Source organism: Mirounga angustirostris, unplaced genomic scaffold (assembly GCF_029215605.1).
Source record: "Mirounga angustirostris isolate CCGP_5_RB_7025 unplaced genomic scaffold, mMirAng1.0.hap1 SCAF_3, whole genome shotgun sequence".
NCBI lineage: Eukaryota > Metazoa > Chordata > Mammalia > Carnivora > Phocidae > Mirounga > Mirounga angustirostris.
In genome coordinates this window covers 32,051,679-33,205,111 of record NW_026991711.1, presented here as the reverse complement: position 1 = coordinate 33,205,111, position 1,153,433 = coordinate 32,051,679, and the positions used below count along the sequence as shown (strand labels likewise).

The following is a 1,153,433-nucleotide window of genomic DNA, read 5'->3' as shown; positions in this document are numbered from 1 at the left end:
AATTTGGTAGGCTTCCTGTCCATTTCACTTCCAGAAATGCAATGATGAAATAGCCAATGCCATAGTTAGGCACAGGTCAGACTATCCAAATTGCCGCTTTTACTCTGCTGTCCATGATGGTTACCAACCCCCACCTCACACCCCCCGCCTCCCCCCCCCCCCCCCGCCCCGGCCTCTGGAGGTTGAGTGCTGCCATTTGGCCCTGCCAGCCTTGGATCCAATTACTTTCATTGCATGTAGGTTTCCCAAATTCAGTGACTTAGTCCCTACTAACGTCTAGCCTACAGAAGTATGATCACAGAGCTCTCCAAGGACGCTGGGGCTCCCCTCACAGACTTGTTTTTCACAGTTGTGATAAAAAGTATGCTTTCCAGGCTCTTCAGTGTGGGAGAGTAGGAGTTCAATGACAAATTCACTCTGACGTTCCAATCTCCCCATGTCTTTGAATCCCTTCCTTTACAATAAGCCAACTCAGAGCTGGCATTTCTAAATCACCCACTGTGGGCCACTTCTTGGCCCATTTTTAGTCAACCAACCAAACTGTCAGAACCCTTCTAACTCCCTGAGCTGCAACGTTCATCGTGAGTCTGTATCCATAAATGTGGCTCAATCTCCACCATTACCCCACACCCTCCACATCTATTCCCACAGGTGTCCCTCAGATTTCTATCTGTGTAAATGAGAAAACTCAAGTATTTCTTCTGGAGTATAGCACACCTCCTCATGGGTCACACTGTTTACCTCACCTCTAGGGGCCTGATGTGACTTGAGTCTAGTTGTAAATCTAGAAACCAAAAGGAGTGGTAAGGGTGGGTTCTGAGGAGAGTCAGGATTGTCATTTATAGCATCTGCCTCAGGGGAGACCCTTACAGGTTCCTCAGGCAGCATAGAGTTAATCCCCTCAGACAGGGTTAATCCCCTCAAAGAAGACTCAACAGAATTTAGGGACTCAATGTTTCCAGCTCCATCAAGGTCTACTCACACATCCCATTCCAACTTACAGGCTCCCATCCAATACCCTTACTTTAACAGTATACACTCTATGAGGCTGCAAGTTCAACTTGCATCGTCATTCAGGCCAGTCACAGGATAAGATTCTGCGTTTGATTTTCAGCAATCTTCACCCCGTGGCTACAGAAGATAAAGTTCTCTCTAGGGCACACATAGAAGCTCTCAAGCAATTTATGCAGCACTTGAGCTGGGAATTCGAATCCCTGAGCTCATCCTTTTATTTTACCACTTTGGTGACATCAGGAGCAATGAGGCAATCTCATGAAACTTGTTAGTTTTCCAGAACGTTCAAAGCATCATCTACACAGCCACCCAGCTCCTTGATTCTCGTAACGGTTGATTAGAAGTATCCGATAAAGATGTTTTGTGTATCTCTATTGCCAGGTCAATCCATGGACTATCAGTGCTCTCTTTACTACTAGAAAGAGAGTAATTAGCATCTTTAATCAGATTAGAGGGTCCATTCCAGAAACCCCAGAAACAATTCAGAAAACTCTTCCTTAAAATTCTGTTCCTCAAAAACCATTCATAGTATCAAAATCTGTATTAGTTAGGTTCTCCAGAGAAACAGAACCCAAAGGATATGTGTGTGTGTGTGTGTGTGTGTGTGTGTGGTGTGCATGGGGAGGGAGAGAGAGAGAGAGAGAGAGAGAGAGAGAGAGAGAGAGGGATGTATTACAAGTAATTGGATGGTGGAGACCAAGATGTGTCAGGTTCTGCAGTTGGCAAGCTGGAGCCTGGGAGGGCTGCTGGGGAAGTCCCAGCTCGAGTCTGAAGGCCTGAGAACCAGGATAGCCAAGAGTGTAGGTTCCAGTCTGAGTCCGAGTCTGAAGGCAGGAGCAGACCGATGGCCCAGTCTAAAGACTGTCAGGGAGAGAGAAATTCTTTCTTACTTGGGGCAGCCTTTTTGTTCTCTTCAGGCCTTTGATGATTGGATGAGGGCCACTCACATTAGGGAGGGCAACCTGCTTTATCAGTCTACTGATTTAACTGTTAATCTTTTTCAAATCCCCCCTCACAGACACACTCAGAATAATGTTTGACCAAAATATCTGGGTAACTGGTGGCACAGTCAAATTGATACATAAAAATTAACCATCACAGGGGTGCCTGGGTGGCTCAGTAGTTAGGCGTCTGCCTTCGGTTCAGGTCATGATCCCAGTGGCATCCTGGGATTGAGTCCCACATCAGGTTCCCTGCTCAGCAGGAAGCCTGCTTCTCCCTCTCCTGCTCCCCCTGCTTGTGTTCCCTCTCTCGCTGTCTCTGTCAAATAAATAAATAAAATCTTAAAAAAAAAAAAATTAACCATCACAGATGGTAAGAGTTACAGTTGCTGTTGGACCAGGAGAGAGAAGCTGCCTGATGAAGTTGGCAGAAACCAGTAGATGAAAAATCCTGGATTATCAGTACTCTGGAGTACCCATGCATGCCTGCCCTGGAAGCTTCCATGGGGACTCCTACATGAGGAAACTAAATAAATGTATAGCTTGTTTAAGCCATTCTTATTTTGGTATTTGTTACAGGCTTTTAACCAATGTCACAATTATATTTTGCCTTTTGGGTTCTTGAGTATATTTGGCTTTGTTTGGAAGAATTCAGAGTGAAGGAAAAATACTAAGTTCTTTTGGAAATGTTGTAGGTTTTTTTTTTTTTTTTCCTCTATATGTGTGACAATTTCAGGGTTGAAGATGTGGATACTAAAATAAATTTGTGAGAAAAAGGGCCTGTGTTTTCTTTATGGTCTTAAGATAACCTACAAGGGTATTTTGCCAAATATATAATAGGATGTGATGTAGGGGTGAAATTCTGTCTGTAATTCTTAGTTCTTTTTTTCTTAAACTGGTGAAAAGGCAGCAAAGGGGACACCATGTTATGGTCCTTGAGCAAACCCTAGCTCTGCCTTGGAGATGAAATATTTGTCTGGCTAATCTTACCTAACAGTGTTGAAGTGTACATGTGTGCTTGTTTTTTATTAGGCATGTACTGATCTGACTTGTTCAAGCTTTATTGGCACTTACAACCATGAGAAGATCACTGATTCATAACAGCAGAATTTTAGGTGATTCATTCAATTCATTAATCAAAATGATTATTTCAGCAATGATTTACATTTGAGAATCAGTAACTAACTTATCTTCTCTTATTTAAAGGTACTTTGAAGTATTCCATATCAAAACACTGAAATATTTATATTTATTGAAGTATAATTTACATAAAGTAGAATGTATACATCTTGGGTATTTCGGTGCCATGTAACCTCTGTCTATATCATGGAGATATTTCAGAAGTAAACACATCAGGCTTTTGCAAATGGGTATTGGTGGTGATGGAGAAAATAACTCAAAGACTTCTTCTAGATTTTTTGTTTCAGCAACTGGCCATATGGTAATACTATTTCCTGAGATTGTGAGTGCTCAGGAGAAGGCTATATGTGAGTGGGAATGTGAGTGTGTGTATGTGTGTGTGTTTGGTGGAGAAAAGCATAGAAATGTTGATTTCAAATTTTTAACGTATAAATTTTTTCAGTGCTTGCAGAACATTGAAATGGTGATGCCTATAAGACACTTGTCTGGAGCCCAAGAGAGAAAGAACTTGACTAGATATATAAATTTGCTCATAACTGGCAAATGCATGGTTATTGAAAGATGTCAGTGGATGAAATTGCCTACTGAGAGGTATATAGCTCTTGGAGATAACTAGTGGACTATTTCCTAATATGGGTTCCATGGTGAGCTAGTTCTATTAGATACTTTGAATAAAATTATTTTGTGGTCAAATAAGTTTAGAAAATGAATCCAAGAGTACCCTTCCCTTGAAAAGGTACAAGGTATGCTATTGGATTAAAGACCAGGAAATCCAGTAGTATGTTTCATGTTTCATAATGCTGTGTTTCCCAAATACCCCAATAGTCATACAATGGAGGAAGGAAACCAAATCCTACCAGTCTTCAGCCTTGTGGTTTTACTTTGTGGATGCCCCATACCCAACCAACTCGGCCCTGGGCAAGGATAAGTAAGTCTCTGTGCATAGAGTTGCAGTACAATTAAGTTTTTTTTTATTGGTTTCTGTCTGCTGAATGTTTTTTTCTTATTTTAAAAAATATTTTATTTACTTATTTGAGAGAGAGAAATCGAGAGATAGAGTACAAGCAGGGGAGAGAGGGAGAAGCAGGCTCCCCACAGAACAGGGCGCCCGACTTGGGGCTCAATCCCAGGATCCTGGGATCATGACCTGAGCCGAAGGCAGACGCTTAACTGACTGAACCATCCAGGCCCCCCTGTCTGCTGAATGTTTAACATCATAGTTAAAGCAAATTCGAGGTTTCATGTCCTACATATATGCTCATTTAACTCAGTTTGATATTTGATGTTGGTGTTATTGTTTGAATACTAAGATAACTACAATTTTGCTTTATTGTAGTATTATAGCAGACATTAAATCATTTAAAGATGTTTTTGAATATACTTAATATCCTTCTTTCTTTGTTTTTTTTTTTTTTTTTTTTTTTTTACCTAATATATTTATGGCTTTGAATAGGCTTGCTTAATCTTTCCAATGGTGTAGTGAACCCAGGCTGTGAAGATACACAGTGCCTATTCAGTTAAACAGGATTATTTTATGGTTTAACAAGGAAAAAGGCATCTGGGTATTCTAAAATAAAATTAATTGGAATACTCTTATCCACTCCATGGATTCATCCAGTGCCTCTATGCTGCTGACCTTCAAAGGTCATCTAGGTCTCTCAGCTATATTCCAAAGTGCTGTCCTGGACCACTCGACCCGGATGTCCGCAGGCACCTCAAGCCTGATGTACCCAAAATAGAGCCTGTTATCTTATTCTCACTGAAAGGGGATGTGGGAACTCTCCAATCATTTCTATCAGAACTACTTTTCCTCTTGGTTTCCCATCTTGCTTCATGACATTGATTTTTCTCAGCTCAAGAAATTCAGTCAAGTATGATGTCCTCTTGACACTTTCCTCTCTTTTTTCAAAACCAGTCAGTCTCCAATTCAGTTGGTCTGAAAATGCTTTTGCACCTCTGGACTCCACCCTGCCCTCTGATGCTAGATCGTCTTGAGTCAGATCATCATCTCTCACCTGGGCTGTTGCAATACCCCTTATCTGGTTTCTCTGCCTTTACTCTCCTTCTTCCAGTCCCTCTTCTGCCTCCACCCTTCTGCTAGAGTTATCTGTCTAAAACACAGATCTGACCAAGTACTTCTGCTTTTACAATCTTTAATGACCATCTACAGGAGATACTTAATCTTTAGTGGATTAGAAATTCTAATCTGATCTCAGGTACTTTCTTAATCTCTTCTCCCACTTCTTTCTATGCTTCTTACACAACTTCTCCTAGACACAATATGGGTTTGTTATTCTCTGTCCTTATGCTATGCTCCCGTTCTCCATGTCCTTGCCCTTTTGTCACCTTCATTGCCTTCATTCTCATTACATGTACTCATTAAATTCAGACTTCTACAGGTAGAAGGAATTTCCCACTGTTACCATATCTCTGTTACGGCATTAATCATGTTCTGAAAACTAAGTGTCTGTGTGTACCTCTATCCCACTATAGATGGTGAGCTTCTCAAGCAGGGGTTGGTAACCTTTTTCTGTGGAAGACTTTGCAGGCCACATTGGCTCTTCAGCCATCTTAGTGTGAAAGCATCCACAAGTAAAATATAAAGGCAATGAGTGGGGCTGAATTTCTATAAAACTTTATTTACAGACAGAAATTTGAATTTCATGTCATTTTTACATGTCACAAATATTTTTCTTCTTTTGATGTTTTTCCCCCCCAACCATTAAAAAATCTGACAACTATTCTTAGCTCCTGGCCTATGCAAACACAGGCTTAGACTGTGGGCTGTATTTTGCTAACCCTGATCTAAACGGTAGGGCTATTTCATACTGATTTCCATACACTGCGGGTAGGTAACAAAATACCTGGCACTGAATGAATGTTTGCTAAAATGAATCCTATAGTGACAAATGGATTTCATTTTATGTTCTATTCCATTACAAACTGCAGTGGTGTGACAGAGTAAAATTTTTTTAATTAACTGGGGATCAACTAGAAAACCATTTTTAAATTTCAACCTTTGTTTAAAAATCTTTCTGAGGTATGTTTTTCTAATTTTCTGCCCTAGTAAGTACAGTTTAGTGAATACATTTAATGATTATCTTGCAGTGCCCCCAGGTCATGATTAAAGATAAGAATCTCTTTGTGCAGCCAACTAAATGTAGATATAGAAGGTATAGCTAATTGAACCCCAAATGCATAGAGGCTGGGATTTACTCCAGATACTGCCTTTTTGATCCAGAGTTTTAAGTCTCTGCTATGCACTAGTTTTCTAGTGATCTCTTTTCTCTGTAAAGTGGGGCATGGGAACCCAAACCAAACCCAACCAAACTAATTACTTAAAGGTTCTCATTCATTGGGTTCTAGTTCTATTGCTCCCTATATAGGGAACTCTGAACATTGGTGTCATTGATTGCTTCTGTTTTTCTTCTTAACCCCTCACACAAGGGAGTTAAAAGTGCAATGTTGGTTAAAGAGAAAACATTGAAAGCAAGCAAGTTTGTAACACTGACCTAAGGACAAAAGTCACAGGTATCTATATATCCATAGCATGAATACCTGGTTTTAATGAACCGGTTGAAGTTTTATTTTAAATTAGAGTGCCAAAATGGAAATTCAGAGTAGTATAATACTAGAACAATCAAGGAGACCCTCCAGGTGGCAACAGCACAGAGGCTTGGGATTTTTTCCACGCAAAGGTGACCTGCGTGGAAAAAGCTGACCTACCTCTCTTCTACTCATGGTAGATTGTCTACCTTATTTTTCAGTATGGTACAGTGGAAAAAGCACTCATTTGGATCACAAGGACTTGAATCCCTATCTTTGTTCCATAAAGTCCTAAGTATATGCTAATATTGATCCTTACTTATTTGAGTAAATGCAATGTGGGATGCTGGAATACATCCTGGGACAGAAAAAGGACATTGGGAGAAAACTGGAGGAAGATGAATAAAGTTTGTGCTTCAGTTAATGGTATTATATTATTATTGTATAATGTTTATTTCCTGGTTTAAATACCACATAGCTGTTAAATAAATTGTAAACATTTGGGGAAGCTGAGTGAATAATAATTGGGAACTCTATATTTTAGGGACATTTCTGTAAATCTAAAATTATTTCAAAGCTAAAAGAAAAAGAAGAACAAGACCCAAAGGAAAAAGAAAGCTTATTGGACCTTCCTTCAAAATTTATGTAGAATCTGGTCACTGCTTATAACCTCTATTAAAAACACTTTGATTCAAAATATCATTATCTCTCACTTGGATTAGATTACTCCTTTTTAAAAATTTTTTTAATTTTAATTTTAATTTTAATTTTTTAATTTTTTTATTATGTTATGTTAATCACCATACATTACATCATTGGTTTTTGATGTAGTGTTCCATGATTCATTGTTTGCGTATAACACCCAGTGCTCCATGCAGTATGTGCCCTCTTTAATACCCATCACCATAGATTATTCTGATAACCTCCTAATTGGTCATTTTGCTTCTATTCTTGGTCCCTCCTAGTCAGTTTTCAATGCAGTAGCCAGAATAATTATAAGTAAACAAATAAAACCCTACAGTATCCTGCCATCGGTCTTAGGGTGAAACCCTGAGTTCTTACACTGGTAAAGACCGGCCACCATCCGGCTCTCAGCCCCCTGGGGTCCCCTCTTGCACACCTTCCCACTGCTCGCTTGCTCTAGCCATGCTGGCTTCCTTGCTGTTCCCCGGAAGTATCAGGAACATTCCCGTGGTAGAACCTGTGCTCTGGCTAGTCCCTCTACTAGGAACACTCTTCCTCCAGATACCATTATGCTCTCATGCTTGAATCATGTCCATGAGGCTGACTTGCTCTCTTGAACCATTTTATCCCCCACTGCCCACCACTCATCTGCACAGGCGCTTCCAATCCTCTTAGCTCTGTTCTACCTAAAGGACTTTTTCCATGGCACTTCTCATCTTCTAAGACACTGTTTAAGTTTATGATAATTTATCATCATCTTCATCATTATGACAATCTTCATTGTCATCATCATTATCACAATTCTTACTAGTGGCCTGGTCTCCCCAGACTCAAACGTAAACTCCATCAGAGCAGGAAGCTTTTCCCATTTTGTTTGCTGATAGATCCCAAGAGCTTAGAACAATCCTTGGCACGGGGTAGGCACTCCATAAATACTTGGTAATGAATTGACTAAAAGGTAGGAAAGACATAAATTGAAAATTATTTGTTGGTAAAGGAAAAAATAGGGTGTAGTGCAACTTTATGGCTCTTGATTTGGGTCACGGGAAGGACAAATGCTCCACTAATCAATACAGAAAAACACATTTATAAGGGAAGGTGTTTGTTGGGTATTCCTATGAAAATGTCCAATAAACTGTTTCATATGTAGCTCTACAGCTCAGGGTAAAGGTCTGGGGTGGGGGGGAAGAGGGAAATTTGGAAGTTTCCACTTGTAATTCTAGGCATGAGACAAATGAGAGAAAGAAGGTCTCTTGCAGTTTCTAATGCACTTGTTTATCTTATCTGCATCCTAAGAGGGGGGAGCCTGAGTGGCATGGAGCTCTGCAAGGCTGGGGGTGGGTGGGATGGAGAAGAGCTCACAAATGACCCCTACAGGGTGACAGAAGCACATTTTCCCTACTTCACCATTTGGCATAAGGCTAGACTGTTTATGGCTGAAGAAGGTGAAGGATTCGAGAATGCAGCCAAGGCAGCTCCTTGTCATTTAGAGTGAAACAGAACCAAAGGGTGATGGGGCAGAGCTCCTAATGCCCTCCCCCAAATGAATCAAATCAGTCTTAACATATATGCAGGGTTTTGTTGTGTTTTGTTTTGTTTTACTGTAGCTGGCTGGAGTTGGGATAGGGCAGGGGACTGAAATGGGATGTGGAGGGAGGAACACGGCCTAGCTCTTACTTTTCTAAACTCTTAACAGTCGAAGGAACACTCAGTGGTATTTCTTTCAGTCTTTTAGACTATCACCTTGTCCCTTCCTTGGAGCATAATTTTGTCATTAGAGCTTTCACTTGGCAGGAGTCCGATTCATCAAGGAAGATAGAACTCTGTGCTTGCCTGCTTGAAGGCAGAGTTAAAGTCTACTTTGGCAAGCCTTACAAGGAAAGAGAGAAAAGAAAATAAGAGCCATAAATCACTGGAGGCCAGAATACAGAATTAAAGATACTCAGTCCATCTCAGAAAGGACTTCCGCTAGCATGTGTTTACCTAATGACCCTTCTTTATTCCTATCAGCCTTTAGATTCTCCCACTTTGTTTGCGCTAATGAAGTGACATCTTATGTGAGAGGCAGCTGTGGGGAAGGACAAGACTCTGTAAGACTGACGTAGGGCTTACTTCTTAGTGACCCTTCTGATGGTCATTGTTCTTCGGCAGTGTCCACTTTGAGAATTTCACGTTCATGTTTGTGTAACAGTACATCTTCAGAGATAATAAACACTTGTAACTCAACCCCTGTTGGTCTGTGGTAAACAGAGGAGAATGGCAGGGTTCCCATCTTGTAACTAATCTGCTTCCCTTCACATGACTAATTTAAGTTGTGCATTCACAAAGTCCCGATGAAAATCAGATTTTAAGGGAACACATGCTTCATGAAATTGAGCAATTTTAAAAAACCTAGGCTTTCAGATTTGTGTTCTGTACACCTGAACTTTAATGAACTTTTCTTCCTTTTCAGAGAGGCTGAGAAGAACTCTACACCTCATCATGAGTCACCTAGGTAATTATTACCTGTTGATTTTATAATAAAATGCTACTTATCAAATCCATCATGTCACTCTTTACATTACTAAGAAAAAACAATTTATATGTGCCAAATGACACCTGAAGGCTGAGGAGAAAAAAAAAATGTGTTATGATTTGTTTTTTTTTTTTAATTTAATGATATTCTGTGTCAAGAAATCCTGTAAGGGACTTCAGATAGTACAAGGAGCTTTACTTCTCACGTATGCAAGGCTCTCCTGCCTTAACTCTGGTTATCAGTATCCACTTGGAAATGAGGTAATTTGAACAAGGAATCAACACATTGGAGCCTCCCATCACCCTTCATGTTATAGCTTGAACGGAGTTAAAGGCAGTCCTCAAAGGATCGCTTGTCAGTTCCTTGTTTTCAATTAGCATGTATTTACCCTGAGAGAAGAAAGAAGGAAACTGGCATTTATTTAGCCAGGGTTTCCTGCTATCGTGTGTTTCCAGTGTAATGATGCATGTACCCAAGAACTTAGTATACTGTGAATAAATATTTGTTGAATGAATAAATAAGTCATTAGCCAATGGCAGAGTGTTCTCTTTGATTCCAGGGACCAGGGGAGCCTTTCAAGCATAGTCACTTACTGTTTCCTGGAGCTGAGGTAATTCATAGAGGAAGTACCCATGGACCTTTCACTGGTGGCTTCTCTACCTCCGAATTAGCACCAGAAAAGTGCCCTCACATTTCCCTGCGTGCTCTAATGGACTCATGGTCCTCTAGCTGGGAATAGAAGGCCAAGGGTCGTAGCTCTAATCTCTCTGGGACACTCAGCTTCCCCTGCGGGTCCCCAGGCCACACCTGGAGATACTCACCAACTTCAGAGTGGATGAATCTCTGCTTCCTCCTCTCCCTCCCCCAAACTTTCACGAATCAACTGGGAGTTTGATTTTAGAGTTGTGCTTTAGAACGTCTGGCTTAGTTTTGAAATATATCTATATCTATCTATATCTATCTATCTATCTATCTATCTATCTATCTGTCTATCAATAACTGTTTCAGATCCCCCCCCCTTTTTTTTTTGCAGCTTATGTGATCAGGACAGCCTAGGTCAGAACCATGAAGCAGGCAAATAGTCTTCACGATGTCACAGGAGTGAAACGCTTGGATTTTGGTCGCCTTCTTTACTTGTATAAGTCACAGAGACAAAAGCTAAACCTGTTGCCTAGCCATGGCTCAATTCATCCATGATGGGCCCTGAGAAGTTAGCCTTGGTTTCAGGTGTGTGTAAGCAATCCATGGTGATTTGAAGTCGGGGAGAAGGAGATGTGGTTGATGACATTTACTGAGGATCTGTTGAGTAAGCAGGAGACTCATGTTTCTAAGGTGCGTTCGGTTACTTCAGGTCAAAGAGATTTGCATGAGAAATGTGTGCACCTGGAAATATAAATTGCATGCTTAATAATTGCATGTGCAGTAAGGGAAGTTTTATGAGGGCCTCATGGAGGATTGGACTTACGGGCCGTACGTGCTAAACAGCAGTGCGGAGAAAGCACGGGGGTCTAGTTGGAAGGGACTAGGATCTGGGTTTACAGCAGGTGGGCACTCAGCTTCAGATCACTACTTTAATGAGGAGGCCAGGACAGAGAGCTGGGAAACGCCTCTGGGCTAACTGAGCCCCAGCAGAAATCTCGTGCTTTCCTTTTTTAATGCGAAATACTCAGGTTTTGTGGAAAGATTAAGCTTGAAAAATATAAGAACCGTTTGGCTGGTTACGCTCTGGAAATCTGGCAAGATGAAAGGTGAGTGATTAAGGTGGTTTCGGTCTGAACCTAGGGAGTGCTCAGCACTCTTCGGCACAGCTCGGTCTGGCAAAATTGTTAACACCCTTGCGGGGAGAGAAGCTGGGGTCTGGGAGATTCAGGGCATTGCAGGTCAAAGGTTAACTGTGTTGATGTATTTATTTAGGAAGGCGTACAAAAGCCCTTATTCACCTTGGCTTTTGAGGACCGGGTTGTCAGTCCCTCACTTTCATGATCACATTTTCACCTAAAAAAATGTTTTTAAGCAGCCCAGTATCCAAACAGAATCTATGTAGCTCAGGTAGAAACATGTCGAACTGCATGGTACCCGTAATGCTATGTACGCCCATAGCTTCGTTGGTTAGATACCTATCACGTGAGCTGTTCTTTTGTTCCTATAAATTTAGTAACTATTTCAGGAGAGAAGGTAATTTATTTTTAAAAAATAGGGTGGAGGGAATGTTCTCTATTATTAAAAAATAAAATCCCCTTTCAAAATTAAGCTTTCAGCTCCCTAATCTTTTAGGGGAACATGGACTACCTGAAAAAAAAAATGCTAGGTGTCTTTTTAGTCTCAGGGGGGTTTTAGCAACAAACCATTATTGTTTGCTGAGCGATTCTTCTGTCAGAGGGCCAGCTGCCTTGATGACAGCTTCTGCAATAACAATCCATGATATAGCACTGACTTGGATGTAGCAACAACTGTGCTCTAAGCCAAGACGAGGGAGGAGAAAAAGTCAGTATCTTGTGCGTGAGAAGCTTGTAGATACCCTGAGGTGACTTCATATAATTCTAAAATAGCAGGTAGCTTCTTGCATAGCTAATCAAGGCATCAGCGCCCGGAGCAAGTGGAGGTGGCTGACAGTGTACTTTGGTTTCAGATGCATTCAAGCTCTTTTTGAGTGATATGAGCTTAATTCGTATTCTGGTTTCTATACTAAAAGTTTATGTGTTCGGATTTGGCAAATATCCTCCCCCGTAACCTGACAACTCGTGCTTTGATAAAGCTGCTGATCTTAACGTCTTACTTGCATTTGTTTCATTATATGTGGTGAGAAAGTTCGTACAGATGAATAAAGGCAAGAGGGCTTTTTTGGGGGGGGCGGGCATTGAGTTATACCCCACCCTCCACTTCCATTCATTGCTCAGCAAAGGACAAAGGTGGCTCACCCGAAAAACTTGAAATACACACTGTGGGTGAGTGGAAAGAGCTTATGGAGAATGGAGTCATCCCGGCTTTGTAAAGTAGGTAGGTCCCTTCTGGAGGGAGCAGTCCCTTCGTCAGGGACATGCTTAGATAGTTTTAATTGCCAGTGTCTTGAGGTTTTCCAAAGAAAGTCTAACGTCAGCGGGTGGCTGCGCTCTGTCCATCCAAGATCTGGGCTACATTTTAGGTTCTGCGAATTCCTCTTCTTCAGAACATAGAGGAAACTGTCTCTCGTAGGGGCCATTGGCCACTTGCTAGGCAATCACGGTCATGAGGCTGATCTGCTTTACAAAACGGAGGGCTCAGTTTCGGTGCTCAGGAAGCTACAAGTGGAAACTCCACATGCAAAGAGCCCATAATTTGACTCTAATAGATATTTAGCAGCTTAAACGAAATAACAAGGAATACATTCACCCAGGCGCCATCCAGCAGGATTTGGTGGGTACTTTACATTCCACTCCTTGAAAGGAAAAACATAATTTTTTATACTTTCCCAAGATATATGAATATTTTGGTATGCAAAGAGATAACACATAGCATACCTTTAAGGTTGACTCAAGTTCTGTTTGGCCAAAGGGATTTACTGCTATCAGTATAATGTAGGCCAGTCAATCAAGTTGAATTTTTCTTCCAAATCAGCGCATTCGAGTTCACCCAGGGAGCCACTTGCTGGTTTGTTCACAGGCTGTTTGATTTTCTGGTGCACAGGATCAACACATATGAATGCCATAACTTGCCACCCTGTGCCTGTTCCTCCTTACTCCCCAGCCCTAGCTCTGAGGGGTCGTTGAAGTCTAAGCAGAGTTTATCATCTCTCCCTCCTTCCAGTCTCCTACTCCTTCAAGTCACGGTCCTGATTCTTCTTCTGATTCCCCCTTGACATCCATCTAGTGCCCTCCCTCCACGGCGCTTGCCCTCCTGCCGTCCCTCCGGGTCCCCAGGCGGGACTTCTGTCACATCGACAGGACTGAGGGTCATGGTTACCCTGGCAAAGCTCTCAGGCTCTGCAGTGAGAACGGACTTGGGGCAAATCTGCCTTTGCACTTAGTGTATGATTTCTGTTATTACCCAGCTGTGGTGTGGGGAAAGTAATAGGACCTGCCTCTTCAGTAGGAGCAGGCAAGTAAAATACTGAGCAGGCGGCTTGGATGGTTAGTGCTCAATAAAACGTTAGTTATTACGAACGTCGCTGGTCTTCCTCACCACAGGCCACAGAGTTGTCTTCCTTCCCCTTGACATCAATCAAGCTGCTGCACTTCTCAGAAATCCCTGGTTGCTGCTCGTCCTGCTGGCTCAGGTTTGCACGCCTTCCGAGCCATCCCTGCATACCTGCCTCATGCTCAAGATTTCTCTGCATCCTTCCAGCCCCATGGGGCAAACAGCGCTGGCCGTTCCACTCTTGCACCTCTGTGCCTTTGAGTGTGCTCCACCTGGCATGTCGCCCTCTTTCTCTGCCACTTGTTAACATTCTCCTTGTCCCTTGAGGCCCTGTTCCAGTGCCACCTCCCCCAGGAAAACTTTTTATCTAAATATATTCTTCAAAGATTTTATTTATTTATTTGAAAGAGAGCGAGAGCGAGCAAAAGTAGGGGGAGCGGTAGGCAGAGGGAGAAGCAGGCTTCCCGCTGAGCAGGGAGCCTGACGTGGGGCTTGATCCCAGGACCCTGGGATCATGACTTGAGTCAAAGGCAGACACTTCACTGACTGAGCCAGCCAGGCGCCCCTATCTAAATATATTGTGAAGTCTAGTTTGGCCATCTAGTTAGAACTGATTACTCTTTTGGCCACGGTCTCATAGCACTTTGCTTGTCACCTCCTGTTAGACTTGCCCAATTGTGTTTGGTAATAGAGTTAGTTGCTCATATCTGTCTCCCTCAAGGGATGCTAAACAACTTCACAACAGGAATTGTGGCTGTAAAAATATCTCAGTATCTACACAATGCTTTGCTCATAATATCCGACCAATAAATGTTTTAGAATGAATTAAAATTAGGTATTATGTGGATAGTCTCTAAATATCTGGAGGTGGGCTGGAGCCACTGCTCTGGGCGCATTTATCAAAAAACTAGTACATACGCGTGGCGCTGGTGATGAGTGGACCCTCCAGTCTCTTTGCTAGTCAGCAGCAGGGGGAGTCCTCACTCATCCCAGAGCCTTCATGAGAGAGCAGATGCAATGTGAGCTGGTGGGCGGGAGTCATCTTTCACTGCTCACAATGGAGGAGTTAAGGGAACAGAGTTTTCTCCTCTGCTAAGAAGGTAGAGAGAGGGAGAGCTACTCTCGGTTGGTGCATAGTCCCAAAATGTGATTCCGGGTCACTCCGTGGTGAGATCTGGACAGGGAGAGTTGGGATCTACCCCTGGATGACAGGAGGTTGGACGTTTCCTAGAAAGCCCAATTCCAGCATAGAGGACACTCTTTGTCATTGGATAAAAAGTTCACTAGCGTGCAGATGGGAAAGGTGGCCAGAGTATTTGTGTGGAGGCTGCTGCTCATCCACGGGGAAACCTCTTCTTCTCTTCTTCTCCAGTGACCGAGTGGCAGCTGGGATGTGGCCGTCTGTCCAGCTCAGGACTGCAGTTCCCGGCAAACTTCTTTGCCTAGGTTGTAGGCAAAGAAATGTACTTAAAATTTATGTGTGCAACTTCTCACTCATTTCCTGAGAGAAAGTCTCTGGCACTGGATCTCCACTTTTTCTTCTGTTCCTACTGGCTGGGATGGAGGCCATTTGTTGAAGATGGCAGAGCCGGGCAGCCTGGCTCACTGGCGGCCGGTGGGAAGGAGTGCCTCCTGTGGTCGCCGGGCGCCATCAGTCACTGCACTGCATTCGTTAGAGGAGCTACCGGGTCCCCCAACACAGGGTCTTTTCTTTTTCCAAAGCTGTGCTCAAATATTTGTTGAACACCGACTATGTGTTAGGCCCTCACTATGTGAGGGAATAAAAACAAGAATGAATGATTCTCAGTCTCTGTCTTTAAGGAGTTTATAGCCAGGTCCTACAGATAAGCCACAGAGTTATACAAGGAACCACGCAGGCACGCTCTCGCCAGACCACAAACAATGTACACTAGGAGGAAAGACAGATTCCTTTAAACTGTAGTGAGCTCGCGAGTCCCGTGAAGGAGGTGGTTTGGAAAGATGGAGAGATGCAAGGAAGACATTCCAGATGGCAAGTGCCATGTGTGTCTTGAGGTTGGGGGAGGTGATAGTGAACTCACAAGTTTGGACAGACTCGAGCGATTTGTTTTGCACCAGGGAGTAGCAGTGGTTACCTCTGGAAAAGGTGTTGGGGTGTGATTGGGGAGAGTTGTGAATACCCGACTGCCTTGGGAATCGGTTACTCCCCGGCAGCCAATGGGGAGCTGTCTACAGCAGCAACATTGCCTACCACTATGAACCTTCCAGTTGGCATGTAGTAACCCAAGCACATTTTGTTTGTTCACAGATCTGTTGTCCTTGTAGGAAGCTGTGAGAAATCTGCTTCGGTCTCCAAAGTACAGTTTTCTACAAATAGCTGGTTTGTGTACCAAGGGCCTAAGGCCATTCCAGAGAGCAAACATCAGAGGAACAAATACATGGATGACTGTGTCAATGGTTCAACCTTTTCCTCTTAGCTCTGCCTTGAAAACAAACTTCCCCTCATCTTCCTAGGCTCCCATTTTCTACACCAGTGAATTCTCACTACACCTGTCTTTGTGTAATTACTTCTTTAAAAAAAATGCAAGTAAACTTTGCATGTTTCATCTCATTCTTCTTACCTCACTAACTGGCATTTTATTGATTTACCTGTTCAAGAAGTCATGTTGAGACTCGGCTCTTCTGCAGTTACTCTTGTTTGTTTGTCTTTATTAACCAACCTAGCAACACAGTCTTTAAGGGAGCCCTCCCTCACAACTGGTACCCTACATGCATGTGGATGGGATTGTGTTGGCTTTTCCAGCTTTACACAAACATCTGTTCCTTTTGAATGGTGGCAATTATCTCGAAACTTGAGAAAGTCAGGCTCGGGGAAAGTTGACTTCTAGGTGTTTTTCCTTGTCTTATCTCCGAAGAGTTAGACATCTGTGGCCAAAGTTTAGATGAAGGAGAGTTTCACTGCAGCTGGCAAAATTTGAGTCATGGCTTTCAACTTGGGCGGGCTAACATTAACTTCAACGTGTTCCCCAAACATGTGAGGGTGGAAGGCCAAGATGCCGGAACAGTATTCTGTGACCCTTTGTCCAACTGTGACCTTTCTGAAATGATTAATCAGATGTGGGAGAAGGTGGTGTAAAAATAAGAAGGCTTCTCAGATGTTTGAGTTGTACAAGACATTATTTTTGCCAGTATGATGGAAAATGTTGTATAATTCATTTTAACATTGCAGAAAATCAGGAATGGAAGCTCATTTGGGGCTGTGGGGGAAGAAAAATCTCAATTTGTAAATGTTGCTACCTTAGTAACTTCTGAAGTTATAGAATATTCTGTGGCTCTAATCAACAGAATTGTGATCAACAGTGTGGTGATTTCGCTTCGTTTTTTATCACATTCTGGCAAGTTGTGTTTAAACAGGTCTCGCTATCTCATTCTTTAACTTCAATCTCTGTGTTTCCCCTTCTTAGAAGAGCAGAACTATCATTTAGAGAAGCGAGCCTTCTCAAGGATGCTTGCTGCAATATGGGTTTGGAGTGAACAGCATGGCCATTTATTTATCTCTATCCACATATGGATTAGCTTGTGTTTTCCTACCTCTCCCTGACAGTTGCTATTTCTTCCTTGAGTTTCTGCCTTTTGTTCCCCCTACACATTACTTTTCTTAGTTTCTCCATATCATTGGAAACCATGAGATATGGACCCTATTCTCTGCATGATCCTTCTCATTATTCAAGATGTAAGGACACCATAGGAATTGGTGAGACTCAGTTTCCACATTCAGATTTCTGGTTTGCTAGAAATTAACAGCATCACAGTATGTCCATGCCCTGTTTCTGGGAAGCAGCTAGCATGGAAGGGAAAGAACATACTCTCTGAATGTCAGTTTATATCCTGGTTCTGTTGCTTACTGCAAGGGCTTGGGCAAAATACTTCATTTCTCAGTTTGGTGTGCTAAGCTGTAACACGATGGCAGTAATCCCTTGCTTTCAAAAGTAACTGCTTTTGAGTATTATTTGTGTGGGAGGTCACTTACATAAAGAAACTCAAAACATGGTCTCTTTATTTCCTTTCCCTTTTCTTTCCCGAGGAAGCAGCTGTCAGGTGTAATTTTTTTTTTTTTTAAAGATTTTATTTATTTATTTGACAGATAGAGAGCACAAGTAGGCAGAGAGGCAGGCAGAGGGAGAGGGAAAAGCAGGCTCCCCGCTGAGCAGGGAGCCCGACGCGGGGCTTGATCCCAGGACTCCTGGATCATGACCTGAGCTGAAGGCAGCCGCTTAACCGACTGAGCCACCCAGGCGCCCCTGTCAGGTGTAATTTTATTGCTTATCAATATTGCAATTGTTGTGAGAACATGAAGGGAGGGCTGTGGTTCTGTGGAAGAGGCTCATCACCATGGTGCTAAATCGGGTGCAGGGTCCCTGCTTCCCTTTAGGCCTTATAGGGATCGCCAAAGTAGCCAAGGATTAAGGGAGTAGATGGGTTTCTGTGATTATGTCAGAATCTCAACCAATGGAAGATATACGACCTAGGAAAAGTGAAAGTAAAAGCTGGCTATGTTATAAGTACACTTGGAGGAAGTGGAAAAGGACTGACCTTCCATTCAGATGCAAGCCTTTGACTTGATTACACTTTGTTTCCTCTCCAAACTGGCACTTTATTTTCAGCTCTCAAAGAAAGAGCAACCATTTGATTTTGTAATGTAAAAAATATTATTGCCCTTAGGAAAAGGATTACTGAACTTTCTGTACCTAGTGTTTATGCCTTTAATAAGCACAGTGTTTCCAAGAGAATTGAATGCCTTTTTGTACTGTGATGTTTTTCTACCACTGCATCTGAGTTTTTGTACCTTAATGTCTGGGAAACTTGTTTTTATAAATTCACAGAAACCTGACAAACAGTAGGAATTTGTTCTCTGTCCTATAGAGATGGGCAAATCCCTAAAGAGCTTGTTGATTTCATGCTCACCACTTTGCTATGAGCCAGGCGCCTTTCTTTTTTAAGGAAAAGATTTATGGAGGGGGAATAAGTTTCATGGGAAATATCAGACTCAGATAACTGCAGCATTAGCAAGCAGTACGACAGGTGGTGGCCTCATCCACTCACCTCTGAAAACTCTTACAGGCTCTAACATTAGATTGAGCTCTACAGTTTGCATCTAGTATTGCATTTTGATTCCAACAATGGCATCATGAAGGGCAATGACATACAAAGACCTGTACTCCTTTTTTTTTTTAAAGACTTTATTTCTTTATTTGTCAGAGAGAGAGAAAGAGAGAGAGTGCAAGCACAAGCAGGGGGAGCAAGGAGCCTCATGAGGGACTCCATCCTAGGACCCTGGGATCATGACCTGAGCCGAAGGCAGACGCTTATCAACTGAGCCACCGAGGTGCCCAGAACTGGTACTCTTTTGAATATTAAAAGCCAAAGCATGAAGAGGAACAATTTAAGTGTGGAGCGATGAGACCAGAGAGAAAAGCAAGAGTCAGATGGCAAAGTGCTTTGTGTGCGAACTCCAAGAGTTTAAAGTTTATTCTGAGACACTTTGGAAAGATAAGGAAAAATCATGGGAGATTTGTAAGTCAAGACATGAGATTTTCAGACATATATTTTAGAAAGTTCAGAAAGGGCTCTGTGGAGGTTTGATTTGAATGGGGAAGCATGGAGGCAGGGAGACCAGGTGGGTAGTTGTGGAGAAATTCAAGTGAACAAAGAGAAAGTCTTGAAGTCAGTCCATGGTAGTGGGGATGGGGAAATTGGGGCAGAGTTGGGCGAATGACTCAATGAGGAAACAGTGGTAATTGGAAGACATGATTAATTCACTCTTTTGTCTAGACAATTTCTTAAACAATCAATAGATTAAATGGTGTCAAAAGAAACATTTTGTAGTTGGTGTCAGCAAGACGGAGTAGGAGATACCAGCCTTCATCCCAATTCCCTGCCCTGCCTTCACCCCCTCCCGGCCCCCACCCCCAAACAACATTAGGCAGCTATCCACAAAAGAAGATAGCCTTGGGAGGGCTCAAGAATCCAACTGAGAACTTATAGCAATACAATGGAGAAAAAAAAGTGTAATACCTGCACAGAAAGACTCACTGGGAGGTCGGCTTAGCTGAGCTATCTGGAGATGGCTAGGCACAGAGAAGGCGGGGTAATCAGTCTCAGCTGCACAGCAGGTGCCAACATGGCCCCAGTGGCCTGCTCTGCAGAGGACTCTGGCAGCCATGCCACTGAGGACCTCAACAACCCCCACAGCAGCCAGACTCCCCACAGCTGTCACAGAGGAGAACCTGGTAGTATTCATTGGCACAGACCCAGTGGCCTGCTCTTCAAAGGACACTGGCAGTTTTGGCCACTGAAGTAAACAACAACCACCGCTGTTGAAAATTCCCCAGAGAGGGAGTTGCTGCTCTATGCCTTCCAGAAGGAACGGCTCTTTTGTCACTCTAGGGCCAGAGTGGCCCCTCAGAACCCTAGGCACACGTTGGACCCCAGGGCTGCTGCACACGCAGCCCCATTTCAGACTCCAGCTCGTGGGCTGCTCTTTGTGTGAAGGCTCTTCAAACAATGGCTCCGTGGTGGCTCTGCCCTTGCCCATGTCTCAGGCAGCAGAGTCACCGCTGCTGCAGGCCGGCCAGTGGCCCAGAGCCTGCAGTTGCTGTCGCTCCTTGTGCACTTGCACTCCAAACCCAGCTCTGTGGGTGCTCCATGGGGGCCCAAGCACCAGATACCAATGCCACCACCACCGCTAGGGTGTCCGCGAGCCAGACCCAGCACCTGGAGGGATTCCCCTAGGCCGTGACATCCACTGTGGGAGAAGAAGAGATCAGATCGTCCCCAGCAGCTTTCCTAACCAGAGACCCCAACAGCTCTAGATACTTCTGTGGACACCCACCGTCTTAAATATTGAGGACCCTTGTGATCATTGCCAGCACTAACATCAGCTGCCAGGTCTGCACAGAGACTGAGCTACTGGTCCTCTCCCAGGTCGGCAACTGCCACAAACCACCCAGCCCGCACCCTCACCCCCACCTGTAGGTGAAGGTCTTCACCCACCAAAACCAATCCGAAAGTCGAGAAGAGGTAACGGCTCCAACGAACAGGCAGACAAAAAGTACGAGGCTACAAAACATGAAAAATCAAGGAAACAAGACATCAGCAAATGGACACAAGAACTTTCCAGTGACTGATCTTAAAGGAGTGGAACCTACAGATTGCTGGCTCAAGAACTCAAACTAATTGTTTGAAGGAAGCTCAATAAGCTACAAAAGAACACAGATATTTGACACCAAAAGCAAAGGCAACAGAAGCAAAAATAAACAAGTTGAACTATGTCAAAGTGGAAAGCTTCTGCACAGCAAAAGAAATAGTAGAAAGGAAGAGGGAACCCATGGGAGAAAATATTTGCAAACTATATATCAGATAAGGGGGTTAATATTTAAAATGTATAAGGAACTCATATAACTCAATAGTAAAAAATCAAATAATCTGATTTCAAAATAGGCAGAAGACCTGAGTAGACAATTTTCCAAAGAAGACATACAAAATGGCTAACAGATACATGAAAAGATATTGAACATCAATAATCACTAGTAAATGCAAATCAAAACCACAATGAGGTGTCACCACATACCTGTTAGAATGGCTATATTAAAAAGACAAGGGATAAGTGTTGGCAAGGATGTGGAAAAAAGGGAACCCTAGTGCACTGATGGGAATGTAAATTGGTACATCGCCTATGGAAACCAGTACAGAGGTTCCTTAAAAAATTAAAAGTAGAACTACCATATAATCTAGCAATCCCACTTCTGGATATATATCCAATGAATAAAATCTATCTTGAAGAGGTATCTGCACTCCCATGTTCATTGCAGCTTTATTCACAATAGCCAAGACATGGAAGCAACCTAAGTATCCACTAATGGATGAATGGATAAAGAAAATGTAGTATAAAATGGAATATTTTCTATAAAAAAGGCTGAAATCCTGCCGTTTGGAAATCCATGACACCATGGATGACCCTGGAAGGCACTATGCTAAATGAAATAAGTCAGACATAGAAGGACAAATACTACATGGTATCACTCATATGTGGAATGTAAAGGGAAAAAAAGTTGAAATCATAGGGAGTAGAATGGTGGTTGCCAATGGCTGAGGGGTGGGGGAAATGGGGAGTTGTTGGTAAAGGGTAGTCTTTTAGTTGTAAGTTCTGAGGGTCTCATGTACAACATGGTGACTATAGTTAATGATACTGTATTATATACTTGAAATTTGCTGAGAAAGCAGATTTTCAGCATTTTTGGTGCATAGGCACAGAAAAAGCAACTTATGGTTGGAAACCAAATGAATGATGGTGACAGTAAGTGTCCAGGAGGGAAAGAAAGTTATGTGGGCCCAAGTGGTTTAGAATGGGTGGGTCCCAGTAGAGTCAGTATAGATGGAGATGGATGTGTTAATTCACTTGATTATGATAATCATTTCACAATGTATATGTACATCAAATCATCATGTTGTACACTTTAAATAAACACAATAGTATTTGTCAATTATACCAATAAAGTTGGAAAGAAAAGAAACATTTTCATGTAATATTTACCAGGGGTGTTCAGTTTAGTTGTGGAGGCTCTGTAGTCGCTGGACAGAGATGCTTTTTCATTTGCCTTCAAAACACTGCTTTATCATCATTCAGAATTGTTTTTTAGGAGATTCTCCCTCTGAAATATCAAATTTTATTAAAACCAATCAAAGGAAACTTAAAAGAGGTAAAATATTGCATATTTATTTTACTTCTATGGATGTCTACCGTGACTTTTTTTTTTTTTAAGATTTTATTTATTTATTTGACACAGAGAGAGACACAGCGAGAGAGGGAACACAAGCAGGGGGAGTGGGAGAGGGAGAAGCAAGCTTCCCGCTGAGCAGGGAGCCCGATGCAGGGCTCGGTCCCAGGACCCTGGATCATGACCTGAGCCGGAGGCAGACGCTTAATGACTGAGCCCCCCAGGTGCCCCATACTGTGATTTCTTTTCACCCTAGTAAGTTTTTAATGCTGATAATAGAGTTCATTTCATTGGTTACTTTCATGTTAGGGAATAAAGGATATCTAAATTGAAAGATAACAATAGTAGTAGTAGTACCTTTTTTAAATTATAAAATTTAGAGAATGTTGAAACAGATCTAGTATGCTTGGTATGGGATTACATATTATTTGGATGTTTTCCACCTTGTGCCTTCTTTAGGAAGTATTTACAGTTCCTAATTTACACTCTCTTGAGCCACTAGATCACAGATGAAGGAGTCATATCATCTATGAAGAACATAGATTGCTAGAAGAAATGGGGAGATGTTGGTCAAAGTGTACAAACGTTCAGCTATAAGGGATGAATAAGTTCTTGAGATCTAATGTACAGAATGGTAGCTATAGTTAATAATACTGTATTGTGTGCTCAAAATTTGCCAAGAGAGTTGATCGTAATTGTTCTCCCACACAGACACAAAGATGTAACTATGTGAGGTGATAATTAGATAAGTTACTTAGCTTGAGTGTGGTAATTATTTCACAATTATTTGTGTATCAAAACATTACATTGTATACCTTAAATATATACAATTTTAGTTGTCTAGTTAACCTCAATATAACTAAAAAAATAAAGCAATATAAACACCATCAAAAGCTAGACTATTTACTATAAATGAGATGCATAAATGCCTATCAATAAACCACAAAAATAACAATAAATTTTAAAGAAAAAAAGAACATACATTACTATCCATATAGTAGGCATTAAGCAAAATTATATCATCACCCATGCGATAAACATGTGCTGTGAGCAAATTATTGAGTTGGGGTTGAAAAAGTTCAGATGTGGGTCCAAAAACATATAAGAGAAGTTGTTTTCCTTATGATGTAGTTGATAGGACAATATATATCAATATACATTATTTGACTGACTAGAGTGTAATAGCAATACAAGCCAACATTGCAAGGCATACCACCAAGCAACTTGTGGTTGGAAACCAAGTGAATGATGGTGACAATAAGTGTCCAGGAGGGAAAGAATGTTATGCAGGCCCAAGTGGTTTACGATGGGTCCCAGTAGAGTCAGTATAGATGGAGAGGAAGAGAATACAAAGATAGGGATATGCCAGTTATGTTTTTGTGGAATGGAGAAGTAAAGAATTGCAGTCTGAAAAGTAGGTTGGTGTCCAAGGGTAGAGACAATCTATCTTAGATATTAAGAGCACCTTTTGAATCTTGGGTTTGAATCCTAGAACAGTTCTCACTAATTTTCTTTGGGCAAGAAAGCATCTTGCTAATCCTCAATTTCTTCATCTATAAAATGTGGCCAATAATGATTACTCCTTAGAGGTGTGTGTGTGTGTGTGTGTGTGTGTGCGTAAGTGTAATAACTGATATAATGCAGATTTCTTAGTAAAGTGCTGTTTAGTGAATGGCAAACTAAGGAATGTGAACCATGTGTGTCCATAGGTAACCAGGGATGGTTTTCGATGTGGACAGTGACATAATGAAAACTGCCATAAAAAAGCATGTTAGGATAATAATGTAAAAAAAAAAAAAGAAAAAAGACGGGGGTGGGGGGAAGGACTGGGTAGGGGGATGGAGTTACAGGCCAGGACAGTGCTTAGGAAGCTACTGCATTAAATCTAGCATGAGTAATTAAATGTCCAAATTATAATGGTAATAATAGGGATTAAAAACAACAGCAATAGAGGGTTAGATTTAAGAGGTTTTGTGGAGAAGAAAAATAGGACTTCATGTCTGACTGAATATGGATTAAGGGACTAAAGGTAAGAGGAAACTTACACAGGTACTTCTGAAAGTTTGACATTCTCTGACTTAGGAAATGGTGATCTTTTAATTTTTTTAATTTATTTTATTTTTATTTTTTTTTAAGATTTTATTTATTTATTTGAGAGAAAGAGAGAGAGTGAGAGAGCACAAGAGGGGGGAGCGGGAGAGGGAGAAGCAAACCTCCTACTGAGCAGGGAGCCTGATGCGGGACTTGATCCCGGGACTCCAGGATCATGACCTGAGCCGAAGGCAGTCGCCCAACCAACTGAGCCACCCAGGCGCCCAATGGTGATCTTTTTAATAGAGATATATGCAGGGGCAGCCAGTTTTCAGAAGGGGAAGGTGGGGCTGAGTTTTCATACATTGTTTCACAGTTAAGATATAAAATAAAGTTGCTGAGGTATAGTTAGGCTCAGAAGGCAGGGCTACCACTGGGAGAACCTCATACTTTGAGGAGCAAGAAAGGAACCTGCAAAGAAGGCAGGTGAAAACCCAGCAGGGGTAGAGGGAGAATCCAAGGGATGTAGTAGAAACACAGATCCAGCCTGGGCTGCGGGGTCTAATCTGTAGATGGCACCACAAAGGTCCCTATGGGATGGACTGAGGCTGCAGTTATCAATAAGGAGGTCATCGCTAACCTTTCAGTAAGCTGTTTCAGAAAAGGGGGTGGGCTGGGGAGGGACCAAGGTGAGGTGAGATTGAGGCAGAAGCGGTAGAAGGTGGCAGGTGAGAAGTTTGACAATCAAGAGAAGCAAACTGTAGGCAGCGGGAAGGCAGATGGGTTTTCAAGATGCCTTTTGGAAGGCAGAAGAGACAGAACAATTCAATGGGGGAACCTAATGTGCAGAAGAGGCAGGAATTAACAGAAGCACATTCCTGGAGCAGAAAGATGATAGAATGGAAAGAAAACAAGGAACTGGGATATCTCTACTTATTAGATCAGAAGAAAGGAAAAACTGATGGCTATAGAAACAGGTGTTTTGAACTAGGGCTTTCAAATGAAACTTGAAAACGAAATTTGGAATTATCTCCAAATTGGGAACTGAGGAAACAAGAGGCAAGAAAAGGAAAATGAGGGAAGTTCTAGGAAAGAATGGTGGTATTTCAGCCATATTTAGGATAGTAAAAGAACAACAAACATCATGTCCAATATTGTGGGGTGAGCAAAGGCACGGTCAACTATATCAACCCATCGTAAGTCATGAAGCTGTTGGCACCTCATCACAGAGTTTTCAAATAAATTAACAAGGGCAATGGCAAAGTCAGGGTAAAGTGATACCAGGGAACAAGGCTGTTTTCAGCATTGGACTGTCCTACATTGTGAAGGCAGGGACTTGGCATTTCCTGATCAGGTGGAGCTATGAGTGATTAGAAGAAACAAAGCACAGTAGCGTACAACAGCTCCGAGTGTTTTGATGTCAGTCAACAACCAGTGGGATTGCCCAGAAAGAACATTGAAACAAACAGTGGAAGCGATCCAGAGAATAAGAAACTGTTATTTTCAAACCAACCAATTAGAAAGTGACATTACAGCCTATAAAGAGGCAATATGTCAGTATTTTATCACCAAACATCCTAAGTTGACAACTCAGCCAACTGAACAAAATGTTACAGAGTGGGACAGGCCATTGTGAAGAGAAGCTGCTGTTAAGCCAAAATAAATAGTATTACATGTGACATTTCAGAATGGCAAGGCTTCAAAAGAATAGCAGATGAAATAACCCTTACTAATAATGAATGAGAAGAGAAAAATACCCTGGGATGATGCAGAAAGACAAATAAAAGAGAAGGCAGAATTTAGATCAATAGTGGTTTAAGAGCATGGACTGCGTTTCGAGAAACCTGTCATTTACTCATTCTTTGTGTCTGAAGATCCAAATCTGGAACTGGCAGTAGGCTATGTTTCTTCCGCCTTAAATGACAGCAGGGTCCTATGCAATCATTGCCCATTTACAAAGGAAGACAGTTGCAGTGAAGATGCTTAAGGTCACTGCTAGTTTTGAAGTTCTGTGATATTTGATGGTTAGGCACAAATTTTCATGTAAGAACTCAGACACAATCGGATATTAGAGTAACATTGCTTTAGGAATTGGAAGAATCAGAAACCTTGGATTCTAGTCTCTGCTCTGTGTGATTGTGTGGTTCATGACACATCATTTGACTTCTCAGTATCTCAAGTTCCTTCTGTAAAATAACAAAGAGAGGCTAAGTGCTCACTAAGGTCTTTACTCACTAAGATTCTACTAGTAGAATCCGTGTTTCTACAAGAGTGGGGCACCACACCATTGAGTGCCTAAATAATAAGGTTGTTTTTTGACAAATAACATTAGGTAGATAATAACTATGTTGTGGGTGACAGAGCCCTTCTAGAAAATAAAGACTTCCTATGGAGAAGAAGACTTCCTATGGATCCAATGCTAGTGCCAAAGCAGAGATAATACTAAAGCCATAGGACTGAACCAAGTGACTTAGGGAGGGAGTGTAGATAGAGGAGCGTTCTGAAGACTGAGCCCAGCTTCTTGACTTCCAAGATGGTGGACACCTAGCAAAGGAGACTAGGAGCAGTCTAGTACAGTTCTCCTGTACCCTGTAAGGGTACAGGAGAACTAAGAACAACTAAAGTCTAGGTGACCAAGGAAAGAAAGTAAGTTATGGAGGAGGCAATGTTTTCAAATGCTATTGATTAAAGGAAGATAGGGTTTTATAGGAAGAGAATTGTCCATTGGATTTGGCAATGTGGGGTCATTAGTGACACTGATAAGGGCAGTTTCATGGAGTGATTGGGGGACAAAGGCATGACCGGAATAAGTTCAAGGAAGAATGGGACAGAACGAAATAGAACTAGCAAGCACAGAACCCTTTCGATGAGTTTTGCAGTAAAGGGAAGCAACAACTAAAGAAAGATATAAAGTCAGGAAGCTTTGTTTTATTGTGCAATGAGAATGATGCAATACAGTAGACAAATTAATGATACAGGAGCCAATAGATAACAACAACAACAAAAATAACCAAGCAAAGTAATTTCAGATTGCAGCAAGTACTGTGAAGAAACCAAATAGGATGTGGTAAGCAGAGTAACATTGGGATCTTACTTTAGATAAAATGGTTAAAGAAAGCCTTTCTAAGGTGTTTGAGTTGGGATCTGAAGATTTTGCTAGTTGTTGTTGTTGGGGTGGAGAGAGAAAGATTGATTCGCAGAGGAAATGTAAAGCACAGATGGCCCAGTTCAGCTTAGAACATGTGGGGTGTAGGGAAGGAGGTCAGTACGGCTGAAGAGCAGTGAACAAAAGAGAGCTGAGGCTGAAGAGTGGGCATGTCCCAGATCTTGTCATTGTTTGTAGATCATGATAGGTCTAGATTTTATTGCAAGCACAAAGAGAAGTCCCTGCAGGATTTTAAACAGGAGAAATGTTTTAATAGGTCATTAATAACATTGTTAATAACAATCGTTATCATCTTGCATTTAAAAAATACTTTATGGTTTCTAAGTGCTGATCTCCTACGTGGAGGCTCACAGAGTACACATCAATTGCTTGAAGTCTTCTCACACACCTGGGTGCCCACCTCAGTGGGAAGTACAGAGTATGGACTCAAACCCAGTTCTACCACTTGTAAAGCCAGTCATTTTTTCCCCATCACTCTGCCATCTGCCATTTGCAACCTTTGTTCATACTCCCCAAACTCAAATCTGTCCCATCAATACTGCTTCTCCACAAAAACTCCCTCCTGATGTGCCTTTGTGCAGGATTAACCCCAAGCATAGAAGGCACTTAAAGAGACTTGTTTTTATTTTTTAATTAATTAATTTTATTTATTTTTAAAAGATTTTTATTTATTCATTTGAGAGAGACAGAGAGAGCACAAGCAGGGGGAAGGGTAGAAGGAGAAGGAGAAGCAGGCTCCCCGCTGAACTGGGAGCCCAACCCTGGGGCTCAATCCCAGGACCCAGGGATTATGACCTGAGCTGAAGGCAGATGCTCTACCATCTGAGCCACCCAGACGCCTCAAGAGACTTGCTTTTAATGACAAATTAGCTTTTTTTAAAAAAGATTTTATTTATTTATTTGAGAGAGAGAATGAAAGAGAGAGAGCGGGCGCCTGGGTGGCTCAGTTGGTTAAGCGACTGCCTTCGGCTCAGGTCATGATCCGGGAGTCCCTGGATCGAGTCCTGCATCCGGCTCCCTGCTCAGCGGGGAGTCTGCTTCTCCCTCTGGCCCTCCTCCCTCTCATGTGCTCTCTTTCTCATTCTCTCTCTCTCAAATAAATAAATAAAATCTTTAAAAAAAAAAAAAGAGAGAGAGAGCATGAGAGTGGGGAGGGTCCGAGGGAGAAGCAGACTCCCCGCTGAGCAGGGAGCCGGATGCAGGACTCGATCCAGGGACTCCCGGATCATGACCTGAGCCGAAGGCAGTCGCTTAACCAACTGAGCCACCCAGGCACCCGACAAATTTGCTTTTATTGGTAAACTAAATATTTGGTATTTCAAGCAGAGTAGATTAAGATTTATGTCAGATATGTAGGACTGGGTTAAGAGAGATGGCTGTATTTGATTAAAATCAATATGATGCGATTGAAACATATGAGTTGTATTTTTAAAGCCTGTAGCATAGTTCTTCAGTCAAAACTATTAAGTTCTCAGGTGTGTTTGCCAGGCATTTTCATCATTAGTTTTTGGCATAATTCAATGAACAAAAGGATCCTCTTAAATCTTATAAACAGAGAAAGAACTTTCAAATGAAAGAGCATATTTTAATCGATGTTTAGTTAAGGAAGACTTGCTTACCAATCTTAGTTTTCTGTTTGGAACTAGTTGCATATGATTTGTTTTGAAGGACAAAAAGCATTTACTATAAAACAGAATGTGAAGATAAATATTAACATCAGGTCTTCACACAGTCATAAGACTGATCTAAGTGAAATTGCCTTGTAAGTGATTCAAGCACAACAAAGGATTTGCCTGTAAGGCTAAAATCAGAGAATAAGTGACTAAAAATGTCCCATTGGCTCAAGTGGCCCCAACCAATTAAGATGCCCCCAATAGAAGAGCTGAGATGTCAGGTTGCCACCATCCCCACCATGGAAATGGGCCAAGGTAGATAAAACTTCCCTAGTATTTTACTCACTTCCGATCAGCTGCAGCCACATAGAAACAATATTATTATTATGGCTTTATTCATTGCAGGAAAGTTTAAGTTGTTGAAGATTTAGTGTAAGATATGACCATCTGTACCAAAACATTCAGTTTACATGCAGACTATTGAACATGTGTTTTACTGTGGGCCATAAAATAAGTTGTGGTACAAGATTCATCTGCAGCGTATTTTTTATCACTTTATATAGGAATAAAATAGTTCCTTTTGAGCTTAAAGGGCTAACATCAAGAGGCGAAAGGTAAAAAAAAAAAAACCCACCCTAAAACTAAAATTGTTTTACTTGTTCAGATAGAAGAATAACGCACAGCTACAACCTTTACTGTACACAGATTACAAAATTAAGGAACTACTTTTACAGTAAGTCAAATTGTTAGATCACATTTTTACACCACTAAATCCTAGTAATATAAAAAATAATCCGTCAGGAAATCTACAAATAATTCAACAGCAAGCTGAGACTTGGAAACAAAAAGGCTTGCATAGCACCCACCTGTATCAGCTTAACTCTAATTATATAGATAGAATTATGTGCAATTTTTTTTCATTCAGTAGCCATTTACTCAATTCAATTCAATAGGCAGGAATGGAGAACCTACCACACACAAGGCACTGTGTTAGGTAGGTACCACGAGGGAGGCACAGATAAATAAGACACGGTCCCTGTTCTCAAGGAATTTACAGTCAAGCGGGGGAGATGGCCAGGTACACAACTAAGTCTAACATGGGTTTGGCTGTGACAAAGGCTATAAATGATAGTATAAACGAAAGTGCCATTAATTTTGTGCAGAGAATTCAGGGAGGCTTCACAGAGATGAATGGTGAGTAGAACTTCTACAGGCAGAAAGGGAGCAAATGGCCTTCCAAGTAGAGGAGCAATAGGATGGAAAGTCTTTAAGTTTGGCTGAAGTGCGGAGTCCTGATGGAGAAAGGGTAGAGATGAATCCCTGTGGGGGATGAAAGATACCGGAAGTGAGGGGAAGACCAGGGAAGCCTTGATGAAGACCGGAACCAAGTGTGTATCCAGTGGGAATGGAAATGAACAAGGGGCTTAGTGGGACTTGTGATTTTTGTCCCAATCATGTTCTTTTATCGTTCCTAACTTACCCCCTGGGAGTGTTCTGTTCTTCCTTCAAAACTCAGCTCTAAAAACCACCTCCAGGTGAAGCCTTCCTCCACCTCTCAGGTGGCATATGTGTCTCCATTCTTGGTGCCTCCAGAGCATGTGGATCAGACCACGCTTGGAGTTCTTGTAAGCTACAGCCCATATGAGCAGCAGATTGGAAGGAGGGCTTCATTTTGGATCCACTGTTTGCACGGGTAGTTTTAGGTGGAGGTGGGCAGTAGGCAGCTAGAATCCCCATCTGCGGCTCAGGGAGTACATAGGTTTTAAGGTAGATTTGGGAAGAATTTGCATAGAAATGGTCATAGAATTAGAGAGAATTTAGAGAAAAAATAATGAGTCCATTTAGAACATGTTAAGTTTCAGAAGTCTTGAAGAATTCTTGTTCTGTTTTTAAACTCAGGACTAGCTGCGGATTTATGTCTTTGATGAACTTACAGTCTAGAGATGTCTAACCCCAAAATAAAGTGTGTCGTTTCATAAGTGGCTCAAAGATTTTACTGGGGAAATTTAAAACATGTATTAATATAACATACCATAAACCTTTTCTAAAAAAATTCTAGGTGTCAGTATTTTAATAAGATAATTGAATGCCTAATTGGGGCATAGACTATTTAGGAAGCTATAGATTATAATTATTATCAGAAAGATGTTGCTTATGTGAAAATCAACAATTAGCTTTCAAGTGTAAGTCAGTTCATGAATGAATAAATCCTGTTATAAGATAAACTCAAGTGTGTGTTGAAAGCAGCCATTGGTCCTCCACCCAATGCCAAATCACTTAGGAGTCGCTCAGAAAAAGGGCAAATCTGTAAAATGAGGCTCTGGAAGACATAGTTGGTGAGTCTATGGCAAAAAATTGTGAAGGCTTGCAAGTTACTCCCAGTTACAATTTCAAGAAAAAAAAAATATAGAATTTCCTTTGCTGCCACTATGTTGGGGAAACTCTTCAGAAAGGACTTTTTCTAAAGAGAAAAATAACTTATGTCTTTGCTTTTGTCACTTTCTGTTCCAAGTGTTGGTAAGTCTGGAGTTAGGATGTATTTTTCCATGTTGGATTCTAAGTAAGAGGAGAAAAGAGGAAACTGTGGGAGGAAAAGGGATACATAAGGCAGAACCTACCTCAGAGGAAGAGAGGATGAGAGAGAGTGAAAAAGCAATTTGGAATGAAAAATTCTTGACAAAGTTCAAGAAGGTGGGACTAGGGTCAGGAACAGAGGGAGGTGGAGCACTCAGAGAGGAAGGTGCTAGAGGGATGAGCCTAGAGGCCGAAAGCTATTTAGGAAAGAGAACGGAGCATGAGTCAATGCCAGGAGAACAAAAGCAGAGAGAAAGCAGGCAACAACGTCAAAAGTAGGTATTACTGTTGGACCGTGCCATTCCAAATTTGTGGAATGCATTACTCTCTTGGGATGATTGATGAAGGTTACAGAGAATTCAATTATGAGACAGAGAATTCAATTATGAGACCATTAGAGATCTTTAAGTAGTTTTAAAAATAATGAGACAAGACAAAGATCAGAGGTGGTCAAAGGAAGAGAAGTTGGGGTGAGCCAGAGGAGAAAGGGACCAACTGAAAACAGAGGGCTGGGGTTAAGTGGTGGGTGTGCTTGGTTTTCTTTTATTTGAGCATGGAGGAGATCAGAGACCATGTGACTAAAGGCCATTGCGAGTCTCAGAAGAACCAAGAAGGACCTAAAAACAGAAGATCAGGAAAACTGCCTTCAATAAGAGCCAAGAATTTAAGCTATAGAGCAAATCTAATAAAAATAGGCCAGTGTAGCATGCCTCAGCAATGACTCTTAAACTTTTTTCAGCGTGCACACATGACTGAGAATGTTCATATGTTCTGTGCTATCATGGGAGTATACACTTTCTGGCATGTTAGCTGTAATTTCACCTCATTCTCATCCACTCAAGAAAGCCTATCAAAGTGCAAATGAATAAGAGTGACACTGAATCCCCTCTCATTTAGCCAAATCTCTCGCATGCATGAGCCAGAAAACAAGAGAAAGGGAAGGTCTAGAGCTATGGATTAAGGGGATAATGTGCTATCAGGGAAATGGACAGGGGGCTTTTGTGTCTCAGCCATTTCAGGTTGAGAGAAGGGGAAGGGCTCTTTGCAACCATGGGCTCATGAGAACCTCTGATGAAGAAAGAACTCAAGAACTCAAAGAACTGATTCCTGAGAACTAAAAAAAAAAAAAAAAAAAGTGTTAATGGAGAAACTTGGTTTGGGGGTGGGAGTAAAAACTGGGGAGCATGGAGAAGATGAAGAGACTATGAGCAAAACCCTAAGCGCTGCTATAGGGAAGAAATGGTGGGGAAGGCGTCCTTGGAGCCAGGATGGGACAGCTGTTCTGTCTGTGTTTCACTGTTGGGTAGAGAGCAGACATCACCCCAAGACCCAGGGGCCAGGCTGGGTGATCCAGGGTCCGCCCAAGTTGCAGCGTTGTCCAAAAAAACAGTTGTTTTGTTCTTTTGGTGACAACTGACTGGTGGGTCAGATATACCCATTTCCCCCCCTCTGTCCCCCTCTGTCAAATTATGAGAGCTTCATGGGCAATGTGTATTTTTAAGTTTTTAAGCACCACTCAATCAGAGGGGGTTTTATACAAAGACTTACAAAAATGCAGATTACACTGTAAAAATGCTTTTCAGCCAATAAAAGTCCTGTTTTACAGAGCAAATTTCTTTATGATGTTTAACTTTCGTTCAGGTTCTGATTCTGAGAACTGAAATTTGGTGGAATGAGATGGAAAAACAACGTGGAGAGAAGAAAACCCCAAGATAGGCATTTAAAACCCCACAATCAGACCGTGTTTATGTGATATGGACTCAGAGCTTTCTCTTCAAAAAATGCATGCGATTAAGAAAATACTTTGAGAACCTAATAATAGGTCCTTGAAACCTGAGATCCACCTCTCATCTTTCTAACTCTTGGGAACGCAGTTAATAAGAATGTATGTTTTTAATACACTGATTCTTAGCAACAAAGTAGTTCTTTAATTAGTACAAAACTTGAATAATGCATTGCCTATTGTGCGGGGCGCATAACATTTGGTAACTTGTACTGGCAGATTCGTTTACATATGTCACCACTGTACCTGTAATTTAATTTAATGCCAGGCCAGTGTGCCAAGTGTGTGTGTCTGTGTTTTTAAAGCTTTCCCCAGCAGTTGTTTCATGGGGCTTCACGGTAGTAACGAAAACAGTGTCTATATTAGGAAATCATAATCAGTCAAAATGACTGTCTCTTGCAGGTTTCTCTTACTCCGCTCACAAGAGGGCATTGAGGGGTTCACTTTGTAGAGCATTATTTAATATTATCTTTTTTAAAAGATTTTATTTACTTATTTGAGAGAGAGAGAATGAGCAGTGGGGAGGGGCCGAGGGAGAGAGAGAGAGAGAGAGAGAGAGAGGCAGACTTCCCGCTAAGCAGGAAGCCCGCCGGGGGGGCTCGATCCCAGGACCCGGAGATCATGACCTAAGCTGAAGGCAGGTGCTTAATACATTGAGCCACCCAAGCCCCTGGGATTATTTAATAGTATCTTAAAAAATGGGAAATACTGGCTGAAGGTGCAGTCAGTTAGTTGTCTATAATTTGCCAAGAGAGATGCTGTTTTCTTAAGTGAATTAAATCAAAATCAAAGCATGGGGGCTTGAAATAAACTCGTGAGACCTAGTCGTATGGTTAATGCATAGGACAGACCAGATGCAGATGTCCCGATGCGTCTTTTTTTGGTTCGCTTTGTTCTCATTTCTCACATCATACCGTGCAGTTTTCTGATGTAGGGAATCACTTCTTGACAGAGTAATCAAGTTTCTCCCACGTGACCAACTTGCCTGCAAGGAGGAGGTCTGAAAAAGAATGCGTGCCAGTCCCTTTCTACCCCGATCTCAAATCAAAGTTGCCTCCACAGGTATTGTAGCTGGAAGCTTCTGCTGAAAAAGGAGTTCCCAAAACACATGAGAAAACCTCAGTCACAGCTATGTAAAACTACCCTCCTGTCTCCTGATGAACTGTCCGTAGGAAGTGTGTGGTTTGTTTTCACTCCACACCGGGTTTAAATGGGCAGATAGCAGCAGGATTTGAAAAGGTTTCCATCATGACTTAAGTCGTTAAGATTTAGAGTATTTTGTTTGTCCGAGTGTCTCCCAGTACAAACCTTAGCCATCAAAATTAAAAATGGAGAATTCCTTCCTTTGGTATTCACAAGCATAACATACATAATCCTTTATCTCTGGCGGAGCTATTAGCTTTCTGGCCTTTGGCTGGTCGATGTATACAGTATCTATAGTTATTGCATGCAAGTGTTCTCAACTGACTTGCAAACCCTTTGATCAAACCAGCTAAACTTGATTTTCCAGATTATTCAAGAGACAAGGCACACATCTATCAGCTTTACAAGTCCTGGCAAGCAATCAAGACCCCATGCTCCCCCACTCCCTTCATCAGAATCAAAGGTAAACGGGGAGCCAGTTCTCATTTAAATATGTCGCATCGGCATCTTGCCTCCACTTCCACAGTTGTAGCACCAGAAGAAAAACAACAGGCGAAGTAAGAAAAAGGTTTCCTTGGCAAGGAGGCCAAACTAAATAATGACACCCAAAGCCAAAACATGCTTCACTGAAACTCAACTTTAGTCAATTCAGCCTGCTGGAAACAAAGCTTTTTTTGTGATTTCAAAAGTGAACATTGTACTTTGCCCTGGCAGCCATTTCTGGGTTTTTGAATGATCCGATTATGCATAAATCCCCGGCCTACAGGTCTTTCAGCACCTCGATCCCACGAGTGATTTGAAAACATGACTGAAAATTTCTATATACACTGCCTGCCCTTTGCGTCCTCCTATCCTTTTGAAATATACACTTCGGGTTGCACTGTTTTGACATACATTGTCATTGTGTGCTTTCTCTCCCCCACTCTGTCTCTTTCATTACTTTGGAAATATTGCTAGGATGTCAGGTCTCCGCTTCCCGTTCCTTCGAAGCTCATGCTCTTCATCACCCTGTCATCCATATTGTGCTTTGTTGATACTACGGTCCTCTTGACTTCCCTGAGACACAATGACTTGAAGTTGCCATATGGGTCCGCCTTTGTGATTTGTCCAGTTTGTACTAAAGAGACAGCAAGCAAAAATCAGTTTTTTTGTTTGTTTGGTTTTGGTTTTTTGTTCTTAAATAATTGGAGCAGTGATGTCAAGGTGTTTATTTGAACAGTGACATGTGTGCTTGGTTGGGGAGTAGCTGAAGGACGAACAGTATAAAATAGGACCTGTTTGAGAACACGTGGTGGCTTGGAAGGGTTAAAGAAGCAGAGGAACACTTACTCGGCTTCACTTTTCTTTGGGGAGCTCAGAGCTAGCAATGCTGGCTACAATCCGTGCTGCATACATCCTGAATAAGGTCCCAGAGTAATTGTCAGTTGCCCTTCCCCCCCCAACACTGGAGATATTCCCTATCATTTTGGCTACATTCCTAAACGCGCCATCACATTCTGTGTCTCGGGAGTTTCCGCTGATATCGACAGGACACTTTCTTACCTCGCTCTGCAGTGTCATCTGGTAGCTCTCTGTTAACTCTTATTTGTCCCTGCAGAGCACGTTGTAGGGCTGCCTTCCCCACTGGGACCATGCAGGTATGAGTGAAAGCATGGTGAAGCCAGAAAGGACACTTTTTACCAGGGCAGACGCTCCTTGGGGCTACAGAAATTGCAAGGCAAATTCTCTGTAAGTCACTCCAGTGCCCTAGTGAAGTCATAAATGGATCCCTCCAAGTCAACGCTGGGATAGGGTTAAGTCTACGATCCATCATGGGACTTTCCTGAAAGGTTATTGTTGCTAAGACCAACCTTTAAGGAGAATAGATAACTATATTTAGAGAGAGAAAATTCTGTGGATCTCAGCAGCTGTTGACACTTGTTGCTTGCTCTATCTTTGTGTGTGTGTGTGTGTGTGTGTGTAAAACAGCACTCTCCTGGTTTTTCCTCCTACCCCTCTGACAACTTGTTCTCAATCTCCTCTGCTCTTTCTTCTCAATCTAGATGTTCTAGGGAGATAACACTATCTACTAGTACAGTTTCAATTGCCTACTATATAGTAAGAACTTTCAAATCTAATCTCCAGGTAGCACTGCTCATTAGGGTTTCAGAATCACATATCCAACTAATTACTAGACAGCTGCGCTCCGATGTCCTGGTGACCCCCTTCTGGCCTGTGGCCTGTGGCCTACATCCCAGGGAATAACATCACCTTTACCACATTTGCTCAAGCCATAAACCTGAGAGTCCTTCTGATTCTTCCTCTTCCCTTACTTCACATGTCTAATCAAACCAGGTCCTACTGATTCTACCTCTCCAAAATCTCTTAGATCTCCCCATTTCACTCCATCTCCTCTGGCATGTGCATCCATGGCTCTGCACTATTTTCTGCCTGGCTTCTTAGCTGGGCTCCCGCCCTCAGCCTTGGAGATTGACCTCTCTAAACTATAACTCAAATCTCCCAGTCTTAAAACCTGCCTTAAAGCCATCAGTGGCTCCTCCTTGCTCTTAGGATAACAGCTAAACCTTCTTGGGGCACCTGGGAGGCTCAGTCAGTTAAATGTCCAACTCTTGATTTTGGCTTGGGTCGTGATCTCAGGGTTGTGAGATCAAATCCCAGGGCACAGGTTGCATGCTCAGTGGGGAGTCTGCTTGAGATTCTCTCTCTCTCCCTCTCCTTCGCCCCTCCCCCTGCTCATGCATGCTCTCTCTCTCTCTCAAATAAATAAATCTTAAAAAAGAAAAAGCTAAACCTTCTAACACCGCTTACAAAGTCTGTATATTCTTGGACTCTGTATTCCCCTATGGCCTCAACTCTTTACCCTTCACCTCTTGAATGCCACTCTTGAGATAGTCTGTTTACTTCTCCATCTCCCCATGCTGATTGTTGCCTTTTACCTGGTTATGTTTGCTCCTACTTATACGTGGATGATGCACTCAACCCTCAAGTTTTGTTTCTATGAGGCTATGTTTGGGAAGCCTTCTCTAATGTTTCAGCTCTGAGTTATAGCACCTCCTATTCCCCTCTCCACTCCTGCACATCGTAACATTTATCTCTGTGTATGATAGTCTCTTTAATAGTTTCCATTTTTCATTCTTCCCGCCCTGGGAGGGCAACAACTTGCCAAATGTCCAGTATGTCCTATGTAGTTAATAAATATTTGGGAAAAAGAAGAACAAATGAATGCATCAAAACAGGGTCCATCAATACTAGCAGGTTCTAACACACTGGCTGAGACAAATAATATGTCTCCTGCATTCCTGAATACAGTGTTAGAGTCATATTTAATTGAACAGAAAGGAAGTTAGGGAAATGTTAGGGCTTTCAGGATTCTTAGAGATCATCCTCATTTTATAGGTGAAATAACAAAGGCCCAGAGAGTGTAAGTCATTTCATTGTCATCCCATAAGTTGACTTCTGTTACTCCTGCCCCAGTATCCTTTTTTTTTTTTTCAGGCTTTAAAATTGTTGCCACTTCGGGCGCCTGGGTGGCTCAGTCGTTAAGCGTCTGCCTTTGGCTCAGGTCATGATCCCAGGGTCCTGGGATCGAGCCCCGCATCGGGCTCCCTGCTCGGCGGGAGGCCTGCTTCTTCTTCTCCCACTCGCTCTGCTTGTGTTCCTGCTCTCGCTATTTCTCTCTCTCTGTCAAATAAATAAATAAAATCTTAAAAAAAATAAAATAAAATAAAATTGCTGCCACTTTGAGATGTATGAAACAGTGGCCCACTTTTTGGGTTTGTTTATTTTAATGTTTATTTCCCTGACTACTACTGAGTTGAACATATTTCTTTTTTTTTTTTTTAAAGATTTTATTTATTTATTTGACAGAGAGAGACACAGTGAGAGAGGGAACACAAGCAGGGGGAGTGGGAGAGGGAGAAGCAGGCTTCCCGCCGAGCAGGGAGCCTGATGCGGGACTCGATCCCAGGACCTGGGATCATGACCTGAGCCGAAGGCAGTCGCTCAACCAACTGAGCCACCCAGGCGCCCAGAACATATTTCTAATATTTATTGGCCACGTGGGGTCTTTCTTTATTCAGTTGCTTATTTGTATCATTTGTCCATTTTATATTAGATCATTTTTTCTTGCACATTCTTAGGAATTCTTTATATATTCTTCATACTAATTCTTAGCCATTTATATAACTTGTAAATATAAATGTATATTCAGTAAATGAATGAATCGTTAATTTATGGTGTACTCACATATTGGAAATAGAAACTGAAGTGAATGAACTGTCTCTACACATCATCAGCATTGATGATATCAGAAAATGTGTTGCCTCCAAAAAACAAATAACAAATCAACACACATATAATACAACGTCACAAAACAATTCTAAATAACGTTTATAAGTACATACATATAAGGAAAAAGCAAAAGACAGAATGCACATCTTTCAGGCCTGGGAAAACAGGATGTGTTGGAGGAACTTAGAGAAGATGCAGAGTTCTAGTGATGGGAGAAGCTTCTAGTAAAGAGGGTGGTGGAAAAAAGCAGATCATGAAATACGTTGCTAGCTGACACAGAGTTGGGAAGAGTTGTAGACCTATGAATATTATAGTTCCTGGAAGGAGAAACCTATCTGTGAGAAAAATAATGTTTTGATTACACTTTTACAACCCATTTATATTGAACAGATTGTAGGAGATGAAAAGGAACTCAAAGCTCATCTTGAAGTCCAAGTCCTTCATTTTAGCCACAGGAAAAAAAGGAGGCTCAGAAAAGTCAAAGTGTAAAGTAGAGGGAGGGCACTTTGTACAAGAATATTGGGACACAACTAATCCAATCATTCAATATATTTTTACTGGCTGACTTTTTAAAATACTTTTTTTTTTAAGATTTATTTATTTATCCCGGGGTGGGGGGTGGTGGGAGGGACAGAGGGGAAGGGAGGGGGAGAGAACAGACTCCCCACTGAGCATGGGAGCCTGACACGGGGTTCAATCCCACAAGCCATGGGATCGTGACCTGAGCAGAAACCAAGAGTTGGAACCCAACCAACTGAGCCACCCAGGTGCCACTTTACTGGCTGACTTCTTAATTGATGTAACAACTAATTGCACCATAGTGATAGTAAGTTTTTGAAAGACTGGTACAGAGAATAGATAAATTTCGATCAGGAGGTATGAATATCGTTTTGACAAGTGGGACGTAACAATGTAGACTTTTGAACATCAAACAGGTAACACCAAGTGGGCAGCTGTGTGTGATATAGGGTGTTTATAAGCGGGGAGACATAAGACACTGTAGGAGCACATTGGAGTTAAACTACCTCACAGTTGTGCCTGTGGGTTCTGCTTGCTGGCTGACCAATATCATGTTGGAACAATGTGGGCTCTAATGGCTCCAATACAGACTATCTCATTAGGTAGCCCAAGGCCAAGAGATAACTGTAAGGTCCTTCTGTGAAGATCTGCAGAAGGTAACCTAAGGGGTCGCCACCACTGATGGGGTTATTTTTTATTTTTCTATGGGATTTTCTTCTGGTAGGACAGGTTGTGAGACCAGAGAAGCACCAGTGACATCCATCTTGGCCTTGGTGACATCTACCTAAGGCTCACTGTCTGTTCCAGCCCAGATAAAGGTAAAGGAGGCAGCATAAACCACTCTAAGTTAGCTCATTCATCAGCTTTCCCGTCATAATTGACCTCACATTGCCTCAGTTAGAGATACTGGTCTATGGACACCAGAGAGGCCAGATATATCTCCTTTGACATAAACATATGGGGTTGAGTCAGAGAAGAGGTTCTTTTGAAGGTATCTTCAAGAGTTTTTTCCACAACATATCAATACTATGATGAATCAGATTAGCTAATTGCATTTCAAAAGGAATAGGGAGCTTTGTCCCAAAGTGGAGATGCAAGACTGGCAGGTTTCAGCACGTTGATGGTAAGCTAGGCCAAATAAAAAACATCACAGCCTTAAACTTCTGGCCAACTCTTACTCAGACATCTTCTGACATCTTCAGATTAAGTCCCTCTATTTTTTACACATTCTTGGAACTCTGCATTTTCCTTTGTAGCACTTAATCAGTTTTTTAATTAAATACTCATTGGAGTCATATGTGTTTAATGTTTGTCTGTCTAGAGAGACTGTAAACTCCATGAGTAGGGGGACCACATCTGTCTTATTGTTTGCAATATTATGGAGCCCTAGCCTGGTATCTAGTTTATAAGAGGCACTCAACATGGAATGTATAAGTGGTTAAATGAATGAGTGTAAGAAAAAAAAAATGGAGTCAATGAAGAATGAATGAGTCAATGGATGGTATTGGTGGAGCAGTAGGAACACAAATGAGGAGGGTAGGACTATGTGGGCCACCATAGGTTGGGCGCTGTCCTTTAAACAATCAACTTGGGGTGAGGCAAGGAGCAGCAAATGTTTTAGGGGCAGGATGGAAAAAAATCTCTGGTTAGTTGGCGGTACCAAGAACCTGTTTCTGAGAATAAAGGAGATTAGTTATCCCTGGAGATATTCCAAACTCAATTTTGACTATTTTAAAATTTTTCCTGGGTTAGCCACACCACAATGATCTGAGTAGATTACTGCAATATTACCCGGCAGCCTCAAAAGACAATGACATCTAAAGGAGGACCATGAGAGCGTTTCTTCAGATGTAGATTTAGTCCTTATGGAGTTCGTAAGATTGGACCCTGGTAATCCTCAAAATCTTAAAACAATGGTTCCTTGTAGCTACCATTGTCTTTTATGACTTAACTACCCATTAGTGAGATGACTCAGGACATAAAGACATTGCACAAATATGAAATATTATTACTATACCATAACCATTTGATTCCAGATGACTTACCTTAAAGAACAGTGTATTCACTTCTACTTTCCCATGACATTTAAATCTGGGTTTATGAGATTCCCAGAATAGGAAGTACAAACAATTGAGAACATAGAATTCAGTTGTCTGTGTGATCTAGCTGCCTCCCTGTTTATGTGCCATCTACACTGGTCAAAAATACAGTAGTCCTATACGATACGAAATATTTTACCTTTGTTTCTGGACTGAGGAATATAGGCATAGGTTTTATAGTGATCACCACTGATCTTTAAAAACCGATACTTCCGTTCATCTTCTGGTTCAAAATAAACTAAGAACTCCATGTTAACATTGCTTCTTTTGATCATGTCACGTGCACTTGCAGGTTAAAGGGGTAGTTACAATCAAGCTTGGCTTTGATGTGCTGTTTTGTAATAAGGGGAGATCATCAGTATTTTCAAAAATATAACCTCCTTGATTTCCTTTTGTTTAAATTGAATTTATTTATAGCAGCATAAAAGCTTTCCCTTCTTTTTGGGGCTAGGCAGTGATTTAAATTTCTTTAAATTAATAGACTTTATTTTTAAAAACAATTTTAGTTTCCAGAAAAATTGAGCAGAAAGTACAGAGTTTCCATAAACTTCTCTCTCCTCCACCCCCACAGTTTCCCCTTTTATTAACATTTTGCATTAGTGTGGTGCATTTCTTTCTTTTTTTTTTTTTAAAGATTTTATTTATTTGACAGAGAGAGACACAGTGAGAGAGGGAACACAAGGAGGGGGAGTGGGAGAGGGAGAAGCAGGCTTCCCACGGAGCAGGGAGCCCGACGCGGGGCTCGATCCCAGGACCCTGGGATCATGACCTGAGCCGAAGGCAGATGCTTAACGACTTGAGCCACCCAGGCGCCCCTAGTGTGGTACATTTCTAAGAGTGATGAACCAATATTGGTATATCATTATTAATTAAAGTTCATAGTTTACATCAGGGTTCATTCTTTGCATTATCCAGTTCTATGGGTTTTGACAAATGCATAATGCCATGTATCCACCATCACAGTATCGTACAGAATAGTTTCCCTACCCTAAAATTCTCCTGTTCTTCATCTGTTCACCCTTCCTGCCCTCCCTTAAACCCCTCAATGGTTTAATTTTATGAAAAGTAGAATCATATTCTTCTAATAGCAGCATAGAAGAATGCCAGAAACATGCCAAATACCAAAAGGACATGTATAATATTTTATTCTCATTCTATTATTATTTTCATCTTATCACTCCAAGTTCTGGTTTTGAACAATACATAGATAAATATGAATTTAATTAAATTCTCAGAAAGCTTATCAATGAATTCTTTTCATCTATTTTTGTCTCTAAATTCTCTGGATAAGACCAGAAATTTTCTTTCTTCCTTCCCTCCCCCTTTTATTGAAGGTGAGAGGTACTGAATTGTGGTTCATCGTGAGTACAATTAGCTCTTGTCCCCAAGTCATCAAAATAATCACACACCCCCATCAGTAATACCATGTTCAGCAGCAGCATCAACATCACCAGGAATCTTTATTAAGTACCTAAATGTGCACAATGCTTGTTAGGCTTATCGGAAGGAACTGCTTGACAGCCATTCTCTGGATCCCTGAGTCTTACCCAGAGCCTTTCCTGCCTCCGGGAGGAGGTGCTGAGATTAGGGAAACCTTTCCCTTGGCATTGCCAGGCAATCAGGCTTAGAGTCCTGAAATGGGTACCCATTCTCTTGATACTGCTTCAGTGTGTTGCAGAATTAAAGCACCTATAGAAGATGGTAGAGGCAGCATCTCTCCACCCTGGATCAAAGGAACCGGAATTTCCCAGCTCTGTAGCAACTGAACTCCCTAAAGAATTGCTTGTTTAATTCATATGAATATTATATTACCTTCTTTGGCATTCATAGACGCCAACATGTCCTCCAGAGCATGGTACTTAATTGCTTTTCTTATTAGTTCAAAAAATAAAACATGTTGAATACATTGCCATGGCTGCTGCTCTAATTAATAAAAAGACTGTGTTGAGTTTAAAAACAACTAACTCTGTTCATGTCCAAGTTACTTTTAGTAGTTATTGTAAATTATTACCTTCCTCCACATCAGAGGTGTCTTATGACTAAAGGACGAGACAGCCCCCATGATGCTCTTTAACAATGACTCTTATGTTTCTTTTGGTAAACTCATAATGTTAATTACACTCTGCAACAGATGGAGTGCCTTGCATCAAGGACCTCAGTGCACCTTGCAAATGTCATGAGTCATCAAAGCCCTTCTATAATGGAGGGAAGTATCTGTGGTCACAATTTTAACAATTTTAGTTAAAAAAGCACAGGGAAGGTAAGTGTTTTTGTTTTTTAAAGTGGAATATGTTTTAGTCAAAAGACTTAGTCATCATTTAAGAAGGCAGAGACACTCAATGACTATTTACTGAATGAAACTCAATGAATATAAATGAATGAAATGGTTCATCAACAAGATTTGGCTGTCCTGGCAATGAACACCTGGACCATATTAATTATTTTGAAGAGTGATGAATAGATCAGAAGTGATTTACTGCTAATTAACTGGTCTTTACAATGATTGGTATAGAAAATGGTGATTTAACCACCATTACGATATAGCAGATCTAGAAAACAGAAATGGTCAAACATTTTTTGTAACAATGATACAGAAACATTGAAATTTAGAGCTAGAAGCTTCCAGAGATTATTTAGTCAATCGCTTTCATATTTCAAATAAGAACAGTGAGATCCGGAAAGGTTAGTAAGGGGCTTGCATGAAATTACTCAGCTTTCAAAACCTTAATTTAATTTCTTTATACTCCCTCCTGTTTCAGAAAGGGTTTAATTTGGCTCCCTCAGCTAGTCAGTGGTATTGCTAACTAGAATCTAGGCTCCTGACCTTAATTGATCCATGTTCCCACTAATTCCATTAAAAAAAAAAAAAAACTTTCACTATTATCTTTCTGCATCCTAACAATCATAACATCATAGCATTTGCAAGTTGTAAGGACGTCACTTTTGTTGATCTTCCTTTTAATTGATGAAGGAATCTGATATTCAGGGAATTTGAGGGAATCACTTAAGGTTGCATGGTGAATTACTGGCCAACAACTGGAATTTCTGTTCCCTCTTCTTTTGCTACATCAGAATCGGATTTTAATCAATAGTCAAGATCCCAGTAATCCATACCACCAATATAATTTCATCTTGATTTTTCTGAAATCCTCTTTTACTAAAGACAAATGAAAAATAGATGAGCTAATATTAAGGATTTAAAAAAAAAATGTCCAGGGCATGTCGTTAGGTCAGTAATAGTTAAAATTCCACCCATTTATCTTGATATCTTCCAAACCTGTGAATTCAGACAATGATAACTATTATTCATCATAAAGGCACAGGTACTAAAGATCCTAAAGTGCTTCCTGAATTTTCAAAGATTGAACTATCTCCTTCAAGGAGGTTGTATATTTTTGTTTATGATGAAAATTGGCAGTCACAGGTAAAATGGTGATACTCCTGGTTTGAACAAGAACATCTATCTAAGTAAAGCAACACATTGGTTCTTAACCGTCCTCGATAATTAAGGATTTCTAGCATTTTTAGGTGTGTTAAGTTTTCATCATCCCGTTCTACAACCCAAATTCTTTAATTAAATGGAGATTGCCAAATAAAACCGAAGACTGCTCCAGTGAGTTATCAAGATGGCCTTTTCTCTTATTTTACATAGCCTTCCTTCTATAGAAGCTGTCACACCGTTCCACACTTTGGATCAACTCGTCTAGTTTTTTGAAAGAGACAAATTCTAAAAAGAAAGCACCCATATCAAAGAAATCTTGCAATATGACGTTTTCCAATTATATTGTGGTTTTAAGTGAAGCTGGTAAAGAACGTGGGCAAGGGCGCCTGGGTGGCTCAGATGGTTAAGCATCTGCCTTCGGCTCAGGTCATGATCCCGGAGTCCTGGGATCGAGTCCTGCATCGGGCTCCCTGCTCTGCGGGAAGTCTGCTTCTCCCTCTGCCTCTCTCTCTCTCTCATGAATAAATAAATAAAATCTTAAAAAAAAAAAAGAACGTGGGCAAGTCTTCAGAGATCCCTGAGTTGGTGAAGAGACTGCTTCTCTTATTGAGATGGAAAAGTTGGGAACTGGGGGTGAGGGTGGGGTGCTGAGGGGCGTGATCAAAGCCTTAGCTCGTGTCACAGTTATCAAGTCCTCAAGTGCTCCTGCTGTGTCCTCAGTTTTCATTGTAGGCAGAGCAGACCAAGGAGGTTGGATTGCACTCGCAGTCTGCAAATACTTACCTCTAGACTTACTTGCCATCACTGATATTTATTCTGCTGCCTTTACATCTTGTTTCCTTGACACACATGAGCTCACCATAGGAAAATGATTCCATGCTGTTATTTGTATAGGAAATTAACCACAGAGCTCCCCATTACTCTGTTTATTTCTCTGTGTATACTAGGGTCTTTGAGAGGTTGTAAGTGGAATTTGCACTGTGAATTGAATATGAATAAGGTAAGGACCAGAAACAAGTTTCTCCCCTCCTTTCGAGCCCCAGACTGCCCTGTGAGCAGGGACATCAGCTCATACTGGTAGGCATGTCGTTCCTCCCCGCGCCCCGCCCCCCGCCCTATACCCAGTTCTCCACTAATACCTCATGGCAACTTCAAAAGATCCCTTCAAGACAGTTTGGGTTTTCTAAGTAAATCACTCAAGAAATCAGCATCTTCTACTTTAGTCAAATGCTCTGTTTCATTAGGAGAGCTGGGAAATTTTAACGTGCTGCTCTTCTTTTTACCTTCTTTTTGAAGTATAGTAAAGGGTTAGCAATGATATTTAGCACAAGAAGCAAAGCACAAGAAGCAAAGAACTCTTTAAAGAATTACATCAATCATCTCTTTTATTCCTGTATTTTATAAGTACAAATGCTTATTTTTATAGATTTTCCCTCTTTAACGTTCTTACCTCCCTTTCCTTGTCTAGGCTCTTAACTTCAACGTAAAAGAGGCAAAGGGTCTATAGAAAAATATTCTAGGTTTATATGTAAAATGATCAGTAAGAGAACACTGAGATGGGAAAGTTGAGACTGCACGTTTTTCTTTATTCTTCCCTAGAGCCGATTGATAGGGAGACCCAGAGGCGAAGTTTGAATCAGTGGCTATCACACTTTGTTGTTACAGCTCCCACCATCTGAAAATACCACAGTGTTAACAGAGGCTGAAATGGAATCCCCATGACACCTTTTCAAATTAAATACATGGCTTGAATTACTAGCTTCATTTGATAGAGAAAGAAAGAAGGATATTAATGTGTATTACCCGAACCCTCCAAACACTGGTAATATAACTAGTGACTGAAAGTCTAACTTCAGGTTCTGGCCCTAAGAATTTGAATTCGGGTCCATTCAATAAACAGGTAAGGAGCTTTCAGCTGTGTGCCAAACACCAGGCCGGTTAAAAATTATAGTGTAGGTGGGAAAAGAGAATCAGAATGAAGTCAAGGTTAGTTTTTAGGCCACTGATTTTGCCTTTTAAAACTGTGACTGTTTTGAATTATAGACTTTTCAATATACTGTGTTCTGTAGTTGGAAAAAAAAATGGAGAAATGTGACACCCAGTAAATACTCAGATATAGAAATGGAGTGAATGATCGGTAACTAAATTATTTCAAACTGGAATAAAACTCAAATTTACTTTTTTTTGAAGATATCTAAAATTATGTATTTATTTATTTTTAAATTCCAGTATAATTAACAAATAGCATTGTAATAGTTTCAGGTGTACAATATAGTGATTCAGTAAATTTATAAACTACTCAGTGCTCATCAAGATAAGTGTACTTTTCTTTTTAATAAGTATATTCTTTAATCCCTATCACCTATTTCACCCATCACCCCACTCACCTCCTGTCTGGTAGCCGTCAGTTTGTTCTCTATAGTTAAGAGTCTATTTCTTGGTTTTTTTCCCTCTATCTCCCTCTTTTCCTTTGCTCATTTATTTTATTTCCTAAATTCTATATATGAGTGAAATCATATGGTATTTGTCTTTCTCTAACATATTGCATTTAACATTATACTGTCTAGATCCATGCATGCTGTTCTGAATGGCAAGATTTCATTCTGTTTTATGGCTGAATAATATTCCATTATATATAGATATAGATGATATAGATATATACCACTACTTCTTTATCCATTCATCTATCAGTGGACACTTGGACGGCTTCCATAGTTTGGCTATGGTAAATAATGCTTCAATAAACATAGGGGTGTCTGTATCCCTTTGAATTAGTGTTTTTGTATTTTTTAGGTAAATACTCAGTAGTGCAATGACTGGATCATAAGGTAGTTATAGTTTTAATGTTTTGAGGGAATTTCATATTGTTTTCCACAGTGGCTGCACCAGTTTGCATTCCCACCAACAGTGCACGAGGGTTCCCTCTTCTCCACATCCTCTCCGACATTTGTTGTTTCTTATGTTTTTGATTTTAGCCATTCTGACATCTTTTCATGAGTGTGTTAGCCACCTGTATGTCTTCTTTGGAGACATGTCTCTTCATGTCTTCTGCCCATTTTTTAATTTGAGTTTTTGTTTTTTGGTGTCAAGTTCTATAAGTACTTTATATGTTTTGGATACTAACCCTTTATCAGATATGTCATTTGCAGATATTTTCTCCCACTCATTAGGGTGACTTTTAGTTTTATTGGTTGTTTCGTTTGCAGTTCAGAAACTTTTTATTTTGATGTAGTTCTAATAGTTTATTTTTTGCATTTATTTCCTTTGCCTCAGGAGACATATCTAGGGAAATGTTACGATGGCCTATGTCAGAGAGATTACTGCTTATGCTTTCTTCTAGGGTTTTTATGGTTTCAGGTCTCATATTTAGGTCTTTAATCTATTTTGAGTTTATTTTTGTGGATGGCCTAAGAAAGTGGTCCAGTTTCATTCTTTAGCATGTGGCTGTCTACTTTTCCTGACACTATTTGTTGAAGAGACTGTCTTTTCCCCACTGTATATTCATTCCTCCTTGGTCGAATATTAATTGACCATATAATTGTGGGTTTATTTCTGGGTTTTCTGTTCTCTTCCACTGATCTATGTGTCTATTTTTGTGCCAGTAACGTACTGTTTTGATTACTACAGCTTTGTAGTATAACTTGAAATCTGGAATTGGGATGCCTCCAGCTTTGTTCTTCTTTTTCAAGATTGCTTTGGGTATGCAAGTTCTTTTGTGGTTCCACAGAAATTGTAGGATTGTTTGTTCTAGTTCTGTGAAAAATGCTGTTGGTATTTTGATGGGATTGTATTCAATCTGTAGATTTCTTTGGGTAGTATGGACATTTTAATAACATTTATACTCCAATCAATGAGCATGGAATGCCTTTCCATTTGTTTGTGTAGTCTTCAATTTCTTTCATCGGTGTTTTATAGTTTTCAAAGTACAAGTCTTTCACTGCTTTGGTTAAATTTATTCCTAGGTACTTTACTATTTTTGGTACAATTGTAAATGGGATTATTCTCTTAATTTCACTTTTTTTAAAGATTTTTTATTTTAAGCAATCTTTATACCCAACATGGGGCTGGAACTCAACAACCCTGAGAGATCGAGAGTCACGTGGTCTATCAATGGAGCCATCCAGGCACTCCTCTTAATTTTACATTCTGATGCTTCATGATTAGTGTATAGGAGGAATTCAACAGATTTCTGTCCATTGATTTTGTATCCTGCAACCTTACTGAATTAATGTATCAGTTTTAGTAGTTTTTTGGTGGAGTCTTTAGGGTTTTTATATATGGTACCATGTCACCTGCAAATAGTGGGAGTTTTACTTATTCCTTACCAATTTGAGTGCCTTCTATTTCTTTATGTTGTCTAATAGCTGTGGCTAGGACTTCCAGTACTTTGTTGAATAAAAATAGTGAGAGTGGACATCCTTGTCTTGTTCCTAACCTTAGGGGAAAAGCTCTAAGTTTTTCCCCATTGCATATGATTTTTGTTGTAGGTTTTTCATATAAGGCCTTTAATATGTTGAGGTATGTTCCCTCTACATCTACTTTCTCAAATGCTTCTTCTGCATCTATTGAAATGATAAAACTCAAATTTACTTCTCTATAACAGAAATTTAAAAATTTATTTGCCAAATCTCCTGAATGTTACTATAATTTCTAAGAGCCATTCTATCAATATAATAACTGAATCTCTAGTCATATGCAAAGCATGGTCCCAGGTGCTGAGAGGACCCAGAAATATGAACCCAAGGGGCTGATTCCAAGCAGTATTCACCATGAGGTGCTGATGTGGAGTACGTGCTAATATGGAGTCATGACTTCTGTTTTACCAATAACGAAAGTCTTATCTCATTTGTCTGCATTATCCATTCCATGGCTTTGGTTTATTCAATCTCCCACTTTCAGTAGAATCTAAAGAACTTTCCTACTGACTATTTCTCACTGTATCTTTTTAACATCCTTATGATTAAAGCAATGCAGTTATTATTATCCTCATTTTATAGACAACAAACTGAAGTTATTAAGAAATGGAATCAATCATTCAAGGTCAAGCAAAGTCTCCTGACTTCCCCATTCATTTCTTTTCACTAAACTTGCCTGCCTGAAGGATACTTGAGCTTCCTCACAAAAAGTTGGAAGCACTTAATACATTTTTTTTTCAGTAAAGCTTTTTCTAATTAAAATATTTGATTATAATACCATACAAAGAAAGGAAAGAAAGAAAAACACATCTCATCCCACTCACCCAGTTTCTCTTTTTAGATAATCTTTTATGAGCATATAAAGTTTAAAAAATGAGATTGTATTACATAAACTGTTTTGTGTCCAATAAATGCAGAATGATTGCCTTACTAACTATATGAATGAATTATAAAAGAATTTTGCCCCTCTTTATGGCATGTGTTTTCTGCCGTCCATCATTTATTTAGTATAGTTCTTGTTTTCTAAATGAGATTTGTTTGGGGGTGAAATCCATACCGGGTTCAACTTTATTTTTAAATTCCTTAGCACTTAGCAATGTATCCTGAGCAGAGTATGTGTTCAATAAACATTTGTTGAATGCATGAATGATTACTTCCACTGGGGAAAATAAAACATGAACATGTCAGTGAGAGTAGATTCTCTGCTCCCTGAGCTCCCTGATGGCAGTGGCTCTAGTCTTGCTAGTAACACAGCTGGTAACTGAAAGCCTAACTGAAAATTCTGGATCCCATAGTTCTAGTGTCTTCTTCAGCACCTACCTGGTTCCACACAGGTACTCCGTCAGTGTCTGTGGGATGAAGAGAGCAAGAAAAGGAGGAATGGGAAAGTAGCTTATACTAATGCTGCACAATTGTCTCATGCTCCTTAAGAGCCAGTGACTCCTCTAAATGCTTTATCTGGACCACGGCATTTACTTCTATGAGGTAGATTCAATCAGTATCCGCATTTACCAAAACCAAAGCAGAGAGAGTTAAGTAATTTGCCAAGGCTCACATAGCTTATAACTGGTAGGCAATGGGACTCACACTCAGTGTTCTTTATCACTGAGTTACATTGCCTCCTGATAGGGCCACACGGGTTTCAGTATAGCACAGGAGGAAAGAAGGAAAGAGTGGTTACTAGCAGAACATCAGTCATAGCCAACATATTATAGTTAGAGAAAGATCCAAAAATCCTACGTCCCAATAATAATTTTTCCTGATTCATTTAACTTCATCGAATGTCCCTGGACTCACTATTCTAATCTGCTAAATGGCTATAATTATCCTAGAACTAATTTACTCAAAGTTGTTGTTAATTAATGTAAACATAATTTGAACTGAGTGAAGTATTAAGTGCTGTGACTACGTAAGCTGAGTATTTTGATAGCTCTTATATACACGGCACAGTGTCTTTTATCTGTTATTCTCAACACATCTTCACACAGCAAGGAAAATTGGCTTTATTCAACTGAATAGAGGCACTAAAAGGAGCATTATTAGACTCTCCTCAGATTCTTTACAAATGTAGTTTGATCAAAGACGCACATTTAAATATTATTATAGACTTTCTATAAAATTTTTATGACGGAGCATGGATGGAGTCTCAGTTTAGTATCTGACACATGGGGCATTACCCGACTGCCTGACAACACAATGGTGGGGGAGGAGTATGGGAGGGGGCAAATGTACGTCATTTACAATGAAAAATTTAACTGTCAAAAAGTTTAGATTGATTGAGTTGGCAGATCAATACACTATCTCCCACAGTCAAGCAGTGTGGAAACCAAATCATCTGAAGTTTGATGATTAATATAATATGTTAATTATATAATATATAATTTTAATATATATTAGAATTTAATATTTCAATTTAATATAAAGGCCTGCATTTGTAATGATAATTTGTTCACTCTATTGAAGCTGCTTGTGGAAATGCTCACAAAGGTCATAAAGGAAAGAGTTGGTGTTTTTTTACAAACTTCAATAAGCACCAACTGCTCAGGCAGTGACTTCAGACTCACTGGAACAATTTGGAATTTAGATTGAATGGTAGGCCTTTGATGATTCATAACTGAGAGAGGTAAATAGGCTAAAGGTGCAGGGAGCTATTAGACAAAAGTTCTGAGCACCAGCAACCCCAAAATGAAGATGAGTAAGAGACAGATCCATAGGAAAGACTGATAGTATACAGTTTCTTTTCCTTCCTAAATCAACATATAGAAGAGATAGTCACAACTTAATGATATGTGCAATGGGAAAAAATATTTATTTGAGAAAATTTTCCCTAAATATTTATTTGGAGAAGCTGCTGGAGATTTATTACACCATTTTAAGTAGGGTTGGGTCTCTCCATATTTTACATGGGATTTACAAAATTTGTTAAGCTCCCAGGGAGAAACAAAGATAATTAAAATGTTGGGAAATAGAGTAGGTGAGGAAAAAAATAAAGGACTGTGAGGAATTTAATCTGGGGGAAAAGCAATTAGGGGTAACTTCAGTGTTTTCAAGTCTATGGAATGCTATTTGTTGAAGAACCAAGTTATTTGTTCTCTTTTTCAATAGAGATCAGAAATAGAAATGGACTTGTCGCAAGAAAGCTTATGTTTACACACAATGAAGAACTTCTTGTTTAAACTCTAGAACTTATGAGGGAGGAAAATTGTGGGTCTTTGCTTCAGGAAATCTTTAAGAATTGAAAAGGTAAGCCCTGGGTAATCTCGTGTGGTGTTGGGTTGAAGCAGAAGGCTTAACTGGAATTTCTTTAGGTCTCATCTAGTACTTAAATGCCATGATTGCATAAATAAGAATGTGTCCACAAAGCAGGAAAAGAAGTAGACAGAACAACCAGGAATGACCCATTTAGCAATATAGTTGCTATTCCTGAGCAAAGACTTTGGAAATCTCTGTTTCGAAGCAGAGTTACAATGTCCGATACCTTTTAAGTTATAATAGCCAAAACCTGTGACCACTTTGGAAGGTTCTGGTCAGCATTCACTTTTTTTAGCCTTATGGGTTGGGTTACTTTGAGTAGCAAAGGACATATTCAACACTTTTCATTTGTGTGGAAATTTGTAACTAGTGTGTGTGTGTGTGTGTGTGTGTGTGTAGTGTGTGTATCTAAACATAGTTCCTGTTATAATAAATACAATAGTGTAGATAAATGTGTCTGAGACAGGCACAGTTTAGTCACTTTTTGGTAGTTGTCTGATGATAGACCTTACATTGAAATTAAAGGCTGATGTCTGTATCTGGAGGTGATGGTGAGGTGTCCCCGAAGAGTTTGGAAATAAGGTTGCTCTTATTTTATTATTATTTTTTAAGGTTAACCTTTAAAAAAATTAAAGTTAGAAAACTCTTGCACAGTGGATATAATGAGCCATCTAAATATGGTGAATGGAGAGTTTGGGAACAATTGACAGTTGAATCAAGGTGAATTGAGGAAGGAATATCAGAAAGGAGAGCTAGAATGTGGTTCTAACTTTATAATTTAGTATGTAGAAATTTAGACATTTGCTTCCTATCCTGTCTTGGAGAAAGCCTCTATAAATATGATGAGGCTCATCAACCACTGAAGCTTTGGAAAGGCCAAGTCACAGAAGCCAAAATTATCAGGGGAAGATTTGATAAGACTCTCCTCTATCAGCTGAATGTCGAATATTACTTGAGGTTCTCTTAGGCTTCCTGTTCTGATTCCGTCCATGCTCACCAAGCAAACTTCAGATGATTTGGTTTCCACACTGCTTGACTGTGGGAGATAGTGTATTGATCTGCCAACTCAATCAATCTAAACTTTTTGACAGTTAAATTTTTCATTGTAAATGACGTATGGATCCGTCCCTGTGAGCTAAATTAATGTAAATTTACCCAGGAGAGATGGCTCACCCTCGGCATGCCGATATGAATGGTCCGGATCTAGAGGTTTCATATCCTGGTATGTTCGCTAAGGTAAATGCCAACATTCAGGGGTTTGAGTGGTCTCTCTCTCTCTTTCTTTCTCAACTTGCCTTCCTCAAGCTGAAACAAAAATATGATTTAAAAATATTTTCACGCAAGTGACCATTTCCTAGCTCATATACATGAGAGCTCCCTCACTAGTCCTAGAGGGTGGAAGTGACAAGACCAAGTTAAGACTTGGGAGAAGGAGGCGCTGGGAGACTCTCAAGCTGTCCAGCAAGAAGGATAATTCTCATGCCACAACTGGGTAATAGATGACTCACAAGGTCAGCAGCCACACTTATCAGAGACTTTGTGCCTCAATCATTTTGAAATATAGCAGCCCCGTTTCCTGCATGCTTTCCAGTGCTACACCAGAATGGCTTTGTTGAGATGACTGGAAACTATATAGTGCCATACATCAGAAAACATACATGCTTTGGCTTCAGATGGTAATGGGTTTCCCGACTCTTGCACAAGCACTGTAGTGGATCTCACTACCACACTACCTCCGCTTGTGACCTTATCAGATTTCATAAGCTAAAGAGACCTTGGCTGAGGTGGTTTGTGAATGGCAGTGGTCCAAGAAAAACCAGGTGCTACAGGAAGTGGAATGGGTGATTCAGTCAGGTGCATTCTTTCTTATGATTCAGGCTGACCCACTAACTCCTCATTGTGAGTGGGCACTCTGCTTTCAGGGGTGCTTATGAATAAGATGTATAGTAAAGGTCTTAATCACTTCTGCTGACTGAAGAGCTTTCACAGAGATTGCTCTACACAATGCCTTCAGAATTTCAAAATGGAAGAATCCATTCTATTGTGGTAATAACTGTTATTGCTAATACCATTTTAGGTATGCTATATGCTCTACTTCCTATCTTTACTCAATACTGAAATGTAGAATATGCTACTAAGTACTCAAGGCATTTTGCTCAGAGGTAGTTTTGTCCTTAGCCGTGAGTAGAGTATATTTATTCCTTTTTTTTAATTTGTCAGACCTTTGGACTTTAAAACAATATTTATAAGTAAGGTTACTTGTTTGTTTCATTTACTTGTTTATGCTCTTCCCTTAAGATTTAAAAAGGACTCTGAAGTAGAAGCAAATACCTTAATAAATAAGAAAACTGAGGCAAGAAGAAAATATAGCTGAGAAATTATGGCAGGAGAGGAGTGAACAAACATATATTAAACTACCTATAGCACATATTATAGCTAATCTGTAAAATACAATTACAACAAAACTATTCTTGCTTAATTCAGAATAATGATTGAGCTCTTGCTCTTTGCCATGAGACAGATCTGAGTTTGCATCTGAACTGTGCCATATACTTGCTTTGTTGTTTTGGGCACATTAATTGATGTCTAGACCACGAAATGCAGATAAGAATAAGATCACTTCAAAGAGTTATTAATGAGTATTAAAGAAGACAGCCCATGTGACATATTTAGCACAATGTTTGATGCATAGTAAGGTTTATCAAATGGTAGCTGTTTTGATGATGATGATGATGATTATATTAATTCCCATAAATATATGATTGAATGGAGAATTTCCCAGTTGCCTTTTTTTAAACGACTTTACTGAGATCCAGATGCTTTTTAAAAACACGTACGCTTGTGAAGATTAGAAGAAACATGAATCCAGCAAACCATGAAGCATATGATATCGTTCAAATCCATTTTTTTCCCAAGCACTGAGCAGGATTTCTCAATGACACCCCGGTCAACCTTCAGGGCTATATAACCAGGTTCCTGCTGTACTTCGGCCATGCCTTGTCCTTGTCATTTTCCACTTTTCAAGAGTGATATCTGTGATACCTAAAGGCTTTGCTGGCCAATGCAGGGATCTCTTAACAATATATTCATTCATTTTATGAGCAGTCTCAGTTTGTAGAGACTGTAGTTTTTTGGTTCGTCTTCACTTTGAAGTGACTAGAAGATACACTTGTCTTGGCTGCCCCTCAGTGCCCATGGCCTAGAGAAAATGGAATCTTCCCAAGGCTTTGGCAAATATGTTGTACAACCTGCGGGGATCCTCACCTAATCCTTCCGTCTGTTCTTCCTTCTTGAGGAGCTGTCCCTGATTCTCTGCCACAGGCACAACCACCTACTTATTTAGAGTGAAACTTTGATCCTGAAATACAAGCATTATTGTAATGAGCTGAAGCCGCCTTGGGCAGGATCACAGCTCACTATGAATTTGGGGAAATAAAAATCTGCCAAGGAAGGTACAACTAAGGGGGCAGAAGCTGGTTGTGGGAAGGGAGGGGACCTCACTATGCTTTCTTTTCTTTTTTTTTTAAATAAAAAATATTTTATTCATCATGGTCAGAAAACTTTATTTTTTGAAATTTTTAAATTTTTTTTTGGTTTAGTAAGTTTTAAAAAATTTTTTTATTGTTATGTTAATCACCATACATACATCATTAGTTTTTGATGTAGCGTTCCATGATTCATTGTTTGTGCATAACACCCAGTGCTCCATGCAGAACGTGCCCTCTTTAAATACCCATCACCAGGCTAACCCATCCTCCCACCCCCCTCCCCTCTAGAACCCTCTGCTTTTCAGAGTCCATCGTCTCTCATGGTTCATCTCCCCCTCCGATTTCTCCCCCTTCATTCTTCCCCTCCTGCTATCTTCTTCTTTTTTTTTTTTCTTAACATATATTGCATTATTTATTTCAGAGGTGATTCAACAGTCTTGCACAATTCACAGAGCTCACCATAGCACATACTCGCCCCAATGTCTATCACCCAGCCACCCCATCCCTCCCATCCCACCCCCCACTCCAGCAACCCTCAGTTTGTTTCCTGAGATTAAGAATTCCTCATATCACTGAGGTCATAGGATACATGTCTTTCTCTGATTGACTTATTTCGCTCAGCATAACACCCTCCAGCTCCATCCACATCGTTGCAAATGGCACGATCTCATTCCTTTTGATGGCTGCATAATATTCTATTGTATATATATACCACATCTTCTTTATCCATTCATCTGTTGATGGACATCTTGGCTCTTTCCACAGTTTGGCTATTGTGGACATTGCTGCTATAAACATCAGGGTGAACGTACCCCTTCGGATCCCTACATTTGTATCTTTGGGGTAAAGACCCAGTAGTGCAATTGCTGGGTCGTATGGTAGCTCTATTTTCAACTTTTTGAGGAACCTCCATACTGTTTTCCAGAGTGGTTGCACCAGCTTGCATTCCCACCAACAGTGTAGGGGGGTTCCCCTTTCTCGGCATCCCCACCAACATCTGTCTTTTCCTGACTTGTTAATTTTAGCCATTCTGAGTGGTGTGAGGTGGTATGTCATTGAGGTTTTGATTTGGATTTCCCTGATGCCGAGGGATGTTGAGCACTTTTTCATGTGTCTGTTGGCCATTTGGATGTCTTCCTTGGAAAAATGTCTGTTCATGTCTTCTGCCCATTTCTTGATTGGATCATTTGTTATTTGGTGTTGAATTTGATAAGTTCTTTATAGATTTTCAATACTAGCCCTTTATCTGATATGTCATTTGCAAATATCTTCTCCCATTCTGTCGGTTGTCTTTTGATTTTGTCGACTGTTTCCTTTGCTGTGCAAAAGCTTTTTATCTTGATGAAGTCCCAACAGTTCATTTTTGCCCTTGCTTCCCTTGCCTTTGGTGATGTTTCTAGGAAGAAGTTGCTGCAGCTGAGGTCGAAGAGGTTACCGCCTGTGTTCTCCTTTAGGATTTTGATGGACTCCTGTCTCACATTGAGGTCTTTCTACCATTTTGAGTTTATTTTTGTGTGTGGTGTAAGGAAATGGTCCAGTTTCATTCTTGTGCATGTGCCTGTCCAATTTTCCCAGCACCATTTGTTGAAGAGACTGTCTTTGTTCCATTCGACATTCTTTCCTGCTTTGTTGAAGATTAGTTGACCATAGAGTTGAGGGTCCATTTCTGGGCTCTATTCTGTTCCATTAATCTATGTGTCTGTTTTTGTGCCAGTACCATACTTTCTTGATGATGACAGCTTTGTAATAGAGCTGGAAGTCTGGAATTGTGATCCCGCCAGCTTTGCTTTTCTTTTTCAACATTCCTCTGGCTATTCAGGGTCTTTTCTGGTTCCATACAAATTTTAGGATTATTTGTTCCATTTCTTTGAAAAAAGTTGATGGTATTTTGATGGGGATTGCATTGAATGTGTAGATTGTTTTAGGTAGCATTGACATCTTCACAATATTTGTTCTTCCAATTCATGAGCATGGAACGTTTTTCCATTGCTTTATGTCTTCCTCAATTTCTTTCATGAGTATTTTAGTTTTCTGAGTACAGATCCTTTGCCTCTTTGGTTAGATTTATTCCTAGGTATCTTATGGTTTTGGGTGCAATTGTAAATGGGATCGACTCCTTAATTTCTCTTTCTTCTGTCTTGTTGTTGGTGTACAGGAATGCCACTGATTTCTGTGCATTGATTTTATATCCTGCCACTTTACTGAATTCCTGTACAAGTTCTAACAGTTTTGGGGTGGAGTCTTTTGGGTTTTCCACATAAAGTATCCTATCATCTGCAAAGAGTGAGAGTTTGACTTCTTCTTTGCCAATTTGGATGCCTTTGATTTCTTTTTGTTGTCTGATTGCTGTGGCTAGGACTTCTAATACTATGTTGAATAGCAGTGGTGATAGTGGACATCCCTGCCGCGTTCCTGACCTTAGGGGGAAAGCTCTCAGTTCTTCCCCATTGAGAATGATATTCGCTGTAGGTTTTTCATAAATGGCTTTTATGATATTGAGGTATGTACCCTCTATCCCTATACTCTGAAGAGTTTTGATCAAGAAAGGATGCTGTACTTTGACAAAAGCTTTTTCTGCATCTATTGAGAGGATCATATGATTCTTGTTCTTTCTTTTGTTAATGTATTGTATCACGTTGATTGATTTGCAGATGTTGAACCAAGCTTGCAGCCCAGGGATAAATCCCACTTGGTCCTGGTGAATAATCCTTTTAATGTACTGTTGGATCCTATTGGCTAGTATTTTGGTGAGAATTTTTGCATCCATGTTCATCAGGGATATTGGTCTATAATTCTCCCTTTTGATGGGGTCTTTGTCTGGTTTGGGGATCAAGGTAATGGTGGCCTCATAAAACAAGTTTGGAAGTTTTCCTTCCATTTCTATTTTTTTGGAACAGTTTCAGAAGAATAGGTATTAGTTGTTCTTTAAATGTTTGGTAGAATTCCCCTGGGAAGCCATCTGGCCTGGCCTTTTGTTTTTTGGGAGATTTTTGATGACTGCTTCAATTTCCTTAGTGGTTATAGGTCTGTTCAGGTTTTCTATTTCTTCCTGGTTCCTTTTGGTAGCTGATACATCTCTAGGAATGCATCCATTTCTTCCAGATTATCTAATTTGCTGGCATAGAGTTGCTCATAATATGTTCTTATAATTTTTTGTATTTCTTTGGTGTTGTTTGTGATCTCTCCTCTTTCATTCATAATTTTGTTGATTTGGGTCCTTTCTCTTTTCTTTTTGATAAGTCTGGCCAGGGGTTTATCGATCTTGTTAATTCTTTCAAAGAACCAGCTCCTAGTTTTGTTGATCCATTCTACTGTTCTTTTGGTCTCTATTTCATTGATTTCTGCTCTGATCTTTATTATTTCTCTTCTCCTGCTGGGTTTAGGCTTTATTTGCTGTTTTTTCTCCAGCTCCTTTAGGTGAAGGGTTAGGTTGTGTATTTGAGACCTTTCTTGTTTCTTGAGAAAGGCTTGTATTGCTATATACCTTCCTCTTAGGACTGCCTTTGCTGCATCCCAAAGATTTTGAACAGTTGTGTTTTCATTTTCATTGGTTTCCATGAATTTTTAAAATTCTTTTTTAGTTTCCTGGTTGACCCATTCATTCTTCAGTAGGATGCTCTTTAGCCTCCATGTATTTGAGTTCTTTCTGACTTTCCTCTTGTGATTGAGTTCTAGTTTCAAAGCATTGTGGTCTGAAAATAGGCAGGGAATGATCCCAATCTTTTGGTACCGGTTGAGACCTGATTTGTGACCTAGGAAGTGATGTATTCTGGAGAATGTCCCATGGGCACTAGAGAAGAATGTGTATTCCATTGCTTTGGGATGGAATCTTCTGAATATGTCTGTGAAGTCCATTTGTTCCAGTGTGTCATTTAAAGTCTTTATTTCCTTGTTGATCTTTTGCTTAGACGATCTGTCCATTTCAGTGAGGGGGGTGTTAAAGTCCCCCACTATTATTGTATTGCTGTCGATGTGTTTCTTTGCTTTTGTTATTAATTGCCTTATATAATTGGCTGCTCCCATGTTAGGGGCATAGATATTTACAACTCTTAGATCTTCTTGTTGGATAGACCCTTTAAGTAAGAAATAGTGTCCTTCCTCATCTCTTATTACAGTCTTTGGTTTAAAATCTAATTTGTCTGATATAAGGATTGCCACCCCAGCTTTCTTTTGGTGTCCATTAGCATGGTAAATGGTTTTCCACCCCCTCACTTTCAATCTGGGGGTGTCTTTGGGTCTAAAATGAGTCTCTTGCAGACAGCTTATCGATGGGTCTTGTTTTTTAATCCAATCTGATAGCCTGTGTCTTTTGATTGGGGCATTGAGCCCATTTACATTCAGGGTAACTATTGAAATATATGAATTTAGTGCCATTGTATTGCCTGTAAGGTGACTGTTACCGTATATTGTCTGTGTTCCTTTCTGGTCTATGTTGCTTTTAGGCTCTCTCTTTACTTAGAGGACCCCTTTCAATATTTCTTGTAGGGCTGGTTTTGTGTTTGTAAATTCCTTTAGTTTTTGTTTGTCCTGGAAGCTTTTTATCTCTCCTTCTATTTTCAATGACAGCCTAGCTGGATAGAGTATTATTGGCTGCATATTTTTCTCGTTTCGTGCTCTGAATATATCTTGCCAGTCCTTTCTGGCCTGCCAGTCTCTGTGGATGGGTCTGTTGCCAATCTAATGTTTCTACCAACGTAGGTTACATATCTCTTCTCCTGAGCTGCTTTCAGGATTTTCTCTTTGTCTCTGAGACTTGTAAGTTTTACTATTAGATGTTGCAGTGTTGACCTATTTTTATTGATTTTGAGAGGGGTTCTCTGTGCCTCCTGGATTTTGATGCCCATTTCCTTCCCCAAATTAGGGAAGTTCTCTGCTATAATTTGCTCCAATATACCTTCTGTCCCTCTCTCTCTTTCTTCTTCTTCTAGGATCCCAATTATTCTAATATTGTTTTGTCTAATGGTATCACCTATCTCTCGAGTTCTGCCCTTGTGATCCAGTAGCTGTTTATCTCTCTTTTTCTCCGCTTCTTTATTTTCCATCATCTGGTGTTCTATATCACTGATTCTCTCTCCTGCCTCATTTATCCTAGCAGTTAGCACCCCCATTTTTTATTGCACCTCATTAATAGCCTTTTTGATTTTGATTTGGTTAGATTTTAGTTCTTTTATTTCTCCAGAAAGGGTTTCTCTAATAACTTCCATGCTTTTTTCAAGCCCAGCTAGTATCTTTAAAATCATGATTCTGAACTCTAGGTCCGACATCTTACTAATGTCCATATTGAGTAGGTCCCTGGCAGTCGGTACTATCTCTTGTTCTTTTTGTTGAGGTGATTTTTTCCGTCTTGTCATTTTGTCCAGAGGAGAATAGATGAATGAGAGAACAAAATGTTAACAGGGTAACAACATCCCCAGAAAATATACTCTAAACAAATCAGAAAAGACCTGAAACTGGGGGAAAAGACAGAGAAAGAAAGAAAAAAGAAAAAGAAAAAGATAAAAACAAACCAAAACAGAACAAAACAAAACAGAATATGATCAAATATGATCAGGCTGGTGCATAGATCAGTGCCACACACTTGATTTTGGGTGTATTTTGGTCTGTTAAAAGAAAGTGCCTCCCAAACTTTTAAAGAAAGAAAATCTTATATATGTACAAAAATAAGGGTTGATATGATGAAGGGATGGAATATGACTGTAAAGATGAAAATTATAAAAAATTTTATAAAAGGAATTGATAAGATAAGAAGTTGTTTGAAAAAAGAAAGAAGAGGACTTAAAAAAAAAGAAAAAAAAGGGAGAGAATGAGATCAGGCAGGAGACTAGAACAAAGCCATACACTAGAGATTTAGGGTATATTTTGATCTGTTAGAAGAAACTGTATCTCAAAATTTTAAAGAGAAAACAACTTATATATATATGCCAAAAATAAGGGTAACTACTATGAAGGGATAGAATATGACTCTAAAAATGAAAAATAAAAATGTTTTTTAAAAAAGGGATTGATAAGATGTTGGTTGAAAAAGGGAAAAAGAGTAATTAAAAAAAAAAGACAGTTAAAAAAATTAACTTTATGGGTGCCTGGGTGGCTCAGTCGTTAAGCGTCTGCCTTCAGCTCAGGTCATGATCCCAGAGTCCTGGGATCGAGCCCCGCATCGGGCTCCCTGCTCGGCGGGAAGCCTGCTTCTCCCTCTCCCACTCCCCCTGCCTGTGTTCCTGCTCTCTCTCTCTCTCTCTCTGTCAAATAAATAAATAAAATCTTTAAAAAAAAAATTAACTTTGAAAGACTAGAGAATCATGGTAAAAAAGCCATGGATTCTATGTGCAGTATTCCCCTAGCACTGGAGTTCTGCCGTTCTCATTGATCGGTAAACTTGGTCTTGGCTGGCTGTTCTTGCTGATCTTCTGGGGGAGGGGCCTGTTGCCGTGGTTCCCAAATGTCTTTGCTGGAGGCAGAATTGCCCCCCCTTGACGGTCCGGGCTAAGTAATCAGCTCGGGTTTGCTCTCGGGAGCTTTTGTTCCCTGCAAGCTTTCCGTTGGGCTTTGGAGGACGAGAGTGAAAACGCAGCCTCCCAATCTCCTACCTGAAAGAGCAGAGAACTTAGGGCCCCGCTCCTCAGTGAGCCCCCAGAGAAAAGCCGTCAGTCACTCCCGTCTCCCTGGTCTCCGGCCACACTCCGTGCTCACCCGGCCTGTGACCGTGCGTTCCTCTCTCTGGCACCCGACCCTGGGTGGAGTCTCCAAACCCAGCAGATCGCTGCGTTGCACTTCCCATGCCGCTCCTCCCCAGGGGAGGAGGGGGTGTCTCCCAGATCTGCCGCTTGTTGGGTCCCTGCTGGAGGAGCAGTGGCCCGACTGTGCCCCGGATCACAGTTTATGGCAACCCCAAGCTGAGAGCCTGCGCCTGGGCTCCGTCTCTGCAGCGGGCTTCCCCAATCGGATACCTGGGAGCTCTGCCGCACTCAGGCACCCCCGGTTGTTCTGTGACCCCGAGGGTCCTGAGACCACACTGTCCCACGAGGGTTCCACCCCCCTGCTTAGCCACTGGAGCGACGTCCCTCAGCGGAGCCGACTTCTAAAAGTTCTGATTTTGTGCTCCGAAGCTCTATCACTTGCCAGAAGCGGCTGACCGAGGCCCCCTCCCCTGCCGTCTATCCTCCCAAATATCGCCTCGGATTCACTTTTCTGCACATCCTACCTTCCAGAAAGTGGTCGCTTTTCTGTTCAGAGAGTTGTTGCTATTCTTTTCTTTGATCTTCTGTTGAGTTCATAGGTGTTCAGAATGGTTTGATCCCTATCCAGCTGAATTCCTGAGACCAGACGAAATCCAGGTCTCCTACTCCTCCACCATCTTGCTCCGCCCCCGCCTCACTATCCTTTCTAAAAATATTTTATGACATTAGGAAAAAAGATTTAATTCTAAGTACCGTTTATTTCTTGAGGGTATCTACTATAAGGAAAATAAATCACCTACCAAAAGTATCTTTTCAGGCACCCCATATTTTTCTTCCAACATTTCTTTTTAAAATGTAGTCCTAAAGTTTACGTATAATTGAGGTAAATTCAGAACTAGCAGAACTTCCCACCTGAAAATAGATCAGCCATATTTGGGGTGATAAGCTACGTGTTCACATTCTAGAAATGAGCTCAAGCCCTCCTTTACATCTCTCTAGCATCTTCTGCCAACCTTTACCTTTAAGCAGATGTTCAATTAAGTAGAATAGTTGCATTGCTAAAATAACATTTCTACGCTGGATGTATTTGTCCTAGTAAATTCTTACCTGAGCAAATCAGATCTTACATTTCAAACTTCTCTACCGTCTCAGAACTTGTTCTCTTCTCAAATTACTGAAGACGATTACTTTCGGTGGACTCCGGAGTCAGGCTGGGTTCAAGTCCCAGTTCAAGCACTGACTAGCTGTGCACCCGAAAGCAGGCCATCTCCTTTTCTTAGTCTGAAATTTCCTCATCTGTAAGCTGAACATAAATAATAAGGCTGTAAAGATTAATACCTGTCAATTGCTTCTTGTACCACCCAGCACATATAGCCCATTTTAGCTACTGCTGTATGACAGTCCTTATTTCAGTGTTAAATGTTAACTTCAAAAGAGATCAATTTAAGGGATAGGAGTATATAATTTATAAAAGGAGAAATTCAAAAGCCACATAAACTGATGAGGAAACATTCAAATTCCCTAACAACCAGATAAATGCAAATTCAACATTGATTTTAACTACAGAATTGGAGGGGACTGTTGAAAATGATAATTTTCTACTCAGGCGAAAGTACAGTTAAACAGGCAGGTACTCTCATAACTAAGTGTGAGACTGTAAGTTGTTATAACCTTTTGGGAATGCAACTTTTTTTTTTTTTAATTTTATTATGTTAATCCCCATACATTACATCATTAGTTTTAGATGAAGTGTTCCATGATTCATTGTTTGTGCATAACACCCAGTGCTCCTGCAGAATGTGCCCTCCTCAATACCCACCACCAGGCTAACCCATCCTCCCACCCCCCTCCCCTCTAGAACCCTCAGTTTGTTTTTCAGAGTCTATCGTCTCTCATGGTTCGTCTACCCCTCCGATTTCCCCCGCTTCATTCTTCCCCTCCCGCTACCTTCTTCTTCTTCTTTTTTTTTTTCTTAACATATATTGCATTATTTGTTTCAGAGGTACAGATCTGAGATTCAACAGTCTTGCACAATTCACAGCGCTTACCAGAGCACACACCCTCCCCAGTGTCCATCACCAGTCACCCCAACCCTCCCACCCCACCCCCCACTCCAACAACACTCAGTTTGTTTCCTGCGATTAAGAATTCCTCATATCAGTGAGATCATATAATACATGTCTTTCTCTGTTTGACTTATTTCACTCAACATGATACCCTCCAGTTCCATCCATGTCGTTGCAAATGGCAAGATCTCATTCCTTTTGATGGCTGCATAATATTCCATTGTATATATATATACCACATCTTCTTTATCCATTCATCTGTCGATGGACATCTTGGCTCTTTCCACAGTTTGGCTATTGTGGACATTGCTGCTATAAACATCGGGGTGCACGTAGCCCTTCGGATCCCTACTTTTGTATCTTTGGGGTAAATACCCAGTAGTGCAATTGCTGGATCATATGGTAGCTCTATTTTCAACTTTTTGAGGAACCTCCATACAGTTTTCCAGAGTGGCTGCACCAGCTTGCATTCCCACCAACAGTGTAGGAGGGTTCCCCTTTCTCCGCATCCCTGCCAACATCTGTTGTTTCCTGACTTGTTAATTTTAGCCATTCTGACTGGTGTGAGGTGGTATCTCATTGAGGTTTTGATTTGGATTTCCCTCATGCTGAGCGATATTGAGCATTTTTTCATGTGTCTGTTGGCCATTTGGATGTCTTCCTTGGAAAAATGTCTGTTCATGTCTTCTGCCCATTTCTTGATTGGATTCTTTGTTCTTTGGGTGTTGAGTTTGATGAGTTCTTTATAGATTTTGGATACTAGCCCTTTATCTGAGATGTCATTTGCAAATATCTTCTCCCATTCTGTCGGTTGTCTTTTGGTTTTGTTGACTGTTTCCTTTGCTTTGCAAAAGCTTTTTATCTTGATGAAGTCCCAATAGTTCATTTTTGCCCTTGCTTCCCTTGCCTTTGGCGATGTTTCTAGGAAGAAGTTGCTTCAGCTGAGGTCAAAGAGGTTGGCTGCCTGTGTTCTCCTTTAGGATTTTGATGGACTCCTGTCTCACATTGAGGTCTTTCAACCATTTGGAGTCTATTTTTGTGTGTGGTGTAAGGAAATGGTCCAGTTTCATTCTTCTGCATGTGGCTATCCAATTTTCCCAACACCATTTGTTGAAGAGACTGTCTTTGTTCCATTGGACATTCTTTCCTGCTTTGTTGAAGATTAGTTGACCATAGAGTTGAGGGTCCATTTCTGGGCTCTCTATTCTGTTCCATTGATCTATGTGTCTGTTTTTGTGCCAGTACCATGCTGTCTTGATGATGACAGCTTTGTAACAAAGCTTGAAGTCCGGAATTGTGATGCCGCTGGCTTTGCTTTTCTTTTTCAACATTCCTCTGGCTATGCGGGGTCTTTTCTGGTTCCATACAAATTTTAGGATTATTTGTTCCATTTCTTTGAAAAAAGTGGATGGTATTTTGATGGGGATTGCATTGAATGTGTAGATTGCTCTAGGTAGCATTGACATCTTCACAATATTTGTTCTTCCAATCCATGAACATGGAACATTTTTCCATTGCTTTGTGTCTTCCTCAATTTCTTTCATGAGTATTTTATAGTTTTCTGAGTACAGATCCTTTGTCTCTTTGGTTAGATTTATTCCTAGGTATCTTATGGTTTTGGGTGCAATTGTAAATGGGATCGACTCCTTAATTTCTCTGTCTTCTGTCTTGTTGTTGGTGTATAGGAATGCCACTGACTTCTGTGCATTGATTTTATATCCTGCCACTTTACTGAATTCTTGTATGAGTTCTAGGAGTTTTGGGGTGGAGTCTTTTGGGTTTTCCACATAAAGTATCACATCATCTGCAAAGAGTGAGAGTTTGACTTCTTCTTTGCCAATTTGGATGCCTTTGATTTCTTTTTGTTGTCTGATTGCTGTGGCTAGGACTTCTAATACTATGTTGAATAGCAGTGGTGATAGTGGACATCCCTGCCGCGTTCCTGACCTTAGGGGGAAAGCTCTCAGTTTTTCCCCATTGAGAATAATATTTGCTGTAGGTTTTTCATAGATGGCTTTTATGATATTGAGGTATGTACCCTCTATCCCTATACTCTGAAGAGTTTTGATCAAGAAAGGATGCTGTACTTTGTCAAAAGCTTTTTCTGCATCTATTGAGAGGATCATATGATTCTTGTTCTTTCTTTTGTTAATGTATCACATTGATTGATTTGCGGATGTTGAACCAACCTTGCAGCCCAGGGATAAATCCCACTTGGTCCTGGTGAATAATCCTTTTAATGTACTGTTGGATCCTATTGGCTAGTATTTTGGTGAGAATTTTTGCATCCATGTTCATCAGGGATATTGGTCTGTAATTCTCCTTTTTGATGGGGTCTTTGTCTGGTTTTGGGATCAAGGTAATGCTGGCCTCATAAAATGAGTTTGGAAGTTTTCCTTCCGTTTCTATTTTTTGGAACAGTTTCAGAAGAATAGGTATTAATTCTTCTTGAAATGTTTGGTAGAATTCCCCTGGGAAGCCATCTGGCCCTGGGCTTTTGTTTTTTGGGAGATTTTTGATGACTGCTTCCATTTCCTTAGTGGTTATAGGTTTGTTCAGGTTTTCTATTTCATCCTGGTTCAGTTTGGGTAGTTGATACATCTCTAGGAATGCATCCATCTCTTCCAGGTTATCTAATTTGCTGCCATAGAGTTGCTCATAATATGTTCTTATAATTGTTTGTATTTCTTTGGTGTTGGTTGTGATCTCTCCTCTTTCATTCATGATTTTGTTGATTTGGGTCATTTCTCTTCTCTTTTTGATAAGTCTGGCCAGGGGTTTATCAATCTTGTTAATTCTTTCAACGAACCAGCTCCTAGTTTCGTTGATCTGTTCTACTGTTCTTTTAGTTTCTATTTCATTGATTTCTGCTCTGATCTTTATTATTTCTCTTCTCCTGCTGGGTTTAGGCTTTATTTGCTGTTTTTTCTCCAGCTCCTTTAGGTGTAGGGTTAGGTTGTGTACTTGAGACCTTTCTTGTTTCTTGAGAAAGGCTTGTATTGCTATATACTTTCCTCTTAGGACTGCCTTTGCTGCATCCCAAAGATTTTGAACAGTTGTGTTTTCATTTTCATTGGTTTCCATGTATTTTTTTAATTCTTCTTTAATTTCCTGGTTGACCCATTCATTCTTCAGTAGGATGCTCTTTAGCCTCCATGTATTTGAGTTCTTTCTGACTTTCCTCTTGTGATTGAGTTCTAGTTTCAAAGCATTGTGGTCTGAAAATAGGCAGGGAATGATCCCAATCTTTTGGTACCGGTTGAGACCTGATTTATGACCTAGGATGTGATCTATTCTGGAGAATGTTCCATGGGCACTAGAGAAGAATGTGTATTCCGTTGCTTTCGGGTGGAATGTTCTGAATATGTCTGTGAAGTCCATTTGTTCCAGTGTGTCATTTAAAGTCTTTATTTCCTTGTTGATCTTTTGCTTAGACGATCTGTCCATTTCAGTGAGGGGGGTGTTAAAGTCCCCCACTATTACTGTATTGTTGTCGATGTGTTTCTTTGCTTTTGTTATTAATTGCCTTATATAATTGGCTGCTCCCATGTTAGGGGCATAGATATTTACAACTCTTAGATCTTCTTGTTGGATAGACCCTTTAAGTATGATATAGTGTCCTTCCTCATCTCTTATTACAGTCTTTGGTTTAAAATCTAATTTGTCTGATATAAGGATTGCCACCCCAGCTTTCTTTTGGTGTCCATTAGCATGGTAAATGGTTTTCCACCCCCTCACTTTCAATCTGGGGGTGTCTTTGGTTCTAAAATGAGTCTCTTGCAGACAGCATATCGATGGGTCTTGTTTTTAAATCCAATCTGTTAGCCTGTGTCTTTTGATTGGGGCATTGAGCCCATTTACATTCAGGGTAACTATTGAAATATAGGAATTTAGTGCCATTGTATTGCCTGTAAGGTGACTGTTACCGTATATTGTCTGTGTTCCTTTCTGGTCTATGTTGCTTTTAGGCTCTCTCTTTGCTTAGAGGACCCCTTTCAAGATTTCCTGTAGGGCTGGTTTTGTGTTTGCAAATTCCTTTATTTTTTGTTTGTCCTGGAAGCTTTTTATCTCTCCTTCAATTTTCAATGACAGCCTAGCTGGATAGAGTATTCTTGGCTGCATATTTTTCTCATTTAGTGCTCTGAATATATCCTGCCAGTCCTTTCTGGCCTGCCAGGTCTCTGTGGATAGGTCTGTTGCCAATCTAATGTTTCTACCCTTGTAGGTTAGATATCTCTTCTCCCGAGCTGCTTTCAGGATTTTCTCTTTGTCTATGAGACTCATAAGTTTTACTATTAGATGTCGGGGAGTTGACCTATTTTTATTGATTTTGAGAGGGGTTCTCTGTGCTTCCTGGATTTTCATGCCCGTTTCTTTCCCCAAATTAGGGAAGTTCTCTGCTATAATTTGCTCCATTATACCTTCTGGCCCTCTCTCTCTTTCTTCTTCTTCTGGGATCCTAATTATTCTAATGTTGTTTCGTCTTATGGTATCGCTTATCTCTCGAATTCTGCCCTCGTGATCCAGTAGTTGTTTATCTCTCTTTTTCTCAGCTTCTTTATTTTCCATCATTTCATCTTCTATATTACTGATTCTCTCTTCTGCCTCATTTATTCTAGCACTTAGCGCCCCCATTTTTGATTGCACCTCATTAATAGCCTTTTTGATTTCTACTTGGTTGGATTTTAGCTCTTTTACTTCTCCAGAAAGGGTTTCTCTAATAACTTCCATATTTTTTTTCAAGCCCAGCTAGTATCTTTAAAGTGATGATTCTGAACTCTAGATCTGACATCGTACTAATGTCTGTATTGAGTAGGTCCCTGGCAGTCAGTACTACCTCTTATTCTTTTTGTTGAGGTGATTTTTTCCGTCTCGTCATTTTGTGCAGCGGAGAATAGATTAATGAGAGAACAAAATGCTAGCAGAGTAACCACGTCCCCAGAAAATATACTTTAAACAAATCAGAAAAGATCTGAAGCAGTGGGATAAGAAAGGGAAAGAGAGAAAAAAGAAAAAGGAAAAGATAAAGATAAAAACAAACAAAACAAAACAACAACAACAAAAGAAAAACCAGAATGTGATCAAATATGATCTATATGGTATATAGATCAGTGCCACACACTAGATTTGGGGTGTATTTTGGTATTTTAGAAGAAAGTGCCTCCCAAAATTTTAAAGAAAGAAAAACTTATATATGTACAAATATAAGGGTTGATATGATGAAGGGATGGAATATGACTGTAAAAATGGAAATTATAAAAAATTTTATAAAAGGAATTGATAAGAAGTTGTTTGAAAAAAGAAAGAGGAGGATTTAAAAAAAGAAAAAAGAAAAAGAAAAAAAAGGGAGAGGATGTGATCAGGCAGGGGAATAGAAAACACCATATACTAGAGATTTAGGGTATATTTTAATCTGTTAGAAGAAACTATCTCAAAATTTTAAAGAGAGAACAACTTAAATATATATAAGCCAAAAATATGGGTAACTACTATGAAGGGATAGAATATGACTCTAAAAATGAAAAATAAAAATGTTTTTTTTAAAAAAAGGGATTGATAAGATGTTGGTTGAAAAAGGGAAAAAGAAAAATTCAAAAAGAAATCAAAAGACAAAAAAGACAGTTAAAAAAAAATTAACTTTAAAAGACTAAAGAATCATGGTAAAAAAGCCGTGAATTCTATGTGCAGTAGTCCCCTAGCGCTGGAGTTCTGCCGTTCTCATTGATGGGTAAACTTGGTCTTGGCTGGCTGTTCTCGCTGATCTTCTGGGGAGGGGCCTGTTGCCGTGGTTTCCAAATGTCTCTGCCGGAGGCGGAATTGCCCCGCCCTTGCCCCCTCCCGGCTAAGGAATCTGCTCGGGTTTGCTCTCCGGGGCTTTTGTTCCCTGCGAGCTTTCCGTACAGCTTTGGAGGCGGAGAGTGAAAATGGCGGCCTCCCAATCTCCGCCCCGGAGGAGCTGAGAACTCGGGGCCCCGCTCCTCAGTGCGCCCCCAGAGAAAAGCCGTCAGTCACTCCCATCTCCCTGGTCTCCGGCCGCACTCCGTGCTCGCCCGGCCTGTGACCGTGCGTTTCTATCTCTGGCACCTGACCCGGTCTGGAGTCTCCAAACCCAGCAGATCCCTGCGGTGCACTCCCGTGCGGCTCCTCCCGGTGGAGGAAGGTGAGTCTCCCCGTATCTGCCGCTTGTTGGGTCCCTGCTGGAGGAGCAGGGGCCCGACTGGGCCGCGGATCACGGTCTATGGCCACCCCGAGCTGAGAGCCCGCGCCTGGGCTCCGCCTCTGCAGCCGGCTTCCCTGCTCCGTTGCCTGGGAGCTCTGCCACACTCAGGCACCCCCGGTCGTTCTGTGACCCCGAGGGTCCTGAGACCACACTGTCCCGGAGGGTTCCACCCCCGCTTAGCCACCAGAGTGACGTCCCTCGGCGGAGCAGACTTCTAAAAGTTCCGATTTTGTGCTCCGTGGTTCTATCACTTGCCAGAAGCGGCCGACGGAGGCCCCTCCCCCGCCGTCTATCCTCCCGAATATCGCCTCGGGTTCACTTCTCCGCACGTCCTACCTTCCAGAAAGTGGTCGCTTTTCTGTTCAGAGAGTTGTTGCTATTCCTTTCTTCGATCTCCTGTTGGGTTTGTAGGTGTTCAGATTGGTTTGATCCTTATCCAGCTGAATTCCTGAGAGGAGACGAAATCCAGGTCTCCTACTCCTCTGCCATCTTCGGGAATGCAACTTAATATCTATCAAGGGTTTTAAAAGTCTTCATACTTTCTGACCCTCTAATTGGACCTGTCCCTTAAGGAATTAGTGAGTGAGGCTGTCAGATTTTTATGAAAGCATTATATATAATAATGATAAATGTGAAACTAAAATGTGAAAAGAAATGAATGGTAAAATCTACCAATGGAATGTTATGAAGTTTATATGGAGTTCTCAAAGAACACTTAAGGTTAGGAAAAATACTACAAAATTACAAAACTGAACAGAGTATACGATCTCACTTTGTTATTACATGTATATTATATATCAGTATTAGTGATGCCTTTTAGACATCTCCACATGCATGGCCAATAGGCATCTCAAACTTGACCTGTCTACATCCAAATTTTTTTATTCCCAGCCCCTGATCCCTAAATCTCTCCTCTAGTCTTTTTCATCTTAATAAAGGGAAATCCCATTCTTCCAGTTGTTCAGGTCAAATCTTTCCTTAACTTCTTTCTTCCTTTCATACCCGCAGCCAATCCAGCAGTCAATCCATTCGCCTCTCCTTTCAAGCTGTCTCAAATTTGACCACTGTCCATCTCCAACTGCTTCTCTGGTTCAAGCCTCTGTCACCTCCCGGCTAGGTCACTGCAGAAGTCCCCCATTGGGGGTGCTTACATCACTCTTCTGCCCTCTATGCTCTTTTCCCAGTACCACATCCAGAGTGAACCATTAAAATATGTCCGATCATGTCACTCCCGTGTTCAAAGCCTCCAAAATAAAGCCAGCTCATCCTGATTGGCATTTCTGCTCTCTCTGAGGTCATTCTCTACCACTCTTCTCAAACTATTGTTTTCAGCCACTCTAGCCCCTTGTGTTCCTTTCCACTGAGCTTTTCTACCCAGTCTTCCCTCTACTGGGAATGCTCCATGTGGCTGGTGCCATCAATTTCTTTAGGGATTTACCTGTGCATCATCTCCCCACGTGAGCACTCATATTAAAGGACCCCCAGCCTCCCCTGCTAGAACCTCCAAAAAAGCTCCCAAGGTCCATTTGTAGGAGAACGTAGGGTAGTCAAGCTTTTAAGACCCCAGACACATCCAAATGAGGCACAGCATGTGGCAGTCTGCCTTTCTTTAAAAAATAAAAAATAAAAAAAAGGACCCCCAGCTTTACCCCAGTATTTCCTCTCCCAACCCCCTTAGATAACCTTTTAAAATAACACTTACCACCAAATGACTTCTTTATGCTTTCCTTATTCATGCTCTCTCCCTCACAGAATGTAAGCCCTCTGAGAGAGGATGACTTTCTCTTTTTGCTCACTACTGCCTCTCCATTACTTAGAATGGTGCCTGGCTTATTTGTTGAATAAATAAACAGATGGGAAAATAGAATACATATCTCTCAATAAATTTGATGTTTTTTATTGGTTTCTTTCTTCTGTACTTAAATTTTTAAAAATGAGATTTTTTTTTCTACTTTTATTATTAAAAAAAAAGAACCACTGTAGATGTTGTTCTTTTTAATTTTTAACTTGGTAATTGTTGGTATTCAGGGACTAGCCGAATACATAAATCTTCCAGTCTTTTCACTATTTTGTCTTGTGGAGCTCACTATACAGTCCAAATCAGCCCGATAAAGAATGAAGTTATTTGCCTTTCCTTAACTCTCATTCCCCCCTTTTCATGGCATTATTGAAAAATACCATATGTTCTGCACTTTCTAAATCTGAATCAGTATGTATTAGGCTGGTGGGTTAATTCCTTGCCCATCCTCTCAGTTTATTACTGCCATTACTAGTACTTCAATTGCTTTGCTGTTTGTAACCTCTCAATTTCTATCTTCCCTCTCCACTTCTGATACAGCAAATGCTACGTTGCAGTCGTGTATCTGTGAGCATTGGAAGAATGCTAATATCTATAGGACAGTCCACGTTCTGGGAATCTGGCCTAGTCATTTTATATATACTATGTCTTTTTTTTTTTTTTTTTTTTTGAGAGAGAGAGAGAGAGCACAGGGAGGGGCAGAGGGAGAGGAAGAGAGAGAATCTTAAGCAGGCTCTACGTCCAGCACAGAACCCGATACAGGGCTCAGTCTCACGACCCTGAAACCATGACCTGAGCTAAAATCAAGAGTTGGACGCTTAACTGACTGAGCCACACAGGCGCTCTGATACTGTATCATTTTATTCTCAGAATAACCTGCTTTAGCAGCTATTACTGCCCTATGTGACAATGAAGAAAGTGAGGCTCTGGGGTCTTTGGAAACTCATGAAAGAGCACACAACTAAGAAGTAGCAGAGAACACATCTAGCTGACTCTAAAACCCACACTGTTTCCACTTTTTATAATACTCTATAGTTGTCTCCCAGCTTGCAATTTGTTTATTTATACATTTATATACTGCCTCCATTCAGAAAGGATTTGAAGGAGATGATGCTATTGTTATTGTTAACTCTGGCTTCTGCCGCCATTTTGCCCTAGCTCAGGAGGTTGGGGAGGATGGCATGGGCTGGAGATACACTGTGGGAGAAAACTCATCCTGTCCTCACAGCCCATTCTCTTTAGCATCAATACCAAGGGCGGAGAACTTGCAGTGGAATCTGGGATGTGGGATGTGCCTGGTAGAGGCAGAGTTGGGGGTGTTTGCTGTAGGGTGATTCTAAGCTTAGCTTGGTAACCACTATACTAATAGGTCTTTAACACAGAGCTTCCATTAGTCCTTTGGTGACTATTTTCTTTGCACAATTCTTTTTTCTTTCATTTCTTCTTCTTCTTCTTCTTCTTCTTCTTCTTCTTCTTCTTCTTCTTCTTCTTCTTCTTCTTCTTCTTCTTCGATAAATGTTAAAAACATATCCTTATTCAATCTTCTTTGTGGAAAAAAACTTCATTACTTTTTAAGAAGGGAAGAGGATGATAACTAACATCTGTGGAGTAACACTTTAAATGCATTATCTTGTTTAATCACAAATCCCCATGAAATAGGTCTCATTATCCTTTTTTTTTTTTTTCAGCAGATGAAGAAATTAGGGTGGAGAAAAATTAAGTAATTCACATAGCAGGGCCCTAATGTAATTCTCTTGGACTTTAAAGTCTATTTTTCTGTCCACCACTCTGTGTGTTCATTCTACTTTTACATATGCAAATATTGAGATATGTTGGACTATGGCTCTGACACCCAGGGTCTTTTTAAAAAAGAAGAATATGTTGGGGCACCTGGGTGGCTCAGTCAGTTAAACATCTGCCTTCGGCTTAGGTCATGATCCCGGGGTCCTGGGATCCAGCTGCACATTGGGCTCCCTGCTCAGCTGGAGCCTGCTTTTCCCTCTCCCTCTGTCTACCACTCTGCCTACTTGTGCTCTCTCTCTCTCACTCTGTCAAATAAAAAAAAAAAAAAAAAAAAAGAACATATAGAATAGTTTTAGAATTTGAGACTACTGAGGAAACCAGCAATATTTCAGTCAATTAGAGAAATGTAGCCTCACGCTGGGCTTCCCAGGAGGTCTGAGCATTGACATGTTACTGATGTATCTAATCTGTGACTTGCTTCATGATTTGAAATAGGTCTCTACAAGTCTGTTTGTAACATAAAGATGTTGGTAGTCCTTACTAAAATTAACATTACCAGGCTGCTTTGATGGATAAACGTTTGTGTAAGAAAATTTAAATCTTGACTTGTCTGGGACAACTTGGGAGTTAACAAAATGGCTTCCTCAGCTCCTTTTCTTATCTTGACGGATATAATTCTATTGCTAAAGTTACACTGCACTCGTATGTTATTAATGATATATCACTTATCTAGAATGTGATCTTCTGAAAGTTGCTTGCACTTGGGAAGAATCAAGTTCATCTCTGATGGTATTTAAGGGGCTGTAGAAGTAAACTAGTTCCACCAGTGTCGGGAAACTGTGAGTCATTTCATCTCTCATGCTATCTGACTCTGAATGAAGAAGGGCAATGTTCACATAGAAACCGTATAATTTGTCACGTTGAGAACAGACTGATCTTGTTCTGACGCTCTTGCAGAACTGCAGATATCTTTATATGAGGAGAAATTTTCAGAAATTAATAAAGTAAGGTTCAGCCTTAAGGAATGTGACTAATACTTCTGAGATGAGTGACTCAAAACACGAGAAGGTAGAGATGCTTGTTTTAGCATTTAAATAGTTTTGAGTTATGTGAAATTTTTTAAAAGAAGATCATAATAGTCCATTGTTTTCATATTTAAAACATACAAAAGTTTCTTTAGTCCATAGATTTAAACCATTGGACAGAAAAAGATAAAAAATTTGGTCCCTAAAGGATAATATCTTAGTATTGTTATCTCATTAAAAAGGGCAAATACTTGATATAATTATTTGCATACTGACCTTAATGCGTGATCTTAATCCCATGATAATTTCTTAAGATATTTTTTTAATGTCCACATTTCCTTGAGTGCTCAAGCCACTCCCAGGCATGTGTGTGTGTGTGATTAGGTCTGCAGGCTTGTGGGGACAAGTGTATATATGAGTGCCCGCACAGGTAACAGCCAGCCCATCAGGGATTTCAGATGTGCTGAGCACTGGAAATGGGCAATGTTCTGTGTTTGATGACCTTTGCCAAACTGGGAAGCGCAAATTGGCAAAGGGAGTTTGAACACTCACAGCTGTAGTTTTAGAGATGGAAGAAATACATAACTTGTCAAATCCCTACTTATATGGAGTTGTAAACTGAGGGTTTTTTTTTTTATAGCCTATATCCATCCTTTTATAATTAAACATGCGAGAGATTGTTTACCTCATCACACAGTGGGGTCCATAGTGTTCTCTGTTATGTTCGCAAGACTTAGTGCTTAGCACATAGTTACTACTAAATACCTATGAGCGGGGCGCCTGGGTGGCTCAGTTGTTAAGCAACTGCCTTCGGCTCAGGTCATGGTCCCAGGGTCCTGGGATCGAGTGCCATATCGGGCTCCCTCCTCTGCGGGAAGCCTGCTTCTCCCTCTCCCACTCCCCCTGCTTGTGTTCCCTCTCTCGCTGTGTCTCTCTCTGTCAAATAAATAAATAAAATCTTAAAAAAATAAATAAATAAAAATAAATAAATACCTATGAGCAACTGTATAAGTGAATACATGAATGAATGAATAAATGTTAGAATGAGTCTCAGAGACGTTGTGTAAGCACACACCAGGAAAAGAAAGCCAGGTGTTTTCTTATTTTTCTATTATATAGTCCCTGTGAATTCTCTTGAGATGACTTAATCAATTCCTTATTCTCTTTTAATCTTTACTCCTGGAAACACCACCTGTTCTTGGCTGAACCAGGCCCTTCTTTCCCCTAGTTTCACTTCTTTCCCAAAGTTTTGCTTAGTAACTGGGAAAAAAGCAATTTCTTCCTCCACTCCACTTTGCCTGAACATGCAGCCACACATGAGTCACTCATCACTTCTAAGACACAATAGAGCTTTCCATTGCTCGTGTTTGCTATAAATATTTACTGCCCTGATCTCTGATTTACTTAATGTTAACAGAATGTCTGGGTAACCTCAGACCTTTGATGTATCTGTACTAGCCTCAGTGTTTGTTTAAGATCTCAAACTACTTTAGGTTCTAAATTTGGTAAATACGGGATCCATTCTGGTTAAGTTAAGGTTCTTGACAAAGTCGAAAACACTATGTCTTTTTTTTCTGGAATGCTAGGTGTTGTTCTAGAGAATGTCTGTATGTCTATCCTCCATCTATCACATATCCTCAAATTCTTCTAATGATCTTACGGAGTAGAAGATGTTAGCCCCATTTTTTTTTTTTCATATGAGGTTGCTGAGACTTCATGAAGCAGAGTGACTTTTAGAAAGTACTAGATCCAGGATTCAAAGTGAGATCAGTTTGATTCTTCAGATCAAGTTCTTCCCATGACATTGTGAACTCACTTCTTTCCACTCCATATTTGTGGAGGCCATTTAAAGACACAGGGACCATTAAGAATTGACCACTGTGTGCCTACCAGGGCAGACAGCTGCTCATTACCCCTTGCAGGCCTCTTGATCCTGGGAAGGCATGAAGAACAGGGGAGAACAAGAGTGTAGAAAGCTGTTCTCTTGCCATGTCTCTCAGACCTGTTTATAGTATTACTGAATGGGGAATAAAGAGATATGACCCTTCATATTCTCAGATCCAAGACTCATTAATCTCCCCTCCATATCTATGGAGATGCTTCATTTTTACTCAGTTGAGTTCAGAATATCAAGTTGAGGTGGGGAGGTTAGGGCAGTTGATCAGTTATGTTTTAGAAGGCATTTGCATATGCTTTAACATTGCTGCTATAAAAATATTCTCACACTTTACCATTTTCACAGCAATCATTCACTTTTTCCATTTGAATACTATCTTTATGTCACATAAGTAGACATGCGGTGAGTGTCTATCTTATGAGATTTACTCTAACATGTGCCAAGAGGATATGAGAATGTACCGTGACACCGCTGCTCTTTCCAATGGAGGAGAAAGGCATGTAACCCCGGCAAGATAAACTGAGATCAACGTTATAAATTCCCTCATTCCTCCCTTCCATCAACAAACATTTATTAAGCTCTACTATGTGGAAGACATAAAATCTTAGTACAAAAGGCAGACTGATAACGTGAAGGATGGGCAGATAAGGAGGTATAGAAGAGACAGAACTTACAGAGATGAGAACAGAGTAGGTTTCATGAAGAATGTGGCCTTTGTACTGTATTGTAATGATTTGGGAAGGGAAAGCATCTTACATAGAAAAGTCTATACAGATGTATAAGGCAATGGGGTCAGGTTACAGAAGGGAAATGCTAAGTTGGCGGGTTTGAATGAAAGAAATTTGAAGAAAACAAGTGGGGAATGAGGCTAGAAAGGATTAAACTCTTTCTGGAAGACAGGAACCATGTTTGACAAGATTATTTTATGAGGTTCAGTATATACTCGGAGTGATGCTCAAACTCACAAATCACGAGTGTAGATCCATGTGCCAGAAAATATGTTTACAGAGGAAATTAGTGGCTATGGTAATGGTGATGCTGACAGACATGATCATGATGACGGTGGTGATCTGGTGTTAGGGGGATAGAGGAGGAAGAGGGTATACAGTAGGAAAGACAGAGCATTGGAAAGGGAATGGAGATCCCACATTTTTCCTACATCACTTTATTGGTGAAAGTCTATCTTAATTCTACTTAAGGAATACAGCATCAAATGCGGTATTAGACAAAGGGGAGATCATGGAATTGATAATGCAGTAGATTTAATAGTCAGCTAAACTAATTAAAGAAGGCAATGGATCTAATGAGAGAGATCAGGCCTCTTTCAAACAAAAGAAGACCCAATTAAAGACAAGTAAAACTGGTAACAAGGAAACAACCTAAGATATATAATTAACCTCTATGACTTAGTGTCAGAGGATAGAATTAATGGATAGTACTAATTTAAGTAGAACTGTAAGATGTAAAAAGCATTTGGTTGGCACTTACATGAATAAGCAATGTTATTAGTATCTAATATCCCTGGAGATAAGTATCATTATCATTTGTTAATGTCACTTAAGATGCTGAAATATATATTCTATTGCTTCCCCTTATGAAGTTCAATAAATATAAGAATCTTATACAGCCTTGAGTTAATTAGGAGCCACATGAATTCCATAGTAGAACATCACTGAAATAAATAGAATTGACATAACAATTGATCTATGTTTTTGCTGCCAGGATTGTTCTTCTTTTTTCAAAATTCCCATTTTTTTTTCAGCTGGTTTTCAATGTCCCTATGATGGCTTTCATTACTGCCCTAGGGAGATTATTCTTTAAAATAATAGTTGTTATTGTCTAGCAGCTTTTCTTTACTCATAGGCCTCTTTCTCTATCCATCATGATTTCAGATGTGTATTCTTAAAAAAAAAAAAAGGCCAAAGTCCTTACTCAAGTTTTATGTCTATTCATTTCTTCCTTCTAATAGTTGCAATTCCATATTCTAAAATCCTTTTTTCCTGAACCCACTTCTTGCATTCATTTATTAGTTTGACAAACATTTTGGAACGCTGACCAGCAGTTTGGAATGGCAGAGAGAGGGATGCCTTTGGAGTCTATCCACCTGATGGGTCAAGGTTTGGATCCTGGCTATAGTACATAACAGCCCGGTGGCTTGGACCAGTTGCTTGACCAGCTTGAGCCTCAGTCTTCATTTGTGAAAGTGCCTCCCTAGCAGCGTTCTTGTGAAGATTGAAGACAATGTCTTGAATGTCTAGTTCCCGATGTATGGTGGACACTCAAGAGGGCAGAAATGGCGAATGCACTGGGCTACTTTAGTTTTGCACTGTTACGCCTTAGGGGAGAATTCAGAGCAAAATGTCTTTTAGCTCTTTTTTATTTCTGCTCCTTCTTTTTTTTTTAATTTTAATTTTAATTTTTTTAAAATTTTATTATGTTATGTTAATCACCGTACATTACATCATTAGTTTTTGATGTAGTGTTCCATGATTCATTGTTTGCGTATAACACCCAGTGCTCCATGCAGAAAGTGCCCTCTTTAATACCCATCACCAGGCTGACCTATCCCCCCACCCTCCTCCCGTCTAGAACCCTCAGTTTGTTTCTCAGAGTCCATAGTCTTTCATGGTTCGTCTCCCCCTCCGATTTCCCCCCTTCATTTTTCCCTTCCTACTATCTGCTCTCTCTCTCTCTTTTTTTAATACATAATGTATTATTTGTTTCAGAGGTACAGGTCTGTGATTCATCAGTCTTACACAATTCACAGTGCTCATCATAACACATACCCTCCCCAATGTCTGTCACCCAGCCACCGCATCCCTCCCACCCCCCACCACTCCAGCAGCCCTTAGTTTGTTTCCTGAGATTAAGAATTCCTCATATCAGTGAGATCATATGATACATGTCTTTCTCTGATTGACTTATTTCGCTTAGCATAATACCCTCTAGTTCCATCCACGTCGTTGCAAATGGCAAGATTTCTAGGGGTTTTTTTTGATGGCTGCATAATATTCCATTGTATATATACACCACATCTTCTTTATTCATTCATCTGTTGATGGACATATTGGCTCTTTCCATAGTTTGGCTATTGTGGACATTGCTGCTATAAACATTGGGGTGCACGTACCCCTTCGGGTCCCTACATTTGTATCTTTGGGGTAAATACCCAGTAGTACAATTCCTGGGTCATATGGTAGCTCTGTTTTCAACTTTCTGAGGAACCTCCATACTGTTTTCCAGAGTGGCTGTACCAGCTTGCATTCCCACCAACAGTGTAGGAGGGTTCCCCTTTCTCCACATTCTCACCAACATCTGTCATTTCCTCACTTGTTAATTTTAGCCATTCTGAGTGGTGTGAGGTGGTATGTCATTGAGGTTTTGATTTGGATTTCCCTGATGCCGAGCGATGTTGAGCACTTTTTCATGTGTCTGTTGGCCATTTGGATGTCTTCTTTGGAAAAATGTCTGTTCATGTCTTCTGCCCATTTATTGATTGGATTATTTGTTCTTTGGGTGTTGAGTTTGATAAGTTCTTTATAGATTTTGGATACTAGCCCTTTGTTTGATATGTTATTTGCAAATATCTTCTCCTATTCTGTCGGTTGTCTTTTGATTTTGTCGACTGTTTCTTTTGCTGTGCAAAAGCTTTTTATCTTGATGAAGTCCCAATAGTTCATTTTTGTCCTTACTTCCCTTGCCTTTGGCGATGTTTCTAGGAAGAAGTTGCTGCGGCTGAGGTCGAAGAGGTTGCTGCCTGTGTTCTCTAGGATTTTGATGGACTCCTGTCTCACATTTAGGTCTTTCATCCATTTTGAGTTTATTTTTGTGTGTGGTATAAGGAAATGGTCCAGTTTCATTCTTCTGCATGTGGCTGTCCAATTTTCCTAACACCATTTGTTGAAGAGACTGTCTTTTTTCCATTAGACATTCTTTCCAGCTTTGTTGAAGATTAGTTGACCATAGAGTTGAGGGTCCATTTCTGGGCTCTATTCTGTTCCATTGATCTGTGTGTCTGTTTTTATGCCACTACTATACTGTCTTGATGATTACAGCTTTGTAATAGAGCTTGAAGTCCGGAATTGTGATCCCGCCAGCTTTGCTTTTCTTTTTCAACATTCCTCTGGCTATGCGGGGTCTTTTCTGGTTCCATACAAATTTTAGGATAATTTGTTCCATTTCTTTGAAAAAGTTGGTGGTATTTTGATAAGGATTGCATTAAATCTGTAGATTGCTCTAGGTAGCATTGACATCTTCACAATATTTGTTCTTCCAATCCATGAGCATGGAACATTTTTCCATTGCTTTGTGTCTTCCTCAATTTCTTTCATGAGTATTTTATAGTTTTCTGAGTACAGATCCTTTGCCTCTTTGGTTAGATTTATTCCTAGGTATCTTATGGTTTTGGGTGCAATTGTAAATGGGATTGACTCCTTAATTTCTCTGTCTTCTGTCTTGCTGTTGGTGTACAGGAATGCCACTGATTTCTGTGCATTGATTTTATATCATGCCACTTTACTGAATTCCTGTATGAGTTCTAGCAGTTCTGGGGTGGTCTGCTCCTTCTTCTTGCTTTCTAGATCTTTTACTTCTGGAATCTCATGTCATGCTAACTAGACTCTGAGTCTCCTCAGTTCCTCCCAGGGCTCCTCCCTATTTTCCAGAATGTGATATATTTGCATTGGTCAACTAGGCTATAGGGAAGGCTGGCCCTGCATCCTCAGAGAGTTCACCTTGATGCAGACAGTTTTTCCTTGCCCTTTCTTCCAGATTTATAGGCTATCATGATGATAGGAAAGCAAAAACTTAATTTTATGAAATAATTTTGTTTGATTTACAGGAAGGAAGAGACTTCATAAGGAGCTTTCTTCTAGTGTAAAGATTCAAAAAGACCTGAATGGTATTTCTGGAGTAGTAGGAAAATTTTATGTTTGCTTTGTTGTTGGCTGTAAAATAGATAAAATATTATGAAGCTGTAACATAACAGAAAATATACCTGCTTCTTTTCTTGTTGCTAGCTTGTATTTTTCATGCGTGGCTATATGTTAGCTTTGGGTTGTTTTAGAACTAGGTCAAATAGATTTCACACACGGACTTGAAAATGAGAGAAAAGCGGAGAAACATCCCCAGAAAAAAAGATGAGAAACAGAGATAGAGAGTGGAATAAAATTCAAGTTGCTGGGGTGCTAGGAATCAGTGAGTCCTGTAAGTTTTACTGAGAGGTCAGAGTTTGCAAAGCACAGGAACTGTGATAAGTGCGGCATTCAATGCCTGGCATAGGGCATTCACTCAATACATATCTGTTGACTGACTGTTGGCAACCACTTGCCCTCTTTCAGTTCTCCATAGAGGAGAGACCACTTTCTCCTGTTCCTTTTATTCAAATCTCATAAGGCAAAAACGTATACCTTCTTGGAACTATTGGGGAAAGGCTTCCACCTTTTCCCCTCTCAAAGTCTAAAGAGCAACATGCTGAGGCAGGGCAGGAAGACTTTGCATATGTAGCTAGGAGTTCTAGGTCTCCCCCCTTTTCAGTCTACTCTCCCTAGAGTGTGTGTGTGGGGGTACTTGTCCTGCTCCTGTCCCTCCTATCAAGGCACACTGGTCCAGGGCCCAGCACCTACTACTTAGAGACAGGTTAGGGGCCCACCTGGGCTCTGGGCTCCGATGGGTGCCCTTGTTCTGCAGTCTTAGAAGTGCCTTTCCACTTCACAGTTCTTCCTATAAGGGTTTCTACATTCAGATTTCTGGGAAATTTGAAAGAAGTCTCTTTTCAACAAAAATCCCAAATCTTATTTTCCAATCCAGGTTTACAGCTAACAGGAGATATTTGTATTCCTGGCTGACTTTTGAGTATATGTTTCAGTAGGTGTCAGTCTCAGAGAGGGTAAGGGGATAAGGTGTGTTTAGTGATCCTCCTTACAAAATGCAAACCTTCAGACCTCATTATCCCATGGCGAATTCACTAGGAAAGCCTGAGAAATCGGCCCAAGGGCTAATTTGTATCATCATCATTATCAGCAGCAGCAGCAACAACAACAACAACAACAACAACAACAACACAAATCCTTGGAGAAATATAGGCTGTGGGCTCAGCAGAGGTGGAGGTGTGGGTGCTTACTAAAGCATACTGTTCATTGGTCTTTTCTTAATGTAAAATTTCAATTTTATGAGGTTGTTTATTGAACACAATTAAATACATATATGTAGTCTAAAGTATGGTGTAGTTGTATGAGGCTTGTTGAGATGCATGGCTGCCCAGTGCCCTTCTACCTCCTCCTTTTCTCCAGTGGAAAGCACTTTTCAACTCCTATGACTATTCTTTTGGTATTTACCTCCCAATGACTACTTCTGGATTTCGAAGTTTAGACATTTCTTATTTACTTAGGCTTTATTTATTAACTTCCCGCTTTGGAAAATAAGGATTTGGGTCTCTTTCACACACAAACAACGTTCCCAGGCCCCATTCTCCTAATGTTATGTTGTAATGTTGGTTAGTCCAATCTTCAGGATTGCATTATTGTGATCATAAAAGAATTATTGGCAGATAAATTCTATAGTATAATGTTATTGCTGTCCTTTCCTGCACCACATTTTGGTTTTACATGGAATTCGTTTTTTTTTTTTTTTCTTTAAGATTTATTTATTTATTTGAGAGAGAGTTGGAGGAGAGGCAGAGGGAGAGGAAGAGGGAGAGAAGCAGACTCCCCACTGAGCACAGAGCCCAAGGAGGGGCTTAATCTCACAACCCCAAAATCATGACCTGAGCTGAAATCAGGAGTCAGATACTTAACTGACTAAGGCACCCAGGTGCCCTGATTTTTCACTGAATTAGTAATTGTCATTAATTCAAGCCAAAACTTGTGCTTTTTAAAAAAAGATTTTATTATTTATTTATTTATTCATAGCAAGCAGGGGGAGGAGCAGAGGGAGGAGGGGAGAGAGAATCTCAAGCAGACTCCACGCTGAGCATGGAGCCCCGCATGTGGCTCGATCTCACAACCCTGAGATCATGACTTGAGCTGAAATCTAGTGGGACACTTAACTGACTGAGCCAACCAGGTACCCCCCAAACTTATGCTTTAATGCACCAGTTATTATTCTATCAGTGTAACTTTGGGAAGATGTCTCTCCTGGAGATGACTGATCTCTCTAGTATTGACTGGCCTCCCTTATTCTTGGTGCTCTACTGTCATCTTGGGATTTCTCTTCACTGTAATCCTAAGGACTCCCTTCTGTCACTTTTGTGTTGAATCCTTTCCTTACTGGACCCTAGGCCTCCTTTGTTCTTTACAAGCAGGACATCCTCCATTAGCTTCCTGCCTAAAACACTCAGTTTGGAATAATCAGAGGTTGTTTTTCCCAGAAATGAGTCTCTAGTCATAGAACTTTCCTCAAAGTTAATAGAAGTGAGTTACTTCTTATGATTCAAGATTTTCCAAGCAGTTTTATATTATTACTGCATTATACTCTCATAAAAAAAACATCTATGAGAACTTCATCTGAATTTGGAATTTGGCCCATTATCATGATTAAAAACTCAGATTTAATATCACTGAATACACACACACACAAACACACACACACACCTTTACCTTTGAGAATCCTGTATGACGAACTGACAACACAGTGTTTCGTCTTCCTATTGCTGCTGTAACAAATTACTACAAACTTAGTGGCTTAAAATAACACAAATTTATTATCTTACAGTTTTGGAAGTCAAATGTTTGAAATGGCTTTCACTGGGCTAAAATCAAGGTAAGGGCATGGCTGTGTTCCTTTCTGAAAGCCCTAGAGAGGATCCATTTTTTACCTTTCTTAGCTTCCTGAAACTACTTTCATTCTTTGGTTTATGGCTCCTTCCATGTTCAAAGCCAGCAATGGCCAGGGGAGTCTTTCTCATGATGCCATCTCCCTGGATCTGACTCTTTTGCTTACCTTTTCCCCATTTAAGAACACGTGATTACCTGAGGCCCACCCATGTAATCCAGGATGATCTTCTTATTTTAAGTTCAGCTGATTAGCAAACTTAACTCCATCTACAAGTTTGATTCCTTCTTGCCATGTAATATAAATAGTCACAGGTTTCGGGGATTAGGACATGGACATCTTTGGGGGTGGCCATTATTCAGCCACAACTTGTAGGAACTCTTCTTTCCTCTAAAATGTATTCATTTTTGGAATAAATATGACAGTCTTTAACTTTGCACCCTGAAACTATTAACAGTCTAAGACAAAAAATGAACAATAATTCATCCAATCCGAACTTGGGCAGTTTAAATTGGCAAACAGCCAGCTGAGACACTGCATTTGTCCTCAGTTTACCAACTTCTTTGGCCTTGGTAAAGACAGATACATTTCTGTCAGCATAATGTAGATAGAGAAAACATCATTTTAAATCACTTGGTCCTAAAAAAAGTCTCAATATAAGTGGTTTGATTCATTTTATAGAAGTATAAGCTTTTACATACTTCACACTATTTTGGGTGGTTTTGCTTGCAGATTTATTTCCTACAGTTTATTTAAAATAAATTCATTAGTGTCATTATACCAACACTGAAAAGGATTCTTTTTTTTTTTTTTTTTTTTTAAGATTTTATTTATTCATTCATTAGAGACAGAGAGAGGCAGAGGGAGAAGCAGGCTCCCAAGGAGCAGGGAGCCCGATGCGGGACTCGATCCCAGGACCCTGGGATCATGACCTGAGCCGAAGGCAGACGCTTAACCATCTGAGCCACCCAGGCGCCCGCTGAAAAGGATTCTAACAGAAGTATGCACTATACAATTAAAATAGACACACACACACGCACATACACACACAGTGACACACACAGGACCACATACCTCCTTATTGTTAATGGTCTAGAAGTCAGAATAAAAATGGAGAGATTTGTTGTAAAGATATTAACACACTAATAATCATAGATTATTGCTTCAAGAGATATGTTGAAAGTTAAAATAGCAGGCATTTTCCAGGAAAATGAATATGTATACTCTGAAGGGGTGCATCTTTCATTGGTCCTTCTAAAAGGCTCATGCTTTCATTTCCTTTGTTTTGCTCAAGTCAGTAATGCAAATGTTAAGCTCCCTCTCTCTATTAGTGCCCCTTAACAGTAAGTTGATACTTTGGAGCTTTTAAGTGAACCTAAATGGTTTTCAGACATTTTCATTTCTGTTTTCTACCAGCCAGGGAGACCCTAAGGTGGAGAGTCATGCCTTCTTTGTAACTTCTCACAGTTCCTTTAGAGTCTATTATGGACTTAGTAAGATTTTATTCACTTGGGAATACAATAGGTGGTCAGTACTTGTCTGTAGAAAGAAACAGGAAAGAAACATTGTTTACATGGGGAAATGGTACAATTTCTAAACTAGTTACTAAAGTACGTTTCCAGGCCTTTGAATTGAGACTCCGAGGATAGAAAACTAAGGTTTTACAAGATATCTTTGTACAGGATTATTTTACTTAAAATTAGTGATGTTTTTTCTTTGACTCCAGTGGTTCAAGAATCAATTAAAATATGTTAGAGTTGAGCTTGAAACCATTCATTCTCCCACTCCCCAAGTTTCTAATTGTTTCGGTTGCCCGATTTGGAGAAAGTCTATAAGATATTATGGTTTTCTAAGCTATAAAATAACAGGCAACTCAGAAAATGTATGTGGGTCATCTTCTATCTCCAAAGTTGGTGAAGTAAATTGCAGTGGATGACTCATTTCTCACAGATCCAGCATGTTAAATCAATGAGTGTGTTTGCTTGACTCTTGTCTCCTAATGAGCTGAAACAGATAGAACATTTCTCATGCATCCAGATGGGATTATTTTGGAAAGTAAACTAATGCACATGCCCACACAAAATTCCTCTGCTATCTCTGGCCAGATTCTGTTAGCTGCTCCCCGAGATGATTTACCAGCAATATGAGACCAAGTTGCTCCTTAATGTTATTGGTATCATAGGAATTCTTCCAGAGGACAAATTTTTCCATTTTGCTTTGTTCAATTTAATAATCCCATGTACAATTTTTTTTTTATAGATATTGTGAGTTTGTGTGTGTATCCATGAGTGTGGGGGAGGTTTAGTTTTATTACAGTAGGTGAATTCATTTAGTATAGTTATTTGACTTGGGATTGATGATTTATGTCAATGATTGCTAACATTTAAAATTATTTCACTGGGGCGCCTGGGTGGCACAGTTGGTTAAGCATCTGCCTCTTGGTTTTGGCTCAGGTCATGATCTCAGGGTTGTGAGACTGAGCCCCATGGTGGCGGGCTCTGCGCTCAGCATGGAGTCTGCTGGAGATTCTCTACTTCTTCCTCTCTGCCTCCCTCTGTTCCTCCCCCAACTCGTTCCCAATCTTTCTCTCTCTCTCTCTCTCAAATAAATAAATAAAATCTTAAAGTAAAATAAAATAATTTCACTAAGTTTACTGCCCTTAATATGTAAAACTCTCTCATAAGTCACTAAGAAAAAGTGTAAACAACCCAAAAGAGAAAAGGGATTTGCTTTGGTTATGTAAATTGGAACAACTTCTAGAGTGCATTTCTTCCATGTGCATTAAGAGTTTTAAAAAAATATACTTCCTGTGCTGCCAGCAATTACACTTCTAAGATTATCTATAAGGAATTAATTTAAAATAGCCATGGATAAGATCTTACAAAATTTTACGGCCATGTTATTTTTTAAAAATAAACAAACACAAAAACTTGAAATAGCCCAACTCTCCAAAAATAAGGAATTGGTTCATGTTAGCTCAGGTCCTCCAAAAAACAGAAGCCAAGATAAAATCAGCAATACAAGAGATTTATTAGGGTAAATGCCAGTGAGGGGAAAATAAGAAGGGAGAACCATCAGAGACCACAATGCAGGTCTCACCCTTGTGAAAGAGAGGGGGGAAGGAAGGAAGTTTGAGTGGAGGAGACTTAGATAGTAGTGCAGTTGAACAGTTTTGGCAAGGTTGTGAGAGTCTTCAAGCCAGATTTGCCTATCAAAGAAGTCCTGTGTCTCTCAGGAATGCTCATGGGAAGTGTGACCTCTGCTCAAATTCACTGGTGATTCAGAGAACAGCAGCTGAAGCCATCAGTTACACTCTATGCGATAGGAGCTTTGAGAGGAGTATTTTTACAGCTACCAAGTGTTAAACAAGTTTTGGCCTGACCACACACAGACCTAATCATTAAAGTGAGGGAGATGAGTAACTGTTGACAAGGAAAACTATTATAATTTATTTTTATTTACAATTATACGTTTCAATTTATAATTAAAATATTAATCTGCCTAAAATGTTAACTAACTTTATATCCTTTATCATATACATAAAGTAATCCCAGATCATTTTTATACCTTTTAAAAATTTAGGAAAAGGAGCCAAGTGGGATAAGAAAACAAACTAGAAAGACACTACGAAGTTACTTCAGTTACTTCATATTTACTCTCGTCTTTGCTTTCCTAACCTCTGATGCTAAGTTTTAATCACGATAACCAGGAGGGAACTTATAAAATTCAATATTGGGTATGGGTCAGTCGTACATGAATATTAGACTGAGGAAACTATTCCAGTTAGAGTCTAAGGCTGTAACTGAGGCTGTTGCTTTAAAAGATTTAAAAATAAAATTGATCTTATTTTCTGGAAAAGAAATGATGTGTGTGTGGTGGATATAATGCTGAGTAGAGAAACAGACCTTGTCGATCACTTAAACTTTATATTGCCCCTAGGAAAGGCAAGGAGAATAACAGGGTACAATGAGTAATACCAGTAATGAGTAATACCAGTTTACATTATGATGCGTCTTGGACCTTCTCTTCTGACCAAGGCCATGTGTGCATGGGAGATCAGCCCCCCAAGGGTGAGCAGAAGAAGTGGAGAATAGGAAAACCCTCCTGCTGAGGTAGGATTTTATATATGCCTGCTGTTCCATGTTCCCACACATCCACCTGCAAAGTACATCATTCAATGGTGATTAATAAGCGCTGTGATGATGACCTTTGTATACGTGCCAATTTGCAATTAGCTACTTCAGATTGAAAAATGGAATTTTAGAGCTGGAAGCAACCTTAGATTACACTAGTCCCATATAGTCTATGAACAAGAGTCCCATGGTCGAATAAGCTTGCATGTTGCTACATAGCATAGCCCCCCAACTTATGGTAGTAATTAGTATATTACAAGAGATGAGAAGTCCTGTTTTAAAACTCCATTTAACTTTGCTTAATATAGTGTTTCTGAAACAGAGAAGTAAAAATCTGTCTTCACGTAATACCTACTAACCCAGTGTGTTCATGAAACGCCCTGGGGGAAACCAGAATCTTATCCTATCTTTTCGTTCTTATGTGAAAACTGAGCTGAAAGGGGTCAGATGACCTGTCCACAGTCACATAGGTGGATTCTGGAAGCTGGTCCTGAGGCCAAGGCTGGCTGGCTCAATAGCGACGCTGTTAGAGCTCATAGCCATTTGGCCATCTGTAGATAAAGGTAGTTAAACAACGTAGACCTTTGGGAACTTGAATAAAAACATCTAAAGTAGCTGCTTCAGAAAGGATCCAAATTATTGTGAAGTATAACAAAATGACAAATAGAAAATAAGATTCGTTATCTTTCTCCTTCCTCCTCAGCTACTGTTTTCAGGATGTGTTTTAGATTATTGGGCCGAAGAGCAAACTTCCTTGAGGAGCTGCTTCTGAGTAGAAATTTATTAATTGCTTCTGAAATGATTTTGAGTTATGTTTCTTTTATTGGATTCCATTGTGGAATGCAACAGAGTGTGCTGCTTTTTCTTTGATGCTTTTAGAGTTATTATGGAGGCATCTATTTGGCCAAGTGGAAAGCAGATTAAAAAGCAACCATCAAAATGTACGCTTTGGGGTGATTGCAGATTCTTCATCTCCTCAGGGAGACTGAGCAGCTGTACCCTCAGATTGCCCCTTCTCCTGCCTTGAACGCTGAACTAATTTCCCAGAAGATTCGAAGTAGATTGATGTAAGGGTGTGCAGGCTGGGGGTCAGACCATAGGCTAACTGGCTCTTTCAGTTGTTGATGTTTTTGTTAAAGTTTCCAGTGATCTTGATGCTTCATGTTGAGTAAGAGATCCAACAATGTAGCCAGGTCGCTGGCCTGAGACCAACTATACAAATTCTGCAGCTCTGCTGGGCTTGCACCAAGAAACACAGGTGGTCTTACCGAGCCACTTCAATCCTAGCCTGGCCTGAGAAGAGCAGCAAATACCTGGGCGTGTTTATTATTCTGTAACAAATATTTTCCCATTTATTTCATTTTTAAAACAACCAAAGACAAAGCTTATTCAGCTGTAAAAATGAATTTATGTCTTGATTCGGTTGACTTTTCTTTTGTATTTTTCTCAGTAAAAGGGAAAGTGCTGGGGAATAGCAATTATTTATACAAGGCCATCAGTTAGGGAGCCCTTAAAAGGAAAGTGTAACCTGACTTTTTTTTTTTTTTTTTTGTAGGGGGTGGAAAAGGGTCTCCTGGCTTACTCAATTATTTCTGGACTCTTCCACAAAGACCCTCTGAATGTTTGTTTCCACAGAGATCTCGACAAACACTAGAGACTCATCAACTGGAGTGAATTCCCTCAGTGAAATCACTCTCCTCTGCCAAGAATCAAAGGTCATCCCAGTGGAGTGCCGTCTTCGTGTTCAGCCACTACGGAGTGTCTGGAACAGAGTGAGAACAAAAATTATCCTCGTTCAGTGCCCCCTGACTCTTTCGGGAAGAATCCCAACCAAGCTGCCACTGGGAATTCAGAGAACACATTTGAAGACTGGGGAAGGGCCAGGCTAAACAGGGGAGAATGGTGATGTAGAGACAATAAGATAAAGAAAATAAATGACTCAAAGAGGAGTTTTAAGCCAATATTTACACCCATATTGCCGTATTTACAGCTTAAACACCATGCCCCGAACATGTAGGAAGTAAGTTTTTATGAGTCTCTTAATGAATGTTAAGTCAATAATATCCCAAACAATGGGCCCCAGTGAACTTTCTTATGAAGGCCATACAGTGAGTTATTCAAATGTAGTCAGAGTTTGTTGAACTCTGTCATGCACAGTTTTAGAAGAGGGATTTTCAAATCCGCCATTTCTGATATGATAGAAAGCTTTGTAGACCATGACATAGAATTAGAAGAAATTACTAAAAGAAACCATGGTGTAGAATTGGGAGGCTCCTCATGATGTCCGACTAAAAACATCACACAGCAGATTTTATTGTCAACAGAAGCGATGGTCATCACCACCATCACCAGAGAATAATTACCCATGCAGATAAGACTAATTAAAGGGCTAATTAGCAAAATCATATGCACCCCTGGAAAGTCCATGGCAGCCAGGCAACTGAGCAGATAGAGGGGAGTTTATCAGTCTGTTGGTGCCATGTAATCAGGGACTGCTTTTCTCCCCCTTTTGGTCTCAGAGACATCTGACCCATATTGGCGGATGGGCATGTCCAGATGAAGGATCAATAAGGCAGAAACACTCTGAGCTCATAACGCACAAGCCCAGCCAAACTACCACTCAACTCTTTGATCTCTGTGAGATGCTCAGAGAGAGCACTTGTAAAACTTTTATTTGTTTTTTGGGTGCCCCATTGTTCAGTGTCCCCTGGTCGCGTTTAGAGGCGTAGTAGCAAATGACAGCCCTGCCGGTCTTTCTGAAAATGTCGAGGACCATGCCAAACCAGCCTCAGTCTGAGACATTCCCCACACGTGCATATCGTGCCAGATAACCAGCATCGCAGAGGAGACCTCATATTTTGAGAACATTCAGTCTGGAAAAAAAAAAATCCCTCTGATCAAAAGTACTCGGATGGCACACATACAAATGAGCAGAAAATTATTGCACCTACTGGCAGTCAAATAGAGCATCACATCCAATAATCTACCTCGGAAGACTCAGACTTCATTATTGCACAATTTAGAGGCAAACGTCATCATCACCCAATGTAAAGAGAAAGTTCTTTATATAGCTGCTAGCCCTTCTTCAAAGGAAAATGTCATTATTCAGGCCAATGTTACTGAAGAGGTATAGAGGTAAAACCATTGGTGATAAACAAAGGTTCAAATGCTGGCTGGGGGGAGTGTGGGGCTGTGCAGGTCACAGATGTACAAATACATCCCTAGGGCCTCAGTTTGCTCATTGGCAAAACTACTGTAGTATCTGTCTCTTAGGGTTGTAATAACAATGAAATATTTGTACCTATGAAATTATGTAGCTTATTGCCTGGCAACTTCCATTAATTGAATTGGGACAACTGGTTCTTACTACCAGAGATTTCTATTGATAGAAACCTGTGGTGGGTTTCTGAACGTGTGCACTCATGAAGGAATGTGAGAGAAAGAAGCAGTTAATAATAATCATCTTAATATTATTATGAAAACAGTTTGGACTTCGTCCCTCTCAGGGTTCCGCAGAGCAACCTTTGAATGTCATTAGAATAGGCCAGGCATTTGAGCTTGTTGGCCAGGCAGAACCCTTAATAGAAGCCTCGAGAAGGAGAAGTTAGAAAGCGGGGGGAAGGAATTGAGTTGAATCCTCCTCTGTTAGGTATTTTTACCAAAATCTCCAGGCAAAATGTGTCATGGTGGGCAGGTGCCAAAGACGACATGGTTGCTAAGGAAAGACAAATTAAAACATACGTTGATGACTCTCAGGAAGATGAAATGAGTTAGCAGATAAGAATAGGTATTTCCCCCTCTAGGCTCTAGCCCCTTATTTTTTTCTTTTTAGCTTCGTCTATCATGTTTTTAAAATCAATGTTTCTTTAAAATTGACCCCAGTTTATATTATTAATTGACTGCTGCACTTGGAGGTCTAGACATGGCAGGTGCAAGAGTCTGCATGGGAGGCAAACTCTGGCCTGGAGAGAAATGAACTGATCAGGGTGATTGTCTCATGCGAGCTCATGGGAGCCATGCTGAGAGTGGAAGGTGGAGCCCGGGGTTGGTCTCTGCAGGGTAAAGAGGATCAGAGGGTGCCCAGGCTCTGATGAGGCTCTGGGAACACACAGTAGGTCTAGGGGACCAGTGCAGTTATCTTTCCTCACATGTGTAATAAGCCAGGAGTGATGCACAACTTAGAATCGCTCATCCTGGGAAAGCACACGTTTCCATTATCGGGATAAAGGAACATATCCAACATTTTGTTGTGGCAACCAGAGCATTGTGTTTTAGGTGCTCAGTCCCTCTGTTCCTCCTGTTGAGAACTGCAAATGATTTATTCAAGCATGTTTGTTCTAAATTAAGAAAGTGTGAATCTCTGTTGGAGATCCTGTGACATTTTCAAACTCCAAAAGATTTTAGAAAAAGATGCTCATGGAATATCCGTATTTCAGTGATGGGAATTTGGAAAGAAAGTGACTTTTTTCTATCTCAGCTATTTTAATAGGTCACAGAATAAAAATCAATGGGAAAAAAATTGGCCTGGTGTGTAATTCACAGCTTCACATATTAAATTCAGCATTGTAGTGTCTTAATTTTTAAAGTACAGTTTGTACTCAATATGGCAAATCTAAATGATGTAAAAAAGAAGGAAAACTATTATTATCCCATTATCATTCTAAGGGAAGTATAAATGATATTCAATAAAAATAAAGTATATTAAGATACATTTGGGCGCCTGGGTGGCTCAGTTGGTTAAGCGACTGCCTTCGGCTCAGGTCATGATCCTGGAGTCCTTGGATCGAGTCCCGCATCGGGCTCCCTGCTCGGCAGGGAGCCTGCTTCTCCCTCTGACCCTCCCCCTCTCATGTGCTCTCTCTCTCTCATTCTCTCTGTCTCAAATAAATAAATAAAATCTTTAAAAAAAAAAAAAGATACATTTATATACAGGTATCCCCAGCTTTTAGAAAGTTTGCATTATGCCACTTCACTTTTATGAAAGGCTTGTATTAGTATATGTTTTCACTAACAGAAAGAAATCAGATGAGGATTTTCACTTTTAAGAAAAAAGGTGAAAAGCAAAACAGAGTTTTGCAGTGAACCCTTATAGAAACAGTGCACACTCCCAGCGGTGAGAGTGGTCCCACCAAGCTCCCTCCCCAGGAATGAAGCTCAGCAGCTCAGCATCAAGCCACCAGAACTTTGAGCTGCCTATGAGCATCTGTGCATTGTCCTTTTTTTTTAAAAAAAAATTTATTTATTTATGAGAGAGAGAGAGAGAGAATGAGCAGGGGAGGGGTAGAGATAGGAGGGAGAGAGAATCTCAGGCAGACTCCCCGCTGAGCTCGGAGCCAACGTGGGGCTTGGTCTCACGATCCCAAGATCATGACCCGAGCCAAAACTAAGAGTCAGGCTCTCAACTGACTGAGCCACCCAGGCACCCCAAGCGTCTGTGCTTTATCTTGATTTATTTTGTGCATCCATTAGTAAGATGTGTCTTAAGGTATCAGAAAAGCCTAGAAAGGGTTTTGGGGGCGAGGTCTGGAAACTCTAAAAAACTTTTTCAGAGGCACCTGGGGGCTCAGTGGGTTAAGCATCTGCCTTCAGCTCAGGTTATGATCTCAGGGTCCTGGGATCAAGCCCCACATCGGGCTCTCCGGGGCTCTCCACTCAATGGGAGTCTGCTTCTCCCTCTCCCTCTCCCTTTGTGCTCTCTCTCTCTCAAATAAATAAATAAAATCTTAAAAAAAAACCTTTTTCATATATTATTGGCAATCGATTCTTTGATTTATGTCATTTTGGCTTTGAAAGGTTTCATAGGAACACTCTGCTTTTGGATAATGGGGGAGACCTGTATTCCATTGTCATCTTAAGCTATAACCATAATATTGCTTGCTCACAAATTCACTCTTCCAGTGACTTGTAACAATTTTTTTCAACACAAAGTAATGGAGTATTATTAAAACACTCTGCTTTTTATGTGGATTTTTTCCTTTTACATACAGATATAATAATTCCCTCACTCTTATTCGGTAAGCATAGTATTCCAAAAATATGTTTTGTAGACATTTATTCTACAAGGTGCTTGTAGGTGTTTCTTAAAGTTTTACTGTCAAAGAAGTTTGGAAAATTATGGGTTCAACAAAGAAGTTTCTTAATAACAGTACTTTCATGAGCCTTTATTATGAGTATGTTCATGAAGAAATTTCAAGAAGGTTATCCAGAAAGAAATAGATCGCCCATGAAATCAAGTTTTTCAAACAAACGTACTTTGTTTGAAAAACTTGATTTCATGGAAGATCTATTACCATCTCTCAAGACTAGTATTCTGAGCAGAAGGGCTTGAGAAATGTTGCTTTGCGCTAACAGACAAAATGACTAGATTTGTGTTTCATGTTTGCAGAGCTACTGGGTTCTAACGTTCTGGAAGGCAACTTCATTAGGGCTAAGGAAAATCAAAATGCAATACGAATATGGCAGACCTGTTACCCTAATATTTTGTTGCTTTTCAAAATGAACATTGACAAAAGAGCTTACATTAGAATAATCGAGCTAGGAAAATGTCACAGTAGAAATTCCATTCCTCCTGGTCTCCTACTACCAGGGGCAATAGATCAGATAATAGAGAGACAACGCCTCTGAAAAAGAGCATGCTCTTGCTGTGGTGTGTATGTGTAACTTTTTTATATGTACATAAGTAGACGGTAACGGTTTAATTGTCTGTAGGTCAACTGTACGTGGCCGCTTTCACATTTGCTTTTGCTCAGGCTAATGCATGTACAGCATCGACTAACAACATCATCAGTTTCTTGCATAGGATGAGGAGTAAGGAAGGGTTGTGAAATTGATGGAATGGGGAAGATGGCTGGTGCTCTACCTTTTTCAGAATTGGGGCTTTGTTATTTCATTTGAGGTATTCCAAATGCCCAGGATTCAGACATATTTACAATGAAATAGAAACCCAGAAACGCTTTTCAAGGAGAAATATACAGGATTCTTTTAATGTCTTCATTTTCAAGTGTTAGGCTACCATTTTCTTTTACGGATACAGATGCTCCAGACCTGGCTATCCTTGGTGTGTGCATATGCTTAAACTAAATCAACAATCTGGTCAAAATTAAACTGTTCCCATTTTAAATGGGTTCAACTAGAAAATAGCACATATTAAATAATTAAAAAAAAAAAAAACCCACCCCACTACAGAGAGTTTATGATTTAGTTAAATCATTGTACTTCTCTATAGAATTCCTAACTGCCACATACCCCTGTACTCTATGGATCCCTTCAGCTATTCTGAAAAAGCCTTAATTTCTTAACATACTTCAACAACTATATGTGCCCATTTGGTCTAAAGTATAAGAGTATATGTGTATATATATATATGTGTGTGTGTGTGTGTAGGAGAGGAAGGAAGTCTAAAGTCTAAACCTAACCAGTTCAGAAAGTTGCCAGCACAAATGAGTTAAGATCTTCTTTTAATCCCGTGATAGCATTTGGTTTTCTGTGTTTATATTCCTCTATCCTCATGTGTACAATGTAAGCTTTGTTATGCTGTGTCTGGTGGTGTTTTGCATCTCTTTATGACAGGCAGTAATTGGAGCTAGTACGTAATGTACCTGGGGGTGAAAAGGTGCTGGAGTCTCGTCTTGGGCAGGATTCTATCTGGCACAGCCATGGTATTTTCTCCCTGCCTGCTCTTCCAACCCGTCTCAGTTTAATGACAGTCTTATGTTTTATTTGTTTCCTCTGATCCAACATATTTATGTGAGGGCAGTTCTAGAATACATAAAAGTCAGTTGCAGGGTGGTAATTATTGACCACGGTGTTACATAGCACCTCATGTGGTAAGAAGATAAATGTATAATCACCCGGTAATATGAAAAACTCTGACTGAAGGACCAAAGGACTTTGTCATTTTACTCCACCCTCCCGTGAGTCAGTGAAATGGATTGAATTATAAACCAGAAGCCAGCACTTCAATTTGATGAAACTCATCCTAAAGAGGAAAGTGTCACTACATGTTGGCAGTTTATGAAATGTGATGAGCTGCCCTAATCCAGTGGAACCGACATGTCCTTAATAATAGCAACATTCTTTGCAAATTAAATAGCTATTAATTTTTTTAAAAAACTTGTCAGGATATGCTTATGCAGTGATGCACATGCGATCATAAGCCTTTCCTTTGTGTCAAATATATAGAAAAATGCAACCCTTCTGGGAATTTGTAAAACAGCGTCCGCATCTGTGTATTTAAAGGCACGGATGGAGCTAGATCTAAAACTCGTGTGTGATTTTCCACATCTGAAAGGACTGAGTCCTGAGATGATGATATATGTCACAAGGCTATTGTGCATCAGACCCCCCCAGATCAATCATTCAACAAACAAATATTCCCTGAGCGCCCATGCTGTTCCAGGCACGGTACAGGGGTGAAGCACAGAGATGGCTGGGATCCTACCTATCTACTTCCGCCCCGTTCTGCTTGTTTACCCCTCTCTAGTCAGCAACAAGATACTCTGGTTCCTTCCTTTCTCTCATGTTAGGAAGTCCCCTTTCTCCAAGGAGATGACCTTTCCTGGGCCCTGGGTCTTCAAGGCTGTCCCTGCAGAGGACACTTGTCCCACAGAAAAGGAAGGAGTGGGTTATGTTGGTGACTTAGCCAAAAAGAAATGTTATTTCTAGCATGGTGCTAAGTTAACTCTTTTTGTTTTTCCCTTCTTTTAACCACATGGGCCTCAAGAGAAATTTCCTAGAATTATGTTTGAACACATGAACAATTCTTTTGTAAGGCTATTTAATTACCTGATGACTAGTACACATAGAGATTGTAACATCGAGTCACCCAAGACAGGCTTAAAACAATTTGATAATACAGAGAAATCTTCGACGTGACTTACAGATAAACCACAGCAAGAGTCATCTTAAAGGAAGGCTTTATCTTTCATACATCTGCTTATAACCTTGGTAATGACGTGTCTGAAGCAGACAGGATACGGCAAACTGGGATGTAATTAGGGGGCTTATTATCAGCAGATCTCACTTAATGGACTGTTATCAAGGTACTGCTGAAAAGTGCAAATGGTAAGCTTGAAAAAACTGATGGTTGCGATGTTGTCTGTAACATTGAAGTGAAATGCAAATGAACAGTGAAATTCAGAACTGTTGGATATGTAAGCTGTGCCCTGCATAAGAGCACCCAGTGGCGAAGGCAGTTGGGTGGGGGTAAAATCCAGCTTGCACCGTGCTCAATGGGCCATACGCCCTGTGGGGAGGCTACGTCGTCCCTGAGGGTCCCTTTATCAAATTTGCGCAGGGGTGCAGTATGGAGTGACTCTGGCATAGCATACTTGTCTTCCCAAGGTAGATTTTTGAAAGTTCTGTCAGGCCTGTGGGAAAGGAGGCAGGCTTGACATGGCTAGGATTTGGGAAGAGCTATCTCAACTGCTTAATGGGGGACTCATTCCAGCTAGGGTTGATGTTCGTTCTCCAAGCAAGCTGGGCACACTCCAGTGATTCCAAGTTCCCAGGCAAATCTGGGGGTTGAAGAGCATTGTTGCCCAACCCACCTCCTTTTCCTGGAGAATTGTCAAGAATCAAGATTTCCCCAGAGCTAGAATAATTACTGAGCAGAGTCCAGCCCTGGCTGAGAAATTGCAGAGTAGATTTCCCCTGAAGGGGCTGTCTCCTGTATCCTGCCACCTGAATCAGAGTTTAGTTTCAAAGTCTGGCCCAAAAGCATGGCAAAAAATGTAGAGCCCAGACTTAGAGCTGTTCTCTGCATGGTGCAAGCATATTAGCTTGTAAAAATTGCCCAGGTTTCCAGTGTTATCACACCCCACTTCCATGAAATTAGCTTGGATCTCACTGGCTTTGTGGAATGTTCCGTATCTTAATGCAATCCTCTTTTGTTCGTGTGTGTTACATGAGAGTGTGACAGCTCAAGAACTACCACACTGTTCCACTCTACATTTCCAAGCTCAAACACACACACACGCCAACCACTATCAGTACCAGTAAAATTAAATGAGAGAAGCTATCAGGAAATAGATAAAGAGGCATACAATAGAGACTTTTTTTTTTTTTTGGAGAGAATGAGGCCAGGCAAATGGATTTTAAAATTCTGTTTCTATGACTGCACTACATTTATAAGCTGAAGGCATCAATAGTTGACACCGCTCATAGAATACCAAGGGAAAATTCTGAAGAGGAAGTATCTATTCTCTTATTACCCAAATGTAAATTATATGTGCTCTTGAAGTATGCCCTTTATTTAATTTTAATGCATTTTAAATTTTAATATGGATTGCACTACATGAATCACCCTCTTTGTTTTCAACACCATTAGCACACAAAAATTGAGGAAAGGTTTCTATTTTCTGGCAATTCCAAGTATTTTATGAAGTGTGGCACGTAATATTGCATCTTCTATAGAGGAGGGACTCAATATTTGTTGAAGCAATTTCAATGTGATATGTTAGCTATGGTCTATCATGAGGAGGTAATGATTTCCTAAATTTCTAGCTTAAAAGGATTCTTCTATTGCCATTGACATTAAAAAAATTCTTGGTTCTCAATAAAACCGAAGCAGTTTTATTAGAATACATTGGCATCTCTCAAAGACTTATGCAGTCAAAGAGATTCAAAGTCAATTGTTCTGTGCCAAATTATTTTCTTATCCTATAAAGATGCTCTACAAAGTCTGAATTCTTTTTCATTTGGATAAATCCAGGAATCAAAGAACCTGTATTTTGAAGCATGGATTATTTAAGTTAGTGGCCTAGGTAGAGGAAGAGACAAACATATTTTATTTTTTTTTATTTTTTAAAGATTTTATTTATTTATTTGACAGAGAGAGACACAGCGAGAGAGGGAACACAAGCAGGGGGAGTGGGAGAGGGAGAAGCAGGCTCCCTGCTCTCTGATCCCAACTCGTGGGACTCGATCCCAGGATCATGGGATCATGACCTGAGCTGAAGGCAGTCGCTTAACCAACTGAGCCACCTAGGCGCCCATAGACAAACATATTTTAAAAACAGACAAAAAAAGATTGGGCTCGTGTTTTGATGTACTTTCAACTTTGGAAAGGAGAAAAGATAAGTACACAAGTAACTGTGTTGCAAGTTAGAATATGAAATACACGAGACAAAAGACCACCAAAATTAGGAACCAAGTTCAGAGGCAGGTCTGGGGCAGGATGGAAGACATCACGGAGGAGGTGGGGAATGCAGCATGGAGAAAGGCAGAGTGGCAGGATGGCTTATAGCCATTGGAAGAACCCCGAGTAGTCTCATTTGGTAAGAGTAGAAGACACACAAAAGCGAGAAGTTGGAAGATCAGGCTGCAGGATAGGTTGCATCCAGGTTGAAAAAGGCCTTCAACATTGGGTATGGCAGGAGCGTCCTGTTAAATGTTGACTTCTCAGATACCGGGTAGGGGAAAGAGTTGCTAGGTTCGTACATTTGCTGATTTTCTATCCGCATGTGAGGCCGCTGTGTGTGCAATCAGGAAGAGGTGCTAGCAATCAGCTCTCATGCGCTGGGCCAAGGTGGCTCTGACACATTGAAGCCTGTTAGTTGAAACTGTGAGAAGGGAGGAAATCGCAAAAGGAGAGTAGAGAGAAAAAAAAAAAAAGAAACCATCAAACAAAAAGAGCAAGACAATCTGTAGATTGCCCACATTAAGGACAGTGAAGACGATGTGGAGCCAGACAAGGGGACAGGTGCTAGAAGTTAAGAAAATGGGACATCAACATGAGCGAGTGTCGTGGAAGCCAAAGGAAGAGAAAGAACATCATGACAGGAGAATTACTGCTGAGTTTGGCAATTAAGAGAAATTTTAGGAAATTGGTAGTGACAGAAGTCAGAATATAAGGGATTCAGAATTCAGTCAGTGGTGTACGGATTTATATTTATTAGCAATCACCATTGGGTCATATTCAAGCAATTCTACTATCTCAAGGAAAAACTGTAGAGGGAATGAAAACAGACATACGAATGAATCCAAAGAGTGAAGTTAAAAATTCCACAGTCAAGATTTTGGCAAACTCTCCATGAGTCAGCTGATTTGAGATGCTTCAATGCCTTGCACATTCTTCTCCATTTCTCAAATTTATCCTTTCAAAGAAAGCCTCCTCAAGGCTTATTCGTGAGCAATTAGGCATGATATGTGAGGTAGTTTTTTTTTTCCTAAGTCCACACTGAAAAAAATTTCAAAATGACTAAATCCGGAGAGTCCGCTGACCTCTTACAAGGCCCATTGGCACTGCCCACATTTAACCACCCACCTCTTCTCCTTTCACCCTCCTGAGCCTTCTACCACTGCCCACCTCTCTAAAAGCTAAGGGCACAGAACCTCAGCCTTCAGGATGTTCCAAGGGCTCCCGGCCACAGAGTTGTCATAAATACCAGGTTCTTCTCTCTCAGGTCCCTTACCAAGAAGGACCGAAAGGTTTATTTCACAAATGAAGACACTTCGGAGAGTGAAAGTAACAGTCATTACTCCAGCACCATAAGCCTCCAACTGCCTTTACCTCATGAGATGGCTTGCCACCTGAAATATAAGACACCTAGTTAAAACTGAGCTTTATATAGACAACAGATGACTTTGTAGCCTAACCGTGTCTCATGCAATATTTGGGACTTACACTAAAACTAAGTGTCTGGCTGTTTATTTGCTAAATCTGGCAACCCTATTTATGACCCCTTTGCCCATTTACATGAGCGACACACTGTGTCTACACCAAGCAGGAGAACTATTCTGACCCCAAAGTGGCTGTGTAATTTTCCAGGCCTGGTGCAAAATGAAAATATGAGGTCTCCTTGCTCAAAAATTATTACACATTTTAAGACAGTGAAAAAGGAGCATTAAATTAACCGTGGGGCCCTTCTAAGTATGAGCCCTGGGTGATTGCACAGATCACACAGCCATGAAGCTGGCCCTTTCCTTACCATTTGGTATGGCGTGTTTTGCTGAAGTGAAATCAGAAATATTTCCTCTTATATATAAAAAGCAGAAACTAGTATGCTTTAAACTTGGGAATTTGAAGAAACATTCCAAGTGCCAGTTGTATTTGGAAGGGAGTTTGATTATAATGTGCCTGAGAGTAGGGATTATATCTGCCCTCCTCACCCAGGTCTATGTATAGTGCGTGACACAGGGAAATCACCTAATATGTTGAATGAATCTCATAGGCACATATATAGTATATGTTTACTTTGATGTGACATTAAAATTAAATAAAGGACATATTTCAAGAGGAATTATAGTTTTCATTTGAATAATAAGAGACCAAGTGGCAAAAATGCACCATAACATTACCTATATACTGTGCCATATGCATGTATGTATGTTATGTAATATGTATGTATGCATATTAGGTAGTGTTATGTGTGTTCCTGGCTTTTCTAGTTGGGGAATATATATTTCATTTACAGTAAAGGCCCACATTTTGATGCTCTGAGCTCCTCTACTGATAATAGATAGGTCCTGACTTTTCCAGATTCCCCTCCATCAATATCTCTGAGAAATCTTAGAACTATTATGTGTAAGTCAAGTGTTCCCATGAGACAGTAGGGTATTTCTTTTCATTCTGTGCAAGCAAGTCAAGTGTAACACCTTGTTGGTGTTAGGCAAGTCTCTTTCCCTCGGGAGTGCCAGGAGGGGGACAAATGGTGAATTTCCCATGCCAGAGGCTGTGGCTGTCACTATCCTCCTCATGGTCACTTTGCTGCTTTTGGACATGGTGTCACTGATGCCTCTCTCCTCTGGACCGATAGTTCTCACACTGTCTGTGCCCACATCTTTCATGGTGGACTCCCACAGCAGAATGGTTGGGGTCACATTTATATCATGTAGGGGCTCTGGGCATGAAGGACACTGGGTCAGTGGTGGCCACACATATAATAGGAGTCAAATGATGTTCTATTTACTCCCAGGGTCCCATTTTTTCCTCCCTAGAGGGGAAGGAGCATTGTTTCACATGTATCAATCTAACCCCGAACTCAGTTATGGTCAGAGGTCAAGATCTTTCCCAGGGAAGGTTGGGCCCCAGGCACATCCAAGATATATTGGGTTTCTGTGGTCCCAAATAATCTGTGATAGTTATGAGGCCAGTCTGCCTGGTGCACCTGAGGGACATCTAGGTGATGGTGGTGTCTATTTTTCTAATGTTATAAGGACAGTGAAAAGAGTCCTCAGCTGGTTTTGTAGAAGGACAAATGAATATCTGTGTTAAATATTAAACGTCTGGAAACTTCGTTTTTATACCGTGTTACTTTGCTCCTAATTGTATTACATAACTGTTCCTTAAGTTTTTACTAAGTAATTTTTTCCATTTCCAAACTTATTCAGAAAACAAAAAAATCTCAGGTGAAACCAGGTAGGCAGTGCTTTCTTATTCTCCAATCCAGCCAAATTAGAGGTTTACTCAGGAATCAACTTGAGTGCAGGCATTTTCTCTGCTGAAATATGATTCATAAACTCTTCAAAAACTATCAACTTATTTTAATGTACAAAACTTATTTAAAAATTAAAAATCAACTTATTTTTTATGTACACAACTTATTTAAAAATTAATCATTAACATTTCATGGTTAATCAACAACTCGAGATGGCACCAAAGTAGCCCTTTTCTGGTATAAACATACAATACCATTAAGTTTTATATTCCATGTTTCTAGTTTTTTTGGTGGTCTATATATTAATCCTTACACTCTGAGGGTCCTTATGCATATCTCTATGAATATTTCAGCCCATCCATCCAAGCTTCATATCTATACACATATGTGTATGTATATATATGTATATATCTAAGAGTTTTCCTTTTGTCTATATGTGGGCTAAACTGAATGATTATAATAAGTTATTAAATGTTGATCCACAATGTCAATGTTAAAGGTGATTTTCATGGTGCACTAATGTGTATGTTTTCTGGTGAGAAAATTGTATCTAAGCGAGAACATTACTGTTTATTTCTAAACTAGATATACCTGAGTAGATGTTGCATACGGACAATATGACAGATTATTATTATATTTTTATTTTATTATGTTATGTTAATCACCATACATTACATCATTAGTTTTTGATGTAGTGTTCCATGATTCATTGTTTGCATATAACACCCAGTGCTCCATTCAATATGTGCCCTCTTTAATACCCATCACCAGGCTAACGCACCGCCAACCCCCCTCCCCTCTAGAACCCTCAGTTTGTTTCTCAGAGTCCATAGTCTCTCATGGTTCATCTCCCCCTCCGATTTCGCCCTCTTCATTTTTCCCTTCCTGCTATCTTGTTCTTTTTTTTTTAAAAAAACATATAATGTATTATTTGTTTCAGAGGTACAAGTCTGCGATTCAACAGTCTCACACAATTCACAGCGCTCACCATAGCACATACCCTCCCCAATGTCTATCACCCAGCACCTCCATCCCTGCCACCACCACCACTCCAGCAACCCTCAGTTTGTTTCTTGAGATTAAGAATTCCTCCTATCAGTGAGATCATATGATGCATGTCTTTCTCTGATTGACTTATTTCGCTCAGCATAATACCCTCCAGTTCCATCCACGTTGTTGCAAATAGCAAGATTTCATTCCTTTTGATAGCTGCATAATATTCCATTATATATATATATATACCACACCTTCTTTTATTTATTTATTTTATTATGTTATGTTAATCACCATACATTACATCATTAGTTTTTGATGCAGTGTTCCACGATTCATTGTTTGCGTATAACACCCAGTGCTCCGTTCAGTACATGCCCTCTTTAATACCCATCACCAGGCTGACCCATCCCCCCACCCCCCTCCCCTCTAGAACCCTCAGTTTGTTTCTCAGAATCCATGGTCTCTCATGGTTCCTCTCCCCCTCCGGTTTCCCCTCCTTCATTTTTCCCTTCCTGTTATCTTCTTCTTCTTCTTTTTTTTAACATATAATGTATTATTTGTTTCAGAGGTACAGGTCTGTGATTCAACAGTCTTACACAATTCACAGTGCTCACCATAGCACATACCCTCCCCAATGTCCATCACTCAGCCACCCCATCCCTCCCACGCCCCACCATTCCAGCAACACTCAGTTTGTTTCCTGAGATTAAGAATTCCTCATATCAGTGAGATCATATGATGCATGTCTTTCTCTGATTCACTTATTTCACTCAGCATAATACCCTCTAGTTCTATCCACGTTGTTGCAAATGGCAAGATCTCATTCCTTTTGATGGCTGCATAATATTCCATTGTATATATCTACCACATCTTCTTTATCCATTCATCTGTCGATGAACATCTTGGCTCTTTCCACAGTTTGGCTATTGTGGACATTGCTGCTATAAACATCGGGGTGCACATACCCCTTCAAATCCCTACATTTGTATCTTTGGGGTAAATACCCAGTAGTGCAATTGCTGGGTCCTATGGTAGCTCTATTTTCAACTTTTTGAGGAACCTCCATACTGTTTTCCAGAGTGGCTGTACCAGCTTGCATTCCCACCAACAGTGTAGGAGGGTTCCCCTTTCTCTGCATCCCCGCCAACATCATGACAGATTATTTTTAAGACTGCATCATAATTTCAGGGCACCTGGGTGGCTCAGTTGGTTAAGCGACTGCCTTCGGCTCAGGTCATGATCCTGGAGTCCCAGGATCGAGTCCCGCATCGGGCTCCCTGCTCAGCAGGGAGTCTGCTTCTCCCTCTCAGCCTCCCCGCTCTTATGTGCTCCCTCTCTCTCATTCTCTCGCTCAAATAAATAAATAAAATCTTTAAAAAAAAAAAAAAGACTGCATCATAATTTCAAATGTACCATGAGTTGAAGACCACGTGTTTGTCTTAGTAGGGTATTTCTTTTCATTCTGTGCAAGATAAAGGTTTTAGCATTCTCAAGTTTTGAGGCAGCAGGATATGGTGGAAATAACATTGGTTTGGTAGTTGGTAGTCCTCAGCAATAATCTCCAGCAACTACTAACTATGTGAACTTGGGCACATTACTGATCTCTCTAAATCTCAGTTTATGTACTCATTTGTAAACTCAAAGGTTATAAGGATTAAAGGAGCTAATGCAGGACCCATGGCTCTAGGAATGAGGACATATACTATTGACTGAATAACCAACTTTTCCTCAAATGTGTATACAAATGTTTATATTCTCTAGATACCCCACCCTTACTTCACCTTTCCTCATTGGCTGTCAATTTTCTTATCCTCTTGTTATTCCTTACCAGACAAGCCCATAAATGGTAGGGCTAGCTCAAGAATACAAACAGAGGCTCATATACTGTATGTTTAAATATTTACAAGCTGTAAATCAAGCTAACACACTGCTAAATTAAATACATGCTGTCTTCCAACTTGATAAATCTGCATTCACAATGGCCTGGAAGGCTAGTTTGATGTAGAATTTTCAGACTCCATGAGGGATGTGGTAGGGTGAGAAAATATGGCCCCAGTCTTTGGTTATTGGTCTGTCAGTTTTCTTCTCCCACCCTTGCTCCCACCCACACTTATGAGGATCCTTATGCATATCTCTATGAATACTTCAGCTCACCCATCCAAGCTTCTTTCACACTTTCCATAAACAGTCACTTCTTGACCACAAGTTTGGCCCACTGATGTGTACAGTAGAGAGTGGATACACTTGGCCCTCAGAAGAACGGACCAGGTAAGGGGCCACGCAAGCCCTGGATGCATATTTGGGACCATGAAGACAGCAAATTCTGGGATCCCAGACACTCAGAGCATGGTCTAGATGTGGAGGTAGGGGTGGGACAAAATCCTAGTGGATATGTACACTAATTCTATGGACTTTTCATTCTATAGGAAAGGGAACAGTTAGGGGAAAACCTGGGCAGTATCCTCAAAAGCACAGAGCTCAATACTGGCCATTTTCTCTGGATCTAAAAGCAGTACTTTCCAGTCTTTATCTAAACACTGGGATTATATTTTTCAGAAATGTGATCTAAGATGTTATTAGTCTTTAATAGGGTAATGTATATTTTGAATCTCCAAGATTTCTGACCATAGAACACTGTGTGTGTGTGTGTGTGTGCACATGTGCCCATGTGTGGAACATCTCCATAGGACAGGGTTTGACAAAACCTATTCTAATCTCTAATGGCATGGAGTGTGTATTCCTCTTCTTCCTACCGCCTCTTAAATGTAGGGGACTCTACCTTCACTTGCTTATATTTTCTTGTTCCCCATTCTTGCTAGATGATTTCATCCATATCCAAGGCTGTAATCGCTAAATATATATCAATGATTCCAAACCCTCCTTCCTCACATCTCTCTTGAGCTCTTTACTTACTACTGAATGGCTCTACCTGGATACACAAGTTCCACATGTTAGAAACTCAACTCATTATCTCCCTCTGGTCCTGCTTATCCTAACATGCTCCTTTAGTGAGTTACTCTTCTCAGTAAATGCTTCATCATCTAACACTATTTTGCTAATTGCCCTGGCCAGAGTCACCTTTGATTCTTTTCTTGACCTCACCTCCTTCCCAATTTATCTCCATATTTTGTTGATTTTGTCTCCTCAATATATCTCCAGTCTCTCAGATCTATAATTTTCCAAGGATCTTATCATTTCTTGAGCACATACTTACAATTTTCTATTTCACTAAACCTTCTTTTACATTGTAATGAGAATATTCCTTTATAAGAGACTGAGGAAGTTTTTTATATATAGATATGAAAAAAATCTCCAAGATACATGATTAAGTAAAAAGGGGGTTCAAAACTGGACATAGATTTTGAGTTTTATGTAAGAAAGGAAGAAAATAGGAATATATATTTATATTTATCTGTATCTGCAAACAACTAAGAAAAATGCCTGTTTAGTAAGGGCATTTGAGAAGAACGTTTCAGAGCAGGGATGGATATGAGATAATTCATTGTATAATTTTGTTTGTCTTGATTTTTGAAAATGTGAATCTGCTAAATGCAAAAATTAGAGTTCGAAAATTATTCAAAAATTTAAAAAATATTTAAAAGTATATTATGTATTGCTGTGTAATTATTACAATTATAATACATAATAAATAAGCTTAAAAATTAAAGAATGTAAAGGTAAATATATATATAATCATGCTATTACTTTGCTTAAAATGTTTCTTGGATCCACTATTACCTTCAGTACCAAATAAAGACCACTTAGAGTGGCATAGAAATCTTTTCAGGATATGGATTTTGTCCACTTCTGCAGCCATAACTCTCCCCACACCTTAATAGATTGTAAGCTATGGCCATATTGAATGGTATGATCATTCACATCACATATCAAGTCTCTCATGTCCACATGTTTCCATTATTTGGAATTCCATCCAATCTGATTTGGTCTGCCTGTTCATCCCAACTCAGCCTTTAGAACTTGGCTCAGACTTCATCTTCCTTCCCCTAAGTTGGATTCAGTGCTCTTCTTCTCTCTCGCTTTATCACCCTATACCATAATTTCTTATTGTGCTCACTTCTCCATACTGCATTGACTTATATGATTTCTGATCTAGGCTGTGCATACATTAAAGATGAAAACTATTCTCTATTCACCTCTGTGTCTGAAGCACATAACATAGTGCCTGGTTTAGGCTTTGTTCAATTAATCCATACATGGAAAATAAATGAAAGTATAAATGAGTCAATGAATGGAGGAAGGATATTTCGATGCTAGGAGCCTGCTATGGACCTAGAAAGAGTACATGAGCTGAAGATATTGTTTTGCACCTGAATTCTGGGCTCTTGAGTTTGGTACAGCTTCTACACCTGATTCATGTTCTTGCCAATCCCTCATACCTAAATCTGAATTATTCTTTGGAAATCAGTCCCAAGTGTTTTTGGTCCTGACCTGAATAGTTTAGTTTTATATTTTCATTTCACTTTAGCTTTCTGAGAAGGGGTCAATTTCCCTAATAATCTTTCCAAATTTTCCCTGAAGTAGTTTTTGTTGGGGGAGATTATAATACTCCCATCTCAGTGTTAGGGGTCAGCCCTTGAATAAGAAGACAAAATAAAGAAAAAAAAATAATGTGTTTTTTTTCCCTTTCATAAATAATGCTCATGTATAATAATCAAATACAGTATTTCATTCTCTACAGAAAACCACCAAAGAGAAGAGGAGGGTAGTACAGTGTTCTGGGAATTGAGATTTAAATTTTCCATAGGTCATAGAACAAATATCCTTCTAAAATTAAGTATTTCCTTTTTAAGTTTTGAGAATGCATTTTAGTTACTTTTGGAATCAACTCCCACGGAAGACATGATCTTTCCAAATAATAGCAAAGAATGAATTTTGATTAGCAAAATCTTAAGTAAGAGATCAATAACTCACGTTTTATGTCAGGTTCTAAGTAAACCTAATTCACAAAGAGTGGGCAGATTAATCTGGAACTCTGAGCAGAGTCAGGCCCCACTTATCTGCTTCCTAGGCAGCAGATCCTGGCTATGGGGCTGCCCCAGGTGCTCGGTGAAGATGCTTGCTACTTGGGTCAGGTGGTGAAAAGAGCCCAAGGGACCAAACCCTAGGCCACTGGCCTCGTCTTCCAAGGATTTGGTTTTATTGGATACAATTTTCTACTTTGACATTATTCCATTTATTTTGGGTCTGGGCCCATCAATACTACAAGTTTATAAAGATTTTAATATTAAAAGAGATTGTGTTCATGGACTACACTGAGAAAACTATTCTCTTGGACCTAACTGCTTGAAACCAACTGCTTGTTTTTCGCAGTTGAGCTCGTCTCATGCTTTGTCTCTCATTGCTCCATTGAGATGTGAAGAAATTAGGCCATATTTTCAGAAATGTTTAAAACTGAGTTAGGGAACATGCACTCTGAAAGATGTGTTACTATTAGGATTTCCAACTTGTGACTGAAACAACAACAAAATTAAGTAACTTGCCCAAAGCGACTAAATAAATCTTTGTGAGTGTTAATCTTAGTTTTGGACTGAAATTTCTGTGCTCATTAATGTTTACATTCAAGTAATGTAAGTGTTTAAGTTCAAACACATTTCTCTTTCTCTTTCTCTTCACACACACACACACACGCATTATATTGTACACAATAAGGACATATTTTGTTACCTATTATAAGCTGAGCTAAAAGTGCTAACTTTATTTTTTCAATGTCACAGTCCTCAGGAATGTGAAATTCATCGTTTGAGTATTTAAGCCTCTATTTTTCTAGACTAAAGGGTAAATTTAATATAAATGTTACTACCTATGAAAGTCATCAAATAAAAAGATACAATGTCCCATTTCTTCCATTTATGCACAGAGTAGCTATTTAGCTATTTAGCTATTTAGCTACTTAAAACCAAGGGCACTTGAGGCGTTTTGGTACCCTCTGTTTGGGAAATTATTTGTGTTTTAATAAAGGTGAATCTTTTGGAGAGATTTGGACTAAGAAATGAATGCATTTTCAGTAAGATTCCTAACTAGATCCTCCCCTAGACATAGAAGCCATGATGACTCCTTCAGCAGTATCTTCACGTATGACAAGTCTATTTGCTCATGACTTCTACACTCTGCCGAAGGGCAACACAGCTTCATCCCTCTCATCTCAAAGCTTTGGGCTGGCACTGGGGTATATCTGTGGGATCTGGTTGTACGTACCTTCTGTGCTCCAGTAAAATTGGTTTATTATTAATCACAGGTTTTGATCAGTGATTTATTAATAATTCGTCCAGTAGCTTATTATAAACCTTGTCTGTAATACTATGTTAGGTCATTTCTTGAGTGGATCCATCCCATAAGAAAACATTTATTAGGTACTCTCTGGCAACATCTGTCAGGCTTGGGCTCCCTGTCCTTGGGTGTGATATTGCTGTTACAGGCCAAGGTAACATGGATTGGAAGAGGTATAAATCTGACAGCCAGAAATCAAGAGAAGAAGTGAAATGAACATGCATAGACAGTTTGCTTTGGGGGAAGACAGGAATAGTCATAATGAGCCCCCAAAAGACATTTACTTAGAAGCAGATCTGAAACCTGACATGTGGAGAGAGTTCTAGAGTTAAATATAACTTCATTGCTTTGTCCAAGTGTCGATTTATGAGTCAGTTTTGAGAGTTAAATGAAAAGCTTTTCATAAAACAGCCATTAGAATATAGAATTGTTAGTTTTCTCTATGCATTAATTGAATTATTTTGTTTCCATCCTGTGGCTCGGCAGCATTTTCATACATAAATATGGAATAAAGCTCTGCGTGAGCACATTGAGAAGGCAATATTGATGCTTTAGCCAAGAAATTTGCCAGTTTTGTTAATATCCCAAACCTTTCTTTTCAAACTTGTGATTATGGGTGAGCCTGCACTCAAGTTAAATATCTTAATCTATGAGGTTAAGATATTTAAGATATCCACACAATGTGAAAAGCTTTGATTTGGAACGGAGGACAAGAAGCAATGGGGGTATTTTCTGCAGAAAAAAAAAAAGCAAGCAAGCAACGAAGAAATCTAAGGTAACCTTCTCTCTGTGTTTGCTACCATCCCAAGCATTCTTCTAGAGTGAGAAGGGTTGACAGTGCTTTTCATAAATGGGAACCTTGCAGAGAAAAGAGTAGACTTGGAATTATGGACACCAACCAGCTTTTTGGTGGGCAGCCAAAAGCCTTGTTGGAAATGCCCATGTCTTTCCCAAACCATTTGGCTCCCCTCCTGACGTAATTGCAACTGAAAGAGAAATATTTAAATGGGCTGGAGTGAGGGTAATGGAAGGATTTCAATTACCAAGGTACATACTAGATTACTTTAAGTGGCATAAATCGGCCTTAAGGCAAACTTACAGATCAGGCCCAGCATAGCTTTCCAATGTACTCTGCCTCTACCCTCTCTGAAGGTAACGCTATGTGCTTTTCCGTAATGTAAAATAAAGGTTAGGAGTCAAGATGTAATTTGAGCACCTATCTATTGGGAAATACAAATCATAATTTCAAAAGTGGAATAAAGCCAAAATAATTGAGCATGCTGAAATAATGGCCAAAGGGCTTTAGGTAAGTTTGAAATGATATAAATGATTTTAAAAATTCATGCAAATATATATTGAGAAATAGTTGGAGGCACCAATAAAAAGCGGTTCCAAAGTTTTAGAACAAAACATAATACCTTGACTATCCAGCCAATAATAATAAAAAAAAAAAAATCAGTAACTTTGCATTTAAACACTTAAGCGAAATCGAATAGAGCTTAGCACTAAATGTAGAGATACATGTTTTACTGTCTCACGTCATTGGCGGTGTAAGAGCAAAGCCTACTTATCAGGTGCTGAGGGATTTAGCTGGATCCGTTTCCAGTCGCAGAGATAACTTGAGCTGTGTAGAGTGAATGATGTTACTCTCTTTCATGCAACTTATTCTTCTCCTATTCCTTGCCTGTCTTGTCTCCTTGTTTTCCTCTTACACAGATTTTCTCCTATAGCACTTCCTACATTCACTCGTCTTCCTCCTCCTCCCCCTGTCTAAGACCCTACCTCTGACTTCAGGCTGGCCTCCTCTATGAAAGCATCATATTCATTTGCCCACCTGCCAAAGTCCGCCTGATTGGAATGGCATCTTCCAAACCCTTCCTTATTTCTTCTTTCGAATTGCCTTATGTTCTGTCCGCTACTGGGTCCTGTCCGCTTTATCGCTACTGGGTCAAGTCAGTCAGGAACAACATGTGTATTTTAGATACGATTGTCTGAAAAGGGGGGTTGAGAAAAGACTCTAAAACAGCCTATATCTGGAAAATAACAATAATTAAATAATATAAGGGTACAAAATAGGCATATGTGTTCATGGCACAGTAAAGGAGGCCAGAAAGGGAATCTAATGAATTTTCAAGTGTCACATAGCTAACATCTACTGATTACTTACTATGTGCTGGATGCTGAATTTACTCGTCACAGTGAGCTGATGAGAACGTCATTTGAGATGAAGGGGCCGAAGGCTGCAGTAACTTTTCCAAGACGAGCTGGGGCTGAAGCTCATGTTAAATCCGGGCCATTGCTCTCCAGAGCCATATCTTAACCTTTACACTCTACTGCCTCGGAAAAATGAAGTTTAATAAAGCAGTTGGGAAAGTAATGATTAACTAGTAAGTATTTGGGGTATAATTAGCCTTATGATATTTTATCCCATAAGCCAAAATGAACCAGGAAAAGTGTTACATATTTTTTAAGCCATGGAAAAAACACTAGAAACCACAACATAAAATTCATTTCAGCTCTGTAGTAAGGATCATTTTCTAATTATTAAACAATGAAAAATATTACAGAGACAAAGTCACACATTTGTCTGTATCATCTATTATAGTATTGAATTTTAAACTTCACTGCAATTAGGAACAATAAAATAAGACCTTAAAAACCAACAGAACAAGAAAATATTTGTGGGGCACCTGGGTGGCTCAGTCGGTTAAGGGTCTGCCTTCAGCTCAGGTCATGATCCCAGGGTCCTGGGATCGAGCCTGGATTGGGCTCCCTGCTCAGCAGGGAGCCTGCTTCTCTCTCTCTCCGGCTCCCTCTGCTTGTGCTCTCTCACTCTCTCTCTCTGTGTCAAATAAATAAATAAATAAATAAATAAATAAATAAATAAATAAAATCTTTTAAAAAAAGAAAGAAAATATTTGTGATAAATATGATTAGTACAATTGATGACTCCAGAGTATAAAGAGTTTTAATATTTCTAAAAATATAAAGATCTCAAATAGCTAAATTGGAAAAGGTGATTCACATACGGGGAAATACAAACACTAATGAATAAATGTATTGGCCAGGCCACATACAGAGTGTTACAATTATTTCTTTAAACTAATTTTATTGTAAAAGGGATACAGGAAAATTTAATTAATTAATTAGAATGATGAAGCAATCTGAAACAATTTTAAGCAAGGAATGGCTTGCAGAGAAGTTACCAGAGGAAAGAGAGATGGAGTCCTTGGAAAGTAGCAGGAAAGGATGCCAAACAAGATGCCCAGGTGGTCACATGGGGCTCGCAGGACTGCCAGGCCTTGACCCGGATGAAGGCTCAGAAATTAGGATGTAGCTTATGGCTGTAGTTATCAAATTTTAACATGCATCAAAATCACCTTCAAGCTTGTTAACACAAAGCTGGGCTTCACTCCCAGAGTTTCTTACTCAGTAGGTTTGGAGTGGAGCCCGATGCCACATTTCTAAGAGGTTCTCAGGTGATGCTGATGCTACTGGCCTGGGGCCCACACTTTGAAAACCTCTGGCTTATAGAATCGTCGGCAGACATATAGCTGAAGGTGGGAAGTACAATAAAATCAATAATGGAGAGAAGGAGGGGTGGAGGGAAAAAGGAGACAGGAAAGGATGGAGAAAGACAGGGAGAGAGAAGCAGTTAAGAAGGCAGCAATGAAGAAGGAAAAAATTCTTCTCATCAGAAAGTATGGAGCCAGGGCAGCTGAGTGGGGCTAGAATGAATTACAGGACTGATACCCCTCCAACCTTATAATCACCATTCTCTCACCCTGCTCTACCCTCCTTCCTTCCCTTTCCTGCTAATGATTTTGAATGATTAATAATCTACTGCACGTCAGCCCGCTGCCCCCCGCGACTGCACTCCAGCCTTCACCTCTTAACTAGTACACATTCAATAACTCTCCAAAATCCATCTCCTACCTTCACCTCGCCATTAAAATTATTTCCTTAAAAGTCACTAAATCTATAGATCTGGTCTCAGTCCTATATCCTCAGCGCATCAGCAGTGTATTTCTGTCCACTCACTCCTCCCTTAGTTTGCATGACATAGTTTGCATGACACACTAACCTGGTTCTTCTTCCAAATATTGGGTCTCTGACCTACATCTTTAGTTTTCTCCTTGTTTACAGTATCTTATATTTTAGAGTAAAGCTTCTGGAATAAATTCTTCTAAGGTTCTCCAAAACTGCTTTCTTGTACCGGAAGAGATAACTGTATTTTGCCCAGCTTGGCACATCAAGACAGTAACTTTCAGTATTTATCAGCTAGTAACTATTTATTAAGTATCTATGGGATGTCATGCCCACGTCGTGTGACACTGCAGCGCACTAGCTTGATAAAGCCTTTGCGCCTATGAAGCTGACATTCTACAGGAGAGGATATAGGCAAGAAACTAACATATGAACACATGAGATAATTACAGCTGGTGAAAAATCCTCTTAAAAAAAAATAAACTGATACAGTAGAATGTCCTGAGGTGGGCGGTACCTTGGGTAAGGAAAGTCAGGAAGGTTTTTCTGAAGAGGTGATATTGAGCTGCGATCTGAATAACAAAAAAGAAACAAGCACTGCGAAGATTTGAGGACAAAGCCTTTAAACGACAAGATGGAGATCGATGTGGCTGGAGTAAAGAGGGAGGGGTAAGCGATGGGACAGAAAGACAAATTGGGCCAGACCATATGGGTCCTTGGAGGCCATGGTGACATGTCTAGATCTTATTCTTTTTAATTTTTAAGATTTTGCTTTAGATTTTTTTATTTTTAAGTAATCTCTACACCCAATGTGGGGCTCAAACTCACAACCCGGAGATCAAGAGGCACACATTCCACAAACTGGGCCAGTCAGGTGCCGCCTGGATCTTATTCTTAATGTGATAAAAATTCCTTGGAGAATTTTAAACAGCAAGTGATTTATTTTGGATAAAGATGTAAAGGGTGAATGTTTGACCACATGTAGTTTTCTCCTTTTATTCCAAAGACTTTGCTGAAATAGTAGTAAAGGAATAAAAAAGGCATCAAACTTCAGGAACAATGAAAAAAGGAGAGGAGAGAGCAGGAGCTAAAAGCATTACCACATATTTTTGGAAAATGCAAACAGATGGATAGAGGAAGGGTAACTGATTTAGATGGAAGTGGGTAATTATAACCTGAAGTATGTGCAGAGAATATCAAAGATGAGTGAGTCAATTCTTACTGACCAGCACTTGAAGTCATGGCATACCACAGAAAAGAGGGTAGGGGAAAGGCCTGGAAATAAAGGGATTGGATGAAAGTTTGTATACAAAGCTGTTAGTCTCAAGATAAGCATGACCATTCATGCATCAAGGTGATGTCCTCTGTGGCAAGAAAAGGGGCATTCACTCTATGGAGAATCTGAACTTGAGAGGTGAAGGAATTAGGGGAACATGGGAAACTGAAAGATGGGTATGTGCAACTTGGAGATGAAAATGATTAATCTCAAGTCTGCAAATTGAGTAGAGTAATTCTCACCCCCTTGTACTTGCCTGTTGCATGAATGTTGGTCTATACTACACAGGCAGGAAACTCAAGGAAACTTGAATCAGGAGAAATGGAAAAACTCGAGAGAACACACATTCACATAATTTCCTGATTATTCAGTCTCCAGGGGAGCCCACCACTTGATCACTCCTGATCATGGACTGGATCTGATTTCTAAGCATTATTAAATATAAACTAGGAAATAATAATAATCAGACATTTGAGTAAAAACCTTTGATTTAATCTCTTTAATTACAAAAGAGAGATAAAAGGCAGAAAGAAAAGAAAATCCTGGAGGAAACAGAGGTAAATCAAAGAACAGCACTATTATTTTTTGAAGTCTTTAATATCATTGGGAAGATAAGATATTGCATATCTAATACGAGATCAGAAAACTGTAAGAAAAGAAACAATGAAGAGAAAATCTTAGATGAAATGAAAATATAAGAAACTAGGACACTAGAAAACTAAAGTTGAATAAATCTTCCAAAAAATAGAACAAAAACCAAAATGATGGAAAAAAGAAAAGGAAAGACAAGACTTGGAGGATCAAGGTATCTAACATTTAACTCAGAGTATTTCAGGGAGCTAAGAAAAGATAGGAGATTATGAAAAAATAATACAAGAACACTTCCCCCAATTATAGGACATGAACCTTTAGATTGAGAAAGTTGACAGAATACCCAGGAGAACGAATAAAAAAGACCTACTTCAAGACACACCATCCTGAATATAAAAGTACCATGGTGAGGGCGCCTGGGTGGCTCAGTCGTTAAGCGTCTGCCTTCGGCTCAGGTTATGATCCCAGAGTCCTGGGATGGAGTCCCACATCGGGCTCCCTGCTCGGTGGGAAGCCTGCTTCTCCCTCTCCCACTCCCCCTGCTTGTGTTCCTGCTCTCGCTGTCTCTGTCAAATAAATAAATAAAATCTTTAAAAAAAAATCTTAAAAAAAAAAAAAGTACCATGGTGAGAGAGGCTTCTAGAAGCTTCCAGAGATAGAAAAAAATAGGTTACAGAAAACAATATGTAACACACCATTCAACTTTTCAATTGTTATATTACTGACAAAAGGCCCCAGAGGAATGCTTACAAAATTATTTTCAAACCTAAATTTTATACCCAGACAAATAAGATAAAATTATTTCCAGACATTTGAGTCATGCAGGATCTTAAAAAAATTATATCCACAAGTAAAACCCAAAATATGTATAAAAATGTAACTACCCAGTTCTAGAATTAAAATATATTTAAACAGACTCATGAAAACCTTGTTAAGTTGTTTCATAAGAAAATAGTAATATTATATTTTGAGGGAAATGGGGAGGAGAATCGGGCGGGTAGTGGTTGGATTAGTAGAGTCTTCACCAAACATAAAAGGAAGCCAATAGAAAATATCCAAATTCACAGAACCAGAAATAAGAATCATATTATTTAGAAATATGAAAGTAAATGCCAGGAGAAACAAGATAATACAACACAAGAAGTGATGAGATAAGGAACTTCTATTTTACACTGAAGATTTTAATTACTATCCTATATTTCAATATTATGTGTGTATATTACTTTGACCAAGAATAAAAACCATTTAAGGCAAAAATTTCTTGTGGCAGAGTGGAGACTAGGTTGTGGAGTGGGAAGAATTGAAATAGATGGCTCTTTCCCTGATCTGGGTGAGAGATGATAGTAGCTTGGATCAAATGGTAGTGGTGGAGAGAGAAGTGGACAGATTCAGAGTGTGTAATGGAGCTGACTTTATTGAAGTATTGGCTGTGTGGCATGAGAGAAAGAGAATCACCAAGGATAACCCCTTAGATAGTAGATGGTGATACCACTTGTTAAAGTAAATTAAGCCTAGAGAAAAATTCAGTTGGTGAAAGCACCAATCAAGATTTCTGTTTTGTGCATATTAAGTTTGACTTTCTTATCCAAGGGGAGTGTCAGAGAAGCAGTTAGATGGTGTTATAGGTTGACTGATGTCCCCCCCACCCGCAAATGCTGAAGTCCTAACCCCCAGTATTTGAGATTACGACCTCATTCGGAAATAGGGTCTTTGCAGATGATTGAGTTAAGGGTGAGCCCTAATTCAATATGAATGTATTCTTATAAAAGGGTGACATTTGGACACAGAGACAGACACACATAGAGGAAAGATGATGTGAAGACACAGGGAGAATGCCATCTATAAGCCAAAGATTATCTGAAACTACCAGAAGATGGAAGAGAAAAATGGGACAGATTCTTCCCCACAGCCCTTGGAAGGAACCAACCCAGCTAACATTGTGATTTTGGACCTCTAGCATCCAGAACTGTGAGACAATATGTGTCTGTTCCTTAGGCTACCCAGTCTGTGGTACTCTGTTACAGCACGCCTGGGAAACTAAGACAGGTTGATCTGCATCTGGAGATGGCGGGCAGAGGAAATGGTGGAGATACACATTTTGGAATCATGTGCATGTAAGGGTCATTTAGAGCCATGTGATTGGAGGAAAGCACTTCAGTAGTGAGTGCGGAGGGAAAAGAGGAGAAGGCTCAAGAATCAGGATTGATACCCAAGTGCTTTCCTATTTTGAGATTGAGCCAACGTTGGAGGAGTCCATGAAGGAGAATGAGACAATAAATGGCCAGGGAGGTAGGGGGAAACCAGAAAATAAAGGTGTGTGTTTTTGGTTTTTTGTTTGTGTGTTTGTTTGCTTTAGAGGGAGTGGACAGCTGCTCAGGTGACGAGGAAGATGAAGACAGAGAGACCACTGCTTTTGGAAACATGAGACTCGTGATTGACTTGAGAATGACACTCTCTTGTGTGTGAAGAGGGTTGAGGATAGTTTGGGGGTGAGGAGGGGAGAGCAGCCACGTCAGAAGGCTCTGGGAGATGATTTGCTGTGAGGGCAATTGGAGATTGAAGCGTGGCTGGAGGGGACACAGGATCAGAGGAGCAGCCTAAACCATGAGGACAATGGTGTTGGGCCAATCATTTTTGTGGAAGTTAAGTGACAAAAGGTGGGCCAAGAGCTGTCCCAAGTGAGTTTAAATTCTCAATAAAAGAAGATAATTGGCCAAGGGAGATAGCCAAAGTGTGGAAAGAGCCAAGATACCCTTCAACAGATGAATGGATAAAGAAGTTGTGGTCCATATATACAATGGAATATTACTCAGCCATCAGAAAGGATGAATACCCAACTTTTACATCAACATGGATGGGACTGGAGGAGATTACGGTAAGTGAAATAAGTCAAGCAGAGAAAGTCAAATATCATATGGTTTCACTTATTTGTGGAACATAAGGAATAGCATGGAGGACATTAGGAGAAGGAAGGGAAAAAGGAAGGGGGAGAAATCGGAGGGGTAAACAAACCATGAGAGACTATGGACTCTGAGAAACAAACTGAGGGTTTTGGAGGGGAGGGGGGCGGGGGGAGGGTTGGCCCGGTGATGGGTATTAAGGAGGACACGTACTGCATGGAGCACTGGGTGTTATACGAAAACAGTGAATCATGGATCACTACATCAAAACTAATGATGTATGGTAACTAACATAACATAATAAAATTAAATTAAATTTTAAAAAAGAGAGAGAAAAAGTAGATGGATGGCCTGTATATGTCAGGGCTCTTGTTGGAAGGAGAGAAATAAATGACCTAAAAACACGATGTACCCCAACTCTGATTCTTGTGCACAAAGATGCACAAGGACAAAAAAGCCTCCCCCGGAAGGCTATAGAGGGACCTGTGATCTGGGGTCAGAACCCCTCACTTGCCCGGGCCCCACCCAGAGCTGCTGCGGGCTTTATATATTTGTCAGTTTTATACGCACTGCCCCAGGTATTTTGTATTTTCTTCTGTTACTTCTTTTCTTTAAGAGGTTCCCCAAATTGTATACATTGCAGGACTCTAAAAAACCCGGATCCACCCTTGCTGGGAGGGATGGGTGAGGTGGGACTGCAGACAGTTTCAGTTAGTTTAAGAAAGTCAAGAGAGCATTCAGGGAACAGGTTGACAAAATAGGGGAATTTGCCGGTGACGCATGGTGAGATTTAGAGAGCATACTGGAGAGCTAGAGAGAATTGGTTTCCCAGGGGACTCACTGATTACCATCAGCAGAGAAAAAGTGAAACACAGATCTTCAAAGCTTCTCCTTGACTTCCTTCCTGGAAGTTCCATTTTGGAACAAGCTATATCACCTTATGACACGTAGAGGGCAGAATTTGTCATGGTCCACTGGTTGACCAACTTGATACAAAAAGATAAAGATAAAAATAAATCTCTGATAGGGCACCTGGGTGGCTCAGTTGGTTAAGCAACTGCCTTCGGCTCAGGTCATGATCCTGGAGTCCCAGGATCGAGTCCCGCATCGGGCTCCCTGCTCAGCGGGGAGTCTGCTTCTCCCTCTGACCCTCCCCCCTCTCATGCTCTCTCTATCTCATTCTCTCTCTCAAATAAATAAATAAAATCTTAAAAAAAAAAAGAAAAAAATAAATCTCTGATAGCGTCATTTCTTGGTGTAGTCAAAGAGTGTTTAAGCAGGGCATAAAAAGTGCTCATTTAAAGGGGAAAAAATAATAAATTGATCTGCATTAAAAATGATTGCTGTTCCTCAAAGAATGCATTAGAAGAGTAAAAAAAATCAAGACACAGGTTGGGAAAAGACAGTACTTGAAATATTATACTGACTAACGATGTGTAAGAAGAATTATTAAAAGCTGCAATCTATGTAATTTTTGTTGTTTAATTCCAGCCTTTACCTTACATGTAGGTTTTTGTTTTATGACTTGTTTCTATTTTATTTAACAAAAATTGGGTCATACTGTGCATGTTGGTTTGTATCCTTCCCCCCGCCTCAGTTTAGTAAAATATAAGTAATTGGATCTTAGAACTATAAGGCTCAAATAAAACCATTTTGTCTAATCAATTTTTTAAATTATTTTTTAAAGATTTTATTTATTTATTTGACAGAGAGAGATATAGGGAGAGAGGGAACACAAACAGGGAGAGTGGGAGAGGGAGAAGCAGGCTCCCCGCTGAGCAGGGAGCCCAATGTAGGGATCGATCCTAGGACCCTGGGATCATGACCTGAGCCGAAGGCGGATGCTTAACCGACTGAGCCACACAGGCACCCCTTGTCTGACCATTAAAATGTCAATGTCATTTCGTGTTTTTTTTTTTTAATTGAGATGTCATTGACATGTAACATTACATTAGTATCTGATGTACAACACAATGATTTGGTATTTGTATACATTGTGGAACAATCACCACTCTCAGTCTAGTTACCATCCATCACTACATGTAGTTACAATTTTTTTTCTCTTGTGATAAGAACTCTTAAGATTTACTCTCCTAGCAGCTTTCAAATATGCAGTATTGTTAACTGTCGCCACCATGCTTTCCATGACGTCCTGAGGACTTACCAATCTTATAATGGAAGTTTGAACCTTTTGATCACTTCTACCCATTTTGCCCACCCCCTGCCTCTGGCACCACCAACCTGTTCTCCATTTCTTATATGGAGTTTTGGAGCAGTGAAGGGACTCACTCCAGATTACATAACTGGTTGATACTGGTGGAGTACTGTGTCCTGACCCCGGGTCCACTGCTCCTCCTCCTGGGAAAGAACATCTTCCAGAGGGCCTTGCATTCATCCTCTGCTCTCACCCCAGGTTGTATCCGAATGGGTGACTGCCTCTTTTTAAAAAATATTTGTGAAAGCAATTTTCATCATTTCTTTCACTAGCTCATTTTTTGGGGGTGTCCAGATTCCTGTAGGGATGAAATTTTGATGAATTGTAATATCCCTTCAGCCCCAGGATAAAAAAGAAAAACTCTTCGGGAGAAAGAAGGAAGAGAAACATTCACTGCTAAGAAAGGTTCAGGTTGCAAATTTCTCTTGCTTATTTATTGAGGTGAAAAGTTAAACTGGATTAGGACAATCATATTTTCCTGACACATTGACTTGCTTCTTAAGAAAACATATTTAGCTTTTCTTTTTCATGAATCATTTCAGTAGAAGAGCCAGGAGTTACGTTCTTATGCTGAGTAGAAACACTGAAGGCCCCTTTGTGAGGGATTTAGCTAGCTACATGTATTTATTTGGCTCATTTCCCCCCCTCTGGGCTAAATTTTGATTGAAAATTTATGTGTGGACCAGGAAGAGAGGTATTTGGGCTCGCTTTTGTGATTTTCCATAGACAAAATTAGCACCAAATTGATGGGCCTGATAGTGTTGTTTTCCAAGCCATGGGCAGGAAGTTTTTCTTTTTGTCATCATATCCTTCTTTTCCAGTTCCCTCCAGTTTCTCTTTCTCCTGGTTCCCAAGATCTGGTTCACTTTGTGCTGTGAAGTAAGAAAAAATGGGGCTGAGAATAAAATTAAGAGGTGCCAACCTTTAGAATAACAACAATTCGATATTAAGAAATCTTGCCTCTAAATGGCCTGCCCCACTCACAAAGCTGATTTAAGCCATCACATATGGGACCTTTCATTTCACATGACCCTTTTGTTTGCAGAAGTCACAGCCTCACATGTAGAAATTTCCCATTGTCACTGTCAGAAGGTTTCAGGTATGAAGCACATTTTCCATTTAGGCTTTCAGTAGATATAAATATGACCTTTTTTTTTTGGACAGAGAATCAAACTTCACAGCGACCTAATAAAAAATGACCAGAAATTACTTACCAGGGCATTTACCCCCTTCATAATAGGGAAATAACTTTATCATTTTTATTCTGATTGTAAATAATTTAGGAAGTACAAACAGATATAAAGGAGAAAGTAAAAATTCTACATAATCCTACCACAGAAAAAGATACCTGATATAATTTTAGTGTATATTCTTTTTTTTAAAAAATATTTTATCTATTTATTTGTCAGAGAGAGAGTGAGAGAGCACAAGCAGGAGGAGTGGCAGGCTCCCCGCTGAGCAAGGAGCCCAATGGGGGATTCGATCCCAGGACCCTGGGATCATGACCTGAGCCAAAGGCAGACACTTAACTGATGGAGCTACCCAGGCGTCCCAGTATATATTCTTTTTAAAAATAGGATCCTACTATAAACATTCTTTTGTAGCTAGTTTTTTTCAATTAAATGTATATTTGTATTTTTATATGTCAATAGATACAAATTTATATCCTTAATGAATGAATAATATTCCATCTATAAATGTACCATATTTATTTAATTCAGTATTGATAGTTGACTCTTTCTAATTTTTACCAATCTGTGAATCCCTGTGATGAATACCTTTATATATCATACTCTGTGCTCTTCTCCAATCGATTCCTAGGAATAATCCTTAGAAGGACAATTTCTCTCTCAAATGATTTATACATCACTAAGGTTTTTAATGCATAGCACCATATTTCTCTCTAGAAAATTTCACTGCCTTACATTCTCACCAACAATGTATGAAAATGACTTCTGTCTTTCAACCTCATTGGTATGGACATTATCACTCTAAAAATTCTTTCTCTGTCTACTAGGTAAAAGCATTTTATCCCATTGTTATGTTAACTTGAATTTCTTTGATTATCAATGAGGTTGAATATCTTTTCTTATTTGCTATTTGCAAGTCTTAAGATGTAAATTGTCTTTTGAAATCTTTGCCCTTTTTTCTATGAGACAATTTTTTAAATTGATTTTTGAGAACTCATGTATTAAGTGTAGCAACCTTTTGTCCAACACGTATTTTACATATTCTGGTCCTAGATTTTGTTTATGGTGAGCTTTGCTCTACAGAAGATTTCATTCTTATTTGGTCAATTCTACTATACCTTATCTTAATAATTTCTGCCTTTGGGTGTCATGTTCAGAAAGGCCTTCTAAACTAATTTTTAAAAAGAAATAAAGAAATATGTACTAGCCTCCTTGTACACTCAGTAATGGAAAATATTAATAGATTAATGACAGAAGGGTCTCTGGATTACCAGAGGACTTCAGATTGGGTATTTTTTAAGCATAGAATTTACAGAAATTTTTACTCATAGAGATTTACTTACGGCAAGTCAGTGAAAGACAAAAAATATGTAATTCACAATTACTCTGTGATTATAATTTCCTAGAACTCATTAGACTTAATTTACATTTAGGTCTTTGTCATTGGCAGCCATCTATTCTTTCTTCCATCCCAAAATATCCATTTTGTTTTACTGGTGAGTATTAAATTCGATTGAGGTGAGGCTGAGTGAATAAATAACATTGAAAAGCACAAGGCTTAAAACTCTGTTTAAAAGGATAAGTGACATCATAATAAAAATTATTATATTCATACTTCATAAACTAATGTTTAAGTTAGCATAACTATTGCTTCCATAACTTACTTAAGTTACAAAACGTAATAGATTTGGATTTTTCTCACAAGTTAGAATTAATCCAAAAAACTCAGTTTTTAATAGGCAAAAACATGATCCCAGTTTCTCTCCCTTTCTTGGTAATATAAAGTTGATGGAGAAGAGCGGGGCGGGTGGGGGGTGGGGCGGACAGGAGAGGCGAACACAATGGGAGGGAAAAGGAAAAGCAATCTAGACACTGGATATTTTTTATATCCCATCCTTCTTTGATTCTATTCAATAAACTCATCTTCAGGGTACCAGGACTCTGGAATTCAAAATAAGTTAAGTTTTGAAATCTGTTAGTGTTTTTTAAAAATCTATATATTATGCAATTTTTTTTTCAAAAATTGCACATTTAATGTCCAAGTTCTCCTCACAGCCCTGGCCACCAGGAGTCCTGCCCCCAGGGCCTTGGCACAGGTTTCCATTTGCTTTGGTCCTCTCTTGGTTCTGTACATCTTTCTTGCTTGCTTGATCTCTTTTGTTATATTGCAATCCATTAATAAAATGTTAACTTGATAATTTGCTATGAAAACATTTCACAGTCTTGGTGTTAATCTGTAACATTTTTTTTTTCCCCAATCTGTGAAATTTAGTCAAGTTAATACCTTCTATCGCATCGCATCTAACTGTGGGTTCTCATGAAAATTCAAGTGTAAAATGCTTTATATAGGATGAGTATACTTACTATCCAAAGTAGGATACCTTTAAGAGTGGAAGGATTGTAGAGACTACTACTAATTAAGCCAGAATAATAGGAATAAACTGGAAGTGTCCCAGGTAAACCAGGGCAAAGGAGCACCCTATTTAGAGAAAGATTATAAAATACATGTGGGAATATTGGCATAATTGAATGTAAACTCTTCTTGAAATTGCTTATTTAGATACACCTCTTAATGTTTGGATATCTTAAAGGAGAATATAAATTCTATACTAACTCTTTAATCTGGTTATCTCTCATTCAGTTCCTTTCTTCCTTCCTTCCTCCCTCCACAAGGTTGAGGAATGGATGCTAAAAAAAATTATGGAAAATTTATAGTAAGATACCTCAACCTGAAAAGGCTTTTTTGTTTGCTTATTTATTTAATCTGTATATTTGCTTGTTTTTGATGATTGTGAAATGTTTGTAAGCCACTAGTTAGGGACTTAACTGGATTAGAATGTAGTTTATGTATAGTAAGTAGTAAAAAACAGTAATAGCTAATGAACAGTATAGCAGAGTATGAGTAAACAGATAATAGTAATAGTCATTCTGCATATATTATCATTAATCCTTATAAAAACTCTGTAAGTTTGTAAGGTACCATTAGCCCCATTTTACAGATGCAGAAAATGAGGTTCACTAGCTTGCTAAGGTCACAAAGTTGTGATGAAAGAGAACCAGTGTCTGAATCCAAACCCCATGATCTTCACGGTACAAGTTGTGTCTCTCTTAAGAAAGACCTGGAGGGCGCCTGGGTGGCTCAGTTGGTTGGGCGGCTGCCTTGGGCTCAGGTCATGATCCTGGAGTCCCTGGATCGAGTCCCGCATCGGGCTCCCTGCTCGGCAGGGAGTCTGCTTCTCCCTCTGACCCTCCTCCCTCTCATGCTCTCTGTCTCTCATTCTCTCTCTCTCAAATAAATAAATAAAATTAAAAAAAAAAAAAAAGAAAGACCTGGAAATTGCCCTTGTCTACTCTTCGTCATCATCTCAAATTTTCTCCATGGTGATTAAAGACCTATAACTACAATATAATATTATGTGTCTTTTCCAGCAAAAATAAATATGTTATTTAGGTTGTCTATGGACTTGATTGCCTGGTCTACCTGTTATGCCTGCTTAGCCAACATGTTTAACCAAACAGAATTACAACAGCTTTCCATAACCTGTGGTTGAATACCAGGGACTGGAGTGACACTGTTTACTCACTTAGCTATAATAGTTTGGGGGCTTACGATGGACGAAAAAATAATAATCTTTTCCTAAAACAGATTATAGACCTGCTTGCTTAATCTCTAAAGTTGGCAATTTGCCGCGGTGGCCAGTTGAAGTCACTTCGTACGTAGCTCCCTTTTTTGTTCCCCACCCCCACAGCAGCCCTGCCTCCCTGAGCGCCATTTAGAGAACAAGGTGTACCAAACAGGCCCCTGATTTCTGTGGAAACTGTTCATAGGAACACAGTCCGAAGAGTGGAAATGACGCACGGATAAGCAAAAACACAATGCCATTGATTACATACAACAACGAGATCTTACGCAGGACACTTGCCTTGGTGTGTCCGTAACGAGGAGGCAGGCCAAAGCAGAGCCTCCTGGAGGAGCCAATGCCCGGGACTCTGGGGAACACTGGCCCTGAAAATTCTAGCTCCTGTTATGTCCATTCCTGCTAAGACTGATTTGCAGTCCACCTACTGCCACATTCTAGAGTCACTCTGAGGTGAAAGGGCACATATGCTTTGAAACATTTGCGATCCAGCTTCCTGAAGGCAAAAGTGGAGGCTGCTGGCCTCTTCGCCAGATAGTTTCTTTCTGCTAGCCCATGAAATTTAGCATGCTGAATTGAATCATTTATTAGACCGGGTTCCAGGTGTATTTTTCTTCTAACTTGATTCTTCTGCCCTGCCTATAAATATATTAACGTTCTCTTCATTCTAAAACACAACTCCTTCCCCCTCAAAAAGGTCTCCTAACAAAAACTTCACATTTATTTAATAATGCCTCCTATTCAAATTCTCGCCCTATCTCTAGCTTTTTAAATTGATGTTGACATACTTTTTTAAACTTCTTTTTCTTTTTCTTTTTCTTTTTTTTAAAGATTTTATTTATTTATTTGAGACCGAGAGAACGAGAGAGAGAAAGCACATGAGAGGGGGGAGGGTCAGAGGGAGAAGCAGGCTCCCCGCCGAGCAGGGAGCCCGATGCGGGACTCGATCCCGGGACTCCAGGATCATGACCTGAGCCGAAGGCAGTCGCTCAACCAACTGAGCCACCCAGGCGTCCCTAAACTTCTTTTTCTATTTAAAAACATTTCCAATGATTTTTTTTTTTTTTTAATTTGAAGCAGTTCCAGCCTTTCAGAAAATGGGCAAATATACTATAAATACTTTTTCTCCCTGAGCTACTTGAGAGAAAGTTGCCATTGTCCCTATATATTTATGATTCGAGACAGAGACCTCAGTAATATTCATCCCTGTATTCCCGGTAGTGAGAAACCACACTGGTCTCTCCATCGTTCTGCCATTGGTATTGCTGAGCTGTGTAATTCATTAGACAATAGTAACGTCTTCTCCAAAGCAGATGCCAGACTTTCTGAAGTAATCTTGTGCCTTCCACCTTCTTCATTAACTGATCTTTCTTTAAGTCCAGTCGGGTGGGCCTCTACTCTGGCCCTCTACAGGAGGGGCTCCTGTGAAGATCATATCAGACCACTTACTATGCACAATCTGGTGGTCTTACTTGCTATTCTCACCCTCCTTGGTTGCTTTGTAGAACTTGACATGTCTTACCCCTCTGTACTTTTTGAAACTGTCCTCATGATTGGTTTCATTCATTTGCTTATTTATTTACTCAACAAATACCTATTTGTTGAGCACCTGTTATGATCCAGGCACGCTGTTAGGTATTGTGTGTTCAATGGGGAATATGACAGAAAAGCTCTCCGCTTTTATGGAGCTAACATCAAACGAAAATAATTTTCCCAAACCACATTTTGCATCATGCCACTATGGGTTCGTGTACTGATAACGGCTTCTTCTAAATCAAAAACAAACTTTATGGTCCTTATTCAACAGGCTCCTATAATGATATCCTAGACTACCTTTCTAAACTTGCCCTCTATTACTTCCATGTATGATACCAGTGGTTTCTACATAGAGGACCAAAGACCCCTGCCTCGGGAAACACAGCTCTTATGTCCATGGATCCATGAATCCATGTATACCTCAACATTAGACTGAATCCCTACTATGCCTTGTACATCTCATCTCTATGTTGTTCAAATGTATATAGATGCTGTGGTAAATTTATTCCAAACTGAATTTAGAGTGACTTTGTCTACAGTAACTTTGTCTTTGTGTGTTATTTTCTATGAAAGTTTACTAAAACTACAATAATTATCATATTGGGTGAGAGACAAACTTTTGATGCTTAAGAGTGGACCTAACTTTCCAAAAGTCTTTATTCTAGCAAACTTGGATAATTTTTCCCTCACTATGCTCCAAGTTTTTGCTAGAGTTCAGTTTCCATGGCTTACTTTGTCCTTTAAAAATTCTATCGAGGGGTCAGTTTTTATTTCAAAAATTCCCTCCTGTAAAGTGTCCTTTCCTGTTGCAATCTTTCCCAGTGCTATCCTTTTCTATGGTTGTCCCAGTACTATGTGTAAAGACTGTTTTACTTGTCTTTGTGTACCTGAAACACCCAGCATAAGGCTGCAGAAAAACTTGTCACCCTGACATAAAGATTGACCATGAATAATCAGCATCTATACACATATAACATAAAACTTGTACACTAGAATCAACAGAAATAAGGTGACATAGTTCAATTATTGTTTACTTTATTGAGGAAAAAAACATTGCATGAATCCATCATTATGCTACTTTAGAGCTTTTAGAGCTCTAAAATTCATTCTGCTTTAAACTATTTTTAGCCCCTAAACCTAATGCACAAGAGGCTGAATTTGCTCATGTGTATTTCACATGCAAAATAAATTTTCTCTTATGGATAATTAACCTAATAATCTACCTCCCAACAATATGGCTTAATTAGTGTATTTTTATGAAGGACTAACTTATGAAAGTTAAGGCCGGAGTTCAGACTTGGTATTGTGTTGTGATAGAAATTGTATTACCATTATTTCCTGTACAACTTTGATACATTTTTAAGTCATCATGGGGGACAAAGATCCTATCTCTTTCATCTCTGTATTTCCCTAGTCCTAGAGAAACCATACTGCTTCACATACAGAGCATGTTCAAAGTATCTAGTAAATGAATGCACATATGGGGCAGCCATAAAAAAAGTTCTATGCTGACCAAGGACTGGGTCTAGTTAAGCCAAAAGGCCCCTGTGTGATCATGACTTACTATCAAGGCCCAATAGCTTAGATAGACCTTTATTTCTAGTTATATAAGAGAAAAATATTAAACCCCTTTATGCCTCTTTTCTCCTATCTTATCAAAATTATATGATACATTTTTTCTCACTCTATTCATAGAGATTTGTAACAAATTTTGATCAAAAAAGATATGTGCCTTCCTTGGTAACCGGCGTTCAACTACCTAGTACTTTTAGATCTGTTATAGCTGGAGAGGTGCACATCTGAGAATAGGAAACAGCAGAGCAATCCTTGGAGACCTTCCAGAATTTCGAAATATAATTTTGGTTGGTCTACAATCAATCAAGGGAAACTGGTAAAGGAAATTCAGAAATCAGTTTTTCCCTTGCCCTTTATCTGTGATTTACATTTGTTAGAGCATGGGTTACTATCAGTTGAGATTCAGAATATCACTTCTTTGCCAATTTAGAGACCAATAATTCTGACTTTAACTGGGAAATCATCTCAAAATTTTAAGTGATGCTTCTGCATAAAGAAAAATTTCTTTTTGTCTTAGTGTTAATGGAGTACTGAAAAAAAGTCATGAGGCCCAAATAAGAGAGACTTTTCTTGGGAAGGGTTGATTTTTTTTATTTTTTATTTTTTAAAGATTTTATTTATTTATTTGACAGAGAGAGAGACAGAGAGAGAGGGAATACAAGCAGGGAGAGCAGCAGAGAGAGAGGGAGAAGCAGGTTCTCCACTGAGCAGGGAGCCAACACGGGGCTCAATCCAGGGACCCCAGGACCATGAACTGAGCCAAAAGGCAGACACTTAACTGACTGAGCCACCCAGGCGCCCCAGGGGAAGGGTTTAGAAAGGCAAGCACTGGTGCTCTTTATACAATTGGGACCCTAATTCAAAGCAGCTCCGTGAGACTCACTGAAACCATCCCCCCTCCCATCACAGAGCTAGGAACAGAATTTGGGAAATCCCAAAAGAGAGAACTGGGACCACAGTCAGAATGATAGTCCCATAAATTTAGAAACTAACTCCTCATGGCAGTAGGATTAGGAAAATGTCCTTAAGTTCAATTGATTCTATCATCAAACAAGCTATTTTTAAAAATGTTTTTTAAAACCTCCATATAGTCTTACTGGGGTGCGGTGCTTATTTCCTCCTTCCTTTATCTTGGCAGAACATCCCCATCATCAGTTTCCCACAAGGAAATGCCAAATCCTAACATCAGACAGTTAGAGCAAATACAAATTATTCCACATTTTCCTTTGCTGAAGAATCATTATTCTTATTATCATTGTATTTGTAAGAATATACCCAATAGTTGAATACATTTCTAGCCACTTGAACATATATATATATTTTTTGGGGGGTGGGGGGAGGAACTTGAGTCTTTATTATTTAAAGTTTAAAGATTAAGAAAATAGTATAGGAACTTTTTATTTATTATTTATTATGTTTAGTTAACCAACATATAAATACATCAGTAGTTTTTAATGCAGTGTTCAACGATTCATTAGTTGCATATAAAACCCTGTGCTCATCACAACACGTGCCCTCCTTAATACCCATCACCCGGTTACCCCATCCTCCCCCCACTCCCTTCTGCAACCCTCAGTTTGTTCATATATTTTTAAAGATCTGAGGTTTAATAAAAATCTAACCAAGGAAGACGGTAAAGCTTGATCGTAAATGAGACAACTAATTAGACATACGTCAAAGGTCACCAGGCTTAATCAGAAAGGAGGATGTTCCAAGACAGGTTCTGTTCCTGCAGCTCCTCAAATCCAAGTGTGCGCTGGGGGGTGGGGGGCGGGAAGGGGAGGCCGCCCGGAGATGTCCCTGTCCTAGAATCCAGGGGGTCCAATCATAATAGTGGAGAAGATGCCCCGGGAGGAAGATGATATTCCAAGTCACTGAGATTTACAGTCAAGCCGAACACCTCCTCCCACACTGAGAATCAAACAAGGATCATGTACAGTCCTCAGTCCCAGGCGTGAGCCAGAGTGGCCTGCGCTTCCGATTATCCATCTTCCAGATGCTCAAACCTCTGTTAAATTGTTAGCTGTCATTTAACCCTAGTTCTGGGAGGTTGCTTGGTTTTTCTTTATTAGTTAAAGAAAAAAAAAAAAGGCAAGGAGGACTCATTGTTTTTTAGGTTTCACCCTGACGTGCGTCCCCACACTGGATAATCCAATTTAAGGACACAGCCTCGAGTTTTCTAGTTCTGTTCACAGCAAAATGAAGTAAGTAGAACATTCAGACTTGAACTTACAGCAGTACCAGTGCTTTCCACGCCCTTCGGAAGGGACAAAAATATTTTCCACCAAAATAGTGCAATCTCTTTCCTTCCCATTCTTTCTTAAAAAACAAACAAAAAACGCTCCAAATATCCCTGCCATTTATTATTATTATCGCTCTTATTATTATGTGAGAAGTGAATCATAGTCACTCATTAGGGCCATCCACTGATGTGCTCAAGTGGTAAGATGATTTTCTTTACATTTTATCTGACATTACCAAAGCCCCCAAACTCCAAAGCACAAAGCGTGACATCATTAGTGGTTTCAGTGAGCAAGTTTAAACAGATTTGTGTAAGAGTCATGGGTATTTTTTATGACAAATCATCATTTATTTAAATCTAAGTAAATATCATCTACCAGCTTGTGTCAAAACAAGGTGTTCAAACTTTACTTGATTCTTGAAGCAAATCACGTTATACTGACTCCTCGGGATTGTGCTGAAAACAATAGGTTTCTTAAGCAGTATGTCCTCCATGAGAAGTCAATTCCGAGTAAGTAAATAGGACATGAGGCCATTTTATAATCTGTGCCAAGATAAAACAAGAAAGCACCTCCGAAGTTAAGCCAAACAAGAACAGAAATATGTGGCAGGTCTGTCTACTCATAACTCCACATCGTTAATTCAGGTTATCTCTATTTAGTCTAAAGCTGCTTGATTTAATCTGGTTTCATAAAATGTCTGTTACTGAGTCGATGCCAAAACCTACTTCGTGATGTACTCTATTTTTTAAATACTGGAAGACAGAAAATATACTTTGAACATGTCAGTATTATTCTTTATTTTTGGCTTATTTATTTGTAGAATGTAATAGCAAAATAACACGGACCCAGAAAAGGCCCCATTTTAAGATTGGCATGTTTAATACCTAATACCATGTTGTATTACTTTCATTTTTTGCATTTTATTTTTCAATTTTATTTTTAAAACACTTTATTGAGGTACGATTGATATACAAAAGCTATACATATTTACTATATACAACTTGATGAGTTTTTTTTTTTAACAAGAATACACTATGATACTATCATATCCCCATGCTCAAGGCCATAAACTTATCCATCACATCCAAAAGTTTCCATCCATCCTTCCTTCATTTATTTATTTATAATATTTTTTGTCTATTGTGGCAAGAGCACTTAACCTAAGATCTACCTTCTTAGCAAAATTTTAAGTCTAAAATAGAGTTTTGTTATATATCTATAATATATCTATAATCTCTGTGTGGCACAGATCTCTAAAACTTATTCATCTTGCATAACTGAAACTTTGTACCTTTTAACCTATGCCTCTTCATCTCCCCTTTCCCCAGCCCATGGTAAACACAATTCTACTCTCTGGTTCTATGAGTTTCACTATTTTAGATTACTTATAAAAGTGTCATGCAGTTTTTGTCTGGTGACTGGCTTATTTTACTTAGCATAATGTCCTCCGGGTCTACCCTTGCTGTTGAAGATGGCAGGATTCCCTTCTTTTTTAAAGCTGAATAATATTTGATTGTTTGTATATATCATATTGTTTAACATAGATGTAATTGACATATAACATTATATCAGTTTCAGGTGTACAACATGATTTGATATTTGTATACACTGGGAAATGATTACCATAATAAGTCTAGTTAATATCCATCTCTATACTTTGTTACAAATTTTTTTCTTGTGCTGAGAACTTTTAAGTTTTATACATACATATAGATATGTGTGTATAGAATATATGTATATGTTATATGCATATATATACATACATACATTTTAAGTTATAGACATATATATTATATATATATATATATATTTTTTTTTTTTTTTCCTTATGATGAGAAGCCTTAGGATCTACTCTCCTAACAACTTTCATATAAACCATACAGCAGTGCTAACTGTAGTCATCTTATGGTACAATGTTTCTCTAGTACTTACTTAACTTATAACCACAAGTTTGTATATCACATTTTCTTTATCCATTTATCCTTCAATGGACATTTAGTTTTTTTCCACATCTTGGCCTTTGTGAACAATGCTGTAGTGAATATAGGAGGGCAGACATCTCTCCCAGATCCTGACTTCAATTCCTTTTATATATCCAGTAGTGGGATTGCTGATCAAATAATAATTCTACGTTTATGTTTTTGAAGAACCTCCCTACTGTTTCCATAGTGGCTACACCAATTTATATTCCCACCAATAATGTACAAGTTGCCCTAGTCTCTGCATCTTCACCAACACTTGTTATCTTTTGTTGTTATTGTTGTTGTTTTTATAATATCCATTCTAACAAGTGTGAGGAGAGATCTCACTGTGATTTGGTTTTTCCTGATGAGTAGTGATATTGACCACCTTTTCATACACCTGTTAGCCATTTGTGTATATTCTTTGGTGAAAAGTCTATTCAGGTCCTTTGCCCATTTTTAAATTAATTTATTTGCTTTTTAGTATTGACTTGTAGGAGTTTCTTACATGTTTTGGATATTAACCCTTTATCAGAAACATGGTTTGCAAATATTTTCTTCCATTCTGTAGGTTGCCTTCATTTTGTTGATTTTTTTCCTGTGCAGAAGCTTTTTGGTTTGATGTAATCCTACTTGTCTCCTTTTGCTTTTGTTGTCTGTGCTTTTGGTATCATGTCCAAAAAATTCATTGTCAAGTCCAATATCTAGAAGTTTTTGATGTTGCTTTAGTTTTAAAACTTTATCCCATTTTGCTCCTTAGGATCTTAGTGTGTTTAGATTGTATATTTCTCAACTGTTTATTAAAATAAAGGTCCGGTTAACGCTACACTGTTCAACACTCAGTTCACTGTGAAGCCAATCTAGAATTCTTCTCTATCCCCCCTTGACCCTTTGTCCTAATCCTTCTGTCACAGCAGTTGTCATACTGAATATATATCATTACTTGCAGACTCTTCAGAGTCCTTTCCCAGATGGTCATTTCTGGATGTCTATTCTTTTGTGTATGTCCCATAACACCTTACACGGTGCCTGGCATATAGTGGATTCTCACTAACTCCTCTCAGTAAATGAATGAACTAATTAATACCGTAATTACTTAAGGGCCTGGAATTGAGCCATTTTAAAATCCCATGAATAGTAGTATGTATTTTAGAGGTATGTATTTCATAGACAGGAAGCTTCCTTGCTGCTTATGGCCCTTTCAAAAGGCTAAAAAGAAAGCAAAATAATAACCTATAAGTCAAACAGTAGTTATATTGGATTATCAGATTGATTGATTTGGTTTAAATTTTTTTTTTTTTTTTTTTTAGAAAACATAACTAGCCAGAATGTTTTCACTGTTAGCATTCTAAATGCTGACATCAGTGTTCATGTTCTGAGATGCCCATCTTTGGTGATGGTTTGTTTGTTTTCATTAGTACAGAAAACATGCTGCTGTAAAAAAAACAAAAAACAAACAAACAAAAAAACAACCCACAAAAGACTGTGTGAGATGGAATCTTGAGTATCTAAAGGTATTTAAAATAAATATTTTCACCCTAGAGTTTAACAGTTTTCAAAACAGATGTCTTCTATCAAAGAAAGTAGCAGATTTTTTTTTCCTTTTAACTTGGCAGGGACGTTTGTACTTTCTACATTCTCGATTCCCTGATAGGAAAGGGTTTTTGTTTTGTTTTGTTTTGTCTTTTTCATTTTTCATGTTTTAGAGTTGTCTTCTAAGAGATGGAGGTAGCTTGGTGCACTGGTGAAGGACGTGGGAATTCTAATGTCAGACCATGTAAAAACAATGGCTAACATTTGTGGAGAGTTTACTAAGTGCCAGGTCTTGGGATACTTTTCTTTGTATGAATTATTTCACTCAATTTTCACAACTCAGAAGATATTGCTATGCATATTTTTTACATGAAGAAACTGATGTTAAAGTATTAAGTATTTTTCCAAGTATGCTCAGCCAGTAAATGGAAAGAGAGCATTTGACTCTAGGTCTATTTAACTCCAGAACCCATATTTGAACCATTACACCCCTAAATGACTACTAATTGTGACTTTGGTCAAGTTTTTACACATCTCTGCATCTTGTTATCTTATTGGGGGATTATATAAATTAATATTTGTAAAACACAGGATGGTGCTTAGTACAAAGTAAGCTCTTAATAAATTATAGCCTAGGAATAATTATTATTTTGCTTTTAACAGTCAATTGTCTGTTAGACAATTAGAAAAGAAGGAAAAATAATCTCTTCTATTGATCCACAAACATATTTCATGTATCCCTCATGCCTTCCTGTAATTTCCATCTGGTATTATTTTTCTTCAGCCACCCAAAGAACTCCTTTTGCCTTTCTTGTGGCATGGATCTACTGGCAACAGATTGTCCTCACTTTTGCTTTTCTAAAATGTTTTTTTCAACTTTATTGAAGTAGAATTGACAGATTAAGAAACTTAAAGTGTGTATTGTGGTGATTTGATATACATCATGCAAGGACCTCTACCATCTAGTTGACATATCCATCACCTCACATGTTTATCTTTTTTGTGTATGTGTGAGAACATTCAAGTTCTACTTTTGGTACATTTCAATAACAGAATACAGTTTAATCAACTATAGTCACTGTGTCTTATGCTATATCCTCCTCTATTATTCATCTTACAGCTGAATGTTTGTACTCTTTTACCAACCTCTCTCTATTTCTGTCATACCCCCTATCCTTAGCAACCACTTTTCTACTCTGTTTCTAAGAGTTTGAGGGTTTTCTTTCTTTCTTTTTTTCTTTTTTTAGCTTGCACATATAAGTGATATCATGCAGAATTTGTCTTTCTCTTTTTGGCTTATTTCATTTAGCAGAACATCCTCAAGTTCCATCCACGCTGTTGCAAATGATGGGATATCATCTTTCTCATGTCTGAATAATATTCCGTTGTATATATCTGCTACATTTATATATCAGCATTGTGCCTGATGATACATTTTAGAGATTCCGTATTCTACAGTTTCCTCTGAAAAGTATTGAGGGCTTTTTGTTTGTTTGTTTTTGTTTTAACAGACAGTTAAATTACTTGTGGATCACCTTGATCCTGCCAATATTTAGTTGTAGTTTTAAGCTTAGTTAGGGTAGAACTATTTTAGTTTTAATCTTAGTTCTGGGACATGATTCTTACTCCTAAAGTGTGGCCCTTCTGGGGTTTTACTAAAAAGTTCAAGATGTATAGCAAGCCCCATTAACTTAATGAGACTTGATTGTCAAATTCTGCTCCCCCAGAAGTAGGCAGGAGATGTTGAAATCTCCACTAGTTCATTGAGCCTCCCTGCATTCGATTTCCACTAAAAACATTGCATTCTTTTTTTAAGTAGTTTCTGCACCCAGTGTGGGGCTCAAACTCACAACCCCGAGATCAAGATCCACCAACTGAGCCAGCCAGGTGCCCCAGTTATATTGCATTCTTATTTCTCATTTGTGCAGCTCAAGATTTAGCTAAGAATCTAAAGGTAGTTTGTGTGCAGATTGGAGGATCTGCCCCCATTGGTGACTGCTTCATTTGCAGAATTTCTTCCTTCAATTTCCAGCTGCTTTGGCAGCCTTGAACTCTGACTTCTGACCTCTCAGCACAGGACTTCTCCTTTCTGATTGAGTTCTAGATGCCATATGTCGCATGGACTGGGGATTGCCCTAAAAAGAAAATAAATAAATAAATAAGTAAATAAGTAAATAAGTAAATTATATATATGTTATAATATATATGTTATATATATATATATAAAATCGCATCCACTTTGTTTCCCTTATTTCAAGGATCATATTGCTTCCATTTTCTGCCCACTTTTAGTTGCTCATCAGTACCTCAAACAGTTGTGTTTGTAAATAAGTAATTAATAAGTAAATAAATAATATATATGCTATATATGTTATAATATATATGTTATATATATAAATATATGTTATATATATATATATAATTTCATCCACTTTGTTTCCCTTATTTCAAAGATCATATTGCTTCCATTTTCTGCCCACTTTCAGTTGCTCATCAGTACCTCAAACAGTTGTGTTTTATATTTTGTCCAGAGTTTATAATTGCCAATGGCAGGAGGATTATTTAGGTATATGCTACTCTCCCATTATCAAAAGCCAGAAGCGTGCATTTTCAATAAATTATATTACAAATATTAATCATCTTTTTATCAATAGGGCACTATCAATGTTAAATTTGGCATAGTACCACATCTGGCCATATAAAATGCTTTCTAGCTCTAAGACATCATCATTAGAGAGTGACTTGGAGCTTATCGGAAGGACAGCTAACGAGTAGGAGACAACCGCAGAAGAGACAATCACAGGACAAGCAGAGCCCTCCAGCAGTCTGAACTCACCATAACCCACTGTCACTCACGCAGCATCCACTGCAGCTGTCTTGCAAAGTCCTTCTTATAACCAGATGTTGCTTCAGAAAAAAACTATTGTAAAGTTCATAAACTCAAGCAAAGACTTTTAGTTCTGATCTGGTGTGACTAATATACTCTTCATTCAGCAGAAAGAGAAATCAAAGAAAAATACAAGGCTGATAAAATTTGGAAATAATACTATTCTACACTCGAATGAACAAAACTCATTGGCTGCAGATTATTTGCTCCTACTTCAGAAGGATGGAGAAAATTCTGTCCCATAATGTGCTCACGTAGAATGTATAGCACATCACCTACTCATGGCATCCTATTTAGACTATAGTTGAATTAAAGGCAACTATGAAAATAAATACTGACTCACAAAATCACAGCCAGAAAAAAAAGTCAACAAATATTTATCAAATGCCTACCATTAAAAAAAAACTATACAGAGTACCCAAAACACTGACCTTGTTTGAAAAATTTAAGTGCAATCAAAAACTTTGTGGAAAATGACTGGACAGATAAAAAGGGAGCATTACAACTTGAACTAGAACTTGAAAGTGAGAGTAGCAACTCATAAGAAAGGGGGATAGTATTAGATGTGGGGCTAAACATAACCCAAATCTAAGAAATAAAGTGGCATGAGAAAAGTCAGTGTAATTGGGCTGGTGTAAACATGGAAAGACATGAGACTGAGTTTATAAAGTGAAGTCAGAGAAGGGTAGATAGTGTCAAATATTAGGGGGGTGAGTTTAATCCTGGCAATAGGACATTTTCCAAGATTAAGAAATAGTAAATGGGGGGGCGGGGCTCAGTTGTTAAGCGTCTGCCTTCTGCTCAGGTCATGATCCCAGGGTCCTGGGATCGAGCCCCGCGTCGGTTCCCTGCTCAGCAGAGAGCCTGCTTCTCCCTCTTCCACTCCCCCTACTTGTGTTCCCTCTCTAGCTGTCCCTCTCTCTCTGTCAAATAAATAAATAAAATCTTAAAAAAAAAAAAGAAATAGTAAATGGAAAATACTATTTTTAAAGAAAATACCTTTAATGGGGAAGATGTATTTGTTATTATGATAATATTACACATTTGATTTTATTTGGTATTATTTCTGAAGTTTTTCTTAAAAAAGAGAACACACAGTACATTCAAACAGTAGAGAAAACATGAGAGACAGATTCTATACTTAATGGAAGCATAATTACTGTGATAATAATGGAGATAATCATTATAATGAAATATGAAAGGAAAGGCCTTTTGCACAGTGTAAGTTCTCACTCTTGCATTTCCCCTTTTCCAGCCTGCATATTTCCACTCTGGTATAGTCAGAGATATTTAACAGCTATTTTATGCAGCACAAACTGAGGTTGACACAAAAGGGGCATCTATTTCGTGTACTGAATTGTACAAGTTCACCTTTTGTGAATTCATTATTCAGCCAACCATTTATTATTTTACACATATTAACTGAGCCTCCACACCAGGCCAGGCATTATTTTAGGAACTGGGCAAGCTAGATGGGTTTCTTCCTTCACGGAGTCTACTTTTCAGGGCTTCCTCCTTACTCTGTTCCCTCTGCCTCCCAGAGACCACAGGCCTGCTGCCCATCCTTGTTCCTTTAGACTGAAACACAATCCAGCCTGTTTGAGCTTGAAACATCAGCTTCCCTGTCTTCTCTCCTCATGTCTTTTTTTCTTGCTTTCCTCTAATCTTGGAGAACTTCCAGAGTAAGACCTAGGATTTCAGAGGTACTCCTTTTACTTCCCAGCCTGCATGAAGAATATTTCCAAGGTCATTTCAGCCTCCTGAGGGGGACCCGGCCCCAATATGTTGTTAGGTATTAGAAAAATAAGCTGGAAAAGAATACTTACTTTCCTTTGAACAAACCAGTGATGATGTTAATTAATAGATTCTAATTTAAGACGTAGTAAGGGTTTTTTACGGCATATTCCGTATACTTTTCCCTCGGTCTATTGCTTAATGCCTCCTCTTTCATGTTATCTCTTGTTGAAATGAAGCAACAACCATAGGTCTGTCATGCAATTTTATTTTTTTATTGCTCTTTTATAGGAGGGACAAATAATGTTAAGCTGAATCTTAATGTTCTCTGCCATGAGAAGAATTAAATCATTTCTTGAGGTTGAATTATTTTTAAGAGGATACTGTACAAGACTAATTCAAGATGAACCCAAAGCAGTAGAACCTATCAATAGTACTTCGATCTCCATGTATTCTGGTATTTCAGTGACCGACATGTCTGGAGTCAGGAGAAGCTAGAGCCAATAGAGTATTGTGCTGACAGCAGAGCGGATGACTCATGGCTGATGAACATTGATCATTGCCAGCTTGATCTTTAGAAATCAGTTTTAGTTAGGGCTGACCATACTGATATCCACAATTGTAAACATGTCTGTACCTCGCTTAGAGCCTTCCAGGCATATTGAGAAAATGAATTCATGTAGTGTTTATTGACAGGACATCACATTTGGCCCATCGAGTGTATTTTCTGTTAGTAGCAAGGAAGTTTTCATGGCAAAAAGAAACCTGCATATAAGTAAGTCAACTGAGTTCAAAGATCTTAAAGTCCACAAATACTCGAAGTAATAGTGGACATGCTCAGGAAAAGATTTATGAGAATGAGAAATTATATTTTACCCTGATTCTCATTTTTTAAAAAGGGATAGTTTCTGCTATAAATCAAGAACAAATTCCAGAATAAAATGTCTATGAGTGGAACATTTAACATCTTCTGAATCTTAGCTAACACAAAGTCCTCTTAATTTCTTTTTCATGATGGACCTTATTTTCCCTTTCACATCTGGGATCTATAAAAAATAATTCAACTGTATAGTTAACCATACAGTATGGTGCACTTTAAAATATCTTGAGATGATAGGTCTCATGTTAAGCGTTCTTATAAACAACAATAGCAGCAACAACCACACAAAAGAACACAAGGAAATTTGTGGAGGAGTTTAGTACTTAAGTTATGGTGATGGTATCACAGATGTGTGCATATGTCTGACTCATCAAGATGTATACATTAACATTGCAATTTTTAATATATCAGTTATACTTCAATAAATCTTTAAAAATGCAACTGTGTTTAGTCTACTTGATTTGATCAAATGATAAGTTTGTTATTCAGTAAGGATGACTCTTCAGTCCTCTTCTACCAGAATCCTCAATCCCCTATTCTCCAATTCCAGAGCTCAGACAACCTCAACCCTGTCTGATTGGCATGACTCTGCCACAGGACATGCCATCCTTCAAATGGGGAGTATATATCCAGGTTTCCTAAGAATTCATTAAAGCAGCCTAATTCATTAAATATTTTATGGTTATCATATATGCGAATCCAGTGGAATTCAGAATGAGAGTTCATATATATAAGTGTAGTAGACACACATTGACCTCCCTTCTCTGGAATTCATCCTCTACCCTCATTCACTCAGTCCCAGGAGCAAGTTTCTGCCAGACATCTCTACACATTGTAAGAATGTCCAATAGACTCCAGTGTTATTGCTCCAGGGGCAGGCACCGGACATCAGCTGAGCCTAGCAGAATCTCTTTCTTGACCATTTTGAATGGAGCCCAAGAGATTCCAACCTTAATCTGGGCTGCTGAAAGAAAATATAAATCCTTGGGCCACATAGATCAGGGAGCAGATAAAATAGCTTGGAGAGAGACAGAGGGAAAGAAAGAGAAGCAGAAAGACTGGAAGAAAACTTTGGTGGGGAGTTGGGGGCTTTGGAGAGATTCCCCATGACTATCTTTTTTCTGGCATACTGTGAATGCTCATATGTTCTTTTAGATTTCCCTTAGACCCCTCACTGTTCTAGGGGTTTCCCAGTATCCATATAATAAATCCCTCTTTTTTTTTTTTCACTTTAGCTATGTCAAGTTGATTTATATGATTTGGACTTCAAAGTCCTAACTAATACAAGAAGAAAAGTTAGTCTTGGAACAAAATTTCAACTACATTTAAAGCAGAAGTTCATCAGCCATGTCCATTTTTCCTATTCATATTGTGTACATTCCCTTTGTCTAATTCACTTGGGAATTCCACATCCTAGACTTGTTAAGTCATTCTTGCCTTAACACGCTCTTTCTTCTGCTTGTCATGCCTCCCATTTTCTACCTAACCATCAAAATCTGGGTCAAAACTCAGGTATTTCAGGAAGTCATCACAACTTAATCCAACCCATTCCACTTTCTTCTCAGTTCTGTTTCTGCATCTACCCACAGTCCAGAGACCATTATATTATTTTGTATGTGTTTAACTGTTGCCTTAAATTGCCTTTTTTTGTTAATATTTTTTTCTCCAAAGAGACGACAAACTTTTTGACAAAAGAGATAAAGTATTTTATTCCCTATTTTACTATTTAACTTTAAATAGCACTGCTACTATGAATTGTATACTTCAGGTGCCCATAAGTTTCCTTGGACTGTCTCTTAGCGATCTTAAATGAGTCATCAAAATCCCAGTTTTATAAAACCAGAAGCAAATATTTGAAAACTATTAACATCAAGGAAATAAGAGAGTGATGACATCTAGAAAGGCCAAAACGTTAACCATCTAAAGCTTACCTATGATGCATTACTTCCCTCACAGATGTCCATTTCTAAAAGAGAAGCAGTGTCAGAGTTCTAATGCAAGTTCTTTTATGCATAATATATTTAGATGACTAACCACAGAGGTCCCTCCTTCTAAATGAGGCAAAGCTAAGTACAGCTCTCCTAAGAGTCTGGTGCTTTGGATTAGATTTTCAAGGTCTCACTCATCAGTAGATGCAGAGGATGATAAACTCTGTAGAAAGAGCAAAGAAAACACCAAAACTGGAGAGAGTGAGACATCCTAACCTCTGAAAAAGTGTTTGGAGAAAATGTAAAGGGAAAATTTTCAGATTCTACTTTATAATCTATAGTGGGCCATGAAAAAAAAGATTATAACCCCTATTGATGAGACTATTCTTTAGTGGTAGATGTGTCCTAAGACATTTTTAAAATTCATCAGCTATTAGGAAATAATGCAAACCATCTACAAGAATTCTTCCCCATCCCCCACCCCAGGGGATCAGGAGGAAAGTGGTGGATAGGGCTGAAGTATAGAAATTTTTTCTAAAGAGTCTCAATTTTTATATTGTCACATGCCCTGAAGCTACTGGGATGAGAACATTTTTGCAAATCTAAAATAAATAACTGGAGTAGGTCTGTTACTCACAGAAAAACACAGCGTGTTTACATGAATACCTTTTCTACTTGATTCTTTTGACCTGAGAACTTGAGTGAAACTCTGAAAAAGCTGCCAAATTCCAAAGCTGGGAACAGACCCAGCCCAGCATGACTTTTCTTCTCTTCCTCTAACTACCTGGAAACATTACCTCAAGTAGACAGGGGTTAAAATTTTACAGCTCCATTTTAGCAATCAATATTTGTGAAACTTTGAGACTGCATATATCCTAAGAATGACAAGTTATTCTGTTTTAATCATCTGTTAGGTGTTAACAGATTTAACTCACCCAGTTTTCTTGCTTTTTTCTTCCTATTTCTCCATCTCTGTCTTCTCAAACCTACTATTCCTTGGATTTTCATCCTGTGTTTGCCTTTCCCCCAACATATTTTACTCTGTCAAATCTGCTTCTGTTTAAATTTGTGGACAGCCCGTTTTCCCCCAGTTGGCATCTCTCATCATCTCTCAGTTCAAAGGCTTTCTGAAGATTTGTCTGGTTAGGAAAACCCAGCAAGGAATAGGCATCTGTATCACCCACTGAAGGAAAGGTAGGTGGAGGAACTATACTGGCAGGGGATTCTTTTGTGGTAGGGTAATGGCCACACCTCCTCCTTTATTGTGGCTGCCCTGAGACCCTCTAGGCCCTTCTTTTTTCCTGGAGTCTGCTCAGGTAATGGCCACTTTACCCACTGGCATGTCTATTGCCCCTCTTCTATAGTCTTGCCTCAGTACATTTGATTTCACTATCAGCAAAGTAGACATACTTGCTGTCTGAATCAGAGGGTACTTGACGACTTTGGAAGGCAACAATTCATTACTCTTCCCAAATTACAGGCCTGTTGGCTAACTGGACAACCATCAAAGGGCTTGCCTGGTGCTTACTTGACCAACCATAGATTGGGATTTTTCTAGCCAAAGTTTCATATAAGGAGTCATGGAGTTTTCAGGCAAAGCCATTCCAGTACAGTCTACCAACTCTTAGTCAGTGTGAGGAAAATCTTTCAAAGATAACTGTTCTCTTTTCAAGAATAGAGCTCCAAAATGGTCACTACTCAATGCTCCTCTCCCTTCTTCCCTGATTCTCCTATCTTAACCTGTCTCAAGAGAAGCTCATGAAAAACATTTCTTATGATGCGCTTCTGGCTCAGGTAAGATATAATAATGAACATGCAATCATCCAACCTTAAAATAACCTAAATAAGCAAAATGTAACTTTGACTCCATAAACAACATTTATTTTCCTTTCTTCTTTATATCCTCTTAGAATGACCCATTTCACAGCACATTTCAGTTGAAATATTTTTTCCACATTGGTTTTATGCTTCTCATATTTTGTGAATGATCTGCCATTTTTTGGTGTATATTGGATTTCAAATTTTTAAAAAATAAAATTATCTAATTTGCTCTTTTAATAAATTTTTGACCTCTCATGCTTGTAATAATATTTTCCCGTGTGGGTCATTACACTCTTTATAATAGGAATAAATAACTTTCAGATGCAGGGAGCTTTTGGAATGTAAGTTTGAGTCTTTTAGAAATTCAAATAACCCTAACTTTTGGATGCAAACAAAATACAGAGACTTGCAAATGTTCGTGACTTATAATAGAAATGTGCCCTTTCATCCAAAGAATTTTTCAGCATTTAAAAAATGCTGGTGAGAATGCAAAATGGTACAGCATCTTTGTAAGATAGTTTGTCAGTTTCTTACAAAACTAAACATACTCTTATCACATTATCCAGCAATTGTGCTCCTTGGTATTTACCCAAATGAATAAAAAACTTATGTCCATAGAAAAACTTGCACACAAATGTTAATAGCGGGTCTGTTCATTATTGCTAAAACTTGGGACCAACTAAGATGTCCTTCAATAGGGGACTGTATACACCATCTGTAGTATCTACAGACAATGGAAAACTATTCAGCAGTAACAAGAAATGAGCTACTAAGCCACAAAAAGAGATGGAGGAAACTGACATGCATATTGCCAAGGGGAAGAAGCCAGTGGGACAAGGCTTAATACTGTAGGTTTCCAACTACATGACATTCTGGAAAAGTCAAGACTATGAAACAGTGAAGAGTTGCCAGAAACTCAGGGGAAGGGGAGGAGGGATGAAAAGGTGGAGCACAGGAGATTTGGGGGGCAGGGAAACTCTTGCTGTGTATATATACCATAATGGTGGATACATGTCATTGCACATTTGTGAAAACCCATAGGATGTGCAAAAAATAAGAACAAAGCCTAATGCTGTTTGGTAAAGAATAATGATACATCGGTGTTGGCACCTCAGGGGTGACAAACACACCACAGTGATGCAAGATGTTAAGAGTAGGAGAAATTTCAGGCAGTGGGGATAGGATGGGTAGGAATCTCTCTGTACTTTCTGCTTCGTTTTTCTCTAAACCCCAAACTGCTCTAACAAATAAATTCTGTTAATTTAAAACAAAACAAAATGAAAATGAGCTTGCTTTTTCTGGATTATGGCAGAGTAAAAAAATCTTTAAGGGCTTGCAAGGACACGTTCCGTAACTTCATGGCCCTTCGATTGCTGCTGGCGAGAACGAACATTAATCAGTAAGTGCATCTGTGGTACCAGCCCCTTTGCTAGGTGCTTTCCCGCATCACCTCAGTGGAGCCTTGTGAGGGAAGTATGGCACGAGGCGTTGAGGCTTAGAGAGATTAAGTAATTTGCCCAAGGCCACAGGGCCAGGAAGGCCATAGTGACAGTTACAACTCCGTGGAAACCAGTACCATAGCAAGGTTGATGATTGCCCTGTCCCCATCCCAAGGTTCTCCTGCTGGGCAGGGTGCAGCTGGGATTTGGGGTTTCTCCCTGAGGGTGAAGTGGTTTTGGGGTTTCTCCCTGAGGCAGGGTGCAGCTGGGAGCTCCTGAGTCAGAGGGAAAACACAAAACACTTACGAGGAAGGCCGACAGAAATGATCTGGCATTAACATTCTATAACATACTTGCAATATTTACAACATCCTTTATGATCCTCTCAGGATATTTTTATTACAATTAGGGGTAACAGCCCCTGAAAGGTAACACCCGCAGTGCTCAATTTCCCCAAGCAACTATCATATTCTTTTCTTTACTTCTGCTCTTACATTAAAAAAAAAAAGTTTCAGGGCTTACATATTACCTTTGCTAATTTTGAAAGAGAAGGAAAACCTGCAGAATCAAAAGCTCAAATAGCTCACTTTAAAAGCACTTGAGAACAGGAGAAAGTTTTATGTGATTACATTAATAGCAGTGACAAATGCATGTAAAACACTTAACCATGGTCTGTGATGCAAAGAAAACCCATTTAGGTGTCATTCATCTTTTTCACATTAGTACAACGAGTACTCTCTGCTCTATAGCTTTCTCCTCAGACAACACTGGAATTACAATGCTGCGTTTTCCAGAAGCCGGCTTCCTCACTTTTATTTGTAGTGCCCTTTTACAGAAATGGTGAAGACTCTGAAACCCCAAAATATAAAACAAAATCTTCTTTTCTCTCCAAGTCTATCTCTCTAAAAAAAAAAAAAAAGGAAACACTTTCTCATTAAAGGAACCTAATTTTTATTTATCGATTGGTTATCTCTAGTACTCGTCCTCCAAAGGAAATCAACGATGCAAAATAAACTTTAAGTCCTGATAAGGTATCTTCGAACTGAGAATCATGAACAGAAAGGAAATGGGGGAGAGAAAATAAATGAGTGATGGGGTGTGGAGAAACAAGGTGAGGGAGGGAGGAGGCAAATGAAGGAGAGACAGAGAGGGTGAGAAATGGTTCCTCTGAACCTGCTTCCCCCCTGAATCCAGTTTCTGCCGGTCACGGACTCGTACAGCATTAGAACTTCAAGAAACTTTAACAATTGTCACCCGCGCCCCCAGCCATGCACACACACACGCATGTCTTACAGGTGAGAGAAACTATATGATATGATGGAGAAAATGTTTTTACTGACGCTCAGGAGACCTGCATTTAACTAACTAATGATCTTGGCGGGTTACTCGATTGCTCCCACCTTCCATTTCTATACTAGAGTGGGAGTTGGGCTTGAAAATTCCGTTGTCCCTTTCATCTCTGGCTTATCTGAAAATCGGTCCTGGAGAAGTTACTTGTACAAAGCCATATAGCTAGTTAGAGGCAGGGCCAGGGTAGATCTAGGGTCCCTGAGGAACCATTAAGGTCTTTATAGCTTCCTTCCGGTGGAGTGGTTTCTGAAGAGGTTTATTCCATGGGCTATTGCAGGCACCCATCTTTCTGAGCTGCCTTGTATTTCTCTAAACCTCTTTACAGTTTTGCTGTCTGTTTACAAATTTTCCTTGGCGGGTCAAGTCAGTCTGTATAAGATATCCCAGCACTAGCAGCCTGGCTCATTTCTAATGTGAAAGTGAGAAGCATAGAAAAGAGCAGCGTGTTTACTAACGGGGGCAGGAAGACAGTGTCTCACTAGAGCAGAAAGGAAATCAGGCAGGTAAGTGTTTGGAGCGCAGGGGTAGAGAATCAGACCCTCTGTTTCCCTGACCCAACCGTAGCCCATCCCCCATTGCTGAACAGGGAGACTCTGGGACTCAGTGGACAGGAGATCCAATGTTGGCTGTCTCTCCTCTCTGCCCTCCAAATACACATTTAAAGACTCCCAAAGGGATTTCTTGCAAACTTGAATTTCTGATGTGGAAGGAAATGTTTCCAGATATTAAAAAAAAAAAAAAAAAAATCACAACAAGCTCCAACTCACACAAAAGAAAAGAAAATACTTAGGTTTGAAACTTTGAAGGAATATTAAATAAGAGATAGAATTTTGGTTATGCCAGATATGAATGCCAGTACTATAGGAAAGAAACTCATAAAACATATCAAGCCCAGGCAAAAATAAAACAAGCAAAAATAGAATACCATTTGAACTATAGCAGGCCCATAAATTCAGCTCCAAAATTACAAGCCAACACACATACCATATTGTACAACTGAGCCTGAAAAGGGGGAGATTAGCAATAAACGAAAAAGCTTTTAAAAGGAACATAGTGAAGTAGAAAAAAAAAGCCCCACAAAGCTACAAAAGTCAGAATAAGTACTATCCGGGAAGAAACGGCAACAAATTATGTGATTTTCCTTTTTAAAGATTTTGGATTGCAGAGTACATCTAAGACTGTGGATGAGTCAATATGGGTGGGTAGGTTCAGTGTGTTTGACAAATAAGTTTTGCTTCTCACCAGGACATTTGGATACTACATAAATAGAAACCTTCTTTTCATCTCCAGAAGCATAAGGAAGTGCTTTCTCAGAGTGAATATTTTCCTCAAATCACTTGGAAAAGAGAAAGAACATTTATTTCCATGTTTCTCATATCTAGCAAGCTCTATTGACCGTAGGGTGAACTTGAAAAACATTGTTCTAGTGCAACCTCTCATTAAATTCCAAACTTGCCTTTCTTTACCATCTGTCCCTGGTCTTCGAAACATCATCTCCTGCACTACCTCCCACACTTAAGAATGCTGTTTTGTTCCACGGGGAGTGGGGTAGGATCCCCTCTGGGGACAGTACCCCTCCGGTGTGTGCAGTTGGGCATGCGCAACCAGAGTCGAGGCCAGCCTCCCAACTAACCTCTGGTGGACGCAGGGGTTAATGATGGCTGAGCAGACGTGGGGCGGTTCTCAATGCTGGCAAGGACAGACTGCCGGTCCCCTTGACAGCTACTTGTTAAAGAAGTTGTTGAGCCTGTAGCTCCTAGTTTCTGGAGCCTGGAGAGAACAGATGACCCCCCCCCGCCCCCTCCCCCCGGCCCAGGGCAGTGTTGACCGTGCTGAACCCTTCTCCCCTTTCATCCCCACCCTGTGTAGAAAGCGGTGGTGCAGGCTCCCGGCCTGCCATGCCCCTAACCGCCTGTTGCCAAGGCCCAAATTTTCTCGTGCAGGAGGAGGTGGGTTGTGTTTTCAGAAGGTGGAACTCTACTCTCCAGTTGCTACCCGCTTCTTATTTGCAGCATTCAGAGCCCTTCGAAATTTAAAATTCAAATTTGCCATCCGCAGCTGGTGTTATTAGACTTATTTATTTCAAAAAGGGAGGGAGGCAAGACGAATCTAAGTGCGCCCTAAAGAGCGAATGGAATTGTCTGAAGGAAACAAATCAGGTGCTTGTGTTTTTCAGTTTGTTTCTCTGCTGCTATTCTCTTTGTTTCTCTTATTTAGTCTCTGACCCACAGTTGGATTTAGAATACAGATCAGTATCCTTAGAAGGAAACTGAATAATTAAAGGTCATTCAATATACTGTCGTTCTTTTATATAACCTCCAAGGGAAAGGCACTTAGGGCTAACAATGCCGTATGGTTCAATTTTGTTAAAAGTAGAATTATCATTGTAATCCTAGAATGCCATGCTTTCTACTCAGCCTAGGCCCTCATGCTCATTCTGAAATAGTTGCCTTTATGTTTATTTGCCAGGGTATGTAATAGGGTGAATGTTCTGAGGTGTTTCATTTCTTCAAAGAGCTGATGTTTGAAAATCTCAAATATTTATGCTTAATTGCCAAATGTATTTAGAATTGGCAAATATATATATATATATATATATATTTTACTGCCAAATGTGTGTGTGTATTTGATTATAATATGAATGTTTTTTTTTCTTAATGACACGTTCTGCTTTCGAAAAACTCAGATTTTCTCTTGGATCAAATCTTAAGTATGAGATAAGTTAGAATTGAATTGTTATTCACCTATTAAACATAAGAATTCCATGAATATTGAATATTCCCTGAGTGTGGTAGTGAACGTAGGAATCCCATGGATTATGTAGGGCAGCCCTTTTTTGCTTACCTGTAGAAATACTGGGGGGAAGGTCAGACCACATACAAGCCTCTCTCTCCTGTTGGGGAATGTCTGGTTGAACAGGGCAGGGGTCTCTACTTTTGGGCAGAGAGCATAAGCTGAACGAAGGGGAAGCTGGGATTTAAGTGCCCCAACAAATCTAGATCCTATAGCTCTGCACTGGGCCATATGCAGTAGAAATGTTTGATTTTACATTAACTGTTGCTTCCTGTCTGGAGGGATTCCAACATTTTTCACAGGATGCTACTCATAGAAAATTAAATATTTGTATCACAAACTTAAGAGCTTCTGGAACATTGACGATCCGCTATGCTCCGAGAGACTTACTCAGGAACTTGGACCACCTCTGACCCTGTGTGGCTGCCCAGGGACTGCGAGCATCCTTGCCTCGCAGGACACCAGCTGGAATCCAGATGCTAATTCAGCAGCCCTGGCTAAGCCCATTGCAAAGCAGGTAAGATTTGTCTTTCCTCCCATCCTGATCATTTTTATTTAAATCAATAAAAAAAAAGACACTGTCACTGAGCTTTTAAATAAAGTCCTACGTGTAATGATCAGAGCAGCTCAAAGTACGAAACACAAATGCAGTAGTTTCATATATGGAGTTTTGCTTATTCATTTAAAAAAAAGTATCAAAAACTGTGGAAAGAGCCAAGATGTCCATCGACAGATGAATGGATAAAGAAGATGTGGTATATATATACAATGGACTATTATGCAGCCATCAAAAGGAATGAGATCTTGCCATTTGCAACGACGTGGATGGAACTGGAGGGTATTATGCTGAGCGAAATAAGTCAGAGAAAGACATGTATCAAATGACCTCACTGATATGAGGAATTCTTAATTGCAGGAAACAAACTGAGAGTTGCTGGAGTGGGGGGTGGGGTGACTGGGTAATAGACACTGGGGAGGGTATGTGCTGTGAATTGTGCAAGACTGTTGAATCACAGATCTGTACCTATGAAACAAATAATGCAATATATGCTAAGAAAAAAAAAAAAGATAGCAGGAGGGGAAGAATGAAGGGGGGAAATCGGAGGGGGAGACGAACCATGAGAGATGATGGACTCTGAAAAACAAACTGAGGGATCTAGAGGGGAGGGGGGTGGGAGGATGGGTTAGCCTGGTGATGGGTATTGAGGAGGGCACGTTCTGCATGGAGCACTGGGTGTTATGCACAAACAATGAATCATGGAACACTACATCTAAAACTAATGATGTAATGTATGGGGATTAACATAACAATAAAAAAATTTTAAAAAGTATCAAAAAGAAAAATATTCTTTTTCATCTTGACCTCCAACTACTTTATATTCTGGCTGTCCTGCATGCCTTAGCCAGGTGTGCCACCGTTCGGAAATCATCCTTCTCTTGGCCCCAGTTAAAACTCCCATTCTCTGATAATTAAGGAAATTCAGGTTAAGATGAGAATAAAGTTTAGCTCCATCCATTTGAAAGAGTTTGTGACCATAAATCAATCTTTAATTATCAGAATACACAGTGAAGCGGCAGGCGTTCTTAATTTCCTCAAGCTCTCTGGTGCTCTCTTTACCGATTTATCTCATTTTTCAGGGAATGAGTATATGGAAGCAGTTTTTCTGTGCCAGAGAATCTCACAAGCTTCCCTGTCCTTCTTTTCTGGAATCCCTCTGTTTCTTCCTGGCTTCAGGAAGAGAAGAGCCACCAATTTGTGAGAGTGTGTATTGGGCCCAGGTAGCTGAATTCTCAAAACCCAAGTCTTGAGAAACCTTGAGTCTGAGGGAGAGATGTTTTTCTTTTATCCCTTACAAAATTGTCTCAAGAGATTCACTTTTGGGTTAAGAACACCAAAGTGTCTGAAAACTCAGCAATATCCTCAAAAATGGAGACAGCGATCATAATATCATGGAGACAGACTGGCTTGCTTCCCGCTTACGGCCGCTGCTTGGTTGCTCACTGGCATTGTGGCGGTGTGCTGAGGGTAGCTGGCGGGGCGAATAGAAAAAAGAGCATTTGGAATGAGAAAGCCTTGAGTTTAAATCCTCATCTGGCCACTTCCCAGAAGGGCGATCTTGCGTTGATTACCGAAGCTCTCTGAATTGTCTCTGTTTTCTTGTCTATAAAATGGGCTATTAACCCTAGCTCAAGAGGTTGATGTGCCAGTGAATGAGATGTGAAGTTTGCTGAGCACATAGAATCCCATTTTGAAGAACTGGTCTGAAATTGTAGTTTCCCTAAGACATTCCTCAGTCTTCCACCCTGCCCCCTGATTTTGGATTCTGATTTAGGGGAGTCCAGAGGTAATTATTTCTTTCCACCCCACTGTTGGGGGTAGGGAAGAGAGAAGGTAGGACTTGTCTCCACATTTAGTCTGGCCCCAAATCTGGAATCCAGAAATCCCTGCCAGGCTAGTTCTGCCCTCCGGGACAGCTGCTGTCTCGGAAGCAAAGCTGGAGGGCCACATCTTGGGGATGTCTCTTGTCCTCTCTTACCACGACCCACTCTCCATTCCTGCTGCACATTAGAAATTCGTATGGAACTTTCAAAAACACTAATAACAAGGCTCTCACCCCAGAGATTCTGATTTAAATGGTCTGGGTTTGGCCCTGAGCAACAGTATTTTTTTTTTTTTCTTTTTTTTTTTAACTGCCTCAAGTGATCCTAGTGTGTCTCCGGAGCTGAGAACTGCTGCTCCAGATGGTGTGGATCTAAGGGATCGGGAGATGTTAGAGAGGTCAAGGTTGCAGTATGAGGTGCCTGATAATTTGATACTGGAGAACCCTCCCTCTCTTGGGTGCTTCAGTCATTGAGGACAGGGCAAGAGAGAAGGAAGTGGGGGTAAAATTAGCTCTACCTGGAGCAAATCCTGGGCAACATCTTCTTGTCTGCTTGCGGGTTCCCATTTTCCGAGTAGCTGTGGAATAACAGAGCACTGCAGATTTTTTTTTACAACATAACTCCAGAAGCCTCATTTAAGCTGATATCATTATGGACTTTTAAATCTCCTGCCTACATTTAGTTCCTTTATTTCTGAATTAAGAAGTACTTAAAACGTAATGACTTACTTGAATTGCTTGTTCTCTAATGGCGGTTACAGAGCTGCACTCTTAAAACCACTGCCCACGGAGGATATTTTGATCAAGTCAGAAAGAGCAACATGGAAGCCTTCGGATTATGGGAACAGAACCAAGATGTCTCGAGTTCCAGTCCTCCCTGTCCATTACACTACAGAATAAAACTCAGAGAGGACTAGTCCTCTCCTGGAAATAGTGAAATGTACATGTCTTTTCTCTTTCTTTTACTGACATAGATCTCTGACCAGCCATAATGACCACATTTCTTTTCTACCTCATCAGATGAAAACCTTTCTCACCCAATGAAATCCAATTTCTACTTTCATTCCTGTTTATTTACACCCCCACATCAACTGAATATCCTTTTGCTAGATACCATGGCTCCCCTAGGTGGCTAGATACCCCCTGCCCTCCCCAATGAACAAAGCCTCAAACTGAGTAAATAGTAATCTTAAGCATCTTCAGGGAACAGAAACAATATTTATTCTGTCACTGTTAAATAATTAGAAGCCACCTTAAGGACTATATAAAAACTAAAATTTAACGCAAAAATAAATGTTTCTGACTTAGATATCTGCACAAGGAGGGGATTTACTTAACTACCTGATCCCAAATTAAAGGGCTTCGCTGTCCTTACGCCACCCCACCTTCATCTCCAAAAGATATTAATATCAATTATCAGGGAGAAAATTTATAACATGGAGTTCTGATATAACCAAGATGGAGAGCATAAGGGTAGTCGTGAAAATAAGCTCCTACTAAATCAGGATCTGTCTCTAATCCTAATGACAGTAGGGCTAAAGAAAAGAAGAACTTTTTAACATCGAACTTGCAGATGGCGACTGTCATAGGAGCTGTGGGTGATATTCCCATAGAGGAGAGGGTTGCAGAAAGCAAGCTCTCAAGGTTAATTGCTGGTTCACTCTGCACAGTGGATTCCTTCATTCCATAAATATATATTGAGTGCTAGTCACTTATTAGACACAGCACAATGAGTTTATTGGAGGCGTAATATTTCATTAGGCAGGCGTGGTGACTCTGTTAAGTAGATCAGCTGGACCTACTTGGGCTTAGTGTACCCTGAATTTAAAATGATCTCTGCATCCAAGGTCCCAGGGAAACCTTATAAATCATTTATGAGTTTCTTGGAAAATCGTCTATTTATTTCCGATTTCAACTTTGTTTGTATGGTGCTGGGCTCCATAAACTTAAAATTCATTGCAATTTCTGTCTCTAGTCACTTCATTGTTCCATGTCCTTGATTTTGTGTTCTCTTCTTATATTTGCTAGAGGCTCATCCAATATGTTGTAGTATTTATCAGGATAAAAATTAGCTCCACATACAGATTATTGTTCTATACCATAAACATATAAAGTGAAAAAACAAGGTACAGAACAGTGTGTATAGTGTAATGGGGAGTATCGGGGGACTCAAGAAGGAAGTCAGCTTTTATTCCAACTTCTGTACCATATACATTCTTTATCATGATTAACTTCAATGACAACAATGAAAATATCTGTTTTAAGTGAATTAGGAAGTCTAGACCAACATGAAACAGTGCTCACTTAGCCCACTGCTTGGAAGTCCCGCTGTGTCAGCCTTATGGGCTTAGGCTTCAGTTTTACTGAACTCAATTGTGCTTTTGATAACTGGCAGTGTGTCATTAGGGTGGATTGCCAGAACACTTAGGAGAAGTCACTTGATCAACTTGTCCTTGGCACAATGGCCCTTCTGAAAATAGATAGACTCAAATGAAATGTTATGCTAAAAACTTATCCCAAACGTTCAGTTCACCGAGTGCATGTTGTATTTGAAAAACATGTTTTAGACTGTGGAATTGTTTTATGTTTAAGTGAAAAAGCCCTGCCTGATTTATAGTATTTGGTTTGGAGACATGTCTTCTTATGATCTGGAGTGCTCTTCTGGTCTGGCTTGCCCTTGCCGTGGCTGTTTAGGGATTTCCAAGTACTCGGGGTATATGCCAAAGCAGGACAGAGTCCTGTGTCTGGAAGGGAGAGAAGAAGAACAGGTAGACAAATTTGCTACCACAAATAACACATGTCACAAAACTAGGAGAAATCTTTTTGCAGCAAATGTGGCATAAGCAAGGTTAGCTTTTTTATAATACAACGAGCTTTCCCCAAATTTATTCAACATACACGAAGATAAATGGGCAAAGGTTATAAATCAACAGTTCTCCAATCAGGAAATATGGTTTATTCATTCATTAATTTGATACAGTTTTGTTTGAGTCCTCAAGATAGGAGCCTCACATATTTGTCACAAGGGCCCTCAGGGAGACTTATAAATGTTCCAAACGAGGAGGAGAGGCCCTCACCTCTTACACATTAGGAGGCTCCATCAATATTGCGGGTCTTGTGACCACAGAGAGCATCTCTTTAAGACAAATGGACTTTCTAGAATCACTGCTGGTACTTCCCTACCACAGAGGAGTACTCTGTACCGCTGGCTTACTTAGTTTGTAGCTTTCAGATAGCTAGATGTGCCGTAATTGCCCACAAGAAACACCCAAGTCATACCCGGTGGCATTCTTTAGCCTCTGGGCCTCATTTCCAGCATGTACTGTTTCCACTGGGCCTCATGTTCTTGCTTGTCCCCTCCTCACCTTTCGCTGGCTGGTTATTGTGCAGTAATTTAGGACATAGAGATTAAGGACATAATTTAGGATAAGAGTAAAGTGGAAGCAATAGGGACAGAGTGAGTAGATAAATTCATAAACTTCTTCAGAGACTCTCTCGACAGAACTTGACGATTTATTGGATGGGGGATGTGGGTGCGAAAAAGGGAGGAGTGATGATGGATGGCACCCAGGTTTTTGGTGTCAGCACCTGGGGGATGGTAGTGCCAGTAATCAACACAGGAAAATTACAGCAAGAAGCGTATGAGAAGGAGACGAATTCAGTTCTGAACATGTTGAGTTTGAGGTAGCTGTGAGATACCAGAGAAGGGATGTCGCGAAAGGTTTGGTTATATTTATCTGGAGTGAAACAGGCAGATCTGGGCTGGAGATACATACGGAGTTGTCATCAACATAAAGATGGGCATCAAGCCATCCATGGGTGTGGATGAGCTTGCTCAAGGCATGTTTGTAGTCTGAGACGATAAGTGGGCCCAGAATAGAGTCCTGAGTAACCCCAATTATTTAGGGATGGGTCAAGAAGGAAGAGCTAATAAAATAGCAAGAGAAGTAAAAAGAAAATTGGGAGTGTGCCTTTGTTCATACTGATCCCTTTCCCTGGAGTGACCTCCCTCTCTTCTTTGCATGGTAAAATACAGCTAATCCTTCAAGACATCTCAAATGTCTCTTCAATGAAGCAAAACTTTCTTGATTCACTCTCTACTTCCCCAAGTGCCACAAAAGCTCTTCTCTTTTGTCTGCTCCTTTAGCACTTTGAAAAAAAGCAAAATTGTGAACATAGCCACTGAGGACACTGACAGCCACTATCCCCACCATTTCCTGGTTAAGATCCAGGAAGAATATGACAGGTGATTCAAATTCATCTGTGTTTCCTAGCACCAAGCAGCACCTATGAAATGGTCAATAAGTGTTGAATTAATTTTATTTGCCTGGCATTGAAAAGTTTGTACCTCATTCTGACAAAGGTTTCGGCCCAGTGGGACACATTATTCATAAAAAATATCCACAAGTTTTTAAGAACTTTTGATAACAAAATCTATTTCTTGTATGGCTTTAGAAGTTAATTTAGTTTGTTGTTATTCATGCCACACCTACTTCCAAAAAGGATTTGAGATAGCTTGCAATGAGTCATTTGAAAAATTGCAACTTTAAAACAGCACGAAAGCATCAGGTAATGAAAAGGGGCCATAACATTGCCTGATAAGTTAGAGCATGGAAAAGTTGCAGCGATTGAGAGTAAGATAGAGTTTTGCACTTCTTAGCAAACAAGGTGATATATTCTCATTTTTTGAACAGCCCTGAGATTTTCGTGGGACTTTGTGTAGGTGGAGGATAGCACATTGGTACATTACTCAGACCAGCTAAAATTCTACTGGGCTTAATTATATCCTTTATTTATTCGCAATGTTATACATAATAAATATGCTTATAGGTAGTCTGTGATTTAGAACAACAACAACAGCAAAAAAACAAAAGCCTAACAACTGTCTCACTTGCAGAAAAAACTAAACAGGCCTTTTGTCCTGCAGAAGAGGATTCTTTTTTAAGGTAAAAACATTTTAAGCTATCTCATAATTGTTCTTTTAGAATGTGTTGCTTGAGAACATATGACCAAAAAATTCCATAAATTTATAACTCTGAAATGTTTTTTCTATTTATTAAAACATAATAGTATCTTAATGTGTTCTAAGAGATGGCACAAATACTTGCCCAAGATGAGGTGTATAGTATAGAGACATTGCTCAGTGAACACATGGGTTGTAAATGTTTTTGCAGTAATTCCAGGAGTCTTCTCATCAGACACTGGGAACCATTATCTAGGTTAGTGGTTTTCCAATTATTATTATAAGTGTTTGTTTAGTTATAATTGGCTGTGTAGCTCTTTGTCCAAAGAACTCCTACTCTGAAGATCAATAAGTCACAGCACTGGTTAAGACTGAAATTGGAGTCGACCTGACTGGGGTCCAGAAAGGAATTTATCGAAAAGTCTGTTTTCAACCCACCAAAATTATACTAAAGGGAAAATATTATTAAATATCACCAACTCTCCTTCGTGATGAGGAGTAGCTCGGCATTTAATTTAGCTTCAGCACGTTCATTTAAATATCTGTGGCTTTAATATAGGCACTATCTTTATTTTTACATGACCCAGATTACCAATGTCTTCTGAGAACTGTCCTAAGGTCCTAGAAAATTCTTTAGGTGGTGTGTTAGTCAAACACATGGACTTCAAGAAGAAAATGATACTTTATTCTACAAAATCAGATGGAATTCAGATTTTCAAACTTCTGCCAAAAGCAAGGGAACTCTGAGGTAAATTCTTTCTCTAAGTTTTTAAGTTTCACCTGCTGCTACTGCATCACAAGGCACGCACTGTAATTTTATTCTGTGACAGAATTTCCCTCTTCTCCATATTGCTAGAGTTCAAAAGAGATGATTTTGATTTATGATTTCTTTAGAGCACCTTCATTTATTAATTTTGTTAGAATGCAAAGAATTCGAGAATCTCCCTTGTGTGTGTGTGTTTTAAAGATTTATTTATTTATTTTAGAGTGAGAGAGAGAGCAGGGAAGAGGGGCAGAAGGAGAGGGAGAGAGAATCTCAAGCAGACTTGCACTGAGCACGGAGCCTGGGGCGGGGCTCAATCTCACGACCCTGAGATCAGGACCTGAGCCGAAACCAAAAGTCAGGCACCTAACCGACCTGGCCCATACAAAGTCACAGCTAAAATCCATTGGTCCTCAGTCACAGTCCTCTAGTCACAGCTAAAATCCATTGGTGAAAGAACATTATTCTTCCTTCACCAGCCAGCACTCTGAATCAGCACTCTGTCACTGGGGCATGTCCCACATCATGGATTTGTTCTGTGATTTGACACGGATACTGGACCCTGAGAATTTGCTACCACTCAAGCTCCTTGAGGGCAGAGACAGTTTCCTATGGAGCTTGTATTTCTGGCAGCATTTAACATAGCCTGAGTTTGCAGAATTTAATTCAATTGAATGTAGATCCCCATCCAAGTACACAGGAGGATAGGTGCCTCCTTGTCGTCCTCTCCACTCTTCTGATCCCATCCTCCCATCTCTCATCCTCAGCCACACCTCTGCACGTCCTCCCCACCCCCCTGCCCCACGCCGTCATCATGAACTTCCTTTAGTTCCCAGCATGCTTCTCCGTGGACTTGCCTTTGGCCTTCTGCAAATTCTAATCCCTTCGACTGGAATATCCTTCTCCATCTTTTCCCTGGATGGGTCATACTCATTTTTTGCGTCTATTATTTTGCCTCTTCTCTGGGAATCTTTGATAACACTCCAAGTCTGATTAAGTAGCCTCCAAAATTGGCTCCCATAACACACTATGATATCATAGCCTCCTGAAACTGTTGTCATTGAAGTAGCCCCACTAGATTATAAACTTGAGGAGGGCAGGCGGGTTTGTTACTCTATTTGCCCACATATCCTCAGGACCTTGGCACAATGATTGAGATTTAGTAGGTGCTCAATAAATATTGGATGGATAAACAAATGAATGAATGAGTAAGTGGAATGGCCAGGAACACTTTCTCCCAGAATCTCTTCAGCAATTATGACTTCAGTGTTGGCACAGTGGCATCGTTTTTGGTAAAGTTCTGTTAGTTCATTTACTAAAAATACTGCTGAAATTGCTCATGAAACTGGAAGCGCAATCAGATGAAACACTGAAGCCATGTTCACAGCATTCTTCTGTGTAGACAAGAATGGAACTTGGGCTTCTTGCCTTCGGCTGAAGGATGGCAACTTAGCCTTTCTCCTGCCTTCCTACTTTGTCAACTGGTATGCCACTGGATATGGGGATGTGCTCTTTTTAGTTTCATTCGTTCAGCAAGTATTGATGGAGGGTCTCTTGCAAAAAAAAAAAAAAAAAAAAAAAAAAAAAAAGCCATGATTTGGGAACCACTCAAGAAGGAAAATTCCACTGAAGTATGCCATCATTTCAACAATCCTGAGCTAGCACATGCCAGGCAGAGAATGGGTAAAGGGAAAACCCTGACAAACCATTCTGAGAGTGCTCTGTAAGTTATACATATGTATTGGCAAAATCCTTTGATCGAGTCTCAATATGCATGTTTCCTCATAGTAAGGGATCCATCTTCTCTTAAAAAAACAGATTAAGCCACACTTGAGAGCCATCTGGAAGAAGATGCTGGCTGATTAGAGCTCAGTCTCTCCCCTTACAGAACAGCTTACACAAAATTACACTGACTAGAGTTTCAGAATCAAGCTGCTTCTCTCTTTTCCTTTTACAATATGTACTTTACAGAATGCATAGTGATCTCTTAAGACGTTTTTGTCTTTTATTTCCAAGTCTCTTTCTGACAGAAATTCTTTTCTTTGCAGAGAAATAAGGCTTTTCTTTCAGTGCCTCTATTCCCTTGATGACATGAAGTATTCAATCACAACCAATTTACAGATAATGTTGTGCTAGTTTCTTGTGTGTGTTTGTCAGTTTCATCACCTGTGTCAGATTGTCAAAGGCATGCCCTAGATAACGTCGGGACCTTAGTCAACACGTTTCATCATGCTTCTCAACGGAAATGTGGCCATTTTCCTCTCAGCTTGTTTTCTTGCCTGGGCCTTTTTGGGGGACTGGATTGGATGTTCTTTGCCTGGCCACTGCCTCTTGCTCTGCAGTCCTTCTAGTTACGGAGTAAACCTGGTTGTTAGTGATTTGTCAATCAACTCGTGAATAAAGTGTCACCTTAATTCCCTGAGTCACTCTAGGTCTTCAGCTGGAAATGCAGAAGAGATGAGAACAAAGCAAACCTTATGCCATCAGGTCAGAAAAGTGTCTGGAGGGTCTTCACTCCGCGGATCTCTCCTGATTTTATCAGCGGCCGTCAGTTCTTCAGGTGGTTTCCCGCTTTCTTTTCCCTAAAGGAAAAGAAAAATCCAAATGATATGAAACACCACAAAGAGTCTAGTCATCCAATTTTTCAGCATCGTTTGGGTAAAGCAGCTTGGTGATTTTTACTTGAAAGTGCAGGGTTGGGAATAACTTTGGTTTTGGTGTGGGTGGGGAGGGACAGGCAGAGGGGAAGAGCTTAGTGCTTGTTTTGTTGATCTCATCAATATTAGTGACCTAAATTACCTTCCTAAAAATAAAGCGAAAGTGAAGAAGCCAGGGAGCTACAGACTACAGATTTCTAACCTGCAGATCTTGATCTGTATATTTATGCAGCCAGGCTCTCCTTTTCTCTCTTAGTCAATAGCAGGGACTGTGTGGGCATGCTTGCTGCCTTGCCCTTGGAAAGTTGACAACTGTAACAGAAAAGTTGGCATGTCCCTTGACTGCAGCTCAAAAGTGGCACCTAGCTCTATGATCAGCTAATGACCAGTCAGTGGGGAGCAGCTATGGTTGGGACAAGAGTTAGAGGTGAAAGTACTGAGTTCTGTGGTCTCTGTGCAGGGCTGATTTTACAAGCATGTGACCATAGGCAGTCCCTTAAAAGAACCCCATGCTCGCTTTAATACTGCTGTTGCCTTCTTGAAATTCCTAATACTTTCTAAAGAAGGGACCTCGTATTTTCATTTTGTGCTGAGCTCACAAAATTATGTAGTCAGTTCTTTCTTTAAGGTATATTGTAGAGACATAAAGAAAGCAGTGCAGAAAAGTGTGTATATCATGGGTGAAAAAGTAGCTCTATGTATACTTTAAACTGCGTCCACTCCCCCCAGCCCACCCTCACGTATGTATTGAGAGACAATTTTGAGGGTAGTTAAGAGTAAAGACTCTGTAGCTAGATTGCTTAGGCTTGAAACTTACCATAGCTTTTGGTGCCTCAGCATCTTCATCTGTAAAATGAGCTAAAAAAAGTGTCTATCTCATAGAATCGCTGTAAGGATTGAGTGATTTAACAAATAGAAAGTCCTTAGAGTACAGCCCAGCCCTTAGTAATGCTAGATTATCTATTGTATTACTATTAATTTAGGTTATGCCATTTTTATTTCATTGGATTATGTTTGGAAGGCTATAAAATAAACTAATAAAAATGGTTCCCTTTAAAGAAGGGGACTAGAGAACAGGAATAGGAGCAGAAGTGGATTTTGTAAGACTCAAACTTAAGGGCCCCTTTAGGAAAAACAATAGATATCATAAATAAAAATAAGGTAAACATTTATTTTTTTAAAAAAAGATTTATTTACTTATTTCAGAGAGAGAGAGTAGGGGGAGGGGCACAGGGAGAGGGAGGGAGAAAATCCTCAAGCGGAATCCCTGCTGAATGCAGAGCCTGACGTGGGGCTCCATCCCAGGACCCTGAGATTATGAACAGAACCAAAAATCAAGAGTCGGCCCCTTAACGACTGAGCCACCAAGGCAAACATTTATTTTGGGGAAAAAAAAGCATTTTTAATGCTGAAAAACACTAAAAGTGTAGAAAAAATAGAATAATATCTTTATTAATTGACTAACAAACCTCTAAAACATTTCCCTCCTACTTTTGTTGTATAATTTTTGCCTCATCGTGTGACAATTTTCTTTTCTATGAGAAAATAAAAGAAAATATTCTTTTCTATGAGAAAAGGAAGATATTTCTATTTCTTGTGAGAATAGAAAGATAATTCAGTTTTTTCTGTCTATATATATTTTAATCATTGTTATGGAGGTGTAATTAACATACCATAAAATTTATCATCATGAGTGCACAGTTTGGTGATTTTTTTAGTAAATTTATGTAGTTGTACAACATGCTTTAAAACATTTCCATTAACGCAAAAAGTTTTATGTCCATTTGCACTTGCTTTGTTAAATTTCTTCTCTAGTCTTCTTTTTTTTTTTTTTAAAGATTTTATTTATATATCTGAGACAGAGAGCACATGAGAGGGGGGAAGGTCAGAGGGAGAAGCAGGCTCCCTGCCGAGCAGGGAGCCCGATGCAGGACTCGATCCAGGGACTCCAGGATCATGACCTGAGCCGAAGGCAGTCGCTTAACCAACTGAGCCACCCAGGAGCCCTCTTCTCTAGTGTTCTAATGCTATGTGAATGGAACTGTTTTCCTAATTTTATTTTCTGATTGTTTGTTGCTAGTATTTCATACAATTGATTTTTTGTTTATTGAGATTGTATCCTGCAACTTCGCTAAATTTGCTTATTATAGTAGTTTTAAGAAATATATTTCTTATGATTTTCTACATATAAGATCATGTCATCTTCCAATAGTTTTACTTTCTCCTTTCCAATTTACATGCCTTTAGTTTTTTTATTCCTGCATTGTTGCATTGGCTAGAACCTCCTGTTCAATGTTGAATGGAAGTTGTGAGGGGGAACGTTCTTACTTGTTCCTTTTCTGTGGGAGAAAGCACGCAATATTTTACCACTAAATGTGATTAAAAGATAAGTTTTCTTGTTTTGTTTTTAATGCCAATAACAGGTTGCAAAAATTCCCTTCTGTTCACCATTTGTTGAGAGCTTTTATCACAAATGAGTACTGATCTTGTCAGAAGTTTTTGCTACTTCTATTGGATGATCACGTAGGTGTGTCTTTTATTCTGTTAATGTGATATATTACATTAATCCATTTTCAGATGTTAAACCAACTTTGCATTCCTTAGAAAAAATGTGCAATCCTTTTTCATGTGTTGCTGAATTTAGTTTGCTTATACGTTGTTGCAGATTTTTGCATTTACGTTCACAAGGGACATTGTCTTATAGTTTTCATTTCATGTAGTGTTTTTGTCTGGTTTTGACAGCAGGATAATAATGACCTCACAAAAATGAATTAGTTAGTGTTCTCTCCTGTTTTCTGAATGAATTTCGGTAGTATTGGTATCATTTCTTGCTTAAATATTTAAGAAAATTCACCAGTGAAGCTGTCTGGACTGGGTCCATTTTTCTTTGAGGAAAAATGCTTAGTTACTAATTCAATTTCTCAATTTCTTATAGGTCTAGTCAGATATCCCATTCTTGGGGAGATGTACAAAACATCTGTGACTTACACACAGTTTGTATTCACTGGTTTCAGAACTGCTAACCTTCTGTGATTAACAGATTGAGGAATTCTTCTACATACCGTGCATGAACTAGTTGTGCCACAAGAACTATTACAAACTGAGGAATTCTAATAAAGTCTTATCTTGTGCAATTCCCATCAGCAAAGGGGGAAAAACAGTGGAACATTTGTAATTGCATACACTATATGATTGAGTATAATCCTGACAAGAGACAACTTCTGTTTTGCCTAGACATCAGTGAGAACAGAAACTTCTTCCTATAATTTTACTTGTCTGCCATAAGAATTTGCCACTGACTAGCCTCTGGTTCCATATAATTCATAACTGGTTTTACTTCCGCTTTGCATATCCCTCCAGTGCTGAGTGCTTGGTATTCTGGTGCATCTTCCTAGTATATGAGATCTGGTCCTCTGGTCTGGATACCTTGTATCAACGATGACACCTGGGCTAGAGAAATGGGCAGTAGGATTATTTGTTGAAGTCAACTTTACTTTGAGACTGCTAGTAATAATGTAACTCTATGCAGAAACTATTGCCAACCACATAAAAAATATCGGGGTGCCTGGGTGGCTCAGTCCTTAAGCGTCTGCCTTCGGTTCAGGTCATGATCTCAGGGTCCTGGGATCAAGCCCCACATCGGGCTCCCTGCTCAGTGGGAAGCCTGCTTCTCCCTCTCCCACTCCCCCTGCTTGTGTTCCCTCTCTTGCTGTGTCTCTCTCTGTCAAGTAAATAAATAAAATCTTAAAAATATATATATATCACACTACATCCAAGCTGAGAGTATCCCCAAATCAGTTTCCCCCTTAGCTAGAATCCTAAAATGCCTGTGGCCACCCCCGTGCCAACACAAAGAGAGAAAGCATGACAGAGCAGGACTGGAAAGAAACCATTTTCTGTACCAACTGTGATGAAATTATCTAACTTTTGCAAATATAAAGATTTTGCAAACATATTTCTGGGTCCATCTTAGAGTCATAGAAGGGATCCCTACAAATGAGGAGCTCCAAAACTCACTTTATGGATTTCATGGTAAATGGTAAATCAACTTCAGCCTCTGGGTGGGAAAAAGACTGACTCCAAAAAGTAGTGGGTTTCAAGCCTTCTTCTTGGCATCTTAGAAGGTGTGTAACTGATTTATTGAATTCAACTTCTGGGCTTTAAATTTCTCATGTGTAATAAAATGAACAACAGTACAATTGTTGACATTTATTCACCACTGCCTGCATGCTATGCACTTTAAGTGCATTATCTCAATTCTTCCAACCTTTTGAAATAGGCTTTGTTAAAATCTCTATTTTACAATGAAGGAAATTGGGTAACTTTCCTGAAACTTACCAGTGATTACCTCATATCATTGTTCTGTGCAGTTAATGTGAAAATAAATAATAAAGGTGACTTGTAAACTCTGAAACACTCACCAGTCCTTATCAGAGAGAGCCCTTGTAACTGTGAGAAATCCTCCAGCTCACCTGTAAGTCAGGGGGGCATTAAAAGCCCAATCAGACTGAGCAAAGTTAGGTCCTGGAGTGTCTCCAGCCAACCACAACTGCTCATCAAGCTACAAATCCAACGGACAGGCTGATGGACAATTGCATATAGTATAGTATGGTATAGTATAGTGCAATTTGTTTTCAAACTTTACTCGACATATGAATCATGAAAAGGGAATTGTGCTTTTTGAAATAAAGATTTCTGGGACTTATCTCCAGATATCCTGATTTGGTCAGTTCAGGACTGGGCATTCAGGATCTGCATTTTCATTAAGTATTCCGGGTGATTTTGATGTATGGGTTTTTGGGTTATAGATTTAGCACAGAGAAATTGGCTTATTTGGGGAGGGACCTACTAGCCAACTTGGTATTATTTTTTTTTCTGTCTTTATATCCCAACCTCAAAAAGAGAGAATGAAAGAAAAATTTGTTTACCCTACCTATTTGCTAATGCTTCTAGAACTTCAATCCTTCAGGGGAGGTGATCTTGCATTGTTATATATTATTCATATTTTACTGAGTGAGTTTCATATGTTTTCTTGTGAGGGCAGGTTTTGAGAAGAAGAGGGTATGAGGACAGTAGACACTGCCTTTCAAGGAAAGAAAGGGCATGCATCTGGGAGGACAAAGTAGCCAATTTCTTCATTTTACCTTTACAGAATAATGCCAGGCAGGGCCAGAGAGTAATTTGTTACTTTATGGAACAACTATGGGCTATCCATGGTAGTAATTCTGACAGCTTGGAATCCAGCTAAAGGAATAGGAAGATCTGAAACTTAGGATTGATTATTAAAGTCAGAGCCTAAAAACAGGCTGAAGTCACTCTTATATGGGACACTATATGTCAGATTCCCCCAGATTATGGATATTGATATTTTCTGTCAAATTTGTTTGTGACCAGATATTAGTGAGGTACCTTGAGATGTAAATAAAATTCAGTTGGACCGTATTTCAGGTGAATTGGGAGCCTCTGAATTCTCTCTCTTTCTAGAGCAGGGACCAGCACATTTTTTTCCTGTAAAGGACCATATACTAAATATTTTTAGCTTTGTAACCCATACAATCTCTGTCATAATTACTCAACTCTGCCATTGAAACAGCCACAAACAATATGTAAAAAAATGAGCGTGGGTCTGTTCCAATAAAACTTTATTTCTAGAGACAGGTGGCATCCAGATTTGGCCCAAGGACATAGGTTGCCAACACCTGTTTTAGAAGGTAGAGATGGTTTAGTGCTTACTTGCATATCTTTAGTTCTGAGTTCCTGCTTCTGCTGAATTAGTTCAGTTTATTGGTCATTTTATCATCCCATGAATCTGTCCCTATTCCACAATTTGTAAGGCAAGAAATGGAGCTCAAACAGCCTATGTGGAAGGTCATTTACACTGAGATCCAATCAGGCACCCATGTCTAACTATGAGATATTTCTTGTTGGTAACTGACCTGGCATGTCCAAACTGTTATATAATTCTCAGCTGACTCACTCATTTTGATGTGGAAAACAGGCTGTACCACCTCATTCATACTGAAGGAAGTAGGAATGGCTTCTTAGCAAAATCTGGGGATGGGGGCAACATCCAGGGCTCTAAATATTACTCTGTAAACAAACAGTTGTCAAGTTAGTGTCCCAGACTAGGCTGGTCTGCTATCAAATGGTCTTCTCTGGATGAAAAAAAGTATGGGTTGATTGCTAACACTTGGAATTCAAGAAGTGTCACATTTCTAAATCATATTAAATACAGCTTGAGTTTTTTATTTTCCAAGATCTATGAGAAGTCCAAACAAAGTGATTTTCAGTGCTCCTTTCCCCTCTTTTGGGATATAGAAAGACCCCAAGATTTGTGGGGTACAGGAAAATAGAGGAAAGCACCATTTTTCAAGCTCTGAGTGCTTGTGGCTGCCATAGCCCATGTTTTAATGGTTTATTTCAATATGGACAGTTGTTAGGCAGTGCCATTGTTGCATCCATGAGTGACTTGAGGACCTTCACCAAAGCTCCCAAGATCACAAGACTTGGTTCACAGCAAGGGGCTGCATTTTAATGGGCTCTGATTTATGTCACTGGTGCCAACCAATCCTCTTACCCTCCTCAGTAGCGAGAATCAAACCACTATCCCAGGAACTTGATTGTTCCCCTTATCAAATTTTAAACCAAGAAGACTCTGAACCCCTTTCTTTTTCAGGTGATCCAGTGTAATAATCTTATCAGGTCCAGAATGTCAGAGGTACAAATTGTTTGTCTTGCACAGTGACTTATTTTTTTAAAGATTTATTTATTTTATATTTAGAGAGAGAGTGCGGCGGCGGTGGGGTGGGGGGGGTGGTGGTGAGGGAGAGGGAGAAAGAGTCCTAAGCAGAATCCACACTGAGCATGGAGCTCAACACGGGGTTGGATCTCATGACCCTGAATCATGCCCTGAGCTGAAACCAAGAGTCAGATGCTCAGCTGACTGCACCACCCAGGCACCCCATTATGACTTATTTTTTTTTAAGTAAGCTCTACATCCAACATGGGACTTGAACTCATGACCTTGAGATCAAGATTCCCATGCTCTACCAACAGAGCCAGCCAGGTGCACCATGACTTACTTTGTTTTAATGGAATTTCAATTCCTTTACGCTGGGCATGTAATCTCCAGTTTGTAATCCCCACCACTCTACTATCTTGGTCCAACTAGCCATATTTATTGCAATTATCTGTTTAGTCTTAGAGGAGTGGTGTTTCTTCCTGAAGAGTTTATAGTATTAAGAAATGATAGAATTTGATTTCTCTGTTTATAAATTTTTAAATAAAACACTCTGTTGTAAAGATTCTGTTTATTCAAGTCCAACGGTTCTCAAGGTATGAGTCTTGGACTAGAAGTATCAGCATCTCCTGGGAACTTGTCAGATATGCAAATTCTCAGGCCTTACCCTAAATCTACTGAAATAGAATCCTTGGGTGGGGTCTAGTGATCTGCACTTCAAAAAATCCTTCAGGTGTTTGAAATGCATGTGCAAGTTTGAGAACCACTGTTCTAGAATATGTCATACTTAGGGAGTGATAATCCACTAGAGGAAAATCTGTCCTTTAGAACTAAAGGTAATCCTCAGATTAGTCCTTAGTTTTCTGTCCTTTTCTTTTTTCTTTTTTTAAAAGATTTTATTTATTTATTTGACAGAGAGAGACACAGTGAGAGAGGGAACACAAGCAAGGGGAGTGGGTGAGGGAGAAGCAGGCTTCCTGCGGAACAGGGAGCCCCATGTGGGACTCAATCCCAGGACCCTAGGATCATGACCTGAGCAGAGGGCAGACACTTAACAACTGAGCCACCCAGGTGCCCCTGTCCTTTTCTTTTAATACTGTCTTGGAGTGCATATTCTCTCAAAATTTTAATTGATGCCCTCTTGTGGCTATGAGAATTCCCAAACATATAACTATATCCCTGACCTATTTTTTTCCTTCTGGCTTTTTATTATTATTTCATTCCAGGAAAACTCAATTTTAATGTTCTGACATGATTGGAAACCACATTCTCCATCTGGGCCTTCAACCTTTCTCCTTTATCATCCCAAGGACCCTGTTGCAGGACTGGGCTTAGCTAGGATAAGTTGAATGATTCACTGACCTCAGGTGCAAAATTTAAGGGGGGACCAAACTCTTAGTAATCAAGATAAGTAATATTTTAGCGAAATATTTTTTTCAAAGGTAAAATTAATTCAAGAAAATCCATGAAGAATAAACTAAAACAATTTTGAAAGACAGGAATAGTACTTTATACCAAGCCATATCAGCTTGAGGCAAAAGGCAAAAATCAGCAATACTGATCCTGTTTTTATTTAAACTTTTGATATTTTGTTCATTATGAATATTTTTGCATAATTTTTTATTTAAAAAAGTACTGTATTAAAATATTACCTATCTTGGTTACCTACTTAAATTTTGTGTCCAAGGTACAATTTTGTGCCTTACTCACTTCACCAAATCCCCGAAAGTTGGAGTGTCAAGGTCTCTCCTATGCCTTAACTACAAATTCTGTTCCTTCAGAAAGGTGCGTCTGAACTCTCCTCTGTTCTCATAAGTCTCTGTTGATTATAGCAAGAGAAAACATTGACTGGCATCACAATTCCGGACTTCCAGCTCTATTACAAAGCTGTCATCATCAAGACAGTATGGTACTGGCACAAAAACAGACACATAGATCAATGGAACAGAATGGAGAGCCCAGAAATGGACCCTCAACTCTATGGTCAACTAATCTTTGACAAAGCAGGAAAGAAGTCCAATGGAAAAAAGACAGTCTCTTCAACAAATGGTGTTGGGAAAATTGGACAGTCACAGGCAGAAGAATGAAACTGGACCTTTTCCTTACACCACACACAAAAATAGACTCCAAATGGTTGAAAGACCTAAATGTGAGACAGGAGCCCCTCAAAATCCTAGAGGAGAACACAGGCAGCAATCTCTTCGACCTCAGCCGCAGCAACTTCTTCCTAGAAACATCGCCAAAGGCAAGGGAAGCAAGGGCAAAAATGAACTATTGGGACTTCATCAAGATAAAAAGCTTTTGCAGCAAAAGAAACAGTCAACAAAACCAAAAGACAACCAACAGAATAGGAGAAGATATTTGCAAATGACATATCAGATAAAGGGCTAGTATCCAAAATCTATAAAGAACTTATCAAACTCAACACCCAAAGAACAAATGATACAATCAAGAAATGGGCAGAAGTCATGAACAGACATTTTTCTAAAGAAGACATCCAAATGCCCAACAGGCACATGAAAAAATGCTCAACATTGCTTGGCATCAGGGAAATCCAAATCAAAACCTCAACGAGATACCACCTCACACCACTCAGAATGGCTAAAATTAACAAGTCAGGAAATGACAGATGTTGGCAGGGATGTGGCGAAAGGGGAACCCTCCTAAACGGTTGGTGGGAATGCAAGCTGGTGCAGCCACTCTGGAAAACAGTATGGAGATTCCTCAAAAAGTTGAAAATAGAGCTACCATACGATCCAGCAATTGCACTACTGGATATTTACCCAAAGATACGAATGTAGGCATCTGAAGGGGTACGTGCACCCCAATGTTTATAGCAGCAATGTCCACAATAGCCAAACTGTGGAAAGAGCCAAGATGTCCATCAACAGATGAATGGATAAAGAAGATGTGGTGTATATATACAATGGAATATTACGCAGCCATCAAAAAGAATGAGATCTTGCCATTTGCAACGACGTGGATGGAACTGGAGGGTATTATGCTGAGCGAAATAAGTCAATCAGAGAAAGACATGTATCATATGACCTCACTGATATGACGAATTCTTAATCTCAGGAAACAAACTGAGGGTTCTAGAGGGGAGGGGGGTGGGAGGATGGGTTAGCCTGGTGATGGGTATTAAAGAGGGCATGTTCTGCATGGAGCACTGGGTGTTATGCACAAACAATGAATCATGGAACACTACATCAAAAACTAATGATGTAATGTATGGTGATTAACATAATAAAAAATTTAAAAAGAAAGAAAGAAAGAAAGAACATTGAGTATGTGTAGTGATTTGAGAGGTATTGAAAAGTTGCCTGACCTGTCAAACTCATCTTCTGCCTTTGTTTTAGATTATTATGACATAGTTGGTACTTTGGTCCCAGGGGAAATAAAACACAGTTTTGGTTCCATGTTTCAAAGGGGTTACAGAGAAAAGTCTTGGATCCCTTAAGGCTCCCTTATATTGGATCAACAAGTGATGGGGCTCTTGGAGAGCAAGTGCCCAGGTGAGAGGTGGTTGAGATGGAAGGGAGGAGCATGGAGGAGAGGAGAAAGACCACCACTTGCCCAGAGCTGTTGGCTCTTTCCTCATCATCTCTGTAACAATTGCACACTTGGTGTGTACTAAACAATTTTATACTTGCTCACATACTGCTTTGTAATTAGTCTCTAGATGACTCAGATGTGTATATTTATGTTTACCAAGTAGAATGCATGTCTTAATTTTAGGGATCATGTTTTCTCCTGCACCCTCCCATTTTTTTTTAGTAGGCTCTATGCCCAACATGGGGCTTGAACTCACAACCCCTAGGTCAAGAGTTACGTGTTCTACCAACTGAGCCAGCCAATGCCCCTGTTTTCTTCCTTTTATTGTGTCCTATTCTTTGAAGAGGATGAACCAAGTAGCCATTCCAGAAGCATCATCTATGCTACCTTGGCTTCATTCAGTCTTTTCTTTTTTTTAAATTTAAATTCAATTAATTGAGGATATAGTATATTAGTTACAGAGGTAGAATTCAGTGATTCATCAGTTGCATATAACACCCAGTGCTCATTACATCAAGTGCCCTCCTTAATGCCCATTACCCCATTCCCTGACCCCCCCACCCCGCCCCAGCAACCCTCAGTTTGTTTCCTATGAGTAAGAGTCTCTTATGGTTTGTCTCCCTCTCTGTTTATGTCTTGCTTTATTTTTCCCTCCCTTCCTCTATGGTCCTCTGTTTTGTTTCTTAAATTTAAATTCCACATATGAATGAAATCATATGATAATTGTCTTTCTCTGATTGACTTATTTCGCTTAACATACACCCTTTAGTTCCATCCATGTTGCTGCAAATGGCAAGGGTTCATTTTTTTGATAGTTGAGTAATATTCCATTGTATATAGATACCACATGTTCTTTATCCATTCATCTGTCGATGGACATCTGGGCTCTTTCCATAGTTTGGCTGTTGTGGACATTGCTGTTATAAACATTGGGTTGTAGGTGATCCTTCAGATCACTACATTTGTATCTTTGGGGTAAATACCTAGTAGTGCAATTGCTGGGTCATAGGGTAGCTCTATTTTTGACTTTTTGAGGAACTTCCATACGTTTTCCAGAGTGGCTGCACCAGCTTGCATTCTCACCAGCAGTGTAAGAAGGTTCCCCTTTCTCCGCATCCTTGCCAACATTTGTTGTTTCCTGACTTGTTAATTTTAGATTTGTTAATTCTCAGTCTTTTTTTTTCTTTTTTAAGATTTTATTTTATTTTATTTGACAGAGAGAGACACAGCGAGAGAAGGAACACAAGCAGGGGGAGGGGGAGAGGGAGAAGCAGGCTTCCCACTGAGGAGGGAGCCCGATGCAGGGCTCGATCCCAGGACCCTGGGATCATGACCTGAGCCTAAGGCAGACGCTTAACGACTGAGCCACCCAGACACCCCAATTTTCAGTCTTTTCTTTATTCAGTTCACAGTACACTTGAGATCAAATAGAATTTGTCATTGAATGAAGCAACTCAGCATTAGAAGAAGTTAAAAGCCTAGTTGCCTTTGGTGTCTACTAATGGCTGACCGTTACATGGAAATAATCTCAACTCTCCAGGAGCTTCTGAAGCATGGAGGTTAGATGCATTCAATGCAGACATATATAAATAATACATATCTAATAACTTAAAACACTAAATAAATGTGTCAGAGTAAATTCATAGTTAAATCACATTCTCAAGGAATACCAGTGTTTCTTTCATAGGTTTCCAAACCAAATGCTACATGTACCCACAGCCAAACTCATGGGCCTTTGAAGATGCAAGCATTCTGAGCACAAATTTACCTTTTATGCAAAAATTCCAAAACCTATTCCACAAACATGCCTTTCATAAATCACCAAGGAGTCTCTTCAATAGTAATATACTATATGAATTAAATTGTCAAGAGTGTTTTCCTTTTATAGCGATTGATTCAATACCTTTTAAAGTCCTCAAAGCTGTCAGATTTCTACAATTTGAACTCCAATAAATAAACTTATGCCTTTTTTTTTTTGGTATTTGGAAGTTTACAACATAGAATTTCAGGCTCTGACCTGTTGAGAAAGTTACTTTAGTAGAATGAGATTTTATTACTATGGTAACTTAACAAGATGAAGGTATTAAGAGTAATTTTCCCTAGCGCTGTCAGAGAATTTGCCATTTAGGACTTGAAATCACTGTCTTACATTAAAAAATATATAGAGAGAGGAGATTATCTTTAGATGGAACATTTGTTTTTATATTCTCTTATAGTCTACAATGAATTTACAAGTATATTGAACAGAGCGAGCATCTTTTGGAACACTTTTGCGCCGGTGAAAATGGTTCCGTTCTAGGGGTTTTGTGCCATCAAGATAGCAGATATGCCAATCTACTGTGCTTGGCTCAGCAACTGCAACAGGCAAGGAGGAAGCTGCATCAACTGTGTGACACCTTAATTTGTTTGGAGCTGATAATAGCCATGAGAGATGCCAACGATTGATGGCAATTTCCACATCACTGTGAGTCACAGAGATTCACCCAGAAAGCCACACGTATAAATGTCTTCTAGAGGACAATGCCCCTTTGCTCAGTTCACTGGGAATAGGGTACAGAGACCTCACTGCAGCTGACCTCTAAATCTGTGAAGGACATGAGATCTCTTTCTCCATATTATATTTGCAGAAGACAGCAGAAGCGTACCTGGATGCTTGACCCTTAGGAAGGACTCACACTGGTATCACGCACCGACTGTTCCAGATTGTGAAGCCCATGACTTGATGGAGGGAAAATACCATCCAGTGGCAGCATTGTCCTTCTGGGGAACATTTGAGTGACAACAGGAAGAAGCCCAAGCCTTCAGAATCATTTTGTACAACACGATGTATAAACAAGTCGTGTGGCAATTTAGAGTGGATATGAGGTTAAAAGGAACTTTTCCTTTTAAAAGCTTTAAAATGATCTCCAAGCATCATCACAGCAGAAATGGGAGAGAAAAATTATGTGGCTGTGTGTCTATGTGTGCCTGTATGTGTGTGCTTTCCTTGGTTCTTCCTCTGAATTTCATCCTTCCCGGGTTTGTCTGCCAGTACTCTATCTGCCGAGGATGAGCCAATTCTCTTTCGGTTGGATATAATTTGCAGGCACATTAGCCTGTCTCATAGGAACAAAAAGCAGCCAGAAAGATTTCCTGAGCGGCAGCGGACACATGCAAATATGAGGCTGCTCATTTTAATTTTGGTTGTCATGCCATTTCCTCAATTACTTCCTTGACCTGAATCACGCTTCCTTGCACTGGAAGATACAGACTTGTTTCTTAATTTGATAGCCCAAAGGAAAGCCATGAGCAAGCCTGGATGTATGGTTCTCTCAAATGTTGGGCATATGCAGACAATGTCATTTGAATTTGTAACATACCAAGAGTATAATTGAATGAGCCTGCCAGTCAAACATTCAATAGGTTTATTTCTTTGCCAAAGAGCCATTCTTGGATGATGTCTTCGTTTTGCAAATTGAGAAAGATATGCTCATAAATGATAAACGTAGAGAGTGCAAAGTACATGTGGCTAAGAGAAATAATAAAACATGAAAATACTCATGTGAAACCTACTGGACAGCATGGACACAAATTTATGTGTTTTTATAAAACAGAAAAAGGGGTCTTCCCTCGTTTCTTCAGGTCGATGCTTAAGAAATGCTATTCCTCATCTTCATGATAGCTGGCATTTACAGGAGTGGTAATAGCTCTCAGTTATGTTTCAAAACACAGAGCAGAAAAAGACTGGTCAAATCTTTGCAATCATGTAATTTGTCCTTAGGAAGACATTCAGTCCACATTTTAGCTCTTTTTTGATGAAAGTATCAAAGATTTTAGTATACATTAGACAAATACATTAATCAGCCACTGACACATAAATATATGAGAAACAAATTAAAAATCTAAGATTTGTTCTCATAGCAAGAGATATGGCATGGTTTTCAGTAGAAAAGGGAATTAATTAGCTCTGATTGATAGATACATGGCCAAATAGTTATACATAATAAACCTTTGGGGAGGTGTACTATGGCAAAATAAATGAAATCAATAATTAGAATAATAAGTATCTGCTTATATTATGAATATATGTGAAAAAAATTAGATTTCTTATTAGCTATTTTCTACCATGCATTTCTAATAAATGGAGTTTACTAAACTAGTTAGCTGGTGGAAAAGTGGACAAATACAAGGGGAACCTCTGTTCATTTTCATTATGTCCAACCCGTAAAAAAAATGCAGCCTGGTCTTTCCCAGAAGTGTTGAGGGTACACTGTGTCTGAGATCAGATGGTCAGGTGTGCAGCCTTTGTGAATAGGCCTGTTCTGCTAATATTTACCAAAAACCACAAGTTCCTGTAGCTGGAAGATCTAGGAGCTAGCCTATTGTTTGAGCAAACTGAAGCTTTCTTTGGAAAATCTTGGCAATGGGAAGTGCATTTGCGTATTTATTTATAACAACTGTCATACATTTTTCTCTCTAAAGAAAAATAAGTCTTTAATTTGCTATTGAACTTGTTCAGTTGACAGAAATTTTTTTATGCAGCAACTTCACGTATAAAACACGAAGCAGGAACAAACTACCAGGACTATATGGAAATCTTCTGTAAGAAAGATCTTTTTGGTTTGAATCTACATTGGAAACACAAAGGTGATCTTTTTTTTTTTTTTAAAAGATTTTATTTATTTATTCATGAGAGACAGAGAGAGAGAGAGAGAGGCAGAGGGAGAAGTAGGCTCCCAAGGAGCAGGGAGCCCGATGCGGGACTCGATCCCAGGACCCTGGGATCATGACCTGAGCCGAAGGCAGACGCTTAACCATCTGAGCCACCCAGGCGCCCCCACAAAGGTGATCTTATTGAAAGCAGTGCTGTATGAAGTGGATGGCAGAAATGTTTCAAGTTTCATCTTTTTAGGGACCAGATAATATGATAGTAAATAAAACAAGCACTTGATGATAATTTTAGGAATGGGTTTGCAACCCAATTATGACAATATCTTTTTCATAGCACCTTTTAGTGTGGTATTTTCCAAATATCCACGAATACTAGAAAACTCATCAGAGAGATAGCTGACCTATATTATCTGCGTGACTTTCAGTAGATCATTTGTAGCTACCAACATATATAATTTCCTAGACTGTTCTGGTACTTCAGCAATGCCTTAATGTACATGCTTGCTCATATGGAGATGAGGAAGGGAGCTAGCTTATCAAAGCACTCTATCCCCAGTCTAGATTCTAGAAGGCTCCCTAACCCCTTTATTTTTTTTCCGACTCTCTTTTACTTGCCCAACTGGTTATCCCCTGGTCTCTGGGTTCCACAATTACTCATTTAAAGCTTTGGGACTGGGTCAAGTCAGAAGACCCACAGTTACACTAGCAGGTCCTTTTAGCCCAATACATTTTTCAGAAATTCTGGATGCTGCCTATTTCCTTTGTCTCTTGTCCCCATAGTTATTTGAAACCAGAGTAGAACTCAGTGGTTTTAAACCAGCCTAAAACCACATTTCAACGGTGATCTGGAGACCTTCATATAAACCTATATCCTCCAAAATGGACCTAAGTTTTCTGAGCAGGTCTTGGCTAGCTTAAGCAGCAGTACAAGAAATCTCTGGAAACAAAACAAAACAAATACGATACTTTGCCAGCTAATTAGCTTTCTGATTGTTGATAAGCAGTTTTATGTTTCCATGTCTTCCTCCTCTCCAACATGCTAAATTGGTCTGGTATTAGTTTAGCCATATTATGGCAAAAAAAAAAAAACAAACAAACCAACAAAACAACAAAAAACTGTGTGTCTTAACCTATCTGTGTAAATATATTCTTTCAGCTTGAGTCTATCAAATATTTTTATTTAACTCCCTCTATTGCTAAGCACTGTGTGAGGTGCTATGATTTATACAAAGAGGCAGAAGATTCAATCCTGAGCGTCAGGTTTATAATTCAGTTGATAAGACCAAATGAATTGAAGTTGAAAAAGCAATGGATTGCTAAATGATCTGGTAGTGAATTTAGCATGAGAGAAGTTCGCAGAAAATGAAAAGATGTATGAGAGCTGAGCTGGGAAAGTTTCAATGAAGAATGTCACACAGGAGCTGGTTATTGAAGGAGGATCTCAACAGGCAGAGCGGAGGAAGCACTGCCCTCCAGCAGAGGACCACTATGACTCTGTGTTAGCATACCCTAGGTAAGTCATGGTTACCTTCCATGTTTCTGTACAGGAGTAGTGCCCCAAAAGTAAAAAAGCCTGGCTTCGCATAGATTTTTCACGATGGCAAAGATCATGTGAAGTTCCACTAAAGATATTACAGTGTCATAGAGTTTGAGTTTGAGTGAAGAGCGTTAAGCCGTATTAGAAGTATTGTCTCCTCCGCTCTCCTGGAGACTCTGATCATGAGATTTCCTTCTAAACCTCCTCGGTTGTAGACATCCTGAAGCCTGCATCCTAACACTTGGACTGCCTTGGAGTCCTGCCAAGGTGTGACTGGACTCTCGGGACTGGGAGCCTTTTCTGTGTCAGTGACACTGCGGGTAGAGAGTGGAGACCACAGGGCTTCCGGGGAGTCAACAAGCGAGGAAGCAAATGCGTGAGTGACAGTGACTATAATGAGTGTGAAGTCACAGGAGTGTCCTGCTTTCCTCTCTTTCCATGTGAAATTTAGTCCTTTGACTAAAATTGGAAAAAAAAGTCTTATGAATATAGATGTGGAGAAAGGGTATCATTTAAAAGTTGCAAGCCATGTTCTACCTTTAGAGAGAGAAGCTCAAATTTATATAGCAAACTGGGAGAAGCCTTATAATAGGCATTTTTTTGTTATATAAAAGATATAGCAGAACTTTCTCCTAGTTCTCAAAAACCTGCATGTAGTGAAATAAATTAGATTTAGATGTTTCAAACTAAAAAGTTAAGTTCCCTCCTGTTTAATGTAAATAGAGTGTATGTTTTAGCACTTGCTACCTCGAGGCTAATGTTTGTTTTCTCTGTGCCGAATTAGACTCTCCTGGCATATTTACTATTTATTTATTTATTTATTTATTTATTTATTTATTTATTTTAAAGATTTTATTTATTTATTTGACAGAGAGAGACACAGTGAGAAAGGGAACACAAGCAGGGGGAGTGGGAGAGGGAGAAGCAGGCTCCCTGCCGAGCAGGGAGCCCGATGCGGGGCTCGATCCCAGGACCCTGGGATCATGACCTGAGCCGAAGGCAGGCGCTTAACGACTGAGCCACCCAGGCGCCCCTCTCCTGGCATATTTATTATTGAGTGGCCTTGGAGAGTCATTTCTTGTCTGAGGAGCCCCCAATCCTCCCCCCCTCCCCAGGAAAGTTGGAACCATTTCAGCGAGGAATGGCTTTAAGTAAGGTAATACTTGACCCTGGAGGAGTCAAGAAAGTCACAGGGTTTGGTGGTATGGAACCTGGACTAAAAGACTGGTGTCTATTTATGGCTGAATAAGCCAGATTTGGGGAAATACATTAAAGTTGGGTGCCATATTTGGTAGTGAATGATCCGTGGCCCATCACCCTGGGAAGAGGTGATTCTTGAAACTACAAGTAAGGGGCGCCTGGGTGGCTCAGTTGGTTAAGCGACTGCCTTCGGCTCAGGTCATGATCCTGGAGTCCCGGGATCGAGTCCCGCATCGGGCTCCCTGCTCAGTGGGGGGGGGGGGGGGGGGGGGGGGGTCCTGCTTCTTCCTCTGACCCTCTTCCCTCTTGTGCTCTCTGTCTCTCATTCTCTCTCCCAAATAAATAAATAAAATCTTTAAAAAATAAAAGAAACTACAAGTAAGAACTCAGGATTTTGGGCTTTAGACTGTTAGGTTTGGGGAGGTACTGGGGTGTTTTCTCATTTCTCTGAAACCTCATGGGATCCAAGTAAAGTGGACATGCTAGAGGGCACACCTGTTGAAGGGTTGCTGGCTGTTCCTTTTCCAGATGGTAGCAGACTGGGAGGAAGGCAGAGAAGTATAATTTAGGGACTCCCTAAGGAATGTTGTCCTGGCCTTGGGGCTGAGGGCTCCGAGCACACCCATGTGTAACATAATTGACTCTGTATGTAAATAGTCCCTTCTATGTTCCATAAACTTTCAATAAGTGATAATGGTGATAATGGTGGTCATCAGCTGTTATGAACTGAATGTCTGTACTGGTATGATGAGTAAATGCACAAAGAAGACTATGAAGGACCCAAACCTGAGCAACTGTGGGAGAGAATAATTGGCCCCCTTCAGAAAGAGCCCAAAGACACTTTGAAATTGACTAATTTGTGGTAAGTAAGTAGGTAGGGCTCAAGCTATCATTTTGGGAACTTTAAAAGGAAATATGATCCTACTTAACATTCATATGTATCTGAGGCTTAAACATATTTTTGTATTTTTTGCATAGTAAGTACCAGAGACTGCTCCCTTCTTTACTGATGATCATAGTAAATCATCATGCAACAGACCATTTTTGAGAATCTCTTGAATGGTTTCCTTAGTTCAATAACTATGGAGTGACTACTGAGTAGTTTTTACCTGGGGGAAGAGTATAATTGGAACCCTTTGTGGCCTGACGAAGGCTAGCTCCCCACTATACCTCTTAATTGCGATTGCTGGTCACTAGAGAGGAGTCTGTTAAATTACAGATAGGAACCTAGGGACCCCAGCCCTGTTCATCTCTTCAGGTGAATGAGTATGGGCAGACCAAAGCATACAGGAAGCACACCAAGATTCTTCAAAGAGAAACATACCAAAAAGAATGAGGAAGGGGGGGTGGTTATTACGTTTGGCATATACTAGAGAAAGGCTATCTTAGAAAAAATGTATATGGCTAAGACTGGCATGCCCTGAGGATCCAGCTATGCTGGCATACTGTTGTGGTTTTGGAATAAAAGCTGAGCATTTGAACATGGGATGCTCTATGGTTTAGGTATGAGGTGTCACTGCAGGATGGACATGTTTTGTGGCACCGTGAAGGGCTAGTTTTGAACAGTGGCATTCAGTGGTAGCAGAAAAGCAGAGTAGTAAAGGCAAGATTAAACTCTTTCCCCCATGGTACTGAGTAGCTTGAGGTTCTTTAACTTAAAAGGGGTCTCTGTGGGGGGGTGGGGAGGGGAACGTTTCCCAAGGGAGGTCTCAAGAGTGAGATGCCAGACTTCCCACTAGCAAGTCATGAGGATGCTCACTGGAAAAATAGAAGAATATGATTGCTTTGTATTCCTGTGTTAATGAATCAGGACCTGCCTGTTACTGTAAAATTAAAGAGAAATCACAATGTTACATTGTGTAGGGTAATCCCAAATCACAATACATATTGAGATTTCTCTCTTACGTTTATTAACTTGAATGTGAGATCCAGAGAACCTTGGATTAACAGAAACCCTAGAAATCTCAAACAAGATTTGGTCTCTTCTAGGTGGTCTATGAGAGTACATCATAGCATAGAAATTTTCTTGCATGCCTGACTGCAGACTAATTCCTAAATTTCCCCTTTGAATGGAAGTCTGAAAGAACATAATAAGAATGCTGGGTAATCTGTCAACCTGTGGCTTCTCATTATATAGTTGGTTCAATATTTGAGTTTGTCACGTTTGTATACCTCTTTAAAATTGACAGAGCACTTTCACATATGGTGTTTGTACCTCACTGCAGCACTGACGGGTACGTGCAACAGCTGACTATTAATTCCATTTGCAAGAGAGTTCAAATTTAAAGAATAGATACTTAAGTCATTGCAAAGGAGAAAATAGCAACTTAACTGGGAAGACATATGGGAGATACCACTTTGACAAAGTGATCAAGGTTAACATCACCAATAATGAGACAAATCAATATCGTGTACCTCCTGACATTACCCACATCACTTACATAGGATTCTAGCCCAAAATACTAACCTCAGTCGTGACTAGATATCAGACACACTCAAACTGAGGGTCACTCTACCAGATTAGCCAGTACTCTTCAAAAGTGTCAAGATCATAAAAAGGCAAAGAAAGACTGAAGACCTGTTCCAGATTGTAGGATACCAAAGAACCATGACGACTAATGTTATTCGGAAACTTGGATCTTGGACCTGAAAAAGAACATTAGTGGGACAATTGGTGAAATTTAAATAAGATCTGTAAGTTAGTTAACATTATCATTGTCAGTGTTAATTTCCTGATTTTGCTAATTGTACTGTGGTTATATAAGGTGTTAACATTTGTGAAAGTTGTGAGAAAGGTACACAGGAATTTTGTGTACTGTTTTTCCACTTTTTTATGAGTCTGAAATTGTTTCAAAATCACAGTTAAAGTAAATTAATAAATAGATTTTCTCCTGAAGCCAAATCAATTTTTATCTCCAATGACAATTAGGTAAAGTTCAAAATCGACTGGAAATCTGAATAAATGGAGCATTTTTTTCAAGGTTTTTTTTTTTGAGGTTTCTTTCTTTAATTATGTTATGTTAATCACCATACATTACATCATTAGTTTTTGATGTAGTGTTCCATGATTCATTGTTTGCGTATAACACCCAGTGCTCCATTCAATACGTGCTCTCTTTAATACCCATCACGAGGCTAACCCATCCCCCACCCCCTCCCCTCTAAAACCCTCAGTTTGTTTCTCAGAGTCCATAGTCTCTCATGGTTCATCTCCTCCCTCCAATTTCCCCCCCTTCATTTTTCCCTTTCTGCTATCTTCTTCTTCTTCTTCTCCTTCTTCTTTTTTAACATATAATATATTATTTGTTTCAGAGGTACAGGTCTGTGATTTATCAGTCTTACACAATTCACAGCGCACACCATAGCACATACTCTCCCCAATGTCTATCACCCAGCCACCCCATCTCTTCCACCCCCCACCACTCCAGCAACCCTCAGTTTGTTTCCTGAGATTAAGAATTCCTCATATCAGTGAGATCATATGATACATGTCTTTCTCTGATTGACTTATTTCGCTTAGCATAATACCCTCTAGTTCCATCCACATCGTTGCAAATGGCAAGATTTCTTTCTCTTTTTTTTTGATGATTGCATAATATTCCATTGTATATATATACCACATCTACTTTATCCATTCATCTGCTGGTGGACATCTTGGCTCTTTCCATAGTTTGGCTATTGTGGACATTGCTGCTATAAACATTGGGGTGCACGTACCCCTTTGGATCACTACATTTGTATCTTTGGGGTAAATACCCAGTAGTGCAATTGCTGGGTCGTATGGTAGCTCTATTTTCAACTTTTTGAGGAACCTCCATACTGTTTTCCAGAGTGGCTGCACCAGCTTGCATTCCCACCAACAGTGTAGGAGGGTTCCCCTTTTTCCGCATCCCTGCCAACATCTGTCCTTTCCTGACTTGTTAATTTTAGCCATTCTGACTGGTGTGAGGTGGTATCTCATTGAGGTTTTGATTTGGATTTCCCTGATGCCGAGCGATGTTGAGCACTTTTTCATGTGTCTGTTGGCCATTTGGATGTCTTCTTTGGAAAAATGTTTGTTCATGACTTCTGCCTATTTCTTGATTGGATTATTTGTTCTTTGGGTGTTAAGTTTGATAAGTTCTTTATAGATTTTGGATACTAGCCCTTTATCTGATATGTCATTTGCAAATATCTTCTCCCATCCTGTTGGTTGTCTTTTGGTTTTGTTGACTATTTCCTTTACTGTGCAAAAGCTTTTTATCTTGATGAAGTCCCAATAGTTCATTTTTGCCCTTGCTTCCCTTGCCTTTGGTGATGTTTCTAGGAAGAAGTTGCTGCGGCTGAGGTCGAAGAGATTGCTGCCTGTGTTCTCCTCTAGGATTTCGATGGACTCCTGTCTCACATTTAGGTCTTTCATCCATTTTGAGTCTATTTTTGTGTGTGGTGTAAGGAAATGGTCCAGTTTCATTCTTCTGCATATAGCTGTCCAATTTTCCCAACACTAAATGGAGCTTTTTTGTATTATTCAAACCCATGGATGATGCTCCTATTGGACTCTTTTATGTTCTACTATAGAATTTTAGAAAGATACAGAACATGGTGCTAAAAACTACAGGTCTTGGATTTGTATAGATGCATCCCAGTCTTGCCATTTTCTGTGTATGTGAATGTCAGTTTCCCTATCTGAAAAGTGGGGATAAATAATGGTATCATAGGATTGTTGAGGGATTGAATGAGTCAATGCATGGTAAGTTCTTACCACCGTGTTAGGTACATGTTCTAGCTTTTGAATTATGATTGAATTTAAATAAAAGGATGAGAAAAGATAGCTTCCTGAGTCAGTCACCACTTTGTGTCAGAATGGCTCCTTTGGTTGATATTTCACCAACTTAAATGGACATGCTTACTCAAAAGCTGTTTAAAGCATGCTCACTACTAATAAAAAGGGGAAAGGATGTTATTTACACAAATTGCCCAGGGATATTTTGAAAACAATAAGCAAACTGTTAAAAGCTTGCCATGGAAAAGATCACAGCTGTTACCAGCACATTTCCACCATATCAGTAGTCGGTCGGGTACTGTCCTGGGAAGAGAGAGTGGAAAATGGAAACTCTGCCCAAAGTTCTGCGCCCGTGGAGAGCAGGGAAGAAACCATGACTGCTCCCGGAGTCCAGCAAAACCTGCCCTGAGTGGGCGGATAAGGCTTTAAACAACTTGGAAAGGCTCTTCAAAGAACAATTAAAAACAACCTCCTGTGGTGGGAGGTGAATCTGGCTGGGAAACTCCTGCTTTCTTTCCCCAGGGTAGAATTCCCAGGCTTCTGGATCCTGGTGGAGTGCCCTTGGCAGTGGACAGCAAAGTATGTTCCCTTTTCACTTTCCTAGGGGCTCAGAGCGGTGGTTTTGAGTACACAGGGTGAAGAACATCTGGCTCTCCTGAAGCTGAAAGAGATTTGCAGTCAGCAGGTGGGGGTTGGAGGTTTATGAAAATAGCGAGGTGAAGTTCATTTTGTGGATAACTCTTGGCCATGGGTGTTATTTGTTTCAAATTTAATACTGCTGAGCTCCTGTGGGCCTATTGCAGATCAATTCATAAACAAACACACACTAAGTTGTGTTCTGGGGATAAGTGATAAGTTTGTGTGACTTTGGGGTTGCATGCTAGAGGTAAGAGGGGAGCCACAGCTAGGGACTCAGAGTAATAAAGGGAAATTCCAGGCTACACCCCTATTCAGGTAGAAGACTGCAGAAAAGTCCATGACCTATGCACAAGTTTTGAGGCACTGAATTAATGTCTTCAATATTTCTAAAAAGAATTACTATGGAGTGAAGGCAATAAGTAATCCCACAGAGTGTTCAGCTTTCCTTAAGAGTATATGGAAAGATAGGGCGCCTGGGTGGCTCAGTTGGTTAAGCGACTGCCTTCGGCTCAGGTCATGATCCTGGAGTCCCAGGATCGAGTCCCGCATCGGGCTCCCTGCTCGGCAGGGAGTCTGCTTCTCCCTCTGACCCTCCTCCCTCTCATGCTCTCGGTCTCTCATTCTCTCTCTCTCAAATAAATAAATAAAATCTTTAAAAAAAAAAGAGTATATGGAAAGATAAAATAAATACTTTGGAGACTTGACATGTTCTATAAAATGACTTTAATATATATTTAATATATACTTCATTTAGTATGTATTTCTTTTTTTTTTTAAGATTTTATTTATTTATTTGAGAGAGAGAGAATGAGAGAGAGAGAGAGCATGAGGGGGGGAGGGTCAGAGGGAGAAGCAGACTCCTCGCTGAGCAAGGAGCCCGATGCGGCACTCGATCCTGGGACTCCAGGATCATGACCTGAGCCAAAGGCAGTCGCTTAACCAACTGAGCCACCCAGGCACCCCATTTAGTATGTATTTCTAATAGTAGTGATCCAAAATCATCATTTATTCAATTATCTTGCAAATTATCTATTGAGGGTCCGCTATGTGCCAGAACTCTTTATAAGCCAAGATTCTAACTAATTTATGGTCAGTATTTTTTGATGACTTGAGAGTTTCTCCTTTATAAGAGAGCTTTGACTTTTTGATGTAATGAGCATCAAGAGACATCCTTTCCAACTCAAAATAGATCCCTGTATAACAATTCTGTGTGCACACACTGTTATCTTTGTGTGTTCAAAGTGGTGAAAACTCACTGGATGAAAGGATGAGTAATTGTGAGAGGGGTATGTATGGCAGTCTTGTCTGAGCAGAGCAGTAAAAAGGAGGCTGTACATTCCCAAATTATACCTGAAACAGAGAGATGTTTATTTCTCACTGTGAGGTCAATGATCTGGACTGTGACAGAATGATCTGCACTGTGACAGAATGATCAGGAAATCTAGGTAGGATACAACCCCAAGATTTGATGTCAAGGTTGGTGAAAGATCACTCTGTGAAGTTGACTCTAGGTGAACAGCAATATTCATTAGATAACTTTTGTTGTCTGTGGAACAACCCAGAGTGGGAGATGGTTTGTAACTGAGTTGTTGATGGGATTAGCATGTTTCTCAGTTCAGTCAATAGAACTCTTCATTATATTGCAACATGTTCAGTGCTGAGATAATAATGATTTTGGTAACTAAAAATAGTAATTGGACAGTTAAGAATTTCTTAGTGTAACTTGTTAGTGTTTATTTATCCCAGTCCATGTGAAGAGGTACTCATCTGACAAAAAATAATTATTCCGACTACTACAAGGGTGGATTTGGTCTTGGGACAAGGATTCCTGCCCCCCTTACCTTATATATCAACTATATTCAATTTCTTCTTGCCACTACAAATTTGTGGTCTTCAACATGAGTTCAATGTTCCCTGACAATCTTTTTCGTTGACACTTCTAGTTCTCATAAAAGTTTCTTGCTCTCACCATCTTCATTAAATTTATCACTCTCACTACTTCTGCTTTTGAACTACCTACCCATCCTCTCTGATTAGGGACACCCTAATTCCTTACCCCAACGTCAAAGGCTTCAGTCTTCAGTACCCATTTTGTTGGAATTCTCTGAGGTGTTTCATACAACTCTTTCCGAAAACTCTCTTATTATTTGTTTTCTAGAATATCAGTTTCTATTTCTCCCCTTACCTCTCTGACTTTTCCATTTCCTGTAGTGGATGCTTCCCCCATGCCTTCCCCTTCAGTGTCATTGTTTGCTAGAGCTCTGTCCTGGGTTCTGTTCCCTCAGCACACTCTCACTGGGAAACTCACCCTTTCCCCCATGTAACCTACTTACGTGCTCAGCACTCTCAAATGCAAACCTCCAGGCTGGGTTTCTTCTCCATCATTGCATGCCAAGGTAAGTAAAACTCAACATATCTGAAAATAAACCATTATATTTCCTCCCAAATATGCTTCAACTATCTTTCTTGGCGTGGTGAATATGTCCATCCACCAAGTAATCCAAGGTCAAACATGGGTTTCTTAGACTCATCTCCTCTTTTCCTCTCCCACATTCAAAGCTTTACCTTCTTAACATTTCCCAAATCTGTCTACTTCACCCCATCATCACTTCTATGCTTCAGTTCAGGTCCTTATCATCTTTTTATTTTGGAGAATTTGGACATTTTCCCAACAGAATTTTTTATACCTCTATTCTTTCACGCCACTAATTGATTATCCACACATCAACCAGAGTGATTGCTTTAAAATTCAAATCTAACTAAATTATTCTCTAACTTATAATCCATTATTGGCTTCTCATTGCTTAATGGCTCTCAAATGCTCTTAGCACAATGTACAAGGCCTGATACAGCACACCCTCTAGCCCGACCTCCAGCTTCTCTTCTTTCCACTGCAGAGGCTATGGTCCAGCTGTAGCCCAGCAAAAAAGTCATGAACTGAACAGCTGGAGCAGAAGATCCTACAGGGTGTTATGTCTGAAAAGATGGTCTTAAATGGCTAAGAATAATTAGGCTTGATATTTCCTCTGTCTCCATCAGCATACACTCTGATTTATAGATTTTGTTGAATTTTGTCATTACTGGATGTTCTTTTCATAGCCTTCAATCTTATCTACACTAGCTGTTGAGGGCCTGTGGGTTGATCTCACACCATATCTGATATTTGCTCCCACTGAGTAAAGAAGCCTTCTTCATGTTCTAACAAAAAATAGAAACATTTAACATCACATTGACAGGATCTGAGGATCTCTAGCAATGGCATATGTCATTAATTTCAGCCTTTGATAATCCAAGAAGTATGGAAAATTCCCACCTCCTACTCTTCTGCAGGATTTGCAATTCTGCCAAGTTGTGTAGCTCATCAGGATATTTACAAGCTAAATGTTGAGCTGTGGAAAAAAGAAATCTTTATGTCTTTAGTTAGAAGCTTTATAAGGAGCATTCAAATAAGGCAGTGTGGTGAGGGAGGCAAAACACTGGAATCCATTTCCAGCTTTTCCAGGAATAAGGGGTGTGATCATGAATGAATTCCTAAACCTTTCTAGGACTCAGTTTCCTCATTTGTTAAACAAGAATCTTGGCTTACCTCTAAAATTACTTCCAGCACTAAAAGAAAACAAAACAAACAAAAACTTTGATAATTTTCTTTCAAATTCCTGCTCCAGTAGGTGAGTGTAGAATGTTTCCTTGATGTGGAGAAGAAATATAAATAGACTTTTTGTATTTTTCAAAACTAAGTGGCCCTTCTTTGGGGTCTTCAGCCATTCATTGCCTACAAATCAAGTTATGTCCATTTTTAAGTAGTTATTGAAAAATTGAGGGCATTTTTTTCCCTTACCAACTGATCCTATGGATAATACCCTTTCATAAACACTGACAACGTGATGTACAGCCTAAAGAGAAATTTCTTCTGTTTGTTCAAGAAGGAAAATCAGCTTTCCTCTGGGTGAAAAATATCCTAGGGCTTTTAAAACCCTGAAGTTAACATGGAAAGATGAATGTTTAAAAAAACTATAAGCAGTCAGTGGCTGGCCCTGATGAGTGAGGACTCAGGATCAGCATGAGAAGTGAAAGGATGCAGAGTATGCATGGAAGGTGACCTCATGGAGTGATTTTTCTACAGAGGGACTTAGCATGTCACTTAACATCCTCAGCTCTTCAACACTTCCTCAGATGAATACAGTATTCTTCCCTTTCCTTTCAGGAATATAACAGATGTATAATGTTTGGACTAAAACCAAACAGAAACCACAGTCAGCATTTCAGCCTCATCCCAGTTGGAAATCATGACATGCCATGCTCTGAGTGACTATGTTTTCTGTCACCCAGAAACACAAAGTATAAATAGTTAATAAAGATATATCTGAAAAAATCCCAGACCTTTGGAAATTAATGTATATAACATAAATATAGGGAATCATAATGTAAATTAGAAAATACTTAGAACAGAAATATTTTTAAAATTACATGTCAAAATTGTGGGAAGAAACAAAAGCAGTAATGAAATTTAGTTTTAAATGTATATTAGAATGAAGATTAATGAGTTAAGTGACCAACCCAGGAAGTTAGAAAAAATCCAAATGAGTAAACACAAAGAAAAAAGAAACAGAAGAAACAAGAAAAACAAAAATTACCTAAAACACATTCAGTGCCTTAGAGAAAAACAACAAAATCAACAGCTTATCCTTTGAAACACAAATAAACAGATTTTTATTGAGATTTGCCAAGGGAAAAAAAAGTAACAAAAGATAGGTCATACCTGCAGATGCACCCTACATAGAAAATAATTTTTATAAATGCTATAAATAATTTTGTGCTACTAATCTACATATTTTAATGAATGACAATTTCCCGGAAAACAAATAACTGACCCAAGAAAAAAATAATACATCTAAATAGTATATACCCCTCAACACACACACATACATATAAATACCAAACACTGCCCAGGTCATTTTACAAGTTCTACCAACAGTCATGAATCGGATCATCCCTGTCACATCACACTGTTCCAGGAACACTAACAAAGAGAAAGCCCCCTATACTTTATATGGGCTCATGTAGAACTTGACCATTTAGTGAGTAAAGAGTAATATGAGAAAGGGAAAATATACATTGATCTCCTTTGTCTTCATAAATTTAAACTTTCTTTTAAATAGAGTAAACCAAAATCTAGCAATGCATTTATTTAAACACATTTCACCACGTTAACAAATTAAAAGACCAAAAGTTATATGAGTATCTTATTAGATACAGAAAAAAGGATAAAATTTAGCAACTTTTGATTTGATAAATACTCTTAGCAAATTAGGAAAAAGAGTTACTGCCTCATCCTCATAAGGAGTGTCTTTCAAAAAAAACTATAACAAACATACAATTTAGGGAAATTTTAAAGCACTCCTTTAAAATATGGCAAATATGGAACACAAAAATGATGCCCACTGTCACCATTTTAAACTGGAATTCTCATTTATCCAGCACAATAAGGAGAGAAAGAGAGAGATTAAAAAGAAGAACAAAATACCTAGGAATAAATCTAGGTATCACAACAGTGTACAAGACCTTTCTAGAAATAATTATAAAATTACCAAAAGATATCAAAGAAGCTCTAAGTACATGGAGAGATATATTGTGTTCAGAAGTAGGAGGAATCAATATTAGAAATGACGTCAATTCTTTTATAAAGCAGCCATAACATTATGCAAAGCATGGCCCATTATCTGATTCATTACATTAGAAACAACCAATGCCAAACATTTACTTTGTTCTTTTTTTTATATAAAATAGTATTAACTAAAGCCACATTAAATTGTGCCAGTTTCTAAGTAGGTACTGAAAAATTGAGCTCACTTTTTTTTTCCCTCACCAGCTGACCTTGCTGTGGTATCATTTCACATACACTGACAGTATGATGTACAGCCTAAAATAATATGCAACACTCTTTAGGAAAAGTTTTCTTTGGGGGATTTTTATTAGTCTGGGAAGAGTCTTGGTGGCCAATAGGATTATAAAGGTCCCATTGCTTCTGCTCACTCTCCTACTCTGATCTGCTGAGTGCTCGCTCCACCTCTGCTCTCAAAGCAGGGAGAGGCTCATTTTGTTCTGCCATGTTTGATAGTCATGGAAGCTGAAGATCATCCACTTCTCTGTGTGGGGCTGGTTTTCTACCTAGTGAGGAGCAGAGGAGCTTCTAGTCAAGAATGGTCCACCTCAGCCTCAACCACATTAGTGTGGAGAACCCTGTCCCACTCCTTTAGCTTCCCAAATAAAGCCATGGGTCAAGGCTAAGATGGCAGCAGGGCTCCCAGGACAGCTGGTGGCATAGAGCTTTTCTGCTTGGCTCACAGATACCACTGAGAGTCTGTCCTCTTGCTCAGGATTGGGACTTGACCCTTAGTAATAGGTGCCTGACATGCTATCCGTGGGCTGTGGCAGCCACACACATTTGACCCCAGGATCAAACCCTGAGGGAGAGCGTTGGGAACATTTCACTCTGTCTTTCTCATTGAACCCTCTGTCTTCTACTTGTAAACATCTTCCTTTCTCTCTTTTCCTCCATTTCCCCCCGTCTTTCCTTCTCATTGTCATCTGTACAACATCTTCCGTGTCATTTTCACTCTGTTTCATTGTTGTCTATCTTTTCATCCCCATTGGTCTCTCTCCTTATCCTCATTTGCTCTTTTTCCATCCTCTGCTACCTCTCCCTTATCCTATTTTCTTCCAATGTCTGGGTGTGTCCTCGTAATTCCACCGATTTCCCCAGGTTCTCTTCCTCCTCGACCCTATTCCCGCCCCCTCCTTTAGCATTCTTCTAAAATGGTTCTACTCATCATCTCACGACAATATATAGACCACCATTCTAACAAGAAGAACTAGCAAGGCTCCCAACACAACAGATGCACATTAATAAAACAAAAACATCATCCAGATGAAGGTCTGTGCTCCATGAATTTCCAAGCCTCCTCTTTTGACAAATGTATTTCTTTATTTTCTTTTTTGTGTAGGCAGATAATGTTTCATATAATACTCCAGGGATTCATTATCATGAATAAGTCCAATGCAGTTTTTATGGTTATGTTTTTTATTGTTTTATAGTTAAATATCAGGTTAGCTAGGAATCCAGACACTCTCACCAGAGCTCTACACCTAAGTTACCAAGACTATTTCACAAATAACTAGATACTCGTGTGTGCTTATGAAAATTATAATTACTTATGTGTGTCTCAAGAAATTAAAGGCCAAATGATTAGCCTGTATTTCAAAGGGAAACAATGTTCTGGCTGATCGATTTGGAGAATCATTCATCTTTGTATCCTCAGTACCTCACATAGTTATTGGTGTCTAAGAGAATCTCAGAGAGTGCTTGTGGAAACAAATATTGGTTTCCATCCAATGTATCCTCCTGGGATCCCTAACTACATAACTGAAAGGGTCTCATATGACTACATATTTCCACTCCTGCAACAAATAACAAAATTTGCATGTAAAAGATTAACATGACTGAATTATTTCTTGGCATTTGAATAGCCATTTATAATAGAAAGCCACTTGGTAGTTTATACAAACTGGCTATTCATCATAAAAACTCTATGGAAAAAGAATTTTTACAAATTTACTGATGGAAAATCCAAGGGGGAAAAAGCACATAGATCGTCTCAAGGGACAGTTTTCCACATAGTTTAAAGAAATACTAAGAACATAAAGGAAAATTATCTATTGTGACATTCTATAAACCTAGCTTTTCTAAGAAAGAACAGGAAGAAATTGTATGAAGAAGAAAAGAAATAATGAAGAATTCCCAAGTTACCTAAAAAAATCTCTGGATTTGTTCAGTTCCCTTGACCCCCCAGGTTTCTCCCAGTTTCCCTGTAGATAACTAAAGACATAGAGACTTCACAGCAGAGCCCAGGGCTGGATTGCCCTGTGGACATTGTTAGTACATGTTGAGAACAATAGCAAAGCAGAAGCATGAAAACTATTTTTTAAAATAATATTTCAGAAAAATTTCAAAATAGACACCCCAAGAGTCAGAATCTGGGGGGATCATCCTTTCTGTTATAGTTTAGGGACTTAAAAAAAATTCTGAATTACATATAGCAGGGGGCAGGGCAGCTGCAGTGGGTGACAGTGGAGAACCTCTAAAAGGCTAACCCAGCCAGGACCCAGTCATAAAGCTTGGCCATTGATTCCCCTCTAAAGTTTTTCCTAAAATTTTAGTGTTGGGGGCAAATAATCATACACCTGAGCAAAAATGAACAGGCCATGTAGTCATAAAGAGAATAATCAAAACTGCCAAAAATACTAATTTAACCCATATTGCACACTATACATAACCCTTACAACACTATTAAGATATGAAGCACAGAGGCCGCCTGGGTGGCTCAGTGGGTTAAGCATCTGTCTTCGGCTCAGGTCATGATCCCAGGGTCCTGGGATTGAGTCCCACATTGGGCTCCCTGCTCAGTGGAGAGTCTGCTTCTCCCTCTCCTTCTGCTGCTCCCTCTGCTTGTGCTCTCCCTCAAATAAATATATATATTTTTAATACTAAAAAAAGAAAGTTTAAAAAAAAAGATTTGAAGCATAGATAGTGTGAGATGCTGATGGATTCCAAAAACAGTCTTGCTCACAATCATGTCCAGGATCACTTTTGGCCCTTAGCTCTGTCCCCTGCACCCTGCCATCAGAGGGCTGAGACTAGAGATTTGGAGGCCAGGGCTGATCCTGGGTTTCTCCCTGGAACAGGAGGTCAGGAGGAGGAGAGCAGTACAGAGTCACAAAGAACAATGGGCTCAGAGAGACCTCACTTCGAGTCTTGGCTCTTTTACTTCCTAGCTGCATAATCCTGGGCGAATCTCTGAAAGTCCCTGACTTAATAGAGACAATAATACCAAGATCACAGACTTCGGGGAAGATCAAAGAGAGACCTAGAAAACATTTGTGAAAGCTGACCTAATCCAGTGAGTAGGTGTTCAATAAATGATAGTTGCTGCCACACAGCTTTTTATATGATTGTATGATTATATAGTCCCTAGACAAGAAGTTATTCATTTATCCCACCAGTATTTATTGTGCACATACTAAGGGCTACGCACTAAGGTGATGAAATGGGCTGTAGACTATTCCGGATGTGAGGGGAAAGGTGGTATGGAAACTGGAACTGAGGAAAACACATGGAATGTATAGAAAATTGCTCTCAGCTGCTTTACAGAGGGAGCCAGATATTCCTGCTGCTACAGCATGATTATCAAAAATCAGAGCATCTGTAAAGTTGAGGAACCCAACACCAGGCAAAGTTGAAACAGGCATTTTCATTTCATGCATAGTTTCCTTATTTTGAGCTTCTCCTCTCACGGGTACACTGGCTCTAGTCATTTAGCTGCTAAAGCCAGGCCCCTACCCAGGTTGCGTGGATCTTAGCTCCAAACAAAATGGATTGGATAAGGAAGGGAAAGCCAAGCAGTTCCTGCCCCTTCCCTACAACAGAAAAAAGTCTACAAAGTTTTCTTCCCCCTCCCTTCTCTGTCTCCAAAGAGAACAATCTAGTTGAAATCAAGAAGTATATACCTACCCTTCATATAGCCAGAAACTCGATCTGTTAGAATTTTTTTTAAAGTTTATAACCCAATGCTGCAAGAAACGCTAGACTCTGTCAACTATGACAATCTTAGTGTGTGAATCTATTTCATTACTGTCTCCATAATTCCCTTAGCCAACAGCAGAGGGAATGAGATTTGCTGGGGGTGACGGCCTTTCATTCTGCTGTAAGGAACCTGAAAGCTCTAATTACCTCAGTGCAGGAGACAGAATAGTGCCAAAAGATGGTCCTAGACCTCAGAACCTGGGCATATGTGACCTTGCAGGGTAAAAGCGGTTTTGCAGATGAGATTAACTTCAAGATTTTGAGACGGGGAGATTATCCTGGACTATGCAGGTGAGCCCAATCTAATCATGCCAGTTCTTTAAAAACAGAGACGCTTTCTCAGCTGTGATCAGAGAAAGACATGAGACACCAGATGCAGGGGTCAAAGAGATGTTACACTGGTCTTGAAGAAGGAGGAATCAAGGAACGTGTGGGTCTCTAGAAGCCAGTAAAGGCAAAGGAATTGATTTTCTCCTAGAGCTTCCGGAAGGGACATAGCTATGTTGATGCCTTGCTTTTACCCCCGTGAGACCTGTGTTGGAATTTGGTGTTATAGAACTATAAAGTAATAATTTGTATTGTTTTAAGCCAATAAGTTTGTGGTAAGTTGTTATGGCCACAAAAGAAAAATGAAGGCACGTGGAGGGCGGGGAGGGAGACACAAAAGTGAGAACTCTAGGCAAGCAGGGAGGAGGAAGAGGAGTCAAGGCAGAGCAGGGGGAAGGTCGCTTTAGTCAGTCCCCTTCCTTGATCCAGAGATGACACAGCATGAGCACCATGCTGGCTGACTGTGGACAAAAACAGAAACTGGGTATTGAAATATAACAAGTCATTGTACACATGCTTGCTCACTTTAAAAGAACTTGGTTCTCCGTTCTGTGGTCTTTCTTCTGTAAAGATCTCTGTCCTTACTGTATATCACTGTTGCTGTTTATTATTTTCCTAGAACTTCCCATTTTGCTTCTTTTCTAGATTACTTGTGTAATAATTTATTTCATATTTGAATATAAGCTTCCTTACTCCACATTAGACTGCAAGCTCCAAGAACAAAAGGACAACAGGTGTCTATTCATCATTGTGTTTGCATTGCTCATTCACTGCCGAATGAATGGGGGCATTTCCATCTGTCTTACGAGGCTGTCATCCCCTCCAGGCCTCTACTATCCTCTTAGACCATTCTAAGGAAGTTAGTTATGAATAAAGAAGGAAGTTTGTCTTTCAATATTTCATGGTCGAGGAATTGATTTGTTTACAACCGCTAAATCATTTATTAAAGTTCATTTTGTCCTTTGGGGTTAACCTTAATTTTCAGATATGTAAACCATTGAGTGTTAACTTTTAATGTGATCGTGGAACAATTTTGAGCATGAAAACACTAAAATAGTCACCATACAACCGCATAAAAATATCTGGTTTCATTCAGTGAATCAACTTGACACATGAAATCCATGGAAATTACAAGGAAAGTGAAGTAAGGGGAGCCCAAAGTGAGAAGATTGGACCAGCCAAAGGTCATATATAAAAAGACGAGGTGGAGCTAGAAATAAAGTATCCAGGAGTCATGATTTTCAATTTAGAAGTTTGGGGTTTTTTTCATTTTCCTTAAGCACCATCTTTCCCCAGCAGGCCCATCTGCAAGTGGGTGGGGCCCAGACAAATCCCACTTACTGGCTTTTTTCAACACGTCTCTCCCGCTCCTCCAAAAAAGATGTGTTTATACTGGTGAAATCAGGTAACTGATGAGCCTCAGTTCTTATAAGCACCAACTGGCCAGGATGCAGAGATGGGAAGGAGCCCCTGTCTCATTTACTACCTGCCTCAGCCAACCTGGGGCATGTGCCGTAAGACCCTTCCAACCTTGCCCTAGAGACCCATGTTCAGCCTTTTAACAGATGCCCAAGACAGACCCACCCACAGGAATTATGTTTATTTATTGCTCCGTTCTTCACCATCCTTTCGCCCCATTTCCTTCCTGTCTTCTTGTTGGTGTCTCGTGTTTGCCCTCAGACTACAGTTCTGGTAACTCCCCTTCTTCAGCTCTTGGCCTTTCTCTGTCCTAATGCTCAGAAGCTCATTCTGACCTTGCTGCACTACTCCACCTCCTGCTTCCCAGACGGGGCTTGATATTCATCCCTGGCTTCTCAGCCAAGGACCAGCCTGTTCCAAGTTTCAGTCTTACTAACTTTGCATGTGACAGGCTCCCTTATGCTAGGGACATCTTCTCTGTTTCATTATTTTTCTTTGTTGTTGTTGTTGTTGTTGTTTAACTTCCTCTGATAATCAGTGGGTGAGGTACTTATGATAGAATTCTCTTTTCTTTCCATTTAAAAATGTTTTCTCCTTACAGACAGACAGTAGAATGGTGGTTATCAGGGACTAGGGGCAGGGGAAAAAGGGGAGCTGTTGTTTAATAGGTATAAATTTTCAGATTTGCAAGAAGGAAAAAATTCTGGAGATCTGTTTTGCAACAATGTGAATATACTTAACACTACTAAACTGTACACTTTAAAAATGGTTAAAATGGGGGTGCCTGGTTGGCTCAGTCGGAAGATCATGCAACTCTTGATTGCAGGGCCGTGAGTTTGAGCCCTATGTTGGGTGGACAGATTACTAAAAAAAAAAAAAAATAAATAAGCTTAAAAAAGTAAAAATGGTTAAAATGGTAAATTTTATGTTATTTTTAGTAACATAAATATACCCCATAGGTAATGACTTTTTTTTAAAAGAAGGAAGTTTAAAACATGTTTTTCTCTTTATGCTTTTGGGTATTGAATTAGGTACCAAATTTAATCAAATGTTAATTCACCTGAATTCTTTTAGAAATAGAATCTACTAGTGGAGCTATCTTTGGGTTTGCCCAAATCAGTATTTCTTACTTCACAGACCTGATCCCAATGATATGGAAGTATACATTCCATGAATAACAGTCGAGCACCAACTATTTGCTAAGCACTGGCAGAAATGCAAAGATGAATTGCACACAAGCCATTACTTACTAAAGTTTATATACCTAAACAATAGTAATAATAAAGCTGTCATTTATTGGATTATTCTGTGCCAGAAACTATGCTCTGTGTTTTTTTGTTTTGTTTTTGGATTTTATTTATTTATTTGACAGAGAAAGAGAGCACAAGCAGGGAAAGCAAGCGGCAGGCAGAGAGAGAGTGAGAAGCAGGCTCCCCAAGAAGCTGGGACCCCAATGTGGGGCTCGATCCTAGGACCCTGGGATCATGACCTGAGCCGAAGGCAGACACTTAGAGGACTGTGTCACCCAGGCGCCCCTGCTGTGTGTTTTATATACATTATATCTTTTATTCTTACAACAACCTAATGAAGTATGTAATTTTTTTCTGGTTCTATAGTCTTTCAATGGACTTGACACATAACCACTCAGAAAGCGAAAATAGGATAAAGATCTACTGAAAATGGAATTAATATGTATTTATGTCTGTGTGCCAAGCAGAGTGCTGAAGAATCTTCCACATGACATTTTCTCTCCATTTTACAGATAAGAAAATTGAGGATCAGCCACGTCAAGAGAATTGCCAAAGGCCACTTAGCTAATAAGACACAGAGACTTATTTGAAACCAGCAGCTGGCTGATCCCCAAGGCTTCATGAATTTTATCATCATACCACATGGCCTTCCTATATAGTAGTAATGCAAGTTAGAATGGTGGTTGCATGTGTTAGGAAATCTATATGAATTAGGATAGGCAAGGAGAAAAATGAGATTTACCTCTAGCTGGAGTTCGTAAGGTGAGAAAAGTAATCTAAGAAGGAGGAACAACATAAGCAAAGAAGCAGAAGGAGGAATGCAGGGTTTGTATGTGATAAACAAGCAGTAGAGTGGGCTGGAATCTTCTAGGCAAGAAATAGAGCAACAGGAGATCAGACCAGGAACCCACACAAAGGCCTGGGCCTCCAGAACACAGATGTCTGTTTAAGGGGTATGGACTTCATTACCTATGGGGTATAGAACCATAAAGATTTTTTGAGCAGAGAAACTATAGGACCAAGAGCTGTGCTTTGGGTATATTCACGTAGCAAAAGTACATGAGGTGGGGCGCCTGGGTGGCTCAGTTGGTTAAGCGACTGCCTTCGGCTCAGGTCATGATCCCGGAGCCCCAGGATCGAGTCCCGCATCGGGCTCCCTGCTCAGCGGGGAGTCTGCTTCTCCCTCTGACCCTCCCCCCTCTCATGCTCTATCTCATTCTCTCTCTCAAATAAATAAATAAATAAATCTTAAAAAAAAAGTACATGAGGTGAACTGAGGAAAATATAGGAGAATAAAAAACAAAAACTAAACTCATTTCTCTCTCCTTAATTCTCTTTTCATGTTAACGTTGGCCTTGACACTGTGAGCATGTCCCCAACATGTTGAAATTAAGGATTCAAGAGCGTATTTGCCTAAAGCTACTTGTTTTTAAGTGAATTAAATATGATTTTCTTTAATCTTTTCCCTTAAAAGTCTGTAGGTTTAAAACATAATTTGAAGTTCATTTTCCAGGGAGGAATCCAATTTGGCTTTTGTTGTTTCTGGTCAGATATTATATGATTTTATTTTTTTTTATTGCAAGCCTTTGGAATGGTTCACAGATGTTGCTGCTAAAATAGATTCTCCTGGAACTATTTGGTTTGAGAGAATCTCTGTTACCATGGATTAAGTTAATAGGAGGTCTTGTTTAAAATTCAAGGCTGTACTCAAATTTAGGAAATAATAGTATTTTTTAAAAATTTATATAAGGCTGTCATGGAGACAAGTGACATTTGGAACACTAACTGTAGCTCCACATCATTGTACTTATGGTCGAGTTACTTTGTGTTCAAATTAAAGACCATCTCTCTGAAGGAGAGAGAGAGATCAACCAGGCTAATGTTTTTATAAATTAAGAAGTCATGCACCTACTTGGTCAGTTGTACTGGAAAAATACGGTTATTAGAAGAATATCTATGGCTTAAATTTTATATAGGATATACTAAAATTTAATAGACCATTCACCATCAGAAATAATTTAACAAAATATGATCAAATTTAAATAGCAACTAAATTTTAGCTGAGTTCTTCACAAATTGACATTGCATGTGAGTAGCACCCAAAATATCTTCCTTGGTCTTCCTCTCTTTTGCTCTTCCCCTTAATAAACTCAGCTGTTGCCACTAAGCTCATGTCTTCATTATCACCTGCATATGAAGGATTTGCATGTCTGCATCTCCAATTCTGACCTATCTCTCGAGACCCAAATCTACAATATTCTATTATGCATCTCCCTATCAGGCATCTGACACTCAGTATGTCCAAACCACATTTACCATCTCACCCACAGTACTGTTGCTCTTACATCTGGTATCCAAGGTAGGACCTCTACAACAGCATTTGCCAGATTGTTTTCCGGGAACACTAATCCCCAAAAAACTTAAGAAAGAGATTTATCGTCAAATAAGTTTTATAAATTCTACATAGTGTATGATACTTTCTTAGAGATTCTCAATGAAAATTAAGCTTCTAAAGGATCTTAGTTTTCCTTCAGTGGAAAACATGTTTACTTTGTTTATCTCAGTATTTTATTCAATATTCGACCCCTTTCATGCCTAACATCAATTAACGTTCTGAAAAACTAGTGTTTACAAAAGACACTCTGAGAACAACCAAACTGTAGATCATTTTTGACTCCTCCTATCCATTAATCACTACTAAAATTCATCACTTTCTTGCGTAGTTATACCTTAGGGTATATCTAGAGCCAGAATCTTCCTAAATCTCCTTCCTTACATCATCACCAGTTGTGAGATCAGGGCAAGTTACTTATTCTCTTTGCTCAGTTTTAAAATGGTTAACCCTTCTTAAATTAAAGGATTGTAAGAATTAAATTAATGCATGCAGTGCACTTAGAATATGGAACATAGCAAAAGCTCAGCAAAAGCTCACTTGTTAAAAAAGTTTTATTTATATTTTTAGTAATCTCTACACCTAATGTGGGCTTGAACTCAGGACCCCAGGATCCAGAGTCCCATGCTCTTCCAAATGAGCCAGGCAGATGCCCCTAGCAAATGCTCACTTTTATTATTATTATTGTTACCTCTAAAATGTCTCAAATATTTGCTGTTTTCCATTGCCTTTGACACTTCTTTTTTTTTTTTTTATAGATTTTATTTATTTATTTGACACAGAGAGAGAGACAGCGAGAGAGGGAACACAAGCAGGGGGAGTGGGAAAGGGAGAAGCAGGCTTCCTGCCGAGCCAGGAGCCTGATGTGGGACTCCAGGATCATTACCTGAGCCGAAGGCAGTTGCTTAACCAACTGAGCCACCCAGGCGCCCCACCTTTGACACTTCTGTGGTTTGGGTACTCATCATTTCTTCCCTGGGCCATACAATTATAATAGCAATTTACACTTAATGTGGTTCTTTATGAATTACCTTGATATTTTCATGTACATTACCCAATTAACTTAATAAATACTCTGTTTACAAACCCTCTACCTTGCAATTCATTTGCCACACTGCCACTTAATTCTTTTTAAAGCACAAATCTAATGATGCCCTTCTCATGCTCAAGGACATTTAATGATCTCCTGATATCTATGTAATAAAGGAAAGTAATAGCTACTCGTCAAAGCGCACACACCCCAGACTTCACACTCACCATTACAGAATTTTATAATCTAGCCACACTGCACCACTCCTCAATTTTAAAATATACAATGGACTTTCAGATCACTTGGCTTGGCTGATACAGTTTTTTGTTTTACTTTGAATACCCTTCTTTCCTTCTTTTACTTATTAACAATCCTACTCATTCTTTAAGGTCCACCTCAAATTATGTTCCATTTCACACTATTAATTGTACAAAGACTATCTTCCACATTAAATTGTGAGCTCCATGAGAGGTGATGTCTGATTCATTCTTTTGTACTTTATAAATCAAACACAATGACTCACATGTAGTAGGTGTTCATATAGATTATTTATTGACTAAATTTGCCTACATAGAGGGCTTCTTACTACTCATTAGTGTATACCACACCTTAAACAAATATTACACTTTAAAAAGTCAATTGGCTGGTAATTCTCTCCTTGCCAAAAAGTTTCTATTCTTCACGAAAGAACTCACAGTAGGATTCCTTCAATAGGGAAGTAAGCCAGTATGTTTAAATAAAAACACAATCACATGGAACTTCTGTAAAACCCGCCTACAACACGCACCTATATCCACCAACCATCCCAGGATTATGACTTCTTGGGATAATACCATGTTTTTGTTGGGATTCTCTTGGAATAAATATAAGGCCAATTAACATACTGGCTCCATAATAATAATATCATATCTTCTTTTTTCCGATGGAGACTTCCTGGTTGGCTCTCAGAGAGGTGATCTAATCTATAGTCTCACTTGCTAATCTAAGTTCACTTTCAGGTCAGAGGTACCCAGCTTGTTTCTGATTCAGTGACCTCATCTCCTTCAAGAGAGCTATTCTTCCTTCAAAGGCTGCTATTGGAAAATCACACTGGAGACTTACCTACTACAGAGACACATTTTCCAGATCTGAAGTACACTATTCCCCACTGCGCATTGCTCTCAACACCTCCTTCCCAGGCTGTTGGTTGGTCTTAGAAATACTGGCTAGAAGTGGGAGGAGTGACACTTTTATAAATCTCCCATTCTCCTACAAGAGTACATAATTAATCGGTTTCCCAAAGAAGCTTAAATGCTTATGCTTGAAAACCATATTTTCAATTTTTTTCCTCACTCTATGACTGCTAAATGACCCATGTCAGGTTTAAGTAGGAGACATTTCTGAGGCACAAAGAAGTTTGGGGCCAGTGTTTTGTGTCACATTCTCTTTGTTCATCCTAATATTTACTGATTCACACCTATTATACACAATGTAATGCTCTGGACCTCTTAGCCATTACTGCTTCCCATGACTTGGATTGTTTGATTCCATTTTGTCGGTTAATGATAAACTATTATCTATGCCTGCTACACCTCTGCCAAGAGCTTTTATCCAGAAATTACTTTATAGTTATTATCTAATCTTTATAAAACCATGGAGGAAGTTCTCCCATCTAACAGACGGTAAATGATTAAGGAGAAGATAATGAAAGAAACTGCTCAAGGTGACACGGTAATTTAGTGATGGAATAACACTGAGTGTTCCCAATGTTCACTTTCTATAGTTTGAGCTGCAAACCTGTTATCTGAATTTGAGTTTATTTACAGCTGCCTTACTTTTCTTAAAAATCATTGAATAGCAAAGTAATTTTGAGAGATGCATATGAATGTATAGGATAGCATTAAAAGTGCTCCATACAGAGTTATGGCATGATTCTATTATTGTTCAACTCTGGTTAGTATTCACATATTTTTTAAAAACAATTGCTTTATAATAAAAGCGATTATGACCGTAGGTATAATTAAATACATAAAACTCTTAAGGCTTTCCCTGGAAATCATGTAAATCACCAAAATAATATTGAAGGGTGTATTTTATTCTTTTAAATTAAAAAAATAATATTCTTTCCTAGAATATGTTTGTATTCATTTATTCATTGGTATACTACCTGTTATTAAAATTATAATTTATTGCTTAGTAGCAACTGGGTGGAAAAAATGAGAAAAAACCTTAGTCTGAAGGGTATTTTCACAATTCTGATAGCTATTAATTATCTCAGTAACTTTGTGCAGAAGTAGAAAGTGCATAATTAGTAAGTGCTAAGTGTTTTCACTTTTTTTCCAAATTTCATTTTATCAGGTTGAACATACTCCATATTTTCTAGAGGGTTAAAGAGCCTAAAGTCACCTTGTATTGTATAGTTTATAGGAAATCAATTCCATCCCATTTTGCAAGTATTCATAAAGTTTGAACACAGGACTAGATACTGGAGTGTAGGTCGACCAAAATCTAAGTCCCACAGTAGAATGTAGCCTACATGAACAAAGAAAGTTAATTGTCCCTGAGGGACTCTCAGTATTTAAAGAAGTGCCTAGAATACAGTAGATGCTCAATAAATATTTGTTTTATAAATAAGTCATGCTCGATGGAAAGATGAATATGCTGTCTTCTTTAGGGTGTCTGAAGAGCTTTTGGAGAGGGTTCTGCTATTGCTAATTAAGAGCAAACCTATTTTCAAAATAAATATTTAATTTTACTTTTTTTTCTAAATCAACAGAATTTTGTATGTATGCAATTATCTTATAAACAATGTGTATGATTTTATTTTAAAAACACTCTTATATAAAATGAACATGGTGAAGATAGGAAAATTTAAATCTTTTCAAGTGCATTCCCATACCCTGTAAATCGTGTTACTCCAGTGTTTCCCATCCACTGTGGCAGGCTGCCTCAGTGTAAGCACTCAGCTTTGAGTGGCAAAGTAGATTTAAAAAGAAAAAACCTTGCTGTGAGAAAATGGGCTTGAAAGTCAATCATTGCCAAGAAAGGTGGACTTCTTTTCTTTTTTTAATGTTATGTTAATCACCATACATTACATCATTAGTTTTTGATGTAGTGTTCCAAGATTCATTATTTGCATATAACACCCAGTGCTCCATGCAGAATGTGCCCTCTTTAATACCCATCACCAGGCTAATCCATCCACCCCCCCCCTCTAGAACCCTCAGTTTGGTTTTTCAGAGTCCATCGTCTCTCAAGGTAGACTTCTTGTAAATTATTTCAGGTCCTTCTGCATACTATACCAAAAGATGGGCCCAGCTGAACTTATGACAGAATGTGTGGTGATCTTTGCCCACCAATGACCTCTTCTCTTCTTTGTCCCAGGTCCACAGAGAGGCTACATCCCCATGGACATGACCATGTGGCTAAATTCTAGCCCATGGATGACTTGAAGTGCTGTGTGCCATTTCCAGACCATGTTAAAAATGTCCCACAGGTGCTCCTTTCTTCTTACAGATTTCTGGGATGAAGGTCACTTTCAAGATGACCTTGTGAGATACACGGCAGAGCAATGGCCACACTGAATCCCTGAATGACTGCATGGAGTATATGGCTCCTTATTTCCTAAGATGGCCACTATCAGTTTCTTCCCTACCCACATGTATGCACAGACACGCACGCATCTCTAAGAGATAGAGCCGCTTCCTCTGTTTCTGTGCAATCTGGGCTAATTTAATTGACTTGACCATTTAACAGAATGAAATGTCATTGTGAGACTGCCTTGCAGCTTCCATCAAGGCTTCTTGGACCTCAGTCACCACACTGTTAGGAAGCCTAAGGAGCCCTATGGAGAGGCCCCTGGGAACTAGTTTTAACTTGCCAGCCATATGTGTAAATTATCCTGGAAGGCTATCTTCTAGCCCCAGATGAGTGTCCCAGCTGATATCATGTAGAGCAGAGAACTGACCAGCAGATCTCAAATTCTGAATTCACAAAATCCTGAAATATAATAAAAACAAGTGCTGTTTTAAGCTGCTAAATTTTGAAGTAATTTATTATGTGTCAATAGAAAATTGAAACACTATCTTACCTCCACCCAAATACTACCCTGGAATGTATATGAATAAGCAATAAGCTTCTAATTTTTTCATCTCTATTAAGATATAGTTAACAAATAAAATTATATACATTTAGCATATGCCACATAATGATTTAACATAATATACATTGTGAAATGATTAGCACAATCATCAATTAACACATTGTTAATTGCATCGTTACCTTTTGTGTGTTGGTGAGAACGTTTAAGATCTACTCTTTTAGCAAATTTGAAGTATATAATACATTATTATTAACTATAATCATCATGCTATACATTAGATTCCCAGAACTTATTTATCTTATATCCGAGTTTATATTCTTTGACCAACATTCCCCCTTTCCCCCACTCTCCAGCCCTGGGTAACCACCACTCTACTTTCTGGTTCTACAGCTTGACTTTTTTACATTCCACAAGTAAGTTATACCATACAGACAAATATACAGTATTTGTCTTTCTGTGTCAGGCTTATTTCACTTAGCATAATATCCTCCAGGATCACCCGTGTTTTCACAAATGGCAAGATTTCTTTCTTTTTTATGGCTGAATATTATTTCATTGTATATATATGCAACAATTTCTTTATCCATTCATCAATAGAGACTTGGTTTGTTTCCATATCTTGGCTATTGTGAATAATGGTATAATGAATATAGAACTACAGATAATCTCTTCTAGATACTGATTTCATTTCCTTTGGATATATACTCAGAAGTGGGATTGCAGAATAATATGATAGTTCTATTTTTAATTTTTTGAGGAAGCTCCATACTGTTTTCCATAGTGGCTATACCAATTTACATTTCCACCAACAATGTACAAAGGTTTCCTTTTCTCCTTATTCTCAACAATTTATATCTTGTCTTTTTGGTAATGCTCATCCTAACAGATGTGAAGTGATGTCTCGCTGTGGTTTTAATTTGCATTGCCCTGATGATGAGTGATATTGAGCACTTCCGTATATCTGCTGGCCATTTGTGTATCTTTAAAAAAAAAAAGTCTTTTTCAGGCCCTTTACAAATTTTAAAAATTGGGTTATCTGTTTTTTGACTATAGAGTTACATAAATTCCTCATACATGTTGGATATTAGCCCCTTATTGGATATGTAATTTGCCAATGTTTTCTCTCATTGCATAGGCTGCCTTTTCATTTTGTTAATTGTTTCCTTTGCTGTGCAAAAGCTTTTTAGTTTGATGTAGCCCCACTTGTCTATTTTTGCTTTTGTTACCTGTGCTTTTGGTATCACATCCAAAAAATCACTGCCAAGAGCAATATCAAGGAGCTTTTTTCCTAGATTTTCTTCCAGGAGTTTTGTAGTTTCAGGTCTTACATTTAAGCCTTTAACCCTTTTCGAGTTCATTTTTTGCATATGGTGTGTGATAAGCATCAATTCCATTCTTTTGCATGTGGATATCCAATTTCCCCAACACCATCTATTGAGGAAACTATTGTTTCCCATTTGTGTATTTTTGGCACCCTGGTAGAAGATCAGTTGACTGTATGTGCATGGGTTTATTTCTGGACTATCTGTTCTGTTCCATTGGTCTGTGTGTCTGTTTTTCTGCCAATACCATCTTGTTTTGATAACTGTAGCTTTATAATTAGTTTGAAATCAGGAAGTGTGATGCCTCCAGCTTTGTTCTTCCTTCTCAAGATTACTTTAGTTCTTTTGTAGCTCCTATTATTTTGAGCCTACATGTTTAGGTTGGCTTAATTGTCATTACAGAAGGAGGGAGAGGTATTCCTTCCTCTTCTAGTACATATATTGTAAGAAGAGAAAAGTAGAGAGTGCAAGAAGAAGCAGAGCAAAAGTCAAACTGTCCTGATCGCCCCTCTCTTGATTGAAGTATAAGAGGTAAGGAAAAATGCACTTGAAATACACTGAGGAAAACACTCGGGAAAGAAGGGCTTCTGTCAAGCTTCCTATTTACGATTCTTAGAGGAAATAATATTGCAGGCTGTCTTTGCATTCTTGGGACACAGCACAGTATGGTATGCAGGGAGAGAGCTTGCACAAGATAACCTCACGTCACAAATGGAATATACAGAACTCAAAAGTTCCCGTGTGTCCTCAGGGTGGGGGTGGGGTGCAGTTATCTGAGGGTTGAGATGGATAACTTTGGTTGGAGTTACCCTTGTGGGGGCAAACTGGTGCCAAAGCCAAGAGCTAGAGAGTTGACAGGGACAGTTTGGAGCTACAGGGAGTCATGCCTTTGGAGAGGATGGCCAACCCCTGTCAAACTGAGAGACCAGCCCACAAGTTATGCAAGCATCAGACCTTAAGAGCAGACACTCCCAGACCAGTCCAGGCACAGCCCAGAGCAACTGAGGACCTGCTGTCTCCCCTACCACCATGAGGTCACTTGAACCATATTTCCTTATGTGTCCAAACACCATCCCTGAAAGAAGCAGAGGAGCGTTCAGAAAAAGAGAGTCTATGAATTTTATCTGAATGAGACTGAAAATTTATCTAATGATATTGTTTAAGTTGTATCAGAAAACACTTACTGACTTGGTCTATAATATTTCATTATCTAGCATTGTGGAAACTTATGAAGGAAATCAGATCAGTTATAGGAAAAAATAACACATTTTCTCTACACATTGGAGTGCATTTTGAGCACATGTGTGACCCCACTGGATATATGTCATCAGTTCTATTTTCTAGATAAACAAACCAAATCATCAAAGTCAGAATGATATCCATGACACAGCAGACACTAAACCTCTTTTAAAGCTCAGCTGTCCTCATATTCTTTTTTCTTATCCTGCTTGTGCCTTAGATCTTAGATATAAACCTTAGACTTAGTTTTGGAATCTAGTTTTGGAATGATGCGGGGAGAGAGAAAGAATACATGGTGTTTTGAGGGACTTACAACACAACGCACACACACACACACACACATGCACCCCACTTGAATAGTAAATATTTTCTATGTATTTACACACACACACACACACACTGATAGAGGCAAGTGTCACAGACTACATGTGTGCATGTGCACAAAGTTGTATCACAGAATGTAAAGAATTTATTTTGCATACCTATCCTGCAGAACTATGGACACCTGGTGATTTTTCTTAGGCTCTGGGTACTTGTTGTTCCTGTGCCCTATGGAGGAATGTCTGAAGAGGAATGTGTCTTGTTTGCCAAATACTCTAGTCACCTGAGGTCCACCACTTCTAGGAGGAAGTGAAGAGTTCTACATTATCTTGCCCTTGAAGGGATATTCTTGGGAAGTGTAAAAGCTCCCCCCAAGCTAAAAGAGAGTTAGGGAATCTATAATCTGCCTCTGGGAGTCATAAATGATTATTTAAAAGCTGTTAAATGTGTGATGTCTTGAGCTCCATGTAGATTTGCTTCCCCAAGCAACTTATAAGACTGTGGACATTCTTTGTAAGAATTATATGGTCCCACTGGGCTGAAAACTGTAAGGATGGCTCTCTTTGTATGGTGATGTCATACTCCCAGAGGGTTCTGGCAGTTCTTGGTATATGAGGAAGTGAGAAACAGTGATGAACTTATCCTACAGAAGACTTAGCTAAAGAGAAGTACTATTATCAACCATTACTCAAAGAAGCCCATTCAGAGGGGAGGAGCTGCCTTGGGAGTTCTAAGTGGGAGCCAACAGGAGTGCCTAAGGAGCATCACAATAAGAGGTTCACTAGAGAGGACTTCTTCTCTGCAGCTCTCTTTTAGGGTGAGTTTATCCTAAGAGAGAAGGAAGTCAATCCACATTTTCTATTTATCATCTTAGGGGGATAAAAGTAAATTTTCTTACAAAAAAATTAGCGGAGTTGGAACCTCAAAAATTCCAGGTTGGAGCTTAAGTCAACAAGGGGACTCTGCGCACAGCTTCTCAGCCTTGAGAATAGACTCAGGAAAGAGTGCTGTGTTCATAGAAGGGGGTGAGTGGTAAGCCATTGCTCTTGTAACCTTGTATGAAAATCAACAGAACTTCAGTTAATAGTCCTTTTCTTCTCCATTTGAAGTACAACCCTGCAAAATTGTTGAGTTTGAAGGGCTTATTCTGAACATTGCTGGCACCTGTGAAAGGATTTTTTTTTTAAATATCACTCCCAAAACAAAGCAGAAGAGCAGCAGCCTCCCCAATCTTTTAAGAAGCCCCAAAAGTAATGAGGAAAAAAAAAAGACTGGTGTATAAGAGTGTTCAAATAAGATACTGGGTCTTACTTAATTTCTAAGGTTTAAATAGGTATGAAATTTATCTGCTAGACGTACTCTCTGTGTTTCTGATCTTTGTTCTTTGGTATAATCACAACTCTTCAATTACACTGGATCCATACCTTCTAATTTATCCATTTTGCTATCCTTGACCTTCACACATTTTAAATGTTAAATTAGTCATGCTCCCAAATTCATTTTTCAGATACGTGTTTTTCAAATGTTAATTTCAATTATAACTAAGAAAATGATAGGTTCAGGCTAAGTACAGGAATATTATTGCCACTTGATAGGCAGTCTAACCTCTTGGCAAGTCTCCCATAATCCTTTTTTTTTTTTTTTTTGTATTTAATATCTTTTGACCCAATAGATTAGTGTAAATGACAAGTTGATTTAAAAGGAAATCTAGAGACAAGAGCAATGTTCTTTTTAGAGGGCCTTAATCAGAGAGGAAGCAAAGAATCAGAATCAGATCTGGAAGGTTTCTTTATTTCTATTTCAGAATCTCCTAAGTAAAATAAATCCCTATTTCCATCTGTCTTATGGAAAATAAAGAGACTGGAAACAGGAGCTCTGTTGGACTATGATGCTAAGATTTGAGAGGTTGGAGTCTACGATGATTTTGGCTCTTAAGCGCCAGGAACAGTAACCTTCATAGTCTGTCACTTATGGCAAACATTCTTTAGTAGGATTCTTTTTAAGAGCAAAGAAAAACAATTCAGACATTTTTCATGTAAGTTCCCTTTTACCTGTCCCTTTGTACAGTTACATGTAGAATGGAAGTACACTTGATCCAATCAAATGACTCCTACTGGTTTTTTACTTCTCAATATTTAAGGGACAAATTGAAAGTGTTGCTTGTCTATTCTGATTACATATGGTAACAAGACTTTATAATATGGTTGTAAGATAGAGAGGGCAGATTAGAGCTAAATAGATAGAAAGGCACTTTAGAATTCACTGGAAACAGAAGAAACAGTTTGGCCCAGATAGGAAACGTAGATCGAAAATAGAGGGAGAGAAAATAAGCAACAATGGGGAAGGATTTAGGTTTTCCTTCAGCCTGGCAACTTTAGAGGCATGGAGAATAGACTCTAGTGGAAAGTAGATGACATAGGCAAGAACAACTATGCAATCTATGTTTTCCTAAAAGACAGGAACTGAAGCTATCCTAGGACTTGACTGGTTAGGAAGGAGAAAGGGCCAGCACCAGCGAAGAGAAGAGAGTTGACAGAAAAGACCTTAAGGAAGATCTTGGGCCACTTTGAGACTGAAATGGATGCACAGTTTGGTCTTGGAAAACTGGCAGACTAAACACAGAAGTAAATGTATCCTGAGGTCATGTACACGTTTGAGAAAACAAATGAAGAGTCTTTGAGAGTGGTAAATACATTTTGCAGACTGAGATTTCTCAGGAATTCTCAGTATATCTATAGGTAACCTACTCATTTCATAAGTCTATGTACAACACAAAGAGAAGAATAACTGAAATAGTAAACACAGTAAAATTAAAAATAAATTTATTTGTTCAAAACATTTTATTGATTCCCTACTACTTACCCATTCTAAGCACTTGGGACTCAGAAAAATCTGTTCCTTCATTTAGTTTATGCACTTACGGGAAAAGACAGGTGATTGACCCAAATAAGTAAAATACATATAATATGTAAGTTGGTGATACATGCTATGAAGAAAAGCAAAATAACCAAAAAAGTTCTCACTGATAAGGTCATATTTGAGCTCAAATGAAGGAAGTGAGGGAGCAAAGCATGGGGATAAATGGGAGAAAAATATTCCAGGCAGACATAAGAACAAGCGTAAGGGCCTTGAGTTAGGGGAATGCTTGACAAATGAAAGCCAGAGGAGAATAGATGAGAGAAATGTAGAACTGAGGTCAAAAAGGTAATGGGGAATCTTGTTATGATGGATCTTGTAGGTCATCAATAGTGGTTATGAATTTTTACCTAACAAACTACCTTCAAACCTAGTGACTTTAAACAACAGTAATCATTTATTTTGCTGACAAATGTGCAATTTAGGCAGAGATTTATGAAAATGGCTCATCTTTGCTCCACATGGCATCAAACGGTGCTACTTAGTGGAGGGTGGTGGTCGGGGGGTGGGGCTGGAGCATCAACTTAAGTGATGGCTTATCACATGCTTGCAAGTTGGTGCTGGCTGGAAGCACAGTCAGACCTATGGGCCATATGCCTTATTTCTTCTCTTCATGATCTCTCCATAAGTGTCTTGGACTTCCTCACAGAATGATGGCTGCATTCCAAGTGTGAGCCTCCCAAGAGAATAAGGGAGAAATGCATGGCATTTATATGACCTAGTCCTGAAGTCACAGAGTATCACTGCTGATGTACTTCTTGGTCAGGTCAGCCTTAAAGGTTTGTACAGTTTCAATGGGAAGGGATATCGACTTCATTTCCTGGTGGGGGAATGACAAAGCTCTATGAAAGCATGTGGACAAGAGATATATTATGTGGCCATCTTTGGAAAATACAATCTGTTGAACCACAATAATAGCTTTGGAATTATTCTGAGTGAAAGGAGTGACCATTGTAGTGCTTTGCGTTGAGGAGTGACTGAAGTTTTCAACAGGTCATTCAGTTTTCTGTGTTGAAAGCAGGCGACAGCAAACACGGGCTCAAACAGGGTCAATAGTAAAGAGGCTATTGCTGTAATAAGGTGAGATGCGAAGGTGCCTTGGACTAGAGTTGTAGCAGTGGAGATGGTAAGAAGTAGGGAGACTGAGCATATTTTGAAGGTTGAGCCAACATGATTTGCTGAGAGATTAGCAGTGGAGTGTGTGAGAAAGAGAAGAATCAAGAATGGTTCCAAAGAGGATATATCCCTTCCTGCTAAAAATGACTGGCTTTTCTCAGACAAACTCTCCCCCAGATAACAATTAGACAATTGAATAAAATGCACACATACACACACACACACACAGAGCCAAAAACATTTGTTTGAAGGTGGCAGAAAGCTCCCAATGCAGACAGTGAAGACTTGAGGATCGAAGATGCCAAAGGGAATGAAAGCAAACACATGGTGAGCCCAACATTTCATGCTACTTTTTCCTTTGGGTCATTTTCTGGTTTATAATTGGAGCATGTCTAAGAACTGAGAAGCTGAGCGGAAATATGATGCCAACTGGCAAAGAAACATCAAGGATAGAGAGACAAAAATTAGAATTCAAGGCTATGAAGGCAGCCAGGAGTAGAGGGAAAAGACCTCAGACAGAAGAAAAGTGCAAAAAGATACCCAAAAGGCAAGCTAAGTGTTTGGTACCACTTTCTTTTTTTAGGAAGAAGGCTTCCAAAAGACCTAGAAGCTGAGCAGCACCATTATAATGGTGTTAAATTTTCTAAAACTGTAAGAACTCCCCAGCTACTCATTCAAGAAGCACTACAACCTCGATCAGAAAAATATAAAGGAACTACACTGAGTCACAGCATAGCAAAACTACTGCTATCCAAAAGCCAACCAAACATTGTAGAGATAACCAGAGAAAAAAGAAACATAAGCTTTAAAGAAGCTATATTAAAACAATAGCACGATGTCTGATTTTTTAATAGAAGTGAAAGCTAGAAAACAATAGAAAAACATCTTTGCTGAAACAAAGCACAGGTTTCTAGAAGGGTATTTCTATGTCAAAAATATACCTATTTTATGGATTTTGAAATAAATTTTAGAATTACCCTCCAGTCAAGTTGTGTTTATTTACATCCCTACAAATGATATTTAATTTTAATTTCCTATGGGTCTATACTTATATGAACTTTCTTATTATGTTGTATATTTACAAATTTTTCTGTTTTTATTGATTCAAATAGCCAGATTTTTTCTATACTCTTTACTGAAGCTGATCTTAGATTTTTACAAATCCTATTTATTTCTAGTTTCTAATTTATTATTTTCTGCTTTTATAGTTATGAACTCCTTTCTCCTGCTTTCTTTTGGGTTTATTTTGTTCCTACATTTTTAGCTTCTTGGGTTGAAGCTTTAATTTATATAATTTTATTCTTTCTTATTCATCAAATAAGGTATTTAAATCTCTGAATATTTATATCTCAACTGTGCATTATAAGTATCCATCCTTTGTATATGAATTTATACACAAGCAAGAACTTTAAATGTCAGTTTTTGAGAAATGTACCTAAAAGGCCCATACTCAAGGGATGTGAGTATGAAAGAAAGTTTGAACAATTTGAGAATACAGTGAAATTTCTGTTAGCTATAACCAACTAACAAACCATCCAGTTGGATTTGTGTCTTGTTTTTTTGCTTTTAAAGGCAAACCGTATTGTGCGTGGGCAATATTACATAAGATATATATTAAATTTTTAAAAATCTTTAAGGGGATTACTTGGATCAATGACTGTTGATTCCAAATTCTCACACCTTTTTCAGTTCTTTATAATGATCAGTTGGGTTTAGAAGGATGTCCTGAGGCATTGTAAGATTACAATCAGTGATTACATTATTTTTATTATTTTAGCCTTAGGAAATGTCATGAGTACATTTCTAGAAGGATTGGAGTAATATTTACAAGGATTTTGACAAAAAGAAGTTTCCATTTAATTCTTGATTACTTAAAAAATACTTCATTGCCTGAGCATTTAAATGAAACATGATTTTATAGTCTTTCTTATAAGCTTACACTTACTGAACACTTCCCATACTGGTTAGTATTCTACCACTTTGGGTATATCACCTTATTTAATCTTCATAACAGCATAATGAGAAAAGCAGTGATGGGGAAACTGAGGCACACAGTGGTTCAGTCACACAGCCAGTAAACGGCAAAGGAAGGACTCAAATCCAAACTGTCTGCCACCAGAGCCCATGTTCTTAATTCTTTACAATACTATCTACCAATGGGTTAGAAAATGTGAGGCCACAAAAATCACAAGAGAAATCCCTGTGTAAATTGACCTCTGGCTGGGATGAGACAGGACAGCATGGCCCAGCATATGGCAGTGTAACTTTTTTTAAAAACTTTTTCACCACCCTGGGTGACAGAGTGCCTCCTCCATGCAGGGACCCCATCCTGTAAAGAAGGTGACACTTTTATGACCATTTCAGGGAGGAATTCTGTCCGTGATAACATTAGCACAAACACCTAGTCTGTTTCTGTTTTGTCTTCCAAGTCATGTACAAATTTTCCCATTCAAAGGAATCTGCTTTAAAGGAGCCCTTGCCTCAGTATGATACCACACCCAAGTGAAGTATGTGCTTTTATTTGTCTGTGGCATCAGTGTTGGGAACCAGGTGCAATGTCCCTAGCAGATCACAAGATATGCCCTCAACACAGGCCACCCTCAAAGGATGTTTTCTTTCATTTCCATAGGTTCTTTCCAACTTGGCATGGGATGGGAACCTTGGGTTTGCTTCTGGAGAATCCTTTGTTTTTAAAAAGCTAATATTCATTTCCTATTTTTCTTGGCAAAAAATAAAACAACAATAATCGTATTAACACTTGGGACTAACAATGAGAACCCAGAGAAAGATTAAAAGTGACAATTAGGCTACTCCACTGGATAGCTGCATTCCAGAGGACACTCAGAAAATTCACTTAAAAACACCAATCTGTACAAAGTCTCAAACTTTTCCATTTCATATATTTATCATGATTTTACCATCCTTCAGTAACAATCGGTTACAAGATGATGATCTTATTCTGACTCTTATTCGGGATGACTTATGAAGTTTTTGCCACAGCACAAGGCTTCCTTTGCAGGGACCAAATGTATGAAACTTTTATCATGCTTTCTTCCTTGCCTGCCAAGTGCTCAGGAGTTTCTCTTAGTTCTTGTACTTGCATAGTCACGCAATGTCTTCTTTAAAAAGGAAAAATAAAGGAGCTCAAATAAAACAAACAGTTGATATTGATCTAAGCTCACTACAAAGGAAAGTAATTAAAGGACAGATCATTATTTCTCTGATGCAATTTTTAATCACCCCCACAATAAATTCTCTACCCTGATTATCCCGCAACATTCAGAGATTTGCGCTATTGTGTTCCAGGTTTCATACAATATAGTTCAATTGAATGACCTCATGAATGTGATCAAGGCAGGTTTATTTGGTTCTTGTTTTAGTAAGTACTGTCTTACTCATCAGATGGTTGTTTTTTTTTTTTTTCTAAGACCCTGGATAAATAACTTCAATAATGAGAAAGAGTTTACAGAAATGTTGCTGTGTCAACAAGAAATGAGTTTCCATTGACTGCTAGTGTAATTATGTCTCATATTTACTACACTGAATTCAAATGAGAGGGAACCAAGTCTTTAAATTTAGGCTGTATCTTTAGTAACTTTCCAACATTCTATATAGTGCAGTAAAATGGAATAGTTAGTTCTTGTTGAAAGGATATTAATTTTGTTCCAGTATAATAAGATCTCGGAGCATATTTCTCATATAAGAAAAATAGAATAAAAATATGTATAAACTGTTGTTTTCATTGCGTTGATTTTCTATTTATTGCCTTCTCCTCTAAATATTGAGATACTCATAATTTTGGAATAACACCATTAGATATTATAACACAGCATTTTACATTTAGCATGGTTTCATCTTTCATTCCTTCTCATTAAAGTCTTTTCTTTCTATTTTTCCCATTAAATTATTTCATTCCGAGTCTAAGTATGGTCATGTTCTGCCACTTACTGTCTTTTGGATGTGTTTTGCCTCTCCAATTAGATGACAATCCCCTTGCAGAAAGGGGAGCATATCTTTCCCTCTTTGTTTCTTTATCTTGCAGCCTAGTCCCCTAAACAGGGGATAAACAAGAAATATTTATTGATTATGATTTGGAATTTGCTCAATGAAAATTATAAAAAGTCAGAATGAGAAGATAATAGAATTTACATGACTTACATTATGAAGATTAGTATTTATGAAACACGCATGATGTACCGGGCACTAGATATACATTATGTAATTGAAGCCTGAGGTAGTTATTTATTCATTTCGCTTTTCACTGTGGAAATTGAGACTCAGTGAGGCTTGATCAGAGCCAAACAGTTTAGTTGCTGCAGAGCCTGGATGTAGGTCTGGCTGACTTCAAAGAATGACCTTTTTCCACCGTGCCGTGATGCCTTTCATGAAAACATTAAAACATAAACCTCTGTACAAAATTAGACTTCTCCTTTGGTCTGCAAGAAGTGAATGATGCTTCTTGCTGCCAAAGATAGTGATTTCTTCTCTTCTTCCATTGAAGGCTTGAGGGGAAAGCAACTTGACACCTTACTCTGCAAAACTAGGTGTGTACTATTAGACTATTTCCTTCAAAAATAAATAAAAATGAAAACTAACTAAATTAAGAGACTGATGTGGTTTCATAAATATCTCTTGAACTCAGAAAAGAAAGGATATGCTTAATAATAATAGTAATAACAACAAGAAGGTGTTGTATATATCTGAAATACATAACTTCAAAGTGTTTTTGCATATGTTTTATAATTTAACCATAATTCTATATGGCTTACCTTATAAGATGGAGTATTTTTAAACTATATTTTATAGATAAAGAAATGTAGATTAAGCAACTTGACCCAGGTCACAAGCAACAGTTGGCCCGTAGTGTTTTGACTCTGGAGGAGTTTAGTGCCTCCATTTAGTGCCTCTTCTAATTTAGAATTAGAAGAGTGTCTCTAACCTGTTATAACAGGGTAGACAGAGTAAGGCCCTGATTCAGAAAAAGCTAACAAAAATGAACAGACTACAAAATTAAATACATTCAGAACAAAAACATGAATTTCATAAGCTCTCTGCTTGTGAAAGCCGACAGAGGGAAGATGGGCTTGTCCACCTTCTAATTTGCTTTTATCATCAACATGATAACATGATTGGCTGAAAAGAGGCAACACACTTCAGAAGGGTTAACTAAAGCCTGAGACTGGTTAAGGGATAAAAAGAGTGTATGTAATTACTCTCAATGAGCTTGGATCTCATTACCCATGCAGATTACATCCCAGATACAAAAAGAGCTTGTGTTGGTGATGTGTGGTAGACAAGAGAGGTGCTGAGAGGCTGTGTATATGTACATACCCGATCTTTAAGGTGATGAAGAAAACAGATCTTGCAAACTACATGTCATAAACTGAGCTATTGATTCTAGACATCAGTCTAGAAAGGATTAATAAAGAATAGCTTGGAAATTCTTAAAAAATGCCCTAGTCACAGAGTGGAATCAATTGCATTATGTATTAGTTTGCCAGGGCTGCCATAATAAAGTACCATATACAGGGTGACTTAAACAGAAATACATTTTCTCACAATTCTGGAGAAGAATCTGAGATCAAAGTGTTGGCATGGTTGGTTTCTTCGGAGAGCTTTCTCCTTGGCTTATAGATGGCCCATCTTCTCCCTGTGTCTTCGTATGGTCTCTCCTCTGAACGTGTGTTCAAATTTCCTCTGCTTATAATGATAACAGTCATATTGGGCTAGGGCCCAGCTTAATGACCTCATTTTAATTTAATTACCTCTTCAAAGATCCTATCTCCAAATACAATCACATTCTAAGGCACTGAGGGTTAAAGACTTCAACAAATGAATTCTGGGGGATACAATTCAGCCCATAACAGATTAAGTCAGATTTTTTTTTTGCATTCTTAATAACAATACATCTGAAAAGAGGAAAACTAAATATGACTGGTTCTTCACCAAAATGTAGGAGTAATGTGCTAAAATCAACTAGAATATTTTTCCAATATTTTCTCTGTCCCCATCACCCACATGGAGATTCTGATTATTCAATATTCTCCCCCTGCTCAAGTTGAGAAGCTACCATTATACATTTTTTAAAAGCTAACACTTATTGGACACTTGCTATCTGTCAAGTACTGTTAAGTACTTTATTTGTATTATTTTATCTAATCCTCATGAAAATCTTATGAGAAAATTCTATAAGATATTAATATTATCCTCATTTTATAGACAATAAATCTGAGGCACAGAGAGGTTAAGTAATTTGCACAAGGTCTCAAAGCTAGTAAATTGAAGAACCAGGATTCAAAAGCAGCATATCTGGCTCCAGATCCAAAGCTCTTAACCACTGCTCCTTTCTCTCTCAACAGAGTATATCTGAAGTTCAGCAAAGCACTTATGTCTCATAAACACAATGTATAATAGAAACTGAATTATAAAGCAATTAAGTAGGTCTATAAATGTTGAATGGCTCTTCCTAAAGAACATTAGCTAGTGGACTGATTATAACATGGAAACATGGTTTCCACTTTTCATGCTATGGGACTCTCCCTGGTCCTGCTCTAGTCTATATTTAAATCAGTGATTTACATAAGAACATAAACAAACAAGATTATCAAATGAACAAATGAAATTGAACTGGGAAATATGGAAAATATTTGTATTTTAGAATTAGGATTTATATTTCAGCTCTATGTGGGAAAAAAAAAACTGTGAGGTAATACACAAAGGTGATTATTTCTTTTAGGGCTGAGGCCAGTGGAATGGGGATCACTTAGCCTGTGGGTTTTCAGGGAATTACAAAGAATTTTGTGGTCTGTCTTGATGTCACCTTCAAGTCCTCCTGGTAGAAAGGACATGAAGAACATGAGGACATGGAATCAGAAGAGGTATAAAAGAGGTGACTTAATAAGCCCCAACATAGGCATGGAAGGATAAGACTCAGTCAACACCTCACTTGTGAACCAAAAATCTTAACTCTAAGACTTTGGAAGCTTCGAATTTTTCTCATTTTTAAAAAATCTTGTTTATTTCTTTTTAGTCACTAGCAGGAAAATTCCCAAACCCTTGAAATCACAAAGGATCTATGTGATAGCCTATGAAAAGAGCAAGTAAAGAAGTGCTAAGGATATGGTTGTTGCTCCTCAAATTCCAGGGTAGGGATGATGGGAAGATCCCAGGGAACAAAGTGACTGGTGACAGAGGCCAAGTGTCTGAGGTCTGCTTGCAGGCAAGAAAGAAAGGCCCATGAACTATCTAGGGTGGGGAAGGGGACACGTAGGATATAAAAACTGAAAATCCTGACAGGGCCTCTAATAACTCAAATTATTTAACAAATGGACAGGAGTATTTTTAAGGCAATGTGTTCCCTGCAGAAGATGAATAAAATTGTAGAGGGGTTTGTGTTAAGAATAAGCATGGTTGTAGATTCTGTTATGAATCTATCGATTCTATTTCTATAGATTTTATCATTGAGACATGAAAATTAAATATTGAAGTGTTAATTATTGCAAAAGATAGTTCAAATCTAGAGATTATGCTGAAGACTACACATTAATAAGAGTCTACTGTATATTTGTATATTGTATATTTTGTATATTACAATATACAAAATGTCTTTGCAGATCTTGTATCTAATATTTACATTATCTCCTTTAATTATTCATTAGTCCAGTCACTTCAATCCAGCTTCTACTTCCACTACTCTCCTGAATTGTTTTTAATTAGTGACCTCCTGCTTTTTACATAAAAATCAATTCTTTTTCATCCTATCTCACAAAACTCAAACTCTTTCCCATTCTGCCTTCCATAACAGCACACAATTCCAATTATATTCCTCTCTCTCTGTCCATTCCTTCTTGATCTTCTATTTCTACTGCAGGCTCTTCTTGCATCTGACAAAGTTGGACATCCTTGGGGTTTTGCCCTTGGTCCTGTTTACTTCTCAAACTCCAATTCCTGTTTGGACAATCAAATCTAAATCCAAAGACTAAGTACCAATGTTTCCCAAATATCTCCAGCTGAGTCACTGTTGCTGACCTTCAGACCAGTTTTTCCTACTGTATACTGAACATCTTCACTTGGACATCCCAGAGGATTTTCAGATCTCACAGCCTAAAATGGAATGAATCATCTGGTCTTCTAATTTCCTCTTCACTCCTCGTTCAGTGTTTCCAATGTTGTTGGATTACAACATCGTTTCTCAACTGCCAAGCCATTAACCAGGAGATTGTTCTGGACTTTCCTTACTTCATACTCATAATCAGTCTCCAAGTACTGTTGTTTCCTAATCATCTTGAACTTGTTCCCTTTTGCTATAACTCTGATATTTACCATCTCTTGCTGGACAAATGGAATAATTTCGTGCTCCAGTCCTAGATTTCATTAGTCCAACTTCCACATCCCAGCCTAAGAGATCTTTCAAAAACACAAACCTTATGGAGCCACTGTGCTGCCATACTTGTTCACGCCTGCCTTCAGGTCAATGAACAAACTTTGCACTTTGGGATGGAGTACATTCTGGCACATTTCTACATTCGTACCTCACTATCCACCCCTCCTTCTTAGATACCACATGTGCATGTGCAAGTCACATTATGCATTGGATAGTTCCCAATCACACCATCTTCTACCACACCTCTGTGACATGTTATCCCCTCCATCTTGACCATTTTTCTCATTCTCTCTTTTACTCATCTCAGACATCACTTCCTTTCTGACTCTTTCCTAGCTGTCCCTTCCCCCTGAAGAATTAAGAATGTCTTCCACGCTCCTATGGCACCCTGGAGCGTGGAAGACATTCTTCTATATTTGTACTATTGTTCTATATTTGTACTCTTCTGTATTTTCACAGCCCATGTATGCATCTATCTCCTTCAAAGACGTAAGCTCCTTCAGCAGATACCACATACCAATTCTCCTTGTGACCTGGCAACTAATACAGTGCCAGACTTGTAGCAGATCGCAAACATCTGTTTAATGAACAAAGCACCTTCTGCCTAGAAAAAAATTAGCCAAAATTAAACTTAAAAAAATCATAGGAGAAACTTAAAAAGAAGTGACGGTTTCCATCACAGAGCATTTGAGCATTAATGCAGTTCATGCATCTCTAACAGGCATGCCTCATTTTCCTGAGATTAGTGACCTCCCAAAGTTGTAGCACTGCTCTTGCCTTCTGCTACTGCCAGAACTCCAGGGGGAAAGACAGATATGAGGCTCGGGGGAGGCTCTCTGATCACTTGTATTATATTCAGTGCCCTTGAGTGACCTGCTAGATACCCCTACCTCCACCTTCATAGGCTTTACCAAGAGATGATAAACAGGATAAGAAGAGGGACACGTTTAGAAAATGAGGTGGAAGGGCACTTAGGAGAGGCCCAACTTGAACAATCAGGCAGCGGAAGTTCAGCTGTCTACAAAAGAAAGGGAGCATCATGCCTCATGGCTCCCAATGGCAAGTGGAGCTGCTGAAACCAAGTCACAGGTCCAGCAATGTACCGGAAGGGAGACCCTGAATGTCAACCAGCAGGGTAAGAAACTCAGAGACAAAATGTTGCATATCTCACCTGAAAGTGGGTAATTTGTGACCCTAAAGAAAATTGCCAAGCAGGCAATGCAAGGCAAGCTGAATGCCTGCAGGACCAACAACAAGTAGGCAGTTTCATGGTCACTGTCAGCTTACTTTTTATGGACAAACAACCTCCTAAAAACTCAGGGCCTGTGGGACAAATCCAACCCACGGCCTATTTTGAACAGCCTGTGAACTAAAGTGATTTTTACATTTTAAAAATATTTTAAAAATAACAGAGGAGAGTATGCAACAGAGAACATATGGCTGCAGAGACTAAAACATTCCCTATCTGGCCCTTTACAGAAAAATTTCCCTGTCCCTGTGTAGATGCCTCTGTACAATTAAGCCTCCATTGCTTCCAGAAGAGTTTATAAAACTGCATGCATTGGGATGAAATTTTTGAAAGTTATGCTCTCACTACATTATTATAACCAGCTTGGATTTCTTTGTGTTAAAAATTAAGGAGTAGACTCTTTTATCTTGCCTCTATGGATGATTTCCATTTGTAGAGAGCCTCTGTGTTCTGGTCAGGGAAAAACATAAGACAGGAAGTTAAGAGATCTGGTCCAAGTGACAACATCATTACTGGCTATAGATCTTAGGCAGCTCACTTAACATCACAGAATTCTAATTTCCTAATCTGCAAAATGGGGATAACACCTGCCCTACTGTACCTTCTATGGTGTGAGGATACAATGAAATAATAGATGTAGCAGGCTTTGCAAACTTGAAAGGGAGCTACAGATAGAGGTATTATTATAGATGTGACATCATCAACACTTAATTATGGCTACTTGGGGGAAGATGAAAGACAGATAAATTAAGTTGTTAGTTATTAGTGGAAATTTTACTCATTTATTCTTTTATCTCCTTCTCATTAAATCTTTAACAAAATTAACAATGTCAGGGCCTATTGAGTTGAAAGTTTTTATTCCTTAGTTCAATAAGTTAGTGTATATGTTGATTGTATATTACATGCTCAGTACCTTTGGGAGGAGGGAAAATGAGTAATGAGTGGCCAAAGGCATTACTAGATATTAGAGGAGAAAAGAATGCAGGAAAACTTGAAAATTAAAAATCAAATCAAAGTAAAGCAAGCAAACCAACAAAAACCCACTTTTATTACAAAACATATCCCTTTAAAGCTGGTTAAAATTGTTTCCATTCAGGACCTAACTCAAGGTTAACTTGGTTGGCAGTGCCATAAACTCAAATACAGTTTGACTTATTTCTCTGTATCAGAGAAAATGTTATATTTTCCTAGGTCCCATTCCTTTTCCTAAGTATACAGAAAGACTATATTTCTCAGTATCCCTCACAGTTAGGTTGGGACATGCAACTAATTTGGTCAACAACCTTAAGCATAAGTGACATGAGCCACTTTCCAGCCAAAGGATAAAAGAAAAGTGAGTTTTCCAGTACTCTCTTTTTCCTTGCCCTAGAAAGCTCCTGAAAGTTCCATATCAAGATGGCAGAGACATAAAATAGAAACAGCCTCAGTCCCTGAGAGATTATTTGAAGGTGAGACATCCTGGTGAGCTGGAAGCATCTTGTTTGTATGAAGAATTGGTTTGTTTGTTTATTTGTTTTTGCAATAAGCCGCTGAGACTTAAGACTTGCTTGTTAATGCAGACTTACCTAGCCTATTCTGACGAAGGCATTTTCCCTTGAAGCTGGATATCATAGTCAACATACAAATCTATATTAAAAACAAACAAAAACTCTTCTGAACTTCTGGGGAAGATGGCAGAGTAGGAGAATCTTTGGCTCACCTTGCCCCACCGATACGCCTGGGTAACACCCACATCAGTATAAATAACAGAGAAGATGACCTGGAGACTGGCAGAACAGACTCTCCACAGCTAAATGTAAAGAAGAGGCCACATGGAGGAGGGTAGGAAGGGCAGGGACAGAGTCGGGGGCTAAAGGGACCTGCAGAACTATCCACAGGAGGAAGGGAAACTATGGATTCGAAGAGAGGAATGAACAAACCCCCACCCCGGGCACCCCAGGCACAGGGAACCCACACTGGGAAGGTGTACCCCGTAATATTTGGCTTTGAGAACGAGAGAGGCTTGGCTTTGTGAGTTCTACCATCAGTGGGGCTTAGCACCTGGAATATTAAAAATCAGCAGGCTTTGGGAGAACCAGAGGGCAATAAGAAATGGAGTCCCTTCCCTTAAAGGGACAGCACAACAAACAGCCCCACAGAGATACAGCACAGAAGCAGCAGTTTGAGAACTGCCTGGGGGATACAGGACGGAGGCTTGTTTACAGTCTCAGAGCCTGTGCTGGAGGGACAGGGATCTTTGGGAGACTTCTCCAACAACAAAAGAGCTGGCAGGTGCCATCTCCGTCCTCTCCCCCCCAGCCTAGATACACAGACACCTGTGGGAACCAGCACAGCAGGAACATTCTCTAGCTAGCCAACAGTGCACTCTGCCTCCCCACAGTTCTTTGGATCTATCTTCCCCAACATTGTGGCCCCAGCATAAACCTTGCTGGCACCTCACACTCTGCCCCCCGCATTCTCCTGTGGACCCCCATACCCTTGACAGGAGGCCATCCAAGGTGGTGCCACCAACCCAGTACTGTATAAGCCACCCTGATGGGGCCAGCGCCACTCCAAAGTGATTCCTACCCCAGGGAGAGGGGAAGATAACCAAACACACCAGTCTGACTGTGGTCCAGCATTGGGCTGGGGGCAGATATTTGGTCTGACTGCAGGCCCCCCGACCAACAAAAGCTTCTCATGGGACAACACAGGGAGAATGCCCTAAAGTTCAGTGCTACCTCATCTCTGACAAATGCCTTGTCTGACTCAACTTAAGCCCAAGAAGGCCCCAGACTAGCCCACTAACAACACAGGGACCAAACTGCCTACAACAGGCAAAGAGAATCGTTGTGGATGACAAACTGGAGACAAAGGTGGCACAGCTGACAACCTGATTACAGATTTCTCGCCTTCCAGAACTGCAAGACAATAAATTTCTGTTTTAAGCCCCCAAATTTGTAGTACTTGATTATGGAAGCTCTAGCACACTAATACAAAAATGAAAACAAAGAGTCCCGCCTAGACCCATGATAATGACCATGAACTGATGTTACTAGAATAAATAGAGGCTGCAGTGGAATTTTGTTGTTGTTGTTCTGGATTTGGGGAACAATATCAACACCCATATGAGAAGGCAACACCATGCTATCTAAAACTTGTACTGCATAGAATTGCTCTTTGCCAGGGTTGTGGTCTGATTTATGCTGCCTTTGTGGTTATCTAAGAGAAGCTACCACAGAAGGGTACTCCTGTATTTGGAGACATAGCCCAAGCTTGCTTAATCAGGGTCTGCATAGAAAAAAATGTTTAGATAAGTTTGTGTCAATCATTTCTACAAGAGGTTCTTAGGTCCCTGTCAATAAGCTGTATTTTCCGAGACTTTAAATTTTGATGAAAAACAAAAACACTCAAACAGGTCCCAAACTTCAGTTAACTGTTGGCACTTGAGGAAAAGTGAGAATCTCAGATTATACCCTGAAATCTGACTGGTTCCTAAAAAAAGTGGACACAAAATTGCCCCAGAACTGATGGTCTGAGCATCTTCTTTAAAGTTAGTATGATTTTGACTTAGGGAGCAGAGTGCGTGGCTTCATGGCTGAGTACCGTGCCTGCTAATATTCACAGCAGCCCTATCCTCCGTTTCCGGCCCCTCCCACAGCCTCTCAGAGCCAGGACCTTAGTTAGCAATTTCAGAACGAGTCCTAAGACGCACTCTTTATAACAGTGGTTCTCAACTTATTGTTTTCCCATTTATTGAGGTAAATTGACAAATAAATTGTAAGATATTTAAAATGTACAATATGATGATTTGATATATATATACATTATGGAAGAATTCCCCCCACAGAATTAATTAACACATCAGTCACGTCCCATATTTATCCTTTTTCTTTGTTGACAACATTTAATTTCTACTCTCTCAGCCAATTTCAATTATACGATACAGTGTTATCAACTAGAGTCTCCATGTTATACATTAGCTCCTCAGACCTTATTCATTTTATGGCTGAAGGTTTGTACCTTTCTACCAATCTCTCCCAATTTCCCCCATCAGCTGGTTCTCAATTTAGATGCGCATAAGATTCACCGTGTGGTTGCTAAACTCTTGATTCCTCAGGCTCATGCCCCACCTTGCCTCCCACAAACCTTCACCCCTTACCCTCCCAGTCCCCCACAGATTCTCATCAGGAGCTAAGTTGGGGCAAAAACACTAACAACAACAACTGCATTTTCTTTTTAAAAAATGCCTCAGGAGGGGCACCTGGGTGGCTCAGTCGTTAAGCGTCTGCCTCCGGCTCAGGTCATGGTCCCAGGGTCCTGGGATCGAGCCCCGCATCGGGCTCCCTGCTCGGGGGGAAGCCTGCTTCTCCCTCTGCCCCTCCCCCTGCTCATGCTCTCGCTGTCTCTCTCTCACTCTCTGTCTCTCAAATAAATAAATAAAATCTTTTAATAAATAAATAAATATTGGAGTGCCTGGGTGGCTCAGTCTGTTAAGCGTCTGCCTTCGGCTCAGGTCAATGTCCCAGGGTCCTGGGATCGAGCCCTGCATCAGGCTCCCTGCTTCGCGGGGAGCCTGCTTCTCCCTCTCCCACTCCCCTTGCTTGTGTTCCCACTCTCGCTGTGTGTCTCTCTCTATGTCAAATAAATAAACAAAATCTGGGGCGCCTGGGTGGCTCAGTCAGTTAAGCATCTGCCTTCGGCTCAGGGCATGATCCCAGGGTCCTGGGATCGAGCCCCCATCGGGCTCCCTGCTCCGCGGGAAGACTGCTTCTCCCACTCCCCCTGCTTGTGTTCCCTCTCTCGCTGTCTCTCTCTCTGTCAAATAAATAAATAAAATCTTAAAAAAAAAAAAATGCCTCAGGAAATTTTAATGTAAGTGCTGTGACAATACTTTGAGAAACTTCAATGTGCCTACGATTCACGTGAAGTCTTATGAAAATGCGGTTTCTGATATAGGGATCGAGCTTTATAGGTCCAGGGTGGGACTTGATTTCCAGCCTAATAGGTTCCCAGGCAACGTGAACATAGCTGGTCCATAGGCAACATTTGAGGTGCGAAGCTTTTAAAATCCAGCGCATCAGCAGTATCACAGACCAGGCATTTTTCTAAATCAGGTATTTTTCTAGCACCGGGATTTTCCTAAAGCTCCCAGGTGATTCCAGTACACGGCTAGGTGCTAGGCTACAAAGCCGGTAACCTCTGCCAGGTACAATAGTAACTTCTAACTCACAGACTTTCCCCAGGTAGAGATTACCAGTAACTGATATTTCAAAAAAAGGGGTGACTAATTTCAAAGGAGTGAAATTAAAAAAAAAATTACAATTATTTGACTGCCTCAAAGAACACTGGAATTACTCCACACTATATCATTTCCAGCTAGTTAAAAACTGACAGTTGTGTGTTGGTGAGGATGTGATGAAAAAGGAACCCTTGTACCCTGCTGGTGGGAATGTAAATTGGTGCAGCCACGGTGGAAAATAGTGTGAAGGTTGCTCAAAAAATGAAAAATAGAAATGCCATATGATCCAATAATTTCACCACTGGGTATTTACCCAAAGAAAACAAAAATATTAATTTGAAAGGCTATATGCACCCCTATGTTGACTGCAGCATTATTTACAATAGCCAAGATATGGAAGCAACCTGAGTCCATCAATAGATGAGTGGATAAAGAAGATGTTATATATATATATGCTTGTATACACCCCCATGAGATATTACACAGCCATAAAAAAGGATGAGATTGTGCCATTTGTGACAACATGGATGGACCTACAGGGTATTATGTTAAGTGAAAAAGTCAGACTGAGAAGGACAAATACCATATGATTTCACTCATATGTGAAATCTAAAAAAAAAAAAAAAGAATAAACAAAGAAAAAACAGAATCAGACCTGTAAACACAGAGAGCAAACTGACGGTTGCCAGAGGGATGGGGGATAGAGAGATGCCTGAAATGGGTGAAGGGGAGTGACAGACACAGGCTTCCAGTTATGGAATGAATAAGTCACAGGACTAAAATGTACAGCGCAAGGAACGGAGTCAATGGTACTGTAATAACGTTGTATGGGGACAGATGGCAGCTCCATTTGTGGGGAGCATAGTGTAATGTTTAAACCTGTCAGATCGCTATTGTCCCCTGAAACTAATGTAACCTTGTGTGTTTTAACTATACTCAAATAAAAAAAATCAATTAAAAAAGTGACAGTTGTGGATAGACCTTCTTATGCTTTTTGTCATTTGAGAGTCAGAATTTAGTGTGATATTTTTCTTCTTTATATCAGATTTATTCCTGATTTCTGAACCTCTTACTGTACAGGTTAAGTTGCAGGGTAGTGGTTCTGAGACACAGCTAGACAGCCTTCCACATGCCCCTGTGGGTCAACAACGATTAGAATGTAAAAGACATCAGGGCAGTCTCATACTCAGCACAACTATCCCTCGATTTCCCTCAATCGTCCCCAACTGAGCACTCATCTTGGTCAGGAGCCATCTTCTGGCAGCAGATATTTGACTATTCTGCCCAAATCTGGAGTCCAGGTTCCAGCTCTTTTCTTTTCCCTCCCTTTCTCTTTATGTCTTTTCCTTTCCCCAAAATGATTCATCAACAAGAAAACTATTTATATAGTTAAATTCCGATCTCTATAACCCCCACCTGCTTGTGCAGTAGCTTCAAAGGGGTTTCTTCCAGAACATTTGCTTACAGGAAGGATCCAACCTTCTTTACTTCAGTTCCTGATTATTAGAGGGGATAATACCTGTGGAAAGTACCTTATAGCCCTATTAGGCGAGGTCCCTTATTGTCGCTGGTAGTAGCGGAACTCAAGAGAAGTCTTCTGAGGTGATCAGAGATCGCATTTGGCCAGATCATCAGAACATTTGTCTAAAACAAGAAATTTGTTTTTAAAATGATGTAATGTATCAAAATGTTGTATTTTTTTAAGTTTGTTTGTTTGTTTGTTTGTTTGTTTCTTTCTTTCTTTCTTTCTTTCTTTCTTTCTTTCTTTCTTTCTTTCTTTCTTTCTTTCTTTCTTTCTTTCTTTCTTTCTTAAGTAATCTCTACACCCAATGTGGGGCTTGAACTTATGACCCTGAGATCAAGGGTCACATGCTTTTCCAAGTGAGCCAGCCAGACGCCCCCCGAATGTTGTATTTTAACCTGACACATTTGTAGACGAAGCTGACGTTCAGCCAGCATGCACGGGCACGGCTGTGCAATCATCTGAGGACCATTCCTGCTGGGACAGGCATTCATTCTGATTGGTCAGGGTCAAGACCATACTGGCTGTTAAAATACTTGGATATCACCCCTCTATATTAATCAATTTTTTGACATAGGATCCAATCATTTCTTGACTATAGGTCTTCTGATAGGAATTCTGATTCTTTCTTTCCATAAACCACACCCATCACTTAGCATCCCAAATTCCAACGTCAGTATCTTTAGTGTACCCTGAGCGTTGAAGGTCAGTTAAAATGCAGTGTAGACATCACAATTTTAAGATTCCACTCCCCCCCACCCCAAACTTTTAGAACAGCTCACCCTGACCTGATTTAACAGCAATTCTTAAATCTCACCATAACGAAGCATTCAACCTAGTTGTCATAGAATCAACAACGTTCTTTTCATTCTCGTGTTTATATTCTATGGGTTTACATAACATCTAGTTAAATTATGCAATTACAAGAACAAGCACAATGGTCATAAAATGTTTGGGAACAAATGCAACTGATCCTGGTCAACATATAATTCAGCTGGTGGGAAGGGAAGTCTGTAGGCACGCTGGAATTTAGCCTTCTGGTTCCAAGGGTTCAGTCTGCCAGGGACATGGATGTTAGGTAGAAATACATGAACATGCTGGTATGCCATCATTTTTTGACCTACGAAACTAGCAGTTCAACATGGTCCAGCAAGTATATTTTATAGAGTGATGTGTTTAGTGCAGGTCAACTAAGGCAGCTTCAATTACAATGGTAAAAAAAAAAAAAGCAAATAAATAATAAAAGAACAGAGCTGTTAATTAATTAATTAATTTACTTATTTACTTACTTATTTGAGAGAGAGAGAGAGTTGCAAACAGGGGGGAGGGGTAGAGGAAGAGGGAGAGAGAGAATCCTTGAGCAGACTACCCGCCGAGCGTGGAGACCAAAGCGGGGCTGGATGTGGGGCTCCATCCCAGGACCCTGAGATCATGACCTCAGTGGAAACCAAGAGTCAGATGCTTAACAGACTGAGCCACCCAGGCGCCCCAGAGCTGCTTTTCAACGCTGTGCTTCCTCTTTAAGATTTTTGGACTGTACTTATTAATGGTGCTTATCTTTCTGCCAAGCATTTCACAAAAGCCTTCCTCTGACCTTAAAAGAAAAGTTCAAGAAAAATGCCATTGTTAAATAAGTTTGGGGAATACACAAACCATACCCATCTAGGAGATTCATAATGCTCATCAGGATATTAAAGGCTCTGAGAAGTCCTGTAGCAAGGCCTTTGTTTAACTTTGTTTACCTTAGGGTTTCATAAATTTAACAAAAGTAGGCCGTTTCATATAACATCTAACCCTGAAGAGCTAATGTTTAATGAAACAAACACAGTTTAGTAAACACTACCAAATAGCACTAAAGAAAGTATTAATCTGATTTTCAAGTAGATTAAACAAATACCATCTTAATATCAGTTTGAAACAACACAATTTGTGCAGGTGTCCCCAAGCACTATACAAATTTCATTTAGTGGTAATGTTCTCCCCTGTACAAACAGAGAAACAAAGGTATAAAGAAGCATTAGGTTGCTTGCCAGAGTACACACAAGATTGAGACAAACTGGAACCAGAGCCCACATGTCTGAACAATGATTTCTAAACTGTGTTTACAAACAGCACCAGATTGCAAATTGTAGCCACTCACCCTTTCTAACTGAAGTCTCCATTTCAGTAAAGTTCTGCCTTGGTGATTGTATTTTCATTTAATGAATTTGAACTGAACACACTTGTAAAATGAACACATATTAATTTTTGGTAATTTTCACATATTTACCTCCCCGGGGACAGTCAGTAGTCCCTTTTGTTAACTGCATGGTGAAGAAGGGAGAAGAGACTCTGCCTCTCACTTAGATAAACGTCTTATTGAGGAGTAGATAATATTTCTCCATGTGATGTTAACATCAAATCAATTAAAAATACGAACAAAAGTAAACACTGTACTCCTTGAGCCAGAAATAGAAGACAGAACTTTGGAGCTCATGGGACAGAGTCACATTGACCTATAGATTAGATTGCTGGTGACTTTCATCAATAATCGAGAGCAGGGACTCTATAAAATCTCCAGCAGCAGCAGGGATTCGTGGATCTACTGTCTTAGCTCAGAAGCTCACTGATAAAACAAGGTATGAATATAAGGCTTTCTGTTGGCGAGATTCCAACCTTGAGAGAACGAGTTTCAGTCACTTGTAAGGCTAAATAGGTTTATGTGTTCTGAAGTTTGTCAGCATAATAGGTGTTTCCCAGCATTTTGGAACTGTGTGCTATGTGACAGAGGAATGACTTTTAGAGCATACCTGCCGACCCCCTCTGCCAGGGGTGGGAGGTGGGGAACAGTGATGTGTGACTTCACAAGCAGATTTATAGACATCCTTGCTCTATGTACGTTACCTTTGAGTGCTCTCCCCCACCACCGACCTCATCACCTCGGTCACAAACAATATCTGTTATTTCAGAATGCTGCAATGCTTTCCCTCAAGGCCGAGCCAGAGTTGTCAAATAGAGATGAAGAGCCTTTTGGCAAAAAAAAAGTGCTCTTAAAATGTTTACCTTCTCATACCTAATGGTTTTAGATCATATCTTATTAGCCTAGGAGACCATTATATAAAGTACAATTAAGATCTCCTTGACATTTTCTAGGAGTTCCAATTCAGCTTTGCTAATGGCTATAACTTCATTGCCTTTTTTTTTTTAATTTAATGCCATACAGTGTTGGAAATGCAGTTTATAATAATGTGGACTACCCCGTGTGCACTTGCAATAATTACACAGAATGTCAACAGCCTCTCAAGCTGGAGCCTGTGTTGATTGCCTCCTGTGACATTTTCATTTGGTCAACTTGGAATTACACCTCTACAGGCAGGCTCCTACCCCTCTAACACTGTTCAGTTTGATCTTGTCTATTGAGTTTAACATTCCCCCGATTATAGAAAGAAAGTACAGCTGGGCCTAAGAATAGGATCATTGTTTCCATGGCCAGTATCCCACCCACACTGTCAGCAACTTTCATTCAGGAAACACCTCTTGAGCATCTAGTATATATTCAGCCCTGTTCTAGGCACTAAGGACACAAAGCTTAATAAAATCCTCTCCTGCTGTCACTCTGTGTCAAAGTAAGAAAGTTCAGAAACATCTTTCCACCAGCAGAAAAATTTCTTCACAGAAGAGAAATCCCACAGGAGTTAAAATTTGAACCACCGAGTTCTATTCCATATCCTGTTTTCTTTCTTTCTTTCTTTCTTTCTTTCTTTCTTTCTTTCTTTCTTTCTTTCTTTCTTTCTTTCTTTCTTTCTTTCTCTTTTCTTTCTTCTTTCTTTCTTTCTTTCTTTCTTTCTTTCTTTCTTTCTTTCTTTCTTTCTTTCTTTTTTCTTTCTTTTTCGTTCTTTCCTTTTTTTTTTTACATTTTTTTCCTCACTGGGCCCATGCTATCCAGAACTCTAGTTATAAATACACTTCATGTGGACCATGATTTGGTAAATAAATAGCTGAAATTTATGTGGTGCCCATGCTCTGTTGAGTTCTGTTATAACCTCTTCTACATAATCTCCACAATGAATCTATATGGCAGATATTATCATCGTTTTACAGACAAGGAAACTGAGGCACACAGAGATTTTTGTTTTGTTTTGTTTTAAGTCTCACACAGCTAGTGAAGGGAGAACCTGAAGTTTGAACTTTGGTTATTTGCAAAGAGCCTGATACTGCTCTGCCATTAGGAGGAAAGTCCTGATAAAGGATCAGTATGGTAAATTAAACAATATAGTCCCCAGAAGATGATTAACACAAGTCATAAAACCAGGATGGCTGAAAACAAAGAGGGTCGGGGCAAGAAGAGAACACAGATGTTTCCCTTAGCCATCCCTGCTTCAGTACCGATGGCAGCAATTCCTTTGTAAAGAGGGGTAAGGGTTAAAACTATAACAGCCCCGAATGTGATCCGCATTTTGTTTTAAATATACTAACACTTAGGTTGACTGCTTAGTGTACGCTATAGTTGATCCCAAAGGAGAGATTCGCTCAATCAAGCTAATTAATTTTGTTCTATTTATAAAGTTCTGAAATACAGGAACTTCTTCAGGGCAAGGGGCACCTCATCTAGCAACTGCTGCCAGGATTCTGGGGGGTGATGTGGGCACCTCTTACAGAATCTGATGGAATCAAGCTCATTTGGGTGTAAGACTTCTCCATTTTATATGTACAACTCTTATTATTTTGATAATAAATTAAAAGAAAGAAGCCAGAGGAGGGAGCATATTATGTTATGCTCCCAGGAGACTAAGGAGAAGCTGCAAATTTGGAAATGCTCACCTGTTTGTCAGCCCATTCTGAATCTGGAAAGAAGGGATGAATAGGCCAAAAGGTTAACTTGTCAGGTTAACACTAGATCTCAGAAAGTCTCAGTTAGATGCCGGGAAGTGTTAAACCATTGATCAAAGAGATGTCCTGTCTGTTACCCAAGAATTACTGGGGTTAGGATTTCTCTTTGCAGTATCGATCATATTTTTTACTTGCTGGACTGGTTAAAGAACAGGTTTAGTCCTGTCCCTAGATTTCTTTCACTGTATAACAGTTGTGTTTATTTGAATGGGCTCCTATGTAGTTCTGTCTTTGAATAAAATTTATTACATTTCTTTTATGTTCTTTTTAAGCTAGTCAATTATCTTTTTTTTCCTGACTACAAATCCATATGCGTCTGGCTAAAATAAGCTCCAACATTTACTTATGATTTTCTTGGCCATTGAGTTAGATTTTTTTGGTCATGCTTTAGATATTATCATGCTGCAAGTTATTGGTTATAAAACTTTTGTATATTTTTATAATGATATTGACTAAAAAACTTAATGTCCTATCAATATATTTGAAAGAGTCACAGATATATAGAAAAAAGATGAAATATGTTTGAGAAGTTTCTTTTTTCCCATATATTTATATAAGAAAGGCTTTTTACTATGTTTCTTTATACTTAGTTACAGTTGGCTTTGTAGTCTCAGATCTATGTTAAATACCGAGCATATAAAGTTTTAATGCAATATTCTAAATTTCTATTAATTAATATAATGTGGATATGCTTACTGTATTAAAAATAAAATGAAAATGTGGGGTGCTACTATACTATGGATGAAAAAGTAAATGAAAAAGTAAAATACTAAAAAAATTTAAAAAAAAAGAAAAAGTAAACTACTAGCTGTAAGCATTCATTCAGATGAGATGGATTAACTAAGTCACTGTCTTTTTCTCTTGATTAAATGATTGAGTACATAGGACAAATAAACATGAAATCATAAGAAAATAAGATGTCCTGGCATCACTGAGATGAGCTATAATAGCATTCACGATGGAAAAAAAATGACATAAAAGGTGTATGCTTCTCAAAAGAAACAGATCTAGAACCCTATGCCAAAAGTTATACATCTGTTATGTTTGTAAAAACGTGTTGGCTGATACAATTAAGATTTATGCATTTTACTATGTTAATTATTTTCTGAAAAAGTTTATACATTATTTAGAAACAGGAAATGGTGACTAGAAGTACACTGATGAGCAATTTCCTGAAAACAATTTTTTTCTTTTTTTTTTTAAAGATTTTATTTATTTGTTTGAGACAATGAGAGAGAGCATGAACAGGAGGAGAGGTAGAGGGAGAGGGAGAAGCAGGCTCCCCGCTGAGCAAGGAGCCCCACGTGGGGCTCGATCCCAGGACTCCGGGATCATGACCTGAGCTGAAGGCAGACGTTTAACCGACTGAGCCACCCAGGCACCCCTGAAAATTTTTGATATTATTTAAAATATATATACTGTAAAATTGAGTATTTTATGCACAGTTGTATGAATTTTAACACATGGATAGATTTATGTGGCAAAAAAGAGGGACAGCTGAGTGAGCACAGGTGAAACCGCCCCAGCGAGTCCTCCTTCTCCCTGGCGCTGGGTCCCTGGAGAGAGATCCTGCTGATGCTACCGCCACCAACCACATCAGTTATGTCGCCAATGTCCTTTGTACGATCCCTCACCAGGGCCCACTGATCATGTCCACACAACCGCTGTCTGTGGTGTCTGTCCTGAAGCCATGAATGTGCAGGATACTGGTTTCTCTGTGAGGCTGGCTTGATCTTCTTCCAGAGCTCCCGTCCGTGTCTTTCAACATTGCTAAACTGGGGTTGCCACTTTGCACTCCAAACATCTCGAGCTACTTTTAGGAAGTTCTTCCCCAATGATTTTGTTTTGTTTTGATTTTTGGACCTTTTTATTGACACATCATGTTTTTTGGGTCAAGGGTTCTTTAGGCACTCGGCCAAATATCTGAGCGGCAGGCATGGTGTGGCTCTCACAATCCTTCTCCCTCTCCAACATAGCCCTGCGCCGTTGAGTCCTTCTCTATTACTTAGAATGAGTCTTTTCATGGGATTCCCCCTTGGCCCTTCATTCGACCTTAAAGGGCTCACCTCCGTGATCCCACAGACATGTCCAGATTTGCCGAATCCCACAGGCACACAGCCTCACTGGCTAGATTTGTCTGTTCTCCCAAGATTAGCTACATTTCACATTTCTATTAGGCAGTCATTAACATTCTCAATAGACTTGATTCCCAAATTTTAAAAGAATAATATTAGCAAGGATTTATTTAGCACCTTCCATATAGCAAGCACTGTCCTAAGTTCTTTGCAGGCCTCATCTCATTCAATACTCTCAACCCCGGGTAGGAGTGCTTTCGTTGTCCCCAGTGTACAGATGAAGAAACAGATACCCCGAAAGGTTAAATACCTCCCCAAGATCACACACCAAGAGTGCATATCATGGCTACACATGAAGTCGATAAGGGGATCCTCTAGACTGATTTAATTTTATCTTAAATACTGTTTTGAAATTGGTATCCTTGTGTCTAATTGCAGTTTTTCTAGGCTCGGCTTCATCATTTTCACATTGTTTCTCAATTTATGGCCTTTTGCAGGACAGAAATTTGTTAAAGAAAATATTTCATAAGGAAGTTCATATGGTAAAATTATATAAAATGGGATCTCTCTGGAATTTCACGTGCAACTTGCCCCCCTCCCCATTTGGTTAAGCATGCTTGAAAATGTTCTTAGCTGGAATGAAATTGCTCTTTTAAGAATCAGAGACAAACTCCAACAAACAGTAAAGCATTATGTCTCTTTGCTAGTGGAAACTTCAGGTCAACAGAAGTACCTTGGGAGCTGGGCGGGGGAAATTATGCATTGTGCATTGAGGGGCCTGCTGCCCCCTTGAACCTGAGCCAGAAGATGGGAAGTTTCACGGCCCAGGTCTGCAAATCTTCTGTCTTGTTGTTTGGCAATCTGCGTGTGTTAATCATTCAGCTCAAGGATTTCTTAGAGTACTTCTTCCCAAAATAGAGAAGTGGAAGTCAGCCCTATACCACTGGGCAATAATTCCATCTCCTGTAACTTTCCCATAGGAGTAAATCTGATCAATGTCACTGTTGTTGAAATTTTACAAGTGAACCAACTACAGAGTGCAATTTCCCCCCTGGCGCCCTCCCTCTTGTTTTCGTGTACTTTGTAACCTGAGGAGAAGTTTCCATGAGGAAGCAGAGTCTATGTTGAAGTGACTGAGTGATGTATGGAAGATCTCAAACACAGAGGCTGCCTTTAGACTTGAAAAAAGAATAAAACCCTGTTTTGTCCACGACCGACCTGTGCAAGTAGAATGCTAAATGTTTTCCTTTGCAGAGGGCTGGCAAAGTTCATTCCCTCAGGTGAGGATCTCACAAGATGCCCACTGTTCTCCACTCTGACGTCCCCATGGTGATAGAGCTACCTAAATAACATTGCCCATGAGGGCTTTTCATCCCTTGGCAATGATGCTCATTCATGATTGTGGGCAGCGTTCTTTGCTTTACTTCGGAAAAGATTTCCTACTGTATTGATGCCTGCCTAAATATCAGCTAAATATAAACCAAAAAAAAAGGGGGGGGGGTGAATCGAGTTAATTACCCAATCATTCTGGTTAGTATTTAGATTATTTGAAACAAAAGCAAGTCAGCTTTTCTTAATTTTTTTCTAGAGTATTTCTTCAACACCATGTAACTTTGCAAAAGTAGTTATACCCGAGATTAAAACTGTTGAATCTTCCTCCCCTCATTTCTTCTTCATTCAAGATTATTTATTTTTTATCTTTCCCATTTCAATTTTATTATGGAAAGTAGTACAATTGTGTGGACATTTCCAAACCACGCCATTTAATAGAACTGAATCAAGAAGAAAGAAGAAAAATATTTTACTGGGAAGCTTTTCACACTCAATTGATGATGTTTACATTTATTTATTTTCTAGGAGAATAGCCAGAAATCTAACTTGAGATCTAATTTTGAGGGTCTTGCTTTGGGTACTGGTGCTTAGACTCACAGGATATATTAAATTCCATTTAATCTTTATCTTTGGAGCCAACTTGGTTCCAGATGAAAGAGAAATTTTTATCATAAGCATAGTCTACTTCCATAGAAATCAGAATCCTGGATCCCCACATCCCTTACACCAGGGACTTTTCCCTTTTCTTTATATATAGGTGAAATTGTATTAAAAGGACTTGGGAGGGCTACTAAGGTGGGATATTGGACTCCTTGTTTACCTTGAATAGGCATCATGTGTTGGGTTCAGTCCCTGACACCGGAAAATAAAGTTTAGCTGAATGAATAGGTAAAGGACATATCCGTCTAGAGAAATAATCATTAATTTGTTTAATTTGTTAGATTTTGCCTGTTGACAGTTTTATTCTCAGATGAATGGCTGTGTCCTTAAATGGTGGCTGTTCTTCCCACTGGGAGCTAGGCATGCTGAGGCCATACTAGGAGGTGTATTAGCGAACAGCGCCTGGCTGCTCCAATGCACCCGACCTGGTGCTACGTGCTTCACACACACTCACACATCCGTACCACCACCCTACAAAGTTAAAATAAGTTCTATTTTTTTAACAGATTTATTTATTTATTTATTTGAGAGAGAGAGAGAGAGGAGGGGCAGAGGGACAGGGAGAGAGAAACTCCAGCAGACTCCAAGCTGATCGTGGAGCTGAGGTGGGGCTCCATCTCAAGACTCAGAGGTCATGACCTGAGCTTAAACTAGGAGCGGGGAGGCTCATCCGACTGTGTTACTCAGGGGCCTCAAATAAGTTCTATTATTATCCTCATTTTTAGATGAGGAATTTGGGTCACAGAGACATTTGAGTGTTTATTAAATTTGATTGATGGGGAAGGTGGAACAGAAGGAGAAAAGAGCTGACATGCATTGAGTGCCTACTACCTGCTAGGTATATTACACTTGGTTCTTAACTGAAACCCACAGAAATACCTAGAGGAAGGGATTTTTAACCCTCTTTTAATGTTCTGAGAAATAAAATCATTTCCTGAATATACTTAGCTAGAAAATGAGAGTAAGAGATAAATCCAGGATTGCTCACAACCTCCCTATTCAAGATACATGATGGATCCAATTAGCAGGCTCCCGGCATCCTGTGTACAATTTCACCTGACTTCTACATAAGTAGACTTCACTTAGAATCATAAATTTCTCCTCCATTTGGAACCATGTTGACTCTAGAAATAAAGCTTAAATGAGATTTGTATTAATTTCCTAGGGTTGTTGTAACAACCTAACCACAAACTGGGTGGCTTAAAGAACAAAAATTTGTTGTCTCACAATTCTGGAGGCTAGAAGTTCAAAATCAAGACATCAGCAGGATTTGTTTTCTCTGAGGGCTGTGAGGGAAGTTCCTTTTAAGGTCTCTCTCCTTGGGGGTGCCTGGGTGGCTCAGTTGTTAAGCGTCTGCCTTCGGCTCAGGTCATGATCCCAGTGTCCTGGGATCGAGCCCCACATCGGGCTCCCTGCTCCATGGGAAGCCTGCTTCTCCCTCTCCCACTCCCTCTGCTTGTGTTCCCCTCTCTCTCTATGTCTCTCTCTGTCAAATAAATAAATAAAATCTTCTAAAAAAAAAGGTCTCTCTCCTTGGCTTGTGATGGCTGTCTTCTCACTGTTTCTTTGTATTGTCTTTGCTCTATGGTTGTCTGCTTCTATCCAAATTTCCCCTTTCTATAAGGACATCAGTCATATTAGATTAAGACCCACCCTAATAACCTCCTTTTAACTTGATTACCTCTGTAAAGACTACTTCTAAATAAGGTCACATTCTGAAGTACTAAGAGTTATGACACTAACATATCTCTTTTTTTGGAGAAGAGACACAACTCAACCCATAACAGAATTTACCCTCCGACTTTATAGAAACTGAGATATAGTAAGCCTGTGGTGGGGCCCAGGACTCTAGATGCTTATGCATCTCACTTGGCATTTGATCCTGACATTCAGGCTTGGTTGAGAACTAACCACTGGCTAAGGAATGAAAACAAGAGAAAGAAACACAGACAGCACCTGACTCTAGACACTAGAACATGTAACATCAAAATTTTCTCCTAGCCTAGAGGTATGCTGCATTTCTCCTATGCATGAGACCCCAGGAAGAAAAGGACATCTTGCTTGGGTCTCTTACCCATGAGCTTCTAGTCTCATTGACACAGTGGTTGACATCCCTTCCCACTCCAGAGCAGTGCTGAGGGTGGGCTCAGCTGCTCTGCTGCTTAAGCAGGGAGATCTGAATTGGCTTATCTTCCTTCTGTTCTTCAGATCCAGCACCGTAGCATCTGGTTCCCACACTGCTTGTGCTTATCTTTTAGTGATAAGCTGTACTCCCTCTTAGAACATTTGCTTTCCCATTTTGCCTAGGTGGCATGTAAGATAAATGTAATTTGGATATTCACTTGATCTCCTGATGAGGGACACAAGGCAGAACCCAGGAGACACCTTTAGTACAAAGATTCAGGTGCAGATTTATCTGGAAATATTTTCAATGGTCAAGGACATGTGTTCTCTGTAATAAGATTCTGAAAGCTCACAAGAAAAAAGATAAGAAAGATCTCTGAGGCCAAATTGGTGGTAAATATCACATTGTTATCTCTGCTGATAACTTGCTGCTTATTATGGGATGTGCACTAAAATGGTGAAGGGGTGAGTGAGGAACTGAGAGAAACTGGAAAATGCTAAAATGAGGGGAGGATTATTATTTTGTATACGTGTGGTGCCCATGTATGCATGAGAGAGAGAAAAAAAACCCTTTAGAAGTATATTTGATACATTCACAGCCTGTCCTAGAATGCACGAAGTTATAAGTAAGTCAACAAAATCTCCTGAGAGTCTTCAATTCAGGAAAATCTGTTTTGTTTTTGTTTTTGTGGGGTTTGTTTTGTTCTGTTTTGTTTTGTTTTATCACAGGACCCAAAAAGCCATAGTTCCCAAAGGTAGGGGATTTTCTAGCAGTTGGAAACACAGTCATATGTTCCAGATCCCCCTAAAGTCTGACTTGTCTCACTTACCTGATGTCCTATGTGTAGATCCATCTCCCCCTGATGATGGACAGAAAGAAAAACCTTATTTTTTTTATGTGAGACCCACTCCTGACTCTGACTAGTGAGGCTTGACCTTTGTACATCCCAAATGAAAAACCACATCAGAACACAACCCAATCACCTCCACATTCACACGAGAGATGTACACGAACTGTCATGGGTGTGTCAAGAGTTCACAGTCTCAGTGTTCATTTTCATTCATCCATAATATTGTTTCTAGTGTGGATTGTGACCATTAGTTTTTTGCCTTTATGAATCTGGGGAAATGAGGCCTACTTAATACGTTAGGAGGGATAGAAGTATGTTCAGATTTGGATGGGAGATGCTCACAGACCAGGTGCTAAAGACCACAAGACTCAATCAACCAGATGTTATTATCCATATCTCTCTCCTTCTTCCAGCTCTTGACCATCCACAGGTATCAGCAATTATCAGAAGATATAGCCCAGCTAATCCGATTTCCCAAGATCCAGCCCCAACTCTTCTCTCTCCGGACCTTTCCACTTTTAAAGCAACTCATTTTCATGTATAACTTTCCAGAATTACATGAGAGACTCAAGATGTGAAACAGGAATCCATCAAAATCCTACAGGAGAACACAGGCAGCAACCTCTTTGACCTCAGCCATAGCAACTTCTTGCTAGACACATCACCAAAGGCAAGAGAAACAATGGCAAAAAGGAAATATTGGGACTTCATCAAGATAAAAAGCTTTTACACAACAAAGGAAACAGTCGACAAAACCAGACGACAACTGACAGAATAGGAGAAGATATTTGCAAATGTCTTATCAGATAAAGGACTAGTATCCAAAATCTATAAAGAACTTACCTAATTCAACACCCAAAGAACAAAGAATCCAGTCAAGAAATGGGCAGAAGACATGAACAGACATTTCTCCGAGGAAGACATACAAATGGCCAAGAGACACATGAAAAAATGCTCAACATCACTCAGCATCAGGGAAATACAAATGAAAACCACAGTGAGATACCACTTCACAGCAGTCAGAATGGCTAAAATTAACAAGTCAGGAAACAACAAATGTTGGCGAGGATGCAAAGAAAGGGGAACCCTCTTACACTGCTGGCGGAAATGCAAGCTGGCACAGCCATCCTGGAAACGTATGGAGGTTCCTCAAAAAGTTAAAAATAGAGCTACCTTATGATCCAGCAATTGCACTACTAGGTATTTACCCCAAAGATACAAATGTAGTGATTCGAAAGGTCATCTGTACCCCAATGTTTATAGTAGCAATGTCCACGACAGCCGAACTATGGAAAGAGCCCAGATGTCCATCAGCAGATGAATGGATAAAGAACATGTGAGATATATATAATATCTATAATGGAATATTATGCAGCCATCAAAAAAAATCTTTTTTTTTTTTTAAAGATTTTATTTATTTATTTGAGAGAGAGAGTGAGAGAAAGAGCATAAGAGAGAGGAGCGGGAGAGGGAGAAGCAGACTCCCCGCTGAGCAGGTAGCCCCATGCGGGACTCAATCCCGGGACTCCAGGATCATGACCTGAGCCGAAGGCAGTCGCTTAACCAACTGAGCCACCCAGGCGCCCCCCCAAAAAGAAATCTTGTCATTTGCAATGACATGGACGGAACCAGAGGGTATTATGCTAAGTGAAATAAATCAATCAGAGAAAGACAATCATCCTATGATTTCACACATATGTAGAATTTAAGAAACAAAACAGAGGAGCATAGAGGAAGGGAGGGAAAAATAAAGCAAGATGAAATCAGAGAGGAAGACAAACCATAAGAGACTCTTCATCATAGGAAACAAACTGAGGGTTGCTGGTGGGGAGGTGGGGGGATGGGGGTAATTGGGTGATGGGCATTAAGGAGGGCACGTGATGTAATGAGCACTGGGTGTTTCATGCAACTGATGAATCACTAAATTATACCTCTGAAACTAATAATACAGTAGATGTTAATTGAATTTAAATAAATTTTAAAAATTAAAAAGAAAGAATTACATGAGAGAGAGCAATGTGCAAGTTTTACTCTTTCAGTCATTTGTCTTAGTGAAATTAAAGTAAGCATTTCCCTTTTTTTATACAATAAATATCAACATTTATTTGTTCTCTTTGGTAAATGATTCCTATAACTATACTCTTAAATTGAGGTGGGTTTTTTGGGGGGGGCTTTCTAATAGTGATCTAATTATCTTATGTTTGGAAATGTTTGAAAACACTAGTGGGATATGAATTGATTCAGAAAGAGATACATTTTCCCAATTTTTTCATCAACAGGGTAAAAATATTTTGCCCAACTTATGCAATTCTCTAGATTTCAATAGTTTTTTTTCTCTATCTAATCTAATTTACGCCAGACTCTCTGATAAGGCATGAGGGTATGAGAAGCTTTGAGGTATAGAAAAAAGTCTAGCAATAAGTGATGTGTAACTAGTAATATGCTACATTATGGTTCAAAGGGGGTTTATGATATGTTTCTGTGTCTGTGATATGCTTATCCATGTTGTCTCCTTACACATGTTCTGAGAAGGTTAGGGACTGTGATTTATTATGCATTAAAAAATAGCTGATTGTGGGTACAAAAAGAATCCACGTTCATTTTCTTGTGTATATTTTATCTAGTCAATAGGAAAGAATCTTGTTTTGAAGGTGATGATATTATTTACAAAGAAACCATATATTAGATTTCCCTAAGGGGCATTTTTGATAACAAGCACCGCTCCAGTTCTGGGCACACAGCCCTATAGATATATAAAAAGAAAGTCTGTCTTGGCATTAGTTGTGTTAAGTTTTAAATATTGAACAAAAACAAAACTTCTAAGTAGGAATTGTTCAACAATATACAAAATGTAGGAAAAGCTTCACTAACTTCCCAGGGGAAAAATGTAAGGACTTAGGAATAGAATTAATACACTCTTTTGAATCAGAAGTTTCTATTGAAGTGGAATAAGGAGAATCCAGAATATTTATGCAGTAAAGGCACAGATTTTTTCATATTTTAGGTCAAACAATGTTTTACCTAATCCATAATGGCAGCTAGGGCATCTTGTCACTGAAAGGATCAACACAGGGTTAAAGAAATCGTAACAATTTCATATTTTAAAAAATTGTGAAATCTAAAAAAATCAGAATTAGTTACATATGAAAAGTGAAAATCAGCCAAAATTTGTATCTGATTATTCTGTGATCATAATCCACATTGAGGGGACATCTGTAAGGATTGCAGCAACAAGCAACAGTGATAGAAACCTAAGGTTGCAGATATCTGCTGTGATATCCGTCTCCCTTTTCCTCTGTACATTAGCCTTAAACCAGGTTACAGTAATATTGTTTAGTGAACTATGGAGGTATTTCCAAGTCTAGCATTGCTTGCTTTCTAGTGCTCTCTTTAAAGTACAGAACAGAAATTTACTTCTGCAGAATGTAAAGCTACAAGGAAGAAAATTAGAGCCAGATGGGGGGCAGGGAGGTCCAGGAACTATAGTTCCAGACAAGCCTGAAATTGCTTCTAAATGCTAATTAAACAAACAAACAAACAATTTGAATCTAAATTCTGCTTGTAAAACCGTTCTTGGAGTAGTCCATTAAGATCATGGAGGTTCCAAGGAACATTGGCAGCAATCTCCAGCGTCGATGCTGCATGTTTGCTATCCCCTAGTGGCCCCTCAGTAGTGAGATCCCACCCTACCTGAAGCTGTATACATTTCTTTAATAAAATGAGTTTCCTTGTCTGAGCCTACACTCACTAAAAGGAAATCAGAAATGTGTGAAATGCCAAAGGAAGAAAACTCATATGTAAAAGCTGAGATTTAAAAATTGGCCTATAAATGCAAAAATTCTCACCAAAATACTAGCCAATAGGATACAACAGTACATTAAAAGGATTATACCCCATGACCAAGTGGGATTTATCCCTGGGCTGCAAGGTTGGTTCAACATCCGCAAATCAATCAATGTGATATAATACATTAATAAAAGAAAGAACAAGAACCATATGATCCTCTCAATAGATGCAGAAAAAGCATTTGACAAAGTACAGCATCCTTTCTTGATCAAAACTCTTCAGAGTATAGGGATAGAGGGTACATACCTCAATATCATAAAAGCCATCTATGAAAAACCCACAGCAAATATCATTCTCAATGAGGAAAAACTGAGAGCTATCCCCCTAAGGTCAGGAACACGGCAGGGATGTCCACTATCACCACTGCTATTCAACATAGTATTAGAAGTCCTAGCCACAGCAATCAGACAACAAAAAGAAATCAAAGGCATCCAAATCAGCAAAGAAGAAGTCAAACTCTCACTCTTTGCAGATGATATGATACTTTATGTGGAAAACCCAAAAGACTCCACCCCAAAACTGCTAGAACTCATACAGGAATTCAGTAAAGTGGCAGGATATAAAATCAATGCACAGAAATCAGTGGCATTGCTATGACACCAACAAGACAGAAGAAAGAGAAATTAAGGAATCAATCCCATTTACAATTGCACCCAAAACCATAAGATACCTAGGAATAAATCTAACCAAAGAGACAAAGGATCTGTACTCAGAAAACTATAAAATACTCATGAAAGAAATTGAGGAAGACACAAAGAAATGGAAAAACGTTCCATGCTCATGGATTGGAAGAACAAATATTGTGAAGATGTCAAGGCTACCTAGAGCAATCTATACATTCAATGCAGTCCCTATCAAAATACCATCCACTTTTTTCAAAGAAATGGAGAAAATAATCCTAAAATTTGTATGGAACCAGAAAAGACCCCGAATAGCCAGAGGAATGTTGAAAAAGAAAAGCAAAGCTGGTGGCATCACAATTCCGGACTTCCAGCTCTATTACAAAGCTGTAATCATCAAGACAGTATGGTACTGGCACAAAAACAGACACATAGATCAATGGAACAGAATAGAGAGCCCAGAAATGGACCCTAAACTCTATGGTCAACTAATCTTCAACAAAGCAGGAAAGAATGTCCAATGGAAAAAAGACATTCTCTTCAACAAATGGTGTTGGGAAAATTGGACAGCCACATGTAGAAGAATGAAACTGGACCATTTCTTTACACCACACACAAAAATAGACTCCAAATGGCTGAAAGACCTAAATGTGAGACAGGAGTCCATCAAAATCCTAAAGGAGAACACAGGCAGCAACCTCTTCAACCTCAGCCACAGCAACTTCTTCCTAGAAACATCGCCAAAGGCAAGGGAAGCAAGGGCAAAAATGAATTATTGGGACTTTATCAAGATAAAAAGCTTTTGCACAAGAAACAGTCAACAAAACCAAAAGACAACCAACAGCATAGGAGAAGATATTTGCAAATGACATATCAGATAAAGGGCTAGTATCCAAAATCCATAAAGAATTTATTAAACTCAACACCCAAAGAACAAATGATCCAATCAAGAAATGGGCAGAAGACATGAACAGACATTTTTCCAAAGAAGACATCCAAATGGCCAACAGACACATGAAAAAGTGCTCAACATCACTCGGCATCAGGGAAATCCAAATTAAAACCTCAATGAGATACCACCTCACACCACTCAGAATGGCTAAAATTAACAAGTCAGGAAATGACAGATGTTGGCAGGGATGCGGAGAAAGGGGAACCCTCCTAAACTGTTGGTGGGAATGCAAGCTGGTGCAGCCACTCTGGAAAACAGTATGGAGGTTCCTCAAAAAGTTGAAAATAGAGCTACCATATGATCCAGCAATTGCACTACTGGGTATTTACCCAAAGACACGAATGTAGGCATCTGAATGGGTACGTGCACCCCAATGTTTATAGCAGCAATGTCCACAATAGCCAAACTGTGGAAAGAGCCAAGATGTCCATCAACAGATGAATGGATAAAGAAGATGTGGTATATATATACAATGGGATATTATGCAGCCATCAAAAGGAATGAAATCTTGCCATTTGTAATGACATGAATGGAACTGGAGGGTATTATGCCTAGCAAAATAAGTCAATCAGAGAAAGACATGTATCCTATGACCTGAGGAATATGAGGTCATAGGAATGACCTCATATGAGGTCATAGGAATTCCATAGGTGATATGAGGAATTCTTAATCTCAGGAAACAAACTGAGGGTTGCTGGAGTGGTGGGGGGTGGGAGGGATGGGGTAGCTGGGTGATAGACATTGGGGAGGGTATGTGCTATGGTGAGCGCTGTGAATTGTGTAAGACTGTTGAATCACAGACCTGTACCTCTGAAACAAATAATACATTATATGTTAAAAAAAAAAGAAGAAGAAGAAGATAGCAGGAAGGGAAGAATGAAGGGGGGGAAATCAGAGGGAGACAGGAACCATGAGAGACTATGGACTCTGAGAAACAAACTGAGGGTTCTAGAGGGAAGGGGAATGGGGGGATGGGTTAGCCTGGTGATTGGTATTAAGGAGGGCACGTACTGCATGGAGCACTGGGTGTTACATGCAACAATGAATCATGGAACACTGCATCAAAAACTAATGATGTAATGTATGGTGATTAACATAATAATAAAAAAGGAAAAAAAATGGCCTATAAGCAAGCAGAGAACAGATCACAGAGATTTAAGGAAATATTGATGAACTGACTGTGATGATTTTTTTCAGGCTTCTAAAGTTTATTTTAAATTAATTGCTACCTGAAAGCAGTTAGAACTCACTTCAGGTGGCACTGTTACTTTAAAATCCACAGTAGACCCAAAGAAGAGTCAGAGATCAACAAGGAAATGCTTGTGTTTCTTGAGGAATTTGTCTCCGGAGAGGAGAAGTCACCCACCTGCTACACACATCATTAATTAGGACTTCATTAGAATACTATGTTCTCAGGGCATCTGGGTGGCTCAGGAGGTTGGGTGTCTGACTCTTGGTTTTGGCTCGGGTAGTGATCTTGCAGTAGTGCGATAGACCCCCACAGCATGGGGCTCTGCACTCGGTGCGGAGTCTGCTCAGGATTCTGTCTCCCTCCTCCTCTGCCCCTCCCCCTGCTCTCTCTCTCTCTTTCTCCCTCTCGCCAAAATAAATAAATAAAATCTTTAAAAAATGTTATGTTCACTTTGAGGTCTCATAAATGAGATGTAACTTGGAAGACTGTGTATTCATTTCTGTAAAAAGAACCTATAAGTGAATAGAAACTAACTTTATAGCTAATCATCTACAATGGAAGCCTGAAGAAGAATAAAGGATATAGATTATTTTGATGTTACTCTGTTCACTGAAATAAATACCAAGAGGATAATTAAGTCAATGCAACTTAAAAATCAATGCAAAGAAGAAAGGGTAAGCCTTATAAAGAATATACTTGCTTTACACGACTTGGAACTTTAAGTAAGGAACCATATTTTTTGGAGGTTGCTTAAGAAATAGCAACTCAGCAGACTTTGTGGTTTTCATATACTTTTGATTTAAGGGAGAGGGTGGACAAGATAACCTCTTGAGTTATTCCCAAGCCTCTGTGACAAATAAGGTTTAAATAGAGATAAAATTTATAACAAAACACCATAGGAAATATAAACATATGCAAATGTCCAGCTGGCTCCAGTAACACTCATTAATATGCTAAATATAAAGCAAAATTATGCCTTAATATTGCTGATTTATTTTAATAAGACCACTCATGGAAGATGTATTACTGTAGAAGGTTAAAATGGCCTGCTTTGCATGTACAATTTAATACACACTCTAGGAAAATCCAACCACAGTCAATCTCAACTGATTTGGATGTTGACATTATTATTTGAGTGGGTATACTGCAAATACATATTTGAAATCAAGAGGGTTTGCCAAATGAATTAGAGGATGACTGGACATGTTTGGATTTTAAGTAATAACAACATAAAGACTGAAAAAATTCTAGACTATAATGTTGCTTGTTTTTCTAAAGACTCACAAACTCAGTCCAAATCTTATTGTCATTCATTCATTTATTGATTCGACTAGCATTTATTGAAGCTTACTGTGTGCCAAACACTGTTTGCAGCACTGGAGATTCAATGGTGAAAAAAACAGACAAAAATCCCTACTTTAGACTTTTAGCTTAATTGGGAGCTTAAATACTTGTAAGAAAAGACAGTCAATAAATAAACTAATCACATTATCTGAGGGTTTCATGGACTCAGTGAAGGAAATAAACAAGATGATTTGATAGACAGCAATTGGGTGGGGTTGAAGGAGGTAGAGTCAGGGGCTACTAATTGTGTGGTCATGGATGGCTTGGCCCAGAAATCAGGAAGGCTGGATTTTTACCCAACTTCTGCCACCAACCAGCTGGTTGGCCTTACACAAGGAACACCTGTGAAATGGTTAGACTAAGTAATTCCAGGAGCTTTTTAACAGCCTATGGTAAGCAGAATGGCTCCCCTAAAAATTTCCCCCTAATTTTTAGGCCCCCCTAACCCCTGGAACCTGTGAATATGTTGTGTTACAGGGTAAAAAGGATTTTCCAGATGTGATTAAGGTTAAGGACTTTGAGATGGGGAGATTATCTTAGATTATCTAGGTGGGCACAATCTAATCCCATTAGTCTTAAAAGCAGAGAATTATTTTGGAGCTAAGGAACTCTATCTGCTATTGCTGGAAGGGGTCCATAGGGAAAGCATGAGAAGGAATTCCTGCATGCTCTAGAAGCAAAGACCAGCCCCCGAGCTGACAGCCAGCAAGGAAATGGGGGCCTGAGTGCTACAACCTCAGGGAATTGAATTGAACCCACAACCTGAACCAGATTCATCCCCGAATCTTCCAGAAGGAAATGGAATCCAGCCTTATGAGACTGAAAGCAAGGGACCCAGCTAAGATGTACCGGGAGATAATAAATTGGTATTGTTTCAAACTGTTGAATTTGTGGTAATTTGTTGTGACAGCAATAGAAAACCAACACACAGCCACTGAGCGAGTCATCCCCTACCCCCTCCCTTGTTTTCCATCCCTCACATTCTCCCACCCTCAACTCCAAATAATTGATAATGCCTATCAATTTTACCTCCAAAACAGGTTTTGACCATCTTCTCATTTCTGCAAAATTTAACTTCCTCTCTCAACTGGACTGTTCCTAAACTGGACCTTCTACCTCTAATCTTATTTTGACTCCTGATCATCAATCTGTTCTCCAAACTGCAGCCAATAATCTACTTTAAAAAATGTAATCATGACATTTCTTTTTGCAAAATCTTTCAATACCTCTACTAAACCAACAGATTCAAGCTCAGCCTTCATGGATAAAAAGAATGTCCATCGCATGGCTCTTACCTACCCCCTCCAGTCTCCTATCCCACTCTCTGCCTTATTCTTTACACTCTCATGATGGAGGTTTCCTTAACTATCACCCTTAGACGCAGGCATACAGGGTATCTGTTCTAAGATCTCTGCTTTTCAGGGGGCCTGGTTCTCCCACTCTTCCTCACAGGTGAGCTGTCCATGTGACCAATGGGAAGAACTCACTTGGAGTCCCTCCTTCCTCCTTGCAGTCCACACTACTGATGTCTGGTCTCCTGAATTCGCCAAATAGCCCAAAGCCCTTCCAACACCTGCATGGGTCTCTTCCCCTGAGTTTATGTTCCAAGGACTAGACTTTGACCCTGGGCAAGTCTGAGGTGGGCTAGCCAAGGGCAAATGTTACCATTGTTGCCAAAGAAAGGGAGGTGGGAGATGGAGCCAGAGTGAGAAGAGAAAGGTAGGTGATGGGCTAAGGGCTGACTCTCTTCACCATCACATTTCTAGCCTGCAATTCCAAAAAGTTCCGGTATTCCAACATATAACTTGGCCTTCTATGATGTTATGAAGGTACATTTGTCAAGATAGGAGGATAAAACTTAATTTATATAGCAGGGTGCTGGCTTGATTGATTACTTCTAAATATTTAGACATAAGGTATCTAGTGTCCATTTTTACCCTTGCCCTGATCCCTGCGAATGTCAAGGATGTTTTTCCCCCCCATACCATGTCTTCATATTGTTTCCTCCTGTGGAGGACCTGCCCACCATTCTTCACTTGGCTAACACTCACACATGTTTCAAGAGTCTGGTCAGTGGTTGCCTCCTCCAGGAAGCCTTCGTTGACTCTCCAGCGCCCCTTCCCTGTCAATGTGTGCATATGTGAAGTTTTTAATTAAGTCTCTCCTACACTGTAAGATGAAGAACAGAGACTACATTTTATTTACTCTATTGTCTCTTATTACCATGGTGTCTGGCACATGGTTTAATTAAAGTTTATTGAACTGAAAACTGAGAGCAAATGGTTCATTTATTATACATTCAACAAGTATTTATTAAGGAATAAAATAGCACAAAGGGGGGAAGAAAATTAGTGTGTGTATGTGTGTACGTGTGCATGTGTGTGTGTGCATAGGTGGGGGAACAGATGTGGCAAACACATCCTTCCAGGTCACATGATAGTAATAGTTGACATTTCTTGAACACTAACCATTTGCCAGAAATTGCACTAAGTTGCAGTTACCTCTGGCAACTCTATGATGTAGGCACTATCATGCCCTTCATTTCATAAATGAGGAAAGAGAGGCATAGAGAGGTTAGGTGACTTGCCTAAAGACCCAGAGCCAGTCAGTGATAGAGTCTGGGGGGGCTGCAAAACTTGGGCTTTATCCATCAGGACATGCTGCTTCCTGACTCCTCCTACACAGAAAAAGAGAGTTATGGCCATAGGGAGGGTATGTGCTATGGGGAGTGCTGTGAATTGTGTAAGACTGATGAATCACAGACCTGTACCCCTGAAACAAATAATACATTATATGTTAATATAGAAAAAAAAAAAAGAGAGTTAGACCCACAGTGCCTTTTTGAAAAAGAGAAGATACCAAAGGTAATCCTTAAGGGCATATGTAAATGTTAGCTGAAAATTAATCGCATGCACTTTGGGAATAAATATAGAAACATCTGAAATGTGTAAATAATAACATTGCAAACAAGAAGAAAAATTTGGATTAAAATAAGAAAATGATAATGTACTCTATTGACTGAGTGTGTGGGGGGGTGTGTCCCAAAGGAAGTTGGGAGGTCTTGTCTAGAGGCCCTCACTCCAGTGTAGTTTCTGGAAGCTTCATAACACAGGATGTAAGATAGGAATGTATGGGGGCTGAGTTGGTCTTCAAATCCAAAATGTAATACCAACACAAGTTTTGCATTAAAATGTCTTAAGACATAAATTGTTCTTCACAACAGTTTTTCATTTAAAAGAGGAGTGGCCACGTTTCCTAAAATGATATTTAAGGCCATTTTACATGTGAACTTACTGGGTTAAATCATTATTTTTAAGTTGAATTCAGAAAAGCAACTATTTTGCCTTTTGGGAAAAACTACATTTCATGCCAAATAAGCAGTAATATTTTTAGTGGGCAGAAAATTCACCCACGGACTCTTTTGTACAAGAAATTTCTCTGTGAGTGAACTTAATGTTTATTTCTATTTGTTACAACGGAACTTAATGTTTCAGTTTCTCATTGGGCCAAGTGGTTGGAAATTTGATCTCAGTCTCCATAGTGGGGTCTTCTATCCCCACCTTCACCTACTCTCGACTTCCGCCAGGATTAGGTCTACATTTAGGATGGTTTACAGGGTGTTGAGACATGGGAAAGGCAGGAGAGGGGGACAAGATCCACACTGGCATCTCTGAGGTGTCCTCGTCTCAATCTTGTCTCCAGTCACCATCTGTCTGTGTAGGTCATTGCTGCATCCCTCCTCATTCACAATCTCACACCCTTTCTGTCTCTCCCACTTTGTGTCATGTCTGTCCCTCTTGGACGCAGAAGATCCTTCCATCAATTGTTCCACTGGACGATGGAGAACTTGGTGAGGCTGTTTGGGGCCCATCTGTGCAACACTGCTTCTGCATCCAGCCATGAAAGCTAGAGATGCTGGAAACTCGCTCTCTATCCAATGGCTGAGGACTCTGATCCACTTGTTCTTTGACCTTCCAACTGTATTCCTGATTTCTATGGCACCCTTGCCTCTAGGCGTTTGGCTAAAGAAAAGCAGATCATTGGTCCCCTTCTCAGAAGTCAACAATGTGTAAGCTCTTTGCATCTACCTTTCGAATTTCTCCTTCCTCACCCCAGATCATCTTTATCTAGCTTGGGGCAAGAAGTCTTGCTCTTATATAATTGTGCATTGTTCCAAATCTTTTGTCTTATTCTAGGGTCTAGGTTTATGAAACACCAAAGCCAAGAATAAACTTTCTTGACTTTATCATTTCTTCTCTCTTTTGACACTGTATACAAGAAATATTCAACTTTCCTGGGCTTAAGGAACAGCCATCGTGGTGGGGAGGAGGCAGGATGCCATAAAACTTATAAAACATTACGTCATTGTCATAGTTCAGAGAAAAACATCAGACAGAGAATCAGGAGATTGGGAGTTTGCCCATGCGATCATTTCCTCTCTGGGCCTTGGTTTCTTCATTCATATAATAAGAAGTAAGAGGAGACAATATTTCATGTTCTTTTTTGACTCTAGAAATGTTACTTTAACTGATTTCTTTGGGAAAGTTTTTATCTAGTTCTGTGCCTTTAAAACTCTGTGATCATATATTCATGGGATTGACACCTTACTCCCACCCATTTGCAGCACGTAGAAATTGGATCCCTTACACCCAGGTTCAGAATTATTTAATTGAAGCTAATATCTAATTTCCATAATGAAGAAAGTCCATATAATGGATTTGTCTGATGTAACTTAAAAGTTTAATTCTCTAAAATTTGGGACTTCAAATATATATAGGTTTCTCATCACCCTCTTTTAATGTGTATTAATTATTAGTAATAATTCTTATTTTACTTTCTATGAACTTTTTGTTTTCTTGTTTTTAGAACTGGGAGGAAAATTGACAAGTACCTGACTGAGAGGTGTTTTACAAAAGAATTACAATTATATTATGAACATTTGAAAAGTTATTTGCTTTTGGAAATTGTGAACTATTTTAAACAAAGTCTCCAATTTTAAGAATAAATGTCTTCTACTAATCCATCAGACACGGTCAAGTGTACCTTTGACAATACATTCCAAACTTCAGCAAGAAAAACACCCACCAAGTAATATAATAAAAGAATAATGACTGGCTTCTAGGCCACCAAGAGAAGGAGAAATGAAGTTATGTAAATACCACACAATGCTCTACATCCATGTGGCAGAACCTGCTAGCTCCCTTGTTATTATTTTGTTCCTACTAAACATAGTTGGGATGTTATGTATAGTATATGTGCCATAAAACACCAAGGCCATGTTTTAGTTTTCAGACAGTGTGAAAAAATTATTCAAATAAAAGTCTAAGTTCGGCTTTGACACCAATTACTCCTGTGACTTTAAGAAAGTCAACTCTGTCTGCATTGAGTTTCAATGACTTCTAAGAGCAAATGCTAGTCTTAAATTAAAATTGTTTGATTCTATACTGTTTCCTTAGCTGTAAATAGGAAGCATAATATCAGTACCATCTGTCTCACAGAGTGGATATGGGAATTAAAGTTTTTCTTACTCAATAGTGAATGGAAGTTCGCATTCATGTAATTATTTGCTTAATGCTTATCACCTCAGGAGGCCATTAGCTCTGTGAGGGCAGGGGGAGTGTCTGTCTTCCCCACTGATGTATTTCCAGGACCTAGAGCAGTGCCTGGCCCATCACAGACGCTCAGTTCATAAGTCTATTAAGTGAGAAGCCTTATCCTAACGGGGGTGTTTACCCAGGGCATTGAAAACAGGTGAGCAACACCTCAACCCTGCTTTCTCAGAAGAAAAAACACAGAAACTTGTGGCCATGGCTGGAATCAACCACTGGCACAGAAATCAAACTACTTTTCTAAAAGAAAATACCCTAAATTTGTGCCGCTCGAAGTATGGCCCACAGACCAGTCACAACAGCATCAACCGAGGACAAGTTCAAAATACAAATTCTCTTTCTCCACCCCAGACTTACTGACAGACACACTGGGATTGGAAGCCAGCAATCTGTATCGTAACAGGCCTTCTGGTGATTGTAATGTCCACTGAGTTTGAGAACCACTGTCTCAAACAATTGTCTTCACATATCTTCTTTGTGTATTATGTGCCTATTCTTCTACTTCTCTCAGCTAAGCTTAATATAGTCAGCCTGAAGTTGTCTAGTTTCATCTTAGAGAACAATAATAATTAAATCAACAACAACAATTACAGCAAATGCTCTTGAGTACTTACTATGCTCTAGGCCTTGATTGTAGCACAGAAGTCTCATGCAAACTTATGAGGCAACAAATATTATCTTATCTATTTTATATATCAGAAACCAGGATTTTAGTATATTTTCCTATGGTCAATAAGCTAGTGTTTCAAATCTCAGTAGCCTGGTGCCAGAGCCGGGCTTTTAACTACTGCATGAAACAGATTCGGTGCCAAGCCTCCGGCTGAAGGTAAACCCCTATGTTTTGGGTCTCAGCCATACAATGAGGGGCACGTGTGAGCAAGTCTGTGCAGCTGACCCAACTCCCCATTCTGATAGAGTGAAGCACCTTCCCAGGAGAAGGGTCATGGGATGCCTGACGTTGAAGTCAAATTTTTCCTAAAGAATTATCTTTGGATCTTTTCTCATGCAAGGGTGAAATTGTTTAGTGTTGTCTACATAAACTTTGGTGAGTGCCAAAAACTATGATTATTTTCAGTTTGGCAGAGTTGCTACTAATCAGTCATTTCTGGAAATACTTAGACAATGGTATCCATTGTTTTTCGAGATTTATTTTCTCCCTCATCAAGCTCAAAAGAGAGCTTAGAAAATGGAAGAAAGGAATATGTTAAGGCAGGATCTAGGAAGGGAGTAGGAAAGAAGTCGGAGGTTGATGCTTTACCCTCAGTCTTTCACTGCTGGTGGAGGAAGTGTCCCCCGTGGTAAACCAAGAGTGGTGAGGCAGACGGAGACCCACCTGGTCAGACAATCTCGGCAGAGAGGGCACAGTCGAGGTGCAAGTGGTGGCTCTGGAACTGGACGTGGGCACCTGGGGAGACCTTCCCGACTCCACTGGGTGCAAGAAGTCCAAGGCTATGTGGCGGCTGTGGCACCATGACTGATACAAAGAAGGGGCAAGAAGGCAGCAAATGGATCGTGGCCAGGAAGCAACAGCTGATGGAGCTGCTGAGGAGAAATTGTGCTAATGAAGTGTCTTCCTTAAGAGTTTTCCTGGGGCCCTGCCTTTTCGATACCATCCCAGGTGGTTTCTTCCAGGGGCCCAGCCCACAGTAGTGAGAAAGACCAAAGAGCGACTATGGACTGAGTGCCTACAATGAAAGGCATTTTGCTACTTACTTTACAGATCTAATCTGGTAGAACTTCCCCAAATATCTACGGGGTAGGTGGTATTACATCCCCCATTTAACATATGAGGGCCCTGAGATTTAGAGGTGTTAATTAACTTGTTCAAGATCAGCTGGTAAGAAGTGGAGTCACTCAGCTGTCTCTGACTCTGTTCTTTTTTTTTTTTTTTCTATCAGATGCTGTCTTTTAAAATGATGGGAAGGAGAGAGGAGAATAGGGAATTTTAGGGAACAGAGCTACTTCCTCAGACTAAATAGGGAACACTTGAGTGAGATTAGACCTCTCCAGTTACTTGACTTATTCCTGTTTTAAGGTATTTTTTTGGAGCTCGATTAGGTCCCTGGTTGGACAGAATAAAAAAGTAGCCTATGAATTTAAATAATCACTATTTATAATTATATATAATATATATGAAGATATATAATTCATAACGTACATATGAATCCTCTTTTGTTTATAAAACTGATTGGTGTTTTCCCAAGAGCATCAGTCTGGGGGTAAAAGTGAGATCATACTGATAATTTTTCTTTGGCTTTCATCCTCATATGCTATTTATAGGTCCCCTCGTGACCACCTTCAATTCTTATAGAGTCTCCAAAGGTGCCTCATGGGGGCTCACTAGCAAGTCTTCTCATCTACTGTGTGGTGTCCGCCATTTTCCTCCTTCCTGCTCTGCTGACATTAGCAGCTATGTCCTCAGCACTACAAGCAGAGTTGCTTGAATTGGGCTCACTCTTCTCATGGGGACCCATGCCCACCTGGACAGCACAGATGGCCCTCTGGTGCCCTCGGAGCTGCCGGGGCTGCTGGCACTACTCCTGTGTCACGGACCAGGTAGACCACCACCAGGGAGCATGAACATGACTGCTTTTGGCCCCCAGAGGCATTCTTAGTAGACAAATCCATGGCCAACATGTCTCATGATGTACCTCGTGCTTCTATGCAAGGAGACATTTTTCTTGCATGGATTTTCCTACCAGTTTGTCACATGTGAGCAGACATGTCTGAAACGAATAATGTATGCTGCATAGATTCAAACGAGGACACACCCACACATGTACACACACAAGTCACACTTCATACGTAAGTGGTCCAGCACTGTTGGAAAGCTGCAAAGAAAAATCAAGGTTGTATAAAATAGAAGTTGGTAAAGACTACACTTTCCAAACATGTAACTATATTAATTTCTCTTTAACCCTGAGAAACTTGGCCAAGATTTAGGAAGATGAGGAAATCCTCTTAGAATAAGACACATAAAATACATAACAAGAAAATGTTCAAAGGGTATGTACGTATGCTCTTTTTCTAAGTGATTTCCACTGGAGGTACGAAGCATTTCGTTTCTGTTAGAATGGGGTATCCTTTGTTATGGTCAAGATGTCCTAAAATCCCCAAATCCACAAAGGCACAGCCAGCCTCCACTGCAGGCTCACTGAGATCGACAGAGCAATAGCAAAAAAACAACACAACGTACGCACAGTACTGCACTCTGACATTCTGAGTCTTGGGTTCTGAACTCCACTACCAACTTCTTTTTTTTTTTCCCCACTACAGACTTCTAATGAGCTGGACAGGGCCAGGCAGAGAGGACTCCTTTGCCCTACATTAATAAGACAAAACCTTATGCTAACTAAAAGAAACCAGACACAAACAGCCACCTATGTATAATTCTTTATATATGAAATGTCCAGAACAGGCAGATCCACAGAGACATAAAATAGATTAGTGATTACCAGGGGCTGAGGCTGAGGGAGGGGAAATTGGGAAGTGACTTGTCGTGGATAAGAGGTTTCTTTTTGGGGTGATGTGTATGTCCTGGAATTGGATAGTGACAGTGGTTGCATAACATAGTAAATATACTAAAAACCACTGAACGATACTTTAAAATGGTGAATTTTATGTTGTGGGAATTATATCTCAATAAATTTTTAAAAAATAAAAAGGTTTAGCTTATAGCAGAGGCTATTTTGTTTTCTTCACTGTCCCCAATTCTAAAACCAAAACTCAGCTCTATTCCTCTAATGGAAGGAGATGTTAGAGTCATGTCTTTCTGCCAGCAACAGGGAAAAATGAAATTAGAGAGAAAATAAGCAGCAGCAAAAAAAGAAAGCAGAATTTACAAGGAACATGTTTACCTCTAGTGTCAAGACCAAGTTGGCCTAAGCTGGGAAGGATCAGGAATCTTGAATTGGCTACCACACCGAGGAAGAGACGATCATCAAAGGAGAGAGAGCCAGAACCAGAGCCAGATCAGAAGACCCTGCATCCTCCCCTAAATGAGCAGGCCTGGCCCTTAGCTGGAAATAACAGAGAGCAGATGGCTGGGTGGATGTGTAGAAAACACGTTCCACTCAGTGCCATGGAATCAGACACCAATCAGAATCTGTCCTCCTTGGATGAGAATTGACAACCTATCTGAGACAGTAGCCCCCACCTGGGATTTCCTGTTCTACCCCGAGCTATTTTTTTCCCTAGCATTTATCACCACCTGACAGTACATACATGTACATTGTTTAAAAAAAAAAAAAGGCCCAAAATGGAGTCACTTGCCCCTATGACAGCAAAACAAGAATAAATTGCAATTTCAGCCACTCCCAGGTATGTAACCTTTAAGCAGTCAACCTGGAATTCCCTGATCAGCACTACTGAGGGAATGTGCATGACAGACCCCCATCTGTCCCCTAAAGGAAGGTGACTTTGCCCGAAATAATCCTTTTTTTAATGACTTCCTTGACCTACCTTCTTTCTGCCTTTAAAAACCTTCTGTTTTGTACAGCCCTCTGAGCTCCCTTCTATTTGCTAGACGAGCTGTTGCCTGATCCATGAATCGCTGAATAAAGCCAATTAAATCTTTAAGTTTACTCAGTTGAATTTTGTTTCTTTAACAATATTTACTTATATATGTATGTGTGTGTATATATTTGTTTCCATGAAAGCAGAAACTATTTTGTTCTCTGCTATATCCCAGAGCCTGAAACACTGCTTGGCACATAGTAAGTGCTAAATAAATACTTCTTGAATGAATAAATGTAGGGATAATGTCAGAGGAGCCAAAGCCCTTCTCTTTCAAATTCTGGAAAAAAGAGCATGGTACCCCAGAGAGACGACAGTTGATTTCCCACTATTCCTAGTGCAAAGGAACTTGTATGAGAATAAACAAAGACAGTTTTCCCTCTTGCGAATTGAAGTTGTGATTTCAGTTTCATAATCATTCACAAAATAAAAGTTCAGTCAGGAGACATTTATACAGTACTGAGCACTTTTCAACTTTTTACTTTTTTAGTCCCAACACACTTGATAGCTATAACAAACTTTGATCTGAAATTGATGGCTAGTTCTAACATATGGGTTGGGTGGAACGAGGTGGGGCGCATGTGGGGGTGGGAATCCTGGAGACTCAAGTTTCCTGATGAGGATATGTAGTTTGAAAAAAAGCTTAATGACTTTGAGACAGCTTGCTGTACTGCTTGAGGACACTGGTTTCAGGGCGATAAGACGGTTAAGGTATCAGGTAAAAATAAAGGCACACCTCAAAATACTTCAAAGTATGCAAGAAAAAAAAGAAAAAAAGTGATGCTCGTTTTGAGATGTAAAAATAGACAAATTATGGTGTCACTGAGAGAAGTTTCATACAATAGAAAATTCCTTTAAGAAATGATTTTTGGAGGGAAAAAGACATCAAAAGTAGGTAAAGGTAAGAATAAAGAGAAGTCTTACGTGGGTGAAGTATTTACTAGACAACTTTTTATTTCTACTAGCATGATGATGAGAGACTGAGGAAATGTACATATCCATTTAATAAGCATTTATTTCATCATCCACTCAGGCTCAAGAGTGGGGTCAGTGCTGAGGAGCCTGGGAAGTCAGACGAGCCCAAGGACAATGACAATACGATATTGGGCAACTGGGAAGGGTATACGTACGTACATACACACACACACACACACACACGCAGAGTGCTCTACACACATGGGCAGAAGTACCTATCCCAATCTTGCAGGGGGGGATTGATGTTGAATTTACCAGCAAAGGTTTCTCCAAGGTTACAACAGCTGAGAGCAAGGAGGAGTTAGCCCAACAACAAAAAGAATGGTTAAGGCAGGTTGGGGGTGGAGGAAGGCAGGCAGGAGTAACAGGATTCAATCTCCTAACAAAGACACGGTAGACAAGAGAAAGCAAATGATTCAGGAGCAGAAATCCCAGCAGAGAAGCAGACTCCGGTGTTGCCTGACACCATGGCTGAATGCCTCCCGAAGTGTGGCCCGCCGGCCCACACCTTTGGCCACCTTCTCAACCACAAAGGGAGAAAGATGAAAATGACCAGCTCCTGACAGAAGGAGTGCTGTCCTGGCTGGCGGGGGAGGGTTAGAAAAAGACAGAAGGAAGATGGTAGAAACAGATAGATAGTGGTTATAAAATCATAGGACCTATAACTTCAAGATGGAGGGTTAGAGAAAAGCACATGGTCTACTTAAATAAGAAAGGTGGGATAAATATGTACTATGGTTCGAGCAAGAAAATGTCTTTTTTAGGCAAACTAATGTTTTCCCGGTGGAGGAATGAAAACTGCAGGAGGATGGGGGACGTCGATAACACAGAGGGTGCGGCATCTGCTCTCAGAATAGGAAATGCTGCAGGCCCGCTCAGCTCCTGACTCTGGGCCCCGTGGATCCTCCCCAGAGCCAGTGTGAGGGCACCTCCTGGGAAAGATAAAGAAAGGAACTCTCATGGACACCACTCCCTTGTGTCTTTGGCAGGTGTTGTCATGCCCTAATGTTTAAATACTTACGGATGTGTATTTGAATGACAGTGACTTGTGAGACCGGGAATCAATTAAACATAAGGCAAGTCCATCCAAATGAGGGACAGTAAGATCGCCAGGGAAAGAAGGGAGGAAGAGTATTTGCTTCCTTAGCATACATTTTACAGGGGAGAAGATACGGAGACTTGGGGACATAGAAACAAACAAATGGAAAAAGAACCTAGTGGTAGGGGGACTTGGAAGTTGCTATAGAAAAGAGGGTGAAGTCCATCCAGCCTTCTCTGCTGCCAAGTCACCACCAGGACACCTGTTTTATGGCCCCTGGAGCACAAGGCAAACAGTTAGAAAAAGATTATGTAAAAATGTACTGACTGCTTCTCGCCTTTGTTTTCTGAAATCCACAACGGGAGGCACTACCTCTTTCCTTGGTGCATGCAGAACCAGTCACAACCAGGACAACCACCCGATGTCACACAGCACCCAGGAATCCAACGTGATCTCATGATCTCCTTCTCTTGTTCACCCATCTGGCTCCTTCCTATGTTTCCTCCCAGAAAGCATCACCACAATCTGGTTGTGTTGGCTGGAAATGGAGAAATGGGTGCGCTCCAGCCCATTCAGTCCTCACACCCAGTCAACACTCAGGTGCCTCTGCACAGTCACTTAATGCTGATGTCAACCATACAAGATTTATAGCTTTAAGCCCATTTTAAAGATGAGAAAATTAAAGTTCAGAAAGGTTCACTTTACATACCTAAGTATGGCTAAACTAATCAGTGATACAGGACATTGTAAGACAAATTGTAAGACAAAATGACTTCATCACACTCGGAGTAAAAGCCAAAAGAGCCTTTAAATGACCTCCAAGAACTAGCCTCCAGACACCCCTCCTTGCTTCTGTCCTACTGCTCGCACCGTCCTACACCCTGTCACAGAGTCTAACCATTTTGCTGATCCAGGAATTCACACTGAAGTTCCTTGGCATGTGCTGGCTGCTCTTCTGGAAACACCTCACTTCCTTGCTGGGTGGGTCCCCACGGCTGCTCCCTCATGGACTCTTTGTGTCACTGCACTAAAGATCCCCACTCTGAGTGGCCTCTCTCAGAGAGCAGCTTCCCGCACAGGGCTGTCTTCCCCCTTCTCAGCTCTGTTACCCTCCCGCACATTTGTCACCACGGCGGTCTCTCCCAAGGGCAGGACCTTCGGCAACTGTGTTCCCATTCTATCTTTGGTACCTAGAACATTTATTGTAAGGGAATGGATACTTTGTGGATATTTGATAAACGTGAATTCAACCTGGCAAATGCTTCTTGGGTCGATGATACCTTCTCCATTCCCGCTGTTCTGCCAGGCCTCACATCATCTTCATAGCTTGTCAGGACCATTGCCATGACCCCAAATGATCTTACATGATCTCCCCCACTTCCAGTCCCTCTTCATTAGAATCCATTGTTCACTTTTTTTTAAAAAAAGACTTGTTTTAGAGAGAGAGAGAGAACGGGCACGCAGTGGGGAGGGGCAAAGAGAGATGGAGTGAATCCCAAGCAGATTCCACGTTGAGCACAGAGCTCAATATGGGGCTCCATCTCATGACCCTGAGATCACAACCTGAGCCCAAATCAAGAGTAAAATGCTTAACTGACTGTGCCACTCAGGTACCCCTAGAATCCATTATTCACTTTTATCTAATTTTTACACAGGTGCCAAAGTTACCTTCTTAATATGCACATCTGTCATGTCATTTGCTTCTTCAGAGACTTTCAAAAGCCTTCATTGCCTACATTAAATCTGCATTTCTTACTTTGGGATTCATAGTCCTTTATCACTTTGCTTCTAATTACCTTTACAAAAAATTCCTCCAGTAGTATCCTATGTTCCAGACACACTAAGCTGCTCACTAGTCTCTGCAAATATCATAGATGATCAGATTTATTGCATTCCCTACCTACTGAAATTCTTCAGGAACCAGTGGAAATGTTACCATCAAAAGAAGGACTTCATGGGGTGGTATTTGAAGAAAGGGAGAAAAAAGAAAAGAAAAAGGAAAGGGAAAGTAAAAGAAAAATTCTACTGATCTTAGAGCAAATAAGACTAACTCATGGATGAATGGAGCAAAGATTGGGGAAAAATATAGAAAAGAATATAGGAAACAGGCTAAGAACACATTGACTACGAGAGTACTAAAACAGAAAGAAAGCTGTGTTTGTTGGCTGGAAACTTTTTAGTTTTATTTGGTATTATAATAATTATTTACTTTTTCCACCTTGTTTCAAAAGGTTTAAGTTTTATAATAATAGTTGTGGTTTTTGAGTAGAACATGTTCTGGACCAGATACTGGGCTAAAATGCTTTGTAGGCATTAACTTATTTAATATTTACAACCTTATACAGAAGGTGATGTAACCCCATTTTTCAGTAGAGGAAAATGAGGTTTAAATGCTTTGCTTAACATCACAGCTAGTAATGGTCAAATCTGTTTTTGGACCCACGAGAATCTGAATTCATGTCCTGTGCTCTTTTATAACATACCACACAAGGGCCTTAAAATTTGGAGACATGTCCTGAATTTCTTCCTTCTCTTTTCTAGCAAGGCCATCTCGTTCATGGCTACCCAGAGTAGCGAACTTACAACTGCTATACTCTACTATATTACGGAGTCCAGAGCCACAAACCACACAGGTACGATTTTATTACAACAGCTACATCTGAATTTCTCCTTTTAAATTTTCCTGTCTTTACTCATGCTGGCTTCAGTTGTCCTCTTTTAGTAGAAAGAAATCATAGCTCTCCCGCGTTATATTTATACCTAAATTTTAAAGCAAAAATTCTGAACTGAATACCTCATGGAATGATTTACATTTAGGGGACAAAATATAGTAAGGCCATTAGTGAATGAACTTTGGAGTCATAGTGCCTGGGATCAAATCCCAGCTGTGTTGTGTACTTGCTAGGAGACCAAGGGCAATTTTCTGAATTTCTTTCTAAGCCTCATTTTCCTCATCTAGTTTGAGGATAGAGTTTCAGACATGTCCAACTTCGTTGGGTGAATTGATGACATTCTCTCAAGGAATCTACAGGCAACAACAAAAAAAAAAAAACAAAGAAAATCTCACAATATAGGAAACAGTCAGGTGGAAAAACTTAGTCACCAAATGGGGCTACCTGAACATGAATTGGTCATAAACTTGGATTCATCTTCAGATTCAGTGTTCCTTACAACTCTTCAGCTACAGCCAATGGACCCATGATTGGTGGGCGTGGGAGGGAGGCTACATGGAAAATCTACAAGTGTGTTTCCGAGACACTCTGAGACACTGAGGGACAAGGCGTATTAGTATTCCATGAAGGGAAGAATAGCGTTCCTCCACAGTGCCACAGACATGGGGTAGCTTCATGCCAGAAAGACTGCTGCATCCATGGGAGGGGAGCTGGAGTTAACAAGATTAAATGCACTTGAGGAGAGCAGCTTCAGGCAGATCTGGGATACCCAGTGAGAGGAAGTGCTGGTGCCTCAGGTAGGAGGCAACTGAGAACAATGAGACACTCTTTGGGGACCCTGGGAAGGACCCTCCAGACTTTACAAAAAGGTGGAGATCTTCAAATAGCAGAGATGGAAGTGGTGAAAGTTACCAGATAACAGCTAGGGAAACAGCCTAAGAAACTATTCAACAACGACCATGCGAAAGAGTTTAAGCTAGCCCAGATGGTGGTAGATTGCAAAACATGGCCATAAATTCTTCCCATCTATTTGTAGTGTGACTTTGCATCTCCTCCCATCAAAGGTAGAGTTTCCTTTTCTTTACCCTTTGAGTCTGGAATTGGCCATGTTACTTGCTTTGGCTGGTGTCATGCAACAAACATGAGGAAAGGACCTAAAGAGTGCTTTCAATGGGAATAGCTCTCTTATGCTTCTCTCGGGAACCCTACAACAACCACCATGTGAAAGAGCCTTGGCTAGCTCAGTTACTTTCTTTGTCCCTGCCAATAGCCAACAGCCAACCAGAAGTGTGAGGGAGGACATCAGCTTCCACCTGACCACAAGGCGTGATTGGCTCCAGCTAATACCAGGGATGAGCTGTCTTTGCTGAAGCCATTCCAGCACAAATTGCTGACCCACTGAATTATGAGCTAAGAAAGATTTGTTGTTTTAAACCACTACATTTGTGGTTGGTTTATAATCAAGGTTATACTGAATGACATCCATAGATTCGCTCTCCATCTATCTATCCATCTATCCTCCTACTTCTTATTTACCTTTTTTTTTCCCCCAAAGGAACATGAGATTGTTTATAATAAAGGACTGGATACCAAATAAAGTTAATATAATAGAAATATTAAAAGACAGAGAAAGCATATATCCTGGTCATGGGGTCCAATATGATTGCTATTGATTAGCATTATAGGCATACTTTGCTTTATTGTGCTGTACAGATATGGTGTTTTTTTACAAATTGAAGGTTTGTGGCAACCCTGTGTGAAGCAAGCCTATCTGTCCCATTTTTCCAAGAGCATTTGCTCACTTCATGTCTCTGTGTCACATTTTGGTAATTCTCACCATATTCCAAACTTTTTCATTATTATTATATTTGAATTGCTGTAATCTCATGATAAAACTTTTAACGGATGAGGAGTTACTTCTTAATGGATAAGCAAAGAAAGTGATTTCTTGAGATGGAATTTACTCCTGGAGAAGATGCTGTGAAAATTGCTGAAATGACCACAAAGAATTTTGAATATTAAACAGTGGCAGGGTTTGAGAGAATTGACTCTAATTTTGAAAAAAATTCTACTGTGGTTAAGATGCTATCAAACAGCATCCCACGCTACAGAGAAATAGCTCATGAAAGGCAGAGTCAATCCATGTGGCAAACTTCAATGTTGTCTCATTTTAAGAAATTGCCACAGCCACTCCAGCCCCAGCAACCACTGCCCTGATCAGGCTGCATCCATCAACTTTGAGGCAAGAAGATTATGACATGCCAAAACCTCAGATGATGGTTAGCATATAAAGTATTTTTAAATTAAGGTATATACATTAGTTTTTTAGACACAATGCTATTGCACACTCTGTAGGCTACAGTATAGTATAAACATAACTTTTATATGCACTGGGAAACCAAAAAATTCATTTGGCTCACTTTATTGCAACATTTACTTTATTGCAGTGGTCTGGAACTAAATCTGCAATATCTCCAAGGTATGCCTGTGCATTTAATTCTGCAATTCCTGAAATCCAACCCAAAAAACAATTAAAATATGTGAGTAACTAAGACAGGTCAACCACAAAGTTCCAGTTACATGCTAAGCACTTTATATTGTTGTTACTAATGTTTATAGCTTTGTGAGCTGGATATCACTATTCCAATTTTATGGATAAGAAATTGAAGACTTGAGGTATTTCCCTACTTGGCTAATCTGTGGAGAGCTAAAATTTAAACTAAGGACTGTCCAGTTCTAAAATCCATGCCCATTTCAACTCAAAGCAGACATGTTATACAGGGGACAATGGAAGATACTCTAAATCTGTTAAATATCTCTTTTCTTCATAACGTATATCGTTGCCTTATTTAAGACCTCATCATTGCCTAGACATGCTGTTGGGCTCAACTACAGCTGGTTTCTCTCAATCTAGTCTTACCCCACTCCTCCTTCCTAGCTTCTACACTTCCGTAGGAATGACATTTCTAAAATCCAAATATGATTGTGTCAGGTCCTGAGTGAAAAAACTTTAATGGCTCCTCATTATCTCAAAGATCACAGTCCTCTATCCACCTCTCATTTCCAACCACTAGCCACTAGGCTTCCCCCAATCCCCAGCTACACAGACCCACTTGCCAGTCCCTGAGCAGATGTCATCTCTATTCCTTTGTGCTCTGCAGTCCCAATTCCCTTTGTCCCTTCTCACTGCGCATCACCCCCTCAAGCCTTCTTAGTTAATACTGCTTCTTCAAGACAGCTCAAACATCTCTGAGATGCCCAGGCTGTATTAGGCCACCGATGGCACCCTGGATGTGCCTTTTGAAAGACTCATCCCAGGCACCACATCATATTTTCTTGAGTTAGACATGTGTCTTATTCAACAGTTTGTCCCTGGCACTTCGTCTCGTGTCTGGCACAGACAGTCATTCAATAAATATTTGCTGAGAGAAAGCATAATTGTCTTCAACAGCAGTATTCCCAACACATGCAGAAGCAGACTCTATGCAGCTGATTTGAAGAACCACTTCAGTTTCTCTGTAAATTCTGGGCCCAATTATATTAAATATGGAAGGGATCCTATTGCTTCAACTATGTAGACTTTTAAGATTAAATACAAAAAATACCCACTTTAAGGAAAAGAGAAAGGAGGAAATGATTCCTAAATTAGAAGTTTTCGGCTTTGGGTATTTTCGCCTGCTTCTCCTGCGTTGCTGGGCCATCTTTGGCCCTTCATGACCATCATGACCCCATATGCTGCAGACCTACCTCTCCCGCTAGGGCCACTCGCCAGGTGTTTTGACAGCCACACCTTCCATTTAGGGCCACCAATGCAGCATCACAGTCACACCTGCTACTGAGATGCCACTGAGAACTGTAAGAGAGAATAGAGAACCCTGGGAGACAGAGCGAATATGGGGAGGGAATGGAACATTTTGAGAGAGAAAAGAGAATTCTGGGAGAGAAAAGAGAAATGTGGGAGAACATGGAGGGTTGTGGGAGAGCACAGAGAATTATGGGAGAGCACAGAGGATTGTGGGAGAGCACAGAGAATTATGGGAGAGCACAGAGGATTGTGGGAGAGCACAGAGAATTATGGGAGAGCACAGAGGATTGTGGGAGAGCACAGAGGATTGTGGGAGAGGGGATTACAGAAAAGAAGATATTGTGGGAGAGATTAAAAAATTAATCTGCTGCTCTTCTACCCACCTTTCCCATAGAGTCCACACCCACTGCGTGCGCGCACACACACACACACCCTCACAGTCTGTGTGAGTCATGTGCCTCCTTCCTAAGCCACACCACCTTGGCTCCTTCCTGACCACTCAATCTCCAGCCCCACAACTCCTCCTGCTTGGACCATACACAGTGGTTTTCCAAGGCCATACCTAGCCCTCTGGCATAGCCACTGAGAACTGTAGGAAAGACATGGAATTAGGGGAGAACACAGTTTGGGGAGAGAATTGTGGGAGAGAACAGAGACTTGTGGGTAAGAAGAATTATGGAAGAAGCAGAGGCTTTGGGAAGAGAAGAAATTGTAGATATGGATAAACGGCCTTCTGTGCTTCGTCTGGTCCCTCCTGTAGGTGCCATATCCCCTCCATTATAGCCACATCCCTGCACTCATTCTGGGTCATGCTCCCTCATACCCCCACCCCACTCCTTTCTATCCAGCCATATACCCTTGTGCTTTTTCATGGCTATGCCCAACCTTCTGAGGCCATGTCCCTTGGCTCCACAGGGCTACACTTTTCCTAACTGGGACACACCCTTTCTCCCTATCTATTATGCTTCTCTTTTCCAGACCAATCCTTCACACTCTGCCTTGGTCCTACCACAAACTCCCAGGCAAAGTTCTTTTCATTCCCTCTGGGTTGCTTCCTACCTCTATTGCCCTCTTACTGTGGCCTGCTTGGGTCTCTAGAACTCAGCTGTGGGCACACCCATGCCCTTTGGGCCTTGCTTCCTGTGTTCCGTCATAAACATGCCTTCTCCAACCCACTACACCCCTTCATAGGGCCATGTCTCTACCTACTGGGCTTTGGCCAATGCTCTCTTTTCTAACTATGTCCCCTCCTTCACTCGCCATTTCTTTTCCTCCAAGGCCCTTTTCCTGGCTAGCTCCTGTGTTGTCCATGGTCACTCTCTTCCCACCATAACCACACCTCAATCCCACCTTTTGGTCGTGCTCCTATCACCCAGCCATGTTCTACCCTCTCATATCTGCCACACCCCTCCAGCCCCTCTCTTTGCTTCAGCCATGACTCTGCTCTCCACCAATGCCATATCCCTGCAATACACCATGACCACACACATCCAGTCCCTGAAAAGTTAGGTGTGCTCTGTCTCAGCTCAGTTCCCTACTGTGAAGGGCCACATCCCTCCCCCTTTTTTTCCCTTAGAAACCCTGGAGGGGTGGGGCCTCCAGAGCTCCTGAAAAACCCACTCAGACCCAGAGCTTAGCTCATGTGGCATTTGTACAGTGAACTGAGTCTTGTGGAACCCTGATCCTTGCCTAAAAAATCACTTTCTTCAGGTTTATCCCAGCTCCAAACACCACAACTTGATGAGTAGCAACTCCACTGTTCAGTGGAGAAACAACTAGTGGATGGGTTTTGGATCATGTTGCCTCCAGCAAATTTTCAAAGCCACTAAATCTGTGTTTCTTCCAGCAAGGTTTCATGTATCTAACCCAACCTGTGGACTGTGTTGTTTCCAGCCCTTTAGCAGACCTTAAATGCCTAGCATTTCTAGGCATCCAATGCTCTGTTTCTGTCTAGGGCCTGTCAAGAAAATACCATACTTAAACATCTTCTGGTTGCAGCTCTGAGCTCTAAGATTACTCTGTTACCCTTACTCCTTCCATTTACAACTCTGATTCCACAAGAAAACCATGAAGAGATTATGACCAGCTTTCTTCCCTGAACAATTCTTGGGAATACACTTAACCAGGGAAGTGAAAGACTTTGTTGTCTTTCACAAGGTGAAAACTGTATAGATGAACTTTATAGATGAAAACTATAAAGCACTGAAGGTGGCTGGTGGTTCAGTCGGTTAAGTGTCCGACTCTTGATTTTAGCTCAGGTCACAATCTTAGGATCCTGAGATTGAGCCCTGCAGGGTAAGCTCCATGCTCAGTAGGGAGCCTGCTTGAGGATTCTCTCCCTTTCCCTCTGCCCCTCCCCCTGATTATGTGCACATGCACTCTCGTTCTCTAAAATAAATAAATCCTTAAAAAAAAAAAAAAGGAAACTATAAAGCATTAGTGAAAGAAATTTTAAAAGACACAAATAAATGTAAAGATATCCTGTGTTCACGGATCAAAAGAATTAATATAGTTAAAACATCCATACTACCCAAAGTGATCTATAGATTTAATGCAATCCATATCAAAATCTCAGTGGCATGTTTTACAGAAATAGAAAAAGACAACCCAAAATTCATATGGTACCACAAAAGACCCCGATTAGCGAAAGCAATTTTGAGCAAGGAAAACAAGGCTGATGGCATCACACTTCCTGATTTCAAACTATATTACCAAACTACAGTTATCAATTGTATGGTGCTGACATAAAGATAGACATGTGGATTAATGGAACAGAATAGAGAGCCCAGGAATGAACTCGCTCATTTATAGTCAACTAATCTTTGACAAAGGTGTTGAGAATATACAATATGGAAAGAATAGTCTCTTCAATAATAGGTATTGGGAAAACTAGATATTCACATACAAAAGAATGAAATTGGACCCTTATCTTACAGCATACACAGAAATTAATTCAAATGTAAGACTTAACTATAAAACTCCAAGAAGAAAACAGGAGCAAATCTTGACAATGGCCTTGACAAGATTTGGCTATAACACCTGAGGCATAAGCAACAAAAGTAAAAATAGATGAATGGGATTACATTCAATTAAAATGCTTCTGCATAGCAAAGGAAACAACAAAGTACAAGGATAACCTACAGAACTGGGGAAAATGTTTACAAATCATATAATTGATAAAGAATTAATATTCAAAATATATAAGGGACTCCTACTATTCAATAGAAAAATAAATAAATAAATAGCCCAGTTTAAAAATGGACAAAGGACCTGAATAGATATTTTTCAAAAGAAGACCTACAAATGATCAATGGGTATATGAAAAGGTGTTCAACATCACTAATCACTAGGGAAATGCAAATCAAAACCACAATGAGATATTACCTCACATCTGTTAGGTGTTGGCGAGGATGTGGAGAAAAGGGAACCCTTGCACACTTTTGGTGGCAATGTAAATCAGTGCAACCACTACGGAAAATAATATAGAAGTTCCTCAAAAAATTAAAAATAGAACTGCCATGTGATCCAGCAATCCCACTTCTGGATACCTATCCAAAGGAATTGAAACCAGGATCTTAAAGAGATATCTGCATTCCCATGTTCATAACAGCATTATTTACAATAATCAAGACATGGAAGCAACCTAAATGTCCCCCTATGGAAGAATGGATAAAAAATGGATAAAGAAAATATGGTATTTACATATAATGGAATATTATTCAGCTTTTAAGAAGAAGGAAATTCTGCTATTTGTGACAACATGGATAAACCTGGAGGACATTATGGCAATGACACAGAAGAACAAATACTACATGATCCCAGTTACATGAGGAATCTAAAATAAACTTATAGAAGCAGAGAGTAGAATGGTTATCATTAGGGCCAGGGTGGTGTGAGGGCGAGAGGGAAGCAAGGAGGCTTAGATCAAAGGGTTCAAAATTTCAGTAATGCAAGATGAGTAAGTCCTAGAGAGATCTACTCTACGGCATGGTGCCTGTACTTAACAATATTGTGTACTTAAATTTTTTTTTAAGAAGGCAGATCTTCTGTTAAGTGTTCTTGTTGCACATATACATACATAGGGAGGAAATTTTGAAGGTGATGGATATGTTTATGGTATTGATTATACCATATGGTGGTTTCATGAGTGTATACTTACCTCCAAACTCATCAAAATACGTACAGCCTTGTGTATGTCAATCATACCTCAATAAAGTGGTTTTTTAAAAAAAGAACTTCACCAAGGATCCAGAATAATTGTCATTGAGAAGGGCATTTTCTCAAAATTCTGCCATAAATAAGTTTGATTCTTGCCCCAAACTCCTTTCTTCATCTTTTTTCCTTTGGTTTCACAAAAACATAAATGGAACACAAAAATGAGTAGAATGAGAGAACTGTTGCTTTGGATGTGATGAATGGAAATATTATTCTGTTTTATGCTGTTCTCCTGGAATGGTTTGCTTTTTAGAAGAATATTATTAAATGGCTAATGAAACATGCCAAAAGGCTAAACATTAGTTTAACTCTATTCAATCACCTAATACTTGGTATACAATCCAAGCTTTTAATGGCATTACAACTTCACTCCCTGTTATTAAAGAATACCTTTAATTTCAAAACACAATACTCTTATGCCTTCTTTGGGTTTCAAAAACCACTCCTCTACTGCATTTTAGTGACTACATATTTTTTTCTTTTCTGTTCTTGTATATGAATCATGTAGACAAAAGAGTATATAGTGTACATATATGTTTATATTTATTTAAATATTAATAAATACTGTAAAACAATCAAACAAACAAAAATCTCTGAACAGACCCTCCTGGGGAAAGAGCACTTTCCACTAGCCACTCAGTCACTCATTCATTCAAAACATTGTTTATCAAATATTGTGTATGTTCCAGTGACAAATAAGAGAAGCCTAAAGGAGCTTACAGTCTGCCCCATCTTGGGTTTTGATAAGACAAGAAATGACTAGAAAGTTAAGAACAGGGTTGATAGGTGGAAAAGAATTTGGTAATCACAGATCTTCCTGATTCTATGAATAGAATATTTTTGGGTAGCAAACATAGGAAGCCACTTTTACAGTACTTACTACAATCCTTTACACCATAAATTCTCAATCATCCTTCACTGAATGTTAAAAAAGAAGCTTTCAGGGGCACCTGAGTGGCTCAGTTGGTTAAGTGTCTGCCTCAGGTTCCTGAGATCAAGCCCCATATCAGGCTCCCTGCTCAGTGGGCAGCCTGCTTCTCCCTCTCCGCCGCCCCCATTCATGCTCTCTCTCACTCTCTCTCTCTCTGTCTCAAATAAATCAATAAAATCTTTGAAAAAAAAAAAAGAAGCTTTCAGGTCTAGTTGCGAGGTCTGTCACAAGCACTGAAAGCAAATTTATTTTTTTAAAACAAAAAAAATAAATCAGAACAGATTCAAGATTATCACTATTATGATGTTGCCTTCAATCATTTGCTTAGTTAAGCAGAGAGAGAAAGGGGTGTCGTTACAGCCTGGGAGTGGGAACTGGACTGGATACCGTCATGGGAGAGTATCTGTAAGGTGAGTTTCATCCATCGTGAGAACTCTGTCTTAGACCATCTTTGTCATTCTCTTCCTCAGGCATTTGAGAGGACTGTGCAGATGACAATTGGAAGTTACACTCTCTAAAAAGCATATTTCACCCTGAGGCTGGATCTGCGTGCTCCAGAAACCAACCAGAAGGCCAGTAAAAAAGTGAATAATGTCTCTGTAGGTCAAGAAGCTACATTGACACTTCTTTAGCATATTGGTTTTCTATTGCTACCGGACAAATTTCCACAAACTTAGTGGCTTAAAACAAAACAAAATTTTTAACTTCACAGTGTTGGTGGTTCAAGAATCTGGGAATGGCTTAGCTAGGTCCTTGCTCGGGGTCTCCCCAGGCTGAAATCAAGGTGTCAGCCAGGGCTCTGATCTCATCTGAGGCTCAGGGTCCTTTTCCAAACTCACTGGTTATTAGCAGAATTCAGTTCCTGATGGCTCTGGAACAGCAGTGTTCAGCATCTAGAGCTCCCACAGTCCCCTACTAGGCGACTCTCTCCACATCATGGAGGTTTGCTTCTCCAAGGCCAACAGGAGAATTGATCTGACTTCTTTTCAGGGCTCACCTGGTAAGGTCAGGCCCCACATAATCCTAAAGTCAACTCCTAGGGACTTTAATTATATGTATAAAATTTCTTCACAGCTGTACCTAGATATTGTTTGACTGAATAACTGGGATAAGGTGGACATTCTAGCAGTCAGGAATCTTGGAGGCTATCTTAGAATTCCACCCCCACACCTGAAATGGAAAATATTTTCCTATTTAAATATTTGTTCCTACCAGTGTTGCTGCTGAGATTCTCGAAGAATCCAAGAAGTGCCTTTCACTATTTCCATTTGGGGGAAAAATTATCTTCACAAAACTAGTGCAGAGAAAAGTTTGCCTCTTTTTGGCCATTTGGATATTCTTCAAATAGAGGATCTTGTTTTTTTAAAAAATAGATTTTTCTATGACAGTTAAACTGTGGGAAGTCATGTGGGAAAATAAGACTAGTTAGTTACAAGAAATGTAGCTCATGAAAGAGACTCCACAAGAAGAGGTCAAGGTATCACTAATTAAGAAAAGATTGTGTTGAATAGCCAGTCACCTGGATTAAATTAAGTCCATTTCCTTGGATACAAAGCGCCTGGACTCTGACAACCAGTCTGTTCTAGAATCCCTCTGTGCCTTTTCAGTAACCCACAGAAAATTTGGTATTCAATACTTTGAGTCCATAAATCCATTAAAAAAATAAGAATGCACATTACTCTCTGGGAGGTCTGTTTGTTCTAATGAGCAAAGAATAAAATAATTATCTCACACAATGCTGCAGGTGTAGAACGTAAGAGCAACTCTGTATGTGCAATCGATAATAGGTCTCCAGTGAAAGAACATTTTTAGATCTCCCTTTTCTCATGGTTTGTTTTCTTGTAAAGTAGCTGATGCCAAAATTAGTGCCATTGCTCTTTTTGGAGCCTTCAAAAACTGCAGTCACGTTATTGGTCCTTTTGTTTAGTACATTCTCTCCATATGTTGTTGGCTGGCCTATTCAGAGAGCCCGAACCTTTGTGTTTGCCCTGGGGAAAGATGTGTGGCCTCGTTTTGAGTCAGGAAGTGCAGCTTCTCAACATGACTCTGCCTCCGACTCACGTTCAATTGCTTTGGTTCAGCTGTTAAGGGCCAATAAAGCTGAAAATATCAATAGTGTTCCCCCAATAAATCTATTTTTGTCTAAGAGTAATTGTGGGGAAGTCCTTGTATTAGGAACTATGAAGTCTAGTTGGGGAGCGTTATTCAAAAATGCATATATGTCTGATGTTATGAGCCACATGCAGAAATGGATTCTTGTGTAAGTCATTGTCCTATGGACAGTTTACAAAACGCTAGCTGCTCAAGTAAAACAAAACAAAACAAAACAAAACAAAACAAAACAAAACAAAACTTGGCTCTGGATGTGAAAAAAAATTAAAAACAGAAGGTTAATTTTAAAAATGAAAGCACTTTTATTGGATTTAACCAACAAGTCAATTGAAAAACAATAAAAAGTAATTTAAAACACTCTAAAGTTCCAGAAATATAATTGCTAACTGCCTTCCTTCTCCTCCCCACTCTCAGTAGATCATTTATATTACTTCACCGAGAAAATAGACCACCCCAGGCAAATTCCCTTCCAACTCCCTTCCCAGACCTGACCCACCTGACCCTCTTGCTTACCTAAGCCTCCTGGAGATCAAGTCCTCCACCCATGCTTTGGCTCCATCCTCCAAAGCAGTTCTTAGATCCTCCCTCATTGGGGACCTGGTTCCTTCAGTCGATCCTTCTCTCACATAGCTTCCATCTCTCCTGGTTCTTTCCAGCTTTTCCCACTAACAAATCAACATGCTTTGGCTCTTTCCTCTGATGGGAGTGTGTGTGTGTTGTGTGTGGACACATACATACACATTATTACCTATACAAACCCGTATATGCTGCAACTTATTTAGACATTCCTTTGTCAGTAGCCATTTGATTTGTTAACACATTTTTGCTCTTATAAACATGTTCCTGTCCCGTTGCACACAAGTTGTGACAGTTTCTCTAGGGCAATGGTCCTCAAGGGTCCTATCCCAGACCTATCAAGATAAAATCTCCAAGGCTGTTTCTTAAAAACCTTGCAGATAATTCTAATGAGCAGCTTCAGTGGAGAACTCTAGCTCTAGGGCAAAGAGTAGAAAATCTGGGTAAGAGGGAATGCACATCTTACAATTTATTACATAATGTACAATTGCTCCCCAGTGTAGTGGGACCTATCTTCTATCCTATCAGTATGAGAAGATTTTTTTTCTGCTTTCTTGTCACTGGGTGGTATTGTCAGACATTTCCATTTTTCCCAATCCAGTGTGAAATTGCACTTCAAATGATGTTGTTTTTACTCCACTTACTAGTGAAATGGAGCATTTTGTCATATATTCTTCCCTTCTGGTTTTTTCTTCTGTAAGTTGCCTGTTCACATTTCTTGTCTATGTTTCTGTTGGTGTGTTTGTCTTTTTCTCATTGATTTATAGATGGCCTTCAAAATATATTCTGTATAATAATCTTTTTTCTATATTTACAAAGTATCTTCTCCCAGTCTGTTGCTAGTCTTTTAAATTTGTCATTCTTGGGTAATACTATCTGGGTACGGTTTCCAGCTCTATTGCTTATGTTAAGTTGTTTTTCTTTTCTAGAACTGGAATTGACTATTCTTAGGCTTTTTCTATTTCATGTGGATTCCAGCATCAGTTAGTGAAGTCTGATGAAAATATTCTGTTGAGACTCTGTAATTGCATTGCATTTGTAGACTCATTGACATCTTTAAGACATTGAGCCTTCCCTCTCTTGAAAATGGGGTATTTCTCCATTTATCTTGGTCTTTCATGATGATCCTTCACATCATTTTAGTATTTAAAAATTATGCCTTGATTTGTATCTGTAGTTTTTATTGCTGTTGCAAATTGGATCATTTTATTGTGATTTTTACTTGGTTATTACTGATGCTGAAGAAGGCCAACAATTTTTATATGTTGATACTTATCAAGGAATCTTGTAAAGTCTTACTGCCTCGAGAATATTTTGGGATCTTTATGTATAAAATCTTATTGACTGCAAATGACAATTTGGGTTTTATTTACTTTTCACATCCTTCTCTACGTTATTGCTTTTTCCTGTCCTTGTTTGTCTGTCACCATGTGGGATAGCAGTGGTTGTAAAAACACTGTGATGTGTGGCCCAGATGCCCCTTCAAGGATGAACCTGTTGTTCCACCTGCTGAGAGAACTGTCAACAGGCAGCCTTCACCTGGTAGGCCCCTCCCTTCTAGGATTGCTTTGGTTACAGAGAGCCGCCTTGTCCAAGGTTGCACCTCTTCCTTGGACCACACCACATCCAATGGTGATGGATCGGTCCAACCTGGGACAACTCAGAAGTCATTCTAGCTCCATAGCTTCCCAGGGATTGGCTGTGGTTGTTGTTGGGTCTACTTCACGAGTCAATGTTTCCTTCGCCCAATCCTGCCTCCTTCCCCACTCTCTCATTGTTTTTGATCCCAAAGGCACTGTTTGATAAAGATCTGGAATGACAAAATCCATCTCAGAGTCTGTTCCCAGAACATCAACTATGATACAGTGATTGGGAGCTTGGCAGGGAATACCTCACAGTCAGAATTTGGGTTACAAGCAACTGAGAATGCCTCTGGGTTGTTTGGGCAGAAAGTAAGCTTCAGTAAGCTTTTATTTACCAGTGTACTGTATGCATGTACAAAGGGGAAAAAAAAAAAAACTATGTTGAAGGCATATAGGGTAGCTCTGAAATGATAGGGAAAACCAGAGACATAGGCTTGGAAGAGCAGAAAAAAATAAAAGAAGTTTTGGAAGCCAGGGCCACGGCCAAACTCATACGGTGAGGATGTTGCTACAGCAATGGGCATCTTCACTTCTGCCAATGCCTCTGAATTTATGGATTCCACATGTTGCTGCCCCCCCTGCTGAAAGAAATCCTCCACTGTCCTTTTTATTCATAGCATAAAATAAAATTGTATTTTCAGAATTACATTTCAAAATTAGTCCAGAAAGGAGTGTCATGTGTTATAACCCTAGCTGCCACAGGCATGGTCTTTTTAGCTTTGGATGTGGGAGACGGGCTCTAGTCCTCACCAGGGCTTTTGAAATCAGGAACTCCCCAAACAGCGATGGGAGTTCAGATGCTGGGCAGCCAAAAACATGAAAAAAACCATGATAGCTTCTAAAATTTTACTAAAAGGCAGTAGCATGCTAGGAAATGTTTAACAGTTGGCACTCTGGGTAGGGGGGGAAAGCATTGATGTGTAGCGTTTGCCAATTTCTGGGTGAAAATATCCCACCAAAGTATCCCAGCGAACTTCAAGCTACCAGGGTGATGTTTCTTAACACACGGTTGGGAAGAGATGAACTCAATCCTCTCTCACAAGTTGGTATGAACCGGCTCCTGAAAACCATTGCAATAAATATGATGATCATTATAAGCTTGATTTCTGTATTACATGGAGCACTGGGTGTTATACGCAAACAATGAATCATGGAACACTGCATCAAAAACTAATGATGTAATGTATGGTGACTAACATAACATAATAAAATAAAATTAAAAAAATAAGCTTGATTTCTCCTTTTCCACAAAATAAATCTCCTGTTCCCCTTTAGTTATAGCCATTCGCAGCTGTTTGTAATGGAAAGGCTGTCTATGCCTGCTAGTTCCACCACCTCAAATCATTAATTCCTCATTTTTACTCTAAGTTCATCCACTCCAATATATATTATCCAATTGGGCTGTGGTGGCCAAACTCCCTGAACACTTTTCTGTACTTATGGTAGCATTTTCTACCAAAAACTTTTGTGTCATAAAACTCTTCCATTAGTGTATGCAATGCCACATTCTTCAGTGGTCTGTCTGATTCTCAATCTGGTCTTTCTCGGTCTTGTTTATAAAACCTCCCTTTTTCTGTCCTCCCCTCAAATGCCACAATTCCCCATGGCTCCATCTTGTCCTCTCTTCACACTCTGCACCACAATCTATAAAATACAGATTCCTGATTCTACATCTTGAGCCTTGTTCTTTCCCTTGGGTTCCAGAGCTATACACGTAGTTCAAATTGTTTTTGGATAATTTTACCTGGAAGTCTCCTTGGCACTTCAAACTTGACATGCTTAAAACTGAACCTATCACTTTCCATTCATCTTACTCCTTGCTCTGTCCCCTACCCTCTTCCACCATCCCAAGCCAAAACCTTCTTTTCCTTATATGCTCCTTATCAAAACCAGAAACATGTGAGTGGTTTTTAAGTCCTCTCTTCCCCTAATCCACATCAAATTATCACTTAGTCTCCTAGATTCTTCCATTTGCAATCCCTGGCTTAAGATGAAGACACCATTGACTCTTGATGAATGCAGAATCTTCCTCATTGGCTTTCTTGTCCCACTATAAGCTATTTACCCCCAAACCTAGTGTTTTTGTTCAAAGGCACGTCTGATATTGCCATCTTTTTACTTAAAATCATTCAGTGGTTTCCAAAAGTGCTCAGAAAAAAAATACACTTTAGCAAGACATCCATTGTCTGTATTGCTAATTGTAACTGACCCCTCAACATCCATTCCCAATCCTATCCTCTGTTAAAGAACAAAAATTTAGCTGAGTAAATGTGAAGATCTAATTGGCTTTATTAAGTGGCATGTGAATCAGGCAGCATGTCATCTAGCAAATACAAAGGCTGAGGAGTTGCCCAAAATGGAAAGTTTTTATAGGAAGGAGGATGGGCAAGGGAGTTATTGGCAAAAGAAAACAAAGGATTTTTTCAGGCAACTCCTTGAGGAGGAAAAGCAGGGGGTCTTCTCATGCAGATTACCTAGTTTTCTTTTGTGGGGTAGAGAGGACTCCTGTGACAGATTACCTCACTGGTACTGACCAGAACATTTCTGACTGACAGGTTAAGACTACATTTCTGGGGGAGGTTGAAACTGCAAATAGGTTAGGAACTGAGTTCCACTGTGGTGACGTGGCCTAGCATAAGTGACTCCATTTTACACCTGTGATTTTCTTTTTGACACCTTCTGTTACACAGCAAAGTGATTTTAGGAATGGACACTTCAGAGGTAGATCCTGCTTAGTCTACCCCAAAATGATGATCTCATCACCCTTATCAATGATTGATTTGGGATTCCCAGGGCTGAGACAATTGATGCTGGGCATCCTGCTGGTAATATTTATTGATGGAGTGGTGGATATGGTGACTAGGTTGATCCAATCTAAGACTGAAATGAAAAGTTCCATTCCACAATTAGGAGAGTTCTTTCTCTTCCCACGTTGCAGTAAACAAACAAAAAAACATAGTTTCTGGTGCTATCTTAATAGTCTGCTACCTTACTCTTGATTACTCTTGGCTGCTCTCCTAGTAGCCTAAAGTTGATACTATAGAGAACAAAGCAAAATAATGGAAGAAACCAACCAACTCTGAACACTCTTTGACTTATTTTTTTAAGCTGATCTGAAATCATCCTAAACATTAGAAGGCTCTTCATGATCTAGTCCCTAATTACCTTTCCAGTGGCACTTCTCCTTATTTAGTCTTCTTACACTCAAAGTGTCATTTGAGGACCAGCAGCATTGGTATCACCAGAGAACTGGTTAGAAATACAGAACCTCAGGCCCCACCCTAGACCTACTGAATCAGAATCTGCATTTTAATAAGATTCCTAGGTGACCATGTGCATGTTAGAGTTTGAGAAGTATTGGTCTTGACCAGTGGTTCTCAAGGCATGGCTCTCAGACCAGCAGCATGAGCATCAATGATCACCTGTGAACTCATTAAGAATACACATGCTCAGGCCCGCAGACCTATTGAATCAGAAACCCTGGGGGTGGTGTTCCCAGTGATCTGTATTTTAATGGTTTTGTCACTACTCCTCCAACACAATGCATACGATTTCCATTTTAGGTGTTGTGGATACTGTCTGGCTCTAGAGCCCTCTTTGAGAACTGCTGGTCTCTATCACTGTTTCCTAAACTTACTATACACAGAAATCACTCAGAGAACCTTAGAAATGACTGATGTCTGCATGCCACTCCCAGAGAATTTGGACTGAACAGATACGGAGTGGAACCTGGGCACTGGGGCATTTTCAAAGCTCCCCAGGTGATTCTAACTTCCAGCCATTTTGAAACTACTGATCTACACACTAACCATACTGAACTGCTTTTGCTGTTCCTCCCAAACCACAAAGCTCTCTTTTTCAGCACCAAATCACTTGTTTCCCCCCTCTCACCTTCCCTTTCTTTACCTGACGGACTGCTATTTGCCTTTCACAACTCGGTGCGTGTATCACCTCCTGCCAGAGGTTTTCTCTGATGGCCGAGTTTGGAATAAGGGCCTCTGCCATGTACCTATGGTAACCAGACAGTTGTCCCACTGTGTTCCACTTTATTTCTTCTGACCCACCTTCCTCACAGAATTACAGTCTTTTTGAGTGTGGGAAGCCAGCCATATACACCGTTTCCTTCCTTGTGTCTTAACAAGACCTGGCACCAAAAAAAGGGGACTCAGTAAGCATTTGTTGAATAAATGCACTAGGACAGGAATCGTGTCTTCTATTTTCTTGGTGAGTATCATCGCTCCTCAAAAAATACTTCCTGGACTTTTTAATCTTTGCTTCTTAAAGGAACTTGTTTCATTGAAAAGCCCCCAAGTAAAACCAGAAAAATGTTATAAATATAGGAAAATGAGGGGAAAATAAAACTAGGGAAACTTGGATAACGCCATCAATTAATTGCTGTATGACGGCTGCACATTGTGTAAATTGGTGACTTTTCACTTCGGCCAGGATGTGGGTTCTGACTAAGACTGGATTACCTGATGACTATATATAGTATCGGTGTGGTTAAGAGCCTGGGTTGGGGGCAGACAATTCCAGATGTGCCACTTACTCATTGTGTGTCTCTCCTCAGCTCCCTGACTTCATTTAGCCTCAGGGTCCTTACCTCTAAGGAGCACGTAGTAATGTCTGCCTCACAGGGTACATAGGGCTTCCATGACACGATATTTTTCGGGCATGTAGCACAATGCTTGGCAACTAATAAGTGCTCCATGTGTGGAAGTAAGAGCTAATAGAGTATTTCTTTTTTTTTTTTTTTTTAAGATTTTATTTGTTTATTTGAGAGAGAGAGAATGAGAGACAGAGAGCATGAGAGGGAGGAGGGTCAGAGGGAGAAGCAGACTCCCTGCCGAGCAGGGAGCCCGATGCGGGACTCGATCCCGGGACTCCAGGATCATGACCTGAGCTGAAGGCAGTCGCCTAACCAACTGAGCCACCCAGGCGCCCTGAGTATTTCTAAATTCTATTTAGACTTGTGAGTAGAGTTTGGCACCAAACTCTTTGCTGTTTTTTTGGGTGTCTTTGTTGATCAGATTATTCTCAAAATATCAGCTTGGTCTCCTCGGGTTCTTTGCATTTTATGTTTAACTTCTGATTATCCAGGAGCAAAAACAGAAACTGTCTCACACCTCCCCCTCCCCCGTCATTCTCACAAACCTATGCTCTTATAGATATTAGTTTCACTTCTTGCTCCAGGACAATAGGTGCGTGGCAAAGTGATGAAACCCCCCGAAATATGGTCGGAAGGGACAGAAGGATGGGAGGGCTAATTTGTGGATAACTGGCTCACAAGCAACAAATTCTTGATTCTAATTGAAAGTCCCAGGATGTCAACCTCCACAGCAGACACCAACCTGCACAAGAGGAAAGGAGCCGGGCAATTTCCCTGCAGGTTGAGGTGTAGTTCCCAGCTATAAAATAGGGCCCTTTGTGTGCCAAATGCTGAACGAGGATACATTAAGACAAGAAATGTTCATTTATAGGCATCAATAAAGTGAAAGCATAAGCTGTATGAACAGAATTGAGCTGGTCAAGGACAGCTAATTCCTGCAAATACCTTGTTACTCATTGAATGTAAATGATCTACTTCTGCATTTTATCATGTTTACACAGTGATATTTTGTGGCGGCTGCTTCCAGGTTTATGTGTATCTTTAATCTGGGAAAGTCCAGGGCTTATTCACTCCTATGTTGAATAAAAGGTCATTGGTAAAAATCAGGAACTAATCTAAAACAAGAGAGGGATGGCAAGCTTTGGCAAGTGTGTACCAACGTATTTCAAAATATTTTTTAAAAACTCCATTGTCTTGAAACAAGAAATGGCTTCTCACATTGCAAATAAAAGAGCAGATATTTCAAACAAAAAAGCAAGACCCCAAATGGTGCCCTCTACTTTTATTAGAGCCACAGAGAAGTAAGTACCTCGGCATGGATGTGGAGGGTAAAAGGGAGTGAGAAATGAGAAAAGGAGTAGAACCCCAAACTTCAGGTATCATATTTTATTAAACTATCTATCATCCTATGAAGCTGTTAGCATGCATTGATCCCCACTTTACAGATAAAGAACCTGAAGATCAGCAAGCCTGATTTTTTTGCCTAAGACTCCCACAGCTAGTAAGCCTCAGGTTTGCCACCAAGCATGGTCGAATCCTGAGCATTCCTCTCTATTGTGAATATTTTTTTGTTTCTTTGGGGAAAAAATGTTGTGGGCACGTGTGTGTTTTCTTTGTTCATTGTATCACTCAACACCTGCAGTAGAGAGTTCATCAGCACATGGGGTCTAGACAAGAGTTTGAGTTCTAGATCTGTCTACTGTTTGTGCAACCTTTGACAAATTTGTTAAATTTTGTGAATGTCAGTGGCCTTATCTATAAAATAGAATAATATTAGGAGGAAGATTGTTAAGCAGATAAAAATAACAATCATGCAAGTCCCCAAGCAGAGTTCGGCCTCTAATAAATGCCCAAGAAATGTTAACTATTGCTTGTAAGTGAGTTCTGTGCTTAAGGCTTTGGGTAAGGTGCTTATAAAGGATAAAAGTTGAAAAAGACTATTGTCCTTGAGGAAACTGGTCAGAAAATAGAGGGAACTTTTCTTTAGATATAGCTTAGGGGTCTTGTTAATACAGAGAAGAGACATTTGGGAGGACTGGAATTTATATGCTGAGTAAATGTGGGCTTTACATATCTGAAAAAAATCATCACTTTTCATGAAATGTTTACAGCATTAAAATTCATCCCATTGAATTTCAGATCATTAATATTATCACACAGAAATTCTTTTTTAAGGATGGAGACAAAAATTTTGTCTCCCAAATGGCAGACACAGAGTGGTTGAGAAAGTTAAGAAGGACACAGTGAATTTATTTATAAATTCATGAATATTAGTTTACTCTTCATATACAAGAATAAATATATTTATGGGGTAGATAGATAAATAGATAATTTATATAATCTAAAATCTGTTTTGTGAAGCAACATTTCTAATGTCAATATTCCTGGCAAGGCATTAGCAAATTAAAAAAGAATTTTATTAATCCTTTCGCTGCCTTGACCTGCTCTCAACCACACCCTGAGAGATATTCAGTTCTTCTAGAGGAAAGAACAGAAGGTCACAGAAAAAAAAAAGTACTCTATAATTCTCCAAACCTATGCTTTTGAATTTCTAGTCTCTTTCCCATTAGCTTTAAAAAAGAAAAAGAAAAAAAAAAGGCATTTGGTCACAGTCCGCAATTGAATAACAGACTGAGTAGTGAAAATTAGTATCAATATAGGGTTGATTTGCCCAGAACCCTCAAATAAAAGATACACCTTCAATAAAGCAATTTGTAGGAAACTTCTTTTCTGAACATTTTCCATCCAGGTATTACGTGGAATAATCCACTTGGGTATTAGATTGTGTGAATGCTGGTGCACGAATGTGTGTTTTGACAATTCCTCCTACTCAATAGGAAGTACGCAATTGAGTAACATGTCCTTTCCTTTTTAGGCCGAATTTCCCGAGCAAAACCATAAACTAGGTAAAGATTATTTTCCAGGGCTCTTATCTCTCTCTCACAAACCTTTGTACACTTTTCCTTACCCCTTGCCACTTCTGTAACTCCTAAGTACTGCAAGCAACCACAACCAACATCACAGAAAGAGCACAATCACATGAGGACAGTGTTTGTACTATTTTCATTCCTCTCTTAACTCAAACCTGCTCTTCTAAATACATTTAAAGACTCCTTCATACCAAGGTGTGACTGTTGATAAGGCTACCACTTTTGCCCTTCCTGGCATATTTAGTAAGTGGTAAGAAGCCTTAGGCAAATAAATGGAGTCTAATGTGTAATTTCAAACAGTAAGTGTGCAGATATGGAATATATTTCCTGGGGAGGTGGGCTAGCAGGGGTATTTTTAGCTGAGCTGCAGCAAAGCAGCTACTAATCTGTGTGTGGTTAAGACAGGTACTGTCTCGTACTTAGTAGTTATGATCTTCTTTGTTCCAACTTTTAAAGCTCTCACTCACAAAGGAAAATACCACCTTTACCTTCCTGGAGATGGCAGGGAGATGGCCTCAGACTCTGTGTAAGGCCATGATGATGAGGAAAGGATCTCTGCTTTGGATCAGATCAAGAACCTGGGAGCCCTAAGGGCAGGGTGTTCTGAGACCGAGGGATTGAGCCACTGCGTGCTCACTCACTCGAGTTCACAAAACACACAAGTGACCCCTGTTCCTTTGAGGAGGAAACATGGAAGGGTGGAGAATGGCAGGGGCTAATCCTCCTGAAATTTCCCTCCTGTGGAGTAAAGTGGAAATCCCTTCCCTCTATGGAGCTGAGGAGCTAAGAATGACAACAAATCCCTTCCTGAGGGCCAACTTTAGGACAGGCTCTGTCCTGTGCTCTTTGCCTGTGCTGTCCTCTGTACACCTCGCAAGGCGAGGAAGGCAATGTTACTACCCCCCGTGTGAAGATGTGTCTCCTGCAGCAAGCAACTTACAGGCCTCATTCTGCTGGTAAACTGAATAACCAATATCTAAAAAGTTTGTTCTGGCCTTAAAGCAAATGCTCTTTCACTGGGCTAACACTTTAAATATCTTCAACCTTCTGTAACAAAGACTAAGGCTATAGCTCTACCAATGTATTTCATCCAAAGTTTCCTTTTTAACCTCTAACCTTAAAACATTCACAGTTACAACCTTCTACCTAGATCCTTTGGCACCAAGGGAGAAGAATCCACTTCTATGTTTGGAGACAGTTTTTTTTTTTCCTCTCATCATAAAACCAAAAATGCCATGACCACACCATTTATCAACAAGCGACTGAGGCCACTTGCGATGTTCTTTATGCTGACATCAAACATGTCCTATTTGTGAATTGATGTCAACAGGCTGATGACATTATCTTAAATCTAAGGTAGAGGAATCTCTCCTCAATAATACATTCAAAAGAATATGACTAGAAGAAATATGATGGGAGGGAGTCCTTTAGTTGATAAGGAAGTGAAGAGATACAAACACCAGTGCCTCATGAAGTTTATGGAGCAGTTAACCTTGAGACTGGGCTGTATGTAAAGATCAAACTGCAACTTCTGGTTAACAGGTTTATAGAGCTTTACAAATACCTTGGTTTCACTATTTGTGCTTTTATCTACTCCTGGACTTTATTACTGCTTTCTGTCCAGTGATATTCTTTATATACACAGAATGCCAAGAGATTAAACAATGAAAAGAAGTAAAAATGTTTCCTTTGTTATCTTTAATGTCTTAAGGTTTTAATAGGCACACCTTCCACCCGTTAGAAATCCACAGAAAATGCCACCCGTCTCCCCTGCAAGGGTGACAAGAATTTCACAAGTCACAGTCCCCAGATAAAGGCAAAGAAGCCGTCCAAGTAGTAGCTCTCCAGGGTCATGGTGGAAAATAACTAGCCCATGATTAGCATTTCACTGCGCATGCACAAAAGCTAAATAAATACCTCATGCGATGCAGTTGACATATTGGTAAATAAATGTATCACAGTTACACATCATAAAAAAGAGACTATTATTTTGGTTTGATGTGAATAAAGGCAGCCACATCAATGTAGAAGATGAATTTTTAAAAAGGAAATGCAAAAATTTTTAGGCCCCATCTGGGCTGAATGATTCCAATATTACAGAAACCTTCACAAAAGACAGGAAATGACAATTTTAGAATAAAATACATGAATACAGAAAGAAGAAAGAAAACCTCAATTAGTGGTGTGAGGAGGTGGCCTGTTCTCACTTGCCTTGGCTGTGAGGAAGTACTGTGTAAGCTCATGCCTTCTTGCTCCAGAGGCGCCTTCTATCACAGGGGCAAGCTACCCAGCCCTGTGAATGCTACGACTTGAGGGAAATCAACATTTCTGACTAGAAAATTAAGCTTCTCATCTACAATTCTACCCACTCAGCAAAAGCTTTAGTCGACACTTTTTTTTAACTTGAAGAAAACTATTTTCTGATTGCAGTGAATTTTGTATACCAGCTGTCATTCTGAGTTTCAAAATTCTTTATTATATAATGTGTTTTTAAAACCCACTCATAAGCAAATAATCAAATGAAAACAATTTTTTAAAGATTTTATTTTTAAGTCATCTCACACCCAATGTGGGGCTTGAATTCACAACCCTAAGATCAAGAGTCACATGCCCCACCAACTGAGCCAGCCAGGTGCCCGGAAAGCTATTGCTAAATAAAGACTATGTTTCTAATAAAGCTATTTCTAAATAAATTTAGTGCTTTCCACATGTGAATTGTCTTGAAGATTTTCTTGGGAAAGATGCAAAAGTATTAAAGTAACAGATATAAAAAGGCTTTTTTATTGTCATAAGACTGTGTGGATTGAAATTGTGAAAAGAAATCGAATGCTAGCAAGTGGGGGCGCTAGCAGAGAGTCTGAGTTGAAACTTTCAGGTAAATTTGTACCTTGTAATTTTAATAATTTGTGAACTTTTTACAATATTCTCTACCCATGAAGTGCTTTGATATGTTGATAAAAGTCCATTTTCTAATTTTAAAAAATTTCATATATTACCATAACAATATATATAGGGAAGTTCCAGTGAAAGATTATGGAATACATTTGAGAAGTCTACTACTGATGTTAATTTTGATGTGAATATTTTAAATTATTGGTTATTTTACTATGCTCTTTCTTTAAGAAAATCAAATATATTTGTGTGTGTGTGTGTGTACATGTGTGTAAGAGAGTGCATTTAAAATATGACTTAACTTTCAAAAAAATTTACCAGTACATTCTTTTTGGAAATAAAAATATCACTCACTGTCTATTGCCTAAATAATAAAGACCAAATTCCAGAATTTAGCCTTCATGGTCCTCTGTGATCTAGTTCAAAGGTACCCATTCAATTTCCTTGTTTCTATTCTCCTTGTTAAAATCCTATCTATAGGGCGCCTGGGTGGCTCAGATGGTTAAGCGTCTGCCTTCGGCTCAGGTCATGATCCTGGAGTCCCGGGATCGAGTCCCGCATCGGGCTCCCTGCTCCTTGGGAGCCTGCTCCTCCCTCTGCCTCTTTCTCTCTCTCTCTCATGAATAAATAAATAAAATCTTTAAAAAAAATAAAAATAAAAAATAAAATAAAATCCTATCTATAAATTGGATCATTTATGTAGCCATCAAATATATATTGAGTGCCAGGCTACCACGTGCCAGGCTCTATGGATTCAAGACAAATAAAGCACAATTTCTACTCTCAAACAGCTCACAATCTAGCTAAGAAGAAGATATGTAACCAGCTATTTACAACATTCTAAGTGCAATATTCGATGTATGTTCAAGGCACAAGAGGAAATGCTAGTCATTTCCTAGCCGGATAGGTAATAGATTCAGAGATTACATAGGGGAAGTAATGAATACATTAGAATTCACTAAATGGACACACAGAAAACAATGTTCTAGGCTAGGGTGACATGGATGCAGGCATGAAAGTCTGAGATAGGAATGTAGGTCCGTTCCAGTACAGATGTTTGACTGTGGTTAGAACACAGAGTGCAGGGGTTTGCCATCTCCCCAATACCATCCATCTAATCAGTTCTTTGTTCATGGCTCCTTCTGCCATTTCTGCGGGTTAGAGTGAATAATATTGGTTGCTCCTGGGAACCTAATGACTTTGACATGACTTTAGACCAGAGTTTGTCAACCTCAGCACTCCTGACAGTTTGGACCGAAGAATCCTTTGTTATGGGGGACTGTCCTGAGCGTTGTCAGATGTTTAGTAGCATTTTGGGATTCTACCCACTGGGCCAGTAGCACCCCTTGTCCCAGTCATGACAATCAGAAATGTCTCCAGTCATTGACAAATGTCACTTGGCGGTGCAAATCGTGCCCCTCATTGAGAACCACTGTCTTAGATCTATGTGTTCACATGGTCACTTTAATACTGACAAGAGTTATAACCCTACTTGATAGGAATGATTATAAGAAAAAAAAATCCATCATATTCCAAAGTCTTTAGGACTATATGGGTATAATCAGTGTATAAAGACCCAAGTAAATGCAAATCCAATCAAGTAGAATTGCACTGGGAGTGTATGTGTGTATATATGGCTATGTACAGACTTCCCTGAGAATATGGAAAAATTAGATAATAAAAAAAAAATTAGCCTAGGGATGTGACGTACATAATCACCCAGTTAATCACTCTTGCTAAGTTATAGATTTCTTATTCAGCGTTATAAATAGAGCTCCGTATTTATAGCCCAATAGGTTTCCCATCCATGTTAATACTATATCAGTATCTCAAATGAGATCTCTAGTCTAATGCAACTTCAACCGTCTGAGAAGGTGATCCCCAAACTATTTGAAATGTTCTAATTGTTTCCTTTTAACGCCAAGACAGTTTATGATTAAGTATAGAAATATTTGAGAATCATAATCACGGTGTTAATATTTTTGTGTAAGAAATTTGTGCATAGGGCCACCTGGGTGGCTCCATCAGTTAAGCGTCTGCCTTCGGCTCAGGTCATGATCCCAGGGTCCTGGGATCGAGTCCTGCATCACGCTCCCTGCTCAGTGGGGAGCCTGCTTCTCCCTCTACCCTTCCCCCCTGCCCATGATCTCTGTCTCATTCTCTCTCTCTCAAATAAATAAAATCTTAAAAAAAAGAAATTTGTGCATATTTGACACTTGTAATAACTAAGAGAATAACTAATAGAGTATGTCCTGCTAGAAACTAAACTTATGAATCTAATTGGAAATATGGAATTTAAGCAGTGACTTAAATTTTTTTTAATTTCAAGTTGAAATCTTATAAAATTTATATGCAAAATAAGAACATTTAGAGAATTTAAGAATTACCATATCTAAAGTTTAATACATTTATGAAAATATTTAGTTCTTGGGAATGGCTTGCTGTTCATCCACTAAAGTTCTTAAAAGAGAAAGCATATATATTAAATTTACAAATTCAGTTTTTAATGTTCGAAGGGATTTAATTGCCTTGAGCAACTTACAAACAATTGACTAAAACCTGCAAGTCACACTGAACCCATTTTATTCTCCTATGAAGCTCATGACCCTTAGGAGGAGTTGACCCCAACCTGCGGCACAGGGGAACTGGCCTTGTCTAAGGGTTCCCTTGCCAAAGATTGGCTCAGTGCTGTGCTTGTTTCTGAATTGGACCAGTGAAATAGGAAGAGAGGTTTGCTACAGGTTTTCCTTCCTGTTGCTGCTTCTGGGAGCAAGTCCCTCTTTTCCTCTGTTACACTTGTACATGGGTATGAGGCCTGGGACTTTTGCAACCATCTCACGGCCAGCCTGAGGTAGAAGCTGCCAAAAGGAACAAGGATGACAGAAGTTTCAGGGGAACCTCCATACTGTTTTCCAGAGAGAGTTCCTCAAAAAGTTGAAAATAGAGTTACCATATGACCTAGCAATTGCACTACTGGGTATTTACCCCAAAGGTACAAATGCAATGATCCGAAGGGGCACCTGCACCCCGATGTTTATAGCAGCAATGTCCACAATAGCCAAACTATGGAAAGAGCCAAGATGTCCATCGACAGATGAATGGATAAAGAAGATGTGGTATATATACACAATGGAATATTATGCAACATTCAAAAAACCCAAAATCTTGCCATTTGCAACGACATGGATGGAACTAGAGGGTATTATGCCTAGCAAAATAAGTCAATCAGAGAAAGACGTGTATCATATGATCTCAGATATAGGAATTCTTAATCTCAGGAAACAAACTGAGGGTTGCTGGAGTGGTGGGGGGTGGGAGGGATGGGGTGGCTGGGTGATAGACATTGGGGAGGGTATGTGTTATGGTGAGTGTTGTGAATTGGGTAAGACTGATGAATCACAGACCTGTACCTCTGAAATAAATAATACATTATATGTTAAAAAAAAAAAAAAAGAAGATAGTAGGAAGGGAAAAATGAAGGGGGGTAGATCAGAGGGAGAGACGAACCATCAGAGACTATGGACTCTGAGAAACAAACTGAGGGTTCTAGAGGGGAGGGGGGTGGGTGGATGGGTTCGCCTGGTGTTGGGTATTAAAGAGGGCACGTACTGCATGGAGCGCTGGGGTGTTATACGCAAACAATGAATCATGGAACACTATATCAAAAACTAATGATGTAATGTATGGTGATTAACATAACATAATAAAATAAAATAAATTATATACTATAATAAAAACTAAAAAAGAAAAGTTTCAGGGATAAATCAATGCTGAAAAGATTATGGTACCGTGGTCTTCCAGTTATGAGAATCAATTGATTTAAGCCAGTTGAAATACTACCGCCAAACACATCATCCGATACGAGCCACATCCCTCACGAAATAACCTTCCTATCTCCATTCCAAACTGTAACTGGCAGCAGAGTTTTCATGAAGAAGGAGCTACCTTTATTTAGCAAAATATTTGGGTTGGTCCTAGAGCGGAAAAGGTAAGACCCTTCGGTCAGGGAGATGAGAACTAGCCTGAGCAATCAAATAGAAGGAGGCATTAGCCAGGGTTCTCTCGAGAAACAAAACCAGCAGGGTGGGGTGTGTGTGTGTGTATCTGTATCTCTAGCCTCTATATCTCTATCTATAGACAAATTTATTTTAAGGAATTGGCTCACACGATTGCAGAGGCGTGGTAAGTACAAAATATGATGGGGGTGGCCTGGCAGGCTAGGGATTTAGTGACTCAGTTCAAATCCAAGGGTGTCTACGGGCAGAATTCCTTCTTTCTTAGGGACAGGCAGACTTTGTTCTATTAAGCCCCTCATCTACATTACAGAGGGTAATCTGCTTTACTCAAAGTCCATTTTTTTTTTTTTTAAAGGTTTTATTTATTTGACAGAGAGACAGCGAGAGCAGGAACACAAGCAGGGGGGAATGGAAGAGGGAGAAGCAGGCTTCCCGCCGAGCAGGGAGCCCAATGCGGGGCTCGATCCCAGGACCCTGGGATCATGACTTGAGCTGAAGGCAGACTCTTAACGACTGAGCCACCCAGGCGCCCCTCAAAGTCCATTTTTAAATGTTAAATTTATCCAAAAAAACCCCACCTTCACAGAAACAACCCAAATAATGTTTGGCCAAATATCTGAGCACCATAGCCCAGCCAATTTAACATATAAAATTAATCATCACAATGGATACACTGCTCAGTGTGAGAAATGAACACACTGGGATTTGTCCTGGGAGATGTTGTGCAGGACAAAAGGAGAGAGATTGACCAGTCAACCAGAGGCTTTCAAACTTTACTTTTTGCATTGGGCCTCCTCACTCTCATGCCCGTGTATACATAACAAAAACAAAAGCTACTCTTCATCATCTTCTCTGCTCTTTCTTCTATTGCATTCCATTCCATTCCGTTCCATTCCATTCCATCCTATCCTATGTCATCCCATTTCATCCTTTACCTAATTTTGGAAAATGTTCATCTTGACCCATTAAATGAATTTAATTGCCACCAGTGAGACACAAAGCTTCAATATGCAAACAATAAATATACAATTTCCACATGCTTGTGTTTGTGTATGTGTGCACTTGCATAGTAAGTCAAGGAAGAGGCTGACAGGATAGAAAACACAGCAGACCTTAAAATGATCCCCAAGCCAAGATACGGAGTTGATTGTGATAATGCAAGCAGCCCTGCCTCCTTTCCTCCCAGTGCTGCATACACCCTCAAAGTTCACAGACATCTTGGGGGGGGCTTTGGTCTGGATGCAATTAGGGATTGGAGCATCCTTATGCTATATAGCTCTCAGGGAACATGGAGGCCCAGCTGAGTACCTGTGTTACAGAAGCGATTCTGTCTACCTTTAGGCCTCCAGGACACTGTAGCCAGTTTCGGTGTTGCTAATCCATTTATCTTTTCTTTTCTTTCTTTTTTAAGATTTCATTTACTTATTTGACAGAGAGAGAGAGAGAGAGCACAAGCCGGGGGAGCGGGAGAGGGAGAAACAGGAAGCCTGATGCGGGGCTTGATCCCAGGACCCTGGGATCATGAACTGAGCCAAAGGCAGACGCTTAACCCACTGAGTCACCTAGGTGGCCCTCATTTATGTTTTCTATAGAAATTGTGTATTTATCTCCCCTAGTAGGAGGTAACCTACTTTTGGTTAGAGATTATGTCTTAGGTACAAATTTTATGTCATATTAATTAGTATAATACCTGCACAGACTAATAACTCAAATAATGTGCTTTTCCTTATTTTATGCATGTAAAAATTGTTACCAGTAAACATAATAACATTGATGTGTCATGCATGAGTGTCTAAACAAATACACTTTGTGAAATTTCCCAACCTAGTTTAGATATATTGACTATAACTTAAATGTTCATTTAAGATATAGAATACTGTTCTATGTACTACAGAAGAATCAACAATCAATGCCTAAGTCACTGTGTGGATTCATGCGAAACGTATTACAGATCAATAGCTCCAAATCAGCCCAGAGACCCTAGTTCAGCAACAGAACGTACTGGTCACACTAATGTCAGCTTAAAGGGCCCCGAGGATGATCAACCATATTAACCCTTAGGGCCACATCTACCTCCGGACCTGGTCTATGATCAAGCTTAAGAGTTCAGGGGAGTCTGGGGCAACAGCAAGGTCACTCTCGAGATGCTGGAACTGACCTGAATCTTTGGTACAGTCTGAAAGCTCCAAGGGACGTGGATATCACAGTAGCTCATGGCACAGACTTGCAGTGCCTCGCAATCCTCTCCAGGGTGATAGAGTCTAATATATTCACATAAACTGTAGCTATAATAAAAGGGGACATCATGATGGCTATCCATGTGTTTAAGCAATTCTGGGACATGCCTGAGTGAACCTGTTTTTAGCATACCTGCTTGAGTCTAAGGTTGCTGATGTCATTACAGACTCATAAAAGTTTTTCTCTCTCTCTTTCTCTCTCCCTCTCTCTCACACACACACACAGAGGAATTTAACACAGTGAAACTGTAAAAGAAAAAGATTGTGTAAAAATTGTCCTGTACAAGGAAAATGTAATTTATTTCAGAAACAGATAATCACTCAAGTGTATGAGCTGTGTAGGTGTTCATTGGTGAATTTAGACTAAACAGGAAGTGATGTAAATTATACTTATTACACTGCTGGGAGAGAAATATATTAAATCCAGGCAGAACTCAGACAAAGTACAAGGAACTCATTGTGTAGAAGGAAACTGTGCAACTTTGGTGGGAAGACAATGCACTATATGGTATGAAAACCATCAGTGGCCATCTGGGACTAAAATCATTTTTTAGGGAGCATGATTTTGTTCTAGCACTGATATATTTTTTCTTCTTTGATAAAGCCCCAAGGTATTCTACTCCTAAGCACATTGCCATTTCTGTACTTTTAACCATTTCATGCTCTTGTTTTGTAATCGTTATATTGCAGAGAGTAAGAAACAATGAAACCATCAATATTTGGGCTAGAAATCTTAGCTATGATGAAACACCCAAAGTAAAGGAGAGGACTGAGGAAGTTACAGAATTATCTAGCACCCATATAATCCCACCTATTACTGAAGTATCCAGGAATCACTCAGGAAAAGAAATATTAACAAATAAGTTACCTTGAGAGTAAAAACAGTATCATGTGATTTATTCCGTGAGATTTGTCTCATTGGTCTATTCTTACGATAAAGTTTCCTGGGATGAACTGAAAAACAAACAAAAAACATAACTAGGGAGCTGGTTTGACTGTTAGCACGGCCTAAAGAGGACTCTCGGAAAATCAGGCCAAAGACATAAATGTAATGTTCAACTTACTGTTTTGTTACAAAGTCCTACCCAAAATGAAGTAATTGAATGAATTAGGTTCACCCTTACAAGTCACTACCATGCTTCATTCACCACAGTGTAGAACAAGATAGACCCCTCTAATTTATTGGCCTCTGCCTTAATGGAGTATTTCTAACATGGTGTAACTAAAATCTTCACAAATAATTTAGTAAAATGTACTATGGTTTAAGCCTCAGTTTAAAAAAAAAAAATCTTATAATCTTTTAGTGAGTGATTTCTTTTGCAAAGTTGGGGTTGTGATCACCATGGAACTACCAAGAAGGCTCTGACTGGGAGAAAAAAATCACTCCCCTGGGAAAGGACCCCTTCAGAGTGCTCAAAAGAGCCAGGTCTGGCAAAGGCAGAGCAACAGTGCACGGAGTCTCCCGTCTGATGCAGAAGCGTGTTTGGATGGGGATGGGGTGGGACATATGCCCCTGTGGCTCTCTCCACAGTTTGAGTGGAACAGAGCGATTTTGCAGAACTCCATGTTCATTTGGAAATGGATTTCTGTCAGTAATAAAGTGAGCCCAAAATGATTTCACTCTCTGATTTTTATGAGTTATTAAACTACACGATGGTTTGCGGAGTCTGAGATGAAGGGTAGTACTTTGTTGTTTTTTATATTTGCATGTACATATGTAATCAAAAGTATTTGTTGAATGTTTCTATGATATTCAATGCTCTTAACTCTCTCCCACCTCAGCCCTTGCTCCCCACCTTCCATCCTGTCTCCAGCCCCTTAACCCATAGCCCTTTAGTGGCTAAGGACACCAATCCTAGAACCAGACTGACTGGGGAAATTGCCTAAACTCAGTGCCTCACTTTTTCTCTGTAAAAATTAGGATAATAATGGTACCTAACTCAGAATTTTTCATAATGAATTAAAAGAAACAGATATAATGCTTAGAATACTGCCTGGCATCTATGAAGTTTTATTACTTTATTTTATTATTATTTTAATTATCTATCATCTATCACCTTTCTATATAATTGTTAGTAGTATTTATTACCATTCCAATTGTAAAATGGATTTTTCTAGAAGATCTTCAATTGAAGGACACAATGCAGGAGGATACTTAAACAGATTCTTCAAGTGCTTATTTTAGCAATTATTCAAAAGATGTTCTACTCATTAATGGTCTTATTTTCAAAGCCTCATAATCCAGTTTTCTTAAAAATATACAGAAATAAACTAGCTTTGGCATGTGCTAGATGGATCATTCTATACTTAGGTGATACACAAAATCGGAAAAAAATAACTTATTCAATGAGAGAGATTGCATTCTCGGCTCTGAAAGATACAATTTTTCATACCACTTCATATTTCTGGACCACTTTTTAGTTTTATATTCAGTAAAACGTTAAGTTAGGAATCCTTCTTTAGGTGCTAGTTGTTACGAAATAAAAGCCCTGTTCATTTTTGAGTATACAGTAGATCTCGTTCTGTGTTTCAAGTCACTCTACACAAGTGGTAAAACTTTTCATAACAAAGGTTTAATTAGAATGGTTAATAACTATGATTTCCAAAGTGTCTGAGTCAGCCTCAGTAATAATTAGGGAGTTTTGTTCCATACAAAATGCTTTATTTAACCTTCATGCCTTCATTCAGATAATTATACAAATGCATACAGTTAAAGGTTTAAACTCTATTTCGGTTCACAGCTCAATTCATAGGAAAGTTGAATACAGAAAAGCAATGCACCAACAGAATATGTCTGAGACACCATTAAAAACGATAACACTTGTTCATTTAAATCTCTGAGAATAGACTGGAATAATCATCCTCTGAGAGAATCTCATTAGGAGGGTCTCCCTTTACATTATCATAGGGCAAAAAAAAAAAAAAATCACCATTTTACAGTAAAAGGAAAAAAGCTCTGAGTATATTTACAATACATACACTATACATAAATACAAGAACAACACTTACATAATATTAATAAACTTATAACAGGGGTTGCCTAAACGCTACAGAGTATATAAATGCAGAGGAAACTATTGGGAAATTAGATCTTTAGATAAGCTGGAGAAATAAATTCATTTGCAATTAAAACTCTGAACAGAAAACCAAATGAAGATCTAAGACATGAACACCTTTGCTTGCCAGCATCATTGGGCGGGGGGGTGGGGGTGGGGGTGGGGAGGGGTGGTGGTTGTCCTTTAATGCATAGGACCTCCTGTGGGCATTCTAACTCTCTGGGGTCAGAGACCCCAGAGTCTTTTGTGAAATTACATCTGTTAAGTGAATCAGACGCAGCACATCTATTCAATTTGCTGTTCAGAGGCTTTTGAGCCTCGGATAACTGTTTTGTAAACTAAAGGACGTTTTTGTATTTTTCCACAGATGGATTTGTGATCCAGTCATCATGTATAATGAGCGAAGTGTCAAGGAAAAGGAAAAAAGATGCCTGCTTGATTTGGCCAAAGATGGTATTTTTCTTTATTCCCGTATATATATATTTTTCAAATACGAGTGAGAGATTTATTCCGAAGAACGTGACGTTTGAACTGACCCCCACACGCCAAGAGCAGCGTCTAGACTACTACTAATTATAACTAAGTCATTTTAAGTGGCAGGTGGGTATCTTAAAGGTGGTCTGTTCTCATCGTTTCACAACACAGAAAGTTCTGAGTACATTCTTCAATGGACGAACACGAATTTGCTGGTTTCTCTTTTTTTTTTTAAATGAGCATGTTATGATACACATAATTGCATTATGATGCAGGATGACATAATACATAAGACGATGTTTTCAAGCTGGTTTTGTAAGTAGTTATCTTGTATCCACAGAGAGTTGGTTTGCCATGTGATGCAATGTGTCCCACATAGACATGGACGAAACAATACAGCCACCATCCCGTGGGGGTGGGGGGGGGTGGTGATTTTTTTTTTTTAATGGATTCTTAAACACAACAAATTGAGGACAGACAAGTTGATAGGAAAGAGCCTTGAGTACAGGCACCAGTGCCCCAGTTCAACACCCATCCAACGTAATGAAGTTCGAGGAACAAAATGTATACTGCAGTCTGGCTGTAATTGCAAAATCCTGCAATGGGAACATTAGAAACACGAGTAGGGCAAAAGCATTTTTTTATACTGTGTTATGCTGTATCTTTGGAGCATGAAATTGGCAAAGGGAAGATGTTGGTGTGTCCCTAAAATGTCTTACTTTTTGATTACTTGAGCACTTTGACTAGAATTTGGCCCCAATCCTACCCTCCTCTTCACCCTCATTTCTCACCAAAAATGAATCTCTGTGCAAGTCTTGGTAGGCCTGCTTTGGAAAAAGCAAGATAGTATTCACACAGAATCACTGGTTCTTGCTTTGCACAAAGGGCAGACTCTGTTGTCTGAAACATTTACAATTTCTAGAGATGAAACCCAGAAAGAAAAAAAAAGTCCTGATGTGACTATTGCCACTATTCATCTCTTTTCAACTCACTTCAAGTTGTGGTTTGGTTGTTGAGAAGCTGTTGCTTGTGAAACCCAGCGAACGGGGAAGAGAGCCCTTCCCACAGTGGCTCATGCACACGGAACACTTGCTTTCAGCACGGAAGGGAATTTGTTTATACAGGTTTTCTCTCTTCCCTTAGCCAAGGAACAGGGAGAAAGATCGTAATTCAGGAGATTCATTTTCAGAAAAAAGAAACACCATGAGCAATGACATTCTCTTAATGTTTTCTAAGTCCATTAGTATTTCCATGGATCAATGCTGTCAGGGACCTTGTTCTACACAGAAAAGGGATGGGGCTGACTCCTCTGATGTTGGACAGCTTCTTACACAAAATTCAATTAAACTAACAACAATACTATAAACAAATTATCCATAAGACTATTTAAAACATTCCAAGGCAGTACTATGTCAGGTGAGAAATCAGAAAAGGCATTCTCCGTTCTCTCTCCTTGCTCAGCATCTCAATGTTTGTGATTGCCACCCCAAGATCAGCCGCCAGACAAACAAGTCTGTTAGTAACGACTCCATCGAGGGAGGTGAAAACTTCCGATGCAATCTGAGCAGATTCTAGAAGGTCTACAGGTGGGAAGGTTTTTACTATGCCTACAAAGGAATCCATAGAATGGCGAAAAGCCACTCTGGCTAAAATGCTACCCAGCAGGGGAGAGTGTTCATGATTTGGGATCTCCAGGCCAAACATTTAGGAGGAAAGTGACAAGTTCAGGGAGACTGGTCCTTGCTGTTTGTTTACAATGATCCTTCATGCATGACTTTCCAGGAAAAGACTGATTTCAAACCTTAGCTACTGCTGTCCTATCATGTGCTGTCTTGTACTTGGAAAATAGGACCACCCAGCCATAAAGCCACTTCAGTTAGAAATATGGCAACTTGGCAGCTGGGAAGGCACATGCAGTGTGGTGCAGGGGGGAAGAATACAGGCTTCAGAGCCAGAGATATGTAGCTTCTTCACCTTCCCACTCTGCTCTTCACTGTTTCCGCGTTTGCCAACAACTCAGCCAACTCTCTCTGTGCCTCAGGTTCCCAACCATAAAATGTAGACCTGTTTACGGGTGAGAGGCAATGGGTCCCAAAGTGGCCTAGTAGAATGCTTGGTATAGAGTAAGGATTTAAGAAAGGATAGCTGTTGTTTTCATGGTTTGCTGAAATTTGGACCTTCCCATTTAGCACTTCTAGACACCTTGCAGAAAACAGCCCAGTCAGAAGACTTGACTGTGGTGAGATTAAAGAACCCGGCCGCTTTCCTTTGACACTTCATTGGCTCTTTTACACCCTATCCTGGCACATTTCCTTCTCCTTTTCATTCTTTCTGAAACTTAGAGGAAACAGTAGATGGTTTTCTAGGCCTGTGGTCTGGTTCTAGAGAAATATGTAGATCACTGTCCACTGTGGTAGTCTTCACTGTCTAAAGCCTGAGTGTTTAATCACAGTTATACTTTTTAAAATTGCTCTAACCAAATGTTTGGCTCTGAAAGAATATAATTTGACTGATAGCCCTCAATAGCTTGTTTGGGTGGATTTGTGCTCTGAGATGGTAAGGCTGGACAATTTCTAGGGCTCTTGTCTATTCATATAATCTCATTGTATATTTCTATTCATGACTCCACTTCTAGCCGTAAAATAATTATGGGAAAAAGTAGGGAAGTTCTGAATGTAAATCTGGTAATTTCTAGGACTAACTGCAAACCTTAGTAAGCAAGCTAGGCTTACTAAGTGTCAGCAGTCTTCAGTAGGCTTTTTAGGGGAGAAATGATAGTGTGGCTATTCATTCCAAAATGGTTCTTGTATGATAACAGAAAATATTAGGGAAAAAGGAAATGAAGAAATGTAAAGATGAATTTGTGCGTTTGGTATTAGTGGACAAAACAAAGTAGAACAAACAAATCTCTCTAGTGTTTTGCTGTAAATAAGCTGGGCTTTTGTTAACTGAGTAAAACTTTTTGAGCCACACAGAGTGCTTTGCAAGTTTGGGACAAATCCGTGAAGTTTTTATCTTAAAATTATAATTGCCATATGCCAGAGTATATATGTTGAAGAGAATCTTAATGTTCAGATTTGCATTCTTACATTCTGTAAGTAAGGTTAAATTAAGAAATACTAACATAAACAAGATTAGGTATATTTTAAAAATCACAAAAGATTTTTTGTGGCTATGTGAACATACTCAGTTTACTATGTGCATATATTTATTCTGTGTATGTGTGTGTGTTTCCCAAACGTGGAGGAAAAACCCAGTAATGAAGAATTATTGCTGTGTAAAAGTATAGGAATATCTCATTGGTCATAATGTCTATTGACAGGCACTTCCAGCTTTTAATTCATTTCTGAAAATGGGCATTAGCTTATTCCTATTGCCAGCATAAATTCATTTAACATGTGGCCATAACCATAGCACTTAATCTTGTCAGCATGCAGCTACTCTTAAAACTCTTCATTCCCTCTGGAATTAAACAAGAATAAACACCTTACCGTTGTTTTGTTTTTTGTTCTCGTCAAGAACTAGTTCATCGAGGAGGAAGATAATTGAGAAAAGAGAACAATTGCTAGATGCTTCTCTTTAGCACAAGTAAAATCCTATGCAGCTATTTCCCCCTTCCCAGGCACAGACATTTTGAATTTGGAATCAGTTGTTTGCAACTTAAAATGACTTCATTGTGTTTTAAACCATCCTGGCTAAATGGAGACGAGTGGCCACTCCATTCTGTCAGAGCACAAGGAATGTGCTCTGCCAGAGGAGAACAGAGTTCCCATGGCAATATTGCTAATTGTAAGATATACAAGGCATATCTGAACAAGTTTCTTTCTTTTTTTATTGTGATGAAAACTAAAAGCTTTTTTTCCCCCAACATACTTCATCAAACTATTTACAACCTCTGTAAAATTTGCGAGTTTGAAAATACTTTTCCACTATCACATATGTTTACGAATACAGCAAAATATTTTCACTCTATTTTTTTTAAAGATGCAGTATCCTCCTATTTCATTTTCTTATGAAAATCTGAATTTCTATTGCAACTGCACAGTATTCAGCATAAAGTACCAATGGACATGGTTTGCTAAACAGACATTACTCTATAATGAAACTGTGAAAATAGAGCATTTTTAAAAGTTTTATGTACACTTCTTAACTATAAAATGCAGGCAAAGTCATATATAGCATCATAAGCTGATTCCCTAATAAGGTAAATAACTTACATTTCTAGACAGCATGGATTATTACAAATTCATTCTTTTAAAAAAGTCCTTTGTTGATATTTGCTAGCCCACTGACTGCTGTGTATGCAGGTGTGTATGTGCTGGGGTGAGTGGAAGGCAGTGTGGGGTAAGGAGAAACGCATATGGAAGACATGACTTACCAAACCCCTTCTCTAGACAAAACCAAATCAAATTGAAAGGTTATTTTTAATGAGATGCACTACCTCGGAAAAACTGAAGGAAGAGATTTGGTTAATGAAGTTACAGAATACATTTACCTCCTCAATTTACAGGCGTGAGTACAGAGCAAAATCTGAGACTGGACTATGGATTATGAGTATTAAGGCTTCCCGGGCCTATTATGATCCATGAGAGTTCTCTCACGTTCAGTCCCTCACGTGAAAACTCAGCGTATGGTGGGTGCTGGTATTCTTAACACTGCTTAAATTCTGTCAGTCCTCGCTGTAAGTGTGAAGACACCTTTATAACCACATCATGGCTACATTTCTAAGCAGTCATAACAACATAACAAAAGCGTATTAGCGTATCTGAAGGCCTCACCTCACTGGATTTATTCAATTGCAGCTTTGGTAAGTATAATAAATAAAGTACAGAATAAGGAATACTGCATCTTTATCCATATACATGTTATCACTCTAATGAACTGATTTCAAAGTGCAGAATTATATTTATGTTTAAAACACAAATGGCAAAATTTGAAGTTAAAAAAAGTTGTATAAAAAGGAACACAATCTTGGTATAAGATATTCCAAATTTCAACCACAGGGAGAATGGCCTTTCTAATCACCTAGAACTGGCATTTGTAAACGCTGTAGCATCTCGTAAGTTCTTTCCCCCCACAATCCTCCTCCTATTTTCCATTTAAACTTTCAAGTGAATAAAAAGTGCTCTTTTAAAAAATGTGGTTTGTGTTACTGTTATTCCACTGCTTTTGAAAATAAATGTCCTATAGTGTTTTGTCGAAGTGATGCCAGGCAGTAGTATATTCTTTATGGGAAAGCCATTAGGAAGTTCAGTCTAAACGTCTTAATAGAACTTAAGACAAGTTATCAAGCAGGCTTCTCAGAGTCCACACATAACTGACAGGATGGGGCTGGAGGTGGATGGGGAAGACTGAATCTGCTTCCGAACAACTTAAGGTCAGAAGGGAATCTATTAGAACCTCAGAGTAACTCATAACTTTTCAAAGAACGCTAACTCCCTTGAACTCCTTCTCTACAATGCACGAGATCGCCAGGCCTACCGTCGCTTCTCAAGCCATTACGCTGTCTGCGGAGAAGTTCTCAGACACGCACACACGTCCAACTGCGAGTTGAACAGCTCCAAAGTTAAAAGCAAAGAATGCTTCTAATCAGGGGACGGACAAGTCCTGTGGATTCTGCGCCTTTTCTGGTGTTCATCATCTACTACTGTGCTTTTCAAAAGAGGCTAGAATGGACGCAGATGAAATGGAGGAGGCTTCTCCATGCCTGAAGATATTCCTCCCTAAAAACCCAATTCCTTCTCTCCCCAACCGCTTTCCTTTCCGTGGGGAAACAGGAGTAGAAAACTCACCAGGGAGAATTTGCTATGTTCCAGGACGAGCCCTGGGTACGTTTCAGTCCTGGGGTGAGATCAGCAACTCACTCACTCACTGTTTGTGCTTGGATCCTTCTTTAGAAGTATGGAGCATGTCGGGCGGGGGGCGGGGGGGATGGCGTAACACTGACAGGTTTTAGCGGCTAACTTACCATCTCAGTCTGGTTTCCACTTTCCAAGGGTGAGGAGAAAAAGCTCACTTCCCTGAACCTTTCCTATGTGATCAGAGAGGAGCAGCCTATTTAGTTCTGTGCTAAATTTAAATCAAGCTGTCACTCAGGAAGCTCCCACTGCCTGTCAGTTCTATGAATTCTAAAAACCATTTCTACCTGTAACACTCTCAAGACATCTCTGCGCAGAGAAGAGATTGGCCCATCTTCTGAAGGCAGGCAGAATGAAATCAAGTCTACACTGCAGCTGGGTGATTCACCTACTAACTGCCAACCGGGTTCCAGGACCAGCAGGGAGGGCGGCACGGCCGTGTTGGCCACTCCCCGTGTTCTTTACAACTGACCAGGAACCAACGCTGGCATGCAGCAAGAAACCCTTTTCTACCCAAAATGGTCACAGGCAATGAGAAGTAGGAATTGTATACAGTACAGATAGAAAACTTTCCAGTTGGTAAAAAAAAAACAAACAAAAACCAAAAACCAAAAAAAAAACCAAAACCCACACAAAAAAAACAGTGCTTGGTGGGGAGTAGACTGTGTAGCAAAAGAAGTTATTTATCAATAGAATCAAAGCCCTTGTTCGAGGGAAATTGCCTGATGAGTTTTTCAGACCTGGCAGAAAATGCAGAGCACATAATTTTGAAGATAGAATTTGACCTGAACATCATTATGTTGTTGCTTGAACGTTTAAAACAATTCCTTCTAATACCATCCAACATGAACTGTCCTTGTTTCAATGTTTTATCGTTCCTTGCCTCGTCAGAATAAGATTCTCTGAATGAGGAGATGATCCTAAAAAGGATAGTCCTGCCGCCGGAAATTATTTCAGAATGTTCAAACATTTAAAAATGAGCTAGGAATATTGTGAGGTTAATTTGTGCAATTCCCCAAATCAAGTGTTTGTAATTAAAATATATTGCAAAGGTCTATGCTGGTAACCCTTTATATCTAAGCTATAAAAAATCTTAACAACAACAACAACAACAACAACAACAGTAACAAAAAAACGTCACCAAGCCCCTTAGCCACATAAAGCTGAAAAAAAAAAACCAGCTTTTAGTGGGGAAAAAATATGATAATTTTTCTGAAAGAATGCCTGTTGGTGATGTATTGCTTTGTTTACTGTATACTTCGCTAGTTGCAAGAAAGGCTCATAATTTTAGGGGGTTGACGGGACTGTGATCTCCCCTCACCCTCAGCACAGGATGAGTGGGTTCAACATCCCTGTCCATGCCAATGCAGAACCCCTGGGGTCTGATACAGTTTAGAAAATGAAATCTGTATAGAAGAACCTAATGGAGAGTCACTTAGCCTTGGCTCTCCAAGTGAGGAAATTAGCACCATGTTAGGCTTTCCTCGGGGAGCACTCCCTTTCCACTGACTCCGTTCCAAGGAGAACTGACCCACTAACCCAGGGGTTAATTCCCTGCTATGCCTCCTTGGCCTTTCTGGTCACCAAATAACTGTTTTCAAACAAGAAAAGGGGAGCATAATCTTTAATTGTGGTACTCAACCAAGCAGGACAACAAACAGCAGAAAGATTACCTCAGTGCTGTCAATGTAACCAAGACCTCTAAAATGCTGGGGTGTTTTTTACAATCCCTTTTAGTAAGTATGAAAATTGGTAACGTGAGTCCTCAGTGAAGTTATTGTAGGAAAGTCCTTTTATTCGTTATTGCTTTTCTCCTCAAGAGGCGCATTATTCCATCTCTGCTTTGTCTGATTTTTCATGTTCACTGACTTCGCCTGAGCAGCCCCACCTCTTACCTTGGTGCCAGTGTGTCTAAGAAAGTTTTTTTTTCCCCCCTGATTCCTTGTAATCATATACTAGGGGCAGGAAGAGATGATGCCTAGGGGACAGAACACTGCGATTTGAAGTGGGGCAGCAGTTTCTTTAGCCAGGCTCTTCCTATTCAACTACAGAACACCTCTGTGCCAGTCCACGCCAGGGCAGACACCGGGACTACGCTCCACCTGAAATGTCGCTGCCCCTCTGCTCGAACAGATGAACAAAACAGAATCAGAACAAAACGAAAACAATCAACGACAAACAAATGAAAGATTCAATGTCGGTTTCTCTTCAGGGCATGGCATAATGACAAGTGGCGGGTGGTGCTATCTAGAATGCCGTCACACTGTGGCCAAGGGCCGCCTGAGTGCCCCTTTCTTTTCAGGGAATGGAACTCTCCAACAGGCTGCTCCTTCTCTACGTTCGTGCTGCTCGCTGGTAACAGACTGGATGTGTGTTCTATCTTACCGAGACAGTAACTAAAATTTCAGTAAAAAGGGGGGGCGGGGATGACGGGAGAAGAATCCCAATTTGAAAGGTCCTGCTCTAGCCATCGGTTGGTGGTAGATGACCTTTAAGGGATCAGTAACAAAATGTCTGACAGCTCAGAAAACTGGTCCAAGCTACCAACATCTTGAAATGGCAGAGTACACGGCTCGGGAGACAATGCCTGTCTCTTCAGCGTTTGGGTCACGGATCTCCCAGGCCAGCGCGAAGACGGGTTTCTCGTGGAGTCGTGATGGGGGTTACCTTCAGACCGGAAGGAGAAGGGTTCCTTCTTTTTCCTGCTCTGGTTTCAGACATCGTGGGATGGTGATGCCCTTTCGTGTTAACACTGTGGAGGGGGTTCAGCCCTGCTGAAGGGGGTGCCGCTAAGAGAGCCAGCTCTTCCGCTTAGCTGGACAGGTAGCAGTCCTCACACCAGCATGTGCCTTCGGCGGTGAAGTGCCAAATGATCTGACCGGGAAAAGCTGCGGTCACAGTCCGCGCACTTGAATGGCTTCACTCCCGTGTGTTTGCGGTAATGCCTTGTCAGTTCGTCCGAGCGAGCGAACTTCCATGTGCAGCCTTCCCAGGTGCACTTGTAGGGTTTCTCTCCTGGAAGAAAAAGGGACACACGCTTTTGGTGCTCCGTCACTTTCCCATAATAACCAAGCCAGCGCTACGTGTGGGGACACTGGCTGCGCTCAGCGGGTGTTCCGTGTGGTCATCTTTGGTCGGGAAACCTTACCATCCTGCCGGCGGGCTGGGGGTCAGTCAGGTCGGGGGGGAGGGAGGGGGGCGTTCGATCTCGTCTCTCCTGTTGTGACATCTCATCTGGCAAGTCAGTCAACACCTGCCTCCTCAATGACGGGGACATGACTTTTCGGTCAAAACATCCAAAGGCACAGACTGGTCACTACTGGATAGAATCACCACCGCTCGACTAAAAAAGGCATTTTAGCTCTCTGCCTAGGTTGATTTGGCTCTAATGCTGAGACTCACAAAGAATTATAAAGGTCATTAGTTAACGTTTAGTTTCAAGACTCCTCCCCAAATGTGCATCACTTAGATGGTTTAAGGCTATTTTAGGACACGATGTTCATTTATCAGTCATTGGGAACAGGCACAAAATCCCATCGAAAGGTAAAAGCATTCCACCACTCCCCAGAAATTAGCTGTGAAGTACACGTCCCTCATAAACATCTACTTTTTGCTTGTCTGTTGGAAAAGAATCCTAGATAGCTTAAGAGTGTAAAGTTTAAATACTCTTTTCAGTGATTTAATTAGGGTGAGCTCTGAGGAATCATCAAGTTGGTTTCAGTGTTGAAACTCATGGTGAAAAGCCGTCTGAAGAAGTATGTAATTTGACCGGGTCCTTCAGTCAAGGACAGTAAAATATGCAAAGGCTTTGCTGGGAAAAGATACACTAACCATTGTCCAAATGAACTCCCGGGGGGAGAGAGACAATGGTTGACCCAGGTGCGGTTTTTTTTTTTCCTGGCTCTCATTCAGAATGGATGCCCTGTCCCCATGCAACCCCACAAAAAGTGATCTCTCCTTCTGTTCATCCTATCCAAGAGTCAACAACAGGCTTCCTGGCCACACACAGTTTTGGTGAAAAGGGCCTAAGTCAGGAACGGGAGCTTTTTGCAGATTCCTATGCATAGAGCTGCAGGGTGAGTATTGTTAACCCCACTTTACAGATGAGAAAACTGAGGTTCAGTGTAGTAAAGTAACTTGCCCAGTGTCAGAAAAAAAGGTGTATTTGGCTCCAAATCCAGTGCTTTTCAATATGCTGCAGTGGAATGTATAATTCTTTTCCCATGTACACTTTGTCACATCCTCAAAGTTGGTTCTACTTTCTCAGGTACTCCCAAATCATTCATTTCTTACTTCTATTATATCATCTATCGTAATATGTCATAAGATTTTATTCAGTATCCTTGGAGCCTAGAATAAGTATCAAACAAATGCTTATACGAATCAGTGAAACACACACACACACACACACACGGAATCACTAAGCTCTATAACTGAGTATACAAGTGATGCCTACATGGGAGAACTAGCTTGAACTGGACCCAACAATTTTCGTCAACTCTGAAATAAATGCTATCTATATGGGTCCTTTCAGGATCAAGTGACCCTTTCAGAAGGGAGTGAATAGCACAGACCAGTTAAATCGAGAAATACTGATGCACTAACTGTGGGCCACAGAAAGCTCCAGGTTACTCTGAAAGGGCTCCTTTCAAGTAGAAGCCTACTGAGTGGATTAACCCAAAACCTCAACCTCTGACTCATTCTAGACGTCCTACAGAGATAAAAATCTTCATATGCAGGTAGGTGTCTACTGACCCAAGTTGAACAGAAATTTAAAGAAACAAAAATCAGCAAAACCCTTAACAATCTTTGTAAGATTATCTCCTACATAGTATATCAATGCAACTATTAACAGCTTTTATTTACATGTCCTCCCTATGTGTTTGTGAATTCACATCAGGAGCACGGGTTCTAACAAGCTGAGCTTGATATAAGTCATGTCTTCAAAAACACATCCGTCTTTGGGGCACTGAGCTCAGCTGGTAGACTCTTTGTCACCAACAGGCATCTCCTAGTCCTCTCTGCTGTCACTCTGGAACCAGCTACCAAGAGTGTAAGGCCTAGGAAGGAAAGAATAGCGGGTTTTCTTAGTTGAAGGATGGATGTGGAAGTGTCCTATGTGTATGCCTCCCTTAGCCATTCTAGATAGAGAGGAAGGGGACCCATAGCTGGGATGAGCCTGGAAAGTAAGTAAGTAGAGACAAGGAGTGGACGAGAGCCTCCAGTCTCTTCTCAGGAAGGATGGTAGAGTTCGAATGGCCCACCATGGGGACAGTTTATTGTCTCGGGTGCTCTCTGGATTTCCTTGTACACCCAGAGTAGGCACTTAATGTTCTCTAATTCCTGCCTCACAATTATAATAGTCTTACTTTTCCTTCCATTTTGGCTGTTTAATAACGGCATTTATGTCCTTTCCACTTGAAAATCTATAGCAGAGAGTGGCTCTTCCAGGCTAAATCCAGTCTGTGGCCTGTTTTTTGTGCAACCTTAGAAGCTTAGAGTGGTTTTACACTTGGTACATGGTTGGAAAAAAATCAAGAGGACTATTGCACGGCATGTGAAAATTACATGAAATTCAAATTTTAGCGTCCATAAATACATTTTTGTTGGAACATGAGTCTCCATATTGTTTAAGGCTGTCATCCAGTGATGCAGAATTGAGCACTGTAACAGAGAACGTCTGGCCTGCAATGTCTACAAATTTACTATCTGGCCCTTTACAGAAAGTTTACTGACCCCTGCTGTAAGGGGTCACCTGAGCCTTCTGCAGGGTTCCTGATGATGTTAACTTATTGAATTGGGGATGGGTGGGTGAGGGAATATTTTGGCTATAGAATAACCACTTATTCTCCACTTAGGACCCCAACTAAAATCCTAACAGCCCACTCAGTAATAAACACACATGATATTTCATGTCAAATTCTTTAAATTGAGAGTTCTGGAGTGAGTGACTCTCTGAAAAGGCTCACTCAATCCGATCTGAGTTTTAAAAATATCTTTAGGATTGGGACTGTCTCTATATACTTTTATTAATGAGGCAATAGGGGCAAGCAATATTGTGCTTAAGTTTTTATGGATAGTAAAAAGAAAGTATACCTTTTTATAAGAAATTTTCAAGGAAAATTCACTTATCGCTCAGACAATTAAGTTTACTCTTATCTGGTAACCAAAAGAACAACGATTCTACACAGTGATGGAGGCTCCTCCCCAAGGCCTTTTAATACAGTCGTGTTACAAGGTCACTGTGAATCATGACGAGTTACTATTCTACTGAGTCTGGGAAGGAAGGCACAGGGAGGGGAGGATCAGAAAGTAGCTTAGCTGTATGGCATCGTTTCTAACATGGATATTTCCGGGTGTGGGGCACAGGGGAAGGAGGAACTGATGATACGGATTTCTGTGAGTCCTGTGGAGCAGGAAAACTTAGTGCAAAATTGGAGAAGTATTCTGTGAGGTAGAATCCAGGGCAATAAGCAATCAGGAAAGACGAGGCTGGGTGAAATGAGTGAAGTGGGTCGAAAGGCACAGAAAAATGAAGTCATGGGGATATAATGGAACAGCAGGGTGACTATAGTTAGTAACACTGTACTATATATTTGAAAGTTGCTAAGAGAGTAGATCTTAATGAAAAGTTCTCATCACACACAAAAGATCATCTGTTGGGGTACCTGGGTGGCTCAGTCGTTAAGTGTCTGCCTTCGGCTCCGGTCGTGATCCCAGGGTCCTGGGATTGAGCCCTCCATCGGGCTCCCTGCTCCGCGGGAAGCCTGCTTCTCCCTCTCGCACTCCCCCTGCTTGTGTTCCCTCTCTCACTGTCTCCCTCTCTGTCAAATAAATAAAATCTTTAAAAAAAAAATCATCTGTATCTGTGTTGACAGATGTTACCTACACTTACTGTAGGGATCATTTCACAACCTATACAAATATTGAATCATGTTGTACACCTGAAACTGATTAAATGTTCTATGTCGGTTATATCTTGATAAAAAAAAGATAGACAAGGAATAGGTCTCAAAACTACCAGAAGCAGACATGTCCCTACTCTTGAATAAAACCAATGAAAATAATAAATAAGCTTGTAAGTTATTAAGGGGCTAGGCGACAAATGAAGGCATATAATGAAGAATGCAAACCTTTTCCATTAGAGAGCGACGAGGGAGAAAGCATATCAGAAAAGAGTAAACTTAATTGTCTGAGTGATAAGTGAATTTTCCTCGAAAACGTCTTATAAAAAGGTATACTTTCTTCTTAATATCCATGAAAACTTAAGCATACTATTCCTTGCCCCTACTCCCTCATTAATAAAACTGGAGTTTGGGTATTCTCTCCCCACGCTTAAAAAAAAGAGGAAAAAAGAAAATGATTATCTTCAAATCTCTCTTCAAAATTAGAGGCTGAACTATTAGGGGTTGGGGGAGGAGATGGCTACCCTGACCAGACACGGAGCTAACCTCTGCCCTTCGCTCAAGAGAGACCGAGGGTTTGATTATACCTGCCCACTGCCTAGCATCTTATTTAAAAAAAAAAAAAATCAATAAATGCTCCTTTTGGACTAATCAAGTTCTAGAAGTGGAGAGAAGAACAATTTTAGTGGCCACTGCATTGTATGAAACTATACATTGTATTTTATGCTTGTGCTTTAGAGCAATTTAAAGGATACAATCTTAGAAACAAATTAGGATAAAAGAAACTTTCTGATGTGAGTAAAAACTTATTAAAATGATAAATACATTTGTAAGATGTATTGTAGTATGCATAAACGAGCCCTGAAAGGATATAACAGGCAGACAGAATCTTTCTTCTATCCTGTCTTCTTTCCTTTAAAATCTTCCTAGAAAATAAACTAAATTTAATGTTAAGAAGTCAGCGTGGTAGGTACAGAATGGTAAGTGTATTTTCCAAGACAACTTTCCTATGCAAAGAGTTGGCTTGGACTCCTCCTATGAGAGGAGTCAGGCATCTCCCAGTCTGTGCTTCTACTGCCCACAGCTGCCCGCATTGGGCTGAATGACGGTAACAGTAAACACGATTTCCAGTCATTTCTTCAGGAATTGTGAATTGTCCTTCAACGCATTTGAATTAGATTTCTGCAAATGTGTTATTCAAATCTGTTTTCCCTAGAAATAATCTGAAAATAAAAATAGCATGCTCACCTTTCCTTCCTTTTGTCTAATTCACAAGTACACTTAGAATCCCTGGTGGCAAAATCTCTGAAAGCGTAGTTAATGTTTTTCAAAGTAACGGGAAGTTTTGTCTCCACCATCGGATCATTTTTGATTTTTGTTTCTTCTACTAATCCCATGAAATAATGAAATGATAGAAAATGGTATCGTATATGTCTTTACCAATAAGTCTTAGTAGGTGATGTTTCTTGGCTAAATTGAGACATTAAGTTGCTAGTGTCTAAGAAAAACCGAAGAACAAAACCTGGGTAATTAATTGGTAGCTTAATCCCACGCCATACCTTGGGGAGCAGTTTGCTAACTTGTAGGTCTTCGGTTTTGAAGTGTGAAGTTCTCCATGTCCCATGACAAATCCAAGCCATTTCCACACTTTGTGTTTAAAAAAAAAAAAAAAGAATCTGGCCATTTTTGGGCACAATCTGTCCTCCTCTGTTCTTTAAAAAACCTGGACTACACTATGAGAGCCTCTGAAAAAGGAAAATGTTAACCAAAACTAATAGCAAGAGCTTCTTTTTTTTTAAGTGGAACAGTCCTATAAAGATGAAAAAGAGAGAGAGAGAAAAGGACAAACGAGGAGGTTTGTAAAGTTTTGTTCTGAAACACTTTTTAACTGCACTTTCGGGGTTCAAGTTAAATATAATTTTTTATGCATAATTGCCTCTGTGGGGTGTGTGTGTGTGTGTGTGTGTGTGTGCACGGGCATTATTTAAACAGAAGTCTAATTAAGTGTCCTGAGAAAATGAAAACTCACGCCAGGGTTTTTTTCCCTTGCAACAGTCAACAAACTGATTTATTATGAGAACCCCTGTCTCTTTCAATCTTGGTTAAAGAAAAGGATTAAGAGTCACTAAATGCATTTCCATGACATTTACTCAGCAGAAGCATAATAAAGTCTAAAGAAAACACCAGGTATTGAATGGATTCCCAAAACCCACGAAACAAAAATAACTTTTTCAGGTACCTCCCATCTTACCATCTGAAATGCTGAAAGGTAAATGTGTACTGAGACAAAAGACAGGTGCCCTTTCATATTAAAATGACGTGTGAGCAATACGCAGAAGAGGAATGTGCCGTTTGAAAAAGTCTGGGTCAAACAAAACAGCCATGTTCTCACATCAGCTTCTCTCTAATATTTTCTCAAGCAACTGAAAAGGAACACCTTTTGCAACAGGAAGCACAGGCATTTTTTTCGGTTCAGAAGTGCATTTCTGAAATGTGTCCCTGTTTAACTTTTATAAAGTTATGGGGCCCCAGACGCTGACAAATGAGCTTCATTACACTCAAGGCTCAACATATTTGCTGTGACAATCTGTTTCACTTGAGGAATGGTATTTGCATATGGGGGGGGGGTGGACCAGAATCAAGATTCCTATCTTGTCTTCTGGTTTCTGTTCCATTAGTTCATAAAAGTTCACACTATTTTAGATCTGGGAGGAAATTAGGTACTTTCAAGACGAGGAAACAGAAACCTAGAGCTGAGATTACACAGCCCCTGACTTGTCCTCAGGGTAGACTGGGTTGCCTTCTCTCTTGGTGGTGTTAAGGTGGCATAAAATAGCACACAGGCTTTGAGATCAGGCAGAAAGCCTGGTCAAACACTGGCTCGGTCATCCACTTGCAATTAGATCTCAGGCTCAAGTGTTCAGCTTTCTGAAGCACCGTTTCCCCATCTGTAAAATGGACACACTATTCCTACACTTGTGAAACTAAGAAGTTCACATGGCCCGTGCCTAAGAAATGACAGGTGCTCAATGAAAGAATATTTAATTTTATAGTTATGAAATTTAAGATTTTTCTGTTTTTTCTAAGAAAAATAGTTTAAAAAAATAGATCCTGTTTGCTATTAGAAAAAAAAGAATTAAGGGATTTCTGGTAATTGGATGTCAATCTTGATCTTGATTTTCCTAACATTTTAAGTATAAAACTACTGGATAGGCCAAAGAGAACAATGTAGTATTATATTATTTGTTGGATCCATTTGATCTTGTCAAGTCAATCAAACATGTAATCAATATGTTAGTCTCTGCTCCCCTGAATTGTCTGGGCTGAATTAACTGTCTTCCTCATGATGTGTAAATGAGACCAAGTGGATTTGTTCTTTCTTCCCCATGCAATTCCATAATGGCTATCTTTGATAAAAACAATATTTGCCAAAGCATATAGCACTTTTGTGCACTGCACTTCATTCTAAGAGCTTTATGGATATGAACTTTACCAATTCCCAATGAAGTAGTTGCAGTAACCAACCCCACTTCACTTCAACCCCAGTTGGTATGCGGTCGAGGTGGGATATGAACCCTGGGAGTCAGACACGAGAGCTCTCAGTTGGAACCTCTCCTCTATATTGCCTCCTGACACTTCAAGTCACTGCTTTAATAAACCAGGCTATCTGGTTAGAGCTAGAGAAGTAGGCTGAAAACGTGAATTAGTACTTACAGGACAGACAATGTGTTAACAGAGAGACTAGCCCGTCTCATGTAGGAATCAAGTATAAGTGAACTAAAATATCCTATAATAAAAACATACTTCACTGAAAGCAAAAAGTTCAAGGTCTAAGGGTAATACTTTCTTTGGCTCTTCTGAATTTCTATTTCCATGTCATGACAATATTTATTTTCCTATGTTTCTGGTTATATTTTCCTTTTCGTTTCTTTTGCAGAGCATTCTTCCTTTACCTGTCACATAAATGTTTACCAAGACTTTGACTTTGACTTCTCCTCACCTGCCTGTGTTCTCCTTGGCTCCCATGGCTTCCACCACAACTTGTAAGGAAAAGATTCCTAAGAACTGACACCTCCGTCTCTCTCCTAAGCATTAGAGAGAGATCTACCACGGAAGTGGCAGTCCAAAAGCCATCTCATCATGACCAAAACTGTACTCAGCATTTACCACCCGAATAAGACAGGTTTCTCCTTCTGTTTTGCTATCTGGAAAAAAAAGGCAATCCTACCTCCTCAGGTATCAAGCCATGAACTTCTCTAGTTGGGGAGATTTCTTGGACTCCTCACTGTTACTCTCTGCCTGCCCCAACCTGGGCTATTACACCTGCCAGTGCTGCCTTCCAAATATCTGTCCAGCTGTCCTCTCCAGTTTATCGCCCCAGTGGCAGGCGGCCTTTCTTTAGCTTCTTGCCACCTTCCACCGATACCAACTTCTAATGGTTCTGTTTCCCTGTCTCATGTGTTACCCCCTCCAATACCATCTGCACTACATTGGAGGAAAATTTTCTCAAAGACAATCTGATCATGTCGTTCCTTGGTACCCTGGACATACCTGTATTAAACTCTCATCACACCCTACTGTGATTGCTGGTTTTCCTGTCTGCCCGCCCCAGTCAGCAGTTCTGTACTGAGGATGGCTTGGAGCGTTCTTCATCACTGTATCCCCAGGGCCTACACAGCTCGGTGCTAATAAATGCTTGTTGGTTAAATGAATGACACTACTTAAATTCAAATACCTCACATTCTTTTAAAATATAACATGTAACAGTCAAGTTAAGAGTAATCTAGGGGTGCCTGGCTGGCTCAGACAGTGGAGCGTGCGATTCTTGATCTCAGAGGTTGGGGGTTCAAGCCCCACATTGGGTGTAGAGCTTACTTAAAAAAAAAAAAAGAGGGGCTCCTGGGTAGCTCAGTCAGTTAAGCGTCCGACTCTTGGTTTCCGCGCGGGTCATGATCTCAGGGTTGTGAAATCGAGTCCTGCACTGGGCTCCATGCTCAGTGCAGAGACTGTTTGAGATTCTCTCTCTCTCTCTCCCTCTGCTCCTCCCCCTGTTTGTGTGTGCTCTAACATAAATTAAATCTTAAAAAAAAGAGTAATCTATTTTGTGAGGCAGTCTATTGCTAGCATTCTATCCATTCTACCATCTTTTCTATTCTAATGAATTAGAGTATGTATTTTTGGAAAGGAAAATAAATTTTGGAGGTTTTATTTACAACTAGTGCCACTTAAAGGTCTGGTCTGCAAACAAATATCTCATTTTAAACCTTTAAAATTAGTAACATGACATGTGATTGAGCCTTCTATTTTGCTGCTCAAATGAACATTAATTATTTTCATCTTTAAAACAACATATTTACTTTATAATTCTTTTTATTCTTAGTTATGAAGATTTTTATTGAATAATCTTAAGCACGATAAACGTTATTTTTTATATATTCTTTAGGGTTGGACATGTTTTCTGCAAAAATACAGCTCCTTATTATCTTTAACAATTTCACTAAGCCTACAAATTTCATATTAGCAGTAGCTAATTTTGCCATTCAGGACAGGATGACTAAAACTCATAGTCTAGTCATTCTTTGATAGAACTGAAAAAGTACAAGGGCTGGGGATATTATTACCCCACTCCTGCTTACAACACCATTTTGATTGGTATATGGATAAAATAAACCCAAAAGTAAAAGAAGGAAAACAGAACATGGTCATAAGATACCTGGTGTTTTGAACTTTCCACTGTCATTAATGATTTGTGTGCTAACATAAAAAGAATTAGAAGCAAAACTCATTTAGTTATTTATTTAACGGAGGTAATAATTAGTAAGGCTGTTTTAAAAGCCATTACTTTTCTAAAGATATGAAAAAGATGAATTTACTTTTAAAACAAAGTAAATAAGGTAATACTTTTTTTTTTTTTCTTTTGAGAGAGAGAGAGAGAACCTGTGCACACGTGTAGTGGGGGGAGGGACAGAGGGAGAGAGAGAAAATCTTAAGCAGGTTCCATGCCCGGTGCAGAGCCCAACTCGGGGCTCATCACACCCCTGAGATCATGACCTGAGCCAAAATCAAGAGTCGGACACTTAACTGACTGAACCACCCAGGCACGCCAAAATAAGCTTAACACTTTTAAACCCAAATCAAATCAAATATGTACTGCATTGGTACCTGCATTCAGATAATTGTAAACCTCAGGTTCAACATGTTTCTACACAGTAACTCTCTAGGTTAAAGTAACATCCCCATAAATGAAAACAAGGGCAACACTTTCACAGCACTTTGTTTTTCATCCAGATGATTCAGGTTCCTTTTTAGAAAAGGCACTTCAATGCTTGTTTGCGGGGGTAGGTGATGTCCGCCACCTGCAGGCAGGACCCATCAGCCCTTCTGGGCTTTCAAGGCAACGTATATCAAGCTCACTCATAGCTTTCCTATCATGCTGCACATGGTGGATATTTGTAGCCACGGCTGTCTCCCCCACCACATTTAGAACTCCTTGCTGTCTTCATCTGCACGGGGGACCCATTACTATGCAGAAAACCTCACACTGAACGAGCACTCAAGAGCTGCCTATTTAATTATTAATGCTTCTGGTCCTTGTTGTCTCACTGGCTTCCTAACAAAGTAAAATTTTAATAGACTCAGAAGAAAGACCAGTTCACATTAATGAAAAGCTTTAAAAATAGACCATTTAAAGTCCCTTGTTATCTTATTACTTCAAAAGTACCTGAATGACCGTCACTGAACAGGTAGAGACTGCTGGCTAGCCACGCAGAGGAACGTGGCTCGAGTGGAGAGGAGGTGGGCAGGTTCTTAGCAAACTTGTCTGAGACTGGGTGTAGGGACAACGGGACAGGTTCTAGAGAGACTGGAGTTTGAATCCCAGCTCCATTGCTTGTTCACTGCATGAAAATGGGTAAGTGCTCTAAATTTACAGATGCGATTAAAATATGTCAAGCGCTAGAAGAGCTGAGCACCGTGCCCGGGATCTGGCAGGTCCTCAGGAAATGTCAGCTCTCTCCCATCTGTGGTCTCCATGTCTGTTCACAGCATTTCTTACTCCTAAACCACATGTACCAACATCTGCAAAGTCTTCCTCTTCCTTACCCTCATGTCCAATCAGATGGAGGGCCCAATGTTTCCCATACAGCTCCCTTTGTGTTGGGACACAGAAATCCCCAAGTGCTCTAGGGTCATAGAGAGTTCTACCTGCCTGGGGAAGGAGGGTAGTCAGACAGCCTAACAGAACAGGAAACATAGAAACAGTCTGAAAAATCAAGAGAGTTTCTAAAAAAGTAGGAAGAAAGGAGGCCCCTAGGCAGGCCATTTCAGGTCGGCGGGCGGGGGGGGAATGTACGATTGAGCTCCATAGAGTTGAGCACATTTGGAGATTCATGCATTTATATGGCTGAGGAAAGAGGGCAATTGGAATAGGGTCAGCAAAGGAGGTTTAACAGATGAACAGGAGTCAGATGAGAAGAGCCTTGTGCCCAGAGTAGGAAGGTGTCCCCAAATTCCCTGGCCATAATAGAAAGCTCCCACTGTGTTGTTTTGTCCTTTTGCTTCTACCTTTATTATAGGGCTTTGCACACTTGGCCTTTGTTAGGACTATTCATATGAATCTTATCTAGCACACTTATGGACCCGTTCACTGAAGATGGGGGCTTTGCCTCTTTCTTTCTGCCTTCTTCAAGAAAAAATCCGTAATGCCTTAGACGTGGAAAATGCTCAATAAGTATGTGTCTTGTTAAATCTGTCTACACATGAGTTTTTTCAAATGGAAAACTATGTTTTACTAAGTATTTTAAATATATTCCTTTTAAGATTATTTATATCATCATTTTACCAAAATGATGACAAAGAGGACTTATTAAACAACAGTTAGCTTTCACTTAACTTTTTCTGAATTCTAAAAATGTGAAATTAGTAGGGTCTGAAGTACAGAGATGACATGATTATAGATGCTTGTGATGCGTATATACTAAGGGGTGCACACTTTTTTGCCTTGAACCTACTGGTCACAATAACAACATATACCTGTACAAATATTCATACACACACAATTTCAATTCAACACTGAGTCCCTGAGATGGGTGAGTCACTGTATTTACTGGAAATATAAAACCGATGCCCCCTGCGGTAATTACACAACAGTGTGCTGTGTTTATGTTCAAAAATAAAAATGAAACAGAAAACCTGAGATTCACAGAGTGAATTAGCTTGTCTAAGTCTGCCAACCAGCTAGGGACCAAGGGCAGATTCAAACTCTTGTCTGCTGACTTCAATGTGGATCTATTTCTATTACAGTTTTCTATTTCTCAGCAAGTATCAGTATGCTCATACTTATGAGCGGTTTGGCCAAGACTTACCAACAACTTGTTGGGAGAGGATTTTTACCTGAAAAATGCCGGTTTGCTCTTAAGTGATTAATTATCTTGGCATCGCTAAGCCCTGTATTTTATCTAACAACAGATCTAGACAGCGGGCCTGACACAGAGCTTTATACAAGTGAGTGATTTAATGAATGAAGACAGATGTGGAAGTATGAGCAGCACCCGACCACCTGATCGAGCAAGTACAAGCGAAGAAAGGCCACGAACATGCACAGATGTCACAGAGCTCGTGAATTTCTTTGTAGGAATATCATCAAACCATTCCAGAATCTCACCCAGTTAAACAAGGTGTCAAATTAGCAGCAAGAAATGTAGGAATAGCAGCGACAAGCGATAAGGCAAGTAAAAAAGTGAAAAGGCACGGAATCTGCAAGCATTTCGGATGGATGTGTGTGTCTGAACATGCGTGTGTGTGCGCGTGCGGGCACACGTGTGTGTTCCACAAATGCACCATCGTTATCGGATATTAATTACAAAGGTATCATTCCTCCAGGGAAGAGCTAAATCATACATCATTCCCTCCATTTGCAAAAGGTAGGGAAGGACACATTTTAGAGACTTAAATCACAGTTGGTTAATAATTTTAAAGCATCCATATGAGTTAACTTCTTTGATGTATAAAATTCAGGGAGGACTTACTTTTGAGAAAGCCAGATTGATAAGAAATGGGATTGCTTTACAGGTACTAATTTTTAAAATGTAGGCATACAGTTTTCATATGAATGAAAATGAGTATCAGACAACACTGGCTAAACGAGCCTCACAGATTTTTTAGAGAGTAGGCTAGCAAGTTGGAATATAAAATACTCCCAGTCATTAGAAACTGAGTATTTTTATTTGTTAAAATTACTCTTTTAAAAATCTGGTTTTAAATTTATCTTTATGTTGTCTTTTCTGTGTTCATGATTATGGCAGTATTTCGCAGGACATTGATGATCGTTCTGTCATGTCCCACGCACCACCAGAGGGTTCTCGTTGACTTTCAGACCCTCTAAGACGAGACCCAACATCTGGTTGTAGTGCACCATCTAGTGGCCACAGGGATCACTGATGCCTGAATGTTGCTTGCTTGCTCTTCTCCATTTTAGAAATACTGTGACTTATCTTTTTAGAAAATAAGAGAACTGTAAACAGCACTACCAGATTCACAAGACTATGTCCTTCTAAAATTTATGTTGAAGTCATTAATAAGCAACACAATTCTTAAAATGAAATGAGGGAACCTCAGACTACATGCTAGTCATGTGTAACAAAGGTTTAAATGGCCATTAATTTAATTATACTGCATATTCATTTAAATACACGGTACACTGCTCCATGCAGAGGAGACACAATTTATACCAGTGAACAGGAACAATGTACCTGCTAACAACCACGTGTGCAGGGTTGCTGAGATATATTTTTTTTCTTCCTTTCTACCACAGGCAAGTGTTAGTAAAGGCAGTTAAAATCGTTTGGTCAAGTCTTTATGTTATTATCTAAACTGCACGGTCATGACAATACACTTATATCATTTTCAAATTTAAAAAGGCACTCTTTAGCATTTCTCTTTACTCTAAGTTGCTAATATCTAGAGAACGTTCCTCTTTTGCACTTCTCCAAACGTGTTTAATTTACTGTGCAGGTTCTAAATAGATGACTGATCATGTACTAATAAAGCACAAAAGATCAAGTGTTCAAGGTAAAATTAACGTGACTTTATCATGGGGAATTTCTTATTGCTACTTGCTCACCTCCCATGGCGTGAGTACTCCTCATAAGTCATCTGTTATAATCCCAAGCTCTACATTCATTGTTACTGGTCACACACAAATAACTTACTCAAAATGCCTGAAGCAAAGGTATGGCTAAGATACTTACTAAAAGCAAAGCAAGCCAACCTGAATCCCTCTACAACTAGTGTTGATTTCATTTTGAACACAAAATTGAGAAATCTTGCATAGGATTATAAATCAGAAACACGTAAGGGCTCACTTTGAAACAAATTTCATTCTTTCTTTTTAAAAGGACTATTACTTGATAATTTAGGAGGCTATGTCTTACAGAGTAAATATCCCTCTGCTAAGTGGATGAATGGATTTGGCATGTCTTGGTCTGGAGTAGGAATTTCACAAGGAATTTGTTGATGTAGCTGTGAGATCAAGAAAGAGGGACTGGAGGTAGGACAGTTAGGTAGATTTTTAGTTACTGGTTAATGAATTAAGACCCACTTGAATGGAAGTCTCTGGGATCACATCTCAGAGCTTTTTCCTTAAGCCTGTCTTACTTAATACCTGGCAAAAATGGAGAAGCTGAAGGAGAGAGCTAAAATACTAAAAGCAAGGTGGGCGGGGAGAGGTTTCAAAGTCATTTCAACTTATTAGAAGAACAGGTCCAAGTCAATAAAATGGATGTAGAATAATTATTTCCCAGACTTGAAAGGGCATTCGCAGCCCTCAGAATTCCGATTCTGTCCTGCATGTCCCCCACGAGATCATCCGGCCTGCAGTGAAACATGTCCAATGAGAGGAAACGCACTACTCCTGAGGGAGCCGTCCCTGGACGGACAGGTCCAACTACCAACACAACATTGCATGTTGGGGTTTAAAAGGAATCAGTTCTAGGTACAAGGGATGGACTAGATGTAGATCTCAGCTATCTTTGATTTAGAGGACTTAACAGAGTCAACTGCTAAAGGACTTAATACCATTTTCACATTTTAAGAGATGCCCACTAACAAGACCTCTTCCTTCAATTTGTGGTGTGAAAACTTGAGAAGACAGAGTGACATGTTGGAATATATCTAGAAAAACATGGCTAAGAGAACTGAGGGTATGTGATTTGGAGAAATGAAGATGCCAGCAGTTAATGATCGGGTTGTGAGGGGCACCGGGGCCAGGGAGTGAACATAAGAGCTTTGGTTGCATGGATCGTTGGAGCTATTCCATTCAACCAGAAGGTACTGGGAACCAAACAATGCCATACGAGGCAATTCAGTACTGACGAGATGAGGACTCTGCCCTCAGAAACTTCACCCAGCTTGTGTTGCAGAAGAACAAGCTCACTGCCGTGGGAACAATACTTGACCAGGAGCCACCGTTGCACAAAGGGCATAATGACACCTGCAGCCACGGGTGTTGCGAGGATCAAATAAAACCGAAGATGTGTACGTGTGCAGGAAACTGCATCGTCGTGACTTGTTCTTTGTGAGGGATGACACCCAAGGGACTCCCGAAGTTAGCAAACAAAGTAGACTCTGTGGCATGTAAGGTCCGTGCGGACCCTATGAGTCTATGATTTCATCTTATTAGTAACCCAAGCTAATTAATTCTGCTTCAACATTCAAAGTTCATATTGCTTTGAGTTATAACGCATATATCACGTCTGCCCTACTTTCACAGTATATGTTAACTAACCTATAAGATCCAATCCCTTAATGCCATGGGGTTAGATCCTTTACTAGTTCCTAATTAAACCTTTTCCTCTCATCCACTGTTCATCACTGGGATAAATGGAATAAAGGTGTCTCTGTGCCAATGAGGCCAATATGTATTTCAGAAAGTTCAAGGAATAACTCAAAATACATGATGATTTACCGAAGAAAGCGTCCTCTTTTTTTTTTTTTTAAACAGAAATGCTCCCGCTAAAATTGAGTAATATGACCTGATCATACTTACGACTGTGATCTGTGTTCATTATCTACTGACAGGATGGAACATGCTTCTTTGACTCTCATGTTTTTATACTCATTCTTTGCCTAAATGGTAAAGAAATTGATTCAAAAATAGTGCCGAAGAGATAGATGAAAACCTCTGCTGGGGAAGCTCAGAATCAATGGAGAGGCAAGAATCTGGAATTAAGTAGAAAAAGGAAAAGGACTGGGAGCAGGGATGAAAGATGAAGAGGCAGTTTGTAAAACGTGTTGACTTATTAGAAGTATTCGAAGTCTGTTATATGTTAGATGAGCAAAAGTAAACTCCAGGTTCTGCAGTGTTTTTTGACTCCAGACCAGCTTCCTGCACCAGAACCTCATCACAGACACGCACAAACGATGCCCCGTCTTAATGTGTGGAGTCACGGCACCGTCTCTGCAAAGCAGCTGCGAACCTTCTACTAACATGCCTAAGTAGATGGCAATGAAGGCTGGCGTACATGATTTTGCTACCTTGGCCAGGAAATGGTGTTCACAGTGTGGTTATTTTAAGATATTTGAGATGGCAGTACAATTCACATAGCCCAACGGGAGTCTGTTACACTTGAAGTTTCCAGGTAGAGGTAGGGGTTGACATCGGATTCCTGTCAAGGACAGTCACTGGACTCAGCCTGCTGAACCTGTGGCACATCGCTACCAGGAATGACCAGAATGTGTACGAATGAATTTGCCTCTTCTACCTGCTTCCTTGAGCTTCACACACTCCAGTCGCTTTTCCTAGAAAAGGTAGTGTAATTGTGGGGCCCTCTTCCCACCTTCAGTCTCTTCCCAGAGCCTCCCACTGGTGGCTCCCAACAGGACCCAGAAGCCAAGGAAGCCGGGGATGCCGGCTAAGGAACACCACAAGGCATAGGATGGAAGGAGTGGGTAGGGGGCTAAGTAAAGAGTCACTAGGTTATTTCCTGGGTGGCTGGCTGGATGGATGAGTGGGTAGATGAGTACATGGATGGGTATATGGATGGACAGAGGGGTGGATGGATGGGTTGGGGTAGTCTGGATGGTGACAGAGTGAGTAAATCATGTGTGATCTCCATTTCTTTCTCTGTAAACTGAATATTAAAAATCCTCTCTCTCTCTATAAAATGCCAGTGAAAATCAAATGGAATCATATGAAAATATTTTTTTACACTCCTTACAGTGCTATATATATGTCAGTTTTATTTATTTATTTTTTTTCGTTTATTTGTTTGGTTGTTTGGGGGAAGAGACCGAGGGGGAAAAACAGGATTTGAGTGGTGCTTAAAATGCTAACTTTAAGAGGATAAAATAATTTTGTTCAGCTTGTTCTTCAGTGTGCTTTGTGGGCATTTTAGAATCTGAGAAACCAGACAATGGTTAAGTGGCAACACTGATTATAAAAAAGGCTGGATCACTGTGTCCTACCATCGTAAGTGTCCTTAAGACCTAGAAGACGTACTTCATTGGTTGCTAAGGTTCACTAAGACTTAAGCCTTTTTCAGCTGAGAGAGGGGCATGCATTCCCCTCAGACAGACAGGGAGTAAACTTCAGATGGCTGTATAATGAGCAAGTATAAAACACCATTCCAGTGCACTCAGGACCCCGGAGTTAAGCAGTGGCCCCTTTGGGACCTTCACTGAACCTCCCCCCTCCCCACCCCAAGTGAGAAGCCCTGGGACACTGTACCTGTATGTGTCCTTCGGTGAGCCTTCAGGTGAGAACTTTTTGTGTATACTTTGTTGCATCCCTCAAAATCACATCTGTGGATACGCCGTTTTCTGGAGTCTGGGGATTCAGACCGTCTCTGGCGCCTTGTGCTCTCAATACTAAACGGTGAAATTGAGCTGGAAAAAAAAAAAGTGGAGTTAAACAGTGAGCATCACAGCGCTCTGTTTTGGTTCTAGGGCCACGAGACCTCAGACTCAGAGGCTGTCGCTTCCTAGAGACTCAAGGCCCCATGGCCACATTTCCCACCATCACTTTCCCGGACACACTTTATTTCTTAATCTCGAAGGCAGGCAGCTTGGCCTCTTTGTGGTAAAACACTCCCCCAGAGAGAAAGACATGCTTAAAACAACAAGACAGAAACAAAAACTAAATAAAATCAGTGGTAGGTGAGTAGATCCTCCTCATCGAAAGAAATAATCTGGAACCCTTCTGAATGACACAGAGATTATTTTTGGAAGCTCTGCTAGAGACAGACAAAATGAATGCATTTAATAAGTAACACGGGGGTCTGAACTGCACGTGACAGCATATAAAATCGAGTAAAATCACAAGGTATATTTCAAAACAAGTGAGGTCAGGCTGAAAGAAATGATATCAGTACATCAATAACATGACTCATGACAAGCTATTTCTGTTCGGTAAAATGCACCTGACATTTAACTTTTCCAGTTGGTGGGTTTTCGTGGTGAGAAATCAAGTACATTGTATTTAAAGATTAGCTGTACCACCATTATGAGAAAAAGTTTTAACTATGAAATTTGGCCCTGACTTGCTCGTTGTTTAATCCCAATGCCACAGTAGAAAAACAGGATTAGTTTGTAACGTCAGGTAATTGATTAACATGTACTTCTTCAAACCTTAATCTCTTTTGATTGAGGTAGAAATGAAGAACATGACTAATCGTTTTCAGTTACCCATGAAGTTCTTTACTATTATAACAAATACAACGCAAAAGGAATCATCCATATTTCTACTGTAAAGAATTTACCACTGTTTATATGGACATATTTTCTTCCAGCTTCTTCATGTTTTGATGCTTTTCAAAAATATTTTTTATTAGTAAATTACCTCTTTTTGTTAAAAAAACTGAATGACTCTGAGCAAGAGTTCTTTGAAGAAAGTGGCATTTAAGCTTCACTTAAGCAGATTACAGGTAAAGGTAAAAGCCCGCCCTTGTCTTCCTTCCTCTTCCTCCCAGGGAAAACCTGTCGGCGGTTTTCTTTAAATTCTTCCAATTCTTTCAAATTATCCTTACCTACACATACCCACAGTCATAGAAACTCATAATACTGTTTTGTTCTTTAAGAGACATATAAATATCATCATATCGTTCACATCATTTTGCAAATTGCTCTACACTTGCCTTTTGCTTACTCAACATTAAGCATGTGAGATTATCCGTGTTGATGTCAACACTGTTGTTTATTTACTTGAAGTGCTATATCCACAACTCATCCATTCTAAGATGATTTTTTTCATATTTTGATGTCTCTAAAATGTAAGATACTTCTTACAACTGAAGGCTTGTCATAGTTTAACTGGCATAAATTTTTTCTGTATTAGTAGTACGTCCAGTAATAGTGCATTTTACAGTATGTGATGTTTTAACTTAGATCAGGGGTTGGTAAACTTTTTCTGTAAATGGCTAAATAGCCAATATTTTGTTTTGACTTTGAGAGTCATGCAGTCTATGTTGTAACAAATCAACTCTGCCCTTGTAGCATGAAAGTAGCTACAGACAATATGTAAACAAGGGAGTATGGCTAATGTTCTAATAAAACCTTATTCACAAAACAGTGGGTTGTTTTGGGGGCCAGTGGTTGATGCACGACTTAGATGAAACATGGTAGTAGTCCAGTGAATATTCATGCCAGAGTTTTAAAGTCTATTTCCTAAGCGATCAACATTTAGATGATTTCTAATACTTCACTATAACATCGCTCCAGTAAACTTTTTTTCCTTAATGTTTCCTTCTACATATGTGCCTTTTAAGTTTTCAGTGTATCTTCTCACTTGTACAAATAACAGATTCAGCAGCCAAAGCTTTCTATTATTAGCTAAGACGAAATATAAGTGGTGTTTATCTACTTGTGCCTTTGAAGAGTTTTATGCAAGATCTTTATTAGTAGAATGAAAGAAAATATGGGATGGCTAAGCCACTTTTTCCAGCTTCCTATGAATCAATGTGGATTTGTGGTTTTCCACGTAACTGACTCAGTTGCGGCGACTGGAGCCTATTGTGAAAAAGTCAAAATAGTGCTGGCCTATTGGCTTTGGTCATTCTTGCCAAGGTATGCTCTAGCATAGGGTGGGTTTCTTGTGAACCAAACTGTACGCGTGTGATGAGAGGCCAACAGTAATTCATTTCTTGAATATCTAGTCATGAAAATAAATATGGATCTTGGCACTTGGGGACCTCAAAAATAGAGGTTTCTGTGTCGTGATATGTTTGACAGCTTTTAACTCAAGAGAAAATGATATGGTATGTTTCCTTCAAATTATAACTTAAAGTCTATAATCAGAACGGTTTGTGTTATACAGTACTTTCTATGCACTAATAAGTGTAAATGTAACTACGCATAATCACACACATACATTGTGTTGCCTGCAGTTTATTTTAGCTATTTATCTTGCTGTGTATGTGTATATACAGAGAAAAGTAAAAAATAAATCTGAACTTAAAACCAAGTAACTACTAAGCAGGTCTTTAAGGGACCAATGAAGTGATGCTGCGCTACAGTCCAACAACCATGGAACCATTTGGCAGGTGGTTAAGGAAGGCAAAGGCCACAGAATGGCATGATATTACTTCACCGAGACTCCTGAATTTACACCAAAAAAAGACATGTTAGGTGCACGGCCTTCATGCTACAAAACTTCACACATTGATTTCCTTCATTTTAAAGTAAAATATTTTAGGACATTATGAAGAACCACCCCCTAAAGGTATCTATGCAATAAAAATTAAAAAAAAAAATTTAAAAAGGTATGTACAATGAATAGCTGTGCCCAGCAGAGCTAGCTTGGAAATGATATCCAACGGGTAAAATTTTTCCCTAGCTCCCCTTTTAAAATGGCAGAGGCATCCTCAGAAGATGCTGAAGAAACTTTGGCGAGGCTATGCCTTTCCGAACCACTTATTTGTTCTCTTTGTGGAAAGGTAAGAAGAAGTGCACTGAGGTAGACAGGGAGCAAAAGAGCAAAAGAACTCAAAGAACACAGAAAGAGGAGAACACACTCCAACTCCATGCGGGACTGCTGCTATGCTGGGGTCCACGCGTGAACCCACAGATGGCAGGCACTAGACGGGGAAGACAACCAAAGGTCGGGGTTTGGTCAACCCAAGGCCATGGCAGGAAATGTGACAAGTTATCTCTAGAGCCTAGAACACTGTGGGCCTTCAAGAAACGTTTGCCAAACTGAATGAATGAATGGATGAATGAATGAATGAACAGATGAGTGTAATGTCAAATTATTGTAAATTGTAAATGGTAATTGTAAATATGTAAAATTATTCCTAATTTTAACTTAATATAATCAATCAATCAATCAATCCTCCACTGGTTAATTAGTCCTTACCAGGATTCTTTTACTGCAAGTCTTCAGACAATGGTCACTCAATTCTTCACTCTTACTCTCATTTCCCTAAGCTTCATACTTGAAATACTATATACAAAGTGGCTACTGAATATCAGAGAGTCTGGGTAACCATTAAAACCACGAGTACGTAAGTGTCTCCGTTCTTTGCCCTAAATTCAAGAGGGCAGCATTCTAAAGCACTGCTTACAATTAAAATTCTCCGTGGAAGGCCACTGAGATCCCTCTGAATGTGTACAGGATACGGCGAATGAATAAACATCTCCCCTTTGGTCCCAGCAAGCATTTGTTGAGCAGGGCATGGTGAACAGTGATCTTACTCTCAGCAGTCTCCTCCTGTCCTGTTCCGCTCCAGGGCTCCCACGTGTGGGCGTCTGGTAACAGAACCACTAGCGCTCCTCTTCGGGTACTTCCATTCTGCCCTGTGCTTTCTGAGCAAGGCCCCCTTGTTCAGAAGGACCTTCAGGTATCCCCAGACACATGCAAGCTGGTTCTGTGTTTCAAAAGCCGGTCTTGTTCTGAAGGTGGAAATGCCACGGACGCCTGCGTCGGATTCTTCCGATAATCCTTCGTAATGAGCTGGTACGATGAATATGGCAGAGGCCTAACGGTTGCCAGTGTGTCCCCAGAGAACGTACCAAAGGGCATCTGCACAGCTCAGAAGAACAATGACTACAGGCCCACTCCCTTCCCCAGAAGGTTAGAGCATTTGGAGGAGGGAATGAGCGCCGGAGGGGGCCTCACAGGCACTACGTTGTAACAATCAGATCTAGAGAGAACAAATGAGCGAATCACGACTTCAGTTGCACAACAGTCCCACTTGGAATGGCAAGTTAAATCAGAATTAAACCCAGAGAGGCTCGAGAAGTCACATCCAGGAACAGCTCTATTTAAATAGAAGGCACCGCATGGCTGCCGTGAAAGAAATTAAGGTTAACTGTAATCAGCAGGTAATAGAAGACCATTTGTCACGTGTGACCTTAGTGTGATGAGATGCCCTTCACTGAAATTGAAGTTTCTATAGGTGTTTAATAAAAAAAAAAAAAAGCCAGGACATTCTTCTAAGGCTGAAAAGAGAAAGAGAGGACACGCATATCCCAAATTTTAAAACAGGAACAGAGAACAATGGAAGAGAAGGTGCTTGAGCGCGTTCACACATTCAATCTCAACAGACCTCTAGGGAGCAGGCTGTGGATAACACGACAGCTGACATTTACAGAAGGCTGACCATGTGCCAGGCTCCGCTCTAAATGCTTTAAGCTTCAAAGCAACTCTGTGAGATCAGTATGATTAGTGTCCCTCACTTAGAGATGGGGAAACGGAGGCACAGAAGTTAAGGCCAGGATTCAAACCCAAGTGGCTGACTCTAGGACCCAATCTTAGTTCTTACTTTCTATGGACTCAGATACGGCTAAGAGCAACCAGCATAGGATAAAACAGGACAATGCAACAACATAATCTGTATCATTTAAAGTTTCCCCCTCGTCCAATCATAGAAAAAAAAAATAGCACATAAAAGCATTCTTTCATGGAGTCTGCTATAATAAGGCGTATGCTTTTCTCTTGAGAACTTTTTTTTTTAAAGATTTTACAGGGGGAGTGGGAGAGGGAGAAGCAGGCTTCCCACTGAGCAGGGAGCCCGATGCGGGGCTCGATCCCAGGACCCTGGGACCATGACCTGAGCCGAAGGCAGTCACTTAATGACTGAGCCACCCAGGCACCCCTCTCTTGTGAATTTTAAGGCAAACTGCTTTATAAATACTGCCAGTTGAGGTATTCAGTATAATTACTATTAATCTACCTAAGAAAACACTTTCCTAAGTTGTCGTGAAAAAAATATTTATTGCCAGGGAAAAGTTTTTAGAAGGCTGAGTCTGGCAGTGGTATGCGATTAGGTCTCCCTTCACCGCGGCCACAGAACTAGCTCCTTACCTACCATTCCAGTTTATTCACCATGGCACCGAAAATGATTTTCAGTGGGCTGTGTTGACAGAGTTACCTTAAGGGAAGGGGGAACATTCAGTTTTAAATATATACTTTGTACTGTTCTCGGAAGTTTATTTTCAAATTATTTTGGATAGGGCAGTACGTATTACTTACTGGAATTGTGAATTAGTTTCTGCCACAGAATACAGGTAAGAACGAACCACTTCCTTGTTAGTAAATCAAACACCATGTTGGAAATGAAATATCAAGGCCAGAAGCCAAAAAAGAAGTTGGTGAGACTTTCAGTTAAGCAGGCATTACATAAATCTTGGTCCCAGAGCTTCTGTTCACTTGGACAAGCCCCCCACATTTGCACTTTTTTCTTTTTTTTTGCAGGCTTTTTCTCAGCCAGTAGATGGCTCTCAGAAGCCGCAATCTTTGTATTTATCTTGCCGTATGATAACAGATTCTGTCTAGCTGCTATCAAACCCCATCAATGTCTTTCCTAGGATATTAATTGGGGAAAAGGTGCTATTTAGATACACCGCCTATCTAATCCCCAGAAGCTGCGTCCCAAGGCAGATTCACCAGCGGGAAGTTTCTCTTTCCCTGCCGCCTATGGTTTCCTATGGAAAACTACTTTTGGTAACAGATTGAAATTGTAAGATTAGCAGTTGTCAACCTTTCCAGAAGCTGTGACTAAGGCATTATACTACTTCACTTCAAATCTGGATTCAATAAAAATAAGTCCATTTTCACAAAATGTGTAAATCAAGAGTAATACATTTGCTAAAATAGGTCAGCAAGCTCAATCTTAAGCATATATTCAACTAGATTTTGGCACTTTCTTTTTTTCACACGAACAGACTATGTCCAAAGTGTAGTTCTGATTATTGTTTTATGTTAATAAAGAAAAGCTCCTACTAGTTACAGATAATAGGTTTCTGAATGAGCTGTTTTGGGGTGGGTCTGTGGCTGGATAGTATATCACGGTTTTTACTTAAATACAGCAGCGGCTACCAAGTGTTGTTCTTCATCACTTGCTAGACCACTAAAATACTCAAAACTGCTGCAGGCTTATCTTTCTGCTCTTTTTTTGATTCACCATATTTTAGCAAGTAAGTTCAGAAGCTGCAAAACAAAAAGCTTAAAGATAAAACAGGAAAAAAATGAACCATTAATGGCATTAGGGGTGATTGGTTTTATTGTCAAACTTATGATGAATTTAGATTACAAGCTGACAGGGGCTTGTTTGTTAACAAAAGAGATCCATTTTCGATATACGGTATCTATTCAAAATAGTTACTTTGGGGGAACACCATATGCCTTGCAAAGACTTTACCCCATAAAATCAATTCATAATATAGGTTGAAACAAGTGTGGATTTCTGCATTACGCTGGACACTGAATAGAAGACACATAACAGTACTGAAATATTCAGATGAACCTGTCACAGAATTTCTTCAGAAAACATCAGGGTTTAAATTATGTTTTATGCCAGGTGTTGTAGCTGGATGGATCATTTGAACCTTAAATTTACTAGGTTATTATTTTAATCTCAATTTTTAAAAAATTTTTATTTTAGTTCAATTAATTAACACACGATGTGTTTTTTGTTTTAGAGGCACAGGTCTGTGATTCATCAGTCTTATATAATATGCGCAGTGCTCATTACATCGTACATGGCCTCCTTAATGTCCATCACCCAGCTACCCCCTCCCTCCACCCTCCTCCCCTCCAGCAGCATTTTAATCTGAATTTAAGACAGGCCCTGTCCTCAGTTTGAGGACTCAAAGAATACGTATACTCAAGAATACAGATACAATCTTAGGCATGCCCCTCTTGGAGCAGGTGTATCAACAGATGCTTGAAAGGGTGAAGGGTAAGAAAGGAAGGAAGGAGTTTGGGGAACACAGTCAACCCTGTGAGGACTTTACTTAAGTGCAGACACTGGAGTCTCACCATAACACTGCCCTAGGGCAGAATTTTACATAAAGAAGTTAGTTTTTCTCTATCAGAAGGATCTTATTATAAAGAAGTTAGTCTTTCTCTATCAGAAGGACGCAGATTCACCAACAAGATAGTCCTATGGATGTACCCCAGGCAAGGGCAGTAGTATATAAAACTCTGTTTTATTTTTTTAATTTTTTAAAGATTTTTATTTATTTGAGAGAGAGCGAGCAGGCAAGCATGAGGGGGGGGTGTGATGAGGGGAGAGGTGGAGGGAGAAGCAGACTCCCTGCTGATCAGGGAGCCCAACACAGGGCTCCATCCCGGGACCCTGAGATCGTGACCTGAGCCGAAGGCAGATGCTTAATTGACTGAGCCACCCAGGTACCCCGAAAACTCTGTTTTTATATCTAAAATGTTTCAAATATACAGTTCTAGTGAGATATTATAATGCAACCATAAATAAACTTTTGAAGTGACCACCAAAACAGGCCTCCATCTGTTTTATGTTGATCATTAACCAGGTCTATGTTACAGTAGAGATTTCTTTTATTAACACTGAAATGGTATCAGTTAACTATCTGGTACTTAAGCTTACATAAATTATTGAAACAGTTTTCTTGCTCTTATGGGGATATGTAAATAACAAGACCAAGCAGATTTCACTGGTAATGTTGCACTTGAGTTTTTGTTGGCCAAAAGGGCTGTCTGGTGCCACAAACAGACATTTCTCCTAACATCAAAATAGCACGTGTTTGAATTTTGGAGAAAAACAAAAATCTTCCCATTTAATGAAGCAATATTTTACCTCTTTTTTATTTCCTTTCTGGAAAGCTTTACTTAATCTTCAAATACTCCACCAAATTAACATTGAAAAGATAAGAAAGTATATTAATGTGACCCACATTCATATTTGGAAGATGAGGAAACAGGCTCAGCAAGTTGATGAATTATCACACCACAGCCACACAGCTAAAGACTGGCAGAGCTGGAACCAGATGCCCAGCTTCCTGACCTCTCGAGCAAGGATTTTTCTACTCTCCAGCGCGGTTGTAGAAAGATCTGTGTCATAATTTTTACTTAGAATGAAGGAAAATCTGCTTGGCAACACCGATATTCTTTTTTTCCCTTATCAAATAGACTCAAATCCCCACCCTATTTACTTTTGTGCTTTGGCCGCCAGGAAACTCAGCCACAACAGCCTAGGATTTGGTGTGTTTATTTTCTACCTTAATTGTACAACTCCCAACCCTGAACTATATAGTTTAAATTTTATATAGTAACTTTTAAATGTATGTCTCACAAATTTCTTTCTGCACTAGGTGGACTATTTATGTTAAACAAGGAAAACAAAAGAGCAGCATGGACTTAAAAACAGAGAAAAACATGTGAAATTTGAAGAGGGTTTTAATATGCAGACCCCTAAATTAAAGTTTTGTGATCAATAAGCTCACATTATTATCTTTAAGAAAAAGCGAAAACAAGAATCCTAGTTTTTGTTGCTACTCCTACAGAAAAAGCATATACCATAATCGGAAAATCTAGGTATGAATTATAACTTGTACTTTGTTAGCGATGCTTTTTTAGACATTTAATCTCTTTGATTTTCAGATTCCCATATTTCAAATGTGGAGCTGTTAGAACGATTTCGCCGAGAGTCATGTAAACCTGACTCAATGTTCAATATATCTTCAACACTTAACCTTGGGCTCCTTCCTCTTCCTTTTTTGGTTAATAACTTTAAGATATACTTCACGTATGATAAAATTCAACCTATAAAGTGTACAGTTCAGTAGCATTCATTATATTCACAATGTTATGGAACCACCACCTCTGTCTAGTTCCAGAATATTCTCATTACCCAAAAGGAAACACCATACTCATGAGCAATCATTCCACTTTCCCCCACCTCTAGTCCCTGGTGACTACTAATCTACTTTCATCTCTACAGATTTGCCTATTCTGCACATTTAGTAGGAAGAGAATCATACAGTATGTGGCTTTTGTGTCTGGCTTCTGTCCTAAATTTACCATAAAGTTTTCAAGGTTCACCCATATGGTAACATACATCAATACTTCATTCCTTTTCATAGCTGAATAATATTCCATTGTAGAGATATAACACACTTTCTATTAGTTGATGAGCTTTTCAGCTATTATGAATAGCGCTACTAGGAACATCTGAACATTGGTACAAGTTCTTGTGTGAATGTGTTTTAGATTCTCTTGGGTATGTATCCAGGTTATATGTGCTAGATTACATGGTAGTTCTACGTTTAATATTTTGAGAAATTTTCAACCTGTTTTTCAAAGTGACTACACCATTTAGTAATTTCACCAGCACCGGAAGTTGTACTATCTCCTCATCCTCACCAAACATTGTATCTGTCTTCTTCATTTTAGTCATCCCAGTGTGTGTATCTCATTGTGGTCTAGCTTTGCAATTTCCCTAATGACTAAGAAGTTGAGTGTCTTTTCAGGTGTTCATAGACCACTTGTCGATCTTCTTCGGAGAAATGTCTTTTCAAATACTTTGCCTATTTTAAAGTTGTGTTGTCTTTTTATTGTTGAGTTGTAAGATTTCTATTTATTCTAGAATACAAGTGTCCTATCAAATATATGATTTGTAAATATTTTCTCCCAAATCTGTGGACTGTTTTTTCACCTTCTTGATTATGTCCTTAAGGCACAAAAGTTTAAATTTTGATTAAGTCCAATTTAATATTTCTTTAGCCATTGTATGTGTTTGCTGTTATATCTAAGAAGGCTTTAACTAACTTAAGGTCTCAAATATTTACTCATGTTTTCTTCTAAGAGCTTTATAGATTTAGCTCTTATATTTAGATCTATGATCCATTTTGAGCTAATTGTTGTGTATGGAGTCTAATTTCATTCTCTTGCATGTGGATGTACAGTTGCCCCAACATTATTTGTTGAAAAGATTTTTCTTTCTTCATTGGATTGTCTTGGCACCCTTGTGAAAATCAACTGACCATAAATGTAAAGGTTTATTTCTGAATTCTTACTTCCATTCCATTGATTTATATGTGTACAGTTTAATCCTAGTACCACACTATCTAGGTTTTATAGCTTTGAGGTAAATTTTGAAATTGGACATGGTTAGTCTTCCAAAGTTGTTCTTTTTTTTCAAGACTGATTTTCCAAGATTATTTTCATACAAATTTTAAGACCAGTTTGTCGATTTCTGCAAAAGAAAATGCAGTTGGAATTTGGGTAGACATTTCATTGAATTTACCATTTTGTGCAATGCTGCCATCTTACCAACATTAAGTCTTTCAATCCATGAAATGGGACATCTTTCTATTTAAGGTTTGATTTTTTAAAAATGATGCTTCATAGTTTTCAGTGTTACAAGATGTTCAGCGTTGAAGACACTCCCTTCTAGTCCTAATTTGCTGTGTGTTTTTACCATGAAAAGATGTTGGATTTGTCAAGTACTTTTTCAGTATCTATTGAGATAATCATGTGGTCTTATCTTTTAGCCTATTAATATCATGTATAACATTGATTGATATTCCTGTGTCAAAGCAGCCTCATTCCTGGGTTAAATCTCACTTGGTCATGGTATATAATTATTTTTATATATGTTGCTAGATTTGGTTTGTTTATATTTTGTTGTGGGCTCTTTTTTTTTTTTTTAAAGCTTTTATTTATTTATTTGTCAGAGAGAGAGGGAGAGCACAAGCTCTCTATTAGTTGATGAGCTTTTCAGCTATTATGAATAGCGCTATTCATTCAGAGGGGGGCGGCGGCAGGCAGAGAGAGAAGCTGGCTCTCCCCGCTGAGCAAGGAGCCCGATGCGGGACTCGATCCCAGGACCCTGGGAACATGACCTGAGCTGAAGGCAGATGCTTAATTGACTGAACAACTCAGGCGTCCTGTTGTTGTGGGCTCTTGAGTCGATATTCATAAGGCATTTTGTTGTGTAGTTCTCTTATGATGTCTTTATCTGGTTTGGGTATCAGGGTAATGTTGGCCTCATCAAAGAAGTTGGGAAGTGTTCTGTGCTCCTTCTTGACTTGGGTTTCATGATACCATGTTTACACCAAGAACCATTCCTTACTATGTTGACTGTTCCTATTTGCTAATACTTACCCTTTCTTGGCAGCTTCAGTTCTGCTCTTAGCCTGCTTCTATGGAGCTGATGTTTCTGACATATCTATGCTATTGGCCCTACTCTCACCTAGACCTTCTCATATGCCACTAAAGTCTTGGGGCAATACTGTCCACTAAATGCACAATCCTGGCCTATCCCTATTCACCTAAGAAGAAAGGTTAGATAAAAACTTTGAGAGCTTTAAAGCATCATGCAAGTATTACGTTCCCAATTTCACTCTTCTCCATTTTTGGTAAAACATTATCTATAGTTCCCAGGATCAGAGTATTGTTAGGTATTACTGGTAGTCTCTTAGATAAACAGTGTATGGCACTGTCTTAGTAAACTTACTGTGTACTGTAAAATATTGCAGGTGGCATGATAATGGCTTATATATTACCATACGTAAACCTAGAAGATCATCACAAAAAATTACATAAAGGACCTCACTGATAGGAGGAATTCTTAATCTCAGGAAACAAACTGAGGGTTGCTGGAGTGGGGGGTGGGGTGGGAGGGATGGGGTGACTGGGTGATAGACACTGGGGAGGGTATGTGCTCTGGTAAGCGCTGTGAATTGTACAAGACTGTTGAATCACAGATCTGTACCTCTGAAACAAATAATGCAATATATGTTAAGAAAAAAAAAAAAAGAAGAAGAAGAAGATAGCAGGAGGGGGAAGAATGAAGGGGGGGAAATCAGAGGGGGAGACGACCATGAGAGACGATGGACTCTGAAAAACAAACTGAGGGTTCTAGAGGGGAGGGGGGTGGGAGGATGGGTTAGCCTGGTGATGGGTATTAAAGAGGGCACTTTCTGCATGGAGTACTGGGTGTTATGCACAAACAATGAATCATGGAACACTACATCAAAAACTAATGATGTAATGCATGGTGATTAACATAACAATAAAAAATTTTTTTAAAAATTACATAAAGGTAGGCAGGATACATAATGTTATTGGCAGTCCTGGAGTTGACAGATAGCTGAGAAAAGTGGCTTAGGATGGTTAAATGCCTGGGAAATAATAAGAGTTTTAGTCTACACTTCTTCCTGCATCACATCTTCTCTCTAGAAAGATGAAGAACCTTTAATACGTCAAGATGGCAATACTCAATCTCTTGCACATATGTACTGATGATTAAATATCATTTGCACTGTTGGTATTTTTTTACTAGGCTTTTTCCTACTGAGAAAATCAGTAAGATGAGAGAGCTTAAATTAGTAATAGTCAGCTGTATAGGTATTTTTCATCTTAACAACGTTGATTCAATAAAATAAAACAACAGGGGTGTCTGGCTGGCTCAGTTGGAAGAGCATGCGACTCTTGATCTCAGGGTTGTGAGTTCAAGCCCCATGTTGGGTGTAGAGGCTACTTAAATAAATAAAACTTAAAAAATTAAAAAAAAATAAAACAACAAATATTTTCTGTGAGTTCACCATAGCAAAGCAAGTGGGCATCAAAGGCATCCTTCAAGAGTTTTATAATCTGGTGAGGTGTAGGACTTGGATATTTATCTACCTCAAGTAGATGAAAAAGACTCAAACCTTTGCCAGTTTGAGGACCTGTGGAAGTCTAGCTCCCACTCTGTAAAGATGTATGTGGATTTCTGGGAGGTTTATATTTTCTGGACCACCTTCCTCTCTAGCATTAATCTTGATGCTAGAAACAGTACATTCTTCAGTTTTCACATCAAGAACAACCATATAAACTCATCTGAGTGTTTAGAAACCCTTTTCACTATAGATGTTGAGAGGCTCCTGGAGCTTTGGCTCTCTGTTCCTAGTGTTCTCTGCATTTGTAAAAATGCCTTTGGCTACCTCTGTGCCGCTCACTGGTCCCATCCAGCCTCAAGCAATCCTTCATCATCTCGCTGGCCCTCTCTCCTTCCTCTTTTCTCTGGTTGCTGCTCCCACCCCCAACTCGTCTCTATTCAAGAGAAAAACAACACATTCCTTCCCTTTGTGCAGGCAGAGCAGCTTTCTCCCACGGAAAGCCTTGAGGCTACTGTTATATGGGAGGCTGTGGTTGGGAGGTGGGAGCGGGGTTTAGCTTGCAGTCCACCTCCAAGCATTTCTAAGGACACGTTTTCTACACCAAGAGTTTTTTTCTGGAGGAACTTGGTGCCAGCTCTTAAGATAATAAACATTTCTCCAACTTATTATGTATGCAAATCATAATTCCACAAGCCATAAAAATGGTATGTGATACAGAGAGGAATAATAACGTACAATGGGATTAAAGGGAGAGAGTGCTTAATTCTGGTTGAGATCAGGACAAGCTTAATGTAGGATACCAACAAGTGGGTCTTGAATACTGACAAGCAGCAATGTAAGTGGTAAAGAGAAAGCAGAAGAGAAGAGGACAATGGGCCAGGTACCATAGACTTTGTTCCTTTATAGAGAATTGTACTTTCTTTTTTTTCTATTTTTTAAAAAATATTTTATGTATTTATTTGACAGAGCGAGAGAGGGAACACAAGCAGGGGAAGTGGGAGAGGGAGAAGCAGGCTTCCCGATGAGCAAAGAGTCCAGTGCGGGGCTCATGACCTGAGCTTAACGACTGAGCCACCCAGGTGCCCCTATAGAGAACTGTACTTTAGAAGTCCTAGAAAAATCAGGATTTTTTTTTTTTAGGAGGAAAATTCTGGCTTATTAGGATTTATTGGTGGGGAAGTGATTAAAAGTCAAGGCCCTTATCAAATAGAGAACATTTATTACCATGACCCAAGAAGTAGATTCTCCCTGAACCAAACTAGTGTCTTTAAATCTCAATCAGAGAGGACCAACTCCAAGGCATTTCAGAAGTAGATCTGTCAGTTCTTGGTGATTGGTTAGATAATAGCAGATAAGGGAGAGGAAGGAATGAAAGGTGATCAGGATAACCACGATGTCATCAGCCAGCCTAGAGTCTACAGGAAGAGTGGCAAGATAGGAAAGGCTAATGATTAAAATTAATCTACATATAAACCATAGATTTACATTTAAAAGACAATAAGAGCGGCATTTTCTTTTCATTTGCTAGGCAAGTCATAATTTAACAGGGTTGTAGAAACTAGGTAATAAAGAAGTATTTTCAGGGATAACTTGAATGGATTTCATAAAAGAAAGCTTATAAAACAAATTTAATGTTTTTTTGTTTTGTTTTGTTTTTGTTTTTTTTTTTTAAAGATTTTATTTATTTATTCATGAGAGATAGAGAGGCAGAGGCAGAGGGAGAAGCAGGCTCCCCGCGGAGCAGGGAGCCCGATGCGGGACTCGATCCCAGGACCCTGGGATCGTGACCTGAGCTGAAGGCAGACGCTTAACCGACTGAGCCACCCAGGCGTCCCAAAACAAATTTAATGTTAATGGAATTTCATTAAGTGCTGTCCAATCTGTAAGTCTAAAGGCCAGGTACTTTGTAGAGAAAATTAGACTAAAAAATGCACAGTTTTTATTTATTCAGTTAATTAACATTCATTAAATTTGTTTGGGGATATTACTAAGTTTATAGTTGGCAGTTTACATACTTGATGACCTAGGTGATTGCTTTTCTGATTGGTTTTAATTATAGGAGTTTGTTTTTCAGGACCTCAAAGAGATCCACTTAAGTAGAGAGGAGGACAAGGATGAAAGAAACACGTTTGGAAGCTCTTGCTATCGCCTGAGGCAGCTTGCTGAGTGTTTTACATATTAGAATAGCTTGGAAAGTGGATGGACTGAAAGACACGAGTTCAGAACTGCCAGGGTAAGAATCTTGCTGATGAATTTTTAGCTGTGTCTTAGAAAAACTTATTAGCTTTCCTAAATGTTGGCTTCTTTTTCTATAAAACAGTCAGACCTAACTTGCAGGGTTGTAAGAAGGATTGGGGTTATAAAAATAAAACACTGTATAAACAGGTGGATATTCAGGAAGCCACTGAAGTTACTGTTGTTTAACTTTGTGCTGACCTCAATTATAACCCCATTTTACAGAAGAGGAATCTGGGAGTCAGTCACCTTAAGTGACTCACCTGAGAGCACAGGGAGAGGTGGATGCTGCCTTTTTTTTAGTAATTGTTCTCCCAACCACCTAAAAGCACTGCCTGGCAGAGGAGGTGCTCCACAGAAATTTGCTGAATATTCATAAAAAGTATCTCACATCTATGTTCCTCCCCTTCTCTTGGCCTCTGAATGCTGGAGGCTCCCTGAGCTCAGTCCTCTGGCCACTTCTCTCTGCTGTTTCAACTCTTTCCGTGGGCAATCGTGTCCATTCCCATGCCTTGTACAGGGTGCTCCATATACCATCTTTTTGCATGCCACCCATTTTTATTTCTATAGCCCCTTTTCCCTGAGCTCCAGACTCACGTATCCTTTTGACCTTCCACTTGTGTGTCAAACGGACATCTCTAACATGGTGAAAGCCGAACACACGATATTCTCCCCCAAAATAGCTCCTTCCCCCATTTTCTCGATCACAGGAAATGACCACTACTCCCCTGGTGGCTCATTGTCTCCCATCCACAATCTGTCAATAGGGCCTATTGGCTCAACTTTCAAAATATATCCCAGACTTGAATACTTCTATCTTCACCTCCATACTTACCTCTTCTCTGGCTTCCTGCTACAGCATCTACACCTTCCAAACCTTTTCCCCTTCTCCCACAGTCTTTTTGTTTTTTCTGGTAAATACATGTATCATAAAATTTGCCCTTTTAACCATTTTTAAGTGTGCATCTCAGTGGCATTAAGTATTTTCACATTACACAAGCCATAAAGATCATAAGTGACTAAGAGAGGAGTAACACAGTACCAGGGGAGTAATGGGAAAGAGTGTTTAATTCTAGCTGAGATCAGGGAAGCTTAATGTAGGAAACCAACCAGTGGGTCTTGGAGAATACAGACAAGCAGCCATGTGCGTGCTAAAGAGAAAGCTGAAGAGAAGAGAAGAAGACAACCGGCCCAGGTACCATCAACTTACAGTGTTTGTTCCCTTGTGGAGAATTGTATTTTGTAGGTCCTGGAAATATCAGGACTTCTGTTTTGTTTTAGAAAGAAAATTCTGGCTTATGAGTATAGAATTCATTAGTGAGGAAGAGATTAATGTCAGTAATGACCCAAAGTGTTACCCAGGTATGGCCTTAAGAGGTAGCAGCTCCTGCCTTCCCAAAGCCACCCTGAATATCCCACTAAACATGCATTCTTCAAGTTGGCTAGCCTCCATTCATTCTAGATTACCACCCTTAAGCCCTATTAATTGAAATTCTTTAGTTGCCCCAACATTCCCCCTGGTTCCTTCATTCAAGGACCTATCTTCCAGGCATCAAAGCCTACATAATGTAACTCATTAATAGGGGAAACGGATGTGCAGCTTGAGAACTGTTTCAGACTAGTGACATTAATTAAGGATATTGCTTCCAGAAAGCCCAGAGTTTCTGTGAATTATAAACTATCCCTCCCAACTCAGAGAGTTAATTATCAATATAATATTTGATTCTTCCAGCTGCCAAAATAAACCATAGTACTTTAAGACTATCTGTCTCTAAGAGAAAATAAAATGATTCATACATTTAAAAAGTCAGTATTTTGTGATCTTCCCCACTACCTCATTATCTCATGATTTCCACACGTTTATACAGTATCAGGTGATGGGTCTACATGAAGAATCATATTGTCAAGCAGGAACATGATATATTAGCAAGCATTTGTGGTGCTTTCGTTATAGGTAGTGGGCAACTTCCCATGGGATGTATAGCATGGCTTCTGTAGAACAACACTGAGGATGGTTGTTGGATGGGTTGCTGCCATGAAGGGTTAATGGGGTCTGTTGTGATCCACTGTTCAAACATGCCTGACATCCTCAGTGCAAATTCAGGGGCATTCACAAAGCAGGTAAGGCAGAAAAATGAAATACTGATGCTTTTTATGAAGAAAGAGTGACCAAAACATTAGTGCTTCCCAGTGGAAAATTACATACTAATAAATATACTCTAACACAGGGGCACCTGGGTGGCTCAGTTGGTTAAGCGTCCGACCCTGGATCTCAGCTCAGGTCTTGATCTCAGGGTCACGAGTTCAAGTCCCGCACTGGGCACCACGCCGGGCATGGAGGCTACTTTAAAATATCTATACACACACACACACACACACACACACTCTAGTATATATCACAGTTTCTAGCTTTCGTTAAAAAAAATCCTTAGAGCAATAAATGAAACACTTTTTTGATTTGTAATTCTCTTTATTATATACTAACTTCTAAAAATAAATTGATGACTTAAAAATAAATTGATGACAATTAAAAAAATAAATTGATAACTCACTGATTTCTGAGATTTCGGCCTCTGTTTTCCTTCCAATCAATACAATGTATTTCTTTTCTTTGGTCTTCTGTCTAGACTACCTGAGAGCAACTTCTGAGGCCCTTGAGAAAGCTGATGGGTTCATAAACCTAACAAATCACTGTGGAGCTTAATGCATTCAATGTATTCATTACTGGCAGTGACATAGGAGGATTAAGTATGAGTTATCAGAAAACATCTGTGAATCAGATATAAAGTTCATGCTAATTACCACTTTAATTTTTCTTGTTTATTGGGTAATTAAAACATACTTTAATGTAGAATAGCAAGACTTTGACTTTTTCTAATTTTGTCCATGAATATTACACATTTGTGAAAATATATGAAACTGTCTCATTTAGCTTTATCTGAAACCCATTTTTTCACAGCAAGAAGATTAGTTAAAGAATATGTATCAGTGGGAACTAATTAAGCATCTTCTTTGGAAAAATTTCTGTGTGAATTTCTCAGAAGATGACTAAATCGGCCAAATGCACTTTGGCATTAATATAGGACTGTAAACCAATGATACCAAAATATCTGAAAATTACACTTAGCGGATGTGAGAAATGATTATTAAAATCAAGATTACTGAACTTTCTTAAATTTACTTCACTCAGCGTACATTTTTAAATATTCACTTTAGATCCATTTTTCCATGTTTGTATTTATGTGTGTGCATAAAATAGGCAAGTAGAAAAAGATACTGCCTTTGATTTTTAGAACTTAAAATCTGGGTGAGTCAATGAGTATTATGTTTGTGAAAAAACAACGATAACAAAAGTAATACATGGACCAAGTGTGAGAAACTGTGGAGTGATTCAGACAGAATGTACGAGTGCTGAGGGATACAAGGAGAGTGTAAGATCACCCTGAAAGGGATGCATAGTTGACAAGCTATAAAGGATAAGGACCATGATAAACACAGCCACAATGGTTTTCATGCAGCTTCCATTTATGATGATTATTACCTTTTTAAGAAAGATTTATTTATTTGAGAGACACAGAGAGAGAGAGAGAAAGAGAAATAGAGAGCGGGGAGTGGGGAGGGGGTAGAAGGAAAGGGAGAGAGAGAATCCCAAGCAGACTCCCCAACTCAGGGGTCGATCCCAGGACCACGAGATCATGCCCTGAGCCAAAACCAAGAGTCAAGAGTGGGACGCTAACTGACTACATCACCCAGGCACCCTCAGATTATTACTTTTTTAACTCCGGATGCTGGTCATCTATTATGGAGAGGAGCAGGTTTGTAGTTAAGTGCTTGGGGCTGTAGTCAGATCACCCAGCCCCATGCATCTCACTGTGAAGCTGTGGGCAAGTACCTAAAGGCCCTAATACCTCAGTTTCTTTTCTATAAAATGGGACAAATAAATGTCCTTGCCTTATAGGGCTGTTGCAAGTATTAAATGAGCTAATACATGTAAAGCATTTAAGACAGTTCCTGCTACTTGGCTAGGCTCAATAAATCTTACCTCACTGTGTCTCTCAATTTTCAACTGGGAATACATTAAACGTTACTGTTTACCTCAAAGGAAATTGCGAAAGTACTCAAATAAAATTCAGTTAAAAAGATGTATGTCAGTATAGTCAACAATACTGTATTATAAACTTCAAAGGTGCTGAGAGACTAGACCTTAATTGTTTTCTCCACACAAAAGAAATAATTACGTAACATGATAGAGGTGTTAGCTAATGCTAAGATGGTAATCGTACTGTCGATACATAAATGTATCGAACCAACATGTTGTATATGTCAATTATATCTCAATAAAAAATAATGAAATGTCTGTCATATAGCCCATATAGGATATGAAAGTGAGAGCTTAAAGTCAATAAAACATTTAAGGAGCTTTATATCTCTAAAAAGTTTGCAAGCGCTTGGGAGAAAAGGTGGGGAGAATGAACACAGTATTTATGCCTCTTTTCTCATTATTTTTATCTGATGTTCTCTAGAGACTCTTTGGCACCACTGTGGCTGTTAATTTCTGAGTCATTATTACATTTACATAGAGCTGATGATAAATAATCAGAAAACATTCTAAAATAGCTTTGCCAACGATAAAAACATTTGTAAATTTATCTGGGGTTAGCACATTCTTGGATAACTTTATTTTTTAAACAGGCTGAGTTTCAAATCCAAGTAAGACTTTTCCCCTTGAGCAGAAACACATTACCTTCTGAGGTGGGGTAATTAAAAATTGCTCAGACACACAGGAATGTACAGTCCAGAGCTGGGCTGGTGAGCTACAAGGGCCCAGCACTTGTAGAATTACTCAGTTTTGGAGGCTTTGTGACCAAGAACTTGTGACCTGTTTGCACACTCCCAAAGTAACGAGAAGCCTTCCCACCTTTGAGAGTCGCCAGGTAAACCCGCTGAAGGCTTATCACAGAAGATCATTTAGAACTAATCATGTCATGCATCTGTTAGTTTTATTAAATGAGTCCAATTCCTGGTTTATTGTTTCAAAGCAACCAGTCGGACTTTCTCTGCCAAATGTTCTTTTATCTCAAGAAGCCGGAATCAGGGAAAGCATTCTCAAAACATCCTCTCTGAGTCCTGAGGGGAAAGCATTTTGTGCTCTAGCATATGTCTAAGTGTGAGAGCCTCGGTAGCATATCAGTGTGTGGGCAGACTTTTAGGAAAACGCAGGAAAAACAGCGGAGCAATCTGCTCTGACAGACAGTGCAACTTATGTATGAAAAGCCTCCCCAGTGCTAATGCGATTTACACATCCATAAGACAGGCCTAAAAATTCCAGGAGCAAAGGCAAAACATAAGGCATAAAATGGGACACAGTCTCAAGTGCTAACAACATTTTTACATATCCCATTCTTTTTTTAAATTTATAATAACTCCTTCCATTCCTATAGCATCTTTCCCCAGAGAAGTTAAACTTCCCCTAAAGAGGTTTTATTTGTTTGTAATGTTCCAATTCATCCTGACAATGTTCCCTTGGAACAGAGAGAAACTTGCCTGCATCATACAGGAGAGAAAAACGGAAGTGCAATGGGGCAGCCTGCAAGATTGGTCCCTGCCCCTGGGACGGGTTGCACCCTCAATGCTCCAGAGACCCACAAGAGCTCTGCGTTGGTCAGATAAGACTGGTTTCAAAGCCTTAGACCCTCGTTTCACTGTGGGACAAAAACTTTGCTTTCAGATTTACAAAGAATAAGAGTAAAAGACTTCTATCGCAGTCCCCTGGATCACAAAACCATATTCTTATGGTTCTTAGGCCAACAACAACTCCTCTCTCTCTTTTTTTTTTTTTTTAAGATTTTATTTATTTATTTGACAGAGAGAGACACAGTGAGAGCAGGAACACAAGCAGGGGGAGAGGGAGAGGGAGAAGCAGGCTTCCCGCGGAGCAGGGAGCCCGATGCGGGGCTCGATCCCAGGACCCTGGGATCATGACCTGAGCCGAAGGCAGACGCTTAACGGCTGAGCCACCCAGGCGCCCCAACAACTCCTCTCTTAACTCCACGGCAGTTATCCTAAGTCCCATACCAGGCAACTTTCAGAGCCTCAGGGTCACTATTTTGAATTATTTCAATTTCAAGTATGTAAGGGTTATATAACAAGGCTCTCCTCTTTGACCCCCAATTATAAATTTATTTTGTTTATCAACAGCCCCATTGTTCTCCGTGGTTGACTTTAAAACAATAAATTCAAAATCTAAATTTATAGAAAATGAATTTATACTAACAAAACACCACTCTGATCTCTTTAAATATTCCATGCGAGGTTTAGTCTTAACAAACTTTTTTTTTTTTTTTTTTGCGAGAGAGAGAATGAGAGACAGAGAGCATGAGAGGGAGGAGGGTCAGAGGGAGAAGCAGACTCGCCGCCGAGCAGGGAGCCCGATGCGGGACTCAATCCCGGGACTCCAGGATCATGACCTGAGCCGAAGGCAGTCGCTTAACCGACTGAGCCACCCAGGCGCCCTTAACAAACTTTTGGAAGAAGATGTCATCATGAGGTTGGTCACTTATTTAGTATTTCAGAAGCATTTACTGAGCACCTACTTTGTGGGAGCACAGCACTAAGCTCTAGGGATCCGGCCGTGAGGAACGCGTGTCCATCCCTGCTCTCGTCTGTCACACATCTAACACAGGCCACCACGTGACGAGAGACTTCACATTCCTGCAGCCACTTACACTGACCTTTTAAAAGAGGGTGGAAAGCCTACCGATATGGTGATAGAAGAAAAAAACAATAGAAGCAAAGGACAGTGTTTATTATTTCAGATTCTTGCTACAGGCATTAGACTTGGGGAAGATTCCTGAATATTTAGGGCATTCTGTGGAACATGCACAATTTTTCACTTGGGAAAGCAGAACATTTTAAGAACTGAACCAAATCTCTGAAATTACTTGCTAGCTTTACTCCAGTCAAATCTGAGTTCAAAAGATAGAGCATGTATAGATTTCAGTCTCTACTTAGAGCATGACAAATGGTAATTTTCTGTGCCCTGAACTTTTTGGTATTCAAATCATAATAGCAAACGATAGCTAATATTTATGGAGCAACTGAATGTTTGCCAGATACTTGGTTAAATCTTTTACGTATATCATCTTACTTAGTTCTTTCCACACTCTAAGAGGATAGCATTATCATTCCCATTTTACGGATGAGTAAAATAAAGCTTCGGCAGATTAAGTAAACTTAAAATGAGTAAGGTCAAACAGTAGATTGTTAGTAACTAATATCAACCCTCTTAGCAGTGAGGCTATGGAATGGCAGAACATATACTTCTGAATGAGAGCTCAGGTAGTACAATCTGATATTTCCTTGAAGGAGACATTGCAGCTCTCCCTGTGAGGACCCCAATATGGCTCAGCTCCCCACTGCTCACAAGAGTGACTGTTTCTCACTTCTTTCACATCACCCTCTTATTAAGTCTGGGAGATTCACAGTTTAGTCATGTTCTCCTGAGTATAAGGAAAAAAGTTAGCCGTTAGCCCCATCCTTCCTCTGCTCTTTTGTTCTTTAAGAAAAACCCGTACTGTTCCATTAGTTTCTCCACTTATAAATGAGAAAAATCCCTAGACAGGGGGCAGGCAGGAGCATGTTACATTTTCAGTGGACTGAGGACATCAGCCTTATTTGATAGCAGATTCCTCTTTCTTCAGCTCTGGCTACACGTTATTTCCAGAATCTGAGCCTAGAATATGAGCAACTTTGGAAGAGGCCTATTCCTCTATGAATTACAAGCTGCAGGTGGCAGGTGTTGTTACCCTGACTCACTCTTGCAGAATATTGGCAGAAAGTGTTTACCATGACTTCCCTCAGGATCGACTCTTTTTATGTAGAGTCTTCAATTCTGTTGTCCAATCAGTGCTATCTTCTATAAAACAGACTACTGTTTTAAGATCCTGAAAGCACCAGAGAATTTAGCTTTGCTTAAAGACTTACTATACAATTATTTAACAATTTCAATGTTGTATTTAGAAATTAAGAGGGGGGAAAAAAGTACCAGAAGGAACGTTTCCTCATTTGATTAAAGTTACATGGAAACTTACTTTGAAATGGCTTCTAAAAAACCTACTGAAAGATAGAGCATGCGTATTATGTCATACACAGACATTTATATGCATTTATGTGTGTCTGGGTAAAGCTGATCCTAGAAACACATTTTAAAAATTATTTTGGTAACAGCATGCTTCAGAACCACCAATAATTTCATAATAGTCACCTTTTTTAAAAGTCCCTCTGTGGGGCACCTGGGTGGCTCAGATGGTTAAGCGTCTGCCTTCGGCTCAGGTCATGATCCCAGGGTCCTGGGATCAAGTCCCACATCGGGCTCCCTGCTCCTTGGGAGCCTACTTCTCCCTCTGCCTCTCTCTCTCTCTCTCTGTCTCTCATGAATAAATAAATAAAATCTTTAAAAAAATAAAAAAATAAAAAATAAATAAAAGTTCCTCTGTGATAATGAGAAAAACCAAAGTGGTTTCTAAGAAAGTTGTGGCGTTCAAGAAAAGGAGAGAATTCATGACTAGAAAGTACATTGAGAGTTCTTCTCATTCACTAATTCCCTGAGGCAGAATTGTGTTTCAAGCATTCCAGAGAGAAAAATCAATCTATACCTTTAAAAAGGTTTTGAAACGCAGTTTCAAGAACCCTAGTAACCTCTCCTGTTGATCTGGAAACTCTTCTTTCCGTCTTCTATGGATATGATTCCTTACTTCAAACAAACCCAAATGCTAAGACCTAAGGCATCTTTGTACTGAAATAAAATAGACCTGGCCTGTCTGCTTTTAAATTCTCCTTCCAGAAATAATAATTCAGGTCTGACTTTGGGCAGCAGAGGTGAGGTGATCCAGTGCTAAATTTGGAATCAGAAGATCTAGAATGCCAGCTCTGTTGCACGGTGGCTGTGTTGATAGCATGAATCACTGAATCTCTATCTTGGACCCTTCATTTCATCACTGACAAAATGAGATCAGTAATACCCGATGCTAAGGTCCCAAAGGTTGGTCGTGAATTTCCCGGGAGAGAATGGCTGCAATAGGATTTTAAAAGGATAGATGTAGGCCCCTTCTGGTAGGGATCTCTTCCAGACAGGTTATTGTAGAACCCTTTTTGGCAAATCAGTGGGAGGAGTGGAGAACGGGTGGCAGGGGGCTGGGTGGTAGACACCTTGGAGCCTGGGTCAGCCACACGGGAGTTGGTCTAGTATGGGGCGGGGTGGGGGTGGGGCGGTGGCAGCATTGGTGAGCCACTCCAGAGCAGGGAATACAGGAAGAACTGTTGTGGAGCTGCAGGGGGTGCATACATGGAAGAACAACGTCAGAAAGGAAAGGAGAAGCAAGTCTGCCTAGCATGCAGCCAGACATGAAGCATGGTCACCAAGCAAGCCTGACGCCAGCATGGTCATCACCTGCAAAATCCGTATCAGGATATTAAGAAATAAAACTACAGGGTGAGACATAGATACAAATGACAAATACAGATACAGAAATAGATATACACACACGAGGTGAACGTGTGTGTGTATGTCCCTCTACTTTAATATTTGAACTCATTATTTTCTTAGTGTCGCCAGTTGAGTTCACCTTCAATGAGGGCTAATTCTTTAGAAACGAAGAATGCTGATATTTATGCATCCTGGTGTTAAATCCTGAGATGCTGGCTGCCCCTAGAGGTACAGATCTTCTAGCTTTAGCCAGCTCCATCCTCTCGACCAAGGTCTGATAATATAATCAGTTATTTTTGTAAGTACCTACAATGATAGCTATTACTTATTAATTTGAATAAACAACTTATTCATGTATTCCTTATGAGAAGTTGCAGTTAATGCATTTGATTCATTTTTAAAATATGGCTATTACCATAAATCATCTATAATATGGGGTTATTTTTATGCATGTGCTCTTTGACCCCTGGAGACAGAAGGGAATAGAGAATGCCTAGTGCAAACACATGTTCATTTAAAGGATATGTTTCTTGTAGGAAACAGGTGACCCTACTCCTACCCAGTTGTGAGTAAGGAATCACAAAGTTGTGAAACAACTCACCATGATCGGGGCTCTGTCAACAGCTATGGAGTAGGTTCTGGTTTTCCTCCTCCAGTGTAGTAAATCATGGGACATGGAGGTCAACTGGAATGAGGGCTGAAGGATATACTCTGACCGATATAACTATAATCATGCATATTTATAAATATTAAATGTAATTATTATATCCCCAATACATATCCAACAAAGGTCATGTTAAACCCAGATTGTGACAATGACTGGTTTCATAGTTTGTGAAAGCGTTGTGTGCGAGAATTACTATATTTCACATACTAAGTCAAAGTACCAAGTGCAAAAGGAAAAAGAAAACGCTCCTTTGTCAACATTTGTTATCATGCCGCACATCTATAATTTCTAGAATCACAGGCTCTAAATCTCTTGATAAGCACCAACTTGCAAAAGCAAGGCACTGTTTCAGGCAACACCAAGCAATAATGGCACCATGATTCCAATTTCACTGAATGCTATTTTCCAGATACCCGACAGTTTGGAAGCACACAAGTCGAGGGCACATCACTACACAACTGAACCAATAACACTGAAAGCCATTAGTGGCCCTGTGATAAATGATGCATCATTTTTACATCTCAAGGACTGTAATGTCCTACTAAGTGGGTAATATATGCTGCCTATACCAGGTAAAAGGTTGTTACTGAATGTCTGACGCCTTCAGAATGGGTCTCTAAACCCAGAGAGAAATAAGCATTCTAGTGTCACTTTACAGTAGAGTAGCATCAGGTTGGTAAAGATCCACAGATGAAACCAACAAACAAAAATATTGCATTACCACAATTAGGTGTGTGCATGTGTACGTTGGCAAACAATGATGGGATTCTAGTAGTTCAATTATTTTTCAATTTACATACATGGGAAACCACACTGAAGGGGCCAAAGTAATGCAGATCAGACACATTTCTTTAGAACTTATAAATGAAATTTAAAAATATAAGTAACATCTATCTACTCATGAATGCCATTATCTCAAACAATGTTAACTCTGAAGGCCAACACATCTAAATGTTAAATTGGTGAGGCCCAGAAAACCCTACCCATGACCAAGAGGTGACATTCTCTTCACAAAAGGCCAACAACACACAGCTGCAGGATACCTGCTAATCATTCACAAGTCTGAACTCTTCCTATAAAGACAAGCTCCTCGAGGGTACCTTTATGTTGCCGGTATTATGCACAACTGAATCAGTAACAGTGAAAAATGTTAGTGCTTGGCGCAGAGTAGGTGCTCAAACAGGTCAGACTTCCAATTACAAACTATTTTAATAGAGCAAATTTGGGAAAAACTCTCAAAATATTCCAGAAAATATTCTACAAGAATTTGAACACTTCAGTTTAAATCCATGTTCCACCCCTTTCAGTCTTTCTTCTTCAAACATTTCTTGAATGCCCACCATGGATGGGCCAGGCCTTCTGCAAGGTACTGGGGACTTAGAACCTAAAAGAGAAAGGTGTGTGCATGTGTGTGTGTGCACGCGCACTCACACACACACACACCCCCTCAAGGGTTGTGATAGAAATACTTGATGGGGACCCAGAAGAGGAAGCAATCAATCAAGCTGTCATCAGCAAAAAAGATGAGGGCTTAAACTGTGGACAAGGCTGTTTTCACTAAAGGAGATTATTCAATAGGAGATGGAACTTTGAAGAACATGAACATTTAAAAGGGAGGTAAAGGAAGAGGAGTGAACAGAAGGGACATAGTCAAGGTCAGTTTAGTATAACATACCGGGGAATTCTGTTCACCTCAGTCTCAATTTTGTTATCTGTAAAAGGGTCAAAACACTTTCTAGGTATTAATGAGATAATTAACATTGGCTATATATAAACTCTAGTCCTACATAAACTAGCTTTGCCATCTCCTCAAAATAATAATAGTCCACATTTCTTGAGTCTGCTAAACACTGTCCTTAGAGCTTTATATGTATTAGCACATTTAATCTGGACAAGAGCCATGGGACAGGTGTTAATAGCAAGCCTTATTTTACAGATTAGGAAATCGAGGCACACAGATATTAACTAATTTGCTTAGGGTTATAGAGGGAATATGTGGTAACTGAAATATGAAAATGAGCAGGCTGATTCTTTAATCTCTACCCTGCCTCTCCTCATTTTAAAGGTTAAGATAATAGTATGCTTTAGGACATCTCATAGGATGTTTACGAGGAATAAATGAAATGATACGTATGCAAATGTGTGAAACTCTAAAAAGTTCAAGAATATAAAATATCATTAAAAGGTGGTTCTACCAAAGCACACTGTCCATTTCCTGAGGAAATCAGACTTCACTGCTTCCCTTTGGAGAGAAGTGTTAAAAACAAGGAGTTTGTGGAGAATCACTTTGGAGATCTCCCTCTACCACCAGAGGATGAATTATTTACCAGCAATATAACCAGGCACGCCTGGGAGCAAATTATTGATTTCAGTGCCCCTTTCTAATTCCGTATCCAGTTCCCTCTGTCATGAGGTGGCATATAACACACACGAGGCCAAGTCAGACACAAATGACGTTTGGATGATTGTCCTTGAGGAAGTGGGTAATTAGGAGTTGGCATTTTAATAAAAATAAGAGCTGACATATATGATCCTGCTCTGCCCAGACCTTTAACCTGAATTAACACATTGAAGTTTCAAGCTGCTGAGCTCTGGGAAAGAGATATTTTTGTTGTGTTTTACCTCAGAGGAAAATGGCGGTGAGGAGTTTGATGATTCCCTCAAGCCAAACAGCCAATAAATGTAGCAGACAGAATTTGAACTAGCATCCCCTGACCCCAAAGCCTCTGCTTTTTCTGCCGAGTTCCTTGGACTTCTATTTTTTTTTTTAATATTTATTCACCCTGGGTCAGTTTTAAAGGCCTTAAAAAATTACTGGAGAACAGAAATCTACATTGAGTACCTCAGAGGCCACATCTCCCTCAGTGGCCAATTACACCACTAGATTTGCTTTGATGGACATTTCCTATAGAGTAAACAATCTTCCCTTATTTTCATCAGGAGGTACCTTTGGATGTGTGCTTTGGGACCCTGGGCCCATGGCTGCTATGATCATGGGGAGGTCCAGCTTCTTAGCTCTTAGAAAGATAAATGATTTAACTTTTTCTACCAACATGGATTGATACTTTGCACAGCGCCACTTAAAATTCAGTACCTGTTGAGTCAACTAACAGATTAAAGAGAGAAAGATATTTATTCTCTGTTCATCTGAGAATGTCATCTGCCTTAATCCTGTTAAACCACAGGCCCTGCATTTAAATCTTGTTCCAAATCCTATTTCCAGAGTTGTGATGTTTGTGGGTGCTTATGTCTTTGAAGGCATGGCAATAAAAACTAGAAGATTGATTTTTCAAATCCATCAATATACACAAGAAACAAAAAAGCCATCGAATTAGCACATCCAAAGGACAAAGAATTTTTTTAAAAAATTACCCACACAAAGCCCATCCAGGAGGTGACCCTTTTTTATTGGACTAATTACAAGGAAATATAAAAGGGCAAGCTTTTATTAATCAAGCTCTTTTCACTCAGCCATGAAGAACTGTAAGGCAGGGAGAAAGCAAAGAGACAGGGTGTTAATGTAAGCCTGATAATTAAATTCAGAATCAAGTGGATCAGAAGGAAGGGCATATATGGAAAAGTCAGGTGGAGGTAAGAATTGGAACCCTAATCCCTTATAATATTATATGGTTTGTGGAAACAAGAGAAAAATAAAGTCACTAAATATACTCTTTCAAAGCATCAATAAAGGAGGCTACATTTAAGAGAAAAGTGAACAGTGAAAATAATACCACCGAGGCATTTTGTAACATCTTGTCTTCCAGAGCGTAAAGAGCTTTCCCACATAATCTCCTCCATTTATTTTCATATCTTTCTTGTGAAATATATAGGTAAGAGCAGGCATGAGGGACTCAATCTTGCCCCAGATCACATAATTAGAGACTGACAGAACAGGTCCCAAATCTCTGAAATTCAGGTCAGTATTCTACTATTATCCTTCAAACATTTCGTTGAATGTAATAATTATAAGCAGAGAAAGGGTAGAAATGATGTCACCAATGTTTAAAGACATTTCTAACATCAAAAAGTTCTTGTTGCCCTCCGAATCTGCATATTTCTACTTGTCTTTTTTTTTTTTCTACTTGTCTTAAAATACTGAATAAGGAATGGGAAACAGCCATGAAAAAGTGAAGGGGGAACCGCCAAAGTCCAGAGATCAAAGTTCTGATCCTAGCTTAAATTCACTGTGCAAACTAAGCCTCAACCAGGCCTCAGTTTTCCCATCACCAAGATGAGGATGTTCAAAGAGATGATTTACTTCTTCGATCAATATATACGCTCTAGCCGGCCGGGTCACGCCCCGTGCTGGCAGCCAGGAAATGATAGTCCTCATGATGGGGGGGGGGGTCCTCCATCTGGAGATGACAAGGTCGGAAGATCATCACACACACAGGCAAAAAAAAAAAAAAAAAATGATGACCATAAATCGTGATGAGGGTGATAATCTGGTTCCTACAGCAGCATAGGATCAGAGAGGAAGAAGAGGTTGATGGAATGCGGGATTGGAGGGAAGACTCTGCAGTGAAGAGAATTCTTAAGCTGAGTCTTTCAGAATTAGTTTTCTTGGTGAACGAGGTATTTTTGGAAAACACATGTTCAGTGTGGCTAGCATGCAGGGTCCATGGAGGTGGGAAAACAGGAAAAGAGTCGTCTTCTGAAGGCCTCATAGACTGTGCTAAGGGCTTGGGACTTCTAAACAATGGCAAAGTCCAGCAGAATTGTAAAGAGAAGAGCAATCCCCTTTGCATTTTACAGACATCATTGCCGGCATGGCAAAGATTGGACATGGGCAGGGGCAGAAGGAATCGGAATCCAAAGAGACCAGTTAGGCGTGCAGGTTAATATTTCAGGCAAGAGATGAGGAGGGCACGTGGGATGAAGAGCGAACATTGCCAAGAAATATTTAGAAGGGAGAATGCTAGTTTGGGTAATCAAATGGATGTTGGTTCTGACAGAGTGGGAGTTACTATGAGGCTTCTGGACCTTCCAGGACCTCCTGGTGTTGTATTTGAGATAGTGTGGATTGGATGGGAAATAGGCAGAAAACTGGGCTTGGAGAATATGAACAAACAGATTCTTTTCCAGGGCTGGTCTGAAGAAGTCAGGGTACTTAGTGTTTTGCAAACAGATGCCTTCATGTATTAAGATCTATTTATTTAGCTGGGGTCGGATGCCTCACCAAGCTGCTCTGGGAGGGACAAACACTGGGGCTGGTGGCATTTTATGATGGGCCGTTGACAGGGTGCAGAGGTGGGGCAAAGATATGGACTAAACCGTAACTGTTTGCCCCCTGAGGACTCCGCCCCCAACTGGTTGCCTTAGATGCAATACTACAGCTTCGGTTCGATTGACCTGTGGCTATCTGCGGCTCAACCACTCTACTTTAGAGCCACCAGTTGATATTCTGCAAAAATTTGTAACTTCAGATTTTCTTCATCTCAAAAACTTTCCTGTCCTTGATCATCAAATACAGACACACACACACACCCTCAGGAAATCTCATTTCTATGCCAATGGTACCCACATCTGCACCTACAGACTTGCCCTCTTCTCTAAGCTCTTGGCAACAAGCACAACTTGCTCAGACAAAAACTAGGTGTCATCTCTGATTTTCTCTTTGCCTCGTTTCCTTCCAGAAGCAATAAGCTATTGACCCTGCCTTCAAAACATAATCTAATTTGATCTCTCTCCCTCCACTGATACCACTCTAAACCACCATCCTTTCTCCTCAACCACTCACTGCCCCAGCTTCCTTTCCTCATCCCCCTGCTCCTACTCTTATAATTCTTTCTCCACAGAACAGCCAGAATGAGTCTTGAAAATATGGATCTGATCATTTCATTCTCCCCCCGTGGCTCTCGTGACCCCCCAGACTGACTGGAGGCTCTGTACTTCTGTCCCTGACAAGCTCTCTGACCTTACCTTGTTACACCCACCCCTCACTCACTTTTTTTATGTTCCTTGAATGTTCCAAACTCGTTCCCATCCCAGGGTCTTTGTTTCTAGCACCTGGAATAATATCCCCCCGATCCTCATGCAGCTGACTCCTTCTCATCCAGCTCCCAGCTTCTGTGTCACCTCCTCTCAAGAGGCTTCTTTCTGACCAAGCTTGTTGGATGGCATTCCAGTCATGTCCACGCATATCCCTGTTACATTTTCAGCAGAGCACTCATCACTACCAAACACTTGTTGGTTGTCTGTCTCACTCTACCGCGTGCTAAGCCCCGGGAGGGCAGAGGCCCTGCCTTGTCTTTTTAAACCAGCATCCCCAGAGTGGAAGCAAGTGTCCAGGTCATTGTGGCTGCCATAATTTTATAGAATGAAGGAACAAACGAATGAAAACAAATATTTTCTGGCAAAGGGATGATGCTACTGAGTAAAAAATAATAATAATAATAATTTCTGGCAATTTCAAAAGTGTTCAGGTTTGTGAAAGTGATATGGAAAGTAAATACTTAAATTGCAGCTTAAAAGTGAATACAGGCTAAGAGAAAGAGCAAAGATAGCAAGGCCTACAAGGCAGCTAAGCAGAAGACAGACTCCGCTGATGTGTGCTAAGGCAGCAGTAGGATTTAAAATAAACAAGGAACACTCTGATTGCTGTCCTTATTTTCTAAAAGGTATTGCCAATATGTTCGGGTATCTTCTGGAAGCCCTCTTCCTCCTGAAAACCATCATCACAATCAACCACATTCAATCAAGTTTCCCATTCAGGAGAGGAGAGAGGAGTAGACACGGAAATTCACACACATATTCTCTTCCTATTTTCTCACCTTCCGGCGCCAATTCTGTGTTTCTTTAGTCCTGCAGGAGGCACCGTTCACACAGCAGACTGTGCGTGGTGCCCCCTGGACTTGCGCACAATGGCGGTCCTGGAAAGAGGAAATCACAAGCCCAGTGTGGCAGCACATTTCTGGCTGTCTAGGCTTCTTTAGGAGGGAGGCTTTTCTATTAAACATGTCTTCACAACATAATTTTTTAAAATGTCAAGGCTACGTACAGTCAGTTCCTAAGAACCAAAATGAAAAGGAGCCAAATTGCCTATTATTCTTGAGACTGGTGCTGTGCTGGTTTTAGGTTTTAGCTTAACTTAGGTGAGCTCAGGGTCCCTTCCTCTGAATGGTATCCCTGATCCTTTCTGCTCTCATCTCAAAGGTTTCTCTCCTACCTGCGCTTCCCTGACAGGAGAGCATCAGCCACACGATTCAGTGAGAAGGTAGCCTTCCAGGACCTCCTGGTGTTGTATTTGAGATAGTGTGGATTATGGGAAACACACTCTCTATTAGGCAGGGTAATAATGACTCCTTCAAATAACGGAGATTGTATTGTATAGGAGGAAGATTTCTGATTACTTCACATAAGTTTTTATGATTGAAAACAAGGTGACCGTCTGCAAAAATAGAAAAACCCACGAGGGTCAGCAATATTTCATAGGAAACATTGGCACTCTACCAACAGGGAAGGGGATAGAATGAGTCTAGTCCCGCCTAGAGGTAGGGACTGAACCAACTGGCTGCAGTTTGGTTTTATGGTACCATTACATTAATACCTACTCTCCAGATCCTTCTAGGAGTGCTCACAGCGGTCTCAGGATTTACCAACTTCTACCTCTAGGTGGCAGCAATCTCCTTCTGTTCTCAACATGGTCTCCTTTGGCCTTTGTTTCCTGCCTCCACTCTAACTCCACACTTCCTTCTCTTTCCCAAATACTTCACAGCCTGTAAACTTCGGGGAAGATTACTGTAAGCTACTTTCACTGTAAGAAATCAGTCCGTTCTTGCAGCTAAGCTACAGCGTTCTTCAAAGAGTACAAAATAATTCAGGTCTCAAGTGAAAAATAATAGAAAGCTGTTTTCTTTCTCCATTCCTATCAACAGCACGCTCGAAGGACTGCCATGTTTTTCTTTAGAGTCTTGGTCGGGGCGGGGAGGCCAAGAACAGAGGAATGAGAAAACTGATGGAAGTGGAGATACTTCAATTTTACAATAATGTTAATTTAATATTATGGATGATTTTAAATCCCTGCTTTTCTAAAGGATGTGAAAAATCCAAACAGAGGCAATGGCTACAAGTAGACAGCGGGTTCCAGCAGGGTCTGCAGCTCTCCAGCTACTTATTTTTTTAAGATTTTATTTACTTATTGAGAGCACATGAGTGGGGGGGAGGGGCAGAGGGAGAGGGAGAGAATCTCAAGCCAACTCCCCGCTGAGCCCAATGCGGGGCTCCATCTCACAACCCTGGGATCATGACCTGAGCTGAAATCAAGAGGAGTGGAAATCAAGAGTCTGACACTCAGTGGACTCCGCCACCCAGGCACCCCCCTCCAGCTACTTCTTAACCATGGGCTTAATGGAGCAGGTGTGACTCAAACTGGTGTGCTATTGGTAGATACTGATTTTTGGATAAAGATATCACATACTATCTATTGCCCTCTTAAAACTGATTAGAAGAAATCTAGTGGTCAGCTGAGAAAAATCATCGTAAGGTGAGAATATATTTAATTTTGGAACTGCCAGTTCACTGTCCACGTACAGAGAAATCTCCACGACTAAAAGATGACATTGCAAATCTGACTGATAAATGAAGATCAAAACAGTACTGACACATCCAGCCTTCTCACAGGGAAATCCCCTCAAGATTTATTATCCTGAGCAGTGTTCCCAGCATATTCAAGAATACATTAGGATATTTGATTGGGTCCCAGTATTAGTCATTACATCTTTCAAATATGTATTTAGAAGACAACTATGATTAGCCCATTTTTTCATTCCAGATTTATTCACTGAAAAATACTATGAAGGACTAAAAGAGAATGTGCCTTTTCTAGATACGGAGATTTCTCTGAACATACATGGGCAGTGAACTAGCAATTGTATAATATAAGGTCTTTCTTCATTTTAATTTGATATATTAATTATAACATGGCTTGTACTGGTAGTTTCAGAGACACGTATTTTTTTCATACTGGAACACAGTTTTATTCTGCGTTATTCATTAATGACTCCTACATATCCTTGTTCTTCATGTTTCCTTACAACACAACCATTATTTTAAAGTTCTACATCTGAACAGGTTTAACCAGGAGGGGAATATGATAGAGAATAACGTACACTGCACAATTTAAAAAACTCTATAAAAAGCTATGGTTTAAGTAGCTTCCCCAAAGTCACTCAAGATTTCAGATTGTGTAGTTTTAAATATCCTTAACCAACCTAAAAAAAAAAACAATTATATGAAAAATGTTATAAAGCCCAGAATTACAAATAATTCATTTTTTTATTTTACTTTTGCTTACTTTGGATTTAGTTCACTCTTCTTTCTCTGGTTTCCTAGCATGAAACCTTAGATCACTGATTTGAGATCTTTCTTATTTTCTAATAAATATATTTGATGCAATAAATTTCCTTCTAAGCACTGCTTTTGGTGCATTTCACAGATTTTGATAAGTTGTGTTCTCATTTTCATTGATGTAAGAATATTTCTAAATTTCTCTTCAACTTTCTTCTGTGACTCCATGTGTTATTTACAAGTGTGTTGTTCAGACTCAGCGAATTTTTGGATTTTCCAAAGAAATCCTTTTGAACACTGCACTAATATTTATCGGTCATGCTAAAATTAGTTAATAAGGGGTGCCTGGCTGGTTCAGTTGGTAGAGCATGAGACTCGCAATCTCGGAGTCGTGAGTTCAAGCCCCACACTGTGGGGGGGTGGGTAGAGATTACTTAAATAAAAAAAAAAAACCTTAAAAAAATAAAAATAAAATTAGTTAATAAAACATAGATGTTTTTATTACACAATAGCAGCACACCTCACTACAGTGCTGGGAAGATCTCGGGGATCAACAAAAAGTACCATGACATGCCCTCTGGTTTCTTCTCTCATGAGATACGAATGTACTTCTGAGTCACAGGTTGGTAAAAACAAAATACTCTTGGACTTTAATAGAAAAATGTCTCAGGGGGCGCCTGGGTGGCTCAGTCATTAAGCATCTGCCTTGGGCTCAGGTCATGATCCCAGGGTCCTGGGATCGAGCCCCGCATCGGGCTCCCTGCTCGGTGGAAAGCCTGCTTCTCCCTCTCCCACTCCCCCTGCTTGTGTTCCCTCTCTCTCTGTCTCTCTCTGTCAAATAAATAAATGAAATCTTAAAAAAAAAAAAAAAAAAGACAAGACAAGACAAATGTCTCAGAAATGGTGACCTTTATGGCTCAGCATGATCTGACAGCCCTAATTCTTTTATAATTAAAGAAATAATTGCAGAAAATAACCCTCTTTGATTTTTTCCCCCCAAATCTTCTCTATTGTGACAGAAGCAATGCTAGAGACAAAATCAGCTGATACTAATAGGAACGTGAAACACTTTTATCATGAGGTTTCTTGCTGAAATTCTGGGTAATGGCGAATTCAGGAAAATTAGACTGAAGGTCTTTAATAAGGTCAATGGGAAAGACAGTATACAATTTTGAAGTACACATAATTGTCACCAAGCTCTGAGGAGGTGGTGGAGGTAATTAAAGAATTTAATAGCTGAAAGTGGATTATAACACACCGAAAGATGTGAATTTGGAGGGAATTAAAATGTAGCAACACCCTGGAAGCACCTCTTTTCATTGTAATTCAGTACGAATACAGAGAACTTGCAAACCGGTTCACAATTACATCAACTACGGCCCATTTTCCGAATTTGTTATCAAACACGGAGACAGCATGCTTCCAAACGAAATCTAACGGCAACCTGCGGTTACTTATTTGCCAACAGGTATGGATTAAAAAACTCACGAGGCCAGGCAGGCCCTTCCGGGAACTAAAACTTACACATACTAATGTCCATACATATTACCATAATTTTTACTCTGTAAGTCAAGAAGCAAAGCGGTGGAATGCTCTGGTAATTAAAATAATATGATCAATATTATCTATAAATAATGAGCATGCAAGGATCCCTAAGATGCTGAGCAAGCACTCTGGCAAAGAGTAACTGCCACAGGGCAGAGTGGGCGGCAATGTCTTCCGTAGGACCTGTCCTCCGTCTCCCTTCGCTCCCGGGATCATATCAGTGTCACGGGAATTTCCCAGATAAAAGCCTTCTACTTAACTGGTACTGAATTAAGTACCTACCTCACTTAATTGTTAGCATTTCTCTTGCTTTACCCACAGGTAGCAACTGACCGGACAGCAGAGAGACCTGGGTTTATGCCCACATCTGCCATGTTACCGTGCTGTCCTTTCCTTCAGCTCTGAAACGGATTCCTACGTTTGGAAAGGCTCTGTCCCTCCCTAGAGGACCAGTGCTGCATCAGGTTTCTGAGAGGTTTCCAATATCGACAACTTCGGTGCCTTCCTCTAGTACGGCAAAAAGTTTAAACAAGAAGTGTTCTTATTTTTATGACAAAGCTACACTAGTTATACTTTCAGAAAGATTCTGTGAAATCACATCTAACATTTGCAACTGTATGCATTTAAACATTTGAGTTCACGGTAGCACTCTACAGCCAACAAGAGAACATCACAGTGAAATCTGTGACACAGTACTTTGTCATATCCAGAAGCGAAATGTGATTCACATTCAGAATGTGTCACAATTTGCATAGTTATCCTATTAAACTGGAGCTTCCTGGGGTGTACAGAGACCTAACATCTCAGGCATGTTGGTAAGAAATAAGCCATAATTGAGACGGGTGGTGGCAGCATCCAACTGGTTAGAACAAATCACTTCTGTTTGACTGCTGATAATTCCTGTTCATGATACTTTATTTTCTGTGTCATTATATAAACAGCCCATAAAATCTCTATTATGTAATGCCCACTACCACTCTTACATAAGAGCCCTAGATGGATGTCTGGGTGCACAGCATACGCACCACTATGACGATCACTCAAAAATGATATATACCCAAGTCCTCTACATCTTTAGGAATGGAGCAGGGTAGAGGGTGAAGGGAAGGGGAGAGAAGAAAGGGTGGAAAGCTAAAAATGAGCATATAGCAATGTCTATGTCTTCGGGACATTCCCACTGATCCTGGAAATTTCTGGAGCCTGAAATCAACTTCAGTCAGAGATATTTCCCACCAAGCCCCTCCCTGTCCTGCTCCCTCCAACCTACACATACACACCAAACACAGGTTCCCGATCTCTATTACATCTTCGGGAATAAAACAACCAAAAGACAATATGGAAACAGCCACTCTCTGTGGAATTGATATCAGAATATAATAGCTTCACACAAAAAGATCTGTAAACAAAAGTCTATCTGCACATTCAATGCTAATAAAATTTGCCCCATTTCCCCTCAATGGAGCAAAATTTTTTCCCCCTGGCATTATTACATGCAAGAAAGAGTGGTAAATGCTCTAAAAAAGGTTTTGATGGTTATTGGGACAAAGGAAGGTATGATTACCTCTGCTTAGGGTCAGTGGTGAAGGAAAGACAGATGTGCCCATGAAAGAGAATGAAATTTACATGCTGAGCCTCAAAGGCTTCATCAATCCTCAAATCAACAAATATTACTATAGTGGGGTGGCAGGGAGGGGAGAGCCATTCTGAGGGACAGAGTTTATGTCTGGTTGGCTTGCGCTACCTTTGATTAATTGAATATTAAATGAGTTGTACAATGATCTCGTGTTCTTTACTGGGGTGCTAACATATCCGTCATGAAGTTCTTATTGACATTCTTTAATCCCTGGAAGTCAGCAGAGAGTTACAGCAAACCTGGCTCCATCCTAACATCTGTCACTGGACCTCTTACACATCCTGGTGCTTTCATCTCCTCCCTGGGTATGGATATTTGTTATCACATTTTCTTTCCATTCAAGCAGGTCTGTTTGCCTTGAACAGACGTTCTTTTCCACCCATTACTTCAGTTCCAGAGAGAAGAAAGGCTGCCATAGGAATGAGGCCAGTGGATGTCCTCCCATATTAATATTATGCAGAGGAAAACACCACTTAAAATTTTAAACCACCCTTACTCAATAATAAACACTGGTTTCATAGCTCAACCACAGCCACTGACATTTACAACCTATCAATTGTCACGCATTTCCTATGCATGACTTATAAGTTCAAACCTTTTCACGTTTTAGTGAAGCTTAATTGCTTTTCTGATGAATAATATTTTTTAACTGATTGGAGCATTTGCTAACCCAACTTCACAAAATCACCCAGCATCACTCACATATGGTGTTTGCAGATCTAACTCAAGCCAGAGCCAAGCTAGCGTTGAATTTATCTTATAATTCTATAAATTATCTCCAACTTCTATTTGGGGAAGATCAACAGTCACTTCCTCTTTATCTCTATGGCTAGCAAGAGTATTTAAAGTTTCTGAATTTCCAGAGCCAATCTTTCACAAAGAAATAGCAAGTGTTTATCACTTAACTGGATATCGATGCTGGGTGAGTCACTGGCTTCTTCTTAGCCAGCTGATTTCTTTCCATATACCAGCCTCATAGCATTTACTTTAGGAAACTTCGAGGTAGTATATATAATAGGAATCTTAACTAACTCATGACCAAATAAAGCACATGTTTTAAATCCATGTATGTTCCTACTATAGTTAATTTAGAAATGTCTCCAGGTCCTTGTATATCAGTTTCAATATATAATGGAAGCAATAACTCAACCCTCTGCTTTTCCTACTAATTCCGGGTCCTTACGCAGAAACTTTCTCTGGCATAGATTTCCTTAAAGTTGTTTTCATTTATACTTTTTCTCTTCTGCACTAGCTACTCTCAAATTGGTCTAAATAGAATTGATAACATTTCCCTCTGATATAAGTATACCTCCTTAGTACATTATCCACATTTTATTACATATTATATGTTGTTTATATGATATAATATTGTGTATTACACACATGTGAAGTGACATCTCTCTCTCTCTCTCACACACACACCCCTCGCTCAACTACAAGAGAGTGAGTCCCTTGAGGACAGAAACCATGTTTTATTTATCTTTCTAATCTAGTGCTTTTCACAGTGCCAGAGAATGTAAATAAATGTTGCTGAATAAATAAAAGTTGAATTTTCTCAAGGCCAGTAGTAAAAATCCTTTTTGTTTTTCATGGATTACTTCTCTGGAGATAAAAGTGGTTTAAACTTACTAACCAAATAACATGCTATGAATTATGTAGGAACAAGTTACCATTCAGAAAGGAAGAGTGAAGGAAAGAATATCTGTTACTTACTCAGTGATCTGCATTTAGCCATTGAGAAATCAGTTGTTAGAAAGTGGATACTCTACTCGGCAATGCCATACTGTATTCATTAGCTGATGGTGCTCACTTGAGCATCTCATATTCTCTGTATGTTATAAAGTTTCTTTAGTACAGTATGCCTTGTACTGGGAAGGAATATCAATTCTGTGCAGTCAAGAAAGGACCTGCTTCTCCCTTTCCTTTTGTGTAACAGGCGTCAGCATTATTCTCTTAGCTTTCCAGGTGTGCAGGGGACAGTATGCTTTAGTGACTGTGAGAAACCATGAAGGATGCCCCTGCTTTTAGACAGTGTAGAAGCAAATGGCTATATTCTCTGTGTTCCACTTCCCCCTCTGTGAAAAAGAAAAGCATAATATTTAACAACATCACCAAGCTATTGTGAGGGTTAATTAGATTTAATGGGGGAAGGGAGGTGAGTTGATTACGCACTATTCAAATTCAAAGAATCATTTTGTCAGTCTAAAAATAATCCTGATTTAGGAATAAAATTAATTTGGAAGCTCAATCTTTGGTAATCATCTTCCCACACTTAAAAAAAAAAAGCCATAGTTTTTAATCAAAATCCCATTCTAAGCACAATCCAATGAAGTACAAATGGAGATCTGTGAATTTCCATTCCCTTTTCAAGTAATACAGTGCATGGCTCACGTTTTTCTTTTTCTTTTCTTTCTTTTTTTGAAGATATATATGTGTAGAAAGGTTAATTTTTTGGCATGGAGTAATGTAAACAAATACGGTACCTTAATTTTTTTGTTTGCTTCACATGAAACATTTGTGAAACAGTTTAAATTACTTCTTTAAAGAATAAGTAGTCAATGTTTTATGACTGTAATAATTTTTCAGGTCATTTCTGGTAAGTTCCATTTATTTATTTATTTATTTATTTATTTATTTATTTATTTATTTTCAAGAACTAGTCAAAGATCTTTGATCCATGTCCTAATCACTGGACCTCATGAATATTACCTTCCATGGCAAAGTGGATTTGGCAGATATGATTAAGGATCTTGAGATAGGAAGATCATTCCAGGCTATCTAATGGTGTGCCTGAGATGCGATCCCAAGTGTCTTTGTAAAAGGAAGGCAGAAAGAAATTTGACTACAGAAAGGAAGGAGACAATGTGGTGACATGGAAAGGAGGGGGAGATAGGCATGTGATGTGGGGCCATAAGCCAAGGACTGAGAATGACCTCTCTAAGACAGAAAATGCCAGGAATGGATTCTCCCCTAGAGCCTCCAAAAGGAATCAACCCAACTGACACCTTGATTCAGCCCCATAAGACTCCTTTTGGACTTCTGAACTCCAAAACTTTAAGAGAATAAATGTGTATTGTTTTAAGCCAAAAGAAAAAAGAAAAAGAGAGAGAGAAAGAAGAAAGAAAAGGAAAACAAAAGGTCTTCATACGCCCTAAATTTAAGAAGAAAGAAAGAGAGAAAGAGAGAAAGAGAGAGAGAGATTGAGAAAGAAAGAAAGAAAGAAAGAAAGAAAGAAAGAAAGAAAGAAAGAAAGGAAATTCCTAGATATTTATGGCTAAGATAAGGAAAAATCATCTAAATAGTAATCATCAAAATTAATAATAGCTTAATTTAATATGAAAATATGAGAAGTAGAAGTTGATACCTGAGAAAAATCTGAGTTGTTGCCTAAATCTCACTAAAAAATTTGTAATAGCTTCAAAAAAAAAAAGAAACATTCTTTAAAAATATAACAGTGGATAATCCTAGAAAATATGCCATATCTGTTAGGGGAAAAATGTTGCCTCAGTTTTTGGTGAATGAAGGGCTTTAGCTGAGAAGGAACTTTATTGCTTCTATTTACAACTTTCCAAAGGAAAGGGAGACTATGTAATTTGGTTAGTCGAAATGTATTCTCTACAGAGAAGCAGAAATAATTCTCTTCTGTTTTAACATTACCCAATTAAAACTTCCCATAAGACTTACAAATTTTTATAGCTTAGACTATATACTCACCAAGCAAACTTCTGATTATTCATTCGATTTCCCCGGACCCTTGATACTGGGGACGGATGTACCCTGTAGGTGGAGGAGAAAAAAAAGCACATTCCCGATTACAAATGAAATTAAGAACAAAAAAAAGAGCTGGTTTATAAATGATCTCTTGTAGGTATGCTTAATATAGAACGCCCCAGAATTTAATCACCTCTTAGTAAATGAATACAGTTAAATTCCTATGCATGCAAACCTGCTGTCCTTTTCCTTTTGTACCACTTTTAACGTAACAATGGCTTGTCACACGTTCACTGTGAGGATCCCCAAAAGCCTGACCCCCAGTGTTAATCAAATGACAGATTCATTCAGTCCAACAAAAAGTTACTGACTAGCTGATCCTTGCCAGATTTAGAAGTGGGTAAAAGTAATGTAAAAGTTATGGTGTTTGCCTACGATGAGTCCCTTCTGCTACCTCTTCCCACCAGGGATACAAAGAGACAGTAAGTGCATACTGCCCGAGTCAACTACTGGATTACAAACCCTAAAAAGATAATGAAAGAGATCAGGATATGCCACCCCAGAATATGCTACTTTGGCCTCAGGATTATTTTGAGTTGAAAGCAAGTAGGAAATGGCAGCTGTAGGAGGAGCTCTCTACTTTCCCTTTATATGCCTAAAAACCAGGACATGAATTTCCCTTTTGTAAAGGAAATTTTCCTTTGTAAAGGTGTCCTCCTCCCCCCAAGTCCAATACCAGGAAGAAGAGCACAACATACAACTCTTTACTCAGACATGGTACTGAGATGAGTCTGCATAAATAACCCTTATTTACCATTAGAGTCCCCCGTCCCTTCCTACAATTCACCCTCCTAGAAGCTCAAACCCCCCTTTTGACTAGTCACTCCTCCACAATTTATCACTCTTTGTTAAAATGTTATATAGGATCCACATTTTTAACCACCCCTTTGAGTTACTCATCACTGAGCATTCCTGCAAGTATGCATGTTGCATGTGTAATAAATGGGTTTTTCTTCCCCCTCTTGCTAATCTGTCTTTTGTCAATTTGTTTGTTTATTTATTTAATCTTTTGTCAGTTTAACATGCAGGCCCCCAGACACAGAACCTGAGAAGATAAAAGAAAAGGGTTTGTTTTGTTTTTCTTCCACCACAATAACTTCATCCAAATGTCCAGGAACAGAATCTGAGACTGGGAGAGGAAGGAAGATGAACAGTTATTTCTAGGAGAAAAGCTTTCTAGATGTGATGCTCTGCAGCTGGGCTTTGAGGAAGGCAGTCAATTCAAAAGTTTAGCTAAATAATGGAGAAGTAAAAACTACATTGTCTTACAAGTTTCCAGGGTTAGAATCATCCACTGGAACAGCTTATATTTCCAAGAACTGCTGATATCTTCCAATCAGGAGCTAGCTGCTGAACCTCCACCCCTTTGTAGGTCACAATATGCCCTACTTCCTGCTTCCTTATGGCCAACTTCCTGCTTTTTTCTATCTTTACTGTAATTTGTGAGATCTAGGCAGTCTTTCAGCTTGTGGTATTGTTATGTCCCACACATTTCTCTCATTTACAGGAAAGAAAACAGAAATTTTATTTTTTATTTTTATTTATTTTTTTAAAAGATTTTATTTATTTATTTGACAGAGACACAGCGAAAGAGGGAACACAAGCAGAGGGAGTGGGAGAGGGAGAAGCAGGCTTCCCACAGAGCAGGGAGCCCGATGCGGGGCTCGATCCCAGGACCCCGGGATCATGACCTGAGCCGAAGGCAGATGCTTAACGACTGAGCCACCCAGGCGCCCCGAAAAACAGAAATTTTAAATGAGTCTTTGAGCCTTGTCAGAACCAACAGCTCCAACATTCACTAGAACCCAGCTGTCCATAGTTGTTTAGCAAGTGAAAATCATTTCAAAACAGATAATACTGTTCCAGCTCTGCAGAAGGGCTAAATGCAAACTTTCTGTAAATCCAGAGCCAGACTGCACTTTGCACTGGGAAGGCTTATTTCTTCCAACATCCCTTATTAACATTCTTTTCCTCACAGCGCTTCTCAATGGCTGCTGCAGCTGAGCTGCTCAGCACAGATTTTCCGCTCTGCATGGGGGAGGGGATGTTAATTATGCAGAAAGATGGAGAGAGGCCAGACAGCCCCTCTGGTGAACTGTCTCATTCAAGCACGGCCCACTTCCTGCTGTTTTGCAGCTACAAGGATCACCTGTTGGTCTTGGCATCTGGCCAAACTGGGGCCTAGCGGAAATGACAGACTCAGCTAGAAATGAAAGCCAGCTCATATTCCGGCACCCTAAATTGGGGAGAGAGGAAAAAAACATGCAGTAGAAACGCAGAAGAATTATACAAAAGGTAGCACGGCTCATTTTTTCTTCTCTTTTCTTCTTGTTTCAGTCTGTCTGCTTGAAATACAATCAACAAAATGGAATTATGAGCCAAAAAACATCTCCCCACTTAAATCCCCCTGACCCAAGGGACAATACAGGAAGTCCTCTTAACCTTCCCTACAGCCTCTCTAGGCTATCAGAGTCCTACTACCTAAATGAAGTTAATTCACTCCACATCCTTTAAATGTTTAGGTCCTGTATTTCTTCCTCCTTAACCTTCATATTTCCATTCATCATAATCCCACCAGGTGATGTTTGATGATGGCAGTATTCTCTTACTGATGCTTCTCATTCCATATATCAGTGGAGAAAAATGGGCCTGTTTAACTTATAATTACAATATCCTCTAGGTAATTGTATCTTTTAACAAAATTTCATTGATCCATAGATCAAATACCATACGTAGGCAATTCCTATAATGTTTTAACAGTCTACAAAGAATTCCATGACTGTGTGGAGATAAACAAGGTTTCTTAAATTAAAATGGTAAAACAAGAAAGCTTTTTTCCCCCTTCTGAAAGGGGGTAAATTGATAACCCGGAGCATACATACTTCATGTGATAAAGGAGATATAAGGGTTCGCATTTCAGCTCCTCCCCAAATTTTATTTCTTCAAAAGGCTATGAGGTGTTTTTGTGAGCTCAGGCTACACTGTGGCGCTTCTGGCCATTGCCTCCTTTCTTTACACGTATAGCAGCCAGGCAGGTAGCAAAGTCAAAACCCCCGTAGGAGAAACCACCACCTAATCTGCATGTCATGCATTATTCATGACCTCCTGATTCCTGCACCTGCATCTAGGCAGGAAGCTTGCAGGGAATGTTCATTATTCTTCTCTTAGCCTCACACAGGCTCGATTACTGCTAAGCCACTTTGTTCTGTAACTAAGGGTTTCAGGCCTTAGTACTAACCGCTGGATATGGAAAGAAAAAAAAAATCACCACGCGAAAGAAAAGAGCGATTTGGATTGTTGTGCAACACACACTGAACCCTACAATGTGCTCTTCTGAGACTGACAGTGTCCGATGGAAATGCTCACATCTGGGGATGTACATTACGTGGGCAAAGGGAAGCCCTATCAGTAAGGCCAGGGATACCAGCTGTTCTACCGACATGCACTTACTCATCGAAGACACACGGCGTGTTTAGAACTGTGCCCAACACAGGGCTTAATTCAGCCTCCCTGCTTAGCATGTGAGAACTTTTAAAATATCTTAATACAAAAATGGTTCTTTCTTCTTTGGATATAAGCTCCAAAGAACCTGACCCTCAAATCTTGTATTTTAACAACTAACATTTACTGTAAATCAAGAGGATAAAATCGCCCGGTTCTTCCCAATGGTTTTATGGACCTTCCTGAATGGCTGGTGGCTGGAGGTAGGAGACAAAAGCCAATACTCAACACAAATTACTGGTTACTAATGGACTGCTGGGGAAGGATACCATCTACTTTCTTACTATCCCCACCACGGAAAAGCTATGCCAACTTAAATCAAATCTTCCAGCCCCAAATGAAGTTAGGAAGATGTGGTTAAGAGTACAAACTGTGGAACCAGCCTGCCTGGGATTGAATTCCAGCTCCACCATTTAACCAAGAGAGTCATGTCATCTTAGGGCAAGTCACCTAACCTCTCTGGGCTTCAATTTTCTCATCTGTACAAATGGAGGCCGTAATGGCAGCCACCTGCCAGGGCTGTGAGATTTAAATGAGGTAACAGTTGTCAAGTGTTTAGAACAGTGCTTGGGACCCAGGAAGCAGTCAATACATGTTGGCTATTATCACTAGCAGTGTTGATTGGATTGGAAAGGATGGGAAGATGAACCTGGAATATCCAACTAACTCCAGGGAATTGAGAAAACAAATGGGCTTTACAGACCTGCAGTCTTAACTACCATGCTTATATGACTTCACTAAAGGCAAGGAAGGAACAAAGAGAGATGAACACATACAGAGTAATAAGAACTGACCACGTGGTTTCTAAGATATGGCTTACTCTCTGGCATCAAATTTTTCTGTTCTTTATTAGAAGATCTATCTTCTGTTTGCTAAATTGCATAATATTTCAGTTACATCCCATTCGAGAACAAGTCAGTAATCACACCAATACAAAATCACTCCAGTAACTACCCCTGTGTGCCAGACACTACACTAAGTACATCAGACACATTACCTTATTTTATCCTCATAGCCTTACTGTCCACATTTCTTTGAGAAAACAGACTTAGAAGAGTTAAGTAACTTGCCAGGGTGACACAGCTAGTGAACAGCAAAATTGGAACTTGAACACAGTTATGTCTGACTTGTCCTATTCTACATTATCATCCAATCCTATGAACTCATACATATTCTCCCCACACTACCCTAAAGAATGCACTGAAGTGAATTAGCACCAGGGGCTTCAATGAGAGATTCTGCATTTATTTAAGGCCAATTGCATATCTTATAGTTTAAGTAAATGCAAAGTGAAAGTACTAGTTTTCCTGACCTAAAATTGGCACAGGACAAAATATTAAGCATGCGGGTACTCAAGAGAAAGTCATAGCAATATAACTACTGATCACTCTTTAACTGCTTATGAAAATCTATTAGTGCTGCTATTTAAATACATAATATACAACACATGTAAGGTTAGATGGTATAATTAATTCTAGCTACATCCACTTCCTCGCTTCCCATTTTTTCTAGAACCCAATTCAATCTAACTTCAAAGATGAAACCATCTTCATCATGGTCATCAATGGCTTCCATGTTTTCAGATCTAATGGTTAATTCTCAGTCCTCATCTTCTCAAACTTTCAGTAGCAACTGTCGAAACTGATCACTTCATCCTGAAAGGCTTCTTTGCTCAGCATCAGGGACATTCTTCTGCCTTTCCTCCTCTTATTTTTTTTTCCCTTGCGTGAACCTCCTCTTCTCATTCTTTTGAACCATAAATGTTGGTGTAGCCTGGGGATCACCATAGGAGGGATACTGTCCCTTCTATGGGCCTTATGTGCCATTCATATTATAATAACTCTCAGATTTCTATCTCCAGCCTGATCTCTAGATCTTCTCTGAATACTAGGCTTGGGTTTTGCAATCTTATCTTTTTCAAAAAAAAAAATTTTTTTTAAGGTGTTTCTTTCCATATCTTCCCAGACATAAAAATGGCAGCATCATTCACCTAGTAGCAATGTTGGAATAATACTTCAGTCCCTTCATGCTCATATGTTAGAAAGTCTGCTTAATACTGAGAAAAATCAGAATAAACTATAATTTCACAGGCCAATAAAATATTTATTGTAGGTAATTACTCATCTAGCATGATTACAGATTTTCATTATCAAGATCATAAGAAGTTATAATGTACAAATATTTTCTATTCCTCAGTCCTTTTTTCCTATTATATAATAAAATTATTAGCCCATATTTTCATCCATAAATTGTTCCAATTATTCAACATAATACACACTTTAACACCTCAGTTTACTACATTTATGGAAGAACAGATTAATCTAGAAGTAATTCCACAATTGTTTGTAAATATCAGAATTTTCCTATGCACAATCACATGAAAGATAATTTTAAAGTAATTCTTGGTATTGCTTCCTTCTTACACATAGTTGTACTGAATACAAGTTATCACAATTACTCATGTTAGTTTGGATGTTTTTTATTGTAAAATATATACACTACACTTGACCAAATACAAATATGTGTGTGACTCCCGCATTTAAATTGAAGTGAGCCCTATTTATTCTCAGCTTTTATTAAGCTAGTGATTAGATGACCATTAGGAATGCCATCTATTTTTTAAAAGTTCTTTTTTTCCTTCTCATTAGACTGTAGTCTCTCTCTCTCCTGCAAAGCCACTGATGTTATTTTTAGAAGAGTGGCCTAACCTTAAACATCATATTGAATTAACGTGATAAATTTTTCCACTATGTACTATAACAGTGTAAATTTTGTTAAAAATTTAGTGTTTTGAGTGGAACAACATATATTTCTGCTATACATCAACAGAATGAGGGATTCTAGAAAAAGACCATTCGGCTTGCACAATTACATCATATTAATTAATCCCAGCCTCATCTCTCAACATCTCCAACTTTCTCTGCGTCAGTGACACCGAAGATTCTCTGCCTTTCTTGTTACCTGGTTAGCAGATGTTCAACTCTAAAAAGCCATCTCAAGCCATCTTAGCACACGATAACTGAAGGTGACATTTGTTTGTATGTTTAGTTTATTTTGTCCGTCTCTCCAAATAGACAGTATACTTCAAGGGGGACAACGGAGCTCTTCTCTTTTGCTCACTGTCCTATCTCTACTACCTGCCACAAAGCAGGCACTCAATAAATAATTCTGCCCGATTAGACCTGTTTCCCTCCTAGACTATAACTTCTAGGATGGATGGCAATGGCCATGTCTGTCATCACTGCATCCTCAGAGCTCAGTATATAATTATTATTAGCAAATAAACGTGGGACTAAGGAGTTAATAATTGGGGCAGTCAGCTGGGGAACAATAATATCAATCTTTCCTCTACTGCTCAGAGCCATATATGCATCACTCATATCTTTAATTTAACCAACATTTATTGTGTACCTACTATTATGCATTAATTTGAATATTAATTGGACATCTATGGTGTCAGACACCATTCTAGGCTCTTCAGTCCTGTGAACTGTGTTGGATGAGGGAATATTACATCCTTACAAACATGATTTGACTTCAGGGAGCCTACAGTACGACCACGAGTTTGGACAATAAATGGTCATCATGTGCAATGTGATAAATGGCCATGGGAGCAGATAAAAGGGGCATCTGAATTAATTAAGCTTCAGAGTAGGCCCGGAACTTTCCCTAGGACAATATGGAGAGGCGCTGAGGGGTGGAGATGGCCAAGAGCAAAACTACAAATTGTTCTGGGTGACTAGAGTAAAGCATTTGGCAGGTCTGGATGGGTAGGAGATTATGTACTAACAGGGTCTTGATGAGGGAAGATCTCATGTATTGTGCTAAGCAGTTAACTCAAAGAGTTAAAGGGCAATGCCCAAAGGCTTTTAAAGTTAGAACTGACACCATCAGATTTGTGTACTAGAAAAGGCAGCAGGGTAGAGAGTGGCCTGAAGAGAATGCATCATTCCACAGGAAGAACCACTGGAGGCCTACTGTAAAAATGTTGCCAAAGCAGGATCAAAGATGGCAGCAGTGGGCATAGTGGAGTGGGAATGGAGAAGGAGTAAGAGAAAGACAGATACATAATAAATTAGGTGTTACCCCTGGGACTTGGTGTAAATATGTGCAAGACGTGGGGAGGCAAGGCAGAATAAGGAAACAAGTTTTGGCTAACACCTAGAGCTGTGAATTGGGTGATCAGAGGAGCCAATGTAAGGAATAAAGATTATGTGTGGGGATTAAAAAAATACACTAAGTTTCTGTCCATTGCTTATACAGATCTGGGGTTCAACAGAGCATTTTAAGAAGAGAGCTGGAGATGTGAGCATCCTTACCAGATAAATGGTTGATGAGCATTGAATTTCATGGAGGCACAATTTAAGTGAGAAAAGCAGCAGGCTAAGGCCTGGACACCATGCATGACTTCTTGTATGACTTTATTATTATTATTATTTTTAAAAAATATTTATAATTTGAGAGAGAGAGAGAGACAAGGCAGAGGGAAAGGGAAAGGGGAAAGGACAGAAGCAGCCTCTGCTAAGCACAGAGCCTGATGCAGGGCTCCATCTCACAACCCTGATATCATGACCTGAGCCAAAATCAAGAGTCGGACTGAGCCACCCAGGCGCCCCTTTCTTGCATGACTTTAAACCTCTCTTCCTACTCATTCAGGGAATACCAGAGATCTCCACTTATTGATAGGAAATTGGGAGTTTCATGACTCAATTTAGGCTCATAAGATCTCATAACCTGTATTAAGAGAGGTAAGATATGATCTCTTCTACCCTTCCCTTGATGTCAGAAAAGCCAAAAATAATCAGTTTTTCCTTCAGTGTTGCCTTGGGCAGTAAGTAAATGGCCCCAACATCAATTCCATCAAGCAACCCACAAAACAGAGTCATCCTTGACTGAACTTCTCTCCCCATATCCAGCCCATTCTCAGGCCTGTCCACTACATTGTCTCCATTCTATCCACTTTTCATTTCCACAGCCACTCACCTATTTTAACTCATACCTGTCTCTTAGCAGCACCACTCCCAAAATCTTCTCTCCCAATCCATTTTCTGCACTAGAGCCACAGTAGATATATTTAAAAAGCAAATCTGTTCTTCTCACTCCACTATCCCTTTAGTGGCTTTTCATTGCTCTTGATATAGACCTAAATCTCAACTTGGCCTAGATGCCAATGATGTGGCCCCTGCTCACTTCTCCAGCTTCACTTTCCCACAATAACGCCCTTCCTCACACCCCCCTCTCTGTGATCCAGTTACCCTGCCTCCTTTCAGTTTCTCTCTCTCTCAGATCCGTGTCTCTGCATGTGTGGTTCCTTTTATTTTTTAGAGTTTTATTTAAGTCATCTCTACACCCAATGTGGGGTTCGAACTCATGACCCCGAGATCAAGAGTGACATGCCCTTCTGACTGAGCCGGCCAGGCATCTCTGTGTTGTTCCTTTTATACAAAACCTCCAACACCGCCCCTTCACCTCTGTAACTCTTCCTTGTTCTCAGCTCTCAGCTCAAATACCACTTTGCTTTCCCTGACTGACCAAACTGGACCATGTCTCTATGTTACAGACTCCCATTATTCTTTCCATTAGTCCTTCACAGTTCGTATCAGGCTTATACACACTTGTATATGTAAGTGATTATTTGATGGAGCACTTTGGTGGTGCAGTCGGTTGGGCATCCAACTCGTGATTTCGGATCAGGTTGTGATCTCAGCGTTGTGAGACTGAGCCCAGTGTCCGGGGGCTCCGTGCTCAGTGGGGAGTCTGCTTAAGACTCTCTCTCCCTGGGGCGCCTGGGTGGTTCCGGCGGTTAAGCGTCTGCCTTTGGCTCAGGTCATGATCCTGGAGTCCTGGGATGGTGCCCCGCATCGGGCTCCCTGCTCAGTGGGGAGCCTACCTCTCCCTCTCCTCCCTGCTCGTGCTCTCTCTCACTATCTCTGTTGCTATCCTTGTCTCTCTCTCAAATAAATAAAATCTTAAAAAAAAGAAGTGATTATTTGATGAAAAGCAGGAACTACTTCTCCTTAGTTCTCCACTATACGCCAGGACCAGGTCCTACATCTGGTACAAAGGCATATATTAAATATTGCTCTGTAAATAAAAGGAGATAATGGGATATTATAATAAGAGTCTTTTTATTTTTCTAAGATTTGTTCTTGCACTATCTGGAAAAATGAGTAAGTAAATATATATAATAATTTAATATGTAATTTAATAGATTATATTTATCTTTAATATATATTACAGGTAAAGTACAAAGTGGAAGGGATGGTCAGTGAAAAGTGATGTGGCCCAGGTGTCATCCAAAAGAAGCTTTCACCCTCCCAGGAGATGGGTTCTTTCGATCTGCATCGGCCTGTGTCCAGCCCTGTGTGCACACAGAACCCATCCCAGGCCAGGATGCCAACGCAGACGTGTCCATCACGTCCTCACCTCTGGGGCAATTTGTGCAAGACTAGGGTGACGAGACTGCTGAGATTCACCTGAGGTATGCAGTTTAGTGTTGGACCAATGAGAATTTCTTGGTTTGCATAATGGCACTATGATTATATAAGATACCAACAATAGGGAAGCCAAGTAAAAGGTATCTATGAACTCTCTACAGTATTTTTGCAACTTTTAACTCCAAAAATCATTTCAAAATAAAACATTTTAAAGTGCTACTCCTTTGCTGGGATAATAATATAAGCAATACAGATTGTCTAGAAATTACTTTTTCCTATTTTATTTAGTGATGTGTTTTTTCATTCTTTCCAACAGTTATGACCGATAACATTCATTTATTTGCATTGATAAACACAGAGTATATGTGCGTATACATTCTCATACACCTTTTTTTTTTAAGCAAACAAACTCATAGATCAATTCTACTACTTTGCCATATCATGGTTTTTACATGCATTGGGTACAGAATTATTAACAGCAGGAATGTTGAAAAGTGGTAGAAAGAAAGGAATGATAAGAAAAAAAGAAGACCCATTAAAAGGTTAATAGAAATAATGCCATGATAAGATTCCGGGAAGGGGGGGATTTAGATAAGGTCTAAGAGAGCAACAACTTATATTGTGGAACTGACATTTATCCAGGTGACACAGTTCCCCAATTCCTGCTTTAACCTGAGATACCCTGATCATTGCTTTAATTTTCCACTTCATTTTGCATGTGTATAAGTCTGATGTATTATTTTTCAGTGTTCCACATACAGTGCATTACGATTCCTATCCTTTAACATGTGAACTGAAATCCTTTAATTTCGTCGTTAGTGCGGACTGAGTTGGAGGAATTTCATGAATTGAAAGACATACTGATTGGTAGTTATTCTATTAGTCACACTAGCAATGTCTTTTATTTAGTGTGCTCTGTCGAGAAAGAATAGTAAGCAGCTGAAGAATCACTTCAAACGCTTTTACTGCCTCTGGCCGCATTAATTTTGAGATACCTCATTTAGGCTAAAAAAAGAGGCAAAGCTAAAGTATGTAATATGGGCTTTTTGTCACCCCAAATTGGATCTATTACAATTTAGCATTCTCTCAAGAAGCTGTTATAGCTCACTAGGCTGTACCATTTTTTTCTTTGAGTAGGACAAAATTTTACATCATTCACAAGCATAATGAAAACGACATAAACTAGACTCTAAAGATGATAAGCCATCTCTAAGGAGAAAATGTAGCTTACATTTCACTGACAGTAAAATTTCAAATGCCAGAAAGACCCCAATCTGGTAATTACATGTAACCATTGTCTTTAATTATTTTAAATAATGTGCTTAAAAGAAATGCATGTACATATTTGTGTCTGTGTGTGTGTGTGAATCCTGATATGCTTTCCTCTAAGTGGACACCAAATAAATCAAAGGCAATGGTATCCAACAGACGGATTCAGCACAAATTATAGAGCAGGCTGATTTGTAAACAGCTGCAGAGGATGTTCTCTTACTGCCAAAACTGATGGTCAAGAAGCTTGGATGACTAAGGCAAAGGAGCCAGGAACTGATCTAGTAGCTCCTGCAGAGACACTTCATTTCAGAATTTGGCATTTGAGGTCAAGAGCTGCCAGACACATCAATCAATACCCACAAGGCTAAAGGTGCCTGTGGAGATTGGCAAGGAGTAGATGAAGTACCACTCCTCAGCTCACCAATAGGATCGGACAAAGAGCAATGCACCCACCATATAGGCACTTCCAAAATGCACTAGGCCCTCTACAAGTGATCAACATCACCTCCCCCAGTTAGTTCAAATTTGCCATTCTCTCCTCAGCCCCAGTGTCAATCACCAGGATTCTCCTTCCTCTGCTTCCTGTAGCACTGGCCCAAGAGGCTACAGGGTTTCTCTGGCAGAAACACGTATTGGCTATTATTTTACTAAATAAATTGGGCAAATCAAGGCATAGCCGGTTTACTTATTTGGTTACTTCTGAATCTGATACCGATCACAACATCATTGTTCTGGTTGTTTGTGAAGCCCCCTACTGTGACTGAAAAAATGATAAAGAGGAAAGAACTGATTAAAAAGTAGCATTACTATGTTCACAGCACCTGCCAACCAATTCAGGTAAGAGTCAAGTAATCTAAGATATGGCCTCTGACCTTCAAAAAAAGACTGTCATCCAATTGAATGAGTATCTAATAGCATTGGAGAGGTTAAATAATAACAATATATAGTTAAGAATAAGTTCCAGTTCTCCAAATGGAAGATATAGTTATAACAAAATAATGGAAACACTATTTCCAGAGAGCAGAGGAGAGAAAAATCGTCAAGGTGATGATAGGAGAGGTGGGCCGGGTCTCACAGGACACAGCTTCGGGGCAGGCGTGGAGAAGCAGCTAGGTGTGCAGTAAGGAAGCAAGGATGAGCAAGCAGAAAGAGGCGGGGAAGATGAGTAGAGCATGCGACCACCGCAGCTGGAAGGAGGAGTTCACATAAAAGGGTGCAGCCCAGAAGGTGGAATGTCTGAGGGCTGACAGATGTTTGGGGATTTCTGGCTCTGAAAAGTGCAAAGCTGCTAGAAGATTTCATTTCAGAGGAATAATGTTGTTGCATAAGAATTCATCGCGAGCGGTGCGCCGAATGACTAAAAGTGAGGAAGACTAGCGTCACGATAATCTTGGTAGGGGTGCCTGGGTGGCTCAGTTGGTTAAGCGACTGCCTTCGGCTCAGGTCATGATCCCGGAGTCCCAGGATCGAGTCCCACATCGGGCTCCCTGCTCAGCGGGGAGTCTGCTTCTCCCTCTAACCCTACCCCCTCTTGCACTCTCTCTCTCACTCTCTCTCAAATAAATAAATAAATAAAAATCTTAAAAAAAAAAAAAAAAGATAATCTTGGTATACGGCCATGTTCACCTGTAAAGGGACAAAAGTCTAAGCCAGAGAGGTCCTGAGGGAAGGGGATGAGTGAACAGAAGAGATGAGATATAAGAACTGGCAAAATCTAGCGACACTGGATAGAGGAAGGTGAAGGGAATACTAAACTTTGAGAGGCTTCAAGAATGGAGGGAAATTTGGGTTTAGTTTTAGGCAGCTGCAAACGAATGACTGCAATTCAGGAGGGCAGATGTCTCGAATGGATCTGATTTCCATAAACATGGCAGCGAAAGCTGCAGCTAAAGAAGCGGCTGAGGGTGTCTGCTCCAGGGGCGGGGAGTGTGGGGGGCAGGGACAAAGGAAGGATCCAGGAGTTGGAAGGAAAGCCCGTGAGCTAAGGGGAAAAGCAGTAGGAAAAAGACCCAATCAGAAGTAAACACAGTCCCTGTCAAATTTGGTAAAAGGAATGAGAGAACTGAGAAACAATCATTAGAGTGGGTCCATTAGGCACCATCGTAAGAACGGACTTTTGGTAAAGCTACAAAAATGATGGAGCCAGGCTCTAGCTTGTTAATGTTTGAGATTGAGGATAAAGCAGAGAATGCTGGGAAACATCTGTTTGAGAGGCTTTTCCATGAAAAATAGAGAAAGAGCTAGAATAACCAGTTGGGACAAAATAGTAACTTGATTGTTCTTTTTCTTTTTTTCTTAAGAAAATGGAAACTAAAGGGAGCCTGGGTGGCTCAGTTGGTTGGGCATCTGCCTTCGGCTCAGGTCATGGTCCTGGGGTCCTGCTCGGCGGATGACATAATAAAAATATATATATATTTGGTCTTTGCCTGAGGTTCCTGGCAGAGAGCTCCTAAAACCCTTGCAATTTTCTAAGCGATCACAGGAGCGTTTGTTACAAGCCCCTTTAACTACATGTGAGTTTATGCTAACAGAGCCGCCAGACAGCTTCAGCATGAGGGTGGTCACCAGAGAGACCAAGCATGTGATCAGAAGGTTAGAACTTTCAGCCTCACCCTGTGTTGGGCAGAGGGGCTGGACACTGAGTTCAATCACCAATGGCCAGCGATTTCATCAATCACACCTATGTAATGAAACGTCCATAAAAACTCCTGAGTGACAGGATTTGGAGAGCTACCTAGTTGGTGAACCCCCAGACATGCTGGGAGGATGGTGTGCTGGGATGGGGCATGGAATCTCCAAACTTCCCTGTCTTGTCCTATGTGTTTCTGTCATTTGGTTGTCCCTGAGTTGTATCCTTTATAATAAACTGGTAATAGTAGGTAGCACTTTCTTAAATTCTGTGAGTCTTTCTAGCAAAATACCGAACTTGAGAGGGTCCTGGGAACCCTCAAACTTATAGTTGGCCAGTGCTCAAGGACTGAGTCCCTGACCTGAAGGGACTGTGTTAACTCGGGACACTTAGCGTCAGACTGAACTGAGGGGCTAGACACCCCACTGGCATCATGGGATCGGAGAATTGGTGGTTGTTTGAAAAAACAACCACACAATATATTATCCAAACAATTTTATATTGGGCTTTAGTCATACTCCTATTTCCCATGTGTGCTGGCCAAATATGAGAATAATGCATATAACACCACTGTCAACAAGTGAAATTAAGATTTCTGAAGACTGTAAATTAAACTGTCTTTTAGAAATTCCCCCAAATTTTTGCTGAGCCTATTTTCCCTCAATCATCATTATTAGAAAATGTGTAAGGATGAATGACCATAAAATGGAATTAACCCATATTTTATCTACCAATCCTGATACTCTCTATTAAATAATCAAGAGAAACTGAATTTACACGATCTGATTAGAGCAGTTTGCTTAAATTTCTAGTCCCAGATTAAGTACAGATGTTATACAAAATAGGCTAGGTCTGGAAATTGCCACAAATATATCCTTATTATTTAGCATTGTTTTTGCTTTAAAAAAAAAGAAAGGAAGAGTCTTCCCCAGAGTCCCTGAGATACATGCAGAAAATAAGAAGAATCAACCTAGAAAAGAACAGAAAAAAAAAAAAATCACATGCTTGTACTAAACAACAAAGTACAGGCCTAAAAACTGCACATGACCAAACAGGAAAGTAGAAATATCGTGACCAAAAAAAAAAGATAAAATTAAAATAGAATTCTTACATTCCTGTCCTGGAGATTTAAGAAAGAAAGGATTATGATTCAGTTAATTATACAAAAGATAAAATTACAGTCCAATATTTGAAAAATAAGAGTTAACTGAAAGGACTTTTTAGTTTCTATTGTTTTCCAGGTCCAGTGCTACGCATTAGTAAGGTAAAAATGCATAAAATACTGCCTCCACCCTGAGGGACTTTCCAGGCTAGAGAGCTCAAGCATTATAGAGACTGCATGGAAGGGCGTCATGGTGCATGGTTGAGTATAGACTCTTGACCAGGATACCTGAGTTCAACCACTACTAGGTTCTACCACTTACTAGTTGCAAGGTTTACGGGTAGAGATCTCATCTTTATGCCTCAGTTTTGCTATCTTTACAGTGGGGGGTACTCACATCCTCTCATTCAGAGCAATGCTTGAGCACAGCATGTGCTAGACAAGTCTTAGCTACCATGATGATCTTGTCCTTGCTTCCTAGAGTCCCCATGTTGTAGTGATGGTGTCTGCTCTGGGCCCCATGTCTTGGTGTCTCATTTTCCTCTTCAGCAAGGGCAGTAATTAGTGAGAGGATTCTACGTCTCTGGGTATTTGGTACAGGCTAAATGCTAAGAGACTACAATAAAGACTATCTCAAAACAGCCAGCTTCCAATTTGTACATAATTAGGGAAATTCATCATGAAGAAATGTAAAAGCTTAATTTTTGAATAAAAGGTAATTAGAGGGCACCTGGGTGGCTCAGTCGGTGGCTGCCTTTGGCTCAGGTCATGATCTCAGGGTCCTGGGAAGGAGCCCCACATCTGGCTCCCTGCTCTGCAGGGGGGTCTGCTTCTCCCTTTCCCTCTGCCCCTCCCCTGGCTTTTGCTCTTTCTCTCTCTCTCTCAAATAAATAAATAAAATCTTAAAAAAAAAGGTAATCAGAGTTTTGCAACATCCTGTCAAATAGCAAGACGTATGCAAATCACTGTAGCCACAGTAGGCTGCATTCTATATGAATCCCAGAATAACCAGAATTTTGGAAATTAAAGTTACACCAACTAATTATCTAAAGTTATACACACATTATCTGATTTGGAAGTATGACCCAGTGGTTGGGCAAGGTGACTTTAGGTTTCTTTTTACTTTTGAGTCCATCCATTTTCAAATTTGGTGCTGACTGCATTTCAGATAAGTGGCTGGCATGGGAATTAAGAAAGTTTACTGGTGTCAGGCACTCTAATTTGCCAAGTGGTCTCCTAACTGTGGCTGTGTTTACAAAAGCGTCATCCGTCTGGGCAGGGCAAAACAGGACAGTCATTTGGACTGATTCAGTGTATTCTGTATGCTGAGCGGTACTGAAGAGCAGGGACCTTAAAATTCTCTTTCTCACATATGTATCATTATGCTAAACACACGCCTGCTCCCCTGTTTGAATCAGTCGTACCATGCAAAGCAAATTATGGATGGATTAAATCATGGCTTTTTTAGGTAACAGCATGACCAACATAAAGGTTCAAGGGTTTCAAAAATAGAGTATTTCTATTTTGCCAATGTGAATTACGATGGAATGCCAGTGAAGTCTCATTAGGGTTTGTATATGCCCTACCTTTTTAGCTTGACCATGAATTAATTCACAAGTAGGTAATCTGGAAATACATTTATTTGCACGATATTAAATTCAAATTATGTCATCCTGTTTTTCCTCTTATCCTTTATAAAATCTTAACATCTTTGTGAACTTTAACATGCTCTGCTTTGTAAACCCTATGTAAGTCTAACACAGACATATCCTCAGTATTAGCTATCTCATGTTAAATCTCTATATGTTTACGGATGCTAATTCCAAACCACCTTCAATGTAACAAGCTCACAGAATCCTGCTGCATTTACTTGGAGGCCCAACAGCATTTTTAAAACAGACACCAACATTTTTATTTCTGATAAGAAATGCTTGATTTAAATGAAAAGGGGGAAAAATCACAATTTCTGTGGCTTCTTTCACAGCTTAACCTTTACAACGGGTGGTCTACATCTGCCCCTAATTCTTACGTATCTCTTTTCTTACCTCTTGTGATCTGGCTTCTACCTCTGCTACGTCAGTATTCTATTCAGTACAAGCCCGCTGCAGTAGTGAGCCTTGTTGACCCCCCCACGTCCCACACACAAGGCCTGACACCTGCACGTCTCTTGGCACCCCGTCTCTGTGCTTCTTCCTTTTGCTCCTTTTCTCTCCTTCTGACTCCATAGGCTTTCTCAAGGTCCATCAGGCTGGTGTCTCCCCAAGTTACATCTTTACCTCTAATCTTGCCCAAATTTTAATTTTGCATTTCCAACTTCTTACTAGAAATGCTCACAGGGATATCCCACTATTAACAAACTCAACATACCTAAAAGCAAATTTATCTCCTCTCTATTACCAATTCTCCACCCATTTTTCTGTGAGTAAGATGATGACTTTTCAAGTTAGCAGAGTTCAGAGCTGGGTAAGTATTGCTGATTTTTCTCTTATCTCTTGGAGCCGAAAACAATCGTTGATTGACTTTGCAATGTCTCGACTTGCTTTTATTTTCTACTGCTCTTGCAATCCCTCTAAATAAGGCAGTTCTTATCTTAGTCAGTACACTTGTATCCACTGGATGCCATGCATCAATCCCTGTCCCTACTAATGCACCTGACAGACTGCTAAGACGAGCCATCTGGGCAGACAGGGAAGTTGGCTCACTCAGGATCCATTCCAGCTCCCTCTTTTTCAACTTCCTAAAAAAAAGAGAGTTTGGAAAGCTAAAAGCTACATTTCCCAGAGAGCCCTGTAACTATGGATCTCTGTGTGAGCTAACTTCCACCAGTGCAAAGCAAGGCCAATGTGAGGAGGCAGCCTGGTGAAGAGAAGCGGGGTCTGCTGACAACCAGGACTGCAGATGCCTTACTTCTTCTACAGCCACGGAGAGGAGATTCCTGCACCCAGTTCCAATTTAGGGGTGTAAGTGGTGGGTGGGAGGGTGGCAGAGGTCTTTTGTTAGAAATGCCCTCTGAATGTTCTGTTGGCATAATATCATAGCTCCTTTTCACCATAAATTGTTAGAGTGGATCCTATTAAGAAGCTTAAAACACCTTCCTGAACAACTCCCCTCCTTATATCAACCCTCGTTTCGATAACCATCAAGGGGGTTCCTGCTGTCTACAAAATAAAGCCCTAACTCCTTAATATCACACGAACGATCCTGGTGTTCTGGCCCTAACCCACCATACTATTTCACATGGACTTTCTAAGAGAACCTTTCCCCCTAGGCTTGTATTTTTCTTCCACAGGGCTTTGGCTGACCTCATTTCACTTATTGTGAATGGCTTTTTCTCTGCCTCTGACACATAAATCCCAGCTATCTTTCAAAGCACTGAACAATCCCACCTCTGCCATGAAGCCCTTCATGACCACTTCGGGCAGGAGTGACTTTTCTGTCTCACTTTCTCTAAATTGACAGGACATATTATATTATCAGATTATATATATATATATATATATATATCTGATATATATATCTGATATATCTCTCTCTATATATCTATATATAGATATATATCATATTTAATATATATATTAAAGATTATATATATAAAAGATTTTATACATATATTACAGATTTTATATATATATATTAAAGATTTTATTTATTTATTTGCAGAAAGAAAGCACAAGCAGGCAGAATGAGAGAGAGAAGCAGACTCCCTGCTGAGCAGGAGCCCAATGTAGGGCTCTATCCCAGGACCCTGAGATCATGACCTGAGCTGAAGGCAGACGCTTAACTGGCTGAGCTACCCAGGTGTCCCAGGTTATATATTTCTCACTTATGTTTTGTGTTCTTGGTAACTTCTTCTTGTTTATATTTAGAAGACTTATCTCTCTAATCTTCATTTTTGAGTAACCTAAGTTATATAATCCATATTTAACAATAATATAGCTAATTTATTGAGTACCTATTTTTGGCAGGTATTGTTCTAGGCACTTTTTGTCTCTCATCCTTAAAACAACCATGGGACAACCTTGGTTCATTTTATGGATGGTGAAACAAGTTCCCAGAAGTTATGTAGTTGTTCAGAGTCACGGAGTGAGAGAGACAGGATTTGTATTCTAATCTTAGGTGGATGCCCAAGCTGTAGTCTCTCTGGGGCAAAATATAGTTCATTTCACAAAGATGGTGCTCATAGCTAATTTATCCAACTACTGACTGAATAACCAGTCAGTTTTCCAAGGGAACATTTCTCGAGCACTATTTGCCAGGCTCTTTGCTAAGTACAAGTGTTGTTTTATTTAATCCATTCAGCCACAACATGAGCTAGATACCTTACATGTTTTAAAGATGGAAAAAAACAAACACTCTGCCACCTAGAAAAATGAACTGACTTGCCAGGATCTTAGTGCTGATACATGGCACGTCTGGGAGTGGAACCCAAGGGTTTGGTTCCAGAACGCATGCACTGTGCATCAGAACTAACACTTCTCTTCTCAGAGATACAGTGATTTTACAGGGAGACTATTCAATGAAATGGTTCATAGAAAATGTTTCATTTTTAAGCAAAAAAAAAGATAAAAATTCGGTACATCACAGTACATTTTCTTTACTACAAGACCCCTTGTGATTACCGCGACAATTTAAAATTTCTCATTTGCAAGAGGTAGAACTAGCAAACAACTGAAAATCTAAAAGGAAGTCATGGGAAAGAGAGGGGCAGGAAGAGCAAGAGGAACCTGGGGAAAATAGCCCTCCCCATACTAGCCCACACACATTTTATTTACTAAAACTAATTACTGACTAAAATTTTCCCTATTTAACTTACTCTTAATATGCAAATTTGCAGTTTGCTCTTTATCTATTTGTTATTATAATACTTTTTTCCCTAGTAAAATTATCGTTATATTAAATTTGGCAAATGCAGGTGATTATATTTCTTTTGGAACTCACATGTAATTATACTTATTTCAAATCTTGGGTTTCGAAACAACTGATCTAGAAGTTACACAGCAGGGAATCTGAGCAGTTAGCCCTAGTTCAACCCAAATTTGTCATCCCTCTGAGGGTCTTTTCGTTTCTTTCTCCACATGCTTTTTGTCATTCAGGAAATCAATGAAGACACAAAATGATGGCCTACATTGAAAACAACAATACCTACATCTCAAATGCATGTGAAGGCAGATGTGTTTTAGGAGCAAACATTCAGAGCAGTGACACAGGGTGGTTCCCAGTGACTGCTAAAGATAATTCTGTAAAGGACAGGTCTGTACTGGGCATGTAGAAACCACCTTTGTGCTCATGTATCAAACACACATCATGTTCCCTTTGTCTACAAGTCTGCTTTCCAGTTCTTCAAAAAGACTGTTCCTTCCATAAAATCGGTTTGATCTCTTTTTGCATTTTTGTTTCAGAACATTTCAACTTTATGTATTAGATTTCAAATTAAGTAAACAGTCAGAAAAATTCTCTGTAATTAAACTTCCTTATAAAGTGTGAAATTTGCACCTACACATTCTGCTAATTACAGCATGAATAAAAGTTACAGTTTAGTGAAAAGTGACGAGTTTTCATGCCTGGACAGTCAATATTATACCTGTAAACTCACCAAACTGTTGAGTTCCTTCCAAAAAAAATTTCACACTTTGTATATATTTCAAAATAGCTGGCTATTTTTGAAAGCCATTAAGACTCCGTTTTCATGAAATTGTAACAATTCGATTCATTAGGAAGACTCAAACCTACTGAGTGTGAGATTTCATTTTACTATGGTGAGCTAAGAGTATAAATGCTCCTAATAACACAATGGTTATTGTGTTATCATCCTAAAAAGGGAAGGTTTGCATGCCTTTGTTTTTCTACAAATATTCTCCATTGTTGGTCTTTAAGTGACACTGTGACTGCTGGTCCTGTGATACTTTACATTTGGGAAGAACCTTGGAGTCTACAGAACACCTTCAGACATGCTAGCTCATCCTATCCTCACAGAAGTCTGCAGCAAGAACAGAGGCATTACTAGATGTGCCTTCTGTAAATGAGCACTCTAAGGAGTTTGGGGGCTTGTTGGATGTCACAAGGGTGCCCGTCAGACAGAAATGGAACACCTATTCTAAACATGTTTCTTTCTCTCCTATCCAGATAGAATTTAGAGCCAAAAGCATTTGGGAGATCATCTGGTCCATGCCCACCTCATCCCCAACCTGACTGACGATAACACTACAGAACTTGCGTAGGGTCATAGAGTGAGATTCTGGCCATGCAAGGACTAAGAACTCCCATGTTCATCCAGAATGTAAAGGAAAAGGGATTTCAGAGTCCGACAGGGATAGGTGTGGACCCTAGTTCCAAAACACACTACCTGCAGTCTTGTGTGAGTTTCCTAAACTCATTCAACTTTAGCTTCTTTTCATGGAAGTGGGAATATTAAGACCTATGTTATATAGTCATAGGGATGATAAAAGATGTGGTGTACCCGGCTCATGATCACTGCTCAGCATACATCATTTTCCTTCCCTCTTTGCAACTCATTGTTTTTAAGGTACCTATATTTCAAATTTCATTTCATAAGCTAAAAACACTTTAGCAATCCAGAGTTGCTTACAAAAATAGGTTTTAAATGTCTGTTTGACTTTTACAAGTAATCCTTACATTTAAAAAAATTAATTGTTCAATCTTTTCATTACATATAGTCCTTCTCATTAAAATACTAGATCAAACAGTAAAATTTACATTTCTTACTTTAAGGTTTCAAAACGTAACTGGAAACCCTCATCAGTCTTTTCCAGCCAATACATTTGTCACAACTTCAGTTTATTTTTGTGACTTGGTTTTTTAATTGCACTGTTTAGTGATTAGAATGGAAGTTAATCCTTCCAATGATAAAGTATTTTGGGAAGTGACCCATGCTGACACTATTTTGCAGCATAAAAGCCAGTGCTCTCTGGGGTGATGGTGCTCAAAACCAAGTAATGTAGATACATAAAATTGTAGAGTGCATTCCATCTACTGCATGCAGTGTTGGCATGGTCCCAGAGTCAAATACTGCACTGAAAGCATCCTTAGAGAATTTTCGTGGAATGCCACAGTGCACCAAAGACCAATTTTACAAAGAAGCGGAAGAATTCCCCACCTCACAGTCTTAATGGGAGAGGAAGGAGGGGTCCTTATCTCCATTTTGCAGATAGGAGTACTGAGGCTGGGCAGCTTGCAAACAACAGAAGCAAAGCACAGAGGCGGAACGGAAATTCAGGAGGAAGGACACCGAGTCCCTGGGCTTCCAGAAATCACCTTCTCTCTTAGTTGAAAGTCCCTGCTGTTCTTCCAGGAAATAAAAACAACACATTGCACGGATAGAAAAATTTTCGATTCTGATCCTGAAATTTTTGATGAAAAGGGGGAATTGCCTCTGGGAAAATGTGCTCTGCATTTCAAATTCACCAGATATAAATTTTAAAAGAATTCATTTTCATTCCTCTCAAGATCCCGAAAATAGCCCCAATTTCACTTATTTTGTTTTCTTAAAGTTATCTGAAAATTAAATAGACACAAACAAAATACGATAGGGTGGGTATTGTAATTTACATTTTATAAAGCCAGAATAGACATTTTTACTAGATTTAATTAATGCAAGTATATATTCATGTGTCTACAATTTATTATACTAGTATCTAATGATGCAGTTAGAATTAGAGTATTTTTATATAAATGATATTGTACCAGAATTTCAATGCAATTTTTCATCCTTCCTCACTGAACTGACTTTTTTTTCTGCCATATTAAATGTCTGTCATTCCAAATAAACTGTCAGGTCAAAAAAAATTCATTATCTTCTTTGGGGCAATCTTGTGGCTATTCTCCTAGAGTGAAGCCTTACAGAAGTGACCTTTAGGTATATATGGATCATATTAGCCTCCTGCCTTGTGCACTGCATATGTAGGTTTTAACATTTCCTTTGCCTTATCTAACTGTTCTTACATTATTTTTCCTATATTTTGATTTATTTGCCTAGTTGCTAATTTTTCCAATTATACCATACTAACACATTTATATAAATTATCCCAAATTTTCTTTTGAGATGGGAAAGGGAGTAAGTAAAGACATAAGATGTTCAATTCTCTTGTCAGATCAAATGCTATGGGTATTGCTCTGGAATTACAATCCTTGTGGACTGGAGAATACAGTCATCAAAAGAGGACTCCATCTCCCTGGCATCATGCTGGAGTAGTCGCAAAAGTTATTCCCCACCATTTGCTACCTTGGTTGGTAGGATACACTAAACATGGCAAGCTACTGCTCAAAATCAGCTCTTTTCAACTGCTTTACTCCCCATGTTTATAGACATGTAATTCCTACGTCATACACACACTTATACCGACACAGGCAAATAAGCATAAATAAACCCAGCTCACTATGGCTATGGGACAGACAGCAGGTTGCACATTGCCAGCCAGTTAGCTGCAATTCCAGTCTTTTCTCTCGACCGATTCCAACATACCAGTGAGTCCTAACCCACCACCGTGTACCTGCTACTTGGATGAAGACTGCTCGTTCTAAAAGTCTTTTTACAATCAAACTGCACACGGAGGTTCAAAGTATAAAAGAGATAAAAGCAATATCTAGTTATAAGAAAGGAAAATCCTTAATTATCATTAAGTGACTAGAAAAAGAACGTGTTTTTATAAATATTAAAATCTTACAGCTTTCGTAATAACAATGGCAGCATCCAAATTACCTTGCATTCTGTTTCAATTAGAGAGTATGAATGAATCTGCACCCACTGAAATTCAGTTATAGATGTCAAAATGTTTAATAGGGCATCTTGCAATCTCAGAATCGCTTCTATTACACAATAATTGAGATTATCCCTGGATAGAAAAGCACTAAAATAATCAAGATTATTTTGGGGTGGAAGGGAATCAAGAACCTTGCAAGATAAATACTCTGTATCTTGATCTGTGCTAAGGTCATATGAGTGTATTAGGCTGTACATGTAAGGTCTGTTTGTGTAACAACGTAAGTGTCATACCTTCATACTAAAACAACAACCCCGAAGCCTAAAAAAGAGTAACAGAAATTTTTGTTTCTAAGTGAATTAATAAAAATTTCTATCAAGTTTTAAATTTTCATTAAATATGAAAGTGCATATTGTTTATCATTATTATTAAAGTTAGAAAAGAAGAGCCAAAATGATTTCCAGTATATTATCTTGGTTACATATGCTTGTCTTTATCCAGCTGATGGTTAGGCCACGGCGAGGGCACGTGCTGGACACATGTGCCTGCCACTGCCTGACATTTAATTGAGTGTGGCACACGCGTGCGTTAGGAACGTACTCAGCTGTGCGATTTTATGCGAGCAGACATCTGTAGACATGACTTTGAAAAGAACTAGTGCGAAGTGACAACCTTTAAAACCAATGATAGATGATAAAAAGAGTGAGAACAGGAAGCAGCCACAACTAACATTTATTGAGGTTTTACTACATTACAGGCCATGGGCCAAGTTCCTGCATTCACCATCTCAAGAACCGCATGTATGGAAACTTCAAACATATGAACAGACAGTAGGAGATCTGCTTTGTGATCTGCCTTCAAATGAGATAATCTGGTTGTATAAATTAACACACTCATATGCTCCAAGTTTGTAAAAATATTGGTAGGCAACTCACTTATATGTGATTGTATTATAACTGTAGTTTTAAAAATAGTTTTAACTATTTCATTAAGATGAACCCTAAACACTTAAAACCTTGGACTCTGTAAGTACCATCTTGAAAAACATCAAAGCAGCTTTTCTGACACTGGATGCCTATCGTCTCATTCCGAGAACTCTCTTTGTTAGCTCACAATAACAGTGAATAGGCTTGGACCTGTGATGTGAATGGATTTCCTGGATCAGGATTGCTTTTTTATCAACTACTGTCTTCTTGATTAATATTTTTCACAAGTAAGGTTCTTGACACTTTTTATTGTATGTCTTATAATAAATCACCTGTTATCATTAAATTAAATCTTACTTGACATTTTTATACCTAAAACTCTAAATTGATTATTTAAATTCAAGTAATTGATTATTAAAGAACAAATATATAAATGTGAATCAAACTGTGCTAAACCACAATCTACATGCTCTCCAACTTAAAGTGAAGCTATCATTCTAGGCATATTATCATGCATCATTATAGCGCAGGAGAAATACACACTTAACAGTGAAGTCGCACAATTCAATGGCAAAAAGATATTTGATGGTCACCAGAAGTTACATTTATTGAGGAGGGCTCAGGTCGTTCAAGTATATTAATACATCACTCACTCAGTATATAATAGACCTGAATAGGAACTGAGAGATAATTCAGTCCAAACCCCTTGTTTTCTGGTTAGAGGAAAGATTTACAGAGGTTAGGCGACATGCTCTAGGTCCACTGCTTAATAGTGGCAGAGTGGATGCAGCTCGTTAAGCCACCTCTAAGCCTATTCTCTGTCCTATACTGGAATACCCTTTAAAAAAAAATTGCAGGTACACAGTTACACACACCTATAAATATATTTAGTAAAGAAAATTTAAACATCTAATGTGCAGTCCTCTCTCTCTCCCTCTCCACAAATACATCCCAAATGAAACACAGTTCAAACCTGCCTGTTGTCTGATAATGTTCCATTTGTTTAAACATAACTTTGAAAACATCCTTTAGTTTTCCTTTTTCTGATGAAGCCATTTCAAAAACTTTAACCTTCCAAGCTGTCAGTGGATCATACTGACCTTTATACCATCTCCAATCCTCCATATTCCTTAAAAGATATTACAAGTAGAATGTGTAATGATCATGAAGGAATGTTTAGATTAACCTGCCCTATGCAGGGCTTACTTTCTTTTTAACTAGCTCACAAAATTAAGAAACAATTAGATTAACAGATTTATTAGAATGCTTACCCACTCTTGGCTCTGTACTGCGCAATATAGATTTTTGAACCCTCTGCTTCCAGCTAAAGCCATGTTATTCTGCTTTGCTCTACGTCATTAAAACTGGCTTCAAAATGAACAAAGTCTGGGTTTTACAAGCATCAAATTTGCTAAAAAGAAAGTACTGATGCTTTTACTCCCCCTAAGTTGGGAAGACATTTGAGACAATCTTGAATCTTTTTTCCCCTGTGATACAGTTTTGCCTGAGCCAGGGAGACCTTCCACAATGACAGCTGATTTCATGGCATATATCCAATGTTCAATAAATGGGAGCTTCCATGAAAGATAACAGAAATTACTGCAATATATAGCAAAACTTTAATTCACTGGAAATTTTCTTTGAATACAAATATCCTAGATATCATAGTGGACAGAAAATGAAATCACTCTTGGCATATTAAAGATGACATTCTCTACTTGTCTCCTCCACAAAGTCTAGCATGGTGTCTTCCATATGGCAAATGTTCAATAAGCATCGAATGAATGAAGTATAGGAATAAAGTAAATTCCCTTTTGATGTTTGTCATATCATTACACTGAACAATGCAGTCACTCAAAGCAATCTGTTAGGAGTACCCTGATGAATCAGTAATGTTTACCTGCTAATTTGATTTTATGATCTCAGTTCTATGCAATATAAAGAAGTAACTGTGATTGCTGGGTATTTTATAAGCACAGAAATATGGAAAGTACTTAAAAGACTCTCATATCTCTAATCCAGAAGAGACAGAGGTTAGAGAATTATAAAATATTACAGAGTTATCAAACAAAAGGGCTATTCCTAAAAGAAAAGCTCATTTTCTCATTAGAATGAACCAAGACCTAACCTACATTTTGGATTTAAAGTTTACAAATATTTATTCATGTCTAAAGTTAAAAGATCAAAGGAAGAAGAGTTTCAAAGTTCATGGGGATAAGAAGACAAAGACATACCTAAAATGAAAATGGAAAGAAGATAAAAATGACTCTAGCATATACTGGGCCTTTAATAAGCATATTTTGAATGAAAAATTCCTAACTGATATCTACATTAATTTATCCAGATGATCATCAGATAAGCAAGTTTATTTTACATATGTAGACAAAAACATGTTGTAACTAAAGTGTTTTTTTCAAACAATTATTTGAATAACTGTCTCAAACTTTCATTTTACTCTGGGTAGATCTCTAGTCTGTACAAATGACTGTCACTACTCTGGTTATCATCTTATTTTTCTCATCTCCCCCTCACAGAGACATTTCTACACTTGCTTCTTCAAAATCTTAGGTTCTTACCCCTTAAGCATTCATGATTCCTTCCTATTAACCTGCTACATCCAGGCTTATATGTCCTTTTCACAACTCAAGCAGATCTGTACTCTCTCTAGTTGTTTATTTTTTTTTTTCTAAATTGATGAGACTTCTCATTTTTCACCCTCCTGGAACTTCAGAGGGACAGGACCTGGCTAAAAAATCCCTGTCTCTATTTTCTCGATGCTTCTCTTAGCTCCTCCGTGCCTTTGATGGACTCTTCTTCCTTCATCTGACTCCTCAAGGCAGATCTTTTCCAAAACCAAGTCCTTGGCATCTTACTCTTCACTGTGAAGAATTAAATAGACCCTATTTTAAATATCAATAGAGTGCCTTAAAAAAAAAAAAATACTATCCATACCAAAGGTAGTTGAAGAGCTGGAATGACTAGAGCTCCCATGCACCACAGGTGGGACTATAAACAGATATATTACTTTGGAAAACTCTTGGGTAGTTTCTTATAAAGATAAACATCTTCCTTTAACCCAGTAATTCCTCTCCTAGATGTTTACCTAAGAGAAATGAAAACATTATGTCCACAGAAGAGTTGCACATGAATGTTCATACTGTCTTAATACAATAGCCCAAACTGGAAACAGCACAAATGTGTATGGATAAGTGAATACATAAGCAAATGTCACATCTACACAATGGAATACTACTTAATAACACAACAATGTGCAAGAACCTCAAAAACACTGAGTGAAAGAAGACTGAAACAAAAGAATACATAGCATACAATTCATAAATGAAGGTCTAGAATTAATGATGGTGACAGACACCAGAAAGTGGTTGTCTGGGGGTTGGGAGGAAACAGTGAATTTACGGGGGGGTGGGTGTGCAATGCAAGGCAACTTTCTGGGTGATGGAGATGTTCTCTATCTTGATTTGGGTAGCAGTCACAGGAGTATATGCAATTGTTAAACCCTTTGAACTGCACCTTTAAAATAAAGTGTTTTACTGTATACAAATAATACCTAAAAAATAAAAATAAACCTAATAATTTTCCCTATGCCAATGACTCCCTTTCTGTATTTCCAATTCTCTTTCATCAGTTCCAGTTCTAGACCTCCAAACACCAACAGAACTGTTCCATTGGGAAGTTTCGTTGTATCAAACTCCTCTACCCACTCCTCTCAACTACATTATTCAGCTCAAAGGCACGGCCATCCCTTCTCCCTTCATCTCATCCTTCCATCTAGTTAGTTATCACTCAAACTATCCGTTATTTCTTTAAACCCTTTCCCTTCAAGACAGAATACAGGAAAAAGCACTTGAAACATGTAGTGGAAAATTACATGCGACTGGGCACCTGGCAATGCTCCTTATCAGTTCTATGATGCCAGCCAACTCACACTTCAAGTCTTATTTTCCTCATCTGTAGTAAGATAATTCAGACACTGCTGTATTAAGGAACACTGTGAGATAGACGCATAAAAATAAATTGGGAAGGGGGGCGGAGCAAGATGGCGGAGGAGTAGGAGACCTGGATTTCGTCTCCTCTCAGGAATTCAGCTGGATAGGGATCAAACCATTCTGAACACCTACAAACCCAACAGGAGATCGAAGAAAGGAATAGCAACAACTCTCTGAACAGAAAAGCGACCACTTTCTGGAAGGTAGGACGTGCGGAGAAGTGAACCCGAGGCGATATTCGGGAGGATAGACGGCGGGGGAGGGGCCTCCCTTGGCCGCTTCTGGCAAGTGATAGAGCCGCGGAGCACAAAATCGGAACTTTTAGAAGTCTGCTCCGCCGAGGGACGTCACTCTGGTGGCTAAGCGGGGGTGGAACCCTCCGGGACAGTGTGGTCTCAGGACCCTCGGGGTCACAGAACGACCGGGGGTGCCTGAGTGTGGCAGAGCTCCCAGGTATCGGAGCAGGGAAGCCGGCTGCAGAGGCGGAGCCCAGGCGCGGGCTCTCAGCTCGGGGTGGCCATAGACCGTGATCCGCGGCCCAGTCGGGCCCCTGCTCCTCCAGCAGGGACCCAACAAGCGGCAGATCCGGGGAGACTCACCTTCCTCCACCGGGAGGAGCCGCACGGGAGTGCACCGCAGGGATCTGCTGGGTTTGGAGACTCCAGACCGGGTCAGGTGCCAGAGATAGAAACGCGCGGTCACAGGCCGGGTGAGCACGGAGTGAGGCCAGAGACCGGGGAGACGGGAGTGACTGACGGCTTTTCTCTGGGGGCGCACTGAGGAGCGGGGCCCCGAGTTCTCGGCTCCCCCGGGGCAGAGACTGGGAGGCCGCCATTTTCACTCTCCGCCTCCAAAGCTTTACGGAAAGCTCGCAGGGAACAAAAGCCCCGGAGAGCAAACCCGAGCAGATTACTTAGCTGGGAGAGGGCAAAGACATTTGGGAACCACGGCAACAGGCCCCTCCCCCAGAAGATCATCAGCAAGAACAGCCAGCCAAGACCAAGTTTACCGATCAATGAGAACGGCAGAACTCCAGCGCTAGGGGAATACTGCACATAGAATTCACGGCTTTTTTACCATGATTCTTTAGTCTTTCAAAGTTAATTTTTTTTAACTGTCTTTTTTTCTTTTTTTTTTTAATTTTTCTTTTTCCCTTTTTCAACCAACATCTTATCAATCCCTTTTTTTAAAAAAACATTTTTATTTTTCATTTTTAGAGTTATATTCTATCCCTTCATAGTAGTTACCCGTATTTTTGGCTTATATATATATAAGTTGTTCTCTCTTTAAAATTTTGAGATAGTTTCTTCTAACAGATTAAAATATACCCTAAATCTCTAGTATATGGTTTTTTCTACTCCCTGCCTGATCACATTCTCTACCTTTTTTTTTCTTTTTTCTTTTTTTAAATCCTCTTCTTTTTTCAAACAACTTATCAATTCCTTTTATAAAATTTTTTATAATTTCCATCTTTACAGTCATATTCCATCCCTTCATCATATCAACCCTTATTTTTGTACATATATAAGTTTTTCTTTCTTTAAAATTTTGGGAGGCACTTTCTCCTAAGAGACCAAAATACACCCAAAATCTAGTGTGTGGCACTGATCTATATACCAGCCTCATCATATTTGATCACATTCTGGTTTTTTTTGTTGTTGTTGTTTTGTTTTGTTTGTTTCTGTTTGTTTTTATCTTTATCTTTTTCTTTTTCTTTTCTTTTTTTTCTTTTTTCTCTCTTTCCCTTTCTTTTCCCACTGCTTCAGGTTTTTTCTGAATTGTTTAGAGTATATTTTCTGGGGACGTTGTTACTCTGCTAGCATTTTGTTCTCTCATTAATCTAGTCTCCTCTGCACAAAATGACAACACGGAAAAATCACCTCAACAGAAAGAACAAGAGGTAGTACCAACTGCCAGGGACCTACTCAATACGGACATTAGTACAATGTCAGATCTAGAGTTCAGAATCATCACTTTAAAGATACTAGCTGGGCTTGAAAAAAATATGGAAGTTATTAGAGAAACCCTTTCTGGAAAAGTAAAAGAACTAAAATCTAACCAAGTAGAAATCAAAAAGGCTATTAATGAGGTGCAATCAAATACAGGGGCGCTAACTGCTGGATAAATGAGGCAGAAGAGAGAATCAGTGATATAGAACACCAAATGATGGAAAATAAAGAAGCTGAGAAAAAGAGAGATAAACAACTACTGGATCACGAGGGCAGAATTCGAGAGATAAGCGATACCATAAGACAAAACAACATTAGAATAATTGGGATCCCAGAAGAAGAAGAAAGAGAGAGAGGGGCAGAAGGTATAATGCAGCAAATTATAGCGGAGAACTTCCCTAATTTGGGGAAGGAAACAGGCATCAAAATCCAGGAAGCACAGAGAATCCCTCTCAAAATCAATAAAAATAGGTCAACACCCCAACATCTAATAGTAAAACTTACGAGTCTCATAGACAAAGAGAAAATCCTGAAAGCAGCTCGGGAGAAGAGATATGTAACCTACAATGGTAGAAACATTAGATTGGCAACAGACCTATCCACAGAGACCTGGCAGGCCAGAAAGGACTGGCAGGATATATTCAGAGCACTAAATGAGAAAAATATGCAGCTAAGAATACTCTATCCAGCTAGGCTGTCACTGAAAATTGAAGGAGAGATAAAAAGCTTCCAGGACAAACAAAAACTAAAGGAATTTGCAAACACAAAACCAGTCCTACAAGAAATCTTGAAAGGGGTCCTCTAAGCAAAGAGAGACCCTAAAAGCAACATAGACCAGAAAGGAACACAGACAATATATGGTAACAGTCACCTTACAAGTAATACAACGGCACTAAATTCCTATCTTTCAATAGTTACCCTGAATGTAAATAGGCTAAATGCCCCAATCAAAAGACACAGGCTATCAGAATGGATTAAAAAATAAGACCCATCGATATGCTGTCTGCAAGAGACTCATTTTAGACCCAAAGACACCCCCAGATTGAAAGTGAGGGGGTGGAAAACCATTTACCATGCTAATGGACACCAAAAGAAAGCTGGGGTGGCAATCCTTATATCAGACAAATTAGATTTTAAACCAAAGACTGTAATAAGAGATGAGGAAGGACATTATATCCTACTTAAAGGGTCTATCCAACAAGAAGATCTAACAATTGTAAATATCTATGCCCCTAACATGGGAGCAGCCAATTATATAAGGCAATTAATAACAAAAGCAAAGAAACACATTGACAACAATACAATAATAGTGGGGGACTTTAACACCCCCCTCACTGAAATGGACAGATCGTCTAAGCAAAAGATCAACAAGGAAATAAAGACTTTAAATGACACACTGGACCAAATGGCCTTCACAGACATATTCAGAACATTCCACCCCAAAGCAACGGAATACACATTCTTCTCTAGTCCCCATGGAACATTCTCCAGAATAGATCACATCCTAGGTCATAAATCAGGTCTCAACTGGTACCGAAAGATTGGGATCATTCCCTGCCTATTTTCAGACCACAATGCTTTGAAACTAGAACTCAGTCACAAGAGGAAAGTCGGAAAGAACTCAAATACATGGAGGCTAAAGAGCATCCTACTGAAGAATGAATGGGTCAACCAGGAAATTAAAGAAGAATTTAAAAAATACATGGAAACCAATGAAAATGAAAACACAACTATTCAAAATCTTTGGGATGCAGCAAAGGCAGTCCTAAGAGGAAAGTATATAGCAATACAAGCCTTTCTCAAGAAACAAGAAAGGTCTCAAGTACACAACCTAACCCTACACCTCAAGGAGCTGGAGAAAGAACAGCAAATAAAGCCTAAACCCAGCAGGAGAAGAGAAATCATAAAGATCAGAGCAGAAATCAATGAAATAGAAACTAAAAGAACAGTAGAACAGATCAACGAAACTAGGAGCTGGTTCTTTGAAAGAATTAACAAGATTGATAAACCCCTGGCCAGACTTATCAAAAAGAGAAATGACCCAAATCAACAAAATCATGAATGAAAGAGGAGCGATCACAACCAACACCAAAGAAATACAAACAATTATAAGAACATATTATGAGCAACTCTATGCCAGCAAATTAGATAACCTGGAAGAAATGGATGCATTCCTAGAGATGTATCAACTACCAAAACTGAACCAGGAAGAAATAGAAAACCTGAACAGACCTATAACCACTAAGGAAATGGAAGCAGTCATCAAAAATCTCCCAAAAAACAAAAGCCCAGGGCCAGATGGCTTCCCAGGGGAATTCTACCAAACATTTCAAGAAGAATTAATACCTATTCTTCTGAAACTGTTCCAAAAAATAGAAATGGAAGGAAAACTTCCAAACTCATTTTATGAGGCCAGCATTACCTTGATCCCAAAACCAGACAAAGACCCCATCAAAAAGGAGAATTACAGACCAATATCCCTGATGAACATGGATGCAAAATTCTCACCAAAATACTAGCCAATAGGATCCAACAGTACATTAAAAGGATTATTCACCACGACCAAGTGGGATTTATTCCTGGGCTGCAAGGTTGGTTCAACATCCGCAAATCAATGTATACAATACATTAACAAAAGAAAGAACAAGAATCATATGATCCTCTCAATAGATGCAGAAAAAGCTTTTGACAAAGTACAGCATCCTTTTTGATCAAAACTCTTCAGAGTATAGGCATAGAGGGTACATACCTCAATATCATAAAAGCCATCTATGAAAAACCTACAGCGAATATCATTCTCAATGGGGAAAAACTGAGAGCTTTCCCCCTAAGGTCAGGAATGCGGCAGGAATGTCCACTATCACCACTGCTATTCAACATAGTATTGGAAGTCCTAGCCACAGCAATCAGACAACAAAAAGAAATAAAAGGCATCCAAATCGGCAAAGAAGAAGTCAAACTCTCAATCTTTGCAGATGATATGATACTTTATGTGGAAAACCCCGAAGACTCCACCCCAAAACTGCTAGAACTCATACAGGAATTCAGTAAAGTGGCAGGATATAAAATCAATGCACAGAAGTCAATGGCATTCCTATACACTAACAACAAGACAGAAGAAAGAGAAATTAAGGAGTCGATCCCATTTACAATTGCACCCAAAACCATAAGGTACCAAGGAATAAATCTAACCAAAGAGACAAAGGATCTGTACTCAGAAAACTATAAAATACTCATGAAAGAAATTGAGGAAGACACAAAGAAATGGAAAAACGTTCCATGCTCATGGATTGGAAGAGCAAATATTGTGAAGATGTCAATGCTACCTAGAGCAATTTACACATTTAATGCAATCCCATCAAAATACCATCCACTTTTTTCAAAGAAATGGAACAAATAATCCTAAAATTTGTATGGAACCAGAAAAGACCCCGAATAGCCAGAGGAATGTTGAAAAAGAAAAGCAAAGCTGGCGGCAACACAATTCTGGACTTCCAGCTCTATTACAAAGCTGTCATCATCAAGACAGTATGGTACTGGCACAAAAACAGACACACAGATCAATGGAACAGAATAGAGAGCCCAGAAATGGACCCTCAACTCTATGGTCAACTCATCTTTGACAAAGCAGGAAAGAATGTCCAATGGAAAAAAGACAGTCTCTTCAACAAATGGTGTTGGGAAAATTGGATAGCCACATGCAGAAGAACGAAACTGGACCATTTCCTTACACCACACACAAAAATAGACTCCAAATGGTTGAAAGACCTCAATGTGAGACAGGAGTCCATCAAAATCCTAAAGGAGAATACAGGCAGCAACCTCTTCGACCTCAGCCACAGCAACTTCTTCCTAGAAACAACTAGGAAGGCAAGGCAAAGGCAAGGAAAACAAGGGCAAAAATGAACTATTGGGACTTCATCAAGATAAAAACTTTTGCACAGCAAAGGAAACAGTCAACAAAACCAAAAGACAACCGACAGATTGGGAGAAGATATTTGCAAATGACATATCAGATAAAGGGCTAGTATCCAAAATCTATAAAGAACTCATCAAACTCAACACCCAAAGAATAAAGAATCCAATCAAGAAATGGGCAGAAGACATGAACAGACATTTTTCCAAAGAAGACATCCAAATGGCCAACAGACACATGAAAAAGTGCTCAACATCGCTCGGCATCAGGGAAATCCAAATCAAAACCTCAATGAGATACCACCTCACACCACTCAGAATGGCTAAAATTAACAAGTCAGGAAACAACAGATGTTGGTGGTGATGCGGAGAAAGGGGAACCCTCCTACACTGTTGGTGGGAATGCAAGCTGGTGCAGCCACTCTGGAAAACAGTATGGAGGTTCCTCAAAAAGTTGAAAATAGAGCTATCATATGATCCAGCAATTGCACTACTGGGTATTTACGCCAAAGATACAAAAGTAGGGATCCGAAAGGGTACGTGCACCCCGATGTTTACAGCAGCAATGTCCACAATAGCCAAACTGTGGAAAGAGCCAAGATGTCCATCAACAGATGAATGGATAAAGAAGATGTGGTATATATATACAATGGAATATTATGCAGCCATCAGAAGAAATGAGATCTTGCCATTTGCAACGACGTGGATGGAACTGAAGGGTATTATGTTGAGCGAAATAAGTCAAACAGAGAAAGACATGTATCATATGACCTCACTGATATGAGGAATTCTTAATCTCAGGAAACAAACTGAGGGTTCCTGGAGTGGGGGGTGGGGTGGGAGGGATGGGGTGACTGGGTGATAGACACTGGGGAGGGTATGTGCTCTGGTAAGTGCTGTGAATTGTGCAAGACTGTTGAATCTCAGATTTGTACCTCTGAAACAAATAATATAATATATGTTAAGAAAAATAAAAAAGAAGAAGAAGAAGGTAGTAGGAGGGGAAGAATGAAGGGGGGGAAATTGGAGGGGTAGACGAACCATGAGAGAGGATGGACTCTGAAAAACAAACTGAGGGTTCTAGAGGGGAGGGGGGTGGGAGGATGGGTTAGCCTGGTGATGGGTATTGAGGAGGGCACATTCTGCATGGAGCACTGGGTGTTATGCACAAACAATGAATCATGGAACACTACATCTAAAACTAATGATGTAATGTATGGGGATTAACATAAGAATAAAAAAAATAAAAATAAATTCGGAACCATAAAGCACTACATTTTTTTTTTTTTTAAGATTTTATTTATTTGACACAGAGAGACACAGCAAGAGAGGGAACACAAGCAGGGGGAGTGGGAGAGGGAGAAGCAGGCTTCCCGCTGAGTAGAGAGCCCAATGAGGGGCTCGATTCCAGGACCCCGGGACCATGACCTGAGCTGAAGGCAGACGCTTCATGACTGAGCCACCCAGGCACCCAAGCACTACATTTTTAATTTTTTTTAAAATTTATTTATTCATGAGAGTCAGAGAGAGAGATAGAGAGAGGCAGCGGCAGAGGGAGAAGCAGGCTCCCTGCCTAGCAGGGAGCCTGATGCGGGACTCAATCCCAGGACTCTGGGATCGTGACCTGAGCCGAAGGCAGATGCTTAACCATCTGAGCCACCCAGGCGTCCCAGCACTACATCTTTAATATAACGCTTAGGGTTATACCATTCAAAAGCCACCACTGATACCCTGGCCCAGGCCCAGAGTTGCTCATGCCTATACTGCTTCCATAACCTCCAATATATTCTTCCTGATTTGGGGGCATGTGACCAATCAGTTATTTTTACGACTAATGATTTAATGCAATCCCTTTTAAAACACTAGTATAACCTTGAACTTTTCAAGATATACATGAGGCAAGATATAAAACTCCACATTTGTTTCAAAGTAGTGTCAATCTGAAAGCTTGGGTAAAAATGCAGGAGTAAAAAGCCAAAGATATAAACATATTTTTAAAAACCTTGTTGATTTTAGTACGTAAAGAGATTACCCGGTTTCAATTCAGTAACTATTTTGTTTGTTTTCTTGAACAATTTCTAGTTTTGCTGGATATTCTTTTTTTATAATTTTTTTAAGAATTTGTTTTAAAGATTTTTATTTATTTATTTATTTGAGAAAGAGAGCGAGAACAAGAGGGGTGAGGGGCAGAGGGAGAGAGAGAAGCAGACTCTCCACTGAGCAGAAAGCTCAACACGGGGCTCAATCCAGAACTCCAGGATCATGACCTGAGCCGGAGGCAGATGCCTACCCGACCAAGCCACCCCCAGGCGCCCCTTTGCTGGACAGTCTTATATTGTAAAACATTTACTGGTCCTCTAACTTGACTTGGATAAATAAGCCTCATTAAAAGATATAGTGAAAAATTAATATTTTAACCTCAAAATGTAACCTACGCAGTAAAAGCTGACTAGAAGATATTTTAACCTCCTGAATTTAAAAAAGTCATTTATATTTTCTAATCAATTTTCTTGCTTGTATTTTCCTATCATGTATTAGAAAAGTTCCTCTAAATGTAGAATTTAAAACAGTTTTATGGAGCGCCTGGGTGGCTCATTCATTAAGCATCTGCCTTCGGCTCAGGTCATGATCCCAGGGTCCTGGGATCGAGCCCCGCACCGGGCTCCCTGCTCAGCGGGAGCCTGCTTCTCCCTCTCCCACTCCCCCTGCTTGTGTTCCCTCTCTCTGTGTCAAACAAATACATAAAATCTTCAAAAAAATAAAATAAAATTAGTTTTATATTTGCATCAGAAAGTGGAAACTCTACGAGAATCAATTCCATGTTTTCTCTCACTTGTAACAGTGATTACACATATAGAACAAAATGGAAAATAGATGCAGAATTGGAGACTGATACACTTTTTTTTTTTTTTTTAAGATTTTATTTACTTATTCATGAGAGACAGAGAGAGAGAGGCAGAGGGAGAAGCAGGCTCCCAAGGAGCAGAGAGCCCGATGCGGGACTCGATCCCAGGACCCTGGGATCATGACCTGAGCTGAAGGCAGTCGCTTAACCAACTGAGCCACCCAGGCGCCCTGATACACATTTTGCTAAACCGTTATGAAATTTTAGCTCAAAGATTTTATTTTAAATTCTCTGTATAATTTTGCTTTACTTGTGTTTTGTCACTATTGTAGCCCATAGGTATAGAAGTCCAGAAATCAGAGGAAAAAGGCAAAATAGCTGATGTTATTTTTAGCCATTCTGTATACTATAAGAGATTAATCAATGTTAACTTAAGTTTAAAGACTGGCCATAACTACATTTCACAGATTTGGCTTATTCAGCTGGAATCAGCTGCTTAAGCACTACATTTTAATAATACCCTCTATTATACTTAGCAAAATGGAACACTTCTGAGAGTATAAACTCTGGAGATAAGAATTTACCCTCTGAAATTCAGATATCAAGACATAATAAATGTACTTGTCATTACTGATTAAAAAAATACATTATTAAGTGACTCTAGGGGGAAGAATTTATGAGATCCGCCAGAACCAACTAGAAATTTCATCAGAAAACATGACTAAAATTTGCCAAAATTTAGCAAATTAGATTTTTACAATAGGTAGATTAGCTAATTTTAATGGCTTCTAGAGACAATAGCCTTTCTTTGCTAAAATATTAGTACATTAGTCAACACTCTCCTAAAGTTCCCCATCTCCAGGGAGAAATATGGTCCCCACCACACTGATGCTAGGCTAGGTCATGTGGCCTTGCTCAGGCCATGAGATGTTGGCAGACGAGTGCTGTGAACAATGGCTTAAAATATGTTTGTACAATTGGGGTTGCCCTCTTACACTCTAGCCACTGCCATGACAAATACACAGCATAGGTCGTCTGTTGGGTTTAGAAAAATAAGAGACATGAACAGCACTGCTCCAACAACCTGTGGACCTGCCCCAACCAACCAGCTGAGGCATGGAAGAAAAGTCAATGCCTACAGTAATATGCCACAGAGTTTTGGAATGGCTGTCTATATAGCATTATAGTGGCAACAGATGACTGATTCTTTTAAAAAGGAAAAAAACACCTTGACATTGGGTTTGGGGTGGTACCATATTTTTCTTAAGGATTAAACTTTAAGCTTGGCCGCAGACGATACTGGTTTACTGACTCAGTCCTGGCCATATTTTTCTTTCCCTTAGCCATATTCCAAAAATTGGGAACATGCAAACCAGTTTTGGTCAGTGAGACAGAGGCAGAAGTCATAGGGTGGGGCTCCTGGGAAAGCTTTTGAAAAGAGACATTATAGGGGCACTTGGGTGGCTCAGTCAGTTAAGTGTCTGGCTTTGGCTCAGGTCCTAGGAAAATAATTCCATGTTTAAGCTCTCTAGTAAGGCCTACTGTTATTTACAGCCAAAAATAACCGATATTTGGAAAGATATGTAGGTGAGTAGATAGGTAGGTAGGTAGGTAGGTAGGTAGGTAGGTAAACAAATCGACAGAAAGAATTTTATTCAAGATCCAGAATTCTATCTAGAAGTAGTATTTGAGTCAAATATTAAAAATTACATTGATAAAATGATCCTTTTAGCTAAGAATATATAATTACTTTTAAATTAAGTTTGGAATTCTTTCCTGCACACTAATAATTTTTCAGATAATCAATCAGAAATAGTCTCAAAATTTGCTGGCATTTCTACCACTACTCACCACACATGGTTTGGGTTTACTTTTTAAGATAAGCCATGATGCATGATGTCTTACATTTCTGCTGGATGGTGACCCTCAGCTATGCAATTATGTAAGAGGATGGCAAAATATCATGGTAAAACATCAACCTGGTAAGATTCACTCTTATCCAAGCTATCTTTTTCCATCTGTATTAGATTTTTCTATACAGCAGCAGGTTCCCCATAAAAACGTATCCTTCAATTTTTTACTTTCCTTTGATGCATGTAAGTAAATGTATTCAATGAGACTCAAGTGTGTGGGAAAATGCTATGAAGTAAAGGAAAATTATCGTACAATGGCTATAACTCAAAGAGTAATAAGAAAAGAGAGTGTCTAGAGCGTTTGACTGAAAATAGAATAGATTATATCCTGGTGAATTGAGTTAATTTCAAATATATTACAGCATGGTTTTCTATCATGTGTACTCTCTCTGACTACATTAATAAATGAAATAGTGATGAATAGTTCTGGGAACTTGTAGCGAAACTTATTAACATTTCAACATTATCACTGAGTATCTATGTCAACACACATCAAAAATGCATGAGAAATGACTACCTATACTCACAAGTTACACCCATTAGGAATATATATGAGAAATATAAACGGTGTACATAAATTTGCAATGTGATTATAGGTAGAACATACAGCAAAAAAAAAAAAAGCTACATAAAGATCTCACGTGGAGAAGTAATGTCAAGAAATTAAAAGCATATTAATACTTGCAATCAGTTTGTATATATACATATACTGTATGGCCACATGAAATGCCAGCATATTTTAAATTACATTTAGAAACATATTTAGAAATTACTAATACTAAAATAAATTTAAACCTAAACGTAGCAAAAAATACATAGCCACTATCAAATAAAAGTGGCTCATCAATTCTATCCATGATGTAACTTTGGAATCCCCTTCAAATAAAAATAAAAACAAAAAGTTTGGTCTTTAAAAGCCTGATTTCTATTTTTAAATTGATCACCAAGAAGCAGTAAATTCACATTAAAATGAGACATGGCAGTTTAAAAAACAAATCAACACACAGTTAACCCAATACTTTCCAAGTGGTTAGAAAGGCTAAAATTGATCTGTTTATACTATATCAGAAGATGTTCAAGTCAGTCAATCAAACCGACTGTTTAGCATGAGGCATAGAGTATAAAATGCCTATCATAGAGATGAGAGACGTACATCCCTCTCAAAACAGCAACACCTGGGTTGTGGCTCTCATATATGATACGTTCTTTTTTATTTCATTTTACATTTTTAATGATCAAAAAGTTCTGAGGATAAGCTCTTCCTTGGAACAATAGCTGCATCATTTTTAGGGAAAAAGTACTTAATGGCTACTAGAAAGTACAGTAATAATATATTTTTTAAAACTTTCTAGGATAATGGATATTTTTGAATCATCGGGGGATACAAAACTAGGTTTCAAGAACCCAGGCCAGAAGGAAGTACAAAGTAAACAAGTGTTTTGAAAGGGAAAATTGGTTTTGCATTTTTTTCGTTTGCTTTTTGATTCTTGTTTTGGTTAAATAGCTTCAGATTCCCTCAGAAAAAGAGAATTTTTATCACAGCTTAGAGGGAAAAGTATGAGTGGATAAAGAGGTCCAGTGCCTAGCCCCTCTCCCAAGGGATGGAATGCTGGACTAATTCGTTGGTATCTATGGAGCTCAGTTTCTTCTCTAAGATAAGGAATTTTAACTAATGTTCTCTAGCTGGTCAGCGAATTTGTTTGTTTACCCATTCCAGAATATTCCTGTCTTAGAGTCTCTCTGCACTTGTTACTCTCTTGAATGCTCTTCCTTTAGATCTCTTTGTGACCTGACCTCACCCCTCTTCAGGTCTTTCCCAAAACACGGTCTTATCAGAGAGTTCTTCCGAGAACATCTTCATGAAACAGTGAACCCTCTCTCTCACCTCCACACAGCCTAACGCCCACATCCGGCTTCCCCTACCTCGGTCGCACTCAGCACCCTTTGGGATGCACAGTGCCCCACCTGCACAACCATGTGCAGCTTCCTTCTTCCTTGAGACCGACATTTGCTGTTCCCACTTAAAGCCTATCCACATCTCCCCATTGTCTACAGAATAAATTCATCCTTCCTGATCAGGTCCCTACCCACCTCCCCAAGCAGCTTCCTCTCCCATCTCCCTGCTACACTCACCTCTGCACCAGTCACCCCTACCGCACATCAATGTTCTTACCTATTCCAGACTGAGTTATGTGTACCCCCTCTATTCTCTCACTGCAGCCCTTCTTATTACGCTTTTATCTTATCGTGCTTTACTTCATCTCTTTTTTTCAATGCTGAGCTCCCTGTGCGAAGGTACTATGAATCTTTCATCCTGTCCTCAGCATGTAACACCGGGTTGAATAAATTAATTAACTACACATCAAATGAATAGATCACTTAATTTGGTACCTCATGAAACAGTTCAAGTGTCAAATTATTGCCAAACTGGACCACACTTTTTTTTTTTTTTAAAGATTTTATTTATTTATTTGCGAGAGAGAATGAGAGACAGAGAGCACGAGAGGGAGGAGGGTCAGAGGGAGAAGCAGACTCCCCGCTGAGCAGGGAGCCCGATGCGGGACTCGATCCCGGGACTCCAGGATCGTGACCTGAGCCGAAGGCAGTCGCTTAACTGACTGAGCCACCCAGGCGCCCTGGACCACACTTTTCTTAATTTAAGGAGAAACAGAGAGAATCCCACCAAAGCAGATATATGGGACAGTGTGTGGGTGCAACAGTCTCCATTTTAGTACTAAACACCCAGGGACTGAGTAATTCAGTGATCACTATTTTTAATTGTTTTTTAGGCATGGGAGACTGATGGGCTGATGCAGGCTAAGCATAGACTTTAGGTTTTATCTGTGTTCATTCACTGAAAATCAGGAGCTTTTTCTGAGCTCTTTCAAAAGAAGAGCAATGCAAAAACATTTATCTCCCCTGGCGAGGGAATGAACACCTCTCAGATTTACCCATCAGTAGAGCCCATATAATAGTCACAATCAGAGATCTACAGTTCCACCTACTGATGTGAATCATAGCTGTTTCTTTGGTAGGACATGAAGTGGGGGGATCTGAAGATGTCCCAAACATGTTAGGCTTATTAAATAAACCTATAGCTTCTCTTAATGAGACAAGAATCTAGGAAAAATCTGAGAGGAAAAACAGAAGTCCTTTGACACGTTGAGCTCCCTGGCTTTTTCTCTGGGCACAATCAGCTCAGTTGGGTTCATTCTAATGAGCAGATGAGGAGAGAGACATGATCCAAGTACTCTCAAATCTTTAGTCAAGGGGTGCAAAATAAGATGACACAGGATAATTTTAACCCTTGGACAAACTTTTCCTTTTATAGGTTGACAGAAAGAATTCTATAAGGGATGTTCATTTTTGGGGTTTGGGAATGTCAGCATGTATGTGTATATTAGAACACACTCGAAACCACGTTTTTCCCAACAATAATTTCTTTAAATAAAATAGTATCAGTGAAGTTTATAATGAAAAGCACGAATATGTTCATATTTCCTCACATTTCAATATAATGTGTGTGATTTATAGAAGTGGAATAGCTTAAAAAAAAAATTCTGAGAAGGTACCTGATAGAATTATTTCCCCCTGTATCAGATTATATTTAAAGTAACAATGAGTTTAAAGATAAAAAAATCTGAAATTATTTCACAAAATTGTGTGCTTACTGGGATTTGAAGTTCAAAAAACTTTGCTAATTTTAGATAGTTGGCAGTTTAGAGATATTAAAGCCACAACATAAAGACAGAAGCTGCCTTTATAGAGGAATATGGGTTTATAGTCAGATAAACTTGAAAATGAATATGAGCTCTGCAAATTATCAGCTGTAGGACCTCTGGGGATAGAGTAAACGTCTCTGGGCTTCTATTTCTTTATCTGCAGGATAAAAACAGGATCATAGAGCAAATTAAATGAAAACTACATGAGTTTTCATAGTATCTGCCAAAAAGTAGGCTGTCAGTTACAATTCCTTTGTTTCTGCTTTCTTCCTCATCTCTTGTACTGCTCTCTACTATAATTTAAAAGACATTAATGCAATCATACAGGAGGACATTAAGAGAAACAGGAGGGGGTGTGTTCAAGAAATTCAGAACAAGAAAAATGAGAACAAAATAAAAAAATACCATTCAAGATTTCTGACCCTTTAAAAAAACGATTTATTTATTTTTGAGAGACCGAGAAAGAGTGATCAAGCATGGGGTAGGGGAGTGGGTGAGGAAAAGAGGGAGAGGGAGAGAGAATCCAAGCAAGCTCCACACCCAGTACAGAGCCTGACTCGGGGCTGGATCTCGACCCTGAGGTAAAGACCTGAGCAGAAACCAAGAGTCGGATGCTTAACTGACCACGCCAAGATTTCTGACCCTTTTTTTTTTTTATCATTAAATGAACTTTTCTAAATTAAGAACCATGATGTTTGAACTAGCAACAAAGTGTGAAATAACAATAGGATATCTAACTTCCTACCATACTTGTTCTTTCAAAGATCCTTTACGTGAAAATGTGCTAAAGATAATACTCTACATTTCCAGAAATTCAAGCAGTTTTTAAGAAAGGACCTTCACATGAGCAATACCCAGTTGAGCCTTGAACAACTGGGGTTGGGATGCTGACACCCTGGGCAGTCAAAAATCCACAGGTAACTTTTGACTCCCCCCAAGCTTAACTACTAATAGCCTACTGTTGACTGAAAGTCTTATCAATAATATAACCAGTCAATTAATACATATTTTGCATATGTATTACATACTGTATGCTTGCAATGAAGTATGATAGAGCAAAGAAAATACGAAGAAAATCATAAGGAAGAGAAAATACATTTCCAGCGTTCTATTATATTTATCGAAAAAAATCCACATATAATTGGACCTGCACAATTCAACCCTGTGTTCAAGGGTCAACTGTAATAAAAACAGGGGGAGGAAGACAGTGAAGTATTTTGATTAGCTTAAATGTACTTGACAATGAACCATTTAAAAAGACTATCCTTTTATCAAGTAGCAAATATCAGGGAAGCTAGCCAAAGCAAAAAATTACTAATGCTACTAATCTTGTTGCTTTTCTTTTCTCTGAGAGTTTTAATAAAGATGAGAGAGGGTAGGCTCTTCAGATATGGTGTGAGTTTAACAGTAACATGCACGCACCAATTCTCAAAGGACTGACACCGAGTAACACAGGTATATGTCCTTAACATCTTCATCTGCTTCCCTCACCCTCTACTCTACCCTTTCCCATCTCACTCTTACTGAAAGTATTACACAGGTTTCCACCACTATCCAAAAGTAGAACGTTCCCCTATCGTAAGCCAAAATGGCATAGAGCAAAGAGGCAATGACCATTAACTTATATGGGAAAGTTTTTGGGCATTCCCAGACCCCCAAAATAACCTCTGAGGCCTTTGTGATGCCGGAGGACACATCTGGCTAATGGAGGCACACAAGAAACTGAGATAAAGCAAGGCTGCTCACAGACACAGCTCAAAGCTCTGGTAGCTTGGTGCTGAGATGCGGGGTGTGGTTCCCCGGGAGGGAGCCTGGCGGGCCGCTCTCCCTGCTTAGAGTTGTGCTGCCTCTCTAAGGGCTTACTGCAAAAAAAATACTGAACACTATTTTTGCTGTTCACCTCTTTTTGTAAAGATGAAAATCCTCTTTGGCTTTCTTTCAGCTAGCAAAAATAGGTGCTAACAGAGGTCTTTCATAAAAACAAAGTGGCATAATGGGAATTTAGGAAAACGGGGGATGCCTGTATCTAGATCCTTATTCGTTTAGTTTAAGGTTTGTTCCTGGTTACATTGGAATTTCTCTCCAGAGATATTCTCATTCACTTACACTTTAGTTTATATGAAGTTGATTATTCTACTCCTGTTAACAAATGAGGAGTATGAATGTTTGGAATTAGAGAAAAAGAATTAAAAAGGAGGGTCTGGGTAACATAGCCAAACTGTACCTATTTAAAAAAATATCAGTTTTGCCTGGAGTGAGAGTTAATTACAATAATTTGCTCTAATCATGCGCCTGTACTTCTCTTTTTCCAAACACTTATTTCATAATTATGTTTGTCAAGTTGTTAAGGGGTAATGACCCTATTTTACCATTGGGGGGGGGAACCCAGACCAAAACAAAACAGATGTTTTATGAATTGCTGGAAGTTGGCTTTGTCAGAATTACTGAACACATGGTTTCTGACTTGGACAGTATCTGCACAATTAAAACAAGAAAAGGGCTGAGCATGTGTGTGGGCCTGTCTGTGGCTTTTTCCATTGTATTTGAATTCACTGACCTGAGCTGATAAACGATAATCAAGCGAATTAATGAAAATGGTTGAAATGATTAGTTCAAGCACAGTTCAGGAACCTCACTATATAAATCTATACACATCAAAGTGACCTCAGGTTGTTGCTCTAGTACCAAGTGATGTTCTTTTTTATTTAAATACAGGAATATCTGATATCTGGGGGGAGGATGTAATTTTGGCTAACAACTTCTGCATTTCAAATCAAAGGAAATGTTTCTTGAACTAAAAAATTAAAAGTTCATTTTAAAAACAAGTAAAATGCAAGGGCATTGCCTGGGTGACAGAGTCAGCTAAGCGCCCAACTCTTGCTTTCGTCTCAGATCATGATCTCAGGGTGCTGAGATCCAGCCCCCATGGCAGGCTCCCTGCTCAGCCCTTGCCCTCTCCCTCTTCCCCTCCCACCCCCCAAATAAATAAATCTAAAAAAAAAAAAAAGTAACAGGACAAGGTAGTTTCATCCATTTCTAGTGTGAATCTTCCCGAACATCCTCCTTCTTCATCTTCCTCTTTTTTTTTTTTTAAAGATTTTATTTATTTATTTGAGGGAGAGAGAAAGCATGACAGGGGAGAGGGTCAGAGGGAGAAGCAGACTCCCCGCTGAGCCGGGAGCCTAATGCGGGACTCGATCCTGGGACTCCGGGATCATGACCTGAGCTGAAGGCAGTCGCTTAACCAACTGAGCCACCCAGGCGCCCCATCTTCCTCTTCTCTTTGATTGACACTTCACTGGTGGCCAATGAATTAAGAGGCCAGCCTTTGAACCCTTCCTAAACCATGACTCCTTTTGCCTTTGATTGGAAGGCCAAATGTGTACTGGCTGCCCAAGGCCTTTAAAGTATGCTACCTCTAATAAACATAAACCTTCGAAGCCATTGCCTCTCTACCCACAGACACACTTCCCCATCTAACTCTCTCAGGAGAGTTTTGCCAAGTACAGAGAAGAGGTCAACAGGTGTTTTTTGAAATCCTCTCATCTTGTATGTGCCAAGCTGATGTTTTACACTTTTATTATTTAATGCATTATTTTATTGATCATAGTACACTGGAATTTTTGTTTGTTTGACAGCTTTTGCGTTAATAGAAGGCATCAAGATCCAAAGGCAAACAGGAAAAGAGAAAACAGAAAATCACCAACAGCAATATGTATTAAAGAATCAAGGAGAAACTAAGAGAGGAGCAGAAAGACGTGCTGACAACTCTATACACTTAAATATAATCCTTGTTAGACACTTAAAAAAAAATCTGTACTTAGGTTTAAACCTAAGGGTAGGTTAGGGTAAACTTAAGTACAGATTTTTTTTTTAAATGTCTAATAAGGATTATATATTTATTTGTCCCAGAATAAAATTTTCCTCAGTGTATTACTGTAAGTTTTGAAATACACCCATATTTAAGAGGTCTCTGCAGAGCATTCTCTTTGCTTCATCTAACGCTATCTTCTCACTTCCTGGTGTTTACATACACACACTGAGTCTTGAATGAGACTTAATTAACTATTGATGGGTCCTGGCGTTCTTGGGCTTCCCAGGTGACGGCTCAGTATTCTTTACTAATCGTTTAATGAAAACACTTACATGAATAATGAATCTGGCATTTCCCTAGATACACAGGCAACTTTTGTAAAAGGCAGGCATAGCAGTTATACAAGATACTGTGGCTTGAAAGTGTTTTCACAAACCAAGCCAGAGAGGTTAGGCTGAAAATGAGGCTCTAGTTCTTGAGGCTATTAAACGTTTCACATTAAAATACCCTATATATTATAAGCACATAATATTAAAAGAAAAAATAGTTATGTTTAAAAAGCTAATATCATTATTTGCTATCTAAGTCCCAAATAAAGTAAACATAATTTAGATTTTCGTAATTATAGTTCCCAACTTTAAAGTTTGAATTAAAAGAAACACACCCACCTGTGTAAACACACACACACACACACACACACTATACATGTATTATAATGATACACGAAAACAGTATGACTAAAATGTCTCTGAAACCTACTATTCATCTTAGAATTGAAATTTGTCATCATTTAGTCTAATTTTAAAGATGGATCTTAAGATTTAGGTCACACAAAACCATATTAACTCTGCTGATCACTGAATTAGAGATGAGGTGACTCAGCATGACACAATTTTAAACATGATTTCAGCAACCCCTTTGATTCAATGCCTGTCTTGGCTCAAATGAACACTTGCTTTGGAGAAACTAAGTGACTATAACCAGTTATTTGAACAAAGGAGTGAAAAAATGCTTTTTATAGGTGTTAAAGTGAAAGAATATTATTGGAAACAAACATGACAGGTACTCTTAGGAAAAGATCTGTTCTGGGAGTCAGAAGTCCAAACCTTTGTCTTGCTACTACTTAGTATATGACTTTGCAGGAGTCATTTAATTTCTCTGATTCTGAGTGTCTTCATTTGTACAATTAGAGTAACAATATTTGCCACATTTTAATTTCCTAGTTGTCATATAGTATACACTATTACTATAATTATAATACTAATTCTATAGTTAATTGAAGCCTTCTATGTGTCAAAACTCTGTGACTTGATTTTTATATCTTATAACTATATTACATCCATAACAGGGCTATAAGGTAAGTATTCTGATTTTCTTAAAATCTCAGAGTGGTTAAATAACTTGCCAAAAGTCACACAACCACTAAGAGCTTAAATGTAAATTTGAATTCAAATGTTTTTGACTCCAAATTTCATTTTAGATCCATTATATCCTGTTTCTCCTAATATACCATATATATTTGTATTTGTGCACAAACACATCATATAAATATTATACATGTATTACCTATCGAACATAGAAATGTATGATTCATTTTACACACACACATACACACATATGCTTTAAATTCTAAAATGCCATACTGATGTGTGTGTGTGTTGTTTAAAGATTTCAAAGACTAATGCTCAGAGCAGAGTCAGTACTTAGTCAATATTTGGGAAAAGGAATTAAAATATGGGAAGTGACTAAGATCATTTTGAGTGAACTGCTAACTCATGTGTCAGCAACAACAGTGGCTATTTAACTCCTACTCTTACATAAGATTATGTTATTAAAAGCTATTCCAGAGAAAAAATATACAAGGACTAGCCATAGGTTCAGTTCTAGATACAGAATCGACAATGATGGAAAAGCAACTATCTTCAATTAACAAGGATGAAATCTAACTCTAGGGTCTGGATAAAAGGAAAGAGAAAAGATCTCTTTAAAAATTACCCACGATTCTGATTTTTCAAAGTGGTGAAACATTGTCTTCCAAATTTAAAATTTCAAAAAAGCTCTTCTGTACTTTCCTATCAAAACAAGATCATAATACTTGCCTTATTTTATTTCTCTTGACTGTTGCATATGAATAATAACAATATTGATAATAATTGGATGGTGACATTGAAAAAGAACAATATATTTTTTTCAGAGTTAAGAAGAGGTAGGAGTTATTAGGAAAGATGCACAGAAGCCTCAATTCTAATAAAAGCACAGATTTTCAACTATGTAAAATACTTCATGCTTTCCCCTAATCTGCCCCCAAAGAACGTAAGCCTGGATGGAAGGATGCTGACGCGTGAGCCCGTCCCGAGCTAGAAGGACAAGGCCTGGGAACAGGAGGTACTGCTGCTTCCATTACCCACTGAACACCTTGGCGAGTCTTAGTTCATCCTGAGAACGTGGTACTTACTCTTGTACTGCTCTGGCTATGGAAAGGGCCGTAGATCCAGTCTCATTAACGCTATCTAAGGTCACATTTGGCAGGTCATCATCGTCACTGTCACTTTTACTTTGTCTGGGAGATAGGCCTCGGGGGTCCATTTGTGCTGGGAAAAAAAGGCATATATAATGAATTAAAATTAGTGTGCAGAAAGTTAACCTTGTCCTGGACCAACATCAAGCATGGCATCTCTCTTCTGTGCCTATCGCGCACATGGACTTCTCTAGAAATCCCAGGAATTTGTGAAAGTGGTGCATTTTATGTACTGAGCATTTACTGACTTTTTTCCCTTGTTCATTTGATTTACAGAACCTCCATCAGCTCTCAACAGTTTCAGGGGACGATTACAGAATAGAAACGATAAAATCCACAACCTTACCAACTCCTGAGTGGTCAGAAACTGATTAGGTAGCTTGTGAGTTACTGTGCAACCCCCTGGCTCTTCCTTCTTGCTTCTGCTGCCAGAGTTCTGGCCATTTCACTGCTCGTTAGCACATTCCCTGGAAGGTGGGGAGCCAAGGGAGAGGAGATTTTATCTGCCTACAGCTCTCTTAATAAGCTCAAGGAAGAACAAGGTTTACAAGACTAGCATGAAGTTTTAGGTATTTTTCATACTTCAGTGGATACTGTCTCACAGTTCATTATGGTTCTAAGTGGAGATCTTAGCACACAAAAATGACAGAAGTAGCAGCATTTTAAATATATGTTTTATGTGCTAGAAAGTGTTCATCTCCATTCCGATTTCATTTTTCAGAAAGGTATTTCCAGATACGATTCTCCTCCCGCCGTGAACTTGCCAACAAAGCAAGAAATAGCCTGATGTTCTGTGACCCCTGTTGACCGAGACCATCGGATCTTTCGAAATGAAAGGATTACCATCAACATTTAATATGTGAATGCATATTTTTAAAATTTAGATCTCATTTCCATTCCTCCTCTCTATGAACAGTTTTAGCATCCACCGCACCACTGTCTAGGATTTCCATCAGATCTCACCTCAAGCACAAAATAAGCACAGCTTCTAAATTACAAGTACGGCACAAGCTATGCAATCACATTATTAAAATATATGACTTCAGCCCCAGCCAGCTGCAGCCACACTGCTGCTCTTCCAACTGCCTATGAGGGATTTCTAAAACCACCGCTGCTTACAAAGGAAAGCAAAATGCACTTAAAATCATGGTTACAATGACATCTGGGTACGTTTATAATTTTTTTCCTCAAATCATTTTTCTGTTACTGTAAATTGTACATTAGGTTGAAACACTGGGAAATGTTGATATTTCACCATTTTTTTTTTACCCACAAAAAGACAATTTCTCGTGATTCTACCTAATACTTAAAATATGAACAGAAAAACCTAGAGAGTTCCAACATATTTCTAACTACACTTGGTTAGGAAGGAACTTATATCTGTTGAACCTACTGCCTTAGTGTATTTGACGTACATACTGCCTATAAATATAAACATACCAAAATGTATTTTTAACAAAGGAAGTGCTTCGTAAATGTTAGTTGAAAGAGTTGAAATAATTCAAATAATCTAAAGCAGTGGTCCTCAACCAAGGAAAAAATTGCTTGCCTTCCCCCAAGAGACATTTGGCAACGTCTGGCCTGTCACAGTCTGATTTGTCATGACTCCAGGGGAAGGGGATGCTCCTGGCATCTAGTGGGCACGAGTCAAAGATGGTGCTAGATATCCTACAATACACAGGATAATCAGTCCCCCAAGACAGAGAATTATCCGATCTGAAATGCCAAAAGCAGCCAAGCTGAGAAACTGTGATGTAGAGATTTAAGAGTCTGGGCATACAGAAGTGTCACATCTTATGACTTTCAGTTGTATAACTACGTTGTAGTTTCAAAGCCACTAGCCAATAAATTAGACTATATATTGGATTATCTATATTTTCTGGCCCTGTCCTCAAATAAAACAAGTCACTGTCATATGACTCAGCATTCACAACTTCTCCAAAATGCAACATTCACTTTCTCAAATGCCAGGAATCATGCAGTGACACTCATTAAGAGTTTTTGAATGTTGTCCTTGTCTGACACAAAACACTGTTTATTTTCCATCTCATCTCTAAAGAAGATTCCCTAGAAGACGGATGTTGGAGAAACACTTTGTAGAGGAAAGTAACCAGGTCCACAAGCATCTGATAACAGAGAGCTACTTAAGCATGCAGTCACTCCAAAGACACTGAAAGCACCCAATCATTTAAGATTTATTTTGACTGCAGGAAACAGCAACTCACTCAGGCCAACTTCTATTAAACAGAATGTGCTGGAAAGATACTCAGCAGCTCACAGAATGGAAGGTAAAGATGAACAACTACTACTCAAGTAGCACAACACACAGGACTGATATAGGCATTTCAACCAGGAATTCATAGATAGCTTCTTTTGGGGCAACCCTATTGTAGAATGATTCATTTGATAGTCATTCATGACTACTCAAATTCTGCCAAGAAAATGAGTATCAGATCTATCTAGGCTTCCAAATCACATATTGTGTGGTGTTACATATGCCTGTAAATGTCAGCAACTTAACATTTAAAGTTGTTGAAACATCATGCACTAGGACTCCTTTGCCAAGATACCAAATTAACAAACAGCTAAAGAACAGAGACTATCCCGGTGGTCCCATTTTGTCCAAGAGAACTAGAGCTTTCAGGGATAAGTAATACAACTCAGGGAAGACACAGGCAGTTAACCAATAAGCAATCTGGCTCTGAGAGCTAAAGTCTAATTGTAATAATGATTCCAAATAACTGGTGGGAGAGTTGATCATCTAAATTATGTTATGTTTATATCTTAATGAAAGTTTAAACTATGTTAAATATGGTATCTTTTTTGATGTACTTTTCAGGAACATCATAATTGAGGATTTCTTTCCAATATTTTCAATAAATATTATGAAATACATCTGCTACCATCATGCTGGGAAACTCTTTTTACCCATACCTTCAGCCAAGTTGAGGAAGTAATTAGAAAGGCTTTTTAAAATCTGCATTGCTGATTAGGTCAGATGATTAGCTTATCTACATACTTGCATAATTCTACTCTATTTTTATTAAATGTGGGATAGGAACATCTACTCTAGTTAACCTCCATTAGTCTTTGAGTTCCTCAGTCATTTCAGAAGCACTGATTCTCTGGGGGCACCCATTCAGAGAAAATGGAAACATTACCTAGGCACCAGAACTAAAAACATCATCTACTTCCCAGAAGAGAGCAGCAAATCACATATAAGCATCTGAAAAGAATTTACATTTGAGATTTTGTTCCTTTTGAATGAGAAAGGGGAAAGGGATGAGATAGCTTTGGGTACTTGGGGCGGGGCGGGGCGGGGCGGGGCGGGGCGGGGGGGAGATGCTACTCTATGAGTTTCATTCCGTGTGACAAAATCCCTGCGAAGGTAACTGCAGAACCCTAACACCTGCAGTTGAACACATTTACTCTAATTTTCAAATATGTACCTACAATAAACTGTTCCTGCAAAGTTTCCTACAGTGAATCATGTCTCCAGTTATCCATCCATGCCCTCGTGTAGCTGCGTCCCAGGACAACTCTGGACCTGGCTAGATGATGATGTGGCCAGTGGACCACCAGCAAACATGACACGAAGCAAAAGCTTGAAAAGCACTTGCATATTGGGTTTCCCCTCAATCAGTTACTGTTTTTAGAACCTCGCCACCATGTGAAGGAACCCAAGAAAGCCTAAAATACATGCTGCTCTGCTGGCAGCCAACCCCAACTGAGGTAAGTGACTCATTTTAGAATGACCGGTCACCTTCCAGCCACCAGATGATTGCAGCCCTGTGAGTGACCACAGTGAGACTAGCATGAGAACTGCCTGACTAAACCCATCCCCAATTTTTGACTCACAGAACTGTAAGCAAATAAAATAGTTACCACATCAATCTACCAGATTTGGGGATGATTTGTTCTGCGGCAATACAAAATCAGTGCACTCTCCCAGATCCTTTCAGAGATTTCGGGCAATGATGTGGAAAACTGCTACAATTACAGTCAGCCTATCACACTCCTCTCTATTCTCCTCCCAAGAGGCAAGCCGACCTTAAGCAGCATAAATTTAAGCGGGCCATTAATATAAATATGGAAAAAGTCACATATCATATCCTGTATTATTTACTTCTCAATCCAAAATACTCAAAATGTATTTACAGTTATTTTCGCTTTAGAGGCACCTTTCTTTGATACTTGACCCGCCTCAGGCAGGCTTCTCCTGGAAGGGGCCAACGTTGGTATTACTGCTTGGGTGAAGGAAGCTTTTCTATCCCTTTTCTCAAGCTCGTAGTTGATAGGAAGCTCACATGGGTGGATCCTTCACTCAAAGCTAGATTTCGTATGTTTGCCTCTCTTCAACTCACGAGGCATTTAAACTTTACTTTGCCTCACACTAACAGCAGACTGACACAAGACACAGCGGCACCCATGTCCATTCGCACCTCTCCCACCTCAGCCTGGGTGCTGTCAAGAGATTAAAGGCTCGATCTTACATAGAAATAACTGGCCCATTCAGCTATTCTTCAAGGACAGGAAGTCCTTTCAGAGGTCACCATAGTAAAAGCAAACAATGTAACAGAGACTTTAAGACTGCCATGTGCTAACCAGAGAGGCTCACAGAAGGGTTTGCGCGGTCCCTTTCACTGCGGCTCATCGGGGCGGGAGGGGAGAGGGGTGTCTGCGGTTTGAAGGGCACAAAGCAGCTGGTGGGCAGAGGCTGCGTGCTGCCAGCCTTTCTTTTCCCCTCAGCCTGATGGGCTGCCTGCTACCTGCAGATGCCCTCACTGTCCGCCCGACCAAGGCTGAAGCACGTCCCAGTTAAAGAAACACTGGCTTCCAGGAGAGCTGTTGCTTTTCTTCCAGCAAGAGCAGTGGGAGAATGGGGAGTAGTGGGGGGAGGGAAAAGGAGTATATAGTGGTGGGGCGTGGGGAGAATGTGCAGGGGGAACATGCACAACATTATAGCGTGGAAGAGTCCTCTTCCAGCACCTTCTATGCAGGAATTGCTCTAAAAACCACAGCTGCCGTGTTTCTGGAAGATAAAGATGGAGCTTTGGCTTCAGAGACATGGGTGGGACGTCTGGTCCTGTCCTGTCACTTGCGGCCATCTGACCTTGGGCAATAGATCTCCCACCGCTCTTCCTCCGTCTCTTCCTTGCCATGGCAGTTTTGAGGAGTGAATGAGACGAGCCACTCAAAGCGCTTATTACCCCACTGGTGCTGAGGAGCGCATCACCATTCAGTTGCACCCCGGCAGTAAATTCGGTGCCGATCCGACCATCACTTATCTGACACCACTGATAAATCCCTTCCCATCTCCTGGGCTGTTCAAATTAGGCAGTTTTCGTTTTAAATGTACCTAAACTGAAAATACCATCACCGAGGCAGAATATATATTGGATAATATATAAAACCGCAACTCCTCTTGATGCAAACATTCATTTATATATTCAGCCAACAGATATTTATTGGACACCTATGAGGAATCAAGCACTCTTCTGGGTGCTGTGGAGAGAGCCGTGAACAAGGCAGATAAAAATTCATGCTTTCACCCTGGGGGGAGAAAGACGATAAAAAATAAACAAGGAAAACATATACTCAGTCAGATAATGAGAAGTGCCACGGAAAAGAATAAAGTGGGGACGTGGGGGCGGGGGCTGGGGGCTGCTGAGAGGAAGGTGGACAGTTCTGGAGAGGTGGCCAGGAGGCCTCACGGAGAAAATGACAGCTGAGCGAGGACCTGAAGGGGCTGGGGGTGGGGTGGGGTGGGGTGGGGGACTGGAGAGCGGGTGCATTCCAGGCAGAGCAAACAGCAGGGATAAGAACTCTAACGTGGGAAAGGCTGTTAGGTGCCTAAGGACCCACAAGGAGGCTGCTCCATTGCTGGAGCTGAAAATGGGGCAGCAAAGGGGATGAGGCCAGACAGGGGAAGGTGTGCGCGGTACCCGTAAAGACTCTGAGTTTTGCTCAGAGTGGGAAGGGAAGCCATGTGAGAAGAATCAGCCCAGCTCCTGAGCCTGAAGCACAGCGGGGGATCCAGCTAGAGGTACATGCATGAGAAACATCAGTGACATTAATCTTCTCTGAACATCTCACTAGCTTGTTTTCTCCTTGGCCACCTCATGCTGGCTGCACATACAGCCATCAGTTAAAACTCAGGGCATTATCACCCTAAGGCCTGCGAGGTATGTTCTCCGTAATATAGTTGTACAAACGATATCCTGACCTCCTTTGCTTTCAGAACATCAATTGTTCAAATAGATGCCTGATTTTTCTAGCCTATCGAGAACTGTGATGAGAGAAAAACTCATTAGTAAATAAAGTTTAACTCAGAGTAGGCTGAACTCCAAGATTAGGTCCCATGTTGCCTCCTGAAGTTTCAACTAAAATCTGTTTCTTACTTTCTTTACTTTTGCTACTGCTAATGAAACTGTATGCCTTTACACTGTGGTAACTGTGATTGTCTACATGATCCCAAATGCAGATTTAAAAATGTAATCAGTTATGTAAATCCTGGGATGTTGGTACTGTGTAGATCTAATAGGCAATTTATTCATTTTTTCCCAATTCCTATCTGCACCCTTGACAGTGTAATGGCTTCTGCTCCCATTATATTAAAAAATAACCTCATAATGTTCTTATAATTCTCTAGTGCAAGTACCACGTCGCAGTTATAATGCTACTGGACCTCTCCACAGCTTTCGAGACTGCTGATTATCTCTCTTCATTTTCACATCCAGCCTCTTAAAATTCTCTCCTCCCTTGGTTTCCGGATAGGCACCTTACAGCCTGTGGGCCTTGTCACTGTTTTTGTAAATAAAGTTTTATTCGACCCTTTAGAGAAAGCATTTACTGACTCTACCGTACACTAATTTTCTTGGGTCAGTCGGTCCCTCCCTCATCCCTCTCCCCCCACCACCCTCCCTCTCCCCTTCCCCTACATCCTTCCCTCCCTCCCTTTCTTTTACCTTTCTTTTCATCTCCTCTTTCTGCATACATCTAAAATTTCCTTTTCCCCTTAAGCTTCCACTGCTTAGCCTCTTCTGCCTCTTTTTAATGGTGAGCTTTTCATTAATTCCACACAATCCCACAATTCCTACAATCTCAGTGACTATCTCAGAGGAAATGAATACCAAATTTGTGTTCCCAGTTCTGATCCCTCCCCTAAACTCCAAGTCTCCTATTTCTGGCATCCTGGTCCACCTGAATGTTCCAAAGTCATTTCAGACTAAGTGCTATTCTTCTCTAGAGTTTGGATTTTACCCATCATTTCCCTGGTCACCCAGATTCAAAACTCTCATTCATTTCATTTGTACCCCTTAGCTGAGTACAAATCACCAATGAATTGCTATTGCTTTAACCCCACAATTTTTCTGGAACTCCTTCTTTCCCTTTCATACTACTTCTCAATGAACTTTCTCAAGGTACTTGCTACATACATTTGTCTCACAGAGCATTTCTCAATGCTCTTACCCTCAAGGCTCCTTCCTTAAGCCAGCTGTATCGGGCTAGTCCCTTCCATGCCCAATTCTGTCAACAAGAATCTACATTTCCTACAGAACGATACTTTCCTTCATGAAGCTTCCTTTCATTTTCTAATGAAACACAAACTTTTATTTTCAAAAAATACCCATATTTTGTATTTATGTATTTTTATGGCACTGTGCACTTTCCATTTTGAGTTATACTTAAGCATATATTTACTTTATATACCTTATGATTCTGTCTACTCCTTGAGAGGAGAGCCATATCAATTATACTCTCATACACAGTATAATACAATATTGGATGATGAAGATGATGGTAATAAATGCAGGTCTCTGTTTGAAATGGTCACAGTGGTTCTCAGTTGGCAAACGATTCTGCAATATAATGATGAAAGCGCCTAGATCACAATTTATTTTAAAAATCACATTCTGGCTTATATTCTAATATTAACGTTGTGGGAGGGGGGAGTCACAATCATTAAATTTCTATTACTCAGGAAAGTCTTAGATAATGATATTTTGCATCTGAACAGGCCAGTGAATGACACAGGAGTGGAAATGTTCATAATTTTTATTCACTTTTTAGCTAAATTACATTTAAAAGGCTTTTCTTTCCTTTCAGGAAAATATTTTAAATAGTTCAACATACCTGGCATCTCTATAGTATGAGTTACTGCTTAGAAATTTCAGTGAAGGAATTCAATCATTTAAAATACAGCTTAAAAATTAACGTTTGTTGAGATTATCACAACAGCGACTACGATTTTATTTTTCTAAAGAATCATGACTAAAACTATTTTTCTTGTTTGTAAAAAGAAAATGAACACAGATTTACAATTGCCTTGTGTTCACTGGAAGCATGTCTTAGAGCACAAAAGGTTTTTGTGATTAAAGAGTTCATAAAATTTTCCATTAATAAGTGGGCTTTTACACTCTGCTTGGTAACCTTATACAACTCTCCAGAGTCAGCTAAGAGCCTTGGACTCTAGGAACCCTCTGAGATATGACTACACCACCATTTCCTGTTCCTTTCCATTTTGTCAATTCATTACAACTGCTCAAAACCCAAGCCAACCAGCCCCAATTGATTTATTCAAAAGTGAATCCACTTTAAGCAGAGATGATTTTAAATACTTAATAATAAAGTGATTTTGTGGTGAGTGCATATGGTAAATAATGAAATCACCAAACTCATTTTCATGTGTAATGCAGAGAGATGATCCATGGCCTTTTAATTCACTTTTCTTATTTCACTTGGTCTTTTTTTGCACTGTGTTTTCTGGTTCCTAGACTAGATAAAATGGAATCTTTCAAGACATAGATTGACATCTGCTATAATAATTTTAAGGACCACTGAATCATGGTCCTTATCTTAGGTGTGGTGGCACTCGGCAAAAAAAAGTTGGCCTGCAGAACTACTGTGGGCCATTTAGAATAAATGTTACTGTTGCCCTCCTCCCTCTTCAAATAATTTGCTCTCCATGCCTCATTTTAGAATATACTTAAACCAGTTAAATTAAAAGTAAGTCATAATACGTAAAAGTGATTTCATCTGTCTTCTTAGAGACATGCAGTAGACCCTTGGAATTCTTGAAGATATGTTCTAAGACCATAAAAAAAGTCCTCACATTTGTGAATTATGTACACATGCCATTGAATCTCTTTATAGCTTTCAAGGCTGCTCATTATCTCTTTTCATGGCCACTTCTGGCCTCTTCTTAAGATTTTCTCTTTCTTGGCTGCAGGACATGCACACTTGTCCTCACACCCTATAACACATTTCCATCTGGATGTTCTTGTGCACATCCTCACATCACATTAAAAAAAGTTTATGAAAGTTTTCTTTCTCATTTGATGGATAATTGACACACACCCCCACATACGCCCTGGCCCACAAACAACTCACAAGTGTTTCTGTGTGGGGTCCAAGCAGAGGGCATGAAGCAGCACTGAGATGGATCCTGTGGTTTGGAGGCTCAGACTCTCATGTTCACGTGAGTCTTGTAACTTCGCAAAATACCTGTACTACATACCAGACTTCTGAGGGACACTTGAGAAACACAAAAATCTTAGATGTTATACCTGTGAATGCCAGTGTCTACTGTGGTAAAATCATGGAAGGTAAATTTTCTTTGTGAGGGCAAAAGTAGGTGCTGACTCTTCTCTTTCCAATGTATTGCTTTCCGTCATCCTAACCGGGGGTGAGTAAGTATTCAAAAATGACCTGTACATATCTTTGGGCCAAAAAGCAAGTATTGCTACATTTTTTTTCTCTGTTTCAATCTAGGTTGAAGGAAGTGCCAGTTCATGTCCTAATTTCATGCAAACTCCAAAGAGAGAAATTTGCTTTGTAAAACTGGATTCAAGGTGTTTTACATATCAAGTCTATGTTTGGGATGCTTTTGTAAGAAATGATAATTCTATTCGTTTCCCTCAATCCCTAAGAAGCACACATTCTCTGTTTTCTGGCTTGTTTTTAGAGACGTTATTTTGATACTTTGATACCCTGCCCCTTGAGATGATAAACTACCTAGTCTCTGAGAATGCTGGTGAGAGCCCTACACCTGGAAATGGAATCATACTTCCTTTGGCTTCAGGTACATCTGTGACATGGGGGCTCCTTTGCTCAGACTCTTTCCCGAGCTCAGAGATGCAAGCCTCGGACATAGGTTAGGGAAGGAGCCCTTACAGGCAGGTGGTGAAGTCTGCAGAAATTACTCTGGAAGAAGGAGGCCAAAGCTGTAATTCTGCCTAGAGATAGACCAGGTGGCACGAGGATTTTGAGAACACTATAGAATATATGCTATATTGAGGGAGGGCATAGGAGGCACCCACTAGTCTTTTTGGCTTTCTTAACCTTAAACTGGGTTTACAACTAACTTCTCTATGAAAGCCCATCTAGGTTCTGTGAGAAGAGACAGTTTCTGAAGATAAGGGCTATCATGGAGAGTGAGGTCTTGGGTTTTCCTAAGGCAAATGTCTGGTAGATTAGGTGATGCTTGAGGTCAGTATATTTAGGTGTTAAACACAAAGCTTGATATTGTTTTCTTTGAACATGGTAATAAAGAAAAATAGATTTTTTTAAATTGGTAAAAACCAGTAACATTTATGTTTGGAATACTTCTAAAATTTATAACTCTCTAATAATATGCATTCTGAACATCATTTATGCTCATTTCCTTAACCAAAGCTGCCAAGTCACCTCCTCAGCACTAAGTCTGAGCTGTCCCTGAGCCCAAGCAGGGATCTGAGAGGCCAGGATGGTTCGTTATAATCCATGCAAGTTCACATGCTAATGAGAAAGATCTTCCTCGGTGTCTACTCCATTTATACTATCAATTAAATAAGATGTCAGGGGTCAAATTAACTCTTCAGCATTTATATTCCCTTTTCTCTTTCAACCACCCAAATCCTGAAAATGTTTTCTTTCCATTGTCTCTCACACCCAACAATGCTTGATGTGAAAGATAAAATATGAAGAGCCATTCAACACATGATTTTGTATTTTCTTTCTCATAAACTTGCTTATAAATTGAGGTAAATTATTTATAGCTTTTCTTTCATGTCACTTTTATTTTAAAAAAAATCTCCCACATATATGGAATTCTACATCTATTTATTCTTCCAAAAGATTAAAAAAAAACCTTAACATTTGCAGTATTTCTTTCAGGTCATTAAAAAAAGTAAAATATTACAAAAAAAGCTGTTTTTTGTTTTGTTTTATTTTACTATTGTTTCCTTCTTCCATAGTATTCTGGTGTATTTAAGTTTTTATGCTTTAACTACATATGTATCAATAAACAATGAATACAGTTTTGCTCTTTTAAAAACGGTATATAAGAAGATCATATTCTACAATTTATCTTCATTTAACATTAGAGATTTATTTACATTCTCTCATTTAAAATTTTTCTAAAGTCTAAAGTCATTCTGTGTATCTATTCTCCTCTCAAACACAAGGAGGACTTAGCATGTGATAACCACCCAAGGAACATTCCCACCTTCCCCATATTCTTTTTCATTATAGTTCAGAATTTTGATTCATCTTTCACCACCAAGAGTTAATTAAAATTTATTTCCTTTTGCAGATATTTACCTACACTTTTTTTTAAAGATTTGAGAGAGAGCGCCGTGTGCGCATGTGCATAAGCAAGCACGAGTGGGGGGAGGGGCAGATGGACAAGGAGAGAGAAAATCCTCAAGGAGACTCCGCACTGAGTGTGGAGCCTGATGCAGGGCTGGATCCCAGGACCCTGACATCACGACCTGAGCTGAAATCAAGAATTAGCTGTTCAACCACCTGAGCCACCCAGGTGCCCCTACCTATACTTTTAAAACCAGTTCTAAGCTCACCTTTCCATTTAGGTTCTTTTTTTTTTTCAAAGCATATTCTTTAGATCATTCAGAAAATTTGTGTGGGTGGTAAGCTCTTAGTCAATATATACCTGAAATAAATTTTATTTTACTGTTGATTGAATTTAGCTGAGAACAGAATTCTAAGATCCCTCATCCAGTCCTCTGAAAGGACTACCGCACTGCTTTCTGGCATTTCTTATTGTTGACAGTCTTTGCTCTTCTTTAATTCTTTTGTAGATAGCTGTTGAGATTTTTCTCTATGACTCATGCCTGACAATTTCACTGCTGTGTGTCTAGATGTGGGTTTATTTTTACTGATTCATCTATATTCTAAGATTCATGGCTTCCCTAATTTTCCAAAATTCCCAGACATTTCTCTGAATATTGCTTCTCTGAATAACACATTCTATCTACTCCTATTTTATAGCTGTCCTTTCAGATAAATTTCAGAACACATCAATTCGTGTCTCACATCTTTTCTTCCATGTTTTTGTCAATTCTTCCACTTTACACTGTTTTCTGGGGAAATTCTCAGTACTGTCTTTCAAGTCATACATTCTTCCACTAGACTTTCTCAACATGTGGCAGTTGCCAAATCAAGAACTTGGGAATTATCTATATTTATTTTTTCCTTTGTCCTTGACATCCATTTGGGCAACAAGTTCTGTCCATCAGATTTCCATTCCTACAGCCTCTGCACCAGCCTTCAGGAATTCTCACCTGCCTTCCTATGATAACCCACCAATTTACAAGCTGTGTCTGTCTCCCTGTAGCATTCACTTAATACAGACTTGGCACACAAGAACTCCACCAGAATGCACTGTGTTCTTTCATATTTCTAGGATTTTTCACCTTTTTAAAATAATTGCCTTTCCTCCTCCTATTTATGTGGATAATGCAAGTAAACAGTTTCCTGTGAGAAACATCCTTTTCCTGAAATCATCACCACGCCCTCCCAAACAATGAGCTTTGTGCTCTTTCCTTTGTGACCTACCTCTGTGGATCTACACTTACTTGTGTTATAGAACACTTCTCATAAAATTTTTTTTTTTAAGATTTTATTTATTTATTTGAGAGAGAGCGCAAGAGGGAGAAGGGTTAGAGGGAGAAGCAGACTCCCCACCGAGCAGGGAGCCCGATGAGGGACTCGATCCCAGGACTCTAGGATCATGACCTGAGCCGAAGGCAGTCGCTTAACCAACTGAGCCACCCAGGCGCCCAAACACTTCCCATAAAATTTGCTTTGCCTCCTCTATTCACTCAACTATGAGCTTCTTCTGGGCATCATCTGTGCACCGTACATATGATGGCTGAATCATAAATGTGCACTGAATCAAATGGATAAGTAAATAAAAAGGAAAACACTGGGTAATTCCTAGATAAGGCAAAGGGTTAAAAAAATGAGGCTTAAATTTTTTTAAATAAAAATATTTCAAATGTTCTTAGTACTGATCAGCACAGTACTGGCAGTTCAAGGTTTTGTTTTGTTTTTGTTTTTTTTTAGTTTTGATAAAAGAAAAAGAAAGCAGAAAGAAAACAAATGGGTGCTATACTCATCTTATTTGTTTAAATATTAAATATGAAAAATTTCCCCCATTTAAATGGTATAACATAGGGAAGAAGTTTATAAGAAGTCAACTAATTTCATTTAGTTTATAAAGTATGGCAGTCTGTAGGTAGTATCATTTTTAAAATGTGAATATATACAAATACATGTCTCTGTGCATGTTCATGTGTGTATTTATATATCCATGCATAAATAAGGTACGGTACCAAGCTATTCTTTGAGCATCCTCTAACATGCCCAGATATGAGACGGCCACTGCATCTCGTACCTTCCAAAAATGCAAGATCTCTCTAAACAAGCCACCCACTGGCTAAATAGTAATAATATGACTGATGTGTTCCTTACATCTCCTCCGGAATAAGATATGGGATGAGTAATCTTATCAAGTAGAATATGAGTCTGTGATGGCTTGTGCTTGCTGTCAGTAAGGATAATTTTACTGTCGATGTTCGTCATAATTAGAAATACAGAGCCCAACACTGAAAAATAGCTATAAACCATTCAATGGCTCATTTAGACTTGTAAACTGAAAAAGCTGTAATCTTCCGTTTCTATCAGGTATGCAAAACTATACAGTTAAAACTGGTTTAAGTTATAGTTGAAAGGGGGTTTATTTTTCAGTAGGAGGGGCCTGTGATGATGATTACTATAAAAAAATGATCACAAGTGGCCAAGGAAGGAAAGAAAGGGCACTGTCAGCAGTTATTTTACTTGCAAGGTAGATAATGAGATAATAAAACATGTAATTGGAGGTGATACTTCCTTGATTACTGTGGATTATACCAATGGGTACAACAACACCATTAAGCAAGCAGTGCCCTCACCCGTTAGTGCTCATTTGTAGGATGATAAATGGATTGATTCGATTCCATTATAACCATGACTTTGAGAATGTGTTGGAAAATATCTGCTATCCCGTATCATGATGTCAATCAATTTTGGACAGCATACACAGTATTTTACTCTTTGATAAACCTAAGAACATGAGAACTACAAAAACACAGAAAAGGTACTATTTGAGACTCTGAAGAGAAACGAAAACTGGAAAATGTCATATCTTACTACGAAGCTATTCTCTGTAACCAAACACACATTTTATGGAATTTATTTTCCAATTTTAAAGAAGGCATTTTGGAACATCTGCTATATAAGCTAGGATAATTCTAAAACTGTAATGTTATAATGATTATTAGCTATTGGCTAGTGCTCAGAATTTTATTGAACTCATTAATCTAAGAAAAATAAATATAATTATAACAGTGATAATAAATGCTGGCTGTATTTTCCACTTGTGTTTTTCAGAAAATAACCACTACCCAAATGAGGCAAGATAGAACAGGCATGTCTGTGTTGTCTATGTCTGTCGAACCAATTCTCGGCTCAAGAGAGCTCCAGGCAGAGACCAGATATGTCTAAAAATGACATAGATGTCGATCCCTGAAACTCAGTGAACCACACTGTGACAAAATTTCCCTACACCTAGAAATGTTAACCTACAGCTCGAGGCTGTTTTTAATGTTGCAAGATGCTGGAGAAATGGAAATACGTAATATGGTACCATAAAGCCGATATTTAGCAACATGGAATTACTTCATGCAATTTACAGATAGACAGATATAGATATATAAATTTCATATATAACAAATTTTAAACCTTGACAAAAAATAAAATGATTTAAAAATACAATATATCTAATTTGAAGAAATTTGGAATTGGATTAATACCGACAAATTTTCTACATAACTAAGGCACACCCCTTTAAGCATCAAGTCTAAGGATGGCAAATGGCTTTAGAGTATTAAGAAATTTTGATTTTATTAAAGGCTCTATCACTAAGAAGCTGTGCCCTTATAAGGAGTAGAGGAAGTAACATGAGTCTCAGTTTCTTTCTCCATAACAGTTTCCGTCTCCGTAAAAGAAGGCCGTAATACCCACATGTCGGTTATTGTTAAGACTTAAAGATGGTGTATGTAAAGCACAAAGAACATATAGGCATTCGATAAAAGTTCATTATTTAAATGATTTTTAATAAATATCTGTATAAGATTTATTACATACTTTCTTTGTTGCCTACTTCAAATAGACTGACCATAATTTAACATTTCTTTCATTGCTAATGGTCATTATTTCAAAAGCAATTATTGTGCTGTAATAAAGTATTACCTCCAAGGACTAAAGAGCTGTGTAAGCCTATTTACTCTAATCCCAAAAGACCTTGCTGTGATTTTTCGAAGTCTTATTTTAATAATAATTTTGACACCTTCTTTTTTTAGCTGTCACTTTTTGCTCTTAGCCTACCTACAAAAGGGAGTTTCCTAATTTGGGCAGGGGGATGGCAGATAGAGGGTATCGAGCATTTGTAGACTGGTAATACAAAATCCGTAGATCTATTTTCTTATATTAAGGAAAACTACAGAAAGAGAAATGCTACACAATTTTTGTGGCTACTGGGAAAACATAAAAACATCTAACAAGACAATATTTCAGCAGAACCAAATTATAAAAATAAAAAATTGAGAAATATTCCTCTTGGCTATTTTTCCTTTGCAGATCTTATTCACTAGTTTCTCTCTATGCACAGCTGGAAAATCATATTCACAAAGAATGTAAGAAGTATATCTAAACTAAGAGTTAAAAGGCTTTCTTTTTCAGGGAAAGGCTCTCAGATCCTCTCCTGTAAGTAATTCATTGTATATATCATGCAAGCACTATGTGTTTTATACTCTATGCAGTGAATGTGCGTGTGAGTGCATTACATCCTACAATTCAGTGAAAACCACACTTTTCCTTATTCTTTATATATATAAAGTACCCTCCATCCTCGGCCCTCATTGTTCACTCTTTTCCTGGTCTGGAATACTTCTACCTACTCTGAGTAGCAAAATCTTATGCTTCTTTAACTTTCGACCTCAAATGCCACCTACTCTACCTTCATTATAACATATGACTTCCTCTAGAGTCTAATTCATGTTCTCTGGGGATTTACAACCTAGGTTTCTAGAAGGGTTCCTCTGTTTTAAAGGGCTCTGTGTTTATAGAGGCCTGATTTAAAACATCCACTCCTGACAAAGGCCACACCAGAGATGATTAGGGAGCCCCTGGATTTAGCACAGAGAGACGAAAATGCAATCACAAAATTGACAATCCCTTCTAAACACAGAAGATTTGAAACAATTCAGACAGAGCTGTTTCAGATTTGTGCTTGGGTTTGCTTAATATACCTTTAAGATTAGAGATGTGTGGAAGGAAACCAAATCTTTGTTTTATGGCTGCAACAAATAGGCCCACCACGGGAAATATGTCATTTATTCTTTCTCACAAAGAGACGTTCACTTCATAGTGCAAATAAAAGCAGCATTTTCCTTCTACTTAAGGTTCGTTAGATGAAATTTATGTTTTTAAAATGCACTGCAAACACCAAAATCTGATTGTACCATTATCAGCTTTTAAATCAAAGCAGCTTGCTATCTGGGAAGGACAGGAGAACTGGTCGATTTATTTCATAAAACTTTATGTACAAAGAGACAGTGTCTATGAACTTAATGGAGAGAATACAGAGTCTGGAGGGGTAATTTTTATTACAATTTATAGTGGGATTATCCATACTCCACAGTTTTCAGATTTTATTGAGATTTTATGGTACTATGATGCTGATGCAGTTAACTGCAGTGGGGTAGGAGGTATAATTGTTTCACCCTGATTAGGAAATGAAATTGGTGTTACTGTTATATAAGAAACCTATAGCAGACTCTATTAATTGCCTGAATCCAATCAAAGCCATTATTTATCCTAGTTTCACAAGTAAAATATTTTACCTGAGGGTAAAAGAATAAATAAGGACTATAATTTTCACATGGCAATATCAATATCTTTTCATTAAGACCATTTCGAAGTCATAAGAATACTTTTCACCCACAGGGGTTCAACTCCAGAAACTATTAAAATCTAAATCATAGCAAGCATCTATAATGTACCACCAAATATCATTCTTTAACATTAAGTACTATGAAATTAAACAACCTTAGAAACAATGTATGCAAGAATGCCAGGGAATTACAGATGGCACAATGACATAAAATAGTAACAGCTTTAGGAATGGTTTTCATTCATTCTGCAGACACTTAGTGTTCATTGTGTACCAGACACTGGATAAGGTAATAAAGCAATGAATGATATAGATATAATTATATTTTATATTATATATTACATACTGAACCAAATATACTGAGCCTATATATACACACATAAAATTTCATATATGTATGTATATATATATGAAATAAATTGCCTTATTATTTAGTACGTCCCTTTCTAGAAAAAAAGACTTTTTTTTTTTGCCAGAGAAAGAAAGGGTCTTCCAGGAAAAGGAAAGTGTATGGGTAAAGGTAGAATAGTCATCAGGAAAAGCCATGGAAACTGTAGCTGGGACATGAGATGTATTTGTATTTGGTAGAATGGCAACAGACTGGGGTGGAAGGTGTCAGGGGCCAGACTGACGATATGAGGAGCCTTGTTGGTTATCATTTTATGTTGTTTCTTCTCCTTTACCATGTAAGAGAAAGATCCTTTTATGGTTAGGGTTTAGGTCTATAGACCAACACTGTCACAGCATTCCTAAGCATCTCATATGAAACATTGTATCTATACCAGACTACATTAATTTATTAATTCATTCATATCTTCAATCAATAAATATTTATTGAGCATTAACTAGTATCAGGCACGATGCATTGGTTTGGGGAAACATTAGCTACTGAAGGTTACATCGATTTTGGGAGACCCCAATATATTTTAATCTAGGAGTGAAGATTTAGAACAATGTATATAAAATTCTATTTATATAAACATATATAACACATTTAAACAACCACAGTTTTTGTCAACAGAGGAGCTTACTCTCCCACTAAGTCTTTCTTTCCCCCAGGAAACTGAGAAACCCATATACCATGAGATTCTCTTTCTAATTCTCCCCTGTTTCTACTGAACCTCTTTCTCCTAAGCCCCTAGCTAACTAAGGAGGTAGTTCCTCTGATGAATTCTCCAAGTTATTCCAGTTTCACCAAATTCTTCTATTTTCTGTCTTTCTGAGTTCTTGCTGTATGGAGAATAACTCACCATTTACCTTTTATTTTTTCTCTCTGACATTCAGCAAAACTTGTTAGCTAGCACACAAGTTGGCATATATGTTTCCATTTATCCAACAAACATAAACCATAGTTTTAAAAAAAAACTAAGCACAGATACACAGAAAGTAATGTTTTATTTCTACTAAACAGAAGTCACATACAAATATACAAGATGGAAAGTGGGACAAGTGAGTAGGAGCTACGCTTTTTTTTTTTTTCTGGTCCAAGTTAAATATAGTCTTTTCCAAAAAAAAAAAATTCACATACTAGAGCTGTAAAAATGAAGCAGGTAAGTCATATTTCAAATTTAAGTTCAAGTTTTACTTAAAAAGGGCATATTCATTGTACTCCCTTACAACCCTGAACTAGCTGGGAAAATCTGGGAGCCATCAAAGTAACTAGACTACAGACTCTTGCAGTGCTTTAAAATTCTACCACTAGATGGCAGTACAAAGACTGTCATTTTTCAACACAAGTGGCTTAGTTCCATAATACTACATTAGCTCTAGGATAGGTGATTTGGTGAGATATGGAAGAGAAAAAGGAGTCGAGTCAAAAATAGGTAGAATGGTGAGGGGTGGAGGGAGATAGAGAAGGCCAGCCAGGAGAGGGGAGAAGATAAGCAAGTGGAAGGAAGGTGAAGAGTGGGAAGGAAGGTGAAGAGTGAGAAGGCAGAGAAAAAATGTGGTGCCAAGGCAGATACTTTGAGAGGGAGGTGCAGGAAGGAGGAGACGGAAGGGGCTGAGGCAAAGGTGAGAACTCCAATGCAGTCTTTTTCAAGTTTTCTAGACAGGAACCACAGCAAAGAAATGCGTATTTCAACATGACTTGGTACACACACACACACACACACATACACACACACTCTCACAGTACCACATTTGATGTATGTAAATAAACAGGTTACCAAACAAAAGTTTCACAACGTTAATAATTATTTGGGTGCTATACTCGGAAAAAGCCTCCATTTTATTTAGTTTCTTTAAAACTGCCCATTATGAGCTACCCAATCGACTTCAAGATTCAACAGGAAAAAATCCCACAGTATGAACAATATTGTTTCATTGTGTTGTAAACTAAAGCTAGCTTTTAAGGGGAGTTTTATTTTAAAAGTCTCCATAGCTGGGAGCAGGGGATATTCTTGGCCATATGATCAGTTCAATAAACATTTGCTGAATAAATGAATTAATAGATAGAAGAAAAAAGCTGGTGGAGCCACCCGGTCATGAAAAACACATACAACAGGCCAATGATCAGGGTAGCACTTCCTCCATATAAACTATGATTTAAAAAAATTGAGTATATGATTGTTACTCCATAAATTGGTAGCTTTTCTTTTATTTATTAGATAGACAACTATCAACTTGTTCTTTTCTAAAGAACACAAAGTAGAATACCAGTTAATCAAATTCTCCATTAACAATGGAAAACAGGCAAAGAGAAAGAGCTGAGAAAATAGTTCTATAGTTTGCAACAGAAAAGGAATTAAGGGAATAAGAACAAATAGGAAACAGAAAGCACAGCCAGAGAGTTGTAAATAATTAAGAAGCTAATTTAAAATAGTGCTAGCAATGATTCGAAGACTAAGTTTCCCTCTTGGATCTTAGTCTTCCTTCTTTCATTTGTTCCTATAGGTTTTAAGAGTCATTGGATAAAATGCTCATTTGATATGCAGATATATTTAGATACACACAGATTTCTGAAGGTCTCTTGCAATGAGTGTATACACACAAATATCATCAAAATGATTCTATAACTACCTGCAATCTAATTGGTAAAGTAGGAATGTCCTTGTGGCATAATAACACCTGTACCATGTGAAATTGGAAGCTTTATATTTAAGCAAGAACTATATTTTTATATTTATTATAATACGGTAACTATATTTTTCAGGAAAGAAAAAATTTGTTTGTTTTTTTTTTAAAGATTTTATTTATTTATTTATTTGAGAGAGAGAGAATGAGAGAGAGCAAGCACATGAGAGGGGGGAGGGTCAGAGGGAGAAGCAGACTCCCTGCCGAGCAGGGAGCCCGATGCGGGACTCGATCCCCGGACTCCAGGATCATGACCTGAGCCTAAGGCAGTCGCTTAACCAACTGAGCCACCCAGGCGCCCCAGAAAAAATTTGTTTTTAAAAAATGAAACAACAAAGGAAATGAAAGGTATTATATTTCAAAAGTCCAATATGTAATGTTCAATGTATTAAATGTCACCTGAGACACTTCTCAGGTGTGGTGAAAAATGAATGTAGCAACTACATCAGAATATTTATTAGTAAAATATCACATATTTAAATTTTTAAACATTCAATCTTTTTATTATAGGAGGAACTTTTCCAGTAAGTTAAAATGGTGTGATGGCTGACAATTTACAGCAGAATGAAACAGAGACCATTTTGTTAAATTCTCGCTTTAACTACTTTCTCTAATGCATAGATTTTTCTCTAGAGCTTCACCTCCTTAAGTAATAGGAGTAACCTCTGAGCGAAGTATCATCTCTCTCTCAATGTGGATTCCATCTACTGTCCTTACTTTCTCCTTTTTCTCTTCTTTTGTGCTTTGTGCTTTTATTTAATATTTATCTGTGTGGGGGGAAAAGCCAACCAAACTCACTCTTTGACATTTTACAGTTTACAAGGAGCTTACCTAGAATTTTCTCTTTTCTGCTAATTCTCTTAGCACAATACAGGTAATTTCTGTCTCCTCTCTGAGCCGGTTATTATCATCAAATCTTAGAACTAAACCAGTCTATGCCAGATGAAGCAGAGAAATTAACAGATTGAAGGTATTTCAGATGAACTAGAACCTAAGAAGCCAGTTTTTTGGAGGAAGCTATTCAACCTCTGTGCATGCCCAGAAGTGAGAAGATACCAGTAAATTTCTACTCCATGTTGCAAATCAGGTAAACACGAACAACAAATGACCCATGCATCTCTATAAAATATTCTGAACTCCTATTTAAAACTCAATTTTTCATTAATATTAGCTGATTGGCTTTCACACTCTTTAACAAGTTCCTGCCTTTGCTTTATGATGATAGTACTGAAACACTCAAGTCCTATCAAGTCTATATTTAAGAAGAGTAAACCGAAAGTCAGCAACACTCCAGTCCCACTTCCCAAAAGGCAGCATTAAAAAAAAATAATGAAAGAACATAACTAAATGGTTTGTCAATAAAAACCAAATGGAGGCCTAAAATATCATCTATATCTGGAAGTTCTCAAAATTAAGCCTAAGTCGAAGAATAAATTTACCAAAGGAAGCTGTGGTAGCTCAATCACTCAAGAAGCAAAGACAACCATACACATGAGCATAGGTCACAGCTGCCTGGACTATTCCGGTCATATGGACAGAGGATGCCAGGATTCCAGTGAATGATGAACTAAAAGAGGACAGGCATGTGTAAGGTAGACAGAGGAAGTGAGTCCATGACAGAAGGAACATCGCCTGAAAGAAGGCGTCCTTAATTAACATCAACAAGTGAGAGAGCAGACAGAAGACAATGGATGAAGTAGAGATCTGAAATGGCGAGTTTTACGCGAGCAAAGCTATAGCCACACTCAGTGGTCAGGAGGAACCAGAGCTAGAGTCTCTAACCAGCTCTGCAGCAATCACTGCAAGGACCATATTTCCTTTCACAAATAGAAATGGCACAGGACTAAAAATACACTTGTGGCTTCTTCCTGTTGGCTGCTGAGAAAAGCAACAGCGTGTAGGGAAGAAAATGGGGTGTGAGTATTTCAAATTTGCCCACGACCACATCCCTTTGAAACTCCTGAATGAGTGCTATGAAAATAAGGTATATTTTTGGAGGATTCTTCACTTCATCTAAATGTAATAAAAAAAAAAAACCCCACAACACTCTTAAAAAAGATGACCAAAGGAATTACATGCCCAAATGGGGCTGGTTTCTTCACAGCAGCATCAACATGCTCTAGTCAGATATCTTGGGGGAAAAAAGTACTTTCTACTCAAGGATCTAACAGCATAATTGTTTTAAGTCCAGAATAATGCACTCATAACCCATAAGGAGTTGTTTTTCAAGTATGACACCATTAAAATAGAGTCTTAATGCAATAAATACGTGTTATACAATTCTGGTAGACCAGGCTGCTGGGATTGCAGTTTCGTGGAAGAAAATGTGGCTGTATAGGAAACTGGAGCTGAACTCTGGCCCTCTAGGCAATCTATTTTATGATGGTCACATGCACAGAAGAATGGGATAGTGGTCAAGGAAATCCACCCTCCCTTGCTGCCCTAGGCTTTTTCAGTTCTGATTATTCCAAAGCCACTGATCAATCACATCCTTGCTTGAGCCTCATTCCTGGGCATCAAGGTGCTATTACCTGTTCCTTCAGCTATTTGGAGGAAGGACCAGCCCAGGTATGGGAGGGAGGAGATAAGTCCATTTTTTTTTTCCTAGCTCATCAGCTGGGTTTTCACAGACTGGTTGTGGCATTGCTCTTTAAGTATTTTGTTCTAAAATGTAACATTCATTAATACTCAGATATAAAATAAATAGTTTTAAACAACAAATGCAAGGTATTTGGGGTTTATTTTGAATTATTCTATACATTCCACTAGGTGATGAACAAGAAATGTTTGATCTTATGTTAATTCTGGTATCACTTTTATAACTCCCAATGGACCCAAATTTTATTGAACTTTCATTTGTTTGCTTTTCATTATCAACCCCAGATGATTATCTGTTGATTTTGTATTTCCTTTCACTTTCCATCATGTATCTTTTTTTTCCTAAAAACTTTGTCAATCTACTAAGCCGACTTTAGAATTCAGATAAATTACTGCAAGATGTAGGTTACTTCCACAGTATAATATAAGCAACTAACATGCATTTAAAGACTTTGCTTCTACAGTTCTTCCCTTTCTAGAATTACCCATTTCAACTCTCTATTGGATTATTCTTGATATCATACAAATGGGCTGTAATATCTCCCTCTTTTTAAATCCTTCCCTTAAGTGCCTAAGAGGCTCTCCCACTATCCATTTCTCTACTACAACTCTTTCCTGCAGAGCTATTCCAAAGAGCTGCCTAGACTTTCAGTCTTCCCCTCACCTCCCATCTGAATGCGAACTCACTTCAGTCAGTCCTTTGTCCTCACCACTCTGCTGACACACTGTCAGTGTCACCAGTGAATTGCACCCTTGCCAGATACCCAATTCTCAGTCCTCATTGAGCAGTGATTCAGTGATTCTTACAGAAGGAAGAATGTAAAAGGTAGTCATGTCATTCTCCTGCTCACAGGTCCAGTTCCAGTGGCTTTCCACCATATTTAGGAAAAAAACTAAGGAACCTAACCACGTTCTTTGAGGCCATACATGATTTGGCCCTATTCACCCCTCTGGTCTCGTATCCACTGCTCTTGCATTGCTCATTCCTTTCCTGTTCCACCAGCTGCCTTATAGTTCTTCTCACACTAGCCATGCACCCTTCATGCCTCGGAGTCTGTGAACTTTCAGTTCTCTCTTTCTGTAAAAGTCTTCCCCAGGTATTATTATCATACTGGTATATGGTTTTGTAATTTTATTATCAGCATTTTGAAAATCCAACTCCCCTATCATATTTTCTTTTGCTTATCCATATGTATATCATATGGTATATGATACCATATACTGATATGGTATCATATACCATATCAGTATATTATCATACCTTACATTTCAGGTAGGCCAGATTGTACCTAAAATTGCACTCCTCTCTTTTGACTTCCCATCCCCTTATCATGGCTTATTTTTCTTCATAGCTCCTACCCCATCTGGTATATATTGTTTGCCGCTTACATTAGAAAGTAAGGCCCATTACAGTAGGCACTTGCTCATCTTGGAACCTTGAATTTTACTTGGCATATAGTACGTCCACAGGAAGGAGGGAAGGAAGGATGGGAGGGAGGGAGGGGACATTCCAAAACTTGCCTTCATCCAGACAATTACAAACGAAGAACAACTTTGCTTGTGATTTGTTATGACCCTTACACTTTTATGCTATTAAGTATCTGTAACAACTAATGAAAATCTCCTGGGAAATCTACCAAAAACTTCCCCAGGCTGGACTGAAACTCCTTTACAAGGTCAAATAATCCCTTTAGGGTCTTGTTTACAAATAATGTGTCTCAGATTACATAGTAACAAAACTCGGGCCAGATCAGTCCATCGGCTGTTCTTCCCTCTACATGGAGAGCTCCCATTTCTCAGCACAACCGCTTTGGAGGCCAACTGCCACTTTGTCTTTTTGGTATCAAGAGGGAAAATGTCTTCCCCGGGAGACCTTCTCTGACATCCTCCCTCTTCGTAGCTCTAGCCTAAACTGTTTGTTTGCTATACCTTCCAGAGTATGTTTTCTCCAGATCACATACCATGTTCAAGGCTGAACTGAGATGTCAGTGCACAGAGCTAGCTAACAATTTGTCATGCCTTTAGACCAATATTCTTTAAATACTTGGATGGGCTGAGTTTCTATCCTCAATGGAAAGCTTTCTCACATCCTTCTGTTGTTAGTCAAGCATATTCATGTGAACGTTTCACCGTACCGCATCCCCAAACCCTAACCACCCCCTCTGAGCCTCACAGTGGAAACATTTCTAACGTATATAATACCCACTGTGAAAATACTTTTATCAAATACAACCTTCTCCATCTACAATTATAATTAAACTCTCTCCCTGGGGCAAATCCATGAGTAGTCTACGTTTTAATCCAACTTAAGCACAGAATGTCCATAATTATCAGTTAATTATATGATTTTTTGTTTGTTTGTTTAATGTCAATACTTCCCAGTAGACTATAAGCACCCTGAGATAGAAACAGCATCTGTTTTGTTGAACACTGTATCCTTGGACCAATAAAATATTTACTACATGACAGATGCTCAATAAATACTTGAATGGACAAATGACTCAATTCACATGATACGTCATCTTAAAACATGGATGGGTACATTCACAGGTCTTTGTGTAACACGATAGATAAGGTAAACGATTTCTCTACCAGAGACCAGATGTGTTATAACAACTTTAAAAATAACTAGCCGGTACAATCATCTGCATTTATATGAGTTAGTTTTGTAAATTTTATTATTAGCATTTTGAAAATCCAACTCCCCTATCATATTTTCTTTTGCTTATCCATACCAGATATACAAGTCCTACATTGGAATGGAATAGGGGCTCCCTTTTATCACTTAGCCATTTCATTGTTGGCCCAGTGCCCAGCTGCATATATGCAAAATAAAGGCCTGAAGAATTACTGAAATGCCCTTTCTTTTATTCATTCTGTGAGGTAGGCAGGCCTCCTCCACTAGACACTTTTACCATCATCTAATTAATCAGTTAAACGATTAAAAAAAACCCTTATAAAATGCTATAGCAATATTTGTATAATATGGTGATTATAAAAACATAATACAAACTAAGAAAAATAGAAAATATGGGATGTTTCCAGATAATTTCTCACAGTACACGCTCAAACCTTATAACTTGTAGTAACAACTTACAGAAGCATTTCTATACTAATTTCTTGGGAGCAGTTTTTCATTTGTAAATTTGGTATTTTTTTCCTTCCAACTTTGTTTTTATATGACAGAGAAAAAATTTCTGAACATCATTGCTTCAAGTATTTCAGGGTGGCGGTAAATAATAATAAATAATTGCAAACATTTTGTTGATAGTTGATTAACCTAGACGTTAAGCTCTTACTTAATCTCCTCAATAATCTTCAAGGATAGATCATGTTATTATCCCCATTTAATCTTTGAAGAGCACTTCCCAGTCCAAAGCTGTAAGTTAGGGGACTAAGTCTAGCTCAGATTCCTGATCCTGAATCTCATGCTCCTAATGTCCATATCACAGTCCAGGGGATTTATGATTATATCACTTTTTATTCTTGGCATGAGAAAACTGCTGAGTAAAAAACATGGCATGAAACTAACAAATACACTTGAGAGCAAATTATAGCATGAGTCGAACAAAGTTCTTCTGCAGAGATATAGTTTCCAGAAAATTAAATTTTGGCAATATACTTTCTATAGCAATCACCTTAAGTAAAAATAACCTCTCCCATAAAAGAGATATCTATTTTGTTTCCTTCATTAGTACATCAAAATTGTACAAAAAAAAAGAAGTCATGAACAACATTAAAATCTTCATCAATCATCTTCACAATTAAAACAGTATTTCCCTTAAGGGGTATGGTACAAGGACTGGATTCTATGGTATACACATACATATATAAAGTAATGCAATATGCAAGGTTCCACTTTTGCTCTTTGTTAATTCCTAATTCTTAAAAAATTTGTAAATACATCTTTAAATTATGAAAGAAAATAAATACCTAATGTGGCCTTCAGTTATGTTATTATTCAAATTGGTTAGCTCCTTTTGATCAGAAGTGTTAGTATCATCAGAGGGGGTTCAACTAAAGTAAAATCCAAGAGATTACTTCATTACTTTTTCTTCTACCTATTCACTAAGATGGTGGTGGGACTAGTTAATGTAGCCTTTGCCTGAAACAGCACAAAAGACAGAGGTCTCCACATTAAGCACGGAATGGCTACATCTCAAGTCTGCAGTCTAAAAATCTCGTAGTGCTGTGAATCATGTGATATTTTCACTTGGTAATACTGAGAAGATAAAATTCATTTCATGTGCTATGAAGAAACTTGATGCAGATAAAACAATAACTTGCCAAAGATGGATGCAATTTTGTAGAGTCTGTTTGCAAAAATTTCTCTAACTTCACAATCAACTGTTGTTTCTATGCACTGAATCCTACCTTATAGGAGAACTATAAAAATCCACGTTTACTAGTATTTTATGAGAAGGCAATGTTTATGTATTCATCAATCATATTTTAATGATGGGCCTCAGTAGTAATATGGTATCAAAGCAAAAAAAAAAAATACAACGTATGTCTTAAACAGTCATCATTTCTTGGCCCTGAAGACAAAACACATGCATATGTGTTTAGTTTTAGAGGGAATGAGTCAATGATTATGGGCATTTTACATTTCTATAGAAGGGTGGCTTATTTTGTAGATTCATGATAAAGGAGGAACAAATCGACAGCATGATGCTACTTTAATTCCTTCTGGTAAAAATTGGAAAAAAAAATAAGAGCTTAGAAGTAGGAAAGCAATTTCATGATCAACTGCATAACTGCCATATATATAAATTCAGGTAACTAGGTATTATTAAATAGAGTTACGTAGCAAAGTATCTTCCTGCCTTCTAAGTCCTACAAGGGAATTTTAATATTGCATTTTGAAATATTCCAACATACTGCGTCATACTGTTATTTAAAATGACAATAACTTACACTAAGACCTCAAGCTACATGAGGCTTTTGTAGTCAAACACCTAACTTTAGAATTATTTTAATGGCAACTCAACTTACAAGCAGTTATGCTAAATATAGATTATCCTTTCCATATGAGCATTGGAAGGGAAACATTATTTTGCAAATGAAGACATTTGAATTCTAACATTAAATGACTTGATACGTAAAAATATAGACTAAAGAACACTGAAGCAAATACCAATGCCAACACGCAGTTGGTTCATACTAAACCGTGTCGATCAGCTGACATCTGTGTTATGCACAGAACCTCTTTGGATGTGGTGTGCTTGCACACGGTTTAGGGGCAGCTCACTGAAAAAAGGCATAGTTGCCTGTAGTGCTGAAATAAATCAAAGCTTCGCTTGTGTCCCTTACCTTTGCCATGGCTTCTCCCATCCTCCAAAAGCGGCACTACGATAGTGTTATTCACATTTCCAGGTGACCGCACAGCTGTGTAGACAACAGGCACTGACTGTACCACCACAGGGATGCGGTGAACGTGACTCAGTTTGTTAGACTGTAAATTCATGGGACTTGAAGGCGGTACAGGATGGATAATGTGCAAAAACTGCTGGCCTCCCACACCAGAGGCGGAGGCTACAAGGGGCCCTGGAGTTAATACTGTTGACGAAGAAGATGCTGAAGATACTGATGTGATAACAGTTGGGGAGGAGGCTGGACGACTAGAAGACGATGAAGAGGTTGAAGTTGAAGAAGGCGAGGAGGCGGATGCTGTCATGGAAACCGGGGAGGATGAAACGGCTGTGGGGGATGTCCTGGCTTTGTTGATTGACAAGTCCACTGGCTCAGTTTGTGTTTGGAAGTGATCTACAGATAACGAGTCCTCTGGGGGCTCCCCTTTCACATTATTTAGCAACAGGGGAACAGCTTCCATATCGGGGTAGTTGTGGACGTTTGGAGACTGTGGGGAGAAAAAGGGGACACATATTGATCTCTGTTAATCACATATTTAATAGACGGCAAGGTTTATGACTGGAGTGCTTATTAATTTTTCTCTTACTGCTATGAGACACTACTCATTCCCCAAATATTTGAAGAACTGCTCTGTGACAGTCATCATGATTAGAGTTGAGGTACAAAAGTACAAAACAGTGTAAAACAAGGCCTCTGCTATAAAGACATTTTCATCCTATTGTGAGAGACACCACAGTTGTTAAGATCCAGGGAAACGAGTGCTCCATGGAGGAGAAAAGAGGCCACAAGAAGCCCAAAATGAACAGCAGTTTTACATAAAATCTCTAAAAGACAAGGGCAGTATGCAAAGCATTACCTACTTACAACTGTATAAATACAACAGCTTATTTATTTAAAATAACATATATTTTAATTAAAAGCATTCATGTTGTTGGCTTGACCCATCCTGCATTTATGAGTCTCATTCTTCCTCAGTTATAAAGCGATGGGAATTTTGATCAGATAAACTTAAACACCCTTTCCAGCTCTACAATTCTACAATTTCATGGTTCTAACCCTTACTCAACACTATCGTAATCTGGAGGCATAAAATTACCTAGCAACAATACTGGGAAAAACCATCACATTTCAACTTTCATATCTGGTGCAAGAGCTCTCACACCATTCTCATGACCAGCACTGAAAAGGGGCACAACTGCTAAATTATTAAATATAAATGTTTTCTAACAACTGGGTTATGTTTTAACTCTTAGTGATAATATTTTTTTCTCAAAACAACGTACACAACGACTACAACAAACATTTTAGGAAATAACGATTTTAGAAAAAACTTATTCTGGAAATTTTAAATTGTTCATGAGTATTTTATTTAACTTAACATAAAGATAATTTTGTATAAGGTCATTTTTATTCTTTTCAGTTTTAATGAGCAAATTTTAAATAATAACAATAATAAATCCAAGATTCTACCCAGACTAATGGACTCAACATTTTATTACTGGACGTGAATATGATTTATCCTTACACTTATTCATTCATAAATTAAACAAGTATTCATTGAATGCCCACCTCCAAAGCCTAAAATGGCCTAACAATTCTATTAGCATGTGTCAGGCTAGCCTTACCAGAGAAAATTAGATTGTGACAGATTATTTTGGTTATATCTAATTTCGCCAGGCTAACATAGGCACTGACGTTCTTTTATACGAAGACCAAAAACTTTTTTTCAGCTTCATTATGGTATCAGAACAACAATGTCTAAAATTATATTAAATCGGTTCATTTCATTCTTTGTTTAATAAAAGATCTTGGTTTGCTATTCCCCCTAAAATGTGAGCATACACTTAAAGGAACAAAACATGTTTCTTAAAACCTTTCTTTATAGAATATAAATTATAGCTCCATTCAAAACGTACAATAGGCAGTAGTACAAGGGAATTCTATTCAACAAGATAATAAGTCAACAATGGTAGCAGATCAACTAAAAAGGGAAATGGGTTGATGGGTTTTTTTTGTTTGTTTGTTTGTTTCTAGGCTAAGATGATTACTTACCCACAAAAAAAGAAAATTAGAAAATATAAAAATAAACCATCCAAAATATCTACTGCATGAAATTCTCCATGCCAAGATTTCATTCTATGTGTTGAAACTGAGAAATAACTCTTTAAATCTTTTCAGACATTAAGAAACAAAAAACCCCACAAATACCATAAACTGAGCTACTTTTAAAAAAGCTATTAGCATTATCTACTCTTCTAACTAGAACAGTATTTCAATTGATACCCAGCATTATCATTTAATTTCTTATTTTTATTTTTTAAGAGATTTGATTTATTTATTTGACAGAGAGAGAAATAGGAGAGAGGGAACACAAGCAGGGGGAGTGGGAAAGGGAGAAGCAGGCTTCCTGCTGAGCAGGGAGCCCGATGCGGGGCTCAATCCCAGGACTCTGGGATCATGACCTGAGCGAAGGCAGACGTTTAATGACTGAGCCACCCAGGCGCCCCTCATTTAATTTCTTTTTAGAACAATCTAAGATATTTCTTATTAGTATGTTACACCCACATAAAAATTCTTTCTTGAGGCTGCTTTTATAAAATATCCCAAATGGTGTTATTAAAATTATAAAATATGTTATTAAGCACGTCATGAAACACTATTTGACCTCAAATATAGTCTTGATTAGTTTCTCTTCTTACTCTATTAGGTACATCCAGAATTCTAATTTTGGAAACAGCGATTATTCTATCTAGTTAGACACAAGGTTTCTACATAGGTTTACAAACCAAGGGCTGAGGTGTAAGTCACCAATGTAGGAACATTTCATAATGTAAACAAAAGACTAATGGATTATGACAATACAAGAGCTGGTAAATATGGAGCTTATTTGTAGAGATGGCTTCTGAGACATCAAGTGTACTGAGCTTTGTGAATGACTTCAACTTTTCTAGATTAGGAACAGGAGTCTACCTTTTGGAGGTAACTGCTTAATCCCTCCCTAAGAAAAATATTTATTCCTTAAGCTGTTTTATAACAACAGAAGAAGAGTGTTCCTCTTATAATTCTGTTGCATATCCTAGGAAAGCAATGAGGACCAAATATTAAGAGTCCCTAGGTATTTTCAAATATGTGAGAACTACTTAGCTTTTACATGAGCTTAAACCAAAATACAGAAAATGATTATAAAAATTAGCAAGGATAAACCCAACCCTTGGACTACACACATTGTCTTTGGGACGCTGGACACATTATGCATGAAGTTATAAGGATCACCACTGCAGAGGCACATGTCGGTTCCTTCCTCATATGTAGCAGGTAGAATGCAGCCAATATGTCCCCAAACAAAGCCTCATCAGTATAAAGAGAACAAAATCTTTATTGTACCATTCACCTGTTTACAGTATTGACCTAACATTATATCCTCACAGCCCATCTGTATCTCTCCTATGGGGATGTGGCAGGTAAAGCCACCCTGTAGCTTCAGGCTGCACATACGTATATGGAAAGCTAGCAAGACTACTTAAATATGGTTTGAAAACATCTGTGGCATACTTTTGCTCCTTCGTTTAGGAAAGAGAAAAGACCTGAAAGACTTGATTCTGAAGTCATCATTTGGAAGTCATCTCCTTACTTTCAGAAAGGTGAAAACTGAAATGCATTGGTTCTGAGGTAAGAATCCATCAATATGGGGGCGCCTGGGTGGCTCAGTTGGTTAAGCGACTGCCTTCGGCTCAGGTCATGATCCTGGAGTCCCGGGATCGAGTCCCGCGTCGGGCTCCCTGCTCGGCGGGGAGTCTGCTTCTCCCTCTGACCCTCCCCCCCTCTCATGTGCTTGCTCTCTCTCATTCTCTCTCTCTCAAATAAATAAATAAAATCTTTAAAAAAAAAAAAAAAGAATCCATCAATATGTAGCAGCAGTGAGGTGATGGGAACATAGCAGACGGCCAAGAGCGACAACAAGAGCTCTGAGAGACCAAGGAAAACACCAAATGAGAAGTATTGGGAGCAGCTAGAAATTAAATAAAAGGCCTACAGGTGTACATCAGACATACTGTGGGTTCAGCTCCAGACCGTGGCAATAAAGTGAATGTTGTAATAGAGCATGTCAAGTGAATTTTTTGGCTTTCCAGTACTTAGAAAAGTTATGTTTACACAATAACTGTAGTCTATCAAGTGTACAATACCATTATGTCTTTTTTTTTTTTTAAGATTTTATTTATTTATTTGACAGAGAGAGAGAGAGAGAGCACAAGCAGGGGGAGTGGCAGGCAGAGGCAGAGGGAGAAGCAGGCTCCCCACAGAGCAGGGGGAGCCCGATGTGGGACTCGAACCCAGGACGCTGGAATCATGACCTGAGCTGAAGGCAGTCGCTTAACCAACTGAGCCACCCAGGCGCCCACCATTATGTCTTAAAAAAAACGATGTACATACCTTAATTTAAAAATTCTTTATTGCTAAAAAAATGCTAACCTTCACTTCTAATTCTAGTTCTCTTGCTATTTCCACCACATCTGCAGTTACTTCTGCCACTGAAGTCTTGAGCCCCTCAAAGTCATCCATGAGGGTTGGAATCAACTTCCTCTAAACTCCTGTGAATGTTGAGATTTTGGCCTCTTCCCAGGAATCACAAATGCTGTTAATGGCAACTAGAATGGTGAATCCTTTCCAGAAGGTTTTCAATTTATTTAGCCAAGATCCATCAGAGGAATCGCTGTCCACGGCAGATGCAGCCTTGCAAAATGTATTTCTTAAATAATAAGACTTGAAAGTTGAAATGACTCCTTGATCCATGGGCTGCAGAATGGATGTTGTATTAGCAGGGATAAAAACACCATTAATCTCTTTACACATCTCCATCAGTGCTCTTGGGTGACCAGATGCACTGTCAAGGAGCAGTCATATTGTGAAAGGAATCTTTTTCCTGACCAGTAGGTCTCAACAGTGGGCTTAAAAGATTCAGGAAACCATGTTGTACATAGAGGTGCTGTCATCCAGGGTTTGTTGTTCCACTTATGGAACACAGACCGTAGGATTTTTGGAATGGTCAATGGACACAGGCCTCAACGTGAGTCACCAGCTGCATTAGCTTCTAACTGGAGTCAGCCTGTCCTTTGAAGCCAGGCACTGACTTGTCCTCTTCACCTATGAAAGTCCCAGATAGCATCTTCTTCCAAGAGGAGGTTGTTTGTCTATGTTGAAAATCTGTTGTTTAGTGTAGCCACCTTCATGAATGATCTGAGCCTGATCTTCTGGAGAACTTGCTGCTTCTCTCCATCAGTGCTTGCTGTTTCCCTCACACCTTTATGTTCCGAAGATGGCTTCTTTCCTTACACCTCATGAACCAGCCTAGCTTCACATTTTCTTCTGTAGCTTCCTTACCTCTTTGAGTTTTCAGAGAATTCAAGAGTTAGGGCCTTGCTCTGGATTAAGCTTTGGCTTTAGGGAATGTTATGGCTGGTTTGAGCTTCTATCCAGACCACTAAAACTTTCTCCCTATCAGAAATAAGGCTGTTTCACTTTCCTACCTTTCATGTGTTCACTGGCTAACACTTTCAATTTCCTTCAAGAACGTTTCCTTTGCATTCACAACTTGGCTAACTGTTTGGTACAAGAAGCCTAGTTTTCAACCTGTCTTGGCTTTTGACAAGCCTCCTTCACTAAGCTGACGCATTTCTAGCGCTGGATTGACAGTGAGAGACATATGCCTCTTCCTTTCACTTGGACACGCAGAGGCCACCATAGGATTACTACTGGCCTAATTCCAATACAGTTGTGTCTCAGGGAATAGAGACGCCCAAGCAGAGAGGGAGAGAGATGGGGAACAGCTGATGGGTGGAGGAGTCAGAGCACACACAACACTTACTGATTAAGTATGCTGTCCTATATGGGTGCAATTTGTGGTGCCCCAAACCAAGTACAATAGTAACGTCAAAGATCACTGATCTCAGATCACCATGACAAATTTAATAACGAAAAGTTTAAATGTTGTGAAAATTACCAAAATGTGACACAGAGACACAAAGTGAGCAAATGCTATTGGAGAAGCGGCACCAAGAGGCTTGCTTAGAGGCAGGTTTGCCACAAACCCCAGTTGGTTTAAGAAAAACAAAACAAAACAAAACCAGCAGTATCTGTGAAGTGCAGTAAAGCAAAGCATGATACAATGAGCAATGCCTATACAACTCTCTGAGAGAGAGAAGATATGGTGTGTTCCCTGGAAACATATACGGGGTAGGAATGCTGAAAAGATTAGAAATAAAGAAAAGTCAGAAGTTTTAAGCACCATAGAAAAACTTCTGTTAAAAAAAACAAACAAAACAAAGAAAGGATTCCAGGCTAAAATTTTACCCTTGATTACTAACGACTCAATTCTTGCTACAACACTGATGGACTACTCATCACAGGGCCAACTAAGTGCCCCTGTTGTTTGTTTAAATAAAAGCCCACCAAGATTTTTGTCTGGGAGTGATGACTTTAGCTGAATTTTGCTGTTGATGTCCTGATGTGGAAATGATGATCAAACACTTAATATATTCAACATCATTAAAAGAAACAACACTCCTAAACACATGCAGATTTTAAACAAATACTGGACTTCTGTCAAAGAGAATGAGAGTAATTAATTTCATAAAGTATCCCAACTGATTTATCATTAGAATGATAAAATACTTCATGAAGTACATGCTATCATCAAAAACAGTCTTGATTTTTCTTTTTTTTTCTGCATTAGATAGATCTGGAATTCTAATTTTGGAAATAATGACTATTTCCACCACAAATTTATCTCCTCCTACCTATCTAGTTAGACACAAGATTCCCACATAGGTTTACAAACCAAGGGCTGAGGTGTAATTCATCACTTTAGAAACATTTTATAATGTAAATGATTATATACATATGATCTTTCCAAAGGATTACCTATTATTCCTTGAAAGGGTAATAATAAAATATTTTTTAAAATAAAATGTCTTAACAAATTACTGCATAAATACACATCAAGAGCAACAAGATAAACGTAACAATATACTTAATAAAATATATATGTGAAAATCTAAAGATAAATACAAACAGGATTATAATGCCACATATTATTTTCTTCAAAGTCTGAAAGCCAATTTTAATCATAATATCCACTCAATAAAATATTATACATAATATTCTAGTGAACACATTCCTTTCAGTGATCTGGGGATTACACATGAGCTTTCCTAATAAGATAATCTTTTTCCTGAATATACATCTTAAAATAGAACTTCAGCTTTGGGCATTTTGTTGAGTGAATATAAAAATGAATCTAAAACCTCCTACATGCTGGTACCCATAGTATTAGATGTGTTTCTTATAGTCAGCCATTATCATCAGCTGAATTTTATTATGGTCTGGCAATGACTAAAAAGTGCTTTTAATATTGGTCATGTCTTCTAAACACTTGGTAATCTTAACAAGAGAGGAAAAAATGCCCGGACACAATCTCATCTTTGGAAAGCCCGCGAGAGATTCTTATGTGTAGCCATAGTTAAGGACTGCTTAGACAATATTCTGCTAAGTGTTATCCATGATTCACATGCCGTCTGTTTCATCTTTAATGGCCCCAAGGATTTTTAGAGAAGCAGAGCCTTTACACACATGCTCACACACACACACAAACAGGATGTTCCAACTATCCATTTATCTATCCACTCATCTACTCATCCAGCCAGCCAGCATTTAAACAAATTATATTTCATTTTATCTTTATAAACTTGTTGAGAAATAATCTCATGGTAGTTTTTAGAAAAGATTATAAAATGACCTAACATCACATAGCTCGTGGTTTAACCGTTAGGATAACCTTTGCTTTATAAGCGTGCAGTGTGGTCATTATAGAAAGAAAATTTGATTTGGACACAAAAGAAATCATGACTTACCCTGTCACTTACTAGCTGTGTCATCTTAGTATCATTAAAATTCTCTAGGTGTGAGTTTCTCTACCTACCAAAGAGTAATATAATTCCAAACTCATGCCATTGTTTTATAGATTGTATTAAGGGCATTAAGTGCTTTTAAGTAATACTGGTTAGTGTGGGATAGAAGCAAATGAGCTCCCCCTCTTAGAACTAAAAATTCCAGGGGTGCCTGGGTGGCTCAGCTATTTGAGTGTCCAACTCTTGATTTCAGCCCCGTGTCGCTCAGTGGGGAGTCTGCTTCTCTTTCTCCCTCTCCCGCTCCCCTCACTCTATCTCTAAAATAAATGAATAAATACTTTAAAAAAAAAGAACCAAAACTTCCAACACAACCTAATCTATGACTGTAACTCTCAGAAGTGACTTGACTGAATGCACTGCACATAAGATATTCTGATGCAGGGTTGCATGAAAACAACCACTGTATTGTATAGGTGAAGTGTCCATTAATCGACCAAACAGATCTATATACACTACAAAAGTAGCTAAACAAGTCCAAATATTACAAGATTTTTAGAGTCCACATGATTTTAAACAAACACGTCTCTTAAAATTTAGAAGACAGTCATATGACAGTTGTTTTTTTTTTTTGCTTAACTAGGTTGACCCCTAGGATGATCTATAAAAACAATTGGTTTGATTTCTCAATACCACAATATAAATAACCCACATCAATCCATAGTTCAGCTTGTAGCCATTATGACAATATATAGTTATATTAATTATTTTGGGATGTTGACCATTCTTTACAGTCTTACCATGGGATGAAACAGCAGAGAATTATTTGTTTCTTGAGTCTCAAAGGAAAATTAGTTCATATAAGTTTCACTGTCTGACTTGGTGATTAATTGAACATGTATTTTTTTGGGGGGGGGACGTGATTAAGGAAATGAACTGCGCGCTTCATGTAAAAAAAGGAAATAAACTATATCTATGATTCTATATCCTTGATCATTGAAGCTTTTAAGTTATACAGCATTATTTTAGATGCAAGTACATTTAATTAATGAGCTAAATTCCTTTTTTTTATACAAAGCACACAGTACATACATGCCTTAGTTTTTGTGCCTTGGTTTCCCTCATAAATAAATGAAATTTTAGAGTTATGAGCACCAATTCTGAATGCAAGCAAGCTACACTTCTGGCCATATTTTGCTCTGAGTGTAAAAGTCACCAAACAACCACTTGTAAACAGAGGATGCACTGCATTTTCTTCTCGTTTTATTTTACTAAAAAGGAAAGCCTATTTTTCTTTTTTAAATATTTTATTTATTTATTTGACAGAGAGAGAGCACACGTGCACACACACAAGCAGGGTGAGCAGAGGGAGAGGGAGAAGCAGGCTCTCCGCTGAGCAGTGAGCCTGATGCGGAGCACGATCCCAGAACCCTGGGATCATGACCTGAGCCGAAGACAGATGTTTAACCGACTGAGCCACCTAGGCACCCTAAAAAGGAGAGCCTATTTTTCAAGATTCATCTTACATATGCCCTTTTGTCATCCATTTGTCTTGCTTTCAGCCCAGTGATCTTCCTATTTTACTCCACATGTTCAAGGGCAAACTCTTAAACACAAATGTTATGAAAGGGTGTCTTTTTTTTTTTTTTAAGACTTATTTTAGAGAGAGAGAGAGAGCACGTGCACACACATACATGCATTTGAGCAGAGGGGTAGGGATGGGGGAAGGCGCAGAAGGAGAGGAGAGAGAAACTCAAGCTGACTCCCCACTGAGGAGGGCAGAGCCTAAGGTGGGGCTCAATCCCAGGACCATGAGAGCAGGACCTGAACTGAAATCAAGAGTCTGAGGCTTAACGCATTGAGCCACCCCGGTGCCCCAAAGTGTGTATTTATAAAACCCAACCAAAAAAAAAAAATTAAAGCCAAGTATACTAAAGAAAAGGAGAGATAAACTGTCATCCCTCTAAAACTACAGATGAAAGAATAAAAGGAAACAACTGGAAATATTCTACCATGACAATGTGGACCTTGGCTCAGAAAGTATTAAATGAGCTATCCACTACACGCAGGCGAAGATATGTGAAGGAATATCAACTGCGTTATCTCAATATCTCAAGTGTTAGTTTAAGAAATGATTGATTCCTTAAGAAAATTCAGAACATATATAACATAATGGACTATGTGCTTTTACATTTCCGTTTTTGTGCTTTCACAACTGAATTGAAAAGGATAGCCTTTTTAATTCTTTTTTTTTTCTTTTAAAAACTTTTTTTGGAATTTTTCTTAAGTTCTCATTAGTTAACATATAGTGTAATACCGGTTTCAGGAGTAGAATTTAGTGATTCGTCACTTACATGTAACACCCAGTGCTCATCATAACAAGTGTCCTCCTTAATCCACATCACCTAGAAAATGGTAGCCTTTAAAAAAGGGTTCAATACACAGTTAAATTTATCCCAAATTGTCCTTATTTCCTAGTTGTCATGCTTTTCTATGATCTATTTATTTCCCAGGACTTGCATAATATTTATCCGAAGCAATCAGAATCTATGTTAATAGCAGACCGCAAAACTGAAACTCTGGTTTGGCACGTGTGTATTGTGAAGTTCGGGTAGGAGGAGGTGGGGTGGCTTCTCTCCTCCTCTACCGTGGTGAAGGATAGAGGGGATCCAGTTAATGCATTTTTTTTTTAACAGCAGACAACGAAATGAAGCAATGAAAAGACCAACAGAAATGTGTGGACATGAACATAATGTGTTATATGTTACATGTAAACATACAGACATTTAGCAAATAAATAATATTTTGTTTTACCACATAACATAATCAGTGAATACTCATCACATTTGCTAGACGCGAATATTATGCTGAAGATATTAAGCCACTTAAATCCTATTTCCCTGGCCAAATGATATAAAGAAGCAGTGTCCCTAAAACAAATGTCAAAATGAAGTCTAGGAAGTCAGTTTTGTTCCTTATTCATTTATTTATTTTTTACAACTGCTGTTACACTGAATCCTTACAAGGCATGCAAAGAGGTCTTAAAAACAAATCGTATCATTCCAACTATATGTCATTTTGGAAAAGACAAAACTATAGAGCCGGTAAAAAGATCAGTGGTTGCCGGAGGCTTGGGGGAAGGAAGGGACAAATCAGTGAAGCACAGAGGATGTTTAGGGCAGTGAAACTCGTCTGTATGTTACTGCAGTGGTGGATGGATACGTGTCACTCTGCATTTGTCAAAACCCACAGAACGGGGCAGAGTGAACAAGCTCAACGCTGTGATAATACTAACTGTACCGACAGAGGCTAATTAAGTCCTTAAGTGTCACCAGTGTGCTGCAGTAAAGCAAGCCTTCAGTGCTGGGGGGGCGCTGTGCAGGGGCGCGGCTGAGGTGCGAGTGTGGAATGTTGGGGTACGATGTGCCAGAGAGTAAATCTAAATTTGCACTAAAAAAATAAATCCTGCTCATTAGTTGTAGGAAATTGAATTCAATATTAATGCTGTTGATGAGACCCAATTTTGTTTATTATTTTATCATTCTTCACAAAAATTAATAAGCCAAAACTATTATCACAGTATTAGTGAATTTATATTTTTTAAAGATTTTATTTATTTGACAGAGAGAGAGAGCACAAGCAGGTAGAAGAGCAGGCAGAGGGAGAGGGAGACGCAGGCTCCCCGCGGAGCAGGGAGCCCGACGTGGGGCTCGATCCCAGGACCCTGGGATCATGACCCGAGCCGAAGGCAGTTGCTCAACCTACTGAGCCACCCAGGCGCCCCAGCATTAGTGAATTAACAAAAAAAAAAAAGAGGTAACTGTTTCAGGCTTATGTTTTCTACCTCATGATTCGGTATTTTTTTTTGTTCTTTTGGTTTTAAATTGTTATTATTCAGTGGCTGATTTACAATATTAAAGTCTCACATTCACAATACATTAAAGGGAAACGTGTTATAGACTCTTAGGAGGAAGAAAACGTTCATTTGGATCTTCACCCTCTACCAAAGATTCACGCCAGGTACTGAGGCAAATGTCCCTGTGCTCGTTACAGATTTTAAAATATGCACTAATGTTTCCCATTCTCAAACAGATTAATCTTCTCTGCTACCAGCTGGACCTTGCTTTTGATTTCACAAAATGTTCACCACAGTTATTTTTATAATGATACCTCACAGTGGTGGAATACACCAAATTTCGGAGACAAGAGAACTTGACCCAAAGAGGATGAGACAGCCAAATGATACATCTGGAAACCCTGACACATTACAAACACATAAAGCAATAATGCCATCTTTTTATGGAAAAGGAGGTATATTTACAAAATGTGGGTCTTACTTTCTGGATCTTTACAGCAAGCAAGTAGTCAAGAATAGCCTCTACAGGCTTCCCTTCTTAGAGAAAATGCCTTAAAAGAGAAATCACCAACTGGGTCAAAACAAGACTAATGGCACAGACAATGGAAATCGACCTCTTCCCACCTATCCCTGGTATCAGAGGCAGCTGCAATGGGAAAATGGCACACGTAGACAGGTAGTAGAGTTTAAATGCCCCAGAACTTATTCATGATTTAATTCCATCCCAGCTCACTACAAAGTCCCTAAGATGCTCTTGCACAAACCAACACTTTTAGCCTCGTCTTTTGGCTTCCTATTAAATGAGATATCGATGCACTCAGGTCTAAGGATCTGAAAGGATGAAAGTGTGCACGGGTTTTGTAAGTGGTCCCCCCATTTAACTGCGATCGCCACAGGCACACACAGGTGTACATAATTAACACATGTATGTGGAGAACGGCGTGTCCATCAAGCCCCTGTTGATTATACCTACCAGGAAATGTGTATGATGAAAAGGGGAGAAGGGGCAGGCTGGAGCCCCAGAGACAACAAAGGTAGGAACAGGAAAGCAGAAAGGACAATTCATGTGACTGAGAGAGACCCTGCCAACCACCCAAGACCCCTGCTAATCAGGAGAGACTTAGAATGACAGGGGACATCTCAGCTCAATATTGGATGGGACACTTATTTATAAGATATAAGGATTAAAAAAAAACATTAATAGTAATGCTGTCAAGGATGTAGCAAAATGGACACTTCATTATGCCGCAGGCTAGCAGGGTAATTGGGTGCACATTTTCAGGAATGCCGTTGAATTGTGCCTCAAGAGTCTTAAAATACCTTAAAACAAACAGTAACATTTTTAAGAATCTAGGGCATTGCCATCTCCCTCTCCTCTTCCCTCACCCCCATATATATGCATATGTGTATACAAACACACACACACACACCCCTCCCAAGCTGAGAGGGAGTGACCTTATATTCAGGATCTATTCAAAGTTTACCCCTAATTACTGTATTTTTAAAAAACAGAATAATGTTTGGAATTGAAATCTTCAATCAATACCAGTGTTGGCTTTCAGAAATCACCAGAGAGAATATGCTTTGGGCGGGGGGGGGGGGGGGGGGGGGGGGGGGGGAGGAAATTTAGCACACTTAGTCATGATTCCTGTGGAATATGGATGTGGAATGACTTCCCGATTTCAGGTGCTGGTATGGTAGAGAAGCCTTCAAAAGAGGGCTGTGCTATTAGGAAGATTACATATATACCAACCATGTCAAGTTCAGCCAAGTAAGTACTTCAGATGGCTTTGGAGAAAAACCCCAGAGGCAGCATCACCCCTGATGCAAACAGTGCTGTACCTCAAGTAATCGAGATGAGGTGTTCGAGAAAATGATGACTTAAAAACTGACTCTAGTGAGGACACACGGGCATTGATGTTGAACTTGCCTGTGAAGATACTGAATGAAATAATATAAAATTGGGGAGTCGGGAAAAGTTCAGCGTTTTAAAATGTATACACTAGTTCATATAAAGTGGGGTTTGTTTTATAACTAATTTAATACATTAAAATATCATAACTGCTGAAGTTAAACTATTTATGAATTTATATATTCAAGCTGGTTACAAAAGTTTCCTCCTGGGGAAACGGGATAACTTAATGCAGAGACTGGTACTTAGACAAAGACAGCAACTGGGGATTTTGGCAAAGAGGTATACACAAATACTCATTTTTGTCTTGTTTACAGGAGTAAACATTAGAAACCACAAAGTGGGCATAACAACGGAATAAAGTTTGGAACAATGGCTTTAGCCCCGGCTACAAACTAAGTCATCCATGCAACATTTCAAAGCTAAGAGATGCGGTAGGTCCGGGATACGGCGCTACCACCAGTAGTTTAAAAAGGATCATATGTGACTCCAATGATGAGCCAGGTTTGAGAAACAATGTTCAGTGACATGGAGAAAACTATATAATGCTAAGCTAAAAAATGTGAGGATACAAAACTGCATATGAAGAGTAAGCTTAATTTTGTCTCCTCCACCAACATTTTTACTTACATATGAAAAGAAGAAAAAGGCTAGAAGACAACCGCAGAAACGTTAATAATAGTTTCTCCATTTGGTAAATCTGAGGTGATCTAGATTTCCTTTTATTTCCCCTTTTTAATCTAAGTTTTCCTTATTTTCTATAGTGAACCTGTGCTACTTTTAAAAATAAAAAGAACTGTGTTATATTTCAGGAAGATACACATATGAGGAGTGTACAAAATGTATTTTCAGGAAAAAAAATTTGAAAAAAGGAACAGAGACATTTCTAATTTTTAATCTGGCTTTTCCTAGAGTCTAGTGAGCCATGATGTCGTTAGAGGAAAATAACAAATTCTACCGAAATCTCCATCTGCCAAGGGCATCACTCCCATCAGTTTTAAAAAGATGGGCAGCACAGCTATTTTACAGAAATTAATGTCTCTACCTACGTAACCATGTCTCTACCTACGTAACTGGAATGAAACTAAAGACAAAAGCTAAATACAATCAGTAACTAAAGATATGTAAGTGCAGTAACCCAGTGGGTTGAAACTATGGATTCCTCTGGAAATCCCAAGCTCCTACATTACAGTTTACCAGGAAAACATTTTCATACTTGAGAAATTACTGAAAATAATTATATACCAATGTGTGGGAACTACAAAGCTTTTTAGGTTTTTTTATGAAAAGCTTTCACTCAATCGATATGTATTTAGTGAACATTAGTATATGATCAGCACCGCGCCCTGAGAAACGGGAGGATGCCACAAAAGGATTTTAATGCCTGCCCTGAAAGAAGCCACTCCCCCCGACCCCAACCCCAGAGGTTTAATGAAAGTTTCATCACAGTTTAGTGAACTGCATTCAGAAATCATGAAATGTAAATGCAGAGGGAATATTTCTACATTGTGTTTTAAAAAATGGAGGTCATTAAAAGTGAATCTGAGGAAACAAAACTGTGCTCTTTATTTTTTATTTATTTATTTTTAAAGATTTTATTTATTTATTTGAGAATGAGAGAGAGCACATGAGAGGGGGGAGGGTCAGAGGGAGAAGCAGACTCCCTGCCGAGCAGGGAGCCCGATGCGGGACTCGATCCAGGGACTCCAGGATCATGACCTGAGCCGAAGGCAGTCGCTTAACCAACTGAGCCACCCAGGCGCCCCAAAATTGTGCTCTTTAAATCAGCTTCTTCAGAGTGTATATACAAAACAAGCACACCTTCAAATAAGTATTATAGAGACCTTATAACCACAAATTAAACTTAAATTATTAAAAACGCAGAAGAAATAAACATTTATGTAATATTTAGTACAATATTATCTGGCAGAATTTTCTCCTTCAGTTCTATAAAGAAAGAAATACAGTCTCACAGAAGTTGAAAGAATCGTCTGAGGCCAGGATATTATACTGATCTATGATCTAAACCCGAAAGTAATTCCTAAGGCTACGTTTCCTCCCCAATGCCACCCTTATCAGCCTTGGTACAGGGAAGGAGAGAGCGAGCTCGTGTCTTTATTTAATGCAGTTCACATGAAATCAGTCTGTGGCAATAATCCAACTGAAGATAGTATAAAAATGAGCACTGCTTGAATACCTGTGTAGTAAGCATTTGCTCACTTTCCCTATATCCTTGGCACATAACAAACTTAATGGCACAAGGCGGGTATCAGTGACCCACATCACAATGTTTATTTCTTATTTAGTTCCTGTTTGTTTTCACAGTAAGCCTTAGAATAACGGAAACTAGAAAAATCATTCTTAACAAGAATAGCAACCCATATTTTGTGCCCTGGCCACGCTGTATGTTATGTAAGTTTGAAAGAAATGAGAAAACATGATGGAATAAAATGGAAAAACTGAAATCCTCAACAGATTTGTATGGAGCACAATTAGAAATGTTAAGTGGATAAATCAATCAGCTCACCATCTACTGAATTTCTTCTGTTCCTGTTCTTTAAAGCCAAATACTCAGAAATTAAAAAAAAAACCAAAACGTTATTTTATTTTTGACCAGTGATGCACATCTCCTGATAAACGCAGTGTAATAAAGTGTAACTTTTGTAAATAGAACAATAGTAAGTGACAGGCAGTGGGGTTTTATAAAAAGCACACTTGTCTGAGTTCTAGCTTAGGTTCTATTCTAGGTGACCCAGTCCACCTATCATCTCTCTTCCTTTAATTTCTAATGAAAATGACTCTGATTATCTTTTGCCCACTTCCCGAGCCTCTTCTCTCCTCCAGCCTACCAGATTCCACCTGTCCTGAACCAGATCCCACCCTCTGTCTTCCAAGCACTCTGAGCTTCACGTGTCCTTCTCTAACAAGCCGGTGTGCCCATGAAGACACCATTTCTTCTAGTTCTTTTGCAGCCCTGAATCTATCACAGTCACTGGTCCACAGTAAGCTCTTAATTAAAGCTCATTAATAAAGCTCCAGTTGCTCTCTAAAGTCCTTATTAACTCTAAAATTGAATAAATCTATGAAATTACCCCACGTCTAAAACTTAACAAACAGTAAATACATTAACTTAATTATATCATACATACAAATATTAGAGTTGAACGTTTCTATTGGCTCATTCCTTCATTTAAAAAGAATTTGATTTATTAATTGCCATTTTATTAATTCCTCTCACTACAGAACTTTAAGAGACTAGTTTCGAGATACTGCAAAGTAATTTTTAAAAGAAGGGATTAAAGATGCACTCTTCCAGTGGGCCTAAACCTAATAATGTCTGGGTCTCCCTTTCTGTTTTTGTTAATTTGAAGTACATTACAAAATTTGGGGGCTTTTGTTTTTGACAACTAGAAAATGCATAGATAGAATCGCTAAGTGTATTACCGTAACAGTTAAAATACAATGTTCTCTCCGGTTCTAAAATTTAGTTTTAATGTCTATCAAATTCCACAAAGCTAGTTATGATTTTGTATGTATTTTTTCTGTCAATGAGGAAATAATACGTGAAAGGGAGATTACAAATTTTATAATTAGATACAATGATAAATGTGTATGTCTGATCCGGTTAATTTTCCATCCTGCAGTAATTAATAAAAAATGCTACTCTAAGCCCTTCTGTGGTGACGTCCTACACCAACAACCCTAACTCGCTCCTTCTTCCCTCCAAGTTCTACAGCACATTTTCCATACATTTTATTCTTCCCTTTCTCCTCTTCCCCTATTTGCTTACTGTGCTCAGTTCCTTTATGTTAATCTTAGAAGGCTAGAACTTTTGCCTACCTCCATTCCATGTTCTCTAGTTTCATCTACATATCTGACATTCGTTCTAACACTAAAGGAGCATTCTCAGCCAGGATAATTGTGGCCCGTGCGGGACACTGAGCAATGAATGTCTGAAGACATTTTTGATGATCACAATCAAGGGCAAGGGTGACAGGACAGATTACAACAAATATCAGGAGTGCCGAGGTTGAGTAACCCTACACTAAACTATCATTTCTTTCCAACATTTTTTTTTCCTTCTACCATCCTGTTTTTCCCCTTGCTTTCTTTGGATTCTTTTTTTTTCTTTTCATTTTTTTACTCCTCAAATCCCCCACATGTGTTAATCATGTAAATGTATCTGTACAGTCCAAACATTAGTATGTGCATCTCTGTGGGCGTGGTTTATGTATTGGTATGAATGCTCGTTAGCATGTACACATTCCTGTGTCTTCCAAGTGTGTAGTACACTTAAAAACTATGGGAGTGTGTGTGCATAGTGAGTATATACACAAAAATTTGAGGAGTTTATGATGTATAGATTAGACACGTGTATATGTGTGAGCTCATATGCCTTCTTTTTGTAATTAACATTGCTTAGTTTTCACACTTGCACTTCAGTGAAAGGAAGAATACAGCTATATTTGTATCTGTAAAAGTCAAAGGGGGACTGGGGTTGGGTCAGAGAGCTGAAGTCACAAGTGCAACCGATGGTCCCAACTCCATTAAGCATCTGCCTTTCCACTAAGGCTTCTGGGTCTCAGCCAGAGGATGGCTCCTGCCAGCTAAATCTAACCCTCAGACCTGAATCACCTTCACCAGATATAAAGGCCTGAAGTCATGTATATCTAACACAGACACGTGTACAGGCATTATGGCATATTCATTTAATCCTCACGACATCCCAATATAGGAAACTATTGTTAATCAATTTTACAGAAGGGAAACAGAAACTGAGGAGGGTTGGGGAAATGTACCAAGGGTTCTACCGGAGGTAAGTGGCAGCGTCAAGACCATTTTTAGCCATTTCTGACAACAAAACCCCCGGCCTCAGCTATAATGCAACACTCATTCAAACGACTGGTCTTGGGCGCCTGGGTGGCTCAGTCGGTTGGGCGACTGCCTTCGGCTCAGGTCATGATCCTGGAGTCCCGGGATCGAGTCCCGCATCGGGCTCCCTGCTCGGCGGGGAGCCTGCTTCTCCCTCTGACCCTCCCCCCTCTCATGCTCTCTCTCTCTCTCTCATTCTCTCTCTCAAATAAATAAAATCTTGAAAAAAAAAAAAAAAGACTGGTCTTATAATGTCTGCCGACAGTAGATTAGGAAAGAATGAGATCACTGTAATCAACCTCCTTAAAACATTTTCCTTTCATTTTGTGCAATTTAAAGTCTGTATCGTTTCATAAAGAAGAAAGTCAAAAAGGTTAAGTAAAAGCTTTCATGGACTTCATGAACATATATTAGCAGAATTATTTTTCCTTTATTAGTTCTCCTTATAATATCTCTAAGAAAACATTAACTGTATGTTACTCAATTATTTATTGAATAAGAAAAAGAAAAAAAAAATCAGGCACATTAATCAGTTCTTTGATCCAAATAATAGAACCTTGATTCCCATGAGATAAAGTTACTCTGTGTTTTTTGGCTTTAAATGATTCCTGTGATGAAATTCCAAATTAATTATTAAATAAATAAGCGAGCTCACATTCACATGGTTCATTTTCTTCTTAGCAGGAGTACTTTCAGTGGCAGTAAAATAGCCAACGTTCAATTATCTACAGTCTTACAAGGGATCACAGAATAAGTAATCCCAAATGACAGATAATCCCAAAAGCATTTATGTTGGGTTTTAAATTCATTATATGATTCCAGCAGATTTACCGCCATAATTATATTCTTTTTCTCAGGCTCATATTAAAATTCATTTGTATTTCTTGAGCACAAGCCAAGTGACAGCAGAAGGGAGGATCCCAGATAATCAGTGCTGAATGACAAAAGGAAGTCGATTTGCTATTAGCATTTTTTCCTGTAATCAACACGAAGATAATCAAGAGTTGATCATGAAATCGCACTTCACATTTATTAAATGTCTTATATGATTAATTTAAGAAGATACAGTACAACACTATAGCAGAGGGGTGAACAGCATAGGTTATGGATGTTAACAGACTTAGGTTTGTGCCCTGGCTCCGTCCTAGTTCTGTGACCACAAGCAAGTTGCTTATCTTTTTAAACTTCAGTACTTCGCTTACAAATGGTGCTAATATTTGTACCTATTTGTACCATCTGAAGGGAGTTTGGAAGATTAAATTATTGAATGTACACTGCCTGACACAAAGTTAGTTATGGTTGCATTTTTTTGTTCTAGCTATTAGCTATTTCACGCTAGTGCTAAAACTAGAGATTACTTACATCTGATAGCTTATATCCATCTACCTTCCATAAAATGACATGGCCTTTATTATTCAATAAATTATATATACACATTGTAGGGTCAAATGCTAAAATGTGTCCATCATCTGCTATAGCAGAAAGCATTTGGGGACATATTTGTATTATAACTATTAAAACTAACTGGAAAAATTAGAGATGCACAATTTCTTATTTAAAACCCCCTGGGGCCATATGTTTCAGAATTAAAATGTTTAGGGTTTTAGGAAGGTAACAGCACACCTCCAAGAAGGTCTGAGGGGGAGCTGCATTCTCAGGCACGTGAATATTTCTGCAGTAAAACAAATAAGCATTTACACTGTGTTATACATAACATCACATCAGTTTAGTCCAGGCTTTAATTCTAAATGAGTTTTTTAAAATGTTAATTTTTCAGAACTTTTAAGGATTTTAGAATTATGAATAAGAGATTGTGAGACTGGAATGATCCCAATAGGGGTATGATAATTGAAGAATAAAACAAAACCTTTTCTTGGTTTGCATAAGATGGTCCTGGATAATTTCTTGTCAATGCAACTCTGAAGAGTAAATCAAGCTTAAATAATTGCTCCTCAATTTTATAAAGGAAACAGCAGATATGCTGATTTGTGGAAGGGTGACATATAGATGGAACTCTTCCTATCCCCTTGTATTTCAATTAGGAATTCATTTCTTCCAAAGCCATACTTCACTGATGAGCTGAATTATTAGATTTGAGTTTATTTAATAAGCTATTAATTTTCTGATGCTTTCACTGGTCAACAGATGAGGTAGAATATAAGCAATGATAGGAAAAAAAAAAACAAACCTAACTTACATTGTATTTTCCCACAAATACAAATATAAATATACCCTGAAATTAAGTAGAAAGATGACATTTATATATATATATTTTTTTTTAAAGATTTTATTTATTTATTTGAGAGAGAGAGCATGAGACGGGGGAGGGTCAGAGAGAGAGGCAGACTCCCTGCTGAGCAGGGAGCCCGATGCGGGACTCGATCCCGGGACTCCAGGATCATGACCTGAGCCGAAGGCAGTCACTTAACCAACTGAGCCACCCAGGCGCCCTATATATATTTGTAAAAGATTAAAGGAAAGGGTTTATACTCTTCACTGATACATGAATATTCTTATTATGAGTAAAGGAAAACATGATTGACTATAAATCCAACATATCCAATCAGAAGCGTTTTTAAATTACAAAGGAGTTCAGAAGTTAGCTGACTGCCAAGGCAAAACTTGCTAAAAATTCTGTTCAACAGGAACATCAATCAACACAAAAGTCCATCATTCAGGCTGTGGTAAATGTTCTGGACTATCTGGCATGAGAAGTTCACAGAGGGATGATGGCTTATATATGCAATAAATGTGGTATATAAAAAAAAGATCATAAAAATAAGGATTTCAAAGAAGAGAATGTTGGCAACTAGAGATTACTTACAGTTGAGAACGGCAGTTTTCAATTCAATCTAACATTAAGGAGTACTAAGAATTAACAAGTTTAAAGGCTTCATTTGTCCAAGTTCATGCATAGGGAAACCCTGATAGAAAATATAGGATGACGGATATATATGCTGTTATATCATAATAATTAAAAATAGAGAATAAGGCAAAAAAAGAGGAACCTATAAATAAAACAAATGTTAGGGTCAATTCAATAGGTGAATTTTAAATATGACTTTGTGCTTGTTAGAATAAAAAAGTAACATATGAGTAGCTCCACAGATCACATTAGCTCAAAAGGGGACTGAACACATTTTCACCGCTGGTTCAAAACATGCATTAAATTGCAAAACTTTTCATGAAGGGCTTTATGGGTAAGATCTAAAGTGATGAGATGAAAAATAATCTAAAGTAATCTAGACAATTTATAGCATTCAAAATGTGTGAAAAGAAAGGGGTAAATTTCATTTCTGCTAAGGCAGAGTACTTTGTATAAGATCAACTCTCCTGGGGCACCTGGGTAGCTCAGTCAGTTAAGCATCCGACTCTTGATTTTGGCTCTGGTCATGATCTCAGGGTTGTGAGATCGAGCCCCACCTTGGACTCTGGGCTGGTCATGGAGCCTGCTTAAGACTCTCTCTCCCTCTGCCTCCCACTCTTCCCCACGTCTAAAAAAAAAATTTTTTTTTTAAAGATTTATTTATCTGACAGAGAGAGACAATGAGAGAGGGAACACAAGCAGAGGGAATGGGAGAGGGGAAAACAGGCTTCCTGCAGAGCAGGGAGCCCAGTGCGGGGCTCGATCCCAGGACCCTGGGATCATGACCTGAGCCAAAGGCAGACGCTTAACGACTGAGCCACCCAGGCACCCCTAAAAAAATTTAAAAAAGATAAACTGTCCTACTAGGAGACAATAGAAAACAGATAAGGAGAAAATATTACTCCAAAATTGGAATCTACACATACACACAAAAGCCTAATATAAATTCTAGAAGAAAAAAAAAACAATACCTGACATTGAAAACTTGATACTGGTGTTTTACAGCAGAATAGACACAGCAGAAGAAAGGATTCATGAACTGAAACATGAGTGAGAAGAAATTTGCCATAATGGAGTCAGGAATGGAGAAGTAAATAATATAGAATGATACCTTAAAAAGAAGACATATGGAATAGATCTGTGTGCATGTGACTGGAGGCCCAAAAGGAGGAGAGAGAGAATAGGGAATAGGACAGAAGTAACACTGAAAAACATAATGGCCAAGAATTTCCTAACCTGATGAAATATATTAAGTTGTAAATTCAACAATCTCGATGGATCACAAGCCATATAAGTTCAAGGGAAACTACTTAAGAATAGTCAGTGAAAGAATGACCTGCAAGGAAGTTACTATATGACTAGAGAATTACTTTTCAAAAAAATAATGAAAGCCAGGAGACAATGGAAGGGCATCATTAAATTGCTGAAAGAAAAAAATAATTGAAGTAACTGACAACTTTGATATTTGTCATAAAAAAATCAAGGCAAAATAAGGTCCTTTTAGACAAAAAGTAAGAATTCATAGCCAGGACAACCATACCAAAAGACATACTAAAGAGAATTCCTCAGGCCTGAGGAAAATTATCTCATATAAAAATATGGAAGGAAAAGAATAAAGAGCATTAAGAAAATTAAAAAGGTAAATACGTAGGTAAATCTAACTGAATAATGACTATAATATCAATAATTGTATCTGGTTTGGTTTTACAGGTAGGACAAAGAAGGAGAGGGATATAGAGAGTTAAAACAGCCCCAACAACTTTGCATTGTCTAGAAACAAGGAAAATGCCTACAGTGGACATTAACAAGTCAAAGGGACAACGCAATCTCTAGGAAAAGCCATTAAAAGTAATAAAATAATATTTATACTAAAAAGCTACAAAGCTTAGTAATAAAAGGGAAAATAAAGTTTCTTGATTAATACAGAGAACACGGGAAGGTTAAAAAAATATTACAAAACAAAGGAAATAAAAAACATACAATAAGATGTATATTTAAATGTAAAATATTCCACATTCTGCAGTTAACTAACTAGTCTAGCTTTTTAAGGTTTTTACATATTTTTATAGTTTAAATTTTCTAACGACCTACAAGTGGCAAATCTTGAATATTAGAATATAAAAGTTGAAACTAAAAGAATGAAAGAATTAGGCAAATACTAAGCCATAAAAGGCTGGTATAGCTATACAAATACTAGAAAAATAGTTGATAGTAAACTAGATTATTACACACTGAGATGGGCATCTTGTAATGACAAAATGACCTCTCCAACAGGAATTTATATACTAATTCTAAATTTGTATACACCTCCAATACCCTCCAAAAGCAAAAATATAAAGGACTAAAATGAAAAATAGACAAATCCATAAATAAGTGTGGGATTTTAACACATTTCTCTCAACAACTGATAAGACAAGGAGACAAAAAATGAGTAGGAATATAGAAGATTAAAAAAGAAAATACAATTAATAAACTTATTTTATTTGACCCTTTTAGAACAATGTGCCTTATATCTTCTCAATAAAGTGTTTTTCAAGTACTCATGAACTACTTATCAGAATTTGAACATACCATGAGCTACAAAGTAAGTCTTAACAAATCCCAGCATATATTCTCTGACCACAATGGAATTAGGCTAAATACCAATTACAAAAAAATAACTAGTAAATTCCTGAGTACTTAGAAATCAAGTGGTATAACAAAGTCAGTCCATGGGCTGAAATTACAACAAAAATTTGAAAATATTTTGAATCAAATAAGAATAAAAGTAGGATATGTGAAACTGCGGGAGATAATTAAAGGTGTGATTAGATGAAAAATTTTGCCCTTAAAACATGTATCAGAAAAGCAGAAAGGCTGACAATCAATGACCTAAGGATCTAAAGAAGTTAGAAAAAGAAAAACAAATTAAGTCTAAATAAAAACAGGAAGAAAATAATAAATGTAACAGCAAAACTAATTAAATAGAAAGCAAATATACAACAGAGAACCTCAACAAAACAAAAAACTTGTTATTTAATAGACTAATTCATAAACTTGCAGCAAAATTGATTTAAAAAAAAGGAAAGAGAGAGAAGGCAGCCATTGACAATGTCAAGATTGTAAAACAGGGATTTAAGCCCACAGACATTAAAACCATATTAAGAGAATGTTATAAACAGATTAATGCTAACAAATTTTTAAATTCTGATAAAATAGAGAAGTTGTTTAATAAGTACATTTTACCAAAACTGATACAAGAAGAAAAGGAAAACCTGAAGTTTCCTGTATCTATTGCAGAAATTGATTTAACCTTCTGACTAAAGAATCTCTAGGCTCAGATTTGCTTTATGAATTAATTATTTCAAACTTATTATTATGGAGTAATTAAGAAATAACCCATATCTTACACAAAATCTTTCCAAGAATACAAAAAGAAAGAACACGTTTCTAAATGATTTTATGAGGCTGGCATACTTGCTATCAAAACCTAACAAAATTCAAAAACAGGCAAAACTATGGTTTTAGAAGTCCGGTTAGTCATGATTCTTGAAACTGGACAGGGATGGGATATGAATGAGACATACAAATTCCTCTTTATCTGGGTGGCAATTAAATGTCTGTGTTCACTGTGAAAATTTCACAAGTAGCACACTTAAAATTTATGCAATTTTACTGTGTGAATGTAATACATCAAGTTAAAAATAAAAGTTAACAAAAAAAAATAGTAATAAATGAATGAGCCAACCCCTTAGTTTAGACCTTTCTGCAGATCCTTTAAACAAAGGCATGTGTACCTTATCTGAAGAATAAGGTTGTTATCTAGAAGATTAAAGCTGTTATCTGAAAAAAAAAAAAAAAAAAAAAAAGCTGTTATCTGTTCAATATTCTGAACTCTCAAGTTTTAGCAGACAGTTTATGGATTACCGAGACTCCTCAGTGCCTTACCTGAAAACAGAGTACAGTAAAGCAGGGGGGCAATTACTCTTGACAGAACTGGTAGTGGGGAGATAATGAGATTAGACCCTGGCAGGAACCTGAACCAGTGCCCAAGATAGAACATAGAATGTGGGTCAGCCTCCACCAATTAAAAAAAAAGGGGGGGTATAAGTCTGGGAATACCTAGGAAGCCACAGACCATTACTGGATATCCCACTTGGCTAAGATATCCTTAAGAAGTGAGTATGTGAGAGCTATGTGGAATGAGGAAAAGAAAGAAGTTAAGTATTTTCTGATAGAATGTCTGAGGTGTTGGCAAGAATTTGGAGAAAAAGAAATTCTTGTGTGCTCCTGGTGGGAATGTAAATTGGTACAGCCACTGTAGAAAACAGTATGGAAGTTAGTGAAAAAATGAAAAACAGAAATACCATATGAGCCAGTAATTCCACTACTTGGTGTTTACCCAAAGAAAACAAAAACACTAATTCGAAAAGACATATGCACCCCTAGGTTTAATGCAGCATTATTTACAATAGCCAAGATACGGAAGCAACCCAAGTGTCCATTGGTAGATGAATGCATAAATAAACGTGATGTAAACATACCACACACACACACACTGAAATATTAGACAGCCATTAAAAAAGGATGAAAGGATGAGATCTTGCCATTTGTGACAACATGGATGGACCCAGAGGGTATAATGCTAAGTGAAATAAGTCGGACTGAGAAAGACAAATACCTTATGATTTCACTCATAAATAGAATCTAAAAAAACAAGTGAATAAACAAAGATAGAATCAGACCTATAAATACAGAGAACAAACAGATGGTTGATGGAGGGACAGGGGGATGGGGGAATAGGCAAATGAGTGAAGGGGAGTGGGGTACACAGGCTTCCAGTTACAGAATAAGTTATGGGAATAAAAAGTACAACACTGGGAATATAGTAAACGGTATTGTAATACTGTTGTACAGTGTCAGATAGTAGCTGCACTTGTGAGCTCGGCATAATGTATTGAGTTGTTGAATCGCTTATTGTACACCTGAAACTAATGTAATATTGTGGGGTCAACTATACTCAAAAAAAAAAAAACATTTTTTAAAGCATTGTCTAATAGGGGTGCCTGGGTGGCTCAGTCGGTTAAGCATCCGACTCTTGATTTCGGCTCAGGTCATGACCTCAGTGTCGTGAAATCAGCCCCACATTGGGCTCCATGCTAAGCAGGGAATCTGCTCAAGATGGTCTCCTTCTCCCTCTCCCTCTGCCCCTCCCCCTGCCTGTGTTTTTCTTTTTTTTCTCTTTCTCTCTTAAAAAAAAAAAATTTAAAAAGCATTGTCTGATGAATTTTTGAAATGTTCTGGGAAACAGTCAAGCTTTTAGGAGTAAAAGGTCTCAAAGGCTCAGCTGTGGAAACCGAAAGAGAGGCAGAAGAAATGAATGAAACTTCATGAGAGTAGATACTTTTATTTCCTTCACTCCTATATCCCCAATATCCAGAATGTTTGCTGAATAAATGAATGAAATCATGAAGCTTGTGCTGTTATATGCTTCTCTTTATTCTATTTGCTTATTTCTCTCTTGATTATCTCCTTCGGTCATTGAATTGACCATTGCACCTATCATATTTTCTTGGTTTTAAGCCTAAAGCAAGAATTTTCATTATGTCAAGTCTGTGTGTTTGTGTATGTGCATATTGTTCACACATATGTAATAACAAATATAAGCTGAATCATATTAAAATGAAAGTGAAAAATTCATCGCATAATTTTACCATAGAACATTCTAATGGATTCAGCAATTGATCTAAATGAGTGATTTTATTAGCTTTGGCCAGTTGATAATAGCCTGCTAAAACAATCTAATCAATGATCAGTTTGACCTGTTTTGCTCTCATCTCTGCTTCCCCGTTAAGTGAGAACTTCAATAAAGAGAGAAATCACTTTGGTAGATTCAACCTCTAAAAATAAACACAAGGGAGAATAAACCTAAACATGAATTGAGCCAAGAGAATCATCTGTCTGATACTGAGGAACAACTTCCTAATAAAGCTTTATTAAATATGGTCTGAGATTTCTATCATTTTATTACTAACCTAACTTTAAAATAGATGGCAATTCTCAAAATACTTTTTGTCAAATTTTCTTTTGCTTTAGTTTTTATGTGGTTGTTGTGTTTTTACTATTTAGAAATAACCTACATCTTACACAGCTTAAAATCAGTGTAAAGCACTGACCAAAATATTACATAATCAAAGCACACGGAAATGAGTTACGAAAACCCTACTTGATAATTCTTTCCCTATGTCCACATTTGTTTTGTAGATTTTTCTAAAAACTATATAAACCTTTGCTCAGCCTGAACTCTTTAGTGTACTATTTTATTTTAAAAAAATAATACATGAACTTGAATGTGTTCTATTTCTGGTCCAAGTAAAAATATGTGAAATGAAAAGACTTAATACACTATTCTCAGAGGAAAGAAATTGTAAGGTTATGGAATATCAGTGATGCGTTTAAAATATCTAGAAATAATTCACACTACATATTCAAAACCCCTACTATAGTGTTTAAATTAAGAAAATATTCAAAATTTATAATGTGAATAGTAAACATATGGCATCACTCAAAAAAGGCACTGAAGCAAATAATTCATTAAAAATGCAAATGAATACAAGTGAACTTGGTTAGAAAAGTCATGTCAGGGAACCAAAGGCTACTACAGCAGAGGAAAAGGCAAGGTTGAAGACTGTTCACAGGGGAGAATTCTGATGAGGTCAAGTGCAGCCTCCAGAGCTGTGGACTGCTTATTAAGGAAGCAGCAGTTCTGAATTTTTATTACTAAGGTTTGCTCATACTGTAATGATATCAGATAAGCTATTTATGAATTGTCTAAATATTTGACCTTGGGACTATATTATGGATACTAGATATTTTGTTTTTTATGGGGGAAAAATAGGCAGTTCTATAAAGGTAAATCATTCAAATTATCAAAAGAGAAAAGGGGGGTATCCCCTGTGAAACATTTCATGCCTGTTCAATAAGTATAAGCAATTATGTACTACAGTAAATTAAAATAGATTATAAATCAATTAACCAATCTGCCTAGAAGCAGTATAGTCATGTCAAATAATGACATGATGCCCTTTTTACAATAAAATTTAGTACCAATAAATTCAGTTATTTAGGAAAATGTAACTGCAGCAATGCCAGTCTATTCTGAATTATAATGTGTTCAATAATGGACTTCTGTTTTCTTTAGCACAGAGCACTGACTTTACACAGAAGCGAAGTACTTGTAGAAGTTTGGGAAGCAGAAAGATGCACCCTATCATACCACCCACCAACTTGGCAAATGGCTTACTCTGAGTGAAACCATTTACTGCTACCAGTTCAAGTTAGTGAACTAAGAAATGTGGGACAACTGATCATCACAATTTAATAATTATATTATTTTCTTTAGTATCGTGTTAGTTCTAAAGTTTTCAAGTGATAGCTTTCTTTTAAGTAAGACCTCACAAAAATGTCTTGGTTTAAACATTAAATAAAAAAAATTTTTTTTTTAAGATTTTATTATTTATTTGACAGAGAGACACAGCGAGAGAGGGAACACAAGCAGGGGGAGTGGGAGAGGGAGAAGCAGGCTTCCTGCTGAGCAGGGAGCCCCATGTGGGGCATTATCCCAGGACCCTGGGATCATGACCTGAGCCGAAGGTAGCCGCTTAATGACTGAGCCACCCAGGCACCCTAAATAAAAAATTTTTTAAAGAACCATAGCTCTTTGTCCTGATTTATCAAGCTGCAAATATCTAGAGCTATTGCTAAATATCAGATTTGAGTTAGGGATTTCAAGGATGAGATATAAAATTTAAAAAATCATTAGTAACAATTTGAGTATTGTTTACTACTGTTTCAAAACTCTATTTCAACAGTTGTCCATTTTAATTTTTCATATATCATATGTAAAATAATACTTATTTAAAGACAATATAGTAATTATTGACAACTTAGACCACCACTCAATATTAAAAATTTTTTTTGATCAGATTTACTTTTATAATATTTAACCTATGCAAAAAATACAATATAGGTAAGCATGATATGCAAATAATAATTTATTTAATTAAACATTTCAATAAAAAGATTTCTATTTCTATAAAGCATAATAAAATAGATACCCATAATCAGATTAGACCATCAACTACTCAATATTAAAAATTTTTTTGATCAAATTTACTTTTATAATATTTAACCTATGCAAAAAATACAATATAGGTAAGCATATGTAAATAAAAATTTATTTAAACATTTCAATAAATAGATTTCTATAAAGCATAATAAAATAGTCACCCATATCAGCTTCTCTTCTTTACTAATACATGCATGTAAATAACTGAATTTATTGGTACTAAATTTTATTGTAAAAAGGGCATCATGTCATTATTTGACATGACTATACTGCTTCTAGGCAGATTGATTAATTGAATTATAATCTATTTTAATTTACTGTAGTACATAATTGAAGCTTGGTTTTATTGCCTATTTTTGGTACATTTTTGCAGTTTATAGATTTTTGAATAAATACTTATTTTCTAAATGGTTGATGGAGGGATCTCTGTTTCTTCCATTTACCTTATTAATTATGTTACATAAATCATCATTATCTTTACTAGCTTTTTTTGTTTGACATCAAAACAACTGACAAAGGTATAATGACATTTCCCTCCATATCAGAGTTTTTCAATTTTTTATGTTCAATTTTGCTTTATATATTTTCATGCTACTTTTTTAGTTGCTTACAAGTTTAGAACTGTTATATCATCCTGATAAAACATGTAATGAAACTATCTCTACCTAGTTATATTTTCTGTACTGAAGTCTAAATGGTTTTAAATAAAATGGATAAATCTCCATGGTAAACCTGTCATGATTCTTTTACTTCCAATCTTTGTTTTTAGGTTTAGGTGTGTTTGTTATAGACCACATATAATTGTGCTTTTAAATCCAAACCAACAATCTCCACCTTTTGGCTTTTGTGTTTAGTGCACTTTATTAGTTTTCTATTGCTGCTTACAATTCATCACAAACTTACAGACAGAAAATCTTGGGAAGCCAGCCAGGATTCAGCCTACCACATTCAGTTACATTTATTATGATTAGTGATAACTGGCTTTTTAAAATATCATCTTACTTTTTGCTTTTTATTTATCCTATTTGTTCTCATTACCAATGTTAAAAAATATATAGTAAAAGAAAGTAAATTCTAAAACATTCAACTGAAAGATTCTGACATATTAATACTTGAGAAAGAAATAGGATTCCAAAAGGGTCACCTGAAATGTAAAAAAGAATGGTGACCAAAGAAATTCGTAAACGTTTCAAATGTACACAAACTTTTCTTAAAGTAATACTATTAATATTTGATTTGTAAGGTTATTAAGTGATAGAACTGAAATATTAAATTACAGTAACAGTTAAGTTTGTAGAGAAAATTGGGAGTTAGTTTCTGATGTTATTTGTCTATGACATTGTTAATTATGCTTGGTAAGAATTCAGTTGAATATTTTAATTTTCTTTACTTAGGTATTCAGTTTTTGTTCACCAAAAATATCCTTGTTTTTGCTCATATATTTGAAAGATGTTTCACAGAATTATACTGAGTGACTACACAACTTTATGTTGACATGTTCTCTTAGCATTTTGAAAATATTACCCCACTTTCTCCTAGCTGCCATTGTTAATATTGAGAAGTTGGATGTCAGTATATTGGTGTTTTCTTTGTAAAGTGGTGCCTTTATCCTGCTATTTTTATGAACTTCTTTGTCTCTGTCATTTTTTAGTTTTTGTTTTTTTTTTTTCATTTTTCAAGTTTTAATAAAAGTGTAGTCTATCCATTGAATCACTTACATATTTTTTATTTTTAAAAATCTTATTTGGTTCATGATCTTGGTCAGCCTTAGCTCTAATACAGACACTGTTCTCAGGTTAATTCTAGTTTATGGCTTCATGATGTTTTAACATGTGCATGTATGTGCACACATGCACACATGTATTTTCATTGTGTTGACTGGGAAGGGAACAACTGGGAATGGTGGAAGGAACTGGAGATCTCCCTTATTTGTCCTCTTCTCTAATTGTTTTGTAGTAGGATGACTCTTCAGAGTACCCAGTCCTCCATACTACTTGAAGTAGCATTGTCCACAAAGAAAAATACATCAAATCATTTTCATTAACCATGGGTTTTTCTAAAAGTTATTTCCTACACTTTTCTTGGAGATTTTTTCATTACCACAACTTGCACTATATATAATACAATTTCCCATAATGCTAAGTTATTTCCCAATTTTGAATAAAGGGCATGCCAATTATAAAACCAAGTTGACCCAGCATACTGAGTCTCACCAGCCTGATAGAGCTAGATAGGTCCTTAAAGCAACCCTTGCATGTCCTCAAAACAACCGTTGCACACAATATTAAAATGATCCATAGGCAAAATTTCCTTTAGGCAAATTATGTAATTCAGGCAACAAAAGTGGGGGGAAAAATCACTACTTCATATTCAGTAATGTGCTGAAGTATTCTCCCCCAAATGTTTCCCTACCATGGTTCATTGTTTGTATATATGGATAGACATAAAGATAAAAAAAAAAAAGTTTGCTCAACCAGAAATGACTGTAAATACTCCTATATTTATTCCCACTTCTTCCTAAACTTCATCTAGGTATCCTCGCACCTCATCCTGTGCTAGAGAAGGAGTCAGGGAATGCCAGAGGGTACACATAACTGCTTACTTGATATAAAATAGTTGTTTGATATATCCTTTCTTGGATCTGGAGTACTTCCCTCAAACAGATGTTCATCTAGTTAATAAATCCTTATTATGTAATTTAGTTGTTGCTTTTCTTAGTATTTTAGCTACCATAAAGGACTTTGATAAAATAGTAATAACTCTACTGGCATTTTCTCTTGACCTTCAATCTGAAAAGGTGTTAATGGCTCTCTCTCATGAATCTTAGATTCTTCAAGGATCTTAAGAGTTATACTGACCTTATACCTGGTTCTGGAAAAACATAAACTCAAAGTAAATTTAATTAAATTACCTACTCCACAGTCTCTATTCACAATGGAAAATTACGTTCTATATGGATAATCACATAAAATGATACAGATGCTAATAAAAAGGGAAAAACTTTTTTTTTCATTTTCCTATAGGGGTTACATAGACATAAAATTTAACCTTAGAAATTTGATGTTTCCTACATCAAGTACTTTCTCATTTGGACATGCTTGGGAACTATTCTAAGTAGGCAAAATTAAAAGAGGAATGAAGAACAATAAAAACGTAAAGAGGGTGCAAAACTTCTATTAATTATTTCAAAATATTGCTGGACTGAAATACTCTGTGCTGTCTACTTATTCCTCAGCCGAGGCTCTCATTCTCTCATTCTTTCATTTGACCCACAGCCCTCTCCTATTTTGCCGTCCAACTTCTCCAGTGACGTCAGATTTAACTTTCGAAAAGAGACATTTTCTAACCAGAAAAAGTAAGCAGGAGAAGAGGCCAGAGAGTGTCATCGAAGAAGCTTCTATTTAGATAGGGTGGGTCATAGAAGGCTTGCCTGATAAAGTGAAATTGCATTGGAAACCTGGATAAAATAAGGGAGATACTCAGTGAAGAGTGCTCTGGACGATCTGTGAGTGCCATGAGCAGGCAGTGGGCTAAGTATCCTTCAGAAGTTCTAAGGAGGCCAGTGGAGGGGGAGCAGGAAAGAGGAGAGAAAATGATGCAGACAGGGGAGTAAGGAATCAGGTCACTTAGTATCTTTTAGGAAATGGCAATGGTTTGTTTTGTTTTGTTTTGTTTTTGAGAAGTCTTTGGATAGAGGTGTGATATGGTCTAAGTTATGTTTAAAAGGACCATCTTGGCTGTGATTAGGATAACAGACTCTGCAGAGGAGCAAGAACTTTCCACAGACTGCAGGAAAAATCCAAACACTGAGAATGTCAATCAAGGCACTAAAACAGGATAGACCTAAATCCTCCAGGTTTTCTGATATTCTGGACTACCTGCTGTTCAGTGAGTATCGCATTGCCATTCACATCTTTTTATCTTTGCTGATGCTTATTTCTTAATATCCAAAATATCATTTCTTTTTTCATTGCTTGACAAAATTCTACTTATCCCTCAAGGGTGTGCTCAAACGTTACTGGTTCGTAAAGCCTACCTCCACGATCCTGGGATATTCAATGTTTTTCCTGCTACTCTTTTATCATGACACTTTGAATGTGACACAAGCTTGGGAACAACAACAAAAAAAATAGAATAAGGGATATGAAGATAATGAGACATTGTAGGCAATTACTATAACTTTATGCAAATAAATGTTGGAATCTCCACAGAAGCAAATATCAGCTACGAAAACACACAGTAAAACTACAATACATAACACACAGAAATGAAATATTTTGAAGAGGAAGTCTATCAAAGTTTTCCATAATTCCATCGACACTATGTCATTCCAGATCAATCCTACAAAGTTACTAACAAAAACAACAAGAAAATTATTTAAAGAGGTAGACTGTCACAAGCTCTACACCAGGGGTCTGGCAAGCTGAAGCCTTTAGGCCAAATTCAAGACGACAATTTTTATAAACTGTAAGCACGGAACACAGCCACGCCTACTCATTTACATTTTATCTGTGGTTACATTTGCAGGACAACAGTAGAGTGAAGCTATTGCTTCAGACCATAGGATCCATAATGCTTGCAGAATCTAAAATCTTTACCCTGTGGCCCTTTCCAGAAAAGGTCTGCTGACCCCTGCTCTATCCCATGTTACCAGAAGCTCCTTAACTAATTGAGATTCTCAAATAAATCCTGTTCCTTCGGTTCTCAGTGACTATGGGTGCTATTCCTTCTGCCTGGAACGGCACTCTCTATCTCCTCTGCCCCGCTAAAGTCTTTCCTCCTTTAAAACTCAGCTCGGGCCATCTGCCTAATAACATGCTCCTCTCTGTCCAGGGTGCACAGAGAGACCCTTCTTGGGTCCACAGCAACTCAGGCACACCTGGAGCTTCACACACAGCTCTCTTGATTGTAATTATTTCTTTTCTTGCCACCCCTATTAAATACTAGATTGCTGAGAAAAGAAAATGTTTTATGGACTTGGCATTTCTTCTCCAAATAAACAGATATTAAACTTTGCAACTTACATAGTTGGTATTAGACCCAGACTAACTCTAAGAGAGAGTTAGATGAGTCAGAAGGAAATTCAAATTTAGTTCATTGCCTCATACCACAGTCAGCATGGTAAACTGACTGCATGCCATAAGTTTAAGAAAAAACACATAAAGAATTACTCCAATAAAACATAAATGTAGGGTCTCTGGTCCTCATGAGGAATTACCCCCAACCTGTGATGGAGTTTGCTCTGTCGTTCCAGCGGCTTCCATGTGCCTGTGGCCATGACTCACCCGTTCCCTTCCTAATTTGCTGCTTCAGAACTACTTTTAGAGCTGGAAAACAAAACAAACTTGGGGTAAAACTAGTGTCTAAAATTAGAACAAATAGGTTTTTAAGGACCTGTGGGATTTTCTTTCACAGGTGCATTACAGGGCTGCTCTTCCAAAGACAATTTTTCTAAATTCTAGATTCTTGGCTGTGTTCTAAGTGGTGTTTTTCTTGAATCAGAAACCTAGTACAATTAACTCACCTATTATGGAATGGAAAACTGCACCTTGACCTGTTTAAAGAAAAAAAAAATCTATAAACACCTTCTGCCTGTAAAAAGAGTAGACTTGATGTTACTGGCAAACAGATGTCTTATTATCCTAAAAAATAAAATATGAAACCAATTTTTAGCAAGGCTGATACCTAAAAAAAAAGTTAATGTCTAAAATAGATTAGAACTCTTTTTACGTACCTATTTATAATCATTAATTCCTGAACATGCTCTCTAGCGATAACAAAAGTCAAATTTCAGGAGTCATTGCCAAGTGAAAATTAAACAGAAATTAAGAAAACACAGCTTTGGGGGCGCCTGGGTGGCTCAGTTGGTTGAGCGACTGCCTTCGGCTCAGGTCATGATCCTGGAGTCCCGGGATCGAGTCCCGCATCGGGCTCCCTGCTCTGCGGGGAGCCTGCTTCTCCCTCTGACCCTCCTCCCTCTCATGCTCTCTATCTCTCATTCTCTCTGTCTCAAATAAATAAATAAAATCTTTAAAAAAAAAAAAAAAAGAAAAAAAAAAAGAAAACACAGCTTTGAAAATGAAAGGTATATTAGGGGAACTTATTCCATTTTTACAACTCAAGATTTACAAGTTATTATTTACAAAGCCATAGATTTCATTTTCACGTCTGTATTTTGGCATCCACAAATAATCATTAAATGCTATTGTCTATAAAAGAGGAAAAAATATTTAAAATAACATTTTTTCTTTAAAATTCCCTAAATGTTTAAAGCAGTAAAATAATTGCTTTCATCTAATTAGCAAGATACATGTCTTGCTTATATTTAATATGAGAGAGGCCCAAAACTTGCAACCAACATAGTCAAGAACAAAACGAAATCTAGTCAAAGTTCTCCTGATTTATAAACCTAAGGAAATAAATTATTTAATACAAAAAATGGATAATACAGGTCTAATTATAGTTTGGCAAGGTCAAGAGAATTTCATTTTCTAGTTTTTTGTGTAGAATTATTGTCCCATAAGAAGATTTTCAGAGTTTCACTGCCATATAAACTTTGCCTCCTCTGTATACATTAGATAGCAGCATTTTTTTTTTTTTGCATATCATGGTGCTTTCCTTATGATTTTTTAAAAAAGCAAATGTGTTATTCATCTAAGCTGTTTATAGGCAGAGGTAAAAGTACTCACTGTATACAAGACCTCATTTATACTGAAAGTTAAAGCAATTCTGCTTGGCTTTCCCATTCTAATTCACCAATGACTTTGGAAATCTGATCCTAATCCTAGCACAAGGTCATGAATTCTTCAGGTTTTTACTTATAGTGTTAATATTGGGGTGGAACTAAATCTTAACTTGATTAATGTGGAATTATGTTACCTATAAGACATTAATAAAATGTATTGTAAGATAAAGTCAGGTGACCAAGTCTTCTGCATCAGTACAACTTAAAATAAATAGACTGATTTATGGCTTTGTCTAAAAAATGAACAGAAATTAAAAACTATGGGCTCGTGTAATGTTTTGTTGGCTCATTTAATCTTGCCTTCACTGCATTTTAAAAGACAAAGTTATGTGTTCTGCCTGATTAGGACAGCAATAGCTTAGCTCTCCTTGTCTTTTATGTGGTCAGCTCTTCTGATTTCACCTACACATCCATCACAGTCATTAGAAATACTGATTGCTGCAGATGAAACCTGAAGTTTAAAAATTCCTGTTCATTAACATTGGAAGGACCCACCCTTTTTGGGATTTTCAGAATGACATCTTTTTCCAGTTTTATTGAGATAGAACACCATATTAGTTTTAGGTGTACAGCATTATGATTTGATATATGTATATATATTGCAAAATAGTCACCATAATAATCTTAGCATTCCTCACCCACATAATTGACTATTTTTCTCTTTGATAACTTGTAAGCTATTTACTCTCTTAGCAACTTTCAAATATACAATACAGTATTATTAATGATAGTCACCATGGTATACATTATGTCCCCAGAATTTACTTATAACTGGAAGTTTGTATCTTTTGGCCACCTTTACCCATTTTCCCCACTTCCCACCCCCCATCTCTGGTAACCACCAAACTGTTCTGTTTCTACGGGTTCATTTTTTTTTAGTTTCACATATAAGTGAGATCATACAGTACTTATCTTTCTCTGACATATTTCACTTACTATAAAATACCTATAAAATGGTAGGATTTCCTTCTTTTTTTATGAATGAATAATATTTCTCTCCGTGTGTGTGTGTGTGTGTGTGTGTGTGTGTGATACCATATTTTCTCAGAAGTTTATCTTCCTAAATCATTTTTATTTGGGCTATTTTTGACTTTCAACCAAATTATGGTCACACAGAACACATTGACATAGAGATAGAAAAGTAATATACTAAAATAAACAGCTTTGTACTTGAATATTATTATGTCAAATGAATGTGGACTTAAAGAACTAATTCTGAATTTCAAAACAAGCAAATGAATTTAGTGAATAAACATGGGAATATTTTTTAAATCATTAAGAAGTAAGACTTGTGTTTTACAAACTGTATGAGAAATGTCAAGTGTAGAACTCAATTTTATAAACTTTGAGTTTCTGTTTTAATGACAAAAAAAACTTAAGTAATCATACTGCATCAGCCCATATTTTACTGCTCAGAGGTGATTTAAATAAAAATGACAGTATTTGAACCATGAGAACCAACAATAAAACCCCAAATCAATGCTTCTAATGTTTTGATATGTCATCTTATAATCATTTTAAAACAACTGCAAATATTTTGAACCAGAAGCAGTACAAATTAATATACATTAACAGAGTTCATTTGTATATTATAAGGCAAAATATGAACAGAGACAATTATGGAAGGACTGTGTGTAGAACCGCCTAAGGAACTCACACTCAGGCAAAAAGTCTTTATGGCAGGAGGTCATACTCATCCTTCATGGTTCTTTTCATTCTATTGATACATTAGTGCCTTTGTAAAAGGTCTTCTGTGAAATAAAAACAATCAACCTTGAATACAAAATTTATTATTAATACAGTAACTGTGAGGATGACACTAAATTAAGAATAGCTTCTCCAAATAGTTACCATGGCTTACATCAACATTGTACTGCCTCCTCTTTTTAATACATTGTGAAGTTTGTTGTTAGCCTTTAAATAAAAGATTATGGCTTATTACACATCTTTTTACTAATAAGCAACTTTAATGAGAACAGCAGTAAATTCATTAAAAATTAAAAGTTATTTGCATGAGAAAAAATGAGTGATTCTATCAAGGTCTCAAAAGTTTCTCTTTGTTGAAAAAGACAAAGCACCAATTCTTATCATATCAGCCTTAGAAATATGTGGCGTAGTGCTCCAGAAGACAGATAAATGTAAATGTCCTTGCCAAATTGGTAACTGCTTTACATAAACAGGATGACAGTCAGTCAAAGACTACAAAGTGGTATAGAGTTAGGGATTTTTCTTTTTTTGTAAACTGGAGAGATATGACAAGGAAGGACATGGTAAGGTTACGCATGAAAGGAAAGCGGATGGGGGTACCGCTGGCCCAAAGGGACTCAGCAGCCATAACAAAGTAGTCAACTCAGTCTAACCCATATCTAGTCAACATCCAATTATTTGCCAAGTTTTAGGACTGGGCACTCTAGGGTTAAACAAATGCATACCCATCTTTACCTCAAGGAACTTAAAACCCAGTGTGGAAAAAAGGCATGTATATAGCAAATTCACTTGTAAGGCACAATTTGACAAAAGGCAGGATATTTGCCTCTAAGAGACAACTGACATTTTGAGCTTGTGCTAGATGACAATGTGTGAGATAAACCACATTCCTATTCCCCACTGAGTGGCTATTCTACTATAAATTCTGAGAAAATGGAGTAAGAGCCAACTTAATTATAGATACAAGTTATTGGAGAAAGCATTGGCCTTTCTAGGGCACCTTCCCCAAATTTAATACAGTTGAAAAAAACAAAGTCTTCTTTGAACACTACGTTAAAAGTTTAAGTCCCCTACTTGGTTTTGAAAGGTCTACAAAACAAAACTTCAGTTTACCTATCAGTCTCATTTCTCAGAATAAGATGCAACTCTTTTTTCATCTGGAGAATGAGGATATTAACAATGCTAACTCCTACACTTGTTCTGAGGATGAAATGTGTTGATATGTCTAGATCACAACTGTACCTGTATTTTTCTCTTCCCTCATCTGAAGAGCACATCCATACCCTCTTGTGGATCTGAATGTTATTCATCTTCGGAATAGCCTAAGTACTGCCTGCTCAATCAAATTTTCTCAGACAATGTAAGCCACCACAACCACTTGCTCCAGCATCCATGACCTCCTCCCACAGGTGCACAAAACAATTGAAAACGTATAGTCAATAGAAGAAAAGACCTGTGTAATCACTCTCAGTGTCCTCTAAACCAATCATCTTCATTGCTCTACTAGGCAGTATCCCCTTTAGATCAGGTATCCTGGATCCAAGGCTTCAGGTCCTCCTCTGGCCACACCTCCTCCCCAAAGGGAGAGAACCAAGAGAGGATGAGCACACTCAGAGCTTCGCTTGCCTTCTGGAGCAGCACTACCCAACAGAACTTTCTGCAATGATGAAAATGCTAGTCATCTTCACTGTTCAATATGGTAGCCACTAGCCCCATGTGGCTGTTACACATATGAAATATGACTAGTGTGGCCAAGGAATTATTTTATTTGAATTGATGTACATTTAAACTTAAACAGCCACATGGAACCAGTGACCACAATACTGGCCACCGAGAATTCTGTTATCAAGCCACCGATGGATTAAAAAAAAAAAGACCACCAATGAATGATCTCCTTGCTGCCAATCCATTATTTACTTGCTTATTTTCATCTTCTTTGATGTTTCATAACATTGCTGAACGATCACTTCTTAAGTATTTGTTTCTTTTGAGCTCTGGAGCACCATACTTCCCTGGTTTTTTGCCTATACCCTTGGTAGTCTTCTTTATTGACTCCACTTACTGTGCTCAAGCTTTCAGTACTGAAATTCTTCAGGGTTTAGTCATGCACCTTCTACTCTGTTTATACTCTTTTATGAAATCTCATATGTCAATATGGCAATCACTATGAAACCTCCATTTCCAAACACAGGTCCCCATGGCCATTTGTGTATTTGAAATCTTCACTTAGCGTCTAAATCTAACAAATCCAGAACAACACTCTTAATTTCTCTTCCCCATAAAAAACCACCTCCTCTTACAGTCTTCCCTATGTCATTACACTATCAACATCTACTTAGGAGCTCAAGACCCAACAACCCTCTCTCTTTCATCAACCCCAAACCCAATCCATCAGTGAGAACTTTTCACTGAACTTCCAGAACTTTCTAATATCACAAACCTACTCCCAAGTCACCCCCATCTCTAGCCTCAACTCTCAAGAAGTCTTCAAACTTGACTCCCTGCTTCCACACTTGCCCTCATCACCAGCCAGCCCAATGAAGTAGTCGTAATTTTAAATAGGAGGTATGGAAGGATTAGTGACAGTGGTCATTTGAATCAAGACTTGAAGTAAGAGACAGAGGAAGAAGTGATCAGATACCCAGGAAAAGAGATGTCCAGGGAGGGGGGCAAGCAAGGGACTTAAAACTATGAATGAAAAACAGCTTTTATTCTAAGAGAAATGGAAAGATGCCAGAAAGTTCCAAGTAAGAAGAAAAACCTGCTATGTGAAGTGTGGGTTGGAGGGGGAAAGAATGGAAGTTACATATGCCTGAGGAGGCTCTCAGTGCTCAGTGCAGTTTGGGTGAGCAAACTATGGAGGTGGAGAGGAATTCAGAGATATTTAGAAGTCAGGAATTCATTGTGGAGGGTGAAGGAAAAAAGGGTATCCAGGATAACTCATGGTTTTGGCTTAGGAAATTCAACAGGGGTTGGTGCTACCTACCAAGATGGGGAAGGCACACTAAGGAACCAGTCATTCAGATGGATTGTAGTGCTGCAGGTTTTACAGGAGCATCACCTGGTAAGGTTCCAAAAAGTGACAAAGGTCACTGGGCGCCAATCTATGGGATGCTACAAAGCTGAAAGTCTTTGAAATTCTAGCTTCTGGGTACCATTCATCTACAATATACCATGGATTGGCATTTTTAATCCATTGACGGATATGGGAGGGTTGACATTCTTGAGTTAAGTGGAGAGGCCTAACAGTTTCATACACAAGCACAGAGCACACAGAATCTCTCGGATTCTCTCCAGTTACCATCCAGGACATCCTTTAATTCTGCATTAAATCTGTGCTTAATTGTAGCCAAATGACAAAATTAACTAGTAGCAACAGGGCACACAGCAAGGGCTCTTCTTGTATAAGGGCATTAGCCATATCACAAGACAGAGAATTCTACTGGAACCTTCAAAATGCCAAAATGTTAAAAAAAGAAAATCAAAGTATAATTTTTGTTAGTGACAAGATCAAAACCACTCACTCACTAGCTCTGATCACACACTCACACAGTTAATTAGCATCAGAAACACCGAATATCTTCAACAACAGAAACCAGTGACATATGTGCCACCAAGGAAATATGCCCAATTTCAATCTAGATAGATAGTCTAAAGCCATCCTAGCCACACTCTAAATAATGTAAAAAAAAAATTAAAGAGAGCAAAGCTAATAAAAAGGTTATCTTCATTTTTTAAAAAGGTTCATTTTGCTCAAATTGATTTTAAAAAATACTATTCCTATCCATCTAGTCATCTAATTGACCTTTAAAATCTTTGTAAACAAATAAACATTTATCTAAAGTTGGCCAAATTTTATTTCCATGCATAAAAAAAATGGATTCTGAAACAGCTCTCTCAGGCAAACCAAAATAAAGGATTGTATGACAAGTGACTGAATGCATAATATGATGGCCTTTTGTAAATTTTATTTGTAATAAAACAAACACTGATATTGATCATTAAATTTAAATATCTGATGAAAAACTTTATAATTTTTAGGTAAAAATAATTTAGACTAAATGACTTTAGGTTATCTCTTTTAATATTTTTATTATAATAGTTTTGTTAAATCATTAAGACTGCCTCTAATTATGAAGGCTTTTGGTGGGGAAATTAGATCTTGCTGCTATTCAAAGCACTGAAGACAACTTTCAGCATGCATAATTCTATCATTTATTGTTTCACGAAAACTTTATCAGTAGAAGAATAGATTTTCTTTGTCTTTCATCTGTATTTGTTAAAAAAAAAAAGGTTATTGTGCTTCAATTTCTTAAAAACAATACGGTAAGTAATTATCCAAAAGAAGACAAAATGAAAAAGAGAGATGCACATATCTTATTGGAATTGTCAAGAAAGAAACAACCAATCCACAAAAAAATAAATGTTTTCATGCTTTATGAACCCTTCTTACAAGAATAAAATACGTTTTGAAAAGTAAGAAATCTCCTAAGATTTTAGGGGACTTGAGAGGACTCAAAACTTGATTCTTTGCCACTGTCTGTCATGCTTTGTACTCTTCCTTTATTTTCAAAGAGCTTAACGATGAAGGCTCCGCTGCACTTGGAAAAGTCATTTAGAAAATACGGGCAACAAATGAAAAACCACTCAACACTAAAAATTTTAGAATTGTGCTTCTATAAATCTGCAGCATAGGAACCACAATGATCATGTAAGCTAATGGTCCTTGACAGATTATTTTAGATCCAGACTGATTTATTTAGGTTTGTGAGAATCTTTTCATATCACAAGTCTTTCATTATAGTTTCTAACAGAATCCAAATCAAAGTATGCACCTCTGCCATACTTTTAAAAAAGAGCTGGAATACTGGGTAGAGGCACAGAATGCCACTGTGTAGGCAGAAGCTACATTTATAGATATATACATATATATATGTATATGTGTACACAGACATCTATAGAGGCAAATTTCCATTTTATCTATGTATTTCCTTTACAATGACTTAAGGCATTAGGAGTTCAAAGTCCAAATTACTCTAAGCATCAGTGATAGTAATATCCTTGAACACCTGGGTACACGGACAGTACAATACTTCTTAACACCTTCAATGTGGGAACTATGTTTACTACATACATCAAGAAACTAGAAATCTGAGAGGTTAACTTTCTTTCAATTTCCCAACATACAAATTTAGAATCTAAGCAATTATTCTTTTTCTCAATGACCAAGTGCTATGATTTTAATGCCTGATTGCTAAAACATCTATAGAAAACCCAAAGACAGATAATTGGTTTAAATTAAAAAATCAAGGAGTTAACCCATTGTTTCTACACATCTCCCACATATACAGAAGGTATACATGTAAATGAACTTGTTTGTTTTCTCTTGTTAAAGAAAAAAGTCAACATATACACACATTTAAAAATCAAGTTTTGAAAGATTATCTTTCATCCAAAAGACCTTATAATTAAGTTTCTGAGACGTTTTATATTTAAAATGTATCAGCAAGGATAATGTAAAATAAAGGGTTAATACAGTAAAAAAAAAAAATTAGGAAGGTTGGGTAAAGAACAAAATAATCCTAAAAATATTTAAGTAAAATGTCACTGTGCTGTTACTTTTCTTTAGAAAACAGCAAGAAAAAAGGAACTAAATGTAATCACATCTTTTCAAAATGTAGGTTGTGAGGGAAGCTTTCTAATAGAAATAGGTTTTACATTTCTTCAAATTTAAAAAGCAAAGAATTAATTAAAACAGTGAATTTCTAGGCCTGCTTTTTACAAGATTTCCTCTAAGTAGTGGTTTATGGAATTCAATAGAGAGTAACATTAAAATATGATCATTTGACTTATCAGACAAATATTGACCATGAATATATTTGAGGAAGAAAACACACACAATGTCTTTAAACATGCCATAGGATAGTATCTAGTCTTATTAGATAAATAATGATAATTTTCCTTTGACTCATCCCCACTCACTAAACTGGATTCTTTATCTTCTACCTCATATAAGTGTCAAGGGTTAATGATTTTAGCCTCACTTTGGGCCATAATTCAAGAAATTATCACCAAAAACATCTTTATCTACTAAGCACTAAGTAGTTAACCTTATAAAATTTCTATGTGTTTGCTTAAACCTTTTGACTAGTAACCCCAAATACTCTTTCCATAAAAAGAGCAGAAAAAAAAAATCATTCGATACCAGGATTTTCTCATGAAGAAAAATAATTCATTTAATCCCATTAAGTTTTATTTTAAAAAATCACATGACATAATTTTAAGTGGAGTTGTTATTGTATAATTGTAAGCAATGATGACTGAAGGGAGACAGATTTTAATTGTTTAATGGAAGTTTTAAAAAATTAACCGACACTTACTTTAACAGACTTTAACCATGTGCAATCCAATGGACTGTCCTAAAAGAATTCAAAAGAAACTAGTAATTTTACACTTTCAAAGACAAAGTAAATGTTGAAAATGGAAAAATACATATTTTTGAAAGTGCTCAAAACCTTTGTAAACATGTCAGAGAATCTGAATTCCAACTTTTTAGCTGAAACATCAAAATATGGAATGCATTTTCCTAGACTATTCCAACACTTCTTTTCACATGAATGAAAACTAAAAATGAAAGGACAAAAACAGAAATACTTCCAATAGAAAGCTAAAAGCAAAAAATATTGTGCTGGGGCATTCTGCTTGTTTAGGAAACATGCACATATATATAAATATATTTTCATGAGTAGGGGAGGGGTAACTTAGGAAAGACTACAAGAATGAACTTTGGTCAAAAGATTTATATCTTTATATTAAAAATCAAATGTTCTTTAAAATAAATTCTCACATATATCAGAAAATACAGACTGCCTCCCACACTGTTGCTATATAAGGACAAAAATCCCACTTGTCTAGAATGACCTAGGAGAAGAACCATCTCCTGTCCTCTAATAGCTGAATACATTAAAGTTGGGACAAATAAAGGTCACTTCAATAATTTCTTATATTAATACATGCAGTAACTGAATTACTTCTGCCTTAAAAAATGAAATTTAAAAATGAAATGAAGCCCCAGAAATGCAGCTTTCAAGAACCATGGGGGATGATGAGTTTTGGACAAGTACACGTTCAAAATAATCATACTCAAAGCTGGTTTTAGAAGAAAACATTTCTAAGATAATTATGCATTTCCTTGCCTTCTTCACCAAAATGGGGATATTATCATCTTTTCCTGGGGAGGACCCATTTATATACACCAGTTTTTATCTTCTTCTGAAGATGTAGCTGCTGTTGCACATGTAGGTGACAAGAAAGGCAGAAATTGGTAAATTCTATAGTCTTCCTATAAGTTTCATTTCTCATAAAGTTTCTGTTGATAGCTTGCATTTTTGGATCATTTATCTCTTTCTTATTAGTAAGGCAGAGTAATCATGTACAAACTCCTGAGCAATGTAACATAATTATCTTCCAACAAAAAAGTTAAAATATTTAATTACTGAGTTGAAATATTGAATTCAAAAGCCAAAGTAACAATTTCCCAAGTAGTCACTAACCTTCTAGAACACAGCTTCCTGCTATTGCCAGGTATGGTTGATTTGTCAATATTCATTCACAATATCTTATTTCTGTGTTAGTACAAGAAGCAACTCGGTGGCAAGAATTTACTTTATGGCCCAGTTTGTTGTTTTAATGGTGTTAACTTAAGAATTCAAATACTTTGGATTTGGATATCTTACGAAGACCTTGTTTTAAAATCTACAAACTCTACTCTATCATCAGAAGTCTCTTCTGAACTGTTTCATAACCTAAACATTACTCTGGAATAACCCAAGAAAATAATGGGGCAACAAAGGAAGGCAAAGAGAGTGTGATTATTAAAAAAACAGTGATCTCACTTCTTCAGGATCAACTGTAACTCTTTACAGCAATAGAACAGTACTACTATTCTCAAGTAATAAAACTAATTTTGGAAAGAACTTTTAGTGAAGATTTTTTAAAATGTCAGAATCAAATGTCTACATATATATTTAGTTGAATTTGGAAACTCTTAAAAAATTCATAGCTACTCAGGTTTTTATCCACTTTAGCAGATAAGATGTTTATATAAAATACGAGGGTTAGGAACTATGGTGGCACGCACACGCGCATGCGCACACACAACAACCAAACTCCTTATTTCGTCTAAGTTGCTATCTGACCATAAACTAGGCTATATCCATACAATAGAGTACTATGCAGCTATTGAAATAAATGGCTTAGAGTTGCAAATTGCTAGAGAGGTCTAAGTAATCTTCAGTAAAAAAAAGAAAAAAGTTGCAAATGAGTATATTCTGCAAAACGCAATTTGCATATTCTTAATATATGCACAGACCATCCTGTGGTTACAATGCACCATCTACATTGTTTACATTTGTGGGGATGGAGGTGAGTGGGGTGAAGCTACTACGTTTTTAGCCACAACCATCTTTGAATATTCTTTATCTCAAGAATATATTGCTTTTGTTAAAATAAAAAATAGATCATTGAAATCAACCACTTTTGCTGCCAATGTGTGTTCAGACAATACAGTGTTCAGGAGAGGGAACTTTGGAAAAAAAAAAAAAAAGCACACACACACACACACACACACACCCCTCTAGTTGTTTCCTATTTTGCTAACTGCTTTTCAGCCCCAAAGCTGACTTCCTAACATCTTATTTTGAAAAGGCACGCTTCAAAAAATCCATGACCCACACCTCTGCATTACTCTTCCAATTAGCACTGGGTCAGAGAAAGGGACACCTTCCAATCTCTTTTCTAATGACTAAATAAACACAATCCATGTGATCTAATTTAATTATGTGTGTACTGCAGATCTTTTCATTAGCTTTAGCTGACTGAATATCTGAAAATAATTTGATCAGTTCATTTTTCCTCAGCCTCATTGTTTTAGAATGCATTCGATCAACAATATTGATTGTTTACTATGTGCCAGATACTGTTCTATATAGATTTTTTATAAAAAGAAAGAAACGCAATAGTGGGCTTCTCTAAATCAGGGTCCAGTTAAGAGACAGGTGCCATGCTGGATATTTAAAAAAGAGTAAATTTAATACAGGTGACAACAGAGCTCAGAAACCAAAAGGAGAACAGTGAAGTAACCCAGATTAGCAACAGCAAAAGCCCCCAAAACCACTCTCATCCCAGGAACTGGAAAGACAAAGGATGGGAGGATGTTCAAACTATCCAGGCTAGCTTCATCTGAATGGAACTGTAGGGACTGCCCCAGGAGCTGGGAGACAGAGACAGCCACTGCCAAAAAATGCTGCCCAAGTAAGAGAGAGAGAACCCTAGTTTCCCATTTGTTTAGCTTTCCTACTTGTCTGCCAATGCCTCCCACTGGCCAAACTTCTTGAAAAGCCAGGGGGCAAGAGAACTTGGAAAACATAATTTGCAACAGAATGGATAACGCTAAGAGACATTCAGACTTCAGTAATGACTAATTAGCACTTTGAGTCTCAAAATCTGTAAAACTGCCCTCACTTTCCAGATGTTTATAAATCATAGACAGGAGCGCACGCTAGTGCACACAGAGCACATGTGTATCTATGCGTCCAGCCACGCCAGCAATGAAATAATGCCCTAGAAGGAGCATACGGAGTACAGCCTTTAGAGCTTATAGGGATCTAATTTCATCGCCTTTTTTATTCTCTTAAAATTTAGGTCTAGGTAGTTCATAATAGGTTGCCACCATGAGCGCCTTTATATTTTTAATTTAGTTACTAATGGAGCATAGATATGCTATTTACTTTAAGCACCCTTACTTTACTAAATTCAAGTCATTTAACTCTAACCACTGTTTTCTTTGAGGTACTCAATCACACCCTCTTGAATTACTGAAATATTTATCTAAATTTATCCACTGCTTACTCTTTTTGTGTTCCATGTAGACGCTAAGTAGGTATTCTAAAACAAAATATGATAATAGTAATAATAATGATGATGATGATTGTGCTAACAGGCTGTTTATTTTCTGATTTTGATGGAAACTCTTTATTTTTTTCCATTAAATATAATGTTGATTATTGGTTAGAAGAAATTTCTATTCCAATATTAAATAAGTTCCATTTTTTAGTATTTTTATAAGGAATGGCTGTTGAATTCTATCAAATGTCAGAATTTATTGAGAGGATTATAGAGTAATAGTTCTTATTTAACAATGGATTTCCTTTTTATTCATTCTTCTGTCTCCTTTTCCTCTTAATGCTCCCATATTTCTTGGCTTATATCCAAGATGTCTTGGCATTATAAGAAAGCCAGTCAACAAAAGTCTTTCTTTCTTTGTAGTTATCCCCCTGTTCATGAACCATACAGCCACAGTCTGAGTTGTATCTGTGGTTCTTCAACATTCCCTCACTAGTTCCATCCCTGCTGGATAATGAGAAGCTGCTTCTTTGCTGCCAGATCCTTGCTTTTATTCAGTTTCCAGATTCAGAGTTATCCTGAATGGCTGAGGTTACTTAAAGCTTAACTTCGATGTCAAAAAGGAATTTATTTGTATATATCCTAGAACTGCTAAAGAACTTAGAACTCTTTTGCTCTCATTATACAGTGAAAACTAACAAACAAAAAAATCACCCAAAACCCAGAGAGTTAAGTAATTTTTTCCAATGGTATGCAGAAATGTCTAGTAAACTTTGGCCAACATCACAGCCTGCCAACCAGGTAGTATTTTTCACATACCATAATTATTCCCTTGTCTGTCTGGTTTGGGCAATGGAACTTTTCTCATATGAAAGTATATTCAAGACCTGAGACATGAGAAAAGGAAATTACGTGCCTTGATCCATACCAGCCAACCTACTGTCTTCATGGTGGGTGGTGAGTAATGCTGATACTGAACAGAAAGGTCACCGAGTGAATGAAGAGCCATGTGTCGAAGAATGGCTGGCAGCACCCAGGGCACGGGAGGAGAGTCAGGGATACCCCAGAGAAGAATGAATGACGGGACACAGCAAAGGACTGACCTGACTGGAATGGAAAATAAGGTAGTACTGATGTTAGGCTAGCACGTTTTGCAGCCCTAGATCTGAAGTTTGTTCATTAGGAAGTAGGTCAGTGAGAAATTACCAGAATTCTAGAAAAGGGAAGCATACCAAGTGGATACAACCAAAGATGGGTTTTTGAGGAATCATGTTCCAAGCATACTTCACATTCAAAAGAAGTAACATCAAAATTATTTGCTGTAAGGCAAGACATGCTGCCTTTTATGTTCCTTATAACTCAGATAGTAGGTTATATTGAACAAATAGTCCCCAATTAACAGATTTTATATCTTTGGATGAGAAACAATTTCTGATGAAATCAAACTGTCATGCCGAGCAGTACGCTAAAGATGACTGTTGAACACCGTTACAGAACCAGAGAGCTTCCAAGGCTGTAAGACATTATAAAAAGCTGATAGCAAAACTGTGGCATACTCAGCTTAATCTATGAAAAAATAGTTAATATAAAAATCATTAGGGGGCACCTGGGTGGCACAGTCAGTTGAGTGGCTGCCTTCGGCTCAGGTCGGGTCGTGATCCTGAGGTCCTGGGACTGAGCCCCACATCGGGCTCCCTGCTCATTGGGAAGCCTGCTACTCCCTCTCCCACTCCCCCTGCTTGTGTTCCCTCTCTTGCTGTCTCTCTGTCAAATAAATAAATAAAATCTTTAGAAAAAAATCATTAGAACAGGATAAACTAGATCTGATACTGAGTTTTCACCTCCATCTAATTCACTTCTTCCTTGAAGCATTTCAAGGTCTAATAAGAATTTCTCTAAATCTAGACTCTCTTCTTCAGAAACAGCAATTCTTGTCACATTTTGTTCTTAACCTTAAAGCCTAAAAACTCTTTTTGCTCATGGAGGTTCATTAAGTCCATAAACATGGCCCCCTGAATGATGGACTCAAGTTTTCTCCTACTATAATACAAAGACTAACAGTTGGTTCTCCACCAAGGGAATGACAGATTGGACTATATATAAAAGTGAAGCCTTCCACATTATTCTATGTTTTATCAGGTTAAAAATTCTAAACTGATAATACAAAAAGTTCTTCTCTTGAGCAAAGGCTTGTGTCATATTCCACATCTAATCTCAAAATGCACCAGACCTGTGAAGCTAATAGTTACTTATAGATCTGGCATGTCTATCTTTGACATGGTAGTAAAGTTCATGTACACTCACACTTGTGCTCTCAATCTGCTTCCCATGGCAAAATCACCTCACAATTTCTAAGTTGTGGTGAAAGGACAGCAATACATTTGCATCATACTTAAATCATTTAATAAAACCTTTTTATGGGGGGGGGAACCGCCTCAAATGAAAGTTGACTTTGTTAACCCAAACACATGCACCAAGGGCAGTGGTCCCTTATTCTTTATTGAAGGAGCAAACACCTTTGGGAATGAACTCAGCTTTCCAAGCACAATCTATCTTTGAAGGCCAGGTGTCTCCTGATATCTCCAATGCCTATTTGACATCTTCATATTTAGGGCCCTTGGGGACTTCAGGCCCCATTCATGTATAAAACTAAATCCATCATCTTCTTCATCCTAATCAGGTCTTCCTCACTCCAGAGTTCTCAATACCAGGATGGACCAATATCAGACTGCCTGGCATCTCAGGGCAGAAATTTATGTCTCATTCTGGACTCCTCCCTTTCCTTCAACAACTCCCCCATGCTATTGGTCTTCAAATGCTGACTACTTCACACCACAAACTGCTCTCTACTTCGTCTATTTCAATTCACCCCAGCTACCCTAGCGGATACTATCCCAAGCCACCACCAAATCCCACCTGGATCACTGCCAGAGCTGTTCACCTAACCTCCCTGCTTTTCTCTTGTCCTCTTCAGTTTTGTATCTCCCAATATACCAGCAATCATTCTACAATACACGTCTCATGATGTCAGGCCCCTAACTTCAAGTTTTTCATATGTTCTGCAATTTTCTTACGATAATTTTCAAACTCTTCTCATGATCTGGTTTCTGTTTATTTCTCTACAATCCTATTAAGTCCACTCCTATCAGCCCCTACTTGCCCTATAAATGGAATATTCTAGACCTTCAAGTTTCCATGTTCCCTCTTCATTCTGGGCCCTTGGAAAGATGGTGATCCCTGCCAGTGAACACTCTTCTCCCTTGTTCCTGCCACTTGCCTAACTCCTGTTTCTCCTCTAGTCATCTATTTAAATTTCACTTCCTCTAAGAGAGAGAACTTGACCTCCAAAATTTGGGTTAAGCAGCCCTCCCAAATGTATACTTCCTATTAAAGTGCTTTTCTTCATCTTACTAAATATCTTATTCCCCTTTTGTACGATCTGTGCCTGGCAGACAATAAACTGCAAAAAGACGTTCAAAGGGCAAATTAACCTATGTTAAAAAGTGATCATCAGGTTAATAATTTTCAGATTCAAATGACAGCAATACGTATTTTTTTCTCTCCCTCCCTCTCTCCTTCTTTTTTAAAGAAAACCTTATTACAGGATATTTGTAGGATGTTTTCTATTGTACTCGATTTGTCCACTAACCCAAAGCTGAAGACAGAAAGATAAACCCTTCCTATTTAAACAGAATCATAAATATCTACTGCCAGACAATTCCCTCAGGGCTTTTTAAAATGTGGCTGAAAAAGCTCTGCCACTCATAACCATAATCTGAGTCTGGCCCACTTCTTAAGTTCTTGCGAAAAAAAGGAAGAGAAAAAGGAGAGGATCACAGAATCATTTGTCCTCTGCCTAGGCTGTCAGGGCAGGGAAAGGAGGATTAATTTAACCAAAGGTAAATGGGATGGACAGCAACAGAATCTACCGTAAATATGACAATACTTTCAAGAAGGGGAGATTTGAGATCTCAAGCCTCGGCTGGACATATACTTAGGTGACACACTTACTGATTATCTACCTATCCAAAAATGGGAAAAAAGAAATGAGAGACCAATAGGTAGTGAAGGGTGGAGGAAAGAGCACATAGCCTACACTCCTACTTTTTGGCTTCACGGTATGTGAGAGTCCTATGAATGAAGGGAAGTTGCAGAAGGAAGTTAGGCTGGGACCTCAAAATAGTTACCAGCCATGCAAGGTAACAGCAGCAGGAAGAAGCCATGAGGTATGTTTCTGATGGCCACTGTCGAAGGAGGTTGGACGAAAAGGGTATGCTAGCACCAGATGTCCTACTTTCAGGAGTTGCTCAGGAGGCCACCCGCCAGAGGCACCCTGCCCAGAGAGGGTGCTGGAGGGATGGACCATTGGCAGGCTGAGAGGAAACATGGCTGCTTCTCTGAGAAAGTGCAATAAAAGGGATCATGATCTATATGGAAAACTCTGCATCAACGAGGCCACCAGCAGTTAAGGAGACCAAGCCAGATCAAACTGTGGAGTGTACCTCATTACTGCCTCTCTCCCCTCCCACTCCCTATTCCCACCTATTAGAAGAAGGAAATGAAAGTGACCCAGAAGCCAACACCACCTCCTTCTCCCTCTCTGAGATATATTCCAAGGTGAGAAATAAGAAGGAAATAAAAACACAGAATTTACTTCCCTCTTCTGAGCCATCTGCAAAAGAAAAGAGCTTAAAGTTGGGTATGAGGTTGCAGCATGTAACTGAACTGAAAGCTTTTCTCGTAAAATGACTAAAATTCACTAAGAAGTTACAGAAAACATTCAAAATGAAATGTCAATTAAGGGATAGGAATTAATGGAGCCTAGGAGACTCAGGAAAAATATAATTTCATGTTAATACTTTACCAAATTCAGATTGTTCAATAAACTGATTAGAGATCTGTCATCATAAGGGGTTTAGCACACATATGAAAGCAAACTACCCAAGGGAGACAATGATTTGCTAGACCTCCACATATTAAAGACAAAATTTATTTAAGCTATTCCTTAATACTCAATAGACGAATCCTTCTGTTCCTAACCACCTCTCTTTCCAGTAGGTTTTATTAATTGTTAGTCGCAGTATCAAAACAGGCGTCTACAAAACATGAGAACACATCCTGACCCCTTTAATATACATGTTTTTCAATATATTACATTTTAGAGTAAGTTTAAACTTCAGTGGAATTCATTCAGGGTTCTATACCTTAATGAGATGATTACATGATATGCAAGTAAAGTCTTCTGTAACTATATTATTAGTCCTGAAAAATCTCACTAAGTACATAGATTAATGACTGAAACTACCATAGTTTCTGACTTCTAAGAAAAACTAATCATACATAGGTAAGAGATTGGGTTTTGCAACAATACAACTGAAATCTCATTCTTGAAAAAAAAAAGTAAAGACAATTCTATCGTGCTGCCAAAATTAGCCCAATTTCTACACGTTCTTCCTTTAGCAAGGACACTATATTGGCTTACTCAATGTACTGCTCATGACTATAAATGCAGGCATACAAAACATTCCACACACGTCCTAATCAGAGTGAGATTTTTGTTGGCCCATCTGCTTTAAATTTTATGCCAAGAACCAAGAAAAATCTTGGAAGTTCTAAGTCCTAGTTGTAAAAACAGAAGATAAATTTTGAATCATAGACTGTTAGCCCTGGAAAAACACTCCAATGACAACTTGATTAATTCGAAGCCTGTTCTGATTGAAGTGTCTTTTCCCCTAAAAGACATAATAGATTTCTCTAAACAGTATAACTGCACACACACTAAAATCGTTTAACATAGACAGATCGCTCTTAATTGTGTTTTTGTGCCGCTGTTTATGTTGTCTGTCCAAAAACTTCATCCACATTCAGCAAACATCCTATAATTAGCTATGGTTTCACCTTAGTAGCACAATGATCTCAGGTTCTTAATATTCCTTTGAAATTTATTTCAAAGCTGTGCTAAACAAATCAGTCAGAAAGCTTCAGCCAAGCGGTCCACCCACGTTCAACAGCCTTTTCTCTACCTAATGATAATTACAGTCTGTAGAACAGGCAGCCTCTAATAAAGGACAGCAACTTTAGAAGACAGATATCTGTAGGGGCCTTTCTGTTGCCATAGAAATATCTTGAGGGCACCTTGTCCTCAGCATGAAACATTACCTTCACATTAACGCGCGCATGAGTGGGGTGTGTGTGTGTGTGTGTGTGTGTGCGTGCGCGCGCGCGTGTGTGAGAGAGAGAGAGAGACTGGGTTGGGGTATATATTGGCCCAAATTATAGGATAACTCGCCCTGTCCTGATGGTTATAAATGATATGTGGTTCTCAGTTCTAAAACATTCCCCAAAATGGAGAACACAAATCTTCTCAGTGACAGAAGCCCCTGACTAATGGGTTCTTGTTCCCTCGGCTCAATTGAAAACTTTCATATTGCCTCAAAGCAATAAAGATCAGCAAAGAATTCTCCATATCCCTTTTCTTCATTCTAAGCTCAAGGGTCAGTGGTTTCCTCAAGTAAACGTATCAGCCACAGTGGTGAAACAGGGAAATAAATCTGATCATGTTAACCCAAACATGAAAAACCTTTTAAGAAGCATTCACTGGGTGGTGGGGAGACTGGAATACTGTTTTATAATTAAAGGTTGTTTTTAAAAGAATCAAATGAACTTCCCCCAAAGTATACTAATGGCTAAAAGATAACGATTTTATTTTACTTACCTGTAAATACTTTCAGTGGAAATTTGTGGTCTACCTTTTGGGACCACAGGTACAAAACAGAACTGGGTAATCTACAGTGCTTATTTTGATGTATTTTTAAGAACATTTAAACACAACATTTTAACTAAATATAAAAGATAATGTAAAAAGCAAAATAACAAAAATATAATTACTTGGAACTTTTATGATCCCCAAATACGGATGGGATGTCAGGGAGCAGGTAAGGAGGGAAGGAATGGGGAAGAGCATTAGAAGGGTTAGAGATTCAAACACAGTGCGGGGGAGGGGGGTTATGTAAAATTTTAATGAGGAACTACTCTGGGGGAGGCATGGTGTTTCTCAGTCACTTTCCACACCTAAGTTGTTTAATTCAAGATTCCCAAGCATTAGAATAGGCCCTTTGACATACGTTCTCTCAATTACTTCTAAAACACAACCACTGGAGGACGTGGAAGTGGAGTATCCTTCCATTTTTACAGAAGCGGATACCAAAGCTCAGGAAGATTAAGTGACTTGCCCAAGTTCACAGATGTAATCACAGGGCTGCCACAGGGTAAAAATACTTCTAACTCTAGGGCCTGCGTTCTCTCCAGACTTCATTATGGTATTACTTTAGGTGTTATTTAGCATAATAGCCACACATTTCATTCTAAAATGTTTTGTTTTGTTTTTTTTAAGATTTTATTTATTTATTTGAGAGAGAGAGAGACACAGCGAGAGAGGGAACACAAGCAGGGGGAGTGGGAGACAGAGAAGCAGGCTTCCCGCCGAGCAGGGAGCGCTCCCCACCCCCCCATGCTGGGCTTGATCCCAGGACCCTGGGATCATGACCTGAGCCTAAGGCAGACGCTTAACGGCTGAGCCACACAGGTGCCCCTCATTCTAAAATGTTCTTCACACAAACAATGAAGAAACTTTGTCAGCACACGGCAATGATTCACTGTTAAATCAAAAACATTAAAGATTCTTTCTATCCTTTTAATGTCATTCTCACAGATAATTTCCTACTGTGGAAGTACCAAAGATCCAATCCTTCAATCGCCCTACGTTATTTTCAGTGAGACAATGATATCACTAGGATTGGTGCAAGTCTTAAACAAGGAGAAACCTAAAAATAAGTGCAGTCCAGCAATATGACCCTGAGTTTGGTGTTTTGGTTTTTTTTTAATGTCATTTCTTCTGGAGAATCGCTAAGGCATCCATCTGTACAGTGTTTACTAGTTTATCCCAATAGGATACAGCTGCTTTATTCAGATCAGCTCCTCGGCATGTGCCACTGAAAAAATGATCTTTATAATTTTTTGAACAAAAAAGTTGGCCCACAAATCAAGACCTTATACTTTTTCATCTGTACTAACAAGAGTTTTTATGTAACATGATCTAAAAGAAGATAGCCTCTCACTTGGCCAGTGCCTAATTGCTATATTAATTTTTAAAGCAATACCATTTTTTCTTAAGGAGATGCTGTCTGTGTGTGGCATTTGAGTGTGCCAGAACATGCTGAGACGGTGATGAAGTGATCTTCACATCAAGAGATGGGCAATAAACACTAAAATTAACCACTGAGTCTAAAGTTGTATTAATTATGGCATTTCACGAATACACGATAAGCCTGTAAGTAGAGCAGTACAAGGAAAATAAAATGGAATGATAAATTTGATGTGATATTTGAAAGTCTACTAAAAGAATCCAAATCTGGCCATCCTTCTAGGATGGTCATGTTATTAAGAAGAATAATAGGGTTTGTATCTAAAGCCAAATTCAAGAATAGGACTATGTAATTATTTTTTTCAAAGTTTTGCTGTCCACATTCCAAGTCATACAATTCTCACATACATCAAGTCATACAATTCTCACATACATAGATCATCTGAATTTTAACAATTGGGTATGTGGATAAGTTAATGCCCCAGAAGTTTCAAAATCTTCCACCGCTCTTGGACTCAGCATGTAACACAAAATCAAGCTAAAGATATACTAGTGAATATAACAAAGTGGTCTACATCAAGGAGGACCATAACCAGATATTTTCTAACGACAATTACAAGACAGACAATCAATAACCTTCAAGCAAACCTCTGGACAGCAGTTAAGGGCAAAGACAAGGCTAGAAATGCAGACTCAATAGATCAGAAATAAAATATTTTCAACCATGGACTTCGGGAGAAAATGTCAGTCATGGTTAAAGGTTCTACATGTTAATTATAGCTATTAAGAATCATTAATAATATCCACTGTCTTACAGTTGCACCCAGCACAAATGCAACAGGTTTGTTTTCTGGGATGTACAGGTTAATTTACATAACCACATTTCCTTCAAATCTCCAAAGCTCTCGGTTTCCTTGGATTTTTCAATATACAATATAGCAAGTGCAGTTTTTATTGGAGAGGCTAGAATGAGGTACTATTATTAACTTTATCAACCTCAGTAAGCGATGGAAAGAGAGTTTCTCATTTGTTATTTATTTTTTTTTTTACTCACTCAGTTTATTTAATTTTCATTCCATTAGCTCACTGTGAATTTTGGGTCCAAAGAGGCCAAAGGACATAATGTCAGAAATCCTAACTATCTCTGAGAAAATTTTATCACTTCATTTCAGTGATGATCTTAAAAATTACTATATTCTGGATTATTTATTACAGGGCTGTCATGTGATTTCAGTGTCTGAGTCTGTACCTGTGTTTATCATGGAACTAGCAACACAATGAGATACAATTTTAACATCCCATCAGTGGGAAAGGAAGAGAGGCAAACTTAACAGTGATGTCTATGAGCCAAGCACGGGCCAAATGGGAGCCATGATGGTTTCCTAGTAGTTCAAACTGAGAAGTGTTAACAGGAATACATAAAATTCAGTGACCCAGGATTGTCAGACTCAAAAAAACCCGTGCTTTGGGCGCCTGGGTGGTTCAGTCAGTCGGGCGTCCAACTCTTGATTTTGGCTCAGGTCATGATCTTGGGCCCCATGGCAGGCTCTGCTCAGCAGGGAGTCTGCTTAAGATTCTATTTCCTCTGCCCCTCCCCATTCCCCTCTGCACGACTTCTCTCTTTCTCTCAAATAAATAAATCTTTAAAAACAAAAAACAAAAAACCTTGTGCTTTAGCAGTCAGGAGCCATTCTTGCTGACAGCCATTTATATTCAGCAAAAAATCATCATCCATCACAGAAGTGACATTAATTTGAATTTCATAGATTTCTGAAATGTTGATCAAATTTAATTTGCCTATCTGTTTTGTTTGTATGGCTACATGAGACCTATTACACAAAGGTTGTAAGCCTGTTTTTATGTATACTTAATGCAATATTATAAACAAAAAAAATCACATACAATTTTAGAGATATTGAAGGGTTTTTTTTCTCCCTTTAGAAGGAACCCAATCATTACATTTAACCTGCTATTTACTGTTATTCCATTATTCAATCACCTCTTACTTCCAAATAATTGTTTTATTGTCCAAGTAAAAGGCTTTTGGGTGGGAGCGCCTGGGTGGCTCAGTCGTTAAGCATCTGCCTTCGGCTCAGGTCATGATCCCAGGGTCCTGGAATCATGCCCTCATCGGGCTCCCTGCTCCTCGGAAGCCTGCTTCTCCCTCTCCCACTCCCCCTGCTCTTGTTCCCTCTCTTGCTGTGTCTCTCTCTGTCAAAGAAATAAAGTCTTTAAAAAAAAAAAAAAGGCTTTTGGGTGTTTTTGTTTTGTTTTTGTTTTGTTTTGTTTTTGGCCTAGCTGAAACCTGAGGCAGCACTAAACTTTTTTTAATTTTCTTGAGGCTCTGCTGAAATATCTTCCCATCACAGTGAATTGTTCCATTGCTCAGTTAGTAACCTAGGTAGCTAACGGTACAACAACTTCAGAAATACAGAGTGCAGAGTAAAACCAAAGTATCTGTGCCCAAGTCCAAGAATTTCTACAAGTATTAGTTCTTGTAATCTTGTCATTGTTAATTTATGTTAAAAAGGAAATTCTAATTCCAGAGATTTAATTCCCAATTAATTTAGTAGCTGAACTTATATTGTCCCCTTTTCATTATATCATTGCAATACACACAGAAAAGCAGAGAACACTTGGAAATGCTCCACTAAAAGTAGTATCTTAAACTCTGATATATAATAAAACAAACTTTGTAGGTTTAATACAGTTTTCTTCAGATTAAGTATCAGAAAAGTTGTATATGTTTTTAAAGATGCATTCTCCTCATGAAATTTTCATTTCAATATGGTGCCACCACCACCCCTCAAACTTGATTTATCTACAGTGAAACATCTCTTTTCCCCACAATTATTTCATCTCACCTTCCTAGCTTTAATTCAACTGTTCTAGTCATAAAATCCATAACGAAGGTCACTGTTTGAATTGGTCTTTTACCTTCATATCAGATCATTCCTTTATTGCATTGGAATTTGATTCAAAATGGGTACTGACTGCATCTTCATCATTACATTATACCATTAATTCAAGTCACCTTATTACACTGTAATTATGTGAACTAAACTCTTATCTGCTATCACCAATTCCAGTTTTCTAGTCCCAAAATGCTTTCACCAAAAAAAAAAAATGAGATTTTTTTGACAAATACTCCCATATTCATATTTTTGTTTAACCTACGTGGGATACTTTGCACAACCCCTGAATCTTTAAGTTTAGATGTTTTGCCAGCTCTAAAATTTCTCAGCCAACATGTTTTCAAGTACTGACTCTCCTTCATTCTCTGTTTTCTTCCTTCTGCAAAGTCTAAAAACAAGTACGTTCAACCACTCACTATTTTATATTTCCATTTCCTTCTTTCTGTATTTATAATTCTTACAAATATTCTTCCATTCACCAATTCCCTCTTTAGCTCTGACTTTATTTGCTTCTTAACCACTCTATTCCATATTTTAGTTCAACAATGTTTTCCATTTTTAGAGGTTCTACTTGGGCATTTTCCAGATCTTCCTGGTCATTCTAACAGTCGTTTGTTGCTTGTTCACTTTTACAGTTCATCTTTTATTTCTTTAAATATGTATACACAGCCATTCTCTTTTATATATTGAATCACTTCATCATCTGAACTCCTTAAGTATCCGACGGTCACTGTTTCGGCTAATGCTCGTTCAAAATAGCTTGGCTGCCCACAAAGTTGGTGAGAAATGATTTTGGCCTGCTTGATCTTAGCCTGTTCAAATCCCAAAACCTCTACTGGGGATGCTTGAGAGAAGACTTCTGCCTGCTTCTGGTGAGAGTCAGGGTGCTGCTGACCTGAAAACATTTTAGCCCATCTCAAATGTCCTAATCTCATGTGAGTATCTCAGATGGAGAACCTTCCTCCATACTGTTTGCCCAAATCTTGATACATGGATAGTAGAGTTTATAACATTTGCCTCAGAGCAATCACCATTCCAGTTCTCAGGTGATTCCGGGGCATTTGTTCTATTTACGTAAGGCGGATGGAGGAGGCACAGACTTCAGAGATTTTCCACTATTTAATCCCCACCAATGCACCACAAATTGTATTTATCCAGGATGCTGTTGGTTTGAAAGGCTACATCTCTCACTGGAAGCCAAATCCGTATTATTTTCTTAAACAGTTACATCAGCCTGTTAGTTCTTGCTCTGAAATACTTGATGGCTCTTTTCTCATTAGAATGTATTTGTCGTCCCCGCTTGCTGTTCAATAATCTGTTCACGTCTTACATCTACCTACAATTCCTCTAGGGGCTTCGTTCCAGCCTCATCGAAGCAGCCTCTTTAGGTCCCTCCTGCTCAGCACCTACTCTGCCTCCAGTCCTACGGCCTTCTCCTGAGCTGAACTATCCTTTCCTATCCTCTCCTCTCGGCTCACCTAACATCTGCTCCATTTTAAAGCCCACCTCACACCCACTTTCCTTCATGAAACTTTCCATGTTCCAACATGGTTTTCTCCACTCTCCTCCGTCTCTACAGGCTTTTTAATCTAAAATTTAACAGAGAATGATATAGAATCAAGGAATTTTAAAAATATAAAGATCTTTCTAGGTCACCTATTTCAATCCTAAAAGAATAACAATCAAGACCCAGAGAAAGGTGCTGAAGGACATCCAGGTGCTGGATGGCAAAGCCCATACTAGCCCTTGTTCCTCCTCACCACTCTGAGGCTCTTTTTCATTTATATTTTGCTGGTCAATGCCTCTTTCTCCCCTCTGAACAAGAGTTCTGCATCCTACGTGTCCCCAAAGAAAGAAAACCGAACTGATGACAATGACCCATAGTATCTGGCCCCCTCCCTTTCTCCTAGCAACCACCAATCTCTCTAGTCACACCCCCTCCTACACCTCTCTCACGCCGGCTTTTCTGCCTTGGACACAATGATCTCTTTACTGTACCTCCCTACTGTTTTGTGTTTACTCCTCCTTTAGGCCTTTGTACCAGCTACCCACGTGCCTGGAATGATGGTAGTCTAGACATCTGTGTGGCTTACTCCACCCACATCTTTCAGGTCCTTGAGCAATACCTCCTTACTAACAAGGCCTGTGAATCTTATATCATCCCTCTGGATCAATCTTTAATCCTCTTCAGTGTTTTCATTTCTTTTAAAGATTTTTATTTTTATTTATTTGACAGAGAGAGAGTACACAAGCAGGGGGAGCAGCAGGCAGAGGGAGAAGCAGTCTCCCTGCTGAGCAAGGAGCCCAAGGTGGGACTCAATCCCAGGACCCAGGATCATGATCTGGGCCGAAGGAGAACGCTTAACCAACTGAGCCACCCAGGCGCCCCTCAGTGTTTTCATTTTTCTTTATAGCACATACCATCTGATAAATATTTAGTTGTTGACCTCTCTACTCTCTACCTCAGTCCCCAAGAAATTAAGTGCATAACTGACTGTTTACCTCAATGTTTTATCCTCACTCCCTAGAACAATGTCTGGGACATAGTAGAAGCATAATAAAATATTCACTGAATGAACAAATGAATGAATGGCAACAGAGGTGCAGTTATTTGTGTTAGCATTGTGGCCATGACCACAGCAGAAGATCACACAGAGCTAACTCCTATAGAGCTCACAGTGCAAGGGAAAAATGGACCAATGATAAGCCCTTGATCAGGAAACCCAGGATTTACATGTGAGATCTTTTCATGGGATTACGAAATCTTTGAGAGATAAAAGATCATCTTCAGCCTTCCCAGACTAAACAATCCCAAGTAAAATTTGTGCAAAGTGTTCAGCTAACCTTTGTTCCCACCACCAGTGGTAGAGCACAAAGTACCTGTCGGAAAGAGTATCTCATTTTTGAAAGATTTTATTTATTTATTTGACAGAGAGAGACACAGCGAGAGAGGGACAACAAGCAGGGGGAGTGGGAGAGGGAGAAGCAGGCCTCCCGCCGAGCAGGGAGCCCGATGCGGGGCTCGATCCCAGGACCCTGGGATCATGACCTGAGCCGAAGGCAGACGCTTAACCGACTGAGCCACCCAGACGCCCCAGAGTATCTCATTTTTGAAGCAATTCTACTTCTTACTAGGTTTTTGCTTCCTCGTATATACCAAACTTAATTTCCTATAACTTCCAAAGTTTGTACTAATACTACCTTCTGAGCTAGATATAATGAAATATGCATGAAATAAATGTATAATAATCTTTTAAAAATATGTACATCTGTTGAATCTCCTCATATGTCTGTTTCTCTGTGAGCTAAATACTCTGTTACCTCAGTTATGTTTATATGGGATGATTTTCAAATCCCTCACCTTCCTGGCCACTTGTATCTGAAGAGATTCCACTTTCTCAAAGTAAAGTGTGCTGCCCTAATACGACAGATGTAGCATTTCCAGCACAAAGTCAACGAAATTTAAAGAGCTGTGATATCCAGCCCGGCATTCACCATCAATCTACATGCAGTGAGCATCAATTATGTCTCAGACATGACTGAGTTCTGTGCAAACAAATAACAAAACTTGAATATTGATGTTTATCTGTTAATCTACTTGGGTTACTCTTATTCAGTCTCCATTTTTCTATCTTAAAATGAGTCAAAGGAAATTTCCTTTATGACTTTCTTAAATGACTTGCTGAAATCCAAAAGCCTTTTGGTATATTTCCTTGATCTGCTATTCCAAGAATCTTTTCCATCAGGTTATTTTGTGTATCATCACCCTATACTTGTGCAGACTTTATAAATATTCAGGTTGAAAGATTTCAAACTTTTTTCTTTGGATGTATCCAATGGCTCGGCAATGTGATGAAAACAGCAATTATCAGCCCCAGTTACAAAAGCGTGATCAGGAGCTCACAGAAGTCCTACTAGTTAGGTGTATGGCTAGTATGAAATTCCAAGGCATTTGATTCCTCATTTGAAGTAGGTCTCCTCCACCTGTTCCAGCTTCTGAGCATGCCCCATTAACACAATCTATTAGTACTATTCTTCAAAAACAACTGTCAGGGGCTGACAACAATTGAAATATTCTATAGTTTTTGGAATCCATGTATTTGCCCTTTATGGAAAGGTAGAACATTTGATAGTACCCAAAGCAGATTTAATCCTGCCTTTTAGTCCTCATGTGTTCACAGACAAATGTCTAAATACATTGGGCACAATTTTGTAATCAAAACACAAATGTAACATTATTTAATAAACTAAAGCTATAGATTATTCTGCTACTTGTCTTAAGGCAGCCTGAGTCTTAGCCACAAAATTTTTAGCTAATGGGAATACTGAACTATATAGCAATGAATTTAAACTCTTGACTCTTTAAAAAAAAAACAAAAAACTTATAATAGTGAATAAGAGACAAGAGGATAAGGTAATGGTGGTATCTGAATGAATGAGAATTTTTTTTTAAATCTCTTGGCTTATTAAAATGAAAAAGTTACCTTAACAAGCTATGTCAAATTTTGTTCATAAGGTAGATATAAGATGTTAGGAAATAATGGTCCCAGTCTAATAATATAAATTCAGTGAGCTTGCAAGATGAACTTTGAAAATGCGATTTAATGCAATTCAGTGCCTCAATACTGCCCATGCACCCAGCAGATTAACAACAGCCAAACACATTCCTACAGCCAGCAACAGAGAAACGCTTACAAAAGAGTGGTTTTTGAGTTCACAGAAATGTTCTTGAAAAAGTGCATATGTAATGAATTTCGATAATGTGGAAGGTATTCATTCATTTATTCTAATTGAAAAATTCATTTTTTAAAAAAATTAGTTTTTTAAAATGTACCTAGAATGTAATAAGTATACCAGGAATTACAGAAAAGGGAAAATATTCAGATAATGAGAAACAGTACAAACACTCTACCAAAACTTGCCCTATGTTCTGAACCACAGAAATGGATGCTGTGTGTTCATGCTTTCTTCTAGGACTCTCTTATTTCAAAGCAAACAAAACCTTTTAAATTAAATTCTGTTTTGTAGGTCAGAGGCCCTATGGTTTGCTCCAACGCTTGTATTTCTTTCCTAGTTCTAGGAGGTGCAATGATTTAGGGTAGGATGTGTCCAGGGTGTTGTTTTTTCGCCGCAGGTAGGGCTCTGCTGAAGTCCTAACTACTTCCTGTTCCTTCACAATAGCTCCCCAAACAGAGTTTCTAAATAGCTTCTCAGAAAAATGCTGGTAACTGTTTAATTAACAAGGGCTACTAAAGCTATTAATGTTTAGTGTTCTTTTTCTCAGTTCATTATGTTGAAGTTTGCTCATTTTTCTTCCATATGTCATTAAAAATTCACCATGGCTTATCAGCCCACGAGGGTAGTTCCCACTGAGTGGTTTTCCTTTAAGGAAATCCCAAGAGAAAATACAAACTTAAACACTCCTTTATGGATCCTATTTGGCCTGGAATTGTATCCCCCCAAAAGGATATGTTGAAATCCTGAGTACCTCCAGTTCCTCACACTGTGACCTTATTTGGAAACAGGGTCTTTCCAGCTGTAGTAGCTCTACTATGGATGAAGTCCATAGTAGAGTAGGGCAGGCCCTTAACCCAGTATGATTGAAATCCTTAAAAGAGGAAAAGAGACACGGACAGAAATACAAAAGGAGAAGATAGAGACAGGGATTGAAGTCATATCTCTAACGGCCAAGGAACACCAAGGACTGCAGGCAAACACGAGAAGCTAAAAGAGGGAAGGAAGGATTTTCCCGTATAGGTTTCAGAGGGAGCACGGCCCTGCCAACACTTCTAATTTTGGACTTCTAGCCTCCAGCTAGCCAAATATCTGTTGTTTCAAGACACAAAGTGTGTGGTCATCTGTGAAGGCAGCCCTGGAGAAAACCAGTCCATATATTAACTCATACACCACATTTCCATCTTAACTCTTCATTGTCTTACCTTCCTCCTGCGATGCCCAGCTACTACCCTGCCCTCGCTCACAGCATGCAGCCCTGTGCCTCCTCCTCTTTGTAATGTTCTCTCTCTGTCTCTTGAATATCCTTCCCTCACTTCTTCACTTCTTTGACTGATCTTTCAAAACTCACCTCTTGTGTTACCTTCTCCACATAACCGTCTTTCATCTCCTCGCAGGCTGGGCTTTGTGCTGAGCTTCTGTTTTCCCCAAGCATAACACACAGTTCGGTGACATGTGTCCCAGTTATCCCCTAGACTGCAAGCTCTTCAGTCTCAGTGACTGTTTCTCATCATTGTAGGCCCAGGACCAAACTTCAGGTCAGGCTCACAGTATTTGTTGCACGGCCGAACTACTCCTATCCTTTCTTCACACGGCCTCCTCCCTATGCATCACTTAATCATCAACTTAGAATTTAGCAAATAATGTTAGGGTTTCCTTCGAGAACATCCCTAGGTATAATTCTAGGAAAAGCCCACTGATGCAACACTTGAGAGCCAGAGCCCAGCTCCAGGAACATGGGCTGTTCCTTAGGTTTGCCATAATTTTAATCATCGCCTGGAAATTGTGGTCTGTATTGCATTCAGCTTTAGACTGTGCTGTTAATACCAGGCAGGCCTGTGGAAGAAGCATTCGGAGTCAAAGAACAAATGTTAGAATCCCTTCCTTCCATTGTTACGGGGCCAAAACTGTCATCTCTCTGGCACGTGGAAACGCCTTCCAACAGGAACCTGCAGGTGTCCTTTTAATTCAAGAGAGTGTTTCTGGATTCACTTTTTTTGTGTTTCTTCCCGAAAGACTCCACAGAGCCATAAACTAGATCTTCTCTGCCTAGCTTTTATTTCAACAACTTTCTGCAAGACCACTTTTACCCTCATCATATTTTCTTTCTTTCTCTCACTTGCCTACATTTCTTCGATGCTTCTGTATTCGCCCCCCTTGAACATCTTGGAATTTAGTCTTTATTGCTTATAATTTTACCTACTTTTTCCATTTCCTTCCTAAATTCAATTAAATCGCATTTGCCTTCTTCCTGTTTTTAGTCCATTTCTGTTCCTAAATTAAAAATTGCACCTTAAGGGTGTTCCCCTTCCCACTTCCCCAGTCCCAAGTAATTGTTTGCAATGTTGCTCCAGTCTTCTCCTGCTTTATGGTTGGCACTGTGAGGGGAAGTTGCATCGGCTGACAGATTTTGAACTCCCATTTTGTTTTCTTCTTAAAATAGTTTTGAAGCCTGCTTAGCACTGTACTTCATGAGCAAGGGTGATGACAGTTTGGAGTGGTTAATTCAAATGTGAGGTTAAGAATGCCCTCTTCTGTTAGTGCAGAAAAAATGTAGCCTCGTTCATACATGGTTCGTGGGGTATGATGGGCAGCAGGGCTCCGTGTTTTCCATGTACTTTTTAGGCTTTTTATGTCTTTTGGGATCATAAATTCCCCTTTATGCTTTCACCAGAGAGTTCCCAAAAGTAAATTTCCAATTTTATCTTCTGTGTTAGTTTCCTTTTGATGTGGTAACAAATCACCAGAAATGTAACGGCTTAAAACAACAGAAATTTATATTCTCTAATAGTTCTGGAAGCCACAAGTCCAAAATAAGTTGTCTGTGGTTAAAATCAAGGTGTCAGCTGAGCTGGCCCCTTCTGGGGAGGCTCCTGGTGAGAATCTATTCTCACTCTCGTCCAGCTTCTGGGGGCTACTGGCATTCCTTGGCTTGTGGCCACATCACTCCAATCTCTGTTCCAAACTCTGTTCTGTGTCTTCACACTGTCTTCTCTGCAGTGAAATCCTATCCTGCCTCCCTCTCAGGAAGGACTTGTGATTTCACTTAGGGCTCACCCAGGTAATCCAGGATTACCTCCCCATCTCAAGATCCTTAGGGTAATCACATCTACACAGTCCCTGTCACAGATAACAAGGTATCATGCACAGGCTGCAGGGACCTGGACATGGACATCTTTGGGAGCCAATATTCAGCCTCCTGCTCTTCCCCTGATGTGCTACCTTTCCAAGACTGCTTGCATGGGTCACACACACATTTCAAATCCTTTCCCTGCTGTCAGTGTCTGATCTACTCCTCTTTTTAAGTATATTTGAATTTAGGATTGATTTTCTCTGTTTTAGTTCAGTTATATCTTCTCTTCTCTGTATAATTTTTCCAAAACCCCAGGTCTCCACAATGGCTTGATAGTAACTTAAGAAATATCTTTTCTAGAAACCAGCATCTACCTTTCTACTTACAGATAATTTGAAGTTTGTAGTGTTCTCTGCCTTCCTGCCTAGGAAGGCCTAAAGCATAGGGTTTTACAGTTTTTTCTGTTCTCATTGATGTTTGGAGTAATCTGACTGTCATAATTAAGAAGGATAAATCCTGTGTGAAACAAGCAAATAAACAGTATTCTAATTTGGGACAGTTCTGTTACCTACGCAAAAAGGGCTTTAAAAAGTTAATGATTTAACCTAATGGCTAAAATTACCATAGAAATAACAACCAATTAAACTACAGAGTTATTGGATTTCAGAACTGGCACAGACCACAAGGACCAGAGCTGTCCAACATCTAGTCAGTATTCCTACCTGGCTAGAGCAGAAGAGCCACAAGAGATTGTCTCCTCTGGGAGAATCTACCCTTCAACATCCCCCAAACCGAAAAAAGAGTTTAAAATCGAGAATGAAATTAATTGTCTTTGCCTCCTATTCTGTTTATAAAATAGAAATCATAATATTTAAATAAGAGTCATTTAGGAAGTATTAGGATGGATTAGCCAAAATGTGCCAGTTACTTTGTAATTGAAGTCTTAAGTCCTGTCATTTAACTTTGATGTGAGGGGTGATGAAGCAGAAGTTTAGTGACAAGCTGTGGTCATATCAATTGATATATTAATATTTAGCAAAGAAATGGAAGATAAAGTATCAGGATATCTGCATCTTGCTCTCAGTATTCTAGGCTGTAGATACAAGGACTGGCTTTGAGATCTCGTGATAATGTAATTGTTTTTATTTGACAGTTAACTTCATCTGTCCCCAATTAACAGGTACAAAAAACACATTTTCAGAGCAATAAAATATTGTCAGCAATTATTCTGAAGGTAGAAACATGTACACTGGTAGTCCCTGGGCTCCTACTGCACCTAACTAAGTCAAACAATGGTCATGTCTTTTAATAAAACTCTGTAAGGGGGCCTGGGTGGCTCAGTCGTTAAGCGTCCGCCTTCAGCTCAGGTCATGGTCCCAGGGTCCTGGGATCGAGCCCCGCATGGGGCTCCCTGCTCAGCGGGGAGCCTGCTTCTCCCTCTCCCACTCCCCCTGTTTGTGTTCCCTCTCTCGCTGTGTCTCTCTCTGTCAAATAAATAAATAAAATCTTTAAAAAAAAAAAAAAACTCTGCAACTGACTACTGTCCAAATTTGAATAAGCATCACCAAAAATAGACCATCCAAGGTCCAGCACAGGTTGCACACCAAGTACCTGATTGGTCCTGCCTTAAAAAAAAAAAAAAAAAAAAACCCACCTCCATTTTCTTAGTGTCCACTTTATATGCTAGAAAAATGATTATTTTATAAGTGCTATTAAAATAGCCAATACATAGCATTCTTACGCAGACATGGCCACTTAACCTGCTAATAAATCTCAACACCTTCCCTGGTGCTATTCCCTCAGCTTAGAATGATTCCTCTTGTGCCTATACTAACCCTTTCAAGGTCTGTATCAGTCGTCACCACTCTGAAGTTTTTCCGGATCTCCTAAAACAGATCTAGTCACTCCATGGTCAGAAATCTCTTACTATTTTTAAATACCCACATTTTGTACTTGCCAGTGCTGCTCATCACACATGTGTAAGATGGCAACACAAAGGTATATTTAAGAGCCTGACTTTTGGTTTCTACTGGGCACTGAGGTGGCCTCTGCCATTAACATGCAGTTAACACAATGACTGGCGTATCTTTCTTCACATTCATTTTCTTTAAGGAAGAAAAGGATAACATCTAACCTTCTAGGTTTGCCAGAAGAATTAAATGAAACAACGTATGTAAAACACTAAATCTAGCAAATAAGTAATCAATACACGTTAAGCTAATATTATTCTTCCTATGGCAATCTCATTCTGTTTTCGAATATAAACTTTGTTCATGTAAGAGATTACATGTTAGGTGGTTTGTGTCCCTGCAGCTCTCAGACAATGTGTGGCACAGAACAGGTATTCAGATGGCATTTTTTAAACGAAACTGAATGAAAAATATTAATCAGAAAATATTTGCTGAGCTTCTTCACTGTGAAGGCACAGCAAGAGATGAGAAAGACAGCATTTCTGACCTTCATTTTAAGTCTTTAAGGGCTTATTCTAGTTAAAAAACTTAAGTCTAGGTAAAGGGCAGTTAATCTTTAAGTGTTTAGGTACCAGTTAAGAATATATATGTCTATATATTTCCCTCACCAGACTGAGTGAAAGGGACCAAATGTGAATGCTGACTTGGCAAACACAATTATAAATGAGTTAAACTTAAAACTTACTTTTCCTTCCTTCATTTTTTCCAAATAGACTTCCCTCCTCAATTCTTCATATCTCTTACTCCTACTCAAATTTTTGTTGCCATGGCAATATGTTTCCACCTTGAAATTCCATCACTGGAATGTCTACATTTGGTCTACAACTATTTTTGCTGCTCTCTCTCTTTTAAATTGCTCCTAGAAAAATGCCATTCTCCCCTCTATGATGTAGATGAACTACATAAAGGCCTACCAACCTAAGGCACATTTCTCACCTCAGCCTCCATACTGTACAAGAGTCTGTATGGAGGACTACTTTAGGTGTATTTTAATACTTGATAACAAAAGAAATACAAAACAGACTCTGGGATGTGAACTACATTGGATTCAAACTTGCTCAGATTCAAGCACTTTACCCATTACAAAGAGAACATTTAGAGAACTACTTAACAATCAAAACCAGAAAAAAGAAAGACTGCCAGTAGAAGAATTATCCAACAAGGACTCATTTCTTACCACCTGATCCTGAGTTTGGCTAGACACAGGATTTCTCCTGCCAGAACCTCACGATTGTTAAGGGAACCCTAATTGCTACTGAGGCTCTCCACTGATGTGCTCTAAACCCCACTCCTTCCTATAAGACTCTTTAATGCTGCTTGATTTACGCTTAATTCCTCTATTTTGAGTTGTGCTGCCAAAGTCCTAAAGATCTGAAACACACCATTACCTCTGAATAGATGGTCGATTGGACTATTCTGAAAAACCGATCAGATTCCGGAGAACACCTGCAAAATGCCACAAGCTAAATGGATGCCCTCTAATCAAACTACTGGTAGTGACTCATAGAGCAGCTCTTCCCCTGTGCTTTGGAGAGCCAATGGAAGTCCTCGTGACGACCCCAGGAGCACAACCCAAGTTGAAGGAGGCTTCCAGATGTCAAAAAGGTCACTTTTAGAAAAACTCACAGTTGACAGAGTAATCATAGATTAGGTTCTGGTGTTCCTTCAAGAATTCTAATGCAGAAAGCTCCTCACTAAAGAGCCACACAAGAAGTACCATGAAAATTTCTAGAATGGTTATCCACAAATTGGATCAATACCCCAGAAAATTTGATCCCGTGACACAGTGCTGATCCTTTAGGAACACCTAACACTGACCAGCCCATAAGGACTCATGTGTATGATCTCTCTAGCCTGCTCAGAGGCCACTGGATTTTCTCTGCTGACCCTGCTTATTTTCATACAGGGAAGAAAGCATTCTTTCTCTAAGTCCTAAATCTACAACAGAGTACTTAGAGATGAAATGAACCTATTTTTTTAAAAAGCCTAAATTCCCTCAGCATTTAAAATTCTCTAAAATTAAAATTGGCTATACATAATTTTGCAGCTTGCCCTAATGGGTCAAATGATCGTGTTTATTTGTTGTGCTTTACTCATCTTCAATTTCTAGCTACATCATTAACATAATACACCATACTGTCATGAATTAATCTTTAACACTGCATTTGAATGCAAACCAAAATTCTGGGCACTGTAATCAATATGCCATGAAAAGCAAAATAACTTCCCAAGGATTTGCAATGTTGAAAAGCAAACGTTTTCATTCCTCACCTAAGACGTGTTCTAGTTCCTCGGGGTTGCCCTCCAACAGACTTTGGCAGATCCTTAGATTCTAAACCCTCCTCTGAGAGTTAACCAAGCTGGGTGCCACTATCAATTCTCTCTCTTACAAATCTTTCACCCCTAAATTTCGTCACTATACGGCAAGGAAGGAAGTCCAGCCAGCTGCAGAAGGTACTCCAGATTCCACTGAGGGATTTCACTGTCAGGACATCCCCTGTTCTCCTTCCAGGGACCACACTGCTGGAGCCATTTCCCTTTCAAACTCAGCAAAATGAAAGTCGTTTAAAAAGCCTGTTCTAGGGGCGCCTGGGTGGCTCAGTCAGTTAAGCGTCTGCCTTCGGCTCAGGTCATAATCCCAGGGTCCTGGGATCGAGCCCCGCATGGGGCTCCCTGCTCAGCAGGAAGCCTGCTTCTCCCTCTCCCACTCCCCCTGTTTGTGTTCCCTCTCTCACTCTGTGTCTCTCTCTCTCGTCAAATAAATAAATAAAATCTTAAAAAAAAAAATAAAATAAAAAGCCTGTTCTAAACAATATAGCACTGCCAATACTGTGAGAAGTATTTGGCGTTTGTGCATATAAAATTATTTATGTATAAAATAACAATACATATAATTTTATGAATATACATATATGCAAATATATACACATCGATTTATATTTTCAGTTTATATGTATACATTATATATAAATATGTAATCTGTTTACATATGCATAACTATATACATATATGTACATGTAGTCTGAGTGTGTGTATGCACCCATGTACACATTGATTTTTAAAAATACACTGACACCTACGTGGAGGTGAGCTGTCTTATGGGGCCAGGCATAGCAATGTGTCATTCAAGGAAAATTCCAGTCCAGTGTTCAAAAAATAATTCAGATATTTAGTCAAGTCTCTCAACAGAAAATTAAAATGTGATTGTAATGAGCAATCTACATTCTAAAATGCCCTTTTCCCCATTTTTAAAATCTGAAACACTTGGCAGATCTATCCCTTCCTGCCCACCAAACTTGTTAACTCTACCCAAACTTGTCAGAGCGCTTCTTTTTTTTTTTTTAGCTCTTGGGCTCAATCTCCCTACCCCCATCCCCACACACTCAAAATCAATTATTCTCTCATTTAGCAACAGCTCTCTGCCCTTTCCAGAACAAATCAGAGCTTGTTGGATTTCCTGCTTTTTCACTTCTACCCCCCCACCCCGCCACCATCCTCAAAAAGTCATCTCTCTCCCCTGATCTGGATTCTGTGTAACAACCCACGACAACAAAGAAGCTGGATTCTGTGTAAACAAACCCATGACAACAAAGAAGCTGGCAAAAAAAAAAAAGGAGAGGCTATGAGTCCTTACACATTAATATGTTCTCCTATCTCACACGTCTATCAGAAAATATGCTTAAGATAGCATTTTTTCATCATCTAAGAACATTCCAGAGTTTTGATATCAGATGGACACATACACATTCTGCAATTTAATTCCTCAACTGAAATGTTAGAAGAGTCAAAAACATATATGCTAAAAGACTACAAGTATCTGTCAATTAACACTGTTCTCACCTGGCGTCTTATCTCCTAACATAAACTCAAGTTTTTAGCTTGAAAAGTTTTAAAGTAACTCAGGGACTTTACAAGTACCTTCCCTAGCGGCTAAATAACACACATATTGCAAACTCATAAGGTAAGCTTTCTGGATACCACATCTCTCAAAGTTATTTCAGCCAGCCTCTGTACTGTACTCCCAAGACAAAGGAAAGATAAAAAAATATATATATATATTAAACCTCTACTATCACACCTATAAGTTATGAAGATAAGAGGAGCTTCAGAACCTGTGGACTTCCTGTTATGTGCCTGGAGGACCAATAGATAGCATTATGTTTTTAACTGCACGAAAAATTTCTCCCCCATAGGGAAAACATATGCTTTGTAAGCAGTGCAGAGGATCTGAGGGATTTCTACTATTGCATGAAGCTGTTTTTTTGGTACCTACTTCCCATTTAACTGAATTAATTTAATGTCCAGTTTCAACTGCATTGTTTTCCATTTAAATTGCTATTACCTTTGAGGAGTAAAAGCTTCATAGTCTATATGCCGAAAATTACTTGAGACCTCCCAGTCCTTGCCTTCAAGATTTTACCTATGAAGTGAAGGTCAAAGTCGTGTTTGCATTTTTTTTTTCCTTCAATGGTCTATGTTGGAAATCCTACAGATACTCTCCTGGTGTCATAAACAGATCACTTGTGTATTTCAAATATACTATCGGACTGAAGATGAGCTTAACATCTCTGTAACCATAGAAAACAACCAGTAAAATCAAGAAGCTAGATTCCTGTGTAAAAAGTTTAAGATATTTGATTAACAAAGGGCTTTCCAGGGTTTTCATCCCTTTCCAGGGTTTTAATATTCCCAAAAATCCAGACAACAGCAGTACTGTTCTCACCTCAAGATAATTTTGGCGTGGCTTAATAATACCAAGGGAAAGAGGTCACCAGTTATCCCATATCGCCAAAGAGTATTCATAAGTTAGGGCTGTTCTACTGTGGCTACACAAAAAGCCAGTAGCCAGGGATTAAAAGCAAAAGAGAGAATTAGGCTATTATTATTTCTATTATTTAGACAGGTTGATAATTAAGTTGACTTTTAAGTTAATATTCGACTGTCACATATGCTCATCTCTGATTGCTAAGAAGTGACAAAGGCAGACACACTGTGAGAAATGAGAGATTGGGTTTTGGAAAGCAGGAGGGAAATAGAGGGGGAAGAGTGTGACATGAGTCTTTCAGATCTTATAAAACTTGTTCCTCGGTTTTGTTGGAGGGAAGAGGGGCGGGACGTGATCCATCCTTTCTTACAGCCAGGAGAAAGGCAGGCTCTTTGGACCATCCATACCAGAGGTGATAGAACTGGGATTCTATGGACCAATACCATGACACTGTGTCACAGAAACATAAGCACAGAATCTCAGATTTCTAGTCAGGCTGAGTGAATTCCAGTGAAATGAGCATTCATTGAGAGCCTACTTTATGCATTGTCATAGGCACTGTGTAAGGTGTCAGCTAACCCAAAAGACCCCCAGTTCAAACTTAAAAAAATAAAAAAAATTAGAAACTGACATCTCTTCAGATAATTAGAAAAAGAAAATTACCCTAGGAAAATCATGCGCTAAGGGTCCTGATTGGCCAGGAGAGCACAGAGTGAGTATTAACCCCAAGCCCCCCTTGGCAGGGGAGCTTTATGAGGCCCCCAGCAGCCCCAGCGGCCCTGCCGCCAGCCTTTCAGAGGTGAGCTCCGAATCCGACACCACAGCCTCACCGCAACAGCGAGTCTCAGTCTGCACAAAAGATGTGGGATCTTTAGAGACATCATTTAAATGCCAATTTTCATGCTTCCTCTTCTAAGTTATGGCACTTATAACATCAATATTTTAAACAGTTCAAGTATTTTTTCACTTCTAAATGAGTCATTCACTCTCTTAGCAGAGAAGAGGTAAAATAAAATGTCAATGACTAAAACGTGAACTCCTTCTTCAAAGATACAGTTAAGTACATTTCTCACGATTCAATGGTAATTGGCTTAGAACTTGAAAATACAATGCCGCACCTGACAATGGGAATTCACTGGGCTCCACAGGAATCCAAAGGCTGCCACAGAAAGTGGACCCAGTACGATGGGAATTACACTTACTCTACTTCTTAGGTAATTTCCTCACAACTCTCACTGAGTTTTAAATGAATTATTTGTGCCATACAGAATTCACACGCACCTACTCACCAATTCTGGGTACTAACAATTGCTGTCTCCAGACCGCCGCGCCCAAGGACTCCCCTGCCCAGCCCAGCACATCAGCCGGGGCAGACTGTCCCACAGGGTCTCACAGCTGCCACATGAGGCCTTCCGTAGCTCCATGACAGAAGGGAGCTTCTGTGGTTTAGATGGTAGCACCTTCAAAGTCACAGTCAGAAGCAGCCTAGTGAGAAGTCAGAACCTCACTTTGGATCAGTGGTTCTCAAAATGCTGGAAGCATGGGAATCCCCTGGGGAATGTGCTTTACACCCACGTTCCTTTTTCCTGTTCCCAGAGAGTCTGGGGCAGGAACCCAGGGGATTTTGTAGCCCCAGGCAGCAGAGCACACTCTGAAAAGGGCTACCTTCCATGCCCCGGGTTTCCAAATCCTGAGATCAAACCCTCCCCACCACTCGACCTGGCTCACAATCTGATCTTCAATGTCAAGCAAGAACACCTGCATTCTCTGGCCATCCCTTAGAAACAGTTACCCAACCGTACTCCATCTGAGCAAAAACGTCATTTCTCAGTTTTCCAGTGTGAAAAATGATGATCGCATTCTATCTCCTCGCTGAATTGTAACAAACAGCAAATAACAATGCACGAGGAAGTGCTCTGAAGCACACAAAGGCTATTCACAAGCTGTAACATGGTACTCAGGTAGAGCATGCCCAACTCTTTAAATAATAAAGCACATCAGTGTAAAATCCTGAAACTTGAATTATACATACAACTTCACCTTTCAGGGTTCTCCCATGTAGATCTGTTCCATGTCCCTCCCCCCTCGGTTTTTATTTTAATGAGTGAATAAATAACTAGGAACCAAAGATGTTGTACAAGGATCACTTATTTTGCAAAAACTAATCAGACTAAATCACCACTTTTAACTCATCAAAGACAAAGAACAAATGGCTTAGTTTTAAGAACACATGTCGTTTCTCTGAATTACCCAAGTAGTAGTAGCTCTGCAGAATTGGGCTAAATTCACTGCACATCTACAGTACTGGATGATTTCCATAAAATAAGAGTGTCTCTCTAGACTCACACACCATTGTAAGACTCTGAGAACATGACAGAGCAGCACTCAAAAACTCTCTGGGTCCATAAAAATAATGGGCCCAAAGTAATCCCATGGATTATTCCCAGAGTGTTACACAGAATTACAATGAAATCATATTAGGTAAATGAAATGGTATAAGGAATCTGAAAGGGTGTGAAGCATGAAACTCAAATGTCTAGCCACTTAACTATAACACAGGTTTTATGTGAACAAGTATCAATAACTCCAAATTTATCTAAATGAATTCTGGAACAGCAGAACAGGCTTGAAAATTCAGTACCACAGCAAGAATTGGGAATAGCACAAGTGAGAAGGCACGGAAAAGAAGGAGAGAAACCAATATGTCAGCTAAGAGTGAGGAGAACCCCAGAGACAATGGATCACCCCCCACCCCACCAAAACAGCAGTACCAGGCCAACATTCTTCCTTTATATGACAAGTGATGGTGCTCTGTTGTCCAAACAAAAGGATGAATTATATCCTCTTTTACTCTGAAAAATCTGCTCTCCAATGGCAGCCCATACAAGGAGAAGCCCCGGTCCCATCAGTGTTCTTTCACACTATCTCCACCCACTCAAGGCTCTTTCGTCTTCTCTATACCTGCTCTCCAAACTCTTCCATCAAAACTCAGTTCTACTTCCATCCATATCATCAGGTCAGCATTCCCTTGTCCCACTAAGATATATCACTGAAGTCCGTGATGATTTCTGGGGACCCCGTCTGTCCACAGCTCTACTGAATATCCTAAACTGTGTACAGGACATATCGGCATTTGAAATATGCATACGGTTAAACCCTTTAGCTGAAGGCTAAGTGTTGGAAGGCCAGGGTTATAATCTCCCAACTGCCACTGATGATCTGGGCTCTAGGCAAGTGACTGCATTATTATGTTGCCAATTGTTCACGTGAAAAATGGTGATCACAATACCCTATACCATCTTCTCATTACATTTATGCAAGCATCAAATAATAACAGATAATAAGGTACTCTGGATTACGCAGGGGGATACATACAGATGCTGAGTAGCATTTTGCCACCACTTTTCTTCAGACTACGAAATCTGGGGCGCCTGGGTGGCTCAGCTGGTTAAGTGACTGCCTTCGGCTAGTTGGTTAAGCGACTGCCTTCGGCTCAGGTCATGATCCTGGAGTCCCTGGATCGAGTGCCACATCGGGCTCCCTGCTCAGCGGGGAGTCTGCTTCTCCCTCTGACCCTCCTCCCTCTCATGCTCTCCGTCTCTCATTCTCTCTCTCTCAAATAAATAAAATCTTAAAAAATAATAATAATTAAAAAAAAAAACAGACTACGAAATCTGAAGAAGAAAATACATTTCTAATACCAACAAATGCAAGGCTAGATTAACCAAATCAGATTCAGTCAACTAATCAATAGACAATATTATTTCAATAAATATTTTTCATGAAACATGACAAATGATGAGAATGATTCTTCAAGAATCATTGATTTCCCACGATTATTTCACCTCAGATATTTCTAGCATTTGTTAACTGGCAACCTAGTATTACAGAAAACATCTTTTACTTATTTATTTATTTTTTATTTTTTTAGTTCAAACACAGCTGACACTGAGAAGCAGCTTGATCTTGGGAGAAGTTACTTAACCATTGCTAATTACAACTGGCCTCACTGGTAGAGAGGATCACTGTAGGATTACCAGGAGCGTTTGAGGAGATGATATAAATGATCAAACACATTGTGTCAGTGTTCTTATATGCTACCCTTCGTAGCTATTCCTTTTGGGATATTTAATATTAGGATCATCTTCCAAATAATCTGTGGAGGCTCCTTCATGTTAAGCTACTGCCTACCTAGATCCCTAACAACTTGCACCATAAATGATTGTTTTGAGACTGAATTCACAAATGAATGGGCTTGAAATCAAACAGTTAATATACATAATGCAGTTTGAGCTAAATTAAGTGCTAAATTAGATGGGTAGTGACTATAGGTTAATTCAATAAAAGTGCAGAGAAGAGAGAGATCAATGGGAATATACTTTATGGAAGAGAGATGCTGTGCTGGGACATGCAGGATAACCATGACCAAAATCAGCTACAGGAACAGAGAGGGTATTAGGATGAAGCAACAGCAAGCAGCTAGTAGATATTATATATATTAACTCCTTTATTTCCCAGAAACTCCACAAGGTAGGGACTATTATAATCCCCATTTTATAGATGAAGAAACCGAGAGAGAGATTAACTAGCTTGCTCAGGTCACAGAAAAAAATGTTGGAGCCAGAACATAAATATAGCCAGTCTAGCTCCAGAGTTCACGCACTTAACCAAAGAATCACTGAGCTGAGCCCCAACATATTGAAGCAGGAAAGTGAGTAGACCTCACTGTGGCAGCTGTAAACAGAAAAAAAAAAAAAAAAAAGAATACACTCTGACTAGTTGAATCGGAGAGATAATACATTTTTAAATATCGGCTCAGAAAATCTCTTGGTAGGTCAGAGAAGCATGCTTAAATTCTACATAGCAAGGAACAATACAGGTGGAGGAAAGCCAAACCACATCACAAGTCTCTTCCAGTGAAAATACCACTGTCCCTGTCTTCCAGCATTTGATGCCAGAGCGTCTGTCACAACCTCCTCCGAATAGCCAGACGTTCCCGCCACTGCGCCTACCCCAAGAGCAGTCTTCCCATAAGCAGGCAGCCCTGCATTGCCACCTTCTGCATCCCTCCAGTGCGTCGTACAACTGACTGGCAACGAGTCTATACCCTAGCTGTACAAGTCTAGGAAGTGCAGGGGTTTCTGTTTTTGTTATTTTTAAAGATTCTATTTCAGGGGGATTGGAATCACAATATGGGAAGCCAGCAAAAAGTCAAGATGATAAAAGATGTCAAGCAATCACAAAAGAGCATTACACACTCTGATAACACGCTGAGAAGGTTTGGTGAATCATGTCAGCTACATAAAGTAGGGTCAGATCATGTAGGTACAACTTTACTTCATTTGAAAACAATTTACTCTAACAAAGGCCATAGGTCTCTTAAAATAGCAAGGCATTTTTCAGGGCATAAAGATGATAATTTATATAATTCGAAAACTAGTGATATCAATTACTTGGTGGCTTTCTTCCCTAACTATTTCAAAATGTTATAGCATAACCATATGCATTACTTTTCCTATAAGAAAAAGCAAAGATATTAACTTAAGAAATCAGTCACATTATAGATCATATACTATTTTTGCCTCTCCTAGTTTTCTTACTATTTTTGTAAGGATCATTTTTCAAAACAATGGAAATTTTGAATGGTGGCAATATAACTCTCTTTGTGGAAAGAGAAATTTAAAATATTCACTAGAAAAATTGTTTTGTTTTATGAAATACAAAGTTATTTTTAAACCATTACTCCTTTAACTATCATGGCCATATGTGTTTCTGAACAATATTTCAAATGCCTTCTACAGTAACAAGTGTTTCTAGTTCCGTATGTTTAAGCAAAGTTAGCTATATTTGATGAGTTACAGTACCTCTGAATAAGTCCAAGAATAAAGAACTAAAGACATTATTTTTAAATGTGAATTATGTTAAAGGCAGGTATATAGTAACATAATATCAATATAGGTTTATTGTGTAAACATACAGATGGACAGTACCATTTTTTAATGGATAATGGAGTCTTATGAAACAGTATAACTTTGGAGTATCAAGTCTTTCAAGATCTATGTGAATAACTAGGCATATATTTTAACTTACATACACCATGTCATATACATATATCATTTTATATCATTAAATTAAGAAGAAATTCAAACTACAATAACAACTGCAAGAGCAGTTACTTTGTATTGCTTAATACATAGTGCACTATGTTAAGCCTATGCATACAATTTCATTTATTCTATCTGAATTCCATACCCCTTACTATACCTGAATTTAAATATAGGGAAATGTTTCACCTCCTTCTCAAAAACATTTCTGTAGTTCAAAAACCCTGCAAAGAAATGTGAATATACCCCAAGGAGAATAATCCAAGGAGGAGAGATTAAGGCAACATCTCCACTTATATGTATTTGTGGAATGTCAATGTGGAAATTAAAAGCCGCTGTGGTACAAACCATAAAAGACTCTTAATCTCAGGAAACAAACTGAGGGTTGCTGGAGTGGAGCGGGGTGGGAGGGATGGGGTGGCTGGGTGATGGACGTTGGGGAGGGTATGTACTATGGTGAGCACTGTGAATTGTGTAAGACTGATGAATCACAGACCTATACCCCTGAAACAAATAATACATTATATGTTAATTAAAAAATTTAAAAAAAAAAAGAGGCCACTATGGCAATTAAATTTGGTGGGAGGGAGATAAGAGCAAATGACAGCACATAGTCATGCAATGAGAACAGAAAGAGAGAACTGTCTTTATATCTAATTTATGACTCAATAAAACAATAGACATTAACAGTTTTAGCATATTACTGGTATTTATTTATCATAGTAATAATGATGATGTATATGAAAATCATTTTCCCTTGCAAAGTGGTTGAGGATAAAAAACTGAAACTTCCAACAATATAAGTTTTTATTGGGGTGCCTGGCTGGCTCAGTAGGTAGAGTTTGTGACTCTTGATCTCAGAGTAGAGAGTTCAAGCCCCACGTTGGGGGTAGAACTTAAAAATTTTCAAAACAAAAATAAAAAAAAAATAAGTTTTCATTGAATACAATATTGACTGGGGGGGGAGGGGGGACTTATCCTGTACATGAGAAGATCATGTGTATGGGCCTAAAAACAATGTCCAAACTGTCAGGTCCCTAAAATGTGCCCAAAGCCACTGTACTGTTCATAGAAAATACTTCACCTCAAATGCCTTGCTTGTTCTTTTAGTGAACACAATAATATATTGATGATCCATTTTTAAACCGTCTGAATACTCATCTTCATATGAAATTCATAACAAAACTTGAAGCGACCCAAGAGATGTATTCTACTTCTTGGTTAGAGCTGACTGAGACAAAGGAGGTTAGAGGTTTTAAACCTACAATTGTGTTCATTTCTTTCACACTGAAAACAAAAAAGTATACACCTGGGTTTTAAAAAAAAAAACAAACCTAAGAAAAGTACATTCTTTTTCTTAATTTTAAAGAATAATAAGATTGTCTTATTTAGCAGATATAGGCTTTAAGAGTGAATACTTTCAATCATCATCCTCATGGCTTCACTGAAAAAGATATAATTAGTTACGACAGGAGCACAGCAATGAAACTGAAGTTTGAGAGTTGGAAAGAGGATTGATCATGGGAACTATAAGTCATCTGAACATCAAAGTTCATCTACAATTGACAAGAAGTAGGGGCGCCTGGGTGGCTCAGTTGGTTAAGCGACTGCCTTCAGCTCAGGTCATGATCCTGGAGTCCCGGGATCGAGTCCCGCATCGGGCTCCCTGCTCGGCAGGGAGTCTGCTTCTCCCTCTGACCCTCCCCCCTCTCATGTGCTCTCTCTCTCTCATTCTCTCTGTCTCAAATAAATAAATAAAAAAAATCTTAAAAAAAAAAGAAGTAGATATTCTTTTACTATGAAAATCTTCTGACAATATTCCCTTCAGACAAGAAAAAGGACTAACCAGTGGATCAGAGACAGACTCATTTTTCCACAGTCCATAGACACGACCAGTCAGCAAGATATTAAATTGATCAAACTTTCCACCAGGTGGAATATGCCTTGGTAGCAAAGTATGCATTGTCCTCAGTGATGACTCTGACATAATTTGTAAAGCAGTTAAAAAAAAAAAAAAGCAAGAGTGGACATCTTTATGTTGTTACATATTTATAAAATTCTGGGCTCTCAAGATCCTATGACAGAGACCAAGAAGTTTTCTAGAAGGTGAATCTGGTATGTGGTGTCAGCTCTGCTCCATTAGATTTCCAAAACTGACAGACACACAGTGAAATACAATTTTGCCCATATGATGACAAGGGAATATTTTTGTAATTTCTACCTACTGTTAAATACCTGCAAACATTATTTTATATTAAAACAAACATATAGTAAAAAATGTTTTTTAATCCTATGCAATTAAATGAGAGACCCAAGAGTTCATATTTACTGCAGACTACTGAAATGGTCACGAACCTCTCTAGGTAAATTCGCATTTATTGGCATGCTCAACTAAAACTTTCTGTAAAATCTGCTTAAATCCTTCTTAAACATCAATATTATAGTGGGAATTATTTCATATCGGATTGTTTGCAATGTTCTAGTTACAACAGCTATCAAAGTTGAGCAACAAAGAAAGCTTGCAATAGTGAAAAGATTCTGATTCACAAGACACGGACTCAGTTCCATCCCTGTTACTTACTGGTGGTGTGACCTCAACATACAAGATCTCTGCGATTTTCTTTAGTAATGGGGATGACATTGCATACTCAAGGGTTTACTTAGGTGCAAAAGCATGTAGAACTGTTATGTCCTATAAATAAATGATCTTATCATTATGCGATGTTCCACTTTATCTCGGCTATATTCCTTTTTCTGAAGTCTATTTTGTCTAATATTAATACAGGAACCACAGTTTTGTTTTTGTTGTTGTAATTTAGGATATACATATCTTTTTCTATCCTTTTACTTTCTGTTTGTTTAAAAGAATGTTTAGTATAGATTTATTATGTTCCTGGAAGAAAATATCCTAAACTATTAACAACTTTTATTGCAAGATAATGTGATCATGCCTTTAATTTCATCTTGAAAAGTTTTTTTATATATTTAAATTCTTTAATAATAAAAATGTTATCAGACATAAGAATTCCATTGTCTGATATGGAGAAGGACAAGCCTTGTCCACAATCAACAAGATAGGGATGACCTACACCCAAGTGACTTCACGTTTCACACAAAACTTCTTCCTCCAGAGTCAGAAGAAGGGTGTTGTTAAAGCCAACATTTATTTAAGAAGTATCTATTGTAAGTAAAAATAGGGCCATTTACTCACACATGGTTGTTGCTATAACAAGCAGGCTTTTTAAAAAGTCAAGTCCCATGTGAGGCCATTTGAAATGATTTCTGCTGAAGTCTTCCTTCAGCCACTCGGTTCAATAATCCATACAAGCTCTCTGGTACAGTTATGAATCATCAGTTCTCTGGGCTTTTAAACTTATTTTTACAGGCGCCTGGGTGGCTCAGTCGTTAGGCGTCTGCCTTCGGCTTGGGTCATGATCCCAGGGTCCTGGGATCGAGCCCCGCATCAGGCTCCTGGGATCGAGCCCCGCATCAGGCTCCCTGCTCAACAGGAAGCCTGCTTCTCTCTCTCCCACTCCCCTTGCTTGTGTTCCCCCTCTTGCTGTGTCTCTGTCAAATAAATAAATAAAATCTTTAAAAAAAAAAAAAACACTTATTTTTATTTTTAATTGAGGTAATGAACACAAAATATAAAATTTGCCCGCAACCATCTCTATATGTGCAGGTCAGTAGCGTTAACCACATTTACATTGCTCCATAACAGACCTTTTTTCATCTTGCAAAACTGAAACTACACCATCAAACAACTGCCCACATCCCAGTCCACCAAACCCCTGACAACCACCATTCTCTTTTCTGCTTCATGATTTTGTCTACTCTTGATTCTATCCTGTTACTCACTACGTACCTGTATCTTTATATTTAAAGAAAACATCTTACAGGTGGCGTGTAGTTAGGTCTTGCTTTTATTCCCAAGCTGACAATCTATCTTTTTAAATGGAGTGCTTAAACTCTTTCTGTTCCACACAATTATCTACATATAATGTTTAAATGTACCAACTTGCTCTTTGTTTTCTATTTCCCCTATCTGCTCTTTGTTCATCTTTCCTCTTTCCTGCCTTCATTCAGAGAAAATGGAGTATTTTTAAAAATGCTTCTCGTTCTGGGGGCGCCTGGGTGGCTCAGTTGGTTAAAAATGCTTCTCGTTCATTTCCACCGTTGGTTTATTAACTACATTGGCTGTTTTACTGTGTGTGTGTTTGCTTTAGAATTTACAACATACATCTTTAACTTAATACCATCTCCCTTCAAATAATACCATATCCGATGGTATTATTTCCTTCCATGCCCCCATCTCTGTGCAACTGCTGTTGCTCATTCAATATGTTATAAACTCCACAATGTGTTGTTATGTTTGCTTTGCATAATTTTCTCTTAAAAAGATTTTTTACGGGCGCCTGGGTGGCTCAGTCGTTGAGCGTCTGCCTTCGGCTCGGGTCATGATCCCAGGGTCCTGGGATCGAGCCCCGCATCGGGCTCCTTGCTCAGCAGGAGGCCTGCTTCTCCCTCTCCCACTCCCCCTGCTTGTGTTCCCTCTCGCGCTGTATCTCTCTCTGTCAAATAAATAAAATCTTTAAAAAAAAAAAAAAGATTTTTTACATCTTTTATATTTGCCTATATACTTACCATTTTGAGTGCTCTTAGACATTTCCTTGTGCAGATCCAGATTTCTATCCAGTGTCCTTTTCCTTTTACCTAAGTAAGTGACTTTCTTCTGTCTTGCATGGTATCTGATAAGAAGTCTGATTTTTGCGCCTTTGTATACCAGATATATTCCCCTCTTCTCCACTGGCTGCTTTTAAGACTGTTCTTCATTACCTGTTTCCAGCAATTTGATTATTTTATGCTTTGGTGTGGTTTCTTCTGCTTGGGGCTAATTGAATTTCTTGGATATGTGGGTTTTCCTCTTATTTGGATAATGTCCAGCCATAAGTTCTTCAAATAATTTTTACTGACCCTGCCTATCCTGACAGTTCCATTGTACATATGGTAGACTACTTGAGATTGTTCCACAGGTCACAGAGGTTTTGTTCATTTTGTCTTTTTTTCTGTCTGATCAATCCAATCAATTATGATCAATTGCCAGATAGTGGAATCTTTACATTATTGAAGGCTAGATCTTGTGTACCTCCTGGTAGAGTGCTGGATTTTGCTCTGGCATAATTAAGTAACTTCCAGGTCAGTTTGACACTTTCAGGGTTTGCTTCTCATGTCCTTCATGACAAAACCCAGTCCAGACGACTGTAGGATGAATTCAGCCCCATTACTAACCTGTGGCCCTTCTGAGACCCCTACCAAATGCCCCCATGTACAAAGGGGTCTCTCCATTCTGGTCTGTGGGAACTGTATGTGAGCCCTAAGAATTGCTCCAGAGGGGCACCTGGGTGGCTCAGTCAGTTAAGCATCTGACTTTGGCACAGGTCATGATCTCAGGGTCCTGGGATTGAGCCCAGAGTCAAGCTCTGCACTCAGTGGGGAGTCTGCTTGTCCCTCTCCCTCTGCCCCTCCCCCATACTTATGTGTGCATGCTCTCTCACATGCTCTCCCTCTTTCTGTCTCTCCCCCTCAAACAAATAAAATCTTTAAAAAAAAAAAAAAACTGTTCCACCTATTGCCTTCCTTGTTCTTTCCTTGTTTTCCTCCACGCACAGGTAGATCATTACTTAGCCAAACCCTTCTGAGAGGCCCACTTTTGAGGATCTCTGGAGCTCTCTCCATACAATTCCTTCCTCTCTGTTATTGTTCCCCTTAAAAACCAGTTGCCTTGGGGCGCCTGGGTGGCTCAGTCGTTAAGCGTCTGCCTTCGGCTCAAGTCACGATTCCAGGTCCTGGGATCGAGCCCCACATCGGGCTCCCTGCTCGGCGGGAAGCCTGCTTCTCCCTCTCCCACTCCCCCTGCTTGTATTCCCTCTCTCGCTGTGTCTCTCTCTGTCAAATAAATAAATAAAATCTTCAAAAAAAAAAACCAGTTGCCTTGACCTTTCCCAAGTTCCCATCCCTGCCCGCCTAACTCAGTGGCTGCTAGGCCCTATTTGGGTTCTTTCCCCTGCTTTGCCTTTAGGCAGAAGGCTAAGGCACTAGCAAAGTTCACCTCCTTTTCTGCCCTACTCCCAAGGATCACATTCTTAACTGCCTGTTGTTGCTCAATATGTAAAAACATTTCATATATTTTAGTCTGGCTTTCTAGTTATTTATGGTACGAGGTCAATTCCCATAGCAATTAATCCCCCGTGGTCCAAAGCAAAAGTCCCCCAAGGGTTAAATAAGCTATAATCACAGTTATAAGCTGTGAATCAGTATGCAAATATTAGCACATGAAAACACATCTAGATAAAGAGCAACTCTTGCCTCATGGTCCAGATTTTGTTTTTGAAATTCTACCACAAAGACCAGTACACGAAGGCACACACAATCATGCATTAGCAGAAATATTCCAGGGAGGTTAATTTTCCCTCAACTTGAAGCTTCCAAATTACTCAGAGCATGAAATCTCTTTAAGAAGTGTTCCTTTTTACAAAGCACTGACCCTATAAAAATGCAAATGACTCCCGGAAAGAATAGCACTTTACATTTTCCTCAATTAAGGAGACTCCAGTTAGAACCGGTCATCTGTGGGTACCCTGAGCCATCACAGCACCAAGGGTTGGGAGTGGAGGAGAATTAAGCAGAAGGAGAAAGTACATTGCTTAACGGGAAAGAAGGAGGGCAGAATTATCAACTTCATAGCTTTGCCCAGGGCAGCCCCCAAGGGAAAGGATTTGTCTGCCTGCTATATTTCCCTTGGGTCCTATCTGTAATTACTATCACAGCTCATTGATTTTCAATTCCTTCTATTAATACATTTATTGGCCATTCTGACATTATTAAAATCAGTCCAACTCTGCTTCTTTAGCGGAGGATAGCTCTTCCTAAAAATGAGTTTTGCAAGTACAGATATTTTTTCCTGCCCCCCCCTTTTTTTTTAAATGGTCTTCTTGGATTAGGAATAACACAGCTTCTGCATGTTTTCCTTTGAAGTCAGGGAGTGACAGGCAAAGATTTCACTACAGATCAAAGGTTCTCAAGCAGTGGGTCATTGGAGAATATTAAATGATAAGCAAATTCATATGTCTAAGATAATTCTACAAATTTACTAGCTCCGCTAGCTTCTGTTCCACAGTAGGGGGGGTAATAATGAGCTTCTGTTAAAGGGCACTGCAAGTGGCAGTTTTACAATGCGTTTTCTTCTCTTCTGATAAAGTAATTAAAGTAACACTGTCTTGCTAAGCTTTTACACACAGATATATATTAAACCTTTTATGTTAAATTAAACATACAGTTTTACTGAGGAAAAGAAAAAGGTTTGTTGTTGGGTTTTTTTTTTCTCTCTCTCTCTAAAGCTACTAAATTTTAATGTAACTGCCTGTCTTAAACATTCCATAGCACATGTCTAGGTGCAGCTACAATATTTGCACCAGTCTATTTCTTTATTAAGCCTAAAGATTGGGGTCTTTTCCAAAATAGCACCTGTCTCAAAATCCTCAATATTCTACAGTCTGGCCCTGGCTCTCACTTACAATAAATAGCATCCGAATCACTATTTATTGAGCCCTGCCTAGCTATAAGCTCCTTGTACTGAGATGATGAGGAATAATGAGAGGCATAAAGCAAAACTCCATTCTACAGGAAGGTACACTATAGTTGACTTAATGGTGCTAGTCAGTCCTTTGTGATACAGAAATGTCTTCCCCGCCTTGTTATGAATGCCCTGCAGAATGCTTTGCAAAAGTTACTGCAAGCTGCCTCTAGGAAAAGGACCATCACTCCCTTCTGTCCTTTTTTTCTTTTCAAGATTTTATTTATTTATTTGACAGAGAAAGAGAGAGAGAGAGAGCACAAGCAGGGGGAGCAGCAGAGGGAGAGGGAGAAGCAGGCTCTCTGCTGAGCAGGCAGCCCGATGCGGGGCTCAATCCCAGGACCCTGGGATCATGACCTGAGCTGAAGGCAGACACTAACCTACTGAGTCACCCAGGCGCCCCTCTTCTGTCCTATCTCTAAAATTAAGGAGCTCATAGGAATCCCTGGCCTGACGTTTTCTGGTACTAAGCCATGGAGGATACAATTAAATCTGTCTGCTGCCACACCTGCATCCTTCGGGGCTCCACAGCTGTGGTCAAGTGGCATGGGGCTTTGTCCCCCAGCGGAACACACAAGGGTCTTTTACGACCCAATCACTGACTGCTCGGAACACTTAAAACTGGCAAAACACCCAATGTCTTTCTCCCTCTCTCTGCTCCACTCTTGCTACCACTCTCTACCTAAAGGCCCATGGCTCAGAAATGCACCTGCCCTCAGGGGAAGGGAGAGGAGGGGTAACCACAGGCCTGAGCACGGCTGTGGCTGGGGGAGGGACTCGGGTCAGCTCCTTACCCGCACTCAGAGAACAGTGAGGGGGGCTGGGTGAGGCATGTTTCCTGCAGGACTCCCTCTGACGATGAATTTTTCTGTTTTTATGTAGAGGGCTTCTTCTCTTTTTTAAACATTTTACTTTCAAGAATCTCAAATATATACAAAATTAGGCAGAACGGTTACACGAGGCCCCCCCCCCCCCCCCGGTACCGGTTGTGTAGCTTCAATAATGATGGACTCCTGGCCAGTCTTAGTTCATCTTTCTCCCCATCCATTCTGCCCTCCCGCCTCACTTTGCAGCAAATCCCAGACACCTAATCATCTCACCTGTAAATATAGCGGTAAGTTATCTCAGAAGTGTACAAACTCAGAACTCCTTTTTTAAAAAATTGTGGCCAGATACCACTGTCACACCAAAATAGGATGTCATTTTTGTGTTAATATAATCATTGATTTCTGGCTCCATTATCCCATTTTTTATGTGATAAAATCTAATCAGAATTTGGAATATTTCTCCAGATACGCTTAAATAAAAATTCAAATAAAAAATAAGGGTTGCACTTGGAGATTTACCTTAAATCTTCTTTTACAATTCTAAATGAATCCAGATGTTTAATCTCTACTAAATACGGTATGAGACTTGCATCCATAGAAACTGAAACAATGGGGCCCTTTTTATTCCTGCTTTTCTTAAAAGGGAGAACATTTATTCAGCACCCACCGCATGCAGGCAGGCTCTTAGGAGGCTGCAGTTCACTTCACTTCCCAGAAGAGGAGAAATAGGTAGATAGAGACCAAGGGGACCCACACGGCTGGCCCTTGGCAGAGTGAACATCTGAACTTGGGTCTGTCCCCTTTTGAAGTCTATGTATCTCTACCTCCACACACAGGTAGCTTCCTTGTGGTAGGACTGTTAAACTCCCAATGGGAAATGCTTTTTCTCACTCCTGGCCCATTACCAGACTCAAAGAATGTCAGATGGAACTTGGGCCAGTCTTAACACCCCCACTGTACAGATGAGGACATAGAGGCCTGGAGCTATGAAGTCACTTCCCAAAGCCATTCAAGCTGGTGAGCTGCAAGGCCAGGAACAAAAATCACATACATTTTATGTCTTTGAGGCAGTACCCTTTCTCTGTCACCGCCTTATCTCTGGGTGGAATCGTTCCAGTCCTCTTCCTCCTGCTTTAGTCCTTTGCTTAATAACATGTTAGAACATCCAAAGGCTGACAGCATCTGGGAAGCTCTTTTAACAGCAGGACACAAGCACCAAAGGTCACAGTCAAAGTCATTCCAACCCTCCTTGCTGTGCCCCTGAAGCGTATCACAAGAGCTCACGTCCTTCCCACGGATTGCTCGGCAGCATGTGCTGCGTTACCGACAAGCCCGAAGAAAACTGAAGCCACATTTCAAGAGACTACAATAATAATCTTCTTAGGTATCATAAAACTAAGGATGCAGGAGTCACAGAATTCCAAACAGAAGGCGGGCACACAGAGTTGGTGTCCATATGTTACTGTACCTGTTCAGTTCACATAGCTACAAGATGAACACCATGCCACCAATGAGAATGTCTGTTTCCAACATTTCCAATTTTTATTTTTTTGTTCACAACAACCCTAGGAAGTTGACAGAGCGGGTTTATAACGAGCTAATGACTGGTTTCATATTTTTTCACCATGCCAGTTATAATGCCCAGACAAGCAAAACATGTATTTCTTAACCACTCGCCAGGTGCCAGGACCTACAAGAAAAATACAGGAAACAATTCTTGTCCTCTAAGAGCTTACAATCTGATTGAAGAGCTATGACCACCTTCACACACCATAAAACTATTAAGAGAATGAGGCAAGGCAGCCAGAACTTTTCAGAGAAGAGAGAAAGCAGAGTGGCAAACCTAGACCCATTCCACAGTCTTTCTTCCAGCTCCGAAATGTGGTCATTGGGTCCTGAATTCCTTGGAAGGCTGGGGGGATATGTATAGACCAGCTGACAGGGACTATTTATAGCCAGGAGAGGAGAACGGACATATGCGTGAGCGCTGCACTGAAAAAGGAGGGCCATGTAAGGTAGTGTATCTTTACAATGCCGCCCGGGGCCTGAAAGACACAAAAAACTTTTCTTCCCCCAAAGACTGGACGTTTAATGTCTATGTCCTAAAAACACCCTTGAAATTAGGTCTTCCAGAGTGATTACAGAATCCAATCCTTGACATCAAGCTCAGGCTTTCTCATTCATTGTTGTGATGCACAGATTCATTTCTATAACTTTGTGTTCCTTGTTAGTAATATCTCACATCTTTTTCAGAAGCCCATAATCACACATAGGATTATCTTAATTTCACCACTGTTTACAGTTTCTTACAAAAATAATCAAACTTCAACCAGCTTTTAACAGGAAATGAGGAAAGAGTCCTATAAGACGGAAATAAGGAAATGTTTAGAATTCTAGTATTCCTTATCTAACTAAAATAGTTCTGGTTCTGAAGTGATACCATATATCACCCATCCCCGTTATACCCCAATTAAAAACTCCAGTAAAATGACCAAAAGCGAAGTTCCCTAAAAGTCTAGATTTCATCCCTAATTTTAAAGAAGAATGGATTTGAAATATTATAAATGACTAAATACAAATTACTGTACTCCATAAATAATTAGGTCATAATACATTTCATTAAACACTGGGCTGCTTCTCTTAAAGCTTTACTGTAAAAGAGAACAAAATTATATCTGCCATATATTTAAGAAGTACATACAAAGCTTAGGAAAAGAATAAAATCAAGTTTCTACTTGCCTTCAACATGCACAATCTAAATTAGGGTTAAAATACTAACAACAGCTCCACTCACAAGGAGGAAAATTGATTTTAATGACTAAGCATTAAGTAAAACCTATGAACCTACCATTTTCCCTGTCCCTATCTGAGGGCAGTAAATAATGTCTAGAAGTAATGTGGCATGAGGTTCGTATTCACAATGTAAAACCCCTGGGAATCCTGGCTTTTGTTTTTTGTGCATCTAAATCCTTCATGCCAACCTTACCTTACCCCTGAAAACTGACAGTAAAGGAGAAGTATCCTGACATCCTCAAAGATTCCCAGAGCTAATAACAACGATACACCACCCTGGCTCCGACCAGTGGCGCGAGTAATACTCTCTGTACTTCTCTGCCTTCCTCCAACATGCATGACTTGAGTAGATTTACTGCTATTCAAGTTGAAGAACATCTCGTGAAATAAAAGCAACAATGTGGAATATACCACTCTTTCACTTTTCCATCAGCGACGGAAAAACATTATCCTCTGTAAATGAGACACTCTGGTCTGTGTGGTGTGTTCAACTTAAACACGTGGTGTGTAGAAATGTATCTTATGAAACTGATGCTCATGCACTTAGATTAAGAAAACAGAAATTCCAAAGAAATAAAACAAATCCTTCTTATGTTAGGTTCAACAGCAAAGGTAAAAACTACTTGGCTTGGAAGACATAGAGTTTAACTTGGTGAGTAGGCTAGAAAATCCAGGTGAACACAGGACTTTTTCTGAAGCCTTGTCTACAATGAACAAGTAATACCAATCGCCACCACACGGTGTTTTCGGCCACGATGCTCCGCTAAGTGTTAGGTCGAACCTATGTGAGTCTGTCGTCATGTCATGCACAGAACGGAGAAGGTGTGTTATTGGCTGACGTACCCCACAAAGTTCACTGCAGAGCTACAACAATCAACACAGAATATAAACTGTTTCAGACACAGGCTTAGCGTGAAGAAGAGAACTATGCATTGAGATGCAATACATCTCGCCACAGATTGTTCAGGGATGGGGAAGTTATTGGAGAAACCCTCTACATGCTACCATCTGGATTCATGCCCTCAGTTCCTCATTATGAAGTCCCTCTCATACATCAGCATCCGAACCCCTTGAATGGAGTCCCACATGAACTCACGCACACAGATTTCTTAAGTGAAATTTTATTTACATTTAAAATGTCTTCTGGTTGCTCACTTACAAAACACTGCCAATGTTTTGCTTTTTCTTTTTGGTAAGAGATACATTAATAAGATTAAGATTAAATATTTACTTAATTTACCCTTGTTTCGGACATCTGTAGTGTCTCAGTGGTTGTGAGTTAGTAACACAGGTAGGCAGTGTGCCCTCGGGCACGCGGTCTGTGCTTTCTCACTTAGATACAAAACGGGGTCAGCCAATGCTGCAAGCAGTCATATTGCCCTTATTATAATTTTAACTAGCGAAGCTACAAATGTTAACAATTACAAAATCACCTAAGTTCTTTTAAAAAAGAAATCCAGCTGTGTCCTTAAGTCTTCATATTTTCACTAGCCATGCGTTAAATGTCAATTTTGCTATGTATTGTTATATAAGTCTTCTTTCGCTTTATTTGCATTTCAAACTCACCAACTTAAATTTCATCAACTGTCCTTTAGTTCTCATGGTATATAAAAGGGTAAATACAAATGTCACAAGAAAAATCAATCCAACAAACAGGAACATTCCCATACCTGTACTCCATAACTTCCTAAGAAAGAAACAAGCCATTTTGGCATGGAGGTTATATTCCTATCTTATTTTTTAATAATTCCTCTTTGCTTTGGATTTTTATTAGCTTTTCAAAACCTTCACTAACTTAAATAAAACCATATGGTTCTTATAAGGTCACTGTGTCTTCCTAGTTTCAGGAAGTTGTCTTTTCCAAGTTAGTAATGTTTGAGGTTGCAAATGGATGAGGATCAACCAGTCTCAGATGATCTTTACTTGAGAGAAAAAAGCATAGGCCAGCAAACGTCAAGATGCTCTGGAAATGACTGCCGCTATCATAAAGAGAAGAGGGTGCGGCATCATTGGAAACTTACCCCTTGTTCAGATTCCAAAAGCTCTGTTTTGACTCTGACTGACGGCATCCCATCAAGCATTAACATTCTGTTCTCAAAGGTGTTGATATTCTGAGAGTAAAAACAGAGAGAGAGAGAGGGAAAGTCAGCTATAAAGCATTCAAATGAGGGCATCTGGTAGACTCTTCCTTCATAGTAGTACATTTAGTACTGCTAACCTAATTTTTTTTAACAATGAAGTATAATTAAATGAATATCAGCATAACCAATTATCCCCCCATTCTGAACTATCATTTGAAATAATGACCAAGAAGTTGAATTAATCAGTCTGATTCTCTGACCTCTGGGTTGGAGGTCAGACTATAATAAACTGAAGTAAAGAAACCTTAACATTAATTTATATGGGGCTGGAACAATTCATCACACTTTTGCAACAGTGGAAGGAAAGAGAAGGATGTTTCCTTCTTCCTTAGTTCCAGAGGTTGTATGTGTGCAGAAATCCACAAAGGAGAAAAAGATAAAAAATGACCGTACGCTCATATTATCGTCAAAGTCTAAATAATTTTAAAAACAAGATAATATAATTCTAGACACTGAACTTCGGTATGGCACTTCAGATCAAAGGAAAATTTCTATGTATTGACCCCAAACATCTATTTCAAAAACAACTCATATAAATTTTGGATTGAGAGTGAATTTTTAAGCTCAAGTCACAACCAAAAAATAAGTAACAATTTGTTTTCTATTTTGGTATGTGTTTGGCTGAATTTACCACTTCTTGAAGGAGAACCTTATTTCTATTGTGACTCACTAGAATTTCAAACAATATTTATGAAAAGATTAAATCAAGGTTATTCTCTACTAATTTTCACTGCTTTGGGGATTTTCTAAAGTCAATAACCTATGAAGGGAGTTCGAAAGACACTTACTATTGCTTGCTTCAGGCCAAAATCACGTTTTAAAAAATGTTTAGAATGTCAAATTTACCTTCATCTACTGACCAAACTAAGAAACTGAAATGACTAAGTTTGAGTTTTTAGAATGGCTCCTTTGCTCAATCATAGAATGTAAGCACATGACTCTAAAGTGGTCTCCTAAAAAAAAAAAAAAAAAAGAGAGAGAGATCTGTTTCTAAATATTTTGCCTACCTTTGATGACAAAGGTTAGTAGCATTTCTAAACCTTCAGGTTTCTGCCTCTCACATAGTTGCTTTTCTATCAAATAGTTAAATAAAAACAACTCCCACTTTGATAAATCATAAATGTTTTTATTACCAAATAATACCAACAGAGTGCAGTATAGTAAAGCTCTAATTATCTCTATTTCTTGCCACTCCTTTTTGTTTTAAGAAAAATAAGAAATAAAATTTATAGGGCCTCTTATCAGAAATATTTGCTCTGAGACATCAACAAGAAGAAAAGGCAAATTTACTCTAGAGCTAACTAATGAGCATTTAAAAATTCCATGCTACCTAGTCTATTATGTAATAAAAAGGAAAGAAACTACTGTCAGATTCTTTTCTTAGAAATGCGCAATATTATTAAAACTGGCAGGATGTATTTTTCTAAATTTGTGCTTTTGACTTGTCCATATTTTTTAGGCATTTTGCATCCTAATAGCTTCGAGCAGAAAGAACTGTGGAATCCCTGGCAAGCTCAGTTAATGTGTTCCAAGCTTTAAATCCTTTCATGGAGGCTGGTGAGTTGCTTACACATCAGGCATGGATCTCAAATCCTAACGTGTCACTTGCTTCCGTGGTTGGAAGCAGCCAGCTTGGCTCGCAACCACCCAGTTTCAAGAAAGCCTTCCTGCAGCCGGCCAGCCCTCCACGCCCCTGCCCTTCACAGCAGCCAGAAATCTACCCTAACAAAGTATCCCGTAGGCTGTTTGGTTGGTAGACAATGAAGAATGAGTTGATATTGCTTCCTACCCCGGAGGAGGTCTTGCCCAGAGGAAAAGGGAAGATGCCTTGCAAAGGCAGGGAAAAGACAAAGAGCGATTCTGGAAAGACAGGTTTAATGAACTGGTTGGAATCTGATTAGAGGCTAATGTCCCTCTTAGTGCTTTGTACCAATTTACAGCTGATAGACTTTAACCATACTCCTCACAGGCTGTGATAAACTCATTAGTTTAAAAAATGCAAGCCAACCAGAGTCTTTGAAGTTAAAAACTGATAAATCATGAAAACCTGACTGGGCCCACGTTCCATTTAGCACATTTAAATATCACTGTATTTTCATGATTTTTTTTATTGTTATTCTTGAATAATCCTACATGTGTTAAAGACAGGATGTACATTTTAGTTTCATATAAAAGTGGAAAAATAAAACACCTCTCGAGAGTTTTTTTAAGAAATTAAGTTTTCCTTGGAAATATGTCTCTTTCCATGATTTTCCAGGATCATCCACAGCCACAACCAAAATAAACACCATGAATAACAATGCTCACAGCTAAGAAACCAATCCTTCACTATTAAACTCAACTAATGCAGATTCAATTTATATATATGCCTAAAAGCAATACTGTAAATATACATAAAGCATATTAATCTCTACATTCATGATTTTAATCCTGTTTAGTATATACATAAGCACTGAGCATCACACGATATTCCACACCATTCAGAAAAGGGTATGGGTTTTATGGAGCGCATGGTAATTGTACAGCATTGAGGATATAGTTCCTGGGACAAAATATCGATAGATTTATCTCCCTAAGCTAAAATCAGATACATACAATCTCAGTTGACTGTAGACTTTAAATATATAATAAGCTCTAATAATTTGAAATTGCTGTCAAACATATCTTGCCATGATCTTAATCAAAACACATTTGCTGTGGAATCAATAGCTCAATTGATTCCCAAGAGGCAAATAAAATTACACAGTCATCAATTTTAGTAACATCGTACTCTTTGTATATTTATGTTGTAATGAACATTTTGATATTATACAACTCTGTATAATTTATATATGTGTATGTATATATACATGTACACACACGTGTATACATTTACAGTGCTTACTTTGTATGAGTACATTTTATTAATTAAAGCAAAAGTTAACCATCAGATTTATTAGCTGGTTATTGACCAATTACATGTGCACTGAATGAGAATGGTACTCTGGACTTTCCTGTTTGCCAAATAAGATTTGGCAACACAGAAGTCCAGCTGATAGTAGCTCTCCTAGTCAAAACCAGGACAAGCACAACCTTCAATGATCCTAACATCTCAAAATATTTTGAATGGAATGTGCAGGAAGCATACGGACCAATGCTCAATGATCATCTCATAAAAACAGAATGAATGGGGGTGGGACTTTCCCATGGCAATTACTAGAATTTGTCCTCCTATTCCCAAAATGCAAGCCTTTTCTTCACCCTCCTCCTGACCAGGGGCCATCCAGTTCTTTGGAGAAAACATAATTGTTTTATCATAACCCCAAAACTTGTGCTGAAACACAAGAGAATCAGTGAATTCATCTTGCTTTATACAGGTAAGAATCAACAAACCTAAGAGATTAGAATTACACACGGCCAATAGTTTCAAATGTCTATCACTATACAACAAATCACATCATCACATAAAAAAATCATTTTATTATTATCTTGGTAACAAACAAAATAACAACACAAAATATTTGCATATTTATTAAGGACCAGACCTTGTACTAAGGGATTCTCATTTAGTCCTTACAGCAACCCAGGAAGTCAATGCTATATTCTCGAAAGATGAGACATCTGAGATACAAGGAGGTTAAATTGGCCAAGGACTCAAGATAACCAAGGGGGTACAGCTCTGTTCCAAACCAAGTCTCCCTCTCCCCATCCCCCATCCTTCCTCCTTCTCTTCCCTCCTCCCTACCTTAGCGCCCCCCCCACCCCGCCCCATCTCTCTCTCTCTCTCTCTCTCTCTTTTCTTCTCCTCTCTCTCCCTCTCTTCTCAGGAACTCTGGAAACTCCATTAACAGCTCCTCTCAGGACTGAGCTAATTTGAATTGAATGTGCAACTTCTGCTCACTGGTGAGTATCAACATTTTGGGGAATATCAATAAGAGGTCAAATAAGCCATGGTTTCAAAGTGATTTCCTTTTTTTTTTTCCTCCCCTTTAAATTAAACTTTCAACATATTTTCTTAGCTTGATGAGATTATGCATCCTATCCTAGAAATACCTCATATTTAGCAAGTCAAACCCATCCTGATTACAACATCCAGAAAAATCTATGGTAATCTCATCTGCAATCCAGTGTTTTGAAAATATTCATATACCCTTGGTAGCTCATTCAATATTTACACAGCAGTTTCATGCACTTAGATGATACAGGAACTTTACTCTCTACATTTGATATTCAAGAGAGATACATCTGGGCATCACATTTAATTTATAATCTCTTAGATAACCATATTGGCAAAACTAAGAGCTAAACTAGAGACCTACTGGAACTCTCAACTTAAATCCCCTTCAGCGGTTTCAATGATTCATATATATATTATTTTGAAATATCTGTCTTCATTCTTAAAAATAAAACTCTTCCATAAATTCCTCCCACTGAAACACGGAATTATGTCTCTCATAAGGACTGGTAAAACTGTACTTGCCATGAGGCAACTTCTATTTTCCCGATAGCAAGGATCATTCCTATGTTGGCAAGTGCTAAATTACCACAACAATGCAGTTCACACTGATATTTTAGAAATGTCATCTGAGATTCCAAATAACACTCTCCACCCCAGCATTAATACTAAGTGTAACAGAATGTTATTTTTGTCATTCATATTCTGAAGAACTGCACACACTTGGGGGTTGTGAGTTAACCAAATCTCTCCATAAACACGCAGTGAGTGTCTCTGCTATGCCAAATTCACCTCCTTACAATCACACATCTGTGAACCATGAGGCCCTGTGGCAAATAACAGGGGCAAGCCAAAGACTGAGGAACAGAAACCAGGTTAAAAAAAAAAAAAGGCAGGACAATATCATGGCAAGAGAAGTGTCCACCCACCACCAACATCCCTAGAGAGGGAGGGCAAAACCTCAGTCCAGCTGGGCAGGTATTAACATTGCAGGAAGAGATCTAACATGCAGGGGCAGGTATGGGGTTATCAGGATGAGGTAACAAGTAGTCTTGATATCATGTAAAGAAAAAAGAATTATTCAGCCATAAAAAGGAAAGAAATCTTGCCATTTGCAACAACATGGATCAACCTTGAGGATATTATGCTAAATGAAGTAAGTCAGAGAAAGACAAAAATCAAATGATCTTGCTTATACATGTAATCTTAAAAAAACAACCGAACTAAAAACACCAAAAAAATGAGCTCATAGATACAGAGAACAGACTGGTGGTTGCCAGAGGCGGGGTATGTATCTGTGTGTAGGGGGGAAGGTCGTCAAAAGGTACAGACTTCCACTTATAAAACAAATAAGTCACAGGAATGTAATACACAGCATGGTGACTATAGTTAATAATACTGTATTGTATATTTGAAGACTGCTAAGAGAATGGATGGTAGAAAAAAAATTTCCTATATAAGGTGATGGATGCTAACTAGACCCACTGTGATCATTTCACAATATATACAAATATCGAATCATTAATGTCATATGCCAATCACACAACATCTGTGATGTATCATCTAAGTGCGAAACTAACATAATGTTCTACGTCAATTATATCTCAATAAATAAAGAGAGAAGTGAGTTTAGTCCTGGAAAAGGAAGCCAGAAACAAGACTCTCTACAGGTCTAGTAGAAACTAATTCTGAGGGTTTAGCCCCAGCAGAGGCCAGACAGGAATTAGAAAGCACATGCCCAGCCCAAACCTCCTTCCCTAGGCACATGCATGCAAACAGAAACCAGGCACCGTGAGCCCAGGCAGAATGACCAACACAGCAGACAGGCTCCACACATGGAAAATCACACTGGCAACACAACTACAGGATGATCACAGGGATCATAATTTTAAAAATAATAATAGTAACAACTATAATAACAAGAGCTACCATTTGCTGAGCATGTATATACTGAGTGTTGTTTCATGCACTTTCATTCATCACATCATTCGTTTGTATGTTTAACTGATTCATTCAAAAAAATACTTACTGAGTATCAGGCACTGTTTAGGTATTTAGGGTATTATCAGTGAACAGAAGGGAGAAAGTTTTATAGAGTTTCATTCTAGCCATTTATTCCCCCCCCCCTTTTTTTTTTGCTATTCCTTTTAGACAAGAAAATTCAAGTTCAGAGAGATTAAGTCATCTGCCCAAGATTATGAAAATGGCAGGCAGTCTAACTCGGGGGCTAAGTCTACTTTCCATGGCTACCAGGGGTAGACAGCCTCAACCGCTGAGTATTCGGACATTGGCTGCAAACTGTAGGAGCCCAGAGCTGCCTAAGCTACTCTGGCTAGTATGCTTCAGGCTCCTGAGATCTGACAAAAGGCTGGAACCAGGGCTGAGGCGGGAGCAGCAAGGCAAAGGCAGGCTGATTAGAGATACACTGAAGGCAAACAGTATGAACGTTGTCTAAAGTCCTTACCCTGCCCTACAGGAGGTACCTTGGACCCCATGTCCAATGAGCCTCGAACCAGCTACCCAACCCATTTTATACTCTGCTCAGACTACATTTCAGCGATGTCAAAAACGTCCTCTCCTCTGGGCCTCTGTGTATTCTATTCCATCTTAATATACATCACTACTGACAAATTCTTTATTTGTTATTACACTGGAATGTAAGTTCCAGGAAGGACATGACCTTGTCTTCTTGTTCATAACAGTATCCCTACCCCCAGACTTAATAATTGTGTCTAACATAGTATGTGCTCAGTAAATATTTGTTGGGCTAATGAGAACAAAAAATGTAGGCAGACATAAGGTCAATTCATTCTCCTGGGTCTAAGTGACCCAGGTGATAACTGATGGTTGACAGATGAGAAGAGCATAAGCACAATCTTATTAGGGCTATAAAATACCCCGCCATTTATGAAGAATGGTAAAGGATTTGGTGTGGCTGGAACATACCGCTCATTGGAGGAGAAACTGGAGAGGAGATCAGGTCAGGTTGTAAAGGGCCTTGTATGTTATGGCACTTTATTTATTCATTAAAAAACGTTTCTTTAATGCCACTATATGCTAGCTGCTAGGGGCATGAGTGAACAAGATAGAAAAGCTCCCTGCCTCAAGAGCTAGAGGTACATGGGGAAGATATGTGTTTGGGCATCACACAATATGCAACTGGAAGTTGTGAAGGCCTATTTAGCAAAAACACAGTATGTTTAATAAGCTGTGTGTTTAGAAAGATAGCACTAAAATTAACTTGAAGATGGGCGCCTGGGTGGCTCAGTCGGTAAGCGTCTGCCTTCAGCTCAGGTCATGATCCCGGGGTCCTGGGATCGAGCCCCGCATCGGACTTTCTGCTCCGTGGGAAGCCTGCTTCTCCCTTTCCCACTCCCACTGCTTGTGTTCCCTCTCTCGCTGTATCTCTGTCAAATAAATAAAATCTTTAAAGTAAATAAATAAATAAATAAATAAATAAATAAATAAATAAATAAATAAATAAAATTAATTTGAAGATGCCTATAAACATATAGGACTGGATGCAGAAGGAAGAGCCAATTCAAAGGCCACCCCAGTAGCCCAGGGGAGAGGTGGTAAGCTAGACCTAAGGCCATGGCAGCAGGAAGAAAGAGGAGGAAAAATACTTGAGCAATAGTTCATAGGTAGAATGAACAGTCTTTGATCATTGACAAGAAGGAAGAAGTATGGTGATGAAACAGAGCAAGAGGGAGTGCCAAGGATGGCACTAATCTTTCTAGATTGTCCACAAAGTTGAGACAGGAAACCCAAAAGGAAAAGCCAACCATGCCATATATTCCTCCAATATCCCTTAAAGGACCTACTCTACTGGGTTACATGAATATTTGGGTATATCATTTAATTTCAATATATTTTTGCATACTCAAGATCTGTGACCCACAGAGAAAGATTTTCCTTAAGCTGAGTAAATTCAAATCTTCTAAGAGACACATAAAGTCAAATATATCCAAACTTGGAAACACAGGTTTGGTTGAAATAAAGCAAACATATATATGTCATTTTATTATCTACCTATTCAAGACAAGAATGGACTCTGCTTTTACTAACACTGCAGGATTTGTAAGGTTTTACAGACTTCCATGATTACTGAAACGTAAGAAAAAGAAGAAGAAAGAAAAAGAACAGATATTTGCCAAAGTACAAGTTTAAAAGGACTGTACATTAATATATTCATCAGTCATTACCCTTTATGAAAATCGTGTGGATAATAATGAAAACACATCCAGAACACTGAATGGATTACATAATGAAATAACAACACCGGTCTTCTGTGCCTAGAGAAAATTAAGATGACTATCGAGTATTAAGTCATTTGTTTTCTGTAGGAAACAAAGGAAATGACTACTGACCTATATTTCCACTTTTCCTGGTCTACAATGATGTCAAATGGCTCCTTATCAAATCCAAATGGATTATCTCCTAACAATATAGGCTTGGTGAGTGTCTGTCTCCTGCACAGCCTGAAAAAATAGCACTGAGGAGTTGGAAATAAGTAAAAGAACTTTGAGGAGAATTAAAAATCTAAGTTAATTTTTTTTTTATTTTGACTATTCTGATGAAAACAAAAAGACAAAGCTCGACCTTAAGGTTCTCCTCCATAGCCAGAAAGATGTGTAAACTGCAAACAAGTAAACTAGGTTTTTTACTGAGTTAAGATTTTATATCAAACCCTTGAAAACCCTAGGCACAATATTGGTTTTTAATGCATGTTTCAAAAAGAGTAAAGGTAGAAAAGGGTGAATTGTACAGGTTATTTCATCCAAGAAGGACTGCCAAAGCATGTAAAAGCACTACATGATGTTTGTCATGTTGTCAAAAAAATGTAACAAAAGTAATTGTTGTTAAAAGATTATATTGACAATGACAAAGCTGCAATAGTCTGCATTGTCTGGCCAGCCATGTCAGACACATCACAAAGTGGCCATGCATTTCCTCTCTCTTTTCCCCCAACACTCTGGATCCTGGGAATGCAGTAAAGACATTACTGGTTGACTGCCAATGCACAGGCTTGACTCAAAATGTAGTCTGTCAATTTCCAAGTATATTCACCTCTCGCTATGACTTTTCCAGATTCCCCAAATGATGTCTTCAGGTGTAATAATTAAATTTTATGTATCATTCAAATCCTGTGCTAAGTCAACATTTCTATTGGCAATGCTGTTACATATCTATTTTCATTTTTTTCCAATACCATGTCCAAGAATTCAAACTACCTGATCTTTTACCTTTTTAAAAGCTCTCTATTTTCCTTGTCTATGCTTTTTTCTGTATGCTTTCATAATTGCACAGAAATGAAAGTAGGAATAGGATATTGTCTAGAACATGGGCTCAATAAAATACACTTCCTGGGTTAGACTCGACATACTTGTTTGGTGTATAAACTTATGGTTTCAGTTTTCTTATCTGTAAAATGCAGATAACTTTCTACTTCACAGAATTGTTTTAAGGATTCAATGAGATAATGCACACAAAGTGTTTCAGTACTTTACAAGTCTTTTATGTTAATAACTATATTAAATAATTTTTATTGTTAGTAGTAATACTATTTTACCCATCCTTTCTAAACTTATTTTTTTTTTTAAAGATTTTTATTTTTTATGTCAAAGAAAGAGAGAGGGGGCACAAGCAGGGGGAGCGGCAGGCAGAGGAAGAAGCAGGCTCCCCACTGAGCAAGGAGCCCGATATGGGACTTGATTCCAGAACCCTGGGATCATGACCTAAGCTGAAGGCAGACACTTAATCGACTGAGCCACCCAGGCGCCCATAAGCTTACTTTTAAGAATGGATGTTCTCATCTGATTTTTGTTTGACTCTGAAGAACCACTCAGGTTTTTGTATTGGATTCTATGAACTATGATAAAAGTAGAATGAAAACGGTAGATTTTTTTTAAGATTTTATTTATTTATTTGACAGAAAGAAAGAGAGCACAAGCAGGGGGAGCAGCACGCAGAGGGAGAGGGAGAAGCAGGCTCCCCCACTGAGCAGGGAGCCCGATGCTGCGGGGCTCGATCCCAGGACCCTGAGATCATGACCTGAGCTGAAGGCAGACGCTTAACCAACTGAGCCACCCAGATGCCCCAAAAATGGTAGGTTAAAAAAAAAAAAAATACTGATGATAGGAACTGAAGGAAGACTGAGCTACACAATTAAAATATAATTTCCCAGGAAAAATGGCAAGAATGAACTATATTGTCTGTTTCAAACTGTGAGGATGCCCACCAATTACATAGGGACACAACCTGCCTCTCCCTGGGCATCCCAGGGAGGGCATTTAACATCTCTAACTACTAGACACAACCATGAAGTATCTGACAGCCCTTCCCAGCAACCAAATGCTATTTGATGCAGTTATTATGGTTCCCCTTCATATGACTGCCCAGAAATATACAGTTTTAAAGAAAAATACTTACTACTACAACATATCTAACATGTAGGTTACTGGAAAAGATACCTACAGAGTGGCCTATAACTCGAAAGGTAGAAAATTTTTGAAATTATTTGGAGAAAACAAAAGAACTACAGAGAAGATAAGATAAAGGCAAATGGCTGAAAATTTGCATATTCGGGGCAATATGAAGCTGATGATATTAACACCTCCACGTCATTATCCAAGCTGCTGTCATCTTGAATGTCCTTTCCCCATGTTGGCACTTCCTCATTTTATCAACCATTTAGAATTTCTATAAGGTATGTGTATGTGTGCATGTCTAAGTAAATTAAATCCAGGACTGTTTTTTTCCCTTCATGGGTACTTCTCAAATTCTAAAATGTAACACAATGGAAGTCAGAAAAGAAACAAAATATATTCAACAGAAATCTGAAGTACACGCTTTTATTAAGGAATTATATAACTGCACAGCATTTACTCAGGCCTTGTAACTTCCTGCCAGCCTCTTAATAAATCTGACCCATAAAAATAGAAACAGTATAATTTTGAACCTGTATAACTTATTGCACCCAGGAAGTTTCTATTACCTTTTTCTGCTACTTGATACTGAATATGGATAAAATAAATGTTCCTTATAAAGAGAGTAAATATGTCCTGCTTAGGAAGTCCAATGCAATGACTCAAATATTCATTCAGAGCAGGGCTTTTCAACATCTGCAATATGGACATTTAGACCAGATACTTCTTTGTTGCTGGGGCTTTCCTGTGCAGTTAAGATGTTCAGCAACATCCCTGCCTCCTACCACTGGATCCCCATAGCACTCTCTCACCCCCACAGTTGTACTAATCAGAAATTGTCAAATGTCAAAGGGAGGGGGATGGTGAGAGAAGGAAGGTGTCCCCACTTAAGAAACACTAGTTTTGTAATTACTGATATTATAAACTCATTAGGAAAGAATTTTATGTTGAATTTTATTACCCAATAACATAAACACTACCTCAATATTAAAAGAAAATAACATCCGATATAAAGAACATTTATGGTTTACTTTAAAATACACCTGCTGGGAAATTAGCAACATTTTATAAGATGGTTTTATTATTTTGTTTAAATTCCTTCTAGACCCCTTTCTGTGTATCCAAATTTTCCCACTAAACAAATGCAAAGATTCCAGAAAAGAGCTGTGAATTTGCTCATTAGTTCAGGCTACAGAGGCCTGACAGAAACCTGTGAGGATTTCAATAGTAATGTAGCAATTTCAGGAAGTTCTCCTGACCCATTCTTAGACATGGCCAATGAGAATCGACCCATGCAGTCTGGAAAATCCCCAAAGTAAGAAACTGTAATTACCCAAACAAATATGGCAATCCAACTTGCAATGAGAAACTAGAAGACAGAGTTTTGTTTTTTTTTTATGTTTTTTTTAAAGATTTTATTTATTTATTTATATGACAGAGAGACACAGCGAGAGAGGGAACACAAGCAGGGGGAGTGGGAGAGGGAGAAGCAGGCTTCCCGCCAAGCAGGGAGCCCGATGTGGGGCTCGATCCCAGGACCCTGGGATCATGACCTGAGCCGAAGGCAGCCGCTTAACAACTGAGCCACCCAGGTGCCCCAAAGACAGAGTTTTAATTCTTAGCTCTATATACGATTTACTGGATGATGTTTTATTTACTTTTCTTCATAGAAACTGGAACTCTAAGGTCACAAGGAAACCTTAAAAAATTTGACTGCATCTTAAACAAAAAGAGTCAAATAACAGAAAATCATAAATTAAGTCTATTAGTACATAAGGATTAAAAGTGACTTATAAAGGAGTTAAAGTACCATATATGGTCACATATTATATATGTGGTTATATATAATACATGTATATGGTTATATACTATATATATCATGTAATATATTTAAATATTATATAATTACCAAGTATGATTATTTAAATTAAATATAAAGATCATTATTTTTCAACACAATATCAGATATACATGATCTTTAAAATCAAAGATATTGCTGCTAGATTTTAAGAGGGCAAAACATGGTAAAGTTTATCTTGCTCATAAGTACATGGCTTATTCCTAAAGATCAGACCACTATGAACCATCATCACCTTTTGAATGCTTTAAAATTGTAGGAACAATAGCCTCAAATACGGTAAAATGCAATTTTCTCCTTCAACATTAACTTAAAAGATTACTAAATTCTGAAAAAAGCTGAAAATACACAAATAGATGAGAAACATCAAGGCCTGTGATCATCTTGGTAAAAACAATGAAAGCAAATGATATTCCAGAAAAATCACTTAACAAGCACATATATAAGTGTTTATAACACCATACTGCTTACAGTATATATAAAAAAAAATCAATCTAAATGCCAAAAATAGGAATCTAGTTGAATGGATTATGGGACATACAAACCACTGAATAATATTTATTCATTAAATTTATGATATGTAGCTTTTTGTGTTGAAGTAGATAATGATCATAATTAGTAAAAAAAGAGATGACAGGAGAATAGGTTGCCATATGTTTAGAAACAATGCTCATAACAAAGACAGTGTGAAAAAGAGAAGAGGAGGGAGAGGGGCAGAGGGGGATAGGGACAGAAAAAACTGAAAGGATACACATTCAAAATTACAGATGGCAGGACGTGGAGTAGTATTATTTTTCATTTCTGCTTTGACAAATGTTCTCACTTTTTATGAATTTCATAGATTATCTGTGTAATTAAAAGAAATATTTGGGTGTTCACATTTTGAGATAAAAAAGAACCAACAGGTTAAAAGAAAAACATGAAAAAAATCAAAGGAGAGAAATCAACATTTTTATCTAGATACTCTCATAAAGTATAAAAGGGTCACCTCATTTCTGCATACACACACATGCATACATATACACAGAGTCGTGTATATTCGTGCTACAGTTAAAATTTAATTACTACAAATCTAAAAAATATGTAGATGAAATTGAAAGTAACTTATTGTCTAAGTTATATTTGTAATTGATGCACTGAAACCTGTTATATTGCTTCATGTGGGCTATCAATTGTCTGCAAATATTTTCATTATGCAGAGATCAGTGATATACTGCTATTCAATCTGCAAATTGTGTTCTAGGCAATTCCATGACAAGAGAAAAAGGGACACATGATACTATTATTTTGTGCTAAGAGTTTACCCTGAGAAAAGAAGCCATGAGCCAAATACTTTTTTTTTTCCCCACAAAGAGTGCCAGTGAGTATATTTTAAATGATTTTAGTCTTGTGAAAAATCAATCTTTTCTGTTCTTGTGTGAAAAACTATAGGAGCAAAAAGATTGACACTCCTCAGATTTTTAAACAAAATACACTATCTTATGATAACCACAAACAATTATACTCTGCCCATTGTGCAGATCTCTAATTACGTAACAATCCTGGAATTGTTATTTGAGGAAATTCCTAGAGAGTGAAGAGGAAAAGAACTGGATTCTCAATGCTGCATTTTTGGAAGAACTAAAAGTATCCTCAGGGACTTTCAGTTTCCAGTCCACCACGTAACAAGTTTAAATAGTCATCAATCTATCGTAACAAGTAAAAAGCCAAATAAACAAAAATCACAACTTTTGTTAGATCCATTTGAGAAGTGAGGTCATAAGGCAAACTGCTGCCCTAAAAATTGGAGAGAAAGACAAAAGGATAAAGAGAACCACAGCGTGCCAGAACAAAGATCTTTGAACAAAAACTTTTGTGGGAACCAGTGCTGGAGAAGAGAACCCCGAACTGTAACTGAAGAGTTACTGGAGGTTCAGGGTGGACAGCCTGAGAGTTAAAAACTGCAGAGGAATGCAATTATGTGGGGTCCCCACGTTTTTGTGAGTTATATCTCCAGGAGCTGTACCACATCCTGAATGTGAAAGAAAAATTCCCTCTTACTATCAACAGAGGGAAGATTTCCATGTGAAATATGCCAGAGCACTAAGTTCTTCTTAACAAGGCCTGGCCTTGGGAGAAACTCTTATCAGAGCCTTACCTGCTAGGGTCTTACCAGTGCCTAATCTACCTGCAGGAAGGGAAATACACAACTCCAGCCCCCACCAGCCATCCTGTTCACATAAGAGGGGTGGGGGATGGGGACTAAGAAGCACTAGTGAAGTTCATAGTCAAGAGACGCAGTTTCACCAAAAGACTGAGACATGACCATAGGACTACAAAACACATCTTTTTTCCCTATACAGTACCATTACTAAAAACCTATTTACTGGGGGCACCTGGGTGGCTCAGTCGTTAGGCGTCTGCCTTTGGCTCAGGTCATGATCCCAGGGTCCTGGGATCGAGCCCCACATTGGGCTCCTTGCTGAACCGGGAGCCTGCTTCTCCCTCTCCCACTCCCCCTGCTTGTGTTCCCTCTCTTGCTGTGTCTCTCTCTGTCAAATAAATAAATAAAATCTTTTTTTTTTTTTAAGATTTTATTTATTTATTTGAGAGAGAGAGAGCGAGCATGAGAAGGGGGGAAGGTCAGAGGAAGAGGCAGTCTTCCCGCTGAGCAGGGAGCTGGACATGGGACTCGATCCAGGGACTCCAGGATCATGACCTGAGCCAAAGGCAGTCGCTTAACTGACTGAGCCACCCAGGCGCCCTAAATAAATAAAATCTTAAAAAAAAAAGCCTATTTACTGTAGTTCATTTTATCCAATATATCATGTCTACCTTTCAACAAAAAATTACAAGGCATACTAAAAAGCAATTTGAAGAGAATGAACAAATGTCAGAACCAGAGTCAGATATGGCAGGAGTGTTGAAATAATCAGACCAGAAAATTTAAAACTATGTTTAATATGCTAATGGCTTAATAAAATTTAAAAAATTTTAAAAAAATTTTAAAAGCAGACAACATGCAAGAACAGATGGATAATATAAGCAAAGAAATTCTAAAAAAAAAAAAAACGCAAAAAGAAATGCTAGTGATCAAAAACACTGTATAACAGAAATGAACAATCCCTTGGATGGGCTAATACAAGGAAGAGGAGGGAGAAATCAGGCATACTTTGATATTATAAGGCATTCACGCTACCCATGAAACAGATTATTTAGTGGGCTTGGATTAGTTGTAAATGTACATTGCAAACTCTAGGGCAACCACTATAATAATTTAAAAAGAAATCTAACTGATATGCTAAGAAAGGAGAGAAAATGTAATTATATATAATGTTTAATTAAGACCACAAAAGCTAGAAAAAATGTGGAAGACAAAAATGGGAACAAAGAACAATGGCAACAATGGCAAGAGAAAATAGTAACCAATATGGTGAATATTTATCCAACTATATGCGTAATTACTTTACACATTAGTGGTTTAAATATACTGATTAAAGGACAGAGGGGCGCCTGGGTGGCTCAGTTGGTTAAGCATCTGCCTTCAGCTCAGGTCATGATCCTGGAGTCCTGGGATCAAACCCGCATGGGGCTCTCCACTCAGCAGGGAGTCTGCTTCTCCCTCTGCCCTTCACCCCACTCGTGCATGCTCTCTCTTTCTCTCTCTCTCTCAAATAAATAAATAAAATCTTAAAAAAAAAAAAAAAAGGACAGGGATTGTCAGAATGGATCAAAAAACAAGGCATTGCTATATGTTGCCTCAAGGAAATGCAGTTTAAATATAAAGACATATATTTGTTAAAAGTAAAGGGACAGAAAAAGATTTACTATGCTAACACTAATTAAAAGAAAGCAGCAGTATCCATTATTTCAAATAGATCAGACTTTAAAGCAAGGGGAGTTATCAGAGATAGAGAGAGATAATACAGAAAGATAAAGGACTCAATACTCCAAAAACACATAATGATCCTTAATGTGTATGTGTCTAACAACAGAACATCACAATATATAAGGCAAAACATAAATAGAACTTCAAAGAGAAATAAGTGAATCCTCTATTACAGATGGAATCTTTAACACCCTTCTATCAGGAAGGGACAGATCCACTGGCAGAAAACCAGCAGGGACAGAGTTGAACTCAACAGTACCACCAATCAACTGGATATAATTCACATCTATAGATTCATCCAACAACAGTAGATTACACATTCTTTTCAAGTCTGAATGGGACATTCACCAAGACAGACCACACTCTGAGCTGTCAAACACAACTTAATTAATTTAAAAGAACAGAAATAACACATTGTGTGCCCTCAAACTATACCGGAATTAAAATAGAAAGCAGTAACAGAAAGATAGCTGGAAAGGTTCAAAATACTTGGGAGATAAACAACACACTTTCAAATAACAAATGGGTCAAAAAAGAAATCTCAAGAGAAATTTAAAAATATTTTGAAATAAATAACAATAAAATACAACCTATCAAAATTTGTGGGATGCCAAAAAAGTATTTGGAAAAGCAAAAGTAGTAATTATAGGGAAATTTATAGCATTGAATATATACATATTTAAAAAGAAGAAATATCTAAAGTCAATAATCTAACATTACACCTTAGGAAACTAGAAAAGGAAGAGCAAATTCATCCAAAGTAAGGAAAAGAAAAGAAATAATAAAAATTAGAGCAGAAATCAATGAAATTGAAAACAGGAAATCAAAAGAAAAATCAGCAAAACCAAAAATTGGTTCTTTGACAAGATGAATAAAATCAAGAAGCCTAGCCAGGTTAACAAAGAAAAAAAGAGAAGATGCAAATTAATATCAGAAATAAAAGAGGAGATATCATCAGAGATCCAATGAATGATTAAAAAAACACTATGAACAACTCTATGTCCATTAATTTGATAACCTAGATGAAACAGATCAGTACCTTGAAAAATACAATCTACCAAAACCCACAAAAGAAGAAATAGGTTATCTGAATAGGCATGTATATATTAAAGAAATTGAGTCAACAATTAATAATCTTCCAAAACAAAAGCACCAGGTAAAGGGGCACCTGGGTGGCTCAGTCGGTTAAGCATCCAACTTTTGGTTTTGGTTCCCTGATATCAGGATAGTGGGATCAAGCCCCACATTGGGTTCCATGCTAGGCATGGAGCCTGCTTGGGATTCTCTCTCCCTCTCCCCTTCCCCCATCACCTCTCTCCAAAAATAAAAAATTTTTAAAAAGCACCAAGTACAGATGAGTTCACTGGTTGATTTTACCCAACATTTAAAGAAGAAATTATATAATTCTACCATCTCTTCCTAACTCATTATGCAAGACCAGTATTAACGTATTACCAAAACCAGACAAAGACATTCTAAGAAAACTACAGACCAATCTCTCTCATTAACATCGATGCAAAAATTCTCAACAAATATTAGCAAAAGAGATGCAAGAATATATAAACAGAATTATACACTACAGACAAGTGAGATTTATCCAAGGTATGTAAGGTTGATTCAACATTAGAAAATCAACTACTATAATCCCTCATTTCCTAAGGCTAAAGTAGAACAAAATCCAACATCCATTCATGATAAAACTCTCTGTAAACTAGGATTAGAGAGGAACTTTCTCAACTTGACAAAGAATATTTGTGATGGCTAATTTTATACATCATCCCGACTTAGCTAAAGCATGCAGGATAGCAGGTAAAACATTATTTCTGGGTGTGTCTGTGAGAGTGTTTCCAGAAAAGAGATTAGCATGTGAATTAGTAGACTGAGGAAAGAAGATCCACCCTCATCTATGTGGGCAGGCATCAAGCGCCTATTGAGGGTCCAAGCAGAACAAAAAAGCAGAAGGGCAATTCTCTATTTCTCCTCTTGAGTTGAGGTATCCATCTCCTACTGCCTCAGACACCAGAGCTCCTGGTTATCCAGCCTTTGGATGCAAGGTCTTCCACCACAAGCTTTCTAATTTTTTTTTTTAGATTTTATTTATCTGACAGAAAGACAGAGAGAGAGAGCACAAGTAGGCAGAGCAGCAGGCAGAGGGAGAGGGAGAAGCAGGCTCTACACCAAGCAGGGAGCCCAATGTAGGGTTCAATCCCAGGACCCTGGGATCATGACCTGAGCCAAAGGCAGATGCTTAACTGACTGAGCCCACCCAGGCCCCCCTCCACCAGTTTTCTCAGTTCTCCAGCTTACAGATGACATCTTATGGCATATCCTAGAGTTTGCAATGTACATTTACAACTAATCCAAGTCCACTAAATAATATTCTGTTTCATGGGTAGCGTGAATGCCTTATAATATCAAAGTATATTATATAATATATATAATATCAAAAAATATATATATAATATATATAATATCTATATCTATCTATATATATATATCTTATTGTTTTATTTCTCTCAAGAACCGTAACCAATATATACATCTACAAAAGACCTACAGCTGACATTATACTTAATGGTGAGAAACCTGAAGTTTTCCACTAAGATCAGAAACAAGGCAAGAATATAAGCTCTCACCATTGCTTTTCAACATCATATTGGAAGTCCTAGTTAATGCACTAAGACAAGAAAAGGAAATAAAAGATATACAGATTGGGAAGGAATAAACAAAACTGTCTTTGTTTACAAATGACATGATCATTTATGTAGAAAATCCAAAATAGTAATGAGTGACTATTACAAGGTTGTAAGATACAAGGATAATATATGCAAGTCAACCAGTTGTCTATATATCAGCAATGAGCAAGTGAATTTGAATCTAAAAACACACCACGATTTAAATCTACTGATTCAAATGCTAATCTCTGGAGCAAAGATGGTCTTTTCAACAAATGGTATTAAAGCAACTTGACATCCACATGCAAAAAAAAAAAAAAAAAACTAGACATAGATCCATAGACCTTATACCCTTCACAAAAATTACCTCAAAATGGATCATAGACATAAATTTAAAATACATGACTGTAAAACTCCTAGGACATAAGAGAAAACCTAGATGACCTTGGTATGGAGATAACTTTATAGATACAACATTAAATGCATGACCCATGGAAGAAATAATTCATGCTAGACTTAAATCTCATTCAAGAGAATGAGAAAAGAAGCCACAGACTAGGGGAAAGTATGCAGGAGAAAAAGACGTCTGACACAGGACTGTTATCCAAAACATACGAAGAATTCTTTTTTTTTTTTTTAAAGATTTTATTTATTTATTTGAGACAGAGAGAATGAGAGAGAGCGAGTACATGAGAGGGGGGAGGGTCAGAGGGAGAAGCAGACTCCCTGCCGAGCAGGGAGCCCGATGCAGGACTCGATCCAGGGACTCCAGGATCACGACCTGAGCTGAAGGCAGTCGCTTAACCAACTGAGCCACCCAGGCGTCCCATACGAAGAATTCTTAAAATTCCACAATAAGAAAACAAGCCACCTAGGGTGCCTGGGTGGCTCAGTTGGTTAAGCGACTGCCTTTGGCTCAGGTCATGATCCTGGAGTCCCAGGATCGAGTCCCACATCGGGCTCCCTGCTCAGCGGGGAGTCTGCTTCTCCCTCTGCCGCTCTCTCTCTCTCTCTCTCATTCTCTCTCTCAAATAAATAAATAAAATCTTTAAAAAAAAAAAAAAAAGAAAACAAGCCACCTAATTAAAAAATGGACCAAAGACCTTAAAAGACACCTAATCAAAGAAGATACATGGATGGCAAGTAAGCATATGAAAAGATGTTCAATATCATATGTCATTAGAGGATTGCAAATTGAAACAATTGAGATACCACTACACCTATTAGAATGGCCAAAATCTAAAACAGTGACCATACCAAAAGCTGAAAAGGACATAGAGCCACATGAACTCTCATACTTTATTGGTTGGAATGCAAAATGGTACAGCCACTTTGGAAGACAGTTTGGCAATTTCTTACAAAACTAAACGTACTATACCACCCAGTAATCATTCTCCTTGGAATTTATCCAAATGAACTGAAAATGTATGCCCATACAAAAACCTTCAAAGGGATGTTTACAGTAGTGTTAATTCATAACTGCCAAAACGTGAAAGGAACCAAGATATCCTTTGGTAGGTGAATGAATAAATTATAGTATATCCCAACAACTGAATAGTAACCAATGCTAAAAAGAAATAAGCTATAAAGCCATGAAATGATAAGGAAGAAACTTAAATGTGTATCACTAAGTGGAAGAGGCCTACCTGAAAAGGTTACACACACTGCATGATCCCAACTACATGACATTCCAGAAAAAGTAAAATTAGAGAGACAATAAAAAAACAGGAATGGTTTCTGAGGCTTAAAGGGGAGTGAAGGATAAATAGGAAGAGCAAAGAGGATTTTTAGGGCAGTGAACTATTCTATATGAAAGTACAATGGTCAATTTTGCTGTGAGTCTGAAACTGCTCTAAAAATAAAGTTAATTAAAAAAAATTCTCTGCTATACAAATTCCATTTTTTAATTTTAAAAAGAATAGATTCTTTAGAGCAGCTTCCAAAAAAGCAGTTAAAAAATAAATGGAAATGTATGGTGATTAACATAACAAAAACAAAAATAAAAAAAGAAAACACATTAACACCAAATAAATAAATGTATTCTTACTTTATTCAGAGGACATCAGAAATAATATCTAGACATGTGCAAGAATGCTAAGTCCTAAAAGCAACCACTCTTGCCAAGTCTATAAAACTATCAAAAGTAGCAGCATGCTATCCCAAGAGTTTTGAAGAAATAGACCAGTTTCCCACATTATTTTTTATTATTTAAACATACGTATAACAGTGATTCAAATGTTATTCTATTACCCAATATTAAGTATAAACATTTTGTCAAGACCAATAAGGGACTGGTTAATAATCTCAAATACTAGGCAACATGGGCAAATATATTATTCTGTATTTAATCATTTTCCTCCTGGCAGTAAAGAAAATTGTCACCCAGTGTATTTGATATATATATAAGACTAAAATACAGTTAAATAAGGCAATAAAACAGTTATTTTTAAGCCAGAAGATATCAGAAGGATATGGGTATATGTATATGTGCATGTGTGTGTTTATATATAAGTTATATCTGTTATAAGTATATATATGACTTTGATTTGCATGTTGCTGAAAAATGTCTAATGGGAAAAACAATTGCAGGTTTTGAGTCATAGCACTCTGCCTTGACTAACCTTAACTTTTCAATCTGTTTCCAACTTTTTTAAAGATTTTTTTATTTATTTGAGTGAGTGAGAGAGCATGGGTGGGGGGAGGGGCAAAGGGACAGGGAAGGTGAGAGAGAGGCAGACTCCCCGCCGAGCAGGGAGCCAGACGTGGCGTTAGATCCCAGGACCTGAGCTGAAGGCAGACGCCCAACAGACGGAGCCACCCAGGTGCCCCTGTTTCCATTTTTATAGTGCATTATATGAACATCAAGAAAAATAGTTTTCGGTAGTAAGTCTTCCTACTTCCAACAAATAGCACAGGTTGTTCAACAATGTTTTTGGAATGTTTCTTTCTACCAATCATCCATCTTTGAAGTTAAAAAGGATTCAACAAAATAATTCCATTTCTCAATATGGAAAAGTCTTGTGATGAGTGAGTTCTTGGTATGATGCAGCAACATCAATAAACTTTTCATTGTCAAATACTTGATGGGGCAAACTTTAATATTGTGACAGAAAATACGAGGCAATATAAAATGCTAATAGAGTTGTCTAAATGTAATCACTTGGTACCACATTCTACATTTACATTTCTTCAAGCTATTAGTTTTTAAATCAGGAACCATGTACAACTTCAATGCTAAAATCTGGTTCCCTGGTTGATAAGTGCAAAGATTCAGGAGAGTTGGCAGAAAGACTGCACCTCTTAATGACACGTGGGAGGTAAAACCTAGCACCCTGCAATTACGGAGAGGAACCTAAGCAGTAACAGCGTCTGAGGTTCAACTCATGGGCCTGCTTTTATAATTTATTCCCAGTGAAGCCAACAAATACAGAAACTAACTTGACAGGGCTGATAGATCCTTCCTAAAGTACTGTTACAAGTACCTGAGGTCTAATTTTAGATGATTCAGAATCTTCCAATCCAAAACTTAGACAAATGAGGAAGTGATCTGTGCTATGGTATAACTTTTAAGAGGAAACCTAGGTATTCAGTACTTTTTCACACCTACATGAATTGCAGCCAAGCATGCAGAGAAATAGTCTACAAGGAAACACAAATATTAATAAGCAGGCCCATGGAACAGTAAACTCCTCAACGGCTCTTACCCGTGACTGACTATCCCTGCTCTGTTTATGGGACAGCTCATAGAACACAGGAGTACAAAACCAAGCCTACCTAGGTCTTTTTCCCAGGGCAAAAGAGCGCTGAAGATAGCAAAACTATACTAGAATTTCAGAATCACTTGATGAGAATCTTAGGTAAGTCTAGTTCTAGTATATACCCGAAAACTTTTTAGATCTCTCAATTCTCCCAAAATAATATCAGAGTAATCTGTATGAGGTGGAGTAAGGATGCTCAGACACATTAATGTTGATCTGAACCTGAAGTATAATATTTCAGGGAAGCCAAAGGCCAAAACAGTGTCTATAAGCAGTGTTTTTACAATATGGGACATACAGAATAGGTAGCAGATCTACTGCACTGTGGGGCAACCAGACAAGGCTGGCCGTGGCAGACAATCCCAACGGCTCAAGGGATGGATACATCAGGCACACCTGTAACCCATCTGCAGAACATCACTATCACTTGATGGCAGGTCAGTCGAAAGACTTCGCCTTAGGATCAAATACCTTCAACATGACTAGGTTACGAGCAAAACCACCACAAAGAACAGTGCTATGAATCAAAGCATGTCACTATCTTTATACTTTAGGAGGTAAGTGCTGCCACCATTATAAGTACATTTTTCTAACACAATAAATCTCTCACATATTTACTTCAGATGGAAGAATCTTCAAGGGAATAGATTTATAATCAAGTCTCCATAAGAAATTTTATATTTTAGAAACATACTGCATTCTTCCACAAAATTTAGAAACTGTGTTAACTTGCTTTTTCTTTTTCTTTTCTTTTTTTTTAAGATTCATTCATTTATTTAAGAGAAAGAAAGAGCAAGCAAACGCAAGCATGGGGAGGGGGGAGGAGAGAAAGAGAATCTCCATCAGACACCCATCCATCTTGAGCATGAGCTCGGCGCTGGGCTAGGTCTCATGACCCTGAGATCATTGTTCCAACAATCCCCTTCCGTTTTTCACCATTCATTTCTCCTCTCCAAAAAAGCCCAAATATATTAAAATCTCCCATTATAACCATAAGGCATGAGATGACAGGAAATTCAGTAGAGAAAAGGATGGTGGTTATTTAGCCCCTACGATAGCGTGCTCTTCAAGCTAGGACATGACCATCTCCTACCACTGAGCTACCTTTTCCAAGTTCTTGCAGTGTAGCTGCAATGTAAATTAATTAAGAGCAGGCCACTCTCATCTTCTAGTGGGTGGGGCTATAAACCGCAGAGCAACTTGGCAGAAAATATTAAAAGCCATAAAATGCACATGGCCTTTCGCTCTAGCGATTCTAACTCTTGGAATTTATCCTAAGGTAATAATTAAGGATGTGCAAAAGAATATTTATTTCTCTGCTGTTTGTAATTACTGACTCTTGGAAGCAACCTAAATGTCCAAAAATAGGAGAGTGGTTAAATAAATGATTAAGCTATAAAATAAAATCCCACTAAGGGTCATTTCAAAAGACAGAGAAATGTGTCCACTGACATAAATAGGTTTGTACTATATATTCTTCAGTATAAAAACCAAAATACAAATGGCACATAGGAAGTTACCTCATTATTCTGAATGTAATGAAAATTATGGGAGCTTTGCTGGTCTCTGACTTCTTTTACGTTTTCTGATACTTCTCTAATGAACACATAATGAGATATACCATTTTGATAAAGAAATTAAAAAAGGGAAAAATCTGTAAAAGAAAAAAAAATGCCAGAGAAAAGAAACTAACAAAGAGGAAGGATTAGGGCTGTGCTTTAGGAAGAACTCCTTACAAGTGTGATTGTGAGGCTCTGAAATGTGCAGTCAGCAGAGGTCACTGACTCTCTTTTCCTTAGGGATCTGTAAGGAAAGAGTAGCCAACTCTCCTTTGAGGACATTTTGAATGCAGTCCTAACCTCTGTGGCCTCTTGCAGCTCCATGTGCAAAAGGATTGAGCCAAAATACAATTTTTACTCAGTGGCACGTAAGGTAGTCAATTCCATATGTAGCCACGATCCTCCACAATCCTTTACCCAATTCAAGAGAAAGTAACCCCTAAGGTCTCACACCATCACTGAAACCCAATGACCTTGAATTTATATGCCCAGCAATTTGCCAGCACTTTAGCCAGGAAATACAGTGGAATGTTAATAGTTAATATTCCACAATGCACAAATAACTTCTATCTAACGGACATATCCATGTGAATAAAAAATTCTAATTTCAGACACTTTTAAATATCCCAAACGGAGACTAAGAAAATGATCATGTCCATTTAAAATTTCCTGTGTTTACCTACAAGTTTTATAGATAAAACATTATAAATAGTGACCAAAATAAATGCCATAACAAGGTGAAAGACAAATAAAAATGCTGAATTCTGACAAGTTCCTTTGCTCTAAAAAAGCCATCAATTTTGTTTTCTGATCACTTCCTATGATTATAAATGTAACAGTTCCCAAGTCCATAATTAAATGCTTTTTTGACTTTTATATTAGTTTCCTGGTCTAATGAAAGGGATAGTAAGTGCAGAGACTGACAGCCAAATGGGTTGAACCAAGAATGACTGATTAAATAGGGTTGTGCCAGTCACCGAAACTGAGAAAATAAGGTTTGAGTAAGTGCGGAAAGCCATGGAATACCAAAATAAAGAAATCAGCCAAGACTGGAACACATACTTACAGAACTCAAATATGGTGGCATTCAAAGACAGAAGAATGAGGTGGATAATATATGAAGGGGAGTTTTTCAGGGACCCAGTTCTAAGGCAAAGTCAAGTGAAGGAAAAAAAAAAAAATCTCCTGAGGCTCTCACGCCTTCCCCTCAGAATGAGGCCTAAGCCATCAACATTATACGCATGGTATCGGACCCAGGCGACTCCTTCTTCTAAGCACGATGAAGGCTTCCATTCTAAATACGATCATGCAACTTTTAAAGCAAGTTATTCTGTGCATCTAAGTCTGGTCATTTGAATGAAAGAGTAAGTATGTCACAAGAGAGGTCTGTTCCTTTATCAATAAGTCTCACTTACACAGCCTTCTTGGAATACTGTATTCTGGCGAGTTTAGTTTTTTTTATTCTGGAGAGTTTAGTTTTCTGTAGGGCTAAGTGTTTATCTTTCTCTCTTTTTTTTAAAGGGTTTATCTCTTTTAACTTCAAATGTAAAAGAAAAAGTACTAGCCACTTGGGATGGAAATATTTCTAATATATTTTACAAAGAAAGGGACATAAGTTAACGTTTCCTTGATGACTCAGGGCGATAATTATGAACCTTAAAGACTCTGCAATGTTGCACACAGAGATAACTTCAGGGCCCACTGAAGTGTGTCTACACTGCATAACCTGAAACTGTTGTGCTTCTTGTGCTCTTGTATCTGCATTTCATAGTCTGTCAGCCTTTTATTTCTCAATACCGTCATGTTCTTTTTATAGATGCTCCTTCTGCCCTATGGTGGAATAGAAAGAACACTGGACCAAGAGTCAAGTTGATTTATGTTATTATTCTAGCTAAATGACCTTGAACATGTCACTTGGCATCTTTGGGCCTAAGTATGATGAGGAAAATTCAACCAGATAATTCTTAAGGTCCTTTGTTAAAATGCTTATTACAAATTTGCTGTTTCTTATCTTAGTATATTTAAAAAAAAAAAAACTGAGTCAGCTAAACTTGCATGGAAAGTAATATAGAAACTTGAGTGTGCAACATACCCTCATGTAAGTAAGGTAAACATGCCTTGTGTCATCTAGTTGTCTTCTCAGAGGTCTTACCTGTGTAACTCTCAATAGTCGGTGGGGTCTCAGACAGCTATGGTCTCTGGATAACTAAGACTTTACTGGTGATATGTTACTATACTTCTGTATGCCTCTATTTTACCAAATATTCTCAGTGCAAATAATTATTCAATATGCCTCTACCTCAGGCCCCCCAAGAACAGAATCTGTGTATGTCATCACTTATGCCTGTCAGTAAACTGACTGCAAAATGAGTACTCTAATCTTTTTAAAAAATTTTTTATTGTTATGTTAATCACCATACATTACATCATTAGTTTTTGATGTAGTGTTCCATGATTCATTGTTTGTGCATAACACCCAGTGCTCCATGCAGAACATATCCTCTTTGAGTACTCTAATCTTGAAACTTTCTTTGCCTTATTAAATATTTGTTTAGATGACAGAATTGGAAGTTTTCTAAAAGACGGTCTTGTGAAAATACTTAACAAAACATAAAGTGCAAATGTAGAGACTATTTCTGTAAACTCTAAGGGAAGGGAATTTACTCTTCTTGTATTTTTTCTGGAGTCCCTGAGGCATGATTTCCATCTATTGCACATTCAGAATGACTCTTAGGAGCCTGAAGAAGACACACTTCCATCTGCATCTCTCCCCCCTTGTACACATTCTTCCTTGAGAAATCCAAGTCACGCTCACTGCTGTAATTCCATCTCTCTACAGATAATTCATCTCTAGCTCCCATCTCTCTCTTGAGTTCTAGGTCCCTATTCCCTATCATAACCTCTATGGGGATTTTCTATAAGTTAAAGTGTCTCAAGAAAGTTGATAAAGCCTCCTCACTCACTCATTTCTCTTCCCGCTTCATAATTTCAAAAACCTATTTTTTTCCCTTCTCCATTATTCTCTACTCATGTTAATGATATCAACATGTACCAAATGAGAAATCTAGGAGCACCCCTTCTTTCTCTTCACTCTATGATCAATGACAAAGTTGTTTTGATGCCAACTTTGAAATATCTCTCCACACCACTCATGCTATTTCCACTGCTAGAGCCTTAATTCAGGTCATCATCTCTTAATGACTATTAAATACCCCGTTTCCCAGCTGCCAGCAATTTCCCTTCCAATTTATATATATATCAGCAATGAATTATATTTCTATAAAACACATAAGGTTGACTTTTTTCCCTATTTTATACATATCTTCCCTATTATATTTATATTACATAAATAATGAAGAAATAATATATAAAACATTAAAAGATGTATTATATATCATACATAACTTTTATCTACAATATAATTAATATATGATTAATACAGAAATACATTAATACATATTTATACTCAGGGACGCCTGAGTAGCTCGGTCGTTAGGCATCTGCCTTCGGCTCAGGTCATGATCCCAGGGTCCTGGGATCGAGCCCCGCATCAGGCTCCCTGCTTCTCCCTCTCCTGCTCCCTCTGTTTGTGTTCCCTCTCTCACCGTTTCTCTGTCAAATAAATAAATAAAATCCTTTAAAAAATACATATTTATACTTAGAAATATAATTATATAGGTATAATTTTTAAAAGTCTTCCTATTGCTTATGGCAACTATTTTCAATTTTCATTTTTTCATGAAGGATCAGAACACAAAGCCTATCTTCTCAGAGATTCTAAATCAATCCTAGACAACTACTGCAAATAATGAAAATTTATCTGACCAAACTAAATCGAACATATGAAGATACAGTAGTAGAAAAAGGAGTTAAAAGCCAAGGGGCTGAGTGCAATTCCCTTCAATATATCCTACATTCCAGAAGACCACTGGAAACAAGTCCCAGATTAGCTTCTAACCTCTCCTCTAATCCCTTCAACAATGTACAACCACTAGAATGATATTTTAGATCTCAGTTGTACTAAATTTCTTGATTACCCTAGATCCAACATGACCAAATATGTTGCCCTAACAGTTCTCATTTCCTTGGATCATTGTCACAGGGCATCAGAGTGGGCTTTCTCAAGCCACTTTGGACAAACTAAGGAAGCCCATTAGTATCTATATGCTTCCAGGTTGAAGGGGTCAACTCCTGCAAGTTCTAACATGCCAACTGGCTACGCACACAGGAGCATGATAATGATACCAGCTCCTCATATACACACCCACTTCCACTCCCCAAGAGGTACCAGACTGTTGGACAACTTGGCCGCTAGCCTATAAAAATGTGGAAACACTGTAGGAACATTAGCCAATAAGGCACATACTGGCAGCAGAATCAAATATTTAGGCTCTTAGATGTACCCAAATAAATCGTTTGTGTGTTCTAACAAATGTTTTATTTGGAAAGCATTTCCCAGTACAGATGCTGTCAAAAGTACCCATTTTCAGTGGGCTAAATCAAGGGCTGGAAGTAGCAGAAGGGCGGGCAATGTTTATTAAACAAAATTACATAAGCTGCAAAAAAAAATGTTAATAGCAATTGGGAGAGCACCCTTGAAAAACAAAAGAGTTGTTAGGGGTTTTCAAAGTTAAATTTAAATTATAACAACTGCAAATGGTAAAAAATTATAAACATAAATACCACAAAATGAGAAAGTTATCAGAACTTGGCAAGGGATAAAAAACTGGGCTGTTTTAAAAATTTTGTAATATATCAATAAAAATAGATGCAAAAAAAAAAAGAAACGCAATCAAACAAGGAGTCGAGGAGTTAAGCATTATAAATTAAACCCTTCACTTGCCGGAATCTTTTAAAAAGCAATCAATCACAAACACATTTGAGGGCTTTATACTGAGGTTAATAATTTGGGGGAGAGACATAATGCAATCCAAATACATGAACTTCCTTAACAAAATAAACTCTGAGACCAAACGTCAGAGAGAGCCTCTGATAAGCTGCCAACATGTAATGCAGGCACAATGATATACTCCAACAGACAGGAGAACTATTGACCCCTGTTCTTAGGCAACAATGTAATGCATATATAATTTATCTGGGCTACATCACCCTTTTCCGGTTTAGCTCCACCTCCATGATGACATAAGGCCACATTTTAAGAAATGCATGGTGAAAATTTCTCCTAAGGCTCAAAACAAGAAAACTCCTTAATTAACTGTGGCTAGACAGGTTTCATTACCAATTTTCCAGTAGATCTTGTGTATAACCACTGATGCTAATGAAAATACTACACTCATGATGGTAATATGAACTATGAATAAAGAGAGTTGAAAGACATTTTTTTTTTATTACCTGAATTGATAAGGGCTTTAAAAGCTTCTGCTTGTTGGCTAGTTTGTTTTCCACTCACAAATCAACTAAACTGGCCAAACACTATCACTGCTGGTGTTATGCAATCAATAAAGGTTTATTAAATCAAAGAGAACTGTACAAAAAGACTCTCAGGAAAATAAATGCTAAGTTATAGTGGCAAAGAAAACCTTCGAATGCTGGAATACTTTAATTTGAGAAAAAGAAGGGAAGAAAACTTAATATGCATGAGTATATAAAATCACAGCAACCTGTTAAAGATAACATAATTATTGCGTGAGTATTTTAAGACTGTTCAAACATTGTGAGTTTTGATTTATCAGGATAAAGAAAGACACTGACAATAAATGAAACTTCCCCCATCAGCCTGACACATTTTCATTGTGAATGTTCCCTTGAAGAATCATGGGAGGTCTTTAAAATAGTCTTCAAAGTCTGACTCCCTAGAATTACTCCAAACAATAAAATTATCAACACAATTGATTAATAATAATCATTTAGAACAAATGGTAGTTCCTCAGTCACAGATAATCTTTGAGACATATTACTGACAATTTCCTTAAGGATCACCTCAGTAGAAGTAAGCATACACCAATAGCATTTAAACAGAACATAATAAACTGGACATCAAGGTTGATTTGAAGGTTTTCGTAAACTTTATAAATTTCAGTTTACTTTTATCACCTTGTATGTCTCAGATGGAATTCACAGTAATCACAGCTACAGCAGAACAACTCCAAACATAAATGAAACCAGTAACTGGTAGATCAATACGAGGTGACAGACTCCTGGCTAAAATCCTGCCCTGGTGTGACCCACCACTGCCCTTCTGCACCCTAAAGACTTAATGAATCACCAGGAGTACACTGACGATTGTGTACGTTTTACCCATGTGAGAAGTGGATTTATAACAGGACCAGAAAAGAATCATTCCCCTTTTGTGAGATAAATACCGTGAAGTAAAGGGTATGTTTCTACAAGGCCCTGGACATCCTGATTTCATGCAGGTAATGTACCGATTTTATAAATGCTTCATCATTTTAAATTTAAACATCCAGAATGACTGAAAATCTGGATGCCTAATGAGAGATCATTTAAAATGATACACACTTTATAGTAAGTTGCTTCTCTGTTAGCAACAAAGGAAATGGAACATTAGCAACATACAAGTAAGGGAGCAATGTAAAGCCCACTTAGTATTTCTGAATAGGGTTTGCTCCAGAAAATATGGAAAATGGCCTTGTTATTTAACACTGAGGATACTCCTACAGGCCCCAAAGTAATCTTAAATATCTCAAATAATTACCCTGTGGAGAAAATTCCAGTTCTTTAATATATTAAAATCTATTCAGCAGGGCTCATGTGTGTCAAGAGGGACGTGACAGTCTGAAACAAAATATCAGGAAGCTCCCTGAGGAGAAGCTCCATGCCACTCAGCTGAAAGGTGCAGAAATAGTTTGCATGCCTTTGTAAGGAGGTTTTATACCTGAGTGCTCCTTTGAAAGGGCATCATTGTCCACGTATGGCCAAAAAGGGGGAGAATATTTTGACACAGCATGCACATGATCCAGCCAAGCCCTTTCCCTCCTCCATTTCCCCAGAATAAGCCCCCTCCCACTCCTCACCTTGAATTATAGCAAAACGAAACAGGCAATAACTAATTCTTAAAATGTAAATACCAAGTGAAAAATCTTAGTTCTCCCCTATAATAAGAAATAAGGGAAGAAAGAGTAAATGACACTGTATCCCAGCAAATAGAATATCTACTCACAGGCCAAGATGAAGTAAAACGTATAAACACATCACAGGATAAAAGTAAAGAAGGAAAAAATGCAAAGAGAGAAGAAAGGAAGGAAACAAGCATGCAAAGGAAGGAAAAACACTCTCATTCCTAAAGAAAACACAACCTAAAAACAAAAAGCTTCACATAATGGGAGAACTTCAAAAAATGATTACTAGCGAACAGGCAGGCGCTCAAAGATTAAATGATAAAACAATAGAAAAACATTTTAAAGTGTTGCAGAGCAATCAAAATGTACTGAAGACCAAAAAATCATCAATTTAGTACTAATAAATAAAAGAAAAACAGCAATGGAATGAGGAAACATGGCTAAAAATGAGGAGATATGGCTAAAAATTTACTGATGTAGGGGGGAAAAAAGGTTTAATTCATCCAGCGAATACAGAGGAAGAAGAAAAATACATTTTTTAATGGAGAAAAGAGGCATAAAGAACAGACTGAAAAAATGCTAATCCTATAGAAAAGAACCCAAAAATTGGCCAGAAAAATATTTCAAGTAATAATAGTATGAATTTTTCCCTAACACGAAGGAAGAACAGATTGAAATAACAGACCATGTTCCAGGAAAAAATGATACAGAATGATCCAAAAGAAGTTATATCCTTAAGTCACTGAACTTCAAGATAAAGAAAAAAAAATTCTGCAGGTGTTCCGGCAGAAACGAGCAGTTCACTTACACGCAGGAAATCAGATAGCGTCCCTGTTCTATGAGGAATACTCAGTGCCAGAAGACAAAGAAGTAATTTACAGATTTCTAAGTGGGACCCAAGAATTTTAAAACAAAGCAAAATGTCCTCTGAATATAAAAGAAATAGATATTTAAACATGCGAGAAGTCAGGCAATACAGTATCCATGAGTCCTTCACAAAATAAATTATTCAATGGAATCTAGCCAAACACATCATTAATACAGAAGCTGTGACAAAAGGACTACTTTGGTACTAAATTACTACAAACTTCTGAGGAAAAGCATGATCCAATTATTTTATTAAATCAATCTGACCTTAGAGTATAAAAGTAGCTGATTAATATGCTCAAGCATAAAGTATCTTAGGGAATAAAGGACATGATATTTTCTTAAAATTACTTGACAATGAAACCTAGTTGACCAGGAGATAAATTATAAGAAATAGCTCAATGAAAAGCCATGGAAAAGAACCAGGATGAATATCAAACCAATTTAAATCTTTTGCTGCTTGACTACTTGATAAACTTTAAGAACACAGTGCAGGTTTCTTACTTTTCCAGAGGACTAGGTAAAGAGTTCTACACAAACAATGAAATTGCTAATTATTCAGTCATTCAGTAAAAGAAAATCTCCAAACTTAAGAACTGAATTTTCTATTGTAACTTCACCATATGCTCATTAGAAATTAATTCTTCCATTATGCTCTAAACTCTATAAATTGTTAATATTTTTAACATCAATTCTTCTGCAGATATTAAAAATGAGAATAAAATCTCTTTTATATTTATGCAAAAAAAGAAATTAATTCTTCCATTAATGAAACAAGTATTTTCATCTAAAAGTCTAAAATTCTAATCAACTACACACTTAGTATGTAATACAAAAGTAACTTTATATCTCTAGAAGCCCCTTTATCCTAATAAAAATATAGAGAGAGAATTTGAAAAGACAAAAGTTTATCCATTTATTCACCCTTAATTTTTGGTTAATATTTGAAATCTGGCAAATCTGTATTGGATACAATATATCCAAAATTTCTTTTCATTAAACTAGACAGCAACATGCAAAAGAAAGAAACTGGACCACTTTCTTATACCATACATGAAAATAAATTCAAAATGGATTAAAGACCTGAATGTGAGACCTGAAACCATAAAAATTCTAGAGAAGAACATAGGCAGTAACCTCTTTGACACTGGCCATAGCAACTTTTTTCTAGATATGTCTCCTGTGGCAAGGGAAACAAAAGCAATAATAAACTATTGGGACTACATCAAAATAAAAAGCTTCTGCACAGCAGAGGAAACAATCAACAAAACTAAAAGGCAACCTATGGAATAGGAGAAGGTATCTACAAATGACATAACCAATAAAGGGTTAGCATCCAAAGTATATAAAGAAAATACAAAACTCAACACCCCCCAAAAAACATAAATAATCTAATTTAAAAATGGGCATCATCACTTACCATCAGGGAAATGCAAATCAAAAGTATAATGAGATATCACCTCACACCTATCAGAATGGCTAAAATCAACAATATAAGAACCAACAGGTGTTGGTGAGGATGTAGACAAAAAGGAAAACTTGTTGGTGGGAATGCAAACTGGTGCAGCCACTCTGGAAAACAGTATGGCAGTTCCTCAAGAAGTTAAAAAGAAAACTACCCTATGATCCAGCAATCACATTACTGGGTATTTACCCAAAGAATACAAAACACTAATTCAAACATTTATTTACAATGTTTACACTTACAGCAGCATTATTTACAATAGCCAAGATACAGAAGAAGCCCGAGTGTCCATCGGTTAATGAATGGCTAAAGATGAGGCATATATAAATATACTAGATCTATTACTCAACCATAAAAAGGAATGAAATCTCACCATTTGCAAAACATGAATAGGGCTAGAGAGTACAATGCTAAGCGAAGTAAGTCAGAGAAATACAAATACCATATGTTTTGTTTCTTAAATTCCACATGTAAGCGAAATCAAACAAGCAAAGGGAAAAATACAAACCAAGAAAAAGACTCTTAACTACAGAGAACAAACTGATGATTACCAGAGGGGAGGTGGTAGTGGTGGGGGTAATGGGTTAAACAGGTGATGGGGATTAAGGAGTGTACTTGTCATGCTGAGCACCAAGTGATGTATGGAAGTGCTGAATCACTATATTGTACACCTGAAACTAATATAACACTATAAAAAATACGATTAAAAATAAAACTGTAAGGTGTAAAAATTAGATTTAAAAAATAAAAATTTCTTTTCATTATTTCAACCATCTCTTTTTACTCTAAACACTAGAATTGAATAATTAATGCATACTTAAACATAATAAATGAAATCAGGTAAGTGACTTCAGTGTTAATAAATTTCCTTAAATACAATCTGAATATTTCTCTTAAATAAGAAACAGATTTCAAAAAGAATCTCAAGAGTATTCAATTAACAACCTCAGGCAAAAATACATTAATAAAAAACATCTACAAACTATTAACTGTGGCCTTATGATTAATAAAATAAATAAAAGGCAGACATTTTACAAGGTATGCTAACGGCATTAATTCAAATACCTTGCACTGTATTCTAATATTATAATGCATTAGGTTTTTTGTAAAATGGCCCTGACTGATCTTTTTGTTCTGTCCCAAACTAAATTAGTCTCTAAAGTTATGCTCTTCTTTTCTCCATCTATGTAACTGCTTGTATTATTCCATCTGCCTGGATCATTCTCTTTCACAACTGTTCAATATTAACCATCATTCTTCACTGATCATCTCACTTGAAGATGACTTTCCTTTTCTCTTACCAAAGTCTATTCCCTTCTTCAAAATCCCACAGTTTATATCTCCTCACTGCATTACATCATATTCTTGCATTATAGCCTTTTGTACTTGTTTTCCATGCTCACCCCTCCCACATTTCTCTTCTCTTTGCATACACATGACTTGGGTGATCTCATTTATTCTCACAGCTCCAAGTCCATCAATATAGCCCTGACTTCCTAAGTTTCTACCCTGGACCTTTCTCTTGAGCAACAGGCTCAAATAGACCCACTGGACAAATCCCTTGAGATTTCTCCTAGGAAATTCCAATCTCATGGGTTTAAAAGATCTCAAGGTATTTTGCAAACTTGGTCTTCCCAGTAGCCCCTGCTGCACCTTCATATCATTTCTGACTGCCTTTTTTGCTTCCACACCAAATAAACTAAATCTTCATGACTTTATCTCCTAAATATCCTTCCGGTCCATCCAGTTTTTTCTCCATCCGTGTAGCCAAGCTAGCCCCAATTCAAGACAGCATCATCATCAGCACCTTATCTGATGGTCTTCCCTTGTTTCCCATTCCAATCCTTTCAACATACACTCAGAAATTCATTAAAATGTAAATCTCATCATGTCAATTTCTTGCTTAAATCTCTTCAAAAGTTCCTCCCTATTTTCACAATAATACCAAACTTCTTAAACTATAAGGCTCTGGAGTTTGGCTCCTCTTTCCTGAACACTTATCATTCCTCTTAACACTCTACTCTCAAATTCTATCGATTTTTTCTTTCTTTCTCCCTTTCTTTCTTTCTCTCTCTCTCTCTTTCTTTCTTTCTTTCTAACAGATCCTCAGCTGTGCCAATGTTCTTTCCCCACCATTCCTATCCCTTCCCTGGTTTGTCCCTAATCATTTTTAGGTCTCTTTTTATAGTAGTTTACCATATGCTTCCATTTTCATTGGGAAGTCTTCCCAATACTTACCAAAGTAAATCTGGGTTGGGTACCTCTGCTCTGTACTATCACAGAACCATATACTTCTCTGACCAAAGCTCTTTCTACTCTGTATGGATAAATGTCTTTGTGTTGGTCTGCATTTACTACTAAACTCAGTGCAGTTCCATACTACTCTCACCATATGCACTATTGGAAGCCCAGAAAAATTGGCACTCCACTTAGCACACAATGAGTCATTAAAAAAAAAAATAAAGTTTAAAAATTAATGACTAGGACCAGACAGAAAAGCTCTTTCACAGCATACCCATATACTTTTTATCCTCTCTAAAGCAGCCAGTATGAAAATTGTTGTTCAGAGACAATCAATATATTTTTGAAAAATAAATGCCACATGTACACACATGAACTTAGGAGCATGCCCGTCTATTGCTTCAGGCTTGATAAATGACCATTTCAAGGAACAAGTGGCTCAACGTAGGAAACAAAGCTTTACACATTCCCTCTATCACCTCTCACACCCATTCACCAATATCCCTCAATGCTTACTCTGAAACATAAAGCTTCGCTTTATTCCCCCTCTCAGGTGCGACTTCTCCAAGCCAAGCCCCCACCATCTCACACGGCCCTACAACAGCCTCCCTTGAGTCCAGGTGGCTTTTTTTTGCAACTTTGCGATCCATTTCCCAGACAGAAGCTCATGTCTTTTTTTTCACAACTCTTGACCATGTGGACCTCCTGCTTACATTCTTCAGTGAATCCGCCTACATTTAAAGTGAAATAGAATAATGTCCTCACAATGCTGAAAGTAACTAAGTGGTTGGAGTATGTATATTAAATTCAGACAAAAGAGGCATTCAGGCATTATAAAAGAAAAGAAAGATCACTAAGTAATGAGACATACGGTCAATTTTTCCAGGAATATTAACAATTCTAAATGAGTATTCATCTACTTAGCATAGTTCAAAATATGTAAAGCCAAAATTTACAGGAATAACAAGAAACTGACAGAGCCATGATTGTTAATTATAGAGATTTTAACCAACTCTTTCAGTCATGGATAGATTAGCCAAGCAAAAATCAGTAAGGTTGGAGATATTGAGCAAAATAATTAAAAAGCTTTATCTATTGAACCAATACAAAATGATGTACACAATAAGAAAACATACATTCTTTTCAGACATACAAAGCATTTACAAAAATTGTCCTTGAAGTAGGCAATGTAGCAAGACCATATAGAATTATTATCCAGCAAACATGCTATAAATACAACACAATGAAATCAACACTAGGTAACTAAAAAAATAACTGAAAGTATATTTGAAAATTAAAACTTCTAAATAACTCATGATTCTAAAATAAATTATAATGGAATATAGAAAATAGATGGGACTAAATGATATAAAGAAATTAAACACCTGAAATGCTTTGAATATAAAAATTGGAAATTAATTAGCTCAGCAACTAAATCTGTAAGACAAGAATGTGAAAACACAAAGAAATTGTAAGAAGAATAAAGAAAAATAAAAAATTAACAAAATATAGACCAAAAACACAAAAGAATGAAAAAACAAAATAAAAAGGAATTATTTGAAAAGACTATAAAGCTGACAAATTCCTGGTAGGACTTATCAAAGGAAATTTAAAAAAAGAAATGAAGAAGGTAAAAATAATCACTGTGAAATAAATAAAAGGGAGATAAAAGTACAGAAACAACAAGTTTGTTTTTTTTTTTTTTGGAAACAAGATTAAAAATATAATTAATGGACAACTGTAAACATCCTTGTTATGGACTCAGTTGTTTCCCCCCAAAGTTCTTAGGGTGAAGTCCCAGTACCTCAGAACGTGATTGTATTTGGAAGACAGAACCTTTAAAGAGGTAACTAATGTAAAATGAGGTAAAATGGGTCAGCCCTAAGGCAATATGACTGATGTCCTTTAGAGACATTAGGACTGAGAGGTATACAGAGGAGAGACCCTAGGAAAGACCAGGGAGAAGAAGACCATGTCTGAGACAAGGAAAAAGGCCTCAGGGGAATCAACTTCATCAACACCTTATGGGACTTCCAGCCTCCAGAGAAGAATATAAATTTCTCTTTAAGCCACCCAGTCTGTGGTACTTTGTTATGACAGCCCTAGCAAACTAACAGGATCTTTACACCAATAAATTTGAGAAAAGGGAACTTCTATGCACTGTCAATGGGAATGTGATATGGTGCAGCCGCTGTGGAAAACAGTACAGAGGTTCCTCAAAAAATTAAAAATAGAACTACCCTATGATCCATTAATCCCACTAATGGGTATCTACCCAAAGAAAATGAAAACACTAATTCAAAAAGATATATGCACCCTTGTGTGTACTGCAGCTTTACTTACAACAGCCAAGACATGCAAGCAACCTAAATGTCCACTGATAGATGAATCGATAAGAAAGATGTGGTAAACATATTCAACGAATATCATGCTGTCATAAAAAAGGATGAGATCCTGCCATTTGAGACAACAGGGATGGACCTAAAGGGTGTTATGCTAAGTGAAATAAGTCAGACTGAGAAAGACGAATACCCTATGATTTCATTTATATTGGGGGGGGAATAAAAAAAAAAAAGCAGAATCAGATCCATAAAAACAGAGAAGACACTGATGTTATCCAAGGCAGGGAGGGAATGGGATGGGCAAAATGGGTAAAGGGGAGTATGAGATACTAGCTTCCAGTATGCAGAAATGGATGAGCCATAGGAATAAAAGGCACAGCATAAGGAATACAATGATATTGTTTACGGGGACAGAGGGCAGCTACACTTGTGGTGAGCATAACAATAACATATAGAGATGCTGAAGCACTGTGTTGTACACCTGACCTAATGTAACACTGTGTGTCAACTATACTCAATTTCAAAAAAATTATAATAGAAAAATTAATGAAATAGCAAAACGCTGGAAAGAATAGAAATTCCCACTGCTAGAGAAGGAATAAATTATGGCCCAGCCTTTTTTTTTTTTTTTGAAGCAAAAAGAATCACTTTATTCAAATTTCAAGCTTTCAGGCTTTTCTAACTCTTAAAATCTGGTAAAAACTAATAAATACTAGTGTTTTTAGTGTACATGTAAGAATATATATGTGCTATATAGCATATACACATTTTCTTAGGGATTTGTAAGTCATTAAAATTTTCTTTAGATATAAAGCAAAATGATTTGGGACCTTGGGGAAACCAAGTAACAAAGGCCACCACCTAAGTCTCAATCACAGTTATTATTTCTCTTCAATCCAGAGGACAGAGAAGACAGACCCAGGAGAAGATGGAAAAAGGCACCAGCTAACCCCCCCCTCCCTCCCAGGGTGGGCAATTGGAGATCTCTACTGGCTGCATCTTTTACAGCTGCCTTCCAAATACATGATGCGGATGCAAAATACACATTGAACCCCCTTACAGAGGTGTGACCTGGAGATTTGCAAAACTCTTCAATTGCCACTGCTTTTGTATCATTCATATTAGAAAGAAAGCCAGGGATGAAGATAACTCCTGGACTTCTGCCTTTTAGCTTCTTATAAGCCAAGTTTGGAAGGCCCAGTTGACTAAGGAAAGAGACTAATGTCTTTTGTCTGTGAGCTGGGAGCCCCGGTGGTGTCCACTGGGGCCTCCTTGCAAGTAATACCTTGAGGCCGCAGTGGAAGTCGAAGAAGACAGCCCCTCTGCCCCACCTCCACCAAGGCAGCCACTTGGCCACAGCTGCCATTCTATCCTGCTGTGGACATCCGTATTCTCCCCAGTATGCATGAATATCAAAACCAAAAACTTTGCATAACATAAGCACATCACAAAGTAACATAAATCATATGGCATGACTTATATGATATGTCCCCCAACAAGCAAAAGTAAACAATATAGAGCTCACAAATATATACTTATAATTGATAAAAAGGAAATTGCAATGCAAAATTCAGGACGACTGAAAAGAGTCTTTAAAAATACTGGAAACGTTCTATTTCTCAAGTTGGGTTTCTTTTTGTTACATGTCTTATAAAATATATTCATTACATATATTCTTTTATACCTACCAGATACTTAATAACTTCAAGAAAGCTCTACCCTTACTTTTTCAACTAGAAAAGAAATTCTTTTTAATTAAATAAGAATTTTGGGTGGGAGGGATGGGGTGGCTGGGTGATAGACATTGGGAAGGGTATGTGCTATGGTGAGCGCTGTAAATTGTGTAAGACTGTTGAATCACAGACCTGTACCTCTGAAACAAATAATACATTGTATGTTAAAAAAAAAAAAAGAAGAAGAAGAAGCAGAGAGCACGAGGGGAAGAATGAAGGAAAATCGGAGGGGGAGACAAACCATGAGAGACCATGGATACTCTGAGAAACAAACTGAGGGTTCTAGAGGGGAGGGTGGTGGGAGGATGGGTTAGTCTGGTGACGGGTATTAAGGAGGGCACGTTCTGCATGGAGCACTGGGTGTTATACGCAAACAGTGAATCATGGAACACTACATCAAAAACTAATGATGTGATGTATGGTGATTAACATAACATAATAAAAAATAAATAAATAAGAATTTTCAAAATTACTGATTTAAAAAAAATTGACATAGTTGGCTAGAATTTGTTTTATTAAGACAATATAGTCACCACACAATACAAGCAATTATTTTAACACAAGAATTAAAACTTATCCAAAGCATAAGAAATAGAGGGTAGAAGGGAAATCCTCAGAACATTCAACTAATCAAACTAAAAAAAAAAAAGCACATTATCCAAAAAAAGTCTATGTTGCTACATGTCTCAACATAAAATTATTGTGTTATCACAGCTAGATTAATAATAATAAATATACTTAGTACAGAGAAGTACTTTTTCACATTTATTATATTTAACTATAGCCTAAGCAGTAAATTCAGAGCATTTTTACCGTAACATCAGTATAATTAGGAAAATCCTTCTCTTACCATTTTCCAGTCTTGTAAACCAGACCTTTTCCTCCACTACTGCTTACTAGAAAAGTCAACCTTAATTAAATATTTCAGGTTTTGTGTGACCCATTTGTCAATTTTTCAGGATCTCCTCTTCCTCTTCTATCACAAATGATCACACTCCTTAACACTTCCTTCAAAGAAGGAAAAAAGTAACAGAAAAATCCATCCTCATTTTCCTTTTCTCATCCTCTTTCTTTTGTTCTCATTCACATTCCACCCATCCACTTATTCAAACGTTTGTTAAGAAGATACCTACCAGGGACATTTTGCTTTAAATTCAGAAACAGGCAAAAGTTAAACCTACTTGCTTAAACTGGATTTTAAAATCTGTGAATTGCAAGTAACCACGTTCCCTTGTTGCCTTTCTTTCTCCCAAACCTCCCAGTCTATAATGGGCTATGTAACCTTGAGCAAGTAACTTCATTTTTATTGATCTTTTTCCTCCTATGCATTACCCGGTTGAATGAGATAATTCTTATAGTACTGTCCAACTCCAAATTTCCACATATCTAAGACAAAGGTTTGACATTTTCAGCATCACTTAAGAAGAAAATCTAGAAAGGAGCTGCTCTTGATGCCAACAATACAGCATCATCTCCTTGAAGCAAAGCCATGCATCCTGGACTGCTTAAGGAGACTGAGCAGACACACAAAGAATGACAAGGAGCTAGCCCAATGATCCCACTGATCTGTGCTCCTACCCAGCCAACATGTTTCCATGTGGAAAGAGCAACTGCTAGGGCTTTAGCAGTATCTCAGTTTCACAGTGAAAGGCAAAGTACAACTGAGATTCAATTTCTCACTCAGAGAGCATTAGAGACTTTTCCACTATAATTAAGTTCTTGCGTTACGACAACATGCACTGTTTCTGACAGAACAAAAAATAAGCAGCTTTTGTAGAATTGATTAGAACTGGGGGAAAGGAGTCTAGCTCACTCATAGCTGCAACACAGAAATCTCATAGCCTTTTCGCTCTCTTTGCCTCCCCTTGATTATTTGCACCAAGCTGGCCAGAGGTGGATCGTAGAACTGCCAAATTGCATGCCAGTTCCACCTCTGAATGTCTGTTACCTCAATTTTCTTTCTTTTTTTTTTTTTTAAGATTTTATTTATTCATTTGAGAGAGAGACACACAAAGAGCACACAAGCAGGGGGAGAGGGAGAGGGAGAAGCAGGCTCCCCGCTGAGCACGGAACCCAACGTGGGGCTCGATCCCAGGACCCTGAGATCATGACCCGAGTCGAAGGCAGATGCCCAACCATCTGAGCCACCCAGGCGGCCCCTGCTATCTCAATTTTCTTCAAACTCTATGGGGAGAGATGAGAGGTAAAGTGGGGCTGTAGTAAATACCAAGTTAGACAAGTGAGCATTTAAGATGCATTGAAGTCCTGGTATGGAACCAGAAGAACTTAGACTATCAACCTGTCATTTAATTGCTTGCAAATAAAATGCTGCTTACCATCCTCTAACCTGTAATCAGTCCCCCTTCCACCCACACTTCACAAGGGCCATCTCCACGATCATTTCTCTACTAGGGCCTTCCACTTTAAGTGGCACTTTTAAAAATGACATACAAATAGGGGCGCCTGGGTGGCTCAGCCGTTAAGGGTCTGCCTTCGGCTCAGGTCATGATCCCAGGGTCCTGGGATCGAGCCCCGCATCGGGCTCCCTGCTCCGCGGGAAGCCTGCTTCTCCCTCTCCCACTCCCCCTGCTTGTGTTCCCTCTCTCGCTGTGTCTCTGTCTGTCAAATAAATAAATAAAATCTTAAAAAAAAAATGACATACAAATAAATGTTACAAAACAGAGATTAGATGGATGCAGCTTTGCTACCAACCGCTGTGCAACCTTACACAAGCACCTCAGTAGTCCAGAGACTGATAAAGGTTGTCACCGACAGAAATAACCAATCTGGCCAGCATACACACTCCCACATCTTTCCACCATTTTCTCCTTTTTAGATCAGTGTATCATGAAGAAGAGAAGAATTCACAAGCATCAGTATGATACATTCTACCGATAAGGTTTTGTGTCCTTTGTATCTACAATTTGTCAACATTAACCCCCAGGAGAAGTTGTCACCACTGGAAAGAATGGAATCAAGGAAGGGAATAACCAGGTAAAGTGTCTTAATTCATAGGATCCTGACGGTTGAGGAATGGGAATTATATTTGCAATTAGTTTACAAGTAATTGGATGATTAAAATAAAATTTTTTATTGAAACTCAGAAAAATCTAGCAAGCATTTGCCCATAAACTAGAAACAACCCCCACCCCCCACTTTCTCTCTCTCTCTCTCACACACACACACACACACACAGCATAAATGTGTAACAGGTCTGTTCCACAAGTAATTGATCTTATTCAGCAATCTAATTGTTCCTATTCTCTGATTAGAATTCTACTTCTGAATTTACTCCAAATCACAAATTCGAGTCAAAGCCTTTCTGGGGTTATAGACAAAATTCTAGGAATTTTAAGCCAGGTTGTTTTGAAAAGCTTTTCTTTTTCTCTCTGAATCCAGTAAGAGGCTAGTTCTCTGCCTTCACTCATCTCATCACCTGCTCCTTTATCTTTGCCCCCAGGAAGTCCCCTTGTTCAGGATTTGCTAGTCCTGTACCAGGGCTCAACACCGACCTCCAGGAAACCCTCCCAAGATATGAGAGTTGACATGTGAGATAAACACCACTTTGCCATGCCAGCCGTGTTGCAGAGAAGCTGCCTGGGGCACCACCTTTCTAAAGCCAGCATGCTTCTACTTTGGAAGTGCCATGGGGTAGCCCTTTGCCCTCAACAACCCACACTGGATCCCCCTCCTGTATTAGCACCTCCTGGGTCATGAACCCCAGTCTGCATGAACACCCACCTCCTTATTAACCATCCCCCAGAGCTGGTCACCCCCAGCTACTGCCTGCCCACCTAACCTCTAACCTACTGCTGTACCTGATAGTTTTAATTCATACACTGAATACCAACTCTTCAGATCACTCACACTCACAATCCTGCTCCAGTTTTCACTACTTGGCTAAGCCCCCAATGTCAAGTCAACTCACATTTCCACCAAATCAGAATCCCCCTTTTCCTTGTGCTATGTTTTGTCTTTCCTGTGTTCTCAACTGCAGCTCCCTGCAGCCAATGTGGCCCTGGCCTGAGCCCAATCAATGTATGGCATTATGGAAGGATGGTCAAGGTCTAGTAGAGTCTCCACCACCAGGGATACCAACAACTGTGTCAAGGACCACACAAGGCCACAAATGATCCTGTAATTTCTCAACAGAGGAGCAGACCTGGAGAACAGTGGGCCCAGGCAGGTGGTTTACCAGAGCAGAGGAGTCTTGTCTGTGCGGGCCTTCATCTCCAAGACAAGGCTGAGTCCCACGGGCAGGGCGGCAGGTCCTCAGACAGGACCAGTAGGATCAAGATAAGAGTGCAGAGCTCAAAAGGTATATGATCGGCAGTACTCAGGTGGAGGGCAGAGTGAGGAAGAAGAGCTGCAGGTGAGAAGGGAGAGAGCCAGCAATGTGGGATCAGTGGCTAGGTACTGTCCCAACTTCGCTGAGCTCAATGTGCATCTCCCAGCACTGGCTTCCCCACATAATCCCTCAGTCCCTGGGTGATTCGGGACATTCTGGGAAGATGCGGAAGGAATAGGTGAGACAGTGGTCACATCTGTTTCACACTCAAAGGTCAATGCAGAGCTCCAGATGCAGGCACAGCTCACATACACTGTCACCACCGGTGAGCTGGTGCACCTGGCTGAGGCAGGGACAAGTCCACCCCCTTGCCTGCAGCTCCCACAGGACCTCCCCAGCAGCTCATCCGATTCCCAGGCCATGATGTGTTTAAAGCAAACTGGGGTGCCAGTTTCTCCTCCAGTCCTCAGCATCCCCAAAACTGGAAGCTTGCCAGCAGCGAAGAATGTGTGTGGAGATTGGCTCATCCTCGCAGTTTCCAGGGTGCCATTGCTCCACGGAACTTCCTGCTCATCCTTCCTTCCTGCCCTGCTGACTTCAGGCCTAACACCAAATATACGGAAGCCAACAGCCATTCGTAACTTGCTTAACTAGCTCCTACAACTGGATGAGGTCAAATCCTGATCATAAATTCCATATTCTCTACCATTCCCATGGTTCCACTTCTCTCATCAAATCATGACTGATACAGAATTTGGTACCAAAACTAGTACTGAAAAACAAAGCATGTCAAATGTTAATAATCAACTCATCGTTCACTTGGAATATTTCTGAGTCCTACTTCCATTAGGCTGCAAGATATGCTGAAGGACTAGATTATGTATAAGATAAAGAACTCCACTCATTGTTGAGTCAATAATTATTCATGATTTTATTAAAAGTCCCTTTAGAGAACAGTAAGAAATTAATTCTTAGCTAACATCAGCTTGGGAGAGGGAAAGGAGGTTATTATTTTTTTTTTTTTTAGTGTACAGGTGTTAATAATATAAAATTAACCATATAGATATACTTCCATAAATGTTTCTAATAATCAATTACTATGTTGCTTTAATACTATAATAGTCTCATTAAATCAACACTGCTTAACAAAAATGGTCATGTTTAAAAGATGCTCATATCATTTTTATGACCACTCTTGAAATGTTCTGGTAAAATATATTATATAAATGACTTTGATAATGTACTCTAAATAGAAGGACATAAAGCTTAGCAGAAGAACCACTATAATCAAATGTACAGAGAAGGAAAATGTGTGAGCAAGGCAGAGAAAGCATGAAAGCATGTGAGCAAGAGAGGGAGGGAGGGGAAGGAGAGAGAAAATCATTTGGACACATAAATGAGCCTCAATAGATTCTGGCTGAAATATTTAATGATATCACTGAATATCACATTTACCATTAACTCCAAGAGGAAATTTTGCAGAGCCCTTTAATGCTCAGCCAAAGAAAAGAAAATATGGTTCGTATCTACTAAGATTTTTGTAAACAAAAGATCGTAACTTTTCCTGTTTGTTCCCATTTCTTCTAGTCAACATGACATGATCATTCAAGGCCCAGGTCAAATGTCATTTCATATTGTGGCCCACACGAACTCTTTCGGTTTCATTAAATATATTATACTATTAATCACACCAAATTGTAGTAACTTATTTTGCCTGTCCCTGAGATGATGAAGACTTGAGGTCAGGGTCTAAATTTAATTTGTCTTTGTAGCCCTGTGTCTAAAAAATAATAAATCCTAAATATAGGATTGCTGGATTCATCACACTGCAGGGTAGGTGTGATGATTAATTTTGTGTCAACCTCACTGCGCCACAGGGTGCCCACATTAAACATTATTTCTTGGTGTGTCTGTAAGGGTGTGTCTGGATGAGATTAGCATTCGAATTGGGAGACCAGTAAGTAGACCGCCCTCCCCAAAGTGGGTGGGTATCACCCAATCTGTTGAGGACCTGAATAAAACAAAAAGTGAAGGAAGGGAGGAGCCAGTCCTTGCCTGCTTAAGCTGGGACAACAGTCTTCTCCTGTCCTTGGATTTACACCATCAGCTCCCTGGTTCTCAGGTCTTTGAACTTGGACCAAAATTGTACCACTTGATTTCCTGGGTCTCCAGCTTGTAGTTGGCAGATGATAGGACTTCTCAGTCTCCATAATCACATGAGCCCATTCCTTATAATAAATCATATATATCATACAGGATATATATACATTTTGTCAGTTCTCTTTCTCTGGAGAACCCTGATTAATATGAGAGAAGGTGTTGACATTTGTGAACCAACTACCACAGCATATCCAGTATCTTCAAGAATTCCTTATCAACACAAAGGAAAAATGTGGAAGTCCTCAGTCAAATCCTAAAACCAGAAGCTGACATATTAAGTAGGACACCCAGTACCCCCAGGCATGCTGGTACATCCCAGCATATCTTCAGTCAAAGGGAAAAAAACATATACAAATACTATTTGGTCTGAGTAGCAAATTTTCCTAAAGCTAAACTGACTACATTCTGAACTCAATTAACATGGCTTAAAATAATAAAAATGGCTATTTTAATGAGCACTTAGTGACTGCCAGACAATATGCAAATGCTTTAGCATTTTTTCTCATTTAACCTCCATGGCAATTTTTTTATAGAGTAGGCATCATCATCCTGGTTTCCACATCACAGACATGACAAGGAGATACAGAAGCCAGGGGAAGCCCTAGCAGAGCCATAATTAAAAACCAGGGGGCCCGAGCACAGAGCCAAGCTCTCCAACTCCACAGCAGGCTCAGCAGGCTCAATTTAAGTAGTCTTAAATAAATCTAAAATCTTACTTATTGAAAACAGCAATGTTCAGGAATTTTTATACCCTTCCTTTAAAACTCACTGAAAACTTTCAAAGCAAATTTAGAAAAAAGAAAAAGAAAAAAAAAAAAAACAACCCAACAACAAAACCCTCCATCTTCTGTGGAAGCAAACACAGCCAGAAACCCATACTGCCAAATAAAACATATCTGTCAAAGACTGTGAAATCTGGGAGGCCGCTGGGAGCTGACATATACCTCCTCAGACCTTAAGCAAAACACAGAATTTCCGAAAAGTAATAATCGCAGTTATGAAAGGTCTACCCAGTGAAAGCAGAGACAGTGACAGTAGAAGAGCATGCGTCCAGACACAGCATTTTTTAGAGTCCAGCTCAGTCATCAAGGGGGTCCACCTGAGAGGTGAAGGGAGTCAGAAGCCTTTATCTCAAGAGTCCTTTACTGTATAATGGAAATGAGGAAGATGCTGGAAAGGACAGCTCTACTTAGAAAGTATTTGAAATAACTAGCTCAAGTCAAAGATTTTGGACTCATCTAGCTCATACCCAAACCAGTGGTGCCCCTGTCCACAGCACTCCCTGCAATACTGGCAATTACTAGCCAATACTGGCCCCATTCAAGGATGGGTAATAACCACAGGCCACAAGAGAACTGTGCAAAAAAGCAGCAAATAGCAAGAGAAATGTAAGGAATAGGCTAGTGAGGAACAAACATAGGAGGACGAATTACCCAAGGAAACACATGAAGCATTTGGGCATAAATAACGCTTCATAAACTAAAAAAAAAAAAAAAAATTATGAACAAAAGGGCCTTTCTTCAAAAAAAAAAAAATATTCAAGGAAGAAGTACAAGGGTTCAAATGATTAAAAGACAAGTTAACTGAAACTGATGAAAATAAGCTGACAGAACTCTGAAATACTACAGAAATACTGTTTAAGAAGCCACTTGGGGAAATGAAAAATAATGCTGAATTTGATTGAAAACACAGAGAGAAAAAATGCTTAATGGGAAAACACAGTAAGTGAAATCAAAAAGTTAAAGATGAAGACTACAGATGTGAAAAACCAAGGAGAAACATTAGATATATTTTCAGGGTTACTAAAGAAGAGAACAAAACAAAAAGAAAATATACTTTAAATATGATTTAAAAATCTGAAGACATAAATACAGACTCTACTTCTCAGAGTTTAATGACAGGATCCAGGAAAAACCGATACAGAATCATAAAAACCAAGACATAATCGATGAAGTTACTGAACTTTCTAGCAAACTAAAAATAGTCCACAGACATCTGAACAAAAAGCAAAACAAGAAAAAGTAGATCAGTTTGCTTCCGTCTTCACAGTGACACCAAACGCCAGAGAGCAGTAAAGCAGTGGTTCCATATTTCTCACAAAAATAAGAATTAAGACTAAACTTTGATATCAAACTAAAGCTTTGATAATTATGGTTCATAATCACAAATAATAAAGAAATCACTGGCAATAACCTTAATCTTGATGGTAAAACAAGAAGAGGGAAAAGGGATTCAGAAAGAAATGTCACCAATTTTCCCATCTTCCGTAGCAAAAACTCAAAAGATGCTATTTTGAAGTTAAATTTGTTAAAACAAAAAGTTACCAGAACTCAAAGGATTTTTTTTTCCACTTAAGTCTTTTTTTTAATTGAAGTATAGTTGATATACAATGTTATATTAGTTTCAGGCATACCACACAGTGATTTGACAATTCCTTCTTGACTCATTGCTCACCACAAAAAGCAGAGTCACCATTTGTCACTATACAATGTTATTAGAATATTACTGACTATATTCTCTATGCTATACTTTTCATCTCTGGGACTTACGTATTTTATCACTGAAAATTTGTACCTCTTAATGCCCTTCATCTATTTCACCCATCCTCCCAGACACCTTCCCTCTGGCAAACACCAGTTTGTTCTCTATATTTAAGAGTCTTTTTGTTTGTCAAGAAGTAGCATCACACTGGTTAAAAGGACATTAATTTGAAATTAATAAATTCCTTCAGTTTAAGTTCACTTTCTATTTCTTCCGTGATATATTGGAAGCAAAATGAAAAATAACTCATTAGAAATACAAAGTATAAATATGATATTTTCTGTAAAACCATCTCTATTTACCTGTATATTCACACACAGAGATGTTGTAAATAATGTTCACCAAATGTTAAAAGTTGTGAGACGGGGTGGTGATGGTGCATGCTTTAATGTTTTAAAAATGAGCAATACATCATCTTTTCAAATAATAAAGCCATTATTCTACTTTAATAATTGCATATTTCTCAGATCCCTGTATATCATTTTGTTCTCGTTTCCCAAATAAGAGAAATTAGACACCCAAAGGTGAAATGACTTGATGGGAGAGTGACCTAATTCAGGATGATATTTTAATAAATATGTGATATACCTACTAGTTTCCATCATTATCAAATCTACTGATTTGGCTCAATACGAGGATGAACTTGTAATATAATTATATATGCCTGACAATAGGATGAATTGTGCCACACAGTAGGAAATTCCAAAGAGCACTTAATATAAGGCTGATGTAACCAACCAACTCTTCTAGAAAGTTGTCATACACGAAGCACATGTTAGAGTTAGTGATCTGTCAGGGTGCTTCCAATTCTGAAAATGTTTGACTTTATGATGTGAAGTCATACAACAAAGTCATGAACCTCTCTCTTAAGCTATAAAAATAATAGTATCAGTACCATGCTCACATTTAGAGTTCTGTGCTTTAAATCATTTTCACGAATATGTCATACTTCCCTTCCCCAAAAACAACTCTTGAAATAGGTAGGACAGGTGTTATTAGTTCCAGTATGCAGCTGAGAAAATTAAAATTCAGAAAAGAAGTCACTGGTCCATGATCATACAGACAGATCATTACAGAGCCAAGACTTGTTTTTCTGGGGTTTTCTGTTTGTTTGTTCTAGTCCATGTTTACCGTCCAAGCAACTACTCTACATAAATGCACAGTAGCCCAGCGCTGACCATGTTTTACTTACATTACCCTGGGGTTTTCCGAGCAACTATACCTACTCAGTTCAAAATGGAAGAAAGGCTAGGTTGCTGCGATTCTTTCTATCCTGTGTGAGGAAAGAGCCTTGGAACTTCATGGAAAAGAACTTTAAAGCAACCACACTATATATGCCCATCACTATGCTATAAACTCTTTTCTTGGAAATTAAAGATTTTTTTCAGCAAAGCCTGCTGTTGTCCTTATGGTTTCCAACTACAAGAAGTAAAAGTCATCCACTGCTGATGCTAGATGGTTTAAGCAGCTGTTCATCAGAGGTAGTCCCAGAGCAGAAGTTTTAATGTGAACTCTGATAAGCCGGGCTAATGTATATGCATGCATACGTTTTGGACACCTGCTCTAAACCAGCAGCTGAGAAGCACTTGGTAAACATACCCTGAAGCGGCTGGAAAACAGATGGAGCAAAGCCAGGTTTGGGGAGCCAGGTCCCCAAACAAGCCACTTCATTCACAAGACAGCAACTGGTGAAATACATTTGAGAGCATATATGCCATATTTTATGCCAATATTTGGGAAGAGAAAATAATGGAGGATGGGCTCTTTTCTGAATTTATTTGATGTTTTCTAATGGCAGAACATAAAGGGACAAAATCAAGTGCAATGAAATTGAATAAAAGAACTTAAAACTTGACTAAAGGAAAGGACTTAATGCAAATACAGCTCTTTTCAAAGAGAAGATGAAGACAGATCCCAGAAGTGAGACTCTTGGTGTGGCCACAAAAGGAATTCTGCAAATGCTATTTAGGCCATTTAAATATTCGAACCTAAGCAGAAAGGCACAGCATGATATTCTGTGGCTCTTGGCAAGATTTTATCACCAGTGGCAAACTGGAAACATACTAAATAGTTTTAAAAGCCATATTCAAATGTCTTTTCAATTATGTAGACAGTGGGAATGTTGCTTCCACTGCTGACATTTTAAAACTTCATCTTAATAGTGACCTTGTCAATATACTTAAAATATAGAAAAGATAAATTTTCAAGCTCTGCAATTTTCTCCCTGAATCAGCATTGTTAAAACTAACAGCATCTGATTCGAGCAGGCTTAAAAAGAAGCACCAATGTATTCTCTGTTCTAAGGCATCTATAGCTGAAAATACAGACCAAAAATATGAAAAACAGCAATAAGATAAAAATAATTCTTCAGGCCAAACACATTAAGTGAAATAGTCACTGCTCCTTCCTCCACACAGACTTCTGAGACTTCTATAAGCTAGGGGGCACAATCATTTAGAATGAATCACATATATTATAGTCAATCAAGATAATATTTTCAGAGTTTTTCCTCGGGGTAAGTAGTAACACAATGATTCTCTTTGCCATTATCTTCAGTTGTCATAAAATTAGTTACAGAACAATGACACCGTCAAAATAAATAAACTCACAAAGTTAATACTGATCCACTCAAACATAAAAATTTTAATAACAACTGAATGAAAACATAAAGTAATAATACCAACATCATATATAAGGGCTAAACATATTTTGCATGATAATGAGTGAAGGTTTCCATATTTACATAGGGACGAGCCAGGAAAATTTAAATTTATTACCTTTGCCTTAGGGAGTCCATAATACCGTTTAACTTCACTTTATGAATGAAATTATCAGTGCTGTGCTGGTGCTAGCTCATCCCCAGCTCATGAGTGCCAATTGTTAAATTTTAAGGATCCCTGCAAGCTAGGTGTTAAATCACTGAAACGAACCATGATGAGAGTATTTACACCATGGGAATTGACAAGCATTACAGATTGGACCTCCCCGCCCCACCACCCAAAGCCAGTTTAATAGCACCTCACTGATCCACATAAAAATACACAGTATAGGGGTGCCTGGGTGGCTCAGTCGGCCAAGTGTCTGCCTTCAGCTCGGGGCATGATCCCAGGATCCTGGAATTGAGTACTGCATCAGGCTCCCTGCTCAGCGGGGTGTCTATTTCTCCCTCTGCCCCTCCCCACGCTCCTGCATGCTCTCTTTCTTTCTCAGATGCTTTCTTTCTCTCCCAAATAAATAAATACGATCTTAAAAAAAAAAATACACAGTACAATTAATCTTCACAAAGCAAATGTTCCCACGTAGGCAATACTGGGGTCAAGAGAAAGAACATTACCATACACCCCCAAGTCTCCCTTGTTTCATGTGTGAATCAATACTCCCTCTAGAGGTCTGAAAATCTTCCAGATACAAATATTAGAAAGGAGCAATTTTAGCAATGATGAGGGAAGAAGGCAATGTTAAATGAAAGATATAACCTGGAAAGTCATCTGTAAGCAACTGCGAAGGTAGGCTGGCAGAAGAAGACACAGCATGATGTACATTTACTTGACAGTAGCAGGAGCAGTGTGGGAAGGAAAATACGAAACAGCAGGTGGTACGCAGCTACGCAAGAGTTATGAGGCACATATCTGCGGACCAGACCTGCAAAGTGTGAAAAATCTTAGGAAGGAGATAGTTTAACATATTGTAATTCTCTTTGTATTGCTTATGATTTTTTTAAAAATATTTATTTATTTGACAAAGAGAGACATAGCCAGAGCAGGAACACAAGCAGGGGGAGTGGGAGAGGGAGAAGCAGGCTTCCAGCGGAGCAGGACCCTGGGATCACGAACTGAGCCGAAGGCAGACGCTTAACAACAGAGCCACCCAGGCGCCTTTTTATATCATAACCAGTACAGAGTAGGAGAAAAGCTGAAATAAATAACTGCCACACATAAAGTGATAGCCAGCATTTGATTACTGTTGAAATTCACAAGATTTTTTGTCCCCTCTAATTTAGAGGGGTACCTATCCGTGAAAAACCAAAGTGAAAACCCCTTCATAGTCATCCCGCTCCTCTGAGGAAAGATGACACAGCTGGAGCAAAGAAGACAGCATATGACAGCAACCCTGTGCCATGTGCTGCTGGTGTCAGGATTACGACTAGGAACTAACACATATGTACACAAAATCTGGCTTCTTTTGTTTTTCTCTGTCCCAGTGATCAGCTGCATCCAGTGGTCTTCCAGTTCTCAATATTCATCAACAAACTGATTCTTTAATTCCAGCTTAAGTTCTAGAAACTGATGACAGCTAAACTTGCACAAAAAAAGGGTTCCTTCCTTATAAATCTCTTCATATTTAAGGTTTAAAATTTAAAAATTACACTTTACAGATAGATGTATGTATCAAAGTATCGACCTCTGTCCCATACTCAGACACATAAGTGCTCTAATGAGAATAACAGCCCCAAAGTAATGTTCAACCTAAGATTTTTCACTCTAGTTATAAAATTTGACTAACCGACCTTTATTGTTTTCCTCTTCATATGGATATTCATTCATCCATTTGTCTCTAGAGTCACATTGATCCTGCAAGAAACACACACAAAAACAAATGATGAGAAAAAGTTCCCCATGTTGATGACATTCTTCCATTGGGGGTGAACAACTTAATTCTGCAATTCTTCAGGCTCTTGATTAGTAGAATGACATAATAAACACAACAGCCAAAGAATATTTTTTTCATTAGTTATTTGTTTTTTGCTTGCTCTTTACCAGCCACTAAAGGGCAAAGTGGAGAAATGAGGGAACAGAAGTATGATCTCCAACTAGGACAGCTCCTGAGCACAAGATAATGAAGATCTGGATAAAGAGAGTCGAGGGAGGGAAGAAAAAGACCAGAGAGACAAAGGGGAGGATAAATGGCAGAAATTGGTTTAAAAGTAAATTTAATATATAAAAGTCACAAATATTCCTACTGGAGCACTTGGCTCCCTTATTCTTAGCAACCAAGGGATTTTTAAAGTAATGCTGTTTTCCAGAGGAAATGATCTTTTTTTTTTTACCTCTTTACATCTGATACAAATATGCAGCATAATTAATATGAATACTTTTCGGTGCCTCCATGTTGATCAATACCCAAGTAACTTTTTATATATTTTTTAAAGATTTATTTATTTGAGAGACAGAGAAAGAGAGAGCGCGTGCGGGGTGGGGGGAGCAGAGGGAGAGAATCCCCAAGCAGACTCCTCGCTGAGTGCAGAGCCCACCACCTGGGACTCAATCTCACGACCTTGAGATCATGACCTGAGCCTCAATAAACCAAGAGTCCAGTAGGATGCTTAACCGACTGAGCCACCCAGGCACCCCCCACCCCCAAGTAACTTTCAAAAAATTAATCTGATACATGCCACTTCTCAAAAGCTGCCATATCCCCAGGACCATTTGGATCTCACCAAATATAATTAAATATTGCTGGATTAGAGAGTTCTGATTACAATAAATCATTTGAAAGTCCTCCTGTTTATTTTCATTCAGCATTATGCAACTTGCTTCAGAATTCCCTTTTCATGAGGCAAATTTTCTTTGGCATTCAGTTAAGCCAGCTTAGTAGGCATAATTGATTTTGTTTTTTCATTCGGAATTACACTCAAGAGGGGACATGCCTTGGCGTTCTTAGCAGCACCCACTCTGTGTGGGTGGCTCGTGCTGGCGGCTCACCACTGCAGCATCGGGACGAGTTTCCTCTGCATGTATCTCCACACGTTTGAACAGAAAAAGGGTTCACTCGCTCATAGGGCCATAAATGAAACCGAGCACAACTCACAAGTTCCATGGGCAGGGGGACTGCCCTTTAATTTTGTTCCAGTTTTAATCAATTAACCAATTTCTCCTCTCTCTCTCTCTCTTCCCCTTTGCCCCCTCCTTTCTTCCTCTCCACTTCTCTCTCTCTCTATATAATATTTATATATAAAAATACATACATTTATGTCTCAAAATGCATCTAATATATACTATAGCCTTTACTACTAGAAATGCTACTAGAAAAGCAATATAAATGTAATGTTTTTATTTATTTATTTATTTATTTATTTATTTATTTATTTATTTATTATTCATGAGAGTCAGAGAGAGAGAGAGAGGCAGAGGCAGAGGAAGAAGCAGGCTCCCCGCCTAGCAGGGAGCCCGATGCGGGACTCGATCCCAGGACCCTGGGATCATGACCCGAGCCGAAGGCAGACGCTTAATCATCTGAGCCACCCAGGCGCCCCTGTAACATTTTAATAATATTTTGGGGTACCTAGGCGGCTCAGATGGTTAAGCGTCTGCCTTCAGTTCAGGTCGTGATCCCAGGGTCCTAGGATCAAGCTCCACATCCGGCTCCCAGCTCAGCAGGGAGTTAGTTTCTCCCTCTGCCTCTCTCCCTTCCTCATGCTCTCTGTCTCTCTCTCAAATGAATAAAATCTTTAAAAAAAAACATTTTAATAATATTTTAATATTACAGTGGCAAACTAGAAAACTTCCTGGAAATTCAGAGTGTAATTATTCTATTTTACATTATATGTAATGTAAATGGGAAACCATAATATGGTATCCCTTGAAAGAATTAAAAGTCATCTAAAACACCATGTTCTTATCAAACACATCTTGTCCTTTCTAGCCTTCAAAATATATCTAAATCGATCAGTTCCAACCTAGCAGAATGTACTAGGTACGTCAAAAACTGGCTTCAATCTTACATTCCAATTCTGTAAGGTTTTTTTTTCCCCCCACACTTTGATATATCCTGGCCATTTTCACATGAATTTCAACTTCCTAATGCTTAATCCAAAATTCATAACCCTCTACTGTAGGGATACATTTACTCCCTAATTTTTGTCTAATAGTTTACGATTTTGTGCTACCACGATAACACTTAAACATCCTTCTATGTAAATCTTGTATATGCCGGGGCCTCTGCTAGCCTGGATGATGCCTTTGTGCAGGTAGAAAGGACACCTTCTCTGGGCAGACACAGAGAGGTTCCAATCAGGAGGGAGGGCCTAGCAAGCAGAGCCCGTGGTAGATTTTCACCACCATTCACCCGCCAGCCGGGCACCCTCATCTACTATACTTAGCTGCTCTAAGTCTGCACCTTTAATTACTGCCTTAGAATATAGTTATAGAAGTATAATCACCGAATCAAAACAATAGGAACTTTTTTCCTGGTTTTTCAAAATATCTTTTTAAACATCCTACACCAATTTATACTCCCCACAGAAAAGGAAGCACTGCTAACATAGTGCTTCTTTATTTCCCGAAACACAGCACATTACCTCACACATTTCAGGGGGATCAATAAATGTTTGTCAAATGAGCAAATGAAGCTAGTAATGACAAACAGAAGAAAAACAAAATAAACTCATGTTTCTATCCATCATGTGGATTTTTCTTATCCAAGTAACTAGGGCCTCCATTATTGAATTTGTATTTTTAGATAAAATTAATCTGCTGACTAAAACATTAAATTATGTGAACAATACCTAACACAATATCCCACATTTTGACACCATTTGGGGACTTACAAAGTAGCCTAGTGATGTAATTTGTACTGAAAGCAGTTCTGTGACTTGAGTACATGAACTATTTTAAGATCCATTTGACAATGATGATCAGAGATTAATTTCGTACCCAAGGTAACTAGTTAGATAATGTCAGGGTCCTTGTAAAACTCCTTAGAGCTCCACATGTGAACATGGTTCTTTGTGGTTTATCTCTGCAACCACCTACAACTTCAATGTATACCTCTGTATGTTTTACGCCTGACAAGAGCCTGGTATAATGCTAACTTTTGTTTTCCATTCAATTCACGCTCCTCAAAGAGTGTGCAAGCTCATCTCTTGTTCTGCAGCTCCCCTCCAGCACCTCATATTTTAAGTAACGCAAATGAAGACACAGTTTAGAGCTGAGAAGACCGATCCCTCATCTCGCCGGTCTCCCACTGGCCATTGGACCTGAAACAATTCATTCAACCTCTCTGAGTCCCAATTTCCTTCTCCACAGAATCAGTGGTAACAGAAATAACTTGTTCTATCTACCCCACCTACCCTAACTGAAGTCATGTCTATGCAGCAATCTGTGCTGTCATTCACATAGGAATTCTCATTTAATCAGTGGTCCAGATATTAAGCAAGAAAACAACAGGGTTTCCCAAAATTGAGGCCACAAAATAGACAAATCTCTACTTTATTCATGCTAAGGGGCCTTTGTGCTGTTCCCCAAACCCCCATCAAAGTCAAGCCATGATATAAAATAGGAAAATGGCACATTTCCAGCAACAGTTAATATCTCATCAATTTCCTAATTAAAAGATTGCTCAAGTCTGCCAAATAGGTTTGTAAAATTATCCAGTAAATTTTCTCAAAGCACAGAAGTTTTAAAGGCCATTGTCCTCATCAAAAATTCATCATACATGGTTTTGATGCTTACTTTCCTGGTTCCAAAAATGATTCTCAATTGTCAGGTAAAGAAAAAGCAAAGGGTTGGTCACTTATTTCAACACACACACACACACACACACACACACACACACACACACACACACAATGTGAGAAATAAGAAAAGGCACAAAATATTACATTTTGGAAAGAAGTTCAGATTGATTTTTAAACAAAAATATTGATGCCTAGAACCATTAGTAAATACTCCTGTTTAAACAGTGAGTCTGGAGAAATTGTAGCAATAGAGAATCAATCATCTTCTAAATTCTGTTCCTTTCTAACTCTTGTTTTCTCCCATAACATCTCCTAGTACCCTGGACAAGAGAACTGACCTTGGCCAGAATGCATGTGGCTGCTACCCACCTTAATGAAGAAGGAGTTACACTTCAGGGCACTACATCATTACCCTGTAGTAACAAGCTGCTGGCTCTTCATCACATTTTAAATGATCCATTATGCTCTCCATCTCTAAAGGTGAGTGTTTAATACATTCACCGTACTTCAGGACCCATAAGTACACTTGTTACTAGTTCCTCTGAAAATCCCTTTTATGTGTCTTTAAACAGAGAAAGAGAAACCTTTTAGAGGTGTTTATAGACACCTGACTAGTCAGGGTATTCCACTCTCTGCCCAAAGGTAATTTAGTTGCTCTGTTTCAAGTAAATTGAATTCTGGTAAATTGTACAGCAATTCCATTTGGAATTCTGTCTTCTAGATTCAGTTTCACAAATCACTGCTTCATTAGTTGTGATCCTGTGTTTTCAAGGGCTGATAAAAAAAAAAATCAGGTAATAAACGTTTACATACATATTCATATAACTTTTAAAGCCGATTAGGGAACCCGACAGGCAGGCTTTGTGAATTTAAGTCGTCAATATTATATAACAGATCCATCTTGGCCTTGCTATGCATCAAGGTTTTTGATCTATAAGTTGCCTTTTTTCATTTAAAGTTATTTCTGTTTTATCTGTCGCAGTGAGTTATCTTGGGAACTAAAAATATTTGAAGGTTAATCTAAATATTTCTGGAGATAAATGCATATCTAAGTGCTACATTTTCATAGCTATTTTGACTTAAAATGAAAAGAGACGCTGAAGACACAAAGCAGTGAGCTTGTTGCTAGGTGACAGGTGACACCTACCGTATCTCTTCTGAACTTGTACAGCATGAGACGTCTTACTGCTGAGAAAAGATACACGGATTTCCGTGGCACAAACATCATTTTCTATAGAGAAGCAAACTAGTCTTCAGATACTCTTTTTTAACATAGGCCATAAGTAGTCAGCAATTTAGGTCTATACGAATATCCAATTTTAGAGACGCCTCTCACCACAAATAGGAAAAGACAGTTTGTTATTTTCCATTCTGGGAATATGGTTCTACATTCTAAGTAATGTCTACATATGAAATACATATAATTTTCATGATTTGTAATTAAAGAGTGATCATTATTCTTTATATCTCATGAATTCTCAAAGTTTTAACAGAATTCTATCGCTTCAACTAGGGTAGGTAGAGTCCACAGAGAAAGCAGTATCTTTATAATAAGTAATCCAATTTCCATTAAATTTATTAACACAAGACCATCATAGCAAAGACCTGATGAATTAAAAAAGAAAATACAAAAACCTTCAAGATAGATTATTTCCTGGATATATTTTATAATTACATACACACCTACTTTCTAGCACTACCTCCCTTCCTTGAGACAAAAACTAAAGCACAAAGTTCCACCCCTTTTCTTTGACTCATCAGGCAATTCAGGTGATGATATACAAACACCAAGAACTCTTCTATACCCACAATTTCAGGATCTCACATGAATTAACGACATGGTCCGCTCCATCTGGGAAAGACTGTGCTTTCTCATGTTGGGAAAAGATCTGAACATGAATACCAAACAGAATGAACACCAGCATTAACACTTGGCAATAATGTGACTTAAGGCAAGCGGTTTAACTTTTGCGTGCCCTTGTTCCTCATTTATTAATATTGTATCATGGGACACATGGGTGGCTCAGTCAGTTAAGCATCTGCCCTTGGCACAGGTCATGATCCTAGGGTCCTGGGATGGAGCCCCAGGTCCAGTGGGCTCCCTGCTCAGTGGGGAGTCTGCTTCTCCCTCCTCCCACCCCCTGCTTGTGCTCGCGTGCGTGCTCTCTCAACTAAATAAATAAAATCTCGTTGGGGGGAGGCAACTACGAACATTGAAAAGGAGAAGGTATAATGTACTCGCCACACACTCTGGCACATATTAGCTATTCAACAAATGTCAGTCCCAACCCTACTCCTTACATTTATAGTCAAGCACCCAAACTCCTATTTCCACTAAAACTTTCCTGAGAACTAGGAACAAACAATGACCTACTTGAATCCAAGTTACACTTCCTCAAGACTACTGTCAACCCGGGTTGTGTGTTTTTTACAGGAAGGTCCTGGGACAGACGACAGGATGACCCCCCTGGGCTCTCACAGTACAGTGTCTCCAATTCCTCCACTAAGAGAATTCAATGATGCTAACAGAAATAGGAGACGGGATTTCAGGTCCTAAATAACCAAAAATTCAATAATAATCCCTATGGAATTCGATTAGTTACACAGAAATCAATTGAAAATTCTCCTTTATAAAAATGTTCTTCCCTATTTCCAGCTTTACGTTTCTCTGAAATTATGCTTCCACCCAGGAATTTTTCACTATTAGCAAAGAGCAAACTTTAAAAATTAAGGTCTCACTTGGAGTAAGGTACGCCCCGAAGCTTGAGCAAACATTTAAGAACAGAGTTCACTGAATAAACAGCCCATTTTCAGAGGGAGGAGGTAAAGCAAAAGCACACTGATGTGGAAATTAATTACTCTCTTAATCTGTTTTCAGCTACCATTACACTGCATCATTCTATGCAGACAGAGAACAAATAAACCTTTAAAAGAAAGTAACCATAGCAAATGAATTAAGCATTTCTTTTACATATATTGTGCTCAATACAATGGTTTGAAAAGTAATTTATGCTATGCTCATATTCAAGTGTAATTGCCATTTTATCGGGACTGCACAGTCAAAAATCTGATTTGTATTGCAAAGGACTGACAAGATGATTAAATTTTGTCTTCATATGTCTAATTTATGTGATTTAGATTACAACACAAATATGAGCATGTGCGATTTGTACTCTCACAGGAAACTACGGCATATAACACTACATTCTGCCAAAAGTAACTTGGCCACACACGTTTGCATTCCCATATGAAGAACACTGACAACTTTCTCTCAATCTTTTCTATTGGGCTGTGTTTTTAACCATCATGCTAAAGATACTAAAAATCTCTGTGGAGTTTCTAAGGGGCTGGTGGGAGAAATGAAATAATAGGGTGCCAGTTCACTTCCTAGCATTTTATGCAAGTATAATGTGGTTGTGTGATTTATACATTAAAAAGCAAGCTTTCGGTTTTGAAAACAACTGAAAATAAAATCATGATCAACACACAGTTGATACCAATTAAAAATGCATAATTCACACAAGCCTAAGAATTCCTCTACTATTTCACTTCAGTGAGTGTTGTCTGCACATAGCGAGGCATATATATTATGGGGTAATTATACAAATTTTATACACTAAAGATCTATGACATAGTCAAGAAAAATAAGTTGCCTTATTCAGTATGCAGATACATATTTGGCTTTCCTATTAATTATTGCCTTCTATGTTTAACTTGCCAATACTAAGCAAGATAAATTCCATTCAAATGCATAGTAAACAGTTTGCTTAGGGAGTAAATTTATTTTCTAGTCCATCACAACAATAGTTGATTACAATATGTTGCTCTTATCCAATTTTGAATTAATTCATGTGAAATAAAACAAATATTTATTAAATTGTAGGGGAAAACATTCCATCAAACTGCAAAACCTTAGTGGAAAAACAAATGGCACACATTTAATTACAGCTGACATTTAAATGAAATTTGCAATCTCAAAATATTTAACAATAATTAGAAAATATCAAACGAGATATTTTTAGGGTACTTTTTATGTTCAATCTCTTCAAATATCTGAACCCAGAGGAATTTTAACATAGGCGGATTTTAAAATAGAATTTGAAGGATGGATCAAAGAGCTTAATAGATTTGTTTTACTGACATTTTGATATAATGATACAGAAAAAGAGGATTTATTTGATATTTTTAATGAATGTCTTATGGGTTGCCGAATGCCTTACTGAACAATAGTTTTGTCCAGCTGAACTCATCAATCCAGTGTGTGCATTCAGACATCACAATCATTACCCTACGTAGCTCATAATCTGGCCCACCACAGATAGCAAGCTGTCATAATAAATACATTATCAATTAGTATTTCTCAATGATGAGCAAATTAGTAGACCATCAAATGGCTTGCTTAACCATATGTTTCTCTCATGACTAAATAATACCAGAAAATCAAAATACTATTTCTTGAGAATGACAAATGATATATTAAGTTGATTCTTGTTTACAAGGATCAAAGACTCCTTTAAACACTGGAAAAATATGGAAACTGGGAGTCAAAGCAAATATAATCCAAGTAATTGCTAGCAGATGATGAAGGTCTGCTGATTTATAATCGTGATACTTCTTACATGGTATATATATATTCTGTTAATTCATCCATGAATCACCTATATGCCAGGAACTGAGGACATTAAAAATCATATGCCACACTACCTGATTTAAAGAAGCTCACAAAGGCGAGACAAATATAAATAAGTAAAATAATTATAATAACAGCTACCATCTATTGAATATTTACCATATGTTTAACACTGACTAGCTGCTTGTATTATTTAATAAATTCGTGTACAAAGCATGTGACCTAGGATTCAATACCCACATTTTACAATAAAAATAACTGTGACCAAAGTCCATATTCTCTAGCCTATATCAAGTCACATCCTCAATAACACCATAGGAACTCTGGTGAAGAACAAAGCAGAGTGGGAAGTTGAGGGAACCCACTGAGGCTTCACAGAGGAGGTGAAACAAAGTTGAGTCTTGAAAAGTGGGGAAGAAGAGGTATTTCAGGGACAAGGTATTCACTAGGGAATCAGTACATATAAATCTGAGTCTCAGAACAGTCACATATATATGTACAAACAGGTATAATTTACTAAGTAGTATACCACACACACACACACACACACACACAGCATCCTGGGAACTGGTATATTTACACTAGCCAGAGCATGCCACCTAAAGAGGGGCTCTAACATGGAAAAGAAGTCTATAATGTAGAAAGAGGATTTGTTTCAAGTAAATAATAAAAACAATCCTAAAAGTGTGACTTCTAGTGTCTTAGGTATGCGGTCTTACAGTATAAAGGGATTCACATTAGGTGTGCTCCATCAGGAACACTAAAGTGACTTAAAGAAGCTAATTCTACAGTTCACATCTGTGAATTGTGTAAGACTGTTGAATCACAGACCTGTACCTCTGAAACAAATAATACATTATATGTTAAAAAAAGAAGAAGATAGTAGGAAGGGAAAAATGAAGGGGGGTAGATCAGAGAGGGAGACGAACCATGAGAGACTGTGGACTCTGAGAAACAAACTGACGGTTCTAGAGGGGAGGGGGGTGGGAGGATGGGTTAGCCTGGTGGTGGGTATTAAAGAGAGCACGTACTGAATGGAGCACTGGGTGTTAGACGCAAACGATGAATCGTGGAACACGACATCAAAAACTAATGATGTAATGTATGGTGATTAACATAATAAAATAAAATAAAAAGCTAATTCTATGAAACACTGACTGTAGAAGACCTTTCTCACAAACTTTGTTACGTTCCATGATTTAAGATATTTCAGACATTCCCAACCTTCATACGTGAAATGTTTCAAAATATTATTCAAATATGAATCAATGAAAATACCCCCAGATACTACATACATGAGCGCGCACACACACACACCGCCAAGCACTAGTTAAAAACTCTGACTAGAGAAATACTCCTGAAGTGTATGTAAGTTATATGAGCAAGTTTATCTTTTTTTTTTTAAATACTCCATTAGATTAAAATAATTTTGAAAAGTGATAGTGGCAGCCAAGGAGCATCAAAAGCATATTGAAAGATATCTCAAAATAAAAACTGGCCAAACACAGGCTTAAAATCCTATTTGGAGACATACAGAAAACTAAAATACTAGAACTAGAATTAGTTCTATAAATAAATATGGATTAATCTCTACCCGAATAGTTAAGAAATGTTCACAAGGGAAATAACTATCAAATAATTATCGCAAGTAAGCAGCTTCAGTGCTCAGAGGTATTTTTCCCCAATATGCATGGGGAATGTATTTTTACCTTTTAATTTAAATATGGAATCATTCAAAAAACATCTTATTTTTAAAAGACAGGCCTTTAAATCCTCTAACTTTATGCCCACAGGCGACTAAATACCTCTTGGGAGATACAATGAGGGAAAGCTGCTGGACACAGAACTGAATTCATTCCGTTGTCTGAGTAGAGTGGTGTTAATTCTCAGTAGTTAGAAGAGGAGGAGGAAGAGTGGTTGCAGCATCAGCAAATGCACAGCCTTACACATGCTAGGAACTCTTCTACTAACTACTCTACTTGGATAGTCCTCACAGCCATGTGAGGTAGGTGGTATTATTCTTCTCATTTTACAGATGTGGAAACACAAAGAAGTTAAGTAACTTGCCCAATAAGCAGCAAAAGCAGGATTTTAAAATAGGCAGTCCGGATCTAGTCTTTATGATTTTAAGTAGTATGCTATGATTTCTTTTTTTTTGGTTCTTTTTTAATTAACATATACTGTATTATTTGTTTCAGGGCTACAGGTCTGTGATTCATCAGTGTTACTTTTTTTTTTTTTTTTTTTTTAAGATTTTATTTATTTGCCAGAGAGAGAGAGACACGGCGAGAGAGGGAACACAAGCAGGGGGAGTAGGAGAGGGAGAAGCAGGCTTCCCGCTGAGCAGGGAGCCCAATGCAGGGCTCAAACCCAGGACCCTGAGATTAAGACCCAAACCGAAGGCAGCTGCTTAACCCACTGAGCCACCCCTGTATCCTGCTATGATGATTCTTATAAATAATCTTGGTATTATTCTGCATGCAAAGGCATGTCTATTTGTGGAAAATATATAAGCAAGCCAACTGAAACAAGACAGTTTGGGTATCTTCCTTTAAACAGACTAAAATGAGTTATTTCTGAATTAAAGGCATAATCTCAGACCCTTCTCCAATGAAAGAAAAGGAAAATATATTCCAAAACTGAGGTCATTTGAAATCTTGTCCAATACTACAATAAAGCCAATGTTTTAAAAGTTTTTCCCTAATTAGAAAGTAACACTTTCATTAACTCATTTAAGTTTTTAGAGATCTTAAGATTTTGGAATTTCTGTACAATTGTCTACATGAAACCCAAGATTAATGTAATAAAAATCCTTTCTCCCTTTTCCTCACCAATGACCTAACCATATGCACAGATACAAAAAAAAACTTAACTTTTCACATCAGAAATAACCTGTATTCTCTGATAATGAATTCAATATAAACCAGCCAATTCTGAAAATACATTTCAAAGGAGTATTTCTGAACTGAGCTTGAGTCCATTACCCCAAACAGCTATTAAAATACTTAATTTGAAAATTAATTTATCCTAACTTTGGCTAAATATGTTTCCATCAGCTCAGAGTATTTAAATTCAACTAAATTATGGAGTCTTTTCTGGCTCTGAAAATACTAAACATGAACAGAATACTAAACAATCTCAATAAATTAACCAAATAATAAAGTTTACCCCATAAATAAATCTAAGCAGAAATAACTCATGCTTTCAACCAGTTAATTTTCTAAACTGTCATTAAAATAAAAAGAAATATATAATATAAAGGAACTATAAAGTCCCTACCTAATCATATGTACTGTTATTAATTCTCTCATTTATAAAATAATCTTCTCAATCACTAGGGATTCAAAAATGAAGAAGACGTCACATATCATATATTTTAAGACTAAAAAAAGGTTGGAGGCGGCATGCTGCTATTTGGGAAAGCACTGAGCCTGCTAAAAAAGCATTGGCAAATCTGGGGAACAGTAGATACCAGGTGTTGTGGTTTGACACATACTTCATCTCTGCAAAAAGCCATGGTATAGAGGATGAAAATAATTGCATTTTTGTTCATGAGGACCAAGTAGATGACAACTTGCTAGAGTCATCAAGAATAGCGCTATGAAGTACATGAACAAATCTGTAGTTCAACTTTAATTTGAAAACAGCATTCAACCAACATCTAAATGAACACAAGTGTCACACAAGAACAAGCCACACACTTATCTGGAGACCTTTCTGGATGCAAAACTTTGTCTAAGACATAGTCATTTCCTTCATCTTGAGGGCTGCTGGTTGCTTACTTATATAATGACATTTCTTTTATTTTCACTCATAAACCTCCAACTTCAATATGCTTCAACTTTAAGGTTCATAAAATGCTTTATGACATATAGAGGGGGATCTTCCAAAATTCTCGTTGGTTTTAAGATGTGCTTTCTCTCTCTGTTTGATCTCTTCGGAAGTTCAGCTACCAGATATTCAATTCTTATCTCCCAAATAAATATCTCTAAACCTAATTTCCCACCTAAATCTCACTCTACGTTTTCCCACATAGATTATCACTGAATAATCTAACAAACATTTAGATTATGATTTTTATCCAGATAGTCTTATCATGTCTGGAATTGTGATAGACACTGGAGATTTGCAGCCATGATAGCTCCCTTACATGCAAATGGCTTACCATCTTGCCATGGGGAAAAAGCCTTACTTACCAGCACCCCAAACTGAAGTCATTATTTTACCCCAAAAAAATCCTTTGCCCAGTTTCCCATTGCAGTCTGTGAAAACCATTAACATCCAGACACTGGAACCTTGTCTTTGAATCAATTTGAAGATTCTTTTCTAATACATATTATAACAGTCATATTTATGCCTCCTAAAACCTCTTCTGATTCACTTCTATAATCTTCCTTCACCACCTCAGCATCCTTAGCCCTCATTTAACAAGTCTGGATTTTTGTTAATCTATTAGCCTCTGCTCTTTCCAGTGCACATTACAAACAGACAAATATTTATAATATTTCATGTTACTCCTGGTTTCAAGAATTTATCATTTATAAATTGCAATGTCTGGACCCCTGTTGATGACCATGACCTTTAAGGAGAAGCTGAAGTTTCTTCTCCTTCCTCTGGGAGGATTCTCATCACTCCCAACAGGCAAATTTCTAGCACTGTCACCTCTTCACATAAACACAAAAAAGCATTTGATAAAATGAACACATAGTAATCATTTTTTTTTCCAAGTTGAATATAAGTTCTTTTTTTTTTAATTATTTTTTTCATAGTAATCATTTTTAAACAATCAACCTTAGGGGCACCTGGGTGGCTCAGTCAGTCAAGCATCTGACTCTTGATTTTGACTCAGGTCATAATCTCAGAGTCCCAAGATGGAGCCCAATGTCAGGCTCCACACTCAATGGGGAGTTTGCTTGAGATTCTCTCCCTCTTTCCCTCCCTCAATTCGTGCTCACTGTCTCTCTCTCTCTAAAAATAAATCTTAAAAAAAAAAAATAAAAATCAACCATAGATGTAAAAAAAGACAACTGCATTAACTTGTTGTAGAGTAGCTATTTTTTTTTTTGTAGAGTAGCTATATTTTAAAATCTACCACCAGCATCACATTTAATGGTGAAATGGTAAAGCTTTCCCCACTGCAATCAGAAAAAGGGTATTTATTACCACTACCTCAATTCAACTTATGCTGTAGGTTTCAGCCAGTATCATGAAGACTCATTTTCAAAAATAAAGATAATAAAAAGTAAAACTGTGAATATTCACAGAATTATTATTCATGGAATGATTGTATTAGAAAATCCAAAGACTCTACAGTCACAAAATTAACATATGAATTTAGCATGGTCAATATGCAAAACTCAATATACCAGCAAAAAAAACAACTATAACAATAAATTCAAAAGCCAATAAAATTTATAACACTAAAGAATTAAACACCAAAAAATAACCTTAATAAAAGATGTTCATCCACCCTGAAAAAAACAAAACATTATTGAGAGAAATTAAAGAAGTCCTTAAAAAAAGGAAGGATATACCATGTCCATGGGTGGGAAAACTCAATATTAAAATGTAAATTCTCCTATGGGTGCCTCAGTGGCTGAGTCAGTTAAGCAACTGTCTTCAGCTCAGGTCATGATCCCAGGGTGCTGGGATGGAGCCCAGCATCATCAGGCTCCCTGCTCAGCAGGTAGTCTGCTTCTCCCTCTCCTTCTGCCCCTCCCTCCTCTCGTGCTCTCTCTCACTCAAATAAAATCTTTAAAACATAATAATAATAAAAAAATGTAAATTCTCCTTAAATTGATTTCTACAGATCAATTTAAAAACCAATCAATAAAAGCCCAATCAAAATCCCAGGGCTATGTATTTGTGTGTGTGTCTGTGTGTGTCTGTGTGTGCCTGTGTATGTGTACTGTAAACAGTTTCCAAATTTTAAATTAACATGTAAAGAAATAAGAATAGCCAAGGTGATCTTAAAGAAAAAGGACAAAGTTAAGGGACTTGTATTTTCATATTTCAAGGCTTATAAAGTTCTAAATAATTAAAATATTTTTGAATTGATACATAAGTCTAGATAAACTGATCAATAAACTCACATATAATTGGTCACCCAACTGAGATAAAGGTGGTACTGTCCCGCAATTAGGAAAAGATGGCTTTGTCAATAAGTGATGCTCAGTCAAAAGAATGCCATATTAGGAAAAAATGTGAATTTTGACCCCTACACCGCACAACATACACAAAAATCTACTCCAGATAAATATAGCCGTAAATATGAAAGGTAAAATAATAAAGTTCCTAGAAACAATAAACAAGAAAATCTTCATAATCTTATGAGGGGCAGAGATTCCACAAACAGGACACCAAAAGCACTAATCATAAGTGGTAGACTAATAAATGAATAATATTAAAATCAAGAACTTCTCTTCATCACAATACATCATAAAGAGAATGTTAAGGCAACTTGTATATAGACAGAAGATAATTGCAATACATGTGACAGAATATCAGTATCCAGAATATATACAGAACTTCTACAAATCAATAAAAAAATATAGAAAACCCAAAAGAAAAAAATGAGTAGACAATTTGAAAAGAAAAAAATGAGCAATTTGAAAAGGGATTCTATGAAAATGGCCAATAAACACATGACAATGTTCTCAGCCTCTTTGGTCATCATGAAAATGTAAACTCAACCACAATGAGATACCACTGCAAATTCAACAGAATGTCTAAAATTAACAATACTGGGGAGCCTGGGTGGCTCTGTCAGTTAAGCGTCCGACTTTTTATTTCAGCTCAGGTCATGATCTGGGTTATGAGATCAAGCTCCACATTGGGCTCTATGCTGGGTGCAGGGCATGCTTAAGATTCTCTCTCTCCCTCCCCCTCTACCCCCGACTCGTGCACATGCTTACTATCTCTCAAAAAAAAAAAAAAATCAATAAATTAAATTAACAACACTGATAGTACCAAGTTCTAGTGATGATGTGGAAGAACTAAAAGTCTCATATACTGATGGTGTAAGGGTAACCTATATAAATAATTTGGAAAACTGTCAGTCCTCTAAAGTTGAACATATACATATCTAATGACCCAGTAATTCCACTATCTATCCCTAGATATATACCCAACATAATTAAGTATATATATATTCACAAAGTACATATACAAGAAGATCACAGCAGACCTATGTGTAATAGCTAAAAATATATACAACCCAAATGTCCATCAACAATAGAATGGATACACTGTGGCATAGTCAAATAATGATATACAGCAATGAGAAGTGATGAACATGAAAAATAAAATTCATAACACAGTGTAGAATAAAATTAAACCGTTTTTAATAAGTTACAATGGGACGTCCAGAATGATTCCATTTATATAAAATTCAAAAAGATAAAACTAATTAATGGTGACAGGAGTCAAAGTAGTGCTTATATTTGGAGGGTACTAATGACTAGATAAAAATACAAAGGAGACTTCTGGGTTGGTAATGTTTTAATTTTCTATCTTGGTGGTAGATACATCAATATGTCCAGCTGTGAAAATTAACTGAGGCACAGCTTATGATTTACATAATTTTTGTACATCTGTCATTTCATAAAAGCTAATTTATGGGGTGCCTGGGTGGCTCAGTCAGTTGGGTGTCCAACTCTTGATTTCAACTCGGGTCGTGATCTCAGGATCCTGTGATCCACCTCAGTGACTGAGCTCTATGCTCAGCAGGGAGTCAGCTGGAGATTTTCTCTCTCTCTTTCTCTCACCCTCTCTCTCCCCCTCTGCCCCTCCCCCAACTCACATGCAGGCACACGAGCTTTCTCTCTCTCTCAAATAAATAAATCTTTTTTTAAAAAAAAAAGCTAGCTTAAATTTTTTCCTATAAGAGAAAACTCGATTATACCAATTCATAATCTTAAATCAGATTATCCAAATTATTGGGTAGTGTCCAGTGTATGCATGAGTCACTCCAAAGTGAGCTATCACCCATGGACCACGCAATTATTAAAAGGGGGCTACATGAGGCATTCTTGACCACAGGAGGGCAAGCAATTAGAAACACACCTGATATCCTAACTCCCTTGAATAACCTGGACCCCTAGCGGCAGTTTTTAACGCAAGCAAATTATACAATGCGTTTTGTTTGGAATTTCTACTGTTCATAGCAATATGCTGAATTCTTGTCACTCATCACTAAACGTTATTTGATTGGTGAGATTCGTATCAAATTAGATGGAGAAAACAACATGGTCCTTCTTCCTTCACTTTATAGTACTGCAGTACTACCATTAACTATTACCACCACTTGGTAAATTAGCTAACCTGTCTGGGCATCAGCCTCCTCATCTATGAAATGAAGGGATTAAAAGATCTTCAAGTCTTCTTCCATTTATAAGGTTGCAGACCTACAAATCCTGTATTTTAAGAATGCATAGGGGTGCCTGGGTGGCTCAACTCAGTCAGTTAAGTGTCCGACTCTTGATCTTAGGGGTCATGTATTCAAATCCCATGTGGGACTCCATGCTGCGTGGAGCCTACTTTAAAAAGAAAGAGAAAAGAGAAGAGAAAAAGAATGCATAAGTCTTAAAGGCATAAGCTATGAAATGGAATAAATGATTTTGTTGGGTTTTTTTTTAAAGATTTTATTCATTTATTTGACAGAGAGAGAGCGAGTGAGAGAGGGAACACAAGCAGGGGGAGTGGGAGAGGGAGAAGCAGGTTTCCCACGGAGCAGGGAGCCCGATGCGGGGCTCGATACCAGGACCCTGAGATCATGACCTGAGCCGAAGGCAGACACTTAATGACTGAGCCACCCAGGTGCCCCTGAAATGGAATAAATGAATATTGGTTGACAGAGTTTGAGTTCTAACTGTGAATTGGTGAACTTATGATTTAACCAAACTTCTCACTCCCAGGGACTCCTATCCCGCCTTAGGCAGGAATACAATGGAAAACTAATGCAGCAATTGTAACTTAGCATGCCACGTAGCTTTACTAGATGGCACTCTGAAGAGAAATTCTTAGGAGCTCAAAAGGGGACAATGGAGTAAAGTATTTTCACTCTTTCTGCAGCTGAGCCTGTGGACACACCAGTAGCGAATGATCCCCTGGAGGTGGCCTTGGAGAATTCTGAAGGTGAGCAGGGAGCATTTCCTTTCCAATTTCCAAGCACAGTTCCATAAAGCACCGCATTATAAGAGAGTTTACCGGTGACTGTAAACCGTCTCTTTCCCTACAGTTTTACCGCAGCCAGAAATGAATGCGCAGAAATGAATCCGCCACTTTGTCTTGTGTAATTTAAAGGAGTCTATTATTTACAATAGTATCTCAGATACTATTATAAAAATATAATCCGTAAATCAGGTATGTGCCAGGCAGTGTGGCAGGCACTTCACACATTACCTTAGGTAATCCTCCCTGCGAAGAAGGGGTATTAACCTCCACTTTACAAGTGAAGAAACAGAGTGTGATGGTTATCAAAGTGCACAGCCGGCATCTGAACACACTTTCCTTTGATCCTAGAGTCCACACTCTCTTCCTCATGCCATAGTGCCTCTCCCCAGGAGCGTGTGAGCTGTGAGCTTGACGGACATGCTAGGCCAGAACAAAGTCATGTAAGTTACAGATGTGGCCGGATTTCAGGAGTGCCACCAAGCACCGCAATGGCACAAATCCTCACTGCGGCATCATCCTGTGGCTGGACCAAGCAGCCACCGAAGAGACGGCTGTTTGCGCTCTCGATGCGGAGCAAAGCGTCTGCTGGCGTGAGTCTTGCTTGCTGCTGCTGTTCGGGCAGCCTTTTCCATGCCTGCTCTGCGGACTAGAAGGTCTAAATTAAAGTGTAACAGAGTTCCTATTTTCCAGTGCATTTAGTCTTCAATGTAGGTTTGCTCTGAGGCGTTGTGTAAGAACACTCCCATACACAATCCAGAAGTCCAAGAAACCTAGATGTTACCGGAAAGTTAACCCTCCTGTTTTAAGACCATAAACAATTACTGCAGAGTTCATCAGGAGCAGTTAAACTTCCTTAAATCACTTTATTCACCGGATGCTGGATTTAGCAGCCTGTAGCTCTGAATTCAAAACTTACCTTTTCTACTTGCAAGTTCTAGGGCTATGGACTAGGCATATCTCTCTAAAATTCACCTTTTCCACATCCATAGAAATGGCTAATATTAATGTCTACTTTGCAGGATGTTTGTTATGTCTGGGTAATCTAAGAAATGCAACTTGCTGAAGGTCCTCCATAAAAACAGTAGTTATTCTTAGATTATTTTTTTATTTAGAAATACTACTTTGGTTTTTAAAACACAGAAGTAATATTATTAAGCCACAGAATCTGCTGGATCCCAAAGGAGATCAGAAAAAAAAAAAGTCATATGAACTTCTTGGGTAACCTATATTATTATTATTATTATTATTATTATTATTATTATTATTAAATCATGCCAATTAAAAAAAAAAGCAGTTACTAAAGTCAACCAGATTTCCAGAAAACATACATTGATATGTCATACTCTCCTTGTACGGAGAAAGGGGCAACAGAGGATGGGTTTATAATTTTTCATAATAATATGATCCAAATAAACTAAAACCCACAGAGGTAGAGTTCACTCTGAAAATCCATTATCCAGAATTCCTATTTATGGAGATTATTTGGCTCTTTTTTTTTTTAGATTTATTTATTTGACAGAGAGAGACAGAGCGAGAGAGGGAACACAAGCAGGGGGAGTGGGAGAGGGAGAAGCAGGCCTCCCGCGGAGCAGGGAGCCCGATGCGGGGCTCGATCCCAGGACCCTGGGATCATGACCTGAGCCGAAGGTAGACGCTTAATGACTGAGCCACCCAGGTGCTCTGGCTCTAGTTTTAAAAACTTAATTACTTAATATTATATCTATTCCAGAATAAGTCAGACTTTGATTTTCAATAACTTTTTCACTCTCTCTTTTATTGCCTCTTTAATATCATTGGTCTTACTCCCTTATTAGGAAATCCACCTCTTGATCTCTTTCACTATGAACTTTAATCACTCATTCACTGAATCAACAGGACTTATCCTAGCCCTAAATCCCTAGTCCTGTTAAAAATAAATGATGCTAGATTTCAGAGAGCACAGATTTCAGCATAATTATAAAAAAATTGCCATGAAAGTATGAATCGAAATAGTATAAAATCTCTGCTTGCAGTACTACAGAAACTAAAGGCCAAAAACTGCTAGCGATTATACCAGTCATGTGTCTGTCTACTGAGCATCTGAAATATGACTGGTCTAAATTAAGCTGTTCTCTAAGTGTGAAATACACACCAGATTTTGGAGACTTTTTACCAAACAAAAACAAAAACAAAAAACCCTAAAATATTTCATTTATCATTTTATATGTTGAAATGGTAATACTTCAAATATACTGGGTTAAATAAATTAAAATTAATTTCATTTGCTTCTTTTTACTTTGTAATGTCGCAATTACAAATTACTTAAGCAGCTTGCATTATATTTCTATTGGGCAGTGGTTATGGTCCCACATTTCAAAGCCTTGAACGACACACTAGGAATTTTCCTGGCCTCTAATTATATTTTATATAGACCTTAAGGACATGTCTACTTTGTCCACTGAACTCCCCAAAGGTATGTTTTCTTGTTTAATCTAGTGTTTAATGTATTTGGATGTAAATGTATCACCAATTGTACTGTTAATTGAGCACAATCTTGAGCCCCTTGGAGAGCTATAATTGTGCAGAATGTATTTGATGCTTGCTGGTACCTGATTTTTATCTCACCAGTTTATTAATCTTCAGTTCTTTGAAAACTCTGCAAAGTGATCTCAAAAGCACTGTGTGTCTTCCAAAAGCACAATCATTCACGTACAGCCATGCCCGAACTCAAGTGTCAAAGGCTTTCCATAATCCTTATAGCCTATTAAAACGAAAAGATTCCCAGAGGACCAGAAATATAACATAGCATCCACTGTAACGTCCTGAGAAGTAGCTGTATTTCAATCGATAAGATACAATGTAACGTATTCTGCATCACATACCTGCCCCACTGCTGATGGGAAATGCATCGGGCAGTATACATCATTAAACACATCCAAGTGTATTATGTTACGGCACCATTTGGAAACTCAGGCCAGACAATCCTCCTAAATTTCTAAATGTCAAACCTACTGACAGTAACATCTTCATCCATTCTGTTTACTGGTGCTCCTTCTATGTTTCTTCTTAGGCAGTCCTCTGAGTAAACAAACTTGAATCACAGAGTTTGTAATTTTCATAATGTATAAATTCGTGAAAGAATTCATTATACATTTAAGGAATTTTCCAGCTCTTTTACAGACATGTGACAGTACCTAACAAACAATCACATATTATTAACTTTTATCAACCCTCATTTTTTTTTCACAGATGTGCATGTGGAGACAATGTCTTCAATCCCATGATCTCCACCAAATATCTCTCCTCTGCTCAGGTGGGGACCCATCCCTACCAGGCCAAGTAAGCAGGGCTATACTCAACAGACACTGGCTCACTGGTGAATAAACCTTTGACGTCAGAGAGGGGGTCTACCTGGTAAAGAGCATATGGATTGATTTCTTCTAAATCTGCAGAAAGACTTTAAGAGTTGACTGATCCCTACACCTCCCAAGGGAGGTCCCCAGGGGAATGGACTTCCTGAACCCACAACCTAGGACAACCTGGAAATGCTAGGCCATGCATGAAGTTACCAGAAGGCAAATTCAGTGCTTCCCAAACTTCAAAACATCCTCAAACTGTCTGAGGAAATTAGTATCTCAGCGTACCTGTGACCACCCACAGCATGCCAGTTGGGAAGCTCTGCGCTCATTTACTGAGGGAGCTACAAATCTAAATGCTAACAGGAGCCAGGAGGGTGAAACAGAGGAGTGCAGCCTTTCGAGAAAAGCTAGAAGTGGGAGGGAGAAAGGTTGCCCTCTCCGGAGAAGGCCACTGCTACTCAACTTCTGACATCTGCCCTGTAGCTACATTCAAATGAAATGAAGAATCTATAGCCCTTTACGAAATTTTCTAGTTAAAAAAACAATGGCTGCAATGCTGAACTGACAAAAACCAGACAACACAAAAACACTGGCCACACATCAGCCAGTTCATGAGATGTGTTGCACTGTTTTGACCTTCAGATTCAAAATACCTAGGAGGCCAAGAAATTACAAATTAGAGAGACCCTAGATTTATCTGGGCCTTTGCCATGGTGAGCCAAGAAGAACAGAAATTCACACAATAAAACTTGTAGGGTTTTGTTTTTGCTTTTTTTTTTTTGAAAATTTACATTAAAACTAACTGAGTGTATTACGAATACAGTTCAAAAATTGTATGATTTGATGTAAAACAGGAGAGTCAGGATACATCTACTACCTGTGGCAGGCTACTTTCAACCACATACCTGGGATTATTTCCTTCCTGAGGAAAAAGTTTGAAAAGTAATCTACTGGGTAACCAGCAGAGAGGACAAGAACCTCTTAAACTGGCTCTGAATAAAGTAAGATTTTCAAGGATTCTTCCATAGCTTGAAGTTTTTAAGCAGTCCTGAGCCACTTAGGTTGCTACTTCAAATGTAATCTGCATCCTCAGAATGTTCTAGAAGGCTCCTGGAAGACTGAATTTCAGCAGTTCAGGCCTGCCAGCCCAGTGGACAGAGGGCACCCCACTAACACAGTAGCACATTTGCCCCATTCTGTACCAGTAAATAGTTTTCTTCATGTGTTCTGCCTTTGTTTATGGGTAATGAATAAAACATGAAAATTGCTATTTGGAATATAAAACACTGTAGTTCTTGCAAATGGTAAAGTTATGCTGGCTGTAGTTTAGGGTACTAAGGCTGTTATTTATAGAATAAAACCCATTATCACTACTCAAATATTGAACAAGAATAGTTTGTGTTCAAAGATAAAAATTGCCACAGGGGACTACTGATATAGGAAATATGGCTGGAAAGATATGGGATGCATATTAAAATTTATATACTGAAAAGAAAAATGTATTTAACAGGTATATTTAATATTCCAGTAGCATCGACTGGAATTGTTAAAGTTATATTTGCTGACATTTCAATTATAACCTTCTATTTTCAGTGCCTTCAGTTCAATCCAAAAATTTTCTCCAGGCCCAAAAGTAATGTACTTTATAAGGTCTTAGTCTGCCAATGATTTTTTGGTAGTGTTCAGCACATTGAAACTTTCAGGGAAAAGACCAAAGGCAAATCTGAATGTTTTTCCTCACAAGATCACCAAATTTTGAAATGAATATATTAGGGATTTAAGACAATGTTTTTCCAAGTGAAGCAGAGAGGCTGAGTTTGCCACTGTTAGTTAAATAATACCTAATGGAGTCAGGAATCAAACCAAGGGATTTTCACTCCAGATCCATGCTCCTAACTATTATAGTTTATTGCCTTGGCATTATCGTAATTTGATATAAATATTTGCATATGTAGCAATTTATACATAGTATTAGTACACCATATATAGTATTTATAGTATTATATACCTATGATTTTATTTTTTTAAGTTTATTTATTTTAGTAATCTTTACACTCAGTGTGGGGCTTGAACTCAGGACCCTGAAATCAAGAGTCACATGCTCCTCCAACTGAGTCAGCCAGGCCCTCCTACCTATAATTTTAATCTAGTTCATAGACTTCAACTTCTTAGAACTCTTACTATTAATGCTAACTTAATGGTATGTAACCTTCAATGCAATTACAATTTGTACATATAATCCTTTGTGCAATTTCTTAAAGTCCCCACTAAATTGCATTTTCAATCGCTGTGGGGCATTCTAGGGCTTACTGAAGTTGCTCAGCCTCTCTAGGACCCAGTTTTCTCATTATAAAACAGGAATAATAACAGCACTTATGTTGGAATGGCTCCGGGGATGAAATGCAAAAATATAAGTAAAGTGCTTAGCACAATGCCCAACACACAGGAAGCAGTAAGTAAATGTTAGTCATTATCATTATTGTTGCTGATAATAATTTTACCCACCCTTTGTCCTTGTGACTTACACAGGGCTTGGCACGTGAGAGGTGTTCAGTAAATAATAATTAAATAAATTAAGAAATACTTTAAGACTTTTTAAACAACACTCCCTGCCCCCGCCCCACTCCCATACATGCAAATATACCCTTTCTCTCCATTGGCCATCTCTCAAACATGATTTTGTTTCTTCTACCTGAAACACAACTCCCAATCCTAATTTTCATCTAGCTAACTCCTACTTTTCATCTAAATTTTGGCTCCCTTTCTTTTTTTATGGGAAATCTTTTCTTAAACTGAGAGCCCATTATGCGCACCTGCTTGTGCTTTTTCACTGGGTTCTCTTCTTGTTCCTAACTATCAAAGCACTTAACACCAAGTCTTCTTGATGTTTTTTTTTTTTTTACTTGCCTTAATACCCAACTAGATTGCAAACTCTTTAAGACAGACACCATTATTTACCACTGTGAAAGTACACAACATAAGAGATGTTCAAAGAACATGTTTAATGAATGAACAAATACATACTTCTATCTGAGCAACATTTCCATGGTTCTCACCCTCCCCAACAAATATCATAGTGGATTTGATATTTGGTTCAATTTTAGAAATGAACAAAAAGGGAAAGACACTTAAGATGTTTTGTTTTTAAGTGAACAACAACAAAAAAAACTTGGACAAATTCCTCCCAAAAGATACCCAAATGGTCACAAACATATGAAAGGTATGCATCAACATTAACCATTAGGAAAATGTAAATTGAAACCATATGAGACACTAATACACAGCCATCAAAATGGCAAACAAAAACAGCAAGAAAGTATGCATAATAGCAAGAACATGGGGCATCTGGAACTTCCATATACTACTGATGAACATCTACATCGGTACACTTAGGAAAACTGCTTGGCAGTATCTACTAAAATGAAAACATATTCCTTAAGGCTCAGCAAACTCCACTTCCAGGAATACGCCACGGAGAAATATGCACATGTGTATATATTCACATGGAATACCCCTAACAGCTGAAAACTGGAAACAGGAAAATGTTCACCAACAGTCAAGTGGATAAATCAATCTTTGGAAGTTTTTGATAAATTCATACACTGGAATATTATACAGCAATGAAACAAAAGAACACTACGGATACATCTCAAAAACATCATGTTGGGTGAAAGAAGCTTAACTCAAAAGACTACATGTTATACTCGTGTTGTGTTAAGGGATACAGTTGTCTATGGCGACAGAAGTGAGAGTAGTTGACTCTCATGTGAGTGGCTATGACTTGTGCTGGGTGGTTGTTGAGTATAGATGTTCACTTTGTGGGAGTTCATCCATTTGTACACCTGTAATATGTGCACTTTTCTGCATGTGAACTGCCCTTCAGTGAAAAGGCGAACTAAAAATAAATAAGGGGCGCCTGGGTGGCTCAGTCATTAAGCGTCTGCCTTCAGCTCAGGTCATGATCTCAGGGTCCTGGGATCACGCCCCGCATCGGGCTCCCTGCTCCGCAGGAAGCCTGCTTCTCCCTCTCCCACTCCCCCTGCTTGTGTTCCCTCTCTTGCTGTGTCTCTCTCAGATAAATAAAATCTTTAAAAATGAATAAATAAAGGTCCTCAACCTAAAAAAAAAAAAAAAGTCGACACAGATGATTCACACAACTCCAAGAAGTCTGAAATCCTCTGAACCTGACTAGTCACTTGATTCTATCTGAGATCTCATCTTGATCTTATTTCTAACTCTTCTCTTTACTGGCAAATTCTATTTTAATCTATTTGCTAAATATAGACTTCATACACACAGGTTTAACATTGCCATAAAAAGGGATGGAACAGCAGAAATGGGGTCATGATCTTTTTATTACAAATTTTTTTGAAAAAAGAAGAGGTTTTCCTGAGAGAAGCTGGCAATTGTCACGAGAGAAAATGGATACACACATACATCCATGTATTTATATTTATACTTATGCAAACATCTCAAACAAATGGTCTGAGTTGGAAATAACTGGCCAAAGAGCAGTGAAAGGCCTGGAAAAGCAGAGCCCTGGCATACCCAAGATGGCCCACGCTAAGGGAAGAAGCAAAGAAGGGGTAAGAAAGCATCTGGGCTGACGGTTCTAGCACTGTCACCAGGAGGCACGCCAGCTCTGCAACAACCCGGGAGGGGGCACAGGGCCCTGGATTATTTAGTGGTGCCTGCCAGCGTAGGAAAATGTGAGAAATTAGGGTTGGAATAACCAAGACCATGAGAAGGCCTTTAAAAATCCTTATAATTATTGCCTTTTACTTTTTTCTTTTTTTTTTTTAATTAGAAGCATAAAGGCAACATCCTCAATAAGCTAAACTCTGACAGGATCTTACCAATTTTAAACTAGTAAAATGTGGCTACACAATGGATTCTTCATTTTCAAGCCCTTGCTCACTAGAAATTTTTCAGGCTCTCCCTCCCTCACCGCTCCCCCCCCCATTATTCTGCTTTCTTATGCATAATACATGGCTAATTATCTCCTGCAAAAGTGACTTAATATGCAGAAATGCCCTAAGGGTGAGCTCACCACTGCTGAAAAGGTATACAAAATAAATCCATACATATCATTTCAAGAAGGCAAATCCTCCTCTGGGAATGGGTCACTGTCCAAAACATTCAGAAATTAGATTTTACCAGACATTTTGTCTGTTTCATTGGAAATTATGTTTAACTCCCTAACATTCAAATATTTAGGCATCATCCTGGTCTTTTAACAGATCATTCAGTAGAACCTATTGCTCTGAGAAGCCACATCAAGTTTTTATTCTTTACTAATGACAACAACCAACCAATGTCAGGCATGCTTTATTCATCTAATAGAAACCACAAAATGTGTATATATTTCTATTCCCATACTATTAACTCTCCATATGAAGACTTCAAGCTGAAAAGAGTTTTTTCGCTATAAAGTAATTCCATTTCATTGTAAACTCTCTTCAGATAACAAATATATTCATCATAAATCAGTAAAATTACTATGGAACTATCACAGAGAATGAAGCTATGTTGTTTGTGTTGAAAATTGGATTTCTCTGTCCAGAAGCTTACTCAGAATAGGTCTTTTTAACTTAAAAGTCCCTTGCAATCAAAGATCTGTATGTTTAAATCAAAGTAGGAAACAGATCAACATAACTTTGCATCTCTTCATGTAATTAGACCGCAAAATAAAATTTCCTCTTTTCTGGGAAATTTCTCTTTCTGATGGAAAATCCTTCCAATTTTAACATTTTAAGAAGATAAAAATCTACTCCTTTAACAATGTCCTCAGCAAAAGCAAAAGCAATAGCAATTGTCCAGACTACAAACCACATGGAAACCCTCTGGTCTTTTCTTTCAGCTTCCCCCGTAAGAGTAACAGAAACTCCATCGCCGATCTCTGTGCTCAGTGTCACGGCCTGTACATTAAGTACAAATGTCAGGCAGTCATAAAATCTCAACAATTCCAAACTCTTTGGGGATCAAACATAAAATGGCATTCTGTTGAGTGGGAAATCCCATGGCCTGTGGCCATGTCTTCCAGGGGTTTGACATGCTGGAAAAGAAAAACACAGCCTGCCTTTAAAACGAGGTCATTCTTACATGGAATTCGGTTGTAAAAAAAAAGGCTTTACAAGCCTCATATTTATATTGGCTAAAATATCTTTTCATGCATATATAAACTTCAAGCAGCCATGCCAGAAATTTCAGCAATTCTTTGTTAATTGCACAGTTCTCATGGACTAAAGCAACTTCTATCTAGTCAAAGTGACACAAAAAAGCAAGCAGCGCCTGCCAGTGATGGATTCAAGTGCTCTACTCCTGTTCAGCATATCCGGGTCTGAAGAAAGAAGATGGGTATCTAATCACTACAGGACAAATCCCACAAAGCCAGCAGCACCTTACGGATGCCTAATACATCACACCGGAGGTCTGAGTACAGGCAGGACACTTGACAGGATGCAATGATTTAGAATGCACTCCAATTTTTAAGGAAGTCAGTGTTAGAGCCAGAAACAGGATAAATGAAAACTTTTAAGACACATGTTTTGAGATTTATAATCAGGTAGAGATAGAGAAGGGGAAGGAGATTAGACAAGTGTTTAGACTTTTCCATCAAAATATGGAATGGGAAAAAGATTTTAACACCTGCCACTTCCTTTGCAATTGTGAAGAAAGATGACTGACAATTCTCATGGGTTTTCATTACCATCAAGATCCAGCACCTTCCAAGTCTCCTACTACATAACTGTGTCAAGCAAACCCTATCTCTGAGAAAAAGTGCTTTCAAGTAAAGCAACGCAGAGAAAAAGGAGGCACGAAAAGAAAAAAGCATTTTGGATTAAACTCAAAAAGATCAGCTGGGTGTCAGGAGTAAAATCATTTTGACTTGTTACTACTAAGTTCATAAAATTGCTACTCACATCTGGAACGATCAGGCAATTGACTTGATAGCATACTCACATTGTTTTTATCAAGGATAAAAAAGAGACGACTTAATATAATAATCCTAGTCTATTAATTCTACTCCGGTCTAAGGGAATAAGGGTCCTAAAAGTTGACGGTTGATGATAATTCCATGTCTCTAAGAAACTTTTAATAGGGGGCGCCTGGGTGGCTCAGTTGTTAAGCATCTGCCTTCGGCTAGGGTCATGATTCTGAGGTCCTGGGATCGAGCCCCATCTTGGGCTCCCTGCTCAGCAGAGAGCCTGCTTCTCTCTCTCCCACTCCCCCTGCTTGTGTTCCTGCTCTCGCTAACTCTGTCAAATAAATAAAATCTTTAAAAAAAAAAAAAGAAAAGAAAAACTGTTAATAGAAGAAGCTACAAACAGGACATGATATTCTTTTTTTTTTAAGATTTTATTTATTTATTTGGAGAGAGACACAGCAAGAGAGGGAACACAAGCAGGGGGAGTGGGAGAGGGAGAAGCAGGCTTCCGGCTGAGCAGAGAGCCCGACGCGGGGCTCGATCCCAGGACCCTGGGACCATGACCTGAGCCGAAGGCAGACGCTTAACGACTGAGCTGCCCAGGTGCCCCAGGACACGATATTCTTGAGATAATGATACTGGAGATCCCGGGAAATTACTAAGGGGGGCGGGGGTGGAGGAGGTGCCAGGAGGGAGAAGGAGAGAGGGAGCGAAGCAGGAGGAAAGGCAGGGAGGGAAAGAAGGAAACAGAAACAACACTAGCTTTAGTGTAAGATCAGAGAGAGAGCTTGGAGCTGCCTAGTACAGGCACATGAGAGCTGACCATGGACGTCTCTACATTCCCATAACTGCACTTCTGTAGCTTGAAATCCATCACGGTGTCTGTGTTGGGCCCAAGACTGATTTTCCAATGTAGAAAAGATGATGAATGATACAGAGAAAAGGAGGCAGAAAAGTAAATCTAAAAAGCACACCAACCCCCACCCCTACCCAGATGCAACCACTACTGACCACTCCAATCTGCCAACACATCCAACCCACAGACACCTCATTGGCCCTCTCTTTTTCGAAGATGTTCAGGAAAGTCATGCAATATGAAGAAGGAAGAATCAGATCATGAATTTTTGTTTTGCTGAAACTAACTTAATCTAAATCTATCCATCGTGCGTGCGTGCGTGCGTGCACACACACACACACACACACAAAATCTCAAAAAGTTTTAAATTTTAAGTATCGCTGCTATTCAGTGGAATATAGACCTTTCGACCCGCATTTCTCAATGTCGGCTACACATCAGAATTCTCTAGGAGCTCTCTAAACTCTTTGAGCCATCTGAATGCCTGAACAATGACAAGTGAATCTCTGGGGTTGGCGCTCAGGCAGCCATAGGTTTAAGCTGATCCCAATGTGCAGCCAGACCTGAGAACCACGGCACTAGACCTAACACGTCTTACTCCTTGCTCTACACTAGTGATTCTCAACCTGAGTTGTATACTCCCAGATTCCCTTGGGAGGCTTTTAAGCATACAAATGCTCAGGCCCCACCCTGAAACAACAAAATTAGAATCTCCGGGGAATGGAAACACTTGCTCTGGCAACTAAACTGAAGCTGTGATTGAAAACTAATGCTCTTTGCACATTATCCATTCTAAGCTTTCTTTATGGAATTCCTTGAACTATTATAACTTTCCTGATTTTATATTCAACTTCTGTACCATTTCTAGTAGTACTAAGCCTTAAGGAACAACACTAAAATGACTTCAACACTTGCATCAAAAACAAACTCAGGACTGAACTTCTTGTTTACTGGCAGATGTAGGAAGATCCTAGGGCTGCTGTAATAAAGTACCACAAGTTAGGTGGTTTCTAACAACAGTTACTTACTCTTTCACAGTTCTGGAGGCTAGAAGTCCAAAATCAAGGTGTAATTAGAGCCATGCTCCCTCTGAAGCCTACAGTGGAGAAAGCGTTCCCTGCCTTTCTCTTAGTTTCTGGTGTTGCCAGCAATCCTTGGTGTCCCATGGTTTGAAGACACCTCACTTTGGTCTTTGCCTCCACCATTACATGGTGTCCTCCCTGTGTAGTCTATGTCTCTTCTAAGAACACCAGTCGTATTGGATTAAGGGCTCAACCTACTCCAGTATGACCTCATCTTAAGTAATTACATCGGCGACAACCCTATTTCCAAGTAAGGTCACATTCTGAGGTGCCAAGGAGGCCATGAATTTTGGGAGGGAATACTATTCAACCCTGTCCAGCAGAAAAGAGGTGGGGGGGGAGGGGAGAACAGCAACTATGGTAAGAAGCATCAGATGTCGACTGTGAACAGGTAGTAGACTAACCAAGTTTCTAGGAACCTCAAAGAAAATAAAAGGGGTATGGAAAATGCAGTCAGAGTCAAGAGTGTCCCTAAGAGACTCATCTAGAAAGAGATACTAAGCCTTAACAGTTTATCACTACGAGTGCAATGGAACCCTTCTTCCAACACCCAGCCTCTAAAATAACAAGTTGCCTACAGCTTAGAAGTTTTTACATTCATATTTCTGCTGTCAGTGCTACAGCAATGCCCCGGAAAATTCATATGAAAACTCAAGCATTTTCCAATAGATACACTGTCATACAAAGGATTATAATGGTAGTACCATGTTCTAATGCGGAAGGGGCATTATAGAGGAAATGTGCTTTGTAGAATAAACTACCTCTAACAAACTCATACCCAATCACCAACCATATTTCAGAGAAAATACTTCCTGAACTCCAACTTTATATTCTAACAAATACCCAGCAAAATAGTAAATTCTCCTTGATTTAGCACCTTGGTTGTCCATCTAATGGTTTATACATTGAATTGTCCTCACTAGCTCTAGATGGCACAGAAGTTTCCTCCCCTCCCCAATAACCAAAGAACTAGATGGGTACATGTATCATTCTGTCATACTCAAAAACTCTGTGATATGCTAGCAGCCCCAGTGATAAAAGCAGCAATTAGCTGGACTACACCAGAAAGAGTAAATGGGCATTCGAAGGAGAAAACACGTACAGTATACATGTAGCAAAAAAATTACTGACCGTAATCATAATTCCTCAGGTACAAAGTAGTTTGGTCCCCAGATACATTTCATCATTTTTGACCTCACTGACCTCATAAGTATCTTATAAACTGCCAATATAAACAAGTTAGTGTTGTTCACTTAACCACTAAAAAGATGAGCAGAATCATTTATTTTAGGCCAAATTTTGTTTTCATGAATGAAGATGCATTAAGAAAGAAAAATACAAAATCTCTCTAAAACATAGGAAATTAGGAAAAACTCCCATTAGATAGATTTTTATTGATTATTTCAGTTCCAATAAACTTCAAATATTTGAGACTCTACACAGTACCCGCCTCCCTGACACTTCTCAAACTTTAATGACTCAGTGTCTTCCTAACTACATGGAGTTCTCAACATAAATAAGGCAAAAGAAATCTCCCTTTATAACTAGCTCAGAGAGAAAAAAAATCTCTTCTATTTACTAGGCTGACATTTACTTTGATCTCTTACAGGCTCTTTCAGGTAACAACTTATATATATAATAGAGTTAAAAGTAAGCAAACTCCTTTGGGGATTTAAAATACCTTAGAAGTCATGAACAAATGCAAACAAACTGAAAACACAAGAAGAAGGCATCTCTATTGCTTGCCTTTGCTTAGTTTGACAGCAGTGTTTTAAAATACAGGTGAGGAACTCTTTCAGTGTAGCTGTGATACTTGGAAAGAAGCTTAAGGCAGTTTAATAACTTGAGTAAGATGAAACCAAACTTCTAAAAAAAAAAAAAAATTTCAAAGGTAGCAAAAGGAAGTGCCTTTATGCAAATGTCATTCCATCCCAGCTACCTCTATTTTCCAAGAAATCTCTGCTGCTCATCTACCCAGAAGAGGTATCCAAATACATGTGATGTCCCATCAATGTAGCTGTAGCTTGAAAGTCATTTTGAATGTTCTTAAGTATGCAATTAATTGGCTATGAACATTAGTAAATTACACATGTTGGACATTTCAGTTTCTTCAGTTTTAAAAAAATCCACGAATAGTCTAAGTAGTTGCAAAGGTTCTGGTATTTCATTTCCATAGGCCTATGTAGCCTCTAAATAGTTTACTAACATATACTGAGCATGAAAGCTACTCAAGGGAGTTCAGAATAACACAAGTTCATGCTCTGCCTTTTTATAAAGAGTCAATGTCATGAATACAAAATAATGTAGATGTCATCAATCAATAAGCAATGAATAAAGCCATGAAATGCATTAGACTGATGTGACAAGACAAACAAAGGTCTACAGATATAGTTAAATGAAGACACCACGTAGATACATCAGGAATCCAATCTGATTACTGCCACATAGAATCATTCCTCTAGAGTCCCTTGATGGGAAAGAAAATGTTATTTGGAAAAATGTAAATGTAACTTCCTCAAATAATTTAGATTTGCTAAAATTTTCCCAGTAAAAGAGCTGAAGTCTGGATACCTTTATTCAAAACTTGACTTTATTAATAACTGTAAGTCATGTCAGATGGAACATAAACAAAAGCCAATTTCATATTTTTATTATTATAAAGTTATTAGAAATGATTAAACATGGATTACAAATACAGCCCAAAAAACTATTGGATTACAAATACAGCCCAAAAAACTATCTGTAAGACTTAAAGGAAAAAGAAAAAAGATCTCTACATTAGAAGAAAAACGGGTTTAAAGGAACTTGGCAATAGTTCAACTACCAAAATATATGTGCAAAAAAAAATGAGGAAAGGCGGAAGAGGAAAGAAAACCAGTTATTTTAATTCAAAAACAAAAAAAGTGGAAGATTTGCACATCAACTTCTTTTATAGCTTCATGCTTTCTAATAAAACTTTATATAAACGCTCCTTGAAGCTTAAATTATATAGTGAATAAAAACCACCTTGACTTGTACACTTAAAAATGGCTAAAAAGCCAATCTGATGTCATGTATATTTTACCACAATTAAAAAAAATAAAAATAAAGCAAGAGTTAAAGGTTCATCTACTCATAAAATAGAGAAGTAATAGTTTTCATCTCTGTAATTTACATACGCTTGCACATATTTCCAAGTTAGATACAGTCATGTGAAAAAATATATGGATTTAACTCAACTTTTGCTGTCTGAGGACAAGTATCCAGTCTTATTCATCTCTGAATTTCCGTTATTTAGAAAAGTGCTTTGCGCAGTGTGAAAAGCTGGAACTTGCCAAATATAACATACAGAAAGAAAATGGTTGAAAACAGTAAATTTTATGTTAGGGTATTTTATTATAATAATAAAAAAAAATCACCTGATCCTGGAATCAAACTGCATTATCATTGACCTTGATTGATTTCTATCCAGGCGAATCTAAACATCAAATTCTAAGCTTCTGTCATTTGTTTTCTGGGATACGGTTATATCCATTTTTAAATTTTCTAACCACTCTAGGGCCCATGGGAGGCCAAAAGGTATGGAAAGGAGGGGCCCATTTGTGCACCAAACTGATCAGCTCCCACAATGAAGTCATGTGCCCTGTGAAACTTGTCAGGTTCTTTCCTGTGTGAATCGCCACCTAGAAATGTCAGGGGCCTGCCTTGGGTTTCTGACAGGAAACCGTGCCCCTGAAGTGCAAATTCACACGGAGGGGAAGCTGCAGGGCTGAGACTGCATCAACAGCGGGGCAAACAGCAGAAGTGAGTCAGGCAGTGCTTTGCTTAAAAATAAAATGTAATAAAGAATCAGAAAAGAAATGAGCAATGGGAAAGAGATGCAGAATTAGTTTGACCAAAAATACAAATCAAGGGGCGCCTGGGTGGCTCAGTCATTGGGCGTCTGCCTTCGGCTCAGGTCGTGATCCCAGGGTCCTGGGATCGAGCCCTGCATCGGGCTCCCTGCTCTGCGGGAAGCCTGCTTCTCCCTCTCCCACTCCCCCTGCTTGTATTCCCTCTCTGGCTGTCTTTCTCTCTGTCAAATAAAAAAAAAAAAAATACAAATCAACTGCGCATCAGTAAACCTTATGGATAGCTTATCTTACAGCCTACAGAGGAATTGGCAAAGAAGTTTGAAGGCAATGGAAACTCAATGAAATCTATTCTTTTCATACTTTCATGTCTTCCTCCCTAATTTGCTTATTTTTTTTCTCTTTAGTTCTCACACTTTCCTCTATACCCCCCCTTTTCTTTTTCTCATCTAATTATGCATCTCAAGGAAATTCCCTTACCCCTTTCCGTCTATTCATTCAAGATACCTACGTTCTGGGGGGAGGGGTTTGGTGAGTAAATACTAAGATCTGTCCTCCTACAACTTGGGTAAAAGAGAAAGCAAGCTAAGGAGAAAGACTTTGTATAGTTGGTTTTAATAGTAAAACTCAAGATAAAGATCCCCTGAGGCTATTTTTAAATGCCCATAAAACCAACACAGTGGTTTCCAATTCTTCATTTGGTGACTGGAGCTTTAGAGAATAAGAATTTAAAGGAAATGTTACATTAAGTCAAACAATCAGTACTTGGATATCTATAAGACAGAAATAAATTTTTAAAGGTTGGTTTTGTTAAACGTTGATGACTTTAAAGTTTATCTGTCATTTGTAAAGAAATAAGAAAAGGTGAGAGATCGCTTGGTATCAATTCAATCAGCCAATTTAAAACTAATGCCCATTACATCCATTGATAGAAAGCGGTAGAAACAACCCTACTCCTGTGTTGCCTCTGGCAACACCAACTAAACAGAACCCTTTTAAAAAGGCACTTATGTTTCAAGAATCAAAATAGTTGACCGTCTTTGACACACTAGTAACATTCCTGAATTAATCCTCCCCCCTCCCTAAAAAAGGGGGAGGAGGAAAGGGGTGGGGAGGGTACTGTGTGTAAAAAAGCTCATTGAGACACCGTTTGTATCCGAAAAACTAGAACAAATACATCAAAAGGAAATGGCCAATTTAATTATAATAAAACAATGAAATAGACTATTATGTTGCCATTATAAACTACAATTAAGAAAAATGGGATAAAAAGCAATATTAAGTAAAAGAGATCTGCATATGAAGAATTAGTAAAATATATGAAAACATTTGTTGAATAAGTGTAGTGTGGTGTTGAGTAAGGTTTTTTCCCGATCTTAATTTGCATTCCTGACAAAACTTCATGTTTCTTTAAGAAACTATAGATACAATATAAATTTCTGTAAGTATATTTCCTAATATTATCTTAAAATATTAGATTTCAAATAGCAATGTTTATTGAAAAGACTATAAAGATTAATAAGGTCAGTCCTAGAATTTGTCTTAATATGATAAATAATACAATAAACATGGTTCTTATGTGGAAATGCTTCAAGATTTAAAAATGTTCAATTAGGGGCACCTGGGTGGCTCAGGTCATGATCCCAGAGTCCTGGGATGGAGCCCTCATCCAGCTCCCCGCTCTGCAGGAGGCCTGCTTCTCCCTCTCCCATTCCCCCTGCTTGTGTTCCCTCTCTCGCTCTCTGTCAAATAAATTTAAAAAAAATCTTTAAAAAAATAAATAAATAAAAATGTTCAATTATTCCTTACATTAACAGGACTTTAGAAGGCACTTTGCCGGGTGCTGCAAAGAATTACAACATATATGAGAACTGCATCATGATATAAGCTTGCATTATAAGAGAAAAAGAGCATTTTCACATTTTTTAAAAAGGAGTATATGTTATATGACCAATCACAAAACTCTAAAGAAATACCCTGCAATCATAGATGACATATACAAAAGGAGTTTGCAATTATCACTATTATTATTAATAGTTAGCATTCATGGCATACTGATTTCCAGACACCTTGCTAGATATTTTCCCTGGTTATCATTTCACACAACACTAACTAGATGCTTTTAGTAACTGCATTTTTTTAGATGAGGCAACTGAAGGTCCCACAGGAAATAAAACTTTTCCAAGGTTACATGGAGGACATCCAAGCAATAATAAATGGTGGGCCTGGGACTTGAACCAAATTCTGATCCTTTCTTGCCTACTTCTCCAAAGTTGAAAAGAAGAAAAAAAGGAAAAAAGAAAAAAACTTATAAACCATATAAAACCAGGACTTTTGCTTATATTTCTTTATATAATCCCACTAGACTTGTTTTCCTCAGTTGTTTTAATCAGCTCTTAAAATGAAAGAACTGCTATCTACAGGACAAGAAAATTTCATCATGAGTGGTCATCTATTTTATTTGCACTGTTTCCTATTAAATGTTTCCAACTAAATAGAAACTTCATCTTTAAAATCATAAAATTAATACAGGCATGTTTCCTGATCATATTTCTCTTTAGGTCAGACTTAGCTACATCATGAATAATTTGCCAGAATATACTGGATTGGATATGTTCAGTTTTTATTTAGTGTGGAAGTCACTCGTGATTTTTAAGTATTCAGGAAGACCTATTAATGGATGTGGGCATCCAGGGCACCCAGTATCACTCCTACCATTTGTTCTCAAGTATTTTTCTATGCACATGTCTCACCACTACACCAGGTGAGTCTGAGCCTCTAGGAAGAGCCTTACATTCTAATGTTAATAGCACCTTCCAACCAGCCCCTGAGCAGTTAGTTCCCTTCCTAAATAAGATGTGTGGTTCCCTAGAAGTTCAGTTCTGTAACTTTATCTCCTAAAAGCATAGCTCACCAAATCTTACCTCTAGACCACAGGTAAGTGCAGAACCAGGGCCGAGTGGGAAAGGCAGCGGGAAGGCAAGCATGGAAAGGAAGGTGGGGCAGGTTGGACCTGAGTTGTCCATGGAAGGGTCTAAGTTATTTGAAATGCTGTATTTCCTCAAAAATAGATGTGAATTTTCTCCATAAAACTCCACAGATCTTTTTATATTACATTTAAAATGTTTTAAGTCAGTATTTGTCTTGAATTCCCCAAGTCCATTGATGCCCTCAGAGATTTGGACCCTGAGCACTAGAATGAAGCCTAGCCAGGGCTGAACAGTGGGGGAGGGAAGGTTGTGTTTGCTTTATCCAGGATGGGGGAGGGCTTATTGGAAAACCGAAAACAAAAGAGATTACCTACAAGAGTCCACTGAAAATAGAAGGCTGCCTCTTTGGGATGAAGCATAGAAGAGACTTCTGAAAAGAAGTTGCTGGAGAAGAGCTGGGAGCTGTGGCCGAGGCTTGTCCAGTCCTGTATGATTTCCCTGACATATTATCACCTCTTTTTTCCTCTACCTAATTCGACTCTGTATCTTTACTTGTGTCAATCTCTGGTCCAGTGAAATATTCCTTTCATTAGCAAAAGGATATCTCACCATCCCTTCAGATGGCCCATAACAAAATTTTTAAATACCTACATGAGGAAGAGACAAAAAGTCCAAACAGTTTCACTGTTCCAGAACAAAACCTGTCATTTGCTCACTTCCCACACTCTTCCCTGTATCTGGCCCACTTCCAACTGACAGAAACTAAAGAGAAAATAATCATATTCTACAGATAATATTCAAGCCACTTAGTATCACATCTTAGAAGCTTATGGCAGACCGGAAAGGATACATTTATATGTTAATACAAACCACAAAAGTAGCATCCTGCCATATCCCCAAGTCTCTATAAGAGCAACATTTATGTTAACACAGTACTAAAGTCTTCTGTAAGATTTATCTCATTAAAATAACGAGTTTAGATATAGTCACTCTTGTTAGACTACTCTACAGATGAGCAAACTGTAACTTGAAGGTACAAATCTTGCCTAATGCCACAGAAACAGAAGCAAGTGATTAAGGCAGCGCTCGATTTCACTCTCCACAATTCCAAACTAAATTTTTGAACCGCTTCACTATACTGTAACTTGTTAAAATCTACTTCCTACCCTTTCAGTATCTGAAAGCAGTATATTTAACAAAAAGGAGGAAGAAAGGAGGGAGAAGGGAAGAACTAAGTACCAACATGTACAAGGTGCTATGCTACCTCCCGGAACTACAAAGGATTAGGGAGAGTTCAAGTCTTACGGGTTCACAGACTCCAACAATTCGCCACTCTTTCTAGAGGGAAACTTTCTCTGGTCCACCAATCTCCATCTTTATGCTCTCTCAAAATTCTTGCTCACTTTCTCCACAATGCCTGCCTTAACGAACTCTCCTTCTTTACTCAATCGGCCTAGCAATGCTATTGTATCTGATACTGTATGTGATTTAAAATTCATTTGTGTAAATTCTTTTGTTTGAATCGCTTCGAATATTAAGCTTACATTCAATAAATACAGAGAGGGTTGTGTTCTACTTTGTTTTAACTGATCAGTTGTACACACAATACACTGTATATTGAGTATTAAGCAGAGTATAAAATTCAGTTTGACCGGGGCCCGGGGTGGGGGCGGGAATCTCAGGTGCAGAGAACCGGATTACTCTTATTTCTAGGTTTATAAGAAACTATCATCAGAAGGTCTCCTTTATTTTACTTAGAGAATGTGTATGTGTTACCGGTGGTAATCTAATTTTTGTGTGAGGCACACAAGCATTCGTTACTTTATTAATAAACGTAATCAACTCGATTTAAATCATTGCTATGAAAGAAATATGATCTATTACCAAACCAGAATTTATTACTTTTTGTATAGACCCTTAATATGCTACCTGTTGACTCACAGATGTAATTTTCTTTCATCTATAAAGAGAACATTATAAAATGATAAAATAGCAGAATAGTTAATATCAATAGAATAGAAACAATATTACTTAATATATATTATTTTTAGTCATACCAAAAAAAATCAAGTGACATTTATGTTACTTAACAAAGTTAACTAAAATATTTATGAAGTCACTGACAAAAAAAAAAGCAACTCTCAATTAGGCAGATTAAGAGATTAAATATGTTCTTCCATGTTGCAGTAAAAAAAATAGATTTTTCTTAAGCATTTCAAAGATTAAGTGGTAATTTAGTATTCCACATGATCATTTCCCAGTAAGTAGAAATCTTATTTAAAAAATGTGTGCTTTTAAATTTTTTGTTCTGTTATAAATACATATTTCCACAGATAAAACAGGTTAATTTAAATGTTGGGCTAAGCAACAAACTCAAGTCCTCATTTTCCTCATTCTAGTCATTATTTTAGGCAAATAGGAATAATCAATCACCTTTGGGGATTTTTATACAAGAAATCTCTTTACTGAGGTGGGGAGTCACACCAAATGATGTCCAAAGCCCCACCCAAACCAGAGTTTCTTAATTAAGAACTCTGTTCACAGGTGTGCAGAACCCCAATCAAACTGATCGGCTTCATTATTTCCTATGTAAAATCTATGGAATACTGTTAATATATTATAAAAATACAGTTTGAAAACTGAAAATAAAAAAAGCTGTGTAACAGGAATTTCCAAATCTGTTAAGCATGGACTCTTCTTGATTAAATGACTTTCCTTAACATATTTGTGAAACTGAAGAGAAACTTTTGGAAAACCAATATAATTAAGCCTTAAAGAAGGCCTTGACAACTTTTTTCTTAATTTCTTCAAATTTTCTACATTAATGCTTCACAATGGAAGCACTCTATAGTCTGGCCTCACCTTACTGCACTGCCCATGGCTCCCAGCTGACCACGACTGAACTAACTGCCTGTTCCCACTGGGCCCATTCTTGCTTCTGCCATCTGCTCAGGCTACCTGCCACCCTCAGCCACCAACTATCCAGTGTTCAGTGTCAATTCAATACTTACTTTCTCCATGTACTGACATATTACACCTCAGTATTGTTCAACCTTATCCATCTTATGTAGAGCCCTACCCTTCCAACTCAGACCTACCTCTTCAGTATTTTCATCTGAAGCTTCTAATTTACCTCCTGATTATATACTCTGTTAAATATGGACTATCTCGGTCTGAAGTTTTGTTTCCACAACTAGATGGTTAATTCTGCATCTGGGACTTCTTTATGTCTGGAAATTCTTGGTATTCGGTAAATACTTGATGGTTTATTGATAAAAATAAAACTACATTTACATGGACTTTTTTTTCTTCTTTGGTTTTTCCAAAAGAGTATTTGAATTTTTAACTGCTGTGTTTAATGTTCCATTATTTTTATTCTTTAAAACTCAATTTTGTGTATCTACCCTTAAAAATGCCTCAGAAAACATCATTTACTAATTTCCTAATATGCAATGCCCTGTGGGTGTTATTAAAAATGTCAACTACATATGCTAATCATTCATATATTTTTCTTTATCTCTTCTTCACTGAGGAAAATTTGACACACTATACACAAAACTAGGGCCGCCTGTGCTTCTAAAAATTGTTATTTATTATATAGTGCAAACATTAAAAAATAGTTTTGACCTTTTTTCTTTTTAAGATTTTATTTATTTTTAGAGAGAGAGAGAGAGAGGATGAGTGGGGGAGGGGCAGGGGAAGAGGGAGAGAGAGAATCTCAAGCAGATTCCATGCTGAGCGCAGAGCTCCACACAGGGCTCAATCTCACGACCCCAGAGTCACGACCTGAGCTGAAATGAAGAGTCCGAAGCTTAGCCAACTGAGCCACCCAGGCACCTCAGTTTTGCCTTTTTTCTGATTAGAAAAAATACAATGTGTATATTCTAAAACCCTCAAAGAATGCCTAGAAGTATAACTAAGAAAATTAAAACCACTTGAAAGAGTAGTAGCATGTCACCATATTTGGTATATGCCCTTTCATACATTCATAAACATATACAAAAGTATGAATTCCAGAAGCTACTCGTTAAGTCCTGGCTCCACACTTCCTATTGGTGTGACCTTGAGCTCCTTAGCCTCCTGATGCTTCTGTTTACTAATCTGTAAAATGGGGCCAATAATATTTACCCAGAGCAATGCAGTGATTATTAAATGAGATGATCAATATAAAAGCACTTAGCAAAGTATTTAACATATAGCAAATTTTCAATGTTATTACACAGTCGACCCTATGGGTTTGGACAGCATGGGTCCACTTACACACAGATTTTTTTTTTTTTAAGATTTTATTTATTTATTTGTCAGAGAGAGAGCAAGCGAGCAAGAGCACAAGCAGGAGGAGTGGCAGACAGAGGGAGAAGCAGGCGGGACTCAATCCCAGGACCCTGGGATCATGACCCAAGCCAAAGGCAGGCGCTTAACTGACTGAGCCACACCCAGGCATCCCCAGATTTTTTTCAATAAATACAGTACAGTACATACAGTACATACATGTATTTTTCTTTTAAGATTTTAATAATTTTCTTTTTTCCTAGCTTACTTTAGTGTAATAATACACTATAAAATACATATAACATATAAAGTACCTGTTATTCGACTGTTATGTTATTAGTAAGGTTTCCAGTCAACAGAAGGCTATATTAGCAGTTAAGTTTTAGGGGAGTCAAAAGTCGAACAGATTTTTACTGGCACAAGGCATCGCTCCCCATAACCTTATGTTGTTCAAGAGTCAACTGTATATCCCTGACAGAAATGCCATTTTGTAATCTACTTCCTTGAGTTGACAACGCTTCACAGACTTGCCCATCTATAAATTCAATAAGGTTTTGTTTTCAACAGCAGGCTTAATGTTCCTTCTATCACTGTATCATATTTAACTATCTATTGGGCATTTTGGTTGCTTCACAATTTTTAATGACAACAATACCCTAGTGAACCTAACTGTAGCCAATTCTTTGCACATATTCATAATTATATCTTTGGAATAAATTCCTGGAAGTAAAACTTCTGGTCCAAAGCTTACTCACTTTTGAAATGTTTATGTAGAGTTCCACAGAAAAGTAGAAGTTTACAACATGCTTCAACAATGCACATACATGCATATTTACCACCCTCCCCAAAAGCTGGTGAGACCATCTTTCTAATCGTACGCAATTGAACAGCAGAAAAAATGGTTCTAATCTGTACTTCTTGAACTACTGGCAAGATTACACACCAATTCAGTGGTTTACTGGTCACTTCTAGGTCTTCTTTTGTGAAATCCCTGTTCAGGTCTTTTCCCATCTTTATACTGGGGCACCTGTTTTATTCTGGTTGAGAGATTTCTTCCTTCTAACTATGAAATTTTCATTGTCACATATATTACAAATAGTTTTTCCAGTTTATACCTTGTCATTTAAATTTGCCAAATATTTATTATAAAGATGGGCTTAATTTTTTTTAGTCAAACACATCTATTTCCGATTTATGATTTCTGGAGTTGGTGTCACTCTTTAGAAATTTCTCTTCCATACAGATTTATAAAAGGATTCCCCTAAATCTTACTTTAGTACCTTTTCTATATTACTCTGATTCAGTTTTTATGAGGCAAAGTATTTAGGGAGATGTATTTGAAATCTTAGAGTACTATTTCTGAAAATATCTCAGGTTGGACAAAGCATAATGCCTAGCCAAACCACTGGATTAAGGATGATATAGAAGCGGTTTTATCTAAGCTTCCAGAGGAGAATACTATAAAAAAGGCACATCATATACGCTGGCTTCATATTTTTAGCAATTAATTTTTATCCCAATCCATATACCTCTGTTCTGCTTTCCAGGCCTATTTATCCCACAGCTTACTTCACATCTGTACTCAAATTACTTCCTCGGGGAAAATGGCCTCACAAGGTGCCTATTACAAAGCGCTCAGAATTTCTCCCTTTAATCTATAGTCGATCCCAGTTGGAAAGGATACATTCATTTTGTTAATTTGATTACCTGAACCATAGCAGAGATGACTATTTTTGATCCTTATTGCATGACACATAGATGGGTGCTCAAGGGACAGAGGGAAGTTCCCAATATAGCTTTTTGTCTTGTTAGTGTACATTTGTTTGTTTTTCTAACAAAAATATAAAGTCAAATTGAAGCCAAACAAAGCTGGCAGACAGTCCTGCTTTGGAAGTAATCAATCTTGCCCTCACACAGTTTTAGAAAAGCCAAAGAGGCTCATCATCATGCTAAAAATTCATTCCTGATGGGTTGAAAAGGAAATATATATATTTCATCCCAAAATGATCTGCTGAATTGTTATTTCAGTATCACTTCATGCTCTTAAAAACAGGTAAACATCAGCATCCTTTCAGATGCTCTGCAATTTCAAATTATAAACAAATGAAATAAACATTTGATGTCTAAAACTGGTAATCGAAGAAGAGTAGTAATGCAAATCTGTATAGGGTTTGCAGTTTACAGAGTATTTTATAAACATTATTTTGACTATTCACAATTTTAGTGTAGGACAGAGATTTTACAGTCAGGGAAGGAATTCAACCAGAATTAACAAACCTACTCAGTGGAAGAACTTGAACCCAGGATGCCTGCCGCCTGCCCAGGGAGCATATTAGCTGCCCCAGCATGCAGCCCAACCCCCACCTCCTGCCTCTCTGAAGGTTCCCTTCTTGATGCCCAGCATTCATCACCTCCTTAGGAACCATCTCGAAATGCATGGTCTCTAAACCTTCACAGACTGCACTCAGGCCGTGTTACCAATGTATTCTGTCAGTACTTAAATACTCCATGGTCTATTATTTTCCATTACTGGCAAATCTCTTTTTCTCCCACTTGTAGATAAATCCTTTGAAGAGATTGTTAGTTCTTCAAAGACAAAAGCTGTTCTTAACTTCCCACAGTGCCTAATCTAAGAGTTAAAAACTGATTGTTAATAAACTGTAAACAAAAAATGAAAACAAGCTATTTTTAAAGGCCATGCCTGACACTACTTCAGACCTGGTGTCCCCACACCCACCTGCAGGCTCCCAGATCCACTCACAGGGCACACGTGCACACGTGTGCACACACACACACACACACAAACACGCCCAACAGGAACACAGTGTTCCCAAAGTAGGCTGAAGGTTTTTAAACCTGACGAGGTGGCAGTGTTTTTCCTCGCCTAAGACCCGGGAGTGGCACCTGGAGGCTTTTCTTTACAAAACAGGGTTTTCACATTAGCTTCTGCCCCAGCAGGAGCTCCAGGGTGAGGCAGGAAGAGGCTAGGAAGGAAGACAAGTACTAAGCAGAGACAGCTGGGAAAGGGCCCTTTCACTCCCAATGATGAAATCCCCAAACTTCCATTGTTTTATCTTCCAGCATCATGGAATGTGAAAGAGTAAGTGGGTGAGGGAAGAGGAAGAGACAGTGCCTTCTCTCCCAAGACAAGACAGGTTTCATGTTGATGAATCTATAGCCCAAGTGTCAACTCTACCATGGGGTCTACTTTCACCTTTGTGACATGAGAGTAAAAGATGTTCATTTTCAAAACTCCAAACTATTTCCCAAAAGCAAGCCTTCCACAAGCATCTGTGTTTCCCCTCTATATCAAACGTGTCCTTCATATGTGTATATAAACATGGGTGGTTATATCTGCGACCCAACCTGGTATATTCACCTCGAGATGGATTTCCTTTCAACACGTAAGAGTCACAATTAGACACGCTAGGCCTACTGCAAGCATCCATCTCTATAGCTGCAATTACACACGAGACATCCAGAGTCGTGGCAATTAAAACCCAATGGACACAGCAATTCACTGCACATGAAAATGCATCAGTTTCTGCTCTTAAGGTCATTTTCTAAGATGTATTTGCCAATATTTAACTCATTAACACGGAGGATCCCCATTTTTAGCATTCTATTTACATTTTGCAACCTCACGCATTTTCTGGGTAATGAATAGATCATGTGGGCTCTAAGTTCCAACTAACGAGAGTAGACTCCCATTATGATAATGTTGAGAATTCATAACTTCGGAGAAGCCAACTTCAAGATGTTTCCGTAAAGCGGAAAATGTGTAAACTAGTCATGGGTGAGGGATGACCTACAGATGGATTAACAGTCATGGATACTATCACTGCTGTTCTCTTTTCCTAAACAGAAACGTAACTCTTTTATAGGCCATAGTTAAGCATAACCAAATGCAAAGCACAGATTCAGTGCTATTATAACCTGGTGTGGGGGGCGGTGGATAAAAGGGTAGCACGAGGAAGCCTTATAGAGATGGAACCATTCTGTATCTTGACTGTGGTGACTGTTACACGAATACATGTGACGAAACTGCACAGAACTATACACATAAGCACATACAAATGAGTGCAGGTAAAAACTACAAGAATCTAAAGAAGCTCCGCAGATTGTACCTTGTCCTGGTTTTGATTCTGCAGTACGGTCATGCAAGATGTTACCACTGGGGGAAACTGGGTGAGAAGATATGAGATCATCCTGTATTGAGGGGGGGGACTGGAGGAGAATTCCTGTTAACTTACAACTACTTAAAAATAAATTTTTCAAAAAGAAAACCTGTTGGTTGCAAAATCTGTTTGCTATCTATCCATCCATCCACCCATCCATCTACCCATGCGTAAATACATACGTTTAGTCAGGCATGTATTCATTCAACCAACATTTACTAAGCACATACTATTGCTTGGCATTGCTCTACATGCTGGGGCTATAAACACTAAAATGATTATATCCTTTGAGCTCTAGGAACTCACAGCTTAGATATCCACTACAAAAGCCATGTATAAAGGAAAGAGAAGATACAATTATGCTCCATGTGAAAAAGACACATTAACAGCCTGTAATTGGTCCACATCATAGTCAAGCTTTACAGGAAAGCAAATGTATTTGCCAATCACCATTCTAGTCGCAAAATAAATGATTATGTATAAAATGGTCATATTAACCTAAGATTCACATCATTAAAAATCTAAACCCTTAAGAGAACTTTTTGCTGAAGGTACTTCTATCTTAAGAGCAAAGAACACTGAGTTACAATAAATTGACTACTTTCATAGGAGAGGGGGGTTGTGTTTGACCTCAAAAGCTCAATGTTTCTTTTAAATTCCTTTTTGAGATACATCTTTGAAATGTTATTAAAATTGTTCAAGGAAAATTTACAGCTTAAAGCATGTAAAACTGAGGAGTGATAGTCTCTCAGGGGAAATAAAAATGCTTGATATTAAAATTTAAACATCTATAACTAATGAAAGAACATTAACCTGGAACAGAGGTTACTATTTTTCAAAATACAGCTATTGCAGGTAGGGGGTGGTGCCTGGGTGGTGCAGTCGGTTGGGCATCGGACTTTTGGTTTCAGCTCACGTCGTGATCTCCAGGTCATGAGATCGAGCCCCACATGGTGCTCCAAGCTCAGCACAGAATCTGCTTGAGATTCTCTCTCCCTCTCCCTCTGTACCTCCCGCTCACTCACGCTCTCTCTCTCAAATAAATAAATCTTAAAAAAAAAAAAAAAAAAAGCCATGGATTCGCTTCATATGTTATGTGTTTCCTTGGAAAAGTTTTATAAAAGTAAACAACTTCATTTTAAGTTAATATGATCTTTTATTTAAGAGAGACTTTCTCTTTGATTCTGATTAATTTTGAATTAACAGTATCTCAACACTTTTTTTTTTTCACTCAACACTTTAATTTTCATTTATCCAGTCTCTCTGTCAAGCTGGTCTAATCAGATCTTTGGGTTCCCTCATAATTCTGATATTATATCTGAAAAATGCTACATAAGAAAACATAATTCTGTAAAAAGTTTAAAAATAAATGATACTACCAATGAGCTTTAGCCGTAATATTTATTACAAAGTATTACTTTTGGAAATAGGCAAAAATTAAGATAAAGGACTAATGTAGGTTTCGAAAACATAATACAATTAGGATAAAGATGAAAATTCTACATATATTTTTAGCCTTAGCTTGGATGACTACTGGACTCAAGAGGGGAGGCAAAAATGGAAATACTACTACCATAAAACTGTTGGTTTACCCCCAGCACCACCTTGCAATGCCCCAAAATTTTCACACAGGACCTACTGTCCATAAATTCAATATAAAATTGTGCCTTACTTAAACTCTCATTGTATAAAGTATGTAGTATGGCTTGTACAAAAACCACACTCATCAATGTCAAAACCCAAGTATGGTGTTGAGCAGACATTCTGGTTGAAAGAATTAAACTACAGGTATCATATATTAAAATACATAAATGGTAAACCAGACATACAGGTTCCTTAACTCAAACTCTGACTAATAAACAGCCATTAAAAGATCATGTCTCTGAAAACTTCATCTGTCACAGACTACGGGAACAATTCATCACTTTACACTTATATTTTTTTGAGTCTACTAAGTACCAGTCATAGTGCCCAGTGCTAAAACTTCAACAGGTCGTCCATAGTCGACAGGTTTCATGCCATCACAGAGAATACCTCTGAGGAAAAGAGAAAGGGGTGCTTCATGCTGCCTGCATATGGAATACAGAACTGGGCAATCTGGACCACTCACCACTACTAAAAAACACTGATGCCCTGAGTGGATGCCCTGGATGCTGACATCCCAGATCAGGTCATAAGATTCTAGATACCCCAAGAGCCTCCCTCCAGCCAAGAACAGTTTCAGGAATGAAATCGACTCCCAATACTATAAACTCAGTGCCAATATCAGTATTCCTAAAACTTCTCTCCCTTATTTTCAAACCACTTAAGCCTGAAGAAGAGACTCCCTGAGTACCTCATTTAGATACACGGACTGCACTACATAACAAAGCTATGGTTATTAATAGACATTTTCTCCACAATTTCTTTTGAGCTGTCCTCTCTCCTTAAACACACCCTATATATAATATTAAGTCATACAACCCAGGTTTTCAATAGCTGAGATAGTCAAAAAATGTTTATGCCAATTATCAGAATAATCATTGCCTCAGAAAAGCAGACTAGAACAAAAACCAGCTCTTCTGATTTCCCTCCACCCTCTCCAAAATCTCCTGGACTTAAAAGCTTGACATCACCCCTGACCTCTCCTCGTCCACCCAGACCTTTCCCATTCTACTAGCTGCCAAGTCTCATAGGTTCTGAGAATGACTCTCAAGTTGAGCCCTCCTTTTCTATTTGCGCTGCCACCACATCCAGAATGGCATTAAATACAATCCACAATATAACCTAAACCACATCTCGAAAATTATTCCCTAACACGTCCACATCTTACCCAACAACCATACTCGTACTACTTTTACACACCTTTCCTCCTTAGCACCTTTGCTCACTGCTCCTCCCACCTCAACTATCTAAAGAAATCCCATCTTTACAACTGAGCTCTAATGCAACCTCCTCAAAGAAACCTAACTCCACCATCTCTGAACCCCCACAATAGGCCTTGTACTGTTCATATGCCTTGTGGCACAGTTACTCGCGTAACTATCTATTATAGAAGTATTTATGTAAGGAGAAGACTGACCTTGTCCCACCCAGTTCAAGGATGTATCTTTTTTTTTTTTTTTTTTTTGAGTACTGTGCCTCAGATGGGACACTATACACAGGAGATAATAAACATTTATCAGATGGAACTGACCTTGAACGTTCATGGTAAGATACTGACTTATTCTCAAATTCAAGCACTGTGTAAACGTGGCTAAAGTTCTGATGAGTAGAAGGATAAGAACGTTAGTAGTTCAGCTGATGACCGCAACTGTTATTTCCTAATATTTATTATCAAATTCACCAGTATCCAATGCTCAACTTCATAAAAAAGGAACAAAAAATCAAAGATATGGCAATGAAATTCCCCAGATCACTGACTGACTTACACACATACACATACCCTGAAAGTGGGGTAAGGGAGACCCCAGGACAATATAGTAACGTTTTTCAGCAGAATGCCTTGAGTCAGAATGCCTTGGTCTGATCTTGCCTCCATATTTGTTATTTTGTGAATATATGCAAAGTATATAAATTTTCTGCACCTTAATTTCAACATATGCAAAATAAAGATCAGGGTGCCTGGCTGGCTCAGTCGGTAGAGCAAGCAGCTCTTGATCTTGGGGTTTTAAGTACTAGCCCCACGTTGGCTATAGAGATTACTTAATAAAATCTCTTTGGGGTGCCTGGGTGGCTCAGTTGTTAAGTGTCTGCCTTCAGCTCAGGTCATGATCCCAGAGTCCTGGGATCGAGCTCCACATCGGGCTCCCTGCTCAGCGGGAAGCCTGCTTCTCCCTCTCCCACTCTCCCTGCTTGTGTTCCCTCTCTCACTGTGTCTCTTGTCAAATAAATAAATAAAATCTTAAAAATAAATAAATAAATAAAATCTTTAAAAAAAAAAATAGGGGCGCCTGGGTGGCTCAGTCGATTAAGGGTCTGCCTTGGGCTCAGTTAGTGGTCCCAGGGTCCTGGGAAGGAGTCCCATGCCAACACCAGGCTCCCTGCTCAGCAGGAAGTCTGTTTCTCCCTCTGCCCCTCCCCTGCTTGTGCTCACTCTCACTCACTCTCCCTCTCAAATAAATAAATAAAATCTTTAAAAAAATAATAATAAAGATTATGACATTGTATCTTCTTCATATAAAACATGTATGTGCTAAGTTAGTGCTATACAAGTGTTTGCTATTGTTAGTTTCTGTAACACGATGGTTTATACCATTAAGTAATAACTTATTTCAATATTGAGAATGAGGTTATCTACTGGCTAATTCTTAATAGATAGGCTCTCATGTGCAATTAGCAGCATGAGGACCCAATCTTGAAAAGGGTTCTGAACTGGTAGCATCTCTCCCTGCCAGGCAGTATTCCATGTTTTTACTGTAACAATGATATCAAAAGGTCAGGGGGTCCCACAGATTCCAAAGAAGCAAACCCAGGATAGAATCTCTGTTTTGATTCAGCTACGTTAAACAATGTTGGGGTTATATGAATCCTACTTATAGCCAGAGTCTGAATTGACTAAAAGACTTAATGGATTGCTGAGTCTTAACATCAATTAAGTAAGACCTGATAAGTATGTCCAAAAGAGTAATAAAATAATTCTGAAGGACCTCATAAATATGTAACATTAAATATTTGCAATGTGTCATTCAATCAAACAGATAAGATCTGTGCTTCACAGAACAGGAACTCATAAAGCATTTAAATGAATATGAGAAAAGCATTAACTGAGGCACAAATTAAAACTGAGACAGCACAATGTGATCTCCACTGGTAGAAAGACTTTCTAGTACATAGATATCTCAGGAGACATGGCGAAGTAAGAAGAAATAGAGTAAAATATGAATGTGAGATTCAAGAAAGCAGCAAAGACTGGTAAGGATCTTTCTCAAGATCATCCAAATACAAAAAAAAAAAAAAAAAAAAAGGAAGAAAGGTAAATAAGATTCCATGCATGATAAGTAACATCTGACAGACTGACTGAAAAACCTTTCCACAAGGTTAAACAGATTTCCTTCATGAAATATTATTTTTTCATTAAGTCTATAAACTTGAAAGATTGGATGAAATAAGGGTCTAGTGCTGCTCAAGCTTTTCTAATTATCCCACTAATGGCCAGAAGGAAAATAAAATTAAGACCCTCGTCTTTTGACAGATTAAACCATTTCAAACATCAAAAATTAATGCACTCAAATGCTTCAAAAGAATAGAATATGTTTAGTGCTGGCTAAATATGGGTGTGGGAAAGGACAAGGAAAAGATAATTCACAGAAGCCTGATCAAGGGCCATTCTGTGATGACACAGGAGCAATGAAACCAAGACAACTCCAAAAATCATTCCGACTTCCTATAAACACATGGCAGCCCCCACTCGAAACATCAACATTGACCTGTGTGCATGCGTGCATGCGTGTGTACGCACTCTCTCAGCTTTCATAATAGTTTCAGTGATTCTTGATATTTTACTAAAATACAGTAAATTCAGATTATACAATTATCTTGGTCCTCAACCAGGACAACTAGCAAAATCTACCAAGCTCCCATTTCTAAACAGCACTGATTGATTAATGCAAAGAAACAAAAGCAGTATACACTGTAAAAGACATGGTGCGTTTAGATTTTTTTTTTTTTTTAAAGATTTTATTTATTTATTTGACAGAGAAAGACACAGCGAGAGAGGGAACACAAACGGGGAGTGGGAGAGGGAGAAACAGACTCCCTGCCGAGCAGGGAGCCCGATGCGGGACTCGATCCAGGGACTCCAGGATCATGACCTGAGCCGAAGGCAGTCGCTTAACCAACTGAGCCACCCAGGCGCCCGATTTTTCTTTTTTAAAAAAAGATTTTATATATTTGAGAGAGAGAGAGACTCTGAGAGAGCACGAGGGGAGGGGGGGCAGAGGGAGAAGGACAAGCAGACTCCCCGCTGAGCAGGGAGCCTGACACAGGGCTCCATCCCAGGACCCTGGGATCATGACCTGAACCGAAGGCAGACGCTTAACCGACTGAGCCACCCAGGCACCCCAGGTTTAGATTTTTCTCTTGGGAAGAATTCCCTGAGGAAGGTTTGTATTTCTCTATTCAAGGCAATATTGCTGTCTTCAGTAAAGACTAAAATTGTAAAAACTGGGCAATGGATCGAGTTATAATAAATCTGGCAAGTCCTCACAGCAATTGCTGTTTAGGCTGAAGGAGAGAGTGAGAGAACATTATATCCATCAAACACTGCTTAAGGATTCTATGTTTACAATCTTGTAAGGAATTTTGTGTCTATTCTTAATTCAATATACAATACTTTTTAGCAGATCATATTTCATTTCTGTGCCTTTTTGGCAAACTGGGAAGAAAAAAAAAAAGATGTGGTCAATAAATGAGTAACTTCTCCAGTCAGAACATTAATAAAAAACTTCTTATACTTTGCCCTTAGATAAATGACTCATCAGAGTGCCCAGGAAAATAAACCACCTCACAAAAAGATCAGTGAGCGAGAAAAACCTATCAGTCCCCAAACTGCAGAGGAACGAAAGGAAAACTACCCAGAAATAAGGCCTCTGGCTCCACAGTCTGACCACAACCACTTCTGCCCTCTGCACTCACCGGCAGTGCTATCTGGGACCTCTAGTTCTGTAGCTGTACAATGGGATCACTGAAAACCTGCTTTGCAACTTCTCACCAGCCCAAGCACACCAAGCACCCAGATCTTCGTTTTTAAAACCATTCTCCGATAACAGGTCATCAGATACAAGGAAATTCAGACAAACTGTCACAGCCAAGAGAAGCCAAAGAGACATGCCCACAATACGTAGTGTGGGATGCTAGAGAGAATCCTGGAACAGAAAAGGGACAGTGGGTAAAAACTGAAGACATGTGTTGGGGCGCCTGGGTGGCTCAGTTGGTTAAGCGACTGCCTTCGGCTCAGGTCACGATCCTGGAGTCCCGGGATCGAGTCCCGCACCGGGCTCCCTGCTCAGCAGGGAGTCTGCTTCTCCCTCTGACCCTCCTCCCTCTCATGTTCTCTGTCTTTCATTCTCTCTCTCTCAAATAAATAAATAAAATCTTTAAAAAAAAACTGAAGACATGTGAATCAGGTATGGACTTCAGATCAATAAAAGTGTATCGATATTGATTCATTAACTGTAACAACTATACCATACTAATGTAAAATGCTAGTAATAGGGAGAAGTGGGTGTGAGGCATGTGAGAATTCTATCTTCACAATTTTCTATAAATCGAAAACATAAAAAAATAAAATAAATAAGTTTATTTTTAAAAACGCCTACCTCACCTAAACAAGGCTAAATTTTTTTAAGAGTTTATGGAAGGAGAATTATTATTTAAGGGATATAAGGTTATAGTTACACAAGATTAGTAAATTCTGGACATCTTACACTATAGTCATATAGTTAACAATATGGTATGCTGTACAACAATACAGTGTAGTTAGCAATACAATTAAAAATTTGTTGAAAGGGTAGAGCTCATTTTAAGTGTTCTTACCACAAAGGGAGGGGAAAAAAAGCAGAGGGACACAATCTCTTGGAGGTGACAGATATGTTTATTACAATGATTAAAAGGTGATGGTATCGTGGGTGGATGCAGATGTTCAAACTCATCAAATTATTATTTACAGCTTTTTTATATATTATTTCAATAAAGGTATGAAAGTTTATGGAAATAGTTTGTTCACAGGCTGCAATACCTCTTTTTAAAAATGTATTTAAAAAAATAAATCTACTTCCCCATTTGTTTTGCAAAAGCAACAACCTACTCCATTTTATTTTGAAGGGCTCTGAGAGATTTGTTTCCCCCCCTGAAGAAAGAACTAGGGTGAACTGGAAAGGTCCTTCAGAGAGGCTCAGAGGAGGAAAAAGACGTGTTATACGTAAGAAATTACAAATTGGAAATGGATCCTGTCAGGATGTTCACTTCTTGACTATGGTTGAGACCCTTTGCAGAGATACACTGTAACCACTCTAACAAGGAATGTTTCATTATCACTAACAGAAATGATCTCTATTTAGAAAACACTATTACCGCAGATATTGTCATCTGATTATCTTACTACTATATTTCTACATAGGCAAAGAATACACTTACATTCCCCTGCTACACAATTATAGGTATTAATTTTATTTTTTTATCTCTTTACTGTCATTGATTCTCCTGTAAGTTATTTAAACATTCTTCACCTTCTTTGGAAAGAACTACTGAAAAACAGAAAAAAAACACAAGAAATTAACATATATATTGGTTCTGAAAATCACAGCTATATGAAGCTTAACTGTATATAATGCAACTAGACATACACTTATCTTCCCAGCATCTTTTCAGAATCAGCTCTTCTTCATCCCAGAAAAATCCCGCTTAGTCCACGTGTCTGGGTAAGAATGTCCCCTCCCCTCCAGTCCAGGAGTGGGCATCTGACCCTGGTCTAACCCATCTGAATACTCTCCCCCTGGTCACCTTGATTGATTTAGGGAATGGGTGACCAGGCTAACTATTATCAGAAAAACTGCTTGCTCGTCTTCTAAGAATATAAAATGTCTATAAAAGAGGCAACCAGCAGCCATACTGTGGCCATATTTTGATAATCTGAGAATAAAGCAAGCAGAAGCAACAAACCTAAAAAGTGAATAGAGAAACAGAGTACCAATGACATAATTTGAACTGCTGCATAAGTCAGTACTTAAAAACAGCTTCACCTCTTAGATGAACCCATTCCATAAGCCAATAAACCATGAATCGGTCTTTGATTAGGCGTCTGAGTTGAGCTATCAGTTGGGATTGGATACAGCTGCAAGGGTCAGCAAACTTAAAGGACAGTGGCTTAGGCAGGACTGTAGTCTCCGTCTCTGACATTCAGAATGCAAAGTCAGGCACAGTCAACCACTGGACCAGAGGCTCTGCTCCCCTAAGTCCTATAGAAACCATGCACACGGCAGCTCACAGCATCCCCCCTCCTAGAGCTGGACTTCATCTTATTGGTTTACTAGGACAGCTAGACCTCCAGCCATCATATCTACCTACACTCCACGAAACGGAAATAAAGAAAGGATGAAGAGGCGGAGCAAAGAGAATGCACTAGGTGACCATAAAGGTAGGCTTGTAGAAGCTTACATCCACTTATATCTCACTGGCTGGAACTCACCTGGCTACACATAAAGGCTAGAAAATGTCATCTTTACTTTGGGCAGTCAGGCACACAAGGAAAAATTCCATTATCATAGAAGGAGGAAAGAAGAGATATTGCAGGACAATCGGCCTCTGCCATGGCTGGGTATCTATAATTTCCAACCAAAACAGAGCACACAAATCCAATGGCTACACAATAGGTGTTCTTTCAATGACTATATTTTTTTTAAAAAGGAAGTGAGAGAAACTTTAAGGCATCAAATCACTGTAGTACTTAAGTTCTGGAAACCCCACACAACAATGATGCACAATTAGAGTCCAGCAATATTAACATCTAATTTCACATTTTGGAAAATTAAAATTCTTGGAGTAGAGCTTTATCATGTGGCCCAAAGTTGTTAACATAAAGATATAAATTCAGTGAGGATTAAAATCTGGACCATATAAAGAAATTCTCCAAAGAAAAAGATCAGAAACTCAATAGAAAAACCTGGTAAAACATACGGATAAATGATTGGCAGAAAGGTAAACTCAAATGACCAAGAAGAATATGATTTTTGGGTAAAGAAAAAGCAGACTGATCATACACATTGACTTTCACTCTCTTCACAATTCAAATAAAATGAGAGGGAATAGATTTTTCTTTAGGCATAGAATGTGAGATGAGTCAATAACTGGAAAAAAAAAGTTGGAAAGGCAAAAAGCAGATGGAAGAAAGGTAAATGATTTAGCAGACCCTAGAAAGCTGAATAAAACTAAGCCAATTGAGAGGAAAACCGAGAAGCAATATGACTTACCCAAAAAAAACCTTCCATAATCTGGGAAGCTGTCAGCTCCATATGACTCTAGAAATGGGGGTAAGATATAGCTAAAACAAGGGAGACTGGTTGACAGTCTCTCTAAGAATTTGTTAGATCTCCAGATACACTACCTTAGTGAACACAGATGTCTACCCTTCCCAATCCTGGAAGACTAGCAGTTTATTCCCTGTATAAAGTAAAACCTGGGGCCTCTCCTGAGAGATCAGGGAGACCATGTGGATGAAGGAATCACAGAGAAAACAGAGTGAAAGAGGGAACAGTGTGTTAAGATGTCCAGTTTTCTTCTTACTCAGGGCGCAAACCACATGCCTGGCCTATACCTGTCAGCAGGAGTCTGGAAGGTCTTTCTGTAGAGAACCTAATTAGCCCTAGAATCAAGCCTAAAGATATTTCCTGCCCTAAAGGGTTCAAAAATAGTAGCCCAGCTGGTGACTGCTGAGATGCTCACAGACCAGCTCAGAACATCCAGGAATCTACTGAGTGCTCCAACCAGAGATTACAGAGATTATTAATGCATTCAAAAAACAAGAAGAGGGTGTCATTTTAAAAGGATTACTGTAAGAATAAAAACAATAGAAAATGTTTTAGAAATCAAAAATACGGTAGTAAAGGGACGCCTGGGTAGCTCAATGGGTTAAGCATCTGCCTTCAGCTCAGGTCATGATCCCAGGGTCCTGGGATCGAGTCCCATATGGTGCTGCTTGCTCAGCGGGGAGCCTGCTTCTCCCTCTGCCTGCCTCTGTCTCTCTCTTTGACAAATAAATAAATAAAATCTTTAAATAAATAAATAAACAAATAAAAATATGGTAGTAAAAAACTGAGATTGGGACGCCTGGGTGGCTCAGTTGGTCAAGTGTCTGACTCTTCGTTTCAGCTCAAGTCATGATCTCAGGGTCATGGGACTGAGCTCCTCGTCAGGCTCTGTGCTCAGTGCCGAGTCTGCTTTTCCCTCTTCCTCTGCCCCCCCCCTCCAACTCGCTCTCTTTCTCTAAAATAAATACATACTTTTAAAAAGTGAGATAATAAAACTATAGGAAGACTATGAAGACAATCTTTCAGAAAGTCGAACAAAAGACGGAAAACAGGAGCAAAATAATAAGAACATTGGCATTTCATCCCAGAATATCCGGCATCGGAATATGGGAGTTAAAAAGAAAACAGAAAAGGAGCTGAGGACAGCATCAACCAAACAGAGACACCCCCACCCCGCCGCTCCCCACTTTCATTCCCTTACTTCAAGAACTGAATAGATGATCAAAATAAATTTTGAGATGGTACTCTTTGGAGGAAACAGTCCCTTGGATCCTCAGATATGTCCCTACCTGCCTGCTTGCTACCTGAACCCAGGAAATGAATGAATTTGGATAACAAGAGATTTCTGTATTAGAAAAAAAAAAAAGTCTCTAAAACAAGGGTTTACATTTTATCATTTACAAAATGATAGGGCCAGCTGAGTACCCTGCAAAACTTGATGAGAAGAGACCACATAAAGGCACATCATTGAGAAATTCAGAACGTGTGGAACAAGAACACTTGTTCACGTATTACAAGATTTCAGAGACCGAAAACTGAAGAGTCAAGGGAGAAAAGGTCATTAACAAAAGTACTGGGAATCATAAAGTCATCCAAACAGAAGGTAGCATGGAGGAATACCTTTAAAATCCCAAAGGAAAATTATTTTCAATCCTGAATTCTAGACCCAATTATACTTTCCATGAAGTATAAAGGTGAAGATATTCTTAACATGCTAGATGTCAAACATTTACCTCTCCTACAACCTTGCTCCTCGAGAGGGAGGATATGCATAGGAAAGAAGGGAGTAAACAAAGGAGGAGGAAGGGTGGGAGAAGGAGACAGAGGGCAGAAGGAGGGGAAAGGATGATAGTGGGACCCCAGGATGAGAGCTGTGCACAAAACAGAGCGGGGCTGAAGGCCCCAAGAAGGACCTGACACAACTTTTTCATGGCTTGGAATGCACAGGGAAAAGTCGGGGATTTAAGCAGGAATGAGAATGTTCAAAACTCAACAACCAACCAACCAAAAAAAAACCAGACAATAAAATTTACAGGAAAGGAAAAGTAATCATTGTACACAGCACAGCTGTGAGTAGACCTCCATAAGTATAATGAGGTGAACATTTAATACTGATCTAATCAATGTTGGAACAGCGAGGTTGGAGAGACAGAGAAGCTGTTTGTTTGGCTGGGGTCATGGGTAGGGAAAGAGCTAACTCCTCATACTGCACATGGGCAAGTCCACAGAGAAGGGTTAACGCTAAAGGAAATAGAAAGAAATAGCAACCTATACAAGTTATTTAGAGATACGATGCTTAAAAATCAAAAGAACCTGAAAAACAGTTGAGAAAAATTCCTCAGAGGATGGAAAAACAGGGGGGGAGAAAACAAGCAAAGAATTGCTGCTTTTTCTTCACAAGCTCTGTTGGTCAATTTGACTGTTTAAACTATGTGCATACAAAATTGTGAAGAACATCAAAACTGAAAGACAAAACGAAGAGGATTTCTGACAGAAGCAGGAGGGCATACCATGTGCAGAAATGCACAGTGAGGAGACCTAACATGTATCAGCCATGGGGAGCTGTGGGGGTCAAGACCAAAAATACACTCTGAAACCAACCACAGTGTGTGGGGGGGTGCAACTTACACATGAAGAGCTTATACCAAAGAGGATGTGAACTGAACCCATCAGAGATTTTGAGCAGAGGACCCATGTGACAATTTTAAGAGGATGAATCTTAGCAAGCAGGGGAAGTTGGGGAGTGAGAGGCAGAGACTCCAGTCAGAATGATATTTCAACAGTTCAAGTAAGAATTAATAAGGGTCTGAATTTCCATAACAGCAAGGGATATTATAATGAGGGAGAGAGAGTGAGGGGAGACGTTAAAACTCACCAGAAATCAAGTAAATACACATCAAAATAACAGGATATTACTTTATACCTATCAGGATGATGACAATTAGAGAGGAGAATAATACCAAGTTCGGGCAGTGGTTTGGGGAAAGGGAAAACTTTACAGACAGCTGGTAGGTATTTAAACTAGCACAGCAATTATGGAAAAAATAAAAATAAATATACAGCAGTGATTAGTGACATGAAGTATGTTTATGCCCTGTATGATCAGGCATCTCCACTCAAGGACACATTTTTGGAAATGTTTAAGGCAACACTGTAGTATTGGGACTTAAAGACGTTCAAGATTGCCATGAGGGAATGGAAAAATAAATTGTGGTTTGTGAATGTTACAGAATACTACATAGAAGTGAGAGCTAATAGCAACATAGATAGAACTTAAGGTACAGTATTGGGGGAAAACAGTAAGAAAAAGAAATGAGTTGTATAGCATAGAACAACTTATAAAAACTAAGCACACACAGTTACAAACACCATGGATGATGACTCTGCAAGGTTTCCTACATATCAAGGGACATATTTCAGGGACCTGTGGAAGTGTGCTTGGCTGGTGGTGAGGAGCAGGGCAGGAAATGGAAAGAGGAGTGGAAGTGGGGACTGAAGAAAAAGCAAGAGGAATGAGCAAAACAGGAGAGGAGGCTTCGGGTACCAGGAATGCAAGGGAAGCATGGACTGAGGAGTAGGATGGACTCAACGGTCATCAGAAGATCAAAAGCACCATCACCACTCACACCAAACCGACCCTACCCACCCCCCAAAAAGAGAGAAAGACAGACAGAATTGGGATCAAGTAGAGAGAAGAAGAAGTGAGGCCAAATAAAAAAGAAAAGAGAATTTGGAATAAGACGATAAGGATTCCATGTCTGGCTCCCAAACCTTCTGTTTGACTCATAATGAATTACTGTACATTTTTATGCCTCCATTTCCTTATGTGTTAAAAAAGGAAGATGCAGTCACTTCTCAGAGTAACTATGAGGATTCAACTAGATCAGAAACATGGTACACACTGTTTAAGTCCTTCTAGGATACAGTGCCACACATAGGCATTCGCATGGTTTGCCTACCCGCTGCCCATTGGGAAATTCTGAGAATTGTATCTTTGAATCAATTATTTCAAGCTGGCTTTTTTAACTTTGCTGCTAGCCCCACTCTTGAGAAGACTATTAATAAAAATAAGTTTTTTGACACTCCATGGAAAGGAAATGGCAATGGGTCCATCTATCAAAGCTGAGAATCAAGTTACCAGCCAAGGAAGCAGGCTATCTACCCTGCCCAATACCATGCTCCACCATCTTGACCAGATCACAACACACACTATTCAAAGGAAGAATTCTTCCCCTGAAGCAAGTTTCCATTCCAGCTTCCAAAGTTTTAAAGTGAATGCCACTTGGACATCACAGCCATGAGTAACGAATGAGGCAGAATCAAATGTGCCACCTCTAGATAAATTCACCCTGCCTGGTGTCTGTCCTTTTCTTCCATTACCACAGCTGAGATGAAAGTTGGAGGGCAACTGGATTTCCCTCCCTTGCATGTGCTCTGCTTCTGTCTGCCTCATAAACTACCAAATATACTCCACTTCCTGGCTCTAGGCCCTTCCTCATCATCTCTGCCAATCGATAGTCTTGCTTTCCCTCTAAAACCTCCAGAGTCTTCCCTGGCTGCCTTATACTCTAAATCCACCACAGCCACACCAGCAATCATTAAGAAAGCACATGTAGATCAACTTAAACCTAAACAGGAGAAAGCCCTTGTGTCAATCAGGAAACTCTAATATCTAGATTTTTTTTTTTTTTGGACATATGCTTACAATGAGCAAACCTGCTATAATAAACTGAAATACCTAAAATAATTAAAGATGATGTATCAAAGCACACTTCCTATATAAGCTATTAAATATTTATAGAGAAAAATATTTTCATTGGCCATTTGTGGTGAAAAACTAACCATATCTAAACATACTTTATTTACATTTAGTACATATTCCTTGTAATAGATAGAACTCTCAGCTTTCCGTGAAATCCTAAGAATCACGGATGGCAAGAAATACCACCTACCACTATCAGTACTACTACCTACTACTGCTAATAATAATATAATAATAGACAAGGACTACTGTGTATCAGGCATTAAATCCTTCCCATGTTTTAATTCATTTAATGTTCTCCATAATCCTACAAGGTAGGGCTACCACCCCTATTTCACAGATGAGACAACTAAAGCACAGAGAAGGAAAGACTGCCCAAAGTCACAAGCTGAGCAAACAGTGGGACAGGATGTGAACCCATGCAGTCAGAGGCTGGTGCTGCTCACCGTTCAACGTCCTGCCTCCATTGGCTTTGGGAACAGCCGGAACAATGCTTTATAAAAGGTGGAGGTGACACACCTGGGTATTGGACCTTGCACACAACAGATGTTCCGTAAGTAAAACGAATGGTTGTAAAGCTTAAAATTATCACGTAAATCTCTTTGGATGAGAAAACATGTTAAAAATATTGCTTAGAATTGTATCAGTTCATTGTTGAGAGGGAAAACGACGTGGAGGAAAAAGAGAAAACCTTTTGGCAGGTCTGTATTTTGGTCAGGATGAAGGGTAAAATGGGACTTAGAAACTCATATTCATTGAGAAACTGGAGATAAATTCACTTTGTAGGACTAATGGGTATAGAATGTTGCTATGAACATTTATTTGTTTTTTTTTTAAGATTTTATTTATTTATTTGACAGAGAGAGACACAGCGAGAGAGGGAACACAAGCAGGGGGAGTGGGAGAGGGAGAAGCAGGCTTCCTGCGGGGCAGGGAGCCCAGTGCGGGGCTCCATCCCAGGACCCGGGGATCATGACCTGAGCCGAAGGCAGACGCTTAACGACTGAGCCACCCAGGCGCCCCTGCTATGAACATTTAAAGGCTTATTTATTACTTATAAGAAATTTGAGTCATAAATTTTTTTTATAAAATCCCAATCCCAGTGAACTTTCCCACGTATTCCATCATATGAAATATGATTAAGGTCCGCTGAACTTGAAACCACTCCCATATTATCTTCAAGAGGTATTTCAGACTAATCACAGCATCAAAATCCTTAGACCCAAATGGGTTAAAAACAAAACCTATAAAGTTGACCCCTAACTCCAAAAATTAAAAACCACCAGGCTAGTCAAAACACCTAGGACAATTCATAAAGAGAATTCAAAACAACTCCTTCGGTGTGATCATTTAAACTTCTAGATGCTTTGGCCCAAGATAATTTATACGTGATAGAGAGTATTTCTTAAAACACTAAGGGCACTATCGTCAGGAGCTGGACTTTCTCACCGGCAACTGAAGTCCCACAAAGAGTCACACTCAGGGACGTCTGCATCACCTCCTTTGCAGTGGGGGGGAGCCCAGACCTGACGCTGACAGGGAGGCTGGCAAGGAAGGGCAGGGAACGGATACTGGGTGTTAAGATGACAGAACCCAAGGGAACTTTGAAATTAACAAGCTCAAACTAAGGAGAAAACCACCCATGACTTACCCAGGAGCACACAGCTAATGGGAGACAGTTTCAAGATCAGAGCCCCAGTATCCCTGCCATACCCATTCTCTCAGCTGTGTGGCCTCCCCGTTCACGAAATTTTTTGATGTTCTGAACAGATTAGTGCGCCTATATACTTTACTGACTGCATTAACATCAGGGGCTTTCAGCCACTGGAGAGTACTTTCCATTCTTGATAGAACTGCTTTTTTTCCCCATTTCTCAAAACAAAAACAAAAGGAATAGGCCTATGATCTTATTGAGAAAAATGACTCATAAAGTTAAACATTTTCAATGCACATCCATCCTAATTAAAAATTAGTGAGCAAAGATTTGAGGCTAAAGAAAATTAAAAGCCCATTCTAATATTATACTTTGTATTTACAAATAGCATTTATACCAAAGCATCCTGACATCCCTATGAAGCAAGTGGGGAATAATTATAATAATAAACATCTTATGGACAGGAAAGTTAAGACAAAGAGAAGTTAAATTTCTTGCTCAAGAGCATCTAGCAGAATGGGCAACAGTGAATAAGACATCTCAAGTCCCAGGATACCAGTCATTGACAACATTACTAAATATTTAAAAAGCAACAGAAAAATCATGTTAAGAAAAACTACCAAAGGCTAGTTAACTTGAAGTGTTAATAAGTCAAATTCTGCCCTTTACTTTCCCACCAAAACGCCTTGTGGTCTTAGCAACAACAAAGTAGGAAATTTAGACATCAGTTTCTCAAACCCAGTCCCTTCACTTAAATGTTTTTAAAAAGCAAAACCCTGGCTGCAAAGCAATTTATCAGAAGGAAAAACAAAACAAAACAAAAAACAATGCCTTGTGCTGGTGGGCTACAATAACAAATCAAAGGCATTTCCTTTGCTATCAGAGTATCTGAGGATGCTTGTAAATTTTATTTTCTCGGTTCTCAACACAATGCAATAGAAAGCAACAAGGCCTGCTGCCCTAGTCGGTCTGGTTTCTCTATCACTGAACATATGATGCTCATCCCCAGAGTATAGGAACAAATTGTGGGCATAATCAACACCCTTTGACCTACTCTCCATGGTTGATATAACAAAGTCCTTCTGCCTTTGGGGTGGTCTTAATGTCTCTGCAGGCAGGGCTCACCGAGCCTCAGCACATGAAACAGTCAAGATGTGTCCACAGAATATTTTTCATTTAACAGAGGAGGGTATGGATAAGCAATGGTGACAGTTGGAAGAAAAACAACAGCATCAATTTACCCTAAACACAGTTGTTCTAGGCAGTAGGCGGCCAGTAAGCAATAGCTATAAAGCACCAAGCCTAGGGCCAGGATAAATGGCTGCATGCATAAGGCCCAGGAACAAGTTCCAGGTGCAGTTGGCAGAGCAGGCATGGATAACGACAGACAAAACAACCCTACAAGCAACAGTGGATTGTACAGATGGGCAAGAGAGGCAGAGGAAACAGGAACCATCACGTGATCAGTGCCAACCACCTTCAAAAGCTATTCTCCACCCGTTCAGCGAAGATGGGTGGCCCTGGGATCACAGACACAGACAAATACAACACCTGTCTGAAGAGGGCACAGGAAGAGAAGTCAAGGGGTCCCCACCCAGAGAAGACGTTTAAATAGGATTGAAGAGCTGTGGGAGGTGCGGGGGAGGAAGGAAAGAAGAGTGGAGCGAGAAGAAGAAAAGAACGAAGACCACGCTGTGATCGGAAGTGAAAACCAAGGACCATATTGAGCATACACATCAGTGCATCAGTTATGCAACATACATGTAACCCACATTTCACTGACTGTCACTTCTTTCCCAAGCATCTGTTAGGGTTTTTTTTTTCCCCCTGTATGTTTGTTGGTAGTTTTTTTTAAGGCCTGCTTTTATTGCTCACTTGTCATTCTACTTACAGTAAAGATTAATAACACTGCATATGGTGTATGATAAATAAGAAATCCAACTTATATGGCACTAGGTGTAAAATTATGCAGTATATCCCTTTCAGTGCATAAGAATCCTATTTAACATGAACAGTTTCCTACACAGAGAGAAGTGAAACTTATTCAAGTATTTGCCATGCTTTGGTCTACAAATAGGATCAGAAAAGTAATCTGTGAAAATGAAAACTGTGCTACCCAACTATTTTGTCAAACTAAAAAATGTTCTTTCAAAGTTACAGTCAACTCCAACTCATCAAAAATCTACCCAACCAAAAAGCCAAGATGACCGTAATTTGTTTTGGCTTTAATTCTACATGTAAAGGGGAATGGGAAAATATTTAGAAGCCATGTCTGCCTCCTCTGGGAAGGAAGAGGAGTGAAATTCAACTCCGTGTAACAAAGTCTGCATTCTTCCCCCTCCATTGTGGAGCCTCGTAAAGAAGGGGGAAATAGAAGAGTTAGAAAATATTGCATTTACACGAGCAAAATGAGGTCCAGAACTGGGTCTGGTCACCAGGGCCAGAGACAAGTTATAGTGCTCTGCATAACCTAAGAGCTCAGAATTATTTTTTCAAGTTGCTGGGAGCCATTCATGAGAGCAAGGAGGAGAGTTGCAGACCATGATGGGCTGCCAGGCACAAGCTGTTGAATCCTGACGAGGGAATTTTAAAAAACATGGGCTAGGATCCAATTTCAAGCTTTTTTGTTCCTGAACTTCTAACTTTTCTATTTCCCTTATCTTCATAAAGCTAAGGCCAACTCCACATGGTCTTTTCATTAAAAAAAAAAAAAAAAAAAAGCCAGGCAAGGGGTTGTGTGTGTGGGTGGGTGGGTGGGTACAAAGTGCAACGGGGGCAGCCAGTTGGAGACAGTGAGCTGAGGGGCCGGCTGTCCACAACTTCCGCCCCATCCCCACAGACCAAGAGAAAACTCTGATCTCCTCCCATCACCTTCGAAAAGGGGCTCATTTCACTGGACTCTCAGAGAGTACATTACGGCAGGTTTTATGCCAAAAAGACAGATTTAAAGCAGTCAAAAGGGTGGCTACTCTGAGGTCTTTTAAAACCAGAACACTCAGTTTAAGTTGAATTATCTATCAATGAAGAAGGTAATTTTCAAGATCTGTCAATGCGTGGCCTCCATCTCTTAAACGAGAGGAGCAAATTCACTTTTCCTGTCAGCTAGTCATGGACACACAGGAGAGTCTAATTAAATCACTGGCCACAAATTGCAACTTAATTCAACACCTTTAAAAGAAAACATATTATTGGTATAAAAATTCAAAAATTATTAGAGGCAGCAACTTCTTAAAAGTTATTTTTGCTATCCATCAGAGAAATCAGGAAAAATAAAAGAGAGGAATGGTAACATGCAAAGGGAAGAAAGATGAAGGGTAAAAAGGAAAGGAAGCCAAGGATGTACTATGAGGGGGAAGGAGGAGGTGAGGGGAGATAAGGACACAGGGAAGAAGAAAATCAAAAAATGAAATAAAAAGTGGTTAAATTAACTCTAGGTAATTTTTGATAAGTTTCTAAGAAGGAAACAGGAAATCTGAACATTCAAAATGACTGTGAATAAAACCTGCTACTATGACCTTGGAAATGTTAGTCCTATTATCTACTCTCTTTGAAATGTTCATTGAACCCTATTCACAGATTTTAATGTCTTGACTTTAATTCCTCAAAGAGCATGTATTTCAGCCCACCAGAAGGAAAATGATTTTCCAGTGTACGGGGATGAGGGCAGTGGGCCAAATCTAGTCCTTGGTCCCTTGTCTAGCTGACACAAATGAAAATGAATCTTTCAAATGAGGGCCTTGAAGGATACCGTACAACAAAGTGACAGTATTGGTCATCATAACAACAGTCTACATTTATTTTGCTCTTTCTACAAACCAGGCATCACGCTAAGGCATTCAAGATCTATTCTTTCAAAACACCACAATAATCCTTTTGGATAGGTTCTACTATGGAGTTCATCTTACAAATGAGGAAAATGAGGCCCAAACACGTTAAGTCACTTACCCAGGATCCCACAGCGATAACGGGTGAGTTAGATTTCAAGCCCAGCTTTTAAAAACTAGCCCAAATTTCATGAATCTTCAAATACCTTCTAAGTATCAGAGAAGGAATAAATTACATCCCAGAAAGTTTTAATATAATCACATTGCAGTTTTTCTTCATTTCCCCCGCAAAACGGCAAGTCTATTACTGGACATACAGTAACTCTCAATTAGGTTCATTCGTCTAATTTCCATGATATTTCCTAGAGAAACTGAGATACTTTCTAGATTTCAGGTAAGAAAGACACTTTTGGGTCTCAGTTTCTTCATCCATAATTGAATAAGTTCCAAATGCTACCGCAAATTTTATCAAATAGAAAATTACTCTGCAATCCCTCCCTCACCTACCTCGTAATCCCAAGGCAATTCTTATCTTTAACTGTTAGTGAATAAGAAACGTTAAGGGTTGTACCTTTTTAACTAAAAATTTTAAGAAGCACACAGGAGCTCTGTACGTTTTAGGAACACAGAAACACCTATGCCAAATACTTGGGCTTTTTTTTTGCACTAGGGCTTGCTATTCAGAATGAAAGTACCAGCAGAATCTTCCTCCATTGTCTGAGACTGTGGTTACCCTACTTCTAATAAACAAGGCAACTTCCTGTCTCTGGCTTCCCATTGCTCAATAGGGGTTGAATCATGGCAGCCTTCACAGTCATGACCCCTGAGTGCACTCATGCTAAAGAGTGTCTGCTTTGATTCGCTCCCTATTGCAGGAAGCTACTTATCAGAGAATACCTTACTTTGGGGATTTAAAATATTTCTATCAATGAAGCTGAAAAAGAGTTAATTTCTTACACTCAAACGCAGTATCTCATTATCTCTAAATTCACCTCCATTTGCTTGATGTATCTGGACTTTTCTAAGTCTCTAAAGGGATGAAGCTCTGTGTACACTTTTGGATGGTTTCGGAAGTGGTTAAAACAGCATCCGGTAGATGATTCTCTAATCAAATACTCACTTATGCTTTTCTGAAGGATCTTTTAGTGACCGAGTCCACAGGCCAGAGTTCATAATCAGAAAATTAAAATGTATTTCAGGTTTAAAAAAATATTTTTTCACAAGGAATAGATCTTTTTCTTAAGGGTTTACAAATGCGACTTAACAGGATATTCTCCCACTTTGGGCCTGTTCTGAAGTAATTGACTGTCCAGCACGGTATTCAGTTTGTTTTCAATATACTGATAAATTATATATCATATATGTTCCACTTCCTTTATTTTGCTCATGATCTCCTACAGGATTGTGTCAGCAAAAGGGCAGGCTTTGCATTTGTGACCTTTTTGAGTAAAAGAAAAAAGGAAAAGAAACCATCTTGCTCTACAAACAAAAAAGTTCATCTCCAGCCTTCCACCATCCCCATTCCCCTTACCCGTGGCAACCCATTCTGTTGGACAGTCTCGGCATCCTGATACTGAGACATTGCTTCACATAGCCTGTAAAATAAAAATCCTCTTCACCCTCCTTCTCCCTGGGCCATTACACAAGTCCTCATGCTTCCTAGAGATGTCAGAATCCCAGCCGGTGTGAAATGGTGATGCTGTCAGTCAGCAGGAAAATTTTCTGCTTCTGCAAACCTCTCTCTCTCGGAGCTTCCTCTGTGCAGCACCTCCAGCTCCTTGGAGCACCGTGTCAGTGTATTAAAATAGCTCCGGACTGATGACTTCACTAGTTCTCACCACCAGGCCAGTTGGCAGAACGCTCATGCAGTCTGCTTCTGATGGGAGGACATTTTTTTCTTTCCCCACCACCCCTAAAATGAATATTCAGTTTCATTCTGACTCTAGAGGAAGCCTCCTTTGTAAGGTTAAATTCAGCACAAACCTCATGCAAAAATTTCAAAACCCTGCAAAGAGGCCTGAACTGAAAGAGCTACCCTATAGCCAATATCAAGCATCCAGAGTCTATATTAGCATTTTTTTAGGCTAAACGTCAAGGACATCAAAACTGCTAGGTATACCAACCTTATATAACATTTTCTTATTTCATTCATTTCATTAGGGCCGAATGTCTTCTGAAGAATACTTATGATAACAGATAATCAAATTTTTTGAAGTCCTATTTCTTATGTTTACTCCTTTTCCACAAGAAGGCTGGCATAAGGTATCGAAGTAAAAGTTAATTACCACTACACCTAATGATTAAGGCTTAAAATGGCTTTTGAAATTTAAAAAAATGTATAAGGCATTCATGCAACGGAAAAGGCGTTCTGTATTGGAATACCAAATTTTCTTATAATGTCTATAATTTTCCCTTTTAGAATTTTTCACTTCCTTTTATAGATACCACATGCTAGGAAGAGAATATTCTATGGAAAAAATAGGACCTTCTGATGTTCTGGCATCATAACTCAGTGCTACGTCCACACTACACTTTGATTCCGAAAGAGAGCATTTAGATTAACTGCTTCAGTGCCCAATGGACACAAGATTTATGCCTGGAGAAAAAGCTCCCATATGATTGTATGGACATAGAGCTAATGAAATAATTTGGTTCACTGGTTTAAGATGGTTCCTCTAAAAGGGGTGCAATCACTGTTCCCAAAAGAGAGAAAAGCACTAACATTCTACTCCCACCACCCCTCAATTCCTGTGTCCATCACAAACAGCGTCTCAATGGCTCTGCCATCTTGCAAACAGGATGGCAGGAAATCACCTCCTTCCACCAGTCCCAACCAAAACCTCACACAGGAATCTTCAGAGAACACATGGGCACATATATGAGAACGAATTTTTAAAATGCAATTTACAATGATTTGTTCATTCCATTAATATTTGCTGAGTATCTAGCATATGGCAAGTACCATCTACTGCCAATGAAGACAAACACTGCCTTCAAGGATTTCCTTCACTCAATCATTTTTAGTTAGGTATTACAGAGCCACGTAGCCTTAACAAGGTAAGACATAAACTGCTGCAATTTTTTCTTTATGTTAATCCAATGACTTAGAAAATTTGATTTTGACAGGATAGCCAAGGAAGTATTCGATTCCCTTAATTATAAAAACCAGGGCCACTTTGGGCATAGTTCAGAGAAATAACCATGAAATTAGAGTTATTATGTCTCTCTCCTGCAGAGGCTAATAAGCAAAGATTCAGTGGAGATTCTGAATGCTGAAAGGTCAACTATTAATGTCATTACAGATATAATGATTCACACAGTGATGGAATGGGCTAGGTAGTTTGTGACCATCAAATTTCAAAACCATGAAAGAACTTCGAGCTAGTAAAGATCTCACTTTTTACTAAAGATGCCTAGAAAGATTTGTGATTTGTGCAAAGTCACATAGAAATTGATATTCTTGAATTGACATAAGTTCCATTTATCCTGTGTTTTTCTAATTATACTACTATAAGTCTGATATTCTCTCTCTCTCTCACACACACACACAATTATACTACCATGTGTCTAAATCATACACAAAAATACATATGTACACATACACACCTGCCTCTGATTCATACACATGCACTATTCTGTGTCTGATTCACACAAACCCATATACTGTACTACTGTGTTGGGTTCATACACACCCATACACACATATACACTGCACTACTCTCTGACACACACGCGTATATACATGTATATTTTATTATTCTGTGTTTGATTCAAATGCATACATGCACACATATATAAACATATGTACACCATGCTGTTTGATTCATATACACAAATTACTCATATATGTATCATTCTATTTTGCATCATCTGCATATATATACATACACACATGCTTTACACTACTGTGTATCTGATTTATATACACATTCTCACATATTGGTATAATACATACACACTAAAATGTATAATAGCAAATCATATTCATATTCAAAGTATTTTTTTCAAAGCGAAAAATTCAAATGTGAAAGACACTCGTGACTATTTCAATGTTATTATAATTTATACTATATAGCAATTTATCTGGACTCTCAGTTACCTCTATCAGAGTCTCTAAGGACTATACAGGAAATGACACATATCTAGGTATATATGATGACGTGGAAATCTAGTGAGCCCTTAGGTACCCATTTGCATGACAACTTCTGCTTCTTGGCTCAAGGATGAAGATTTCAGTATTGTTTGTGCTATACTGCTTTCCATATTATGGGGCAAGGGGGTGGATATGCACAGGCACCATAGATGAAGCGTCCTTGCTTCAGCACAAATTTCCAGTTTCTTAGCCCATAAAGCAGTGTAGGAGTGATGTGGAGAAAATGCTGGAACCACATGGCTTACAACCACAGCTACAGAGTGTGACCTAACGGAACATTCCCCGAAGGGCTGACAATACAGAGAGCTCTGAAATGACCCCTCTAGATATACAAAATTAGGGTTCTTACTGGAGTTAGAATTAGCAATGGTGAGGCCCTCTCAGAAGGTTTATGAAGAGAGAACATGAGCAAGCAAGAGACTGAAACAGAGGGGACTCTTCATGGTAACTAGCTGATGGAATGATTCATCAGTACACATAAAATGGCCCTGAATACCTATGGATAAGGTCGTCAAAATGGTCTTCAAAATACCCATGGTTTATTTTCTTAGAGTTGCACGTTTTCTTTTTGGAATAATGTCCCATTTTTAAAAGACGACTAGTGACCTGAGTACAGATTGAAATGGAGGAGACCATGGTAACTAGCTGATGGAATGATTCATCAGTACAGAGAATTTGAGGACCTGACCCTTAGAGGAGATTTTAAAAGGGGCTGGAAGTCCTGCAAGATGCAGGCCAGTCCATTAACCAAAAATATGGGTTGTTGTGGGTGATGTGGCCTATCCACATCCACAATCTAGGATGGCCGGTGGACCCAGAGAGGATGCTGAGCAGAGGAGACTATGAAGAGAAAATGGAGATGCCTGTGGGGGTTTCAGACTGTACTGTTATTCTCAAAAAGTCTACTGAAGCAGATGGTGAATATTTTGAACGCTTGCTTTCTTAAGCTACTTGCTCTAATAGTCTAGTGTGCTTCTTTTAATCCATAAATAACTTCCCTTTATTATGAAACATAGCCATCACCAACTCATATACACATTATGTTGAAAGAGCCGGTACACACAAACTATGAGGTACAGCTTTTACAATCACTGTAGATAATAGTCTCGCAGTTTTAATTAACATAGCGAAATTAAAAAAAAAAAAAACAAAACACCAAGAAAATGGTAATGCAATCTGAGTATATACTTCTGGGTGTCAGGCAGGAGAGTTTCACCTAACACTGAAAAAATCAAAACCAGCTGCTCACTGGGAAAAAGTCCTGCCAAACTAGATAGCACCATCACCCTGGCCTTGAAAGACGGCTCTAACAGGTCACCAGTTAACTCTTAAAAATGGTGCATTATTCCAAAAAAGGAAATATGCAGCTTTAAGAAAATAAACCATAGGTACTTTGAAGACCATTGTAAAGACCTCATCCACAGTCCAAGATAAACATCTGCTACAGATCAAAATGACCAAGCCCTCTGTAGAATCTTAAAGGATACAATCAGAGGAGACATAAATACCTAACTGCTTCTCAAAAACTGGGATGAGAGCCCTATCAAGGAATATAGGGAACCCCTCAAAAATTAGCAGGTCAAGGACAAACTAATCATCAGGCCTGACAAGAAGGAATTCATGTGTAACCTTTCAAAGTGCTCCAAAGCAAATTAAAAAATGTTGCTTAAAAAGATAAAACCTTTGGGGCACCTGGGTGGCTCACTTGGTTAAGCAACTGCCTTCCGCTCAGGTCATGATCCTGGAGTCCGGGGATCGAGTCCCGCATCAGGCTCCCTGCTCGGCGGGGAGTCTGCTTCTCCCTCTGACCCTCCTCCCTCTCATGCTGTCTCTCATTCTCTCTCGCAAATAAATAAAATCTTAAAAAAAAAAAAAATTTTTTTAAGATAAAACCTTTGGAAATACAGTAAGATTTTCTGTAAAGGATGTATTTTAGATGAGAAAAAAAGAGGGAGACAGAGAGAGAGAGAGACTGAATAACTGTTTTCTTGGTCTTTATTAGAGAAAAATATTAAGAATATTGCAAATACCAACTTATATTTTGAAACAGGTTGCAGGAACTAAATCAAATAGTGATTAACCTAAGGGAGAGTCTAGACCTAATTATTAAACTAGATAGGACAAAAATCTGATTGCCATTATCACAGAGTTAAAGACTCAGGTTAGAGTTTGTAAACTGTTGGCTCAAATATAAAATTTTAATTACAACCAGCCACTCCACAGAAGGATGCTAACAGGGTGCCCAGACACGGAACTGTCAAAATGAAGGCCTTCCAAATACTGAAGAAAACAACATATTGACGGACAAAAACAAACAGGAATTAATGATAGAATATGGTTGAACACTTGCTCTACTTGATAGCAGTCAAAGACCAGTTTTAAAACTTACATTTTGCCATGGTTAAAGCAGTAGACAAATGACCAAGAAATACACATAGAAGCATGAGGACTTCCAGCAGACAGGTGCTCAAAGTGGCCTTATTTAACATTTTTATAAATGATGTGGATGAGCAAATGCACAGGCAAGCAGCAAGCTTGTATTAAACTTTTCTAGTTACAAAAATGCCAAGTAACAGAGATAACCATCCTTTAGCATCAATCTGACAAACATGGTAGAATGCTTTTAACCAACCTCCACTTAACCAACTGTCCAGATTAACCAATGATCTCCTTTCCCTTTGTAAATCATACTGACTGATGCACCTGGAATGTTCCAACCAGTAGGTTCCTTCCTGAGCAGACTGAGTACCTCTACTGCAATCACCTGAACTACATTTGTAGTAAGAGTAGTCTTGATCCTAAACCTGGCTATGCAGTTATACCTTATTATAATGTGATTTTATAAAGTCATATATTACTTAAATAAATGAAACAGGAGGATGAAATGATGCATAATCTGTTTCTATAAAAAGTTGAGTGCCTTGAAAATTTTCAAAGATTAGTTCATAAAAAAAACTGGCATTGAATAAGGTATGGGCATCATAACTGTACAACAATGGAAGAATAAACCATAAGTAACTGCAACAGTGTGTCCAAGTTTTTACTGCCAAGAAACAAATCAGAAAAAAACAGACAATCCACTATGGGTTTGATTTTGGTAAGAAACACTGAACCCATCTGTGGATCCATACTGGAAGAAAAAGTTTGGGTCTTATATCAAAGGTTTGTCAGGGAAAAAAAAACAAACATGTATTTGTAAGTTTTATGTTTGAATAAAATATTGAAGATATATGTACCTCCTTTTTATGCTCCTCTACTGTTACAACTTCTTTGGCTAACTGACCAACTACTGATTTTTATTTCTCTCACTGATAAGGCTACACTGTATTTATTAGGATGCCTACTATGTGCCAAGCACTATAATAGGGACTGTGAATACAACGAAAAAGGTTTTAGCCCTCCAAAAAGTCAAAATTTAATGGGATAGAAGGATATGCTAACAAATACTAGCTATCCATTATACTCAGCATAAGTGGCAGCTGGGTGGCTTAGTCAGTTAAGCATCTGTCTCTTGTTCTCAGCTCAGGTCTTGATCTCAGGGTTGTGAGTTCAAGCCCTGCATTGGGCTTCACACTGGACGTGAAGCCTACTTAAAATATATATATATATATACACTAAGCATCATAAGTAAATGTTAAGTGTCCAAAAAAAAAGACTTGTGTTAGGTGGGAAGGCAAGTTCTGATAGAGCGCATGTGCAAAAGCTGGGTACCGTCAAGAAGCACCAGGGGTATCCAGACACCAAAGTTCCCAAATTATAAAGAGACTGGAAAGGTAGGGTGGGAGCTGAATCATGAGGGACAGAGTCATCAGCATTTCAGACTATAAATTATGGGGAATCATATTTTAAACAAAAGAATGACAGAGTCATACTTGTATTTCAGCAAAGCATCTGTTCTAAGCAGTTCAGAAAGTGAATGGAAGTAATACAAGAAGACACCAGTTATGAGAATATAAAAATAGTCTACTGAAAAAATAAAAGAAAAACAATACTGAGGAGGTAAAATCAGCCTGACTGATGAGATATCTAAGGGGTGAGTGATAATAAGTCAAAAACTGAGAGCCAAGGTTTGGGAATTTAGCAACTGACAGTCGAAGATGAATTAACAAAAAGATGAAATGAAGGCAATTTGAAGAAACAGATAAAAGAACACAGCTGTGAACATGATGATTTTGAAATGCTATTATATATCCACTTGGAAATATTTAATAAGAAGTTGGCCATCTAGGTCTAGCAATCAAGAGGTGAAGATGTCTTTTTAGGATTCATGACTATATGAACAGAATTGATGCAGAGATAAATGGGCACACTAAGAAAGGAGGGAGAAAGAAGAAACACTTCTGAGTATCAGCTTTAGGGCCAAAAAGAAAAGGCGACTAAGAATTAACCAAAAGGAAGAAGCAGGAGCATGGGAATAGTACAAGAAGGGAAGGAAATCAAAGAAGTAATCAACCACATCAAATGTAAAAGCAAGGTCAAATAAGACCACTAGTGAAACCATTGTATTCAGCAGTTAAGAGACTATTAGCAAAAGAAGTTTGAGCTTGGAAGCAGGTGCATAAATTCAGGCACCTTAAGTTGGAGTATAAATTGGAAGATAAAGAAGTGGAAACAAGTTCTTTTAAGAAGCTATACTATAACTTAAGGGAAAAAGAGAGGGAATTTCCTTGAGATAGGAATAAAGTAAAGGAAAAGTTGGTTTTGGGTTTTTTTGGGTTTTTTTTAAGACAACATAACTTTAGAAATTCTTATCAGTTGAGGAGTCAATGGAGATGAAAATGGGCATGGGAGACATGGTGAGGGCACCGACCTCAGAGAAGCCAGGAAGGAACCAGATTCTAAGAGGACCGAATGTCAGGACAATCCCAATCCAGAGGAACTCACCTGCCTCGGAGCTGGAAGGAAGGAGGTGGATAGAACTAGATAGTGATAGGACCACAAACCAGTCATGTGAGAAGCTGAGGAAGACTCCTATTGTTTCAGTACACAGACAGTAAATGGCGACCGTGAGAATGGCATTGTTCGGCAGAAGGAATGAGAAAAGCAATGAAGTTTAAAACTCTCCCTGTGGGCAATACAGGGGACCTCCTGAGGCTCTGGGAGTGGGTCTGGAATATTTCCCTTATGAATAAGTGAAAGATCATTCATGCCACAAATTATCAGTTTATATGTTTATAGGATCATGGATGACAAGTTATTAATAAACTTAGGGCCCAAAAGTCACTATGAACAACTCACAGAAGATATTTTCCTAATATACTCTTAACCACATAAAATACCAATGAAACATAAACATTACCCAAGTAGAACTGAAAATAAAGCCTACAACATTACCTTTGCAGAGCTGTATTAACCACCAGACCTTACTTAATAATGCATGTTAAAGACGACACCTAATTAAATTTAATGATTATGATAATGCAGGAGGGCTATATGAAAATAATATGGTGTGGGGGCACCTAGACGGCTCAGTCGGTTGAGCGTCTGCCTTCGGCTCAGGTCATGATCCCAGGGTCCTGGGATGGAGCCCTGCATTGGGCTCCCTGCTCAGCGGGGAGCCTGCTTCTCCCTCTCCCTCTGCCTATCGCTCTGCCTACTTGTGCTCGCTCTCTCTCTTGTCAAATACAGTATTAAAAAAATAATAATAATACGGTGTTTTGGTCTAGAAACATAAGCCAAATAATCTATAGGGTCATAATTGCCATTGATTTTATAATACAATTTCTCCATCTAATCCTGACAGAAGTACATTCAGGTATATCTCATTAAAACCTGAGAGAAATAGAAACACATAAAAAAGGAAAAATCACTACTTTACATGGCAGATAGTAAACCTACATAAAATAATTCCTTAATCCATGAGAGTAAACTTTTCTTAATTGCATGAAGTTTAAAAAAATTAATGGACGGCAAACTAAAATGGATTCAATAGAAACAAAGAGTTTGCGAAATTAAGACGTCAGTGGACTATGTGAAAAGGGCAACCATGTCATGGCACTATCAGAGACAAGACTCTCCTCAACTGGCCATGAGTCTGACCCTGTATACTGATTTTATCTTAAATTGATGCTGATAAAAAGAATGAGCAACTCTTCACGTATTAACAAAAGAATGTAAAATACAGTATTAATCTAATAAGTAGCATTTCCCAAATTTGCCTTTCTCTTGGAACAACCAGACAATCTACCACAGAAACTTAAATTACAGAATGAAAATGCAGGGGTAGAGTTCAACCTTCTCAACTCAACCTGAGTTCTCTCTCTATAAAGGGAATTTTCCCCAGAAATATAAATTTACCTAGAATAAAACAGATGAAAGCAAATCTATGCCGCTCACCTTCTCACCAAAATACATTCCACCTTTATTACTAACCGCATATTATCATGCCTTTCTTTTGTACCTATTAGCACTTAACAGAGTCTGGTATATGGTAGATGTTCATAAAAAAGAAAACTTAGGGCGTGGGGATGGGAAACATGGGAAAAAGTGGTCAAAAGGTACAAATTTCCAGTTATAAGATAAATAAGTCCTGGGGATGTAATGTATAGCACAGTGATTAGAGTTAAAAGTACTGTAACTGTATATTCAAAAACTGCTAACAGAGTAGATCTTTGAAATTCTCACCACAAGAAAGAAATGTTATATATTTTGTTATACATTTTTACATATATATATTATATATATATCACTATACTTATTGTGATGATCATTTCACAATATAAATATTCAATCATTATGTTGTAAATCTGAAATTAACATGTTATGTCAGTTATATCTCAATATTTTCAAAGAAAAATTAATGAAAACATCATGATAAAAAATAATGAAAGCAAGATCATTACGAAAAAGAAAAGCATGAATAAATTTCGGCCAACTCCTGATCTCTACCATTTCCAAGCTATTCACAGAAGATGCTACATTTATATAAAAGATTACTCTCCTTAACTATCTACAAGAAACTAAATAACGTAATATGTAAAAATAACATACCACTGCTATAATGCAAGCTCCAATTTTTGAAACTTTGTTCTTAAATTAACTAGCATGTGTGTTATCACACATCTATGAGTAACTGATATAACATATATTTAACTGGATTTTTTTTTTTAACTTAGGGATTCTGACCATATGATTCTAAAATACAAAATTTTTTAAAGGAGTCAAATACCATGGACTGGGGGTAGAGGTGAGGAATCACATGCAGTAATGTTGACCTCTGCAATTCCATAACCCTTTCTAAGACATTTCTGAGGCTTAGGAAGTTCCAAATCCTGCTCAACATTGCTTAAGGAAATGCTTTGTTCAGGCTGTTTTTAGAGAAAACAGGCAATAACCAAGCTTGTGCCTTTGAATTCAGCGGCACCAGCTGCTTAACTTAATGACACTGAAATTAGGAAGCTTTGTTCTAATGGTGGTCACAGAGGCTCCTTTGGTATAGTTGTAGTTCCCCCAAAAAACCAAATCCTTTAAAAGGCACACACCAATACACACATGTCCAGAGAATAAATTATTTGCAAAATGAAATGAGTCAAAGAGCCCAAATAAAAAGTATACGAATTCAGGAGGGAATGCAGTATGAGGGGAGAACCACCTCAATGCCTAAACTTTTAATTACTGCATTTTAAAAGCAGAATGTATTTCTTAAAATATTTTCCTACGAACATGGGGCAGGCTAAGACTCTGATCAACATTATTCAATACTGCATGGATATTTTAATACTGCCAAGAGTGGCATCAAGGCTTCAACAACAAGTAATGTGTTGTTAAACTCTGCAATCTTTCTTCCCCATTTTAGATCTCCGTTAGAAGCACCACAGCAAGATTCATCACCCAGCTCCCCAGCTCCCCATACCTGTTTACTCGCATTCAGAAGGTATTTTCTACATGCTGAGAGGCTGCAAAGAACACAAGTAACAAGTAAAAACAAAATCACTGATTAAAAACGTAAACAAAATACTGTGTCTTCTGCGGTTTTCTCATTCTTAATAAGAATACCAGGGTGGGAGGGGGACGCCATGCACACAGGTGCACACACACAGATATTCTGCTAGCTGTAAGTACTCTTTTTTCCAACAAGTCAGCTCTGAACTATCCAAGCACAGGAGAGATGATCAACCCAGTGAGAATCTGTAAACTGGTACAGGATCACCCCATGTCCCCTCCTTCGCTGCTCCCAGAAAATGTGCCATGGGGCTGAATAGAAGGCTGGCGCCTAAGACCCGGCGGTCATGCCGGGGCAGGCTCCGCTGACTTACAACCCACAAGTCAGAGTGTCCCTTGTCTCTCCGTCTTTATGACCTAACTGGTCTCTGAGCGAACCCAAAACTCAGCCGTTGCTGGGACCCAGGTGAGTCTGTGGTACATGGAGAAGTGAGACCTAAGTTACTAGCTCTAACCAACTTGATCCTGACGGCTTAAGCCTGCCTAGAATTGGGATGTCCCTGAAGGTAACAGGGCAGCAAACAAATGAGGACGTGACAGACGATGCTTGGAATGTTCCTAGATATCAGAAAGGCCTAATTTCTACACAGGATTTGAGGCACAGCCCAGCAGTTTGCCAAGAGGGCTCAGGTGTGATTCTATTCAATTCGACAAATATTTATTACGCATCTTTTGCCAACTCAAATGTAAGAAGGGTTCCAAATTGTATTTACAGCCTCAGGATATAAAACAGTGTTGGAACAGACAGTAGGCACTTAATAAACATCGATGAAAGGAAGGAAAGGAAGAAAAGGCAGGCAAGTAAAGAACTTCTGCAGAGTAGGCATTTGCTAGTACTGAGGACACAAAGATGAACAATACGGCAAATGAGCTTCAGAGGTACCGGCTAGGGATTTAATCAGGGTTCCCCCCTCCCCATTTTCTAACCTAGCTTTGATTTAATCAGCTTTTTTGAGACATCAGACAGATGAATGAAAGTTAAACTAGTTTGGAAAAATTAAGCTTCAGGCTTCTTTTGCTAAAATTTTGAAAACAAGAACTAAAACAAGTTTTTAATCCTGACCATACATGAGAATCATGTAGGAAACTTAAATTTGCCAGCTATTGGCACCTGGGTCCCATGTGGGATTAAATTACCAATTAAATTACAATCTCCAAGGAGCAGGTAAAGGTACTACTATTTTTAAATATGCATGTGATTCTTCTAATCTGCATCAAATTACGAGAACCACGGTTTAGTAAATAATGGTAAAGTTTTCTGCCAAGGATCTATTATGAACTTGGTAAGCTACAACAGAAATCTAGCCTGTACTTAATTACCATTGTATGTTTATAGCTTCTACAGCAATATATGAGACTCATTTGTTTAAGCAAACATCATCTACTTTACCTTCCTGACCAAAAACAGCAATGAAGAAACACCAGGACACTGACAAAACCCAAAATAAAAAATAAAAAAAATTTAAAAATTAAAAATGCTTTAGATATCCAGCTCAGCACCCTGGTACAAAATGTCTCTAAATAGCTGAGAAATAATTACAATAGAATTAAAGGTTTTCAAACACATGATTCTGACATTAATTTGAAGATTACTTATTTTGTTAAAATTACCTCTACTTTTTTTTTTTTTTTAAAGCAGCTCTATTCACAACAGCCTAAAATTGAAAAGAGCCAGGATGTCCCTGAATACCTCCACATTTAAGAAGGTTTTCTTAGGGCTCCTGGGTGGCTCAGTCGGTTAAGCATCTGCCTTCTGCTCAGGTCATGATCCTGGAGTTCAGGGATGGAACCTAGCATTGGGCTCCCTGCTCAGTGAGAGTCTGCTTCTCCCTCTGCCCCTCCCCCCAACTCGTGTTTCTCTCTCTCTCAAATAAATAATAAAATCTTTTTTGGGGGGGGCGCCTGGGTGGCTCAGTTGGTTAAGCGACTGCCTTCGGCTCAGGTCATGATCCTGGAGTCTCGGGATCGAGTCCTACATCGGGCTCCCTGCTCGGCGGGGAGTCTGCTTCTCCCTCTCCCGCTCCCCCCTCTCATGTGCTCTCTCTCATTCTCTCTCTCAAATAAATAAATAAAATCTTTAAAAAAAAAAAAATCTTTTTTTTTTGTTTCCTCATGTTCTAAAAATGATTGTGGTGCACTGCACAACTCTGTGAATATACCAAAAACTACTGAATTGTAAACTTTAGAGAGGTTGAACTGGCATGTGAATCATATCTCAATAAAGCTGTTAAACATATAAATTTTTAAAGTAGATTTCCTCAATTATATTAAAACTGAGTTTTTTCATAATTGTACATGGGCTATGACTATTCCACAAAATATTAGTATAAATCAATTTTTAATGTTAAATTTTCTTTTTCATATTCTCCTAAAATCAAGGGTGTAATCCATACTGAAAGAATTTTGGCTTCAACAGCTTCTAAATATCAAAGCCTAAAGCAAAATGAAATTATAAAAAGTAACATTAAAATACTGAAATTAGTGATATCATAATTGGGGAGTAAGGAATAAAATGTGATTAAGTTATTAGTGAATCACTAAGTGTGATGTGGTGGAAATGAAATGGGTCTAAGTGTCCTAAGTCCCAAATTCTATATCTGACCCCATCACTTGTAAAGTGAGTATTCTTAGACAAACTACCCAAAATTGCTATAAAAACTGTAAGTCAGAAATTCATTGCAAGAGTAAGCTGAAGCAATGTTTAAGAAACCATTTGAAAACTGGTGCCTGAAAAAAATAGTGTTGAAATTATTTTGGCGTTGTTGCAAAAAGAGAGATCACTGAGTTCAGAGAGACTATGATGTGTTCCAAGAATCTCTAAAATTTTGTTCTCCACCCACTTTTCCCTGTAGCATCTCTTAAACTGGTTAAATTTTTCTTCTCTCTATATTTTCTCATCTATAAAGCAGAGACATATTTGCCTTTTAAGAAGTTACTGAACTATAAGTCCTTTACTTTATGCAATCAACAAATCAAACTGGTACCTGGCTTCCTTCATCCCCTTTTGGATCTAGGAAGATATAGTGGGTTTTCATGATATTGCAATTATATACTGCAAGCAAGTTTTGTATGTGCATTTGTTTCGTAGTTGTTTTTTGTGTGTGTTTTTTATTTTTGTTTTGTTTTTAGCAAGAGTCCCACCCAGCCAGGGGAAAGGAAAAGAGCCAAAAGAAACGTTATGAAGGAGCATAGAAGTTCTGATCACCAGAAGAGCAGACTGGCAAGGAGGTTCTTATCAGGAAGGGTCCCTATTTACAGTAAAGGAGCAAATCCAAATTAGCATGTGCAGAACTGCAACTTTTTTACAGTAATTAGTCTTCTCTTTCAGAAATCCCATCACAGTGAAGCCCCTGCAAATGAGTAGATTCCATTTTTTTTTTAAAAGTTACACTCTTCGGGGCACCTGAGTGGCTCAGTCGGTTAAGCGTCTGCCTTCGGCTCAGGTCATGATCCCAGGGTCCTGGGATCGAGTCCTGCATTGGGCTCCTTGCTCCGCGGGAGGCCTGCTTCTCCCTCTCCCACTCCCCCTGCTTGTGTTCCCTCTCTGACTGTGTCTCTCTCTGTCAAAAAAATAAATAAAATCTTTAAAAAAAAAAAAAAAAGTTACACTCTTCTCCAAAGCAAGTAACTGTTAGCCCCCAAGGATAACAACCACATTATTATAAAAAAAAAGCTTTTCATTTAGAAAGGAAAGACACAGGCAAATGGAAATGTTTCCCCAAACTTTTTCAAGCATTACTTAAAACTGTTATAAGGCATGATTATAAATGATCGTGAATTTAATATTATTTAATCGAATCTTCAATTCTTTTGTAAGGATTAATTATTTCTTATATTAAATTTCCTTCATTGTGTGACGATACGGAAATATATAGACCCACACATGTGTGAGCTGCTCAACTATAATTAATGATGCACTTTTATTCTCTATTATTGTGTGGAAAACATTCTGACACAAAATAAATGAAGCATAATCATTCAGAGTAATGATTCGAATGTACTGATTAATGAAACCAAATAGCTTCTCTGTTCTTTAGTTAAATTAAAACATTTACACTCTGGGAATCATAAGGACATCCCTAAATGGATGTTTTCTAGGTAATCATTTTCCCTTATAGAAATCACCTACCCTGCCATCACTGTAAATAAGTTCCCATCAGTTGTAAAATGTACCATTATTTTATATGCAAGAAACAAAAACTCTGTCAATCAAACTATTTTCCAATACTAAGTTGTCTTCAGAGATGTTAAAAGTGTGTGAGGAGAGAACAGGAGAGAATGTGACCTATGTGCTTAAAAATCATCAGATGGTTAAAAAAAAAAGTAAGAAAGAAAAAAGAATCATATGACTAGACAGATGGATAGATAGCTTGACCGATTTCCTGAGCCCCAGTACAAACCTACTGACTTAGGTATTCTGGAGATTGGGCTAAGATACTAGTACAGTTAACACTTGAAAGACCAGGGGTTAGGGGTACCAACTCCCCATGCAATTGAAAATCTAAGTATAACTTTTGACTACCAAAAACCTAACTACTAATGAATGGCCTGCTAATGACTGGAAGCCATTAGCAATAACATAGTCAATGAACATATATTTTGTATGTTATGCATATTATATACTTTGTTCTTATAACAAAGTAACCTAGAGAAAAGAAAATGTTAAATCATTTACAGAACTGTACTGTATTTATCAAAAAAAGTCTGCGTCGAAGTGGATCCATGCAGTTTAAACCCATGCCGTTCAGGGTGTTGACTGTTATTTGTAAAAAGCTCCCCAGGCGAGGGACCTAGAACTGGCAGACAGAGACCCATCAATTATACCAGTTTTCTAATTATAAGCAACTCAAACACAATGGCCACCATGATGGATACTGCACTTTGTTTTCAACAACTGCTTATAGGTACACATAAAATATTTCCTGTAATGGAAACTGATGAACCTGAAAATATCACTAAAAAATGTGTGGATTTTAACACTGATACTGACGAGGGCAGAGACAAAGGAAGCCTCTTAAAGTCTCTATATAGGATTCCCTCTTCCCATTACCAAACCAATCCCATGGGTAGAGCCCAGCTCCAGTGACAGCAGTGTTGGTGTTACATTTCTGGTTTAGGAAGAGCTCCAAGTCTTATACTGGGTCTGCAGGTGTCCAGAGAGCCTCTGGTACCCAGCTACCATCCTGGACCAATCCTGGTCCAGACAGCTCTAAAAAATCAGAGAAGCAACAATGCAATAAAGTAGCAGTACTGTTGAAGAGGTAGACAGAACAGGTCTTACAGCCTAACACTGCCACTTAATTGCTATGTGATCTTGAGAATGATACTGAACCTCGATGATCTCATGGAGGAATAACAGGGATAATAATCAGATTTGCCATGAAGATTCACTGAGATAACATATGTAAAACACCTCGTGCAATAAATGGTACAAAGTAGGTGTTCAGTAATTAGAAAATGACATTATCACTATTGTTGCCTCTTTCATCTATCTCCGTTTTTATTAAAAAATTACTTTAAATACTATAGATTTCAGTACTAATCATTCCCTCTATTAATATGCATTGATTTTTGTCTCTACTTCTAATTTACAACCTTAAAGACCATGTTTAATTTTATGGTTTTTCTCTGTTTCTCGGAGCTCAACACATGATATTAAGCAACTAGTAGATATTTTATCAACTCAACCATTCACTCAACAGATAATTATAGATCTGTCATGTGCAAGACACCATCAGAGGCATGGGGAATACAATGATCTCTACCCTTGCATTTACAAACCATGCTCAGTAAGATCTAGTCCATTTTATTAAATTATTCATTGGAACAGCAGAAACACGCACATGTATAAACCACTACATAAAGGCAGAGAAGGTCTCCTCCCATAGATTTACAATAACCTGTTCCCCTATTCCACTCCAACCAGGATATATAAGAAAATAAATCACCTTAATTATTAAAACTACCAATTTCAACTTCATAGACCAGAGTGCCATGTTCCAGCACCCCCAACTAATGGGGTCTAACTATGAAAAATGTCTATCCATGCTCCATAACGTGTAAAAGAGCCCGTCACAAATTTTACCTAATTAAAAGTATTATACTGCAAAATTGTTGATTCAAGGACAAAAGAAATTCACTAAAACAAAAATGTATTTCTATATGATGCTATAAACTATTTCAATGTATTCACAGATTGGGCTTGGCCTACAATTCAAAAATCTCATTTTCTCATGTAAAATCTCTTCCAGTTAGGAAAAAAGGCCTAAGTGAGCTAAAAAAACCTGGCTTGAGGAAATTATACTGTATTGTAAGTAGCTAAGAAAGAGATTGTATGGTATTAAACTCAAAAGCCTGTCAGTAAAGAAAAAGCACAAATTTCTCCATTTGTTCCACACTACACTTTGTTCCCCTCCAAACCTACCTCCTGCCCAGTAACCCCCAGATTCCACACTGTGAGCTCACTGAGACTTCTACTGCTTACTGTAAGAACGACCAAAGACAAGCTGTTTTGAAGTGAGGATGAATATGCACATATTTTTGTACAAGATGAGTATCTAGTTTGCTATTTCTGGCAAAGGACAGGGAATGTCCAAGGTTGTCAGTACAACTTTTATCTCCTGTGATTTAACTGGACCTTTAGCAAGCACAAAATATAACTTCAAAAGAAAGATTTTTTTTTTCCCCATGATAAAACAAAGCAAGCCACGGAACATTTTCCAAACGGGGGGGGGGGGGGGCGGGGGGGACACTGGCAGTCCTTCAACCAAGAATTATGTTGGTAAAAAGTCTGAGAGAGGAAAATTAGAAATAAAGGAATTATTTTTGCAATTAGTAAAAAGCAAAATAAGGCAAATATAGACAAAGAAAAGAGAAAATGTTTCAAGAAAGGCAATATAGTATACAACCAAACCATAAGGAACAGGGACTTTCAGATAAGGAGTTTAACTTTAGGTATCTGACAATATTGAAATGAGTGGGCAATAGACAGATTTCCACAGTGAGCTTAAATATCCTGGTTTTCAAATGGTGTGACCCACAGAAAAGGCATCATTTCTAAATTATTAGTTATCTCATAAGGAGTAATAGTAATGTGGACAATCCAATTGATTTCATTTCAACAAACATTTCTTGAATACATTTGTTATATATAAAACTCTGTAACTACTCTAGGATAGAGACATAAATCCAAGTCCAAAATGTATTTTAACGAACTCAGACCATAGTTTATTTTCAAAGGTTTGTGCAGTTAATGTTGAAATAAGTATTAGGTTCTGACATATGAACCTGACATGTTTGTAGCTCAAAAACAGTTGAATAATGGTAATTTCATATACTTGATACATAACACCTGTCATTGAAAGCTAACAAAATATGAAATAGAAGTCTAGGCAAAATGTCTCTAAAAGTACAGAAATTGAGATGCAAAAAAAAACCAACCCAAATTCCTACATTTGACTTTGCAAAGCAGTCTTGGAGCAGATGGCACCTGAACTAGGAATCAGGTTTTGAGAGTTGGAATAGTTAGAAGAGGGGCTACAGAGAGGAGGAAGTGCCAGATGGGAATTTAGACTGGGGAAAAGCAAGAACATAAGTACAGGATCATAAAGTGTAACAAAATAATTCAAATGGCAAAATCATCTTTTTTAACATCAGAGAACAAGGATGTGAAGTTCTTTATTAAAACAATTTAAATTCAATTCACCTGGGAAAATAGATATGTCTTATAATAAAAAAAACTAGGATAATATAAAGGTTTTCTGATAAATGATAAAAGTAAAATTAAATAAGAATGTCTAATCCACCATCCCTTATAAAAGAGCTACAAACAGTCTCTAGTTCATAGAAGTCTCAATATAATAGACTGGGGCGCCTGGGTGGCTCAGGTGGTTAAGCGTCTGCCTTCGGCTCAGGTCATGATCCTGGGGTCCTGGGATCAAGCCCCTCATCGGGCTCCCTACCCAGCGGGGAGCCTGCTTCTCCCTCTCCCTCTGCCTGCCGCTCTGCCTACTTGTGCTCTCTCCCTAACGCTCTGTCAAATAAACAAATAAAATCTTTAAAAAATAATAATAGACTAAAAGCTCCTCATTCTGCTACAGATGCATCACAAGGGTGCCCTGGATACTATTCTGTTCGGTAATGGCCAAGAGCTTTCCCCCCGACTAGTGTCCTTATGGATGCCTCTCCCTTTGCTCTCAACATCAGGGTTTTAGAAAGGCCCACTGGATTTAAAGGTCAAGCTCTTCCCACCATTCCATTTTACAAATCACTACAAGTAACCATTATACATTTACCATGGAACTGGCAAAATGTAATAATCACTAGACCTTATTGAGAGCTTTGTGGGAACGCTGGCTTTTGCATGGTTTATGAAGATGGTAATGAAGTCAAATCTACTGCTCCACTTCACATATTATTTTTAGCCACAATAACAGTGTTCCGTTTAAGCTTTAGGACTGTATTTAAATAGATGGTTTAGGAAACAATAAAGCCTAAAAGAATATTGTAGGTGTATTCCAAATTTAGAGTGAGTAGGAAACATCAGGGGAATTTTATCTACTCCATCAAACAATAAAACACTCTGAGCCAGCAACACAGAGAGGCCAAGAAAACAGGGGGTGGGAAATTTTTTTCTTATTGGAGAGTCAGCAAGCTAATAAAAGTATTAATCAAAGAGCACATAAAACAATTATTGTTTGGCAGGAATTTTTTTTAAAGAGAAATGTTAGATGCTGTGCTAGTTATGCTACATAAACATTGGACCTAAGAGATACACTACGTATCACAACCAGTTAAAGGAGTAGGACAAGGGGAAGAACAGACTTAAGGGACCAACTGAAGAAGGAATGAGACACACATGGAGTGAAAGAAAACATCAAAGAAAGAAATACAGAGAAAAGCACCTACAATCAAATCCACAGGAACAAAGAGTATGTTGTTTCATCTCTCAAAACATTTTTGCTGAAGACTATTAGATGTCTATTGTAGTTTCATGAGTATGTGCAAAAATGGGGATACCTTATATGTATATTACTTCAAAGACCATATAAAATTATATTAAGTGTTGACTATAAACCCACAGACTGGAGGTTCTTTCTCAACTAGAGCCCACGACAGCATTAGAGCCTAACTAACGCAAGAAGAATATAACTAGTATTTTTGGGAAAGTGAGATATTCCTATTAAAAGTGTTGGAAAATATCAAAATGTCCTAAGTTAATCATTGCTTGTATGCTTGAGCATGATACAAAGTTTGTAAAAGTTCTAGGAGGTAGGCTTAATTTGTGAAATGTAACCACAAATTTCAACAATCTTATCTCCATTTAGAGTTTTAGATTTAGAGAATTAGATTGTGATTGTTTAGAAGATCCTTCTACAATTTTATGTCAAGTTTTTTTTCTGGTCTGATAGTTGGGTTTGTTTTTTTTTTTAAGATTTTATTTATTTATTTATTTGAGAGAGAGAGAGACAGAGAAACAGCATGAGAGGGGAGAGGGTCAGAGGGAGAAGCAGGCTCCCCGCTGAGCCGGGAGCCCGATGTGGGACTCGATCCCAGGACTCCGGGATCATGACCTGAGCTGAAGGCACTTGCTTAACCAACTGAGCCACCCAGGCGCCCTGGTTTGGGTTTTTAAAGATTTATCTATTTTAGAGAGAGAGCACGTGCATGTGTGAGCACAGTGGGGAAGGGCAGAGGGAGTGGGAGAGAGAATTTCCAGCAGACTCCCCACTGACTGAGGGGCCAACACGGGGCTCAATCCCAGACCCCGAGATCATGACCTGAGCCAAAATCAAAACTCAGACGCTTAACCGACTGAGCCACGCCGGCACCCCTAGCTTTGTTTTTTGATTTAGAGGTGGTAGGAGATGAATGATAAGATGTTTCTAGAATTTAATGTGAATTCAAACTTGATAATCAGAAAACTCACCAGGGCATGCAACTGTGTTTTGTCTACAGGTTCTCCATACACTATTTTACTTTCCGTGTTATTATTCGTAGGGACTATAACACCTAAGTCTGAAGAGCCTCCAAAGTGCTCACCCAGCTGGCTTCCCGGATGCAAAAATGGTAGAGGACCCTGTCACTGATTTTTAGGTGGAGTGCGAAGGCGGTAGCAGAAAGGCACACTGAAGGGCTGGCTCTTCTTCAAGACCTGAGGCAGCAGGTGCAGTAGGAGCAGAAGCCAGGAGCAGGAAAACTGGCCACTGTTACCAGCACCCTCTTTCATTACCAACACCTGACTGCCTCCGCACCACGGACCCACACGGATGAAGCTCTGGCCAAAATCCACATCAGTACAGAGCAGGAGTCAGCAAACCCTTTCTGTTGAGAGCCAGAAAGTATTTTCGACTTTGTAGGCCAGAGTCCAAAGAAGCCACAGACAATACTTAAACAAATGGGATGGCTGTGCACCCATAAAACTTTATTTATAACACCAGGCTGTGGGCCATAGCTCGCCAACATCTGGCACTGACTTCTCAACTCTCGAAAGTTATTTTTCAAGTAACACTCTGGGATCCTCACTTGGAAGGGATTAGGAGTCCTAGCGCTGTTGTATCATCTGGGGGCAATGCTAATAGGAACAGCAAGCACCACACGGACTGTCGCTACCAGCAGCATTTCTTGAGCACTTGCTATATACCAGACTGCACTAAATAGTTTACATATAATTCCCCGAAAACTCGCACCTCCTTGAGGTAACTACGGTTATCATTATTCCTATTTTCCGATATAAATGTTCAGGTATCAATGTCAAAACAGCCATCACTGGTGGAGGGACTAAATGGAAGATCTTTGTGACTCGGACCCTTAGCTAGCCCACGGGCCTCTAACTTAGGAATTCACCAGTCAACAAGGCGCTTGTTTTTTTTTGTTTGTTTGTTTGTTTTTTAAAGATTTTTATTTATTTATTTGAGACAGAGAGAATGAGAGAGAGAGAGCACATGAGAGGGGGGAGGGTCAGAGGGAGAAGCAGGCTCCCCGCCGAGCAGGGAGCCCGATGCGGGACTCGATCCTGGGACTCCAGGATCATGACCTGAGCCGAAAGCAGTCGCTTAACCAACTGAGCCACCCAGGCGCCCAAGGCGCTTGTTTAAATGCCAATTCTTGGGTTCCACTTTCACGGGTTCTGATTGAATCATCTGGGCATAGGCCTAGGAGTCTGCATTTTAACACATACTTCTGGTAAATCTGGGGCAAACTGTCAGTGGAACAAACACTGAGAGATACTACAATACCACAGAGCATGCAAGCCAAAAGCCAAGTATCTGTGCTGAAAGAGGGATTGCTGGTGCCTGCTCTAAGACCATAATTTGAGCAAATGATTATCCTCAATGAGGAAACTCTGCAAGAGATTTTAAGATAAATTTTACTTTCAGCCTGCTCTATATTTTTATGCATTAAAAATTATGAAAGTCATACTGAGTTTTTAATACTTGATGTAAATACAAAATAAAAGAGATGTAAATTTTAGAAGCCAATTTTTGTTAAAATTAGTAGCTAAATAAATCCCTGATGTTTTAAGCATAGGGAGAGACTGATGATCTACCTAGCATTTTTGTTTTAAGGACTTAAATATGGAGATGTAAATCTCTCCTCCTATCTCCCAAACGTTGACTTTCTTTTTTTTTTTTTTTTTAAGATTTTATTTATTTACTCAACAGCAAGAGAGGGAACACAAGCAGGGGGAGTGGGAGAGGGAGAAGCAGGCCTCCCGCAGAGCAAGGAGCCCGATGCGGGGCTCAATCCCAGGACCCTGGGACCACGACCTGAGCCGAAGGCAGACGCTCAACAACTGAGCCACCCAGGTGCCCCAAACATTGACTTTCTAGAACATTTTGCTTCTGTGCCGCCGAGGACGCTAGGGAAGAACAGTGATGCTGTTTGGCAGTTAACTCGGACAACACAACTCGTTGAACAAGGAGCAGGCCAGAGAGGAAGCACACGAATTCTGCCATCAGAAGCACATGGGACCAGAAGCTCAGCCACCAGCAAGTACACATGATGTGAATGTTGACAAAGGTCCTCTGTCAGAAGTTAATGCAGGTCAGAGACAGAACAGCAAAGTGGTTTTTTTTTTTAAAAAAAAAAAAGGGGGGGGGGCGCCTGGGTGGCTCAGTCGTTAAGCGTCTGCCTTCGGCTCAGGTCATGGTCCCAGCGTCCTGGGATCGAGCCCCGCATAGGGTTCCCTGCTCGGCGGGGGGCCTGCTTCTCCCTCTCCCACTCCCCCTGCTTGTGTTCCCTCTCTCGCTGTGTCTCTTTCTGTCAAATAAATGGATAAAATCTTTAAAAAAAAAAAAAAAAAAAAATCCTGGGAGGATTTTCTCACTTCTGAAAGTAGCTGAGGCCCCTGGGCCCTAAGAAGAGAGCTTCGGCTTTTCTGTAGGGGTCCAGAATCATCTGCATAAGCAATCTCACAATAGCCGAGGTGGGGGTCAGCCACTCGGTATGGAGCAGGGACTCGATATTTATTTAACACGTCTAGGCCAAGACACATGCTAAGTGCTGAGGCTAAATCACCGATTAAAATATACTCCCTGTTCTCAAGGAGCTTATAATCTGAGAGAAGTGAGGCTTCCAGCCCCAGTTTATGTCGGCTTCCGGTCATGTCCTTCTAAGCTTCTAGTCCTGTCATTAAAGTTCCTGAGCCTCAGGGTTTTTTTTTTAGTTGTAAATTAGAGGTAATAAGTTCTTCAGTTATTAGTGTCAAACGAGAATCTCTGTAATGTGTAAGGTCCTACAATATAATTAATTTGTGGTTCTCAGTGCATTGTGAAGAGGATGCCCGTTGTGGACTACACTGGAAGCCCCCACTGAATGCACAAACAGTAAATGAGCAGAAAAGAAAGAACTGCCTGTTACTACACCCAGGTGCATTCTTAACAAGGAGAACGCTAATGAGGCCATGACCCAGGGTAGTTTTACTGGTATACCCCTTAGTCTTAGAAACTTCACCAGGATGAGTGATTGGAGGAGGGAGTGGTATCCTACAGACTGGAGACAAAAGCATGCTCCTGTTCTCCCTCAACATCATGGGACCCTAAAAGGAAAGAGTCTGCTAACAACTCCATGGAAGATGGTGAACGAACAACTCTTACTATTTGGTAAACCTTCTGTTCAAGAAATTCCACTAAATACCATCCCTCAGAGAAATTTAATCCACCACAGAAACTATAAACTACTATATGGTGCGGGTGCCTGGGTGGCTCAGTCATTAAGCATCTGCCTTCGGCTCAGGTCATGATCTCAGGGTCCTAGGATCAAGCCCCGCATAGGGCTCCCAGCTCAGCGGGAAGCCTGCTTCTCCCTCTCCCTCTCCCCCTGCTTGTGTTCCCTCTCTCACTGTGTCTGTCAAATAAATAAAAATCTTAAAAAAAAACCAAAACTACTGTATTGTGTCCCAAGCTCTTAAAAAATAAGAAATCTGTGCAATAAATTATTCTACTACATTTGGTGGTATTGTGCAATTATCATTTATAAAATTCTCATGTTTTAATCAATGAAAAAAGTTAATAAAATTCTAAATACAAATCCAAGCTTAATCTCCATAACATTTATTTTACTTTATTCATATTGTAATATATTCATTGCTTTTCAGGTATATGATGGGGTAAATTAGTCCTACACACTCACACACACACACACACACACACACACAGAGTCAATAAACACTTCCACCCTTATAAAAAAAAGAAGTGGAGAAAAGAAAACACACCAGGTTCATAAATACAATAGATTCTTTCATTCCACTGTAAAAACAGAGGTTACTGTGTTCTCTTCCCAATCCTTAAAACCATATATATATATTTTCAAAATATATTAACAGTAGAGACTATTAATTCATATGCCATTTTATTTAATAAGTGTGTACTTTAATAAGCCCACAAAGAAATAGTAATCAATTACATGTTGAAAAATTCCACAGTTAATCCAAACATCTAGGCATTTAAAAATTATTTGCAACAAAGACATTTCAAGAAAACTACAGTGTTATTGCTTATGAATACAGATACAAAAATCCTCCACAAAATACTATTGAGGCCACATCCAGCAACATATAAAAAGAATTACATATCATAACCAAGTGAGATTACATATCATGACCAAATGATGATAAATCCCACTTAGTCATGATATATATCCCATACAAAACAAAGTTGGTTTAGTATCTGAAAACCAATTAATGTAACACACCATATCAACAGACTAAAAAACAAAAACCACATGATCATATCAATAAATGCAGTAAAAGCATCTGAAAAAAATCCAACCCCCTTTCATGATAAAAACACTCAAAAAACTAGGAATAGAAGAGAATAGGTATCTTGTGATCAACAAGATAAAGACCATTTACCAAAAAACCATACTTAATGATGAAAGACTAGAAGCTTTCCCCCTGAGATCCAAAAAAAGACAAGAATGTCTGCTCTCACTCTTCTTCAACATTGTATAAAAGTTCTAGCCAGGGCAGTTAAGCAAGAAAAGGAAATAGAAGCCACTCAGATTGGAAAGGAAGAAGTAAAACTAACTCTATTCACAGATACATGCTTGTATATTAGAAATTCCTATAGAACTCATTTTAAAACTTAGAGTAAATAGTTCAGCAACGTTGCAGGATACAAGATAAATATATAAAAATCAATTTTATTTCTATGCACTTGCTCAAACAATCCAAAAATGAAATTAAGAAAATAATTCTAGGGCGCCTGGGTGGTTCAGTGGTTAAGCATCTGCCTTCAGCTCAGGTCATGATCCCAGAGTCCTGGGATCTAGCCCCGCATCGGGCTCCCTGCTCAGCGGGAAGCCTGCTTCTCCCTCTCCCACTCCTCCTGCTTCTCCCTCTCCCACTCCTCCTGCTTGTGTTCCCTCTCTCGCTGTCTCTGTCAAATAAATAAATAAAATCTTAAAAAAAAAAAAAAGGAGGGGCACCTGGGTGCCTCAGTCATTACGCGTCTGCCTTGGGCTCAGGTCATGATCCCAGGGTCCTAGGATCAAGCCCCGCATCAGGGTCCCTGCTCCGCAGGAAGCCTGCTTCTCCCTCCCCCACTCCCCCTGCTTGTGTTCCTTCTCTCGCTGTGTCTCTGTCAAATAAATAATTAAAAAAAAAAAAGGAAAATAATTCTATCTAAAGTTAACAATACTATGGTGTATATTTAACACTGTTAACAAAGTAAATCTTACCAGTTATCTTCAAAAGAAAACAAAATTCTACATGTATGATGAGGAATGTTAACTAGACATCGTGGGGACCATTTTGGAACATACACAAACATCGAATCATTACTTTGTACATCTGAAACTAACACAGTGTTCTATGCCAACTACACCTCAACTAAAAGAAGAATTCTATTTACAATAGTATCAAAAAGAATAAAATGCTTAGGAGTAAATTTAACAAAAGAATTACAAAACTTATACTCCAAAAACTACAAAACATTGTTGAAAGAAAGATCTGTATGAATGGAAAAATATCCCATGACCATGGTGAACTAGGGCATCTTTGTCACAAGTGGCACCTGAGAAAGAAGCTTCCCAACCTTCTGAGAGAACTGCCAGAAGCCAAATTCTTCTCACTCTACAAGTAAAAGAACAGATACCTTCCTTCTCATTCCTGTACACTTCAGGAGGAGCCAGCCTAAAGTTAAAGCTGACACAGAAAGAAACTGGATCCATCCTTGATAATACTGTTGAAACATTAAACCAAACTAATTATTTTTTTTTTAAGATTTTTATTTATTTGAGAGAGATAGTGAGAGAGAGAGCATGAGCAGGGGAGAGAGGGAGAAGCAGGCCCTCCACTGAGCAGGGAGCCCACTGTGGGACTCGATCCCAGGACCGCGGGATCATGACCTGAGCCAAAGGCAGACGCTTAACCGACTGAGCCACCCAGGCGCCCCTAAACCAAACCAATTCTGAAGACCTACCTACCTCTGGATTTTCTTTTATCAGACAACCCAAGTCCCTTTTATTATTAAAGCCAGTTTGAGTTCATTTTCTTTACTTGTAATCAAACACCTCTTAATTGGCTGAATCACATTGGTAGGAAATGCTAGCAAATAAGTGGAACAGAAATATAACCTTGGAGGCAAGTATTGAAATAGCTATTTCTGAAGAAAGGCAAACCACTTTCCTCCCTCAAGTACTGAATCATGTCTCAAAGCTTCATCCAGAACTCTGTGCTCAAATTTTTTCCAGCTCAAAGATCTTACCTGAGCTCCAGTTCCCTAATTCTATTATGTGAACACATAATGCACCCAGATGCCCTACTATCAACTTATACATAATATAAGCAATACTGAACTCGGAATATAATCCCAAATCACCTCTCCTGCAATGACCCTGTGGGAATGGCTCATCATTCCCCAAATCACCCAGCCCTGAAACTAGCATCCTCTCTCTCCCTCTTTCTCTACATTTGTAATTCTCTGGCATCAAAATATTCTTCGGGAAGTGCTCCTTAATTCTACCTACTGCTTGCATTCCAAAACATCCTTATTTTAGGCCAGACCACAATTTTTACTTTCTACTTGGTCTCCTTGACTCTAGTTTCTCCCCCATTAAATCTAATCTGCAAGCTGTTCAGATTAAGCTTTTGCATTGTTTTCACCATGTTGCTGCTGTACTTGAAAAGTTCCATTAGATCCTTCACTGACTACAAAATAGTGCTCCATAACCTACTGCCACCAGCCTGAGTTAAATGCCTGCTAAAAAGTAAATTGGATAATGGTAGCGATGGTAGTGGTTGTTTCATTTGCTCTAGTGAAGTTGTAAAAAAAAAAAATCACCATGGACACCTTTAGGACAGATTTCTAATACTATTTTTTGGCACAAACTGCATATACTCAAAACTTGGTTTAAAGAAAAAGTGACTTCTGGGTTACATACGCTGTATCCTAATGTTTCTTTAACCCAAAATATTCCATTATTTCCTCATTTTGCCCATGCTCATGCTCTTCCCTCATCAAAACCAGGTCTTTCCTCTTCCCTTTATTACCTACAAGAAAAATTCATATGCAGTTCCTCTTACTTCTTGCAATTACTTCCCATTTATCAATATATTTGATATGAACACTGACAAAAATCTAAAAAGTGTCCCAGACCTCATGGAGATTACATTTGCAACTTTTTTAGTTGCCTTTGCTGACATTAATGCCCAAAACAACAAGAGACAAAAAATAAAGAAATTAAAATATGGAAGTCATAGGTTTAGGCAAAGCTGGAGTTCCATTTAATGAAAAAATAACTTTGTAAACTATAAATGACCATAATATAGTCATTGTCATCTGGTTGTAAAGAACTTGAAGGAATTAGATGAAATTAATTTTTCAAGAACATTCTAGCTATAAAGTTCTAATTTTAAGTTTTTTCAAAATATATCATCATATGCAAAAAAGAAAATGTAGTCAAGAATGGACTCTAAAAATTATATATACTGAGAGGGCCTATAATCAATACATTATTCCTCAGGTCAATTTCTCCAGGTATGTAAGATAAATAAAAATACAAATTAATGTAAAGGAGCATTATTTTGGTTTAAATACCAATCCACTATTTAAACCACTTTGATTTCAACATAAGTTACTAACTAAAAACATCTGAAAATCATTCCCTCCTTTGGGAAGGACAATTTATCCCAAATATTTCAGAGCTCATTAGGTGTGTAAATGAAAAACAATGGAAAAAAAATAGCTAAGCGGTATTTTATGTTTAAGTTACACAAGTATGTAGTTCCAGAATTGAAATCAGTATATTTTGTAGATTCTGAAATATATAACTTTATATATTTTAAGTACATCTCATATATATATCATACTCATAAGTCTTTGCCATACGCACGTACAAGTAACACATACATAGCGTGAAAAGTTTAAAATCATGTTCATTCAAATTATCCATCCTCTAATCCTTTACCATTTGAGAAAGCAAAGGACAGTAGTTTTATTATGACTAAATATAAAATATACGTTCTGCAGATACTTAGAAACTATAGGTTTAAAAAAGAATATGCAGGGTGCCTGGGTAGCTCAGTCGGTTAAGGATCTGACTCTTGATTTCAGCTCAGGTCATGATCTCAGGGTCATGAGATGGAGCCCCACCCAACGCAGAGCCTGCTTAAGATATTCTCTCTCTCTTTCTCTCTCTCTCTCCGCCCCCCTCCCCACTCCCATCCCCATTCCCACTCATACACACTGCATTCTTAAAAAAAAAAAAAAAAAAAGCACATGTGCATGCCTTCATGGAGGGGAAGAAATGATCTGAGCACAGTGGGCTGCCACAGCTCTCTGTGCATTCCTTTATATATCACATATATATCGTGGGTTGTCTCCTCACCAGCTTGTGTATTTCTAAGGGGAAAGGATTGGGGCCAGGAACCCCCAGATGAAGCACAACGCCTGTCACATAGGAGGGACTCAGTAAATGTTTTTCCTACAACCAGAAAAGCTTTTATATCCATTGTCCTGTTGATTTGGTTACATTTTTAAAGCATTTTTGAAGAGTTATCAGCATATAACACCTCACGTACATAATATATTTTATAGTTACTCTACTCATTGTATGCAGCATTCTTTCCTTTCACTTGTTTTACACTTAATATTGTTCAGATTTCATGGGAGAACTCAGTTCTAATACAGACTTCTGAGATGTGATCCATAAAGTCTACATTTTATAGACTCTGATCATATATCCCACAGCCTGAAAAGTTCACATTTTTTCAAATCTCCAGGTAAAACAAAGATCATGTCATCCCCCTTTTTTCAGATTCTTGGGATGTGACTGAAAACCCCATATGGGATTTCTGATTAGAAACATCAGGGGTTGATGACAATGAAACTGTATTTCATAAAACCTCAATTATTTGGAATCTTCAAGAAGTAAGACCTCCAAAATGGCTTTAGGACAGTGATACACCAAATACTTGTGATACAGTGAGCACTTCAGTATCATCGTTATTGTAATTTTTTTTAATGACGATAAACTGCATTACACAGTTTCAATTCCTTACAAAGAATGTGCTAAAAACAACTAACTATTCTTAGTGACTTGAGGTTACCATTTTGCACACTGGTTGCTTTGAGAATGACCTCTGCCAAGGCAAATACCAGATTCCAGGATAGCACTGGGTGTGCTGAGTTGTCTTCAGAGTGGTATTGTGACGCCATCAAGGACACGCAGTTCCGCACACACAAAAACACACCCTGTATCTCTTACACCATCATGGATCCTCTGATGAAGACAGGCTTCCCCACCTAGACTCTTACCATCTTTCATCATGCTACAAGCTAGCTCTTTTTGTCTGAAGAGGCTCAACTTTTACACACATCCTGAGCAGTTCCTCTTAGTTATGTTAATTTGCTGACAAGGGCTCACAGGCTTTTTCTGGTGGTTCTCTTCTTCCCCCTTTGAGTTATAAAACTGAGAAAGTTTTCATCTAAATTGGTAATACTGAAAGAAGCAGAATTCAAACTCCAAAGTTTTCCACAAAATGGACAACAAGAGTTCTAACTACACTCTTAGCTTCATCTTAAGTTTTATCATCCTCCACATCCTTTCCTTGGCATTCAGCACAGTGCTCAGAAAAGCAAAAGGTGGGTGAGCAGACTGTACCCAGCTACAGGAGAAAAAGGTCACCGATTTCTCCAGTATAGATAAATAAGCAATGGGTACCAAATATTACAACCATACTGAACCTCAATCCAAATTAGAGAACCATTCAATATAAGATATATTCTAAATAAAATGTGATCATTCAGGATTCAATTATTTAACTTGATCTCTTCAGAAAAACTATTTTAAAGGCAGGAACAATGGCCTAGGCTTTCCTACAAGCTCCTTCAAATCAATATTTGTAAATCATGTTTCTGTTTCCTAGGAAACTAAGTAGGTTATACCTATGGCAAGAAAACTCTACCAGTGTCATTTTTCCTTTTATCCTTGGCTCACACATGCGGTTACTGCTTATTAGAAGAAAAAAATTACCTTCCAGGATCACTGAAAATCACAACAAAACAAGAAGGGAGCCAAAATGCCACCTTTTCAGCCTGCCTCTTCTCCAGGGGTGTGACAGAAGAGCAAAAAGAATAAAAGGCCACCAAGAGAGCTCCGAAAAATTAGAAAGGGCTTTATGAACAAATTCAGGAAGTGCCCAACAGTCTGTGGCCTTAGCTTAATTCATTATGTGAAAGGGGAGACCAAAAAAAAGTGAAAAACCTGGATTTATCAGCAACATCAAGTCAGACATTGGAGTTCCAATTCCAAATCTCTTTCCTTGAGTAAGTTACTTTAACTTGAGTAAGTTTCTTTAAAAAAAGTTACTTTTAACTTGAGTTACTTTCCTTGAGTAAGTTACTTTAAAAAAAGTAAAATATATAGCTCCAATGTGGGTAATAAGAATTCAGTTAAAAGATGAATACAAAATACCAAGTTCAGACCAATTTCACCTCTTAAAGAGTCTCCAAGAGTCGTGTTCAAAGATGGCGAAACAGGTATTTTCTCAATGATTTTATGACTAGTGTAAAATAGAGTTATTTGTTGAGCTCTCATCTTAGGGAGTTTACATGAACACCCGGTATTTTCAGAAAGTACAATGAAGTATCACTTCCAGAAACATCTGTAAATGAACTTTTAACTGTGAGAATGTGGTTCGTATGTCCTGGATGTCTTTTCTGGGTCCACAAACTAAAGCTTGCTCTGGCTTTTTTCTTTAGTTACCAGCCAATTACAGGAGGAAAACTGGGGCACAAAATCACAGCACGGATGAGCGGTAAATGTGACTGTACAGTTAGTTTGCTTAAACAATTTCAAATTTCTAAAAACCATTATTAAATCACAGTAACTCATAAGGCATCACAACCCTGGCCCAGAGATCGAATACTACATATGCTGCTGAGCTTTGCTGCTTAACAAGACTCAGACACTACATCCCAACATTTTTAACACATTTTTAAGTTTCCAGTATTTTCACAAACACTTAACTACACAGCATACTTTAAAATATAAATGTTATACATATATTCATGTGCTTTTATGAATCAAATGTCTGCAAAGCAACTTTTTTCTAAGGCAGAAACTCATTATTTTTCCATACTCAGGCCCCAACTCCACAAATTGCTCCTGTAAATACTTTTTAAAAAATATTCCTTTTGACTTGCATCTGTTGGCCTACCACGGAAATATTTAGAATTCAATTTTCTATTCTCTTCCCTTTATAATACATATAAACCCAATAAAGAAAGAAACTAAGAAATGGAAACAACCAACCACCTAAACTACTTTTTATAAACCACAGTTAGCTTCTACTATCAAATGATATTTAGAAACTTCAGCTCCAAATTTCTCTCTGTAGCATTCACCTCCTCATAGAATCTCAGAAATCTTGGTCCCAGGAATGTAACCATTTCAAGCATTATACTAAAGGTAATTCAGACATTCAGTTTATCATTCACAGCTAATGCTGAACTCACTGCTCAGAATCTCGAAATCACACACTCGAGAGGACACACACATTTTAATTAAGTGCTAAAAACGATCCAGGTAATTACTGTCAGTATTGCTTACCTTCTAGCAGAAGCTTGGTGTTATAAACTGCTAGGCCAATCAAATAATAATAATAATTATAATCATCATCATCATTATAATTATGATTATTAGAACCACTACCACATCCAGAAGCACTGAGAGACTTAGAGCCCCAAGAGCTATATTCCTATCTGGGATCCTGGTACTACTGCATTCAAGTTCTATAAAGACCTAGTACAAGTCACTTAACTTTTGCCTGCATAAGACAGACACTTTCTGAAGTTCCTTCAAGCTTCCATGACTCTCTAGGCCTACTGCCCTAAAGTTCTTAGACTGACTAATGAATGGCTTTATCAAACCTCATACGTAGCTTTTGCCACAAGACAGGAATGCATACTTCTCAGATATTTAGTCAAGACCACAGGAAAGAACGATTATAAAAATTAGACCTCAGTAACCTTTGTTTTTTAATCTTTATGCAAGGAGTCTTCATCACTAGCTTAACATATTTTTGGAAAATACTTTGCTGGGCGGTTTATGTAAGCACTGCACTATTATTAAGCAATCATATCCAAAATGTAAAAAGGTTTATATTTAAGGAAACAAGTAAACAAATTCACACAGAATACTTAATATTTTCAAATCTTTAAAACAATAATGTTGCATGCAATAAGCCATGTCATATAACACAAATGACTGAAGTTTCATTAACATGTGTTTACTTTCTGAAGGTTAGAAAAGGCCTGTTTTTAGGACTCATTTTCTGCTGCTGGACTTCTATTCCTAATTATTATTCTATAATTGGCTTTAAAGATATCTCTCTGCCCTACATCAACCCGCATAAGCATACAAACCCTTTACAATACAAAACCTTACCTTATTCAGAAACACGAGCTAGTTCCCTCTGCCCAAGAGAGGAAGACGATGTGAGATCATCACATCAGAGTGTCGGCCTTGTACGCAGATTCTTTAACTCTCAGAGCCTTTCCTTGAGCTTAGCCGTAGATGTACACCCACACCACAAATACCAAGTACTTCATTCAGTAAATCTTGCGAGCCGAAGACAAGACTAAGTACAGGGTACCAGGGAAGCACTTCCAATGCACCTCTCCATTCATTCTTCCCTTTCTGTAGAATTCATTACTTGTAATTCAGTGGTTCCACCCCCCAGTCACAGTTCCATATGGGTGCAGACTGGTCTACTGGTCTACCTTCTTCACTTCTGTGGTATACCTAGCATGGTGCCTCACACAGAGTAAGCGGGGCCGGCTGAGTGTGGATTTAAACTGAAAACAAAACACATACACACCTGGGCGCCTGAGTGGCTCAGTTGGTTAAGCGACTGCCTTCGGCTCAGGTCATGATCCTGGAGTCCCGGGATCGAGTCCCGCATCGGGCTCCCTGCTCAGCAGGGAGTCTGCTTCTCCCTCTGACCCTCCTCCCTCTCATGCTCTCTGTCTCTCATTCTCTCTGTCTCAAATAAATAAATAAAATCTTAAAAAAAAAAAAAAAAAAAACACATACACACCTTCTAACAACAGTGCTAAAGGCATAAAATGGCACAAATTCAACCACAAAACACAGTTTTGTGCCCAGTGGCACCAGAGGACAGAGGCCTGTGGGGGATGGGAGGATGGCACGGGCAGGTAAGCATGCCCCGCGCACCAAGCCCCTGGAGCGCTGAGAGACAGAGGGCAGCAGCATGGCAGCATACTGGCAGCTGCCCACTGGAGACCAAGGACACAGGGCACTGGGGGTGCAGGGTGAGGTGGTATCAGGCAAGGAGACAGAGAAAGGATAGGGAACACTGGTAAAAGATTGCGCAAATACTTATGCCAAGGCTAATGAAGCCCAGACTTCTCACTGCTGGAGCAGGTATTTACAAACACAGCAAGGGTAAAGACTAAAAAGAACTCTGAAGTGTTGGACCGGAATTGGGAGTACAATTGACCTTTCAACAATACGGGTTTGAACTGTGTGGGGTCCACTTAATTGTGCCTTGTTTTGTTTTGTTTTAAAGAGCGGACAGCAAAAGCCATCAGGCATTTATTCACAACCACCCGCCCCAGTCTGACTTTCTAAATACCATTCTCCACTAACAGGAACCAGAGGTGCCTGAAGAGAGAGAATGTATTGCAAGGAAGGGGCACGGAATGTACAAGATAAGACCCTACTAACTGTGCCACAAAATCAAGAAGTGCTCCCAAACTGACCAGGATGTGCTAAAAGGCACATGAGCTACCTTGAAGAGGCTTCCATTGCCAACTCTGGGATAACACGAACATCAAAATAAGTAAGGAGGGTAACATACTGTAACCGACTGAATAAACTAGGAATCTGTGATGTGTGAAAAAATAAATCAATGAGGGAGAAGGGAAGGCCCTTCCACAAAGCAGATTACCAGTAGAAGAAACGACACAAAATTAAAATCACCACTTGGCAACTATCACTGCAGTGGCTGATTCCGGCAGAGCAGTCAATGGAAAACAAGCCTGGTGGATGGAACTATGGTGAGGGAAGGGATGCGGGGGTAACCTTAGCACCAGTCAGTTACACAAGGGGAAAGAGTGCCTTTAAGGAAGGGAAATCTGGCAGCCACTGATGTGACCCAATGAACAAAACTGACATCATCACTGGCTCAGAATCATCCTACAGAATGCAAGGCCTGTGCTCCACATAACCGTCAAAGATAGGAAAAACAGAAATGACTTAAGAAACGTTCCCAGTTGGAAGAGTCAAAGACACATGTCCACTGACTGTGATGAATATCCTTGGATGGGTTTCTCACCAGAAGGGAAAAGCAAGGAGGTAACTGGTGAAATATGAATGAGGTCTGTGGACTGGATGGCTGTGTTATATCAACGTCGACTTCCTGACTTCGAACTCAATATATGGTAGTTATACATGAGTGTTCTTTCTGGGGCGAGCATACACTCAAGTATTTAGGGGTGGCGGGGCATCAAGTCCAAAGCTCGCTCTCAAATGTTTCATTAAGACACCAACAATAATGGGAGAGTGTATAATGCAGCAAACATGGTGAAATGCTAACAACTGTACTGCTTATACAAATTATAAATTTAAAATCATTTCTAATAATTTTATTTTTTTTTAAAGATTTATTTATTTATTTGAGAGAGTGAGAATGAGAGAGATAGAGAGTACATGAGAGGGGGGAGGGTCAGAGGGAGAAGCAGGCTCCCCGCCGAGCAGGGAGCCCGATGCGGGACTCGATCCCGGGACTCCAGGATCATGACCTGAGCCGAAGGCAGTCGCTTAACCGACTGAGCCACCCAGGCGCCCCCATTTCTAATAATTTTAAAAATTACTATTTCTTTTTTTTTTTTTTTAAGATTTATTCATTTGCCAGAGAGAGAGTTTACAAGCAGGGGGAACAGGAGGCAGACGCAGGAGCAGGCTCCCCTCTGAACAGGGAGCCTGACAAGATGGGGCTCAATCCCAGGACCCTGGGAGCAGGACCTGAGCAGAAGGCAGATGCTTAACCAACTGAGCCACCCAGGCGTCCCTACAAATTACTATTTCTAAAAATTCTACTGAAAAACTACTTCTAGGACGCTGTACAATTTCATCCCAGATGTTGAAATATTTTCACTTAAAATTTTCTAAGAATATTAAATAGGAGTATCCTTTCAGCTGGTCATTTGAAGGCTTCTTCGTGATGTCAAATTAAAACAAGGATTTGATCTGAAAAATTTGTAATTTCAAAGATGTGAATCTCACTGCTAAGAAATACCATCAGCAAAGCAACGTGGAAAATGGCTGTTCGGAGGTCCTCGGGATCTAAAACAGCAGGGTGGAGCAGAAGCAGGGATACGCAAGGTATCAGCAGTCACTAACTAGCAGACCATCTCCTAAGCGGCCTAACTACACCCCACAGAGAATTCTGAAGAACAAAGTCCACATCTTTAGTTAGAGGTATTTGGCTAAGTTATAATGTGCTACTTGTGTTCGATTTTGCCGATCTTTTTGAGGTGAAAAACAAATAGTCAAAATTAAGGAAATGCTTCATTTTCCTTGAAAGGATCCAAAATGAAAGAGACAACTTCAAAATCACTACGAGTATGTACTGACGAGCCATAATTCAATTCTGCCAAATTTCAAAAGGCTTGACCTACTACGATACTATCAAAGTATAATGATTACATAAATAACTCATCATCACCAAATGAGACCAACTCTACCATAACATCACAGTTTATATAATGGTTTAAAGATAAATGATAGAAGTTTTATTAGAAGTAGATGGAGTGAGGGGCGCCTGGGTGGCTCAGTCAGTTAAGGGTCTGCCTTTGGCTCAGGTCATGGTGCCGGGGTGCTGGGATCGAGCCCCGCATCGGGCTCCCTGCTCCGCGGGAAGCCTGCTTCTCCCTCTCCCACTCCCCTTGCTTGTGTTCCCTCTCTCGCTGTGTCTCTCTCTCAAATACAGAAATAAAATCTTAAAAAAAAAAAAAAAGTAGTAGATGGAGTGAGCTAAAACATGACATTGCAATAGATCCTAAAAAGTGAGTTTAATATGGGAAAGGTCAGAGCAATTTTCCTAGTGATGTAATTACCTTTCAAAAACTGGGTTACAAAATTTATTTTACCCTGTTATTAAAACACACACATACATACGTATATAAACATGCACACACATCATTCAAACACAGAGAAGCATATATAGATAGGGAAATTTCCCAGATGAGGTATTTTTTGGGCTTGTGAATCATCACAGTTGAACATATTTTTAGTACCTTATTTCAATGATTGGTACATTTTGTTACTAGACAGTTTTGAGTACTGCATCATTATTCCTCTGTGGACAGGTAGAAATATTCACTGAATGATTAAACTCATGTTCTGTTATCTGACATTTATTCAACCATAACTTTATAGCCTGACATTTCTGCACATTCACATAAACTGGGATTCATATAAAGATGAATATGGTACCAAAATTTATTGACTTGCATGTCCTCTGAATCGTTAAAGATTAAATGCTATTCAATATCCTGTGGTTTCAGTGAATCTATATATCTGAAGTTCCAAATGACCAGGACCCCACCTTCTTAGTCAAGTCAGATATGGCTTTTACTGTTATCGGTCTCCAGCTCGCCTGTATTTCTCTTAGCTTCCTTACTTCTGTTTGTGGCAGCACCGTTCTCCCAGTCTCCCAGACTGAAAATATAATGGAGCTAGAGATAGCTAGTATACAATTTCATGAGTCAATAATGTTCTATCAAGAAAACATTTTCCTAGTTTAGCACAGAAGTTCATAACCATATATAGTGCTCCTAATTAAATCTACTGACTTCTGAATTCATTGGATTTATTTCAAGAAGCAATAGATTAACAATATAAAATGGAATTGCCATAGGGAACTAACAGACACTGGCGACTTTAAGATGAAATAGGGCAAGGGGAAAGGCACTCATATTTTACACTTGATGCATAAACATTCCTAAAGTAGGTTAGGTCTCCCTTTGTGCTCTATAGAGGCTCCAGAGTGCACTGTGGACTTCTCCTCTATAGTTCTCCACCCACTATTATTAATTTAGTTAATTTCTGAAATTATTTGTTGGATGTCTGTCTTTTCTTCTAGACCATAAGCTACATATCTCACCGTTCTATTCGGTACATCACCAGGGCCAAGTACAGCATAAGTAAATAACTGTTTCAGGGCCAGTCAGCAACCTGATAAATACAAGGTTTATTGGATAACTGTATTTGTAAATCTCTTAAGAAAATTGGTAACAATTATGCAGCTCCAATGGTCTATGAGAAAGGTCAGGAGATACACTGTCAAAAAAAAAAAGGTAACTTATTTAGCCATTTCAGAATTCTTTTTTTTTTTTTTTTAAGATTTTATTTATTTATATGACAGAGAGAGACACAGAAAGTGGGAACACAAGCAGGGGGAGTGGGAGAGGGAGAAGCAGGCTTCCTGCGGAGCAGGGAGCCCGATGTGGGGCTTGATCCCAGGACCCTGGGACCACGATCTGAGCTGAAGGCAGAAGCTTAACGACTGAGCCACCCAGGTGCCCCTAGCCATTTCAGAATTCTTAAAATACAAATATTTTCTAGAAATACAACTAAATGAGTTTTAGATCTCCAAAACAGAGTTTTGTCCCTAATTATCTCTAACTTTACCAGACTATTTGTTTAATTTTTTTGAAAAATATCTGATTAATGAAGGGCAAATGATCTGACATTATAGTTTTATCCACAAAGCAAAGAGAAAAAAAAAGTACTGAGAAACCAAGTGAGGGAAAGGATCTTTGGCAAAAGAGTAAATTCACAGATTCCTATGGGATGGAATGCACAGGCTGAATTCTTGGCTTCTGTCACCCAGGGTACAAGTGGAGGGGACAGCATTACTTGGCTTCCAACCTGAACGTGTTAACAGAAACAGAGCTTCTGAAGGAGGACCTTTTCTATGAGAGGATGAAGTGCTTGTTCAAATAATTCAATACTCAAGCTCTGAAAATAAAAGGATAAAAACTAATACACACTGTGCCTAGTTATCTCCCAAGGAGAGGAGGAAGAAGGCTTTTGTAAAGTGAGAGGGAGAAAACGCCTTTCATACCATGTGTAAGGACATAGTGTGCAGAGGGGGGAAGAAAGGAGAGAAACTCAAGACCAGACACTGATGCTCTCAGCATCACCTCTTATTGTAGTAACATTAAGGTAGTTATGAGATAGCAATTTCTTGTGAGCCTTAAAAAGAAATGGTGTAATTGAATTTCACACACTTGATTGAGCCCCTACTCCATATAGCTTGTACCACAGTAGCGAAGAATTCAAGGCTATTTATAAAGTATTGTCCCTGTCCTCAAGGCACTCATAGTCAATTATATTTCATAATCACATTTGGTGCTTACGAGCTATTAAAGGCTTCACCAACGCTTTACCTGTATATAGGAAATGCTTGCAGAGTCTTAAACAAGTATCTATCTAATGATATTCGAGACTGTTTTGATAATACAGGTATTTCAACAGCTGTACCAATTTTGTAATTACATCTAAGATGTAATTGCATCTTAAAATTGTATTTAAATATTTAACATAAAGTTTTCATTTAATTATCTGAAAAGTTCGTTTATTATTTTAAATACTGGTGATATCATGATGAATACACTTCATTGTAAGAGGAAGTTAATTTTTTAACATAATAAAAGACTAATTTAGGGACTTTATATTAAATTCCCACTTCTTTTACTCAACACTACATTTCAAGACATAAATTGTTTTTTAAACTTTCAGACGTTCAGAATTTTTCAAAATGTTCACATTATTGATAAGCAATGATGTTTTCTGGAGTTAAAATCAATGCATACTTACAAAAGTGCTCATAGGAATTCTCCATTTTTCACTGGGTAATCAAGACCATAAATTAAGTTATATGCAACAAAATATAACTGTCTAGAAAATAATTTAATTATGCTAAGCAAATAAATATTAGACATCTGCTCTAACTCAAGTATTGTTAGGCATTTTTCTCTATTGATAAAGACAGTAAGGTGTTTTAGCAACTCAAATCTAGCCCTCCACTAACCATATAATATAGCCAAGCCAAACAATTCAAGAAAAACTTTCTTATCCTTTTTCTGTATCATGACAGTAAAGTCTTGCCCAAGGGAGTTCGTTCCAATTCAAAACAACTCAAAGGAAGAAAAAGATAAAGATGCTTCCATGAGACACACATGTATTCAGGATTCCATTCTAAGAGCAAATATTCTGGGTAGAGTCCCTGTGTGATTTTTCTATAAATTTTCCAATCAAAATTTGTAATTACAGTATCACTAAGTTAAAGAAATAAGTTGAATTTCAAGATAATATCTCTATTGAAATAAAAGTAAAAAGGAATGTTAATTCGTCACTGTTTAGATCATTTTATGTTCTACCTGTTTAACTTTGAGGTCTCTAGGTATGTATATCAATTTAAAGAATAAGAAATAGAAAAATACTATTCAGAAACTAGAAATCAAGGAAAGCCAAGCAAAACCATTAAGGCTTGCCCTGTACTTGAAAGATAATGCACCTAAGATTCTAGAGTCAACACATGGTCAAGACAAATACATTTTTACAGAAGTGTCAAGAGAAATAGCAACTGTTAAGACAAAAATATTTAATTATGAGGTATGTTAGACCATTCGTCTTAATTAAACAAGCTTATCCACTATACATATGGTCCTTTAATTTCCATTCCATAAAAATGCTAAATCCTCAGTGTACTATTTGGTCCCTTTTTTCTTTTCTTTTTTTAACACTTCACTTCTTCATTTTTAGTATCAGCCATCTCAGAAACTAAATGCATCTATCAAAGACACTTAATAAGGACTGTCTCAAAAGGCTCTTTCCACATTATTTTATTTTATTTTTTTTAAAGATTTTATTTATTTATTTGACAGAGAGAGACACAGCGAGAGAGGGAACACAAGCAGGGGGAGTGGGAGAGGGAGCAGCAGGCTCCCCGCAGAGCAGGGAGCCCGATGCGGGACTCGATCCCAGGACCCTGGGATCATGACCCGAGCCAAAGGCAGTCGCTTAACCAACTGAGCCACCCAGGCGCCCCTCCACATTATTTTAAAGTATGCCCCTCGTCTCCTTGAGTATATGCTCTGCAACAGCAACAATAATAATGTATCTATTTCCAGATCATTCTGATTTTCTTAGAATCTCTTCTGATCAACTTTTTCAATACCATTAGGAAATCAGATGGCCGCTTAATTCCTACTGAATGCTCTGCAACTCTTTGAGAAACTCTGTTCATTTACTTATCTTTCTTGCAGAAGCTAAGTAGAACTCTTTAAGAGCAACAGAGTAAAGGTAACACATTTACATCAAATTTTACATTAAGTTAATAGGTTTTTTTTTTTTTTAAGATTTTATTTATTTATTTGAGAGAGAAAGAATGAGAGAGAGAGAGAGCATGACAGGGAGGACCAGAGGGAGAAGCAGACTCCCTGCTGAGCAGGGAGCCCAATGCGGGACTCGATCCTGGGACTCCAGGATCATGACCTGAGCTGAAGGCAGTCGCTTAACCAACTGAGTCACCCAGCCACCCTAATACACTGTTTTTAAATATATGTGGAAATTTTATCTAAATTACTCATATACTGTGTGACAAAGAATTTTCAATAAATTCTAAAATGCAGAAAGTGTTTATCAGCTTTTCTAACTAAAAATGAACAACTAAATGTAAACTCCAACCATTTTCAAAAAGCCACTTAGAAAATGCAACAGAAAACAGAAAAAAGTACTAAACTTGAGGTTTTTTAAATGATAAATCATAAACTAATTTTCAAAGATAGAAAATATACAAATCATGAAATGAAGAATTGCTTTTAACCACCAAATGGAAATTTTTTAAATACATGTTTATGTTTATGCTACTAAATTTGAAAACCTCAGAATTATTTTGGAGGTAAACATGAATATCAATCGATACGGATTTAAAAGACGTAGGAAATCTGACCGGATGGATGCTACAGATTTTGTGGAATGCGGGGGGGGGGGGGGGGGGGGGCTAAATAATTACTTATTTTAAAAAGACAGATACAAATATCAAGTTTCCCAATATTTAAAGAATAGATAATATATGTTACAATTACTTTTAACAGATCATTCTGATGCTCCGACTACTCTAGAACACAGAAAAACATGGGAAACTCACTAATTTACTACTAAAAAGCCACATACTATGATCCAAAGCACCAAAATGTCAAAGAGGAATATCATAAGATGCCCAAACGTACTTGATAAAATTTGAGATCTAGTCTTGATTATAATTCTTAGTGAAAAAAGAGAAGGGTACTTCCTTAACATGATAAAAATATCAACCCAAACCAATGGAGGTTTCCTACAAACACATACCAAAAATGACTAGTTAAAAAATATAAAGGGTCACGGGGTACATTCACAATAGCAACTACAAGTACAAAATATCTATAGAACTCATCGTGAAAGCCGTTTTACTGAAAAAACAACATAAAACAAAATTTGACTAATCTGTAAATGCATACCATATTTCCAGGGAAGCAAAATAATTATAAAAGTCATATGGAATAAAGTGGCCACAGTAGCCAAGACATTTTCGGGGAAAAAAAAAAATGAAAGATTTGAACTAAACTATATTAAAATGTCTGAAATAGAGCCATTAAAATAACGTGGGACTAAGGAATGATGATGTTTCAACCAACGGTTATAAGATCGTCGAATTTTTTAGAAGAAATTGGCAATCTAGATTTTTTTAAAGTGAAGTCTCTCAAGTTTCTCTGTTGGCTGAAATCTATGAAAGCATTGTATATTTCCAAAGAAAGCATTTCTGTGGGTTCAATCAGCCACAGTGGACCTCAGCCCTATACACACCCAGCACTTCCTGCCTCACCCTGAGCTCAAGCTGCTTCCTGTGCCTGGACAGCCCTTTCCTCTCCCTCCACCCATTCAAAAGCAACCCACCCATCAAGGTGTGGCTCATACGCCATCCCAAAGAGCATTCTTAGGAACTACCATTACTTTCCGTGTAGGGGCCAGGATAACAGTTCTTATCACTGCTTAACTCTAGAGGTTATCCAGTGTGCTCTGTCTCTTCCTCTAGATTGGGGAAGGAGAACAAATAAAACTCCTGCTACAACCTCCTGGCCTACTCTCTGCCCAGCAAGCACCCCGATGATGGACTGCAGTTTCTGTAATCCTCTCAGCAAAAGCACAACAGATAGTATCCCCATTCTACAGCTGATGTGTTGGGGGTTCAATAACTAAACAGGCCCTGGAAGAAACAGGATTCTAATTCTTTTTGCCAGATTTCACCAACCATTTCACAGTTGGTCCTTCTCTGAAAGGAGTTCAGTGGAATGAGAGAGATACAGCTAAAATAAGCAGTCTGAGGGTAAGGTTCTAGATTTCTTGTAATCTAGAAATATGATATAGATACCACATGAAGCACAAGAGACCAACTACTAAGTATCCTAATTCTGAATTTGAGATTGACTTCTATAATATAATTTGTATTCAAAATTACCTTTTGCCTCAGCAAATTTTATTGATCCACTCGAACTCTATGTACCCAGTGGGGAAAAAACAGATGGGAACTGTACTACAGTCTGAAAGAAAGTTTGACTTGTAAGGCACCTTTTGAAATATCCTTAATATTCTTTTTATTTTAAGCTCAGTGTAAAGTTTTTATAATACCTAATTTGTAATGCTTTGTAGAAACTAAAAATAAGTCATCTTTGAGATACCTATGCTAGCTTACCTTAAGAAAATTGAAAATAGGGCGCCTGGGTGGCTCAGTCGTTAAGCGTCCACCTTCAGCTCAGGTCATGATCCCAGGGTCCTGGGATCAAGCCCCACATCGGGCTCCCTGCTCTGTGGGAAGCCTGCTTCTCCCTCTCCCACTCACCCTGCTTGTGTTCTCTCTCTTGCTGTCTCTCTGTCAAAAAAATAAAATCTTTAAAAAAATAAATAAATAGGGGCACCTGGGTGGCTCAGTCGTTAGGCGTCCGCCTTCAGCTCAGGTCATGATCCCAGGGTCCTGGGATCGAGCCCCGCATCTGGCTCCCTGCTTGGCGGGAAGCCTGCTTCTCCCTCTCCCACTCTCCCCTGCTTGTGTTCCTGCTCTCGCTGTCTCTCTCTGTCAAATAAATAAAATCTTTAAAAAAAAAAAAAAAGAAAATTGAAAATAATCCTAAAATAATTTGTTGACAATTTCCAAAGCTACAGCAGTTTGGAATAGTTTCAGGAGTTGTCAATGGGGGGATAAAAAAAAAAAGAAGTCTAAAAACAAAGCTCCCTCACAAGAGGATCTGAAATGTCCAATTAATCATTTGTTTTAAGGAATATAATTTTGTTGAAGTATCTTTAAAAATACCATACATCTCACATAAGAACACACTGTGCTAATGAAAAAGAAATGATCTTTTAAAAATGTTATTAGTTACTAAACTAGAAATGTAGCCTTTTAAAGTGGTATTATTAGAGAAATCATCAAGATGGCATGCTTCCTCTTTTTTTTAATCTCTGAAATGTTTTTTAAGTTCCATTTATAAAAGAGGCAAAGATGTTAAAGCAAACTTAAGCATTTTCCCAGCCATTTTTAAACTTGTTCAGTATTTGTTTAAGGTTAGAAAGTCATAAATTTCAATCAATAATACGCTGGCGCAGATTTTAAGTTGTTCATATTTATATATGTTCTTTACAGCGGAAATACTTCACCGTCCTTTACAAAGAAAAAGGAACCCCTAGTTTAATATATCATAGAACAAGGGTCAACAGACTGCGTGCCTAGAGGCCAAATAGAGCACATGACCTGTTTCTGTAAGGCCTGCTCTCCAAGAAAAGTTTTTACATTTTTAAAGAGTTGTAAAACATATATATTTTTAAAGAGTTGTAAATATATGCAGGTGTTCAAAAAAACATACACACACACACACATATGCACATACATGCACACCCCTAGAGACCTTATGTGGTTGGCAAAATCTAAAATATTTACTTGAAAAAATAACCAAATAAAGGAAAGTATTTACTTTCTGGCCCTTTACACAGAAGTTTACCAACTTCCTCCCTCCCCCATCACAGAGTACAGAAACTGTACTGTGGCCTCATGTGTAGGCCACTGACCTCATCCTATACTCTAAGCTGCCAAAGGTACTGAACCAGAAGATTAAGTGATGAAGCATGGGTGGAGGGTGGTTTTTTTTTTAATACCTTTTCTATTTACCACTGAGGCAGACTACTAGAATCTGAGATATAACAGCCTCAAGTTGACAATGTGACTTCAAGAAACTGCTCTACTCTAAATAATTGAAGATAATGGGATTTCAGATGGGGTGCTCATCTCACACCTGGGGTTAAAGGAGCAGGAGAGGCCCTTCTATACACACTTCTCCCTCCAGCCCCTTCGTCCAGGTGCACTCTTACTCCTCATTCAAACCCAGATCAAAAGTTTCTTTCTCAACAAATCCTCCAAACCCTTCAAAGTTAGCTGTACCCTTCAAGGCTTTCAGAACATTCTGTACAAAATTTTAGTATACAATTGATTGTAATGTTTAATTATGTTTTTGTTTACTTTCAAAAAAAGTTTGAATTCCTGGTAGCAATGACCCTGTCTTGCTCCATTTTGGACCCCTCACATTTAGCAGAATGAATTCCCTATAGTGGGTGGGGACTCGTTTCCTGTGGCTACCCTAACAAATCACCATGAATGTGGTAGCTAAAACCAGAAATCACTCTTTCACAGTTCTGGAGGCCAAAAGCCCAAAATCAAGGTGAGAGCAGGGCCACACTTTCTTTCTTCTTCTTCTTCTTCTTCTTCTTTTTTTTTTTTTTTTAAAGATTTTAATTTATTTGACAGAGAGAAAGAGAAAGAGCACCAGCAGGGGGGAGCTGCAGAGGGAGAAGGAGAAGCAGGCTCCCACTGAGCAGAGCACAATGTAGGGCTGGACCCTCCCCAGGACCCTCGGATCATGGCCTGAGCTGAAGGCAGATGCTTAACAGACTGAGCCACCCAGGTGTCCCTAGGGCCACACTTTCTCAGAAGTTCTAAGGGAGAATCCATTCCTTGCCTCTTCCAGCTTCCAGCGGCTGCTGGCATTACTTGGGTGTTCCTAGGCTTGTGGCCACATCACTCCAAACTCGGCCTCTGTCTTCATATTGCCTCATCTTCATAAGGACACTTGTCATTGAATTTAGGGCTCACCCAGGTAATCCAGGATGATCTCATGTCAAGGTTCTTAACTGCATCTGCAAAGACCCTTTTTCCAAAAAAGATAACATTCACATGTTTGAGAGATCGACATGGACATATCTTTTCTGAGAGCCACCATTCAACCCACTACAGTGCACGTTCAGTAACTGATTGTGTTCATTCTTCTTGCCTTAAATCCAAATAAAATAAACATACACTAAATAACCACCCCCCCCCCAAACAAAATGGAAAAAGAAAAGCATCCTAATTCCTCCCCTTCTTTGCCAAACTCCTGTTTGAAAAGCAACCGCTGAGGCACAACCAGAAGCTTGAACAGCATTTTCTTGCTGAGCCCTAAGAATTACTCTACATGATGTCCAGCAGCATATCTTTGGAGACCATTTCTTTACTTCTGGGAACAAAAGCCCAGAGTTTTATCTCCTTCCCCACAAACTAATACTCCTGATCACATGGTAATTCTGCAAAGATGTTCTCTGGATGAGGTTCTGATCTCTTTAAATTCTTTACATATGGCCATGAATGTGTAATTTTACTAGAGTCGTACAAAGTCAAACTATTAAGAATTCGCTCTTACCAGAAACTTAAGACTTAAAGCCTTATTTTTAAAGAATTTAGGCTCTGGATCTGTTATACATTGAATGTCTGTCTTCCCAAAATGTTTATGTTGGACATCTAACCCCCAAGGTGATAAATGTATTTGGAAATATGACCTGTGAGGAGGTGATAAAGGTTAAATGAGGTCATTAGGGCTTTAATTACAAGAAGAAGAGATACCAGAGCTTGCTTGCTTGCTCTCTCTCTCTCTGTCACTGTCATGTGGCGACACAGTAAGAAGGTGGCCGTCTACAAGACAAGAAAAGTCCTCACCAGGAACTGATCCTGATCTGGGACTTCTACTCTCTGAACTGTGAGAAAATAAATTTATGTAGTTTAAGCTACCCAGTTTGTAGTCTTTTGTTATGGAGGCCCAAGCAAGCTAAGACAGGATCTAAACACAATCCTAAGCACATTTTAAATACTCAATGAAAATTAGCTGATTTCCATGACTATGATTATTCCCATCAGACAGTTTATGATTTTATAGTACGACTTTTCAGAAAATACTTGAACTATTTGGAAATCAAAGATTGCTAGGCTTTTCAAATTAAGGTTAAAAACTAAGATATTGATTTCAAAACTTCTATGAACTGTAACTAGGACTGAAATAATTTTTCTGCCCAAGGTTTGCATTATTAACTGAAGACACCAATAAATTCCTATCAAAACAGAAAACTCACAAATTATTTAAGTGTCAGCAGTACATTATCCATAGGCTCATATTCTTAGAATAAAGCATCCCTAGTATACCTCACCATACCAGAGCACCAAGATAATGAAAACTCACAAAAGAGAAAATGTAAGAAAAATGGCAGCCACCTTGCTGTAAGATATAGTGAAAAATCTATTTTTCCCTACTCTTAACACACAGCAAGTTATATCCGGCAAAGGGCATCACATCTAAGAGGGAGCCCTTCACACTGTAGACATCAGAGATTTGTGTATCTATTACTAAAATGTTCTGGTGACGGCAGTTTAGTACAATTTTTTGTCAAACAGAGTAGTCTTAAGGAAATGATGCATTTTCTTTCTCACACATTAGCACTATATGAGCTAAAAAGGTGGCAAAAACGTGAAGCTGGGAAAGGACTGTTGACAGTCAGTCAAAGGTGCGGAGTATCTCCCAAATTGATGGGAATCATGTAAGAAATAAAAGGAAATAAATATCACTTCGATTACATTCACAAAAGGAATTATGAAGGAAAAAAATGACTAAAGAAATCATAATTAAGAAAAACAACATACAGAGTCATCATGTTACATGTAACTATTAAAAAGGAGAGATAATACAATGGGTTAAAAGAAAAACCTAGATACTGAAAAAGAGCACTCCTTTATAAAACAAAACAAAATTAAAAAGGAAAAGCTAATGACAGAATAGATTGGTAGAGTAAAATCAGATACATTTAAACTCTTCCTCAAAAAGAAAAAACATGAATGACAATGTTAATGTCAGTCAAGGATAAATTTAATCCAAAGGCATTCAATACAAAAAAAGGATAATTTTAAGAAAAGTCATGGAATTATATATACCAAACAACACACAGGTAAATATGCATGCAAAGCTATCAAAAATTTAATGAAGACATAAAACAATAAAACTTTTTTTTTTTTAAAGGTTTTATTTATTTGACAGAGAGAGACACAGCGAGAGAGGGAACACAAGCAGGGGGAGTGGGAGAGGGAGAAGCAGGCTCCCCGCTGAGCAGGGAGCCCGATGCGGGGCTCGATCCGAGGACCCTGGGATCATGACCTGAGCCGAGGACAGACGCTCAACGACTGAGCCACCCAGGCGCCCCAAAGCAATAAAACTTTTAAAAACAAAACATAGGTGAAAAGCGTCATGATAATGGATTTGGCAGTGATACCTTGGATATGACACCAACAGCACAGGGAACAACAACAACAAAACAATAAAATGGACTAAAGCAAAATTAAAAGCTTCTGGGCATCAAAGAACACTTCAACAGTGAAAAGGCAACCCACAGAATGGGAGAAAATATGTGCAAATCATATATCTGGTAAGGGGTTAATATCCAGAATATACAAAGAACTTCTAAAATTCAACAACAAAATCCAACTAAAAAATGGCAAAGAACTTGAATACATGCGTCTCTAAAGAAAATATACAAATGGCCAATAAGCACATGAAAAGATGCTCACCATCACTAATTATTAGGAAAATGCAAATCAAAACCACGAGATGCCACTTCACACCTATGAGAATGGCTCATATCAAAAGAAAAACAATAATTCCAGAAAATAGCAAGCATTAGCTAGAATGTAGAGAAATCGGAACCCCTGTGCACTGCTGGTGGGAATGCAAAATGATGCAGGTGCTCTGGCAAACACTATAACAATTCCTAAAAATTAAACGCAGAATTACAACAACATACGGCATTCCACTTCGGGGTTATACATCCAAAAGAATTTAAAGCAAAGACTCAAAAGACATTTGTACACACATGTTCATGTGGTATAAATACAATTTAACATTATACAGCCTTAAAAAAGAAGGACACCTGGACACATACTATAACACAAATGAACTTCGAAGACATTATGCTAACTAAAATAAGCCAGTCACAAAAAGACAACGGTATGACTCTACTTATAGGAGGTGTCTAAAATAGCCAAACTCATAGAAACAGAAAGTAGCATGGTGGTTGCCAGGGGCTGGGGGGAGGGGAGTGGGAGTAGTTTAATGAGTACATAGTTTCAGTTTTGCAAAATGAAAAAGTTATGGAGATCTGTGGCACAACAGTGTAACTATACTTAACACTACTTAACTGTACTTAAGAATGGATAAGATGATAAATTTTATGTAACTTGTATTTTATTTGTAATTTAGAACAAAAATAAATTTTAAAACCCCAATGAAGATATAAAAATGATTAGAATACAGAACTCAATACACCACTTTTTTAATTAATCCAATTTAACAGAAAAAAATGTTAGAACATAAAATAATTTAAAACAAATCAATAAACTCAATTTAACAGATAAAAAATGGAATATCACATTCCTCAATAGATACCTTTATTCAAATCTCTATAAAACATTTATAAAAATAAATCATAGAAAAAGAATAGTTATTTAAATCATTGGAAAAGAATAGTTATTTAAAAATAATGTTTCAGGGGCGTCTGGGTGGCTAAGTTGGTTAAGCATCTGCCTTCGGCTCAGGTCATGATCCTAGGGTCTTGGGGCTCCCTGCTCAGCAGGGAGTCTGCTTGTCCCTCTCCCACTGCCCCTTGCCCCTCCCCCTTCTCATGTGTGTATGCTCTCTCTCTCTCTCTCAAAATCTTTTAAAAAGAATCAGTCTGTTTTACAAAGTTAGTCTCTGAATGTAAATCAAAATTTAAAAATAAATACAAAATGAAGACTTAAAAACAGTTAATACTCAGACATTTAAAAACATAGTTCTAGAAATCCTTGATGTAGAGGCTGCTTTTAGGCAAACAGGCTTGAACAATGAATGTAGAAAGGGCCCACAGCAGGAAAGAATATTCAATGGGAAAAAGTCTCTTCAACAAATGGTGTTGGGAAAACTGGACAATAATATGAAGAATGAAACTGGACCACTTTCTTACACTGTACACAAAAATAAATTCAAAGTGGATTAAAGACCTAAATATGAGACAGGAAACCATCAAAATCCTAGAGGAGAACACTGCAACCTCTTTGAACTCAGCTTGAGCAACTTCTTAGTAGACATGTCACCAAACTCAAGAGAAACAAATGCAAAAACGAACTACTGAGACTTCATCAAGATAAAAATCTTCTGCAAAGCGAAGGAAACAATCAACAAAACTAAAAGGCACCCTACAGAATGCGAGAAGATATTTGCAAATGACATATCTAACAAGGGGTTAGTATCCAAAGTTTATAAAGAACTTATCAAACTCAACACCACAAAACAAATAATCCAGTTAAGAAATGGGCAGAAGACATGAATAAACATTTTTCCAAAGAAGACATCTCGATGACTAACAGACACATGAAAAGATGCTCAACATCACTTGGCTTCAGGGAAATACAAATCAAAACCACTAGGAGATACTACCTCACACCTGTCAGAATGGCTAAAATTAACAACACAGAAAACAACAGGTGTTGGCGAGATGTGGAGACAGGGGAACCCCTTGCACTGTTGGGAGGGAATGCAAACTGGTGCAGCCACTCTGGAAAATAGTATGGAGGTTCCTCAAAAAGTTAAAAATAGACCTACACTACAACCCAGCAATTGCACTACTAGGTATTTATTCAAAGGATACAAAAATACGGATTCGAAGGGGTACATGCACCCTGATGTTTATAGGAGCATTATCAACAATGGCCAAACTATGGAAAGAGCCCAAATGTCCACTGACTGATGAATGGATAAAGAAGATGTGGTGTATATACATACAATGAAATATTACTCAGCCATCAAAAAGAATGAAATCTTGCCATTTGCAACGGCGTTCATGGAGGTAGAATGTATTATGCTAAGCGAAATAGCTCAGTATGAGAGAAACAAATACCATATGGTTTCACTCCTATGTGGAATTTAAGAAACAAAACAGATGAACATATAGGAAGAGGGGAAAAAGGAAAGAGGGAAACAAACCAGAAGAGACTCTTAACAGTAGAGAACTGAGGGTTGATGGGTATTTAGGAGGGCACTTGTTATGATGAGCACTGGTGTTGTATGGAAGTGATGAGCCACTGAATTCTACTCCTGAAACCAATATTGCACTGTACATTAACTAACTAGAATTTAAATAAAATTTTTTTTTTTAAAAAGGGGGCCCACAGTGACCCCCTGGCTGAGGACAGACAGGCCCATCAGGTGACCCACCTCAAAATATTCATAGGCCCTAACTAATGAACGGGCTACTTAAAACTAGTCACAGTTACAAAAAAAAAAAAAAAGGGAAGATTCCATCCGTTGCCACACCTCTTCATCTTCCCTCTTTAAAAACAGCCCCCACCTACTGCCTCACTGCAGACAGCCTCTCTGCTGTCCAGGCCTCCGCTCCCTTAAAGTGTAGTCAATAAACCTCTATCTCCTTTGTTCTGCCTCAGGTGAATGCTTTCACCTTGCATGCCACTGGCTTCCACCCAATCATCACCCTACATCTGGGGGCCCCCACCCGATTGAGAGACACCCCATTTAAACACTATGCTTGACTCAAAGAAGAAATCAAGAAAATTATAAACTAAATTATAATAAAATTACAATTAAAATTTAAAAACTTGAAACAATGAAAAAAGGAATAATTCTTCCCCAAAAAAGTACAGAATATAGCAGAGGATGTATTTCTAAACTCAATACCTTCATAGTTAAAAGGAGATTTATTTTTAAAAGAACTAAGCAAAAAAAAAAGAGAATTAAGAAAATATGAGCTAAAAGTCATGAGAGAAAATAAGTAAAAACACAGTAGAAATGATGAAAAAATTCAAAAGCTTTTTTTTATATTAGCATAATAAAATATCAAAGCAACTTATGGAACATTTAAGGAAAAAAAACAGTAAAAAATAAACAATCTTAGGAATAAAAAACTTACAAATGCTTTATGGTAGAACTGTAATTACATATTAGGGAATACTACTTGTTATCCTGAGCTAACAAATTTAAACACTTATAAAACAAATGGGTACATACAAAGATACAAAGATCATAGATAAGGATAACAAATCAGTGACTGCCAGAGATCACAGACACAACTAACAGATTGCCAGAGCAGGGTATGGGGGGTGAGTAAAAGGTGAGTAAAACGTGGTCAAAAGATATAAACTTCCAGTTACAAGATAAATAAGTCCTGGGCATGTAATGTACACTATGGTAACTATTGTTAACAATAATATATTGTATGTGAAAGTTTCATCACAAGAAAGAGAAACAACTATGTGGTGACAGTTGTTACCTAGTGTTAATCATTTAGCAATATATACATACATCAAATCATATGTGTACACCTAAAGCCAACAGAATGTTGTATGTCAATAATATCTCACAATTTTTTAAAAAGCAAATGGGCAATTTCCTAGCCAAAACTTGATCCAAAAAGCTGAAAACTTTAATGGACAAATACACAGAGGAAATTAGAAAAAAGATTACATATCTGCCACTAGAAAAAATATTAAAACCATGACCCAATGGTTCACACCTAAGTATTAGCCTATAAGAAACAGTTTCATGGGGCGCCTGGGTGGCTCAGTCAGTTAAGCATCTTCCTTTGCTCAGGTCATGATCCCAGAGTCCCGGGATTGAGCCCCACACTGGGCTCCCTGCTCAATGGGGAGTCTACTTCTCCCTCTGCCCTTCACCCTGCTCCTGCTCTCTGGCTCTCACTTTCTCAAATAAATAAATAAAATCTTTAAAAACAAAAAAAAAGAAAGGAAAAAAGAAACAGTTTCAACTATAGCTAATGGGAAGACATGAATATTTTCTCAATTTCTGTATCCACCAAACTATTTATACAAAAATATGATTCAGTAGCAAGGAAAATATTATAGACCAATCCCACTTGTGAATATAGATGTATAATTCTAAGTTTCATTCTAATTTATCAAATAGAATCAAGTAAATTTATACAAAAATAATAAATTATGAAAAGGCAGGGTTTGATCCCTAATGCAAAGATAGTTCAATATTAATAAATCCTCTAATAAAATGCTTTATAACAGTCAACTAAGAAAAAAAGTTGATTTATCAGATTATTTTTTAAAATACTTACATAAAATTCAACAAGCATCCCAAAATAAATAAATAAAAAGGAGAAGAAAGAAAAGAAAGAAATCTAAGCATATTTAAGCTACACAGGGATAGAAAGAAAATACTTATTTAAGATGAATATCCTACAAAATCATGTTTTTGAGACCAAAGACTTTAAGTTACAAGGCAACCAGGTAAACTAAATTTGGGTAACAAGCCCCTTCACAGAGAAACAGGACATTCCCTTTGGCCATGATAATGGAAAAAGAATGAATAGTCATAAAAGCATTTAAGAAACAGAAAGCAGAATGGTGGTTGCCAGGGACCCAGGGGAGGGGGAAAGAGAGAGTTGCTGTCCAATGGGTATACAGTTCCAGTTTCGCAAGATTTTTTTCAACATGATCTGAAATCTTTCACACAACAATGTGAATATAATTGACATTACTAAGCTGTAGTTTTAAAAACAGTTAAGATGGAAATTTTTTATTGTGTTTTTTTACTGCAATAAAATTTTCTTTTTCTTTTTCTTTTTTTTTTTTTTTTTTTAGAGAGGGCAAGAGAAGGGGGGGAAGAGCCAGGGGAAAGGGAGAGAGAGAATCTTAAGCAGGCTCCATGCGCAGCACAGAACCTGACATGGGGCTCAATTTCACAACCCTGAGATCATGACCTGAGCCAAAATTCAGAGTCAGCCGCTTAACCGACTGAGCCACCCAACTGCCCCTCTTCTAATTTTTAAGCAGATAAAAAAAAAAAAAAAAAAAAAAAACAGTAAAATTTTAAGAAATTCTTAGAAGCTGAATGTGGGCTACCACAGTCAATTAGTATCCCCAGAAGCCCCTGATGCCAGGACACTCCACAGCCAATCACCCTGCTCTTTTGCAAGCCTCCTCCAGGTGCTAAGACAAAAGAATGAAAAAAGAACAAGAGAAGAGAGCCCCCACCCTAAAAGGGGGGTACAAAGGTAGACATCAGCTACCACAGGAACACAAGGATAAAACTTGGCGTCCTCCCAGACTCTAGTATCAAATGAAGCAAAAGCCATCTGCCAGAGGAACAAGGAAAGTAAATACTCCAGCTCACTCCAGGCAAAGGTGAACTGCAGCTAGAGAAGGAGAAGGTATCTGCCTCCAGAAGACACACTCTGCCTATCTCTTTCCCCAAATACAAAGAAAAGCAGCCACTGGATGAGAGACAGAAATCACACACATTTGACCCTGCAGTGAACATTAGGTTAAAACTCCTCTGCTCCTGGGGTAAGGCAGAAAACTTATCCAGGTCCAGAATTCTAAAATGATACAAAAAAGAAATCAGACATACTGATATACAGAAAACTCACACGAACATTTAAGCCTGCCACTGACACAACTGAGTCTGACTACTACAAGAAGGTACAGGCATGCTGTCAAAGTCTCAACTCAGACTTAGGTACACGGGGCTTGCCTAAGCTGTGGCTGGGGTAAGAAAACTGAGACCCCACCCACTCACCCATCCACAAGTCCACCCAGACTACTGCTGGGATAGAGGCAAAAGAACAAAAGGAGGCCCCCTGTGACAGTGGAGTTCAGAGCTGACTGAAAGTTGAGGGTATAGCAGGAACACTGAGAAGAAAAACTCTGACATTCCAGGTCTCACAGAAGTCTCAAGGTAAAAGCAATGCATTCCTGAAGGAAGCTCAAGTCTCTGGTGATGTGATAGTTCAAAAGGAACAACAAAGTAATAACTCAGCACATCTACTGACCAAAGCAATTTATCTTCCCGCTTCACAGACACTAATATCTTACAGAATAAGAGGCATGTCCATTTGTTAGCATAATTATTTGCCTCAGTCTCTACTGTTCTTTTATACATAACGTCACCGAGTCAATAAAATATTACAAGACACAAAAACAAAGGAAGTTATCCACGGTCAAGAGATAAAGCTATCATCGTAATCAGATCCCAAGATGGTAGAGATATTGAAACTATCAAAGATACTTTAAAATAACTATGATTAAAATGTAAAAGAATCTAGAGAAAAAGACAGACAGCATGCATAAATGAAGAAATTCAGTAAATTGAAATTTTTTTAAAGTGATATGAAAATGCTAAAGAAATAGCTTTATATCAAAGATAAAGAATTCTTTCACTGAGTTTACAAAAAACTGGACACAACAGGGAGAATTAGTGAACCTGAAGATAGATCAATAGAAATTATTCAGATGGAAAACTGAATGGGGCGGTGGCAGTTGCAGAGGATCCAAGACCTAAGGGACAATTTGAAGTAGACTATTGTACTTGTCCAAATGGTCCAAAAGGAGAGAAGAGAAAAAACGAGGCAGAAGAAATACTCAAAAAGATAGTGGACAAAAACCTATGAAAAATTAGAAAGGACAAGAAACTACAGATCAAAGAAGCTAAGAGAGACCCCTAAATAGGACAATTACAAATGATAACATACCTATGCACATTTGATTTTACTGAAGACCAAAGTTAAAAAATATATCCTGAAGGCAGACAGAGAAAAATAACATTACATATAGAGGAACAAAAATCAGAATGACAAAGGACATCTCTTCAGAAACTATGTAAACTAGAGGATAATAGAGCATAGCAACATATCTAAAGTAATGAATGGGGAGAAAACTGTCAAACTAAAATTCAAACCCAGCTAAAATATTTCAGCAACGAAGGCAAATAGACTTTTTCAGATAAAGCTGTGAAAAGTCACTGTCAGCAGACCTGCATTTCAAGAAATATTTTCTTTAGGCAAAAATAATGTGATACTAGATAGAAATTTAGAAGAAATAAAGAATCCTTGAGGTATTAAAAAAAAAACAGTAAATACCAAAAACGACCTTTTATTCTGATTTGTAATCCATATTAAAGGGAACTAAATCTTTAAAGCAAAAGCAATACCTAGGAAATATATGGTTTATAATATGTATAAGTTAAAACATATTAAGAAAATAGCATAAACAGTGGGAGAGAAAAAAAGGGGCAGTATACTGTTGTAACTTTCTGACATCATACAGGAAGTGGTACTGTATCATACGACCATGAGAAATTAATGACATATATTGTAAACCCTAGAGTAACCACTAAAAATATAAAACAAAGACATGTAATTACTGGAGATAAAATTGACTACTAAAAAATAATCAAGCCCCAAAAAAGTCAAGAAATGGGAAAATAAGAGTGAAAAAACCAGGTGAGACAAACAAAACAAATATCAAGTTAGTACATCAAAACCCAATCATATAAAAATAATATTTTATGTAAACAAACAAATCATTCCAAGTAAAAGTTGGAGACAGTAAGATTGGGTTAAAAAGTTACACACAATTATATGCGGTCTATAAAGGAAAAACAGGGATATTACATGATGATAAAGGGGTCAATTCACCAAGAAACTACAAACCTAAATATGTATGCACCTAATAACAAAGCTTTCAAAATGCATAAAGCAAAAACTAATAGAACTGAAAAGAGAATCAGATTAATTCATGATTGTATTTTAAATACTAAACCCTTCTTTCCCCAATAACTGACAAAGAGAGAAAACAAAATCAGTTGACAATACAGAAGACTTGAAGAACATTATTAACCAACTTGGCTCATTGATATTTATAAAATATAGACCTAATTGACATTTATAGAATGTTCCATCCGATAATGACAGGATACATCGTTTTCAAGTGTACGTGTAATATTCACCAATACAGACCATATACTGAGTGATAAAACAAATCTCAGAAAACCTTCAAAGAATCAAAATCATACATACTCTGAAAACCATGCAATTAAATGAGAAATCAGTATCAGAAAGATAGCTGTAAGATCTCCAAGTATTTGAATATTAAACAACACAATCCTAAACAATCCAAAGTCAAAGATGAAATCACAATGGAAATTAGAAAATATTAACTGAATTAAAGTTTAAAAGAGTCATGCTCAAAGTAAAATTTATGGCATTATATTCTTATGTAAGAAAAAAGGTGTCAAATCAACACTCTTAAGCTTCCAACTTTAAAAAAAAAACTAAAAAAAGAACAAAATAAACTTGTGACAAGCATAAGGAAGGAAATAATAAAGGTCAGGAATCAATGAATTAGAAAAAAGTAAAAATTGGAGAAAAAAAATTAATGAAACCAAAAGCTGGCCCTTTCAAAAACATCAATAAAGTAATAGACCCCTGGCCAGACTGATCAGGACAAAAGGAGAAAAGTGACAAGTCACCTACATCAGATATAACAAGTCATCAGTACAGATCCTACAAATGTTAAAAGAATAGAACAATATAAACAACTTTATGCCAATAAATTCTGTAATTTAGATGAAAAAGCCAAAGTCCTTCAAAAAACAAAGATGTTTCATAAATGAACATATAATCTGAATAGCCCTATATGTGTTGAATAAATTGAATTTATAGTTAAAAGCCTTCCTCCAAAGGGAAAAAGAAAAAACAAACAAAAAAACCTCTAAATCCAGATGGAGTCTCTGGTGAATACTTCCACACATTTAAAGAAGAAATAATTCTACACAAAGTATTCCAAAAAAATAGAAGATGATAGATCACTTCCATTGTTATTATAGGAGCTAGGAATAACCTAAAAGCAAAATGAGATAAAGACATTAAAAGAAAAAATAAAAAGTACTGAACACTATAAATACATATTTTAATTCTTAACAAAATATTAGAAAATCAAATACAGCTATATATAACTAGATAATGCACCAAGAACAAGTAAGACTTTTACAAGTAATGATTGTCTGGCACAACATTTAAAAATCAAGCAACACAATTAATTCACTATATCAACAGACTAAAACAGAAAATCGTATCATCTCAGTAAATATAAAATAGCCAAAAACCTATAAAAGTACTTAGAACTAAATTTAAGAGAAAACCACCATTACAAGTAAAATACTAAAATCTTTTGGAACATAAAAAATGATAAAAACAGAAAGACATCTATGTTCTTGAATGGGGATGACACACTGCACTAAAAATAATATTAGAATGTTAATTGTCCCCAGAGTATATACAACATAATGTAATTCCAATTAGAATCACAACAGGGTTTTTGTGTATTTTTTGTCCAGGGAAGTTGGGACAATGGATGAAATAGTCCTTAGATTTGGACTTTACTATTTTAAAAGGAGAAAAATCTGGTACTACCATAGGATATCTGAGAACATAATACAATTGCAGAATTTATATTTACTGGTAAAAGGATACATTACTTTAAAAATGGTGTTAATATGCATCTGAAAGTAAATAAAGTGGATCCCTCTCCTATAGCACGTATAACTAAAAATTCCAAATTCACTAAAGGTAAGATCAAAGTGGAAAGAAAAATTCAATATATGTGTAGATTACACATTTGTTTTGTCAATGGAGAAAACATTAAAAAAGGTTAACTAGACAGAATGAACTGATTATATAAAAATTAAAAATGTTATACATCAGAAGATACCTCTTGAACAAACAAAAGGTCAGGTTTTTGTTGTTGTTGTTTTTAAGATTTGATTTATTCATGTCAGAGAGAGAGAGAGAGAGAGCACAAGCAGGGGGAGTGGCAGGCAGAACAGGCAGAGCAGGCAGAGGGAAAAGCAGGCTCCCCACCAAGCAAGGAGCCAGATGCAAGACTCGATCCTAGGACCCCTGGATTCTGACCTGAGCCGTAGGCAGAGGCTTAACCAACTGAGCCACCCAGGCGTCCCAAAAGGTCAGTTTTTGAAAAAAAAATCTTTGCAATGCAGATATCAAATGGCTAAGAGCTATAATATATAAAGAACTCCCACAAAAGGACAACAACCAAGTAGGAAAATGAGCAAAGAGTATGAAAGGGCAATTCTTAGAAGAACAATTCCGGCGTACCTACAAATATAGGAAAAGACATTCAATATCACCAGCAGTCAGGAAATACTAATTTAAAGTAACAGTGAGATACTACTACACAACTATCAGATTGGAAAAGTGTCAACTATTGCTGATGTTTCAAGGAAAGGGTTTTGCCTGCAATACTAAAAAGATGAACTGCTACAGCCTTTTTCTTCAAAGCAATGTGGCACCATTTTGTAGCAGTACATGATCCCACGCTGGGAATCTATCCCACTGGTCTGTCAGAGTGTAGATACAAAGGTATTTCTTTATTGTTTCTTTATTGTTTTTAGTGGAAAAAAGCTAGAAACAAAGTATTGCCCATCAATAAGTTAATAGTTCAACAGACTATGAAATAACCATACTTTGGAATATCATGAACACTTTTTGTTTTTGTTTTTGTTTTTTAACTGGAGTAGAGATACAGCAGTTGAGTGCAAGTATTTCCCTTGGGCAGTACTGAACCAAAAAGCAAAGTTGACAATAGTCTCCAAAATATAATCCCATTTTTATAATCAGTGATCAAAAAACCTTGTGTAAATGTGTTTATAATTCTTAGGATATGGAGAAAAATGTAAAAGGACACATAGTTCCGCTGACATGGGTTATGGGAGAATGGAATGGTACTGCTGGCTAACAGAAGAAGGGGAGAAGTAGGAAATTAAAAAAATGAAGTTTAAAGTCTTCATACACATACTTACTTTTATCAGAGATACATTTGTAAACACTGCTCAACGAGCGAGTTTCTGCAAAATACTTATTTCCTACAGATCTTAAGTTGTCCTTTGAAAACCTAAGTCATAAAAGTAATAATAAATCCATTTAAATAAATACCTAGCTTTGAGTCAGTTATAAGCATTAAATGAGATATACTTTTTTTGAAAGAAAAAAAACCCTACAACCATCACATGCTTAAATGGAAAAAGATTTTCTGATAAGATGAAAAGTACTAAAAGAAACTAAAACATAAATCTAAAAATATCTATGTATTATTTTTAGGCACACTAAAGATCTAAATGAAATTAAAATAAACTGAAATATACTAAAGCATGGCCCTCCCTCTGGGTGTAGCTGAGCTGGTTCCTCCTGATCTGCTTATAGTTAGGACCAAGAATACCTTTGTACTTTCAGCACCTAGCACAAGCCTTGGTACATGGTAAGTGATCAACCATCTCCCTAATTTTCTTCACAGTATTGATGCCTCTATTTGCATAGTCTCTTCTAAAATTAACTAAGTTGATCTTTCTGAGCTATTACATATGTTTTTTTTATGCCCCTTTAAAGTACATTTTGGAAGGGGGTCGAATTCATCCAATAATATTCACTGAATATCTCACATGAGCCAGACGCTAGACACAGGCACCTCTTTTTCGCAAAGCAGACTTTCAAAATTTAAGACTAAATGTAACTTAGGAAGATAGCAGTCGAATGAAATGGAAAAAATTATGTTACTGGTGTTGGAAATCAAGGTTCTAGTTTCGACTTGGCCACCTTCTAGTTATTTTACCTTCATATGACTTTAATATCCTCATGAATAAAATAGTAACATGTGTCCAATCTACCTTATAGGATTGTCAGGATGAAACTAAAACCACCCTGTAAACCACCAAGCACTAACCAAAAAAAAAAAAAAGTTTGTTTTTTTTTTTTTTGCTAGCCCACACTTCCAAGTATTCTGGAGTGTCTTAATTACCAAGCTATTTATAAATAAAAACAACTGCTTCGGCCTAGAGCTTTGGTATAATCCTAATATATTCAATAGAGAGCTCAGTGTATAATAATTCCATCACTGCCCTTTATAGACTCATTAAGAGTGGATTTCTTTCTTGTTATATATTATCTCAAAATGAAACACTGTGTGTTTCCTTAAGTGTTCTGTACTTATACCTAAAGCAGAAAGCTAATGCACATTCCAGAGGATGTCACTCTAAATAACCAACCACTTTAATGTAAAGTTTCTTTCTAAATATCCCTTCAAGCAACACCTCTGATAAATTACAACTGACTGCGACCTTCTGTAAAACTGATCAGTTTTCAAGTTTTTCCTTCCATTGTACTTACGTTTAAAAAAAAAAAAAATCTTATTCCTATATTCAAGGTTTTTGGTCAAAGCTAAAATTCCCATCATTTCAAATCCTCAGCAATATGAAAAAAATTTCAGTAGACTGTTTCACATAAGGTGTATTTTTAAAATTTTATTAACCAATCATTTTTTTTTTTTTTTTTTGCCCAAATAAACCTTCTCTAAACTCATTATAACACTGCATGCCTTACTAGCCAAGTACTTCCCAGGATTTATTTTTGGGAAAAACAATTTTCTGGTGATATGGCAAATGATAAAAGTTTGCCAGAACACCATAAAGCCATCAGTTCTAAAAGAGAACAGAAAAGGAGGTGTGAAATCACCACAGTGGCCAAAATATGATTTTAATTTGCTTTCTTATTCTTGCAGGTTTGCTTTCTCTTTTCTATAAAAAGTAAATGTTTCCCACAAAGAATTATTGCCATATCCACTAAAAACCTGAAACCCTTGATTTCCCAGATGAAATGAATTTTTTCCTATGCATTTTGTTTAAGCAACTTACAGCACTTGGTCCATTTATCACAAATTACTTTGTATTATAATTTTCTACATTAAGTCTTACCTCCCCTCCTTGATTTTCAGCTCATTAATGATGATGTCCTACCCATTTTCATACATGATTCCAGATTACATGATAGGAGCTGAATATATATATAGGTCAAAGTGGTAAGGCATTTTTTTAGAGAGATTATGTTTTTCTTATTTTTATGATACCTCTGACTATAACAGCCTTATCAAATGGCAGAATGCATATTGGCCAGAAGTTACTGGTCTACTACTGTCACTTGGAAACATCCTGTAGCAGTTGCCTTCTAAAATAATTTGTTGGATTAGGTCTCATAATTTGTTTTAGCATATGTATCACCCATCACAGAATTGGTTTCTGTACTGAAGTAAATATTCTAGTAAATGTATTCTAGTAAGTATAGTATGTCAATATAATCTACAAAAAGAATAACAGCCTCTAAACACAATATTTGTATAATATTCCCATTTTTTGCTCTATTTTACAATAAGTTTAACTCTGGAATATCATACTTAATGCTGAAGGGAGAGAAGAGTAACACAGGGAGGAAAGAATAACACAAAGGCTTTCCAGCATTCAAATCTTTACTTTGAAGCTAACTGGCTATTGACCATGCCAGCATTAATTTGGGGAAAATCAGTTCCTACAGCTATAAAATAGAAACCGTAATATCAGACTTATGTACTCAATGAATATTAAACAAATAGAGTAATCTCACATTTTTTAATTGTAATGCACTCCTGAAAACTTATACAAAATTCACGTAAGTGTAAGTCAAGGGACCAGACTCATGTAATAAAGGAGACCCACTCCCAGAGACAAAAGAAAAATTACAAAATCTATAGTTACATGTAATCTATTAAGTACTATCACTAAAAATAGATGCATAGCATTCTGTATATGCTATAATCTTATTTTTCACAATTCATCGGATTAACTCCATTGAGCACCTCCAATAAAGATTCACTTTTCCACACACCTAATGATTTGTTTCAATTGGGTATCACGATGATAAACCCTGTTTCTCATAACTAGAAGCAGCACTTTCATTTTCCGCCCTTTTCCATTTATTTTGTTAATGAAAGGCCAAAGTAGTACAATTTTCAAAGTCATGGGGCGGGGGAAGGGAACTCTTACTTGGCAGTGAGCACTACGACACAAGAGCTTAAAAAAAAAACACCAGCCATGAACTGATGTTTCTAAGTCAAGATCCAGTGTATAAAAGGTATTTTAGGGGTCTCCACATATAGTATTTATAGTATAAATTATTTGAAAGTCAACTATACATACCTGTATACTAAAGAGTACATACTAAATAAGCTAACACATGAAAAACAGTGCCTAACTTCTGCACAATAAAGAGCAGCTACTTTATTTTGTTGCTACCCTTCATTCTGAATGGCTGCTTTTAACAGAACTACTTGATAATCCAACAATTCTAAATGGCTGCTTTTAATAGAACTACCTTATAATCCAGCAATTGCATCACTAGATATTTACCCAAAGAATACAAGAACACTAATTCAAAGGGATACATGCACCCTGATGTTTTAGCAGCATTATTTACAATAGCCAAGATACGGAAACAGCCCAAGTGTCCATCGATACATGACTAGATGCTGTATACACACAATGGAATATTACTCAGCCATAAAAAAGAATGAAATTTTGCCATTTGCAACAACATGGATGGAGCTACAGAGTATAATGCCAAGTGAAATAAGTCAGAGAAAGACAAATACCATATGATTTCACTCATATGTGGAATTTAAGAAACAAAACAAACCGCAAAGGGAAAAAAGAGACAAACCAAGAAACAGACTCTTAATTATAAAGAACTGATGGTTACCAGAAGAGAAGTGGGTGGGGGGTACGTTAAATATGTGATGGGGATTAAGGAGTGCACTCATCATGATGAGCACCGGGTGATGTATGGAAATGTTGAATCACTGTATTTTATACCTGAAACTAATATAACACTGTATGTTAACTAACTGGAATTAAAAACGTACCAAAAAAAAAAAGAGAGAGAGAGAAGCACCAATATCCTGGAGCAGACTAATATTTATACACTAAATATGAACAAGGCGCATATACTAGATGCTTTATGGACATCACCACAATTTTAGTCCTCAAACACATTCTACAATGTTGACATTATTCTTGTTTTTACTTATCGGTGAGTAAACGGAGACTTGGAGAATTAACTTGCCCTGTTAGATAGCCAAAACCTGAGCAGTTTGAGGTTTCATAACCAGCACTGTTTGACTCCACTACAAAGCTTCGTTTCGCAAAAAGAAAAAAAAAAGGTTCAGGAAAATGTAGTGAATTGTGGAACGGCTAGTAGAGTTGAATATACATAGCTAGAAATGAAAAGACTTAGTTAGGTAGGAAATATCCATGATACTGGCACTTAGCTACTGAAGGGTTAGTGTGGGACGGCACTCCTGAATTTGTTCTTTCAGTAAGTATTTTAGCACTGTATGATCAGTCACAATGGTAGGCACTAGGTGAGAAGCCAGGACAGTAACTATGAGGAAGATGCATTTCCTGCTCTCAAGGGGCTTACTATTGGGAGGAGACAAGGCCAATCAACAAGCAATAATACTAGATGGAACAGCATGTACTACAGGGCCCTAGAATACAGACTAGAACCCTGCATGTTCTTAAAGCAAGGGATGGTAAATAAGAGTCCCACAGAAAGTGATGTTTATAGTAACAGCTGTAAGATGAACAGGAGTTAGGCAGGGTGTCACATGGAAAGAGTATAGAACGAGTTATATCGATGAGCTAGTTTGAGTGTTTCTTTGCTCTTGCAAGAATAGTGTTTACACAGAGTGTGAAAACATATTTTGTTTCTTAACTGAAGAAAAGGTAGCTGGGGAGAAATTATGTAAATTAATATTGTTCTTAATTTTCTCAAATGTATGTGTGTAAAGAAAAGTGCGTGGCAGAAAAAGGCATGCGTATAAATGTGTTCAACAGATTTTCATATAGCCGTGTAATATCTCAATCATTTACCTTTCTTTACTGTGCATGTATTGTGTTACAATGTTTTGAGTCTAACCAAGACACTTTAAGCCATAAATCAGACATAGCTTAATCAACAGAATCTTGGCTTAACTAGGGATTTGCAGTTCAATAGACTGTTCTAAATTATAGTACAACAGCACAAATGTAATGATTCTATAAAAAAAAAAATTAAGGGCATTTTTAATGGCCAGTTGATAGACGTTTCAGTTGACTCACTGAAGAAACAGCCTGGAGGTTTACAATCTCTAAATAATCACTGTTGATCTTTATTTTCTGTTTTCTGTAAAATGATCATGGGAACTGTATTTTCACATACATTCTTGAGAAAAGCTCAGATACTTCACCTGCATTATATAAATGTTAACAGTCAGTAACTTTCATACCAGCTAGAGAAACTTTTTAAGAATGACTTTCTCAAGGTCACAGAGCAAATCTCTGGTGAGACAGGAATGGAATTCATGACCTTTGACTGCCAGAAGTTTTCTACCCACACTCGGAAATTCCTTCTCCATAAGTGTAATTTATATGCTCACTTTGAGAGGCTGGAAAGTTCATCCCTTGTAGGGATGTGGGGGATGGAGAGGGAGTGGTTTCCCTGTCAAATCACACCACACTGGTGTGGTACTTGCCACACCAGTACTTTCTAGTTTTACAAAGTGATTTGTACCCACACTATCTCCTTTCACCCTCACCACAACCCTGTAAGATGCATATTATTTTTCCCATTTTCTAGACTCAGAGAGGTTAAGAATTGTGACCAAGGTCATTCAGAGTTAGTAAGCAAAAGCCCCTGACTCAAACTGTAATATCTCTGCCACTTAAATCAGTCCAGATAACAGGATATATGGACTTAGCAGACACCGGATTGTGAAATGAATAAATGTTTTCTTCAGAGTTATTTATTTCGTTTTTTACAATCCTTCCTCTTGGTTGTCACTTAGTTTTGTTGGTTTGTTTTCTTTGGGGCAGGGTTGTTTTCATGCTGTAAGTTTGCTTGCTAAACTCAAAACCAAGTGAGAATAATATTACTAAACATAGACTTTGAAAAAACAAACTTGAAGTGTTTTCCCTCTTTTTTAGACACGGGGGGAGGGGGCTTTTTACCATAATTCTTGGTCTTACTGTATGTGGCATGGGGGAGGGGTGGTATATATACCAACACAGAAAGAGAATATAAAAACTCACATTCATAAATATAAATACTATACATGTATACACACATGTATATACATAAAATAGCAAATACACACACATGTATAATTACACATATACAACTTGCCAGGGATTATTCGGAAAACCCCTAAGTGTGGTGAATGTAGCACTGGGGACACATTTCCTGGCTATCCAGGCCAGTCAGCTGTAATAGGGGCAGCTTCCATCACCTCTGATGGGACTGGGAAAACTATCCCAAAGCTCTGCAGTTGTTTCTCACCTTCCATACACGAGCGCAGCGGCAATGGCTTCCTGCTACACCATCTGTACCGAAAGAGCGATACTGTTTGGACCAGTCCAATTATGCTAATATTAAAAAACACAGACCAGGGTGCCTGGGTGGCTCAGTTGGTTAAGCGACTGCCTTCGGCTCGGGTCATGATCTGGAGTCCCTGGATCGAGTCCCACGTCGGGCTCCCTGCTTAGCAGGGAGTCTGCTTCTCCCTCGGACCTTCCCCCTCTCGTGTGCTCTCTCTCTCTCATTCTCGCTCTCTCAAATAAATAAATAAATTAAAAAAAAAAAAAAAACACAGACCATGAAATAAGCAGCATAAGAGAAGCAGGACTTTAAGTTGAAAAAAAGACAGGAAGAAAGACCGTACAAGAGCAGAATTCTTTGGGTGAATATCCTGTAATCTACTGCCAGACCAAAACAAATTTTTATGGAGCGACAGGACTACTCAAGTAGCCACTTTTATGACAATAAACACCCAAACCAAAAAATCCTTTTGTAACATAATTACTGAGAATATATAGAGAAAGCAACCATTTAATCCACAGCATGTGTTCTTCACCACAAGAACTCAAAAGCTGACATCAGATGGGGTGTGGCTGGTCTAGGCCCTGAAAATGAATTCTGGCCTCTTGAAGTCAGACAGTTCTCTGGACGAGTTTGGGATCTAGAAACACAGCAGATCTCACGGAGCCTAAGGCTGTTGACCTCCTGGGCACAGGGCAAGGCCCATCTGTTTACTTGCATTTTGATTCTGGGAGCTGTGGTTGTGGTGGATGAGTTAAGGCTGTGGTTTATAGGGTGTTGCCAGGGATTTAATTTTAATATTTTTCCCCTTATATTTTGTACGTACTTAAGACTGAGAGCTGTGCGTAATTTGTAGGCTGAAAAATAAATATAAAATTTAAAACAAAATAAACAGACACTGGGCAAAAATACAGATATTTCCACTCTACTGGCATAAGGTATTTTCAAAATGTAAATGATAAAGGTAAGCAACTACAACCCATTTTAGGAATTACTTATAAAAACGAAAATTGTTTTCTACAAAGAAAAAGACAATCATGGATGTCGATTCTAAATAAAGCAGTGTAGGGTTTTTTAGCTCTTGTTCATTAATCAACATGGAAGCACAAGTGGGGAGACTTCCTTATCCAAAAAAAAAGAACAACTTTTCAAATGAGTTTATGCCCTCTAGTATTGTAGAATACAACTGTGTTGCGTTAATACACAAATCACCGACAGTTGCATTTATGAAGTTAACACTCTAAGAAGATTGTTTCTCTTACAATATAAAGAAAACCCTTTAGCACCCCCAATTTAATGTGACTGTACCAATGAAATTCACATAAATATGAAATGCCACACTTTCCATTTCATGCCATGGTAAAAACATCCAGGGCCTTTATATGTTCAACTATTTAACAATATCACCTCACTGGTAAGGTTACTCAATACTCTAGATTAACCAACACTGGCTCGAGTTCAAAATGCCCTCAGTGTAGGCCTAAAGCCCTAAGCACTTGTGTCCTCTTTGCAGAAAGGAAAAACAACAAACAAACAAACAAAAACAAAAAACCCCACCTATGTTTAAGACCAAATTATTTCATTAAGCTGATAACAGCCTGCTTCATGATATAACATTTAAAACTCAGTCTGTTAAAGTGCTTGTTTACTTTTCACAGGAGGTGGGGAAGTAATCCCCAAGGAACATATATATTTTTAAATGACCAGAACACTATTGCTGCTATATGCCTGATGCACACTCTTCGTAATGAATGAACGTCAAGCATCCTGACTTGTTTTTCCCTTGGCCTGGGGAGAGTGAGCGCACTAGTGTTTGCAGTCCCTTCCCTTTCTGTACACACATAGGCTGCAGCTGTAGTAAACAACCACCAGCCAAGAGTTGCTAAGGTCAAGGTCTCAAATGCTACAGCAGGACCAGTTTTCTCCCAAATGACATTTGGTTACTGAAAAAGAACTTTCTGGAGAAAAAAATACTAAGGGCTCATTGGCACATCAATTTTCATTCAATAAATAGTAAGACAAAGCATTCCAAAATAAACTTTATCTGAAGAAAGTTTCTTTTAAATATGCATTACTAAGTAATAAATAACTGAAGCAACTCAAAAATAAACAGAAACCCCTCAAGAATGACAAACCTGACAAAACTAACAAAACTGTATTAGTCTCCCACTTTTAATTCATTAATTAAAACTTCCAAATTTTACCAGCCTTCGTATATTTCATAATAGCTATGAATTACATGGTAGACTAATAAACCTCTCTCCTAAATACATTACAAACGTCTGCCAATACTTCTATGCTCTAATTGCTCTCTCCCCAACCCAAAGAAGCTTACCAGACTCAAGCTAGTCTTCACATTGACCAGGCTGCAGCAAGAGATACAACTTACGCAACTGAAATGTTTGTCCTTCAACATCCCATGTCTACTAAGCTTCCACAGTTAAACATTTTCTAGCCTGGAAGTATACCCCTTTATCACAACCAATTTCTATGTGGTTTTTTAAAATGTAAACAACGTGTGAATGAGGTCTACAAACAGCACAACCACGCTCTTGGGGGGTGTCGCTGTCTTTATTAAATGCCAATTCCAAAGAGCATTTCTTAGACGATGGAATACACCCACTCTTCAAAGTGACCGCTCCTATTCCCATCACGAGGTGCGCCCTGTTAAAAGCCACCAAATTTATTTCAAAGCATTTATTTATCTAAACAACTCTATCCTCCAGTAAGAAAAGGGCCTGGAGGCGTCTCGGTGGATTTGCAGAATGACGTTATTTGATTGACAGATGTCTACTGAAGCCACTGGATGCACATGCACTAAATGTAAATAGACCTGCTCACCTCCTCGGTGTTACTGAGAAACAGAGAATATTAAAGCTGATTTAAAATAAAATATCTGAGTGCTCGGCGGAGAATTCTATTAGCCAGTGGAATTGCTTAAAACAATCCATACAGAACGATACTTAAACCATCTGTACAGTTAAATTAGAGAGCTGACAATATTAACCATACAAACTGTTTATCCAGATTACACATTCCGTTGTACTAATACTCTTTAACTCAACACAGTCAGTTTTTATCAGCTGAATTAAGGGTATTACTATTAAAGTATGCAAAACTCGAAGCGCAGGGTGAAGGGGGTTGGGAAGCTGCAGGGCATATAACAAAGGAATTGGTACTTTTTCCAAGCGTCTGCCTCAAATGCACTTCGAAACAGAACTGTTGAGTGCACCCCACCCTTTTCCCCAAAGATAAAAGTTTTCAAAGTTCTAATAGGCAGTTCTCTACCCAACAAAAGCAGGATTGATTCTCCCCGTAGGGGAACATCTAACATGAACACCAACTAATGTCGCGGAGGTCAAGTCCGAGTCCCGGGAGCGAGCTTCTAAGGCAAGAAGTGGCTCCCAGGCCGGCTCCGCGGGCTTCCCGGTTCGAGGGGACGTGCAAAGTTGCCCCTTGTCAACTCCGGCCGGCTCCCCCGTAATTGAAAATAACAGCCACGGGCCAGCCCCTGGCTACTTCCATAGACCAGGCACTGTAGCAAGTGACAGTTACACATCATTACGACCAGAGACAATAATGAATGTAGCACCAGGACCACTATTCATGCCAGCAGTGTCATCTCCGCCTTAACCCCTTCCCCTCCACTTTCTCCAGTGCACACCCACAGCCCACACAGCCCCGGTGCGGCAGCTATTCACCGAACTCGCTCTATTCCTGGGGGCAAACTACTTCCACAACACCCCCCCCCCCTCCAGTTCAGCCCTGGTGTTTTATTTCTCATCCTTGGCAACTGTCAGGCAAACACTGCAACCAACAATTCCACTAGAGGTAGAAAAAACATTTGCTTAATTCATGGTACTTGATAAGTTTTTTTTTTAAAAAGAATTTGGGGGTGGGGGGGATAGACCTTCTTTCTTCTCCACATATCCGACCGACGCTACTTGCTTTGCAATAGCATCGCCCTCCCTCGGCCCCCTCCCGCTTCCCAACACTTGCCCCCTTTAAGAACACAGACCAACCAAAATGATTTAACTTGAGCAGATGACAGAAGGAAAATAAAACATGTTAAGAGAATACGGTCTGATTTGGAATGGCAAAAAAAAAAAAAAGGAGGGGGTTGTTTATTTTGATAAGAAACGGAATCGGCACAGACCTGAACAGAAGCTGCAGAGCAGGAGAAATTGTTTTCTTTCCCTCACACAGAGTCCCCCTCTCTCTCCCTTTCTCTCTCTCGCACACACACGCGCGCGCACACACTCACTCTCGCACACACACGGCGTCACCCGCGCACACTCACACGCACACTCGCACACGCACAGGCAGAGCCTCTCAGCTGCTCTCTGCAGTTCTCAGGAAATGAATGGGGGGCAACCCAGGGAACTGTTGTACTTGCAAATGACTTACCCGGATCACATGATGCGCTAAATGTAGGGTGGGCCGGTGGGTGGAGGCTGCCGAGACGCGAGCCCCGGTCTAGCGTGGGGAGCCTCGCCAGGCCCGCATCGAATTACCCCGGGGCCCAGCCGAGGGGGTTGCAAGACGCCGCTTCTCCTCCCTTGCAGCCCGCAGCTCAGGAAACCGGAGAGGCGCGGGGGGTGGGGTGGGGTGGGGTGAGGTGAGGTGGGGGGGGGGTGAAAACACCAAACCCCCAAACAAAAGAGCTCCGGGTCCTCCTCCCCAGAAACAAAGCCCCGCCGCTGCGGGCGAGCCCCGGGGTGGGGCCGAGGGCGGGGGCGGCGGCGGGGAGGGGCTCGCTCAGCAGGCGCTAAGTCGCTTTATTGCCATAAAATGGGGCCCCCGAGCCGCTCCGCCCGAGGATTAGGAGGCGGGCTCAGAGTGTGATGGTTGAAATCCCCTGTGGGAAACTAACCCCTCCCCGCTCGCAGAGGTAGAAGGCAACACCCACTGCCCGGCCCTCGCCTCGCCGCCCGGGCCGCCGGGCTGGGGGGTGGGTCCGCGGAGCCTCCACCCCGCCCCACCCCGCCCCACCCCTGCCCCCGCCCCCCGGCCTCCGGCCTCGGCCGAGCTTCCCTTTCACCTGCACCACCTTGCTGCGGTACCCAAAATAACCTACACATGGCCAACGGAGCTTTGGGAGCCGCCGGCCGAGGGGGGCCCGCGGGGCCTCGCGGCGGGTGGAACCCCCGGATTGCAACTCGCCAGGCGAGGACTCGCGCTGAGACGCGAGAAAGTCCCCTCTTTTGTGTCAGAGCGCGCAAGGCAGCCTTAGGAAGAGAATTCGGTGGCAAATCGAGCGCGGAGCCCGCTCGGCCCCCCGCCCCCTCCCCGCTCCGGCCCGGGTGGGGGCGTGCAGGGAGGGGGCCGGGCGCCCGAGCCGTCCCCGCAGCTCACCCGCCGGCTAACTTGGAAAGGTGTGGGCGGAGCCGGCTCCCGCGGCCGGCCGAGGCTGCGGGCACGGCGGCGCGGTGGCTCCCGGGGACCGCCCCCGGGCGCCGGGCATCGCCCGGGTCGGGCAACAATGGGGTCCGGGCAGGGGCAGTCCGGGCGGGCGGTGCCCTCGATGCTGGGGTGCGCGCGGGGGTGGGGCGGGCGGAGGGCTGGGCGAGGAAGGAAGAGGGAATCATTGTTTGGGTTCGGGAGCGGCGCACGTTGCGGGCGAAGCGGGGGCGTCCTCCCTCCGGGTGCTTCACCTTGGGATGGATGGGGGCGGGGGGAGACGCATGCCTCGCTTAGGAAGCCCGGCAGAAGGGGCGCCTGTCCTCGTTAGTTATTCGGGAAAGCAGGCGAACTTGCAGGAGCGGAAGGAAGCTGGAGCTGCAGACCCCTGCCGAGGCCCCGAGGGCTGTGGGGGTCGCGGTGTAGGGGAGTCCAGCCCCCGGCCCTGTGCCCCAGTAGGGAGGCACGAGAAGCGGGCGGCCGGGAGCTGAGTCCTGGCCGCCCTCCCTGGCGGCCCCTCCCGCCCCGCCCCCGCGCCCGGGGGAGCGGATCCGCGGGATTCTGGGGCGGGAGAGAGGAGGCAGCGGCGGGGCGCCCGTTCCCGCCGCGGCTCGGAGGGCGCGAGGTCAGCGCCGCGCCGGAGGGTCGGCGGGGGCGGGGAGGAGACCGGGCGGAAGCGGACGGGCGGGGGTTGGGGAGGGGGGGCTGGCCGGGCGCGGCGGTCCGCGGTGGAGATGCGAGCGCCACTTTTCTTGCAAACCTAGGTGAGCGCGCTGGGGCTCCCGGGCCCGCGGACACCCCTGCGCGGTGCCCCTGAGCCCGCCCGGCGCGGGAAACCGCCCCGGCAGGGGGAAGGCTGCGAAGGGGAAGTTTATGTTAGGAGAGCAAGATTTGCTGTAATGTGGCATGAAGTGGGGTGGGAAGAGAAACAAGGGAGAGGCCGAGAAACAGGAAATGAGAGCAAAGGAACGACTTCTAGCCAGGAAAAGCCGTGTTCTACATTTTGTGTGGCATTTCCCAAACATTTCTAAAGGCCGAGTGTGCGTTATTAATGAAAACAAAGGCAGTGTACCGCCTGGTGCGGTCTCTGCCACCTGCCACAATCTGTACGTGAGGAATGATGTGAAAGGTGGTCCAGCCTGGACGATGAGTCCACAGCCCACTTCTAATCCTCACAGGATGAGTCAGTGGGCCTGCGTCCTAGACATAAAACAAGATTGAGAGGAGGGCTCTGCCCTGTTCGCGGGGTTCCGAAAAGAACAAATGGGATAAGTGTGACAGCGTCTGAAAATTGTAGACCACTCCTTAAGCAAAGTCATCTTAGAAGACGAAAGCTGTGAGAGCAGGAAGGCGAGGGATGCCCACATCTTAAGACGTGAGTGCGGCAGGAATCAGGAACCCCGAAGGAAAATGGGACCTGGAGGCGGAGGGGCCGTTGCAGGGTGGGGTCGCTATTTGGGGAAGCGGCTCCGGACCCCACCCCCTGGTCCGATCACGGTAAACAGCCCCTTAACACTGCACTACGTCTGGATGAAACATGAAAAGACACGTTTGAAAAATGGTAAAATATCAACAAATGCACAGTGTTTAAACGAAAAACTTGCCTCTACTAGAAGCACTGTGAAGTTTCCCTCTGGGTGGGGCAGGGAGTGAAGGAAGTGAGTTTAACCGTAAGAGTGAAGGATGCTATAAGAAATTATGTCATCGTGGCAGTTCTTGTACTAACAGCTCTTTCTCAGAGCTGAGTGGCGGACTGACCATAAATATGCTCTGTAGCAAGTGCTTTTCTGCACGTGGAAAAGCATTCCAAGCTGCACTCCCTTCCTTTGGCAACAGCCACAGGCATGTTAATAGAATGACAAAAGATAGAAAAAGTACAAGACTCCATTCCAGAGAGAGAAGGAAATTAGGGGAAGGTCAAGGTTAATATCCAGAATCTGGGTAATGCGGTTAAAAGAAGGGAATACATCATATATTAGGGGGAAAAATACTTGCAGATTGTTTTTAATTGTTGACAGATAAAGAATAGAAATGTTCGAGTAAGGCAACTCCCCAGATCTAGAGGAAAGGGAGAAAGAAGAAAGATACAGGCTTAAAAGGCAGAATCACTTCGTTGTATAAGCTGGGGATGGGTGGGGAAGAGCAAATCCAAAAAATAAAGAAGGTGGTTATCATTGGGAGTTAGGATACTGGAGTTAATTATGTGTGTGTCTGTACATACATTTGTGTACAGGCATACATTTCCGATTCAGTTCATATAATTCATTCCCTGTATAGACCTTAGCATTAAAGTGTGAACAGAAGGGGGAAAGGTAGAAAAATAGTACACATAGCCTAGTAAGAATATGTGCATATATTTATATTTTGTCTCTTATCCTCTACTTCCATGTGTGTGCAGGGATATGAAAAGTCAGAAAATGTGAACATGGCAAAATTATTTCACCAGGAATGTGTGTAATTCTGACCGTATAAAATAATGTTTTGAAATTACAGAATCATAAATTTTCAGTGTTGAAAGTATCTTTCAAATCCCATCCTTTATGCTACTTCAATTCTGGTTTTTTTGTTTGTTCGGGGTTTTTTTTTAAGGATTTTATTTATTTGACAGAGAGAGACACAGCAAGAGAGGGAACACAAGCAGGGGGGGAGTGGGAGAGGGAGAAGCAGGCTTCCTGCCAAGCAGGGAGCCCTATCCCAGGACTCTGGGATCATGACCTGAGCTGAAGGCAGATGCTTAACAACTGAGCCACCCAGGCGCCCCTCAATTCTGTTTAAAACCCAGATGATTTTGGTCAAAGATGACTTATTTTCTTAAATTCATATACTTCTTTTACTTAGTCTTCATTATTGCAAATACCAAAAGATGAATGGATTAACAAGGCGGCTAGAGGTTGGTATTCTGAGTTTCTTAAACTTGGTATTCTTTTACCTAACATCTTGTCCCAGAAAAGAGAAGAACATACACAACCACCCCCAATGCAAATAATGTATCTCATTCAATGTAAATGATAAGGCAGAACTTAAAACTAGAGATTTTAAGTTGTTAATGTAAAAATAAATGTTACCTGCCTGCAAACTTTTTGTCAGATCTTCTCACTTTTACTTCACCAGTGGTAATATTCTGAAAAATTAGTGTCAATGATAGAAAAATCTTTTACAGTATTAAGAGTATTATCTGTACCACACCCTGATTTCTCTAAGGTAAAGACTCTCTTCAGTATCTGTGTATATTTAAAGTTCTTAAGCCTTTGGATTAGTGATGCCAAAGATTGCATGGATGATTTAACACTAATATAATTTCAGGCGGGGATGGGGGAAAATTGAGTTCATTTTCAGAAGTAAAAGCTGTGTTGAAAGATTAGACTTGACTCAAAGTGAAAATAAAAGTGATTTCCAAAGCTTTAAATAAATCTTAAACTATAGTCTTGATTTTTCCGAGGGTCAGAAGTGAATGTGTATGTTAGGTTTCGATGCCCATTTTTTTCACGTGTCATATTTTGGCAATAATATTCAGCAAAGGGAATTTTCCTATTTGAGTTTGAGAAAGGCATGTAAAAAGCCTTACTAGGAATGCAAACAGCTGGTGATATTATGTGATTACATGGTAAACAACGTGTTTTGATTTGAGTGAGGAGCTGTCTGGAAATTAGAGGAAAATGACATTTTATAACTTTGTTTTGTTGCAATCAATACAGTTTTTGGTCCTTCTAGCTTAAATATCTTTATTGCACCCTCAGACGTATCTCTTCCAAGCTCCTGCATAGTCATTTCTAGTCAAGTCTCCGGCAATGTCTCTACTACGACATCCCTCTCCATCCTGCAGCTCTGAACCTCTGGCCTCTTTCCCTCAGATCCATTCCACCCACCTCCAGCAAAGCCTTAATTATAGCATACCTACATTTAAAAACCCAAAGTGACACAAATTAGTGTCAATACAATAACCATGACATTTAAGGGCCCCACTTAGATTTTCATATATTTCAGACTTCTAACCCAGGTGGACACCTTGCCATGCCCCATCCATCCTAGCTGCCTTTAGTAGATGGTTCACCGCGCTCTCTGCCCCATTATTTCTGTGGAATCTTCCCAAAATGATTACATGCCGCCCCACACACAGATATACATATCCCATCCCCTCACCACAAAATTATCTTTCCCTTCTTGGGGCTTCTTTTAATGTAATGGAAAGAGTGCCTTTCTGATTTCCATTTTTTCCACCCATCTAAATGATATTTACCGTACTTTGAAGGATAAACATTTATTGGGTCCTTTCTTGGGCCAGTATGAGATACACAACATGAGATACATTGGCTCAAGTAGGCATCCAGCAAGTGCCGATTCCCTCACTTATTCTTAAGGTACTTATATCTTTCTGCTTTCATTAAATATTGTTGGCTCCCCTAGACAGGTAACCCATTTGAGAACTGAAGCTGCACCTTAACCATTTTTTTTTTTTAGCCTTCCTTTTACCCACACTATTTTGTACATAGTAGGTGATTAGTGAAATTCTTGTTGAGCCAATTAAAATAATATACAAAATTCGAGTGACATATGTTAAAACACAATATAGTTGAAAACCTGAGTTTCCATTTGGGTGCATATATTGAAAACAACAAGCAAAACTGAAATGTGTTGATAAACACTTTTTGAACATGGATTCTGGCAACTTTCTTTTAAATTAGAAGTTTTTACATACAGAAATGTATCAGATTTGGAGCATATTTACCTAATTTCGTTGTCCCTATCATATTTAATCATTTAAAAATTATCCAATCAATTATACTACTTTTCATTCTTTAAGTAGAATTGGATTAAGTAAAAATTTAATTTTTCATAACCAGAGGGAAATTCATAGCAAACTTGTTTTTAAAAATGGCACTTTGCAAGTTTTTAGATTGCAAATGTTGGAGATATAATGTAATAAACAGATAATTTGCATTTTTAAATATAACAAATTGTGGCATTATCAGATTTGAACTATAGCTATCCTTGCCTTTTTTATTTTTATAACTAGAAACTGTGCCCCCATGGAAACAATTTAATTCAGCTAAAGTATACATAGTTTACAGAATACCACTTTAATTTCATGCTATATATAAGACACTAGCCTCGGTACTATAAGCAGATGAAGATGAGCTTAGATAAAAGTAATGAATAACTATAATGTAAAATACAATTACAATACTCTGGATAAAGTTATATCTGTTAGGAAACATTAAGAAGACTGTGGAGAGGGGCGCCTGGGTGGCTCAGTCGTTAAGCATCTGCCTTCAGCTCAGGTCATGATCCCCGGGTCCTGGGATCGAGCCCCGCATCGGGCTCCCTGCTCAGCGGGGAGCCTGCTTCTCCCTCTCCCACTCCCCCTGCTTGTGTTCCCTCTCTTGCTGTGTCTCGCTCTGTCAAATAAAAAATCTTAAAAAAAAAGACTGTGGAGAAAGACTTTGTGGAGGTTAAAAATTTCTTCAAAAGATATTTTTATTTTTTAATATGAACTATGTCATGTGTGTAAAGTAATATAAAGCATATATATGTTAAGGCAGGTTCCTGTGGTCTCTTCCTAACTTAAGTAATTGAATATTTCCAATACTTGAAGCTGCTCTGTGGTCATCCCAGTCACATCCCTCACCTATCCTCACAGGAGGAACTACCATCTTTGCTGACTTGGGGTTCATTACTTTCTTGCAGTTTTTTATGATTTTTATTTTGCTATAAAGTCATAATCATTATTTTCCCTAGGAGCGAATTGCCATTATTTATTTAACTTATCCCCACCACATGAGAATTTTCTCCAAATTTTTGCAGTTGTACTTAGATTACAGTGACTATCTTGGTTTATTTCTTTTAAAAAAAATTTGTTTAGATAGTCTCCTCTAAGTTGTTACCAAAACAAAGATTATGAATTTGTTTTTACTGTTCTAGAAACATACTGCCAGATTATTTTTCAAAATTATTCTACCAGCTGAACCATGACCACATCATATATGAGAGTACCATTTTCCCTGTGTTCTGGCTAACTGGATGGTGTTCTGTTTAGTTGGGTACTTTGAAATAATTAATTAATTAATTAATTAATTAATTAATTTTAAAAAACGTTAAATTAGCAAACAGAAATGGCTTGACTTGGAATTCTTGGGTAAGTAGGAACCGAACTCTAGGACTGGGTGACATGGGTGGGTAGAAAGCTTGGGCTGGGTGAAACCGCTCTTGCCACAGCTTGCCTGGGAAGATGAGGGTGTGGCTACTATAGGAGACGAACGTGGCAACAGCTGCACAAGACATTACAAATTCAGACTAAAATTCAACAACCTGTTATTTTGGGAAAGGGGTGCAAGGGAAAGCAAATAGGAAATGCTTTCTCATTTCAAGTCTTGGTAAGAAGAGAAAAGAAGGGTCTGAAGAGGAGGAAATTCAGGAGTACTGGCGTGTTTACAGTTCTGATAAACGTGGAAGTCATGTAAATTGATCATTCTATCAAATTGGAAGATAAAATAGCTGATAGAAAAGAATAGAGAGAAAAAAGTTAAAACTTAGACACTTGGGAATAAAAGAACATGAAAGGAAAATAGAGAGGAAGGGGGAAGGAAGGGAGGGGAGAAGATCACCACTGATTTAGTATTGCCTTACTTTCCTTTGCAAGCAACAGAAAACCTGACTAATGGCTCCTGAAGATACATATTTTTTGTCCCAACCCCTCCCTCAACAAAACAAGAAGCCCAAGGGAGGCAGCTTCGACTGGAGACTGTGGGCAGCTGCTCTTTGGTGCCACAAGCCCCCAAGCTCATTTGTTTTCCTGCTCCCTTTCTTAACGTGTAACTTCTTTTTCCCCCAGTTGGAAGAAAGAGAAAAGCTAAAGGTGAAGGTCAAGTTTTAGAAAGTTTTCTGGAAGCCTTCCCCGTTGCCACCTGCTTCTATTTCATTGGCCAGAATTGGGTCACATGGCTTCATGGAAACCAATCACAGGAAAGTAGACAAGGACAAGGGGATCTCAGATGCAATTTGGGGCAGTCAACTGACAGTATCTGACTTTTTGCTATGTAGTTGCACAGAATGTTTTAGTCGGAAGATGCAAACCGGTATGTTGCTGAGGCTCTCTTTGGACTTCTTGCTGGCAGATAGCTAAAAAAAGAGACACATGCTATTAGGCTTAAGAGTTATTGACACCATCATTGTAAAAACATCAATTCATAAAGTACCAAAAAAAATTTTTTTTGACGATGTTTCCTTACATGTACTTTTTCCCACAATGTGGTTTTAAAAAGTCATGGAAGTGCACAAACCATAATGTAGTTGATTTTAGATGAATCCATGTGTGATTGACCTAAGGCAAAATGTGAATCCCAGCTTCGCTTCACCCAGTTGCATGGTCTGGTTATGGCTCATCTTCCTACTGCATCGATTTACATCGAGAAATGAACATTAATTTTTAAAAGTTGAATAAACAAAGTTGAATACCAACTGCATTTGTATTTCACACTCAAATATTACTGAGTCAGCAGTGTGAGAGCTTGCACCTGTGAATGGAAAGTCCTAAACTGATTTTGGGTCTCCTCACTTGACTGAGTGACCCTTGACAGCTCGCCTCATTTTTCTTGGTTTCGGTTTTCCTCCCTGTACAACTGGGGCGTACCTTCTTTACAAGGATTTGAAGAACTAACGAGGTCGTACATACCTTCCCCTATAAGGCTGTAAGCTTTATTAGATTTGGCAAGAATTGTGTCCGAACACTTCTCAGATGTCCCACCAGGGCCTCAGTCAGTGCCCAAAACACAAGTCCTCAAAACTTTTTGAAGGAAAAATGAAAGCAACTTCCAAATTGCCTAGCACATACCCACACATAGTGGGTGCCCTGTAATTATTTATTTTCTTTTTATATTAACTTTGTTGTTAGCTTCTTGAATACAAATAACTTATTCTTTATTTATCGTTAAAATACACCTACAAGAATAGTAGAGCTGTTTGTAAAGAAAAAATCATCTAAAGGAATGTATAAGATTTCTACACATAATTCAAATAAGATGTTTGAATGCAGTTAACTCAATTAGCAAAGATTAGTAGTTTCCTAGATTTGGGATACATCTGCCCTAACTGACCTACTTTCAAGTTAGAATACATATAAAGTTCAAATAATTTAAACTATATCTATGACTTAAAACAATTTTATTCTTAAAAAAAATAGACTCTTAATAAAGAACTTTCCTTTCCTTTCTTCCCTTCTTCCTCCCTTCCTCCTCCTCCTCTTTTTTTCCCATTTTAAGACAGGGACAGATTGTGGATAATTTATCCACTAAGACTTAGGTCTCCCAGTTCTGTATTTTTATCCAGTTTACAAATTAGCATTTTGAACCTCGTATACAAAATTCAAATACTAATTCCATTCTTAATTTCAAATAAAAGTGGCCATGGCAAATGAAGGAACAGAACAAAAACCTTCCTCAAGACAACACTAAACATCACTACCTCTTTTCAAAGTGACATTTATTAATCCTTTACTATGTGCCAGACACTGGTCAAAGCATTTTGTGTACAGTTTATTTATTCTTCACAAGAATTCTATGAACTTCTCTTGTTTTTACTGCCTCAGGGTGGGCCTTGTCAAACTATTTTAAGTTGCAAGCCCCACAAGCACTCCTGATACCCTTCCCTTTTATCTTTCTCTGTACACCACTTATCACCATTGAATATACTATACATTTTGCTTTATTGTCGTTGCTTACTTCTAGCTATCCCCCCGCAGACTACCCCCATGACATTGGGAGTTCCAAAGTGCAGAGGATTTTTCTCTAGTGTTCGCCGCTACAACCTTGTTAGGTAGTAGGCCCTCAATAAATACTTGAAAAGGAACACGATTCCCATAGCACAGATGAGGACTCTGAGGCACCTGGTGCTTTCATATCATTTTATCTTTTTTTTTTTTTAAGATTTATTTATTTACTTGAGAGAGAGAGAGGAGAGAACACACATGCACAAACAGGGGGTGGGAAGGCAGAGGGAGAGAAACTGAAGCAGACTCCCCACTGAGCTCAGAGCCTGAGGCAAGGCTCCATCTCAGGACCCTGAGATCATAACCTGGGCAAATATCAAGAGTCAGTGGGTTAACCGACTGAGCCACCAGGTGTCCCATCATTTTATCTTCAAAACAACAATTACAAGGATTTTGTACCATCTGTCATCAGTTGTTATGATATAAATCATGTCTATGTATCTCATTAGCATGAAAGGGCTTGATAACCTCCACAGACCCAGCAGCTAAAAATGGGTCTCAGTAACTCAACTGGTTGTTGTAAAATCATGAGAGGAGAGAGAGCTTCTTTGAAAATGAGAATGAAACCAAGGCAAAGAACATTGAATACAGGGCCATTGGCTATTGCTACTATATCTACACATTTGTGTATTACTTGTATTTAAATAAACCACTGACTGATTGTTTAACTAAAATACAGTGTCACACCTTCATATTTCCTTCACACCAAACACTGAATATTTGTTGTACATAAGGAATTCTTTAGTCTCAGGAACTAAGCAGTGTAACATGGGGGAATAAATGTATGGCTGAACACTGTCTATATTTTAACTACTGAGAGAGAAAAATTAGATGGAATCATAATATTTTCATCCTCACATTATGCCTGGTACTTTTATGCCTAAGTATTAAGATGATAGGTGCTATAGAAAGGGTAAATAAATACAACAGAGGAAGTCTATTTAGTTATTTTAGAGCTGTTGTATTGAAATACTGCCGTGTTTACAATTTCCAACTCCACAAATCCTCATCAATTATTAAATATTTTCCTTATTGAATTAAGCAGGGCAACTGTATTTTCTCAGGCGAAAACATCAGGTGAAACATAAGGCTTACTTTTAACATATAAAAATGTTCCTATATGAATGAAATTCTATAGCTTTATTACACTACCCATCCCACCCCCACCCTAAGCAGAAAGTATATGTTCTATTTATTACATAAAAGGACAAAGAATTTAAATCCCATTCTTTATTTCTTTGAAACTGGAAGCAGTTCTTTTCTCTTGCAATGACAAAATAAAATATTTCATAGAACTTAACCACGGTTTTCCAGGCATTGTGCTTGGTACTATCCTGGCTGACTCCAGAAAGGTTACAATGAAGATAAGCATAGGCAAAAGTCAGGGAGAGGAAGTGACTGTCACATCTTACAGTGCAAAATGCTATGTGGTCCTTCACCATCAAACATTTGATTGCTTTTCAGTGGGATGGCTATATTAACATCTCACTTATTCATTTATCAAATTACTCATTAAAAAGTTCGGTTGAGTAGTGTTCTATAATGATACAATTTGCTATTAGCATGCTTCTTTGTTTCATTATGAGTTATGCTCATTGTTTATATGGCTTTTTGCCTGCTAGAACTGTTATCCACATGCATGAGTTCACTGGGCAGCCACCTAGACAAGAAACATATGGCTGGGTCTGCTGCGAAAATCTAGACCCACACCACACGTAATTCTATCCTTTTTCATGCACGTGTATTGACTTGTGTCCTTTGTGCACATCGACATTTGGGACCTGTATTTCTTACTAATGAAAATATTTATATAATCTAACCCCCCAAATACTTATAAATACCACTTTTATTTACTAACATGTAATCAAGCTGCAAAGAAATATTATGCCATTTTATCTAGAAGCATCAAAGTTAGAAAGGAGATAGGCAGTCCTCTATGGATTTGGCAATAAACCCTAGACTTCAGGTTTTTAGCTCCTTTTTCTGAACCTGGTCTTAGATCAGTTTCCAAGGTTCACAGCAGACATATTCAAGAACATTTTAAAGCTATACTCAAAATGTATTTCTTATTCTTAGCATCACAAAGTCTAAGAATTATCTTCTTACAACAAGCAAGCAAATGTAATTCTTTCAAATTTCAAATCTAAAGGGAGGTTTTAATTTTAACTCGAACATGTTTGTTTGTTATATATATTTAAAAAAAGCTCTAATTATCTTGGAATTTTGTCAAGGTAGCATTCTTTGAAAATTGTTAGGGCCAGATCTTAGAGTGAACATAAAGCAGGTACTTAAAGGACATTAATAGCTAGCAAAGCACATCTAACTTAAAGGGGGGAAAGGTTTAAATGGTCAGAGACCTTTGAATAAAAAAAGCACATTAAACGAACATCTTAACCATAGAGTTATAAATATGTCAGAAACAGGCTTTCCTGCTGCTCTGGGAGTGGAATGATTTTGCCATGTTGTTGACCTTTACTAAAGTCAGTTAACCCTTTAGTAGCCTTTATTTTCCCATCAGGAACAATACCTGCTTGGAAAGGAAATGGGAGACACAAATCTAAAATAATGTTATTGTGTTACTATTATTATCCTCAACAGAAAAGCCGTTCCTTTCTGCAATAATGCAGCACAAGTGTGATAAACCTCTGATGTAGACTGTCGTCAAAATCCTGGGGAGGAAACAGATGAAGAAAATTGGTGAGGGGCAGTGGGTTCGCTTCGCACTTTTAAGAACCAAATCTATCTGTACCGTATGTTTTCTTTTAAAAACATTCTTAATTTAATTCCTTTTCCCACACCGTTAATAAGAACCAACACTGCTGCTTTACAACTTCATAGGACTTTTAATTTAGAGAAGTGCCCCCTATCAGTTACTGCTTTCTCTTGTTACAGCACGCGTGTAGAAAATCAATGTGCTAAGTGCTTGATGTGTTTTATCTCATTTAATCCTCACAATAGCCAGTGAGGTAGGTGGTATCTTCTCTGTTTTACAAAGAAGAAAACTGAGATCCGTGGACATTAACCTGTTTCCAAGGTGACCCAGCTAGAAGGAAACGAAGCTGAGATTTGCTCCTACGTTAATGGACTTCAGGTAAGTACTCTTAATCACTGCGTATTCTGTACCCACAACTGGTGAAGGAAACCTCTTAGCGGACCATTTAGATACTGAAGTGTGGAAGACTTGCCAGGATCTCCTAGCCTGTGCATGTTAGCACATTGTTCTTCCCATGGGACTGAATTGTCATGAAGGCTTCTTATACCCCCATTATGGTTCATGAATGAGGAACTTCCGAAAAAAACTCGTGAACTCTTTCCTAATTGTTTACTTAGAGAGTTAATTTTTGCATCTAGTTCAGATGTTGTCCCTTGCAGATGGAATAAGGGTGACTTCAAGAGCTTCTCTTGGGTGCTGGTGGTGCCATAGTTGTGGCAGTGATTTTCCAAACTGGACTCCATGGAACAGTGTTCTGGAAGATTCTAATACGTGGTTCTACACTAAGAGTTCTGTGCTCTCAAACATTTGGAAAAAACTTGGTTATACAATGTTAAACATCTTTCCTTGAAGAGGATGCAGTAGCAGCTGTTAACCTGTTCATTGACTCTAGAAGAGACAGCCAACATCGTATACAATGGTTCCCCAAAATATTTAATCAAACACATTTTTCAAATATATTTTTTAATAATCTGGGAATATTTTCCCAAGAAATAGGAGTCCCCAAATGTTCATTTGGGATATTAGCACTTCCCAGTAATCTTAGGACATTTCCTGACCCATTGAGTCTTTTATAGCCGTCTCACCTCGAACTTCCAAACCTCATCTTCCACCCTCACTGTCTGGTGATAACCTTGCTTCCCCCAAGAGTGGCTATTCCACATATATGCTTTCACGCCCCAGTTACCCATCTCTTTACAGCTCCACCTTCCCGGGGATTCCATGAATAAGCCATCAATTCTCCCCTCTAAGGCCAGCTCCTCTCCCAGCATTACATCCCTATCTTCTCCCCCATCATGGATATTGCTCCAGTAACTGGTTCCTCACTTCGGCATTGCCAGGTTTTTCTCCTCCCCTGAATCATGACCTTCAGTACATACCATCCTATCATTTACCAAGTCTTAGAAAAAAAGTTTAAAAATCATTCTCCTGACCGCATAGTCTCCTCCAGCTCCTGCCCCATATCTATTCTCATGATAACAAAAGTCGGCCGAGAAGTGCCCATTTTTTTCTGTACTTCATTTCTCTTCTCCCATACTCTTGAAACCAATTTAGATTTCCATCCCCACCACTCTACTAAAACTACACTTGCGAGGGTCAACAAAAATTAAATCTAGGGTTTAAACCTGGTGGCAAGGGACGCCTGGGTGGTTCAGTCAGTTAAACGTCTGCCTTTGGCTCAGGTCATGATCCTGGGGTCCTGGGATCAAGTCCCTCATCGGGCCCCTTGCTCAGCCGGGGAGCCTGCTTCTCCCTCTGCCTGCCACTCCCCACTGCTTGTGCTCTCTCTCTCTGACAAATAAATAAATAAAATCTCTTAAAAAATAAAAATAAAAAATAAACCTAGTGGCAAATGCTCAGTCTTCAACTTGACCTATCAGTAGAACTCGGCACAGATAGGTCAAGAAGATGAAGTTTAACACTTACATTAACTGACAGGTAAAGAGAGAGTTTAACACCCTCTCCTCCTTGAAACATTTTTTTTTCCCTTGCCTTCCAGAGCACCACATTCTCTTATTCTTTTCTCCCCTACCCTCCCCACCCACCCCGCCCAGCTCATTTTTCCAATGTTGGGAGTGCCCACGTTCACTGTTGGATCTCTTAACTATCTCTGCTCACTCCCTTAGTGATGTCATCCAGTCTTAGGGCTTTAAATGCTATCTGTATTGTGATAGCTCTCAAATATGTATCTTAAGGCTCCTTAACTCCAGATCAATATATTCTACTGTCTACTCTATAGCTAAACTCGTATGCATATGGACACCTAAAATTAAGTTGCCTAAAACTAAGCTCCAGATCTTACTTGCCCCCACTCTAGCCCTAAATCTATTCCTTATAGTCTTCTTCATGTCAGTCAATAGCAATTACTTCTTTCCCCTCACTGCCAGGGGAAAAACCTTAGTATTATTCTTGACTCACTCTCTCGGAGTTGGCATCTGGTCAGTCAGCAATTCCTATGGACTCTACTCTCAGATTAGATCCAGAATCGGTAATTCTCTCACCACCTCCGTTGGTACTACCCTTCATCTTTTACCTGGGTTATTATTTGTTTTTAAAGATTTGATTTATTTATTTGTCAGAGAGAGAGAAAGAGAGTGAGCGCAAGCAGGGGGGAGCGGCAGGCAGAGGGAGAAGCAGGTTCCCCGCCGAGCAGGGAGCCTGATGCGGGACTCAATCCCAAGACTCTGAGATCATGACCTGAGCCGAAAGCAGATGCTTAACCAACTGAGCCACCCCGGTGTCCCTTTTGCCTGGATTATTGCAGAAGCCTCCAACACTGACTCCCTGCTTCTATCTTCCCCTCCTTACACACATTTCTCAGGACACGATCCAGAGGGAAACTCTTAAAACATAGGTCAGATATGATCTAATCACTCTTCGGCTCAGTGCCCCCACAATGGTATTCCACTCACTCTTTATGAGCAAAGCCTTCGCAGAGACTTCTAAAAAGTATGTCAGGGTTACCTGCTACCTTCTCCACATACCATCTCTCGCTCTTCTCCCTCACAGTTTTCCACCCACTCTGGCCTCCTTGCTGTTTCTGAACACACCAGGCCATCCTGCCCCAGGGCTATGCACTTGCTACTTCCTTTGCCTCATAAAACCCTATGAGGTCCTTAGATCTGTGCCTGTACATATCCTTGCCGCTGGTTGTCTGCTCACCTAGTCAATGAGGCCTTCCTTCCCTCTTAGAACCTTTTGAAATATAGCAACTTCTTTCCTACCTTGTCCCATCTCCCTTCTCTGGCTTATTTTTCTCCCTATATTAACATCAATGGTAAATATAATTTATTTATTTTTTATTTTTTATCTCCCCCAGCTATGTTGTAATCTCAGTAAGGACAGATCTTTTTGTCTGTTTTATTAGCTAATGTACACACATCACCTAGGAGAGTGCCTGGAACATAGTTGGCACTCAATATCTACTGAATTATATATGGAAAAGGAGTTCTTCTACCCAAATATCATCATACATGAAAGGCTAACACTCATACATTGAACATTGGTATTTTTAATAAGAAACTTTGTTTCCATGAATTAAAAAACAAAATTCCTGTTAGCATTATTAATCAGTTATAATATAATAAAATAGTAGTGCTTGTCCCTGATTACTAATTTTAGGGTGTATAATAGGTGATGAGTTTATTTACAATTAGTTATATCAATATAAACTCATTTAGGCATTGTACAAGTGTGGATAGGGAATTAGTTTAGGTTCTGAGGGAAGACTGAAGACTAAAGATTAGTAGTTCTAAAAAATAGGTCTTGAGAGCATGAAAAAAGTGGTACTTTGGGGCATTTTCATACCACCATTTACATTTAAAATTATAATTCCCCTGGGTAAAAAAAAGATGTGATTAGGCATTTACAGTCAATAGACAAACCTGCCCCAAACTAAGAAGAATCCTCAAATGGAGGAGAAAGTCAAAGGAAACAGTAAGAAATTCTGACCAGGAAATGACTGAAGCTCATTAATACATGATTCAGGAAGTGGACGACAGAAGTAACCCACCCCCGGTGAGTCTGGGAGTCATTGCGGCAATGACGTGAAGAATAAAGATAGCTCTTTACGTGCTAATGAAAGTAACCAACCCAAAATATGAGGACTAAAAAATTATCTGTAATTAACTTGCAATGCTATAAAAATGCATGTTCAAAAGAAAAGGATGAGGTAATAACTACAAAGTGAAGAGTGGTGGCACCCCTAGAGAATCAAAACAGTTCATAATGGAAGAGTGTTTCATTTTTAACAGTATTTTCCAAGAAAGAGGATGGCCTGACTTTGGAATATAAATAGATGTTCTGGTACAGTCCTTTAATGGAGAGAAAATCAGTCTACTGAGCTCCTACAACGTGATGAAAATAGCTTGCAAGACCACCCAACACATTTACTCTGATCCCAGGCTTCCCAAACCATTTTTAAAAATTTGGTTTCTCAATACAGGCTGGTTGGCAGGAATATTAAGCTAAGTTTCTCACTATTAATTATTTAAATGTCATCCTAGTACAAATAATTCATGTGTGACTTGGGGGCCAGATGAGCTTGTTTTCCTTACCAGGCAAAATTACGAACTAAATAAATTCTTCTAGAATGCTCCCTTCTCAAACATTAGTCTTTTACCCACCACATTCCCATGATTGTATTACCTCCTCTAAGAATCTAGGATTTTATTTGCTAGTACTTTTGTGCCACCTGATAAACTGACAGGACATTTTAAAGATGTTTGCTCTCATGGAGGGGCCTTAAGACCTAAAAGTTGATAAAACCCAAAGCATAAAGTTCAGATGAAAGTGGAATGATGTAATAATGTAATAATAATTAGTGGCTATCATTTATTAAATGTTTGCTATATACTTGTTACTCTTAACATATATATTGGGCTTAATTTTCACATAGTCACAAAATTTGGGTGTTAAAGATGAAAATACTTTTTTCCCCAGGATAACTGAAAATACTTAAGAATTTCTAGTCTCTCTGATGCTGGAAATTTCTGTATTGCCAATTCAAGTCTACTTAGTGATCTCCTGAACTCACTGTGGTCAGTATAAGGTTTCAAATCAATTTGTGATTCTCCCTTATTTTCTATTTGAAACCAGGAGTTGAACTAAAACCCTGGTCAGAAAGGGGCTCAGGGAGGGACTGGTAAAAATATTGTCTCTGCCGAGGGATGGGTCATCTGATCCAGGTGTTATTCTCTGTGCAATTTATAGCTGGTCCTGCCTAAACTTGAATACCTGGTCCATACACTGTTAAGTCCATACCCCTCCAGTGGCCTCGAGTTGTGAGACCATGCTTTATTTATCTTCTTTGTTCCAAACATGAAGTCTCCTTTCATCTGCCTGTTCTCTTAGTGCAAGCCTCTAATATCTTTCTCTACACTACACTCAGGTCAAAAACTCAAGAGTTCAGAGACCTTTGTTAGTTAACAGCATTTGGGGTCACTACAACATTTGCAGTGCTGTGGGTTTTACTTGGGAAGCCAAGCTATTACCCTTTTATTCTAGAATCTCCCTGAACCTGTTGCCCACCATCTTGGGTTTCTAGACATAACCCTTGTGAATTTACTTTCCTGCTTGCCTACTCTGGATTTTTAAACTTCTACTTTCAAATTTAAAATGGAACGGTAACTTTTTTGTTGTTCTAAATTGGATCTGACCCCCTCCTGAAGCAATGATTATTATTTACTCAGTAAATAGAGTTTTGAAAACATTAAGAACTTAAGAATGACTGCAAAAATAAACTGCATTGGTTAATTTTCAAAAATATTACCTTCTTTCTTTTATCCTCCTGATAAATATTTGCATCCCTAGGGGGAAAAATATTTTGCCAAGAGTATCATAGCTAAGTCCCTGTTCAGGTTTTGTTTACTCATGACTTACTTCCTGGAGTTTCTGAGATTATGGAGTTACATGTGGATCATGGGTGAAGTTGTCACTTGTTTCTATTATAGGATTATCACTGCTCTCCGGAGACAAAGATTTCTCTTTGCTCACTTTCCCCTCCTCAAGGACTATACTACAGAAGGCGCTACCCTGAAGTTGGGCTAACTAAGGGTAGGTCCTTGCTTAGGGTTGTAGGAAATGATGTATGGAACACCAGAACACCACTCTGAACCTCTTGGGATGTCCACTGGTTCCCAGCAATAGTGACTGTCCTATCAGCTGTGTCCTGGCAGTCTGGCTAAAGGGATGATAGGTACTGACCATCCTTGGTGCTTGCATCATCATGGTGTTCTTTATTCTTCAGGGTTTCAAGGTCCACCCTAGTCTATTTAGCTTCTACAACACTAGCTATGGGTACCCCTCATAGCTTGAACATGGGATCTTGTTTCTTCTTCCAAGTCAAACTCTTTAAATATCCTGCCATCCCCACCTTTATGGCCTAAGCTGGTACCCCTAGAATCAACCTTCCCTCTATGAGTAGGAGATTTATTTCTTTGGCAGCTCAGAGTCAAAGCTGATAGCCCTAAATATAACTCTCTATGCTGTTCCTCTTTTTTTGTCTCTGCTATCACTATCTGTTCAGTGGAATTAATATCACAGTTTGGGGGTCCAGACTTTGGCTTTCGGCACACAGTTCTCTCATAGCATCATGGTTTTGACTTGCTCCCATTCTTGTCTAGGGTTTGAATTAGTTCATGGTGCAAGTATGCCTTGCATGAGTGTTTCTTGGAATTTCAGGCAAGGCCCCACATGTAGCAGATTTAAAGTTTTACAGTCACTAACCTATGTGTATAAAATTCTAATAGTGTTTATTTCTCTACAGTGGAATTAACTCAGTTCTGTACGTCCCATTTTGGAGATGGCAAAAAGATAATCTGAGTAATTCAAGATGACTCAGTCATTTACAACTTACGTGTGGCCAAATCAAGTTAAATATTCAGTCGGTTTTATATTCACTCTCTCTCCTTCCCTCTCTTTTGGGATTTATGTGTTGGGAAGAATGCAGTTGCTTTTGCATTATCCTGTCATTGGGGAGGCGTGTTTGGTCCAAGTGATGTCTTCTGAACTTGCTAGCCTCCAGTGAGCTCACCTGAGTGATCTCTGCTGCAGTGCCCTGGGGAATCTGTTACTGATGTCTGTGGCCTCTAATCTCAGAGTCTACACATTCTTGTTTTTCTCTTGTTTGTGCCACTTCCACGCATATGGGAATGTTTTGCATAGAAAACTTCCTCGTCCTTTCTTTCCCGCTCTTCAGATGCTATGTTGGAGACCTGCTCTAAAATGTATCTTCCCAAGTTATATCTTGGGAAGCTAAACTGTAGTCCTTTCTTCTCTGAGAATCTCCCCCCAAATAGAGGGTTTCTGCTGCTATTTCTATTCATAATTTAGTTTCCAAATTGGGACAGAATTCTGGGCACTTCTCAGAGGGCTCTGTATGATCTAGTCATGTGTCCTCCAAATCAATTCATTCCAGCCCTCTGATTCTTCTCTTACATCGTTTGAAATGAGGGAACCTGCTCTGTAATCATCACAGAGAGTTTTCTCCCATATAATGTGTAGTTAAAATGTATGCTCTGAGTGAACCAAGCTCTGGATCTTTAGATCCCACAAATCCTTTTCTTTCTCACTGAGTCCAGTTCTTATAAACCAAAAGTACTTTTGACACTTGACACAATATTCACACAAAAGGGTCACATAACCCAGCTTTTTTTGCCCCCTCTCCTAGGAAAAAGGCAAAAGCCTAAGGAAGAAAAAATGGACCTTGCCAGCTTACCTTTTTATGAAATTATATATAAAATCTACTGGCTTCAAAATTATATAAAAATGGCCAAAAGCCATAGGAGGAAGTGGGGAGGAAGCCTGGAGTATGCTAGAGCTCAGATTGTACCACCTCCTGAAGATAAGGGGCTCTCCCTAACATACAAACACTACATCACTTGTTTACAATAATGGGCCAGGAACTGGGGTGAGCAGGGCTGTCATAGAGGTCCTCTAGATCCATTTGGTTCAGCTAAGCAGAAGAGGTAGGGCTAAGCAAGGAGTCACACATTGAGCCATAACTGCAGAACATAGGCAACCACTGTGATAGTTCAGGAGGAGAAAGGTTTCTGCTGGGAGGGCCCCCTGCTGGAGGGGCCCCCCAGACTTCATGACCACCAGCAAAAAGTCCAAGTGCTATAGCATCATGAAAAGATATTCTATGAAAGAAAAAAAAATGTAAAAGAACACCCAACTTTCCCAGCAGATAAATAGCATGCATCAAACTGTCAATATTTTAAACACTTATACAAATATCTCTAGCAAAAAGTGTCAGCCAAAGATTAAATATCCAGCCAAACTATCCTTCAGATATAAAGACTAAAGTCTGTCCAGGCTGTGTGAACATGCAGGAGCACAGGGAATGTTGTCTGACTAAACTCTTCTTGATGAAATCCCTGGAGATGACTCTGGAGACAGGCCAGTGTATGGGCAGGTTAGCACTGAATCTATTTAACTATAGGCAAGGATGAAATCAAATGTGAGGGAATGGGGTGACCAAACAGATATATGTGTTATATGTCCTAACCATTTAGAAATTATATAACTAATGAAACTTTGAAGAGGAAGCAGGGGAAATGGGAGTTGGAGTAAGTTTGCCGATTGCTTCATCTGTAATAGTTGAGAATCAGGAGATAGCATTTAAAGTTGATAGATCAAGTAACAGGAATATTAGTATCTGTAGCCATAGTATTAAACATTAGAAAAGACAATAGAGATGAAGAGGAAGTGGGGGAGAAGAAGCTGGAAGCATGCTAATTTTATCATTGCTCATAGTAGAAAGTTAGTAGATACTGTCTAAAGAAATGGAACACTAGGGATACTATACTGTTGTAATTATAAAGATTTCAGTAGTATAGGAATACAAAATTTCTAAACAATAGGAGAACTGCACAAACACATAGACACAAAGCATATCGGCCATAGAGTTAAAGGCTTAAATAAAAAACCTCTGAAACTGAAAGCACATTTGTTTAATTTCTCTCCTTCACCCATTAAATTGCAAGCACACAGAAATGGAAATATGAAAAGACAGATGATAGATAGATGATAGAGAGGGAGAGATAGGGATAGCCATCTCCTTCACTCACATTTCTGGTATCTGGAATTATGTCTCTATTTATCTTCCTATCTATCTGTCTGTCACCTATCTATCTATCTGTCTACCTACCTACCTACCTACGTACCTACCTACATATCTATCAGTCACTTCTGTATCTCTAGCTTCTTTAATGCCTGGAGGAGAAGACACCAAATAAGTATTAACTGACTGAATAAATAAAAGAACTAAGATATCTCTCTTATTAATAAATATAAATAGATTTCACTCTCTATAAAAGAAGAACAATTTCAGACTAACCTCAAAGAAAACCCAAAGCTATATTACATATGAGACATACTGAAAACATTCTGATCTAAAACAAAAATGTAAATAAAAGGATGGGCAACTTTATGACATATAAAAAAGAAAGTAGAGGTAATGATCTTCCTATCAGATATAGTGGGTTTCAGGTCAATAAACAATAAAAAAACCAAGGTTTTTATAATTCACAGTGGAGATACAAGTACGAATATTTGTCCTCCCCGCAAAACAAGAGCAAAATAGTAATAAGGCAGATATTTCCAAAGATTAATAAGAAATAGGCAGAAACATACTAGCAGTAAAAGTCCTTAGTTCTCCTTTCTCACAGATCAAAATTAAGTGTCTATGAGAAACAAGACAGAGGCTCATAGGGGAAGGGAGGGATAAATGAAATAAGATGAAACCAGAGAGGGAGACAAACCATAAGAGACTCTTAATCTCAGGAAACAAACTGAGGGTTGCTGGAGTAGAAGGGGGGTGGGAGGGATGGGGTGGCTGGGTGATGGACACTGGGGAGGGTAGGTGCTATGGTGAGCGCTGTGAATTGTGTAAGACTGATGAATCACAGACCTGTACCCCTGAAACAAATAATACATTATATGTTAACAAAAAAAATTGTCTATAAGACTTGAATATTATAAGTAGGATAGACCTGATATATACATACAGATGTATGTGTCAAATATTGTACCTTGAAAATAGCAAATATACATTCAAGTGCTCAAGTTGCATTCACAATAATTGATCACATATACTACACAGAAAACCTTCATGAGTCTTGAAAAGTAGAAATAATACAAATATTCTCTAATTCTAGCACAATAAAATCAGAAACTAACATCAAAATCTAGAAAATACTGTATTTTTTCAATGACTTTTATTTTTTATTTATTTATTTTTATTTTAAAGATTTATTTATTTATTTATTCGACAGAGAGAGAGAGAGCACAAGTAGGCAGAGTGGTAGGCAGAGGGAGAGGGAGAAGCAGACTCCCCGCTGAGCAGGAAACCCGATGCAGGACTCGATCCCAGGACCCTGGGATCATGACCTGAGCCAAAGGCCAACGCTTAACCTAATGAGCCACCCAGGTGCTCCTTTCAATGACTTTTAAAATAAATTTTTATTGTTTTGTTTTACTCATTTCTGAGCACTAAGAAAATGATATCAGACCATAATAATTTCCTGGGATTTGTTCTTTGTTTTCACTCAATGTCATTCTGGTTATCTATCCCTGTATTATGCATCACTCCAAACCTGGTGTAAAACAACCATCATTTATAGTTGATGGACACAAATGGACGTCTCACGGTGTCTCTGGAATCAGGAATTCAAGAAATGCATGGTTGGGAGGTTCTGGTTCCATGTGTTCAGAACCATGTGTCTTCTAGAGCTGGGGTCATCTCTGAGATATGGCCACTCATATTTCTAGTGCCTGAGCTGGTTACCCAAGAGCTGCTGGGGACTGAAGCAAGTGGAGCTTCTCCGGCCTTCTCTCTCCATCTCTTTCTATGGGGTCTGGTGGGTTTAGGATTGTCAGACCCCATACAAAGCAGCTCAATGTTCCAAGGGCAGGCAGAAACTATGCTTTTTATGACCTGCCCTCAGAAGTCACATAGCATCTGTCCTGTATGAGTTGAAGGAGTCACAAAGACCTACCCAAATTCAAAGGGGAAGGAACACAGACTCTACCTGTTGATGTGGGAGGTTGTGGAGAAGGGAATGATATATTTCTGGAAGAACATTTGAAACTGGAAATATATTGTGGCCATTTTTTTGAAAAATACCATCTGCCACAATTATTTTGCAGAGACTTAGCCATAACATTGCATGTTGCTGTAGTTATTTATTTGCAGTGCTGTCTGAAAATGCTTGAGTTTATTAATCCATTCTTCTGTTCATGGACATTTGGGTTCTTTTTTATTTTTAAATATTTTATTTATTTATTTGACAGGGAGAGAGAGGATGAGAGACAGAGCATAAGCACGGGGAACGGCAGGCAGAGGGAGAGGGAGAAGCAGGCTCCCCACTGAGCAGAGAGCCTGACCTAGGGCTCGATCCCAGGACCCTGGGATCATGACCTGAGCAGAAGGCAGACGCTTAACCCACTGAGGCACTCGGGTGCCCCCATTTGGATTCTTTTTTAGTTTTTTGCTGTTGTGAACATCTTTGCTATAGGTATTCTTGCATAAGTCTCATGATACATGTGTGCATGTCTCTTGGGAATATACCTAGGAGTGGTTTGTTGTTTCACAGCATACCCAGATATTCCACTGTGCAGTATAATAGCAAATACTCTTCCACAGGAGTTGAATCTATTTAGAATCACCCACCAGAAATACATTAGTTCCAGTTACTTCGCATCCTCTCTACTCTATACCTCCCCCTTTGCAAATGATGTATCATAAGAAGGTATGCTAAGAGAGTAGATCTTAAAAGTTCTCATCATAAGAAAAAAATTGTAACTATGTGCGGTAATGGACTTATTGTGGTGATCATTTTGTAATATATGCACATACTGAATCATTATATTGTACACCTGAAACTAATATAATGTTGTAGGTCATTTATATCTCAATAAAAAAAGGAAATGTTCTACATAAAATAACAAAACAAACAAAAACAGCTTCCAATGATTCATCACATTTCAGAGGTCATCAATTACAAAAGACTTGCCTAACAAAACTTTGTTGGTACAATCTAACACTGGTGATTATGTACTACATTTTAAATGACTTCTTATTGATCAAAACAAAACAAAAAAAGAATGTATTGCCTATTTTATCGAGTGTGAATTTTTGTTTGTGTTTCTCACTGCTATATTCCCAGTGCCTAGAAAAGTGTGCCTGGAAAAAGTATTTGTTGAATAAATGAATGAATGAAGTGTTGTACTCTAACAAATAATTAAACTTGGCTTATTTGGAGATTTGTTTGGAAGTTTGAGGTTCACCCACTCTTTTAAAATTAAAGGCATTTTATTTCAAAAGAAATACTCATGGGGCGCCTGGGTGGCTCAGTGGGTTAAGCGTCTGCGTTTGGCTCAGGTCATGATCCCAGGGTCCTGGGATCCAGCACAGCATCTACTCCCTGCTCATCTGGTAGCCTGCTTCTCCCTCTCCCTCTGCCCCTCCCCTGTTCTTGTGCTCTCAATCTCTCTCTCTTAAATAAATAAAATCTTTTTTTTTTTAAAGAAATACTCATAATACAAAAACAAAAAAAAGCTTGGAAGGAAATTTTTTAATAGTATTTTGCTTTTCAAGTCTCTTGTCTCCTAAAAACCTCAGTAATTTAGAATCCAAAGACAAAAATGTGACTGCTGATTCCCCCGTGTTTTTCTCACTATTTTCTCCTATGTTTCCTCTTTCCTGAGGCGATATGCCTTAGCTTTCCCCACTAGTTTTAGTAGAAGGGTTCCAGCATAAAAAGGAGCTACAGGAGAGAAAGATACATTGAATAATATTTCAAAACATTTTGTCACTACTATGTTATATTATCCTGAAGCAACACTTGTGGTAAGTAAGGAATAATTATATAGGTAGAGAACATGAGGCTCAGCAGTGTTAAATGACTTGCCTAGGGTCACATAGCTAGTGAGAGTCAGGGTTTGAAAATACTTCTGATTTTAAAGCCCATACATTTTTCCTTTTCCTGTTCTCAAAATAAAAATAGCTGATGAAGATTTTCCCCCAATCCTAAAAAAACGATTTATTTTATACTAGAAAATTCAAAAAATAAGGCAAAATAGAAATGAAAAATTTGAAATCACCTTGAAATTCCACTTGGGAAATTTGACAGGGAGTGTTCAATATTTTGGTTAGCCACTTTGTCTGTGTGTATATATATATACTGGTATCTACTTACCATAAATGGGATCATACAGGTTGCTTTTTGACTTTCTTTTTGCATTGCAACAATGAATCACAGGGGACTTTATCAATGCATAAATGTATGCACTTTTAATGACTGCATAGTGTCATTATGTATCTTTGATATTTATGATATGTTTGTTTATATTGATATGTATGTTTAATATTTTATGATATGTATGTCATGATATGTATGTTTAATATTTTATCAATCACTTGATATTTGGTTTATTCATCACATTTTGAAAATGTATAAAATCCGGTAACAAATACTCTTGTACATGAATCTTTGTTTTTTCCCAATTACCTCTTTGTGACAAATTTCTCAAGTGGAACTGGCAGAGCTCATATGGTCGAACACCGGATTACCTTCTCCTTCGGCCAAGGGAACCATAACAGGGCTGAAGGCATCTGTAAAATGAAATTATTCTAACGATCATGAGTGGCTCTACACAGTGGACACGGATCCTAGTACAGGGCAAAAGAAAGGGAGCCCAAAGTGGTAACTGGAGCTAGTCAACTTGTGGCCATATTTTGCCTGATCCCTTAGGGTTCCTGTGGATCCATTACAGAATCCCACACTGCACCACAGACCTGTTATTCATCCTCGTCCCGCTCTTAAAATACGGGACAGAGAACGTCAACATGCTGGGACAGGCCAACTGTTTGGATCAGAGAAAACTGTTAAGCACAGGAGTTAGGTGGTATGGGATTTTTGTTTTCTTGGGTCTTGGTAATTGTGGCCAGGGAAGACGCTGAACGAGTCTGTGGACATTCTGCTGTGTCAGACGGCACTCATCAGGCGGACTCAGAGTCAACTCTTCCTGCAGTAGTTGCAGCCCCTTTGGTTTCTTGTGCCTCCCCTCTTCAGTCTTATGTTCATTACTGTGTTTTGCTTCTGCTTCTGCTGCACTTTGTTGGTTTGTTCTTACTCAGTTTTAAAATGTTAGGACATTTAAAACCGTGTTTCTCTTTAAAGTCTCCTTCATAATGACATGGGTAGGAACAAGTGGAGCAGAGATCGCGCATGTCCGGGCATGACTGAGAGATGAGGGAGCCAAGGAGGTATGTTCAGGACCTCGGGGGAGGGCCCCGTGGGTGGTCCGGGGAGGTCCGTGTGAGGGCAGCGACCTGTAAAGGCTGCGGGGGCTTGAGTATGAGTGAAGACACACGTGTGGCTGCAGGATGTTTGGCTGGATTCCTTCCCAGCTCCCCGGTGGGCGATTTGCAGACGGGGTTAGGATGCTGAACTGGGAGCTGCTCTGAGTTCTTGGAGCAACCTAGCACTAGGATAGGGAAGCCAGAGTGACCCTGGCATTGCAGATGGGCGCCACTCACGTTCCAGCATTAGGTAAGTGGAAGGCCACTGGGCTCTCTAGCCCAGATTCTTGCTTTCCTGTAAGAATCTGCTCTTCCTGAGCTTCTGAACTTGGACTACAAAGCAGCAGGCAGGCTTCTTGAGAAAAAAAGAGTTGAAAACAGGTGAGCCCCAGACAGAAATAAATCTTGGGGCAACCATGAAAGGGAGACATGTAGAGAAGGAGTTGGCTGTAAAGAGAGATTATTAGATTATTAGAATAAATAGAAGGTTATGTGTAGATATAGAGTGTTCAGTATGAAGTATATGGAAAATGAGGGAAAAGCTTGAAATTATCAATTACAGTAAATTCTTCGTGGTCAGGGACTTTGCCTGACATCTGCGCAGTTTGCAATGAATGTTCACTAAAGGAATAAATAGAAAACTATTAACGAAAAACCAAATTTGTGAAAAAGTTGTTCACCAATCTAGATTTTATTTATTTATTTATTTATTTATTTATTTATTTATTTATTTATTTATTTGAGAGAGAGAGAGAGAGTGCACATGAGTGGAGGGAGGGGCAGAGGGAGAGGAAGAGAGAGAATCTTTTTTTTTTTTTTTAAGATTTTATTTATTTGACAGAGAGAGATAACGAGAGAGGGAACACAAGCAGGGGGACTGGGAGAGGGAGAAGCAGGCTTCCCGCAGAGCAGGGAGCCCGATGCAGGGCTCAATCTCAGGACTCTGGGATCATGACCTGAGCCGAAGGCAGATGCTTAACGACTGAGCCACCCAGGCACACCAGAAGAGAGAGAATCTTAAACAGCCTCCACACTCACCACAGAGTTTGACATGGGGCTCCATCTCATGACCTCATGATGCTGAGATCAGGACCTGAGCTGAAATGGAGAGTCAGACGCTTCACCAACTGAGCCACCTTAGGCACCCCACTGATCTAGATTTTAATTCATTAAGTTTTTATTAAATTTTTAGAGTTAAAAGAGCTATTTGAGATAATTCATTGGTTCAACAAGCATGAGTACTTACTGTGTGCTAGTCAAAGGGATTGAAAAATAAGCTATCCCAGTTATCTATGCCTAAGTATGAGGAAACAGGCTTGAATTTCCTTCACCTCAAGTACCTTGAGGCAGAGCTGAGACCAGAACCCAGATATCCTGAATCTTAGTCCTTTGTGTGTCCAGCGTGGCCATGTTCCTTCTACGGGTCAAACTGGCAACCACATGGTGTCCATATGTGTTCTTGAGACCTGAAACCTTATGTGGTAAATACACAGGACTGCAGATTCCAAGAAGGTGCTTACCGTTCAGTCTGACTGAAATAAATGACACAAATGACTGTAGCCTTTTGAAAAGGGTATTTTTTCCCCCAAAATGTAACATCACACCAAGATGGGTTATAAGAGTGTGTTATGGGTAAGATAACAATACCTTCCTAATTTCTTATCATGGAATCCCAAATCTTAAAAGTATACTGAAAATCAAAAAGGGATTTGATTTTGCAAATCAAAATGCCAAAAATTCTGATGCTAAGTGCCTTTTGAGTCACAGAAACTTTACTTATTTACTTTAGTTTAAAAATTTTTTAAGCTTTTTTTCTTTTTATTTATCTCTACACCCAATGTGGGGCTTGAACTCACAACCCCAAGATCAAGAGTGGCATACTCTTCCGACTGAGCCAGCCAGGTGGCCCCTTGAGTCACAGAAACTTGTGTACAATAATAAAGAACATTGAAAATTGAGAGCTGGACAATGCACATATTCCATTATTTCTTTAGTCCAGTCTGGAGCAACTGAGAAATCTGAGAGGCATATGTAACCCCAAGGTAGAGAAGTTGCTGTATGCCTGAAGGTCATTCAATGTCTTTATTCAGTAATCACCAGATAACCTCTCATTTTGACTTTATTTCTCAAGACAACATTTCTATTGAGAAGGTACTATTCCAACTAGTCAAAGTGAGTACAACAGTCTACCTGGCAGTTACATTTTTCAAGTAAATTAATATATTGGCATTCTGACTTCTCAATGCTTTGCTATTTGGTTGATACGAATTAGCTCCGCAGAGAGAACTGGAAATCCAACTTAAAAATGTAAGGAATATAATGTCTTCTTTTGTGTAGGACTATGGCATGATGATATGCGTTCCCACACTCTTTGTATGTGTAATATGCTTCTTCTGTATCCTGAAGGGAACGTTCTGGACCCATGGAGACCTCATCAATACACTAACATCTAATGGAACTCAGTCTAAAATAACCAGCTAGTAGGTCTCTCATACCCATCTTTTTTTAAATATTCATAATTATTTTATTAATCAAGAGAGTATATAGTAATGTAATTAAATACAAACATATTCTAAAATAAGGATAAATACCTGCCAGTACCATTAATTCTCCTACTCACTTGAGGTTTCATTTTCAAAGCCAGTTGTATTAGCTTTCTTACCTCATACCCATTTTATTTACGCCTCCTTGTAACTAGATGCTCCCTAAATATAAACAAGTGGGATACACTCTTGTATATTCTTGGTTTGGGAAAGAAAGGAACTAAGAAACTTATCTATAGTGAAGTTTCTGTTTTTATGGAAGGACTCAGCCTAACCTGTGTACATATTTAGGCATTTCCAGAGGACAGAAAGCATAGAACAAATAAAATGTCTTTGTAAGTGCCAAATCAGCCTAAGGAAAATAAAAAGTGATGAGGGGACACTTAAGGTTTTGGCTCCTTCCCTGCAGCCCCACCTTCACAAATAAGGATATGGGTTCACTCCTGAGAAGTGCATGTACTGGAAAGGGAAGGAACTTACAGAGGTTGGGGGAGGTAAAGGGTGGGGACACACTGGAGATGGAGAGTGGGGTGGAGTAATTCTGAGTAATTGACTCAAGAGAACTTTTTACCCCGAATGCTTGAATTTGAGTCTGAGGTAGGTCTGCCCTCATTGACTTAAAGTGCAAGCACACAGCTCACTGTTTTGTAGATATCTAGAAAGTTCTGATAGGCACGAGGAGGAAGGAATAGCTCCTTCTTGCCCGCTTCATCAAGGCGTTCACTAGAGCAGAGCAGAGGAACAGCCATTATGGAACCAGGGGGCCAATTATAATCATAACTAAGAGGCCATCCTGTTCATGGGGGAAATGTCTATAGGATGAAACGTGGGTGTCAGTTTGAAACCTTCTAGAGTGTTTTGGATGCATCCTGCTGGGGCACCATTAAATTGGACTAGTAGGACTTGGGAAAGGGGGTTGAATTAGAGTTTTTGCAAATTTGTTCATCTGTGATGAGCCATATTTTAAAAATTGTTGCTGTGGCCTGTAGTGTGTTGCATAGCATCCCCCCAATTCACATATGCCTGGAACCTCAGAAAGTGATCCTACTTGGAAATAGTGCCTTTGCAGATGTAACTAGTTAAGATTCTAAAATGAACATCCCAGGTTTAGGGTGGGCCCTAATTCCAATGACTGGTGTCTTCATAAGAGAAAGGAGAGGTAGACACAGGGGACGAAGGCCATGTGAAGATGAAGGAGATTAGAGTGATGCAGCTACAAACCAAGGAACGCCAAAGGTTGCCAGAAGCCACCAGAAGCTGGAAGAGAGGCATGGAATGGATTCTCTCTCAGAGACTCCAAAACAGCTCAATTTCAGACTGCTGGCCTCCAGATTGTGAGAGAATAAATTTCTATTGTTCTAAGCCACCACATTTGTAGCAGTTTGTTATAGCATCCCTAGGGAACTAGCACATTACCCATATTCCTCAATTTTAGATCCAGCCAACGGTGGCCCACGGAAATATGGGTTGTATGTTTATTTATTTAGCTATTGAATAGAGATTAATTTTCATTCCTCCCCACCTCTTTCCTCCTCACTCCGAACTATTCCACACACATAAGCAAACCACACACCAGAAAGTACTCACAGATGAAGACTTAAGGGTCAGGAGCAGTCATAAGAAATATTCAAAATAGTTCCTTTCGGGGCTCCTGGGTGGCTCAGTCGTTAAGCGTCTGCCTTTGGCTCAGGTCATGATCCCAGGGTCCTGGGATCAAGCCCCGCATCGGGCTCCCTGCTCAGTGGGAAGCCTGCTTCTCCCTCTCCCACTCCCCCTGCTTGTGTTCCCTCTCTCACTGTCTCTCTGTCTGTCAAATAAATAAGTAAAATCTTCAAAAAAATTGTAAAAGAAGAAAAACAAAAAACAAAAACAAAATAGTTCCTTTCATTCCCTGATTAATCTAGAGATGGACTATTTCATGTACATCTTAAACCAATATGTTTTTATTTCTATCATTTTAGCAAGTTCTTTTATAAGAAAATATTTTGACTATTAGGTAGAGTTCATTGTAAGAAAGTATACAAATTTCATGGTGGGGTGAATCCTGGGCAGGTGGCAGCGGCAGACATTACTTCCATTTCCAAAAGAGAGGCTTCTACTGCAGAATCGCAAACCAACAAAACCTGTAAACTCAACCAAGTTAGGAACATTGGACTTCCCTTGGAAAGGATGTAAGTTACCTGCTTAGGTCAGCTGTTTCTCCCCCCGCCAAAACAATATTCTGCTTCTCCCTGTGGCATGTCCCATGTCCTCCCCCTCGTCAAACACAGTGGATGAATGACACTACAAAGAACCCTCTTCTTTGACAACACAGGTTAATCAACACTGAAGAGACCTTGACCAACATCTCTTTTATCTTTCCCCTTTCACTCAGGTTCTTTCAGATGTGGTTCTTAAATTAAGTCAGATGCTTAATTTGGGGGTTCCCAATGCTTTCGTCCAGCAGTCAATCCCAACAACTTGGAGGCTTGTCCATTTTGCTCTGTGTGTGTGTGTGTGTAATAATACAGCTCTGAAGTTGTAGAATATAATACTGTTTATTTGTGCCTCTCTTTTATTTCTCTCCTGCCTTACTCTCTTACCTCTTGGGACTCTGCTTGCTTATTTTCACTCTACTCCTCAGCATTTGCAAAGTCTGTATTTCCTACCTCTGGCAAAGATCTGTGGGTCAGCAGTGACATCGGCTAGAGGTCCTTAAGACTATCGCTGCTACACTAAAGTTGGAAAAAGCCAGGATATGCTGAATAAAATAATTACAAAGTTAGGGTGTGTATTTTTTAAAAGCATGTGTAAGAGGAAGGATTAGAAAGGAAAACAGACTGTATTAAAAAAAAAAACAGGCAAAAAATAATAAAAAGAACAGGGATGTCTGGGTGGCTCAGTTGGTTAAGTGTCTGCCTTCGGCTCAGGTCATGATCCCAGGGTCCTGGGACTGAGTCCTGCATCGGGCTCCTTGCTCAGTGGGGAGCCTGCTTCTCCCTCTGCCTGCCGCTCTCCCTGCTTGTGCACTCTTTCTCTCTGACAAATAAATAAAATAAAATCTTAAATAATAATAATAATAAAAAGAACCAAAGTAAGTGAGTTGCTAGAGTCTTATGAGTTTATGTTCAGATGAGAAAGTGGGTGAATGGCTCGGTGACTTGAAGCTAGGAGTTGCTGGAAGAATGGAGATACAAGTAAATGGAAGTAGGTGAAATAAGGATGGGGAGTCAGAAGACAAGGGAAGGGAAAGTTTGGGTGATCAGAATAGAGGAAATAAACAAAATAGTGAGACAATAAATAAAAATGAAAAAAGAAGAAATACCGGTATGATGCATAAGAAAAAGAATAAGAGATGAGGGAAGAATTAAAGATAACAAAGAGGTGCATTTCAGGAAAGGCCACATCTGGCCATTGCTTTCTAGTGAACAGATTTCAGTAATATGACAGTGTTTCTATGTCTCCCTTTGGAAGTCAGCATTTCAGAATTTCAGAAACACTTTGGTTTGAAAGAAGGATTATATTCTAGTCCTGCTTATTATTGTCTAGTTAAATGATCACCGACAGGTCACTTAACTCCTCCACTTTGTTCCCAGGGTAAAAATAAAAGTATATTGCTTTTTGGCTCTCTAAGAAGACATGACTTTATGTATTCTTACAAAATGACTAATTAGGAGTCAATATGGGAATATTATTTTTAAATATCTATATTTACTCAGATACTTAGGTTTTTACTTCAATTTACTCATATTTTAATTTTCTTGTATATCCTTTTTTTAATATTCCCAGTAGAAGGTGATAACACATGAAAATAGGTAGAACTACGTGTTATTTTTAAGCTATCTGGATCTATGGCAACAAGCGAATGTGCTATATTATTTTTTTAAATGTTAATTTGAGGGGTGCCTGGATGGCACAGTGAGTTAAACATCGTACTTCTCAGGGTCGTGAGATTGAGCCCCACGTTGGGCTCTGCACTCAACGGGGAGTCTGTTTGAGATTCTCTTTCTCCCTCTCCCTCTGTCCCCGTACCTGCACTCTCTCTATACATAAAACAAATAAATAAATCTTTAAAAAAATAAAACAAAATGTTAGTTTGAGATGGTTCATTTCAATAGTCTCTTTAACTAGTGAACAAATGTGTTCTTTTAAGGCCTAAAAGACACAGTGGGGGTTATAAGTTGATGGCCCAGTCTAGATGCAATTGAGAGACTAACTTTTGGGTTCAAGTAACAGAAAATCCAGCTAAATAGTGGCTTGCACATGTAACATATCTGGTAGTTGGCAGTTGCTGAGATGGCCTAAAACTATAAAATGGGATCATCCTGGAGCCTGACTCTTTCCATCTTTCAGCTTTGCCATCCTTCTGTACTTGTTGCATCATGGTTGCAAGATAGCTGCCACATCTCCAGGTATTATGTCTTTTCATCAGGATGATAAGCAGGAGAGGAAAAGCTCCTGTTTGCTCCTTTTGAGGTTAAAAGAGAAATGCCAGGTTCCCTTGATGTGTCATTGACCAGAACTAGGTCATATCCCACTTCTGGACCTAACCATTAATGGGAGAAAATGAAATTATTATAAATGACCTAGACCAATCATGACTCATTCCCTGGGGCTAAATCAGGATCCTACATTGCCTGAAATCAGATCTCTGCCCATTGCAAAATTATGTTTCTCTTAACAGGGAGGAAAAGATAATGACCTTCGGGTGGGCAACTAACAGGAAGACTTGTGATAGCTAAGAGACCTTTATGGGCAAAATCTAGAGAAGGTGTTTAATTGGTGGTTTTTAGTTCAGGAGGTATCAATTGGATAGGATATTGAACTAATATATAAACATTTTCTTTTTAAAAACTAAAAGACACTTTTTTTTTTAACACATATAATGTATTATTTGTTTCAGGGGTACAGGTCTGTGATTCATCAGTCTTACACAATTCACAGCACTCACCATAGCACATACCCTCCCCCATGTCCATCATCCAGCCCCCCATCCCTCCCACCCCCCACCACTCCAGCAACCCTCAGTTTGTTTCCTGAGATTAAGAGTCTCTTATGGTTTGTCTCCCTCTCTGGTTTCATCTTGTTTCATTTATCCCTCCCTTCCCCTATGAGCCTCTGTCTTGTTTCTCAAATTCCTCATATCAGTGAGATCATATGATACTTGTCTAAAAGATACTTTAAAAGATAACAAATTCAGTGCTTCATCTGAGAGTGATTGGGAGAATGAAAGCCCCCCAGTAAAGTCATGAGTTAATTACATGACTGTAATTAACAAGTAATTGCTAGCAAAAGCTACTGAAAGCTGGATTGATCACTCCTACTTAAGTAGTTCACTCCTGTTAGAAAACCAATAAAAAGCCCTCTTTATAGGGGTGCCTTGGTGACTCAGCCGATTAAGAGTCTGACTCTCCATTTTGGCTCAGGTCATGATGTCAGGGTCGTGGGATGGAGCCCTGCATAGGGCTCTGTGCTCAGTGGGGAGTCTGTTTGAGATTCTCTTTCTCCCTCTCCCTCTGCCCCTCTCCATTGCGTGTGCATGTGCGCGCACTCTCTCCAAAATAAATAAATCTTAAAAAAAAAAAAAAAAGTCCTGGGGCACCTGGGTGTCTCAGTCGGTTAAACGTCTGACTCTTGATTTTGGCTCAGGTCATGATCTCAGGGTCCTGGGATCAAGCCCCACGTCAGGCTCCACGCTCAGTGTAGAGTCTGCTTGTCCCTCTCAGTTCCCCTGCTTGCTCTCTCTGTCTCTCTCTCTTAAGTAAATAAAATAATAAATAAATAAATAAATAAATAAATAAAATCTTTTCAAAAAGTCCTCCTTATGTCACAGTTCATGTATTGTCCCCTCTACATTTCTTTTCATGATTTATTTTATCTTTATCCTATTTCTGCACTGATTTCCCCCTACTTCTCTTTGTCTACTCATTACCTTCAGTTTTGTTTCATTTTTCCAACTCAGAGTCACCATCTACTTTGTTCTAATGTTAAATTCACAGCACTGCACATTTGACACTTAACAGCAGTTCACTGGTATTCTTCCATACCTTCTTTAACCTCTTCCAGATCTATGCTCAAATAGCTGGCTCTTCTCCAATGAAGCAGGGTTATCTCACTGATTTACATCACCCAGGCTTCCCTGCTCAGCTCACACTGTGATTCTATCCATTCTTTCTCTTCATAGATATTTGTGGCTGACATGGTGCTTTTGTAATTATGCAGAAGCAAGAGTAGGCAAACAAGACCATATTTTTTTTCTTGCACCAAACTAGAACAATGTATTGATCCTTCTCTCTGCTCACCTTGAGCCTTTCCAGTCTCATAAATTCCAGTCTCTTCTTCCGCATGCATACACTCCAATCCTGGACCTTATTTATTCTTTTCTCTTTAATCTTCACCTCTTCATCTGGCCAGCTAGCTACTGCATAGAGGTGCTCAAGCAAAGAATGCATTAGAGCATGGCTGAATTGGCTCCCCTGCCCACAGCATTTCCTGTGTGGAGAGGCTAGCCTTGGAACATCTGGTACAACTCCCAACTTTGCTTATGGAAGCCAGAAGGGGGAGGACAGAAGGCTAGGGGTTTGGTATTGGGCATTTTGGAACCAGGATAGGGTCAAGTGGAAATAGCTCCTTTTCCCAGAGGCTGTTTCTAACCGGAGTTAGGGAAATAAACAAAAGAAACTGGAACCTCACAGATTCTAAAGTAGACGGTTATTTCTTTATCTACTCTCCCGCTTCTCCACATCAGCAAAAGCAGATTGGTAGCATTCAATGTGAAATAAAAAGTGAGCAAAAATCTGCGAGTCTGAGGTATATAAAATACCAGCCAGGTCAATTTGGTAATGAACATGAATTTCTCATTTCTCTAAAAGGAACTAGTATTAACGGAGTAGCTAACATATGCCAGGTACTGTGATTTTATACTTAATCTCATGTTTAATTTAATCCTCCATTGAATTTAATCCTCCAGTGCACTCCATTGTTCCTGACATCTACATAATAAAATCATAACAGATCTTGCCTTTATTATCATCAAAACAGTGATATCTCATTAAAAGGGAGCAAACACAGGGTATTTGTTAATTTACTTTATCTATTTACATAGTTTATAACAGTATTCATTAAAGAATGCAAGATGCAAAGGCTGCATTTAATGAATCATCTATGAAGTTTTCATGAGCAAGTTTTTAAAAATATGACATTAAAGGGAAAGAATGCTTCGGCAGACTGGAAACCTGTTAGAATCCAAAGATCTCCAAAGTTGGTTAGAATGGTCCTATCAAAAATAAAATGCACATTTCATTTCATATACAAATAGGCGACTTTATCGTTGGAGGAACTGGCCTGACGCCGATGAGTCTGAGGCGTATTTGCCCGACAACACAGCAAGGCTTTGGAAGGGTGGCTGTTACAATTCTCTGCATCCCTTGCCATCTCTGCTGTAAGCCGCATCTGTGAGACACCGAATGCCCCTGTGGGTGACACACTCTACTCACAGGTGGTCCGATACGACAGCTTTAGCAAGAGGATGGCAATTGTAGGCGCTCCGTCGCCTACTCCTGTCATCTGAGCCCTGGCTGGACGCTGGCTCTGGGTCTGTATCTGGGGCGCGCTTGGCTCCCGGAGTTGACTTGCGTACATCTAGCCATGACTCTGAGTTTTAGTTCCTGCCCTGTCCTCGTGCCAACCCGATACGACAACTTGTGAAATAGTGCCACTGGTGATATTTGACACAGAGACCATGTGCCTCCCCATGAAAAGATCAAAGCGCTCCCCAGGTCTGACCTAGAGCTGGCTGCGAGGGCTGGGCCAGCTCAGCAAACACACGCCCCGCCGCGGAGCGCCTTCCCGAGGCTGTGCCTGGCCATTTAAAAGGAGACGTGCTATTAGAAAAGGAAATAACCAGTGACAAAGACTCAGCACGTTAGGAGGCTGCTGAAGACTGTTGGTGACTTGTTTTCAGATAAATCACCTTTAAGCAATTTACCAAGCTGAAGAAGCTGAGCTGTTTTGGTGAACCTAACCCAGAAGATACCTAGAAGACAGGCTGGAGCCGCTGCGGTTAATCAAATAAGAAAAGGTTTTGGGCACTAAGGGCCGAGGTTCTTAAAATATGAAAATATTAGGAATTAAAATTCCTAATTCTGCAGTATTGTAACTTCCTGGCCTCTACTTACCAAGTACAGAGCACAAACCAGCCACAGCAGGGGAGAAAAATGCTTCTCACTGAGTTAATCACATTTTGGTAACTTCATAGAAAGAGTCCTAGAAGATTTTATGCTCGTTCTGGAGAAATAAGTTTGTGTTTAGGGATTCTTTCTTTTTTTGTAAACCAATCTTATCCATGAATTCAAATTATGGACCAAAGTATCATTAGGAAAATAATGTTACCTGTGAAAAGATTGTAATAGAACATGGCTGTGACTTTTTTATGTGTCTGTAAGAGTTCTGTTTAGGTAACATAATCATAATCATAATCATAATAATTGCCATTATCATGTACCTACTCTTCTGAAGGTGCTTCACAGATACTACCTCATTCACTGTTTACCTAATACTGTAGGTATTTTATTCCTGTTTTGTAGGTGAGGACGTTGACTCATAAAAATATCCACTAGTTTGCCTGAGCACCCATAGCTAATCAGAAGCAGAGGCAGGATTCAAATGGAGAACACAATAATGAAGACACAGAGTAATCATGAGGATTAAATGGAACTATGTATAAGGCAGTATTCCCAGAGCTTTTAAACTGACATGCAACTGTGAGGTGCTGCTAAATACCGTGGGCAGGCTCTGGAATACACTGTGCCGTTTGCCCTTGGACAGCTTCTTAAAGTATTGAGGTGTGCGCCCCCACACAGGGCCGCCACAAACTGGGTAAGTGAGGTAAAAGGAACTACAACTTGACAAGAAGACATTCCTAGGCCATTGAGACGCGGAAACAAAGGATACTGCTTTGCATGGCGTTGACAGGGAAGAGACACGGTGACCATGAAGATTGTCTGGGGGGTGAGAAAGTCACTTGGGAGAAGGCTGCTTGCTTCAACTTTAGGTTCCCTAATTAGTTTTGCAGAGAAACAGCTGTGTTACACTGCCCAAGGGGTCAGCAGCTGTACGGCTCTCACTCCACCTTTATGAGAGTCAAATTGTTTAAAAGCAAACAAATAGTGGTGATTTCGTTTTTCCTAGAAAGCGAGCGTCAGACCCATTGGTGGGGTCCTTTCTATTCATCCTCATACGCTGCGTTTTTTGTTTTTTTTTTTTCGTATGTACACTTACGGCCACAGATACTGCAAACCACAATCATTAATATTTATAATGATGAACTCTCAGATCCCTCCTACAAGTGATATTATGCCCTGTGTGATCTGCTCAAGAAGACAGGAAAGCATGGAGTATAAAGAAATCTTTCCACTGAAAAGAATTAGGACGTTAAAACTCTGCTCTCTGCTTTCAACTTCAGTCTCTGGAAATATGTTTAATTAATATTTATATATTAATTAGTGTTAAATAATAGTTTTCAATTTCTAAAGGCTTTTATATATACTTAATGCACTTAACAACCCTGGGAGTTGGGCATTGTTATCCTTATAAGGTTTCAATTTCTTTGAGAATCAGTGCCAGGAAAACACAATATGTCCTCGGGAGGAACTGATATTCGCTCTCCCTAATAAAAACCAAATACATGTAATCTCATTTTTCCCTTCATGCCCTGGCTTCTAGGAACCTCAGAGTTGAATGTGATGAATGTTTATGGCTATTGTGTCAGTCTTTATAATTGGCAAGCTTTCTCTCTTTCCTTTGTTCTGCTTTCCTATTTCTTTTTCATCAGCTCGGGTGATTATTGCTGATATTCTTTTCATAAGCTACTTCAAATGTTTTAAGAAGGTATAAATGAGAAAAGAAAGAAGTGAATGAATGAATAATTTGGCTATTATTGTCTTAATTTTAGAGATAGGTGAAGCTACCTGAGCAAAGTTATAAAGCTCATTAGTGGCAGAGTTGGGGCTTCAACCCAGGTCTCCTGATTCCAAATCCTATGCTGTTTCCAGAATAATCCATCCCTGTAGAATAAGGTGAACTAAGATTTTACTCAGTTAAAGCCTTCCCTCAAGGAGTGAAATGATTTACATTTTCGAAGATTGTGCAAATTCATACAGTTGTCTCCACTGTCTTCCTGAGAATCCTTAAACTCTTGAGAGAGAAGGAAAAAGAAAGGAGGACTGCTCTTGACATTCCCAGATGTTCGGCACGTTCAGTTTGGAGATTGCTCTTATTAAAAAGTGAGGGTGAATGTTCATAGCAGCAATGTCTGCAATAGCCAAACTGTGGAAAGAGCCAAGATGCCCTTCAACAGACGAATGGATAAAGAAGATGTGGTCCATATATACAATGGAATATTCCTCAGCCATCAGAAAGGATGAATACCCAACTTTTACATCAACATGGATGGGACTGGAGGAGATTATGCTAAGCGAAATAAGTCAAGCAGAGAAAGTCAATTATCATATGGTTTCACTTATTTGTGGAACATAAGGAATAACATGGAGGACATTAGGAGAAGGAAGGGAAAAATGGGGGATGGGGAATTGGAGGGAGAGATGAACCATGAGAGACTATGGACCTGAGAAACAAACAGGGTTCTAGAGGGGAGGGGGGAGGGGGGATTGGTTAGCCCGGTGATGGGTATTAAGGAGGGCACGTACTGCATGGAGCACTGAGTGTTATACGAAAACAATGGATCGTGGATCACTACATCAAAAACTAATGATGTATTGTATGGTGACTAACATAATATAATAAAATTAAAAACTACAAAAAAAAAAAAGTGAGGGTGAGGTGGGACTATGGGACATCGGTGTGGCTACCAGACATATTCCCTCCCACCTCATCCTAAGTAGGAGGAAGACCTGCTTCTTTCCAAATGGCTCCTACTTTTCTGACTATTGAGATACTGCGGCAGCTGCCACCAGGTCCCCCTGCAGTGCCGTGTGAATGTTTCTCTTTGTTGCAAAGAAGATGCAAAAAGTCAGTGCATTATTTATGGTAGTTATTTTCATCATTACATATTTCACAATAATTGAAAGGTGGAAGTAGAGGATAATATAATAGAATGGGAAGAAAATGATCTGCAGTAACTTTAGAAATGTTTATAGGAAATGTTCTGCTACTAAAAAAATCCCCCAAAACAAACACTGGATCTTAAAATACCATGTAAGCCACCCATATCTGCAAAGCCTTATTTCTGCTATTTATTTGTCTAAAGCAATAGAGTTAGTGTAAAACTGAACCTTGAAGGAGATTCTGAATTCCCTCCATGTGAGAGGGCTTGTAATGAAGTTATTTACTCTCAGAGTGAGCGTAACTTCTGATGGTTAGCCCATCATCCTGATGAGGCCAAGACAGCATGTTCTACTCTGACATAACTTCAATCTATTTCATAACCAAGCACTATACTGTTGACCCCAGCCAACTGGCTATCAAATATATGTGCTCAGTTACAAGGAAAACTGTGTGAGCAAATGTAGATAGATCAATCTAAATTTATCACCCTCATGAAACACACACACACACACACACACACAATCATGTACTCCCAGCATTACCTTCATCTACAAAGAATACTGTACTTTAAGACATAAACAATGTATTTTCTATGACAAAGCACTAAACCTTGGGTTCCCCATGTGTGATATGAGATGTTTGGAATGGGATATGGCACCAAAGGATCTTTATCACTTAGGAGGCTTTCAGCGAAAAGTTAACAGAACCATGACTTAAACTGTCTTAAACACTAATAAAAATGTATTATCTCACCTAATAAGTGGTCTGGAGGCTCTCACGAGGTGCTCCAAAACCAGTTACTTTAGTGGCTCAATAACATTATGATTGTAGCTGAGGTTCTTTCCATCTTTGGCTCTGTTTTGCTCCTGTTGACTTAGCCTCAGTCCAGTTCCCTTCATGGTCACACAAGGTAGGCACAGTTCCAGACAGTGTATGCGTGCATAACAGGTCAAGTGGAAAAAAAGATTCCTTTTTCCCCATGAGTCTTTTTTTTTTATTAGTAATAAAATCTTTTTCTGAATCCATCCAACAGATTTCCCTTAATGTTTCACTGGCCAGAACTGCATCACACACCCTTCCCTATACCACAGACTGAGGGAATGAGATGACCATAGCTGACTAAATGAAGTCGAGAAGAGACTGGGCTATGCGAACACAATTTTAGGTCTGTTGAATGTGGGGCACCTGGATGGCTTAGTCGGTTAAGCATCTGCCTTCGGCTCAGGTCATGATCCCAGGGTCCTGGGATCGAGCCCCGCATCGGGCTCCCTGCTCAACAGGGAGTCTGCTTCTCCCTCGCCCTCTCCCCCAACCCCGACTCATGCTTGCACACACACACACACACACACACACTCTTTCTATCTCTCTCAAATAAATAAATAAAATCTTAAAAAAAAAAAAAGACTGGGCTATGTGAACACAATTTTAGGTCTATTGAATGGAGGAAGCAGGGAAAATGATGTTGAGCTAGCAAAAAAAATGCCTCCTCAGGTCCACCCTTTACTTAACTAACGTCTAAGTATATACCCTTCATACCATTCACGCTTGGTAAAAGTACTCGCATCTATATAAAATGTGTCCACCTCCTCCCTAAAGGGAGACTGCCCAAAGTCTCATCAGTCAGTACACTCAAGCCTATATCTAGGATTTCTGGGTTTTTATTTTTAATTTCTTCCATCATGGGTATGGACATAGGACTAAAAACAAATTTTCATCACTAGCATAGCCAATACAAAATAGGATAAATTTTCCCCTTAACAATCCCCACGCCCCCCACTTGCCCCATCAACTCTGATTCTGAAAAGGAGATAATAGGAAATGACTGACAACAGTCACTGGTTTATAGCACTTGCATTCTGTTGGACAACAATAGCAAGGACTTCCTACCCTGATAGTAGAGAGAAGTCACCCAGTTGTACAGCCTGGTTCTGCTCTCAGGAGCGGTCTTTCTTTCCTTTTTTGTGACAGATGGTTAGCTGCTCTCCAATACCTGTTTCTCCTTCCTCGTGGGCACACAGCTAGGCCACCTTTCTCAGCCTTCCTTGCACTTAGCTGTAGCCATGCGGACTGAGTTCTAGCCCATAGAATATTAATGGAAGTGCACATATCACTTCCAGCCTGCACTCATAAGACCACCAGCACTGATGTTTATGTGCCCTTTTTCCCCTCCCCTTCTAGCTCACTGAAATGGAGATTCTTGATGAGATTAGCTTAAAAGATTGTGTTTAATATGGTAGAACCTCTTTCAGCCTGGATCCTTGAATTCCCTCATGGATAAAGGCTGTCCCATCTACCTCTTCACTTGCTCAGTCCTCTTATGTGAATAAGAAATACAATTTCTATGGTGTTTGAGACATCTACATTTTGGGTCGATTTGTTATGGCATGCACCCTACCCAGACCAATGTAATTCTCGTTTATGGCAACACTGGCGATGACCATTGGAGGACATGCTCTTTCCTGGGCCTGCAGAGCCTTAGTATTGGTGGGCACTTGGGAACTCCAGGGATTGCCTGTCACAGGCTAGTGTTTATTAACCTTGGGCTTTCTTTGGTAATACAATTCCTGTAAGAACTCAGTAGGCTTCAGGTGCTTCCAGTCAACTCCACGGGATAATAACACAGCCAACGATCTTTTCTAGAAATAGACTGTGAGTCTGAGAATTCCTGACTCCATGCCAGGGACTTCAACATGATGCCGGTCCTCCTAGACCTCAGATTAATGACCTCTGCCCTGAGGCAATTTAAAACAATAACCCTGGGTGGGAAGGCAATACCCATAATCCAATCTTGGCCATCTGGATTTTTCTCTTTGTCAGGCAGAAACAACCTTATAAAAATTGTTTAAGACGGGCCTGGAAGATTAAGCTTGTTTTTTGGCTCAAATTTATCTGCTGCTGCCCTCTTGAAGTTGGTCCATCCTTAGTCTTCACTAGTTTTTTTCCCATGGAGACTCCCTGGAAGGCATCCATTGATGTTCCTACCATTTCCCCTAATAGCAAAGGCAGCAAAGTCCCATCCATGATCTGTGCTCAACAGGTACATTGCTTCACAACCACATAAAAGAATCACTAGCTTCCCAGTTTTTTCACTGCCAAGTACAGCACCTCCTCCATTTATCCAATTCCTCATTTTAACATCCCATTTCTGGAGCAAGTATCTGTATCAGTGGGGTTTTTAGTTGCCAAAATAAGAAACCCGATTTACCTGAATTAAGGAGACACTGAATTTACTGAAAGGATGTTGGGTATGAAACACCAGGACCAGAGGTAGTCAGGAGCAACAGTACAACTCACATGCAGAACTGGCTGGGGGAGCGCACGACTCCCACTGTCACCGAGCCCAGCGTCCTGTGGCTCACACTGTGGATGCCACCAGCATAGAACACTGGCCCTGCCATTGCCACTGCTACCAATGCTGCTCTAGGAAATGAATCTGGCCCCCAGAGCCCCTGCCAGAAGAAATACTTCTTGGCCGTTCTGCATGCCAGATCCTAGCATAAAGCCTGGGAAGTTGCATCCCATTGGTGGAGTCTAGGTCTCATGGCTTGTTGTTGTTGTTGTTGTTTTAAGATTTTATTTATTTGAGAGAGAGCGAGAGCGAGAAGAGAGCACAAGCAGGGGGGAGGGGGTGGAGAGGGAGAAGCAGGCTCCCCGCAGAGCAGGGAGCCCAACACAGGGCTCCATCCCAGGACCCTGGGATCATGACCTGAGCCGAAGGCAGATGCTTAACTGACTGAGCCACCCAGGTGCCCCTCTCATGCGTGTTTTTGACCTGCAAGGGAGGCTGGAAAAGTGAGGAGCTGGCATTAGTATTTACCTCTAACTTATAAAATGGAAACTCTCCCAAGAAGAGAAGCGACTCAGATACAGGGAAGCCAGAAAGAATGACAAGTTGTTTTTTTTTTTTTCTTTTTGAGAGAGTGCGCACAAGTAGGGGAAGACAGGAGGAGAGGGAGAGAGAGAGAATCTTCAGCAAATGGAGCTCGATCTCATGACCCTGAGATCACTACCTGGGCTGAAACCAAGAGTCAGAGTTTAACCGACTGAGCCACCCAGGCCCTCCACAAGTATTTCTTAGTCCTTTGAAGCAATTTGAAAATATGCTATCAAAACTTCTATTTTCTAACAGTAAGTTAAAGCTTAAAATTCATCTTAATTTATTCAACAAATGCTTTCGTCTCTTTCCCATGTGTCAGAACAATGATTATGATTTTCTGACCTTTTTATGTCTTTGAGAGTGAGAGTCTCCTCTTCCTGGATTTCATCTCTGATTGATGTTTCCAGGGACATCACCAAGATGAGACCCAGTCTAGGCCATACCATACTTCTTCAAAAGCTTAAGTCATCCCTCTCATTGGGAGGTTTCCACCAGGAGGAAAATACCTGGAAACTATGTAATTTCTGAGTTAGAATTTCTTTAGAGACATCATAACTTCTCAATAAGGTTCACATGGGAACCCAGACAAAGGTCACAGAAGACTCACCACTCACCCTACCTGTCCTAGGACATACTTGAAGCTCAGTCTGAGCCAGCCCTCAAAGCCCTTGTGCCCAGGGTTCCCTTAAAATCTGATGCCCACTAATTCACTGTGCCTTACAACCTATCATCTTAGTAAAAAAGGAAACTCCTCGGGCTATCTTCCTATTTTTTATACTGATGATTTTCTGTGTTTCCTCTCCCCTGGCCAGCCTCCTACTATTCAACTGTCTTGTAATATTTTACATCTTCAAGAAATTCTATTTTGTGATGAAGAAAAATTCTATCATCTTAATCATCTTCACAGAAGACTCATTACATCTCCTTGATTTGATTTAAACCTGGTTTTCTCCCAAGGATACAATTTCTCTTCACCCTTTCAGCTAAAACTAATCATTTCTCCTTTTCAGCACTGGACTTTGGTACATTTGGAGGGGGAAAGTATCCCCAGTACTGCTCCAAAGCATTGTTCTCCCACCATTGCATAAATACCCATTGTGCTGTGGAGGTTAACTACTTAGCTTGAGGACCCTTTATGCTTCCCCATAGATGACCTTCTGCAAATAGATAAAATCTTTCATCTGACTTACATTCCTTGTCTTCAGCCCTCATCCAGCCATTGTTCTGGATGACTTGTCTGTCCATGTGGAGACGCCCAACAATCTAACCTCATGGTGCTTTGCTCCCCTCACCTCAATGAATGGCAATCTCATTCCACTCCATACCCATGATTGCTCAGGTATGTTCTCATCCCCAGAGACTGCATCGGCACTGAAACCTTCAACTCAGATTTCCTGTTGTCCAAACATGATCCCTTGTAGCATTTGCACCAATGACATCCACTGCACTGAGTCTTCGACTGCACTGAGAGGTTCAGTTGCTTAATCTCCCAATTTTTCTCCCAATTTTATCAATCTCTTTGTGTTTTCATTTCCTTCCATATCTAATCTGCACTTAGAGGCCTGATAACTTATTCTTTTGTCTATACTCTCTATTTTCTTGCCTAATTATTCTTACACTTTTCCCCCCTCTCAACTCTGGCTTTACCCCAGTCTGTCTACTTTGTCAGCAGCTCCACCTAGGTCCACCCATTAGGTGCTTAACAGATATGGAATTAATTAAATTAGTTGCACTTGCTACATTAGATGTTACCATTGCTTCAGACCATTATACAGCTGAACATTTTAGCTGCCTTTGGGTTACTGGGAATGTGTCACAATTAGGTTCCCACTACAGCCAGTTCTAAAGAATCGTCTTTGATCTCTCTCAAACAGTACATTAACACCAATGGTCAGTTACCAGAAACCTGATTTATTTGAAGCAAATTAAGTGCGTTTATGAGTAATTCTTTTCAATCTATTTAGTAACTTTTTTTGTTCTAGGATGTGGTAAAGAGGCATAAAGCATAACAGTTCATTCTCCCATATCATCAGGGACACATAGAGCTCACAGTCTTGAAGTTGGATCTTGAACTCTCCTTAAGATGGTCTTCTGGGAGGGAACGTGAACAAGAAATTTTGGGCAAAACTGTATGCAAACTCAGGAGGTGTAAAAGTGTATAGTGTATTTGAGGAAGGGCTGAGGAAAGTGCCTATTTTTGCTAGCCTTGCATAAGGCATTTTAAATACATTACCTAGCAAGCAGTTCAGTGAACTTGAAAATAGGAAACATGGGAGAAATAGGTGATGGAAGGCGGTGAGATGAGTTTGGAAAGTTATCATATTGTGGGGTTCTGAATGACCTTCCATGAAATTTAAACTTTTTAGTTTTACCTATAGGTTATGGAAAGCCTTTAGGATTTTGCATAAGGAATAACATGATCACATATACATTTTTGGAGGATCACTGATGACAGTAAGGAAGAATCCAAGAGGTTTACTGACATGAGCCACGTCAGTCTACTTCACTACTCTTTCTTCAGCATCTAGTATTGTGCTGGACATTCAATAAAGAGTGGCTGCATGCATAAATAAATGAATGAGACTGAACATAGAATAATCAGGAGGACTTTGCAAATGTTACAGGTGAGGAAAGTCTGATCTAAGGCCATGATAGTGCAGGTGGAGACGAGAAGCCAGAAAGATTTGGGGGAAATTGGATTTGTGATTTAAGAGGAAGAGAAAAATTCAAGATAACTAAAAGATTTGATGCTAGGTAATTCACTTTGGTCTTGTAATAATAATTCCTACCCCAGAGGATTTCACATCATCAAATGTTAATGAGCTAATGTATGCAATACGTTATATTAATGAATGAAATACAGTTGGGGATTGTGTTTGACTGCGAGCAACAGAAACCTCTAAAACTAGGTTTAAATACATTAGGGCTTTTATTTTCTCACATAAAAAACATGAGAGTCAGGTGGTCCCACATTGGTATGCTACAATGCCACCAGGGAGTCCATTGCTTCCAGCCCTCAGCTCTGTCATTTTTCCTAAAGCGTGGGCTATAGGCTGAATGTTTGTGTTTCCCCAAAATTAATTTGTTGACATCTAATGCCCAAAGTGATGCTATTAGGAGCTAGGGCCTTTTGGGAGGTAATTAGGTCACAAGGGCAGAACACTCACTAATGGGATTAGTGTCCTCATAAAGGAGACCCCAGGGAGCTCCCTCACCCCTTCCACCAAAGGAGGATACAAAAAGTTGGCCATCCACAACCTGGAAGGGGGCTCTCTGCAGAACCCAGGCATGCTGGAACCCTGATCTTGGATTTCCAGCCTCGAGAACCGTGAGCAATAAATTTCTGCTGTTGGTAAGCCCCCTCATCTGTGGTATTTGGGTATAGTAGACTGAACGGACTAACAGTACGGTTTTCACCTTATGGCCATCAACCAGTGTTAGGTACATATTCCATGAAGGCAAAAGGAGAGGACCAAAGGGCAAAGGATGTATGCTGGCTAATTCTGCCCCCTTGCATGATGTTCTCAAAAGCTCCACCCAGTGGGCTAGTGGGCATCACATTGTCCTCTGGTGCAAATAGGCTGGAAAAGAGTTTTTTCATTACATGCATTGCAAGGCAGAAAAAAAAAATCAGTGTTCTATAAAAGGAAAAAGCGCTGAACAGATATGAGTGGGTAACTATTAGCAGTATCTGCCATATCATATAAAAAAAAAGGGAGGTGATCTTACACCTTGATTGCCTTGACCATCACTGTCTTAGGAAAACCAGGGGGCATTTCTTGTGCTTCTTTGTGGTACTCACAAGAGCAGAGGGTTCAACTGCATATTAAATTTCAAGAAATTGAATGAGGATGTCACAGAAGAAAGATCATCTCCCTATAAAAGTGTTTCTTTCATTTATGGATAGAGGCTGGTTCATCTCTTTGGTTCTTGAAGACGTGGTTTTTCTATTCCTCTATCTACTCCAATCTATAGGCTGAAACTGAGCCCAGGAGGGAGTTCTTCCATTTGACTGTCTCCAGTCCCAGAGTTTTCTTGCAATACCTTGTTTCAGTAGTAATCCAGCGGAAGTAATGGCCCCATTTTTGCCCCAACCCCAGTTTTACTAACATTTTATAATCTGTTACTCTTTATCCAGTTTCTTTTTACCTTTTAAAAGGTATAAAAATATAAGCCCTGCCTTATCCTTAAAAAATGAGATGATAGATACTGTACATAGTCACCTGCTGATGAGTAAGTATTTGATGAGTGCCTACCGTATCCCACATGCCAGAAACTTCTCTCGCCCTTTGAGCCTTCCTTCTGTTGAGCACAGCCCAAAGCTAGGCAGCCAGGCCTGGACCGTCAGACCTATCAGTTAGGTCTCTCCTGCCATTTTAGATTTCATGACCCAAAAGCCTTTGATTATAAAAAATAGAGACAGAGAAGGCCTCATGCACGTATTGAGAGCCCATTTGGACAGAAGATAGTATAAAGGCTTAGAAGTTGAGAGATATGCCTATTAGCAGAAATGACTAAAACCATGAGGTGACTCCTGTGTACATTCAACATGATTGGTTGCATCTGTCCTGCAGGAGAGATGGTTGCTTCTTTGCAAACAGTATTGTGTCAAGGAAGGTGCTCTTACTTATATATGGCTGCCCTTCCTGAGCACCAGTGTCACATCTTCCCCATCCTCCTTTCAGTATGAAGCAAAATGTAAAAATAAAATGATTCAAATGAATGTAACCACACAGTCTTGCCTGGAGATGTACTGAAAAATTAGGCTATATGTCAGGGGGAAGATTTTTACCCATTTAGTCAGTAATTTAACTTCTCCCTGACCTCCATTTAAAGACATATTGATGCCATGGTTCTTCTGCCAGCCAGTTAAATTCTACTTTCTCAGTGGTTTATGAAACAGAGGTTGCTTAATCAAGATCAACACTGCAGAGTAGCATATTCCATTTGGCTAAAAAACTGACAGCTTTATCCCTCTTGTTTGTTTCACTGAGTGCATGGAGTTTTTAACTCATAATTACTTTAATATGTCCTGAGAAACAAGACTGCAGGTATACATCCTTTCTTTTCCAAACAGTCCCCCAAATCAGCATCTGGTAATGATGAATGATTACATAATTAACTTGTACTTAAAAGGAGAGAATTTCTTACCCATGTTAGAAAGAAATGGCTTACAGAGGAGCTATTCTGTTAAAGGTCAGAGCCTGAAGGACTATCACAGTTGTAACAAATTGAGAAGAAAACAATGAAGATAACTTTACAAATCTGTGTGTGCCTATTTAAGACATTTTGGCACATTCTTTGTTACAAGAGTTTTGATTAACTGGGTTGTGGAGTTATCATGCAATGTATAGATTTCCCTATGGAAAATAATTCCAACTAACAAATCAAACCTAAACTAATAGTCAGGGTTTGGTGTTCTTGCTTGGACCAAAAGCCTTAACAAATTGCAAAGAAGATGTCAAAAGACAGATTGAGTTGGTTTGCAGAATTTAGGGAAATGCTTGGTCTGACAGTTAATCAATTGAAATACCTGCAATTGAAAGATTGTGTTACTAATTCTCTTCACCATCTATCCTTCTTTTCTCATCTCTTCTAAATAAAGGCTCAGAAATTACTGCCTTTGCCAATGAAGTGACCCATTTAGCATGTAGCTTTTCTGAAACAGGGATGGCTAACTAGCAAATTCTTAAAAGGGCTGGATCCTGTTTCTGAAAATCATCATCTGATATTCTTTTGTAAATTTCTTCCCAATCATGGCATAGGAAAGATGAAACATACATGAGTTATTTAACTCTAACAATTTAAAATAAATTAAGAAACCTAGATGGATATAGGCTATTTGAGAAGAACACTTAAGGTTTTGACTTATTTCATCAAGAATAAGCTTTGTGACACCCAGGAATCAGTAGATTTGGGTCACTGTCCTGTCTCACCTATAGGAATGATTAATTATAAATTATAAATAGAAAATTATAAAACATAACTATTACTCAGGAACTACGTTTCCTGAGCTTATTGCCTTTTTTTTTCCTTCTACAAAGAAATAGCTGAGGATAAATAAGTGACATTATACAGAAAGGATAAAATATAAGCTCCATTTAATTTTTTATGTACTTTGTACTCAAATTTTAAAAGATGATCAACCTATTTGATTTTTTATTCCTTTTATTATATTACAAAAATAAATCCTAGAAAATATCTTAAAAATGCATCTAGCATAAAAGAAAAAAGATAAAGTAGACAATAATAGCAAAGACAGGGTGCCTGGGTGGCTGAGTTGGTTAAGTGACTGCCTTGGGCTCAGGTCATGATTCTGGAGTCCTGGGATCGAGTCCCGCATTGGGCTCCCTGCTCAGCAGGGAGTCTGCTTCTCCCTCTGACCCTCCCCCCTCTCGCGCTCTCTCTCTATCTCATTCTTTCTCTCAAATAAATAAATAAAATCTTTAAAAAAAATAATAGCAAAGACAAAAAAAGGGAGCTAACAATGGGGAATGAGACATAAGAAATAGCAAGCAAATACATGTCTGGATCCTGATTTGCTCTGAGGGCCTACACTGCGTAGATGAATCTTTGAGATAACCTGGGAACCGTGAATATGAACTAGGTATCAGATGATATTAAGGAATTACCATTACTTCCATGAGAATTGATAAGGGCATGGTATATATGTGGCGTGGTCAGAGATGGATAGCAAAATACAGTGGAAATGGCATAATGTTTAGAGTTGGTTTAAAATAGTTTAGAAAACAAACAACAAGGGTGGGAGGGTATAAATGAAAACACATGGACAAATGCCATAATTGTTCAAGCTAACTGATGAATACAAAGATTTTTTTTTTAAGATTTTATTTATTTATTTGACTGAGAGAGAGATAGCAAGAGCAGGGACACAAGCAGGGGGAGTGGGAGAGGGAGAAGCAGGCTTCCCACAGAGCAGGGAGCCCGATGTGAGGCTCGATCCCAGGACCCTGGATCATGACCTGAGCTGAAGGCAGACGCTTAATGACTATGCCACCCAGGGGCCCCACAAAGATTGTTTTTACACTGCCCTTCCTGCTTTTATTTATGTTTGAAAATTTTGCACAATAAAAATTATGATCTCAATTCCTTTGCCTTAGAAATGAGCAGACACACAAATTGAAAATCCCCTTTCTTGAATTAGTGATTAGTTTGCATAGACATTCTTCGCAGGGATTGCTTCTGGAGCCACTCACATCAGGTTAGAGTCACTTTTGTCCCTGGATGACTTGTTTTCTCTGCACAGCGTGCAGAGATTTGGAGGCCAAGCTGATTGCTGCACTGTTACGTCAGGTTGAAATTGGTTCAAGCAGTCTACCAACACCATATAACATATACGACGGTCTGCACCAGGCTACAGTATCCCAGGAGAGGTGCCAGGGTTTACTTTACTTTCTGTTACATCATGTGCATGTGGGGAAGGAACGTCTTTCTGTTACTTTTCGTCGGGGGAGGTGAGAGGGCAGAATGCCTGGGATCAGGAGCCCGTCCCTGTCTTTACCAGCCATGGAGGGAACCCAGAATCTCCTCCAACTGCTGTGGACAGTGCACATGAGAAGGAAGAGCAACCTCATTTTTGCTGTTAAGAACGCACAGAGAGAGAAGTGTTCTTGGCATTCTTATACTGGAACAAGTGATGCATTTCTTTATAGAAAACAAGATAGTGGTTCCTTAAAAATGAACAAACACTATGTGGAGAAGCATGAAGAACGGGCAGTTGTCAGAGAAGCTTGAGAACTGCTTGGTTACATCCATTCAGCATTTTTTTTTTTCACATAAAGTAATGTGTGTGTAATACCCACACATATGACAAGCCTCCTTAGAAGCATGTGGGGGGCACACTGAAGGCAGTTATTCCTAAACTGTTTTGACGGGTAACTCTTTTTCCAGGAACATCATGTGAGACTAGTATTTCTTGGAACGCACTTTGGAAAATGCCACCCTTGACCAAACTGTTTTCAACTCAAGCCCCAAGTGGATAATGGGCTGTTGACTTCATTTTCTTTCTTTTGGAGGCCAGCATTGTCATATTAAAGTTCTTTTGTACAACGATTTGTTCAATTGCACCAATTTCTTGAGCGTCTACTATGCCTGCTCTCCTTGGTGCTGGAGATAAAAGATGAATAAGAAATACGGTCCTAGCCCTCAGAAAGTTCATATTCTACCAGAGGAAGCAGACGCACTACCAATGATCAGGTTAAGTGTTCACTTTCTATATGAACATGGCACTTGACAATGGTGGCACAAAGAAGGGAGACAATGTGTCCTGAGGGCAGGAGAATGTCCTCTGAACTAAGCTGTAGTTGTCACTCCTTGACTCCTATCTGATATCCATTCCCCACCTCCTAACAGTTGTCTTATTTCTGCTTGGAAAATTCTCATGTTTCCTGGGAAGCTGACTCCTCCACTGCTAATCTAGTCTGCACCCCCATCCCCCTGAAGAAGGACAGGCTTAGGGGCAGCAATTTGGCCCGAGCCAGTCCACTTAGAACAAATCTCAGGAATTATGCCTGGAATATTGTGACCCTGAATCTTTGCCTCCTGATACACTCCAGCCATTTCTGCTACTCTGAGTAAAACCAGCCCAGAACAACGTAGGATAGAGACGAGGGCAGAGCTGAGAGAATCACAAGGACATGAGCCAAATGACTTTTGAATCAAGTGCCTTAAAGTCTACCCTACCTTGACACTTTCCAGTTCTCTGAATAACACATTTCCTTTACTGTTTAGGCCAATCTGTCTTAAGATTTCTGTTTCTTGTAATGGAAATATCCTTGGTGATGTAATCTTGTGCCCATGCCTTTGCCTTGTCATACCCTCCAACTAAAATAGCCATTTTCCACTGACCCAGGTCCTCCTCCAGTTCCACCCTCACCTTGTAGTCCTCCTGGGTCAGCTGAGTTCATAGTGCTCTCCCCCTCCTTTGCCATTTATTTACACTATATTCACTTAGCACTGAGACACTTCTGTTAACATACACACATGCACGCATGCATACACATACTCATCTATATGTCTCATCTCCTAACCTAGACTATAGATTTTGAAAATAAAGATGATAACTCATTATGTTACATGGAATAAAGTACTCTATGAACATATGTGAAGTTGTTACATTATACCCCCTTTGCTGTGATTCTTAGCACAATGCCTAAAACATATAACAGAATCTAATAGTCATTCACATTTCACTTCTCAGCTGTCATGCTATCTTGGCATTACCTTTGATTCCTCCCAAGTAGGAGTGATTACTCCCCTTTTTGTGGGTCCAGAGTATCATCACAGCTATTACATTGTTGCTTTCATTTATTTCTGAAGCTTTCTCCTGCTACATTGTAGAGACATAGACCATATTTTTCCATTTCTTATTTCCCTAATACCTTATCAGGTAAATAGTAGTTACTCAATAGATCTTGTTAAATAGAAGAGTGAATTCATTTATTTCTAGTTCTTACACTCATAGTTAAAATATCTATAGAATTTCAACTGATATAATAATTCTTCCATTTTGTTCAAATATATCACAGACATATGTAGTAGGCTAAGTGGTGAAACGGGCTGAAGCAGTGCATTTCTTTCATTCATCCAAAGACAAAGCATATTAGTTCAAGAATGATCTTATCAAAAAAAACTTCTATGTCAAAATTTAGTGCTTCAATAATAATTATCTCTGTGTCTGGGTGACAATCTATACTAACACCATTTTCCTCACTGATAAAATGAATTGTTTTAAATCAAAGAATTTGTACATAAAGTAGAAGAGAAGGAGGTATTACCAAGTCCTTTTAAAGCACCATGACCCTTTGATAAATATTGAGTGCACCCAGTGTGATAGCTGGAATATCAAATGGCCTTGAGTGATTTGCTCTAGGAGTTAACATTTCATTAAAGGAGAACACTAGCAAAAAAGCGCAGCCTTCTGGCAAGCCTGTTTCTTTTCCCCACTCCCAAGTCTTACAATCATACCTAAAATATCTATATAATTCCTACTGACATAATAATTCTTCCATTTTGTTCAGATATATCACAGACACATCTAGCAGACTAAGTGGTGAAATGGGTTGAAGCAATACATTTCTTTCATTCACCCAAAGACAAAGCATAAGACTTGTCATAGATTTCCATCCATCTAGACTCTACTCTCCATGCCTCTCTGTCTTAATGTGGCCCTCATATCTCTGCCACTTTGCTATTACCAAATACATTTCTTTTCTAAATTCTGCCATCTTCACAAGCCATGATACTCCTTACCATGATACCACCACTCCTTTCCTGAATCACAAAACAATTTTATCTAGTTGTGAGGGTACTATCGTGGCCACCAAACTATGCATCAATTCCCCATTTCAGGATAATTTTAAACAAGGAAAAAAATTCCACTAATAATATATTTGGAAAACCTGTCAAAGATTTTAAGAACATTTATTCTGCATTCTAATAAAGTGACAGCAGCAGTTATAAAGTTATATAGGACATGCTATTCAAGGTATGATCCATGGACCACTAGCCTCAGCATCACCTGGGAGCTTGACAGAAATCCAGAATCTCAGGCCCTTAGATCTCCTGAATCACAATCTACATTGAACACGATCCCCAGGTGACTCACGTACAATGATGTTTGGAAAGCACTAAATATAAGCATAAAAAGGCTTTTAAACATCAAAACATTTTTAGCAGTATTGCTGACAGACTTTTTTCTTTATGTTGTACTTTCTAATCTTTCTGCCAAGAAAAATTCTTAATAAATGTTATTTCAAAAGATAATTAAAATATAGCCTCAGCTTAGAGCTCACAAACTTGTAGGGATGAAAAACTTCCATGAAAGCCCAGAAATGGGTGTGGCTAACTCAATATGGTAAACCAGAAGAGGATTTAGTTTTCTCAAACTATTTAAAAAAAAAAAAAGACTATAATATTCCTGCTTGACTTCCTCCCAAGAATGCTGCAATATTTAACGCTGTTATTTATGGAACACAGCAATATGTATTGAGAAAGAACTGTGTAAGCAACATTCTTGCAAATAATGTTTTGATGAGAATTTCCTCCAGCAAATATTTTCTCCATTATAAATGTTCAAAAGTATGCAGAGATAAACCGTAATTACTGGAGACTTTGTAATTATGCATGCAAGCTTAGTGCAATCCATAGTCAGCTAAGGGTTGCATTCATAGAAGGCTGCAACACTCTCCTGGAGCCAAGAGACACAGTACTCAGTACTCAGTACTCAGTAGCACAACAACAGTAGAATTCTGTTGACCAGTAGGCCCAACCAGAAATAAAAATATTTTTATTGGTTCTGCTTTTAAACAATATTTAACTTCACAATCAGTTTTTATGTAGAAAAACTGCAGCATTTATCTAAGAGGGTAAAGGACTAATGGACTGAATGGACATTTTACGATTGAAATACGAAATTGGCACTAATTTTACATGATGATCTGATGTAAACACTTCACTATCATGCATTAAGTATGCATTAAGTGTGCATTAAGTATGCATTAAGTGCCTCTTCAATCCGGTACTAGTGATGTAGATAAATATGGTCCTACCCACTGGGAACGTATCTACTCTGTAGTGGTTATCTATCAGGCAAGATGGAGTCAAGTTCCCCAAAGAGTCTATACATATGCCAATACTTTCTTTAAGCTATGTTGAGAAAATAACATATACATCGTTATAGACTATATTAAGTTAAATTAAATTTTGTTATAAACCATCTTTGTTATAAACTATAACAAAATAAATATTTCTTCCTGTTCCATCAAGAGTATACTAAGAAATTCCTTATTGAGGTCCTTCTCTTGTATCGCCTAATGCTCTTGAATCATCTCAGAATTTATAACAATAAACTTTAGAAACCACCGAGGCCTCCAAAACCACAAATGAGATCAAGGACAGAGCGAGGCTGGCACAAACAGCAAACTAGTTCACCAGTCCACATAACAGTCAGTCAACAATATTTATTTCCGACTTGATCAACAACAGCTTGGAGGGTTGTTTCAACTTCATTGGCAGGTTATTATGCATTGTAAGTTGACAGGCTTAGTTTAGGGCCAAAGAAGTTTGGGCTGTTGGATAGAAGAGCAGGAAGAGGCAACAAGGGTCAAGTAACAGCCAACTTTCAGCTCTGAATGGTGATAACACTGGCCAGACCAATAATTTTGACTCATAAGACCTCTTAACTATGCTGTAGGTCATCTGGAGTTCTGTAATCAGAATAGTGATGAGCTAAGATTGTTGCTATGGCTAATGATTAATGAAGTACTTTAAAATTGTGAGGTTTTTATACACACTAGTTGAAACTGTATCCTCTAGATGTGCAATCATATAGCAATCACCAGACTCCTCCGGAAAAAGAACAAACACAAGTAACTTAGAAACACAGTCTTAATGATCATTTGTTCAAAAAGTTTTTCTTTGGATACATATATGAAACTGTAATGCTTTAAGATTGGTAACAGTTTCTTTTGCTAGCCTGTGCTCATTTTAATCTGTGGTAATTATAATATTTTTCACTTAAAACTTAGGCTCAATTCTTCTTACTTAGCCACCTTTCCCTTCCACAATGTTATGTGGAGCCATGAAGACCTAACTAAAGCCCTGTTTTCAGATACGAAAGAATGGATGGGTGGGCCTCGGGCCAGAGTCCCTCGACCCTGCCCCACCCTCAGAAGACTAAGCGGTAGTCTAGGATCCTGAGACAGCCTGGGGCAAAGTGGCTGGAAATTCTGGAGAAGGTGATGGTGAAGGGTGCATTTGGAGACAAGAGCATCCTGAGGCTCAGAGACACCTAACCTAGATGACACTGGAAGGTGAGGATATTGGCTATATAACATCCCATGGTGAGGTGTAGGGCAGAGGAGTTATCTTTTTTGCTTTCCTCCAACGCTTCCATTTCCTTCCATGATTTTTTTAAAAGTGACTTTAGTTGGTTATTTAAACTAGCTTTTACTTAAATTAAAAAAAAAATTAAGACATATAGGGCTTATAATTTGCCAGCCGTGGCCTAAGTGTTTTGTTTATATATTAATTCATTTAGTAATACTGATCCTATAAGGTTTTTACTTTTTCTTTTACAGATGGGGACACAGACACAGAGAAGTGAAATCAATTGCTCAAGGACATAGCTAGAAAGTGGCGGAACTGGAATTTGAACCCAGGAATTTAACTAACTGGCCTCGTGCTCTTAATTCCTGCTCTCTACTGCTTCATTGTGTGGCTCTATTAAATAAGATCCCATATATAAAACATGGGGCCTGTGCACAGATGAAGCTCAACAAATTTTAGCTCCCCTCTTGTAAAAATGTTGATGTAGATACTTACTTCCAGGGAGGACAGATACCATTATTTCTCAGAGGTTAAAATTACAGGCGCAGCAGTTAGTCCCAGCCTGGGTTCAAATTCCTGCCATCCCTTACTAGCTGTGTGGCCAAGCTCCATAGTGTCTGTGTGTCTTTGTGTCCTCATTTATAAAATGGGTTAATGAGTGTAGTGATCTCCCAGGATTGCTGTGGGGTTGAATGAGACATCATGTAAAGTTCTTGTACAGTTCTCGGGACATAGTAGCCACTCATGAAATTTTGTTGTTGTTAACAGGGAACCCATGTGGAGTAATTTAATACCCAGCATTCTATTGGGAACATGGTAGACAGTAAGTAAATATTCAATGAATGACTGAAGGGACATATAACTTAATTAATTTACCCAAGTTTGATTTGCCCCAGGGATAACTGGGGACCAGAGAGGTTGTATAATATTTTCCTGCTCCCTGAAGGATGCCAGGATGACTCAGCAAACCCTTGTTCTGGCATTTGACAGTGATATGCTAAGCTGCTTGGGCACTGTCTGACTTTGACGTGATCCCAACTCTGACACATTTCATGGTTTGAAACACTGACAAACCCAAGCCAGGTCAGTTCCAAGGAGCTGAGAGTTACTGCAAATTGGGGCGTAGCCAGAAGAAAAAACAGTTATTTAGCATTTGCTCACTAAATGCATTACGTGTGACCTTCCAATGACCAATGCCTTACTAAATAACAATTATTCTGTTTTTTTCAATGTCTACTTAAAAAAACAATGTTTGCAATGCTGTTCCTTCGAGACATCTTAAGTTCTGAGAATATCATTAGAATAACAAAAATACGAAGAGAAAAAGTGGGTTAGTATAGTTTTGGTGTTTTGTGCATTTAATTCTTAGGTAATTAGTGTATTACTAAGTATATTCATTAGTATATTCCACTCAGGCTGTCATTTATTCATCTAACAAGTACTTATTAACTACCTATTATGTGCCAGGCACTGTTCTGAGAGTTGAGGATATACCAGTGAACAAACCAGACCTCAATTGTATCAATCAAGTAGGCTGTTACAACAAAATATTCACATTAGAATTACAGTAATATACATTGAAGTATTACTTCAATATAATACTACTTTTCTGAAAATATTGTGAAGTTGATAATCAAATTCAGTAACTACTTTCCATATTATTTTCCTGTTGATAGGTGTTCAGTTGAAAAGCAAAAAGTGACTTTCCTACCTAAATACATTTGAAAATGCTTCTGTGCCTCATGAATATCCAGGCATGAAGAATGACACTTAGGGTTCCCAAACCTATTTGGTCACAGAGACCTCTTTCTAGTGGATCGTTTTGTTGGAGTTGTTTCACTGAACTCATTTTGGAAAAATATATTTGCTAAGCCTCCTCTATAACATTTTCAGGGCATAAAGGAATTATAGACAATGGTAGGCTCATAAGAAAAATCGAAGAACCAATTTTTCATCTTGTTTTGTAAGACAAACAATAGGACAATAAAAATGCACCCTAGATCAATAGCTTTCCTTCCTAAACAATGTCTATATCTGACACTTGTTCTTCATAGCAGTAAAGTGCAAAACTTCTTAATCTTGGCAAGTCTAATCTAACCTAATAGGTGAAAAAGATATTTTAGTAAAGTTTAAATTTGAAGTTTATCCTTTGAAGATGCAATCTTTTTTTTTTTTTTAAGATTTTATTTGCTTAATTTAGAAAGAGAGCGAGAGGAAAAAAAAAACAACGCAAGTGGGTGAGGGGCAGAGGGAGAGGGAGAGGGACAAACAGACTCCACGCTGAGTCCAGAGCCTGATGTTGGGCTCAATCTCACCACCCTGAGATCATGACTTCAGCATAATTCAGGAGTTGGCCACTTAACCAGCTGAGCCACCCAGGCGCCCCATAGTTTTTTGTTTTGTTTTTTCCTAAAGTAGGCTCCATTGCCCACCATGGGGCCAAGTGGAGCTTGAACTCACGACCCTGACTGAGATCAAGACCTGAGCTGAGATCAAGAGTCTGAGGCTTAACTGACTGAGTCACCCAGGTGCCCCAAGCAATAGTTATTTTTTTTCTTTAATTGAAAATCTTTTATAGAAATGATTCAAGGATATATCACATATCTCCCTTGCTTTCTTGTACAGCATATAGTAAAGTTAATCTTTCCTTGATGTTTAGGCGTCATCATTATGGACATCATTTCTGTGCTTTAATGAGGTGAGATCTTTAAGAGGTAGTCTTTTTTCTTTTTTTTAAGATTTTATTTATTTATTTATTTGACAGAGAGAGACACAGCGAGGGAGGGAACACAAGCAGGGGGAGTGGGAGAGGGAGAAGCAGACTCCTCGCTGAGCCGGGAGCCCAATGCGGGGCTCGATCCCAGGACCCCGAGATCATGATCTGAGCCGAAGGCAGACGCCCAACGACTGAGCCACCCAGGTACCCCTTTAAGAGGTAGTCTTAAGAGGCTTTTTGCCAGGAGTGGGACTGGGTTCTGAATACTATGCCTCTGTTGTTTTTCTGGTTACTTGATTTCTGTCAGCTGTTACTTTTTATGTATGTGAATATCTTCTTGGCTTCTAATGTTTCTTTAATTAATATTTTATTTTCTGAAGGAGAGAATGAAAGAAGTTCCTAGTCTTCAAAATAATAATTATAACAGCTACCACTTATTAAGTGTCTTTTATGTTTCAGGTAGATGTTTATACGCGTTATCTTATTAAATCTTCATAGAGACCTTATGTAATAGATACTATTATTTGCATTTACTGATAAAGATGCTCAGGGTACCGACGTTTCTAAGTGCGAGAGCTGGGATTGAGTGTTCAAATGACCAATCAACACTTTTCCTCCCTCCAGAAGAAAGTGTATGTGCTTTGTGACAACTGTTTTCCTCGCTGTTCAGAGTCCTTTTTCACCACTTATGTTTGGATTCCCAGATGTGTTCTTAGGGTCTGGGGTTACTCTACTTGTGACCTCTGGAAGCACAGGGCACCAACGCACATTACTTTACACTCAATATGCTTTTGAAGCCAGAAGCTATGAGTATCTTAATGTGAACCAAAAACAACTAGAAAGCCAGGTCAGCAATCATTTTAGCAATAAATGTCTGCTTCATTGTAAGAACGCTCTCTCTCTCTAATGAATTTCCTTTTCAAAGGATTTTATGTGAAGCATGTGACAAGCAGTATATTCTGTGTTTGAATTAGCAAGGAGATCGAAGGAGCTTGGCATTTGCGGCATACAGGTGGCTGATTTATCATGTCCTATCTGGCTAAGCCACATCTGAAGTTCTTTTATTGTTGCTTTATCACAAGTTGGATTTTCCTCCTTCCTGTCCACTCTTAACTGCCACAGAATACCAATGCCCAAAGCTCTGGAAAATCTGTTGTTGCTGAGTTAAATTCATTTTCTTTCCACTTCTGTGTAACCAACTAGTACCAATGCATTCTGACGCACTCCTGAAAAGCGCTCATTTCCCTTCTTGCTTCTTAGTCCCCAAGGCGTGTCTCACAAAAGGCCAGATTCCTCCTTGGTTAAGGAGAGTCACGTGCTTCAGCACCCGGGAGTCATCTCTTGCTCCAAGGAAGTAAGTGGTGGTGGATTTTTCCTGGAATTACTCTGGAGAAATTCTCACTGGGTGACCACAAAGCTCTAGTACAGAGGCCTATTTAGAAGGCAGGTTAACGGGCACGAGGCTCCCGACTTGCACACGTGGGTCCTTCCTTAACATCTTTGAGACAAAAACTTCCTAGACTGTCAGATTGGCCAGTTCAGGGGAGTTCTTTAGCTTGGTTTCTTTGACTTTTTTTTTGTTGTTTTTATCACCTTCTGAGGACAGTGGGTTTCATTAAGTGGATGGTGATCTTTCATTTTGCTGAACCTTTGAATGAGTTTGCATATATGTTTGTTGTAAGGGAAAGACTACATTTCTCTTTTTCCTGAAAGGAATATAATTTGGAGAACTGGGGGTAATCTGGCAAAGAAGGATGAAAGAAGGAAGGAAAGACAGGACAAGCTGCGAGAAAGGTACATGATATAGGCTGTAACGCTTGTGACTGCAAATCCCCAATAAAAAAAATTTTTTTTTGAGCCGGTGATGAAAATAGGTGAAAGAGGTGATCTTTGCAGAACAGAGCATGCATGAATTCAGGAACCAGAAGAGAGTGAATAGAGCAGAACTTTATGGAAAATTTTGCCAATTGCTTCTTAAAGAATTAATGAAGATGAAACCAAATATGTATGCAGTGCTCCAAGGCCCAAAGGGGTCTAGATGACTTCTTTTCCACATTTAAAGATGCTCAAAAGGAGGAAAAAACAAAAGAAAGACACTCTGTTTTCATTTTGAGGTAGCTGTCATTCCTAGACGACACTCTTCTTTCCTACTTACATCGGAAAATGACCTGATTCCTTTATTCCTTTTTCATAGACACAGTTGGAGCTATAAGAGCCTCTCACCTGGTAATTAATGTGCGTGCCTCAGTCTCTTTCAACTGTCTCCCTCAGGACTTCCTTCTCTTGAGGAGTTTGTTGTTGTAGATAGCGGATGGGGAAAAGAGGCCATTTGGGCCCTTTGGTCACTTACAAATTGTGTGATCTTAACTTTTCCAAGGTCCAGTTTCTTTATTGGCAACAATACCTCATAAGATTGTATTAAAATGTTGTTTAAAATATTTATTACCAGGTTTAAAGAAAGCCATTTATAAACAGCAGAACTTAATTTAGCTAGTTTTAGGAGAAAAGAAAATGATTAAAGATGGTTTACAAAAATCTTTGAGAGGGCCAGAGAATCAGCAACAGTGGCCTCACCGCCAAGAAAAATATTGAATCCATATCTTTGCTGGTGCACTGCAGGGCTGAGCAAAGAACTTGCTGCTGGGAACCCCATCACTCTAGTCTCTGTGCCATGCCTCACCACGTGCGCCAGGGAAAGGGAGTCCTTGCACCACCTCCTACCTCCCTGCTCTCCTCCAAGCTCAGTCTGGTTGGGATGAGTCTGGTTGGCCTAACGTGGGTGCCTGAGGTGGGACACGCAACCCTGGTTTCTACCCTGCAATGCAAGACTCAAAGAGAAAAACTCCATACATTTAAAGAGGCTTTTTATGGCTGGTGGCCACAAAGCATGACACCCCCCCTACAGTTGGAGAATGTATGGTACCTGGCACATAATGAAAACTCAAAATAGGTATTTACTGTTGTTACTATGAGGTATTATGAAAAGAAAATGACACAAAGTATGGTACTCTTGATATGCATGAATATATTCTTTTGTTACCTCTTTTATACTTTTTTAAAAAAGATTTTGTTTGTTTGAGAGACAGAGAGCGCACGAGCAAGGGGGAGGGGCAGAAGGAGAAGCAGACTCCCCCCTGAGCAGGGAGCCTGAAGCGGGGCTGGACCCCACAACCCCAGGATCATGACTTGAGCTGAAGGTAGACACTTAACTGACTGAGCCCCAGCCCTTTTATAGTTTTTAAGCACACATCAGGTGCAAAATATTTTAAAGATCACACATGCAATCTTGTGTAAATTGCAAGACAACAAACACATTGGGTGTGTTAGGTGTTTTGTGTTTCTCTAGCTTCCCTTGCCACTCTCCTTCACCCTTCTCTGGAGACTGACTGATAGACAGCAGCAGGTTTCTTGCCTCTGACTTCTGGTTGAGTCTGTCAAGGGGAATACTAGCGGGAGATCAGAGGGAGGAAAGAGAATAAAGACAGGGTATTTGTTCCCTACAGTCTTCTTGCAGGGTTCAGGGATGGCTGGGTTGGCTGCATTCCTTGGTCCAAAGTCACATAATGTTTATAATATTGTCAATGAGAGGTGCCAGTAAGTATTGGGAAAGAGGGATAACTAATCCATTTAAAATGCTCCTTGAGCGACGCCTGGGTGGCTCAGCTGGTTAAGCAACTGCCTTTGGCTCAGGTCATGATCCCAGGGTCCCGGGATCGAGCCCCATGTCCAGCAGTCTGCTCAGCATCTGGCTCTCTGCTCAGCGGGGAGCCTGCTTCTCCCTCTCCCTCTGCCTGCAGCTCCCCCTCCTTGTGCGCACGCTCACTCTCTCTCTCTCTCCCCCCCATCAAATAAATAAATAAATAAATAAATATCTTTAAAATATTACTTGATTTTGTAACAGAAATATACATTTGTGTTCTTAACTTGGTTTCTTCATTTTTTGGTAGAGCCTTCTGAGGATGGTGAGTTGTGAAGCTTTCTCCATCTTAAGGTTCTGCCCGCCCCCCCAACAACTTCTTTCAGCCTGAGGATGGTACCAGGGCCCCTGGTAACCAGCCCCATGGTGCTGCACTATCTTTTGTACTTTCCACACCCTTGAAAGTAATCCCTTAATTAAATTCTCCCCAAGTATACAACTTGACTGCATCATCTCTTTCCTACCTGGACTCTGACCAAGATCCTGAGAAGGCATTGTTAAAAGATACTGTAGACATATATAGCAAAATGTTTGTTTAGAATTTTTTAAAACTTGTGTGTTTTCTACATCTTTTTTATTCAGTTAGTTTAATTTAAAATGTGTACACATGAAGAGACGGCGTGCTCAATAGAAGTTTGGCAAAGGTGAGAGTTTACTTTCAATAGTTAATTAATTTGGCGAACATTTATTTGGTTTCTTTGCCGTTCCAGGCCCTGAGCAAAAATTTCAAATGGTAAAGTGAACATGACCTGCACTCAGCTGTAAGTCTTAAAGAGATAAGGTCTCAGAAAAGTAGAGTTTATTATTTTTTTTAGCAACTTTCAAGTATATAATAGCTATTGAAATAATAATAATGACTAGAATTATTCATGTGGTCATAATAAATAATTGATAGCAAGAAGAGAAAACACTGTCCAGATTTTCTAGTTTCTTTTGATGGCTATTTTGAATTCTATAAAGTACTTCTGCAGGCATCTTTACAAAACTATAATTTTTAAACATAAGAATATCAAGAAAGAACCATCCAATTTTCTCTGGGCAACTCAATTTTCATGAGAGTAATGCAGAGGTTAATTGGTATGTGAAGTTAAAATTCCAAGAGTGTATAAGGATCACACAGTTAAAAGCTAATTCTCTCTCCAATTGTTTACACACAAGCATTCACAGAATAAACCTTACAATTTTAAATTTTATTTTATCTAGTGATATTATTTTTGCTTCCATGTATATAAAGATCTAAAACATGGGAACTCTTCTTGGCTTACTGTGAGATGAGTTTATGGTAAAGGAATATATAAATGTCCCCATCCAAAGCATCATTTTATGCACTTGTCAAGCAAGTATAATGTAATAGTGATGAAGAGTTTTAAAATCCTTCATAATCACTCTTATTGTATCACCCAGATGTGAGTGTAATAGGCGTTTTATGAAATATTTTCATATCCTGGACTTTTTTTTTTTGGCCTCTGAGCCTCCCCACCCATTTTGTCAATGGCAGTTGTCCTTCCAGAAAGAGGGCGGGTACCATCTGGAACAAAGAGGGCATTGATCAGTTTTGAGTTCTAAAGCCAACTTTTAAAAAAATTCCAGCAAGAGAGTTGAGCCTTTTAGAGAGTGAAAAGAGTTTTCTAAAATGCCAAAAAGAAAAAAAAGCGAGAGAGAGAAAGGGAAATGAAAGAAGGGAGAAAAAGTGAAAGGGGAAAAAAAAAATCCCTCCTGTTCCCATATCAAAAGCAAAGACAGGGAGTTTTGTCTATAAACCCCAAGTAGAGAAAAAAAGAGAAGAGAAAGTAGAAAAGGCTCCTGGTCAGAGAGGCGGACACTGAGAGAGACCCAGGCAGGGAACGACGGGTGTCCTGGCTTACCCCTAACTAAAACCCTGAACGTGGCAAGGGTGTGGTGTTTGAAGGCTGTTAAAAATATATATATATATATAAAAGAGAAACTGTTTAGAATCCCAGCATTGTGGGACTTGTTTTTCTCTTCCCTGGGCACTGCCTGGGAAGATTCAAGGCCACCCCAGAGAAGGGCTCTGTCCAAGATGGCACCCTCCAGGCCAGCAGGACTCGAAGTGTGGTCCTGAGGAGGTACTGGCCTACAGTCCTTTGTTGTGGCTTCCAATCCATCCTGAGGTAAGTTCTGAAAATGGGGAGTATGCATTTAGAAAACTTTTACGGCAACTTGATAGACCAGTGTCATGGACTGAATGTTTGTGCCCCCTCCCATGTCCACTGCATTCATTTGAAACCCTACCCCTCAAGGTGATGGTGGTAGGAGATGGGGCCTGTGGGAGGCCATTAGAATCAGATAAGAACTTGAGGGTAGAGGGTTTATGGATGGGATTAGTGCCCTAAAGTCATGAGAGAGAGAGAGATTGCTTGCCTCCGCTCTGCTTCCCACCATGTGAGACACCAGCAGAAATTGTCAGTCTGCAACTTGGAGGAGTGCTCTCACCAGGGCCTGACCACACTGGCACCCTAATTTTGCACTTCCAGCCTCCAGAACTGTGAGAAATATATTTATGCTGTTTATAAGCCACACAGTCTGTGGTATTTTTGTTATAGGAGCCCAAACTGACCAAAAAACTAATTTTATGGCTGTTGAAACAAATATGTTTAAAAAACTGGGGCTTGCATACCTCTTTAATATTTATTTTTCTAGGGTGCCTGGGTGGCTCTGTTGGTTAAGCGACTGCCTTCGGCTCAGGTCATGATCCTGGAGTCCCGGGATCGAGTCCCGCATCGGGCTCCCTGCTTGGCAGGGAGTCTGCTTCTCCCTCTGACCCTCCTCCCTCTCATGCTCTCTGTATCTCATTCTCTCTGTCTCAAATAAATAAATAAAATCTTAAAAAAAAATTATTTTTCTAGTAACCAATTTTTATTGTATTTTATAAAAATATCGGTCTGCAAGGGATGGTGGGGGGAACCCATTATAATTTGAGAAGCATTATTCTACAGGATATATTACAGGTGGCTGAGTGAGGGGTCAAGTAGAGGGATGGAAGTCAGACCCTCCACTTCTCCTCCAACTCTGCCTACACTCTTGAGTCTCATGTACCATGGAAGGAATCCAGAAAGAAATAAGTGTATTTAACCAGTAGAAGATACAGAAAGTACCTGGAGGGAGAATCCAGGAGTGCCAGCTGTGGAGACAAGAGCAGAGTGACCCTCCTGCACAGGCTGAAGGGTAGATGCCTAAGTCAAGAGCTGGAGGAAGGACTTGCTGATCCTCAAACAAGCCCACAGTGCCAGGGAGGGCCAAGGCGTTTTCCTGGAACCGATGTGGGAAAAACCCGTGAGTCCACCAGACCCAGACTTCAGCACTGTGGGCCCTCTGGATGTTCAGACAGGACATTCATGTAGCACTCGATGAGGACCTGAAGGTCATCCCTTTGTGGTATCTCTGGGCACAGCTCCAGGACAACTTCTATCCCAGTAATTCATGGTTTTGACAGTCCCCCATCCAGGAACCATCTTGGGATTGGGGGTGGAGAAGAACAGAAGGATCAAGGATTTACTCCAAAGTGACTGTGCTAATGAGCTCATATACTGTCATTCAATAGTCTTGTCTTCTCCATTAACCAGCAGTGTGATAGCTTGAGAGCACAATTAAATTATATATAGAAAATAAAGAAACTGTGTTTCTTTCTCACATAAGTGGTAGTGCACAAATTATTGACCCTGCCCTATACCCAGTGAATTGTGAAAATAAAAATCATGCCCAGTATATAGTACATTCTTACTAAAGTCTTGCTGAAATATTAAAGGGAACCCTTAAGATTGTTACATCTTAAAAATAGCCACATAAGCAGAACCAGGATGTATAGGATCTACTACAGAGGCACTCTCCTCTTATAGGGTGGCTCAAGCACGTCAATTCCATTGCCCAATATTTTAGGTGAAATAAGCGAATTATATAAGACAGTTGTGGCCATGTTGATTGACAAAGTCCTGAGTAGGCAATCAGATAGGAAGTTCTCCAACTCAAAGGAATGTGCTTTAGGGGAGTGGGATTATATTTAATCCATTTTTGAAGAATTTCTAAGCTTCGGGGTGCCTGGATGGCTCAGTTGGTTAAGCATCCAACTCTCGGTTTTGGGTCAAGTCATGATCTCATGGGTTGTGAGTTGAGCCCAAGCCCCGAATCCAGCTCTGTGCTCAGTGGGGAGCCTGCTTGAGATTCTCTTCCTCTGCCCCACCCCACTCTCACGCTCACTCTCTCCCTCCCTTTTCTCTCTCAAATAAATAAACCTTAAAAAAAAAGAATTGCTAAGCTTCTCAAAAGGATGGGATACAATAAGTGGGGGGATGACTCGCCCCTTAACTCTACACAGAAACTTCACCGTAACAATCCTAAATCCTCTCTCAGCTATTGACTGTGACTTTGGTGACATCTAGTAGGTAATGATCACTAGTCATTCTTTCAATAGACATTATAGCATCCTAGTAACTACACCAGGTGCTGGACATTTAAAGATATTTAAAGATAATTTACAGGTTTAAAGAGATTCTTCCCACTCTTAAGAAGCTCACACTCCAGTGGGAGAAACAGAAGTGTGAATGGAGACACAATGGTGTCATCTGTATCATGAGCAAGAGTGAAGGGAGCTATAGCAGAGCAGAGGAAGGGAAACATCTTTTTATGTGCCTAGTCAGTGAAGAGTTCCCTAAGAAGGCCGTGATCTTTTGGGCTGAGTCTTGCAGAATTTGGAATGCAACAAGTGTGGATGGCAGAATCAGGCAGGCCAGGGGATGGAAGGGATAAGGAGAGAACAAACTATGTGTAAGTTTACAAAGCAACAGAAGTGACATGCTTGAAGGACTTGAGATGGTTCTGTGACAGAAGCCAAGAGCATCTTTGGGATTGTGTGACAGGTGGCGATGAGAAAAGCCTGCAGGATCATAATGAATGCCGTAGATGGGTTTTAAGGCAGAATAACCTGACTGGATTTTGTTTTAGAAAGAGTACTTTAGAAGTTACATGGCAGGTGGAGTGGAGTGGGAAAAGGCTGAAGATATAACAACATATGACCAGTTTACAAAAGACCAGGTGAAAAATGATAGCCCGGACCTTCTGATTGTTCAAATCTGACGCACTTAGCCCTCCGTAAGAAAGATGGGATCTCTTTACATGCAAACTGGACATGGAAATCATCAAGACTGGCTAATACCATGTCTGTGATATCAGTTCAATCTCATAGAGCATTTCTGCTTCTCTGTGAGCTTATGCACCCTTCCCCTTGATGGAATAGCTCATTCCCTCTGTTTTCTTTTTTTCCAATTCCTAGAAGATGTTTTGCATATTAGTCTTTTCCCTACCATGACAATTTTTGCTGGACTGCCTGTTAATCTGGTTCCCTCATAATTCTGGAGCCCAAAGCATAGATAAATGAGATTTAGGCTTCATTCCTATAGCACTAGAAATTCCATGCCCTCTTGGGTGCTACTCTTTTATTTAATGCAGACGTACTTGCATGATCTATTTGTTTTTTAATACTTGTCTCCTTTTACTATCTCCAAATCCTAGTGAGGAAAGCACTTTTCATTGCCAAGATGGCTTCTCTTATTATACTATTTTTAATGATCAAGAGAAGTGTGAGTCTTTCAGCCCAAATAGGAAACTTAGTTTGGAGCAGTTGAGTAGAACACAAGTATAGAGAAACGTTCTAACACTGTTATGCCCTGCACTGTTTGTAAACCTGTTTTCCCACTGGCCTTTGGTGGTCTGGCTCTTCATTATTGCTAATTGGATCACAGATGATGTCTGTATACTTTTGGAACCCCAGAAGGCTGCTCAGGGCAAAGATTTGGAAACAGTTTACTCCTAAGCCATTGCATGTAGATTGCAGATATCAACCTATTGTTTGGGAGGGATTGTCCTCATGGTTCCTCAATCTTCCACAACCCTACATCCAAATGTGCATTTCCTCTGAAGGTCTACTGCCTGCAAACCTACTCTAGTCCTCTATGTTAGTCATATCCTTCTGTTGCAAGGTACCATAGAGCTCTGAATGCGCCTGCAGAGGTGAAATCCGTTGCCTCTTCTTTGCCTTCTTCTTCATCCTTTCTCATCTCTAGCTTGGAATGAATTTGGCTAGAAATTCTCAAATTGCATTTTGCACTCCTGGTTAAGCAAATGTAAAATTCATGTCTACATATTCTTATGAAGCTCTTCCTCATACTCCTGAGACAACTCCTGTGATTTCCTTTTGATATTGTTCTTTTCCCCCATACTTTGATTTTGCACGTCACTGGATCTAATGCTGTGTTTGAGTCCTTATGACAAGGCTGCCCCTCATTCCACTCTTGGGGGAAGCAGATGAATGCAGAGATGTAATTCAAAAGGACCCAGGAGTCAGGAAATCCAGACTGCTCTGGCTCCTCTCACATGGTTCCAATTGCTAGTATGACAGTCTTTGCCAAGGAGGGCATTAATTTTAACCATAGAAACCTGGCAAGTCAGACAATTCAGCTTGTCATTGCAATTCAGCAGTGGGAACGATTAGTTTTGGATCTGATTTTAAGTGGTCTCAGAATACCGGTTACAAACAGAAAGGGCTTCCTGAAGCCAAGTCATATGGTGGCCCTGTGTTTCCTTATCTGCTTTCAGCCAGGCAACCCGGGACCAGAGCATGTGCTTCCCCATTGCAACTGTCTAATCATACGAGAGGCAGTCATCCAACTCTGGTGTTCTTGAATTTTATTTTCTTTTTTCACTTTTGCCTTCTTATTTCATTATCCCCAAACCATGACATGTACGTTATTGGGGAAAAAAGAAAATACAAGTAACCTGAAAGATCTTAAAAGTCTCTTATAATTCCACCCTCTGAAAATAATTACTTTTAACAAATTGGTGCCTACCCTCCTAGAAGGGGCAGTCTGGGAAGAAAGATGCAGAGGGAGGGAGAATTTTGCTTGCATTTCCTATTTCCTTGGAATTGCTCCACAGCAAAATCACCAAAGCCTTGCTTTGGCCAGGCCAGTATCCACTTTATCTTTGCTGCCCAAGGATGGCTTGCTCCTCCATCCTGGACAGGATTGTCCTATCTTCTTCAGCCCTACAAACAAATCTGTACCCCCTTTAAGGGACTGTGCCTGCAGGGATGCTCCTGACCTCTCTATCTGTGTTAACCACCTCCTTCGGGTTGCAAGGTGTAGAGACTAATTTCCATAATAAAAATGAGTGTTCATTTCTGTGCACTTGTGTGCCAGACTTGCGATTGTCAATCTGTCTACCATTCAGCACTTCCAAGGGCTAACTTTTCCCTCCATTTTTCTAACACATAATTCTTGGCTTTACTCAGCATGTATGCTCTGCTCTCCTTTTTCTATGGAGAGGTCAATCCCTTCCATACTCCACATCCAAATTATGGCAGGAAATAACCTGCTAGATGCTGCTGCCTCTTTTGAATAGAATGCTCTGTGTTAAGCGACCTCATTAATCACTAGCTACACTTGGCACAGGTGTGTCTGCTCTGGTCCATTTATCGGCAGCCCTTCTTCAAGAAGTGGACTAATGCTTCTTTCACAAAAGAGGAAAATAGGAAAGGTCTGGGTGGGTGTGGCAGGCAGCCTGACTAGCATGTCGATAATGATATTGCCAACAAAAGGAGTAGCAGGGGAAGGTAGGAAGGGGTTTGACTGAAAGCGATTTAGGAAGTGGAAATGACAGGATAGAACTTAGTGATTGATTATTAAACACTTAGACTTCCAATTTACATGAATCGGTGAGATGGAGTTCTACTTTTAAGAGATAAAGAATATAAAAGAGATCTTTGGTTTAGGAATTTATTTCTAGGTATATTTAGTTTGAAGAATGAGTGAGGGTATCTAGGAGATAATACCTCTTTGCAAATACTAATGCATATTAAGAGCTGAGGGTAGAGATAGGGCTGGAGATAATTGACTCGGGAGTCATTGTACATAGATTGCAGATTTTAATCTATTGCTTGAGAACGTCAGTTCTGTCCACCCTGGAAAAAGACCAGATGCAAAAAAAAAAAAAAAAAGAAAAAAAAGAAAAAGAAAAAAGAAAAATGCTGGCAAATTGAATTTTGAAGGGAACACTACTTCTTTTTAGAGATATTTCCCCTCATCAGATTTATAAATTAATAGCACCAATAGTAAAAATCAAGCATCAATTCTCCAACAAAGACTTTTTAAAGACCATTATAATTTATAATAATTCCTGATAGGATCTAAGACAACCAACCTGGCTATTAGGATCAAGTAATTACAGGTAGTGCTGATATACTGCAGCTGCCAGGGAGATGTATAATGGTGAAAAACAGGAAATGTGATGATTCTACATAATGTGAAAATCTGTATTCAGCTTGGTGGGGTAGAGCAGGAAGTGACTCTTGTTGGCAAAGAAGGTTTTACAATGCCCTTTCCCTAGCCACAGGTCATGGGAAATTAATTATGGCAGGGAAATGCAGCTGCCAGGGAGAAGGCAGACCTAGCCTAGCACTCAGGTTTCAGGGACAGAGAGCTACAGTATCACCCTGCTCTTCCCATTGACCAAAAAGGAGGCGGCTGGCGATCTGCAAAACAGCTTTACCGATATTCAATCCCCAAAGACTACTTTGAACAGTGCATAAACGGGGCCTCAGAAGAAGCAAAGCTTGAATGGCTGGATGCAGAAAGACCTTCAAAAGAAGACATGGAGACTACATGGACATTACTGTTTCTTAAAAGCTTACGGGAGAAACTCCAGAAGAGCATGGAGATATCATGGGAAGGAGATGGAGATTTTGCCGTGCCTCCTTCCCCTTCCACCAGCACTCCCATCAGCACTGCCGGAGAAGGGGCTTTGAAATGGTCCAATTCTGGCTTTAAATCCTAGTTTTATCATTTACTAGATGTGTGACTTTGGACAAGTTTTTAAAACTTCATCCATAGGAGAGAGATGTTGCTTAGCATTATTGTAAAAACCAAGACGAGAATGCAAAGTGCCTGGCCCATGGAAAGTACTGAAATGGGGTGGCTGTTATTCTTTCCAAAGAACTTTGTTCACAAATACAAAAATACCTGTAAGAACTCTTCTACGTTCCCTCATAAAATTACTTTGCTCAATCCATTTCCCCTTAGGTTTGAAAATCTGTCAACCACAAAATCTTTGCCACTAAGATAATTTAGTTTTAGGAATCTTACCCTAACATTTGAGGTTAATTCACAGGTTTTGAGGGTAAATTGAAGGACATTCATTTTCCTCTGAATCTTAAGCGATTTTCAGGCTTAAGAGCATGTTGAAGTTTCTATTTTCTGTATGAATCTGGGAATTACTTGGATGATTCAGAAACCCAGGCTTCTGTGCGGCATCTGGAGGGACCTCAGGAATTCATGGTTGGGTGGATGATTGCACCACCACTGCTGCATATTTGGGATATTTGGGTTACTCGGGGCTGTGTAGCATCTTGCTAGCAACTCCTTTCGAGTTTGTTACTGCTTTGCAAACTTCAAGCAGTCTCCCCAGCCCTTTGACCACTGAGCTTTTTATAAAGCCAGAACCAGTCTAAAATAAATCATAAGGCATATGCTGATGTCAGACAATAACCATAGAGTTATCTTCCCATTTACCCTTTATTGTTATATTTAGCGAACTTCCTTGGACTTTGACATAGCTGCCCTAGAATTTTTTTGTCCTTGGTTTTATTTTGCTGTGTAAATATCCTAAAAGTCCTTTCCCTGGTGGTCATCTGCATTAGCTAGAGGGTAAATTCCTGAGGGGCACAGACTGACAGCAAATTCCCTCAGAATGGAAAGAAATCACTAAATACATTTTGTTGAATTAAGTCAACTTAATGAATTTATAATTAAAACAACTGGCAGAGGGTGACTACATCAGAAAATGTTGTTAGACGAAATTCTCTGTGACCAAATCTGGGGTGAAATGAGAAGTACCTCATTCTCCCAAGACAACTGGGATCTACTCCTGATTTACTAGGCCTTCAGAAAAGCTAATACGGAGATCGAAGTTCGAGAGGGGTCCAGCCAGGCAGGTGTGCACTCAGGTGTGTGGCCTTCTTCCTACCCAAGCGTGTAAAGAAAAAAATTATCTAAAAAATGAAATTGACTCGTTCTGACTCAGCCAAAGTGTTCTTGGACCCATACAAACACATAAAGCTTTGGTAACCATGTACGATTAAGGATTAACTTTCTTTGGCCTGCCTGTGCAACTTTCTTGACCCCCACATGGTCAGAGAGAAGGGACTTGGCTCTCTCTATAGGTCATTTATAACAAAACTGAACAGTCAACTAAAACAAAAACATCTGTACACTGAAACTCACTGCTGGGTAGAGAAGGTGAGGACATGCTTAGCTGAGTTTGAAAGCCTACATCAAAGGTGAAGGGCCAGGGCCCGTTGTAAGAGGATGAATTTTTCCTCCAGCTTGTAGAGGTTTTAAGATGACAACGGTGGGAAAGAACTATCAAATATGAACCTGTCCCTGGGAATTAACAGCTTCCAAATATGATAAACTGGATTTCCTGTTGTCTCACAGGTAATATCTGATCCTGAGATAACAGGAGACGCAAGTTGATTCATGTGACATCTGAATTAAATAGACTGAAGAAATCGTTTTCTCTCTCTCTGTCTTTTCTTTCTGTTCTTTGTTATGATCCATTTCATTAACTAGAACTTCAAGTTTAAACCATGATACTGAACCATGATAAAATCTAAGAAGCTAATTGTCAAGAAAGAATGTCTCATCTGATTTTTACCCACTACAGGCTCCTTCCAATTTTAGAAGACATTTACAAATTTGCAATAGGGGGTTTACACAACATACTAAATGATACGATAATACTTATATTTCAAGTGTTTTTAGAAGAAGTGATGGCTTTGTACTGCTCTCGTTATCTTGGTTATAAAAACATTGACTTTACTTAGAGGTTATGGACATTTCAAATATTTTTAAATAGTATTCAACAATCCACTCATTCAGTTTCAAACAATTACCTCAGGCTTTCATTCCCTACATTCCAGGCAACCACTTTTGAGTGGCCCATTTGTCTCTGGCTACTCTGGTATTTTCCTTCTCTATTCTTCCCCTCTCTTTGTGTTCCCATTCACCCGCAGGAAATTGGGTAATCTATACAAATTATCTCTTTCCTTCATCCACTAATCCCAGGGATCTGAGCTGCATTGCTAATTTTCTAACAAGGAAAACGTAAAGTGTTGATTCTAGGATGGGAATGAATGAGCTCGTGGTAAGAAGAGGTGGTTTAAGCTATACTTTGTTTTTCTTGTGAAGCAGCAGGCTCACTATGCATAGGATTATGGAAAACAAAACCAAGTACAACACAACACATTGGCAATTCATTTAACCCTGTGCTTTAGAACAAAACCCAGAACAGTTTAGAATCTAAAGCCAGTCTTCAAGAGTTTCTAAACATTTGGCATCGACCTCTTTCCCAATAATAAAATACTAATTAACACTTTTGTTCTGCTTTACAAACCTTATGTAAGTATACACAGTACACAGTATGGGACAGGGAAGTACAATTATTTTGATTCCTTAGGACAGGACATGGAGTGAGTAGTAGAAAGAGGATTCCATCCATCCTGACATCTAGTGACAGCGTGTTTACTTTTCATCCCACTAGGGCATATGCTTATGTAACTGTTCCTTTCTTATATCACAAGGATCTTAACTCAGGCAAATTATTTTACTATTTGAGTTTATGGCGAAAAATTGTAAATATAATTCCTGCTATGCTACTCTGCCACAGTGATTAAATGAATTGTCAGTATCTCTGTAGGAAGTATTTCCCAACTATTGATTCATCATTGAATTAAGCATTTCCCCCCGGTTTTATTGAGATATAATTAACACATAACATGGTGTCAGTTTAATGTGTACAAAATAATAATTTGATATATGTATATATTGTGAAATGATTACCACAATAAGTTTAGTTAATATCCATCCCCTCACACAGCTACAATTTTTTTCTTGCGATGAGAACTTTTAAGATCTATTCTATTAGCAACTTTCAAAAGTATACGATACAGTATTGTTAACTCTAGTCACAATGCTGTATATTATATCACTAGGACTTATTTATCTTTTAACTGGAGGTTTGTACCTTTTTACCCTTTACCCATTTTGCCCACCCATCCCCTCCTGAATTAGACATTTTTAAAGTGTAATTCCAATGAACCAAAAACACAGGAGGAAGAATTTATACAATGAAGAAAAAGAAAAAAAATGCAGTTATTAGTATAAATTCAAAGAAGTTAATTCTATTTTTGACATTATGAATGTTCATATTCAAGATCCTAGTTGGTTAGGTCAAAAGGTATGAACCATGAAAACATACCTTTTTCTTTTCTTTCTTTCTTTCTTTCTTTCTTTCTTTCTTTCTTTCTTTCTTTCTTTCTTTCTTTCTTTCTTCTTTCTCTTTCTTTCTTTCTTTCTTTCTTCTTTCTCTTTCTTTCTTTCTTTCTTTCTTTCTTTCTTTCTTTCTTTCTTTCTTTCTTTCTTTCTTTCTTTCTTTCTTTCTTTCTTTCTTTTTACAATAATAATGTGATCCTACAAGTTTCAGTTACTAGAAGCAAACACTTAAAGAGATGTTCTCTTTTCTGGAAAATTGGTCTGAATTGTATTCTTGTAACATAATCTTACAAACAGGCAATTCAGAGTGCAACATAATGGTACTTCAAGGATTTAAACTCTTTGTGGCCACTCTATCACCAATTATGTGTAATTAGCAAAGAAGGAAAAGTATAGTACTACAAAAGTGAACGTGTATTTTAAAAAACAGATACCTATTTTGTCTGAGATTTGCTAACATTAATAGTTTTGGTAGCGATATTAAAGAGATTATCTATCATTTTGTTTAAAGGCAGACTTCCTAAATTCAAAACATCTTTTTGACTTCTACTTTCTTACGAAAATGGGTTGTCAGAAAAAATATTTGGATTAATAATTCTAAATGCAATGGGGCAGTCCTGTTATAATCCAGGAAAAGGGTCATATAGGAAAAGCACAGGGGAGACCTTGAGAGAGAGAGAAGGGGCAGAGCTCTAGTCTGCATTGGGAATGAGACTTGTGATTCAATTCTAGCTTGGCTATGTTTGCAGTGGCCTAAGTGCTGTGGAAGAAAGATGAGAAATTTCCCAAGTATTTCATGAAAAAGCACTAAATACCGATAAGAGATCCTATCTCAATTCAATTAAACACAATCTTGAGTGACACAACTGTGCACCGGGCTTTGTGGCAAAAGAGAAGTATAAAAAGAGTCTCAACACTTAAGGAACTTACAATCTTATCACATAGACAAACATATTAAAAATATGTTCCACAGCCAAGGATAATGACACAAACCCCATTTGTATTCAATAGATATTGGATTCTGTTCTTCACAATGTTCAAGTTACTCTCTGTGAAGTACAGTGAGAACCACTTACTTTCCTTCCTGCAACATCTGAATTTTCTAGGCTAAATTTGAGGGCCAAACACCCAGTCCTTTTTTTTTTTTTCCATTTAAAAAGCTGTCATTTTAATTAAACAATATTTAATGTCTACCATAAGCTTCTGAGCACTGGGATTGATTTTTAGCCATTTCTGAATCCAATTGAATACTTTGTTCATTGGTTAATGCAATAAATGTTCAACAAATTTCTGTACAAGAAAAAATAATTGCATAAAGGACTGAAGAATTGAGAGGCGATTTTAGTATCTTACACACACACACACGCACACACACACACATACGCACACACTATAGTCATTAAATGTGCAACTTAAAAAATTGGGACTGAGGTTAAAAATCCCAGCATCACCTCTTACTATTTGTGTTATCTTGGGCAAATTACTTCACCTAAATGAATCTTAATTTCTTTATTTTCAAAATGGCAATATAAGAGTACATATTTGACGAGATTTTGTGTAGATTAAATAATGTAAATAAAGTGCCCAGCATAAGTTCTTGTACATAATGAATGCTCCCCAATTATTAACTAATACATTATTATTTGTTATCAGCCAATGTTTAAAAAGGTTTGAGACAACACTAAGAAACAGATATAACAAAACAAGCAAGCAAATAGAAAAGATTAAAATCAGACTACAGGGTTGACACTTAATTTTTTCCAATTCTTTGACCAAATAAGTCAAATTGGTTTGTAGCTTTTTTAAAAATGCCCCAAACCAGGTAGTATTTTATGTAAGAGAAAGAGTTTTTGTTGTGTGTGTAAAAATTGTGTTAAAATTTTGGGGACCATGACAATATTATAAAATAGAGAATGAAAAATAAACACCAATACAACAGAGTTTAGAAAGACTGCCTTCAGGTCCTTAATAACTAACAAATCTGAAGAGTGGCTGACTTAGGTTTTTATCAAGTTATAGGAAACTACATTCTCTAGGTATCCAGGTACATGGTCCTAAAATATGCTGACTTAGTAACTGACAATTTTTCTCCATTATTATGGTGAATGAAGAAGCTTCTCAAGAGGTGTTCAGCTCAACAGAATTATGCTTCTCTCCACCAAAGTGCTTACCACCAACACCTGTTCAAAGATTCTAAAACTTGCTGTCTTTTAAAATCTATTTTAGGAGACTGGCCCGTTAATCTCTAGGTTAGCTATACTACAAAATAATATCGCTTAGTTTCTAAGTTAAAGTGTTTTTAACTGTGAGGCTATTAATTGCTCTGCCTACATCTCTTCCAAGGTCATGAATCTGGCTGGCTAGATACCTTCCATGAAAGTTATGATCCAACTCTTTCCTGAGCATTTTCACCATAGGAAGTATCTACAGCTTTAGTACCTCCTTCTCCATTCCCCATTCTTCCTTGTTGAAGATGGTCACTACTCCAGACATGGGACCTGGTGATCCAGTTGCTTTGTTGGGCTTTCATAATAACTTATTATTTCTGTTGAGTCTGTGGACTTGAAATCCAGTGTTCCTTTGGAACCCCACTATGTGTCTATGTCACCTCAAAGACCTGACTGTCCACTAGGCCACTAGCATAGTTGGCTTATTTTGATTTGGCTTTTGCACTGTTCTCCAAACATCGAAGTTGGCTGGGAAACCTGTCAGGCCAGATTGGGAGGAGAGAGGTCACACCTATTACATGGTCCTATATGACTATATATGTGACTTTTTGCTGGGCTCTGCGAGCTCACAACACAACTCAAGGATGATGGCAGCCTTCCACCCAGATTCATGATTGTGTTCCTTTGCCCATTTTTGCCTTTCCTGTGCTCTGGGCTTTTGGAAATCTTGGGCTGGCTATTGTCTGGAACATGATTTAACTTACAGTGCTGCCAGATGCTGTGTCTCAGCTGCTCTGTGGCATTTGTGAGTTTCTGCATTTAGCTCTGAGCTAAGTCAGCTCCCTGAGTCAATGCTTGTGTCTTTAGCCAGTCCCCAAACTTTACACAGGACCTGACTTATCATGACTTGTTCTTCAATACCAAAATGTGTAAATAGCCAATGACCAGATCAGCTGGAGGGAGTCAGGAAAATCATGTCAGAGGAGGAACACTTCATACTGAGTGATAGTCTTATCTAGGGTTCTAGTTGGTAGGATACTGAAATTGGTGAGAGGGAATTCCAAGTAGAAGAACCACATGAGGAGAGGCAGATAGATAGATAGATAGATAGTGTATGTGTGTGTGTTAAGGAAGGATAGATAGATAGATAGATAGATAGATAGATAGTGTGTGTGTGTGTGTGTGTGCACGTTAAGGAAGGATAGATAGATAGATAGATAGATAGATAGATAGATAGATAGATAGTGTATGTGTGTGTGTGTCTGTGTGTTAAGGAAGGATAGATAGATGATAGATAGATAGATAGATAGATAGATAGATAGATAGATAGATAGTGTGTGTGTGTGTGTGTGCGTTAAGGAAGGATAGATAGATAGATAGATAGATAGATAGATAGATAGATAGATAGATAGTGTGTGTGTGTGTGCGCATTAAGGAAGGCAAGCAAAACAGTTTGCCTAGAGGCTTCCATTTGGATTTATGGAGTTAAATAAAAATTTCATGTGGGAAATTTGATGTAAAAACAAAGAATTTGACAGTATGTTATTTATCCAAGGGGGATCCATTGAAAGTTTTTTTTTTATTATTATTATGTTATGTTAATCAGTTATTAAAGGCCCAGGCATTTCATAGGTGCTGGAGAACAAGGAATAATAAGACCAATATATGATATTTTCTCTCAAGGAGCTAAAATTCTAGTAAGGGGGCAGGTACACAAATAAATGATTTTTATCCTCAATTAAATCTCTTTCATCCAATGTAGCTTGGTCCAGAAGTTGGTTTATTAACCAAATAAAAATTTGGTTATATTTATTTAAAAATACTTTTTTAATATTTTAATTTAAAACAAAACATTTTATATCTTTTCACTGATCTTTCCATATAAGCCAAGGCCTTTTCTTTGTATTATTTTTCTCACATAAACCACATACATAATGCATGATGTGTAGTTTAATGTTTGTATTTTTGAAAGTGGAGTGAAAAACTAAAGAAATTGGCAAAGTAAGGAATGTAGATCCTCCTAGAGTTTTGTAAATTAGTATTTTAGTTACCTTGCCCACACTTAATTCAACAGTACCATTTTTCAGCAACTCAACTTTATCTAGTCTTTTAAAAAATTCACATGTGTTTTCACAGAAACAACTCTTTTCGCTCTTTTCATGTAGTATTGCATTAGCTACCCTGAAACTTAGAATGAAAAATAGTCAAATACAAACACCAAACTTTTTCATGTATCACCAGCTTCTACCAGTAACATGGTATTTGAGAAGGAATTTTCTTTTGGGAAATGGGACTAGTTACAAAGAGATAAAAACTCTGTTGTGTGAGATTGCATTGAGGATTTGGGCACAAGCAGCATGTAAGAGAAAGAAAGATATATAGAGCTAAGAGTTATTTGATTTAGCTGAATCTGTGTAAATACATGTTTCCCCTAACAGGATAGCTACAAGAAAAGGAGTGGGGGCCACTGTTGAGACAGATTACTATGTGAATGGCACCCTTGAGAATTGGGTGGCATGGCAGCCCTGGCTGAGCCTTAGCAGAAGCCCTGGGTGAAGGGCGAGGGTCGATAAGTGTAGTGTATTTGCCTTCTTCATTTATTTGTACTTTCTCAGGGAAGTGTACACCAAGAGACATAATGAAGAGAAAGATGTGAAAAGGAGCTATCAACCTATTGAAATCAGAGCAATCATATAATCCTTTCAAACTCTGGAACGTGAAAAGGGATGCTATCAATAGTTACACAGGAATGATGAATGTAAGCCAACCAGGACTCTTCCAAAAACCAGAATGTATGTTCACCCTAATCAAAATCCTCTGCAGCAAGAAGTCTGAACCAATATTGACAGGAAGAAGAGTTTCAAAAATAAATTTGATTGATTGACAATGAATTCCCTCTCAGCCCTTTTACGTTTGGAGTAGTTTTCTATGGAAATTTATGGTTTTATATCAATTATCTAGTTAACAGCCAGAATATCTGACAAAATATCTTGAGAATTAGTTTATTCATCACATATATTTCTTCCATATGCTCTAGGAGGGAATATGCAAGAAATATCCAGGGATCTCTAAAAGAAAAAAACTAAGTCAAAAATTCCTGAGAACTTATTTTTTTCTTGGTATCAGAATATTAAATATTGGAAAATAGATTTTTTTTTTTTTGTGAGGAAAAATTGCCCTACAAACACTACTGGTATTTTCAAAGTGTAAAATGCCTTCCACAAAACAAAGACAACTGAAAAATTATTAGTTGCTGACAGAAAAGCTGAAACCATGTTGTAAAAGAAACATGGAAGATGCTATAAGATCTTGTTTCTCGTTAGAATGTATCTATACACTAGCCATTCTTTCCAGTAATAAAACCAATACCCAGAATTCTAAATGACTTGTTTAGAATTTTACCTAGTACATCATTTACAGCAATGTGCTGGAATGTATAACCCTGACTCTTCCATATATTCAATATAAATAATCCAACAAGCTGCTCAAATTCTTTCCATGATTCTGGTTATAAATCGACACTGATCTATGCAGACTGGAATGAAGCTGTGGACTTACATGGTAGGATCCAGATTAGACAAACCTCCAAAAAATGTTACCAGGCTTTACTTGCTGCAAAGTTGAGGGGTAAAACCGTGGGCCTAAAAAATTGTCAGCTTAGAATCCCCAAATGGTTGGTTCTCTTCACCATAACTGAAAAAATTAGAATTCCTTTTTGAGGCAATAGAGAGTGGTTAGGTCAGCCTCGGTTTCTTGAGGCCATTTGTTATGAGAACGAAAAACAGAAATTCTCTGAAGCAGAGAAAGTGGAAGAAAGCAATAAGGCAAATGGAAAGGGAGTGCTAAAAAATAAGAGTTTCTTAGTCAATGCAGTTTTGTTTTGATTTGACTTATTGTAACCTCAGAGATGCAGTGGTCTGGGAATATCAGAGGCAGATATTTCAAAGAGATAAGAGATGAGTCATTCTTCTTAGGTGGTGGGGACACCAACTGCCTCCACCCTCTGGATTCACATGATTCCTGTTGTTGTTTTTCCATTTTCTATGCTCTGCAACATTCACACGATGCTCTTGCCATGAAATTCATGTAAAGACTTGAAAGCCTGGCTCCTTGGGCTGATAGATAATGCACAAAAAAGTCGTTTTTCCTCTGTGCAGAGCTAATTGACCTACCCAGGGAACAAAACTTTAGGGTAGGCTCCATTAACAGCATGGCCTACCCAGATGAGCTAACACGTCTGATCTAAAACATCATGACATTATTTGTGTGATGTTAGCTGCATAAATATAATTTTTGTAGGAAAGTCCTCAATAACTATGTGATATTCCTAAAAAGCTTTTGTTTTTTTTTCCAAATAAAAACAATGATGATGAAGAATGTAAATAAAATAGAAAATGTGAGAACTTTCTCTCCCTTCCATACCCCAGGATATAGATGTATATCCTCCTTCTGGATATGTAAACTTATAGACACTTGTAGTTTTAACCTATACTGGATCATATAAAACATGCCGCTTCCTTAGCCACAGCAATTAGCAGGGGAGGAAAGGGAAAGAAATAAAAGGCGTCCAGATTGGAAAGGAAGAAGGAACCCTATCACTGTTTGCAGATGACATGATACTATATATAAAAAACCCGAAAGACTCCACCAAAAAAATATTAGAACTAATACATGACTTTGGTAAAGTTAAAGGATACAAAATTAACAGAGAAAGTGGTTGCATTTCTATGCAAATAAGCTATCAGAAAGAGAAATTAAGAAACAATTTCATTTACAATTGCATTTAAAAGGATAAAATACCTAGGAATAAATTTAACTAAGTAGGTGAGAGACCCATACTCTGAAAACTGTAAGATACTGATGAAAAGAATTAAAGATGACACAAATAAATGGAAAGATATACTGTGCTCATGGATTGGAAGAACTAATATTGTTAAAATGTCCATAGAGCCCAAAGCAATCTACAGAGTCAATGCAATCCCCATCAAAATACCAATAGTACTTTTCACAGAGCTAGAACAAAGAATTCTAAAATTTGTATGGAACCACAAAAGACCCTGAATAGCCAAAGCAATCTTGAGAAACAAGAACAAAGCTAAAGGTATGCTTCCTATTTTCAAAGCATACTACAAAGCTATAGTAATCAAACAGTATGGTACTGGCACAAAAACAGACACACTGATCAATTGAAAAGGATAGAGAGCCCAAAAATAAACCCACACATATATGGCCAATTACTCTATGACAAAGGAGGCAAAAATATATAATGGAGAAGAGACAGTCTATTCAGTAAATGGTGCTGGGAAAACTGGACAGTCACATGCAAAAGGATGAAACTGGACCACCACCTCACACCATATACAAAATTTTTAAAAAATGGATTAAAGACTTAAATGAAATAAGACCTGAAACCATAAGACTCCTGGAAGAAAGCATAGGCAGTAAGCTCTTTGACACTGGTTTTAGCAACATATATATCTATTTTTTGGACTAGTCTTCCCAAGCAAAAGCAACAAAAGCTAAAATAAACAAATATGATTACATCAAACTAAAAAAATCTTGCACAGCAAATGAAGCCATCAGTAAAATGAAAAGTCAGCCTCCTGAATGGGAGAAGATACTTAAGAATCATGCATCCAATAAGTGGTTACTACCCAAAATGTATAAAGAACTTACACAACTTAATATAAAAATATTTAAAAACCCTGAACAACCCAATGGAAAAATGGACAGAGGACTCGAATGGGCATTTTTCCAAAGAAGACATCCAGATGGTCAACAGGCACATGAAGAGATGCTCAACATCACTCATCATCAGGGAAATGCAAATCAAAACCACAATGAGATATCACCTTGCACCAGTCAGGTTGGCTAGTATCAAAAAGAGAAGAAATAACAAATGTTGACAAAGATGTGGAGAAAAGGGAACCTTTGTACACTGTTGGTGGGAATGTAAACTGCACAGTGGAAGAAAGAATGGAGTTTCTTAAAAAAATTAAAAGTAGAACCACCATACAATCCAGCAATTCCACTTCTGGGTGTTCATCTGAAGAAAATGAAAACATAAATTTGGAGAAATATATGCACCTTTATATTCATTGCAGCATTATTTATAATGGGCAGAGTGTGGAAGCAACCTAAGTGTCCATTGATAGATGAATGGGAAAAGATGTTGTCTGTATATACAATGGAATATTACTCAGCCATCAGAAAATGAAACCTTGCTATTTGTGACAACGTGGATGGACCTGGAGGGTATTACGCTAAGTGAAATAAGTCAGACAAAGACAAATACTGTATGATTCTACTTAATATGTGGAGTCTAAAACAAAACGAAATGAATGAACAAAACAGAAGAGAAACGAACTCACAGATATAGGAGACAAACTGTTAGTTTCCAGAGTGGGGAGGAGTCTGGGGGTGGGTGAAAATAGGTGGAGGGGATTAAAAGCTACAAAATTCTAGTTACAAAATAAATAACACATGCATAGGGAATGTGGTCAATAATATTGTAATAATTTGTATGGTGACAGATAGTAACTAGACTTATTGTGGGGATTATTTTATAATGTATAAAAATATCAAATCACTATGATGTACAACTGAAACTAATAAGATATTGTATGTCAATTATACTTTAAAAAAACATGCTGCTTCATAGCATGCTTTATGTTTAGTTTAGTTATGCCAGTTTCCTTTAATGTCACTTCTATGACACTAATAATTTACTTAAACCTAATTTCCTTGATATATAAGCTTTAGAGGACATCATTAATTCTTGAAGGTAAAAATGAAGAAATTAGCATAATTATGCTAATTTGTATACATTTGTATTTCTCTATTTTTTCTTTCTTGTATTATTTTTACATTCTTATGGTTTGTAACACTATCATTCCATTTTGTAACAGGTTGTTAGGCTTGGTTTATATGACGTGGTTCTATACTTGAATTGAGTCAATATTAAATTTGAAAAGAGGCAGTTTTATCAGCTGATACTATTAACTCAGGTAAGCATGATCTTGGGAAACGGGCAGTGCCCATTTGGTTTGTTGTTTCAGAATTTCCTGCCCAAAGTCTACTCTGTGTGAGGGCCCATCATTTCTTAGCTTTAGGAACTCATATCTTGGGATGGACAGATCACACGGTAGGAGTTCATTAAGGTCTACTGTGCGGCCCTATATGTCACAGGTCATAGATTTGATGATTCATCTCTTCTCAATTAATTCTGCTTGCTTCTTCCCTTCGCCCTGTTACCTCACCACACCTCAAGGCTATTCTCCAGTGTTGGAATTAGAGGTATTCCAGTTACCCTCTTATGTCTCTCACCATTGCAGTATAGGATTTGACCCTGACCTTCCCATTCCCCACTTCTGATACCAGTGTAGTTACGACAAAGAAAAAAAAGGTGTTGGTTAGCCTCTTGGGGAACTCTAATTGTCTTTCAGAGAAATTTATGCTTTAAGATCTGGACGGCAGCAAAGTTAACTTTTGGCCTTCTCTTTGGACTTGGAGCAAATTTTCTGTCTTTTTAGGCTTTTTTAATAGTTTATGGTTTGGGGGACACCTGGGTGGCTTAGTTGGTTAAGTGTCTGCCTTTAGCTCAGGTCATGATCCCAGAATCCTGGGACTGAGTCCTGCATGGGGCTCCTTGCTCAGTGGAGGGCCTGCTTCTCCCTCTCACACTCCCCCTGCTTCTCCCTCTCACACTCCCCCTGCTTGTGTGTGCTCTCTCTCTGACAAATAAATAAATAAAATAAAAAAATAGTTTATGGCTTTAGTTTTTAGATGCTTTGGTAGGTTTCATGGGAAGAAGCAAACATCTGAATTCCACTATTTTTTAAAAGAGTACATGAGTCTGTTTCTGGAATCTTTATTCCTGTACCCCAATCCAGTCATCAGGACCTGCACCATGACCATACTCCTGTAATTCCTGGAACTTTGTGTTGTATTTTGCTATCTGTAGGGCAAGTCTATTCCCACTATTCTACCTTTTCAAAATAGCTTAGTTAGAGCAAGCAGTTTTTCTTCCAAAAGAGCTTTATAATCAATTGACTATTATGAAACAGATTGGAATTTTGATTCTATGTGCATTAAATTTTAAGATAAACTTGGAAAGATTTGACATTCACTTGAATAGAAAATTTGGCTAAAAAAATAATGTGTAAATTTTGACAAGAGGTGAAATTTACTGAAACAAACCAAAAAGGAAAATATGTTACTTCACGAGAGCAGTGATCATGTTGGTCTTTTTCCTTAAAAGAATCCAAGAATCTAGCACTGCGCCTGGCACAGACCAGGAACTGAACAATAGTAGAATGAATCAACAATTGAATTTAATAAAAGCGAATTCCTTTTTTTAAGAAATAGCATTCTTGGTCTGTATGACTTAGAAAAGAAACTGCTAACCCTAGTTGATTTAATAAGCAAAAAAAAAAAAAAGTACTTTGAATCAAATAATACAAGAAAAGAAGGAAAGAAGCACACATTACCCTACCCTTTTTCTTTCTGAAAACATCTGGATATTTTGTGTGTGTATGGTGCTTTACAAATTTTAAAGTGGCTTAATTTGGCTGGCTGGGATATTCTTGGTGGAAGAGGGGGAGGAAGGTTGACTTATTTTTATGATTGAACAAAAATATTGTAAATAGCTCAGTTCCCTTACATCACAGTTTAAACAATATACAATTGGATTCTTCCATTATAAAACATTACTTTGTATCCAGTTGATAGAACCACACACGCTACAAATAATATATGGAAGTTTAGGGGTAGAACTATCAAAATCTACTGAGAACTCCTCCCTAATTCTTTAGGCTCCTGTGACAGCTTATGTATCTTGCCATTGTTAATAGGCTTTTTATTCATTTACTCTGGAGTTTGCTGGGAACTCCTCTAGATCTTCCCTAATATTACAAGACAGTTTCCAAATGATGGTGAGGGACACTGGTAAGGGCTGAAGATCCTGACATCAAACTGTTTCTGGGATCTAGTAAAGCCTTCTCAGATACCTGACCTGGGCGGGAGAGAAATGGAAGACAGACTTCCTTATGGTCTGAAAATTTCAGGGCAGTCATTTCCCACCACTTTTGGGTTGGGCAATCGTTGCTGAGCTACATCAGTATCAAGCTAAGTTAGTCTTAGTCAACTTTCTCTGCTTTCCCTTCAGCTTTGGAATTTTGCCTCTATGTGGCTGCATGGCTGCAGTGGGTCCAGCTGAGAATAACTGTTTTGTGGGCTTCCACAGCCTCCTAAGTACGACCAGTAGTCACCAATTCTATATTATGCATACCCACACATTTCTCTTGTTTTAGCTTTCCTATGTTCACCACCTGTGGCGTAGGGAATACCAAACCTCAAGTGTCTTGTCTCTTAAGCAAATCTGTTTATTTAACCAGAAAGAGGACCTTATGTAATAAATAGTTAAAAAGTTAGCCACCCTTACTATCGCCCCTTCTTGTGTAAATTTCCCCCCAAAGCAAAATCTTCCCCAGTAACTTTGCCCTTTCACCCTAGATAAGGCATCCCTCATAGGTGTGGTATCATGTTCCCATAAATACTCTCAACCTACCTGATGCAATTCCCAATACTTTAGAACGTATATGCACTAACAACCTGATGATAAGACAATATAATCAACATTTCATAAAAGCAGAAAGGTAAAAATTTTTTAAAAAATTTTTTATTTAAATTCAATTTAGGGGCACCTGGGTGGTTCAGTCAGTTAAGCATCTGTCTTCAGCTCAGGTCATGATCTCAGGGTCTTGGAAATGCACCCTGCATAGGGCTCCCTGCTCAGCGGGGAGTCTGCTTTTCCCTCTCCCTCTGCACCCCCCATACTTGCTCGCTCTCTCTCTCTAATAAACAAATAAAATCTTTAAAAAAATTCAATTTAGTTAACATATACTGTATTATTAGTTTCAGAGGTAGAATTTAGTGATTCATCAGTTTCATATAACACTCAGTGCTCCTTAATGCCCACCACCCAATTACCCCATCCCCCCATTACCCCATCCCCCCACCCACCTCCCCTACAGCAACCCTCAGTTTCTTTCCTATGGTTAAGAGTCTTTTATGGTTTGCCTCCCCCTCCCCCTTATTTAAAAAATAACCTTATTTTTTTAAAAAAATTTAATTTCTTTATTTATTTGAAAGAGACCATGTGGGGGTGGGTGGGGACAGGGAGAGAGAGAAGCAGACTTCCTGCTGAGCAAGGAGCCCGATGTAGGGCTCAATTCCAGCACCCTGGGATCATGACCCAAGCTGAAGGCAGACGCTTTATTGACAGGCACCCTGCTGAGGCACCCACGCCCCTGTTTTAATCTTATTTTATTTTTCCTTCCCTTCCTCTATGTTCATCTGTTTTGTTCCTTAAATTCCACATATGAGTGAAATCATAGACCATTTATTCACTTAAAAAAGAATCAATTGCAGGCCCTGGGCTACCTACTGAGAGTAAAGGAAGGAACAACACAAATATGATTCTTAGACCCTAGAATCCTTGATCCCCAGATTTATGACAATGGGGCTACTGAGATCTATAAAATTCAGGATCTTCTGACTTTCTTTATGGGAAAAACCAACACACTATTAAGCTAATCAACCAAACAACCTATCATACCACACAATATGATTAATTGATGCTAAATAATGGAGATTTAAAAAAGGGCAATGTTCTTTCTTCCATTTCCCTAGCATTTGAGCTCTTTCCAAGTTTCATTTTACGTACGGAGCATATAACTGCATGGAACTGTTTTAAATCTGTGTTAGATAATTGGGAACACAATGCATGAAAAGCTCTGCTAGAGTGCAAGTGCTTTGCCTTTTTGAGATTCTGGCATTTTTTTTTTTCTCTCAATCTATCTTATAACCAGTTCTTTATAAATAGTATAATGAATAAATATTATGAGGAACATGTTGAATTTAAGATGAATATTGTTGTAATTTTACCAAGCATGCCAAGATGTCAGTTTAACTTTATCAGGAAAACCATTTCAAGAATTGGCAGGTAATTGGAATATGCATTATTACATGCTCAAGTGAATGGGAAAAGAAGAGAAGTGCATAAAACAGGGAAGGCAGAGCATTTTGATGTTGCCTCCAACTTTATCTTTTATTTGAATAAAATACCCAGAAAAACTGGGGATTTTAATCAGCCGAAAGCATTCTTACTCTTAAATGGCTTTCTCCATGATTGCATACAAATTAGAGAATATCAATGACATAACGTAACAGAATTAAGCAGAAACTAAAACATAGCACTACAACCATACTCAGAAACAGAAATGTTTTGACTGTGGCATCTCCAGGAAGAATTTGAATGTCAACATGGGTTATGTATGTATTGTTCTCTCCCTACACCTGATCCCTTGATATCCCTATCCTGTTCCAAAGCTTCAATTACCATGTCTGCAAAGGAGACAACCAGGGCCAGAATAAGTATCCTTAATTTCTTTTCCACAATCAGACTCTTGATTTCACACTACCTAAAAGCACATTAGTTGATTTTTTGCTATCAAAGCCTTGTTGCTAACAAGGATATAGTTTTCTTTAAAACATTCCTTGCAGATGAATCTCCAAATCTCCATGAGATTTATTTCTTATCTCTTCTCTATTGTGTATTGTGTGAAGTCCTGGTCTACATTATGATTATTCCTAATAGGTAATTACTCATTTGTACTGTATTCAACAGTGATAATCTAGCCCATATGCTTGAGAATTTTGTTGTCTATTTGAAGAGGTCTGGCATATAGACAGATAAAGTTACAATAGAATGGGAATAAATGCAAGAAGAAAGGTAGAAACAATGTGCCCTGTGGATATTGGAAGAAACTAATTTTCTCAGGCAGTTTTAGGGAACAAAAATTGATTTTAGATGCGGTTCCTGAAGGTTGAAAAGGTGTCCAGGCTTAGGAAAAAATGGCGGGCTTTTGAAGGAGAGGGAATAGCATGTGCAACGGCCCTGGAAAGATAATCTTCTATTATGGCAATTCATCAGAGATGGTGATAAGTTCAACATGGCTGAGGCTTGGAGTCCATGGAATAGCTGTTGGAAAAAGTTGTATTTCGGTCACATTTAAAATGTCCTTTCATGCAAACTCAGGAGCTTGAGTTTTATTTTTCAGGCATATGTAAATATCTGGAATTTGAAGCAGATGAGTGATGGGAATAGATTTTTTTAAAGGAAGATACCTTTGGGAGCTGTGTGAAGGAAGCCTTCAGGAGGAGACTGCAGTAAGATCAGATAAAAAAACCAACAAAATCATCCAAGTGAGAGCTGATGCAGATCTAAGCAAGGAAAGAACATAGGTTGGGAAGGAGAGAAGGAGACAGACTCATGAGAAGTTTCCGAGCAAGACTTGGCAGGACTTGCTAATGGTTTAGATGCAGAGTCCTAGAGTGAAAAAGAAATAGTAGGTATCTTGGGAATTTTTGGCTAGGGAGACTGAGCGAATAATGAAAGACTCTAAGAAAAGTAGGTTAGCAGAGATGAGGGTGAGTTTGAACTTGGATGTGTCTGTCCCTTTAACAAGTTTGCGGAACATCCATGTGGACATGTCTACTAGTCATTGAGAAATATGAGTTTCTGCTGGGCAGAAAGATGAGTGATGGAGTTCTACAAATCATTAGCAATTGATCATGCTAAAAGTCAGGGCCTTTAACAAACAAACAAATAAACAAACAAAAAAGATTAACCCATAGCTTTCCAACTGGATTGAGGAAGGGACCCTAACTTTCGTTCCTGGATATTTTGTACCTGATGCCATACCTGACATGTAGAAGACTCACTTTTCTCCTGGGCTGGTAAAGACTGGGAAGCAATAATGTGCTTTTGTTTGTTTCCCAATGTACTCATGACCCCAGTGAAATAACCTCCTACCAGATCTCCTTGCCTTCCATCTTCCTTACTCCAAGGCTTGCTGCATGTTGCTCTCAACCCATTTGTCCTAATTAAGTACTGGTCTAATCATGTCTCACCATCCTTTTGCTCAAAAATCTTTTAAGCCACTTCCCATTATATACAGTATAAAGCCCCTCCTTTTCAATGGTGCTCTTCCCTTACCTCTTTTCTTTCCCATGCCTCCTACATAGAATAGCATCAAGTGCCTTTCCTCAGATACGGCTCCCTTCATAGTCTGGACTGGTGCTTTTGTTCCTTCTTCCTGTCCATACCTGTTATGATCCTCTTAATCTCAAGAATGGCTCCAATATCAGCAATCCTGTCTCTCTACAGAGTGTTGTACCTTTATCATAGTACTAAAACACATTATGCCTTAAATTAGTGTTTGTGGTTTTGATCACATTAACTGTGAGAAAAGGGCTGCCTTATTCATTTTGTATTACCGTGCCTCTTACAGAGTAGTTGTATGATAATAATATTGTCTATACCCCCTCATATTTTTGTCTCTTTTATATTGTGAAGGATATATGATAACTCATTTTTACTTGGTATATTCATTTTGATATTCTGATCAAAGTTTTTTCATTTTTAGCCAAAGCGACTCCCTGCTTAGTTTTTGCCCCTTTATCTCCATCCATTGCCAAGGCTAACAATAAATAAGAACCTTAGTGGTTACAGAATCAACTGCCCACAACCCTAGCCCTCTCATTCTACAGTGGAAAATATCAAGAGAAAGAGGATAACCCATGAAAATTTAGTTTATTCTGATAATGAAATATGGTTTCATATTTAGGAAAACAACCCCTTTAGAAGTGTCTAGGTTCTTTGGGAAAAGGAACAAATAAAAATATAGTTCAGCCAAATGAGATTTGGGCTGATCTATCAGAATAATAGAAAATCTAAGCATTTAAAAAATGTGTTCAATTTTTTAGTTTTCCTCTCTGGTAGAAGGAAATCTAGTCAATTTTCATGGACCTTAGACAGAATCAAAGATCAGCATGTTGAAGTTAATCAGTAACTTGAAATGCCTTTTTTTCATGTGTTTGGAAGAAAGAAAAGGAGACAGATTGCTGTGGAAGTATAAGATGTTATTGCTGCAAAAATGCTTGTATCTCTACCAATTTTAAATGTCAGTTTTCTTCTCCCTAAGTTTATTTTACCTGTCTACTTGGATGAGATTCATAACTATCCATGTCTGAGGAATATTATCTTTCTTTTATACATTTTGTCGTAGAGCATTTCATCATACTTTGTGCACTGTGTGTTGAAAATTCTGAAACTATATTACATAGCAGAAACAATTCAAGGCTTAACTTGAAAAAGAGTCACAAATTGGACTGGAATGAAAATCATATATTTTGGAAAAGCAAACCAGTAAAAGCTGGACATGTTCTGTTCTAAAATAATGGGTTACATTTCTTTAATCTTTGAAATAGTATCTGTGTAGTATTTTCCCATGAAGTATTACATATAGATAAAATTTTAGAATAGCATGAGATTTTGGAGGTCATCTAGACAAATGTATCACTTCATGGATAAGGATATATTAAGCTTAGAAATGTTAAGTCCCTTTTCCAAGGTCACACAGAAATCAGCAGCAGAGCCTAACTCAGAATTTAACTCATCTGATTCCAGATCTACATCTCTTTTTACTTGTACTACCATGTCTATATTATCTCAGTTCAAAATTAGAATGTATATTTTAATGGTCTGATTTGATCAAAATGGAAACAATGGCACAGAGTATTGGAAATCAAAACCGTCCCCCTAAATCTGGACACTAGATAATTAACACCCAAGTCTATTTGTGTCTTCATTTATTTGTGCCCATAGTTTATTTTTTCAATGTAAATATTATGGGGTTTTTTTGCTTTACCGATTTTCACGGTCTTCATTACACTGGCCAAACACAAAAATGAAGGAAATCAAACACTGGGGCTCCATACTTAGTGAATCCCTTTAATGCCATTCAAATCTCAATCATCAAATATTAAGAATCCTCAACACATGAAGCCATTTGAAGTCAAATATAGTACATCATTACATTCTGAGAATTACATGCTAATACATGTAATAATGCAGAGCATCTCAAAAAGTAAAACAAACAAGGAAACAAATATGCCCCTTCAGAGTTGTTGGTTGGGCTGGAGCTATGTGTTGAGTAAAAATAAAACTGCCATATTTCTGGCATCTTGATTCTTGGAGCTCATCATCAAAGTTACATCATCCTTGTGTGAAATTGTAAGGGGGATAGTCTTCAGGAACAAAAGCTTTGAAGCAAGGTAAAAATATATAATAAGCAATATGTCCCTAAGCAATCTGAAGAATACATTCTCAACAAGTGAAATCCTAGCCAAAAAAAAAAAAAGTCCTTTGAGTCTGGATTCATTATTCATGGTTTTGAATATTCAGGGTTCACAGGTCCAATCTGTGCTTGGCAATAATTCTCCATTTCCCTGAGCCCCATGGTGTGCACAGCTGCTTGGAAAAGTAAAGAACTACTGGTGAAGGTGATGCATGGCAACATTTTTTTTTTTTTTTATTCCTGTCAGACTTGAAAGGGTGAGAATCTGGAAGAGGTAAGAGCCTATGATGATCGTCTTAATTAAAGAAAATTATTCACTTTTACAAACACTTAGAAAGTCATCTAAAATAAGAATTTCTTTTGGATTCCAAACTTAAAAGATAAGTGTCACTCTGCAATTTTCTGACAGGTCCCTGGGAGCATCTGGGAGCCGCCAACAACCAAAGGCTGAAGCCGCGGGGGCTACAATGATGTGGTTGGAAGGCTGGAAACCACCACTGACCCCAGTTCAGTTCTGTTGCTCATACAGACTATTTTAGCCCTGTCTCCCTGCTGTTCCTGATGTGTTTCCAAGTAATCCCAACTTTTCATGTTCTGAAAAGAGATGCATGTCCATGACCCGGCGAAGCATTACGGAAAGGGAGGGAGCATCAAGTCCAAGTTCTGCCACTTCTGACTGTGTGAAGATGGGTAGATGATTGTGTTCTTTAAATCCTCTGTGCCGTACTTTTCTCAGTCTCAGAAGGGGGTGATAACATCTATCTTTTAGGTTTTTGTTGTGAGGATTAAATGTGGCAGAAATAGAGTAGGTACTCAATCAGTAATAGGTGTAATTGTATATACTCTACCTTCTTCTCAACTACCTGGCAAAAAATTCTATTCAGGAGTGAAGATTCTTTCACTCTAGCTCAGATCTCTTCAATTCTACTGTGTTTATCTTCGTCCCCTAGCCAGATGGATAGCAGCTGGTTTGGCATTGAAGGTGAAGACAGAAGATTCTCTCCCCTACATAACAGGGGTTGAGTTCTATCCTGAGACAACCCTGTTGATCTAATCTCATGGGCATTTTGTGTATTTATGCCTGTTAAGCCTTTATCCGTTGCCCCAAAAGAAAGCCTCTCCAAACCTGGGGCTCTCCTGCTTACTCTTCCTTCTCCCACTGACTTCCCTCCCAATCTTTACAATATGTTCTATGAAAGGTTTATTTTATCTTATGTAACTCTCTCTTACTCCCCTTGCTTTGATTGAACTTTGCCTCTGCCACAAAGATGCCCATTCTCTTCTTGCCATAAATTCCAGACTCAGTTTACCAGTCCTCATCTTGATTGAATTCTCACCACTTCTACTGCTAACACCCTCATCCAAGACACCATCATTATTTGCCTGAAGTGATACAATGGTCAATAAATCAGGTGTCTGCTTCTACCTCTACATCCGTATCAGGTGTTCTCAGCATAGTAGCCAGAGTGAACCTTATAAACCAAAGTTAGATCATGTCACTTTGTTACTACTTCAGGGCAGGGACCCTATCACTTTATCTGTGAATCTCTAGTGCTTTTCATTGGAACTTAGCAGATTCTCTAGGAATATTTTGCTGAGTGATTAAAAACTAAAAGAAAAAAGAAAGAAGAAATATGCCACATCCTCTCTTAAACCCTTGAATATCTGTAAATTATTTTGTTCGTAACTTCACATCATTTTATATAATAAACAAGCCCATCATCTAAGAGGTAGGGTAGATGTGTAAACTGAAACCCAGAAAAGTTAAGGGATGTGCCCAAAAACACAATGGCAGTGAGATTGGGAGTTTGGACTTGAACTCAACTTTCTTACTCCAAAAAGTATGCTCTTTCTGTTATGCCGTATTTCACATACATGCCATATTTCACATACAAGTTTGGAGGTCTCCAGGCTTGCCTACCCCAACCTGTGGTTTTACAATATATGTCATCTTTGGGACTAACTCCTGTGAAGTCCAAAATTTGACATTATGGGAAACTCTAAGGTAGACATGGAAGCTTGGCAGCCAGGAGAATCCTGGCAGAATCCAGGCAGAATTTTCCTGAGACTATTTTCTGCATACCATCTTCAGAGTATACATCATTTGATATGGAACGTGGACAACAGGAATCATTATTATATGCTTGTAAATAATCTCAACCAAAATTTTACATTTGTAAATGAAAATGGTTTTATGTCTAGGAATCTGATTTTGTTATTATTTTCATTATTAAATTAGGTCTGTATACCCTGGAGAAAAACTGGCAGAAAACATCTAACTTATTAAAATCAGATATTCAAAAGAAATTTAATTTTTTGTCTGAATTGATAATATAAAATATTGAAGTTAAAATTCTAGAAGCTATGTTCACTAGATGAATTCATAGTGTAACAAGATCTGGGAATAACATAAACTAATTTTCTCTACCTTGTAAATAATTATCTTCCTTTAGACCAGTGCTAACATTGGAAGAGGTTGTGGGGCAGTATGGGAAGGAGGAGGGAGTCAGAGCTGATTTCATTACGTGCCTCCTAGAGAATGGGTTATTAAGCAGCAAAAAACAAAAAACAAAAAACAAAAAAACAAAACCAACAATGACAACAGCAATAATAAAACTCTACCTTCCCAAAGTGTGCAGAAGATTAAGCTGATACTGAAATACATTTCTGGACAGCTTTTCTTTTTCCGAATTGATAATTATGGTGAAGTAGGATTTCATGATTCTTTGTAACTGATTCTGTTATGCATTCGCTTGGCAGTCTCAGTTTTTGCTTCTTGATCTTGCTAGTTTATTCCTTCCTTTATGTGGTACTAGTGCTTGAAATAGACTGACAAGAAACTGTCTTGTTCATATTATGTCTTCATATTCATTCAAGCTCCCACATCGCTAAATAGTTCTACCAATCCAAAGGATGCTTAATAAATATTCTTGAGCAGTTTACCTTACATTCTAAGAAGAGTGTGCTGTCTAGATTTGAGGCTTTCTAACCTTTGAAAAATGGACCCACATAAACAAAAGTATTTTTACACATTGTTTAAAAAAGTTTACACATTGTTTAAAATGCGACATAATATAGTCCAGACACAGGAAACCAAAATGGATTCAGTGCTCATTTCATCCCCAATTTAAATGAGACGGTTACTGCAAGAGTTAACCAAACTCACGAAGGCAGATGCATCTCAGAATTTTGAGGGTCATACAGGATATTTTTACTCTGCCAATTAGCAAAGATTGACCTTTCATTCCTCTTGTTTTGCTATAAATCAGCAAGGTATTAAATTCATGTTACAAAGTACGGCTATTTGCCGTAGGTGCTAGTAAGGAAAACCAGAAAACATTGTTTATATTAAATGAGATAACACATGTAAAGAGTTTATCTCAGTTATTCTGCATAGCAAGTAATAAATAAAGGTTATAATTCCTTTTCTAAATTCCCCTATTTTCACTTCAAAAGTTTAGTAGTTATGACTTAGGTTTATGACTTGAAGTGAGGTAATATCTCAGTTGCCCCAATTACAAAAGACAGTGGAGAGATAAAAGAGGAAACTGGCTGGGGCGCCTGGGTGGCTCAGTTATTAAGCGTGTGCCTTCGGCTCAGGTCATGATCCCAGGACAAGCCCGCATTGGGCTCCCTGCATTGGGCCTCCTGCATCGGGCTCCCTGCTCAGCGGGAAGCTTGCTACTCCCTCTCCTGCTTCCCCTGCTTGTGCTCTCTCTCTCTGAAATAAATAAACAAAAATCTTAAAAAAGAAAAAAAAAAAAAGAGGAAACTGGCTGAAAAATATCTTTGACTAAAGTACACACATCAGTTATAATGGATCTCTCTATAGATGGATAGATAAATATGAAATAGTACAGAGAAATGTGATAAGATCATCTATTAATAACTTATTTCTATTTACACTTACTTTTTTATAATTAAAAAAGTTACCCTTTTCATGGGAATATTTCTCACCTTTGGAGCAGGTTAAGACACATCCACGAAAGTAAAGGAAAAAAAAATCAGGCAAACTTGTCTTCATCCCCTTAAATATCATAATCTTGACATTTTGTTTTAACTTAAAATTTCCTCATAGCATATATGTAAGCATTTTAATAGAGGGTCAGAAGTGAAATTTGGATATCCACATATCCACTTTGATTCTCGGCAATCGAATCTCTAAAGAAGGAATACTAAAAACTCTTCTGCCCTCTTCTCAGAATGTTTTTGGAGAATTAAATTAAAAAACTTAAAATTGCACATTTGCATGATTATCACTTAGTTTTCCATCAAATATAAAATGTTTGTTAAGATATTACAACTTATAGGAAATCTGTATCAGTTAAACAGCCAGATTTTACAGAAGATAACTTTAGCCTTGTAATATATGCATTTATTTTGAAATGTTTACATGTCCTTGCATTTTCTTTGACATATATGTATATATGTGAAGTGTAACAAAGTAGTGAGGCTGGTTTCTTTATGAGTTTTAATTCTTTAATATACTCATCCAATAACCTCTTGATTGTCTTATATGTGCCAGGCACTGGGCAGGATGCTGGGGATGCAAAGGGAAAGAAGGTGTGGCCTCACATCAATGTGATGCTTAAGGAGCTCACAGTCTAAAGTGGGAGATGACCATGCAGAAACATAATTCTATTATGGAGGGATAAAGCCATACAGGCCATGTGTACACAGAACTTATGCGCACACAGGCATGGAGCCTCCTGATACACCTGCAGTGAGGTGACAGTGACAAAGCATGCTTTAAGTAGGTACTTTTTGGCCTGGGTTTTGAAACACAACTAAGGGTTCCATCATTAGAAAAGGGTCTGAGGTGATATGGGCATTATAATCAATAGAAACAGAATGTACATGCAATGCCAAAGAGGCTGGAAATTGGTAAGCCACGTGCCTTGAAATAATGTCTCATTGTTTTTAATTTATACATATTGGAGTTAGAAAAACTGAATGTGCTTTCACTAATATGGCTATCGAAAACATCTATTACAGGATGTTTACCCAATGAGTCACTATCACAGTTCCTACTGTGGTTGAATTTTTTGTTTTTAACCTCAAACCCTTAGAGTGAAAAGTGTCACAATGCCATGGGTCAGCTCTTCCGTGATTGGTAAGAATTTCTTCTTTCACCTGGACCACTGCCCGGAGTCTCCACTCCAGGTTTTGACCCACCATGTTACCACAGAGTTATTGTAATGCAGCTTAGCCCTTTTATTTCTACAAGACAGATGATCCTGTCATTCCTCTACTTAAAACATTTAAGGACTTCCCATTGCCTACAAGAGTAAGTCTTATTGTAGGAGACAATGTTCTTCACAAGCTGGCCCCAATAATTCTTTCCAATCTTTTTCTTTTTTCTTTCTTTTTTTTAAAGATTTTATTTATTTATTTGACAGAGAGAGAATGAGAGAGAGAGCACATGAGAGGGGGGAGGGCCAGAGGGAGAAGCAGACTCCCTGCCAAGCAGGGAGCCCAATGCGGGACTCGATCCAGGGACTCCAGGATCATGACCTGAGCTGAAGGCAGTCGCTTAACCAACTGAGCCACCCAGGCGCCCTTCCAATCTTTTTCCAAACTCCTTTCTTTCTACTCCCAACCAGGCCCCTTAAATTCACACCATCACAAATTACTCATTATTTTCCATATTCCATATCCTTATTTAACTCTTGCCTTTGAGCATAAAACAGCACAGTATGTTGAGATAGAGGTAACTGCTACGGTTAGAGCCCCTGTGGGAGGGGACTGGGGAAGAAGATGAGGCATCTGGTCAATTGATGTGGACCAGATGACAGAGAATTGTCAATGCTATATAAGAAGTCTTGATTCTATTTTGCATTCTATTTTGTCTATTCCAAAGAGGAAAGGAGAATATTTTGCATGTCCCACCCCCATGGGTTTTGGGTGCATTGCCTCAAGAAGGGCCATCACAAGTGAAAACTTTATTTGAAGTCTCCTCTCACATTTTTGCATTCTACCGCATATTTGCCTATTTGTTTCAATACTAAAATAATATTTTAAACTTCTTGCCTTCGAATAAAATTGTATTTCCAAGAAGATATTATACTGGGGTTTTCAATTCTCCTGGCATGTTGCCAGGACTCCCAGGGAATGTGGATTCCAGATTGAGAAGCACACCTGGGGATGAGTAACCATTGTTGGATTTGAAGAAGGCGGTGGCAACAACAAACTTGCACTAAACTGGTTTAACCTTAGAAAAGGAATGAATTAATATCACTGGAGTTTGGAAAGGTCTGTCTGACCGTGGCCTGGAAGACGGATTGGAAGAATGAGGACGTAAGAGGGAGAATGGATCATTCAGGGTACCAGTTGGATGGTGATACAAACTATTGAGGAGAATTCCATTTTGCAACTTAGTATTTGAGTAGATAACACTGTTATTTATTGAGCTGGGTACAAAAACAGAAGATTTTCAATTTTGCACATGGAAGTTTGACTTGAACTGGGGACATATAGGTGGAGACACTCAGTAGAAAGCTGAATATCAGGTTTGGAGACCAGGGGATAAGTTTCCCTGCCTCCCTCTCCCTCTCCCTCGTACCCTCACCCTCCTTCTCTATTACTTATCTATTTACCTTTGGGAATCATAAGTCTATAAGTGGAAAATAAAGCAATGGGAATAGATGAGATTGCCTAGGGAAGAAATAAGGAGTTAGAAGAAGAAGTGTTGCAATGAAGAAAAAAAAAGGAGGGCCTTAAAGAAGAAGAGGTAGTGAGGGAGAAGAAAGCAAAACCTATGAAGGAACGTTAACATTGCCTACTAACTTAGAGACCTCCTGATGTATTTTCTCATTTGATAAATTAAGAAGGCAAGGCTTAAAAATAGCAAATGATTGCCCTGAGAACCTTTTTTTGTTTTCTCATTCCTGGCTGAGCATTCTTACCACATTTTAATGATTTTGACTTATCAGTAAAACTTGCAGTGCTTTATTAATCTTGTATCTACAATGGCATATAGCAAAGTGTTTCACAAAGAGCACTCAGTGCAGTTCTTTAAAGAAAGAAATGAATTACAAATGATCTTTTGGAAATATGAGTGGGCAACATCCAGTAGATCAAATTAAAATGTGAGTCTAATGAGGAATTAAAAAAAAAATTCACAGCAACTGTATATTAAAGTATGAAAGGAAAAATAAATCAACTACCTCCAATCCATTGCGAAGGGAATTTTCAGTAACTTTCTCCTGGACATTTCTTCTACATAGAAGGGTTATTTTTGGTACTTGTTCACTTCCCTTTGGAACTTCTTTCCTTGCTCTTAGAGTTCTCATTCCCAAATCCTGTTCCATGTCCCAAGCCCCCTGTTTCCACGCCACATCCAGCCTACCTTCTCCAATACCCACACTTCAACATCAGCCCCAGAACCCCAGTCATAGATATCGAAAGAAATAGTCAACATTTTCAGATCTGCTTCTGTTAGAAGTGGATGCATCCTGCTTTAAATGGATGACAACTGTGTACTTTTCAAGGAGGGCCACCTGGTGCTAGGGTTGGGTCACATTCCACTGCGGAGTTCCAGGATGGAGTAGAAATAGCACATTCTTGTACTCAGAGTGTCAGAAGGTGGGTGGTTCCTCTGGAGGAGAGCCCATTTTCTACACTATTTTTCTGTACTGGAAAAGAGAAGTTGAAACATTGAGAAATGCAGCCCGGGCTGATGTCTTGAGGCATAAAAAGCAGTGGGCTTGATTCTTTGCTATCGTTCTCTAAGTAATGATTAGGTTGAATAAGGCAGCGTTTGCCTTTTTAAAATATAAGAGACCCAGTCTCTCAGCTTCTGAGAAAACTGAAAGTGGCTGCTTGCCAGAGATTTGTGCAGCTTACTGGCGTGGTGGGTGGAAAAAATAGCACGGACCAATGTGAGGGAAACATCGACTCGTCCTCCTTCCAACATGCGCCCGTGGTGCGTCCCCAGAAATGCTGGACAGATGGTGAAGATCACCTTGGTGGCATTTGCATCAGAACTCAGAGTCTGTGTGCAGGAAGGCTCCAATGAGAGCGGGGCTCAGCAGAGTTGTGCACATCTACATTTAGATGTCAGGGTGCCGTTGCCGAGATTTGCATCTGTGTGTGGCAAGTATGAGAAAGCATATCTGACACGAATCTAACGACAGTGGTTCACAGTGTTAAAAAGACGAGGGAAGGTCAGAGGAGTTAATTACTTATGGTAAAAAATCTAAATGCTCAGAGGAATTAACTGGTATTCTGTAATTAATTAAAAAAAAGACTCCATTGAAAAAGATGATCTTAATATAGCCATCAGGAGTTTGAATTCCATCTATACTTATTGCATTCCGTGAACATTATCTTATTGTCCTAATAATGAGTTTGGAGGCAAAAGCTACATTCTTTTTACCAGATTTAAAAGAAACCAAATTGGGAATGCAGAAAATACAAAGCAGAGAAAACAATATCTTTGGTATCTTCTTGTTTATTACGCTGTGGTGAAATGAATACCACAAATGCTCTTGATGATGAAGACGGTTTAGATTGCTTAGAATTGAAGAGACAATATAATATAGTTTCCCTGTTGTTACAGATTTTATAGATTTTCTGGCACACAGGGATGACGTGGATTAAACCCCAGGATTTCGCTGTAGTGATAACTGTTTGAAAAAAAATTTGGGGGGGATCTTTGCTACCATTAGTTGAATTTTTCTGTCATCAATTTTCTGGCACATATCAAGATGTGCCAGCCCTGTACATAGGCAGAGAAGGGAGACGAAACACTATAAGCATCTACCCGTTTTTCTTATCTCCCAAAATAGAACTTAGGTCGTACTTTCCTCCTATTTATTCTGGAATTTCCCATTGATGTCTTGTGGAGGCTGCAGAGAGGGATTCCCTAAGAAACTGTAAATATGTCATATTCACTAACCTCTGAGAATTTACTTGTGAAGTCATTGAATAAAAAACCAGAGTTATGTCAAGTTATCTTAAACAGACAAAATAGGATTCAGATCTGTGGAATTTAAGAGAAACCAGATTGACTGAATTGATGTTATTAGAGAAAGGTTTTCATCACTCTGGGAGGAGGACACCAAAGGCCAATATTGACAAGTGTTCATCCAAGCACTGTGCCAAGGAGGGGAACTGGGGGCCAACCAAGGATCACACTTCCAGTCTCATTGGCAAAGCTATTATTAGTATGGTGGCACTCGATGCCCTAGGCTACCTTAAACTAATGCCATTATATACTCAATTAAGATAACTTCTCTGTTACAAGCTCACCAGTCAAACTTCTGCTTATGATTTGGCTTCCTATACAGGGGAGTAAAAGGGGTTACACCAATTCCAATATTGGAGACTTTGTAACAGGCCTATTTGTAGTTCGATTCTGGTTTTATACATCTGTTTGCCAGTTTGGTTACTGTGTGTTTACACTGAGAGCTTGTATTTGCTCTTAGTGGCCTGAAAACATTAGGTTTTTGAGCCTAAGAGGTTTAAGGTAAAAATGCTGTGGATGTGAGGAGAGTTGGCATCAGCCGCCATCTTCCTTTGATGACACTTGGATGCAACGCTGTTGGCCCACATATAGACGGTTCATAATTCTGTAATAGCTGTGTGATTTCTCTTTTTGTTAATTCAGCATTGTTTCTGAAACTAATTTTCACGTGTTACTGGGAAGAACAAAGAGAGCTTAAGTAGGAGAAACAGCTTTCCTCAATTAATACAATATCAACCAGTGATTCCTCATCTATGCAGGAGCTGCGCTTCATCTTGGGAAGCACTTGGGAACTTACAGAACTTACCTCATTCAGTTTTATGTTCTAGCCAACCCTTTAAAGTCATGTTGCAACAATCATAAAAGTGCCCACCATTAAGGACTGGCTTAAAGTTTATGTCTCACCAGAGACCAGTCCTCTTGCTTGTGTGCTTCTCTCTAGCCATGAGCAGCTGGGAGGGAGCAGATACAGAAGAGGTGCAGTGTTGGGTTTAATCAGCATTGGGTTTTTACCAAGTGAGCATGCAAAGGGAGCAAGCCAGAAAGGCCCTGGTGGTGTGTGCCAAGAAGTGCTTATGATGATGGACTGTGGATTTTAAGCAGGGTAAGGAGGGGAAAAAAAGAGGGTAGGATCAATGGATTGTCAGTTTTGGGGAGGCTGAAGGATTGGTGGAGTATGGGTACCAGAGGATGAATTGGGAGGATGGGATGTTGTGGTGGGAAAGTGGGTTGTTTAAGAAAATCCAGACAAACGTGTTCAAGACAAAACCACTCTGTGACACTTGGTAGGTGATTATGCAAGTTATTTAGCCTCTCTCTGTCTCTATTTTAAATTTTTTATTTCTAAAGTGGGAATAACAATAATACGTATTTTATTGAGGAAGCTGCAAAGATTAAGTGATATAATGGATGTAAATAACCTAGCACGGTAAATAGCTAATATTTGATAGTTAAGTAAATGTCAATTCTTATGTTTCTGCTACACAGTAAATGCTTTGAAAGCAGGAGCATCTCCCTCTCTCTTCTTCCCCCCCATCTCTACCTCTCTCTGTCTCTCTCTCAAACACACACGCACACACGCACGCACACACACACACACAGAGTCTATGAAAAATGTATGTGGAAAGAGACAGTAGTGCCGGGACCCGACGGAAATAATGAGTATGTCTGTATGATGAGGCTTCTTGGGGACGTCCCCAAACAGCTTGGGCCAGTGGAGGGTTTGGATGGGGGTTGCGGTGGGTGGGAGGAACCTGAACACAGTAGGTGAGAGTTGGAAAAACAACAAGCTTTTTTACTTGTTAAATTTGTTTTTTGTCAACCATAATTGTATTTGAGGTTAACATATGGAACCTGAAAATTCTGATGAGTAAGCTTTTTGGTTTTTCGTTTTTTATATATAAATACATAGGAAATACTTTTTAAAAATGTTGTTGTCTGCTGTTCTTTTGAAGAGTTCTTAATTGGAAAATGCTTGATGTTTTCCTTAGAGAATTTTTTTGTATGTGAATATCATAAGGAGGAGTTTTTTCAGTTATTTCTGATTAAGTAGATGGAGTCAGTAGACATTTTCTGGAAGTTCACTGTGCTTGATTGTATCATGGAGAGGCTCCCTGTGGCTGGGGGAGGGTTGGAGTGTGGCTGTTCTGCCCTGTGCTGTCATTTCAAGTGCTCTCTTTGGTAATCAGGTCACTCAGTGGTCTCCAAGCTCTATAACCACAATAGCCTTGCTGGAGACACCCGATCGGGGGCTCAGTAATGTGACATATTTGAGACATCTTAAAGACACAGGTTGGAGGTTCTGAGGTAAGTTTGCAGAGAAGAGTGAAGGGTCATTATGATGAGCCTAAGCAAAAGATAGTCAGGACTCAGTGAATATGAAACCAGTAAATAGATGGATGCACCAAACTTCCAGTTATAAAATAAGTCCTGGGGATGTAATTTACAGCACAGTGACTATAGCTAAGAATACTGTAATGTATATTTGAAAACTGCTAAGAGACTAAATCTTATAAATTCTCAACACAAAAAGAGAAAAAAAATTGTAACCATGATGGTGATAGATGTTAATGAGATGTGATTTCACAATATACACAAATATTGAATCATTATATTGTACACCTGAAAATAATACAGTGTTATATGTCATTTATATCTCAATTAAAAATATATATCAATGGATGCACACATGGAAGAAGTAAGTCATGTGTTGAGAGAGAATGTTGACTAATTCAGGGTGCGATTAGCCTGTCAGGGAATGAGGGAGACGAGGACAAGTTCTATACACACAGAACTCTGTGCTTAGAAAAAAGGAGTAGATCTGTTTTCTTTGTGTTTTAGGTAGTAAGAAATTTTGATGACAGACATGTCAAATTATTCCAGAGAGATCTTGAAATCATGCCCAGAGATGTCTGTGAGGTCATGAGCAGAAGGGATGCAGACAAGAATCAGTAAGTGAAAGGAAGAAGGGACCCTGTAAGACTTAGGGACCCAGAAGAAGAGGGGTATGGAAAACTGAGAAGGGGAGAACCATAAGAGATGCTAAAGGAAGTGCTGAAGGATTCCTTAGGGAAGGGGTGGGGTCGAAGCAGCTTCTTTGTGAAGGAGTTTATCCCCTTTTCTGGGACTGGGAACTGTGGGCATTCAGTTCTGTGCTCTGTTAGACACTCATTGTCTGACACGCCAGTGATTGATGGTCTTATTACATCAAATTTCAAAAATATCAAGACTGCAGTAAAAATGAACCCGGCATTGTGTGGTTTTATTTTTTTCTTCTAACCATTGTGTGCATTAGTCACCACACTAAAAAAACAGTGAGAAGACAGAAGTGCCAAAAGTGGTAGAGAAAACATGTCAACATTCAAAGAATAATTAATGAAAAGTGTTGCTGTTTTAGCATCACAAATGAAAGTCAGTCCCAGTCTTACCCAGTTCTTCTAAAAAATATCCAGGAACTCCATTCCCTGGAAACAGCCACACCTGCTTCCTGATCTGAGCCTGTCCTTGGTGCAAGTTTAATGAAAGCGTCTTCACTGTGGACCTGAGCCTGGTGCCTGACATGCCTGGATAAATTACCCAGGTAGCCAAATGCTCACTAAACTGAGGCCTTCCTTGCAATCTTTTCTCATTTTTGCTTTTTGTGGTGTGAGTTTTTACTTTTCAGATCTTCACCGTGTTCTCCTATGGATTAAAATTCTCCTATCTTTCCCCATCTTCCTACTCTCCCCTGCCAGGTGAGAAGGGCCTAACTCCTGAGTTGGCTGGCTGGTGTTCAAAATCAGGTTCCTAATTGCCCACACCTTGGGGAAGACACTCTCAAGAGAAAGCAAGCACCACGAGCTGGAACTGAAGGGTCAGTCATTCAGGCTGGTCATGCCAGTGAGGGTTAGTTAGGGAACCTGAAATGTAATATTCTTCCTGGCACAGAGGGTTCTGTTGACCTCCAGGTTCAATGACTTAAGATGGCTCAGGACAGTTTCCAGACCCGACTTGCAAGTGGGCAGGGGCAGGGCTTCTAATTCTGCTAGGCTGAGTCAGTCATTGTTGCCCAGATGGGTGTGGCTGAGGACACAGATGGCAGGTAATCATTAGGAGTGGTAGGGATGGGGCTGGGACAGGCTGGAACTGACAGCTGTTGTTCTGGGTCACCTAGGCGGACACCCTACCCCCCAAGGACTGTGAAAACCACACCACTTTGTGCCATATTATGTGTGTGTTCCTTTCCCTTTTGTTATCCCTCAGTTGTGAGAAATCATTTTGAAAAACAGCATTACAAAGGTTATTTTCCAGAGGCTTATGGATATGAACCCAAACCTTCTTTACTCTTAAATGATTCTCATTGCTAGGCTCCCCTTCCAAAGATTTCTTAGATGGGGCTGCCAGCAGAGTCAGTGGACTTCACCTGTCCTTAGAGATGAGAACTTGGGCTGTTGTTCACTCCTGCAGGGCCTGCCACAGAAACATTGTCAACCTTTCACCCCAAGCTCTGTTATTTATTTATTTGAGAGCTTGCACACACACGTGCGCCCAGAGAGGGGCAGGGGCAGAGGGAGAGAGAATCTCAAGCAGACTCTGCAGTAAGCACAGAGCCAATGGGTGGGGGTGGGGAGCTTAATCTCAACACCCTGAGATCACGACCTGAGCCGAAACCAAGAGCTGGAGGCTAAACTGACTGCACCACCCAGGCGCCCCGTAAATTCTTCCTTTGAAGCCATCTTAATGAAATTGGAACTATTTAACTACAGCTACCAGCTCTATTTCCTCTTTCCTTCCCACCATCCCTTTCTTTCCCTTCCTTCTCCCTTCCTCTTTTTCTTCCTCCCCTTCTTCCTTTATTTCTGACTTTAAATAAGTAAGTTCGAAGTTTGAGTCATCTCCTTGTTAGGACATTATTTATCATAGAATTAGAAATCCCTAGTCTAGATTATTCCTATGCATAATTTATTCTTGTAATACTCTTAGATTATATATCTACCTACCTTTCTACCTGTCCCCTCACCTATCATCTATCTATCCATCCATGTATCTATTATGTATCTATCTAGAGAAATACTATGTTTTTAGGGTGTGATGAGAAATGAAAGTTTGTGATTAGATATCTTTTCTAAATAACATTAATCTAAAGCAACATGCAAAAAATGGACTCTTACATTACCTGCATGGAGTCAGCTGAGATACTTGTTACAAGGACAGGAATCTCTATGAAGGCTGAGAATCAGTATTACTGACAAGACTGGTCCTCCCATCCCTGTCATTTTTAAGCACATTATATTTCATGAACCCTGCATATGGAGACTTTGTAAACCACAATGCATCACACAATGTAAAGGACTATTTTGAAGTGATAGCTAAATGGTGGTGAGGGATAAACATACATCTGGGAGTTACCTCAATCCTTTGTGGAAATTAGAATTATGAATAAATAAAAATGGAAGGATATATGAATATATATATCCAAATGAATATGTAGGAAATATCTTTAAGTAGCTACATACCAGGGTTTTTTTTTTTTTTTTCCTGTTAATTCCTACCTTGAATGGTTTATCCTATCCATTCTTCAAAGAGATTAAGTCTCGGGCGCCTGGGTGGCTCAGTTGGTTAAGCGACTGCCTTCGGCTCAGGTCATGATCCTGGAGTCCCTGGATCGAGTCCCGCATCGGGCTCCCTGCTTGGCAGGGAGTCTGCTTCTCCCTCTGACCCTCCCCCCTCTCATGTGCTCTCTCTCTCATTCTCTCTCTGTCAAATAAATAAATAAAATCTTCAAAAAAAAGAGATTAAATCTCTTTCCCATTAAAACTTGACAGCCTGTTAGAGCCCATGGAACTATCTATCTTCTAGAATAATAATGCTTTTTTTAAATTCACCAGTATTTCTCAATGTTCCATAAAACACTAGTTCTTGAACTATCTCTACCACCACAAAAAAATTGTGACATGTTTATGAAAGTTCAGCATACATAAATTAGGGAAATACTACAAATTTTATATTTGCTATTTAATCTCCATAGTGCTTGTTAGTTTATTACAGATTATGGAAGCTTTGCAGTAATAATTTTTTTTCCTTTTTAAAATCAAGGTTTCTGAGACTTATTTGACCCAAGAGCCTTTTTCAAAAGCATAGCACTTACCTTTGGTTGCTAATAAACCACATTTAAATATTCTGGATTTACTTCATTTATGCTATGAGTAATTAAAGAAAAGATTAGATGGCCATAATTGGACCTAAGCTAAAGGGGAAACAGTTTCTCCCCTCAGAATGGCAGCGACTGTGACCGTCAGACAGAGAGGTTGCCAAGGGAATGTGGTCTGGAGAAAAGATTGGTGCCTGTAAGAGTTTTCACTTCTATCAAGATGTCCTTTCTAATGTCTAGAACTTATTTTTGGAAATAAGCATTTTTTTACACTTCTTCTCTGAGAAATATTTTGTACATTACTATGAGGAAGCAATAATTTTTATTATCCCTTTAAGGACCCATAATGCTTAGCACGGTAACTTGTCCCAAGTAGGTGCTCAATAAATACTGGTTAATGAGAGAGAACAAGCCTCTTTTCCAACTTGATAAGGGATGGTGTTCAGGAACAAAGGGAAAAAAAAACCCTTTATTCAGCACCCTGAATGTGCCAGAGTGTAATTTTGAGATTGATAATGAGATACCACATCATTGTTTTTGAAGTATGCTCATTTGCTTAGGGTATACAGACTAGCTGAGTTTTTAGTTGCTTATCAATTATATGGCATTTAGCCTTTTATGTTGTATCATTTAACAGCAGGCTACTAATCAGAATTTCATTTAGCTTTCAATTGCATGATGTAGTGAGACCCAAAATGGATATAATTTCAGGAAGGTGTTCTACCAAATTATTTTTGACCTGAGAAGGATATCCACAAAGCAGTTATCTGTAGCTTCTATTATCGAATGGTTTCTACTTAATTAAAATTGTGTCTCTAGTCTAGAAATTATTTTCTAAGAAATGCTTTCTTGCTAAATAAGACTGTTATATTTACAGGAAAACTAACTATATCCAGTGATGGCTGCTGCACACTGAGGAGAAAAATGTATTGCCGTAAATTTCAAATACAATTTTTTGTTAGGTCTTCTCAGGTTCCACTCTAATGCCATCATTTATTGAGATGATACCTAGTTCCCTTAAAGAAGTCAAGAATGAACAGCTTCAAGTTTAGGAGACACTTTGCTCAAGTCTCTGATAATGGCTAACACTGGGATCATCACGGACCAGTGAGTAAAAACAAGGAAAACAAATAAAAAACCCTCCAGCACATGACCTAAATACAGATACCTGAACTCCAGTTCCAGCTTTGTCCCTGTCTGGCTTTGGGGCCTGGGTCCTATACATTACAAATCAAGAGGTAGAAAGTTGTGCTTCTCACCTTTGTTGTGAAGATGGAGAGCTGAGTACCAGTGTGGATCTGGGTGCGACTGTGCTAAAGATTAGGGCTGTCATTCAACCGTAATGAAATTGTTGGCAGGGGACACTCAACCCAATGGGTAAATTATGGTGGGTGGGGCCCTGAGGCTTTCAGCCTACTGTGAATGAAATGGGCAAAGGGACAGGGAGAAAGGCAGACTCCCTGCTGATCATGGAGCCTAACTTGGGGCTTGATCTCCTGACCCTGAGACTATGACCCAAGCTAAAATCAAGAGTTGGACGCTTAACTGACTCAACCACCCAGGTGTCCCTCACCAGTCTCATTTTTTTTCATACTTTAACTCTTATATTACACATGAAAAGGCAGAGTAAGAATTAAAATTTGTGTGTCACTGGAGACATATTTCTGTATATTAATTGATGATTAATCTTCACTTTTCTGGTTGTTGCAGTTGTTATCTTGTGACACTTTCTCTATTCAAGCAGCAAATCCATGGGGCATCAAAGAACAGAGAGAAAAAAGGGGGAAATTTTTGGCTCTTGGGATCTTCACAAGTCAAGGTCAAAATATATGGCAGAAGTCACAGCAATGTTTGGAAGGATCTTTAATCAGCCAGGGTTAGTTTTCCCAATAATGGAATCTAGGCTGTGGGAGGTATATGGCCAGGGGAAAGTGAGAGACTAAGAGGCTGGCTTGTTCCCTGGAGACCTTGCTGCCTGTACTCCTTGGCCTGAGGCCCAGGACCTGGACGAGGCTGGAAACCTGAGACATAGTAGAGCCTGGTGCTACCTTTCCTGAGTGGGCCTTGGGAGAGCAGCATGGCTCAGGAGCAGAGGAAATGTCATGAGTGGTATCCAGGTGTGTGGACCTGTGTCAGCTCCCCAGGGTCCCCACATTCCTCAGCCTGGCAGGAGAAGCAGACCATTTTCCCATGCTACCAAGAGTCGTGCAAACATGGCATAGAAAGCTGTCAGACCACAAGTAGCTTGAGGGTCAGCATGTGACAGATGCAGCAAGAAAATGCGTGACAGATGCAGCAAGAAAATGCGTGGACTGATAACCACCAAGATCCAGAGCCCACTCACGCCCTGACCCCCATTGATACCTCAGAACTTTGTCAGAGCCCCCCAGAAACTTAGACACAACCCTGACAGAAGGTCATAATTAGATGGAAATTAAGTTTTGTCACCTGGGAAACTGTGAGCTTGATATGGAAAATGGGGTCGGTTATTTCAACTACAAAGGATGCACGTACATGTTTGACTGTATGGACCCAAATGGGTTTCCATAGAACAACTGTATTAACATCCACCAAACTCCAGGCCACACTGGCTGCTTCTGTTGCCTTTTTCCAGATGTGTTCAGCTGGACCCATGTCTCCCTTTTTGACTTTCATTTCTGAATTCTGGTGAGTGGTGTTTTGATAGGTAATTAACAGCTATTCTCGGCATTAGTTGAATAGTCTGGTTTGTATTCAATGACAAAGGTCACTTGGATACATACCTTATCATTACCTGAGGCTACTGAACTGCTTCTTGTACACATTAACTTCTATTATCTTTCAATCCAGAAAAAAGAAAAACAACACGTGGCAAGAGGAAAACACATTTTAGAATTTTACGAATCATGATTTTGGTGTCTAAAAACTCCTGTTTTGTTACGAGAGCAACGGCCTTCAAAACAGTTTGTCTCAGTCCTCTACCATAGATATGGTAAAACAATAGTTTCCTATTATTTTTGAAGGTTTTTTTTTTTTTTTTCCTCCTGCTGGCAGACAGGGGTGGGGTGGGATGGGCTAGACAGAGAGAAGAGAATCCAGATCTTATTTGCAAGTCTCCACTTACCAACTGTGTGATCGTGCTCATTATTTCTCTTTCCTGTGCCTCAGTTGCCTTACCTTGTAAAATGAGTGTTTCGATTAAGTGTCTTTCAAGTTCTTGTTAATGCAGAGATGTCCTGGTTCCATGGGTGCTCATTTTCTGTGAGGTGGTAATAAAAACAACCTGAGATCAGTAACTGGCACACAATGATGGAAAGCACTGGATGTTATATTTTTGTAGATTTTTGTAAATTAAGGATCATGTCTCTCTCTCTCTCTCTCTTTTTTAAAGATTTTTTATTATTTATTTGACAGAGAGAGACACAGAGAGAGAGAGGGAACACAAGGAGGGGGGGTGGGAGAGGGAGAAAGAGGCTTCCTGCGGAGCAGGGAGCTGGACGCGGGGCTCAGTCCCAGGACCCTGGGATCATGACCTGAGCCGAAGGCAGCCGCTTAACTGAGCCACCCAGGTGCCTCAAGGATCATGTCTCTTTGTCACTATCAGTATTGGTGATCCACAGCTCCCATTTAGTGGATGAACAAAACGATTGCGATGCTAGGAGAGAATGCAGTTGGCTGTAGGATATGGGGACGGACACCTGACTCCTAGGTTGGGTATCCACTAAGGAACTCTCTCTTTATCATCATCTCCAAATACTCCTTATTCTTCTTCAATTTCCTCAGTAACTAACTGCTCAGTTTGGGTTCCCCCAGAAGCGGAATGTGAGACAGGGATTTGGGACAGGCAATTTATTTGGAGGTGATCCCGGGACGGCTCATACAGAACTGAGGAAGTAACACAGAGAAGAGAAGAAGGCTAATAGAAGGTGTTTGGCGTTCCATCCTGTCGGGGACCTCTGGAAGACTGAATAGGACATGCCCCACAGCTGTCCCTCTCTGCTGGTGTGGGAGAAATGGGATATTCATGCACTGAATTTCTATCCTTTCCTGGTGAAAGGTATTAACTCCCCCAAATGTCAGGCCTGTGCCCTGGATAGGGCAGGCATGCTCCTGTGGCCAGGGAAAGCCCTAGGGCAGAGAGTCGCAGATGCTTGTGGTAGGTAGCAGGTGGTGTGTATGGAAACGGGATTGAGGATGCCAAAGGGATTTGGGCAGGCCACCAACAGCATCTGCCACACTAGCCTAACCCAGGCAATAACACTCACATTGCTCCAAGGATTCTCCTTCTAGCCTCTAATTCCTCTTATTCTCATTTTATACTTAGCATCTAGAACACACTTCCTTGGCTATTAAAGCTTCTTTAATACCTTCCTTATCTCCGTGTTACTCACCAGCATCCCCTTTGCTCTCCAGCTCATCTACACTTACTGCTTTGCCTCCCATTCTTTGCTAAGCTCTTCCTTCCACTTGGAATGCATGCCTCAGTCATTCCCAACCCTTCCATGTCCTTCCTAGCACACAGAGTTTTATAGAGAACATAGCTAGTGCCTTAAACATTTTTTTCTAGATCAAATTACATATTGTCCCAAGAGTTATCTTTTCCCAAAGGCCTTTCTTACAACACTTTAAGTATTCCTTTGGTCAGTACACAACCGTCCTGTTTTCTACTCCTTTCTATTCACCTATCCAACATTATTAATGTCTTTAGGGCAAACATCATTAAGTCAAGGAAATCCTCTCTCAGCCCTGTGATTAGATTGGATTTCCATGTTGCCTGCTCCAACAGCATTCAGTGCTTGTCCTACTTGTAATTTCTGTTCACTTTCTTTTTTCTTTTTTAAAGATTTTATTTATTTATTTGAGAGAGAGAGAATGAGAGAGAGCACATGAGAGGGGGGAGGGTCAGAGGGAGAAGCAAACTCCCTGCCGAGCAGGGAGCCCGATGCGGGACTCGATCCAGGGACTCTAGAGAATGAGAGAGAGCACATGAGAGGGGGGAGGGTCAGAGGGAGAAGCAGACTCCCTGCCGAGCAGGGAGCCCGATGCGGGACTCGATCCAGGGACTCTTGCCTGAGCCGAAGGCAGTCGCCCAACCAACTGAGCCACCCAGGCGCCCCTCTTTTTTCTTTTGTTTAAGGATTTAAGTAATTAATTAATTAATTTAGAGAGTGTGAGCAAGGGGAGGGACAGAGGGAGAAAGAGAATCTCAAGCGGACTCCATGCCAAGTGTGAAGCCCAGGGCAGGGCTCAATCTCAAGACCTCGAGATCATGACCTGAGCTGAAATCAAGAGTTGGATGCTTAAAAGACTGAGCCCCCCATGTGCCCCAATTTCTGTTTACTTTCAATCAGCCTTCCAGGATATACTTCTGAGGCCATGAGGCAGGTACCATGGTTTTACTGCACTCCTAGAATTGGCCCGGTGACTGGCACATAGAAGGCATTGATTAAAATTCACTGAATCATGGTATGAATAAATGATGCCATTTTGGGCTGATTAACATTTTAAAGACTAATTGATTTTACTTCTGAGCATTTTTCTCATGAATTTATAAACATATTAAAAGTGGAAATTGTTTCTCCTATAACTCCTCTAGAGTGCTATATGCAATGTACTTCATAGAGTAGGATCTTCAAAGTGTTTGTAAATAAATTTACTTGATAACTCCAAGGTCCCACACTGAGTGCTTTGGTAAGAGATAACTTGGACCACCAGAGGCATGCTGTTCTCTCTTAGGTGAAATACAGCAACAATTCAACTAGAGTAAATTAATTGTAGGAGAGGGACTAAGTAATAAAATCGGGTTTCAAATAGAAAAACAATGAAGAAATATATCATGTGATTAGGAAGGATAATGAAGGTAATGAAAATAGATACTAATTCTAAAGGTGTAGGGAATGCTTGGAAAGATGAAAATATTGGGATATGTGTGTCAATTGGTCTTAATAAGATACACCAAGAAAAACAAATTAGTTTAAAGAGCAAAAGCAAACACAAGATTTGCAGTCAATAATTTTGAAAAAAAAGAAGTAGATGATGGGAGCAAAGCAAACTAAATTTTAAAAATATAGAACAAGTTAATCAATTTAGATCAGTATGAATTAAGATAGCAGAGACACTTTTGAAAAGATATAGTGTTTAACAGAATAATATTAATTATCATTATTAAAAAAAACTCTCTGAAATGTGTTTTCCTGGTTAAAAAAAACCAAAATTAGAAAATAAACAAAGTAGAACAATCTTATTATCTCCACATCTATATATTTTATCTGTTTGTAGACTCAATTTCTATAATATATAGGTACATGTTTTCTAAACAGAGGCATCAAAAAAAAAAAATTCTCAGAAAGTACTTTGCCTTAAGCATTTAATAGAGTGTGACAGCAGATTTAATTTGCCCAAACTAGTCAAACGTGATTGTGTAGAAGCCCGTTAGCTCTTCTGGCACATTATCTGTAAAACAAAAACAAAAACAAACAAAAAAACAAAAAAGGAAGCAACAAAGGAACAAAACATCAAATACTAACAAAGAGATATTTGTATTCTGGGCACTCAAGAGCCTTGACTGGAACGGAACTTTGTCCAGGAGTAGATTATGTGCATCGGACCTGAGGGAGAACCAGAAAATCAGGGCTCAAACTTAAACCCAGACACTCTATTTGATGATTCTAGTAGAACCTTTTGACTCATATCCACAGAGCTGCGGTACCCAAAAACAAATGAAAAGATTTGGCTGTGGGTGGTCAACGTGCTATTTAACATGCCCTGTCTCCAGGTCTCATCTGGGAAAGCTGAAGTATTAAACGGGATGGAGTAAGATAATTGGAATACCCACAAACTCCAAATTCTCTAAGCTTCTCTTGCCAGTGGATGAGACCAAAGTAGCTTAAGCAGATTATTTTCTTTATCTTATGGGACTATTCCTCCCTTTCTTGAGCCAGTTCTCTTTAGGTTCTAAGCCTCTTTGCCCCATCTTCATTTCAAACTGATAACTAGAGTTAGATTTTAGTTATGGTGTCTACCTTAGTAGTAGGTTACACAATAAAAGAAATATATTTACCAATTTATATTATAATATACATGGGGAAAACATGCGAGACTAACTTCTGAACAAGCTCAACCAAAGAGTGAAAAAAATAGTTTAAGTTACTGGTTTTCAATTGTTTTGTTTTGTTTTGTTTTTGTTTTTTGCATAGGCACAGTTATCAGAATTCATTGAGAAGGCAAGGTAGTTTTAATTCTTAGGTAAGTTGACTGACAGGAAGCTGTACTGAATGGTGATCATGCTAGAGAAAGTTAAGATGTCACAAGCAATTAGACATAATATAAAGAAAGGAATCAAAGACCAGATTTAGAATATGAATCTTACCTTCTTTTTAACTGTGTTTCCTTAAATAGGCACAGAAAACCCTCTCCTTATTAGGGCTTTGAGAAATATTTCAAGTAGAGAACCACTGGCATCTTTAAAAACTGTGATTGTGTTTTTTCTTGTAGGTTGGGAATCACGTTGACAGAAACACTGATATAGAAATTATACACCTGATTACAATGGAGATGGGAAAATCCTATAGTGGAGGAGGGCAGGTGCAGAAGCCAAGTCAGGCACTTAACTTCCAAAGGCTAGGTGGTTGTGCTTTCTCTAATAGAGACACATGGGTATTTCATGTAGATTTATTGATCATGGAGTCTATAGATCTGAAATGTATGAGCAACTCACAAAGTTCCTAATAAATTTGCCTAAGAACTCCATATCTATTGCTAGAGCTCACCAAAAGGGAGACATAGCATTATCCCTATTTCCAGGCCTGTGATCATTTTCTGGTTTAAATATATTCCAAGGAAAAGAATATAAGTAGATCTTTCACTTGTTTTGGGATAATAGCTCTAAAAAAACACATTCCAGGCAAAGAAGAATGGCACTGTGGTTTGATGATCAGAGTGGAAGGTTGTGGTGGTCAGGTGATAAGTGGATCTTGACCCAAGTCCCATTACACCATAGATACAGTGAGACCTGTGGACACATCCTCTTCTTTCCCCTCCATTTCCTGAGTGTTTTCTGGGAGAAGATATCCTGCAACTGGCCCACTACTCACATTTGCTTCTGACTCATGAATAAGAGTTATTATGAGCAGAAGGACCAGGGATGGAGTCCTGGATCTCACCTTCCTCGCTAAAAGAGTAAGTGAAGAGCAATAATACATTCCTGTGGAACCCCAGAGATTAATGCTACCATCAATGACTGGAAAGATAGGGAGTGGTCATTTCTATCAGCTCCATTTAACTCCCCAATTAGGCTGATGGGGAAGACAGATGGGTCTTGGAGAATGAGAGTGGATTATCATAAGCTTAATTAGGTGATGCCTCCAAGTGCAGCTGCTGTTCCAGATGTTGTCTCCTTATTAACTCAAATCAATACAGCCCCTGGCAATCAGTCCAGGCTGTGGTGCAATCAGCTCTACCAACCAGCCCATATGACCCAGCAGATCCAATGAAGCTTAAACAGTTCGTGGCAGATCGGGGTGCTTTGTGGAACCCTAGTAGTAAATTCATGGTTAAAGCCTCTAATACTGTTTTTTGTAATAAAAGCTATGACCTCTTCGGCAAGTAACTATTCTTATTCTGAGAAATAACCCTTGAATTCTTGCTGGACCTTGGTAGAGACTAAATGCCTGATCTCATGAAACGAGCTTTCCATTATGAATTGGCCATTAAATTATCCACCAAATCGTAAAGCAGCATTCCACCAAGTGGACTATATGCAGGCATACCTCGTTTTATTATGCTTCACTTTATTGAGCTTCACACATACTACATTTTTTACAAATTGAAGGTTCAAGACTTCAGTGGTAGAAGTAACTGCAGATATGGTGGAAATAGCAAGAAAACTAGAATTAGAAGTGGAGCCTGAAGATGGGAATGAATTGCTGCAATCTGTGATAAAACTTTAAAAGATGAGGAGTTGCTTCTTAGGGATGAGCAAAGAAAGTAGTTTCTTAAGATGGAACCTACACCTGGTGAAGATGCTTTGAAGATTGTTGAAATGGCAACAAAGACTTAGAATATTACATAAACTTAGTTGATAAAACAGTGGAAGGGTTTGAGAGGATTGACTCCAATTTTTAAAGAAGTTCTACTGTAGGTAAAATGCAATCAAACAGCATCACATGCTAAAGAGAAATCATTCATGAAAGAGAAAGTGTCAATCAATGAGGCAAACTTCATTGTTGTCTTATTCTAAGAAATTGCCATAGTTACCCCAGCCTTCAGTAACCACCACCCTGATTGGTCAGCAGCCATCAAAATCAAGGCAAAACCCTCCACTAGCAAAAAATTATGACTCCAAAAGCTCAGATCATGGTTAGGATTTTTTTTAACAATAAGTATTTTTAGATTAAAGTATGTGCACTGTTTTTTAGACATAATGCTATTGCATACTTAATAGACTACAGTATAATGTAAACATAACTTTTACATGCACTGAGAAACAAAAAAATTAATTTGAGTTGCATTATTCTGATATTTGTTTTATCGTGGTGATCTAGAACCAGACTCACAGTGTCTCTGAGGTCTGCCTGTGTACAGGAATAGACAGAAGCCAATCTTGAATGCATGAGTTAAATTGCACAAGGAGGATGCTCATCCTCCCCAGGCGTCTTCCTGTTGTACTGCTGCCCTCTCAGCACCACAGGAATGGACATATGGAGGGGTTTCCATAACTAGTTAGTGGTTTGAGAAGATAGATAGATAGATGATAGATAGATGATAGATGATAGATAGATAGATAGATAGATAGATAGATAGATAGATAGATAGATAGATAGATGATAGAGATAGATAGACAAACAGAGGCTTGGTTGACAGATGCTTCTTCCTGATTTCCTAGGAGCAGCATTAGGTGGATTTATGCTACCTAATTGCATCACTTAAAATAGTGGTAGTATTAAAGGGAGGTGTATCTTGTTGTCTGATTTGCCTGGAAGAAATCATGGATTGGGTTAAGTAAGAATACAAATCATAGCTGGTAGGAAAAATGGGTGAAGGTGGTGAAAAGGTACAAACTTCCAGTTACAAATAACTTCTGAGGATGTAATGTACAGTGTGGTGACTATAGTTAACAATACTGTATTGCATATTTGAAAATTGCTAAGAGAGTAGATCTTGAAAGTTCTTGTCACAAGAAAAAATGGTAAATATGTAAGGTGATAGATGTTAACTAATCTTGTGGCAATCATTTTGCAATATACACGTATATCAAATCATTATGTTGTACACCTTAAACCAATACAATGTAATATGTCAAGTATATCTCAATAAAACTGGAAAAACGCATAAAAAAGAAGAGGGCTGTCAAAAAAAGAAGAAGAACGCAAACCAATGAGTAGTGATTAATAGCTTGAGCAGGTAATCAGAAATTTGAAAGTAAAAAGACTATTTTGGTAGAAGTATGTGAATAAGCCACATGGGATGAACCCAGGGGTATATTTGTCCTCATGATTTTGCATAAACAAAAACTGTAGTCCCTTTCATATGATCTTACTTGCTTTATCTCTCCCTCACTCTCTCTCTCTTCTTCTATTTACATATTTAACAAGTTTACCTTTTAATTCCTGCCCATCTGCACCCACTATTATATATAGTGCATGTTTAGTTCAGAGGCTGAACCGTATCTATATGGGATGGAGACAAAACTGGAGAAGAGTGGATACTACCCAAAGGTCTGAGACAAGTCATTGGATTTGTACATAATGGGACTTTGGATGGTCTCCTTGTTATAAGAGTAGAAAAGTGTGTTTTAATTATAAAAGAGATGGTATTATATTTTACAGAAACAGATATATGGATTTTAATTAGTGAAAGAGGTAGAACATAGGGATATTTGTCATATTTTTGCTGCCCAGGGACACAAGTTCCTAAGTTAGGGGAATTCTCTACTATTTGAGGCAGTATACTCACTTTCATTTTAGAAGCCACATGGCATAAATGTTCCTATTTCTCTGTGTGTGCCTATAACCTGAATTTGGATAATGAAATGCTCACATTAAGGAGTTTTGAATCTAGCAGAAGTGATGCAAGGGAGCTAGACAATACTTGCATGAGGGTAGTATCAGCATTGCTGGTGTCTGCTGTGCATGGTTCAGGTTACTGCAATGTCGGTGGAGAGTTTCTGGGAAGTCTACAAAAGTGGCAGTTGTGTCCTAAGCCATTCCAGGGGAGAGGTCTTGATGTGATCCTGGTTCCCATTGATTTCCTGAACCTGGTTCTTCAGTGTTGTATAACATAGAATTTGGCAGATCTTTGTCCTGGGTACAAGGAGGGAACCTCTAAACCCTTGGATATTCTTGAGTGTTGGGAATGTCTTTGTCATTCATGGTGGGCTCTTCAGACCACACGTGATAGTTTATGCTAATGAAATGGGTTGGGCTCGCCATACCAGAAAATCCAACCACAAGATTAGAGCTTTGGTGCTTTGAGCTCTGTGATAGCAGCCCAGCCTCCACACAAGTGAGGAACTGGAGATTTAGTTCTATCATGTGGCCAATGATTTAAGCCATCAGGCTCATGGAATAAAACCCCAGTAGAAACTCTGGATACCGGGGCACCTGGGTGGCTCAGTTGTTAAGCATCTGCCTTCGGCTCCGGTCATGATCCCAGGGTCCTCTGATCAAGCCCTGCATTGGGCTCCCTGCTCCTCGGGAAGCCTGCTTCTCCCTCTCCCACTCCCCCTGCTTGTGTTCCTTCTCTTGCTGTGTCTCTCTCTATCAAATAAATAAATAAAGTCTTCAAAAAAAAAAAAAAAGAAACTCTGGATACCCAGAACTCTAGTGAACTTTCCTGATCATACATACATGCTCTGGGAGTATGAAGTGTCCTGAGGACATGGAAGCTTCATATTTGGGGTCTTCCCATCTATTCATTTGGCTGGTCCTGATTTGCATCCTTTCTAATAAAATTGTATTTGTAAGTATAATGCTTTCCTGAGTTGTATGAGTTGTTCTAGCAAATTACTAAACCTGAGGGAGCAGTGGGAACCTTTGAATTGGTGCCAACTGGTGAGAAGCGTGAGTGGTATGGCAACCCTGGAGCTTGTGACTGGTGTCTGGAGTAGCCGGAGTCTTGGGAGAGACTGTGCCCTTAACATATGAAATTTGACCTAACTCTGGTATTTAGGATCAAAACTGCATTGTATTCAACTTTCCTGCCAATTCTGTGAGCTACCTGCTTACCAATCCAGTAAATTCCTATTTTTTTAGATTAGTTAGAGCAACTTTCTGTTGTTTGCAATCCAGCATGCTGATAAGAAGAAATAGTAATAGAGAGAAACTGTATTAAAGCTTTAGCAGAAACTGAAAGTAAGCTTTGGACGTTGCTCTGAAGTCTCACATCATTCCATTTTCTTTTCCTCCCTAAGCAAATTTAGGATCAATAGACAGGAAAAAAGGTAAAAAGATAGTAGGATCACTTTGTATGTTTATATCACAGAGAATAAACACTTATGAAGCAGAAGAGCCTCTTAAGAAAAAATAATTCATGAATTACATTCGTAGTAATTAATTTTTACTCCAAAGTAAAGTCACTTTCTCAATTATGACCACCACTTCCTGAAATATTTTTGTTTCAAATTTCATATCACACTTTTTACCAACTATATTAGTTAAGGATGTGTTAGACTGCTAACCATAGGAACCTAAAAAAACAGTGGCATAAAAAGGAGGGGTTAATTTTTCTTCTCATGTGAAAGAAGTCTGGAGATAGACAGGACAAGTGTGGTATGCATCGTGTCGTCCAGGATCCAGGCTCCTTCTAACTTTCCCTCGGAATATATGCTCTCTTCCACATTATTGCAAGATGACTCCAGCCCTCATGGGCATGATAATCAGCCTCCGACCTGGAAGAAGAGTGAAGGGCAAGGAGCAAAGATCTCATGCCACGGGAGTTAGTTCCTTTAAAAGAGCTTTTCTGGAATAATCTCCAAGCAATTTCATTTACATCTTATTGGCCAGAACTATGTTCCCAGACCAGCCTTAGCTGTAAAAGAATCTAGAAATATAGCTTATATATGTATTTTTTTGTTGCACGTATTGTCAACACAAATAAAAATCAAGATCGTAAAGAAAATTAGTGTATTGTTTTCTTTAACTTCTAATTATTCTCAAACAAATTCCTATCTAATCTAGAACTTATTTTATTACCAATTTAACGGCTGATTTATAGATGGAGACTCAATTTGGTAAGTGCTCATATAATGGCTAAATACCCACGTAGGCTAATGTTAAGACTTCTTTCATGTTTCTTTGGTGAAAATTCCAGCCATTGGTCACTCTTTTGGATTGTCACCGAAGAGTAAAGTTAAAAAATTTGTGATGACAGTGTAGCAGATCTTAAAAATAATTGAATGGATTGAGAACCTACAGTGTCAAACTTGAATGTTGTAAGTTGTGATAGCTGTCACATTAAAGTATTTGAGGAGGGAAGAGGTCTATGCATAAGGGCCTGAAGATAAGATTGCAGAGATTCAGAATGAAGTTCTGGAAAGGAGGATGAGAGTCAGGTGGTAAAATGAATGCAGGATGGGACATAGGCAGAACCCTGTGGGACATTTAGACAATGTGAGAATACAGAGCTGGAAGAAACAAGAATGGATTTGTCATCTAATTGGGAGGCAGGAATTTAGAGTATTTTGAAAAATTCAATCATAAATATTTAGAATGAGGCTGTGTGTCTAGAAGGGAGAGTGAGTGACTGAAGGAATATTGTCAGATTGAAGTTCAGGCAATTTGAAGAGCAAAATTTTCCTGAAGCCAAGAGAACGGTTTGATTTGTAGACAGAAAATATCCTGAAATGCCAGGTACCTGGATTTCTGAAAAAGATAAACCAGGTTGTGGCCAAGGAATAAAAATAAAAGTGAATTTTTAAAAAGATAGCAGGGGCACCTGGGTGGCTCAGTCAGTTAAGTGTCTGCCTTCGGCTCAGGTCATGAACCCAGGGTCCTCGGATCTGGCCCTGGGTTAGGCTCCTTGCTCAGCGGGGAGTCTGCTTCTTTCTCCTCCTCTGCCCCTCCCCCTGCTTGTCCTCTCTCTCTCTCTCTTTCACATGAATAGATAAAATCTTAAAAAAAAAAAGATAGTAAATGTTAAGATTCAGGGAAGAACTACATATTGCCTTAAAGTAATGAAGTAAACTGGGTCAAATGAGTCTGGGAAACCATGAATGTAGACTTCCTTTTCCTTTTGGAAGGGGTGTGCTGTACTTGCATTCTTTCAACTAGTGTTCATTTTAGTTTTTTCTTTTCTGCTTGGAAATATCTAAAGATAGGAATAATCACTAGGTAGTCATTACAGAATGAATGCCTTACTTGGTGGCATATAGCTACAATGCAACTAGAGAAATGATGTCAGATTTTGTTTGTTTGAAAAATGAGAAAATGTGAAGTTTATTAAATATGAACATATGATTCTTTAAGGTGTAAATAATGCAGTAATATCCCTTCTACTTTCCATATAAGCAATTCATATTCTTTTCTCCTTAGGCTCATTTTTTCTTTGGTAAATGTATCTGTACTGCCTTGAAAAATGATTAGAATTGACTTAATGTTAATCTATTCCTGTAACATAGTTTTGATATCCAGCTTTTTTCTTGAGCATGTACAGATCTTTTTTTTTTCCATGTTTGTGAAATTTCCCCTCTATATCAGATCTTTGCAATGGCTGTGTTCAATTCTGTTATATTATAATAGAATTGTATCTGATATTTGCTATAATCTTAGTGATTGGTGCTCAATAAAAATACTATAATAACAATAATAAACCTAAATGTGTTATGTGAACTAGAACACTTACTCCCACTGTAACTGAAAAGTGAACTTAGAATATCGTTGGCCTTTCAGAGGATTTGTAAATTAATTTCAGACTTACAGTTTTTTTAGGAAAAGTGAAGATCACCCAAAGGATTTCAAATATTACTGGGGTTATGTAATGTGTGGCAGCTGGTGGGTTGAAGACAGATACCCCACCCTAATTTTTACTAAAAAACCTATTTCATTTTGGTGATAAGGGCTCATTCTAATTATTATTTTAATGAGACAAGGTGACAGTTAACGTAATATGCATCCATACCACACAAAGCACAATGGGCTGATCAAACATTAAAGTATAATTAAAAATAGAAGACTGAGCATGAACTTCAACAACAAACCTGCTTCTTGTAGGCATGTACCAAAAATCATCTTAATTTGACAAATATCTCTTCTATGGTGAAGTCCTCCAGGGAATGTGATTGTACCACCTCCTTCTTGACTCAGACTGATGTTTACAAAGCTTCTTGTAAGGCAATACTTTCTTATATTTAACTTAAATCCCTATGTGGAAGCTTAAGCCCACTACTTCCTTTTTCAGCTTTAGTGAAGATGCAATACACCTGCCACTTCCACACAGTTCTTAAAAAAAAAAAAAAAAGACCTAAAGCTTATTTACATATAATCAGCTCAGCCATCCCCTTTCTCTATCCCCATCAACGAGAAAAAAAGATTGCAGTGCCTCCTCTTACATTCCTTATTCCAAGGTTGCACATTACCATTTTATTATATCTTTGTAGTTAAATCTTTCCACCTGTCCCCAATTATTTCCTTATGACCAATTTCCAGAAGTGAAATTTCTGGGTCAAAAGGTAAGCATATTTAAAATTTTTTTAAATTCATATTGCCAACTGACTCTTAAGATAGATTATATTTATTTATGCATCTGTTGGCAGTGTAGCAAATAAAATGTTTCTTTCTTCTCACTCCTGCCAATGTTGTGTATTATCATTCTTTTTATCTTTGCCAATTTGTTGTCTCATTATTTTAATTTTTGCTTATTTTCTTATTAATGAGGCTAAAAATTATTTTCATATATGCTGGTAATTTGTTTTCATGTGTGTGTAAGAATTTTGTTTTCTATTCCTTTGCCCATTTTTATATTGGCATTTCTCTCATACGTAATAGGTTTTTCTAGGAAAGAAATTAACCTTTGTTTGCACATGTTACCTATATATTTCTCCCACTTTTTGCTTGCTATTTTATACTATTTGTCAAATTTGTAAGAAGCAGATGTTTTAAATTTTTAATGTAGCAAAATTTATAAGTCAGTAATTTGTGAGTCTTACTAAGGAGTCTGTTCACACCCACAAGATTATGTAAATATTCACCTATATTTTCTTTCTTAGAACTTTTATAATTTCAGAGAAGTAAGGGAAGGCATCATGGAGAAGGTGACATCTGAGCAAAGATCTGACCAGAGTTGAAGAGGGAGGGGCGCCTGAGTGGCTCAGTTGTTAAACATCTGCTTTCAGCTCAGGTCATGATGGCAGGGTCCTAGGATCGAGCCCTGCATCGGGCTCCCTGCTCTGTGGGAAGCCTGCTTCTCCCTCTCCCACTCCCCCTGCTTGTGTTCCCTCTCTCTCTGTGTCTCTCTCTGTCAAATAAATAAATTAAATCTTAAAAAAAAAAAGTTGAAGAGGGAGCCACATGCATATTTTGGGGACAAGTGTTCCATGCAAAGAGAACCACAAATGCAAAAATCTTGTAATTGGAACTTTTGTGTATGGTTTGAGGACAAGCAAAGAGGCCAGTGTGTTTGAGGCAGAATGATTGAAGGGGAAGAAAATACGGGCCATGTAACATAGGGCTTTCAAGGTCACCATAAATCCTTTACTCTCAGAGAGATGGGAAACCATTGGGGGAAGAGGGGTTAATCACAGAAGTCATGTGACCTGACCTTCATTCTAACAGGATTATTCTTTATTCTTTCATCAGTTAATTTTTTTAAATCAGTTAATTCAAATTATTTACCGAATCTTAATTTTTTCTACTGACAGAAGGTTGTTCTTTTTGATACAATTTGTATAAATTATTAAATTCCTATGATATGTAGAGTTAATATATAAGTAGAACTTTCATTTTGTTTGCTTTAATCACTTCACTTTTTCTTGCATAAATACAATAATACTGTTTTAATCGTTGTACCTTAAAGTATATTTAAAGTCTAATTGAGCAGATTCCTTTTTATTACTGTTTTCTCAAAATTTTCTTGCTGTTTTTGGCCTCCCTTTTTTTCTATATAATTTTCAATGTTATGATCAAGTTAATAAAATCCATTGGCTTTGGATGTCTGAATAAACTGCCTAGATTATTTTGAGCAAGAATCAAAATCTGTGCAATCCTCTTTCAGTAATTTAAGCCTCATTTAATGCCTTTTAGTCAAGTTTTGTAATTTATTGCATCCAGGTCATGTACATTTCTTGTTATTTTCTTAAGTTTGTTCTATAGTCTCAAGATACCTTGATATTTATCTTAGCCTAATTTCAGTATTATAAAAAATAACTTCTTAATTAACTATTATATGGATGACTTGTGTTTTTCTATTTCCTTTGCTGCTTGCACTTTGTACTCAAAGATATCTTGGTACTGGGGAGAAAGCAAGGTCTTTGATTTTGGACTGGCCAGGATTTGAATCTTGGTTCTGCCTTGAGAAGTTTAGTCTACTTGTTGGAGTCTCAGTTTGCTCAGTGGTATGATGATAATAATCCCTCATAGGGCTAGTATGGAGAACTGAATGAGGTCAATTTTGTAGGATATAATAGTCGTTTGGCACATTTTTATTTCTTGACTTTTCTAGTGATTTTTATTTTCTTCCTAGCCTTGCAGTCTGTATTCAATCTTCACAGGCAGATATGATGCAATATGAAGAGTAGGTAACTTTTTTTTTAAAGGTTTATTTGAGAGAAAGTGGGGGCATGAGCAGGGGATGGAGGGGTAGGGGGAGAGGGAGAAGCAGACCCCGCTGAGCAGGGAGCCCTACAAGTGGCTCGGATATACTGACCAGGAGATCATGACCTGAGCCGAAACCAAGAGTCCCACGCTCAACCAAATGAACCAGTCAGGCAGCCCTGAAAAGCAGATGACGTGTCTATCTGGTGCCCTAAATACCTGCTCTCCAGCACCTCCACACTTCATTTTTTTCTCTACTTTCTCAGTCTTATATGAAGTGGTTCTCTTTAAATTATATAAAAAGTTCATAAATAATATCCTAAGAAATTATCTTCTGTGACAGAAGACAACTTCTAAAAAGAGGCATTCCAATGGTCTCTATCATGTCACTTTACTGAAATAATTTTCTATTACTAACAACTGGGAGAACAAGTGGGGACATTTCCTTGACAGATTTTACCACCAAGAAATAACGACCTTGCCTTTCTCATATTATCTGAAGTAGCACCCATATCAGGAAGACATAAGACCCAACCATTTGAATGAATCAAACAAGGGTTATAACAGAGTTAGGGAATTTGAGGTATCAGCTAGTTATATACAGAGTAGATGACTATCCATTTTATTTAACCCAGTTGGTTTGACACAGTGAAACCCATCTTCTGAGCTATTCCACTTAGTTCTCTCCCAGCTGGCTTTTTCTCCACAGTTGAGTGTAGTCTTTTCTTCTCACCGTTTTACCTTTAAATCCTACTATCAGGGTGAGCTAATTCTCTTTTACTTGCAAAGCTGATAATTGGAGAAGCAAAGTTCTTTTATATCTGGAAAATAAATCTGCTCTATAAACTTCAGGTGGATGCTGCCCTCCTCATTAGATTTGACCCCTGATTTGGCAGCATCCCATGGATGATGCATATAGCCATGCCCTTGATTGGCCTCTGGTGTGTCTCCCAGTCTGCTCTCCTTGAATAGGCTATATCTTTTCTGTCTCAGGACCTGCCAGCGACCTGATGGGCTCAGCCTCTCCAATCTCATTGCAGTTCTTCTCTTGCTTTCTGTTCTCTTTTACTATAAAATGATTATACATACTTCATATCGCCATCTAGAGTATGGTCATTTCTTTCATTTCTGGAGGCTAACTACATCTTTTCATCTCTACAGTATTTTCCCTGCTATTACACTTTTCTCCAGTTCTGTTGGTCTAAATATGAACCTGGTGGAATGATACAAATCTGACTTGGCCTATGTCATATATGATCATGTCTATGAAGGCTTCTTGATCTATCCAAAAGGATGTGGTTCCTCTGTCATTCACATTCTTGTAATTCCCTTTACTTCTTCCCAGGTAGTTGTGGTATTCTCCCTTGTATTATCTGGCAAGTGCTTAGTGCTAACTATGTATCAGTTATGACACTAGGTACTGAGGATACAAAAATGAACTAGACAAGACAAGTGTCATCAGGGATACCAAAGTGGGCAGAGAGGCATGTAAATATTATATTGCAACAAAAGTATTATATTGAAACAAACATAGCTCAGGGGATGTAATTATAAAGCATTTGTGATTGTTTCCAGGAGTCCCTTAAGATGAGCTCTATAAGGGTAGTCCCTCCTCTTCTCCCAGATGAAAATCAGGCAGGGACGATGACTTAGGATTCAGTCTTAAGGCACAAAACCCACTCTTAATTTAGTAATTAGAATGTCCTGTCCTAAGGAATGTCACAACCAACCCTCTACCACCTCTTATTAATGGGATTTCTTTCCCCTTCTGGGTCTGGTGGGGGAGGAAGGTAGGAGGAGAGATAGGTTGGGACAAGGTATTCTTTCCATTTCTTTATTACTGTTGTGGGCATGTAGTGCTGTTCTTCAGTCCTCGTGAAAACTTAATACTGGCACTTTCTCTCACAAGTGCTCTCGTGGGTTCTTTGGAGCCTCCACTCCTCCAATTTCCCAATTTTCCCAGCATTCCTTCCCTTGCCTCAACCAACAGCGGAGGCCTTGTGTGTTTAGTTGGGCTGGTCATGTCCTATTCCCTCAGCTCTAGGAATCCTATGATACTGCCAGTTTCTCTCTGTCCTTACTTTGGGTAACTTTCTTTTCTTTCTTTTTATTTTAAAGATTATTTATTTATTTGCCAGAGAGAGACATAGAGAGAGAGGGAACACAAGCAGGGGGAGTGGGAGAGGGAGAAGCAGGCTTCCCACTGAGCAGAGAGCCTGATGTGGGGCTAGATCCCAGGACCCTGGCACCATGACCTGAGCCGAAGGCAGATGCCTAATGACTAAGCCACCCAGGTGCCCCACTTTGGGTAACTTTCTAAGCCAGGACCTAAGATGATCCTAGATAATTGCTCTTTCACTCATTTAGCCACATCTGTTCCAAGGGAAGCTTTCATTGATTCATTGCTTACTTCCTCTCCTCCATCCTCCTATCACCCCATCACCCCAGTAAATATTGGGTCTACATACTGATCTCAATTCAGCAGCAACTACTTCACTCTTCCACAAAGAACCTGCCAACCCACCTCTAACACTTGAGGTTTCCAAGCAAGAATTATGTGCTGGTCCACTGTATCCCCCAGTAGTGTAGGACATATATTGAATCCTTCTACTTGTGCCTTTAAAACTCTGTCTTTTGACTTGAGATTGAGTCTCCCAAAATCTTCCTCAATATCCACTCTCACGTTTCTTAGCTCTTCCTAATTTTTTAAAGGGATGCTGTCATCTTAAGGGCCACAAAATTTATTTTCTGCCATTCTAATTTTTCAAACCTTACTTTGAACTATAGCATCTGTAATTTTCATGCTTCAGCTAAAACACCGATAGAGATCTCATTTTAATACACAATTATGTAATTATTATTAAGAAGGAACACTTATTCCCTGGTTTTTCTTATTTCCATGGTGGGGAGATGACTTAGCTGCTTTCTCCAGGAAGTGGCAGTACATCCTTTCTCGCTGCTACCTAAGGATAGGTATCAACACTGGTTGATGAAATTGGAGACAACCCATATCCTTTTCATTCTGGACATATTTGTCCTTAACATCCCCTGGGGAAGAGTCTCTTCTGTCACAGCACTGGGATTTTAAACCATAATGGGGGGTAGGAAGTCCCACTCTGCTCTCTAATTTAGTTGATACTGGACAGCTGTATCTAGAGGGAATACATTTGGCTTTTTAAATTTTATTTATTTATTTATTTGTGTGTGTGTGTTTAGGCTCTTGGCTAGAAATTCTGGATGGAATATATGCTAACATCCTAAAACTAACTCTTCACATTGGTTAAGTGTGGCCTAATTTTTGATGGGTAAGAAAAATATTTTTTTCTGTGCAATAATTCAGTATTTCTCACAACAGTTTGAAATAAGTGGACATTTTATTGACATTTTCTTTAGACATAGGTGCTTTTTGAGGAAAATAATCAAAATGTTGATCAAGCAAAGAGATGAGAAATCAGGTCTGTAACCAATGAACAAAAGGGTGGATGACATTAGAGTCTGAGAGTTTAGCTGGAATGAAAACATGTAGCATAGGAAAATACATTGGGGGCTGTTATATAGTGGGCTCAATAGAGTAAGAGCACAGAGTACATAATGGGCTTTGTGAAGTATTGTCAAGCTACTTTGGTCTGAGATTTTAATAACCGTTAAATCCCATGTTAAGAAGCTTGGACTTATTCTCATGGGCAAAGAAAATGTAAGGCTGGGCAAATATATGAGAAAAGATGAGAGTCTCCAAAAACTGAATGATGTACTAGGATATTATTTTAAGCCCAGAACACAGAATGTTGTTGAATGCCATTGGTGTGGATGGATTTTAATAGTAATGTTTCTTACTACCATCCAAGGTGGGACACCCCACTGTGGATTGAAAGTGGGCACATAAATCTTCTTTTTAAAATGTATCCTGCATGGTTGGTAAGAATATTAGCAATTGTTACCATTTATTAAATGCTTACTGTGTGTCATATAAATAATTACCAATCCTCACAACATGGCAATTTATTCTCATGTTTCCTTTATAGATGAGGAGGCAGGTGCTCAGAACAGTTAAGAAAATTGTCCAAGTTTCCAAAACCATGCCTGAAGCCTGGTATGGTCTAACGTCCTTTCTGGGTGGAGACTCTGATGCCCAACTTCGTCCCTGCTACCCCCCAGTATTGAAGTCTCTGAAACAAGTGGAAACAGGCTTACTAACTTAAATCTGTTCCTCAGATTGCTGACAAAAGCTGTGGTCTGAGAAGTGAGCTTGCATTGTTACCTGATTGACTCTTAAGTACTATAAAAATACACCCTGGAAGTTTATGGGTCTGGACATAAATTGCATCCCATTGCAGTGAAAGCTGCCACTACGGGTGTGGTGGGAAGGGCTAATGAGAGACATGATGCAGAAGCAGATCTGGGGATCAAAACATGATCTCGGGCCACATTCTCTAGTTTTCTGCAAGTTGATGATAAAAAGTGCCCTAGTTGGGGCACCTGGGTGCCTCAGCCAGTTAGGCGTCTGCCTTCGGCTCTGGTCATGATCTCAGGGTCCTGGGATGGAGCCCCACATCGGGCTCCCTGCTCAGCGGGGAAGCCTGCTTCTCCCTCTCCCTCTGCCGGCTGCTCCCGCTGCTTGTGTTCCCTCTCTCTCTCTGTCTCTGTCAAATAAACAAATAAAATCTTTAAAAAAAAAAAAAAAAAAGGAAGTGCCCTAGTGGCTGGTTGAAGGGTGAGACCAAACAGCGGGAAGTGCCTTTGGTTTGCAGCCAGTTGTGAGAAGAATAGGAAACACACTCCTCTCCACTCTTCCCTAGCAGACTTTTGAAAACAGAACCAACTGTGCATAGAAACCATGCTAACATTTTCTGGCCCAGTACTGTACCATAAAAAACTGAGAAAATAGGAAAAACAAATTCAACTGCATATCACCCCCCCCCCCCCCCGCAGCTGCATATCATATGCATATCATAAGTCTCATACTTTCTCTCAGGACTAACTGACAGTGAGGTAAAATCTATCTGTAACCCATTAGTAACTAGTCATTATGCTTCTCCTAAATTTCTACTTCCTGCATTCTTCTATGTCCATACTTTGCTGTATTTTATTTTTCTGCCCACGTTTTTCTTTTCTTTTAACCTTTCCCATTTTAGGAATGATTTTTTTAAGTATTCTTCTCTATTTTTCAAAAAGTCTCATCTCGAGAAGCCTGCATGGTTTCTCACACTTCATGAGTTGTCCTGGTAGAAATGTTAATTGCTGGGAATGCTATTTGCCCTCCATTCTGGGATGCTGAAGTCATTTTGCAGTGGCTGTCATCAGAGGAAAAGGTAAAAAGTTATGCTGGTCCCTCTTTCCCTCAAAACCTGAGACAATAAGGATTAAGATACATGGAATGTTGAAGTATTTTGGCATGACATGTAGAGATGAACGGCATTTAGAAATTGGATATGAATATAATTATTAGTCAAAGAAAATCAGATCTTATCTTAAAGAGGAATAAAGTAAGTGCTAGGTTATATATTTTGTTGTAAAATAGATTAAATGGCCTTTAACTGTATACAAACTATAAATACATTAACAAAATTAGCTAGAATTTAATTTTAGGAGATGAGTGTTTTCTTCTGTCAAGGTAATGGAATAAGGCTATAAGATGAATAGTGTCAAAATATGTACAAACTCAATGGCTCGCATAAATCAATTTTTGATCTATGTGCTTGGTTATAAGGCATTCTCCATTTCAGAAGATTGTTGCAATCTTCTTGGGGGGTATAGAAAATATTTTTCCTGTACAATAATTCAATATATCTCATAAAAGTTTGAAATAAATGGAAACTTTGTTGACATTTTCTTCAGGCAGATCTAAAATTTTTCCTACCAAACGTTTCTAGCTTCTGCAACTGAGAGATTTCCTTGGAAATTCTTGTCAGCAAGGGCCCCTTTCTGCCTTCACAGACAATGTCCTTTCCGTGCACGTACTACCAGAAGCACAGCTCAGCCACTGAACACCTGGGACCATCTCAAAGTTCAGCCCAGTCAACCTTAGTAAGGTCAGTCAATTACTGGAGGAGGTTGGTGGAAGGTGGGGGTGGTACCTGCCATTTGACCACAGTCCTGGCAAGCATGACTCTAATGCCAACAAGCTCAATGCTCCTCTGTGGGGCAGCTTCATAATTAAATGTTACAATAAGAGTGCTTTTCTAGGAAGGAGCACACTCTCCTTCCCAAATCCTAATTTCATATTCATTTTCAGAGCTCATAGCTTAGCAGAAAATTAAGCCTTAAGATTCTGCACCCTTAAGCAGGTAGTATGTGATTAAGATGCTGCCTTGGTGGCGAGTCTTTTAAATCCAGTGCTCTTTGCCACATGTATGGTTTATGAGTCTGGGCAATTGGCTGTCTGTATTCCTTCCATGTTATTACCATACATTATCGTCAGCATGTTCATGAATTCACCCTGCAAGGATAGGAACCGAGGGAGTGAAGTATGCTGATGGTCTGAGGTTGTCTAGGGCTACAGGGTGATGATGTTAAGATCCTTACACACCAACCTGGCTTCAGTGTGATGGAGGTGTCTCTCCTGAGAGGTAGTGTGATGAAAATTCAAATCTATGGATGACTGCCCAGTGGCATGTGCAGAAAAGGAAATATGGGAATGATAACTTCAAGGTGGGGGAGAAGTGAACCAAAGAATAGAAATGAACCAAAAAGCCAAAAATGAATAGAAAGAGTAATGACAAGGGATGATTCTCAGAAACTGGAGACCTTCATTATGGTTTCAGTTCTGTTCCTGAATGCTGTGTGACTTAGGACAAGGCGCTTAACTTCTCTGGGTGCCAGTTTCTCTCCTGAGCATGTTTTGACAATATGATTCATATGGTATTTTATAATCCTAACATCCTACTATTCTATTATTTCTACCACTCATTTTTATTTTAAGATGGTCATAGATTTTATTATAGCAAACACAAACGAGTCTTGATTTTTGATGACATATGATAATGACTTAGCAAGAATATTAGTTTAAAAGTGGACAAACAAAAAGACTTACAATTCACAAAGTTCCTCTACCTTGAAAATGAACAATGTGCCACATCAGTTCCCAACCTACCCAGTTGGAGATATCAGAGGAAACACAGACTATAATCTACACAGAAAAATCTGTTCTGTGTAAATCAGCTAAACTGGTTAGAAAGTGTCTTCCAAAAATTCAAGACTATGGTGTTTCAATACTTACTATCTTCTTTCAATGGTTACTTCATGAATATTCTAATGTAAACCAGATGCTTTCCTTTGATTAATAAAACTACTAGGAAGACATTATTGGCATAATCAAAACTTCTACGAAAGCCTCATTGCTATTACCCACTGAGCCATAATTTGGAAAAGAGCAAAACAAGTAAAAATGCATATCAACCCAATGGAATAACCCAAGAGTTTTGCATTAATCAATCATGAAAAATCAATTCATCCAGACGAGGCGTAAACTAAAGATTCATACGATGTTTCCACGCAGACAGTCCTTCAAGGTATTTTGAGTTTTTACTAATTAATAAGAGAGCATATGTCAATGGTAGACTGAACATTAGGCTAAAAGTCAGGTGGTTCTGGATTTTATTCTGGATTCTCCTGTTTTTTTTACTCCATGACTCTACTCTCAAACTTTGTGCCTCTGTTTCCACAACGGTTAAAATAAGGATAATAATATTCACCTGACCAACGTGAGATTAAATTATGGACTTTAAAAGCACTAAAGCCCATGCATTTCTAGAAGAAAATACATGATTATTGCTATTTTACTGAGACTGAAGCTTTTGCTAAAAGTATCATCTATAAGTGTGTATAAAAGTCCTGTAAGTTTCTCAGAGCCCTTCAAAATTTCCAGGTGCGCCTATGATCTTGTAGTGGATGGACTCACCCTTTATGCCCTCTGGCCTTCCAGCTGACCTATGCCTTTTAGTCCCACAGTGAGGCTGAATACCAGGTACAAAACCTGGGGCTGGCAAATCCTTAAAACAGACTCAGACACAAAATGTCTCAGAAGCAGAAGTGAGAGTGTTGTTATTCCGAATGTTGAATAAGAGCCCTTTCTCACAGAACGAATGTAAAGTAGTTGATGATTCTTGTAGAACACAGGACTCTCCCAGAGGGTGAGTAAACTGGCCCACTCTGCTAAAGTGATCCTTTTCTTAGAGTGAGAACTTCATCCTCACCTGAAAGGCAAACGATACCACAGTCTTCCTTCTCCATTATGGAACAGGAGTGTCAGAGGCTTCTTCTGGCTGTGATCAAGTTGCTGCTAATTCATCTCCCCCCTGACAAAGAGAGAGAGTGGTCCTATGGCTACAAGTCTGGTAAGTAATGGCAGCTTTGGAGGTCAGGGGAGTTCCTTTGAATGGGAATATCACTGAAGGGAGTATGTGTGAAGAGTCTGCCCTGCACCCTTGTTCTTGGCTTTCAATTATATACTATGAAGCCCAGAGAGTTATGAGCTTCACAGTGAATGTAAAATATGTCATAGAATTATGACATTTCCATTCCAACAACTCAAACCTTATTACCTTATATGTTTGTTTTCACCCACCGTAAATAAGACCTTTTAGGTAAGCATGAACTCCCAGAAATGTGAGGTAATATATTCATTCCATCGTCTTGGTCATGAGAGCAGAGGTTTATGAAAATTCCCCTCAACTCATCAAATTTCTCTGTCTGTGGAAGAGGACAAGGTACTGAATATATCAGACTTCATGGGGTTCATGGTTTTTCTCGTGGGCATATGCAATCCACTTACAACCCCTTGCAACACTTTTGTAAGATCAAATGTGTGAAGCCAGCCCGACTGGTATTTTTCACACCATGGAGAATTCGGCTTCTTGTTAATTGCATCTACAGTCTCAAAGCTCTTTATAGAATCTTTCCTAAGTGGTATTAATAGTAATGGTAGTCCTTTATTAATAATGCATAATAACAATAGCTCTCATTAAAACAACATCAGTTAAGTGATAAGAGAAATGGTTAGAGTTGTGGTTAGGAAATGGGTCTGTAGACATCAATATTACTACAGTCATTTATTCTTTCCCTCACAAAACAAATAAATATAATGACTAAGATCTTAATGAAATTCTGCCACAGTCGCAAAACTGCAGACTGGTATTTTCATTTGTGGGAGAGTTTCCTTGGTGGTATTGTGTGATGGGGCATCCCCAGGAGAAAACACAAAGGATTATTTGTGTCATGTCTCTGTGTACCCTGTGGATTTCTTTCATTCTTCCCAGGTTGGAGTCCCATCAGTAGCGAAATTGTGAGCAGGGGGGCTGGTTCCTTGTCCTGAGTCTGTTATGTAATGCCATTTGGCTAAATGATAACATCCCTGTCTCAGTTTCTCTTATCTGTAAGATGGGAAGGATTATATCTACATGTTAGAAATTTCATTTCGTTTGCAAGGTAAAACTACACCCAAGGATGCTTTGTAAAGTGTTCCAAAAGATCACACCTCTGCTTCCAGCTTCTCTCCCATCTTACGGCGTTCACACCATTTCAGACACCCAGAACGCTTAGACTGCATTCAGCACCCATACAAGCTCAGCGCCCCCCAGACCACCACTCTCACTCCTTCTTTCTACCATCCAAAGCGTAAGTGAAGATAAATGTTCTTAACGAATTCATCACAAGATGTTGAGTGTTGGTTGAGGAAAGGGTCCTGTTACTTCTTCCCCACCTCCTTTCTTCTCCTCCTTCCCTTCCTTCTAAGTGGGTACACCACACCAAAATGCATGTGAGGTAAGAGACACAGCAGAAAGTACAGATGTGTTAAAACTATAAAATAATTAAAACAAGACAGGAAGCCATGATTTGAATAACGTAAGATGGATGGAGGAGATATTATTTGAGAAAATCTAAGCTAGGGAAGCTGCTGAAATTCATGGAGAAGTTTAATATTGAGCTTCCAGGCAGACAAGACAAAGAGGAAAACAGCAAAAAAGTGTTTAAGGGAGTGACTGGTAGAAAAATGATCATATGCATATTTCTAGGTGCCTAAATTGGGAAGTAAATAATATCTTCAATGCAGGCTTTTGTTGTTTATTGTTGTTAAATTAGAGGTAGTCTACATATGATTCTGTTAACAAAAATATTAATCATTGATAAAATACAAGCTGACTTCATTTATACAGAGACTCCTGGGGCATCTGCATTTTTAGAGTGGACTCTGATCTTAACTGAGCTTACTTACAAAATCAACATCTATGGTGCTAGGACATGGAGGTTGGTTTTGCAAGTGGGAATCCCTACCAAAATAATCATTTCCTATACGCGCTCTGACTTTGCATTGTGTATTTTCCCCATCGTGTGGGATTCAGTGTGCCTTCTGAGAGTTTTATGTCCACATCTGGTTTTTGGAATGGGGACTCAGAAATGGAGATACAGCCTTGGAGAGAATGGCCCAGAAATCATCTACACCAAGCTGTAGCTATCATTTTAACTTCCCTCGGAAGGCGAACTCCTTGGAATTATTTCACATATAACCTCTCAAAAATATTTTAAAGTAAGCTTTATTAATCATTACTCGGCTCTTTCCTAGGCCTTATCCCAAAGGTCTGGTAAGCTTTAAATCCCTAGTGACACCTGCTGGGCAGACCTCAGCTCACTGCTGCAGGCTTTCCATCAGCTGGCCTCTTCTTTAACATGCAAGGCTGCAGGCCCTGGGGTAGGGGGCTGGCAGCCGCCTCCTCAGCTTGCAGCCAGGCTGCTCATTTCTCATGCAGGTGACCTCTGCCAGAAAAACTCTGCACCAGAGTCTCCCCAGTACTCTCTTGGGGATTGACGTCCACCCTGTCTAGCCCCCAGGAAACAAACGAGGATTTATCAAAGTTGGAGGGAGAGAGAGAGGGCAGCGAGAGAGAGAGAAAAAAGAGATCCAACAGCATCCGCCCCCACTCCCAGCCCCAAGTTACTCTAAGCTGCTTCTTTGTCTGAAAACTCCAAGGTGAAAGATGCTACTTGAGCCGTATGTTTTGTTTAAGCACAAACCAAATTATGCTATACTTGCTTATATCTGAACATATTGGTTTATCTTACATAGAGTTTAATTGATGCAAACTTGAACTTCAGTATGTTAGAATTTCAGAGAAAACACCATCCCTGTGATTTAGATTGCTGTAGTTTTCCTTGAACAAAGCAAAAGAGGAGCAAGGCAAATTACACCTCAGCTTCTGTTTATTTTGTCCATATTCACCAACCATTACAAAAATAGTGTTTAACCTCTTGTAGTATTACCTCTTGTGTCCTTTACTGTCCAACTGCAAAATTTCTTTCTGAGCCAACATCTGCATCCTTGGACAGATCAACTAGTGTGTAAAGTCCGTGTTAGCTGATCAAGCATGGCTTTGTTTGCACTTACTCACTGCGCATCCAGCACTGCGTAAGTGGTTTTGCATATTAACTAAGTGCACAGTAACCTTCCTTTACCTCCTCAGAGCTCCACCCCCTCCCACCCAGCCCTCCTCGGGAAATCAGCACTGTTACTCGCCTCGGAGGAAGCTGCCAAGAGGTTGCCATGGCAACTGTTCTGCTTTCAGCAGCTACTTTTCTGGTTTAAAGGGTGGCGGGGGTGGGGGGGTGGGGGGGTGGAGGTGGGGGTGGGAGTGGTGGGTGGGGGGGACAAAAGAAAAAAACCTGAGGAGAACTAGGCGGCTTTCTGATCAGAGTTCAGATAAAGAGGGTCACAGTCATTTTCGGGCACTGCCTAAAATAATCCAACGGTTAGAGAGCTCCAGCAAAAGAAGCAAACTGACAAACTAAAAAAGGTATGTACAGTGAAAGGGCAATAATTAAATTATTTTGGTAGTGTTCTTAAGCTGAAGCATTTCAAATTGGTATCAGTCCCTCTCATCTAGGATGCTAGTTTACGAGTCTCTGCATTTTTGTCCAGAGCCAAACAAAGATGATGAGTTTTATGAGATTATAAACGGCAAGGGGGAAAAACAGCACCAGAATGGGAATCTAACATCTGAAAGTCATTTTCTAAAACTTCATTCAGCACAGGAACAATGCAGCATTCAGGCATAATGAGCTGAAAGTGCCCGGTGCGCCAGGTCAAGTCGGCAACCTCTGAGCTCCTCTCCAAGAGCCGTTTGCCAAGGTAGGCCACGGAACAGTCTCATTTCAAAGGAAGGGCTGGGCTTAGGCAGGGAAAATTGCAACAAGTCAAAATATGGAAAGCTGGGCACGCCAGACTGGTGGGTTTCGACGACATACAGAGAGCTGTGCTAAAAACTGAGCCAGACACCTGGTTCCTGGGATTTCGGCAGCTATCCATGAAAGAGCCGAGCAGTTGGGTGATTCCTGGCAGAAAGCTGGCAGGGTTTGGGCAGGGCCAGGTCGTGCGTGTGGCATTAATGCGGGCAGCCTAGGCCTCGTCCTCCCTGCCTCGGTTTTGCTCAGCACCCCAGCACACACCGGCTCCCCACCGGCCAGAGAGCTTGCCAGAGTTCCTCCTCTTCCTTTCACCTCCTCCTGCATTATTTTATTCAGCGGTGATGAAAACCTAGTGCCCTTAACCTTCCTCCCACAGCCACTATTTTCTGAATCTGTATCGTTTTGCTTGGAACCCAGTAACAGCTACAACAGCTGGATAAATTTAAAGGAACTGTAAGATGGAGAGGCAAAACAAGTCGAAAGAGACCAAATGGGAAAGTAACATGTAGTGTCATCCTGGTGACAATGTCATTAACGTTTGATGACAAGATTATTGATATTCTTAGTGAAGTAGCAAGGGAAGCCCTAAGATCTCAGAGGTTAACAGCTCTTAAGGACACATAGTAGAGGTGCAGCAAGGAGTCCTGAGTTTGGAGCAAAGATAGCTAGCTCTTTGCATGGAGTGACTTGTTTCTGACTGCAAATATAGCCATTTCTGCCTAACCCCATGATAAGGTCTGAATGTTTGTGTCCCCTCCAAATTCATACGTTGAAATCCTAACCCCCAGAGATGATGGTATGAGGAGGTGGGGTCTTTGGAAGGGAATTAAGTCATGAGGGGGGAGCCCTGATAATTAGGATTTGTGCCCTTATAAAAGAGACCCTGCTGAGCACCCTAGCTCCTTCTTCCATGTGAGGCTACAAGGAGAAATCTGCACCTGAAGAGGACGCTCACCTCACCCTGGTCTCAGACATCTAGCCTCTAGAACTGTGCAAAATAAATTTCTGTTGTTTATAAGCCACCCAGTCTGTGGCATTTTGTTATAGGAGCCCAAACAGACTAAGACACCCCATATTGTGGCAGAGATAATAGACTTATTGTCAATTTTCTGTAGACTTTTGCCACTTTTTTTTTTTTTTTTTGGTCTTTGACAAGGAGTGGCATATTGAGGTAGGAAGGAGGAGGTGAAGAGGGAAGGGAATAAAATATAAATAGTGGAAATGAGAAATGGACTAAAGCCAATTTCTTTAAAGCTGGATTCAAAATTTTTACATGGTTTATATCCTGAATGATCTTTGCAGATGACAAGAGAGACTGAAGTTTGAAGACATAAAATCACATAAGGCTAAAGACCAAAGCACTTTATTTAAGCAAAGTTGTGCAAAGTACCAGGAGCCAACCTAGAGAGGGAATAGATACATGAACGGCCCCCTCCATTGGAACTCTCCTAAGTTAAAGCCAAGGACTAAGAGTTAAAAATGAGTGGGCTCTCCTGTGTATCGTTGATGTAGCTGGAGGCCCTATATTATATAACAGTAACAGGATAGAGAATGACAGTTCCTCACAGACTACAGTAAATGTGATTAAATTATCTCATCAGCTTCAGACTCCTGAGTATTTGTACAATGCCAGAAAACCATCCGTTAATCTGACCTGTCTGCTAGACCCCTAGATGGCACAGGGAAGAGGTGTTAGTGTTCAAAGAAATCCCTCCCTCCAATGGCTGATTGGAGGGATACCGAGTCTGATCTATACAGCAATTGAATCCAAGAATGAGGCATGGAGAAATAATAAGGGGGTGGTGGTCAGGGGGTGGGGTGGGGTGGGTGGGAATAAAAGCAAAGAGAAAATTCGGAGATTTGTTTTAACTCTGCAACAGCTTCTATTCCATTCCTTTTCACTGACCTGATCTAATTCAAGCAGCTCTTATCCCTGTGAAACACTGCCACAGCTGAATTTATTTTTATTTTGCCTGCTCAAAGGCAATGTAAAGCGAATTTGAGCACATCACCTTCAGGGAAAAGACTGCAGTGTATTACTCACCACCTTCCTCCTCCCCTCTGCATGAAAAGGTTAATTTGAATAAGCTGCTGCTTCCACAAATAGAACAGTAACCAGTACAAAGTGGAACCGCCAATGAGAAGGCTTTTCAGTGATGTCATACTTATACCTGCTCCTTATTATTTGCTGAGTTGTGACAATGTGTTCCTTGAATCTCACGTTTTATTGGTCAAGAGCCCTGTCATTCTGAGGGCTTCTGGAGAGTTTTAGACACTGCAGTTTCTTTACAAGCCCAGAATTTTTTCAGCTCCTGCAGTTCAACAAATTGCTGGAGAATATATTAATCCAACAAATTGTTGGAGAGGATTTTAAACACTGTTATCCTGAAAACAAATTAAAAAAAAAAAAAAGCCTGTGATAGTTTAGAGCTGACTTACATGCCCTCCGATAATAGGTCCATTTGCAGTATAAAAGCAGCATAAGAAAAGTCTGCTTTTTGTTTTAAAAAAAACCCACCTGAACAGAACTTTCATTAAAGTGTTCATACAATGATTATGCTAAGCTAAATATTGTCATCCAAGGCTTAATGGAAAACAAAATTATTCCATTTATTCGACAACTTATTGCCCCATTGAGCAGAACTTTCTTAAAAAGAACTAGCTCTAAAATGTACCAGTTTGTAGGACAGAAGGCATTAGAGGAAAGAAAAGTTATCCGGTTTATTTTTGTCCTAAATAGATTTTACTTTTTAAATTAGGTTTTCACGTCATTAAAATGTATGCTTCAGATTTCTCAAATTCCAGCATTTTTCTGAGGAAACTCCTGCAAACAGATTTGAAAACGATACTACCTTGTAGTGAGGATGACAGATAAATCAGTTGTGCATGAGTTCGGAATTATTCAGCCCACTGAAGAACCGTAAGAAACAGTCTGGTCAGCAGGAGATACTAGTGTGGTTGGGGGCCAGAACCAAGTGTTGGTGTTCTAACCTAAGGTGGCAAGTGGGCAAAGTCAGGTCCTCCAAGACTTAGAGGACAGAATCTAGCCATCCATGGTCACTTGGTGAAGCAGAATGTATAGTTGGAAAGAAACAGCCAGATTTTAACAGGCAGTAAGAGACTAGAAAGAGTTCTTAGGTGGGAGGATAGGATGAGAAAGGATAGGTGTGTACAGAACCTTGGTCATATTAATTAATCTCTCCAAATTTCAGTCTTCTTGAGGGATAATGATGATAGCCATATACAGGATTATTGTGAGGATCAGACTGAGAAATGTATATTTTTTATTAGTGAAGTGCCTGTCTCAGTAAATGAAAGATTTGTTTGTTTGATGTTGTGACCTTATTGTGACCCTCGAGGTCCTTCGAGGACCTGCATGGTCTGGCATCAGGCTGACCATTTCCTTTCACTCTTCCTCATTCTCACTCTGCCCCAGTTGTGTTGACCTTCTTGACATGACCCAAACATTCCTAATGGGCTTCGCCCAAAAGGCTTTGCCTTTGCAGGTCCTCTTGCCTGCAACTGTTCTCCCAGGTCTAACCTCTTGACCCAGATTTCAGCTTAGAGATCACCTCCCAGTAGAAATCTGACTTAACAGCATCCCTATGGCTCTTTCCCAGTACATCATGCTATGTTTTTTTATTGCCACTTATCACTACTAGATGTTACTTTATGGTTGTATTTTTTATTTGTTCATTATCTATTTTGCTCACTTGAATATCAGGTTCATGTGAGCAGTGGCTTTGTTCCCCTATGTGCCCCAAAGCCTAGTACAGTGCCTGGGCATAGCAGGCTCTCAAAACTCTTTGTTAATGAATAATGATGGTGATGAAAACAGCAATGGGAACCATAAGCTCTTCAGGACACTGCCATCACAGGAATGTGGGTGTTCTGACCAGAGAGGGGATCTGAACACCACTGCCTCATAACACAGTTTAAGATGTATACATTTTCCTACTGAGCCAAGAAAAAGTATCTCAATTTCCCCATGACATCTAAAGGATCAAGTTATAAGACAGTGAGAATATATAGCCCTGGTATTCTTTATGCAAAGGATGTCAGTGCTCATTAGGGTAGATGAAATGGCGGGGGGGCTAGTCTGGTACAAATCAGTGGGCCAATGGTCTAGAAGAGATCTGAGGGCAAACCTCAGGTGGAGAGTTTAGTTGGTATAGGCTTTCTGAGGTCTATCATTGTTTTTCCCCTACAGACTCCTACAAACCTACTTGTGTTGACTCTGATTCTCATGAATTGTTGGGTACAATCTTGGGACTTTGGATCAATAGCAATTAGAGAGCAGAACAGTAAAATTCAGGACAGTGTTCAAGACATTACATACCTACACACACATTAGTACACATACGTATTGAATGAACCAATTGAATGTTCAGAAAATATTTTAAGATCTTTCTGTTCTGTCCCCTTCTCAGGCAATCATGATGATAAAGTAGACTTTCTTCTGGATTTCTATTTTCCTGGTAACTGAAGGACATTATGAGACAGCATAGAGCTTATGTAAGCATTAGCCCTGCTGACATTCCAAATAAGCAGATCAAATGCTACCTAATCATTTGGTTACAGCTTGGATTTGGCAGTCTTTTATAAAGTACTGAATTTGAAGGAGCATCTGCCTTTTACATCTTGGCTATGTCAGCACCTGTCGCTGCTTCTTCTAGAAACTTCTTACCATAATAAAAGTAATATGAAATAAAATCATTGCTAACCAGAATGCTTTTGAGAGATTATAGATTGTAAAAATTATAGATTATAGAAAATTGCCTATCCTCTCTGACACCTTCCTCCTCTATTACCCTCAATTTTAGTTTTCCTACGTTAGTTTTTCTTTGACCTAGAGATTCATTAAAATGGGATTGTTTCAAAATGTCCTGAGTAGGGCATGAAATTTGTCATTTCCTGGGTACATCTACGTGCTGGTCGTGGACCATACTCTGAGTAGCACAGGTTTAGATGACACAATGCCACGTGTTTGGTTCTGCTCTTCCAAATTAACATAAATATTTTAATGAATTTTAATGAAGCCCACATTTCTCCCTCACATACATTCTATCATGTCTGGGCTCAGAGATTTTATTCTGAGGTATATTCACAACCAATTGGTACCCAAGCCTCTCTGAGTCTCTCTAAGAACTGTTTCTCTCTCCACCTGTACATGGGCTGGCTCTCTGTGTCCTTCATTTTTCTCCCTCCAAGCTGTGATAACTTCGAATTTATCTCCCAATCCTCAGACTTATCTCCGTCCAGCCCATCATTTTATATTCTGTCACCATACTTTCTTTTCAAAATTTTTTTTTGATGAGATTACTTCCTTGATTGAAGACCCCTGCTGGTTCCCCTTGCTTAAAATAGAGGTTGGCATTGGCCCCTGTCATCTGACAAACCTGGGCTGGAAGCCAAGTTCTTTCAATTTCTTTTTATGTAACTTTGGGCAACTTACTTAACTTCTGAGAGCCACTCTTTCCTCACCTGCTCAACAGAGATAATACTACATGTCTCAGAGTGTTTTCATTTGATTTAGATGCCAAGGTGTAGATAAAGCATCTGGTAAGATGTCAACCATAGTAGATGTGTAATAACTTAATTACTTTTTTCTCCCCTTTCTTTCCAGCCTGACCAATTTTGGCTTCTCCAACATCTTATACAGATACTCTTGAACTCTGTTTTTCTTGTCTTTCCTCCCTAAACTACATATGGACATCTAGCCCCACTGGACATCTCATTTCCTAATATATCTGCTGAAAGACCCTTCTGTTCTCCTCCACCAGGCAAATTCCCTTGGTCTTTCAGGGCACAAATCCTCTGCTTTCTTCCCTAAAAAGACCAAGCCACACTTGGGCAGAATTTGTTACTCCCTTCTTGTCTTCCCACACCACTGTGATCACGCCTCTCTCATAGTATACTTGCTGTGATGTGTGGCTATCATTTGTACCACAGCTCAGGACTTTGTCTTATTTCCTGAACTTTAGTGACCAGAGTATTTGTTGAATAAAGGAATAAAATCCATGGGATATGTAGCTTAAAAAATGGATGTTTGAATATTATTTTCTAGAAACTATATATAAAGAAAAATAATTTGGAAAGTTTTCCTAGACCAAAATAACAGCTTAGAGTAATAATCCCCATTTTGGGATACATTTTACTATTTTCGAGGCTCTGTTCTAAAGGCTTTACATACACTATCTCATCCGATTCCCTTAACTATCTTTTGTTGTAGGTGCCAAATCACCCATTTCACGGATGGAGAAAATGACATTCAGAAAAGTTAAATAGCCTCCCATGGTTACACAGCTTATGATTGTTAGAGTCAGGATTGGTGAACCTATGTCTTTCTGACTCCAAAGTTCATCTTCTATACAGTATTATCTCACGCAATTCACTGCCATTGCCTGATTTCAATTTCTTGAATATAGAATAAAAGCACGGCGAGAGATCTTTACTAGAGAAGAATCCGTGAAGCAGATAAAGGCACTCTCTGTGAGACTCACATATTAAAGTGGTTTGGAGATAGTAGTTATTTTATTTATTTTTTTTAAAGATTTTATTTATTTATTTATTTGAGAGAGAGAGAATGAGAGACAGAGAGCATGAGAGGGAGGAGGGTCAGAGGGAGAAGCAGACTCCCTGCCGAGCAGGGAGCCCGATGCGGGACTTGATCCCGGGACTCCAGGATCATGACCTGAGCCGAAGGCAGTCGCTTAACCAACTGAGCCACCCAGGCGCCCTGGAGATAGTAGTTATTAGGTAGATAAAAAATATCTCAGAACTGTAAAATTCTGAAATCTGGACACCATGTAAATCCTTTCCTTTTTACTTATTATTTGTTGGGGAGAAGATACTAAGTAGTGTTGTTCCTGAGGGAAGACTATCTTAATGATGCTTTTCTCACTTTTAGAGATATTTTTCATTTTTAGCACACAGTAGTTTCATGGGCAGTCCTTACACAGATAATTTCCTTAACTAAGTCATGTAGGAGTGTTCATTCCTGTAGTCTCAAAGAAATCAAGCTAAAACTAAGGCAAATCATGAAAACTACTCTGTGTTATCTGGTCCTGGGAACTGCTATTTGTAACAGACCCTCCAGGTATTTTCAGTGGGGGAAATCTTGTCTACAAGAGCCTACTTACAAGGAATCATCATAAAGCTAATTGCATCTGCAATTAATGATAAATTTCTAACTTGATGAGCAATTGTGATTCCCAATATGTTTGAAGCCTCTTGGCAAAGCAACTACAAACTGTTAGAGAAGTTCTCAGTGGGGACTCTTGTATTACACGGTGAAACTTTATCATCTATCATCTATCTATCTATCTATCTATCTATCTATCTATCTATCTATCCATCATCTATCAACTATCATCTGTTTTACTGACCTCTTGGAAACCCTCTCAAAGCTAGAGTCTGTAGAGTCGATATGGTTTCCGAGTCTGCTGAATGTATCTAGACCTGGTATACACCAGAATATTTGGAAACAAGAAAATGATACCTAGGAATATCCTAATACTGAAACAGGATTTCTCAAAGTGTATTCTCTGGAACATTAGTTCCATGGGCTATTCAGAGATGTCAGGTGAGAAAATAAAGTGTTCTAAGGCCAAATTAACAAAGAAACACCGAATCTAAAAAAAAAAAAAAAAAGTCAACAGGTTTCTTTGCTACTGGACTTCTCAGAATCTTTAATATGTCAATGTGTATTCTAATTTTCCTGGGATAATGTAGTTTCCGTCTTTTCAATTTGTTTTGTTCAGGTCAGGGAGTATCTCAAAAATAGTGTTCTGCAGAATAAACCCTGTGGAGCTGTGGGTAAGAGATTTTTCCCCCTAGGCCTTTGACATATTTTGTCTGGCTATAGGTTAACATCCTACTCAATGATGTGGCACCATTGGAGCAACTCTATGAAGACATGATGTCTAGAGAGTAATAAAAAAAGAGTCCTACAATTGGGTATTTACTGAAAGAAAATGAAAACACTAATTCAAAAAGATATATGCACCCCTATGTTTATTGCTGTATTATTTACAATAGCCTAGACATGGAAGCAACCTAAGTGTCCATCAATAGATGAATGGATAAGGAAAATGTTGTATGTGTACACACACACACACAGGAATATTATACAGCCATTAAAAGGATGAAATTGTGCCATTTAAGACAACATGGATGGACCTAGACGGTATTATGCTAAGTGAAATAAGTCAGAGTGAGAAAGACAAGTACCACATTATTCCACTCATGGGTGGAATCTAAAAAAATAAAACAAAACTACAATCGAATAAACAAATAAAAAGCAGAATCAGACCTATAAATACAGAGAACAAACTGATAGTTGCCAAAGGAGGGGGTTGGGCAAAATGGGTAAAGGGGGAGTGGGAGATACAGGCTTCCAGTTATGGAATGAATAAACCATGAGAGTAAAAGGCACAGCATAGGAAATACAGTCGATGATATTGTAATAGCGCTGTGTGGTGACAGATGGTAGCTACACTTGTGGTGACAATAGCATAATGTATAAACTTGTTAAATCACTAAGTCGTACACTTGAAGCTAATGTAGCATTGTGTGCCAACTGTACTCAGATTAAGCAAAATTAAAGAGAGGAGTCCTATATAAACATACAAAGAAGCAAAGATATGTTAAACTTTGGTAACACCCATGATATAGAGCGATTTCTATAATTATAAAGATGGAAAAATTTAAGAATCAAAGGAATCCTCTATAGTATCATAAACACATTTTAAGCCGAGTGGATTCATTTGGAGAAGACTGAAATTTCATATTTTCCCCACAGTATTGCTAAGAACACTGTTCAATTTCAACTAATGTCAAATTATCACAGGTAATAGTGCATTGACAGAAATGGGACAATTTAGATTCTATGTAATCAAGCACTGGTATTTCAGAAGTCAGGTTATCAAGGTCTCTAGGTCACTTTCTCTTTCCATTCTGAATCTTACCATCTGGAAATCATGACCTAAAAGTGCCTTGCAGTGTGGGCAAAAGTAACAAAATTAAGTATATTCTACTATTGTAGTAGCAGAGTCGCTGTACAAGATTCTAAACCCAAAGTTAACACGGAGCCCTAGTTTCATTATAATATTGACAAACGTTCCTCTCTCACTACAGACCCTGAGCGTTGACTGTCAAAGTACTTTTCCAGTTTTACTTTTCTAGGGAATTTTCCTGAAAAACACTGGGAATAATAAAGTGTGTGACCAAGAGAAGATAAGGATATGAGCTTTGGATATAGATGTAGACTACACGTAGGTGTAGACTGAGTTCATCTACTTTTTCCATTTTTGGTGCGGGAAACTTATCTTCATTAAAGATGCCCTTCTGAAAATTAACAATTCAGTTCCTCCATTGCATTAGTCAGGTTTCAAACACTCAATAGCCACATGTCGCTAGTGGTTACTGTATTGAACAGTTCAGCTCTAAGACATTGCCATCATTGCAGAAAGTTCTATTGGATGGCAATGCTTATGTTCAGATCTCGGATCCATATGGGAGTTAGGAATAGGGAAAAAGAAGAGAAGCTAACATGGCAGGATTTTACCAGCAAGTGGTAGTTTGTGAAATTGTAGAAGATGGAAAATATAATGTACTAAATTCTTTTAAAGTTTAGAGCTCTATAAAAAAAAGAGTTTTGGGCGCCTGGGTGGCTCAGTTGGTTAAGCGACTGCCTTCGGCTCAGGTCATGATCCTGGAGTCCCTGGATCGAGTCCCGTGTCGGGCTCCCTGCTCAGCGGGGAGTCTGCTTCTCCCTCTGACCCTCCCCCCTCTCATGTGCTCTCTCTCATTCTCTCTCTCTCAAATAAATAAATAAAATCTTTTTTTTAAAAAAAGAGTTTTATGCACAAGAGTAAAAAACCATAAAAAATGTAGAAACACAGGAAAAAAACAGGTTAACCTTTAACTCTGTATTTAAACATACTTCTGCTTCAAAACCTATTATCAAGGAAGGGAACAAGCCAGCTTCTTTCGAAGCACATCTCTTACGTGACTCATCCAAATCAGGGATTCCTTTGCTCATTGTTTCATGAGAATTCACTTTCATGAGGGTCCACTCAGTCCACTGTATTTGTCCAAAGATTACAGTTGGAGTAACCTCACAGAGCAGGGTTTCCAGCAGGGAAAGAGAAGGCAATGTAATGGGTAAGGGTAAGACCATTGCAAACAGAAATTAGAAAAATTTAAAAAATTAATTGAAAGTTCATGGTTTCAAGGGCTCCAGGGAGACAGACAAGAATGAGGAAAACATTAAGAATGAAGAGAAGGTGTAGGAGAGCTTTCTGTGCTGGAGCCGAATGAAACACAGATTGAAACCAATTAAGGAAATTATTATGTAAGGGGTCACCGGAAAAACCAGTGAGCACTACTATTTTAGTTAATTTTTAAGCGAGGGCAGAAGAGAGAAGGCAGTATATAGGATCATATTTGAAAGAGGGTCACTGATATTAATGTATACTTTTCAATATGAAAAAAACTTTGGGTTTATATTTTAATGTTAAATATGTCTAATTACAACTTCATTGATGTAAGATTCAGGAAGAAAGAGAAGTGTAATTTTTCTATGAAGACACAAATAAAGAGGTCTTAGAGATACGGAATTATGTTAGGATTTAAGAATCAGACATTCATTAATTCTTCATTTATTTATACAACACATATTCGCTGAGCCCCTTCTTTGTGATGGGTATTGTTGTAGACACAGGGGGACAAAGCCAAGCCCATGCCCTAATGGAGCTTTCCTTCCACTGGGGGAAGGCAGACAATAAACAAGTCAACAAAATACAGAGAATGTCAGATGTTTATATGTGCCCTGGAAAAAGTAAAGAGGGCTACAGGGGATCAACGATATTGGAAGTAGTGAGTAATGATGAGTGATAGAGGAGGCTGCTATATTATATACTGTGGTCAGGGAAGGCCTCCCTGAAACCGTGGCCTTTGAGCAGAGATCCAGAGGAAACACATGAGCTAGCACATGTCCATCTAGAGGGACATTGTTCCAGGCATAGGAATTTGTTTCTGCGAAGGTTCTGAAGTTGACATATGTTTGGACTGTCTAATAAACAGTAAGGAGTTCAGTGTGGCTGAAACTGAGCAAGTAAGGTGAGAGGGGAGAAGTTGTGGTCAGGCAGGAAGGAGCAGAGTGCAGAACCTTGATCTCTGCAAGGGTATTGGGCTTTCTCTGAAAGAAATGGGAAGCCATCAGAAAGTTCTCAGCAGAAGGGCAATGTGATTGGGCTTGTGCTTTGCTGTCCTTGCATCCCATGTACGCCTTTCACAACACCTTTTTATTTGCTTGCCACATAAACTGGAGTGGATACATACAGTTATGTCAGTATTATGGGATTCGTTTCTACCAAATTTTGGGCAAATTTAATTAATGGTAGAATTTCCATTGCATTTTTACAATAACATAAACTTGTCTTAAGTTACACAGCAATTATCAGCAAAAGATAATTAAATTTAGGTTCCTTTACATCTCCTAATACTCCCCTCCTATTTTTTTTTTAAATTAAACTCAAAGTTTTAAATGTTGTAAGATATTTTTTGAAAGAAAATTCCATAGACAGTTTTGGTGTAAAACATTCAACATGTGCATGCCATGGGAAGAATTCAAAGCAGAGTGAGTAGAACTTAGAAATTGTTATACAGTGTTCCTCTTTTCTACTTCTTAAAAAAAATTTTTTTTTTTAATTTTTAAGGTTCAAGGAAGGGTCCAAGCAACCACTCCAGCCCCAAGCTTCTATTTCTGTTTCCTCAGCTCCAACAGTTCAGGGAGGTAAAAGACAAAGTAAGAAAAAAGAAGAGAGGCTGGAAGTTCAGAAGGAGGTGCTGGGAAGTTCTCTCTTCTTTTCCCAAACTAGGAAGTATAAAGCATGCTTCCCGCATGTAAAAAGTGTTTCTAATGGAAAAAAAGTGGTTATAACAAGAGGAAATCATGTTTAGTTCCATAAGAAGATCTAGCTGGGCATCTTTTCCAAGTGGAAACAATTTCAGATAATAGAATGGAGAAAAATCATCCAGAAAAATATTTTAAAAATTTTCCTTCAGAATGAGAGGGCAATTTTGAAGAGGAGGGCAATGAAAATAAACCAATGGTCTCATCCTTGATAACAAAGACTTGTTTATCTAATCCAGTGCCTTGTACTTCTTAACTAGTAAATGTATCTCCATTTATTTTAGATACTGTTCTCGATTGCTGGCATATGACTTTCTTTGGGTCTACGCAGTAGCCAGTATTTAATCCATAATGGCATGAACAAAAGTGGGGTTTTCAAAGATGACCTCCAGGATTTGAAAATCAAAGGAACTATGCAGAACCAGAGATGTAAAATTAATGTTTAGGGGGGAGGACAAGGAAGGGCATATGGACTGGTTTCTTCATTTCTCCTTAAGATTATCTCTGGGCTAGTTTCATTTCAGACAGAAAGGCAGGCATCATCTTGCCTCTGTTTCCTGAATATGTCACTGAGAATTTTAAGGGTGTATGGTTTTAGGTGCGTACTTCAGTTCAGAAGATATCTAATATATTTCTTCATATAAAATTCATCCTTGTGATTTGAAATTCATTTTTGTTTGCCATCCAATAATAATGTTGAAGAATATTAAACTGAAAAGATTTTCATAGTCCATTCAGTAAAGAAAAGCAGCTTCCAGAATTAGGTGTGGAAACTGGTTTTAGGAAGGTGAACAGTTAGGTCTGGGATTCAGGGATGGGACTGAGAAAACCAGGTAGGCTTTGAGCCTCGGTGGGCTGTCACTGTATGTGTCCATGCAGTTGCTTATACAGGACTGACATCGACAAATAGGGAACTTCCTGGGACATCCTTTGACTAAGGACAGTGCTTAAACAAATGTTTTCTTAATGAGAAAACTTCCATCACATTTCGATAGGTCCAAGATTCAGTATTTCATTTCCAGGTGTCTAGCTTTTTAGACAACATTTTGAAAGTCAGCTAGATCTGCTGCATTAAAAAAAAAAACTTTCAGATTCACATATCTTTTCTATTTTGTGGAATTCTACAGTGAGGAACAGCACATCTTGAACACTATTTCAATACAGCTCTTCACTGACCATCTTAACTACAACAGATCCCTGATTACTTTTGCAGCTAACAATGCAAACCCAGAAAAATCCCTAAATGGAAATCCTCGTCCTCCCCACCAGCAGTGCTGAGCACTGTACAATGAAGGCCACCCAAAATAAATCAGTGCCATAATTTCCATGATGACAGTCCCCAATACAGCATTTTGTTATTGTTTCTTTCAAATCACTAGAATTCTTCCCATGTGCTGTCATGTCTCTAGATAACAGCCACATGGAGATTAAACGTGAGTTTAAATGAACTTTTACATGCCTCTATATTTTCTTCTTGGATTTTATTATTTTTAGAGCCAAGTGATGAAAGGTTATTCCCTGCAAGATTTAGCCAGTTAAACGTGCAGCATAAAACCCTGAAGCCCTGCAGTCAGACACATAAAGAGCAAAGGGGAAAATGGGAAAATGTTCCATTGGGGCTGCAGCTTTTCAAAGTATGCAGGAATGATGTCATTTGTTTTTACAAAACCCAGTTTAAATTTGTTCCTGCCTTTCAAGAACTGCAGCAGAGTGCATCTGTGGAGACTTCCTGCATACCGTATTTCAGGACCTTAGAGTATACGCTGCCTCAAAATCCAGCCAGTCGCAGGGTATGGTCTTGCCCTCCCCAGTATTCCCTTTGCCCCCCGCCCCCTCACTTCCTTACCCCGCACCTGAAGCGAGTGTGTTCAGCCTGGGCTAGCTCCCTGCTCAGCACCCTCGAGCTGTGTTACAACCGCAGAGGCATCACTGCATGCCTCCAATGGCTTAAAGGAGAACAATTCCAAAATAAACACTTCCGGCTTCACACGCGCATTCACTTCATTGACAAATAATCTCCCAGGAAAGGTCTGTGTGTGGAGTCTGTTTTGGTTTTGTTTTGTTTGTTTTAAGCCTTAGCCTTTTGCTTTCGCAGCAACCCTCCCCCTCCCCCCCCCCCCACCCCCCCATGTAGTACTGGACCCACCACAAGAGGTAAGGAAACAAATCCTGGGCTCTTGGACTCTCACCGACAGATGCCAGACCTTCAAATTCAACACCAGCAATTGCCTTTGAACAAAGCAAACTCCATTGCTGTGTATATATTCACACGTGATGATAGGAAAATTAGCTGCGAAGTAGATACGGCATCTCACGAACTATATGAAAGGGATAGAGGGACATGGTGGTATGAAGCTGCCTTACAAAAATCATGGCTCAGATACGGCGTGAAAAGAAAAGTGCTTGTTGGTGAGTGTATCGCCTCGCTTTTCCTCCATATGTACCTGGAGCATACTGACAACAGTGATCATCTGTGTGGCCTCTAGGCAGCGGCAGAACCGGGACTCTGGCTAAGGTAAACCAAAAAGATGTTTGTGGGAAGTCGACCAGGGAACTCACAGAGTGAAAGGAAGGCTGAAGAGATGACGGGGCTGGTTTTGGGGGGTGGGGGCGGGGTCTCTGTAGCAGGACCTGCTTACTGGGCTTGCCCGTGCTCGGCTGCTCCACCAAGTGATGCCCAAGCTTCCCCTTCTCTCATCTCATCGTTCTGCCCAAGGGGCGAAGTTCCGGGAGAGAGTATCCTGTTGGCTCATTGGTCACATGCCCATCCCCTGGCCTGTGGAGGCTCTTGATTCACTGACATACAGAGACACCTCACAAAGGGAGGGGAGACACTCTCCCAGAGGAGGTGGGAGTACTGTTTCTAAAAGGGGAAATGGACACTGTTTGCTCCTCCCTATCACCAAGACCACTGCCTTGGGTCAGGGCCTCAGAATTTCGTGTCTGGATTAACCATCCTCCTTTACCTCATATTTAAATTCTTTGAATGGTTCATCATTTGTGAGTGACAAACCAGGACCTTCTGAAAATGAACAGAAGGGCTATTGATAATTATACCAAGATAAGAGGCATAAGCTGGGACCATCTTTGGCACACTGGGGTGTGTGGTCATCCTCCTTTTACCACAAACTTCTACTTCTCTGTGCTTGATAGATCAGAGTACTATTCTTTAAGACTTAACAAATCAAGGGAAACTGAAAGTTCTTTAAGGATAGAAACTTTGTTTTCTGGGTTACCAGAATCTTATTTTCTGGGTTACCAGACTTTGTGAACTTACAAATCCTCTAGACTGTCTTTTGGACAGATATAACCTTCTGATTTCAGGAAAGCTGGAATTGGATTGTAACCTTCTGACCTTACGCATACAAAGAGATCTACCCCCTGGATTGTCTTTTCCAAGTCCTGTTCTGTCCACAGGATCAATCACAAGGGTGCATTATCGGTCCCCATCCGTGCTCAGATCATGCCCTAAGGTTCTTCCTTAAGCAATATCTTCCTCATAAAAAAAAGAATTTTAAAAATTCCTGAATTTTTCTGCATCATTGCATCACAGAGTAAGGATCAAAGAGGTTTCCTAGATCAAGCAGAACCCCAAGCGGACTCCTTCTAGGCTTCTCCAAAGGCCTGGCTGGCAGACTAATGAGCTGTGCTTTAATCCACATGGATACCCTTTCTGCTTCCAGCTGGGTGCTCTGAGAATTGGGAACCCAAGCCTAATGAGCTACCACGTGCTACCCCAAAGCTCTGTGATAAAGGCTTGGGATTTCAGCTTAGACCATGGCCCCAAAGCCAAATGCATCCTGTATCAGAAACCAGGTCATCCGAACTGTTGTTCTCATCATTCTCCACCTTATCCATACCGTTTCCTTTTCTTGGAAATGTTTACTCTTTCCATCAGTCATTCTAGAGCACCTCTCACTCATTCATTCAATTCTAGAACAGGACTTTTATCCCTTCTCATGACCGTGTTGGCTTCCTGTACAGAATTTATGGTGCAAAAAACAAATCATAGGATGCTATGGAAATAGAAGATTTTATCTAAGTCCCAAGTGTCAGTACCAAGTACTGCACCAAAGCAATGTTATGGAAAATTATGGCTAAAAAAAAGGAAAGTGAGTAATGTTTATATTATGCTGACTGACACATTTTTAAAAATTTCTATAAGGTTTACTTTGTAATACCAAATACTTTGAGAGGAAAATGAATTAACTGTGGAACAAAAGAGAAGAGGATAATTTTATGCAAGGGGTGAGCATCTATTAACCATTTAGGAAGTACGGTAGAGAGATGACCTCACTCTTTGGAAGTAAAGTAAATGCAGATGCAGTGGAAAGTGATGTGTAGTTGAGAAACTCAGTCGAGGGCAGAGCAGAGTAGCTTTTAAGTTAGAAAGTTGCAAAGTTTTTAGTAAAAGAATACATGCATCAGCACCCATCAGATACCGAGTTCTACAAAAGAAGAAAAAAATATTTCTCCTGTTAGAAAATCTATAACACTTAACATTTTCTGTTTCTCCTCATTGCTGAAGATAATTTCCCCCCAACTCTTACTTGAGATGCTCTTCTCAGACTCTGTGTCTATATGATCAGAGGGAAAGGGAAGTCTATATGATCAGAGGGAAAGGGAAAGATGACTAATCATCTGGATAATTCAATCAGTGTTATTGGTAACATGTTATTAAACTCCTCCCCTCCCTGCGGGCCCCTCCCCTGACTCATTCTCTTTTCCCAGTAGCATTCTTGATTTTTAAAAAAATTCTTAAATTATCTGCATAATTGTTTTCTGTAACTCATGTTGCTTGAATATACACAGCTTGACTGGTATCAATGAAAGTTCCTTAAAAATCTCCACATCTGCAGAGGGTATCATGGAGAGAAAAGAAAGAGGTACATATCCATTGGTTGTGCTGGTTACCTCGCTCAAATTTTTAAAATACTCCAAATTTAAAAATGGCGCTTACATATAAAAGCATCTGCACATCCATGTATCAGAATTAGCTTATTTATTCATATTTATTTATTTTTTCTATTTAACTTTATATAACTATCAGGCTACTAAAGGTCATCAAATCTTTAGGGTTTTTTTTTTTTTTTCCTTTGTAAATTGTTTTTGACTTGATTAAAAATAGAAAACAAATAGCGTGCTATCTCTCTATCTCTCTTGTAGGGTTTAACCTCTGTGGAGGCAGGATCTATATATATTCTCTATTTACAATAAACATTGAAACTTTGTTCCCTGCTTACAGTTAGTTCACTGGGGCTCACTTAATAATTTAAGTCAAGTTCAGTGTGAATCCTTAAAAAGAAATCTTTCCATCTCCCTGAAAATGTCTTTCTAGTAAAACTTGTTTGTTAAATGACTAGAACTCTCCTAACAAATAAAACATAACCCTGATTGCTGCTCTTCCCCTCTTAGGTGATGATAAATTACTGAGGAGTAAAAGCCTTCATACTAATGACAGAGGAAAACTGACTCTTAGATCCCATCATTTTGTTTACCAGCTGTCTTTACAATTCTATAATAACCCTAGCCCACATTAAAAAAAAAACTGTTCAGAGATAGTAAACTAGATGAGAACCAAATGATCTCTGCTGAAATTAGTTTAAGCAGGGGAGCAGGCTGGAAAGAAAGATTTGATCCAGAAACTTACCTATATCTCAGGCATGATATCCGGTGACCACATACTCGGTGCTGAAACACAACTCAGGAGCATTACATCATCATGACAAACTTTCATTGGCTGAAGAAACCCCAAGGCTAAGACAGGCTTTTAAGGTGCTCTGTGAAAACTCCTGTTGGCTTCTTATCAAGCTATTGCCAAAATATTGAAAGGCAGATTTTTCCTACACTAATACTCTCATGGCTGAACTTATAAAACATCGTTAACCATTTCTTATGCATGTTCAGCTCCACTTTAGTCAATAGTTTTATATTTAACTCTGACCTGTTGGGAGACTTTTTTTTTCTTCTTTAAAACAATTTTTAAAAAATCTTTGTTTTTATTTAGCTTGTTTTTACTGAAGGTGAACAGTATCACTCTGTGACTGGCTCTTATTTCCCCTGTTATTGTTCAGGCCATCTTTCCTATTTTTAAACTATATTTGAATCAATAAATCCAGTTTCCTCTCTATTACTTATTTGGTCTTTATTCTCTCTAGGCAAAGAAAGCCAGCACCCACAGTTTCAAGAAAGCATAAGTGTGTTTATTTATTGTGAGCAATTTAATTGGAACTAGTGCACAAAGCCCTTACTTCCTCATTATTCATGCTCATTGTTAGTTTTTTTTTTTCTATTGAACTCTATGAGTTATTTATGTAGTGCTCATTACCATGCTGATTTACAGACCAAAACCACGTGCAAGGTTTCAGGGTGTGAGGAGATTTCAGGGACTGAGTGAAAGCGATGGAGCGATGGTCAGGGTCCCTGCACCACCTCGGCATCCATCCCTACTGCCTGGGGCAACTTCTGGAGTAGGGGCAAGTGCTCTCCTTATAAAATGGGGAACATTTTAGCAATTAGATTCGTCATTCAGGAAGTGACAATATCTCATTACTAGTGAGTGTCAACCTTTCTCTCTCTCTTTCTCTGTCAGTTTGTCCATCTGCCTGTGTCTCTCTTTTTATCTCTTTCTCTTAAACTTCAGAGTGCAGAGAAGGACCGGGATGATGACAGGGGTGACTGAATCAGTGTCTTTTCAAGAGTCTCTTGCCTACTCTCTCTTAAGAACTTGACTCTCAAGACAAGTAAATATAGCAAACTAATACCCTGTAAAATTCCCAAAGCTTGGAACTGAGATATATGGCCTGCTCAGCTCTGTTGCAAATGTCCTCCTGTTCCTCTCAGACTCTGTCCTCAGCCACGTGCCTTGGAGGAGCCAAGCTACCTGTTGTAAGAGAAGGAGTAGCTGCAGAGAATATGACCTCCAGAGAGATCCTTTTACCATTATTTCTCAGACTCCAGTCTGGGGAGAACAACTCATGATCATTTTCCCATTATGTAGAATAATACTAAGCATTCAAGGCCCTAGATTATAGTTTTGAGATATTTAGGAACATTCCTCACAGTGAGCAGAAAGAAAGAGGACTCTTGCTAATTTCGTGTCTGCTAAGAAGAAGGAAGAGGAGTACCAATCAAGGGCTCTGTGATTTGTAGCTAGGATCAACAAATTAAAATAAGTCATCTTCCTTGCCCTCAAAATGTTTATACCAGTGGGGAGACAGCATTAATCCACAATTACTGCTGAAATCTGATAAAAGTATGATAGGTATACAATACATTGGTGGGCATCTAAATGAGACTGGAAGATTCTACAAGAGGAGACATTTGAGCTGAATTTTGAAGTAGGAGTTGGCAAGCTGAAGAGAGAAGGTAAAGAATTCCATTAGGAAAACAGAATGGAAAGGAAAGGAGGAATGGATAGCATGGCTTGTTTGAGTGACAGCAAACAGTTTTTGGTTTATGGGAGGAAAGAGCAGTGTGGAAGATAAGACTATATCAGTAGATATTATCAAACCATGGAGGTTTCGTGAGCTAAGCTAAGGGATATGGACTTTAACTTGAGAACCACTGCAGGTCATTGAGGAACTATAATCACATTTGCGGCTCGGCTGTATTAGTCTAGGGGTAGCACGGAATGGGTGGGGATGGACTGGAACCAGGAATACAAGTTTGTTTGTATTTCGGTTGTAGGAAACAGATGGCACTTTCAAAGGGCTTAACTGAAGAGAGATTACTGAAGGACTATTTACAGGGTGTAGACAGGGTTAAGGATGGTAAAGCACCCAGGGAACCACAAGAGCAGGAAGCTGTTACTGCCCTATGCCTATTACCAGAGAACGAATCCAATGGGAAGCCAAAGAGTAGGAAAGCCAGAAGTTGCATTAATTATAGGTTGATCTCTCGGGACAGAGAAGGGTAGGGAAACATTGAGAAAGTATCTTGAAATGGGAGGATGATGGGAAATAAAGAATAACTAGTGTAGCTGTCTAGCATAGTACTCCAGGACAGAAAGCATCAAGACCTCCAGTAAGGTAGTAGAGCTGGGCATAGTTAACAAATATGAGAACATTTAAGGAGATAGACTCAACAGTACTGGTGAGTGTGTGTGTGTGTGTGTGTGTGTGTGTGTGTGTATAGAGAGAGAGGGTGAAAGGGAGGGAGAGAGAAAATATGGAAACTTCTAGGTAGGACAATTTGTGGTTTGTTTTTTAGTCCTGACAAATGAACAACAGTTGTTTGTTCATGTGTGGAAAAGACTTTATAGATATATACTAGCTGCAGTCTAGGAAAAGTTACATTTGAATGCTCTGGGATCTCTAGATAGAAATGTCTATTATGTCTGTCTGGAGCTCAGAGGGAAATCAAGAATCAAAGATGGGCTGGTACACTGAGAAGACATGGGTATGTTGAGGCCAAGGCTGCGGATGAGGTCCCCCAATGAGAATGTGCATAATGTACAGAACACTGACATTTAAGCGGTAGCTGGAGTAGAGGGGTCCAGGAAGGAAAACAGAAAAAAATGTTCAGACAGGAGAAAAATGAAACATAGAGAAGAGCAGTGTTACAAAATACAGGGAAGAGAAGAGCTTTAAGAAGAAGTGGTCTAGAGGACAATTCAGGAAAGAAGTCTAGTGAGCTAAGGATAGTACAAATACCCATTAGTTTGAATGTAATATGGAGGTCATTGGTAATGCTGGAAAGAATAGGTCTAGTACATGAATTTGAAGACTGCCTGCAGGCCAAATCTGGCCTGCTACCTGTTTGTGTGTGGTTGATAAGGCAAGAATGTTTTTGTATTTTCAAATGGTTAAAAAAAAATCCAAAGTACAATAATATTTTGCTATCCACAAATATTTTATTACAATTCATATTTCAGCATCCATAAAAAGTTTTATTGGAATGCATCTAATATCATTTGTTTATATATTGTCTGTGCCGGTTTTCACGCTGTAACAACAAAGCTGAGTAGTTGCAACAGAAACCGTATGGCCTGCAAAACCAAAAATATTTACCATCTGGGTCTTTACAGAAGAAGTTTGCTGACCGTTGCTTAGCAGAATGGTAGTGCTGAGGCCAAGTTATAGTGGAAGGTGCGGTAAATATCGGATAGGAATCAAAGAGCTCAAACACAGCTATCTTCTGCAGAACCTGGCTATGTAGGTAAGGAAAGAATCGGAATGGTTGCTGGAAGTAGTGGTAGGATTGGGGTGTTTGTTGTTGTTTGGTTTTGCTTGTTTGTTTTATTAATGGAGAATACAAATGCTTGTTTGAGACAAGATAAGATCAAGATAGTTTACAGGTTTGCAAGAAAGGAGGGGAATCATTCAGAAACATGTCCTCTAGCGTGCAGGAATGAGTGGAGAAGTTTGCCCCTTCAGAGGGGATGGGGAAGGCAAATCTGGAAGCCCCGTGCCTCTCCATGAAGCCGGAAGTAGAGTCATTTGCTGAAGCCTGAAGAGAGTGATGACACTTACGGAGTTTGAAGGAGGAAGTGAAATGTTTGAGACTGAGGAAAATGGGAAAGGAAATTGAACAGAAACCTAGGCAGCAGGACTCTGTGGTGATACCAAATTAAACTTGTTTGAGTTTCTTCAGCTGGAATAGGTGTCGGAATGGGTGTCTGAGTGGAGAAATGAGACAGTTCTATCAATTCAGGTTTGGGGTCTTGTCAGGCAGGTGTGGCAGGAGTAAAACATTAAACGAGGTAATCAGTTAAGGATAACGGTAAGAGGTTTTTACAAGAGCGGGGTCGTAGTTTCCTCCCTTATTTTCTGCTAGCATGTGTCATCACGTGGCAGATGCACAAGCTTCGGACCGATTGGACCTATCTCATGAATAGCTGGAGAGAGACAAATATGAGAAGAAAATCAACCGTTGGGGACCAGAGTCCTCATGGAGCTTAGAGAGTAGGGTAATGGGAGTGAAAAAGTAGGAAGCTGGAAGGGTTGGGGGTAATAAAAGAGTTTGGACTTTATGGTTGCCTAGTACATTAGTCAGCCTGGGCTGCCATAACAAGATATTACAGACTGGATGGCTTATGCAACAGAAATGTATTTTCTCATAATTGTGGAAGATGGAAGTTCAAGATCAAGGTACCGACAGGACTGGTTTCTCCAGAGGCCTGTCTCCTTGGCTTGGCTTTCAGATGGTTGCCTTCTCTCTGTGTCCCCACATGGCCTTTCTTTTGTCTACTCACACCCATTTGTGTCTCTTTCTTCTACGGGCACCTGTCTTATTGGATTAGGGCTCCGCCCTTACGAAGGCATTTAACCCTAATTACCTCCTTAAAGGCCCTATCTCCAAATACAGTCACACTGGGCATTAAAGCCTCAACCTGTGAATTGGTAGGGGCAGGGGACAAAATTCAGGGCTAATACCTAGGCAGAGTGCGGCTTAGGATAGTGAGTTGCTGAGATGAAGAGTGAATGAAGATCATCAGAATTGAGGCACCCCAACAACTATTACTCTCACAATAGTGGGACCCCACATTTTGTGATTTTTTTTTTGAATTATCATGTTTCAGAGGGGTTTTGACTAAATATGCAAAGTGAGGCTAGTAGAATAATGATAACCACCAGTAATGATATTAAATATAATTACCATATTTATTTATAAAACAGGCAAGATATTTATCTATAAAACTTGATTATCAGCTAAAACTGTCCAACATTTTAAGTCAAGTTGAAAAGTCTTTCCTTCTGTATGTGTATGTATACATGTATGTGTGTGTATCCACATAGCTATCACACTCACATTTTTTGTTGTTGTTGTTGCCTCTGGAGAAACTTGTTTGAAAGTAAATGTAATTGACATGAAAATTCACATGGAATAGTCTATTTTTTACATGGAATAACAAAAATATGGAAGAGTTTTATATGTAATAATCTAAGTCTGTAAATGGTCAGCGACATGCTTGGTTTGTGTTTTTATGTATTTACATGGCACTTATTTTCATAGCTGGTAAATGCCCGAAAAACCTAATCAGGCATTACTTTTAGTGTCATTTCTCTAAAGAGGAAACTGAGGCTTGAGAACACTATATAATTAGCCAATGGTTAGCAAAATACTGGCAGGAAAGAGTTTAGCCACTATTTTTTGCTACCTGTTTCATTGGCACATACTTAATTATTTCTTTCTCTAAGTAAATGAAATTGTTTTAAGGTTGACTCATTAGACACATCTTCCTTAGGAGGCACAAAACTGCTATTCTAATGTGAAAAAGCTAAGATACTATCTTGTTAGTCTTCAGCTCAGAAACAGGGCAAGGAATGCTCCCCAAATCTGTGGCTCAGAGTCTTATGAGCTGGAGGCTAGACTTTGGGCATGTCCCTTCACTGCTCAGGCTCAGCTGCTCATCAGGCACAGAGGGGTTTGGTACAATCTCTTCTCTCTAAACTCCTATGTGCCAATAATCTTTGCTTTCCAAGAATTCTAAGGATATCCAGGGAGCCAAGTCTGATACAATTATAGTCCTTGAATCTGGAAGATACTATCAAGGATATAACACAGTAAATAGTTTATGGGAAAGAGTGATTTCTGAAAACTGCTTTTGTATACAAGTGTGTTTGCATATGTCAAAAGGTATTGTGGAAAGTCTCAAAACTAGATTAATTGTATTTGACTTAATTCATACATATCCTAGATGAGAAAGCAATGGAAAACACTGATTAATCAGATATAATCAGTATCAAAATTCAAAGATGATTAGAAACCACTGGAATAAGAGCTATTACAAATAGATTAAAATGATCTTTTTTTTAAAGTGAGGAAAAATTGAGGACATAGAAGCATTGCCTGTGTAAAAATGGGAGGAATAAATTTAGTTATAAAAAAATAAAAAGAGGCCTGAAATTTAAGAAATGCCTTGAAACAGTAAACAAATAAAATTGATGACCTTACCACTAGATTCTATCTCAAAGATAGAGTAATGTGATATAAAAATAAGGTTCTCCAAAAATTCTTGAACTATATTCTAGGCAACATAACATGGTTATGAAAACCCTAAAACACTTGCAAGACATTCGTAACCAGTATTTCTTGGCTCCAACTGTAACAGATATTGAGCAGTTTCAAGATAAGTTCTGAGGCATGCCATAAATGGCAATTTCTAAGTATAAACTTTCTCATTAGGCCAAGAATGTACATGCTTTTAGAACCTGGAAAGAAAAAGACTGGAGAAAAGAATAAAATAGGAAAGACCATATCAACACAAGAACATATGTTGATTATCAAGATTCTATTTAGTGGAGAAACAAAACAAGTAAATTTAAAAACTGATGGCAGAGAATGAGGAGCTCTATCAAATTTCATTTAAAATCTGAATCCAGGGCGCCTGGGTGGCTCAGATGGTTAAGCGTCTGCCTTCGGCTCAGGTCATGATCTCAGGGTCCTGGGATCGAGTCCCGCATTGGGCTCCCTGCTCCTTGGGAGTCTGCTTCTCCCTCTGCCTCTCTCTCTCTGTCTCTAATGAATAAATAAATAAAATCTTAAAAAAAATAAAAAAATCTGAATCTGGAGCAAAAATAAAGAAACAACCTTAGGACTGAAAAGTTAATCAATTAAAAGCCTAACTTAGGGGCTCCTGGGTGGCTCAGTTGTTGGGCATCTGCTTCGGCTCGGGTCATGATCCCGGGGTCCTGGGTTTGAGCCCCGTGTCGGGCTCCCTGCTCAGCGGGAAGCCTGCTTCTCCCTCTCCCACTCCCCCTGCTTGTGTTTCCTCTCTCGCTGTGTCTCTCTCTGTCAAATAAATAAATAAAATCTTTAAAAAAAAATTAAAGCCTAACAAATATTTTCCCCATTGTTACATTTTTTCCCCTTATTGAAAAAGAAAATGGCATTTAATTATTTATTTTTTTAGAAAGAGCATGTGAGCTGGGGGAGGGGCAGAGGGAGAGGGAAAGAGAGAATCTCAAACCGACTTTGCACTGAGCACAGAGCCCAATGAGGAGCTCGATCCCACGACCACCCTGAGATCATGACCTGAGCCAAAATCAAGAGTTGGACACTTAACCGACTGAGCCATCCAGGTGCCTGGAAAGGAAAATGATTTTCTAGACATCATTAATTTAATTCTTTTTTCTGGATATTGAGTATGTTAATCTTACTTTCCATTTTATCTTCTGAATGAAGGTTCTAAGCTAGCAAAGAACAGCAATACTGTTCAGCCACCTCCATTGCTTTCATACATGTGTACGCATGTATGAATGCGGGATGCTTACCTGCCTTCCCACTGCTCCTTTTTACCCTCTGTCCTATAGCAAACATTGTTTTTGAAAGTTTAAAAATATTACTACTACAGAATCTATAGATTTAATGCAATTCCTATCAAAATACCAATAGTATTTTTCCACAGAACTAGAAAAAATAATCCTAAACTTTGTATGAAATCATAAAAGACCTTGAATAGCCAAAGAAATCTTGAGAAAGAACAACAAAGCTAGAGTTATCACAATTTCAGATTTCAAGATACACTACAAAGCTGTAGTAATCAAAACAGTCTGGTACTGGCACAAAAAACAGACACATAGATTAATGGGACAGAAGAGAGAGTCCAGAAATAAATGTACATGTATAGGGCCAATTAATCTACGACAAAGGAGGCAAGAATATACAATGGGGAAAAGACAGTCTCTTCAACAAATGGTTGGGAAAACTGGACAGCTACATGCAAGAGAAAGAAACTGAATCACTTTCTTACATTGTACATGAAAATAAACTCAAAATGGATTAAAGACCTAAATGTGAGACTGGAAACCATAAAACTCCTAAAAGAAAACATAGGCAGTAATCTCTTGGACATTGGCTTTAGCAAGATATTTATGGATATGTCTTCTCAGGGAAACAAAAGCAACCTATAGGGACACACTAAAATAAAAAGCTTTTTGCACAGCAAAGAAGCCATCAACAAAATGAAAGGCAACCTACTGAATGGGAGAAGATACTTGCAAATGATATATCTGATAAGGGTTTAAGGTTCAAAATAAATAAAGAACTTATACAACTCAACACCAAAAATCTCCAAATAATCTGAATAAAACATGGGCATAGGACCCAAATAGACATTTTCCCAAAGAAGACATACAGATGGTCAACAGACAAATGAAAATATATTCAACATCACTTATCATCAGGGAAATGAAAATGAAAATCACAATGAGATATCACCTCACATCAGTCAGAATGTCAAGTATCAAAAATACAAGAAATAACAAGTGTTGGTGAGAATGTAGAGAAAAGGGAACATTTATGCACTGTTGGTGAGAAGGTAAATTAATGCAACTACTGTGGAAAACTGTATGGAAGTCCCTCAAAAAATTAAAAACAGAAACACCACACAATCCAGTAATTCCACTACTGGGTATTTACCCAAGGAAAACAAAAACACTAATTTGAAAAGATACATGCATCTCATATGTTTATTGCAGCATTATTTACAATAACCAAGATATGGAAACAAGCTAAGTGTCCATTAATTGATAAATGGATAAAGGAGATGTAGTGTATACATACAATGGAAGATGGCTCAGCCAAACAAAATGAGATCTTGTCATTCATGACAACAGGGTGGACCCAAAGGATATTATGTTAAATGAAATAAGTCAGACAGAGAAAGACAGATACCATATGATTTCACTTATATGTGGAATCTAAAAAATAAAACAAACAAGTAGAAACAGACTCATAAATACATGGAACAAACTGGTAGTTGCCAGAGGGGAGGAGGGTTGGGGGGATTGATGAAATAGTTGAAAAGGATTGAGAGATACAAACTTCTAGTTATAAAACAATAAGTCCTGGAGATGGAAAGTACAGCATAGGGAATATAGCCAATAATATTGTAATAATGTTGTATGGTGGAAGATGGTTGTGCTGAGCATTGCATAATATGTAGATTGGTCCAATCACTATGTTGTACACCTGTAGCTAATATAACATTGTATATCAAATATACTTCAATAATAAAAATTTAAAAATATATCTATTGTTACATTTTAACAAATTAGCTCAAACTTAATCTTAGAAGGCTCTGGGTGCTTTGGAATGAATTGGGAAATTAGTTGGGGAAAACAGGAGGTTCCTTATTAAATTCTAGGAAGGCTGAATCTTAAGAACCTTTGTGGTTAATTTCCAGACATTACCTTCTGCAATTTCTCCAGAAATCTCCCCTCACTTTGGGCTCTGATGCATGATTGTTGAGTCTTCCTAGGATCGCGTAATGCATAAAGTCATTAATCCATACTAGATGATATTCAAAATTACTCAAGAGGTTTCAGATTCTATAACACTGCAATTTAAATTTGCTCTGTGAGTCTGCCTTGGTGTTCATGTTCTGTAGGGGAAGTCTTATGATCCCTATTCAAAGCAGGCATTCTTTATGGACTAAATCCAGTTTTCCCAGGAAGGTTAACCTGTCTCCCCATCTGTGCCATACAATTTACCAGTTGTACCTCTCAGATGTGGTTACCTATAAAGTATTTTATTTTCAGTTGTAGACTCAATGTGCATTACAGAAGGAAGCATCCTCTGAGGTTTGAATTCTGGTAGCAGCAGGGATGCACATGAAATTGAGATTTGTTCTTACCTAGGGATTATCTCTCATTGGTGACTAATGGAAACTTTTTGTCATAGAGAAATCAAAGTATTACTTAAATGATTGTGGTCTGTTTATCTACTGCAGCTATATTCAGAGAGTTCATTTCTAATGTTCATTTCTTTTGTCAGGAAGGAATTTCTGTCATTTATTTGAGGATATCGTACTTTTCTTACCTACCACACATCGACCAAACACTCTTCCCTTACACAGCATCCATCAAGCAACAGTTGTCAAGGAAAGAGAGAGGGGAGGGGAAAAAAAAGAAACCTCCCACATAATTGGCAGTCTGCTTAGACAAAGCTCATGCCGCATTAGACAGTTGTATTAGAAGCCTCTATTTTAAACACAGGCAGGAAGGGTAGTGCTTATACTGGTTTTCCCTATTAATAACCAGGAATAATATATTAATTTAAAACTGTATTTTAAGAGAATATGGCTCAGCTTATTTATCAAACATAACAAATGGAACTCTTGCTGTACATATTATGAATAATTACATTAAAGAAATGCTTGACCTGGAGGAAAACACGGCATACACAGGATCTCAGAATCTAGAAGGCATGTTAGCTCATTTTCCTAATAACTTATTTATTTATTTATTTATTTATTTATTTACAAACACCAACAGAGTAGTCTAACATGTTGGCTAATTAGGTGAGGTACCGATTAGATTTATAACATTTAGAACCCTGTACAATTATGACTTTATAATTACTGACTATGGGGAGTGCACTGAGTCCTATGAGAGACAAAGCAATAAACTGGAAAGAGTTTGTTTTCCAGTTAGAAGCGTATTCTGTGGTTCCCTCTTTGGTAATTGCAATTATACATTGGCTGTAACAGTCAACCAGTCATACTTGATTTTATTATACTAAAGACCATTTTACTAGATATACCATATACTAAGATTAATTTTATATTTGATTCAGTATTCTATATATGTATGTGTGTATGGTAACACAGATACTAGACTTTCATCTGATTCCTATTATATCCTGTATAGCTTTAAACCACAATGTAAAGCACTGGTTTCTCCTTGCTCATTTAGTTCTGTAAGAGTGACTAAGGTTCTGCAGTAATTGCTTTGATGTTGGTGATGTGGAATAATTGCATTGGACTTCTGAAAAAATGTACATCTATTTGGAATATATTTAGTATGGGATTCCAAGAAGTTAAAGATGCTAAAGATGAGAAGGACTGTATGTCAAGTTATGACAGATAATCTAATTGTCATAATTATTTAACTGAATTATTATAGCTTAATTGAATTATCAAACATAATTTAATTATTATAAAAAGGTAATAATATACTATCCGCAATAATATTTACTTAGTAGGGGCACTTGGGTGGCTCAGTCGTTAAGCGTCTGCCTTCGGCTCAGGTTATGATCCTAGGGTTCTGGGATCGAGCCCCGCATTGGGCTCCCTGCTCGGCGGGAAGCCTGCTTCTCCCTCTCCCACTCTTCCTGCTTGTGTTCCCTCTCTCACTGTGTCTCTCTCTGTCAAATAAATAAAATCTTAAAAAAAAATTTACTTAGTAGGGTCAGAATTATTTGAAAGCAAAACATCTGTATGGAAAACACAAATCCACAGGGTCCATAATATTTTAACTTGTATATTGCCTAGCTTAGTATACCTGGAAGAAAAGAAGAAAATGAACATTTATCAAATACCTACGATGATGTAGATATCATACTGGGTGCTGAATGTGCTTTAGGGCAGTTAACACTCTCCTCAACATTGGTAGGTAAAGAGGAAATGCAACTTGATCATGGTCAAGGAGACAGGATTTAGTCAGGTCTGTTTTAAAAAGCTGCTTGGTAATGCTTCTCCATTTAAATACACCAAAAGACACTTTAAAGATCATTAAGTTGGTTAAAAGCTATAAGAAAAATGAATGCTTCTCTTTTTATGGCGTATTTTTGAATATTTCCAGTAGTAATGATTAGAAGCTGAATACAGCTAAATGGTTGAACGTATATAATCTGCTTCTTCTTACAGAGCATGTTTCATCTCATGACTTCCCAAACTAATTACAATACTAGATTTATCTATTAATTTCCAAAAGAAAGTAAATACAGTTATGGTGAGAGTATATAAATACCAACTTACTTGGTCCTAGCAGAGTTTGTCCCCAATATACACAGCATTTAATACCCACTACCAACTCAGAAGCCAGGGATTCTTCAAGCACTTATTCTCTTGACTGCTTTGAAGTTCTCTAGCAGATCCCCCAGATACCTCAGGGTCTTCCTTTCTCCCAAGCTTTTTTCTGATATTTCATTTCCAATCATCCCTTTTCAGTTTTACAATTTCCCAATGAACTCATCAGAGCCACAATTCTGGATTTATTGTAATGTTTGTTGATGAATGTCTATATTTTTACCTGTGTGTATTGTTTGATATATTGAAAGATTCATTTATTCAGCACACAACTATTGAGTGCTAACCATGTGTAAAGCTCTAATCTGGATGTTCTAGGAGATACAAAGATGATTGATAATTGATGCTGCCCTTCAAGAAGGCTAGTTACTATCTAATGGGCAAGATAAACATAGGGAGAACAAACTAGAACTCAAATCAGAACTAGATTAAGCTAATGGAGACTAGAGGAGGTGGATCTTCCCTGCAGATTTCACTATTGTATCTTGAGATAAATAAAAAGTAAAAGTGCTGGGTTTTTTTGCATCTAAGTAAATAGGAAAGAAGTGATATGTGTATAATGTTTGATCATGCAATACTAAAAGAAAACAAAACAAACCCATAAAACAAGGCTGTACATGTCTGTTACGTTTCCTACCCTGATCCCTAACTTCTTAGGCAATAAGTGCCTTGTGGGAAGAGCATATGTTAAATTATCTGGGTTTTTCTACAGTTTTACTGTAATGTGTCTAGATTATAAAAATGACACATAACTCTACTTGTCTTTTTAGGCAAAAGAGGCCTTCAAGTAATCCTGTGGGTCTTGAAGGAGCTAGCAATACATACATTCTATATTTTGTTATTATTCTCACTTACGACTATGCAGTTTGAAACTAATATGATTTTCTCTCTTAAAACTGTCACTTGCATGAGGGTTGTATTCAATTAGGTTAATGAAATACAACATACATAAAACATGACATAGCTTTAGGAGATAACATTTGAATGTAATTTTTGTGATTTATTACAATTGGTGGGATGAATATAGTGTTAACCTCATTTTGGGTGATTTATTTAGATAACTTGAATACAGATTGAGTTTTCAAATTTTCTTCCTTTTATGCATATTACTAAAAATATAAGTAAACTTAATACATTCTTTTGTCTGTTGGGTTAGACTAGGTTATGCTGTGGTAACAAACACTCCTAAGATCTTATCGGCCACAAAATGTTTATTTTTTTATTTAAATCACTTGCCCATCAGGGGTTGACTGGAGACCCTAGCTCATGTGTCCTTACTCCAGGGCCCAGGCTGATGGAGTTGACTTCATCTTGAAGGCTGTTGTTCACCAATGCAGGTGGAAAGAGAGTGTAGTGAATTCTGTACTATCTCTTAAAGCTTCCCAGCACTCCCAGAACAGGTCACATGGGGAGAAAACAAGCTCAATCCTACCATGTACTCTGAAGGAGAACCAAAAATATTTGGTGAACAGTACTAACGATTACCATAATCTTTCAGTCCCTCAAGATAGTAAGAACTGATAAAACAAATCTAGTATGTAAATCAGCATATCAGAGTGGAAAGCTATCCAGATAGGCAAACAGAGCATAATTAAGAGTTTTCTCGGTTCCCTTTGAGCAGACCTCCTCAGGAGTTAGCTACACTCAGTCTCTTCAGTTGGTTGCTTCTCATTTCTCAGCAACCCAATCTAATCCTATTATTTTCTTTTTATTCACTCTGTGGGAACCACAGTGGCCTCCTTTTTTTTTTTTTTTTTTTTTAACCTCTGTGAACATGTTGGGGACAGTTCCATCTTAGGACTCCCCTCTGCCCCCAACACCTGACATATCTGTTGATTTCCGTGGGGCTGAAGGTCTCTCTGAAAACAACCCAGTCCACCACTGAACTCTTATGGTTGGACATACGCCATTTTGGCTGATGGGCAGGGATAAACTTGGTGGAAGTGGAATAGTAGGGGAAAAAATGGAGGCATCTAAAAGTAAAATGAAGACTTTCTCAAATAGAGTAAGCTAGACTGAACAACAAAGCCTGAGTGCTGGAGAGAAGAGGTGCTCTGGGTATGACAAGGCAGCTGATTGGGGAGTTCATTCCAGTCTAGCCACTATGATGTATCTGTGCATCTTGAGAGAAAGGTGTGTGTGTGCCTGTGTGTGCACATATAAATAAAGCCTGTAGCATGGCGGCTGGAGAGACCATTTTGAGGAAGTTTTGCAATGATATAGGACTAGTGCTCCAGTTCATGGGACACTAGGTCCTGTTGGCACCTGGGTAGCAGTACTGGAAATGGGAGAAAAGTTATGGTCTCAGAGTAACAGCTCTGGGAACTCTCGAGTCTGGGGTTACAGAGCCCCTGCTCAGCTAGCAATAGTAGGGAAGGTAGAAGCAGCATTGCTGACCATTTTGATGTTTAAGAAATATTTCAAGAGGGCCCCACCTGAGAACAGTGCATGGATAGCAGAAAGTAAATGAGACGTGGAGCTCTGGGGTGGTGTTGCAGCACTAATTTTGTGCATAGCAGAGTTATAGTCCATCTGGTAGCAGTACCATCAGGATCCAACATGGCTGCTCCTTCCTTAAGAATCTGGGGATCTTTGTCACCCTTCCCAAGGCCTCTGCTTTTTGTGATCAGCCCCTTAGCACCCATGTGCCATTATCAGAGATCCTGAATTTTTGGGTAGGCTCTTGCCACTTGAGGAACCACAGCCACTCTCCTGCCTTACCCACGCCCTTGTCACAGCAAAGCTAACTCTCTTTTCCTTTGGAATCACTCCTCATGCATCTACTTTGCACTTAAAAACATAAGCCTTATTTTCATTCAGCAAACCTTTTAGTACCTATAGGAGAACCCTCAGTGACCTAAATCATTCTGTTCTGCCCATTTGGGGGAATATATGCATGGTATTGCCACTTTGGGTTCTAAAGATGGAGATTGTCTCTAAGTGGGGCCAATATTATCATAGACAGATTGATAATGAGAGATACAGATACAAGGTGATAACTGTGGAAATATTACAAAAATTGGGTGTTAAACTTCAGAGTAACTCAGGTTTTGTGCTAAACTCACTAAAGCACAGTGTCTTGAAAAGTCTTTGTAGCAATTTGCACAAATTTGTTTTACAGAAAGGCAAGAGCTCTCAGTTCTAGGAATGTAAGGTATTGGTCTATTGTACCTGAAATTTACTGTATTCATTGGAGTATGTTGTTGAGAATCTTAAATACTCCCATCATCTCTCTAGCTTATTCCTGAGTTTAGACTCATTTAGACACCGTTAAAGAATAAATGTGTTTCCTCTTTTAGGACAAAGGCAATCAGCTTGGTCTGACACTTGATTTTACATGACCATTAGATCAGGTAGGACAAAACCAAGAGTAATCAAATTCATAGTTCTCGGTACATGGGTCCTTGTGAATTTTTGATGACACCCACCCAAAGGCAAATATATTTTGAACATTGTTTGAAATATACAATGTAGAATAAAATTAAATAGATGTAAACCTCATTAAGTCATAAAATCCTCATTTAGCAAACTCCATGAACAGCTAGTTATTCATAAAAGATCAAATGGAAGTTGGACCTCTGTACTTTTGATCCTTGACATGGGGGTCCAGCTTATGGACAATGTCAATCTGTGGATTAATTCATTTATTTGTTCCATAAATATTAAGGTACTATATTAGTTTTGTATTACTGCTGTAACAAATTGCCACAAACTTAGTCACTGAAAATAACATAAATATATGCTCTTATAGTTCTATAGGTCAGAAGTCTGACATGGGTCACCCTGAGCTAAAATCAAGGTGTTGGCAAGACTATATTCTTTTCTGGAGACTCTGGGGGAGAATCTATTTCCTTGCCTTTTCCAGCTTCTTAAAGCTGCTACATTCCTTGGCTTCTAACTTTCCTTCCTCCATACTTAAAGCCAGAAATGTTGCATCCCTTATTAACCCTTCTTTTGTCTTCACATCTTTCCCTCTGATCAAAGCCTGCAAGAGTTCTCCACTTTCAAGAATCATGTGATCAACTGGGTCCACCTGGATAATCCAGATTGTCTCCCCATCTCAAGGTCTATACCCTTAATCACATCTGCAAAGTTTCTTTTACCATGTAAGGTAATATATTGACAGGTTCTGGGGATCAGGGTATGGACAACTTTGGGGACCATCATTCCACCTACCACAGCTATTAGCATGTTTCATTCCTTTTTCTAGGCACTAGTTATATAAAGCAAAAACAAACAAACTAACCCCCAAAAGCCCCCCAACCCTCCCCCCAAAAAAACAAGGTTCTTACTTCCTGGAGCTTTTATTATTAGAGGGTGAATGGTAGGCCAAGATCTTGGTGCATCTGTGAAAAAATGTGTAGCAATCCTTTAGTAACATACCTTTCTCTGGGCCAGGTTAAACTGAGCAGTGTGAATAAAGACCATGGTTTGGAGGCAGGCACATCTGGATTCCAATTCTCAGGCAATTGCTTAACTGAGGAAAAAAAAACCTGGAATCTACCTAATCTTGCTGAGCCCAGTTTCTTTAACTATAAAATGGGGGAAAATATCCCCCATTGAACAGGACTGTTACTGAGGATTGAATGAAATTGCATGGGCAAAACACACAGTGCATAGGCATAGAGTGAGTGTTCAAATATATCATTTCTCTTCTTTAAAGAAGGCATATCATTATATGAAATTTGGAAATATGACTCCAAGGTCAAACAACAGGACTGTTTTCACTTGGTGTTATTTAGAGGCATGAAGAAAATCTCCCTGACTCTAACTTATCTTTTATCACATTTCTTGAAACTTCAGAACTAGAAATATATTCTTATGGCTCATGGTTCACTTTCTAAGTGTGCTCATTAAATATAGAGTTGTTATCAAGAAGGATAAAGCATGAAGGTGTTATAAGTAATTGCTACTGTAATGTGAATTTGTCAAAGGAGGCTGATTAAGGCTGATTAAGTTAGGGGTCATTTTGTTTATTTTGAGCAAAACAGAGAAAATAAGTTTATGTGATAGTTCAACTCTCAAGAAGGGCAGACCTGATTAAGGTGCCTAAATTGGTAGCATTTGGACTTCTCTTTTGTGGAGAGGGAACATAATGGAGGAAGAGAGTGAGAAGGAAAACCAGGGAGATTTGTGTTCACATTTCCCCACTGATCTCTGTATCTAAAGATGTCCCTGCTAGCTTAATTCATTAGACATCATCTATTTAGGGGACAATAAAGGATACAGAAAGATAACCTTAATTATATTATAATATTGAGCACAAGCTCACACTTCCCTTTAAGAATAATACTTCTAGTAAATGAACATTGAGCTTGAAAGTATCATCCACTGGGGTTTGGAGCTAGGTAGATTTCTGAAAGTTTATTTCTTGGAGACTATGCCCGATTCAGGCATGACTTCCTTCTCTGTGAAGGTAGAATCTAAGTGAGCATTGGAGCAGAACCAACCTGACTGGGTCCTGGGGAGAGAGGACACTAGGAACCAGGTGATACCACAAGGGTCCATTATGGGAGACAGACATGGAGATGTGAGTCCAGAAGATTGGATTACACCAGGAGCCTAGTTCTGAGGGTGGGACAGGCAGGTTGCTTATATCATGACAAAGGGCAAAGTTAAATGCAGATATTAGGGTTTCATTTCAATTAGAGAAGAGAAGGCAGAGTTAAATTTCTAGGACTGAGATCCATGCTTGATAATGGTTCCTATATTATTAGAAGATATGCATTTCACAAGGGAAGACAGGGAGCAAAGTAACACAAAAGACTCTGGTTTCATTAGGCTTGTGGGCAAATGAATGAACTTACATTAACTAGTTACAGTAGCAAGTTTGGAAACTTGCCACTCGCGGGTTGGGATACAAGCTATGACATACATTAGAGAGTAAGTGTTAAGATAAAGTCACATGGAGAGGAATTGTTTTGGGAAAGAGGCAGTATGAAGGAAAGCTAAGTGTGGGGGCTCTAGGTTAATGCCCCAGGGCTTCAGGGCTCTCAGCCCCTCACCTGCAATATGGACATAAAAGATGATATCTTACAGGTTTGTGATGAAATCAAAATGAGGTAATGCCTATGAAGCACTTAGTGCAGTGATTGACATAGTAAAACACTCAATACATTTTAGGTACTACCACTTATTTTAATGATTCTGAGCCACAGAGCTATTTTCCTACTTCCTCTAGGGGCTGAGACTTGGGATTGCTGACTGTTGGTATTCAGACCTTCCAGCGTCAGAGGGGAGTTCAGGGGGTGCCTACACTCCTCTCTTTCCCCTATTGACTTTCTCCTATTGGGGATTAAAATTTAAGTTGGAGTACAGCAGTTTGCATGGATAGTACTTCCTTCCAAATATTATCATAGAAAGGCATCTTCTTTCTTGCTCCATCATGAAATTAACATCATCTATCCAATGATTACTCCCATCAAATACTTGAGGGGCACATGTACATTAGGTACTCACTGATATTCAGAGGAAATAGGGTAAACAAAAATTGATATTCTCTAAAAGATTTTGTCTGCAATTGAGAAATAGTCTAAGAGATGATAACCCCTGAACTTTGTGACACCTACCGTAGATAGTTTAATAAATATTGTTAAGATAGCCAGCTTATTTTCTTTCTAATATTATCATGGAGTCAATTTTAATACCAAATTTTCATAGAGTACTGTTTCTATCAAGAATAATGACAAATTCTGTATCACTTTCATTCGCATGTTTGTCTCTCTATATAATCACTATTAAAATCATAGGCTTGAGTGGAAAAAGAAAAAAATATGAATGGCAAATCATACAGAGAAATCAAATTGGTTCAGCACATAAAATATTCCATTTTCAAATGCCTTGCAATATAAATGAAATAGATTGAGTAGTGCTATTTTCGAGGCTGTCCCCTATTCAGCATTTATGATGAACTCTCTTGAAACAAGAGAGAACATTCAGTCTTTACTGAAGTGTTCCTGGTATTTCTTAAGGAGATGACTGTCAGGGACTTTATAAGAAATAAATACCAAAGAGATCTATGTCAGGACTATCATCATGATTAGGTAAATCTTAAATCTTGAAGAATTTAAATTAGAGCTTTGTTTTTGTTTTTTTTTTTTTTTTAACTTCTAAGAGGCTGTAGGTTATTAGTAAATTTCTCTTTGGGAGAACTTGAGCAGTTTGCACATTTAAATAAATATTACATGCAAAGAAACTCAATCTGGCATTTCTGGTCCTATGCATATATTTGAATCCATTAAGTTTATTAATAAGTGAATGCATATTTATTGCATACTTGCTATGTAACCAGTTATGTGGCAGGTGCAATGAAGTTTAAGGTACAAATCAATTATAGATTATAATCTTTGTCCTATAGGAGCTTTTAATAATGTTGGGAAAGCAAACATGGAAGAGTATATATAATAAAATCTTGCACGGTGAAGGTCAAAACTATAAGAGCAATAGGGTCAAGAAATGGAGAAGTCACTGTGACTCATAGTAGTCCAGGAAGACTTCCTGAAGGAGGCTGGACTTGAGCGGAAAAAGAGGTGTCAGTTTTGAATGAGGGACAGTGGTATTCTAGACCTGAGAGAGGCTAGCAGGGGTTTGAATGTGGCACCAATGAAAGCAATTGAGAAGAAAGGCCTGGCCAGGAGGACACAGTGGGAAACAGTGGATCAGTATACACTAGAAGTCTAAGTTGAAAGGCATAAGAAGCAAGGTACGTTCCAAGACTCAATCTGCCCTAGCCTATGTGGTCTTCTGAAGTAGACACGTTACTGAAAGCCTGTATCTCCCACAATAAATCACGGGAATAAAAGCTATGGCCTAAGAGGATATAGCCAATGGTATTGTAATAGTGTTGTATGATGACAGACTGTAGCTCCACTTGTGAGCATAGCATAACGTATAGAGATGTTGAATCACTATGTTGTATGCCTAAAACTAATGTAGTGTTGGGTGCCAACTATACTCAATTAAATAAAAATAGACACGCATGAATAGACAAAATAGACACATTTTCAAAAACATAGATACCATTATTTATGTACAATTTGAACTTGGATACTGCCAAATAAAGGTGATGAGCTTAAATGTTTTTTTTTTTTAAACCTTGTTATCATGTAAGTAAGCCATGTGAATTACTTATTTTTAAATCTTCTCCTGACACTGAAATATATACAGATAAAATGATATGATGTTTATTTACTTCAAAATAATCTGACAGTGGGAGAGGAAAGTAGGTGAGGATAGAGATGCAACAAAATTGGTCATGAGTTGGTGACTATTGGTGCTGAACTGTGGGCACATGAAATTTGTTATACGATTCTACTTATTTTTTGTTTGAAATTTTCCATAACAAAAGAATTTTTAAAACATCCTCCTACTTTATCTGTATGATGCATCATTCTTGTGAAATTGATGTCTATCTCTCCTACCAAATTTTCTGACTCCCCAGTGATGTATAAAACCAGAAAAATAAACTACAGGAAATTAAATGCGCACACACACACCCTTAAAGAAGAACATGAAAAATATTTCTACAACCATCTATTATAATAATTTCATGTATAATTCCTATTAGCTTTAAAAAGAGTAGGGCTTCAGCCTTGCTGACTTTTAATATTGTGGATACAGTCTACTTCAATGCTTTGCATGGGAAATGCATGAATACTCTTTTAGTCTTATGATTTTGTTGAGCAAGTATCAGCGCAGGGCACTTACTCTGATTTGAACTGTGTGTTTTGCTAAGTGTTGGAATCAGTATTCATACCTTCATGCAGTAACCCATTCAAAAGCTTTCTAGTTAAATCATAGTTTTTTGTAATGATGATCAGTTATGTACCAATTATTTTAAAATTATTTACCGTGCAGTGGAGCTGACTCTGAACTACTGATTAATGTAGCCAAAAGAGCCAATGAACAATTTGCTAATTTGGAGGGCTCTTGGGGAAATAGATTTGGCTTGGATTAGAATCCCAACTCTGCATCTATGAGCACTTTAGGCAAATTATTTAACATGTTTGGTCTTAAATTTCATCTATAGCTGGACTAAAACTACTTAGCTCACAGAGTTGTTTAGAAGATTAAATTAAGCTTGCTTTGCCAGATTCTCTCCTCTCATTCACTCTTGAATCCCCTTCTATCAGTTTTTACCTCCACCACTCTACTGAAAGGCACTATGACCTTCACATTGGTAAGCCTATAAGAAGCATCTCACTATCTTATCTTACCTGTTCTATCATCTATCCCCCTGGACAGGTGTACAGCCATCACCTTCACTTGATTTAGGTCTTTACTCAAATTCGTTTGCTCAGTAAGACCCTCCCTGACTATCCAATTCAAAATTTCAGCCTCTATGCCTATATTTTGTATTCTTGTTTCCTGCTGTTCTTAGCAATTTAATACATTTTACTTATTTTTCTTGTTTACTTTCTGCCTTATCTCCTCCCTGCCTGTCTCCACCTCTCCTGCTCATTACATATAAGCTCCATGAAGGCAGGGATTGTTATCTGTGGTTTTTTAATAATTTATTTATTTTTAAATTTTTTAAATTTATTTATTTGACAGAGAGAGAGACAGCGAGAGAGGGAACGCAAGCCGGGGGAGTGGGAGAGGGAGAAGCAGGCTTCCCGCTGAACAGGGAGCCTGATGCGGGCCTTGATTCCAGGACTCCGGGGGGATCACGACCCGAGCCACAGGCAGACGCTCAACGACTGAGCCACCCAGGCGCCCTGTTATCTGTTGTTTTTATTTTATGTCTTTATTGCCTAAAGTGGTTGGTAGTACATAGTCAGCACTCCATAAATACTTGTGGAATGAATGAGTGGATGAGACAATGTACTTGTGCCAGAAATGTGTCTGCACATAATAGATGCTGAACACAAAGTAATTTACTCTTTCCCTTTTCAACAAACAGAATATTGAAATAATTATTTCAATTAATGTTGACAATAATTCTAGATAAATTAGATCCCTAAACTAGTATGCCTGCAGTTCAATGATATGGCATTGAATATTGTCACAGATATTATGATTTTAAAAATCCATGAATTTATATTTTCAACGTACATTAAGTGAGAGTACATCATGTACCAGGCATTGATCTGGGCTCTAGTAAAGGGAAATAAAATGCATTGCTACCTTTAAGGAGTTCTAAGCCTAATGGGGAGGTAGACAAAAAAAGAAATCAACACATCACAGTAAATATAATCAGGGAAATATGCAGGACAAGGGGCCTTAATCCATCCTGAGGGTCCCAGAAAGATCTCCAGAGGAGACAATAATTGAACTAAGTGTTAAAAATGAGCATGAACTAGGGAAGTGGAGGATAGAAAGGCAAGCCATACAGGGAAGCTTGCTCGAGCAATGAACTGAGAAAAAACGTGGTATGTGTGTGTGTGTGTGTGTGTGTGTGGGGAGGGGAGCAGTTGGGATTAGATTTAGAACTGTTAGAATTTTAAGTGTGCTGTGGCTGGATGCCTATTTTTGTTATGTTTTCCTTCCCATACTTGTTCTTTCTTTGTGACTAATGTATAGGTAGAGTACAGTATATAGGTATTATGTTTCATCTGCAGTTGTAAACAGTGCTTTCCCTTTCTTACACCTTAGAATACTCTTTCTGTGGGATCAGGACTCTTTGGAGTATATAATCATGACATGAAAAGATAATTTTGCAGTTGCAATTATCACTTAAGACATGTAGAGATGACTAAGGGAGGTTAAATATTCAGATTGAAAAAAATGATTTGCTGTGTCAGGGGAAAAAAATCCTCTTGCTTAGTTTTTCCAGAAACTTGTGTATAAAAGACAGTTTGTTCAGTATTGAATTTTGCATGTAGAGAAAAAATTTCACTTGAACAAGCCAAATGAGACTTGTAAAAACAAGAGCCTAATACTCTGGTAAATCACAATTAGGTACAATTTTGGAAATTAAGAATTTGAAAATTAAAAGCCATGAATATTCAAAAAGAGACTTTCTTACCAGTTTATAAAAAAGGAAGAGGGCTAAAATTTTTATTTTATTTTCTTAAGAAAAATAATCTTATATTGGTTAAAAAGGAAAATTGTGATACTTATGTAATGACTTTGTGCAACTATCTTATTAGCGGCAGCTTAGTAAGCTCAAGAGAGTACTTTTGAAAAACACCATCTTCTGAGTATTCATCACAAAAACCTTATTAGGCAAACACAGGCGAAGCTACATTAATTCTATTTTCTAAGTGAGCAAAAAACGCATTTCAAAGGAGACTTACACTAGCATTCCAAGTGGGATACAATAATCCAGGTCATCAGAGAGCTCCTGTAATTGATTTGGCCATCTTACTCAGGAACTCTGATAAACTGTTTTACTATTACAGAAGATGGCTAGTTGTTCCCCATACTCTGTTTCTCCCTTTGTCCTGGGCTCCTACCGTACATCTAGCAGCTAGATTCCATTGCTTCCTTACAGCTCTGTGTGGCCTTGTGACTATGTTTGAGCCAAGCGGATATGAGCCCAAGTTATTTCCCTGGACCTTGACTCTTTCCTCCTTTCGTTTTTTCTGGAAAATGGAGGTGTCCCTGGTGCTGTTTTGCCCAAGAAGACAAGGATGGTACCTTATGGATGATACAGTTGGAAGACTGAGCTGCCCTGTCCGTTTGTACTGGCCAATCTGCTGTGTAAGAAAATATGCCTGCCTTACTTCAGTTATTGTATTACTGGCTTCTTTGTCACAGGTACTTAGCTTATTCCTCAATTAATACAGTTAAATATATTTCTTTGTGACTAAGTCTTAGAAGGTCCAGACAGTAGATGAGGTCAGCAAACTAAGCAAGTTATTGAAGTCAATATATCTAAAAACAATACTAAATTAATAAAGTATAAAGATAACTAACATTTTCCTTTATTTGTAGTTTGTTTGTTTGTAATTAATTCATCAGTAACTTTTAAAACAAATATTTAAACACTTTCTGTGTCTAGATTTTATTCATAAGAAAGCATTTCTTTTCAATATAATTTAAGGGACACCTGTGTGGCTCAGCTGGTTTAGCATCTGCCTTCGGCTCAGTTCATGATCCTAGGGTCCTGGCATGGAGTCCTGCATCAGGCCCCCTGTGCAGCGAGGAGCCTGCTTCTCCCTCTGTCTGCCGCTCCCCCTGCGTGTGCCCCCTTTCTCTTTCTGACAAGTAAATAAATAAAATCTTCAATATCATTTAAAAATTTTCTTGTTCTCAAGGGACATGTATTCTAGGACAAAGAGAAGACAATAAAGAAGTAAATGAAAAATGTGCAATAAAACTTCTGATTTTGAGAGGCACACCACTGAGTTGTTCCTTTAAATAATCCCTTCCCCTTGAATGACGGCAGGCTTGTGTTAGCCACCAAATATGGCAAAGGTGTTGGGGTATCACTTTCACGATTATGTTACATTATATTAGATTCCATTTCAGAAGATTGTAGACAGATTTTCCTGCATGCCTTGAAGAAGCAAACGTCTATGTTGTAAGCTATGGATCACATAGTGATCCTCCACCTAGTATGGTGACTTCTGGGACTTAAGTGTGGCCCCAAGCTGACAGCTAGTCAGAAGTGGGTCCTCAATCACACAGCTGCAAGGAGATGAATTCTGCCAACAACCAGAGTGAGACTGGAAATTAACTCTTCCCCAGTCAAGTTTCCAAATGAGAACACAGTGGTCCACACCTTCATTATAGCCATGTGAGACCCTAAGCTAAGCCAAACCTAGACTCCTGACCCCAGAAATTGCAAGACAATAAACATGTGTTGTTTTAAGCAAATAAGATTTTATAATTTTTTTTTAAAGATTTATTTATTTCTTTGACAGAGACACAGCGAGAGAGGGAACACAAGCAGGGGGAGTGGGAGAGGGAGAAGCAGGCTTCCCGCCAAGCAGGGAGCCCGATGCGGGGCTCGATCCCAGGACCTTGGGATCATGACCTGAGCCGAAGGCAGACGCTTAACGACTGAGCCACCCAGGCGCCCCAAGATTTTATAATTTTTTACACAGTGGTAGAAAACTAATACACTGTTAGTGATGCATTTTATGAAAATGACAACCCAAAACCCCACACCAATCCAAAATACTACATAACTAATTCAATTTTGGATCCCTATGGATGAAATCCTCACTCACTCCTCTCAAGTTATTTTCGTACAGCTCAGGATATAAGATGATAGAATTATTCACTAAAATAATTAAATTATATAGTAACAATGATAGCAAAACAGCTCATCTTATATTATATCTCCATCTGGATAGCTGCTTGTAATAGAAATTTCTTTCTAATTTGGTCTTCTTTATTTTTTTAGAAATAGTCAGCTGTACAATAAAATTATATGAACTATTTTTGCTTATTTTTAAAATAAGCTATTGCATTTTTGACTCAGCAAATTGTAATAATGAGGATATAAAGAAAAATAAACATTTATAGTTTATGGAAATTCTGTTATAATAATTAAAAAATTATTTATATTTCTTGTCCTTACAAATCATATAAAAAAGACATTTTTCTTAAGAAAGTATAAACACAAAATATTTTTAACTAAATACAACTAAAATTACTTTGAAAATATTCTATTAAAGTAATAACCTGTGGTTTGAAGGTTTAGAACACTATTAATGTATTAATATTAAGAAAAACCATGTTTCCCTTGGTGGATATCAAAACCCATTATTCTCTAAGGGCATATTTACATAACAGCAGAATTTTGTTTCAGTAAAAATGCAAGGGGAGGGACGCCTGAGTGGCTCAGTCGTTAAGCCACCGCCTTTGGCTCAGGTCATGATCCCAAGGTCCTGGGATTTAGCCCCACATCGGGCTCCCTGCTCGGCGGGAAGCCTGCTTCTCCCTCTCCCACTCCCCTTGCTTGTGTTCCTGCTCTTGCTATCTCTCTCTCTGTCAAATAAATAAATAAAATCTTTAAAAAAAATGTAAGGGGAAATATACCTGGGTGCAAATTTCTTACCAAGAAGGCTTCTAACTTACATGGAGAATTTTATTTATTAGTTTCTTAAATTCAATTTCTATCACCAGAAATTTTGATTCAGCAGGTCTGGGCAAAGACAAGGTTTCAGAAATGGTAATGGAGGAAAGTGGAAAGCCTGTGCATTTGAGTTTTTGTTAAGTCTCCCTGAGTATTCTGATACACGCTCGCGTTTGTGATCTACTTTACTCAGTTTATTGAGTCTCAGCTCGGTAGGTGTGATGTGAAAAGCAATTGTTTCTAATTTCTGTGATGCTGTAATCCAAGAACCAGTTACCTGTCACCATCTTTTAAATGAAATTTGCAGTTTCAAGTCCCAACTATGTCTTAATAATTGATATAAATTATGTCCCTGATTAGTAGATCTTCTCCTCCATCAGTGAATTTAAATTCTTAGAACAGAGGAGAAGAGAATGGGAAGAAAGGGTTAGGTGTATGTGTGCACATGTGTGTATACAAGCCTTGATGGTTGGGTGGATGACAGTAGGAGAAAAAATAATTACGGACTGTAACTGAAATACCCATGCCTAGCTCTCTAACTTGTATTCAATCTTCAAGTCACCTCCCCTAGGAAGTATCCTTCATTCCTTGGCAAAACCGGGCTCCACTTTATCTTGGCTCTCATAGCACCCTGTAAATAACTCTCCTACATGTGTCATGGTATTTTATGGCTGCCTTTCAGCTCTGGTAGGGATTCCACCCTGTCTGCCTGCGTAATCCTGAGCTCCTAGCACAGTGTGTGGTATGGAGGAGGTTCTCAACACATGAAAGAAATTGGCCTTGAAAAATAGCAGAAAGGGGTAAAAATAGAAAAATATGTGGGTAAGAAAGAAGAAAGGGTGTATTAGATAATATTAACCTTAGTAACTTTTTGGACTTCTTATTCATTTAGAGTTTGTTGCCTGAGGCTCTTTTTTATTCCATTCATTTTTGTCCCCCCATTTCTCTCATTTACTTCTCATCCTACCATTCTGATACATAAAGTTTTAAAACTGACGGTGTGGTTATTAATAGTTTTCCTAAAGTTGATAGAATTGTTTAAAGTATAAACAATTATAACTCCCTTCTTTCATACTCCATTCAATAGTAAAAGTAAATATAGTCACTATCCTAGTGTGCATATGGATAAATGAAAGAGTATGTTCTTTTAAGAGGGAAAGACAAACTGACATTTGCTGAGCATTTATTGTATCCCAGGCCCTGTGTTGGACATGTACTTAGATTATTTCATGTAATCCTTCTATTAAACTATGAGGCAGGAATTATATTTCACAAAGGAGAAAATAATATTACAGAGGGTATAGAAATGGCCCAAGGTCTCACAGCTGGTGAATAGCAGAACCCAAACTGGAATGCAGATTTATCCTAATAAATTCTAGTGCCTTGTAGCCTAGCCTGAACTTATTTGCAAGGGTACAGTACAGAGCCACCTGTGCATTTTAACATATCAGAGAGGATGCACCTGCTGTGGGGTAAGTCTAGCCTAACCTAACTCATTTATTTTGCTTTGCATATTTTAAATATTTTAGCACCTTCTCCATTTCATACAAGTTACCACCCTATACCCAAACTGTAATCTCCAAATTCTTGGTCAGTAAATGTCTTCCACAGCTAAAAATGCCCCATTTCTACTCTCAGAACATTTAGCTTTATTTTATAAAATGTATTAATATATTTAGGTTTCAATGTCCCATCCTGACAGTAATTTGAATTAATATGCAAGATTTCCATACATATGAGGATTTAGCTTATATACAGTCATCTATATTCATATCACATTAATCATTTCAATCTAATCTCTGAAATAAACCTTATATTTTAAACAGCACTACTTCCATTCCCTAAAGAAACCAAGTGAGTTTTTTGTCTTTATATCCTTGCTCACCAAATTTTCTGAAACACCTTCAAATATATGTCTAACAAAATACTGTCCATCTTTCAAGGACCCACTAGAAAGTGCTCATGCCTCTGCATTGAGTAAACATCAGGGAGAAAAAGACGCTGGCACTTGGTAGTGATCCACTTTGAAAAGCACAAGATGGGAAGATATACTGACCTAGGAGGGCAACAGAAATTGTCTAAGGCCTAGTGTCCAAAGGACACAGCAAGACCAAGTATGGTTTAGAGCAGGTGCTAAGAGATCACTCCAGCTCTGTACCTCTTGGCTACATCTGGTTGGTATATTGATTAATTCATTCAATCAATAATCCATTGAACACTTATTATCATTTATGTATTAGGAACTAATAGGAATCAAATAAATAAAATGCATTTCCTTAGAGTGAGGAAGAAAGATAAATATTAGGGATTTAAGTTGAATAATATTATTCAATATTATTCTTGAACGGACATTGTGTGGATACTGCTGGTAGTTTTCTCTATCACTGACTCAAATCTCTTGCACCAAGACATTATGAAGGACCAAAGAGCATACCTGCCTACTTTCAGCTTTCCGAGTGATAGTTCCCTGATGAGGATCAGCCGGCCCTGAGGCACTTGACGAATTTTTCCATGTGACACATGTTGAAGTAAAGGGATGGCTTGTCAAAATCCTTGTTAGAGGTGAAAAGGGTGGGGACAAGGGGGTAAAATGGAAGTCTTCAGATTCCAGTTCTGGAAATGAGACTTAATTCCATTACAGAATTTGATATGACCCTTCTGACACATTTCCTGTCCTGATGGATGGTGGGTCAGGAACTGAATAGAACCTTATCTAACAAGCCAGGGAAGGAAGTATGGGCCTAAGTGGTCTCAGCTGTCAGCTGGAGAGGGACAAGGACAGTTCTACTGTCACTTCCTCCAATAAAATCCTTACAGTTACCCAAACTGGAGTGGTGGTTTGTCACACTGTGCTTATATCCACTTGTTACTTGCCCGTATGCAGCAGTGCCTGGTCCTCAGGCCAGAAGGGTTTAAAGGAAATGCATTGCACTTCAAATATTAGTCCTGGAAGGAAATCGGGTGGTCTAGACTCTGTGCCCAAGGAAAACAAAGTTTTCACAATTAAATTCATATGTTGTTGATGTGAGGCCTTCAAAAGGGAGGGTTGGGAGGAGCATATCATGAGCTAGGGGAAGGGTGGTAGTGGTTGTTTTCCTGGGAGACTTACTCAACATAGCAGAGGCTTTTGTTAGAGATTCTGGTACAGGGAAAAAGGAAATGACAAGAGCTAGGCAGGGTATTTGGACCCCTTCCAAACTATGCAGATTTGAAGGGTGGGTCTCTAATTTTTTTTTTTAAAGATTTATTTATTTATTTTAGAGAGAGGGAGAGAGAGCATACAAAGAGGGGGAGGAGCAGAGGTGGTGGGAGAGAGAGAATCTTAAGCAGGCCCCACGCCCAGCTCCAGACCTGACACAGGGCTCAATCTCATGACCCTGAGATAATGACCTGAGCCGAAATCAAGAGTTGGCGTTTAACCCACTGAACCACCCAGACACTCCATGGGTCTCTTATTTTAAAGAATAATACTGGATTATTACTATTATAAGTATGGAATGAATACGATGACGATTTGCATACCTTTAGAATATACCTTTCTCTTCCCCATGCCCACTTCACTGTTTTGAGACCGGATTCTGAGTAGGGAAAGCAGGCAGGCCACAGAATTAAATGTAGGCAAAACTGAATGCTGGTGGTGTTAGATGGTGTGTACTGAATTCCCCTTCCTGGCATATATATCCAGGCTCTGGTTTAGAGGCTCTTGGGACAACGGGAGCTGAACCCACATGGTTTTGCTCCCGCTCAGCTCCATCCTCATCTCCAAACATTCGGCTTCTTGCTCATCTAACTACAGCCTCAGATAGGGCCAAACATGTTTCCATTAAGGCCTTTGCACGTCCTACCACCCTTGCCTGGAAAGCTCTTCTTGAAAAAGTCCACACATTTTATTCCCTCACTTTAAGACTCCTTTAAAATTCCATCTTATTGAAGCAGACATCACCCTCTTTCTCCCCATTCTCTTCGGTTTTCTCCATAGCCCTTTTTTATGACCTATCATCACTCCATGTATTTCTTTGTTCATTTCCTGTTTCCCTACCCTGGAGTGCAAACTCCACGGGGGCAACAGTTTTGCTTTGTTCAATGCTATGTTCTCAGGACCTAGAATTGTGCTGATGCTCCGTAAATATTGGATGAATATATGCCCGGCCACCAAAATTTTGGTGTAGGATGTAGATAATGATCGAGGCCCACCAAATGGTGGGGCCAAAGTGTTTGCCTTGTTATGTGTTTTAGGATTCTTTTAGGAACATATTAGGCCTGAGTCTCCTCTGTGGGGTTGAGAAGAGACATACTACACATTCTGAGTCGCTGTCCTAGGCAGACACCGGAGGAAACCAAGCAGGGAGTGATACGTTGCGTCATCTCTGGGGGTACACAAGTGGGTTTATATTGGTAGATTATAAGCTTCTTGGAGGTGCTCATGTCACACTTATGTTATCTTAATGGCAACTAGCCTAAGGCTACACAGGTATGTATACTCGGTGACACTGACCGAATGAATAATTTGATACCGAAATTACAAAGCTACATAGTTTTGGGAATTATTTAAAGGATATCTGTAAAATGACCTCCTTGAAATCACAACTCGGGTTTTGATTTATTATAAAATGAACTATTATACCATTTCAGGAATGAGATGGTATTAACCTAAAACAGGAGCCAACATAATATTCAATCAGATAAATGGAATGCTCTGTCACGGGACTGTGAGAGTTAACTGAGTCACCACACGGGAGGCATTTAAAACAACTGGATGCATAATAAGATCCTAGTGTTGAGAAGCTGTCATTATTAGCAGTAGTGGTAGCGTTCTGTGCGTGTGTATGTGTGTACTGTCTTCTCAGCAAATCTTTTACAGTAGAAGCCATGTAATACATTTATATGCACAAGGAAGAGGCTCAGTACAAATATATTGGGTAAATGAATCATCGATTCCACTTGAAGAAGTTTTCTATCTGCAAGAAGCTTTGGAATGGTGCTGTTGCTACTCGGGGCAGAGAGACAGAGAAGGGAGGAAAAGCAGAGTTGTATGCTGCAGAATGCGGGCTTTAGGGTTTCACAGTGCTGGACTTCAGTCTCATGCACTAACTGCATTTACATGGAAAAATTACCTAATTTTTCTAAGATTCAGCTTCCCTGTCTATATAATGCATAACAGTAACAACAACATGCCCCTTGAGATTGTTTCACGGACTAGGTGAGAAAGTACAGTGCACGATGCACAGCACAGTTCTTGCACTTTATTTTGCCAATTATTATAATCACTTAGGAGTTCAGAGTTGTATCTTATAAGTAACATACAACATACCTCTTTCTTCCTCTTTCAGTTTATGGAGTTAAGGACACTAAGAATAAAACAGGTTAAATCAGTAGGTATTTCTGCTTCATTTACTTGGAAATGCATTCTGTTCTGTTTTGGGGCCGCTCCTGAATTCTTATCTTATATTATTATGAAGAATTTCACTTGTTTGGCTTGTAATCCACAAATTAGGTTAGTAGGTGGTGGGGAGACCGTGTCTGATTCTGTTAGAGTCCTGGCTGTGTCAGTGATTGTTCCTTATATTGGGCATCCTGGTTCTACAGATTGTGACTCACTGAGCTGCAGGTTGCATTCTAGACTGGGGTCCCAGTCTCCCCGCTCTCACCAGCAGTAGGCCCAGGCAGGATCTTAAGCTCTCTGCAAAGCCATTTCCTCATGTGTAAAATGAACACAACAACCCAAGTGCTCTCGAAGGCCTGTTGTGAGATGAACATGGGCTAATGTATGGGTAAGTGCTTAGTAAGCTGTCAAGTGTTGTATAATTTATAAGGTAATCTATGACCAATAAACCAACAATGATTTATTGATTGATGCCAGAGTGAGTGACTAATTTCATCAAGGCCTAAGGCATTTAGGAAGTTATATTTGTGTAGTATTTTCACAATCTCACGTAACTTGAATTAAAATGCATTTTTAAAAATGATTAACATGAGAAAACTATTTCAAAGATACCGTATGCTCTCTTATGTGAAGTCTCACACTTTGATCTCATTTTTGGTTATTCATCATCTTTGGAATTTCTGCTTATTTCATGTTAACATTAAGGAAAAATAACTAATTTTGGGTTTAGCTGTGTCTCCTATGTGAGGGTTGTAAGAGAATATTTACTACTCAGATGGTTGAGATGCACCAAAAAATACATTTGGTCCTTTATTAAGGACACATAATGGCCAAGATCAAAAAGAAAAATGTGGTAACATGTTACCTGTAATCAATTCAAAGATGCTAGAATGCTGCCACAGACTGAGTGCCTCAGCAGTAGGGAAATCAGTTGTTATTAAATACTTCTGTTATTCATGCTTTAAAAAGAAAATCATCCTGTATGCAGCACAGTTGGTCATTTTTCTCTGGCATCTAAATCTATTACTAATGACCAAGCCCTTTGCTATAACAAAATGAGAATCAGGACAATGTTGATTTAGTAAACATAGGAGTAACTATGTTGATGCATTTTCTTTTTTAAAGTAGGCTCCATGTCCAGCATGGAGCCCAGTGCAGGGCTTGAACTCACAACCCTGAGATCAAGACCTGAGCTGAGATCAAGAGTCAGACACTTAACCCACTGAGCCACCCAGGTGCCCTTATGGTGATGCATTTTTAAGGCTCCCGTGTTTTTTGTTTTGTATCCTTACCTTTAATAATTCCTACCATAGTTTTCTGTCCCTAATGGGAACAAAATTTCTTAAATCATTATTTCAGCACAGAGTGTCACATACCACTGAAATAAGGAAAGAATCCTGAAAAGATCCATGAAAATATCAGCATCTGCTTTCCTAGTTATAGAACTGACAACATCAAATTATATAACATGCAACAATATTTTCTTTTTTTTTTGTATGAAAAATTCCAAGCATACACAAAATGAAGTCTAAGGAACCTCAATATGGCCATTACCCAGATTCCAAAATTATCAAGATTTGCCACTTGGGCTTCCTCCATCCTTTCCTTTTCTCTCTTCCTGCTTCGCTTCTTTCCTGTCCTTCTTTCCTTCCTTTCTTTACTTTGCTGAAGAATGTTAAAGCAAATCCCAGATATTATGCCACCTCACCCCGACGTACTTCAGTGTGCATCGTTACCAAATGTCGCGTCTTTTCTATGTAATCACAATGCCATTACCACATATAATTAACTTTAAAATCTTATTTCCTTATTATCATTCAGTCATCAGTCCATACAAAATTTCCCAGACTTTCTCAAAAATGTCTTTCTGCATTTGATTAGTGTGAATCAAAATCCAATGAATCCAATGTCCACAAATCACATTTGGCTATTTTAGCTCTGCACCTACTTTGATTCTCCCTCCTTTTTTTCATGCACTGGACTTATTACTGGATAAAACTGGATTGATTGTTGTTTTGTAGAATTCCTCACATTTTGGATTTATCTCTTTGCTTTCTTGTGGTGTCATTCAATTTGTTCCTCTGTCTTCCCTGATTTCTATAAATGAAAGTCAGTCCTAGAAGCTTGAATGGATTTAGGTGCATATTTTTTTGGCTGGGTTACTTCATGCAAAATGTTGTGAGCCTCATGTTACGTTGTATCAGGAGGAACCACATTTGTGCTTTCCTGTATTCAGTGGGACACCCAGACCCTCTGTGGTAAGGTTTCAATTGATTTTTCAACTAGTGGTTTCATCTACTGATGATAATTGCTTGAATCAATTATTTCATCAAGGGCTGCACAACATAGTTTCTAATTCTATCATTCCTACCATATATATGTGTTGGCTGCAATTCATTTTGAAGAAATAACTTTCTCACATCATTTAAGATTATTTGGTTATCCAATAACCAATAAGGCAAGATAAATGACTCTTTTTTTGGTCTAATTGCCATTCTTCAGAATAGTAGCCTGTGCTGCCAAGTCCCCTGTTTGAATCTAGCTTTTCTCTCCATTTACATGGCCATAGCCTTGGTTAGCCCATACTGCCCTTTGATCATACTATTCCTGTAACTTCAGTAATTTCTTCTCCTAAATTTGTTTCCATTCTCCCTCTATTTGTCTTTTACTGAAAAGAAAAAAACCCAAAAAACAAACAAAAAAAATGGTGCTTCTAGACCTACCATGATTTCTAATTGCCTTCAGAATAAAAGTTGCTGTCCTTTGGTAAGACACTTGAAACCCTGTGGTTGCCAGTCAGCCTACCTTCTACTCTCAACAGCCACCACACTCCAGGAACACAAGGAAGCTCAACAAACACACCTTGCATTTTCCTTCACGCTTCTTACAGATTCCCTTAAATAGCAATACCACCTCCCTATTGTTTTCTCCCTAAATTCTACTGATACTTCAAGACTCAATTCTTATGCAACTTCCCCAGTGAAGCCTTATTTGAACCAATCTCCTATTATCTCTTAACACAAAGTGATCGCTCTCTCCTTTGAATTGCCACGGCATTTTCAAGAGCCCTGATTTTGACAACTATTGCAGTTCTTCTCTATTTGGTTACACATGTGAATCTTCCTTAAACCAAATCACACATTCTAAGATTTGCTTGTGTAACCTTCATATCCCTTGTATACAGGGTGCTCAGATTATTATGGAATTATTTGCATGTGATCCCTTTTGATTTGTTGCCTTTAGATCAATTATGTGGAGTTAGCATAATGAAAAATAGTTACATTTTGATAATCATGACCAAATATTTTACCAAAACATATTGAATACTTAGAAATCAGGCTACATGTTTAATGCCTTACAAGCCTCACTGCTTATTCATCATAACTTCCTTGTGAAGTAGCTTCTGCTATTATCTCCATTTTATCAAAGAGGAAATTAAGATTTAGAGAAATGACTTAACTGGTCAACATCATAAACCGGTGAAAGAAAGAACCAGGATTCAAATACAACTATTTCTGAAAAAAGACTTACGTCTACAACCTCACATTAAATGCTTCCTTCCCTCAAGGCTGTTGAATGGAAGAACTGGTGTGAGGTGTGAGAAAGTCATTACACATTAATAACTTGGTAGAAGCTCCATAAGACCAAAATGAAATTTTGCACATTTGCAGATTTATTAAGGACAATAATTCCTGTAGTGGACACTTAAAGGTAAGTCTAGGAATATCATAAAATGGTAAAGAAATCAAATTTGGAAGAAAAGTAAGACTATTTACAAAGAAGTATTCTAAATTGACTAGGGATTTTCCATTACTTTTAACATTTAGATTTTCTAAAGTACTGACAATATACTAAAGAAGATGAAGTAGTAGTTCTAAGAGAGAAGCCATACAAACTTTAAATTTTGGCACATGTATTCAACAAATATATCAATGAATATTTAATCTGTGCTGAGTGATGTAAGATACAAAATTGTATAAAATGTCTACACATTGATTATAATCTAATAGAGGGGATAAGAAATACACTTGGCAGTGGACAAAAGCTAGCAATAACCCATCACTGCTATAGCAGGGTTCCAGTTCCAGCCTTAACTTCTATGGAAATTCTCTGGAAGGAGAGAAAACTCTCCGTGCTATTGATGCATAGTAAATGGATTTTTGCTGAAGAATACACCTGGTGGCAAAGTTAAAGAAATATGAACAGTTTTCCTATGATCAGTCTTGTATATTATATAATTATTTAAAAGACTTGAAAAAAAATCCCTTTTTTTGTGCCTCAGGCTTAGTTAGTTAACTAATCAATATGTCCAGTTTGGTTGGAATTATGTAAGAAAGTCATATACATTTTTAAAACATCTCCATGATTCCAATAAAATTACCGATAATGAGGTTGGTCAATGAAGAGTTTTTATTTTTTTAATTTAAATTCAATTAGCCAACATACAGTACATCATTAGTTTCAGATGTAGAGTTCAGTAATTCATCAGTTGCATATAACACCCAATGCTCATCACATCACATGCCTCCTTAATGTCTGTCACCCAGTTACCCCATCCCCCCACCCACCTCTCCTTCAGTAACCCTCGGTTTCTTTCTCATAGTTAAGAGTCTCTCATGGTTTGTCCCCCTCTCTGATTTCTTCCCATTCCATTTTCCCTCCCTTCCCCTATGATCCCCTGCACTATTTCTTATATTCCTCATATGAGTGAAACTGTATGATAATTGTCTTTCTCTGATTGACTTATTTTGCTCAGCATGATACCTTCCAGTTCCATCCATGTCAATGTAAATGGTAAGATTTTATCCTTTCTGATGGCTGAGTAATATCCCATTGTATATATAAACCACATATTCTTTATCCATTCATCTGTCTATGGACATCTGGGCTCTTTCCAGAAATTGGTTACTGTGCACATTGCTGCTATAAACATTGGGGTGCAGGTGCCCCTTCAGATCATTACATTTGTATCTTTGGGGTAAATACCCAGTACTGCAATTGCTGGGTTGTAGGGTAGCTCTATTTTTAACTTTTTGAGAAACCTCCATGCTGTTTTCCAGAGTGGCTGCACCAGCTTTCATTCCCACCAGCAGTGCAAGAAGGTTCCCCTTTCTCCGCATCCTCGCCAACATTTGTTGTTTCCTGTTTTGTTGATTTTAGCCATTCTGATTGGTGTGAGGTGGGATCTTATTGTGGTTTTGATTTGTATTTCCCTGATGTCAAGTGATGTTGAGCCTTTTTTCATGTGTCTGTTGACCATTTGTATATCTTTTTTGGAGAAATATCTGTTCATGCCTTCTGCCCATTTCATGACTGGATTATTTGTAATGAACAGTTTTTAACACCTTCAAAATAAAAACCTGAATTCGATATGGTATGTGAATACTCTATGAGGATACTTCCTCATGCTAACAATGACGACGACAACAACAACAACAACAACAAAACATATCATCATGATAGAGCAATTCTGGTTTTTGCCTTCTACCTTCTAAGAGCTAGCTGTTGTTGAGATTTGGATAAGTCATTCAATCTGTTATTTAAACTGAGTAGCTAGATTATCTTTAAAGTCTCTTCTGTCAGCTAAATTATGTGATTGAATATCATCTCACTTAAGCACAGGCTTATAATGGAGAAGATAGTGGGGAGTTCTCTGATTAGTATAAGTCTTTTTAAAGGTTTATCACTGTATGGCAAAAAGAAATGAAATGCTCCCATACACAAAGCTAGCCATCCTTTCCTGCTGCTATTTAGGCTTTTGGCTATTACGTTAAGGAAGGAGAGTATTTTTTTTCCCCAGAAATGAATGAATAGAGGTAATGAACAGAAGTCATTTCTCTAATAAGTATTTATTTAGGGGCTCCTGGGTGGCTCAGTTGTTAAGCATCTGCCTTCGGCTCAGGTCATGGTCTCAGGGTCCTGGGATCGAGCCCCGCATCAGGCTGTCAGTGGGGAGTCTGCTTCTCCCTCTCCCACTCCCCCACTTGTGTTCCCTCTCTTGCTGTGTCTCTCTCTGTCAAATACATAAATAAAATCTTTTAAAAAAGCATTTATTTATTAAGTTCCTACTATATACCAGGCACTGTGTCAGGTGCTGAGGAACACGGTAGCACACAGATGGACTAGGTCTCTGCCCCCATGGAGCTTCCAGTTTGGGGAGCAGGGTAAATGTACACGATGCTGCAAAAGACTCTTTCTGTCCTTGTTTCCTCCCTTAAAGGTAAGAAGAACACAAGAACTACCAAGTAACTACACTCTTAAGGAAGGGAGAGACCACACATGAAGCAGATGCCAGGAGTAAAACATTTCTGCCACTACCAGCATCAGCTACTGTTAAAGAATATTCCATGGCACTTGTTAAGATGCTGAGGCAGACTTTATTCAGGACGGTGGAGACAGGTGTAAAAGCCACTGCAATGGGATTTCACAGAAGGGGAGAGAGATTGGGCTCAACTCCAAATGCAGCATGGGCAAGTAGGAATTTATGGCCAAGGAGCAGAGTGGGAGTCATTAGATAAGTGGCATCAGGAGTAAGGAGGGATTTTGGCTAAATTGACTTAACAGGATTCTTTGCTAAAGACAGGCCAGGATGATCAGTCATCACCCGAGCAATGGTGGAGGTTGAGGAACCTGTCTAGATAGTGAGGGTGATCAGATATTGAAGGTTCTGATTAAACTAACTTAGCAGGTGTTTTTTTAAAACTAGATTTTATATGGAAGTATACAGATAGGCCTAGGGGAAGGTCCAAGAGTCTGACTAAAGTTTGGTTAAGCAAAGAATCTTTGTCTCTACCACTCACCTCCAGCCTATAAAACAGTGGAGATTCAACAGAAAGCATGAATGAGAGGGGACCCAGGGAGGGAAGGGGGCAGGAAGGGAGAAAGGGAGGGAGGGAGAGAGAGAGAGAATCCACTAGAAAATAGTTGTCAGGAGCTTTAAGAGAACCTGGAGGTCTTGACATATGTGCCCTGGGAGGGGACTGCCATCTCACTCCTGCCAAGAAACTATGGATGGGGTTGGAAGTGCCCCTGTCTGGTAGCAAAGAGAAAAATGACTGTGTTGGGTAAAGGTTCACTTCTACCCACCAAAATGTTGGATCAGGAAGAGTGAGTTTTCTTGTGGATCTCATGGCTCCATGAGACAGCCCAAGCACACAGCCTAGAAAGAACAGAGGTATTTCCCAAAGAAATGAGGGAGATGGATCACTGAGTACCCTCAATGGGCTAAGGGTGGGGGGAGCCCAAAGTTAGTTGGTGGAATGGTGTAACTTACTTCAGAGAGATGGCACTGTGATATGATTCCCCCTCCCTCGTGAAAACAAAACCCCACAAAGGTGCTCCATTAAAGCAAAGTATGATTGTACAGTAGACTCCATCTAGTATATCAAACTGTATCTGCACCCAAAGAGTGTGCTGTTTCCCCAAAGACCCCCCCCGCCACTTGGTTTGATCCTGACCGGTGGAGGATCAGGGAGCTGGAGTTGGGAGAGAAGGGTAAGATGTTCGTGCCATGCTCTGCTACTAAACAGTTCCATGTCTGAATCAGACCTGAACTGCAGGGAGAGAGCTTTCATTTGAAGGATGTTAAAAAATTGTCCTTATTTCATTGACCTGCTCATTTTCATATCTGACATGAGATTTTTGTAGTGACTGAGAGGGACTTGAAAAGCTGTGGAACCTGCCTGAGATTTCATCCAGGGAAGAAAAAAGAAACAAATTCAGAGAGAGGGTTTAGAGGGACCATCTTAGAAAGGGTATGGTTGCTTCATGATCAAAATTCTGTACATTTAACAAGGAGATTTCACACCAATCACACAGACATATTTATTATAAATTACCGAAGCATTATAATGAAAATGTAATAATACATCAGGATGGGAGTTTAGACTGACACCCACAGACCACTGCTTTCAGAAACTGAATATAACAAAGATGGTGAGCCCTGCTTTTTCCCCCCTTCCCTCCCCCGTCACTTCCTGTCCTCTATCTCCTCATTTGTTTCAATCACTTCCAGCACATTTTTAGTTTAGTTTGTTTATTTCAGATTCAGTCCTACAGTGGGGCTGTATAGAGATAAATATATCTGTAAGCCAGAAATATCACAAACTATCAAGAAGAATCATCAGATTGCCTTGTCATGTTGCTCTCAGTTGGAAAGAAGTGTCTTAAAGCTAGAGAGAATTATTCTTAATATGCAGTTCTCTTCTAGGGACAGTATTTGATGTTAGATCTTTGGTAATGTTGTTTTGCAGCAAGGGACCTTGTATAGGAGACTTGTATAGGACCTTCAAAGGAGAATTTAAGAATGAACAGGTTGAAGAAAAGTGAATGTGAAAGGTCCCCTTTTCAGTGATGTTAAGTAGGAAATGACAGTGTATAGAAAGAAACCAGTGTGTTTTCTTATGGGTTTTGCACATTTTATTTTTTTTTAAGATTTTATTTATTTATTTGGGAGAGAGAGAGAGAGCGAGCATGAGCACGGGGTGGGGGGGAGGGGCAGAGCAAATGCAGATTCTCTGCTGAGCAAGGAGCCTGACTCAGGCTTGATCCCAGGACCTTGGACCCTGGACCCTGGGATAAGCCAAGGGCAGATGCTTAACTGAATGAGCCTCCCAGGCACCCTGGTTTTGCACATTTTAAAGTATCATAAAAACAATCTGATTGCCAAAATACATAAGCATTGATGTCTAACAATGATTATGGTTATAATTTCATGGGATTCTTGAAGTGTCCCTCAGATTCACCTACTTCTGTATCTATTCATCTTTTCTCACTTCCTTCATCCTTTCTCAGTCATAGGCAGAGGTGTTTATCCTCATGATCAAGGTCATACTCTCCCTCTCTGCTTTAGGATCTCTTCCATGACTTTGATCCATGAACAATTCCCTCTCTATTCTACACTTCTGTCTCTGATGGCTTCTTCTGCTCACCTGGTAAAATGTGATTAATTATCCTGGTTCTGTATTAGGACAAAAGCCATCTTTGGCTTTGTATCTCTGTGTAGTTACTATCCAATTATTCCTGTGTTCTCAGTCATTTCCTAGTGTGGTCAAATTCAATGGACAATTTTCATCCTTATTGTACTTATCATAACATTAGTTAATAATGTCATGATAGTAATAATTAGTTAGTAGTAATAAATAATCTCCCCAAATTTCAGAACCCTAACACATCATAATCTGAGTAACCTTGCTCACATCATAGTCTGATGGGGGTGTTTTCAGTTAAGGTGGCTTTCTTCCCTGTGATGATTCAGGGGCCATGACTCTTTCCCTATTGTTGCTCTGCTATCAGCCAGGACCTTCGAATCTCTGCTTCTAGCCCTTAGAGGTAGGAAAAACAGGATGCTTTGGCACCTACAATCTAAACTGATAAAAACTAGTCAAATGGCACCACCAAAATGCACTTAAGTCTGGAAAATAAAGTCCTGGCAGGTGTTCAGTGACAACTTTTTCCTAAGGAAGGGAGAGCACAAGTTTTCAATGCAGAGTGTTATTGCACTACCTATTTCTTGAAACTACTCTTTTACATAGCTTATAATACTTTTTCCTGCCTCTCCTTCTATCTCTGATAATTTCTTTATTTCTTCTGTAACTATTCTTTTTATTCCTTCTTCTCACATCTCACTGTGTGTCAGAGCTCTCTACTATTTCTACTTGACACTGCCCACATGAGCTCTTAGAGACTCAACTAAAATCTATATACTACCAGTTCATAAATTTGTTTCTCCAGCCAACCTCTTTTTAGAACTTTATACTACACATTAAATAACTTTTGGACACTGGAAGACCAATAGTCTCCTAGAATTTGTTATGTCTGAAACTAAACTTATTTTCTTCTCTCACCCTCAGCCTCAAACTGAATCCTGCTGCTCCATTAGCCAGTTAATAACATTACCATACAGCAACCAATATAGAAACCTGGGAGTCATCCGAAAGCACATTTCCTATCCCATGATTCTCTGTCTTTGTGCATTCTTCCCTCCACCCCATTAAAAATCAACCTCTAAATATTAGTGGTACACCAACTGCATTTTGATGATGTCACCTTTCTTCCAACCCTCCTACATTACCAGGTACCGGCCTCTTGATGCCCATTCTAGAGCTCAGGAATATTGTCATAGAATCTAAACTGTATCTCAGCCTCCAAGTTTGTGGCTTTCAAATTTACCAGCCATACCGCTGTCAGCATAGTCTATCCAAAATGAATATCAACTAAACCTGCTACTCCCCTCAAAATCCACCCATCTTTCTCCATAATTTATCAGATAGCATTCAATTTCTTTGGCACATTATATAAAATCAGCAATTAGCTGGATCCTACTTTTCTTTTTTATGTCAACTGCTGCTCACATCTGAAGTCCAAAAATACTGAATTAACTGCTCAAACAATATATGTTACTTTATTCCCCAGTAACCTTGTTTATGCTTTTTCTCCTATGTGAAATAGTCTCTCTATTCCCCATTTACCCTTCCTTACCTAGTACTTATGACTTGGTTCAGACATTACATCCTCTAGGAAAGATTACCCAAGCCCTTTTAAGCAACCTGAGTCCCTCTGTCTTTCCTATGCATCCTTAAACTTCATTATCATTAGCTTTACCATAGTATATTTAAATTACCTATTTATTTTCCATGTTGACATAGGCAATGGGTTCCTCAAGGCATGATCATTCCTATAGGCTCAGTGCTGAGCAGAGTGCTGCCCATAGAGTAGGTACACAGCAAATGCTTGTTGAACTGAAATTGAATGTTATCACTTTTTATTTCTATCATTTCACCTGAAATATTTTTTTGGGTCCAACTTTCCTAATAGTTAGAGGAAAGACAGCACCTCTCTAATATCCTGTTTGGCAGGGATAGACAATTTCTCATTTAACTCATCTTTTATTTTTCAAACTTCATTTATTTTTTTGTCTTTTAAAGTGCTTTTTTTCTTTTTTTAAAAGATTTTATTTATTTGATAGAGAGAGACACAGCGAGAGAGGGAACACAAGCAGGGGGAGTGGGAGAGGGAGAAGCAGACTTCCCGCCGAGCAGGGAGCCCGATGCAGGGCTCGATCCCAGGACCCTGGGATCATGACCTGAGCCGAAGGCAGATGCTTAACGACTGAGCCACCCAGGCGCCCCTAAAGTGCTTTTAAAAACAAAACTGTATATCTGCTTTTGCATTACAAAGAGGAATATAATAGATAACTATTTTTATTCATATAAAATAAGTTTATTGAAACAATGGATTGAGATACCAAGTTTGTGAAATATTTTGAAAGACTGCTATTAAATTTTGAGTTTTCCACGAAATAGTTGTATTAGTCTGGGTTCTCCAGAGAAACAGAACCAGAAACCTATTTCTTCCAAAGAATTGGCTCACACAGTTATGGAGATTGAGAAGTTCCAAGATTTGTAGTCAGCAAGCTGGAGACCCAGGAGAGCTGATGAAGTAAGTTACAGTCTAAAGTCTGAATCTGAAGACATTAGGAGACTGATGTTCCAGCTTGAAGACAGTCACACAGAGAGAACAGATTCTCCTTTACCCCACATTTTTGTTCTATTGAGGCCTCCAATGGATTGAGGCTGACCCTCATCGAGAAGGGCAATCTGTTTCCCTCAGTCTGATTTAAATGCTAATCTTATCCAGAAACACCCCTCACAGACATACCCAGAAAAATGTCTGATCATATATCTGGGCAACCCATGGTCTAGCAAGTTGACATGTAAGACTGACCATCATAATAGTATATTGTGAACATTTCCTATATCATTAAATATTTATCAAAGCCATAATTTTATTACCTACATAATCTTAAACCTTATGGATGTACCACTAATCACTATTATATTTTTCTTTTACTATATATGAAATTGCTATAAATTTTTAGCAACATAGGTAATAATGCAATGAACATACGTATATAATTCTTTTATTATATATCTATCATTTTATAGAGAGAAGTTGATGAGTTGTCTATCTGCCCATCTTTGCTTCTTTTCAGGCACTACTTTCCCACTCAGTGTGGTGGTGGTGGGGCTATTCAGCCTTTTTACTTAAAGACGTGCTGGCACAGTAGCAGAAATTTTGAGTTTTGCTCCATGCAATTATTTGTGGGTCAGGTTCACAGAGACACTTTATCTTCAACATGTGACTTCTAAGGGTACACTGGGTGTTACCACCCAGGAGGATTTATGGACTTTTCCTGGAAGTGAGGCAATTGTGTTTACCCCACATTACATTGGCAGGAACTCAGTCATTTGGCCGCATCGAAATACAATGGTGGCTACAAACCATTGTCCAGTTAATACCCAGGAGGAAAAGAGAAATGGTTCAGCAACAACCAACCTATATATTTCCACAGCTAAAAGTAGAACATTTGAAATAATATTTACATAGTTGTAGAAACATGTTAAAATTTTGGCCCAGGAGAAATGAGACTATAGATTGGTATTATATTTTATCTCCTGAACATTCTGTTATTCTAGTATTTCTAAACTACTCCTAAAAAGATTGAATTAAAATATGTTAGACAAGCTATCTCTTTTAGATTCTACCCTTCAAAAATTCCATCGTGTATTATTTTTATCAGAACCAATGTCCTAATCCCACTTTATTTAGACAGCTTTACATAATATAAAAAGCATAGATTTGAGGGTTAGAAAAACCCAAGTCACAATACTGATAACTACTTACTAAAGTCAAAGTCTTAAACAAGCTACTTACCCTTTCTGAACCTCAGTTTTCTGTCCTATAAAATGGAGGCAAATACCTATCTCACGAGATGGTTGTAAGAATTAATTAATATATTTAATGTGCCAAGTTTAATGGTTGACCCATAGTAGAAACTCAGTAAATGTTGATTCCCTTCCCTTAGAGTACTTAATGTCTGTTGGATAAACTTAATTAATTGCTACTTGGGACAACTGTTCCCTCACTCTAATTAATAAGGCAAATCAATTGGAAATAAGTAATTTAAAATGTTGGAGAACAGAAATTGTAGCTACTAAAGTGTTGGCAAAAGTTATTCTTCTTCAAATGAAAGAAAGAAATAATGCAACTTGGAGCACCTGGGTGGCTCAGTCAGTTAAGTGCCTGCCTTCAGCTCAGGTCATGATCCCAGAGTCCCAGAATTGAGGTCCTCAGTGGCTCCCTGCTCAGCGGGGAGTCTGCTTCTCCCTCTGCCCCTCCCCCTGATCGTGCTCTCTCTCTCTCTCACTCTCTCTTAAATAAATAAATAAATAAATAAATAAATAAATAAATAAATAAATAAAATCTTTATAAAAATGCAACAAATACTAGTTCTCTCCATATTCCCAACTTTGCATAGATGAAAGCACACAATGAATTCAGTGGTCAAAGACTTTAAAGACATTGTGTGAGTGCAGAAAGGCAGTCACCAGCCTTCATGGTGAAGGGTAGCAGAATTTGTCACCCCAAAATATGTCACTTTGACATAAGGATTTTTTTGAACTGAAGGCAATTGAAGAACAGTTTTTTAAAAAATAAACAAACATACAAAAAACAAAACAAAAATCCTCTATCCTCCCCTTATTTGCCTATAAGTAGGACATAAATTTACAAAGGTGTCCCCCTCTATCAGAAAGGACACAAACTAATCACCAGAGACAACCTTTATCAGCCTGGAGACTTTACTAACTAGCCTTTATTTACCACTAGTTTCTTATATATTTGCCTGCCCACAATCTCCTGCCCCTAGAGGCTTACAGTCCTTTGTCTTGTCACTTGTCTAAAAATTTATTGTTCCTTTGCTAAGATGCTATAGAAACCCAAGCTCTAACTACTCTGAGTTACTCATCCCTGCATTTCTCCCATGTATATATGAAATATGCTGGTTAATAAAACTCTTGTTTTTCTCTTATTTAATCTGTCATTTGTTATAGAGCCCCAGCCAAGAATTTAAGATGGGTAGAGGAAAAAATTTTCCTCCCCTACAATGGCAAGCTAAATTTAATTTTTCATGAGAAGAATTAAGAGAATTTTGTTGGAGGTTGCAATACCTTAAAATATAGATGAAAAGAGTGATGGATTATGTAGAAGAAGATAACTCAGAAGTAGAAGATACCGCACTCTTACGCTCTCCCATGCTATCACAATCAGTATTTGTCATATCTTGGCTTATCCTTTAGGAGGAAAAAATAGAATATAAACCTTGTCATCTTCATGTCTAAGCAGACTCTTTGGCCATATTTTTATTTTGAAGATTTGATAACATCTGCAGCCTACTTGATTTTCAAGGCAGCTTTTTACCAATGTCTCAAAGGCAGTTTAAAACCTAACAGAATTTACTAAGCCAGCCACTAAGACCAGGGAAGGCTGTCACAATTTTTTTTTAAATTAGGAACATACCGGTTTTCTAAAATTTGGATGAGATGACATGAGTGCATGTCTAAGCAATTTTCAAAAATGTAGTTATTACTTATATCTTGTCTTTAAAGGAAATTAAAAACCCACTTCTTTGAATTTACAAGTGGTACCAAAATCTAACATCTCTGCTTAGGGGATTTAAAACAATATTAAAGAAATAATTTCATTTTAGGTTACTTTCAGTTTCATAACAACTTTAGGGAAGAGAAGAGTCCACTTGAAGCTGAAAAAGTATAGACAATCCTGTGAAGGTGAATTTGGTTCAATGCATTCTTCCTAATTATCTTCTCCACTTTCAACCACTGGCACTATTAAACCAAATATGCTGTGTTTAGCTACCACCCTCACCATATCCCTTTTCTTGATGATCTTTCTTCCCATATGTTTGTAACTGCAACATTCCCCATCTTCATTGCATCTCATTTGTTCGGAGTTGGAGATTCAAACTGTTTTCTGATAAATGACTCTAGGCCAAAGTGTTAATAAGCAAGGACTAGAAAACAGATTTTTGGTGATCTACCCATTTTAGTGTAGATTTTTAGATGAATTTACTCCATACTAATTTCCTAAAGCATAAATGGCTTACATTTTAGGTTTGCACACAGAGCTCTGATTTTTAAGGACACTCAAGTTATACTTCCCAGTGGCTGCTTACCTTATATAGCATAGGGTGGACTATGGTTATTATCAAGTCTGTGTTCCTTTTTGGTAAGAGAAAAGGCTGAACCAATTGATTAGTCTAGTGGTTCTGTATGAGTATTTTTGGGAGGGATATCTATAAAAGAAATAGTGATATGGTGCCATGTGACTACAGGGATATCTAACACATTTTTAGTTTGTTAAATTCAAAATGATACTTAAATTACAGCAAAGTTATGACAGAGTGACTAAGGTTTAACAGCAAACTTTCATTTTCTACATCAAGCATTTGCTGAAGACAGACCTAGGAATTTAAATATGGCCTTCTCTGGAGATGAGCAGTTCTCATGAACAGACTAAGAAATTTGCCTGGAGGCCTTCAAAGAGTTCACTTGAAGGTCCCCTTTCACTGGGACAGATGACTTGGCAGGAGGGATGGGCTGTAGAAATTCTGCCTTTTCCAATTTCACAGTTTCCTTTCCTCAGTCTTCAGAGCTAATATAGATCTAATTTTCCTGCCTTTCTCATGTCATTTTTCTTTTTTTTTTTAAAGATTTTATTTATTTATTTGAGAGAGAGAATGAGAGAGAGAGAGCACATGAGAGGGGGGAGGGTCAGAGGGAGAAGCAGATCCCCACTGAGCAGGGAGCCCGATGCAGGACTCGATCCTGGGACTCCAGGATCATGACCTGAGCCGAAGGCAGTCGCTTAACCAGCTGAGCCACCCAGGCGCCCATCATGTCATTTTTCATACCTTGACACAGGGCATCTCTCATATTTCTGCTTAGATCAAGGGCAGAGCCAGGAAGATCAAAGCAGAATAAGCCTTAGCTAAATGTTTATGCCAGTTTTTCAAATTTACGGCTTGCATGGAATACTCAAAGTGGTCATAAGAAAAATCCATTTTGTTTCCTACTTAAATTATTTTAATTTGGTCTAACAAACCAAGAGTCAAATGCTATCAAACCTGCTCTATGGTTCATAACTTCCTAAAATAAAATTGAAATTGATCCAAGAAAAGACTAGAAGGCATTCCAATGTTTTCAAAATGGAAGATAAATATAATCTTTTATTGTTATTAAGCAAATACTCCTTTTGAGAAAAACAATGTGACATGGGCAGATTCCATGGCCAGATGGGTGGCCTTGTGTAGACAAAATAGTGGAACATCTGACTAAATTTTGTACTTTGGTGTCAGGTAGACACAGCCAATACAGAAGATAGCTGATTCTATGACAGATTCCTTATCTTTTCCAGATTCATATGGTCAGCCCGCTTGTGAAAATTTAGGGACTATGCCTTAAAATAACAATAAACAAAATATGATAATGCTCTAATAGAATCATAAATAAAATATTTATAGTTCATGTCTTCAAATATCTCTATGGGTATGTGCCACAGAAAACTACACTCAAAATTATTGAAGCCTTAATAGTATTTAAGTGTGATATTTACAAAAATTAGATCTCTGCAATTATATGATGTGATCTACATACATGATATATATTCAGCTAACATTTTTAAGAATGGCTTAAAAATTTCTCCAAAAATTCTTGTCTAGGATCTAGTTTTTTTTTTTTTACACTACTGATTTGAGTGATAATATTACTGTCATCCCAGTTACATCAGCATGAGTTTTTCTATTCATTCTTGTAAATGTATGTGTGTATGTGTATTTGTGTGTGCATGTGTGTATTTGTGTGTGCATATGTGTGTGTATGTATATTTGTGTGTGTGTGTATGTGTGTATTTTAAGCACTGACCAATTGATGTAGACAGCTGACAGCCTCTTTTGCTTTGCCAAAATAGACCATAGGTTGTAGGATTTTTAGAACCACCGATTCCAGACATTCCATAATTTCCATTGTCCTGGAGAGAAGCCGAAGGCTTATCATCTCTTGAGTTGATTACGAAAGAGCTTTCCTGATCTTCCTCTTTAACCAAAATGTTCTCATTCTCTTTCTTTGCAGGCCCCTAGGCTCTTGTTTTCTGAGATAAATCATTCTCTTTCCTCCCAAAGCAAAATGAAAGGGGCAATTATACCCTTGGTGATTCTTAATTGTCCCAATTAACTAAGTCAGTTTCTGGAGTCTGAGCTGAAAATGAAGCTTAGAATGTGCCTTCAATAAGTGGAATTTGTTAAGTCAACTTGAGCGTTTTTTTCCCTAGGAAAATTCAGCTATTTGAATATTGAACTGCAGTCACTCTACTGGTGCCTTCAATTTAGGTTAGAATAAGAGTAGTGTGCTCTCTTCCTATATCCTTAGTTAAATTACAGGGAACAACAACAACAAAATTCCAATACTGAGTGTCTCTTAAACACGTTTTATTTTAAACAAGTTTTCATTTCTTCCACGTTTCCCTTATATCAAATCAGCATTTAATATTTGTTTTTGTATTCATGCCTGTTTACCAGTGAGTATCAATATGTCAAATAAGTTTTACTAGGAACTGATATGAAAAGCACTATGGGCTTAAGAAAAATTAATGGGCCTAAAAGAAAAATTAATATCTGGATTATATAACCTAGATACAGTCTTCTCTTACATATGGGAATATTGGAAAGATGGGCCTAAAAGAAAAATTAATATCTGGATTATATAACCTAGATACAGTCTTCTCTTACATATGGGAATATTGGAAAGATTCATTCATTAGTGAAGCTGATAATTAGAGGAATTTGAAAAAAATGTTTTGAAAAAACTTAAAGGTTACCACTAGGTTAATTAACATGAAACATATATGTTTTGAATCACTAGATCAGAAGAAAGCAAATACAATATGCATTTAGCTAAGTCAAAAAAGGAGTGACATCATCAAGATGGTGACATAGGTTATTCCTGACTTCAGTTTCCCTTACAAGAAGATCAATTAGCAACTATCCATACACAAGACACCACTGTGAAAATCCTAGAACCTGGGGATGAGGAAGCGGTCTACTGGACAACAGACACTGAGAAGGACCACATTAGAAGGGTAGGAGGAATGGCTCTACTGTTCCCAAATTGCTCCTCCCCCAGGTTGGCATGGCATGGTGCTAGACCCAGAGGGCCTCCTGGGGCCTACAGCTTCTCCAGTGAGAAAAAGAGAAGCCAAGGCTGACATCTAGCTCCTTCAGTGTAGCAGGATGCTAAGAAGTTAACTCAGGTCTTGCCTCACAGGAAGCACCCAAGCAAAGAGCCCAGCCAGTTGCTCTGTGTGTCTATAGAACTGGGCTGCTGGCTCTGTTTGGCCAGGGAGCTTGGTGTGCAGTTTTGCTTGATTTAGGTCCATAGCCAGTGAACCAAACATACAGGCCTGTTTTACAGCCCCACCTGGGCAGGGAAACAAATTCATAACCCTGCATACTGCTGAAGATATCCCTCAGTTCCACCTAACCGGGAAGCCTAACCAGAAAACTTGGAATGTTCCATAACCCATCCTATAGCCCTGCTTATTGCAGCACTCAAGCAGAGAGCCCAGCCAGTGGCTTTCTCCATTTGCAGAGCCAAGCTGGTGTCCCTGTCTTTCCAGGGAGCTGAGTGGGCAGATCTGCCTGTTTTTGGTCCCTAGCCAATGAGCTTTAGTGGCCTTAGAGCCTGTTCTCCTGCTCTTCCAGGGCAGCAAAACAAGTTTGAAGTCACATCTGCTGCTGAACATACCACCCAGTCCTATCTGACCAGGAAGCCTAACCAGAGCACCTAAGACAATACATAGCTCATCCTATAGCACTATTTGTAATAGCATCTGAGCAGAGAGCCCAGCCAAGAGCTTGGTCCACTTACAGATCCAAGCCAGTGGCCTTGTCCAACCAGGGAACTTGGTGGGCAGATCTGCGTGATTTAAGTCTCCAACCAATGAGCCATGCTGGCCTTGGAGCCTGTTCTGTCACCTTGCCTGGGAAGAGAAGTGGAGTCACATCCCTGCTACTGCTGAATATAGTCCTCATGCCTGCCTGATCATGAAGCCTAACCAGAGCAAGTGGGAGGCTATGTGGCTCACCTTACAGCCCAACTTGCAGTGATGTCTGAGCAGAGAGCCCAGCTAGTGGCTCTGTCCATTAACAGGGCCAAGCTGGTGGCCAAGTCTGGCCAGGGAGGTTGGTGATTAGTTTTGCCTGATTTGGGTCCCCAGCTACAAGCCATACCAGCAATGAAGCCTGTTCTATAGACCTGCCTAGGCTGGAAAGCAAATTTGAAGTCCCAGCTACGGCTGAATATAGCCTCCAGCCCTGCTTGACCAGAATCCAACAAATGGGTCAAAGAAGAAATTCAAAGGAAAAAAAAAAAATCTCGAGACAAATGAAAATTTGTCATACCAAATCTTATGGGATGCAGCAAAAGCAGTTCTAAGAGGGAGTTTATAGCATTAAATGTATATCTCAAGAAAAAGAAAAGATCTCAAATAAATGAACTTTACACCTTGAGGAACTAGAAAAAGAAGAGCAAACTAAGCCCAAATTTAGCTGAAGGAAAGAAATAATAATGATCAGAGTGGAAATAAGTAAAATAGAGAACAGGAAAATCATCAAAGAGATCAATAAAACTAAAAGTTTGTTCTTTAAAAAGATAAACAAAATTGACAAACCTTTAACTAAACAAGATAAAAACTGAGGACCCACATAAGTAAAATAGTAAAAGAAAGAAGAGACAGTATAACTGATACCACAGAAATACAAAAACAAACAAACATAAGAGACTACTATGAACAACTATTCACCAACAAATTGAACAAGCTAGAAAAATGGGTATATTCCTAGAAACATACAACCTACCAAGACTGAATCATGAAGAAATAAAAATCTGAAGAGACTTCTACTAAAACTAAAGAGATTTAATCAGTAATCAAAAACCTCCCTGGGGGCGCCTGGGTGGCTCAGTCACAAATGTCTGACTCTTTATTTCAGGGCAGGTCAGGATCTCATAGGGTTGTGAGATTAGCCCATGCTGGGTGTGGAACCTGCTTAAGATTCTCCCTCTCTCCCTTTGCTACCCCCCCCCCCCCCCCCGCCGACTTGTGTGCTCTTTCTCTCTCAAAACAATGGGCACCTGGGTGGCTCAGTCATTAAGCGTCTGCCTTCGGCTCAGGTCACGATCCCAGGGTCCTGGGATCGAGTCCCACATTGGGCTCCCTGCCCAGCAGGAAGCCTGTTTCTCCCTCTCCCATGCCCCCTGCTTGTGTTCCTGCTCTTGCTATCTCTTTTTCAACTAACTAAATAAAATCTTTAAAAACAAACAAACAAAACACACAAAAAAACCACAAAACCTCCCAACAACAGCAAAAAGCCCAGGGCCAGATGGTAAAACTGATAAATTTTACCAGACATTTAAAGGAGAATTAATGTCAATCCTTCTCCAACAGTTCCAGAAAACCAGAGAGGAGGGAATACTCTCAAACTCATTAACAAAGGCAGCATTACTCTGATACCAAAGCCAGATAAGGACCCCACAAGAAAAGAAAACTACAGGCCACTATCCCTGATGAATATAGATGCAAAAATTCTCAAGAAAATACTAGCGAACTGAATTCTGCAGAACATTAAAATGATCATGTACCATGATCAAGTAGGATTCATCCCTGAGATGCAAGGATGGCTCAGCATACAAAAATGAATAAATGTGAAACATCAGGTTAATAGAATGAAAGATAAAAAATCATATGATCATCTGAATAGAAGCAGAAAAAGCATTTGACAAAATTCAACATCCATTCATGATAAAAACTCTAAACACATTGGGTAAGGAAGGAACATAACTCAACATAATAAAGGCCATATAGGATAAGTCCAGAGCTAACACCATACTCATTGGTGAAAGATTGAAAGCTTTTCCCCTAAGACCAGGAATAAAACCAGGGTGCCTACTCTCATCACCCCTACTCAACATAGTAATGGAAACCCTAGCCAGAACAATGAGACAAGAAAAATAAATAAAAGCCATCCAAATCAAAAAGGAAGAAGTAAAATTGTCAGTGTTTACAGAACATGATTTTATTTACAGAAAATCCTAAAGATTCCATCAGGAAACATAGATTTAATCAATGGATTCAATGAAGTTGCAGGCTACAAAGTCAGCAGTGTTTCTGTACACTAACAATAAACTATAATATGAAAATGAAATAAAGAAAACAATCCATTTGCAATAGCATCAACAATAATAAAATAGTAATAACTTTTTTAAAGATTTTATTTATTTATTTATTTGAGAGAGAGAGAGAGCATATTAAAGGGGGGAGGGTCAGAGGGAGAAGCAGACTCCCTGCCGAGCAGGGAGCCCGATGCAGGACTCGATCCCAGGACTCCAGGATCATGACCTGAGCCAAAGGCAGTTGCTTAACCAACTGAGCCACCCAGGTGCCCCAATAGTAATAAATTTAACCAAGGCGGTGAAATATCTTTATACTGAAAACTATAAAACATTGATAAAAGAAATTGAAGAAGACACAAATAAATGGAACTATATCTTGTGTTCATGAATTGGAAAAATAAATATTTTTTAAAAGGCTATGCTATCCAAAGAAATCTATGGATTCAGTGCAGTTCCTATGAAGGAATAAAGAAAGATTTCACTGGCATTTTTCACTGAAATAGAAAATATAATACTAAAATTTGTGCAGAACTACAAAAGACCCTGAAAAGCCTTCCTGAGAAAGAAGAACAAAGCTGGAGGCATCACACGTCCTGATTTCGAACTATATCACAAAATTATAGTAATCAAAACAGTATGGTACTGGCCAAAAAACAGACACAGATGACTGGAACAAAATTGAGAGCCCAGAAATAAATTCATCCATATAACTTCAACTAACATTTGGCAAGGGACTCAAGAACACTCAATAAAGATGACATTATCTTCAATAAATGGTGCTGAGATAATTGGATAATCACATGCAAGAGAGTGAAACTAGACCCTTGTCTTATACCACCCACAGAAATTAACTTGAAATGGATTAAATATGCAAATGTAAGACCTGAAACCATAAAACTCCTGGAAGGACTATAATACTGGGGAAAAGCTGCTTGACATTGGTTTTGGCAATGATTTTTGTATATGACACAAGCAACAAATATAAAGAAGAGGACTACATCGAACTAAAAAACTGCACATCAAAAGAAATGATCCACAAAATGAAAAGGCAACCTATGGAATGGGAAAAAACACTTGTCCATTCCTAGCAGTGGAATTGCTGAGTCAAAAGGTAAGTGCATACGTGGTTTTGTTAAATACTGCCAAATTTCTCTCTAGAAGGGATATAACAGTTTTGTTTCCCACAAGCAGTATATGAGTGTTCCCCCAGCCTCTCCAACAGAATGTGTTGTCTTGCATTCTAACTTTTACCAGTCTGATAGATGAGAAATGATATCTTAATATTGTTTGTATTTCAATTTCTCTGATTTGAGTTAGATTGAATATTTTTCATGTTTGAGCATCATTTTCAAATTTTTTTAGTGAATTTTCTATTCACTCCTTAATTATCTTTTAAAGAGGTTAATACATAAAAAAGTCTTTGATACTTACTCACATATTTACCATTTCTAGTACTCATCTTCACTTTATATGGGTCCAAGTTTCCATCTGGTAGCATTTTCTTTCAGCTTGAAGAACTACCTTTAACATTTCCTTAGTGAAGGTCTGCTGGTAACACATTTTCTCAGCTTTAGTTTTTCTAAAAAAGTCTTTACTTTGCCTTCATTTTTTGACAGATATTTTTGCTAGATATAGAAATCTAGGTTGCCAGCCATTTCCTCCCAGAACTCTATGCTGTCCTGCTGTCTCCCGGCTTACACCTTCTCTGACAAGAAGTCTGCCATCGTTCTGGTCTTGTTCCCCTGCGTGGTCCCAGCTGGTGGTATTCAACCCCTGAGTATGTAGAGGACCTCTGGGAAAGAGTTTTCGGGTGGGTGCTGTCCAGTATTGTGTCAGTACCTCCATCGAGTTTTTACCTGTCATGCTTACCCATACTTTGCCTTTAAGTTCTTATTATGGGTTTGTCTGCTTACTTTATCATTCTGCTATTTTTTAGGGATGACAAAAGCCTCAGGTTTTTTCTCCCATATGAAAAGGTAGTTTGTTATATTCTGGAATTTTGTTCATTAAGTTTGTGTACTCAATTCTGTGATGAGTTAAAAAGAATAAGAGGGGCGCCTGGGTGGCACAGTCCGTTAAGCTTCCAACTTTTGGTTTTGGCCCAGGTCTGATGTTGGGGTAATGGGATGGGGCCCTCCATCAGGATCTGTGCTCCTCATGGAGTCTGCTTGGGATTCTCTCTCCCTCTCCCTTTGCCCGTGCCGCCCCGCCCCCCTCGAGTGCATGCTCTCTCTTTCTCTAAAATAAATAAATAAATCTTCAAAGAAAAAGATTTAAGAATCTTTTAAGAAAAATAAAAAGAATAAGAGGTTATAATTTTGTAGCTTGTGAGTGTGACAGTAATGCTCTCCTGTGATCCTAAGCTAATGGAGCAGAAGTTCCTGGCTTCCAATGACAACATTTGTAGTTACTCTATTTAGGCCACTTGTACATACAGTCAGTTTTTGCTCACTTCATAGCACTCATTAAAGCCCCTGTTCAGATATGATCAACCCTTATTTTACTGTAGGTACTGTGAGCTTTAGCAAGGAGATAGAAAGTATAATTGTTAAACCTAGAAATAATTCAATCTGTGGTTTCCTATTGGTAATCAAAGAGTGATTGACTTTTGTTTTCAATGCCTAGTATTGTCAAAGGGATTCAAGGAATATGATGGTTAAAGCTACTATATTAAATATTAGCGGAATATTTGTAGATCACAATGCTCTATAACCTCTAATAAATTGAAGCTTTTTTAAAAAGAGTATTTTTGTGAGAGAGAGAGAGAGTGGGCACATGTGCACATGCACACATGAGTTGGGGGGGCGGGAGGGGGACAGAGAGAGGAGTAGATTTCCTGCTGAGCAAGGAGCCTGATGTGGGGCTGGATCCCAGGACCCTGGGATCATGACCTGAGCCAAAGGCAGACCCTGAACTGACTGAGTCACCCAGGTGCCCAATAAATTGAAGCTCTGTTTTTCTTTTGAATTTCTGTTGAGCTGTCACTCTTCTTGCACAGACATCTAGCAGTGCCCAAACACAGATCTCTACAAGAAAATGGAATTTGGGGAAACAGGTGCAGATTTCCAGTTTTCATCACTTTCTCTTCTCTCTCATATAAAAATGAAATAAAAGGGGGCAACTGGGTGGCTCAGTCATTGCACATCTGCCTTCGGCTCAGGTCATGGTCCCAGGGTCCTGGGATTGAACCCCGTGTCGGGCTCTGTGCTCTGCGGGAAGCCTGCTTCTCCCTCTCCACTCCCCCTGCTTGTGTTCCCTCTCTTGCTGTCTCTCTCTCTGTGTTAAATAAATAAATAAAATCTTTAAAAAAAATGAAATAAAAGATTTCATCAGTTTCATCATTAAGGTTATGTCACCTCCACAAAAGTTTTAATGGTTAAGAAAAGTTTAGACCATAATTTTCAACTATTATTAGACAGTGTGTTTATCTTCATTATTTTATTATGTTAGATTTAAGATAACGATCATGTGGATGAATGGGTTAAATATTTCATTTCTAAGAGTGAATAACATTTCTAACCCTTCTTTTGTTTCCTGAAAGAGTACCAATTCAAGAGATTATGTTACTTTTCATTTGAATAAATGTCAGATATTAGGAAATGAAATGGAATGCCTGGAATGCCTTTGCATTTAATTGTGTTACAGCTGATTTTAGAATAGCTAGATATTTTTATTGTTTCAAAAAATACTAGTGGGCTATAAATCCATATTCTTTCTATTATTCTCTCCAAGGTGGATATTCTAAATTTATTAGTTTTTATATAGTGATTGACAATTCAATAGTATAAGTCTATTCATAACTAGCTTAGAAAAGCATTTGCATATTCCACTCTCTTGGTGTTTACAATCCATGTTAAATATTTTGATGCCTGGGTAGTATTTGTATGAAGTAAGTGTCTTCTGTCCAAGGCATACTTTTCCCATGTTTATTTTTTATCTCTTGCTTGAAATGAAATGGAATAGGGGCCTCTGGCTGGCTCAGTCCGTAGAACATAGGACTCTTGACCTCAGAGTCATGAGTTTAAGCCCCACATTGGGTGTGGAGCCTACATAAAAAAATTTTAACTCTCTACAGTAAAGTCATATCAACAGTTTCAGAAATGAAATGGAATAAAATATAGAGAACAAAGACATTTCTTTTCTCTCCCTTTTCCCTATTCCTACCTTTGCCCATAGAAAAAGAGTAGCCATTAACCACCAACACTTTGGCTTTTGTGGAAAGTCCTGGGTGTGTGTCAGGGATGGAATGAGATGTGCAGTGAGAAACTACCTTCTCTGTCTCCTCCTTTACTAATCCCCCCATCATGTGCAACGGTTTACCTGAGTTCTTTATCATCATTTCAGGTATACCATTACTGGATGGCAGGGCACTATAAGAGAGAGAAGATACAGAGTTAAACCACCAAAAAATGTCCTGTGCCTTGTGTGTGTTGCAGTTTTATTCTGCCTGGGCCAGGCGGGAAGGAAGATGTAGTCTGTGTCACTTTCATCTTCTATCACCTGTTGAGTGCCTTTAGAAGTACACTAAACTTTCCCCACTGAAAACTAGGTAAAGTAAAAGACAAAAATGCTTTCAGTTTACTTAGGGCTTTATCAGTTAATTTTTTATCTATACAATTGCTCTCCATAAGTTTCTAAGGAAAGTGGAACTCAAACCATTAATTCCACTCTAATTTTGAGGCAACTGAACCAAGAGACTGATTACCAAGTTCATATAGACTTCAGATGGCAGAAGCAGACATAAACCAAGGGTGCAGACTTCCAATCCTATTACTAGATGGTTCCACCTTTTCCTTTTGCAACCAGCAATTTGCTTTCCTGGGGGATTGCGGGTTTGAACTTCTAGGGGAGCCCAGTCCTTGAATGACATCTGTGTGTACTGTCCTAAAATTTTTCAAACTCCATTAGCAAAACTGCTCCAAGCAGACAGCTTTGGGTAAAAGAGAAAAGCTGTATTGGATGCACTGAGAAGAATGCAAAAAGAAATCAAAGGCAAAGTTAATTCCCAAGTACTCTTAATTTTTCAACTTGCACTTTTTTCTGTGGTCTTTATTTATTTATTTGTTCATTTTTAAAGATTTATTTATTTATTTTTGAGAGAGAGAGGTGTGTGTGAGTGAAGGTGGGGAAGGGGCAGAGGGAAAGGGAGAGATCCCAAGCAAACTCCCTGTTGAGTGCAAAGCCAGACATAGGGCACCACACTGGGTTGGATCTCACCACCCAGAGACCATGACTTGAGGCGAAATCAAGAGTCAGATGTTTAACCGACTGAGCCACCCAGGTGCCCCGTGACCTCTTTTTAGATCTTAACTCTGTTTTGCAGTTCAACTATCAATTCCTGTTTTGCCTATCCTGAAGTCAAACAATGGTCAATAGCCACATGTATATTTAGTTTAATGTTTGTTCATTTATTTAGCACTTACTGAATCCTGACTATATACTAATCACTAGTATTTGGCCTAGGAATTTAAAAAGAATTTCCTGCTTTCAAGGAGCATGTAGTGTAGTAAACAAGACTGAAAAGTTAGCAGAGACCATGGTTTTTCTATTGATTACAAAATAATGATCACATGTATTAGATTCTTACTGCCCTGCCACTGTCCTTTCCCATTGCTGTCTTACTCAAGAAAATGAAGTTCCTGAGTAAATGCTCTTTAAGAAAATGCTCTTTTAGATACTTAAGTTCAGAATGGAATCTGCAAATGTGCAGGGTTCTATTTACCCATGTCTTAAATTCAGAAAGGGTGGGGCTGTTCAGTTAGAGAGTTTCTCCAAACACTCTGTGTCTCTTCTTAGAAAAAATTTCATATTCATTTCTGTGTAACCCATTGTCCAGTATTATTTGGTAGAATAATGCATTTTTGCTACTTTGACTCCTCGGACAACAAATGGGTATCCACTGATTTAACGCATAAGTTAAGGGCTCAGTCCCACAAGCCTGCCCCCACTTCAGATACAGTTACAAACTCCTGACCTCCCACACTTCCCACTGACCAGACACAAACTAGGTTTCCTGATCCTCTCCTCAGTTTCAATAATTTGCTAGAACAGCTTATAGAACTCAGAAATGGTTTACTTACTATTGCCACTTAATTATAAAGGACACAACTCAGGAATAGCCAAATGGAAGAGATATATAGGACAAGGTATGAAGCAGAGCATGGAGTTCCTTTGTCCTCTCTGAGTAAACTATGCTCCCAGCACCTCAATGTGTGCACCAACACAGAAGCTCTCTGAATCTCTTTGTTTTTTTTTTTTTTTAAGATTTTATTTATTTATTTGAGAGAGAGAGAATGAGAGACAGCACGAGAGGGAAGAGGGCAGAGGGAGAAGCAGACCCCCTGCTGAGCAGGGAGCCCGATGCGGGACTCGATCCTGGGACTCCAGGATCATGACCTGAGCCGAAGGCAGTCACTTAACCAACTGAGCCACCCAGGCGCCCTGGTTTTAGTTTTTGTATTTACTTAAAATACAAATATTTTAAAAATATTTAAAAATATTACTCTTGTATCAAAAAGAAAATAAAGATATAGAAGTTTTATTATTATTATTTTTTTAGATTTTATTTATTTATTTGAGAGAGAGAGCAAGAGCGTGGGGAGGAGCAGAGGGAGGTGGACAAGCAGACTCCCCCCCTAAGCAGGGCTCGACCCCAGGACCCCGAGATCATGACCTGAGCTGAAATCAGGAGTCAGACACTTAACTGACTGAGCCACCTAGGCATCCTAGAACATGGAACTTTTAAAATAAATTCTTTATATTTCAAAATGATGGTAATATTCCATTATGAAAATAGGACATACCCACTAATAGAAAATGTAAAAGATACAGGAAAGTAGGAAAAAAGCCACCAGAATGACTATTGACATTTCTAATATTTTCTTTCAGGTTTTTTCTATGCTCTATACATGTTATATATTTCAAATCAAACTGCAGATAATATTTGTTCTCCTTTTTTCTCTTTAAAGTAAGAATAAAACTTTAAAAACTCTTGAATGGGGTCTTGCACATACTAAGCTACCTTCTCTGTCCTCTTTGTCAAAGAACAGTATGGCTTAGTTCATTGAAGTCATGTTTATAACGATATTTTGAACCTAACTGTTTACATACATCATCTCATTCAATTTCCTCAAGAACACTCTGATACAACTGTTATTCCTATATCCATTTTATTGGCAAGAAAACCGAGGCTCTTAGAGATCTGGCAATTTGCCCTACATCCTATTGATAGTAAGCACCTAAGATTGGAACTCAGGTTTCATTTGAGTGCAAAGTCTCCAGTTTTAACCCTGAACTTTATTGCCAGCTATGTCAAAGTGGTTGAGTAATAAAGAAAAACAGGTTAGATGGCTTAGTGGTCATCACAGTCACGGAGACCACCTTTTTAGATCTGCGCTCTTCTGGTTGAACGATTGATACATTCTCCTTTGGATGGGAAGGTCTGAGTTTATCTTACAGAGCTGTTGCTTTCTCCATAGACTGTGGGAAAATTGAGAATGTTCTTGCTCCAAAGACCCAGGGAATGCACTGGCCATGGCAGCTGTTTCTCTATGGGAGGACCAGAGAGGTACACAGTGGCAGCCTGCACAAGAGTGCATGGTTGCTAGTCTGCAGGGGCACCCTTGCGCATACCTGCATGTGCTGGTGGCTTCCTACATTGTGACCGACCTGGGGAAGGTCATTGTGATCAAGATAGCAGAGCTCAAAGTCATGTTGGGGAAATATGATTGGGATGACAACAGGGATGGGAAGAACATCTAGAACCTATGTCTTTCTCCTGCCATTCTGCAGCCCAACTGTGACCTCATCCTGCTTGATGCTGAATTTAGCATTCTGAAGCTCCTGGACAAGGCTCATGTCAGTCCCCTCATCTAGCTCATTTTCCTCAAGGCCACTTGGGACCTTGGCATCTCCTTCCAGGCACTGGCAGACTTGAAGAGCACTGGCTTTAAGAATGATACTGGTAGATTCATTGCTGTGTGAGGAGCATCATGAAGACAATGGCATTCTAGTGATTGTCATGGACAACAGGCCAGCTGGGACACTACCTCCCTTTCTGACATCTGTGTCAGAGATGGTGTGTGTGTGTGTGCGCGCGTGTGTGTGTGTGTGTGCGTGCTGGTGTATGGTCTATCTGTCCATTCATACATCCATCTCTGTGTTGCATGAGGCAGTGTGGACCTGAAGTGTGATTCTGCCTGTGAATTTGGCTGTGCTGGGGAGAGGCTTCTGATTTCAGAGACAAAACTCACTGGAGGGTGAGCAGAGCTCAGTTTCTAGTAGGCCACTTCCTCCTTGACTGCTCAGACAACCACTTGGAAGACATCAGGGCTCACAAATACTGAGTTCTTCAGAGACAGACCATATGAGTAACAAAGAAAATCTTCCCATTCAACCAATCCAGTGGCCTTCTCCACCCTCCAGTGGTGTGAATGGCATGGTCAGCTCTGGTTGAGAGAAGGTTAACTGGGGAGATTTGGGTTTCATGAGGCCTATTCTGAGGTTCCAGTGAAGCCAAGTTCCAAAGATCTGCCTGCAAGACAGCTCAGGACACTGGAGCTTCGATGAGGCGCATGCTTTTGTGTACATTGCCACAGTATAGTGTGGTCCTTTTTCCTTCCAATGCCCTGTACACATATTACTAAAGCAAGATTTGGTTTCTGACCTACAAAAAAACAAAACAAAACACAGCTCCCTAAGCAAACAAAACAAAACAACAATAACAACAACAACAAACCCTTGAGTGGAGTGAGTGCTTGGTATTTACAGATGTTTGAATGCAGGGCAGAGAAACAAGGGAAGGAATCCAAATCTGTTGAATGAACACAAGGGGAAAAGTCCTCAGGAAGTTAGAGGGGAAAAGGTTTTCTGAAGGAAGTGGAGCTGAGACACTGGGCTACAGATCTCACAGGCAGAGGGGAAGGAACAGGAAGACTGTAAAGTGATGGGACAAAAATGGAAGTAAAACATCTCAAGGCCTTTTGGGATCCTGTTCCTGGCAGTGTAATTAGTGCGTGGTTTCCTCCGACGTAAAGAGGGGGAAAAGATATATGAAAGGCGCTCCAGGGACGGAGTGGATGGTAAAGAATCCCTACTGTAGATGCCGGGAACACAGGCGGAGTCTCTAATTAGTGTTTTCCAGTATCAAGTTCAACTGGCACTGAAGATATATACAAAAAGCAGATGCATGATTTTGTCCTGTGGCTATTTCATCTACCTTGTCACTTGATGAGGCTAGCTGCCTTCGTCCCAGTGCATCACAGCCAACACAGTGTTTCTACTTACGAGACATGAAGAGGTAGAGCTCACTTTATATATGGTTAAAAACAAAAACAAAAACAAAACCCTGATCATACAATTGGAGATTTTTAAGATCAGCCCTTGGTTGAATCTCTTTGCTTAATGTTTTCTGGAGGTCAAAAGGAACGGTTACCTATCTGCATTGACTGCAGAGAAAGTTACTGCTCATTCTAAGTGTAGATTTTTAGGAGGGTGTTCCTGGCAATTGCTTGGAGTTGGCTTTTTCAAATTTAAATGGGAATCAATATTAAGAACTGGTTTTGGTGGACCCGTGGGAAGATTCTTGAAAATAGGCCATTGGTCAAGATGAATCTGACCTAGAAGTTTTAAAGCCTTGTTGGTATATTTAGAAGATCATAATTTTGGATTAAAAACATCTTAGCACTGTTTTTTCACAAGCCAATTTGTAGTGAAATTTGTAATACTTTTTTCCCCTGAAACATCTTAATAATATGCCCTCCTTAAAGAAATGTGTATGTAATACCTATGTTTTGACTTATTTTATAGAATGCCCAAGCAATGTTTCACAAAGAATGTTTCTCATGTGCTTACTATTTTGAAAATCACTATAGTAGATGCTATTTTTCATGCCCTTCTCAATATGCTCCATTTTGAAACTTCCACTATTAACTATTTTTGGTATTATTTCCAATTTTATTCATTTTCTTTTAATATAAATCAATATCAAACCTTGATTTTTGAAGTGTGAAATTTCATAAATGTGTGTCCACCCAGAGTTGAGTATGAGTATTATATGTATTCTCTATCTTTAGTCTTCCAAGCCTAGAGTACTTGCAAGAATATTTTGGTGAATGATTTAATTGATGGAAAACATGGGTCTTAATAACACAGTATTGAATGGGCAAAAAAATAAACTTAATACATTTTGGACTGGTTACCAGTGCACTAAAAAAGTACAGAATCAAGTATGGGAATATAACCATAATTTTTTTTGTTTTTACTTAAATTTATATCAACAGAGTAAAAATATGATAGCTCAGAATACCTAATAGTGTGGGTATATTTTCAGCATTTAAGAACTACTAGTTAAATGAGCACTGTGAATTGTGTAAGACTGATGAATCACAGACCTGTACCCCTGAAACAAATAATACATTATATGTTAATTTAAAAAAAAGAACTATTAGTTAAAATACATCAGTAGGATGTTATATATAAATTGCATTTTTTGGAGATAATTTAAAAAATAAACAAGTATCAGAGGTCTCATTTGATTACATAGAGAACAGTAAATAGAAGTTCTACTTTTCCCTCGGGGCCTTTGTCATGATTAAACAGGAATTGTTCATCCAGAGCTCCTGAAATAAGACATCCAATTAGGATATATGCTAACTCATCTTGGAACTGATGGAGGAGAGTTGAACAGAGGTTAAACATGACCTAAGATTGTTGGAAAAGCTTCCAGGAATTCATTTTCAAAGCAGATAATGTAAACTGTTTTAATTAACAGCACTATTCCCAGTGTAATTCCTTCAATATTTTGCAATTATTAGATTCTAAATAAGTATAAAATGCAATGTACTAGAATTATACTTGGCTAAACAGGGTTAGGTGATATAACTGAATGGGTTATTCTTTATTCTGTTTAACATTTTGAAGCCAACAAATATTTTGCTAAATAGATTCTCTATAGAACCCATTTATTCTGCCTGAGGTTTATGATGTTAAATATGAATCAAAGTGGTTAACTTCTTAGGTATCTACTCAAAATTCTCCTCATTTAAACTATATATTATAAAGGATGTTTTGAGCATTTCAATAATTCCTAGGAGAGTCACTTTCTAGTTAAGGTACAAGGAATTTATATTCTGAGTCAAACCATTTGGGGGAAATCCTTCCAGAAAGTTAAAGCCTAATCATGAACAGTGCTTTTAAAGCCTTAATTAGAGAAGTAGGCCTGCATTATTTAAATGTTTTCTAGGTATATCTTGTATGCAAACCTATTTTTTAGGTACTCAAAGAAATTTTTAAAAAAATTAATGGAAACTTGGAGAACTTTGGAAATTATTTATCATTGAGTACAAATTGGCAAAATCTGCCTTGCTTTGAGGCTCATTTATGAGTTTCTAACAGCCTTTGATGGCTAACCTGTGAAGTGTTGGTGTTAGTAGAATGGATCTTTGAGGCTGATACTACTTATCACTTCCTGTTGTTAGCTTAACCCTCAAGAAAAGGCTTTCAAACATCATGGTTTTGTTTTCTTATGCTTGCAAATTAGAAACATCATCAAACAGGCTAAATCAAAAATAAGATTTAAAAAAATATTTTCTAAACAGAACAGCTAATTTCACTGATTCATTTAAAAAAAAATGGTGGCCATACTTCTCTTTTCATTATTTGGTCAACTTATCCAGATATATTATTCAGTACTCTCAGTCTTAAAGTTCCTGGAGCCTCTTTTCAGCTGCAAATATTTTATATTTTCTTGTATTTCTCAATCTGTGATTAATGGGCAAAGCATGTATAAACAATTCTTTTAAAATAAATTTAGTGTGTGGGGGATTTTTAGAAAACTCAGGGATTTTCAAGTAATTGAGAGATTTGAAAAGAGCACTTTGGAAGTCAAACTTTGGACTCAGTTTGTAGTGAAGGAACTATAAGCTTTATAGTAAAGAGACAAAAATGAAAAACAAGAGAATCCTTATATAAAGAGGAATCAAATCAGTTCAAAAGTGGTATTTCTTTTTTGAATTGAGTAACTCAGTATTCATGAGATAGGTCTTCCCCAACTGCCCTGACCCTCTCACATATATCCTGCTAAAAAGCAGTGAACTCTATTACAATTAACTCCTTTTATGTATGTGTGAAATTAGTCAGGTCTGAAATGGACTCCAGGCCTCTGGGTCCATGCTTCTCTTCTATGGAATTACTGAGGGACTATGAACTATTGTGCCATGAGAGAAGAATATAAAGGCCAATTTATTAACATGTGTCTGCATATATCTTGTTATTATTTGCAAGTCTTAATGCTAACCAGTCACCTCAAGTTTTATAGGATGTAATCTAGTACATGTAAATAAAAGTCAGGGTTCTTGAAACAAAACCATAAAAGTAGCAGATTGCAATCAAAGAGCAGATGTTTTGTGATGTCAAGCTAAATATTTATGGTCTTCCTTTAAGCCAATCACTGAAACTGACAACTTATCACAAATTATTTGACCATATTGAGAGAACAATTTCGTTAGAAAGAGGCTAAAAATTTTGCTTTGCAAACAAATAAACAGATTTTTATTCTTAAGAAAAGGAAAGAAACCCAATATGAGACCGAAGTAGAAAAATTCTGTAAATATATTCGAGTCTCTGATTTGTAGTGACGAGTGACCCATAACAACTAGCTTAGACATCTCTTAATTAGATTGTGCTAAGTACTCCAATTTACCTGAAAGTTGAAAAAATTACTCTCAATGTGGTTCTTACTAAATTAAATTCTCAATCAAAGTAAATTTTGTGATGAAATTTGGTCTAAAAATATGTTTAATGAACATCTTATTTGTTAGTTGATCTAGGAAGTGTTCCCAGTTTATTCTGGCTCTTTTATAGCAAAGGCAGAAAGGAACTTGAAAATTTACTTTCTGTTAGACAAACACAGCATTCTTGCTTTTTTTAATGAGGGAGAAGGAATACTATTATTCATTATGTTTCCCTTGTGTTAAGACATAGAAGTTCATAATTGAGTAGAATCATAAGTAAGGTCGCTTAAGCCTAAATGCTTAAGTGAAACTTGAACCCCCTATACAACATCCCTAACATGTTACTCTGTCTCTACTGGAGTATTCCAGTAATAAAGTAGCCTGACCCATCTTCAGGTGGATCATTTTGTATCAACTTGTACCATTCACAAGTTCACTCACTTCACAAATTTTTAATTGTCTACTGTATGACACACATAGTCCTAGGAAATGGAGCTACCATATTGAACCGGACAAACACAGTCCCTCTCCATGTGGAATGTATAGACTGTTCTGTTTTTTTTTTTTTTTTTTTTTAATATTATGTCAAATTCTACCTTTCTCTAACTTTGACCTTTTGCTATTAGTTTTCATCATATCCACCTTCTTCTATTCCTATAAGCTACACATTTAACCAGGCTCGTTTCAATGAACTGATCTATAAACTGATAATTTTTACATCAAGTCTGATTAGAAATAAGTTTTGAAGGTGAAAATTTGAGCTAACAGTGGTATAGGGCTACTTGCAAAACATTTCAGCTAAAACAAGCATGATTTTGAGTCGTTAAAACAGATGCACTGAAAGTTCTACCGTTTTCCTTCCTCTGGTCCATGTTTCTGAGATTGTTTCATTAAAGCTCAGTGCGTAGAACTGATTGACAAGTAAAGCGATGTAAATGCAAATGCCTGAATCCACAATAGGGCAGCCCCTTAAGAAGGGAATTGATGGCTCTGTAAATACAATACTAAATAAATACTTATGTATTGAGAATCGCCTATTTAAAAAAAACATTTGTCCTTAGACATATTTTGTTGTTGTTTTATAGGTAGTTACCAAAATTACTTTTTAAAAAGGATATAAAATAGACATTAATTATCTGCAGATTATATATGGGAAAGAATTCAACATATAATCTCATGCGCTAGAAGACCAATTATTCTTTGAACCAAACCTTCCACCACCAATAATGGAATGTAGCCATATTTTCTTAATTGGCTCATGAATATGTTAAAGGGACTAGAGTTATGATCTTTTGCATATTTATTAACTCTATGTTTTCCTACTTATTTAGAAAGATTAACTTTGACAAAGAAAGAACTTATATTGACTTATTTTTTTAATTTACAAAAAACGTATTTTATGTCTCAATTTACAGTCTTCACAGTGTATCTTCACCGTGTATACAGAATAAGTATTGATTTTATCATTTCAAAAAACGGTAGATGGGTTATTCCAGACTTGCTCTTTATTATGCATAAATGCAAAATCTCCTTTTCAATATTTCTAAATGTTACTTCTACCTTGTCAAGTAGATCCCTAAGTTGAACTGCCATTATACAGAATTTTCTTTGTCATTACTGTTTTCATCATAAACGAAAGCATCCATTTTATTAGCATAATCCTCTATCAACATTCTGGTGCTAAATATGTCCTAGTTGATAAATATTGGCCAAAGGGATCATCTGAAAAAGAGGAGGAGGAGGAGAATGTTGTCTGGAATTGCTTCATTTCTGTTACAATGCCCATCTTCTTGTTTTCTGACTAGGAAGAGTCAGAAAACAATAGCATTTCTCATCCTGGAAAAGAAGGCCAGGCTCAAATCATGAGGACTGTTTAGGTAGTAGTGGAAGGAAAAGCAGAAAGGAGAGAAAAGTTTCAATGCATGACCAGATCTAAGTGGGGGATTGAGTCAACTGAAGAATTCTTTGCTCTGTGATTATTCTTCATTCCCAAGTACAGTTGCCTCGGCCAGCTGTCAGAATTAAAGGAGTGTCCCCTGAGATATAGTCCTCCTCAGGCTGAATCACTGGGAAACTGGCTTGTTCCTATATGAGGATCACATTTTTCCCCACTAGTGAGATGAGGAAATCATCTCTTACCACTGTGTGCTTCTCAACTTTTACTCTAGTCACAGGCATTCTTGAAAATCAGATAAAAGCCCTACTAGAAAAGTGTGTGTGCTTACACACACAATTTTGGAAACAATTTGAAGGGGTTCATACACTTTCTGACACCCAGCCATGATTATCCTTGAGGCCAGGGATTCCAGATTAAGAATCTCCTACACTAGAGAAGAGGAAAGTAGATTTTATCAGTGTATTCCATGTATCAGATATTATAATAAGCACTTTATATGCACTATTTTATAATAATCTTGTGAGTTAGTTTTATTGTCTCTATTTTTTAAATGAGCTGGTGAGCATTAGTGACTGGCTCACGGTTAAGCAACCTATGACTGAAGACCTCAGAATACTAATTAGTCTGTTCATAGATACCTTATTGCTACATTCTTTCATTCTCCTCTTTCTGTTTTCCCTTTTGTGTAGCTAATATTCCAAACTGTGTTCCTGGCTCTCAGCTCCCTAGAGTATTATTTAATTTCCCCTTATCCTTACCCTGGCTGATATTTACTCATTTTCTTCCCACTGGGGGCTCCCATTATGCTTCATGACTGGGATTTGGTGCCATGCTATCTCTCCTTTCACCAGCTGCCCAGAAGCAGAATCTTCTGAAATACCCCCTCCATACTCTCTTCTACCCGCCCCCCACTGATAGCCTGTAGTGGTTTAGTCTCACATTTGTTCCTAAGCCAATACTAATTGAGGAAGGAAGTAGACCTTGGTGTAGTGAGTCTTAGAATTAAATTACTTTGACAAGATCTACTGATCTAGCCTCCAACAGCTGGGCCCCTAAGTGTCTATTTCTGCCAACTAGAAAAGGCCTCCAATGGTTTTAGGGTATGCCTTTGTGGGTCTCTGTACTTTTCATTTCATGGCATTCCCTTTGACAGCATGTGAGGACTCTTATTATCTTGGAAATTAAATAAAAGAGAACACCCTTGAGACTTAAAATGTTAGGTTAATAAGGCAGAACAGAAATAAGCAACGTTGTGAAAAAGGTAAAGACTGGTTCCCATGTTAACAAGATTTGATTATAACTTGGTTGTCTATCAACATTTTAAAAAATAAAGACTGCATCTATCAAAATAAGAATTGACCAGTCATAGAAATATGGAAAAAGGAGAGTTGCAGAAGATACATTTTAGCAATGCTAATCCCATAATAGTCAAGGAAATGTACACTCCTATTTACCCTTTGAAACTCAAATGCTTCCTGCTCAAGAAAGGCATTCCTCTTATGAAGAGGGATGCAAGGAACTGTAGGCCATGAACACAGCATGTTTTGGATTCATTCACAATAAAAGTATTTTTATGGGGACGTGAATGTGTTTTATGTTATCTTAGTCTAATGCAATTAAACAATTTATACATCAAATCACCCCTGTACTGATTCTATGCTTACCTAGTTACCATCTAATTATGATTTGATTTTCCATTTAGTTCTTTCTACGGGCAAACATTAATTGCTCATACAGATGATAAATATTTGGTGTCTATAACAGTGATTTCTCAAGATGACTTAATAAAGTGGTCTTTGAACATTATTTGATTTGTCTTAAAGCCAGACTGCAGCTGAACACTTGCTAAAGCAAGTGGTCTGCTCAGTGTGGCTGTTCGATTTCTCATTGAAGATACACAAGGCAGGATTTACATGTCTTCCCTGGGCTTGGGTGAATATTAGTCAGAGTCTTTCAGTTTCTCATCACTTGTTTCTCTGACCACCATCAAAAGGGTGAGTTTGAACATTCATTGCTGGGGGCAGCTTCTCTGAAGTGACTTATCTATCTGGGGTAGTCCCTAGGAAGGTCTTACCCAGTACCGGGCAGCCCTCCCTTTATGGTACTGCAACAAATTTCATCTTTCTGAATAGATCTTTACAGTGTCTGCTCTAGGATAGGACTGGGTTTCTCTTTGCCCCCAACTCTTTAGTCAGAGTAGCTCATTGGCTGATTATGTATCCAGTCCCTTGCTCTGTGACAAACTCTAGCCACTTGGATGGTGTGCAGATGCCTAGAAACAAAGCGTTGGCTTGACTGTGAATTGATGATAAACCTGCTGAGTGACTGGCTCATGGTCTGTGTGATAGCCTGTTCCTGTCCCCTTGGACTCTTGGCTGAGGTCTTCTAATACAGAGAAAAAACTGCAAATGATTCCTCCTGGCCACCTAGTGTTTGACAACCATCTGGATCTGCCCCTCTGGTGTCCAATGTTACTAAAAAGGTGAGCAGGCACTGATAGTGATCTGGTTTATGACTGAAAGTTTCTGTATCTGTTAAAAACTCTCCTTAGACTGTCCTCACCAAGCTAGAACCTAGGGTGAAATGAGTTTTCCCAACACTGTCTTTTTCTGTTCAGTGCCAGTGTCTTTCCCTTTCTAGTGGTGGGATGGCAGAGAGTCTTAAATGTTAGGCTTAGAAATACATATAGACTTAAGTTGTGTCATGTCAGCAGGTAAGACTATGCCCTCCAAAGATGAATAGATAGAAAACGCAAAATGAAATGAAAAGAGGACATTTTTCGATGGGGGCCAGGTAGACTAAAGCAGGGGTCTGACTCCTGCTTATTTTTGTAAGTAAAGTTTATGTAGAACATAGCCACACTCATTCATTTATGAATTTTATCTGTTGACTTGGCCTACCACAGGAGGGTTGAGTAGTTGTGACAGAGATCAGATTATGCAAAGCCTAAAATATTTACTATCTTGTCCTTTACAGAACAAGTTTGCATACTCCTCATCTACATGATGATTACAGAGACCTGGACAAATTAAAGGATTAGCAATAAGAATGAAAGAAAGTTATGAAGGACACTGAAGAACTTTTACTGCAAGCTCCTGATAAATGCCTAAGAAGTTTTTGATGCACAAGTCTACCTCAGATGTTACATTAAACTTGAGTAGGTTTGCCACTGTGAGCGACAGGTATGATACCACCCTTTCACCCCAAAAAGTAAAAGAAAAAAGAAAAGAAGAACCTATTCTGATGTTCTGATTTGTTACAAAATAATAACTTACTATCTTTGAAAAATGGCCATGCTTCATCTGAAGCTTTATGATTTTGGGGAAGAAACAAGGTACCCAGTGAACTTAATGGCAGGGAAAGTGGAATAATTCCAGATGGTGTAGACAGAGGAAATGTTCTATGCATTTGTTGAAGTACAGCTTCAACCAATATGGAAAAACTATGGAATTCTGAGAAAATAACAGCAATGGACATGTTTGAATTCGCAAGAGCAAAAAATAAATCTCTCTCTAGAAAGATAAATAGATAATTAGTCATGTGGAAAGAAAGAAAGAAAAAAGAAAAGAAAAGAAAATAATTCCATTATGTTAAATGAAATTCTTCTCTATGCAATACAATTTCTCCTTTTGCTGTTACCTTTCCCCTATTAATTCATTAACAAGCAATGTCTCAGGAGAGAAATTATATTGAATATAGAGGACAAAATGTCAATATCTTGGCTTCTGAGTTCCAAAATAGGCTCTTGAGACTCATAACAGAGACATATTCTTGAACGTCAGGGCTTTTGACCTGTAAGGGTCAGAATATTGTATTTCTAAAAGGCTAAGACTGGAAGTCATCTAGTCGGTTCTATAACTGATAGTTTGGAAATATAATAGGAGTTTATCCCTGGACATTGGGTAAGGGGTGTCCAAAACGGGGGAGTATTGGAGAGGATGTGGACTTTATTTTAGAAACTTGTGTTGAGAAGGTATCACTCCCCTAAGACAACCTAAGACTCCCCTAAGAACTGAGCTATAAGTGGGTACAGCTCTAGAATCTCACCTCTGTTTGGAGCAGGGAGGTGCAGTATGCAGAAGGTACCTATGTCTTGTGTTTCGGAGAGTACGGGGGAGTGGGTGGAGAAGCCTTGTGGAGAAGCCCTGTGTCCTGCATGGTCCCTATGTGAACTCAGTATGGCACAGAAGTTACCTAGGTAGAAGTGTTTCAGGTGGCTCCACAGAGTTTTAGGAGGGTGGTCAGTTATTTTCCATATCCCTCAAATAAGGTATGGATATAGCTGAGAGTCAAATGGAGAAGCAAAAGTCCTTGCTATTGGAAAGAGGAGGGTGTAGAAGATATAGAGATGGCTTAATGAAAGAAGACAATTACTTGTTTCAGAGGTACAGGTCTGTGATTCATCAGTCTTACACAATTCACAGCACTCACCATAGCACATACCCTCCCAAATAATACATTATATGTTAAAAAAAAAGAAGAAGATAGTAGGAAGGGAAAAATGAAGGGGGGAAATTGGAGGGGGAGATGAACCATGAGAGACTATGGACTCTGAGAAACAAACAGGGTTCTAGAGGGGAGGCGGGTGGGGGGATGGGTTAGCCTGGTGATGGGTATTAAAGAGGGCACATATTGAATGGAGCACTGGGTGTTATACGCAAACAATGGATCATGGACCACTACGTCAAAAACTAATGATGTAATGTATGGTGATTAACATAACATAATAAAAGAAAAGAAAAGAAAAGAAAGAAGACTCGCTGGCCTACGGGACATCTCATTGAAGACCAACAGGAATAAACATAAACAGACAATTACAGTATGATATCTCCCCAGTGTGGTACTGCTTGAGCTGGTCCAAAACCTGGGTATAATTCTAGAGATAAAGAAGAGGGGGAAAACCTAATTGGTTGAAAATTTTTAATTTGTCTGAGAAAATACTGCATTGACTCTTAAACACTCTGATTGGAATGAGTTTACATTGAGTTGAGTAAGTTGAAGTTCTTGCCAGTAGACAAAAGGAGTATCTTAATATACAAAATAATATTTTAGGGGCACCTGGGTGGCTTAGTTGGTTAAGCGTCTGCCTTCAGCTCAGGTCATGATCCCAGGGTCCTGGAACAGAGTCCCGTATCTGGCTCCCTGCTCAGCGGGGGGCCTGCTTCTCCCTCTCCCTCTCCCATTCCCCCTGCTTGTGCTTTCTCTCTCTCTCTGTCAAATAAATAAATAAAATCTTAAAAAAATAATATTTTAAAAATATATAGCAGAGATTTTGTATTCTGAATATTTGTACTCCCCATTGACATATCAAGAGAATTTTTAAAAGTTGTTTGCCTTTAGGTAGTACGATTATGACCATGATCTTTTTTGTATTTATTGTGTTACACTTACTAAATGTTTACAATGGATAAGTATTGTTTTAATAAATATAAGCACTGATATATTTCAGAAGTATTGAGTTGGCTTGAAAGCAAAAAAAAAAAAAAAAAAAAGCGTACATAGATTGTACAAAGAGAATTTGGGCCATGTCTGTATACATAGAACGTGACTCTCATTAGTGGCTACATTCTGGAAAAGGGACAGTGTCTCTCATTCTTTGAGTGCACACAGATGAAAGTTTCCCTTTCAATCAAGCAGGATAATGGGGATAACCTGAGAGTACACATGCAGCCCATCAGTCTGGAGGAGGAAAGGGGGTATAATTCAGAGTGTTTGTTATTGCTATTATTTGGTCATCTAAGTTGATTAATGAGAGAGAGAGAAGGGGAAAGGAAGGAAGGAATGATGAAAGGGTGGAAGGCAGAAAGGGGGAGGAGAGGGATATGACACAATAAGCCTGATGGGTAAATTACCCCCCTCACTGTCATAGGATACCCTGATACACCAAATAAACTGCCCTGATGAGTCATCTCATTGCTTATCTTTTTAGTGTCAAAACCAACTATGATCAAAATCAAAACCTTGTTTTAACATTTTGCAGAGGATGCATGCCTTTAATATTCTCATTAAAAAAATGAAAAGAACCTTGAAACTGACCTAGAGTTTCTTTTTATGGCTCAACGGGGAACTGTTTTCCCAATAAGCATAAAATGACTTTATCAATATTAATTTTCTACGTTATTGATGATGATGTGAAAAATTTTACAGTGAGTAAAAATATTTTGAGGACATAAATTTTTTGACATAGGGGCTGAAGTGAAATTATGTAAGACACCTGGCAGCACATTTAGAGTGCTATTTACTAACATCTCATTTTGCTATTTTTTTTGATTTAATAATGTTTATTAGAATAATTTAGTGACAAATAATTATGCTAATTTATTAAAAACTAGAATTGTGTGTGAGGGGGCAGGGAGGGGAATAGATAACTCATTGGCATGTATTTGCAAATATCTTGGGAGGTGGAGAGGTTTATTCCTGTTGAATAATAGGAGACCCAAGAAATACGTAAATCAGTTATCATAAAACTAAATGAAAAGAAGCTGGAATTGAGATGTTTTTCTTTCTTCTACTCAGGTACATATTTTAGGTATAATTATTACCTAAAGGGGCTACATTACATGGCTGATTTAGGTTAGCTAAGCAAAAAGAATTTTATACTTCAAAGTTCAATAAGAAGAGGCAATGACAATTTATGTCTTTACTGCCAAAGAAACAAGAAGCTTTAGGAAGAAGATTAAATGTAATGATAGTTTAAAATCTTTCAGTATTACTAATAAAATTGTCAAAATTGAAAACTTATACTGTGTATAAGGGAACTTGCATAAACTTAAGAAATAAAATGCATAAAACTGGAGTTGGTAATTTATTTCTACCCGAACAAATTTATTGCTTCTGTCTTATTAACCAAACTTGGTTTGTGTGGGTTTTTTTTTTTCTCTACATTCCTAGCCTTCCTATCTAATTGTTCATAGGTTGAAGCTTAGTGACAGGTGTATGCATACAAATATAAACACCAGTGACACCCTCTCAGATAAACTCTCTGAAAATGCAACATTTAGCCATGTAGATCAGTTATTAAACAGTTCTGTGCTGAACATTTTTCTGTGTGTTGTGAAATAAGAGTTTTTACATTTTCAATAACTAGCAGCTGAGTCCTCAAAATAGCTCTGTCAGTTAGGGAGTTGGACGTTATTCCGATTTGGTTCAGGAAAAAACTGGGACTCAGAGTTATATACCTCATTGACATTAGTGAGAGCAAGGGATTATTATTATTATTTGAGGGAGAAAAGAAATTTAAGGGAGACACTGAAGCTTACTTAAAGGTGAGGAACATCTCTTTGTCATCTTTAAGCATATAGGCAGATCTGTACCTCTGAAACAAATAATACATTATATGTTAAAAAAAAGAAGATAGTAGGAAGGGAAGAATGAAGGGGGGGGAGATTGGAGGGGGAGATGAACCATGAGAGACTATGGACTCTGAGAAACAAACTGAGGGTTCTAGAGGGGAGGAGGGTGGGAGGATGGGTTAGCCTGGTGATGGGTATTAAAGAGAGCACGTATTGAATGGAGCACTGGGTATTACACGCAAACGATGGATCAAGGAACACTACATCAAAAACTAATGATGTAATGTATGGTGATTAACATAACATAATACTAAAAAAAAGCATATAGGCAGATCTCATCCCTGCTTAAAAAACACATTTTGACCCTAAAAATATTTATTATATATGTGTGTTTCCTTTAATAAACGACTCCAGAACTATCTCAAGGGCATCTACCTTCTCATTCATCAAGTATTTATTAATCATCTATGACACACCTACGATACACCAGAAATTGTGTTAGAACCTTTGGATAGAGCACAGTCTGATAGAAGGGTAATCTATGCTGTTAAAAAGAAAAGCACCAGCCCAACTTGGAGCCATTGATGTTAAAGACCTCATGTCAGCAAACCAACACTTGATGCCTAACCTAACAGTGGTTTCACCACCCCCTAGGAATGTAACCTTTAAGCAGTCAACATGGAATTTCCTGGTCAGCACTAGGAAATTTACTGATAGGCCCCTTCCATTCCCCTTTGAAGGACAACCTTGACTAAAACAATATATTCTTTGCTAATAATTTCCGTTTTTCCACTCCCTCTCTGCCTTTAAAAAGCTTTCCTGTTCGGAGCGCCTGGGTGGCTCAGTCATTAAGCGTCTGCCTTCAGCTCAGGTCATGATCTCAGGGTCCTGGGATCAAGCTCCGCATTGGGCTCCCTGCTCAGCGGGAAGCCTGCTTCTCCCTCTCCCACTCCCCCTGCTTGTGTTCCTGCTCTCGCTATCTCTCTCTCTCTGTCAAATAAATAAATTAATAAATGAATTAAAAAAAAAAAGCTTTCCTGTTCTATAGCTCAAAGGAGCTCCTTTCTATTTGCTGGATGGGATACTGTCCTGTCTGATTCATGAATTGTTCAATAAAGCCAATCTTTTCAATTACTCAGTTGAATTTCTGTTGTCCAATAATGCCTTCATAGTACTTAAAAGTGGGAAAGAGTGACATTATACGAATAAATAATATATAGGTAGGAAGTATAGTTTTAATTGAAGAAAATTAAGGATTGTAATGATTTAGGCAGCTGACTTAGATTCAGGTTGAGTAAAGGCTCCCTTGAGAAAGGGATATTAAATTTAAGACCTGAAGGGAAATTAGGAATTAGGCTAAACTTCTGGGTAAAAGAATCCCCAGAAGATACAGGCAGTACCAAGTTGCTGACAAATTTGGTCCTTTTTCCTTGGGAAAGTATCAAAGCATTTTAAATGGGCAGTTACAAAGTTAAATTTTTAGTTAATTTAACTGCTAGGAGGCAAATGGATTGAGGGAAAATAAAAGAAGATGCAAGAAGCTGGAAGCAGAGATTTTGGGGAACTGGCGTAGAACAATGGTAGGGGCAATAGAGACGGGAACCTACTTGACAGACATCTGTTCAACCAAAAAAGGAGTGCTGCATGGATAAATGCAAATTATCATTATTTGGCTAAGCTTATTTTTTTTAATAAGTAGCAATATTTTAGAACAAAATCCATAATCCAAAATATTAGTGGGATACTATTGTTCCTATAACTTTGTAGATCTGATGCCAAATCTATGGAACGAAGTTGAAAAAAAATGCTGGAAGCATGAACTTTCTGAAAAACCTCGGTGTCTGGCATAGTGTTCTAAAGAAGTATGTCCCACACTTGCTTAGTTTTGAGGCTTCACAATAATTAAGTATCTAAGAACCAACAATGTAAGTCCCATCCTGCCAGAGTTGAAGAAGTCCATGTTTGTGGGTTTTTTGTTGTTGTTGTTGTTGTTGTTTTTACCGGTTTTATTCCCCAGGTGTTTTCTGAATATCCCCAGGGAAAGCTGACATGTTTGCCAAATCTGTCCTGGTGGCCACTGACCACTTTAGCCACCAAATGTCCCCGGACCACAACATGGCTTCTGGGTATGTCACTCCTTGTGGTCTTGAGACTGGATTCTCTCAACAGACTATTATTCCTTTCCCATCTCCCCCCTGCAGATTACATTCTCTGGCCTCAGATGCCCCATGGTGATAAGTAAGTCTATAATCCTTAAGAAGCTTTTTCTGAAGGCCTAGGGATAACAGAAGAGTTCTGCAATTCAGAGAGAACAGAATGGGAAACTTTAAATAGTCCATCTCAGTCCATGACCATATGGTCTCCCAGGCGGGACCACCCTTTCTCCCCAGCCTGTCGTCCAGAGCTTGTGTACCTGCAGGTACAGAAGCCTTCTTTGCTTCCAAAGTGACTCTCCTCCAGTGATCACTTCCCTACCAGGGGTTTACTCCCAGCCACTGGAGAGAAATGCGTTTCTGGGTGAAAACTACTTGCAGGTATACAACTCCATCCCTGGCAAAGGCCAACTTAATGTTCTTTTGCCAAGGGCTTTAGACTCTTGATCTTGGGTTTCTCCCCTGCGGGGTCGGAATTGTGCTTTACCTTTGCCAAGATTATAAACTTATTACCCCCTGCACAAAACAATAATTGCCTTCCAGTATAGTTTCGGCTTTTACAGAAACAGACACCTGATCAAAGTTTAAAATGCTTGGGTCTCTGTTAGGTTTCTAGGGTTTCCAGAACAAAGTACCACGGACTGGGTGACTTCAACAATAGAAGTTTATTGTCTCACAACTCTGGAGACAATAAATAAAATTCTAGAAGCCCATGATCAAAGTGTTGGCAAGGTTGGTTCCTTCTGGGAGCTGTGAGGAAGGATCTTTTCCAGTCTTCTTTCCTACTCCTGGTGGCTGGCTGGCAATCTTGGCTTTCCTTGGGCTGTAGAATCATCATGCCAGTCTCTGCCTTCGTCGTCGTGTGGTGTTCTTCCTGAATGCCTTCACATTGTCTTCCTTCTAGTGTCTCTGGGTTCAAATTTCCCCTTTTGATAAGGATACCAGTCATAGTGAACCTGGGGAAGCTGCCTCCCTCCCAGGATAAAGGAGTCCCTGTGGTTGAGGGAGGGGGGTGGCAGCAATGGTCACTGGAATTATCCCAAGTTTAATCCTTTTTCCTCCCCTCTAATAACTTCATTGTTTTGTTTTGGATTATGAAAGTACTATATGATCACTGTAGAGCATGTAGGAAATACAGGTAATTGTAGAGGAGGAAAAAAAAGCCATAATCCTAATAACTAAAATAACTAACACTTAAACATGGAATCATCTTGTTTATTAAAAATGGAAATTATCTTGTATACAAAGTTTATTATCCTGCCTTTTCTACTTAACATTATATTATGAACATTTAAAAATATAACAATATGCTTTAACATTATGATCTTTAAAAAAAAATGACTGCTTGGTATTTTGTTACCGGATACATTATAATTTATTTAACTGTTCTTCTCTGGTTGGTTATTTAGATGATTTCTGTATTCATATTAAACATAACAGGAAAATGAAGATTTTTGTACATAAATCTTGTGTGTATCTCTAATTATTTCCCTGTGTACATTGCTGTAAGTGGAGTCACAGGTCACATTTTTCAAGCTTGTGATTTGTGCTGCAGATATAACCAACCCCAAAGGGTGATATAACTTGTATCATGATATCAATTAATACTCACGTTGCTGATCCCTTGTCAGCTCGGGATAGAGTAACATAATTTCCAAATTGAGGAGTAAAATGTGCCATTGCTTTATTTGCTTATTTTCCTTTTTTGTAATGATGTTAAACTGATTTTTTTTTAGACATTCACATTTCTGTCTTTGTATATTGTCTTTTCATGTTCTTTGTCCATTTTTCATTGAGGATTTTTATTATTGTTATCTTTTTCTTACCGATTTGTGAGAGAGGTCTTTTTCAATCGCATGTGATACAATGTATTTTTTTCCTCAGGATGCCAATTGCCTTTTAATTTTGTTTATGGTTTGTTTTAAAGTATAAAAACTTAATTTTTATGCCATTGACTATGTCAGTCCTTTCCTTTATGGTTTCTATCTTTGATTTTATGCCTTGAAATTGCTTTCTCCACCCAATAGCATATAAAAATTCATCTGTATTTTTCTTCCTTTTTTTGGGGTGTGTGTGTTTTTTTAATCTTTACACATTTAACTCTTTAGGCTGCCTGGAATTCATTTTTGTGTGTGTGTAGAATAAGAAAGGGACCACATTTATTTCCTTTATATATATTTATACAGTTGCCTCAGCACATAATTCTCTTTCCCACAGCTTGGAATACCATTTCTGTCCTAAACCAAATTCTTACTCTATTGGAATTGGGCTTTGTGTTTTTTTTTTACATTCTATTCCTTAGAGTGATTTTTCTTTTTCTTTTTTTTTTTTAAAGATTTTATTTATTTGAGAGAGAGAACGAGAGAGAGAGAGAGAGCATGAGAGGCGGGGAGGGTCAGAGGGAAAAGCAGACTCCTCGCTGAGCAGGGAGCCGGATGCAGGACTCGATCCTGCGACTCCAGGATCATGACCTGAGCCGAAGGCAGTCGCTTAACCAACTGAGCCACCCAGGTGCCCCATTACAGTGGTTTTCAAGGTCCCCCATTTTTAATTTTATCTTTATAGCTTAATATAGATACAAATATTTGAGAAAATCATTTCCTTGTATCTCATAGCAACCTTGATATGAAAGACTAAGTTATACTAAGTTCTCCAGCGTTCCCTTCCCTAGTTCAGCGCACTGGTAATCACTTGTTTCTGGACACACCCTGATGTAAGGCTGACTTGTAGCTTTTGGAAGCGGTAACCACGGTGGAGGCAATGGGAGTGGCCAGCCTGGGTGCAGGCAGTAAGAGTGTGCATTGACTGTAAAGAATTTACAAACAGCAGAATAACTGAAAAACATTGATCTGCTTTTTATTATCCCTGTGTACCAGCAAATTTAAATGATGTTAATGATCAAATACTCCTCTCCTAACAGATCTTTTGTTGGTTTAAATTCTAAACGATTTCCATAGTTATGCTTGAGTTTTAATAACACACGCATGGCTTCAATTTAGTACAAACATTATATTCTCTGTGGAAGGTAATTCAGAGAACTCCGCATTACACAGTCGGCTCCTAACACACAGAGGTTAACTACATGTGCTTGTTTGAAGAGTCACTTTGTAAAAGTTCACAATCATTCGAGCTTGCTTGGGGAGCAGCTTTCCAGCTCCTGAGGAACTAGATATTCCTGCACTTAAATGGTAGATACCAAGTGAACAAGAGAGCACAGTGATTGTAAATTAGAAGAAATAGGACATGATGAATTTCCTGGTAAAGCTATTCTGGTGGAAATTTTTTGTCTGCAGAGAGATCTGAGAGCTGCGAGAATCAATTATGAAGAAACTAAGACATGGGTGGTATAGCAACTTCTAGAATTTATTGTAAAATGAGATTTTTATAAGTATTTGCAAAACTTATCTGCATGTCTAAGATGTTCCATATATAGATATATATCTATATATCTGTTGCCTTATTTGAAAAGAGCCCTTAAAATTAAAATTAATATAATCTACTAGTTTGTAGAGGTCTTTACAGTTTTGTGCATTACTGTAACAGACAGATACATAGTTTTATGTTTTATTTCCATTTCTAAGTTTTGCACCATCACTTATTTTCCCTTTTGGCATTGTAGTATTTATTTGTGTTTAATCAATTCGTTCATTTGTATAGGGAAAATTCTATGATAGAGTTAATAAAAGGAAATTTTCATCTCTGGGATTTTTTTCCTGGTCATTATTATAATTTGCTTCATTTCATAATTATTACTGAAAATAATTTTGTTGTCTAGAGAAGAGGATGTGAAAAAGTGCTCTGCTCCAAGTTTTAAACATGTTAGGTGCACCTGGCGCTAGGTAGCAGTCCTCTCCACAGCAAACCCTTCCCGCCGTGGGTGAGTCTGGGCCCCATCCCAGAAAGAGCCTCTACTGCTTCTGTAGTATTTCTAGTTGCCTTGGGACCTGCACTCACCCCGGGGTTTAGAGTGTGTAGAGATATTCTGCAGCATCTATTCAACAGCCTTCCCAGACATGTCAGTTGGCCAATGACATCTCCTTCAAGTCACTCCAAACATACCAAAGTTTCTGGTTGGCATTCCTTCTAGTTTCCCCTGATTTCTTTCTTACATTTCTACCATCCTCCTCCCAGTGACATATTTTGAAGGTTAGTCTTATGGCAGTACCTTTCCAAGGTCTTATCTGGAAGTCAACTACTGACCATTCACCACAGGAAAAAGGGGATAGGGATGCCGCGAGAGATTATTACCAACATAAAATTGATCAAATAACTCAATGCGCTCCTCTTCCGTCAGGGCGGTGGGCAAAGGAGGAGTGCCCTTCTAAGGGTTAAACAGAGGGTAGCTGACACTCTGCAATGATGCGTAAGCCTCCTGTGTTATTTCTACCTCTAGAATTAAGAATACTAGCTTTAAAACAAGTGGCTGAAATGCATATTCTTTGACAAAAAATATGCATAGAATTTTAGAGCTGCAGTTTCTAGTCTACGCCCTTCACTTTATAAATGAAAAAAATAAGTCCCAGAGGAGCCAAGTCATTTGAGTTAATTCCTCAAGTTAGTAGTCGAATTGGAACCAAAGCTCAAATCTACTTACTCCTAATCAAGCATGTTTTCTAAAAGAGATACTGCTGTCTTTGCTTTTACATCACTCTTAAACTTTCTCCACAATTCCTGCCAACTGGTTGTTGTGAGGATTAAGTACAACAATATATAGTAAAAATGTGCCTGAACTCCTAAAAGTCCTTAAAAAAAGAAGAAAGAAAGAAGAAAGAAAGAAAAAGAAAGAAAGAAAGAAAGAAAGAAAGAAAGAAAGAAAGAAAGAAAAAGAAAGAAAGAAAAAGAAAGAAAAAAAAGAAATCCTGGCAGCCTTACCATTATTTTAATAAATGCTTCATGTGATAGAGCCTTAAAAAGCATGGAAATTGTGCCTTTCATTCTGTTTTGTATGGATTACAGCCTTTTCCCTTTTAGCATGATACTGACATACTTCTGCTCCAGTGAACTAATGTTCCTATCTCAAATGACTTCTTTGGCAGGAACAGAAATTAACATGTTAATACCAAAAAAGATATGGGAAGAGATTAAGACAGGGAATGGGAGCATGTCTTAAAAGTTATCAAGAGTCAAATGCCAGCGCATTGTTTTTCTTTTAAAAGAGAGTGTCAAGCACCTCTACAATCACAGGCAATTGTCTGTGGTTGTGCATGTAACCTCTCCCCTTCTCCTTCTACTTATCTACTTGAAGACTTCTAGTCTTTTCATTAGTTTCTGTTTTATTCATTCATTCCTTCCCTCAAAAAATATTTACTAAAACACTATTATGCGCCTACTCTATGGTTACAACAATGAATATAATATGAGCACAATCTAGAGAAAGAAACAGAGACAATTATGGTAAATTGTGGAAAGAATTAGATCAGCAGAACTAGGTGTTAGAGAAATAAGGACTTGGTACATTCAGGTTCTCTGTAAAGAAGCAATTCTGTTAAGAGTACTTCTTGGGGGATACAAGTAAAACCAAAAGTTTAAAAATCATTTTTCGAAGCCTAGCAACTCAAAGTTTGTAGTCTATTCTGACTGAGGATAATCAGTATATGGCTACTTTTTGAACTCATTTGAAATTTCTTCTCTGATTCTTTACTTTGTGAATGTGATTCTGATTTCTTTGATTTGAGATATAATGAATAAGGGGTTGGATTCTAATATTTGTTAGGCTTTAAGGACTCATAAAACATTTACCATTACTAAGTATTATCTATTGAAACTGAGAGGCTTGGGTTGGAATCTTTGGATATATCAGCAGCAATATGATCAACGGTCAACAGTGACATGATGAGGCAAAGACTATCACTAGGTAGGGTTTTGGAAATAAGGAAACAGTGGATGCATTGCAAATAGGCAGATTAGATTGAGAAGTAGGAAGCATGTTAATAAAGAATCATTTTATTAACATGTGATTTTGACTGATATGCTAAACTGGTTCACTGTTCCTAGAGGTAGTACATAAAATATCTTTCCAGCGGGTTAAGGAACAAGAAAAAGTAAATAACCAGTGTTATTATCCTCAATTGCGAGAATGAGGACCAGAGGGGAATTATTGTGTAAGACTCAATTATGGACTAATAAAAAGGGCACAATTTGGTAATGAACAGATAATTCCTTTCCGTGGGTTAATTCCAGTAATAAATTCTGCGGACATACAACCTTAATGTAGATGGAGAAGAAATATCCAAAAGAAGACAAGAATAAAAATTAACAGAGAAGAATTAAAAATGCAACATAATAAAAGCAGGAGAGGGAGAGATGAGCGAAGCCAAGGAAAGAAATAGAAGCACTCAAAAGCTACTGTATGTTCCCATTGTGTACAATATACAAGAACAAAGTCAGCAGTGAAGACAATATGGGCACTGAGAGATACTGGGGAGTATTTTATTTCCTGTGGATAGGCAGTTATTCAAAAATACAATGAATATCTTACTCATTTTAAAAGATTCAAGAGGGGACGCCTGGGTGGCTCAGTTGGTTAAGCATCTGCCTTCGGCTCAGGTCATGATCCCAGGGTCCTGGAATGGAGCCCTGCATCAGGCTCCCTGCTTCGCGGGGAGCCTGCTTCTCCCTGTCCCATTGCCCCCGCTTGTGTTCCCGCTCTCGCTGTGTGTCTCTCTCTCTGTCAAATAAATAAATAAATAAAATCTGGGGCGTCTGGGTGGCTCAGTCAGTTAAGCATCTGCCTTCGGCTCAGGGCATGATCCCAGGGTCCTGGGATCGAGCCCCATCTTGTCGGGCTCCCTGCTCAGCGAGGGGACTGCTTCTCCCTCTCCCTCTGCTGCTCCCTCTGCTTGTGCTCACTCTCTCTGGCTCTCTCTCTCAAATAAATAAATAAAATCTTAAAAAAAAATAAAAGATTCAAGTGATATAAGCACAGACTATGGGAAATGAGTAAGACTTTCTCTCAATGAAAATGAAGATTTTGAAGTAAATTGGATAATATTAATATATATTCAAGGATTTAGGCTATAGATTTAATCCTTGAGTCTGTCATAACAAAAGCAATATAAAAGAAGACGAGTGAGACTGGGTTTACCATAGAATCTCAAATCTCATTATTTTTAGGTCTGTATACAGACATAAGAAATAATATTTGTTTGCCTGTTAAGGAGGCCAACTTCTTTTTTTTTTTTTTTAAGATTTTATTTATTTATTTGTCAGAGAGAGCAAAGCAGAGGGAGAAGTAAGCAGAGGAAGAGGGAGAAGCCGGCTCCCCGCTGAGCAGGGAGCCCGATGTGGGACTGGATCCTAGGACCCTGGGATCATGACCTGAGCAGAAGGCAGACGCTTAACCCACTGAGCCACACAGGTGCCCAGGAGGCCAACTTCTTACATACTTGAACAACTTTACCATTCACTTTGTGGCATCCTTGGTGATGGATGGGGAGGAAGCTCAGAGAAAGTGAGAAGAGAGTTTCCCATGCTCCTGAAAGTCTGACTGTCTCTGATTTGTACCCCCCACTTCTGGTACATATAAACACATACAAGTTCATGACTTCATTTTTCTCTGCCTATAGAATTATAATGACCTATCACTACACTCTAACAGATTTTATAAGAAATACTTAAAAGTATAGAGGACATACAAAACTAATAATTAAGATGATAATATATGCCAGTCACTGTCTGTGACCATGTAACTATATGAAATTATGTAATCTTCACAACAATCTGTGAAGAAGGTGTTCTTTTGAGACGAAGAAAAGGAAACAAAGAGGAGGGACTTATTAAATGTTACGCAGCTGGTCTGACAGGGGATCAGATACAAACCCAAGCCATCTGACTTCAAATCTTGTCACCATAATGCCTCACTTATGTGGGTAAAAATAGAATGAAGTATTTTTTCCCAGTGTTATTAAGATATAATTGACATATAGCAGTGCATTAGTCCAAGGCATACAACATAATGATTTGATACATGTATACATTGCAAAATGATCACAGGTTAATGCCCATCACTTCACAGTTATAATTTTTTCTTATGTTTAGAACTTTTAAGATATACTTTCTTAGCAATTTTCAAATGTACAATAGTGTATCGTTAACTATAGTTGCCATGTTGTACCTTACGTCCCTGGAACTTGTTTATCTAATCGCTGGAAGTTTGCACCTTTTGAACACCTTCACCCATTTACCACCCTCCCCATCCTCCGCCTCTGGCAACGGCCAATCTGTTTTCAGTATCTACGAGTTCAGTTTTTTTAGATTTCACATAAAGTGAGATCATGCAGTATTTGTCTTTGTCTGACTTGTTTCACCCATAATGCCCTCAAGGTCCAGCAATGTTGTTACAAATGGCAAGATTTCCTTCTTTTTTATGGCTGAATAATACTGAATGAAATATTGAAGAAAATCTCTTTACATATATTTATCCATTAGTTCCAATATGGTATAATGTAGACTCTGTTTTAATTTCGTTATTTGAAAATAACCTAATCCTGCTAATTCAGGACCCAGGTGTTTTTTGTTTTTGATTGTGTTTCTCTTACACTATTTCTTCATCTCTTTCAAAATGTGAAATTTTCTTTTTTTTTTTTCTTTAAGATTTTATTTATTTATTTGACATAGAGATAGCGAGAGCAGGAACACAAGTAGGGGGAGTGGGAGAGGGAGAAGCAGGCTTCTTGCCGAGCAGGGAGCCCAATGCGGGGCTCGATCCCAGGACCCTGGGACCATGACCTGAGCTGAAGGCAGATGCTTAATGACTGAGCCACCCAGGCATCCCCAAAATGTGAACATTTCTAACCCATCTTAGACAGTCACCAAAAAGAGTGCGAAAAATGTCTAATCTGAGGGCAGCTGATCTGTATCAGCTAGAGTCAGGTTGCTCAGGAGAGTTATTGAAGCAACTTCACACACAGCATTTTTTCTTGCACATAACAACAGCAACAGAGTTCAGAGAACATAGTCTGGAGACAGCACAACATCATGGAAACCCAGGATCCTTCTATCTTTTGCTCTCCTTGATTTCCATCTGCACTGTATAAGATTGCTGCAGGAATTCCATCTGTATCACTGGGGTAGAAGAAAGGAGAGAGAGAGAGAGAGAGAGAGAGAGAATTTCCAATTTAGAGAATCTTCCCAGAAAGTCCACAGAGCACTTCTTCTTCTCTCTGACTAGAGACTAGAAATTAGTCACATGGCCACATCTAATTGCAGAAAAACCCTGGGGACTAGAGACTTTCACTGGACACACAGCCACCCTGAATAAAACTGGAGTTCTGTTACTCTAAGGTGGACAGTGAGAATGAATGTTGGTAGAAAGAACAAACAGCAGCTGGAACCGTATGATGAAGAAACTTACGGGACTCCAGAGTGCCCTGAGGAAAAAATACCCTGGGAGTCAGAGCCCAGTTCAGAAATCCACTCTAAACTTAAAAGAGTAAATGGGAGGCAACTGTGTGCTAGGGAACTGGATTAGGTTTATTTGTACTCATTTATAATGGATTAACTTTTTTAATTGTTAGGAGTCAACTTCTACCTAAAGGGCTTCTTATAGGTTGGATTTACATAGCAATAGTTACTTTAAAATTCTTTTAGGAATGAAAGAAAGCCCCCAACTTAATTATTCTAAGTACGCATTCCCTGAAATCAGACAAGGACACAGCCCTCCCCTTTCTGTTCCTTAGAATATAACACTATGGTTTAGAGGCCAGGGAAGAACCTCCCTTCCTTTCCTTTGTTTTCTCTGTCTTAAACCACCATCTCTGAATCCCCAGGTACAGTGGAGATATACACCAAAAATTTTTAGATAATTACACTCCATTCTTTTCATCTCATTTCAAATTATAGAAACGAAACTGCCACCAGATAAGGACATTTTCATGAGCACTTTACTTCTCTGTTCCAGTGGACGTTGATGAGAGAACATATGTACACACAGCCATAGTCACAGACATTTGTAACCTCCAGCAACTATAAAGTCTCATCTGTTCTATAAAGAAAGGCTCTGTTCCCAGTGCCATTTGCCTGCGGACGTTGATCACTTGACAGTTACATTTAAAGGCAGCAGGCTCTTGACTCTGAATCCTATGCACTAAACACCTGTTCCCTGTCAGACACTGCAGCTGACATTTTTCCAAGAGACCTAGTTATTTTGTTGGGACCGTTCCTTGCCCCATGAACCACATAAAGGATAGGCAGGGGATTGCCTGAGATTTCAAGGCAATTTCTGCTCTAAGTTGAAAGCAGAGCCCTGCAAGGCTCTTGACATGTGAAAAGAGACACAGGAAGGTCCGAGTTTACCAACAGACAGAGCACCTTGAGCTGCCCCCCCCAGGCCCTCAGCCACAGTAGACCAGCATCTTCTGATACCGTTGTTGGCATATTATTATGTCACTGCAGCTGGCTGGCAGACTCTTTTATAACCCAACATTAAACATGTGGTTATAAAAGTTATCCATCGTTCCCGTAGTAAGATAGAACTATGTAAGACAAATCGCAAATAAAAAAATACACATTATCAGGAATCACAAGGGGTAAAGTTAGGCTGCTGCAGGTTTATAGATGCTGGTAGATGACAGGAGACTCCCTGGTCAGAGGTAAAGGACAGTGCATTCTGGCAATAGAGGATCCGCAATGCTTTGGACCAGTTCCTGAGCCCAGATTCTCCCAGAGTGACACAAAGAGGACCTAAGGGCATCTCTATACAGTGGGTTCAGTTACAGGAAAGGAACACCGAATGAATCTTTTCTTATGGGCAGTAGCCTGCCTGAACTTCCTCTCAGAAGGAGAGATCATGGTTGTTAAACTGGGTAGTAAACCAATGTACTTTTTGCTCCAGACAGACATTATCTCTGCATTCGTGCCAAGGCTATTCACAACACATTCTTGGAAAGGCAGGCTGCAAGAAGGAACAGTCAGGGCCTCTACTTGCAAAATGAGTAGAAATGTGAGAGACCCCTGGAAAGCTGTTTCCCAACATATATAAACCAACTCCCCAGAGAAGAACAACATTGTCATCTTAGAGCATATGAATCGATAAACATGTTTATTTTAAAAAGTTAAACCCTTAATAAATACATCTTAAAAAAAGAAAAAAGGTGTGTGTGGGGGGCTACCTGGATGGCACAGTTGGTTAAGTGGTGAATTCTTGGTTTAGGCTCCAGTGGTGATCTGAGGGTCATAAGATTAAACCCTGGGTCGTTCCCCGCTAAGCGCAGAGTCTGCTTGGGACTCTCTCTCCCTCTCCCTCTGCCCTCTCTGCCACTCTCTCTCTCTCTAAAATAAATAAATCAATCTACAATACAATACAATAAATAAAAAGTTAAACCCTTCAGTAATAACTATGTTATAAACTTAAGATATATCATGCTTAAAAAAAGAATAAAATATGCTTTTTGCTCTATGACTTTATAGGATATAGTGTTCCAAAATATAGATTTACTATTTTAAAAAATAAAATTCCTACTGTTGGACAATTAGAAAGGCTCTAAAATTTACCATTAGAAACAATATTAAAAATTTTTTGTACATAAATTTTTATGCACAAACGTGATGATTTCCTTAGGATAAATTCTAAAAATGATGTTTTAGGTGAAAGTTAATGACTAGTTTTGAAGCTTTTAATAAATCTTGCTGAATTATTCTAAGAAAAAATTGTATCAATTTACATTCCCACCAACAACGTATAACATAATTTCCATTTTTCAAAAGAGATTTTAATTTGAAAAATAACGCTAATATTAAAATACTGTAGTACTTGTGATTTCAATCATCAAATGATTTTTTTTTTAAGATTTTATTTATTTATTTGAGAGAGAGAGAATGAGAGACAGAGAGCATGAGAGGGGGGAGGGTCAGAGGGAGAAGCAGACTCCCCGCCAAGCAGGGAGCCCGATGCGGGACTCGATCCCGGGACTCCAGGATCATGACCTGAGCCGAAGGCAGTCGCTTAACCAACTGAGCCACCCAGGTGCCCCTCATCAAATGATTTGTTCATAAATAAACACAGTTGAGCAATGAGTTTCTTTCCTAAGTGTCCTGGCACAATTCCCTTTGAATTAGGATTCCGAGTTCAGAGCAATCAACTTTCTGCATCCAGCAAGCACTCAGTTAGGACAGGGATAGGGATGCTGTTCCAAGCCAACTTCATGTTTATTTTGGCAAGTAAAAGTCAACGCTGAGCTAGATGTAAAAGCACAAGAAAACCAAGAGGAATAGGTCTGCCACTCTCCAGGAGTTTGCAGTCTAGGGTTTACTGTGCTAACAAGCAACTGCAAGTACACCTTGATGTCCTCTTATACATTGTAATTTGAAAATGTACTTTGTGTATGGAATTACTCAGAATAAAATACATTCATATACAGACACAAAATACAAAACACATGTGTACACTCACAGGAAGCAATCTAGTAAATGTTAGTTCACTGCATTTAAATCAGCCCCTATATAAAAATTGTTCTGTTAACAAATAATAAGCATTCATTTATGTGTCCATCAGTTTATTTGCCCATTCCACAGATATTTTTCAACTTTCCTTCTTTCTCCACCCCCGCTTCCTTCCCTCCTCTCCTTTCTCTCTCTCTCTCCCCCTTCCTTCTTTCCTTAATTCTAGTTTTCCCCATCAAGCCCTTGTTTCTCTGAGATTTTTCAGGGGTTCTTTTCTATCCACCCAAGTTTAGAAGTAATGAAAAGACAAACCACATGAGTCAGGCAAATGAGCATAAAGTTATCTACTTCATTACTTACCAAGATCTCTGTAGAATGTGCCTTGAGATATGCTCACACTTTACCTTAGCATTAAAGTTACTCATCCAGTCATATTCTATGCTAGAAAACCATAGGCTTTTCCAGAAAAGGTCTGCCCTAGAAAATTTAAGGCATAATGGAATAGATAAAAGTATGCTTCCTGGGGTCAAGCTAATGCCCAAGAGGGATGAGCTTCTAATCTCATTAGCTAGAAGAGATGTGAGGGTGAGGCCTGGAATGATCTTTTTTGGTAGTTCTTCCGTAGGAGTACATAAAAGGAGGGAGTGGGGTGTTCTACCCTGATGCCCATGAAAAATGAAAGCAGGGAAGCACTTTAGAGATGTCTTTAACCAATTGTCTCATTTAATGGAATAGAAAGAAAGGGAGAATAAATTGCCCAAGAGCTCACAATGAGGAAAGCTAAAACCAGGATTAGAGGCCAATTTTTGTGGATGCCAGTACAATGATAGTCCAAAAAGTGTTTGGCGATCTGGCAAAAAGGAATCTGCATTTTAAAAGGTTGGTCAAGATTCCGGCTTAGCAAACTTTTTGTTCTCTTCGTTTCCCATCACTCAGGTGGGTGTTTTTTGTTTGTGGTTAATACAGACTCTGTTTTACACTCTTAATTTACATGTGAAATATTTATATTTCAAGTGTGAGTAATTTTTTTAAAAATCCTTAACCAGTTTTTCAGAGAAGAAGAAATTCATTGCACAAGGAACTTACATGTGTATTATTTCCAAATGTAATGCTTTCAGATTAATACAGATGAAGCTTGGCCTGAGCAGGGAGAATGAAGGCTGATTCTCAAGGGCTAAATTCTACGGCTGCGATCATTTTGATGCACTAAATCGCTACTGTTTATACTCTGCTGGAAGAAGCTGAGACTGAGGACAGAGTACAGGCAGCATCCTAGGACAACGGCGCTGAGGAATTTGCAGTATAGTGGAGAAATTGGCTAACCCAGCCTATAATTTTTATTTAATGATTTTGCTCTGCACCAGGAAGAGAAAGGCAGTTTCTCAAAAGTTCTTTGTTAGGAGGGGAGGAGAGTGTGGTGCAGTAAGGAAAAAAAAAAAAAAAGAAAAAAAAAAGGCAGAGGGGATGCTTACTGTTTATGGTGGCTTGTTATTTCATAGATTTCCTACACACATTAGCGTGCACACATTAGTGCGTGTGAAAAATGACAAAAGAAAGGGAAGAATAAGCGATCATCTCGGGATTATCCTCTAAAACAGAAACGGGAGAAGAGAAGAAAATGACTGGCAATCAAACCCCTGAGTGACTCTACATTGCCTTTAATTCTCTTCTAATCAAAGGGCAGCACGCGGTGGTGGGAGGTGATGGGAGATGGCCGGAGCAGGGGGAGATTATGCAGAGAGTGACTTCATTCAGAGAAATCTTGGCATGATTCCTAACCTCTTAGCCTGAGGGAGCATTTCTAAATTTTATTTGTGTTCTTCACCTGAGAGAATTGATGCCTTCAAGAGAGCACAAGACAGAGGCTAAACAGATATGCAATAAAATTATCCTCCTTGGATGGGTCAGGAGCTGCCTGATAACTTGGTCTATGCCTCCATCAATCTGGGAGCTGCAAGGAGCCACGGCAGTCAAGGACAGCTAAAGGTGGCAGGGCTTACGGTGGCAGATCTTCTTAAACAAAGATACAGAAAGCAGACCCTCAGAAAAGGAACCGGATCTGGAGCCATTGCTAATGACCTCCGCTTATCATTTTGTATTGTCTGCAACGTTCACTACAAGCACGTGTTGTTTTCTTACATAAAAAGCAAACAGTAAACTGAGAAAGATATGGGGATCAATTTTCACTGACTACCCTCAGAGGAAGCCATGTTCTGCCTGTGCTTTTCTAAAGATCACAAGTGATTTTCTTTTTTCTTTTTCTTTTCTTTAAAAGAGTACATTCCAGCTGATCAGTGAGTTCATGCACTGGGATAAATGGATATACAGATATTAAATTTGGTGTCACCATTTTCATTATTACTTGTTTTAGAAATTCAGGTTTATAAAATATATGCTAGCAGAGTTTTAAGGAAATCAGGCTATCTTGTGGTCATCAGAATTTATGGAACTCTGTCCAATACCCTCTACTGGATTACATTTTAGCTCTGCAAACAGTCTTATCTCTTAAGAGCTAGGACCTGAAATTAAATTATAAATTGATACTATCAATAGCAGAAATGTTATCTTGAGCCTGGAAGGCCAGAAAGCTGATTGAATCTCATTCATCACAGATGCACTTTGCTAGGGATGGCTGTGCTTGGGTGTGAGGTGTGTTTATGTGTTAGAACCAGTGGGATGGTTAGCTGAGCTGGTTAGCACCCAGTGCTAATGGGAGCAGCAGAAAATGTTCTATGGCTCCATAAGCCAGTTAACTCTGCTTTGTTTAGTGATGATTGATGGTGATTTAGATCCTATATGGCAGTCTCATATCCCACTGATGATCCCAATAATAGAACCAACTTTATGCATGAAAACTTAGAGCTATTTTTTTTTCTTATTGTATTCAAGGAGGCACAAAGAGTTGCATGGGTAAGCAATGCAATGTGCTTATAGCTTTTTTTTGAGACTCCATAGAAAACTTGCGTGCCTACTATCTCCTTCTTAAGGATTTCTACACATAGGACATGTAGAAACTGTACTTTGATCCAGTAGATCTGGAAATACTGGCATTCTTGAATCAGACCTGGAATGAATGTCAGCTAAAACCCAAACACTTATAGATTAGTCACTGGCCTTAATGAGGGGGGTCTACCATGACAGCTGGACCCCAAACTTAAGTAGGAAATCTGATAAGATCCCGTCTTTTAGGGGGTTTTAAATATAAAATATGTACAGAGGGTAACAAACACATGAGCGATGCAGAAGTGGAACTTGACACAGAGAGAAGGTAGCAAGAAGTGATAATCCAGTAGAAGTTATGAGGTAGCAGATGCTGTGAACAAGCAAGAATTGTGTGGCAGACTGCAGAGCAGAGAATATTTCATTAGGAGCAGCCAGGGTACAGGAAGTACCGACACAGAGTAGCTGAATAACCATGCTGAGCAGTGCATAAAGGAAGCCTTTCTGTGGCTGGGGGCATAAAATGACAGCACGGTCTTTACACCCATGTTGTATACTGAACAGCGTTTCCTTTCTCCACAAGGCCCAACTTTGTTATTGTGGAAGGATTCTGAAAGTTATTCTAGTTTCTTGGAAGCTTGGCTATACAGCTGTTTCTAATCTCTCTTACTTCCTTGTGTGTCCTTTATAATAAAACTCTACCACTTGAGGTAATGTGAGGGTGGCTTTGTATTTGCTACCCGAAAGGTCCTAACACGAAACCGTTATTTGCATTAGCAAAAATATTTTATTGCTTTGGGAATTAGTTTTTAATTCCCTGATTCTCATCAAATTTCTACCAGTCCACAAGTGTCATTAGCTTTTACCCCCATTTGAGGTCCTTTTCAATAGGCCTGTATTTAATCCTTGAGAAACAACAAACTCATCAAAACCCTAAAAGAAATTCAAAAGATAACTGAAAAAAAAAATCCATTCAAATTTGTCATACATATTAAATGAAAGCCTTTCATTGTATTCTTGGGCACTAAGAAATCATTCCAAGAAGACATACAGATGGCCAACAGACACATGAAAAGATACTCAACATCACTTATTATCAGGGAAATGCAAATCAAAACTATAATGAGATACCACCTCACACCTGTCAGAATGGCTAAAATAAAAAACACAAGAAACAACAAGTGTTGGCGAAGATGTGAAGGAAAAGGAACCCTTGTGCCCTGTTGGTGGAAAAGCATACTGGTGTAACCACTGTGAAAAAGAGCACGGAGGCTCCTCAAAAAATTAAAAATAGGGGGTGCCTGGGTGGCTAAGTTGTTAAGTGTCTGCCTTCAGCTCAGGTCATGTTCCTGCTAAGGCTCCCTGCCCAGTGGGGAGCCTGCTTCTCCCTCTCCCACACCCACTGCTTGTGTTCCCTCTCTTGCTCTCTCTCTGTCAAATAAATAAATACAATCTTTTTTTTTTTTTAAAGATTTTATTTATTTATTTGAGACAGAGAGAATGAGAGAGACAGAGAGCACATGAGAGGGGAGAGGGTCAGAGGGAGAAGCAGAACCCCCGCCGAGCAGGGAGCCCGATGTGTGACTGGATCCCAGGACTCCAGGATCATGACCTGAGCCGAAGGCAGTCGCTCAACCAACTGAGCCACCCAGGTGCCCCAATAAATAAAATCTTTTAAAAAAATTAAAAATAGGGGCGCCTGGGTGGCTCAGTCGTTAAGTGTCTGCCTTCAGCTCAGGTCATGATCCCAGGGTCCTGGGATCGAGCCCCACATTGGGCTCCCTGCTCAGCGGGAAGCCTGCTTCTCCCTCTCCCACTCCCCCTGCTCGTGTTCCCTCTCTCACTGTGTCTCTCTGTCAAATAAATAAATTAACAAAAAATCTTAAAAAAAAAATTAAAAATAGAACTGCCCTAATCCAGGAATTACACTACTAGGTATTTATTCAAAGAATACAAAAACACTAATTTGAAAGGATATCTGCACTCCTATGTTTATTGCAGCATTATTTACAATAGCCAAGTTATGGAAGCAGCCCTAGTCCATCAACAGAATGGATAAAGAAGATGTGGTATATATATATGGAATATTACTCATCCATACAAAATAATGAAATTTTGCCATTTGCAACAATATGGATGAAGCTAGAGAGAATAATGCTTAGTTAAATAACTCAGAGAAAGACAAATACCATATGATTTCACTCATGTGTGGAATTTAAAAACAAAACAAATGAACAAAGAAAAAAAGAGACAAATCAAAAAACAGACTTTTCCCTATAGAGAACAAACTGGTGGTTACCAGAGGGGAAATGGGTGGAGGGATGGGTGAAATAGGTGATGGGGATTAAGAGTACACTGATCATGATGAGCACTGAGCAATGTATAGAATTGTTGAGTCAATACATTGTACTGCTGAAACTAACGTAACACTGCATGTTAACTATAGTGGAATTAAAATACAAAACTTAAAAAAAGAAATCATTCCTCTTGGCTTTGGAATCTTACATAACCAGTAATACTTTCATAGTGGCTCTGAGGGTGGTATTTGGTGATATTTCATAAAGAAATATAGCACACATTCAAACTGTACAGGGACAACCCACGTATAGAAGTGCTTGAGATAAAGACTGCTACCTAGTTTACTTATGACTCTGTAGTTCTCCATTGGAAAGGTACTGGAAACCAAAGAAGGGTTATTATCTCAATCCATGGTCATAAGGCTCATCAAAACTCTCCAACTGTGCATAACATTTGAAAATTTTGTTCTACAGGGACACATGTACATTATGTATAATGGGAATCAATTAAAACAAACTTGGTTTCCTTGCAGAAATCATTTGCATACCATGTGTTTACATACTTTGATTCTGCATACATAGAAAGGTTAGAATTGGGCATTAATTCAAGAAATAAGAGTAGGGACACATAAAAGAATAATGGGGTAAAAAGCTTCACTAATAATCACAAGATAAAGCAAAATAAAATAATGTTCTAACTTAAAAAATTAACTGAGTTTCTTTTCACAAGATAAAAAATTAACAAATAATTTCTTTGGCTAATTGCCGTTTCATTTAAAAACAGAAGCATAGAATGAATGGTTATTTGTCTTAGCAAGTGTCTTAGTCTGTTTGGGCGGCTATAACAAAAATACCATAGACTAAGTGGCTTATACAATGAACATTTATTTCTCAGAGTTTGGGAGGCCAGAAAGCCCAAGACCAAGGTGCCAGCAGATTTGGTGTCTGGTGAGAATCCACTTCCAGGTTCATAGACGGTGGTCTTCTTGCTGTGTCCTCACATAGTGGAATCGGTAGGAGAACATTTATAAAGGGTCTAACCCCATTGATGAGAGCTCCACCCTCATGGTCTAATCACCTCGCAAAGGCCACACCTCCAAATACCATCATGTTGAGTGTTAGGATTTCAGCAAATGAGTTTTGGGGAAACAAACATTCAGTCCATAACAGCAGGTGTAGCTGTGGACAGAGCTCTGCACGGTCAGTTAAAGTCCCCAGATACAGAGAGCCCTGGTGTTGGCAATATCAGCTAGAGCAGAAAATAGTGTTCTCCCCTCTCTTTTTCATTCTTTCTAGTCTGAAAACATTTTTAACTTTTTATTTTGAAATATTTTAGATTTACAAAAAAGTTACAAAAATATTGCCACAGTTCTCATATATCTCCCCTTAAATATTAACATCTCATATTGAGGGCAGTTATTTGAGCCAGTAATTTAATATTGATACAATACATCATCAACCAATCTACAAACCTTATTTGAATTTTGCCAATTGTCCCACTAGTGTCTTTTTCATGGTTCAGGATCCAACCCAGGATCTCACATTGTGTTTGGGTGGCATGCCACCTTAGGCTCCAATCTGGTGACTTCAATGACTCTTTTTCTTTCCGTTTCATGAACCAGACCAACCTGAGGACTACTGGCTAGCTATTTTGTAGGATTTAACTAGAATTGGAGTTATGCATTCTTGGCAAGAATATCACAATAGTGAAGATGTGCCCTTCCTAATGCATCACACTGGAAGGTACATGAATTTGATATTTCTTATTACTGGTGATGTTAACTTCAGTCACTTGGTTGAGGTGGCACCTGCCAGGGTTCTGCACTGTAAAGTCATAGTTTTCCTTTCATAATCGATCAGTACCTTGTGGGAAAGTAATATAAGACTCTACAAATATCCTGTTCATCATTGTACTTTTGAGGTCTAATTTTAGCATCTGAAGGGGATTCTTAACTGCAACAATGATCTGTCAATGGTATTTGATAAATGGTGGCTTTCTATTTCCATTATCTGCCTATTTTTATCAATTGGAAGACTATTATGAGTTATCCTTATCTTCCATTTATGTATTTATAGGGATGCACTTTTATTTCCAACTCAAACTCTCCCTCCATCCAAATTATCACCTTCCTTAGGCTACATCACCTTTTCTTCTCTGGGGGCTCCAGAGTCAGTCATGAACATGAGAGTGTACTGGTCTTCTACACGCTAGTCCATTCTCTCAGCTTATTTTGTCTTATATTTTATCTTCACTGATTGGCTTGACCCATTGCCTTGGGTTTCCAGGCTAATTCACTTACCCTGACATTTACTTCTTATCTTTCATTAACTCTGCTGGCCCTGGTTTTCAGTCCTACATTCTGACTTCCCACTGCCCTTAGGTGAGGTTAACTTTGCCAGAAAATTTCTTCTACTGTTAGAAGAGTAATTCAGCTTAAGTCAGCCAACAGGAGAGAATGTTGCTATTACTCTTAATAGGGCATATTTTGTCTGCCAGCTTCTATTCCTTCTTATTTTAGTAGTGACTTCCATTAGGGAAGTCCGTTGTGTGTGGGCGTGGTAGGGATATTTGAAAAAGCCACCGGCCTTCCTCAGGCAGGGGTGAGTCTCACCATCTGACCAGGGCTGCACAGGCGTTCTTTTCCAGGACTCCAAACTGAGTGGGGTGAGGCAAAGATACAAAAATCAAACAGAAAAAAGGCATGTAGAGCACGTTCACTGCCATGGTGGAGCCCTGAAGATACTGCCATTTAATTCATGCTAACGAGACATCTGAGGCTTTCCCAGTTTCTGGTATTTTTAGGGCCTAGTTTTCTAACCTCCTTTGTAACTTTGTGAGTTTTCCCAAACTCTTCCAATAAATACATTTTGTGTACCTTAACTAGAGTCATTTTTTTTGTATCTTGAGGGGGAAAAAAACCCCCCACTAATCCACTCTTCCAAGAAAAGTACAGGAAAGAATACTGTTTTTCTGAAGCTAAAGACTTCAAGAAGGAAATACTAGGTCCTCCGTTAACGGGAACTGGATTAGCAGCAAGGTAAGGAGGCTGACCTTTCCTCAGAGGCATAGCTGATTGCCTGGGGTCATGGGACATTTACACCATTCATATGGCAGGCTTCGAATACAACCAGTGAAGACTTAAATGCCTCAGCTCTCCAAAGATCTGCGTGACTGCCTCCTGGATCTATTTTTCCAGTTTCCCTCACACTGTTCCCAGTTCCTCTGTGTGTCTGCTAAGCTTGCCTTGCCTTGTCCCTCCTAGCCTTCCAAGCTCCGGGCCAAGGCAAGTTTCAGCTACTGTTCTTTCTCCAGTTCCTCACCTGGGAACTCCATACCACTTTCAAGGTACCCTTACTTCTCAGAGTATATCCCTAACCTCTCTACTCAGAGTGAAACGGAAGAGAAAGCCTGGTATTCTCTTCCAACTTTATTACATCTGGAAGAAGAGGATATTTTAAACAAATTCTGTAGTGACAGGAGAAAATTGTGATCACTTTACTACAGTTGTCTCCATACCCCTGAAAAAGAGACCTTACGTTATAAACCTGGCTTCTGTTCTCCCTTTGTATACCATGCTCCTCACTCTCAGGGGTAGAATCTTCAGGCAAATTTACAATTCCTTATAACAGGGTACTCTTTCACACTGAACAAGAGAGACCCAGCATCACCATGGGATAAAGACACAGTGGGTATAACATTTTAATATGTTGACAAGATTATGGGGTCAAGAATAAAACAAACTTTACAGAGGCTTATGTGGTTAGCGCTATGCAGATTCCTACATTACGTACGAACTAAAGTTCTCAAAAAAAAAAAAATGCTATACTGAATGAAATAATCTTATGACTCAGTATTGCAATAACATGTTATGCTCACATCATTTTCAAAATATTTGCCAAAGGCCAAGGGAGAGAACCATGTCAGGATGGGGTCGAAATAAAAAAAAAAAATTACTGTAATATTTGTGTTGCTAAATGTCCTAATGTTTTATTTTGGAAAACTGATAACTGGCCTAGAGGAAAGAACCCAGAGGGGGGCACGCTCCTTTGTACATCTTCTTTCAGAAATAAGATGCTTTCCCTCCCTCTCCAAAGAAAGTATATGACTAGTCACCCAAACATTTCTGGAATGGACATGTCCAGGACTGCTCAGAAGGAGAGCAAAGAAGGTGATGATAATATACTAAATAGATATCTTACTGGGATTTGAATTTATAATGCCAATTTCCTCCTTGAATAGGAAGTGCCTCCACCGCTCAGGAGGCTTTTTAAAGTAATAGGTTCAAGGAGACACCCTCCCTGACTTGGCAGAAATCCTACCCTGTGTGCCAGGGGCAGATCCACGTGTAGGCAGCTGGCCTGTAAACAGAGAAAGGAACCTTGTCTCTGTGAGGTGTTCTCGTCTCTAAACCTACAAGCTGAGCACCTCCTATTGCCTCATCTCCTGTGTTGCCCTAGAGGCTTACATCACTGCTATTAGCACTGTTTATAATATATTAGAATTGTTTGTTGATGCATTTTTCTTTCCTGCTAAGCTGCTAATTTCTTTTTTTTTTTTTTAAGATTTTATTTATTTATTCATGAGAGACAGAGAGAGAGAGAGAGAGGCAGAGGGAGAGGCAGGCTCCCAAGGAGCAGGGAGCCCAATGCGGGACTTGATCCCAGGACCCTGGGATCATGACCTGAGCCGAAGGCAGACGCTTAACCATCTGAGCCACCCAGGCGCCCAAGCTGCGAATTTCTTAAACCCAAACTGTGGCATCTTCAACTTTCTATCCTAAGCACCTAGCAAAGATGGGCCTGATATAAGATGATTAATAAACATAAATATAATAATAAACAATATTTAAAAATAACTTTCTAACCTCTGACCTTATATTATCCTTACTTTCCTGTACTGTCTCATATTGTTGTTTTTATTCTCTTGTGTGCAAATTCTTCAGAAAGTCTGTGTCCACTATGAAAATGTGAAGTTTTAAATTTTAGGTAAAATAGGTAACTTTCAAAGAGATGAAAACCAAATTCCTCCCATAGTGTGTTTATTTCAAATTCTTTAAAAAAATGAAAAAAAAAAAAAAAGACTGTTGTAGAATTGAAGTTTATATCCACTGTGAGAAAACATTTCAATCTTATTTCTAGGAATGTTACTGATTACCTCTCTCATAACAATATGAAGGACAGACTAACACAGACAGGAACTAGCTCTCCCTGCTTGCCTTGTCTGCCTTCCCTGGGTGCCCATTGCACATCTGTCCCTCCTTGCTTCTGGACTTTTCCAGACTATTCCTAGAGCACACAGTCAGGTGTGAGCCAATGACCACCCAACTGGAATGATTTTTTCTGCTTAATTCAGTGGAGATAAGATCACAATTCTTAACAATAAGCTCACGTTAGAAACTAAGGGTGAATGAACAAAACAGAAATGAGCAAATTTACAGAGAGTAGCTCCTGGAAGTCTTCTTTTTTATGGTTTACGCAACATTGGATCATTGGGTGCTTAGATCTTATGCCATTCCTTTTCTAAGCTTCTGGGGTTTTCCTTCCATATTCCCCGGTGACATTTCTATTATCTCATGCTATCTGACATAAGAATTAATGGTAGCAAAAACACTTTCAGAATGGTAGAGCAAGAGCCTCTGAAAATCACTTCTCCATAAAAGCAATGAGGACTCTGGCAGAAATTATCAAAATTTTTCAGAACAAGTTTTCTGAAAACTTTTTCAGAACTCTGGAAATTAACCAAAAATTTGCAACAATGTAAGGAGCATTTATTCAAGAAAAATGACTGAGTATCAGTAAGAACAGTGAACGTTTTGGTATTTTAATGCCCTATTCCCAGCCCTCTATCCCCAGCTCTGCAGTCATCTTGGAAACCAACATCCTCACAACTAATGTATCTATGAAAACCAGCAGATTAGAAGCCACCGGAGGGGGTGGAATGGGTTTGGAGTTTGGACAGCATTGGCTTGAATCTGTGAGGCTAGCGCTCTTCACATAGGAACCTGACTTCAGGAACTCATTCCATCCTCCCCTTTTGTTCTGCTCCCTTCTTGGTGCTTCTCCTATGCCAATGACAATCACACTTTACCCAGGGCTTGAGGTGGAGTCAAAGAAGAAGTCAGTTAGTTAAATAGAAGCCAAGAGAAGAAGAAACAAGGCCCAGATACGCTGGTGGAAGCACAGTAAGGTTGGAAGAGGTCTTTGAATGGCTGCGGGGAAATCTTACGAAGAAATGGATGTTGGATGATTTGAATTTAAAACATATTTTTCTTCCCTTCTCTTTTCCCCTTAATGTTTTAATGGGCAACATAAAGACTTTTGGTAATACTTCTCATTTTTTGCTCTAAAATTGTGAGTGTGCCTATGGGTGTGTGAGGTCAAAATGACTCTATTTTTAAGGGTCAATTATCCTTAGCCATAAGGATTCAAACACCAAATACACCCAGGGATAGGGACTACAACAAAGATTTGGATTCACAAGAGTAAGAAAATTAAGCCTCTGGGGAAAATTAGCATACTGAGCCACTGTTTTATCCTACTTTGCCTTATGAAAATATTTTTCATCTCTGTTATGCACCCAGCTGCTGTTTAGAATGTTTAAATAGTTTCAAATGGTTAACTGGTTAATATTGAGACATCAGTGCTTCAATAGATCCTTCTTAATTTCTAAAACAAGTTTCTCTTTCACAGAAACACTTTATGCCTATTAGTCTGGGAAAGTTTTTCTATTCCAAGGAAATGACTAGAACAAAACTTTTTGAGCCACTACAAAATAACATATGTTTTATTCTAAAAAATATTCCTATGTGCTTGAACATTATTTAACTCCTATAAATTCTCAGCACTCTAAACTTGGCTGGGCACCATTAATGACTTCCTTCTGCTTCTTCAGAGTCACTAACTGCCTTCCTGGTCTTTCTCACACTAAGCAAAACTTAACGTGTTCTTCCCCCTAACTAGAGGGAGGTTTTATGGAGTGGTTAGTGGGGAGACAATGGAAGTATACAGAGATGGATTCATAGTACAACATTTAAATATGTAAGGTCTAAAGCCAGGAATCCTTAAACGTGCTGCAAGTAATGGACATCCTTAGCAAAGGGAATGGAGAATTTATAATGTATCCATACCTTGGAGACTGGGTAAGATCTTTCTTCTAGATCTCTTAATGGGAAAATCAAGATAGCCTAAAATTTGAAACATTATTGGTTGCACCTTAGCCCAATGCTTCTGTTTAGCTACACTGGTTATGTGGCAGCATACAGAAGTTACCCTTTCTTCTCTTTATAATTATAAAATTTACATTGTGTCCATTAAAAATTAAGCTCAAGTTTGTTATGTTGATATGCATGTGACGTGTTCAGGATGAAACCCTACGGCTAACTTTTGAACTCTGTGTTTTTATCAACAAAATGTCAAGAGTCCAAGGCAATCTCAGTTTTGTAGCAGCTGCAATTCAGCCTTTGCTCGTTTCCCAGGTGTTTTGACACACCCACCATGCACACATACCCACAAAGGGGGTAGAAGCTGTTTTTGTGCCCATGCTATGGTTTTTTAGGGTCAACAATTCAAGGACATGGGATTTGGTGGCACGTCCAAAAGAGATCTTCCTGGACTTTTACAGAGAGAGCTTGGTGGGAGAATTTGATGCTATTTTGTTTGTCAGTCAATGACCAAACCCTAGCTTCTAGGTGAAGAAATTTCGCTCCCACAAAAGAAATCAGCATATATTTAGGAATGACTTACACTGGCAAAAACTAGTTAAAATACTTATTTTGTGTGTAAAAAGAATGCCCTCTATAACAGTCCAAGGATTATAAATTCAAAGTTTTAGTAGCCACAGTAGAACAGTGCAACAGGGGTGGGGGGAAGTGGGCAGGAAGTAGAATAGGGATGCCTCTCTGAATAAAAGCCTGGTGGCCTGGGGTTGGTGCCCTTTTCCTCTATTGCATCTCTTCATGCTAATATTCTTGCTCTGGTTTCCAGGGAGGTTTCAGCTCATGGGTTTCTATTTCGGTAAGTTGTGATTCTCTGTATTCATTCATTGGTTGCTCCAATTTTGGGGCCAGTGGTTTGTCCTGGGACCTTACTTCTTTTACAGATCTAAGAGGAGTTGTTGCTTTTTCAGTTCAGCTTTTTCCTTGTTAGAACAGAGTGGTGACTTCCAAGCTTCTAATGTTGTGGACAGGAAACCATTCCTCATGCTAACAGGAAAAGGGACTTTTAGCAGAACTATGAGCTGTGAGTTCACTGCTCCATTAACATGAGAAGTTTAGTTTGATGGTAGAGTTCCATTTGTGAAGAATCTGAAAGATGGGTGCCTTCGAGCAAGGTGGCCTGTACAGGAATCTCTGCCCCATGCTCCTGGGACGATGGGTGCCCCGTGCCCTCGTAGAGTGTGACTAGTTCTTGGTGGCATTGCAGAGAGGTAGAAATGGGCAGTGGGACAGAGAGGAAATGGGTCCCCAGACCTACCACTGGGACTGTGCTGTATTGGGCATGAGCCAAAAGGGACCTAGAGAGGAAAAATAAAGACAGGTGAGTCTGAGAAGGACCATTAATTAATATTTTTTCTCTGGGAATGGATTGTACTTCTCTCTGTACCCATCGCAAAATTTCAGGATACAATAGAGGGGCACAAAATACAGTGCCCCTGAAGTGGTTTTCAAATGTGAACATCCTTGGGATTCCATCGCTACTATTTTTTTAGTAGTCCCATATTAGTATTTTTGCTGTCCTGTTGCTATAAAATCAAGTTTCCAAAGAAGAAAATCTATTTAAAAACCTTGTGTCCTGCTATATTAAACTGTAAACAATTTTACTATGGATGCATTTCTCCAATTTACTCCCACTTTGCAGGAAATTTTGTTAAAATTTCCAGCAGAGGAGAATGTCATGAACTTGGCTCAAACCCCATGACTTGGGGTGTAGCCCAGAAACAGCTGCTCGGGTAGTTTTCCCCTCCCTGCTGCTTTTTCCTCATTCACAGTCCTGGGGTTTTGCTAAATGCCGCCCGTAGAACAAAATTGTCTCAGTGCTGGTTGCCAACCAAAGAAAGGCAGTTAGCCGATTAAACAAAGCAGAAGATATATTCCTTCCTTTCTAAAGGTATGAAATCTACAGCTTTTTTGAAAGGGATCACGAAAAGTAGAGGGCATACAGCAGACGATAAGTAGGAGCCACAAATCCCACCTTGAAGTCTTTGCTGCAACACTGTCTGGGGCCATCCTACAGGGTGTGGTGTGCGGGATGCCGGGGACAAGGGGGGCAGGGGTCCCTCAGGGCCCAGCCTGGGCTCCAGTGGCTCAGCACCTTCCCTGCTCTGAATCGTATCTAACTGAACCTATCTTTCCCCCTTATTCAGTCCCTACCACCCCCATCATAAATATATTTCTTTCTCCCTCTCCCTCCCCTCCCCCTACCCCACTCTTCTCTGTTAAACATGGTCCAAATTGAACTTGTCATTTTTACCCTTCAAGTACTACTTTATACTAAACACAAATTTCTACTGGCAGTAGGGCCTTCCCCCGGGCTGCCCAGCTGCCACGGGGGTGATTAGGGTGTTTCCTGCAGCTGAAGGCTCTTGTAATTAGCAAGCCCTTCAGCAGTCTGGACTCTGAATTTAGCTGCCATCTGGTATCATCTGTAAATGACAATGGCACTGTATCTTCTCTCTTGACTCAGCCCTGACTGCATCCCCACCCCCACCCCAAGCAACCCCCAAAGAGATTTCATTGCCCAGCTTCTCGTCAAGCCGTAACCATCAAGGCATCTTGGGCTCGAGTTAACTAGCCAGAAATTTCCCGAGCCTCAGGAGGCTAAAGCAAAAGGCCACGATGGGCCAAGTAGCAGCATCTCCTGTCCCTCTATACCAGTGTTTCTCAAAGTATGTCTTCAAGACTGACAGCACTGGAATTATCGAGGAAGTTAATAGAAACAAATTCTTAGGCCCCACCTTAGACCCATAATCAGAAACTCTGAGGATGGTCCCATCAATCGGCGTTTTAACAAGCCTTCTAGGTCATTCCAATGCATGCCGAAGTTTGTGAACCACCCCCTTTGGCTTCGCACCAGCACTTGACTGACATTTGAGGAAGGTCAATTCTTTCTTGTGGGGACTGTTATGTGCACTGTAGGATATTTAGTAGTATCCTTAGCCTCTACTCAGCAGATGCTAGCAGCATTTCCTCAGTTGTGACCATCCAAAATGTCTCCAGACATTGACAAAATCGCCCCCCAGTTAAGAACCACTGCAGACCTGTGGTTCTCTACAGGTTCTGTGTCTAACTGCTTAGTGCTATCTGACCAGTGACTGTTAATGTGAAAAACTCTATGTACACTGTATGTAGAGTGTTGTGCATGCAGTACTTCTCAAGTTTTGATGTGCATGCAAGTCATCTGTGGATCTTGTTAAAAATCGTTCTAATTCCAGAAAACTTAGTTGGATGCTAACATGGTGCATTTTTTTTTTAATGATTTTATTTATTTATTTGACAGAGAGAGACAGCGAGAGAGGGAACACAAGCAGTGGGAGTGGGAGAGGGAGAAGCAGGCCTCCCGCCAAGCAGGGAGCCCGATGCAGGGCTCAATCCCAGGACCTGGAATCATGACCTGAGCCGAAGGCAGCTGCTTAACGACTGAGCCACCTAGGCGCCCCTAACATGGTGCATTTTTTTTTTTTTAAGACTTTATTTATTTGAGAGAGAGAGAATGAGAGAGAGCACATGAGAGGGGGGAGGGTCAGAGGGAGAAGCAGACTCCCCGCTGAGCAGGGAGCCTGATGCGGGACTCGATCCAGGGACTCCAGGATCATGACCCGAGCCGAAGGCAGTCGCTTAACCAACTGAGCCACCCAGGCGCCCAACATGGTGCATTTTTAACAAGCTACAAGTGATGCTCCTGTTGCTGCTTTGCAGACCATGCTTTGATTAACAAGGTTCTATAAGATCTTAAAGGATTTATTGACTAAATGAATGAATAATTAAAAGATAAGCATGCCTCTTTAAGAATGTGTGAGCATTCTTTCCCTTTGTCATTGAACTCATTTAGAGAATTTCTTTCCTTTCATTATTTGTTTTAAGAAAGATCAACTTTATTTTAGTAAATGTAGTTTACATTTATAAAAAATACCAAAGATCTTTCATATGAATTATACTACGTTTACAGATACATAAAAGTAAATGCCCCAAACCTATTTCCTAGCCAGTGAAAAATACAGCATGCTGATCTAACTCTTGATGAACTCAACGAACATCTCTTCAACACTTTCTCTGTTCAGACCATGCTAGTCAACCACTCATCTAAAAATATATGTACGCCACTTGCCACACACACACACACACACCTGCAGCTGTATGCTTTCACCGTATGTATTTCCAAAATGATGTAAAAGTCATGTTTACTGGAAGAGGTTGATGCCTCACGGTCAAACATTCACATAAAAAAAAAAAAAGAATCAGCTAGCAGGGCTAACTTGTTTTCATTGTCATCTCAGGTAGTGAGAAGCCTGTTTTAAATGATCTTCTATCACCATAAGAGAATGATGGCATTTGCCATTGCGGAAGTGGCAGGGTAATTTCCTTCTAGAGCTAATGAATACCGGGTGCTTGCTTTGTTTCTCAGTTACTCCATTGACAGATGTGGCTCTGGGGTGCAAAGAAGTCTGAAACCTTGGGGATCGAGAAATATCTTTTTTTTTTTTTTTTTAAGAAGTTAAAGGGCTTTCTTTTTTTTGTTGTTGTTTTAAATTGGAAAACACCCAGAGAAAGGCACACCAAATATTCCTGTATACGCAATGATACTGCGTGATGGGTAATAGGGAAAATATCAAACTTGACATACTGTGTTGCACAAAGTCTTAAGACAGAACTATGTGGGGTGCCTCAGTTTCACATGGACTCATCTTCAGCGCAGCATCCTGACATGCCACTACCCTTCAATTTAAGGTGTGCTTGTGTTGCAAATAAATCACTGGCCACTGATGAATACATTGTACTCAAGGTGTACTCTTTTCAGAAGCACATGCATTCTCATTTTACAATGTGTGTCAGAGACTTACTAGCTAGTCAATAAGCCTGTTTCCTCTCCCTCCTGGGTACATGGCTAGTCTATGTTTCCCAGTTTCTCTTGTAATCACCACCACTGAACTGATTTTTGCTCACTAAAATGTGGGTGGATCTGACGTGTTCTGTGTCCACCCCTGGTCCATGAAATCTTCCCGTGCATGATCCTCCAGGCTCTGAAGCTTTTTGTCGGCCTGATGCAGATGAGCACAGTGACCTTGGAAACCGTGTTTTGAAGATGGAGAAACCAAAATATGAAGAGGCCTGGGTCCCTGTTTGGAGGGAGCCGTTCGCTAGTCAGACACACTAGTTTTGGACTTTATGTAAGTGAGAAAAAATTTCTCTTACACATGAGCCATTATACATTTTTCAGATTCATTTGTTCCAACTGCTGGCATTACCCTAATTAATAATGTATTTCTCATATAGAATTGTTACGTTTGCAGAGGTGCCCTTTTTCTACCATAGATGCTGCCACCACAAGTTACTCTGGCTTCTTGTCCTCCTTTTTTGGCTGATCCTAAATTACATCATCCTCCGTTAGGTACTGATCACTGTTCTATACTTACCTAGCCTACCTATTTCGGTCCCTCATTAAGTATCTCATTTTAAAGCTCATTGGTGGAAAGATGTAGGAAACAGCAAGAGGGAGGGAAAAGGCAACACAAATCCTCCCCACTGCTCTTGTTCCTGCCCTCTCTGGACAATCCTTCCTCCATCTTTTCCTTTGTCCCCTTACCCTTTATCCATGTTGGATGTTCTTCCTATTTGTCATCATTTTATAGACTTTTCATTCTTATGTATCACCATGCTAGAGTCTCATTCCTGCTTTTGATTTTATAATTTTAACTCCGTCTGCACAACCAGCCTAACTATTCCATATTCCCTCCATCATGGACATCTTATCACATAAATGTATAATTCTAGATATCACATAAGGCATGAGTGCGAGTGGATCACAGAGAGAGAAGAGAATCAGTAGAAAAGAGTCCTGAAGCACTTCAGCAGGGCAGTGCTGGGCCACCGAAGCCAAGGGAAGAGACTGTTTAAATAAGACGGAATAGTCGATGATGTTGGATGTGGCTGAGATGTCAGCCATCATAAGAACTGAAAAATGCCCTATACATTTGGCAATAGAGATCATCAATGACCTCCATGAGAGCTATTCTGATGGAGTGATCAGAAAGAAGTTAGACTGGGTAAGTGTTAGAGAGTTAGTGGGAGATGCAGAAATAAATAAGTGTACATAGACAACTCTTTTGAGAATATTGTGAAGAATAAAACAATCAGGAACCTAAGGAAATGAAGCAGAGAATATAAACTTTGCATGGCAAATCTGGAGTAGTGAAAGAAAGGGTCAAGAAAAACTTGGATGAGCAGAGTTATAGACCCAGGTTGAGGGATGAGTAGCCCACGGAGTGAAAAAATGAGTAAGGAGAGGGGTCATATGAAGAGTAGAAATTGAGAGGTCAAAAGATGAACTTTTTCTACTGAACAATTATGTCTATAGATGAGTCTGGCAGCCTTTTTTTATCTAAGCAAGTCATATTCCCATAAATAAGAAAACATTATTATGAATGATCAGAGATAGAAAGGGGGAGATGAAAATTGTAACTAACACTTAAATTTACATGTACAAATACTTATATATATTTACTTACACTGTAGACAGATTTACTGTTAAAAGCCTATCAAAATGGAGCTGAAATACTGAATAGATAAGTTGGTCTCCCAGCTATATCAAAATTCATACTGAGATAAAAAAATATCATTCATTTTTTTTATTTGCATAACTGAGCATATCATTTCTAGTATCACAACTATTTACTATGTTCTGGTCTTAATGTTTAAAGATTATAGAACACTGACATAGTCAGTACTTTAAGGCCCAAGGATGCTATGTAACAGCTGAATTGAACAAAAATGGAATCAGAAAATATCTAAGAAGGACATGGACCTTCTTCATTCTAATGAGCAGGCTATATAATATGTATCACTTCAATTTCACTACCGAACATAAGGAATCACCAGGGAATAAAGTCATACATTTTTTTTTTGCTACTGCTAAGGCAGTAATAAAGAACAATGATGAAGTAACAGGACAACAATGAGCTGATTATTTAATAATAGTGTGCCCATGATAAAAACAATATTTTTTATTAAAAAAAATTTTTTTAAAGATTTTATTTATTTGTCAGAGAGAGAGGGAGAGAGAGTGTGAGCACACAAGCATGGGGAGTGGCAGGTAGAGGGAGAAGCAGGCCCATGACCCTGGGATCATGACATGGGCTGAAGGCAGACGCTTAACCAACTGAGCCACCCAGGCATTTCTAAAAGCAGTATTTTTTTCAAAGATATATTTTTTATTCTATTCCTCAGCTAACCTTCACTAAATAAACATCACATAGTTCCATAATTCAATTTCATTCAATTTGATTCAATTCAATCCAGTTCAGCTCTATTCAATTCAACTAAATACATACATATATGCGCACACACACACACACACACATTTAGGAAATCAAAGCCATACCAAAACTTGGGTTTTAAAAAGAATTGATTTTTTTCAGAGTACAAATATATCTGACTACATCATTATACATATATATGATGACATAAATATATAGAAATAATATATATATGACTACATCATAGATTATGAAAACATTATTTTGAACTTAGAAATTTTGGCAAGAGATTTTACAGCAGAAATGTCACAAGTAAAAAGCATGTGCCAAATGCATGCTTGGGGATATTTTGGAGAAATTAAATGCTTTCTTAATCGCAGTTATCAGTTATCATACATTGATGCTTCTTATTGCTGTTAGCAACTTTAAGAAATAAAATCCCAAAATCTTTTTCTCAGAATTATACAAACTGAAATGGCATTCTGGAATCTTTATCTGTTGCCATCTAAGAACACTGGGGAGTTAGGAAGAGAGAATAATTTGGGGAAAGATAGGAATGGTATCTTGATGAGAGGCTTGGGGACATTAGGAACACAGTAGCTGGCTAGTGAGAAACTTCCTGTGGATGCGTGTTAATTTGCTAGGGCTGTCCTAGTAAAGAATCCCAGGTGGGGTGACTTAAAACAAAATAAATGTATTGCCTCACAGTTCTGGAAGTTAAAAGTCCAAAGGTATTGGTAGGGTCATGCTCCTTCTGAAACCTATAGAGGAGAATCTTTCCTTGCCTCTTTCCAGCTTCTGGAATCTTTAAAAATTCTTGGTGTTCACTTGGCTTGCAGCTACATCACTCCAATCCCTACCTCTGTTGTCACACAGCATTCTCCCTGTGTGTCAGAATCTTCACCTGGGCGTTTTCCTCTTCTTCTAAGAACACTAGTCAGATTGGATTAGGGCCCACACTAATGACCTCACCTTAACTGAATTACATCTGTAAAGACTCTATTTCCAAATAAGGTCACATTCACAGGTGTCAGGGGTTAAGACTTGATTATATCTTTTTGAGGGACACAATTCAACACATAACAGCAGATATGACTTGGATCCTTTGTATGGAAAGTGGTATCTAATATTCTGTATTAGGCTCTCAGCAGAGCTGTTCTGTGTCTAATGTTACCTGTGTTTTCCCCAAATTTTCAATAAACTTCTACCACTTCCTGAGCAGCATTTTCACAACATCGAGGTAAAGGACCTTTTTGTTCCATGCCTTAACCAGTGTGGGACAGAAAGAAGAGAACAGATTTGAGCACTAAACAATATAGAATATAAGCTAAGTTTCTGTAATAAAGAAAACCCAAACACAGTGGCTTAACTAAAGCAGAAGTTCAATTCTCTCTCATCTTATGGTCCATGGGTAGGGCACCAGACCACGTCAGACAGGCAATTCTGCACAAGTCTATCAAGGGACCCAAGTTAGTGAGCACTTCTGGGTCCAAGCTGACTATTCCATTGTTACCATTCCCCAGCCCGCAGAAAGTAAGAAAGAGAAAATAAAGGCAAACAGCTTCCTTTTTGAAGGACAGGATTCAGAAGTTGCAAACATTGCTTCCTCTTAAATATCTCCGGCCAGAACTTAGCCAAATGGTCACATCTGGGTGCAGAAGAGTCTGGGAAATATAGTCTTTACCTAACCAATGGTATTCCTTGCTGAAAAATGATATGGGGGGATTCTACTTCAAATAATAAGAGAGAAAATGGATACTGGGGATTAGTAGTCTCTACCAAGGGTAATAGTAACATGAGTGAGACTAGGAATTCACTGAGAATAAGAAATTGTAGTTAGAGGTAACTAAGTTAAGCTCCCAGGAATTCTCAGAGACCCCAGGACTTCCAAAAGATAGCAAAGCATTGGAAAGTGTGTGTCAGGGAGGTAAATGTGGTGTTTGGCAGAGGGCCTAACCAATATACATATTTTTTATTTTCAAAGTACAGGGTGACCACAGTTAATAACTAAATTTTATATAGTAGAGGGAGCCTTGTGTTGGACTTTCAGCATTAAAAAATTTATTTATATAAAAATTTATATAAAAATTTATTTATTTATTTTTAAGATTTTTATTTATTTATTTCAGAGAGCAAGGAAGAGCAGAGCGGGAGAGCAGAGAGGGAGAAGCAGAATCCCCGCTGAGCAGGGAGCCCCACGCAGGGCTCAATCCCAGGACCCCGGGATCATGACCTGAGCTTAACTGAGCCACCCAGGTGCCCCTCAGCATTAAAAAAAAATTTTTTTAAAGGAGGAACTACAATGAACTACATTAAAGAAGTATTGCAAATCTGTAAATAAATGTTGATTTGTAATCAATTAACACCTATTTACTGAAAAACAAACAACTAAAAAATTTTAGAGAGAAATCACAGGAAATATAAGGGGTAAAAAAACCTAAGAAAGTCAACTTCATTTGAGATTTAAAACAAAGCATTAAATTTATAATGCTGATACATATATATATATACTATATGTATTGTATATTATATACACATATATATATCTTATAATGGTATATAACTGACCCTTGAACAACATGGAGGTTGAGGATGCCAACACCCCTACTCCCATGCAGTTGAAAATCTGTGTATAACTTTTGACTCTCCAAAAACTTAACTACTAGTAGCCTACTGTTGACCAAAAGCTTTACTGATAACATAAATAGTTGATTAACACATATTTTGTATGTTACATAATACATATAGTCTTATAAAAATATACGTTTATAATTTTTAATTTGTAATATATAATATGTAGTGAATAATATATAATACATATGTAGTCTTACAAAAAAGTTAGCTAGAGAAAAGAAAATGTTATTAATAAAATCATAAGGAGGAGAAAATACATTTACAGTGCTGTACGGTGCTTTTCCACAAATTCTAAGTGTAAGTGAACTCACCCAATTCAAACCCATGTTATTCAAGCTATTGTTACTATGTATTTTAATGTTACTACGTATGCCTTATAAAGTTTTAGTAGCAAGCTATAAGGAGAAGACCAAAATATTCTGAGTAATAAATTTAACATATTATTTCTTAAACCACTTTGAAAATAGACATTCATTTGGTTGCATAAATAATCTAACATTTGTTCTAAAATCAGTTCACGAAAACTACCACAAACAACACTTAATGGTGAAACATCCAAAACTCTTCCCTCAGCTTGAGCATAGTTAAAGATAATGACTATTACACTGTGTTGGAATTTTCAGCCAGTGCAATTAGGCAAACAAACACACAAAAACTCCCTCACCCACACACAAAAGTAACAGAAAAAATAACTAAGAAATAGGACTGTAAGTTTGTATTCTTTTTTCCTGACAGACAACATAATTGTGTATTTAGAAAATGCAGCAGAATTCATATGCAAACTACTAGAATTTAGCAATGTCCAAAAAGGACCAACATAAAAAAATCAATTTTATTTTTATACACCAGTAACAAATAGAAAATAAAATTTAAAAATATACTGTATTTATGAATAGAATCAAAAAGCATCAATTACCTAGTAATAAACTGAAGAATGATATTCAAGACTTCTACACTAAAAACAACATTATTAAGGTTATTAAGGAGAATTGAAATAAAAAGATATGTCATGTTCATGGATTGGATGACAAAATTATTTAGATATCAATCCTTCTCAAACTGTTCAACTGTTCTGTAGATACATAACAATCTCAATTAAAATCTCAGTAAGTCGTTTATGGAAAATAACAGTCTCTAATAACATTTATATGGAGATGGAAAGGCAAAGGATAGTTAACTCAATTTGGATTCAAAAAACAAAGCAGGAGGATTTACCCTACCAGATAGCAAGACCTACTGAAGGCTAATTAAGACAGCTGGTATTGATTCAAGTACAGTAAAGTCGAACTGTATAGCCGGAGAGACCTACCTTCTCCCAAAAAGCAATCCACACATACACAAATGCCAGATTTATGTTACACTGTAGTACAGTAGACGGTCTTTTCAGTAGGTGGTGCTGGGTCAATTGTTAACCACATGGAAAAAATCTTGACCTCACACCATACACAAAAACCAATTCCAGATGTATTAAGCTTTAAATTTAAAAGGTAAAAATAACAAGAATTTAGAAAAATCATGGGAGAATATTTTTGTGATCTTGAAGTAGGCAAAAATTTCTTAAATAAAACACAAATACACTAATTCTAAAAGAAAAAATAATAAATTCAACTATATTAACACTATGAACTTTATTTTATTAAAAGACACCTTAATGGAGTGAGAAAGAAAGCTTCCCCATGGGACATGGCATTTCCATTCATATACCTGAAAAAGACAGTACCTAGAATTATATAAAGGATACTTATTGATTAAAAAGAACTAAACATCGCAGAGGCACCTGGGTGGCTTAGTCGGTTAAGCATCCAACCCTTGAGTTTGGCTCAGGTCATGATCTTAGGGTCGTGAAATCAAGCCCCGAGTTGGGTTCAGGGCTGGGCATGGAGCCTGCTTGAGATTCTCTCTCTCCTCTCTCTCTGCTCCCCTCTTTTAAAAAATTAAGAACTAAACATCTCAAAAGAAAAATGGGCCAGAGTCTTAAAAGCACATCACAAAGAGCATATCAAAATGGCCAATAAACATATGAAATAATAAGAACACATGGAAGAGCAATAAATGTATGAAAAAGTGATGAACCTTGAGGGAAACAAATTAAAAACATAATGCTATAACACTACACACTCACATGAATTACAAAGAAGGAAAAGACAGACAAATCTAAGTGCTGACAAAAATTTGGCACAACCTGAACTTGGAATACTGCTTGGGGGTGTAAATTGTACAACCACTTTGGAAACCCTTCAGCAGTACTTACTAAGCTGAAAATATACATACTCCACGACTCAGAAATTTCACTCCTAGATATATATCCCACTGAAATAAGTACATATTTTCACCAAGAGACATGTGCAAGGATGTTGATGGCAGCAATATTTGTAATAGCCCCAAACTAGAATTTGTCAAGTGCCAGTCAAGAGTGGAAAAGTTAAGTAAATTGTGGCGTATTCCCTCAGTAGAATTTTACACAGAGATGAGAATTAACGAACAGAAACTACAGGCAACAGGGATGAATCTCACAAACGTGGTGAGAAACAACACAGAAAGCCAGACACAAAGAGTACATAATATATGGTTTTATTTATTTAGTGTCCAAAATCAGGCAAAATTAATCTATGATAGTATGTTAGGAACTCAAGAGAGTGGTTATGCTTGGTTGAGTAAAGTGATGGAAGGGAGTATGAAGAGAGCTTTTGGATGCTGGTAATATTCTGTGTCTTGGTTTGATAGGTGGTTACATGAATGTATTTAATATGTTAGAATTCAGAGCACTGTGCATATATGATTTGTGTACATTTCTACATATAGGTTATTCTTCGATACAATTAAAAACATTAATTTTGTTACTTTACTGTTACATATCATATAAAATAATTTGAAGGTACAATTTCAGCTCTTAAAGAACTTCATAAATCCAAGTGAAGAAAATGAAATTCATGCCGTGATGTGATTTGATGGACATAGAAGCAATAATTATAAGAAAAAAATAATATGCCACAACTTAAATGAGGAGGATAAATTTAAGTGAAAGGATTCCAAGGATAAGCCTTTTCATTACTTTTGTCTTGTTTTGGGTACTGTGTTTGGAAAAGACATGCTATATTATATTTTTTTAAATGTATATATCTTTTAATTTAAAAAAGAATGCAATTTTTGCAAATTAAAACTTAAAAGACTGTAAGGAGATAAAATAGGCTGTAGGAGACTCTGAAGCAATTTCAATCAGCAGACAATAACAAAGTTTAACAAGAAGAATATTTGCCAACTAAGTGAAGGGTTCATAAAGAAGAAAAATATGTCCATGACTCCATAGCTCTTCTATAGCTATTGATCTTCTAGGTGAAGATTTGTCCTTCCTTAATGAGTTTCCAGTCTACTATTTTCTCCATCCTTTTCTTTCCTTGGTCCATGCAAGTAGACCTGTATATGTGGAATTCATTGAAAAAAAATTTTTGCAACCCCAAATACTGATCAATTATTTTAATTGCCAGGGCTTCAACAGAAACCTACAGAAAAATGATCTCAAAATGCAAATAACATCATCTTTTTCAACAACAAATTATAGCACTTCTGAGTGACCTGACATTTTAACTGCACAGTACAATTAGGGCTACAAAATGTAGACACCAACCATAACTTGTATGATATACTCTAACTTCAAGGCAGTTGTTTGCAACTCATGGTCTCTTTTATGGGAGATCTATTTCTCAAAACAGAAATCGAGTCTCTTCTGTGAGGATCTGAACCTTTGAAATTCTCTTCTTATCCTATCCTTGTAAAAATCACCTTTGTGGGGTCTGAGGTAATAATGATTCTCTTACGTCTCATTCAGGCCACTTGAGAAAATTCAAATGAGTTGAGAAGATCCATAAAATAGTTTCTCAGGAGTAAGAGTACATGTTTATTTTGTACATGTGCCCAATGACTTTGCAATGAGTGCATTTTTGTAATTCAAATAGATTTCCAGAGAACTGCCCATTCTTTTTCTATGCTAATGGCCAGAGGTTATTGAGAAGGGAGCGATTTTAGAAAATTCTGAATAAAAACAAACTAAAATAAACATCCCTGTCCATTTTGTGAATTGGCCAAACTTTCCAGTTGCCTTTTTTATTTTATTTTTTGTTTGTTTGTTTATTTGATTTTTCTAGTCTGTTGATAAGTAAGAACAGCAATGACCTTTAGTTTATTCCCTCTATTTGGTACAGCCAAGTTTTAACTGGCAAGACTTACTGAAATTCAGGTGTCACTATTACTTAAGTCATACTTTGAAAAAAATTAAGACTGAAACAGAAAAAATATGGCATTAGTGTAGACAGAAGCTTCTTTAAAAATGCAGTGGAAGAGCATTATTTTGGGGTGTGGTTCTTTCCCTTCCTGTTGTCTCTCTCACAGTCAATCTTATTTTCAAGTGCTGTATATTCTCAGTGAAGAGCAAAAAAGCAGCATTTGTACTGCTTAAGTTTGAAAAGAATACACAGAAAGGCAATGAGCAAACTTAATATTCTGTCTTTCTTTCTGTATTTTTGAGAATATTTTGAGAAATTCTTTAAATTGAGAATCAGTTTTGAAGAGAAAAATCTCTTCAGTTCCATGGCCATTATTAGCTCATAATGTAGGACTCCTAAACCCATGCAATTCAAGTTGCTTGTTTCAAACAGCCTTGTTTCTTTATATTTCCAGGGTGCATTATACATGTATTTAGACACAGTCAAAGATAATGCCTTGTGTTTTCACTGTTTCTTGGTTTCTAAACTTGGTACCTAATATAACTGCATTACCATGTCTTGGAGAGTGTGAAGACAGGGTTAACAATTCTCAGAGCCCGCACAAAGACCAGGTTCAAATGATGGATTAGAAAGGGTGACTTAAGGACTGCAGTTTTTGGCGTCTTGAGTAACCTCTGGTGAGAATGGGGAAAGAACTAGGTAAGGTAGCTTTTTTTTTTTTTAAGATTTATTTATTTTAGAGAGACACAGAGAGGGTGTGAGTGGGGGGAAGGGCAGAGGGAGATAGAGAATCTCAAGCAGACTCCCTGCTGAGCCCAGGGTGTGTGTGTGTTGGCGGCGGGGGCGGGGGTGGCTGAGATCGTGATCTGAGCCAAAATCAAGAGTTGGATGCTCAACTGACTGAGCTGCCCGGGCACCCTGACAGGGTTAGCGGAATGACCATCTCTAGCCCTTATTCACACATCACTACCTCCACTTTCGATTTCCTTCTCTTACAAATTCTCCAAATTAACTTTATTCCTGCTCCTTATTTTTACCACACTTATTTGAGTTTCTTCTGCCGTTATCTTCCAAAAACTTCAGTATTTTTTATTTTAAATCATCATTGTTTTTTCTCTGTTCCTTAGTTGAGTCTGTTCGTATGTATTTTAATACATATATGTATGTATTTCATAATTAAACTATTTAATGCTCTGTGAGAAAAATGATATTTTTGTCCATATCCTATGTTCTCATCTGTGAAAAGAACCGAGGTCAAATTTGTAGTGGCAACTGCTATTGCATTTTGTTGCTAGGGAGTTGCTAAAGGAAATCAGCAATCAAGAACTCAGGCAGAACTTCACTATTGTGTAGATCATTAGACCCAGCTGCTTGGGAGTTGTTGGGAAGGGGAAAAACTCTTCAAGATTATTCTGGAGAAAGATCCATTGCTTCTGAAAGTGAATGTCAAGTGAACCTTCATCAATTCTTAAGAGCGGAATTCTATTTGGCTTTTCAATCTTGCCTTTTCCCTCTTGCTGCATGCCTATAGCTGAAGTATAATTTTTGAGAAAACACACAACAAACCCAAGGTAGTCACAGCCTTTAGAGAAGTATATCTGAGAAGGCTGAGATCTTTTTATCATTATGGAAACTTAGAGAAGTGAAATGTGTTGCTCAAGGAAAGTAATGGGTGAACTAGAAACAGAAACATCCAGCTTCACTGAGTCCACTGGGCTTTTCATTATTCCGCTACATGGCCACAGTCAGATATAGATGACCATGCTTACTACCAGTGTCTGTGATTTTCAGTTCATGGGGGGAAAGCAAAGACATCTCCTTAACAAAAATGTTGAGACAGCCCCGAGTAGGCTTCTGCTATCATTTTGAGCTAGCTGTAAGGAGGAAATGACACGCTAGCACAGAGGGGTGAATGGTTGTTAACAATTCTCAGAGCCTGCACAAAGACCAGGTTCAAATGATGGATTAGAAAGGGTGACTTAAGGACTGCAGTTTTGATGTCTTGGGTAACCTTTGGTGAGAATGGGGAAAGAACTAGGTAAGGTAGGAATGAAATTAAGAGCAGTTTCTTAACAGGCAGGATGGCGACAGTTACATGGGAATTTTATGCCAAATTTAACCATAGTTTTGTCTCAAGCCTCAACTCTACCGATTCTGTATGACCTCCATCTTCCTCGTACAACCTTAGTTCCAGGTAGACTGACTGGCCATCCCTGGATGCACTATGCTTTTATTAATTTATATTTTAAGGTCTCCATGTCATTCTACATAGGCAGCCCTTGATTTTCATCATTCCACTACACATGAGTTCAGTTACCGTGGTTCAATTAAATAATACCAGTTCCTCAACAACACAATTCAACTTTCACTTACCAGGTTACATAAACTATGAGTAATTGTATAAAGTAAAAACTTTGCTGCTAGCTCTTCAGTGCATCATGATCCATGACCAATCATGTTTCTTCTTTTAAAATTTATTGGTATGAATCATTGAATTCTACTCCAGAAACCAATATTGTATTGTATGTTAAGTACCTAAAATTTAAATTAAAGGTACATAAATAAATAAAAAGTTTCATATATGTAAAATAAAAAAAATAAATAAAATTTGTTGGTGATTGGTCATTGCACATCAGTTATTCAGTTTATGCACGGACTGCAAAGCATATAGTTGCATTGCCTCCTTGTCTCCCAGGGATAAACCCACATGGTATTTTACAAAATGGATTATTGACAGAGGGAATTGGCTATCAGTGGCAAAAGTGTAGCAAAGAAATGAAAGGTGACAATGATGAAAGAGAAATTGGAATTGAACATAAATAGAATTATAGGAGAAAGAGCCGACTAAGGGAGCGTTGACTACTGCCACTGGCTGAGACACCCTCGATGTGCTGCCAGAGGAACTGACTGGCGGTGAGCTTATGGACATGAATGAGGAAAGTGGTTGTGATGAAAGAATGAAGATGTCCCAGAAGAAGTGAAAACACAAACACAAAACCAAAAACCAACAAATCTTCACATGAAAGGAATTCTTGAAGAAATTTCATGACATTGAAAGTACAAGGGATAAAGTGTTAGAAGCTGATATCACACTTAGAAGGGAATATGGCAGCTGACCAAGGCATAAATAAAGATGCTTGCTCCATATTGATGAGAAGAAGAAAAGCACTAATAAAAGGACTTTGACAACAGCAGCGGCTCACGCTGCATTTTACCATGCCTTTCACCCGAGACCCCTTCCAGCACCCTATGTTGGATAACGATGATACCTTCCTGGGAAAACTCCGGGCTTCCAAGAAACTGTCATATAAGAACCCAGCTCACCTTGCTCAGCAACAGGAACCCTGGAGTCGGCTCAGCTCAACTCCCATAATCACCTCCATGAGGCGGGATGTTTATTTTTTTGATCCTGAGATACCAAAGGATGACCTGGATTTCCACTTAGCAGCCTTGTACAACCACCACACAGGGACATTCAAGAACAAAAGTGAGATACTCTTACACCAGGAGACCACTCAGGATACCCATGGAATCATCAAGACCCAATTCCCTGGAGAACTTTTACCCCCTCCTCCGCCACCTTCCATCACTTCCCAAGCTAACATCAGACACTGGATCAACCCTAAGAAGGAGTCTATCCACAGCATCCAGGGATCCATAGTGTCCCCTCACACTGCAGCCACCAATGGAGGCTACTCCCGAAAGAATGATGGTGGCTTCTTCTCTACCTAATGTTGACAGGTCCCTGGACTAAATTAATCATAGTGAAACATCCTGCTGCCCACCTCCATTAAATAGAATTGTTCTGGGAAAAAAAAAAACAAAAAAAAGACTTTGACAATTTTTGTTTTTTACAATGAGATGAAACACTTTAATTTTCAAAGTTTCTAATATTTAAAATTACAGTGTACTAAATATTGATTTCACTAATCTTCATTTATCTATATGTTTAATACCAACACTAAGATAGCTTTAATGTTTGAAAAAAAAATAAAGGTCACAGAACAGTCACAATTTTTCTTATTGGTTATTAATATCACTTTGCACAATTTCAGCTTATACATTTTTAAGGTTCCATATGACTGTGCAAAGCAAGAACTGCCTGTACATAGCATTTTGTAACCACATCCATCATAACATCTGTCATGTTGGGTTGTCATTATTTATATGTGTGCATCTTTCCCATGAGACCATTGAGCTTTTGTGGAATAGAAACAGAATCTTCTGTATATTTCCCCCAAGGCTGTCTGGCACATGGCAGATCCTCAACAGTTTTGTTGATTGAATAAAAGAAATACTTTACACTCAATCTCAGAAATTTTACATGGAAAGCATATTGAACAACATATAATTTCCACATTTGCATGTTCTTGTACCTAAGATCATTAAAGAACATAAGGACTAGGTGATGACTGAGAATTTTTACCTTTATAAGACCCAAGGTATTGAAACTCTGTCCCTCAAAAAAAAAATGTTGACAAATACTCCTTATAAATAGTTGATTCCTATCACAATTTAAATAAAAAATGTCCTGATAGCAATTTTTAGACAAAAACTTTTTTGACTTCAGGCCAGTATAAGGGAAAGTATGCCCTTATTAGGGTTTGTCTAACTGATTAATGCATTAAAATACACATTCTCATAGACCTGAAGTGTTTCTAAAACACACTGGATATGAAGTAGATCTTTATTCTTAGTTATTATTATTTAGTCAATTTTGCTAGAAAGTTGTGATTATAGTGGATCCAGGAGGCTATGCCAACTTGCCTGAAATTAATTTTTGATAAAATGGTAAAAAATGTTAGTATCTTGTCATCTACAAAGTATACTCATTTTCTCCATATCTTTTAAAATGAGATCAATTGTTAAAAGTCATTAGGGAACATAGATTAATCGAGAATAAAAGAGATTTTGAAGTTTGAGGGTTGCTATATATTTCTTACAGGTCAGTGTTTCTTGAAGTAGATATACTGAAGATCCTTGCAGTACTTACATACAGTCTTACCATGTATAATTAGCTCATGTCATAGGTGATTAACCACATGAATTCAATCATGCCAAACTGGTCTACATCCTATTTAACAAGATGAGTCCATTGATCACATTGGAGCCATGTCAAATTGCTATAAAAGTTTCTAAGACTTACTTTCAAATTCTATATTCATTTTGTGGTCCATACTTCAAGTGGCCCACTTATAGTCCAGACTATGCTCCATAAGTTCAGCATTTTAAGCTTTTTTGACCACTAGACTTTCAACCATTCATTCTCATGATTGCATCCTTTCCCATGCTGAGCACAAAGCAGATGTTCAAGGAATTTTACTAGATAAAATAAATAAGCTGCAAGACTAGTAAATGAAGAAACCATAGATTAAAAAAGGAGTATCTACGAAAGGAATAGGAGCTCAAAAGTGAAAAGTGAGATGCCTTGAGGTGAACCTAGGTGTGGGTCAAAGCCTTACCTAATTGTTGCTGGAGGAGGAATTGGGCATTGGGGTAGATTCTCAAGTCACAACTCTATTCAAAATGTGTCAAGTAAAATATACAATTTCTGTCCAACTATAATGGGAGGGTGGATACTCAGTGATTTCTGGAACTCTTTCCTTCAACATTATATTAACTGACCAACTGGACATCTGTAAACCACAAGGATTCTTCTGACTCTGCTTTATGTTGTGTAGTTTCTAGATCTCTGAGCATTAAAATGGCATTGTAAGTTGTGTTGTGTCCTCACAACCCAACTCTATATTGTAACAAATACAAAATAAAAGCAAAACTTACTAAAGTAGATGTTAACAGCTGTCATGCTCAGAGAATAAAGATATTGAAAACCTAACTTAGAATAGATTGTATTCTAAAAGCTCCTTCTCTTTTTTGGCATACCCTATAGTATAAATTTTTTCCACAGGCAATTTAGAAAAATAGGAAACAGATATTTATTTTGTAAGGGAAATATTTTCCTTTTAGGGGTAAGATTATAAGTGCTGAAATAAAAGCAAGTAATCCTTCTCAAAATTATATACTATATATATTTAAATATATATTTTAATATTTTTACTAAAATATTTGTGTAAATTTAATAAATATATATTATATATTATAAACGACATATAATATATATCTTTATATTTTTATATATTTATAAAAATAAAATTTAAAATATTTTATATATATTATACATACACTGAGTGAAGTGGATTAAATTAACGGTGGATAAAGAAGTAAATATCTTAATCAGCCTTTAGTAATTTGCACATACAACTAGGACGATGAATTACAGGATAATGTGCAAAGGAAACATAAAATGCTTAATGGCCCTGGTACTCAGTTCATGGTTGTAAAAACCTACTTTGAGTCATGTTTAATTGAAACATATGCTTTCCAACAGTTTGCAAATTTGTTTTGAAAGTTAACCTGCCTCATTTTTTACCTAAAGTAAAAAATAGATTGAGACATGCAAAGCATGTATATAGAGACTTTTAAGTATAAAATATTCCAATAGCTGAATGTAAAGTAGTCAAAAACTTGGTTTTCTTAAGAATTCTTGTGATGATTTTTCATTAAAATAATTCTTTGTTGGTAACATCTCTGCCAAAACCCTCTTTTCAGTGTTCAAGTCGAATTTGTGTTACTCCTACTAGTCTTCCATCCCTTCCAAAAGAAGTTGAAAAGCAGTCCAGGCCATCATTGATGACCTGGGTTACATGACGGTGACATCATTCCTAGTGTTCCCACTCCACAATAACATGAATCAAGTTATAATTGGGGACTAAAGAGGTGATAAAAAACAGTTTTATCCTTCCATAGGAATAAATTCTGATAATGTAGACCATCCAATTGTTTTCAGCTTTGGCAGCAAGTCTGAAATTAGGATACTGTAGTATTTGATCATTTTTTACAAAATGGAAAGATTCAATGTGGAGGTGAAGATAGGAAAGAAATTCTATCAGGTAATTATAAAATCTTGAGCACCAATATCCTTCATTTTGTATGATAGAGTGCCCTAGAAAAGTTAAATGTAAATGAAAAGCATCTGGAATTCTACTATAAGGGAAACAGGGGATTTTGATCTTTAAGGAAATCTTGCTGTAAAAGAATTCTTCTGTAAACCGAATTAACAATGCCCTAGTCCATCTAGTGCACACTATACTTTAGACTAATTTATGTTAATTTATATGGCAGCATTTCTTAGATGTGGTTGGGATAATTTCAATTATATGTTCAATGAATAAATATTAGGTGCTGACAAAAATAATAAAAAGTCTATAATCAAAATGCTTAAAATGTAACCTGCTATAAATATAAATTTTCTTTTTCATGAAAAGTGAGGAAATTATTTACTTTTTTGGTTTCCTCATTCAACTACAGCAAAAATAATTTAATTGGTAGTTGTAGCCACTTGGTAATTTTTCAGTCTTCATTCCTTTGAAAAATAAATAAGAATTTATATGATAGGAGGACATTATGAGAAGTATGGGAAAAATGAAGGGGGGGGAATCGGAGGGAGAGATGAATGATGAGAGACTATGGACTCTGAGAAACAAACGGTTTTAGAGGGAGGGATTGGTTAGCCTGGTGATGGGTATTAAGGAGGGCACATACTGCATGGAGCACTGGGTGTTATACGAAAACAATGGATCATGGATCACCACATCAAAAACTAATGATGTATTGTATGGTGACTAACATAATAAAATTAAAAAAAAAAGAATTTATAGGATAATTTAAAATTATTGTTTATATAGTTTTAGAACTTGACATAGTTTAAAGCTTTAGAAGCTATCAGCTGATGTTTCTTTTCTAGTGTCATCGGATTATGTATAATAATTGTGATTAAAATCTGATTTTACACAAGTATTTGGTGACCATATAATGAGGAGCTATTAATTCTTTTAAACCCGTAACTGCTATTTTAGAATAGTGCAATAATATCTCTGTGAAGCACAAAGATAATTGAATCCAGTCATAATATGTCAATAGATGTGTAGAGCATGCACAACCTCTGAATAGTATCCCACATTTTGAGAATTATGAATGATGGGGCTAACATTGGAGATTTCTGTACCTAATTAATCACTCAGTTTAACAGAGAAATATTAATCTTAGACTAAATCAGGACCACCAGTTACAATGAGAAAATGGACTGAGGGGATTCTAAAAGAGATGAAGTATATCATAAGAATTATAGAATAATTTTTAAATCTCAAAGTGGAAACAGTTCCAGGGGCATTATTTTCAACATTAATGCCATAAGTTCCCTTTACAACATCCTGCCAACTTATCCAGCCTCTACTCACGTTGCTCATGAAAGGGAACACAGTGTTCCCTAAAGACAGACCAATTTCAAGGCTACTGAGTGGTTAGTTTTTCTTATTGATTTGAAATCTATCTATCTAAGCTTCTCCCCAGTGGGTCAGCACAGCCAAGTAATAGAACAGGACTCATTCTCCAAACTCCACCTGAATAAAAGTTATTCTGGAAGAACTTTGCTTAGGCTAGTAGAACAAACGTTAATTTAAGAAAAGATGCTTACATACTTTTTTCCTGGAGGAGTTCGGCTATCGAAGATTTTTTGTGTGTATGAATAAAAAAACTAGTTAATAAGATTAACTTGCAAGAGGGAACATAGCATAATGGTTAAGTGTCAACAGTCTGAGCAGAGGGTCTGGTTTCAAATTCTGATTTTGCCATTCACTAGTCATTGACCTTGGGCAAGTTACTTAACTCCCCTGTGCTTGGTGTCCTTGCTGCTATTGAGATTTAAATTAATATAAAACATTTGGAAGGGTGTCTGGCACATAGTAAGCAGTCAATAATTGTGAACTATCAGTGTTACGGAACACATGGGAGTGAAAAGAGAGAAAGGAGAAGAATTAAGGAAAAAGAAAGGAGAGTTAGCATGATAGAGTGAAGAAAGACCATTGTTCTGCAGACTGTGGGCCTCACACTCCTACCTAGCCTCATTTCTAGAATTGTTCATCCAAAGAAGGCCTTAGCCAGGAGGAATATGATTAAGTGTGGGATGAACTAAAGAGTCCAGGGGACTGTATGTGATGCCAGTCAATGTTCAATGCTCTTTTTGAATAACATCAAGTATGTTTTATTTCATTGGCTTTTATTTCATTAAGATTTTTATTTTTGTGTTAATTTTTGTTTAAATAATACATTAACATGACTCCATATTCTTTTTTTTTTTTTAAAGATTTTATTTATTTATTCATGAGAGACAGAGAGAGAGACAGAGGCAGAGGGAGAAGCAGGCTCCCCGCGGAGCAGGGAGCCCGATGCGGGACTCGATCCCAGGACCCTGGGATCATGACCTGAGCCGAAGGCAGACGCTTAACTGACTGAGCCACCCAGGCGTCCCACATGATTCCATATTCTAAAGACATAAACAGACAGGAAAAAATCTGTCCATTCTCTTCCCTAACCACCCAGTTTCCCGCTCTGGTAGTCACCAATTTCATTAGATTTTCAAATGAGAAACTGTCACTAGACCTCCAGTAGAGACTTGTGGGTCTTTAACTTCACCGTTCTGATTTTGGAACTTTGGTACAGCAAAGAGGCTGTTTTGTGATATGCTTTCCAAACATGTCTTTGTTACCTGTTATTTTCAATTCTTAACAGTGGGATAGTTATTCCCAGTGAATAAATTTTGAAAATAGGATAAATCTTTCAAGGATGCTGTTTGTGGAGTTAACTTGTCAAGATTTTATGTATTTCATGCAGACTGTATATATTATCTACACCATAACAGAAAATCTTTCATGAAGAAAAACCAGATATGTTATATTTCATGTAGCCTTTGATCTATGAATTTGTCTTAGACTTGTGTTTCATCAAAGAGAGAAAAAAAGTGGCCTGATATAGTTTTATCTATCAAACTTAGCTTCTTTAACAAAGTCTAAGGAGACCAAATCATATTATGTTGGTTTGATTTGACTTTTCCAGGCAGTATATATAAAGGTAAAAGGTCTCTGATTCTATCAAATATGCCCTGAAAAATAAATCTTGTGATTTGTTCATCTTCTCTCCATCTATCAAAATGAAACAAATAAGCAGTCCCAGATGCAGCAGTAGAAAAATGAAAGAAAAAAAAAAAGGTTTTTTTTCCCCACACCAACCCAATAAAAACTAATATTTACCAGAAAGAGTGCTGATTGTCAATCTCCTCTCACACCTAAGTCCACTGGCTTAAAGAAGAATTAACACAGGTGAAAAAGCAGATGCACTAAACTCTTCCATTAGCCAAGCTTTGCTGGTAAAAATATTGCTTGAACCTAAAGGTTAAAATGTGGATGCACACTGGACTGGTGAATAGTGGCATGCAGCTATGAATTATTCTTTTCATGTTACTTTGTGGGTAAAAAAATTACTCTGTAAGCTTTGGCTTTATAATCATACATGGCATTGGCTTATAGTGGAAATGGCTCAGGAATGAGCTGTGTATGCAGGGTAATACATTTTTACACATAAGGGCGTATAGAACAATTAACTATTATTATTATGACATGAGGGCACTATGACATCACTCTGAATGGATGTTTGTATGTGTCACACTTAGGTGACTGATTTGGGCTAGTTTCATCGGCTCCCTCTCTTTCATGACATCATTTTGATGTGAATGGCCAAGATGATTGCCAGTTTACCAGAGATTATTACCCCAAAATGAAAGTGGAAGTGTATATTAGTTAGGACATTTATCCTGCTATATGTCTATAATGGGTTGGTAGGAGCCAGTGTAGGGGAGGTCTCTGCTTCATACAGTCTCTCAGGGATCCAGACCATCAGAGGATCCAGCATCTTGTGGTTATACCACCTGGAACACACAGCACCTTTAGTCATCACAGCAGGAAAAAGGAATGCATGGATTAAAAAAGAAAAAAAAAGAATGTATGGCTATCTCACACTTGTTCTTGTCCTACATTTACCAGATTCTGTCTTCTAGTCACGAAATATAGTTGACTCCTCATTTCACATATGGAACACACTCATCTCTTCCTCAAGACCTTCTCTGGGAGACCTCTGTCTCCTCCTTTTTGACAGTTCAAGCCCATTCAGTCATAGCACTGAACTCAAACCCTCAGATATCTGGGTGATTCACAACAGTCATTACATCAGGTGTGAATGTGGTTTGTCTTAGTCTGGAGCCTTTGAAATAATAATAAAAGTTATCTGCTCCCACCCACCCCCATTGCCCTGCAATACACACACAATATAATGACAAAACAGGGAAAGAGTAACCACAATTAACACTCCTCCCTCAGAAGGAAGAGTAGAAACACATAGCAATCACTGGTCTATACAGTTCTGAAATCCCATTGAGCAGGCACCATGGGGGTGACGTAAAGTCAGCTTTTGCTGTGACAGTGATGTATTTAAAAAACAAAACAAAACAAAACAAAAAACCAAAACTCAAAATTAGTTGCTCAGAGCAAAATACTCATTCTAGCTCTAGGATATATCCAGGAACAGGATTGTTCCCTGATTTGGCGCCAATTCTATTCTCTGGGAAGGGCTCTTTTATCTATTAAACTCTATAGCCCTTGGTTTTCCCTTCTTGGCAGTTTTTCTACTTGCCCTTATTCTTCTTGACCATCTCAGAGGTTGGCATTGGGTAATATGCGCACCTTGGGGCCTGAGCAACATTTTCAGTCCACTTCCTGCTCAAGGATGTTTGAGAACCCAAGAGTTGTTTCAAATGTTCAAGAAGGCACAGGATTTTTTCCCCTTGCCTTAACTGCTTTGCAGAACAAATCTCACAAAATGTATTAAATAATCTATTTTGAGTCCAGTGATTTCCAAATTCCAGAAATTACAAGCACAAAAATTCTTTCTGAGATATATTTTACAAACTTGTTACATATTTTTGCTTTTTCTTCCTTAATATTAGATAGTGACTTTCGGAGGAAAAACTATGCCCTTAATCTTATTTTTTTCTTGAGCCTCTTTACCCACTGTCATGTTTCACTGGGTGCCATACCCACAGTTTAATTTTTGACCTGTGGCTTTATGTATAAGAGGTCTCAACATTAGCTTTGTGAAAGCCAAATTCTTAGTCTAATCTTTCCTTAAAGTCTCAGTTTAATGAGCCTTTCTTAATTTTATGTCTTTCTGTTTGGGATTTCAAGTCAACGTTTTCCAATATTGCAAAATTCTGATTCTTGTAATCTTTCTTCTTGGTCATATTTGCTTGCAAAAATGCTTGGTCAAGCATTTCCTCTTTGTTTTGCAATATCTCAATAAATATACAGGCAGTAGCAACCAGTATTTTATCCAATGTCCTCCTCAAGACCAGAGTCTTTCAACCACAGTGCCATCAATATTTGTGCTGGAAAATTCTCTGTTGTGGGGGGGAACGTCCTCTGCATTGTAGGAAATTTAGCAGCATCCCTGTCCTCTACCCATTAGCACTCTCCCAATTGCAACAATCAAAAGACAGACATTGCCAATATTCCCTTTGGGGTTAAAATCACTCTGTTTGAAAGGCATGATTCCAGAGCCACAAGCCCATTAGATATATTGTCTGCCTTCTGAGTTATATATAATAGTCATCATTTTTTATTTAATGTATTGTCATTATGGCCTCTGATGTTATTTTCTTTGATGCTGACACCTGACTGCCAAGACAATGTGACATGTTTTAAGTTTTTGTTACAGAACCACTCAGCTTACATTACTAATGTATAAATCAGGCAGGGTGATTCAGAGGCATGACATAATAATAATTTGTCCTGCTCTCTAATCTGGTCTCTAACCACAGTCCCAAGATCACCAGAGAGCCCTCACAACCTGAATTCTAGAAAATAATTCTTCAAGCTAGGATCAAAATTTGGATCACAGTTACCTTTATCTCCTTTTCTCTTCTCTCTTTCTTGTCAGCCATGCTCATGATATCTGACTAGAAACTTCTCACTTAGTAATTTCCTTGGTACTCAGGGAACTAAGGGGAACAAAACCTACCATTAAGTAATTGATTGTGATGTGAAAGGTACAGTCAGCATCTCTTTCACTCCCCACTACAACGCAGGTATTAGTTCAGTATTACTATGCTCAGTGGATAAATGAGGAAACAGAGACTCAGAGAGATTTTGCAGCTTGTTCCAGGGTGCAGCGTTAATTCCAAAATCTATGTTCTCTCACAATGCCATCTGCTTCCATCTATCTATGCCACCTACCCCTCAGAAGACAGAATCAAGGGGTGCTGGGTGGTGCCTGGGTTGTATGTCTGACTCTTGGTTCGACTCAGGTCATGATCTCATAGGTCACGAGATCGAGCCCCACATCAGGCTCCCTGCTCAGCACAGAGTCTGCTTAATCTTCTCTCTTCCTCTCCCTCATCTATCTATGCCACCCACCCCTCAGAAGGCAGAATCAAGGGGTGCTGGGTGGTACCTGGGTTGTGTATCTGACTCTTGGTTCGACTCAGGTCATGATCTCATGGGTCACGAGATTGAGCCCCACATCAGGCTCCCTGCTCAGCACAGAGTCTGCTTAATCTTCTCTCTTCCTCTCCCTCTGCTTCCCCCACCCCACCATGCACTGTCTCTCTCAAATAAATAAATATATCTTTTTTAAAAAAGAGGATAGAATCAAACAGAAAACTTAGGGCTAGAGATAGTTCAAGAATTTAGGATCTGCTAGAGTAGAATGAGGTGGGAAGGAAACAGGACTTCTAATAAGAGACTGAAATCCTTTATATCTTTGTGTCTGTTCTATGTTCAGATATCTATGAACATTTGAAAGAAATAACCTACTTTCAAATGTTTTTCTTTAGCATATCTTTGTGGAGGTTGTGGTACTGAGTCTATACCACAATCCCTCAAACCTGTGGCCATCTATTTTCTGGGACTGCCTGGAACTTACCCACTAGTCTTGCTTCTGTTTTTCCTTCTCTATTTTTCTAAGCCACAAATGGAAAATAAAGGTGAGAAGCCCAGCTCCTGGTGAAAAACCCATGTGTGATTTTTCAGGCCTGACCCCAGGCAAAGATAAAGGCTTTACCTGGCAGGCCTCTGTGGGAAAGCTACTCTCCCCTACACCAGACTTAGTGTATGACCAGTACATTATAGTCTCTGCAGGAGTTGCAGTCAAGGACTCAGGTCCCTCTAGCCAGTCATGTTCTTTCACATATTTGCATTCCTAGCCCAGGTGCCTTCTTCCTAGTCTCTTTATCTGAGGCCTTGAGCAGAGACTTCTTCAGGTGCTTCTGCTAAAGCCTCCTTATGGGGTTGGGAAGGGGGAGACACCTCAAAGACACTTTTCCCCACTCTCAGTACCCACTCCTTTTCTATTCCTAGTGCTTCCCTGTCACCCTCCCTGTGACCCCAGAGTCTACACCACAAAACTTCTTGAGACTTGTTCACAGCTCCCTCAATAGTGAGATGACCTATACACATGTCCCGTCTGGGCCACCTGACTCTGGACAGATGTGCTGTTCCGTGGGAGAAAATGAAACAGGTGCAGTCAGTGCTAACTCCGGTGCTGGACGCCTGCTCACACCATCACAGTAAGTGGTTAAAGGCTTACTCAGTCATTTTTGCCTTGTTGCTTTAACTGGCTACTCAGACACCTGACAGCTTAGCTTCTCTTTCTCTTCCAGCTCAGCTGAGCTTGTGATGAAAGGAGCCCACTGGGAGCTGAAATGAAACTGGAAGCTGTGGACCCCCCGAACTTCCTTGAAGCAAACTTGTAGGCCAGTTTCAGGCCAGCTTTGTTGCCATCTTTGGTTAGCTCCCCGTGGTAGGAAATGGTTTTGAAGTGATGTCTGCTATATGCCTACCACATCATAAAATAGATGTGTTTTTATATCATAAAGTTACCCAAATAAAATAAATACTAATTGAATACAAATACCCCACCCGCCACACATACTGCTATGTTTGATGAACCACTGCCTGACTGAATAAATGTATGAATGATCATATAACCATATAGGAACCTCAATGTTGAGTCCCGGAATGAGAGCAGAGAGTAGCAGTAAGCAGAGTATATGTGGGGATTGTGAAGCCTGACAGGGGAAGGAGAGAAGAAACAGAACAGCAGGTAGTAGGTGGGAGAGGAAGAAACACAGGAAGGAGAAAAGGCAATACCTTCTGTTTTTACCTCAAAAAATCAATTCTCTGTCTCCTGATTGATGTTTCAGAAAGCTTAATATGCTTCTGAAGAACAAGACCAGGAAATTGGAGAATGTCCTCAGCACTACCCTGCTGAGTTCCACCAAGTCTAGCTTGAATGAAATGAAAAATCAAAGTATAGATATGCTTCATTTCCGATGGAAGCTGAAAGGGTTTTTTCCTTCATTTTTTTTTCCTCCATAAAAATTTTACCCTTTGAAAAAACTAATATGACACCTGGGTCTGCATTCGTCCTCTTTCTTCAGCAAAAAATGATTTTGACCAATGTTATTCTGTTTTTTTATTGTCTTGTCAACAACAACATGGTAATTAGTATGAATGTCGGAAAAATCAAAGTCTTTTAGAAATGATAGGCTTGATTTAGCCCCACTGACATGGCTCTCATTAAATCAGTGAGGACTGTGTAGTACAAATGTACATATTCCTCTATTCTTCACTGTAACAACCTCAATGAGCCTCACTGAAAATGTACATGACAGGTTAGGTAGATAATGCTACTGCCCAAATAAAGAGAAATAGAAATGAGAGCAAGATAATATAACATTCACCTTACAGGAATCATTAAGTAATCATTACTTGAATAAATTATGCATTTCATATAATCTGAAATATTCTGTATTTAAGAGCCCTGGAAAGACAAATACATATTTCACTAAATGTTTGAAGATTCTGAATTAATCCTTCTTTTTGATTATCTGCTAACATAGGTCCATTGGATTACTTTAGGCAAGAACACTCAAATCATCTGACTAGTAAAAACCGTGACGTAGGTTTCTGCCTTAGTGACTGCCACCATCACTGTCTCTACTCTCCCTGGTGCCCGTTCCCAGTACACATGCACCCCTGTCTTGCTATAGACCGAATGTTGCTGTCCCTTCCAAATTCATATGTTAAAATCCTAGCCCTCAATTAAACGGTATTAGGAGGTGGGGCATTGGGAGGTGAGGAGGTCATGAGGGCGGAGCCCTTATTAAAAGAGATCCCAGAGAATTCCCTCCACCCTCTGCTATGGCAGAACACAGTGAGAAGACAGCTGTGTATGTACCAGGAAGCAGAGCCTCACCAGACACTAAGTCTGCCAGGGTCTTGATCTTAAACTTCCTGGCCTGAAAAACAAATGCTTTTGTTTAAGCCACCCATCTATGTTTTTGTTGTTGTTGCTGTTTTAGCAGCCTGAATGGACTAAGGCATATACCTTTGTACATGCATACATCTACAGACTCACCTATAGAAAGCTCAGCTAGAATGAATAGAAATACCTCCAGAAGAACAGTATTGCATCACTCACAAGAGCAATAGAAGGAGAAGAAACCATAATTAGTAGAGGTAAATAAGAAATAGGAAATAAAACGGATATGTGGAAAGAAAAGAAAAACATGGAACAATGGGGACAAGTTGTGAGAAGGTAGGAATGTGCAGGGGAAAGGGAATGATGGACACAGGAGAGAGGTCAGAGCAGAATGCAGAGATGAAGACCAGCGCAATATATACATAGAACCCCAAGTGTGCCTTAACTTTGCTACAAAGTAAGGAATACAATTTTAATCTCCTCCAACAGAATATAATTACTGAAGGAACAAAAGGCATTTTAATCTATAAGACTGTCTTAGAGATTAATGGCTGAGAAAGTGAGTAAGGCATGAGCTTGGGCCTTAAGGGTACCGCAGGGTTCTCTAGATCTAGTGGATTTCTTAAAACAAATTATATTGAGGATTTTTGAAAAGGCTTGGTGGAGAAGGCATTAAGACTGGAATGGGCTGCTTATAAAAAACTGAAGGCAAAATTAAGTGGTTTGGGGATCCCTCAAAGGAATTAAAATGCTCTGAGTGTCTCCGTGCCTGCCTTTCTAGTGGAAAGGGCACAGATGAGGAAGATGTGGGGCCATTCCACAGTGAAGGTGAAGTCAAACATCTTCCTTCACTGCCAGGCCAGGTGCAGGACTAAAGACCACAGCAGGGGAGGTGGAGGGACCTCAGCCTTGGTGACCACAGAAAGAACATTTGGCCTGTCTCAAGAGTTCTCTTGCTGGGTTGTACAAACTCAAGACCATTCCCCTTTTATCATTGTGACCAATTCCTTCAACTTTTGTGATTCAAAACAGCCTAGAGATTTCCAGATGAGGCAATGGTTGCAACAGCACAAACCAGGAGTTAAATCAACTCAAGTAACAGAGGAAGCTTGGGTGGTGCTCAGAGTAAAAGGCTTCAAAATTAAAAATAAACCAACGTGGAAGAGAAAATCATCGTTTCAGAGACTATAAATAATGCAGCAATTTTCCAGAAAGAAGCCAGTTTTTTATTTAAGACCATGTTTGCTAGTTGAGCTGTGGGAAACTACATCATGCCGAGAAGGCTGGTAATCTTATTTTTTAAATTTAAAAAATTGTCCGAAATTCATATATCACTGTATCCTTGAGGAGATTTTGGTCTGGAACTTGATGCTTTGTAGTTTTTCAACTGTGTAATGTGGAAATGTCCATTCCTATTTATGTGACTGGGACATTTATAAATGCCCCTCTTAATTATTAGAGTAAGTTCTGTTCTTACCTCTCACAAATTGTTCTTTGTAACATTTGGTTGGCAAAGCTTTTAGCAGCCAGTTTCTCAAATATTGGAAATTCACCCTTGCCGGGCTCAGGCACATTAAAATTATGAATGATGGAAGAATAAAGTACACTGAAAAGTAGCTTAGATTAAGCTATAGGAAGCTGGATGAGCATGAGTGCCTGAGGATGCATTGGAAGGATTCACTGGATCACAGCCTGAAGCAATGTAACATCACAGTAGAGAGCTGAAGAACAACTATAGCTGAAAGAATGTGCTAGCATGTGGCAGTCAAGGACCAGGTGACTTAGTTTGAGCAAAATTGCTGTCTACAGCACAAGAGCACCATTCTTCAAATAGCAACAAGGCCCATGGCATACTCATAAGCAACAGATATTAAGACAATGCTTTAAGTCCTACAAATGTGATATGGCTTTATAGTCAGATGTTATTTATTTAGTTATTCCTGTGTGCAGGTAGAAAAATTATTAGTACATTATCTTCATTTTCAAAATAAATTAGTTTTAGGTGTATAGAAGGACAAACACAAGTTATAAAACCTTAGGATGATATTATTTGATGGAAAATAAGATTGAGAAAATAAGACATACCCATTTATCCAAGGCGTGATTATTGCTAATTGAAAGGGATTCAACAAAACAACTGTTAAATCATGAGGCAGCCTTAGAATTGGGTTTGTGTCATGCATTCCAAGGAAAGTTTATAATTAGGGATCTTGATAGATTGCAAAAGTGTCCACTGGTTATTTCACACCCCCTTCCATGTCTTCAGTAGTGGTGTCCCACGTTGACACCAGAACCTCGTTATCTCCCGTAATTTGCTTTGGCCAGTGCGACCCTAGCAAATATGATGTGAGCAGGACTTGGAAAGCATTTGCATATCGGGGCTTGATTTCATGTTTCTACCTGGAACCCTGAGACTGCCATGAGAAGCAGAGACTAGCTTACTAGAACACAAAATGGGTTGTCCAAGCTGAGTTCCTCCCAGACCAATAAGGCGCCAACTGCCAGACATGTGAGTGAGACTGTCTTGGACAACCCAGTCCCAACTGAGCTGATTCCAAAGAACTGCCAACCCAAACCACAGAATCATAAAAAAAAAAAATAATAATATTTTAAACAACTAAGTTTGGGTATGTTTTATAATGTAGCAAAAGCTTATTATTACATACTTAATATAATAACCATAATAACAATAGTATCTACTAATAATTGAGGGGCTACCATCTATGATAGGTGATTTATATCTATTATTTCTAACCTTTAAATAAGGAAGGTGTACATAACACATCTGCAAATGATATAATTTGTGTCACAAGGTATGAATGTAGTCATGTGAATAATAAATAACAATGTCAAGATTTATCCCCAGGTCTGCCAGATTATGAGTTTCATGCCCTTTCCATTTTGCCAGGATGCTGATGGGGGCTTGTCTCGAGGAGGGGGGATGAAGCACAGACTTAGATGGGCTGTCCATACTTACTCCAAGTGGTAAAGTGTCTAACACTCATCTGTAATCTACTCAGTAATTTCTTTATTTGCCTAGAGCCTCGCTGAGCAAAATATTTTCAATAAGCATTTCTTGAATTGTTGTAAAAAGAACTGAAATGTATTTCAGAAAAAGCTGGGCCATTCAACTCATCTGAAAATAAGAATAGTGGTAATCAAACAGGGTTTGTGTCAGAAAATGTGAATTTGAATCCTAATTTGAGCTACTCATTAGAATATGTGACCTTGTATAAGTTCCTTACAACCTTAATTACCTCAGTAGAAAATGGAAGTAATAATACTTTCCTCAAAAAATTGTCATATGAGTTAATGGAATAATGTTAAAAACAAATAAACAAATCACTTATCTGGCCCACAAAGGTATTCTATAAATAGTAGGTATTTTAAATTATTGACTGAAAATGGAAAGATTTTGTTAATGTGAAATATGCAATTCAGTATTGAGATATTAGTACATTCTGTATTGTATACAACATTTTTTTTTGCCATCAGGACATAATTGTCATATATAACAAACTAAATTTCTTCTAAGTTATATCAGATATAACTTTTTCCAGTGTTTGATAATGACATAAATATTAATTTTTTATATATATGTTGTATGAATTCTCATTTCTGAATTTATTGGTCTTTATAAGAAGTATTTTAAAACATTGTATTTTTTTTTGTTTACACTTTGGCATAATGTTTTCTTTTCTTTTTTTTAAATTTATTTATTTGAGAGAGAATGAGAGAGAGCATAAAAGGGGGGAGGGTCAGAGGGAGAAGCAGACTCCCTACTGAGCAGGGACCCCCAATGCGGGACTCCATCCTGGGACTCCAGGATCATGACCTGAGCCGAAGGCAGTCACTCAACCAACTGAGCCACCCGGGCACCCTGGCATAATGTTCCCAAAAAAGTTTTTTAAAGTAGCTTACAATGAATTAAAACATCTTAGCATTGCAAACTGGGAATTTAAGCCCAAACATAAACTTTGTTTCCCCACTCAGCAGTAGCTGTGGTCCACTAGGAAGATCCCTACTTGTTCAATCCACTTGGAATTTGGTCAGGGACAAGGGATTCCCCCTTGTACCTCCACTCCCCACACTGGTATCTCGCTACCCTATCCCTTATGCTGGGGAGCTTAAAAATGTTGGTAGCAGGTAATCCAAAAGTGATGAGTCAAGGGCTTCATGGAATAGTCACATCTTCCATGTTGGGAAACCCACAAGTTTTATACAAAAAATTTAAGAGCCTTCCGTATTTGTCACTGACTGCCTATACATGGGCACTTGAAATAAGAGCAACCCAACAAATTGCACTCTGATTTGAGGAAAAAACTTCTTGCTTTCTCCCCATAGTTTTTCTTGCTGCTAACATGGAGGAGCTAGGATTATAAGAGGAGTGACTAAAGCCTTCTCTCCCAGAAAGTTTCCTCTAGTGTGAGCAAAGCTGGACTCAAGGAGATCACAGGACATGAAACTGAGGGTTTGCACTGGATTCGTTCTTAATACTAGATCTGATTAGAGAGCTATGGTAGCTCTGTGGGGGAGGTAGGGGAGTAGCTATTATAGAAAAATAAAACTACTTCATCATGAATTCAGGCCTTTCACTTAACGAATGATACTTGATTAATTAGAGTCTATCTTTCTCTTCTATTATAAAATAGTTTGGCAATATTTTCTGGGTTATGTGCTTCACAGGATACTGAGGATTCAAAAACTTCTATTTGGAGAAAACTCTTCATAGACTTTAAAAATGCGAGTTATTTTTCTTAGAAAGGTCCAAGGCTTTGGATTATTTGGATTATTTTGGATTTGGAGAGACTATGCAAGAATGCAAATGATTATTCACTTTTATTTATTTTATGATATTATTTATTTTAAAATAAATAAATAAAATTAATTTCAAATAATACATTTATTTGAAGAAAGAAATTCAGCCACAAACCAGTCCACTCCTTTGCTTTGAACACAACCCTTTATGACTATTTTAGAAAGTTGAGCCTCCATTTTTAATCTTAATTTCATTAGGTAAGTCTGTAAGAAAACACTCTTTACCCTGTAGGTGATAATAAAATAAAAAGCCCATCTTAAGATGCTTATTTGCTCTTTTTGTAGTCTAATGTGTTTCCTTTACATTTATTATATTTGTATCAACAACATATATTAAACTATCTTTCTCTGTACAGTATGGATTTGGAAGTGGGTACAGGAACACAAATCTGAAGAGAAAATATTAAAAGATATAAAGTTGTCCCAATTCTCACAAATACTAAATGAACATAGAACAGTGTCAAAGAATTAGGTAGCATAAGCAACTACAAATTTATAAACTCTTTACCATGATCTATCCAAGCACACAGACGTATACACATCAAATAAAAGAAATTTATCTTTGCTATGCTAATTAGGATAAATCTAACCACTATTACAAAAAAAAAAATCTCGAAATTTCAGTCACTTAACAAAATAGAATTTTATTTGTCACTCAGATTCCAGCTAGTTGCTCTAACCTTTAAAGGTCTCAGATTGCTGGGTTCCTTCTATTCCTTTCAATTTTTGCTCATAAACCAGCCAGCTCTCCCTAAGTTTCTACCCTCCCTGTGATAGTTGGCCGAAAGAATAAAACAAGAGCCAGTATAAAAAAAAATTAAATAAAAATAAAAATTAAAATTAAAAAAATAAAAAATTAAAAAAAAAAAACAAAAAAAAAAAACAAGAGCCAGTAGACACTATTACTCTGACTCCTGTCACTTCTCCGGGTCTTAGGTATAGGAGGCATGTGTTCTGCCTTCCATTTCATCACAGGTGACATTTCACTGGGTGTTTCTTTCTTAGTTTACTTTTATTTGAAAATGCCTATTTTGCCTTCATTCTTCCAGGATTCACTGGATTCTGGGTTGACAGGTTTACCACCCTTCCTCCCCTTACACACTTTTTTCAGCACTTTGAAGATGTTGTTGTACTGTCTTCCAGTCTCCATTGTTTCTGACGAAAAGTCTGAGGTCATTGGAATTGTTGTTTTCTTGTGTGTGATGTGTCATCGTTCACTGGCTGCTTTCAAGACTGTCTCTGTCTTTGGTCAACAGTTTGACTCTGATAAGCCTAAGTGTAGTGATATATGCATTTATCTTTCTTCAGCTTTGTCAAACTTCTTAAATCTGTAGACTTTGTCTTTTACAAATTTAAGAACATTTTGCCCATTATTTCTTCAAATATTTTTTTCTGTCCTACTTTTCATCCCTTTCTGGGACTCTCATCACACACATGTTCTATTTTTTGATATTGTTCTACAGGTGCATGAAACTGTTTTCATTTTCTTTCTTTTTTCTGTTTTTCAGATTGAATAGTTTATATTGATCTATCTTCAAGTTCACAGACTACACTGTCATCTCCTTCTGTTAACCCATCCAGTGCATTTTTAATTTCAGATACCCTTTCCAGTTCCAGAATTTCTATAGATTCCATCTTATGGCATCTATTTCTCTGCTGAGATTTTCTATATTTTTACTCATTACAAGCATTTTTTCTTCAAATATGTGAGCTTAGTTATAATAGCTGTTTTGAAATTCTTGTTTGCTAAATCCAACAGGTGGGTCATCACAGAGTTAGTCCCTATTGATTGTCTTTTCTCTTAACAATAAATTATATTTCCTTGTTCTTTGAATTTTTAGTGTTTTCAGGTTGTATCCTGGATACTTTGAGTGGTTAAAGTGGAGACTCTGGGGCACCTGGGTGGCTCAGTCGGTTAAGAGTCTGCCTTCAGCCCAGGTCATGATCCCAGGATCCGGGGATCGAGTCCCGCATTCATTGTGCTCCTTGCTCAGTGGGGAGCCTGCTTCTTCCACTCCCTCTGACAGCTGCTCCCCCTGCTTGTGTTCTCTCTCTGTCAAATAAATAAATAAAATCTTTAAAAAAAGTAGAGACTCTGGATGCTATCATATTGTTTTGACAAATCTTGATTTTTTTGTTTGTTTGTTTTTGTAGTAGTAGTTTGGTTGGACTCAAACTGAAAACTCCATTTCTTGGGTAGGAGTAAAATAACATTTCAGTTCTTTAATCATTAGTTATGCTGCTTGGTGTCTTCCCCATATGTGTGGTTCAGAGGTCAGCCAGAGATTTGGGCAGTTTATATACAGAATTTGAAGTTCCACCTCTCAGGATCTTTTCTTTCCAAGATTCCTCCTTACTTAGCAGTGGTTGTGGTTGCCCGAAATCTATCCACAGGTTCTTCATCCTGGAAAGTCTGTGGGTTTCCTATCAAAGCTGTAGTCACTCACTCCATCAGCCATTTGGAAACTCTTTTTAGGCTAAGAGACATAAAAATGGGCAATTCTTGAGACCATTATCTTCTTTCAATTGTTGCCTCTTTTTCAGTATCTGCCTGCTTTTGTTCACTCTCTAGTGCATTCCGGTAGTTGTGTTTTAGTTTTTCATTGTTATCTGAGGAAGGAGTCAATATGGTTTGGCCATTCTGAAGGCACAAGCATCTTTACCAAATGCTCTGCCCCTTCATAAGGCAAATCGCTCCTTTCCTAACCTCTGATATCAGTTTCCCGTCAACATCGGAGCACTAAAGGCTCCATATTTTAGTTTTTGCTATGAAAGCATCTCACTTTTTGTCCATCGACAGATGACTGGATAAAGAAGATGTGGTATATATATACAATGGAATATTATGCAGCCATCAAAAGGAATGAGATCTTGCCATTTGCAACGACGTGGATGGAACTGGAGGGTATTATGTTGAGTGAAATAAGTCAAAAAGAGAAAGACATGTATCATATGATCTCACTGATATGAGGAATTCTTAATCGCAGGAATCAAACTGAGGGTTGTTGGAGTGGGGGGTGGGGTGGGAGGGATGGGGTGACTGGGTGATAGACACTGGGGAGGGTATGTGCTCTGGTAAGCGCTGTGAATTGTGCAAGACTGTTGAATCTCAGATCTGTACCTCTGAAACAAATAATGCAATATATGTTGAGAAAAAAAAAAAAAAAAGAAGAAGAAGAAGAAGAAGAAGGTAGCGGGAGGGGAAGAATGAAGCGGGGGAAATCGGAGGGGTAGACGAACCATGAGAGACGATGGACTCTGAAAAACAAACAGGGTTCTAGAGGGGAGGGGGGTGGGAGGATGGGTTAGCCTGGTGGTGGGTATTGAGGAGGGCACATTCTGCATGGAGCACTGGGTGTTGTGCACAAACAATGAATCATGGAACACTTCATCTAAAACTAATGATGTAATGTATGGGGATTAACATAAGAATAAAAAAAATAAAAAAATTAAAAAAAAAGAAAGCATCTCACTTTTGGGCATAAATTTACATATTAATTAAGATCATATCAGGCTGTTAGACAAGCTCCCTCAATTTGGTAGCTTAATACAATTTTAAAATTTTATTTTTTCTCATGTAACTGTACAGTATGGGTCATCTTGTTGGGTGGCTTCCCTTGAAGTGGTAAATCATGGACCCAGGCTGGTGCTTTCATGTAGATCTATTATACTGAACATGTGCTCTGGAAGGTCATCTCCATTCCAGCCAGCTGGTAAGGCAAAGCCATGGAGAATTGCATGGGAGATACCTGGAAGGGGTGTATACTATTTCTGATCACTTTCCAGTGCTTAGGACTCAGTCTCATGGTAAAATTTAACTGTAAGGAAAGATGGGAGATGTAGTCTATACGTGTTACCAGGAGGAAAGAGGAATGGATCTGGTGAAAAGATAGCTAGTCTTTTATAAAATGGATACTTTTTATTTTTTAATCTATTCTAGTTTGTGTGCTTAACTTTTCAGTGGGGTTTCCTCAACTATTGTCCTGTCCAATTACCTTTTACCAGCAGAGGTCATTGCGCCCAGGGAGGCACAATGTGTGTCTCAGGAAAATCATCAATGAAGAAAAGGCTGGACTGGAAGGGCTGTACCTGAGCTCACCTCTGCATTGTGTGAAGTTGAATAGACATTTAGTAAAGCCATGGCTAACAACTGTGGAAGGAGTGGAGAGAGGGTGGAAAGTGTGTAAGAACTCAGAATATGTGATTTTGGTTAAATATTCAATGTTTGGTTAATGTTCAGTGGATGAATCAGTGACTTATAAAAAAATGACCTGGAGGGAAAGAATGAGCATCCTGGAAAGGTATGTCCAGGCTGTGGACATGACTCATCATACTCTACTTCATACTTGTTCTTGGTAAATGACCAAATCATCAGTTTAAGCATAGAGGAAGTATTTCACACTGCTAGCAATTTATATACTCATAATTTCACACGGGTTGCATTTAGAAGTGGCTGATTATGTCTCAGACTTCTACAATTTGACCCCGCCTTGCCACTAAGTAACAAAATTACAAAATGGAAAAATAGATTCAGTTCAGTTTAACTAGAAAAAAGGAAAAACAAAAGAAACCCTAACCCCATAGTTTTTATTATAACATCTGGAAAATCATGTCAAATTTTACTGAGTATCTTTTATGACATCAAAATGGTGACAATAAAATGGAGAATGGAGACATGGAAAAGTTTATCTTCTTTTGTAATTTGTAAAATAACAAATACCCTTATGTTCCTCGGGTATTCAAGTCCCATGTTATAATCAAATAGAACACATGCTAAATTTATAAAGAGAAATAGACCCCATGACTGCATCTAGTTTTCCAACTGTTTTTATGAGATTTGGAAAAATCCTGATGTATCTACAAGTCTTATTAATTTGAGTGTTACTTGGATTAGAAAGAAAACGTGATTTTATGCTGTGAGTTGCTCTATTGTCATCAATACTGAGGTACTCGCTTAGGGTAAATAAATGTGTTGGCACTTTTGGAAAGTTGAAGAAACGGCAGTTTCTGCTATTTGAAAAGGTCACAGTTAAAAGGAGACATGAGAGAGATAAAAGGATATAAAAATATTAACATAAATTGTTGAACTATCAACAAATGATCATCCTAGAATAGAGTCAAAGAAAATGCTGAAGAGATTCTGTCACTGAGCACAAAGAAGGAGAGAAAAGAAGGAAGAAATAGCAAGGAGTTTACAAGGAAGGAGAATTTTCAAAGTCTGTAGATACCAGGCTGAACCTAATTAACAGGAAAAAAAAAATAGGTTCTGGAGAGAAATGGAGAGAGCATTGTTCTTAGTAGGAAGAGTCCTTTAGGGCCATAGAGGCTTAAACAAAAGCTTTGTAGAAGCTCCTTGGTACCCTTGGGACAGTCTGAAAGGGGGCAGGAGGGGTTGAGGTGGAATGCACAAGGTGAATTGTGAGGAAATCGGGAGGTTGTGTTAGGGGGAGCAATATAACTAAAATGAAGCCCGAGGAAGGAAAAAAGAGAAAATTGGAAATTATTACACACATTAGTAGACTATATGGAGAATTAGACTGAATGATCCTCTGTATAGCATTAAGATGATTATCATGTTGCTTTAAGCTCATAAGCACATCAGAGTTTAAATTTAGTGAATGAGTTCATAACAAACAAATAAACAAGTAAACAATCTCTCCCCTAATGTGATATAATGGTTTTGGTGTCAGTCAGAATTAAGTTTGAACATGGGCCCTGTTCATTACCTGGTGCCTGATTTGGGATGAATTACCTTAGTTTTACTGAGCCTGGGTTGCTCACCTCTGAAATGGGGAGAGTAAAATTTCCTTTGTGGTGTTAGTTGTTGAGAGCTGCAACTGAGACAATTAAGTAAAGAACTTAGTATGTGTTTGACTTGTAACAAAATCTCAGGAAGTAGTAGCACATTCTTTTTATTAAAATGGTAGGGACCGTATGCCCAGGGGTAGAGTAACTGAATTGGTGGGAGTTAGTCTTTGTGCAGTGGTGCCTTTCTGAGCTTTGTATCATGCAAATAATTTGAATCATGAAATATACCCTTAAAAATAAGTTACCCTCTTAGGGCTCCTAACCCTTTGTGGTAAAAAAAAAAAAAAAAATCTGAGGATAAATAAATAAATAGCTTAACTACTCCTTTGGTTTTTAGAGCTGGAGAATATGCCAGAGGGAGAGCCTAATTAAAGTCACTGGAGCCTTAACAATCAATCAGTTATAGACAGAGAAGGAAACGGGGGAAGAAAAAGAGGCGTGGGAGAGAAAGGAGGGGGAGAATCAGCTTCTAAGAGTGATGCATGAACTCCAAGATCATGGTTCAGTGGGCTCTGGAGCAGCTTGTAATTTCTACCTCTATTTCTCCCAAGAGCAATAGTTTCACAGCCCCTCACCTCTATCCCTGTAACTGGGAATTAATGCCATAATAGATCGTTTCAACCAAGTTCTGATAATAAAAACAACTGAGCTTTTTATGATGTGCTATGGTTTACAAAATGCCTTCTGAACTATTATCTCATAGCAACTAGATAATACGTAGAACTGGTATCCCTCATAATTGTAAAAATTATCATGTATGGAGAAAAAAGCAAAGGAGAATGTTTAAAAACAGTAATGTTGTAGTGGCCTGAATATTTACCATATCTTGGCTTATCTGTGTTGTATATAGGAACTATCAAATCCAATTTACAATTCTTGAAAGAAATAGAACTGATGTTTTCTATTTTAAAAAATATTTCAGAGCATGTTTCTCTTTTGCCTTCACTTCATTTAGTCTTAAGAAAAATCAAGAGCTAAGCACAATTATCCGAAGCCATTCAACAGCTGAGCTAGAATTCACTCCAAATTCTTGACTGCCATCTTATATTCATAACCTTCTCCTTATGTTTGTTTTAAAATATAATACTCAAAATGCTTTAGTCTGGGACCTAACTGAGATCTATAAGCGAAGGTAGAGAGATACAAAATAAGTGAAAAATAAGGAAGGTATGGCTGATATTTGGGGTAGGAGAGTAAGGAGGGATATGTTTCCCACCCTCCATGGTTTCATATGCATCAGTTCCCCCACAGATATTTTTCAAAATATTAAGAGATAGGCTACATCAAAGAGATGAGAAATGTAGGAACTATAATTAAAAACCCAAACAAAATGTTACAACTTTTGGAAACTCATTTCACCTCTTGGGCCTCATTTTCCTAACTTGTAAAATAATGATAATTATTGTGTCTATTAGAACAGATAATTATAGTGTTTACTGTAGAGGGTTATGGTAACGATTCAATAAACATTATGTGATGACCAACATTTGGATAAGCACAAAATAATAGTTAAATAAATCTTGCCTCTTCTTCTTTTTACTATTCCTATTATTTTTTATTTTTCCCTAATAAAAGCTACAATTAGGCACATGATAAGCTTGATCATTTGCTGCCTAATAATCCAAGTACTGGGATGCTCTGCTGGATTTATCATTGCCAGCCATCCTCTCCCTCAGAATTAGCTTCTTTTAAAAGTATGAAACAATTACAAACATTCAGTAGCCATTTCTTAGGCTTTTTTTGGTCAAAAGAAACCAAACCTTCCATCAGCTGTTTTGATAGACATCCTGTGAAATTTTCAGGAATCTCGTTTTAAGTCTCTCATAAGTTAACATGCGTATAGTCATGTTAATTCAATGAAAATTGAAGATAAGATACTAATCAACTGTATAGCCTCCTTGTTACTTTAACTGATACTGTAACTATGTTCATGTTTAACTTTTTCATGTTCACGTTCAGAGCAAAAAATGAATGCTTTTTCATTTGATGCTATCAGCCCAGGATTATTTTGCACTCACTCTCTTTTGTTGGGGTATCTTCTGCCATTGACCTGTTTTGCTTTTTAAAAAGGGTAAAGGAGTGCTTTTTGAATTTTTTTTTTTAAGATTTTTATTTATTTATTTTAGAGACAGAGCACAAGAGGGGGGAGGGTCAGAGGGAGAAGCAGACTCCCCACCGAGCAGGGAGCCCGATGCGGGACTTGATCCCGGGACTCCAGGATCATGACTTGAGCCAAAGGCAGTCGCTTAACCAACTGAGCCACCCAGGCGCCCCATGCTTTTTGAAATTTTAATTGGAGGTTCTGAATTTAAATTCATAATAATAGCAAGCAAGTAATCTCTAAATGTTATATGGAGACAGTTCTAAGTACTACGTACACAACATAGTGACTGATTATGGCGATTGTAAATTTAGGGGTCATTTGGTGGAAGCTGGAATGACAAATCCATTTACCGGTTGCAGGTCACTAATTGATACCTTTGTAGAAAACTTATTGCCAGGGAGGAACTTAGAGCACAAGGAAATGTCCCTATTGCAAACACTATTCAGAGTGTCTATTAATTAAGTGCCTGGAAAGCTTTGTTAACTTGGACAGGACTCAAGACCATCATTTTCGGTCACTAGGCAGCACTGACTTGAAAGCGTTAATTTAGTTTCCTAACATGTTCAGAATGAAGTGGAATGTTGAAACCTGCATTATATTTCATCCCTCAGATGGAGAACCAGAAGGCAAAGCTGATTCAGGTAAAGTGGTTTCGGGTACCCATGTAATATTATAATAAAAAGAAGAACAACAGAAAGAGCATCTAGCAGTGTTGAGTTTTAAAGAATGCCAAATAATATCACCGCTGGCCTGGTAGCAGCCACACTCTGGGGTCTTTTCTGTCCTTTTTCACATTCACCTTTTCTGAAGCATTAGGCCTAGCTGACTGCCTCCTCAGTCATCTTTTCCTGAGATTCTTTTCACACCTCACTCTTGCACTTCTCTGGTTCAGTTTCTTCGTCTCTGATTAATTCTTAGTCCTCGGCTTCTCATCTCTGTCACCCCCACCTCCATCCCATGTACATCGTAAAGATTTGTTTTTGTGGGTATTTTCTCATTCTAGTTCATTCCAGGGGCAGTGTTATGGGCTGAATGTTTGTGTATCGCCCCCCCCCCCCCAATTTGTATGTTGAAGCCCTAACCCCCACTGTGATGGTTTTAGAGGTGGGGCACTTGGAAGATAATTAGGTTCAGATGAGGTCATGAGGGTGGTGGGGCCCCCTCATCATGGGATTTCTTCGAAGAAAAGAAAGACATAGAGATTTCTCTCCACGCATGCAAGAAGAGGCCAATAAGCATATAGCAAGATGGTGGTCATCTGTAAACTGAGACATAGTCCATCACCAGGAAGAAAATCTGCTGCCACCTTGATCACCTTGAATTCCCAGACTCTAAAACTGAGAAATATGTTGTTTAAGCCACCTGGTCTATGGCTTTTTGTTATAGCAGTGTGAACTGACTAAGACAGTAAGTAAATAGCACTGATTTCCAGCTTCAGTAGTCAATGTGATGGGATGACTACCCAATAGAGAACACCACCCAGACTCCTAGTTCTAGCTGCCTGCTGGGCCACACTGGTACTTTAGAGTCAACAGCCCTACTAAACAGGTCCTATTAATCCCACTTCTGTACCTGGTTCCCCAACTTGATTCCTGGGTTTCCTCTCACCCAGATTCAAAAGTCTGGATGCTGCTGCCAGTTTTATTTATATCCTTTATTATTATTACCCCATCTAATAAGTTAGCAAATACTATTGCTTATGTAGAGGACTGATAATGTGCCATGAACATGTAACTTTATATTCTATATCCTTGTAATATCACTTTTGAGCTTACAACTTACTTATCCTGGTGATGGTGGTAGGTGAGAGGGTGGTATTGAGAATCCTTAAAATTGTCAATTTAAGGTATATAATCATTTCCTATTTAAAGCAGTTCCTCAAGTTCATAACAGTCTCTTGCAAAAGTGAGAAGCCTTTCCAGATTTCATTCCTTTTCTCTTTTGTAAGAAGTAGTCTTGGTGTGATAGAGCTAGTCTCTAAGAATACCGTCTAAAATTCCCTTTTATTGGTTAAGGACTCAATATTGCCTTTTTATTTCTCTTTCATTCCTACTATTGTAATTCTAATAATTCCTAAGTCAAATGTCTGTCTCTGGCTGAATAGGGGGAAAGTCATGCAAAAGGAAGTTTAAGAGAAGAAAGCATGTTAACATATCTCATAACATGACCCTCTTGAGATGGTGTGCCTGTGATGCTTCTGGAAGGTGATCCTCCTTTCCATTCCTGCTCCTCTTCTCTTGGACTTCAGTGAAATTCCTCAAATTGTTTACTGTGGCCCCATTCTCTCTCCTCAAAATTCATCATCCTTCACACTCTTACATAGGTAATAGCCACATTCTGTCACTACCCAAAGAGGTTCCAGAACCTGAGTGTTTTCCACACAGTAAACCCAGGCTCCTGGGCATCAAAGCCAAGCCTTCCACAACCATACCTTCCACTCTCAAGCCTGAGGAATGCACCTGTCCCAGACCTTCAATAATGGAGAATATTCACTACTTCACAAGTGTGCAATCCGTATTCCTTACCCTGTACATACTGCCCAGGATGAGTCTGCATTCCCATATCTGCCTCGTGAAATTCTATAAATCCTTAAATGTTCTGCTCAAACATCACTTTCTGCAATATTTCCAGATTCCCATCTCAGAATCTAATTCCTCACTCTTCTACCCTGCCCATGTTACTTTCTGTAGACTTCTTTTGTGTTATTTTTCACATTCTACATTCCATTGCAATTAGTAGTGTTTGTATCTTCTTCTTTAAGTTTTGGTATTTAACTTCCATCAGAGTAGAAGTCAGGGCATATTTATATTTTGTATCACATATAATACCTAGAAATATCAGATCCTCAATGACTGTGAGCTCAATTGAACAATAAAAATTCTGGAGATAATAAAAGTCAAATAGTTGCATTTTATTATCCCTACTACATTGAATCTATACCCTAGAGACTGCATATTGGCACATTTTGTATTCCTTAAAATTAATGCTTTTGATTCCCAGGAGTTTCTTAGATAAATAGAAAAATATTTTTTTCCTTAATGGAATAAATATAATGCCTTTATCAGTGAGATTAATAATGTCATTTCAGATTCCAAAGAAGTAACTTTGAAAACCTTGCCAAAATCTATCATGATTTATTTTTTCTCATTGAGCTTAAAAATTGCTCTCTTGCTAAAAAAGCTGAAAGGAGATAATTTTCCCCTTCAGATAGATTTTAGGAATAAAACAAAATTCAGAGAGCCAGCCAAAACAAACTAGCTGAAAGCACTGAAGAAGTCCCAGACAGAGAGGTTATTTCATTTTAGAGTTCAAGTGGCAGAACAGTTACTGTATTATGTGAATCCTAAATTGGCATTTGGCAGCAAACAAGAATCGCTTGCAGGAAATAATATCCTTCATTTTCCTAAATGCCAGTCACCTCTGGGATTCAGCCTAAGTCCCTACTTTTATCTCTCCATGAGCAGGCCCCTCCCCCTTTCTTTTTCTAGGGCATAATAATGACGCTATGTATTATGCATTATGCCTTAAGGAAACTCAGACTAGTAACATAGGCTATCATTAGCTCTCACCACTTCAGGATTGTCCCCAATAAAGTCTATAATCACCTGGGATGCAGCTGAACCAGGTAAGGAGAAATGGATACTCTAAAGCTGAAAATTATGATGTCTTTGAGGAGACACATAAAACACCCACCTATTTTATCAACTTATTTTTCAAAGCCTCTCTTTAGATGTTCAGTGACTTTCTTAAAAGAGTGATTTGCTCTCATTGGGGGGAAAAAAAAAAGTTTCCAAGCCTTCTGTTTGCAGAGATAGGCCCTTTTACTGTAAATCAATGTGTTGCTGTCTTGTTTGCTTTGGTGCAAGAAAGATGGGCAGAGCTCAGAACCAGTGGTGCTGCTTCCTCGCCTCATTTATCTTGTGGCTGTCACCAGAGCAGCCCAGTCTTACCCACATCACCTCCCCTTTACTGCCCTTGTTACAGGGGCTCTGAATACAGATACTTAACGGTATTAGAGAATGAGGTTATCTTATTATTTTTTTTTCTTTCAGGATGTCAGGTGCAAAAGATTGGATTAGTTATAGTTCCCAGTTTATGGCACTCTGCTTTTATTTGTCCATGCCAAACTCCTTCCTTGTGATTATTTTAGTTACATTTTAATTTATGGACTTCCTTTTGGCCCCATTTCTCATACTCACCCCTTCCCTTCCCCTGGGCACATTAGACACTATTCTAACATGTTGGTCACATAGCTTTCTGTTTTTATATGTTCTTGTAAAACATGTATTATTTTGCATGCATGAAATTTAACTTTACATAGATGATAGTGCAGTAAAGATCTCCTTCTGTTAGTTTTTCAATCAGAATTATGCTTTGAGATCTTTCCATGTTGCGTGTACATTCACTCACTACTTCTGAAGTTGCTTTGTATTCTACTGGTGCTAACTAATCCCCACTGAAAGATACTTTAATTGACTCCAATTCCCTGTCAACAAAAGATATGCTGCAATATAATTGCTATGAGAACTCATTATGCATGAGGAGATATATATATATATATGTATATATATATGTGTGTGTGAAATATATATATGAGAAATGTGATATATATATATATGAACTTACATATATATGAAGATATATATATATATACATATATATATATATATATATATATACATACACACACACGAAATTCCTTAGTACTGAGATCACCGGATCATGAGGTATGCATATATGTAATTCATCAGTAATTTATCAGAGGTTCTGTATATTTTTACTAAGTTAGTTATTTGGCGTTTTATAATTTTGTTGCTATAGTGGATGATGTACTTTTAAATCTATTTTCTAGATTATTTCTGGTATGGAGAAATGCTATTGGTTTTGTTAGTTTACCTTTAGTTACTTTGCTGAGCTCTTACTATTGCAAACATTTTGTTCTTTTTTTTTTTTTTTTTTTTCATTTAAAAATAATGATAGTTTCTGGGACGCCCGGGTGGCTCAGTCGTTAAGCGTCTGCCTTCAGCTCAGGTCATGATCCCAGGGTCCTGGAATCGAGTCCCGTATCAGGCTCCTTGTTCAGCGGGGAGCCTGCTTCTCCCTCTGCTTGCTGCTTCCCCTGTTTGTGCTCGCTCTCTCTGACAAATAAATAAAATCTTTTAAAAAATTAAAAATAAAAATCATAGTTTCACAAGTTTATGTCATTCCTTATATCTCATTTATTTTCTTTTTCTGTGCTGGCTAGAACCTTCAAAACCATGTCAAACAGTAGTACTGAAAGAGATTTCTTGTCTTTTCCCAGTCTAATCTTACTGCATTAAAAATATTTGTAATAGGTTTTTGTTATATAATCTTTATGAACTTAGGGAAATTCTACTTTATTTCACAATTTCCATGGGTTTGTGCTTTTTTAGTAATACAAATTAGTGTTGAATTTTACTATATGTATTTTCTGCATTCATTGTGATAAGTATGTATTTTTCTTCTCTAGTTATTATTATAGCAAATTAATAAAATTTCTGCTGTTGAACTTTGGGACTAATTAATCCTGATCATATGAATTTCAAATTTGTCTTATAAAATCAGTGTTTTATTTAATATGTTTGCATTTACATTTGTAAGTAAAATGGGGCTATTTTATTTTCTTTGATTTCCCTTATCTTTTTTTAGAATTAAGATTTCAGCAGAGCTACACAGTTAGTGAGGAAACTCTAATTCTTTTTAATTCTTTTTTGTTACTAATTTCTGGAGTAACTTGTATATGATTACAGTAAAATATACTTTAAGATGTTGGCAGAATTATCTACAAAACAATAGAGGTTTGGGGTTTTTGGTGGAGAATATATCTTTGCCAATCATTTGAATTATTTAATGCTTGTTGGCTTATTCAATTTTGCTATTTTTTTTCCTGCTTCAGTTTTTAATCCACTTGACCGGCTTTTTAAATATAATTGTTTACATTATTCTCTCACTAATTTTTCTACCTTTTAGTTAGTAGTTATTTCATCATTATTATTCTATGCTTTTATTTGTAAATTCTTAATTTTTTATAACACTTTTTCAAGAACTTTATGTTATTAAACTTTTCAAGAACCAGTCACTGATTTTGCTAATATTCTTTTGTTTGTTCTATATTCTATTAATCTGTCATGTACTCTCTTGCTCAATTTATATCCTTTTTTTCTTATTTGCTGATAAATTTATTTGGAATTAAACTTTGTTTTCATTAAAGCTTTAACATAATTTTTGTCTCACAATTTGTGACCTTTAGCATTTTCACTGATATTCAGTTCTAAGCATTTTTTAATTTCCTTTATAATTTCCTTTTTAATCCAGTGGTAATTAAATGAAATGTTATTTAGTTTTCAATTATATAGTTGTGTTGTTAGTATTTAATGTTACTGAATTATAATCAGAGAACATAGTTTACATGACACTGTTCCCTTGGAATAAATGGAAGCTTTCTCTATAGCTTAGTACATGGAACTTTTATTTTATTTTTTTAGATTTTATTTATTTATTTGAGAGAGAGTGAGAGAGTATGCGTAGCAGGGAGCGGGGGGAGGGACAGAGGGAGAAGCAGACTCCCCGCTGAGCAGAGAGCCTGATAAGGGGCTTGATCCCAAGACCTTGAGATCACGACCTGAGCCAAGGCAGATGCTTAACCCACTGAGACACCCAGGCACTCCTGGACTTTTTACTTTATTTTCTATGTCTGTGCATAAAATAAGTATATTCTTTCTTTCTTTTTTTTTTTGATTGAACAGTTTTATATTATCCAATAGCCTGGTGTATTAATTGATTTTCTTAGATCTTTGATATTGCTGTTTATTTTTTGTCTGCTTTGATTTCAAAGTCTATATTAAAATCCAAATCTTTGGGGGCGCCTGGGTGGCTCAGTCGTTAAGCGTCTGCCTTCGGCTCAGGTGATGATCCCAGGGTCCTAGGATCGAGCCCTCCATCGGGCTCCCTGCTCAGTGGGAAGCCTGCTTCTCCCTCTCCCTCTCCCTCTGCTTGTGTTCCCTCTCTCACTGTCTCTCTCTCTGTCAAATAAATAAATAAAATATTTAATAAAAAAATAAAATCTAAATTTATAATGAGATTAATCAAGTTTTCCCTAAAATTTCATCAGTTTAAAATTAAATTATATTATGTACATGTATACTTATAAGGATTATATCTGCTTGCCCTGTCTTTCCCTTTACCAGTTTATAACCTCCCTTTCTGGCTCTTAAAATAATTTTCCTTTTAACTATTGAGTTTGCCACAAAAGATCTCTTTGGTTCCTATTTGCTTGACATATTTGCTTCCAAATTTGCATTTTCAACCTTTCTTTGCCTTTACATTTCAGTGTGTCGACTACAGAAAACATACTACCGAATCTTAAAGAAAAAAAATAACAACCCTGTAGTCTTTTAATTAATGATCATAAGTCATTTATATCAAAAAATTTATCTTGAGACTCACTTTTACAATTTTTTTTCTATTTTCTACTGTTGTACATTTTTTCTTCTTTCTTGCTTTTCACTGAGTCAATCAAGTTTTCTTTTTAGTTAAAGAATTACACGTTAAACTTTCATTTTATTGTAGTTGCCCTTAAGTCCCACATTCATGTTTATTCACAGATGTTAATTTGTACACTTATGAATGTTTACATATCCCTATTTATAAAACATACAGTTCAGCATAATCTCTCCTCCATTTGTTTTCTGTCTGCCCATGTTGCTGTTTTCTAGAATTTTGATTCCAAGTTTTTAAGAATTTCTATTATCTTTTTGGTTTTGTTTTGTTTTTACCTCCGCTTACTTTGACAACAATGTTTGCATTGGGATTTGATGGTATTTTACCACCTTTATTTCCTATAACTCTTACAACAACCTCCAACATTTATTTCCCTTCTTATTTCATTATTTGCTGCAAGAGCATTTTTAAAGTGGCTGTTTTGTGGCAAAACTTTTGAAGACTAATTTGCCAGAATAGATTTTATCATACCCTTCCATTTAAATGATAATTTGGCTGCATGACGAATTCTAGTTTCAAAATTATTTTACTCTAAAATATTACTACATTGCTTTTTCAATCTACTGAAATGCATGATATCAGTATGATTCTTATTCTTTGTTGAGAATCTACTCTTTCTCTTTGGAACTTAAAAAATTTTCACTTTGATATTTTTTAACATCGGTGTCTTGGATCTAAAGTGTGAGGCTTTCTTTTTGGCACTTTATGAGTACTTCCAAACTCAGGTCTTTCATTCTTTAATCCAGAAGTTTCTGAAAATGTTTCATTCTTTTTTTTTTTTTTTTTCTAAAGATTTTATTTATCTACTTGAGACAGAGAGAATGAGAGACAGAGAGCACGAGAGGGAAGAGGGTCAGAGGGCAAAGCAGACTCCCTGCTGAGCAGGGAGCCCGATGCGGGACTCGATCCCGGGACTCCAGGATCATGACCTGAGCCGAAGGCAGTCGCTTAACCAACTGAGCCACCCAGGCGCCCTGAAAATGTTTCATTCTATCCATTTTTTATTCTCCTAGGGGGTATCTAATTTCTAGATTTGGCAATTTTATGATGTCTTCCATGATTCTTTTAATTTTTTTTCTCTTTTTTCTTTGCTCCTGCCATCAGAGAGGGTTTCCCACTTTGATATATTTCAACTTGCTAATTGTTCAACCTGTGAGCTCATCCTGCTGTTTTCCCACCCAACATGTTTTGTAGGTTCCCTATTCTATTTTTTATCCTTAATACTACTACATGGTTCTCTTTTAAAAATGACTTATTTTCTCTGTTTTATAGATTATAAATATTATACATGCAATAACATTGTTATAGTACTATATATTCTATATCTGTTGAATATCTTCCCTTACCTTTTAAGTATATTTACCAAACTTCAGTATATTGTACCTTGTATGTTTGAGGAGGGGCGAGGGATGAGCTCTAGCATAGAGAATCCAAATGCCACAGAATCACTGTTGAGTCTGGTTTGCTAATTTTTGGTCAGGTAATACTTCTTAAAAATGACTAGCAATATGGAAGTGTCCCGAGGTTGTGTTCTATCAGACCTGGGTTGCAGGTGCTAGGGATGGCTGGGTGAGGGGTTCATATAGAGCTGGTACTGAATGTCTGAGTGCAGCTGGTCAGCCTGCCCCAGTATGAATCAACTCTACATCCCAGTGGGGCTTGGGAGCCACCCAAATGTTACATCTCTAGTGATTCTCCTAGGCCAGCAAGGCAGATGCAAGAGCAGAACGATAAATAAAAGATGTGATTTCATGTAATGAAATACACCTCAGAGAAAGTAAACTATGAAAGGACTTTAGAAATGATGGTCATGGAAAGCTTCTTTGAGAAGGTAGCATTTGAAATGAAGCCACAGTAAAAAGAAAAAGCCAACAATGTGAATCTCTTGCAGGAACAGGGTCTGGGCTGAAGGAAAAAGAAGTGTGAAGTCCCTGTGATGAGAAGAAACTATTCATATTCAAGGGATGATGGAGCACAGTTAGTAAGCGGGGGATTTGTAGAAGAGTTTTCAAGGCGTTCAGGAGCAAGACAGAGGTAGGGTTTTAAGTGTCGGGGCATAAAATTTTACTTTTATTCAAAGTGCAAATGGAAGCTATTGAAGGGTTTTAGGAGGTTTTGGCAAACCATGATGGTATCTGAAGTAGGGTGGTTACAATGAAGATGAAAGAAAGGGCAGCAGTTTAAAATACAATTGACGAATATAGTTCCTAGGATAAAACATTCATATGCATCATCTTTCAAGATTTCTTTTTTTTCAGCTTCATTTTATCCTGAAAAATTGAATCAGTGTTTTCAGCATTTCAGAATGCTGATGTTTAATCTAGATGTTCTTTTCATTATTGTCTGCCTATCTTTCTAAAATCTTTGTCTATCACATTACCCTGATGATAAATGATTTACATTGAATTCTCAATTTTTCTCAACTTAATGTGGGTATTCAGGCATAGAACATAAATATTTTAAGCAGTTAAAGGACTGAATTTCTTCAAGTTCAGAATGCTCTCCCTTTATTCATTGTAGACCTTCTTATAGTTCATATAGTCACATGGATCTCATCATTGCTCTCAAGCCTACACCAGCTCTCTCGACTCTACATCACCTCCAAAATGGACATCATGCCTCCTATTGCAGCCCACAGCATAAAAAGACTTTTTATATATGAGAATTATGATGCCAAAGTGGATAGTTACATGTGTATCAGACATCAGTTCTCCTAAAGTCAGTAACCACACTCTATCACAGAGACTCCCCAAAGGGCAGCTTCTCAAGATCTGTGGGCTAGCCGATGATAAGGGTCATTTTCCATAATGAGTAAAATTAAATGGCCATTCTGGTGTCCCTTCCAAAACAGAGTCATGTTCCATAGCGGTGTTCTGCTATTTCTACTATTAATGGCTAGCAACTTTTAAATGCAGTCATTTTGCTAAAATAATTTAAAGTTCTTCACTGGGCACCACGGTACACTGAGTTTTTACAAAAACAGGACTAAACTAAACATGCTCTTTTATCTCTTGCTTTTTAAAACATGATAATGTATTACGAACCTTTAAAAAATCCCAATGAATATATTCTTAAACTATTATTTTAAATAATAATAATGATAATGTTAACAATAATAGTTTTTGGCCTTTTTTTCCCAAGTGCTTTACATTATTTATTTAATTCTCATAATTTTATGATGTAGGCATTGTTGCTATATCCAAAGATACATGATTAAAATACCCACATTTATAATTTCTAATAATAATAATAGCTAACATTTACAAAATGCTTACCCTGTGCTGGTCACGATGATGACTGCTTAATATAAATTATTTTATTTTTTTTCCTGGTAAGTTTATGAATTTGTCTCATGTGTTAAATGGGAAAACTATTCATAGGGGCAAAGTAACTTGACCAAGCCAATTAGCAGATCCATAACTTAAACCCAGGTAAAAAAAAAGTTGAGTCTTTACAAAACGTTATAGTAAATCATTTCAGTGCCCAAGTGCCAGGAAATTTGATCCCAACCAGAACCCAAGGTGTAATTTGCTATCTGGTACTTGGGAATTTTCTGGAATGTGAAAAATCAGTGTTGTCAAAGCCCAAAAAATAGCAGAGTGATTTCTTGGTTATTGTACCTTTTCCTACTTTTAATAGATCTATTCTCTTCCCTTCCCTGCCCTGAGCCTAAAGATTGCCCACCTGGTCTTTCCTTGGGGGTTGATCAATGGAAGAAACCAATAGAAGATGGAGGAAAGGAGAGAAGAAAGTCAAAGCATTTCACTCTTTCCCTTCCTTGATGGTCCATGGCAATGGTTATGCCCTCCTGCACTTACAGTTTCTGACCTGGCAGCTCCTCCAAGTTGCCTTTCTCACAGCTTTCAGGAAATATTTTCTTTCTCTGTCCTTTCAACCCTAGCTGGTACATTTGCATCCCACTCTTGCTAGTCTCTGGAAACCTCCTGGACCCTTATTGTTCTTTTTGATCCTGCTTGCTCCTCTTTGTAAGTAGTCCCTTCATTAGGGTCTTGTTATAGGAACTTTCAAGGATGAGTTCTTTTTTTTTTTTTTTAAGATTTTATTTATTTGACAGAGAGAGACAGAGCAAGAGAGGGAACACAAGCAGGGGGAGTGGGAGAGGGAGAAGCAGGCTTCCCACTGAGCAGGGAGCCCGATGCGGGGCTCAATCCCAGGACCCTGGGATCATGACCTGAGCCGAAGGCAGATGTTTAACAACTGAGTCACCCAGGCGCCACTCAAGGCTGAGTTCTATTTCCTACCTGGGCCCTAACCGATTAAAAGGAGAAAAAGGGAACTAGGTTGATCAATAGATTACATTTTCTAGTAACAGAGATAATGAGGGCAGAATATTTTGACAATGGTGCTTGGAAGTTATGCCTGCAGCCAAAATGAGAAGTGTCTGTTTGTGCAGAAAGAACAAAAATAAAACATTTAGCCAGATATTCCAAGGATTCACTTATCAGCAGTGGCATCCATAAGGCATGGAACTTTCCCTTTCACTAGGAACTGTCAAGCAGCGTCTAGCCACTATAAAAATACGGACCCAAGAAAATGGAAGTGTTGATTAATAAAGATGCTGTGAGATACTCCACAGAGACATTCCTACCCTTTGAGCCAGAGAAAGGGAGGGACTTGGCAATAGAGCTGGGAGAGATGAACTATGGAATTACAAATCCTACTTTATTCCCCAGGCTAGCAGGGGTGGTGGAAATCCCCTATAACATGCTAATACAACACTATTGTGTTGCTGTGGTAGGAAAAAAACAAAACTTTTTAAAATTTGAACTCTCAAGGGAACTCGGTCTAAGATTTATTGGGGCTTCCTTTCTAAGCAACAAGTTTGGGAATTCATATCATTTTGTTTTGAAAAAGGTTTCCTTGATAATTGACTATATTACAGAAAGTGTTTTCTTTTCCACTTGAGTTTAATTTTTATATTCCCTCATAGCCTTGTGCAACAAAAGAAAATTGGTTGAGTACTGTAGTACCAGGAGTAAGCTCTTTGACTCCTATGTGATTTTGCTTAAATTTATGGAAATGTCCTATTTTCTCCAGATCACCCTAGGCAACCTATCTAGCAGATGCCTACTTCAAGATATTGCTCAATGACTAACTCTGGCAGGAAGTCATTCCTGAAGCTCCCCCTCCTAATCTCCCCAGGTAAAATTCATGACTTTTCCTGTTGTCACTAATGGCCACTGTACAAAGTCCCTGTAGTAGAGACAAAACTACTTTTAGCCATCTTAGGTTTGTGGCAAGGACTCTAACAAAAAGACAGATTAGGAGAAAAAACAAATAGTTTAGTACATGTCAGGTGGGTGAAATCTAAACCAAAAGTAACTCAAACTGGTGGCTTAGAATTCCAGCTCATACAGCGCCTTCAACAAAGAGCAATAAATTTATAGAGAAGTGGCAGGACAAAGAAAAGCAGTTTTAGGCTTCCAAGGGCAGCAAACTGTGGGAAGGAAACTAATGGAGTAAGGTTTGTTTGTAGATCCTCTGGTGCTGTCTCTAGGTTGATAAGAGTCTGTCTCCAGTAAAAGAATTTATATCCTGCCCTTAGGCAGAAAGGAGGGAGATTTTTCTGTGTTTGCTGCTGTTAATTGCCTCGAGCTCAAAATAATTTTTATGTCTTAAGGCATATTTTGGGATGATGTATTCTACATTCCTTGACCCTTTATATCATTTTGTTTTGTTTTTAAACAGTCTATCTCATCTACCAGATTGTAATAAGCTCCTTGAGGGCAGGTTTGTGTCTCATTTGTCTGCTTAACATTTAATACAGTGCCTAGTCATAATTTGCATATAATAATGATCTTTGAGTGAATAAATAAACATCTTTTTAGTCCAACATAAGATATGAAGTGCAAGTAAGCTTTTGGTCCAACTTTTCTAGAATTTACACAGTTTCCCCCCTTTTAACATTATAGGAAAATTTAAGAATAATTGAGGCAGATTCTCTTAATTGCCTATCCACTATCCATTTTTCCTTTACTTATAAACAGAATCCTAAATTTTGGAGGGAAGCAATGTATTATGCTTAAAATATTCCTTTCTGTATTCATGCTTTCCAATCTAGCTAATGTGATGGATATGGAGGCATTCATGGAAAAATTTCTGGTAACCTAGGTAGTAAGTATGAGCGTGTATCTCTCTCTCTCTCTGACACACACACACACTAAATTGGTGTAAATTTTTGCCACTCCATCTTGATCCTTCTTCCTTCTTTAAACATAGATGTGATTTCTATTTCTGTGTCCAGAGATAGAAGTAGCCTGGTTCTTCGTACATCAGTCCTACATAACTTTCAACTTTATTCCTTGTTATATGAGATTAAAAAAACATCCTTACTTGTCTGAGCCATTTTTTGTCAGATTTCTGTAATATGCAGCTGAATACAATCCTGAACAATTCAGCAATGTAAGTCTCTTGGTAGTTTTTATTAACTTTTCATTTGTCATTGATTCTGTGGACAGGAAAATGGCTATGGGCCAAGATGGAGGAGGTTAACAAAGATTCCCAGTTATTCTAAAATAATTTCAAGTATTGAATCAGTTGCTCCCCCTTCTTTTTAAAATTATGCCTTAATGATCTGATTGCTTTTTAAAATAAACTTTATGTATGAGCACCTCTAGTGATGACAGCTTTAACAGCATGAACCAAGAATGGCCTGAAGAGAAAAATGATTCTATTATCTCAGGGCTGTTGGAAAAGAGGTGCTCAGTATAACTATAAGAAAACTAAAAGCATATTTTGTAATGGACATTCCCTAACATTGAATGGATCACTTTTAAATAACGCTACATATTTGAAAATTTATTTGGTTACCTAGATAGTAGATATCATGGGTCAATAAGCGATCTGACCTTAACGTTGGTGGTTCTGATGCTTAGCTTCAATTCCTCACAAGGATGTTACCAAGATTACCCTACAGCTATGGCACTATTCCAGTAACTCATCCTCTGCAAATGATTCAGGAAAACACACACTGTTGTGTTCCCTAGTGTGGAAGTTTATGGACTCCATCAAGCAATTTGCCTAGAGCTTATTCACAGAAGCCTTCTTAGGTAAAAACTGGTTGTCCCTGTAGGAACTCCTACAGCCTGTTTCTGTGAGGAAGTAACGTGGTCTTTCCCCTGGTGAGATGGCTTCAGAATTGATAGAACCACTCTCCCTTCCTTTTAACTGGTTTCCATACTTATGCTTATGGATCTACTGATTCAGAATACTACTAGCATCCATTCCCTGTCAAATAAGCAACCTAAAATAGTATGCTGCAGTAAAATGACTCCAGTGTCTAGAGTAAGTGTTTATTAATGTAATTAAAAAGTGCTATTTAGGCAGGCTTGTTTACAGCATTGCCTGAAAGTTTGTCCTCTTTCCTGTTTCTTGTGTTGATAGATCTTGCAGAATAGTGGTTTCCTTCCACCTCTCTCATTTTTGCTTCCTAACTTCTTGAATCTATATTATAGAATGCCAACAGTTGACTGGTGCAAAGTTTAATTTAACTCCAGTCAAAGGGAAGTGCTTCCAACATATTCATTCAGGAATTCCAGCTCAATCTCACTTGGATAAAGTTGAATAACCAGCTGCATATTTGAATCTCATTAGCCTTGGCTGAGATGTCCTTTCATGAGTCCCTGACTTCTAACAAAGATGAACAAGAAATGGTCACATAAAATCCAACCTGGTGACTGTGGTACAGCTAAGGACATTTTCCATTAAATAGCTGAAATAGACATTGTGGGCTGCTTATAACAGAATCCATCCTCCTTCCTTTTTTTAACAGAAGTCAGTTTGTTACGGTATTCAGCCATACTCCATGGAGTACAAAATATTAGGGTAGGATTCCTCCTCCTTTTCCAGGGACTTAATGATATAAGGCAAACAACTCTATTTGGGCCAGTGAGTCATGAAGAGAGGTTTCCTAGAGGATTCTGGAAATGGTCTTATTGTAGACATTAATTCAAGTTGGGTTTTTTAGCACTTGTAACTGAAGGGATTCTAACTGATAAAATCATTATTTTCTAATAAATTTCTTTCTAAATATAGTAGCAGGAAACACTTCATATTTTCTTTTTTTTTTTTTTTAAAGATTTTATTTATTTATTTGAGACAGAGAGAATGAGAGAGAGAGAGCACATGAGAGAGGGGAGGGTCAGAGGGAGAAGCAGACTCCTTGCTGAGCAGGGAGCCCGATGCGGGACTCGATCCAGGGACTCCAGGATCATGACCTGAACTGAAGGCAGTCGCTTAACCAACTGAGCCACCCAGGCGCCCAACACTTCATATTTTCTAATAAATTTCTTTGTAAATATAGTAGCAGGAAACACTTCATATTTTCTATAAATTTCTTTGTAAATATCGCAGCAGGAAACACTTTGTATTAGAGCTATGTAGCTTATCCAGGTGTTCTGTTTGTTTGTTTTTGACCTCCAGGAAGACTAGAGCCAAGTTAATTGCAGTGACAACGACTATGTTGACATTTAGTACAAGCATATATTCTTTTATTCTTTATCTTGGAATTCTTCAATTTTCTCTTTTTTATTTAAATGATCATATTTTGCGCTTTTGTAATCCATATTTGTGGAATAATAAAAGTGTGTAATCTTATATGGATTTAATATATGAGAGAAAATTCTAATTAAAACACTTTATTTCTTCTCTAAGTCAGCAGTTTTTAAACTGTTTTATGGGCTGCTGATACTGTTCTATAAAGAAAATCTTTCATTGAATGCCAATATATACAATGAAGTGGAATTATTCTGGTCAAAGCTTAGGCAACAGGCCAGAAGTCTCACCCAATTAGCCCCACACACCTCCCTACTTACACATAACTTTCGCAGTCCTTCTGGAATTTTGGAAACTCCTTATATTTTCTGTTTCTTTCCTTAGCACTGATGCACCATTTCCCAAAGATATTAGACTATAATCAAACTCTGTGAATGAACTTCTAGTGTTCATCTTGAAATCATTATAGATGATCCTTATACAAGTATACCCTTAAAAGGCCATACTATTCATGTATAAAGAGTTCACATAAAGAGAACTGATCGACCTGAAGTTGTAGTTCAAATGGATGTAAAGTCTCTGCTGTCAAGGCATTAAAATAACAGCTACAGATAGATTTTTACCTATTGAGCCTAGATACAGGTATTCCAGGAGAGATTATCAACAAAGTATATACCCAGAAATCTAGATTTTGTTTCTATCTTCTTCACCCTATGCCAACACTCCACCCTATAGATATCAATCTTTTTTTTTTCTAAATTTTAAAGTTTATTCTTTCATTCTTTGCTTCTATTAAAATATAAGCATGCACACGAACATAGGATTGTGTGTGTGTGTGTGTGTGTGTGTATACATATACCATCCTTTGTTAGATAAGGGCTTATGAGCTGGCATACTTCAGATACTTTTCTCTCTTTTTTTTTCACTGAACAATATATCCTGGAGATTACTTCATAGAAGTATATGTATTCCCCATTCTTTTTTACAGCTACATGAGCTACAAGATTCTCCACTTTATGGATGTTTGTTCAATCACTCCTCTACTGATGGACATTTAGTCTGTTTCATTCTTTTGCTTTTACAAATAATCTGGCAATTACTATATATGTATATGGTGCATATGTGCCTTCTCTATATCTCTTCATTAAAATTTCCAGTGTATTTTTCAGGTAGAAGTAAAATTTCTGGGACAAAGGATAAATGCATATGTAATTTTGGTAGATACTGCCAAATTTCCCTCCTTGTATCTTTCTGCATTGTATCAGCAATATATGAGACTGCTCATTTTCTTATAGTCTTTATGAGAAAATATGTTGTTGAAGTTTTGTATATGTGTCAATAAAATATGTGAAAAATGGTAACAGTGTAGTTTCAATATGCATTTTTCTTTTTAAGAGCAATGTTGAGGATAATTTTGTATGGTTAAAGGCCAGTTACAATTCTTTCCCTGTAAACTATTTCTCTAGCTCAGTTTTCTATAGTTGTTGGTGATTTTCTTGTATATTTTTAGAAGCTCTTTATGTACTAGCAATATTAACCCTTTATATGTGATAAGTTGCAAATATCTTTCCATGAATATCATTGCTTTTTATTTTACTTATTTTCCCTTTTCATGTATTTTTTAAATTTTATGAATAAAATTTATTTTTCTGTATCTCTGGATTTTGTGCCAAACTATAAAACACTTCCATAGCAGGTATACAGAGAAATTCACCCAGGTTTCTTTATTATTACTTGCATGACCTCATTTCTACAATGAAATCTCTAATTCATTTGAAGTCTATCCGGATACTTTTTTCTACCACTTAAAAAAAATTATATATTTTCCTACTAAAAATGCTGCCTTTATTGTAGGCCAAGTTTACATATATAATTGGGTTTGTTTCTAAGTTTTCTGTTTCCTTGGATGTTTTCACTAATATGAGACTGTGTTTTTATAGCTACTAATTTTATTTTTTCCCTCTGCTACCTGTCTTCCAGCATGTAATTTGAAGTAAAATCCCTTTATGTTCAGTAATCCTTTTTTTACACTTTCATTTGCCTTCTGCCTCATTTTGATAATTGTCCTATATATTTATTGTCAGAGTATACAGCCATATTATAATTAATCTTAGTGTACAGGTAAACATGTTTTTAATGTTTCTCATGAGTTCTTAAATTGATGTTTCTCCAGTATTTTTGGTTGTTGGAAGCTGATTTTCTAGTAGATTCCTCTATTGGGGTTCAAAAGAACATGAACAATATTCACAGCCATATTTTCTATGGCCTTTATAGGCTATATCTGACAGTCAGTTGGCTGAATATAAGTCCTCAACTTTAATCTCTTTTCTAAAGTAGCTAAATATATTACACTATTATCATTTGGTGTAAAGTGATACTATAAGAAATATGATACAAATCTACTTTTGTTTCCCTTATAAGTGATTTGATCTCTCATGGATATCTGTACATTTTAAACATTTATTTCTTCTTCCTTTAATTTTTTTGTTTTTGTTTTTGGTAGAGTAATTTTACAGAATATGTTTAGTGTTTGACATTTTGAATATTAGTTTTTCCTACTTAGGTGGTATGTCATTTTAGTATATTGTCTAAAGTTATATTTTATTTAAGAAAAACTTTTTTACTTAAAAATTTTTTTAATGTTGTTTCTGTTTCATTGCTTTGTTTTTTTCCTCTGGGGACTTTTATTATGTACACATTAGTTTTCTTTTTTTCCCTGAAATCCTTTAATCTCTTCATTTTTTTTAATTTTTAAGCTTTCTTTTTCTAAAAAACTTTCTGCTTCTCTTAAGCCATTGTGTTTATTTGTTCATTGTCCCTTCTAGTTTAGTCTTCACTGCTGAAACAATTTGTTTTCTAATGCTCTGCTGAGTTCTTTTTTTTTAAAAGATTTTATTTATTTATTTGACAGAAAGAGAGAGAGGAGAGAAAGCAAGCACAGGCAGGCAGAGCAGTAGGCAGAGGGAGAAGGAGAAGCAGGCTCCCTGCTGAGCAGAGAGCCTGCCATGGGGCTCCATCCCAGGACCCTGGGGTCATGACCTCAGCCAAAGGCAGATGCTTAACACACTGAGCCACCCAGGTGCCCCACTCTGCTGAGTTCTATCACATCATTTCTATCTTTTCCTAACTCTAAGCTGTTTTTTAAAAATTTAAGTATAACTGACACACAATGTTACAGTAGTTTCAGGTGTATAGCATAGTGATGCGACAAGTCTGTACATTATGCTATGCTCATCACAAGTATAGCTACCATCTGTTACCATATAACACTATTACAACACCTTTGACTAGATTCTCTGTGCTGTATTTTTTATATCTGTAATTTATTCATTCCACAACTGAGAGCTTGTACCTCCCAGCCCCCTTCACCTATGTTGCTCATCCCCTCACCATCTTCCCCTCTGGCAACCATTTTCTTCTCTATATTTATAGGTCTGTTTCTGCTGTTTGTTCATTTTTTGTTTTGTTTTTTAGGTTCCACATATAGGTGAAATGTTGTTCTTTATATCTTTATAACTTCCTAAGTTTCTTTTACTTTGATTGAAATTCTTTTCTCATTACATTTTCTCTGTGGCTCAAGATATGATCAGTTTATGGGAATATCCTCTGTGTCCTGGAAATGAAGGTCTGTTTTTATTAACAGAGATCAGTGTTTGAGTAAAACAGTAAGAGCTACTTGATTGGATATATTGATAAGGATGTCTCTTTATTTTGCAAAGATATAATTTCCCTTTTTTATTGTTTTATTTTTCATAATAACTTTGTATGGAATCTGACCATGATTCTTTTCTTTTACTCACTTTCCTAAGAAATTATTTCTAAAAATTATAGGGGTAAGAAATGGGTCCATATACCTGTCTTAGTTTGTGCTGTTATAACAAAATACCACAGATTGGATGGCTACACACAGTAAAAATCTATTGCTGACAGTTCTGGCAGCTAGAAGTCTAAGATCAGGGTGCCAGCATACTTGGGTAAGGGATCTCTTCTAGGTTGTAGACTTCTTATGGCATCCTCACATGGAAGAATGGGCTAGGGAGCTCTTTGGGGTCGCTTTTATAAAAAGAGCACTACTCCCATCCCTGAAGGCTTCACTCTTCTGACTTAATAACCTCCCAAAGGCTTCACCTTCTAACACTATCACATTGGAAATTAGAATTCCACATGTGAATTGGGGCAGAGGGGACACACACATTCATTCAGATCATAGCAATAGCTTTTTTGACTGTTTAACTTTATACATAGTTCATTTGAGTAGTTTCATGAAGTGTTCAAAAGTCTGATTTCTTATTTTCTAAGTTTTTGTCTGTATTCCTTTTCCTTGTATTTGTCTGGACTTTTTAATTTAATTGTTATTATTATTTGTTTGCCTTATGATTCTTATTCTAGTCAATTTGAATTCTACTCCCAACAGCTTCTTCTGACTGGGGAGCATTTACAGAGGGAAAGTTGGCTGATTATTCTGAGATTTCATAGAACAGAGTAATCCAAATTCTCCAGAACCTATGGTGAACACTTGTTCTCACTCACAAATTGGATTCTTTATAAGCTCAGCTCAGTTTCAGCTTCTATTTTTAAATTGGCTTGCCACACCTTCCAGGGTATCTGTTGGCAATTTGGGGCTTCCTATTAGGGTCTATTAGACATTGTGTTGCTTCTCTCTATTTATTCCTGCACAGATGCTAATATAAGGTACATATTTTAGTTGATTTGTCTCCATACGTTTTTACTTTGGAGTCATAGTGATAACATGTTTCCTACTTTTGATGTAACTGGTGACTTGATTTTCTTTTTAAATTCTTGTTAGTCTGTCTATTTGGAGGGGGGGGCAGATTTGGAGAGATTATAAACTATATTGCCACTATATTCTCAGAATTCCCCACGTAATTTTTCAACCCTGTGAGTCCTCAAATGTTCAGTATCTTAGTCAACATAATTTCTGGCCTCAAGTAGAAAGCTTTCCTTATCAGAGCAAATTGGGTGTCTCTAGCCCAAATACATGTATTTCATCTCAGACTTCACTGAAAAGCTATAGGGCATCCAATACATGTCAATATTTTTTTTCCTACCCACTTTCCCTAATGCTATACTCTTGATTAGTATATAATCTGCTTATAATAACTCACTAGTAAAAAGCTTACAAATATTTTTTTTTCCCCATGGAATAGCTCTGGTTACAAGCTTTCCAGCCTATTAACATCTGTGTCCTTACCACTGGCTAGATCACAGTCCTGAAACCCTATACTGTGGCTTCTCTTAGATGTAGTCCCACTCTTATATTAAATTAGTGCTAGTTAGAAGGAAGTTTTAAGGCTATAGCAGTAGGAAAAGGGGGTAGAAAATTTCAAAATTCATGCATACACGAGGGAAGGAAATTAGATGTAAAAACCAGTTCCAACACGTGAACTTAGTTTTTAAATTTACAATAAAGATACACTATAACTCATAGTATTACTGTGATAAGTATATTAGTTAATATATTTAGAGTCTAGAATGAAGTCTTGCATCATTCTATGAAGTACTCAGTTAACGAAGGTGATAATGATTACTGTGTGACACTTCAGAATTCATACTACGTTGAAAGAGGTGTTTTTATGAGAACTTACCATATAGTTAACTGAATTTTAAATGATCTGTTTATTCACTAACTCAAAAACTTTATGCATATTTTGTAATCTCACAAAGTTTTAAATGCTTTCATATTATTTGCTTTTCAGATTTAGGCAATGCTTTTTGCCAAAAGAACTATTGTCATATATTGACCTTTTCTGCTCATTAGCATGTTTACATAGTGATATTTTTAACAGAAAAATCTCTGCAAATAGTAAACAGCAACAAACATTATATAGATCCTAAATTAATGGCTAGATGAATGCTTTCCAAATATGGAAAAGGATTTAGAGCTTTGCAAAGTCAACTGCACTGTAAGCAGTTTTAGTAAAAGGATAGCTAATGATGGAAAGATATTCCAGGCTCATGGATTAGGAGAATTAATATTGTTAAAATGTCCATACTATTCAAAGCAATCTATAGATTTAATGCAATCCCTACCAAAATACTAACAGCATTTTTCACAGAACTAGAATAAATAATCTTAAAATTTGTATGAAATCACAAAAGACCTCAAATAGTCAAAGCAATCTTCAGAAAGAAAAACAAAGCAGAAGGTATCACAATCCCAGATTTCAAGATAAACTACAAAGCCATAGTAATCAAAACAGTATGCTACTGGCATGAAAATAGATACATAGATCAATGTAACAGAATAGAGAGCCCAGAAATAAACCCACAATTATATGGTCAATTAATCCACAACAAAGGAGGCAGGAATATACAATGGAGGAAAGACAGTTTCTTCAACAAATGGTGTTGAGAAAACTGGACAGTTTCTTGCAAAAGAATGAAGCTGGGCCCTTTTCTCATACAACACACAAAGATAAACTCAAAATAGATTAAAGATCTAAATGTGAGACAGGAAACCATAAAACTCCTAGAAAAAAGCATAGGCAGTAATTTCTTTGACATCAGCTCTACAACATCTTTTTAGATATGTCTCCTGAGGCAAGGCAAACAAAAGCAAAAATAAACTATTGGGTCTACACCAAAACAAAAAGCATTGCACAGTGAAGGAAAACATCAACAAAATGAAAAGGCAACCTACTGAATGGGAGATGATATTTATAAATGATATATCCAGTAAGGGGTTAATATCCAAAATATATAAAGAACTTATACACCTCAACATAAAAAAAAAAAGAAACCCAAAAAATCTGATTAAAACATGGGCAGAAGGCCTGAGTAGATATTTTTCCAAAGAAGGCATTCAGATGGCCAACAGACACATGGTCAACATCACTAATCATTCAGGAAATATAAATCAAAACCACAGTGAGATATCATCTTATACCTGTCAGAATGGCTAGAATCAAAAAGACAAAAAATAACAAGTGTTGGCAAGAATGTGGAGAAGAATGAAGGGGGGGAAATCAGAGGGGGAGACGAACCATGAAAGATGATGGACTCTGAAAAACAAACCGAGGGTTCTAGAGGGAAGGGGGGGGAGGATGGGTTAACCTGGTGACGGGTATTAAAAAGGGCACGTTCTGCATGGAGCACTGGGTGTTATATGCAAACAAGGAATCATGGAACACTACATCAAAAACTAATGATATAATGTATGGGGATTAACATAACATAAAAAAATAAGAATGTGAAGAGCAGAAAACAGTATGGAGTTTCCTCAAAAAATTAAAAATAGAAATACCATACAATCCAGTAATTTCACTACCTGATAACGACCCAAAGAAAATGAAAACACCAATGTGAAAAGGTATATGCACCCCTTTGTTTATTGCAATATTATTTACAACAGCTAAGATATGGAAGCAACCCAAGTATCCATCGATAAATAAATGGATACAGAAGATGTGGTATATATATGCAATGGACATTACTCAGCAATAAAAAAGAATGAGATCTTGCCATTTATGACATGGATGGACCTGGAGGGCATTATGCCAAGTGAAATAAGTCAGACAGAGAAAGACAATATCATATAATTTCACTTATATGTGGAATCTAAAAAACAAAATAAATGACTAAACAAACAAAAAAGCAGAAACAGACTCATAAATAGAGAACAGACTAACAGTTGCCAGAGGGGAGGTGGTGGGGAGATGGGCAAAATGGGTGAAGGGGAGTGCGAGATGCAGTCTTCCAGATGTGGAAGGAATAAGTCATGGGGATAAAAGGTACAGCATAGGGAATATAGTCAATGATTTTGTAAAAGCATTATATGGTGACAGATGGTAGCTACATGCACTTGTAGTGAGCAGAGCATAGCATATGGAGTTGTCGAATCACTATGTTGTACACCTGAAATTAATGTGACATTGTGTGTCAACTATACTTCAATAAAAAAAAAAAGTGAGATCAAGAAAAAAGATCGCTAATAATGTAATGTTGATTTTCTAGTTTGAGATAAATAAAAATCAAGAATATGATTATTGTACTTTTTCTAAAGCTCATAGGAAAGACTTTCTATGCTTCTTCTGCAAAGTAAAATTAACAAATCAAGAAGTATTACTAAGTAATTAATATGTGCCAAAGTTTGTGCTAAAAAGTACATTTTACAAATAATTAAAACATTCTGCAATGGTTTAGTTGTTTTGAAATATGTAGTCAGTTATTTATTTATCTATTTAGTAGTCATTTATTTCTTGATTGGCAAGTTTCAATAACATAGATCAAAATGTAAGTTAATCGGAAGTTTTGGTAATAATCTAGTGCTTTGTGTCCATTTTCAGTGTGAGAATTGCTAGGACAAACAAATGATCTTTATAGTTATCTACAAGTCTCATAGATAATATATATATATTAGATATTTATATTTATTTGGCACCCTAATATATATATTAGATATATATACTGAAGAGACCTGGCATACTCAGGACAGAATTTGTGAAATGAGTAGACAGTAAAATATCTGCCTACCTTCTCATACCCTTTGTCAGAAGTGTCAAAGCATCCGTTTTTTAGAGAATTGGGAGATATAATTTAAGCTTATAAGTGCTATAAGAATAGCAGTTATTCTTTCTATCAAAAGCTGAGATGGTATAAAATTCCCCAATTTGCTCATGTGCAAGACAGACACTCTATTGAGAGCCAAGATAACAGAACAAAACAGTGTCCTCAAAACACAGTGAGCAAAGAATCATCAGGGTCTTATAAATAATTAAAAGCAGCCCTTCTGGAAGTAATAAAAATAGGAAGAACTGACATTTTGGGGGGTTGATTATTGGTATACAATGCATTTGACATTCATTCACTCATTTAATCCTCACAAGACTTCTTCAAGTAGGTCCTATTATTGTCCTCATTTACTGATGAGAAACCTAAGAGATCAGAATTTCAGTGACATGTCCAGTGTCACAAGCTGATGTATAAGTGGCAGAGCTGAGATTTGAACAAAGGTCTTTCTGTATTGGGTACAAATATAAAAAGTAATGTGTCAGTACTTTAATTATGACTGAAAGTCCTTCTTATGATATTGAGGTATGTACCCTCTATCCCTATACTCTGAAGAGTTTTGATCAAGAAAGGATGCTATACTTTGCCAAATGCTTTTTCTGCATCTATTGAGAGGATCAAATGGCTCTTGTTCTTTCTTTTATTAATGTATTGTATCACATTGATTGATTTGCAGATGTTGAACCAACGTTGCAGCCCAGGGATAAATCCCACTTTGTCGTGGTGAATAATCCTTTTAATGTACTGTTGTATCCTATTGGCTAGTATTTTGGTGAGAATTTTTGCATCCATGTTCATCAAGGATATTGGTCTGTAATTCTCCTTTTTGATGGGGTCTTTGCTTGGTTTTGGGATCAAGGTAATGGTGGCCTCATACCATCTATGAAAAACCCACAGTGAATATCATTCTCAATGGGGAAAAACTGAGAGCTTTCCCCTTAAGGTCAGGAACACGGCAGGGATGTCCACTATCACCACTGCTATTCAACATAGTAATAGAAGTCCTAGCCACAGCAATCAGACAACAAAAAGTAATAAAAGGCATCCAAACTGGCAAAGAAGAAGTCAAACTCTCACTCTTTGCAGATGATATGATACTTTATGTGGAAAACCCAAAAGACTCCACCCCAAAACTACTAGAACTCATACAGGAATTCAGTACAGTGCCAGGATATAAAATCAATGCACAGAAATCAGTGGCATTCCTGTACACTAACAACAAGACAGAAGAAAGAGAAATTAAGGAGTTGATCCCATTTACAATTGCACCCAAAACCATAAGATACCTAGGAATAAATCTAACCAAAGAGGCAAAGGATCTGTACTCAGAAAACTATAAAATACTCATGAAAGAAATTGAGGAAGACACAAAGAAATGGAAAACGTTCCATGCTCATGGATTGGAAGAACAAATATTGTGAAGATGTCAATGCTACCTAGAGCAACCTACACATTCAATGCAATCCCCATCAAAATACCATCCACTTTTTACAAACAAATGGAACAAATAATCCTAAAATTTGTATGGAACCAGAAAAGACCCCAAATAGCCAGAGGAATGTTGAAAAAGAAAAGCAAAGCTGGTGGCATCACAATTCCGAACTTCAAGCTCTATTACAAAGCTGTCATCATCAAGACAGTATGGTACTGGCACAAAAACAGACACATAGATCAATGGAACAGAATAGAGAGCCCAGAAATGGACCCTCAACTCTATGGTCAACTAATCTTCGACAAAGCAGGAAAGAATGTCCAATGGAAAAAACACAGTCTCTTCAACCAGTGGTGTTGGGAAAATTGGACAGCCACATGCAGAAGAATGAAACTGGACCATTTCCTTACACCACACACAAAAATAGACTCCAAATGGTTGAAAGACCTAAATGTGAGACAGGAGTCTATCAAAATCCTAAAGGAGAACACAGGCAGCAACCTCTTCGACCTCAGCCGAAGCAGCTTCTTCTTAGAAACATTGCCAAAGGCAAGGGAAGCAAGGGCAAAAATGAACTACTGGGACTTCATCAAGATAAGAAGCTTTTGCACAGCAAAAGAAACAGTCAACAAAACCAAAGACAACAGACAGAATGGGAGAAGATATTTGCAATGACATATCAGATAAAGGGCTAGTATCCAAAATCTATAAAGAACTTATTAAACTCAACACCCAAAGAACAAATGATCCAATCAAGAAGTGGGCAGAAGACATGAACAGACATTTTTCCAAAGAAGACATCCAAATGGCCAACAGACACATGAAAAAGTGCTCAACATCGCTTGGCATCAGGGAAATCCAAATCAAAACCTCAACGAGATACCACCTCACCGCACTCAGAATGGCTAAAATTAACAAGTTAGGAAACGACAGATGTTGGCAAAAATGCGGAGAAAGGGGAACCCTCCTACACTGTTGGTGGGAATGCAAGCTGGTGCAGCCACTCTGGAAAACAGTATGGAAGTTTCTCAAAAAGTTGAAAATACAGCTACCCTATGATCCAGCAATTGCACTACTGGGTATTTACCCCAAAGATACAAATGTAGGGATCCGAAGGGGTACGTGCACCCCAATGTTTATAGCAGCAATGTCCACAATAGCCAAACTATGGAAAAGAGCCAAGATGTCTATCGACAGATGAATGGATAAAGAAGATGTGGAATATATATACAATGGAATGTTATGCAGCCATCAAAAGGAATGAAATCTTGCCATTTGCAATGACATGGATGGACTGGAGGGTATTATGCTGAGTGAAATAAGTCAATCAAAGAAACATGTATCATATGACCTCACTGATATGAGGAATTCTTAATCTCAGGAAACAAACTGAGGGTTGCTGGAGTGGTGGGGGGTGGGAGGGATGGGGTGGCTGGGTGAGACATTGGGGAGGGTATGTGCTATGGTGAGCGCTGTGAATTGTGTAAGACTGTTGAATCACAGACCTGTACCTCTGAAACAAATACTACATTATATGTTAAAAAAAAAAAAAGATAGCAGGAAGGGAAAAATGATGGGGGGGAATCAGAGGGGGGGATGAACCATGAGAGACTATGGACTCTGAGAAACAAAATGAAGGTTTTAGAGGGGAGGGGGAGGAGGGATGGGTTAGCTCAGTGAGGGGTATTAGGGAGGGCACGTACTGCATGGAGCACTGGGTGTCATATGCAAACAATGAATCATGGAACACTACATCAAAAACTAATGATGTAATGTATGGTGATTAACATAATAAAAAAAAGTCTTAAAGAAAAAAAAAAAAAGAAAGTCCTTGGAAAAAGGCACATTCTGTCTGAATCATGCCAGGGTACCAAATAATGATTTTCATTTGTAAATTTAGTTTTTGTTTTAGTTCAAGATTTGTAGATAAGTAATATAATTTTTAATAAAACATGTATTTAAACAAAATTTCTTTATGAAGAAAAATAGAACAGTAAAGAAAGAAAAAAAATCACAAACTAGGTCACAAAAATCCCTTCACTCAAAACCAAAAATTGAGATCACATTCAATGACCATAATATAATTAGTAATAACAAAATTTAAGAGATAAAAAGGAAAACTAGAAATTTAAGAACCTTAAATAATTATTGTATCAAAGAAATATCTAGAACAATATCAGATTTTGTAGAATATAAAGAAAATGATACTACTATCCATTAACAGTCCAATTCAATTCTTAATACTTCAAAACCTCAATAAGAAATAGAGGAAAAAATATATTAATTAAACAAAAAAATTAAAGAAGGAAAGTTAAAGAAAAAAAACAAAATAGGAATCAATAAAGATAACATAAGTCAGTAAATCAGAATATAGAAAAGCAGAAAAAGTGATGTTCTCATAGCTTGAAAAGAAATGCAGACAAAATTATAAAAAATATAACCCAGGAGCATTAGAATTCACCTAGATCCATAAAATAAGCAGTAATAAAGGAAACTAACAGACAATAAAATGTAAACAATCTTTGTCAATATTTTAAAAATATCAGTGAAATGTTTATTTTCTGTATTAGAAAGTAAAAATCCCACTAAAAAAGGGAAGACAATTAAAACGTTATTAAGGAAACACTCAGTTTAATGGAGAAGTTCTTTCAAACTCTCAAGGAGATAATTCCCATTCCATGTATATTGTTCCTAAGTTTTAGAATTTAGAATAAATAATTTGTTTAAATTAAGTAAATATAAAAAAACAATAAAGGATAATTATCTAATTTATTTTATGTAGTTAATACAATCCTGATACCAAAGTAAAATGTCTGCCCACCATACCAAAAAATTATACATCAATTCCTACTATATAAAAGATCTACAAATGATATTTCACACAATGCATGCACAGAAGAGCTTTCTTTTTTTTTTTTTTTTTTCCCACAGAAGAGCTTTCTGAATAGTGCTGGTTCCAGGAAGGTAAGGATGGCTTATATTGGGAAATCTATGAAACTGCAAGTTCTGACAGGCACTGGCTTATAAAAGGGTGAATTGTGCAAGACTGTTGAATCACAGATCTGTACCTCTGAAACAAATAATACATTATATGTTAAAAAAAAGAAGAAGAAGAAGAAGAAGAAGAAGATAGCAGGAGGGGAGGAATGAAGGGGGGGAATCGGAACAGGAGAGGAACCATGAGAGACGATGGACTGAAAAACAAACTGAGGGTTCTAGAGGGGAGGAGGTGGGAGGATGGGTTAGCCTGGTGATGGGTATTAAAGAGGGCACATTCTACATGGAGCACTGGGGTGTTATGCACAAACAATGAATCACGGAACACTACATCAAAAACTAATGAGGTAATGTATGGTGATTAACATAACATAATAATAAAAAAAATAAAAGGGTGCAGAGTTATAGAAAATTTAAAAATAATAATAAAATTGAATAAAAGTTCTTCTCCTTTTCATTGTAACCATGCCCTGGCAATTAAGGGTTAATGTCTTATTATATAAGAAGGTCCTAAAAATAGTGACTGAAAATATTAGCATGTCAGAAACCAAAAAACAAAAACAAGGGCAAAAAATATGAGCTTATAATTCTTACAACTCACAAAAACTAAACTACAGCCAACTACCTTCTAGAGCCATCAGCCTCTGAACCAGGGATGAGAAGCACAAGTGAGTTCCTGTTCAATTAGCAATCATAAAGGATGGCCTAAAGTAACCCTAGGGTGCAAATAAGCACTCTGGAAGTATGCGACATACTGTAGTGTATGAATATATACATATTTATGAGCAGTGTGAAAAGAAATAATTTTAGATTTTAACTGTTATATATTTTTCAGTATTTCCTACTCTCTTCAGCAGGCACTTACAATTTAAAAAAATATGAAGATCACAAAAATGATTTTATATGTGTATAAATGTATGTGTGTATATATATACATTATATATACACACATATAGACATTATATATACGTGTATGTGTATATATATTATACACACATATATGTATCATATATATATAAAACCTATTTGGATGAGGCAAAAGGAATACTGTTAGATATTCTAGTTGCAAACCACAGGATCTGAAGATAACAATGAACATCCCCCAAAACCTCCCATTTAGGCAGCTGATTGAATGGCATGACCTGAAAAGGGCTTTCACCTCCTGGTAGAGAGTTACTTGTAAATAATTGTTTTTGAAGGACTGCTAAAGTCCTTATTAAAAATGTCCTATGCCCCTATCAGATGTCCCCATCCCTAAGAGTAATATATTTGAGGAAGAGTGAGTATTTTTCTACCTTGTAATCGTACATGAAGAATTATTTTGTGCATGCCACAGGTTAAATGTGTATCATGAAACTCACTTTCCTTCCTACCGCCATTTCTATCCCTTAATTCAATGAAAGTCCACAAAAATACAGTATGACTCAGAATATGGAAGCTGTGGCTAAGCAAGAAAAGTTCATTCAAAATTGATTTTCTTTCAGGAATCCTTGATATTCCTCATTCCAATTGTTCACTTCTACTGTAGGGCTCAGTAAACACTTAAGGAAGTTGCCATGCACTGCAGCCTGCTGGAGACATGAAGGAATGTAGAGCGGGATAATCACAACATCATCAACCCAATTCTCCAAGGTAGCTGGCCAATAATGCTGTTCTAATTGAATAACTTATCCACAGCTATTTCCCCCGGGAGGGCCGAAGGCTCGGGCTCGGCAAAGAGGCAGATGGTGCTGCATATACAATGAAACCTGTAATTTTCTCTTGCCATTGGACACGTTAACAGTGGGCTGTTTCTGCTTATTCTTTAATATTTTATTTTAATAGTCCCTCCCCAAATTATAATGTACCCCAAAGCAGCCAAAGATGGATTGAGTGATACATATCATGTTTAATTTATCATACCTCTAGCTCACGGAACAACTCACTTGGTAATCAGCAGCAGTCTATGTCAGTCAGGTGCAAACTGATATGAAAGCAACAGAAAAGAACCCAATTAAAACCAAAAGGAGAGATGAGTCTTCAGGGTGGCATGGCATTAACTAGCAGCAAAGTACGGAACATCAAATGCATCCTAATTCTGATTTTTTTTAGCGGTAATTTGCAGTGGAATACCCATACCCTATGTATTTGGTAAGACAATGGAAAGATTGCATTTTTCACTTCTGGACCGATTCAATCACTGGGCTCTGGGTGCAGGGCTGTGTGGCTGCTTGATTTCTAGTGGCAGCCAAAATTGGAAGAGGAAAGTGCAGGCTTAAGGGGTCAGCAGTGACAGCCCATCAGCGGTCCAACAGTACGACAAATGACAGGCCCAGAGGCAAACCCAGGACGGCCAACCCATCAGCTTTGATGGCTGCCAAATGGCAGTTACAGCGATGGAAGGTCATTCAGACTTGAATGTTTGGGCCTTGCTGGGGTCTTTTCACCCTGGAAACATTCCACCATACAGAGAGCTCCTTCCGGAAGAGAGTGAAAAGGAACTAAAATGGAACAGGCACAAAGAAAGGAGCCCTGCTTGGGGCGCCTGGGTGGCTCAGTCATTAAGCGTCTGCCTTCGGCTCAGGTCATGATCCCAGGGTCCTGGGATCGAGTCCCTCATCGGGCTCCCTGCTCAGCCGGAAGCCTGCTTCTCCCTCTCCCACTCCCCCTGCTTGTGTTCCCTCTCTCGCTGTGTCTCTCTCTGTCAAATAAATAAATAAAATCTTTAAAAAAAACAAATTAAAAAAAAAAAGAAAAAGAAAGGAGCCCTGCCACTCTTGTATGACACTTCCTAGGCAAAAGCTACGTCAGGAAGAAGGCCCCAGTTAGCAAAGCTCTGTCTCTGCAGTTTGCCTTAAAAGGAAGAACACTCATAGCCATAGTGAGTAAGTAGACCATTGCTGATGTTTGTCAGAAATGCCAAGACGGGGCGCCTGGGTGGCTCAGTTGGTTAAGCGACTGCCTTCGGCTCAGGTCATGATCCTGGAGTCCCGGGATCGAGTCCCGCATCGGGCTCCCTGCTCGGCGGGGAGTCTGCTTCTCCCTCTGACCCTCCTCCCTCTCATGCTCTCTGTCTCTCATTCTCTCTGTCTCAAATAAATAAATAAAATCTTTAAAAAAAAAAAAAAAAGAAATGCCAAGACGTAGGAAGAAAGCTCTTGAGGTCACAGGGCAGCACAGATCTGCCTGCGGTAATTGGAAAACAGTGATGAGACTGGGTTGATTTTATTTTGGAAAAGGTAAATCGGTGCTGCAGCACCATGACACGGATAATTCATGAAGTTTCTGGCTTGTACTAGACACCCAACATGCCTCTCAGAAAGAAATGACGCAACAATCTGTCAGATGGTAATGTGCCACTTGGAGAAAGACAAAACTGAAGCCAGTGTTAGATGCTTATTAGGTCAAAACTTATGCTCATCCTTTCAAAGGCAACAGTCTATTCGTGCCAGCATCCTACTGTAAGTAAAGTATTGTGTTCATAAGCACACAGGCCGTAGCCAGGGATGCTGGGTTTTATCTGATTCTTCTCCACTTGCAATAATACTCTGATGATACCTTAAACAGCACATTCGGTCATGTGAAACAGGTGAGGATGACGAAAGAGATGGAGAGACAAAGGAGGGGCTTTGTTTCTCACATAAAATAAAGTATGAGCAATGTCCCCAGGAAGGCTTGGGCATATGTAACAAAAACTATCAGATCTGAGTTTACTCACATGTAAAAGATAGTCTATCCTTCTGATGATTTAATGTATAAGGATATCAATCAGTCACAACATGGCCTCTGAAGTCATTTCACCTCACTGACATTCCATTTCTTCATTCAAAAAATGCAAATAGGAAAATATGCAATATATTTAAGACCAAGATCTACTGAGGAGGTCAAGATGAAAGGATTTAAGAAAATATTTATAAAGGACAGTGTCAATATAATGAATATAACTGATGTGCTTACTAGAGATTAAATGTATTACCTTTTCAACAGAGATAATTTTAAGAAAAAATGGGCAAAGTCTTAGGTTCTTAAAAATAGAAGAACATATAATAAATAGGAGTTCTCTCAAGACCATCTGCCCTAGACTGAACTAAATACTTTATCCAACCAAGAAGGAGAAACTAAAATACATGATTATTATATATGCACATACTTCTGCTTCAAGCATGGTTGTGATGAGATACGAAAAATAATATTTAGCCATTGTTGGAAGGAGAGAAACACTGTTTGGGGATATTCTATCTGCAGAATCTATTGAATTGGTTATTGTCACAAAGGTATTTAAAATAAACATGATTATGTGTATGTAAAATATTCAACGTGTTCAATAGTACTTCATGGACAAGAATGGAACAATACCTTATCTTTCATGAGGATGCATCCCCAAGTGACATCCTGACTACATAGACCATAAACTGTAACAGAAAAAACTTACATTGTGATCCTTGACCTTGAGTAGATTACAATAGACATTCTTACCTGAAAAAGATTTTGTTAGAGGAAATCAAGCTAATACCTAACAAACAGGTAATTAAAGCAGGAGTGCTTTTTTTTTTCTTAACATATATTGCATTATTTGTTTCAGAGGTACAGATCTGTGATTCAACAGTCTTGCACAATTAACAGTGCTCACCATAGCACATACCCTCCCCAATGTCTATCACCCAGCCACCCCATCCCTTGCAGGAGGGGAAGAATGAAGGGGGGGGCAATCGGAGGGGGAGATGAACCATGAGAGACGATGGACTCTGAAAAACAAACTGAGGGTTCTAGAGGGGAGAGGGGTAGGAGGATGGGTTAGCCTGGTGATGGGTATTAAAGAGGACACGTTCTGCACGGAGCACTGGGTGTTATGCACAAATAATGAATCATGGAATGCTATATCAAAAACTAATGATGTAATGTATGGTGATTAACATAACAATAAAAAATTTAAAAAGGTTTTTAAAATAAAAAAAAGCAGGAGTGCTGAGAGAGAGGAGAGATGGTAAACGAACCTGTTGAAGGCAAATGCTTACTAATTCAGGTGAGAGAATGCAGGAATGTCTGTTCTAATACCATATAAGTGTTCCTAAAAAGACTTTTCTTTTCTGTAAAAATGTGCCTAAATATTAATAGAGCTTATTGGCAAAATAGGGCTGGGACTAATCACCCAAAAACTACAGATCATTGTAAGCAGAGCACCAAAGAAAAAAACAAAAACTGAAAGCAATCAGTTTACATGCTCATCATTATTTGCACACAGCAACACAATCAGTCCATCCTTTGCAGTCTTAAACCTGAGGCCATGTATTTCCTCCTACAAAACTTAAAAAACTGAGGAACTTTGATCAAAATTAAAAATCTAGATTCTTCCAGTTCCTCCAAGATACAGTAGCCTCATTCCTGTCAGCTCCCCCAATTACACTAAAACAATAGCAACATCAAAACTCTGGAAGCACAGGAAGTCCCTGAAAGGTGAAAGAAGGTTGATTGCTGAGGATCTCAGGACTTGAAAAACAACACGGTGGTGAGCTCCCTGGGTTTCCTTATTACTGCCCATATATCCCAGATAGCACACTTCAGAAGCCACCAACAGGCATAGACATAAAAAAGCTCCAAGAAAATCCTGCATCCTCTTGCCAAAGGCCTGGGGGAAAGAGTGGTCTAATAATTAAGGAAAACGTTTTGACAGTACCCATCCTACTCCAGCCAAAACTGAAGGGAAAAACTCCTGAACCTCCATATCCACCTGGCATGAAGGAAGCTGAATGAGGTGTTGGAAGGTGATACTTAGGGTTTGTTGGCACTCTGCCCCCCTTGTCCCCTCCCTGGTGGCAGTGGGGCCAAAGGGGAGCTGATCTTATACCTTTTGTGTGGGTTGGTGCTCTACGGTCACTGGGAAGTTATCAGCTGGACAAAGGAGGAGCTGAACTTCAACCTCACCCATGGGCTATGAGGTATTGTGTGAGTCATTGCCCCACTTGAAGTCTTTTAAAAATAATCCTGTCTTGAAAGTGATGTTACTCGGTCTTGATATTCAACAGAAGTCATTAAGTCCAGCCTATCTCAAGGGGAAGGGGATTAAGTTCTGCCTCTTGAGGAGGGGCACAGTGGAGAATTTGTGGATTATATTTTAAGTCACCACAGAGGCTCTTCTAGGGGTGAGGAGTGTTCAAGGAAGAGGGTGCAGCATATGTGGAGAGGCCCAAGGTTTGGAGCTGGAAACCAATAAACCCATGGTCCTTCTGATCATCTGATATTGGTAGCCACTGAGTGAGGCAGTGCCAAGCAAAAATGAACAATCCCACGTGGAATGGCAGCCCTAGGAAACTAATACAACTCTTGTCTCAAAACTCTAATCCCTCCTCTTTCCCCTCCCCCAGCTGTGGATGACCTCATCTTGTATTTTATTAATACAATATATGCAATCACATGAAACAATCTCATCTTTCCACCAAGCCCATGAATCCACTGGTATCTATAGTCTGCCTTGTCTTAGGGTCCTTCTTCCTATCAGACCTTCTCTCCACCACTCTTTCTTACCCAATTTACTCACCCAACTATCCCCTTTTCTATTCTGTAATATCATCAGTCTCTACTGAATCATTTCCATTTGCTTAAAAACATGCCTTGATATAAATGTTTTTTTTCCCCCTTGACTTATACCTCTCCCCAAATACTGTTTATTTTTTCTGTTTCCCCAACAGTGAATCTCCTTCAAAGAGCTGTCAATATATAGTTTCCACTTTCTTACTTCCCCTTTGCTGCTTTATTTATTTTAATTAAGTTTTTCTTTACACCATTCCACTGAAACACTTCCTTAAAGTTACTAATGTCTTGCATTATGCCAAACCCAACAGCTAATTCTCTGTCTTCATTTTATCCATCTTGCAGCAGTTGACACGGTTTACCACTCCCTCCTATCTGCCACTTCCATCTTCAGGCATCTGTAGATCTTATCCCACCATTATTTCCATGACAGGTTGAAATAATTTGGGCAATGACATTTGCAAGTAGATACTAATTCTCAGCCTTTGTGTGTTTGTATGTGTATTGGGGTGTGTCTTTTTAAAGCTTGCTGGAAGGTTTGGGATTATTTTGTTTTATTTTTATTATAGTCATACACATGGGCCAAATGTTCTAAGAACTGAAGGACATTTAGAGATGGCCTTAAAAGCCACAATCTATGGCCAAAAAATTTTTAAGCAAAAATGGAATCTGTGTAAGCACGGGTTCACAGACAAAACATAAATACAAATTAAGATTGCCAAATACCGTAAGCAAGTAGATTCTAAATTTTTTACACATCTGTTATACTTGTTTTTCTGCCTTAGTGGCAGATAAAGAATGTAGATAGATGTGCATGGTTTCCAGAATAAGATTCTAAGTTGGGAACAGAGCTCAGTATCTAGAGTGGGTCTGGGTTGCAGATAATCTTATGATGCCAGATGTGAGACGTGGGAAAGAATCGTGTTTAATACGGATGTTTCTAAATATCATCCCAGATATGACAAACGAAGACTAGCAGAAATCCAGATTAGTACTCCAGGGAAGTAGGACTAGAAGTGGGGTATGAGGGTTTATGCATTTTCCCCAGGGATACCTGGTCTAAGCTGAAGCAAATAATGAGAGAGAAAGAAAGGATGAGACAGAATGAGAGAAAGAGAGAGAAAGAGAGAAAGGGATTGGGGGCAACTGGAGATGGAGAGAGGAAGGACACAGCAGCTACCAACCAATGGCAGATAGAGAAATTGGTGTTTAAATACTCCTGCTCCCTTATCTCTCTGGAGGAATAACTCTGCTTCCTGTCTCTCCCTCATGGGATTAATAAAGTTTTCCCAGTCTCCACTGTGGCAGCTGACTTAAGTATGCATTCTTCTCAGTGTCACTTCCCCACTCTCTTGCTCATTTTCACATACTCCCCAAACACCTACTTGCATTCAAAGTCTTGCCTCAGGATTTGTTTGTGGAGGAATGAAAACCAAGATGCCACTTAAATTGTTGGAAGTCCTGGTCCAAGGAAAGGTACACGTGTGTTATGAGGTGAATTGTATGCCTTCCCATATTCCAGTGATCTAGTCCCTAGTACCTCAGAATGTGACATCATTTGGAAACAGACTTGTAGCAGATGTGACTCATTAACATTAAAGTGGACCCCTACTCCAATACAACTGGAGGGGGGGAAACTTGGGCATAGAGATAGACATGCATACAGAAAGAATATCATATGAATAAGAAGGTAGAAATTGGGGTTGCCATGGACTGAATCTGTCCTTCCCCAAATCATGTTGAAGCTCTAACTCCCAATGTGACTGTATTTGGAGAGAGGGGCTATAAAGAAGTAATTAAGGTTAAATGAAGTAATAAGCTGTAATCTGATAGGATTAGTGTTTTTAGTTTTTAAATAGATTCATTTTAGAGAGAGTGGGAGCAGGGGGGTGGGGAGGAGCAGAGGGAGAGGGAGACAATCTCAAGCAGACTCCCCACTGAGCGTGGAGCCCAATGTGGGGCTCATCTTGGGACCCTGAGATCATGACCTGAACTGAAATCAAGAGTCGGATGCTCAACTGACTGAGCCACCCAGGTGTCCCAGGATTAGTGTTTTTATAAGAAGAAACACCAGAGTGCTCTCTCTTTCCATCATGCAAGGACATAGCAAGGAGGTGGCTGTCTCTAAGCCAGGAAGAGAGCTCTCATCAGAAACCAAGTCAGCCAGCATTTTGATCTTGGACTTCCTATAGCCTTGAGAACTACAAGAAATAAATCCAAATACAGGGGTGATGCATCTATAAGCCCCAAACACCAGACAATCAGAAAACCACCAGAAGCCAGGAGGCATGGTATAGAGTGAGCTCAGAACCCTCAGAAGGAACCAACCCTGCTAACACCTTGATCTCAGATTTCTAGTCTTCAGAACTGTGAGGCAATAAATTTCTGTTATTTGAGGCACCTAGTTTGTGGTGCTTTGTTATAGCAGCCCTAGCAAATTAAATACGATGCATAACTGAAAGATCAAGGCAGTGAATACAACCTTAGCCACTCTCTGAGGCCCCATGGCTTGGCTGAGCTGGACCTCTGTTTTTGTGTATATCCTCAGGAAAGCCAGAAACTAAGTCAGACCTTGGACTTATTCCCAAGGGTGGGACATGTGTCTGTCACAGACCAGGCTTCAGCAGTTGACTTTCCTATAACATTACACCTGTCTCTAACAGATATGAGAATTTTACCTTATTGTTATTTTTTCCCTCCGTATTCCTTTAATATGGTCTAGAGACCTAACATTACTCAGTAAATTGTAGCCAACTGCTATAAAGTGACTTTTACTTTTTTAAAAAGCAAATAAATAAATTTAGTGCTCAAGAGTCTCTTTTCTTAAAGGAAAATCAAGGAATATTACAAACTAAGCTTTTAAGGAAAACGAGGCACAAAAAAAATGAAATAAATGGGTTTATTAAAACTTAGTAAAAATAAAGGAATATATACACACAAAAATAACAGGTCCTGGGGAAGAGTCTTGGAATCAGGACCAGAATATCTGAATTCTAAGATGGGTTTTGCTGCTACTAATTAAGCAAATTTGGGAAAGTCCATCTCTCGTCTTGAGACTGCCATTTCCTCTTCAAGACAAGGAGACTGGACTGAGTTCCCTCTAAAGCACAAAGGCCTTTACAATTCCCATATTCCTGTGATATCTGATTTATCCTCACCTGTGCCAGGCTATGCTCCTGGCAGGATTGGGGACCATGAGACTGATGGAGCCATGGAATAAAACCAGGTGGCTATGGAAGGCTCTGGCTCTCCTACATAGTTCCGGTGCCAGACCCAACCAACAAAAATGCATTTGCCAACAATGACCTTGTGGGGAATTTTCAAATGCTGAACACTTATGCCCATAGATTTTCCCATTATTTTTAGCCTCACTACATGTTTTGTTTCATTTTGTTTTGTAAAATGATTTTGGAACCCTGTCTATTATAAAAACTTTGACAGTTTTGGCAATCATGGTAACTTTCTACCCCACACTGTGATTTAGTGTGGAGTCAGCCTTTTTCCAGAGAATTTACCTACTGCAGAGGCTGAGTTCTGTTTTTCTCTTATTCCAAACCCATTTTCTTCCCCTTAGATATAATAGCCCAAAGAACTGGCTGAGGATAGAATTTTCTTTCTTCCAAGGTTTTTTTTTTTTTTTTGGTTCTATTATCATTGAAATAATAAACTGTGAAATATAAATTCTATATTCAATATAACCCTAACAAAGAGCATAATCTTTCATTAGTATAAGATGTGTCAAAGCTTGAATTCAGATAAAGTAGAATATCAACCCAATTTATGGCGTTGTTGAGACTTCATGAATAAGGTGGAATTTGCTTTGGACTTTAAATGAGTCTTATAATATAAAGGCAGTAATTGGGAAAGACATTATTAGAGAAGGACCAATGTGAGCAAGGGTGGGAGTAAAAGCATTGGCCATATTTAGAGACACATCTAACTCCTCAGTTTGGGCCAGACGAAAAACGATCTTAAAGTAACTCCTTAGTGGGTATGAGGTTTCCTAATGGGGTGATGAAATGTTTTGCAAATAGACAGGAGTACTGTTGGCACAACACTGTGCATGTATGAAATGCCACTAAACTGTTCACTTTAAAATGGTTAATTTTATGTTATGTGAATTTCACCTCAATTTAAAAAAAAAGTAAAAGAACCTTAAATGGCAGGCCCTATGAGTTGCTGCTTAATCTGACAAACAATATGGGACAATGGGAATCTATGGAAGTGGAGATGTCACATGATCAAAAAAACAGAGAACATGGAGACAATTTTGGAAATGAATCAAATGGGGATGTATATGAAGAGGGGAGACCACTTACATGGTTATTGAAGTGGTCTACCTTGTAACCTAAACCGAGGAGGAATGTTTTCTTTGATCATCCTTTTATGGAAATTTCCAAACATACATAAAGTTAGAGAATAAAGGTTAATGAGTTGCATAAATGTATTACCCGCTTAAATAACTTTCAACATTTTGCTGAGCTATTTTCATCTGTTCCCCTTCCCACTGCACCAACTCATCTCCACACATTGTTTCACTTTGTTTCCTTAGTATTTTAAGAGAAACTCTAGATATCGTATCTTTTCACCAGAAACAAACTTCAGACAACGACATTTTTCTTTCTCCTTCTTCTTCCTACCAAACAGTATACCTAACAGAATTAAAACCAATGTTTTTCTGATTACATTGAAGGTAGGTTTGAACTGTTGAGTTGTTCTAATGAGATCTAAACTTACTATGTTTCTTAAATGTCTTTTATCCTGCAATGGAGCCCTGATCCTTTTTTAATATGCCATTGATTTGCTGGAGAAAACGTGTTACTTGTCTTGCAGAATACTCCACTTCCTGTATTTGGATGGTAGCTGCCAAACGGTCCCATTTTGGATGAGTAGAAACCACTTCAAGTTGCATTCTGTTTCCTATTGACATAAAGATGGTATTGAGAGACCATAATCAAAGATCTGGAATGCACATTGCTATCACTTGTCACTGCTTCTAGGAAATTTCAGAGGACAGAGCTAAACGTGCATATATTTACAAAAAAAAAAAGGAGCTGATAGTGATATTTACAATCAAATAGTTTTATTTAATACCCTTGGTTGAATTTTTCTATTGTTAACCTTAAATTGTCAGTTATTTCACTAGTAAAAATTGGTTTATTTGGGAATAGCTGAGAGTTACAATTTGGGAAATGCAAGCTATGGCAAAACTATAAGCAAGTCCAAAGAACAAAGAGGAATGCTTTTTATTGTAAGAGGAAGAGGGGGAGAGAGAGAGAGAGAAGGAGAGAGAGAATCTTAAGCAGGCTCCACGCCAATGCAGAGCCCGACTCGGGGCTCAATCTCACAACCCTGAGATCATGACTTGAGACAAAATCAAGAGTCACACAGTTAACAGAGTCACCTAGGGCCCTCAGGAATGCTGTTTTATACAGAAAAGGGGGAGAGAGTTTGGGAGGAGCTGTTACAAACAGAAAGTCCATTGTAGTAAACTGGGAGTTGGAAGTGTAGTGGCTTTTCATTGGCTGAGTTGTGACAGTCTCTCATTGGCTAAGCTGTTGCCGGGGAAGGAGAAAATCTTTCTTCTTCCTGTTCTGATAGCAAAGTATAGGCTTCTTCCTGCTGGGAACGCAAGGTACCTCTCTTCTATTGGGGTTTATGACTGATGATGAGTGGTAGGATGTGAGAGCCCTTCATCCTGGCCTCCCAACCCATTTTAAATGAAGTTTACTTTGTTCAGTTTCATAGTATTATCTCATGCTGAAAACATTAGTTTTTAGTTTATTTAACAAAATTATTTATTTGTAAAATAGTTTTGAAATAATAGTATATTATTCCCACTGACAATTGGACTATTGAAAGCAGTTTGGGTTTCCTTTGCCAGGAGCTCTTTGAGATCACTTTTTTCAACACTACTCAAATTGGTGGTGTGCCAATTCCTTTCGGCTTTATTTGCAAACACCTGTCAAAACTGTCTCTCTATTTCCATTCCTACTGCCATTGCCCTAATTCATTTGATCAATCCATCTAAACTAGAGTATTTTATAGTCTCATAATCTGTTTCTCACCTTCTCCACCTCTACTTTTCCAAGATCTATATGTTTCTATCAGGGGTGTATTTCTAAGACACAGATTTGATTTAAAAAATAAGCAAAAGAAGCCAAACTTTAGTGGCTCCTTATTATCTGCGTAGTGAAATCCAGACTCCTTGCCCTGAAGGTGAAGGCCCACTTCCATAGGATAATACAATATTGTCATATATCATCAGACCTCATGGTCTATAGCTTGCAGACATCATATTAAGACTTCTGTCCCTGTGAGTATAGAACATAGCATTCCTGTGCCTCTGCTTTAGAATGTACTATATATGGGAGAGATAGACAAAAGGACCGATATCCCAAGGCCTTCAGAAAACAATTGAAAAATGTCTCATTAGATATCTCTTTTTTTTATCTCTCTTTGGCTGATCTTTGACTATTTCTTTTTTCCTTTGACCCTTTTTCTGAACAGTATCTAATCTCACTCCTCTGAATCTTTTTCCCCTACAAACTTTGTTTTTATCTGTTCCTTCATATAGAATAATTAATTCTCCCCTAGCTCTCACTTTGAAACTTGTATCTGCAAAAGTAGCCGTATATGTAGTAAAACAATGGTATTTCCTAGTAATAGGACACAGTTTCCTTACAGTTAGAAACCATATTTTATAACTTAAATACATCTTTTTGTTTCTCACCCATCCTTCAGTGTCTTATCTGTGTTTCATTTAACCAGTTGCTCAGATATCCAAGTTTCTTTTTTTTTTACGTAAGGTTTATCCCAAACTGCCTTCCCCATGTTATTACAAGAATGTTCTGCATTCCAATGAGACAAAACTCATTTACCTCTTTCTTTTTACTTCTATGATATTGAAGTGTCTCTAACTGGTTTGCATTTCCCAATATTTCCACCAACTGAAATTCCAGTCATCATTCAAAATTCTGTTTATATGCCATCTTCTTCATGAATTTTCTTTTTCCTGTTCCAATTCCAAGCTAGCCCTCACTCAGAATTCCAGGACCGTTTACATATGTCCCACTTAGGTAATTTATGTCACTGTGCCTGGCAGTATATTTGTCTGTGTCTACATATGTTTCCTTTATTAGGGCACATTTTGCCTGTGGGGAGACCTTTTTTATTCACATCAAGTTTACCCAGTGACTTAATAAATTCTATGTTGAAACAAATAATGCAACTTATTATTACTTAGATTTAAATAAGCCCAATCATCTGTATTCTGAGATTCAGTAATTACTTAAATAATATAGAAAATAGGATAGTGGACTTCGCTGACAATCCAGTGAATTCTAGAGATTCTCTCCCAAGAAAAACAGCCTATCCCTCCAATTTTTCAGTCATCCACACAGTTACCCTTGTTTTCCTTTGCTGCCTCAGTGGAGCTGCAGAACTGCTGTTTCCCTTGTTATTTCTATTTTCATGTCTGGGCTGTTTAACTCTTCCCCATGTTCTATTTAATTGTTTCTTAATTTGAAATTAGTGTGATTAGTGACAGTTCTCAAAAATAATTCCATTACAAAAGAAGAGTTTATGTGTTGGAAAATGTGTTCCACCCAACAAACTACAGATACTCATTATGAAACTGAATCTTGTTGAATACTCACTGAAGTGTGTGTATGTGTTGGGGGAGGTGCATTGCTAGGTATTATCATTCATGTCAGGGACTCAGAGACAGATAAAGGAAAACAGAACCAGTTGGTACCTGAGAGAATGTGGGCTGCTTACAGATGTGCAAAAAAATTTGCGCATAAAATAAATTGTTAATAAATGTAATTATTCTACTGCTTTCCCTTGTAAGTCCTTTCCTTAGGGAACCATGAAAAAGCCAGATGCTGATCTGGGAAATGTCCCAGAATTATTCTTTTGAAAAATATTAACACTCCATTACAAAAGGTCTTGCTAGAATTATACTGAAACTCAGCTCCTGATGACTACCAATGTTTAGAAGTAGCAACATATTGGAGCAAACTGATTTTAGGGTGAGCATTTTACAATGGATTAGGAATAATGTGAGCTTTAATCTTTTAATATTATCCCATTTCTAATGGCACAGATAGATCTCTTCTGGTGATTAGTGGTATAAATGCCTTCTGAGACCTCTTTCTCACTAGTTAAACATAACAGAGTGCTAATTGCATAGTTCGTGGCATTGAGTGGCATTGAGCCACACTGCTTCTTCTGGGGCAGCTGGTGTAGTTGGTAGTGAAACCCACCATTGCTGCACCCCTCAGATCCCCTGCAAATTGTCAACACCATCTTCTCTATCTGCTGGGGATTAGTGGAATTTGTGAATTTGATTTGAATTAAAGGGTGGAAAGAAGAGGATGTAATTTCTCCTCTCTTGCTAAATGTAGAGGGATCCTTTTGTGAGCATAGTGCTATGATGGTGAATGTGGGTCAGAGGTAACTCTGAAACATGCCTGCTATTTTATGGTAACTCAGAACTCCATGGTTTTTTTATGGCAATTATAGTATCAGGTTAGTACCCTGACATAGTAAGAACTCATGTATGGTTTTTTGTTGTTGTTTATTTTTTATTTTTTTGGTATTTTATTTATTTATTTTTGTGGATTAGGCTGTTTTGAATTCTGAAAAAGATCATGAGCTTACAAAATGGAATAAAATGGTAACATCAAATATCAGTGCCAGTGGAGATTTTGGAGTGAAACTTTTAAAATAACAGGCCTTAAAGACTTCTGGTGACAGTGGCTCTATGCAGATTGAGACCAGACCTGTAGTGTTCAGTAAAGAAATTTATAATGTGTTTTAACTTTACACTAAGGGATAAAAATATAAAGAGTAGGCATGATGATATGTCTATAATATGGGGCATGATGATATGTCTAACTCTTTTTTCCATTATGCAAGAGAAACATTATGAATGGCAAGGACCTTATGAAAACACTGAGAAAATTAGAGTAATGTTCACAGAAAGTAAACCACCTGGTTCTTATTAAGAACTATCCACCCATTAAATTACCTTTGGTTCTCTGTATTATAGTTGGTTAGTGAAACAAAAGAATTAATTAAATATGTTTATAAAATGTAGTCTTTGGATGATGAAAAAAGTTAAATGTTCACATGTAATGAGTGATTTGAATCTGAAGAACACGGAAGCTATTTTTATTTATTTATTTATTTATTTATTTATTTTAATAAATTTTTATTTTTTAATTTTAATTTTTATTTTTTTTTGCAAGAGAGAGAATGAGAGAGAGCATGAGAGGGAGAGGAGGGTCAGAGGGAGAAGCAGACTCCCTGCTGAGCAGGGAGCCCAATGTGGGACTTGATCCCGGGACTCCAGGATCATGACCTGAGCCGAAGGCAGTCGCTTAACCAACTGAGCCACCCAGGTGCCCGGAAGCTATTTTTACCATGTGGTGATTTAAACTATCTGAATCCAGAACCACCCTTAAAAGTATGCTGTGAGTACTTTTAGTGACAGATGCCATTCCTGCTTAGTTAAGTAGTCTATAACAACAAAAAATAATTGTGTATACTCAAAAGAGGTTCAAGCTTTAAAGGGAGAGATTTTTTTTTTTTTTAACTACTGTATAACTCCTCATACTTAAGCAAGTAGGAAGGGGTTTAACATTAGGTGAGTAAGTACTAGATGCCTCAGTGACCATGTGCAATTTGCTTGGTGGATAAACTGGGGCTAAGGGAAGGGATATAGAAATTATGCTTTTTTGAATTATCAGCCCAAATTGCAAAATATTTGTATACTGCTGAGATGTTGGGCTAAGATTCCCAGAATCTGCCCTTTTTATGTTTCTATAGAACTTGCCATTGTAGACTTTGCCACAGAGAAATGTACTCAACTTGCTCACCAATCTTCATTCCCTAATGAACTAGCATGTGGTCCAAAGAAGGGTCTGTCTTGGATTTATTTGTATTCCCTACACTGAGTTCAGTGACTGGTGTTTACAACGTACACAATAGATGGCAGAAGGACCAAATTCTTTCAAGCACTGAGATCTGTAATTCTAATGGAGAACTGATTTTGAACAACTCTGAAATACTTCAATTAATTATGTGATATGCAAAATTCTAATTTGAGATCAATCATTCTGAGAAAATTCATAGGTCTCTAATGTGGATGAATTGAAGTATCTTAACTATCTGAAGTAGGAGGGATACTTAAATGCTGGCCCAAGGATTGCACAGGTGGTGGAAGATTGAGATTATCATATCATTACGAGGGTCTGAGTGGGAAGAGTCACTTCTGGGAGGCTGGGAGAGTGTATGATAATATCAACTATTAGTTCATCTTAGGCAGATTTTGTTTGAGTTTTTGGTCTTACATCTAGGAAATTGGATTTATGGCACTTGACATTGTGGGGGGGGACACATTTAGAAATGTAAATGGAAAAACTATCCATGTATGTGTGTTACTTAAGGGCAGAAGAGACTAGAATCACCCAAAGAAAGAATGTTTAAGAAATGAAAATAAGGAAAAAACTATAAAATAGGCAAAATTTCCTTGGTAAAGATTGTTGCTGAGAAGTATTATGGGGATGAAATGGAGGGAAAGGAGATGGAGAATGAGGTGTGCACCATGGAAGTGGGAAGGTGTTTGTTACTGAGAGTTGATGATGGTGGTGGTGAAGGAGACACTGATTGTAGAAGAGACACCATTTGACAAAAACTGTTCTGGCATGCCATGTGGGTGAGCTCACTTCATCTCACAGCCGATACAAGCAAGCGGTGCTATTACATTTTACAGAGAAGGGAACTGTGGCTTGCTCAGAGTCACCCAGATCAATAGTGGAGGATACACAATACGAATTCCAGCAGCCCGACTAGAGCCCAGAGAAAGAGAACTTGGGATGGAACTGCAGGGAAATTGCCTCTTTCCAGGATACAAAAGGTCACCAAATGCCCACATCAGGGCTTGTCATGGTATCTTCTCTATGTTCCTTGCAGTAGTCCCATCAGACATTGGTGGGCTAGCCCAAGGGAAGACAAGAGAACAAGAGAAGTAACCAAGTAACCTCTCTCAGCACACACTGAGTGGGGTGTACGGTGACTTAGGGAATCAGTCTCCCACCCAGAAACCATGCGGTATTCTGTCCTGGGCCCAGCATGTTATAGATTCAGAACTTGGGAAACGACTGTAAGTGTTCTACCCAGAACTGTTAAGTACAATTCTGAAAAACTGACCATTTGTTTTCTTCCCTATACTGAACACTGAAAATACACTTAAAAACTGTTTCATTAGCAAAAGGAAAATGAGAAGAAGGGAAAAAAAGAGAGCTAGACCCCCCTTTGGCCCCTCCCCCATCTTTGGCCAGTAAGAGAACAGACTACATACATGCTAAATGTATGGCAACACTGAGTCTTCCAGGTAAATGTGTAGGTGAGCACCAAAATGTAGCTATGCACAAAAGAGCCACCTGTTAATGCTGAGTGTAACCTAATGAAGCCTTCATGGGAAAGCAGTAAAGGACAAAGGCTGATCACTACTTATGAAATTGAAGCTTAGTATGTGGATTGCTCACTCTAAGGGGTAAAGAGCTACATGTTAATTACATTTACATCCATAGCATCTACCAGCCTACCACGATTCTTTAAAAAAAAAAGGAAAGAAAAGAAAAGAAAGCTTGCATAAAATAATGAACAGCGTAACCTAGAAGTTTTCTAGCTGGATCCCCTATACCACAGAAATTCTTCAGAGTCCCCCCAATGCAGCTGAGGCGAGAGACAGAAGGGTGCCCTGCAGGCCTATCTTAGCCTCTGGCTTTAAGCCCAGAAGCCCCACTTTTCTTTGTCTTACCAGTTTACACTTAAATGACTAAAAATAATGATTACTGTCTTAGTTTGGGCTGTTAGAGTACCGTAAACTGGTGGCTTGTCTCACAGTTCTGAAAGCTGGAAGTCTGAGATCAGAGTCTCAGCATGGTTGTTCTGATGAAAGCCCTCTTCTGGGTTGCCCACTACCTAAGTCTCATTGTCTTTGTATGGAGGAAGGGGCCAAGGAGCTCTATGGGGTCCCTTTTACAAGGGTACTTACTTAACCCATTCATTAAGGCTCTACCCTCATGACCTAATTATCTCCTAAGGCCCCACCTCCTAATACCATCACATTGGGGGTTAGGATTTTAATATTTGAATTTGGGGGCAATACATTCAGTCCATTGCAATCATGATGACGATAATGGCAATGATGATGATGATAATTAAAATCCAGTGCCTTCAAGCATCATATATCTTTGAAGACACTTTAACTGCCTATTTTCATTACCTTGTAAAGTAGCTGACAGAAATATTTATTAGTCAAGTGCTGTTCAATCTGATCATCTGAAGGTTGATGACAAATATCAGCTTAGACCACTTAGATTTGATTCAGATCTTTAGAAATACATGAAGGTAATATTTTTACTTGGGACTTTGAAAAGACAACTGAAGAAATTTTTGAGAAAAAATAAAATACTTCATAGTATGAACTTCAAAATTCATTTGCAGTTATTTTTTAATTTAAATTCAACTTAATTAGCATATATTGTATTATTAGTTTCAGAGGTAGAATTTAGTGATTCATCAGTTGCATATAACACCTAGTGCTCCTTACTTCAAGTGCCCTCCTTAATGCCCATAACCCAATTACCCCATCCCTTCACCCACCTCGCCTTCAGCAACCCTCAATTTTTTTCCCATAGTTAAGAGTCCTTATGGTTTGCCTCCCTCTCTGTTTTCATCTTATTTTATTTTTCCTTTCCTTCCCCTATGTTCATCTGTTTTGTTTTTTAAATTTCACATATGAGTGAAATTATGGTATTTGTCTTTCTCTGATTGACTTATTTCACTTAGCATAATGCCCTCTAGTTCCATCCATGTTGTTGCAAATGACAAGAGTTCAGTTATTTTAAGTTTATTAAAATAAAAACCAGACAAAACTATAACAAAAGGAAGGGTATAAGGCATCTAACTTTAAAGTTAAACATACGCAAGTCCTATTTCTTGTTCGACTCTTTAACAAATGAATCATGGGTAAATTTAGTAACCTCCATTTCTTTCTCTTTAAAATGGTGATAAGGGGCGCCTAAGTGGCTCAGTCAGTTACACATCTGACTCTTGGTTTCATCTCGCGTCATGATCTCAGGGTGGTGGGACTGAGCTCCCCATCAGGCTCCACACTCCTCACAGAGTCTACTTGTCCCTCTCCCTGTGCGCTGTCTTGCTCTCTCTCTCAAGTAAATAAATAAAATCTTAAAAAAATCAATGGTGATAATATTTATTTTCTGAAGTTGGAGAGATTAAATGAGGTATGCAAATTGTCTCATATGTTAGGTCTTCCCATTAGCTGCCATCACGTCTCACCTGTGGGCAGAGAGAGATGGGGTCATGTTTCTGTTCTGTGTGGCTTCTTTGTTGTAGTTCAGTATTTATGATCTGCATCAGTCACTCTACATTGCTGGCTGCTACATTAATTGTACCAGTTCTTGGCCTCCTAATGATATTACCATTAATATGCTAACATCAGGAAGCTTTCCTATTGGACAAATTTTGTCTGCAATTGGGCAACACGCCAGTTTCAAAATTCAGTTTTCCTACCTCTGTTATAAGGAGTCCATCAATTATACACCTCTTGATCTTTTTGTCCCTGATTCCTATTACACATATCCCTATTTTCCTTCATAGGCATGAGTGTTTTATGCAACTCTTTCCAAGACTAATGGACATCATGTTCTCCTTGTTGAAAAAAGAATGCATTTTACAAGGATGTCCACTCCCACCACTTTTATTCAACATAGTACTGGAAGTTGAGGCACAGCAACCAGACAACAAAAAGAAATAAAAGACATCAAAATTGGTAAGGAAGAAGTAAAACTTTCACTATTTGCAGATGACATGATACTATATATAGAAAACACTGAAGACTCCACCAAAACTATTAGAACCGATAAATGAATTCAGTAACATTGCAGGATACAAAATTATTATACAGAAATCTGTTGCATTTCTATACACTAACAGTGAGGTAGAAGAGAGAGAAATTATTCCCATTTACAATTGCACCAAAACTAATAAAAAGCCTAGAAATAAACTTAACCAAGAAGGTGAAAGACCTGTACTCTGAAAACTGTAAAGACTTATGAAAGAAATTGAAGATAACACAAATAAATGGAAAGATCTTCCATGCTCATGGATTGGAAGAACAAATATTGCTAAAATGTCCATACTACCCAAAGCAATCTATAGATGTAATGCAATCCTTATCGAAATGCCAGCAGCATTTTTCACAAAACTAGAAAAAATAATCCTAAAATTTGTATGAAACCACAAAAGACCCCAAATAGCCAAAGCAGTCTTGAAAAAGAAGAACAAAACTGAAGGTATCACAATTCCAGATTTCAAGATATACTACAAAGCTGTCGTAATCAAAGCAGTATGGTACTGGCACAAAAATTAGACACTTAGATCAATGGAACAGAATAGAGAACCCAGGAATAAACCCATGATAATATAGTCAATTAATCTTTGACAAAGGAGATAAGAATACATACAGGAAAAAAGACAGTCTGTTCAACAAATTGTGTTGGGAAAACTGGACAGCTCCCTGCAAAAGAATGAAACTGGATTACTTTCTTTCACTACACGCAAAGTTGAACTCAAAATGGATTAAAGACCTAAATGTGAGACCTGAAACCATAAAAATCTTAGAAGAGAGCACAGGCAGTAATTTCTTTTACATTCACTGTAGCAACATTTTTCTAGATATGTCCCCTGAGACAAGGGAAACAAAAGCAAAAATAAACTATTGGGACCACATCAAAATAAAAAGCTTCTGTAGAGCAAAGGAAATAATCAACAAAATTAAAAGACAACCTAATGAATGAGAGAAGATATTTGCAAATGACATATCTGATAACGGGTTAGTATCCAAAATATATAAAGAACTTATACAACTCAACACCAAAAGAATAATCTAATTAAAAATGGGTAGAAGATGTGAACAGACATTTCTCCAAAGAAGACATACAGATGGCCGACACGTGAAAAGATGCTCAACATCACTCATTATCAGGGAAATGGGAATCAAAACCATAATGAGATATCACCTCACACTTGTCAGAATGGGTAAGATCAAAAACACGTGAAAGAACAAGTGATGATGAGGATGTGGAAAAAAGGAACCCTTGTGCACTATTGGTTGGAATGCAAACCAGTGCAACCACTGTGGAAAACAGTATATGAGTTCCTCAAAAAATTAAAAATAGAACTACCATATGATTCAGTAATTCCTCTAGTGGGTATTACCCAAAGAATACAAAAACACTAATTCAAAAAGATACATGAACCCCTATATTTATTGCAGTGTTATTTATAATAGCCAAATTATGGAAGTAGCCCAAATATACATTGATAAATAAATGGATAAAGAAGAGGTGAAAGAAGGGAAAGAAGAAAATATATATGTGTGTGTGTGTGTGTGTATATATATATATACTGAATTTATATAGTAATACATATATTACTAAGCCATAAAAAAGAATGAAATCTTTCCATTTGCAACAACCAGGATAGATAGGGTATAATGCTAAGTTAAATAAGTCAGAAAAAAACAAATACCATATGATTTCACTAATGTGTGGAATTTAAGAAACAAAACAAACAAAGAAAAAAAGAAACAAACCAAAAAAACCAGACTCTTAACTAGAGAGAACAAACTCATATATACCAGAAGGAAGGTGGGTGGAGGAAAGGGTGAAATAGGTGAAGGGGATTAAGAGTACACTTACCATGATGAGCCCTGAGCAATGTATAGAATTGTTGAATCACTATATTACACACATGAAACTAATATAACACTGTACGTTAACTATCCTGGGATTAAAATTTAAAAAAAAGAAAAAATTGCTCAGGCATTACTAACCTTCATACTAGAAGTGAGTTATTTCCACAAAAATGTGCTTTAGGTTCTTCTTTATGTTCTATGATATATTAGGATATATCCTACTAAGGCTATACTGCTATATGGAAGATTCCCATCATGCAAAGACTTTCTCTACAGAAATGCAATAAATAATCTCAGTGAGGGTGAAATATTTGCAACCTGTTTGGAAGTAAGCAAAAATATATTTATTGAGCACCTACATAGTGCCTGCCACTGGTAGACATTTTCAGATACATTTAATCTAATTTATCTCATCATCTAATCTAACCTATTCTTATAAAAATTCTGTGGAAAAAGGTATTTAGAGGCTACTTACTACAGATGGGGGAATGACAGCTCCCCAACTTTTTAACTCTTTTAGGACCACTGAATAATGTTCATGATTTTTTTGGTTGAAGTGAATGAAAATGGTCTTTGACAGCCAATACTTAGAAAATATACTTATGTCGTGGAAAGGACACAAATAATTATGAATGATAACATGCATCATATGTTATGCATTGAGGGATATTTCATGGCTGTAACAAGCATTCCTCTTGTGCAAAGAGCTACTTTAAGGTCATGATGTGTGTGTAAGGAATTCATCAATCTTCACATCCAACTCAGATTGTGTACATTGTCTTCCATGAGCTAATTCTTACCAGTGTAAGAGTCATCCATGCTGAAGACACAGCTTTAGCTGGGCTGGGGTGTTCCACTTGAGAAAGGATTGTGGCTTATTTTTATGAAAGACAGTAAAGTTGTCACCAATTTTTGCTCTTTTGAAATTTTCTTTCATATGCACAATGGAGAAATATGTTTAGAAATCAAGAGGGAAGCTTGGTAATTCATTCCATATTCACATAATTTGGTTAAATTATCTACTCAAAAATCAACAACAAAAATGTTTCAAAATCAGGCCTCTGCAATTTTTTTTTAATTTTTTTAAAATTTTTTTTAAATTTTATTGTGCAATTTTTCACATTTAAAGTCATTAGTGTGGTTCAAAGATTCCCAAGGTAAAGCTATCCAGGCAAAGAACACATTTTTTGTTTTTCCTTGACTTTCCCCCAAGTCCTTCCTGTAGAATTCAAGCTCTCAGTGAACAATTCTCCTTGTCAAAAATAGGCAGTCCTCCCAGCCACATGCCTGTCTTCATTTCGGAGCCTCCAAGAGCCTTATTATTAAAGGCTATGCAATTTGGTCCTACTTGGCATTCTCTGCAGGAGATTTAAAAGCAGCAGAAAGATCTAGCCTATCATGAATCACCGTACCCTAAAATTCAGCTCAGAAGCCAAATTCTCTTGCTCCAGGCAAGGTGGCCTTATTCCATCAGTAGAGTTCAGACTGAGAAGCTACTGAGAGTAAGGGAGGCATAAAGATGGCAAGCAAATCCTGGAAGCATAATTATGGAAAGGTTAAATGAACTTCTCCCTCCTTTTCAGCCTTAATCTTAGAAAAGGTTGCACTTGGACCTGAAAAAGTGTTTCCACCCTTCCAAAACACAGTGTGCTAAAGGAGCCTTTGTTTCATCCATGTCAACCTGGGCTGGGTGAGAAGGTTGCTTGTGTGACCACCCAAACTCTATTTAAAAGGAATCTTCAGGGGCACCCTGGTGGCTCAGTCGTTAAGCGTCTGCCTTCGGCTCAGGTCATGATCCCAGGGTCCTGGGATCGAGTCCCGCATCGGGCTCCCTGCTCGGCGGGAAGCCTGCTTCTCCCTCTCCCACTCCCCCTGCTTGTGTTCCCTCTCTCGCTGTGTCTCTCTCTGTCAAATAAATAAATAAAATCTTAAAAAAAATAAATAAATAAAAGGAATCTTCAGTGGCCAGAAACTTAGAAGTTCCTAGAGTAATTGGGGCTGCAAGAAACAGAATGATGGAAAAAAAAAAAAAAGCCTTCAAAGTTCTCAGCTGCTTCTCACAGAAGATGAATGTAGTTTTAAACTTGCCTCTTTCTTATTTCTTAGCCAGTGTGGGCCAGCAAGGGATCTGAGATGCTCTGAGGGAAAAATAAAAGGCATCTGTTTACCCCCACTTCTCAGGGGATTTAGTTTAAGCTTCGAAAGGCATTTGTTTCTCTCACTTCAAATACTGTCTTCTTCCTTTAAACCCTTTTAAATCAGTGGTCTTGATTTGGCTTGTTTAAGAAGGTTCTTTTTCCATTTACTTTGCTACCTCAGAGATTGGAAGAGGCAGCTGTTTTGATGAAAATTAGAAGAAAACCTTTTCCCCAAATAGAAGAAGCCAAGAGGAAAAAATAGGACTTCTTGACATTCCATGCTGTAACTGTTACATGGTATAACCGGAAGAGGAAATGGCCCTGTAAACACTTGTAGCTTATTCAAGCCCAGAATACATCGCGAACCGGTACAAAAGAGGCGATAACATATTGGGAATGAGGCAACAAGTAAAATTTGCTCCGTTTATTGAGGTTTAAGGAAAGCAGGATTAGAAGCAGGAGGGAACAGGAGCTTAGGCCTGAAGCAATGTGTTTGTATCAGTAACAACAATCAAACTTTACCTTTGCACTGGGATTTGCACCTCACTAAATCCATATAAACCTTCTCTCAGAGGCCCCAGCCCAGTGTGTATTTCACATCCACAACTAGACTGATGGATGGCAGGCAAACAGGCAATATTCTGTGAATTTACTGTCTCTCACCAGGGAGCTGGAAAAAAAACTTGTTTTTTGTTTTTCAAGAGAGGGATGATAATTCTTGGGGACCTGGAATAGAGACTTCATGGCAGTCTGATAAACGTTCTTCATGTTTCCTGATCTGGAACCAGAACAGTCCATTTGTCTTGAAAAGGTGAAACCTTTGACCTATCTTCAAGTAAGTTTAACTGTGTACTTGGCACCCCCTACATGCTTTATACATCTCCCATCATTGAATCCTCTCAACAATCCTGAGGAATAGTTACAAATTTCTATAGATCTATAGATGAGAAACTTTAGGGGCAGAGAAGTTAATTAGCCTACCCAGGGGTACTCAACTAGAATGCAAAGAATGAAAAGCAATCCTGAGTTGGCTTGATCCATGCTCTTCTTCCCACACTCTGAGTTTGAAGTCAACGAAGTAGGATTTGAGGGTCTCCAAGAGGTTTTTCTCAAGAATACCCACATCACGCTTGATTTTCAATAGTGTTCTCAAGCTTTAGCTTCCTCTCGGCATTCAGATGAACCCCTTCCAGCTGGTGGTGATCTGGGCATGCTGTGCGTGACCAACTCCAGAGGGCACCGTCCCTACAGCCTATAGCAGCCCTGTTGGTCATACTAAATCCTCTCTATGCTGTTCTTTTAAATGGCTCCAATTTGTCGTTGTGATTTTGTCTTTCCTATGTCAAATCTGAAGCTACTTTGTCACATGACCTTTGCCTCCTCTTCAGGGTTATCAGTTTCTATTACTGTAGTTCAACTCCTGGAAGGAACTGTAATATATATCAGTAGTTCTTGATACAAGAGGGAAAATTCATCTATGGACAGTGCGGTAGGGGAAGGAAGCTGGTTTTCACAGATATGATTTTTCTTTTCTTTTCCTTCTTTCTTTCTTCTTCTTCTTTTTTTTTTTTTGGTTGTGGATTCTTTTCATAGTTCTTCCACTCCCTAGTGACATTGGAAACTTTTTTGCATACCTGCTCTGTCTACCCACAGGCTTGTTTTGAGAATTAAACAAGATAACAGATGTGTAAAGATTCTGAACCAAAAAACCCACTCAAAACTATCTTAAACACAGCCATTATATGTATCTTTCAGAAGCAGAGTTCTGATCATGTCCATGTCCCCGCTTGGGGACCTTTGAAGATTACCTATTACCTGCTAACATGTTTAATGCCTGAGCCTCAAATTTGGTAGCCTGTATCCTTATTCCCTTATTCTGGTTGCTTCCTTATGGTTCCCTTATTCTGATTGCTTCCTTTTAGTCATCTACTGTTCTAGTCACTCCAAGCTACGGAGTGTTCCTTTTCTTACCCTGAGTTTTTCTACTCCAGTGCCTTTGTTTATGCTGTTCTCTGACTTTAGAACAACACCATCCAAGAGAACTTTCTGCAGTAATAAAGATGATATGCACTATCCAATATGGTAGCCACTAGCCCCCTGTGGCTATTGAGTACTTATGTATATTGGCTCATGTTACTGAAGAATTCATTTTTAAAATTTTTTAATTAATTTAAATGTAAATTTAAGTAGCTACATGTGACTAGTAGTTGCCATGCTGGACGGCATGGGCCTAAATGTTGTTCTCTATCATTTCTTATCCAAATAATACCCATTTATCAGTATCTAGCTCATAGGCTGCTTCATCCTCAAAGCATCCATTTGTGCCCTTACCTATCATCTTCCTTCTCACCTTCAACCTAACTCCATCTACGTCTGAGGTTTGTAACCTGAATCTTGGATTTGCTCAAATCTCATCTTCCCTAGTAGGTGATAGGCTCCTTCTGGTAGGACCCAGTCTTGTTCAGTGTTGTCCCTTGAACACTGACTGCTATATCCAACTAACATTTGCTGAGGGGCTAACACGGCCCACCCTAAATGAGAGTCGCTCAGTCACTCCACCAGCCAACTCAGTGGTATTCCACTGAGTACCACACTGCTTGTCAGGCCCTGTGCTCAGCACAGAATCCATGTGAAGTCTAAGAGTTTGGGTAATTAACCAAAGAACCCCATCCTCAGCCTATAAACGCATTCTTTTGTTTTTCTAATGCAATTTTTTAGTACTTAAAATAAGCCTCCACTTACTGATCTCATTGTGGCCAACATTCCAGAGTCCCAACTCCCTATTTGCGAGGCACAGGGCATGGAGCTATGAATAGAAAACTACCTGGTGTTGGCAGAGCTCCCAGCATTTACGGGAGAGGGAGGGGGGAGACACCTCCAAACATCATATGCAAAACAAAGGTGGCACATCGCGCCCTGTTCCTTTGCCTCCCCAGACAAGCAAAGCTCTCCCAGCCCTTTCCAGCAGGTCGCCCTCCCCAGGAGCTTCAGTGTGGAGCCCTCATAAACCTGGAAAGGAGAAGATGAACGGTCTGGCGTGTAAATATCCTGTCTTCCTGGCAACAATGTCTGAAAGCGTAGACCTTCCTCAGACGGGGCACATTTGGCAAATGTTCAGGCGCGCAGCATTTCAATTGCTGAAATTTCTTTTTGGAACTCTGGAACTCTGTTCCCAAGGGCAGGGGAAATTAGGGGGTGAACAACTAGATGCTGGCACAACGCGAGCGGCTCACCGATGCCTGGCCGCGCGCCCCTGTGGCCTGGCAGAGCCTGCGGCACGATGTGCTCCTGTCACTGTCCTCTCCCGCAGGAGCCCCCGCCGGCGCCCAGCCCAGCGCGGGCCGGGCGGGAAAGGAGCGGGCGCAGAGGGGAGCTGAAGATGAGTCTGCTAGCGGGGCGGAAGCAGTGAGTGAGGACCGCGGAGGGGCGGGCCGGGCAGCAATGAAGTCAGAGGCACAGCAGCGACTGCAGCTGAATCAATTTGGAGATAAAAATAGTGTCTGCCGCCCCTGCTTCTGCAGTGAATTCATAAAGGTCTCAGCTGCATCGGAGAGAAAGCCAGCATGTGTGTCCCTACCTCCTCTCCAAACTGGTGAGAGGAGCAAAATAGCAACCACAACCGGAGCGCTGTTTTCCTTCTTCTGCTCCCCCTTTCTCGGTTTTCCTGTCTCCCACTCTCTCCCTGAGCCCCCAGAAGTGCCTCTGGGCTAACCTGTTCTCCTTACTCAATAATTAAAGCCAGGCACAAAGAGATGAGATCTTCAGAAGCTGAAAGAGATAGGGCGTCCAGACATTCATCATGAATCCAGATGGCATTTCCCCCCAGACTTTCACCCCCCTCCCCCAGACATCAACTGAGATGACTGACCACTCTAAAGAATGAAGCTCTTTATCAGACAGGAGGTTAAAATCCTTAAAAAAAAAAAAAAAAAAATGGGTCCCACGAAGTCAAACCCACCTAATATTTCCATAGGTGAACTTTCCTTCCCGAGCCTTCAGAGAAAACAAAACCTGGGATTGCCAACTAGCGTGGCTGTCCCAGGAGATGCAGATTTAGGGATCAGTTTCTGTGACTGATGTGAGAAACCTCTCTGGAATTAGATCTGAAAGGAACGTGGAGTGAATAGAGCTTCGGCACTTTGCAGAGTGATTATCCCTGCAGTGCGGGGAGGTAACCTTTCTGCTGCTACATTCTGACATTTTCATCGAGGCAAATGCATCATTGGTAATTGCACCTGAGTGTCAAAGCCACTTGATGTGTGTGTTCCAACTAAGGTATGAATGAGGACTTTAGCATTAAGGGATGGGAGGCAAAGAAGAAGTGCAGACAAATTATAGGAGAGGAGATAATGGAATTGGCCATGAAAAGTAACGGCTTGGATTGATGTTTCTTCCTTCACACTCCTGCAAAACGAGTGTCTTTGGATTAAATAACACATGGCTTGTGAAAGTGCCTAAACTAGTGTCTTGCTCTTAAAGACATTACTTAATAAATACCGTCTTCTATGCTTTCAAATTGAATATGCTTAAATGTCCCTCAAGAGGAAATGTAAAACTAGTAATATTTTAATGAAGCCAAGAAAATCAGTGGTGTCATGTATAGGCAAAATGTTCAAAGGAGAATCCTCACATCCTCCTGTTTTCATCTGATTCTTTTATGTCATGCGAACTTGAGCCATAGACATTTAACTCAGTAGGTATTAAATACAGGATCTACAGTCATAATAAAGACACAGGACCCAAACTGTGAAGCCAAAAGTATCATGTTGTTGATCTTACACATAACTCTGAAATAATTTCATTCTGTTAGAAGGAAAAAATAGCTCCTGTCAGAGAGAGGAATATAATATTGCCAAACTCTCCAATTTGGCAAATACAGCAAACTATTAGTCAACCACACTGGGAATCTGGCCTTCTCATGGGGACCTATTGTTTATAGAAATATCACAGCTGAAAAATAAGCAAACATCCCCCCTGAACTACTTACTGTGATATAATTCACATGGCTGTTGAAGGATTTTTACAACCATTGAGGGAAAATCTATGGAAAATTTAAAATCATTACAAAGGTCCCTTTTGGTGCTTCTGAAAATTTTGATGCCCTTTGAATATCCTGATGACTGTTTTCCCACTGACAAACAAAGACATCTGAAGCAAAGCCAGTTTGTGCTGTGTTGGGTCCCTAATACAAATTAGCAAAAATAGAACAAGCTTAGGATGAATGAAATGTACTTGACAAAAATAAGACCTGAAATATAACTGAACTTTGCTTATTTTCTTATAAACACATATTTTAAAATCTGAAATACTGAATTCTATGACTATTCAAAATATAGCTGATAATTTTACAGACCATTTTAGGAGTACTCTGGGACTTCCTGCTCCTGGTTGCATTAGGACAAAGCCAAAGCTACTTGACTTGCAAAGTGTTTGTTGCTAAGTACAATAGAGAAGTCTAGGACATGCCAAAAGATTCAATAAGAGCAGTGAAGTTGTGTTATTCTCTGTTGTCAATCTGTATTCTAAACTTGTAAAAGAAAAAATGTAAGCATGTCATTTATAGTCCCCATCATTAGCCAGGGCCTTCACCATAGTGATACAGATGCCCAGGTTTACCTGACAAAGGTTAGAAGTGAAAAGAACCAGGGCAAACAGTTGGGAACAGAAGTATTCCAGACATCTTGTTCTGGCACTATGGCAAGATGGGATAAAGTGAACTGTCCATGCCTCTAACATACAGATATGCTGCAAAGTATATCTATCATCTCTCTCTCTCTATCATCTATCATCTATCTATCTATCTATCTATCTATCTAATCTTGAAAGGAATAATGGAAATCTTCAGGTGCCAGAAGCAAAGAGGAAACACAAAGCCTAAGAGATAAGCCCTACACTGTGACAGCTTTGGGGATATCAGACCCAAACAGATTTTATTGTCCAAGTAGGCTCAAAGGCATAGCAATAGACATGTGCAAAGAAAGGGGATGAAAATCATGCTGCTGCTAAGACCAAGACTTCGGAAGGGTTGTCTTTTCCAATAAAGGGTATTAGAGAGACTCTCCCCGCTGAACCAAAGAAAGTACCTGGAGTGAGACGTTGAAATAACAAGGCTCGACAGAATCATCAAAATCAACTTTTATATTACCTGCAAACCATCTGATGTAGTATTTTTTACTTATGAAATTAACAAACAAAAAAGTCCTGATTGATGATACTCCTACTGTGATACAAAACAAAATATAACTCCGTAAGAATGCTATGATAAGGATTTTTCTATGGACCTTCCTTGGAAAACACATCTGCATGAGATAAGAATCTACCTGTCCATGAGTCAGAAGATACAGAAAACACAAGGAGGAAAAAAATAGGATAAATGTAATAAATCATGATCAGATTACCATGAAAACTACACAGAATTTTAAAAAATAACTTCAAGAAATAGAAGTCACTGAAATGACGTCAAGGAATGTGTTACCATGTTTCACACAGCTAAATTGAAAAACAGACTTGAAAAACTAACTAGAATTTAGTATACAGATAAAGAAATAGAACATTTGAGATGTCAAAAGTCCTGGGGGACAAAATAAGAATAACTAAAGTTGGAGTTCTAAAAGGAGAGAAGAGAGAAACTGTGGTAAAGACAGTATTCTGTGATATAATGGTAAGTTTTCCAGAATTAATGAGACATGAATTACCATATTGATGAAGCCCTCTTAATTTATCTGAGAGATAAAACAATCTATACCTAGACTTCTTTTAGTAAAACTTCCAAACAATAAAAAAAGACAAATAAAATAATTTTGTGAGCAACTCTTATACTCCCCTCCCCCCATCCAGAAGTATACATTATCAAACATGGGTAGGGCAATGTAAGAAAGGAAAATTGTGACCAATATAATTTATAATCATAGATACAAAAATAATAAAATATTAGCACATCAAATATAGCTGAAACATTTACCCAATGAATGAAAGAATATATCTATTAATATATTTCATTGCATCTATTAATATAATTCATTGCAGAGATAATATTAACTGAGTAAAAAATAACAGAATGGTAAATTAAATAGTTGTAGAAGAAGTACATGTAAAATTCCAACTCAATTTGTGATATAAATTCCTAGTACCTTCTTAACCCTACAAAAGGTAGCTGTCAATACACTCATTACAAGGAACATTATATTTAATGGTGAGAGGTTAGAAGTGCTTCCTTTAAAGTAAGGGCTGGGACAAGGATACCTATTTTTTTCTCCTACCATTCAACATTTTATTAGAGATTGTAAACAGTACAATAAGACAAAAAAGATGAAGGAATAAAAAAGAAAGAAAGTGGAACTATAAGAATTGCAAAGGATAAAATAAATCTTCATTTGTTATAGATAAGATTATCCATAAATAAAATCAATATAAGAAAATATTTGAATCCATGTTAATAATAGTGTTCAGAAAGTTTGCTGAAGTAAATCTCAAAACAGAAATTTGGTATGTGGCCATTAAAGAATTTAATGATGTCATCCTCAATAGCAACAAAAACATCTAAGGTACTCAGAATAAATCTAACAAAACACATGCAAAATTTTTATTAAAAAGGTTCTCAAACCTGAGAGGTCAATGAGAAACATATGCATACATGTATATATACACACACATGCGTGTGTGTCCACACATACACATACACACTCAGTCAATATTATAGAGAAGTCAATTCCACTGATTTAATCTACAGATTTAATTTACTTCCAATAAAAATTCCAACAAAATTTTTATTTTTTGGGAATTTAGCCAGTTTATTATAATATTCACACAGAAAAATAAATGGCCAAAAATTGTCCAAAACAACTTAAGGAAAAATAAAATGCTCCCCTATAGAGATGAAAAATCTTTGCAGCTAGAATGATTTATACTCATTGATATTGGCACAGTGTCAGATAAATATAAAAGTAGAATGAAATATGGAGCATAGAAACGGACTAATGCACATAAGAAACTTATTAAATGACAAATGTGTCATTACAATTCAATGAGGAATGAATAGGCTATTAATTGGAATATTTTGGGACAATTGGCTATCCATATGGAAGATAATAACATTGTATCAACATACTATAAACAAAAACAAACTCCAGATGCAAAATACGTAAGAGGAAAAAAATTTTTTTAATTAAAAAAAATTAGAGGATGATTTAATGATATGGAAGTATGGAAAATTTCCTAAGCAAGCCAAAAACCATGAAAGCATAAATATTGATTAATTAAACTTCATTCAAAACATTCTGCACTAAAAAAATACCATAGTAAAGTATTTTTTAAGCCACAGACTAAAAAGATATTTGCAACACCCATAATTGACACAATATTAGTTTTCAGAACATACACATAATTTCTACAAACCAGTTAGAAAAAGATAAACAATTCAATGAGATATGGACAATAAAGATGAAAAGGTAATTCCCTGAGGAAAAAATCTAAATAGCCAACATAAATGTGAAAAGATGCTCTACTTCTAATCAGGGAATTCAAATTAAGATAATCATGGGTTTTTATTTCACATGCATCCAGTTGGCAAAAATGAAGAAATCTGTTAATATCAACTATTGGCAAGGATGAAACAGGACTTTTCCTGTATTATATGTAAATGGAAAACCACTGTATTGGTCAGGATCCCAGCAGGAAACAGATGGCACACTGAAATGAAGTAACTGAAGAGGAGTTCGGTGAAGGACTAGGACTATTTACAAAGCTGAAAGTAAGGGTTAAGAGAAGCTGACAAGGGATGGTGAAGCACTACAAGGTTAGTAATGGTAGGAAGCAGTTGCTACCTTTAGGCCTGAAGGGTGATGATGGGGACAGCTGTCTTTTTGGAATGAGTCACCTAGCTGAAGCAGAGACTGATAACCGTGAACCTAAGGTCATGGGAACCAAGTTGATATGGCTCATAATGGTTAGTCTTCTGTGTCACAGAGCAGTGTGAGAAAGAATGGACATTGTCAGGAAGGGAAGATGGAAAATATCTAGCACAACCACGATGTAGAGAAATGTGGTAATATTTAGTAGCTTTGAATATATGCACATCCTATAAGCTACAGTACCATTTCTAGGAATGTACTCAAGAGACTCAACCATGTGGACAAGAAAACATGAGCATTCTTGCACACTGAAAAATAGTTTATAATAGCAAAGAATTTTGCAACAATCCTAATGTCCATTAATAGAAAATTGGGTACATATTTGATATATATACAGAAGAATACTATATAGTAGTAAGTATGAGGGAACTAGAGTTACATTGTAAGCATAGATAAATCTAGAAATAATGCTCACATGAATAAAGCAAATTGCAAAAGGCTACAACTAGAATTACATGATTTAGATACATTTTCCTGAAAAAGCACTAAAAAGCCTTTTCCTTTATCATGGAAACATGCATGGGTAGTAACAGAATAAACTCCTGTATAAGAAGGGAACACACCAACTTTGGGATAGTCGTTACTCTGGAAAGAGAATGGAAACAGAAGCATGGAGAGGAATTGCCTTCATTTGCATCTAATAATGTATTTATTTTTTTTATAAAGAGATTTGAAAAAAACTGCTACAAACTTTCAAGTGCAAGTCTATATGTGCGTATGATTTCAGTTCTTTTCTCAGGAGTGGGATTACCGGGTTTTATAATAAGGTTAACTTTATAAAAATGCTGGTAAGTCTTTCTTTTTTTTTTTTTTAAGATTTTATTTATTTATTCATGAGAGACAGAGAGAGAGAGAGAGAGGCAGAGGGAGAAGCAGGCTCCCAAGGAGCAGGGAGCCTGATGTGGGACTCGATCCCAGGACCCTGGGATCATGACCTGAGCCGAAGGCAGACGCTTAACCATCTGAGCCACCCAGGCGCCCGCTGGTAAGTTTTTCAAAGTGACTGCACACTTTTGCCTTCCTGCTACTCTTGCTATAGTCCTCCATATAAATAGAACACTTGGTATGGTTAGACTTTTTAATTTAGCCATTCTATCACTAGGAGAATATATGTAGTACTGGTATCTTATTGTGGTTTTAATAGGTATGTGCCTGATACTAATAATATTGAGTATCTTTTCCTTTTCTATTTGTGCATCTTCTTTGGGAAAACTTAATCAAACATTTTCCTCATCCCCCCCACCACGTCCCCACCCTGGGTTGTCTTATTTAGCTGTGTTTTTTACAAATCATTTATCAGATATATATTTTGCAAATATTTTCTTCCAGTCCATGACTTACTTCCTTTTCCCTTAAAGAAGATCAATGGTTGCTAGGAGCTAGGGAGGTAGAGAAAACTGGCTGCAAAAAAGCACTAAGGAAACATTTGTAAGGGGGATGGAAATGTTTCATATTGTGATTATGGTGGTGATTATGTGACAGTATATATTTGTTCAAATTTATCTAAATTTATACTTAATATTAATTCAATTATATATACATTATGCCTTAATAAAGCCACCAAATAAAGGTGCCAATTATAGTTTTAACATGCTATTTTTTAAAATCAGTAGATACATTAGTGCAATATTGACCTTTGTACTTTTTTTGTATGTTTGAATTATTTTGTAATTTCTAAGTATGGGAAAAACAGTTTTATTCTCGTTCTAACTCTATAAATCTGGCTTCTTTAATGAACCATTGATCCACTGGGGAAACTAATCTGGAATTAAAATTATTAGTGAAAATTACTAAAACGAGAAGCAGACCCATCCCTTCAATGTCTGAAAAGCTTAATTGTTCTATTCAGATTCTGGAATCTACAAGCTTCTGGACATGAATTTATCAATTAATTACACATGAGCTAAGAGTAAGTTCTGCTCCACTGAAGGGATGGCAAGCTACAAAGCCTCATGTACAAAGTGCTATATGAACCTCCACAGACATTTCCGCTTAGGCTTCCTAGCTGCTTTGGTTAGGGAAATTCTTTAAACATTATTACATTGATTATCTGATTTGCAAAAAGGAATGAGTGCCATTTTAGCTGCTTTTCTGGGAATGTAGTGTCAAACAGGTGGGGAAATAGTACATATGCCAGAGCTTTCTCCTCGGTTGTGGAAGCTCTCCCCCAAACACCAAGTGTGGGTATGAACATGATCTCCGATAAGCAGTGTGTCACCAGTGAGCTTCTTACGACTCCAGATGCCTGGGTGAGACCTGGACAGAGCCTGGGTGTCTGAATGTACAGTTATACATTTTTGTCTTTGTTTCTTTTTTAACAATCTCTAAAAGTGATTCTTATGTATACCAGGTGTCAGTTCAGGCTGCCATACAAATGGCATAGACTGGTTGGCTTAAGCAACAGAAATTTATTTTCTCACATATCTGGAGACTGGAAAATCCAAGATCAAGGTACTAGCCAATTTTGTTCCTGGTGAAAACTCTTTCTGGCTTGTAAACAGTTTCCTTCATGCCTCACATGGGTGTCAGTGTGTGTGTGTGTGTGTGTGTGTGTGTGTGTGTGTGTGTGTGTGACAGAGAGAGAGAGAGAGGGAGAGGGAGAGAGAGAGAGAGGGAGAGGGAAAGGAAAAGATCTCTGGTAGTGTTCTTATAAGGACACTAATCCTATCAGGACCCCACTCTTATGACCTTATTTAATTCCTTTCTTACTTCAAACACTGTCACATTAGAAAGTAGGGCTTAAACATATGAATTTTGGAAAGACAAAATTCAGTCATAGCATTTCACCCTTGGCCCTCCAAAATTCATGTCTTTATTTCACGGAAAATACTTGCATTTCATTTCAACAGTACAAATTCTACTGTTTGAGTCCAAAGTCTCATCTAAATATTATCTAAATCAGTCATGGGTGGTACTCAAAATATGATTCATCCTGAGGCAAAATTCCTCTCTTGCTATGAACTAGGAAACCAGACAAGTTATGTGCTTCTAAAATACAGTGGCAGAGAGGCATAGGGTAGACATTCCCATTCCAAAAGGAAGAAATAGAAAAGAAGAAAGGGATGGTGATTCCCAAGCAAGTCCCAAACCTAGCAAGGCAAATTCTCTTTGTTCTTAAGGCTCAAGAATAGTCTTCTTTGGTTTCATGTCCCACCTTCCAGACCCAAGAGTGGGGGTGGGGGAGGGGGCACTCTCAACACTCTGCTGGTGGGGGGGGGATTGTACCTCAAAGACTGTAGGGCAGCTCTACATCCAAGGATCGGGCAGAGGCCATCTATTCCTGTTGAAACTGAGGCAATGGCCCCACCCTTTGAAACTGAGAAGGTGGCCCTCATGATCTCTGAATCATCTTTGGGGTCATTCTCTTTTCTTGAAAAACAGTGCATATTTGCAACCGAATGGGTCTATGGTCTCAAAACTCTACACATTAGCCTGTTCCAAAGCTGCCTCCACATGTTTAGGTCTTTGTTACAGCACCTGACTCTCAGTACCAAAATCTCTTAGTCAACTTGGACTGCCATAACAAATACCATAAATTAACAATTGCCTTAAGCAGCAGAAATTTATTTTCTCACAATTCTGGAGGTTAGAAGTCTGAGATCAAGGTGTTGGCAATGTTTGTTTTCTGGTGAGGGCTCTCTTTCTGGCTTACAGGTGGCTGCCTTCTTGATGTGTCCTCACATGGCAGAGAGAAAGTGTGTAAACTCTCTCGTATATCTTCCTATAAGGACACTAATCCTATCAGGATCCCAAGGATATCACCTAATTACTTCCTTATTCCAAATACTGTCCCATTCTGACAGGTGTAAGGTGGTATCTCGTCGTGGTTTTTATTTGTATTTCCCTGATGATAGTGACGTTGAGCATCTTCTCGTGTGTCTAGTAGCCATCTGGATGTCTTATTTGGAAAAGTGTCTATTCATGTCTCCTGCTCATTTCTTAACTGGATTATTTATTTTTTTGGGTGTTGAGTTTGATAAGCTCTTTATAGATTTTGGATATTAACCCTTTATCCAATATATCATTTGCAAATATCTTATCCCATTCTGTAGGCTGCCTTTTAGTTTTCTTGATTGTTTCCTTTTCTGTGTTTTTTTCTTGATGAAGTCCCAATAGTTCATGGCCTTTGGCTTTTATTTCCCTTGCCTGCAATGATGTGTCTAGTAAGAAGTTGCCATAACTGAAGTCAAAGTGGTTTCTGCTTGTGTTCTCCTCTAGGATTTTCATGGGTTTCTGTCTCAAATTTAGGTCTTTCATCCATTTTGAATTTATTTTTGTGTATAGTGTAAGAAAGTGGTCCAGTTTCATTCTTTTGCATGTTGCTGTCCAGTTTTCCTAACACCATTTGTTGAAAAGACTGTCTTTTTTCCATTGGATAGTTTTTCCTGCTTTGTTGAAGATTAGTTGACCATATAGTTGTGGGTCCAGTTCTGGGTTCTCTATTTTATTCCATTGATCTGTGTGTCTATTTTGTGCCAGTACCATACAGTCTTGATGACTACAGCTTTGTGATAAAGCTTGAAATCCGAAATCATGATGTCTCCAGTTTAGTTTTTCTTTTTCAGGATTGCTTTGGCTATTTGGAGTCTTTTGTGGGTCCATACAAATTTTAGGATTGTTTATTCTAGCTCTGTGAAGAATGCTGGTGTTATTTTGATAAGGATTGCATTAAATGTGTAGATTGCTTTGGGTAATATAAACATTTTAACGATGTTTGTTCTTCCAGTCCATGACCATGGAATGCTTTTTCATTTATTTGTGACCTCTTCAATTTCTTTCATAAGCATTCTATGGTTTTCAGAGTACAGATCTTTTACCTTTTCAGTTAGGTTTATTCCTAGGTATCTTATTGTTTTGGTGCAATTGCAAATGGGATGGATTCCTTGATTTCTTTTTCTGCTGCTTCATTATTGGTATATAGAAATGCAACAGATTTCTGCACATTGATTTTATATCCTGCAACTTTGCTAAATTCATGAATTTGTTCTAGCAATTTTTTGTGGAGTACTTCAGGTTTTCTACATAGAGTATCATGTCATCAGCAAATAGTGAAAGTTTGACGACTTCTTGCACATTTGGATGCCTTTTATTTCTTTTTGTTGTCTGATCACTGAGACTAAGACTTCCATTAACTGTGTTAAATAGTAATGGTGAAAGTGGACATCTACATCTTTTTCCTGATTATAGCAGAAAGGCTCTCAGTTTTTCCCCATTGAGGATGATATTAGCTGTGGGTCTTTCATATATGGCTTTTATGATGTTGAGTTATGTTCCACCTATCCCACTGTGTTGAGGGTTTTTATCAAGAAAGGACACTGTACTTTGTCAAATGTTTTTCTGCATCTATTGACAGGATCATATGGTTCTTATCCTTTCTTTTATTAATTTGGTGTATCACACTGACTGATTTGTGAATATCAAACCACCCCTGCAGCCCAGGAATAAATCCCACTTGATCATGGTGAGTAATCTTTTAGTGTACTGCTGGATTCAATTAGCCAGTATTTTGTTTAGATTTTTTTGTTTCAATGTTCATCAGGGATATTGGTCTGTAATTTTGCTTTTTAGTGAGGTCTTTCTCTGGTTTTGCAATCAACATAATGCTGGCCTCATAGAATGAGTTTGGGAGATTTCCTTCCATTTCTATTTTTTGGAACAGTTTCAGAAGAACAGGTTTAATTCTTCTTTAAATGCATAGTAGAATTCCCCTGGGAAGCCATCTGGCTCTGGGCTCTTGTTTGTTGGGAGATTTTTGATTACTGATTCAATTTCTTTTGCTGGTGATGGGTCTGTTCAGATTTTCTATTTTTTTCTATTTCAGTTTGGTAGTTTATATGTTTTTAGGAATTTACCATTTCTTCCAGATTGCCTAATTTGTTGGCATATAATTGCTCATAATATTCTCTTAAAATTGTTTTTATTTCTATGGTGTTGGTTGTGATCTCTTCTCTTTCATTCATGATTTTATTTATTTGGGTCCTTTCTCTTTTCTTTTTGATAAGTCTGGCTAGGGGTTTATAAATTATGTTAATTCTTTCAAAGAACCAGCACTTCGTTTTGTTGATATGTTCTACTTTTTTTTTTTAATTTCTATGTCATTGATTTCTGCTCTAATCTTTATTATTTCCCTTCTCCTGATAGATTTAGGCTTTATTTGCTGTTCTTTTCCAGCTCCTTTAGGTGTAAGGTTAGGTTGTGCATTTGAGACTTTTCTTGCTTCTTGAGGTAGGCCTGGATTGAAATATATTTCCCTCTTAGGATTGCTTCTGCTGCATCCCAAAGGTTCTGGACTGACATGTTTTCATTTTCATTTGCATCCATGTATTTTTTTTTTAATGTCTTCTTTAATTCCTGGTTGACCCATTCATTCTTAAGTAGGATGTTCTTTAACCTCCATGTATTTGAGGTCTTTCCAAATTTTTTCTTATGGTTGACTTCAAGTTTCATAGCACTGTGGTCTGAAAATATGCATGATCTCCATCTTTTTGTACAAGTTGAGCCCTGATTTATAACCCAACATGTGATCTATCCTGGAGAATATTCCATGTGCACTCAAAAAGAATGTGTGCTCTGCTGCCTTAGGATGAAATGTTCTGAATATATCTCTTAAGCCCATCTGGTCCAGTGTGTCATTCAATGCCATTGTTCCCTTGATGATTTTCTGCTTAGATGATCTGTCCATTGCTGTAAGTGGGGTCTTGAAGTCTGCTACTATTATTGTATCATTATCAATGTGTTTATGTTTATTATTTATTGATTTATATATTTGGGTGCTCCCAAGTTGGGGGCATAAATATTTACAATTGTTAGATCTTAATGTATAGACCCATTATGATATAATGCCTTCTTCATCTCTTGTTACAGTCTTTGTTTTAAAATCTACTTTATCTGATATAAGTATGGCTACACTGGTTTTCTTTTGATGTCTATTTCATGATAGATGTTTCTCCATCCTGTCACTTTCAACCTGTAGGTGTCTTTAGGTCCAAAATGAGTCTATTATAGGCAGCATATAGATGGGTCTTGTTTTTTTATCCATTCTGATACCCTATGTCTTTAGATTGGAACATTTACATTCAGAGTGATTGTTGAAAGATATGAATTTAGTGTCATTTTACTATCTGTAGAGTTAGTATTTCTGGTGATGTTCTCTGGTCCTTTCTAGTCTTTGTTGCTTTAGGGCTTTTTTTCTCCACTCAGAGAGTCTCCCTTAATATTTCTTGCAGGGCTGGTTTAGTGGTCATGAATTTCTTTAGTTTTTGTTTGTCTAGGAAAGTTTTTATCTCTTTTATTCTGAATGACAACACTGCTGGATAAAAAATTCTTGGTTGCATATTTTTTCCATTCATCATGTTGAATATATCCTGCCACTGCTTCTTGGCCTGTCAAGTTTCTACAGACAGATCTGCTGTGAATCTGATCTGTCTTCCCTTATAGGTTAAGGACTTTTTCCCCCTTACTGCTTTCAGGATTCTTTCTTTGTCTGTGTATTTTTTTGAATTTGACTATGATATGCCTTGGCAATGGTCTTTTTTTTTTTTTTTTATTTAATGGGAGTTCTCTGTGCTTCTTGGATTTTGATGCCTGTATCCTTCCCCAGATTAGGGAAGTTTTCAGCTATAATTTGGTTGAAAAAATCTTCTGCCCCTTTTTCTCTCTTTTCACCTTCTGGGACTCCTATGATACGAATGTTATTCCATTTTAGTAAGTTGCTGATTTTCCAAGTCTACCTTCATGATCCATTACCTTTGTTTCCCTCTTTTTTTAGCTTCATTATTTTCCATAATTTTATCTTCTACATTACTGATTCATTCCTCTGGTTTGTCCATCCTCATTTTTATGGCCTCTATTTGTATTTGCATCTCAGTTACAGCATTTTTTATTTCAGCCTGACTAGATTTTTAGCTCTTTTATCTCTGCAGTAAGGGATTCTCTAGTGTCTTCTATGCTGTTTTCAAGCCCAGCTAGTATCATTATAATTGTTGCTTTAAATTCTAGTTCAGATATTTTACTTATATCTGCATTGATTAAATCTCTGGATGTCATTTCTTCCTGTTCTTTCTTTTGGGGTGAATTCCTCCAGCTTGTTATTTTGGAGGGGAAAAAAGAAAGAAAGAAAAAAATAGAAAAAAATAAAAATAAAAAATAAAAATTATATAAGATAAAATAAAAAATACAGGAAGCTAGATGCTAGGTTTGCTGTGGTCTGCTTGTTATGAGAAACTTGTTAGAAAAAGGGTAGAAAGAAAGAAAAGAGAAAAAAATAAAAATTATATATAAAATACAAAAAATAAAAAAATGTTTTCCATATCCTAAAAACAAAACAAGGAAAAAAAAAAAAAAAACAGACAAGCAAAAAGCAAAAAAGAAACAAGCAAAAAGAAAAAGAACCCCAGAGGACACTAGATCCTGTTTCCCCTAGAGCTGAAGCTTTGCAGCACTCTATAATCGGCAGATTTGATGTGGGCGAGGGTTTTGCGCTGGTCTTCTGGGAGAGAGACCTGCTGCTCTGTATCTCAGGTGAAATTGCCCTAGTGGAGATGCACCCGCTAGGCGTGGGGGGCAAAAGGGATGGGCTTGGTGTAGCGGCTCCGTTTTCCCCTTGGCACTGTTTACCTCACTGAGGTGGATCAAGCTGGTGGGTGCAGGCAGAAAATGGCTTTACCCCTTCTCTCCTCTCCAGAGCAGGAAAATGCACACCACCCCTCTTTAGTGAGCCCTCACAGATGTACAAACAATGACCCCTGCTCTGTCCCTGGTTTCCATCAGATACCTGCCTTCACCCTGTCTATGTCAGAGCTGTCCACGTGCCAAGCAGTGAGCACTCCTGTGTTTTATCTCAGGCATGGCTATGTTTCAACACCCCCCATTTCAAAGACCCTGGGGGCAGACCTGCACAGATCCTTAGGGTGGGGGGGCGGCGGGTTTCCTTGCATTGTGGCTGGTGCTGGCTTGTAGCAGAAGACAGTGGCGCCACCATGCAGCAGTTTGGAGTTTATGGTGAACTGCAACACATAGCAGGCGCCAGGTTTTGTAACCCTCAGCCAGTGTCTTTGTTCCTATACTGGTGGGTGGGACAAGAGATTCTATTTTTAAATCCCACAACCTCACATGGAATATCACCTATTAAGAAAGATTTTCCCTATCAAATATTAAGTAATATATTTTTAAAAATAAGATCATCAGGTTGGTAACACTGAATTGATATTTAGTCAAAAGAGAAGTAAGTTGGTATGGTCGGTAGCCTGTGTAGCTTTGGGGGTAATGATTTTCTTAGTCTTCTTGAAATATTAAAAATGGTATAGTAGCCTTCAGTCAAGAAACTAAGTTGTGATTTATTGCCTATATTTATATGTCTTAACTCTGATGAGATTTTAACACCATTTTCCCTTTAGAACCTTATCTATCATGTGAAACACACACTAAGTTATTGGCTGATTCTGTATCAGATAAAACAATGTTTAAAAAACGTTTTATTACAGAAAATTTCCAACATATATAAAAATAGGAAAAATGAATAATCATGAATTCCTCATATAATACCTATGCCTCAGCTCCAACAATCATCTCCACATGGCCAGTAATATTTCACCTATACTTCTACCTTGTCCCTAAAAAAAAATCATTGGATTTCTCTTTTGATGATAATGACTCATATTACTTCACTTACAAATATTTAAGTATATATCCCTAAAAATGACTTAAAAATTTCCAACAGTCCATGATCACATCTAAAGTAATAATAATCCATAATATCAAATATTACATCAATATTTTCATAATTTCTTCTAAAATTTCAATTAGTAGCTAAACAAGGTCCCTACATTGCAACTGGTTGATTTGTCTCTTTTAATATAAAAGTTTCCTCATCATCTCTTTTTTTCCTTATATTTGTCAAAGAAACTAGGTCTTTTGTAGAGTGTCTTACATTCTGTATTTTGCTGATTGTATCCTATCTATTGTTTAACATGAATCTCTATCCTTCACATTTCTTAATACTGGTAGGTAGATCTAGAGATTTGATGAAATTCAATTTCATTTTTGGCAAGAGTGTTTTCGAAGTTTTGTCTTTTTATTGGAAGCAGCTAATATCTGCTTGTCTTTGTTTTTTGAAGAAAGCAACATTAATGATGAAAATTTGATTAGGGTCTGTTTGCAGTAATTTTGAAAATCAAAGGCCTAAGGTGATGTAAGTCCATATAATTTTAAAAAATCAGGATAAGAAAGGAGGTGGAAAAATAACTGTGTTTTATTCAAACACTTTCTAATTTGTTATCCCTCCTGCCAACCCCAGAATATTATGTGTTTTTTGTTGTCGTCGTTGTTGTTGTTGTTGTTAAAAAAATAAAAGTGTGGGTATTAAAAGGGAGTGCCTGATAACAGGACACAGAGTTAAGTGTCTGGGCTCATGATGGCAGTGCCTATAGCTGTTCGTCTTCTCTACTTTCAAAGATGTCATAAAAAAACAAATCCTTTCTTCCTCTTTCTTTGGCAAATTTTGGTTAGAATTCTGATTTCTTCTAACACTGGTTCTTCTGAGATTATAGATCTTGGAGTTCCCTGATTCTACTCAGAAAATAATATTTTCTACTGGAAAGGTAGCTTCATGCCACTAACTCAAGTGGTCACTTAATCATTCTCCCACTCATTCAAAGGGCAACTGTAAACTCATCACTGTCTATACCCAAGGCATCAGTGAGAGACTCCACAGCACGCTAGAATATACAAGGCTTTTAGAATCAAACAGATTAGAATTCAAATCTTCTCTTAGTCACTAATTAGCCCTGATGCATGGGGCAGGGCAATTACCTTATCTATGCCTTAGTTTCTTATTCTACAAAATGAACAGATCATAATCCCTACCTCATAGGTTTCTTTTATTAAATATCAGGCACATGAGACAATGCATTGTTCTTGTCACATGGTGGATGATAATGGAAGTGTTAGTATTATTAATGTGATGAGTATTTATTCAATAAATAGTTGTTTCATACCTTTCTTTACCTCCCTAACTCCCCACACATTCTGTTATCATCTAGAAATATAGTAAAAGTGTATAGTAAGTTAGTTCCACATTAATGCTTGATAAAACTATTAAGAAGAAAGTATTGAACATAGAAAAGATATGAAGTAATAATCATTGAGAGGACTCAAAATATTTGAGATTAGAAAAAATACATGTTTTAAAGTCAAGGATACTGAACTATTCCTATTTTATTAATGTATTTTTAAAAGTGTGGCCCAGGCTAAATGATTTATGACAGCACTTTGTAGTATATTAGTAGTGCCCTGTAGTATATTTTGCAAATACACTGACATTTTAGCGATAAGAGCTCTCATTACATGTCTCTGTTATTAAATCATTCCTCCAAAGACAGGTAAAACTGCCAGGTTTGGGGTAAGAATTATAGGGTTTATAGATTCATGAGGTGAAAATCAGTATGCTTGAGCTATGTAATGTATATTCACTGTGAAGGTGGGACATAGCAGTACAAGATTACAATACTAAGGACGCAAAAGAGTGAGCAAAAGAATTTATGTGTGTGTGTGTGTGTGTGTGTGTAATCCCTCCTAGAGTGATGTTCACTGTCACTCTTTGCTTAAATGAGAATAACATGTCACTACCGGCATAATCATTTTCATTTGGCTTAATAAAAAAATTGTGGTCATCTTGGCAGTTATTTTCATTAAAGACTTTAACTCAGATTTAGATTAGGACACCCTGCTGGCCTGGTTGACAGAGGGCTGACTGCTGTGCTTGAGCTGAAATTCTGGCAGTTCTTAAAAGAGATGAAAATAAAATCGATCAAGCATACATTTTGATGAAATAGTACTGACTCTAATACAGTAATTGCCACATTTTCATTTATTAGAGAATTGAACCAAAGAAGTCCATAGAATGCCAATGTGGCAATCTGGTCTGATTTGACACATCTACTCAATGCAGTCAGAACTGTACCCTTAAGGAGTGGTGTGGGCCAACTGTACTCCCCAGGAGAGTCATTGAGTCAGTTCCACCAAAGGAGTACTTCTTCATCAAATAAATTAAATAAGCGTGTAGATCTTTTATAACTAGATGAGTATTGATTATTGAGTTCTCTACTCAGGACAACAGCAACAAAAGTCATTATTATACCATTCTTGTTCTATAGAACCTTGCTTATAGAAGTGGGGCTACAGAACACCAAGACAAGATTTTAAGAACAGTAAAAGAATTTAGGTCACATGATCTCTTAGCAAAGACCTAAGTTATTTTTGGAATGGTATATAACAATGGCTCTCCATCTTCAGCTTGTATCAGAATGACTTGGAGAACTTGTTAAGACACCAACTGTTGCTCCCTCAACTCCAGAGATTTTTGATTCAATAGGTCTGGAGTGGGTTCCATGAATTTGCATTTCTAAAAGTTCCCAGATGTACAACCACTGCTGGTCTGACCATCACTCTTGAGATGTTCTGGTGTATATATTGTGGATGTCTATAAGTCAATTTCCCACTTCCTAGCAGCTGGGAAAGTATAAGGGTCTGTTTGAGATGTCTCACAGACAGTTATCTTTCATTTATTCATTTATTCAATAGATACTTAATGCTCATTTAGTCTTGTTAGGTCTTAAACATACAGTTGTGAATAAAACTTAGATCATCATTGCTTTCAATATGCCTAAAAGTTGAATATGGAATTCTGATAGTGTGATGCTTATGAGTATCCTATGAATTGAAAGAGAGGGACACCACCCAGACTTACAGGGTGGATAAGGAAGTCTTCTTGAAGAATGTGACACTTCCACTTCCTTTTCTAATATCCCCACTAAATTTGAAAAAAAGTCTATAAAATTTGGTCAGTGTCCTCTCCCCTGAATTAATGTGAGAGCTTCCTTAGAATGTTCAGCCTGCCACCTCTCTTAGCTACTCACAATCCCCCCACAACATCACTATCCTCTTATAAAAATGCATCGTATCATCACTCTCATATCATCATATCACTCTCATGCCTAAAAATTCCTCAATTTTCAGGATAATTCCAAACCTTTCCTTCAGGATCTTTTCCAGTCGGCACTTATAGCTATTAAACATGCTACCATTGACCCAAACACATTATTCTCCAGTCTTTTGGTACTTCTTGCTCATCCTGAATGCATCCTTTTCTCTTTCACCTCTAGGATATTGCATATGCTCTTTTCTCTGTCTAGATTTTTAGTTTTTTGGTGCCTGAATTGTCCACTTCCATCTTATTTCTTGCAGCTCAATCTGAGTCTCTATGAAGCCTTTCTTGATTCTTCCTGGCAGATAAGTACTTCTTTCCCTGCATTACAAACATTTGGTAGATATATCCTTGCTAGGTATGATGGGCTAATTATATGTTGACTTGTCCATCGCCAAGACTAGACTATGAATTCCTGAATGGTAGAGACTGAATCATTTTGTAATCATAGTATTTACACAAAAGTAGGTACATAGTAGATACTCAATTAATTGGTTGCTAAGTGAATAGATTAAAAAATGGAAATGAATGGAAAAATGGAGGGTGGTTATTCCTACCTTGGATATTACCATAGCCTAATATTTTTTACTTAATACCAATTTAAAATACCTGGGTGAGAGAATATAACAGACACAACTTGAGTTTCAAAGTCATTATTTGTCCTTTAAGCTATGACTTCTAGAGAGTAGGGCAGAGTTATGTGATACATGAAGTTTTGTTTGTTTGTTTTTATCAGCTGTGGGTCAGCAAGTTAACCACCAAGGACAAGAAGGGGCATGAGTAAAAATGATAGATTCATGTCTTATATTTATCTCCTTTCAAATCCCTAAATATCACTGGTATTCCTGTAAGGATATTAATCCACAAGAACAAAATAATTACAAAAAAGAAAATAGAAGATGAGAGGTTCATTGAAATTTGAGGAGATGGAGAAGCAATAGGAAAATAATAAGGTGAATTCAGGTGAGAAAATTTAAACCTAATTATCTTTGGGTGGGGGAAGTTATAGATGAGCCAATTCACTGCATGGAATTCTGACAGCCTCAGTGACTGGAGGCAACTCAGATAGAGAGAATGATAGTTATGCATACACAGTAGTGTTTCCACAAGGGGATTATTTTTTTCGGAAATTTATATGTTTTCCTGAATCCCTAGAAAAATCAGTTGGGAAAACAGGAAAAAGAATTAGAATTCCCCTGCTGGAGTTAAACCTTAATAATCACCATAGAGATGTTACTAGTTTGAAGAAATAGACTGATTTCAAGTTGGAAGAAAGAGCAGGAATCACTGATATGCAGAGTGGAAGGATAAGACTGACATTTCTAGTATTGGGACTTAAGCAGGGAGGAGAGAAGCAGTGAAGATGTAATCAGCAGCTGCTGCCATGTTGTGACTGTGTGTTTGTGGCCCCATCTGCTGCTAAGGGTTCATCATTCTTGCAAATCAAATAAATATTAATACATTTATATGCATAGTATACTTTATACAAATTCTTAAATTGTTGTTCCAAGAAATAACAAGTTCCAGAAGCAAAATACGTTCTCAAATTGGCAATTTCCACACATGATTCTGTGTAGTGCTGTTAACTGTTAGGATATTGGAACATTATGTTACTATAATACCACCCAATAATGTTAGCTGGATTTTTCAAGCGTTTGAAAATACTCCATGCACACAGTGGTTTGTAAATACTTCAGCAAAAGAAATGCAAGGGGAAGAAGATAAGAATATTGTTGCAGAATACTCAGACATGAAATTAGTAACAGATCTAAAATCTCAGTCAGGAAAAGCAATATAGATTTCAATAGGAAAGCCAAGTTCAGGGCAAATGGGTGAAATATTTTCATCACTGAAGAATAAAAATGAGCTTTTATGAAGCAATGTATACCCCAATGTTCAACTTGAAGATCTTTTGGACTCACTTTACCAACACTGTCACAAAAGGAAGGGAATTCTTCTACAAAAAAGGAATATTTATTCTAAAATAAAGATCAAGACTATTGGATAGGGTTATTAATGCTTTGCACATTTAAACTTTTCATTTTAAAAACTTAACTTTTAAATATTCTACATATTTGTGGTATTTGTTATCTTTTAATACTTTCGATGATTTTTATTTAGCATTTACTTTTATTTTATGTTTTCATCTTTTAATGTTTTCTATTATCAAATGTCTATATCAAAGAGAGATCCTTTTTACATGTTATTAAAATATACAATCTTGTCATAATAATTCATAATAATCAAATCTAGGCATTTATTACTATTTTTTATCAAAAACCTCTGCAAATTTACACCTGTGATTTTACACTACCACAAAAAAGGGTTTACTTATTATTATTAAGCTCACTCATTATTATATACAAATAGTCAAATAAAACATTATGAAAAATACAGATTAACTTATGATTTGGGTCAATCCAGAATTGTATGGGGAATCTGCAAGCACAAAAATGAAGTTGAACACAGAACAGCTGGTGGAAGGTCTGTATAGAGAGGAACCCTGCTTAATCTTATAGTCAAGAGACTAGCACCCCTTCCCACCTAAACTCCTCATCCACCACATCTCCAACCATGGGATACTGGGAGTTAAGTTTTTGGAGAAACGTCTCCAGACTTAGGGAGTCTGCAGTGGAGATCTAGGATGACCTATGGGTTGAAAAAGGCAGATTAAGTAAAAATTTAGATACTCTACTCTTACTCTAGCCCCTTTAAGTGCCAAAATATTACTAGCCAGAGAGAAACTGTCTCTAATTTGCTTGTCCTCTTCCCACCTCGTCAAATTCAGGAGCATGGAGAAGTTAACCGCCTAGTTTATGCAATGAGTGTATTCCCCCAACATGAAAGTGTGGTGGATCTGGTCCACGATCCATATCACTGCACACCAATCAAGATTTCAATGACTTATACTTAAGTAAGAATGGAGAGCCAAATTAAAGAATTCCTTGAAAGAGAAAGGCCAAAACAAACCAAAGAACAGTAAAAGGAGAGGACCCTGAAGAATCAGAGGCAATGGGAAAAATTTAGGCAGCAGGTGAAAACTTCAAAATAAAATGACTATATCTTCAGAGAGACAGGAGAAAAAATTGCACCAATAAAACAAAAGCAAAATGAAACAAAAAGAGGAAACAGGTATGAGACAAGGAAAACATTTGAAAATTAAAAAAAGAATTCAGTACAAGATTTGGATGATGAAATCCCAGAGAAAATGAAACATTTAATTAATGGAAAATTTGGGAGAAAATATTAAATATTACACAATAAGGCCCACTATTTAAATAATAGGTGTTACAGAATTAGAAAACTAGAAAAAACAACAGAGGTGCAGAAACTATCTAAGAAATAGCATAGAAATAATTTTCATAACTGAAGAACAGTTTTCCTGATTGAAGATTCAGTAAGTGCCCAGCACCATGAAACATACCCACCTCCCGCACTGCCCTGGAAAACCCCACCAATTTCAGAACATGAGAAATAAAAAGAAAATCCTAAAAAAAAAAATTGGGTGAGAATAAAAAATTACAAAATAATTGGAGTGACAATGGCTTCCGACTTTTCAACAGCAACACTAAAAATTAGAAATTAGTGAAGTATTGCCTTTAAAAGTCCTTTCTGAGCAAAAATATTTTCAACCCTGAATTCTATATTCAACCAATATATATCAATTAAATGTTATGTAAAAGCTTTGAAGATCATGTGTTAGTTTTAGGAAACTATTGGAGAATGTTCTTCAAAACAAATGAGTAGCTATTTTAGAAAGAACACTTGGGATCCAGAAATGAAAGATCATCCAGCTCAAGATAAACCTGACGGGAAGTACCAGATGTAGAGAGCAACAATATACACTGAAATCAGGTGGCAGGACACAGTGGGAAGAATGTCTCCAAAAGAAAAAAAGAGGGAATAGTTTCATATATATGGGCACTTGGGAAAACATCCACAATTATCTGATAGATCTGTTGAGCATTTAGGAAAAGAAATGATAAGATCACCAAAAACTAAAAAAAAAAAAAAAAAAAAAAAAAAGAGAGAGAGAGAAATGACCATAGTATGCTGCTTGATATAGCTTTGAAAACATTTGTTGTCTTAATTATGTAAACCGTTGATTATTTATCCAAAATGTGTGGTAAAACAATACTGCAGAGGCCAGAGTGGCAAAGAACTGATGTCGCTGGCCAGCAGCTAATGCCTAACAAGGACCAGAGGTTGACCCATAGCCATGTGAGGAAGCAGAGAAGTGGATCCTCTCCCACTTTAGCTTTGAGATGCCTGAAGCCCTGGCTAATACTTTGACTGTAGCTCTTAGGAAAGATCCTGAGTAAGAGCCAGCTCAGCTGCTCCAGGATTTCTGACAACTTTTGAAATAATAAATATTTGTTGTTTCATGTTGCTAAGTTTTGGAGTAATTTGTTCTGCAGCAGTAGATAACTAATACACATTTCTTTTCTTAGAAATGATATAGCTAGCAATGATGGTATTCTTCAATTATATAAACATATTTTGTTTGATACAGAACCACAGACTTTTTCTATTTTAGAATTTTTTAGTAGCCAGAGAAAACGTTATGCTTCCTTCCTTTTGAGGCTCAGGAAACATAGTCGAAGACTCAAAATCAGACTGACTATGGAAGAAATGCTTCTAATGATATTTTTGTCTAAATCTGTTGGAGAGGATCATCATAACTGACATGCCTACACTAACTTTATTCATCATCACTTTAGCTTAATGATCTCAATATAGACAACATCCACAGCCTGAAGATATGAAATGTATCATAGAAACGCATCTTCCAGCCCACAGAAGATTAGCTGGTGTGGACATTTGATTCTAGCTGAGCCAATCAGATCCTCTCTCCCAGAAATTTAGAAGAGGGGTATTGATGGAGTCATTAAATGTGGAGATCTAAAAAGAATGTTATGTAGATTTAGGATCTACATATAAGCATCATGGAACATGTTTATATGGAAAAACAAGAAAAGATAGTCATAAGGCTGAAGCCAATACACTGAAAGAGCCACAGTCAAGCAACCCAGGAGCTACATGCACACACGCACACACGCACACACACAGTTCCTTTAGCTAAATTTCTTTTAAATGGACCCTGTGAGCATTTCTTCTTAGGACAGTTTAGCTTTGGTGGGTTTCTATTACTTGCAAGTAAACCATCCCTGGCTGGGATGGAAGTTAAAGCATACCATACATAGAGTTTGCCTAAAAGGTGAACTGAAGGAACCATTTCTTCATTTATAAGTTTTGATCAGGACTGTATTCCAGAAATGCTGACCCCAGGAGAGACAAGGCCAGTACACTAGCAGGTGCTTCACAAAAGCCACAATCAATAAACAAGCAAAGAAATTGTGATTTTTTTCTTTTGAAACGTTTCTATATAAAATAAAGCTATCCTACGTAACAGTTGATTCTAATAGAAACTACTCAATTTTATTTAGCAGTCTGTACCATGGGAAAACTGACATTTCTGAATTTAAGGCCCTGCAGTTATAAAAACCACCTATAATAGGAGATTATTTATTTGTATATATTAACCAACATTGTAGGTATATATTTTATTTTTTTTAAGATTTTATTTATTTAATTGAGATAGAGAGTAAGAAAGGGAGAGAGCACAAGCTGGGGGACAGAGGGAGAGGGAGAAGCAGGCTCCTCATGGAGCAGGGAGTCTGATGTGGGGCTCGATCCCAGGAATCTGGAATCATGACCTGAGCTGAAGGTAGATGCTTAACCGACTGAACCACCCAGGTGCCCCAATATAGGTATATATTTTAGATTATCTCATTTTCTTATTGATGTGAACTGTTGTGGATTATAACTGAGACTAATTTGAAATCTCTTTTTAAGATTTTACTATTTGGTAGATCAGTTCTTGACACTGTCTCTGCAATAGAAATGTTCTCATAATTCAATGAAAAGCAAGGATAATCCCACGGCTGACTAACTAAATTCATTATCCCTGCTCACCCTCTTTATGTTTAAAAATATCTGTTGGTTTGAAGCCAGATTTCATTCAGTTACATTCATTTATTTAAGAAATGTTTGTTGAACCTTTTCTATTGGCACATGCTTTGTTAATTTCTGATAGATTTATAAACATTGGTGACTTCCATGACTTCTCTGAGCTTTGTTTTATGATCTATAAGATAGTAATACTTTTTCTTATTTTTATATGTTTGTGGATAAATAATCATCTTATTTATGGGTACATAGTAGATATACAATAACTATTACTTTCCTTGTAATTATACATACATATGAACAAATGAACTTGAGCTATTTGGCAACCATTTGGCCATTGGGACTACAAAATTTCAAGCAATAGGAGGGAAATGTAATAAATCCTAGAGGTATAAGAAGTCTGCAAACTGAGAATAAGTCAAATACTGAGAATTAACTACTCGTTACAATACTATATGCATCAACAGAGCCCTTTCTTAGGCACAGTCTGAGCAAAGCTGTGAATCTAAACCTAAGTACAGAGAGTCTGTTAGTGATCTTAGTCAAAAGGCCTATTACAAAAATCTATGCTCTTTTTTTGCAGACTCGTTGTTTCTTTGAAACTTTTGGCTCTTATTTGATTAAATTCTAATAATTAATAAGCAGTTTCCCAGCCCACATCAAATTAGGAAAAGCAAATTAAGAATAAAACACAAACCTAAAGCACACTAATGCATTCAAATAGCAGTTGACAATCTAACCAAGAGTCAAGCGGTATGAAAAATCAGTCAAAGTAGGTACTACATACATAGCCAACTGAGCTGTTACAAACTAGCTCAATAATTAATGTACAAAATAAAGGTCGAAATATAACCAAAATATAAAGAAAAGGGCCAGTAATGTTTGAAATACTATTTTTAGTAAGGTAAGGTACTGAGTCATAAAGATCACGAAAAAATTTTATATAGATAAAGAATGGCAAAAAGTTGAATCTTTGAGGGGAGCCTGGGTGGCTCAGTTGCTTGAACATCTGACTCTTGGTTTCAGTCAGGTCATGATCTCAGGGTCCTGGGATCAAGGTCTGTGTCAGGCTCCATGCTCAGTGGGGAGTCTGCTTGCTCCCTTTCCCTCTGCCCCTTCCCCTGCTCTCTCTCTCTAAAAAAAATAAATGAGGGGCGCCTAGGTGGCTCAGTCAGTTAAGGGTCTGCCTTTGGCTCAGATTGTGATCCCAGGGTGCTGGGATCAAGCCCCGCGTTGCATTCCCTGATCAGTGGGGAATCTGCTTCTCCATCTCCCTCTGCCCCTCCACCCCACTCATTCTCTCTCTCTCTGTCTCTGTCTCTTTCTCTCAAATAAATAAATAAATCTTAAAAAAATCTTTAAAAAAGTTGAAGCTTTGAATATTAAATTACAATTTTGGGTAATCTTTAAAATTCAATTATATGGAATACAAGAGCTTCTGACAATACTGCATAATGAGTCATTATTTAATATATCCCATACAGAATTGAGCCAACTATTAATAATACAAATAGTTCATTTCTTTTAGCAAATACAAAAACATCTAATAAGAGGTTATATAAGAAGATACATCTATAGGCACCAATTCAAATAATCTTTCTGTTAAGTAGTCCTGGCACATGAACTAGTACTGGGGGCTATAAATTCCTTGCAACATTTATTTTAAAACATCGTAAAGTAAACACAGCAGGAAACTGTATAAAGAGTATATTCATTTTGGCGTGTTATGGCATTGAAACTTAAAAGACTATTATGTGTAGTATGACCCTGTGGTCAAGCAAAAGCATAAGAATATATAAAGGTCAGAGATTCAAACTTGTAGTTAGAGAATGAGGAATAAAAGCAGACCAATTAAAGATCAATTCTTCACCTTGTTAGTAATAGGAAACTTTGTCATTACAGGTATATTGACTAGTATTAAATGTAATTTAGTTTAAAAATCCTACTCTATTCCATGCTAGGCGTTTAATTTCTTTTATTAATGTATTTTTTTTTCTTGGTTGGAAACAGTTTTCTGTAAGAATCTGGAGCTTATTCTTGCATCACTTTATATTTCTCATATAAAAAGAGAACTATCTCATAATATTTACCTGCAGGGTTGACTTCATGAGTATATGATCTATGTAGCTGCACAGGGCCCCACACTCAGAGGGGCTGTGCCAGCTTAATGCTCTGATACCACCATCTTGAAATTTTAAATCATTTTTTAACAAGGAGCCTGCATTTTCATTTTGCATGGGGCTCTCCAAATTATGTTGGTGATCATGTTTATCTGTTTTACAGATCTGCCCAATTAGTCTATGCGGTGGTGCTTTTGGTATTAAAAAATAAATAGTCCCAATACATATATTACAATCAACTAGAAAACGAATTCTAAAGTATATGCCATTCTTTCCTCTTTTTCCTGTGCTACTTCTCTCTTCTCTAGTTAAATTATTGCATGAGACAAGTAGACCAATGACACTGAAATAGAGAGCCCAGAAACAGATTTCCATGCAAATGCATACTTGCTACTTGACAGATATGCTATTAGAAATCAAGGAGAGAAAGTGCAATAGACATTGCAATAAAAAAAAGAATAATAAAAAGTTATATTCCTAACTCTTCTCAAACAAAAGTCAAGTTTGGGTAGGTTAAAAAACTAAGTGTGAAAAGCAAAATGAAGAGTTATAGATGTGATTATATTAAACATGTGATCTTCTGCTCAGCAAGATACCCTAAAAGAAATGAAAAGTCAACCCCTAAAATCTGAGAATATAGTTACATCACATAAAGTTTAAAAATGACTACCATCTGGAAGAAAATTTCAAACAGTTCAATAGGAAAATTGGGCAAAAGACTTGAATAGGCATTTCAAAGAAGAGGAAACTTGAATCAACAATAAACATATAAAAATATACTTAGAGGGCGCCTGGGTGGCTCAGTTGGTTAAGCAACTGCCTTCGGCTCAGGTCATGATCCTGGAGTCCCTGGATCGAGTCCTGCATCAGGCTCCCTGCTCGGCAGGGAGTCTGCTTCTCCCTCTGGCCCTCCCCCCCTCTCATGTGCTCTCTCTCATTCTCTCTCTCTCAAATAAATAAATAAAATCTTTAAAAAATATATACTTAGATTCAGTAATAATCAGAAAAATGAAAACAAAAAGCATGAGATACCATATTACACCCGTCAGACTAGTAAAAATTTTAAGTCTACATATCACCAAATATCAGAGAGGGTATGAATCAACAGAGACTTTCACATACTGCTAGATGAATCATAAACTGGAACACTTCTTTAGAAAAGATTGGTTTAACCTGAATATGAAATGCAGATGCCCCTTGACACCCCAATTCATTAGTTTTTAATAAATTAGATAAACTCTTATTCATGCATAGGAAAGATGTGTACAAGAAAATTTATAGCAGTGTAGATCTTAATAGAGTAGAATGAATATATAGAGATGTCATCATTCAATGGCATAATAGAGCAATGAAAACGAATGAACAACAGCTACAAATATCACCAGAAATGAATTTCACAATGAGCAAAAGACAGATCATTCAAAATATTCACATGATATAATTCCATTTACATAAGGCTCAAAAGCAAGCAAAACCAATCAATATATTGTTAGGGGCATATACACAAAAGGCTAAAATCATAAAGAAGAGCGAGATCATCATTCTTACATTTGTGAAGATAGTAGTTATTCCTAGGGATAGGAAGAGAGGGATATGCCATCAAAGACAACCAGATCAGGGACATGTACATTACTGATAATGCTTATTTCTTAATGAGGGTATTGACTATTTTGATTTTGGCTTTGTTATTATTCTTTAAAATATCCATGTAGGGGGCGCCTGGGTGGCTCAGTTGGTTAAGCGACTGCCTTCGGCTCAGGTCATGATCCTGGAGTCCCGGGATCGAGTCCCACATCGGGCTCCCTGCTCAACAGGGGGTCTGCTTCTCCCTCTGCCCTCTTCCCTCTCATGCTCTCTGTCTCTCATTCTCTCTCTCTCGAATAAATAAATAAAATCTTTAAAAAAATAAATAAATAAAAAATAAATAAAAAAATAAAATATCCATGTAGGTTTTATGCACTCTCCTGATTTCATAATTTTAAAAAAGGCTTCATGTTTCAAGACACTCTGAACCTAATGTCTACTGTACTTAAAGGCAACATCTTTCAAGGAGATCTACATATTGTTGACAAGCTTTCAGTGAAAATGACAAATTAATTCCTAACTCTTGTACACACAATCTGCCAGGAGAAACAGTATTACATTCATTTATGCATTAAAGAATTTTTGAAGAACATTATATGTTGAATCCTGTGCTATTTGTTTTCGTAATAAACATGAATATAATACATCCGATTATAAGAAGCACAAGGTCTTAATGGAGAGAAAAGACTGCAAGCAGATTGGTAGGAAGGCTGAATTTTATAAAAAGAACAATGATCTACACCTTCAAATCTTCAATAATATTTAAAGTTATGGGTCCCCCTCCAAAAAAAAATTTACTTCCTAAGAAGAGGCAATGTGAAAGTTCTTAAATACAGATTACAGCTGGTTTTGTAGGAAAGAAGACTTTGAAGGAGACAGCTGCCATGGGGATATACTTGAGTTTGGCCTCTCCTCTCACTTCCAGCTGCTTTTGTAGTAAGGGCCAGAGCTTCTTCCATAATGTGGATAAGAAGAGATGGTGAGGGGCGCCTGGGTGGTTCAGTCAGTTAAGCATCTGCCTTTGGCTCAGGTCATGATCTCAGGGTCCTGGGATCGGGTCCCATATCAGGCTCCCTGCTCAGCGGGGGGCCTGCTTCTCCCTCTCCCTTTGCCTGCCACTCCCCCCTGCTTGTGCGCACGCTCTGTTAATAAATAAATACATACATACATACATACATAAAATCTTTTTTAAAAAAGTAGAGGTGTTGAGGATGACAAAAATTGAGCTGAAAAAGTAGATGAGTACTAAATAATGACAGGGCTTTTATGCCAATCTTTGGTATTTGGACTCTAATTAAGTGGTGGAGGAACATCAAAGTTTTTCAACCAGCACCACCAAGGTAAATAGTCACATGTCTGTGCAGCTTAGAGTTAAAGGCAGGGAAAGGCAAATACAGATGTCTTCAAGAGATGGATCATGAGAACAGAAAATGTAAAAACAAAGTTGATCAGCTGGAAATGAAAAATTCAACTTCCATAAAAATATTTAACCTTTTAAAATTGAGTATATGATTTGGATATAGATAAGTGGAAGTTTTTCTCTTTCTTCTTTCTTCTTGATGTAAGGATCTTTGAAGATTGCTTTGGATGGACTGGGGTGCAATAGAAGTTTTTGCCTAAAGAACCATATTCTGAACCTAAAGCAAAGATTCTCTCGCATGGCTTGTCTGCCTTTGACTTCATGGTTCCTTAAGGAATAATCGATATATGTAAATCCAATTCCATAGTACTGTGGCTCTATGTGCTTTAGAGTATTTACTCCACAAGAACATTATTTCAAATGGGAGATGACATTACTGGTATTAAGCTATTGAATAGGCAGTATCTAAAATCATTACTGCTATTTCAGCTGAGAGATGCAAAGGCTGAACTGTTTTTGATTGTCTTGCTTATATCTTCAATTGGAGTCACCGAAAACTTGGTTATAGGAAACAAGAATTTGAAGCATGCAACTAGACCCTGTAGTCTCAGCAAAAGAACCAGTGACTGGCAGGCCCTTAAAACTTGTCTGTCAATTTCCATGTCTTCACATGGGTTTCTCTATACTGAGAAGAGGGCCTTGATTCAAGCTCTTTAAAGGTTTCCTTGGGGAAGAGCTATTCAGCCCCCAAAAGACTGAAATCATACCTGCACATTTCTACCTGTTTTTGCAGAGGTGGTGTTACAAAATATATTTAGTCTCCTAGAAGTAACACCTCATCAGCTAGCATCAGAAGAATGTTTCTGGAGTCAGACACCAACATCATTATGAATATTATGAAAACCAGTATTCTACATTTAAATTTTGGGCCAGAAGAAAAAATGTTTTAAAGAACTTCATGTTTTTTTAATTATAAAATAAACATTTCCTTTTCTAAAGATATTTCTTTCTTCCATTCCTATACTGAAGAGACTATGTCAGGAGAATTTATACCTATGATGAATGCTGTTCTTAAAATGCCAAGAGGAAGACATCAGTGACTTGATCTTCAAATGCTAATGCAATAAAGAGATATGACCATATGGTGTTTCTTACTATGTCGTTTAGCTTGCTTTGTTCTCAGTTTCCAAACTGATATAGTCATATGTATCTTTGCTCTATTAACTCATTTTGTGACCAACTGAATAAAGAGAAATTAAAAACTTTGGTATATTTTTAAACACCAAATAGAAAGTATTACAAAAATAATTAAAATAATTTAAAATTTCTAAAGAACTACAAAATAGACTTTTCATCCCCTTGCTCCACAATGTGTGATCTGAGGATTAGTAACATCAGCATTATTTGGGAGCTTGTTAGAAATGCAGAATCCCAGGCCTCACCTCAGATCTAGTGAATCAGAATCTGCATTTGAGCACAGGCTCCAAGTCATTAGAATTCACATCAGAGACTGAGAAGCCCCTCTATAGCTGATCTTTACACATATACAAATATACCAATGTAAAAATTTGGTCATAGGAGTTGAATCCTAGAAACGGGAATTCTTTATAGGAAAACCAAGATTGTAGTTTAGCAATGACTGAATTTGGGATCGCTTAGTAAAAATAACCTAGCTGAGTTAAATTGTACATAAGTGGAAAAGTAATTTCTATGGTAACCCAGGTTTCCTAGTTGTTTAAAATTAGGAAATTGAAAGGTAATCAGTATAGTTGCTAGGGTACAATCATAATGGATGAAATTCTTTGCCAAATGACAAATGAGTGAATGGCTACAATTTGGCACCAAACTGAGATTCCTGCTGTTTTTTCAATGGTAACACATGAAGTACTTGCTACCAATTTTGAGATTGCTGTGACATGATGAAATATAAAAAGTCATCTCAATATTTGAGAGAAAAATGGTATCCAAAATGTCCATATTTATGGTGCAAGCGTGAGTCTTCTGACACACAGCCAATTTATTGTGACCAAGAACTCATAATAATGGTATCCACCTTGAACATGCAAAAACAATGTTTTAAAAAGAAAATATCCCTAGAAGAGATAATTCATGTTCATTAAAATACCATTTAGATTCTTTTATACTGTAAACAGAATTTACCCATCGTAATTTTGAATCAAACCATTTTGTTTTTGCAGTGCTAACAGATAGACTTAGGACTGAAAATCATGGGCAAGTGTAAAAAATCTCTGCTGTTAATGTTACCTCCCTCATAGGTACTCCATTAGCACCTTCCTCTTATGTTCCTCTATTCAATTATTCCCTCCTTTGGGATATAGTCTGTGTCTTACTAATTTTTGCATTTGCATTACAGCACCCAAGTGGCTTAAATATTATAATTACTTGACAAATATTTATGGGATTCAATTTTACATGATTTCCCAGTGTTCAATACCCTGCACCCCAATTGTTGGGGTGTTTTCTTGCTCCCAGCACCTGGCTGCTGATTCTGGGTTCTTTGACTCCTGACCCAGATTACTATAGTATCCTAATTTCAATCTACCCGAGATTTGTACTTGAGAAAAACAATTGCTTCTCAACTTCCTGTTGAGATCTTGATCTCACTTTGACCTGACTCACATAACTCATGACTTACACTTGAGTTGAACACTGGCCTTAAATATACTTTCTGAATTCACATCTTCACACAACCATTCCTTGGCTACCTGTTTCTGGCTGTGCTCTTTCTCTGCCAATACCAAGACCTTCACTAACCAGACTGGCCTTCATCCTGGACCTAGTCATGATAGTAAGGCCTAAGCTACATGGAAGGCACACAAACTCTATCTTATCCTAGGTTAGCTACCTTGGCTGATTATTCTGAAGAGGCATCTGAAGTACATTTTAAGAGAAAAAAAATAGTACTGCTTCACACATGTATGTCTCATGCACTGTAGGATAATCAACACTCTATTTTGTTCAATCAAGGGAACTTTCACAAAACCCCTATTCTAGAGCAGATGCTTTGCTAGGGGCCTGGGATGGGTACAACAGAAAGTGGAAGAGATTGAAAGATGAGTAAGACACAGTACCTGCCTTCATGGGTTTGTTAGCATAAATCAGGCATCCTAGCTCTGCCACTTACTAGCTATGTGATCTTGTTCATGTCACTTAAGCTGTTTACCAGTTTTTTCAGTTGTCAAAAGGAGGGTAATTATTCCTACCTCAGAGGTATGTTTTAGAGAGTGTCTAGAATAGTGCATATGCATATATTACACAAGCTTAATAAACAGTAGAAAAAGTGTGCCAAAATCTTTTCTTCATTTGGTCGTTTTCATTATACTTAACACATTTTATATCTGAATTTGGTACATTTCTCAAAAGTTGGTTTTCCACACTGGGTGGATCATTAGAATCACTTGGGAAGCTTTTCAGGCCCCCACCCCCAAAATTCTGATTTAATTGGTCTGGGCTAGAAATGAAGGAAGAAGTCAGTGATTTTGCAAAGCTCTCAGGTGATTCAAATGTGCAGCGAAAGTGTAGAACCACCTTGATAAGATGATTAAATTCATCTTTATTCTCTTCATTGTGCCTACAAATATTGAACTCACCTGTGTACTCTGGCTGTCACAGGCCTTATCTCAATCTTTACCCTAAGTCAGGGAAATGATACTAAACGTGTCTCTCACAGTAAAGATGTCATAGTCTAGGTTAGAAAATCTGGATAATTATCATCAAGCACAACTGGATGCTGTTTTCCTCCCCCAGAAACATTTTGAATTTCCTTTAGAAATAAAAACTAAGAGCTCCCTTAGGTGGATGGTGGATGGATGTAGGAACTTCTGATACAATACATTTATGAACAGGAACTTAGCTTTAACTCTGAAATCATATTGTATCAGTCCCTGTCTCAGACACATTGTCTGACAATATGAGTATACTTATAGTGATAATGGAATAGAATATTTGAAATTGGCCTAACCCTTAACACCTGGAATGTATGACTATCATACATTTAGATTTTTTGAAACTGCAGGTCCTACAGAAGGGCCAATCAATCTAACTTTAATGTGAGAGGCAAAATCATCTCCCACTTCTATGAGGCCTTAATTTCTAATACCCAGAGACTTCCCAGCTGATTCTTTATAATTCAGTGTATGTCTAAAAATTGTGAAGCCAAAGTTCTTAAAGTAGTCCCTGAGTGAGATCACTGATTTCACTTAAACTGCTAATGCCCAAACATGAAAAGATGCCATCAATGTCCCTAGAACTTCCAATCATGAACTTGGTACTAGACCACAGTACAATGATCTCCAAACCTACAATGAAAGAAGTTTATGATAAAGTCAAGTGTAATAAAAGTCCCTGTCCCCTGAGATTCCATGAATATCTCCAGCTTTCAAGAAATTCTTTGGAATTTCTTTGGAAGCCAAGATGCAGGGATATCATTCAGTGGAGGTACCATTCATATCTACTTGGTTCTGGGAGACATTTAAGAAATTTAACGGAGGAGGAAATACAAATCAAAACATTGCAATGGGCTATCACCTCACACCTGTCAGAATGGCTAAAATTTGCAGCACAGGAAATAACAGATGTTGGTGAAGATATGGAGAAAGGGGAACACTGTTGGTGGGAATGTAAATTGGTGCAGCCACTCTGGAAAACAGTATGGCGCTTCTTCAAAAAGTTAAAAATAGAACTACCCTGTGGATCCAGCAATTGCACACTAGGTATTTACCCAAAGGATACAAAACTACCTGATATTTATAGCAGCATTATCAATAATAGCCAAATTATGGAAAAAGCCCTAATGTCTACTGACTGATGAGTGGATAAAGAAGATGTGGTGTGTGTGTGTATGTGTGTGTGTGTGTGTGTATGTATAAAATGGAATATTACTCAACCATAAAAAAGAATGAAATCTTGCCATTTGCAACGACATGGATGGAGTTAGAGTGTATTATGTTAAGTGAAATAGGTCAATCAGAGAAGGACAAATATGATATGATTTCACTCATATGTGGAATTTAAGAAACAAAACAGATGAACATAGGGGGAAAAAAGAGAGGCAAACCATAAAACAGACTCTTAACTATAGAGAACAAACTGATGGCTGCTAGAAGGGAGGTAGGGGGATGAGTTAAAGGGGTGATGGATATTAAGAAGGGCACTGGTTGTGATGAGCACTGGATGTTGTATGTAAGCGATGAATCACAAAATTCTACTATTGAAACTAATATAACACTGTATGTTAACTAACTGGAATTTAAATAAAAACTTGAAACTACAAAAAAAATAAGCCTTAAAAAAATTTAATGGAGGAAAAAGAGATAGAATGAGCAGAGGATAAAGAATATTTTTAAATGGAAGGTTCCAAAAATCTTCCTTAGTTGAGTGAACATAAGTTTTTATCTAACAAGAATCTCTTTGAATCAGCACTTCTTTCTCATCTTTAGTCCCTCCAGTTTGGGTGGATCTGACACCACCTCTGGCTCCAGGCACAAACTCCATGACAAGTCAAAGTCCTCTTCAGGACTTCTTTTGGAAACATTGTGAAAGTGACACTCTCTCTAGAATGCAAGATGAGACAAGCCTAGAGTTACCCATAGCCTTATTTTCTACTGTGTGGGGGAATTATTGTCCAAGAAAAAGTCTACCTAGAAAGAAACAAAGCTCAGAGATTGTAAGAAATAAAAAGTGTCCTGATACCAGCTTCCTCTTATTCTACTCTCCTTACAAAATATCTATATTAGCCACAAGAAATAGCTTTTTTTAAAATTAGATGTGAGATAGATGAACTTAACTATTCCTGTTTCAACTGTGAAAATCTAGGTTTTCTTTGTAACATATATAGCTATCTAACCAGTTAGTTGTCATCTAAAGTAGCTATCACTACTCTGTTCCAAAGAGGATTTGAGATAGTACTAGTATTAAGTCTCCAAGATCAGTCATGAAAATGTTTTGTATAATTCTCAGTGATTTATCAAGGATTGAAATCAGTCTTAGTTTATCTTCAACCTAATTTCAGGTGCAGATGGTAGGTAGATAAAGAAATATAGAGAAATCCCTCACATCTCTGGACACTATTTCTCAAAAAACTATCTCAATAACTTCCCCTAAATAAAAGACTATATCTGCAGCAATAATTGGCAGAGAGAGAAGTGTCAAGGGAAGACATGTTGAATAATGAAATAACAGCCATCTGTTTAAAGAGGGCTTGGCAGTCTCATCCCACAAAGGGAGCAGTTATTTCCTCTGCCAAAAATTGGTCCCAGTGATGCACAGTAGATCCAGAAATAATGTGGCTTTATTTCACACATTAGGTGCAAAAGATCTAGCACTCTTAAGGCTTCTGCATACCTAGATACTTCTGTAATACAAGCAACTTTAACCCAAGTCTTTAAGTTTGCTGTTTATGGCCTTATTACAAGTGTGACTGGCCTATCCAATTAACTGGTCTTCATAGGAGCAGAAAGTAATCCCATTCTTTCACAATATAGCTCCTTTAAATCTACTTTCCCAATTTAGATCGCCAACTCCTCAACCTCTTAGATGAAATCTCTGCCATCTTCCATAGCTTTTATTGTGAGATTTAGGTAATAAATGATTTAATCTAGTCCAATAATCACATGACTCAAAACCATCTTCCTGTTAAATCTTCTCTTCTATCTCAGCTATACTTGTTATCATGGAACATGACAAAGTTTCTTTATTTTTCCCACCTAACTCTTCTACTACTCCTGTTCCACCCACCAATCTGCATCTAGCTGCTCCAGAGTTTGAACTGAGAAAAGAACATGACACAGAGCAGAATAGCTTACTTGACAAGTACTACTGTAATATGGTCTTGGTGTCTTCTGAGTATGTAATATTCCAAATGGTGGATCTTCCTCTTGGTAGTGATCCTGTCAGGGATTCTTTATAGGTTCTGTCAGGGATTCTTCACCTGTATATGAACTAATACAGGTGATGATTTTGTACCTGGACACTTGTGGCTCCATCCTCGGTCTCTCTGATTTTCGATGGTTCACCCACTGTGGGAATCATCTTGCCTGGCATTCCATTTGAGTGGAATTCCTTCCATAATAATGACTAGTCTGGTTTCCTTCCACTTGGTCTTCAGTAGATACTCAGAAAACTCACATTGCCTTGCCCCATCAAATTCTGTCGTCTGAACAGCTCTTGTTTTTAGACTCTTCAAGTGTAAGTCAGGTTCAGGTACTGGTGTCAGCATAAATGCCAGGTGATACAAAATCAAACTCCCTAAGAGGTTCTCTTGAACCTTACCATCTCTACTCCACCCCCACCAATGTGGTTTGAGTTGCAGGTAGAAGAAACTCTGCTCTATTATGACTGGGCCCCCTGGGAGTTTTTAACTCTCAAGCTAGTCTTAGGAGGACTCTCAGACTTTTGACAGTTTTAACCTCCAGGAGCTCTACCAGATTCTCACCATGAAGACATGAGAAAAATCCTCTTCTGCTTCTAGCAAGGGGTCGGGGGAAAGGAACAATTCTGAAATATGCCCAGAGCATTCTGTTCTCCTTTACAAGATCTCCCCCTAAGGGAAACTATTTTACCTAAACATAACTAGCCTAGAGAAATGGAAACACCAAACCCAGTGCCTCTAGCCTTTGACTTGCAAGAAAGGAAATACCCAATTCAACCTCACTAAAAGACTGAGACCTAATCATGGGAACAGAGAGCCTGTCCCTGCCCCCACACCTTACCTACACATCATTTGGGCTCCTCGATAATAACAGGGGTTTGCAGCTAAACAAAACCCCTGCAACCCTTAAACCCTATTTAAGGAGTATCTAGAAGAACTCAAAGACAACAGTAGAGACAAAAAGAGCACACCAGAGGAAATTTTAGCAACACCACAGCTACAGCACACAGGTAACACATCTAGCTACTAGCTAGAAAAACATGAAATCTCATACTAAAGGTCTATCCACTTCAATTCTCTTTACCTAATATATCATGTCAGGCTTTCAGCAACAAACTACAAAGAATGCTAAACAGCAAAAAATAACCTGAAGAGACAAACGCAGCATCAGAATCCAATTCAGATATGGTAAACATTTTGGAATTATTATATCAAGAAATTACAATAACTATGATTAGTATACTAAGGCTTTATTATGACTTTTTAAAATTAACAGTTAATAAATGGAGCACAGGGTGCCAATGGTGAGCCAAAGTTCAACAAAAGACCATACAGAAGTTGAAATAGTGGTCATTACTCATGAGTCCTAGAGGGAGTATCTGGCATACTTTGAGGGACTATATGGAGAGGTCATGGCAGGGTGCAGGCAGAGAGAGGGGCAGGACCTGAGGTGCATGTCTTTACTAGAGTCTGTGGGTAGGGTACTTTGGGATTCCTGAATTAAGGCCAGATTTGTCAATTTGAACAAACCAAACCAAACCAAAACAAACCAAACCAAAACAAAACAAAACAAAAAAAGCAGTGTTTTGGTAAGCTCCACAGGGGTCTCATCCAAGGGACACACAAGGGGTAGGCCTAGGGAGGCAGGGGCGACTCCTGATCACAGAATTTGCTGAGGAAGTCATATCAAGACTTATATTTGCTTGTGACTTCGTGGGCTGTTATCTGGGGCATGTGCTTGCATGAGGGGGCTGGTGTCAGTTTAAAGCCTGTGTAGGCCACGTGGGCAAACAAAATGAATGTCAAAGAAGCAATACCATGGAGCTGCTTAGCTAATTCTCCTAAGCGCTAATGGAAAAAATAGACAACATGCAATAAGAGATGGGTAATACAAGAAGAGAGATGGAAACTGAGAGTCAAAAGGAAATGCTAGAAATCAAAAACATTGTAATAGAAATAAAAAAATGTCTTTGAGGGACTAATCAGTAGACTGGTCATAGCTGGGGAAAGAATCAGGGAACTTGAAGATATGTCAACAGGACTTTCCAAAACTGAAATGCAAAAAGAAAAAAAAAAAAAAGAATTAAAAAAGATTGAACAGAATACCCAAGAACTGTGGAACAATTAAAAAAGATATAACATACTATTACTAATAGTAATCAACATACAATGAAATACTAGAAGGAGAAGAAAGAAACAGGAAGATATTTGAAAAAGTAATGGCTGAGGATTTTCCAAAATTAATCACAGAGCCAGGAAACAGATCTGGGAAGATTACAGAACACTAAAGAGGATAAATGCCAAAATGTCTACATCCAACATATCATATTCAAGCTGCAATAAATTAAAGACAAAGAAAAAATCTTGAAAGAAGCCAGAAAGGGAAAAAAACAAAACAAAAAACAAAACACCTTACCAATAGAGGAAGACAGATAAGAATTACAGTGGCTTTCCCTTCAGAAATTATGCAAGCAAGAAGAGTGAAATGAAACATTTGAAGTGTTGATAAACCAAAAATTTACCAACCTAGATTTCTGTATCCAGCAAAACTGACCTTCAAAAGTGAATGAGAAATAAAGATTTTCTTAGACAAACAAAAAATTGAGAGAATTTATAACCAATAAGAACTACCTTGCCAAAAAAATGTTAAATTATTCAGAAGGAAGAAAAATGATAAACTTCACCTACATAAAGTAGTGCATTAGAGGAAGAATAAATAAAAGTAAAGTCAATTTTTTATTTTTATTATTCTTTACTGATCTAACAGATGGAAGTTTTTTCAAAAGAATACTAGAAACAATGTATTTGGGTGATTATTGCTTATGAATAAGTGAAATAAATGGTATCATTGTCAAAGGGAATTAGAATTCTTTGGTATAAGGCAACTGTCATACCCATGAAGTGAAAAAGGACTTGGATTAATTATAAATATGTATTGCAAATTCAAGGAAAACCACTAAGAAAAAGTGAAAGAAAAGGAAGTATAATTAATAGTATGATTGAGAGAAAAAAATGGAATCATATAAAATGCTCAATTAAAATCAGAGAAAACATGAAAAGAGTAGAAAACAAAATAAAAGAAACAAAGAACAAGTGCAATGATTAGAAAAAAGTAAAAAATATTATGCATATTAGTCCAAATGTATCAATAATCACTTTAAACATCAATGGTCTATATATACTAATTAAAAGGCAGACTATCAGAACTAATAAAAAACCAAGGCTTAACTATATGCTATCTACTAGAAAAGCATTTTCATTATAAAGCCACAGACGAAAAATAAAGAAATGGAGAAAGATATACCATGTTAACACTCATCAAAAGAAAGCTGGAGTAGCTATATTAATTACAGATAAAGAAGACTTCAGAGCAAGAGAAATTATCAGAGATAAAGTGGGGTATTACATAATGATAAAAGGGTAAATTCTTCAAGAAGACATAAAAATCCATAATGTATATTTGCATAACAACAAAGCATTAAAACAATGTGAGGCAAAAACTGATAGAAGTACAAGGAGAAATATATGAATCTGCTATTATACTTGGAGACTTTGACATCCCTCTAATAGTAATCAACAGATCCAGCAGGCAGAAAAGGACATAGTGAACTAAACGGCCTCATCAATCAACTGAACCCAACTGACATCCAACAACAGTAGAATACACATTCTTCTCAATCCCCTATGGAAAATTCACCAAGACAGACCATATTTTGGGCCATAAATTACAACCAATCAAAATTTGTCAGATGCACATAAAATGGTACTCATCAGAAATATATAGTATTTAATGCATTGCTGGAAAAACCCCGAAGATTTATGGTCAATAATCTAAGCTTCTGCCTCAAACAACAACAACAACAAAAACCTAGGGAAAAAAGAAAAAAGAAAATGAAACCCAAAGTAAGCAGAAGAAAAGAACTAGAGCCTTGGCATATATTATGTTTGTCAGAATTATATTTACAGAGGAAATTCAGTTCAAATTAAATTTTTTATTATATTTTAGACAAAGAAGCTCAAATTCCGTATCTACCATTTAATATCTGGGAAGCACCAAAAACTTATCAAATCTCTCTGAGGTTCAATTTCCCCATTTATAAAAGAGACAAAAATTTCTATTTCACATTTAGTGTGAGGATTAAAATAATTCACGAAAAACACCACAATAAGCAAAAATGGTAAGAACTGTCTTCATCACCATTAGCAACAGCACCACCACCACCACCACAACCCTCATCATCATCACAATCAAATACACATTGATGGACAATATTGAACACAGAAAGATAAATGAAACTTCCTGAGATAAATGGACAAATTGTGGAATCTATAAAAGAAGCTTTCTCTTTGCTAGAGAAATCTGCTTAACACCACCTTCCCCAGAATACATTCTTGGGTGAATCCATCCTAATATTGATGGCTTATCTTTTCCTGGTCCCCATAGTGACCCAATGATGAAACTCTTCATCTCTTCGAGTTCTCTTAAGATATTCCACTCACATACACTCATTTATAGGAGACTTTGTAGCAGAAGGGAAAGGCTAATATCATATGCCTCATTGAAAACAATATGGAAATTCTTATTAGACATTTCTGTTCTGTCAAGGTCCTTCTTAACAGCCCTGCTAACAATGGTTTTGCTTTCTGACATTTTCCCCCCATAAGGTACTGATTTCTTCTGCCTTCTCTCCCTCTCTCAAATTTCTCTTCATAAACTTCAAATTCCTCTCTCCCTGTTATTCAGAGTAATTCAGCTCTTCTTGGCTATGCCTCTCAAAACTTGTTTAACAGGTGATATAACATAGACTCAAAGAATTCCCTTTTCTAGAACAGCCCATTTCACCCTGGTTTGTAGACTCTTTCTTGCCTAGCCATGGATGAAATCCTAGGCCAGTTCCATAGCTTTTCCTGGTACTTTTAGTTTTGTTAGCTCATTTACATTCAGTCTAACGTAATATCAAAATTATTTTCATCCAGATTGAGGCTTCTGCCCTCTCCCAATCTAAACCTAGTTCAGATTGGGGAAACTATACTGGGGAAGTGTTTTGTGGTGTCCTTCTTCATGATTTCCCCTCTTAGCTCTTCTTACTATATAGCCTCTCGGTGGTGAGGGAGGAGAAGTAAGGTTCAGAAAAAGTTTGTAATTTATAGTTGTAATCTGTTACTCATGCTTTCTAGGAGTGTTGAATGCTCAGCCAGTCCTTTGTTTGGGTGCAGGGCAATCTGAGGGCATCTCAGTGATCCCTAATGGAAATCTTCCAACTGTTGGTTCCATGATAGGTTGATGTTTCCCATGCTGGCTGCCCTACAACTCTCCCCTTGGTCCTGGATTCCTTTAGTTCATCCTTATAAGGGCTATATCATTACTTCAAGTGGTCCTCATGGGCAAGGCCCCTCTGAAGTGACCAAATTCCCCACTCTTCTACACTAGGATCAGATCTGGCTCACAGGAAATATAAGCTTTCTTGCTCAGCTACACTTTGGGAAACAGGTTATTCTAAGAGCAGCACTGCCTCTTAGCATGCAGCCACAGGCTCCCCCAGACAGCTACTTGAAGACAGGCATCATTATCTCCCAGTGTTCGGATGAGACAGACAATACCGTGTTCTGACAGTACAGTCTCTAAAGAAACCTTCTCTACCAATACACCTTCATCAATCACATCCCTTCTATATATCCTAGAGGTAGTGATGGTATATGATATAATGAATCAGATTTGGCATCAACCCTTAGCAAATTGTGCATTTGGCACCGCTATTAAGAATGTGTGAGCACAGAACACTGCCTTAACTTTAGGGCCCCATTCAAAACTAAGACAACAGGTTAATTCCCATTTTAACAACCTGCTTCATTTCTATATAGAAATCTGTCAGTATGCTCCGGAAAACTTAGGACTATAGATAGCAATTTGGTTTTTGCATATGTAGTAATTTGATGCACTGAGTTTCTATTTTTAAAAACTTTATTTTTATGTTATTTTTTATTCCTTGTACTTTGTGTTAAATTATAAGTTTTCCGAGGGTATGCTCAAGAGATATAACCAATGAAAGAGCTGGGGAAGGAAGTTCATGTGTAAAAAACACTTCCCTGTGGTAAAACCTCAAGGCAAAGTCCTTCTCTAATGCTGGCAGGGTGAGTAGGGCAGGGTCTCTCTCATATTTTAAAATTTTGTTGGCTCTATTTTCTAATATCTGGAGATATAATGAATACTTCTATGCACGTATAATATCTTCTAAAAATGGACATTCTTTAAAAGATTAATAGTAAAAAATGTAGACTGAAGAGTTCACAGACTTCATTTTTAAAAAAACCCTCAAAGTTGAATTAACTTTCTAAAAAATAGCTTCAATCTCTTCTCATTTGCATTAAAAATTTGAACTTAATAAGCCACCAGTGGTATAAATACATTAGAAGCTAGGTTGCCAATTAACATCTTTTTGGCTGTGCAGAGATAACCAAGCATAGGAGAGTTAAACAAGTTTGACTTTAATGAAATTATGTTGGAGACAAATTTAATCAGATATTTATCAGATTTCCCTGAGGATCCTCTGAAGCAGCAGCATTAATATTGTTTTCCTAAATATTCACCAGAGCCAAACCTTCGATGGGAATAAACCAAGGAGCTCTCTTGCAAAGCTTTGAACCTAGTTTCTCCTGCATAGTCTCATCCTCTGCAAGCATAAAACCCCATTCTTGGCAATGGTGTTATTTGAGTTAAGTACATTGGCTGTTGATCCCACATTGACCAGCTAGTGTTGAGACTGCATTACAGTAATTGCTTGTCTGATTGCTCATAGAATCCCCTAATAATCCTAGTGAGATTAGGGAAACAGGAATGTAATGGCAGGTGTGCACAAGGGTGTTACAGAAATATGTCATCAAGTTAAGAGCAGCCTTCAGCATTACAGATGGAATGCTTTACTCCAATCCATTTCCCTACTTATATTGCCTTTTCAGTACATCAGAATGATTTCTTCTCTTAGAAATGTGAATGGGAGTGCTTGAACCATAAAAGTTTGTGACCATTTTGTTTCTTAGGATCTCCTATGTGTTAGCATTCACATAGAATAAACAGGTTTGCAATAAAAGGGAGAGAAGTAGAAGAAAAGCTTGACACTTTGATTAAACAATTTATGTCCTAGTGCTGGTTTTCACTTACTATCAAGATCATTCAAGTCTCTGAAATTTAGTGCTAAATCACCATTTGAATGTTTCCAAGTCCAGCTCCAACCACAATGGATCCTAAGTTTTCTATAATAGATTCTTCCCTGGAGCAAGATTTTATTCACTTTTTGAAATGTTTCTTAAACATATTACAGACCAGCTCATCCCCCTTTTATTCTGCATTAGGGTTTCAAAGAAAAACATGATAAATGCTGCTTTGGTTTCAGTGTTACAGTTCACAGATATCTTAAGCTAAGTTCTTAGGGAGTATGGAGATCAATGGCACTGGCTTTTCACTCATTTAATATTATGCTTTAATATAAGGAACAAAACAAGATGCTACCTTGCACTTACCTTTCTAAAAATAAATGGAGGAAAGGAAAGTGGGGAGGAAGACGGTGCCATCTGGTAATTTCCAGGGTTCACGTTTTGGAAGGAAGTAAAATTTGAATTTTTTGTTATTGTTCATTTTTGTAGATTACCTTAAGACACTTGTTCAGTAATGAAAATGACTTTTAAAAATGTGCTCGAGTTTCTAATACAGATCAATGAGTGCTGACTAGAAGAAACAGGATAGGAAAGAATAAGAAATACTGACTTAGTAGCTACAAATAGCTTCTCACTTCTGTAGGCGGTATCACTGGCCATCTCCTTGCCTGTAGCTATTGATTACCATTTCATTTTATATGTGTGTGATCCCGTTTTTGAGGAAACAACACAATATATGACCAATTTTCATGCTTTTAGGAGGAAAGAGAAATTATAAATTATTACACAAAGATATGAACATTTCTTTGAGAAGCAGAAACAGAATTTAGTACGCTTCTCCCTGGTTTACAAGGTGCCTGAAATGTATTTTTTCTAAATGGTGCTTTGAGTTTATACTTATTACATCTGTCTATCTGCTATACTACGGTCTTAGGAAGTCCAAGAAAATCCTAGGCTACCCAAGTTAAACCAAAGTAAAATATCATATACTCTTTCCTATTTCCAGAAACCACCCTCCCTTTGAGAAAAATTCCTTTCTCACTTCCTCCACCCCTTATTCCCACTTTCCAATGGAATAGCAGCTGTGTTTAGCTTGATGAATTTCAACAAGCTTGAACAGATGTTGGAGAGACCTATGTTAATAATAAAAAAAAGAAATAACTATCCAGAATTTCTGATCTCCAAATACAGTTCCAATTTTTTAACCATTCATAAGCCAAAGATCCCCAGTAAAAAGGAAGGGTAATTCTATTCAAGGTGGGCTGCTTAAGTCCTGCCAAAGTTAATTAGGAACACTAGATTTCACTGGGAGGTAGGGGAGGGCTAAGGGGGAACAGTGCTCCAAGTAGGAAAGAATAATGTACATTTATCCCACATCCTTTCAAAAAGCAAGTAATTGAGTCAGCAAATATGTAGATTCATGGACAAACAGGAGATGTTTACATTTAAATCTTTAAGGCTGCTTGAACAGTATGCTAAAGATTGTGTTGTTAAGGTTTGGAAAAGGAAGTTGGCCTGCAAGCAAATCCCCTTACTGTTCCTGAGCTGTAATTTTGTGTGATGGCTAATTCCCTGTACACTGTCCTAAAAACAGCCAAATGTTCATTTAGTACCAACTCAACCCTCTCTATTTGTTGTTGTATCATAGAAGAGGAAGAGGAAAAAAGCCCCTAACATCTAATAAATCCCTACTACGTGCCAAGCATTGAATTAGCACAATACCTATTTTATTTAATTCTTGTTTAAATTTGTGCTAGAGTAAACTGATCCTAGGAGGGTTTCAGAAACTTGCCAAATTACCTGCAAACTACCTGGTTGTCTGATTCCCAATCCTCCTCTCCCTCTTTTTGAGGGATAGTTGTACTACTACCTTTTAAAGAATCACCATATAGGAGAATTTACATCCATGTCATTTAGAAGTTATTATGTTCAGGCATATATCTGTGTTAAGCTAGGCCTGCATATTTCTGTATTATTTTAATGTTGGCTTACTCAGATTTTGAGGGGTTCAGACATTTATGGAAATACCCCAATGTTCTATGTTAGCATGTTTCTTCTTTTCTTAAAGAAGTAGTAATAATATTCAGGCATTTTGTTCTTTTACCCCTCATATTCATATAAATTTTGACTTTATTGAAAATTTTAAGTATATAAATTCTTTCAAAAGAAGTATTTTAAAGGATTTGGCATACTTGGAGATTGTAAGACTTGGTCATATATGTGGTTGTATTTAGGCTTGACAATTATATTCTGAGGACTCTAAAATGAATTCAAATAATTTCCCAGATCTGAATTTTTCATAAGCTTTTATGTTCTCCAAATAAATAAAACATGCTGCTACATAACTAGAAGAACTTATAGTACCAACATATAGTAATGAATGCATGAGCTTACATTAAGAGAATTCTTATCTTCCACATAAATCAGAAACTTAAGAGTTAGACTGGCTCAACACGCTCACAGCTGGAATGTACACATGTTGTGGCTTACTTGCCTCCCATCAAACGTTTCTCAGTCCAGATGTTCATTCTTTCTCACTCTGCATCCATTCTAGACTATTGCCTGCTGGATGCAAAAAATGGCTGAGGCTGTCTCAGAGTTGAGGTTAGACCATGGACACCACTGAGGTTCTTATTAGTACCAAATGTCTTAACCATCTAGTACTGCTTTATTTTAGAAGTTTATTTTCTAGGCTTGAAAAGAAGAAAAGTATCTTCAATACTTTACAACTTGATAACTAGTAATTCAGTCTAAATTTTTAAAGAACTCATGGGACATATCAACATACACTTCATACACATATTGGAAGAAGAGTGTTATATAGTTCCATGCTAACAAGTTCAATTCCTTCTATAAAGCAGATAGAAATGATCTGGAGAATTCACTTATCCTCCCTTCCTTACTTACAGAAAGGCAACACTGTAGAACCTCTATGTTTTGTCTTGTATTGGCTTGGTTTTCACATATGTCCCCTTTCTTTAGAAACTGCTTCTGAGTTCTCACTCCCAATGACACTTTCCACTAAAAATTTTACCATTTTTTAGAATCCAGTTTAAACAGCAACTTCTCTGTAAAACCTCCCCTAATCTTAACTCCCCCAAAACACACAAATACCGTCCTTCCCTCTTATGGCATTTTTATATCACTCTTAGAACATTTATCATTTTACAGTTATTTCTGGTCATATTTATCTCCTTTAATAGAATTAAGTTTCTTGTACATGGGATTTTGACTGGTAAATGTAAATCCCCATGGAAAGTATATTTTCAGGAAGAGTGCTTCACACATAGCACTTTTAAAAAAAAGATTAATTTATTTATTTTAGAGAGAGAGAGAGAGCATGAGTGGGAGGGGCAGAGGGAGAGGGAGAGAGAATCTCAGGCAGACTCCCCGCTGAGCACAGAGCCAAACACAGGGATTGATCTCAGGACCCTGAGCTCATGGCCTGAGCTGAAAATGAGAGTTGGATGCTCAACCGAGTGTGCCACACAGGCACCCCCACACATAGCATTTTAAGAGTTGTGGTTTTTGTTTTGTTTTTAGTGGAATTAAACCCAAACAGAATATAGACCATCATGCAAGAGGTCTCCATAACGATTATTTGGGCTTAATCCAGAGTGACAGGAAACCTGAGCCTCTATTTCCCCAGCTGCAGCCATAGCTTTCCATTTCTTTTTCTAACCCTCCACCTATACGGAGAACAATGGGCACCATGGGTATTCACCTCATCAGCGCCAACTGAATCTCTGCTGGATTTCATGGTACAAATGGTTAGGATACTAATTCTGTGCAGAACTGAGGCATCTCATAATATTACTTTAGATAAGACTAGGCAGAGAGAGGTCACAGCAAATTGATTAGTGGAAACAGGCTCTCCTGGTTGGTTCAGAAAAGCTTGAATGAAGGCGGTGTCCAAAAAAAAACCAAAAAAACAAAACACCTCTGATAATACAGTGACTTTGACTTCTATGTTTCATCTTTTGTTTGAACAAACTCTCTAGGATTCAGTTGTGAATACCTTTCTATCATGCTCTGATTTAATACACTTGATTCTACTGTCAGAATGTGGGAAATACAGACAAAAGATCCAATTCAGCAACATCTTCCTTGAGCAACAGGCGAAAAATGTACGTCAACTACATTATGTGCTTATGGCACTTATTTAAAGGTTGGTGAAGTCTGGGTGAACTGTAGATGTATTTTAACACTTACCTAACATAGAAATTACCTAACAAATTGCAAATATTTAATGAATGGCTAAAGTAACCATGCTTTCAGAATAAAAACTTTTAAAAAGTCTATATTTTTTTAGTTCTAGAAATTACTCATGCTCATTTAAATCTTCTTACTGAATAAATATTCTGAGTTTTGAAAGTTATATATATTCCCATCCACTAAACAAAAATAAATGTGGGATTTCTCTAATTCTAAGTCAAAACAATTGCAAGCAAAGAATTCATTTCAAATAGTTTACTGCTCCATTAAAGTTTCTTCACTAAAATCAACCCTGATAAAAAGGACAATTTTTGTCAGGTTTAAATTAAAGTCATAGCAACACATGTGGAGCATGGATCATTTCCAGTCCACAAATTCTCTTGTGGTCGCATTGGAATAAGTGTTAGGATGAGATAGAGTCATCTTAAACATAATGGCTATGAGTAAACTCCTTCCTTACAAATAAATAATTAGACTAAACTAGTATCCTTTCTCTGTAAGTTGTATGTGGTACCTTTGAAAATCAGACGCCACCTCCTTTGCTTCTATGTTAGTGATACGTATTTGTTTTTGATTGGCTGATAGCTTAGGACACCATTTTGGGATATGCCTCAAAGGCAAGAAACCCAAACATATTTTTATCTTCTAGCTCCATACAGCTGTGGAAACAGCATGGAATAGGGATTAGAGAGGGTAGGCAATTGTATTTAAACAGGTATAGTGTTTTCTACTCACATTTTTTTCTGAAATTCTAGTATATTCAGCTCAATTTATATTTATTGAGCATCCATTATGTGCTAGGTACTGATTTAAAAGCCATGTAGTTGGGCGCCTGGGTGGCTCAGTTGGTTAAGCGACTGCCTTCGGCTCAGGTCATGATCCTGGAGTCGCGGGATCGAGTCCCGCATCGGGCTCCCTGCTCAGCGGGGAGTCTGCTTCTCCCTCTCCCGCTCCCCCCTCTTGTGCTCTCTCTCTCTCACTCTCTCTCTCTCAAATAAAAAAAAAAAATCTAAAAAAAAAAATGCCATGTAGTTATCATCAAAGGAAGTAATAATCTAGTGATGGAGACATGCATAAGTAAGTTATCTGTCAGTTACAGTGTGATCAATGATGGGCAGAGATACACACAAAATTTGGGGTGGATGGGAGAAGCAGTTCAGGTAACAACTTCCGTTGTAGTTAAAAGATCAAGACAGCCATCCTGAAGGAAGGGACACTTGCATTGTGTTTTGAATGACAGAAAAATTTCAACAGGCAGAAATAAGAGAAATACGCTTCTTGGAAGATGGAAAAGTAGGGGCAAATGTTTAGAAAACAGAAGGGTATAGTAGACCTGGAAAGTTGAATTTATGGAGGTATGGTGAGGATATGGTTATAAAAACAGTGTTGTCTGGAATTTGTTCTGTGAACAATTGAAAGCCATTTAAGACTGATGGAAGGAAATGATGTTCTTTGTTTTGATTTTCCACATAAGTCTTTTAACAAATGAGATTAAGTAAAGAAATTTTAGAAAGATCTTTCATACAGCAATGCATCTTATATCAGTGGTGGAGACTTGGAAGTAGAATAATCAGGTAGGATGCCATTTCAGTCATCTAAATGAGAACCTTAAGGTGATGGCAATGAGAATTCAAAAGAGGAAACCAATGTTAAATACACTATGAACACCAAATTAAGAGTCCTTGAACACCAAATGCATGTAAAGAGTGAGAGAGGGAGAAGACCCAGATGCTTCTGAAAAGAAAGTTTCTGAGGAGAATTCCAAGGTGGGAACTTAAGAGAATTGCACACACAGGGGCTATCATCCTCAGAATTTGTCATTTCCAGGCTGGTGCTTGGGAAGGGAATAATAATAATGGGAAGGAAGATTATCACTTGAGGCAGTAGTATAGTAAGTACAAAACTGAGAAAGCAAGCATAAGTGCCAAATAGGCAGGAAGACAGGGTATGCAACTGAAGTAAAGGGGTCAAAGTGGCAGATGAAGGTGCTAAATCCAGAGTATAAAAGCAGAAATGTAGATCCGAGGAGAGAAAAGTGTATACGAGCCAAGAGCAAAAGGGGAGAGGGTCTAGGGAAAGTGCTGTAACTGAGTCTCATTTGGCCAGAGTGATTATGTAGGCCCAGCTTAGAGGACCCACACAGGAAAAGCAACTTTGTACCTTACAACAATTTGAGGTGACTATATAGATAAACTGCTGGAAATTGGATTTTGATTCAGAGAAAAGATAGAAGCTAAAAATGGAGACAGTTTGGATTCATCTTCATAGAGGAGCATCAGTGTGGTGGAACAGAGTACACCACCAAAGAGGAAATACAGAAATTAAAAGCAATTCATCTTTGGTGGAATGGGTTCCAAGTAGGAGTCACAAGGCTAGTGGGTATGAATTTTCTAGTAAAAAAAATACCCAAGTTTGCCAAAAATGTAATTTGATTTACCTTTCCATAACTAAACTTAAGTATCTCAAACTCCTATTTTTCCCATAAGGCAGAAAAACCTTACACTGGTGAATAAATATCAAGTTGTTTCAGTCTTTTCAGGTTTATTCAGGATTTCTCCCTACTTGTGCATCACCCCTGGGAGGCATCTTAGTCCTTAAAGGCACACATGGGACCAAAGCATTAGTGAGGATGGGTCATCTAATCCTGAGTTGTCAGAATGGGTTGAGCTCTTTCTATTTGATTTTCATGCACCTGAAGTAGGGTTCGTTCATCTGTTCATGCAGGACATGATGAGACTTCCATTTCCTATGGGATGTCTATCCTCCTTTCCCTGACCATATGTGTCACTACCAGGTCTGCCAGCCCTCCCTCAACTAACTTCTGTCTTCTAGAAAACACAGATGCCTCCAGTGCTAAGGGAGAATGTCTGAGACTGCCTGAGGCACTCTCTGAGAAGTCACACCCAAAGCAGCCATTTGCATTCCCATGATGTTTGAACAGTGAACTTGTTTAGTTTGTGTCTATACAGATGTCAGATGAGAAGTAGACATGAATCCTTTCTACTCAAGGATGGCTCTACACTTCTCTGAGGTATCCTATTCAGTCCTCAAATACTATAATAATCACTGATGTAAACTATTAACTGGAATCAAAGAGAATAAAGAAGGTAAATAAATTCTGAAAGATTTTCATTGACCATAACCTTTAATGGATATATTATTTAAAATCAAGGTATATTTATAGAAGCTTTTGTTCTGAGCACTGGATTATGCTGGATTCCACTAACCTCCAATCAAATTAATGCATAAAATCAGACAGTTGATGAAAGCCGTCAGTTTCACGGTGTCCTATTTTTAGACCCTGCTGTGTGTACCCGGAGCCCTTCAGCAGAGAGTTTTTCACGTCTTCTGAGGCAGTAGGAGTGTTGGGGGTTGTCAATAAGGGGCCAAAAAAAGTAGGCTTTTAACTGTTCCTTAGATGAACTTTCAGACAATTACCCTGTTTTCAACCTGACCCCTTATCCTTTTCAGAGGTAACTGGTGCTTCCAATTTCTGATTCTTTCCAGAATTCTGTGATAAAAATTGGCTCCCACTCCAGGAAGTGATGCTTCAATGTTGCTGCTCTGCAAATAACTAATAATTACACTTCAATTTTCTGCTCTCCAACTTTCAAAATTGTATTAACATCTCTCATCTGTTTTCATCTCCTGTCCTTTTACCATTTTCCTCATTTAAAAATTTTGTATATTTTTTAATACTTTCTTCCCTATTTCCTTTAATTTCATAATAGCAGGATTTCAGAAAAATGACCAAATCTTACTCAACTGAATTTCCTTCTACAGCATTCTAAAGTCTCTAAGAACCTGTGATGCTGAGTTAAGTATGACTCAAAATAATTGAGGCAGTTTAATGCTGTATCCTATGAGCAAAGTCTAAGATAGACTCTGGGATTAACAAAGGCAAATAATAATTATAGCTATCAGACTCTCTTTTAATCTGTTTTTAGATATTAAATAGTTTAATCCTCGTATCTGTATGAGGTATGTTCTATTTTATTTATTTATTTATAAAGATTTTATTTATTTATTTGACAGAGAGAGACACAGCAAGAGAGGGAACACAAGCAGGGTGAGTGGGAGAGGGAGAAGCAGGCTTCTCACGGAGTAGGGAGCCGGATGCGGGGCTCGATCCCAGGACCCTGGGATCATGACCTGAGCCGAAGGCAGACGCTTAATGACTGAGCCACCCAGGTGCCCCAGCTATGTTCTATTTTAAAGATGAGGAAATTGTTCAGTAAATTAGAGGTCTCACAGCCTCTAAATAGTAGAGTTCGAATTCAAACCCAAGCTGCTTAACACCTTAAGTAGAAACATGTTAATATCTACTTTGGCAATAGGGATTTGGGGGTTAGAATTTGGCCTGAGAAGAAGCCTGATTGTTGTCTTTTCCATCTCCATTTAAATTCCACCTCTATTTTTAAGCCGTTGGTATGCAACACCACTAACATAATTCCTGTAGAACTCTGGGAAGACCCTTCTGAACAGTCTAGGCTTATCTTTCTTAAACATGATTTAGTAGAAATAGAGCTGCCCTATAAGTGACTCTCTTGTATGACATGGAGCAAAACACTACACCATCCAGGGACCTGGCATTCTTATCTGTACGTTGAAGAGATTATACGAAGAGATAATAATCACAGCCAAGGTTTATTCATCTCTGTTGTGTGTTAAGAGCTTCATATATACACATAGGTAGTTTATTCATTTAGTAATTTTTTAAGTTTCGAGAGGTTGTAACTAAATGAGTATGAATTTGTTTCATTACTTTACTCCTCTTCAGGACACTGAAATAGATCCCGTTTAACTAAATGTCAAGGGCAGGTTGCTCTTTGTACTTTCAGGGATCTGTATATTGTCCATACTTGTATTTTTTTTTTTTTTTAAAGATTTTATTTATTTATTTGACAGAGAGAGACACAGCGAGACCGGGAACACAAGCAGAGGGAGTGGCAGAGGGAGAGGCAGGCTTCCTGTGGAGTAGGGAGCCCGATGTGGGGCTTGATCGCAGGATCTGAGCCAAAGGCAGACACTTAACGACAGAGCCACCCAGGTGTCCCACCATACTTGTATTCTAACCGCCATTTAAAATTCAGTTCTCCGTTGCATGAAGTTTTCTCCTTTTATTATCCAGCGACACTGACCTCCTTTCTGAATTAGAGCATATACTCAAGAATCAATGTTATCAGTGATTAAATACAGGGTTATACGCATCTTGTTTTTTACCTCTGCTTTGTTTCACCAAAGAAATTATAAACTTTGTGGAGGCTAAATATAATATCTTGCTCTTATTTTTAAAAAGTCTCCTATGAAAACTTATCTAATGTTTGGCACAAGTTGAAAAATGACATTTTAGTGTTGGTTCAGCATTTAGAAAACACCAACATGTGAATTTTACATTCAGACTTGGGGATACAAAACTTGTTTTGGTCTTTCTTGAAAGACAGAAAATCCCAAATATTTTGGATAAAGATTTATTTCTAATTTGAAGTTGATTTTCTATTTTCTCATTTTATATGTAATACATATAGATTCCACTGTAACATCTGAGAGTTCATTGGAATTGCCAGATTTTTATCCTCTTTGCTTCTCAATTCAGTGGTTAGCAGGTGATGTGACATATGAAATGGTATTCAGTTAGAAAATAAAACAAACTCACATCCACAAGGAACAAATGCCTATAATTACAAGAAAACCTTGCCGTCCTTTAAACACTCTCTATGTGACAGAATGATAGTGACTAAAAATAATTCATGGGAAAAACCTGACAAAACAAGAACATTTCTTATCGTTTTTAGTCTTCGCTTTTCTGCAAACCTGTGTGTCATATCAGTAGATATTTATTGGTCATCTGTGATGCTGTTAGTTCAATCCAAAATGAACTGGATTTTCAACACAGAAGTATCAACTTCCTTGTCATAATTTATATCTTTATTTTATTTTATTCACTATATTCTCTTGTAATATCTTTGTATCTATGTATTAATGCCCCAATGATACTAAAAACCTTTAAGTATCACATGACTTAAAAAAAACTGGTATAGTGCTAGGCTCATAGGGTTCAGTTGGAGTGTTTCATTTGTTAAGTAATTTAGAGAAACAAAGTGGTTATATGGGAAAACATTAGAAATCTTTACATTCTTTCAAAGTTTATAGCACATAAAAAGGAAATCTCACTGAAGACTGTATTTCCATAATCATATCAAGAAAGAAAAAAGTCACTGAGGGCTGGGATTTGGAGAAGTTCTTGAAGGACTCTTCAACTGCACTTCTCCTGACAGTCCTCTCAACCCGGGATGAAATTATAAGACACTTCAATGGAATACAAGCAATTAATATACTCTGAAAGTAAGTCCTAGACAGAATTAAAAAAAAAACAAAAAACTTTCTTTCTTTAGTAGTGTTTTAAAGATGAATATTTGTTCTATTTATTTAGATCAAGGGTTAGGGAACAATGACAGGTGAGCCAAATTCAAGCACTGCCTGTTTTTGTAAATAAAATATTATTTAGACACAGACACAGTCTTTTGTTTACATATTGTTTATGGCTACTTTGCAATAGAACAGAAGACCTAAGTAGATCACTATTTGACTCTTTGACAAACTGGAAAATTTGTTAGCCCTGATTTGTTGACTCCTTTCTCATGTCCCGATATGGGCACAACACACAGAGGTTGATTAATAAATCCCACTGATTAATTTGTTCATTAATTAATTGTTTATTAATTAATTTGTTCTGGGATTGAATCTATCTGATTTGGACTACCTGGCAGGTTCATGAATAGGAAACACAAGCTTTAGTCCGGTGACAAAATTCACTTTCACATTTTCCAAATTCCAAACGATCAGAAATTACGGGGGGGATATTATAGAAACCAAAGCATGAATTAAAAAATCATAACTCCTAGACTGTCTGTGAGGAATGTTATTCTGAAGGTAAACCTTATACTCTTACATTAACAAATATTACTTGATTGACAACATCCTGCCAAATCCTACTGTGCATATTTACCTGGATTTAAGGACTATCTTAGTAAATAAAGTTTGCATAATTGTAATTTATCAAATCCTATAGCAATTATAAATCCTATGAAGTTTTTTTTTTAGTTCTTTTTAGATTCATATCCAAACTTTACTTTTTATTTTTTTAACTTTTTATTTTGAAATAATTTTAGACTTATAGAAATGTTGTGAAAATAGAGTTCCTATATACCTTTCACCCAGCTTATTTTATTTATTTTATTATTTATTATTTATTTATTTATTTATTTATTTAAGATTTTATTTATTTATTTGACAGAGAGAGAGATAGCGAGAGCAGGAACACAAGCAGGGGGAGTGGGAGAGGGAGAAGCAGGCTTCCCGCCGAGTAGGGAGCCCGATGTGGGACTCGATCCCAGGACCCTGGGATCATGACCTGAGCCGAAGGCAGACGCTTAACGACTGAGCCACCCAGGCGCCCTATTTTTTATTATTTAAATTCAATTATTTTTCATATAGTACATCATTAGTTTCAGATGTAGTGTTCAATAACTTATTAGTTGTGTATAACATCCAGTGCTCATCACATCATGCGCCCTCCTTAATGCCCATCACCCAATTACCCCATCCTCCCACCACCTCCTCTCCAGTAACCCTCAGTTTATTTCATCAGTTCTAATACAAAAAAACAGTTTGGGAAATAGACTTCCATGGGCCATTTATGCTGAGAAAAAGTGGTTTCTCCTGATGAATCATTCTGCTTTTATTGGTTCTTTTTGCTTTGGATATGAGTTTGATGATGAAACAGAGCACTTATTTTGGTTTAGATTTTAAAATATGTCACTTCCTTCATTACTTGGCTATTATTTTTTGATCCTTATTCTAAGGATTCTTCTACACGTTTGTCTTTTTATTGTGCACTATTTTATTATTTGGGAAATTGTGGTTTTTTTTTGAGATATGAGACACTAAAAATATATAATCAGGTTGTCATATCCAGCATATATTTATGAATCTGTATAAAGGCAATTAAATCAATTGATTGGATTGGGGTCCATTGTTAAAAGCCAAAAGCAGGCTTCCCTGATTAGCTGTGGAATAGGGAGGAATCCTGTGGCTATTCCAGTCATGATAGAGAAGATATTTAGCTTTGTCCTATAATTAGCATTTTCAGAAGGGCCATAATTATATATTACATTACTTCTCCAGGCCATTGCACACAAAGGGGTCTTTTTGTGAATTTAGAAATAACTGTAATAACATGAATTTTAATGATTGACAGTCATGGGCTAAAATGTAATCATGAGCTGATGGCTTTTTTTTTTCTCTTTGTTTGAAAAATTTTACTGACTTTCAATATATTACTTGGAATAAATACTTCTTACAGACTAAGTAAGTGAAAATATAAACAATATGTCTTCTGAGAAAATAAACAGAAACAAAACCAAAACCAAAAAAAACCACAGAAACATTTTTTCCTGGATGAGTAGTCCTACTCTTGCCAATTACTTAACTTTTATAGTTCTTTTTATAACTTTATGAATTCATGTCCATAAGCATGAATTAAAGGAATAATTATTTCCTTTTATCTCATCTTCAGGTAGTATGCAGAAGTAATTTGAAGATTATGTTGTAAAGGAAAGAAACTAAGCTAAGACACAAACATGCAAGGTACTATGACCAAGCTTTCCAAATGCAATTTGCTTTGTACTTCAAAATTTACTTCTTACATGCAGAACAACAAAAGCTGAATACACAAACAGTTCCAGTTATCCATCTGGAAGCACTAGTCAGTAGTAAAATGTATATACCGAAAATAAGGCTGTAAAATCTACTTGCTATATTTAATTCAAATTATCAGTGGTGTTTCTGCAAAGGTTGAGCTGCATTGCTTTAATGCAAAGCCAATTCTGTCATCAGAAAGACCAGCTCATTTTGTATGTCATAGAAGTCTGATTCATAAAGTAATTCATAATGTTTATTGAATGCTTAATAGAGGCCATAAAAGTCCCTTATGGGTCTTGGGTGAAACCTTCTTCTCTTTGTTTTATTTCCTCTCCCCAATTTGGAGAGACATCCTTAATTGTTTTCAGAACTTATTTTTGAAAACCCCAGGGAAGTATTTTTCTGATTGTTTTCAGAACTTATTTTTGTAAACCCCAAGGAAGTATTTTTCTGATAAGCATATTTCCTTTCTGATGGGCTTAAAATTCAAAATTGCTGCATGAGAGGGGCTTTAAAAGTTTTACCTCTAGGGGTGCCTGGGTGGCTCAGTTGGTTAAGCAGCTGCCTTCGGCTCAGGTCATGATCCCAGGGTCCTGGGATGGAGCCCTGCATCAGGCTCCCTGCTCAGCAGAGAGCCTGCTTCTTCCTTTCCCTCTGCCTACTTGTGCTCTCTATCCCTCTGTCAAATAAATAAATAAATAAATAAATAAATAAATAAATAAATAAATAAATAAATAAAAATTAAAAAAAAAAGTTTTACCTCTATACAACACCAAAAATCAATGTGATAGAAACTCTATAGAAAAAATTTACAGGGCGCCTGGGTGGCTCAGATGGTTAAGCGTCTGCCTTCGGCTCAGGTCATGATCTCAGGGTCCTGGGATCGAGTCCCGCATCGGGCTCCCTGCTCCTTGGGAGCCTGCTTCTCGCTCTGCCTCTCTCTCTCTCTCATGAATAAATAAATAAAATCTTTAAAAAAAAAAAAAAAAAAAGAAAAAATTTACAAAAAAATTCTCCAGCAATTAAGTTACATCTGTCAGGAGACAGTGTAAAACTACATCAAAAAAGACTTAGACAACTCTGGCCACCACTCTAAGCTGGTATTTATTTTATAAGCATGAAAATCTTGCTGTTAACACAAACCAAAACAAAATAACACCCTGACTGGAGAAATGTACTCTGTGCACTGAATATCTTCCAATTTGATCATCTTACCGCTGTGACCATGCATGTAGATGAGGTATTACTCCCTCTGACTTGAACTGGTATTTTTCATGGGGAAGAATTGTAAAATCAGGTAGCTACAGGAATGCCTCTGTAAACTTTGTAGTAAGCCAGTTTTTTTCCATGTAACCTTTATAATTTGGTCAACTTTTATATAAGCAGTTTGAGAAATATCAACAAAAAGGAGAAATCAATCATAGTATGAAAAATATATTTCATAAATATCTAAATATCTTTATTTTAAAATGGAAAGACTGTGAGAGCCTAATATAACTATGAAAGATTAGTGATTTTTACATGAAAAATGGTGATTCCATTAAAACCCATTATTAACAACCCCTAACATGTATGGTAACTTTACATAGGGATATTTATTGAGTGTTGGGAGAAAGGAAGTATTAGACTTGCTTCCTGTTCTTTAAGAAACTAAAAACATTATTGCTTGCAATGGAAAATTTAACAGAGATAAACCTGAAAAATTTCCAACTGCATAAGTTAGTAGGGATTTCTATACCATTATAACTAAAATAATTCAAGGAACAAGGGAAAGTTGCAGAAGAAAATCATTTGTCTCAAAATTCTCCCCATCTTTAGGCATGATGGTTAGGTTTTCTGGGGCAAGACCTGAGTATTACATTTTAATTATAGGATATACTTTTCTTACCATTCTCCTTTATGCCTATTAAGACTACTTCTACTACTAATAATAATCATAATATACAGCATATGCATGCATGTGTACTTAAATCAATGCAGAACTTACATAAAATAAAGTTAGTATAGGGGCACCAGGGTGGCTCAGTTGGTTAAGGGTCCAACTCTTGATTTCAGCTCAGGTCATAAGCCACATGGCTTTAATGCAGGGTGGGGATCAAGTCCCACATCAGGCTCCACGCTCAGCGTGCAATCTGCTTCAGATTCTCTCTCTCCCTCTCCCCCTGTCCCTCCCTACCGCTTGCTTACTCTCTCTTTCTCCCTGTCTCAATCTCTAAAATAAATAAATAAATCTTAAAAAAAATAAAGTTAGGGGGCGCCTGGATGGCTCAGTCACTTAAGCATCTGCCCTCGGCTCAGGTCATGATTCCAGGGTGCTGGGATGGAGCCCCGCATCAGGCTCCCTGCTCAGTGGGGAGTCTGCTTCTCCTTTTCCCTCTGAAGCTCCCCCTGCTTGTCCTCTCTCTCTCTTACTCTCTCTCTCTCTGTCAAATAAATAAATAAAATCTTAAAAAAAATAAAATATAAAAAATAAAAAAATAAAGTTAGATAAGAACTGGTCTTATCTTCAAATGTCTTAAGGCACAGTCTTTTGTTATCTGAGCTGTGGTACTCATATTTCAACAAATCATGATGCTTACCTTTACATGACTAAAAATAATGAGCAGCAATAGATATTGAACTTTATATAACATTTATTAATATAAACCAAAATCATGAATGAAAGCAATAACCACAGCAGTGTCACTAATGAGGAAATATTTTTAAATGTTATGGATTTAATAGCACACAGACCTTGGATGACACAATTTAAAATGACAGATAAAATTTAAAGACTAATATTTTATTTTTATGATCAATAAATTATCAGTAGTCATATCATATGGAGTCTAGTCATTAATATAATTTTTAAAATTTGGTATTAATGCAACATAGTTAACTCTTTATACCTAAAACTATTCTTTGATTTGAAATATTCACCCTACATGAACAGAATATGTGAATGTATGATTGCATTTTTGTTTAAAAAAAAGCTTATCAGTATGTAAACGTCAATTTGTTTCATTACAACTCTTTATGTACAAATATACATGAGTATAGATGTATATCCCTGTATATTCTCTCTACAGAAAAATGATAATAATAGTGATCATTTGTCAAATGATTATTATGCTAAGTACTTAATTTATATTATTACGTATATTCATACCCCAAATACTTTGAGGTAGGTTCTATTATTACTATTGCTATTCTTATTGCAGTTACCATTTTTATGACTAATATTATTATTTTGTAGAAGATAAAACTGGAAAGTAAAGTAACTTGTAAAAGATGTAAAGTAACTTGTCAAAGATTACATTGTTAGTAATCAATTAGATTCCAGGAAGACATTCCTCACCATTAGGTACTCTGCCTTCCCTTTGTCTTTAACTATCTGTACTACTTCCTCTCCAAAATTATACCTATAAGATCCATGACTGGGCTCTGGGGTTTCACAAGCATACTAAATATAAGGGCAAAACCCCCAAAACCTTTATTTATTTATTTATTTATTTTATTTTTTTTTTTAAAGATTTTATTTATTTATTTGAGAGAGAGAGAATGAGAGACAGAGAGGATGAGAGGGAGGAGGGTCAGAGGGAGAAGCAGACTCCCTGCCGAGCAGGGAGCCCGATGCGGGACTCGATCCCGGGACTCCAGGATCATGACCTGAGCCGAAGGCAGTCACTTAACCAACTGAGCCACCCAGGCACCCCCAAAACCTTTATTTAAATTTCCCAATATTACTCAGTCTCTGGAGGTAGAGAGGATAAGTCCTTCACTTAGGGAAAATCCCAAAATAAGCCCTATAGTTATTAATGTAAAGCATATTTAGGGGAAAAAACTATAAAATCACCATTAATCTGAATGCAAATGTCAATACTGTGCTTTGAAAAAGTAAATGGCCGCAACTATGACCGAGCTACAACTATATCTCTAAAGTTGAGATGCCCTCTACTTAAGGCATTGGGGTTAAGGGGAAGTACAGAGGTTTAAAAGAAAAAAAAAAATTCCCATTTGCAAAATGTTGCTTTTTCTTACATGGCTTGTGTGTATGTGAAAGAACAAGTTTTCATATCAAGGCAAATAGGAAAGAGGAGAACTTTGTGGGAGGGAGAAGCATTCGGTGCAATGAAGGCCAATACTTCATGTTTCGTAGGTGAAAAAACACCAGTTTCATAAAGAGTTTGTATACATTAAATTATCTTTGCTCAGACCTATAGTCATTCAGGAGGGGCACACACATTCAGGAATCTCGTAGTCCTGAGGATACAGGAATGCTGCGTATGTAATGAAACACTGTGATTTTTATAATGCTCCTATGGTTTTGGAAGTGCTTCAAAACACATTACTGAACCCAACTTCTTGGACTGATATTACAAACAGGGCACCTGGTGGCTCTTTTTATGTCAGTATTTTTCAGTGCATTGAGGGGAACACACCAAATCATCTCTACGTTTCTTTCAGTCCTAATATTCTATAATTCTAGCTACTTTGTTCCCTGTCAATTAAGCTGTGACTACCCATCTGCCACTCCCCCCTCATTCTGCCCTCACTCCCCATTCAAATTCTGTCCTTCTCTGATGTCCTTCTCTGACCACTGCTTCTAAATTAACCTCAATTTTCTCTGATTTTTTATAAATGGTTGTTTATACTAGGATTTCACCACGGCTGTCATATTGCTTACATTGTTTTACATATTTACTGGTACATTGTATTTATTATATTAAAGTAACTTGATTCTTTCTAGTTGAGCTGCCTGGAGGATAGAGACTTATGTGCATCTCATCTAGCAAACAGTGAAGAATTCTTGTGAGCTCTGCACAGTAGATAAATACTAATAATGAGACAGACAAACAAGAAAAGATGCATTTTCCAGAATCAAATAAGATGTCAGTATGCAAAATAAGAAAATAGAATCAACAGAATGAGATTAACAACAACAGAACCTATCAATAGAAATAATGAAAGCAGAATCTTACTAAAATGCCAAAATTGTCCTATCTTCAGAACTTTTATTTTTTTAAAGAGTTAATTACTTATTTGGGAGACAGAAAGAGAGACAAAGCACACGAGAGAGAGCAGGGGGGAAAGGCAGTGGGAGAGGGGAGAGAGAATCCAAGCAGACTCCGTATTGAGCATGGAGTCTGGCTTGGGGCTCTATCCTATGACCATGGGATCATGTCCTGAGCTGAAACCAAGAGCTGGGTGCTTAACCCACCTGAGCTAAAACCAAGAGTGGGGGCACTTAACCGGCTGTGCCACCCAGGCACCCCCTATCTTTAGAACCTTTGGCAGCTCTGCCTACTGGAAAACAAAAGCTTGCAATAATGTATGATACATACTAATAATATAATATAGTAATATATAGATTAGATTATATAAATACAAATACATATATATACACATATGGAATCTATTCTGGCTAATAAAAATAGATACACACTGATTTTTGAAAACTACAGAGAAGGCCTTTGGAATATGTTTATAGAGCTATTAGTTAATAGGTTTTTAAAAAATTTCTGAGTAATGACTTAAGAGGCAAACATAGCCACAATAAAAGGAAAAAAGCCCCCAAGTATCTAATAGAATAGCATTATGGACTATAAGCCCTCAATTAACAATCAATCCAGAAAATCAAGCCAAGTAAAACTCATGTGATGACAGAAACAGCAAACACGTTTTCAGGTAATGAATAATCTTGTATCACCATAGAATGTCAGCTGAGGTTAGAAATAGCAGTTTTTTTCTGGACTTATCAACATCTTATGTGGGTTTAATATGACTTTACCTCTTCAATAAATCACTGCTAGCTTTTAGACCTTTGTTGGTCCTGGATATTATTGGACCTTGTGTTAACTTCTACAGTCTCTTATCCAGCTGAGTGGGACAACTTAACTTCTATTTCCATGAACTTCTAATTAATACTCAAAGAAAAGTTTAGAAATGGAGGACATCTTTAATCCAGTCAAGTCATATTTAAGAACCCCCCGGAGACTGGCACCTCCTTTGGATGCTACATGAAGACCGCTATTCAAAAATTATGTTCTGAAATCTTCTTTGGAAAACTTCCAAGAATCTTTCATTGTATTTAAGAATAATCTATTCACCAATGTACTGGATTGTTTCCAAGAAAACTTTCCCCACATTGGATCCTGTTCCTGGTTCCACCTCTCCTTCCTTAATGGCTGTTTCTCCCTACCCTTCCGTTTTCCCTTCTCTTCCTTTTCTTTTTAAGTACACAGACACACTACAAATCTAAATCTACTAATCTACACACTACATACTAAATATTAAAAAGACAAACCTTAAATTCTGAGTTTCCACAGGCTCTCGTTGTGCTTCCCTTCTGTTCTTCTCTAACAACATTTATACAAGATTTTACCAGATACACTCTATTTGCTTTCTACCTCCCAGTACTTCATAATTTCTTTCTTTTTTTAATGCCATGTTGCATATAGAAAATGATAAGTGGCTAAAGCTGTCAATGGGTATGGGGACGGTCTCAGAGGATCCACCTTTCCCAGCCCCTCCTGGCTGTCCCAAAGTGCTGAGAGAGTCGATAACATTATACCCATAACCCTCCCAGGGCTCACCACTATGCTGAGGTACAATTGAGGGACACTGCTCAATTCAACTCATGCCAACCTGTGTTCTGCCTACAATGCAAACCTGACACGTTTCTTCACTCATGTTCCCTTAAGATTTCTTTGCTATCCAACATATGTTTTGCTGACCTTATTTTGCAGAAAATAAGAATTTACTGTTGGCCTCTTTTTCCTAAAGATCTTATGTCCCTTTATTTCTATAATCCCATTCTGTACTTCCTTTCCTACTTGCATTGGACACATTTTATGTGCCCCCTTATATCCTCTCGGCTCTTTCACTGTAGCAATCGCAATAGTGATCAGTGGCAGCCTCATGCCATGTGATCCAGGGGTCTTAGGGCGCTAAGGACCTTACAGTGGAAAAAAAAAATCACATGCCTCTTTGGTGAACCCTATTAGGAAGGCTAGTTCTAGTACAGATGGCTGGGTTCTGAGCAGGGCATGGTCTCTGTTGCAGAGAACTACTCATGTGTTGAAAAGCAGTTCTTGGCATGCCACGGGGATCAGTAGAGACTGAGTGCCTCACTGTGGGAAACTAAGTGACTATGAGATCAGAGACACTATCGCTAGTTGAGGGTTAGCAGATCCCTCAATTTCTAAGTTTGGGCTATTGTAGTAGCAATCTATTATACAATGGGTGATGCAGGTCTGGAGGAAACATGCAAGTTTTGGGAGCATGGAGCCCAGATCCCTGTAGCAGCAATAGCAGTTGCAGTGATGCTCTCATTGATGCTTCTCTTTTAAAGTGTTCCTATGGCTTCATGGTGGGGGTCCCAATGACCAATTCACAGAGAAGGAGAAACATAGGCCTAATTCACAGACAGGTCATTCCTGATATTTCAACCCTGTCACCGCAATATAACCCTGTCAGAGGTGACCCTGAAGGACAGTGGTAAAGGGCAACCCTCCCAGTGGGCAGAACTGCAAGCTGTGAAGTTGATTATTTATGCATCTTGTTTAGAGGCAGCTGTGGACTGAGGTACAGATATACAAAGTCTCTTGCGTGGGGATGAATGGCTGAGCTGGTTGATCCAGAGATGGGAGGGAACAACATTGGAAGATTGGAAACAAAGAAGCTTGGGAAAGAGACATGTGGATGGACAATTGGGAAGGGCCCCAAAGTGTGGCAACTTTTGTATATGGTGTTAATGTCTATTAGAGACTATCCTCCACAGGGGACATTAAAAAAGCATGTACATGGGTAGATTTGTCCTGTGAATGTCAGCCTGCTTCTCTCTGGGACCCAGTCCTTGTGCAATGAGCCCATGAGTAGTAGTGTGGCCATGTGTGCGGGTTATGGAACTATGGCATCTCAGCTCCGTATTTACCATTTTTGCCTACTTTGTGAAAACAAATCTGGGCCTTTTAAATATCTGTCCTTTGCCAGATGGCACAGGGTTGAGTCTTGTTACTTTAGAGGGTGGGAGAGACCTGGCAAGTGTTCCTTCTTGGTTGCAGTGTACTCATTTGCCAGACTCCTGTAGTTTGCTGGCTTCTCCAGCTTTGGCCCCTGCATTTTAAAGCTGTCAGCAGCACCCAGCAGCCTATAGCTTCCTCTTTCTCCAGTGATTTTGTAGCTCAGTGCCTGTGGGGTACACTTCTCCATGAACAGCTTTCCCCAACACATTACAGAACAGATTTCCAGCAAGTTCTGCCGGCTTGACATCATGGCGACTTTATTGCCATCCAGTAAGCCACAGCTGTGTTCTCATCAATAAGGTCTTGATTATAGCCCTGGGGTTTGGGGGCTTTTTCTTTGGGTGCTCTATCTCAGTCCTAGGGGGAGTGGCTACTCCTTATATCTGCCATCTCGTATTTTTTAGATTTCTCTTTATTTGTTACTAGCCTATCCCACATTACTCAAATACTCCCTTACAGCTAATAATTCTTTTTTTCAGCTTTATTGGGATAAAACTGACAAATAAAAATTATATATATAATTAAAGTGTGTAACTTGATGTTTTGATATATGCATACATTGTAAAATGAACACCACAATCAAGCTGTAGTTAATAATTCTTTATATTAAACTTTACCTATTCAAATTATGGTATGATTTATCTTTCCCAATTGGACCCAGACTAATAAACCATGGTTGCGGGAAAGAGAGCTATGCAGGGGCCCAACTGAATGGTCTCCCTCTCTCTAAGCTTGACCTTGCTACTGGCATTGCTGAATGCCTTTCTTTCAGCAGCAACAGAAACCAATGCAGAGACTTAGTTCAGGCTCCACCCTTGAGAACTCCAGCCAGTCACTTGGTGGCAAGTTGACTGCTGTCAGACCCCAGGGAGTACACCTAGGTTTCTACAGTGATAACTATACATGAGCAACTGCAGCAGTCACAATGCAACAAGAACAAGCAACTGTGAGCTCCATCTCCTCATGGATGAAGTCATCACACCGGGCAAGTGAACAAGCTACACCCACTTAAGTGCTGACTTAGGATGAGAGAAATCTTGAGTGGGTGGTAGAAGAAAAAGATGATGGATACTAATAGAGGCATTAAAAGGACATTAGCTGGGACTGTAGCTTGTTCCACTTACCCTTGTATATTGTTTTGTTTTAAAGATTGCAAACAGCTACTAAATCAAAGTACGTGTTGATTGTGTTTAATGTGGTACATGAGTAGATATGAGTGGTGTTAAGGAATAGACCTATATGTGCCCCACTGCTTCTCCTCTTGGCCTTCCTTTTTACTCCAGGTATTGCTATGGCACCCAGCTGCACACACTGGTAACATGAAAACACCTGGACTCATATATCTCTCTATTTCTATCTTGGGACTTCCCTCCTACCACCTCATGAGATACCTATGTGAACCCTTTCAGTCATTCTGAAACAGGCATAAACCTGGAATTACAAGAGATCTAACAACCCAAGGGGCACACCTTGACCATGGGGACCAGAACTAAAGAATAAACGCTTCCTCTTTATGTCCTCTGGGGTGGACAATTTTGGGGTGCATTATACATGGCTCCTTAGAGGTACCCAGCAGCACAGAACCCCTGTTGCCCATAGTGGTGGTGAGCTCAATGAGACACCTCAGATTGACTCTCCCTCCTTGTTCAGCTCTTCCCAGTCTCCATCCTATTCTCTAGAAAACTTACCAAGATAAACTACCTGCACTGGGCGCCTGGGTGGCTCAGTCAGTTAAGCGTCTGCCTTCGGCTCAGATCATGATCCCAGGGTCCTGGGATGGAGTCCCACATCAGGTTCCCTGCTCAGCAGGGAGTCTGCTTCTCCCTCTCTGCCTGCCACTCCCCCTGCTTTGTGCTCTCTCTCTCACAAATAAATAAAATATTTTTATTTTTTTTTAAAGATTTTATTTATTTGACAGAGAGATAGAGAGCACAAGTAGGCAGGGAGAAGCAGGCTCCCTGCTGACTGGGGAGCCTGACGTGGGGTTCGATCCCAGGACCCTGGCATCATGACCTGAGCAGAAGGAAGATGCTTAGCTGGCTGAGCCACCCAGGTGTCCCAATAAATAAAATCTTAAAAAAATAATAAACTACCTGCACCAAAGCACTGTCTGAGGTTGTAGTTTTGGGTGAAATAAGGCTAAGACAGATCACTCCTGTGTTTTACTCTCAGCTTCCTAAATGTGTTCTTCTGTTGGCCATTCCTTAAGTGTTGCTATTCTATAGGGTTCCAACCTTGGCCTACTTCTTCACCATTCTCCTTCCTGCTTCATATCATAATTTAATTGCTGAAAACTCTCCATCTGGTACTTCTGTCCCCTTCACACTCTTCTGACCCATACAAGCACATCCATGCTCTATTAGACATTTCTAACTTAAATGTTCTCATATAGGTTAAATGTAGTATTGAAAGGAGAATTGAGCTCACCTTGCCCACCCTATCTCCCAATGGTTTCTTCTCTGGTGTTTCCTGTTTGGTGAATGGCATCCACGCTCTGGGTTGTAGAAGTTAGAAAGCTGTCAATGAATCTTTAGTAAAAGGCAAAAGCTGTCAATGAATCTTGATACCCCTCTTTCTCCATTTGTTCCCAAGGCAAACAGTGAGCAATACATGCTGATTTCTACCTTCTTCGTGCCCTCAACTTTCTAGCTCCACTTGCCATTGCTGTAGCCCCTCGTTTACTACCAACTCTCCTTGTCTCTCAATTTCTGTACTAATCATTATCAAGGGAGGTCACAAAAAGAAAATGAGTCAGTGGATGAAACAGAGAAAATATGAGATAATTAGTTGCCTGTTATCTGCTTGCCTATGTCAGTGGAGAATGCTGAACTAGCTTAGTATGTAATTCATACCAAATACTCAACAGACATTTGTGGAGGAACTAAATATATGCTTGACTTTTGGAGATGTTGTAGACAGGAAGAGACTACAATTTAAAGATTTATTTATTTATTTGAGAGAGCGAGAATGAGAGAGAAAGAGAGCACATGAGAGGGGGGAGGGTTAGAGGGAGAAGCAGGCTTCTCGCCGAGCAGGGAGCCTGATGCGGGACTCGATCCAGGGACTCCAGGATCATGACCTGAGCCGAAGGCAGTCGCTTAACCAACTGAGCCACCCAGGCACCCGAGACTACAATTTAAATGAGAAAAGAGAAAGGAAGCATCTTAGTAGAATACTTTAGGTTAGTGTTTTATTGTCTTGAAAAAATGTCCGAGAGTTAACCTGAAAATATTTTTAAAACTTCATTTTTTTTTAAACTAAAGCTAATTTTTTTTTTTTAAGATTTTTTATTTGAGAGAGAGAGCACGAGAGCGGTGAGGGTCCAAGGGAGAAGCAGACTCCCTGCTGAGCAGGGAGCCCGATGCGGGACTCGATTCCAGGACTCCAGGATCATGACCCAAGCCGAAGGCAGTCGCTCAACCAACTGAGCCACCCAGGCGCCCCTAAAACTTCATTTTTAAAAAGACTTTACCAGTAACACAGTGTTAAGAATATTTTTATTCTAAATGTTGGTGAATTGGATCTGGGGAAACCTTCATTCCCATGAGAATATTAGAAAGCAGTTGGCTAATGTTTATACTGGCAAGTCATATATCTCTCATAGACCCCAAATCTCCAGAGATTTCTGTAGTTGGTAGGAACAAACATAATGTTTGGCACGCTTTCCCCCCCTCCCCCAGTAATGGAGGTAGTTATACAATAGAGGGAAGATACAGAATGAGGGAAGAAGTGTGAATCATTAGTTCTAAAGTACAACCTGGAAATGTCTCTTGTCATCCTTCTCAATTTCTTCATCTGTTTATTTATTTTTTATTTCCTACATATTTTTGCATGCCTCAAGTATTTTTGGAAACAAGGTAGGAAGAGGGCTATTTTTCTTCTTTATTTAAAAAATGAAATTAATTCGAAAACTGTACATCATGTAAGAAATGATAGGCAATTTATGGTCATGAGTATAGTAGAAATAATTTTCTGCTAAGAAAACTTTAGCTCTCATGTCATTAATGAAGTTAGTAAAACAAGAATTGCAGCTACAGAGATGTCGAATTATTCTCAAGCAACCCTGGCTCTAGCTGAAATGACCTATTTTCCAAGTGTGAACATACTTATGTTTATTATCTTACAGGTCAGTCTCTTTTGTTAGAAGTGGTAGTTGGCATCTTTGTAGTTGACATAAAGACACATTTTAAAATATTACCAAAGAATACTGATTTGAAGGTTTTTTTTTTAAATGATGTGATTCAAAATAATCCAGCACAATTATTATGAAAAGTATTTTTTTTCTACCATCATAATTCAATATTAAACTCCTAAAACTTCCTGGATCAACTGGAATATAGCTATTGGGCCTAACGTATTAAACTCTTTATTTTTGTTCTGGACTAAAGCCAAACAACAATAATTGCTTCTATGCATTGCCTAGAAGCAGGTGACTCTGCCATCTGGATATGTGTCCTCCACTTCACTGAGCAGGGCTCTGATAAAATGCTATATTCCTGGCCTCCGGGCAAAGCATAGTATGGGGAGTAAGCAGCCCTATAGATCCCGGTAATAACTTTTCTTTCCCTTTGGGATTTACAGTCTGCTTCCACTTTGTGAAGATTTTAAAGAAAAGACCCAGGATATGGGAATTGAAATGTGGCTATTGTCCCGGACATTCAAGTTTTGTTTGCCACTGAATATTTCAGGATACTAGAGATTCTTGATTTTCCGGTTATGATCCAGAAACTGTTCATAGTTATAGTTTCATAAAAGATTGCTGGGAAGCCTGCTGAATTGACCAGTGCAGATCATGAATGGGAAAGCTGCATTGCCCATCTGGGGGCACCTTTTTTGATCAAGTCTAACTATGTAGTTCCAGCAAATAAAATAGAGTAGGAGGTTGCCCTGAAACAAGCTATCCATCTTTCTCTTTCCGTGTTTGGCTTAATGGTCCATTTCCTAAAAATTCCTTCGCTTTCTCTCTTCAGATCGAAAAATATTACGATCTTGGTCTTGTTTCTCTCTGTGACATATATGCTTTTCCCCTTATGTGTTATTTCTTAATCCAATTGGTCGGAATCACCCAAAATTCACTAGGAGGGCAGTCACTGGTTGCCTTGTAGCCATTACTTGACAAGGCTGTAATTAGTTGGGCCGTTTTACACCTGCTTTCCCAGCTGGGCACTGCATTTAGCTTTACAGTCATCTGCATCAGAAGTGAAAGGGCACTGCTTTAAGAGTGAACTCACAATATCCAGCAACAGTATATAATTGTACAGATTCCACATTGTTGAGAACTTACATTAAGGAGAACTCATTCATTCACCCATTCATTCATTCAGTTACGCATTCTTTTTCTTTCTAGTGAGTCTATCTTTCTTCTACCATTTAACTCTTCTGATAGTTTTCAGTAGACAGCTCCTAACAGAGAAACCGAAATTGCACCTGCCCCCCCCCCATGTTGGTAGCTCCTTATTTAATACATCAGTTGACATTTGGAGAGACTCATCAGTTAGGCCTAGTTTTCATAGTAATCATAGTTACAAGTTAACCTTTAATCCATGAAAAGATGCCTTGCAAGTAATTCAGGGAATATATTTGATAAAGCCACATGCATAAATTAATTCTCATGCTAAATTAACCCCTTTTTAAATGGATAATATACCAATATTTTTCATTTTATTCCTGTTTCTATTATTGCTCACAAACTACTGGCCATGAAGGAATGTGATGTAGGAAAATTGAACAAATCCTTTCCTAAATACTCTTTGTTGTCAGTGCACACTGCTTCACATCCTTCCCACTTGGAAATCAATTTGTCGCACACATTCCATTTCTTTCTGTATTCATGATGTTTACTGTAGGCTTATTTACTGAGATTATTTTATGGTAAATTGATATTTGCCTATGTGAGTGACCCAGAAAAATCACAGAAATGCAATGAAGCTCCAGCAAGTATTCTATAAAGTCAATG

The 1,153,433-nt window shown here is 38.6% G+C and overlaps 2 protein-coding genes across 8 annotated transcripts; one reads left to right on the top strand and one right to left on the bottom strand.

The window, feature by feature from the left end:
* Nucleotides 1-203,937: 203,937 nt before the first annotated feature.
* Nucleotides 203,938-726,912, bottom strand: KLF12 (KLF transcription factor 12). Of its 6 annotated transcripts, XM_064585999.1 has the most exons (11): nt 725,904-726,912; nt 588,493-588,556; nt 535,109-535,198; nt 486,608-486,646; nt 442,202-442,748; nt 413,878-414,013; nt 364,617-364,679; nt 322,921-323,078; nt 293,773-293,858; nt 228,274-228,385; nt 203,938-204,871 (listed from the first exon to the last, which is right to left on the bottom strand). In XM_064585999.1, the coding sequence occupies exons 2-10, from the start codon at nt 588,523-588,525 to the stop codon at nt 228,275-228,277; spliced, it is 1,263 nt and encodes a 420-aa protein (XP_064442069.1). In that variant the 5' UTR covers nt 588,526-588,556; nt 725,904-726,912; the 3' UTR covers nt 203,938-204,871; nt 228,274. The 6 variants fall into 6 exon arrangements, 5 of the variants coding, with proteins under 5 accessions (XP_064442069.1, XP_064442071.1, XP_064442070.1 ...); XR_010409973.1 differs by lacking the exon at nt 293,773-293,858 and having other exon boundaries at nt 203,939-204,871; nt 725,904-726,894; XM_064586001.1 differs by lacking the exon at nt 486,608-486,646 and having other exon boundaries at nt 203,943-204,871; nt 725,904-726,458.
* A 273,524-nt stretch (nt 726,913-1,000,436) lies between these two features.
* On the top strand, nt 1,000,437-1,001,017 carry LOC123838664 (cilia- and flagella-associated protein 276-like). 2 transcript variants are annotated; one of them, XM_045867621.2, is made up of 2 exons: nt 1,000,437-1,000,515; nt 1,000,633-1,001,017. In XM_045867621.2, exons 1-2 carry the CDS (start codon nt 1,000,437-1,000,439, stop codon nt 1,000,950-1,000,952), a joined length of 399 nt encoding a protein of 132 aa, XP_045723577.1. In that variant the 3' UTR covers nt 1,000,953-1,001,017. The 2 variants fall into 2 exon arrangements, with proteins under 2 accessions (XP_045723577.1, XP_045723576.1); XM_045867620.2 differs by having other exon boundaries at nt 1,000,437-1,001,017.
* The last annotated feature ends 152,416 nt before the right edge of the window (nt 1,001,018-1,153,433 follow it).

What these genes read in the sequence shown, in the direction of transcription:
- KLF12 (XM_064585999.1), bottom strand. Translation starts at nt 588,525, where the DNA reads ATGAATATCCATATGAAGAGGAAAACAATAAAG. An exon ending in TGGGAGAAGCCATGGCAAAG is followed by an intron (nt 414,014 to 442,201) that starts GTAAGGGACACA and finishes TTTTTTTCCCAG; the next exon opens with CACAAATGGACCCCCGAGGC. An exon ending in AATAATCAGAAGTTTGCTTG is followed by an intron (nt 323,079 to 364,616) that starts GTGAGTATATAG and finishes TTTTTTTTCCAG; the next exon opens with CTCAATTTCACCGTTTAGTA.
- LOC123838664 (XM_045867620.2), top strand. Translation starts at nt 1,000,437, where the DNA reads ATGCCTTTCACCCGAGACCCCTTCCAGCACCCTATGTTGGATAACGAT.